The 1,075,658-nt window shown below is 39.6% G+C and overlaps 11 protein-coding genes, 1 long non-coding RNA gene and 2 pseudogenes across 42 annotated transcripts in view; 10 read left to right on the forward strand and 4 right to left on the reverse strand.

Annotated features, from left to right (window-relative positions):
• Positions 1 to 44,959: 44,959 nt before the first annotated feature.
• On the reverse strand, positions 44,960 to 53,610 carry CUNH3orf18 (chromosome unknown C3orf18 homolog). Its single transcript, XM_003476699.5, has 5 exons — positions 53,345 to 53,610; positions 51,497 to 51,841; positions 48,031 to 48,056; positions 47,266 to 47,395; positions 44,960 to 46,316 (listed from the first exon to the last, which is right to left on the reverse strand). The coding sequence occupies exons 2-5, from the start codon at positions 51,722 to 51,724 to the stop codon at positions 46,236 to 46,238; spliced, it is 465 nt and encodes a 154-aa protein (XP_003476747.1). The 5' UTR covers positions 51,725 to 51,841; positions 53,345 to 53,610; the 3' UTR covers positions 44,960 to 46,235.
• Positions 53,611 to 53,721: 111 nt separating this feature from the next.
• On the forward strand, positions 53,722 to 64,683 carry Hemk1 (HemK methyltransferase family member 1). 11 transcript variants are annotated; one of them, XM_063248919.1, is made up of 11 exons: positions 53,722 to 53,985; positions 55,962 to 56,332; positions 56,625 to 56,716; positions 56,992 to 57,085; positions 61,100 to 61,234; positions 61,546 to 61,610; positions 61,883 to 61,932; positions 62,878 to 62,986; positions 63,799 to 63,894; positions 64,043 to 64,156; positions 64,267 to 64,683. In XM_063248919.1, exons 2-11 carry the CDS (start codon positions 56,111 to 56,113, stop codon positions 64,301 to 64,303), a joined length of 1,014 nt encoding a protein of 337 aa, XP_063104989.1. In that variant the 5' UTR covers positions 53,722 to 53,985; positions 55,962 to 56,110; the 3' UTR covers positions 64,304 to 64,683. The 11 variants fall into 11 exon arrangements, with proteins under 11 accessions (XP_063104989.1, XP_013015440.1, XP_013015439.1 ...); XM_013159986.3 differs by lacking the exon at positions 53,722 to 53,985 and adding an exon at positions 54,020 to 54,652; XM_013159985.3 differs by lacking the exon at positions 53,722 to 53,985 and adding an exon at positions 54,690 to 55,038.
• Positions 64,684 to 83,520: 18,837 nt separating this feature from the next.
• Cish (cytokine inducible SH2 containing protein) lies at positions 83,521 to 89,189 on the reverse strand. 2 transcript variants are annotated; one of them, XM_003476702.4, is made up of 3 exons: positions 88,845 to 89,189; positions 85,408 to 85,619; positions 83,521 to 84,979 (listed from the first exon to the last, which is right to left on the reverse strand). In XM_003476702.4, the coding sequence occupies exons 2-3, from the start codon at positions 85,547 to 85,549 to the stop codon at positions 84,447 to 84,449; spliced, it is 675 nt and encodes a 224-aa protein (XP_003476750.2). In that variant the 5' UTR covers positions 85,550 to 85,619; positions 88,845 to 89,189; the 3' UTR covers positions 83,521 to 84,446. The 2 variants fall into 2 exon arrangements, with proteins under 2 accessions (XP_003476750.2, XP_023415934.1); XM_023560166.2 differs by lacking the exons at positions 85,408 to 85,619; positions 88,845 to 89,189 and adding an exon at positions 85,098 to 85,302.
• Positions 89,190 to 96,632: 7,443 nt separating this feature from the next.
• Positions 96,633 to 126,570, forward strand: Mapkapk3 (MAPK activated protein kinase 3). Its single transcript, XM_003476703.5, has 11 exons — positions 96,633 to 96,744; positions 96,996 to 97,258; positions 117,181 to 117,320; positions 119,272 to 119,336; positions 119,776 to 119,855; positions 121,510 to 121,633; positions 122,900 to 122,975; positions 123,332 to 123,456; positions 123,880 to 123,965; positions 124,227 to 124,307; positions 124,915 to 126,570. Exons 2-11 carry the CDS (start codon positions 97,046 to 97,048, stop codon positions 125,065 to 125,067), a joined length of 1,143 nt encoding a protein of 380 aa, XP_003476751.1. The 5' UTR covers positions 96,633 to 96,744; positions 96,996 to 97,045; the 3' UTR covers positions 125,068 to 126,570.
• A 4,613-nt stretch (positions 126,571 to 131,183) lies between these two features.
• On the reverse strand, positions 131,184 to 140,341 carry LOC134476084 (uncharacterized). The gene is made up of 4 exons (XR_010047558.1): positions 138,870 to 140,341; positions 134,161 to 134,408; positions 133,112 to 133,553; positions 131,184 to 131,388 (listed from the first exon to the last, which is right to left on the reverse strand). It is a non-coding gene; the product is annotated as an uncharacterized LOC134476084 (long non-coding RNA).
• Positions 140,342 to 149,972: 9,631 nt separating this feature from the next.
• Dock3 (dedicator of cytokinesis 3) lies at positions 149,973 to 856,998 on the forward strand. 13 transcript variants are annotated; one of them, XM_063248927.1, is made up of 54 exons: positions 149,973 to 150,278; positions 305,159 to 305,242; positions 405,969 to 406,009; positions 458,109 to 458,164; positions 490,071 to 490,167; positions 570,098 to 570,246; positions 578,013 to 578,097; positions 598,570 to 598,611; positions 599,207 to 599,361; positions 630,118 to 630,199; positions 633,310 to 633,370; positions 634,673 to 634,820; positions 698,716 to 698,804; positions 705,527 to 705,652; positions 715,322 to 715,446; positions 716,886 to 717,048; positions 717,562 to 717,668; positions 718,217 to 718,388; positions 718,726 to 718,823; positions 720,999 to 721,082; positions 722,096 to 722,196; positions 735,406 to 735,487; positions 755,294 to 755,464; positions 756,664 to 756,856; positions 760,452 to 760,579; positions 762,881 to 763,027; positions 765,380 to 765,478; positions 791,312 to 791,406; positions 793,057 to 793,132; positions 793,554 to 793,654; positions 793,910 to 793,968; positions 796,171 to 796,319; positions 801,856 to 801,941; positions 804,497 to 804,523; positions 804,648 to 804,743; positions 808,352 to 808,412; positions 808,839 to 808,932; positions 810,576 to 810,724; positions 829,015 to 829,101; positions 830,703 to 830,807; positions 834,854 to 834,995; positions 835,959 to 836,125; positions 836,254 to 836,340; positions 836,807 to 836,986; positions 837,555 to 837,638; positions 837,759 to 837,875; positions 840,138 to 840,259; positions 841,518 to 841,656; positions 842,176 to 842,323; positions 847,728 to 847,828; positions 848,916 to 849,003; positions 852,409 to 852,531; positions 853,067 to 853,149; positions 853,945 to 856,998. In XM_063248927.1, the coding sequence occupies exons 1-54, from the start codon at positions 150,242 to 150,244 to the stop codon at positions 854,452 to 854,454; spliced, it is 6,198 nt and encodes a 2,065-aa protein (XP_063104997.1). In that variant the 5' UTR covers positions 149,973 to 150,241; the 3' UTR covers positions 854,455 to 856,998. The 13 variants fall into 13 exon arrangements, with proteins under 13 accessions (XP_063104997.1, XP_063105001.1, XP_063104999.1 ...); XM_063248931.1 differs by having other exon boundaries at positions 842,242 to 842,323; XM_063248929.1 differs by having other exon boundaries at positions 762,881 to 762,985; positions 847,710 to 847,828.
• Positions 430,751 to 433,790, forward strand: LOC134476085 (putative protein FAM10A5). Its single transcript, XM_063248925.1, has one exon. The coding sequence runs from the start codon at positions 430,781 to 430,783 to the stop codon at positions 431,285 to 431,287; it is 507 nt and encodes a 168-aa protein (XP_063104995.1). The 5' UTR covers positions 430,751 to 430,780; the 3' UTR covers positions 431,288 to 433,790.
• Positions 650,772 to 695,391, forward strand: LOC134476086 (amyloid beta precursor protein binding family B member 1-like; annotated as a pseudogene).
• On the forward strand, positions 774,595 to 793,098 carry LOC106029103 (peptidyl-prolyl cis-trans isomerase A-like; annotated as a pseudogene).
• Positions 856,999 to 858,014: 1,016 nt separating the features above from the next.
• Positions 858,015 to 861,133, forward strand: Manf (mesencephalic astrocyte derived neurotrophic factor). The gene is made up of 4 exons (XM_003476704.4): positions 858,015 to 858,199; positions 858,863 to 858,990; positions 859,675 to 859,816; positions 860,708 to 861,133. The coding sequence occupies exons 1-4, from the start codon at positions 858,025 to 858,027 to the stop codon at positions 860,890 to 860,892; spliced, it is 630 nt and encodes a 209-aa protein (XP_003476752.2). The 5' UTR covers positions 858,015 to 858,024; the 3' UTR covers positions 860,893 to 861,133.
• Positions 861,134 to 862,761: 1,628 nt separating this feature from the next.
• Positions 862,762 to 865,835, forward strand: Rbm15b (RNA binding motif protein 15B). Its single transcript, XM_003476705.5, has one exon. The coding sequence runs from the start codon at positions 862,907 to 862,909 to the stop codon at positions 865,580 to 865,582; it is 2,676 nt and encodes an 891-aa protein (XP_003476753.1). The 5' UTR covers positions 862,762 to 862,906; the 3' UTR covers positions 865,583 to 865,835.
• A 2,889-nt stretch (positions 865,836 to 868,724) lies between these two features.
• Positions 868,725 to 942,101, reverse strand: Dcaf1 (DDB1 and CUL4 associated factor 1). 2 transcript variants are annotated; one of them, XM_063248939.1, is made up of 24 exons: positions 942,036 to 942,101; positions 930,324 to 930,441; positions 926,541 to 926,617; positions 922,299 to 922,372; positions 920,003 to 920,116; positions 917,866 to 918,003; positions 915,262 to 915,774; positions 914,888 to 914,989; positions 912,325 to 912,483; positions 910,170 to 910,349; positions 908,708 to 908,917; positions 907,392 to 907,561; positions 900,923 to 901,047; positions 892,848 to 894,111; positions 892,060 to 892,258; positions 891,526 to 891,608; positions 890,904 to 890,988; positions 888,064 to 888,297; positions 887,443 to 887,536; positions 886,546 to 886,650; positions 885,991 to 886,064; positions 885,137 to 885,238; positions 875,334 to 875,586; positions 868,725 to 869,699 (listed from the first exon to the last, which is right to left on the reverse strand). In XM_063248939.1, exons 1-24 carry the CDS (start codon positions 942,055 to 942,057, stop codon positions 869,641 to 869,643), a joined length of 4,554 nt encoding a protein of 1,517 aa, XP_063105009.1. In that variant the 5' UTR covers positions 942,058 to 942,101; the 3' UTR covers positions 868,725 to 869,640. The 2 variants fall into 2 exon arrangements, with proteins under 2 accessions (XP_063105009.1, XP_063105010.1); XM_063248940.1 differs by lacking the exon at positions 942,036 to 942,101 and adding an exon at positions 936,717 to 936,874.
• Positions 942,102 to 977,514: 35,413 nt separating this feature from the next.
• On the forward strand, positions 977,515 to 1,061,210 carry Rad54l2 (RAD54 like 2). Of its 5 annotated transcripts, none has more exons than XM_013159943.3 (24): positions 977,515 to 977,734; positions 978,171 to 978,337; positions 980,278 to 980,432; positions 1,012,219 to 1,012,411; positions 1,030,135 to 1,030,336; positions 1,031,249 to 1,031,388; positions 1,031,875 to 1,031,991; positions 1,032,290 to 1,032,516; positions 1,033,432 to 1,033,614; positions 1,033,757 to 1,033,890; positions 1,035,777 to 1,035,973; positions 1,036,824 to 1,037,166; positions 1,037,821 to 1,037,998; positions 1,039,085 to 1,039,336; positions 1,039,555 to 1,039,673; positions 1,040,897 to 1,041,015; positions 1,043,066 to 1,043,165; positions 1,044,052 to 1,044,257; positions 1,044,638 to 1,044,810; positions 1,045,340 to 1,045,536; positions 1,047,149 to 1,047,348; positions 1,051,526 to 1,051,615; positions 1,053,336 to 1,053,428; positions 1,055,489 to 1,061,210. In XM_013159943.3, exons 4-24 carry the CDS (start codon positions 1,012,273 to 1,012,275, stop codon positions 1,056,481 to 1,056,483), a joined length of 4,404 nt encoding a protein of 1,467 aa, XP_013015397.1. In that variant the 5' UTR covers positions 977,515 to 977,734; positions 978,171 to 978,337; positions 980,278 to 980,432; positions 1,012,219 to 1,012,272; the 3' UTR covers positions 1,056,484 to 1,061,210. The 5 variants fall into 5 exon arrangements, with proteins under 5 accessions (XP_013015397.1, XP_003476754.1, XP_013015398.1 ...); XM_003476706.5 differs by having other exon boundaries at positions 978,171 to 978,322; XM_013159944.3 differs by lacking the exon at positions 978,171 to 978,337.
• Positions 1,061,211 to 1,063,250: 2,040 nt separating this feature from the next.
• The window catches only part of Tex264 (testis expressed 264, ER-phagy receptor), a 28,472-nt gene continuing 16,064 nt past the window's right edge, over positions 1,063,251 to 1,075,658 (forward strand). The window contains exons 1-4 of one of the 3 annotated variants that reach the window (XM_063248950.1): positions 1,063,252 to 1,063,336; positions 1,064,224 to 1,064,290; positions 1,066,360 to 1,066,651; positions 1,075,315 to 1,075,536. In XM_063248950.1, the coding sequence (XP_063105020.1) occupies positions 1,066,394 to 1,066,651; positions 1,075,315 to 1,075,536 (480 nt within the window). In that variant the 5' untranslated portion in view covers positions 1,063,252 to 1,063,336; positions 1,064,224 to 1,064,290; positions 1,066,360 to 1,066,393. Of the gene's footprint in view, positions 1,063,337 to 1,063,371; positions 1,063,645 to 1,064,223; positions 1,064,291 to 1,066,359; positions 1,066,652 to 1,075,314; positions 1,075,537 to 1,075,658 lie in introns of those variants that run through there. The other 2 variants (XM_005006676.4, XM_063248951.1) reach the window with 2 other exon arrangements.

The raw sequence follows: 1,075,658 nt of genomic DNA on the forward strand, positions 1-1,075,658 counted from the left end.
CTGACCCCCATCATCCCACCATCCACTCACAGATCAGCCCAAGGAGGAGTCAAAGTTGAGTAGGCCCTAGACTGAAGACTGCAGAGATGGGAGCAGGGTCTGGAATTTTTACTTGCTTCCCAGTCCTGCTGTGGTTCCTCACCCTTGTTCCATCTCTAATAGTTGAGCTTTGACAGGGAGACTGCTTCTTTCATTTGCTAGAGGTCATTACTCCCCTGACCCAAATGACCTTCTGTCTTGGTTACTTTTTTATCCTCACTGACAAAGTACCAGATGCCCAAAATTAAGAAAAGAGAGGTTCATTTAGCTCACAGTTTATGGACGTTTCAGTCCATAATCAGCTGGGTCCAAAGTAGGGTGGTGTGGTACAGGGGCAAGAGTTGATGACATTAGAAAATAGCAAATAACAAGAGAAAAAGGGAGGAGCACACAAAGACTCTTTCTGTCCCTTCTAATGTATGTAGACTACCAGCCCCAGGGCAAGTGTAGCACTCACACCTACAATTCCAGCACTGGACCATGAATCAAACACAATCTCGAGAAGCCTGCCTCCAAAAACGCCTCCTGACACTTTAGGGGGACACCCAGACACAAACCATAACACCTTCAGGGGCTACATTGAGGTTTGCCAGAAGCCCCCAATGGGGCTCCAAAAACATTATCAAAGGAAGACAGGGTTGAGACCAGAGACCCTGTGCCCCAGCTCTGAGGCTCAGAGGACAGGAAAGGCCTAGTGGATTTTTTTTTTCTTTTTTTTTTTTTTTTTTGGTACTGGGAATTGAACTCACAACCTTGCCTTGTTATGCTGCTGAGCTAAATCCCCAGTCCCTTGGGCCTAGTGGAATTTGAGAGGCTAAATCAGACTAGCTCTGTGAGACAGCAAGGCCCTGTCTGAGCGAGATGCCTGATTATGTTAGATTTCCCCCTGCTCCTGGGCAGAGCAGCCCCTATACTAGGCTGGACAGAATGAGAGACTCCTGCATTGAGGACTTAACAAACCTGGCATAAGCAGCCCCTTCGCATCCCTTTCTGCTGATATGTCTCCAGCATTTCTGTCCCCCACTTTCAGGCAAGAATATCCAGGAGTGGCCTCTCCTAACTGGTGGCTGGACAAATACCTGTGCTTATAGTGCCAGAGGATCAGCACAAAGGTGTAACTCCTCCTGGAAGTCCCATGGGTGGTAGGCACCTTCCAGAGGCAGACCTTTCAGTGGCCTGAGAAATATCAGGGGCAGCCTGCCTGTCCTTTGCCATCCCCAGAGAATGCCAGGGGGTTAGGCACCTGGAGCCAGTGTAGGTATGGCAATAGGTACTGGTGGCTGGATATTTCAGTTCCAGCCTCCACAGATGTGCACCTAATTGAGGTCACTGGCACAGAGAAAAAGGCAGGAGATTTTGGTTGACAGACCGTTAAAGGAAGACAAATAAGGAGGAGAGATAATTAAGAGTAAATGGGTAGTAAGAGTTTACACATTCCTGCTTTGGATGTGCACAAAATCTTTGTCCTCATGGTGACTGGCTCCAGCCCCAGGTTAAGACCGTAGGAGGAGAAATCGCACCTCCCCATGGAATAGGACTCCCAGGACAGGCAAACTGCCAGTTTCAGCAGGAAGGACCTGAGGCCATCTAATGGGGCCAAGGTGCCTATACTGGAAGATGTGGTGGGGCAGGACAGGTAAAGCTACAGTCAGATGAGAAGCCCCTGACCTTAGCTGGGTTTTGGTAGGTTTTAGTTCTCCATACAGGCCTAAGGGAGATCTACTCAGCAGCCAGAGGAGACGGAAAGCTTTATTGAGAGCCTACATATGCCAGGCGGGGCTTAGGCTCTATTATGCTACTCTAGAGAAGAGGAAGCACATCAGGAATGTTTAGGACATGTGGTATGGCAGAATCCTCACTCCAGTCACCTTTCCTATCACCCTTTTGTGTCTCAAGCCTCCTTCTTTGGTGAAAACTCCAGCCCTGTGGCTTTATTTCTGCAGTTTCTTCCCTGGAATCTCTTATCTCTACCACTTTGACCCAGGGTATTCATGAACTCATCAGACCAAACCTTCCTGGACCAGATTTTCTCTCTCCAATTGGGTGAGTCACTATTTCATCTCATCTCTCCTGCTCCCTCCCCGGCTGCACACACATGCAGTGGCCACTGCCTTAGGATCAAAAAGCTTGGGCTCCAGGCTCCTTAGTCTCTGCACACCCTCTAGGCTTCACATGGGTCTTGCCCATGGGTGGGAGGTGGGGGTCACAGGAAGTGTTAGCATAAGGAAGCACTTGGGTGGCAGACGAAGGCGCGTGGGAATATGTCCAGGAAGTCTGGTTTGACCTGGACAGAAGGTGGTTAGTTTTAGCAACAGATAACACAGGCTATGTAAGCAAATCACTTAGCCTCTCTGAGTCTGTTTCTTCATCCATACAGTGGCAGGCATGATCCTCATTTGGCAGGAATAATCTGAAGACCCAGAGCATGTAGAATCCTGAGGGGAAGGCTTGGCACTCAGCAAGATGAAAGGGGGATAGAGAAACTCAAGCATCTCCAGGAAGGGCAGGCCCCAGACGCAGGCAGAGAGGGGAGGCTCCCTGGAAGAGGAAGGGATTCCAGCTCAGTCTTGCAAGGTGAGTGGGATGGGGTGGGCATAATTATGAGGGCATGAAAGAAGACACCAGGGACTGAGTGTGTCTTGAACTAGCACCTGCCTTTCAAGCCAAACTGACCCAGCCGTGTTCTACGCAGGCCTTCACCTGGTCAGAGAAAGTCCTGCCTTGACATACTTGCCTCACCCAACCTATTCAGATGGGCTTGTCCTGTCTCACCTTGAGTCTGGAATCAGTTGTCCCCTAGTGCCCCCATCTGAGACACACTCATATATGGGCTGCTACCAGCACTTTACCTGCCAGTGTTCCTGTGGCTTGCCTATGAGCTCTTGGGGAACACTCAGTGATATAAGACATCCCATCTGAGCATGATGTGGATGCATGTAACTTCCAGATACAAGCCTAAGAGGTCTCCACCTTTGAAGGCACTGACAATACTTCAGACCAGGTGTGGTGGCACATCTGTAGTTCCTGCTACTCAGGAGGCTGAAGCAGGAAGATCACTTGAGCCCGTGAGATTGAGACTAGCCTATCTGATCTCAAAAACCACAAAGAAATAAAAACAAAAGCAAAACTTCAAAGAATCTTGGTACAATAAAGATCCACTATTGGGCCGCGGATTTAGCTCAGTGATATAAGCACCTGCCTGGAAAGCGTGAGGTTGTGACTTCAATCCCTGGTACCCCCCCCCCAAAAAAACCCCCAAACCACTATCAGTCTGGTACAGTTTACTCTAATAAACACACGGGACTTAAATTTAACCCCCCTAGGCAATGTGAACTGTCACCGCCTGTGCATCAAAGTTGGAGCCAAATCCCAGGCTACAGCTGTCAAGGCCTATAGTGCTCCTTGTCAAACAAAAGGAGAAACTGAGGCTTAGAGAAAGGAAGAGACTTGCTTAGGGCCATTGCAGATCCAGTTGTGGATCTTGGGAGTCTGGAGCCGAACTAGGTCTGTCTCCCCAGGATGAAGAATGAGGCTAACCACAGCTTTGATGTCCCCATCCTGCCTCTGACAGGAGAGAAGCTGAAATCCCAGAATGAGGATGACAGGGGAGCCAGGCTGGTACTGGCTCCATAGTTAGACTTTCATTATTGTGAGGATAACTGGATTCAAATCATGTGGCTATGTGGGGATGCTGGTTAATCAGATGAGATTCAGCAGGTGTTACAAGCTTGAGTGTTAGCCCCTGGGAGCTCCCTCATTTAGTAGAGGATTTGATATACAGGAAAAACATGGTGAATACCTCAAACCATGTACAATTACAGCTCATGGGTAAAATAAACCGTGTAGTTGCCTAGCACTGTGAAGCTCAAATGGTTAGGGAAGGCTTCCTGGAGGAAGTGACCTTGAAACTGGCACAAAAGAGCAGGGAAACCTAGGATGGACGAATGGCTAGAGGTAGGAGAAGGGAACACCCTGGCAGAGGGTCTGAGAAAAGACCTAAGACAGAAATGAGGCACTGTCTTCCCTAGGAGGGGCACAGTTCCTTGGGGGTCGCGTGTGTGCAAATAAACAAACTCCTGGGAGAGGCAGGAAAAGAATGGGGGTGGCTTCACAGGCAGCCTGGGGCTCCTCATATGTTGAGTCAGCCTGTTTGCTCTTTCACCCAGGACTCTAGGGCCCTGGGAGGCTCATTCTTAGAGGAGGGGAGCAAAAATAAGGTGATGATTGGTTATGAGTGCAGGGAATTGTAGTGTTACTTTGCTGCCTTGGCTGCAAACGTGGGTCTCCCCTGCTCATGTCGGAGAGATGGGTGTGGCTGCCCAGTTGAAGAGACCGCCCCCACTGGAAGCTCTATTGGAGTGGCAGTCCTCATCTCCCTCGCCCCAGTAGCTGTTCTGAGTCATCTGGAGTTTTTCTTGGAGAGGTCTGGATCAACCTGCTCATTTTATGACGTGGAAACTGGGGCTCACAGAAAGGCAAGGCTTGTCCCAGGGTTATAATGAGCAACTAAGGTCTAGGGTCTGTCCTGTGTGTCTCCTTGAAAACACTGAAGCCTCAGAATCTTCTGAATCTCCCCCCACACTGGAATCTGACCCAAATGTCTGCCTAGTAGGTGGCACTAAGGGTGTCCCTTTTAGCATAGCAATGGCATCAGGGATTAGATCCTGGGTTTACTCCTTCCCTCAGACCTTCATCCTGGCAAGAGAAAATGAGGACAAATAAAAGAGAGAAATTCTCCCCTCAGAAGAGCATTAGATGTCTGAATGGCTTTCGAATAAATAAAAGTCTCCTCAGAGCCCCTGGCCAGCACTGACAGCAGCTCTAACTCTCCCCAAGATGCGTTTTTCTGCCTCCAGGTGCAAGTGAAGGGTGTCAGCGGTGGGCTAAGTCAGGCTCTGATGGAGGTGGCCCTCTATCACTGCCTAATGTCCCATCAGTGTCTCTGTGGAATGGCCATGGCAAATTGCCTCCTATGATAGCCATTCTTCCATCCCTCCTGGCCAGTCAGAGGACGGTGAGGGGCAGGCCCTGCCCTGGCCATCCCCACTGAGGGTGAGAAAGAGCTTTGCGTGCAGTTTCATGCCCTGCCCTCTTCCCTCAGTAATTCTGGAGACAACCTGTCTTGAATTTGCTCATTTCTGCCTAGCAAAGGAGAAAAGCAGAGAGGGTGCTGGTGACTTGGTCAGCAGCAGTCCAGAGATGCATGTCCTGAATGAGCCCAATGTGTCTGGAATAAGGGGCCCATTTCCCAAGAAGGGCTCTCTACAAGCAGAAGCATGTTATACCAGTGCCCTTCACCTTGGCAATACAGATGACACTTGAGTGACTGCTTTAGGTACTGATGGGTATGAAATGGCAGGAGAGATGAAGACTGGACTCAAGGAAGTGCCCTCTCCAGTCACAGATTGGGGAGAGGCCCTGAGAAAAGTCTTCAAAACTTCTGCTAGCAGCATCTCTTGACTTTGCTCATCAATCCTTTAGCAGATTAGCCTCCACTAGGCAGCCAACGGGAGGGCAGGACCTGGCTCCACATCACTTTATTTAACTGATGGCTGCTTTTGCTGTGAGGGTCAGTTAACACTTCATTTGTTGAGGTTGGAAAATGAATGGGGCCAAGGAGTTCTATTCTGAGTGCTAAGGGGAGGTTGAGGCTGTATGGGATGACATCAGGCCCAGTAGGAACATTGCACTGTGAGAAGCTAGGGGGCTCCGAAGAAGCACCTCTGCTCCCTCCTGAGGGTTGATGCTGGCCCTCAGTAACACCCCTTACCCTGAGTTCTTTAAACATTGCCAATGAGGGGAAGGGACACTACTAGATAATATTCAGTCCAGCTTTCCTGTTAGTGTGGCATAGATCTCTGCATGGAATCATGGTCCCTCTGCTGTCACTGTTCTCTCTGGGGCCAGGGCTTATGAAGTGGGGGGCAGGCAGATGAGCCTTCTCCTTCTCCCCAGGGGGGTGAAGTAGGTTGGGACTATGGATCCAGGAGGAGCCCCTGTTAGTTTGAGTCCATCTTCCTAGAAGGAGCCCATCAGCCTCAAACACATGGAAACTACTCTTGTGATTCAGCACCTCATCATTCTCTAGCTCCTCGCCCTTTGAAATCTTCAGTGATGCTGGCCTGGGGGCAGCGGCTAAGCCTTTAAGATCACAGAGGAAGATCATGGCAGAGTGGAGGCTGCTCTTATCTCTGAGGATATAGTGGAGGCTGGGGACACCAGAGAGATAGGCCCCTTGGAGGATAAGCAGTAGGACTGGTAGTTCTGGCTCTCTAGGCCACACAAAGGGACAAAGTCAGCTGCAATGTCCCTTTCCTCAGCCTCTGTGGAACACTTCTCTTTTCTCTCCTTTGCTGGCATGCAGTAGCACAGTTAGGCAAATTAGAAAACATTCAATCTGGATGGAAGAAGAGGGTTAGAGATATGGCAGGAAACAGGGGCAGAGATGGGAGTTGGGGCACAGACAGGGCAGGGGATGGCCCGGGACCATTGTCTCCTGGGTGGGCTAGTTGAGGAAAACCATCACTGTCCAGAAGGTATGGGGCAAGGATGGGAAGTGTGCAGATTATGAGTTCTGTAGTGATTGTGACTTGCAAGGATTCTAGATCCCATCCCAACTTGGTCCAGGATATAGAGAGACAAGAAACACTGTGGCCATTCTGGGGATGACTGAACTCAAGAATTCCTTTCAAAAGACAGCAGGATCTCTGTAGAACCCTTATTCCATCTTATAGGATGGAGTTGAGCAAGCTGGGCCTCAGAGATGCTCTGTGCTAGGCCCTAAATCACAGAGTAAACAGCAGCACCCCTGAGACTGATACTCAGGGCTCCTGGGTCCTCGTGTGAGGCCATCCTTGGCTTTGTCTGGTGGTCAGAAATGGCACATGACTCCATCCTGTTTTCCACTTGCTAATATGAGGCCAATGCTGTGGCCAGCAGAGCAAGGAAGGTACAAGAACAGATGCAGAGGGCCCCTATGGTCTAGAGCTGGCCTTGAAAGAGACCCTGAAGGCTGGGAGTTCCTGGAGCTGAGCCTAGTTCCATCCCCGAACAGTATGGCCATTGAAGAACTTCGCTGTGCTTCAGGCTGATGGAAGGTTTCTCAAGGGGGCTTGGGCTGTACCTGGGTAGGAAGATGGGAATCCGGAAGATGTGGGAGGTCCTTAATACTTATTCCCGCTACCCTGAAGGGCAGCCCATCAGCATCACAGGTACAGGGCACCATCATGCTGAGGTCTTAATTTCTAAATGAGTAAGAAGGAGCTTTAGCGAGGGACAGGTGGAGGCAGAGACTCACTGAAAGAGACAGAAAGACCTCAGGGAGGATCAGAATGTGGACTCAGCAGTTTACAATAAGCCACTGAGGGCCTGCCTGAAAATCCGTGCAGCTGCCCTGGGGTGGCTGGGAGCAGGGCCTATATTCTGGGGACTGGCAATGAGTCAAACACAGGCCAGAGTGAGCCCCTGTGGTAGATGTACCAAACAGACTCAGGCTCCTTCAAGGGTAAGACACCGTCAAGCGTGGCTGAATGAGTAGGGGTTCTGCCTTTAGCATTCCACCTAACTGGGTCCAGATACCCGTGCTGTCTCTCAGCAGCCACCGCTCTCCAATTGTACTGAGGGTTCCCTGTAAGCCCTAGCTTTGCTGCAGTGCCCCCAGTACGTGCACAGCTATAGGTGTATGCATGCATGCACATGCGTGTGTGTTCACACACACACACACACACACACACATACACACACACACACTGTAGCTCTTCTCCTGGGCACTGCACGGTTCTTGCTCCCCATTCAGCATGGCCCTGCTACTTACCAGCAAAAGCTGGACATGACAACTGAGGTCCTCCCACCACAGGATCTGCTGCCCGGTCCCTGTAGACCAGCTTTTGGCAGATTCCTGAGACCACAGAGTCACAGAGTCTTGCCTCAGTTCCACACAGAAAGGCACAGCACTGAGGGGTTGGACTCCACACTGAAATACCCCTACTCATGACCTCCCCCAGGTACCTTCATGTTCATTCCACAGAGGAAAAGGCCTGCCTTGAGCCACTGTGGCTTATACGTTCCAAGTGAGAATTCTTAATGCTTCCTTCTGAAAACAAATGCCAATCATTATTATCCCCCCCCTCTTCCAACCCTTGGTCCTCAGTACCTACCAGGTACTGGGCTAGGATTTCTAACCCTCAAAACAGCCTTCCAAACAGAGCATTAGTCCCATTGGACAGATGAATAAACTGAGGCATCTGTAGCTCTGAGGGTCTTGTTTAAAGGTGGCTTGGAAATAGCAACAACAGACTCCAAATCCCGCTCCAGCTCCTCTTGGACTGATGCAAGAGGAACATATTGTAATCTTTTTCTTTCTTTTTTTTTAGTAAGCCTATCTTATCTCAATATGCAAAACTATGCACATGGCATACAAATTAATATTTCCTGCCTGCTCCCAGAGTGGCAGTGCAGCCTTTGAGTTATACTAGTGGTTCACAAATCTGGCTCTCTCCTTCTTGCTTCTACTAAGCCTTTCTGCTCTATCTGCCCTACTGTGGTACCTCTAGGCAGGGTTTTGCAGGAAAAAGCTGCAGGTTTGTTCACATGTTGTCAGATCCCAGGAATGAGGCAAAGGCCCTCTCCCCACTCCCTGCCCCTCTGTGGACCCCAGTACAACAGACTGGAACCTTTGCATTCTGGGATACACAGGACTAGGATTGCTCTCTGCTGCTGTAATATGAGGAGGCTCTCTGGAGGTGGAAGAGAGAAGGACATTTAGATGAAGGGAACTTTGGGGAGCTAGTGAAAGATGTCGAGCGAAGATCTGCTCCAGGGAAAGCCAGTGAAGCGTTTAAGGTCTGCTTTGTTATGAGGAGCAAGGTCTCTCCATTATGGAGGAGCCCACTGCACTAGTGCAGGCAGGCCAGGAGGCTGCGAGGTGGGGGGCAGGGCTATATCCAAGCTGGCTACAAATCATGGGAGAAATGTCCCATGAGCACAGGTTGGAAAGGACATCTTAATGTCATAGTCTGATTCACAACTAGAGGCAACGTGCATCCACTGGGCTCAGGTGACTTTGAGTTTGTTGCCTAACGTAACTTCGTCTCAGTCTCTTTGGAGGAAAAGTGGGTTCAACAGGCCCATCCTCTTCTTCTTAGAGCTACTAAGAGGCCAAGGGGGACCTGAGCCATCACCGAGTTATAAAGCACTCACTTCTAGAAAGGGTACACCTATGGTGTCCTAGGGAAGGAGGTAGGCAAGAACACTGCCCCGCCCCTGCACACACCACCTATGCAAGGTGAGGAGGCAGGCCTGGCACATGCCACACAGTGTGGAACAAAGTCCCAAGCCAGGGGCAAGACAAAGATTGGGTGACAGAGACCAGTTGGCAAAAGTGGGGCAATGGATAGAGGCCTCAATACCTGTTGTCCAGGAGCACAGGAAGAGTGAGGAAGAGCAGTGTCCTAGAGAGAAATGTGACAGACAGGAGGCAGGGCCCAGGTCAGTCTGAAAGCTTTTCTTCTGGTATTGAGGCCTCTGGGAGTGTTCCAGGGATAAACAGATTTACCCATGGAAAACCGGGCAGATAGGCAGCTGTCAGCAAAGAGGTTATCCACGGGAGTCAAGTCTGTCTCTCTCAGGACTCTGGATTTCATACTGGTTTTTAAGCAACGGGTAATTCTTTTTAAATTAAATTTGAGGCTGACCTCCAGTATATAACAGTGTGGCTGTTCTGATGGAGAGTGAGGAAGGGGTCTTAAGGCTCCTGGAACAGAGTCAAGGTATGCAGCTTGTGCCATAGATGGGCATAGGCAGGGATGGGTGTGGGTAGAAGGCCTCAGCTCCTCACAGAGTCTGAATTGCCATTTTCACCCTCAGAGAGTGACCCTCATATAAACTTTTAGAGTTGTGGGCTCCACATTTCTGTCTGCAGAAGGAGGGCTCCTGATGCGTCAGCCCTTCTTGTATATGAGAGACCCTACCTCCCAGGCTGCCCCATCATGCAGAGGGGGCTATTTATTCATCTTCCTGAGGAGTTGAGGTCCTGGCTAGCTCATCTGCTTCCTGGTGCAGCTAATTGGAATCACTCCCCCCACCATCTTCTGCCTCTCAGTAAATTATGCAAGTTCCCCCAGTCAGAGGCCTGAGTGATGGACAACCCTGTCACAGCAGCCTAAGTGTTTAGAGAGCAATTGTTCTGGGGAAGGCTGCCATTCCTCAAGCCTGTGCCATGCGAGCTGCCACAGAGAGAGCCAGCCAGCCCCTGCCCTTTCCTCTGCCCCTGCTCTACCCCAGCCCAGACAGCAGCGCCTCCTCCACCTAGCCCATCAAGCATGGGCTTCCGGTACGTTATCCTTGTCATAACAATCATAGCAGCCAAGAGGTATTGCTCTTAAACCCTCAACACACATTTTTATAACCTTTCTGTTTAATAAGAAAGAGACAGCTCCAATTAGCTGGGAATATTCTGCAGAAATGGGATTATTTTAAAAGCTCTGGCAATATTATAAAATAGCTTCAGTAAGTGAACAGCTGTTGCTGGCCCCGCCCGCCACACGCACTGCGCCTCCTGCATCCTTGAACGGGGGCTGAGACGCTCCAGGGTCCCTGAGAGCTGTGCTGTGGTCAGGGATGTTTCTAGGCAGCAAGATGTAAATCAAGGGGTGCAGGACAGAGCCCTCTATCCCAGATAGATGGGAGACAGCTTACACCTTGGCCTTAAGTTGGACCATGGCCTTGCTAAGAGTCCTGTTTATGCAGAAAAGCTCATGTGGGGATCCCAATGTTACCTCTAAAAGACTTCCAGCAACTCTGTTGACTCTGTGGTCTATCCATGTCCTCCACTGTCACCAGCACTCCCAGCAGTTGCCTGGGCTTTCCCAGCCTCTCCAGCTCTCTCATCAAGAGGGCAGAGCATGCCTGGTATGCCTGGTTCCAGCCACTTCTGAGTCTGCCTAGGCCTGCCGCAGGGCCAGGGGATTGTGCTACCTGAGAGCTCTCTCCCTCCTCCTTCTTGGGAACAACTGCTATCCCCTCCTCTAGAGGTCCTCCACTGTCCCCAGGACTCTGTTACTCCTCCTGTCTAGAAGGGGGCTGTCTCTGACACCTTGCCTATCACCACTGGGGTGCTTTAGCACACACTGGGTTCAACCTGCCACAGTTGAAGGGTGAGGTCCTGGAGGTCCTGTCCTTTCTCCCTTTCTGCGCAGTTGGCAGAACTCTAGAAAGGGGACAACTCCCATCTCACAAAGCCCTGGGGTTATATCTGATCTAGGAAACAGTGTCCTCTGCCAGTTTTACCTGGGACACTGAGCAGTACCCCAGTGTCACTTTTTTCCTTGAGCTAGTGTGTCCTCTGTGGGGAGGAGCTGGAGGCAGGCCCTTGAGGAGGTCTTGGGTCCTCTATGGTCTGCTGGGCAGAAGGGACAGAGGTCTCTGATTTCCTGCCCCTGTTGTCTGCTTGCCCATTGGCCCACAGTTGCGATGTCTTGTGATGCTTGTTCCCCCTAAAAGCGCAAGCTGAAGAGTTGGTGCCATTTGAAGAACTTTCAGGGATGGGCAGAGCTGGCAAGGACTTCAGAGTCTGGCCTATATCACTGTATAGTCAGAGTGCAAAGGAGCTCCAAGACTATGTTCTAAGATAGGAGAGGGCCCAACCTGTCAGCTCCAGTCCAGGCATTTGAGCCTCGTGGCTTCCAGCACATATGGAGATGAAATCTGAACTCTGTGATGGGACAGAATGATCTCTGCGTTAGTGCTCAGGTGACCACAGGCAATTGCCTCCTTTCTCTTTTAGGGACTGAATGAGGTTCTCACTGAGCACAGGAGTCCCAGGTTGATAGGACACAGATGGGACAGGGGGTGACCTGAGGCTGGCACAGTGTTGCACAGAGCAGATGCCTATGGATCTTCTGTGACAGAATCAGCAAGGACTGGCCCAAGTAGGGGCCCGTTGTGGTCTCCCAAATCCCCATTCATCCACTCTTCCAAATCCCCTGCAGACCTGACCGGAGAATGTGGGGGGATGCAAGGTTCCCCAAGACTGTGGGAGGAACAGCTTTGGCACCCAGGGACCAGCCCATGGTGAGCCACCTCTGGAGCTGTGGCCCCAGCCTCACCAAGCCCAGATCATAGGCACACTCCCTGGGGAATGGGAACAATCTGAGGACATCCTTGGGAGGATACTGTAGCCTAGGAACTGCAGCATGATGCAAATACACCATGTGCTAAATGGGGAAAAATGAATTTTACACCCAGACAAAGTGACTTTTATCATGTTAACGACCATGGTTTGCTCATCATGTCTGGTGCAGTGAAATGGGGCCTATGGATGTTTTTCTTTTAGTTCTGCTTTTAAATGGAGGCATTTTCCCTCCTCGGAGCAGACAAGCCAACCCCTCAGATTAGGATGACAGAAGTGCCAATTCAGCAAAAACAAAATGAAAGCTTTTTAAAAATTTTTCATCTGTGCCTTCCAGCAGAAATAGAACTGAGAATGAGGAGCTGGTTGTGTGGTTTGAAGAGCCCTGGTCAAGAAGCAAGAATGTAGCTCTGACCTAGCCCAGGCCTGAGTGACCAGGACCTGGCTCACTCATTCCTGATCTCACTTTGCCCATCTGTACCAGGAAGCAGATGTGCTGGAGGCAGAGGTTCTTATAGGGAGAGAGCTGCTCTGCCCTGGTCCCTGCCCACATGCTGTGTATGTGTCCATCAGATGAGGATAAACAGAGGATAAACCAGGACAATCATTATTGACTCCATGGTGCCACCAGAGGCCAATACTAGGTCCTGCATGGAAGGGACAGATGTTTGCTGATGGAACCAAGGCTATTTTCTGGATTTCTACAAGCAGTGTCCATGAGTAGGCTCCACTGGCCAGGTCCCTGAGTCCCTTTCTAGCCTGCATCTGGTACACACCATTGGCATATGGCAGCTCCATATTGTATCCATCAAGTTTCAGGAAAACACCATCTGATGCTTTGTACAGTTGCCCAGCACAGCACCCAGCACCCAGCTCCCAGCTCCCACCTCCCCATAAGGAGCCTGTGCTGGGCCCATGGGTGGTACACATCCAAGGCAAATAAAGAAGCCTCAAGCTGGCATATCTAGTAACCCCTGTCTTGACACCTGCTCTGGAAGGCTTGCCCAGGTCAGACAGGCAGGACATTTGAGAAACAGGGATCAGCAGACAACGAGCCTGCCCAACAGAGGTAATTAATCAATGCTCCAGGCCTTCTGTCTGGGCAACTGTGATCACTGCCTTGCCTGTGCCCTGGTGGAAGGCAGGGCCTTCACCAGGCTGATCCAAATGAACTCAGCTGCTGTCAAAGTCCTCATTGCTGTCCCGAACACCATCACCAATGCTGCAGTCAACAGCTCAGTGTTCCTGTCACCATCATAGACACTATCCTAGACCCCATGACCATCACCACCATCACTGCTGTCACTTTAACAGTGGTCCCCTAGATCATTCAATGCTTTATTAGAGAAACAGATATAACAGAAGATATACAAATGTATAAGAAATTATGATTGGCTTACAATGGCCACCCACGAGTCGGATGAGGAAGAGTGCAGAGGGTGCCTGTTCACTGGAGACTGAAGGGTTCAGTCCAAGGTCTGAAGCTAAATGCAGTGTCCCATGAGAGTCCACATCAGGAGGGCAGTGGGCCTGTGATGGATGCCAGGAGATGATGTCCAAGGTGAAGGTGAAGTTTGAGCTCCTCCAAACAAGCAGAAGCAGCTCTGACATTCCTTGTTTCCCCTTCATACCATCCAGGCCCAACCTTGGGTGTGGAATTGCTGAGCTGATTTATTTAAACTTCTCTTAACTAAACTTCTCAAGTTGACACAGTAATTCAACCATCACCCCCCAGACCCCATTCACGCTCCTCTGTGTTCACTCCTGCCTGACTCAAGGACATACACACCGTCCCTTTCCTTTGATTTCTTCCCACTATCTAAAAAGACACACAGAGGCACCTCATTGAAGGGAGACTGAGGCACAGAGCAGGAAAGGGCCAGGTAGAAATGAAGGCTTTTAAAATTTGTTTCGTCTGTGCCTTCCAGCAGAAATAGGGCTAAGAACAAGGAGCTGATGTGTGGTTTGAAGAGCCCTAGTCAAGAAGCAAGAATGAAGCTCTGACTAGCCCATGCCTGAGTGACTCAGGACCTGGCTCACTCATTCCTGACCTCAGTTTGCCCATCTGTACCAAGAGGGCTTCCCAGGATTTACTCTGCTGCCACCATCCACCCTCTCCTGCCTGACTTAGTACCACCTGCTCATGGGGACCTATCTCTCTCCTATCAGTCATGAGGGGCTCAGGCTACAACAACAACCCATATCTTTGTGATTTAAAAAAAAAGGTTTTGTTTTTTCTTTTTTTCCTCCATGAAATAGCTGAGGCTCTGTTGTATGGCCTCCTCATGCTAAGGCTCAGCTGACCAAATAGCCAAATCCTAGGAAAGTAACCATCATCATGACAGAGGCAAAAAAAAAAAAAAAAGTCTCTAAAGCTCTCACACTCCTTGCTCCACACTCCTGAGTGCCAGGGCAGCTAGCTTCTGTTTGCCATTCTTGATACACAGCCCTGCCTGACCACTAGGAGGCGGGCACGTGCAGTTCTACCTTTAGCCTGGAAGCAATGAGATGGACTGAATTTGGCTACTGCAGACAGAGGCCATCGGATTCCTTCTCCTTTTTGCCCTCTCCCACCTCCCAGCCCCTCGTGTCCGTGCTGTCCAGTGGATCAGCAGGATCGTGGGGGTTGAGGTGGGGTTTCTTCAGGATTCCTGGGATGACCGGCTAGATCGCCTGCTTGGGGTGTCCCTCAGGGAGGCAGAGAGGGAGGCTCAGGGGATTACAGAAGAGGATGCTGAACCAACAGCACTCAACAATCTGGCTGTTCCTGAGGAGTCTCGTGGGAAGGGAGTCGGGGTCCAAGCTGGGGTCACAGGTGTGGCAAGGGTTGCAACAGGAGACTCTGAGGCAGAGACCAGCTGAGAGAGTCTGTGGGATCCAGGAAGGGAGACAGTGGGCCAGCTGAGGGGGGAGCCAGGATACAGGACTATGATGAGATGGGCACAGAGAAGCCACTGGTAGGGATGAGTGACTTCTGACCAGCTAGTTCTGGACTGTCGGTCTCATGGTCTGTGTAGGTATTTACAGGGCACCCTCTGGGCCACCCAGGCCACACACTATTCCTCCACCCCTCTAACCTGGATGGGTGCTCCCTGCTTCTAGGACTTGAGCTGTAGGAACACAGTTGAGGCTAGAGATTTGTGGGTAGAGAAGGGGATTTGGGCCCTGGATAGCAGGTCTGGATTACCAGAGTTCGGTCCAGGGCTCTAGGTCCCCAATGTTGTGCTCCATCACCATAGGCCAGAGCCAGGAGAGGGGTAATGAGGCAGCAGGGTGGGGGTAAGCCCAGATTATCTCATCTCTAATTTTCTGATACATTGCTTGTACCAGGGATGGTGCGGCTCATCCCACATCATCCGTCACTGAGCCACAGAAGGCTCCTGATGATCAATAAAACAAACAATTATCTTGTCATTACTGATTGCAGGCCTGTGGCCAGCTGGCTGCTGAAAGGAGAGCACTCGGGTGGAGGGAGTCTCTGATGAAAGCAGTCCCCACCGGGAGGGCTGGTCCAGAGAGGGACCACAGGACATGAGGAGCATGGATGCTGCCCCGTAGACTGAGGACTGAGATCTGTGTCTGGCAGGCCATCCCCTAGGGGGCTGCCTAAAGAAGTGGGGGCCAGGCCAGTCCCTGCCTGGCTGGGGGAGAGTTGTCCATCCCCTCACCTCTCTCCCTTCCTTTTGATGTGTCCTTCTTCCTTAGCAGCCTAAACCAGGGGAAGGGGACATCTCAGAGAAGCTCATAACTGTGGGCAGACCCAGCCACAAGTTAAGAATCCTTTTCTGCTTCCCGTCACACACCTGCATCTCAGGATCCCTAAATGCTTAGCCAAAATAATACATGGTCACTACTTCCTCAAAGTCCCATCATCTTAGGTGCTCAGGCAGGCATAGTGTCATAACCCTGGGTGTGGGTCAGGAGGCAGGAGCAACTACCACCTTGGGACCCAGGTCCCTGGTTCAGAAAAATGCCCAGGGCCTGGCCTGAGGATGGAGGAGCTGTGTTCTATGCTCCCCGAGGGAAGGGCAGGCTCTGCAGAGTCAGCTGAGAGGAGCCAGGTTGCACAGCTATGGCTACCTCGTCCCCCCAAGTTCTGCTCCCTGTCCTCTTCCCAACCCTGCAGAGGGGAAATCTCTCCCCATCAGAAGGAAGGGACGAAAGGAGAAGTGATTTATTATTCTATTCCATTATGCCTGTTTCCAGAGAAACTAATTATGGTGCATTGTTGTATTAGATACTTTCAGAAAGATTACATTTTCTTACTTTGGCCGATAAAAAAATTAAATCCATCAGTTTTCCTAAACACATTACAGTAAAGACAGTCTTGCTCCTTGTAATTATTAATCAGTCGGATTTGGGGATACAAAGCATTTGACTTAAGCTCAATATAGTCACGAACAATGTCCCAGGATCGCGTTTTGTATTGAAACAATTTTTCAATTTATTAAAAAGTCATTAAGGTAGCTGGGCTGCCGGGGCGGGGGGGGGGGGGTGAGGGTGGAATAAGTTGCTGAGTCAGGGCCGTGGAGGAGGGGGGATATCGGAAGCAGGAGGAAACCCCAGGGGTGTCTCATTCCTAAGCCTGGCTCTATCTGAGGGGTCTTTTCAAGTTAAAATAGACTCTAGGAACTGAATCCCTGTTCCCCCAACCACTCTACCTATGCTAATCCATCTTTCCTGAGTTTGCCCTCTAGGATCTGAGCTCAAAGGGACAGCAAGGTGGCAGGAAGAAGCCAACTCACAGGAAACAATTTGCTGTACCGAGGCCTCAGCCCGCATTCCACATTCCACGGTTCTACAGAGGGCTGAGGCAGCCTGGCTCCCTCCCCAGCAGGGAGACGACTCTTACCAGCTCAGGCTCTTTGAGCCCTCAACTGGGGCCATGTGGTTATTCAAGAAGGACACCTGGTGTGGCCAGGTGCCTTGTTGCAGTCTCAGACCCTGCTCACTCAATCATTTAATTACTCTTCTGACACTGCTTACTCCCAGGAGGGATCTTCAGGGGTTTAGGAACTGCAAGTCTGGCTTAGCCTGAGTCCTGGCTCAGGTCAGAGCTGAGAGATGGCAATAAGATCTGGGTGTAAGCTATGCTTGGGCACTTGCAAACTATTTATCTTGAACAAATCAGATAACCTCACTGAGCCTGTTTCCACTGATGGAGGGAGGATTGCACCTGCCTGATTCTTTACTCAGGGTAAGGAGAAGGTCACAAGACCTGTGCCTGTCCTTTCTGCTGGAGCTGTCATATCCCCCACTCACCCCTGCTGTCTTCAGAGCAAATCTGGCTCCCCTTCAGGGGCTGCTCCTACTGACTGGAATACCTATGCCCTCCCTCCGATCTTCCTTCAGGCCTCTGCTTTAATGACCTCCCCTAAATTTGGAGGGGATTCAGATGTTCACACCAACCGTGGGTAGCATCTTGTCATTGGCTGGGGCCCCTACTAAGACTTGGCCCCTGAAAGAGCAAATCTTTTCCCCGGCAACCCCAAGCACATCTGGTGACCTGGTGTCTACCCTCCATGTGAGACTCACCCTGACCCAGCCTAGGACCTTGCTGGATGGGATAAATCATTTTTCCTGTAGCATATTGGGACGATCTGGGATACCAGAGCAAGAATACCAGACAATGCTATATGGGGAACCTACATAATCTCCAATCTTTCCAGCTCTGCTCTCTACCCCGTCAAGGCCTTTCTCTGAACTGTTGCCTGGAGGGATCCAGGAAGGGAAGCCTCTCTCATGATGCCAGTCCCTCAGTGACATCATCTGGCTTTGCCTTTTTATGTCTTAGCTTCCCCATAGGTACAATGTGCTCCCACTCCACTAGTTCAGCAGAGACAGAGGTGGGGATCAAACGTCTGAATGGTGAGTAAAATTACAGAAGAAGAACCTTGGGGTGACCATCAGCATCTCTCAGGTCACTAATGAGGCTGGGACAGGGCCTGAGTGCAACTGAATTCCAGGCCCATCCTACTCTCTAGTATCACAGACCATAGGTTCTAGAGGGGACCTTGGATGCCGGGCTCCCCACCCGCTTCCTGGGCCTCTCACCTGCAGGCAGGTGGAATTGAGCGTGTTCCAGACACTCCATTTCCTTGGAATTTATGGAGGGTTTTATTTTCCCTCCTTGATCACCGATAAGGGAGAGGACAGGGCATACTTGACTTCCTCCCTTCCAGAGGGGCAAAAGAGTGGCCTGGCCACACTCAGGCTTTGAAAATACCTTCTAAACCTACCTCAGCAAGCCCTCCTTCTCCCTATGAGGCCTTGTCAGGGCCTGCAGTATGAGGAGGGGATGGCAGCCATTTAAACTGTCACCAGCTCCATCAGAGAATTTAAATCATGGATACAGAGTAACAGCGCTGTAGATTATAGCAAGGGAGCTACGAGGGCACCATGAAGCAGACACAGGGGTAAGTGCAGGAGGGAGGGAAGGAGGTGCAGGCCAGAAGCATCATCCTGGTATCAGGTGGGGAGCTCTTTTCAGTGGAGGCCAACCCAGCAGGGAGCTCTGAGCACCCCATCTGTTCACCCACCCGGATCAGTCCCCTATGGAAACTCCCACACTCCTGAGCTACTCCAGGGGTCATCCCCAGCTAGGGATGCATTCTCTCCAGATAAGGACTGAAGCCTCGGCTTGTGTCTCCCCTGCCTGCCTGTGTACTTTGCACCCACAGGTTTCATAACCATGAGCACCCCTGAGAGGGGAAGTGGGGGCACCTGGCAGGGAGCCTACTTGCTCCTGCTCACAGGCGCCCAGCCATTGTCTCTGATTGCATGGTATTAGTCGTAAATTACAGCCTTTGGGAGGCCGCATGTAAAAATAAAATAAAGTAAGTGTCAAAAGACAGAGAAAATATTGATTCTTCAGAAAGAAGAAAGGATAGCTTGGTTAAATTAAAACTTTGAGAGGAAGCACAATGTAGGAAGATGGTCTCTAGGCCTGGGGGATTCTGGAGGTACCCTGGGAAGATCATCAGTCAGTTGATCAGGAAACACACTGATCAGGAGATCCTGAACAAGCCAAGATGGAAGAGGAACAGGCAAGAAGATTCCCACCTGCTGGAGGGACAGCACTTCCATGAGACTCAGCAGAAGGGACCCAAGTGTTAAGTCACAGGCTCAGCAGGACTGCTTGGCAGAGCCTGGAAAGACTATAGGAGCTCTCCATGGTACTGAGAACCATCTACCAAGGGAGAGTCCTCTCCTCACATGCATTACCCAAGAAATCCAGTTGAGGTCTATAGAGTCCAGCATGTCTCACTCACCATGACTAATTCTCTTCTGGTCCTTCTTCACTCTTTTTTCTCCCCTCCCACTGAAAGGTGGGAAGATTTGCCCAGGCCGTGTCAGGGCACCAAGGAAGGAAAGACAGAAGTCCACGATCACGTTTCCCTGGTAAGTGACATTTCCCACTGGGGTCTGAAACTGGCTCCTTGAGGCCAAGGCAACATTGTGGCTGAACTGGAAGGTTTCAAGTAGAAGGAGACAGACAGAAGTAACTGGATATGTTGGCCGACAAGGGCCAAAATGGCAGAAGATACCTGACCATGACCACCACTACCACAAACAGCTTGGATCCCCAGGAGGCACACATGAAAGGAGCAGGGCAATTCTGAGGCTGCAATTTTTTTTGCTAGATCCTTCTGGACCTCAAGTTAAATGACTATTTGTTTCTTGAGTGGTCAAAATGGACATCTAAAAGGACATCTCACTTGCAGCAAGAGACTCAAATCAAAATCAGTCACAAGGAAGGAGAAGCTCCAGGACAGCCTTTCCAGTCTTCCTTCCTATTCTGCAGGGGGTCATAGCAGGGGTATCTGTTCAGTGTTTGGCACAAGGGGCAGATGAACTACTACAGCAAGGGCTGGGTAGCTGGACAGGACTTGAGCTCAATGCTCAGAGGAGGGGAGGAATCTCTGGAGGCAAGAATACTTTATCACTGGACCAAGAAGCACTCAATTAAATGCCTCTCCTCTTCCCAACCTGTAGCTGCTGGTCCCACCTATCTGGCTATTCCCATCTCCTGCATCTACTACCCAGTATGCCTGAGCTCAGACCATAGCACATGGAACCATGAAGCAGGTTAGTCAAATGAGTCCTGGTGTGGCCTGAACTTTGGCACTTTCTCCGTATCAGCAAGTGGCCCAGATGTGCTGTGGCCTAGGAATATCTCCTCTGGTAAAGGTGCCCCCATGGCCCCTGGATTGAAGGAGTCATGGCCTACTGGGCTGTGTCAAGAGTAGCCGGGAACCCCCGCTCGCCTTCCTGCACAGTAGGCCATGTTTGATTCTGCACAGGCATGCCACCAGGCCAAAGCCTAGCCCTGGCCTCTCAACACTTGAATTTTCCTGAGCCTGTAGTCCAGCTCATCTGCACTGGCTGTCTAGGTTTGAGGGTAACTCCAAGATTCAGGAGGTTCCAGGGGCTGGGTGACTCCTCTAAGGCCCTGCAGAGACCCATCTGAAAGTTCCCCTCTTAGTATTTGCACAGTCTCTGATGTGTCCACACTTCTCTGGTGTCCCTAAGGTGTCCTGTCTCTCTGTGGCTTGACTCTCCCAAATGACTTTCCCTCCCAGCCTCTTTTTTCTGATTCCTTTCCCTCAAAGTTACTTTGAGCCCCCTGCTTATGACCCCCTTCTGATCTGAACCTCTCCCCTGCCTAGCCCTGGGGTCACACTGCAGGATTTCACCTTAAAGCCCTAATACCATCTCCATCTGCTGTTTGCTTGCCTAAGCTAAAATAACATGGTTTTTTTTGTACCAGCCCTGAACAGTGGGGCCAGTGTGGGTGCAGGGATGGAAAGGGGCTATAGAGGGTGAAAATTTAAGCCTTGAGGGTCAGGGGCCTCCAGTGGTCTTCTTCTTATACCTGGATAAGAAGAAGTCTTCTTCTTATACCCCATGCACGTCCCTTCATTCCTGGATCCCAGGCATAGGCCCAGCCGACCCTAAGCAGCTGCCTTCACTCACTCTCTCAGCTTGGGTTGAGTCAACCTAGCAGATCCTAGGAGACCCCTCCCTTATTGTGAACATGCACTCCTCTCCCCATGGAATCAATTCTTTCGAACTGACACTTTGTACTTGTGCTTCCCTCTGGCCACACACACACACACACACACACACACACACACACACACCTGTGCATATGGCTGACACGGGGTTCCAGAAGGTCTGAGTCCTGAGAAAGCTGGCAGTCTACCCTTCCCTAACCCAGGCCTTGTTGTACAATTGGGAAAGCAGAGGCCCACAAGGGTGAAAGGCAAGTGGATGTCTTGGGTGCGAGAAGGGTTGCACAGTCCCAGGGAGGAGTTAGAAGTCCAGTCCACCTTCCCAGGATGCAAAGCCCATCTTGGGCACTCCTTCCTCTAGCTTTGAAAAGAAGCCGTTTGGCTGGACCATCTGCCTGGGCACATTTTCTATCTGGCCTGTTTTCTGACTTAAGGCAAACAAGATCTCAGCACTCTGCCCTGAGAAGCCCTACTCCCTATGCCCCTCAACCCTGCCCTCCTCCCCCCTGCCTTCCTACTTCCAGCTCTTCTTCAGGCCATTTCCCCACAGGAGAATAATTTCAGGGTGCAGCCGTGCTCTGGAGTCTCAGCTCCAAGCTCCTGCTGTGTAACCTCAGATAGATCACCTCACCTCTCTGAGTCTCCATTTTCTCAGCAAACAGAACAAAAACAGAACTAAACTCACAAACCACTCTGGCCCTGAAAGGATGGTCTGGAAGGGGCTTCTGCAGGGAACTAGGTCCTGTGCCATTTTAACAGTAACAGCAGCAGCAGCAGCAGTGCTGCTTTTCTCTCCATAACCCTCCCCAACTTCCCACCTACAAGGATCTTTTTTTCTCTTTCAAATTTCTTCCAAGAGCTGCCTGAACCCCAGCCACCACTTCCTTTCTGAATGCATACTCATGGGAACCAGGCCACAAACCCACACCTCTACCTGGTATATGTATGCTCACATGTACGCAGCACAAATGACAAACAAAATATAATTGCAAACTAGTCATGCCATCCATCTTAAGTTAAAATTCAATATTTCTCAGCTTGGCTTGCTGGGCCTTGATGAATGGAGAGGATAAAGGCTGTCCAGCCTGCTCTGTGACCAGCCACAAGGGTCAGTGGGGCTGGAGGGGCAGAGTCCCAGCTATTAGAAGAGGTCACCATCCTCTCCTAGGGGCTGCTGTGGGAGCTGCTCCAGCTTCCGTCCTCCCAGAGGTCCAGACAGTGATTTTTTTCTAGGCTCGTTGGGACTATTGTAGCCCCAGGATTGCCTGAGACACACCAACAATCTGAAGGCAGCCTAGACTTCAATTTTACTGCTTTATCCCCAGCCTCCCCCTGCCTCGGCCACCCTCTCCCTAACATCATTTCTTCTTTCTCTCCACACTCACCACCTTAGAACTGTGGCCACTTCCTAAGAACCCCCGGTACTTTGCCCTAGATCTCTACTTTTCCCCTTCTTAGCCTTGGAGAATTCTCCCCCAGTGTCCAAAACTCAGGGCAAACACCCCTTCCTATAAGTATCTAGCCCCAATCCTCCTGGAAACAGCTGAGTTCAAATAGAGTGGCTAAAGTTACTTGGTCAGCGAGGCCAGAGGGACTTTCCCTGCCCCACCACGCTCCCCTCTGAAGGCCAGCAGAGAACACAAGCCAGCCAGGCAAGGGGTCAAGGGGGAGCAGTGTAGTGCACACGAGATGCCGGGCTGCGACTTCAGAAGGACAAGCCAGACTCTTTTTTCAGCCTTAGCCCGTGGGCAAGAGGCAGGGGCCAGGCCGGGTCACGACTTGCACCTGCGTCCTGGGCCGTGCATTCCTGCACTAGGGCATCCGCGCCCGCAGTGCTTCCTCCACAATGGCCTGTGCTGTTTACAAACCTCTCCGGCTTGGAAATAGACTGTCTTTCCTGAACGATTTTCTCTTTTCCCATTTACTAAACATTGATTTCCCCCCTCCTGCGCCTCTAATAGAGCAGAAACCAATACGTCTTTGTTTGCTTTTCTCGCGCGTGTCTAGGCTCCGTGGCGACGGGGTGGGGGGGGGGGAAGGGGGCCGTGGGGGGGGGGTGTCCGCGCATGTGCACTGAGCCCAGCGGCTCAGCCCTCCTTGGCCCGCAGGGGGCCGGTGTCTGGGACACCACTGCAGGGGACCACATCCTGGCGTCCTGGTAGACAGGCCCTGGGATTGCTGTCAGTGGCAGGGGCGCCAGGAAGGCTGCCGCAGTAGTCCCTCAGCTTTCGGTGCCTGCAGTGCCCTTAGTGCCATTTACCTCCTCCAGAGCCTTTGCAGTCCAGGTACCTGTGGGTGAGGCAGGTGGGGCCAGGACCTTCTCTCCTTAAGACAGCATCAAATCTGTCAGACCACATGTCGGTCTTGAACTAGAGGCCTGACGTGGAGGAAGGGGACCAAAAAAGGAGATACCTCTGTTCAGGGGCCCAAATGCAAGCTCTTCTTTTTGGGGTGATACCCAGACTGGGCAGCCAGTCTCACTGGAGGAGGAGACAGGAATGGGAGTAGACTCAGATTCTCAGGGATGGGACCCTGGACTGGCCACTGCTCTTCCTTGAGGCTCAGGCTGCTCTTCTGTAAAGCTGGATTCTAGCAGCTTCTCAGTAACAGGGTGGCTTCGGGGATCAAAGGTGGCCTTGCCCACCATTAAGCCTGGCACACTGTAGATGCTCATTAAAAGTTCCTTTCTATCCTGATCCTTCCCTCGCTGAGAGGAAGGATCATTGAGTGTAAGAAGCCCCTAGTCGCCGGTGATCACAGCCTGACTCACCCTTTGCCCAGGATGGCCTGACTGTGCCCTCTCCCTGTGGTGATGGGGATGTCTCTGTCTGGAACATAGGCCCAGTGCCCAGGTGAGCTGACATTTGGCCAGGGCTGATGCTGCCATCTCAGCCCTCCAGAGCACTGAACCTCGCCAGCATCCACACATCTGCCCCAACAAAGCTGCTGCAGCCCTAGATTCCAATTCTACTATGTCCTGATTAGCTGTGGTCCTTGAACGCATCACTTTTTCTTCTGGAAGTGCTGGATGGTTCGTGCTTTAAAAGGTTGCATGGGAATCAGATGGCATGAAGGAACCCAGCGTACAACACCTACAAGGGACTCTTGGTGAAGATAGTAGAGGGGCCTTGGGAGAGAGATCCCAAAGGAAGGGTAACAGTTGTAACCCTAGCCTCTCTGCTCAGTGTTTATGGAGTTACGAATTTATCCAGAAGTCATAACACCCTCACGACCATACTATGAGGAGCCATTCAGAGTCCATGATTATTCTGTATAGAGGGGAGAGAAGATGAGCTCAGCAAAAGAATCTTCCCTGAGTCACGCAGCAAGACAGAGGCAGAACCCAGAACAAGACCCAGGCCTTCCAACATATTTGTGGGAGCTATGGTTATTGATGAGTCAAGAAGAAGAGAGGGCACATCAGCAGGAGGCAGAGGTGTGTGTGTGTGTGTGTGTGTGTGTGTGTGTGTGTGTGTGTGCGCGCGCGTGTGTGATATGTTGGAGGAAATGGGAGTCAGATGAGTTTCATTTAGAAAACTTTCCAGGCAAGTCGGCCCTGGCATACTGTTTGTGATCAAGTAACACACACAAGAATCTTCCATAGAGCTGCACTTCACAGAGGTGAAAAAACCTGAGGCCACGGGCAGAGAGCACTGAGGCTGGAGCAGATACACAGGGAGGCTTAGGCAGAATTAAACACACAAAGTCAGGCTAAGAGATATACAGACAGGCTGAAGAACAGGCAGATGGGCAGGGGAATGAGCAGACATATGGGTTTATACCTGATGGACAGATGGAAAGACAAATGGACAGACTCACTGAAACAGTCAGCGAGCACTGGGCAGGACTCAGCAGAGCCAAGAAGAGAAAGGCCATGCTGACCAGGAGTACCTGTGTGAGCAGCAGCTCTGGTGAGGCTGAGAGTGACCACTCACTACAGGGAGGGGAGCAGCTGATGTCCTATTAGAGTAAATCTGAGAGGTCAAAGCCATGAGGAAAGCAGGGCCAAGGTGACAGTTGGATGGGAGATAGCTGCTCCTGCCCCATGGCCTCATGAGTCCCAGAAATACAAGACAAAGGCAGTTCTCAGGTGGATCTGGCTATTCACATCCCCCAAGGGTCCAGGCACTGCATAGCCAGTGATCCTTAAGTGCCCAGGATTGTGCCCTGGTGATCAGTGTACATGTGCAGGAGGGACTTGGAGGACTGTGTTGTCTTCATTGCCCCTGGGGCCAGGTGTGCAGCTTGTCACTGGAACAGGGACATGACCAACCAGGACTGACGGGGACAGGGAGTGGGCAACTCTCAGCCACTCCCTGCTATAGCTACAGGCCCAGAAAATCTCACTCATAAGGGCCAATTAGAAAGAAAGAGAGGTAACAATAATTAAAAATTAAAAGCCAATACAACAGCAGCTTAAAAATGGAAGAAGCGTGTAGAAACAATTAGCAGAGATGAGGTAACAGTGCAGGCACCATACAAATGTAGCTGATCACAAAGCACTAATGACACTGGGAAACCTAATTTTTACAGTGTCAAGCCTGCATGATTGAATGGCTGGGACTCCCCTGAGCCAGGCCATCAACTGAGCCAGCTGAGGGGGAAAGACTTCGCTTCCCTCTGTACATCTCAGAGGGGCTAAGAGGCCCAGGGCAGACCTGGTAGTCCCAGGAACCAAAGCAAAGGCTGAGTGGGAGATGCATCCCCTCCTCAGTGTCAATGATACCAGTGGTGGTGAAGTCACAGTCATACAGTCATACACATCTGGTTGCCATGGAGACCAGTCACCCTCCTGGCAGAGGGAGGCTGAGTCAGTTTGAATAATGGCGGAGTGCACTGCCACTGATGGGGAAAAATACATCTTCATAACAGGGTGAACCTTTTGGAAAATGGAATAAGTAAAATAATTGAGAGAAAGAAAATTGAGTTTTTATTGCTTTTTAAGTGTTTAAGTGGAGGTTTCATTTAGGGAAATTATAGTTGCTTTTATTTTTAGCCACTCAGTGGAGTGGGGAGGGGCTGAGAAGCATTGATTTAGGGCAGGGCTGAGTCCTCCTACCTTACTCCAAGGAGCCAAAGGGCACCCCCATTTCACAGAAGGCAGAGGATGCAAATACTTAACAGCAAAAGCCGCCTTGCTTTCTGGTACTTGTAGGGTTCTGTGTCAGGCTGATTGCCCTCCTTCCTCTCTCGCCAGTCCTCTTTCCTGGTTACACACACACTGACTCACTTCTTGCTTTTGCCCTTCCTTCTCCAGCTCTTCAACCTTGCAGAGGGAACCTTTGCAAAAGAAGCATTCTGTCCAGCTGAGATGAGCTCCTTCTGCCCCCAGCTTCCACTTTCCCCTGAATCTCTTCCCCTCCTGCTTAGTCCTGCATCTCTGGACCCAAGTCCTGCCTGGCAGGAAATAGGGGAAAGTGTTATCAAACTCTTCTTGACTGACTTCTTCCACCAGGGACCAGGTCACAGGGCCCTCCTCAGACAGCTCATGGATGAGATGACTAGGATGTGCTAGCTGAGCCTCCCTGGGGCCTCTGTTGAGCTAGGGTGTTAGCTGCTTCAGCCATGCTTCCATCACACCCTCTCCTCTGCTTGTCCTCACCACAGAAACAGCTCAGGCCGAGATCACCAGAGACCCTGCTGGGCAGTTGCCACAGTGGATGAGGAGGACTGTCCCTCTGGAGCTCAGAGCCTTTTCCTGAACCATATCTAGCTGCCCACTGGGCTCCACAATGGGACCTCTCTCTGTTCTCTTTCCTGACTGGGATTAGCCTCTCCAGTGCTCGTCTCTAAGAGTTCCCAGATTTCCTCCTGAGCCCAGCTGGTATGCCCTTGCTGGATGGTCCTCCTCACTCTTTCCTGACCCCACACACTCTCCCCTCACCCTAACTTCCCTGCTCCTCTTAAGCCCCATCCATCCTTTTGGTAGACCTCCCTTATTCGTGGCACTCCTGTAGCAGCTCTAGAGGTGCTCTGGCTGGTCTCCTGCGCCCTATGCTGCAGCTTCTTTCAATTCTTCAGCAGCCTCAAGCTTTTCTCAATCTGGGATTCTTTGTCCTTGCTGTCCTTTCTGCTTGGACTGACCAAGCCCATAGGGCACTTTCACCCTTTAGGGTCTTAAATCAGGAGGCAGAACATGACTCATGTTACTTTCACAAAATGGAATTTATTAACCTAGCCAGGAAAAATCTATGCATTGCAGGCATGGCTGGATACAGGTGCTCAAACACTACCAGAACTCATCCAATTCTTGTTATACTTACCCTGAATGTGAGCAGGTATGACCAACCAGGCCCTCCTACACCCTACCCCCTTAATATACCTTTATTCCTTGTGCCCCAGCAGAATCTTAGTATTAGATGAGTCACACACTTGTCCCAGAGGGTCACTATTACCTTGCCGATGAAGGGAGCTAATTGTCACCAGGTGGAAGATACAAGTTCATCCCCAACCCATCAATAGGGAATGATGGGGTCAGCTATTTCTCTAGGACAAGTAGGGAACACACAGTGCCTCAGCTCCTCCTTCTAGCACCTCAAGGGAGTTGTCTTAGTTACTTTTCTTGTTGCTGAGACAAAATATTAGGCATCCAGAGTTAAAGGAGGGAAGGTTTATTTGGCTCACAGTTTGTGGAAGTTTCAGTTCATGTCTGCTGGCTCCAGGACAAGATGGCATGGCAGAAGGGCATCACAGAGGAGAAGCAGTTCATGGCTAAGCAGGCCAGGCAGAAGACAGCAAATAACTGAGCTAGTGACAAGTGACAAGCACAGCAGCTCTTTATGTCCCTTATATCTTTCTTATACAGGCTACCCTAGGGCAGGTAGCACACACCCTTAATCCTAGCACCAGTGAATCAATCCCAGCATCACATTCTTGATCTCAACAGCACACATCCTAGATCCAGCCACCTCCAAAAACCCCACCTATGACTGCATGAAGCTTTGAGGGGACAGGTAGAAACAAGACATAACATCAGTTAATTCTCTTCCCAGCCATTCTTCCTTCAAGCTGTGAGCAGAGGCAGAAACTAGGCTGTGTTAGCAGGGGATCCATAATGTCCACAAGTGGGGGGAGCTCCTTATGTCACAGATGGGGAACTGAGGAGGGGCTTGTCCAAGGTCACAAGTTCTACTCTCTACTTCCTCCATCTTGAAGCTTCCAAACCCAGCCACCATCCAGAATGGCTTCCCACAAGACCCACATGGCTGCCACTGATGCTGATGAGTACATGGCAACATGTGACCTCTACATCACTCAACTCTGCCTGACCCTGGACCATACTGTCTCAGCTCCTTCAGGCCTTCTTCTGCAGCCTGCCAGGACAGGTCGCTGGAAGCAGAATACACACAAGTTCATCTCCTGATGGTTACATCCTCCCCCCTTTTCTGCTGTCACCCAGCCCATCCTGGCCACCTTGGTTAGCAATCTTGGTCAGAGTTCTTTTCCTTTCTGTTCCTTCTGTTCCTCTCCATGGTTGTCTCTGAAAGCCACCATGTTCTACCTTCCTATATCCTCCCGCTCAGCCTTGGTCTCCTGCAGGCCCACATCTGTGGTATGGCTGCCTTCTGCCCAGAAGCTAAGTTGATTTGGTGTGTTGTTTAATTGTCTGATTAAACATTGCCCATATGGCTTGCTGGCAGAGGTGAGTGAGGTGGTGGGCAGGGGCAGCTGAGAGTGAAGCAATGCACGTGGGCTTCCCAAAGGCCCCCACTCATCCATACATGCATGTGTGGACACACACACACACAAACAGCTTGTGTTTCCACACATGTAGCTCACTTGCATAGACATGCCCCACATCTCACATGGCCAGCAGTACATGCAGGCACAAAATCATATGTCTCCCAGACATGCATTCCCACCGCACTGGCTACTGTGTTTCTAGCTGCAACCACCAACACTTATTACCATCTCTGTCCTGGGTCTGGCATTCAGGGTCCACGGGATCAATCTAAACAAAGCGCATCAGCCACCTGCCTTGAGAAACACCTCTCTCAGGAGTTGGAGGGACAGAAGCCCAGTGGCAGAGGCCTAGTCTCTTGTCTCTGTCCCTCAATCTGTCTGTGAGTCTACAGAGGTATTGGCAGCTCTGCGGGAGCCGTTGGGGTTGATATTCTGGGCTCCCCATGCCAGGCCCCTGTCTCAGAACCCGAGAAGGTATGCAGAGTTGGACCAGGCCTCCCAAGCCATCCACAGGCTTCTCTCCTCTACCACCTCACACTGGATAGTACCTGATCTGTCCCGAGCTGATTGCAGGCATTGAAGAAGGAAGGGGACAGCAGGGAAAGGGTGCAGGGAGTGGGTGAGCCTGACTGTGTCCTTGAGCACCACTTAGCCCTAATCTCAACCCTCTCATTCATCTTGCTCCTGCCCTCTTGTCTTGCTTGCATTTCTGTAAAGAGCTGTTAAAGCTGGAGACTGTTTGCTAAAGCAAGGCCAGCCCTGAAAACACAGAGAGCCCAAAACAAGCCATGTAAGCAAGCTGTTCAGGCTCTAAGAAGGCAAGGGGCTCAGGCCAGCCAGGCAAACAAGTTGCTAGGTGGTGGGGTTGAAATTGACATCATCCTTCTGAGTGTATAAATAAAAGTGCTAGAAGTGGTTGAGCAGTTCCTTTCCTCCATCAGGAGGGTAAGGCCTCCACCTGACCCCAGCATTTGTCTCTTCTTTTATTTTCTCATCCTCTTACCATTCTTCCCCTCGGGAACACCTAGAGCTGTAGTGGGTCACTACACATTTCCTCTCCCCAGAAGATGAGGAGTGGCACCCAACCCCAGCAATGATGTCCAGCATCACACCAACTGTAGACTCTCTCCAGTGTTCCTGGGCTGGTTGTGCAAAGATAGTAGCTAATCTGACTCCACCTCTTTGGAAGTGGGCGGGACATCACTGTCTGAAGCCTCCACACACTCTGCTATAAAACTGCATCCACGACCCATTGTATAAGTGAACAAAGTAAGACTTTGGGAGTTCAGGTGACTGCTGGGGAAATAGCTGAGGCAGAAACTGACTCCGAGTCTACTCACCAACTGGGCTGGACTGATGCTTCCTCCCTACCAATGGCAGGATTGAAGCCAGCTGAGAGGCCAGGAAAGAAAGGCATGTGGTGGCCTTAGGACCCATTATGGACGGCATGCTAAACAGAATGTGAAGCATGGTGTTCAGTGCATACTATTGTTGGGGATCAGAAAATACTTCCTCAAAATATAGTACCTTGGATGTCACTCTTTGACCTTCTGCACCCTACTTTATTCTCCTCCTTTGTCCTTTCCAGTGAGTTGTAAAAATGAGGATTTCCCTCCCCCAAAGCAAGCAGGTGATCTTGTCTGTAATCCAAGCATTCTGGGAGGCTGAGGCAAAAGATCACAAGTTCAAACCCAGCCTGGATAACTTAGCTAGACCGGCCTGAAAAAATAAAATAAAAAACAAAGGCTAGAAATGCGGTTCATTACAAAAGCCCTGCATTCAATCTTCAGTGCAGGGGGCAAAACAAACCCATAAAAACTAGAGAGGTCACTTTTTGACCTCCTCCTTTTTCCCCTAGAGTGACAGATGTCTTGCACCATAAGGGTGTGTGTGTGTGTGTGTGTGTGTGTGTGTGTGTGTGAGAGAGAGAGAGAGAGAGAGAGAGAGAGAGAGAGTGTGTCACATAGAACCCAGGAAAGAAACTGAACACAGGCCTTGAGGTTTCTCCCAGCTTGTTACCTACCGTGTGATCAGATGCCTTTCTACAGCTATGTATTTCTTTCACCACACGTAGCATTAAAAACCCTTCAGTTTCCCCTGGGTCTTTGGATCTTCATTTCCAAAGGCTCTGATGTCACATAAAACTTTGGTTAAATAAATTTGTGGTGTTTTTTCTTGTTAATCCGTCTTTTGTTATAGAGGTGCTGGCCATGACCCTTACAATAGGTAAGGAAAAGATAGCAGTATTTCTCCCAGCAGTCCTCTCTCAGGAACTGCAGGACAAAGCGCTTGCTGGAAGATTTCCTGAAGATTATGCTCCAGGCTGCAGGAAGCAGGGGAGGGGTTGCAGCCTCCTCCAGGCCAGCTCTCCCACAAGGAGAGGGTAAATGTGTTCCCCTCTCCCCTCTTATCTCCACAATGAAGCAGCCCCAGGGCTGCTCTTTGTCATGTGTCAGCTGTTTCTCCCTCACTTGACTACCTGACCATGGTTAGATGGAGCTTTGTGAGGAAGTGGCATAGGGGCTTTGTCCAGGGGGCCCTCTAAGGCTGACCTTGGACCAGCAGTACAGTGGCTGCTGCCTAAAGCCCCCAACTCCTTCCTCTTCCCAAGGAAGGAGAGAGGCAGGAGAAAGAGGGGAAGGAGAAAAAGAAGAAGGGAGAGAAAGAGAGGAGTGAGATGGGAGGGAGGTAGGAAGGAGAGGGGGAGCAGAGGGGAGAGGAGAAAAGCAAAGGGAGGAGGAGAGGAGAGGAAAAGAGGAATGCACCAACCTGACCTGGAGGGGAAGCTAGAGGGAGGAGAAGCCTGGGCCACAAGGGAAATGGCTGCAGGAGACAGATAAGGTTGGGGAAAAAGACTCAGTGGTTACTGGGAGCTTGGGGATTAGGGGCTTCAAGGGCCTGTCCCAGGCCCAAGAATAAAACCCCAGGAAGAAGGAAAGAAAGAAGAGAAAGCTTCCACTTCGGGTGACCTCTCTGCATGTTGGGAACAATAAGCAAGGGCTCTCCCCATCCCCCCGTCTCTGCCACTCAGCTCAGCAGAGTCTAAGCAGGGACTGAGCAGTTCCAGGCTTCTGGACCCAAGGGGGAGCAGGTCAGCACAGTGTGGAAGGTCCCCAGAGCACGGGACTCTCCTGTAGGCAAGACACCTCATGGCTGCTCACACCCTGACAGCCATGGCTGTCACCCAAGAGGCAACAGGACAGTCCCTATCCTAGCAGAGCCTGGCTACCCTGACATATACATCCTCTGCAGCTGTGGCCACACACACTCATGACATCTCAGATTCCCACACTCTGCTTGGTGCCTGTGGTTCTCATCTGGGGCAGTGAAGCCAGGAACATACCAGCCTGATGTTTGGTGAATGGAGAACACTGCACAGCATGCTGTCATTCTCAGGACCAGGGACTCATTAGGAAGGACCCTTCTCCAGGCCCCAGGAGAACTATGCAGAAACCTTGTCTGATGTGGCCACCTCCTTGGAGAAATCCAGCAAAAAGACTGAGAGTAGGGGAGGGCTGCCCAGCATGGGATTGAGATAGAACCTGCTGGCTGAGAACCTGGCTATGAGAGCCACTGATGGAGATAAATAGTCCCATTCCCAGGTAGGAGTCAAGGCAGGGTAAGGTGGCCTTGAAACTGATGGATGACGCAGAGCTGGGCCAGGAAGCCAAAGAGGCCTCTGGTAGAAGATGTGTCAGGGCACCAGCAACTCACTTTCCACAGTCAAGCAAGACCATTCTCTGCAGGGGCTAAGAATATGGGCAGAGGACAGGCTGTGCCTGCCCTGTCACAGATATAGAAGCTGATTCCCTGCTGTTCCTCAATTACCTAGTGGGCCCGGTCCTGCCCAAGCAGGAAGTGGTGGTTTTCCCAGGAGTGTTTATCCAGGGGACCAAAGTCTTCCTTACAAAGAGTTCCCAGGCAGGGCTGGGTTGTGGTAGGGACAAGTCCCCAGGTTTGCTTGCTCATCAGCTCACTCATTCCCTCTCATACCTGCACACTGTCCTTTCTGCTGCTACCAATTGTATCCTCCCTGCCCTGGCCCCTGCCTGCCCCTGCCACTCCCCTCCTGCCACATTAGCTTCCTGGTTGTTTCTTCAAGAAGCCTTGGTCCTTGAAGCTGTCCTCCTCTATTTCTGTTTCCATATTTTCCTGATCTCTTTCCTTCAGAACCTGAAAATACCTTATTTAATGGCTCATCTGTTTAATATCCATCTACCCCGATCCTGGGGAGTCCAAAGGAGAAGGCGCCTCATCCAGCCCTGCTTAGGAGCCGAGGTTGCTGGTGGCTTCCCATCATAAGTGCCAGGTTCCCAGGGCTCTCTGGGTTGGTATGAGGCAAGTCCTGCTCATGGGCTGGTAACAAGAGGACTGTTGTCAGGACAAAGGCTGTCATCACTGAGGGATTCCACAAAGCTTTCCAAGTTTGGAGGGGGTCTAGCTGGCCAAGACCCTGAGAATCCTGACCTCCCAGAAGGCAGGGTCCCTGAGACCTGCCTGGGCTGAGCCCTGTGGCTGGAGTCTAGACAGGGTACACATGGATGCTGACATTAAGTCAGGGCATCTCTGCTCCCAATATGATGGAGACAAATGAGAGGTGTCAAGAGCTATGATGGATGACAGGGAGGCTGGTGCTGCCTGATTGATGCAGGGCTTGGGCAGGGAGATGATGTGGGGTTGGGGGAGGGTGGTGAGGAGATGCTGGATGAATCCATGAACCCTGCATGACACTGCTTTCAGTGAGGAGGAAAGACTGTCCTATAGATGTGTGTGTGTGTGTGTGTGTGTGTGTGTGTGTCTGTGTGTCTGTGTTCCCTGATCAGGATGGCCTTTAACACCATCCTGGGTGAGCCCAGTGTGAGAGTGGCAGGTGGCAGTGGAAGAGCCCACCCCACTGGTCCTAGCTTGTCTCTGGGGCTTCCCCATGGCCTATTATCCCTCTTTCTACTCTACCAGGATCCCTGGGCTCCAGAAAGGGTCTCTCCAGTTCCCTGGGGAATCAGTGGGTTGGTCAGCACAGGTGATTTGAGCAGTCAAGCTGTTGAGCCCCATCCCAGCAACTTCAGACCAGCTTCTGCAGCTTCCACAAAAGTGTGTATGAAAGAAGCCAGGACCACAGGCCCCTCACTCTTCTAAGATGGCAGAGGATCCTTAAGGCATGTGGTCTCATCTTTCCTCAATTCCCACAACTCCAGGGCCACTGAAGAAACTAGGGTCTTTTTGGAGGTCACAGAGCCAGAGAGGGAATAAAGTGGGAGTGTATGGCTTTCACTGCCGCCATCTGGTGGTTGAAGAAGGTAACGCACTTAAAGCACTTGGCAGTTTCAACTTCCAATTCCTAGGTAGATGGAGGGAAGGACCCTTCTTAGGGTGTGAGTCAGAAGCACTGGGGACTACTGCGTATTCTCTTCCTGATCTGGAGCCTCCATCTTCACTTTGCCCCAGGTTCCATCAGACATGTGTCCACCGGAACCTTCTAGGAAGCTGTCAAAGCTGACCTAGCATCAGGAAGGGCCTATCTAACTAGCCTCCACTGTATTGAGGGGAGATGAGAGACTCTTCAGCCCTGAGAGCCTCACTTTGTGGCTCTTGGTGCCAGAGAAAAGGGGGAGGGAATCAGACAGAAGGCAGCACTGGCAATGAGTGTGGCCCAGCCAGGCCCTCCCTGTCCTATATCACGCCCCACACATGTACACACTCTTCTCTCTGCAGCAGCAGCTAGGGTAAATCCCACAAAGCTCTCTTCAGCACTCCTGTCACCTATTTGTGTCACTCACCACACATTATCCCCCATCTCCAGAGTGTGGAGAAAGGAAGAAGCTTGCTCAGGAACCCCAGGCAGAGGTCCTCAGGAAGGAAGATAGCTCCCTTCCTCCCTCCCCCTGACTTCCCTATCACACTGCCTGCATCAAGGTTCTGTCAGGTCACATGATCTACCAAAAGAATTGTCAAGTGGCAGGCAAAGTTACAACTGGGTGCCAGTATCCCCAGAGTCCTAGAGGAGAAGCAAAGGCGATCCTCACATGAGCATTCCCTCCTTTTCTCACTAGAAGAAGCCACTTTCCACCTTGCTCATCCCATCAGACTGGGTTTCTCTCCATCCAACAGGCAGTAGGACATGTTTTTTTTTTTCTTTCCAGTCACACACTTCCTAAATTATTAATAATTCAGTCAAGAATAACTTTCAGGGGCCAGGGACAAGGCTCAGTGGTAGGACACTTCTTAGCAGGCATGAGACCTTGGTTTCAATCCCAATACCATAAAAAATTATAAAACAAAAACCAATTCTAATTGGATCAAAGCCGCAAGGACCAAAAAATGAAGAAGACATTCCTAGAAAAAACCAAGACATTTTTATACAGGTTTGACTAGGTGTGACCCTTTCTTTTCCTTTCTCCCTTTCTTTCCCTTTTTCCCTTCTCCAACCTCTCCTTCCTCCTACCTCCCTCTGTTTTCTTCCTTCCTTCTTTTTCTTTCTTTCTTCTTTTTTTGTGCTGCGTATTGAACCTATAGTCTGGCACTTGCTTGGCAAATCCTCTACCACTGGTTACATTCCCAGCTCTTCTTCCCATTTTTGTTGTTTTGTTTTTGATACAGGTTCTCTTTAAGCTGCCCTGGCTGGCCTTGCACTTATGTATGATCTTGCACAACTCTCTTCGGTAGCTAGACTTTTCTGGGATAACAAATCCTGCAAAAGTCATACAGAAAAAATAGGTTTGACTACAGCAAAAATCAGGCATTTTTATGTGCAAAAAAAATCAAAACTTAAAGATGAACAAAAATCTGAGGAAAAGTTCCAAGTTTCATAATATATAGAGGTGTTTATGAATCAGTGAAGAAAAGACCAACATTGCCGTTACGAAAGGATATTCCAGAAACCTATTCACTGAAGCTGTGCACAAATCTAATAGGCAAAGAGGGAAAAGGCTGAGGCACTTGCTGGAAACACAGGGGGAAGACAGAAACATACAGCTGCTTGTTCAGAAATAAATTGTGGGGCTGAGGATTTAGCTCAGCAGGCATAAGCGCCTGCCTGGCAAGTGCGAGGTCATGAGTTTGATCTCTGTTACTAAAATTTAAAAAAAAAAAAAAAAACTTAAAAAATAAATAAATAAATAGTGCAATTTCCATGAAAGCAATTCGGCAATATCTATCAACATTTGAAGTGCACAGACCCTTTGACCTAGCATTGCCCAATTCTAGGAATTTATCCTACAGACAAATGCACACATATGAAATCTGCCCAAGGGTGCTGCCTGCCTGATGTTTTGAAGTGTAATTGATTGGAAGCAGCTCTCCAGGAGTCGGGCTGAGTGAAGAGGGAGCGTTTTTGTTGTACAAACTCTGAAGCTTTCAGAACAAATGTGGGTGAGGCTGTGCTGCATGCAGTGGTACAAGAACAAGTGTGGTATGTATACAGGGTGTTCACCTCCTACTCTTCTAAAGCAGAAGGTGGCCCCAACCCTGCCAGTGCCTCTAGATCTTCCATCCCTATCCCTGATGCCCTGTCACAGGAAGTTGACTTGCACCAGTGGTGTCTACCTGGCTCTGCAGTGTCGTTTTCAGTACCCAGGGGTGTGGCACACAGGAGCGGGAAGTTATTTTCCTTCCTTTGGTCCTCCCAGTCCATCCTCCACTCAATTTTCCTGATCAGAGATCTAGTCACATCTCTCCCCAGTCAAAACAGTTGGTGGCTCCAAGGCTCTCTGGGTCAAGGTCAGATCTCTGTTTCAGTACTGGACACAGAACCTAGAAGTGCTCTACTACTGAGCTACATTTTTGCCCCTTTTTTCATTCTTTGTTTCTGTTGGTCTGTCTGTCTTTTTGATACAGGGCCTCACTATGCAGTTCAGGCTGGCCTTGAACTCACTTTGTAGCCCAGGCAGGCCTCAAACTCAAAGTGATCCTCCTGCCTCTGGCTCCTGAGTGCTGGGATTATAGGCATGCGTCACCACACCTGGCTTCTTTTTCCATTTTTATTTTGAGACATAGTCTAAGTTGTTCAAGTTGGCCTGGAACTTGCAATCTCCTTGCCCCAGCCTCCCAAGCAGCTGGGATTACAGGGATGCACAACCATTCCCAGGTCTCCATAGATTTTGAGGGTCTGCTTCTGTCAGCATCTGATCCTTTAAACTCTTTAACTGCTTCCTGGTTCTTGGTCTCAGCGCAATTCCCTCTGTCTGCAGCCTTTTTCTGATTCAAGGGTACGTCCTCAAAGGACCTCTTAATGCTCCTCTGGCTGCTATGTTCCTGCTCTCTTGGTGTTAGTCCCCAGGGTGGTTAGTGCTTGCCTCAGGCTGGGTTCTGCCAGAGGGCTGAAAGCAGAGTACTCCCCACCCTGACCCCAGTACCCTTGGAATGCAAAGTTTGGCTAAGTGGGGGTTCCTGGCCTCTAGGACCTTCAAAGGTTTCTCTTTGCTGCAGAGTTTGGTTTTGGCCTTTCCAGACTTTGAGAAGAGTGGTCTGCTTGATTTACCTCCAGAAGGCTGACCAGGAAATGACAGGAGGATGAGGGGACTGGCAGGTGGCCTACTGGAGACCAAGGCTCAGGTAGCAGCAGGTCAACCTGTGGTTGAGACAGTGGGAAGGATCTGTGCACAGATGGTATGGTGCCATGTCTTTAAAAATAACTCTTCTATCAGTAGTGGTAAAACAATATAATAAATATGAGAAATAAATCTCATTACCATGTAATGAGCAGCCTTATTAATGTGTTAAACTTGTAATAAATACTTAAGTGTTTAATTGGCACCTAATGAGGGTGCCAATTAGGGATCATTATACATTTCTTTAAAAGTCCTAATTGGCAGGGGGCATTTCAATCAATGCCATAGGTTGGCTCTACAGGGACCTCATCCTGGTGGCTGTAATTGTGGGCTATACATCTGGTGGTGAGCCCTATTGGAGCCACTGCAAGGTTAGGGACACCTGGTCCCAAACTACACCAGGACACAGTTTCTTCTCTGCCACTAAACCCCTCTGTCGCTCAAAGCCCACTTGAAACACTGTCTCTGTCAAGATGCTGCTCAGGTTTCCAGGCAGATGGGAGTCTTACAGGACCAGACCAGAGATGTCCCCAGGAGCTCAGAGGAGGGGTTACCAAGAGGCCACATGGAACCTGGCCTGGGGGGAGCTGCAGCAGAGACAGTGGTTCCTGTGCTGAAGACAGGCTGAGAAACAGTGTTAATACACATCTTGGGGCACCCTCGAGGTCTCCTGGGACCTGGATCTCTTCTCCCAGTCACCTTTACAGCAGCCTCTGTGTATCTGGCACTGCCTGGGGCAGGGCCAGACCGTGAGTTTCAGAGTGCCCTGACCCTCCCTGCCTCTAGAGCTCAGGAGTGGGAAAGCCAAGTAGATCAATATTCCAGGCCAGGCTAGCAAAAGTGGAGCATCCTGAGAAGTCAAAGCATGATTAATTACCAAATTAATTGCCAAATTAATCACTCAGGTAATTGCTAGAGAATTGGGTAGAGGGCAGGAAGGAGGCTGCTGCCTGCCAGGGCAAGCTCAGCTAGGGGCAGGGTGGGATGTGACCATGGTACAGGCCAGGGAGAGAGGGGAGAGGGAGGAGACTGGCTGCTGTTGGAGACGATGGCTGGAGCCAGGTTGAGGGCCTCAGAGGCCAGAGTGGGTCTGAGTCCCACGGAACACTTGCAAGGCTGCAGCGTGAGATGGAATGGCAATAGAAGTGGGGCATGGTGGGAGCACAGCAAGGGTTGCTAGGAACCCAGAAAAGGACAGTCAAGCTGTGCTTAGGAACCTGCTTGTGAGATCTGGGAGGGGAAAGGGTGGTGGTCTAGAACTGAGACAGCAGTGAGTATCCCAGAGCCAGAGAAAGAGTTGGGGTGAGGGCCTAGCCCCTCTTCTGTAGCCTGGGGCCCCTAGCCCCTTTGGATCCTGAGCCCCTCTTGTAGTAGGAATGGTTTAGGAGGCAGCTGAAAAGTCTCTTCCAGCTGCCAGATTTCAAAAATTCTGAGGAACCCAAGGACTACATCCTTCTCAGTAGAAAAATGCTCTATGGCCCTGTGGCCCAAGGTTGCTGCTTAGAGCTGGGTCAGAGGGCTTGCTGGTCTCAGAGCTCTGTGGTGTCTTCTTGCCTGCCTTAGCCTCCCCAAGCTGGACTCTTCCCAGGCTGGACCTGGCACCTGGACTATGTCTCCAGGATGAACCAGGTCGGGTCAGGTATGGGGCAGGGGCCTTCTCCATGGCCCCGTCTCTACCTGGCAGTGGGGAACTTGGTGAGGCCAAATGCTCTGCTGGGCAGAAACCACTTTAGAGCTTGAGCCACTAGAAGGGTTAGTCCAGGGACTGTTTCAGAACTTGGTGGACCTGATCCCTTGGACCCCAAGGCTGCTCAAGGCTGAGCTAGATGGTAGCTCAGAGACCCTACCTCTGTGAAAGTCTAGCACTCCCTGGGCCATTCTAGACATTTAATGTTCTATTTATTTAGTAAACATTTACCTAGTACAAATATGAACTCTTTAATCCTACCAAGTAGGGACGACCTGGACCATTATACAGATGAGGAAACCGAGGCCGAGGTTCAGGGACAGGCCTAGGTCACATATTGCTGAGCAGGGATTCAGACCAGTTCATGCATCTAGCAAGGAGCACTCAGGAGAGTCCAGTTGCCCCATGGTTTCTGGGCAGGGGTTTCTGGGATACTGAGGTCCATGGGAGGCAGAGATGGTGCCTCCTGACTCTGACTTGGAAAAGTCACACTTTGGGGTAGAACAGACCTCTTCAGACTCTTGGGAGGAAATGGCCATGGATATGTCTTAGTCATTTAGCACTGCTGTCATGGGACTCTCATAGAGCAGTGTCCCAATGAACCACTTCCCTGCTAGCACCTGCAAACACAGCAAGGGGCCCTGGTAAAGCAGGCAGGATGGGTGTCACATGTAGTGTCGTGACAGCACATGAAGTCTCTACGTTAATGGCTTGCCTGTGATGAAGTCTGTATTCCTTACATCTTGCCCTCTGCCCAGTTGGAAACATCCCCAGGGCCTCAGATACAGCCCACAGGAGGCCAATGCAATGATTAAACTTGCTCTGCCTGCAGTCAGAGATGATGGGTCCTCCTCCACATTCCATCACCTTGCCTGTGTCTCTCCTGGATTCCTGGCCTGGGATGTTATTGTCACTTACAGTACACAGTCCTGGTACTCAAATCATGTGTGACTCTTCCAAGCGCAGCCCTGTCTGCTCCTCATCTCCAGAGCCTAGCAGCATCTTGTGTGTGCATGTTGGGTGTTGTCAGAGACAGTGGATGATAGTGGGAGGGGCCACCTTGTCTTCAGAGAATGTTTTTCCCTTCTGTGGGAATCTTGGCAGTGAGTTCTGAGGTCAAGTTTAAGATCTAGTAAGTACTAAGCAACTCTCCTGTTCTGTGCCTCAGTTTTCCCATCTGTAATATGAGACACAAAAGGTGCTTGCCCTTCAGATTACTGAGGGATTCAACGGGCTCTGATTCAGTCTGGGAGTACCACAGGAGGCATACACATGCACACACACGCACACACACACTCTAAATTTGGGCATCACCTGTGCTCAAGGATTTGCATCAGGCATCCTGCCCCTCTTCTTTGCCCAGCTTCTGGGTGTCATTTTATTAACCTATTATTGAGCCAGTGATAAATCCCTTAAATCTCTCATAATTTGGTATTCTCAGCTTCCTCTGGGTACAAAGCCTTTAAGTGAGCTCTGGCCATGGCAGGGTTTGGCCCCACTCCCATTACTTGGCCCTCTGGCACATTTGGCCTGCTGGCAGAAGAAGGGTTGGGGTGGAGGGCTCGCAGTTGGCCTGCTGGGCCCTGACCAAGGGAAGCCTGGGTAGCAGGCCAGGACTACAGTGAAGTGGTAAAGTAGGGGAGGAACCCAGAGCACAAAATATGAGGGGGGTACTCATGCACAGTGACAGCCCCTGAGATGAGTAGCTCCTTAAAACTTGAACCCTATCTCACTCCCCTCACCATCCCAGCCCTGCTGAGTGAGTTACCATATCAAGGCCTCAGTCTGGGGCTAGTCTCTGCGCCACCACATGAGGAAAGAGAAGACCAGAGGAGACTCCAGGCCACAAAGCAGACCTGGCTAAGAGTGGCAGTGTATGGTATCACAAGTAGGTGGGGGCATAGGATGGATCAGAGACTGGAAAGTGATTGGGGAACTGCAGGGCCGGCTGGGTACTCAATTGGGCACCAATCCCCACTCTCTGGAGCTGGTCTGAGTCCTCTCTGGAATGGTGTAGATGTCATAGCCTAGATCCAAACCCAACGGCCTGTTTCCAGGTACTGGATCTGCTCTGCAGATGGGTAACAAGTAGTACAGGATTGTACCTGGACTGTCACACAACTCTGCTCCTACAATCCTGCCATCCCATTCTCAGCTGTGTGACCAGGGCTGGTCCTACTGCCTCTCTGAGCTCTTTGTGCTTTCTCTATACAAGGGAGCTAATGGTTACATAGGGATTAAGTGAGGGGGCGGGGAAGTGCCCAGCAGGTCCTATGCACAGGGCCAGAATTTGAGGACCTAAAGACTCCCATGGGAAGCTACTCTCAGTGCCAGGCTTGTGACAGGCATGACCTCAAATCCAGAGGAGGGTCTAGGGACTAAAGGGCTGGGCCAACCCCAGGGCACTTTGGCTATTTATTAAAGAGGGAAGAATGGTTAAAACAAAACCTAAAGGTAAGCATGGACGAGCCAGGCTTGTATGTCTTGGGTCAGAGAACAGCCAAGTGAGGGACAACCAGGGTAAGATCTTATTTTCTGGTTGTTGAGGCAGAATACCCACACTCACAAGTGAAAGGAGGAGAGGTTTGTTTCAGTTTACAGTTTGTAGAGGTTTCAGCCCATAGCCAGCTGAGTCCAAGCTAGGAGGCATTGAAGAGGGGCCATGGCACAGGAGAAACAGTCCATGGCAGGGCAGACAGAAGATGCTGAGTCTCCTTCTTTCTCCTTTTATTCCATCCAGGTTACAAGCCTGTTGGTTAGGGCCCCTAGATCTTGGGGAAGGGTCTTTCCTGTCAGTAAGTCCATCATTCACACCCAGAACCATGGTAAACCTATCTGTGAACTAGTCTAGTATCACACACCATGATCCAATCATTCCCAAAAGTATCACCTGCAAGAGCGTGAGACTTTGGGTATAATCAAGATATAAGCTATAACTGTCCCCATGATGGTAGCTTGAAGCCAGGGCTTTCAGGCCTTCCTACCAGTGGCTCTAGCTTAGGAGGCAGCTCCTCATCTGCCCTGTGGCATATCAGGCCCCAGTTCTGCCTGTCCCTCCAGCTGAATTCCAGGTCCTTGTCCAACCTCCAGCTGTGGGCTGCATTTTGTCTGGCTCATCAAGGAAGACCTTGGCACCCCCTGGGTGAGAGAAAATGCTGTCTCTACTGTCCTCTCTGTCCACAGATTCAAACTCCATACACCAACCAGAGAAACCCTCCAGACATTCTGGGCCCCTGGCCCTCAATGGCCCCCAGGTCCACATGGCAGGTCCAGGCCTTGCCACATTCACTGAGGCTCCCAGAGGCTCACTTTGCCAGCTGAACGCTGAGAGAGAAAGGGCATGAAGAGCCAGATGGAGGGATCTGAGAAGCAGGGCTTCCTCCCCCTGTCCAGGGAAGGGCTTCAATACACTCCTAAGCCCAGAGGCTAGGAAACGGAAACCCCCTTTCCAGACAGTTCTCAGTGTCACTTGGCCCTGTGCTCCTGCCACAGACCCTTTCATGGATGGGGGCTCTCACTCACGATTTTCCTCTACACACCACTGCCCTCACTCACCTCCCTCAAGAGTGTAGGGGGAAACACCCAGATGGCACTGGGGAGCACTGATTGCTGCCCTGCTCTCCTGCTGCAGGAAAAGCCCTGGGCAAGGGCATGACAGTGACACTATCAAGGAGCCCAGGGCAGATCCAGGTCTGGAAGGAAGGCAGCTTGCTCTCATCCTGCCTGGTCCCATCAAAGGGACAGAAGGGTCTCACTGCCTTCTTCCTCCCTTCCCTCTCTGCACCTGATGTTTACACACTCCTCATTCACCTCTCGGCAAGTCCACTCAGTGTGCTCTGGGTGGCCATAGATGCCACACTGGCAGTTGTCCCCATCCTGAGTCCTCATAAGGCAGGGTGTTAGGGATGCCCAGCATCTCTTAGGTTTTTCCCAGAGGTCCTCAGCCAAGGTCCTCTGTGTACAGGGTTACAGAAACACAGGATAGGTAGGAGTGTCTGTCCCCGCCTCTCACCACCTATGCATACCTGGTCTCATGCTTGCCTCCTTTTGCAAGCTATACTGTGTATAGTACCGGCACACAGTACCCACACACTCCTCTTTCCCTCTATGTGACATCTTCTGTCTGGGATGGGGTGCGGGTATGGCTTGGCTCACTGATGGACTGTGGTACTGAGCTCGGTCATACCTCTGGAAGGAGTCACAGCATGGTCAGAGCAGCGCTGCAGCCTCTGGGTTCTTCTTATTACAACGTTGCTCTGCATTCTGAAGGCCTCACACTGCCTGCCTGCTGCCAGGTGACTTGCATTATCCACTTTGGCTTGAAGGTGACACTTTACCATATTAAACAAGATTTGCCCCACTAACTTTTTGCACTGCAGCTGGGGATCAAACTCACCTGGGAGCTTCATACCAAGCTACATCTCCAGGCCTTTTAAATTATTATTATTTTTTTAGTTTTGAGACAGGGTCACATTGCTAAACTGTCCAGGCTGGACTTGAATTTATGATCCTCCTGCCTCCGCTTCCCAGAGTTCTGGGATTACAGGTGTGTGCTGCTGTGAAGGTGTCACGCACAGCAAACTGCCACTGCTTCTGGCATGAAGCTCTGGCCACTATAGAAATGTGTGTGTCTGTGTGTGTGTGTGTGTGTGTGTGGACATTTTGAGGGCTTCAAGTAACAGTTAACTGCAGGAGCCCATCTTGCCTGTCTTCCTGGCAGTGGTCAGTGAGAACAGCCGTGGTCAGGTCTGCAGGCTTGAGGGCAAACCTGTCAGGCCTTTCACTCCAGTACCTACCAGTTCCACATTTGGGATAATTTGGTTTTCCTTTAGGATGGAGAAGAGCTAGAAAATGCAAAGAGGATGGAAGAGAGGAGGAGGTGACTGCTCACGGGGATAGCAGCCCCGTGTCCATCAGGAAAGGGGTTTGAGGCAGGCAAGTGAGAGAGAAGGGCCTGGGGTCCTCCTGTAGATCCCTCAGGACCTTGCTCCACAGGTCCTGTTCTTTCAGGATCCCCAGACTACAGGTCCACAGCACCCATGTTACTGGACGGGGGGCCACCCACCAAGGTAGACACAGCCTACCCACTCCATTCCAGGGTCCTTAGGGATCCTCCCAGTCTGCTGAGGGAAAAAGACTCCTTCTCAAGAGCAAGGCCAGGCCTGGTTATGACCCATGTGGGTAGCCCATGGGATGCGTGGTCCTTGGTTTACCTGAGGCCCTATCTAGCACCTCTTCCCTACTGTAGACCCAGGTTCTTCCCCAACGCTGTTTCCATGCTAGTCTGAGACTCAGCTCTCTGGAATTTCACTTAAGAGTACTGGCTTCTGGAAATTTCAGTGCTAAAACTGGGACATTCCTGAGAAAACCAGGATGGTCATCCTAGCATCATTCTTCTCCAAAACTTTTTGTATCTCACAGGTGAGTTCCACCCACATAACCCTAATAGCCTCCCAGCCCTCATCAATACCCTGTACCTCATGCTCCAGGGGAGGACATATTACTTTGTTCCTTTTTATGTTTCAGGCCCAGCTCCTGTGGATCCTGAGGAGCCAGACTGTCCTCACCCCCAGCCCCATCCTTGGGGCTAAAGCGTCCTCTTTCCCTTGGTCCCACAAGGTCCTCTCCAGTCCAGGAAGTAGAAGGCATTGTGACCCCAATCCACAGCTGAGACATAAGACCCCAAAGTGGCTTTGAGTTCCGGACCAGAAACCTTTTCTCAGACAGATGAAGGAAAACCAATGGAACTCCCACTTTATAACTGCGATCCAAGCGACTATCCCCAGGTCTCCCGAGCCCCTCCCCCATCATGTTCCCTCCTGAGGTGTCACACCCCAGTGTCACAGGTTCCACTCTCTTCATGTAAACATCTTAATTACATCTTTAATGCTCTCACATAGAGATACTGTGAGTTAAATTACAGCTTTTTGTGCATCCTAAATTACCCACAGCCCTCCAGTTGCTCAAGTGCTAATATATTTATAGTATCCAGAGGAGGGAATAAATTGAGAACCTTCCCCATGGGGCCTCCTAGGCTGTCACCTCCTGACAGCCAATGGAAGATCCATTTGTGCCAGCCTGTGTCCCCTCCAAGCAAGGAAGGACAGGGATGGTGGTAAGGCAGGGCGTGGGGACATCACTGCACTGACTTGAGTGCATGCATGCTTAGTGTAGAGACTTGCCTCGCCCTTGAAGTCTGTCCTGTCCAAGTGCCACTGGCATCAGCTGCCACCCTCCAATGCTAAGAGGAGGCCAAGTGTAGGGACTGTCTTCCCCACCTGACAAACACTTAGAAGCCCTTCCTATATAGATGGGGGGAGATTTCCCAAAGGGGACCCCTTTTTGGGTGGAAGGAATTTCCCCATTAGCCTTCAGCCCAGGACCTCTGTCCTCAGACCTCTCCTGGAGCCCCAGTTCCCCAGTATGGACAAAGAACTCTTATAGAGCCCAGGGAAGAAATACAGTAGACAGTAGACCCTGGCCTCGCTTCCCTCTTCCTTGTCACCCCTGGTCACAGAAGTCAGAGGAAGTGGCCTGCTTAATCTCCCACTACATACCATGCCATGGAGGTGGGCATGGAGGGTAGAGCCAATGCAGAGGTCTCCATCCTGCCCACTTTGCTGGGACAGGCACGTGTCTGTTTGTGAATTTGTGTGGGTACGAGAGGCCTCTCAGTAGGTTTTGGGCCTACATCTCTCCACATCAGTCCCCCAGTTCCTTCTCTCCCAGCCTTACTCTTCCTTGGGCACAGCAAACAGCTGGCTACAGGAATAGGTGGCTGAGAGACCTCACGGATGCTTACTGATTTGGATGGACCAGTCCAGGTCTCTCCTCACTTTTTCCACTTTAGAGAAGCAGAGGGTGTGGCCAGGAGATAAGGAATCTAGCAGTGGCTCTGGATCTGCCTAGTTTGAAAGATGCCCTCCATGCCAAGGCTGTCAGGCCAGGAGAGGTTAGTGGCCAGATGGCTGGCCTAGAGAATCAGCAGGTGGGTCCGCAGAACAGCTGGGGCTGGCCAGCCTTTTCCTGTCTTGGCCGAGCAGGTCCTGAGAATAGATCTTGACAATCAGGTAGTGGGTGGCTCTGTGAGCACTGTGGCAGGTATCTCTGTCAGAGGTCCAGGCCTGTCCTTGGGTCATTCACGCATGGATGGCGTTGGCTACGTCAGTAAACACCAGTTGGCTAGGCCTCTGCAGAGGACCCTGTGAGGGGATACTGCCCTGCAAGGACATAAGCAAGGGCATCAGAGATTGTGACCACGGCCATACACTCTCTGGCCCCCACCCCAGTAGAGGAACAGGCAGGGAGATTCATGAGAAACTGTCAAATGACCAGAGTTCTGCAGGCTGGGTGGACCAAGGTCCTCAGTGTGACTTTCTGAACACCCAAGGATGCGATGTGTCTTGACCTAGGTAACACAGAACTGGCATCAAAACCAAGGGGTCCCCTGACTACTAGCCTGAACTCATCCTGAATCCAGAAAGATGCAAAGAGGCTTGATGGGGCAGGGGTGGCCCAGCCTGTGTATGATGTAGCCCTTGGTGATTTGAGGGAATAGTGGCAAGTAATCAGATAGTCAATGACTCTGGCAGGATGCCAATGGAGGGACCTATCCCTTAGGATACAGAAGGTGAGATTGGCTGGAGTTTCTACTGGCCTGGGGCCAGATAGTAATTAGGAATCCACCAATCTAGTTGAAGATGCCACTGCTCAAGAGTCTAACCCCATTTGCAATCAATGTAGGACTGTGGGCCCTCAGAGAGCAGAGGAACCTAGGGTCCCAGCCCCCAACAATCTCTGCCATGAGTCCTTTCTGGCTTCCCCAGTCAGTATGTGCGAGTACAGAGAGCGGAAATAAGATTTTCATGCACAAATGAGAAAACTAGGCTCAGAAATGCCAATGGGACTTCTAAGACCAGCAGATGAGAGCTATCAGGGCAGAGCCAAGTTGAATCTCTGGACTACCCTGGGCCTGGCCATGTGCAGTGAGTTTGCAAATGGCCACAGAGCAGTTAATTCTACCAGTTTCTGAACAATCCTGACAAGACCCATATATGCAATAGCTGCCACCCGACCACCTGGCAGGTGCTGACAAGATGTATGGAAAGGGTAGAGGAAAGGCAGAGGAGGCACAAGAGGCTGCAGGGGGAAGGCCTGGTTAATGCCCACCTTGCTTTGCATGGCCTGCAAAGAGGCTGCATCTCGCCCATGCTCCAGCAGCTCCTGTTCCAGTTCATCTTGCTCCTCTGTGGGGTCAAAGTTGTACATTGGCATGAGCTGGTGGCGCAGTTTCTCCAGCCTGTGGAGGTGGGAGCAGAGGCTGTTGTGGGGCAGGGCAGGCCCTTTCTTTTTCTCCAGTAGTCCTCCAAACCCTGCCTACCACCTACTGGGCCACAGAACACAACCATGCTGAAGGGCTCAAGATTTCCTTAGGATTTAATGGCAGACACTGTAGGGCCTACAGTACCAGCCCTAGTTCTCAGATGAGTGATCTGAGAAGAAACAGTAATTCTACCCTATGTGGAGCCACGGGCCATGTACCTTTGGTTGTGAGACCTCTAGGGACTGCCTGAGGACAGGGACTTAGTGCAATGCATAGCCTCTGGGGGCTGGGTTGAGGGAGGGAAGTCAGTGCAGTCAGTGCAGGGCAGCAAGGCAAGGATGCCCAGGTAGTTAGGAAGGTAATTCCCACCTTCCTTTCTCTTCTCCCCATCCCAATTACTCCCGGTTACCTACAATCTTAACATCTGCCTGCCCTGTGGATGAGACCCCGGTAGGGGCCCTCAGCCTTTCCTGAGGGGAAGTGGTCACCTCCATCCCTAAGTGGACAGAAGAGATCCTGACTATCTGACCAGCGAAAGGAGCCCATGTCCCTTGGTGCCCAGCCTAGCACCTCCCACTGGCTGGAGTTCCAGGTGGAAGCTGGGAAATTACCTCTTCTTTTTCCTGATGTAGAAAACCTGCAAAAGAAGGAGCAGCATGAGGTGGCAAGGAAAGGAGGTCTCAGATAAGAGAGAAAACCTCAAAGATGAGTGGCCTGTTAAGGTTGAAGGGTGAGAGATTGTGGGTCCCATGTCCTCAAGGTCTCCAACCCAGTGACACAGACATCCCTTATTCAGGCCTCTGTTTGAAATCTAAAAGTGCTGTCAGTACCCAGACTGGCCCTGGGGAAACAGAGGTGAGGGTCAGACCTTCCTCAGGAGGCTGGCCCTGAAAAACTACCTATCCTGGCTGAGGGCAGGACTGTCACTGTATCTGTGACAGGGTAAGGCCACTCAACACTCAACTGTCACTCCTCAGGGCCAAAGTGGGAGGGAAAAACTGGAGTGTATCTCTTCCTCTCAACTTCCTTCAGGCTACAAACAGGCTGCAGCTCTAGGCAGACTCTAGGAAGGAACCCATGGAAGGCCGATGGCCCTCAGGGTCAGCAGCCCAGGTTAATGCCCCAGAACTCAGACACTGGAGGAACCTAAGAAAGCCCCTATCCTGTCACTGTGCAGACATGAAGTGAAGAGCTGGACAATCAGAAAACATCTGGTGGGACCTGGAAGCCCTGGTACCAAGCACAGAGGACAGGAAAGGTCTAGACTCTGAGACCACCCGGTGCATGGATGCTAAGCACCTTTGCCACCATCAGCTCTTCCCCAGACTGGCAGTTTCTGCCTATCAGAAGTGTGATGCTTCTGCCTGGGAAAGCCATACCCTTAGAGTCCGCCCCCAACCCTCTGTGGCTCATAGGAGTAGGCATGTGTTACATCCTGTCCTTGGCTCTTTGGAGCCCATGAACAGTTTAGTTTAGCTCCCAGGCTGGCCCAGAGTTCCTCTCCAGGACCCCAAAATCCTAAAAAGAAAGCAGCATTTCCCTTTCTTCCCTACTCCCTATCGGGGTCCATGATGGGGTGTTCCTTGTTCTCCTGTGAGTAGATACAGTAGGAGCTCTGGGCCAATCCCTGCAGACCCCAGACCAATAACTCCCACTACAATACCCAGTGCCCTCTCTCGTGGCCCCTTCCTCAGACCCTCCTCCTTCCCCTGTGGCCTGTGATTCAGAAGAATCTACAGAAAAGGCTCCTACCCATCTCCACTCTCGCTACAACTACCAACTCCTGCCCTACTTCCATTCCAAAGCTTTCTACTCCCCAGAAAGTCCTCCCTCACTGGTCCTGCCCACACCAAGCTCTTTCTCCTCCTGTGTAAAGCGTAAGCCTGGTACTAGCCTTCTCCTTCTTGTGCGTATGGTCCGGCTCAAGGTTGGCCCTCAGGTAGCACCTATAGACTTCTTGTCCCCTCACCCTGGAGCTGTTTTCTGCTCTCCACTACCTTTGTCCCACAACCTTCTCACTTCTCCACCTTTGGCTGGAAGGCCATCCACCCTGGCTGGCTGAATGTTCTCCTAGAATAAACAGAAGGAAACTTTACCAAGTTCTTAAGACAAAATATTTTGCAGAGTGTAACAAGGGCACATTTTAGTCATTTTGCCCCTGAGATTGGGGTGACTCAATTCACTTAACCTCCATGCAGATGCCATGAGAAAACACTAGCTTCCTGGTTCAAGAGATCTCTCAGTCCTGGCCTTGCTTGGTGTGTGTTACATCCTGGCCCTGCTTACCAGTCAGCAGTTGTTCCCAGGCAGCAGTCCAGTGCCTGCAGGGCCCATATGGTGACCCTGGTTTAATAGTAGCTGCAGCCAGGCCACGGGTGGACCATCTCCGCATTATTTGTTACAGCAACATATTCTTGAGCCTAAGACCAGCAACTATGCCCCGGCCCAGAGGACAGAGTGCCACCACAACCAGGCCCTCTGGAGGTCCTCAGGTTCACTCCCACCTTCTCCAGTTTCAGGTTGTACAGTCCCCCGCAGTCCCTCAGTAACGTTGTGAGTACTTAAGTATCACTTCAGGGGATACATACACCCCTCCCTCTCTCCAGCTCTGTTCTCATAGCTGCCTGACTTTGCCCCTCTCATGGCATGGATGTCAGGCTCTCTCCTCAAATCTCATCTTTACGGTTGACCCTTAGCTTTCCTGAGCCATCTAGGCTAGACAAAAACAAATAACAACAACAAAAAGTGAAATCTCTTTAGTTTTTAGCCTATTATTTATAAAAACCACAGGACAAGACCTTGTCTCACTAGCCCAAAGATCTGGCCCAGGGTAGATACTGAGTAAATATCTGGCAGTTGGCAATGAATCAACACTGCCACCGTACCCTCCTTGGACACTGTGTCCTATAATCCACCCCACCCACCTTTTGGCCCTTAGTTATATTGCAACCCCACACTCAGTTTCCTCACTACCTTGCTTGTTGTTCCTAGAGCCTCCTTCTTCCCTCCACATTTTGCCTATCAAGATCTTTCATCTGGAACACCCTCCTCTCCAATCTATTGGCTTTCAGTGTGCAGCTTAAATATCATGTATTCTTCAGAATCATTTCTGGTTCTTTCAAGATGAATTGGCTCTCTGGTCTTTAGGCCCTAATAGAAAAATCTCAGGGGGCTGAGAGGGTGGACTGTATTACTGCCAATGGAAAAGTCTTCTGATTAGATTCTCTAAAATCCTAAACACATCCTAAAATGCTATCCTCCTGCTGAGAGCCACCTGAATGAATCACCTTGAACAGAGAGCAATTACCTCCACTTTGGTTAAACCTAGCCCTATCTCCAGGTACTGATATGTACAGAGCTGGCTAGGTTATTTCTTTTTCTGTTCAACTGGCTCTAAGCAATGTAAACAGGGCTGCGTGCGGTGCTGATGCGTAATCTTTGAAGCTAGGCCATTTCCCACCCTGAGACTCCCCAAAATATGGTTGAGCAAGAGGGGAATGTAGAGCCACTGCTCCAGGGTTGTCAACTGGGTTTGAGTTTTGGGATAAGAGGCCCTGACTTCCCGGGGCAGAATAGTTTACACATCCGAGTTGAAGCACCTGCCCCAAAACATTAAATGCTACCTTAATTGCGTTATATAGATTGGGTCTTTCTGCTTATCCTTCTCTCTGCATATTGCAGAGGTGCTTTCAGGCCTCCTACATAGCCTAGCTCAAAGGACTCAAGTATTTCCCACCATTCTCACAGTCACTCATCCTCAAGCCACTCCCTTCTTCACATATTAATAAAATTCAGGTTAGCCCCTGGGTCAAAGCCTTTGTTCTGATGAACCTTAATCCTGACTGGACTTAGGACCCCTTGGCTCCCCATAATTATAAATATGTGTTAGTGTCTTTATTCTTGCCATGGGTTTTACTGGAAGTGAGAGATAGGAATTAACTCGCTAAGATTCTAACAACTTTTCCATGAGATTGTAAACATTAACTTTTCAGACTGCAACAAGGATGGGAAGGGCTCTCTTTACCCTCCCCCCATGCAATACCTGCTGGGCCAGCCCCAGCCTGCTCCAGTTCTCACCATGGCCACAGCCACGCCAATCACCGTGATGATCCCAAAGGATAGAAGCATGGTACCCACACCAGCTGCACCACTAGCTGTGTCAGGGATTCTGGTACCATTGAAGCTTGTGGTTTCTGGGCTGAGGGTCTCCGAGGTGGGTCCATCAGTGGTAGGCTCCAGGTCAGGCTCAGTGGTGGGTGGGTGGCTACTAAACCAGCCCTGAGTAGATGGGATCTTGGAGTTCATGCCGATTCTAGGAGTCGCTGTGGTCAGTCAACTTTCCCACTTACTTCGGACATGAGGAGTAACCCAGCCCCTATAGTGGTCTCCTTGATAAAAGGAGCTCCCCTGTTTCTCCAGATGCTGAAAAAGAAAGAATAAAAACATGAGACTAAGGACAGGGACATGGCCATGAGATAAACAACATTTTTCTAGATTCCGAATCCACTGGGGATTCAAGGCTTGAGGGCAAGGTCAAAGTTAAGTTCGGGGACAGCAGGACATGCTTTATTTATAGTTTCTGTATAGATTTGGGAACATGAAAAGGAAGTCCTGCCACCTTTGTGGATATGATGTTCATAGTGATCATACCTAGAAGATAGGATAGGTAGTGAGGTTGTTTGAAAGAAAAAGTCCCTTCCCTACATAACAACCTCTACCTCCTCTCATTCCTCCTTCCTCTACCTCCCCATTCCCTGTACTCCTTATCTTTCATCCTGGATGGGGGAAAACTACAGCCTTTTCTTTTCCTGGAGGGAATTACTTGCCTAGGAGTCAGACAGGCCTGTGTTTGAATCAAGTTCTGGCTCAGCCACTTAACTAAGGAACGCCATGTTTCTCTCAGGTCATGTCTGTATCTCAGTTTTCCTGTCTAAAGTGAAGGTGCTAAGAATAACCCATAACATTACGTGGTTACTGAAATGTAGAATGAACAGATCCCTAGAAAAGTCCTGGCCACAGTAAGCATCCAGTAAATGTTCCATCTTCTCTCACTGCCCAATCCAGCTATAAATGGGGGTTCACAAGAGATTCTAGACCCAGCCTGCTATTTGGTCCAGTCTGTGCTTAGAACGGAGATGGAGACTGTGTGGAGAGACAAGGAGACAGACAGGAAGAGCCTAGGCCAGGTTCCCTGGAAGGGCTTTTCTGCAGTCCAATGACATCTGCCCCCAGGTCAGCTGGAGCTTCTAGGGACATGGAATAAGGCAAGGGCAGCATATCTTCAGAGGCAGCAGTGAAGTTCCCACTTTGAACTGCCTTCACTTTCTAAGCTAAGGACAGATTTCCCTAGTCCAGAAAGCCCCAGGAAAGGTGGGTAGAAGGGAAGGCCTAGAGAGAGAAGGGATTCATAGCTCCCGGCTGCACTTGTGTCTTCCTGTGCAACTAGCTCATGGCTATATATGGGTGCCTCCTTGTACAGGTGCATGAGTGTGTGTGAGATACGCACACACCCATGGTAGTCCTTAGGAAATGACAAAGTTTGGCAGAGGGACTTAGGTAGTGTAGACCCATCCCTCTCAGCCGTCTTGCTCCAGCTAGGCTAGGAAAGGAGTGTCAGATTCTCTTCTATCTCTGCCACTGACTCCAGGTATGACCTTGGGCTAGACCCTTAACATGCGCTGGGGCTAGGTTTACTTCTTCAGCCAAAGGAGAAGGAACCCTGGCAGACACCTTCTGGGCCTGCCCCCAGGGCCAAAGGAAAGGGAAGGGAAGCAAAATGGGGTAAAAGGGGTCGGCACAGCCTTTGAGAGCCCACAAGCCATTCTCCGCCAAGTCACTCTGTCCTCCCTGCCTCAACCCCATGCCCGACTCCATGACCCTGGGATTCATCCATTCCCGCACAGAAGCAGCGACCTCAGCACTTACTTAATCCTCTCCTGGACTCCGAGATCAGTCAGAGAGGCTAGGGATGGTGGTGAAGGGCGGGAGGCGGGGGAGGGACGGACATCCAGGCCCGGCGTGGGGGCGACAGACCTGCCCGTGGTCAGCCCTCCCTGCACGATCTGAGCCAGTGGTCAAGCGGCTACCGTCGGCCTGGTTTGGTGGGCAGGGCAGGGCCGCTGCTGGATGGGCCGGGCCGAGCGGCCTCGGGGTATCCCCGAAGCTCAAGAGCCCCGCCTCCGACCCTCTCCGCGCCCTGGCCCCCGATTGGCTACCAGGCCTAGAGCCAGCTCAACATTGGCTCGCTCACCTGTCATTCGGATATGGCTCCTCCGACCCCAGAAGTCAGGAGCCAAGAGCAGCTTCTCAGTTCTTTGAGACCACCCCTCAACCAGTTACGCTCTGACCACAACGTGAGTTACCGGCCAGCTGCACTGACATCGGGACAGACCGCTCCCACCCCCCCCCCAAAACAACCAACGAACCACACAGACGTTGAAAGGAGGCTTGGGAGAGCACTGGACTGGGAGTGCTTTGGGTTGCACAACTGTGACCTTGAGCAAGCAGCTTCCCTTCCCTGTATCTCGGACTCTTGAACCTTGAGGGGTGTGGGGTGAGGGCTCTTGGTAAGTGACCCTAACCTTGGGTCAGAAATGGGATCCAGGGTGCGCGATGGAAAGATTATCCTGGTGGCGTCATTTGGCAGTTCTACCAGGCGAGCTTCCTGCATCTGTCACAGTCACTCCATCTGCACTATGATCCTCGCAGGGGGAAGCCGACGTATCATACCCTCTTAAAGGCAGGTCTTAAAGGAGCTTATGGAGATCGCGGCGCAGTTAGGTACAAATACATATGCCCGCAGCGTCTCCAGCAGCGGCAGAGCCTGGAAACCACGTTTTTAACAGTAATTTCGAGGGGAAAAAACTGAGTAATTTAAGATTTATCAGTAGATTTTGTCCGGAGTTGTCGACAAGCCATATTTGCACGACACTGCCATGAATTTTTCTTGAAGGAAGCCCAGAAGCCCAGAGACAAAGCTGTGTGACGAGTGGCCAACAGAATTAGAATTCAAACCCAGTTCTGGTTTGAGTTGCCCACTCAAAATCCTACAAGCGAGTGAGGTCGAGAGCGGGTCTCGGGTAGTCTCAAGGCCAGTGCCCCGCCTGCTGCTGGGGACCGCATACTGCGGGCACTGTGCCCCGCCCCCACACCGGACCTGTCTCTAGGACTGGACCCCGCCCTCCAGTTATGTCGATCACGCCTCCGGCCATCAGGCTCCGCCCTCGACATAAGGTATCGCCCCACCTCCCAGTCCGTCGGGGCCTGCTATTGGGTTCTGCCAGCGCGCCTCCCGACCCGGGTCTCTAAACTCAGCTTTTGCTCTGGGCTGGAGTTTATCCCTGCCGTGACCATAAGGAAGGCCTTTCTAAAGACCCCTGCAATTCCTGTCTCTGGAGCTGCGGGCGCGGTGGCCGGGAAGTTCAGAACCTTCTCCCACACTACATTCCAAGGGGTGTCCCCGGAGGGACTCAGTGGCGTTAGGAACTCCGGAGCTGGGCAACAGGGTCTGCCCGAGCTCTTTCGCTACTGCGGCGACCCGGAAGCATTGAGTCTGAGGGACACAGCAGACTACGCACATCCGGTAGCCCATCCACACGGTTTCTCTGGCCGGCGGGCGGGTAGGCCCTGGAGGTGGGGATTGGATGGGTGCAGCACATGGCCTGCAGCACTTGGCCTGCCCTCCAGCGTGGTACAGGTGGGGAAACGCAGAGAGGCGAGCTGGAGCTCGGCTGGGTCGTTGATAACACCCACGCGGAGCTGCCATGGAGGCTGCAACCCTCGCATCGGGTTAGGTTCACCCGGGGCACCGCGCAGGTGGGCAGAGTCGCCCCTGGTGTCCAGCAGACTCATGTCCTGACTGGGTGAATGTGGGCCTGTCACGTCTCCATCTGTAGCAAGTTTGGCTCTGAGAATGTGGCAATTAGCAGTGCTTGGTAAATGCTAGGTTGGACCTTGGTCTTTCTGAAAGTGAAGTGGACAACTGGTTTTAAACCTTCAGTAAACTTGTGACAATTCAGATATGGCATTTACAGTGTTTTAGATGGCAATTTATAATAACGTCTGGGATTATGGGTTAAATTAGAGAGAGTTTGAGCCTCCAAATGACAATACATGCAAAATGGCATAAACAGAGCTCCAAGTCAGGCGGTTTTTTTTAACCACTGTGACGATATAGCCTACTTCATCCTGCTGTGTGCACTGCCTCTGGGACTTTGACATTCATTGACCAGTGCATCCCTCACCGTGGGCTTGGTATTGTATTTCCCCCACTTTATGGATGAGAAAAGTAAAAATCAGAAATGATTTCCCCAAGGTTCCATACAATGGAGCCAAATACAGTTGTCCTCCTAAACTTATGCCCTGTCCCACCACCAGTCTGTTTATTAGCAAAGATTGAGCTACAGAAATCAAACCTACTTCCAAAAATGTAAAGGCCAAGAAAGATGAACTATGTGGGGGAGGTTCTAAATGGAGTCAAGGAGGAGACAGTGAGCATGTCCTTTTTTTGACAACTCCTGCTTTCTTCCTTCTCTCTCCTTAGGGTGACAACCACTTTGAGGACCAAAACCATTTGGGAGCCAAACCAGAACCTGTGATTTTTTATCTCTACCCAACTGGGCCAAAGACCTCAGGGGCTGACATCACAAAGAACACAGGAACCTGTTGTGCACAGGAGTCTTTTCCTAAGACATGGGGCCTTGTGGCCGAGTGCTGTGGACCCTTCTATCTGGCCCCAAGGGGAGGAGGGGAGACACCCAGGCCCGAGCCTTCAGCTTATGGTCAACTCTGCACAGGCTGTTGAATCCCACAGAGTTGGTCAGTCACTGGACAGGGGTCTTTGAGAAGAGAGGCATCCCAGAGGCCCGAGAGTCCAGTGAATACATTGTGGCTCATGTCCTTGGAGCCAAAACAGTTAAGTGCAGTGTTATGGGTGGTGGAAGGACCCTGGGGAAAAGACACCTGGATTTTACCTCACTAAGAGTGCTTAGCTGAGATGCATGGGATTTGTTTTTTTTTTTAAATGAATGTGTTAGGAAGATACTTATTAGTGCTTCCAAAAACCTGTTAAAGTGTGCTGGATACTGGCAATTCAGAGATGACTGAAGTAACCAGTGCTTGGCCTGCAGAGATTGTCCACATAAGAAATCTTGGGTTGGGGTCCTTGACCAGGGGAAATGACTATTCACATTGTCCCTTGGGATAGTTTCAGAGCTTGCAGCCAGTACTTTGGACCCAACCCTTGACTCCTCAACAACTGCAGAGTGTCCAGGAATTGTGTAGCTACCGATTGCAGAGGTGAGCACCCAAGGGCCAGCCCTCAGCTTCTTCCAGCCCCAGCAAGTTCATGGCCAGGGAGGGAAGTCTCTAAGGACTCCCCTCTAGGAAGGCATTGGAATGAGTGATTAGCAAAAAGGGATCAAGGTATAAAAAGGAAGGACAGGCCTAAACTGGATGTCCCAGGACACTGAGACATGGTACTGTTTGGCAGCCCTTGTCCATAAGTGGTGCCCCTCACTTCAGGTTTATTCCTGGCTTGGGCACTGATGATCACATGGATGCCCCCTCTGCAGGATGCCTGTGCAATACATCCTTGGGGAATGGGACTTTCAGGGGCTCAGTCTGAAGATGACACCCCCAGTATTCATTCCTCGACCAGAGACAGAGGTGAGTGTGCCACCAGGATAAGATGAAGATGAGATGGAAAGGGGACCTGTGTTTCCCCAGACTTCCTCCAGGGGGTGCTGGGACCTAATGATTGCTTCCCAAGGGCAGCGCCCTTTCAGACCTGTGTCTCCTGGCTAGCTGGATTGGCTGGGGCGAGGAATCTTGTGCCTTGTTGACTGTTCTTGTCTCAAGTCATCACCTAAGCTCTCTGGACTGATGGGGTACACCCCACGTAGAGATGTCCAAATATGAAACCTAGTTTTATAGTTGCCCTAGGAGCTACCATGTGGGCCCATGGCCCTCCCAACCCTTGAGGGAACTAATATCCTCTAGCAACTTCTTAAAAGTTTCAGGAAAGAAGTGGAGAAAGCTGTACCTGGATGCCTGGGATGAGTTGTGGTACTGCAGCTGGTAAACAGTTTGGACCTTCAGACCAGGGAACCTGTGATTTAAGATCCTCATAGTTCACTATCTGGTATACTATTATGTACACCAATCCCTCAAATTGTAAGAAGCGGACATGTGTGACCCAAACATGCTACCTCTAAGTGATACAGCCTGATCCTGGGAGAGCTACTGTCTATGGTCCTTGATTTTCCCTCTTACTTTGTGGATGGTAGAGCTGATCAGAGAAAGCAGACCAGGACTAGAATGGAATGGAGCTGAGTAGGGATGGTAGGCAAGCCAGAGGGCACCAGGACCTGTGAGGGGTTGTTTCTAGAAAGACACCCAGGCACACAAACATTCCTGGGAAGGGTCAGGCCCCTTCTTCCTGCCCATCTTCTAGCCTCTGCTACCCAGCCAAGAAACCCTCTGACTCCTCTCACCTCCATATCAGTGGTTAGGAGACTGAATTTTCACCTCATAGCCAGTACTGGAGCCTTGATGAAGTCACAGGGCTACCAAGGAGGAGAATGTGGGGACAGCACTTAGACTTGCCAATTCCTCACGTGGGGTTGTCTCACCTAGGGTTGGCATCCAGAGCAGGATGGGATCCGAAACCTGAAGGCTTTTGGAAAACCACCCTGTAGCTCCTCCGCAGACTTGTGGCTTTTGATCAGGAGGTCATTTGCAATCCTCTGAGGTTGCCAATGGTCAGGGCAGGGGAGGGCAGCTCTCTTAGTGATCTTTGAGTCACTGTAGAGGTGACCTGGAACCAGCCACGTGCCCTGGGTTTCTGAGTGTTGTGTGTAAGCTTTAGTTTCCATGTGGCCCCCTTTTCTTAGGTGGGTGTTGGCCAGGAAAGCAGTTTGCTGCAAGAGACGGGGAAAAAGGACTCTGTGGTTGGGAGGCAGCCCCTACCTTACTGTACAGAGATTTCTGAGAACTTACCAGGTTTGCCCCAGCATGAAGTCGCAGTGAGGTGGGGGTGCTTTACCAGGAACTCAAGAGGATGTGGCCCGGGGCAGGGGGTAGGGTGAAGGCTTCATGGGAGGGAGCATGGTGACTGTTCCCTCCATCTACTAATGGTAGTTTCTGATGATGGGTACAAAAGTCTGAAGTACAAAGTCACAAGTGGCTTGTGGCCTGACGACTTGGGGTTTCCCTGGGGGTGGTAGGTAACTGAGTCTCCCACAAGACAGTGTGTACAGTAGGAAACCCAAGGCTGGGGTGTGAGGAGCCTGGCCTAGTGTGGGGAGATCGTGTGGAGACAGACAGGTTCAACACTCCATCTAGGATGTCTTTGGGAGAGGGAGTGGTACCTTCCTGGGATCCTAATGGAGGGTGCGTACAGGGCTCGGGTTCTGCTGAGGCCTTGGGTCACCCTCTTAGAGGGCTATGAAGTCCACATTATTAGCAGTAGACAGCACCTGCCTGCTCCTTATCTCCTGCCCATGTGCTCCTGTCCCTCCATCCATCCCACCATGCTCCTGAATTCTTCCCACATTCACCCGGAAGACATACCTGGGGCCTGTGACAGCTCAGCTTCCAGTGAGTCCCAGGTTTGGATGAGAGTCTTCACTGTTTGGAAAAGAGGACCTTTCTAGACTCCCTGTAGTGGTCACCACTGTGGCCCTAACCACGATGAACCTCCTCTGACCTGGAGTAGGAGGGAGAATGAAGCCGCTGGGGGCCCAGTCCTCCATCTTACCCCCACCTGGATGGCTTTTCACACAGGTGGTGTGTGTCTGAGGCCAGGGAGATCTCTGAAAGGCAGCTGGCCAATATGGCTGGCTGATGGTTCATCCTCCAGCTAGAGTGGACAGTCTGTAACCAGGAAATCAAGAGGTTCACACCCCTGACAAGTCTCCCACTCTGCTGGCCTCTTAGCATGTGCTTCACCACAGGCTTTCAACCACAACTCTAGACCACATGCTCTGGGCTACTTCCAAGCTCCCACCTCCATCCAAAGGATACCTTTCAGAAAAGGCCACGATGTCTTTTCTGTGCTCCTTGACTGGTTACTGGGGACCCGGCCAAGATCCCCAGTTTCCCAAATGAGTGTACGGCAAAGGCTAAAATAAATGAGACAAGTGGTATGATTTTAGGGCTCCAGGAGGATCAAAACCCTCTTGCAGAATTCTTGACTTTGGGGGCTAAGACAAGAGCTTCTCTGGGAACCCCATATTTATTAGATATTCCATGAAAGAGAGGGGATATTGAGGAAAGCATGGGAAATGAGCAGGACCTTGGGAGTCACTTCAAAGACTTCTCCAAGTAGTAAATTATGCCAATTTAGGAGAACCATCTTATCTCCAAGATGACATTTATGGTAGGAGTGTCACTGCAGGAGTGAGCTCCCTTCAGCTGCAGTCTGTATTTACTTAATTAGTGATGGAGCCAAGGTGTCCTCAGCTGTGGCCTTATCTTGCCCTTTGAGGTATCTCTGGCCTCACAGGCCACTACAGGCCTCAGCCAGGACCAGTGATTCATAGAGGTTCACTTTCTATGAGTTAGCTCCCATTGCCAGGCAAGAGGCCCAGGCTTAGGACAGACTCACAGATAAACATAGAAAGCCAGTTAGTTAATTTTAAATCCTGTTCAGAGCCACTTCATAGTGGTCTCCAACAACTGGTTACTTGGGTCCCCATGCCTGTGCTGGTTGAAAGTGCATAGCAGCATCCTCCATCCTTAGCCCTACTCTGTGTTGGCTTCACCCCTGCAAGGCAATGTCCACATACAGTTCCTGCAGACAGCAAGTGGTAGGCCAGACACAAAAGTGTCTTGTATCCAAAGTGTCAGTGTCTGTATCCTCCCACTGCCATGGTCAGTTGGGCACCTCTTCTCATACCCATGCCCCCTTTCACCACGTTCTGTGTATGCTGCAGGCCCCTTCAGATAGAGGACTTAGGTGGGACTGTCTCCACCCCATGGAGAAAATTCTGCCCTTTTGGCCTAAGAATCACTCTGGGAACCTCTCAAATTCATGTCTGGGGGGAAGCTAGCAACAGATGAGCCTCCCACTCACTACTTCCTTCCCCCTGCCACCTTCCCTCCTTTCCTTCCTTTCCTTTCCCTGCCAGGCAAGCACTGTAGCGCTGTGTTATACGCACAGCCCTTGGCCTTTGATTCTTGAGCACTGTGAGCTGTAGACCAGGCTCCAGGTCAGGCCTTGACCCTTGGGCCTCAGTTTCCTCATGGGCCAGCTGTGAGGATTCAAAAGATTAATACAGGGAAATCATCAGGAGCTGGGTCAGACAAAGAGAGTGGCTAAGAGCAATCAGGTATGGCTCTTAGCATAAACAGGTATGGCTCTGAACATAAAAGACCATCTGGGCAGGGCTGTGCCCAGATGATTTATTGTACGCTTAATGCAAAAGCTGTGGGATCAGTGCCTTGTGAATGTGGCTCATACACTGAGAGGGTTGTGTTCAACTGTGCTGAGTTTTACAGTTGGGGAAACTGAGGCATTAAAAGCCAGAGAGATCTGCCCATGGACTCAACTGACTTGAAGCCACCCTGACTTTGGCCAAGGCCGTTTCTACAGTCATTCAAACTAATTGGTTGAGTCTCTCTGCCAAGAACCCCAGGAGCCAAGGTACTGGCTCTGATCCAGACTCCTCTGCCTCACAGGAGCTGGTGGAATGGGTACTAGAGGAGAAGGCCCAGGGGCTCCATGCGATGGGAGCCCATGGTGGTCCCCGAATTCTGGAGGTGGGCTGTGGGTCGGGAGCCATCTCCCTTAGTCTGCTGACTCACCTCCCTGAGGTAAGCCCCCTCTTCACCCCGCTGCTCTACCCTACCCAAACTATGCTGTGCGCTGCCTTCCATGGGTCCTTCCTCACATCCCTATGCTAGAGGCTCTCTAGATGACCAAATGTGGAAGGACAAGGCTGTCCCTGTCTAACAGGGTCACAGCCTTTAGCTCTCATCCCCATCTGTCTGAATAGGCTCTGGCCATGGAGAGGAAAACACTGTGAGTGTTTTTCCTGGTGGGAAGTACAGATGGGTGATGTGACTTCCTCTGGTGGGACCTGCATCTCCCAGCACTCTTCCTTTTATTGTTTTTCTTTGAGCAGAGCCAAGTCATTGCTGTGGATAAAGAGGAAGCTGCCATCAGTCTGACCTGTGAGAATGCTCAGAGGTAGGGAGGCTGGGGTGCCAGAGAACAAGCATGGGGTGGATCTTGGAGCCTGAACTTGACCTTTATTCACTGTCAAATCCACCAGTGTCTGACTTCTGCTCTGAAAAAGGGAGACATAACAGGGGTGGCCTGGCATTGGTCCTACAGGATTATGAGTGGATATAGGCACTGAGTATCTTGCTGGTCTAAGAAGGATTCCCTGTCCCTCCTCATCCTTGTAGCCAGGGGTAGGGGTCTGTCCCCCTCATACTTCTTCCTTCCCATCTCTCCAGGCTTCAGCTGCAGGACAGGATTTGGATTGTCCACTTCGATGTGACCTCAGGTACCCACCCCCTCTCATCTTCCTTGGAGTGGGGATCCTGGCCAGGTGCTGCTGGGTGGCAAGGCAACTGCGGAGGGCAGGGAGGGGTCTCCCATAGTCACATGCGTACAAGCCCTCTCATACTAGTTCTTGCTGAGGATGGACAAGTTGCTGTTGCCTCCTTGGCTGACATGGCCAGGAGGGAGCCAATCACGGGATTTTTCTTACCTTCTTTTATTTTTTTCCTCTTCTTCTTTAATACTCTATAACTGATGAGTTTTAGTACAGCCTACTTACAGCGATAAACAGGCTTATGAGAAAGCCTATGGGACCAAAATACTTGAAAGCCCTCCCCACCCTCATCTTGCCTGGTAAAAAGTAGCCCAGGACTATATAGGCCAGGCTCAGTTCTTACAGTGTCCTCAGGTTTCCAACTCTGGTGCTGGCTCTGTCACATTGCCATGGGGTCCCTCTCCTCACGTGCTTCCTCCATGCCATGTGATACAGGTAATGTTGAACCTGGCACAGGGAGAGACCAAGAAGCAGCCATCAGGCAGCAGCTGGCTGAGGCTGGACCTGCCCTCCATGTGCTCAGACCATGTGACTATGAGGCAGAGTGTGGCAGTGCCAGTGAGTTAAAGAGGAAAGAGGCTTTTGCTTTGCTCGGGCAACCATGGAGAATTTCCAGGAAACTTGAAATAAATATTGCTTAATGAAGAGGCTTGACAAGAAGGAGAGAAAGCAAGGACATTCCTAATGGGAGGCTGCCTGTCAGAGCATGCACATTCCTGGTCATGCTACTGGCTAGGTATTCTGGGCACTAATCTTTAAGTGCAGCTTATCAGGTGTGGAGACGTCCGCAATACGTGGCTTAGGAAGGAAGACTACCCAAGGAACATGGTGGCAGCTACCATCTCTTTTTCCTCAGTGAACTAGTCATGCTGTGTTCTCCTTTTTTGACCATAGAAAGGAGCTGGACACATCTTCTGCCAGGGGGCCCTGTGGACCTGGTTGTCAGCAATCCTCCGTACATCTTCCATCAGGACATGGGGCAGCTGGCCCCAGAGATCCGCAGGTGGGGCAGGCCTGAGAAGGCCTACCAGAATTGAACTTCCCTGGAGCACCACACCGTCTGGTGGAGTGGGGGTAGAGGTGGGGTAGGAGGTCAGCCGAGAGGGGCACTGATGTTTAAAGGTGCACTGCACCCTAAAGCCCATGGTCCTTGATACATTTGGCTTCTGCCTCCCCACTTCACACTGCTTCCCACTCTCTGAGCCTCAGTTTTCTGCCTCTGAAGGGGAAGCAATAATGCTTTGCAGGGCCATGGCGAAGCCTCAGTGACCCTGGTCTCTATGAGGGTTCATAGAAGATGTTCAGCAGATGGATGTGTCATTTTACAGAAGAGAGGTCCAGAGAGGGAAGGTGCTTGTCTAAGGTCCTATGGGGATATAACAGGAAAGCTGAGGCCTTCCTGTAGGCTTTGTATAAGCCATTCTGCTTTTACCTGGGCTGAGGACCAGAGGGGCAGAATGCTGGCTCTCAGAGGTGGTCAAAGAGCTAGCTCTAGACCTCCTAGACCAAAACCTGTTATAAGCACCCCATTGAGAGGAGACCTCCATATCCTGTCAATGGCTGTCAGTGGGATTCAGCAACATGCACAGTACTGCCTGATGGGAATGCTGCCACAGTATGCTGGGATATAGGAGCTGCCTTCCATCTGGGGGAACCACCTCCTCTGGTCCTCACATTTGCCTCTCAACCTAGAGTCTGAGTTCCAGGGGACCCCGTCTTGTGGACACCTTGCCCAGATCCCTTTTCAGACATACAGTGTCCTACATCTCACCAATCAAGGTCTCACCCCTCTACTATTTCTATTTTCCTGTCCAGCTATGAAGATCCAGTGGCCCTGGATGGTGGGGAGGAAGGCATGGACATCATTACCAAAATCTTGACCCTGGCACCTCAGCTCCTGAAGAACTCTGGGTATGAATGGGTCTGTCCAGCTCTTCTACTCCCAATTGTACTGGGCACTCCCTGGTTGTCATTCTGCCTCCACCTCTCAGCCTAGGTGACTCAACACTGCAAGTCCTGGCCCTGCCCAATTGAGCTGACCTGTTCTCTCTCCATGTAGAAGCATTTTCTTGGAAGTGGACCCAAGGCACCCAGAGCTTGTCAGCAGTTGGCTTCAAAGTCGGCCTGATTTATACCTCAGTCTTGTGGCCGTGCGCAAGGACTTCTGTGGGAAGTAAGGCCCACCCCTACCCCCAGTTCCATGGCCCTAGTGATCCTTCCCGTCTCACCCACTACACGCCGTGGAGCTTTGGCACTAACCAGCTGTCATTCCTGTCTCCTCAGGCCCCGGTTCCTGCATGTGCAAAAATCTGGGCCATAGTGTGACTGCCCTGCAGACATTTGACCAGAACCCCAGTCTGCATGAGTGCCTGGCTGACCCTTCTACTAGCGGTGGATGGTGCTTTCTGGAATCCCAGACGCTTACAGCACTACAGTGGTTCTGTGACTGTTTATGGTACACACTTCTGAGAGTCTTGGCAGCAAGGATGGAAGTGTCCTTCCTGGAGCAGCAAAAATCAAGGCATCCACAATTTGGCTCACAAGCTGGGCAGACCCAGTTCCCAGTCCAGATCCATCACATCACTGTGACTGAGGACATGTCACTCCACTTGGTTGGAATTGGCTTATTGGTGGAATTGCTATGCAGATCCTGGGAAACATGGACAGTAAAGTATCAAGAGATGACAAGTGGCAATGCAATGGTTTGGCTATAGTTTGTGAGTCCTTGCCCCTATTCCTTGGACACTGTGAGAGTGAGAGCTTCCTCTTGCCCCAGCAAGGCTGCTAGTTCCCTGCCTGGTAAAGGCAGGGCCCTCACTCCTGTCCTTGATAGCATAGGGCCGTGTGCCAAGAGCTCCCTTCTGGGATTGACTAGTCCTCCACCAGCCAGTGCATTTGCACAGTTGCCTGGCTGGCCGCAGGCTCTGCACATGCTTCCAGAAAGGGGTGCTGAGGGGTCCCAGCACACAATTCTGGAGTTGTACGCTCACATTCACATAACCAAAAACTTTCCTGTAGCTGTTTATCTTTACTCCTGTAGCTTTGATTGATTGATTGACTGGCTTTTTGAGACAAGATCTCACTATGACTGACTTTGAACTCATTATATAGACGAGGCTGTCTTCAAACTCATGTCCTCAAATTCCCCAAGTGCTAGAATTATAGGAGTGTACCAGTATCTAGTACCACTTAGCTAAACACCCTTCCAAGTTAACCCTTGCATTTCAATTCACTCATCTATTCCTGGTTGGGGCCAGAGACAGTGAGAAGCTAAAACAGTGATTACCAAGTTTGACTTCTCTTTCAGCTCTAATCTCTGCAAATTCATGGCCATGTCAACAGTGATGGGGACAGCACTCTAGGTTGGTGAGTGATGACATGAGGTGCATCAGAGTAGACCCTAAGGAGCATGATAGGCCAGCAGACCTTCTTCCCACCTCCTGGCACTTTCAGGGGCCTGACCTGAATGCAGTGGCCAGAGGCAGTGTGTTTGCTGGGTAGCATCCTCAACTGGAGCCACGACAGCTGCATTCTAGGGCTGTGTCTTGCAGAAGGACCACAGGCAGGCCTTTTTCCTGTGAGGGAGCCCGTTCATTTTAGTCCAGGGACAAAGTCGTTTTAGTCGGGTGCAAAGTGGCACCCTTTTTTTCCTTTAAGTCAGCCAAGTGGAGAGTGCCAGCTGGTGGCTGAATGTCCACTGTCCAAACAGTCCAAAGTATCAAGAGAAGATGTAGCCTATCTGAGGGCCTATGATAGGAATGGCTAGGTGGAGACACAAAGTTAAGTCCGTACTTTAGGAGAGTTATATTGTTGGGGAGCACATTTGCCTTGCAAAGGCCAGGCTGCAGATCCCAGAGCCCTAGTGTCTGGCATGTGGCACCCAAGAGAATGTAATGATGAAGAACAATGTTGGAGAAGCTGGGGTCAGTGGAGCATGAGCCACCTCTTGGGACAACTTTCTTCCCAGAAAAATGCCTCTGCTGGGGATAAGGTCCAAACCAAGCTGACTGACAAGGCTGAGGCCTCAAACCTGCTATCACTGGCTTGATTAGGCCCAGATATTGAGCTGCAGTTTGGAACTAGCATAGGTATGGGTCCTGGAGTCTCCCCATCACCAGGAAGTGACCTTGGGCAGACGAGTTCACCTCACTCAGCTTTGGCTTCACCTTACATAAGCCTGAGAAGTGGAACCAATGCTTTCTATTATAAGATGGTTGTGAAAAGCCCATGGCATGTAGCTTTCTTGGCACATTATGGGTATTTTCATAGCTTACTTCAGAGGACAGACACAGGAAGTTAAGACCCTTAGCCTCCTGTGTCTGTCTGTTACTTGGCATGCAGAGACAAGACAATTGGGAAATGAGAGAGAGCAAGGATATCAGTCTTGGGCTCTTGGTTTCTGCCTGCCCTCTGGGAATGGAACCACTAAGAAACTGATAATCTAGAACTCCACAGCCCCTCAGATCCTCCAAATACGGATCTAAATGCGTTGAGGCCCAGGCTAAGGCAGCCCATGACTCCTGCTCAGGGAAAGCCAGGTTCACTTTCCCTGCCCCCTCCCTCATTCCTGAGGTCAGAGCCAGAGACTTAAGGCACCTCTTGTGGCACACATCAAAGAGACCTTGGGGTCAGAACAGCAGGAGGATGTAGAGCTGATGGTACAGTGCAGACTCACAGCTCTCTGAGGTGTGAGGGACATGTCTACTGCCCCAAGTCTCCTTCAGCCAGAGCCCAAAACCTAGCAGGAGGTTAAGAATCCCTGTTTCAGGTGATTTAGGAGGAAACTCCCATCTCCTACTCTGATGGTTGGAGAAATAGGCCTTGCCTTACAGTAGGATTCTTTCCCTAGGTTTGCCAGCAGCCAGCTGCTTTATTGAAATGTACCCCAAGCTCCTGACTGCAAGGAACACACCCTTTTCTGCTTCTCTGCTCCCACCTGGACCTTGAGCCATTACCCACCCTTTCCCAGTCCTTGTCCTAAACCCTTGGCTGGCCTCCCAGGATCTGGGAGTGGTTCTTGTGTTCTGCAGAATCAGGGTGTGCAGAGGTTGGGAACAGCCATGGAAAAAGTCTTAAAAGACACTTCCCTGGCCCTGTCAGTACTCTGTAAGCTGGAATCAGAACCATGCATTCCACTACTAACAGGTGGGAGAACTAATGGCCCAAGTTGGGAAACCCTTTAACCTCTACAGACCAGCATGTCTTTCCCTCTACTGCCCAGACTTCAGTGTCTCTGCAGTGCCTTCACTCTTGGAACACACCTTCCTGTACCTGTGCTTGCTGCTGCTAGTCCAAACTACACCCCACCCCAAGCTCCAGCACAAATGCTTCCTTCTTTGGAACACCTGCTCTGACCTCTCCATTTTTCCTGCCTATCCTGGCTTAGTATCTGCTGGTGCCAGTGTGTGCTGTCCCATGTATTTGGGAACCTTCCTCTTTCGTCTCTCGGGTCCCCTGGGAGTCTGGTGTAGTCAAGTTCAGTAGACATTCACCAATAATATGACAGGGTGAACATTTTTTAGAATAGGGCTGGAACTCCCACATGGCCCACCTCTGACCTTCAGCAACTCTTATGTATTCTGATCAGCAGAGGAAGCCATGAGGGCCAGCCTCCTGCCTGAGTCAGGCAGCTGTTCAAGTTGAGCCACTGCCCCATAGAGGGCTCAAGTGCACCTGATCCCTGCACAACAACCACACCAGGAGAACAGGCTGTCCTTGGCGGCAGCAGGAACAGGCACCAGATTTCCTGGAGCCCTTGGTCATGGGCAGCCAGGCTGGTGGCTAGAACAATGGCTTGATCCCCCTTCATGACCCCTCTGCCCTGGATAAGATTCCGAGATTGGTTTGGGGCTGGCAAACAACCCTAACCTCCTATGGTAGGTAGTGTAATGGCCCCTCAAAGATGCCCATGTCCTCATTCCTCAAAACCTATAACTTACCTTCTGCGGCAGAAGGGACTTTGCAGATGTGATTAAGAATTCTGAGATGAAAAGACTGTTCTAGGTTATTTGGGTAAACTCAGTATAATCACAAGTGTCTTTATAAGAAGGTGGCCAGAGTGTCAGAGCCAGACGTGTGGTAATGGAAATGAAGTCAAAGTTATGTGGTTACTGGAGGAAGAAGCCAAGAGCCAAGGAATGCAAACAGCCTTTCTCTAGAACCCCAGAAAAAAATGGGATCCTTTAGACACCTTGATTTTAAGTGCAGTGAAACTAATTTTGCATTTCCAACCTCTCGAATTGTAAGATGTAGGGTTTCAAGTCATTAAATTTGTAATAATATATTATAGCAGCCATAGAAAACTAATACAGATTTGGCACCCAAAGTAGAGCGCTACTAAAAATAGAAGTATGTAACTTTGGAATTGGAACCTGGGAATGGCCAGAGGCTAGAAGAATTTTGAGAAGCATGTTTTGAGAAACATTGCCTTAAGCACCTCTCCTCAATGGCGTGGTCATGCTGGAGGAATGAGGAACCATCCTCAAGCTGCCCGCCTGAATTCCCCAACCCTAGCCCAGTGTCTCACTGTTCCGAGAAAGCTGGCACTTTCTCAGAGTGAGAGGACTGAGGGGTGAGCAAAGTATCTGAAAGAACCTTTTGACATCCTGGTCTTGTAAATAGGAATCAGACATACAATGCAAGGAACCTCTTTTCTTATACTTCCAAGGGTTCTGATCTTTCTGGTTGTTTTTGCTTCTATTTTTGTGGTTCTGGGACTTGAACCCAACCTTGAGCATGCTAGATAAATGAGATACCACCTCAGCCAACTGGCCTTTCTGTGAAAGGCTGAATTTACAGTTGGCAGAAGGGCAGAGGCAAGGGGAGCCTACCTTGGCCGTATTGGGAGTCCTGAGCTGGGCTGACCGGCCCTGGTGTCAGCTGAGACAGCTTAGAATGCTGGCCCTCTGAGAGTCAAGTCTGTCCTAGCCAATGGGGGCTCAGGGCTCTGACACTCATATCTCCATCAGGAATTCTGCTTCTCAGCAAGGGATGCCACCTCATTGCCCTTGCTCTACTGGGACTGCAGCCTTCTGAGGCATGTGTCTGGGGGAATGGAGAGGTCAGATGTCCCACCCTCTAAGCTCAGGTTGCAGATACATTGTTGGTGTTTGAAGCACTGACAGATCCCTGTGCTACAGGTAAGGAAACTGAGCTTGAGCAGAAGGGCTTGAGCTACAGTCTCTAAATTCTCAGTCCCTAACCTTTCCTCCAACTGAAGACCTTACCTTGCTTTCCAGGATTAGTCCTACCTTTCGGAAGACAAATTCTTCTGCCTTCCTGGAAGTCAGTGTGAGGCTGATCTCTGTGTGCACAGAGTAAATCTGCACTGGTGCTGCCTGACCTTACTAGCCCTTGGACCTCGAAGCTGGGGGAAAGATCCAGGCAGCCCCTTGGCCCTCTTCCATCTTCTTGACCTGCAGAGCTCAGTCCTAGGCTTGTGGACCATCCACACAGACAGGGTTTCAAGGCTGTCCTCAAAGGGTTTCTAGCAGCTTCCCCAGTAGGCTGTCTCCTGAGGCACATGGAGGACAGGGCCAGGACTTTATTCTTGTATGCTCTTCTGTGGTGGGCTCCAGGAAAATAACCTTAAGCAAAGGGCTGTAAAATAGGGACCTTGAGTGATGTGCCCTGAACCAAGAACATCTACTCCCACTCCACCCTTATGACATCCCATAAGGAAGGGATTGAACCCAGTCCTCTGCCAGATAGGAGGGCTGCAGATCACCAGAAGCTGCCTGCAGCCCAAGGCCTCAGCTCTCAGTGGGGCTCAGCAGCTGACTATAGTGTCCTAGGGCTGGCAAGGGCTTCTGAGACAAAGGAGAAAGTGGCAGATGAAATAGAAAATACCAGACCTTGTGAGATTTCTCTCAGTGTCCACAGCAGAAGGGCCAGGCAAAGGGTGCTAGGGGCTGGGGGTTGAAAACGTGCAGGTGGCTGCTACAGAAACGAGACTCTCCTGTGCGCGGTATGTGGAATAGGACTTCGGGACCTCCCAACTCTGGTTCTCAGCTGACAAAGGAGTGAGGGAAGTGAGTCCCCACCTCAGTGTGGGAGTACAGAGAGCCTCCAGGTCAGGGGGGTTTTTCAGGTCCCAGGGGAGGCCTGGGAGAATGTGCCTCAAAAGTCTGATCACAGCACCCTGCTGTCTTCCTCATTCTATTCAGCCCTCCTGGCGTGCCCCCCCCCCCCCCCGCCCAGCTATGGAGCTTTTCTTTCCAGCCAGTTTTCCTGTGAAACTAAAACATGTGTTTTTAAAAAGATAAAAGCAGTATCTTAGCAACAGAAACATACTTTACAAGTTGAAATTCTTTCTTAGCATCTAGGCAAACAACAGGGAACACAGATATTTGAACTAGGTGCTGAGATTAGAGTTACAGTCTTACATTGGCCTGAGTTTCCAGCTGGTTTCAGTGTTTGACTTTGGAAGCACAGGACCAAGGGCTCTAATTTATAGATATGTGGTCACAAACTATAGCAGTACTTCCCCAGCCCACCTGGGGTTTCTGGTTGACAGGCGTGGCAGGAAGCTTTACTGCAAGCTCAACAAAACTGTTCTCTATCAGAATTTGACGCTGTGCCTATTTGAGTCTTTGTGGGTTTTTTTTTTTTTAAATTTAGAGTTAAAAATATGAAAGAGAAAGGTAAAGAAAGAAAAGCAGGGGAAAAAAGGAGAAAGAAAAAGAACTCCTGTGGAGCAGGCCCTGGGAATGCTTCTGTACCCACAGGACAACTCCCTCCCAGAAGTCTAACTTGACTATTCCAGGTTCTCTGGGGAGCCTGGAGGCTCCCAGCACTTCCTTCCAACCCAGCATCTGTCATACCCAGTGAATCTGGAGTGCATGCTTCTGAAAAGTTCCAGGAGTGCACAGCCCCCACTTGTCTCTCACCATGCACTCAGTCCCTGGAAGGAAACAGGAAAGAGAATCCCGAATAGGAGACGTGGGCTAGGGGCTTCCCCAGGCTACTGGTAGTGATTTTGAGGTAGAAAAGTGGGTTCCCCAGTGCACCTGATAGTCTGGAGTTTCTAGGTTCTTGGTGCCTTCAATTCTGAGAAGTGACTATGCTTAGGAAGAGAAGTCAGAAGAAAAACCCTTTAAGGCCCCAGCATTACACACACACACACACACACACACACACACACACACACACACACAGCCTTCTGACTTCCTCCCGCTGAGTCACAGCTGATAGCTCAGCACTTCAGCCTCCCTTAGGGCCAAAGGGAGGGGAAGAATTCCGGGTCAGCTAAGGACAGCATTTAGGACAAGTCTTCCTTTCCTACTGGTATCCCCTGCAAGAATCCTGAGGTTGCTGAGGGCTGCGACTACTTCTTCAAACTTAGAGACTAAGGTCCTCTTCTGTTCCATCTCCCCTCCTATCCCATTGTTCACCCATAATCATCTATTAAGCACAAATCACAATCCAGCCCAGGCAGCTAAGATGGCTTAAGTGGGGCCCTGCGCTTGGGGAACTCATGGATTTGGGCATAGATTCCTCTTGACAGCCCCTACTGAGTGGAAGGGTCTTTGGGAATTCTCTGGTCTGAGATCAAGAGCCATGAGAGATACTAGCCTGTGGGGCCCCATTACACACACATCAGAGATACCTGCATACCCCTATGCAGGCACCCACGCATACATACCTGGTGTGAGACTTGAACACTGGGCCTATGTCTGTGACTCCAGAGGCCCACACAGGGCATCCCTTGGTTAGGGGAATTCCAGGTTCTGGAAACCAGGTCAGGGGTGTGTGTGTGTGTATGTTGAGAGACAGAGAGAGAGGGAGAGAGGGGGTCGGGGGGAGGAAAAGAGTGCTCTATCTTAGGCCCAATCACTGCCTATGAGTCACAGGAACCCACAGAAGCTCAAGCACCAGACCCCTATTTCATGGAAAAGGAAGGTGAAGCCCACAGGGTACCCATGACTTAGTGTCATGAAGCAAGTTAGGACAGGTCTGGGAGGAGAATGAGCCAGACCTGGGCATTATACCCTGATATTTTTGGCTTTGTTCTTGAAGCTTGACATCTCCTGAGGATCTCTTTGGCATCCCCATCTGCCACTGGGAGATGAGGCTGGCGACTCTCCTGGAAAACCACCTAAGGGCCAATCTAGGGCATCAGTGACCACTTCCATGAATTTCCCACACACAGTAGGTATCTGGACTCTAGGCTTGGAACGGGGCATCTTTGAGCCTGTGGTGGCTAGAGACACACCCAGGCCAGACCAACCCTTCAGACTTTGCCAGTCACACAGAGGTGGGCACCAGATCCTCTGCTTGTCCTCAGGGCCTTACTTCTATGAAGACCCTATGTACCTTCCCAGGAAAGAGGAGGCTGCTGGCTGTTGGAGAAGGCCCAGAGCCCATGCCTGATCCAGAGTGAGCTCTGGGGCTAGTTTCTCACACCCTGAGCACCTTCCAGCTGGGCCTATGCTTGGCAGGTGAAGAGAGCAGGTCAAAGCAGAGAACCCTCTGGGTTGGTGAATGCCACCCTTCACTAAGAAGTCCAAGATGGCTCTCTGTTCCTCTCAGTACTCTTCCTTTCAACTCAATCTTGGGGAGGAGCAGAGGGAGCACCTTTACCTCTGAGGCTCTGAGCCCTCATGTTCCACCTCCAAACCCCACCCCTGTGCAGGCTGAGCCTGGATGTCACAACCAGTGCTATAGCTATTGCCCCTGATGTTGATTTTGCTGTCTCAGTGGGTGGACACAGCCAGTCATACCCTTTGACAGCTAGCTTTCATCCAGCTAGTAGTGCCAAATGGCCAGGTCAGGAAAGGAATTGGGACTTTCCTGGAGTATCTGGCTGAGGAGCTTTGGAGCAGATTTGGTGGGTAAAACTCACAGGCGAGAGGAAGATGGCTTTTACTTTCCTGGCTGGCTTCCTCCTCCCCTGGCTATGCCAGGACCTGCTTTGCTAGTCTCAGATGTAACAGCATTTTTTTTTTCTTTTCTGTTTTTTTTTTTCATTTTAAAGAGAATAAAACAATACAAAACAAAACAAGGAGAACAGTATTTGATTTCAAAATCATGACAATAGGAAATCAACAATAGTTAATATACAATAGTAACAATACTATCCAATAGTAACAATAGTTACTATAATGCATTGTTGTCCTCTAAATAATTGCTCAGACTATGAGACTTAGGTATGCGAATTTAATCAAACAGTAAAAGCACTAAGTTGTTTCTTTACTTCAGTTGCTATCATTTCAGAAATTTCAGGTGTGTGGCTTCTAATTTCTTCTGTGACTATGCCTCCTGGATTGTTCTGGGTGGACCAGAGGTCTGAGATTGCACCCTGCTTCTTTGATACTTTCCTATGTTCCTCCAAATCAGCCCGTCCTAGAGTCCCAGGCATTTCCTGAACTGGCAGCCTGTTCTGTGATGCAGGAGATTGGGCTGGGCACCCAATTTCACCCAGTCCGAGGTCCCCAGGTCCCCAGGTCCTCAGAGAGGTGTGGGGCAGCTGCTCATCGATGCTCCCCCAATGGCTGCAGGGCCTTGGCTACAATAGTGGGCTCATGTGCAGTATGGCTTCTTCTCTGGGCCCCCGGTGGCTGTTGCATCATTTTTATAACTTGTTATTTAGAGACACAGACTGGCTGGTTCTTGAGGGTGCATGACCAAGCCATTGATCTATGTGGCTCTACCTTGCAGCAAGCCACCTTCCTGATTTCCCTTGTAAGGTTTGCTAGTCATTGCTTCTCCAGAATTTCTGACATTGATATTTTAGCACTGAAAATGACAAATTTGTCTTTTTCTAATACTTATAGTTCTTATTTATTTTCTTTGTTTTATAGTTTGTCTAAGATCTTGAATGTAATTCTGGAAAACAGTAACAACTTTCTCACATGGGGATTCCTCTGGCATCTCCCTATCAAGTACACCTACTATTGATTTTCCATGGACAAATATTCTCTAGTTAAAGATGGCTTGGCCTATTCCTGGATCTCAGAGTTTTGTTTATTTTTGGAGTTTATTTATTTGTACCTTTCATTCATGAACATTTTTTGATTGCCTAGCTTACATTCAATACTGGGGTACTTGATGGAAGGCTTGGTGGCCCACATAGGATTGCCATGAGTTTGAGGCCAGCCTGGGCTACACCATGAAACCATGGCTCAACAAACAAATGAAACAAAGCAATAACAAAATATGAAAAAAAAAAAAAAAAAAAAAGATTGACAGTCCCTGACCAGTCTTCTCTCTCTCTCTCTCTCTCTCTCCCTCTCACCTCTCACCTCTCACCTGTCTGTCTCTTTCTCTATACAGTATTGAACAAAAGCCTTTCACACTGAGCTACATTCCTGGTCCTATTGATTGATTCTATTGAGGTGCAAACCCAGGACTTCTCACTGAACTACATTTCCAGCCTTTTTTATTATTTATTTTGAGTCAAGTTCTCACTAAATTGCCCAAGCTGGGTTCAGACTTGCAGTCCTCCTTCCTCAGTCTCATAGAATGCTGGGATTACAGGTATGCACCTGCCTGGGTCTTGTTGTTAACACAAATATTTAATCCATCTAAGAATTCATGGCACATGTCAGGCAGATATTAGACTTTTTTCTTTAAAATTATTCCAATATTATTTGTTGGAAATCATTATCATCATCTTCTAATCTTTATGGGCTTGTTAACTAGATTGTATCACGAAACATGTGAAGGATCTATTTTTAATAAATTTACTAAAGAATGTATGGGTATCGCCTTTACTGGGCACTTGACACTCCTTGCTGGCCTGTAATTCTAGTTACCTGGGAGGCCCAGACAGGAAGACTGCAAGTTTAGAGGTCACCTGTCTCCAAAAAAAGGACTGTGGTAGCTCAGGGTGAGGGCGTGCACAGTGCTCTGTGTTTGATCCCCAGCACTGTGAAAATAAACAAAAGACAAAGTATTGGGAATAATTTAAAATACTTTTAAAATGTTTTATTTAATCTAATATATTTTATGCTTTTTTAATATATTTTAACTTTATAAATCATTACGGCCAAGAAAACAGTAATTATGTAACAATTTTGATTATCACAACATAATCATTTTGTTGGAATAAAGGCAAGAATAATTAGTATTACAACAGGGTATGGTAGCGCACACCTGTAATCCGAGCACTCCATAGGCTGAAGAAGGAGAATTGTAGCAAGTTTCAGACCAGTCTGGGCTACAAAGTGAGCTCAAGTCCAGCCTGAACTGCATAGTGAGACCCTGTCTCAAAAAAAAAAAAAAAAAAAGAATAATTAGTATTACAGAATAAATACAATATGTCTTCTGAAGGAGGTGCGACTTTATTCTCTTTCCTAAGTTTCAGTCCTATCACTCATTGCCCAGACATGAGCAGTGATCATTAATGTTAATCATCCTTGATTTTCAGGCATAGAGAAACTATATATTTATAGACAGCAGTGGTATGTATTTATGATCTTCCAATATTTATATTCTAGAATGAGGACTTTTATTTGTCCTTTTTCCTGCACTGCGAACATCAGGGTTTGTGCTCTAGGGGAATGAAGACCAGACATTCCATTGGTATTTCTTGTTGCAAAAGGAGCCAGAGAAAGTGCTCGTGGTGTAGGGGAAGTTAGAGGAGTAGAATGGACCCAGAGAGGAGATACCAAGGTGAAAAAAAATCCTGAACTCCACAATTTATTCCCTACAATCATTCCATAAGGTAAGTGATAACATCACCCCTCCTGGGGGGTAAACTGAGTTTCAGTGATGGTCATGGCTTGTCTGTGATACCGGTTACCTGACTTGGAAACTCTCAGCAACTCCACTCTTCATGTTCTGCAAGCTCCAGATACCTGACTGGGGTTAGGCATCAGGGGCTCCAGGAAATGAAGCATTTCCACTCCTGCCAGCACCTCAGGTAACCCCAGAGAACTTGATGTTCTAAAGCACGAGCACAGTCATGAATTCTGTCCCTGGGCTGCCTCTGCTGCCTTCCTTCAAAGGCTGGAGGACCACAACTCCACTTCATAGCCACTCTGGGTCCTGACCCAGCCCTTCCATCCCAGGACTGGTCCCTGAAGCTTCTTCTCTGTGACTTGGGGTGGGGGGTGGGGTAGCAGGCTTGGAGCCGTGCTCAGCGGGGGCAAGGACGGGAATGGAGAGGCTGGTCCCTGCCTACCACCAGGGTGGGTTCTCCATTCTGAAAGTGAACAGGTCTGGAGTGTTTAAAAGGCTGCCAAAGACCATCTCAGCCAGAGAAGGGGCCCTTACTTCTCTCTGTGCCAACCCTGACCTGCAACCCCAGCCTCTTGCCTAGACTTCCAGGTCCCCACTCTGACCCAGCTGACCCTGGAGTCCTATGATGATAACACTCATAGACACTCCCTAGAAAGGCAGCCAGAACCCAGACCCGGGTCATACCCTTCACAGTCTTCCCAGCAGATGGGACTGGGACTAGTGCTCCCCCACCTGTAGGCTCTCCTCTCCATTCCTCAAGTGAGGAAACCAAGGTACCAGGTTCAAGACATAGTTGGGCGATAAACCCTGGAGTTTGCTGGGTGGCTTAAAGCTGACGCTGAGGCCTGTACCCCTGCTGGGCTACAGGGTTCAAGGCAAGGGCAAAGCTGGTCTGAAGGAATGTCAGGAGGGAGGCTGCCTGCCTGCTAGCAAGAAGGGCTCAGTGAGCAGAGCCAGCATGTTGCCCTGCCTTGGCCCCATACCTGCTCATCCGTGGCCCATCACCCTCACTGCTCACTGCCCATAGTACACTACACCTAACACTCCCCTTCCACTTGTGTTCCCACCGCCACCTCCACCTCCACACTGATGCCTACAGGCCTATATGCTTCATTTTCGCCTACCCACACTCATTTCTGGTTTTCTTCTCTGTCTCAAGCTGGACACTGGCACCATGGCAGGCATAGGCTTTCCCGGTAGGAGCTGTTAGGGTGGCCCAGCAGCCCCAGCCCGCCAGGGAGAGTCTGAGGAGGCACCTGCAATCATGGAGGGCTTCCTGGAGGTGAGCACCCAAGCTGAAGCCTCGGCACCCTATTTCCCCACCCCAGTTGCTGGCTGACCTCAGAGTCTCTCTCCTGAGAATGCCAGCAGATTCCAGGAAGCATCCCCTCATCTGCCAATGCTGGTTCCAAGAACTGCAGCTCCTGGCAACATTTGCTCAGGATTCTTTCCTAGAACCTAGGCCTGGCCCCTCCTAGGCTGCTGGGGTCTCACAGGGCAACTGGAGTGGGGGCAGGAGTGGGGCCCAGGATGGGTTTCTGTAGGGAAGGCACTTCATGGACCAGAAGTTGAAATGTGGGCCTGGGCTGTTGGCTAGAAGGGTTGACCACAGTGAGGTTGGAGACAGGTCAGTGAGGTAAAAGTGCCTTGATCCTAGTCAGCCATGAGGACAGGCCTACATGTTCTTCCTTAGTCAGTCCCTGGCCCAGACATTCCCCAGCTTTCTGCTTTCCACCCTCCACCTCCCCACCCCACTAGCCTAACACCTAGGTCTCATCCCTTAAAGAACTGGCCCAGGTCCCACACTGGCCTCAGAGCAGGCTTTCATTAGAGGACCTCTAGGGGGATAGGCCAGAGAACAGTTGAGGCATGTTTTAAGCAGAGAAGGGGCACGGGACAGTCAGGCTTAAGGCCATTGGAAGAACATAACACCAACACCTACATTATTCATCCTATTGATAATTTTGCTTCACTTGCTTAGACCTGAGTAAATCACCCCCCACACAGCCCCCCACAGACTGGGCGAGTGGGGTCAGGAAGTGACAGACTCAAGTGGGCGGGCAAGGACGGGGCCAAAATTCCCTCAAGGTCACCAGACATCCCCTCTAGGATATGTCCTCCACCCTACCACCTCTGCCTTGGCACCAAGCCTGCCCACCCACTGGGACCTGCTAGATCATGTTGAGCAACTAGTTCCTGAGAAGTGTTAAAGACTGTTTGGTTTAAAATTAACTCCCCTGCTTCTCCCTCCTGTCACCCTCCTCTGAGTTCTTGGAAAAGGCACTCTGGTCTTCCTGGGAAGTGGCCTCCAGCCACAGCTGCTGTAACTCTGTTCTGGAGAAAACACCTCTCCCACGGTGGGGGTGGGGTGCCCATGCCATGCCTTCTCTGCCCTCCAGGTGCCCTTAGGTTACCTGCTGAGACCCAGAAGAGAAACTGTCAAGGCACTGGGAATGGATTAAATTGTTCCCAAAGCTCAGGCCTCTCTGGAGCTGGAGAGAGAACTAATCCCACAGACTGAAAAGCCAGGACCTTGGCCTGTGCAGAGCGGTATATGACTCAGAGAGAGAAAGCAATATGCCCAGAGTCACACAGCTTCACCAACCTAAGTTTAGTTTGTCCTGAGAAACCAAGCAGACAGCAGATCTGTCAGGGACACCCAGGAGCATGTCCCGCAGACACCTTCAAGTCCAGGTTAAGTGGGTTTAGCCATGGACATCGCTCAGATCGCTCACCTCCTGCCCAGTGCCATGGGGGCCCATCTCTTTCTGAATAAGCCTCATTTCCTAGTGTCTGCTGAGTGTCCCCAGTGAATTTTGGGGAGAAAGTTTCCTGAGGACCTAATTGCCCAGAAGCTCCTTCTAAGACAGTCTTCTAGCTGAGGGAAAACAAAACAATGTTGACTGAGTGGAAAGGTCAACACACATACAGTGTTGTGATGTGCTCAGAGGTGAGGCTGGTGGGGTCAGGAAGCAATGAAGCACTTCCTGGGGGGATGGTGCAGGGTGAGAGCCAAGAGGCATTGAGAACACAGCTTTGCCTAACTCAGAGCACAAGTGAAATCTGTACCTCTGGGGAAGGAGAAGTCCAGCTCTGGCAACAGGAAGTCTGACTCATTCGTGCTGGATGAGGGCAGAGTCTCTGCAGTAGGACTTTGCCCCTGGAGAGCATTTGCAGGATACCATGCCATTTTAGCCACATACCATCACAGCATCTCTGGTGCCAGTATATTCACTGTAATGGGGCTGTAAGGATGGAAGAGTCCTGGAGCACTGCCTGGAGGAGTTGGGGTAATCCCAAGGTCCTCAGCCCTCAGAGGCTGCCTACTGCATGCTGAGCCCTGCCTGCTTCTGCTAGGCCTGTGTCATAAAAACAGCTGTCTTCTCACTGAGGAAATAACTTTGGCCTCCCCCTGTCCTGTACCTCTGCATCTCCTTGGACCCATGATGAGTATCAGTTTCCATTTTCTCTATACTTCCCCAAAGCCTGCCAAGCCACTCTTCAACCCCGCTCTGGTCTGCAGTTTGGCCAGAGTCAAACCTTCAGGGACCTCTTCTGTCTCAGTCTCAGACATAGCCTACTGCCCAAGAGTGACCACTGGAGCGATTCCCTGGTTGGCTGGCCGTGTAGCCTCACTGAATCAGGGAGGAGTGGGGAGGCTGTTGAATTTCTGGCAAAGCTCAGACTTGTTTTAGATTAAAACTAGTTTAACAGGTTGGTGTCAGAGGGCTGCCCAGGCCTACCCAGGCTCTGGAAGAAGGCCTTTATGAGGCCTGAGAATAGGATGCACTATGCACTGACTCCAAGTTTTCCTGCCTTCTCCATCAGGCCAAAAGCCCCCCATGCCTCTGGTTCACTGTGGAAGTCACACAGGTGGGAAAGTTTCCATGTGAGAGGTGGAACCAACCCAGCTGTGGTCCCAGCCCTGTTCAAACCTGTGTCCAGATCTTGGCCTGGGAAGATCTGCTTGGTCAGCAAATTATCCTCCTCCGATCCTTGTGAGACACCGTCTTGTTAATGTGTTAAATTGTCTAGGTTGGTTTCAAAATTTTGATCCTCCGGCCTCAGCCTCCCAGAGTGCTAGGATTACAGGTGTATACCACCATGCCCAGCTTCAAACTGGTCTTGAACTCACGAGCTCAAGCAGTTCTCCTACCTCAGCCTCCCAAGTATCCTGATCTCTAGGGGTAGGCCGAAACGCCTGCTTCAGTTTGCAGACTGAAAGCCTGGCCAAGGTGTGAGGTCCCAGTCCTCCAAATACTTTTGGGTTATTTGGTGATGCTGGGTAAAGCACTCTCGCAAGAGGGTGACCAGTCAAACTTTACAGATGAGAACTCACAGATGGTTCAGTAGCATCTCCATTTCCAAGTCCTTCCAGAGTAAGACTTATGAGTCAAGGGAGGGACACCACATCGGGTCAGTTCCCAAAACGACTGCCTTGAGGCCTGGTGGAATCCTCCAGGGCCCAGGGCCTAGCCCTTCCACACTTTGGAATGACTTCCAGAGTGGTTCCCCCACACCCTGTTCTGCATGCCCTTGGAATCTTGTGGATCCTGAAGTTTTAGCAAAACAAGCCCTGCAGGCAGCGCAGAGCAGTGGTTACACAAACAAGGTCTGGAGTCAAGGTCTAACTCTGCCTTTCACAAGTGCTAGCACCCCGAGCCACCACCCCTCTCTGAGGCTTGTCTCTTAGGCAATAAGGACAATCTTGTTGGCTTTCAGGGCTATGGTGAGAACTCAATGGGGCATGAGTGGCCACCCTTTTCTCCTTCTGCTTCTCACTGCACCCATCTCACCAAATGCCCTACTGCATAACATTTTCTCTGCCCTCCTGCTTCCAGGCCCTAGGTACCCCCTCTAAGATGTTAGGCACACTTTTTATAGATGATGTCAGAATCAAGACACCCACTAGACTCTGAAGAGGAGCTCCACTGTGCTAGGGTAATGCAGGTGTTCCCTCCAGCCGTTCCCACAGTGCTCTGTACTCCAGCTTTGCTTCTGCCTAGGAGCTGTTGTTCTGCGTCTGGTTCCTTTCCTCAGTTCCTGCTCTTTCCTCAGGTTTCTGGGTTCACTGCCATCCTGCTCAGCACTTTCACTGACCTTCTCAGCTGCAGGGGTGTCCTCACACCTAAAGCTACTGGCTACCCTGCCACCCACTTTGCTTTCTTTACACTGTCAAAACTTGTCCTGTGTATGCATTTATCACTGATTTGTTCCTTAATGTCCCCCAGGGCTGAGAGGGAGTCTGGCCCAGTTGGTGTCAAAGGAGCTTATGCACTGGTGAAGCGCTTATTTGGTGATGGGTCATTGTCACATTTGTACACTGTGCAGAGTCCTGGGCACTCACCAGGTGGCTCACTCCTTTTTCCCCAGCTGGCACTAGCTGGGTTGTGTTATGCTCTATGCTTATCGCCCTAGTAACCAAGCACCAACCACACAGATTAACTGACCACGTCGTCATACTGTTCTGTATGTGTCGTTCCCTGCCTCTAGTAACCTGTTTGCTGTGTCAACTTTGGTTCCCCTTGTAAGAGACAAATGATGCTGTGTCAACCATTGTTCCCTTTATGAGAGACAAATGTTCCTGGAATTGGCAGACCAAGAGCTATGAATTGGCTAACCACCCACTATGAAATGCCTCTGACCTCAAGCAAAGGGGAACAACGGCCCACCTTGTTTCTGTTTCTCATTGCTATGTACTTAATGATCAATGAGCTAATCACAAATGAACTATAAAAATCAGTCAAAATTCTAACTCAGCTGCATAGCTTTGCAAATTCCATTTGCACTGGGTTGTGGGGCCAGCTAAAATAAAAGCACTTCTTTTAAAAAAGATGTTGTCTTGCCCCATTTTTCATCATGGGGACTTGTTTTTTTGGGGTGAGTACAACAGGTTACATCCCTTTTACTAACTGGTTGTGTTGGCCAGGTTTTCAGTATCTGTTACCCTAGGTGTCACACTTGGATCTGGGGTTCAATGACATCTTCTATTGTCTCTGTTCCAGACAGGCATCATTCCTTCCCTTGGTAGGGAAACAAAGAGACTGAACCAGAAAAATGAGGGGAGTCAAAAGAAGCTGGCAGTTGGTCCCTAGGAAAGAACAGGACCTTGGCTTCAGCTGAGGTAGAGGTGGAGAACACAGCACCCTATTTGTCAGGCCAGTGGCACCAGAGCCTAGCAGGCAGGGGCGAGGGACAAGGGATAACATTCCTGAGTAACTTGCCTGGCTGCCTGCCCTCCCACCTCATATCTGTCCAGAGGTAGATGGCATCAAGGTGAGCTCTGCTCTGAGCAGTCTCAGTCAGCCCCTCTGAGCCTCAGTTTCCTCCTCTGCAGAGTGTGGGTAGCATTTGGACTCCTCTATAGTGGTGATATGTGAAATGCAAAATCCTTGTGCCTGGCAGGCCCCTTGAGCTATCCCCGTGATAATGAGGCTTGTAGTACTTCCTCATGCCACACAGCTGTCTTGCCGCAGCACCCAGGTGGGGAACACCTTGCTTCTGGTCCCTCCATGTCCACTCTCTGCCCACTGGGTAACTTAGATCTTGGGGTGGAGCTGACAGAGAAGTCATCCTATATACTTTGTGAGCCATGAAAGGTCTGAGATCCAGGTTGCAGGCCTGAGAAACTGTGCGTATTCCTGGGAGGGGTCAAGGGTCCAAGCTGTCACCAGCAACAGGAGGAGGGGGGTCAGATTGGACACCTGAGCAAGGGCATCATTCCCAGTAAAGCAGCCTGCCTCCCTTACCCAGCTCTTGATCTTTTTTCATTTTTATCAGTACCAGGGATCGAACTCACGACCGCCTGCTTGTAAGGCAGGTGCTTATGCCGCTGAGCTAAATCCCCAAGCCCCCTTACCCAGCTCTTGAGATGTTCCTATTTTTTGCCGAGTTCCATGTTCCTGAGGCCCTGTGCCTCCATAATTCCTGCTGATTATCTTTCTCCTGCCTCATCTTCCTCCTCAACATTTCACTCCTTATCCTTTCCTGCTCTCAGTTAACCAGCATGTTTGCCTCTTCTAATCTGTAACTTCTAGCCTGCCTTGCAAGCAGGCAGTTGCAAGTTCAATCCCTGGTACTGATAAAAAAAAAAAATCCATCTAATCTGTAACTTCTAAAGGTCCAAGGGGTAACAAGACAGAAATATTAGACCTGTTTAGAAAATAAGGGTTGAAGGTTCAAAGCTTTCCTGTGAGGATCTCAGTGCCAAGGTACAAAAAATTTCAGAACATAGTGGAGTCTCAGCAGCCTGAGTGTTTCAAAGTCATCAAATACCAGAGGATACTTTCATTTTAATAGCTCTCCCTCCCAGTTCTGGAGCGCAAGACCCTGAGTGACAATTGAAAGTTCCAGGTTGGACCTTGACACCCCTCTGCCCCAGGCCTCTTGTGTCAGGAAAACAGGCCCCCTCAGCCATGCCTTGACACCTTTACATTCACTGTACCTTTTGTCTGCAAGACTGGCCCTGAGTTCTGGGAATGCTGGCTCCCTTTTGTGAAGAATCCCTGCTCCTAGGTAGGCTGCAACATCCTCAGACTGGTATTTGCCAGTCCATTCTGTATGGACACTTCCTGTTTATGCAATTTAGCCTCTCTGCTTCCCTGTCACCTCCCTTCCCCACCCACTCAGCAGTGTCTTACAGTGACCTGGTAAACAGCCCAATGGGCTTTATTTCCTGTCTCATTTTCCCAAGCGAACAGCTACTCCTTGTCTGTTCTAGCCCTCACTGTGTCTCTGCTCAGACACACGTCTCTGGGCTTCCCCCTGCCTGCATGTGAAACAGAGGCTCACAGTAATAGGACCAAACGGGACAAACTGTGTACAGAACTCGAAAGAGGCCCACTGAAGGCTCTATTAAATGAAAGGTATAATTTTATTACATTACAGAAAAATCAGTGGAAGAAAAAAAGACTACCAAACTGGTTTTTATGTTACAATAATTATTTCATAAAGTATTTATCAGCTATGTATTTCTCCCCCGCTCTCAGTGCTATGCAGGCCTGGCCCAGTCCTGCAAGTGGTGAGCTAGAGGCTCTGCTGGGGACTGAGACTCTGGCTCTACTTTCTTGTCCATTCATCTGCCCTCCCCAAACTGGGCTGGGGATAGAAGACAACACACATGTTCACCTGTAGGTGGGGCACTGCTAAGACGTCCAAAACTGCCCTGGGTCCAGAACCATATCTCAGGACAGGGTCCTCCACAGGGAAGAACCAGAGAAGTTGGCACAGAGCTATTTCTGGACAACCCAGGGCTCAGGGAAGAGAGGTGGGGTGGATCATCTGAGACCAACTCCAAGAATAAATAAATAAATATTGTATAACTGTGTCCCCCAGCCTGGCCTGCTCCTCAGTTGTCAACCTCAGTTCCTCTTGTTCCTCAGTTTCTCTGGTCACCCTCTTCCTAACAACTGAGGCTGGCTGGGGATAGGGGGCCTGCCCCACCCTGTGGATTGGGAAACCAGAACTGAGAAAGTCTACAGAGTTCAGAAAGTTGAGGCAGGTAGATGAGTGAAGACCTAGACCGATCTTGCAGGGTGAGACAAGGTCCTGCTTGTCTCCCTCGCCTTTGACACATGACTCACAATAAAGGAGCCACAAACTGTGTGACAGCTCCCCTCGTCACCCTGTGGCCTTCTTGTTAGCTCTTCCTGGTCCAGCTAGCTACCAGATGCATGTAGGCATCATGACAACTGAAGGAGGGACGGCAGGGCGAGTCTAGCAGAGGCCTGTGTCTCTTGCAGAATGTGGCTGTATGAAGCTGGGCAATGTAGCAGGCCCAGTCAGAGCTGGAAGGGGTACTGTCGGAGGTAATCGGCCATGCGTTGGGGCAGTGGTAGGCAGTCCACATCAGTCACCAGACGGTTGATGACAAGGCGGCACAAGTGCTGTAGGCTGCGGGCACTGCTCCTTCGTACAAAGGGCTGCACCAATTTTAGGTGTACAGCAGTGGCTGCAGGGGCAGGAAGTGCTGGGTCACCAGGAGCAACCTCCTTAGGCATAGGCAGAGGTGGGGCAGGAACAGGATCAGGGCTGTCATTTCGAGTGTCAGCAGCACAGGAGGCCACATAGTGCTGCACAAGGCTCACCACATCTGGGAAGGCCAGGATACGAGGCCGAGACAAGCAATTGGAGTCCAGGCGGAAGCTGGAGTCAGCATACTCGATGCGCACATTGGTGGGGCCACGAGTGGTTTTGACTGACAGTGTGAACAGGTAGCTGGGGTGGGTGCTGTCTCGTACTAGGAACGTGCCCTCTGGCATTTTCTGAAGGTGTTGCCGGGCCTCACTGGCTGTAATAGAGCCCCAGTACCAGCCTAGGAGGGCGAAGAAAGGGACAAGGGTTTAGTTATATTGGAAATCAGCTGAGGCACCAACCCAGGGAACATTCAGTATCATGCTTTTCTTTTCGTGCTTCAAAGTACAGGACTGTACCTTTCCCATTAGACTCTCTCAGAAAGTGAGGGCCATGTCTCCCAAATCAGACTCAACCAACAAAGACTCCGTCAGCCAGGTGTGGTGGCTCACGCCTGTAGTCCCAGCATTCGAGAGGCTGAGGCAGGAGGATTGTGAGTTCCAGATCAGCCTGTGCTACAAAGTAAGCTCAAGGCCAGCCTGAACTGCATAGCGAGAACTTGTCTCAAAAAGACAAAAAAAAAAAAAAAAAAAAAAAAAAAAAAAAAAATAGATAAGCTCTCTCCAGCAGATTTCCCAGGACAGGACCTGTCTCCCTTTACACACTTACCAGATTCCCGAAGGTAGGAGAAAGTCTTGGCTATGCATAGAAGATCCTCTTCAGGGTCCAGCACCTTTGGCTCACTCTCTGGTTGGATAGGTGTCTCCTCTGTCACTTCTTCCAGGAAGACCCCAACAGGCAAAGGTTGCATGGCTAGCTCAGACAACTGAAGGCTCTGGGCCCACTGCCCAATTTGTTCTACAGCCAGCAAAGGACTAGATCTAAAAAGGGGAGGACTGGCAATGAGTAGAGGCTCTAATGCCTAATGCATTTCTACAGAAACCTCCTTGACTGCTTCCACTTATTAAAGGCTATGTAATCTATTTCTCTCTTTTTGGATCTATCCTGAACAGATCCTACCTATGAGCATTTCTAGCATCCCAACCAAGGTGATAGACACTGCTGTAAACTAGACCTACCTTTGTGCTCGCTTGGCTGAGATAGGCTAATCAGATGACCCTGATCCTGATTTAGCAATAGGAGGGACCTGGATGGGGGCCCCGAGATTACTATAAGATGCCTGAGGTTACAAGTTGTTTCCCATGTCCATATAGGTATGTCAGTCAGCAGGACTTAGGTCTATAGTGACAAGGACTTTAAAGCTGAAGCAACCCATTACCCACACAAGTAAGACTCCCAACCTGGCCTCTGTTCCTCTCAGCTGAGAGGAATATACAGTGTCCTCTAAAGAAATGGGCAAGTCTCACTTCCCACAAACATGAGCTCCCATTAAAGGGCAGAGTACTCAACCAACACTACAGACCCTTGCTGGCAAGACAGCCCTCCTGGGCTCTATGGTCTTATGTATAGCTTACTCCTCCCCAGGTCCAGTTCTCCTCTCACCAATAAGGAGTCTGCACTGAGAGGCTTGGCAACATCATATCCTTAGGTGCCAGCTGGGTCAGGGTAACTAAGCTGGCCAAAATCTGTGCAGGAGCTTCCTCATGGGGAAGTCCACCCAGCTTGATGATACTGGGCTTCTTCCCCAGGGCAGTGGGGCAGGGACTGGCCAGTTTCCTAAGGAAGGGGCTGCCAGTCCTTCCTCACTCTTAATAGAACATAACCCCAGGTCTCAGTTTTTGGTTTAGTCCTTGCTAGGCCTTGGGATCCAGAGAGAATAAAACAATTGGTTCTTCCCACACTGGCTGGGGAAAGTGGCACTTGGAGTAATTATAACCCGAAGCCATAAAAGCACAGGGTCAAGTGGAAGTCAGGGTCTGCCTGTTCCTGAGCTGAATGTCAGGCCAAAGGCAGGAGTCAGGGGAAAGCACCATAGGCAGACATGACAGCCTGAACATACTGTGTCAGGTACTGCTCATAAGGCAAGAAGGTATTACAGGAGCTGGTGGCAGGCAAAGAAGCTGAACCTGACAGTCTAGGTGACCCTTACAAGGTCATGGCTCTACGATCACTCACAAGAAGGAACCACACAACTCTGACACACTACAGTTGCAAAGTACTTTCCCACACCTAACCTGGCTATACTATGGGCACTCAAATCCTGCTTGAGGAGCTGGAGGCAGAATTTTGAGGTGACCTGCCTTCTGGCATCCAGACCTTGGCTTGCACACCTTCTGGGAGCATTGTGGGTAGGTAGCTGCTTAGGTCAGAACCTCTGGGATGAGACCTGGCTGCTTGGCAGAACCTCTGCAGGTCCCCAGTATAGGTGTGGGACCTCTGGGGCTGATGTGTATCTGAGTGTGGGAAGCTGGTCTTCAAAGGTTGGAGTGACTACATATCTGGGCAGGGGTGTGTCCATGGCTGTGTCATCATTATGGTAGGGTGGGGCTGGCATGTTCCAGGTGCATGTATTTCCCCGCCTTGGAGCCCAGCCAATGAGTCCTCCATGAGAACACATGCTAGGGGTGTGAACTCAGCCAGAGGTGGGGTCTTCCACAGAGCTACAGTTGGGAATCTCTGCCCTCAGGATGGTACCAGCTATTCTGGGGCTGTGTGTGTGTGTGTGTGTGTGTGTGTGTGTGTGTGTGTGTGTACACATGCATGTGTATTTAGGGGGCTGTTAAAGATCTTGCTCCTTGCTCTGTGTGTGTGTGTGTGTGCACATGCATGTGTATTTAGGGGGTTGTTAAAGATCTTGCTCCTTGAATACTGGTCCTGAGGGCACACAGAGCCCTCAATTAGGGACATGTGGAACAGGGATGGGGTAGGGGGAATCACCTGTGGAGAAAGATAATGTGGGGAGGAAATTCAGAAGAGGAAGGAACATGCTGGAGATAACTAGGGAGAAGTAATCTTTCCAGGACTTCCACATCTTCTTCCTTCCCTGGACCAAGGACTGTGTAGAGCAAGGGGCACTTCAGTCTGGCTTTCACTCTCCCCTACTTGGCACTCTGTTTGTGCTAGTTCTGATAACAGCTGCCACTGGGCCACCTGGCTCTCCCTAAGTATGGCATACCCACTTATAGCTCCATTTTTTCCTTGGAGTTTCAGATCAGTGGAGAGCGTCAGACTTTTTTCTTTTTCTTTTTGAGTAGGAAAGGTTTATTGAGGAATAGGAGTAGTTCCTGAGAAATGGTGGTAGTGGGATGTCCTATGAGTTGTCACGGAGGCCCTTTGTCAGGGGAAATTTATACAGAAAGTTATAATGTAGGTATGTCATGGGCCAAACTATAATCAACGGACTACAAGTATATCCCAAGAGTACATGGCTGGCACTACTAACCTTGGCCATCTATAACTTCTAAAAGGAAAATTTTTGGAAAAGGATAGGTCCAGGTGTTCTGGTTACCCATCCATGTCGATGTATATCTGGACTCAATTGACTGATACCAATTACAGTATAATCTTAAGTTTCCATTCATCCCTTAGAGAAGTAGAGCATCAGACTTTTAACTGAAAGAGACATATTGAAGCCCAAGAAGTGCAGGTGTTCAAGAAGGCTCAGCTGAGGTCAAGGCGCTAAGCTTTCAGCACCGCCATTCACATTGTCCTCCAGGGTCTCTGGGGAATGAGGAGACAGGAGCCAAGCTCCTCATCACATTGGGCTAAGAATCGAGGAGTGAGGATGCTCCCAAGAGCTGGGGAGAGGCAAGGATCTCAGGCTGGCTTTAAAGTGAAGGCTGCTAGCTAAGGCAGGGGAATGAACATTTGGATAGAATGGGGCAGGGGCTGGCCCAAGGTCACTAGTAGGCAGGACTGTTGGCAGGCTAGGAAGAGGCTATGGGTCCTAAGGGACACCTCCGCATAGGCGTCCATCTCCTACACAGTGACAACCACGGCGGATTCCACCCTCCGTTCCTTCCTCGCCAGCGAGCTTCTATTTTTCCTACCCACAGAGTGTCTGTGAGGGAGCAGTCCCAGGCCCACAGAGTACCGAACCCTCGAGGTCCTTGCGCCCTCCGTCACCCAGCCCGCCCAGCCCTCCTAAAGCCTGGCAGCTGGCACGCGGCCTGAGCTCCCCGGTGCGCCTGGAGAGCCGCGCTTACCACTGGACGCAGAGGACCATGTCCCGGCGCAGCGGCGGCTCTGGAGGGGCTCGGCGGGACCGCGGCAGAGGGAGCAATGGGCGCCAAGCAAGCAGATCTGGGTCCGGGGCACACGGCGGCAGGCGGGAACTGAGAGAAGACTGTGCAGAGGACCAAGGAGGGGCAGGGAGGGCGAGGGGGCGGGCCGGCGGGGGCGGGGCGAGCCGCAGCTAATCTTCCGTCCGCCGCGTCCCAGCCCTTCCCGGAAGCCGTGTCTTCCTAGAATTGCAGGTGGTGCTGCGGCGGGGCAGGCGAGGGCGCGGTGTGCGGGTGTGTGTAGGGGGTGCCATCTGCTCTGCGACTCTGCCTAGGGCGGCGAAATAAAACACCTTTGACACATTTCCAAGAACTTTCCAGGAAAATGGGGCGGGGATCCTGGACCTGACCAATCGCAGGGAAGGGGGTGGAGCCTAGTGGCCGAGAGGGCCAATGGTAGCGTGTGAGCCTAGGATTGACGTGCCCAACCAGGGCGGGACTGAGGGACTAACCTCGGGAGATCCGACTAAGGCAGGCTGGGGAGGGACTCGAGGCTCCTGCGCCCTTATTTCAGGCTGCCTTCCATATGCCGCTTCGTAGGGGATGGGTCGGCTCATCTCTCTACCGAACCAGTGCGAGCGCGGAGGCAAGGTCTGGAGCCTGTCGCTCCTTGCTAGCGTCTTCTAGGCGATCTGTTGGGAGTACAGGCGCTATTTTGGTCTGCGCCTGGTCCCAAGAACTGTGTGTGGGCTTGTGAAGGCTGGGGTGGGGTCTGGACAGGAGAGAGAGGCAGGGAGGAGGGGCTGCCCCTTGAAATGAGCAGGTCATTTGGGTTGAGCCTGCGGCCACTACGACCAAAGAATCCAAGCAACAACATTTTCTTTGAAAGAGGAGAGGAAGCTGCCGGGGCCCCATTAATCAGGGAAGTGCTCTGAGATAGATAGATGGGGTTAGTTGGCCCTAGGATAGTCTATACTTTGATTTGGTGAGCCCTCAGAAAATGTAGGGAGGAAGACCTGGCGGTTCAAACACCAGGAGATAATTTGGGGGGGGGGTAGGATAGAGGTGGACAGCACTCCAGTGACCTACAGTTTACTTGCTACATTTGATCCTCAATGAATGACATTGACCCCCTTATGAAGACATGTAGAGCCCTGGGGAACAAAATGCCTTGCTAGGAAATGGTAGTTCCAAGGCTTTTGCAGTAGTCTGCCCTAATCCCTACCACCTTTTCTAGTTTGTGATGCACCAGGGAGCATGTTAAATGACCATACGGTCTGTGAGAACCTTCTCCTAACCCTTAGGCCAGAAGGACTAGGGGAGATGAGATCTGTAGAGTCTGAGGCATAGAATGATTTTACTATTCCCTAGATTTCATAGGTAGCAAGTAATGGGTTGAAGCTAAGGTCCTACACTCCTCCTCCTATTTTTATCTAGGTGTTTATGACCTGCCAACTTCAAAACATCTTTTAGGATCCAAACATAAGCTTCACATCCAAATTTCTCTGTCACCAGGACAGTCAATGGAAGAGCAGCATGGGTGTCCCTTGAAAGCATCCCCTCCAGAGATCAGCATCCCCTCCCTCTCACCCACTCACTGCCCAGTGTGTGCCCTCAGAATCCTCAGAAAAAATTTGGGTTGTGAGATCCAGGGAATAGCAGTGGTTAGGAGGCCTGAATAAGAGACAGGGTTTTCCTCAGGGCAGACAAGGCCCAAGGTGTTTTGGTAACCAGGATGGAGCAGTGGATAAAGAGATCTGAACGCAAAGACCTGTATAATAGGAAAAAATAATTGGCTAATATGAGGAATGACTCTGGGAGATTGCTTCTCTGTGACTTGCTTAAAGAGAAGACTTCAGTGTAGCTCTGTCAGCTCCTCCTGAACAGGCCAGAGAAGCCAGTTTCTTGGGATAGGAGTAGTATGGGAGGAATACCTCATCATCTACTTGGAGGGCTAGGGCTGGAGAGCCTACTATGGGGCTCCTGAGTTGGCTTCTGTCTCTTCTGTAGGAAGTAGCTACTGCCCCATTACTATGTGGATGTAGGGGCTTCACAATTGCCAAGGAACAGAGGTGCAATTTTTTTTTTAAAAGCTCTGGGTCTCATGCATGTTAGGCCAACACTTTCACCACAGAGCCACATCCTTAACCCCCTAGAGCTCTAAATTTTGAAACTTGATCTTTATGGGACCAAATTCTAAGATCTCTAACCCTAAAACCATACCCTTTCCTGCTTACTGTGACTACTGTCCTGAACATTTGCTATGTGCCAGACACTCAGCAATTTAAAGCCTCTTGTATAGTCACAACTAACACAGTTATTCCATCTGACAGGTGAGAACACTGAGGCATAGAATGATCTTACTATTCCCTAGATTTCATAGGTAGCAAGTAATGGGTTGAAGCTAAGGTCCTACACTCCTCCTATTTTTATCTAGGTGCTTATGACCTGCCAACTTCAAAACATCTTTTAGGATCCAAACATAAGCTTCACATCCAAATTTCTCTGTCACCAGGACAGTCAATGGAAGAGCAGCATGAGTGTCCCTTGAAAGCATCCCCCCAGAGATCAGTTATCAGACAGCTCTGTGTGTAAACTAAAGGGTCCCAGGGCTTTTGGCCCTCCAGTCATTATGAATTCAACACAATTGTCTTGTCCTCACCTCTGTGCTATAAAAATGGTGTTTCCTGTTGGGCTCTACGTGCCTGTCTACCTCAGGCCTTGGGTGCCTCTGGCCATCTCCTATTCTCTTCTGCCCTGTCAGCTCTCTGTAAACATTTGAACCACTGCCTTCCCCCACACCACTGAGCCCATACTGCCACCAAGTGGTGCTCCTTTTCAGGAGCCCTCTGACCAAATCTCCAGGGTCCCTTCTAGCGTATTTCCACCATTCAGCTATGACTTCATCATGCTGCAGGCTTCCCCTGCCCTTCTTTGTCCAGAAGAATCACAGGACAGGTCCCAAGAATACACAACAGTGCCTTCCTCCATACCTGGCTGATTTGGTCTCTGTCTGCTCATCTCAAGTAGCTTTCCTCTCCCCATCAAGGCCAGAGCACATGTATATTGACTATCCCGTGACTCACCTTGGTCACTGTAAGCTATTTCAAGAGCCTGTCTCTATCCCCTTCTATAAAGCATTCTGAATCCTGAACTCTCCCATCAGTGTAAAAGGGGGTGTGGCAGGTTACTGCTAGAACATGAGCATTGAGAAGAAACCAAGTATTCTGACTCCAGGGTTAAAGTGAGCAGTTATAAAACATTTGCCTAGGGGTTGGAGATTCAGCTCAGCAACATAAGCACCTGCCTTGCCAGTGTGTGGTCATGAGTTTGATCCCTGGCACCAAAAAAATTTTTTCCTATAAGGAGCCCATGTGGATAGTGTGTGTGTGCCTGTGTGAGCATGGGTATTATGGGACTAGGCAGGGATAGGCATCACCATTGCTTACTTTTTACACTTCTCTATTGCAGTAGTCAGCTTACCTGTTGCTAGATAAAATACCTGACATCAATAACTTAAAGAGAGTTTATTTGGCTTATGGTTTAAGACAATTCAGTGCATGGTTGACTAATGGAGTAAAGTTGTTTAGTTTATGGCAGCCAGGAAACAGCAGGGGAACAGTGGCAGCAAATAAGGGACCAGGGACCAGACATAGACCCCAAGGTCATGCCTCCATGACCCACTGTTATGGCTTATATCTAGATGTCCCCCCAACACTTCATGCCCTCATATGTGGGGCTTTTTTAGCTAGACAATGGGTGTGTGATACTGGATTAAGGGTATGTGACAATTAGATCAGTCCACTGATTGATTTAGTATAGTTCTGGATATAGGTGATGGGATGCCCATGCTGGACTGTATCCTAGATGGACTATAAAGGGAAAGGTAGAAGGCAGGTTACTGCTTTTTTTCTGCCTGCCTTACCACGGACTGTTTCTCTTCTACTTTATGCTACTTTGCCATGCTGCCCTGCTTTGGAGCCAAATGATTATGGACTAAAACCTCTATGAACTGTGAACTAAAATGAACCTTTCCTCCTTTAACTTTGGGTGTAAGGTATTTTGTCCTAGCAATGAGAAAAATAACTAAGACACCCACCTAGAAACTGTTGTACTCTAAGAAAATAGCTTCGTTATATGTGTATTATAACAAAACCTGTAACATGGGCTTACTGTATGTATTTTCCTTCTTATGTCTTTGGATGACCTAATTGATATGTTAAGCAATGCTCTCCTCTGTAAAGAATTGTAAAACCTTACCTAATCAATATGTTAACCATTGTTGCCCTCTACATAACAGAAGTGGTACTAAAACAAGCTAACAGTGTTGTTAATCACTGTTAGGCACCTCTATTCTCCGCTAAAGAGCTAAAGAAAACTAGGATGGCCCACTAATTTACACTTGTTTGAAGTAACTTGCTTGTGTGCAGGGAGATTTGCTTATTATCATAACCCTTTACCTGACCTTGATCCCCCTCCCCAGAAAGAAAGAAAAACATAACCGCCGTTTTCTGTTCTGTATGGCGCCTTATTGCCTCCCTCTCCCCTTACCTATATATCTAGGCTAGGCCATAAAGATTTTGGGTTTCTGGTGGCCTCTTCCTGACCCGGTGGTGGTCTGTCATAAAATGTGCCTTAGCTTCAGAGAAATTACAGGAAAATGTTGTGGTTTAACCCTAATGCACCAAAAGGGTTAAGTTCTAAATCCTTGTGAAAACTTAAGTTTCAGCTTCTTGTAACTTTTGACCCCTTCCCACCTGTTAGTGTTAACGAGCTGTCCTGAGATAATTAGCTTTCTACTTTCTTCTCCAAATGCTATTGCAGATAATTCTTATCTGCAGGATGGGAGTAACTCAAAAGGTGTCAAAGGCTCCCGAGGTTGTCAGAACTAAGTGGACAGCTATACAGTTTCCAGATTCGGGTTAACAAGTTTGATGGCTCTGCAGGTTTTTTTGTTTCTCCCCCCGCTTTTCCTCCAGCCTCTTTTTAAAGTCCTCCCTTCAGTCTCTGGTGTGCAGTCTCCAAATTGGCTCCCGGAGACTCGTCACCAGGCCTGGAAATAAAGCCTTTGCTTCCCAAATTTCAGTCTCTTGCTTCCTTGGATTTTATACCAGGGTCCGAGTTATTACAGAAACATTCAGAAGTGTACTAATCCTCTGGCTGACTCCAAGACAACCAAGCTAACAATTAAGCTTAATTGTCACATGTATGGTTTGAATTAATTATAACAAACAAGTTTTACTTATGTGATTAAAATTATTGTTACAATAGGTAAGCTTAAGGTACACAATTACAAAAATTTTTAGAGAATTGTAGTATAACTCCAGATAGCTTCACTGAGAGGTTTTTGGTGGGTCCAGGAGCCAGCCTTTGCCCTCAGCTGCCCAGTCCCTTTCCTCATTTGCAGGATCCTTTCATCCTGTTTGCCTTCAGTTCACCAGGCCAAAACTGGTTGACTTCAAAAGATTGTACTTTCCCCAGCCTCCCTTCAGGAGAAGATTCTGGATCATGGGGCTTTCTTCTAGGCTCTGAGATCTTGGATCTGATTCACATGTGGAACGAGGGGACATTGGTCCTGTGTCAGCTGGGTCTCTGCATGGACACATATATCTATGTGCATGTGCATGTAGTGTGCATGTTTGTCTATGCATACACATACCCATGTGTAAGAGCCTTTGTGTTTGTGCCCACACGTGTGCATGTGTAAGACTATGCTTGCACATTTGGCTGTGTGTAGGGCGAACTACTAGAAGAGGCCACAGGCCAAGTGTGGTTATGCAGGCCTGTAATCCCAGGTGTATAGGAAGATGAGACAGAAGGCTTACAAGTCCAAAGCCAGCCTGGCAAATTTGAGAGACCATGTATCAAAATAAATAGCAAAAAAAGGACTGGAGATGTAGCTCCGCACAAAGGCCCTAGCTTTAATCTCTAGTACTCCGCTTCCCAACACACACACACACACACACACACACACACACACACACACACACGAGAGACTCTGATTTGAGAGGAAGAGCCCAGGCCTGAGGTTGTGTTTTGGGGGTGGGGATATGGACTCTGTATGATGGCTGCTGACTTTAAACAGATTGTCATCCTCTCTGGAATGATCTCTTTGTGTGTCTGCAGTGTGGGTTTGCCTTCCTCCTCTGTCCTTGGTGAGGTTGTTGTGGTGGAGCGTCTATCTAGTAGAAAATGCTACTAGCAGAAAATGCTCAGTGTGATTAGTTGAGCATATTGTTTGTGGACTCCCACTTCATTGAATGCTGCTAGCGTGAAGGTCATCTGGAGGAGACAGGACCAGAGCCCCAAGTCCTGTTCCAACTCAGCACTTGCACCCAGAGAATACCTATCAGTAGTGGAGCCCCCTTTACTCATCATTTACTCAGTACTCACAGACAATCACCAGGGATGTGCTGGTCACCAGGTTCCAGCTCCTTGGAGGAGCCTGGACATGCAGCCTGGGCACCCAGAAGGTGCCTTGAGGCACCTTTGCCTTGAGGCAAAGGCCTCAAGGGTCACCAGTTCTGAAGCCAAGAAAATGGTCTCGAGATTCATTTGGATGGATCAAGATCGCAGTGCCTGTAGCTCTAATTATGGCCCGAAGATGGCAGCAGAACCCCACAAAGAGATCTTGCTCTCACCAGCCCTTTACTTACAGAGTGCCACCTCGCCAGGGTCTTTAAGTCTTCCGGGTTGAACGATTTACGGAACTAGTGAGATTTGCCACTAGGACACAGCCACAGGCTCTAAATAAAATTTGTTTCCTCTCTGGGAGCCTCAATTTCATTTGTAAAATAAGAGACCGTGTTGGGAAAATTGGATCAAAATATGTACAACAGGCCAAGAATGGGATCAGAAAGAAGTAGATGCCTAAACAAGACAACCCACAAAGCTATAGAGAATATGCCGCTGGGGTGGGAGGCAGAGATGTTTTTTGCAGTATAATGGGCTGAACCCAAGGCCTTTGCACTGAGCTATATCTCCGACCCTTTTTAGTTTTTGTTTTTAAATTTCGAGACAGACAGTTTCCCAGGTGGGATTTAAATTTATAATCCTCCACCTCAGCTGCCCAAAATCCTTTTAAAAACAATACCAAAAGCCCACAACATAAGGTGAAAAGTTGACGAATCCAGGTAAATGGAAAATCAGGATTTCTGATCCAAGAAAGTGCTGATATAACCAAAGGAAAAAAAATGAGCTGTGGATATGAGTAGCAAGTGCCACCAGGGACTGGAGAGTCACAAATCAAACAATAAGATACCACTGCCCTAGGCATGCTGACGAAAATTAACGGTTGGCAGCATTCAAGTAGGCTTAGGCAGGAGGATCACAAGTGTGAATCCAGCCTACACAATTTAGCAATTTAGGGAGATCTTCGTTAAAACACAGTCTGGGTATGACGGGCTTTGGAAGGTCCAGGGCTCAATCCTCATTGAGGATGGAGGAATGAGTGCGGGACGGCAAACCACCACGAGTGAAGCCAGCAGCCCAGCAAGGCACTCTGGAGTGCCATCTGGCAGCGCACTGAGGGAATATTCAAGTAGAAACTTCAAGAGAAACAAGACGTCCTATTCTGTCACTTTCTGGATCACACGTAAGGTCCAGGGAGGCATCCCAAGTGCGGGAGTCCTCCCGCGTGTCTCAGAAAGCCAGGAAGGTTACCGCCCCCTCAGGAAGCCACGCCCCCTACGCTGTCCTGCGAGGTCTGGCCCAGTCGCAATCCGCCTGGCCCTTTAAGGCAGATTTAGCGGGGCCCCAAGTCCAGTGACGCGCGGTTGGGGGTGTCACGTGGGCCGGGGCGGGCGGCGAGACTCTGGGCCCAGGGTGCCCCGGGCCGCCTGCTCCCGCGCCTGCTGCCTGGGCCTTTGCTTCCGCGCGCCGTCAGGTGCGTCCTCGCCTGGTGCCCACTCCCGAGCCTCGGCTCTGCACCATCTCAGGACCTAGCGGCCACTCCCCTGGGCCTTCCCTTGACACATGTCAGGTTGCGGGGCCACCACCGCCCGTTGCCTGTCCTTATTCTTAGGCTGTCCGCGACGACGCGTCTCAAGGTTGTCCCAGGCCAGTCAAATTCAGGGACTCAGGCCGGGCGTGCTGGGAAAGTTCAGGAGGGGGAATCACTCTTTCCCTTTCCCCAAGGGCCCCAGACGCTCCAGGCTGGGTGCGCTTCTGAGTGCCCCACGCGGGCCATGGATGGCGAGACTGCGGAGAAGGGCGGCCCTGCATTCCCACCTGGGGCCCTCGGTGAATCCGGAGTGGGTGGTGCTCCAACGCGGAGGGAGCCCAAGAAGTATGCCGTTACCGATGACTACCAGTTATCTAAGCAGGTGCTGGGTCTAGGAGTCAACGGCAAGGTGCTGGAGTGCTTCCATCGGCGCACTGGGCAGAAATGTGCCTTGAAGGTTAGTGACCCTCATCTTGGGGTGACTTGTAGGAGCGTCTGTGTCCAGGGCTTCTAGTCAGCTTCCAATGGCCAGCATCTTGTTTCCTCTCCTATTGTGTTGTAAGGTCAGATTCATGATCCTCCTCACTTTTCACCTGGGCAAACAGGTTTAGTTTAAGATCAGGGTCCTAGCGATTGAGGGGCGGAGTCACCATGGGTAGAGCTAATGTATCCGGAAAGAGGGAAGGAATGGCTTAGAGCCCTGACTCTGCTGGGGCCAGTGTGTTCAGGTTCAGGTTAGGTCCTTCAACTTGGCTGCTGTGACTGGGATGGATCTCAGTTTCTCTCTGCCTGTGACTGAGTCTCCACCAAGGGCTCCATCTGAAGTCTTCCTCTCTGAGGCATTTGCCTCCCCCGGTTGATGTGACGTGAGCCTCCCAGGATTGGCCAATGGGCAAAGCTGATGATGCCCATGGTTCCTGGGGTAGGAGGCTGCCACGGGGCTCCCAGTGAGTCACTGCTCCCATGTTGAAAGGGGAAGGCCTTGCTACAAGCCTGATTCACCCTGGTTCCTGGGTAAAGGGTGGGTCAGTCATTTAGCCACGTCTGCTCTGAACTCCCTGGAGGCCTGGCACACTGATTTAGGTCGAATGGGGGTCTTCTGGAGTGGCTGATCTAGCCATCTTATTTTGGCTTAAGACACACAATTCCAGCCCAGGACTTTGCCCTATAACCAGAAACCTTTGAATCTGCTATCACGGGGAATTCTGCTTTTGTTCAGTTCATGCCAGTAACATGTGGATGGGTAAAGCATGGCAGGGAGAATGGTTCCTGGAAGTTAGAAACACAGCAAGAGAGCAACACTTTATAAATTGTAGCTATGAGCCTGGGTGTAGAATCTTATAGATACGGCTTTAATCTGTACCTTACGTTTGCCAGCTCCATGACTTTGGACAATATCCTGGACTCTCAAAGCCCAGTTTCTGCCTTTGTTCAGAGGAAAAGAACAGGGATTGTGAACTTGAAATGACATGGTGATGTATTGTGCTTGGCATAGGACCTGATGTAGCCCTGGAGAGGCTACAGGACTTATAGGGACAGGATCTGAAAGTATTTGAGTAGGGGGACCTGGATCCAGCTCTTGTGTCTTTTCCCAGTGAGTCATCTCTCCAGGGTGTTCCCGGAAAGGGTGATGAGTGTGGGTCTGGGCAGGATCAGGCCTGGGCTGGTAGGTCTTAGCTTTTTTGCCCACTAATACAACAATGGAACGGGGTAAGGGGCTTCGGGAGCCCCAGCCACAGCCTTCTCTGAGTCCTTTGGGGGAAAAGCCAGCTTTTCTGACAGCAGGAGGGTGCAACAAAGTGAGAAATTAGTCTATATCCTTTCCCTTGGCACTGTTTAGCCCTTCTGCCTAGGCTAGAGTAAGAGGCAGTCTGGGTAGTGAGGGGCTGACTGAGGCCAAGAAGTTCTTCTCACTACTGAAGCTTTGGTCCTGTAAGCCAGGACTGAGCTCTTGCCAGCCTCTGTGGAGCCCTGATGCCGAGAGCACAGCAAGGGTCAGGGGAGAGGCCTAGGCAGTGCTACTTTTGAGCAATGTGGACTTAGCCCCTCCTACGTAGATGTATGTGATGATTGACAGAGGCAAACTTCTGATTGTGTTAATTTCCACAGCTCCTCCTCTTGATCTAGAGTCTCAGCACACTCCTATCCTGGGCCGAGAACTGGGCAGCCCTGGAGTGGGTTCTTCTCTGTGGCCCTTTGAGGTATAGGTGAGTGTGCTAGGACTACTATCCCAGGGACCTTCAGGACCTGGTCCTAAATTGGCCCTCAAAGGAGACAGAGATTAGATGTGACCCCCACACCAGCTGCTTCCTATCATACCCCTACCCCCCATCACCAAGCCTAGAATCCCCTACCCAATTGGACAGGCTCTCATCCCTCACTAAGCACAACCTCTGGCACAGGGCTTGTATGTGCACTCTGTTGATGGCTGAGCCACGCTGAGGGAGATGACATCTCCTCACTTAAGAGCTTCTGCCCATTGACCAGTAAGGCTAGAACCTGGGAACCTCAGCCTTCGGGCAGGCCTGGGTCCAGAGAGCTTAGTCAGCTGAGGAACTAGTCCCACCCCTCTCCGTGCTGCTGTTTAGCCCCCTCCCCAGCCACTCTATCTCTGCCTGATTGAAGTCACAGGCTCTGTGCTTTTCTGCTTCTCTAGGATTCATCTCAGAGTACCCTTGTCCTTGTCTTGGGGCCTGAACTTTTTCAGGCCATCTCTGTTCATCTTTTTCCATAGCTATCCGCTGGCTCTGTTAGTAGAAATGGCAGCAGGAAGCCTGGGCTGCAGCAGTCACTCATAAAACAGGAAGACTGTGGTTGCTGTCCTTGTCGCTGTTGCTGTTCCTTGGGGCAGGCCCCTCCTTCCTGAGGAGCTAGGCCTCTTCCTCTTTCTGACCACCACTTGCTCCATCTTGTCCCCATTTCCACAGAGTCTCCCTCTCCAGGCCAACTTCTACCTCTGTGCCACCCCAATCACTTTCTGCTGTCCTGTTGGCAGAAACTTGAGGACCAGCTGCCTCAGGGGGCGATATAGGGGCAGAAGTTCTGCTTCTGCGTCTCCTGCTGAGCTCTTGCTTATACCCCTTCCCAGGCCTAATTGGTTAATTGGCACCCTTTGGCTTTACTTCTAATTGGGCACTTCCGAGATAAAGGCCCAGTCCCTCAAACCTCGTCACATGCCTGAAAGGTGGGGTAGAAGTGAGGGGTCAGAAGCCACATGGCTTGCTTGGAAGAGGGCAAGTTTCAGCAGGGATCAGAATTTCCCTCTTCTCTTTGCTTCTTGTTCTATCTACTTGTGGTTGTCAGCCTCCTGGTCCCAGAAATGACCATAGTGCCTACTAGCTCTAAATAAAAGTACTAGAAAGCCCCAAGGACTATGGAGGGGACTAAAGTGGGAATGGAGATGAAGTCCTTCTTCCTGCCCTACTTTCTCCATTACAAGGCTGGGTCTCCTTCTGCTCTGATCACTGAAGTCTGTTGGCTCCCAATGCCTCCTGCTCCTTTCTTTGTGAAGGAAAGTGGTGTGTGTATAACAGTGTGTAGGGGGATGCAGGTCCACAGGTCAGCAGAGTTCTGTGAGATCTTCTGGGCAGAGTCTCTGCAGCAAGCATTATCCTGGTCCCTAGGATTAGGGCAATTGCTGGGTCTCTCTTAGGACAACCTTGTCCCAGGGGATGCTGGGGCCAGTCAGGCTGCTGTATGAACTGTGCGTGTGGTTGCCCCACAGGGCACATTTCCCCAACAGGGTGAAATGAAGCTCTGGCGACCAGGAGATGTTGCTTGAGTTTGTACAGGGACTTGGGGACTTGATTGCACATGCTTTGACTCTCATTGTCTTGCATCTTGCATTGGACAGCCCCTTCACATTTTCAAGATTCAGCCACATTGCCTTTTCTTTCTGGAAACTGTCCAGAGTCTCTGGAAACTTCTTTGACCTCTAAAGCTACAACACTCACCTTTGGTTCCCAGATCCCTTGTAACACCTGGGCCCAGGGCAAGGTACAATAGGCGCTCATAAATCCTTTTTAAAATGACCAAGTTGGGTATGGTGGTACATGCCTATAATTCCAGCACTTGGGAGGCTGAGGCAGGAGAATCACTGTGAGTTTGAGGCCAGGCTGGGCTACATAAGGGGTTCAACGCCAGCCTGAACTTCATAGTGAAACTGTCCAGGAAAAAAGACAAAAAAATAAATAAAGTGAGCATGCTCCAAGTTTTAAAAGGAGCACCAGGAGCCAGACTTTCCTCCACAGGAGAGGGGTTCTCTGTATTCACTGTGCTAAGGCCTGGGACTTCACAAAGAATCCCACAGCTACACTGCCTCCAGGCAGAACCCATGGGATGGGCTTGTGGAGAAAGGATGCATCTTGTCCTGTGCCTTCCATCTATGCCATACCTCTGCACAGAGCAGCTCTTGTCAATCAAAGTGCCAGGAGGAAGGTGACAATGGGAGTTAGATGCAGAGATCCAGAACCCAGGACCCTGGATACTGCTTCCTCGATGGGGCTGGGACAGGCCCATTTCTCCAAGGGTGGGGTTGGCCTGTTGGGGCTGGTGCTGCCAAGCTAGGTTTGAGGTCTGGGTGGGGCTGCCAGGCTGGCTGAGCCCCTTCTTGTTTGGCAGCTGCTAACCTCTCACCTACTATCTCCAAACCGGTCAGATCAGCCTCCCCCGGAGTCACTTGTTATCGAGTCACCAGACAAAGAATGTGACCCTGCATAGCTGCGTGGCTAGAAATGAAATAGTTTTTCTCCCCAGCATGCCCTTGTCAGGAAGAAAAGAACCTGGGTATCTCCAGCACTCCCCTGGAGGAGCTGTCTGACCTGCTGGGGGTGGGCAGTTCACTTTTTAAATAAGGATCCTGCAGAGGGCATCAAACTCCAAGTCTCACAGACTGCTAAGGTAGCATTTAGGCAGGGATTGGTTTGAAATCCTCTATACCATGCCTGAGGGGAAAGCTATGCTCTCAGCCCTCCTTCTTGATGGCCTCTGCTGGGGCTTCTAACAGCTTTTTCCCCGTGCCATGTAGGAGCTGATGTCAGCCTTCTGGGCTTCAGGCATTGGTGCCGTGGATCCTAATACTCCCAAACAGCTAACAGTTTTCCAGAACATTCTATCTGGCAGGCCCTTTCCATGATGCACAGTTTTGTGTTGCTTTACCATACTCATCATTCCCATTTTATGGATCAGGACATGAGATTCAGAGAGGTCACTGACTTGCCCAAGGTACACAGTTGATAGATGGCAAGGCTGGGATTTGAGCCTGGGCAGTCTGATGCCAGAGTCTTAGCTTCAGTCATCCCATCACCACTGCCTAATCAAGGTCTATGGAAGGGTCTCTATACTTCCCCACTCACAGAGCTGTGTCCTGGGGGATGTGGCTAATCTCAAAGGGCTGATGTCACAGTCCGAAGAAATTGGGGAGAGAATAAAGGGCTCCGGGGAAGGAGAAAGCAGTGCTTAAGAAGAGTTGAGCAGTATTGCTAGGATGCTGCAGAGGCTTCTGGGTCACCTGGGCTATTGTTCAGGGGCTGGTCTCTGTGATAAAAGAGGTATCTTATCTCTTTTGAGCTTCACACTGGAAATATTGTTTTTGCTCCTTGCACCCCTTATCTTCAGCTTCTTGGGACCTCTCGTGGAAGACTCCTGGGTAGGGTCAGCAGTTGGAGCACCTGGCACTGCAGGCTTCTAGCTTTCTTTGGTCCCCGTCTTGTGGCTGGCTATAATGTGGTAAAGGGTGATGACCAGGCAAGGCCTAAGGATAGTAGCCATCCCCTACACAGAGGAGGAGTCTGAGCTTGTCCGTGCTGTAACAGTGTGCAGAGCACTTCCTGGAGGCTGGCTCCATTACTCTCAGGGCAGGGAGACACCTCCAGTATTTTCCTCAAACATTGGTTGCGTTACCCTCACTTCATCTTTTTAAGACGTTGTGGGCTCCACATGAGAGGCCATATGGAGTGAAGCGAGAAGTACAGCTCTGGGTTTAAAATTCTTTCTGCCATTTTCTCTAGTTGATCTTGGACAAAAGGCATTTTGGAAATCTTTTGTAAAATCCTTGTCTTTATGGTGTAGTTGAACCTGGCTTTGACTCTGGAGTAGGAAGTAGGGTTTCCTCTTGGTGGTCATAAAATGCCCTTGCCTTTCTGCTTTGAGACTGCACAGACCAGCACACACTCTCAGAGCAGGGAGCTCTCCTTTGGGTGAGCCAGGTGCATTTTTGGTGGTAAGTTCTTGGCCTTCTTAAGAGCTTACGTAGGTTCCCTCTGCACCTGAGGAAGCCAGCCCCTTGTGGGGTGGAAAGAATGGTGAGAAGTAGCTAGATGCCAGCTCCTCCCTACACTCTTGCTGCTTGGAACTGACTGGATTAGGCCAGGTACACTTGTGATTAAAATCATGCTGTGTGGGTGCCTTTGGGGAGGAGAAGCCCAGGAGGCCTTTTAGCAGTTGTCAGGCCAGAGATGCTGAGAACACTGATACTGTTTTTTTATTGCGGGTTTGGTATTAGGATTACCTTTTTGTTAGACTGAGGCTTTGGCCTTGTTGCTTTCTTTGCGTGGCATTATTTTTATTTCTCTGACTCCTTATTCCTCCCATTTCTCCTTTTCTGCCTGTTTCTCCTACTTTTGCTTAGCTCCTCCTCCTGTCTTGGGGCTTGTCACTCTACCTGTCTGAAGTATTTTAGGCTGGGCTGGGCTTCTTCTTAGCAACTCACAGATTGAGGGCAGACAGAGGACGGGACAGGGACAGGGCAGGTGTCGGGAATTCATCCTAGCTGCCTGCAATCCACCCTACCCTTGACCAGGAGAGGGCGGACAGGAACTCCAAATGCCGCCTCCTGCTGCTGGGCTTGGCAAGGTGCCACCAGCCTTGGCAGTCAGAATGATGGAGTCAGGCTCACTGGGCCGAGCTGTAACCTGAAGCATCCCCTGTGGAGTGTAGGGAGTCAACTTTAGCTGCAGTCTCTGCTTTTGTGTCTCCTTTCATAGCCCAAAGGAGACTTGCTTGAGACAACAGTGTGGGATCAGCCATCTGTGACTGCAGTCAAATAGGAAAGAGTCTAACTTGAACTAGCACCTCAGAGCTATTGGAGGAGCCCTGGGTGTGAATTATCAGAGGACTCCAGGTGTGAGGTGCCTACCTTCATGGAGTGTAGACATATGAGTTGCCTGTGTACTTCTGGGACAAACACCTAGCACTTTCCTGCTTGTACCCTGCACCTGATCCCTTCAGCCCAGTAAGGCTGAGAGGCTATTTCCAGGGTGTGAATGCACATGGCTTTGGCCCACCATACCTATGTCCTATTTTTAAGGGTTCAGCCTCCACAGAGGACCCAGAGCCTGCTCTATAGGTGCCCCATAATAGCCCCCCTATTCAGATGTAGCAGAGGGACTAGCAAGCGCTTTCTACTTGCCCTGGCAGGCAGCAGCACAGGGGGCTGAGTGGTTGGAGATGAGAGCACCATTGCTGAGTGTTCCCCGTGTGCTGGGCACAAAGAGCAGAACATGACAAGTTTCACTTCTGTGTCATAGGTGCCAAGGCCCAGGTTCAGGAAAGCAGAGTAATTCACAAAGTAAGGATATGTCTAAGCTGGACAGGAACCCAGGCATGACCAGTAGCCAAGTCCTGGGTTGGGCCATCCCACCCTATGTGTCAACACAGCTGGGACCAGGAGCCATGGTCTGCCCATGGTCTGTAAAAGGAAGGACAGGGAGCTCTACTTAGCAAGGAACTCCCTTTTGGCTGCAAAGATACTTCATAGGCAGTGCCAGGGAAGCAGACAATGGGGAGGCATCCAACCTCCTGTTGAGACTGCTCTTACAAATAAATGAGCAGTATAAAGACAGGCCAAAGGGTAGCCCAGGATTCCTCCCAAGCCACTGGTCAAATGGGATTGTCAGAGAAATAGTCATCTGCAGGGATGTCACCAGCGAAGTCTGCAGCCTGCTAGGAACAGTAGCTCTAGGATTATAATTTAAGTTGGAGGACCCCTCTCCACTCTTTTTTGTGACCCAGTTAAGGGCTGAGTTAGTTTGAGCTGGGCCAGGGAACATCCATACCCAAGGAAGCCAGCCATGAATGAGTCATGAGCAGCCCGCCCATTCCCACTGCAAGGGTATTCATCATGCTGTCAGGGCAACACCCTTTTCCTCTGGAAGGCAAAGCCTCTCTCCCTCTTTCACATGGCTGTGGCACCATGGCATGATCCTCAGTGACAAGAAAGTGTTTCCGGAAGCCAGCCAGGTGTTGGGGCTGAGATGCTATCCTGCTGATCAGAAGCAGAGGGGGAGAGAAGGGTCATAGCTAAGGGAAGTTGGAGCCTAGACAGGCAGGGCCCCATGGAGCTTGATGCAGAGCTGGCTGCCCATGCTCACCTAGGCCTGCATGGGGGGCTGCAGGGACATAGATGGAGCCAAGGGAAGAGGGAGAGATGCTGAGGGAAGGTGTAGGCTTCAGGAAGAATGGGAGTGGGATCAGAAGGTTCCCTAGGTCCTTGTCATATCTCTGGTGGGTTCCATTTCACTCTTCCCACCCCACTTCTTATTCCTTTGTTGTCTTTGGGACACTTCCTTCAAGGGGAGAGATACCATCTTCCATTTTTCTGAGAGTTGGAGGTATTAAGTCCCTCTCTCCAGAGCTGGCTGGAGGTGGGGTGCCTCTGCAAACATGGCTGGGTGTGGCCTCATTGTCCTCATCCCTCCCTCATCCCTCCTGCAGAGAGAGGGTGGCTATTGCCCACTCCATAGGTAGCACGATAGTACAACTGGCCACCATTGGTTGAGATGGGGTCTCTTCAAGATAGAGAACATGAAAGGGATATTTTTCTGAGATTAGAATGAAACACTTGTGTTTGCAAAAATTTTCCAGTCTTATTTTTACACTGTCATAGATAATGTCTTGCAAAGCTGATTTTGACAGAAAAGTCTTTTGTTTTTCTGACAAATTAAAGAAGGTTAACAGAGTCAGGGACTTCTGAGTATGTACCCAAGGGGCTTGCAAAAGGTCTGTGTGCCTTCTCCCCATCCCTGCAGGAAGGTTATGGGTGGAGTGTCATTCATTGGAAAGAGCTGGGAGACGGAATGTGTCATAGCTCTCTCTGGACCTCTTTTTCTTCCTTTTTTTATTTTAAACAGAAGAAGAAGAAAAATAGAAATAAAACAGAGTTTCAAATCAGGCTAATAGGAGAGTAGCAATAATTAATACATTGCAAATTGATATCATCATAGTGGTTACTGAGTACAAGATACACACATGAAATAATATTGATCTTCTTTCTCCACCTGTATGTGTATGAGAGGAATGTAAACCCATTTCACAGATGTGAAGGCTAAGGGACCAGCCCAGAGCCACACACTTTGCAGTAGATGACATTGCTCACAAGAATGTATGGAGGATTTAAAGAGTATAGTGTTTGCCACACTGGGTGACACCTGGGGACTGCCACAGAGAAGTGAGATGTGCTCTTCCCTCTCCCCCTATCAACCAAAGCTGACAGTGAATTTGTTCCTTAGCATGGGTACCCAGGTCTCAGTGTCCACTCTCTGTCCCTCTGGAAATCTGCTACCCTGGGGAGCCTACTTCTCTTTATTGAGACTTTCACAGCAAAACAGTATCCATAGACTCTTGGTCTACCTCTAAAAAGCCCATTTTGGTTATGTACCTCTCCTCAGAAACTGCTTCCTGCAACCTGCTAGATTGGAGGGGATCTGCTGTCCCCAGGTCCCAGAGGCTGCAGCTGGATTCCTCTGCACTCTGGAAAACAGGGAGGAGAAGAAGATGAGGTCATCTCAGGGCAAGGCCCAAAGGAAACCTGAAGTCAGGTTTTAAGCCAACCGTGAAACTGGTTTCTGCCCATGACTCAGTAGCCCCTCCACACATTCAGTATGTGTTTGTCACGGTGCTAATCGGACCTGTATGTGTGTCCTTACTTTATACTCATGGCCACTTGGGAAAGTTAGTACTGTCACTATCTCTACTTTCCACATTAGGCTGATGAGACTCAGAGAGAAGGCATGGCCTGCCCAAGGCCACAGGTAGGTGTGGGCCTCTATGTTCAGGTCTGTCTGGCCTGGAACTCTATGGCCATAGCTGGTCTGTAGTGTGTGGCCCCAGACCTGGGGCACACTGAGTTTCCATGGCCTGTCTCAACTGGTACTCATGTTCCCACTCTCCTTCCTGTCTGCCTTGGAGCCCAACTCAATTCCCTTTTTCTGGAAGCATTTCTCCCCCAACCCTGCCAGACTTGGCATTTCTGCCTTTGTTTCCAAGTTGTCTGGGGCTGGCAGGAAGCAGACAAACTGAGGCCATCAAAATTTAGCAAGTTGGAAGAGTCTTGTATTCTGCAACTGGACAATTTCAAAATGTGCTTTGGCTCTCCTGTCATCAGCAGGGCTTGGAGCCTCAGCTGCCCCTCACCTTCCAGGACTCTGGTGGGATGTGGACAGTGGAAGGCAGACCCTCTCCACTCTAGCAGGTCAAATGACTCAGCCTTGGCCTGGAATGGGTACAGTAGTTTGGAAGCCCATGGTACTCCCATGTTCTGGTTGGCTTTCCCATCTTGACTGCTTTACAAGGTTCTGGCTCTGGAAGGAACAGAAAAGGAAAGAGAAGAAGCTGGACCAGTTCTTCTGGGTCACCATCCTCATCACACATCCTACTTGGCAGTAATTCGTGCATAGACCCCCAAATCCTTCAGGATGGAGTCTGGGCCTAGGTCTGCCCCATAAGCAAGGCCAGTAAATGCTTGCAGGATCTATAAATAGGCAGGCTTCCAAGGGGATGAATTTAATTCTGGTTCCCAAAGAACCCCCAGACTTGAAGGTGGCTGTGTGACCATGTGACCTGGAGAAGCCACAAACCCTCCCTGAGCTATAGTCTCCCTAGCTGAAAATGCTGGTTACCAATGCGGTTGTTAAAGAGTGAGAGTTAATGCGCATGATGCATAGCAAGGTTTCTCTGAACATTCATAATAGTTGTCTTAGCCACCAAGTAGCAGAGCCTGGTCCAGACTGAGGGTATGGGGCCAAGCTCTGGGAAGGGACAGCTGAGCCCTCCCATTTTTTCCCCCAGACTCATGTTGTTGGGACCAGTGTCCACCCCAAGCCTGGAAGCTGTGTGGAAAGGTGGGTAAAGCAGCTCTGAGGCTTGGAGTGGGCTTCTCCTGCCTAGAAGCCAACAGGTTGAGTTCAGGTCTTGATTCACTATTCAACTGTGCGACTTTGAGCAAGTTGCTTAACCTCTTAGAGTCAGTTTCCCCAGGGATAAGAAGGTGCTCCTGGCTCTTCCCAGGATATGATGAGTACCGTATGAGGTAATATCAACTCAGTAATGGTCCAGCACCAGGGCAGAGCAGCTGTTGTGAAGTGGGTGCTGGTGCTGCCCTGACTCTATCACTTCTCAACCATTGAGCTAGGACCTGGGCATTTGGGATCATTGGTATCAACATGAGCTGACTTTTGGAGAGGGAGAGGTAAATGGACACAGTGAGACAGGGGATAATCTGTGGTCAGAATTTAATGAAGCTTAATCTGACCTGGCATGAGACCAACTAATCCATAGCTGCAAAATTGGTCCCATTATCTCTCTTTATTTATGTTTTTTTTTTTTTTTTTTTTTTTTTGATACTGGGGATCGAACTCATGACCAGGCGCTTGCAAGGCAGGCACTTATGCCGCTGAGCTAAATCCCCAGCCCCATTATCTCTCTTAATAAACTACAAAAGCTTAGAAAATTAGCATGTCTGAGGCTCTAATTTGAAAATGTGGCTAGGAAGTTAGATTTGACAATAGGATCAGCTTTGGTACCCCTGGGAAACACAGGAGATGGGCTCTGGCTTTATGAGGTCAATGCTGAGGCCTTTAGAGGAAACAGCTGCTTCTGAACCCTGAACTCAGGATTAGTCCTATCCCTGACATCTGCTCTTGGAGCAGAGGCTGAGGCTGTAGTGCATGTCCTCTGTAGGCAGTACTGCAGTACGGGCTACACTAGTTGTTGGGGAATCAAGACCAACCCTGTTAATAACCATCACAGGTGCTAGTGGTATGAGGCAGGGATGGTCTCAACAACGAGCTGAGAGATAAATCTCACCAATGACTTTTATAAAATGTAGATATGTCCCCATGGGAGAACAATCCCAAATAACCATAGAATTAAGAACCAGAAGGAATCCTAAAGATGATCCATAGTCTCCATAGAGCATAGAGCATAGGGGCTCCTACAGTGAAAACAGGATGCATCAAAACCTGTTTTCTGATCATGTTCTGTTCAGTTCAGTGCCTTGTGTGTTTAGTGTGAAGCTTGTGCACTGTTTAATCAACAGCTGAGAAGGCAGCTCTTCAGCTTCCTGCCCTACCTTGGCCTGAAGTGGAATGAGACCCCTGTGATGAGCGAGAGAGAGTGCTGGAGGAACATGTCAGCTACTTCTCTCAATGCTTTGGCAAAAAACAAAGCTGGGATCCCAAGAAAATAAAGGACCCAATGATGTTACCTCAGCACTCGGCTAGTGCTGTGTGCTGGCTTCCATTTTTATGGGAGAGTCCATAAGAGATATGTTCATGTGAGACTTCCTATGCCTTTTCAAACTTGCTGTTGGAGGTATTGCTGGAATGTTGGAAGTTTTTCCCTTTCACATAAGGTTTGATGTTAAATTCCTTTTAGAATTTGATCTTGGGAAATGTTCAGGGAGTTTATGTTCATCTCTGACAGAAGCAATGGCATCTACCTGTATCTTCCTTTGTCAAGACTTCCAGGAAGCTCAGAATTAAAATTTGTCCTTTTTTTTGGGCGGGGGTGGGGTGGGGACTAGGGATTAAACTAAAATTTATCTTTGTTTATAGTTGTTAACTTGAGTGGGTTTCTAGTACATTTTCTTTTTCTCTTCAGTGTTAAGACAATCTAATGTTTTTGATAATTTGGCTTCTACCATGTTTGGAATTACAAAATACCTGAAATCCTGTTGTCAATAAGCAAGATACATGGAAATAATGAGATTGAGAGTGCCTCTTGGGGAATATAAGAAACTAGATCTCTGGCCTTCAGGAGGTTCCCTTTTGCTTTTGGGGCTGTGGCATGAAATCTAGAGCTTCAACTTCTTAATTTGTTACTGTCTCATTGATGGGAAAGATTACAAGTCAGCTGTCTTCCTCTGGAAAGAATGGGTGATCTGGCCAGAATCAAAGAGCAGTTGGACTAGGGCTGCAGGTTAATTATTGGATTGTGGAGATTGGGGTTTTTGTTGCATGGTGTGGGAGTGGGCAGGCTGTTTATCCAGCTGGTCATCTCAGACTCCTGCATGTAAGAGACAGGTGGAGATATTATGAACACTTTTACTCAGGAAAAACGTAGTTCTGGGGTTGTTATCTTGCTTCTAAAAGTGGCTTAGCAACTATATGTTACCGGGCTTTGGATTGCACGCTGTTCACTCGAGTTAGATTCCAGGTTTTTCTCTCGAATGAAGAATTGACAAAACGAGTGAAAAACAGTGGCCAAGTTTATTCAAGAAGGTAAAAGTGAAGAGTGGGGAAGAAGCTGGCTTAGCAGACCAAGGTTGAGCCAAGTAAAGAGAAAAAGTGGGTAAGAGCAAAGACAAAATACTGCATCTGAGAAACGTGTGGGCCATCATGCAAAGGTACAATAGCAAGCTCTTCATGACTTGCTTCTCCTTTTATGCTGTCCAAATCTCAAGGAAACCCATGAAAATTTCTACATGTAGGTCCTGAGAAGCAGTGCTGGGATACCATCTCTCAGGCTGAAGTCTGGTCTAGATCATCCTATTGAAAACCTGCTTCTGGACTTTCAAGATGTCTCTGTGTAGGGCTTTGGAAATAGTTCTGTGCATCTGTCTGGGTTTTTTTTCTTTTTTGTTTGTTTGTTTGTTTTGAGACAGGGTTTTGCTATGCAGTTCAGGCTAGTCTTAGGCTCACTTTATAGCCCAGGGTAGTCTCAAACTTGCAACAATCCTCCTGCCTCAGGCTCTCCCCCTCCGAGTGTTAGAATTGCAAGAGTGCGCTACCATGTGTGGTTTGGGATCTTATAATTGACAGGTCATGCCTATAGTCCCAGCCAGTTTTGCCACACCCTAATCTTCTATCTCAGGGTGAGCTGATGAGAGCACCAAATGTGTGGGTGGGCATGTGACTGGGTAGATGACTCTTCCATCTGAGAGAAGGCTGGAGAAGTGTATTAGGGGCTGGTTCCCAAGGCTGCATCTTTACAGTTGTTCTAGGCATCCCAGCTCTTACTGATGCTCTGGGCAATGGCAGATATTTAGCCCTGCAAGGAAGATGGGACCTTCATGGGAGAAGGTCTAAATGGAGGTGTCTAGGCTTTCACTATCCTGGACAGGGCTGTTACAGATTGAATTGTGACAGCAAGATCCCCAGTCTTTCCTGAGTACCTCCTTGTGGCCAGTACTCTGTTAGGTGCTTTGGAGAAATTGAAAACATTGGAAGAATAAATGGACAGACAGATGAGTCCCATTCTCTGGGAGTATAAAGTCAGTGCTTCAGAGGCTGGAGACACATGCATACTCTAGAAACCCTCGCCCCTACAATACTTTCCATATATCATGCAAGCACCTTATATAGGAATATAGGCATATGGTCACATTCCCTTGCACCCCCTTTCTACTCCTATTTACACATCTATTCACACATTTATTTTAGAACTAGTTTTCCGACTCTTGTGCAAGCTGTGTCTTGGGCCTATGCCTGTCCAATTTGAGGCCTGGCCCCTCGTCTCAGCTCCCCTCAGGCAGGGTTGTCTGGGTGATCTTTCAAAAATCCTGTTCTCCTTCTTCCAGTCTTGCCTTATGTAGCAGAGGGCCCCCAGGGTGATGATTTCATCTTCCTGAGCCTCTGTTTCCTCAATCTGCAAATTGGGACTAATAATCCCCACCCTGCTTACCTCACAGGGTGGCACCAAGCATTCCCATGAGATAAAGGATCACAGAGTGTTTTTATTTTCTTTCTTGTTTTTTAGTCTTTTTGAGATAGGGTTTAACTATGCAGTTCAGGCTGTCCTTGAGCCCACTTTGTAGTCCATGCTGCTCTTAAATTTGAAATGATCCTCCTGCCTCAGCCTTCCAAGTGCTGGGATTACAGGCATGGGCCACCACATCCAGCTTGCAGATTGTTTTCCAAACAGCCAACTACTGTCCTTTTCCAAGTCTGGAATTTAAAAATTCTTGCATCCTCAAATGAGCTCTGTTTTTTCTAGCACAGAGGTGGTGAGGAGTGCTGGCTATTCCAAGGCCCTATTTCATCTGGTACTGTTACGTGGCATGAGCACTCTGCACTGAACTTTTGTGGAGGTTATTGGATGGTGAGGTCAGCAGGGGTCCTAACCATCTAGCTGGGAGCTCTGGAGCAGGTGAGAGAAACTGGCAAAGGAAGATGAAGGGAGGAGAGGTAGAATGTCCCCTCAAATTTAATTCTCACTGAGCCAGAGTGGGTCCACTTCAATTATAACCAGGAGCCTTCTTGCTTGGGAGAAACCCAGGGTTAATGTGTCCTACTGCACATACTTGTTGATTACTAGTTGGATCTTTAGAGCTGTCACAGACTCTACAGCTTTGGTGGATCCCTGGGGAGCTCAAGCAACACTGGATTAGAAGCAGACAAGTACTGATATGGAGTCTGTTTGTTATAAGCCCCTCTCGTACTCTTCTTGTCTTTCCAGCTGTGACTGAGGATCAAGGCACTACTGCCCATTCTAAGTAGTTGCCATTTGGCTCAGGTTTGTGAATATGGAGTCCGGGGAAACTCAGAAGCTGTTCCACCAGGGTAGTATGGTAGGAGTACATACAGGGTCTTTGTAAAGACCTCTGACCAGAGGTTGTCTTTGTTATCCCTAATCTGGCCCAAACCCTGTAACTTCTTACTGGGGAAACAGGCCCAGAGAGGAAGAGTGGCTAGCCGGAGTAGAATCTGAGCCTTCTTGACTCTATGCTCATTCCTACACCTATGAAGATAGAGCTTTTGCTTGAGGACACCTTTTATGAAGGATAGTGTAGAGTCATGTAGTACCTGCATGAATGAGGCCAGCTGGTAATTCCTGGTTGATCTGAGCAGTCCTAATGAGCCCCTGGAAGAAGAGATAAAATCTGGTTCACCAGAGAGTAGATGAGGTATTGTAATCCCAAATATTGAGTAAGGTAGTCCAAGTACTGTAAAATCTTTTCCAGTCTTCCTCACAATCCACAAAGTATATTTGTAATCCCATTGAGATGTTACTGGAATCTGGGCAAGTTAATTCCAATCTACCACCTTCAATGTGACCCGTACCTCCAGTAAAGACACCAAGACATATTCAAAGTTAAGGGCAGCCAGGGGGTTCTAAATCCAATCCCTGTGAGGATTCGTAGACAAAAGGCCCTGACCCAAGGCCTCTCCCAGAATTTATTATTTGGTGAAGAAGGGGGGTGACTGAGAGGATGGCGGCAACTATGTGTGTAATTTGAGCTGACTAGCCAAGGAGGGAGAAAAACATCTTTGCAGAATGCAGGGATAACATGCAGATGGATCAATCTGCATAATTCAATTAAGGTAGCAACTGAATTGGTTTTGGAGGCTGTTGCTTCAGTTTCTGATATGTAAATTTTTGTGCCTAGGGGACTCATAGCCTCTTTATCACGATGCTCATACCCAGTTGACATTCCTGGAGCTGACTGGCTCTATTATCCATTTGTTCTCATATTTTTTTAGCACTATGTGAGGAAATAGGAGACTATCTGATGGCTTTAGAGATTCCATACCAGTACCTTAGTTAGTCTTATTTGCAATGCCTAGAGCCAATTGAAGGGAGAAGGAGATATCATAATCAGCTCTGTACATATCAATTTAAGGAATAAGTCTCAATATAATCAAAGTCCCAGCAATTGTTTTGCATTCAAGGGGAGTCACTCAAATTCCCTTTTACAGTGAGACAGGGGCCTCTCTTGAGCTGGATGTCACATCTCCCTTTGTTGAGCCTGCCTGGGACCTCTGCAGGTTAATCTTATCTTGTCCTCCTGATGCATCATGAGTTTCTTCCCCTCCTCTCCAGAGTCTGATGAGGAGGCAGCAGGGTACCAGCCTAGCCAAGGAAATACCCATGTGATCAGGAACCAGTTATTTCCACCTCTCTGCCTCAATTTCTCATCTAAAAAAATAGTGATAATAAAGTCTTTTCACCCTAATATTTATAACGTGCTCTAAGAGCTAGGGGCACAAAAAGTATAACCCACCCCCTTCTCTGTATCTATGTGTGTTTGTTTTAAGAGTTAAAAGAACAAGCTAATTGTAGGTTGTGAGCTAGGGCTGCACAGAAGGTATAAAAGGGTGATGACGTGGGAGGTTTCTGGGGTGCTGGAAATGCTTCCCATTTTGATGGGGTTATGGGTCCTGAGATGTGTACAGTTGTCAAAGCTCATTGAACTGTGAATCTTGTGCATTTTATTTTAAATTATACCTTAGCAAACAAACTATACACACACACACACACACACACACACACACACACACACACTCTACAGGGTGAAAGGACCCTCGAGGCCCTTTTTTAGACCAGGTAGTCAGGGAAGACTTCTGGGAGGAGGCAACATCAGGGAGTCCTGTAGGAAGAGGAAGCTCTGACTATGGGGAAGGAATATGGAGAAACTGAGGCTTTAAGAGAATGGAAGCTTTATGTTCAGGATCATTTAGGGGTCAAAAATACAATCAGTAGGCTGAGGCAGGAGGATCGCTGCGAGTTCAAGGCCAGCCTGGGCTACAGCATGAGTTCAAGGCCAGCCTGAACTTCTTAGTGAAACCCTGCCTGTGAAAAAGACAAAAAAAAAAAAAAAAAACAACAACAACAACAACAAAAAAAAACCCCAACAACAACAAAACAAGTAATGGCTGGGGATTTCTCAGCACAGAACAGAAGCAGGTCTAGGTCTAGGCCTCAACCCTGTGGTCTCCTCTGTAGAAGGTGGAGGAAGTATTTAGTGTTTTCAAGGGAAGCCTTCTCCCTGTCCTATGCTTGTTCTCAGGGCTGCCTTGGCACTTGAGACTATTTAACCCACTTGGGAATGGGTTCCTAACTTATGGGGGTTCAGGGTCCAAGATGTGAACTAACTCCAGCTGAGGGCTGCCCCACCTGCTCCTCCAACTCAGCAAAGCACAGATCAAAGTCCAACTCTGGGGCTCCCTGGCCTTTCCATGACCATCCTGCTTACCCCTTTCCTCCTTTCCACACCTGCGTTTGCCTGTGAGGCCTCAGCCAAGGATTCCTCCTACCTGCCCCAGGTTTAGCCAACTTGCCTCTGCCCTCTGGCTGCTCCCAGCTCCACTAGAGGAACAGAAGCAAAAACTTAAGAGAGGTGGCAGGAGAACTTTCTAGAGGCAGAGACTCCTCGACTCTGCCCAGAAGTTTCCTCAAAGAGAGGAAGCTGAGCCAGTGAGCAGAAGGGGCAAGAACCATGTATGGTAGTGCAGACACTTTAAGAGTGAGGCCCATTTAGGAATAGCAAGTGGATAATTCTGGCCAAAACAGATGGTATTTTTGGGAAATGAAGAAATAAGATGGGAGAAGATCAGCCTGGATGCCTGCAGGACATGGATGCCTGCAGGACATGGGGAAGAGGTTTTCTGTGTTCACAGGTAGAAGAGGGCAAGAAAGGGAGAGGCTGGATGAGGAGTCCACCAAAAGCCTTTAGCTGCAAGCTTGAGGTTTGTGAGAGGAGAGGGAGGGAATCTGGTGTGGGGATGAGATGCTACATGGGAGCAAAGTCAGGAGGGGTCCAGGAGGCAGCTTGGATGATGGTGAGAAATGGTCAGTCAGGGGAGGGAGCAGGGGAGAGGGGATAGAGAGCAGAGGGGAGTGCAGGGGGAGAATTAGGAGGTGAAGGAGCAAAGGATATGGGGAGGAAGTGGCATGTACCTTGGGTCCTGTGGTGAGGACTGAGATTTCCTGGCTGAAGCCCCTCAGGACATGGTGGACATGGGCTCCTGAATTAAGAGGGTGATGCAGCTCTCTGATCCCAGTGTGGAGAATGAGAAGTGGGTTCTTGGATGCTATGTGGGCAGGGACCTCAAGGGTTTTCTTAGGCACAGGTACTATAAATGAGGCTCCACAGTGTCCAGGCTGTGCTCCTGTACTCAGCCCTGGTCTGACTAAAGGTCAAGTTGAGTTAACCTGAACAGAGATCCTGACACCTGGTGCCTAATGCCTACCTTGCTGCCATGTGTCTCATGGGGATGACTCTGTTACTACTTTCTTTACAGAGTTGAGGGCTGCAGCTTGGAGCTGTGCTGCTTGCCTGAGGTCACACCGTCTCTGGTGGATTCAACCCCAAACCCTATTCCACTCCACCCAGCTGTCATCTCCCTCACTGGAGTCCTCCCTGCCCCATCCCTCTCTACCTATGAGTCCTCATCTAGGGACTGTTGCCATGCAGGAGGGTGCAACATTGGCAGCCATGTCACCTTGAGGTAGCCCAATTTCTCTAGCAGTGAGGATGGCATTTTCCTACATTCCCTGCACAGCAGCTCCCAGGGAGGCTACAGAGTTACCTTGGAAGCAGAAGACTGGGAGGTCATGACCAAGCAACTCATTTTAGAAGCACTTTTTTCAGTAGTGACAATTTTATTCATGCACCCACTTCTGGAGAATTTGAAATCTTAATTCCTTTCACTCCTGCAGGAGTGCAGCCTTGTTTCCTCCTACTTAGGATTGGGTCCCAGAGGGATGAGCAGTGAACACAGGCCTCACCTCTTGTCAGGAAGTCTTCCTCTGGCTCCAGCAAGGTCCTGGTCATGCTGAGATTTTGGGAAAATTTGCATGCCAGCCCCCTCCCCAAAATTCCCACCCCTGCCCCAACCTTTCTCTAGTATCCTTCACATTCATACAAAGCTGCTGGACAAGGAAAGGATTGTGGAGTGGGTACCATCCTGTACACTTTCTGGGTACATTTCTGGGTACATTTACTGGGTGCCATCTTGTGCACTTTCCACATACAAATTCCATCCCTGGCCTGAGAAATGGGGCATCCATATCCTCCCTGCTGTCAGAATGAGGCCTAAGGGATATGTGTTCCCTGACCTGGGTCCCATGGCTGATATGTGATTTGACTGTAAACACTGCTTGATTTCCATCTTATTTGTTGTCCCTAGGAAGGAGGCAAGGGGTTCTCCAGCTTGGAACCCCTCCAGCCTGTCAGCCTCCTCCCAGGGATTCCTGGAGTGATTGACCAAGATGCTAACACTCAGAGCTGAGGTTCAAGTCCAGAGAGTCATGGACCACAAGCCAGGGAGACCTGCATTCTGGCCCTCACAAGCTGCCTGACTTTTGGCAGATTAAAGGCCTCTCTGAGCTTCCATGTCCTTGTCTGCTGAGGCTGATATGTACTCTGTCACACATTCACAGCTCCTGTACGATAGCCCCAAGGCCCGGCAGGAGGTGGACCATCACTGGCAGGCCTCGGGTGGCCCCCACATTGTGCGCATCATAGATGTGTATGAGAATATGCATCACGGCAAGCGCTGCCTCCTCATCATCATGGAATGGTATGTTGTTACTTTGCCTTGGTGCCCCTTCAGTTTCCCTATGTGCCAGGCTCCCTGCCAGTCTTCTAGGGTTTTCTCTGTCCTTCAGACAGCAGCTTCGGGTAGCACCCAGCCCCTGAAGGATGGCAGAGTAAGTAGCCACAGGCCCTATTAGCCACCAGGGAACGCCTTCAAGGTGGGAAAGAGGCCACACAAAACTCTCCCATGGCCTTCCTGGGCACAATTTCCACTCTGTGAGGGGGGATGAGGAGTGCTGCCAGAGAAGGCTGCCAAGCCTGGTCTTTGAGAATAGAGGGTTTGAGGAAGAGTGTGGCGCACATAGTTCCCTCAACTTTCTCCTTATATGGGGTTTGTCCTGGTCCAATCAAATGCCAGGTGTTGAGGCTGAGGACCAGGAGCTACTAGCCTCTTCCATGTGGGCTTCTGCCACTGCCACTTGCATCTCTGACCCATCCTTCTTCAGACCCTGTGGCCCCAACTGGGCTTCACTTCCTCCCTTCTTTCAAATCCTTCCTATTTGTATAGTTTAGCCAGCTTTTAGAGTTGGGGTTCAGATCCTGACTGTTGCCTACTCGCTGTGTGACTGCGGGCAGCTCCTAACCTGTCTGAATCTCTGTAACTCACATGTAAGATGTGAAAGAAAATATTCAAGTAGCATCACTCTGAGTTTGTCTCTGCTCAAAGAGCTCATGTGTATCACATATCCAATGTTCATGAGTCTGTGAGGTTAGTGCTGTTGTGCTCCTTTTACAAAATAGGTACCTGAGCCACAAAGAGGTAAATGTTGTAGTCAGGGGTTGGGAAGAAAACAGTTAGAATCAGGACATGGAGTTTATAATATTGTTTTATGATGGTCACCCAGAGTTAACACAAGAAAATGCAGGAAATCTATACACAACATCAAAAATAGAGTATTTAACCAAGGGCTTGAGTCCCACAGCAATGTCCCGCATGAGTCCAGATGAAGACCCAGAGCTCAAGACAGTGCCTCCCATGAGTCCAACTGGAGGTCTAGAGCCCACAAGAAGGACTCATGCCAGTCTCTTTTACGGATCCGTGCCAAAGGTCAGTAGTGGAAACCAGAAAGTCCATGCCAGCGGGGTGAAGGAGCTGTGCTGGTAGGTTGAGGGTTATATGCTAGAGCCAAGAAGTCACACTCACAACAAAGACCAGGGCTGTCCTGCAAAGCACTACAGCCATCCTCAGCAACATGGAGGCCCTGAGCTCCTCCTCCAACAAGCACAGTCGAGTACGTGCCAGGAAGCCAGCGTGACGAGTTCATCCCCGAGACCAAGTGGCACACGTCTTCCTCTCTGGAGCCAGGAAGTAATGCTCGATGTGAGGACCAGAGCTTCTCCAGGAGAACCAACAGCTCAAACAGCAACTCGTAGGAGAATCCACAATACCTCAATGCAACAATGCACCTTAATGCCTAACTTCTCCTTCTCCATGTCTCTTTTTATACTGGCAACTTTTTTCAGGTGGAACATCTACACTCAGCATCCTACTGATTTAATTAAGTTGACCACCAGTTCTTAATCCATAACAGTGGAGGAACCAGTCCAGGATCATATGACAGTGCACATGAGGGTAGAACCCAGGGCACAGTGTACAGAGAGCAGTGAGACCTTGTGATGATAATTGACATTCAGGGAAATAGACATGGGCAGGGTTGGGAGTTCCTGAGGTCTCACAGCCAGATGGAAGGCAGTACACCTGGGAAGAGAGGGGCTTCCTGGCAGGGATCTTAGTTGACCACTTTCCCTCAGTTCTAAAATTTCAGAGCAACCCACCCAAGCTGCCAGTCCATCTGTGTACCAGATTTTCCAAGGGACAAGGAGGCTGATAATAGCTAAGGAGCAATAGGACCTGGAGGCTGGGTCTCTGAGCTGGGGCAGGTGAATGCGAATGTCTCATCTCCCTCTCTGTTCATAGTCATCTTCTCTTGTAGCATGGAAGGTGGTGAATTGTTCAGCAGGATTCAGGAGCGTGGCGACCAGGCATTCACCGAGAGAGGTACATGCAGGCTGCTGAACCAGTGTGGGGAGACAGTGTGAGAAAGATGTGCCAGAGTCACTGTGTGCCAAGGTCCTGCCCCTCCTTATTTCCATCAGATCAAGAGAGGGTAGGACAGAGTGCCCTGTCCCTCCAAGGGCTTCAAGGAATCCATGACGCCTTATTGCAGACACACTCTCCATGGCCCTGGGACCCTGTTGGTACTAATGTACATGGAGCTGAGCAAGGTAGCCTAAGCTTGAAGAAAGAGGCCCAGGTGGGCTAAGAGCATTTCTAGAGGAAACTGGGGTACTAGGGTAGGAGTCTAGGATGGAGTCACAGGACTATTATCATCTTGTACTGGCCTGTAGATCACAGCCAAGAGAAATGAGGGAATGTGGGTCCCCCAGTGGCCTGACCTTTGACTGACATCGGTGACCTCCCCCATTTATGTCTACAGAGGCTGCAGGGATAATGCGGGACATTGGCACTGCCATTCAGTTCCTGCACAGTCAGAACATCGCCCACCGAGATGTCAAGGTAAGACTTCAAGTTATAGACTGGGGGACCAGCAAAGGAGGTTTTATATTATTCTATAACTTCTGATGGTTCCAGCACCCCCAGGATGGAAGTCAAGTTCCTTGATCAGCATTCAAAGCCTCTGTTCCTAGGCTCAGACTACTCTCAGCCTCTCCTCCTGTGGCTCCAGTATACTAATTATACTCTTGCCAAATGGATCTCATTTCCTCCAAAACTATAACCCTGGTAGTAGTAAGGATAACTAACTGCCTGCCAGTAGGCAGGGACAGTGTCTCATTGAATTCTTAACACTACCCATTCCTTAGATGAGCAAATTGAGGCTCAGAGAGAAAGAGAGAGAGAGAGCACAAGATTAAGTGGCTTACTTAAGGCGTGCAGATGCTGCCTGGGGATCCATTCATCCACCCACATCCTCAACAAGATATTTTGTGACCATGCAGTGTGCCAGGGGCAGACTAATGCTGTGAGTCTTCTGTAGAGTCAGAGTTATAGTTTTAGCAGATTCAGTCCTCGCATACTAGCCTTTTAAAAGAAACAGTACAACACTCAAGCAGGCCCAGTTGTTGAGCCTTCCCAGAAATATTCTGGAAGCTCAGTGCTTTAAATTTCCTCTCCTGGGAAGATTGGGTGTTCCCAGGAAGCCCTATATGCACACATATGCACATGCCCACATAAGCATACATGTGTGAGCCACCATTGCAGCAGAATCTGCTCCCCACGGTCCCTCCACAAGCCTAGAGCATTATTCACCTCAGTGTGAGTCAGGCAGGCCAAGGGCAGCTGCTGCATCTGGTCCTTCCTTTGCCTCGTGGCACCAACAGTTATTCTTTGACTCATGTGGAGCCACAGCAGCCCCACCTTCTGAATCCTTGCTTTGTTTTGGCCTTGGTTTCTTTTTTTCCTAAGGGGAGAAAAGCTTTCTATAGAACAGATACCTTTGTAAACACTAAACCAGCTTCTCAGTTTTTATCCCAATCCAAGGTCACATTGTCTCAAATAGAACCTGAGAGAATGGAGCTTCATCCAATACCCTGCAGAGTTTGGGACTCTCTTGTGTACCTTAGCATGGGCCTCTATCCTACTCATTCATTAAAAGTTATCTTTGGTGTTGCTTCTTCCATGTAGTCCTCCTCATTGTCCCTGTTGCCAGGTTCATCTGTACTTTGCTACAACTAAGAATTGTTCAGGGTCTGAGCAGTCAGAGCCTTCTCCTCTGGGCAACCTCAGGTGGGGCTGGCCTGCTGGCCTGGCAGGCTTCCTTCAAGGCTGGGTGTAAGACATGTGCTTGGCAATCATCCTGGCTTTTGAGCAGTCTGCCTCCCCATACACTCACGTTCTGGTGTTTCATGGCAGCCTTACCAACTTAGGATCTCAAGTTCCTGGCTCTATGTACTGCATGGCACTTGGTCATTCACAGCATTAGTCCAGCACCTGTCTCCCTTTCCCCTCAGTGAGCATAGATGTCATCTTGCAGGCACTTTGGCCTTCCTATATTTGGTATGTGTTGCCGATGGCCAAGGACAGATCTTTTATGAGATAAATGAGCTTGCTCTTCCTGCATTGCAGTGGAGGTGAAAGGTTGATAAAGCCTGCCTTGAAGTTCTGCCCCATCTGGCACCAAACTAACTCCACATATTTTCTCCTCCTTGCCCAGCCTGAAAACCTGCTCTACACATCCAAAGAGAAAGATGCTGTGCTTAAGCTCACTGACTTTGGCTTTGCCAAGGAGACCACCCAAAATGCCTTACAGACACCTTGCTACACGCCCTACTATGTGGGTGAGTCATTGGGACATGGCTTGTAGCTCCCCATCTGCTCCACATGCTGCTGTGCTTTAGGGCAGCCTGAGAGTTGTGGAAACCAAAGGGTTAAAGCCCAAAAAGAAGGGAGGGCAAACTCTGTCTGTATGGAGGCGGGTGACATGGGGGGGGGGGAGCTGGAGGCTGCAAAAATATTCTTCCAAACTTCAGCTTCTGCTTTTGAAAATAGATCCAGGAAAATTCTGGCTGTGGCCTGTGAGCTGAATGACATCACAGCAGCTCTAAATATATACGTGATAAAAGGCTGCCATCAGCTTGGGACAAAGCCCAACTAGTTGTTTTTCTCTAGTTTTCAGCTTCCTGGGATTTATATGCAGAAAGTAGGCAGGCCTTTCCCCCTACATTACATGGATGCAGGGTACTAGTCATCTGCTTTGTGGGAGATCGAGCCAGAACTGGGGGAAGAGGAGATTGGTTGGTTGGTTGGAGTGTGTATTTATACTTGCACTGATAGCTATGCTCCAAGCAGCCCCTAGCTTGGAAAGGTCTCTGGTGAAAGTACCCCTTGCTCTCAAGTTGGTGCTAAAAGGGCTTTTCTTCAGGAGAGAACTTGAGGGATTGCTGAAGGGGATGGAAGCCTCCAAGACGGCTGAAATGGAACTCTGTTTGCTAGAATGAATGTTGTAGTATGTTAACCTAGAAATCTTTTTTTTTTTTAATTTTTTTTGTCTTTTCCTTTTTTATCGGTACCAGGGATCGAACTCACGACTGCCTGCTTGCAAGGCAGGTGCTTATGCTGCTGAGCTAAATCCCCAGCCCCTAACCTAGAAATCTTCTGGCTTGCTGACCTCATTGCACAGATGGGAGCACCAAGGCCCAGTGGGTTAACCCCCAAGCTAACTAACAGTGGGATGCAGAGCCATGCTCCTTACCTATGACTTCACTGTGTTCAGGAAGGCAAGTGGCATAGGATCCTCTTGCCTATGGCAGCACTCACCAAGCTGCAGACTGGCCTCTTCCCACTTTCTGCCCTCACCAACGTCAAGACTGACAGAGGGTCTCAGGGTCCAAAGGAGCTAGGGGGCTGTCTGAAAGCAATTTATTTTTTCTGGGAGCTGTTTCTTCTCCCCCAAATTCACACACATGTTGCCTTCTCAGAAGGTGCCAGACACCAGTCTGCTATGTCCCACATCCTAGCTCAGATACCTGTTCCTCACCTTAATCAGGCTTCAGGCTCTAAGACTCCTGAGGCTGAAAGCCCTCCTATGTCTTCTGCCCTGGCAGCCCCTGAGGTCCTGGGTCCAGAGAAGTATGACAAGTCCTGTGACATGTGGTCCCTGGGGGTCATCATGTACATCCTGTGAGTACCACTGTCATTCTCCTCCTTGGCCTCCTGCCTCCATCCACACACATATTTTTAGTACCACTTTGCTCCCTAACTCCCACATCCTTTGTGAGGGGCTTTTGGGTGTCTCCCCACCTTGGGCAGGCTGTCCTTTTCTAGTTACAAGACTCCATTCCTTCTGGCTGCCCAAGGGTCTGTCCATTGCTGAGGTTGATGGTGCTCCTGGGCTGTGCCTGAGAGTCCAGAGGGCTGGTATATTACCATGGTGTCTGGCTGCCTGTCTCCTCAGTGAGGGGCTGCTTGGGTGGAAAATGGGTCTGCCCAAGCACTGTCCTACATCTTTATATTAAATGACCTCTTCCCTCCCCCAGCCTGTGTGGCTTCCCACCTTTCTATTCCAACACGGGCCAGGCCATCTCCCCAGGGATGAAGAAGAGGATCCGCCAGGGCCAGTACGGCTTCCCCAATCCTGAGTGGTCCGAGGTCTCTGAGAATGGTGAGTGAGCCTTTCTGTCTTCTGTCATCCCCATGGACCTCATTCTGGCAAGCATACCTTTGGAACAAAAGTGACCTGTGACCCTACCTATGTAACCCTAGGCAGGTCACCCAACCTTTTCAAGCCTCAGTTTTTACATCTACATATGGGCTTAAAACTTGCTTCTAAAACCCCCCTCTAACTTCTGTTCCTCATTCACATTTTCCTATCTGGGGACCATGAACCAATTTACATTGTATTAGTTACCTATTAACAAATTATCCTGAACACTTAGTGTTTTGAAACAGGAAATAGTTGTTAGCTTGCTGTTTCTGCAGGTTAGGAACATGGTATCACATGCATTCCTAGGCTCACAAAACTGTGCTCTGTGGAGAGGGTTAGGGACTGCAACCTCATTGCCCTGTTCTATTTCCTGGTCTCTAGCCAAGCAGCTGATTCGTCTACTGCTGAAGACGGACCCTACAGAGAGACTGACCATTATGCAGTTTATGAACCATCCGTGGATAAATGTGAGCATCCACACCCAGCAAGATGTTGAGCTGGAGCACAGCTGCCAGCCAGGAGGGTGGTGACTCTGGAATCTGGAGTACAGTGCTGAAATGGGCCTGAACACCTGCAGTCTTGTGGTGCTACTGCCCCAACTAGACTTCTTCACCTCTCTGAGCCCTGGTTTTCTCACCAAAGACTGGGAGAAGCGGGAAGGTTGGGGATAGCCAGGGTTGCTGTGCATGCCTGCAAGCTCTAATCCAGGGACTTGGGAATCCTTCCAGCAATCAATGGTGGTGCCACAGACTCCGCTCTACACAGCCCGAGTACTGCAGGAGGACAAAGACCACTGGGATGAAGTCAAGGTGTGTAGACTCTAGCTCAGTCTCCTTGCAATTTCCAGGGTGGCAGCTCCCCAGAGTCAGGGTGTTTGATTCCTCTTGTTTGCCTGGAGCATAGCATGTCAGTGACTACCCTCGTTATCTGCACATGGTACTCCAAGTATTGAGCTGTACCATTTGGAGTGGTGCTCCTGGCTCCTTCCCTTGGTGAATAGGGCTTTGGGCTTAAGTGATGGCCTCCTATCTTTTGACTTAGAAGATGCCATGTTTGGTCATATGAGATGGCAGCTAAGAACGCTGAGCTACCCAGGTTGCAATCTCCAGGCTCAGAAAGATGTCATTCTCTACAGTCTTTGTGGTTCTGAGCAAATGGCACTGGCTGAGCTCTTTGTGTCACTTACCCTTGGTGTGATTACCAAGAGAATGGTGGAGTCACTAGTTTTTTATCTGTACTGGATAAGTTCAGTGTCTGCCACTAAGGAGTTAGGGAGGATTATGAGACATAAAGGACCAGGCACAATAGACAACATGGTCTATCGCTGTCATCACTGAGGGGGTGTCTAGGTAGGAGGGTGATACTGTTAAGGTCAGTTCATCTTGACATCTTGTCCTCTATGCCACCTGTTCTCAGGAGGAGATGACTAGTGCCCTGGCCACCATTCGGGTGGACTATGACCAGGTGAAGATCAAAGACCTGAAGACCTCTAATAACCGGCTACTCAACAAGCGGAGAAAAAAACAGGCAGGCAGCTCCTCAACTTCACAGGGCTGCAATAACCAGTAGTCCATGGGGCCTTGCAGGAGCCAGGCCTCTCAGCCTGGGTGACAGACTGCATTATGTGAGGCTACACTGGAGCCCTCAGGCTCATTCTTTTTTGTTTGATTTTTTTTTTTTTTTTTTTTTTTTTGGGACAGGATCTCACTGTCACTCAGAATGGGCTTGAATTCACTATGTAGCCCAGGCTGGCCTTGAACTCATTGCGACCATCTTGCCTCAGTCTGAATGCCAGGATTACAGGTGTGTGCCACCACATCTGGCAGGGTAACAATGGATTATTTTGTTGTGTTTTGCTTGGAACTTTGAGTTGGAAGACCCTGACCCAAAATCTTCAGAGCCCCAGCTCAGGCTCTGGCCTGAGAGAGAGGTAGGGCTTTGTCCCCTGCTGAATCAAAGCACTTTTGGCCAGGTGAATATGTGCCTTGGGGGCATGAGTTTAGCCTTTGCTGAATCAAAGCACTTTTGGCCAGGTGAATATGTGCCTTGGAGGCATGAGTTTAGCCTTCTAGGCCACTGGGAAGTATGGCTGGGTTTCCTTTCTTCAAAGGAGACACCCCTCTGCTGGTGGACAGATAGACTTGGCTCTGAGAAAGACATCCGGCCATTGGTTGCCATGGTGATCAGGGATAATGTTGGTCCCTGAATGCTGAGTATGTAACAAGAGCGGGAGGAAGAATAACCAGGAGTCTACCTCTGTCTTCTTGGGGAGTCTGGTCTCTCACTGGCTTCCTCCCACAAGCTCACCCCACTTTGGTCTCTCTGAGGCTGTAGGGTCTAGCTTGCCTGCCTCTTTTAGTGGTCTGGCCCTGTCTTGCTGCATCCCAAATCTAAATGGCACTCAGAGCTTTCTCCCAAGGAGTCCTTGGGTCAGGCCTTCTACCACTACCCACTACTCAAAGGGTGGTTTCTCATCTCAACCAAAAGTGGGAACATCTTTAACTGTTTCCCACTTTGGAAAATATCACTGTGACAAAAGTCTCCAGGCCTACCTCACCAGATCTGCCCTTGCCACATCCCAGATAGGAAAGCCCTTCTGCTAATAGCAGGGGCTGTGCATTGGTATGCTTTTGTGAGAGAGTGTGGTTGGATTCCCATTAATCAGGCATCTCTTTCCATGCTTTAGGTCAGACCTGAGGTAGTAAAGGGCTGCTGAGTCATACTCAGAAAGTCTGATCCTGGCTTCAACCTGAGTTGGAGCAGAGAGGGCTCTTCCTGGCTGATTCAGGGTTATCTAGCCCCATCCCACCCAGAGCATACTTGAGGTGCTTACTTGATAATAGGCCTGACAAGTGCCTGACACTCAGCCTAGTACTTGGTTCCTGGCCTGTCTCACTGGCTGGGAAACCCTAGACCAGTGATGGTGAACCGTTTAGTGCTTTCAGTGATACAAACAACCTGCTATGGCATGGCGTGCCATAGGTTCACCACCATTGTTCTAGACCATGTCATCCAGGACAGTGCTGCCAGGTTTTATATCCAGATATTAATAAACATCATTTTGACACTTTCTCCTGGTTCTTGGGCTTCTCTTTGTCTACATAGATGGAGAAAAGTGGCCAAAGGGCAGCTGCATACCCCCATTAGTGATTTAACTCTGGCTGGAGTGGTGCTTCAGGTCTGGTGAACATGCCAGACTGACTCCAGAGCCACTGCAGCCTCACTAGGTGTGGAAAGGTCAGAGAGGCTGGGGGATGGCAGCTGGCACATGCCCCCAGCTCTGTGCCGCCCCTGTGCACTGTATGTGTGACACCTACTCCTGGCCTTGTGTGTGCCAGCGTCTGCCCACAGTGGCCACCCCCAGCTGTGCACCAGCCTGCTGAAGGGCAGGCAGAGTGCCTGCTGCAGCACTGAGCTATTTTCAGAAACTGCCAGATTTCATTTGGCAGTGAGAATATCGAGGAGGGGAGTGGGCGGGGTGCTGGAAGACTGTCTTTTCACTACTTCAGCAAGAGCGCACCCTCACCCCTTGGGAGCCCTTGTGGGCAGCCTCAAGGGAGCTCTCACTGTGGCATTTCTTCCCCAACGATCTTGAAACCTCCTAGTTTTCTAAGAGCTCACCTGGTATAGGTATTGCTTCCCTTGCCTCACCCAGGGTGTGGGGAGGGTGTGGAGATATATGAAGACAGGACAGGTAGCATTCAGGAGATGTTTTGTTGCATCTCAGCCCAGTGACCTTGGACAAGACCTTTAGCTTCCCTTACCTCCATGTGTTCCTGCAGCTTGTGTACTAAAGATGAGGGCGCCCACCTCGCAGATTCATCCCAGGAATTTGAACAGACAATGTATGGGAAGTACTTAGTGGTGTGCCTGAGGCATGGCTCTTGCCCAATTCCCATTAACCAGCCCAGCATCGTTACCCACCAGGAAGGAGAGACGTACCTAAAGTTGTCTGAAGGAAAAGCAGTCCAACCCCAAATCCATCTCTGGGACTTTTGTGCAGAAAATCAAGCCGTCTCTACCCTTGGGTGTCCCTACCCCAAGGGCTTGCCCTCCAGGATAACATCATGGGGCTTTTAGGTCTCAGCTCTAGTCCAGCACTTCAAAGGAGGATGAATTTGAGGATCCCTGTCCACAGGTGAATCTGTGGTTGACCTCAACACTTTTATCATATTTTCTAAGTCTGGTAGAATGTCGGCCAGATTCAAAATATAGAGCCTTTCTAGTGACAGAGTTATAGGATGTAGAGGGACTTTCTCACTTGGATCTGAGCACCTACATACACCATGCTGGGTACAAGAAGGCAGCATGAACATTTCAGACAGGGTGTTCACCCAGGAGCTTAAATTCATGGAGCAGAAGGACAAAACATTACAGAAATGTATGTGGAATTGTGGTCTAGCTGTGGTGTAGGAAGAAAAGACATGGTCCTAGCAAGAAAAGGTGCCATGGGCAGTTTAAATCAAAGGGAGAGCTGATGTATCCTGAAGGCCACAAAGGTGTCTGATAGGTTATAGGACTGAAAGCAAGACAGCTGGGCCAAGGGCTTCAGGCTCTGTCTGTCCTTTGGCTCTGCCAGTTTAGACTTCTTTCTTAGGCTGGCTTTGATCCTACACTATACAGCTGTAAGACCGCTGCAGAAGTCTTGGAGGAGATTGTTATCTGATCAAATGTCCACCTACTGGTCCCAGGGAAGGAGTCTTATTGGTCACATTTGGCCTTTTGTTTCTGGGGAGGGAGCATGCCCCTTCTTGTTGTTACAGCAGGGAAGATGATGGAAGGATTGCCCTTTTTTCTCTCGTGTTTGCTTGGCTACTTCCAAGAGCTCATGAAGAATCTGGATCCATGATAAGCCCAGCCTAGGGCTTATCCCCTCTGATCTCTGGCTTTAAATGTAGTTCTCATGAACCAGGACTGGGAGGTTAAATGCCTAGCTAACTCACATTCCTTATTGGGAGCAAATCCCTGACATCAGCTGCTGTCAGGTAAGCTAAGAAAGCCAAGTGGCCACTGTTTACATCAACTAATCCAAGCATTTGCATGGGCTGTGTAGTGGCTTCCTTGGGAATCTGCAGTAAAGAATTCCATAAGAGGTGTGTGTGTGTGTGTGTGTGTGTGTGTGTGTGTGTGTGTGTGTGATAGAGTGAGACAGAGACCTGACTCTGTCCTCAGAACCTGATGCTGGCTGACTTCCAGCAGCCTGGCTCATTGTTATTCCTTACCAGCCTTTGTCCACCCTTGCCCTTTATTCAGGGCCTCTACTGAAACATCAGAATTGAGCGTCAAAATGCAGCTCTGCAGCAGTCTCAGTGTTTTCAGGCCTAGTTAAAACTTTCCCTAGTAGGCATGGGAGGTTGGCAGAGGGGTATAATGTGGCACTCTCTAGACCTGGTCGCCTTAGGCTGAGCTTCTGAATTCCTAATGGGTCCTCACAGCTAACTTCAAGCCCAGCAGGGTAAAATTCTTCCTTTAGTCCCACTGGGCTGCCAGCATGCTTACCCATTATAATTGAGATCAGCAGACAGGAAACCCACAGCCTGCCTGGGTTTTAGAATGGGATGGAGTCATTTAGATTTATCTGAGTGCTTGGTCAAAGCTAGTCTCATTTTGAGGTTCCTAGCAGGAAAATAAAATGTTGATTAAAGAGGACCAGGTTACCTGTAATCCTAGATAGGCCAAGGCAGGAGGAGGGCCAGGAATTCAAGGCCAGCCTGGGTTACATAGTGAGTTCAAGGCCAGCCTGAAATACACAGTGAGACCTTGTCTTGAAAAAACAAAAACAAAAGCAAACAAACTCAAAACAACAAACAAACCAAAAAGAGGACCAGGTTATTCCAGCACCCTTGGTAGATATGTTGCCACTAGTTGATGGTCTGTGAGGAATGCTCTGAGGTCTAAGGAGGACCATACACTTTGTAAGGCTTCAACTTCCTTGCCTGAGGAGTCTCACAAAAATCAGGTAGGAATATAGTGGAGAAGGGGGTGGGGCAGAGGCCAAAGATCTTGGTTACCAGCATGTGTTCCCAGCAACCTTCCTGCTCCACCTTCTGTTTCCCCTGACCTGGAGAAAGTTGCTGGTGACTCAAGGAAACCAGATTCCTGGGACTCAAGAGGAGCTGACAGTCAACAAGACAGGTTAATTGGGGTGTGGGGCCACCTGCTGGTTATCTGGGTAAGTATTCGATGGACACCTACTATGCGCCCGTGTTTGAAGGAATTGTGGGGCAGGTGAGAGACCACATTATAATGAACAACTGCTGTTTACTAGATGCCTCCTGTGTCTGTCACTGAGCTGTTTGTGACTCATCTTACTTGGTCCTCACATTTTCATGTTTCAGAAAACCTGAGCCCCAAGCTCTTAATCATTGCCCTCTCTGCTAACGGAGGTCAGAAAAAGGAAATACTACTCAGAAAGCCTCCCAGATATAGTGACAGTGTGAACTCAAAGGCAAGTCAGATTTGGATGGACAAAATTTAGGGAAAGGGCATTGCAGCTGGCAGGTGCAGAATAGCACAAGATGCTCTGTGTGAAGAACTAAGAGTAAGTTTGTTTAACAGGTGAGAGGCGGTCACAGCAAGGATGTCTTTCATTTCCTCATCTCCTTCCTGTAGGAAGTTAGAGCACCATGCCCAGAGAAATAAGTGGATACCTGGTGGCAGTTTCTCCCTCTCAGAGCCCTTAAGGCACTCATGTGTGGTTTATTCCCCATTCTTACCACAATCTCCACTGGAGATACATCCAGCTCCAAATTTGATGCCAATTTGTTAAACAATCCATCTACCTCTTACTGCTGTGGCATTTCCAGTTAGCACTCATGCTGTCTGTCAGAGTTGCAGCTGGGTTTTTCCATGTTGGATTCCTTGAAACCCCCAGGATTTGGTGGGGGAGTCCTTGAGCACTCCACTTCTGCTTCCAACAAAGTTATCTTTTTTTTTTTGTATGTGTGTGGCAGTACTGGGGGTTGAAGCCAGGGCCTCATGCAGGAAAGGCAAGTGCACTACCACAGAGCTATATTCCCAACCCTCCAACAGAGTTTTCTTATATACTGAAATTTCTCCTGATAAGCTGAACAAGAATTAATGTGCTTGGAAAAAGTATATGGACCACTGAACTACTCATTACCAAAGTACATCTTCAACCCTACAAAGCAGGCACTGTGTACCCCATTTGTACACGGGAAAACAAACTCAGAATAGCTGAGTAGCTAAGTACCTCATTAAGGTCCATGGCTGGAAGGGAGAGGGAGAAGGATCCTGACATGGCAAAACAGTTTCCAGGCTGTCCTTTTTCCCACTGTCACTGCCCATTGAGGGTCCAAACTGCAGAGACAGATGAGAAGAGCTCTGTACTCTCTTTTAGGTGGTCTGCATCCTGGGGATGGCAAGGGCAGAGATTGTTGAGTGGGAAAAGTTCTCCTACCTTGTTGGTAGTTCACTCTAGACAGAGAAAACAGTTCAAGGTGAGGTGATGGGGTTGAGGAGACAGCTGGGGAGGCTGGGGATTCTGCCTTATCCTGCAAAACAAGTTACACCCCAGTCCCCATGCCTGTCTTACTCTGCATCCACAACAAATCAAAGAGCATTATCCTTTTTAAAAATTTTATTTCAAAGAAAATAAAATCTAACAAAATAAAACAGAATAAAGCCAATCAAAATAAAACAATGAAAATGATACAGGACTTCAAAACAAGAAATAGGAAATCAACAATGGCTAAGCATTAACTCTTACACCTGATGGATTCTGTGTGCAACAGTGTGTCAGGTCTCTCATTCACTCCAGTGCAGAGGTCTACCTCAGCATCAGCCTCCCTTTCAGGTGACAGGACTTTGACTCAGGGGCCGCATCTCCCCAGCTTAGCTGTTAGAATCAGATGGAGGTCTCAGGAGCCACTGAGAAAGGTCAGACAAGTGAGAGATGGGGCTGCTCAGGCCTGGGCCTAGTTGCCTGAAGTTGATACCTCGCAGCTCAGGTTTTGGGCACCTGAAGAGTGCCTTGCCACGTACCAGGTATCTCACACACAGCCTTTACATTTCTGCTCTCCCAGTATCTCTCCTGAGCATAGGTTATGCCCATCTTGCAGACAAAGTCACTAAAGTTTTAATAATACCAGAAGAAAGTGCCCATGTTCCTGAGCGGTACGTGGTAGGACAAGGGTTTGAATCTAGAACCATGGGCTCCACAATCCTCTCCCTGTGAGGAAGACTATCACTACCAGGATCCTCAATGTTACTGAGTCCTTCTCTGATGTAGTCTAATTGGAAATGTCATAAACATGCCTTTCCCCATCCCTGATCCTCTGTGTCTCTGACTGTCAGAAAAAGGACACTTGGAGTAATCTTCCTTGGCCTCTGGCCTCTCACCCTGGGTAGGGAGTGTTCAGCATCTCTCAAGAAGGTTTAAAGTCAGGGGGGTTACTTTTCAAAATAAAATGGATGTTGTGCCTTATTAGCACATCTTGTTGCCCCTTCTGACTGTTTTGAAACATCAGAGAACCTCCTTAATCACTCTTATTTCCTCATTAGAACGTGCAGACCACAAATGTCTGCCTCCAGACTGTAAGACTGTGAAAGGTAAGGTATGACATTCCACACAGCTCCTAGCCTGTCACAAACTCTAAAAAAGAAAATTCACCTCACACAAGGCTATGTGGACATGATGGTACTCAGGGAAGCGTTGAATCGCAGGTTAAAGCCTGGTAGGGAGGCTGTCTGCCTGACAGAAATGGCAGTCAGTGCTGGTGTCTGAAAGAACTGCACAGCTACAGGTGAGGTCTTTCTGTGAAGTCTCCTCTTAGGCTGGGGCCTAGCAGACTGTGCAATAGGGCTGCCAGAGCTGGTGGGGTGACATGTGAGACAGGAGGGTCTCTGACCAATGACAGGTAGGCAGGTTCAGAAAGCCTCTTCTCACATGGTCATGGTGGGTGTCAGAGACTGTGGGGGCACAGGTGCAGGCACTGCACCACTGGATGAGGGGATGGATTGGCCTGGTATGCTGACTGTGGCCCTCTTGTGCTATTGACTAGGACAATCTAAGCAAATGAACCTCCTTCTCTAATGACAGCCTGCAGGCAAAGACAGGGGCAAAAGAGTCAGGGAAGCCTCTGAATAGGGGACACTCAAATAGGATGAATGACAAGAAATTGGCTATCAGAAGAGAAGAAGGGCATCCTGTGTAGAAAAATTAGCAAGCGTAAAGGCCCAGAAGCTCATAAGATCTTTGAGTATCTGAGAACAGTGAGCCACATTGTACTTGGAGAATGCAATTCTCTATCAGGAGGAAGGGAGCATTCAGGCAACTTTCTGGGCACCAGGTAATAAAAAAACTTTTTAGAAGTGCCTTTTTCTAGACTCTGCCACTGACCACCTTGTATAGGGTCTCATGGGGCTCATGAGCCCTCGTACATGGGGCTCATGATAGCTTCACCAGAGGTAAACTCACCCCTTGACTCTACAGAGACAGTATTAGCTCCTGGAATGACTTTACTGTCTGTCTTATTGTTAGCAATACAATGAGTCTACTAAACCACGGCTACAAACTTCGCTATGGCTATTAATATTGGCAGAGCCAACAACTGTGTCTGTTTCCACAAGAAGCAATAAGGTATAAACTTACCTCTGAAGACTCTGTAGAGATAAGGCCTGCCCTCTGGCCTTTAGAAGAAGGGGTCAGTTTCTTTTAATGAGCTTCTGTAATTGGAGTTTGATCTCACTGGAGTTATGCGGATGCTTGTGTGAAGATCCTGGGTGGCAGGGGTGGGGTGAGTGGGTGAGGGTAGGGGATGAGCAGAAATTCTCAGGAATGGTGCTGCATAGTATTCTTAGCCAGCAACATGCTTCTCCTCTGACCAGTATATGAATCAATGCAGGTCAGGAGTTGACCTAGGCTGGATGTACTGCTAAGAGAAGTACCCTAAAGTATTCCTCCTGGGACAGCCAACCCTTTTCCACATCTACCTGTCAGGGACCAATTCTGGAGGATTTTCTTCCTTCTGATGCTCTGGATGTCAGATGGGTTTCCTCAGAATCTTAGGTGAATCCTTCATGACTGGAGGTGCCTGAAGAATGAGGTGGATATAGAAAGGATTTAGTCAGGGAGAAGATGGCTAGTTTCTGCCTTCTGAAAGGAAGGTAGTCTGAAGGTCATATAGAAGGTTAGTAGGTGAAACCATGAACAAAATAAACCTCCCTGAAGACAATCACAATTTTGAGGGTAGGACATCAGGCTGGCGGGACCTAGAAGGACTTGTGGATTCCAATTTCAAGATTCCTAGGCTGGAGTTATAGCTCAGTGGCACAGTGCCTCCCTGGTAGGCACAAGGTCCTAAATTCAATTTCTGCTACAACAAACAAAAAAGCTAATGTTTTCTCCTCAGAGTCCAGTTATCTGGAAGGAGAAATTATACCCATTGGGCCTTTGTACTTTCTTGCCCCCATGCTGATCCTTCTGGATTGGCCATGCTCAGATCTCCAAGGACAGGAAGAGTCCAGGAGTAGTGAAAGCCAATCAAGTACGATTCAGAAATGGCTGGAATGAATGGATGGTTCTGAATAGCATCTAAGAAGATCAGAATATGTTCTACATCTAAATCGTAACACAAAAGTGTGGTCTGCAATAGCTTCACTTAGGGTTAGCATTGAGGAAGCAGGAGTGGGGGATCTCACCTAACAGTCTTTCTTGGCCCTCTCCAAGGTGACTGAGGCTGTAGCTGAATGCTCAGGAGCAACATCCCATGCTGGCCAATTCCCATGCAAGTCACAATTTGCCCCTGGATCGTGCTCACCCTTGGTTGGAGTCTTCCTCAACAAGCATTCCATGGGCCTCCTTAAACTTTCCTTAGATGCTTTCCAGCCCAACCCAGCCTTTCTTATGTTGCCAGTCCTGTAGTTGTTTCTGACGTGGGACTTCTGGTCTGGTGGAAGGAGGGAGGAAAACTCCCATTATTGACAGGTAGATGTTGAAACCCTTAGCTTTCCCCTTCCCCACCCTATGGAACTGGTGCAGGTCATCCCACTCCTTGCATCCTAGGCTAGGCAGCAGTCCTAAGAGGCAAGCGCTTGTTTTCTCAAACATTCCACACCTAATATCCCTAGATGAACCAAGTCTGCTCAGACTTCATGGTCCTGATGGTCCCTTGACTCCAGGGTAGCCCTGAGCCGTGTCAGAACTTCCCTGGAGCCTCCTCCTTTAGAACGTGGCTTAGGCTGGAAGCAGCCTGCATTTACTACAGGCTCTGTGAGTAATGCTTTTCCTCTGGTGTGTTAGGAACCTTGGGCCTTGGTGCTACTCATAGTGGTCTGTCTCTGGTCAGTGGTTGTCACTTCCAAGAGCCAGTGAAGAAGAGAGAGCCTTTTGTACTTCATTCTCCCTCAGAGAATCTCCCACAGCTTTCAGTCTTATCCACGAGCAGTGACACCTCCTTGGTCTGGCTCTGCCCACTTCAGGTTCTTCAGAACTGCGAAGTTCAGCAACTTGAAGACTGTGGCCCCTGCTCTCTGCTAGTATAGAGAAGGAAGGCTGGAGTATGGTGGTATAGGTCTAAAATCCCAGCATTCTGGGAGACTGAGATGGAAGTTTGAGCCCAGCTGGGTAAAGTAATGGCTTAGCAAGACACTGTCTCAAAATTAAAAAAAAAAAAAAAAGCTTGGAATGTAGCTCAGGGCAAAGGCAAAGAAATACCTGAAGCTCTGGGACTGTCTGTTGTATATATGATCTTGGATAGGCTTTTTCCCCCCTCTGGAATTAGTTTCCTTGCTGGTGAAAAGGTGGCAATGAAGCTCATAGGGTTATTTGGAGGATACAGTGTGATAATATGTGGGTACAGAGCTGAACTGAAAAAAATCTAAGAGGTGAATTACTATAAGATAGGGAGAATAGGATGAGCTGGAAAAAATTTATTGTGTAGGGAGGGGAAAGGAGATAGTAGGGAAATAGCATCTGATATGACAGGAAGGCCTGGAATATTAGGAGTCCAGAGGCTCCTGTGCCATGGCGAGGTCTCTGTTGACCAAATACTGAGGGTAGTCTTCTGTTTACCTAGAAGAGGTTATAATAATCAAAAGCCTGGAGTCTGTGGAGCCATAGAAAATACTATCTGGCCAGCCTAGAAGAATGAGAAAATAAGTGGAGTGTTGTACTCACGGTTTACAAGGGAATAGATTTAATACAGGACACATAATTCATAGGATTATTTTATAATATTTCCCCAAAGAGTCAAATGCAGAAGAATGCAATAGATCTGTCCATGTACTAGAGACCCAAAGAATCCACCTGAGGGCTTAAATTCCACAGCAATGTCCTGCACAAGTCAGCTGAAGACCTAAAGCCCATGGCAATGTCCTCCACAAGTACAGCTGGAGGCCTAGAGCCCAATAGTATTTCTTGCAAGTCTGTATTAAGGATCTGCACTGGAAAGGCTCAAAAGCCAGTGGTAGAAGCTAGAGTCTGCTCCATCAGGGTGAAGGATCTGTTCCAGAAGACAGGGATCTACACTAGAGCCAGGAAGTGATGCTCAAGGTAAGGACCAGAGCTCCTCTAAAGAGAACTGTAACCATTTTCAGAGATAGCAAGTACCCAAGCTCCAGACAATGGGAAGAGCTGAGTTTATATCAGGGAAATCAATGTGACAATCTTCTCCAGGAGAATCAACAGCACACTCTCTTCCCCTCCAGTTCTCTTTTTATGCTGTTGTCAACAATCATCAAATGGGTCTTCTATGCCCAGAAACACACTGATTTAGTTCAGTTGGATATTACAAGATGCCCGTTAGTTAATCCACCACATGGAGATGGAGTCATCTTCTCTGAAGACTACTCTTGAATTTGAATCATCCTCTATCCCTTAGGTGTTGGGTAAGGGGTGGTCAGTCCCATATTCCTTTCCCCCAGGACTTGTTGACTAAGGGAGAAAGCTCCCTAAGGAAAAGATGCACTGGGAGTGCATCACCCAGTTCCAGGCCTTAAGGCCCTCAGCCTTCTGTTCTAGCCTTGTGCCATGCACTCCTGTCCCATCTCGTCCAGAACAGGTCCATATTCCTCCTGTTCCCCAGGGATAGGTTTCTGAGCACAGAAGTCAAAGCCTGTATTAAACCTGATGGATGAATAGGATCAAATACATCCTATATATCCCCAAACTGAATTTCTCCAATCCCTGCAGATCATGTTCAAGAGAAAGTTATAAAAATGTCCATGCCTTGGCCCCCATGAGGGATAGAATTCAGCTACTTGGGTCTGTGATAGGCTCATAAAATCGTGTGTTATGATTCAAAAGTTTGTTTTTGAGGTGCTTAGACCAGAAGAGCATCTCAGACTTAGCTGATATGGGTATGCATGGGAAGAAGGGGTTACTGTTCAAAAAAGCTGTAGAGGCAAAAATGAAGGGAGACCAACAAGGAGGCTGGAGGATTCCAAATGAGAGGGAAGTGATTTGGCATGAGAGATCTGGGATCGACTTGGAGTTAAAGCCACAGAACTCACTGTGGACCAGATATGAGAGAAAGAGAAAGTACTAAGGATGACTGGCAGTGTTAAGCTTGAGCTGCTAAGGACATGGAGGTCGCTTTTTCCCCCCCAAGATCCTGTAAGGCACAAAGGTATGAGGAAGGTAGCTGGATTGATGGAGGTTGAGCCATAGCTTTGAGAGACATTATAATTTAGTTGGGGTCCATGGTCACAAGATCAGATGACAGAGGAAAGAATGGGAAGTGAGATGAAAAGTTGTCTTAGTCCTGGGGCAGAGGGTTAGGGAGATATGAAATTATCAGAAGAGTACAATGAGAGGGATAACCAGGCAGGTAGAAAGTTAAGTGTATGCACAGTAGATTGACTCCAGGACACCCTGTGAATGCCAAAATCTGTGGACACTCCAGTATCTTACACAATGTGGCTTAGTATTTGCATATAACCTATGCACATTCTCCTGTATACTTTAAATCATCTCTAAATCACTTTAAATACTTAATACAATATAACCACTGTGCTGGTAGTTGTACTGCATTGTTTAGGGGATGATATAAGAAAAGTTTTTCTGTGTTCAGTATAGATATGATGTTTAAAAATATTTTCACCAGGAATTTAGCTCAGTGGCATAAGTGCCTGCCTGGAAAAAAATGTATATGCATATTTTTTCAATTCACAAGAATTGGTTGAATCCACTGATTTGGAAACCACAGATACAGAGAGCTGACTGTATAGTTTATTATAAGCTTTTAAAAACAAGTGTTCTAAGAAAGGAATTGTCACTGTTTGGATACTGCTGAGCAGAAAAAGTAGGACAAGGATAGAGAAACAATCATTAGATCTGCCATCGCAGACATCCTTGATAGCATTAATGTAGGCATTTCCATGGAGCAATAGGGCTGGAAATTCAAATGGGCAAAATAGAAGCTATCAGCAGGAAGGTAGAGGCAAGGAGCCCAGCGCCAGGGGATGGAAGCCTTTTTTCCAAGCATTGTGTGAGAGGTGCTGAGTGACTTTGGGCTCTGCTTAATTACCAAAGCCTTCAGTGGCAACATGAAGAAAAATGGCCCTGTGTCTTGGAAGTCAAGGCCTGGGCCTTCCAGCATAGATTAGTAGATGATGCTTAATGCTGTCTCAGAATAATCTGGTTTCGAGACATCCTCATTTCTAGGAGGGCAGAAAGGCTTCAGTGCTGTGTATTATCCTTCTGAGGAAGCTGTACTGTTTTGTATAATTATGTTCCAGATAGAAGCAACACAACCTCATTGGAAAACTACAGAAAGAAAGAAGGTTTATGTCCCTCTGATTTGTATCTAATTATGTTTATTCTTGCATAATCACAATCACATTGTGAGCAGTTTTGGGCATGATTTTTTTCCGGAGGGTTACATAATAGATACTCTGTATGTCAGTATATGGCTTCCATGGTTATTAATGATTACCTAAAATTACATGGAGCAATGCCGCATGTTCAATCAGTTTGTCCTCTTTTGGTGGTCATTTGAGATATTTTCAGTATTTATAGACAACATTGCATTGACTAGCTATGTAAATGGGACTTACCCTGATATATTCTCAAAGAGCTAATGGATTTAGATTTCTTGATATCCAGTTGCTAGCTGTTGGTGGAAGAGCTGACTGAACCCACTCACTTGGAGTAGAGCCTTTACTTTCATACAACTGTCTGCACAGAATTGTTTAAATGTTTTTTACTTTGACTGGCCAAAGAAAGGTCTCATTGTAGCTTCAATTTGTCTTTCTTTGGTGGTTAAATAAGTGCTAATTTTCCCAACTGTTAATTTACTGATTCTATCTCTCCCCTCTGGAAGAAACAGTTCCCATCAAGCAATTCACATTTGTACTTTTCCCAGCAAGTTTTCTGAATTGTTAACAGGGCCCTTCCAGGCTGTCCTTACCTGGTGGAGTGTACAACGTCATATTTGTGTTTGCCCACATTTTCTCACACCTCTAGGTAGACTTCACAGTCATATTATTCCACTTGGAGTCTTCACAGTAGTTTTTGTGTAGACATTCCTCTTAGTCTTCATTGACTCTGCTTGCAGTCACTTCTCCTGAATTTAGAAGAGCCTTTGGGAATACATCTTAACCAACAGATTAGTAAATACGGACTGCTCACAGTTCTCCATACTCTGCCTCTATCCATTTGGGCTCTGGTTACTTTGTCATTGCTTTACATGTAGTTATGCTTCTCCTTCCCTCTGTGCATTGGTTTATAAGATCTCCTCCAAGAGTGCATCCATTTACTTTTAGGCCATATCCAATGAAATTAAACTAATCCTCAGAGACCTTGCCTCTTGACCAAGCTTTCTTGGATTTTTTAAAAAGTCACTCAGCCTTCTGTGCCTTTGACCATCTGAAGCATTTATAGTCTACAGGGACTCTTTGAAAGGGTCCCAATACTCCAACAAATAGTTCTTTTTTCCTTATTCAACTTCTGAACAAATGGAGAAAGAAAAACTCAAATGAAACTTAAGTCATCACCTTCTTCAGTGATGGAGGCTTAGTGAAGGAAGTATTTTGGAGTTAGATTAAATGAGGATGCAAATTGACATGAGAATTACTCCTTTTCCACTTCCCTCTAGTCTCACACAATCTGGGTGAGATAGGCTCCCCATGTTACAGTTACTGGAGACTACACATGGACAGAAACATGAAGAGTGAGAAATCTGCTGCCCTCCTCACAGACAATACCTAAGGGGAAAATGTTAAATTTTGCCTTGAATTATAGCTTAGTCATTCTGTATGTTTTGCACTCTGGCTACCTTTGAGTTCCTTCAAGCCCAGGAAATGTACAGCTTATTATCTTCTTAGTGCCTTCTAGTAGGTAAAGAAGACTCACTGTTAGCTCCTGCTTCCCATGCCTATCCACCCCAGATAAATACAGAATTCTGTTCTGTTTTGAGGGCTTCATTTCTCTATTGAGGCTGGCCTGAGTATGTAGGCAGAACCTATAGGAACAAGTTGGGATATAATCACTGACACTGGCTCAGGCCTCATTCAGGAGGGGTGATAGGCCCTTTTTGAAAGCAGGCTTCTTTCCATGAGGGTATAGTTTTGGAATGATGACACTAGCATCCTGGGTGTCCTTGCACTAGGACGGAAGAGATAGGCGAACAAGAGATTGAGATAGCACAGGCATGCTTTGTTCAACTCACAAGAGTGCAAAGAATCTCTTTTTGTCTTTTATTGGGCTGCTTAACGAAGGCAGAGAGGACTAAATATTTTGGGCTGGATGTAGAAGCCCATGGACAGAGCCAGGTTACAAACTCCACTGCTCTGCTAGCTGCTGCTTTCTAGAGGCATTTGAGCCCTCATACATTTTGAAGCCCACCTGGTAATGCCTGGGTTCCTGTGGGTGCACACAAATCATTGTACCACATAGAGTTAGAAAAAGACTCTCTAAAAATAACCACCGAGGAATATTTAATTTGATAGCGAGGCTGTGACTAATCCATGGAACAGAGTCTATGTGACAAGATGCAGTACAATAGTGGGGAGAAATTTGTGTCTGACCTTTAAGCAAGTGCAAAATGAAACAGATCTATACCTCAGCAGCTGAGGACACCGTGGTTTTAGGGAGCATGTCTATGAACAGGGGATTTGATGATCATGGAGGAAAACTGATGGAATGTGTAGTTTTTGAGGGTACTGCATTATGGAAATAGCTTGGGAAAGTCAATACCTTCTGGTGTTAAATAGAGAGAAAAGCTAGTGCTTGGCTGGTAAGAGGAGGATGCTGCTAGCCTAGCTGAGCAAAGGAAACCAAACTGGCCCTATTAGGTTGGCTTGGAGGAAAAGCAAGTCCCACAAACACAATGAGAACCAGGCATTCTGGCAAACAATCAGAGTGAGGAAAGGGAAGCCAGGTTTCAAATGTTTAATTTGAACATTTATCCTGTGCCAGGCTCGGTATTGAGAGTTTTGCACGTATTGTCCTCATACATGTCCTTGTTAAAGAAGCTATTATGATTTTCACTTGACAGAGGAGGAAATTGGGTTTAGAAGGGTTAAACTACTGGCTTGGAGTCATCCAGCTTCAAAATATCTAGGGCTGGACATGAGTCTGCTCCTGACTCCAAAACCCTCAAGCTCTGTTCCTCATTGTTGGATCACTCTGAACTTGAAAATCCCTAAGACTGCACATCAAAAATGAACCTACTGAGAAAAGAATTAGGAAAACAATCCCATTCATTGTAGCTTCAAAAAATTTAAATACTTAGGTATTAATATACTCAAGGAAATGAAAGCTCTCTATAAGGAAAACTATAGCACTCTGAAGGAAGATTGAAAATAGCTGGGCACGGTGGCACTTGCCTCTCATCCCAGCACTCAGGAGGCTGAAGCAGAAGGATTGTTGTGAGTTCAAGACTAGCCTGGGCTATCAAGTGAGCTCAAGGCCAGCCAGAACTGCATAGCAAGACTCTGTCTCTAAAAAATAAAAGAAAAAGAAAGAAAGAAAGAAAGATTGAAGAGGATATTAGAAAGTGGGCAGATACTTCATGTTCTTGGATAGAATCAATATTGTGAAAAATTACCAAATATTACACTTAAATTTTATGCAACTCTGATCAAAACATTAGTAACATTCCTCATAGAATTAGGAAAAAATAATTCTAAAATTTATAAGGAATCAGAAGACACCCAGAATAACCACTGCAATCCTGAGCAACAAAAGCAAACCAAAAGGCATTATGATCCCAGACTTCAAGTTATACTACAAAGCTATGATCATAAAAAGAGCATGATACTGGCACAAAAATAGACATGCAGACCACTGGAATAGAATAGAAGATACAGAATTAGCCCTTTACACTTTTAGCCTGATCTTTGACAAAGATATGAAAAATAAATGCTGGAGAAAAGACATCCTCTTTAACACATGATGCTGGGAAAATTGTTTATTCATGTGCTGAAGAATGAATCTAGACCCATATGTCTTATCCTAAGCTAATTTCAAATAAAAATGGGTCAAAGACCAGCTACAAACAGAAATGCTGAATATGGTAGAAGATAAAATATGTAATTCTTGAAGAAAAAGGCATAGGCAAGAAGTTTCTGAACAGAATTCTAGCTACACAAAAAATAATACAAAAATGGAATTATCGCAAATTAAAAAAATAAAACCCAAAACTTCTGAATATCAAAGAAAACAGAATGAAGAGACAACTTATTGAATGGGAAAAAACATTGCCAGACGTTCCTCAAAATGAGAACTAATATCTAGAATTTATAAAGACCTCAAAAAAATTAGACCTCAAAAAATAAAAGATCCAGTCAAAGATGGGCAATTGAAATGAATAGACACTTTTCAAAAGAAGTACAAATGGCCAATAAATAACATAAAATATATTCAGCATCTTTGGTCATTAAAAAATGAAAATCACAATACTGAGATTCCATCTTACTCAAAAATATCACCAAAGACTCAAAAATCAAAAAAATTTGGCATTGTTATGGGATAAAAGGAACACTTCTACATTGTTAGTAGCAATGTAAGCTAGTAGAACATTATGCAGATGATTACAGAGATTTCTCAGAAAACTAAAACTAAAAATTCCATTTGACTTACTTATATCCTTCCTGGGTATCTTTCCAAAAGAGTTAAAGTTATCATACTAGAGTAATTTATGAATATTCATGTTTATAGAAGCACAATTCACAATAGTCAAATTATGGTAGTTACAAATCCACAGATGAGTGGATAAGAAAAGTGGAATGCGTACACAATAGAGTAATACCTGGTCATAAAGAAGGATAAATTTGAGTCTTTTGTAGGAAAATTGATGGATCTTGAGGTCATAATGCTAAGTGAAACAAATCAGACACAGACATTAAATAGCATATGGTTTTTCATGTGAGAAAGCCAAAATATAAATAAGGAGCAGAATAAAAGAAAGATAGTAGGAAATAGAAAGACTTCTAAGATGGGAAGATCTGGGGAGAAGGAAAGAGAGGGGAGGAGAAAGGTGAGTAAAATGACCAAGATGCAATCCGTATATGTTCTGACTTCCAACAATGAATGTAATCATTATATATCACAAACATATACTAATGAATTTTTAAAAAGGAAAAGAAAAAACCCAAACCTGCACTAATAGCCTAGAGTCATGACTGGGAGACCAAGGGTGAGGTCTCAGTAGGGCCATTCAGGGATAAGTTCTCTTAAAAAATTGCTGAGACTCCTGGCACAGCAGATTTCCAGATTGGAATCACTTCTCTGATTGTTCTATATTACAACTGCATATTATCAGTTCTGATTCATTGTTCTGGGTGCTAATGGGAGAAGTTTCCATTTCACAGAATTGCTTCCTATAGTGGTAACAGGTTGAGTACTGTTCCTGCCACCCTGGGAGGCGATCCTATGTATCCTGAGTACCTCCACATATGCTCTTATAAGAGAGTTCTTTAAAGATTTCTTTTTCATTCTCTAATAAATAACATTAAGAAAGAGATTAGCAATGGTCTTTGATCAGATTCAGTGCGTTGGCATGCTTTTTGGCATGTTCGGCATTATTCTTTCTCTGGCCCCTTCGCATGTGCCAGGTTGTAGGTGGTTATCAAGGAATTAAGGCTGTGACTGAAACAGTGTTCCAGAAACCCTCTGAGACACTGGAAAGCAGGCTGGGCAGGGAAATAAGCTGGTATTCCTTCCTGAGCCTGAGAGATGAGGCCTGGAGTTTGGGTACAGTCGTGCCATTTTGAAAATAAAAGAGGGATTGTCTCTAGGAGGGAAGAAGCTTGGAGCGGTTCTGGGTTAGGCAGGGTCCTGGAAGCATCTGCACAGCCTTTCTTGGGTACTTAGAAAATTGGGGAATATCCAGTGTTGCCTCTGAGCCCAGCAAGCAAGGAGATGTGCCTTTTTCTAGGCTGTTTCCTTGACAAGCCCAGAATCTCTTTGAAGGTGCCTGGTCTCTATCTTTGTTTCTGACCCAAGGCTGGCAATGATTGTTGCCTTATTGTGATCAAGCAAGGCTCTAAGACCTGACCCAGCCTCCAGTTCTAGCCACACTTCCACTGTCCAGTTAGTTGTAACTCACACATATGCCTTGTTTTCTACTCCTTGGATACACAAATTCTTCCCACAGTTTCTACCTCCCTAAAGGCTGTTCCCTTTGTCCAGAACACTTTATCTTCTTTTTTAGCTGAATGACTCACCTGCATCATCAGGTTCTAGTTTAACTATTATTTCCTCCAGGAAGTCTTCCCTGACTTGCAAACTAGGTCAGGCTTCCTGACTGATGCTCCCTTTGTTCTTATGTCTACAACTAGAGGTTCTCTTGTATAATAATAGGTTCTATGTCTTTCTCAATTGAACTAGATGGTAAATTCTGTGATGGGAAAGACCCTGGACACTTTCACCCTGAACCTTGCCTAATAGATGGGCAAAAACTTTTGGTGAATAAAGATTCAAATTTCTTACATTTGAAATTGAGATGTATAAATAGCTGGTGGGAACAAAGTCCCAGTTCTCTTTCTAGCCTCAGTTCCATAACAATTCAAATATGGGGTAGCTAATGCTGCACCAAATAAACAGGCTTTGTTTTGCAGTTAATGAATTGGTGAAGGCGTAGTAATTGGTTGCTTTTTATGTGTAGAGAAATTACCTCTGTCCTGATTTGCAATATTTGGGCTATTTTGGGCTGCTTTTGTCTTTTGGGCCTCTTTGTATTGGTGCAATAATTTCACCATTTGGCTACACAGAGGCCCAATTAAGATTACAAATATGGTCCCATAAAATTTACTTCTTGACATTAGAATGTTTTGTTGCTAATTACTCTCTGAGGTTTTTAATTTCAATCCCTCCTTGGTGACTTAGTGCAGAAATTCAAGGGCACAGTTATTTTTCCCAAAGGGAAAGGAGAACTCAGTAATGCCAAGTTTCTATTTGTCCTACCTTCTGGTAGGGCCATCTAATTTTTGATTCTCTCTGCTATACTTTCTTTACCTTGGCCAGAAAAAAATAATTGAACAAAAATCTTATTGGGAAAAAGATATAAATTTTAGGGGAAAAAATAAAAGCACTGTTTCCAGTCATTTAAACAATATTTTACTAAGTACTTGTGAGGTATGATAAAAAATATGATGAATGTTCAAATTTTAAAAAAATTAAATAAAAGGCATTGTCATTAATATTCCCCTCAAAATACTTTCCCTTGCTTTGAACACGCTTATTCTTTCGTTCTGTGAAGCAGTTCTGGAAGTTTTCTATTATGACTTTAATTGTGCTATTGTAGCTGCCTCAATATTATGAATCAGTTCAAAATATTTATCTCTTATGTTCATTTTGACTTTTGGAAAGAGCTAAAGGTTGCATGGTGTCTGATCTGGGGAATAAAGTAGAGGAAGACATACTATAATGTTTTTACAAGGCTGCTGTTGTGTTGTGTGGCAGCATTCATTATTCTTGGTCACATCTTGTAAAGACAGAAAAGAGGACTGTCAGAACTGCTTCAGAAAGTGGGATTTTTCAAAGTGAGGGCAATAAATGGCAATCTGTCCTTTAATACTTTAAGAAGGTTTTAAATAGTCACTGTATATTTTGATCACACCTTGTACTATGTGCCAGATCCTATGTTCTAGGGATTGAAGATCAATAAAAGGATATAACAAATCACTATCACCAGGGAATTCAGAGTCTTGAGTGAGTAAGAAGTGTTGAAGATTCTCAGGCACATCTGGGAGTGAATTTCATGGTGGGACTTGGTAGCAGTAGCCCATCCCAAAGTGTCATATCAGTCTCCAGGGGTTGAAATGAGGGGAACTTAGGTTATTTTTCATTTGAAGACACTAACTGGAATGAATGTGAATTTTAATAATATTTTGAATGGGTTGATAAAATAGGAACAGATGGTTAAAGTTTGTCATTTCAGGAAAAATAATGAAATATTGCACAGCTGAAGCTGTCTCTCTTTCACACTCTTCCTTGTTTCCTCCCCACTGCAGAGATACTTAGATGCATAAAAATTTAAAGCAAAATACTATAATATTTTTTAGCCATTTTTGGTCTTCTCACCTGAAAAGACTCTAACTTTTTCAGTAATCTCTGTGTTACTGTATTCTGCACCTTGAGAAGAGACTTTTTACATGATATTGCTTTGTGGGGATTTAAGAGGTGGTGGGGAAGTGAGATTTGCTTGGGTGTCTCTCTGCCATGAAGAACTCAGCAGGAACTCAGCAGGGCAAGGATGAGTTGGGTAACGTCCTATCTACCAGCCCCTGAGATTATTTATGAGTATATCGTCACCATTATTATCTGCATTTTCTTGGATTTGCCTTATTCCAGTTACAGATCTCTGAAGTTTTCATATTATTCTGCTTGGACAGTGCATTTGATGAGATTAAATGCTGGGAGAATCATATAGCACTGATTTGGCACTGTTGCTAGAAATTCTTGGGAAAATGAGCATTGTGTGCTATTTGCCTATTGCTTGCCGACTTCAGTAGCAAGAGCTCCAGAATGCTCCTGGATAAACATCATCTTTGTGGCCACACATTGTTTTATGAGCTGAGTCATTAGCCTGGCTGGTTTCTTCAATGCTGCTATCTGGTTCTCCAGGCAGCAGAAAACAAGGAGAGAAGATATGAAGTGCAGCTCATCGAGCTTTGTGGATGATCAGTTTCACTTGCCAAAGGTGATGAAGAATTTACCCTTGTGGAATTTGCTTATGACAAAAGAATTAACTTATCAATTTAAATTTTATTTCAGAGAGAAAAATGATGCCATCTTTATTTCTTGTATATTATTTATACAATTTGTTTGATTATAGATTATTTTTAATATCCACCAGCCTGAAAGAATTTTCTGCTCAAAAGCTGTCTCCTTCCTTACTCATTGAGTTGCAGTTTATCACCTAAGTAACGATCAGGCAAACCCAAAAGTAACAGTGACATGTAAGGCAAACTGCAGACTTTTTTATCTCCTAAACTGCCGTACTGTGTTTATGATTTACATAGCTACTTGATAAGACATCTCTATAAATTCTTAATTAAAACCAATGTGCCATTAAGGAAATTTAATTAACTCAGGTTTCAGAATTTGGAGATTTGTAATTTGCTGAGGTAAATATTCCAGTTTTCTTTTCTAACCTATTATCTTAAGGTCTCAGTAAACGTGTAAGCAGATCAAAATATATACCAAAGAGTATAAAGTTCCTATTAGGTGGCAGGCACTATGTCAGTCTCCTCTGCATGAAGGTAAAATAAATAAAAAACAATCCTTCCACTGAAGAAGGAACATGTTTGTCTATCTGCAAGGTGGACATCATTTCTTGGAGGAAGGGGGGAAAAGAAAGTGCTTCAGGAAAGACCTTGATGGGAGAGAAGAATGCCTTTTTAACCAAGGGCAGATGAGGACGTTTTTCTGGGGAAAGTGGCTCTGATACAGCCTTTGAAGGGCGAGGACCATCTGTAAGTTCCAAGGAAGGAGAGGACATAGGCTGAGGAATACTGTTAACAAAGGCCCAGGAAGCTTGGGGAAAGGTATGTGCTTGGATTTGGAGTTTAAATGGTCTTGGGGAATTCTGAGGGGTGATAAGCTCAAAAACCAGAGCTTTGGGGGCTGAGAATCAAATAGCTGGAGATCTGGCTTTGTGGTAGAGTTCTCGCCTTGCATGTACAAGGTCATGGGTTCAATTTCCAGCACCGTGCCCTCCCTCCCCAAGTAACTTGATGGTGGCAAGAACATAAGGAAAAAGGGCTGAGGATTTAGCTCAGCAGCACAAGTGCCTGCCTGACAAGTGCAAGGTTGTGAGTTTGATCCCCAGTACCAAAACAAAACAACAACAACAACAAAACACAAGGAAGAGTGAGTGGACCTGAAGGGGATGAGTTTGATAAAGTTCCTGATTTTCAGAGGCAAGTTGGAAGTGAGCTCATATGCTGGAGGTGAGGTGAGGTGAGGTGAGGTGAGGTGTGTGTGTGTGTGTGTGTGTGTGCACATACCTGCAATGGACTGAGAGCCTGAGGAAGGGAAAGCTCAGACCAGATGCTATGGGAACAATAGAGCAGGCGCACAGTCCTGCTGAAGGCTAATTTTCCACTATATGTGGTGTACTCTTTTGTTTTGTCTCAAGAAAACAGTCCAAATTTAGTACAGACAGCAAAAGTGTAAGAGTCAAAGACTTTCAAATGCTCTTCTTCTTACTTTGGCCCCCCTTCTTTTCATTAGCCAGTTGGGATGAATGCCATCCCATTCTGGAGTTGAGGTGTGTAATCATGGTGTAGACAATGTTTTTTGGAGGAGATTTTGGGAATGTCATCTATGATGGATTCATACTGGAAGCAAGTGTAAACTTTGGGAAAACTGACAGACTCAAGTGACTGTCATCGTGTACATTAGACAACATTAGACAACACAGTGGAAGCAGAGGATGAGATAAGAGCTTTCTGGTTATTCAGAAGGCCTGTGTAGCTTGGCCCCATTTGTTGAACAGAGTTCCCTGAAGGGAGTTTTGTGGAAATGTGGCATCATTCCATAGTATTCCTTCATGGTGGTCATCGGGCAGGGGCTTCCCTTGAAGAGTTAGTTACATAAATAAATACATCTTTTTTGTTATGATCTTGGACTCTCTTACTCTTCTTCCTGCAAAAGATGTATCTGAGAAACTAATCATTCACAGAACAGACATTTTATGAGCAAGACTGGGCAGTCTTTATTGGTGAGGGAAATGGTACAGAAATCAAGGGTTGGTAGCAAGAATCCAGGTAAGCACTCTCACACATGAGAGGCTACAAATTACAAAGGATACTTTAAAGGAGCAATCAGTAAGATGTGATGATTACTAGGATACTTGTGTATTAGTTTTACTTTCCACTGAACAGCTATGCACCTGTTCCGGGCTGGGTATTCAGGGGCCAGAAAACTGACTTTAGCCCGGAGCTTGCCTGAAAACTTATACTTTGACAGCTCCACTATTTTTGGAAAGGGGCTGATAAAACACAGATGAACACAGATGAAATCCCAGATGAAGCAGGAAAGGATTGTATATGCTGGGTGCAGCAGATTTTCTGGAAGTGAGGTGCTGAGCTGGGCTTTGAAGAGTGGGGGAGTCCAAGAATGACAGTGAAGGATGACACCAGGGTTTTGACTTGATGGTGGAGGTGACAGAGATGGATGAATCTGCTGGGGTTAAAGCTGGGAATAACATCATATGGTCTGGATGTAGGTGGAAAGTAGTCCTATAATTGCTGGGTTTTGATGAGTGGTTGGTTAATCACAAGAGGAGTCTTATAGAATCAAAGAGAATGTATTCTTAGGGAGCACAAAGAGAGGGAAGGTTTTTGGGAGGGAGCCAGATCTCAGGAGTGCTTCAAAGGCAGAGATTCAGGAGCAGCAGAGGTGGTGCCCTCGGAAGAACCCCCCAGAGCCCACTAAGAAAGTGTTTAATAGGAATGCTGCTGTGACTGTTCAAGTCCTAGAGGTTCACCATACTGGCCAATCTAACAAGACACCAGGAGGTGCCAGCAGCCTAGACCGCAGTGGCATCGTGGGGGATCCAGGAACAACCGTATCCCACTAGGTCCCCTAGTGGCAACCCTGCTCTGTGGGTGGCAACGGTGAGGGTATCTTTCAAAGTATAGGATCATGACAGCATGTCAGTGGCACCGGGATGAGTTGGAAACAGTGTTGTCGCCTTATTTTCTGGATCGCCCTACTGACCACAGGGCCAGTGGCCATCTCGGTGCACCAAGCAGGAGGAAGCAGAAGTCAAAGATTCTTCGGGCCTCTCACCTAACAGACCTCGCCCCCTCTAGTGCTGGTCCGGCAGTGAGGCCGTTCCGCCCATGTCAGGCAACTGGCCTCTCGCGGATTTCCCTCGGCTGGTGCGCGGCGGCAGCGCGTGAATTCGAGCGCGGGCTCGGGGTGAGGGGCGCGAGCCCGGGCAGCGCGAGCCCCCGCGCGCCAGGGAGCGGCGCATGCGCGGGCGTCCCGCGAGCCTGCTGAGGCGAGCAGAGCCGCGGCAGCGGCTGGGGCCCCGCGTCTGAGCTGTGCGGAGCCGAGCGGCGGCGCCAGAGCGGTGGCGGCGGGCAGGTAGCGAGCCCTCCCCCGCCGCCAGGGCCTCCGGGGTCCTTCGCTAAGCCGCGAGGTCCAGACGTGGCGGCGGTGGTGGTGGCGTTCCGGACGGCCTGCGAGGGATGCGCCGCCCACTGCCCCGCGACGCCTGACCGCCCCCGCCTCGTCTCGCGGTGCGCCACAGCTGGGCCCGGGGCCGTGCCCGCTGCGCTGTCGCCCAGCCGTCGTGCTCGCGGGGTCGCGCCCGGCCCGGCCATGTGGACTCCTACGGAGGAGGAGAAATACGGCGTAGGTAGGTGAGGCTCCGGCCTGGCAGCGGCTGGGATTCGGGGAGGACGCTCCAGGACTCCCAACCCCTGTTAGATTCGTGTCCTCTCGCGTCCACCACGGCCCGGAGGCTGTGCGGCCTCCGCGCTAGGAGACCATGGGGTGTGCGAGCGCGGGCGGGTGTGGGGGCGCGGTGGGCGCGGGTCGCCGTGCAGGAGGGCGGCAGGGGGCGCTGGCTGCGCGGTCTCGGCAGGTGCGGCCCGCGGCAGGCGAGGGGCGGGCCCGGGCCGGCTCTGCAGTTGCGCAAGGTTTCTGGCGTGGGGCACAAAGCGGTTTACCCGTGAAGCTTAATTCTAAGAGTCTGCGTTTTCTGCTCCCAAACCTCGATTTTAATAAGTTTCCGCATCCCAGCTGATGAGCTCGGTGGTCAGACTAGAATTTTAAAAAAGAAAGAAAAGGAAAACGTTGACATCATTTTCTTAGTTGTTCAAAATTTTGCAGTCAAATGTTTGATCCATTTTATTTTGTTTTCCCCTCTGTATTAGAAACAGTCGCCCTACATTGGGAAGTGCTTTCAACATGTATCGATGTTTAGTTACAGATTTTGCTTTTAAAAAAATCTGTTCACATAGGAACGCTATTTCTCTTAGAATCTTTTTATCTGTTGTATGAAACTCCAGAGTTGAATTTTTTGACATCCTGTTTCCTTAAAAAAGAATATTCAGTAATTCTTGGCGGCTACATGACAGATTTCAGCCACATTGCATTATTGTAAATTATCTATCATCGTGTTCAGCTAGTTCAGCTAGAAACATTTAAAATGTTGAACATACAGGTTTTTTTTTTTCCTCCTGAGTATGTAATGGAAAATTCTAGATGGGAGATCTACCTAGACATAGATTTTTGTTTCTATTTTTACTGCAACTGAATAAAGGTTTAGTTCACAATTAATTATAAAGTAACTTGGAATAAGGCACATTTATCATGTAAAAATTGAATTTATTTAAATTTAAGGACCTGCAGAGATGTCTTCTGTGTTGTTAGAAAATCTTGTTGAAAGGTAACTTTGGAAGTTTTCAATTAGCTGTGTTAGGATCGAAGTGATACAAAAAGCCCTAGTCCTTGAGCCTCTGTTGAAAAGCAATTGGGAAAATACTGTCAAGATTCACTTTTAGGGGCATTTTATCTTGTCTTTAAGAGAATTCCTCAGTACTAAGTTTCTGCTGCTGTGAAATGAGAAGTTGATGGGTCTGTCTTCTCCCATACTCTCAGACCTGCTTTACTGGAATAATTAGTGATCAGCTGTCCCAGTGGTTCCTGATTAACTTCTTTCTTTCTGAGGTAGAGGAAGTTGTGAGAGTTTAGGGTCCTAGTTTCTCTTCATTGGTCTTGTGGGCAAGTTATTTAATATCATTCCCTTATGTTAATTGGGCGTAATGTTTACTTATTTCACAGGGTTGTGAAAATCAAATAAGAGCATACTGAGTACTTGATAAATGTTAATTTCTTCTTTTCCCTTTAGTACTTAAATAATGCTAGGTATGTTTTGAGGCGAGGACAATGCAAGGCAATCAAGACAGATACATAAAAATCTCAAAGCATTAGTTTTGGTGTGTGATTCATTAAAAAAGAAGGAACAAAATTCTTGCATTCCTAGGAGTTGGGTGATTAGCTTTAGAAAAATTATTTTTCGCTGTGGAAGGGTACAGCATTAGGCATAGAGCAGGACTTAAGTCTCTGCTAAATGAGAGAAAATTATTCTGAAGACATTTCCTTAGCAGCTGTGGTTTGGTATAATTTAGATGCCTTTTCTGCTAAATAAGGCAAGTCACACTCTAATTCTCTCACAGCTTTCTTCCACCATCCATTCCTCACTTATGTCTAAAAGTTTTTGTATTGTTTAAAACTTAGAATACGTTTTTTCCCTTTAACATTAGGGCTACAATTCTAGGTCCCCCCCCCATAAAATCCAGTTCCATCTATAAAGTAGTTTCAGTATAATATTTGTAATGAGAAAACTCATCAATTAAAATGGTAATTTAGTTGCATTGCTTAATTACTGTGAGGGCTAGAGTGGAAATTTAACCATTATCATTATTCCTGTGAGAAAATGTTTTGAGTTCAGCTGTGATTTTTTTATGACTAACTTGGAACACAGATTTCTATTTCTGCCTGCCAACTTATAATCCTACAGTAGGGAGGGAAAACTTACACTCACTTTTCACCAATGTGGAGAAATATTGAGAGGACCTCCATTTGCCTTGTTGCAGCAGTGGGAAAGGTTTTTTTTGGTCCCTTTTGAAGCTGTTCAACTATATTTGACATTGGTAAGGGTTTTGAGATCCCATAATAATCTTACTGCTTTTTAATTATTCTTGTAGGAATTCTGTACGGGTTACAACATTTCTGAGTTATTTTGTTTGTTCATTTAGGAGTGATACCTAAGCTTCCCTTTTTCCTTTGTGTGATTTCTGTTTTGTGATTGACCTTACTGGATTGGTAGGGCATTGTTTTTTCCTGAGGTTCACTTATCAGCCATTTCATGCACTGGGGACTGTGTGGATTCCCAGAGTAGTTCTGATGTTATTTACTAAGCAGATCAAAAAACTGGATCTCAGAGGCTGGTAATCAATCCTTTCTTGTCCTTCAACAACTGTATATCCTCCTTAATATTTTTCTTGGCAGTAGGCACTGTTTCATGATGTACTTGACTGTCTTGGTCTCCTTATGTAGAGCAGTTCTTTCTGGACCCATTACTCTATGTTTTGATTCATTTTGTTGAAAGAGGGAAAGCTCTTAGAGAATCTCTGCTTTCTTCTCTTTTGCCATGATTAGTTGGAAAGTTCTGTGTCCTTTATTTTTTATTCTGTCTTTCCAAGAAGCTTTTTGCCCTAAAGTGCATTGTTAGAAAAATCCAGTTTTTTTTTTTGGGAACACTTCTGTGTGTTAGTTGTACCAAAACTATCAGAGAAACCAAAAACCAATAAGATAATTTTCTCATCCACCAACAACAATAGCAGTAAATACCCATAGCTAAAACAAAAACATTTGTAATTAAACTCCTACATTACATAAATAGCAAACCTTTCAGTGTGTGTGTATTAGTTTGAGATCTTTGATGTGGAAACTACTTTAGAAGGTTATCTTGTTTATTCCATTACTGTTGTGATGTAAATTTCAGAAATTTATTTATTGCTTATTCTTTCCTAATGTCCATTTAGAAGAGCGTGAAAGTATTTCCGCATTTACTGTCTTACCCAGATTGCCCTACACTGCCAGGCATAGTGGTACATGCCTGTAATCAAGCTTGAGAGGTCGTTGAGGCAGGAGGACTGAATGAGTTCAAGACCAGCCTGGTCTACATACTGAGTTCAAGGCCAGTGTGAACTATGTATTGAGCAAACAACAACAGCAATATCAAACCCCCTTATCTTTAGTTATTTTTCCAGAATATCTTACATTTTAGGTTTTTTTTTTACCCTAATTTAAAAAAGAGTAATGCAGGTTTTCTGGCTTTACTTTTTCCTATTTCCTCTTGCTTGGCTTTCCCCAGACTGGGATGTATGGGAAGTGTGTACTTTTTTTTTTTTTTTGAGCCCTGAATTTTTAAAAGAAATATAACTTATAGAGATCTAGCAGTCCAGAGGAGTCTGAAGGTGGGAGAGAGTAGGTCCATGGAAGCTGATCTGAAACAACAAGCTGTCACAAAATTAGAATAAATCTGTTGGCATACTGATTGTAGCTCATTGAAATAGCCTCAAGGCAGTGGGCTCTTCAGTTACTTTGTTCTTGAGAGAAGCCCATCCTTTAAAGACTCTGAAAGAGCCTCAATATCTTTTGTGGAGGTAAAAGCATCCACTAGGATTAGAGAGAATGTCATATGTGCAGGACTTTATTTGTTTTGAAAAGTGAGAGTATGCTTGATATTTTATGATCAGGGTTTAGTTTTTACTGGGAACATTCACAGGTTTTCTACTTGAGACTTAAACGTTAGTGGCCAATCTAAGGTCTTAAACTAGTGTTGAGATTTGAACCCAGGACTTTAGGATTCTAAGCTACAGATTCTTTTATTATATACTATGTTGCCTCTAAATGAACTTTGTCCATACGATCTGTCTCTGGCTTGAAATTTGAGGGTATTTTACAAATTTTGCAGTTTAAAATGGATATCTGTATGGAGTTTTATTTCTATATTGGACATTTTATAAGAACAAATAGTGTTTATCATTTTGCTTCAGAGTGTAATGGTTTACATTGATGAGTGCAAATACAGGGCATAACAAATTCAGAAATTGGTTTTTATAATGCCTTGAGGATTATGTTGGGTGCTGTTGTCCTCCTTTAAGACTTTGTAATACAAAAAAAGAAGTTGAGTACACGTATTGAGTGGTTTTTCAGATGAAGTTTTGATCTTTTAATCTATAGAGCAATGAATTTTCTTTTTGTTTTTTTTTTCTTTGAGATGAGGTCTCATTGTATTGCCCAGGTTGGTTTCAAACTCTTGGGCTTAAGCAAACTTGCTGTCTCAGTCTCCTAGGTAGCTGGGACTATAGCTGTGTGATACTGTATGTCGTATAACCAATTTAAATTTTTTTTACAGGAAAATTAATATATAACAGTATTAACTGGACTTTCATATTTACAGTTTATCATGCAGTGCTAGAATATGCTTTGGAAACATTAAAGTAAGATAAACATGGTACCATTTTCTGTCTGGCAATTTTAGGCATATTCTAAATGATGCATTCTGAAGCATTGTGGTCTGATAAGAATAGTTGTTGAGGTTCTTAAGGTACTTTGTATTCATACCATATTTTTATATTAGTGTTGACATAGTTTTTAAGCTTGTACTTTGAACCATTTTATGAATTTTAAAAAATTTTTAAAGAGAATAAAACCAAACAAAATAGAGCCAATTAAAACAAAATATTGTAAGTGATACAGGATTTAAAAACAGTATCATCTGAAGGTTGCCCATACCTTCAGATTTAGTAAAAATCAAACAAAACAGAATAGAACCAGTAAAAACAAAACAATGACAGCAATAAAGGACTTCAAAACAAGATAATAGTAAACCCAAAATGGCTACCATAATATATCTTGTTATCTTTGAAATACCTGCCCATGCTATCAGATATTATAAAATCAAACAAAACAGAATAAAACCCAACCAACAGAACAATAAAAATGATACAGGACTTTAAAACAAGATAATAGGGAATTAACATTGGCTACCACCTTCAGAAGGAGATCCCCCATAGATGCTACACTGCATATTGTTACACTCTGAATAGATGATCAGACTACTGGCTTTAGTCCTGCAGAGTTAGTGAAACACTAAACACTGTAAGCATTAAGTTGTATTTTACTTCAGTAGCTATCATCTCAACCTGTTTCTCTGAATCAGCCAGTTCCATACAGTGGGAAGCTGGGATATTTGCTCTTCTTGTCTCCCAGCCTGTGCATTGGAAGGGGCTGGCTTCTGGTTCTCCTTGCTGTGGCCCGTGAATGTTGCTGACTCGCAGGAAGGAGCTGGCTTCTTGTTCTTCCCGTGGCCCCTTATGACACTGACACAGGAAGGAGCTGGTTTCTTGTTCTCCCCACAGTCTGTGTGTGGTGCCAACTCAACAGAATAGGCTGGTGTCTGGTTCTCTTCCCCCAACCCATGCATGGCACCTGTTACTAATAGAATTAATAGCTCCCTGTAAAATTTTTTATGGTGTGGTACTAGTTTTTGAATCCAGAGCCTTCACACTGAGATACATCCTTAGCCCTTTTTTATTTTGAGATGCTTAGCACCATATTAACAAAAATGCCCAATTTTGTGTCACAAATATGCATGTAAAACCTACATGCCTGGTAGAAAGTTAAAACTACCAAGAATACCACAGTAAATATGGTACAATCTACTTTAAAGGTTTGTAGCCCAGGATGAGTTCTAACTTGTGATCTTCCAGAGTGCTGGGATTACAAGTATGTCTTCCCTATACATTCTTAAAAGTCTCTGTTCTGTGTATGTAAATAACTTGATTATGACCCTTCAGTAATTCATGAAATTTAAGAACTGTAAGGGATCTCAGAGCTAATAAAGTTTTAAGACTGTAGAGCTAAAACTAGTTGGAATAGCTGGTATTGTTTATTCTGTGTCTATTACTTTTACATTATGGCTCAAAGTTGCTTCATCTGTTGATTTGTAATTTAGCCAAACTGAGCTTTCCCAGTTTTCTGTCTGAATTTACTTATATTGGTGCTGCCATGTGCTGGAACTATTTACTATGCATTAAACACTTTTTTTTTTGGTGGAACTGGGAATCGAACTCAGGGCCTTCGCACTGAGCTATATACTTAACTATTTTTTATTTTGAGACTGGATCGTTCTGAGCTGCTATGTTGTCCAGGTTGGGCTTGAATTTACGATTCTTCTGCCTCAACCTCTCAGAGTGTTGCATTACAGGCATGTGGTATTGTGCTTAGCTTACATGATTTTTATTTGCTGCATTCTTCTTTTACTTATATTACCCTCCTATATAGAATGCCTTTCTCTCATATCTTTACCTCTTGAACTGTTTACTGTCTTCTCTTTTTTTTTTTTCTTCTTTTTTATCGGTACTGGGGATCGAACTCATGACTGCCTGCTTGCAAGGCAGGTGCTTATGACCCTGAGCTAAATCCCCAGCCCCTGTCTTCTCTTATATATCACTGTCTTTGTAAACCTTTTTCTAGATCCTTGACCATACTTCTCTGTGTGTGTGTGTGTGTATAGTTTTATTGAGACAGACTCTTGCTATGTCTAATTATGTATATTTTATTCAATTAATAATTTTGTTCTATTTTCCTTAATAGTGGTATATTTATTTTATCCTTTTCCATTAACTGATGCTTTTATAGGTTTTGATTATGAACTATAATAAAAAGTAAGGTAAAAATTGCTATTGTATACCTGCATGTGTTATATACCCACACATATGTCTAGCATTAAGAAGTTAAGATTTATTATGTAGTGTTTTTCTTATTCTTGTGAAGTATACACTGATATTTTCTATTCATTTCTGTTTTGTGAAAATATTGATGGCGACTTCTTCAATTGATTATTATAACCCATTATTACAAGTCATTTCTCTAGGCTGTAAACTCTTTTTAAAGAGTATATTATGCTATGTTTTTTGTTGTATTCTTGTCAGTTGTGTACAAGGCAGATGTATATTTGTTGCACTGAATTGACCATTTTTGTTACTATTGTTTTAAGTGTGAGTTTTGGAGGCTTTTGAGCTGCCATCTCACAGTAATTCTCATACTGAATTTCTACCAACTAAACTCTAGGCTTTATTTCATATGAAGTGAAGTCAAACTGTATTTCCTCCATGCTAAGTTTTAAGTTTTATTTTATTATTTTTTAAGTGTAAGAAAGGTTTATTGGGGAATAGAAATGGCCCCTGAGAGACAGGAAGGGGCAACGATATTTCTCATCACAAGGTAAGTATAACATGGGTCAAACTGTAACAACCAATAAGATTACAAGTATAACTTCTTAGCTAATAGTGATCCAGTAGGGAAGCAGGACATGTAGCAAAGGCATGTGGCTGAGGGCATTGACCTTCCTTTATCTTCGACTTCTTTTTTTTTTTTTTTTTTCTGTCTTTTTCCTTTTTACCAGTACCAGGGATCAAACTCACGACTGCCTGCTTGCAAGGCAGGCACTCATGCCGCTGAGCTAAATCCTCAGCCCCTATCTTCGACTTCTAAAAGAGGATTGTTTTAGGGAAGGGGTGGGCCCAGAGGTCATCCACCCAGTTGTCTGATGTATATGTGGACTTAATAGAATAGTGATACCAATTAGAGTATAATCTCAAGTTTCCATTCATCCCTTAGGAAGTATGTAAGTTTGGCCATTATGATTTTATCTTGAGGCCTTGTCTTCTTCAGATGTGCCTCTAGCCACAATTCTAATGTCTCTGCCTTCCCTGACTTCCTTGAGAGCTCAGTCCCTTTATGACTGTATTAATTTTTATTTGACTTAGCTACCTATAACATTCACCCTTCTGAAGAAGTATCTCTCACTGTGACTAGGGGAGAATGGGCGAAGTTTCACTCTAGCTGCTTTGAGCTGAGAAGAGTCAATATAGGGGAGATGGCAATCGGGGCTTCCTCCAGAGAGCTAATCTGAGGGGTCTTGAATAGAAGTTGGGGTTTAACAGTTATGAACTCCTCTTACAAGGTCAATGACACATTTGTTGTTGATTCCATTTGTGTCTTGAATTGAGAATAAACAAATTTTCCCAAAAGGTTAAAGCCTGGGCAATCAAAGCATGAACACTATAATGGAAAGACAGGTTGGGGATTGAACAGAGCCATGTCCAATGCTGCTCTTAAGGAATTGGATAGTGATTGTGACTAGCTGGCCCTTAAACTTTTCTACTGATTGACCTTATCTGATATTTCTTTGTCACAAGTCTCCAGTTTTAGCTATAAGAGGATGGAGAGTTTGGTGGTTTTGATGGACAATTTTAGCTAAGGGATTTAAGGGTTCTTACTGAGCAGTACAGTTTCCATTGTAGTTTCCTAGCCTTTTTGAAATGTAAAAGTGGTCAGTTACAGGTGTAGCTGGAAATTGCCAGCATGAGTCAGTGATTGGTGCCCCTTTCTATATCTCACCTTTATTACTGTGGTTTTATTCTTGTATCTTTTGGATATACTTTTCTGCTGGGTGTTTAAGACCAAGTTAAAGTGATACCTGTGTTGATTAAAATAAACCTTTTGCTATGTATCTAGGTAAGTTAAGTCTCCATAGGCATTACTTGTGGAAACGTGCAGAGCTGTCAACTCCTCTGTTAGTATCATCTTCCAGGTCTTGACCATGTACCTTTCTGTGGAAGCTTGGGAGACTTTTCTCTCTTTTTGGCACACTGTGCATTGGCTGATTCCTGTTGTCTGGAGTTCAGTAATGTCTTTGCTCAGGAGATCGGGTGGCTCACCAAAGTTGCAGAACTTTGTGAAAAAAAAAGATCCCCTTATGTTTTTAGCTTTTATTGATCTTCAAGAGCCAGGGCCAAAATATTGACTGTCCTCTCTCTAGTTTTGGTCTCCAAACTCCAGTGGTAGAACACTCAGATGAGAAGATTGGTTCCATCAGTATTATAACTGGAGCAGTAGGTTTAAGTTTATGATACTTTCTACGTATTAAGCACCTTGAGTAATTACAGAGTATGTCTTGTGAACTGTACCAATCATGGTTGTCTTAAAGGTTGAATCCCTACAGAATGTTACTAGATAATATTTACAAAGTTTTATAGAGGAAACTTGAGACCTAGGGCCACATCGCATTTTAGCATGACAACCATGGTTAAATTATTATCTCTGAAATACAAAGGGCAGATTGGAAGTATTCCAAGTATTTTGTTTAGGGCTTATTTTCTAATTTTATTTAAGACTCTGAATTGAGAAGTTCTAAAATTCCAGCCTGTGAAAGACATATATCTCTTCCAGGGATGGAGAGAGGGATGTAATGGCCCAGAAAAATCCTACCCTTGGGGCCTAGGGCAAAAAAAAAAAAAAAAAAAAAATCTCTTGAGATGTTTTTGTATTAACATCCAGGCTACTCTTGGCAAGACTAGGGTAGGTTTTGCTCAAAATTCTTTTGAAAGCTTGTACTTGTTGTCCATTACTTACTTATTAGCAGGAACATATATGCTAATTTCTTACCTTTCCTATACACATGAATGAAGAATACCATACCTTGAAGTGGAGAGAGCTGGGGAGGTTGAGGCCTTTTTGAGAGTGAGGGAATGAACAAGTAAGGGACAAAAGTAAACCATTGGGCTCCTTTCTGGTTCAAGTCCATAGAATTTACCAGGTCCCATGAATAGTGTCAGTTTATCACCCGAGCTGCCAGTTGTATTTGCATGGCTTGGGACATGAGCCTCACCAGCCATAAGGGGGAGCCACGGCATCAGGTAATTTAAGTTTAGGCCCTTCAGTTTTGAAAGTGAAGTTAAAGAGCAGTTTATAAACCCCTCGAACTGTTTTGGAACCTGCAAATGTTGTGTTTATGAAAATAACTCCCTCTGGTGTCACCCACATGTCTGTTCTTTTAATGGATTGCAGGTCTAGTTTCCTGCAGCACCTGGACAGGAAACTACACTCAGGACACTGGATGGGACTTCGCCCTTATGTGTGTCCTCCTAGATGAGCAAAATTCCAGTCTCATCAGTCTCAGAGATGGGGGTTTGTGTTCTTTGTCTAAGACAGTTTTCTGTCTTTGTAGTTTTTATTTACAAACGCTCATTTTCTGTGGGCTCAACTAAAGAGTTTTAGTTGTTAGAAAGGGCAGAAAGATTGACTGCAACCTTTTTAGGGTCTTTCTCTTTTTAAAAAATTTTATTTAAAGAGAAAAAACCCAAAAAGGGTAGAAATAATACATAATTTCAAAAAAATATACAGTAAGAAATCACTAGTTGATAAATTACATATTGTCCTCTTAGAAATAGTTGTTCAAGTTACAAAAGTAAAGCATACAGAATGAACATTCAAACATGAAGACTGCAAACACTTCTGTTCAACTATCCAATTAAAACAGTAATATGGTTATCAATCCTATGCACTTTAACATACATGCAGTTATATCCTTTAGAGCACTTCCTTTTCCTCTTTTTTGTACAATAACAATTACACATTTTGGGTTTTATTACTCCTACATTTCTTACTACTTTTTACTCTAGAGACATAGTGTGATATTTATAAATATGATTCTTATTTATTTCACTAATGAGGATAGTCTCAAGTTGTCTCCATTTACCTACGAAGGCCTCAAGGTCATTTTTATAGCTGAGTAATATTGCATTGTATAAAAATACCACATCTTTTTCATCCACTCTGCAGCATCTTGGTTATTTCCAAGATTTGGCTATTGCAAATTGTGCTGCTGTGAACATGGGTGCACATATATCACTGTGATATGACCTTTTCAGTTTTTCTGGGAAAATACCCAGGAGGGGAATAGCTGGATCGAATGGAACTTCCAATCCTAGTCTTCTGAGAATTCTCCATACTGATTTCCATAGAAGTTGCACCAGTCTACACTCCCACCAGCAGTGGAGCAATGTTCCTTTTTCCCTGCAACCTCGCCAACATTTGTTATCAGTTGATTTCTGGATGGCAGCTATTTCCGGAGTGAGATGAAATCTCAATGCTGTTTTAATTTTCATTTCTTGAATGACCAGTGATGGTAAACATTTCTTCATGTATGTGTTTGCCATCTGTATATCTTCATCTGAGAACTGTGTGTTCATGTCAGATGCCCATTTTTGGAGAGGGTCTTTGAATTTGGGGGGCTTGATGTTTTTCAGTTCTTTATATGTTCTGGATATAAGTTCTTTGTCTGAGGGGTTGCTGGCTAAAATTGTTTCCCATTCTGTGGGTTTTCTTCTCATTCTGTTGGTGATTTCTTCTGAAGTGCAGAAATGTTTTAGTAACTTGAGATCCCCATTTTTGATTCTTTGAAGTGTTTCCCATGCTGTTTGCGTTTTGTTCATGAATTTTCTATCTACCCCTATGTCTCCAAGACTTCTGCCTACTTTGTCTTCTAGTAGATTTAGTGTTTCTGTTTTAATATTTAGGTCTTTGATCCATTTAGACTTTAGTTTTGGTGATAGGCATGGATCTAGTTTCAGTCTTCGGTATGTGGAGAGCCAATTTTTCCAACACCATTTATTAAAGATGCTATCTTTCTTCCAGTGAACATGTTAAGCCCCTTTGTCAAATATCAGTGGCTGAGTGTCTTTGTAGTTGTGCTTGCATTTTCTAATCTGTTCCATTGATCCTCATGTCTATTTCTTTGCCAGTAGCGTGCTGATTTTATCACTGTGGCTTTGTAGTATAGTTTCAAGTCAGGAATTGAGATGTCTCTTGCCTTGCCTTTGTTGCCCAGAATTGCCTCTGCTATTCTAAGTTTCTTCTGTTTCCAAATGAATTTTAGGAGTGTTTTCTCTAGATCTGTGAGGTATGTTAATGGTATTTTGATGGAGATTACGTTAAATGTGTATAAGAGTTTTGGGAGTATGTCCATTTTCACAATGTTGGTTCTCCCTAGCCAAGAGCAAGGAATATCCTTCCATTTTCTTTTTTTTTTTTGTTTTGTTTTTTTCCTTTTTTATTGGTACTGGGGATCGTACTCACGACCGCCTGCTTGCAAGGCAGGTGCTTATGCCGCTGAGCTAAATCCCCAACCCCTATCCTTCCATTTTCTTTCTTTTTTTTTTTTTAAATTTTATTTAAGAGGAAAAAGAGAAAAACACAAAACAAAACAAAACGGTGTAAGGGTACGCGTAATACAGAACTACAAAAAAAAAAAAAACATAACAGTAAGAAATAACCTGTTAATAGATTACATATTATCATCTTGGAAATAGTTGCTCAAATCACAGTATCAAAGAATACAAAGTGGACATTCAAACAGAGAGACTGCAAACAGCTGTGTTCAATGATCCAAAAACATTAATATAGTCAGCTATTTAACACCCCTAAACACACTTGCTGTTATATCCGTTAGAGCTCTTTTTTTTCCCCTCTCTTTTTTACAACAAAATTTAATCATTTTGGATTTTATTACTCCTTAGTTCTTATTACTTTTTTGGGGGGGGGAGAGAATAAAGTCAAATATGGCAAAACAAAGCTGTCAGTCAAAACCAAGGATAGACATAGCACATGATGTAGAACAGAGTACAAGGTTATCAACAATGGTTATCAACGTTGTCTCTTGTTTCCTTAAAAAGAATTGTCTATCTCATTAGATATTATAAAGTTGGACAAAACAGTAGAGAACAAGACCAATAAAACTTAGGCATTGTAAACATTACAGGACTTCCAAAGGAGACAATAGTCAAACCAGAATGGGCATCTTAGTGAATCTTATTGCCTTCAAAGTAGTTGCCTGTACCCTCAAACTTGATACTATCATACAGAATGGAACAGAGTCTAATCAGTCAAAACAAGATCATGGGAGCATTACAGGACTTCAAAACAAGTTAATAGGAAATAAAAAAGAGTTACTATTATATATCCTAATTTTTTAAAAATTTTTCCCCTTAATTAAAACAAACATAAGAAATAACTAAATAATTTTTTTAAAGAATAAGGGAGAGATTGAGATAAAACAGGACATAAAAATATAACAACAGAGGTCAAAGCATGACTGTTTCAGCAACCTAGTGCTTCACCACCAAATAACCCGACTTAATAGTAGTTACCATAGTGTCTGTCTTTTTCCTTGAAATATTTGGATAAAACTTCATATACTATAGCTTCAAATATTTCCATATCGAGAAGCCCAGAATAAAGCCTTTCTAATTAATGAGTGAAAACTTTAGAAGGCTTCAAGGCCACATAATGGGGAATCATTATTACCACATATTTTTATATATTTGAATCATTACTTACATTAGGGAAACTATTCGGTATTCACACATGCGAGATTGATTTATTTCACTTATGAGTATGGTCTCAAGCTGTGCCCATTTATTGATAAATATCTCAATGTGATCCTTCTTTATAGCTGAATAATACTCCATTGTATAGAAATACCACAACTTTTTTATCCATTCCTCAGTTGATGGACACTTTGGGTTGTTTCCAAGATCTGGCGATTACAAATTGTGCTGCTATAAACATAGGTGCACATATATCACTGTGGTATGATGTTTTCAGTTCTTCTGGGAATATGCCTAGAAGTGAAACAGCTGAAATAAATGGGATTTCCAATCCCAACTTTTTGAGAAATCTCCAGACAGACCTCCACAAAGGCTGTACCAGTCTACACTCCCACCAACAGTGCAGGAGAGTTCCTTTTTCCCCACAGCCTCTCTCCAGCATTTGTTGTTGGTTTTCTTGATCCTGGCCATTCTTTCAGGAGTGAGATGGTATCTCAGTGTGGTTTTAATTTGCATTTCTCTAATTACCAGTGATAATGAGCATTTTTTCATGTATTGATTTGCCATTTGCATTTCTTCATCTGAGAAGTGCGTATTCATCTCAGATGCCCATTTTTGGATTGGATCTTTGAATTTTGGAGGTCTGAGTTTTTTTAATTCTTTATATGTTTTAGACAAGAGTCCCTTGTTTGAGAGAGAGTTCACTAAAATCTTTTCCCAGTTTGTGGGTTTTCTTTCCACTATGCTGGAGATTTCTTTTGACATGCAGAAACTTTTTAATAAGAAGTGGTCCCAGTTATTGATTCTGGGAAGTATTTCCTGTGCGGTTTGAGTCCTGTTCATGAATTCTCTACCTACTCCTATGTCTCCAAGGTTTCTACCCAATTTGTCTTCCAATAGATTTAGTGTTTCTGTTTCTGTTTTAATATTCAGATCTTTGACCCATTTAGATTTTAATTTAGTACATGGGTGGTAGACATGGGTCTAGCTTTAGTTTTCGGCAAATGGAGAGCCAGTTTTTCCAGCATCATTTATTAAAGAGACTGTCATTCTTCCAGTGAACCTGCTTTGCTCCTTTATCAAAGATAAGGTGGTTGAGTGTGTTTGTAGGTGTGGTTGTATCTTCTAATCTATTCCATTGATCTTCAGCTCTGTTTTGATTCCAATACCATGTTGATTTTACTACTGTTGCTTTGTAGTATCCAACTTCAAGTCAGGGATTGTGATGCCTCCTGCTTTGTCTTTGTTGCTTAGAATTGCCTTTGCGATTCTAGGTCTCTTCTGGTTCCAGATGAAATTTAGGAGTGATTTCTCTAGATCTATAAGGTATGTTGATGGTATTTCTATTGGGATTGCATTGAATCTGTATAACAGTTTTGGGAGAATGGCCATTCACCATGTTTGTTCTTCCTATCCATGAGCAAGGGATGTCTTTCCATTTTCTGAGATCCTATTCAATTTCCTTTTTCAGTGTATTATAATTTTCACTGTATAAGTCTTTCACTACTTTTGTAAGAGTAATTCCTAAATATTTCATTTTTTTGCTTGCTAATGTGAACAGCCCAGTTTCTCTTATTTCCCTCTCTGTGATTTTGTTGTTCGTGTATAGGAATGCTATTAATTTCTGAGTATTGATTTTGTATCCAGCCACATTACTGAATTTATTTATTGTATCTAAGAGTCTTTCAATGGAGTTTAGGGGGTCTTCTATGTAGAGTATCATGTCATCTGCAAACAATGATAATTTAACTTCTTCTTTTCCTATCTTTACCCCTTTTATTTCTCTTTCTTGCCTAATTGCTCTGGCTAGTACTTCCAGTACTATATTAAATAGGAGTGGTGATAAAGGACATCCTTGTCTTGTGCCCGATTTTAAAGTAAAGGCTTTCAATTTTTGGCCATTTATTATGATGCTGGCTGTTGGTTTGTCATAAATGGCCTTTATTATATTGAGGTAAAGACCATCTATTCCAATTTTCTGTAAAGTTCTTATCATGAATAAGTGTTGGACCTTATCGAAGGCTTTTTCTGCATCTATAGAAATGATCATGTGATTCTTATTTTTGGCTTTATCGATATGGTGGATTACATTTATTGATTTACGTATGTTGAACCATCCTTGCATTCCTGGGATGAATCCCACTTGGTCATGCTGTATAATCTTCTTGATGATTTGCTGCATCCTATTTGCCAATATTTTATTGAGGATTTTTGCATCTGTGTTCATTAGGGAGATCGGTCTATAGTTCTCTTTTTTAGTTGGGTCTTTCTCATGTTTTGGTACTAGAGTAATATTTGCTTCCAGGAATGACTTAGGAAGGATTGCTTCCCTTTAAATTTCATTAAATAGTTTGAGGAGTGTTAGCATTAGGTCTTCTTTGTAATTCTTGTAGAATTCTGCAGTGAATCCATCTGGGCCTGGGCTCTTCTTTGTAGGTAAGGACTTAATTACATTTTCAATTTCATTAACAGAGATTGGGTTATTCAACAGTTTTACATCCTCTTGATCTAGCTTTGGTACTTCATATGCTTCTAAGAATCTGTCTATTTCTTCTGTGTTATCAAACTTTTGAGAGTAGAGGTTTTCGAAATAGGTGTTGATGATCTTCTGTATTTCTATAGAGTCTGTAGTGATTTCTCCTTTTTCATTTCTTATTGCATGAATTTGAGCTTTTTCTCCCCTTTTTAAAATAAGGTTGGCTAGGGGCTTATCGATTTTATGTATTCTTTCAAAGAACCAACTCTTTGATTCGTTGATTCTTTGTATTGTTTTCTTAGTCTCTATTGCATTGATTTCTGCTCTGATTTTTATAATTTCCTCTCTTCTTTTGGCTTTGGGCTTGACTTGCTCTTCTTTTTCTAGCTGTTTGAGGTGTAGCATCAAGTTATATATTTGTATTCGTTCTGTTTTCCTGATGTGGGAACTCAGTGCAATAAATTTTCCTCTGAGGACGGCTTTCATTGCATCCCACAGATTCCGGTAAGTTGTATTTGTGTTTTCATTTGTTTGTAGGTATTGTTTAATTTCTTCTTTAATTTCTTCAGTGACCCACTGATTACTCAAGAGTGTGTTATTCAGTTTCCATGTGTTTGCGGGATTTTTGCAGTATCTTTTATCATTAATTTCTAATTTGAGAGCGCTATGATCCGATAACATGCAAGGGATAATTTCACCTCTTTTGCATTTGTTTAAATATGTTCTGTGAGCTAATATATGGTCTATTTTAGAAAATGATCCATGTACTGCTGGGAAGAATGTGTATTCTGGTGTTGTTGGGTGGAACATTCTGTATATGTCTATCAAACCCATTTGTTCACAGGTGTGATTCAGTTCTGTTATTTCTTTGCTCATTTTCTGTCTGGTTGATCTCTCCCTTGGTGTCAGTGGTGTATTAAGGTCTCCTGTTACAATTGTGTTACTGATAATTTGAGTTTTCATTTCTGTTAATAATTGTTTTATATAACTGGGTGCTCTGGAGTTCGGTGCATATATATTTAAGATAGTTATCTCTTCCTCTTGGAGTTCTCCCCTTACGAGTATGTAGTGACCTTCTTTGTCCTTTATGGTCATTGTTGGTTTAAAGTTCACGTTGTCTGCATACAGAATGGCTACTCCTGCCTTTTTTTGGATTCCTGCTGCATGAAAAATTGTTTTCCATCCTTTGACTCTCAGTCTGTGAGTATCCTTCTGGGTTAGATGAGTTCCCTGTAAACAACATATGGTTGGATTTTGTTTCTTGATCCATTCTGCTAGTCTGTTTCTTTTGATTGGTGCATTGAGACCATTTACATTAATGGTTATTACTGTTAAATGCTGGTTTATTGTTGACATGTTATCTCTCTGCTGTTGCATCTTTATCTTTCTGTTCTGTTTAATTATTTCTTTGCTTAGTGGTTTTTTCCTTTGTGTATCTAAACTGTGTTTCAATATTTTTTGCAGGGTTGGTTTGGTGTTCATGAAGTTCTTCAGCTGTTCTTTGTCATGGAAGTATCGTATTTCACCATCTATTTTGAATGATAGTTTTGCAGGATATATCAGTCTAGGTTGGAAATCATTTTGCTTTAGGATCTGGAATACTTCACTCCATGCTCTTCTTGACTTTATTGTTTGTGATGAGAAGTCTGCTGTGATTCTGATAGGTTTTCCTTTGTAAGTGATCTGTCTTTTCTCTCTGACAGCTTTTAATAATCTATTCTTGTGTTGGATTTCTGGGATGGTGATTATTATATGTCTGGGTGTAGTTTTATTTTGGTTATGACTATTTGGAGTTCTATATGCTTCACTGATCCTGATGTCAGTTTCTGATTTCATGCTTGGGAAATTTTCAGCTATTTCTTCTCTAAATATCCTGTTGACATCCTTTATGTTGTCTCCTTCTTTTTCATTAATCCCTATCATTCTTATGTTATTCTTCTTTGCATCATCTTGCAGTTGTTGAATTGTTGTTTCCTGATTCCTTGTTATTTTTAAAAGATCTTTCCTTTCCTGTTCACTAGCTGCAATCCTGTCTTTAAAGTCTGAAATTCTATCTTCACTTTCATTAAGGCGGTTTTTACAACTTTCAGTGGAGTTTTTTATTTCCTGTATATCTCTGTGCATCTGCATTATGTATTCTGTTTGTTTCTTGTATTGCTCGTCTAGGGATTCTTTCTTTTTTTTAGTTCCTCCAATTTTTTATCTGTGTTTTCTTTAGATATATTCAGAATCTCTTTCATTTCTTTTATCATTTCTTCTTTTATCTGGGAGATTATTTCCAGTTTCAATTTCTTTAAAGCTTCCTGGAGTTGCTTGTTAATTTCAGTAGCTATTGTGTCCGACATTTGAGGTGAATGGCATATATTTTCTTCTATATACATTGCTCCTAGGTTTTTTTGAGATGAGCTGGAGGTTTGAGGTTGTAATTTGTTCTTTCGTTTTGTCATTTTCCTATATTTCTGTGTTTCAAGTGTTATTTGAAAGCTTCCTCAGGATCTGTTGAAAATCCCCTTCTATGTTTGCAGCTACTGAGACTCTGGCACCACGCTACCCCAAGCCATTGGGCCTGCAGAACCAATGGCCCTCCTCTGCCTGCTCAGAACTCCGCAGTTCCAGACAAGCTGGGCCTCAGGGACACTGTGCACCCACCTGCCCCTTGGAAGCTCCACAGCTCTTCAATCGAAGCCGGGTTAGGGTACTCACCACAGGCCGCGGTGCCTCAGGAACCTGTGATCCCTCCCTGCTTGCAGAGATATCCACAGTCGGGAGCCCACCCGTCGGGAGCTCAACAGTTCTCCAAGTGCAACCGGGATGGGGATGCAGATGTAGAGGCCTCAAACCCACCTCTCCCCTTCACTGTACCTGGAAGCCTGGAGGGACCCAAACAGTCTGGGCTGAGATATCCACAGTCCTCCAGACACACGGAGAGGCCGATGCAGACACCCCAGATCCGCCCAGCTCCTCCTATGCACACTGATGGCTAGGCGCGGCAGCGAAACAGGCTGGGCTCGCGGGGGGTGGGGTGGGGTACTGTGGGCCCGCCCACCTGTCGGGAGCTCAGCAGATCTCCAAGTGCAGCCAGGATGGGGAGGAGGATGTAGAGGCCTGTAACCCACTTCTCCACTTCACTGCACCTGGAAGCCTGGAGGGTCCGGAACAGTCTGAGATTTGGGCAGAGTGTGCTGAGCACTCACCACAGGCCACGGTGCCTCAGGAACCTGCGATCCCTCCCTGCTTGCAGAGATATTCACAGTCTTCCAGACACACGGAGGGGCCGATGCAGGCACCCCAGATCTGCCCAGCCCCTCCTCTGCACACCGATGGCTAGGCGCGGCATCGAAACAGGCTGGGCTCGGGGGATAGTGTGGGCCTGCCCACCCGTCGGAAGCTCAGCTGTTCTCCAAGTGCAACCGGGATGGGGAGGTGGATGTAGAGGCCTCAAACCCACCTCTCCCCTTCACTGCACCTGGAAGCCTGGAGGGACCCAAACAGTCTGGGCCGAGATATCCACAGTCCTCCAGACACACGGAGAGGCCGATGCAGGTACCCCAGATCCGCCCAGCTCCTCCTCTGCACTATCCTTCCATTTTCTAACATCCTCTTTAATTTCCTTTATTAGTGTAGCATAATAGATCTTTTATATTCTTAGGTCAGTATTTCCATAATTTCTCTCTTGGTGAGTTTTTTGTTTGTATACAGGAATGTTACTGATTTTTGAGTGTTGACTTCGTATCCAGCTACACTGCTAAATTTGTTTATTACCACTAGTAGTCTTTTAATGGGGTTTTTGTATCTTCTACATAGAGTATCATGTCATCTGCAAATAGTGATAATTTGACTTCTTTTTTTTTTCTATATTCCTTTTATTTCTCCCTCTGTCTGATTTCCCTGGCTAGTATTTCCAGAACTATATTGAATAGGAGTGGTGACAGTGGACATCCTTGTCTTGTTCCTGATTTTAAAGTGAAAGAAAGTTTTCAGTTTTTGTCCACTTAGTATAATGTTGGCTGTTGGATTATCATAGATAGCCTTTATAAGATTGAGGTAGACACCATATATTCTGAGTTCCTGAAGGGTTTTTATCATGAATATGTGTTGGACTTTATTGAAAGCTTTTTCTGCATCTATTGAGATGACCATGTGGTTTTTGTTTTTGGCTCTGTTGATGTGGTGTATTACATTTATTGACTTGTGTACCTTAAACCATTCCTGCATTCCTGGGATGAATCCCACTTGGTCATGATGTATAATCTTCTTGATGATTTGCTGCATTCTATTTGCCAGTATTTTATTGAGAATCTTTGCATCAATGTTCATTAGTGAGATTGGTCTGTAGTTCTCCTTTTTGGTTAGGTCTTTCTCTGGTTTGGTATGAGAGTAATACTTGCCTCCAGGAATGATTTAGGGAGGATTCCTTCTTTTTCAATTTCATTAAACAGTTTAAGGAGTATTACCATCAAATCTTCTCTAAATGTTTTGTAGAATTCAGCCGTGAGTCCATCAGAACCTGGGCTTTTCTTTGTTGGTAAGTTTTTAATTCAATAGCTGATATTGGGTTATTCAAAATTCCTATATCTTCTTGGTGAGCTTTGGTAGTTTATATGTTTCTAGTAATCTGTCCATTTCCTCTGTGTTTTCCACTCTATATGAGTAGAGATTTTCAAAGTAGGTGTTTATGATCTTTTGAATTTCCATGAGATCTGTCGTAATTTCCGCCTTTTCAGTCCTTACTGCGCGAATCTGGGTTTTTTTCTTTCTCTTTCTTTATAAGGTTAGCTAGAAGTTTGTCAATGTTGTTTATTCTCTCAAAAAACCAGCTTTATGATTTATTAATTCTTTGTATTGCTTTTTTAGTTTCAAATGTATTGATTTCTGCCCTTTTTTTTGCTTTTTTTATTTAAGGAGAAAAAGGAAAAAAAAGCAGAAAAAGGGTACAAGTTATACAGAATTTCAGAAAAAAAATAAACAGGAAATCACTAGTTAATGGATTACATATTGTCATCTTAGAAATATTTGTTCAAGTTACAAGATTAAAGCATATAAAATGAACATTCAAACCGCGAGACTGCAAACAATTCTGTTCAATGATCCAACAAAACTCAGTAATATCATTGTCTTTCTTATACACTTAAATTTACATGCAGTTATACCATTTAGAGCACTTTCTTTTCCTCTCTTTTGTACAATGACTATTACACATTTTGGGTTTTATTGCTCCCACAGTTCTTATTGCTTTTTTTTGGAAGAGAGTAAAACCAAATGTGACTTAACAGAACAGAATCGGTTAAATCAAAAGGGTGGACATAATAGATAATGTAAAAATATAATACAAACTGATCAACAATGGTTACCATAATGCCTCCCGCTATCTCAAATAGAATTGCCTATATCATCAGTTATAATAAAATTGAACAAAACAGTAAAGAACGAAACCAACAAAACCAAAACATTGGAGACATTACAGGTCTTCAAAAGTAGATAATAGTCAACCAGTATGGGCGTCATAATGAATCCCACTATCTTCATAGCTGTTGCCTAAATTTTTGAACCTGGTACTATCAAGCAAATCAGAATAGAGGAACATCAGTCAAAGCAAGATTGTGAGAGCAATACAGGGTTTCAAATCAAGTTAATATAATATCATAGTGGGTTACTATAATATATCCTGCTTTTTTAAAATTTATTTTTCCTTTAATTAAAAGGTTAAAAATAAAGTAAATAAAAAAATGGAGATTGAGATAAAAGAGGGCATAACAGCTAAACAGTGCAGATCAATACATAACCATTTTAGCAAATTAGTGTTTCACCACAAGATAATCCCGACATAAAAGTAGTTACCATATTGTCTCTTTCTTTGAGATCTTTGAGTATAACTTTGTATACTGTAGCATCAAATATATCAACACAATGTATAACCATTCAAGAGAATGACAGTATTACAGGGTATTTAGAATCAATAAGAGATAATGAACTATGGTTTCTGTATAATCTCCTTGTCTATAAAAGTTTTTGTTTATACTATCACATATAATAAAATCCAATAAGATACAACATGTTAAGTATGGAGACAGAAGAACAAAAGCTTGATGGGACTTCAAAACAAGAGGATATTAAATCAGCATTACCTATTATGACGTTTTCTCCAAAATAGCTGTTCCTATCATCCAGTCTTCTCTGCCTCATTTCTGTTGAGCTCTTTTTCTGTCATTAGTTGTCAGCTTGTCTTCTTCATTTTGTTTTCTGCTCCATTCATTGTGGCCTCTCTGCCACTATTTCTGGATTCTTTGTAATTTTCTTTTTTAGAATATCCTGCAGTATTCTCTGTAGGGTTGAATTGGTGGTTGCATATTCCCCTAGTTTCTCTTTATCCTGAAAGCACCTTGTTTTTCCATCAATTTCCAGGGACAGTTATATAGTGGAGGATATCTCAATCTTGGCTGGAGGTTATTATCTTTCAAAGCTTGAATTATTCCCCCCCCCACTCTTCGTGATTTGATGGTTTGTGCTGAGAAGTCTGCTGTAATTCTGATGGGTGTTCTCTTGTAAGTGATCTGTTTCTTGTCTTTGACAGCTTTTAATATTCTGTTCTTATATTGGATTTCTGGAATTTAGATTATCATATGCCTGGGTCTAGCTCTATTTGGGTTGTAGGTAGCTGGAGTCCTGTATGCCTCATATATCCGACTATGGTTTGCCAAATTAGGGAAATTCTCTTGGATTATTTCTGTGAATAGCTTTTGTAGTCCATTTGTTTGTGTCCCCACTTCTTCTCTTATGTTCTTATTTCTTAAGTTATAGATCCTCTTATCATCTTCTAGTTTTTGTATTGTTGCTGTTTTTTTTTATTTTTAAGAAGTTTTTCATTTCATGCTCCCACATTACAAATCTGCCCTCCAGTTCAGATAATCTGTCCTTAGTTTCTTTCAAGCTGTTATGCCAGTTTTTGATAGAGTTTTTAGTTTCCTGGTAATCTCTTTGAACCTGCTTCACGTATTCTACGTGTTCTCTATTTACTCCCATCAAATAATTCTCCCCTCTTTTCCTGTTCTTCCATTCCACCATCTGCTTTTTCTTGGGTAGTGCTTAGCATTTCTCTTGACTATTCTGCTTATGTCTTGCTTCAGGTCATTAATAACTTCATTCCTGAACTCATCTGTGAGGCTCTGGAGTTAGCCTTTTATGTCTATTGGTGGCGCGTTTGCTATTGCCTCTTCCTCAGGATTGGGGGCCTAGGAGCCTTTCTTGTTGCTCCCTCTTCCCATATTCTTTGTTCCTTGCATATGCAAGCATATATAGGAGGCCCAGCCTCCTTCCCTGCCGGCCACAGTCTGTTTGAATTGCACCAGCTAGGTGTTCCCGCCCACTGCAGTGCACTAGGGAGTTCCGGACCAGGCAGTCTATGTGGGGCCCGCCCCTGCAGGTCAACCTACTGTAAGGCCTCACCGCTAGGGTGCACCTTCAGGCACTGGGATCTGGGTTGTGCTAGCCTACTGGGTCTCAATTAGCAGCGTCATGTAGGCTAGGTACTGCTCACCAATCCCGCTTGAGAGGATGGTATGTGACTGAAGTCACTACAGCTCCCTGTTCCAGCAAGTCTGCCTGGTCCCAGAATGTCCTCTGTTGGCGCCTCCTAGACCGTGGGAGAGTCCCAGTTTCCCTCACTCACCGCAGGTCGATGCACGGCTCCCCACCCGTCCCACTCTTAACTCTGTTCACCGATTCCTGTTCTCTGCGCTTTTGTGCGTCTCTCTCCCTGCTGAGCCAATTCAGATGCAGCCGTGGTGGCAGGAAACCCAAATCACGGCTTTCAATGGCGTGGGCTCCAGCTTCCACACTGAGTCTTTATCTGTTCCTGTTATAGCACCAGGATTGCATTCCCAGTTGGTATCTCTCAGCCCAGTTCATTCTTGGGTCAGCAGGGTCTATCTCACCTTGGTTAGGATTCCTCACTCTGCACCATTCCTGGATTCTCAGCTGGGTCTTGGAGAGCGCCTGCGTAGCTGCTGCTATCTGTCCACCATGTTCTCTCAGTCTCCTGATTTCTGCTCTAATGTTTATGGGTTTAAATTGCTCTTCTTTTTCTAGAAGCTTGAGATGAAGCATTAGGTTGTTTATTTGTACTTGTTCTGTTTTCTTGATATGACAATTTATTGCTGTGTATTTACCTCTTAAGACTGCTTTCATTGCGTCCCACAGATTGCAGTATGTTGTTTCTGCATTTTCATTGAATTGTAGGTTTTGCTTTATTCCTTCTTTAATTTCATCTGTAGCCCACTGGTTGTTTCAAAAGGTTGTTATTTAATTTCCATGTATTTATGCACGCTTTGCAATTTCCTTTACTATTAATTCCCAATTTGAATGTGCTATGGTCAGATATTATGCATGGGATAATGTCCATACCTTTGCATTTACTTCAGAATGTTTTATGGGATAATATGTGATCTGTTTTGGAGAATGTTCCATGCGCAGCTGAGAAGAATGTGTATTCTGATGTGGTTGGGTGGAACGCTCTGTAAACATCTATTGTGTCCTATTGCGTGCAGGTATGATTCAGTTCTAGTATTTCTTTGCCAAATTTTTGTCAGTTGATCTATCTCTTTGTGACAATGGGTTGTAAAGGTCCCCTGTTACAATTGTATTCTTGTGTATTTGGTTTTTCCTGTCCACTAATATCTGTCTTATATAGTTGGGTTCTTGTGTATTTGGTGCATATATATATATATATATTTTTTTTTAATTTTATTTTGAAAGTATACAACAGAACAAATCAGAATAAAGCCAACTAAAGTCGTACAGTGAAATTGCTACAGAACTTCACAGCAGGTTACTGGGATAACAGTAATAGGTATCACATTTTTGTTATCTTTATAATAGTTGTTCTTTCAATCACGTATATCAAAATGAGATGAAATATAGAACACTATAGAACTTATCAATACAGAATATTGAATAGAGCAGTACCATTAATCAGAAAAGAGCAAAACAGTAATAAAAATATTTGCCTTCAGAGAAATGGTAGAAGGAAGTCCCCCTTATTTGCTATGGTCAACCTCCCAGGAGACGCTCAGATTTCTGGTTCCCATTTGCTAATGGGTGGGTGGCGGAGGGGGGGAGAAGGAGGATAGGGGAAGTGGTATATTTGACTCTAGGTCATGTAGCAGTAGGTTCACTGTTGCTTAGCAGGGAGGCAGGATAGTCATTTGGTTTCAAAGCATCCTCAGTTCCAACATGGCTCGGATCTCAGGAGCTGCTGCTGGTTCTCCCCCTGGAAGGGCTGCAGTCTGCCACACTACCCCTGCTTACCAAGGAGGGGAGGTGCTTGCTTGGCTTCCCAGAGTCCTAAGTTCCAACATGGCGTGGATCTCAGGAGACACTGCTGGTTCTCTCTCTGGAAGGGCTGCAGTCTGCCCCACTGCCTCTGCTTACCAGGGAGGGGAGGTGCTGGCTTGGCTTCCCAGGGTCCTAAGTTCCAACATGGCATGGATCTCAGGAGACATTGCTGGTTCTCTCCCTGGAAGGGCTGCTGTCTGCCCCACTGCCTTGGTGCATATATATTTATAATTGTTAGTTCTTCCTCTTGAATTTTTCCACTAATGAGTATGTAGTGACCTTTTTTATCTCTTTTAATCATTTTAGGTCTGAAGTTCATGTTGTCTGCAAATAGAATAGTTACCCCTGCTTTTTTCTGGGTTCTTGTTGCATGGAATACTGTTTTCCATCCTTTGACTTTTAGTTCAAGCCCCGAGTCAGATGTGTTTCTTGTGTACAGTACATTGTGGGATCATATTTCTTGATCCATTCTGTCAACCTATTTCTTTTGATAGGTGAATTGAGGCTGTTTACATTTACAGATATCACTGAATGTACTGGCTTGACTTTGCCATATTATGTTCCAGTTGTTGGCTTTCTGCTTTTCCGCATTGTTTAATTGCTTGTCCTACCTGGTGGTTTCTTTCTGTTGTTGTTCTGGGGGTTGTGGTCATTTTTATCTCTTTCTAGTATGTCTTTCAAAGATTTGGTGTGGTAGATCTGTATTTCTTCAGTTCTTCTTTGTCATGGAAGTATCTTGTTTCTCGAGTAAATTTCAGTGAAAGTTTTTCTGGATACATCAGTCTGCATTGAAAGTTGTTTTCTTTTAGGGCTTGGAATACCTAACTCCAAGCTCATCTTGACTTGAGGGTTTGTGCTCAAAAGTCTGCTATGATTCTAGTGGGCTTTCCTTGATAAGTGAGTTGTATCTTTTCTCTAAAAACTTTTAGTATTCTGTTTTTATGCTGTAGGTCTGAGATCTTAATTATTATATGTCGGGGTGTAGATTTGTGTTGGTTGTGACTGGTGTTCTATATGCTTTGCTTACCTGCATATCAGATTTTTTTCCCATATTTGGGAAATTTTCTGTTATTACTTCTGTGAATAGTTTAGCTATGTCATTTGCATTGTCTCCTGCATCTTCACTGGTGTCTATTAGTTTTACATTATTTCTCTTAACATCATCTTGAAGCTGTGCTGGATTGTCATTTCTTTTTTTTTTATTTAAAGAGAGAAACAAAAGACAAAGCAAGACAGTAAAAGGCTACAAGTAATACAGAATTTCAAGAGAAAAAATATACAGTAAGAATTCACTGGTAAATAGATTACATATTGTCATCTCAGAAACAGTTGTCCAGGTTACAAAATTGAAGCATACAAAGTGGACATTAATACAGTGAGATTGCAGACAGTTCTGTTCAATGATCCAACAAAAACTCAGTAATATGGTTTTCTATCCTATACTCTTAAATACTCTTGTAGTTGTATCCTTTAGATCACTTTCTTTCCTCCCTATTCTATGCTAACAATCACACATTTTGGGTTCCATTACTCCCACGGTTCTTATAACTTTTTCTTTAAAGAGGAAAAGAAAAAATATATATAAAATAAGAAACAAGACAAAACAAAACAGAACAAAAAAACCCCCCAATGTGACAAAGCAAAACAGAGTCAGTTAGAACAGGGGGATGGACATAGTATATAATGCTAAAAGAGATTACTAGGTGATCAACAATGGTTACCATTATGCCTCTTGTTATCCTACAAAGAGGAGCCTATATCAGCTGGTATAAAAGAATTGAACAAAACAGTACAGAATAAGACCAGTAAAACCCACATTGGAGACCTTGCAGGACTTCCAAAGAAGATAATAGTCAAACCATAATGGGCATCATAGAGTATCTGGTTGCCTTCAAAGTGGTTGCCTATACCCTCAAATTTGATACTATTAAACAAAACAGAATATAATAAAATCAGGGTTTGTGGAGACCAATACAAGGGTTCAAATGAGGTTAATAGGAAAACAAAAAAGTTACTATAATATATCCCTCTATTTTTAAAAAATTTTGTTTAAGGAGAAAAAAAAGCAGAAAAAGGGTACAAGTTATACAGAATTTCAGAAAAAAAATAAACAGGAAATCACTAGTTAATGGATTACATATTGTCATCTTAGAAATATTTGTTCAAGTTACAAGATTAAAGCATATAAAGTGGACATTCAAACAGTGAGACTGCAAACAGTTCTGTTCAATGATCCAACAAAACTCAGTAATATCATTGTCTATCTTATACACTTAAATTTACATGCAGTTATACCATTTAGAGCACTTTCTTTTCCTCTCTTCTGTACAATGACTATTACGCTCTTGGGGTTTTATTATTCGCACAGTTCTTATTACTTTTTTGGAAGAAAGTAAAACCAAATGTGACTTAACAGAACAGAGTCAGTCAAATCAAAAGGGTGGACATAATAGATAATGTGATCAACAGTGGTTACCATAATGCTTCCCGCTATCTCCAATAGAATTGCCTATATCATCAGTTATAATAAAATTGAACAAAACAGTAAAGAACAAAACCAACAGAACCAAAACATTGGAGACATTACAGGTCTTCAAAAGTAGGTAATAGTCAACCAGAATGGGCGTCATAATGAATCCCACTATCCTCATAGCTGTTGCCTAAACTTTTGAACCTGGTACTATCAAGCAAATCAGAATAGAGGAACATCAGTCAAAGCAAGATTGTGAGAGCAATACAGGGCTTCAAATCAAGTTAATAGAAAATCAAAGTGGGTTACTATAATATATCCTGCTATTTTTTAAATTTATTTTCCCTTAATTAAAAGGATAAAAATAAAAAAGTAAATAATAAAATGGAGATTGAGATAAAAGAGGACATAACAACAAAACAGCGCAGATCAAAACATAACTATGTAAGCAAAATAGTGTTTGTCACCACAAGATAATCCCAACATAAAAGTAGTTACCATATTGTCTCTTTCCTTGAAATATTTGAGTATAACTTTGTATACTGTAGCATCAAATATATCAAAACAATGTAAAACCATTCAAGAGAATGACAGTATTACAGGGTATTTAGAATCAACTAACAGAAAATGAACAATGGTTTCTGTATAATCTCCTTGTCTATAAAAGTTTTTGTTTATACTATCACATATAATAAAATCCAATAAGATACAACATGTTAAGTATGGAGACAGAAGAACAAAAGCTTGATGGGATTTCAAAACAAGAGGATATTAAATCAGCACTACCTATTATGACGTTTTCTCCAAAATAGCTGTTCCTATCATCCAGTCTTCTCTGCCTCATTTCTGTTGAGCTCTTTTTCTGTCATTAGTTGTCAGTTTGTCTTCTTCATTTTGTTTTCTGCTCCATTCATTGTGGCCTCTCTGCCACTATTTCTGGATTCTTTGTAATTTTCTTTTTTAGAATATCCTGCAGTATTCTCTGTAGGGTTGAATTGGTGGTTGCATATTCCCCTAGTTTCTCTTTATCCTGAAAGCACCTTGTTTTTCCATCAATTTCCAGGGATAGTTGTGCAGGATATATCAATCTTGGCTGGAGGTTATTATCTTTCAAAGCTTGAATTTTTTCCCCCTACGCTCTTCGTGATTTGATGGTTTGTGCCGAGAAGTCTGCTGTAATTCTGATGGGTGTTCCCTTGTAAGTGATCTGTTTCTTGTCTCTGACAGCTTTTAATATTCTGTTCTTATATTGGATTTCTGGTATTTTGATTATTATATGCCTGGGTGTAGCTCTCTTTGGTTGATGGTCGCTGGGGTCCTGTATGCCTCATACATCTGAGTATCTTTACCTTTTGCTAAATTAGGAAAATTCTCCTGAGTTATTTCTGTGAGTAGCTTTTGTAGTTCATTTGTTTGTGTCCCTACCTCTTCTTTTATGTTCTTAAGTATTAAGTTATAGATCCTCTTATCATCTTCAAGTCTTTGCATTATTGCTGTTTGTTTCTTTGTTATTTTTAAGAAATTTTTCATTTCATGCTCCCACATTACAAATCTGCCCTCCAGTTCAGATAATCTATCCTTAATTTCTTTCAAGCTGTTATGCCAGTTTTTGATAGAGTTTTTAGTTGCCTGGTAATCTCTGTGAACCTGCTTCACGTATTCTATGTTTTCTCCATCAAACAATTCTGCCCTTTTTTTCTTTTCTTCCATTCCACCATCTGCTTTTTCTTGGGTAGTGCTTAGCATTTCTCTAACTATTCTGCTTATGTCTTGCTTCAGGTCATTAATAACTTCATTCCTGAACTCATCTATGTGGCTCTGGAGATAACCCTTTATGTCTGTTGGTGGTGTGTCTGCTATTGCCTGTTTCTCAGGATTGGGGGCCGAGGAGCCTTTCTTGTTGCTCCCTCTTCCCATATTCTTTGTTCTTTAAATACAAGCATATATAGGAGGCCCAGCTTCCTTCCCTGTCGGCCACAGTCTGTTTGAATTGTGCTAGCTAGGTGTTCCCGCCCACTGCAGCGCACCAGGGAGTTATGGACAGGCAGTCTATGTGGGGCCCGCCCCTGCAGGTCTACCTACCGAAAGGCTTCACTGCTAGGGTTCACCTCCAGGCACTGGGACCTGGGTTGTGCTAGCCTACTGGGTCTTAGCCAGCAGTGTCATGTAGGCTAGGCACTGCTCACCAATCCTGCTTGAGAGGGGGATATGTGACTGAGGTCATTACAGTGCCCTGTTTCGGCAAGTCTGCCTGGTCCCAGAATGTCCTCTGTTGAAGCCTCCTAGACCATGGAAGAGTCCCAGTTTCCCTCACTCACCGCAGGTCGATGCATGGCTCCCCACCCCTCCCACTCTCAGCTCTGTTCACCCATTCCCGTTCTCAGAGCTTTCATGCGTCTCTCTCCTTGCCGAACCGATTCAGACACAGCAGTGGCGGCAGGAAACCCAAATCGCGTCTTCCAATGGTGTGGCTCCAGCTTCCACACTGAGGCTTTATCTGTTCCTGTTATAGCACCAGGATTGCATTCCCAGTTGGTTTCTCTCAGCCCAGTTTGTTCTTGGGTCAGCAGGGTCTATCTCATCTTGGTTAGGATTCCTCACTTTGCACCATTCCTGGATTCTAAGCTGGGTCTCTCAGAGAGCCTCGGTAGCTGCTGCTACCTGTCCGCCATGTTCTCCTGGAAGTCAGTTGCCTGTATTTCTAACTAACTCAGCTGTAATTGATGCCCCGACACCGGAAGAGACCCTATCCCATTATTTTTAATTTAGTTTTCCCTTAATTAAAGATACTAAGAAATAAATTAATTTTTTTTAAAAAAGGGGGAGATTGAGATTAAAAAAAGAGCATATCAATAGCATAACACAGGTCAGAACTGTACAATTTAAGCATCATTGTGTTTCACCACCAGATAGCCTGACATTAATAGTAGTTACCATATTGTCTCTTTCCTTGAAATATTTGAGTCTAACTTTGTATACTATAGCATCAAACTTATCAAGACAGTGTGAAACCATTCAAGACAATGGAAGTATTGCAGGGTATTTAGAATCAGCTAACAGAAACTAAACTTCGGTTTCTATGTGATCTCTTTGCCTATAAAAATTTTTGCTTATACTATTGCATACATTAAAATATAATAAGATACAACATGTTAAAACTAACGGACACAGACCAACAACAACTTGATGGGGCTTCAAAACAGAATGATATTAAATTAGCAGTAGCTATTATGCTGTCTTATTTTCTTCAAAATAGCAATTCGTAGTATGACAGACAATAATATAAAACAATCCAGATTAAAGCCATTCCAATTAATGAGTGAAAACATTATATGGCTTCAAACCAGTGTGACTGGGGACTCTGATTACCATGTACTTTTATGTATTCTTATCATTACTTACACTAGGGAAACAAGTTGGTATTTATACATGTGAGTTTGATTTATTTCACTTATGAGTATGGTCTCAAGGTGTGTCCATTTATTTATAAATGTGATCATTCTTTATAGCTGAGTAGTACTCCATTGTATAAAAATACCACAACTTTTTTATCCATTCCTCAGTTGATGGACACTTAGGTTGTTTCCAAGATGTGGCTATTACAAATTGTGCTGCTATAAACATGGGTGCACATATATCACTGTGGTATGATGCTTTCAGCTCTTCTGTGAATATGCTTAGAAGTGGAATAGCTGGGTCAAATGGGGCTTCCAGTCCCAGCTTTCTGAGAAATCTCCAGACTGACCTCCACAATGGTTGCACTAGTCGACACTCCCACCAGCAGTGCAGGAGAGTTCCTTTTTTCCCACAGCCTCTCCAGCGTTTATTGTTGGTGGTTTTCTTGATCTTGACCATTCTTTCAGGAGTGAGATGAAATCTCAGTGTGGTTTTAATTTGCGTTTCTCTAATGACTAATGATGATGAACATTTTTTCATATATTTATTTGCCATTTGTATTTCTTCATCTGAAAATTGTTTATTCATCTCAGATGCCCATTTTTGCATGGGGTCTTTGAATTTTGGGGGTCTGATTTTTTAAAATTCTTCATATGTTTTAGACAGAAGTCCTTTGTCTGAGGGGCAGTTCACTAAGATTTTTTCCCAGTTTGTGGGTTTTCTTTTCACTATGTTAGAGATGTCTTTTGACGTGCAGAAACTTTTTAGTAAGATGTGATCCCAGTTATTGACTCTGGGAAGTATTTCCCGTGTGGTTTGAGTCTTGTTCATGAATACTCTACTTACTCCTATGTCTTCAAGGTTTTTACCCAATTTGTCTTCCAATAAATTTAGTGTTTCTGTTTTAATATTTAGATCTTTGATCCATTTAGATTTTATTTTAGTATATGGTGATAGGGATGGGTCTAGTTTTAGTTTTCGGCATATGGATAGCCAGTTTTTCCAACATCATTTATGAAAGAGACTGTCATTCTTCCAGTGAACATGTTTGGCCCCTTTATCAAAGATAAGGTGGTTGAGTGTGTTTGTAGATGTGGTTGTATCTTCTAATCTATTCCACTGATCTTTGACTCTTTTTTGCTTCCAGTACCATATTGATTTAACTACAGATGCTTTGTAGTATAATTTCAAGTCAGGGATTGTTGATGCCTCCTGCCTTGCCTTTGCTGCTTAGAACTGTCTTTGCTATTCTAGGTCTCTTCTGGTTCTAGATGAATTTTAGGAGTGAATTCTCTAGATCTATGAGGTATGTTGATGGTATTTTTATTGGGATTGCATTGAATCTGTATAACAGTTTTGGGAGAATGGCCATTTTCACAATATTTATTCTTCCTATCCATGAGCAAGGGATGTCTTTCCATTTTCTGAGATCATCTTCAATTTCATTTTTCAGTGTATAATAATTTTCCCTGTATAGATCTTTCACTTCTTTCGTGAGAATAATTCCTAAATATTTAATTTTTTTGCTTGCTAGTGTGAAGGGTGTGACTTCTCTTATTTCTCTCTCTGTGATTTTGTTGTTAGTGTATAGGAATCCTATTGATTTTTTAGTATTGATTTTGTATCCAGCTACATTGCTGAATTTATTTATTATATCTAGGAGTCTTTCAATGGAGTTTTGGGGGTCTTCTATGTAAAGTATTATATCATCTGCAAATAGTGATAATTTAACTTCTTTTCCTATCTTTACACCTTTTATTTCTCTCTCTTGTCTAATTGCTCTGGCTAGAATTTCCAGTACCATATTAAATAGGAATGGTGACAGGGGACGTCCTTATCTTGTGCCTGATTTTAAAGTAAAGGCCTTCAATTTTTGGCCATTTAGTATGATACTGGCTGTTGGTTTGTCATAGAACATTATGTTGAGGTAAAGACCATCTATTCCAATTTTCTGCATGGTTCTTATCATAAATGAATGTTGTACCTTGTCAGAAGCTTTTTCTGCATCTTTAGAGATGATCATGTGATTCTTACTTTTGACTCTATTGATATGGTGGATTACATTTATTTATTTATGTATGTTTAACCATCCCTGCATACCTGGGATTAATCCCACTTGGTCATGGTGTATAAGCTTCTTGATGATTTGCTGCATCCTATTTGCCAATATTTTATTGAGCATTTTTACATCTGTGTTCATTAGGGAGATTGGTCTGTAGTTCTCTTTTCCAGTTGGGTCTTTCTCAGGTTTTGGTACTAGAGTAATATTTGCTTCCAGGAATGACTTGGGAAGGATTGCTTCCCTTTCAATTTCATTGAAGAGTTTGAGGAGTGTTGGCATTAGATCTTCTTTGTATTTCTTGTAGAATTCTTCAGTGAATCCATCTGGGTCTGGGTTCTTCTTTGTAGGTAAGGACTTAATTACGTTTTTGATTTCATTAATAGAAATTGGGTTATTCAGCAGTTTTACATCTTCTTCATCTAGCTTTGGTACTTCATATGCTCCTAGGAATCTGTCTATTTCATCTATGTTATCAAACGTTTGAGAGTAGAGGTTTTTGAAATAGGTGTTGATGATCTTCTGTATTTCTATAGAGTCTGTAGTGATTTCACCTTTGTCATTCCTTATTGCATGAACTTGAGCTTTTTCTTCCCTTTTTAAAATAAGGTTGGCTAGGGGCTTATCAATTTTATTTATTCTTTCAAAGAACCAACTCTTTGATTCATTAATTTTTTTGGGTTGTTTTCTTAGTCTCTATTGTATTGATTTCTGCTCTGATTTTTACAATTTCCTCTCTTCTTTTGGCTTTGGGCTTGACTTGCTCCTCTTTTTCTAGATATTTGAGGTGTAACATCAGGTTATTTATTTGTATTTGTTCTGTTTTCCTGATGTGGGAACTCAGTGCAATAAATTTTCCTCTGAGGACGGCTTTCATTGCATCCCACAGATTCCGGTAAATTGTATTTGTGTTTTCATTTGTTTGTAGGTATTGTTTAATTTCTTTGTTAATTTCCTCTGTGACGCACTGATTACTCAAGAGTGTGTTATTCAGTTTCCATGTGTTTGTGAGATTTTTGCAGTATCTTTTGGCATTAATTTCTAACTTCATAGCGCTATGATATGATAACATGCAAGGGATAATTTCAACTCTTTTGCATTTATTTAAATATGTTCTGTGAGTTAATATATGATCTATTTTAGAGAATGACCCATGTACTGCTGAGAAGAATGTGTATTCTGTTGTTTTTGGGCGGAACACTCTGTATATTTCTATCAATTCCATTTGTTCACAGGTGTGATTCAGTTCTTTTGTTTTGTCATTTTCCTATATTTCCGTGTTTCAAGTGTTGTTCCAGAGTTTCCCCTGGGTGTGTTGGAAATTGTCTCTTATGACCTGGGCTCTTGGGACTCCTCTGGTAGTGTAGCTCCCTCCTTGGGCAGCAGAGCCCCTGGATTAAAAGAGAGTTGCCAGGCTTCTCTCAGGTAGATCTAAAGCCTGTTCAAGCTGCAGTTTCCCCCTCTGGTAGTAAAGCACTCCGGAGGGAAAGAAGGCTGGATTGTCATTTCATGCTGCTTTGTTATTTTTACAATTTCTATCTTTTCATGATTACTAATTGTGATCCTGTCCTCAAGGTCCAAAATCCTACTTAAGCTTCATTTAAATGGTTCTTCCAGCTTTGAATAGAATTTTTTGTTTCTTGGATGTCTCTTTTGAGTTTATTTCATGAATTGTGCTTCTTTTCTATATTGTTCATTCAAGGTTTCAATCAGTTTCTCATGCTCCTGTACTTTTTTCTCTATTTCTTCTTCAGCTGTCCTTAGCAACTCCTTTACTAAGGTTGTTATTTATGTCTTTACATGGGAGAGTACTTCTAATTTTATTTCTTCTATAGCCTCATGGAGTTTTTTAAAAATTTCACTCACTATCTTTTTTAGAGATTTCCAGTGTGTTACTTTCGAAGTCTTCTATTTCAGTGTCTCCTGTACTTGCTCCTGGTGGGTGGCTGCTCAGGCCAAGGTTCAAGGGCAGCTTGAGTTCCCCAGGGCAGGCAGAAGTCATGCAGGAAGCTGCCGGAGGTGCATGCCAAGGTTCCAGGGTGGGGTAGCAGTCCTCATTGCCGCCTGGAGTCGAGCCTATTTCTGGGTTTTGAGTGATGTTTCAAAGGTTCCTTGGTGCACTGGGAATCACCTGGCCCACTTTTGGTTCCTGGGTCAGACTACTGGCAACTGCTTGCCACTTGAGCTCACTGGGTGCGGGCCTGTTGGGCCCAGGGGTACTCTGTGTATCCTTGGGTGATTTCAGACACAGGGCGTGGTCTTAACTGCCCGGGAGGGAAGGTCTAGGGCTTCCCCGTGCACTGGAATTAAACTCGCATGGTCAGGGCCCAGGACTGGATTCTGGGCCCTGCTTGCTGCTTAGAGGTGGCCGGGTGTGCTTTTTTTTTGAATTGGGTCCTTCTCTGATGTTGGTATCAGAACAGTGCTTGACTCCAGGACTTTGGAAGTATTGCTTCCCTTTCAATTTCATTAAAGTGTTTAGGGAGTAGTAACGTTAGATCCTCTATAACTTTCTTGTAGAATTCAGCAACTGGGCTTTTCTTTGTTGGTAGATTTTTAATTACATCTTCAAATTCATTGATGGATATTTTGGTTTAGAAGTTTTATATTTTGACTTAGCTTTGGTAATTCATATGTGTCTAGGAATTGGCCTTTTTCTTCTGTGTTTTCCATCTTACTAGAATACAGGTTCTTGAAGTAGGTTTTGATGCTCTTCTTGATTTTTTTCAGGATCTGTTGTGATTTCACCTTTTTCATTCTTAGCTGCGTGTATTTTAGTCTTTCCTTTTTTTGATAAGGGTTTGTCAACTTTAATCTTTCAAAGAACCAATAGTTTGATTCAGTGGTTCTTTTGTATTGTTTTCTTAGTCTTAGTTGCAGTAATTTGTGCTCTGATATTTATAATTTCCTCCTCCTTCCAACCTTTGAACTCTAGGAACAGTCACAGCCTGGATTCCACATTCTGTTGCTACACACCACTTTTTTAGGACCCACCCTATTTGAATACAGCAGTTTCACTGCAAAACATTAGCTGTTGCTATGGCACTGGTTGTGATGTTGGCACACAGTCATTGCTACTTAGCTATTCTAGTTCCCTCAATTTCATACTCCTCCTTGCTTCACCCCACCTAAGCCTGTCTTACCAACCCTTCATAAAAATGCAGTTCAGTAAACTCTGTATGAACTGTCCTTTGGAGTTGCTCTTGGAGATCCCATTCAGAATCCTAAATTCAGGCTATTTGTGTTCTTTTCCTGAGTCATCACTCTTTACCTAACACGTGCATACTGTGATGATTGATGAATTACATATTGTTATCTTTAAATTAGTTACTCAGAGTATAAGGTGATAGCATTTTAACTGTCCAGTAATATTTGCACAAAATTTTTTTCAGTGAACTAAGACAAATTTAGTAGTATGACTGTATTAACTATTCTTTATATATATGAAAGATATACATACACAATTGCTTGTTTTTTCATCTCACATTAGGGAGACAATATGATGGTTGCATATGTGAGTCAAATTTCATTTATGATTATGGCCTCCAGTTGCATCTATTTACCTACAAAAACCTTCAGCTTATCATTCTTTATTGCCAAGTAGTACTCTATTATATAAAAATACCACACATTTTTAATCCATTCTTCAGTTGATGGGCATTTGGGTTGTTTCTAAGATGTAGCTATTACAAATTGTGCTGCTGTAAAGTTAGATGCACATGTATCACTGTGGTACATAATTTTAATGCTTCTGATAAGATACCTAGCAGGAAAATAGCTGGGTCAAATGGGACTGCCAGTCCTAGTCTTTTAAGGAATCTTCACACTGATTTCCACAGTGATTTCACCAGTCTACACTCCCATCAACAGGAGAGGTTTTTTTATTTTTTATTTTTTATTTTTTTATTTAAGAGGAAAAAGAGAAAAACACAAAACAAACCAAAGCGGTGTAAGGGTACACGTAATACAGAACTACAAAAAAACAAAACAAAACAAAAAAACAAAACAAACAAACAAAAAAAACCCATAACAGTAAGAAATCACCTGTTAGTATATTACATATTATCATCTTGAAAATAGTTCCTCAAATCACAGTATCAAAGAATACAAGGTGGACATTCAAACAGGTAGACTGCAAACAGCTGTGTTCAATGATCCAAAAACATTGGTACAGTCAGCTATTTAACACCCCTAAACACACTTGCTGTTATATCCGTTAGAGCTCTTTTTCTTTTTTTTTTTTCCCTCTCTTTTTTACAACAAAATTCATGCACTTTGGATTTCATTACTCCTTAGTGCTTATTACTTTTTTTTGGGGGGGGTGGGAAGAATACAGTCAAATATGGCAAAACAAAGCTGTCAGTCAATACCAAGGATAGACATAGCACATGATGTAGAACAGAGTACAAGTTTATCAACAATGGTTATCAATGTTGTCCCTTGATTCCTTAAAAAGAATTGTCTATGTCATTAGATATTATAAAGTTGGACAAAACAGTAGAGAACAAGACCAATAAAACTTAGGCATTGTAAACATTACAGGACTTCCAAAGAAGACAATAGTCAAACCAGAATGGGTATCTTAGTGAATCTTATTGTCTTCAAAGTAGTTGCCTATGTCTTCAAACTTGATACTACCATATAGAATGGAACAGAGTCTAATCAATCAAAACAAGATCGTGGGAGTACTACAGGACTTCAAAACAAGTTAATAGGAAATCAAAAAGAGTTACTATTTATATATCCTAATTTTTTGAATTTTTTCTTTAATTAAGACAAACATAAGAAATGACTAAATAATTTTTTTAAAACAATAAGGGGGAGATTGAGATAAAGCAGGACATAACAATATAACAATAGAGGTCACAGCATGACTGTTTCAACAACCTAGTACTTCACCACCATATAACCTGACTTAATAGTAATTACCATAGTGTCTTTTTCCTTGATATATTTGGATAAAACTTCATATACTCTAGCTTCAAATATTTTCAAATCAAGAAGCCCAGAATAAAGCCTTTCTAATTAATGAGTGAAAACTTTATAAGGCTCCAAGGCCACCTAATGGGGAATCATTATTACCACATATTTTTATATATTTGAATCATTACTTACATTAGGGAAACTATTCGGTATTCACACATGCGAGATTGATTTATTTCACTTATGAGTATGGTCTCAAGCTGCGCCCATTTATTGATAAATATCTCAATGTGATCCTTCTTTATAGCTGAATAATACTCCATTGTATAGAAATACCACAACTTTTTTATCCATTCCTCAGTTGATGGACACTTGGGTTGTTTCCAAGATCTGGCGATTACAAATTGTGCTGCTATAAACATAGGTGCACATATATCACTGTGGTATGATGCTTTCAGTTCTTCTGGGAATATGCCTAGAAGTGGAATAGCTGGAATAAATGGGATTTCCAGTCCCAACTTTTTGAGAAACAGGAGAGGTTTTTTTCCCCCCACAGATCCTCTAGTATTTGTTATTGATTGATTTCTTTTTTTTTTTTTTGAACTGGGGATCAAACTCATGACTTTGTGCTTGCCAGGCAGGGGCTTATGCCACTGGGCTAAATCCCTGGCCAGAATGATATGATAAATGTCTTCAAAGAGGGAGGAGGGCCTCTCTCTTTTGTGTGTGTATGTGTTGGGATTGAATTTATGACCTTGTGCTTGCCAGGCAGACACTTATGCCACTGAACTAAATCCCCAGCCATTTGATTTCTTGATAATAGCCATTCTTTCTGGGGTGAGGTAGCATCTCAGTGTTGTTTTAATTGCATCTCTCAAATGACCAATGATGTTGAGAATTTTTTCATGCATTTATTCGCTGTTTGTGTTTCTTCATCTGAGAAGTGTGTACTCATCTCAGATGACCATCTTTAAATTTGGAAGGTCTAACATTTTTGAGTTCCTTATATATTCTCAGTAGTAATTCTTTGTCTAAGGAACAGCTGGAAAAACATTTTTTCCCATTTGTGGGTTGTCTCTTCACTCTGTGGTGGTTTGTCTTACTGGGCAAAAGCTTTTTAATAAGATGAGATTAGTCCTATGTGATTGGGGTTTTATTCCTGAAGTCTTTGCCTACCCTAGTGTCTTGAAGAGTTTTACCTACTCTATCTTCTAATAGATTTAATGTTTCTGTTTTAATATTTAGATCTTTGATCCATTTCAATTTTGTTTTAGTGCATGGTGAAAGATATGGGGCCAGTTGTAATCTTTGTCATATGCAGAGCCAATTTTTCCAGCACTATTTATTAAAGAGGCTGTTTTTCTTCTAGTGAATGTGTTTAGCACCTTTGTTGAAGATAAGATGGCTTAGTATGTCTGGAGTTGTTTGTGCATCTTCTAATCTGTTCCACTGATCTTAGGGTCTGCTTTTATTTCTGTCAGTACAGGCAGTTTTTATCATAGTATCTTTCTTTCATTCATTCATTGTTTGGTACCAGGGCTCAAACTCATGACCTCACACTTGCCAGGCAGGTGCTTATGCTTAAATACCCAGCCCCTAACCCACTATCTTTATAATGTAAGTGTCATGGATTGTGATGCTCATGCCTTACCTTTGTTGCCCAGAATTACCTTTGCTATTGTAGGTCTCCTGTGGTTCCAGGTGAGTTTTATGATTGTTTTCTCTAATTCTGTGAGATATACTATTGGAGCTTTGATTAGGATTGCATAATTTTGAAAGTATGGCCATTTCCCCTATATTGGTTCTTCCTATCCAAGAGCAAAGGATGTCTTTCCATTTTCTGATACCTTCTTCAGTCCCCTTTTTAAGAGTACTGTAGTTTTCAGCATAGAGGTCTTGTAAAATTCTTTGTTAGATTGATTCCTAGGTATTGCATTTCTTTCAATGCTGTCATGAAACTTGTTGTTTCCCTAATTTCTCTTTCAGTGAGTTTTTTTATTTGTGTATAGGAAGGCTATTGATTTTTGAGTGTTGACTCTGAATCCAGCTACTGGATTTACTTACTAACTCTAGTAGTCTTTGGTGGAGTTTTTGGGGTCTTCTATGTAGAGTATCATGTCATCTGCAAATAATGATGATTTAAATTATTCCTGCTTTGTATTTATTCCTTTATTTCTTTCTCTTGTCTAATTGCTGAAGCTGAAGTTTCTAGGACTCTGTTGAATCAGAGTGGAAACAGTGGACATGCTTGGCTTGTTTCTGATTTTAAAGTGAAAGCTTTCAATTTTTGTCCACTTAGTATGATGTTGCCTGTTGGTTTGTCGCAGATGGCTTTTATAAGATTGAGATAAAGACTTATCTATTCCTAGTGCTGAAGGACATTCCAGAAAAAAGAGAGGAAGGGATACCAGGATTCCAGCAACAATGGCAGAGAGGCCTAAATGAACGGGGCAGACAGTGGAATGAGGGAGTAAGGTGGACAAATTATAGCAGCAAAGTGGAATAGCAGACATGAGGCAGAGACGGTAAGCTATAGTCTTTAGTATAGATAGATTTCATACATTATAAAAGGCAAAGGTCATTGTTAATAGTGTATCAGGATTTAAAAGACACAGTAGTCTTATCGCTCTGTGTAGTTTGAATTTAATTTGTTCTGGTCTGTCCACTCATATCAGACTTGAGGGCACAGACATCTGACCCCAAAATAGCAGGTTATACCATGGTAACTATCCTTAATTTACTATTAGCTTAAACTGAAATCCTGTGTTACTTACATTGTCTTACTATGATTGATCTTATTGAATCCGATTCATAAGACCGCGGTTTTGCCTTGGCTGATTTTATTTGAATTTGGTATGCTTGATAGTATCAACCCTAAAAGTAGAGACAACTGCTCTGAAGATGACAAGATGTAAAAGATATCCATACTGGTATTAATTATTAACAACTCTTAAGTCCTACAATGTTTTCAAAGTTGTGTTTTTATAAAAATAGCTAGGTTATACTATGTTTCACTATATTAAGCCTGATGATGTGGACAAATCTATTGAAAATAACAAGAGAAAGCATAGTAACTACGGAAGATCACCTAATATTGTGGTCTTATGTGTCTTATTCATGGCATGTTTTTCTAAGAATTTGTTTTGCTGTCTTGCTATGATTTGTTTTTCCCTATAATATAGAGAGGATAGATATACATGTAGAAATTCACACACTAGAAGATTTTTTAAAAAAAAACTATTTACGGGAATAGAATATATAATGCAAGATGTAATGAACAGATACTCTGAAGAAGAGAAACTAAGAAACCCAATGCTAATTTTGTAGCATTATGATATAAAATCTAGCAATAATATTATTCACTGATCAGAGTGATGTTAGTCTAGTCTCTTTAAGTTCAGTTTCAGCATATGTAAAGATAAGGACAGCTACTATGAAGAGAATGAGAGATGCGATGGTAGTTATTATTGTCTTCCCCAGTGTCAGATCTTGAAGACCTAAAAAACCTTCATCATCCTGTAATGATTTGATTGGTTCTATAATATACAGTATGTATTTAATGTGCGTGAAGATGGGGACAACTATTTGGAAGAAACTAGAGACAATTAGATAAACAGTGAACATCTCCAGTGGACTTGCTTTGAAATCTGTATTTCTTTAAATTGTTTTTTTTAACTGTTTTGTTCTGTTTAATCTTACCCTCTTTAAGATATAAAACAAGTGTGTAGGACTGATAACCATATTACTAAGTTTTTGTTAGATCATTGAGCAGAACTGTTGGCAGTGTCATTATTTGAATGTCATTTTACATACTTTAATTTTGTAACCTGAACAGCTATGTCTAAGATGACAATATGTAACTTATCAACTGGCGATTTCTTACCGTTTATTTTTTTGTAATTCTGTATTATTTCTAGCCTATTTTATCTACATGTATTTTTGTTTCCTTCTCTTTAAATAATAAAAAAAAGGATGATGAAAAAAAAGACTTATATATCCCAATTTTTTGTAGCATTTTTTTTTGTCATAAATGGATGCTGGGCTTTGTTAAAAGCTTTTTGCATCTATTGGGATGATCATATGATTTTTGTCCTTGGCTCTGTGAATATCATGAATTACATTTATTGATTTATGTATGTTGAAGCATTGGTGCATCCTTGGGATAAATCCCACTTGGTCATAGTATATAATCTTCTTGATGATTTGCTGCATTCTGTTTGCCAGTATTTTATAGAGGATTTTTTGATCTATGTTCATTAGGGAGATTGGCATGTAATTTTCTTTCTTATTTCGGTCCTTCTCCGGTGTTGGTACTAGGGTAATGCTTGCTTCTAGGAGTGAACTTGGGAGTATTGCTTCTCTTTGAACTTTATTAAAGAGTTTGAGAAGTAGTGGTGTTAGGTCTTAAGTAAATTTCTTGTAGAATTCAGCAATGAATCTTTTGAGGCCTGGGCATTTCTTTGTTGGTAAGTTTTAAATTACATCTTTGATTTCATTGATTGATATTAGTTTACTTAGGATTTTTGAGATGTTTTTGATTTAACTTTGGTAAGTCATATGTATTTAGGAATATGTCCATTTTTTCTGCATTTTCCATCTTGTGAGAATACATATTTTCAAAGGGTGTGTAGATCATTTGGATTTCTACAGGATCCATTGTGATTTCACCCTTTTCATTTCTAATTGCATTGATTTGAGTCTTTTTTGATAGGATGGAATAATTCTTTCAAAGAAGCAACTCTTGTGATTTGTTGATTCTTTGTATTTTTTTTTTAGTTTCCAATGCATTAATTTCTCCTCTGATCTTTATAATTTCCTCCCTCATGGGAGCTTTTGGCTTAGCCTGCTCTTCTTTTTCTGAAAGTTTCAGATTCCCCATTCAGTTGTTTATTTGTGCTTGCTCTGTTTTCCCAGCACAGGTACTTACTGTTATAAATTTTTATCTTAGGACTGCTTTCATTGTGTTCCACGTATTCTGGTTATGTTGTAGTGTTATTTTCATTTAATTGTAGAAACTATCTGATTTCTTTTTTAATTTAATCAGTGACTTGTTGGATGTTCAGGGATGTGCTATGTAATTTCCACATATTTATGAGGTTCTCATGGTTTCTTTTTCAATTGAGTTACAATTTCATTGTACTATTGTCTGATAGTATACATAGGATAATTTCAGTTCCTTTGCATTTACTTAAGTATGTTCTGTGGACTACTATGTGGTCTATTTTGGAGAATGTGTCATGTGTAGCTGAGAAGAATGTGTATTCTGATGTGGGATGGAATACTCTGTAGATATCTACTAAGTCTATTTATTGAAATATTTCATTGTTTTAATATTTGATTGCTGATTTTTTGTCTAATTGATCTGTCATTTTTTTGACAGTGGGATACTGAGATCTCCCAATACAGTCCTATTAGTGCTTATTTGATTTTTCATGTCTGTTAATATTTTTTTTATATAATTGGGTACATTTGCATTTGTTATATATATATATATATATATATATATATATATATATATATATTATGGTTGTTATCTCTTCCTCTTGGATTGTTCTCTTTACAAGGGTGTAGTGACCTTCTTTATCTTTATTAAGCAGTCCTGGCTTGAAATTCACTTTTTCTGCAAATAGAATAGCTACTTCTGCTTTTTTCTGCATTCTGCGTTGTGTATTGTTTTTCATTCTTTGACTGTATGACCATGAAGTCATTTCTGAATTAAATGTGTTGCCTGTATGCAGTGTATTGTTGGATCTTGCTTTTTGATCCATTCTGCCAGTCTGTGGTTTTTGATTGGTGAAGTATGATCATTAACACTGATGGTTAATAACTAATATGTATTGACTTATTCTTTTCATATTATTTTGCTCTTGTTGACATCCCTGTATTTTTCTTGTCTCTCTAATTATTTGTCTTGACTCTTCTATTCCTTCTTTTGGGATTCATGGAGTTATAGTCCTTGTTTTCTCTATCTAGAATGTCCTTCAAAACAGTTTGTTGTACAGGTTTTGTGGTCATAAATTTTCTCAGAAGTTCTTCATTATGAAAGTATCTTATTTCTCTCCATCAGTTTTGAAAGATAGTTTTGCAGGGTATGTTAATCTGGGTTGAAGATTGTTTTCCTTTAGAGGTTGAAATACTTTACTTCTAGTTCTCCTTGACTTGAGAGTTTCTGCCAAGAAGTCATCTGTGATTGTGATTTGCCTTCCTTTATAGGTGAATTGTTCCTTTTCCCTAACAGCTTTTAAGAGTCTATTCTTGTGTTGAATTTCTGGAATCTTGACTATGAAGTGCCTGCCTGTAGATTCTTTTGATCTTGGCTAACTGGAGTTCTGTATGGCTCATTTATCTGTATGTCAGTTCTTTTTGTCTACCAGGAAAGTTTTCTGCCATGATGTCTGTGAATAGCTTTCTTTTTTTTTTAGTATCATGTATGCTATCTCCTGCTTTTTCATTGACTTCAGTCAATCTTAACTTATTCTTCTTTGCCTCATCTAGCAGCTGCCAAATTATTTTTCATTGTCTTTTGCTGCTTTTGAGAAACATTTCTATGACCACTAATCACAAAACTGTCCTCTATATCTGAGTTCCTGTTCTTACATTGGGCTAATCTACTGCACGTAGTGTTAATGGAATTTTTACTCTCTTGGATATCTGTTTGAATCTGTCTTATAGATTCCATTTTTTTTCTATGCTGAGCATTCATAGTTTACATCATTTTCTTCAGCTCATCTGTATTATTTTCTGTATCTGCTCTAGTGCCACTAAGCCTCATGTTTGTTGTGGATACCATATGTGCTGTTATCTAAGAAATTATTTCTGATTTTATTTTTTCCAGAGCTTCATGTAGTTGCTTTGTACCACTTCAGAGAGGCCAGGTGGGAGGCTTTTGGATTGTTTTACTCCTTGTCTCCCTGGGTTTGCCTGTGGTGAATAGGATGACAGGGTTTGCATCTTCAGTGTCTTTTCATGTAGTTTTCTGTTTTTTTTTTATTAATTTCTGGGGGTTGATGCTTGTAAATTGCGGGAAGAGTTGTTTTATTGCTAGTATTTCAGATCCTTAGGAAATGAGTACTCTGAGCTACCATCTAGGAGCAGCTTGGTTTTGGGTTTTGAGTCGTTTGGAAGATCCTACCTGTTCAGTATTGGAGCTGAGAAGTTGCTGCTTGTTTGATTCACCCTGGTTCTGTGGCACTGTGACACAGTATTTTCTGTGACCCTTACTCAGTCTCAGTCTTGGAATACCAGGAAGAATAGCTGTTTAGAACAATTACGTCACTTTGGCTATAGTGGTACCAATAGCATCAAACATAGCCTAGAATATGACTGAGGTGAACATTGATTTTCCACTTTTAATTATATGAACAAGATTTGTGGTTATATAACAAAATCTAAAACCAGCAAGTTGTATGTAGTATACAAGTCTTTAATATGTCAATTTTGCCCTCAGAAGTTAAAGTTTAAAATGGGTTAAGAAAAAAACAGAGGAATGGATGTAGAGGAAGAGATTAGAAATAAGGTTGGACACAAGGGGAGATAATGCTACATTTGGAAAACTGGTGCAGAAGACTGTGGAGAAAGTGAGAAGGAAGAGATGAAAAGAATGGAACAGAACCACAATCACAAAGTGGGTAGAAATCATGTTCACACTTATATATAGAAATAAGATCAAACAATGGAGAAAAAAATGACAACAAAAATAAAACTGCAACAACAATAAATAAATGAGAGAGAGGAAAAAAGTCCACTTCCAGATTTTTCTCTGCTGTTCCTGGTAGACAGATCCATGCAGATCTATCCCAACAAGCCAACAGCAGCTTTTTGTTGGGACAGTGATAAATTTCAGTGAACCTACACTTTTTGGTGGAGAGCAGACTCATTGGGCTTGCAGCTGTCAGCACACCTTCTGTGGGCCTGAGACCAGCTGGGAGCCGCTAGATGGAGCTGGTAGTTGCTCTGAGTTCTGAGCTCAGCTGACCTATCTCCAAGATGGCTGCCACACTCTGTTGTATGAGAGGACTGAGCCCTAAGCACTCACTGCCAGGAAGTAAAGTTCTACAGTCTCTAATTCTCCCCATCCACTGCTGCAACTCTCTCTGGGGGACTCTGGGGTCAGTAGCCCTCACTGTGTGTCTGAAGGTTTGAACCATTCCTCTTGCACAGTGAGTTCCTTCTTAGGGAGAAGGTGCTACCAGCTATCTCCTTCTTCATTGAAGTTTGTGTTTTCACTCTCTCTGTGGGCTTCAATTCACATTTCAAAGTCTTGAGGAGTCCAGGTGACCCATTTCCCTCCTCCTTGTCTTCCTCATGTTGGTATTCTGGCATCTGGATGATGACTCTCAGAGAGGCTCTTTCTCTCCTGCTTACCACTCCACTATCTTGGTGCTCCTCTCGTGGGCCTTTTTAGAATGAGTGATTTAATGTTTTTTACTTGACATAGATATATCAGTGTGTTATGGGAAAGTCTACAACATATCAAAGCTGTGGATGTGGAAATGAATTATCTTTTTTTTGTTTGCAAGGAGAATGATTTTCATAAAGTCAAGTGTCTGTGAACAAGTGATGTTAAAAATTCCTGCTCCTATTGCCACTCTATGATGTTCTGAGAAAAGCCCTTTCAGTTATTTTGTCTATAAAACTTAGCTTTCTACATATGGATTTATTTTTTATCCATATGAAATTTTCAGAAGGAGTGAGGATAAGAATGGTGAAAGGAAAAGTGAGTGAAAGTGATTTTAAGAAAATCAGAACATCACTTTCAAAAGTGCAAATGTATGGAAAAGTATGAGACATTAGGCATTTGACTACCCACAGTTTTAACCAGTTAAGGGGAAAATTTGTGGAATTATTTAGACAAGATCATAGAGGACCTGATATGTTATATTGCTTTGTGAGATTGGAAACTATTCATGTTAAGGAGGAAATTTTAACAGTTAAGCTTGCTTCTTAAAGTATATCCTTTCATTTAATACTCACAACAGTCATCTTTCTCTCAACTGAATGTCATCTTATTTGAATGAAAGCTTATGTCTTATTTATCCTGATATGCTAAATGTTTATACAAATATTCCAAGTTTGATCATTCTTCAGAGTCAGGATTTCTTTTAAGCTAGAAAGGTTTCTATATTGTGTTTCTATGTAGCCAACAGAGGATTTAAATCATTTGTGGTAGAGTCTTAGCAGTGTTTCTTTTATTTTTGTTTTCTCCTGCTGCTGTGAATTGAGTAATAATGGTACATGAGTGTTGTACCACTGAGTTACATCCTCAGCCTTAGTGCCTCTTTTAAAATGTACCTAGACTGATCTCTTTAGAATAGAACTTTTGCTCTTTTGTCACTTGCTTCTGTTTTGTTGATGAAATTGGCACTGATACTAATATCACTTCTTATTAACTACAGTAAATCAACAAAGCTACTCAAGCTTCTTATGTTAACTACTTTTGGTATTTGTTTTGTTAGTCTTTTGCAACTAAAGTTAGGGACTTAATCTTTATTCCTGTTAAGACTTACTGTATTATTTGGTTATAATTCTATCTTATTTTTCTATTTGGATCAGTAATAACTTATATATAGCAATAGGTAGTAGTCAGAAGGCTGAAAAATTACCAAATACAGAAAGCTGCACACTGCTCTGATGTTCCACTTGGCTATTCAGTTTACTACTCCTTACTTAGTTTTTCCTTATGCATTCTCCCAGTTTCTCTGGGTATTCATGGTATAAACAAATAGTAATGCATATTTTTTGTATTTTTCCTCTAAAAGCAGCATAATACTCGATGTTCAGAAGTTTTCTCCATTAACTTAATAATGTCTTTTTGGAGATCATTTCATGTAGTCTGGAGAAAGCTTCTTTATTTAAGAAATTTCCATTGTGTTGGTTGTCCAGATGGTTCATGACTTTTGTACTTTAACTTGTTATGGGATACCTTGACTGGGTAGAACATCTTTGATTATACTTTCTTGGTTTTCAAGATATCTTCAGAATATTTCTCTAATAGATTTCAGTGTTGAAAGTTGTTGTGAAGAAATCTGAGGATGTTGTGATTTTAATGTCATTTTTATTTTTAATTCTTATAGTCTAATAAACTTCGTAGTCATGCTTTGTATTGAGCATTCCACGTAAGTTTTTGTTGGCACAAAATGTATCTTAGTCTTCTTTTATCTTCCCATATGAAAAACTTCATGACTTTTTTAATAGTCATATTTCTATATTATATCTTTCCTTGTTTTGAGTTTATTTTGGAATTCTAATTATATACTGTTTTCCTTTTGGTGTCTTCTCTAGTTATAATTTTCTTTCTAATTTCTCAAAATTTGTGGATTGATGTATTTAATCTGTTTTAGAAAAATGTTGGGAATTATCTTAGTGAATGTTTTTCTTTCCGCTTTTTTAAAGAAGTCCAATTGTAATTGTTTTAGGCCTTTTGATCTGACCTTTTGTCTTTATGCTGTTACTGCTTTTTCTTTGCTTCAGTTTAGGTATTTTCTATGACTTGTCTTTGAGTTTACTAGTTCTATGTTATTCTCTGTCCAGTCTGTTCTTTAATATCTGTTGAGTGCTTAATTTCAGTTATTAAAAAAATTCCATTGAAAGATGAAAAACTGCTGAATAACCCAAATTGAAAATGTAATTAAGTCCTTACCTACAATGAAGACCCCAGGCCCAGATGGATTCACTGGGGAATTCTACAAGAAATACATAGAAGACTTGGCTGTCACTCCTCAAACTCTTCAGTGAAATGGAAAGGGAGCAATCCTTCCTAAGTCAATCCTGGAAGCAAATATTACTCTCGTACCAAAACCTGAGAAAGACCTAACTATGAGAGAGAACTACAGTCCAATCTCCCTAATGAACACAGATGCAAAAATCCTCAATTAAATATTGGCAAATAGGATGCAACAATTCATCAAGAAGATTATACACCATGACCAAGTGGGATTCATCCCAGGCATGCAGGGATGTTTCAACATACGTAAATCAATAAATGTCATCTACCATATCAATAAAGCCAAAAGTAAGAATCACATGATCATTTCTACAGATACAGAAAAAGCTTTTGATAAGGTCCAACTTTCATTCATGATAAGAACCTTACAGAAAATTGGAATAGATGGTCTTTACCTCAATATGATAAAGGCCACTTATGACAAACTAACAGCCAGTATCCTACCAAATGGCCAAAAACTGAAGGCCTTTACCTTAAAATCAGGCACAAGGCAAGCATGTCCCTTATCACTACTCCTATTTAATATAGTATTGGAAATACTAGCCAGAGCAGTTAGACAAAACAGAAATAAAAGCGGTAAAGATAGGAAAAGAAGAAGTTAAATTATCTTTAATTGTGGATCACATGATACTCTACATAGAAGAGCTCCAAAACTCCATTGGAATACTCCTAGATATAATAAATAAATTCAACAATGTAGCTGGATACAAAATCAATACTCAAAAATCAATAGCATTTCTATACACTAACAACAAAATCACAGAAATAAAAGAAGTCACACCCTTGACACTAGTAACCAAAAAAAAAAAAAAAAAGAAGTATTTAGGAATTATTCTCATGAAAGAAGTGAAAGATCTATATAGGGAAAATTATAATATACTGAAAAAGGAGATTGAATAGGAACTCAGAAAATGGAAAGACATCCCTTGCTCATGGATAGGAAGAATAAATATTGTGAAAATGGCCATTCTCCCAAAACTGTCATACAGATTCAATGCAATCCCAATAAAAATACCATCAACATACCTCATAGATCTAGAGAAATCACTCCTAAAATTCATCTAGGACTAGAAGAAACCTAGAATAGCAAAGACAGTTCTCAGCAGCAAAGGCAAGGCAGGAGGCATCACAATCCCTGACTTGAAGTTATACTACAAAGCAACTGTAGTAGAATCAATATGGTACTGGAATCAAAACAGAACCGAAGATCAATGGAATAGATTAGAAGATACAACCACAACTACAAACACACTTAACCACCTTATCTTTGATAAAGGAGCAAATATGTTCACTGAAAGAATGACAGTCTCTTTAATAAATGGTTCTGGAAAAACTGGCTCTCCATATGCCAAAAACTAAGACTAGACCCATGCATATCACCATGTACTAAACTAAAATCTAAATGGATCAAAGATCTGAATATTAAAACAGAAACACTAAATCTATTACAAGACAAATTGGGTAAAAACCTTGAAGACATAGGGGTAGGTAGAGTATTCATGAACAGGAATCAAACCGCATGGAAAATACTTCCCAAAATCAAAAACTGGGATCACGTATTACTAAAAAGTTTCTGCTTTTCAAAAGAAATCTCCAGTATAGTGAAAAGAAAACCCACAAACTGGGAAACAATCTGTGAATTGTCCCTCAGTCAAAGGATTTCTGTCTAAAACATATAAAGAATTTTTAAAAAATTAGACCCGCGAAATTAAAAAACCCAATCCACAAATGGGCACCTGAGATGAATACATAATTCTCAGATGAAGAAATACAAATGGAAAATAAATACTTAGAAAAAATGTTCATCATCATTACTCATTAGAGAAATGCAAATTAAAGCAAACACTGAGATTCCATCTCACTCCAGAAAAATTGATCAGGAACAAGAAAACTACCAACAACAAATGCTGGAGAAACTGTGGGCGAAAAGGAACTCTTCTGCAATGTTGGTGGGAGTATAGACTGGTGAAACCATTGTGGAGGACAGTCTGGAGATTTCTCAAAGCTGGGATTGGAAGACCCATTTGTTCCAGCTATTCCACTTCTAGGCATATTCCCAGAAGAACTGAAAACATCATACCACAGTGATATATGTGCACCCATGTTTATAGCAGCACAATTTGTAATAGCCACATCTTGGAAACAACCTAAGTGTCTTTCAACTGAGGACTGGATAAAAAAGCTGTGATATTTTTGTACAATGGAGTACTACTCAGCTATAAAGAATGATCACATTGAGATATTTATAAATATGTGGGCACAGCTTAAGACCATACTCATAAGCGAAATAAATCAAACTACATGTATAAATACCAAATAGTTTCTCTGGTGTAAGAAATGGTAAGAATACATAAAAGTATGTGGTAATCATGTTTCCCCATTATATTGCTTTTAAGTCTTATAATGTTTTCATTCATTAATTGGAATGGTTTTATTGTGGGTTGTTTGATTTTATTGTCTGTGATGGTATGAACAGCTGTTATGAAAAAAACAAGACATTATAATAGCTAGTGCTGATTTAATACCATCTTTTTTTGAAGTCCCAAGCTGTCTCCATTGGTTTTATCATGTTGTATCTTATTGGATTTTATTATATGTGATAGTATAAACAAAATTTTTTATAAACAAAGAATTAATACAGAAGTCATTGTTCATTTTCTTTTAGTTGGTTCTGAATACCCTGTAATAGTTTCATTCCCTTGAATGGTTTTACACTGTGTTTTTATGTTTGATACTATAGTATATGAAGGTATACTCAAATATTTCAAGGAAATAGACACTATGGTAGCTACTGTTATGTTGGTTTGTCTTGCGGTGAAATACTGGGTTGCTTAAATTGTTCTGTTCTGATCTGTTTGGTTATGTCCTCTTTTATCTTAATATTTTTTAAAATAAAAAATTCTGAAACCTATTTCTACCTTTTACATTTTTTCTTTCCTTTTTTTTTTGTACCAGCGTTTGAACTCATGACCTTGTGCTTGACAAGCAGGTGCTTATGCCGCTGAGTTATATTCCTGGCTGTACTTTTGACATTTTTTCTTAATTTTCCTCTGTCCTAGTAGTGACAGTATTCTTGCTTGATAATCAGTATCTGCATCATCTGTGAGTCATCATCTGTTGTCTACTTTTGTGTTTGCAGGTCTTTTTGCTTTATTATTCATATTTCAATGCTTCCTTGCATATCTACTGTTTTTAATTGTATGCTGCATATTGCATATAAAGAAAAAGTAGAGGTTCTTGATGTAATCTTTTACTGGCAAATTTCTCTTTTCCTATATTAAATACAGCTTTAAAATTTTATTTATTATTCTTTTTAAGATGGCCTCACTATGTAGTCCAGACTGGCTTTGAACTCTAGCTCAGGCTGGTTTTAAACTTGAAGCAGTCCTCTTGCCTTAGTCTTCTGAGTGCTAGGATAACAGGTGTGTCCCAGCATGCCCATCCTGTGTTAAATAGATTAGAAGAGGGAAGTAATCACTTTAATTCCATAAGAGATTGATGTGATGAGATTATGCTGCAGTTTTAGTGAAAATTGTTTATGGTTTTCCCTTATCTCTGTGGTGTGACCTTCCTGGGATTTTTGAGAGACCAATTAGTATATTATGGTTTGTTTAGTCTACAAATACTGTAGGAGATTCATTTTAGGATCTTTAAAGATTTTCATCTTAGCATGGCACTAAATCTGGCAGATATATTCAGAATAAAATAGTTGTGTGTTTGACTCAGGTTTTTTCCTTTTCCAAGTCTTTGTTTCCAAAGCACTGTAAGGTTTGAGAAAAATTTTATTCCTCCATAGATTTTGGCATCTCTCTATCCTTGTTGTTCTACATAGCTTTAGAGTTCAGAAAGTGTCCTGTAGGATCATGTGTTTAATAAAACTTGCGCGTTTCTAGTATATTACATCAATGCCTTGGCCACTAAAAGCTTAGTTTCTTTTTTCTTTTAACAGCAGTCCTTTATATCAGACTCAAATGTCATAGTATATCAAAAGTTAGCAAACATTCTCAAGGAAATGAAACAGCATTTGTTAGCTTATATGGAAATGTTTTTATCCTTTATAGAAGTTTAGGAAGTCAGCTGATTGTCACTTCTACAATTTTGTGATGCCTTTAGAAATATTTATAATTTGTTTAACTTTTTATAATTGTTGTGGGGCTGTTAGCCTGATGCTACCACACATTAACTGTATTTTAATTTATATTTTGTGTTCACTTTTCTAATTTCTATAACTGTGTATTTTATAGTGCTTATGTGGCCTTGTGTTAATTTCTGTGATGGTTTTTTTTTTTAAATTTTTTCGTGAGCTTTGTCAGTTTGGTCTCAGAAATTCTGTGATTATACTCCCTTTGCTTTCTTGAGATGATGTATGTGCAAAACAAGTCTGACAACCGCAGTCCCTTATGTACTTAATGGTTAAGATACTTAGTCACTCATTCAGTGTTTTTAATATAAACTATGGTATTAATGCTTTGTGGTTCTTTTTCATAGGGGCTTACATTGTTTTTTATAAATTTGATGAAATGTTTGCTCATAACATTTATTTATTGAACTGTAATAGTAATGTATATTCCTTGTCTGATGTATTTCTGTCTTGACCAAAAATCATTTAGTATGTTTATACTGATGCTAGTCCAGGTTCTTTTAATTTAAAAAAGAGAAAAGTCAGAAAAGAAAAACAAAAAGCAAAAGGCATAAACAACAATAGCAGATTCAAAACAATAATAATACAGGTCTTCAAAACAGAATGAAAGAAATTTAACAATCATTGTTATATTGTATATTGTTCTCTTTTTTTAAATAAAGAAAAGAAAATTAAAGAAAATAGCAAAACAGAAAAGAAGGATAAAACAATACTGAATTAAAAAAAGTATCTTCGTAGAATTGCTAGTTGATACATTACTCATTGTTGTCTTAAAAAGTAGTTGCCAAAGTCACAAAATCAAAGCATAAATAGTGGCTAGACACTCAAACATTGACAGCGCAAATTCTTCTGTTCAGTGTTCCAACAGAAATTCAGTAATATGGTCATCTATCTTATACATGCCGTTATACTTTTTAGGCACTTTCTTCCTTTTCGATTTCACAGTATCAATGATAGTTTTTGGATTCCATTATTCTGTCAGTTTTTATTGTTTTTTTACACTAGAGAGACAATGTGATATTTACTCACGTAAGTCTTGTTTATTTTACTAATGAGGATATTTATAAGTTGCCTCCATTTACCTATAAAGGCCTCAAGAGCATCCTTTTCTGTACCAGAGTATATTCCATTGTATAAAAATACATTTTTTTCATCCACTCTGCAGTTGATGGGCATTTTGGTTGTTTCCAAGATTTAGCTATCACAAATTGTGTTGTTGTGAACATGGGTGCACATATATTTCTGTGACATGACGTTTTCAATTTTTTTTGGGAAAATACCAGGAGAGGAATAGCTGGATTGAATGGAACTTTCAATCCTAGTTTTTTGGGGAATCTCCATACTGATTTCCATAGTGGTTGCACATGTCTACACTCCCACCAACAGTGGAGAAGTGTTCCTTTTTCCTCGCATCCTCACCAACATTTGTTATCACTTGTTTTCTGGATGGCAGCTATTCTTTCAGGAGTGAGGTGAAATCTCAATGCTGTTTTAATTTTCATTTCTTGAATGACCAGTGATGGTAAACATTTCTTCATGTATGAACTCTGTGTTCATCTCAGATGCCCATTTTTGGAGAGGGTCTTTGCATTTGGGGGCTAGAAGTTTTTCAATTCTTTATATGTTCTGGATATAAGTCCTTTGTCTGAGGAACTGTCGGCTAAAATTCTTTCCCATTCTGTGGGTTTCTTTTCACTTTTTTGGTGATTTATTTAAAAGTACAAAAACTTTTTAGTAATATGAGATTCCCATTGTTGATCATTTGAAGTATTTCCTGAGTGGTTTGCATTCTATTCATGATTTCTCTCCCTACTCCTGTGTCTCCAAGATTTTTACCTACTTGGTCTTCCAGTAGATTTAGTTTCTGTTTTAATATTTAGATCCTTGATGCATTTTGACTTTAGTGTATGGTGATAGGCATGGATCTAGTTTCAGTCTTTGGCATGTGGAATGCCAGTTTTTCCAACACCATTTTTAAATTTAATTTAATTTAATTTTTATCTTTTTTCCTTTTTATCGGTACCAGGGATTGAACTCACGACTGCCTGCTTGCAAGGCAGGCGCTTATGCCACTGAGCTAAATCCCCAGCCCCCAACACCATTTATTAAAGAGGCTGTCTTTTTTCCAATGAACATGCTTAGCTACTTTGTAAGGTGGCTGCGTGTCTTTTTAGTAGTGTGTGCATCTTCTAATCTGTTCCATTGATCCTCAGGTCTATTTCTTTGCCAGTAAAATGCTGATTTTATTACTGTGGCTTTGTAATACAGTTTCAAGTCAGGAATTGAGATACCTCCTGTCTTGTCCAGAATTGCCTTTGCTATTCTAGGTTTCTTCTGTTTCCAGATAAATTTTAGGAATATTTTCTCTAGATCTGTAAGGTATGTTGATGATACCTTGATTGGGATTGCATTGAATCTGTATTAGAGTTTTGGGAATATGTCCATTTTCACAATGTTGGTTCTTCCTAGCCAAGAGCAAAGAATATCCTTCCATTTTCTAATATCCTCTTCAATCTCCTTTTAAAGAGTAGTATAATTTTCAGCATATAGATCTTTTACATTCTTGGTTAGATTGATTCATCAGTATCTTATTTTTTTGATGCTATTGTGAAAGGTGATATTTCCAAAATTTCTCTCTCAGTGAGTTTTTTTGTTTGTGTACAGGAATGCTATTGATTTTTGAGTATTGACTTTGTAGCCAGCTATATTGCTGAATTTATTACCTCTAGTCTTCTAATGGAGTTTTTGGTGTCTTATAGAGTACCATGTCATCTGCAAATAATGATAATTTAACTTCTTTTCCTATTTTTATTCCTTTTATTTCTCCCTTTTGTCTGATTGCTCTGGCTAATATTCCTAGAACTGTATTGAATAGGAGTGGTGATAGTGGACATCCTTGTCTTGTTTCTGATTTTAGAGTGAAGGCTTTCAGTTTTTGTCCTTTCAGTATAATGTTGGCTGTTGGATTGTCATAAACGGCCTTTATGAGATTGAGATACATACCGTCTATTCCTAGTTTCTGTAGGTTTTTTTTTTTTATCATGAACGTATGTTGGACTTTATCAAAAGCTTTTTCTGCGTCTATTGAGATGACCATGTGATTTTTATTTTTGGCTCTGTTGATGTGGTGTATTACATGTATTGATTCATGTATGTTGAACCATCCCTGCATTCCTGGAATAAATCCCACTTGGTCAGTGGTGTATTATCTTCTTGATGATTTGGTGCATTTTATTTGCAAATATTTTATTGAGAGTCTTTGCATCAATGTTCATTAGTGAGATTGGTCTGTAGTTCTCCTTTTTGGTTGGGTCTTTTTACCTACTTTGTCTTCCAGTAGATTTAGTGTTTCTGTTTTAATATTTAGATCCTTGATCCATTTTGACTGGTTTTAGTAGCATGTTTTTGTTCTTCTGTTTCCATTGATTCTATCTTATCTTATTGGATTTTATTATGTGTGATTACCACATACTTTTATGTATTCTTACCATTTCTTATACTAGGGAGACTATACGGTATTTATACATGTGAGTTTGATTTATTTCGCTTATGAGTATGGTCTCAAGTTGCATCTATTTACTGATAAATACCTCAGTGTGATCATTCTTTATAGCTGAGTAGTACTCCATTGTATAAAAATACTACAGCTTTTTTATCCAGTCTTCAGTTGATGGACATTTAGGTTGTTTCCAAGATGTGGCTATTACAAATTATGCTGCTATAAACATGGATGCACATATATCACTGAGGTATGATGTTTTCAGCTCTTCTGGGAATATGCCCAGAAGTGGAATAGCTGGGTCGAATGTGACTTCCAATCCCAGATTTTTGAGGAATCTCCAGACTGACCTCCACAGTGGCTGCACTAGTCTACACTCCACCAACAGTGCAGGAGAGTTCCTTTTCTCCCACATTTTCTCTAGCATTTGTTGTTGGTAGTTTTCTTGATACTGGCCATACTTTCTGGAGTGAGATGGAATCTCAGTGTTGTTTTAATTTGCATTTCCCTAGTGAGTAATGATGATGAACAAGTTTTCATGTATTTATTTTCGATTTGTATTTCCTCATCTGAGAATTGTGTATTCATCTCAGATGCCCATTTTTGGATTGGGTTTTTGAATTTTGCGGGTCTGATTTTTAAAAATTTCTTTATATGTTTTAGACAGAATTCCTTTGTCTCAGGGACAGTTCACTAAGATTTTTTTCCCAGTTTGTTGGTTTTCTTTTCACTATGCTGGAGATTTCTTCTGAGATGCAGAAACTTTTTAGTAAGACGTGATCCCAGTTATTGATTCTGGGAAGTATTTACCATGAGGTTTGATTCCTGTTCGTGAATTCTCTACCTTCCCCTATGTCTTCAAGATTTTTACCTAATTTGTCTTGCAACCGATTTAGTGTTTCTGTTTTAATATTCAGATCTTTGATCCATTTAGATTTTAGTTTAGTACATGGTGATAGGCATGGGTCTAGTTTTAGTTTTTGGCATATGGAAAGCTAGTTTTTCCAGCACCATTTGTTAAAGAGACTGTCGTTCTTCCAGTGAACATGTTTGCCCCTTTATCAAAGATAAGGTGGTTATCTGGGCATGGTGGCTTATGCCTGTAATCCTAGCACTCAGGAGGCTGAGGCAGGAAGACAGGTGGGAGTTCGAGACCAGCCTGTGCTACAAAGTGAGCTCAAGGCCAGCCTGAACTGCATAGTGAGACCCTGTGTGAAAAAGACAAAACAACAACAACAACAACAACAACAACAACAATAAAAAACCAGAGATAAGGTGGTCGAATGTGCTTGCAATTGTGGTTGTATCTTCTAATCTATTCCACTGATCTTCAGATCTGTTTTTATTCCAGTACCATGTTTATTTTATTTATTTATTTATTTATTTATTTATTTTTTTTGGCTTTTTCCTTTTTATCGGTACCGGGGATCGAACTCACAACTGCCTGCTTCAAGGCAGGCACTTATGCCGCTGAGCTAAATCCCCAGCCCCCACCATGTTGATTTTATTACAGTAACTTTGTAGTATAACTTCAAGTCAGGGATTGTGATTACTCTTGCCTTGCCTTTGCTGCTTAGAATTGCCTTTGCTATTCTAGGTCTCTTCTAGTTCCAGATGAATTTTAGGAATGATTTATCTAGATCTATGAGGTATGTTGATGGTATATTCATTAGGATTGTATTGAATCTGTATAACAGTTTAGGGATAATTGCCATTTTCACAATATTTATTCCTTCTATCCATGAACAAGGGATGTCTTTGCATTGTGTGAGATCCTCTTCGATTTCTTTTTTCAATGCATTATAATTTTCCCTGTATAGGTCTTTTACTTTTTTCATGCGATTAATTCCTAAGTATTTCAGGTAGTGTGAAGGGTGTGGCTTCTGTTATTTCTTTCTCAGTGATTTTGTTGTTGGGGTATAGAAATGTTACTGATTTTTGAGTATTGTTTTTGTATTCTGCTACATTACTGAATTTATCTAGGAGTTGTTAAATCGAGTTTTCGGGGCTTCTATGTGGAATATCATGTCGATTACAGATAATGATAATTTAACAACTTCTTTTCCTATCTTCACCCCTTTTATTTCTCTCTCTTGTCTAATTGCTCTGGCTAGTATTTTAGTGCTATGTTGAATAGCAGCGGTGATAAAGGACATCCTTGTCTTGTGCCTGATTTTAAGGTAAACGCCTTCAGTTTTTGGCCATTTAATATGATGTTGGCTGTTGGTTTGTCATAGATGGCCTTTATGATACTGAGGTAAGGACCATCTATTCCAATTTTTTAAAAAAAATTTATTTAAAGAAAGACTAAACAGAACACAGGCAGAAATAATACATACATTCAGAGAAAAAATAAACAGTAAGAAATCACTAGTTGATGTTTACATATTATTTTACAAATCGTTGTTCAAGATACAAAAATGGAACATGTAAAGTGGGAATTCAAACAGTGAGACTGTAAACAGTTCTGTTAAACTGTCCAACAAAAACTTAATAACATGTTTGTCAATCCTATATACCTAAACATACATATAGTTATCCTTATCTTCATTTATGTTTAGATTAAACAAACTAAGCAGGCTAAAATCATTCTGAACAAAGAATAATAGTATTGCTGGATTTCACATTGTGATACTTCATGATCAGCACTCAGTACTGTAGTGTCCTTTTTTTTTGTCTTTTTCCTTTTATCCAATCGTGGGAATTGAACTCATGACTGCCTGCTTGTAAGGAAGGTGTTTATGCCGTTGAGCTAGATCCCCAGCCTGTAGTGTCCTTTTTTAAAAATTTAATTTAAAGGAAGACTAAACAAAACAGAAAATGGGTAGAAATAATGCGTAATTTCAAAGAAAAAGAGTAAGAAATCACTAAGTGATGAGTACAGATTGTCTTCTTACAAACAGTTATTCAAGATACTAAGGTGGAGCATACAAAGTGGGGATTCAAACAGTGAGACTGCAACAAATTCTGTTCAAGTATCCAACAAAAACTTAGAAATATGGTTATCAGTCTTATACACTTAAACATACATGTAGTTATCCATATCTTCAATTATGTTGACATTGAATAAACTCAAGCAGGTTAATATCACTCTGAACAAAGTGCTGCGTTTCACATTATGACACTCCAGGATCAGCACTGGGAATTTTAGTGTCTCTTTTTCTTCAAAGTATCTGTTCATTTCATCATGTGTCATAAGATCAGTTCTCATAAACTGTTTTTAGATTCTACACATGCATGAGTCTTAACATGTATTTCTATCCTTTCTATATTAGAGGGAGAAACAAAACAAAGCAAGGCAAAACAAAACATATTCCTATAAACCCATGTAATGAAATAAACATATAAGACCATTGTACAAAGAGTTCTACCATGCTTCCTGTGTTGTCTCTTGTTATCTCCAATAGAATGGGCTACATCATCAGACATAGTATAGTTGTATAGTATATCAGTACATAACAATATTAATAAAAACACAACTTTGTATATAGTATAGACTTCAAAAACGGGCAGTCATCAACCCAAAATGTGTATCGTAGAGTCTTGTTGTCTTCAGTGTAGTTGCCTATACTCTCAGACTTGATACTATCAATCATATCAGTTTTGAATAAAATCTTCTCTGCCTAATTTCTGTCATGCTGTTTTTTTGCCATCAGTTGCAAGCATTTGTCTGCTTATCTTCTTCCTTCTGTTTTCTGCTCCATTCATTGAGTCCTCTCCGCCACTGTTCCTGGAATCCTAGTACTTTTCTGTCTCTCTAGAATACCCTGCAGTATTCTCTGTAGAGTTGGATTCGTGGTTGCAAATTTCCCAAGTTGCTATTTGTCTTGGAAGCATCTTGTTTCTCCATTAATTTCTAAAGACAGTGTAGCAGGGTATATCAATCTGGGATGGAGGTTATTTTCTTTCAGGACTTGGAATATTTCACTCCATGCTCTTCTTGACTTGAAGGTTTATGTCGAGAAGTCTGCTGTTATTCTGATGGGCCTTCCTCTGTAGGTTATCTGTTTCTTGTCTCTAACAGCTTTTAATATTCTGTTCTTATATTGAATTTCTGGAATCTTGATTATTATATGCCTGGGTGTAGCTCTGTTTTAGTTGTAGGTAGCTGGAGTTCTGTATGCCTCATGTATCAGAGTATCATTTCCTTTTCCTGTGTTTGGGAAGTTTTCCTTAATTATTTCTGTGAATAACCTTGGCAGTTCCTTTTTTTCTTCTTCATTCACTTTCTTTATTCTCAAGTTATGGATCCTTTTATCCTTTGCTAGCCTTTGTATTGTTACTGCTTGTTTCCTTGTTATTTTAAAAAGATTTTTCCCTTTCATACTCCCACATTGCAATATTGTCCTCCAGTTTGGATAATCTATCTTTAGTTTTTCAAGCTGATTTACCATCTTTCCATAGAGATTTTAATTTCCTGGTGATCTCTTTGAATTTGCTTCAGGTATTCTGTATTTTTTTTATATTCTTCATCAAATGGTTCTCTCTTTTGAGTTCCTCCCTTTTTCTGTCTGTTTCTGCTTGAGGGGTGCTTAGTGTCTTTTATTAATCTTCTTATATCTTACTTTATTTGGCTAAATATTTCACTTTTAAACTCATCTATGAGGTCCTGAATATATCTCTTTGTGTCCACTGGCTCTGTGTCTAGTATTGCATGTTTGCTGTTCTCATTCTCCTTTGTATGTACCTGTCCTGAGTCAGTGTTCTCAGGGTTGGGACCTGGGGACTTTTTGTTGTTGCTTCCTCTTCCCATCTTTTTTGATTCTTCCAAGAGGCCCTAGTTTTTGTCTTTGTTGGTTACAATTCTTTGACGTGCGCTGGCTAGATGACCCTTCACACTGCCGTGTGCTAGTGGATTGCAGACATGGACAGTGTATGCTGGCCCCTCCCCTCATCAGTCATGCTGCTGTGGCCTGCACTATATTACTTTGCACTGCCTCCCCTCTGGGTCAGTCAAGCTGCTGTGGCCTGCACTGTATTACTTTGTGTCGCCTCCCCTCCTGGTCAGTCAAGCTGATGTGGCCTGAACAGTTTCTGTGCCCCGCCTCCCCTCCCGGTCACTCAAGCTGCTGTGCCCTGCACTGTATTACTTTGCCCCGCTTCCCCTCCGGATCAGTTAAACTTCTGAGGCTTCACTGGGTTAGTATGGTTAGTATGCGCCACCACCACTGTAGGAACTTGATTTTGGATAACCTATTGGGTCTCAGCCAGGTCACATGACCCAGGCCTAGCTTACTCCACCAATCTCGTTTGGGAAGGGAACAATTGACTGAAGTCAGTGCTGCCTCTTGTACTTTCCAGTTCTGCTCCGTCCTAGAATGTCGTCTGCCGGAACCCCCCTATTTATGGAATGGCTCCACTTCAGTCACTCACCACAGGTTGATGTAGGCACCCTGCCAACTCAGCTCTCCGTTCTGCTCACCAATCCCCGAACTCAATGTAAATACGCCTCCAGTGAGTTGAAACGGCCCAACCTCGGATAGCTCAGCAAGTTGCGGTAGGACCTCGGGGTTTGCGGCAGGACCTCAGATGCTTGGCAAGTCACCTTAGATTCTTCTTGGGATGAGAGAATGCATCTCCCTCTGTTTGGGGCTCCCCACTCTGTATTATGTTGAATTCTAAGTTGACTATTATTCCAATTTTCTGTAAGGTTCTTATCATGAGTGAGTGTTGACCTTATCAAAAGCTTTTATTGCATCTATAGAAATGATCATGTGATTCCTACTTTTGGCTTTATTGATATGGTGGATTACATTTATTGATTTACTTATGTTGAACCATCCCTGCATGCCTGGGATGAATCCAACTTGGTCGTAGTGTATAATCTTCTTGATGATTTGCTGCATCTCTTTGCCAGTATTTTATTGAGGAATTTTTGAATCTGTGTTCATTAGGGAGATTGGCCTGTAGTTCTCTTTTATAGTTGGGTCTCTCTCAGGTTTTGGTATTAAAGTAATATTTGCTTCCAGGAATGATTTAGGAAGGGTTACTTCCCTTTGGATTTCACTGAAGAGTTTAAGGAGTGTCAGCATTCAGTCTTCTTTGTATTTCTTGTAGAATTCTTCAGTGAATCCATCTGGGCCTGGGGTCTTCATTGTAGGTAAGGACTTAATTACATTTTCAATTTGGGTTATTCAGCAGTTTTTCATCTTCTTGACCCAGCTTTGGTACTTCAGATATCTCTAGGAATCTGTCCATTTCTTCTGTGTTATGAGAGTAGAGGTTTTTAAAATAGGTGTTGATGATTTTCTGTAATTCTACAGTGTCTGTAGTGATTTTGCATTTTTCATTCCTTATTGCATGAATTCGAGCTTTTTCTTTCCTTTTTAAATAAGGTTTGCTAGGGGCTTATCAATCTTACTTATTCTTTCAAACAACCAATTCTTTGATTCATTGATTCTTTGGATTGTTTTCTTAGTCTCTATTGCATTAATTTCTCCTCTGATTTTTATAATTTCCTCCCTTCTTTTGGCTTTGGGCTTGACTTGGTCTTCTTTTTCTAGATGTTTGAGGTGTAGTACCAGGTTATTTATTTGTATTCATTCTGTTTTCCTGATATGGGAACTCAGTGCAATAAATTTTCCTCTGAGGACTGCTTTCATTGCATCCCCTAGATTCCAGTAAGTTGTATTTGTATTTCCGTTTGCTTGTAGGTATTGTTTAATTTCTTCTTCAGTTTCCCTTGTAACCCACTGATTGCTCGAGTGTATTATTCAATTTCCATGTGTTTGTGGGTTTTTGCAGTTTCTTTTATCATTAATTTCTAGTGTCATGGAGCTATGACCTGGTAACATGCATGGGATAATTTCAATTCTTTTCCATTTACTTAAGTATGTCCTGTAGGCTAGTATATGGTCCATTTTAGAGAATGTTCCATGTGCCGCTAAGAAGAAAGCGTATTCTGATGTTGTTGGATGGAACACTCCGTATGTCTGTCAAGTCCTTTTGTTCACAATTATGATTCAGTTCTGTTATTTCTTTGCTGATTCTGTCTGGTTGATGTATTCCTTTGTGTCAATGGTGTGTTATGGTCTCCTGTTATAATTGTGTTATTGCTTATTTGATTGTTCATTTCTGTTAATACTTGCTTTGAATAATGGGTGCTCTGGAATTTGGTGCATATATTTTTTAAGATTGTTATCTCTTCCTCTTGAAGTTTTCCCCTGACTAGTAGGTAGTGACCTTCCTTATCTGTTAGGATCATTCTTGGTTTGAAGTTCACATTGTCTACATACAGAATAGCTACCCTTGTTTTTTTAGATTCCTGTTGCATGAAGTACTGTTTTCCATCCTTTAACTTTCAGTCTCTGAGTTTCTTTTTGGGTTAGATGAGTTTCTTGTAAATGGCATATGGTTGGATGTTGTTTCTTGATCCATTTTGCCAGTCTGTTTCTTTTAATTGGTGCATTGAGACCATTTACATTAATGGTTATAACTGTTATATATTTGTTTATTGTTGACATGTTTATCTTTCTGCTGTTGCATCTTTATCTTTCCATTCTGTTTAATTGTCTACCTTGCTTAGTGGCTTTTTCCTATGTTTATCTGGACTGTCTTTCAGTGTTCGTTGCAGGGTTGATTTGGGGATCCTGAAGTTCTTCAGCTGTTCTTGGTCATGGAACTATCTTTTTGGTTATGGCTGTTTGGAGTTCTGTATGCTTCACTGATCCTGATGTCAGTTTCCATTCTCATGTTTGAGGAATTTTCAGCTATTACTTCTGAACCTAGCCTCTTGATATTATTTGTGTTGTCCTCTTTTTTTTCATTTGTCCCTATCAATCTTATGTTTTTCTGTGCATCATCTCACAGCTGTAGAATTATTATTTCCTTGTTATTTTTAAAAGGTCTTCCCTTTCCTGTTCCTATTTCTTTCCTGTTCACGAGCTGCAATCTTGTCTTTGAGGTCTGAAATTCTATCTTCATTTTCGTTGAGGCAGTTTTGACAACTTTCAATGGAATTTTTGATTTCCTGTATATCTCTTTGAATCTGCTTCATGTATTCTGTTTGTTTCTTATACTGTTCATCCAGGGACTCTATCTTTTGTTTTGTTCTTCTGAGTTTTTAACTGTGTCTTCTTTAGATGTGTCCAGCGTGTCTGTTATTACTTCTTCGTTTCTTCTTTTACCTGGGAGATTATTTCTCGTTTGAATTTCTTTAAAGCTTCCTGGAGTTGCTTCTTTTATTTTAGTTGCTATTATTTCAGGTAATTCTGTTTGTGTGGCATATATTTTCTTCTATGTACATGGCTCCTAGGCTTTCTTGGGATGGGCTGGAGGTCTGAGATTGCATTTTGATCTTTCGTTTTGTAATTTTCCTATATTTCCGTGTTTCAAGTGCTGTTCCAAAGCTTCCTTGGCGCATGTTGGAAATCATCTCCTATATCCTCTGCTCCTGTGACTGAATGGAGATTGCTGAGCATGGTCTAGTTAGGCCCACAGGACCTCCTGTGCTACCTCCAGTGTTCTAGGAAGCTGGGTGGGCACCTAACCCCTGTGGATGGTGGTCCAAGTACCAGGCAAGCACCAATGCACTGGAACTCACTTCATGTGTGCTCAACTCCCTTGATTGGAAAAGGTCACTGGGCATGGTCTAGTTGGGCCTCCAAACTACCCAAGCCTAATTTAGTGTGGCTGGAAGCTGGGCGGGTCCTTGACCACTGGGAACAATATTCTTAACCTCTCTCGGGTCCTGAGCTGATGTGCAAAAACTCACCTCTGATAGCCCAATTCCCCAGATTGAAAGAAGGTCACTAGGTATACCCCAGGCAGCCTTGAATCCTGCATAGCCCAGTCTAGTGTGGCTGGAAGTTGAGCAGGTCCTTAACCACTAGCAGTAGTGATCTTAAACTCTCCCCAGGCCCTGCTGCAGTGTGCAGGAACTTACCTCTGACAGCCCAGTTCCCCAGATTGAAAGGTCACTGGGCATGACCCAGGCAATCTCAAAGCCTTCAGAGCCCAGTCTAGTGGGCCTGGAAGCTGGGAGGGTCCTTCACCACTGGGAGCAATGATTTTAAACTCTCCCTGGGCCCCTGCCTCAGGTGTGCAGGAAGTCACCTCTGGTAGCCCAGTTCCCTGGATTCAGTCCAGTTTTTAAAAAAGTTATTTTCATTAAAGAATGACTGATGTACAATAAATTGCATGCATTTACAATGTAGCATGTGTCATGTTTTGAAATACATATGTACTTCTGAAGCCACTACTGTGATTCAAGATCATGAATATATGTTACCCCCAAAAGTTTCCTAGTTCCCTTTGTAATCCTTCTTCTCTCCTCCACTTCTTTTTAGACAAAACATACTGTGCTTTGTCTTACTATAAGTTGGTTTGCGTTTTATAGTATTCTAAATAGTTGGAATCATATGGTATATATTTAATTTTTGGCCTGATTTCATTCACATAATTAGTTTGAAATTCATCCATATTACATATATCAACAGCTTTTTCTGGCTAAGTTATATTGCTGAATATACTAAATTACAGAAAGCTACAGTTACTTCTTAGAACCAAAGCATAGTCATGGGCAGCTGCTTTCATCCTAGGGCGAATGGTAGGATATGCCAAGAATGTACCAGACATAGTAGAGAAGCCAACTGAATTTTTAAGAAACTTTTAATTGATCAGAACCCCCAGGGCTGCTTGTCATAAAGTGAGTTTCCCCCACCCATCTAGTAGTTATTTTCCATTGAACCTTCACTGAGGGGTAGGTTTGAATGTATGCCAAAAAATAAGGGCAAGGCAGGAGACTCTGAGGAACAGTTTGAGATTCTTGAGTTCTTCATTAAGTGCATGGTTATAGATTGCCAGAGAAACTGCCTATATGGAAAGAAAGCTAAGAGAGATAATCCAGAGGTATGCGAAAAGTTAAGATCATAGCAGTAGCCTGCTGAGGACAGGGCAGCAGAATATAGTATCTTTTTTTTTGTCTTTTATTTTGTTTTATTTCATTTTATATTTTAAAGGTAGTAAAATCCAACAAAACAAGACAGAACAAAGCCAGTCAAAACAATGCAGCAAAGTTGGTGCAGAACTTCAAAGCAGGATACTGGGAAAACAGTAATAGCTACCATAGTATATCTTGTTATTTTCATAGTAGTTGTCCATTCCATCAGGTATAGCAAAATCAACAAAAAACAAAACTATAAAACCAATTAAAATACATTATTTAATAGGGCAAAAACAATCAGAACAAAGCAAAACAGTGAAAACAATATTTGGCTTCAAAGACAAGATAGAAGGGAATCCCCATATTTACATATTGCATACTATCATCCTCCTAAAAGATACTCAAACTGCTGGTCCCAGGCCTGCATAATCCACCAAACCATACAAACATTTAGTTGCTTCATGTACCTTAGTTGCTATCAACTCAGGCTGTCCTTGGAACCATCCAGTTGCTTGCGAGGGTTGGGGTGGGAGGATGGACAATATTTGATTCTCAGCCTGCATGCTGGTAGGCTCACAGGAGATGCTATCTGACTTTTCTCTCCCTGGAATGTGTACAGCTTGCACGTCTTACTAGGAAGGCTGGCTAGTTGATTTCTTGGTTGGTCCCCACAAGTCCCAGCATGGCCAATTCTTGGGAGAGGCCGACTTTTCTCTCCACAAAACACATGTGGCTTCCACCTTTTTTTTGTCTGTTTGAGACAAGGTCTCACTATGCAATTTAGGCTGGCCTTGGTCTTATTTTGTAGCTGAGGGTGGTCTTGAACTCACAATGATACTCTAGACTCAGCATCCCGAGTGCTGGGATTACAGGAGTGTGCCACCACACCCGATTGAGGTATCTGTTTACTGTATAGAAAGCCAGGGATCTAAAAGTTACACAGCTCTGTGGTTACTTAACTTGGAGACAGAGACAGAGTGAGATAGATCAAGATGTCTTGTAAGTAAAAGGGAGGGAAGAAAAGGAAGAAAGAAGAAAAGAGAAAGGAGAGAGATATGTAGGTATGTTTGGGCTGGAAAGCGATAGGTCTTCAAAATCTTGCTCATATTCAAATTTCTAACTCTGATGAAGCAAAAGCTCTGAACCTACATCTAAAACATTTAAATCACTAGTGAACTAAATCAAATTTAAGCTGAAAGAAAGCTGGACCCATCTTAAAATATTTATTAATATTAATTGTAGTGACTCAGCTTTCTAGTGCATTGACCTAGTAGGGGAAAGGGCATGACTTTTTCTGGGGATAAGTATTACTTACTTTGGTTTCTACAGTTGTTTCTCCTTTTTACACAGTTTTTTTTTCCTTTTTACACAGTTGTTCAGCATATAACAGAAGTTAGAATGGAATAAAGAAAATAAATGTTCTAAAGTCAAAAGACAAGTAGGGAACAAGAGCAGACTTACAGATGACCCAGATTTTGGAATTAGTAGATAGGAACTTTAAAATAGCCATTTAAATACGCTAAAGGACCTAAGAGAGTGAAAAATATGTTTGAATAGATGAGGAATTGCAATCATATGTAGAAAATGAAAAAGTGTGGCCAGTCTGCCAAGGGTTCTTTCTACTCACTTCTGGAAAAAATTCACAACACTGCAACAGTACAGTGCTTTGATGTTGTCAGATCTCAGCTCTTATAGTAACCAGCTGTTAGTGCTACAAGTGCTAGTGTTATTTGCTCCGCCTTGAGGTCTTTTGCCCACTTCAAGGTAAAAATTACAACAAGGCAAAGTAGTTCCATCTGAATGAAGCTTTATCAGGGCTTATGCTTGAGCACAAAAAGGATAAGGTTCTCAGACTGGCTGGCTGAGAAGCTGAGGAGTGAAGTTCACATAGCCAAAAAGGTGATCATGGGCAGGTATATAGTCAGCTGTCATACATGCTTGCAGGATTTCTGCACATGCCCTGTGAATTCTTTGCTCTGATGTTCTTGGGTTTGTGCTTGACATAGTAATATGTATGTACATATTGGGTCCATCTGTATTTTGCTCAGAACAGGTGGTAGAAGTCTCACTCACTAATGCCACCATAAGAGGCTGCAAGAGAATACCTTGGCAAGATCCATTGCCCTTTAGGTAGTGGTAGCAGCAGCAGCAACAACAGTGGCGGCAGCAGTGGTAGTGGTAATAATGGTAGTGGGAGGAGCAACACCAGTGGTGATAGCAGTAATGGTAGCAGTAGTGGTAGTAATGGCAGCTCTGCCAGGCATGGGTGTAGCCTGCAGAGTGCCCAAATGTAGGTGACCCTTCACATGGTCAACATGATTTGTGATCCCTACTGTATAGTTAAGTGCATGTCTCACCATAATTATTGCTAGGCAAGAGGACAGTGGTGGAATCAGGCAAGTCTCTGCAGTCAGAGACTGCAGAGTCAGTCGGAGGAGGTTAAGACTCCTTTCAACCCACATGGCATGTCATTGTGCCCAGGCTGACTTGGTATACCCCTCTGCAATTCCACAACCTTGCTTCAGGATGCCCTGCCTGAAAGGTGCACACTGTGTAGCCTGTGTGCTGGGCTAACTTTATGGAAGATCCTGACTGTAGCATGATGACCTTAGGCACTGCATATTCCATACTCTTTGAGGACAAGTGAGTGGGTGAGCCAGGATTCCTGGCCAGGCAATCCCTGCCTCACCTTCACCCAGGGGATCAGCATGACCACTTGGTTGCACCCTTTACTGGAAGTACTTGTCTACAAAAATGTGTTCTGAGAAAGACACAGGAAAGCACAGAACAGAAAAAAAAATCAACATTCTTTGAATTTAAATAGGGACCCTCCTATCTCTTTTTAAAAAAATTTATTTTCATTTTTAATTTCTTTATTTTTGTTTGCTCTTTTTTTTTAAAAAACTTTTTATTGGTACCAGGGATCAAATTCACGACCGCCTGCTTGCAAGGCAGGTGCTTATGCCACTGAGCTAAATTCCCAGCCCCTAATTTCTTTATTGTAAAGAGGGTAAAACAAAACGTAACAGAACAAAGCAGATCAGAAGAAAACAATGTGACAGATTTCAAAGCAAGACAACAAGAGATGAACAGTGGTACCATAATGTCTCTTGTTTTTTTCTAGATAGTTGTCTATGTCTTCACACAATGAATTCATACAAAACAAAATAGTATAAAACTGATCAAAACAGAATAATGAAGGCATTACAGGCCTTGAAAACCAGACAGTAGGAAAATCCAACAATGGCTACCATAATGTCTCTTGTTCTTCAAAGTAGCTGTCCATACCTTCATGTATGTTGCAATTAAATAATATAAAACAGACTAAAACCACTATAAACAAAGAATAAAAGCATTATTGGATTTTACAGCATGACAATAGGGTAATGTCTCTTTTTCTTCAAAGTAGCTGTTCATTTCATTATGTATAATGCAATTGATTCTCATAAACTGTTTAGGAGGAGTTTTAGGTATGTATAAGCCTCTATATGTATATCTATCCTTTCTGTATTAGAGGGAAAACAAGACAAAACAAATTACTAGAGAAACAAGAAACAAAAGAGACAAACAATAATAGCAAAGAGCCCAAAACAATGACGATACAGGCCTTCAAAACAAGATGATAGGAACTTAAATAAGGGTGTGATTTTACCTAGTGATCTTCAAAAGAATTCCTCAGGTCACCAGATATAAACATGCAAAATTGATTCAGTCCTATGAATGTTAACTGTTTTTTTTCCAAGAACTAATACTATTTGTAGCACAGTCATCTTAGATATCTTAAGTGTGTTTATACAAATTTAGATATTTTTCTTTTCCCTTTTTTTCTGCTTTTCCCTGATACTACTTTTTTCTCCCTTTGAGCAGATTCCTACCCTATCACATTGAGGATTTTGTATCTATGTACTCTTACCATTTCTTACACAAGGGAGACAATATAATATTTATATATGTGAATATATTTCACTTAAGAGTATGGTCTTAAGTTGCATCCATTTACTTACAAAAATCTCTGTGACAATTCTTTATAGCTGAGTAGTACTCCATTGTATAAAAGTACCACATCTTTTTTATCCATTCTTCAGTCGATTGGCATTTAGGTTGTTTCCAAGATTTGGCTATTATAAATTGTGCTGCCGTAAACATGGGTGTGCATGTATCATTGTGCTACAATGTTTTTAATTCTTCTGGGAATATGGCCAGAAGTGGAATAGCTGGGTCAAATGGGACTTCCAATCCCAGCTTTTTGAGGAACCTCCAGACTGACCTCCACAGTGGTTACACCAGTCTATACTTCCACCAACAGTGCAGAAGTCTTCCTTTTTCCCCACAGTTTCTCCAGCATTGGTTGTTGGTAGTTTTCTAAACCTAGTCATTCTTTTTGGAGTGAGATGGAATCTCAATGTTGTTTTAATTTGCATTTCTCTAATGACCAGTGATGTTGAATATTTTTTCATGTATTTATTTGTCATTTGTATTTCTTCACTGAGAACTATGTATTCATCTTGGATGCCCATTTTTGGATTGGATCTTTGAGTTTCAGGGGTCTGGTTTTTTTAAAATTGTTTATATGTTCTAGACAGAAGTTCTTTGTCTGACGGGCAGTTGGCTAAGGTTTTTTCCTAAATTCATGGGTTTCCTTTTTATTCTGTTGGAGATTTCTTTTGACATGCAAAAACTTTTTAATAAGATGTGATCCCAGTTATTGATTCTGGGAAGTATTTCCTGTGCCGTTTGATTTTTGTTCATGAATTTTCTATCTATCCTAGGTCTTCAAGATTTTACCAACTTTGTCTTCCAGCATATTTAGTGTTTCTGTTTTAATATTTAGGTCTTTGATTCATTTTGACTTTAATTTAGTGCATGGTGATAGGCATGGGTCTAATTTCAGTTTTCAGCATATGGAGAGCCAATTTTCTTTTTAGCACCACTTATGAAAGAGACTATTTTTCTTCCAGTGAACATGTTTGGCCCCTTTGTCAAAGGTAAGGTGGTTGAGTAGTTTGTAGTTGTAGTTGTACCTTCTAATCTATTCCATTGATATTTAGGTCTGTTTTTATTCTGGTACCATGCTGATTTTGTTACAATAGCTCAGGGTTTGTGATGCCTCTTGCCTTGCCTTTGTTGCCCAGAATTGCCTTTGCTATTCTAGGTCTTTCCTGGTTCCAGATGAATTTTAGGAATGATTTCTCCAGATCTGTGAGGTATGCTAGTTATATTTTGATTTGGAATTGCATTAAATCTGTATAACAATTTTGGGAGAATGGCCATTTTCAGTGTTCGTTCTTCTTATCCATGAACAAGGTATGTCTTTCTATTTTCTGAGATCCTCTTCAGTTTCTTTTTCAGGATATTCCAATTTTCCCTGAACAGACCTTTTACTACTTTTGTTAGATTGATTCCTAAGTATTTCATTTTTTGGATGCTACTGTGAAAGGTGTGGCTTCTCTTATTTCTTGCTCAGTGAATTTGTTGTTTGTGTACAGAAATGCTGTTGATTATTGTGTATTGATTTTGTATCCAGTGTATTACTGAATTAGTTATTACACCTGAGAGTCTTTTAATGAAGTTTTGGGGGTCTTCTATGTAGAGTATCATATCATCTGCAAATAATGATAATGTAACTTCTTTTCCTGTCCTTATTCCTTTTATTTTTCTCTCTTGTCCAATTGCTCTGGCTAATATTTCCAGATATATTGAATAGGAGTAGTGACAATGGACATCCTTGTCTTGTTCTTGATTTTAGAGGAAAAGCTTTAAGTTTTTGATCATTTAATGTGAAGCTGGCTGTTAGTTTGTCATAGATGACTTTTATCATTTTGAGGTAAAGACCACTCCAATTTTCTGAAGTGTTCTTATCAAGAGGGAGTGCTGGACCTTATCAAAAGCTTTTCTGCATCTATAGAAATGATCATGTGATTCTTATTTTTTGCTCTTGATATGGTGGCTTGCATTTATTGATTGGAATATATTGAACCATCCGTGCATTCATGGGATGAATCCCACTTTGTTGTGGTATAATCATCTTGATGATTTGCTACAGTGTTTGCCAATATTTTATTGAGAATTTTTGCATCTATGTTCATTAGGGAGATTGGTCTATAGTTCTCTTTTTTGGATCTTTCTCTGGTTTTGCTATTACAATAATACTTGCTCCGAGGAATGAATTAGGGAGAATTGCTTCCCTTTCAATTTCATTAAAGAGTTTGAGGAGTGTCCTCACGGAGTCTTGAATTTCTTGTAGAGTTCCACAGTGAATCCATCAGGACCTCGGCTTCTCTTTGTTGGTAAGGTTTTAATTACATTTTCAATTTCATTAATTAAAATTGGGTTATTCAGCAGTTTTACAATTTCTTGATCCAGCTTTGTTAGTTCGTATGTTTCTAGTAATCTGTCCATTTCTTCTGTGTTATCAAACTTATGAGAGTAGAGGTTTTTGAAGTAGGTATTGATGATCTTCTATATTTCCACAAGGTCTGTAGTGATTTCACCCTTTTCGTTTCTTATTGCATGAATTTGCGTTTTTTTCTTTCCTTTGTAAAATAAGGTTTGTTAAGGGGCTGATGAATTTTATTTATTCTTTCAAAGAACCAACCTTTTGATTTATTGATTCTTTGTATTGTTTTTTTAGGTTTGTATTGTAGTGATTTCTGCTCTGATCATCATAATTTCCTCTCTTCTTTTGCCTTTGGGCTTGAGTTGCTCTTCTTTTTCTAGATGTTTGAGGTGTAGTATCAGGTTGTTTATTTGTGTTCATTCTGTTTTCCTGATGTGGGAATTCACCTCAATAAATTTTCCTCTGAGGACTGCTTTCATTGCATCCCATAGATTCCAGTAAGTTGTATTTGTATTTTTGTTTGCATAAAGGTATTGTTTAATTTCTTATTCAATTTCCCCTGTGACCCACTGATTGCTCGAGTGCATTATTCAATTTCCATGTGATTGTGGGTTTTTTTGCAGTTTCTTTTATCATTAATTTCTAGTTTCATGGAGCTATGATCTGATAACATGCATGGGATAACTTCAGTTCTTTTGCATTTACTTAAGCATGTTCTATGGGCTTGTATATGGTCTGTTTTAGAGAATGTTCCATGTCCTGCTGAGAAGAATGTATATCCTGATGTTGTTGAGTGGAACAGTCTTTATACATCCATCAAGTCCATGTGTACACAGGTATGATTCAGTTCTGTTATTTCTTTGCTGATTTTCTATTTGATGTCTCTTTGTGTCAATGAGGTGTTAAGATCTCCTGTTTTAATTGTTATTGCTTATTTCATTTCTGTTAATACTTGTTTTGTATAGCTGCATGCTCTTGAATTTGGTGCTTATTTATTTAAGATTGTTATCTCTTCCTCTTGAAGTTTTCCCCTGACCAGTATGTAGTGACCTTCTGCATCTCTTTGGATCATTGTTGGCTTGAAGTTCACATTGTCTGCAAACAGAATAGCTATTCCTGCTTTTTTAAGGGATCCTGTTTCATGGAGTATTGTTTTCCATCCTTTGACTTTGAATCTATGATTTTCCTTTTGGGTTAGATGGGTTTCAGCATTGGGTTGGATGTTGTTTCTTGATCTATTCTGCTAGTCTGTTTCTTTTAATTGGTGAATTGAGGCATTTACTTTAATGACCATAACTGATATATATTGGTTTATTTTTGACGTTATCTTTCTGCTGTTGCTTCTTACCTTTCCACTCTGTTTAATTGTTTATCTTGCGTAGTGTCTTTTCGTATGCCTTTCTAAAATGTCTTTCAATATTCTTTACAAGGTTGGTTTGGTGGTCATGAAGTTCTTCAGCTGTTATTTGTTGTGGAAGTATCTTATTTCTCCATCCACTTTGAAGGAAAGTTTTACAGGCTACTTCATTCTGAATTGGACATTGTTTTCCTTTAGGATCTGAAATACTTTACTCCATGTTCTTCTTGATTTCATTGTTTGTGTTGAGAAGTCTGCTGTGATTCTGATTGGCTTTCCTTTATAGATGATCTGTCTCTTATCTCTAACTGCTTTCAGTGTTCTGTTTTTATGTTGGATTTCTGGGATGATGATTGTTGTATGCATGCATATAGTTTTATTTTGGTTATAGCTATTTGGAGTTCTATCTGATTCACTTATCTGTATGTCAGTTTCCATTGTAATTTTTGGGAAATTTTTAGCTAGTACTTCTGTAAGTAGCCTCTTGATATCATTTGTGTTGCCACCTTCTTTCTCATTTATATCTATCAATCTTATGTTGGTTTTTTTGCATCATCTTTTAGTTGTTGAATTGTCATTTCCTGATTCCTTGTTATTTTAAAAGGATCGTTCCTGTTCATTAGCTGAGATCTTGTCTTTGAGGTCTGAAAGTCTGTCTTTACTTTCACTAAGAGAGTTTTGCCAGCTCTTGATGGAATTTTTTATTTCATGGATATCTTTTTGAATCTGTTTCATGCATTGTGTTTGTTTCTTATGTTGTTCATTCAAGATTTCCATCCATTTGTAGTGTTCCTCTAATTTTTTAAGTATGTCTTCTTTAGATGTGTTCTGTGTTTCTTTCATTACATTTATAATTTCTTTTTTTTTTACCTGGGAGATTATTTCTGATCTGAGTTCTTTTATATCTTTTCAGAGTTGTTTCTTTACTTCAGTTACCATTTCATGAGTTTTAGGTATATGGCTTACATTTTCTTCTATGTCCATGTCTTCTAGGCTTGTTTGGGATGGGCTGGAGATTTGAGATTGCATGTTTTTGTTTTTTCATTTTCCTGTATTCCCTTTGGGAAGCTGAAGTTAAGTTTTCAGTTGTTTCTTGGGTTGGGAATATCTATCCCTATTGCAGGGAGTTTCCCCAGTTGAGTGGAAGTCATTAGATAGGCCTTACGAGTTGGCTTGTGAGGCAGAGTGCAGGTGCCTCCTTAATTGGGGGTCTCTGGGAGTGCTCCATCTAGGCTCAACAGGCCTTCCCAGGTGTCTTCTGGTGATGGGTGATGCCCAGTGGTCCTATCAGGCTCTGAGAAATGTGCTGGTGCCCCACTGCAGGATGGAAATTACTCATGCACTTTCGGCTCCTGAGGCACAGTCTGGGTAGCTCTTGGCTACTCAGGCAGGGTTCACAGGCATGATCCATATAGGCCATGAGGGACCTTTCCATTGGTCCTCTGGTGATGAGGGATTCTTGATGGATCCCTACCAGGTTCTGAGTGACATGCTGATGTCCTACTGCAGGATGGAACTTGCTGTGTACAATTTTGGCTCACGAGATGGAGTGCAGTTGGCTCCAGGCCACTTGGGGTTCACTAGGCCCGGAGGGACCTTCTCAGGGTTTCCTCTGGTGATGGGGGATGGTGGGTGGGGCCCTACCAGGGTCTGAGGGATGTGCTGAGACTGCACTGTGGGATAGAAATTGCTGCGCATACCATACTTTTGGCTCATGAGACGGAGCACAGGGGGCTCTAAGCCACTTGGAGTTTGTTAGATGGGGCCCAAGTAGCCCAGGAGGGACTTTACCTATCATCCTCTGATGATGAAGGATGCTGATTGGGGCTCTACCAGGCTCCCAGTGACGTGCTGTTGCTCTATTGTGGGATGGACATTGCTGTGTGCGCTTTCGGCTCATGAGGTAGAACGTAGGTGGCTCCTGGCCACTCTGCGACCCTCCTATCTCGAATCACATCAACATTTTAGAACCAAGTATATATTATCAGAAATGAATTATTCACTTGATGGGCTTATTTGAAGACAATGCATAGTGGTAGGGTGGTGAGGTAACTTATAGACAGGTGTATAAAATTATCCATACTGAATCATAAAAGGATAGATGACAAAATGGAACTAGGCTTTTGATATCCATGACAGAAAACGAAACTAACATATGTACTGAGTACTCCTTAGGTACTTGAGTGTCTTAAAAGAAGAGTAGAAAAACAATAGTTTAAATGAAATAATTGAAAAAAAAAGGCTGAGCATTTCTTAGTATTGATGACACCATACCAATTCACAGATCCAAGAAGCTTGGGGAAACTCAAAACGAATTGATCACCCGTTTAAATTATATTTAGAAAGAATCTTAAAATTAGTCAGAGATAGACCTTTTAGGGAAGCAATAACAAGAACAAGTAAGAAATCCCAGTCTGAAGTACATAGCAAAATCCTGTTTAAAAAAAGAAAAAGAAAAAAGAAGAGTCAATAATAATGTATAGGGGAGTTTCGAACCTAAGTAGAGGCAAAATATGGCTAGAGCACTGGTCAGTAATTATACTGAGGTAGAATTCTTACATTGTTTCTGAGATAGCCTAATATTTAGCAAGAGACTGTAGTAAATTAAGGATGCATTTCAATTGTTAAGTACAAAATACTGTGCCTAAAAACCATTGTAAGAGGCAAGTAAAATTGTGAAATGTTCTAAGTAGCACCATGAGTCACCAGGAATTGAAGAATAGGGAACTTTAGTGACTCACCCTCTACTGAAGTAGTGATCAGGCTGGCAAAACCAGGTTCAACTTTTTTAGCTTTAATGTCTATTAAAAACTTACAAGTATCAGATAATGCTTACTGAAGTAACAGCCTGTCAGATTTGATTTTCCCAATCATCAGTCATTCCCTGGCTTGGTTGCACCTTTGGGAGTGGTGGCTCAGTTTGAGTGTGGATTGTTGATGCTGTATATTTTGACATGTTTAGCAGCACTAGACTAGCTAAGGGACCTGCGTTTGTTTTGCCAATCCCAGAACTCTCTGAGGTGGAGTAGCTTCCTGGGTAACATTTATTGAGAACATTTAAAGGAATATGTTGCCTTCAGCTACTTGAGTTAAGGAACAACATTTGTGGCAAACAGTGAAAAGACTGAAAAGCATAGGGAAGGAGAAATTGGGAAAGACATATGGGGCACAGGGACCAGGCATTCATTGAGATGGTTTTGTGCATGTCCAGGGCAAGACACAGGCACAGAAAAACTCGTAGAAGATCCGCAGCTTACACTTCTGATTTATGTTTAGGTTGTGTGTGAGCTGGAAGTAAAGGTAAAGGCAGAATTTCAAGTGGATTGGCCAGATACAGAGTTAGTGCCCTTACTCAGGCCAATCTGCAAAACTGAGAGGGAGTAGTTATAATTTTTTTCTGTTTTGTTCCAACCATTTAAAGAACTCTGATGAATCATAAGCTAACCACAGAGTGAATGGAACAGAGACTTTGGTGACTAGTACCACATAACCATACCTTACCTTTTACCAACACATTAGTTACAGTGACAACCTCGAGATGGAGAAGATTATTAGCTATCACATTATAATGTTCAAAATTTTTTCCAAAAGTTTTTTAAGACTTTCAAAGAAACAAAATATATAGTTTGCTCATAGGACAAAAAGAATTTAACAGAAAATGTCCCTGGTGAAGCTTGGACATTGGACTTACTAGATGTCTTGGTTCCTTTTCTCTTGCTATAACTAAATACCCTAGATTGAGTAGTTTATAAATAATTAAGTTTTTTTCAGTTTAAGATTATGGAAGCCAAGAAGTCCAAGGTTGAGAGGACCTTCTTTCTTGCTGGAGGCTGTCTGCAGAGTTCTGAGGATCTTATGGTCAGAGAAAGATGACTAGAACTTGCTTTTTATCACAAGATCACTCCTGTACTAAACCATTAATTAATGATTTGATTAATCTATTCATGAGGGCAGAATCCTTATGATCCAGTCATCTCTCAAGGTTCTTTTCAAATACCATTAACATATGACTTTAGCAATTAAGCTTCTAGCAAATGAAATTTGGGGACACATTTGAACCATGGCCCTAGGAAAAGACTTTGAATCAACTCAGAGGGCTAAAGGAAAACTCAACACAGAACCAAGGACCTAGGAGAATAATGTCTCACCAAAATAAGGAAGGAACAGAGGAACAAAACCCAAATGATTCGATAAAACTGATGAAAAAAATACTAAGATCATTGCATTAAACCAAATTACATAAGTAATTGTATAATTAAAATAAGTAAAACAAACATCTGAAAGATCAGTGTTTTCAGACTGGATTTAAAAAAAGACCCAATTATATGTTGTTTGGAAGAAATACACTTTAAAGCTAGATAACTAAAAGGATAGAAAAAGATACTCCCTGCAAACCTTATGCATCAGAAAACTGGTATGGATGTATTATTATCAGACAAAGAAGACTTTATGAAAAAAAATATGCCTGGACATAAAGCAGTGTAATAATTATAAAAGGATTGACTTATTAAAGATAAAAATTCTAATTGTACATGCACAATCAATAGAGCCATAAATAATGAGCAGAAATTGACAGAAATTAAGAAATCAACACATATGTGATAATAGTCAAAGATTTGAACATCCATCTCTTAGTGTTAGAAGCAGATAGTAATGTGTCAGATTTTAGATTTAAACCATACTGTCAATCAAGCTCAACAAAATAAAAAATTAGAATATTACATTTAACAGCATACTTATTTTTAAATTACATGTATACTTGTCAAGGTAGACCATATGATAGGTGTCATGGTTTATGTCTGTGGCCCCCAGGCCTCATGAGTTTGCTTTGTGTATTTGTGATTGGTTCATTGTCTAGTGCTTGGATTGATGGTGTCAGTGCTCCACCCACATAGGGGTGGAGCCAGGATGTGATGTAATGGTAGGAAGAAGGTGTGTCTTGCTCTTTGCTGGTTCCGGCTTGCTGTTTGCAGCCGCCAGGAACTGTGGCCCAGCCATGCTCACCTGCCTTGGAGCCAACTGAGTGTGGACTGAAACCTCCAAAAACTGTAAGAAATAAACCTTTCCTTTCCCAACTTTGGGCTTCAGGTATTTTGTCTCAGCGACAAGCATAAAGTAACTAAGACAATAGGCCAGAAAAAATTCTCCATTACTAAATTTTAGAGTATTGAAATTACATAGACTACATTCTCTAACTAGAAAAAAATAAAAGCAGCAGTAAAGTAAACATTTGGAAAAACCCATAGAATGTTTCTCTGATAAGTTTGAAAAGTAAACAATGATATTTTCCTTTACATATTTTATTATCTATTGTTGGTTTAGTAAAGCACGAAAAAGAACTAGGAAGCATAAATGTTGGAAATAAACAAGTGAAACTCAAAAGTCACTGATGATCATGAATATGCCATAGAAAGCTGTAAGCAATTTACAAAGAAATACCTGGCATTCATTAGGGAATTTGGCAAGGTCTGACAACAAAATTAGTAAATATAATAAAATTATCTTTTTATATTTCTTTAATGAATAGTTTATGAAATTACTGTTTGATAGTACCATTAAAATATTGAATACTTAGGGTAAATATAATAGACTGTGTAGAATGTGTGGGAGCTTTGTTTTGAAAATAATGACATTGCTGAGAAATTAGAGATTTAAGTAAGTTGGATGACAGCACATTTGATACTGTAATTGTAGTGAACATCCTAAACAGGGTTTTTTGTTGATTTTTTTTTTTTTTTGGTAGAGCTCGGTAAGATGATTTTAAGATTTATATTGCTCTACTTTTCAGGCTTTCTGTGAAGCTACAGTAATCAAAGCACTATAGTATTGGCGTAAAAATAGACGTAGGGAACTGAAACAAAAAAATCCTTATTTACAAAGGTTTCATTGTAATTCAGTGGAAATCATACAATCTTTTCATTAATGTTTGAAGAACTTGATAGTCATATAGAAAAATGCATCTTCTTCCCCATGCCATATTGAAAATCTAATGTGAAATATTTAATAGGCTGAAAAATCTTCTTGTTTTTCCCATTCTGAATTACTTTTAAATATGTCTATTACATATAGGATGTAGTTGGGCCTTGCTCTTTGAGTCAACTATTCAATTTTTTTCTTTTATAAGTGAGTAAAGCCCTCTTACATTGGAAGACAGGATTTATCTTTGCTGTCAATCCTGTTATTTTAAAAGTTGCTGTGTAATATCTTACCTTTGACTATATATATACATATATATGTGTGTGTGTATATATATACATATATATATATATTTGCTTTTATTTTCTAATTTTTAAGTATTTAATAAGGCTTAAACTTTGGTCCAACTAAGTGTATTAGCTTTTTTCAAATTAAATCAATTGAAAAATGTATTGTCTTGTTTTTCAAATGGTCTTAATATCCTGTTTTCTTCCTCTTTCCTCTCTCTACTTCTACCTACCTACCTACCTCTTTTCCTCCCTCTTTCCCTTTTTTCTGTCTCTCTTCTGTTTGTTCTGCTCCCTCCTTTCTCTTGGTGCTGAGGGTTGAAACCATGATCTTTACTCTGACCTATATCTCTAGCCCTTTTTATTTTTTATTTTGAGACAAGGTCTCACTAAGTCTCAGGCTGGGCTCCAATTTGAGATCCTCCTACTTTCCAGTCTTTCAGATTGCCTGGATTACAAGAGTGCACTGTGGTGCTTGGCTCTTGTTTTCTTACTTCATTTTTTTGTTGTATGTGTTACCACTTTTTCAGTGTTATTCTTTGGCTCTCTCATACATGAATATGAAGCTAATCGTACTTTTCTGTTTTTCTCTCCTCAAGTATCTAATGTATTTTATTTTGTCAGAACATATAATATTTATATATTATTTTCTTATCTCTACTTTTGTTTTGTTACTGAATTTATAATTTAAATGTGTGTCATTGTCACTTCTTTTGGCCAGCTTTCTCTATTCTGATGAAGCTTATTCTTTAGTACATTGCTGAAGATCAGGAGACATGGGGAAAGACTTTCCTAAATTCTTTGATGTTTAAGACTTAAAAAATATAGACAATGTTAAAGGGCAACTTGATATAAAATCCTTTATTCATAGTTTGCTGTGAATACTTGAAAGTACTGCTTTATTGTTGCCTTATTTTTGATATGTACTCAAGATGTAATGTACTTGTGTTATTGGATCTTGAATTCTTGCTTTTTCCTTTTGTTTTATCTTTATTTTTGCCTGGATGCCTTGAGGATTTTTCCTTATCTTTAAAGTCCAGTGGATTTTCTAGGATATGTCTCAGAGCTTATCATTACAGGCCAGTTTTCCCAAGTGCATTGTGAAACATTTCAATCTGCAGATTTTGCTTCTTTTAAAGAAGCTTTCTTAATTATACTGGTGCTAAGAAATTATTTTCTTACTTAATCAACCAGTATTGTTTATATTTATAGTGCACAGCATGTTATTTTGAAATAAACTTATATTGTGGAATGGCCGAATCAATTTAACATATGCATTGTCATACATTTTTGGGTTTTTTTTTTGGTGAGAACACTTAAAATCTACTCTTAGGAGTTTTAGTGTATATAATACATTGTTATTGATGGTAGTTACTGTATTCTAGAGTTAATCTTTTAAACTTACTCATCTTATATCTTCCCTGGCTCTACCCACCTCCCACTGCTGATAACTATCATTCTAGTTTAGATTCTACATAAATGAGATTATGTGACTCTTATTTCTCTGTCCCTGGCTTATTTCACTTAAATGTTGTTCTTCAGGTTCATCCATGTGTCATAAATGACAAGAGTTCCTTTTTAAGGCTGAATAGTTTGCCATTAAGAAATACTACCTTTTTTCACTGGAGATCTGGGTTCATACTTTGAGTAGGAAAGTATGACATTGAGGTAGGCATTATTGCTTTATAAATGGCCTAGTTCACTTTAAACAGATAAGAGTGTTTTTCTTCTTGGTATTTGTAAACCATAGATTGGAAGTAGATTATTGATTGAGGAAATAACAGTTAAATTTTATTAGTTTATAAAGTAAATAGAAATAATACTGTGGGCTGTGTATTCTTTCTGTGTTTCCCACCTCATGGAATTAACACGTTGAACTCCCTCCTCATCTTTCTCTGTCTCGAACCCCTAAGACCCTGCATATGCTAGGCAAGTAGTCTACCACTAAGCTGCATTCCTAGTCCATATTTTGATATAGGATCCTACTGAGGGGTCAGGGGTTTAGCTCAGCGGCACAAGCACCTGCTTGGTAAGCACAAGTTTGTGAGTTCAATCTCTGGTGCCAAAAAAGAAAGATCTTATTCGGTTGTTCAAATTGGCCTTGAAGTTCAGATCCTCTTACCCCAGCTTCTTCAGTAGCTGGCATTACAGGCTTGTATCATCACTGTATTTGGCTTGTGTTTTCTTTTAAACACTTTATTTCAGCTAGGTAAATAACATAAATAAGTCCTGAAAGTAGAATTTAGTGCTATATTACTATTCTTTTATCCTTCATCTTATAATTTTTAATTACTGAAAATTCCCCAAACTGCCTTTGTAATTAGAATTTTTGACACCTGGAGCTGTAACAATGCTAGAACTGTTGGTATATATAGCATGTGCTCCTGGATCTTGAGTTCTTTTGTTTATATTTTACATTTTATTTTGGTTGTAGGTGGCTGGTGTTCTGTATGCCTCATATATCAGAATATCATTTCATTTTCCTATGTTTGGGAAATTTTCCTTAATTATTTCTGTGAATAACCTTTGTAGTTCCTTTGTTTCTTCTTCATTCACACTCTTTATTCTTAAGTTATAGATCCTCTTGTCGTCTTCTAGCCTTTGTATTGTTACTGCTTGTTTCCTTGTTATTTTAAAAACATTTTCCCTTTTATACTCTCACATTGCAATATTGTCCTCCAGTTTGGATAATCTATCCTTAGTTTTTTTCAAGCTGATTTGCCATCTTTCCATAGAGTTTTTAATTTCCTGGTAATCTCTTTGAACCTGCTTCATGTGTTCTGTGTTTTTTTTTATATTCTTCATCAAGTGGTTCTCTCCTTTGAGTTCCTCTCTTCTTCCATCTGTGTCTGCTTGAGGGGTGCTTAGTATCACTTGTATTAATCTTCTTATATCTTTTTTTTTAATCGGTACCAAGGATCGAACTCACAACTGTGCGGTTGCAAGGCAGGCACTTATGCCACTGAGCTAAATCCACAGCCCTATAATCTTATATCTTGCTTTATTCGGCTAAATATTTCACTTTTGAACTCGTCTATGAGGTCCCAAATATATCTCTTTATGTCCACTGGCGCTGTGTCTGATATTGCATGTTTGCTGTTCTCATTCTCCTACATTTGGTTTTTAAAATTAATACATATGAATTAATATGTTAATGGGTACAGTGTGATATTTTCTTATATGTAAACAGCATTTACTGATCAAATTCAGCTACTCATTGTCTTCCCTCCTCTTCCCCTCAGTTTCTAGTAATCACTATTCTACTTTCAGGTCAGCTTCTACATATGAGAGAGACCATGTGGTATTATTTTTTTGTGTCTGGCTTATTTCATTATATCTTCCAGGTGTATTAATCTTACTGCAGATGACAGGTTTTCATTCTTTATGACTGAATAGTACTCCACTGTATATATGTATACACACACACTCACAGCTTTTTATTTGTATGTTGAAGACATTTAGACTAATTTATCATCTGTAGTGAATAATTTTATAGTAAACATGAAATGCAGATATTTCTTCAGTGTACCAATAATGTCTGGGTCATATGAAGTTCAAAGTTTGGCTTTTTTCAGAAACTGCTATATTGTTTTTTCATTATGACTTGACTAGTTAAATCCTTGCCAATAGAGTATAAGAGCTCAGCCTCCTTATCAGCACTTATCTTTTTGATCTTTTTGTCTCAGTCTCCCAGAGTGCTGACATTATAAGCATGCACCTGTATTCTTTTGTCTTTTTTTCCTTTTTTGTCTTTCTTTTTTTTATTTAAAGAAAGACAAAATAAAATAGAAAATGTGCAGAAATAGTACATACTTTCAAGAAAAGAAATAGTAATAAATCACTAGCTGATGTATACATATTGTCTCCATATACATAGTTGTTCAAGGTACATAAGTGGAACGTATAAATGGGATTTCAACCAGGGAGACTGCAAACAGTTCTGTTCAGCTAGCCAACAAAAGCTAAGTATTATGGCTATCAATCCTATACACTTAGTCATGTGTGCATTTATCTATATCTTCATTTATGTCGATACTTAACACAACTTACTGGATTAAAATCCTTCTGCACAAAGATTAACAATATTGCTGGATTTCACATCATAACACTCTGGAATCAGGATTGGGTACTACAGGGCCCCTTCCTATCCTTCAAAGTTTTTGTTCATTTCATCATGTGTCATCAAATCAGGTTTATAGATTTTATGTAAGCATGAGTCTTAACATGTATTTCTATCCATTCTATATTAGAGGGAGAAACATAACAAAGCAGGACAGAACTAAACTTTTTCCTGTAGACATATAAAACTAAAAAGATACAAATCTGTTGTATAGGAGTTCTACCATGGTCACTGTACTGTTTCTTGGTATCAACAGAACTGGCTATATCATCAGATAAAGTATAATTGAACATATCAGTACATAACAGAACTAACAGAAATACAACTTTGTAGATAGTGTAGAGCTACAAAAACAGGTAGTAATCAAATCAGAATGGATATCGTAGTGAATCATTGTCATTTTCAGTATAATTGTCTATACTCCTCAACTTGCTACCAGCAACCTTACAGTTTTGAATAAAATCTATCAATAATAAGCAGCAATCAAACAAGTCACATTTAACTAAGATCAGTCATGATACAACAGTATAAGTCATACAGGGATCCTGATTGAGTTAATAGGGAATTAAAGATGTTCACTGTGCTATGGACAGCTGTCTGTGCCCCTCAGATCCAGTGCTTGTATACAAACTAGGACAGAACAAGTTCCAGCCAAGCAGAGTGGTGCGAGTAATAGGGGTTTGAATTCCTGATACACTATTAGCTATATTTTCTGCTGTTTTTTTGAGGACTGTTCCTCTCCTTTACTCCCCCAGAATGAACTGTGTATTTTTGAGCTCTCCAACACTCACAGTTTTGTATTGTGGGGGGCAACCTGTCATTTACTGAAGTGTTTCCGAACTTTCTCACTCCTGGGATGGATTTCTAGTTATATTTCTTCATTTATTAAAGCCTGTCTGTTCAATCTATCCATAAATACTGGTCTAGTTACTCCTATTACTCTCTGGCTCCCTATCACATCGAGTTCCGTTTTCTCATGTTTGATTTTGGTCCATATAACCTTCTTCAGGCTAATTATATTTCCTGTAAAGAGCCTCTCAGTGGACCCTATCTCTTGATCCACTCTGCCTGCAATTCTTTTTTCCATTAAGTTAGTGTATCTAGGCCATCTATATTAGAAATTATATCCAACTTTCTCTGCCTCATTTCTATTGAGCTCTTTTTCTGTCATTAGTTGTCAGTTTGTCTTCTTCATTTCGCTTTCTGCTCCATTCATTGTGGCCTCTCTACCACTGTTTCTAGAATCTTGGTACTTTTCTCTTTTAGAATGTCTTGCAGTATTTTCTGTAGAGTTGAATTAGTGGTTGTGAATTCCCCTGTTTCCTCTTTATCCTGGAAGTACCTTGTTTCTCCATTAATTTCTAGGGACAGTTGTGCAGGATATATCAATCTTGGCTGGAGGTTATTGTTTTTCAGAGCTTGAATTATTGTGCCCCATGCTCTTTGTGATTTGATGGTTTGTGCCGAGAAGTCTGCTGTAATATTCTGATGGGTGTTCCCTTGTAAGTGATCTGTTTCTTGTCTCTGACGGCTTTTAGTATTCTGTTCTTATATTGGATTTCTGGAATTTTGATTCTTATATGCCTGGGTGTAGTTCTGTTTGGATTGTAGGTGGCTGGGGTTCTGTATGCCTCATACACCTGAGTGTCTTTACCTTTTCCTATATTTGGGATGTTCTCCTTGATTATTTCTGTGAATAGCCTTTTCAGTTCATTTGTTTCTATCTCTGCTTCTTCCTTTACATTCTTAATTCTTAAGTTATAGATCCTCATATTTCTAGTCTTTGTATTGTTTCTGCTTGTTTCCTTGTTATTTTTAATTTATTTTTATTTTTTGTTTCCTTGTTATTTTTAAGAAGTTTTTCTTTTCATGCTCCCACATTACAAATCTGTCTTCCAGTTCAGGTAATCTATCCTTAGTTTCTTTCAAGCTGTCAAGCTTGAAAGCTGTTAAGCTTTCAATAGAGTTTTTAGTTTCCTAGTAATCTCTTTGAACCTGCTTCATGTATTCTATGTTTTCTCTCATTTTCTCCATCAAATGATTCTCCCCTTTTTTTCTGTTCTTCCATTCCACTATCTGTTTTTTCTTGGGAGGTGCTTAGCATTTCTTTAACTATTCCACTTATATCTTGCTTTACTCGGTTAAATACTTCACTTTTGAACTCATCCGTGAGATCCCGGATCTAATGCTTTATGTTTATTGGTGCCATGCCTGATATTGTATGTTTTCTGTCCTCATTGTCCTTTGCATTTACCTTTCCTGGATCAGTGTTCACAGGATTGGGGACCCAGGACCCTTTCTTGTTGTCTCCTCTTCTCATATTTTTTGTTCCTTCCATAAAGGCGTATATAGGAGGCCCAGTTTATTTCTTTGTTGGTTTCAGTTTGTCTGAGGCGCACTCATTAGGTGTGGTTGCCCACTGAAGTGTACTAGAAGGTACAGACCCTGCAGCCTATTCTGGGCCCGCCCCTCCAGGTCAGCCTACAGAAGGCTTCAATGCATTGGGTTGTACTGCCAGATGCAGGAACTTGGTTTGGGCTAGCCTATTGGGCCTCAGTCTGTGGTGTCACCCAGGTTGAGCGCTCTCCCCACAATTCTGCTTGAAAGGGGAATATGTGACTGAAGTCACTGCAGCGCCCTGTTCCGGCCAATTTGCCCTGTCTCAAAATGTCCTCTGTTGGAGCCTCTTTGACTATGGGAGGTTCCCTGTCTCTCTCACCCACTGCAGGTCGATGCAGGTTTCTCTCACCCACTGCAGGTCGATACAGGTTCCTCTCACCCACCACAGGTAGATGCAGGGCTCCCCGCCAACTCCGCTCCCAATTTGGCTTGCTGATTCCCACTTTCAAAGCATTCGAGTCTCCAGTTGTTGCAACTGGCAGGCTATCCCAGATGTGCCAATTCAGGCACGGCAGTGACAGGGTATTCAAGCCATGAGTTTTTTAAGTGTTCCAATAGTAGCACCGGGATTGCATTTCTAATTGGTTTCTCTCAGCTTAGTTTGTTCCTGGGTCACCAGGGTATATCTCCCTTTGCTTAGGACTCCCCACACTGCACCATTCCTGGAATCTAAGCTGGCTATCTCAGAGAGCCTCAGTAGCTGTTGTTATCTATCTGCCATCTTTTCTTTTCTTTTTTTTTATCGGTACTGGGGATTGAACTCATGACCGCCTGCTTGCAAGGCAGGTGCTTATGCCGCTGAGCTAAATCTCCACCCCCTTGCCATCTTTTCTTGGTCTCCCTTTTTTTTTTTCTTTCTGAGACAGGGTCTTGCTATGCATTAGGCTGGTCTTGAGCTCACTGTGTACTTGTCTTGAATTTGTAGTGACCCTCCTGCCTCAGCCTCCGCATGCTTGGATTTCGGGTGTATGCCACCAGAACTAGCTCCGTTTATTTTGATAGTAGCCATTATTAAAGTGGTATCTCATTGTGGTTTTCATTTGTGCTTCTGATTACTAATGTGTAGAATATTATTTTATATACTTAATGCTATTTGTGTTTCTGTTTTTGAGAAATGTACATTCAAGTCATTGCTTGCTTTTATTTTTAATTTAATTTCTATTTATTATACATACGGTATAACTATCCTGTCTAGGCTGATCTTGAACTAGGGATCAAGTGATCCTGCCATCTATCAAGTAACAAGGACTACAAGTATATGTCAGCATGCCTGGCCCTTTTCCTTTTTAAAAAGTCAGGATGTTTCTTGCAGTTGTTTGAATTTTTATTTTGGATATTAACTTTTTATAAAATACTGACTTGAAAATATTTTTTCTTTAGGTTATCTCTTCATACTGTTGTTTCCATTGCTGTGTTGAAGCGTTTTGGTTTGATACAACCCCATTTGTTTATTTTTACTTGTATTGTGTGGATTTTGGGGTTTATATATGAGTCTTGGACAGCTCAGTGTCCCAGTGTTTTTCATATTTCTTTTTCTTCTGGCAATTCCATAGTTTCAAATCTTACATTTAAGTATTTCATATATTTTGAGTTGATTATTACATAAACTTTTGGCATAAGAGCCTAAATTAATTCTTCAGCTTGTGAGTAGTCAATTCTCCTCAGTACCATTTATTTAAAGAGACTGGGTTATTGTGGCTTTCCTCACAGTAGCTCATACTGTATCCTGCAGGTTGTACTTTTATATTATATATTTTCCTCTTTTACTCAATACAAGCTCATTCGGCAGAGCCAGTTTCTCCCTCACTCTTTACTTTCACTTTTTCAAATAAACTTTGTCACCAGTGTTTTGCTCCTTTTGTTTAGTTCTTTGTTTGAGGTAAGAAAAACCTAGAACCAATTCCAGAAAGAGACATGAGTACTACAAGACCTGGTAGCACTTATTTGGTAAGCCACTTTTAGAAGGAGCTATCTAGTAACATTAGCACAAAAACGCCAGTCAGCTCCCTACATTTCTGTTCAATCCAGAGTAGCCTTTTATTTCTACTCTACCCACTCTCCCCTTCTCTTTCTTCTCTGTGGGTCTCCATTTCAGAAGTTTATGGGCCTAGCCCTGCCTTGTCCTCTTAGGAAGGACTCTTCTCCCTGCCAACTCAATTGTGTGGGCTTTGAACCTGCGGAACTTCAGTATCAAACACTTAGGAATAGGCTGCATTTGGGGCATCCTGTGCCTGGGAGGGCGAGGGGACACCTGGCTGCTCTTCCAGCCAGGTGATGTCCACAGGCCCTGGCTCCCATCCATGCCGTGTTCTGCCTGCCAAAAGGTAGCCTTAGGTAGACTTGGTACCTGCCCTGCTTTACTGTGATCTGAATTGGGGAGGAAGTCTAAACACTAACAGCTGCTGTTTGTGTTTCTCTCCTCTGGATCCCCCTTCCTCTATTCTGCCAAACAGGTATAAATATTCACTGTCTGTATCTCTGTCTTGTCCTTGGAATAGCGTCCAGGGCCTGGCTTATTGTGCAACTAATCTGAGCAAGTGACCACTGACCTAAATATTCTCAATTTGTAGTCACAGTATTCTAAAATACTCAATAAAAAGGCCAAAAGCCCAGTAACATTTTTGTAGTTTCTACAAAACTGCTCTAAGGCTGAGCATATCCATTGTATTAAAAAAAAACCACATCTTTTAAAATCTATTTCTTGGTTGATGACATTTGGGTTGTTTTCAGATTTAGCTATCCAAAGAATGTGCCTTTCAAATTTATTAAGAATGAGAAGTTGCTATCTATTTGGTTGAGCACCCAGTCTTTTGGTACTGGACTATGATGATGGTTATAAGCCCTAGAGAGCCACAGTGTTATCATGCAAGGGAGAAAAACTGGTTATAACATATGTGACATACTGGCGAAAGTAGTAAAGTTAGGAAAAGCAGTAGTATCAAGTATATCCTAGGTATTGATAAACTGTGGTAACTATTAACTTGATGATAGGAGCACTTTCTACAGCTATATAACAAAATCCAATATATTTCAGGAACTTGTATGTGATAATTTCCCTTTAGTAGACTGATTTTACTTCATTGCACATGAGGGTTGGTACTTAAGAGGGATAGGGGACAAAATAGAGAGATGAATGAAGTCAAATACAGTAGAAGCAAGGTTGGATGTGAAAGGAAATACAGTAGAAGTAAGGTTGGATGTGAAAGGATGATCACTCAACTTTTGAGAAAGTAGTGGATACAGAAAGAAAATGAAAAGAAAAAAGAAAAAAAAACCCCAAACTACAGAAAAACCAAACCAAACCAAACCAAACCAAACCAAACCAAACCAAACCAACACAACACATCACAACCAGACAGAAAGAGGAAACCAAACAAAGAAAAATAAAATTCGTAAAATTCCCTGAGTTCATCTTTTTGTGATAGTTACAAATTGCATACTAGAAATGTGCTCTGTACTCTAGTTTGCAGCAGAATTTGTGCCTTATATGGGAATGATCTTGGCCTTTTGATGTGGGTACTAAAAATGGTCTTCTGTTGCTGGTGTTTTCACAGAGCCTTTTGAAATGAAATGGTGATCGTGCTGGCATGATTCTGTTCCATGTGTCTTTGTGCTGGACTGCTGCAACTAACTTACCAACTGCTGGCTTGTATTCTGACTGTTGTTCAGACTTTTCTGTGCTCCTGGTCCCACTGTGCTGGTGTATGCACCTGTGCTGGGCCCTGCTGTCTCATTGGTCTTATGCTGGTCGACTTGTGCATTTGATGTTTATTAGTAATTTAGAATGAGATTCATTTTGATATAATGGAACATACATACAACACATTTAGGTAATTTTTAACTCTTACCCCACTGTCTTTCTTGCCTCTTCTCCAACCCCCATCCCCATCTCTGAAGGACAGATTTTCTAAGTATAATTTTCTTTACAGTAGTTCTTTGGTTTTTGTGTTGTGAATACAGCATTTTCCTCTCTCTTGGCCTGCAACATTTCTGTTGAAAAATTAACTGTTACTTTGTATAAAAAAACCCCGCATCTTCTTTATTCATTCATCAGTTGAGGGGGATGGGTGCTTTTTCCAAGCTTTAGCTATCACAGACTGCCACTATAAATTTGAGTGTGCATATATTGCTGTAGTATGATGCTTTTATTTCTAATTTCTGCTCTCTATAATTTTCTTCTTCATATGAGTGTTGATCTTGACTTGCTCTTGTTTTTCTAGAAGCTTGATGCTTAACATTAGGTTTTTTACTTGATCTTGCTTGTTTTCCTGATTTATTTGCTACTGTAAATTTCCCTCATAAATTTCTTTTCTTGGACTGTATTGGGGACTTGACATAGCCATAATCTCCTGAAACAAGTGTATGACAAAGGCTTAAATAAAAAGATGAGTAGTATGGTTTTGGGGGGCGGGTATCCAGGAAGGTCAAAACTCTCAGAAGCAAAGACTGAAAGTAAAGATGAATAATCCACTGGGTCACCAATATATATTGGATTTTCACAGACTTGGTGAGTGCAGGAAGAAGAGACGATGTCAGAGGTAAAAAACCTACAAAAATGACCAGAGTTTTGAAAAACAAAGGCAGTAAATTTTTCCAGATAAGTTGTTTGGTCTCTGATGTTGACAGTTTTATTGCTGTGGAATATGCAGTGTCCTTGGCTGCCTAGTTGTGCTATTATCTTGATTCCAAAGGACTGTGATTATGAGCTTTTCCAACAAAGCCAGGGATCTCTTCATGGTCGGCAGTTTAAACCTGAGTTAAAGATGAGTAACTTGGTCTTGGACATGACTTCTTTCATTTTGTCCTATAAATGCTGATATGTTACATTGGCACTGTCATTTAATTGTAGAAACTAATTTCTTCTTTAATTACATCTGTGACCCATTGGTTGTTGAGAAGGGTGTTAATTTCCATGTTTTATGAACTTATTGTAGTTTCTTCTGCTGTTGATTTCCCATTTCATTGCATTATGATCTGATAATATGCATGGGATAATTCTAATTCCTTTGCATTTACTTTGGCATGTACTTAGAGCTGGATGTGGTCTGTTTTGAGGACTGTCTTATGTGCAGTGGGAATGTGTACTCTGATCTGGGGAACACTGTAGACATGTAGTAAGTTCAATTGTTCAGAAGTCTGGCTCAGTTCTAATATTTTATTGTAGTTGATCTGTTTATTTAATTTGTGACAGTGGGATATTGAGGTCCCTCATAATCGGGTTAGTGCTTATTTGATTTTTTGTGTCCATTAATATTTGTTGTATATACTTGAGTCCACTGGTACTTGGTGCATATATCTTTATGATTGTTATATCTTCCTCTTGGATTGTTCTCTTTATAGGCATAAAGTGACTTTGTTTGTCTACCTTAATTGGTCTTGATTTGAAATCCACTGTCTTTTATTTTAAGAGAAAAAATAAAAATAATAGAGTTTCAAAACAGGCTAGTAGGGGAATACCAATAATACATCGCATATTATTATTTATCCAGGTTACATTCATTCCAGGATGAGGTAGAATCTTAGTGTTTTTATTTTCATCTCTCAAATGACTAAAGATGTTGAACACATTTTCATATATTTACTTGCTGTTTATATTTCTACCTGTGAGAAGTGTGTATTCATCTCAGATGTCCATTTTTGGATTTTTTGAATTTGGGTGGTATGATTTTTTTCAAATTTTTATATATACTAGAGATAAGTTTTTTGTCTGTGGAATAACTGGCTATATTTTTTCTCTCTTGGTTGATTTTTACTCTTTTGGTGATTTCCTTGGATGTGCAAAAGCTTTTTAATAGGGTGAGATACTGTCTATTCTTTGTAGTATTTTCTGAGTGATCTGGGTTTTATGAAGTCTGCCTACACATATGTCAAGATTTCTACCCATTTTTTTTTTTTTTTTTTGTATCAGGGGTTGAACTCATGACCTTGCGGTTGCCAGGCAGGTGCTTATGCCACTGAGCTATATCCCTGCCCTTTTACCTATTTTGTCTCCTAGTAAATTTGGTGTTTCCATTTTAATATTCAGATCTTTGATCTATTTTGACATTAGTGCATGGTGAGAAACATGGGTCTAATTTTAGTCTTTAATATGTGAAAAGCCGGTTTTTCTAGCACCATTTATTAAAGAGGCTCTTTCTTCCAGTGAACATCTTTGTCTCCTTTGTGAAAGATAATGTGGCTAAATGTGTTTGAAGTTGTATCTGCTGCTTTTTTTGTGGGTTGTGTCCTGTGAAGGTCTGCCAGGTTCAGCCTGGCACCTGCCCAGCATGGCACTGGACCCTAAAGTTGACAGCATGTCCCTTCAGTACTAACTTCCATGTTCTTCTTCCAAGCCAAAATTGAACTTCCTACTTTTTGCACGTGCCAGCATTCCCTTAATCAGCTGTCAGTACATTATTCTGCCTGCTCCTTTAAACTCCACCCCCTGTCAAACCTAATAAAAGCCCACAGCTTCCTTGTCTGCCTTGAAGGGACCTTGTACTCTTCTGCAGTGTCCTATGCTTGCAATTAAAGCCTTTTTCATTTAAATTAAAATTTTTTCTGCCTTGCTTTTCTGCCACCAAGAAAAAACCTAATAGTATTCTGTTCCATTGATCCTCAGGTCTGTTTTTTTTTTTTGCCAATACTATATTGATTTTATCTCAGGAACTTCATAGTATAACTTCAGGTCAAGGATTGTACTGTTCTCTGACTTGCCTTTGTTACCCAGAATTGCTTTGGCTGTTCTAGGCCTCTTTTGATTCCAAATGAATTTTAGGAGTATTTTCTCTAGTTCTGCGAGGAATGCTAATAGTATTTTGACTGGGATTGCATTAAATCTGTATAATGGTTTTGAGAGCAGAGCCATTTTCTTTCTTTCTCTCTTTCTTTTTTTAGTCTTTTTCCTTTTTATTGGTACTGGGAATCGAACTCACAACTGCCTGCTTCCAAGGCAGGCGCTTATGCCGCTGAGCTAAATCCCCAGCCCCTAGCAGAGCCATTTTCATTATGCTGTTCTTCCTATCCATGGTTGAGGGATACCTTTCCATGTTCTGGTGTTTTCTTCAGTCTCCTATTTTGGAGTACTGTAATTTTCCATGTATAGATCTTTTACTTCCTTTGTTAGATTGATGTCTAAGCATTTCATTTTTTGGATGCTATCGCAAAGGGTGTGGTTTCCCTAATTTCTCTCTGTGAGTTTGTTGCTCATGTACAAGAATGCTATTGATAGGTGTTGACTTTGTATCTAGCTATATTATGGAATTTGGTTATTAAACATGTAAGTCTTTTGGTGGAGCTTTTGGGGTTTTCTGTGTAGAGTGTTATGTTATCTGCAGGTAATGAGAATTTTTTTCCTTTCCTATCCATATGTTTTTTTTCTTTTTTTCTCTTGTCTAATTGCTCTGGCTAATGTTTCCAGAACTATTTGAATAGCAGTGGTGAGAGTGTGCATTTTTGTCTTGTTCAATTAAGTGAAAGGTTTTTTCTTTTTCTTTTTTTTGGACCTGCAGTCAAAGTCAGGACCTTGTGCTTACCAGGTAGGTGCTTGTGTTTCTGGGCTATAGTCCCAGCCCTAGAGTGAAAGCTTGTAGTTTTTGACCATTTAATATGATGTTTGCTGTTGATTTGTCATAGATAGCTTTACTCTGATTGAGGTAAAGATCATTTATTTCAATTTTCTGTAGAGTTTTTTTTAAATGATGAATTGGTGTTGTACTTTGTCAAGTGCCTTTTCTGTAACTATTGAAATGATTGTGCAGTTTTTGATTTTGGTTCTGTTAATATGGTTTATTACATTTATTGGTTTGCATATGTGGAACTATTCCTGCATTCCTGGGATGAATCCTGTCTGGTCATGGTGTATAATCTTTTTGATGATTTGTTGCATGTTGTGTGCTAGTAACTTATTGAGGGGTTTTGTGTCTGTATTCAATTAGGGAGATTGGCCTGTAGTTTTCATTTTTGGTTGAATTCTTCTCTGGTTTTAGAATCAGGTAATAATTGGTTCTAGGAATGATTTTGGAAGTATGGATTCCCTTCCAGTTTCCTTAAAGAGTTTCAGCATTAGTGGCATTACTGACGTTAGTTCTTCTCTATGTTTCTTATAGAACTCAACAGTGAATCAGTCCATCAGGGCCTGGGATTTTCTTTGTTGGTAAATTTTCAATTTCTTTGGCTGATACTGAGGTATTTAGAAATTTTATGTCTTCTTGATTTAGTTTTGGGAATTTGACTGTATTTAGGAATTTGTCCATTTCTTGTGTGTTTTCCATCTTACTAGAATACAGCTTCTCATAGTAGGTATTGATGATATCCTGGATTTCTGTAGGATCTGTTGTGATTTTCCCCTTTTCATCCTAATTGCTTGAATTTGTCTTTTTTCTTCATCTTTCTGTTCAGGTTGCCTAATGGTTTATCAGTTTTATTTGTTTTTTTTAAAGAACTAACTTTTGTGTTCTTTGATTATTTGTATTTTCTTAGTCTCAATTGCATTAGTTTATAATGTTATTTCTACGATTTTCCCCCTCATATTTGCTTTGGGTTTGATTTGTTCTTTTTCTAGAAGTTTGAGGTTAAACATTACGTTGTTTGTTTGAGTTCTGTTTTCTTGATGTGAGAGTTCATTGCTATAAATTTCCTTCCTCATACTTCTTAAATTGCATGTTGTAAGTTTTGGTATGTTGTATCAGCATTGTTGTTTAATTATATGTATTGTTTTGTCTTTAGTTTCCTTTGTGACCCATTCATTGTTCAGAAAGATGTTGTTTAATTTCTATATGTTTATGTAGTATATGTGATTTCTGTTGTTGATTTCCAGTTTCATTGCACTATGTTCAGATAGTATGTATAGATGATTTAAATTCCTCTACATTTAGTAAAACATCTGTTGCGGGCTAAGATTTGGACTGGTCTGGAGAATGTCCAATGTGCAACTGAGAAGAATGTTTATTCTGATGTTTTGGGATGGAATGTTCTGTAGACATATACCAAGTCTGTTTGTTCATAGGCTTGGTTTAATTCTGGTATTTCTTTGTTGATTTTTTGCCCATTTGATCTATTTTTGAGAGTGGGGTATTAAATTCCCCTGCTACAATTGTGTTAGTGGTTATTTGTCTTTTCATGTCAATTAATATTTGTTTTATGTAGTTGGGAGCAATAATATTTGGGCCATGTGTATTTGTGATGTTATCTCTTCTTTGCGTTTTCACTTAATGAGTATGTAGTGACCCTCTTTGTTTCTTTTGATCAGTTTTGGCTAAAAGTTTACACTGTCTGCAAATAGAATTGCTTTATTTCTGGGCAGAAGAATTATTTTCCATCATTTAATACGAATTTCTTTTTGGTTAAATTTGTTTCTTAGATGCGCCATATTGTTGCATCTTGTTTCTTGATCCAGTATTACAGTCCATTTGATTGGTGAGTTGAGACCATGTATATCAATGAATACAGTAGATTTGTGTTGACTTATATTTGTTTTTCTCAGTTTAGTTGCTTGTCCTGCTTGGCGGTGGCTGCTGCTGCTGCTGCTGCTGCTGTTGCTGCTGCTGCTTCTTTTTCTTCTTTTGTTTTTTTTGTCTTTTTGAGATAGGGTTTCACTATGCAGTTCATACTGGCCATGGGCTCATTTGTAGTGCAGGCTAGTGTTGAACTTGCAACTATCCTCTTGCCTCAGTCTCCCAAGTGCTGGAATTATAGAAGTGTACTACTGTGCCTGGCTTGGTGACTTCTTTCTATTGGTATTCATGTATTTGTGTTCTGTCTTGGTTACTTTTCTGTCATTACTGAGACAAAATACTTCACACCCAAAATGAAGGGAGGAAAAGTTTATTTAGCTTACAGTTTGTGGAGGATTCAGTTCATGCTCAGCTGGTTCCAAGGCAAAATGGTACATGGCAGAGGACAACAGTTTATGGCTGCAGAAAACAGCACAAACAACAAGAGCAGAAAGGGAGGAGCAAAGAGAGTAGGCCACACCCACTTAGGTATAGTCCTTACACCCATAATCCCAACAGTGGACTGTAAGTCATTTATAAACTGTAGAAGCCTGCCTCCATGACTGTATGAAGATTTGAGGGGATGTCCCAGACTCAAACCATAACACTGTCTAATGTATCTTTTGGAGCTTTCTGTAAAGCTGGTTTGGTGCTCATAAATTTCTTCAGTTGTTCATCATGGTATTGTCTCATTTCTCTGTTCATTTTGAAAGATATTTTTGGAGGGTACATCAATCTGTTTTGAATATTATCATCTTTTATGGCTGGAAATATCTCCAGGCTCTCTTTGATTTGAGGATTTGTATTGGGAAATGTGCTGTGATTCTGATGGACTTTCCTGTATCAGTGATTTGTTTATTTTCTTTAGCAGCTTTTAATATTTTGTTCTTGTGTTGAGTTCCTGTACTCTTGATTATTATATGTCTTGGTGTAGGTTTATTTTTTAGTTTTTTATTTTGAAGATAGAAAAATACAACCAAACAGAACAGAACAAAACCAGTAGAGACAGTGCAGTGAAATTGGTACAGAGCTTCAGAGCAGGATACCTGGATAAGAGTAATAGGTACCATAATATATCTTGTTATCTTCACAATAGTTGTCCATTCAATCAGGTATAGCAAAATCCAACCAAAAACAGAACACTATAAAATCAATTGAAAACCCCTGCAAACTGCAAAAAAATCTAGTGAACTGTCCCCACGACAGAGGACTTCTGTCTAAGACATATAAAGAATTAAAAAAAAATCAGACCCCCAAAATTCAAAGACCCAATCCAAAAATGGGCATCTGAGATGAATACACAGTTCTCAAATGAAGAAATACAGATGGCAAATAAATACATGAAAAACTGTTCATCATCACTAGTCATTAGAGAAATGCAAATTAAAACAACACTGAGATTCTATCTCACTCCAGAAAAAATGGCCAGGATCAAGAAAAATACCAACAACAAATTCTGGAGAGGCTGTGGGGGAAAAGGAACTCTCCTACAGTGTTGGTGGGAGTGTATACTGGTGCAACCATTGTGGAGGTTTCTCAAAAAGCTGAGATTGGGAGTTCCATTTGATCCAGCTATTCTGCTTTTACGCATATTCCCAAAAGAACTGAAAGCATCATACCACCGTGATATATGTGCATCCATGTTTATAGCAGCACAATTTGTAATAGCCACATCTTGGAAACAACCTAAGTGTCCCTCAATTGAGGAATGGATAAAACGGTTGTGGTATGTTTATACAATGGAGTACTACTCAGCTATAAAGAATGATCACATGGAGATATTTATAAATAAATGAATGCAACTTGCGACCATACTCATAAGCGAAATAAATCAAACTCACATGTATAAATACTATATAATCTCCCTAGTGTAAGAAATGGTAAGAGTACATAAGATTTTATGGTAATCATGATTCCCCATTACATTGCTTTGAAGCCTTACAATGTTCCCATTCATTTGTTGGAATGGTTTTATCCTGGTTTTTTTATTTTATTATCTGTAATGGTATGAACAGCTCTTTTGAAGAAAACAAGACATTATAATAGCCAGTACTGGTTTAATATCATCTTGTTTTGAAGTCCGACCATGCTTTTGTTCTTCTTTTTTCATTGGTTCTATCATGTTGTATCTTACTGGATTTTATTATGTGTGATAGTAGAAACAAATCTTTTATGGACAATGAAATAATATAGTAACCATTTTTCATTTTCTGTTATTTGGTTCTGAATGCCCTATAATACTTTCATTCTTTTTAATGGTTTTGTACTATTTTGTTATGTTTGATACTATTGTGTGTGAAGGCATACTCAACTATTTCAAGGAAAGAGACATTGTGATAGCTACTGATATATCGGGTTGTCTTGTGGTGAAATATTGTGTTGCTTAAATTGTTCTGTTCTGATCTGCTTTGTTATGTCCTCTTTTATCTTAATCTCTTTAAAATAACAATTTAAAAAACCAATTGAAAGAATGAATAGAGCAAAAGCAGTTAATCAGAACAAAGCAAAACAGTGAAAACAATATTTGCATTCAAAGAGAAGATAGAAGGAAATCCCCCATATTTGCTATAAGTGCATATCATCATCCCCAAAGAGATGCTCAGACCTCTGGCCCCAGGTCAGCATAATCAGCCCAATAATACACACATTTAGTTGCTTTATGTGCCTTAGTTGCTGTCAACTCTGGCTGTCCTTGACACCATCCAGTTGCTAATGGGGTGGGAGATAGGATGTTTGGTTCTCAGCCTTGATCCGGCCTGCGGACCAGTCCGTGGGTCTCACCTGGAGAGGGGACAGGGGATGGGGGCAGGGCAAGAGAAAAGAGAGATGGAGACAGGATGCGATTCCAATCGAGTCTCGTTTATTTTCAAAATGGCTAATACTTATATAGGGTGGGGGGCAGGCCAAGGGCAGGAAGAGGGCACAGAGTGTTATCTGATAGGTCATCATCACATCCGGATATATGACGTAAGCAGGAGAGGATTATGGGTAATTTAGGCAGACATGAGGATCATGGGAAATGTAGGCTGACACACAAAATGCCCTCAGGCAGGGAGGGGCAGGCCAGCAGCAGCTATTCAAAGCCGGTCCCTACATCTCCCTTATTATTATATATATTTTTTGGAACATGGCAGGCCCTGGGAGGACAGCACCTGTCTTGGGTCAAGGACTTCTCATATGAACCCAATCGAGCCTTACCCGTCATGGGCCTACAGGACAGCTGTTGGTCCTGGACCTGTCTTAGGTGGCCAATTGGCATTACATATGTGTCCTAGTTGCCTGTCTCTGACTGCCTGTCCAGTGCCTCAGGGCATCTGGGTCACAGCATCATGTGGGCTGTCAGTGGGTGAATTTTCCCGATAAGTTTGTTGTTCTGCCATTTCCAACCGATGGTAATATACCTGAATGGGCTTTGCCATAAATGTGTCAACCTTGTTATTAACGTTATTAATGAGTGTCATGATCCTCTGAAAAATACAAGGTCCTACAGTAAGCAGCAACAGCAAGGCAGCTAGGGGTCCCAAGAGGGGGGCAATGTAAGGGAAGAGACCCCCCCCCCCACATGGAGGAGAAGGTGGTTGCTCCGATGCGCTCCTTTTCTCTCTCTTTGAGGCGCTCTCTCAGTTTACTCATGGACTCTTTGACTACTCCCGAGTGGTCAGCATAAAAACAACACTCTTCCTTGAGAGCTGCACATAAGCCACCCTCCTTCATAAATAGGAGGTCTAGTCCTCTTCTATTTTGCAGGACTACCTCAGATAGAGACGTCAGGGACGCCTGTAGAGCTGTCACAGATGCTTCTATTTCTTTTAAATCCTGATCCACTGCTGCCTGTAATTGAGCTAGATGTTTATTTCCCAACACTAGAGCCGTGGTCCCTGTCCCTATTCCTGTTGCTACTCCTAATCCTAGTAACACAGCTAAGGTGAGCGTCGCAGGTTCTCTCTTAGATATATAGCTGATGTGCGATGCCTGGAAGTAGTAGTCTCCTGGTTGGAAGGTTATGCGAGGAAGAACCTGTACAAGAACACAAAAATCTGCAGACTTGTTAAAAACAGCAGTTGCTATACAGGGTGAGAGGCCAAAATTGCAGGCCCAAGACGTTCCTGGGGGTGGAATGAGGTAATTATTTGGCTTGAATTTGGAATGAAGCTGGGCACAGAGTTGTGCTGCCAGTGCTGGTGGATGGCTGGAGTCCCCAAGACAAGTTCCTCTACCTGAGACGTCAGGGAGAGTCAGCTTGGGTGATTGTCCCAGTCACAGGCAGATGAGCTAGAAGAACTGATAAAGGTTAAATTGAGGGCCTTTCCTTCATAATATGGGGGAGGAGCAGCCAAGCATAACCAACATGATTGGGTGAGGTCAGGTCGGGTATGATTTAAAGCCATGTATGCTCCTTTAATCAAACTGAATAGGTTAGAATGTGAATATTGAGGGGCAGGTACATGATCTGCCTGGTGTAGCGGAGCTTGAGAAACCGTTATGGCTAAGGGACTTACTGTGGTTATTTGAACAGTAGTAACAGGATCTGTAGTGGGCTGATTGTATTTTGGATTTGGATAATATTTTGGCTTTAGAGCAAAGTTTGGGCCTATGGGCAGAAATGAAGTCTGTAGGGGAACCTTTTTTATGAGAATAAGACTTCCCCTGTCTTTACCTGACTCATAGACTCGAAGTCTCCAGGTGCGTCCTGTCAGCCAACCTGGGTCCTCAGGAGTGGTGACAGTGACGTTTAGAACCTGACAGGATCTTTGATTGGCCAGTGGGTAGTCACCTAGGCTGCACCCCGGCGGCCCCCATGTCAGTTTAAGGTGTTTATTGGGGAAGGCAGGTTGCCACCCTGTTGCAGCTGTTTCACAGCCCCAATAAGCACAAAAATATTCTCCCGGGGAATTACAATATGATCTGCCCCCAGTTGCTGCGGGACAAAGGTAAAAATGACTTTGTTTGGGACATCGGAGCCCTGAAAAGAACCAACAGGGTGTGGGTGCAAACCATGGACTTCCTGATTCTATCCAAGTCCAAACCACCTCTTGGTCTTTCCAGTGACTAAGCTCCCATTTCTTTCTTTCTTTCTTTCTTTCTTTTTTTTTTTACCTCGACTTGTAAGAATGGATAAGCTCCCATTTCCAGGGTAGATAGGGCGGTACGGAGAAGGGAGCGTGGCAACGCCATTTTTTTTTTTGTCTTTTTAAATAAAAACAACCCTACATTTATTGCTCCCAGTAAAAACGTAAGGGTAGACAAAACAATATGAACAAACACTTTACAAATACTCCCAAGGCAAACCACTTAATCAGCTGCCTTTTTTATATGGGTACACACTATAATTGACATTTATCTCAATTGTCTGCCATTGCTTCTCACTGCTGTCTTAATTCATTGATCATTTTTAGTTGGAGACACTTTGCAGCAGAGTAATATTATCTCCTTTCAGCATGATCTGACCCAGTTGTTTTCTTGACTTGGTTTTAGAATGAATTTCTTCTGCATCATCTAATCACTGTTTTTTTTTTTTTTTTTTTTTGTATTTTATTGGCACCCGGGATCGAACTCATGATTGCCTGCTTGCAAGGCAGGCGCTTATGCCGCTGAGCTAAACCTCCAGCCCCTATTTTTTTTTTTTTTTAACAGTACCGGGGATCAAACTCACAACCATGCACTTGCAAGGCAGGCACTTATGCCGCTGAGCTAAATTCCCAGCCCCCATTTTTTTTTTTCTTTTACCACCAGAGTCAGTATGGAGGCGGCGCCATTTTGAGTATCGGGCAGTGAACGCCATTTTGAGTACCCTCGTGGCCTCCAGACAAAGGGAGTGGCGGCATGTCGCCATCTTGAAAAGGCTTCAGGATATCAAGGACCACAGAGCCAGGAGGGCTGGGTGCCTTAGATAAGCTGGGTGGAGTACAATTGCAGAAGGCAGATAATGCAGCCTCACCCTGGGCGAGCATCTCTGCGACCTGGGATCTACATGAGGTTGTATCAGCAGCTCAGAGATTAAAATCCAATATGAAAAAGCAGTTACAGGAACCTTTTTTGGACCAAAAACTTCATAATAGTCTTTAAGAGCATCTCCTACTCTATTCCACCTGTTTAAATTAATGGTACCCTCTAGGGGGAACCATGGACACACTGAATGCATAAACTGAAACTACTTTATCAAATCTTTGTCTCATTACCTTAATCTCTCTAGTCTTGAGTGCCTCCCTGAGGCCAGTCACGAACAATTCGTGCTCACTGAGTGCTTGCCCATGCTAATGCCGTTCACCTACTGTGATTCAGGAGAGACGTAAGGTGGCCGTCTGCACGGATCACAGAAACAAAGTCCTTGAATCAGTCATGCTGGCCAGCGCTTTACTCCTGTGAACGGTCCCGCATCGTTATCCCTCGTGCCAGGTGGGGTCCCTTCGTGGTCGCCACTTGATCCGCCCTGCGGACCAGTTTGTGGGTCTCACCTGGAGAGGGGATCGGGGATGGGGGCAGGGCAAGAGAAAAGAGAGATGGAGACAGGATGCGATTCCAATCGAGTCTCGTTTATTCTTAAAATGGCTACAACTTATATAGGGTGGAGGCGGGCCAATGGGGCAGGAAGAGGGCACAGAGTGTTATCTGATAGGTCATCATCACATCCGGATATATGACATAAGCAGGAGAGGATTATGGGTAATGTAGGCGGACATGAGGATCATGGGAAATGTAGGCTGACACACAAAATGCCCTCAGGCAGGAGGGGCAGGCCAGCAGCAGCTATTCAAAGCCGCTCCCTACACAGCCTGTGTGCCAATAGGCTCACGGGAGACACTTACTTGTTCTCTCCCTGGCATGCCTGCTGCTCGCTTGTGCCACCACTGCTTACCAGGAAGGAGGGGTTGTTGCTTTGTTGCTCAGCCCCCCAAGTTCCAACATGACTGGATCTTGGGACGTGCTGACTTGTTCTCTCCCTGGTGCACCTGCTACTCACTTGTGCAGCCACTGCTTACCAGGAAGGAGGGCTCATTGCTTTCTTGCTCAGCCCCCCATGTTACAACATGGCTGGATCTTGGGAGACACTGACTTGTTCTCTTATTTTCTTTATTTTAGTTTAATTTCTGGGGTGATGGTTGTAAATTGCCTATGGTGGCTTGCTTTATTGATAGTATTTGGAACCCTTAAGAAATGACTTCTCCAAAGTATCTGCTATGTGTAACTGATATTTGCAGTTCAAGTCTGTTGAAACATCCTATGTGTTCAATTTGTCAGGGATAAAAAGTTATTGTGTGTTTGGTTTTGCTCCTGGTTCTTTGACACTGTGCCATAGTATTTTCTATGACCCTTAGTCTCAGTCTTGGAATACCAGGAACAACTGATACTCTGTTTTGAAGGGTTATGTCACTTTTGGCTAAAGTGATACAATCAACAATAATAGTCTTATTAGTCAAGCCTAGAAAATGACAAATTAAGGTGAACATCAATTTTCCACCTTTAACCATATAAACTAAATTTGTAGATTATATATCAAAAGCTAAAGGAGAGTGAAAATTATATACAGTATATAAGTTGTTAATATGTTAGTTTTATCTCCAGAGGTTAAAATTTAGAAGGGGTTAGGGAAAAAATAGAGAGGTAGGAGAAGAGGAAAAAATTAGAATTAAGACTGAAGACCAAAGGGGATCATATTAACTTTGGGAAACTGGTGCAGAAGATTGTGGGAAGAGAAGGAAGAGATAAAAAGAAGAGAGCAGAACAACAACCATAAAGATGCTAAAAGCCATATTCACATTTATATAAAAACAAGGTCAAACCATGAAGGAGAAGAAAACCAAAACAATCACCACCACTGCAAAAAACAATCATGAAGGAAAGATGAAGGGAGAGAATGAAGGAGAGAGAAAGGGATGGAGGGAGAGGGGGACAGAGGGAGGGAAGGTGGGGGGGAGAGAGCGAGAGCGAAAGCAAGATCCAGAGCGAGAGCGAGAGAGAGAGAGAGAGAGAGAGAGAGAGAGAGAGAGAGAGAGAGAGAGACAGTGTGTTCAGATTTGTGGCTGATATCACTGGTAAACAACATGTGGAGAGAGTTCCGATTTGTGTCAATTTATCCCAGCAAGTCTGCAGTAGCTTTTGATGGTGAAGTGGAGAATCTCAGCGAGCTTGCACCTTCTGGCTGAGGCCAGATTCATTTGGCCTAAAGTCATTATCACACCTTCCTTGGGCCTGAGCCCAGCTGGGAGCCCCTAGATGCAGCCATCAGCTGCTCTGAGTTCTGAGCTCAGCCAGCCCATCTCTTAAGATGGCTCCTGTCTAATCACTGTGTTGTGTGGGATGACATAGCCCTAAGCACTCACTGCCAGTTAGTGTATTCCTTCACATCTGCTGTTCCCCATCACTGTTGTGTTTCTCTGTGGAGGCTTGTGGGGTCACTAGTAGTCACTGTGTGCCTGTGGGTTTGTATTGCTACTCTTGTGCAGTGATTCCTATATCAGGGAGAGGCTCTTGTAGCTACTTCCTACTTAATTCATTGAAGTTTCTATCTTCACTGCCTCTGTGAGCTTCAGTTTGTGTTTCAGATCCTTCCTGAGTTGAGGTGATCCATTGCCCTCCTTACTGTCTTCCTCACTTGTTATATTCCAGCATCTAGATGGCAACACTCAAGAGTGGCTCTTTCTTTGCTGCCATCTTGGTGTGTCACCCCATTCTTTAAAGTTTTGGAAAATTCAGTAATAAACCCATCCAGTCTTGGGTTTTTCTTTGTTGGGAGACTTTTTTCATTGATTTTCTCTTAGTAATTATTTGTTTAGGTTTTTTTGGTATGTACTTTTGATTCAGTTTTGGTAGGCTTTATGTGATTAGAAATTAGAAATTTCTCTGTATACTGCAGTTTATTAGAATATAGGTTTTCAAAGTGATTCGTAATAGTATTCTGTATTTTTAGTGGTTTTTATTGTAATAACTCCCCTTTTATTTCTAAATATATTTATTTGGGTCTTCTTATTTTAGCTAAGGTTGAAACAAGAGTAAAATACTATCTTTCCAAAACATCAATTCTAGAATTACTCTAGTATCATAATGTTAATAGAAAGGATTTGTGTATCATACTAAATTTCCCTGTAAGAAATAATGGGAAATCAGATGACTCATTCCACAACCCAGAAATATTCACATAAAAGTGATTATAACACTGTAATGTAATATAATACAAAATAATAAAGAAAAATGCACAAATACATAGCAATACATAAACCTACATGTACCTTTGAAAACTTTTACAGCTTGTGTGAGTGAGAACAAAGAAGTGTTATTACGTAGGACTGCCTTCAGTATTAGTAATGAAATCGCTGCTGTTTATTGGCTCAATGGAGTTTTTTCATGTAAATTTAGCAAGGATGTTTCCAGTGAGGATTTTGAGGAAATGTGACATTGAGTTTTTGTTAAATAGATTTGTGTATGTGTTGGGATAGATAGCACTCCCACTTTTATTTGAAGGTGTTCATAGTGCCCCGCCTTTTTGGGATTTGATATCTACCATCAACCATAGAGGTGAAAACAAACTGCAGTAATATCAGTGATACATAGAGAGATAAATCAGATATTTACATCTAGTAAAAACCAATTAAACGCAATAGATGTGTTACTATAAGTGTTAGAAATCCATAGTAATAATGACACAAAAGAAAACTGCAACCCAGTAAAGACAAAGAAAAGCAACAGCTACTACAGTTAGTAGTATAAATCACCAATGATAACATAAACTGAAGGGCTAAAAATTAATAAAGATGAATACTAAGAATGAAAAAATAAAGAGTTTGGGGAAAGAGAAAAATGAAAAAAGCACATTTTGAAAAGAAAAGGAGAAAAAGAAGATAAGAAAAGTGAGGTGAAATATCAAGTTAAAGCACAAGAGTTAGATAAAATAGAAAAAAATAATAAAGAGAAAGAAAAAAATTAAGCAAAAATAAAAGCAAAGAAAATGAAACAAAAGAAAAAGAAGTAAATCCAAAAATTTCTCTTTGTGTTTAGGTTGATAGTTGCTTTCTAGGACCGGCGGGTTTGGAACCCAGCAAATATGGGGGAGGAATAATGAATCCCAACTGAACCCTGTTGTGTTTCCAAACTGACTTTTATCTGAATCTTGTCTTGCCTTTCCTGCATGGCAGGGCCAGTCAGTGGTATGCCCTCTGTCAAGGGCAGTGTTCACTCCAGAGGGTTTCACTCTTTGTGTCCTGTGTTCCTGAACCCATGGACATGTTTTTGAGGACCCTTTTGTATGTATACCTGGGGAAGTGGCAATTCTCCAAACAAGCATATCTCTGATTGCACTTTAGACTTACTTTTTGAATCTAAACTAGCTTGCAATAACTATACAACTGATATGCTTGTGGGATAACCTTGTATGGTAACCACACAGTATGATATATTGCCTGTGTGCCACAATGAAGTCTGTCTGCCAAAAACCTTACCATATAAACCCTTTCAAGAAACTCAAAGCACTGAGGATTTAAGTCAGTGGCATAAGTGCCTGCCTGGTAAGCACAAGGTTGTGAGTTAAAAACAAAAAACAAAAAATCCCCCCCCCCAAACAAAACAAAACAAAACTCATAAAAATATGTTGTCTAGGAGCTGGGAAGATGGCGGATCAATAAGTAGTAAAGTAAAAAGCCTCTTTGAGAGAAACAGCCCAGGTGCTGGAATATCACACTCTGAAGAAGACCAGACAGAAGGACGTGGGTCCTCTTGACCCAGGAAGAAACTAAAGTGAAAAAAAAAAAAGACAGAAAAAAAGAGAAAAACTTGGACAGAAGGCAGTAACCAGATGTGCTCTCACTGGAGCTGGTCCCACTGTGTGTGAAATGCCACTTGAATCTGAAGACTCATGGTCATGGTGAAGTTGGGGGTTGGCAAGCCCAAGGGCCTTGATGGGAGGATGTGGTTGTGGAGGGGAGTGGTGGACCAGAGAACTGCACCAGCTCACAGTGAGCATGGGGGACTCAGTCCTCCTGTGGGAGTGGCAGTTGGCCAGGTGCCATTTTGGAGTCGGGCAGAATAAGCCTGAAACCAGAACTGCAGCCAGCTTCATTCAGCTACTTCTAGTGCAGAGCAGATTGGTGAGAATTGCTTGGACTGAGTCCTGCACCTGTGTGCAATCCATTGGCCAAGGCCGAGGTTTCCCAAAAGCTATACCTAACCAGCCCCGACTGTGTAGCACACACTAACATGGTGAAGACTCCTAGTGGTTAACCAGCTCATGGCGGGGGGGCCAATGTGCCCCACTCCTCCTTGTACTCTAGTGGTCAGGGCAGCAATCCCTAGCCAGCATGCTTCAGCGTAATTGTAACCAATGCAGGAAGTGCTGAGGACCCAACTATCCACGTGTCTGGAAGAAACCAGGAACATGACAAGAGGAAGAAACAAAAGGTTGTCTCCAGCCTCCAAACCAAGCAATAGTGGCCCACGAGAAATAAACACAGAAGAGATTGGAAGTTGCACACCTGCAGTTTCTGAAACAACAGCATCTGACATAAAGAAATATCTTTGTGAAATTATAAAAGAACTTAAAATAGAAATATTAATTCAAGTAAAGGAAGGTATAAGAAAAATAGTAAAAGAAATGCTAAGCAACTCTCGAGAAAACACAAATGGAAGAGTGGAGGAGCATAGGAAAAGGAGGGAAACCTTTGATGAAGAATATAAAAAACTTGGAATACATGAAACAGATTCAAAGAGATTACCAAGAAATTAAAAACTCTGTTGAAAGGTGGCAGACTGCTTGAAAGAAACTAAAGATAGACTACCAAAACTTGAAGACAGGCTTGCAATGTGTGATTGCGAAAGGAAAGATCTCTTAAAAATAACAAGGAACCAGGAAGTAACATACAAAGGCTAGAAGATGACAAGAGGATCTATACATTAAGAATAAAAAATGTGAGTGAAGAGGCAGGGGTAAACACAAATGAAACACAAAGGCTATTTACAGAAGTAATTAAAGAAAACTTCCCAAGCATAGGAAAAGGAGATGATATTCAGATATATGAGGCATACAGAACTCCAGCTAGCTATAACCAAAATAAATCTACACTCAGACATATAATAATCAAGATCCCAGAGTTCAACACAAGAGCAGAATATTAAAAGCTGTCAAAGAAAAGAAACAGATCACCTATAAAGGAAAACCCATCAGAATCACAACAGACTTCTCGATGCAGACCATCATCAAGAAGAGCCCTGGAGCAAAGTATTCCAAGCCCTGAAATAAAATAACCTCCAACCCAGATTGATGTACCCTGAAAAACTATCTCTCAAAATTAATGGAGAAACAAGATGCTTCCATGACAAAGAGGAACCGGGGGAGCTCATGACCACCAATCTAACCCTAAAATAATTACTGAAGGATACTGCAAAAAGAAAAAAGGCCACAGCTTCAGGAACAGTGGCAGAAGGGGTTCACTGAATGGGGCAGACAGTGGAATGAAGGGGAAAAGTAGACAACCAATGACAGAAAAATAGCATGGAGAGATGAAGTAGTGAAGGCCATAATTGCTAACATGGATGGCCTCATACACTAATAAAAAGCACAGACAGAGTGGATAAGGAGATAGGGTCCCATCAAGATGCTCTATATAAGAAATATAATTAACCTGAAAGAAAATTTATGGATCGAAAGTCAAATATGAGAAAATAATGCTCTCTGTTACAGGGAACCAGAAAAAAATGGGGGTAGCTTGCTCTTCAACGGCAGGTTGGTCAGAAAGACATAACACTTTTATATAATGGAGAATTACTCAGCTTTATAGCTGAGAAAAACTATGAGGTTCTTTTAAGGTAAATGGATAAACTTGAGATCATGCTCAGGGTAAAAGGGTTCAGAATCACTTAGGTAAATAGCGGGTTGCCTCCCTAATCTAAAAACTAAAGAAGTTAGTGGGATACAAAATGTACAGTGCATCCTGGGAAAGTGAAAGAGTTGGAATTGTCTAAATAGGGAAGGCAGAGGACATTGTTAATCTTGTATCATGATTTGAAACCCATGTTGCTTTTATTGCTCTGTTTAGTTTGGTTATATTCTGTTCCAGTTTGTCTACTTGTACTAGATTTGAGGACATGGACAGTATTCCCAAGATCGCTGGATATACTATGGTAATCATTTTTGATTTCCTGTTAACTTAGTTTGAACCCCTGTATTACTTTCACTGTCTTTATTGACTGGTTTTATTTGAATCCATTTTGTTTGATCACTGTCTTGTTTTGACTGATTTTATTTGAATATGTTATGTTTGATAGTATCAAGTCTGAGGGTATAGGGAACTAATCTGAAGACAATAAGATTCACTATGATACCCATTCTGGTTTGACTATTATATCTTTTGCAGTCCTATAATGTCTCCAATGTTTTGTTTTTATTGATTTTGTTCTGTACTTCTATGTTCAATTTTATTATGCCTGCTGATGTGGGCAATTCTATTGAAGATAACAAGAGACAGTATGGTAATCGTTGTTGATCACCTTGTATTTTGGTTTTAAGTCATGCACTATGTCCATTCTTTTGTTTTGACTGACCCCATTTTGTTTTCTCTCATTTGGTTTTATTCTCTCCAAAAAAAAAAAATGTTTCCTAAAAAACTACATTTTTTACCATAAAGAATAAAAGTTAGGATTAGTTTTTTTCCCTTAAGATGAGCATATGTTATTTGTATGCTAGTGTAAGATTTGAACATATTATTTGTGTCAAACTCCCCAAAGCATAAAAGGCAAAATCTCCAGACGATTTTCAGCTCAATCTTTTGCTTGTGGACTTTGCCCAGGTACTGCTCTTCACCTAGTTTTTGCTTCAGCTCTGCAGCTGTCTGTGAACATCTCTTTTCTCTGTCTGTGACCATCTGGAATGCTGTGTTTGTCTTACATGCTGTACCAGTCTTCGGATTGTTATGAGTTTAAGCTTTAAGTCTCAAGATAACAACAAATTCTAGTGCGTTCCCTCATAGTTAGTGTCTTGGCCAGGAAGCAGAAAGATCTTACATTGTCACTTCTGCTACAGCCTCTAGCTTATGCTGTTGGTGAGCTCATCTCCATTTGCTGTGAATGTGATAAATGCTTAATAAAAGGTTGCATTCCTGAGATTGCTCAACTTCTGGGATATTTGTTTCACAGATACACTGACTCCCTTTGACTCCTCTGAGTTCCAGCCTGGCCTAATTCAGAGGGCCTTTGCATCTACTCGTTTACAAGCAAGGAATCCATTGGACTCAATTTCAATGCCTTTGGTTCCGGTCTCCTCAGAAAAACACAAGGGATGGTAGTGAGATTTTTGCACAGAGAGACAGGACACTATTACAGTTTGTGTCTAGATGTCCTCCCGTCCCAAGCCTTATTCGGTCATGGACTGGGGAGTGGGCTTTTCAAACACAGCTTGTTAAATCTGGACCTCTTATTTGCATACTCTGACCTCAGAAGCAGTTACAGCCAATCCAGCTCAACTCTTAAGGAACAGAGTCCTCACTTCGATTAACCTCCTCAGCGTGTGCAAGAGGGGGACATGGGGATGGTGTGAGTGCTACACCAACCCTAAGGCAAGTAGTCTGCTTACAATATAAGAGAGGAAAAGAAGCTTGTTCCCCCCATCTTTTGCTCTGGTTGCTTTTGCTGTCTTATGCTGCCATGAGCTGTTGCCCCTCTGCCATGCCATTCTGCCTTGGAACCAGCTAAATATGGATTGAAACCTCCACAAACTGAGTTATATGAACTTTTTCTTCCTTAATTTTGGGCATCAGGTATTTTGACTCAGCAATGATTTAACAGTAACCAGATAGACACTGAGACTTTTCTTTTTAAGAATCAAATTTGTTTGCGCTGGCACAGGTTCAGTGGGCTAATACCCAGAAGACTCAGCCCTGATCATGGCAGAATTTTGCCTTTTATACAATTTTTGTGCCTTTATCTTCTTTAAATGATAACACACTAGCATAATATCTGTTACAGAGCTATGTCAGAACTACACATGTTTATCCAGGAACTAACTGTGTGATGTGGCTTTTCTGTACATGGAGGGTACTGAGTCTGTGCATAGATTAACACATATCCCTGCTGACAAATGGAGAATATGTGTTAGGGTTCTGCCCTTTTGTGCTGAGATCTCCTTTGGCAGAGAGTTTGCTTCAGTGGCCGAATTCAGGGTTAGCACAGAGTACCCTGTGAGGCATTTTCTCTCTTACAAAACTGCTATCATCAGTAAAAAGCATGCATCAGGGTTCTTGAGGTGTTGGTCTGTTAAGTTTGGTTGGCTGGATAACGCTTAATCTGTGACCTCAGTGCAGTCCTGGTCTGGCTGATCTGGCCTGAGAGGCAATTGGGCTTCTGAAGCAGAGTTTGCACTATTTCTAGTTGAATGCACAGATTATAACGTAACATTTCCTGATAACTGACAATCTGAGTGTTACTGAGTCATTATTGTCCCTTGTTACTCTATTAATGTCTGTGCTGAATGTGGCACTCAAACTGTTAATTCTTGTCACATAGTTTGTCAGCCTCTGCCACCAAGAGGGCTGCAGCTGCAAGTGCTTGCAGGTGGCTATCTCTGCACCGTAGAGTCAAGTTGCTCAGAGTAGTGTGCCATGACCCTGCTTTCTGGGTTCAAACTTCCACTGTTATATCAGAACACTTGTGAATGTACAAGAAGAAGAGCTTAGTCATATCTGGAAATTCCAGGTCTTATACATTGGTGAAGGCTTGTTTGATCTCTTTAAAAGCTTTTTGTTGTACTCAGTCTCATAATAGAGGTTCTCGTCACCTCTCTTTGTGGCTTTATAAAAGGGTTCATCAAAACCAAGAAGTTAGGTATCTAGATTTTACTGAAACCTGTGCCTCCCCAAGGATGGATGTAGCATTGGGTTGTTGGAATCTGGCAAATTGCCTGCTTTTTCTTGGATCTCAATAAATTAGAATCTCACTCATGAGGGGCTTAGATAACATTTCTCTTCCATCTAGAAGAAACCATTTTTTCCACCTGAGCATCAGGTTGTATCTCTAACTGTTGTAATCATAAGTTTTAATTTTATTTTTTTTGACCTTAGTTTGTTAGAATTCTAAACTTTAGTGGCTGCCAGCAGGGTTTCAAGTATCTTTGAATCAATACTCTTATCAACAAAAAGCATCAACAAGTCAACCCTGTAATTGTAGTTTATGAATTTATAATTTATAAGAAATGTTTTAAGAATATTAATTAAATGAAAACACCAACTAAAATTGGAATTCAGGTAAATTTATCAATTAGCTAAGGTTTGTAACCTGATTTCTCTCTTGCCCAGGAGAAAGGGAAGAAAAAAGATTGAGCCCCTCTCTCTATTTTATTTTGTTTTGTTTTATTTTATTTTATAGAAAATATTTCTATTTTATAGAAATATTGTGTTTTATAGAAAATATTTCTATTTTATAGAAATATTCTATTTTGTAGAAAATATTTCTGTTCTATAGAAAATAAAGCAAAATTAAGCAGAACAAAGCCAATCAAAACAAACCAGTGTAAATGACACAGGACTTCAAGAATACGAAATCGGTAATGGTTACCACAATGCCTCTTGTTGTCTTTAAAATAGCTGTAGGTCCTTTTTTTTTTTTTTTTTTTTTTTTTTTTTTGTGCCAGGGATTGAACTTGTGACCTCTTGCTTGCCAGGCAGGCACTTATGCTGCTGAGCTAAACCCGTTAACCCCCCTGTCCCTGTAGGTCCTTTTTTAGACATAGTAAAAATGAAAACAGAATAGAACTGATAAAACAAAATGATAAATGCAGTAAAGGACTTCAAAGCAATACAATAATAAATCCAAAGTAGCTCACATAATATATCTTGCTGTTTTTGAAATAGCTACCATGTCATCGGAAATAACAAAGTCAAGCAAAACAAAACCCAACCAACAAAACAATGAAAATGATACAGAACTTCAAAACAAGATAATAGGGAATTAAAAATGGCTACCACCTTCAGAAGGAGATACCCCCATAGATGCCACACTGCATACTGTGATCCTCTGAATAGATGAGCAGACCAGCCTCTGTTTCTCTAGATTAGCCAGTTGCTTATGGGAGTAGAGTGGGGTAGATGGGTTGGCTCTTCTTGTTTCCCAGCCTGTACACCAGAAGGGGCTGGGGTCAGGCTGTCTCCCTGGTGGCAGCAGCGCAGGTGTGGTGCTGGTTTGCAGGGAAGGCTTGCTTCTTCTTGACTTGTTCTCTTCCCCAGCAGTCTGTGAATGGCGCTGACTCACAGGAAAAGGCTAAGGTCCATCCTCTGGTGGTGGCAGCCTGTGAATGGTGCTGGTTTGCGGGGAGGGTTTGATTTTTTAAAAATTTTATTTAAAAGGAAAAAGAGAAAAAACAAAACAAAACAAAACAAAATGGTGTAAGGGTACAAGTAATACAGAACTACAAAAAAAAAAGTAAGAAATCACCAGTTAATAGATTACATATTATCATCTTAGAGATAGTTGCTCAAGTCACAGTATCAAAGCATACAAAGTGGACATTCAAACAGTGAGACTGCTAACAGTTGTGTTCAATGATCCAGCCAAAAACATTAATATGCTTAGCTATTTAACACCCCTAAACAGACTTGCTGTTGTATCCTTTAGAGCACTTTTTTTCCCTCTCTTTTTTACAACAAAATTTTACACATTTTGTGTTTTATTACTCCTTAGTTCTTATTACTTTCTTTGGGGGAGAGAATAAAGTCAAATATGGCAAAACAAAGCTGTCAATCAAAACCAAGGATAGACATAGTACATGATGTAAGAACAGAGTACAAGATTATCAACAATGGTTACCATAATGTCTCTTGTTTCCTTAAAAAGAATTGTCTATCTCATTAGGTATTATAAAGTTGAACAAAACAGTAGAGAATAAGACCAATAAAACTTAAGCATTGTAAACATTACAGGACTTCCAAAGGAGACAATAGTCAAACCAGAATGGGCATCTTAGTGGATCTTATTGCCTTCAAAGTAGTTGCCTATACCCTCAAACTTGATACTATCATACAGAATGGGACAGAGTCTAATCAGTCAAAACAAGATAGTGGGATTATTACAAGACTTCAAAACAAGTTAATAGGAAACCAAAAAAAGTTACTCTAATATATCTTGCTAATTTTTAAAATTTTTCCTCTTAATTAAAAAAAACCATAAAAAATAACTAATTTTTTTAATGAATAAGGGAGAGATTGAGATAAAAGAGAACATAACAATATAACAATACAGGTCAAAGCATGACTGTTTCAGCAACTTAGTGCTTCACCACCAAATAACCCGACTTAATAGTAGTTACCATAGTGTCTGTCTTTTTCCTTGAAATATTTGAATAAAACTTCATATACTATAGCTTCAAATATTTCCATATCAAGAAGCCCAGAATAAAGCCTTTCCAATTAATAAGTGAAAACTTTATAAGGCTTCAAGGCCACATAATGGGGAATCATGATTACCACATACTTTTATATATTTGAATCATTACTTACATTAGGGAAACTATTCGGTATTCACACATGCGAGATTGATTTATTTCACTTAAGAGTATGGTCTCAAGCTGTGCCCATTTATTGATAAATATCTCAATGTGATCCTTCTTTATAGCTGAGTAATACTCCATTGTATAGAAATACCACAACTTTTTTTATCCATTCCTCAGTTGATGGACACTTGGGTTGTTTCCAAGATCTGGCGATTACAAATTGTGCTGCTATAAACATAGGTGCACATATATCACCGTGGTATGATGCTTTCAGTTCTTCTGGGAATATGCCTAGAAGTGGAACAGCTGGAATAAATGGGACTTCCAATCCCAGCTTTTTGAGAAATCTCCAGACTGACCAGGGAGGGTTTGATTGTTGACTTCTTTTTGAGCCCTCTCTTTAGTCTTTGGGAGAAATAGAATTCTGAACTTCTTTTTGGCACTGTCTTAATTTTTTCTTGAACTGAGGATAAAGTTGATTTTTCCTTCTTGTGCAGTTGCAGCCACCACACAGGGACCAGGTCCTCATTGTTTGGCACTGGTTCTTCTTAGGGTGAAGCCATTGGTACAAGGTATTGGGGATTAGAGGCTGGGGGCAGGGACTCCAGAGGGTCCCATGTGTGTAGGAGGTGAATTTTTCTGTTTCTTATTAAGTCCTTGAGTTTTTAGGGGAAAAAGGACAATTGGTCCTTGTTACCACCACAAGGTGTAATTTCCCCTTTTGAGATCCCAGTCTTTATCATTAATGAAGTTAATGAACAGTTGATATACTCAGTCCTCATTCAATCTAAACTTTGGTGAGAAGACAGATGGGTTGAGGATGGGTGCTGGTGGTCAAATGAAACAAGAATATTCTATTATGTGAACTTTTTTGTTTTTTGTCTGTAGCTTACTGTTTTAAGTCCATAACATCAGTCTGAGGGGACTATCAGAGGTATTTGGTTCCCTGAGCCTCTTAATTTCCTATCCTGTCCTGACTGGCAGGCACATTTGTTTTTTATTCTGTTTGTCCCAAAGCCTGAAGCTCAATTTCCAGCATACTGTGAGGTATCTTGCCTTGGTTACTTTTGATTTTATGGGAAATTGTACTGATCTCACCTGAGGTCATCCTGGGACAGGGACACAACAACTAGTGTCTGCCCAGTGCCTGATCCCCAGCATCCAACGCCCAGTGCCTTAGAGTTGTGATTTTGGTTTCACTGAAACCTACTCTGGCAACCCTGAGAGGTGAATCAGTCTCTTTTTTGTTTCTTATGGGCAGTTTTACCAACATGAACCCAGGCTTCTCCTGCTGTCCAAGGTTCACAGTCTGTTGACAAAGGAGGTAGAAATGCGCCATCTACAAATCACAGATGAATCCCTAAGAAATACAGTGGAATTCTCAGAGCGAAATATCACTAAGACTTTCTTTACAGAAAATAACTTTATTTTGCCAGCATGGGCTCAGTGGGCTAATAACCCAAAGGCTCAGCTGTGATTATGAGGCGGTTGTGCCTTTTATACAGTTTTTGTGCCTTTATCTTCTTTAAATAGTAGCACACTAGCATAATAAAGCCTGGTTGGGTATAATCTCTGTTATACAGCTGTGCTAGAACTACACACGTGTATCTAGGAACTAACTATGCCATGTTGCCGGTCTTTGTTCTGAGAAGGCCCATACGACATTCCTTTGGGAGAGGCCTGGCAACAGAACCAGCCCTGTTTCTCACTGCAGAGTGCAGGACCATCATGTCCTCCATACCCTGAGTTTGCAACTCTTTGAATTTCTCAGAATGTGTGTGACTAACCTTTCCTCTCCTCATGAATGTCTCTTGGTGGCTGTTGTCCACTGAGACACTGCAGTAGAGTGACCCCACAGACCCTGAAGTGTGGTTGTTCAGTGACTTCTGATTTTTAGAGTAGCTTAGTCTTAAAGTCCTTGTCAAAATGCCTCCTGATTATACCTCTTCTGAATATAGTGGGCAGTGCAGTGGGTTTATTCTCTAAACCTCGCCTCCTGGGTGAAAGGAGGTACTTTAAGGGTAAAATCTCACACTGTATTTGCAGTTTCTAGTAACTGTGAGTTATTTTGGGGGCAACTCTGTTGGTCCATTGTTTACCACTGGATCTTCTGGCCCTCTTTGGCTTAATTGACACTTGTAGAATCAGGTTTCCCTTTCCACCTTAGGAGCTGGGGTTAACATTTCAGACTTCTTTATTCTTTTCTTTGTATTGTGTTCTGTTTCTCTGTGACTTACTGTTTTGTTGTTGTTGGCTCTTTGTTGATTCCCACAGTTCTCTTTTTCCCTTTGCTAAGTAGTTGTTTTCCAGGTGCCTTAATTCCAGGTTCTGGTGTACTGAAATCCCCATAAAGACTTCAGATCTCCCACCTGGCAATATGACACATGGTTGCAAAATAAAGACAGAAAACCGGTTCTGCAGATGAGGAGCTCTGAGATGACCCAAGGCTCTCTGTGAAACAAAGGGCCATGAGTCCAAAAGCTCATGATTTTTATTGATACCAGTTAGGGCAGTGGGTGGAGGTTGAGGCAGAGTGCTAGGGAAAAGAAACTTTGCAGGCATGGGGTATAAGAAGAAACAGTAAGGTTTTATCAGGCACAGAGGCTCTCCAAATGGTAATACAACAGATAGCTTGATGTATGCAAGCCTGACACCTTTACTCCCAGGAAGGTGTAATTCTTTTTGAGTCTCATGGTCTCAGCTGAGATGTTAGCTCAAACCTTAGTCCTGGAATTTTAAAGACTCTTGTTGGAGCCCTCATTCCAGTGGTAGGTGGGGGAATACTTATGTGCTGCTGTGAGAGGTGTTGGTGTCTTGGCTGGATCACTTTCTTTTAGCCAATTAAAGGAACATCTGCTTCTATGCAGCCAGCTTTGCATATATCAGTAGGGTTGAAGTAAAGCTCAGGTAAAGACCAAGGGAAGGGGTTTTATTTTTTGGGAGAACACAGCTTCCACATTGGAGAAGCTCATATGTGTTGCTCACTTTGACTCCATCATTTTGAAGGTCAAAATCCTGCTTTTAGAATACATGATCCAGGATCTGATTGCAAAATACTTGAAATCCTTTTAGAAGTTAACATTTGTTTTTCTCAAGATGTTTCTTAAAAACAGGCCTAGGTTTTATCAGATTCTAAGGGAAGTTTCTCTATTGCATGTATGAAGTTAGGTTTTTAATTAGGGGGAAAAGGGAAGTGATTTAAAGGATTTGTCCTTTTTCTTATGAGAGATGAAGATTAGCATCTTCCTTTGGTTCCTAGTATTTTGTCATTGGTAGCACATTTTGCAGCTATGAATATATATATATTTTTTGTCTTTTTCCTTTTTATCGGTACCGGGGATTGAACTCAAGACTGCCTGCTTTCAAGGCAGGCGCTTATGCCGCTGAGCTAAACCCCCAGCCCCGCAGCTATGAATATTTGAAAATAATAATTGAAAATTTCAGATTTTCCACTGTATTTTTATTACATATTTTAAACTTACCTATTATACAGTACCTAATTGGACCCTGTTTTATTTAGTTTTCTAGGTTTATGCTTTAAAATCAGTAATTTTAAACTGTTAAATTTCAGATCTGTGTATGATTGTTAGGTTTTTCACATATATACTTATTGCAGTTCTAAGCAGAAATATTTTTCTGTAATTATGTTAATTATTTCATAGTGGCATTTTCCAGTTAAACAACAGATTGGTATTGTATGTTGTGATTATTATTGAGATTTTACTATTGTGGCATTTTCCAGTTAAATAAGCAACAGATTGGTATTGCATATTGTGATTACTGTATTATTTTGGCCATCTTTTCTTCATTTGAAATTTTGGAACTTTATTTATATTTAGTTATAATTTTTAAAATATTCTCTAATATTTTAAATATTATAGTAGTTTTCTGTTAGATATAACTCTTACAGTTTTTTTCCCCATCATCTTGCTTCTAACATCATTGGCTTGTTAGGTGGACAGCATAACTATTCTTTATGCAGTTCTCCAGAATTGTGCTGTTAAAACATTTCTGTTTGATTGTAATCAGTCTACGTATGTGTTTTTGCCTTCTTTATTGGCAGCCTGTTTTAAATTTTAAAATGAAAAAAGAATAAAAACAATTCAGAATTTCAAAACAAAATAATAGGAAATTAACAATGGTTAATATATTGTATATTGTTATCTTCAAAGTAGTTGCTCAGGTTACAAAGTATAGGCATGAAAAAAATGACCAAACAGTGAAAACACAAACTGTTCTTTTTGATAAACTATTGTGTGTGTGTATGTGTGTACTGGCATTTTTTAGACCAAATAGGTCATTTAGTTGCCCCTCCATTCTGAACTGTTCTTTACACTTTACTAGCAGTGTCTTTTACATTGCCCTGCAGTATTTTTTTTTTCATTTTGACTTTTAAAAATTGAATCAGTCATTCCATAGAATCTCACTTACTCTTTTTCTTTTTTTTACAATTTTTTTTTCTTTTTTCTTTTTACTGGTACCGGGGATCGAACTCACAACCGCCTGCTTGCAAGGCAGGTGCTTATGCCGCAGAGCTAAATCCCCAGCCCCCACACTTACTCTTTATCTTAGTATTTACCTTTGTGTTTTAGGTCTTTATCTTAGGGTTTATCTAGTATATACTGTTTACTTTTGTTTATGGTTTTCCCACTCCTAAAATGTATAAGCTTCACAGGTGCAAGATTTAAAAAACAAATCTTTAGCACTGTTACTTACCAGAGCCCAGAATACAGAGTAGTGTCTGGAATATAATAATACTCACTGAGTGGATCTCTATCCACTAAAATTCTTCTCCCTCAAAATAAGTAAAAGGAGAAATGCCTTGGACTTGAATCCTGATTTTACTTGTTACTAACTTGTGACCTAGGGTAGGATAATTGAACAATCTGTTAACTGTTTTTTTTTTCCTATAAGGCTAGGAAATATACTAGGTTGTTGGATATAAAATTGGGCCACTTCAGTTTCCCTTGACATCTTTTAAAACAAACCACTTTATTAAGTTGTAAATAATATTTAATAAATTATACTGACAGACTTGTGGAGATGGGAAGACAATCTGAGGATGAGGGGAGGCAGGTTGGGGAAAAGGAAGGTAAAAAGGATCAAGTATATGGTAATGTATATGCATTAGTACCCACAATGAATATATTCATTATGCATCACATATATTAATAAAAAATCTATAAAAGGAATAAACCCTAAAATGAACTATACTGTACTAATTAAAAGTATACAAAAGTATACAGTTGAGTTTTGACAAGTTTTCATCCATGAAAAACATCCATCAAAGTAATCGTCCTCTAAAGTTTCTTTTATCCCTTTTTAATGCTTTTCTTTCATCCTTGTTTTGTACTCTTGTCTTTTACCCAATTTCTAACTATTCATCTGCTTTTGTCAGTATATATTAAATTGCTTTTTATAAAATTTTAGATACACTAGTTGTATGGTATGTCCTTGTTTTGATTGCTTCTTTTCACTTAGTTAATTATTATGGGAATCTATGTTGTTGTATACATAACTAGTAGTTCACTCTTTTTATTATATTCAGGGGTCCCATTGTATTAGAATATCACAGTTTATTCACTTATCATTGGTTGTGTGAGTTGTTAACAATTTTTTTCTATCCAAAATGAAGCTGCTGTGAATATCCATAAAAGAATCATAATGTGGCTGTATTTTCCATTTCTCTTGAATAAATACTTAGTGGTGGAATGCAGAGGTTATGTAGTAGGTATATAAGTAATTTTAAAAAAATTGACAACTTATTTCCTAAATGATTATAGTTTTTCATTTTTTTGGTTCCGGGGTTCAAACTCATGACCTCATGATTGGCAGACAGGCAGGTGCTTATGCCTCTGAGCTAAATCCCTGACTCCTAAGTGATTATATGAGTTTATGTTACCACCAGCATCATTTGAGAATTCAGGTTCTTCCATGTACTTACCAACATTTAATATGGGTGATTTGAAAATTTTTTTAGTCATTCATAGGTATGTAATTGTATCTTATTGTGGCATCAGTTTGCATTCACTAAATGACTAATAATGTTGCTTACCCTGTTGTTATACTGTTCATCTTTGTAGTGAATGTTCACATTTTCCCCCATAATAAAACTAGGTTTTTGTCCTGTTGTTTGTCTTTAGTTGTTGAAGTTTTGAGATCATTAATTTATGCTTTTGATCTTCAAATTTTATACTCATGTGGATTTTTCTTTTTATTATAATAGTTTAAAATGGTGGTAAATGTGCATAATGTAAAATTACCATTTGAACTGTTTTTAAGTACAATTAAGTGGTATTATGGTACATTCATAAGGTGAGCATCATCACAAACTCTTTCTAAATCTTTTTCATCATCCTACACAAAGAACGTTATCCAGGTAATTCTTTTAACCTTTGTCCTCACTCTAGGTATCTTGTACAAGTGGAAACATGGTATGAAAATACTTTTCCTTTTGGTTAGGTTTATTTTATTTATCATAGTATTTTTCAGGCGCTAACATGTATTAGAGTTTCATTAGTTTTTGTGACTGAAAGTGTGTGTGTGTATGTATATAGATACTGTATTTTGTCAACTAATGTGTTGATGGAAACTTAGATTTTTTTCCTACCTTTTGGCAATTGTGAGTAATGTTTCTGTGAGACTTGGGCTATAATACCAAAAGAAACACTTCCTAGGCTACCTTTATAATAAAATATGCAGTAGCAACTTTCCTGTTGTTTTGTTTTACATCTTTTTTTATTAGTACATATTGGTTATACAGATTAATAGGTTTCATTCAGTTTATCAGATCTGTACATGCATGTATCAAATCATCTTGATTGCCCTATACTCCCTTGCCTTTCCCTCCTCCCTAGTGTCACTTTTATGGGAGGTTTCAGTGTGTAATATATTTTGGTCGTATCCCTCCTCTCCTAAAACCCCAGCTTCCTCCTTTATTCCATTATTTTTGTCTAATAATAGTCTCCTTTCCTTGTCCTTTTAAAAAGTTGTGCATATTATGGAGAACATGTGATGTTTATTTTACTGAGTGATTTATTTTAGTCAGTGTAATTATCTACACATCTAAGTTCCTGAAAATGACAAAATTTGGTTCTTTATAACTGAATAGCACTATTGTGTATGTGCATCACATTTTCTGTATTCATTTGAGCATCTAGGCTGGTTCCACATCTTGGTTAGTACAAATTGTGATCCAATAAACACGAGTATGCAGATATCCATATAGTGTGGTGAATTTCATTCCTTTAGATATAGAAATCATTTTATAGCTGAATCAAGAGGTAGCTCTATTTTTATATTTTTGAGTAACTTCTGTACTAATTTCGATAGTGAGTGTAGTAATTTACATTCCTACAAGCAAATGAGAAGGACTGATATACATATTTTTGCAAGTGTAAGCAGTTTGGTGTACTAATGAAGGTTGCCTGGTATTATGAGTTGAAGAAATATTTCCATAGATAAATGAGTAAAATGTAGTGCATGAACACATATCACTATGGTTGGTAACTGTAGCTGCAGTCATTTGAAATTCCATTTTGGACAACTCAAGTGTTTTCACAAGATTGATCAAAAACTCTTAATAGGTTGTTTAGGAAGTTTGCAGTTGCCTAAATAGCTAAGATCTTAAGAAATTCTGTCTTGCACAACTGTAGATGTACAGAAAGGATGTCTCTTCAGTTATTAAGGAAGTTTCAGTGTTTTCACAGACATGCACAGTGCTTACACACAAAATTATTGTGATAATGTACTAGAGTCAGATTTACAAAATGTATAAATTATATTAAGTGGCATTAAAAGTCAGTACACAAAATTTATACCTCCGGTATTGGAAGTGATGTAATGATGAAATATACAGTATTGCAAATTGTAAAAATAATGCTGATCATTTAAAAAAGTAGGAAAAATAAACTTCCACAGAGCTAAAAATACAATTGGATATAGGAAAAAGTATATTAAAGTGATATATTGTGGACAGTTGTGTAAAACTAGTCTCCAAAGAGCTAGCTGATTTTTCACAGTAAATCACTATGTTTTCAAGAATTGCGTCATGAGGAACAGCTAGTTGTTTTTTAAGGCTTGGCTGTCTGTATAGAATGTTCATTTAAAGATAGCATTGACTATTCTTTTTGAAATTTTTCAAAATTTGATAACATTACCAACAACAGTATTCCCTATTAAATTTCTGTGTCTGCTGTGCAATGCTTGTGTCTTATTTTGGGTTCGTGGAAATCTGTTCTACATGTATTCACATACATTTGACACACATGTAAGACTACACATTTGACAGAGATGGTATTAATGACTGAGTAAGAACATTCTGTTTTTGAACCAGACAGTGATGTCACTGACTTCTTTTGGGCAAATGTGTTAATTCATTAAAAGCACTTGGAATTTGATCATCTGTAAGAGATGTCAATATAGAGTGACACATTTTTAAATTGAGGTTTTTGTTATTACTATGTGTTGTGACCACTGCCTTCATAAAAACTTCACTATGCACCCCTTTTTATTCTATTTATTTGTTGGTAAAAGATTCAAAGAAACTGTGAAACAAATCTAAGTCAAAAGAAGTGTCTCAGAAAGGGAATTAAAAATATTTATAGAGAACATTTTCCTACTTTTTCATTTTGCTTTATAAGACTTGCTATTCCCAAAATACCATATTCTTTCTCCCCTTTACTCTCTTTTCCTCTCTATTTTATTTATTTATTTATTTATTTATTTATTTATTTATTGGTCTTTTTCGTTTTTATCGGTACCAGGGATTGAACTTCTATTTTATTTTTAAAAATACTAACTTTTATTGTGCTATTTTATACATGGATATAACATATCTTGATAACATTCATTTCATTACCTCTCCCCTAACTTTTACTCCCTAGTTTCTTTCTCCTTCTCTCTTTGATCCCATTATTCTTGTCTAATCTCTTGTTATGGCTTGTTCTAGATGTCCCCTCACCAAGAGGTATTCATAGGTGGGCTTTTCTGTGGATTTAGGGTGTGTGAGTGTGAATTAAGGGTATAATACCTAAATTACTCCAGTGATTAGTTTAGCATACTTTTGGATGTGGCTAATAGGAAGGCCCAAACTGGATGTGTGTCACATAGCCCCAGAGGCTTACAGCTTGTTGGGATAAAAGGGAAAGGGAGATTTGTTGTTGCTGTTTCACTGTCTCTCTGGCCTGCTCTATTTATTTTTTCTTCTCTGCTATGCCCCTCTGCTACTCTGCCTTAGAATCAGGTGACTGTGGGCTGAAACCTCTACAAAGTATGAATTGAAATAAATGTTTCCTCCTTTAACTTTTTTGAGTGTTGTGTGTTTTGTCTCAATAATGAGAAAAGTAACTAAGACAGATTTTGGTATCAGAAAAATGGGGTTGCTGTTGTGATATTACCTGGCCATGTGATTCAAGAGCCTTTGGAACTGGCTTAGGGAAGAGATTGGAAAGGTTTGGAGATGCTCATTGAAGGGCCATCCCTGGAATTACGATGGAAAATTCTGCTCAGAGCCCAAATGACCAGAATGCTGATAGAAATGTACCCAGTAAATTTATGAGCAGGGTGAGGAGGTTTCAGTTAGGAATAAAGACCATACTGGTTGTTGGACTCTAGACCATGTGTGTTATGTATTGGCAGAGAATTTTTCTGCCTTTTGCTCTTGTTCAGAAAGTTTGCCTGAGACTGAGATTAAGGCAGCAGAGTAACCTGGTGGAAGAAATTTCAAGGCAGTCTAATGTTGGGGGAGTGGTGTGGCTACTCTTGAGGTCTTTTAGTGAGATCTGTGTTGAGAATCAAGAGCACAGAACCCAGCAGAATGATTTAAAAGGTTTTGACTTTGGTTAAAAGGAACCTCAAATAAAGTTGCTCCCATCAAAGATGAAACAGATGAGAACTTGTTTGCTGAAAAAGAACAGGACAATGGAAACAATGGCCTGAGATATCATAAGAACCAGCATGACCTTACCATTTACAGCTTCAGAATTACAAAGGCAAAAGTCTTTTAAGAAGAGAGCCCCAGAGCATCATATCCCAGAATAGCTTTAGCCTGGGGAATTTGTTCCTTGGGATTGGGCTCATAGTGCCCAGCAATTGAGGTACTGGACCCCTACAGCCAAGAGAGAAGAAAGCCAGGTTATTGTTATAGCTGGTGGCCGACCTTGGCATCATCCATGTGGTACTGGTTTTAGGTAAATGAAGAATGCAAGGGTTGTGGGGTCAAGAAGGAATTCACCCAGATTCCAGAAGAAGCCCTGGGAGGCCAGACAGTATGCCTCTAATAGGGAAGTATGTGAAGCTGTAAGTACGAAGTCATAGGTGCAGTGGAGACCCTAGAATGTTGGAGAAGCGAGAAGTGGATCATCTGAGGAAAGCTGCAAGAAGTAAGCAAAACTAGCCTGAGAGAAGCCATTTGTTAGGTTAAACTGAGGCACAACTGAGACCACTGAGGATGGCAGTGTTAAAGCAAACAGTGATAACTTTATTGCAGACTGGGTGTGGTTGGGCCAAGAGGGAAAAGACCATTCATTGCCTCTGAGTGAGGAGAGAAGGCGTATTTTATGGGGGGTGGGTATTGATAAGGGAGGGAGAGATTTTGTTGAAAGGGAGATCTCGATGACAGAAGTAAAATTTGGGGGGATTTCCAGGAGAAAGTGGTGTCGGGGTGGGTACAGGGTGTCACTGGTGGTTTTGGGCACCAAGCAAGGATTATAGGATGTCTTCTGTATACTTCTTGTACCAGGATCTCAGGGTCCAGGGGGTTTCCTGAAGGCAAGGTGGGAAGCACTGAGAGATTTTTCTATTCTGTTTGGATGGGGGACCCAGCTTGGGGACCTAACATTCCTGTCTGTTGTGTTACAGGAGAGGGACAAGGCAAGAGTCACTGTTTCTCAAGGCTTCTTCAGACATGACTGAAGGGCTATAAAGGAAGAAAAGGAAAAAAATGGAAGTTGAGGGGTTTGGCAGGGTTGACGGCAGTGCTGATGGCTGTGGTGAGCAGGGTTCTGTCACAGATCACCTTGGGATTCTTGTAGGACAGTGGTGTAGTGGGCCATCAGGAGGAGTTGTCTGGCTGTCATAGAGCTGACCTCTCCTTAGATGAAATCTGTTCAGCATCTTATCAGACAGGGTTTGACTTGTAGCAGAAAGAAGATTGGAACTAGGGGCTCGAGGCTGGGGAGAAGCCATAACAGCCATTTGGTCTGGAAATAGCTCCCTCTCTACTCTGAGGAGAAGTTACCCTTTGCCTGTTTTTTGAGCCTGGTGGCCTGGTCTTGGAGACTTTGGACTGTCTGGTGGATGAAGCCTGATCTGTTGACAAAGAAGCAGCATTCCTCTCTGAGAAAAATGCAGGTACCTCCCTTTTCTGCAGTGAGCAGGTCTAAGATGCTTTGGTTCTGGAGGCCTACTCTGGCCAGAGATTCTACTTCTCTTTGTAAGTCCATGGCAGATTGAGAGATTTTGTTGAGTCTCTCTAATATTTCTTCTGAGTGCTGTTGATGGGCTGTGGCAGACAGGGCTACTCCTTCCACCTCAGTTCCCACATGTGTGAAAACTCTTAGACCTATTAACAAGGGTATGCATGTTGTAGTTCAGGAGCGTTTGCCTGGTTTGGGTTTGGGCTGGAAGTTTTGCCCACTAACTATATCTGTTTTGGGGGTTAAGAATACAGTTGTGCAAGTTCCAGTCCTGTTGACAGGGAGGCAGAGATAAGTGGAGGTTCTACAGAGGAAAAAGCCACTCTGGTTGTGTAGCAAAAGTGATTCTGAATGTCAAAGAGGTAGGTGAGTTTTTGTTTTCATTTTTTTAAAATTTTATTTTAAAAGTATACAACAGAACAAGACAGAATAAAGCCAACTAAGATCCTACAGTGAGATTGGTACAGAACTTCACAGCAGGTTACTGGGATAATAGTAATAGGTATCACAGTATATTTTGTTATCTTCATAATAGTTGTTCTTTCAATCACATATATCAAAATGAGATGAAATATAGAACACTATAGAACTTATTAAAACAGAATATTGAATAGAGTAGTACCATTAATCGGAAAAGAGCAAAACAGTAATAAAAATATTTGCCTTCAAAGAGATGGTAGAAGAAAATCCCCCTTATTTGCTATGTCAACCTCCCAAGAGACACTCAGATTTCTGGTTCCCATTTGCTAATGGGCGGGGGGTGGGGAGGGAGGAGGAAGAGACAGGGGATAGGGCAATGGGATATTTGACTCTAGGCCGTGCATCAGTAGGTTTGCCATTGCTTAGCAAGGAGGCAGGCTGGTTGTTTGGTTTCACAGCGTCCTAAGTTCCAACATGGTGTGAATCTCAGGAGCTGCTGCTGATTCTCCCCCTGGAAGGGCCGCAGTTTGCCAGACCACCACGGCTTACCAGGGAGAGGAGGTGCTTGCTTGGCTTCTCAGTGTCCTAAGTTCCAACATAGTGTGGATCTCAGGAGCTGCTGCTGGTTCTACCCCTGGAAGGGCTGCAGTCTGCCAGACCACCACCGCTTACCAGGGAGGGGAGGTGCTTGCTTGGCTTCCCAGTGTCCTAAGTTCCAACATGGTGTGGATCTCAGGAGCTGCTGCTGGTTCTCCCTCTGGAAGGGCCGCTATTTGTTTTGATTTTCCCAGACACGCAACGTACTAGCTAAGACAGCATCTGTTTGAGGTTGGAAGATCCCTTTTCAAGAGATCTGTCTGGTGTTTTGTTTCTTGTTTTCCCATTGTAGAAAAATATTTTGGTGTCTATTAGCAGCTATACTAAGAAATGGTTGAAGTTGGGTAGAAGAAGACCTTCTGAAGGAATAGGGGGTTGATTGACTGAGTATATGGTCATGCATAGAGTGTGGTGGCCATTGCAGAATCCTGATGGTTTAATAGTCCTGCTGTTATAGTTTGTGGGAGACCAGATGTTATGTATTAAGAACTGGTGGTTCACTTATTGCCGGCTGGATTACATCAGCATGGCACTGAGCATAGATGCTCCACCTGAGGGAAGTTGCCAGCATATATAAAGAAGTGGACAAGGAGAAGGCAGATGTTAATGCATTGTTGTGTGGAGGCATTGTGGGTTCTCCTACATGTTGCTGTTTGAGCCGTTGGTTCTCTTGGAGAAGCTTTGATCCTCATATCGAGCATTACTTCCTAATTCTGGAGAGGAAGACGTGTGTCACTTGGTCTCCAGGATGAGCTTGTCGTGCTGGCTTCCTGGCATGTACCGGACTGTGCTTGTTGTCGGAGGAACTTGGGGCCTCTGTATCGCTGAGGATGGCCATGGTGCCTTTCAGGACAGCCTTGGTCTTTGTTGTGAGTGTACTTCTTGGCTCCACTATAGAACTCTCATCCATCAGCACAGCGCTTTCACACTGCTGGTGTGGACTTTCTGGCTTCCACTGCTGACCTTTGGGCCTTCCCAGCATGGATCTATAAAAGAGACTGGTGTGAGTCCTTTTTGTGGGCTCTGGACCTCCAGTTGGACTCATGGGTGGCATTGTCATGAACTCTGGGTTTTCATTTGGACTCATATGGGACATTGCTGTGGGATTTAGGCCCTTGACTAAATATTCTATGTCTTTGGTGTTGTGGATAGATTTCCTGCATTTTCTTGTATTAACTCCTGGTGACCGTTATAAAAATAATATTATAAACTCCATGTCCTATTCTAATTGTTCTCTGCACAACCCCTGAGAAGCAGATGAATTGGGAAAAGGGAACATTAGAGAGATGATAATTGGCGTGGTTAAGTGGAGCTTGTAGTTTTAGTATATAGTTGCATTGATAAGGTACTAAGTATCCTAATAGTGTGCCAGATGAAAGGTTCTGTTGAATGTAGAGATGCTTGGTAGGCCAGGGTGGCATCAGTGGTTAAGAGGCCATCTAAGAGTTTTTAAAATTTTATATATGGAGATTTATTGATCACAATGACTAGAGTCAGGTTGCTTGTTTTGCTTGGGTTCTTCTACTCATGTCTGTGGCTTGGAAAGTTATTATGATCCTTTTGTTTATGTTCTGGAGTGGGCCCTTGAGTTTTTACTCTGTGTGTGATACGTGGAGTTAGTGAGAATTCAAGTTTTGGGAGGGACTGGGGTGGCCTTATAGGTGACTGTGAATATAGAGATGCAGAGCCAACAATGTTTAGCCAGTGTTTAGTCAACAGTGATTTAGCAGGGAGTAAGTTAGCTGTATGGTCTTATAAAGGTAGTTGGGAACATTTGGATTGAGCAAGGAGACTGCCTCTAAGGGAGCTGTCAGGGAAGGGGAGACTAGTTAGGATGAGAGTGGAGACAAGCAAGAGGGTGCTGTTATGGTAAGAAGCTATGGGTGTACTAGTACCAGTCCAGGAAATGTATGAGGGCACACAGAAGAATAATTATTGCCACCACAGAGAGAAGAAAGATTGTGTGCAGGAGACAATTTTTTGTGATGCTGCAGTCAGCTGGGGCGATTCCAGTTAGTGTGGGTACAAACAGAAGAGCTAATGGTGTGCATGTAAGAAGGAAAGGAAGGTGGCAATACCTGAGGTTGTTTTAGGGTTTTTATAATACTAGACAGAGGATAAGTAAGAACATAAAAAGGTGGATTTCTTCTGGGGAGAAATCACAGAGAGTTCCTTGAAAGGCTAGATCTTTGATCCAGAGAACGAGAGAATCTAAGCATTTGGACTGGGGACAAAACCATGACAGGTCACTACAGATTTCTTGTAAGAAAAGAGTAAACTTTTGTGTGAGATAGGAGTTTGAAATCTGTTGTTGTGGAGAAATTTGGTTCCTATTGAGTCAGATGGTGGCTTGAAGACCAGGGGCTAGAAGATATGTGAAGGGCTGGGGGTCATCAGCTAGGCAGAGGGCTAAGAGGATGGTTGGAGAGGTGGACTTTGTTTAGGGATAGAGATAGAGATAGTGAGGGTCCTCAAGTGATGAGATGTTCAAGGGGGCACTGATTCTGGGGTGTCTATCAGGGGTGAGGGAAAAGCAGAGTTTCTGTCCAGGGAAGAAGAGGCCTCAGAGTACAGGATGGGGGAGGTAAGTGAAGGTTTGTCTCAGAGTGCTGGTGAAACAGCAAATAAAGCAGAGCATCTATTCCTCAGGGATGCAGTGGGGTGAATTGAGGTAGGGGAGAGTACTTGGGATTTCCTGTGGTGCCCTCTTGTAGTTGTCTCTAGTTGGGGATGGTGGATCTCTTCTGGTACAGAGTTTCAGGTGGTAGCAGTGGACCCAGTGTGGTGAGTCCTGAGGTAGGCTGCTGTCGGGTGCTGGAGATGACAGTGCAAGGGCCTGTCTGTTTAGGTTTTAAGAGTACAGTGTGTAGTTCCTTAACTACAACTGATTTGCTGGCCAGGTCATCTTTGTAAGGCTAAACATCAGGAGAGGGTAGAGTTAGGTTGGCTGCCTGTTGGATTTCTTCTTGGACTAGTTGGAGGGCAGGGAGATAGTCTACTATGGGGCCGACCTTGGGGGCACTGCAGGGGTCCAAAAGGAAAGAATGGCTGGCTGTATTGGAGCTCAAAGGAGCTATAGCCTGTGGGTTTGCTGGGGATGCCCTGAGCCTGAGGAGGGCAGTAGGGAGCAAGGGGACCCAGTCTTTGTGTAGCTGTAGGGAGAGTTTGATTAGTTCTACCTTGATTAAGTTATTGGTCTTTTCTACTTTTCCTGAGGATTGGGGCCCATAGGGAGTATGAAGCATCCAGTGTGCATTCCCAGGAGTTAGGAAATTTCTAAGGTAATTTGAGCTATTAAGGCAGGCCCATTATCTGATTGGATGTAGGTAGGGAGACCAAATTGGAGAATAATGTTTGACAGCAAGCACTGTATGACTGCTTCAGCCTTTTGGTGGTGGTGGGGAAGGCTTAAGTCTATCCCATAAAAGTGTCTGTCCAGACTAGGAAGTATCTAAATTTTTTAACCTCTTATGGCATGTATATGAAATCAGTCTGTCAGTCTTGGGCCAGAGTAAATCCTCGGACTTGGTGAGAGGGATAAGGAGGAGGGCAAAGGAAGTTTTAGAGGGAGACTGAATGGCAGACTAACAGTGTGCCATGATATGAGTGTTGTCCTCCACTAGGGGGCTGAGATGAAGGATTTGAGCAAGTGGCTGAGGGATTTGTAATCTACATAAAAGCTCTAATGGAGGGATGAAAGAATCTGGTGAGTTTGGGAACCTGGAAGGAGGTATTTTCCTTGACCTAGGAACCATCCCTCAGAAGTGGGTAGGTCTGGTATTGTAATTGCTTTTCTGTATAGTAGTTGGGAGTGATGCTTGCCAGGAAAGCTATTGGCCCTGAGGGGTGGGTGGGACATTGGCAGAGGTAGCAACCCTCTTTGCTGTCAGGACTGCAAAGGTGTTTCTCTCTGATGTGGAGTCTGTAGGGTTTTGACATCCTTTACAGTAGATTACTTCTGCCTAGATGGGCAGGAGGGCTGCCTTTAGGAGCTTTTTAAAATTAAGTTTAAATTTACAATAGAGGATGCCCTGATGGTGAGAAATCCTCTTTCTTCCCATATTACCACATGGTTGTGGAGAATGTGGAAAGCATATTTTGAGTCAGTGTAAATGTTAGTTGTCATTCCTTTTGCCAGAATAAGGGCTTAAGTTAGTGCTATAAGTTCAGCCTGTGGTGAGGTGGTGTCTGGAGGAAGAGCTTGAGCCTCGACTATTGTGTCTATGGCAATGATTGTGTATTCTGCCTTTGCTGGTAAAGTGGTGGAGGCCCTGGAGGAGCTGCCATCAATGAACCAAGTATGATGTGAGTGATGTATAGGGAGATTTGAGATGTGGGGAAAAAGCTTAGTGTATAGTTGCAGGAGGAAGGGGCAGTCATGTTCCCAGGATAGCAGGAGTTGCTATCAGCTGCTTGCAATGAATTTAGGGGTTCTGCTGGGTTGAAAGCAGGTTGTGGGGTTAGAGTGATGGTAGGAGTTTCAAGGAAAAGGGCATAGAGTTGTATAAATCATGGGTCTCAGAGTATATAAGGAAGATAGGAGAAGGTGAGGAAAGCTCTAAGATATGGGGGGAGGGAAGAGTGATAGGTGCATGGAGGGTGGTCTTCTGGGCCTCTAGAAGCATGAGTGCTGCAGCTGCTTTGGCCCTTAAGCATGGAGACCAACCTTTGGTGGTGAGGTCTAATTGTTGAGAAAGAAAGGTGACAGGATGGGTATGAGGCCTGGCTTAAAACTGCTACTGTGCATCCCTTTGTGTCTGTGATGTATAAAGAAAAAGGGTAATTGGGGGTCTGGAATGGATAGGGCAGTGGCCAGGGATAGGGTATTTTAGTTTTTGGAAAGTCATATGAGGAAAGGCCTTGGGGTCTGTGGGGCTCAAGGGATTGGCATGGGTGAGTTCATAGAGAGGCTGGTGAGAATAGAAAAGCCTGGGGTCCAGAGGTGAAAATAACATATGATTCCCAGAGAGGAAAGGAGTTGTTGAACTGTATTAGGTTCCTGAATTTGAGTGATGCAGCACACAAGTTCAGGGGATAGGAGCTTTGTATTTTGTTGCAAAAGGATACCCAGATAAAGGACTGAGGTTTTACAAATTTGAGTCTTGGAGAGGGGAACTCAATATTCTTTACTAAATGCTAGAGTAGGGCAAGAGTGCCCTGATGGCAGAACGTAGCAGAAGGGCTGCAGAAGAGCAAGTTATCAACGTATTGGAGGAGATGGGAGGTGGTAGAGTGTAAGGAAAGGAGGTCATTGGTTAAGACCTGGCTAACATAGTGGAGGCTGTCACAGAAGCCTTGGGGGTGAACTGATCAGGTGAGTTGTTGTGATCGGTGTGTGTCAGGATCTGTCCATATGAAAGCGAAAAGTAGCTGTGATTTAGGGTGCAAAGGTATGGTAAAGTATCTTTCAGATCCAAAACAGTATAGTGTGTAGTATTGGGGGTATGGACAACAGGAGAGTGTAGGAATTGGGGACCATAGGACAGATGAGAGTACAGTCTGTCTGATGGGTCATAGGTCTTGGACTAACAAGAATGGTCTGACTTTTGGACAGCATGGATAGAGGTGTTAAAGGGGGATTTGATAGGAACAAGCGACCATGAATGAGAAGGTGGGTGACAGTAGGTTTTAGACATTGGAGGGCTAAATTGGGAAGGGGATATTGGCATTGTGCTGGGTATGGGTGGTTGTCCTTGAGAGGTATAGGAGAGGGGCTTGATGGGTGGCAGCAGAGGCAACTAGGGTATCCCAGATTGCAAGAATTTAGTGATGGGGTGCTGATCTGGGGAGAAGATGTGGAGGTGGGTGGGGAGAGCAGAAGAGCTATGAGGCAAAAAGACATGCTAGGAATGGTCAGAGTAGCTGAAAATTTCCTTAGGATCTCTTCAGAGGAGTGAAACAGGGCATGTTGCAATGACCAGGAAGGTGAGGGAGAATATAAGATTTTGTAACTGGCAGAGCATTGGAGGTGTCCTTAAGGGTCTAGATATGGTACCATCAATTCCCCACAACAAAAATGTCAGCTAAAAGCAGTTGTTTAGAAAGGGAGGAGAGGATGGAATGGGTGACCCCCATGTCAGTTAAGAATGAAACAGCATTACCTTCCTCTATGAGAATTACCTGAAGTCCAACCAACTGTGATAGTGGTCCAGGGGGCATCTGAGGTCTTTGGGGCATCAGTTATCTGAGGCCCACCCAGTCAGATTGGAGAGTATATGAGTGTCTGGTGAGGAGCAGGCTTGGCTGCTGAGGGACAGTCTGTCTTTCAGTGGGGGCCTCCAGATGTGAACATGGGGGATGGTCTTAGGCTGGGGCACTCTCTAGCCCAGTGGCCAGACTGTTGATGCTTGAAACAGGGATAGTTGCCCCTTTTGCCCCTTTGGACTTACTGTCTACAGTGGTTTTAGGTTTTGAGTTTCTAATGGTAGTGACAAGTAGCTGCAAATGAGAGACATATTGTTGGGGGGCAGCCTCATCCCAATTGTAATCTAGAAGGCCTAGATTAGTTTTTCTTGTGGGGTTTGAGGATATGTCTCAATTTTTGGAGTTTTTTTCTTGATGGCAGAGGCTGATTGGGTGATGAACTGCATTTTGAGAATCAGTTGTCCCTCCCAGGTTTTTGGATTGAGGTTAGTAAGTTTTTTCAGGGTGGTCACCAGCAGGCACATAAATTGAGCTGTATTTTCATATTTAGTTTGGGTAACTTCTTTGAATTTAATTAACTGATCATGTGTCACCCTTTTTAGTCCCTCAACAAGGCAAGTAATCAGGTATATTCTTACACTCTTTTTGATGGACATAGAAGTCTTGTTTGTCTCTAACATTGAAGTCCCATTGGGATCTGGCACAAGGGACAGTCATGGCACTGTTCAGCAAGAGGATCTCAGTGTGGCAACGGTGCTCAGCATAAGTTTGAGACATAGTATAGTTTTTTCTCATTCCTTGGAAGAGAGAGTAGAGGTTAGGATGATAGTAATATCATCTCAAGTGAGCTCATAGGTCTGGGTTATGTATTGAAACTCCTGGATTAGGTACAGGAGTCTGAAGGGAAAGAATCAAGGTAGTGGTTGATTTGAGAGAGGTCCGTGAGAGAAAAAGGCACACAGACCTGGATTATGCCTTCAGCTCTGGCAGCCTTGCAAAAGGGAAACTGGGGGGTAGGGAGGCCAAAGGGGAGTCCATATCATGTATGAGACTGAGTAGAACTATTGGGACTTAGAGGTTTTTGCTGCCGGGAAACAGGGAGGAGGGTGGTAAGGGAGAAGGTGGAGAAATTATGGGTGGTGCTGTTGTGGCTAGAGGGCTTGCCAGACATGCAGACGAGGTGGGTGAGGTGATAGTGCCAGACAAGAGGACTCAGTAGTGAAGGCTGAGTCATAGTCTTTTCAAGTCAAAGAGGGTACAGGAGGAGGTGTAGAAAAGAAGCTTGGTAGGATTATAGCAGGCACCACAGTGAGGGGAATTGGTGGATAGCAAAAAATGCCTGAACATATGGGACCTAAGACCACTTACCCAACCTGTAACAATAATTGTCAAGGACCTGGAGGTTAAAAAATCAAATGTCCAGTTAGTCAGCCATTGGGATTGATTGTCCAGTTTATAGCCTGGCTAGGCCATGTTACAGAAGAAACTGAAGTGTTTTAGTTTTAGATTGGGGGTGAGATGGAGAGGCTTGAGGGCTTTTAGAACACAAGCCAGTGTGGAGGTGACAGGAATGGAGAGAGGCAAGTTACCCATGATGACTGAAGACCACAGTTGAACTAGGGCAAATCAAGAAAAAGAGGGGATATCTCCTTTCAGTTTCTTGAGGACAGTGGAGTACATAGGGCAAGCAAACCCGATATCTCTGAAATTGGGAGGCAATCAGGGAGCCTGGCTCCTGGCAGAGGTTGAGTGTGACCAGGCCTGGGTTTTCCTGCTGCACAACTCTGACTGGGTCTTGAGAGGCAGCAAGGGTAGAGAAGGGAAGCAAGGAGTAACAGAGGAGAAGATAAAATGTCACTTACCTGACCTTGAATGGAAGATCAGAACCAGCAGCGAGCCAAGTGAGGGGAATGGCCAGAGGTTCAATGTTGATAGCAGTCTCAGGGCACCTACGTGGGGTTTGAGGAGAGTAGGTTAGAACCATAGGGCAGGGGACCTCGATAACTTCCTCACATGAGGCACCAGATGTCAGGCTAAACTGAAGTGCAACTGAGACCACTAAGGCAGGCAGGGTTGAAGCAAACAATGTTAACTTTATTGCAAACTGGGCGTGATCAGGCCAAGAGCAAAAAGACCATTGGCCCTGAGCAAGGGAGAGGGCATTTTTTATGGGGGGGATGGGTTCTGGGTGGGTACAGGATGTCATTGGTGGTTTTGGGTACCAAGCAAGGGATACAGGATGTCCTTTTTGAACTCCTTGTATGAGGAACCTAGGGTACAGGGTGTTTCCTGCAGGCAAGATGTGAGGCAGAGGTTTTTTTTTTTTTTTTGTCTTTTTTCTTTTTATCGGTACTAGGGATCGAACTCACGACTGCCTGCTTGCAAGGTAGGTGCTTATGCCACTGAGCTAAATCCCCAGCCCCGTCAGAGGTTGTTTTATTCTGTTTGGGTGGGGGACCCACCTGGGGACCTAACACAATTGGAGCTACAACCACCAGCAATGTTGTGGGGGTGGAGCTGCCCTAGCCTTTTGGAGTTTACATTTTACCACAGAGTTTACTGGATGCTGGACATAGAGCTATGGGATTTAATGTTTGCCCTGCTGGATTTTAGTCTCATTCTTTTCCATTCTCCTGTTTGTACCTTTTGGAATTGGAAGGTTGTGCCACTGTCTGTTGGAAATATTTAACTTTGTTTCACTTATTTAGGGGTTTATAACTAAGAATTTGCCCTCACTGTCAGAGGAAACTTTGGAATTGGACTTTTTAGTAGTGCTGAAACTGCTAGGACTTTGGCAACTATTGAAGATGGAGTAAATACCTTTTGCATAAAGAGATGTGCATGAGTCTTCTGGGGAAGAGGAGCTAAATGTTATAGCTTATATTGAGATATCTCTGCAGAGCCTCATGTGCACACAGGTGCGGCTTTTCAGATTTGGCTAGTTGTAGGGTGTATAAATGTGGATTAAAGCTATGTGAACATGAATCAATTGGAAGTATATTTCTAGTAGGTAATATGGCACCAAAGAATAGGAACTAGAGAAAGAAGGATTAAATTTAGAATGAAAGGGAAAGAAGTAAAAGTTATTGGTTTCCTCTCTAACTGGTCTTATAAATAGCACCAGACAGCTTATTTGTAACTGGATGTGTCTTAAGGGCAAAGTGCTTTGTTTACCAGTGAAATATGTTCTTGTGCCCTAAGAAACAGTCCTGTTGCTAACCTGTGTTCTGGTCAGCTACACAGACAGTTGGAACCTTAGCTATTGCAAAACAGAATATAGTTTGGAACCAGGAAAATCTTATTTCATTTGGAAAGGACACCATGTTAATCAGCTGTTCACTCCAGACTTACTACATTCCATTGTGGTACCTTACTGCAGTAAAATTGTCTCACCAGTGACATTTTGGCATAGCCCATTTCCAACTTAAACTGAAATAGGTCCATATAAAGATTAAATGGGAGGTGGGTAGATCTAACTCCTATCACAGAGAAAGTCATGAATAATTTCTCTTGCTCAATAAGTAAAATCTTTTCCATTTCTTACTGTCAGAAGGACCTTCAAACTTTCTTTGGCAGAGGGGAGAAACTGATGTATGTGTTATTTTCTTAGACTTTTTGGGCAAGAATAAACTTTTTTTCACAGAATAATTGACTATCACTTTTGTTACTGTTCCCCTAATTACAAGAAGGCAAAGTAATTCAGTTTGGGGCCAGAAATTTATAACAGATTATTAAGGATAGATGTTTTTATGAGTCACTGAGTCTGTAGTAAACATTACTTCCTAAATTGTTTTTATGCCTATTTTGCCTATTTTGCTTTGTCTGTCTTGTCTTCCTTTTCCTTTTCCTTTTCCCTTTCCCTTTCCCTTTCCCTTTCCCTTTCCCTTTCCCTTTCCCTTTCCTCTCTCCTCTCTCTCTCTCTCTCTCTCTCTCTCTCTCTCTCTCTCTGTCTCTCTCTGTCTGTCTCTTTCTTTCTTCTATTTTTGAGTCAGGTCTCTATATGTAGTTCAGGCTGACCTTGAACTCCTAGCAGTCTTCCTGCCTAAGTGCTGGCATTATGATCATGTGTCATCATACCTGGCTCTTGTGCCTAGTTTTCTTAATCCTGTTAGTAGACACCATATTACTACCTTTTTGAATGAAGCTTGCATACAGATAATTGTCATATATTAATTCCTTAATCATCAATAACTTCTAAAGTGAAAGATAAGAAAGAATATTTAGAAGCCAATTACAGTTTATTTGAATACTTTCAAGTAATAAATTGGTAAAAACAGGCCATTTCTTTAAAGTTAATCATCCTAGATGCTCTTAAGGGCGCATTTAACTAAGGTATTTTCTTAGTGTCCTAGCCTAGGTCCTATTTCTGTTTTCCAATATATTATATGTAGTGGCCTTTGCTCACTTTTTATTAGGCTTTAAAGAGATTAGCTATCTTTAATTTTGTATTGCAATGTTACCCTGGCATTTACACAATGAAGTGCTAAAATAATGAGTTGGGAGGGAGGTGTGGATTGCTTTGGCAGTATGCATGGACAGTTTTGTGTGCCTTAAGCTAGTTTTTCTTCATTGTCCATTTATTTCCAGAGTGTGTCACTCTGCCATCTGCCTAGAGTGTGCTGCAGAATACAAATTAATTTCATTATTGGCTCAAACAAAACATAATAAGGAACACAAATCAGCCCTAAGATATTGTGTATTACAAAGCTAATCAAATTGATTATGTTTGAGCCACAATTATTCTTTTACTAGTATTAAATAAAAAAGTGGCTATTATTAGAATAGCATCTCATTTTAGTGCTAGTGCTAGCATTGATAATGATTTTGTGGTCGTTTTTAAAGCAGTAGTAAGGTAATATGTAGTGCTTGTTGCATCATAATTATATTTCAAGGAGAAAAGGCCCCAAAATGACTTTTTAATGTATTGTTAGATCCTGTAATATGAATGTTGTGTGACTTAACAACTGACTCTGTGTGTGTGTGTGTGTGTGTGTGTGTGTGTGTGTGTGTGTGTGTATGTGTGGTGGTAGTGGTGAGTGGGAATGGAATCCAGAGTCATACACATAGTAGGTAAGACCTCTGCCTCTTAGATGCACCCCCAGCTCAAGAATTGATTTTTTAATGCACTGAATGCACACCTGTTACACCTTGTGTAAATGTTAAAATGAAATTAATAGTAGCCCTTTCATCTTGAAATTATTACACTATCATGAAACAGCACCAGCTAATTACAGATATGGTGGTAAAATATTTGTTTTTACATTCTAATAGTTTGAAATAAATCCCATTACCAATAATGATTTTTTTCTACTTGTACTTTTCCTTCTGCTTCCTAAGGAGGAAGAAATAAACAGAACATAGCAAGAAAACATAATATGCATAGGAAACCTTAGGAATTCTTTGAATTAAAAATATATAGTATTAATATACTAGTGAGGAGGTAAAAAACTCAATGATCATAAAATGGAGGTAATCTGTGAACAAATATCAAACTATGTTCATACAGTACAATCTACAAATTCTTTCTCATACTTTATGTTGCTTTTGTCACAAATTTTACTTTCTAAAAACTATATACATTAGTATTATTTTCGTCTTAAGCTGTAAGTGGGCAAGTATTTTCTTTATAGGGCTAAACTAAATATTTTAGACTTCACAGCAGAAGCAAAACTGAGGGAGGGTATTATGTAGGTATTTATATATAATAGAGATTTTTGCAAGTAAAATGTACACAACACTTTCATATAAAAATATGGAAATTTGTTTTCCCTCTTGTCTTATATTGATGAAATTCAAAATATGATAATTGAGACTTCTGGGAGAACATGGTGGACAAATAACAGCAGCCATGGAGGCTCTCTGAGATTACCAGCTTAGAATCCAGGAGTGGTGCTGTGTGAGGAGTCCCACGTGAGGGGAGATGTACCTTGCCGATCCAGGAACAAAGTAAGCTGAGAGAAACCAACTGGAAATGCAATCCTGATGCTATAACAGGAACAGATAAAATCTCAGTGCGGAAGCTGGATCCCACGCCATTGGAAGTCGTGATTTGAATTTCCTGCTGCCGATACTGCGTCCCAATCTGCATGGCAGGGAGAGAGACGTGCGAAAGCTCTGAGAGTGGGAATTGGCCCAAACGGAGTTGAGAGCGGGACTGGCTCAACCTGCAGTGAGTGAAATGGGGACCCTTTCATAGACTAGGAGGCTCCAACAGAGGACATTCTGGGAACGGGCAGACTAGCTGGAGCACAGCCCTGCAGTAACTTTAGTCGCATATACCCCTCTCAAGCGGGAGTGGTGGGGAGCGCTTGGCCTGGTAACTCTGCAGATTAAGATCCTGTAGGCTAGCCGAAATCAGGTCCCTGTGCCTGGCGGTGCACCCTAGCAGTGAAACATTCAGTAGGTTGACCTGGAGGGGCAGGCCCAGCAGAGGCTGCCCAGGTCTGTGTCTCCCTAGTACACTGCAGGGGGCAGGAACACTTAGCCAGCAGATTCAAATAAACTGCCACAGACAAAGAGAAAAAAAACTGAGCCTCCTACATACGCTTGTATGGAAGGAACAAAAAGTATGGGAAAAGGGAGCAACAAGAAAGGCTCCTCAGTCCCCAATCCTGAGAACACTGATCCAGGAAAGGTAAAAGCAAAAGAGAATGAAGACAGAAAACATGCAATATCAGACACGGCACCTATAGATATAAAACGGTATCTCTGGAGCCTCATAGACGAGTTCAAAAATGAAGTATTTAATGAAATAAAGCAAGAAATAAGTAGAATAGTTAGAGAAATGCTAAGCACCGCCCAAGAAAAAACAGATGGTGGGATGGAAGAACAGAAAAAAAGGGGAGAATTGTTTGATGGAGAAAATAGAGAAAACATAGAATATGTGAAGCAGGTTCACAGAGATTACCAGGAAACTAAAAACTCTATTGAAAGCTGGCATAACAGCTTGAAAGAAACTAAGGATAGATTATCAGAACTGGAGGACAGATTTGTAAGGTGGGAGCATGAAATGAAAAAACCTCTTAAAAATAACAAGAAAACAAATAGCAATAATACAAAGACTAGAAGATGACAAGAGGATCTATAACTTAAGAATTAAGAACATAAAAGAAGAAGTAGGGACTCAAACAAATGAACTACAAAAGCTATTCACAGAAATAATCCAGGAGAATTTCCCTAATTTAGCAAAAGGTAAAGGTACTCAGATGTATGAGGCATACAGGACTCTAGCCACCTACAACCCAAACAGAGCAACATATAATAATCAAAATTTCAGAAATCCAATATAAGAACAGAATATTAAAAGCCATCAGAGACAAGAAACAGATCACTTACAAGGGAACACCCATCAGAATTACAGCAGATTTCTCGGCACAAACCATCAAATCACGAAGAGCGTGGGGGGAAATAATTCAAGCTTTGAAAGATAATAACCTCCAGCCAAGATTGATATATCCTGCACAACTGTCCCTAGAAATTGATGGAAAAACAAGGTGCTTCCAGGATAAAGAGGAACTAGGGGAATTTGCAGCCACCAATTCAACTCTACAGAGATTACTGCAGGATATTCTAAAAATGAAAAATACCAAGATTCCAGAAACAGTGGCAGAGCGACCACAATGAATGGAGCAGAAAGCAAAATGAGGAGGACAAACTGACAACTAGTGACAGAAGAAAAGCTCAGCAGAAATGAGGCAGAGGAGGTTGGATGGTAGGAACAGCCATTTTGGAGAAAACAAGACAACATAATAGGTAGTGCTGATTTAATATCCTCTTGTTTTGAAGTCCCATCAAGCTTTTGTTCTTCTGTCTCCATCGGTTTTAACGTGTTGTATCTTATTGGATTTTATTATATGTGATAATATAAACAAAAACTTTTATAGACAAGGAGATTATACAGAAACCATTGTTCATTTTCTGTTAGTTGATTCTAAATACCCTGTAATACTGTCATTCTCTTGAATGGTTTTCCGTTGTCTTGATATGTTTGATGCTACAGTATACGAAGTTATACCCAAAGATTTTAAGGGAAGAGACACTATGGTAACTACTATTATGTCGAGATTATCTTGTGGTGAAACACTATTTTGCTTAAATGGCTATGTTTTGACCTGCACTGTTTTGTTGTTATGCCCTCTTTTTTATCTCAATCTCCTTTTTATTATCTAATTTTTCATTTTTATCCTTTTAATTAAGGGAAAAATAAATAAAAAATAGCAGGATATATTATAGTAACCCACTTTGATTTCCTATTAACTTGATTTGAAACTCTGTATTGCTCTCACCATCTTGTTTTGACTGATTTTCCTCTATTCTGTTATGCTAGATAGTACCAAGTTTGAAAGTCTAGGCAACAACTATGGAGACAATAAGATCCATTGTGACGCCCATTCTGGTTGACTATTATCTTCTTTTGAAGTCCTCTAATGTCTCCAGTGCTTTGGTTTTATTGGTCTTATTCTTTACTGTTTTGTTCAATTTTATTATAACTGATGATATAGGGAATTCTTTTTAAGATAACAAGAGGCATTATGGTAACCATTGTTGATCACCTTGTATTTTGTTTTTACATTATGTATTATGTCCATCCTTTTGATTTGACTGACTCTGTCCTGGTATGTCACCTTTGGTTTTACTTTCTTCAAAAAAAAGTAATAAAAACTGTGGGAGTAATAAAACCCAAAATGTGTAATTGTCATTGTACAAAACAAAGGAAAAGAAAGTTCTCTAAAAGATATAACTGCATATATATTGAAGTGTATAAGATAGATAACCATATTGCTGAGTTTTGTTGGATTATTGAACAAAACTGTTTGCAGTCTCACTGTTTGAAAGTCCCCTCTATATGCTTTAATTTTGTAACTTCAACAACTATTTCTAATTAACTAGTGATTTCCTACTGTTTATTTTTTCTGTATAACTTGTACCCTTTTTCTGTTTTTTTTTCCTTTTTTCTCCTTAAATAAAATTTAAAAAAATATGATAATTGAGTAAGGATTTTTGTAATACAAGCCCACAAATGAGAAGTTTTAGATTAATGTTTTAGTTAATTGATGTTCAGTGTTAATATTGTCTATTATCAGAAATTGCAGATCTTCATCTGTTAAGACTCATTTCTAATTAGAGTTTATGTATTTCATCTTTATAACTATCTTTTTTTTTTTTTTTGGTCTTTTTCATTTTTATCGGTACCAGGGATCGAACTCACTACTGCTTGCTTGCAAGGCAGGCGCTTATGCCACTGAGCTAAATCCCCAGCCCCTATAACTACCTTTTTAAAAATTTTCTTTCTTTTTTTATTATAGTCATCTTAATGGATGTTGTTATGGTTTATGTTTGGCCTCCAAGCCTCATGCAGTCATGGAGATGGCTGAATCTAGCATTTGTGATTGGTTCATTGTCTAGTGTTGGGATTGGTGGTGTGAGCGTTACACCTGCCTAAGGGTGGACAGCTGGCATACAGTATAAGGGAGGGAAAGAGACATAGTTTCCCTCTTTTACCATTTGCTCTTGTTGCTTGCTGCTGCTGTTAGTGATTGCTCCTTAACCACGCCACTCTGTCTTGGAGCCAGCTGAGTGTGGACTGAAACATTCAAAAACTGTAAGCTAAATAAATCTTTTCTTGTTTCACTTTCAGTGTCAGATATTTTGGCTGAACAATGAGTGATAAGTAACCAAGACGGAATTTGGTACTGGGAATGGGGCTATTGCTGTGACTGCACCTGACCATGTGGTTCAAGAGCCTTTGGAAATGGCTTGTGGGAAGAGTTTGGAAAGGTATGGAGGTGTTGCCTGAAAGAGTAGCCCTGGAACAGCTTAGGCTGTTTTGTGTGGGAGACTCTGGTCAGAGCTCCAGAGACCAGAAGGCTGATAGAAAATATACTGGTAAAGATGAGGCTCAGAAGGTTTCTGCTGGGAAGTAGGATTGCATTGGTTGCTGAACTCCACATGATGTGTGTTACAGTTTGGCAGAAATTTGTCTGCATTTTGCTCAGGTTCAGAGACTTTGCCGGAGACTGAGATTAATGGCAGTGAACTGATTAATCTGGCAGAAGAAATTTTAAGCCAGTCAAATGTTGAGACTGTGGCCTGACTATTGTGGGGGCTTTTAGCCAGATTTATGTTATAAATCCAGAGCAAAGAGCCTTAATGATTTAAAACATTGTGAGTTTGGTCAGAAAGCTGTGAACTATGAAGATAGAGCTAAGATCTTGATTACTGAGAAGGGAAGAAAAAAATATAAAAGATTGGGAAGGAGGTATGGATTGGTTTGGCAGTCTACACCTCAGAGGAAGTGGTGATGGATCTCCATTCTTTGAAGCTTCAAAACTGTAAAAATGCAAGGTTTTGTTTGGAGGAGAAAGCTGCAGTGCACCATATTCCAAAATGGTGGAGGCCACGTCTGGCTTTAAAATGGTGATGACATAGAGAATCTGTTCCTCATGATCAAGTTCAGAGTGCTTAGTGATCCAGGCACTGGACCCTTCAGCTAAGAGGTGGAAACTGTGTCTGCTGCTCCAGCTGGCAACAGACCTTGGCAGCATCCACTTGATGCTGGTTTTTAGGCACATGGAGAATGTATGAGTTCTGAAGTTAAAAAGATCCCACCCTGATTTCAGAAGGTTTGGGAGGTCAGGCAGTGTGCCCTTGAGAGGGCAATGTGTGAAGGTGTGAGTGTGAAGCCAAAGGTATAATAGAGAACCCAGAAGTTTGGAAATGTCAGTAGCATGCCTTGTCCAAGGAAACCTACAAGGAGAGGGCAAAGCCAGCCCAAGAGAGAAGTGTGAGAGCTAAAAGCCCTGGAAGTGTGATGGAGGTGGAGTCAGTCGAGCCTTTTGGAGCTGGAACCAGATTGATTTAAATACCAGATGTGAAACTCCAGGACTGAATGTTCACCCTGCTGAATTTTGGACTGCTTTGTTCCTATTCCTTTGTGTTCCCCTGCTTGCCTTTCTTTGAAATGGTAATGTTTATCTTGTGCCATTGAATGTTTGGAAATGTTTAACTTTGTTTTCTTTTGCACAGAGTATTATAGCAAGAGTTTGCTACAGATCTCAGTGCAGTTGTGGAACTTGAATTTTTCAGCAATGCTAAAACTGTTGGGACCTCAGCAACTATTGTGCATTAAGGATGTGCATGAATCTTTGGGCGACCAGAAGTAGAATGTTATGGTTTGTGTTTGGCCCCACAAGCCTCATGCAGTCATGGCTGAGTCCAGCATTTGTGATTCATTCATTGTCTAGTGCTGGGATTGGTGGTGTGAGTGCTGAACCTGCCCTAAGGGAGGACAGCTGGCATACAATAATAGGTGAGGGGAGGAGGCATGTTCCCTCCTTTTCTTTTTTTTACCCTGTTTGCTCTGATTGCTTGCCATTGTTGTTAATGGTTGCTCCTTAGCCACACTACTCCACCTTAGAGCCAGCTGAGACTGAAACCTCCAAGAGCTATAAGCTAAATAAACCTTCCCTCGCTTCACTTTGGGCATCAGATATTTTGTCTGAACATTGAGAGAAAAGTAACCAAGATAGGAGTGATGTGGAATCTCATTGTGGATTTGATTTGTAGTTGAGCATCTTTTTATGTGGTTATTGGCCATTTGTATATGTTATTTGGAGAAATGTCTATTCAAATCTTTTGCTGCTTCTGCTTCTTCTTCCTCGTCCTCGTCCTCCTCCTCCTCTTCCTCCTCTTCCTCCTCTTCTTCTTCTTCTTCTTCTTCTTCTTCTTCTTTTTTTTTGTACCAGGGATTGAAATCATGGCCTTGCGCTTGCCAGCCAGGCGCTATGCCACTGAGATACAGCCCTGGCTCCTTGCTTCATTTTTAATTATTCTGTAGCCCATCAGTTCATCCCTTATTAGATGCATGATTTCTAAAATAACTTTTTTTTGTGAGTGTGGTGTTCATAGGTTGTTTGAGGCACAAAAATTTTTAATTTTGATTGAGTTTAACTTTCCTATTTTTTCTTTTTTTGATATTTTTATTCAATAAATTAGTGCCAATTCCAATATCATTAAACTCTTTGTTTTCTTCTACAAGCTTTTTGTATTAGCACTTAAAACTACTTTGAGTTAATCGTTGTATATGATGTAAGGTAAGAATTTAACTTCATTATTTGCATGTGGATATCCAGTCTTTCAATGCTATTGGAGTTGGACAGCATTTTCTTCATTGGATGGTCCTGGGACATTTGTTGGAAATCATTTGACCATGTTAAATCTAAAAGTCTTCTGGTGGAGATTTTGGGATTTTCTATGTAGAGTATCATGTCTTCTGCAAATAGTGATAATTTAACTTCTTCTCTACCTGTCTTTATTCCTGTTATTTCTTTCTCATGTATAATTGCTCTGGCCAATGTTTCCAGAACTATACTGAATTAGAATTGAGATAGTTGACACCCTTGTCTTGTTTCTGATTTCAGTGTGGAAGCTTTTAGTTTTTGGCCATTTATGATGTTGGCTGTTGGTTTTTCATAGATGACTTTTATCTGATTGCTGTAAAGACCATCTATTCATGTTTTCTTTAGTGTTTTTATTGTGAATGGGTGTTGGACTTTGTTAAATGCTTTTTCTGCATGTATTAAGATGATCATGTGATTCTTTTTTTTGTCCTTGGCTGTCTTGATAATGGTGCATTACATTTATTGTTTTGTGTATATTGAAATACACAAAATTATATATTGTTTTGTGTATATCCCCACATTTCTGGGTTAAATCCTACTTGGTCTTATTGTATAATCTTCTTGATGATTTGCTGCATTTTGTTTGCCAGTATCTTACTGAGGTTTTTTGCATTTATCTTCATTAGGGAGATGGGCCTATATTTTTGTTTTTTTTGGTTAGGTCCTCTGGTTTTGATATCAGGATAATACTTGACTCCAGGAATGGGTTTGGGAGCATTACTTCCCTTTCAATTTCATTAAAGAATTTGAGGAGTAATGGCATTAGATCCTCTCTATCTTGTAGAACTCAGCTGTGTATCCATTTGGACATGGGCTTTTTGTGGTTGGTAGGTTTTTGATAAGGTTGGCTAAGGGTGTAAAACTCATACACCCTTAGCCAACCTTATCAAAAACCTACCAACCACAAAAGAATTACTCTTTCAAAGAACTAACTTTGATTCATTGATTCTTTATCTCAGTTCCATAGATTTCTGCTTTTATCTTTATAATTTTCTCACTTCTATGAACCTTGTGTTTGATAAATGTTCTTCTCCTAGAAGTGTGAGTTTCGATATTAAATTGTTTCTTTGGGCTATTTGTTTTCCTGGTGTGAGAATTCACCATTACAAATTTCCTTCTTAAGACTGTTTTCATTGTGTCCCAGTTGTGTCATCATTTAACTGTAGATACTGTTTAATTTCTTGTTTAATTTCCTCTGTGATCCATTGATCATTGAGGGGGGTGTTATTTAATTTCCATATGTTTATGTAGTTTTGTAAAAAATTTTTATTTAAACAAAGACTAAACAAAACAGAAAATGGGTAGAAATAATACATACGTTCAAAGAAAAACAGTAAGAAATCACTAGTTGATGTTTGCATATTGTCCTTTTACAAATAGTTGTTCAAGATACAAAAGTGGAACATATAAAGTGGGAATTCTAACAGCGAGACTGCAAAGAGTTCTGTTCAGCTATCCAACAAAAACTTAGTAATATGATTATCAATCCTATATACTTAAACATACATGCAGTTATCCATATTTTCATTTATGTTGAGATTAAATATACTAAAGCAGGCTAAAATCATTCTGAAAGAATGATAGTATTGCTGGATTTCACATTGTGATACTCCATGATCAGCACTGGGTGCTGTAGTGTCTTTTTAAAAAAAATTTAATTTAAAGAAAGACTATACAAAACAGAAAACAGGTAGAAATAATACATACTTTCAAAGAAAAAATAGTAAGAAATCACTAGTTGATGATTACAGATTGTCCTCTTAAAAAGTTATTCAAAATACTAAAGTGGAACATATAAAGTGTGGATTCAAACAATGAGACTACAATCAGTTCTGTTCAACTATCAAACAAAAACATAGAAATATGGTTATCAATCCTATACACTTAAACATACATGTAGTTATCCATATCTTCAGTTATGTTGAGATTGAACAAATCCAAGCAGGCTAATATCACTCTGAACAAAGAATAATATTATTGCTGGGTGTCATATTATGACACTCCAGGATCAGCACTGGGTACTTTAGTATCTCTTTTTCTTCAAAGGATTTGTTCATTTCATCATGTGTTATAAGATCAGTTCTCATAAACTGTTTATAGGTTCTCCACATGCATGAGTCTTAACATGTATTTCTATCCTTTCTATTTTAGAGGGAGAAACAAAACAAAGCAAGACAAAACAAAACATATTCCTATAAACACATGAAATGAAAAAAACATATAAGACCATTTACAAGGAGTTCTACCATAATTCCTGTGTTGTCTCTTGTTATCTTCAATAGAATTGGCTATATAATCAGACATAGTATAATTGAATATATCAGTCATTACATAACAGTTTTAATAAAAACACAACTTTGTACGTAGTATAAAACTTCAAAAACAGGCAGTAATCAAACCAGAATGTGTATCATAGTGAGTCTTGTCATCTTCAGTGTAGTTGCCTATATTCTCAGACTTGATACTGTCAATCATACCAGTTTTGAATTTGTTGATACCAAACAGCAGTCAAACAAACCAGATTTAATTAAGTTCAGTCATGATAAAACAGTATAAGTCATACAGGGCTCCAGATTAAGTTAATAGGAAATTAAAGATTATTACTGTGCTATATCCTGATGTTTTTGGGATAGCTGTCTGTCTCCTCAAATCTAATGCAAGTAGACAAACTGGGACAGAATAAAATCTAAGCAGAGTGGTGCAAGTAATGTAGGTTTTAAATCCAGATACACTATTAATAATATCTTCTACCATCTTTTTTAAGACTCTCCCTCTCCTTTCACTTTCTCAGGGTACACAGTGCATTTTTGGGTCTGACCAAGACCCTTGGTTTTAAATGGGGGGGGGAACCTGCTATTTACCTAGGTGGTTTTGAACCTTCTCTCTCCTGGACTTGATCTCTAATTGTATTCCTTTACCTATTAAAGCCTATCTTTCCAACCTATCCACAAATACTGGTCTAGTTGCCCCTATTACTCTCTGATTCTCTGTCACATAGAGCATTGTTTTCTCATATTTGATTTTCAGTCCATGTACTCTTTTTCATGTTAATTATACTTCCTAAAAATAGCATCTCGGTGGACCCTACCTCCTGATCTATTCTACATGTGGTTCTTTTTTTTAAATTTAGTGTCTCAAGGTCATCTATATTAGAGATTATAACCAACCTTCTCTGCCTCCTTTCTGTTACGCTTTTTTTTTTTTTTTTTGCTATCAGTTTTCTGCTTGTCTTCTTCATTCCTTTTTCTGCTCCATTCATTGAGACCTCCCTGCCACTGTTACTGGAATCCCAGTACTTTTCTCTGTCTCTAGAATGCCCTGTAGTATCCTCTGTAGAGTTGGATTGGTGGTTGCTAATTTCCCAAGTTCTTCTTTGTCTTGGAAGCACCTTGTTTCTCCATTAATTTCTAGAGATAGATTTTCAGGGTATGTAAATCTGGGCTGGAGGTTATTTTCTTTCAGGACTTGGAATATGTCACTCCAGGCTCTTCTTGACTTGATGGTTTGTGTCGAGAAGTCTGCCATGATTCTGATGGGCCTTCCTTTATAGGTTATCTGTTTCTTTTCTCTAACAACTTTTAATATTCTCTTTTTACATTGAATTTCTGGGATTTTGATCATTATATGCCTGGGTGTGGCTCTGTTTTAGTTGTAGGTGGCTGGAGTTCTGTATGCCTCATACACCTGCATATCATTTCCTTTTCCTATGTTTGGGAAGTTTTCCTTAATTATTTCTGTGAATAGCCTTTGTAGGTCCTTTGTTTGTACCCCCGCTTCTTCATTCATATTATTTATTCTCAAGTTATAGATTCTCTTGTCATTTTCTAGCCTTTGTATTGCTACTGCTTGTTTCCTTGTTATTTTTAAAAAGTTTTTCCTTTCATAATCCCACATTGCAAACCTATCCTCCAGTTTGGATAATCTATCCTTAGTTTCTTTCAAGCAGATTTGTCATCTTTCCATAGAGTTTTTAATTTCTTGGTAATCTCTTTGAATCTGCTTCATGTATTCTATATTTTCTGTATATTTTTCATGGAATGGTTCTCTCCTTTGTTTGAGTTCCTCCCTTCTTACTTCTGTGTCTTCTTGAGGGTGCTTAGCATCTCTTTTATTAATCTTCTTGTATCTTGCTTTACTTGACTAAATATTTCACTTTTGAACTTGTCTATGAGATCCCAAAGATATCTCTTTTATGTTCGCTGGTGCCATGTCTGATATTGCATGTTTGCTGTCCTCATTCTCCATTTATTTACCTGTTTTGGGTCAGTGTTCTCAGGGTTGGGACATGGGGACTTTTTGTTGTTGCTTCGTCTTCCCATCTTTTTTGTTTCTTCCAGGAGGCCCCAGTTTCTTTCTTTGTTGATTACAATTCTTCTGAAGCACACTGGCTGGGTGACCCTTCCCATTGCCATGTGCTAGTGAGTTGCAAATGGGCAGCGTATGCTAGCCCCTCCTCTCTGGGTCAGTCAACCTGCTGAGGCCTTCACTGTGTTAGTGTGTGCCGCTGCCACCATAGGGAATTGATGTCAGATAACCTATTGGGTCTCAGCCAGGTTGCGTGACCCAGGCCAAGCTCATTCCACCAATCCATTTGGGAAGGGAACAACTGACTAAAGTCACTGCTGTCCCTTGTTCCTGCCAGTCTGCCTGGTCCTAGAATGTCATCTGTTGGAGCCCCCTTCTCTGCAAAATGGTTTTATTCCTATCACTCATCACAGGTCAATGCAGGTTCCCCGCTAGCTCAGCTCTTGGTTTGGCTCACTGACTCACATATTCAGTGCAAGTGCATTTCCAGTGAGTCAAAGCAGCAGGATTTCAGACGGCTCTGTAAGTCACTGCTGCTCAGATTCGGGCACTGCAGCAGGAGCACTGAACCTTCAGCTCTTGCAGTAGTAGCACCGGGACTGTATGTTTGATTCGTTCTTCTCACCTTAGTTTCTTCTTGGGATGACAGAATTCACCTCCCTCTGTTTGGGACTCCCCACCCTATATTACGTTGAATTCTAAGTTGATTATCTCAGGGAGCCTCTGTAGCCTGCTGTATCTATCTGCCACCTTGTTCCTCTCCCTATGTAGTTTTTTTGATGTTGATTTTCTCTTTCATTGCTCTGTGGTCAGATAATATACATGGGATAATTTCAGTTACTCTGCATTTAAGCATATTTTACAGGCTTAGGATGTGTTCTGTTTTGGAGAATGCCCCATGTGCAGCTGAGAAGAGTGTGTATTCTGATGTTCTGGGATGAATACTTCTAGACCTCTGCTATGTCCATTTGGTTCACTTTTAATACTTCATTATTGATTATTTTGTCTAATTGATCTATATATCTGTGACAGTGGGATGTTAAGGTTCCCCACTGCAATTGTGTCAGTGCTTAGTTGATTTTTCATGTCCATTAATATTTGTTTTATGTAGTTGAATGCATTGGTATTCGGCATATATGATTGTTTTTTGGAGTTTTCATTTAACAAGTACCTGGTGACTTTCTGTGTCTCTTTTGATCAGTGTTGGCTTGAAGTTCACATTGTACGCAAACAGAATAACTATTCCTGCTTTTTTCTGGGTTCCTGTTGGAGTGGACTATTTTTTTCCATCCTTTGAGGTTTAGTCTGTGAATTTTTTTTTGAACTAAAGATATGTTTCTTGTATGCAGCAGATTGTTGGATCTTGCTTCTCGATCCATTCTTCCAGTCTGTTTCTTTTGATTGGTGGATTGAGATCATTTACATTGATGATTACAACTGATATGTATTGGCTTATCCTTCTCATATTATTTTCCTGTTGTTGGCTCCTTGTCTTTGTCCTCTGTTTAATTGCTTTCCCTGTCTGATGGCTTCTTTTTGTTTGTGTTCCTGGAATTATGGGTTTTGTTTTAGCTTTCTAAAATATCTTTCAGAACTCTGTAGAATTTGTTTAGTTGTCATCAATTTCTTCAGTTATTCTTTGTCATGGAAGTATTTTATTTCTCTGTTAATTCTGAAGAATAAATTTTCAGGGTACATCAATAGGTTGGAAGTAGTTTTCTTTGAGCCATGAAATGCTTCACTCCAAGCTCTCCTTGTTTACTTAAAGGTTTGTGTTGAGAAGTCTGCTTTGATTCTGATGGGCTTTCCTTTATAGGTGATTTCTTCCCTTTAAGTGATTTTAATATTCTGTTCTTACGTTAAATTTTTGGAATCTTGATTATTATATGCCTTTGTTAGATTTATTTTGTTCAAGGTTATTGGGCATTCTATATGCTTCACTTATTTGTATATCAGTTTCTTTATTCATGTTTGGGAAGTTTCTGCCATTACTTCTGTGAAGAGGTTTTTTAATGGCAACATTTGTGTTACCTCTGGCTTTCTCCTTGACTGTAGTCAATCTCATGTTGTTCTTCGCTCCATTTTGCAGCTCTTGGCTCGAGTTTTCATGATCCCTTGCTATTTTTAAGATAACCTCTTCTTTCATGATTGCTTGCTGAAATCCTGCCTTCCAGATTTGATAGTCTGTCCTCACCTTTTTTCAGTCTGCTGTGTATACTTTCAGTGGAGGTTTTAATGTCCTCAATTTGTGTTTGGCTCTGTTTCATGGATTCTATTTATTTTCTATGTTGGGCTTTTATGGTTTGTACCATTTTCCTAAGTGCCTCTATTTTTAAAACTCTGTGTCTACTTTAATGTCTTTTATTTTGATTGTCATTTCATTTTTTACTTGAGAGGTTTTTCTGTAGCTTCATCTATTTGTTTTTTCATTTTTGCTGCTATCATTTCAGAAAGTTCCAGTGAGTGGCTTCCAATGTCTTCTCATTGTACTCTGGACTTTTCTTGGGTAGGCTGGGGTCTGGGACTGAATTTTGTGTCTGTGTTTTGTCATTTTGTATTTTCTTGTTTTTATTTTATTTTGTTTTCAGTTTCTAGGTTTCTTATGATAGATAACTTTATCACCAGTATGGTGGCTTCCCTAGGAAATACCTGTTCCTAGGGATATCTTCTAGATGCATGTGGTTCCTGATCTTTGTATTGATCCCAGTAACCTTTCTTTCTAATTTAGTGTGGATGAGAAATTTCTATTGGTTCACTACCCAGTTCTTTGGTATTGGACTATAATGATGTTATGACCCTAGACACATTGCTGACATACAAAGGACAAAACTGATTATAAGAGGTTGGCATCCTGGCTAAAGTAGTACAGTTCGCAATAGCAATGGCATCAAGTTTAGCCTAGCTACATTGGCAACTATTAACTGGATACCTTTGACCATAGAAGGAAGTTATACATTTATATAACAAAACCCTGTGTATACCAGTTGTAGCCAATAATTTTCCCCTTAGTTGAGTGATTTTACACTATTGTGCATGTAGGATGGTGGGATATAACAGGGCTATGGGACAAGATAGATGAATGAGAACAAATACAGTAGAAACATGGTTGGAGGGCAAAGAGTGGTGATCTAAGTTTTGAGAAATTCAAGAACATAGTAGGTATAGAAGAAAAGAGAAAGGAAAATATTGATGCAAGTCAGAGAAGAGACAGTATATACTCACATGAAAATATAAAATTAAGAAAGTTAGGTCATGAAACATAGAAGAAATAAAACAAGGTAAGAAACCTAAATATTGGAAAAAAAATAAGACTCCCACAACTCTCAACTAGAGAGAAAAGGGAAAAACAATTAAACAAAGAAAAATATAGTAAAATTCTTCTGGTGTCCATAGTTCTGCAGTATTGTCCACTTTGGATCCCATAAATGTTCTTTGTTGTCCTTTTGAGTTTGCAGTAAGTTTTGTGCTGTGAGAGACTGATGTTGGGCTCTGGATGTGGGGGCTGGGACTAGTGTGAAGCTGATAATGTTTTAGATAATAGACTTCTCCTTACTGTGATTGTCTCTATAGCATTCTCTCAGTTGCTATAGTGTCCTTGGATAGGGAAACCTGAGGTTTGCTTCCACACTTTTGTATAGTAGGCTACTTCTAGACCTTGCAAAGCTTTTTGTTGACAACTGACTTGTTTTATTTTCTAATCTTTGGATAGGAGTTAGGGACCTTGTCCTGCTGCAGGCCAGGAGCACAACAGCCATTTACCTCACTCACCAACCATGGTCTCAGTGCTGTTCCTTGGGAAACAGTGTCTAGTATTTTCACTGCTGCTGTGGATTTTTCCCTGTTGTTGTGCCTAGTCTGCTGGGCTGCTCGACAGTTGTATTTCATTTTCAATCTCTGTTCCTTTTCCTGCCATATTTTTACTGACTGTCTCTGTAGTATAATGCTAATATAAATGGTAATAGTGTATATCCTCTTCTTGTTTGTAATTGAATGATAAAATGTGCAGTATTTCACCAATATGGATGACATTTTAAGTAGAAATTATATAGTACATTTATCGGATTAAGGAAGTTACTACATTTTTTTGGAAAAATATAAAATCGAATATGACAAAACAAAGCTGTCAGTCAAAACCAAGGATAGACATAGCACATGACGTAAAATGAGAGTACAAGGTTATTAATGGTTACCATAATGCCTCTTGCTTCCTTAAGAAGAATTGTCTATATCATTAGGTATTATAAAGTTGAACAAATCAGTAGAGAACAAGACCAATAAAACCTAAACATTGTAAACATTACAGGACTTCAAAAGAGGATAATAGTCAAACCAGAATGGGCATCATAGTGAATCGTATTGCCTTCAAAGTAGTTGCCTATACCCTCAGACTTGATACTATCATACAGAACGGAACAGAGTCTAATCAGTCAAACAAGATAGTGGGAGTATTACAGGGCTACAAATCAAGTTAATAGGTAATCAAAAAAGTTACTATAATATATCCTGCTAATTTATTTGATTTTTACCCCTTAATTAAAAAATAATAAAAAAGTAAATAATTTTTTTTAATGAATAAGGGAGAGATTGAGATAAAAGAGGACATAACAACATAACAATACAGGTCAAAGCATGACAGTTTCAGCAACCTAGTGCTTCACCACCAAATGATCTGACTTAATAGTAGTTACCATATTGTCTTTTTCCTTGAAATATTTGAATATAACTTCGTATACTATAGCATCAAACATATCAAGACAGTCCAAAACCATTCAAGTGGATGAAAGCATTGTAGGGTAAAAGAGTCTTGTTTAAATGTGTAAAGGATTCTTTAAATGTTACTTTTTTTCTCAAGTAGGGGATCCATACTTCCTGCAAAAGATCACAAAAACATAAGTCATACTGAGGGATAGGGGTTTTTTTAAAATAGAAATGTTTTCATTCATAATATACATACATATACCAATCAGGATTCAGGAATAGTAATTTTGTACTTTATTGTCTTGAACTGCTTTTCAAAACATTAAATTGAAAGAGGCTTCCATGTTAGTAAGAGGCATTAATAAGAGAGAGAGATTTTATTTGTATATTTAAGAAAATTTTGCATTTGCTTCAGTAACTCTAGCAATAAGTATTAAAGAATGTTGATTGATGTGTTTCTCTTTGCTTTTCTAGTGATATGCAGCTTTCGAGGATCTGTTCCTCAAGGATTGGTTTTAGAAATAGGAGAAACAGTCCAGATTCTTGAAAAATGTGAAGGTAAGTGTGGACGTATAAAATATGTAAATAATAATCAGTCATGACAATTTTAAGTATGTTTTTATTTTGTGCTGATTATAAACAATCACTTGAAGTTATAATCATCTTATCTAATACTATTTTAAGTTCATTCCTGATCTACAGTCAGATAAAGATATGAAGTTTTTTTAGCTTTAATCTATAGGAAACGTTAAATGATTAATGGTTGATTGTTAGAATGTTATGTACTATGTCAAATGCTTATTTTTGATTTACTGCAAATAGATAATGTTCTATCTGTGCTTATCTATGGGTAATCACTTTATTTTTGTGTTTCAGTTTGGCTCAATGTCTTTAGTTATAATTAAGGCCAAAAATATGCTTTAGTGAGGTTGGATTTGATTGCTGGTCTCTTCCATATGAAATATTTGAGTATTTCTAGTATGCAATGTATGCATTATTGATATATATCATTTCTAAAAACAAGATTTATAGGAAAAGTGTAGTTATGGAGAAATCAGACAAAACATGAACATTGACAAAAAGAAAATTGATACCATTGAAAATAACCTGGACAGACTAGTTCATAATTAGAAATCATCTCTTGTAATATAATGGAGAGGCACATGTCATATGGGAACGGAGACAGTGCATATGGAAGTAGATCTCTGATACAGTTGAATTATTGTTAAGATAGTATAGGAGTAAATACAACCGGCCGTGATTGAAGAGCCATATATATTTAGCAGTGTGCTTTTCTGAATAGAGAGCTCTAGTGCAGCATTTAAATTTTAATAAGTATGAAATAAAACCCTCAATAGATAACAAGAGAATGTAATTTTGTTAATCTGATGAGCATATACTCCTATAACAACATCAATTGTGAAATACTGAATTATCAATATTCACTTATGAAATAGAGCAAAATTTCCACTGAAATCTAAAACTGAGACTAATTCTTGCAGTAGCCATGTCTATTAACTTAGGTAAGAAAAATAATAGAAAGGAAATATCAAAACCATCATTTCTAGATGATACCATCGTGCACATGAAACATCCAGTAGAACCCATGCAAAACACTATAAAGGTAACTTAGCAGATTTGTTGACTGCAGTTTTTAAACCATTGTATTTTTTCTTTTCCTTTCTTTTATAGTGCATGTTTGCAGTGCATAATTATTGCATTCACTGTAGGGAATTGGTACATGTACATAATAAACTACAATTCTTTTTTTCCCTCTTCCTTCAACACCCTTTATTTTTTAGAGTCAGATTCATTTATTTATAAGATCTTATAAAGTTAATCATCATACAGATTTAAAAACCAGGCTAATAAGCCAAAGAACACATAAAACACAGGAAACATTTGTACTAATCAGGATACACTTTTAGATACATTGTCTGCAATGGATCATAATACTTTTTTTCTCTTTTTTCCTATTTAGCTGTTTTACATATGTTTTTCATGGAAGAGAAACCCATGTGCTTGCATGTCTGAGTTACTTCACTTAAGATTATAGTTGCAATATGTATCCATTTTCCTACAAATGACTTAGATTTATCCTTCCAGTGCCTACAGTTTTCTTTTTTCTTCTTTTTTTTTGTCTTTTTTGAGACTGGGTCTCGCTATGCAGTTCAGGCTGGCCTTGAGATCATTTTGTAGCCCAGACTGGTCTCGAACTTGCAACGATCCTCCCACCTCAGCCTCCCGAGTGCTGGGATTACGGGTGTGAGCCACCATGCTTGGCTTAGTGCCTACAGTTTTCAAAACAAATTTTTTCCTATGCTTTGGAAAATAATAGAAGATGAACTAAAAAAACATTTCTATTTAAGTAGTACCAAAAAATCAAGTGGAAAATCTAATGAAAAGCATAAATTAAAAATTTCAAAATTACTATTGATAGAAATAAAGGAAAATCTGAATAGAGAGGCTTACCATATTTATAAATTAAAAGACAGTATCATAAGGTTATTAGTTCCCTTCACATTTAGCTAAAGGTTTATTAAAATCCCAATAAAAATCCAACAAATATTTGGGTGTGGAATTTGAACAGTTGATTCTAATACTGCATTTACATGAAAATATAGAGGGCCTACAGAGCAAGAGAACTTTAAAGCAGATAAGCTAAACTGGAGGATTTACACTAAGAAATATCAATATGTATTATAAATTAAGAGATTGTGCTTGGGGGTCGGAGAGACTAATGAGACACTGGAAACAGACCCTAAAGAGCTACACCTATAGACCAACTACTAGTAATTCATAACCTTTCACAAGTTTCTTTGCTGTATAGTAGCTTGGTGATGTAGAACCTTTTGAGCCTATGCTTCTTGATAATTTTTGTCACTACCCTTGACCTGTATGTTGCTATGGCAAACATGTTCCTTCCCCAAATACTCTAATCTTAACCTTGAAAAGGGAAGGGTTAAGTACTTAGTTTCTGGCTTGTCCATTAGTTCTTAGTTTTAGAACAAATATCAAAGGTCGTATTTCATTTCACTGGAGAAATGATGTCTTGAACAATATTTGTTGCCATGCCATTTGGAAATAAAAATTATAACTTATTTAATAAATGCTAGTGGGCCAGTATTGCAAGCAATGAATAATATTAGTATGTCTCAATGCTAAATTTCAGATCATTGGTGGATCTAAATATCAAATATAAAATATTTTAAGATGCACAGAAAAATACTGTTGTTGAAAGGCAGAGGTTTTTTGGTAAGGACCCAAAAAGTATTAACCATAGAGGAAAATATTGATAAATTATGCTTTATTAAAATGAGTATCTTCTGCTGTTTGAAAGACATTAAGGAGGTGACAAAGGCAAGTCACAGAAGTGAGTTAATTTGACAGAACTGTTGTATTCACAGTATTTCAAGAGTTACTACAAATTAAAAATTAAAATATAATTGAACAGGCAAAAGGTTTGGATAGGTTCCTCAGAAATGGATTTCCTAGTGGCTCATAAATATGGAGAAAGATCCTTAACATTAAGTGAGATACCACCAAACAGCCACTAGAATGACTAAAATTTGAAATACTGATTACATCAGTGCTTTTGGGAATATGGAACAACTGGTATTCCTATATATGCTCATGAGAGAAAAAATGAGATTACCACGTTGGGAAACTCACTGACACTATCTACTATGAGTTGGACATACACATACTTATGATCTAACAGTACTAGTATATGTGCTACCAAAGTGAGCACATGATCTAGCAATTCTGTTTGCAAGTATGAACCCAACAACAAAATATCTATACCTAGTAGCTAGACCTCAGGTGGAAAAAAATATGAAATTTTAATCAACAGAAAAATGGGTCAGTAAACAGTATATATTTGGGAGGTCAAGTATGATGTAAAAATGAGTGGGTTATTACTATTCAAAATACAGGTAAATGTCACAGACATATGCTTGTTAAAGGAGCCCCAATATGAATTCAACCTCTCATACATAACAGAAAGTATACAATCAGGTAAAATTAATAAATAGTAATATTTATTAGAATAATGGTTATTTTTTAAGGCAAAAAGAGGTAGAAGTGATTTTTAGAATGTTGTTAAAGTTTTACCTATCTGGATGGTGGTCATATGGGTATATGTACTCTAAAAATTTGTGAAGATGCATTGGCTGGGTTCTCTAGAAGAACAGAATTGAAGGGATATAGATAGTTACATAGGTAGTCATGTAAGTATAGATTTAGCTATATAGATATAAAACCACACACACATATATATGAAATTATGCAAGAGAATTTATTAGGTTAACTTATGGGATCAGACACAGTATAGTCCATAGTGGCATCAGATGGCCCACAGTGGAGAATTGGAGTAATCTTCTCAGTTGGAGTAAGCTAAAGAAGAGGGATTAGCATCATTCTGAGATTGAAGCTCTGAAAGTGCCCTGGAGAGTTGCTGGTATGAGTTGCAGTAATGATCCTGCCTTACTATAATATTCAGATTGATAATCAATAGCAACAAGTGTCAACTTTTTTATTTAAATATGGGAATAAAGAGAATGTATTTCATTATTACTAATGTTTTATATACAGAATCAACCAAAGAATGTATACATACTTCAGAAAAAGAAAAATTTGTGTATTGTAATACTAATTTATTGAGACATCATGCTAATAATACAAGTTACTTTCGGCATCTGCAAATATAATAGGTGCTCAGAATGGAGGCTATTAGCCTCCAGATTTTTATTAGTATGGTGAACTGTACATGAATTTTCAATTTATTCTCTAAGGGTTGCCAGTATCTCTAGGGTCCTCCATACAAGGGTAACACTATCCATTGAAAAAGCATCATGCTGTTTTTCTATTCTTGAAATGTATATATACATTTCATTGGCAGAGTCTGCATAACCATTTTTATTAGTCTCTACTTTGGTGGATAAATATTCCCTGCTACTTAATAATGGCATTTTTTAAAACTTTACATCTTTATGTTCATAAAGAAGGTTTCTTATACCTCCCAACTTTTATTTTTATTAACTTTAGGAAATTATTTATAAGTATAAATTATAGAATTTAAAGTCAGAATACTCAATGTATGTGTAATTCTAAGTAACACTATTTCTTTAAAAAACCTTTGAAAGATTTTTTCATTATGGTTTACAAATTAAGTTAAATGTTTAAATGTAAAGGTTTTTTAATAGTTGTCGTTTGGTCAATACCTATAATGGTATAGGCAATAGCAGTAAATACTGTACATTTATTATTTTAGTTAATCCTCAAGCAGCCTTTGAAACATTACTATCTCCATTTTCTATTTGAGGAAACTAAAAAGCTCAATAAGGCTAAAGGAAACATAAATAGTGGTATACAGCACAACAAGAATTAGGATTCTATTTGTTGCCCAGATAATAAGCTATTTGAATTTCACTAAGTGACTAGCTATAGAAAGACCACTGATAGTTTTAACTATTTGATATCTATTTTTCTCTTTCTTTTGCTTTCCTATAAAGTTTTATTTATTGTACCACTTATGTGCCACATGATTTGTGGCAAACTTTTATAACTTTCTGAGCCTCAATTTCCATAACTTTAACATTAAAATAAACTTGCCCATTTCTTATGATAGATGAGCTTGCAGGTAAAAGCATTTTCTGTAGTATAAAATTATCCAATAAATGTTTATAAAATCTGAATCTGAGGGTGGAGGGAGAGAGAGGTATCAGAATCTCACACTGAACTACATTCCCATCCCTTCTTTTATGTATTACATTGAGACAGGGTCTTGCTAAGCTGTTACGTTGCCCAGGTTGGGCTTGATCTTGTGAACCTCCTGCCCCAACCGGAGTGTGCTGGGATTATAGGCATACACCACAACATACGTCATCCTTCTTGGTATTCAGGAGAGCCAAAAGGAGGGCTTTAGTTTTTTTTGTAGTTTATGTACATATTTGAAGCTCTGTTTATCATGGTTTCAGAAAGATTTTAAGCCTCTTATAATGTTTGACAAATGGCGTCAGGCTTCAGACTAATAGATGTTTGTGTTTGCTGTGGTTTTCTAATGTACCTTTCTGAATAAATCATTGGCTTTGTAGTGATATAATGAAGTGGGTCTTGGAAGACCAGGGTTTTATTTTTAGCTCTGGTTTATGACACTGAGCATGACCTTGCAATACCTCGAGTTCTTCTATAAAAGATGTGCAAGATGAATATTTTTTTATGAAAAATTTGGGGATAATTTTTCATGAAGGACTATCTTTTGTGTTAGTGCTAGGAAAATTACAGTTTATATTCAGATGTGCCATGAATGATACTACTGCTGGCTAGTTTGGACTCTTGCCAATTATAATAATATAAATTAAAATGACAGGAGAAATGTACAGGAAAAAAACTTTAATTGGAATGTTAAAAGATAGAGAAAGACTCCAGTTTAAATAGCTGGAGGAGGGTAATTCTGATGGATGGATTTAGACTGGCTTACAAAGGCTGGAGACGAGTGTTTAAGGATTAGCCAGTGGACTAGGATCTAGTTAAGCTTTATCTCAGTCTTAGTGTCATACTTTTGTTCTCAAGTGATTGCAGATTCTGGACAAAAGATAAGAACAATGGCTTGAGACTTCTCAAGAATATTGTTTGGAGGTCCCTAGAAATCACCCATACTGGTGTCTTCAATCTTGAAGAGCACAAGATTATATAAATTTACAGCTAATCAACTTTGTTTTGCCAGTTTTTAGATACTGTAAATGATTAACATACATAAGGCTGAAAAGAGATTTGACTTAAGTTTTACGGCAACAAAGAATACAAAATGGAAGTTAAAATTTGTTCTTAAAATTTTTTTTTCAAATTTTAAGAGTTTTGATACATTTAGGTATACTGAATGATCATTTTCATTGTGGGGAATTTGTACCTATACATGATATATTTTGATCCTTTTTTTCCCAAATCCCTTCTCTTCCCTTCAATACATCTCTCCCTCCCTGTTTAAAAAGCTTTGTTTCCATTTTATCCTTTTAAAATTTTTTTTCATTTTCCCTTCTTTACTTTCCCTCTTTTCCCTTTAATTCTTCTTTCTTTTGAACAATGTCTTCCCATTTCATAATATCTGTTGCACATTTTGGTCCTTATTTCTTCTTTTGGTTTTCCACCCCAGAGAAACAATGTGATGTTTAATATGTGAGTCAGATTTATTTCACTTATGAGCATGATACCAATTTGCATCCATTTACCTAGAAATGTCTCAAATTTATCTTTCCTTATGGCTTCCTCATTGTATGAAAAAGACATGTATTTTTTAAAAATTTTATTTAAGGAGAAAAAGAAAAAACAGAAAAAGGGTACAAGTTATACAGAATTTCAGAAAAAATAAACAGTAGGAAATCACTAGTTAATAGATTACATATTGTCATCTTAGAAATAGTTGTTCAAGTTACAAAATTAAAGCATATTAAGTGGACTTTCAAACAGTGAGAATGCAAGAAGTTCTGTTAAATGATCCAACAAAACTCAGTAATATGGTTATCTTATACACTTAAATACACATGCAGTTATATCCCTTAGAGCACTTTCTTTTCCTCTGTTTTGTACAATGACAATTACACATTTTGGGTTTTATTACTCCCACAGTTCTTACTACTTTTTTTTGAAGAGAGTAAAACTAAATGTGACATAACAGAACAGAGTCAGTCAAATCAAAAGGATGGACATAATACATAATGTAAAAACAAAATACAAGGTGATCAACAGTGGTTACCATAATGCCTCTTGCTGTCTTAAAAAGAATTACCTATGTCATCAGCTATAATAAAATTGAACAAAACAGTAAAGAATAAAACCAAAACATTGGAGATATCACAGGACTTCAAAAGAAGACAATAGTCAACCAGAATGGGCTTCATAATGAATCTTATTGTCTTCACAGTTGTTGCCTATACTTTTGAACTTGGTACTATCAAGCAAAACAGAATAGAGGAAAATCAGTCAAAACAAGATGGTGAGAGCAATACAGGGTTTCAAATCAAGTTAATAGGAAAGCAAAGTAGGTTATTGTACTATATCCTATCTTTCATTCATTCTTCCCTTAATTAAAAAGATAAAAATAAAAAAAATAATAAAAAAGGAGATTAAGATAAAAAAAGGCATAACAACAAAACAGCGCAGGTCAAAACATAACCATTTAAGCAAAATTGTGTTTCACCACAAGATATCATAACATAAAAGTAGTTACCATAGTGTCTTGTTCCTTGAAATCTTTGAGTATAACTTCATATATGGTAGCACCAAACGTATCAAGACAATGTAAAACCATTCAAGAGAATGACAGTATTATAGGGTATTTAGAACCAACTGTCATAAAATGAACAATGGTTTCTTTATAATCTCATTGTCTATAAAAGTTTTTGTTTATATTATCACATATAATAAAATCCAATAAGATACAACATGTTAAGACCGATGGAGACAGAAGAACAAAAGCTTGATGGGACTTCAAAACAAGATGATACTAAATCAGCATTAGCTATTATGATGTCTTGTTTTCTTCAAAATACCTGTCCCTACCATCTAACCTTCTCTGCCTCATTTCTGTTGAGCTCTTTTTCTGTCATTAGTTGTCAGTTTGTCTTCTTTATTTTGCTTTCTGCTCCATTCATTGTGGCCTCTCTGCCACTGTTTCTGGAATGTTGGTGTTTTCCTTTTTTAGAATATTTACAGTATTCTTTGTAGAGTTGAATTGGTGGTTGCAAATATCCCTAGTTCTTCTTTATCCTGGAAGCACCTTGTTTTTCCGTCAATTTCTAGGGACAATTGCAGGATATATCAATCTTGGCTGAAGGTTATTATCTTTCAAAGCTTGAATTATTTCCCCCCACGCTCTTTGTGATTTGATGGTTTGTGCTAAGAAGTCTGCTGTAATATTCTGATGGGTGTTCCCTTGTAAATGATCTGTTTCTTGTCTCTGATGGCTTTTAATATTCTGTTCTTATATTGGATTTCTGGAATTTTGATTATTATATGCCTGGGTGTAGCTCTGTTTGAGTTGTAGGTGGCTGGGGTCCTGTATGCCTCATACATATGAGTATGTTTACTTTTTGCTAAATTAGGGAAATTCTTGTGGATTATTTCTGTGAATAGCTTTTGTAGTTCATCTGTTTGTATCCCTATTTCTTCTTTTATGTTCTTAATTCTTAAGTTATAGATCCTCTTATCATCTTCTAGCCTTTGTATTATTGGTGCTTGTTTTCTTGTTATTTTTAAGAAGTTTTTGATTTCATGCTCCCACATTATAAATCTGCTCTCCAGGTCAGATAATCTATCCCTAGTTTCTTTCAAGCTGTTATGCCAGCTTTCGATAGAGTTTTTAGTTTCCTGGTAATCTCTTTGAACCTGCTTCACGTATTCTATGTTTTCTCTATTTTCTCCATCAAACAATTCTCCCCTTTTTTTCTGTTCTTCCATTCCAACATCTGTTTTTTCTTGGGTTGTGCTTAGCATTTCTCTTAGTATTCTACTTATATCTTGCTTTATTTCGTAGAATACTTGACTTTTGAACTTGTCTATGAGGCCCCGGAGATATTGCTTTATGTCTATTGGTGCCGTGTCTGATATTGCAAGTTTTCTGTCCTCATTTTCCTTTGCATTTACCTTTCCTGGATCAGTGTTCTCAGGATTGGGGGCCAAGGACCCTTTCTTCTTGCTCCCTCTTCCCATACTTTTTGTTCCTTCCATACAAGCGTATATAGGAGGCCCAGTTTTTTTCTTTGTCGGTTACAATTTGTTTGAATCTGCCGGTTAGGTGTTCCCGCCCACTGCAGTGTACTAGGGAGACACAGACATGGGCAGCCTCTGCTGGGCCCGCCTTTCCAGGTCAGTCAACCTACTGAAGGCTTCACTGCTAGAGTGCACTGCCAGGTGCTGGGACCTGATTTGGGCTAGCCTACTGGTCTTAGTCAGTGGTGTCACCCAGGCCAACTGCTCCACACCAATCTTGCTTGCGAGGGAAATATGTGACTAAAGTCACTGCAGCATCCTGTTCACTAGCTGGTCCCAGAATGTCCTCTTTTGGAGCCTCCTAGTCTATGGAAGGGTGCCTGTTCCTCTCACTCACCACAGGTCGATGCAGAGCTCCCCGCCAGTCCCACTCTCAACTCCGTTCCCCAGTTCTGGCTCTCAGAGCTTTTGTAAGTCTCTCTCCCTGTTGTGCCAATTTGGACGCAGTAGCGGCAGCAGGAAATTCAAATCGTGGCTTCCAGAGGCATGGGTTCCAGCTTCCGTGCTGAGATTTTATCTGTTCCTGTTATAGCACCAGAATTGCATTTCCAGTTGGTTTCTCTCAGCTTAATTTGTTCCTTAGTTGGCAGGGTATATCCCCCCTTTCTTAGGACTCCTCACACTGCACCATTCCTGGATTCTAAGCTGGGTATCTCAGAGAGTCTCCATAACTGCTGTTATCTATCTGCTATGTTCTCCCAGAAGCCAAGACATGTATTTTTATCCACTCCTTGATGATGGGCATTTGGGTGGTTTGCAAAATTTAGCTATTATGAACTGTGCTGCTATAAACAGGATTGTGCATATATGACTGTGGTACGTGAAGTTTTTTTAATCCTTTCAGGGAGATACCAGAAGGGGAATAACTGATTCAAATGGGACCTCTAATCTTAGATTTCTGAGGAATCTCCACACTAATTTCCACAATGGTTGCACCAGACTACACTCCTACCAGCAGTGGAGAAGGGTTCCTTTTTCCTTATGGCCCATCCAGTATTTGTTGTTGGTTGACTGCTTGATGATAGGCATCATTCTGAAGTGAGATGGTATCTCAGTGTTTTAATTTGCATCGCTAGAATGAACAGTCATGTTGAACATTTTTTTCATATATTTATTTGGTGTTTGTCCTCTGAGAAGTATGTATTCATCTCAGATGCCCTTTATTTTTTTAATCGGTACTGGGGATCGAACTCAAGATAATGTGCTTCCAAGGCAGGTGTTTATGTCACTGAACTAAATCCCCAGCCCTTTTTTTCTTTTCTTTTTTTGGTACCTGTGATCAAACTCATGACCTCAGTGCCAGGTAAGCACTCACGCCGCTGCTGAGCTAAATCTAGGCTCCAATTCTTTATTTTAAAGAGAAAAGTAAAAGTAACAATGAAACAGTTTTAAAACAGGCTAATAGGATAGTAACAAAAGTTGATACAGTACATAGTGTTGTGTGTTTAGTAGTTACTCAGAATATAAGATACAGGCATGAAATATTGTTCAAACAATATTAGCATAGATCTTTCTTTTCAGTGAACTAAGAGAAACCAGCTCTATTGCTATCTTAAGTATCCTGCGTGTGTGTGTATATATATATACATATATATATATTCCTTTCCTTTCCTTTTCTTTCCCTTTTCCCCTCATCATAGTTTGTCTCTTTTTTTTTGAAAGAGAAGAAAAATAGAAGCAGAATAAAAAGAGTATTAAATTAGGCTAATATGAGACCAATAATATATTCTTTATATGTACTAGATAAAAGTCCTTTGTCTAAAGGTGAACAGGCTAAGATTTTTTCTCCACTGTGTGGGTTATCTGCACTTTGTTGGTGATTTTGCTGGGCAGAAGCTTTTAAATAGCGTAAGACCCCAGTTATTGATTTTTTTGTTTTATTTCCTGTGTATTGGGGTTTTATTGATAAAATCTTTGCGTACACCTATGTCTTCAAGAGTTCTGCCTATTCTCTCTTCCAGCAGATTTAGTGTTTCTGTTTTAATATTTAGATATTTGTTCCATTTCAGTTTTAGTTTAACGGATGCTTATAGATATGGTTCTAATTTTAGTCTTTGGCATGTGAAAGCCAGTTTTTCCAACACCAGTTATTAAAGAGGCTATCTTTCTTCCAGTGAATGTGTTTGGCTCCTTTGTTAAGGCTATAGTGGATGGGTATGTTTGAAGTTGTTTGTGGATCTTCTGATCTGTTCTGTTGATCCTCAGGTCTGTTTTTTGTTTGTTTTTGGCTTACGATTGTGTATTTTTCCCATTTTTCTGCTATATATACTTGAGTGATAGAACTCAGAAAAGAACATGTGTTTTGTATGGAATTTTAAATTCCTTTTGTAATTTGTGACCTTAAATTAACAAACATTTTAAATACAAATATTGTATATTTGTATTTACTAACATATATTTATATGTACCATATGTATATATATATTCCATATATATTCCATATATATTGATATATATTGTCATAGTATGCAGTTTGGTACATTATGTTGTTTCAGTTATGTTTGAATTTTGTAAAAGGTATTTTAAATTCTCCTCAGTAAACTTACTGTCAAAAGATAAACATTTACTAATATATCAAAAAAAGTATTTTGGGCCAGGGATTTAGCTAAGTGGCATAAGCACCTGCCTGGCAAGTGTGAGGTTATGAGTTCAATCCACAGTATCAAAAAAACAAAGCGCATTTTGAAGATATTGGGTTACAATGGAGAATTGAATATCTGCATCTTATTTTGGATCTTTCTAAAGTACTGCAAAAATAAAATATACCGAGGGAAAGGCCTGCCCAGCTACTCTGATCAGCCAGAGAGCCTAAGGGCACAGTGCAGGGCCCAGGAAAGATCTGCCCAATGACTGAAAACACTGGGAAGCGTAGGTGCAACATTCAGGGTCAGAGAAAGGCCTTCCCAGTGACCCCAGTTAGCTGGGAAGCATCAGGGTATAGTGCGCGATCCAGGAAAGACTCGCCTAGTGATCCTAGCCATGCAGGGAGTTTAGGTGCACCCCTAGAGCCAGGTAAAGGCCTTCCCAGGGATCCCAAGGAGCTAGTGTGTGTCAGGGTGCAGTGCAGAGCCTGGGAAAGACCCACCCAGTGACCCCAACCAGCTGAGGAGTGTCTGTGTACTTTGTGGGTTTCACGAAGGACCTGCTGAGGGACTCCAGCAAGGTGGGAAGGGTTGATGTGCTGCCCGGGGCCTAGGAAAGGACAACTGAATGACCCCAGCCAGCTGAGTAACTTTAGTGCTCTGTGTGGGCCTGGAAAAGGGCCTACCAAAGGACCTCATCCAGCTGGGGAGACCCCCTCCTCGAAAGGCCACCAATGCCAACTCAGGAGGCAACTGGAACTGTGCATCTGACTGCTCTGGAGGAATACAGGAAAATGACAAAACTAAGGAGGAAAGTGCAACCTCAAACCTCCAGCACATCCCAGACAAGTACAGGAGACATAGACATGGAAGACAATGTAAGTAACACACCTGAAATTTCTGAAATCACAGCATCTAATGTAAAGAAACAACTCCATGAAGCTTTAAAGGAAATCAGATCAGAAATAATCTCCCAGGTAAACAAGAAATGATAAACACAATGAGAGAAATGCTGAGCATATCCAAAGAAGACATAGTTAAAAACACAGACGAGCATTAGAAAATGATAGAAACCTTTAACAAACAGTATAGAACACAACAGTATAGAACACAACTACAATGCATGTTACAGATTCAAAGAGATGCACAGGAAGTCAAAAAGTCCATTGAAGGCTGGCAAAACTACTTCAACGGATGTTAATACAGACTTTCAGATCTTGAAGGCGAGATTTTAGCTAGAGATAGGAAAGATTAAAAAAATAACAAGAAATCAAGAAATAACAATTCAACAGTTGCAAAATGATGCAAAGAAAACATGTAATTTTGATAAATGTAAACAAAAAAGGAGCTGACACAAATGAAATTAAAAGACTACAGAAATAATAGCAGAAAAGAAATGTCAGCACCTCCCAAGAATTGGTCATGCTAGGACTGGGAGGATCCCATAAGAAGCCAACCAGTCAGTTTCTGGTAAGCCGTGAAAGCAGCATGGTTTCCAGAAAGAGAAAAGTCAGTGCCTCCTGTGAAGCTACTGGCACGCGAGTTTGGAGGACAGACTGAATTAATAGCAACTAAAATACATAAAGTGAATAAATGCTTGTATTGTTTGGTTGATTTTGCAGATCTGAGGCCAACAGTCTGAGCATTGCTTAGGAGGACGACAGTATGCAATATAGCAAATATGGAGGAATTTCCTTCTATCTTGTCTTTGAAATCTAATATTGCTCCCAATGTTTTGCTTTATTTTGATTGTTTTACTTTCATCAATATTCTGTTTTAGCAGTTAAACAAGGGAGAAAGCAGCAGGCAAGCAGCAAAAAGATAATATGACAGAAATAAGCCAAAACATACCAGTTATAACCATTAATGTAAATGATCTCAATTCACCAATTAAAAGAAACAGACTGGCAGAATAGATCAAGAAGCAAAAATCCAACCATTTGTTGTATATAAGAAACCCATTTAAACCAAAAGGAAATTCATAGACCGAAAGTAAAAGGATGGAAAACAGTACTTCATGCAGCAGGAACCCAGAATAAAGCAGGGGTACAATATAAACTTCAAACCAAAAATGATCAAAGGAGATAAAGAAGGTTACTACATACTACTAGGAAAAAACTTGAAGAGATAGCAATCTTAAATATATACGCCAAATACATGAACATCTGGATATATAAGACAAACATTAATAGACACGAAAAATAAAATAAGCAATAGCACAATTATAACAGGAGACCGTAACACATCATTGTCACAAAGATCGTTGTCACAAATGAACTAGACAAAAAATCAGCAAGCACGACTTCCAGGAGAACATGGCGGACAGATAACAGTAGCTACGGAGGCTCTCTGAAAGACCCACCTTAGAATTCAGGAATGGTGCAGAGTAAGGAATCATAAGCAAGAGGAGATATGCCCCGCTTACCCAAGAATGAACTGGGCTAAGAGAAACCGAACTGGGAATGCAATCCTGGTGCTATAACAGGAACAGAAAAGCCTCAGTGTGGAAGTTGGAGCCCGCACCATTGGAAGCCACAATTTGGGTTTCCCGCCGCCACTGCTGCGTCTATATCGGCTCGGCAGGGAGAGAGACTCACGAAAGCTTAGAATGGGAATCAGTGAACAGAGTTGAAAGCAGGATGGGCGAGGAGCTGTGCATTGACCTGCAGTGAGTGAGAGAAACTGGGACTCTTCCACGGTCTAAGAGACTCCAACAGAGGACATTCTTGTGCCCGACCGGGCAGACTTGCAGGAACAGGGCGCTGCAGTGACTTCAGTCACGTATCCCCCTCTTAAGCGGGATTGGTGAGCAGTGCCTACCCTACATGACTCTGCTGGCTGAGACCCAGTAGGTTAGCACAACCCAGATCCCAGCACCTGAAGGTAGATTGACCTGGAGGGGTGGGCCCCGCATAGGCTGCCTGGTCTGCAACTTCCTGGTGCGCTGCAGTGGGCGGGAACACCTAGGCGGCGCAATTCAATCAGACTGTGGCTGACAGGGAAGGAAGCTGGGCCTCCTATATACGCTTGCATATATAAGACACAGAGTATGGGAAGAGGCAGCAACAAGAAAGGCTCCTCAGCCCCCAATCCTGAGAAAGAGGCAATAGGAGACACAGCACCAATAGATATAAAACGCTATCTCCAGAGCCTCATAGACAAGTTCAGGAATGAAGTTATTAGACCTGAAGCTAGACATAAGCAGAATAGTTAGAGAAATGCTAAGCACCGCCCAAGAAAAAACAGATGGTGGATTGGAAGAACAGAAAAAGAGGGGAGAATTGTTTAATGGAGAAAATAGAGAAAGCATAGAATATGTAAAGCAGGTTCAAGGAGATTACCAGGAAACTAAAAACTCTATCGAAAACTGGCATAACAGCTTGAAAGAAACTAAGGACAGATTATCTGAACTGGAGGGCAGATTTGTAATATGGGAGCATGAAATGAAAAACTTCTTAAAAATAACAAAGAAACAAACAGCAATAATACAAAGACTTGAAGATGATAAGAGGGTCTATAACTTAAGAATTAAGAACTTAAAAGAAGAAGTAGGGATACAAACAAGTGAACTACAAAAGCTACTCACAGAAATAATCCAGGAGAATTTTCCTAATTTAGCAAAAGGTAAAGATACTCAGTTGTATGAAGCATACAGGACCCCAGCCACCTACAACCCAAACAGAGCAACACCTAGGCATATAATAATTAAAATTCCAGAAATCCAGTACAAGAACAGAATATTAAAAGCCATCAGAGACAAGAAACAGATCACTTACAAGGGAACACCCATCAGAATTACAGCAGACTTCTCGGCACAAACCATCAAATCATGAAGAGCGTGGGGCGAAATATTTCAAGCTTTGAAAGATAATAATATCCAGCCAAGATTGATATATCCTGCACAACTATCCCTGGAAACTGATGGAAAAACAAGGTGCTTTCAGGATAAAGAGGAACTAGGGGAATATGCAACCACCAATTCAACTCTACAGAGAATACTGCAGGATATTCTAAAAAAGAAAAATACGAAGAATCCAGAAATAGCGGCAGAGAGGCCATAATGAATGGAGCAGAAAACAAAATTAAGAAGACAAACTGACAACTAATGACAGAAAAAGAGCTCAACAGAAATGAGGCAGAGAAGATTGGATGATAGGAACAGCTATTTTGGAGAAAATGACGTCTTAAGAGGTAATACTGATATAGTATCATCTTGTTTTGAAGTCTCATCAAGCTTTTGTTCTTCTGTCTCCATTGGTCTAAACAGGTTGTATCTTATTGGATTTTATTATATATGATAGTATAAGCAAAAACTTTTATAGACAAGAATTATACAGAACCCATTGTTCATTTTCTGTTAGTTGATTCTAAATACCCTGTAATACTATCATTCTCTTGAATGGTTTTACATTGTTTTGATATATTTGATGCTACAGTATACGAAGTTATACTCAAAGATTTCAAGGAAAGAGACAATATGGTAACTACTTTTATGTTGGGATTATCTTGTAGTGAAACAGTATTTTGCTTAAATGATTATATTTTGATCTGCGCTGTTTTCTTGTTATGCCCTCTCTTATCTCAGTCTCCATTTTATTATTTACTTTTATCCTTTTAATTAAGGGAAAAATAAATAAAAAATAGTAGGATATATTATAGTAACCTACTTTGACTTTCCATTATCTTGATTTAAAGCCCTGTATTGCTCTCACCATCTTGTTTTGACTGATGTTCCTCTATTGTGTTTTGCTTGATAGTACCCGGTTCGAAAGTTCAGGCAACAGCTGTGAAGATAGTGGGATTCATTATGACACCCATTCTGGTTGACTGTTATCTACTTTTGAAGACCTATAATGTCTCCAACGTTTTGGTTTTGTTGGTTTTGTTATTTACTGTTTTGTTCAATTTTATTATAACTGATGATATAGGCAGTTCTATCAGAGATAGGGGGAGGCATCATGGTAACCATTGTTGATCACTTTGTATTATGCTTTTACATTATCTATTATGTCCACCCTTTTGATTTGGCTGACTCTGTTCTGTTGTGTCACATTTGGTTCTACTCTCTTCCAAAAAAGTAATGAGAACTCTGGGAGCAACAAAACCCAAAATGTATAATTGTCTTTGTACAAAAGAGAGGAAAAGTAAGTGCTCTAAGCGATATAACTGCATGTATATTTAAGTGTATAAGATAGATAATGATATTACTGAGGTTTGTTGGATCATTGAACAGAACTGTTTGCAGTCTTACTGTTGGAACGTCCACTTTATAAGCTTTAATTTTGTAACTTGAACCATTATTTCTAAGATGACAATATTTAATCCATTAACTAGTGATTTCCTGTTTATTTTTTTCTGTAAACCTGTATAACTTGTACCCTTTCTCTGCTTTTTTTATCTTTTTCTCCTTAAATAAAATTTAAAAAAATCAGCAAGCACTGATAGAACTGAACCAAGTTTGTGCACAAATGGACTTAGTAGATGTTTAAAGAATGTTGTACCCACTGACATCAGAATATGTATTTTTCTCAGCTGCACAGGGGACATTCTGTAAAATAGACCATATATTAGCCCATAGACCATGCATAAGTGAATATTAAAGAATCAGAATTATCCCATGCATATTATCTGACTACAGTGCCATGAAATTGGAAATTAATGACAAAAGAAACTGCAAAAACTCTGTAAACACATAGAAATTAAGTAATACCCTCCTGAATAACCAGGGGGTCACAGAAGAAATTAAAGAAAAAAATTAAACATTATCTGTAAGCAAACAAAAATGCAAATAGAATTTACCAAAAGCAATGGGATGCAATGCAAACAGTCTTCAGAGAGAAATTTTTTGCAGTGAATTCTCACATCAGGAAAATAGAATGACCACAAATAAACCACCTGATACTAAAATTGAAACTTCTAGAAAAAGAAGAGCAAGTGAAGCCCAAAGAAAGGAGGAAATTATAAAGATCAGAGCAGAAATTAACCCAATTGAGACTAAGAAAACAATACAAAGAATTAGTGAATCAAAGAGTTGGTTCTTTGAAAGAATAAATAAAATTGGTAAACCATAACCAACCCTATCAAAAAAGGAAAGAAAAATTCAGATTCACTTGATAAGGAATGAAAATGATCAAATCGTTATAGATCATGTGGAAATACAGAGGATCATCAATACCTACTTCAAAAACTGTTACTCTCTTTGGTTTGATAAACCAGAGGAAATGGACAGATTCCTAGAAATATAATAACTACTAAAGTTGTACAAATAAGATATAAATTTTCTGAATAACCCAATTTTAATTAATGAACTTGAAAATGTAATTAGAAACTTAGCAACAAAGAGAAGTCCAGGTCCTGATGGGTTCACGGCTCCATTCTACACAAAATCTGGAGAAGACTTAATGTCCAAACTCTTCAAAGAAATTGAAAGGGAAGCAGTTTTCCCTAATTCATTCCTGGACACAAGTGTTATGCTGATAACAAAACCAGAGAAAGGCACAACCAAAAAAGAGAAATACAGGCCAGTTTCTCTAAAGAACATAGATGCAAAAGTTCTCAATAAAATACTGGCAAATAGAATGCAGTGAATCGTCCAGAAGATCATATACAAATCAATAAATGTAATACACCATATCAACAGAGCCAAAGACAAGAGTTATCACATGATCATCTTAATAGGTGGAGAAAAAGCTTTTGATAAAGCCCAATACTCATTCATGATAAGAACCCTACAGAGAATAGGAATAGATGGTTTTTACCTCAATCTGATAAAAGCCACCTATGATAAACCAATTGCCAGCATCTTACTATATGGAAAAAACCCTGAAAACTTTCAGCATAAAATCAGAAACAAGACAAGGATGTTTATTATCACCCCTCCTATTCAATGCAGTTCTGGAATCTTAGAGCAATTAGACAAGAGAAAGAAATAAAAGGAATAAGGATAGGAAAGAAAGAAGTTAAACTATCATTTGCAGATGACATGATATTCTACATGGAAAACTCCCAAAATTCCACCAGAGACCTACAGATTGAATAACCAAATTCAGTAGTGTGGCTGGATAGAAAGTCAACACTCAAAAATCAATGGCATTCCTATACACAAACAACAAACTCATTGAGAGCAAAATAGGGGAAACCACATACTTCTCAGAAGCATCCAAAAAAATGAAACACTTAGGAATTAGTCTAATAATGGAAGCAGAAAAATCAATACATTGAAAATTACAGTACTCTGATAAAAGAAATTGAAGAGGATTTCAGAAGATGAAAAGACATCCCTTAGAAAAACAAACACTGTGAAAATGGCCATTCTCCCAAAATTGTTATGCAGATTCAGTTCAATTTCAGCAAAATACCATTTGTATGCCTCACAGATCTTAGCGAAATCATTTGTGAAATTCATCTGGAACCAGAATAGACCTAGAATAGCAAAGGCAATCCTAGGCAAGAAAGGTAAGGTAGAAGACATCATAATCCCTCACTTGAAATTATACTGTAAAGCTACTGGGATAAAATCACCTTGGTACTGGAAAAAAAAAACCCAGAAACCAAAACCAAACCAAACTAAATCAAAACAAACAGACCTAAAGATCAGTGAAATAGATTAGAAGATACACCTACAGCCACAAACACACTTAGCCACCTCATCTTCGACAAAGGGACCGAACATATTCATTGGAAGAATGACAGCCTCTTTCATAAATGGTACTGGTAAGACTGGTTTTCCATATCCTGAAAGCTAAAAGTAGCCCTATATCTATCACCATGCACTAAACTGAAGTCAAAATGAATCAAAGATCTAAATGTTAAAACAGAAACACTAAATCTGCTGGATGACAAAGTGGGTAAAAATCTTTGAAGACATAGGGGTAGGCAGAGAGTTCATCAATATAATCCAAACTACACAGGGAATGTGTCATGGAATGAACACCTGGTATCTGGTCTTATTTAAAAGTTTTTGCATACCAAGAGAAATCACCAACAGAGTGAAAAAAAACCACAGAGTGGGAAAAAAATTTTAGGCAACTATCCCTCAGACAAAGGACTTCTGTCTAGAACACATAAAGAATTAATAAAAACCAGCCCCCCAAATCAAAATGATCCAAAAATGGGCATCTGAGATGAAGATGAAGAAATACAAATGGTAAGTAAATATATGAAAAAACGTTCAACATCGTTGGTCATTTCAGAAATACAAACTAAAACAACACTGAGATTCCATTTCACACAGAAAGAATAGCTATCATGAAGAAATCAACCAATAACAAATTCTGGAAGGGCTGTGGGGAAAAAGCCACCCTTTTCCACTGTTGTAGGGAGTGTAGACTGGTACAACCACTGTGAAATCAATGTGAGGATCCCTCAAAAAGCTAGGATTAGAGGTTCCATTTGACCCAGCTATTCCACTTCTGGGTGTTTTCCCAGAAGAATTAAAAACAGCACGCTACAGCAATATATATGCCCCACATTTATAACAGCACAATTTGTAATAGCTAAATCTTAGAAACAACTTAGATGCCCATCAGTGGAGGAATGAATAAGGAATGTGGTATTTTTATACAATGGACTACTACTTGGCCATAAAGAATGATATGCTTGAGGCTTTTATAGGTAAATGGATGCCACTGGAAACCATACTTATAAGTGAAATAAATCAAACTTGCATGTGTAAACACTGTTTTGTTTCACAAGTGTAAGATACTGAAAGAGTAAGATCTAAAAGTTAACAATAGATACAACAGTGAAAGAAACTGCTCAAAGTGAAATTATATTGTTTCATCAATCTTATGTGCTTATATTTGGTAACTATTTTGAAGATAACAACATGCAATATGACAACCATTGTTAAATTCCTTATTATCTTTGTTTAAAATCCTGTATTACTGTTGTTTTGTGGTCATTTTGCTTTTGTTGTTTTTTGTTGGTTTGCTTCCTGATTTTTCTGTTTTCTCTTTAATAATAATAAAAAAAATTATAGGAATTGAAACATGTAATATAACCACAGAGATAAGGAATGTTGGTAAGGAGTTGAGTGTTGAAACCAACTTAGCAGATTTGAGATTGTTCAGTTCTAAGGTGCTAATTGGAATGAATTGGAACTAACTTCATTTGTATAATACGTTCTCAGAAGACACAAGGTGTTGTTGCCCCTAGATACCTTTGAAATTGAATATGAATATATATCTCTTACTATACTTCCTCTTACTTGGTGGCTGTTATTTTCTCATGCTGATAGTTTTCAAGTTTGTTTTTGTAGAGGTAAACTAGAGCATCTCTGAATTGAGAGATTTCATGCATATTTGAGGAAATGGATTTCTTACTGCAAACTGGATCAACTAATAACACACACAGTTTGAAACTTCTACTCCTCAGCCTTTCAGGCAGGAACAAGCAAAACAGAATAAGAAGGCTAGAGATGTTTGTTGTGCCAGACTTTGAGTTTTGCCCTGCAAACATTTTCCATACCATGAGTTAGTGAGCTTTTAGTCATGTACCTGGAGCTTTCATTTAACTTTGTTAATTTCTTTCATGTAAATATAAACCAGTAGTCAAGGATATAAAATACCCGAGGACGCATCTATCAGAGAAGATTGCTACCCTTCACTCCTTCTCCTTAACAAACAAACAAACAACAGCAAAACAATAAAAACAAAAAAATCAGTGTATTTTATTAATAATTAGAAGAGAAGCAGTTGAAGTCTTCAAACAAAGTAATGATAAGGAAGTGAAAATGAAAAAGATTTGATGTTATCAGAAATCAACCAATAATAAATGCTGGCAAGGCTCTGGGAAAAAGGAACCTTTCTGCACTGTTGGTGGGAGTGTAAATTGGTACAACCAATTTAAATTCAGTATGGAAATTCCTCAAGAAACTAAAACTGGAGTTCCAATTTGGCATATGCATTCCCCTTATTGATGTTTTCCTTAAAGAATTAAAAACAACATACCATAGCAATGTATATGCACCAATGCTTATAGCAGCTAAATTTTTGTAACAGCTAAGTCTTGGAAACAGCCTAGATGTTTATCAGTGGATTTATCAGATTTTTAAAAAATATACAATGGAACACTACTGTACCATAAAGAAGAATAAAGCTTGCGACATTTTTTAGGTAAATGGCTGCATTTGTGACCATACTTTGAAGTGAAATAAATCAGGAACATATGTTTGAATATCACATTATTTTCTGATGTGAGAAATTGAAAGTGTAAATAAGGACCAAAATTGATGGTGGATATTGTGAAATAGAACATGTTCAGAAGTGAAGGAATACAAGAGAGGGGTGTAGGACGGGAAGGAAGGGAAAAGGGAAAAAGAATAAAAAGAAAAACATGAAAATAAATGTTTCATAAATAAGGAGGGAAGAAGGGTCAAAGGGGAAAAGGAAACGGGGAAAAAGTATGAAGATACATACAGGTACAGATTTCCTATGATAAATGTGATCAGAAGTGTACCAATAAAATGAAAAGGGAAGTGGAAATGTTAATTGTTCTATTTTGATCAGCAATACATGTGGTAAACATGTATTGAAATATAACACTATAGTGCACAAATATATACAATTATTCCGTGTTAATGAAAAGCTTAGAACAAGTGCAAGGAGATAGAAATGTTCAATAGCCTAATTTGATCATTAGGAATCATGTACATGAATTAAATCAATATACTGTACCTTAGAAAAGAATGATAGAAAAGAAAAAGTAACTTGTGGAAATAGATTTAAGATGAAGAAAAATTTTTATGTCCTGAAATAGAAGATACAAAACAGGCCCGGAGTCTATGAAAAAGCAACATTTAGACAACAAAAAAGTGCCCTTAAAAGTGAAAAAGATGAAAGTTGGAATGAAAAAAATCTTAAAGGATTACAAGATAAAGGTGATAACACAGAAAATCAAAGAAAATAAAGACATGATAGGTCAGTTAATAAGTATATCATTTGATGGAGCTTCAGAAACACAGAATTGAGAAAATGAAATTTAGAAGCCCATTATGAAGTAATTCAAGAAAATTTCTCCAAATGGATTGATACACTTTTCCAGATTGAAAAGGCCCAGGAAGAACCTAACATAAATAAATGAAAATAGATACCATTGTGAAATTTTGGAATACTGGGAGGAAGAAAAATTAAGAAATATTGAAAGACAGGAAAATATTTCCTATGCAAAGGATCAGTAATTAAATTGTTTTTCATTTTAACTATGAAAGGTAAAATGAAGTGGAGAAGTATCTTCAAAATTGTTTGTTTTATTTTGAGATTGTGCTGATTTGCTAGGCTGGAATTGAAGTAAGACTTGATGTCTTACTATCTCAGCCTCTCAATTAGCTGGGATTACAGGTAGCGCTACTATGCATAGCAAGAAAATTATTTATTAATCTAGAATTTTATAACCCAGTCAAACCATGAATTACATGAAAATAAACTAAAGATAATTTCTACCAGGCACAGATCTCAGTTTTCATTTCATGTAACTTTTCAAGAACCTACTCAGTGATATCTCTCTCTAAAACAAAGCAGTAAATTAAGGAAGAAGATAACATGAAATAACAAGGTAGGAAAATCCAGCACAAGGGAGACTCTTGAGGATAATCTCCAGGATGAATGTAAAGGGTGACAATCAGAATGGCCAATGAGTAACAGATATAAAATGTATTCAGAACAAATTAGAGCTGTGACTCAAGAGGTAGACATATTAAAGGCTGTCATCACTGTTTTCCGTGTCATCATTGTATCACTTTTAAAACTAAAGATGGAATATCCAATTGAGCTTGGGCCAGATATTTACCTGTGTTTCACTTATGATAAAGCCCCAGAACTTTGATTGATCTGAATCAGCTGAGGTGACTCATTTTGCCAAGGTAAGCCTGTGTGTATAGAGTGCAACAAGTAGCCTGAAGAATAAATGACAAAGAAGTCTTAGAATGACCTTATATCAGGAGAGTAGTAGAATCAGTGAGGAACCCTTTGGAGATGTTGTGGAAAAAACTATCAGTGGTAGTAGGAGCTCTTGAATTAGCTCTGTTATAATTTTGAATTTTTTCTATGTAAATTTATTTTGAAATTTGTGATGCCCTCTGAACATATAGCAATAATGAAGAAGCAGTACATATGGTTATATTTGCCCTCCTTTAAAAATATATGACTTTAAAAAATTTAATTAAATTTACCAGTCACATTCATCCCAGGCAGTTTGTACCTGTACATAATATATATTGATTTTTTCTGTCCTCCAGTTCCCTTCCCCTCCTTTCAACCTCTCTTGCCTTCATTATTTACAAAGGTTTATTTTCACTCTATCTTTCTTATTCTTGCCTTTTCTTTTCTCTTTATTTCATTCTTTCTGAGTGAGATGGATTCTCACTTGTTTTAATTTGCATCTCTTGAATGATCAGTGACAGTGAACAGTTTTTCATATATTTGCCAAATGTACTTTTTATCTGAGAAGTATGTGTTTGTCTCAGATGTGCAGTTTTGATGTGAGTCTTTGAATTTAGGGGATCTGATTTTTTCAGTTCTTTGTATGTTCTAGATACTATTCCTTTGAAGAGCAACTGGCTAAAATTTTTTTCTCACTCAGGTTGTCTTTTCACTGTTTGTGATTTGTTTTGCAGTGCAAAACTTTTTTAAAAAGAAAAGATCCCAGTTGTTGATTCTTTGTAGTATTTCCTGTGTGATCTAGGTTTAGTTCACAAATTCTTTGCCTACATTTACATCTTCAAGAGTTCTACCTATTTTCTCTTCCAACAGGTTTAATGTTTCTGTTTAATATTTGCAACTTTGATCCATATTTGTTTTAGTTTAGTGAATGGTGATAGACAAGGGTCTATCACCATTTTTTTATCTTTGAAAAAAGTTTTATCTTTGAAAAAAATGTGTAAACAATACAATGTTTACACCTGTGTGTCTTACTTGTTTCACTAATGAGTATGTTTTCAAGGTGCATCCATTTACCTATAAAAGTGTCCAGTTTATTGTTCTTTATGGCTGAGAGTTACTCCATTGTATAAAAATACCACATCTTTTTTATCCATTCTTCAGTCAGTGGGCATTTAGGTTGTTTCCAAGACCTCGCTACTATAAACTATGCTGCTATAAACATGAGTGCACATGTATCACTGGGGTGTGATGTTTTTCTTTTGAAAGATACCCAGAAGAGGAATAGCTGGGTTGAATGGAACTTCCAATCCTAGTTTTTTGAGGAGTCTTCACACTGATTTCCACAGTGGTTGTACCAGTCTGCATTTCCATCAATGGTAGAGAAGGTAGGAAAGGGTTATTTAGCTCACAGTTGTAGAGGTTTCAGTTCATAGTGTACTGGTTCCAAACCATTCGGGTGTAGAAGAGGGTCATTGTACAGGAGAGTTCATGTCAGGCAGAAGGTATCAAAATAAGCAAGAAATGACCATAGTACTTGCTATCCCTTATATTTTAGCCAGAATACTTAGGACAGGCAGACCTCACACCCTTAATTGTAGCACTCTTGATCCTGGGGTTGCACCATGAATCAATCTCAGTGATACATATTCTGGATCTAGCCAGTTTTGAAGAAGCCCCACCTATGATCGCATCAGGCTTTGAAAATACATCTAGACACAAAGCATAATACCTTCCTTGAATTAATGCAACATTTAAATATTCTCATTTATTCTCCACACTAGCTTCTTTGTTTTATGGTGATTTAACCCTTGGTTGTTATCCTAGAATAAACATGTATCTTTTTATTTGTTAGAGTTTGTATCAGTCAGGGCTTACCAGAGTAACAGATTTATTTATTTCAAGGTAGGTTTACAATGGCCACCTGCAGGGTGAGGTATGAAACAATGTAAAAGGGTTGTCTGTGTGCTGGAAAGCCAAACAGTTCAAAGGTAGAAGACCTAAAGCCCTCTTGGTAGCCAAAGGCCTATGTTGGAAGGCTGAAGAGTCTGAGCTGGGAAGCTGAAGTATCTTATTTGGAAACCTGGAAACAGATGCAAGCCTTCATCTTCTGACCCCTTTTTTTTCTCATGCAGGCTACAAGCCTTTTGGCTGTTGTCACTTGCAACTAGAGTGGGTTTTGTGTCTTCATTAAATCCATTTAGTGTACCTAGAACTGTGTTAATCCAGTCAGTTTGGCATTTCTTACTTAAATTGATGCAGTAGTGAACTATCACAAAGTCTATCTTAAATTTGTTTTCTTTTACCACTCACAACAGTACATAAACTTTACAGTGATTTAATCGGGCTGGAGAAGGCTCTGGAGGTCCCGCAGGCCTGACTGGACCACGCCTAGTGACCTTCTTTCGGTCTAGGGAGGTGAGGGTGCACAAGTGAGTTCAGTGCGCTTGTGCTGTCTCAGGGAGAACTTTGGATGCTCCAGCAGTTGGGACCCTGCCCAGCATCCTAGACCACTGGAGGAGGCTTAGGAGATGCTGCAGACCTGACAGGGCCACGCTCAGCAACCTCCATTCAGTCCCAGGAGCTGAGGGTACACGATGTGATTTCCAACATGTCTGGGGGAAGCTTAAGAACATCACTTGAAGTGTGGAAATATAGGAAAATGACAAAACGAAAGACCAAAATGTAATCTCAAACCTCCAGCCCATCCCAAGAAAGCCTACGAGTCATGTACATAGAAGAAAATATAAGCCATACACCTAAAATGCCTGAAATGATATCAACTGACTGTTGTTGACAAACAACTCTGGGAAGCTATAAAACAACTCAGCTCAGAAATAATCTCCCAGATAAAAGAAGAAATGATAAATGTAGTGAAAGAAATGCTGAACGTATTTAAAGAAGACATAGTTAAAAATTAGAGGAACAATGCAAAAAGATGGAAACTCTGAACAATGCGTGAAGCAGATTCAAAGAGACATACAGAAAATAAAAAATTCCATTGAAAGTTGGCAAAACTGTCTCAATGAAAGTGAAGATAGAATTTCAGAACTCAAAGACAAGATTGCAAATAGTGAACAGGAAAGGAAAGATGTTTTAAACATAAGGAGTCAGGAAATAATTCAATAGTTACAAGATGATGCAAATAAAAACAACATAAGATTGAGAGGGATAAATGAAAAGCAACAACACAAATAATATCAGGAGGCTATATGCAGGAGTAATGGCTGAAAATTTCCCAAACATGAGAATGGAAACTGACATTTGGGTTAGTGAAGCATAAAGAACTCCAAATAGCCATAACCAAAATAAAACTACACCCAGACGTATAATAATCATCATACCAGAAATCCAACATAAGAAGAAAATATTAATAGCTGTTAGAGAGAAAAGAGAGATCACCTATAAAGGAAAACCTATCAGAATCACAGCAGACTTCCTAACACAATAAAGTCAAGAAGAGCATGGAGTGAAATATTTCAGATCCTAAAGGAAAATGATTTCCAACCCAGACTGATGTACCCTGAAAAACTGTCCTTCAGAATGGATGGAGAAATAAGGTACTTCCATGACAAAGAACAGAACAAAGAATTTTGTGATTACCAAACCAACACCGCAAAGAATACTGAAAGACATTCTAGATAGACATAGGGAAAAAACCATAAGCAAGGCACAGTTAAACAGAGTGAAAAGGCAAAGAAACAACAGCAGAAAAGTAACATGTTAAAAATAAATCAATATATATGTTATAACTATTAATGTAAATGGCATCAATTCACCAATTAAAAGAAACAGACTGGCAGAATGGCTCAAGAAACAACATCCAACCATATACTGTCTACAAGAAACCTATCTAACTCAAAAGGAAACACATAGACTGAAAGTCAAAAGATGGAAAACAATACTTCATGCAACAGGAAGCAAAAAAAAATTAAGGATAGATATTCTGTGTGCAGACAATGTGAACTTCAAATCAAGAATGATCCGAAGAGATGAAGGTCACTACATACTAGTTAGGGGAAACCTTCAAGAGGGTGAGATTACAATTTTAAATATCTGTGGACCAAATTCAGGAGCACCCTGTTATACAAAACAAGTATTAACAGAAATGAAAAATCAAATAAGCAAAGCACAGTTATAACAGGAGACGTTAACATGCCATTGACACAAAGGGACATATCAACTAGAGAGAAAATCAACAAAGAAATAACAGAACTGAATCACACCTGTGAACAAATGGACTTGTTGGATATATACAGAGTGTTCCATCCAACAACATCAGAGTATACATTCTTTTCAGCAGTACATGGGACATTCTCTAGAATAGACCATATAATAGTCCATAGAACATGCTTAAGTAAATGCAAAAGAACTGAAATTATGCATGTTATTGAATCATAGTGCCATGAAACTAGAAATTAATGATAGAAGAAACTGCAAAACCCCACAAACACATGGAAGTTGAATAATACACTCTTGGTTACAGAGGAAATTAAAGAATAAATTAAACAATATTTGCAGGCAAATGAAAATAAAAATACAACTTACTGTAATCTGTAGGATGCAATGAAAGCATCAAAGGAAAATGTTTTGAGGTGAATTCTAACATCAGGAAAACAAAACAAACCCAAATAACCTCAAATATCTAGAAAAGAAGAGCAAGTCAAGCCCAAAGCTAATAGAAGGAAGAAAATCTTAAAGGTCAGAACAGAAATCACTACACTAGAGACTAAGAAAACAATACAAAAAAATCAGTGAATCAAGGAGTTGGTTCTTTGAAAGAATAAATAAAATTGATACGCCCTTTTAACAAACCTTGTTTTACAAAGGAAAGAAAAAAATGCAGATTATGCAATAAGGAATGAAAAGGGTGAAATCACTACAGACCCTGTGGAAATATAGAAGATCATCAATACCTACTTCAAAAACCACTACTTTCATAAGTTTGATAACACAGAAGAAAAGAACAGATTCCTAGAAACATATGAACTAGCAAAGCTGGATCAAGAAAATGTAAAACTGCTGAATAACCCAATTTCTATTAATGAAGTTGAAAATATAATTAAATCCTTACCAACAAAGAAGAGCCCAGGCCCAGCAGATTCACTGCGGAATTCCACAAGAAATACAAAGAAGACTTAATGCTGATACTCCTCAAACTCTTCAATGAAAGTGAAAAGGTAGCAATTCTTCCTAACTCATTCCTGGAAGCAAATATTACTGTAGTACCAAAACCTGAAAAGGACCCAACTAAAAGAGAGAACTATGGGCCAATCTCCCCAATGAACATAGATGTAAAAATTCCCAATAAAATATTGGTGAACAGAATGCAGTAAATCATCTAGAAGATTATACCCCATGGCCAAGTGGGACTCATCCCACAAATGCAGGGATGGTTCAATATACATAAATCAATAAATGTAGTCCACCATATCAATACAGCCACAAATAAGAATCACATGATCATTTCTGTAAATGCAGAAAAAGCTTTTGATAAGGTCCAATACTTACTCATGATGAAAACCTTACAGAAAATTGGAACAGATGGTCTTTACCTCAATATGGTAAAAGCCATTTATGACAAACCAACAGCCAGCAGCATATTAAATGGCAAAACTGAGAGATCTGGGGTGCCCTCACCGGCCTCTCTGCGTGTCTGGAGGACTCTGGAAATCTCCGCCCAGACTGCTGGAGTCCACCCAGGCTTCCAGGTGCAGTGAAGGGGAGAGGTGGGTTTGAGGCTTCCACATCAGCCTCCCCATTCCGGTTACACTTGGAGAATTGCTGAACTCCTGACGGGTGGGCCGGCCCACACTATCAGCCGAGCCCAGCCTGTTTTGCGGCCACGCCTAGCCATCAGTGTACAGAGGAGGAGCTAGGCGGATCTGGGGTGCCTGCATCGGCCTCTCCATGTGTCTGGAGGACTGTGGATATCTCTGCAACCAGGGAGGGTCCACAGGTTCCTGAGGCACCGCGGCCTGTGGTGAGTACCCTAACCCAGCTGCAATTAAAGAACTGTGGAGCTTCCAAGGGGCAAGTGGGCGCACAGTGTCCCTGAGGCCCAGCTTGTCTGGAACTGTGGAGTTCTGAGCAGGCAGAGGAGGGCCACTGGTTTTGTAGGCCCAATGGCTTGGGATAGCGTGGTGCCAGAGTCTCAGTAGCTACAAACATAGGAGGGGATTTTCAACAGATCCTGAGGAAGCTTTCAAATAACACTTGAAACACAGAAATATAGGAAAATGACAAAACGAAAGACCAAATTACAACCTCAAACCTCCAGCCCATCTCAAGAAACCATAGGAGCGATGTATATAGAAGAAAATATATCCCATCCACCTCATATATTGGACACAATAGCTACTGAAATTGACAAGCAACTCCAGGAAGCTTTAAAGAAATTCAAACTCGAAATAATCTCCCAGATAAAAGAAGAAATGATAAAAGAAATGAAAGAGATTCTAAATATATCTTAAGAAAACACAGATAAAAAATTGGAGGAACTAAACAAAAAGATAGAATCCCTAGACGAGCAATATAAGAAACAAACAGAATACATAATGCAGATGCACAGAGATATACAGGAAATAAAAAACTCCACTGAAAGTTGTAAAAACCGCCTTAATGAAAGTGAAGATAGAATTTCAGACCTTGAAGACAGGATTGCAGCTAGTGAACAGGAAAGGAAAGATCTTTTAAAAATAACAAGGAATCAGGAAACAACAATTCAACAACTGCAAGATGATGCAAAGAAGAATAACATAAGAATGATAGGGATTAATGAAAGAGAGGGAGACAACATGAAGGATGTCAGGAGGATATTTAGAGAAGTAATAGCTGAAAATTTCCCAAGCATGAGATCAGAAACTGACATCAGGATCAGTGAAACATATAGAACTCCAAACAGTCATAACCAAAATAAAACTACACCCAGACATATAATAATCACCATCCCAGAAATCCAACACAAGAATAGATTATTAAAAGCTGTCAGAGAGAAAAGACAGATCACTTATAAAGGAAAACCTATCAGAATCACAGCAGACTTCTCAGCACAAACGATAAAGTCAAGAACAGCATGGAGTGAAGTATTCCAGATCCTAAAGCACAACGATGTCCAACCAAGACTGATATATCCTGCAAAACTATCATTCAAAATAGATGGTGAAATACGATACTTCCATGACAAAGAACAGCTGAAGAACTTCATGAACACCAAACCAACCCTGCAAAAAATATTGAAAGACAGTTTAGATACACAAAGGAAAAAACCACTAAGCAAAGCAAATAATTAAACAGAACAGAAAGATAAAGATGCAACAGCAGAGAGATAACATTCCTACAATTAACCAGCATTTAACAGTAATAACCATTAATGTAAATGGTCTCAATGCACCAATCAAAAGAAACAGACTAGCAGAATGGATCAAGAAACAAAATCCAACCATATGCTGTTTACAGGAAACCCATCTAACCCAGAAGGATGCTCACAGACTGAAAGTCAAAGGATGGAAAACAATTCTTCATGCAGCAGGAATCCAAAAAAGGCAGGAGTAGCCATTCTGTTTGCAGACAATGTGAACTTTAAACCAACAATGACCATAAAGACAAAGAAGGTCACTACATACTCGTAAGGGGAAAACTCCAAGAGGAAGAGATAACTATCTTAAATATATACGCACCAAACTCCAGAGCACCCAGTTATATAAAACAATTATTAACAGAAATGAAAACTCAAATTATCAGTAACACAATTGTAACAGGAGACCTTAATACACCACTGACACCAAGGGACAGATCAACCAGACAGAAAATGAGCAAAGAAATAACAGAACTGAATTACACCTGTGAACAAATGGGTTTGATAGACATATACAGAATGTTCCACCCAACAACATCAGAATACACATTCTTCTCAGCAGTACATGGATCATTTTCTAAAATAGACCATATATTAGCTCACAGAACATATTTAAGCAAATGGAAAAGAGTTGAAATCATCCCTTGCATATTATCATATCATAGCGCTCTGAAATTAGAAATTAATGATAAAAGATACTGCAAAAATTCCGCAAACACATGGAAACTGAATAACACACTCTTGAGTAATCAGTGGGTCACAGAAGAAATTAAAGAAGAAATTAAACAATACCTAAAAGAAAATGAAAATGCAGATACAACTTACCGGAATCTGTGGGATGCAATGAAAGCCGTCCTGAGAGGAAAATTTATTGCACTGAGTTCCCACATCAGAAAAACAGAACGAATACAAATAAATAACTTGATGCTACACCTCAAACAGCTAGAAAAAGAAGAGCAAGTCAAGCCCAAAGCCAAAAGAAGAGAGGAAATTATAAAAATCAGAGCAGAAATCAATGCAATAGAGACTAAGAAAACAATCCAAAGAATTAACGAATCAAAGAGTTGGTTCTTTGAAAGAATAAATAAAATCGATAAGCCCCTAGCCAAGCTTATTAAAAAAAGGGAAGCAAAAGCTCAAATTCATGCAATAAGAAATGAAAAAGGAGAAATCACTACAGACCCAATAGAAATACACAGGATCATCAACACCTATTTCGAAAACCTCTACTCTCAAAAGTATGATAACACAGAAGAAATAGACAGATTCTTAGAAGCATATGAAGTACCAAAGCTAGATCAAGAGGATGTAAAACTGTTGAATAACCCAATCTCTGTTAATGAAATTGAAAATGTAATTAAGTCCTTACCTACAAAGAAGAGCCCAGGCCCAGATGGATTCACTGCAGAATTCTACAAGAAATATAAAGAAGACCTAATGCCGACACTCCTCAAACTATTCAATGAAATTGAAAGGGAAGAAGCAATCCTTCCCAAGTCATTCCTGGAAGCAAATATGACTCTAGTACCAAAACCTGAGAAAGACCCAACTATAAAAGAGAACTATAGACCGATCTCCCTAATGAACACAGATGCAAAAGTCCTCAATAAAATATTGGCAAATAGGATCCAGCAAATCATCAAGAAGATTATACACCATGACCAAGTGGGATTCATCCCAGGAATGCAAGGATGGTTCAACATATGCAAATCAATAAATGTAATCCACCATATCAATAAAGCCAAAAATAAGAATCACATGATCATTTCTATAGATGCAGAAAAAGCCTTCGATAAGGTCCAACAGTTACTCATGATAAGAACTTTACAGAAAATTGGAATAGATGGTCTTTACCTCAATATAATAAAGGCCATTTATGACAAACCAACATCCAGCATCATACTAAATGGCCAAAAATTGAAAGCCTTTACTTTAAAATCGGGCACAAGACAAGGATGTCCTTTATCACCACTCCTATTTAATATAGTACTGGAAGTACTAGCCAGAGCAATTAGGCAAGAAAGAGAAATAAAAGGGGTAAAGATAGGAAAAGAAGAAGTTAAATTATCATTGTTTGCAGATGACATGATACTCTACATAGAAGACCCCCTAAACTCCATTGAAAGACTCTTAGATACAATAAATAAATTCAGTAATGTGGCTGGATACAAAATCAATACTCAGAAATCAATAGCATTCCTATACACGAACAACAAAATTACAGAGAGGGAAATAAGAGAAACTGGACTATTCACATTAGCAAGCAAAAAAATGAAATATTTAGGAATTACTCTTACAAAAGAAGTGAAAGACTTATACAGTGAAAATTATAATACACTGAAAAAGGAAATTGAAGATGATCTCAGAAAATGGAAAGACATCCCTTGCTCATGGATAGGAAGAACAAACATTGTGAAAATGGCCATTCTCCCAAAACTGTTATACCGATTCAATGCAATCCCAATAGAAATACTATCAACATACCTTATAGATCTAGAGAAATCACTCCTAAATTTCATCTGGAACCAGAAGAGACCTAGAATCGCAAAGGCAATTCTAAGCAGCAAACACAAAGCAGGAGGCATCACAATCCCTGATTTGAAGTTATACTACAAAGCAACAGTAGTAAAATCAACATGGTATTGGAATCAAAACAGAACCGAAGATCAATGGAATAGATTAGAAGATACAACCATAACTACAAACACACTCAACCACCTTATCTTTGATAAAGGAGCCAAGCAGGTTCACTGGAAGAACGACAGTCTCTTTAATAAATGGTGCTGGAAAAACTGGCTCTCCATTTGCCGAAAACTAAAGCTAGACCCATGTCTATCACCATGTACTAAATTAAAATCTAAATGGGTCAAAGATCTGAATATTAAAACAGAAACACTAAATCTATTGGAAGACAAAATAGGTAGAAACGTTGGAGACATAGGAGTAGGTAAAGAATTCATGAACAAGACTCAAACCGCATGGGAAATACTTCCCAGAATCAATAACTGGGACCACTTCTTATTAAAAAGCTTCTGCATGTCAAAAGAAATCTCCAGCATAGTGGAAAGAAAACCCACAAACTGGGAAAAGATTTTTGTGAACTCTTTCTCAGACAAGGGCCTCTTGTCTAAAACATATAAAGAATTAAAGAAACTCAGACCTCCAAAATTCAAAGATCCAATCCAAAAATGGGCATCTGAGATGAATACGCAATTCTCAGATGAAGAAATGCAAATGGCAAATAAATACATGAAAAAATGCTCATGATCATTGGACATTAGAGAGATGCAAATTAAAACCACACTGAGATACCATCTCACTCCTGAAAGAATGGCTAGGATCAAGAAAACCAACAACAACAAATGCTGGAGAGGCTGTGGGGAAAAAGGAACTCTCCTGCACTGCTGGTGGGAGTGTAGACTGGTACAGCCTTTGTGGAGATCTGTCTGGAGATTTCTCAAAAAGTTGGGACTGGAAATCCCATTTATTCCAGCTATTCCACTTCTAGGCATATTCCCAGAAGAACTGAAAGCATCATACCACAGTGATATATGTGCACGTATGTTTATAGCAGCACAATTTGTAATCGCCAGATCTTGGAAACAACCCAAGTGTCCATCAACTGAGGAATGGATAAAAAAGTTGTGGTATTTCTATACAATGGAGTATTATTCAGCTATAAAGAAGGATCACATTGAGATATTTATCAATAAATGGGCACAGCTTGAGACCATACTCTTAAGTGAAATAAATCAATCTTGCATGTGTGAATACCGAATAGTTTCCCTAATGTAAGTAATGATTCAAATATATAAAAATATGTGGTAATCATGATTACCCATTATGTGGCCTTGAAGCCTTATAAAGGTTTCACTCATTAATTAGAAAGGCTTTATTCTGGGCTTCTCGATATGGAAATATTTGAAGCTAGAGTATATGTAGTTTTATCCAAATATATCAAGGAAAAAGACAGACACTATGGTAACTACTATTAAGTCGGGTTATTTGGTGGTGAAGTACTAGGTTGCTGAAACAGTCATGCTTTGACCTCTATTGTTATATTGTTATGTCCTGTTTTATCTCAATCTCCCCCTTATTCTTTTAAAAAAATTATTTAGTCATTTCTTATGTTTGTCTTAATTAAAGAAAAAATTTAAAAAATTAGGATATATAAATAGTAACTTTTTTTATTTCCTATTAACTTGTTTTGAAGCCCTGTAATTCTCCCACGGTCTTGTTTTGACTGATTAGACTCTGTTCCATTCTATATGATAGTATCAAGTTTGAAGATATAGGCAACTACTTTGAAGGCAATAAGATTCACTAAGATACCCATTCTGGTTTGACTATTGTCTTCTTTGGAAGTCCTGTAATGTTTACAATGCCTAAGTTTTATTGGTCTTGTTCTCTACTGTTTTGTCCAACTTTATAATATCTAATGAGATAGACAATTCTTTTTAAGGAAACAAGAGACAACGTTGATAACCATTGTTGATAACCTTGTACTCTGTTCTACACCATGTGCTATGTCTATCCTTGGTATTGACTGACAGCTTTGTTTTGCCATATTTGACTGTATTCTCTCCCCCCCCCCAAAAGTAATAAGCACTAAGGAGTAATAAAATCCAAAATGTGTAAATTTTGTTGTAAAAAAGAGCGGGAAAAAAAAAGAAAAAAGAAAAAGTGCTCTAACGGATATAACAGCAAGTGTGTTTAGGGGTGTTAAATAGCTGACTATATCAATGTTTTTGGATCATTGAACACAGGTGTTTGCAGTCTCCCTGTTTGAATGTCCACCTTGTATTCTTTGATACTGTGATTTGAGCAACTATTTTCAAGATGATAATATGTAATCTACTAACAGGTGATTTCTTACTGTTAGGTTTTTTTTTTTTTTTTGTAGTTCTGTATTACGTGTACCCTTACACCGCTTTGTTTTGTTTTGTGTTTTTCTCTTTTTCCTCTTAAATAAAAAAAAAGATTAAAAAAAATAAATGGCAAAACTGAAAGCCTTTACCTTAAAATCAGGCACAAGACAAGGATGTCCCTTATCACCACTCCTGTTCAACATAGTACCGGAAATACTAGCCAGAGCAATTAGAGAAGAGAGAGAAATAAAAGGAGTAAATATAGGAAAAGAGGAAGTTATATTATCATTATTTACAGATGACATGATACTCTACATAGAAGAGCCCCCAAACTCCATTGAAATACTCTTAGGTATAATAAATAGATTCAGTAATGTAGCTGGATACAAAGTCAGCACTCACAAATCAATAGCATTCCTATATACTAACAACAAAACCACTGAGCAAGAAATAAGAGAAGCCACAGCCTTCACAATAGCATCCAACAAAATGAAATTCTTAGGAATTAATCTAACAAAAGAAGTAAAATATCAGGGAAGATTATAATACTTTGAAGAAAGAAATCAAAGAGGACCTCAGAAAATGGAAAGCCATCCCTTGTTCATGGATAGGAAGAATAAATATTGTGAAAATGGCCATTCTCCCAAAACTGCTATACAGATTCAGTGCAATCCCAATCAAAATACCACTAGCATATCTCACAGATCTAGAGAAATGACTCCTAAAATTCATCTGGAACCAGAAGAGACATAGAATATGCAATCGAAGCACCAAAGGCAAAGCAGGAGGTATCACAATCCCTGACTTGAAGTCAAATTACAAAACTAATGTAATAAAATCAGCATGGTACTGGAATAAAAACAGACCTGAAGATCAGTGGAATAGATTAGAACACTACAACTACAAACACACTCAGCCACCTTATCTTTTAAAGGGGCAAACATATTCACTGGAAGAACGATAGTCTCTCTAATAAATGGTGCTGGAAAAATTGGATCTCCATATGCTGAAATCTAAAGCTAGACCCATGCCTATCACCATATACTAAAGTCTAAATGGATCAAAGATTTAAATATTAAAACAGAAACACTAAATCTTTTGGAAGATAAAGTATGTAAAAATCTTGAAGACATAGGGATAGGCAAAGAATGCATGAAGAAGAATCAAACCACATGGGAAATACTTCCCAGAATCAGTAGCTGGGATCACGTCTTACTAAAGTTTCTGCATGTCAAAAGGAATCTCCAGCCTAGTGAAAAGAAAACCCACAAATTGGGGAAAAATCTTAGTGAACTTTCCCTCAGATAAAGTTCTGTGTAGAACGTCTAAAGAATTTTAAAAAACACCCAAAATTCAAAGACCCAATCCAAAAATGGTCATCTGAGATGAATACACAGTTCTCAGACGAAGAACTACAAATGGCAAATAAATACATGAAAAAATGTTAGGAAAATGCAAATTAACACCACACTGAGTACCCATCTTACTCCAGAGAAAATGGTCAGGATAAAGAAAACTATCAACAACAAATGCTGGAGAGGCTGCAGGGAAAAAGAAACTTCTACACGGTTGGTGGGAGTGTAGACTGGTGTAACCACTGTGGAGGTGAGTTTGGAGGTTCCTCAAAAACCTGGGAATTGGGCTGAGGGTTTAGCTCAGCGGCATAAGCACCTGCCTTGCAAGCAGGCGGTCGTGAGTTCGATCCCCGGTACCGATAAAAATGAAAAAGACAAAAAAAAAAAAAAAAAAAAAAAACAACCTGGGAATGGAAATCCCATTTGACCCAGGTATTCCACTTCTGGGTATATTCCCAGAAGCAGTGATATATGTGCACCCATGTTTGCATCATAAGTTTTAATCTCCAGATTTTGGAAACAACCTAAATGCCCATCAACTTAGGAATGGATAAAAAGATGTGCTATTTTTATGCAGTGGAGTAATACTTGGGTATTAAAAATGTTTACCATGAAATATTTACAAATAAATGGATGCAACTTGAGGCCATACTCATAAGTGAAATAAATCAAACTCACATGTATAAATACCATATAGTCTCCCTAGTGTAAGAAATGGTAAGAGTACATAAGATTTTATGGTAATTATTTTTTCCCATTACGTTCTTTGAAGTTTTACAGTGTTTTCATTCATTGGTTGGAATGATTTAATCTGTTGATTTTATTATGTGTGATGGTATGAACAGCAACTTTGAAGAAAACAAAATATTATGGCAGCCTTGCTGATTTAATATCATCTTGCTTTGAAGTCCTATCATGCTTTTGTTCTTCTATTTCCATTGATTCTATCATGTTGTGTCTTACTGGATTTTAATATGTGTGATAGCATAAACAAATTTTTCAAGGCAAATGAAATTGTAAAGCAGCCATTGTTCAATTTCTGTTACTTGGTTCTGAATGCCCTGTAATACTTTCATTCTCTTGAATGGTTTTATACTATTTTGTGATGTTTGATATTACTGTGTGTGAAAGTATGCATAGCTATTTCAAGGCAAAGAGACATTATGGTATGTACTGTTAATATCCAGTTGTCTTATCGTGAAGTACTCTGTTGCTAACATTGTTCTGTTCTGATTTGCTTTGTTCTGTCCTCTTTGGTTTTATTCTCTTTAAAATAAAAAATGTTTTTATTGTACTTACTCTTTCTTGCTGTTTCTATTATTTATTTTACTTCTGTACTCATTTTTCTCCACTTTTTAAAAAACTACTCAATTTCTTTATGTTTTAATATGATTCTATCTGGAATCACTGTCCATGTCAGCACTCCTTTTAGTAGTATTTTTTTCAGTGCAAGTTAACTGCATATTTATAGAATTTACTGATTTTTTTCTATGTAGAAAATTCGAAGTTTATGGGTATTTTCTTTCAATACTTTTAAAAAACATTTCACATATATAATTTCTGTTGAAAAGTCATTGTGAAGATTACTGTTTTATTTTAAAGGTTAATATGTCTCTGAGTTCCTTAGCTCTTAGCGGCTGCTTTCTTCTGGGTTTCTTGGAGCTCTGCCCTGCATGCCACTTTATGGTTTGGGCAATCTCAGCAGTGGGTATTGTTTACAAAAGTTTGGATTTACTGTAATTGACTTCTTTCTGGGAGTTTTGTTATTGAAAGTTTAGGTACTTCGGTATCTGAATTACTTTTCTTATTGCAAAGACAAAATATTTGAAACCCAAAGTTAAAGGAGGAAAGGTTTGTTTAGTTCACAGTTTGTGGAGGTTTCAGTTCATAGTTGGTTGATTCTAAGGCAGTGTGGCTTGGCATAGGGGCATCGTAGAGGAGAAATGGTTTATGACAAGCAGAAGCCAGGAAGGCAACAAAACAGCAAAGTAGCCAGGAAGCAAGCATCAAGCAAACAACAGCCAATGACAACCATCTTTCTGTCTCTTACATATTTTACCCAGCACCACCCCGATTCACATCTAGGGAGGGCCTTCCCATTACCCTAGCCATAACCCAAACCCATCATCTACTTCTAGAGATATGCCAAGCCAGGAAGTAGACTTAATTTAGTAATCATACACCCTTTATCTCAACATCACACACTAATCCCAGCATCACACAGTAGATTCAGCCACTTCTGAGAAAACGTCACCTATGACTTAGCACATCTAAATATGTCATGATAGTGTCCCTCAGTGTCAGCCTCTTTTTGTCTTTATTTCAGTGGGTCTGCCATTTTTTGATGGGATGCTCACAGGGGAAAAAATAGTGTGAATGAGGAATTCACCTTGATATAGTTCCCTTTTTAAAAATTTTACTTAGAGAAAAAAAGCAAAACAGGAAAAAGGGTAGAGATAATACAGAATTTCAAAAAACAGTAAGAAATGACTGGTAAAAAAATAACAAGACATCACTAGTTGATAAATTGTATATTGTTACCTTAGAAGTAGTAGTTCAAGTTACAAAATCAAAGTATAGAAAGTGGACAGAGTACAAACTATTTTGTTTGATGAACTAACAAAAACTTAGTATCATTGTCTATCTTGCACACTTAAACTTGCATACAGTTAGAACATTTTCTTTCCCTTTCATTATTACAATGTCTAATATACATTTTTGATCTTATTACTCTTTCAGCTTCTATTACTATTTTTTATACTAGAGAGGCAATACAATATTTACAAGTGTGAGTCTGATTTATTTCACTTAAAATAGTCTCAGTTTGCCTCCATTTAACTATAAAAGCCTCAAGACCATCCTTTTTTATAGCCAAGTAATATTCCATCATAAAAATACCACAACTTTTTCATCCATTCTGTGGTTGATGGGCTTTTAAGGTGTTTGCAAGATTAGGTATTACAAATTGCAATGCTATAAACATGGATGCACATATATCACTGTGACTCTTCAGTTTTTCTGGGAAAATACCCAGGAGGGGAATAGCTGGATTGAATGGAACTTTCAATCCTAGTTTTTTGAGGAATCTTCATACTGATTTCCACAGTGGCTGCACAAGTCTACACTCCCACCAACAATGGAGAAGTGTTCCTTTTTCTCGGCAGCCTCATCAACATTTGTTACCAGTTGATTTCTTGATGGCAGCCATTCTTTCTAGAGTGAGATGAAATCTCAGTGCTGTTTTAATTTGTATTTTTCGAATGACCAGTTATGGGGAACATTTCTTCATGTATGTATTTGCCATTTGTATGCCATGTCATTTGAGAACTATGTGTTCATCTCAGATGCCCATTTTTGGAGATGGTCTTTGAATTTGATGTTTTTCAATCCTTTATGTTCTGGATATAAGTCCTTATAGTTCCCTTTTTTAAGGGATCATAGTGCCTCATGTTTTTAATAGTTGTACTCCAGTGTTCTCACATAATTATTTTATGTATTTTGTTCTTATTTTTGTTTTCAGTGCAAAGTTCTTTTTCAGGGTTAGAAACAAAATTTAAACCTATTTTATATATGTTTTAATTCTGAGTTTTACATATTGATAATATTGATCAGTGGCAGAATTAATGGCTTGTATTATGGCTTGATCAATGACAGTAAGATGCTCATGACTATTCAGAGTGACTAATTTCAAGTTAGCAGTAACTCATTAGGAAGTAAAACTTATGTTTTGAAATGCACATTTAAATATTACTGAGTATTCTTTTATGCATAAAACTCATAAGTGAACTTACAATAACATTAAATTATGCAGATGAAGACAAGATTATTGTTTAAATCTTTCAATGAAAATAATGGAAATAAAAGTTTGAATGTAGGCCTTTTGAGTAATTATGTTCCCCCACTTTTGGCCTGAATTATCTTATGAGTTTAATTCTACAACTGATTGGCACTTTCCTGCTTAGTTTTAGTTATGAAATTGGAATAGGAATCCAGAATTTTGAGGGCTGTACATATATTTATTAATGTACCAAGGGAAGAAAATTCAGTAATTTTAAAAGGTTTTTAGATTTTGTTTTTGGGTCCAAAACTCACAATTGGTTACTTTAATGAACTCTAAAATTCTGATTCAAAAGTTTTCCTCACAAATGATTTTATCATAACCATGATTTTAAATTAAATTATTTTTAATAATTATACAGGACAGAAGAGAAATTATGCTTGTCTTCTACTGATCTCATTGCACCTTTCCTTGCTGCCTGGGCAGCTGTTATCTGATTAAATGTCAGTAAATTTGTGTTTTTCCCCTTTTGTTAATGCAAATATATATATTACATCTTTGAATTAAAAATTTGAAACTTTTCAGAGGGTACTTTTTGTTGGACCACATTTGGTAGTTTTGATCTGACTTGATTGGTTTGCACCTATTATTTTTTTGTAGAGGACTGCTGCTGATCGTTCATCATCCTATGGCCTGGTTTAAACAGAGGATTCATTCTTTTGGTTGACACTGCTGACACTGTTCTTTAGCCTCTGAGTTGGTAATAATTGTAGTAGGACTGTTGACTGTTTGGGAGCGTATAGTTTCACTTGCATTGCATGACTAGCATGGACATTTTTCCCTCTAAACAATAATGCGTATTTAACAAAGTGATATGTTACAGTGTTTGAGATTATAGATGTGAAAATAGAACATGGCACAAGAGTGGGTTGTGATTAGTCTTTTTGGGGGAGGGTAAGTATATCTAAATAATTGTGGCACATGTGTTAATCTTTAGTGTATTTGTAATTCAGACCCAGAATAATTCTTCATTTACTTGCTCATCTAACAGAGTTAAAATGTTTGTAAAAACTGATTTCATTATTTTTTAAAATTATATTTGAAGTGACCTTTTAATTTATATGCAAAATTTGGTTGGCATGGCCAGTCATTGAATGTGTAATTCAGAGTTAAGTTGAGAAATGTACATCTTTGTCATAAACTGTACATCTGTCCCATTTCATTATCACAGCAGATAGAGTGTTTAATGATGATGATAAGCACACTTATTATGATTCTTCTTACTTATGTGACAGTTATCTGTTGGTGTTTCTTTTTTTCATATATTATCTTTATTTTTTAAATTTTATGAAAAAATAAAATTTTATAATGAAATAATAAGGGAATAACAATAGATATTACACTGTATATCATCATCTTCAAAGTAATTCCTCACAGTATAAGACATTAACCAAGAATATTCTTACAAAAAAAACAGTAACACAATTCTTTTACCAAAATAAGCTAGTTGTACAAATAACACCAATTAGCATGTATAGTGACATGTTTTTAAGACAGAGGAATTCATAATTTGGGGAGGTATTTGAAGTTTTCCCTACACGTTATTTGTCTCTCTTCTATATTGCTCTTTGTGTGTGTGTGTGTTTATACACATATATGTATGGTTTCTCATAGAAATCATGCTATATTTAAGCTCATGTGTCTGACTTGTTTCATGTAATACTATCTTCTCAAGTTGCATCTTATTACCTACAAATGCCTTATTTTTTATAAATAGCACAGGACTACGTTGTAAATAAATATCACATTTTCTGTATCCATCCATCTGTTGATGGACATACATGCTATTTCTAAGATCTAGCTATCATAAATTGCACTATTGTAAACATGGATATGCATGTGTACCTGTAATATGATGTTTTAACTCTTTTGGTATGATACCTAGAATGGGGAAACTGGGTTAAACAGTATTTCTGTTTTTAGTTTCTTGAGGAATCTTCAGACTGACTGTCATAGTGGTTGTACAAGTTTGTGTTACTATGATGGCCAGTAATGCTGAGCATTTTTTATTATTTAAGGAGAAAGAAATGGAAAAAAGATACATGGAGATAAAAAGGGTAGAAATAATATAGAATTACAGAAAAATAAATGGTAAGAAGTCACCAGTTGATAAGTTACATATTGTCATCTTAGAAATAGTTGTTCAGGTTACAAAATTAAAGTATGTAAAGTGACATTCAAATAGTGACACTGCCAACAGTTCTGCTCAGTGATCTAACAAAAACTTAGTAATATGGTTATCAGTTCTACACACTTGTTTTTTTATCTTAAAGATGGTAAGATTAAACATATCAAAACAGAACTAAACAGGTCAAAAAGAAAAATTTAAAGAAATACAGATTTCAAAGCAAGTCCACTGAAGATGTTCACTGTTTGTCTAATTGTCTCTAGTTTCTTCCAAATAGTTGTCCCCATCTTCACGTACATTAAACATACTGCATATTATAGAACTAATCAATTCATTACAGGATGATGAAGGCTTTTTAGGTCTTCAAGATCTGACATTGGGAAAGACAGTAATAACTACCATAGTGTCTCTCATTCTCTTTGTAGTAGCTGTCCTTATCTTACATATGCTGAAATTGAACTTAAGAGTCTAGACTAATATCACTCTGATCAGTGAATAATAGTATTGCTAGATTTTATATCATAATGCTACAGAATTAGCATTGGGTTTCTTAGTGTCTCTTCTTGAGAGTATCTGTTCATTACATTGTGTATTATATAAGCTGTTCCCGTAAATAGTTTTAAAAAAAATCTTCTCGTGTGTGATTTCTACATGTATATCTATCCTTTCTGTATTATTGGGAAAAACAAATCATAACAAGACAGCAAAACAAATTCCTAGAAAAACATGCAATGGAAAAGACATATAAGACCACAATATTAGGTGATCTACTATAGTTACTATGCTTTCTCTTGTTTTTTTCCATAGACTTGTCCACATCATCAAGCTTAGTATAGTTAAGCATAGTATTACATAGCTATTTTTATAAAAACACAACTTTGAAAACATTGTAGGACTTGAGAGCTGTTAATAATCAAAACCAGTATGGATACCTTTTACATCTTGTCATCTTCAGAGTAGTTGCCTCTACTTTTAGGGTTGATACATCAAGCATACCAAATTCAAGTAAAATCAGCCAAGGCAAAACCACAGTCTAATGAATCAGATTCAAATAAGATCAGTCATAGTAATGTGGGAAAGGTTTTACCTCACATGGAATTTGTAAGAAACATGAAAGAATTCACAGAGGAAGGAGACCCTAAGTATGTAAGCAATGTGGGAAAGCTTTTACAACACATACATATTGTGAAGTACATGAAAGTCTTCACTCCGGAGAAAAACATTATAAATGTAAGCACTGTGAGAAAGCATTCAGCACAGGTACTTATTGTGTAATCCATGAAAAAATTCACACTGGGCAGAAATCATATATATGTAAGAAATGTGGGAAAGCTTTTAGCATAACATTCATTGTCAAATACATGAAAATTTTCATACTGGAGAGAAACCCTATGTATGTAAGCAATGTGGGAGAGCTTTTACCACACGTGGACATTGTAAGGAACATGAAAGAATTCACACTGGCGAGAAACCCTGTGTATGTGAGCACTGTGGAAAAGGTTTCACCCACCCTGGTAATTGTAAGCAACATGCAAGAATTCACACTGGAGAGAAACCCTATGTATGTAAGCAATGTGGAAAAGGTTTCACCCACCCTGGTAATTGTAAGCAACATGCAAGAATTCACACTGGAGAGAAACCCTATGTATGTAAGCAATGTGGAAAAGGTTTCACCCAATCTGGAAATTGTAAGCAACATGGAAGAATTCACACTAGAGAGAAAACCTATGTATGTAAGGACTGTGGGAAATCTTTTACCAGACATGGAGAGTGTAAAAAACATGAAAGAATTCACACTGGAGAGAAACCCTATGTATGTAAGCACTGTGGAAAAGGTTTCACCCACCCTGGTAATTGTAAGCAACATGAAAGAATTCACACTGGAGAGAAATCCTATATATGTATGCAATGTGGGAAAGCTTTTACCACACAGGGAGATTGTAAGAGACATGAAAGTATTCACACTGGAAAGAAACTTTAGGTATGTAAGCAATGTGGAAAAGTTTTTACCCAACATGGACATTGTAAGAAACATGACAGTTCACACTCAAGATAAAATCAGTGTATGTAAGCATCATGAGAATGGTTTGAGCACATGTACATATTGCATAATGCATGAAAAACTTCACACTGGGCAGAAAACTTATATATGTAAGGAATGTGGGAAAGGTTTCAGCAGAAATGCTCATTGTCCAATACATGAAATAATTCACACTGTTGAGAAACCCTATGTATGTGAAAAATGTGGGAAAGCTTTCACCACACATGGGTATTGTAAAATACATCAATGACTTCATATTGGTGAGAAACCCTATGTATATAACAATGTGGCAAAGCTTTTACTGCATACAGTCATTGCAAAACACATGAAAGAATTCACACTGGGAAGAAGCACTGGCTATGTAAGCAAGTGGAGACACTTTCAGCAGCCAGAGTGTAAGTGAAATACATGAAGAAACTCACACTGGAAATAAAAACTATGTGTTATGGGAATACTCTCAGCACACATGATGATTGTTACGTATCTGAAGGAGCTCACTGGGCAGAGATGCTATGTGGATTTGCAATATGAGAAATAACAGCAGTCCATATTTGTTGTTAAAAACACAGAAAAAGCCTCACTGGTCAGACTATTTAGACCTAAGTCTACTTTAAAATCCCAAGGAGACCTGAAGAAATAATCAGTACAGAAGTTTGATGTCAATATTTCTTCACAAATTTTCCAGAAACAACAAATCTGAGGTGGAGCTCTCCTCAAGTGCACATGCTGTATGGTTTTCAGTTAATCACTTATACCTCTCTAGATTTTTTAAAATGTCTATGTGCTTCAAAATGGCATCTTTTAATTAAACATGGTAAACTGAAATGTGCTTTTCAATTTCAAGTATGAATAGTGTCTATGTACTTAATGTTTTGTCATTAAAACTTTATTTTTATACTTTTTGGTGAATTGTAATGTTTATTTAAAGAGAAAAAAACAAAAACGAGTAGAAATAATACAGAATTTCAGAAAAATAATAAGAAATCACTAGTTGATAAGTTATATATTGTCATCGCAGAAGTAGTTGTTCATGTTACAAAATTAAAGTATACAAAGTGACATTCAAATAATGACACTGCGAACAGTTCACCTCAATGATTCAACAAAAACTTAGTAATATGCTTATCTGTCCTACACACTTGTTTTTTATCTTAAAGAGGGTAAGATTAAACAGAACAGAACAGTTCATAAGAAAACAAGTTAAGGAAACACACACTTCAATGCAAGTCCACTGGAGATGTTCACTGTCTATCCTTCCAAATAGTTGTTCCCATCTTCACATGCATTGAATATATACTGAACATTATAGAACTAATCAAATAATTACAGGATGATGAAGGCTTTTTAGGTCTTCAAGACCTTATTTTGGGAAAGTTGATAAGGACTACCATAATGTCTCTCATTCTCTTCATAGTAGCTGTCTTTATCTTTACATATGCTGAAATTGAACATAAGAGATTAGACTGATATCACTCTGAACAGTGAATAATAGTATCCTGAGAAGGAGAAAGGTGAGTAATTGCTTAAAAAAAGAAGGCAGAGGACATTGCTAAAAGCGTATCAGAATTTAAAAGCTACAGTTGCTTATTGCTCTGTTTAGATTGATTATATTTTGTTCCAGTCTGTTTACTCATATTAGATTTGAGGGCACAGACAGATAATCCAAAAATAGCAGGTTACACCATGGTAATTATCCTTAATTTCCTATTAACTTAAACTGAAACCCTATATTACTTACCTTGTCTTACTATGACTGATCTTATTTGAAGGTGGTTTGTTTGAATGCTATTTGGCCTTGACTGATTTTATTCACATTTTGTATGCTGGCTGGTAGAGACAACAATTCCGTAGATGAAAAGATGTAAAAGATATCCATTGGGGGGCTGGGGATTTAGCTCAGTGGCTTAAGTACCTGCCTGGCAAGTGTGAGGTCATGAGTTTGACCCCAGTACCAATAAATTAAAAAAAAAAAAGATATCCATTCTTGGTTTGATTATTAACTGCTTTCACATCCTACGATATCTTCAAAGTTGTGTTTTTATAAAAATAGCTATGTAATGGTATACTTAACTATATAATGCCTGATGATGTGGACAATTCTATTGAAAATAACAAGAGAAAGCATAGTAACTACTGTACATCACTAATATTGGGATCTTATATGTCTTTTTCATATCATGATTTTCTAAGAATTTTTTTTGTTGTCTTGTTTTGATCTGTTTTTCCCATAATACAGAAAGGATAGATATACACATAGAGATTCACACAGGGGAAGAATTTCTAACCTATTTATGGGAACAAATTATATAATACACGTTGTAATGAATAGATACTCTGAAGAAGAGACACTAAGAAACCCAATGCTAATTCTGTAGCATTATGATATAAAATCTAGCAATACTATTATTCACTATTCAGAGTGATATTAGTCTAGTCTCTTACTTTTTGGTGAATTGTAATTTTAACACTGCATTTGCTTTAATCTTTTGATGCACATGCTTCATTTTCTGCGTCATAAATGATGTTTCTGAAGTTGATCCAATATTTGGCATTAAGATATACATTTATAGAGGCTTGGAGCATGAGTTTTTGACAAAGTTGTGTTCTTTTCACATAACTTGTACATTAATGAGTGTTATGTTTTCCATGTTTTGAAGAGATATGAAACCTGCTGATTTCCTAACATCACTGGATATCACACCATGTACATTATGTTGTCTGATTTTCTTTCTCAGTGGTACCAATATTTTTCATTTAAGTAAACCTTTGTTTTTCTAAAAATCAAAAAAAAAAAGATCAGTCATAGTAAGACAATGTGAATAACACAGGGTTTCAGTTTAAGTTAATAGGAAATTAAGGATAATTTCCATGGTATAACCTGCTATTTTTGGGTCAGATGTCTGTGCCCTCAAATCTGATGAGTGGACAGACCGGAACAAATTAAATTCAGTCTAAACAGGGCGATAAGACTACTGTGTCTTTTAAATCCTGATGCACTATTAACAATGACCCCTGCCTTTTTAATAGTGTATCAAAGCTATCTATACTAAAGATTATAGCTTACCGTCTCTGCCTCATGTCTGCTATTCCACTTTGCTGCTATAATTTGTCCACCTTACTCCCTCATTCCACTGTCTGCCCTGTTCATTGAGGCCTCTCTGCCACTGTTGCTGGAATCCTGGTATCCCTTCCTCTCTCTCTCTCTGGAATGTCCTTCAGCACTCTCTGTAGTTTTGGCTTGGTGGCCATGAACTCCCACAGTTCCTCCTTGTGTTGGAAGCATCTTATTTCTCCATTAACACTGAAAGAGAGTTTTTCTGGGTATGTGAGTCTTGGTTGCAATTTATTTTCTTTCAGGACTTGGAATATTTCCCCCGCATTCCTTTCTTGATTTGAGAGTTTGTGTTGATAAGTCTGTTGTTATTTTGATAATTTTCCTGTTGTAGTTTATCTGCTTCTTTTCCCTGGCTGCTTTTAGTATTCTTTTCTTTTGATGGAATTTTGGAATCTTGATTATTATATGTCTAGGTGTAGATCTGTTTTGGTTGTAGGTAGGTAGCTGGTGTTCTGCATGCCTCATTTATTTGGATATCATTTCTTTTTCCCATACTTGGGAAGTTTTCCTTTAGTATATCTATGAATATTCTTTGTAGTTCATTTTTGGTTGTTCATGCTTCCTCACTCACATGCTTTATTCTTAAGTTATGTATCCTTTTTTCATATTCTAGCCTTTGAATTGTTTCTTTCTGGTTCCTCGTTATTCTTAAGAGGTTTTTTCTTTCAAGATCACATCATAAATCTCTCTTCAAGTTTCAAAAGGCTAACTTTAGTTTCTGTCAAGGGATTTTGCTAGCATTTTGAGTTTCCTGGTAATCTCTTTGGATCTGTTTCATGTATTCTAGGTTATGTTTAAATTCTTCTTCAGAAGTTTCTTTCTTTTCTGATTTCCTCCATTCTTCCATCTGTGTTCTCTTGGGCGGGGCCTATTATTTCTTTAATTAATCTCTTTATATCTTGCTTCACTTGGATCAGAAGTACAGTTTTAAGTTCGTCTGTGAGGTCATAAAGGTATTTCTTTTCTTTTCTTTTCTTTTTTTTTTTTTTTTTTTTTTTTTTTTGTCTTTTTCCTTCTTATCGGTACCGGGGATTGAACTCGCGACTGCCTGTTTGCAAGGCAGGCGCTTATGCCGCTGGGCTAAATCCCCAGCCCCATGAAGGTATTTCTTTATTTCGGCTGATGCTGTGTCTATTATTGGATGGTTACTGTGCTGGTTCTCTTCTGTGTTTACTTCTCCTAGGCTTATTTTCTCATGTTCGGCAGCTGGAGATTTTTTTTTTTTTTTTTGATTTCTATCTCTTGTCATGTTTCTGGTTTCTTTCAGGCTGGAGTGTCCTGGGGGTCTCTGGCCCTTTCCGTATTGCTTAGGGTCTTTCTGAAGCATGCTGATTGGGGTTTTGCTGCCCTCCCCAAATTGCTGTTACCTGAGATATCTTAAACTCCCTCCCAGGGGCTTGGGATGGGACACTCACCCCAGACCGCACAGTCCGGAGTTCAGGACACAAGCAGGCAGGCCCAATTCCCCGAAGCTGGTCGATCATGGCAGGAAACTGGAAAGTTCTGGTTCTGTATTTTTGATTATTGTCTGAAGAGGTGTTTTCAGAAGCAGCTTCTCTGGGCTCTGTTCACAACGGCGGCTCCGTGGGGCTCCAGTCACGTGGGCCTGGTGACAGCCAAGACACACTCGCCCGCCTGGGGGCCTCGGGGGCACTCCAGCAGTGGGGGCCTGCTCAGCGCTGATGCCGGGGGCTCGGAACCTTGTGCGAGCGGCAAGTACGAAGGTGGCAGTGTATCCTAGCAATGCGGTCCCAAGCCCTTGGGACCACAACCTGCCCTCTTCTTCACGCCCTCCTGGACGCACGGCCAGATCCCAGGAGGCAGCAATGGTGGTGGGGGCTGGGGTAGTCAGTGAATGCAGAGTCATTTCACTCCCCTAGCCTCTGTTGGTCCCCTGGCGACAGAGTTGGCAGCAGCTAGAGGCGGTGACACGGGGATGGCCTGTCTCACCAGTGGCCCGGAGGTGCTCAGGGTTGCAAGGTGGCACAGACAGCCAGGAGTGAATGTTTGATTCGTTTTTCTTACCTTAGTTTCTTCTTGGGACAAGAGAATTCCTCTCCCTCTGTTTGGGGCTCCCCTTGATGTATAATGTTGAGTTCTGAGTTGACTATCTCAGGGAGCTACTGTAGCCCGCTGTTATCTATCCACCATCTTAGCTCTGAACCCCCGATGCTGAGCATTTTTTTCATGTAATTATTGGGAATTTGTAATTCTTTTGAGAAGTGTTTTTCATTTTGGTTGTCCATTTTTTGATTGGGTCTTTTATTTGGGGGACATCTCACTTTTTCTTTGTTCTTTATGTATCATTGACCCTTTATTCATGTTTATCCTTTACCCAGTTAATCCTTTATCCATGGAGTAACTGGAATTTTTTTCCCCATTCTGAAGATTGTCTCTTCACTCTGTTGATTTTTTTCCTTTGCTGTGCAGAAACTTTTCAATTTGATAAGGTCCCATTTGTTGATTTTTGGTACTATTTCTTGTGCATTAGGGTTCTGTTCAGAAAGTCTTTGCCTATACCTGTGTCTTCAGAAGTTGTACCTATTTTATCTTCCAGAAGATTGTGTTTCCGTTTTAACATTTAGATTCATTTTTTATTTTAGTGTAGTATATGGAGAGATTAATGGGTCTAGGGAGGCTCTTTCCTCCAGAGTATGTTTTTCATTACTACTTTTATTCTGGTCCACTGATTCATGGCTCTGTTTTTGTGCCAGTACCATGCTGTTTAAATTCCTGTAGCTTTATAATATAACTTTAAGTCTGGGACTGTGATGGTACCTGCTTTGTGTTTGTTACACAGGATTGCTTTTGTTACTTTGATTCCTTTCTGATTCCATATACATTTTAGAATTGTTTTCTCTAGCTATGTAAGAAATGATGTTGATATTTTGATTGGAATTTCATTGAATCTGTATATATATTTTGGAAGTGTAGTAATTTGTGATTACATTGGTTCTGCCTATCCAGGATCAAGGATTGCTTTTCCACTTTCTGATGCCTTTCTTGATTTCCTTTTCTAATCTGGTGAAATTTTCTTCATAGATATCTTTAACTTCCTTAGTTATGTTAATACCTAAGTATTAACAATTTTTGATGCTGTTGTAAATGGTTTTATTTTCCTAATTGCTTTTTCAGGGAGTTATTAGTGTATAGGAGTGCTGTTGATTTTTGTATGTTAATTTTGTGTCCTGCTATACTGCTGAATATAATTATCAATTTGTAATGGATTGTATCTATATGTCTCCTCAAAGCCCCATGCAGTCATAGGTGGGGATTTTTGGAGGTGCTTGTGTGTTATGCTGGGATTAGTTGTTTGATGCTGGGATTAAAGGTGTACTTTGGGTTGTCAGTACTACCTGCTTGGATAGAAGAGAAAGGGAGTGGAAAAGGGATGCTGCTGTTGCTTGATACTTTGTTACTTTGGTATCTTCTACCTTCCCTACTCAAAACATAGACTGTTTCTCCTTTGTGATGTTAATTTTCCATGCCACTTCACCTTGAAGCCAGCTATGAACTGAAACTCTGAGCTAAAATAAGCCTTTCCTCCTTTAAATTTGGATGTTGGTTATTTTGTCTCAGTAACAATAAAAAGTGAGTAAAACACATTTCAAAGGGTCTTTTCGTGGAGCTTTTTGGATCCTAGTAAAGTAAAGAATCATATATAATACAAATAATGATAGTTTGAGTTTGTCCTTTCCTATAGGTATCACTTTTATTTCTTTATTTTGCCTGGTTTCTTTGGCTAATGATTCAAGGACTATATTAAACAGCAGTGATGCAAATGGACATCCTTGTGTTCCTGATTTTAAAGAGAAGACTTTCAACTTTTTCCTATTTAATATGATATTGACAGTAGGCTGTCAATAAATAGCTTTTGTCATGTTGAGATAAGGGCATTCTGTACCTATTTTTTTCAGTTTTTAAAAATCATGAATGGATGTTGGATTTTGTTAAAGGCCTTTTTTTGTATCTGTTGAGATGATCATGTGGTTTTTGACCTTCTGTTTATGTGATTATTTATTCTTATTGATTTGCATGTATTGAACCAATCTTACATCCCTAGGATGAAACCTACCTACTTGATCATTTTGTTTAATTATATTTATTGGTACAATTTAGATACAGATAATGATCACATTCTTCATAGGGAATTTGTACCTGTACCTGATATATCTTAGTTGCTCTTTTTTTCCCCATTTCCCTTCCCTCTCTTCATCCCTTTCTTGGTGCCTATTTACAAAGCTTTGTTTCCACTTAACCTTTATTTCTTATTTTTTCTTTCAGCTCCTCACCCCGTTCTCCTTTCCTTTTGAACAACTGCGTCCTATTTCACAGTATCTATCACACATTTTGGTTCTTGTTTGTACTTTTAATTTCTTACAACAGAGAGACAAATATTTACATGTGTCCAATTTATTTCACTTAAAGAGTATGATCTCAAGGGGCATCTATTTAGATAAATGTCTCAGCAAACCACATCTTTGTTACCCATTTCTTGGTTGATGGCCATTTGGGTTGTTTGCCAAATTTATCTACTACAAACTGTGCTGCTGAAATAATGTGTACATATATCATTGTGGTATGATTCTTTTAATTCTTTTGGGAAGATACCAAGAAGGACAACATCTGGGTCAAATGGAACCTTTAGTCCTCATTTTTTGAGGGTTCTCGACACTGATTTCCACAGTGGTTGCGCCAGACTACACGCTCACCAACAGTGAAGTATTCCTTTCCCCCACAACATCTCCAGCATTTGATTTGTTGATAATAATCATTGTTTCTGGAGTGAGATGGGATCTCAGTGTTGTTTTAATTTGCAACTCTTAAGTGATTAGTGAGGTTGAACATTTTTCATATACTTCCCATTTGTGTTTCTTAGAAGTATCTATTCATTTTATATGTATGTATGTGCATTGTGCATGTATGTATGGGTCTTTACATTTGGAGGGTTTGATTGCCTTCAGTTCTTTATGTGTTCTAGATAGTAGTATTTTGTCTGAAGAACAACTGGCTTTTTTCCCACTTCATGGGTTGTCTTTGCACTCCGTTGGTGATTTCTTTTGCTGTGCAAAAACTTTTAAATGAGATGAGATCCCAGTTGTCGATTCTATGTATTATTTCCTATGCATTTGGGGTTTTGTTCATGAAGTCTTTGCCCACATGTATGTCTTCAAGAGTTCTGTTCACTCTTTCAGCAGACTTAGTGTTTGCTTTAATGTTTAGATCTTTGATCCATTTTTATTTTAGTTTAGTGCATGGTGAGAGACATTGCTCTACTTTTAGAAAGTCAGTTTGTCTAGCAACATTAAAGGGGCCTTCTTTCTTTTAGTAAATCTATTCCAGTTTTCTGTAGGGTTTTTGTAAAGAAAAAATGCTGGACTTTGTCAAATGCTTTTTCTGCATCTCCTGAGATGGTCATATGATTTCTGTCCTTGGTTCTGTTAATATTATGTATTACATTTATTGACTTGCATATATTGAAACATTCTGCATCTGTGGGATGACTCCTACTTGGTCATGGTCCTTTGGTATCTTCTTGATGATTTTCTGCATTCTGTTTGCCAGTAGCTTATTGAAGATTTTTGTCAGTAACTTATTGAAGATTTTTGCATCTATTTTCATTAGGGAGATTGTCATATAGTTTTCTTTTTTTGGTTGGATCCTTGTCTCATTTTGGTATCAGATTCCAGGAATGAATTTGGGAGTATCATGGTTAGTTCCAGGAACGAATTTGGGAATAGTTCTTCCCTTTCAATTTCATCAAAGAGTTTGTGGAGTGGTGGCATTAGATCTTTGAATTCCTTGTAGAATTTAACAGTGAATCCATCAGGATCTGGGCTTTTCTTTGTTGATAGGTTTTTAAAAAATTACATCTTTAATTTTATTGATTGATAATTGGTCTATTTAGATTTTTTATTCCATCGTAATTCAGTTTTGGTTATTCATATGTATCTAGGATCTGTCCATTTCATCTTATTAAAATACAGATTCTTAAAGTATATATTCAAGTAAGAACTTCTGGATTTCTGCAGGATCTATTGTGATTTCACTCTTTTCATTCATAATATTCCCTGCTATATATTTCCTTCATAGGACTGTAACCCTCAATCTCCTAAAAAGGATACGTGGCAAATGCTTAACTGAAATGAGACCAGTAGTGTGGTTTTGGGGTATCAGGGAAGGTCAGAACTCAATAGGAGTCTCAATTGTATTAATTTTGGCTCTTGTCTTCATAATTTCCTCCCTTTCATGAGCTTGTGGCTTGATTTATTCTTTTTGTAGGAGTTTGAGGTTCAGCATTAGGTTGCTTTAGCTCATTCTACTTTCCTGATATGAGAGTTCACTGCTATTAACTTTCCTTTTAGGACTGCTTTCACAGCATCCCATAAATTCTGGTATGTTATATCAGCATTATTTAATTGTAGGTATTGTTTAATTTCTAATTTAATTTCCTTTGTGTCCCCTTGGTTGGTTGGTAGGGTGTTAATTTTCATGTGTTTATGGGGTTTTTGTGATTTCCTTTGCCATTGATTTCAAATTTCATTGCACTATGATCTGATAATATGCGTGGCATAATTTTAGTCCTTTTGCTTTTACTTAACCATGTTCTCTGAGCTAGAATGCACCACTGAAAGGAATGTGTTTCTGATGTTGTATGGTGGAATACTCTGTAGACATCTACTAAATCCATTTGTTTACAGGTTTGGTTCATTTCTGATATTTCTTTGTTGATTTTTTTTTGTCTAGTTGAGCTGTGTATTTGTGACACTGGGACATTAAGGCACTTCATTACAATCGTATTAATGCTTATTTGATTTTTCATGTCCATTAATATTTGTCCATAATATTTTATGTAGGTGGGTGCCCTTGTATTTGGTGTATATATATTCGTGATTGTTACCTCTTCTTGGAATTTTGCCTTAAGAACTATGTAGTTTCTTTATCTCTTTTGATCAGTCTTGGCTTGATGTTCACATTGTCTGCCAATAAAATACTACCTCTGCTTTTTTTCTGGGTTCTTGTTGGCATGGAGTATTGTTTTCCATCCTTTGACTTTTAGTCTATGAATTTCTTTTTGAACTAAAAATGTGTTTCTTGTATGCAGCATATTATTGGATCTTACTTCTTGATCCATTGTGCTAGTCTGTTTCTTTTGATTGGTGAATTGAGACCATTTACATTGATGGTTACAAATGATATGTATTGGCTTATGGTTTTCATATTATTTTCCTGTTGTTGTCTTCCTGTCTTTGTCCTCTGTCTAATTGCTTTCTCTGCCTGATGGCTTGTTTGTGTTTTTGGAACTGTGGATTTTGTTTTCTCTTTCCAGAATATCTTTCAGAACTCTGTAGAGTTGGTTTAGTTGTCATCAATTTCTTCAGTTGTTCGTTGTCATGAAAGTATTTTATTTCTCTGTTAATTCTGAAGGATAACTTTTCAGGATACAACAATCTGGGTTGAAAGTAGTTTTCTTTGAGCCATGAAATACTTCACTCCAAGCTCTCCTTGCTTACTTAAGGTTTTGTATTGAGAAGGTGGCTTTCTTTTGTATGTGATTTGTTTCTTTTCTCTTAGAGCTTGTAATGTTTTGTTATGCTAAATTTCTGGGATGTTGATTGTGCCTTGATGTAGATTTATTTTGTCATGAGTAATTGGAATTTTTTATTCCTTAGTTATTTGCATGTCAAATTATTTTTCCATGCTTTGGAAGTTTTCTGCTGTTGCTTCTCTAATCAGATTTTGTGTGTTACTTGGCTGCGTACTGCATTTTTATTGACTCCAGCAAGTCTTATGTTATTTTTTTTGTAAAGTCTTACAGTTGTATGGCTTTTTATTGGTCCTTACCATTTTTAAGGTTTTTTTCATTTTGTGATCACTAATCATAATCCTGTCTTCCGGATCTGATAGTCTACTTTGTTTCACGTGGTTTTTGCACAATTTCAGAATGATATATAATTTCCTTAGTGTCTATTTGAATCTCCTTCATGGATTCCATTGTGTTTCCTACGTTGCACATTCATGATTTCCAGTATTTTTATGTGTAAATCTATTTTTTTTGTCTATGTCTACTCTGTATTTGCTGAGCAAATTTTTCTTTATGGTCATCATGTTTTTATTTTAACCTGTGAGATTATTTCTATTTTGATATCCTCTGTAGCCAGAGGATTTGTTTCACTGTTGTTTCAATAAATTCAGTTGGATGGCTTCTGATTACTTCTGTCTTCATGTTCCCTCGTTTTGCCCTTGTTAGGCTGGAGTTCTGGTATTCTGGTTTGCATTGATGCCTTTTTGTTTTCTATTTTTTAATTTTAATTTGCTTTCTGTGTTGTTGTTTGTATTTTTCTTTTTTTAATTTTTAATTTTAAAGAGGTTAAGACAAAACAGGACATAACAGAGCAGATCAGAACAGAACAATGTAAATAACACAATATTTCACCAGAAGACAATCCATAATTAACAGTAACTACCACAATGTCTCTTTCTTTGAAATAGTTGAGTATAACTTCATCTACAGTAGTATCACACATAACAAAATGGTATAAAAACATTCAAGAGAATAAGAGTATTACAGGGCTTTCAGAACTAAATAACAGAAAACAAACAATGGCTACTATATTATATCTCATTTTCCATAGAAAATTTGTTCATACTTTCACATGTAATACAATCTAATAAGGTACAACATGATACAGCCAATGGAAATAGAAGAGCAAGAGCATGGTAGAACTTCAGAGTAAGATGATATTATATCAGTACTGGCTATTATAATCACTTGTTTCCCTCAAATTAGCTGTTCATATCATCACAGATACTGAAATCAAAAAACCAGGACAAACTCATTACAACTGTGATCATTATAAGACTTCAAAACAATGTAATGGGGAATCATGATTACCATAAACTCTTATGTACTTTTAGTATTTCTTACACTAGGGACACTATATGGTATTTATACATGTGAGTTTGATTTATTTTGCTTATGAGTATGGTCTCAAGTTGTGCCCATTTATTAGTAAATATCTTAATGTGATCATTCTTTATAGCTGAGTAGTATTGCATTGTATAAAAATATCACAACTTTTTTTATCCATTTCTCAGTTGATGGACATTTAGGTTGTTTTCAAGATCTGGCTATTACAAATTGTACTGCTATGGATACACACATATCACTGTGGTATGATGTTTTCAGTTCTTCTGGGATTATTCCTAGAAGTAGAATAGCTGGGTTGAATGGGACTTCCAATCCGAGATTTTTGAGGAATCTCCAGACTGACCCTCCACAGTGGTTGCACCAGTCTACACTGCCACCAACAGTGCAGGAGAGTTCCTTTTTTCCCACATCCTCTCCAGCATTTGTTGTTGGTATTTTTCTTGATCCTGGCCATTCTTTCTGGAGTAAGATGGAATCTCGGTGTTGTTTTAATTTGTATTTCTCTAATGAGTAATGATGATGAACAAATTTTCATGTATTTATTTTTGATTTGTGTTTCCTCATCTGAGAACTGTGTATTCATCTCAGATGTCCATTTTTGGATTGGGTCTTTGATTTTTGGGGATCTTATTTTTTAAAATTCTTTATATGTTTTAGGCAGAAGTCTTTTGTCTGAGAGACCGTTCACTGAGATTTTTTCCCAATTTGTGGGTTTTCTTTTCACTATGCTGGAGATTTTTTTGACATGCAGAAACTTTTTAGTAAGATGTGATCCAGCCCGGGGCCCATACTACCACTGCTACGGGCCTGAAGGTGAGCATCCAGCTGAGCGGAGGCGACTCTGGTCTGGCCCTGCCTGCCGCCTCTCCCGCCCGCCCGGGGACCACACTACGACCACTGCCGGCCTGAAGGAGAGGACCCAGCCCAGAGGAGGGGACTCAGGTCCGCCAGCCACCTCCTCTGGCCAAGGAGCACACCACAGCTGCTGGCCGGAAGGAGGAAGCTGGGCCGAGCTGCTGAAACCTGCTCTGACCTGCCTGCGACCTTCTTATGATCTGGAGAGCACCAGAACTACTGCCACTGCCTGGAGGAAGGAGCACTCCTGCTGAGGAGGTTTGAGGCCTACTTAGGCCATAAAGGACCCTTCTTATTATAAGCCTGGGGAGTTTTGCCATCCAAGGAGCTGGATTGTTACAAAACATCCAATCCCTGGGAGATTATGAGATCTTTGTTGGATCTTTCTCAGGTTTTGGTACTAGAGTTATATTTGCTTGCAGGAATGAGTTAGGAAGGATTGCTTCCTTTTTTATTTCATTGAAGAAAAAGTTTGAGGAGTGTCACCATTAAGTCTTCTTTGTATTTCTTGTATAATTCCGCCATGAATCCATCTGGGCCTGGGCTCTTCTCTGTAGGTAAGGACTTAATTACATTTTCAGTTTCGTGGATAGAAATTGGGTTATTCATCAGTTTTACATCTTCTTGACCCAGCTTTTGTACTTCATATGTTTCTAGGAATCTGTCCATGTCTTCTTCTGTGTTATCGATCCTATGAGAGTAGAAGTTTTTGAAATACGTGTTTATGAACTTCTGTATTTCCACAAGGTCTGTAGTGATTTTGCATGCTTTTGTAGTGATTTTTCTTTCTTTATTGCATGAATTTGAGCTTTTTCTTTCCTTTTTAAAATTAGGTTGGCTAGGGGCTTATCATTTTATTTATTCTTTCAAAGAATCAACTTTTCGATTCATTGGTTCTTTGGATTGTTTTCTTAGTCTCTCTTACATTAATTTCTGCTCTGATTTTTAAAATTTCCTCCTTCTTTTGGCTTTGAACTTGATGTGCTCTTCTTTTTCTAGATGTTTGAGGTGTAGCATCAGGTTGTTTATTTGTATTCGTTCTTTTTTCCTGATGTGGGAACTCAGTGCGATCAATTTTCCTCTGAGGACTGCGTTCATTGCGTCCCACAGATTCCAATAGGTTGTACGTGTATTTTCATTTGCTTGAAGGTAATTTTTAATTTATTCTTTAATTTCCCTTGTGACTCACTGATTTCTCAAGAGTGTGTTATTCAATTTCCATGTTTGTGGGTTTTTACAGTTTCTTTTATCATTAATTTCTAGTTTCATGGGGCTATGATCTGATAACACGCATAGGATAATTTCAACTTTTTTGTATTTATTTAATTATGTTCTGTGGGCTAGAATGTGGTCTATTTTAGAGCATGTCGAATGTACCTCAGAGAAGAATGTATATTCTGATGTTGTTGGATGGAACACTCTGTATATGTCTATCAAGTCCATTTGTTCACAAGTGTGATTCAGTTCTGTTACTTCTTTGCTGATTTTCTGTCTGGTTGATCTGTCCCTAGGTGTCAATGGTGTGTTAATGTCTCCTGTTATAATTGTGTGATTGTTAATTTGATTTTTCATTTCTATTAATACTTGCTTTGTATAACTGGGTGCTCTGGAATTTGGTGCATATATATTTAAGATAGTTATCTCTTCTTGAAATTTTTCCCTAACCAGTATGTAGTGACCTTATTTATCTCTTAAGATCATTCTTAACTTGAAGTTCACATTGTCTGCAAACAGAATAGCTACTCCTATTTTGGGGGGGTTTCCGGTTGCATGAAGTATTGTTTTCCATCCTTTGCCTTTCAGTCTATGAGTTTCCTTTTGGGTTAGATGGGTTTCTTGTAGACAGCATATGGTTGGGTGTTGTTTCTTGATCCCATCTGCTAGTCTGTTTATTTTAATTGGTGACTGGAGACCATTTACATTAATGGTTGTAACTGTTATATATTGGTTTTTTGTTGAAATGTTATCTTTTTTGCTGTTACATCTTTACCTTTCCATTCTGTTTAATTGTCTGCTTTGTTTATTGATTTTTTTCTTATGTGCATCTAAACTGTCTTTCAGTATTCTTTGCAGAGTTGGCTTGGTGATCATGAAGCTCTTCAGCTGTTCTTTGTCATGGAAGTATGTTATTTCTCTATCCATTTTGAAGACAGTTTTGCAATTTTACATCAGTCTAGGTTGGAAATCATTTTCCTTTAGGATGTGAAATACTTCATGCTCTTGTTGACCTCATTGTTTGTGCTCAGAAGTCTGCTGTCATTCTGATAGGCTTTCCTTATAGGTGATCTGTCTCTTCTCGCTAACAGCTTTTAATAGTCTCTTTTCATGTTGGATTTCTGGGATGGTGATTATTATATGTCTGGGTGTAGTTTTGGTTATGGCTATTTGGAGTTCTATATGCTTCACTGATCCTAATGTCAGTTTTCATTCTCAGGTGTGGGAAGTTTTCAACTATTACTTCATAAATAGTCTCTTGATATCATTTGTGTTGTCCTCTTCTTTTTCATTTATCTCTATCAATGTTGTGTTGTTTTTCTTTGCGTCATCTTGCAGCTGTTGGATTGTTATTTCCTGATTCCTTGTTATTTTTAAGAGATCTTTCCTGTTCATTAGCTGAAATCTTGTCTTTGAGATCTCAAATTCTATCTTCACTTTCATGAGGTGATTTCGACAACTTTCAATGTTATTTTTGATTTCCTATATATCTCTGAATCTGCTTTATGTAATCTGTTTGTGTCTTATATTGTTTATCCAGGGATTCTGTCTTTTTGTTTTGTTCCTCTGAGTTTTTAACTGTGTCTTCTTTAGATGTGTTCGGTGTGTTTGTCATTACTTTTATCATTTCTTCTTTTACCTGGGAGATTATTTCTCACTTGAATTACTTTAAAGCTTCCTGGAGTTGCTTCTTTAGTTCAGTTACTATTATTTCAGGTATTTCATCTGTATGGCATGGCTCCTAGGCTTTTCTGGGGATGGGCTGGATGTTTGAGATTACATTTTGGTCTTTCATTTTGTCATTTTCCTATGTTTCTGTGTTTCAAGTGTTGTTCCCAAGCTTCCCATGGTTGCGTTGGAAATTGTCTCCTATGTTATGGGCTCTTGGGACTCCTCTGTTAGCATAGCTCCTTCCTTGGACTGTGAGGCCCCCAGATTAAAAGAAGGTTACCAGGCGTGGTAGGCCTAAAGCCTCCTTAAGCTGCGCAGCTCCTCCCTCCGGCTACAAAGCTCCTGGACTGAAAGAAGGCCATCAGGTGTGGTCCAGGCAGACCCGAATCCTGCTAAGCCCAATCTATTGTGGCTGCAAGCTGAGCGGGCCCCCAGCCACCCAGAGCAAGGATCTCAAACTCGTCCGGGGATCGGATGTTGTGCAGACATCCATCTCCTTGGGTGGCAAAGCTCCAGGGACTGAAAGAAGGTCACCTGCATAGCCTAGGTAGGCCTCAAACCTCTGTAGGGCTGCTCCCTTCTGCAGGAGGTGGCAGTCGTGCTGGTGCTCTGGTCCTCTGCGGGCTGAGAGAAGGTCACTGTCAAGTCCCAAGCAGGCCCCTTCAGCTAAGCTCAGTTCCCTCCTCCAGGTGGGGCATGTTCGGCGTGCTCTCCAGGCCCTTTGTATTTTTTCTTATTTTATATTGGTTTATTGCAGCTTCCTTAGAATGTGTATTCGGGGAATTCTTCTAGATGTAGCTAGCTGTTGATCTTTGTGTATGTCCCAAGATCCTATCTTCTCATTTTATTAGAGGTAATATTTCCTATGTGCTAGGCTCAGCACTTAATCTTTTCGTCAGCATTCAGTCCTTTGGTGCTGGGCATGGGAATGAGTGTGACCTCAGATTATCAAAGTGTTATCATGCAGGGGTGAACAACTGATTACACCATGTATGGCATCTTGGCTAAGTAGTATAATTAGTAATAATATCATGCCCAGTCTGCAAAGTGATAATCTGTGGTAACTGCTAATTTGGTATCTGTAACCATAGGAGCAAGATATATAATTATAAAATATCCTCCAACAGAAGCCAGGAATTTTGATATAGTGGATTTCCTCTTAGTAGGATGATTTTATCCTGTGGAGAAGGGAATTTAAGAGACATAGCAGACAAAATGGTGGAATAGTTTAAGAGAAATATAGTAGAAGCAAGATTGAAGGACTAAGGATGATCTCCCAAACTTTGGGAAGCTGGAGAAGAGGACAGGAAAGAATAAAGAAGAAAGCAAAAGAATTTCAAGGCAAAGCAGCAAGAGGAGAGACAGTATTCATTTACTTGTAAGTGTCAGGGAATACTGAAACAATGGTAATGAAAGAGAGAGGCAGGATGGAGAAAACAAACCCAACAATTATAGTGAAAATCTATACAACTCACTCCAAAAAATAAAAAAAATGGGAAAAAAATTACGAAAAAAATTTCTGTGCTATTTCCATTTCAGTGTTAGTTCCCTAATCAGGGCCAACATTTGTACTGAGTAACTCCAAGTGTGCAGTAGAACTACTGCTAACTGTGGGCTGATCTTGACCAACACCGCTGATTGCTCTTATGCAAATTGGTCATAGGATGTGGGAAGTTCCCTTGTTCATAGGTAGCTAAGGCCATTTGCTTGCTGGTTGCAAGGAATACTGTGGTGCCCTTGTCCTGCCCAAGGCTGCTTTCCTGCTTGTGCCACAAGTCACATGATGGGGACTGTGGATTACCCTTGTCTCATCACCAGCTAAGGCCTTTTGCCTTCTTGTGCCTCTGAACCAAGCACTGGGTGGGGTGATGCCCTTGACCTGCTGCATGCCAAAGCTACTTGTCTGCTTGCACTGCAGTTCAGGGAGCTGCTTCTAGTGCATTGGAGCTTAAGGAGAGTCTAGGATTCAGCCTCTGTTTCTCAGCTAAGTTTCCCCAGCTGCCTGTTGTCTTTTGTGACTCGACAGTTGTTCCTTCATTTCACTCCTGGACGTTGGCACTGAAGTAACCCCAGGGCTGTTCTGGTGCTTGACTTTGAACCCTGGAGCACTTCAAAATAAAATGGTTGTCCTGTCCTCCAGCTGCTACATGCAGCTGGGTGTGAGGCACCACTATTCTGGTTCATTCACCAACTTATGACTGTAAGGGTGGGCCGCTGGGGAAAGTGTGTTGTGTTCTCACTGCTGTCTCCAGCTGCACAAGAGTCTCCCAGTCCGGGTCAGGTCTCAGTCTCCTAGTGAGGAGTAAGATTGCTTTCACTGATTGCCTGCCCACCAGGTCAGCTACACAGCTTCTTTTGCTGTGTGGTCTGTAGTCTACGGTGGTAAACCATTTCTCCTGTAGCAGTGAATCCTATTTTCTTTTCCTTTGTCCTTTTCCCTGTGGATCTTGTGTGGTCTAGAATCCCTTTGCTTTCTTTCCTTGGCCTGTTTTTTCTGGACTTTCATCATTTTATTCTAGAGAAACTGGGTAGCTGACACTCAGCACTCTGCCATTTTTTGGGTGTATGATGATTTTGATGACTTGTCTTATTATGTTTGCCAATCTCTTTAAGGATTTTTGCATCTATTTTTATGAGAGAAAGTGGCTGACAGTTCTCTTTTTTTAGTTGGCTTCTTGTCTGGTAGTTTTTTTTTTTTTTTTTTTTTTTGGTCTTTTTGAGACAGGGTTTTGTTATGCAGTTTAGGCTGGCCTTGAACTCACTTCATATCCTTGTACTAGCAACAATCCTTCTGCCTCAGACACCCCAGTGTTGGGATTATAGGCATATACCACCACACCTGTCCTCTTGGACAAGAGTTTTTGGATGCGAATATTATTACCGTCTAAGAATGATTTTGGAGGTACTCCTTTCTTCTAAATGTCATAAGAAGTTTGAGGAGTATAGATGTTAGATCTTCCCTGAAGTTCCTGTAGAATTTCCCAGTGAGTCAATCCATCAGGTCCTCAGCTTTTTTTAGTTGGTATTTTAAAAAAATTACTGCTTCAGTTTTATTGCCTATTACTGGATTGTTGAAGATTTTTAAGCCTTCTTTGTTCACTTTTGGCAATTTAAATATATCTAGGAAATCTTTCCAGTTATTCTGAGTTCTCCTGTTTTTTTGGCATATATACTTGTCCAGTAGTTGCTAGCAATATTCTGAATATCAGCAGTGTCTGTTGTGATTCTACCTTTTTTTTTAAAATATTTTTTTTCTTTTTCTTTTTTATTGGTACCAGGGATCAAACTCACGACTGCCTGCTTGCAAGGCAGGCGCTTATGCTGCTGAGCTAAATCCCCAGCCTCCGATTCTAGCTTTTTTATATCTAATTGTATTAATTTGTGCTTCTTTCCTTTTAGTATGGGTAAGATTGTTTAATGCCTTCTCTATTTTATTTATTCATTCTAAGAACCAGTTCTTTTTAAAATTTTTATTAAGTTTATTTGTACAATTGAGATATGCACAGTGATCACATTCATCATAGAGAATTTGTAACTATACATGATGTATCCTGTTTTCTTTTTTCCCCTTTGTAATCCTATCCCTTCAACCACTCTTCATCTTCTTATTTACACAGCTTCTTTTTCATTTTGTCCATTTTATTCTTCCTTCCTTTCCCTCTTCCCAGTTCCCTTTTCTTTTGAATCATTGATTCCTATTTTAGTATACTATCATACATTTTTATTCTTATTTATCCTTTTGATTTCACACTAAAGAAACAATACTATTTACATGTGTGTGTCTGATTCTTTTAAGAGTAAGGTCTAAGGTGTATCCATTTACCTAGGAATGTCTGAAGTTTATCCTTATGTCTGAGTAGTACTCCATTGTAAAAAAAAAAAAACCCATATCTTTCTTATCCCTTCCTCAATTGACGAGTGTTTGGGTTGTTTTCGAACTTTAGCTATTACAAATTGTGCTGTTATAAAAATGGGTGTGCATATATTGCTGTGATATAATTTTTTAATTCTGGGTCAAATGGGACCTCTAATCTTAGTTTTTCTAGGAACCTCCACACTGTTTCCGCAGTGGTTGTACCAGTCTGCACTTGCACCAACAGTGGAGAAGGGTTCCTTTTTTCACACAGTCCTGTTAGCATTTGTTATTGATTTCTCAATAATTGCCATTCTTTCTAGAATGAAGTGGAATCTCAGTGTTGTTTTAACTTATATATTTCAAATGTTCAAAATATTGAACATTTTTTCTTTTCTTTCTTTTTTTTGCTGTTTGTATTTCTTTCTCTGAGAAGTGTGTGTTCATCTCAGTTTCCCATTTTTGAATTGGGTCTTTAAATTTGGGAGTCTGTGTTTGTTCAACTTTTTATATGTTCTAGGTATTAGTACTTTGAGGGACCATTGGCTAAATTTTTTTTCCCCACTCTGTGGGTTTTACTGTGCAAAAGCTTTTTAGTAGAATTAGATACCAATTGTTGATTCTGTGTATTAATGTGATCAGGATTTAGTTCATGAAATCCTTGCCTACACTTATGTTTTCATGTGTTTCATCTGTTCTCTTCCAGTAGATTTAGTGTAATTAAAAAGCCTGTGTTTCTTCCAGTGAACATGCTTGGCCACTTTCTTAAAGCAAAGGTGGCTGAGTGTGTTTGGAATTGTTTCTGAATCTTATGATCTGTCTCATTGATCCTTAAGTCTTTTTAAAAATTTTTTTTCTTGTATCATTCTGTTTTCATTACAGTGGCTTTGTAGTAGAGTTTCAAGTTAGGAATTGTGATGCCTTCTGCTTTCCCCTTGTTGCCTAGGAGTGTTTTTGCTATTCTAGGTCTCTTTTTCTTTCAAATGAATTTTAAAAATTTTTTCTGTAGATCTCTGAGGTATTCTAACTGCATTTTCATTGGGATTGCATTAAGTCTGTCTAGCAATTTTGGGAATATGGCCAAGGAACCAGCTCTTTGATTCTCATTGGTTTTTTGAATTGTTTCTTTTAGTCTCCATTTTCTAAATTTCTGCTCTGATAGTTATAGTTTCCTTCCACGTAGAAATTCTGAACTTGGGTTTTCTTGTTTTTCTAAGACCTTGAGATAAGCATCATGAGGTTATTTATATGGACTTATGTTATTTTTCTGATGTGGGGGTTTATTGCTATAAACTTCCCTTTTAGAGCTGTTTCATTTTTCTGGTGTGTTGTACTGGCATTATCTTTGAGCTTTCTTATTCCTTAATTTCCTCTGTGATTATTCAAATCTGTTTAATCTCCACAAGTTGCATTTCTATGTTTTCTTACAGATTTCTAATTTTATTGCACTGTGATCTAATAACATATATGGTAAATTCATATGATGTGGCACTTAATCCATGCTTTGTTCACTAGTATATGGTCTGTTTTGGAGAAAGTACCATGTATGGCCAAAAGAATGTGTATTAATTTTGTTGGGTGGAGCAATTATTTCTTAGGTTTATTTGTTTGAAGGTTTGGTTCAACTCTGATACTCATTTTTTGATTTTTGGTTTAGGCAAGATCATATATATATTTATATATATATATATGCGTGTGTAAAATGTTTTATGTCCGTTAGTGGTTTTAAAATGAAGTTGAGTGTACCATACTTTGGTGCATATATAATTGTTCTCTTCTTGTTGAACAGATTTATTAACCAATAGGTAAGCTCCTTCTTTGCCTCTTTGGAGCAGCTTCAGTTCTACTTTATCTGAAATAAGATAGTAGTTGTACTTGTTTTTAGGTTCCCATTGTGTGGAATATTTTCTGTCCTTTGATTTTCATCTTTGAATTTCTTTTTATGTTAAATGTGTTTCTTAAATACAAAAAAATGTTGGATTTTGTTTCTTGATCCATTCTGCTGATTTGTGTCTTTTGACTGGTGAGTTAAATCAGTTTACATCATTTAGTATAATTGATAGGTACTGATTTATTGCTCTTATGGTATGGATTTTTGTTGGTATTGTGCTTTCTTTTCTTCTATTTAATTGCTTGCCCTAGATGATGTATTCCTGTTATTGAATCTTTTGGCATTGTTGTTAGCTTTATTATCTCCTCTTTTGATATCCTAGAGTGTGGTTTGGTGGTCCTGAATTTCCTGTCTGTGTGTCTGTCTTCCTTCCTTCCTTCCTTCCTTCCTTCCTTCCTTCCTTCCTTCCTTCCTTCCTGTCTGTCTGCCTTTCTTTCTTTCTTTCTTTTTCTTCTTTAAAATAATGTAAGCATCTTAATTCTTCATTAGTTTGAAAGATAATTTGCAAGGTAGAACAGCCTGAGTTAGAAGTTTTTTTTTTATTTAAAGAAAGAAAGAAAAGAAAAGAAAAAAGGAAAAAGAGAAATAAAGTAGAATACAGAATTTAAAAAATTAACATCATAAAATCACTAGTTGATACATTACATATTGTCATCTTAACAACAGTTGTTAAAGTTACAAAATCAAAGCATAAAAAGTGACTGGACACTCAGACATTGACAGGCTCTCCAAGCCTGTGTCCCAAAGCTCTTTACCAGTCTCTGTGGAAGGTATCACTTTAGTCCTGAAGTGAGACTCTCCTCCTGAATGTCAGTCTCTTCAATCAGGTCTGTCAGTTGGTTGTCAACTTCATTGAACTGTGCTGTAGGAAACTGAGGGTTTGAAGGGGGATTGTACAGTTTCCAAGTACATGGTGTCTGCTGGGTGAGAAGTGGGTGCCTCCCTGGTCTTCAGTGTGGTTCCCTGTTGGATCATGGCATTAGCTGGAGGTGGGGAGCTATATTATAAATGGTATTAATGTTTCTCTGAATTTTACCTTTTCACAATATTTATTGTAGATTTTGGATTGTATTTTTTCTTTCAGTTTCTTACACTAGGGAGACAGTATGGTATTTACACATGTGAGTTTGACTTATTTTACTTATGAGTATGGTCTCAAGTCATGTCCATTTACTTAAAAAAGCCTCGATGTCATCTCTATTTTATTTTATTTTTTAAATTTTATTTTAAAAGCAGTAAAAATGCAACAGCACAAGACAGAACAAAGCCAACTGAGACAATGCAGTGAAATTAGTACAGGATTTCACAGTTGGATACTGAGATAGTAGTAATATGTACTATGGTATATCTCTTTAACTTCACAATAGTTGTCCAGCCAATTAAGTATAGTGAAATCAAACCAAAAATAGAACATCATAAAACCAATTGAGAATACTGAATAGAGCAAAAGAAACATAACAAAACAGTGAAAACAACCTATGCCAGATAGAAGGAAATCCCCCACATTTGCTATACTGCATATGGTCATCCTCCCAAGAGATGCTGAGACATCTGTACCCAGTAGCTATAGGAGGAGGGGGCAGACCGGGGAAGGGTGCTTGATTTTCAGCCTGTGTGGCAGTAGGCTCACAAGTAATGATTCTCTTCCAGGCCCAAGCTGCAGGTGCTTACTAAGAGGGCGGGTGAATAAGCTGCCTGAATCCCACCATGGCCGGATCTCAGGAGTTCTAGGTCTTCTCCTGGCCCATGCTGCAGGTGTTTACCAAGAGGGCAGGTAAATAAGCTGCCTGAGTCCCACCATGGCCGGATCTCAGAGCGCTGGTTCTTCTGGCCCTTGCTGCGGCACTTAACAAGAGGGCAGGTAAAATAAGCTCAATGTCATCTTTCTTTATAGCTGAGTAGTACTCCATTGTATAAAAATATCACATCTTTTTTATCCATTCCTCATTTGATGAGGTGCTGCTATAAACATACATCACTGTGGTTTTCAATTCTTATGGGAAAATGCCCAGAAGCAAGATAGCTGGGTCAAATGGAACCTCTGATCTTAGGTTTTTGAAGAATCTCCACACTGATTTCCACAGTGGTTGGATCAGCTGACACTGCCACCAGCAATGGAGAAGAGTCCCATTTTCCCCCAACGCCCTTCAGCATTTGTTATTGGTCGATTTATTGGCCTTGGCCATTCTTTCTGGAGTGAGATGGAATCTCAGTGTCGTTTTAATTTACATTTCTCTAACGACCAATAATGCTAAATATTTTTTTCATGTATTTATTTGCCTTTTGTATTTCTTCATCTGAGAACTGTGTATTCATCTCAGATGTCCATTTTTGGATTGGGTCTTTGAATTTCAGGTTTTTGAATTTATATGTTCTAGATAGAAGTCCTTTGTCTGAGGGACAGTTGACTAAGGTATTTTCATAATTTGTGGGTTTTCATTGGAAATTTCTTTTGACATGCAAAATGTTTTAAATCAGATTAGATCCCAGTTGTTGATTCTGGGAAGTAATTCTTACGCAGTTTGGTTTTTGTTTATGAAAACTCTACCTACCCGTATGTCTTCAAGATTTCTACCTACTTTGTCTTCCAGCAGATGTAGTATTTCTGTTTTAATATTTAGATCTTTGATCCATTTTGACTTTAGTGCATGATGATAGACATGGATCTAGTTTTAGTTTTTGGCATATGGAAAACCAGTTTTTCCAGCACCACTTATTAAAGAGGCTGTCTTTCTTCCAGTGAACATGTTCAGTCCCTTTGTCAAAGATGAGGTGGCTAAGTGTGTTTGTAGTAGTGGTTGTATCTTCTAATGTATACCATTGATATTCAGGACTGTTTTTATTCCAGTGCCATGCTGATTTTATCCCAGTAGCTTTGTAGTATAATTTCAAGTCAGGGACTGTGATGCCTCCTGCTTTGCTTAGGATTGCCTTTGCTATTTTAGGTCTCTTCTGGTTCCAGATGAATTTTAGGAATGATTTCTCTAGATCTGTGAGGCATGGAAATGGTATTTTGATTAGAATTGCATTAAATCTATATAGCAAATTTTTGGAGAATGGCCATTTTCGCAATGTTTGTTTTTCCTATCCATGAACAAGGGATGTCTTTTCATTTTCTGAAATCCTTTTCAATTTCTTTTTACAGAGTACTGTAATTTTCAATGTATAGATTTTTTTGCATCCTTTGTTAGGTTGATTTCTAAGTATTTCATTTTTTTGGATGCTTCTGGGAAGTATGTGGCTTCTCTTATTTCTTTCTCAGTGAGTTTGTTGTTTGTGTACAGGAATACTATTGATTTTTGAGTGTTGACTTTGTATCCAGCTACATTACTGAATTTGATTATTATGTCTAGGAGTCTTTTGGGGGTAGAGTATATGTAATCTACAAATAATGATAATTTAACTTGTTTCTTTCCTATCCTTATTCCTTTTATTTCTTTCTCTTGTGTTTCCAGCACTATATTTAATAGGTGTGGTGACAGTGGACATCCTTATCTTGTTCCTGATTTTGTGTTAAAAGTTTACAGTTTTTTTCCATATAATAAGATGTTGGCAGTTGGTTTATAATAGGTAGCTTTCAGATTTTGATAAAGACTATCTATTCTAATTTTCATCAGATTTTGATAAAGACTATCTATTCTAATTTTCCATAGGGTTTTTTTTATCATGAATGAGTGTTGGATTTTGTTGAAAACTTTTTCTGCATCTATTGAGATGGTCATATGAATCTTGTCTTTGGTCTATTCATAATGATGTGTTACATTTATCGATTTGCATATGTTGAATGACCCCTACAATCCTGGGGTGAATCCCACTTAATTGTCATGTGTAATCATCTTGATGATTTTTTGCATTCTATTTGTCATGCTTTTTTTTTTTTTTTTTTGAGGATTTTTGGATCTGTGTGTATTAGGGAGATTGACCTGTAATTCTTTTTTTTTCGGTTGTGTCTTTCTTTGGTTTTGGTATTAGTGTAATACTTGTTTGAAGAATGAGTTAGGGAGAATTGCTTCCCTTTCAATTTCATTAAAGTGTTGGCATTAAATCTTCCTTAAATTGCTTGTAGAATTTAGCAGTGAATCCATCAGGACCTGGGCTTTTTCTTCATTGGTAAGGTTTTAATTACATTTTCAAGTTCATTAACTGAAATTGGGTTATTCAGCAGTTTTACATCTTCTTAATTCAGCTTTGGTAATTCATGTTTCTAAGAATCTGTCCATTTCTTCCGTTTATTGAATCTATGAGTAAAAGTTTTCAAAGTAGGTATTGGTGATCTTCTGTATTTCCATAGCATCTGTAATGACTTTACCCTTTTGATTTCTTCCTGTGTGGATTTGAGTTTTTTCCCTTTCACTTTCTGATAAGGTTGGCTAAGGTTGTGTCAATTTTATTTATTCTTTCAAAGAACCACTCTTAGATTCATTGATTCCTTGTATTTTTTTTTTTTTTTAGTTTCAATTGCATTAATTTGTGCTCTGGTCTTTATAATTTCCTCCCTTTTTTGCACTGAGTTTGAGTTGCTCTTATTTTTCTAGAAGTTTGAGATATAGCATTTAGTTATTTGTGTTTGTTCCATTGTGGGAATTTACCCCTGTAAATTTCCCTCTGAAGATTGCTTCCATTGTGCCTCACGGGTTCTGGTAAGTTCTATTTGTATTTTTGTTCAATTGTAGATACTGTTTAATTTCTCCTTTAATTTGTTCTGTGACCCATTGGTTGTTTAAGAGGGTATTAGTTAATTTCCATGTGTTTATGGGGTTATATCATTAATTACTAATTTTTGTGTGCATGTTCAGTTGGCTAATACATGGTCTGTTTTAGAGAATGACCCATGTTCAGCTGAGAAGAATGTGTATTCTGGTGTTCTTGTGTGGAACACTCAGTATACATTTACTAGGTCCATTTGTTCACAAGTTTGATTTAGTTCTGTTATTTCTTTGCTGATTTTGTTTGATCTGTCTGTGTCAGTGGGATGTTAAGATTCTCTGTTATAACTGTGCTATTGTCCATTTGATTTTTCATGTCTATTAAGATTTGCCTTACATAGTTGGGTCTCCCATATTTTGTGCATATACATTTAAGATTATTACCTCTTCCTCTTGAAGTTTTCCCCTAACTAGTATGTAGTGACCTTCTGTATCTCTTTGGATCATTGTTGGCTTGAAGTTCACATTGTCTGCAATCAGAATACCTATCCCTGCTTTTTTTCTGGGTTCCTGTCACATGGAATATTGTTTTCTATCTTTTGGCTTTTAGTGTATGAATTTCCTTTTGAATTAAATGTGTCTCTTGTACACAGCATGTTGTTGGATTTTGTTTCTTACTTCACCCTGCCAGTCTATTTTTTTTTAATTGGTGAGTTGAGACAATTTACATTGATGGATATAACTGATGTGTACTTATCCTTGTCATGTTATCTTTCTGTTGTTGGTTTTCTACTTTTTCTTTTTAATTGTTTGCTTTGCTTAATGGTTTCCTTTTGTTGTTCTTGGGATTGTAGTTATCTGCATTTCTAGAATATCTTTCAATAGTGTTGGTTTGGTGATCATGTATTTCTTCAGTTGTTGTTTGTCATGGAAGTATCTTATTTCTCCATCAGTTTTCAAAGATAGTTTTGCAGGATAAATCAATCTGGGTTGGAAGTTGTTTTCTTTCAGGACTTCACTCTAAGCTCTTCTTGATTTGCAGGTTTCTGTTAAGAAGTCTGCCATGATTCTGATAGGCTTTCCTTCATAGGTGATCTGTTTCTTTTGTCTGACAGCTTTTAGTCTTGTATTCTTGTACTGAATTTCTGAGATCCTAATTATTATATGTGTGGGTGGAGATTTATTTTGGTTATAGCTCATTGGGGTTCTGTATACCTCACTTAACTTCATATCTGATTATTTTCCCATGTTTTGAAATTTTCTATGATTTTTATAAGTAGTCTTTGTATGTTATTTGTGTTGATCCCTGATTTTTCATTGACACTTAACAGTCTTACATTGTTTCTCTTCGTATCATCTTGCAACTGTTGAATCGTTGTTTTCTAGTTGCTTTTTATTTTTAAGAGATCTTTTCTTTTGTGATCAAAAGCTTCTATCCTGTCTTCAAGGTCTGAGAGTCTATCTTCAGCTTCATTTAAGTAGAATTAATTTCCTGATTATCCCTTTGAATTTGTTTTATGCCTTCAGATTCTGTCTTAACATTGTTTATTCATGGCTTCCATAATTTTCTTATGTTCCTCTATTTTTTTAAATCTAGATATACTTTAAATACACTCAACATTACTTTCATAATGTTTGTCATTTCTGTTCTTACCTGAAGATTATTTGGGTCTGAGTTCCTCTATAGATTCATGGAGTTGTTTCTTGACTTTAATTGCTGTCATTTCAGAAAATTCAGTTGTGCAATTTCCAGTGTCTTCCATGTCAGTGTCTCCTGGGTTTGTTCTCAGTGGGCTGGATGACTGACACTCCATCTTCCTCTTTCATTTGACATTTTCCTTTTGGACTTGTGTGGTTGGCTAGGCACCCTTCTGATGGATTACCCTGCAACACTGCACTAGGCAGAGCGTCAATCCTCTGATATCCACGCAGCTGGCCAGGGTGCAACCCTGAATTATGGTACTAGAACCTTGTGCTGTGATGGGCAAAGTTCAAGATCTTCAGGACCTGTTTGCTATGCTGGTCACTCCTTTATGGATGGTTCTGCAGCTGTGGGCTGGGTAGGGCTTGGTACTTCTGTGATCTGTGAGACTGGCTGGGCATTCCTAGTGGATTGTGCTGGGATACTGGACTTGGCAGAGCTGAGATCCTCCATGCATCTTGCAGGGATGCACCCCTAGAGTGTGGTGCCAGGGTCTTGTGCCTGGCTGGGTGAAGTTCAAAACCTTTTGGACCCAGGCAGCTAGCAAGGATGCAGCCCCAGAGCATTACTGGGGCCTTGCACCTGGCTAGGACGAATTTAGAGCCACTGGACAGTGCAGCTAGCCGGATATATCTCCAGAATACAGTGCCAGAGCTTTGCTCCTGGCTGGGCATCCTTCAGAACCTCTGAGACCTGTGGGGCTGGCTAGATGGGATGCCTGGGTCTCTTCTGAATTTAAGGGTTGTTTTCCATAGGAATTTTAGGATTGTTCCTTTAGTTATGTGAGGAATGCTATTGATATTTTCATTCAGGATATGTTGTGTTTGTATTTTCTTTTTTTTTTTATTTAAAGAAAAGGAAACAAAAAAATACATGGAGATAAAAAAGGGTAGAAATAATACAAAATTACAGAAAAACAAATGGTAAGAAATCACTGGTCAAACTGTGTTTGTATTTTAACTTTTCAAAATATGGCCATTTTGACAATATTGATACTGCCTAGTCATGAAAAAAAATTTTTCCATTTTTAAAAATGTCCTCTTTGATCTCTTTTATCAGATTACTATAGTTTTAATTATGGAGGTTTTTCATTTTCTTCTTAGGTAACTTCCTAATGATTTAAGGCATTCAGGATGGTATTGGCATTGCCTAATAATTTAGTTTTAAGGCATTGAAAATTATATAGTTTTCCGAAATTTTCTCTTGGTGAACTTATTAGTGGTATACAGGAATACTGTTGATTTTTGTGTGACTGTATCTCCTACTACCTGGCTGAATTTATTAGTTCTAGGAGTCTGTTGGTGGAGTTTGTTGTGTCTTCCACATAAAGGATCAAGTGAGTTGTAAAATAAGAATGATTTTTTTCCTTTTATATGCATACCTCTTTTGACTTCTTCCTTTTATATACATATCCCTTTTATTTCTTTTTTTCTTTGATTACTCAATTTTTGTATTTTCTTAACAGTAGTGGTGAGAACGGATACCCGTGTCTTACTCTCATTTTAGTGGAAAACTCTGTTTTTTCCCACTTAATATGATGTTATCTGTCGGTTTTTCATAAATGGTACTTCCATGCCTATTTTTTTAAGGGTTGTTGTGAATAGGTTATACTTCATTAGAGAGTTTTTCATGTATTGAAACAATTGTGTGACTTTTTGTTCTTGCTTGTATTTACTGATTTGCATATGTTGAACCATTCTTCCATAGTTGGTATGAAACCTACTTGCTCATGGTGATCTTTTTGATGACTCATTCTTTCTCTTTGCCAGCATTTATGTTTATTAACGAGATTGGTCTGTAGGTTTATTAGATTCTATGTCTGTTGAGATGATCATATGATTTTTGTGTTTGCATCTGTTTATGTGGTATGTTACATTTATTGTTTTGCATGTGTGCATCCTTGGGGTAAATCCTATTTGGTTGTGATGTATGATCTTTTCAGTTATTTACTGTGTTCTGTTTGCAGGTATCTTGTTGAAGATATTTACATCTGTGGTCATTATAGAGATTGGCCTATACTTTTATAGTCGAGTCTTTATCTGGTGTTTGAATCAAGCTAATTTTAGCTTCCATGAATGAGTTTGACCAGACTTACTCTGTTTCATTTTCATTAGATAATTTGAGAAGAATTGGGATTAGATCTTCTGGGAAGTTCTTACAGAATTTAGCAGTAAATGCGCCACGTACTGAGCTCTTATTAGTTGGTAGATTTTTTTTTTCCTACCTCAATTTCATTATCCGTTTGGACTGTTCAAGGCTTTTCTGTCTTCCTGGTTCAACTGTATTTCCTTTGTATCTAGGAATGTCCATTATTTCATGATTTTCCAGCTTATTGGAGTACAGAAAGGAATACAGAATTTTAATAGTAGTTATTAATAATCTATATTTTAGAGGTGTCTCTCATGATTTTCCCTTTTTTCATTTTTAATTCATTGATAGGAGTCTTTATTCCTTTGGTAAGTTTGGCTCAGGGCTATTTTTCTTATTCTTTCAAAGTATGAGGTATTTAATTCATTGATTTTTTTGTCTCAATTTTATTGTTTTATGCACTGTTCTGTATAATTTCTTATACTAGTTGTGGATTTAGACTGCTCTTGTTTTTCTAGGACTATGGGGTGCAACCTTAGATTTTTTATTTGTGTTCACTCCTTTTTTCTAATGTGAGTATTCACAGCAATAAACTTCACTGTTCAGACTGCCTTTATTGTGTTTTATGTATTCTGGTATGTTGTATTGACATTGTTGCTAGATTCTAGAAGTTGTTTAATTTTTTTCTTGATTTCTTTTGGAACTCTGATTATTCAGGAGTTGTTATTTAATATCCAGTTGTTTATAAATCTGCCTTTTGCTACTGATTTCTAGTTTTTATGCACTATGAACTGATAATATACATGGGACATTTTGATTCTTTGTATTTTTTTTAGAGCAAGTGTGTGTGCTAATATGTCCTCTATTTTTCAAAATTCTGGGTGCTGCTGGAAATGTATATTTTATTGTGGTGAGACAGAATACACTGTAGCTATCTATTAAGTTCATTTGTTTGAAGATGTGGTTTAGTTCTGATATTTCTTTGTTGATTATCTTTGTCTAATTGACATGATTGTGAAAGTATAGTGTTGCATTCACTAGAATGATTGTGTTGATGTGTATGTGATCTTTTTTACTTAATAGTATTTGTTATTTTAAAATTTTATTTAAAAGGAAAAAGAGAAAAAACAAAACAAAACAAAGTGGTGTAAGGGTACAAGCAATACAGAACTACAAAAAAACAAAACAGTAAGAAATCACCAGTTAATAGATTACACATTATCATCTTAGAGATAGTTGCTCAAGTCACAGTATTAAAGCATACAAAGTGGACATTCAAACAGAGAGACTGCAAACAGTTGTGTTCAATGATCCAACCAAAAACATTAATATGGTCAGCTATTTATACCCCTAAACACACTTGGGGTTGTATCCTTTAGAGCACTTTTTTCCCCTCTCTTTTTTACAACAAAATTTATGTATTTTGGGTTTTATTACTCCTTAGTTGGTATTACTTTTTTTTTAGAAGAGTATAAAGTGAAATATGGCAAAACAAAGCTGTCAGTCAAAACCAAGGATAGACATAGTACATGATGTAAAAACAGAGTACAAGGTTATCAACAATGGTTACCACAAAGCCTATTGCTTCCTTAAAAAGAATTGTCTATCTCATTAGGTATTATAAAGTTGAACAAAACAGTAGAGAACAAGACCAATAAAACTTAAACATTGTAAACATTACAGGACTTCCAAAGGAGACAATAGTCAAGCCAGAATGGACATCTTAGTGAATCTTATTGCCTTCAAAGTGGTTGCCTATACCCTCAAACTTGATACTATCATACAGAACGGAACAGAGTCTAATCAGTCAAAACAAGATAGTGGGACTTCAAGTTAATAGGAAATCCAAAAAAGTTACTATAATATACCCTGCTAATTTTTTTAATTTTTCCCCTTAATTAAAAAAACCATAAAAAAATAACTAATTTTTTTAATGAATAAGGGAGAGATTGAAATAAAAGAGGACATAACAACATAGCAATACAGGTCAAAGCATGACTCTTTCAGCAACCTAGTGCTTCACCCCCAAATAACCCGACTTAAGAGTAGTTATCATAGTGTCTGTCTTTTTCCTTGAAATATTTGAATATCACTTCATATACTATAGCTTCAAATATTTCCATATCGAGAAGCCCAGAATAAAGCCATTAAATTAATAAGTGAAAACTTTATAGGGCTTCAAGGCCACATAATGGGGAATCATGATTACCACATACTTTTATATATTTGAATCATTACTTACATTAGGGAAACTATTCAGCATTCACACATGCGAGATTGATTTATTTCACTTATGAGTATGGTCTCAGGCTGCGCCCATTTATTGATAAATATCTCAATGTGATCCTTCTTTATAGCTGAGTAATACTCCATTGTATAGAAATACCACAACTTTTTTATCCATTCCTCAGTTGATGGACACTTGGGTTGTTTCCAAGATCTGGCTATTACAAATTGTGCTGCTATAAACATAGGTGTACATATATCACCGTGGTATAATGCTTTCAGTTCTTCTGGGAATATGCCTAGAAGTGGAATAGCTGGAACAAATGAGACTTCGAATCCCAGCTTTTTGAGAAATCTCCAGACTGACCCCCACAAAGTTTGCACCAGTCTACACTCCCACCAACAGTGTAGGAGAGTTCCTTTTTCCCCATAGCCTCTCCAGCATTTGTTGTTGTTGGTTTTCTTGATACTGGCCATTCTTTCAGGAGTGAGATGGAATCTCAGTGTGGTTTTAATTTGCATTTCTCTAATGACCAATGATGATGAACATTGTATTTATTTGCCATTTGTATTTCTTCATCTGAGAAGTGTGTATTCATCTCAGATGCCCATCTTGGATCGGATCTTTGAATTTTGGGGGTCTGATTTTTTTAAAATTCTTTATATGTTTTAGACAAGGGTCCCTTTATGAGAGGGAGTTCACTAAAATCTTTTCCCAGTTTATGGGTTTTCTTTTCACTATGCTGGAGATTTCTTTTGACAGGCAGAAGCTTTTAATAAGAAGTGGTCCCAGTTATTGATTCTGGGAAGTATTTCTCGTGCGGTTTGAGTTCTGTTCATGAATTCTCTACCTACCCCTATATCTTCAAGATTTCTACCCAATGTGTCTTCCAATAGATTTAGTGTTTCTGTTTTACTATTCAGATCTTTGACCCATTTAGATTTTAATTTAGTACATGATGATAGGCATGGGTCTAGCTTTAGTTTTCGGCAAATGGAGAGCCAGTTTTTCCAGCACCATTTATTAAAGAGACTGTCGTTCTTCCAGTGAACATGCTTGGCTCCTTTATCAAAGATAAGATGGTTGAGTGTGGTTGTATATTCTAATCTATTCCATTGGTCTTCATCTCTGTTTTGATTCCAGTACCATGTTGATTTTACTACTGTTGCTTTGTAGTGTAACTTCAAGTCAGGGATTGTGATGCCTCCTGCCTTGCCTTTGCTGCTTAGAATTGCCTTTGCTATTGTAGGTCTCTTCTGGTTCCACATGAATTTTAGGAGTGATTTCTCTAGATTTCTAAGTATGTTGATGGTATTTTTATTGGGATTGCATTGAATCTGTATAACAGTTTTGGGGAATGGCCATTTTCACAATGTTTGTTCTTCCTATCCATGAGCAATGGATGTCTTTACATTTTCTGAGATCATCTTCAATTTCTTTTTTCAGTGTACTATAATTTTTCCTGTATATGTCTTTCACTTCTTTCGTAAGAGTAATTCCTAAATATTTCATTTTTTTGCTTGCTAGAGTGAAGAGTGTGGTTTCTCTTATTTCCCTCTCTGTGATTTTGTTGTTAGTGTATAGAAATGCTATTGATTTCTGAGTATTGATTTTGTATCCAGCTACATTACTGAATTTATTTATTATATCTAAGAGTCTCTCAATGGAGTTTTGGGGGTCTTATATGGAGAGTATCATGTCGTCTGCAAACAATGATAATTTAACTTCTTCCTTTCCTATCTTTACCCCTTTTATTTCTCTCTCTTGTCTAATTGCTCTGGCTAGTACTTCCAGTACTGTATTAAATAGGAGTGGTGATAAAGGACATCCTTGTCTTGTGCCTGATTTTAAAGTAAAGGCTTTCAATTTTTGGCCATTGAGTATGATGCTGGATGTTGGTTTGTCATAAATGGCCTTTATTATATTGAGGTAAAGACCATCTATTCCAATTTTCTGTAAAGTTCTTATCATGAATGAATGTTGGACCTTATCGAAGGCTTTTTCTGCATCTATAGAAATGATGATGTGATTCTTACTTTAGGCTTTATTGATATGGTGGATTACATTTATTGATTTACGTATGTTGAACCATCCTTGCATTCCTGGGACGAATCCCACTTGGTCATGGTGTATAATCTTCTTGATGATTTGCTGGATCCTATTTGCCAATATTTTATTGAGGATTTTTGCATCTGTGTTCATTAGGGAGATTGGTCTATAGTTCTCTTTTTTAGTTGGGTCTTTCTCAGGTTTTGGTACTAGAGTCATATTTGCTTCCAGGAATGACTTAGGAACGATTGCTTCCCTTTCAGTTTCATTGAATAGTTTGAGGAGTGTCGGCATTAGGTCTTCTTTGTATTTCTTGTAGAATTCTGCAGTGAATCCATCTGGGCCTGGGCTCTTCTTTGTAGGTAAGGACTTAATTACATTTTCAATTTCATTAACAGAGATTGGGTTATTCAACAGTTTTGCATCCTCTTGATCTAGCTTTGGTACTTCATATGTTTCTAAGAATCTGTATTTCTTTTGTGTTATCAAACCTTTGAGAGTAGAGGTTTTTGAAATAGGTGTTGATGATCTGTATTTCTGTAGAGTCTGTAGTGATTTCACCTTTTTCATTTCTTATTGCATAATTTGAGCTTTTTCTTCCCTTTTTTAAAATAAGGTTGGCTAGGGGCTTATTGATTTTATTTATTCTTTCAAAGAATCATCTCTTTGATTTTGTTGATTCTTTTTATTGTTTTCTTAGTCTCTATTGCATTGATTTCTGCTCTGAGTTTTATAATTTCCTCTCTTCTTTTGGCTTTGGGCTTGACTTGCTCTTCTTTTTCTAGCTGTTTGAGGTGTAGCATGAGCTTATTTATTTGTATTCGTTCTGTTTTCCTGATGTGGGAACTCAGTGCAATAAATTTTCCTCTGAGGATGGCTTTCATTGCATCCCACAGATTCTGGTAAGTTGTATCTGCATTTTCATTTTCTTGTAGGTATTGTTTAATTTCTTCTGTGACCCACTGATTACTCAAGAGTGTGTTATTCAGTTTCCATGTGTTTGTGGGATTTTGCAGTATCTTTTATCATTAATTTCTAATTTCAGATCGCTATGATCCGGTAGCATGCAAGGGATGATTTCAACTCCTTTGCATTTGTTTAAATATGTTCTGTGAGCTAATGTATGTTGTATTTTAGAGAATGATCCATGTACTGCTGAGAAGAATGTGTATTCTGATGTTGTTGGGTGGAACATTCCGTATATGTCTATCAAATCCATTTGTTCGCAAGTGTGATTCAGTTCTGTTATTTCTTTGCTCATTTTCTGTCTGGTTGATCTGTCCCTTGGTGTCAATGGCATTTTAACGTCCCCTGTTACAATTGTGTTACTGATAATTTGAGTTTTCATTTCTGTTAATAGTTGTTTTATATAACTGGGTGCTCTGGAGTTTGGTGCATATATATTTAAGATAGTTATCTCTTCCTCTTGGAGTTTTCACTTAACGAGTATGTAGTGACCTTCTTTGTCCTTTATGGTCATTGTTGGTTTAAAGTTCACGTTGTCTGCAAACAGAATGGCTACTCCTGCTTTTTTTTTTGATTCCTGCTGCATAAAGTATTGTTTTCCATCCTTTGACTTTCAGTCTGTGAGCATCCTTCTGGGTTAGATGGGTTTCTTGTAAATAGCATTTGGTTGGATTTTGTTTCTTGATCCATTCTGCTAGTCTGTTTCTTTTGATTGGTGCATTGAGACCATTTACATTAATGGTTATTACTGTTAAATGCTGGTTTATTGTTGACATGTTATCTCTCTGCTGTTGCATCTTTCTCTTTCTGTTCTGTTTAATTATCTGCTCTGCTTAGTGCTTTTTTCCTTTGTGTATCTAAACTGTCTTTCAATATTTTTGCAGGGTTGGCTTTTGTGTTCATGAAGTTCTTCAGCTGTTCTTTGTCATGGAAGTATCGTTTTTCACTATCAATTTTGAATGATAGTTTTGCAGGGTACATCATTCTAAGTTGGAAATCATTTTGCTTTAGGATCTGGAATACTTCACTCCATGCTCTTCTTGACTTAATTGTTTGTGCTGAGAAGTCTGCTGTGATTCTGATAGGTTTTCCTTTATAAGTGATCTGTCTTTTCTCTCTGACAGCTTTTAATAATCTATTCTTGTGTTGGATTTCTGGGATGGTGATTATTATATGTCTGGGTGTAGTTTTATTTTGGTTATGACTATTTGGAGTTCTATATGCTTCACTGATCCTGATGTCGGTTTCTGATCTCATGCTTGGGAAATTTTCAGCTGTTACTTCTCTAAATATCCTCTTGACATCCTTTATGTTGTCCCCTTCTTTTTCATTAATCCCTATCAATCTCATGTTATATTTGTTTGCATCATCTTGCAGTTGTTGAATTGTTATTTCCTGATTCCTTGTTATTTTTAAAAGATCTTTCCTTTCCTGTAGTTTAGCTGCAATCCTGTCTTCAAGATCTGAAATTCTATCTTCACTTTCATTGAGGTGATTTTTTCAACTTTCAGTGGAGTTTTTTTATTTCCTGTATATCTCTGTGCATCTGCATTATTTATTCTGTTTGTTTCTTATATTACTCATCTAGGGATTCTTATCTTTTTATTTAGTTCCTCCAATTTTTTAACTGTGTTTTCTTAAGATATATTCAGAATCCCTTTCATTTCTTTTATTGTTTCTTCTTTTACCTGGGAGATTATTTCGAGTTTGAATTCCTTTAAAGCTTCCTGGAGTTGCTTGTTAATTTCAGTAGCTATTATGTCTGATATGTGAGTTGAGTGGCATATAATTTCTTCTATATACATCGCTCCTGGGGTTTCTTGAGATGGGCTGGCGGTTTCAGGTTGTAATTTGGTCTTTCGTTTTGTTAATTTCCTATATTTCTGTGTTTCAAGTGTTATTTGAAAGCTTCCTCAGGGTCTGTTGGAAATCCACTTCTATGTTCGCAGCTCCTGGGACTCTGGCACCCTGTTTCCCCAAGCCACTCGCCCTCTAGAACCAACGGCCCTCTTCTGCCGTACTTCCAGATAAGCTGGGCTCCAGCGACACTGTGCACCCACCTGCTTGCTGGAAGCTCCACAGTTTTATCCAAGTGCAGCCAGAATGGGGAGGTATATGTAGATGCCTCAATCCCACTTATGCACTTCCCTGCATCTGGAAGCCTGGAGGGTCCCGAATAGTCTGGGCTTGCGGCAGAGTGCACTGGGCACTTACTGCAGGCCTTGGTGTCTGTGGAATTGGTGATGATCACCTGCTTTCTGAGATATCCAAAGTCCTCCAGACACATGGGTAGGCAGATGCAGGCGCCCCAGGTCTGCCCAGTGCTTCCTCTGTACCCAGATGGTGTAGGAGTCCCAAATAGGCTGGGCTCCGGGGATAGCGTCCGCCCGCCTGCTTGCTGGAAATTCCACAGTTCTCCAAGTGCAGCTGGAATGGGGAAACTAATGTAGATGCTTCAAACCCACTTACGGACTTCCCTGTACCGGGAAGCCTCGAAGGTCCTGAACAGTTTGGGCTTGGGGCAGAGTATACTGAGCACTTACTGCAGGCCACGGGGCCTCTGGAACCTGCAATGCTTGTCTGCTTGCTGAGATATCCACAGTCCTCCAGACACATGGGGAGGAGGATGCAGGCACCCCAGATTCGCCCAGCCCTTCCTCTAATATTTGTTTTATGATATTGGGTATGCCAGTAGTCAGTGAACATCTATTTATAATTGTTTACTTTCCAGTTGTATTGTTCTCTTATCTAATATGTAATGACTTGTCTCTTCTGATAAATTTTAGTTTGAAATCCACTTTGTGTGAAACCTTTGCACAGTTGCTACCTTTGCCTGTTTTGGTCATATTGATGCAAGAAATATTGTTTCATCATTTGATCATTTTGCTTAATTCAGATTCAGATATTTTATTTTATTTTATTTTTTTATTTTTTTTGTCTTTTTCCTTTTTATCGGTACCAGGGATCGAACTCACGACTGCCTGCTTGCAAGGCAGGTGCTTATGCCGCTGAGCTAAATCCCCAGCCCCTTTGATTTTATTTTTATCAATGCCCCTTCGATATACATTCAATATGAAGATTCTGGATACTTTTGCTGTGCTGTTTTTAGTGTTTCATTATATTTTGCTATGTACTGGTGGTTGGACTAAAGTGTAATGAAGAGCCTTTGTTGTTGATATGAAGATCTTCTTAGATGTTACTTTTCAGTGATGTGATTTTGGCTTTATTTGTTGGAAAATACTGTCATTTCAATTTAGTCACTTTATTATGATTGGACTTTGTTACTATGTTGCAAGGAGAGAATTTCTTCTCACAGAGCAACATCAGGTCCAACCATACATGAATTACGAACATTAAAACTTGCTTTGACAATTTCTCACTTTTATCATTGACCTTTATGGTACTATACCATACTATACTATTATTGGTGGTTAGCGTGAAATATATATGGGAGGAGAGGGAAAGAATTAAAGGAGAAAGTGTAGAAGAGAGATATAGAAGAGAAATGCTCAATGTGAAAAATAGGAGATCAGACTGCGTTATTTTTATAGCTGGAGTAAATGTGTAGTGTTGATGAGGTTTGAGAATATCCATGGGAGTGGAATGAGAGACAATCTCTTATAACTATGATCTGTAGAATGTAGTAATAGGGTTTTTTCTTTAATCCTTTTAAGAATAATTTTGGTAAGTGTTACCTGGACATGCCCATGTCTAAAATTAAAGCATTGGTTAATTCTTACTTTTTTGCCCATATACAGTTCCTCTTTGTATATATGCTATATAAAAGGTTGAAGGGAAGAGAAGGAAGATAAGGGGATAAGAAAATGAGGAAGAGAGAAGAAAAATATGTAAGGAGGCAGAAAAAGGTAAAAAAAAGAGAAAGACCAAAAGAAAAAAGGAAAAAGCAAAAACAAAAGTAAACTGAAAGAATAATGAAGAAGCAAAAAGCAACACAAATGAAACAAACAAACAAAAAGTACGAAAATCCAGAGCAAATGTCAAACAAATTAAAACACCACTACCGCCACCACCACCCTTTCAGAGTTGCTGTGTCTTACAAGCAGAGTATCCACACATTGCCCTTTATACTGGTCGTAACCTGTTTGCAAGCAGGTAAACTGGTTTTCCCTTGGGGACTGCTTAATTGTCTGCCTGGGAGTGAAGGCTGCTGATCTGATGTCTCTCTTGGACCTACCTCCTGGTTACTAGCTGTACTAGTACTAGTACAGCTGTACTAGCTGTACTTTGAGCATGGTTAACTATTGGTGTTTGTCCCAAAAATCCAGGCACCTTAGTTAAGAAGGAAGAAGTTGAGGTATAATTTGCCCAACACCTAGTATTTTTTTTTTTTTTTTGGTCCATTTCTGCAAGGAATTTCTCACCTCTGCTCCCTTTGCTGTAGGGGAAATTTTGGGGGTGGAGGATCATATTGAGACATGGTCTCACTATGTAGTTCAGGCTGGCCTTGAACTCATTTTATAGCTCAGCTGGTCTTGAACTTGCAAGGATCCTTCTGCCTCAGCCTCCCAAGTGCTGGCACACCTGTGTCTGCACCACCACACCTGGTTTAGGAGAAGTCTCTTAACTCTCTGTCCACAGGCTTTTTATCTAGTGAATCACTAGAATTCCTCTGATTTGGGCACTGCCTTCTTTCTCTCTACTCAAAGCCCTTTATCTGTCCCTATCCAAAGAGTTTTGCTTTATTGCCTGTGGAGCTTTGCATAGGCCCCAGGCTTGGTGGATGACCTCTTTTCCTTGCTTGGGGTGGTGGGGTGTGGGCAGGATTTAATGCTATTTCAAATTTCTCTGGTGTTTGAGGAAACAATAGAAGAGTGCTTTTTTTCCGTCTGATTCTGCCAAATTGCCCTTTCTACCTTGTGTCTTCAAGGATCTACCACTCAGCCAATGAGTTCTGCATTGCTGATGGATCACAGTGTTTAGCTTAGGGTGTGCATGAGTGAATGTCTTTCTTTTCTATTGCTGAAAGATGGGCAGTGGGTGGTGCCACCAGGACACAGAGCTCCCTGGAGTTTGGGCAGATGATTGGGGGAATGATTGCCTGTTTTAGTGATATGGGACCCTCTCCCCACTGCCATGTTTCATCACTTGCAGATTGTGACTTCCCTGCCTGGGTCTCTGGGTTTCCTTCTGGGTTTCCTTTTCCAGGTGGAAGGTGGACTATGTAGCTATCCTATCCCTAGAGTCTGGCTTCTACAGAACTGACTTCTTGCCTTTGGGTGTTAGAACTGTTTGTAACATAGTATGTATGCTGGGGAGAGGGAGTTGCAGACAATTAGTGGCCCTGCTTCTCTTTCTTAGGAACCCTGGTATTTGATTCAATCAAGTGAATTTGTCCTTCAAGTTGATTTTCTGTATCTGTGTTATGTTTGGGCTCCTGTGTTTCAGAATACTTGCATTATCTTGTGGTTCTCCTCTGAATTTCTCACACACTTCTCTTAACTGGTCATATTAATTTGTCCTTTCTTTTACTTTTATGTCTTTTTTTTTCTTTTGTTTGGCCTAGTCCTTGGTTCTTTGGCACTGTGCCACGGTATTTTCTGTGATCCTTAGTTAATCTCAGCCATAGAATACCAGGATCAACAGCTGTTTAGAACAGTTATGTCAATTTTGACTATAGTAGTACCAGCAGCATCAAACATAGCCTAGAAAACAAACTGAGCTAACCGTCAATTTGCAACTTTTAACTAGATTTGTGATTATGTAACAAAATGAGAAACGAAACAGACAATTATATGAAATATTTGTCCATAATGTGTCAGTTTTTCCCTTGAGGGTTCAAATTTCAAATGGATGAAGGAGAAAATAGAGAATGGAAGAAGAGAAAGAGATTAGAAGTAAGGTTGGAGGACAAAAAGAGATCACTGGAGGAAACTGGAGGAAACTGGAGCAGAAAACTGAAGGAAAAGAGAGATGGAAGAGATAAAAGGAAGACAGAACAGAACTACATCCACATAGAGGTTAGGAACACTCTCATATACATATAAAAACAACAAAAGAAAAAGAAAAAAGAAAACAAAATAAACAAAGAAAGAGAAAAACAAATAGTTCACTTCCAGGATTTTCTCTGGGTTCACTAGTAGACAATCTGTGGAGACAGAGTCCTGAATTGTGCCAATCTATCCCAGCCAGCCAGCTAGCAGTTGCTTTATGGCAGAGTAATGGATAACCTCAGCAGGCCTGCCCAAGCCTGCCCAATGAGACCAGACTTGCCACAGTCCAAGCAATTTCCATGGGTCTGTGCCCAGGTGGGAGCTGCTAAAGGAAGCTGGCAGCAGTTCCAGGTTGTGGGCTTCTCTGGCCCATCTCCAAAATGGTTCCCAGATAATCACTCTCCCTGCAGGAGGGCTAAGTCCTCTGCATTCATTGCCAGCCATGCAGTTCTCCACATCTGCCATTCCCCTCTGCTGCCACATCTCTCTGCAGAGGCCTCTGGGGTCGCCAGCTCTCACCATGACCCTGTACCCCTAGGTTTGAACATCTCTCACGCAGTGAGTCCTGTTTCAGGGCAAAGACACCACTGGCTACCACCTTCATGGCACTTGAAGTTTTTCTTTTTACTCTCTCTGTGGGATTCATTTCACACTTCAGATTCTTCTTGGTTCTAGGGCACCTACTTCCTTCTTTCTTGTCTTCTGCCAGATGCTGTATTTCAGCGTCTGGACAGTGACTCTCAGAGAGGCTGTTTTCTCCGCTGCTTACCACTCCACCATCTTCCCAAAAGTCACCATTTTTTCTTTGTAAGGTTCTACATGTTAGAGGAAATCATGTGAGACACGTGATACTTGTTTTTCTTGGTCTGGTTTATTTCACGTATCACAGCAATCTCTGGTTTCATCTATTTTTCTTCATACAGTGTCTTTTTTTCTCCTCTACATTGTCTATTTTTCTGACTTTTAGCTTTTCTGTTACCTTGTTCTTGATTCCTGGAACTCTTCTTCTCACTTCTAAGAAACTATTTTTCAGATGGCTGTGTTCTAGATGGTGGAAGCCATAATCTGACATTTTAGGAAGTCATTTAAATGTAACTAAATGTTACAAGAATGCCTTCATTTATGTACTTAATTTTCCACAAAAATAAAAGTTTTTTTTATATTGCTGATCAAACCCAGAGCCTTATATATCTGAGTGCTCTACCACTGAATTATACCCCAGCCACAAATCAATTTATATTTCTATTTTAGTGCTGAGATTGAAAACAGGCCCTTACACATGGTAGGCAAGTAGTTTACTAGTGAGCTATATCCAGTGTGACAGAAATTTATATCTGGAAATATTACACTATAAAGCTTCAATTTGATCTTAACTTCCTCGTAAAGATTAGACCACTAGATGCTTGCTCAGCAGGTAGAAAAGACTGTTGTATCCTCCTGATAACTGTCTGTAATTAGAGCATAATAAAAAATACAGTTATGGGCAGTATTCACTGATAAACATAAATACAAATATCTCAACAAAATACTATTACTCTTGAGAGATCAAATGAATATGAATAAAATCAGTATGATCAAGAAAAATTCATTCCAAGAATTCAGACTGGCTCAGAATATACAGGTCAAAATGTTACTTATATTTATAGACTGAAGAATAAAACAATTATGTATTTCAGTAGATGCAAAAATATTTGATAAATTCAATATTGCTTCATGATACACTCTCAACAAATTAGGTATATACCTCAATAGAATAAAGCCCATATATGATAAATCTGTATTTAATATCACACTTTTTCTCTATTATCTGGAACAAGATAGAGATGCTCACTTGTTACCACTTCTATCAACATAGTGTTGGAAGTCCTGGTCAGAGAAATTATAGAAAAGAGAAAGGAAAAAAATGGCATCCATATTGGAAAGGAAGGAGTGAAATTGTTTGCTGATGACATAATGTTATGTCCTAAAGACTAAAGATTATACCAAAACCCCACCAACAGAAAGAAATAGTTACAAGAGGTAAATGAGTTAATGAGCATAAGTAGTAGTATTTTTTAAATGCTAAGTGAACTAACTGAAAAATAAAATATCTCTATTGCAATGAAAAATAGGTATGTAGAAATAAATTTAACCAAAGAAGTGAAATATTTGTATACTAAAAACTATAAAATAGTGATGGTGGAAATCAAAGGAACACAAATAATTTGAGAGATATCATATGTCTGTGAACTAGCAGAATTATATTATTCAAATGTTCATTCTCCCCAAACCTTTCTATAAAATCCCAATGTCATTCTTCACTGAACTACAAAAAAGAAAAACCCTGAAATTTATGTAGAACTGCAAAAGACCTCAAATAGCCAAAGGAAGTGTGATAAAAAAGAATACAGTTAGAGGAATGTGTTAGCTTTCCAATGCTGTGACAAAATACCTAAATAAAATAATTTAAAGGAGGAAATGTTTATTTTGCCTCATGGTTCAGAGGTTTCAGCCCATAGTTGGATGGCTATATGGCAGAAACATGGTAGAAGGGTGTAGCAGAGGGGCTTCTTACCTTATGACAGCCAGGAAGAAAATAAGATCCAGAGAAGGATCTAGGGTCCAAATACAGTCCTCAGAGTCTTGCTTATTCTACTTCTTTCAACTAGGCCTTACCTCCTGTATCCATAGTCTGACCAATAGTACCATCATATTATGATTTCATCAGTACATTAGTTTACTGATGGAGTTACAGCCTTCATACTTTAGTTACTTTCCAAAAGCCCATTGTGTGAACATACCAGCAGTTTTGGACATTTTAGATATATCAAAATAAACCATCATACTATTTTCAAAATATGCTACAAAGCTGTAATAATTAAAACGACATGGTAGCAGCCTAAAACAGAACCATAGACCAGTGAAACAGAAAATAGGGCCCAAAACTGGATCCACATTCCTGGTACCAAGTGGCTTTTGTGAGAGATGCCAGGAACTCACATTGTAGAAAGGACCATTTCTTCAATAAATAGGAGAAAACTTGATACCTATGTTCAGAAAAATGAAATTAGACTCTTACCTGAAATTTTTTATAAAAAAGTTAAACAAAAATGTATTAAAGACCTATCAAACCTTGAAGACAGATTTGCAATGTGTGATTGTGAAAGGAAAGATCTTTTAAAAATAACAAGGAGCCAGGAAGTAACAATACAAAGGCTAGAAGATGACAAAAGGATCTATAGCTTAATAATAAAAAATGTGAGTGAAACAGGGGTAAACACAAATGAAATACAAAACCTATTTACAGAAATAATTAAAGAAAACTTCCCAAGCATAGGAAAAGGAAATGATATTCAGATACCTGAGGCATACAGAACTCCAGCCAGTTATAACCAAAATAGATCTACACCCAGACATGTAATAATCAAGATCCCAGAAATTAAACACAAGAACAGAATATTAAAAGCTGTCAGAGAAAAGAAACAGATCAACTATAAAGGAAAACCCATCAGAATCACGACAGACTTCTTGACACAAATCATCAAATCAAGAAGAGCTTGGAGCAAAGTATTCCAAGCCCTGAAAGAAAATAACTTCCAACCCAGATTGATGTATCCCGAAAAACTATGTCTCAAAATTAATGGAGAAACAAGATGTTTCCATGACAAAAAGGAACTGGGGGAGTTCATGACCACAATCCAACTCTAAAAAAAAAAAAAAATACTGAAGGACATTCTAGAAAGAAAGAAAAAAAGACCATGGTTTCAAGAACAGTGACAGATGGGGCTCACTGAACAGGGAAGACAGTGGAATGAAGGAGAAAAGTAGATAACCAATGACAGAAAACAGCATGGCAGAGATGAGGCAGAGAAGGTTGGCCATAATTGCTAACATGGATGGCCTCATACACTAATAAAAAGAAACAGGTAGAGTGAATCAGGAGATAGGGTCCATCAAGATGCTCTATATAAGAATTATAATTTTCAGGTTAAATATAATTAAGCTGAAAGAGGGTTCATGGACTGAAAGTAAAAGATGAGAAAATAATGCTCTATGTGACAGGGAACCAGAAAAAAGTGGGAGTAGCTTGCCCATGAGCTGCAGATTGGTTGGAAAGACTTAACACTTTTATACAATGGAGATCTACTCAGGTATAAGAAAGGAAAACCTTGAAGCTCTTGTAGATAAATGGATACGACTTGAGATCATGCTTGGGGTAAAAAAGTTCAGAACCACTTAGGTAAATAGCAGATTGCCTCCCTAATCTAAAAAACTAAAGGAGTTAGTGGGATACAAAATGTACAATGCATCCTGAGAAAGTGAAAGGTGAGGAATTACCTAAATAGGGAAAACAGAGGACATTGTTAATCTTGTATTATGATTTGAAACCCATATTGCTTTCATCACTGTTTAGTTTGGTTATATTCTGTTCTAGTTTGTCTACTTGCACTAGATTTGAAGGCATAGACAGTTATTCCAACGGTAGCAGGATATACTGTGGTAACATTTTAAATTTCCTATTAATCTGAAACCATGTATTGCTTTCACTGCCTTGTTTTGATTGATCTCATTTGAATCTGTTTTGTTCAGTCACTGTCTTGTTTTGACTAATTTTATTCGAATATGTTATATTTGATAGCATCAAGTCAGAGTATAGGCAACTACTCTGAAGACAATAAGCTTCACTATGATACCCATTCTGATTTGACTATTACCCTCTTTTGACGTCCTGTAATGTCTCCAATGAGAGATATCATATGTCTGTGAACTAGCAGAATTGTTTTGTTTTTACTGATTTTGTTCCATACTCCTATGTTCAATTTTATTGTACCTGAGGATATGGGCAGTGCTATTGAAGATAATAAGAGACATCATGGTAAGCATTGTAGATCACCCTGTAATGTGGTTTTAAATCATGTACTATGTCCCTTATTTTGTTTTGAATGGCCTCATTTTTTTCTCATTTGGTTTTATTTTTTTCAAAATACAAATTCAAAAAAAGACTTACATGTAATATCCAAACTATGAAAATGAAAAAAGTGTTATGCTAGAAATAATTCATGATAATGGTCTGAATGGAGAATTTTAAAATTAAGCATTAGGAACACTAGCAACAAATAAAACAGGAGGTAGGATTATAGCAATGTAAAAGATTTCTTTATAGAAAAGGAAAACAGTCATCAGAGTGCAGACACAACCCAGAGAATGGAACAAAATATTTGTAAACTTTGATGTGACAATGTATTAGTATCTTGAATGTAAGATGAACTCAACTCACTATCAAAGAAATAAGTAATATGGTGAAGAAATAGGCAATAGATTTTTATCAAAGGAATATATAAAAATGGCAAAGAAGTTTAATCAGAGTTCTCACTAATCATTAAAGAAATGCAAATCAATTAAAAAAAAAGAAATGCAAATCAGAACCACAGTGCAGTATTATTTCATCCTCTTAGAATGACTATTATAAAAAAAGTGTTGGCATTATGGAATAAAAAAGTGTTCTTCACATCCTGTTACAGGAAATGCTAATTAGTACAGCTATAATGGAAGGGCAGTATGCAGTTTTCTAAAACAATTAGATATTGTATGGTCTAGCAGTGCCATTCTTGGGTGTAACCAAAAAGAAATGAAATCATTGTGTTGAAGATGTAGCTGTACTCCCATGTTCATTGCACATTGTTCACAGTAGCCAAAATATGGAATCTACTTAAGTGCCCATCAACAGATAAATGAATAAAGAAAATGTGGACTACTGTTCATCCTTAAAAAGAATGAAATCCCATATTTGTCATGATTTCATGTAAAGGGAAATAAAAGAAAAGGAAAATTAATCATATGTATGGTGGTGGTTGTTGTCAGGGTTATCAGAGAAAAGATTTAATACAGCACACATAATTCTTAGGATTATTTTAAAATACTCACCCAAAGGATCAAATGCAGAAGAGTACAGGAAATCCATCAACACACTGGAGACCCAAAGAATCCACCCAAGGGCCTGGATCCCATGACAGTGTCCTGCACAAGTCCAGCTGAAGACTAGCTGGAAGCTAGAGCCCACAGTAATGTCTTCTGCATGTCCAAGGATTGGTAGTATGAAGGCCTAAAGGTCAGTGATGGAAGCTGGAAAGTCTGTGCCAGCAGGATGAAAGATCTGTGCCAGCAGGCTGAGGGATCTGCACTGGAACCAGGAAGCAATGCTCTAAGGACCAGAACTCTCCTTAAAAAAACTGCAGCCTTCTTTAGTAACAGTGAGGACCTGAACTCCTCTGATAGTAACAGCTGAATTCGTAACAGGAAAACCAGTGTGACAAGCTTATTTAGGAGGATCATAGCACACCATCTTCCCCTCAAGTTCTCTTTTTATACTGTTGCAAACAATCCTCAGATAGGCCTTCCACACCCAGCACCACACTTTTTCAGTTCAACTTTGTGTTACAAGTTGACCATTAGTTAATCAAGCACAGTTATGTAAAGGGAAATAAACTTTACACAGAAAAATATATGATCTCATTCACTCATTCAGTTAATCAAGCAGTTATGTAAAGGGAAATAAACTTTACACAGAAAAATATATGATCTCATTCACATGTGGAATCCAAAAAAGTTGAACTCATAGAAATAGAGTAAAATGGTGATTATCAGAGACTGAGAATTACAGGAGGAATGGGTAGAGGGTTTGTTCTTGAATACAAAGTTACAGTGAAATAGATGGAATCAATTCTGTGTTCAATTTCACAGTATAGTGATCATAATTAACAATAATGTACCGTATACTTCAGAGAAACTAGAAAAGGGGAGTTGGAATATGTTCATCACAAAGAAATGTTAGAGATGATATGTATGCTAACTACCCTGGTTTGATCATTATACAGTACACGGTGTATTGCAGCATTGCATTGTACCCCATAAAAATGTACAAATATTGTGTATCAATTGACATAAAAATGTCCTAGAAAAACACATGTAATGATACTGAAATGAATAACTACTCAGGCAGTCTAAACATCACAGAGAATTCTACTTTCTTTGTTCACATTATGAAATCTTGTAAATAAATGATTTGAAAGTGAAAGGGAAGTTTATAGTTGCAAAGGTAGATTGCCCAGGGCTCTTGGACAATAGGTAAAAGAGAGCCTTAGAAGTTGTTTTGTTGTACTGGCTTTTTAAAAAAATATCTAATTCCTGTTGACTTCATTTGTTTCTCTAAGAAGTTACGAATTTCTCTGGTCCATGTTTAAAAGACCTAAAAGAGATTATGTGCTTTTGTTCATTTCTCACCCTCTTTAACCCTTTTGAGTCATGAGATGGGCACATTTGACAAGTTTTGCAACAGAGTTTTGATTTTAAGAAAAGTTGACTGAATAAATAATACTCATCAGCAGGATTAGATGGCTTTACTGCCCTTGCCAACCTTTTTCTTTTTTTTCTTTGCTTTACCAAGTATTGAACCCAGGGTCTCCACTGATATACCCTTCCAGTCCTTTACTAAACTTCTAAAGAACTAATGCTAATTCTTCTCAAACTATTTCAAACAGTCAAAAAACAGGGAAGCCAAAATCATTCCATGAGGCCAGCATTACCTTCATATAAAAAGCAGATAAGGGTTCAAAAGTTAAGAGAAAGTGTAGACCAGTATCTTTGGTGAACATAAGTACAAAAAATTTCAGCAAAATATTAGCAGTTGGGATTCAGGAGCACATCAAAGCGTCATTCACCATGATCAAGTTGATTTTATCCCAGTGATGCAAGAATGATTCAGCATATGCAAATCAATAGGTGTGATACATCAAAGCAACCTAACGGAGAATAAAAATCGTGTGATCATCTTGAGTAATGCAGAAAAATATACCCGTTAAAATTCAACCACCCTTCATGATAAAAACTCTCAACACATAGATCTAGGAAGTGTGTGCCTCAACAGAGTAAGGCCATACATCGTGAATATCTAGTTAAAGGTTCTAATGAAGAGGAAAAGCTGAAACCATTTTCTCCATGACTAAAGAATCAGCCAAAGATGTTCATCGTCACCACTCTTACTTAATGTAATACTGAAAGTTTTAGTCACAGCAGTTAGGTAAAAGAAAGAAAGGCTATGGGAATAGGAAGGAGGTCTAACCATTCTACCTATCTTTTCAGACGATGTGATTATATAGAAAAACCTGAAGATTACTATAAGACTATTAAAACTGATAGTTCTAATATCAGTAAACTGAGTAAAGCAACAGGATACAAAAATCAACATACAAAGAATCACTAGTATCTGTATACCAGTAAATAAATTTTCTGAGAAATTATAAAAATCAGTCCCATTCATAGCAGCTAAAAAATACCTAGAAGTAAATTTACCTAAGGAAGTGAAAGATGTTTACAATAAAAAGTATAAAACACTGTTAAAAGAGATTGAGAACTCTTAAAGGGAAAGACCTGCTAGCTTCATGGATTGGGAGAAATAATACTGTTAAAATGTTCATACTGCTCAAAACAATCTACAGAATACAATCTACAGATTGAATACATTCCCTGTCAGAATACTAGTGACATTTTTCAGAGAACTAAAAAATACAGTCCTAAAATTTTATGGAAACACAGAAGCCACTGAATAGCTAAGACAGTCTTGAGTGAAAAGAACAAAGCTTGAGGCATTACAATACCTGATTTCCAGACATACTGTGGAACCACAAGTAACAGCAACAGCATGGTAAGGGTATGGAAACACAGAGACCAATGGAACATAGTAGAGATCCTAGAAGTAAACCTGTGCATCTACAGCCAACTTATTCTCAACAAATGTGTCAGAATGTACATGGGAAAGGGACAGTCTCTTCAATAAATGTTGGAAAAACTGGATAGCAGCATGCAGAAGATTGAAATTTGATCCTTATCTCTCATTTTATACAAAGATCAACACAAAGTGGATCACAGATCTAAATGTAAGACTAGAAATTCTGAAACTAAAAGTAGAAAACATATAGTAAATACTTTCAGATGTTTGAACAGGTAGTGATTTTCTCGATAGGATTCAAAAAGCACGGAAACAAATGCAAAAATTAACAGTTGTGGCTATACCAAACCAAAACCCTTCTGCACATCAGAGGAAATAGCAGTAGAGTTAATTCATTATCTAATATAGGATTCATATCCTGAAGATGGAAGAAACCCCCCAAAAGCCAATCTAATTAAAAAATGAGCAAATGATTTGAATCATTCTTAAAAGAAGAAATACAAATGGTCAGTTCTCAAAAAAAGAAATATATTTCTCAACAGACGAAATACAGATGGCCAAGAAACATATATAAACATGCTCAAATAACTGTTAGGGAAATTCAGATCAAAATTACAATGCTTTCATTTTCAGCAAAGTAGATAGAACTTGAGGAGGGAATAATATTAAATGAAATGATCCAGATACAGTAAGACAAGTACCACATGTTCTCTTCCATATGAGAAAGGTAAAAAAAAGTCAATAAGAAAATTGAATAGTGGTTACTGGAGATTGGGAAGTATATATGTGTTGAGGGGAGGGGAGGTAAAAGAAGCTGGATCTGGTGAGGCACTATATATGTATCATATTGAATTCCATTAAAATGTACAGTTAATACATGTTAACGACAATGTCCCACAAAAAGGTGGTGACTGAAGTTCAGTGAACAGAATTCTGACCTGCAGAATGGTGACTTTCAAGCTAGCCATGGTGGTGCATGCATTCTCAACTCCTTGAAAGTTTGAGGTCAGCTGTCTCAAACTTGTTTAGTATGGTTGAGGACCAGGGTTCAATCTTCCCAATTGGTACCATTCAGTGGAGGTAGTGAGTTTTTAGGCATCGGCATAGATTATTTCTTAACAGGACTGGGGAAGGAAAGGAGACTCACAGAGACGGGTTGACTGTAAAGAACATGGTATATCATCAGTATGTGTTAAGTGCATGAGTGATATACACTTAAGATTCTTACATGTCTTTTCATGGCTTCATAACTTGTATCCTTTTATCACTGAATAGTATCCCATCATGTTGTTGTACCAGTTTATTTACTTATTCACCTGTTGGGTTGCTTCCAGAACCTGAGTCATGAGTAAGGCTCATGTAAATATCCATTTGTAATCATTTTATTTTGTTTTGATGTGTAGATGTATGTTTTTAACGGATGTTGATAAATAACAAGCAGTGCATATTGCTGGATCATATGGTAAGACTATAGGTTTATAAGAAACTTCTAAATTATCTTCCAAAATGCCCGTATGATTTTGCATTCTCATCAGCAATTAATGAGAATTCCTGTTATTTTACATCTTCACCAAACTTGGTGTTGTATTCAGATTTCAGCCATTCTAATAGGTGTGTAGTGGTGTCTTGTTTGTATATATGTACATACGTGTGTACACACTTATGTATGTGTGTGTGTGTTGCTTTGCCCAGAACCTTGGGCACAATAGGCAAGTACTTTAACACTTGGCCACTCTCCTTCCAGCTATTACTGTTGTTTTAATGTGGAGTTTTCTAATTAAATATGATGATGAGCATCTTTTTATATTCTTATTTTCCTCTGCACTACTTTTCCTTCTATTTTTTTGGCATTTGTGTGTATTTGCATGTGTGATGCTGAGGCTCAAACCTAAGGTCTCATAGTAGGTATGCAGTCTATCACTGAATTACAGACTCAGATCTGTTTTATTTTTTGAGACAGGGTCTTGAAAAGTTACTGAGTTGTCCATACTGGCTTGAACTTGAAATCCTCCTGCCTTAGCCTCCCAGAATGCTGAAATACAGGTGTGTACCACCATGCCTTGTTCCTGTATTCCTTTTTTGGGGAGGTGTTTCTTCAAGTCTTTTTGTCTGTTTTTAAATTACTTTACTTTCTTTAGAAGATACACAACTACAAACACTCTCAGCCACCTTATCTTTGACATAGGGGCCAAACATGTTCACTGGAAGAAAGATAACCTCTTTAATAGTGGTATTGGAAAACCTGGCTTTCTACATGCCAAAAACTTAAACTAGACCCATGCCTATCACCATGCACTAAACTAACATCAGAATGGATCAGAGATCTAAATATTAAGGCAGAAACACTAAATCCTACTGGAAGACAGTCAGTAGAAATCTTGAAGACATTGGGGTAAGCAAAGAGTTCATGAATAAAAACCTAACTGCATGGGAAATACTTCAGTGAATCAACTGGGATCTCTTTGTTATTAAAAAGTTTTTGCATATCAAAAGAAATCAACAGAATGAAAAGAAAACCTATGAACTGGGAAAAGATACTTGCCAACTATGCCTCAGACAAAGGACTTTTATCTAGAGTGTATAAAGAATGGAAAGAAATCAGGCCCCCAAATTCAAAGACCCAATCCAAAAATGGGCAGCTTAGATGAATATGTACTTCTTAGATGAAGAAATACAAATGGCAAATAAGTATATAAAAAAGTGTTCTACATCATTGGTCATTTCAGAAATGCAAACTAAAACAACACTGAAATATCTCACTCCAGAAAGAGTGAATAGCATCAAGAAATCAACCAATGACAAATGCTTGTGGGGTTGTGGGAAAAAGGAACCCTTCTCCGCTATCGGTGGAATGTAGACAGGTACAACCACTGTGGGAATCTGTGAAAATTGCTCAGAAAACTAGGATTAACAAGTTCCATTTGGCTCAGCTATTCTGCTTCTGGGGATTTTCCCAGAAGAATTGAAAACATCATACCACAGTGATGTGTGTGTACCTGTGTTTATTGTATTTTTATACAATAGAATACTACTTAGCCTTAAAGAACAGTAAACTCCAGGATTTTATAGGTAAATGGATGCAACTAGAAATTATACTCATAAGTGAAGTAAGTGAAAATTTCATGTGTGAACACTTTATTGTCTCGCTAATGTAAGATTCATAAATTACAGTGGATATGGTAAAGGGAAAGAAACTGCTCAAAGGGAAATTACATTGTTTGATCAATTTTGCATGCCTGTATCTGGTAACCTGAGCAACTATTTTGAAGGTAATAATATACAGTATAACTACCATTGTTGAATTCCTATAATCTTGGTTTGAAATCCTATATTACTACTTTTTGTTGTTGTTTTTGCTTTTGCTGTAGTTGTTTTCTTTTTTTCTGTTTTTTCTCTTTAAAATAAAATAGATAAAAAACAAGTTATTTGCTTAATGTTGAATTTTAGGATTTCTTTGTACATTTTTTGGCATTAATCTACTATGAGATATGTCTCTTGTAAATGTTTTCTCCAATCATTGGCATGTCTTTCTCTTGACAATGTCTTTCATGAAACAGACATTTAGAAAATTTTAATAAGGTTCTGCTTTTCATTGATTTTTATGAGTCATGCCTTTGATTTTGTATTTAAAAAATAATCATATCCAGTGTTACTTAAATTTTCTCTTACTGTCTTCTAGAAGTTTTTTTTTATGAGTGTTGCATTTTACACTTAGTTCTATAATCCATTTTGAGTTAATTTTTATGACTAGTATAAAGTCTGTGTTGTTTTATTTTCTTTAAGTAGATGTCCAATTATCCAGCACCATTTCTTGAAAAACACTGTTGTTTCCCCATTGTATTTTCATTGTTCCTATGTCAGACTGGTTGACTGTCTTTATGGGTGTCTGTTTCTGGATACTCTTATTTGATTCTGTAGGTCTATTTGCTTACTATTTCACCAGTGTCTCACCGCCTTGACTAATAAAACTTCATGGCTTTTATTGAGGAAAAGTTTTTTGGATAGTTTTAGTCTGTGATAGCATTCTGATAGTCATGTTTCTTAACATACTGTGAAGTGTCATGTTGGTAAAACTATCATTTTTTAGTAAACGATTGAGATTCAGAGTATAAAATGAATTTATGAAATTTATTATATCAGCGGTAGCTCTGAATGGAAACAAAGCTTTCTTTCCACTTGTTTGCTATTTTCTATGGTTTTTTTTCTCATAGCTTTATTGTGAGATTTAAAGGATAATACATGATAAAAGCCCTCATTTCTAGTACATGGAATTTAAAAAAATAAATTCTATGTTAATATTAGCTGTTGTTAATAATCTCCATTGTAAACGTCACCTTTTTCCTTTAAAAGTAATTCTTCCTTACCCTCTTAAATGTAAGAGCTGCTTTTTCAGTTAAGAAACTAAAGAGAGAATCTGAAACTAATAAAGTGGAATTGAAAAAAGTTGAAAATAAAGTTTTCTGTCCCTGAAAATTGTTTTTATTATTTGCTTGAAACTTTTGATAATTTTGCTGTGTATAAATACTGAAAGGAGATAAATGGAGACCTGTGTTAGCAGGAATGTTGACTGTAGCAGTTGTAAGGCAAAGAAATGAAAATAGTGTAGTATATTACATGGGCGAGTGAATGAGATCAGGGAACAAAATCTTGGCTGTACTACTTATCTGTCATAAAACAAATAAAACCCCCCAAATCCAAATTTTTTTTTAGCATTTCTTTGGCTCTTAATATTTTTTAGCTGGGAATTTTTGTGTAAATGATATTCATGTTCCTTAATTTTTTTTGTCTTTTTTTGACTTTTTGAGACAAGGTCTCACTATGAAGTTCAGCCTGCCCTTGAGCTCACTTTGTAGCCCAGGTTGGTCTTGAACTTGCAACGATCTTCTTCCCTTTGCCTCCTGAGTGCAAGTATTACAGGCATGTGCCACTGCAACCAGCTTTTTCTAATTTCTAATGGCATATTCAGTTGAAATGGTGTTATGTCTTGTGTATTGGTCACTTCTACCCTCTGATATAAAATACCTGACATCTATAATTTAAAGGAGAAGATGTTTATTTGGCTCAGTTTCCAGTGGGTTCTGTCTGTGATTGGGTGGCTCCAAGGCAAAAATGGCATAATGGAAGGGTGTAGTGGAGAAAAAGCTGCTTAACCCATGGTAGGCAAGCAGCTGAAAGAGAAGAGGATCCAGGGACAAGAACAGGTTATGCCCTCAGTAATCCACCTCAAGCCAGGCCTTACTTCTTGACAACACATCAAGCCCTGAACTCATTAAGGGATTGTTCACTGATGCATGTAACACCTCATGAACCAGTCACCTTCTGAATGGCTTACCTCTGAACACATGAAACTTGTGGGACATTTTAGATGTAAACTGTATTACCTTATGATGAAAACAGATTATATTCATCATAAAACTGTTCTTTTTGGAGTGAACTACTATAGAATCCTTTATTAGGATCTAAGACAACTTTAGATCCTGATAAAGCTACAGTTGGAGGCTTCAGGAAAGTTTTATATTCATATGTGTCTGTAAAAATTCTATTATGTCATTTAACCAAAAATGACAACAATATGATTTTAAAATCATTTGTGTGCTTTGTTTTAGGTTGGTACAGAGGAGTTTCTACAAAGAAGCCAAATGTGAAGGTAATGAAAAATTTGTTACCTCTTCTAATATAGGATGGAGTTGTCTAGTATGCTCGATATATGAACAACTCACTGCTCCATCTTTTAATCTTTTTTTTTTTTTTTTGTCTTTTTCGTTTTTATCGGTACCAGGGATCGAACTCACAACTGCCTGCTTGTAAGGCAGGTGCTTATGCCGCTGAGCTAAATCCCCAGCCCCACCATCTTTTAATCTTTACAGTAGCCACAGTAATGTTTCCCTTTACAGAACTATATCAAACACTTCTCTGTCTTGTCAGTATTAAATGATTTTTCTGAAAGGGTGGGAAATTCCATTGTGGTCATAGCTGCAATCTTGAAGAAGCCTGTTGAGACTTTTAAATATCTTTCCCTTCAAGTGTTTAACTTATTTATAGGCTTTGTTCTGTGAAACCATGTGATTAGTTAGACAAATTCCTTATAAACTACAGAATGGGAAATTTTTCAAATAATACCCCATAAGATTTTTTTGTTGCTCATAAGATTTTTGTTAAGGTATGAATATTAGTTATTATTATGCATACTAACTTTATGTACTAGATTTTATGTTCCTAGAGTTTTACAGTTGATACTCCTCATCAAAGTATGGAAACTGTGAAAAATTTCTTATTTTTATTTAAAAATTGTTCAGAGTTTTAACTATCAGTTTTGTCACTGGAATCATTCATTTCATTAGCTTTTTAAGGTAATGATCATGAAGAAACAGTATGTTCAAATTTTAGTTCCTTATAACTAGGGATTTTCTTTCTTGGCACGACTAACATTTAGAGCTTGACAATTCTTTGTTTAGGTCACTGTCTTCTGCAATGGAAGATATGAGGTAGAATATATATAGGCTCCATGTCTGTATTTTACACTGTCCTTAAGCCTCATATATTGTATGTAATATTAGCATTAATGTTTAGTTGTAGAAACTAATTCTGGAGTTTTGAACTATAGGTAGTTCATGAATGACTGCCCATCAGTTGGCCTGTAACATTCACGATACAAATGGGTTTAATCATTTTAGTAGGTCTTTTAAATTAATATACAGCTACATGTTAGTCATGCGGCAGGTCCAGGAGGTTCCAAACTCCGCCCAGCCAGGAACAAGACACCACCTACACCAAAAGTTGGGCGGGGGGGCCCCTCTGGCGGTGGTGTCAAACTGGGTATTGCTTTGCCTAGCACCCGAGGCTGGTACCCCAAGTACCTGAGGTTCTGAGCTCCACCCAGCCAGGCTTGAGCCCCAGCACCCCACTCCAGGGGTACATCCTTGCTAGCTGCACAGAGAATCTGAACTCTGCCCAGCTCAGTGACCCAGCGCAGTCCATTGGGAATGCCCGGCTAGCCTCACAGGGATTCTGTGCCACAGGTCAGGGATGTGGCCCCGCTAGCCAGGGGGATATTGGAGGATTGAAACTCTGCCCAGTGCAGCATTCCAGTGCAATCCAGCAGGAGGGTGCCTGACCAGCCACATGGGTCCCAGAGGAATATAATAACTAAATGAAAGAGCAAGAGGCAGTCTCGGTCCTCCAGCCCACTGAGAACAAGTCCAAGAGACATTGAAATGACAGACAGTGGAAATTGCACAACTGAACTTTCTGAAATGATAGCAGATGAAGTAAAAAATATCTTCATGAAGTTATAGATGAAATCAGTTCAGAAATAATCTTTCAGGTAAAAAATGAAGTGACAAACCTTATGAAAGCAGTACCGTGTGTATCTAAAGAAGATGTAAATAAAAAAATTGAAGAACATAAAATGATGGAAAACTTGAATGAATAATATAAAGCTGAACATTGGGGTAGTTATGCATATACCACTGGTAGTTCATGCCACCAAGCAGTGAGACATATAAATATGTTAATTTGTCCTGGACTCATAAATATGTTACGTTATAAATATGTTAATTTGACCTGGCACTCATAGATCTTTTAGAAGAATGTATTGTTTCATCTCCATGTGTTTGCATTGCTTCCAAAGTTTCTTTTCCATAGAAAGTTTTTGACTTTTTGTAGTTAGCTAAGCTTATTTATGAGCTAGTATGTGGTCTATTTTGGAGACTGTTCCAGGTGCAGCTAAGAACATGTATTCTGTTGTTTGACTGAAGACTTTGTAGATATGTGTTAAGTCTGTTCAAAGATTTGATTAAACTTTTGATATTTTTGTTGTTTTTGTTAGTTGATCTGTTTGTGATAGTGGGTCTTAAGGTCCTACACTTTTTACTTATTTATTTAAAGAAAAAATAAAACAGAAAATGGGGAGAAATAGTACATACTTTCAAAGAAAAAAAATAAACAGTAATAAATCACTAGTTAATGTTTACATATTGTCCCCCACAAATAATTGTTCAAGTTACAAAAGTGGAACATATAAATGGGAACTCAACCAGGGAGACTGCAAACAGTTCTGTTCAACTATCCAACAAAAACTAAGTAATATGGTTATCAATCCTATACACTAAGACATGTACGCATTTATCCATACCTTCATTTATGTTGAGACCAAACAAAACTAGCAGATTAAAATCATTCTGAACAAAGCTTAATAGTATTGCTGGATTTCGCATCATGACACTCCAGAATCAGCACTGGGTACTGCAGTGCCCCTTTTTTTCCTTCAAAGTATTTGTTCAATTCATCATGTGTCGTAAGATCAGTTCTCATAAACTGATTATAGGTGTTATGCAAGCATGAGTCTTAACATGTATTTCTATCCTTTCTATTAGAGGGAGAAACAGAACAGAACAGGACAGGACATAATATAGACACATAAAACTAAAAAGACATGTAAAACTACTGTAAAAGGAGTTCTATCATAGTTACTGTGCTATGTCTTATTATCATCAACAGAATTGGCTATATTATCAGACAAAGTATAATTGAATATATCAGTTCTTTACAGAATTAATAGAAATTGATAGTGTAGAGCTAGAAAAACAGGTAGTGAAATCAGAATGAGTGTCATATGAATTGTCATTTTCAGTATAGTTGTCTATACTCTTCGACTTGATACCATCAACCGATCAGGTTTTTTTTTTAATTTTATTTAAAAGAAAAAAGAGAAAAAACAAAACAAAACAAAGCTGTGTAAGGGTAGAAGTAATACAGAACTACACACAAAAAAAAAAAACCAGTAAGAAATCACCAGTTAATAGATTACACGTTATCATCTTAGAGATAGTTGCTCAAGTCATAGTATCAAAGCATACAAAGTGAACATCCAAACAGAGAGACTGCAAACAGTTGTGTTCAATGATCCAACCAAAAACATTAATATGGTCAGCTGTTTAACACCCCTAAACACACTTGCAGTTGTATTCTTTAGATCACTTTTTTCCCTCTCTTTTTTACAAAAAAAATTTAAACATTTTGGGTTTTATTACTCCTTAGTTCTTATTACTTTTTTTTGGAAGAGAATAAAGTGAAATATGGCAAAACAAAGCTGTCAGTCAAAACAAAGGATAAACATAGTACATGATGTAAAAACAGAGTACAAGGTTATCAACAATGGTTACCACAAAGCCTATTGCTTCCTTAAAAAGAATTGTCTATCTCATTAGGTATTATAAAGTTGAACAAAACAGTAGAGAACAAGACCAATAAAACTTAAACATTGTAAACATTACAGGACTTCCAAAGGAGACAATAGTCAAACCAGAACGGACATCTTAGTGAATCTTACTGCCTTCAAAGTAGTTGCCTATACCCTCAAACTTGATGCTATCATACAGAACGGAACAGAGTCTAATAAGTCAAAACAAGATAGTGGGAGTATTGCAGGAAATCAAAACAAGTTAATAGGAAATCAAAAAAAGTTACTATAATATATCCTGCTAATTTTTAAAATTTTTCCCCTTAATTAAAAAAACCATAAAAAATAACAATAAAATTTTTGTAATGCATAAGGGAGAGATTGAGATAAAACAGGACATAACAATATAACAATACAGGTCAAAGCATGAGTATTTCAGCAAACTAGTGCTTCACCACCAAATAACCCGACTTAATAGTAGTTACCATAGTGTCTGTCTTTTTCCTTGAAATATTTGAATATAACTTCATATACTATAGTTTCAAATATTTCCATATCGAGAAGCCCAGAATAAAGCCATTAAATTAATAAGTGAAAACTTTATAGGGCTTCAAGGCCACATAATGGGGAATCATGATTACCACATACTTTTATATATTTGAATCATTACTTACATTAGGGAAACTATTCAGCATTCACACATGCGAGATTGATTTATTTCACTTAAGAGTATGGTCTCAAGCTGCTCCCATTTATTGATAAATATCTCAATGTGATCCTTCTTTATAGCTGAGTAAAACTCCATTGTATAGAAATACCACAACTTTTTTATCCATTCCTCAGTTGATGGACACTTGGGTTGTTTCCAAGATCTGGCTATTACAAATTGTGCTGCTATAAACATAGGTACACATATATCACCATGGTATGATGCTTTCAGTTCTTCTGGGAATATGCCTAGAAGTGGAATAGCTGGAACAAATGAGACTTCGAATCCCAGCTTTTTGAGAAATCTCCAGACTGATCTCCACAAAGTTTGCACCAGTCTACACTCCCACCAACAGTGTAGGAGAGTTCCTTTTTCCCCACAGACTCTCCAGCATTTGTTGTTGTTGGTTTTCTTGATCCTGGCCATTCTTTCAGGAGTGAGATGGAATCTCAGTGTGATTTTAATTTGCATTTCTCTAATGACCAATGATGATGAACATTGTATTTATTTGCCATTTGTATTTCTTCATCTGAGAAGTGCGTATTCATCTCAGATGCCCATCTTGGATCAGATCTTTGAATTTTGGGGGTCTGATTTTTTTTAATTCTTTATATGTTTTAGACAAGGGTCCCTTTATGAGAGAGAGTTCACTAAAATCTTTTCCCAGAATATGGGTGTTCTTTTCACTATGCTGGAGATTTCTTTTGACAGGCAGAAGCTTTTTAATAAGAAGTGGTCCAGGTTATTGATTCTGGGAAGTATTTCCCATGCGGTTTGAGTCCTGTTCATGAATTCTCTACCTACCCCTATGTCTTCAAGGTTTCTACCCAATTTGTCTTCCAATAGATTTAGTGTTTCTGTTTTAATATTCAGATCTTTGACCCATTTAGATTTTAATTTAGTACATGATGATAGGCATGGGTCTAGCTTTAGTTTTCGGCAAATGGAGAGCCAGTTTTTCCAGCACCATTTATTAAAGAGACTGTCGTTCTTCCAGTGAACATGCTTGGCTCCTTTATCAAAGATAAGGTGGTTGAGTGTGTTTGTATTTGTGGTTGTATCTTCTAATCTATTCCATTGGTCTTCGTCTCTGTTTTGATTCCAGTACCATGTTGATTTTACTACTGTTGCTTTGTAGTGTAACTTCAAGTCAGGGATTGTGATGCCTCCTGCCTTGCCTTTGCTGCTTAGAATTGCCTTTGCTATTGTAGGTCTCTTCTGGTTCCAGATGAATTTTAGGAGTGATTTCTCTAGATTTCTAAGTATGTTGATGGTATTTTTATTTGGAATGCATTGAATCTGTATAACAGTTTTGGGAGAATGGCCATTTTCACAATGTTTGTTCTTCCTATCCTTGATCAAGGGATGTCTTTCCATTTTATGAGATTATCTTCAATTTCTTTTTTCAGTGTACTATAATTTTCCCTGTATAGGTCTTTCACTTCTTTCGTAAGAGTAATTCCTAAATATTTCATTTTTTTGCTTGCTAGTGTGAAGAGTGTGGTTTCTCTTATTTCCCTCTCTGTGATTTTGTTGTTCGTGTATAGGAATGCTATTGATTTCTGAGTATTGATTTTGTATCCAGCTACATTACTGAATTTATTTATTATATCTAAGAGTCTCTCAATGGAGTTTAGGGGGTCTTCTATGTAGAGTATCATGTCATTTCAAACAATGATAATTTACCTTTTTCCTTTCCTATCTTTACCCCTTTTATTTCTCTCTCTTGTCTAATTGCTCTGGCTAGTACTTCCAGTACTGTATTAAATAGGAGTGGTGATAAAGGACATCCTTGTCTTGTGCCTGATTTTAAAGTAAAGGCTTTCAATTTTTGGCCATTGAGTATGATGCTGGATGTTGGTTTGTCATAAATGGCCTTTATTATATTGAGATAAAGACCATCTATTCCAATTTTCTGTAAAGTTCTTCATGAATGAATGTTGGACCTTATCGAAGGCTTTTTCTGCATCTATAGAAATGATGATGTGATTCTTACTTTTGGCTTTATTGATATGGTGGATTACATTTATTGATTTACGTATGTTGAACCATCCTTGCATTCCTGGGATGAATCCCACTTGGTCATGGTGTATAATCTTCTTGATGATTTGCTGGATCCTATTTGCCAATATTTTATTGAGGATTTTTGCATCTGTGTTCATTAGGGAGATTGGTCTATAGTTCTCTTTTTTAGTTGGGTCTTTCTCAGGTTTTGGTACTAGAGTCATATTTGCTTCCAGGAATGACTTAGGAACGATTGCTTCCCTTTCAGTTTCATTGAATAGTTTGAGGAGTGTCGGCATTAGGTCTTCTTTGTATTTCTTGTAGAATTCTGCAGTGAATCCATCTGGGCCTGGGCTCTTCTTTGTAGGTAAGGACTTAATTACATTTTCAATTTCATTAACAGAGATTGGGTTATTCAACAGTTTTGCATCCTCTTGATCTAGCTTTGGTAATTCATATGTTTCTAAGAATCTTTCTCTTTCTTCTGTGTTATCAAACCTTTGAGAGTAGAGGTTTTTGAAATAGGTGTTGATGATCTGTATTTCTGTAGAGTCTGTAGTGATTTCACCTTTTTCATTTCTTATTGCATGAGTTTGAGCTTTTTCTTCTCTTTTTTTAAAATAAGGTTGGCTAGGGGCTTATTGATTTTATTTATTCTTTCAAAGAACCAACTCTTTGATTCGTTGATTCTTTTTATTGTTTTCTTAGTCTCTATTGCATTGATTTCTGCTCTGAGTTTTATAATTTCCTCTCTTCTTTTGGCTTTGGGCTTGACTTGCTCTTCTTTTTCTAGCTGTTTGAGGTGTAGCATGAGATTATTTATTTGTATTCGTTCTGTTTTCCTGATGTGGGAACTCAGTGCAATAAATTTTCCTCTGATGACTGCTTTCATTGCATCCCACAGATTCCGGTAATTTGTATCTGCATTTTCATTTTCTTGTAGGTATTGTTTAATTTCTTCTGTGACCCACTGATTACTCAAGAGTGTGTTATTCAGTTTCCATGTGTTTATGGGATTTTGCAGTATCTTTTATCATGAATTTCTAATTTCAGTGTTCTATGATCCGATAACATGCAAGGGATGATTTCAACTCTTTTGCATTTGTTTAAATATGTTCTGTGAGCTAATGTATGGTGTATTTTAGAGAATGATCCATGTACTGCTGAGAAGAATGTGTATTCTGATGTTTTTGGGTGGAACATTCCGTATATGTCTATCAAATCCATTTGTTCGCAAGTGTGATTCAGTTCTGTTATTTCTTTGCTCATTTTCTGTCTGGTTGATCTGTCCCTTGGTGTCAATGGCATTTTAACGTCCCCTGTTACAATTGTGTTACTGATAATTTGAGTTTTCATTTCTGTTAACAGTTGTTTTATATAACTGGGTGCTCTGGAGTTTGGTGCATATATATTCAAGATAGTTATCCCTTCCTCTTGGAGTTTTCTCCTTAGGAGTATGTAGTGACCTTCTTTGTCCTTTATGGTCATTGTTGGTTTAAAGTTCACATTGTCTGGAAACAGAATGGCTACTCCTGCTTTTTTTTTTGATTCCTGCTGCATGAAGTATTGTTTTCCATCCTTTGACTTTCAGTCTGTGAGCATCCTTCTGGGTTAGATGGGTTTCCTGTAAACAGCATATGGTTGGATTTTGCTTCTTGATCCATTCTGCCAGTCTGTTTCTTTTGATTGGTGCATTGAGACCATTTACATTGATGGTTATAACTGTTAAATGCTGGTTTATTGTTGACATGTTATCTCTCTGCTGTTGCATCTTTCTCTTTCTGTTCTGTTTAATTATCTGCTTTGCTTAGTGGTTTTTTCCTTTGTGTATCTAAACTGTCTTTCAATATTTTTTGCAGGGTTGGCTTGGTGTTCATGATGTTCTTCAGCTGTTCTTTGTCATGGATATATTGTATTTCACCATCACTTTTGAATGATAGTTTTGCAGGGTACATCAGTCTAGGTTGGAAATCATTTTGCTTTAGGATCTGGAATACTTCACTCCATGCTCTTCTTGACTTAATTGTTTGTGAGAAGTCTGCTGTGATTCTGATAGGTTTTTGCTTTATAAGTGATCTGTCTTTTCTCTCTGACAGCTTTTAATAATCTATTCTTGTGTTGGATTTCTGGGATGGTGATTATTATATGTCTGGGTGTAGTTTTATTTTGGTTATGACTATTTGGAGTTCTATATGCTTTACTGATCCTGATGTCGGTTTCTGATCTCATGCTTGGGAAATTTTCAGCTGTTACTTCTCTGAATATCCTCTTGACATCTTTTATGTTGTTCCCTTCTTTTTCATTAATCCCTATCAATCTTATGTTATTTTTGTTTGCATCATCTTGCAGTTGTTGAATTGTTATTTCCAGATTCCTTGTTATTTTTAAAAGATCTTTCCTTTCCTGTAGTTTAGCTGCAATCCTGTCTTCAAGGTCTCAAATTCTATCTTCACTTTCATTGAGGTGGTTTTTTTCAACTTTCAGTGGAGTTTTTTATTTCCTGTATATGTCTGTGCATCTGCATTATTTATTCTGTTTGTTTCTTATATTGGTCATCTAGGGATTCTTATCTTTTTGTTTAGTTCCTCCAATTTTTTAACTGTGTTTTCTTTAGATGTATTCAGAATCTCTGTCATTTCTTTTATCATTTCTTCTTTTACCTGGGAGATTATTTTGAGTTTGAATTCCTTTAAAGTTTCCTGGAGTTGCTTGTTAATTTCAGTAGCTATTATGTCTGATATTTGAGGTGAATGGCATATATTTTCTTCTATATACATCGCTTCTAGGGTTTCTTGAGGTGGGCTGGAGGTTTGAGGTTGTAATTTGTTCTTTTGTTTTGTCATTTTCCTATATTTCTGTGTTTCAAGTGTTATTTGAAAGCTTCCTGAGGGTCTGTGGAAAATCCACTTCTGTGTTTGCAGCTCCTGGTACTCTGGCACCCAGTTTCCCCAAGCCACTCGGCCTGTAGAACCAATGGCCCTCTTCTGTCTGTTTAGAATCCCGTAGTTCCAGATAAGTTGGGCTCCAGGAACACTTGTGTGCCCACCTGCTTGCTGGAAGCTCCACAGTTCTCCAAGTGCAGCCAGAATGGGGACGTAGATGTAGATGCCTCAAACCCACTCATGTACTTCCCTGCACCCGGAAGCCTGGAGGGTCCCAAACAGTTTGGGCTTGTAGGCTGAGTGCACTGAGCACTTACAGCAGGCCGCGGGGCCTCTGGAACCTGCGATGTTCGCCTGCTTGCTGAGATATCCACAGTCCTCCAGACCCACGGGGAGGTGGATGCAGGTGCCCCAGATCCGCCCAGCCCTTTGTCTGCACCCAGATGGTGCGGTGCAGAAGTCCCAAATAGGCTGGGCTCCGGGGATAGTGTGCGCCCACCTGCTTGCTGGAAACTCCACAGTTCTCTAAGCACAGCCGGAATGGGGAGGTGATTGTAGATCAACCGATCAGTTTTGAGGATCAGTCAAGATACAACAATACAAGTCATACAAGGATCCTGTTTGAGTTAATAGGGAATTAAAGATGACTACTGTGCTATATCCTGATATCTTTGGGACAGCTGTCTATGCCCTTAGATCCAGTGCTTATATACAAACTGGGACGGAACAAGTTCCATCCAAGCAGAGTGGTGCTAGCAATATGGGTTTTAATTCCTGATACACTATTAGCAGTATCTTCTGCTGTCTTTTTTTAAAGACTATTCCTCCAATTTCACTCCCCCCACAATGTACTTGTATTTTTAGGTCTCCCCAACACTCTTGGTTTTATATTAGGGGGGCAACCTGCTATTTACCTAAGTGTTTCCAAACTTGTTCACTCCTGGACTTGATATTTAGTTGTATTTCTTCACTTATTAAAGCCTGTCTTTTCAACCTATCCATAAGTACTGGTCTGTTTGCCCCTTTTACTCTCTGGTTCCCTATCACATCGAGTTCTGTTTTCTCATATTTGATTTTGGTCCATATACCCTTCTTCAGGTTAATTATATTCCCTATAAAGAGCATCTCAGTAGACCCTACCTCTTGGTCCATTCTGCCTGTGATTCTTTTTTCCCTTACGTTAGTGTATGTAGGCCATCTATATTAGAAATTATATCTAACCTTCTCCGCCTCGTTTCTGTTGTGCTATTTTTCTGTCATTAGTTGTCTGTTTGTCTTTTTCATTTCGCTTTTTGTTCCATTCATTGGGGCCTCTCTGCCACTGTTTCTGAAATCTTGATGCTTTTCTCCCTCTTTAGAATGTCCAGTAGTATTCTCTGTAGAGTTGGATTGGTGTTTGTGAATTCCTCCAGTTCCTCTTTATCTTGGAAGCATCTTGTTTCTCCATTAATTTCTAGGGACAGTTGTGTAGGACAGACTAACATTGGCTGGAGGTTATTTTCTTTCAAGGCTTGGATTATTTTGCCCCATGCTCTTCTCAATTTGATGGTTTGTGCTGAGAAGTCTGATGTAATTCTGATGGGCTTTCTCTTGTAAGTGATCTGTTTCTTGTCTCTGACAGCTTTTAATATTCTGTTCTTATATTGCATTTCTGAAATCTTTATTATATGCCTCGGTGTAGTTTTATTTTGGTTGTAGGTGGCTGGAGTTCTGTATATCTCATACATCTGAGTATCTTTTCCTTTTCCTATGTTTGGGAAGTTTTCCTTAATTATTTCTGCACATAGCCTTTGCAGTTCCTTTTTATTTGTACGCCTGCTTCTTCATTGATATTCTTTATTCTTAAGTTCTGGATCCTCTTGTCATCTTGTAGCCTTTGTATTGTTACTGCTTGTTTCTTTGTTATTTTTAAGAAATTTTTCCTTTCATGTTCCCACATTGCAAACCTGTCCTCCAGTTTGGATAGCCTATTCTTAGTTTATTTAAAGGAATTTTGCTAGCTTACGTTGGAGTTTTTAATTTCCTGGTAATCTCTTTGAACCTGCTTCATGTGTTCTATGCTTTCTCTGTTTTGTCCATCAAACAATTCCCCCCCCCCTTTTTTTTTTGTTCTTCCACTATCTGTTTTTTCATGGGAAGTGCTTAGCATTTCTTTAACAATTCTACTTATATCTTGCTTTACTTGGTTAAATACTTCACTTTTGAACTTGTCTGTGAGGTCCCCAAGCTATCATTTTATGTCTGTTGGTGCCTTGTCTGATATTGCATGTTTGCTGTCCTCATTTTCCTTTCCATTTACTTTTCCTGGATCAGTGTTCTCAGGAGTGGAGACTGAGGACCCTTTCTTGTTGCTTCCTCTTTCCATACTTTGTTCCTTTCATACAAGCGTATATAGAAGGCCCAGCTTCTTTGTTGGTTACAGTTTGTTTGAATTGCGCTGGCTAGGTGTTCCCGCCTACTGCAATGTACTAGGGAGACATAGGCCCGGGCAGCCTATGATGCCCCCTGACCAGGTCAGTCAGCCTGCTGAAGGCTTCACTGCGTTAGAGTGCACTACCAGGCATAGGGACTTGATTTGGACCATCCTGTTGGGTCTTAGTCCAGGCGTTACCCAGGTTGAGTGCACCCCACCAATCCTGCTTTAAAAGGGAGTAGCCGGCTGAAGTCACCACTGCTCCTTGTTCTAGCCTATCTGCCCTGTCTGTCCCAAATGTCGTCTGTTGGAACTCCCCCTTCCCTATGGAAGAGTTTTTATTTCTCTCACTCACTGCAGGTCAATGCAGGGTTCCCTGCCAGCTCTGCTCTCAATTCAGTTTACCAACTCCCGCCCTCGGTGCAAACACCTTTCCAGTGAGTTGAGATTGGTGGGCTATCCTGGCTGTGCCAGTTCAAGCACAGCAGTGGAAAGAGTCCAAGCAGGGAGTTCAGGCGGCAGCACTGAGACTGTAGCTGTTACAAATGTATCACCGGGACTGAAGGTGCATCTCCCTCTGTTTGGGACTCCCCATGCTGTATTATTTTTGTAATCTAAGTTGACTATCTCAGAGAGCCTCTGTTGCTTGCTGTTATCTATCCGCCATCTTTGGGACTACCCCCAAGGTCCTCCATTTTTAATTGTGTTGATATTTATCTGTTCCTTTATGGCCATTACTTAATGTTTATTTTACGGAGTTGGAGACATTGGTATTTGATGCAAATGTGTATTAATCAATGTATCTATCTATGTGTCGATTTATGAATGTTACCTCTTTTTGTTGCATTGTTACCTTAACCAATATGTAGTGATCTTCTCTGCCTCTTCTGATCAGTTTTGGCTTGAAGTACAGCTTGTCTGAAAACAAGATATAGCTACTCCTATTTGTTTTTTGGACTTGTGTTGCATGAAATACTGTTTTGTAAAAAACAGTATTTGTTTGTGTTAAATTTGATTCTTTTATACAGTATATTGCTGAGCTTTGATTTTTTTTTTCACTCCATTCTGTTAATTTGTGTTTTTTGATTGGGGAGTTGTGAACAATCACATTGAGAGTTACTGCTGAAAAATACTGATATTCTTGTCACTGCTTTATTTTGTTGATTACTTTTTTACCCTTTCTGCATAACTGCTAAACCTCCAGTTAATGTATTCCTTACATTCGACTTTTTTTCATTGTTGGCTTCATTATCTTTTTCACAGATATCCTTGAAAAATTTTATAGTTATTGGTTTGTTGGTCATGATTTTCCAGGGTTTTCTTTGTCATAGAAAGAGCTCCCATCAGTTTTTAAAGATATTTTTGCAGGGTGTATCAGTCTTGGTTGGAAGTTGCTTTTTTAAGGGCTTGAAACACTTCCCTTTTAGTTTCTTCTGGCCTGTAAAGTTTGTGTTGAGAAGTCTGCTGTTATTATAATAGTTTTCCTTTTTATATAATTTCTTGCTTTTCTCAAACAGTCAGTTGAATTTCTTTTGTTAGACATCTTTGATTTTGGCCATGATGTGTCCTTGTCTTTAGAGTTTTTGTAAAGAAGTCTGCAAATCGTTTTGCCTCTTGAAGCATTTGGATTTCTTTAATCTCTTGCAGCTTTTACTATTCTTGTTCTATACTCTTATTCTATACTCTTGCTTGTTCTTTTGTGATTGTGGCAACCAGGGATTCTATATGCCTTGCTTAGCAGAATGGTAAAAGCTTTTACCATATTTGGGATTTTTTGGTATTATTTGTGTAAATAAAGTTTTTTTAAATGTCACTTACGCTGATTTTTCATTAATTTTAGATTAGTCATTTTTGTGTCATTTAGCAGCTGGTGGACCCATTTTTTATGTTCTCTTATTTTTTGATAAGGTATTGCTGAGGATATGGTTTCTGGCATCAACTCTTATTATAGTTTTGACACTGACCTCAGTGTAATCTGGCTAAATCTCCAGTATTGTATTCAATAGGAAAGATGAGAGTGGAAATCCTTGTCTAATTACTGATTTTAGAGGAAATGCTTTCAGATTTTCTCCATTAAGTATAATCTTGGTTCTCTGTTTGTTGGATGTAGCCTTATAATCTAGAGGAATAAACCTATACTTCGTTTATTCAGGGCTTTTATCATGAAGGAATGCTGAATATATTTAAAATTTCTGTACCTTCGTGGAGAAGTCTGTCTTTTGCTGATGTGTGGTGCTTTTCTTTTCTAGTTTTATTTTGAAGACTTCTTTATGAGCTATGATTATAGCTGCCTCTGCTTGCTTTTGCATTCCAGGTGCATGAAATGTCATTTCCCACCCGTTCAATTTGTCTGTATGTCTTCTTTTTTTTTTTGGTGATACTGGGGACTAGGCCCTTTACAGTGAGTTATATCTCCCACCATTTTTTAATTTTGGGACAGGGTCTTGATAAGTCACTGAATTTCCCAGGTTGACCTTGAATTTAGAATCCTCTTGCTTCAGTCTCCCAGAGTTTGTCCATTTTGGTGAGTTGTGTTTCTTGCAGCTAAGTGCTGGTTCTTGTTTTCCAATCTAAATGGCAGTTCTTTGCCTTTTAATTGGAGAATAAAGACCAGTTACATTCAGAGTTATCATAAAAATATATGTGCTGATACATATTTGTTGTTTTTCTAAAATTTGAGTCTCACCTATTTCTTCCTTACTTATATAGTCTTCCTCTTATATACATGTATGATTACTTTTAAGTTTCTTATGTAGTTATGACTTTAGTAATCATGAATTCCTTGGTATATGCTTATTTTTCTAATATAAGCATATACCAACTACTAGCATATACCCCTACTAGGTAGGGAACTCTACCTAGGTCTGTCCTGATGAACTTGAAGCTTCCATTTCTACTGAATGGCACCCTTGTGTGTCAGATATTTCTTCTTTTCCTATTGCTGCTGCTACTTCTCCTCATTCTTATCCCTCTTGCCATTTCTAATACTTCTTTTAGTCTCTTTCAATGCAGAGGTTGGCTGCTCATTGATTTAATTTCCTTCTCTTTTTTATTTTAAAGAGAAAAAACTCAATATAAATAATAATGCAGAATTTCAAAAAAGATAATAGAAAATTAACAGTGGTTAATATATTGTGTTATGTTCAAAGTAGTTGCTCAAATTGTAAGATATAGGCATATATAACTGATCAAACAATATAACCATAAACCATTTTTTTTCAGTGAACTAAATCAGTAGTGTAACTGTCTTGGCTATCTTTGAATACACATACACACATACACATATTTCTTTTCCTTTCCTTTTCTCCTTTCCCCCATCTCAGTTCTTTCCTTTTGAGCAGTTTGTTTTCCTTTCACAATATCTATTGTAGATTTTGGATCTTATTTACTTTTTCAGTTTCTTACACTAGGGAGGCAATACAGTGTTTACATGTGTGAGTTTGATTTCACTTTTAATATGGTCTCTAGTTGCATCCATTTACTTATAAAAGCCTCAAGTTTATCCTTCTTTGTAGCAGAGTAGTGCTCCATTGTATAAAAACACCACATCTTCTTAATCTGTTCCTCCATTGATGGGCACTTCGGTTGTTTCCAAAATTTAGCTATTACAATTTGTGCTACTATAAATGTGGGCGCATGTATATTGCTGTGGTATGATGTTTTTAATTGTTCTGGGAAAATAGCCAGAAGTGCAATAGCTGGGTTGAATGGAACCTCTAATACTCGTTTTTTGCGGAATCTCCACACTGATTTCCATAGTGGTTGTACCAGTCTACACTCCCACCAACAGTGGAGAAGGGTGCCTTTTCTCCCATACCCCTGCCAGCATTTGTTGATTAATTTCTTGATGGTTGCTATTTTTTTCTGTGTGAAATGGAATCTCAGTGTTGTTTTAGTTTGCATTTCTCGAATGACCAATAGTGTAGAACATTTTTTCATACATTTGTTTGACATTTGTATTTCTTCACCTGAGAATTGTGTATTCATATCAAATGCCCAATTTGGGGTTGGATCTTTGAATTTTGGGGACCAATTTTTAAAAATTCTATATATGCTCTAGATAGAAGTTCTTTGTCTTGAAAGACAGTGGGCTAAAATGTGTTCCCACTCTCGGTTTTCTCTTCTCTCTGTTGAGTATTTCTTTTGATGTATAAAAACTTTTTAATCAAATGAGATCCCAATTGTTTATTCCTTTAAGTGTTTCCTACGTCACTGGGGTGTTGTTCAAGAGCTCTCTGCCTACCCCTCTGTCTTCAAGATTTTTATCTACTTTCTCTTCCAGTAGATTTTGTATTTGTTTTAATATTTAGATGATTGATCCATTTTGACTTTAGTTCATGGTGATAGACGTGGGTCTAATTTTAGTCTTCAGCATGTATAAAGCCAGTTTTTCCAGTACTATTTATTTTATTTTATTTTTATCTTTTTCCTTTTTATTGGTATCGGGGATCAAACTCACGACTGCCTGCTTGCAAGGCAGGCACTTATGCCGCTGAGCTAAATCCCCAGTCTCCCAGTACTGTTTATTAAAGAGGCCACATTTCTCACAGTGAACATAGTTTGCCCCTTTGTCAAAGGATAGGGTGGCTGAATGTGTTTATAATTCTGATCTGTTCCATTGATCCTCAGATTTGTGTTTTTGCCAGTAGCATGCTGATTTTATCCTAGTAGCTTTATTTTATAATTTCAAGTCAGGATTTTGATGCCTCCTGCTTTGTCTTTGTTGTCCAGAAATGCTTTTGCTATTTTAGGTCTCTTCTGTTTTCAAATAAATTTTAGGAATATTTTCTCTAAATCTGTGAGGTATGCTAATGGTATTTAAGTTGGGATTGCCTCTCTCTGTCTCTCTCTTTCTCTCTGCCTTTTTTCTTTTTCTGTTTCTTTCCTCTTCCACATTTTATGATAGCAGGGCTTATCTTTTATAGCCATTATTACCAGTTAATTGGCATCTTCTTTCTGTTATAACAATTCATCATAGTATGTCTTCTTAAACTTTATCTCTTTTTAAAAAATTTTTTTCTATTGGTGCCAAAATTTCAGGGATTAAAGATTGTTTTTGTGTTCATGAAATTTGATAGTGCCTAACCATATAAGTGTGATAACATATGTAGTAGTTCTCTGTGATCATTGCTTTTGCTCTCAGCGGTTTTTTTCCCCCTGTTGTCACAATAGTGCAGAAATATATTATGGAAGAAAAAGAGGCAAACAGAGACAGACATTCTTCAGTCATTCTTTTCCTCTCCATTTACAAAACTTTATTTGCATTGCTTTCCTTTCAATGTTTTTTAAAATCTCTGTTCCCTTCCTTCCCTTTCCCTCCCCTTTGTTTGTTCTCCTTCCCATGTGACCATTTTCTTCCTAAATCCCAGTATCTGTCCTCCATTATAATTCTTATTCAACCTTTGGGTTTCTAATGCGAGAGAAACAATTGATATTTATGCATCTGTGTCTGATTTATGTCACTTAAAATTATGTGTAAGTGCATCTGTTTACCTAAAAATATCTTGTTTATCCTTCTTTATGGTAAGTAGCACTTTATTTTTTGTAAAACCACATTCTTAAATCCATTCATCTGTGTAGGCATATGGTGTGTTTCCAAGATTCAGCTATCATAAACTATGCTGCTATAAACATGGGTGTGCATATATTGCTGTGGTAACTTCGGAAAATACCTAGAAGGGGACTACCTGGGTCAAATGGAACCTATAGTTGTAATGTTGTTTTTTATTTTAAAGGGAGTAAAACAAAACAGAACAAAGCAGATCAGAAGAAATCAATGTAAGTGACACATATTTCAAAGCAAAGCAACAGGAGATTATAGTAGCTACCATGATGTCTCTTGTTTCTTCTAGATAGTTGTCTATATCTTTACACACAATGAATTCATACAAAACAAAATAGTATAAAATGGATCAAAACAGAATAATGAAAGCATTACAGGCCTTCAAAACCAGACCGTAGAAAAATCAACAAAGGCCTCCATAATGTCTCTTGTTCTCTTCAAAATAGCTGTCCATACCTTCTTGTATGTTGAAATTAAATAATATAAAACAGACTAAAACCACTATAAACAAAGAATAAAAGCATTACTGGATTTCACAGCATGACAGTAGGAAATCAGCAATGGATACCATAATGTCTCTTTTTCTTCAAAATAGAGGTTCCTTTCATCACACATAATGCAGTCGATTCTTGTAAACTGTTTAGGGAGGAGTTCTAGGCAAGTATAAGCCTTTACATGTATTCTTATCATTAAGAAGAATAATATACCTTACCTCTATATTAGAAGGTAAACAAAACAAAACAAATTACTAGAGAAACAAGAAACAAAAGAGACAAATAACAATAGCAAAGAGCCCAAAACAGTGACGAGGTAGGCCTTCAAAACAAGGTGGTAGGAACATATCTAAGGGTGTGATTTTACATAGTGATCTTCAAAAGAGTTCCTCAGATCACCAGATACAAACATGCAAAATTGATTCAATCCTATGAATGTTAACTCTTTTGTTCCAAGAATTAATAGTATTTATAGCACAATCATCTTAGCTAACTTAAATGTGTTTATACAAATTTAGATTTTTTTCATTTCCCTTCCTTTTTCCCTCTTTTTCCCTGATATATGATTTTTTTGCCCTTTGAGCAGATACTTAGCCTTTCACAGGGTTAATTGAGAATCTTGTATCTTACATACTCTTACCATTTCTTACACTAGGGAGACAATATGTTATTTTATTTATTTTAATTTTTATTTTGAAAGTATACAACAGAACAAGTCAGAATAAAGCCAACTAAGATCGTACAGTGAGATTGGTACAGAATTTCACAGCAGGTTACCGGGATAACAGTTAAAGGTATCACATTATATTTTGTTATCTTTATAATAGTTGTTCTTTCAATCCCGTATATCAAAATGAGATGAAATATAGAACACTATAGAACTTATCAAAACAGAATATTGAATAGAGCAGTACCATTAATCAGAAAAGAGCAAAACAGTAATAAAAATATTTGCCTTCAAAGAAATGGTAGAAGGAAGTCCCCCTTATTTGCTATGGTCAATCTCCCAGGAGATGCTCAGATTTCTGGTTCCCACTTGCTAATGGGCGGGGAGGAAGAAAAGAAGGAGGATATGGGAAGTAGGATAATTGACTGTAGGCCATGTAGCAGTAGGTTCACTATTGCTAAGCAAGGAGGCAGAATGGTCATTTGTTTTCACAGCGTCCTCAGTTCCAACATGGCGTGGATTTCAGGAGACACTGCTAGTTCTCCCTCTGAAAGGGCTGCAGTCTGCCACCCTGCCTCAGCTTACCAGAGAGGGGAGGTGCTGGCTTGGCTTCCCAGAGACCTAAGTTCCAACATGGCGTGAATCTCAGGAGACACTGCTAGTTCTCCCCCTGGAAGGGCTGCAGTCTGCCATCCTGCCTCCGCTTACCAGGGAGGGGAGGTGCTGGCTTGGCTTCCCAGAGTCCTAAGTTCCAACATGGCGTGGATCTCAGGATACACTGCTAGTTCTCCCCTTGGAAGGGCTGCAGTGACCCACACTACCGCCGATTACCAGGGAGGGGAGGTGCTGGCTTGGCTTCCCAGAGTCCTAAGTTCCAACATGGCATGGATCTCAGGATAGACTACTAGTTCTCCCCCTGGAAGGGCTGCAGTGGGCCACACTACCACCGCTTACCAGGGAGGGGAGGTGCTGGCTTGGCTTCCCAGAGTCCTAAGTTCCAACATGGCATGGATCTCAGGATACACTACTAGTTCTCCCCCTGGAAGGGCTGCAGTGGGCCACACTACCACCGCTTACCAGGGAGGGGAGGTGCTGGCTTGGCTTCCCAGAGTCCTAAGTTCCAACATGGCTTGGATCTCAGGAGACACTGCTAGTTCTCCCCCTGGAAGGGCTACAGTGGGCCACACTACCGCCGATTACCAGGGAGGGGAGGTGCTGGCTTGGCTTTCCAGAGTCCTAAGTTCCAACATGGCTTGGATCTCAGGAGACACTGCTAATTCTCCCCCTGGACGTGCTGCAGTGGGCCACACTCGACAATATGTTATTTATCCGTGTGAGTTGATTTATTTCACTTATGAGCATGGTCTCAAGTTGCATCCATTTACTTATAAATATCTCAATGTGATCATTCTTTCTAGCTGAGTAGTACTCCATTGTATAAAACTACTACATCTTTTTTAAAAATTTTATTTAAAGGAGAACAAAGCAAAACAAAACAGTATAAGGGTGCAAGTAATACAAAATTTCAAAAAAAACAGTAAGAAATCACTAGTTAATAGATTACATATTGTCATCTTAGAAATAATTGTTCAAGTTACAGAATTAAAGCATACAAAGTGGACATTCAGTGAGACTGCAAACAGTTGTGTTCAGTGATCCAACAAAAACTAAGTAATATGGTCATCTATCTTAACACACCTAAAAACACTTGCAGTTGTGTCCTTTAGAGCACTTTTTTTTTCCTCTTTTTTTTTTTTTTGTCTTTTTCCTTTTTATCAGTACTGGGGATTGAACTCACGACTGCCTGCTTTCAAGGCAGGCGCTTATGCCGCTGAGCTAAACCGCCAGCCCCCTTCCCTCTCTTTTTTACAACAACCATTTACACATTTTGGGTTTTGTTACTTCCATAGTTCTTATTACTTTTTTTTTGGAAGAGAATAAAACCAAATATGACAAAACAACACAGTCAGTCAAAACAAAGGATGGATATAGTACATGATGTAAAAACAGAATACAAGGTAATCAACAATGGTTATCATAATGCCTCTTGCTACCTTAAAAAGAATTGCCTGTATCATTAGGTATAATAAAATTGAACAAAACAGTACATAACAAGACCAATAAAACCTAAACATTGGAGACATTACAGGACTTCAAAAAAAAAGGTAACAGTCAAACCAGAATGGGCATCATAGTGAATCTTAATGCCTTCGAAGTAGTTGCCTATGCCCTCAAACTTGATACTATTAAACAGAACAGAACAGAGTAAAATTAGTCAAAACAAGATGGTGGGAGCAATACAGGGCTTCAAATCAAGTTAATAGGAAATCAAAAAAGTTACTATAATATATCCTGCTAATTTTTAAAAATTTTTTCCCTTAATTAAAATAAATAAATAAATAATTTTTTTAATGGGGGGAGATTGAGATAAAAGAAGACATAACAAGATAACAATACAGGTCAAAGTATAACAATTTCAGCAAGCTAGTACTTCATCACAAGATAACCCGACTTAGTAGTAGTTACCATAGTGTCTCTTTCCTTGAAATATTTGAGTATAACTTTGTATACTATGGTTTCAAACATATCAAGGCAGTGTGAAACCATTCAAGAGGATGAAAGTATTACACGGTATTTAGAACCAGCTAACGGAAAACGAACAATGGTTTCTATATTATCTATTTGCCTATAAAATTTTTGTTTATACTATCACATAATAAAATTCAGTAAGATACAAGATGATAAAACCAACGGAGACAGAAGAACAACAGTTTGGTGGGACTTCAAAACAAGATGATATAAATCAGCACTAGGTATTACGATGTCTTGTTTTCTTCAAAAGCTATTTGTACTATCACAGACAATAAAATAAAAAACTCAGATTAAAACCATTCCAATTAATGAGTGAAAACACTGTATGGCTTCAAACCAGTATAATTGGGAATCATGATTACCACATACTTTTATGTATTCTTATCATTTCTTACACTAGGGAAACTATTCGGTATTTATAAATGTGAGTTTGATTTATTTCACTTATGAGTATGGTCTCAAGCTGCACCCAATTATTTATAAATATTTCAATGTGATCATTCTTTGTAGCTGAGTAGTACTCAATTGTGTAAAAATACCACAACTTTTTTATCCATTCCTCAGTTGAAAGACACTTAGGTTGTTTCCAAGATCTGACTATTACAAATTGTGCTGCTATATGGGTGTACATATATCACTGTGCTATGATGCTTTCAGTTCTTCTGAGAATATGCCTAGAAGGAGAATAGCTAGAACAAATGGGACTTCCAATCCCAGCTTTCTGAGAAATCTCCAGACTGTCCTCCATAATGGTTGTACCAGTCTACACTCCCACCAACAGTACAGGAGAGTTCCTTTTCCCCACAGCCTCTCGTGCATTTTTGTGGTGGTTTTCTTCATCCTGGCCATTATTTCAGGAGTGAGATGGAATCTCAGTGTGGTTTTAATTTGCATTACTCTAATGAGTAATGATGATGAACATTTTTTCATGTATCTATTTGCCGTTTGTATTTCTTCATCTGAGAAGTGTGTATTCATCTAAGATGCCCATTTTTGGATTGGATCTTTGAATTTTGGGGGTCTGATTGTATTAAATTCTTTATATGTTTTAGACAGAAGTCCTTTGTCTGAGGGACAGTTCACTAAGATTTTTTCTGAGTTTGTGGGTTTTCCTTTCACTATGCTGGAAATTTTTTTTGACATGCAGAAACTTTTTAATAAGATGTGATTCCAGTTGTTGATTCTGGGAAGTGTTTCCCGTGCGGTTTGAGTCCTGTTCAAGAATTCTCTACCTACCCCTATGTCTTCAGCGTTTTTACCCAATTTGTCTTCTAATAGATTGTGTTTCTGTTTTACTATTGAGATCTTTGATCCATTTAGATTTTAATTTAGTACATGGTAATAGTCATGGGTCTAGTTTTAGTTTTTGGAATATGGAGAGCCAGTTTTTCCAACACCATTTATTAAAGAAATAGTCCTTCTTCCAGTGAACATGCTTGGCCCATTTATCAAAGATAAGGTGGTTGAATGTGTTTGTAGTTGTGGTTCTATCTTCCAATCTATTCCATTGATCTTCAGCTCTCTTTTGATTCCAGTTCCATGTTGATTTTATTACAGTAGCTTTATAGTGTAGTATAACTTCAAGTCAGGGATTGTCATGCCTCCTGCCTTGCTTTCGCTGCTTAGAATTGTCTTTGCTATTCTAGGTCTCTTCTCACAAGGATTAATTTGTCTAGATCTATGAGGTATGTTGATGGTATTTTTTGGGGGGATTGCTTTGAATCTGTATAATAGTTTAGGGAGAATGGCCGTTTTCACAATATTTATTTTTCCTATCCATGAGCAACGAATGTCTTTCCACTTTCTGAGATCCTCTTCAATTTCTTTTTTCAGTGTATTATAATTTTCTTTGTATAGGTCCTTCACTTCTTTCGTGAGAGTAATTCCTAAATATTTCACTTTTTATTGAAGGGTGTGGCTACTTTTATTTCTCTCTCTGTGATCTTGTTGTTAGTGTATAGGAATGCTATTGATTTTTGAGTATCAATTTCTTATCCAGCTACCTTGCTGAATTTATTTATTATACCTAAGAGTCTTTCAATGGAGTTTTAGGGGTCTTCTATGTAGAGTATCATGTCATCTGCAAATAATGATAGCTTAACTTCTTTTTTTCCTATCTTAACGCCTTTTATTTCTCTCTCTTGTCTAATTGCTCTGGCTAATATTTCCAGTACTCTATTAAAAAGAAGCTGTGATAAGAGACATCCTTGTCTTGTGCCTGATTTTAAAGTAAAGGCCTTCAATTTTTGGCTGTTTAATATGATACTGGCTGTTGGTTTGTCATAGATGGTCTTTATTATATTGAGGTAAAGACCACCTATTCTAATTTTCTGTAAGGTTATTATCATAAATGAATGTTGGACGTTATCAAAAGCTTTTTTGGCGCTTGGAGAAATGTGGAGTTTCCAACAAGTAGGCGGGCGCACGCTATCCCCAGAGCCCAGGGCGCCTCACCATCGGTGTGCAGAGGAGGGGCTAGGCGGATCTGGGGCACCTGCATCAGCCTCCCCGTGTATCTGGAGGACTAATGGATATCTCAGCAAGCAGGGGAGGATCGCAGGTTCCAAGGCCCCGTGGCCTGTTGTAAGTGCTCAGCGCACTCTGCCCAAAGCCCAGACTGTTCGGGACCCTCCAGGCTTCCAGGTGCAGTGAAGTGGAGAAGTGAGTTTGAGGCCTCTACATGCGCCACCCCATCCCGGCTGCACTTGGAGAACTGTGGAGCTTCCAACGGGTGGGCGGGCGCCGCTATCCCCTGAGCCCAGCCTGTTTGAGACTCCCACACCTCGCCATCGGTGTGCAGAGGAGGGGCTGGGCGGATCTGGGGCGCCTGCATCCGCCTCTCCGTGTGTCTGGAGGACCGGGGATGTCTCAGCGGGCAGGGGAGGATCGCAGGTTCCAGAGGCCCCGCAGCCTGTGGTGAGTGCTCAGCGCACTCTGCCCAAAGCTCAGACTGTTCAGGTCCCTCCAGGCTTCTGGGTGCAGAAAAGTGGAGAGGTGGGTTTGAGGCGTCTACATGCGCCTCCCCATCCCGGCTGCGCTTGGAGAGCTGTGGATCTTCCAACAAGCAGGTGGGCGCACAGTGTCCCTGAAGCCCAGCTTATCTGGAACTATGGAGTTCTAAGCAGGCAGAAGAGGGCCATTTGTTCTGCAGGCCCAGTGGTTTGGGGTAAACCGGGGTGCCAGAGTCTCAGGAGCTGCAAACATAGAAGGGGATTTCTTACAGACCCTGAGGAAGCTTTCAAATAACACTTGAAACACAGAAATATAGGAAAATGACAAAGCAAAAGACAAAATTACAACCTCAAACCTCAAGTCCATCTCCAGAAACCCTAGGACCAATGTATATAGAAGAAAATATATGCCATTCACCTCAAATGTCGGACACAATAGCTACTGAAATTAACAAGCAACTCCAGGAAGCTTTAAAGGAATTCAAAATCGAAATAATCTTCCAGGTAAAAGAAGAAATGATAAAAGAAATGAAAGAGATTCTGAGTATATCTAAAGAAAACACAGTTAAAAAATTGGAGGAACTAAACAAAAAGATAGAATCCCTAGATGAGCAATATAAGAAACAAACAAAATACATAATGCAGATGCACAGAGATATACAGGAAATAAAAAACTCCACTGAAAGTTGTAAAAACCGCCTTAATGAAAGTGAAGATAGAATTTCAGACCTTGAAGACAGGATTACGGCTAGTGAACAGGAAAGGAAAGATCTTTTAAAAATGACAAGGAATGAGGAAACAGCAATTCAACAACTGCAAGACGATGAAAAGAAAAATAACATAAGAATGATAGGGACTAATGAAAAAGAAGGAGACAACATAAAGGATGTCAAGAGGATATTTAGAGAAGAAATAGGGATAGGGCTGCAACCTCCATAGTATTCGCCCACGGTGTGCCTATCATGGATCCCTGCAAAGTAAAGGAGCTTCGGGCCTTCGTGAAAATGTGTAAGCAAGATCTGAGCGTCCTGCACACCGAGGAGATGTGCTTCCTGAGGGAGTGGGTGGAGAGCATGGGGGGTAAAGTACCACCTGCTACTCATAAAGCTAAATCAGAAGAAAATATCAAGGAAGAAGAAATGGATAGTCCGAAGACGGAGGAAAACATAAAGACAGATCAGCCATCAAGTGAGGAAAGTGATCTAGAGATTGACAATGAAGGTGTAATTGAACCGGACACTGATAGCCCTCAAGAAATGGGAGATGAAAATGTAGAGATAACTGAGGAGATGATGGATCAGGTGAATGAAAAGAAAGGGGCTGCCATTGATGCTCTAAATGATGGGGAACTACAGAAAGCCATTGACTTGTTCACAGATGCCATCAAGCTGAATCCTCGCTTGGCCATTCTGTATGCCAAGAGAGCCAGTGTCTTCATCAAATTGCAAAAGCTAAATGCTGCCATTTGAGATTGTGACAGAGCCATTGAAATAAATCCTGATTCAGCCCAACCATACAAGTGGCGAGGGAAAGCACACAGACTTCTGGGCCATTGGGAAGAAGCAGCCCATGATCTTGCCCTTGCTTGTAAGCTGGATTATGATGAGGATGCAAGTGCAGTGCTGAAAGAAGTTCAGCCAAGGGCCCAGAAAATTGCTGAACATTGAAGGAAGTATGAGCAAAAATGTGAAGAACGAGAGATCAAAGAAAGAATAGAAAGGGTTAAGAAGGCTCGAGAAGAGCATGAGAAGGCCCAGAAGGAGGAAGAAGCCAGACGACAATCAGGAGCTCAGTATGGCTCTTTTCCAGATGCCTTTCCTGGGGGAATGCCTGGTAATTTCCCAGGAGGGATGCCTGGAATGGGAGCAGGCATGGCAGGAATGCCTGGGCTCAATGCGATTCTCAGTGATCCAGAGGTCCTTGCAGCCATGCAGGATCCAGAAGTTATGGTGGCCTTCCTGGATGTGGCCCAGAATCCTGAAAATATGTCAAAATACCAGAGTAATCCAAAGGTTATGAATCTCATCAGTAAATTGTCAGCCAAATTTGGAGGTCAAGCATAATGCTCATCTAACAAAGCCCTTTCTCAAGAAAAAACAACCTAGATCACTTAATGGATGTTCGCAATAATACAAACCAGTGTACCTCTGACCTCATCAGGAGAGCTGGGGTGCTTCAAAGATAATCCCTTCCCCTCTGCACAAAATGGAGTTGAGGTGTTTTACAATGGCTTACCATTAGCAATTCATTCAGATAATGTTTTCCTACTAGGAATTACAAACTTTAAACACTTTCTAAACCATAAAAAATATTTAAAACATTCAAAGGGCCTCGTAACCCCTAAATTTTTTTTTTTTATTAGTCATTTTAGGTTTTTCCTTTGAATTACTGGGCAAGGAAGATACTTCAGTGTGAAGATTTACGGCTTTAGTATGAATGAATAAAGTTGTCTTGTTTGTGTGGGTAGCAAATCTCATTTAGGAAGATAAAGTTTAAGTTGGATATATGGATACTAAGGCATTTTGATTTGGCTTTTTAACAGTTTTTTTTTAAAGATGATTTATTTCAGTATAACTATTGGGACCACCAGTATTTGAATCTGATCTTGCTAAGGACTGGAAGTACTGGTAGGGCAGCAGCAGTCTTACACAGTGTTTTATATAATATGTACCCTTGTACAGTTTGCAGTTAAATCGTATACTGTGCTGAAGGGGTGATCTTTTTTCTAAGTCACAGTGGAATTGGGCTGTTTAGCTCCGTTCTTGTCCAAAATACCAAATAAATGTTTCATATTATTTCCACTAGGGAAAATATAGGAGTATGTTTCTTTTTGTATATCTTCTCAGAAATACCTTTCCTCATCAGAAAATGACCAATTCTATTTGCTTTCTGCTTGTATTTTCCCCTTTAATCTTCTGAAGCTACAGGTAATGTTTTTTTCACTAGTGTCATTGTTACGACCATTCCCAGCATAATTGTGTAAGCATATTTAATGCTGGGCTTAATTTAGTACATAATACATGTCAGGTGATACCTGTAACAGCTGTGGTTTCTTTCCTTGGTCTTGAAATTGCTTATTTAAGTCTCATACTTAGGTCTGGAAAAATCTTGTCATATCAAGACATTGAAAGGAGGGATTCCCTCTGGCATTTGATCTTTAACTTGAGAAATACATATGTGTAGTTAGAGTATATCCTAAAGTACTCATTTTTGTATTCTGAAGAGCATATAATTTGAATTAGTTGCTACACATACAGGAAGTAACTGCTTGATGAAAGATAAATTATAAAAGATGAAAACCACAGTTATTTGCTATGGAGTTGTTGGCACTATGAAGAATTTCTTCTTTTCAGCTCTTAAGTACTAAAAACCATCCCCAACACCTGCTCTCCCTCCTTTCCCTGTAAGAGTAAAGAAAATGATAAATTTCATAATGTACATTTCTAAATTAGTACACTTATGAAATCATGTTTATTCTGGTTCTAACCCTTTGCTGTACACAAAGAGAAAAATTCACCTCACATAAATGAGGAAATCTGTGTGCTAATGGAGCATGCTTTCACAATCTTTAGAAACACCATATAATACTGGAGTTGAGCTTGCCTGTGTTCTTTTTGTTCATGTGTGTGCTGTTTGAACATTTCGTTGTGTGCTGTGCTTAACTCAAGACTCCTTTGTTCCTGGACTCCTTACTATATATGACCTAACTATATGCTGACACCTCAGATACTACCATAAATGGGTGAACATGAAGTGCCTCATCTGAAAATGTATCCTGTGCTTCTAGATTTTAATGTTCCTTAAATACAAAACACAGTCTTTATAAAGATTCAATATCATTTCTAAAACAATGTTTTTTTTGCTACTAATGCTATAAGAAGGAAAAGGAAAAGGCATTTTCTGCTTAAAAATATAGTCATTGGATATTTCTAGCCACATTAAAAATAAAATATGGTTTCAAACTGAAAAAAATGAGAAGTAATAGCTGAAAATTTCCCAAGCATGAGATCAGAAGCCAATACCAGGATCAGTGAAGCATATAGAACTCCAAATAGTCATAACCAAAATGAAACTACACCCAGACATATAATAATCACCATCCCAGAAATCCAACACAAGAATAGATTATTAAAAGCTGTCAGAGAGAAAAGACAGATCACTTATAAAGGAAAACCTATCAGAATCACAGCAGACTTCTCAGCACAAACAGTTAAGTCAAGAAGAGCATGGAGTGAAGTATTCCAGATCCTAAAGCAAAATAATTTCCAAACTAGACTGATGTATCCTGAAAAACTGTCATTCAAAATTGATGGTAAAATATGGTATTTCCATGACAAAGAACAGCTGAAGAACTTCATGAACACCAAACCAACCCTGCAAGAAATACTGACAGACAGTTTAGTTACACAAAGGAAAAAACAACTAAGCAAAGCAGATAATGAAACAGAACAGAAAAAGATGCAACAGCAGAGAGATAACATGTCAACAATAAACCAGCATTTAATAGTAATAACCATTAATGTAAATGGTCTCAATGCACCAATCAAAAGAAACAAACTAGCAGAATGGATCAAGAAACAAAATCCAACCAAATGCTGTTTACAGGAAACCCATCTAACCCAGAAGGATGCTCACAGACTGAAAGTCAAAGGATGGAAAACAATACTTCATGCAGCAGGAATCCAAAAAAAAGCAGGAGTAGCCATTCTGTTTCCAGACAACGTGAACTTTAAACCAACAAAAACCATAAAGGACAAAGAAGGTCACTACATACTCCTAAGGAGAAAACTCCAAGCGGAAGAGATAACTATCTTAAATATATATGCACTAAACTCCAGAGCACCCAGTTATATAAAACAACTATTAACATAAATGAAAACTCAAATTATCAGTAACACAATGGTAACAGGAAACCTTAATATGCCATTGACACCAAGGGACAGATCAACCAGACAGAAAATGAGCAAAGAAATAACAGAACTGAATACACCTGTGAACAAATGGATTTGATAGACAATATACGGAATATTCCTCCCAACAACATCAGAATACACATTCTTCTCAGCAGTACATGGATCATTCTCTAAAATACACCATACATTAGCTCACAGAACATATTTAAACAAATGCAAAAGAGTTGAAATCATCCCTTGCATGTTATCGGATCATAGCGCTCTGAAATTAGAAATTAATGATAAGAGATACTGCAAAAATCCTGCAAACACATGGAAACTGAGTAACACACTCTTGAGTAATCAGTGGGTCACAGAAGAAATTAAAGAAGAAATTAAACAATACCTAAGGGAAAATGAAAATGCAGATACAAATTACTGGAATTTGTGGGATGCAATGAAAGCCGTCCTCAGAGGAAAATTTATTGCACTGAGTTCCCACATCAGGAAAACAGAACGAATACAAATAAATAACTTGTTGCCAAACCTCAGTTAGAAAAAGAAGAGCAAGTCAAGCCCAAAGCCAAAAGAAGAGAGGAAATTATAAAACTCAGAGCAGAAATCAATGCAATAGAGACTAAGAAAACAATCCAAAGAATCAACGAATCAAGAGTTGGTTCTTTGAAAGAATAAATAAAATCAATAAGCCCCTAGCCAACCTTATTTTAAAAAAAGAGAAGAAAAAGCTCAAATTCATGCAATAAGAAATGAAAAAGGTGAAATCACTACAGATCCAATAGAAATACAGAAGATCATCAACACCTATTTCGAAAACCTCTACTCTCAAAAGTTTGATAACACAGAAGAAAGAGAAAGATTCTTAGAAACATATGAAGTACCAAAGCTAGATCAAGAGGATGCAAAACTGTTGAATAACCCAATCTCTGTTAATGAAATTGAAAATGTAATTAAGTCCTTACCTACAAAGAAGAGCCCAGGCCCAGATGGATTCACTGCAGAATTCTACAAGAAATACAAAGAAGACCTAATGCCGACACTCCTCAAACTATTCAGTGAAACTGAAAGGGAAACAATCCTTCCTAAGTCATTCCTGGAAGCAAATATGACTCTAGTACCAAAACCTGAGAAAGACCCAACTAAAAAAGAGAACTATAGACCGATCTCCCTAATGAACACAGATGCAAAAATCCTCAATAAAATATTGGCAAATAGGATGCAGCAAATCATCAAGAAGATTATACACCATGACCAAGTGGGATTCATCCCAGGAATGCAAGGATGTTTCAACATATGTAAATCAATAAATGTAATCCACCGTATTAATAAAGCCCAAAATAAGAATCACATGATCATTTCTATGGATGCAGAAAAAGCCTTCGATAAGGTCCAACATTCATTCATGATAAGAACTTTACAGAAAATTGGAATAGATGGTCTTTATCTCAATATAATAAAGGCCATTTATGACAAACCAACATCCAGCATCATACTAAATGGCCAAAAATTGAAAGCCTTTACTTTAAAATCAGGCAAAGACAAGGATGTCCTTTATCACTACTCCTACTTAATACAGTACTGGAAGTACTAGCCAGAGCAATTAGGCAAGAGAGAGCAATAAAAGGGGTAAAGTTAGGAAAAGAAGAAGTTAAATTATCTTTGTTTGCAGATGATATGATACTCTACATAGAAGACCCCCTAAACTCCATTGAAAGACTCTTAGATACAATAAATAAATTCAGTAATGTAGCGGGATACAAAATCAATACTTAGAAATCAATAGCATTCCTATTCACGAACAACAAAATCACAGAGAGGGAAATAAGAGAAACCACACTCTTCACATTAGTAAGCAAAAAAAAAAAAAAAGAAATATTTAGGAATTACTCTTACAAAAGAAGTGAAAAACCTATACAGGGAAAATTATAATACCCTGAAAAAAGAAATTGAAGATAATCTCATAAAATGGAAAGACATCCCTTGCTCATGGATAGGAAGAACAAACATTGTGAAAATGGCCATTCTCCCAAAACTGTTATACACATTCAATGCAATACCAATAAAAAATACCATCAAGGTACCTTATAGATCTAGAGAAATCACTCCTAAAATTCATCTGGAACCATAAGTGACCTAGAATAGCAAAGGCAATTCTAAGCAGCAAAGGCAAAGCAGGAGGCATCACAATCCCTGACTTGAAGTTATACTACAAAGCAACAGTAGTAAAATCAACATGGTATTGGAATCAAAACAGAGCTGAAGATCAGTGGAATAGATTAGAAGATACAACCACAACTACAAACACACTCAACCACCTTATCTTTGATAAAGGAGCCAAGCACATTCACTGGAAGAACGACAGTCTCTTTAATAAATGGTGCTGGAAAAACTCGCTCTCCGTTTGCTGAAAACTAAAGCTAGACCCATATCTATCACCATGTACTAAATTAAAATCTAAATGGTTCAAAGATCTGAACATTAAAACAGAAACACTAAATCTATTGGAAGACAAATTGGATAGAAACCTTGAACACATAGGAGTAGGTAGAGAACTCATGAACAGGACTCAATCCCCACGGGAAATACTTTCCAGAATCAATAACTGGGAGTACTTCTTATTAAAAAGTTTCTGTATGTCAAAAGAAATCTCCAACATATTAAAAAGAAAATTCACAAACTGGGAAAAGATTTTAGTGAACTCTCTCTCAGACAAGGGACTCTTGTCTAAAAAATATAAAGAAATTAAAAAACTCAGACCCCCAAAATTCAAAGATCCGATCCAAAAATGGGCATCTGAGATGAATACGCACTTCTGAGATGAAGAAATACAAATGGCAAATAAATACATGAAAAAATGTTCATCATCATTGGTCATTAGAGAAATGCAAATTAAAACCACAGTGAGATACCATCTCACTCCTGAAAAAATGGCCAGGATCAAGAAAACCAACAACAACAAATGCTGGAGAGGCTTTGGGGAAAAAGGAACTCTCCTACACTGTTGGTGGGAGTGTATACTGAGGCAACCTTTGTGGAGGTCAGTCTGGAGATTTCTCAAAAAGCTGCCATTGGAAGTCCCATTTATTCCAGCTATTCCACTTCTAGGCATATTCCCAGAAGAACTGAAAGCATCATACCACAGTGATATATGTGTACCTATGTTTATAGCAGCACAGTTCGTAATCGCCAGATCATGGAAACAACCCAAGTGTCCATCAACTGAGGAATGGATGAAAAAGTGGTGGTATTTCTATACAATGGAGTATTACTCAGCTATAAAGAAGGATCACATTGAGATATTTATCAATAAATGGGCGCAGCCTGAGACCGTACTCATAAGTGAAATAAATCAATCTCGCATGTGTGAATACCAATAGTTTCCCTAATATAAGTAATGATTCAAATATATAAAAATTTGTGATAATCATGATTCCCCATTATGTGGCCTTGAAGCCTTATAAAGTTTTCACTTATTAATTGGAAAGGCTTTATTCTGGGCTTCTCGATATGGAAATATTTGAAGCTATATTATATGAAGTTTTATTCAAATATTTCAAGGAAAAAGACAGACACTATGCTAACTACTATTAAGTCGGGTTATTTGGTGGTGAAGCACTAGGTTGTTGAAACAGTCATGCTTTGACCTGTATTGTTATATTGTTATGTCCTGTTTTATCTCAATCTCTCTCTTATTTATTAAAAAAATTATTTAGTTATTTTTTATGGTTTTTTTAATTAAGAGAAAAAATTTTAAAAATTAGCAGGGTATATAATAGTAAGTTTTTTTGATTTCCTATTAACTTATTTTGAAGTCCTGTAATACTCCCACTATCTTGTTTTGACTGAATAGACTCTGTCCCATTCTGTATGATAGTATCAAGTTTGAGGGTACAGGCAACTACTTTGAAGGCAATAAGATTCACTAAGATGCCCATTCTGGTTTGACTATTGTCTCCTTTGGATGTCCTGTAATGTTTACAATGTTTAAGTTTTATTGGTCTTGTTCTCTACTGATTTGTTCAACTTTATAATATCTAATGAGATAGACAGTTCTTTTTAAGGAAACAAGAGACATTGTTGATAACCATTGTTGATAACCTTGTACTCTGTTTTACATCATGTGCTTTGTCTTTCCTTTGTTTTGACTGAAAGCTTTTTTTTGCCATATTTGACTTTATTCTCTCCCAAAAACAAGTAATAAGAACTAAGGAGTAATAAAATCCAAAATATGTAAATTTTGTTGTAAAAAAGTGAGGGGAAAAAGTGCTTTAAAGGATACAACAGCAAGTGTGTTTAGGGGTGTTAAATAGCTGACCATATTAATGTTTTTGGCTGGATCATTGAACACAACTGTTTGCAGTCTCACTGTTAGAATGTCCACTTTGTATGCTTTGATACTGTGATTTTAGCAACTATCTCTAAGATGATAATATGTAATCTATTAACTGGTGGTTTCTTACTTTATTTTTTGTAGTTCTATGTTACTTGTACCCTTACACCACTTTGTTTTGTTTTGTTTTTACTCTTTTTGCTTTTAAATAAAATTTTTTAAAAAAAGCTTTTATCCATCTACAGAAATGATCTAGTGATTCTTACTTTTGATTTTATTTATATGGTGAATTACATTTATTGCTTTACGTATGTTGAACCATCCCTCCATACCTGGGATGAATCCCAGTTGGTCATCTTCTTGATGATTTGCTGCATTGTTTGCCAATATTTTATTGAGGATTTTTGCATCTGTGTTTATTAGGGAGATTGGTCTATAGTTCTCTTTTTTATTGGTTCTTTCTCTGGTTTTAGTACTGGAGTAATATTTGCTTCCAGGAATGACTTAGGAAGGACTGCTTCCCTTTCAATTTCATTGAACAGTTTGAAGAGTGTCGGCATCAAGTCTTCTTTGTACTTCTTATAGAATTCTGCAGTGAATCCATTTGGGCCTGGCCTCTTCTGTGTAGGTAAGGACTTACGTTTTTAATTTCATTAATAGAAATTGGGTTATTCACCAATTTTACATCTTCTTGATCCAGCTTTGGTACTTCATATGTTTCTAGGAATCTATTTCTTCTGTGTTATCAAATCTATGAGAGTAGAAGTTTTCGAAATAGGTGTTCATGATCTTCTGTATTTCTATAGAGTCTGTAGTGATTTCGCCTTTTTCATTCCTTATTGCACGAATTTGAACCTTTTCTACCCCTTTTTAAAATAAGGTTGGCTAGGGGCTTATCAATTTTATTTATTCTTTTAAAGAACCGACTTATTCATTGATTCTTTGGATTGTTTTCTTAGTCAGTATTGCATTAATTTCTCTTCTGATTTTTATAATTTCCTCTCTTTTGGCTTTTGGCTTGACTTGCTCATCTTTTTCTAGATCTTTCTAGATCTTAGGTGTAACATCAGTTTATTTGTTTTCTTTCTGTTTTCCTGATGTGGGAACTCAGTGCAATAAATTTTCCTCTGAGAACAGCTTTCATTGCATCCCACAGATTCCAATAAGTTGTATTTGTTTTTTCATTTGCTTGTAGGTATTGTTTAATTTCTTCTTTAATTTCCCCTGTGTCCCCTGATTACTCAAGAGTGAGTTATTCAGTTTCCATGAATTTTGGAGATTTTTGCAGTATCTTATATCATTAATTTCTTATTTCATGGCACTATGATCTAATACCATGCAAGGGATTATTTCAACTCTTTTGCACTTATTTAAATATGCTCTGTGAGCTAATAGATGATCTATTTTAGAGGATGACCCATGTACTGCTGAAAAGAATGTGTATTCTTATGTTGTTGTGTGGAGCACTCTGTATATGTCTATCAAGTCCATTTGTTCATAGGTGTGATTCAGTTTTGTTATTTCTTTGCTTATTTTCTGTTTGGTTGATCTGTCCTTTGGTGTCAATGGTGTATTAAGGTCTCCTGTTATAATTGTGTTACTGGTAGTTTGATTTTTCATTTCTGCTATTACTTGTTTTATACAACTGGGTGCTCTGGAACTTGGTGCATATATATTTAAGATAGTTATCTCTTCCCCTTTAAGTTTTCCCCTAACCAGTAAATAATGACCTTCTTTAACTCTTCTGATCGTTATTGGTTTGAAGTTCACATTGTTTGCAAACAGAATATCTACCGCCACTTCTTTTGGGGTTCTTCATACATGATATATTGTTTTCCATCCTTTGACTTTCAGTTTGTTAGTATCCTTTTGGGTTAGATGAGTTTGTTGTAGACAGCATATGGTTGAATTTTGTTTCTTGATCTATTCTGCCAGTCTGTTTCTTTTAATTGGTGCATTTAGTCCATTTACATTAATGGTTATAACTGTTTTGTGTTGGCTTATTGTTGACATGTTATCTTTCTGCTCTTTCATCTTTATCTTTCTGTTCTGTTTGTCTGCTTTGCTTAGTGGTTTTTTCCTAAGTGTATCTAAACTGTCTTTCAGTATTCTTTGCAGGGTTGGTTTGGTGATCATGAAGTTCCTCAGCTGTTCTTTGTCATGGAAGTATGTTATTTCTCCATCCATTTTGAAGGACAGTTTTGCAGTTTTACATCCGTCTAGGTTGGAAATCATTTTCTTTTAGGTTCCGAAATACTTCACTCCATTCTCTTGTTGACTTCCTTGTTTGTGTTGAGAAGTCTGCTGTGATTCTTATAGGCTTTTCTTTATAGGTGATCTGTCTTTTCTCTGTCACAGCTTTTAGTATTCTATTCTTATGTTAGATTTCTGGGATGGTGATTATTATATGCCTGGGTGTAGTTTTATTTTGGTTATGTCTATTTGGAGTTCTGTATGCTTCACTAACCCCAATGTCAGTTTCTATTCCTATCTTTGGGAAATTTTCACCTATGACTTCTGTGAATAGCCTTTTGATATCATTTGTCCTGTTCCCTTCTTTTTCATTTTTCCCTATTAATCTTATGTTGTTTTTCTTTGCATCATCTTGCAAGTGTTGAATTATTATTTCCTGATTCCTTGTTTTTTTTAAAAAAAGATCTTTCCTTCCCTGTTCAGTAGCTGCAATTTTGTCTTCGATGTCTGAAATCCTATCTTCACTTTCGTTGAGGTGGTTTTGACAACTTTCAATGTAATTTTTGATTTCCTGTGTATCTCTTTGAACCTGATTCATGCATTCTGTTTGTTTCTTAAGTTGTTCATCCAGGGATTCTATCTTTTTGTTTTGTTCCTCTAATTTTTTAACTGTGTCTTCTTTAGATGTGTTCAGCAGCTCTTTTCAGTACTTTTATCATTTCTTCTTTACCTGGGAGATTATTTCTAGTTTGAATTCCTTTAAAGCTTCCTGGAGTTGCTTCTTTATTTCAGTTGCTGTTATTACAGGTATTTCATGTGTATGGTATATATTTTCTTATATGTACATGGCTACTAGGGTTTCTTGGGATGGGCTGGAGGTTTGAGATTGCATTTTGGTCTTTCGTTTTGTCATGTTCCTATATTTCTGTGTTTCAAGTGTTTCTCTAAAGCTTCCCCTGGATGTGTTGGAAATCATCTCCTATGCCCTAGGCTCCTGGGTCTGAATGGTGGTTGCTGAGTGTGATCCAGTCAGGCCCTCAGGCCCTCCTGTGCTACCTTCAGTGTTCCAGGTAGCTGGGCAGGCACCTACCCACTGTGGATGATTGGCTAAAGCTCTCCCAAGGCAAAGACCAATGCCCTGAAACTCACTTCACCTGCTCTCCACTCCTGTAATTGAAGAACATCATGGGGGTAATCTACTCAGGCTGCAAAACCTCCCAAGGGGAGTCTAGAATGGCTGGGCTCTGGGTGTGTCCTTGAGCTCTGAGAGCAATGATCTTAACACAATGTCCCAGGCTCGGGATGGCACGGGGACTCACCCCAGCCACCAGCTGAGTTTCCGTGTTCCTGGTTACAGAGAAGGTCACTGGACATGTCCTAGGCAGGCCTTAAACCTGCCATGCAAGGACAGTCTAGTGTGGCTGGGCTCTGGGTGGGCCCTTGAGCTCTGAGGGCAATGGTCTTTTTTTTTTTTTTTTTTTTTTTTTTTTAATTTAAGAGGAAAAAGAGAAAAACACAAAACAAACCAAAGCGGCGTAAGGGTACACGCAATACAGAACTACAAAAAAAAAACAAACAAAACAAAACAAAACAAAACAAAAAAACATAACAGTAAGAAATCACCTGCTAGTAGATTACACACTATCTTCTTGAACATAGTTCCTCAAATCACAGTATCAAAGAACACAAGGTGGACATTCAAACAGGGAGACTGCAAACAGCTGTGTTCAATGTTCCAAAAACATTGATAAAGTCAGCTATTTAACACCCCCAAACACACTTGCTGTTATATCCGTTAGAGCTCTTTTTCTTCTTTTTTTTTCCCCTCTCTTTTTTACAACAAAATTTACACATCTTGGATTTTATTACTCCTTAGTGCTTATTACTTTCTTTGGGGGGGGGGAAGAATACAGTCAAATATGGCAAAACAAAGCTGTCAGTCAATACCAAGGATAGACATAGCACATGGTGTAGAACAGAGTACAAGTTTATCAACAATGGTTATCAACGTTGTCCCTTGTTTCCTTAAAAAGAATTGTCTATCTTATTAGATATTATAAAGTTGGACAAAACAGTAGAGAACAAGACCAATAAAACTTAGGCATTGTAAACATTACAGGACTTCCAAAGAAGACAATAGTCAAACCAGAATGAGTATCTTAGTGAATCTTATTGTCTTCAAAGTAGTTGCTTATGTCTTCAAACTTAATACTATCATATAGAATGGAACAGAGTCTAATCAGTCAAAACAAGATCGTGGGAGTACTACAGGACTTCAAAACAAGTTAATAGGAAATCGAAAAGAGTTACTATTTATATATCCTATTTTTTTTGAATTTTTTCTTTAATTAAGACAAACATAAGAAATGACTAAATAATTTTTTTGAAACAATAAGGGGGAGATTGAGATAAAGCAGGACATAACAATATAACAATAGAGGTCACAGCATGACTGTTTCAACAACCTAGTACTTCACCACCTTATAACCTGACTTAATAGTAGTTACCATAGTGTCTTTTTCCTTGAAATATTTGGATAAAACTTCATATACTCTAGCTTCAAATATTTTCATATCAAGAAGCCCAGAATAAAGCCTTTCTAATTAATGAGTGAAAACTTTATAAGGCTTCAAGGCCACATAATGGGGAATCATGATTACCACATATTTTTATATATTTGAATCATTATTTACATTAGGGAAACTATTCGTTATTCACACATGCGAGATTGATTTATTTCACTAATGAGTATGGTCTCAAGCTGCGCCCATTTATTGATAAATATCTCAATGTGATCCTTCTTTATAGCTGAATAATACTCCATTGTATAGAAATACCACAACTTTTTTATCCATTCCTCAGTTGATGGGCACTTGGGTTGTTTCCAAGATCTGGCGATTACAAATTGTGCTGCTATAAACATACGTGCACATATATCACTGTGGTATGATGCTTTCAGTTCTTCTGGGAATATGCCTAGAAGTGGAATAGCTGGAATAAATGGGATTTCCAGTCCCAACTTTTTGAGAAATCTCCAGACAGATCTCCACAAAGGCTGTACCAGTCTACACTCCCACCAGCAGTGCAGGAGAGTTCCTTTTTCCCCACAGCCTCTCCAGCATTTGTTGTCGGTTTTCTTGATCCTGGCCATTCTTTCAGGAGTGAGATGGTATCTCAGTGTGGTTTTAATTTCCATTTCTCTAATGACCAATGATGATGAGCATTTTTTCATGTATTTATTTGCCATTTGCATTTCTTCATCTGAGAATTGCATATTCATCTCAGATGCCCATTTTTGGATTGGATCTTTGAATTTCGGAGGTCTGAGTTTCTTTAATTCTTTATATGTTTTAGACAAGAGGCCCTTGTCTGAGAGAGAGTTCACTAAAATCTTTTCCCAGTTTGTGGGATTTCTTTTCACTATGCTGGAAATTTCTTTTGACATGCAGAAACTTTTTAATAAGAAGTGGTCCCAGTTATTGATCCTGGGAAGTATTTCCCGTGCGGTTTGAGTCCTGTTCATGAATTCTTTACCTACTCCTATGTCTCCAAGGTTTCTACCTATTTTGTCTTCCAATAGATTTAGTGTTTCTGTTTTAATATTCAGATCTTTGACCCATTTAGATTTTAATTTAGTACATGGTGATAGACATGGGTCTAGCTTTAGTTTTCGGCAAATGGAGAGCCAGTTTTTCCAGCACCATTTATTAAAGAGACTGTCGTTCTTCCAGTGAATGTGCTTGGCTCCTTTATCAAAGATAAGGTGGTTGAGTGTGTTCGTAGTTGTGGTTGTATCTTCTAATCTATTCCACTGATCTTCAGCTCTGTTTTGATTCCAATACCATGTTGATTTTACTACTGTTGCTTTGTAGTATAACTTCAAGTCAGGGATTGTGATGCCTCCTGCTTTGTCTTTGCTGCTTAGAATTGCCTTTGCGATTCTAGGTCTCTTCTGGTTCCAGATGAAATTTAGGAGTGATTTCTCTACATCTATAAGGTATGTTGATGGTATTTCTATTGGTATTGCATTGAATGTGTATAACAGTTTTGGGAGAATGGCCATTTTCACAATGTTTGTTCTTCCTATCCATGAGCAAGGGATGTCTTTCCATTTTCTGAGATCATCTTCAATTTCCTTTTTCAGAGTATTATAATTTTCACTGTCTTTCACTTCTTTCGTAAGAGTAATTCCTAAATATTTCATTTTTTTGCTTGCTAATGTGAATAGTCCAGTTTCTCTTATTTCCCTCTCTGTAATTTTGTTGTTTGTGTATAGGAATGCTATTGATTTCTGAGTATTGATTTTGTATCCAGTCACATTACTGAATTTATTTATTGTATCTAAGAGTATTTCAATGGAGTTTAGGGGGTCTTCTATGTAGAGTATCATGTCATCTGCAAACAATGATAATTTAACTTCTTCTTTCCCTATCTTTACCCCTTTTATTTCTCTTTCTTGCCTAATTGCTCTGGCTAGTACTTCCAGTACTATATTAAATAGGAGTGGTGATAAAGGACATCCTTGTCTTGTACCCAATTTTAAAGTAAAGGCTTTCAATTTTTGGCCATTTAGTATGATGCTGGCTGTTGGTTTGTCATAAATGGCCTTTATTATATTGAGGTAAAGACCATTTATTCCAATTTTCTGTAAAGTTCTTATCATGAATAAGTGTTGGACCTTATCGAAGGCTTTTTCTGCATCTATAGAGATGATCATGTGATTCTTATTTTTGGCTTCATTGATATGGTGGATTACATTTATTGATTTGCGTATGTTGAACCATCCTTGCATTCCTGGGATGAATCCCACTTGGTCATGGTGTATAATCTTCTTGATGATTTGCTGGATCCTATTTGCCAATATTTTATTGAGGATTTTTGCATCTGTGTTCATTAGGGAGATCGGTCTATAGTTCTCTTTTTTAGTTGGGTCTTTCTCAGGTTTTGGTACTAGAGTCATATTTGCTTCCAGGAATGACTTAGGAAGGATTGCTTCCCTTGAGGGCAATGGTCTTAACACAGTCTCCTGGGCTCTGGATTGGGAGCTAACTCACCCCACCTACCAGCTGAATTTCTTGGTTGCTGGTTTTGGAGAAGGTCTCTGGGTGTGTCCTGGGCAGGCCTGAAACCTGCCCCGCGAGAGCAGCCTAATGTCGCTAGGCTTTGGGGAGGCCCTTGAGCTCTGGAAGCAATAATCTTAATACAGTTTCCTGGGCTCTGGATAGGGAGCTGAGTCACCCCAGCCGCCAGCTGAATTTCCTGGCTGCGGGTTCTGGAGAGGGTCTTCGGGTGGGTTCTGGGCAGGCCTGAAACCTGCCAGGCGAGAGCAGCCTAGTGTGGCTGGACTCTGGGTGAGTCCTTGAGCTCTGGGAGCAATGATCTTAACACAGTCTCCAGGGTTCTGGATAGGGAGCTGACTCACCCCAGCCACCAGCTCACGAAGATAATTTTTTATGTCAGATGCTGCCTTTTCTGAAACCATAGGTGTGCAACCCCCGATCTCTTCTTTGTTATCCTCCCCCAGGCCAGTAGTATTTGTGTTGGGGGCTGGAGATTTCCTTTTATTTCTTCTTTTTGTTATATTTCTGTTTTTTTGCAGACGAACAGACGATGGTGGTTTCTGGCACTTCATGTATTGGCCACGATTACTGTGAAGTGTGCTGGCTAGGGATTGCTGCCTTCCCAGTCTGCTGGTGTCTGAAGTACAAGCAGGAGCAGTAGAGACTGGCCCCTTCCTTCTGAGCTGGTTAACTGTTAAATTTGGTCTTCACCACATTTGTGTGTGCCGCAAGAATGGGGCTGGTTAGGTATAGTTTCAGGGAGACCTTGTGTTATGCTATTGAATCGTGCACAGAGGCGGAGACTCAGTCCAAGCAATTCTCGCCAATCTGCTCTGCACTAGGAGTGGGTGACTGAAGCTGCTATAGTTCTGGTTCTGGATTTACCCTGCCCAACTCCAAAATGCCTCCCATCTCCCTCACCCATGCGGGAGGACTGATTTCTGCACACTCACTGTGAGCCAGTATGGATCTCTGAGCCAGATCTCTGAGCGGTATGCTGCTCTCTATTCTATTGCTCCCCTCTGTGACTGCTGTGTCCCACTGAGACCCTCAGGCTTGCCAATCCCAACTTCACAGCAACTGTGTCTCCAGATTCATGTGGCATTTTGTACACAATGTGACTGGCTCTGGTGAGAGTGAGTCTGGCTACAGCCTTCCGTCCATGATTTTCATGGGTTTTTTTGTTCTCTCTCTCTTTTTTTTTTCTTTCCCTTTAGTTTCTTCCTGGTCAAAAGGATCCATCTCTTTATATGTGGTCTTCTCTAGGATGTTTTATTCCAGCATCTGGGCTATTTCTCTCAGAGAGGCTCCCTGTTTTGTTGCTTACTGATTCACCATCTGGAACCCCTCCACTGTATTTTTTATAATACTTTGTAAACACACCCATAAAAAAGAACTTTCAGAATTGCTTTGGAATATAGCAAGAACAAATGGGACATGTGTACTATGAACAGGATAAGGTTGGTGTTTTGAGGAGAATTAATGGCAGTGTGTTTTTACTACAGTAGTTTTTAGAGAAAAGAATTAAACATACACTATATGTTTTCATAATACCTCATAGTATATTGTATTTGTTTTATTTCATTATTATTAATCTTAACATACATAATTTACAGTTAATTTTCATATATGTAATATAGTGTAGTTTATGTAGGGTTTGGTACTGCTGGTTTAGGCAACATGTCTACAGTGAATAATAGGGACTCATGTGGAAGTTATATACACCTTGAGCCTAGAGAGAAAAAATTTTGTAATTACCTACTGTTTTTTTAAAAATTTGGATTTTGAAGTAAGTTACTTAACCAAGGACACTTGTACATCTAGAAAAAAAACCAGGATTTAGAGTATAGGTCCATATACCTACCTATAAAAAACAATTCTGTCAATACTTTACGACAATGAAATAAAACACAGGTAAGATACATATTTCAGTTACAAGAAGGACAGGAATGGTCAGAGCTTAAAAAAGAACTCAGACCTTAAGCACAGTGTCCTTGTCCTTTATTGGGTGAACAGGTTGATTAGGAGTGTGCTGATGGGCTGCAGAAGTGATAGAGATGAATTGCTGATACAGGCAAGGCTCAAGGATTTGAGGAACAAAGCATTACACAGGAACAGATCATGGTTAACTAGTGACCTGATTATCTGCTGAGAGGAATTTGGGTATGGGTTACATAGTCTTCAGCAGTGGTACTGATATAGTGGAATGAAGCTCCCAACCTACTAGAGTTTTTGTTCTCTAAAACTGAAACTTGAATTTTAGGAACAACAGAGCTTAAGAGCAGAATATATTTATTGAGAGAAAGGAAACTTCTGTGAGAGAGAGACAGGGGGGTCCTGAGTGGGTTGCCAAAGACACTGTCTTTTCTAGGGCCTTTTATACAGTAAAACCATGAGGTGGGGCGGGTCCAAGATGGGGAGAACTGGGAACTCTCAAGGCAGATGGGCATGAGGTGGGACAGGACTATAGTCCACCAGTATGATTAATTGTTCAGGTAAAATTGACCAAATCAGGAACAAATGGGGAAGTGAGTCACATAGTAATTGGGCATTCTTACTCCCAGTGACTTTTCCTGTAGGGGATTGAGATGGTGGTTCCTGGCTTCTTCAAGGTGATCCATACCTATTTAGAATATCAATTCCTATTGTTTAAAATGCTTACCTTGTGGTTGCATTTGTTTTACCTTCTGTCTTGAGACCTGACTCACAGCAGGATTGTCTGTCTCCTCTAAGGTCACAAGACATCTATCTGGTCCTCTGTGCAGGCTCCCTTGAGGGCTGAGCCCTCTCTGACTGCCTATAATACTTCTGTCAAACTCAGCTGCTTGTAACAGTATTTATCTTGCTTTGAGATGCCAGAATTTCACAGCCTTTGACCCGGAGATTAATTTCGTCCTCATACCAGCCATGGGCCTTGCCACAAGTCACTTAGACCTAGGACAGACTCTTAATTTATTTTATGCCAATTTATAAGTATCAATTACTTCCTGCTCTGCACTGCATTGCTCTGGACCTCAACACTTCCTGTTATCTACCTTTTATTTTCTTCTTTATTTTTCTTCTGGCTCTAATATAAGAGAGAAACATAACACTATTTAAGCTTATACTAGAGGCCCTCCTGTTTGTTCCCCTCAGACTGTTTACTATTTAAGCCAAGAATACTATCCTTTTTCCCACTGATACATGGGCAACAGTGATCTTCCCTCTCTTCTCTTCTCTGCTGGATGAGGCCACAAGTCATGGGTTCAGGTGGGCTGTTGGAAGTGATGTTGACAGTTATGGGTCAGGCTGTTCTCCCTGTGTGTTGTCTTTGTCCAGGAGCAGCTTGGTTGGCTAGTCTTTGCCTCTCGAGTCCTATACTGTGCTCTCCTGGGGGAGGGGTGCTGTTCCTACATCAAGAGCCTGCTCTTTCACATTGGAGGGGCCAGCAGTATTGGAATCCATTGTATATATATGGGGAGAGTAGTGAGTCACACTTGGAGCTTCATATAGTTTTTTCTCTCTCCTATTTAATATAGGGTAGTAATATGTGAATGCTGAGCGCTGCCCCACATTTCCTGCTGGTTGAGGCCAAAAGTATGTTGTCTGTCTTAGGATATATTCCTGCAGGGGCTTTTAGCATTTGTTTCCTTCTGTCCCTCTGGCACCACCTCTTGAGGCATGTTGACTAGTAAGTTGTCCCTTTTGCTCTGGACACTGCCCACCCCTGGTTTATATGTGTGGATGTGGCAAACACTGAAGTCAGATGTGTGTTGCAGGGTGGACAACGCTGTAGTTGTATTTCCTGTTTCATTCTTGATACTGGTAATTTGTATTTTCTTTGCTTAACCTTTCTAAAAATTAGTTTTATTGATAATTTGCAAAGATACCGGTTTTATTAATTTTATTGACATTTGCACTTTGTTTCATTGATTTTCTATATTTATTTTTGTTGATTCTATTTTTATTTCCATTTTTTACATGAATCAGTTTTATTTTACTCTGTTTTTTCTCACGAAGTTGTTTATATATGCTTGCTCTGTTTTCCTGATATGAGTATTTACTGCTATACACTTTCCTCTTAAGACTGCTTTCGTTGTGTCCCACAAGTTCCAGTATGTTGTATTTTCATTATCATCCAACTATAAAACTGTCTGATTTCTTCTTTAATTTCATCTCTGATCTATTGAATGTTCAGTAGGGTGCTATTTAGTTTCCATGTGTTGATGAAGTTCTTATGGTTTCCTTTGGCATGGATTTCCAATTTCATTGCATTGTGGCCTGATAGTATGCATAGGGTAATTTGAGTTCCTTTACATATACTTCAGCATGTTCTGTGAGTTAGTATATGGTCTGTTTTGGAGAATGTCCCTGTGCAGCTGAGAAGAATGTGTATGTCCATTAATACTTGTTTTATATAACTAGGTGCACTGGTATTTGTTGCATATATATTTGTGATTGTTATTTCTTCCTCTTGGATTGTTCACTTTATCAGCATGTAGTGACCTTCTTTATTTCTCTTAATCAATCTTGTTTTGAAATTCACTTTATCTTCAACTAGAATAGCAGCCCCTGTTTTTTTTTTTTTTCTGGATTCCTGTTGCATGAAATATTGTTTTTCACTGTTTAACCTTCAATCTATGAATTTCTTTTTGGTTAAATGTGTTTCTTGTATGCAGCATATTGTTGGATCTTGCTTTTTATTTATTTATTTTTGTCTTTTTCCTTTTTATCGGTACCGGGGATCAAACTCATGACTGCCTGCTTGCAAGGCAGGCACTTATGCCGCTGAGCTAAATCCCCAGCCCGGATCTTGCTTCTTGATCCATTCTGCCAGTCTGTGTCTTTTGAATGGCGAATTGAGACCATTAACATTAATGGTTAAAACTGATACGTATTAATTTATTCTTGTCATGTTATTTTCCTATTATTGGTTCTCTCCCTGTTTCTTCTTTTTCCCTTCCCTCTAATTGTTTGCCTTTCCTAGTGGATTCCTTCTGTTGGGGTTCATGGAGTTGCAGTCCTTATTATCTCCTTCTAGAATGGCCTTCAGAGCAGTTTGGAGTGCTGGTTTGGTGGTCATAAATTTCCTCAGATATTCTTTGTCATGGAAGTACCTTATTTCTCCCTCACCTATTTTGAAAGATAGTTTTGTAGGATACATCAATCTGGATTGAAAGTACTCCTTGACTTGAGAGTTTGTACTGAGAAACTGTAATTCTGATGGGCTTTCCTTTATAAGTGATTTGTTTCTTTTCCCTAACAGTTTTTAAAACTCTATTCTTGTGTTGAATTTCTGGACTCTTGACCATGATATGCCTGGGTGTAGATTTTTTTGATCATTACTAATTAGAGTTCTATATGCTTCACTTATTTGTATGTCAATTTCTTTTTCTCTATCAGGAAAATTTTCTGTCATGATGTCTGTGAAGATGTTTTTAATGTCATTTGTGGTATTTCCTGCTTGTTCATTAACTCCGTTTAATCTTAACTTACTCTTCTTTGTCTTATCTGGCAGCTGCTGGATTGAACTGCAATCCTGGAAGTGGACTATTTTTTTTTTATTGTTTTTGTTTTCTTCTTTCCTCGTTTGTTTTATTCAGTTTGTTTTTATTTTTCTTTCTTTTTTTTTTTTTTTTTTTTTGAGTGTGAGAGTAATTCTTAACCTCCTTGTGGGTGTGGTTTTTGTTTTGTTCTACCTTTTATCTCTTCCTTTTCCTTCAGTCTTTTGCTTCTGTTTCCCCAAGTTGGATTGCAGTTAGTGATCAGGAAAAGAAAGGTTTCTCAAAACTAACAAGGGAACATGAGAAATCAATACAGCAACTGCAAGATGAGACAAAGAAGAATAACTTAAGATTAATTGGAGGTACCACATTCACACTCTGGATTCACTAGTACACATCCTATGGAGACAGTGTCCCAAATCATTCCACTTTTTCCAACAAGCTAGGAGCTGGTTTATGATAAGAGTGGCAGACAACCTTAGTAGGCCTTCCCTGACACCAGACTCACTGGGCTCACTGCAGTCAAAGCAGTTTCCATGGGAGAGCTGCTGGAGAACCTGGGAACAGTTCTGGTTCTGGGCCTAACTGATCCAACTCCAAAATGGCTCCCTGCCAATCGCTCCCTCCCATGGGAGAATGAGTCCTTTGCAGTCACCACCAGCCAGCACAGTCCTCCATGTCTGCCACTCCTCTCCACCAGAGTCATTCTGCAGAGGCCTTCAGGATTGCCTGCCGCCACCATCACTATGAGTGTGTGTCCTCAGGTTCCAACAGGTTTCCTCACACAGTGAGTCTGGCTCCAGTCAAAGGCATCGCCAGATACTGCCTGCTTTGTTCTTTGTTAAGTTTTTCTTTTTATTCCCTCTGTGGGCTTCAATTTAGACTTAAGACCTTCCTGGGTACAAGGGACCCACTTCCTTCCTTCTTGTCTTCTGCACAGTGATACATTCCAGTGTCTAGAAGGTGTCTCTGTGAGAGACTGTTTTCTCTGCCTTTACTACTCCACCATCTTCCTGGAAATCTACCTCAAGTTTTCTTTATTCCCTACTGGGATAGAAAGTGTTGGCTCCCTAACTAGCCTTTTCTGATACTATTGCAGCATGTGGTTTGAATGCCTCATAAGGGTTAACATTCAGCCTCTCTAATCTTCCTTGCTTGTGTGGGTGGAGTTTGGGCCATGGTTTTGTTTTTCTGGTGGTAGTTTACAGCAATATAGTGGCTGCTGTCAAATTTTCTGTTTTGATGGACAGACCTTTTTCTGGCCCTTTAAGTGAGCTTCTGTTGTGATCTCTTTTTATCAGTGCCTTTTGGTGTTTACATGTACTTCAACTTAAAGTATTATAAATATCAGAGAAAAATAAAATCTAAGGAATACACCATTGTATTCGCAAAAACCCTAGCTGCTTTTCCTTCTTATGTCTTTCAGAGTCTTCTTAGTTTTGTATTAATGTCTAAAGTTCATGGATATAATATCTAAAGTTCATGGGTATAGCAGGAGTGATGTGAAAAGTATGTCTCTTCTATCTTCCACAAACATCAATTAGCTTTCCATTTGTTGGAATAAAATATCTGACATGATAACATAAAAGAAGAGAAGTTTATTTGGCTTACAGTCTCTTTTGACTCCAAGGTAAAAATAGCAAGATGGAAGAGTGTGGTAAAGAAATGCTACTCACTTCTGGGAAGAACATGGCTGATAGAGAGCAGCAGCTTCAGAGGCTCTCTGAGAAACCACACTTAAAATCCAGGAATGGTGCTGGGCGAGAAATCCTAAGCAAGGGGAGATATACTTTGCCAACCCAGGAACAAACTAAACTAAGAGAAACCAACTGGAAACACAATCCTGGTGATATAGCAGGAACAGATAAGGTCTCAGCACGGAAGGTGGACCCCGTGCCACTGGAAGTTGTGATTTGAATTTCCTGCAGCCGCTGCTGTGTCCCAATTGGCATGGCAAGGAAAGAGGCGTGAAAGCTCTGAGAGTGGGAAGCAGTGAATGGAGTTGAGAGCGGGACTGGCCTGGAGCCCTGCATCGACCTGCAGTGAGTGAGCGAATCAGGGACCCTACCATAGAGTAGGAGGCTTCAGCAAAGGGCATACTGGGACCAGACAGACTACCCGGAACAGGATGCTGCAGTGACTTCAGTCACATATTCCCCTCTCAAGCGGGATTCGTGGGGAGTGCCTGGCCTGCGTGACACCACTGACTAAGACCCAGTAGACTAGCCCAAACCAAGTCCCAGTGGCTGGAGGTGTACCCTAGCAGTGAAGCCTTTGGTAGGTTTACCTGGAGGGGTGGGCCCAGCATAGGCTGCCCATGTCTGTGTCTCCCTGGGGCGGGAACACCTAGCCGGAACAATTCAAACAAACTGTAACCAAAAAGAGAAAAAAATTGGGCCTCCTACATTCACATGTATGGAAGGAACAAAAAGTATGGGAAGAGGAAGCAACAAGAAAGGGTCCTCAGTCCCCAATCCTGAGAACACTGATCCAGGAAAGGGAAATGCAAAGGAAGACAGAAAACATGCAATATCAGACACGGCACCAATAGACATAAAGCGATATCTCTAGAACCTCATAAATGAGTTTAAAAATCAAGTATTTAATGAAATAAAGCAAGATATAAGTAGAATAGTTAGAGAAATACTAAGCACTGCTCAAGAAAAAACAGATGGTGGAATGGAAGAATAGAAAAAAAAGGGAGAATTTTTTGATGGAAAAAATAGAGAAAACATAGAATACGTGAAGCAGGTTCAAAGAGATTACCAGGAAACTAAAAACTCTATTAAAAGCTGGCATAACAGCTTAAAAGAAACTAAGGATAGATTATCTGAATTGGAGCGCAGATTTGTAATATGGGAGCATGAAATGAAAAACTTCTTAAAAATAACAAGAAAACAAACAGCAATAATACAAAGGCTAGAAGATGATAAGAGGATGTATAACTTAAGAATAAAGAACATAAAAGAAGAAGTAGGGACACAAACAAATGGACTACAAAAGCTATTCACAGAAATAATCCAAGAGAGGGGCTGGGGATTTAGCTCAGCGGCATAAGCACCTGCCTTGCAAGTAGGCGGTTGTGAGTTCGATCTCCGGTACCGATAAAAATGAAAAAAGACAAAAAAAAAAAAAAAAGTGACTGAACCAGAAATAATCCAAGAGAATTTCCCTAATTTAGCAAAAGGTAAAGATAGTCAGATGTATGAGGCATACAGGACTCTAGCCACCTACAACCCAAACAGAACTTTGGCATATAATAATCAAAATTCCAGAAATCCAATATAAGAACAGAATACTAAAAGCCGCCAGAGACAAGAAACAGATCACTTACAAGGGAACACCCATCAGAATTACCGCAGACTTCTCGGCACAAACCATCAAAGCACAAAGAGTATGGGGGAAATAATTCAAGCTTTGAAAGATAACAACCTCCAGCCAAGATTGATATATCCTGCACAACTGTCCCTAGAAATTGATGGAAAAACGAGGTGCTTCCAGGATAAAGACGAACTGGGGGAATTTGCAACCACCAGTTCAGCTCTACAGAGAATACTGCAGGATATTCTAAAAATGAAAAATACCAAGATTCCAGAAATAGTGGCAGAGAGGCCACAATGAATGGAGCAGAAAGCGAAATGAAGAAGACAAACTGACAACAAACAACAGAAAAAGAGCTCAACAGAAATGAGGCAGAGAAGATCGGATGGTAGGAACAGCTATTTTGGAGAAAACCAGACATCATAATAGCTAGTGCTGATTTAGTATCATCTTGTTTTGAAGTCCCATCAAACTTGTATCCTTCTGTCTCCATCCGTCTTAAAAGGTTGTATCTTACTGGATTTTATTATATATGATAATATAAGTAAAAACTTTTATAGATAAGGAGATTATATAGAAACCATTGTTCATTTTCTGTTAATTGGTTCTAAATACCCTGTAATAATGTCATTCTCTTGAATGGTTTTACAGTGTCTTGATATGTTTGGTGCTACAGTATACGAAGTTATACTCAAAGATTTCAAGGAAAGAGACACTATGGTAACTATTTTTATGTCAGGATATCTTATGGTGAAACACTATTTTTCTTAAATGGTTATGTTTTGATCTACACTGTTCTGTTATGCCCTCTTTTATCTGAATTCCCCTTTTAAAAAATTATTTACTTTTTTCTTTTTATCTTTTTAATTAAGGGAAAAATAAATAAAAATAGCAGGATACATTATAGTAACCTACTTTGATTTCCTATTAACTTGATTTGAAATCTTGTATTGCCCTCACCATCTTGTTTTGACTGATTTTCCCCTATTCTGCTTTGCTTGATAGTACCAAGTTTGAAAGTATAGGCAATACTGTGAAGACAATAAGAATCATTATGACGCCCATTCTGGTTGACTATTATCTTCTTTTAAAGTCCTGTAATGTCTCCAATGCTTTGGTTTTATTCTTTACTGTTTTGTTCAATTTTATTATAACTGGCAATTCTTAAAATAGCAAGAGGCAGTATGGTAACCATTGTTGATCACCTTGTATTTAGTTTTTACATTATTTATTATGTCCATCCTTTTGATTTGACTGACTCTGTTCTGATATGTTGCATTTGGTTTTACTCTCTTCAAAAAAGTAATAAGAACTGTGGGAGTAATAAAACCCAAAATGTGTAATTGTCATTGTACAAAATAGAGGAAAAGAAAGTGCTCTAAGGGATATAACTGCATGTATATTTAAGTGTATAAGGTAGATAACCATATTACTGAGTTTTTTTTTGGATCATTGAACAAAACTGTTTGCAGTCTCACTGTTTGAAAGTCCACTTTATATGCTTCAATTTTGTAAGTTGAACAACTATTTCTAAGATGAGAGTAGGTAATCTATTAACTAGTAATTTCTTACTGTTTTGTGTTTTTTTTTTTTTTTTTTAGTCTTTTTCGTTTTTATCGGTACCAGGGATCAAACTCACGACTGCCTGCTTGCAAGACAGGAGCTTATGCCGCTGAGCTAAATCCCCAGCCCCAATTTCTTACTGTTTATTTTTAACTTTTTGTATTACTTGTACCCTTTTTCTGTTTTTTTCTTTTTCTCCTTAAATAAAAAAAAAAAAAAGAAAGAAATGCTACTCACCATTCGTGGTAGCCAGGAATCAAACAGAGGGGCAGAGAAAGAGGCAGAAGTACAGAGAGAGGGAGAAAGAGGAGGAGGAGGAGGAACGGGAAGAAAGGAAGGAGGGAGGGGAAAAGGGAAGAGAAGGGAAAGAGAGACTGAGGAGGAGACAGAGACAGAGACAGACTCACCAGAATTCTAATGATGCTGATGAATATAGTGCTCCTGTGATCCAATCACAGAGATTTTGGGGAGACATTTTATATCTAAACAATTACACTAATAGTGTGTGTTTTACAATTTTCATTATCGTTATCACTGCTTTACAGATAACCAGTAGTTATCATTTACCTGTGATTATATATTTATGGGTGCTTTACCTTAAGTTACTGTGTTTTACCCTATTAGAATTCCCTATTGGTGTAGGTTATCTTTAGTTATGGGACAGTATGTAAAATAAAATTGTTATAGTCCAGTTGCTGATGTTTTTGATAATACAGAATTTATTTACAAAAATATTTAGGCCATGTATGCTTTATTTGAAAGAGGATTTCATATATCAACAGGAGTGAAATGATTAGGAAACTGAAATGGTTTTTAAAAACGAGCACTGTTCTTAGCACTTCAAAAATAAAATTATGGTAAATACCAAATTGAAAACAGTTATAGAAGAGCAAAACAAAAATGTTTTACAAAAATTCTCTAATTGATATTTTCTTTTGAGTCTAAATATTAGCCAGCACCTGGAATTTGTTTCTCCAACTCAGATCAGGACAATCTGTAAGCTATTTGTTAGATGCTGTTGCTGATTTTGGATACATGCATGGCAAGCTGTGTATATGATACTATATTCTCAAAGTGATTTGATGGACTATCTCTAATCTGCATCCCTTTATTAAAATTGAAATGTTACTTTAATAGTGCTTAAAATTATTTTCTCCCAAAAATAGACTAATTGCACATGGTCATGAAATTCTTACATAATCTGCTTTTTACAACTCTTTTTTTGGGTACAATGCTATAATTGAACTCCGGGCCTCACAGTAAACCAGACAAGTGCCCCATTGTACTACATTCCTGGTCTGCAACCTTGTATATGCAAAATTCTTGCTACTATAAGGAGATCTGCTGTTTCCATTGCTGTTTTAGTATATATGAATGTTAATCATAGTTCACTTTTTCTAACGAGTAATCTTTTTTTTTTTTTTTTACAGGGGATCTTTCCTGCAAATTACATTCACTTGAAAAAGGCAATTGTCAGTAATAGGGGGTGAGTAGTTCACCTTACTAACTTTGTTTACAATTATTGTAGGTTGTAGAGGACAGCTGTTTGTCTTTTTGGTCTTCAGTACCGAGTATACTTACTGACAGATTTAACTGGCAAAAAATAGGCATTCATTATCATATTTATTTTGAGAAGATAATTTTTCTTAAAATGCCTACAGCTGTGATCTATTTTTCTGTATCATGAACTTAGTTGTGAATTTTATAAAACAATTATGTATGCAATGTGTTTTTAAGAATATTATGGAACTGTTTTAAGAATAGTCATAAAATAGGAATTAAATTGGGTTTATACCATTTTGTTTTGTTAGAATTTATTGCATGTGAAGGCATGGACAAGTATTTCAAAGAAAGCAAGAGACATTATGGTAGCCACTGTTGATTTCCTGGTTGTCTTATTTTGAAGTCCTGTGGTGTTTGCATTTTTCTGTTTTTTTTTCTGTTCTCATCTGCTTTGTTTTGTTTAAAATTTAAAAAAGGGAGTTAGAGATAAATCTGTCATTTTGGTTCTATATTAAAAGTAAACTTTTGATATATTCTATTTGCAAGAAGAAATTGAAAGAAAGTTATAAAGTCATACCTTAAGGATAAGATGTTATAAACAGTGGGTATGTAGTTTGATCATGGATTTGAAAAATCAATCTGCATAAGAGACAAGAATTAAATATATAAAAATAATAACACTTATTTGCATCTTGTAAACATGAATAATTTTTGAAATATTTTTCTTAGTGTGTCCTGTTTTTAAAGTTATTTAATTTCTAAAATCATTTTAAGGTATAAAATTTAAGTAATGTACAATTATCTACTAACTCAGTATTCTGTACTTGAAATAAGTTCTTGACCAGAGAGTGAGTGAGCAACAGACTTAACATTCTAGTTACTTAGCATTAGTCAAGAAAGCAGAAACTACATGAACCAATTTATAAGATGGTAGGAAATTTTTTGCATGCTCACTTAATCTAAGAGCTGCATACAGTAGCTTATATTCTAATGACTGAGAGCACAAAGTGTGATGTATTGGGCATATCAGAAACCAGCTCAGGGTATTATGAGTATATATTATAGCTCATTTGAGAAAGGGACATCACATGGTTGCTGTTCTTTTGTGTGTGAAGAATGTGATAATGAGACTGAGTTCTGGGAATGCCAGATGTAACTGGAGGCTAGTGGGGAATTGATTGCCTGAACAGCAACAAGCGTACCTCCTTCCTCTTTTTTTCTCAGTATCTTTTTAATGTCCTCAAATGGTAAAGGAGAATGTGGAAGTTTGTGATCTCAGCTTAAACCTTCTAAACCAGAGTTCAGAAGGATAGATTTGGAGATAATAGTTATTAGTGAACAACTTCTGTGCCTTCTTTTTATTACTTGCTCATAACAAACTTTGTACTGTTCATTCATATTCCTTTGAAAAGGTATTTTGGGGCATGTAGTCTGTGTGCTTTATGAAGACAAATAAATAGCAACATAATTATGAAAAGATAATTTGGAAAGGTGTTTCTGTGTAAAATGATTTCCCAGGTTGATTGTCATTATTTATCACTGCTGAACTGTCATTTTTTATTGCTTTTAAAAAATCATATGAAGAAAAAATACACTCTTTTGAAGAGTTTAAAGAGTTAACCTTGAAGAGTAATCTGTGAATTTAGGAGCTAAACTCTTTAAGACAATAAGCCTTACTGAGTCTGCATATATGTAATTAGGCTGTATAATGCATTCTTTTCATTTTAATGTAGTAGAAGTAGTGTTATGAAATATTTCTTTTGAAAAAATATTATAAGGTCTGTTAGTGACAATCACTAGTCAAATTTAATCTTAGTGTGATAAACGTAAGTGTTCTATAGCATCTTAGTGACATGCAGTTTGTTCATCCACATATACTAAAGGGAATATATCTCCTTAACCCACCTGTTTAAAGTACCATTCTTGGTTATAGAAAATAACATGATTTGTTTGTTGTTTATTATTATCACATTATTTTTCATTGTCCTTCATAATGAAACATCTTGGCTTCTAAATTTGGGTTGCCATTGTTTGTGTTAAAATAGTTTTAGTTTGCAAAGCACATGTTAATGATATTAATCTTGAATTCTAGAACAAATGATAGTCTGAACTTCATAATATTTTGAAATTTGTAATGTAGGACAGGGAGATGACATCGTACTTTCCTGATATAAAGGTTATTAATTTGTTTAGTACTTTTTGAGACAAAACTTTTAATAAGCTTGTCTTATTTTAACTTGCATAATTTAGAAAATATTTCAATAAACTTTTTAATTTTTCTTTGTAAATCTTTTTCATTTTTAGCCTATTAATTTTGGGTTTCAGTGCACATATTTTGACTATATTTGATCCTCTGATTAGCGCCCCCCACATTTTGTTTCTCTTATCTAATCATATTCTCCCTTTCACTTTCGTGTCATCTTTTTAAATTCTACATATTATGGAAAACAGCTATACTTGTTTTTTGCAGTCTGGCTTATTCTGCTTAACATGATGGTTTCTAGTTCCATCTACTTTCCTGCTTGCTTAACATGATTATTTCTAGTTGTATACACTTTTCTGAAAATGACAAAATTTTCTGTCTATATGTACATGGGTATATATATATATATATGTAGTCATATTTTATTCACCCATGCATCTGTTGATGCGCACCTAGGCAGGTTTCATATCTTGGCTATTGTGAATTGTGCCACAACAATATATGGTATGCTGACTCCTTTCAGGTATATACCAAGGAGTGGTGTAGCTGGATCAAACAGTAGCTCTATTATTCATTCATTTATTCATTAATTCATTCATCTATTTATATTTTGAGGAACTTTTGTCCTGATTTCCATAGTGATTATACTAATTTACATTATCAACAGCAATGTAGGAAGATTCCCTTTGCCCTGAATTCTCAACAGCATTTATTGTTTTTTAGTGCTTGGTGATAGCTAATCTGATAGAGGGGAGAGGGATTCTTAACTTTGGATTTGCATTTCCTTACTAGCTAAAGATGTTGAACATTTTTTTTCCACATCCTCTTTGGTCACTGATAATTTTTTTTCTTTTTTGAAAAGTGTCTATTCAGTGCATTTCTCCATTGTTAATTGGGCTATGGACTTTTAGTGTTTTTTGTGTTCTTTTATGATCTAGATATTAATCCTCTTTTCAGAAAGGCAGATGACAAACATTGTCTCCCATTCTGTAGGCTCTTTACTCTATTAGTTGTTTCCTTTTCTCTCTTTATTTTGCCTTGGCTAAAATATAAATGAACTTAGCTATGTAGGCGGCTGGCTAATGTACTTGGAGAATGGTACCATGTCTAAGTCTTAAGGTTATGTATAGCTACTGTCCAGCACTCATAGTGCCTGGATTAGGGAAAGTCTTTGGGTGTGAGCTTTTGTATAACTGCTGTCTCTTTCACTACTTTCATTTTAGAATAGCTAGGAATAAATAGGTTAGATTCAGGGGACACTGGGGCCAGTGATGGGGTGATGTAGGGCATAGGGGAAATTGATTTCCCTTTGCAAGATAGTTCATTAATGTGATGTATTTTCAAGCAGGTAACTGTCAGAGGCCCTTTTTCTGTTGAAAGGAGTGTGGGTTCTAGTGTGGGTTGGAGCTCAGGATCTTCTAGTTATCCAATGTCTTTTTCCTATCTCAAGTCTAATTTATAGATAATCATTCTTTTCGAGTCAGTAACCTGCCTTTTATTTTATTATTTATGAAAGGGTCATGAATTAACTGACCACATAATTCAGTAAACTTCAGGATCAAAACTTAAATTTGACTCTGGCTATATGAGTCTGATGCAGAAAGAAATTGTACTGAACTTTTACGTGAGCATCAAAAATAATGAGCATTCAGCTTTCTGCAGTTCTTGTTTTCATACTAGAGGTTCTAACACCTAGATATTGTAGAGTATATCAGATTATATTGTCCATTTACTCTACATCTGCTGGATTAACTCCTCATACTAGAATTAAAAGGAGAATGTGTAGGTCGGCAGAGCTGGAAGATCTTTTGTATTTGATCAGTGCAGCCCTAGTTACATTTTATATGTAAGGAGTTTTAGTTATTTTAAATCTGTGTATATGTCTGTCAATGTACAAACGATCTTATTTGTTGCCCATTTAGCAAACTTTTCTAAAACTCAACCTTAGATTTTACTGTAGAATAAATATAAGAAGGTTTTCGCTTCACTCTATTTCTGGTTGTACACATTTCATTTTTAAGTATTCTAAATAGTGCCTTTTTCATCCCTGTAGAGGGTCAAGGATCTGGGACTTTTAAAGTGAGTAGATGAGAGTGAGAGTGAGAGCAACACAAGAGAGAGAATGGATAAAAAAGGAATCAAAAAAAGGAATCGGTAAGGGTGCACACTAAAGAAAGGTGGGAGAATTACTGCTAAGAGAGTGTGAATGATTTGAGCATCTCAAGGATTATGAGGTGAAGTTATACTTTGAACAGCATTAGACTGTTTTGAAGGAGAAGAACAATTTCATTGTCCTAAATTGTCACATCATGGCATAGAAAAAAAATTGGCAACTTTCTATGATTGTACTTTCTTGGCTTATGTTATTGCAATGCCTTCTAAATGGTCTTCCTGTTTCTAATTAGAAACATAGCTGCCAGAGTAGTTCTTCAAAAAAAAAAAGTAAGATCATGTTATTCCTCTTGTTAAAACTTTCTAATGGCTTCCATTTTATGGGGAATAAAACTCAAAATTTTTGCAGAGGCTCATGAAGTTTAATGATCTGACCTCTTCACACAAAACTTTCACTTCTACTCCTTTCCCTATCTCTCATACTACTTTGATGACATTGACTTCGTTTTCCTTCCTTTTATTTAGACATATTGGTGTGTTGCCTTGAGATGTTTCCTCAGGTTTTGTATTTTTCAAATACTATACCTAGCTAACTCTGTCACTTCCCTCAAATTTTTTTTTAAACTTGGCAAGACAGATTGTTATTACTATATTTACTTCTGCCTCTTCCCTTTCCTTCACCGGCTCAAAACTGAATGCTCCCATAAGACTGCTACTTCTGGATACTGATTATAGCTGTTGCCCAGATGGCTCTGTTTTCAATTTCTGCTTCTGTGGGTTATTGGTTTCCTTTTCTAAGTATGGGGTGGATAGATGGAGCTTAAGTCAGTCTGTAGCCTCGGCACAGAAAAGCTGAAAAATGAGGAATTCAGCGTTAACATCTTACACAGTGGGACGCAACTCTGTGTCTCTTCATAGGAAGGTTTTCTCAAACATTGGAAGAAGATTATGATGCCAATAGGTAAGGCAAGTTATATAATTTTCCTCAACATTGTTTTTTTGTTTTTTCTTTTTTTACAGGGTATTGAACTGAAGACCTCATGCTTGCAGGCAGGTGCTTGTCCCACTCATCTATGTCCCTACCCCAACACTGTCTGTTTTTACATTGGGTTTCCTGATAGGCATCAGTTAGAGAATTTTAAAAAAATTCTTTTAAAACAAGGTCTCCTTATGTAGTTTAGGCAGGCCTTGAACTCACTATATAGCACAGACCGGGCTTGACTTATGGCGATCCTCCTGCCTCAATATCCCAAGTGCCGGGATTAGAGGCATGCATCACCATGCCTGGCTGGGTTAGAGTTTTTGCATCTCTTTTCCATGTCTTGTAAGTAGTCTTTCATAGTTGGATCTCCTTTTTTCCACTAACGGGCATTCTAGAGTTATTCTTTAGTACTATCTTGCAACTAATTTTTCCTTGAGTTCTCTTCATTATGTCTACTATTGATGTTTTCTGTTTTTCCTTGATAATATTTTATGTGATTTTATTATACTAAAATATAAATACATACAAGTTATCATTTTAACTCTTTGCAAGTATTTAATCCAGTAGTATTAACTACATGTATAGTGTTGTACAATCATCATAAAAATTCATCTCTAGAACCTCCCAAATACTCTGTCCCTATTAAATCATAACTCCCATTCTCCTTCTGTCAGGTAATCTCTCTTCAACTTTTTGATTCTGAAATTCCTATTTTAGACACCCTATATAAATGGAATAATCAAATATTCATGCTGTTATATCTTTTGTCTAGCATAATATTTTAAAAATTCATCCATGTTATAGGATATATTGAATTTAGTTATTTTAAAGTTGAACAGTATTTCATTATATACATGCAACTTGAAATCTAAAACTCTTAAAAAATTAAGTGTATTGTTATAACTTAGCTATAAAAATCATATTGTTATAACTTAGAAATAAAAATCATATTAACTATAGGGAAGTTTCACTTCTGTATGATATATTTTGATTCCTTTTTTTTCATGGTCCCCTCTCCTCCCTATTTACAAAACTTTGTTTCTATCTTATCCTCTTGTATTGTCTCTTTCCTTTCTTCACCCTTCCTTTTCCCCTTTCACCTCCCTAATTGCCCTTTCCTTTTGAACAGTTTTCTCCTATTTCACAATATCTGATGTACATTTTGGTCCTTATTTACTCTTTTGGTTTCTCACACCAGGGGAGACAAAGCAGTGTTTACACTTGTCCAATTTACTTCATTTAAGAGTATAGTCTCAAGATACATCCATTTATAGAACTGTCTAAAATTTATCCTTTTTGTGGCTAAGTAGTATTTCCTTATATAAAAAACCCACATCTTTTTTATCCATTGCTGGGTTAATGGGCATTAAAGTTATTGCCAAGATTTAGCTATTATAAATTGTGCTGCTATAAATATGGGTGTTACATGAATATGTAACTCTTTTGTGATGTATTTTAAGTCTTCTAGGAAGATACTGAGAAGGGGAATAGCTGGGTCAAATGAAGATTCTAATCCTAATTTTTTGAGGGATGTCTGCACTGATTTCAACAGTAGTTGCACCAGACTGTACTCCAACCAACAGTGTGGAGAAGGATTCCTTTTTCCCCATAGCCCTGCTAGCATTTGTTATTGGCTGATTTCTTGATGATTGCCATTCTTTCTGGGTTGAGATAGAATCTCAGTGTTGTTTTAATTTGTACTTCTTGAATGACCAGTGATACCGAAAATTTCTTCCTGCATTTATTTTCCATTTGTATATCTTGATCTAAAAAGTGCATGTTCATCTCAGATGTCTATTTTTGAATTAGGTCCTTAAATTTGGGGTCCTGATAACTTTCAGTTCTTTATATCTTCTAGATACAAGTCCTCTTTTTTAGGGTCAGTTGGCTAAAATTTTTCCCCATTCTGTTTGTGGGTTTTTTTTTTTTCAGTCTGTTCGTGATTTCTTTTGAAGTGCAAAAACTTTTTAGTAAGATGAGATTCAAGTTGATTCTTTGAAGTACTTCCTGTGTGGTTTGTGTTTTATTGATGAACTGTTTGCCTACCTCTGTGTCTTCTAGACTTCTGCCTATCTTCTCTTCCAGTAGATTTAGTATTTCTGTTTTAATATTTAATAAATCATTGATCCATTTCGACTTTAATGCATGGAGATAGACATATGTTTAGTTTTAATCTTTGGCATGTGAAAGCCTGTTTTTCCAGCACCATTTATTAAAGAGAGTTGTTTTTCTTCCAGTGAACATGTTTGGCCCCTTGTCAAAGCTAAGGTGGCTGAGTGTCTTTGTAGTTGTGTTTGCATCTTCTAATCTGTTCCACTGATCTTCAGGTCTGTCTTTTTTTTTTTTTTTTGCCAGTACCATGCTGATTTTATTCCAGTACCTTTGTAGTATAATTTCAAGTCAGGAATTATGATGCTTCCTGCCATGCCTTTGTTTCCCAGACTACCTTTGCTATTCTGGGTCTCTTCTGTTTTCAAAAGAATTTTAGGAATGTTTTCTTTAAATCTGTGAGGTATGCCAATGATATTTTAATTGGAATTGCATTAAATCTGGATAATAGTTTTTGGAGTATGTACATTATTACAATGTTGGTTGTTCCTATCTAAGAGCAAAGGATATTGTTCCATTTTCTGATATCCTTTTCAATTTCCTTTTTGGGAGTACTATAGTTTTCAATATACAGGTCTTTTGCATGCTTTGTTAGATTGATTTCTAAGTATTTCATTTTTTGGATGCTATTGTGAAAGATGTTATTTCCACAATTTGTCTCTCCAGTGAGTTTGTTTTTTTGTGTGTGTAAAGGAATGCTATTGATTTTTGAGTGCTGATTTTTGTATCCAGCTATCCTCTTGCATTTGCTTATTAGCTCTAGTAGTCTTTTGGTGGAGTTTTTGCAGTTTTCTAAATAGAGTTTCATGCCAACTACATATAATGATAATTTAACTTCTTTCCTACCCTTATTCCTTTTATTTGTTTCTCTTGTGTAATTACTCTGGTTAGTGTTTCCAGCACTGTACTGAATAGGAGTAGTGATAGTAGACATCCTTATCTTGTTCCTGATTTTAGAGTGAAAGCGTCCAGTTTTTGTCTATTTAGTATGATTATGACTGTTTTTCGAAGATGGCGTTTATCTAATTGAGGTAGAGACCATCTATTCAAATTTTTTGTAGAGTTTATATCATGATGAGTGTTGTATGTTATCCAAAGCTTTTTCTGCATCTATTGAGGTAATTATGTGATTTTAGTCTTTGGTTTTGTTGATGGAGTGTATTACATTTATTGGTTTTTGTATGTTGAACCATCCCTGCATTCCTGGGATGAGTCCTACTTACTTGGTCATGGTGTGTAATTTCTTGATGATTTGCTACATTCTGTGTATTAGTATTTTATTGAGAGTTTTTGCATCTATGTTCATTAGGGAGATTGGCCCATATTTCTCATTTTTGGTTCGGTCTTTTTCTGGTTTTGGTGTCAGAGTAATACTTGCCTCTAGGAATGAGTTAGGGGGAATTGCTTCACTTTCAATTTCATTAAAGAGTTTAAGGAGTATTGGCGTTAAATCTTCCTTAAATTTCTTGTAGAATTCAGCTGTAAATCCCTGAGGTCCTGGACTTTTCTTTGTTGGTAAGTTTTTAATTATGTTTTCAATTTTAATAACTGATACTGGGTTATTCAAAATATTTTTATCTGCTTGACTCAGCTTTAGGTAATTCATACATCTCTTGGAATTTTTCCATGTCTTCTGTGTTTTCTAGCCTATATGAGTAAAGATTTTCAAAGTAGGTCAAAGATGGTTTTCTGAATTTCCATAGGGTCTATAGTGGTTTCAACCTTGCATTCATTGCATTAATTTGAATTTTTCTTTACCTTTTCTTGATAAGGTTGGCTAGGGGTTTATCAATTTTGTTTATGTTTTCACAGAAGCAACTGTTTGATTCATTAATTCTTTGTATTGTTTTCTTAGTCTCAATTTTGTTAATTTTTTCTCTGATCTTTGTAACTTCCTCTCTTCGATGAGATTTGGTCTTGACTTGCTCTTCATTTTTTAGATGCTTAAGGTGCATCAGTAGGTTATTTGTGCTTATTGTGTGTTGCGGATGTGAAAATACTTTGCAATATATTTCCCTCTTAGGACTGTTTTAATTGCATTCCATTGGTTTTGATATATTGTATCTGCATTTTCATTTAGTTGTAGATACTGTTTAATTTTTTCTTCAATTTCATATGTGACCCATTGGTTCTTCACAAGAGTGTTACTTAATTTTCATGTGTTTATGTAGTTTTTACAGTTTCTTTTGCCATTAATTTCCAGTTTCAGTGCACTATGGCCAGATAATATGCGTGGGATAATCTCAGTTCCTCTGCATTTACTGAACCATGTTCTGTGGGCCATTCTATGTCTGTTTTAGAGAACATCCTTTGTGCAGCTGAGAAAAAGGTGTATTCTGATGCTATTGCGAGAAGCACTCTGTAAACATTTATTAAGTTCATTTATTCACAGGTTTGATTTAGAACTGTTATATTTTGCTGATTTTTTTCTTTTTGCCTAATTGATCTATCTTTTTGTGACAATGGGTATTAAGGTTCCCCCATTACCGTTGTGTTATTCTGTATTTGATTTTTCATATCTATTAATATTTTTCTTATATAGTTGAGTGCTCTTGTATTTGGTGCATATATATATATATGATTGTTATCTCTTTCCCTTGAATTTTTCCTCTACCAAGTATATAGTGACCTTCTCTATCTCTTTTGATTAGTTTTGGCTTGAAGTTCATGTTGTCGGCAAACAGAATACCTGCTCCTGCTTTTTTTCTGAGTTCCTGTCTCATAGAATATTATTTTCCATTCTTTGACTTTTAGTCTATAAGTTTCTTTTTGAGTTAAGTGTTCTTGTATGCAGCATATTGTTGGATCTCGTTTCTTGATCCATTAGGTGCTAGTCTGTTTCTTTTAATGGTGAATTGAGGCCATTTACATCGATGGTTACAACTGGTATATGTTGGGTTGTCTTTGTCGTGCTATCTTCTTAGTGGTGTTTTCCTGCTTTTCCTCTTTAATTGCTTCCCTTGCCTGGTGGTTTTTTTTTCTGTTGTTCTCAGAATTGTGGTCATTTTTATCTGTATCTAGAATATCTTTTAGTACTCTTTGGTTGGTTGGTGGTCATAAAGTTCTTCAGTTGTTCTTTGTCTTAGAAATATCTTATTTCTTCATTGATTGTGAAATAAAGTTTTTCAGAGTACATCAATCTAGGTTGGAAATTGTTTTCTTCAGGGCTTGAAATACTTTGCTTCAAGCTCTTCTTGACTTGAGGGTTTGTGTTGAGAAGTTGGCCATGAGTCTAGTGGATTTTCCTTCATATATGAGTTGTTTCTTTTCTCTAACAGCTTTTAATATTCGGTTTTTGTGCTGAATTTCTGAGACTTGAATATTATATGTGTTGGGGTAGATTTATTTTGCTTATGACTGTTTGGTGTTCTATATGCCTCATTTATCAGTACATTCACATGCTTGGAAAATTTTTGTTATTACTTCTGCAAATATTTTTTTTTATGACATTTGGGTTGACTCTTGCTTTTTCATTGAGTCTTACATTGTTTTTCTTTGCTTTGTCTTGGAGCTGTTGAATTGTTATTTCATGGTCCCTTTTTATTTTTAAGAGATCTTTCCTGTAGTGATTACTAGCCACAAGCTTCAAGCAAAAGTTTTTTTTATAGCATGAGATCCCAGATGTTGATTCTTTGCATTATTTCCCATGTGATTGAGGTTTTTTTCCATGAAATATTTTCCTACATCTCTGTCTTCAAAAGTTTTGCCTATTCTGTCTTCCATCAGATTTACTTTTTCTGTTTTCCTATTTAGATGTTTGATCCATTTGGATTATAGTTTAGTGCATGATAGTAGACATGGATCTAATTTTAGTAGCCAGTTTTCCCAGCACCATTCATTTAAGAAGCTGCCTTTCTTTAAGTGAACATGTTTGGCCTGTTTAAAAAGAAATAAGGTGATTTAATGTGTTTGGAGTTGTTTCTGCATCTTGTGATCTGTTCAATTCATCTTCAAGTCTGTTTTTTTTTTGGGGGGGGCCTGTGTAATATGATGTTTTTATACCAGTAGCTTTGTAGTATAATTTCAAGTCAAGAATTGTAATGCCCCCTGCCTTGTCTTTGTTGCAGAGAATTGTTTTTGCTATTCTAGTTCTTTTCCTACTCCAAATGGATTTTAGAAACATCTTGTGTAGTTCTATGAGGTATGCTAATGGTATTTTGATTGGTATTGAATTAGATCTGTGTATCAATTTTGGGAGAATTTCCACTTTCACTGTGCTGGTTCTTCCTATCTATGAGCATGGAATATTTTTCCATTTTCTAATATCCTCTTTGATCTCCTTTTTCATAGTTCTGTAATTTTTAGTGTATAGATCTTTTCCTTTCTTTGTTAGATTGATTATTAAATATTTCCTATTTTGGGGGATGCTATTGTGTAAGGTGTGGTTTCCCTAATTTCTTTCTCAGTGAGTTTGTTAATCCTATACAGGAATACTATTTATTTTTGAGTGTTGGTTTTGTATCCAGCTACACTATTGACTTTGGTTATTAAATCTTCATGTCTTTTGTTGAGTTTTTGTGATCTATATAGTGTATCATGTCATCTGTAAAAAATGATAATGTAACTTCTTCCTTTTATCTTTATTCCTTTTATGTTTTTCTCATCTAATTGCTCTGGCTAATTTTCCCAGAGCTATATTGAATAACAGTGATGATAATGGACATCTTTGTGTTGTTGCTGATTTTATAGTGAAAGTTTTCAGTTTTTCAACATGAAATATGAAACTTTTTAAGTGCTAAGTATCAGATTTTGATTTATATTATACTCATCTGATAATTCTGTGAAAATAATGTAAAACCTGAAAAATTCTGAAATCTAAGCACTCTGATTCCAAGAATTTCAGATAAGGGATACTGAAACCTACATTACATTTTTTTCCTATGTGATCATGGATGGGCATTTGGGTGATAATATTTTTCATTTGTTAGATTTCTAGTTGACTTGAATTCCATTAGCTTTTGTTTCATTTGTGCTTAATTTTGTTTTATACTTTTTCTTTTTGTAAATGGAATATATCCTTTCCTTTCTCTAATCATTCTAAACACTTAAACATGCTTATCAAGTTGTTCTGTATAATTAATTTATCTGAAAAGAATTTATTTGTATCATTTCAAAGTCTTCAAATATTGTAGTCCTTTTATGAGAACTTTTGTTTTCAATAATGAGAGATTTCTGTTTGCCATTCTCAATCTCTGTCTAGTTCTTCTACAGTTACCACTAACTGCCATTCAGGTTTTAGATCAGCATTTTCTTTTTTTTTTATTTAAAGAAAAGGAAACAAAAAATACATGGAGATAAAAAAAAAGGTAGAAATAATACAAAATTACAGATAAACAAAAGGTAAGAAATTGCCGGTTGATAAGTTACACATTGTCATCTTAGAAATAGCTGTTCAGGTTATAGAATTAAAGTATTTAGAATGACATTCAAAAAGTGACCCTACAAACCATTCTGCTCTATGATCGAACAAAAGCTCAGTAATATGATTATCAGTCCTACACATTTGTTTTACATCTCAAAGAGGGTAAGATTAAACATATCAAAACAGAACAGAACATTTAAAAAAAACAATTTAAAGAAATACAGATTTCAAAGCAAGTCCACTGGGGATCTTCATTATCTAACTGTCTCTAGTTTCTTACAAATAGCTGTCCCTATCTTCACCCACTTTATATACTTATTGCATATTATAGAACTAATCAAATCATTACAGGATGATGAAGGATTTTTAGGTCCTCAAGTTCCAAATTAGGGAAGACAATAGTGACTACCATCGCATCTCTCATTCTCTTTGTGATAGCCGTCCCCATCTCTACATATGCTGAAGTTGAATTCAAGAAACCAGTCCAATGTCATTCTAATCAGCGAACAATAGATTTCTAGAATTTATATTATAATGCTACAAAATAAACCTCTGGTTTCTCAGCGTCTCTTCCTCAGAGTATCTGTTCCTTACATCTTGCATTATATAATCTGTTCCCGTAAATAATTAAAAAAAAAACCCATGTGTGAATTTCTACCTATATATCTATCCTCTCTGTATTATAGGGAAAACCAAGTCATAGCAAGACAGCAAAACAATTTCCTAGAAAAACATGCAATGGATAAGACATATAAGACTACAATATAAATGATCTTCCATAGCTACTATGTTTTCTCTTGTTATTTTCAATAGATTTGTCCACAACACTGGCTTACTATAGTTAAACATAGTATCACCTATTTTTATAAGAACTTAACTTTGACAGCATTGTAGGATTTGAGAGCTGTTACTAATTCATACCAGTATGGATATCCTTTACATCTTGTCATGCTCATAGTAGTTGCCTCTACTTTTAGGGTTGATGCTCACAAGCATACCAATTTCAAATAGAATCAGCCAAGGCCAACCCATAGTCTTATGATTCAGATCCAATTAAGATCAGTCATAGTAAGACAATGTAAGTAATACAGGATTTCAGTTTAAGTTACTAGGAAAGTAAGGATAGTTACCATGGTATAACCTGCTATTTTTGGTTCTAGAGGTCTGTGTCCTCAAATCTGACATGAGTGGACAGACCAGAACAAATTAAATTCAATCTAAATATGGCACTAGAACTCCTGTGTCTTTTAAATCATTATACACCATTAGCAATGACCTCTGCTTTTTTTTTAAAATATAGTTTCAGAGCTGTCTATACTAAAGACTATAGCTTACCGTCTCTGCCTCATGTCTGCTACTCCACTTTTCTGCTATAATTTGTCCACCTTATTCCCTCATTCCATTGTCTGCCCCATTCACTGAGGCCTCTCTGCTACTGTTGCTGGAATCCTGGTATCTCTTCCTCTCTTTCTCTGTAATGTCCTTCAGCGCTCTCTGTAGGGTTGGATTGGTGGCCACGAACTCCCACAGTTCCTCCTTGTCTTGAAAGTATCTTATTTCTTCATTAATTTTTAGAGACAGTTTTGATGGGTATATGAACTTTGGTTGCATATTATTTTCTTTCAGGACTTGGAATATTTCTCCCCACTCCCTTCTTGACTTGAGTTTGTGTTGATAAGTCTGCTGTTATTTTGATAGTTTTCCAGTTATAGGTAATCTGCATCTTTTCTCTGGCTGCTTTTAATATTCTGTTCTTTTGGTGGATTTCTGGGATCTTGATTATTATATGTCTAGGCGTAGATCTGTTTTGGTTGTAGGTAGCTGGTGTTCTGTATGCCTCTTTTATCTGGATATCATTTCTTTTTGCTATACATGGGAAATTTTGCTTTAATATATCTGTGATTATTCTTTGTATTTCATTTTTGGTTGCTCCTGCTTCCTCACTCACATTCTTTATTCTTAGGTTATGTATCTTTTTGTCATCCTCCAGTTTTTGAATTGCTTCTTTCTGGTTCCTTGTTATTTTTAAGAGGCTTTTTCTTTCACGTTCATATGCCCTAAATCTCTCTTCAAGTTTCAGAAGGCTGTCTTTAGTTTCTGTCAAGGCATTTTGCCAGTGTTCAATGGAGTTTTTAGTTTCCAGGTAATCTCTTTGGATCTGTTTCATGTGTTCTAAGTTATGTGTAATTCTTCTTCAGAAGTTTCTCTTTCTTTTCTGATTTTCTCAGTTCTTCCATCTGTGTTCTCTTGGGCGGGGCTTGTCATTTCTTTAATTAATCTCTTTATATCTTGCCTCACTTGGATCAGGAGTACAGCTTTAAATTCATCTATGAGGTCATGAAGGTACTTTTTAATTTCGGCTGATGCTGTGTTGAGTATTGGATGGTTACTGTGCTTGTTCTCTTCAGTGTTTAGTTCTCCTGGGCTTATTTTCTCATGTTGGGCAGCTGGAGATTTTTTTTTTTATTTTTATCTCTTGTCATGTTTCTGGTTTCTTTCAGACTGTCCTGGGGTTCTCTGGCCCTCTCCGAATTGCTTAGGGCCTTTCAGAAGCGTGCTGGCTTGAGTTTTTGCTGTCCTCCCCAATTTCCAGTTATCTGGGGTAGGCTGGGATGCAGGGGCAGTACAGGCTAGTCTCTAGCCTCTGTGCCAGTTAATTCATAAATTAGGCTGTACTTTCTGGTTGTCAATGAGTTGTGACTATTTTGTATCCACTTATTGGGCCCCAAGCAGAGGCTTGGTTTAGCCCCAGTAGCTCCTGCCAGTTCTCTTTGTACCAGAAGCAGCTGAGTAATGTCACTATGGCACAGGGTTCTGTCCAAATCCCAGCTGTTCTCTTCCAAACCTCTCTGTGACAGGAGCAACAGAATAGCAGATCTGCCCAAAACCAAGATGTCTCCCACTAAGTTCTCTGTGTGGAGCTGAAGCCAGAACGTAATCAGGCTCTGCCAGATTTCAAGATGTCTTCCACAGCCCTCCCTACAGGGGGACCTGGTGATGTCACCGAGCTGTAGTTTCTACCGCCAGACTAAAATGTCTGCCGCCAGACTCTGTGTTATTGATTTCTCCGTGGTGGCGGGCCAGCTGTTCTCTGGCCAACCCCAGCAGCCGCGGGGTTCCCAGTACTCACCAAAGTCCGGTGCAGGTCCTCATTCCGGGACCAACGCACACCAAGCTGCCCACTTTTTCCGCACTCCCGGCACAGCGTGGAACGGTCAGATATCTGCGCACCATTTAAATTTGAAACTCCAGAGCCTTGTACATCTCCTCTGGTGCAGCGGTGCAGTCCTGGCTGCTACTCGGAGTCCCAGGTCTCAGTTTCCCGCAGTCACCAAAAGCAACACAGCTTTTCCTGCTGGGTCCACGGGTCAGTTTGTTGATTTAAAGGCACGGGATTTGCAGCCTCCCGTTATCAGCGTTCACAGTCTCAGCATGACTTTAAATCCTCCAGCTGCACTGTCTTGGTTAATAAGAATCGCTATCGATTTGTCTGGCCCTCTCCATGTTGTCATTTTCTAGTTTCTACTATGATTTCTCCGGAGAGACTCTTTGCTCGATCCCTTAGCAAGCCGCCATTTTTTTTCTCCCCTAGATCAGCATTTTCAATACTGCTTTTTGCCGTTGGTATCATGGGAGATCTTGACTCTTGGCTGATTTGGGAGAGTGGGTTGTTTCCAGTCCAAGCTTTTTAGTTCTTCATCTTTTTAATTCTCCAACTGAAAGCTATATTCCTAGGTGAATAAGAAGTCCTATAGCACTTCTTGTTGTACCTTATGTTGGTCTTTTGGGAGCTTCAAGAAGTGAACCTGTCCTTGGTGGTTTTACCTTGATGACCTTGTGACGTTACACTGATTCACTACTCTGTTTGTGTTCTCTTCTTGCCCATTGAGATGTTTTATTTTAGAGATGAGAAATATATTTGGTTTTTTAAAAATCATAATTATTAACAAATATTAATTGTACAAGTTAATGACTGTCACTGTAGCATAAATGCATTGACCTTTGATCATCTTGTCTTCTCCTTCCTCTTCTCTCACTTCTCCTGCCTCCCTTTCCAAGCCGTAATAGTCCCTCTTCTACTTTAAAAACTTTTTTTTAATTTTCACATGAAAGATAGGAATCCCCATGTAGTTTTGATTTACCTTTTTCTGATGGCTAAAGATACTGATCATTTAAAATTATTTATTGGCCATTTGTACTTTCTCTTTATGAAGTTTCTATTAAGATCATTTGTCCAGGGCTAGCTATATAGCTCAGTGGCATACGTGCCTGCCTGGAAGGCACAAGGTCCTGAGTTCAATTCCTGGTTCAAAAAAATCATTTGTCCATTTATTGATTAGGTTTTGTTCAGCTTTTAAAGCTCTTTATATATCCCAGATGTTAATGTCCTATAGATCAGAAGCTGGCTTGAATTGTTTTCCATTCTGTAGGCTTTGTTTCCTTTGTTGTATAGATACTTTTTAACTTGGTGTAATCTCATTTGTCATCTCTTGTTTTTGTTTGCTGTGATAATAGAGTCCTTCTTGGGACATCTTTGCCTGTGCCACTATCTTGAAGTGTTTCTCTTGTATTTTTTCTAGTAATTTCAAAGTTCAGTTTTTATATTAAGAATTTTGATCCATTTTGATTGATTTTTATAGAAAATGAGAGATAATAATCTGGTTTTAGTCTTCTGTATATGCTATAGCTAGTTTTCTTGGCATCATTCTGTGTTAAAGAATGTCATTTCTCTAATATATGTTTTTGTCATGGGTCTGTTGGCTTCAGATGCATAATTTGTTATTAGCACATTAATTCTACAGAATAATATACATTGTGGCTGGCTTCATTGTGACAGTGTTATACATGTATATCATATATTTTGAACATATCCCTCTATTACTCTTTTGCTCTCAAATTATTCCCTTCTGCTTCCTCCCTTATATGAGAGAAAACATCCTGCATTTGTTTTTCTGCATCAGGCTTATTTCAAATGTGTAAATTTATTTCTTGTGCTTCCATTGTGTTCCATTGGCCTAAGGTCTGTTTTTAAGTCAATACTGTGTTGGTTTTGTTGCTATGGCTCTGTAGTGTGTTTTGAAATTAGGTGTTGAAATCAACATTGTTCTTTTTGTTTAGAATTTCTTTGGCTATTTGGGGACTTCTTGTTTTCACATGAATTTTAGGATTTTCTTTTAGTAAGAATAACATTGGTATTTTGATGGAGACTGCATTAAATCTGTACATTGCTTTGAGTAGTAGGTGCATATTAATTATTAATTTTCTTAATCTATGTGTACTGGGTAGTGAGGTGTATATAAAAATATTGACTTTTAGAGCTATTTTCATAAGAAGCCTTTGTAAAATAGATAATTAATTAAAGTATAATATGTAAAATCTAGCTAGTTTTGACTTTGCTTAATTGCTGATATGGTTTTTAGTTACTTGTAAGTAATAAAGAAGGATAAAAGGTTAAAGATCAACAAGAGCTACCATTTATTAAGTAACCTAAATGCTAGATATTATATATGATACTTTACATTAATAACACCACACTTGGAATCCCAGATTGGCAGGTAGGAATATTTACTTATTTCAGATGAGGGAAAGCAAACCTTTGAGTGCTTTTGTATCTTTTATAAGGTAACGTAACTAGGAAGTGGGAAAATGTGAGCAATTAAGGCCATGTTAAAATATCCAGAAGTTCATGCTCTTAGCTATATTCATGTTAAAAAGCCATCTAATTAAGGGATCCTATCTTTTCACTATCAAAATTTTGATTTCTCATAAACTATTCACATTATATGAAACCAGGATTCCTTTGGAAAACAGTTATATAATTTATTACTTTTGTTTGACTATAGTTTTATGGAGCAGGGTGTTTACAAATAGTATTTTCTCTGAATTTTAAGGATATTGATTATTATAATCTAAAGAAATAAACCAGTATTAATTTCGGCTGGTATTTGTGTAGATTAAGTTGAAGTCTTATAACTTAATGTTAGGAGCATTAACATTTCCCATATAAGTTTCCCATAAATCTCAAGTGACAACAGCTGAAAACCTAGTAGAGGAAGCTCTGAAGACATTTGAGTTTGTTTTGTATGTCATTTCTCTACAACAGATACAGAAGCTTCATGCCTTATTCGCTGTCAAGTTAAAGTCTTTTAGCTTTTCAGTGATGATGCTATGGTGTATTAACAAACATACTGCCCATGTGTCTCTAGCATGAATCCTTTTTAACATACTTTGATCATTTTCTTGGTACCTCTTTTGAATAGTTCATCACAGCAAACAAGGACCTTTCCACACCTGCTTGCCTTTCAAACTTAACCCTCCTTTAGTACTTTAATTCCTTCATGACTCTTAATCTGACTGCAAGTTTTCAGTGTACTTTCTTTCTTAGAACAATACAGTACCAGAAGTTGCAGTTGTTATCACATAGTAAGCATTTATTTTTGCTTTATATTTTTTAATTAAGATTATGATACTGTATCTCTTGATTCTTTAAATCTCCTAATTATACCTTAGCAGTCTTAAAGACATGATCTGTAGAAGTAACCTCTGTAATTAGGTTGGATAGTTGGAACCTCTGCTGCTCTGGTCCAAGGGGAAACATAACGCAAAATGGTCTGAAAGTTAGTAGGTATCCATGAGCAGCACACAGAATTCATAGGTGAGGAACTGGGAGATAATGAGGCTCCAGCAGTGCTGCATGACACTCTCTGTCTCTTCTTAGCTTAATGTAACCTTGTTTTTATTCTTTGCTGCTGTACTATTGATAATCAGGTCCAGAAGTTATGCCAAGAATTTTAGGAAGTTTCTATTTTTTCTTCTTACAACAGTTTTAGGTTTTATATTTAAGTGCAATAGAGTATTTTCAGTTAAATTTTGAGTATAGTCTGACAAAGAATCCTATTTTTTCTTTTTCTTTTTTTTTATGTAAGCAACCAGTTTTCGCCACATCATCTATTGAAGAGGCTGTCCCTTTTCTTTTTTCTTCCTTTTCTTTTTTTTTTTTTTTTTGTACTGGGGATTGAATTCATGACCTCATGCTTCCCAAGCAGGCACTTATACCACTGAGCTAAATCCCCAGCCCCCCTTTTCTTTTCTTTTTAAAAATTTTTATTTTGAAAAGAATAAAACAAAATGAGAGAAAACAAAACAAAAGGGTCATTCAAAACAAAAGGATGGGCATAGTACATGACTTAAAATCAAAATACAAGGTGATCAACAATGGTTACCATAATGTCTCTTGTTATCTTCATTAGAATTGCCCATATCACCAGGCATAATAAAATTGAACATAACAGTATGGAACAAAGTCAGTAAAAACAAAACATTGGAGACATAGGAATTCAAAAGAAGATAATAGTCAAACCAGAATGGGATCATTGTGAATCTTAACTGTCTTCAAAGTAGTATACCCTCAGAATTGATACTGTCCAACAAAACAGATTCAAATAAAATCAGTCAAAACAAGACAGTGAAAGCAATACAGGGCTTCAAATTAAGTTAATAGGAAATAAAAAATGGTTACCATAGTATATCCTACTACCGTTGGAATAGCTGTCTATGTCCTCAAATCTAGTACAAGTAGACAAACTGGAACAGAGTATAACCAAACTAAAAAGAGTGATGAAAGCAATATGGGTTTCAAATCATACAAGAATAATAATGTCCACTGTCTTCCCTATTTAGACAATTCCTCCCCTCTCACTTTCAAAGGATGCATTGTACATTTTGTATCCCACTAACTCCTTTAGTTTTTAGATTCGGGAGGCAACCCGCAATTTACCTAAGTTGTTCTGAACCTTTTTAACCCCTGGGCATGATCTCAAGTTGTATCCATTTACCTACAAAAGCCTCAAGGTTTTCCTTCCTTATAGCTGAGTAAAAAGTGTTAAGTTTTTCCAACCAGTCTGCAGCTGATAGGTGAGCCACCCCCACTTTTTTCTGGTTCCCTGTCACATAGAGCATTATTTTCTCATCTTTTACTTTCAGTCCATGAACCTTCTTTCAGGTTAAATATATTTGTCATATAGAGCATCTTGATGGGCCCTATCTTCTTAATCCACTCTGCCTGTGTTTCTTTTTATTAGTGAATCAAGGTTGTCTATGTTAGTGATTATGGCCAGCCTTTTCTGCCTCATCTCTGCCATGCTGTTTTTCTGCCATTGGTTGTCTACTTTTCCCTTTCATTCCAATGTCCGCCCCATTCATTGAGCCCCCTCTGCTGCTGTTACTGAAGCCATGGCCTTTTTTTTCCCTCTCTCTTGAATGTTTTTTAGTATTTTTTTGTAGGGTTGGATTGGTGGTCACGAACTGGAGCATCTTGTTTCTCCATTAATTTTGAGACATAGTTTTGCAGGGTACATCAGTCTGGTTTAGAGTTTATTTTCTTTCAGGGCTTGGAATACTTTGCTCCAAGCTCTTCTTGATTTGATGGTTTGTGTCGAGAAGTCTGTCATGATTCTGGTGGGTTTTCCTTTATAGGTGATCTGTTTCTTTTCTCTGACAGCTTTTACTATTTTATTCTTGTGTTGAATTTCTGGGATCTTGATTATTATATGTCTGGGCGTAGATCAGTTTTGGTTATCGCTGGTTTGAGTTCTGTATGCCTCAGATACCTGAATATCATTTTCTTTTCCTATGCTTGGGAAGTTTTCTTTATTTCTGTAAATAGCCTTTGTATTCCATTTATGTTTACCCCTGCTTCTTTACTCACATTTTTTATTCTTAAGTTATACATTCTCTTGTCATCTTCTAGCCTTTGTATTGTTACTTCCTGGTTCCTTGTTATTATTAAGAGATCTTTCCTTTCATGACCACACGTTACAAGCATGTCTTCAAGGTTTGATAATCTATCTTTAGTTTCTTTCAAGCAGTTTGCCACCTTTCAATTTAATTTCCTTAATGAATTTTAATTTCCGGTAATTTCTTTAAATCTTTTTCATATATCCTAAATTTTTTAATATTCTTCATCATTTGATTCCATCCTTTTTCTATGCTCCTTCATTCTTCCATCTGTGTCTTCTTGAGAGTTACTTAGCATTTCATTATTTTTCTTCTATCTTTCTGTACTTTTATTGATATTTCTGTTTTAAGTTCTTTTATAGTTTCACAAAGTTGTTTCTTTATGTCAGATGCTGTTGCTTCAGAACCTGCAGTTGTGTGACTCCAGATCTCTTCTGTGTTTACCTGTCCTGGGCCATTACTGCTTGGGTTGGAGCTGGAGACTGCCTTTTGTTTCTTCTTGTCATTTTCCTGTTTTTTTTCCAGACAAGTGGGTAGTAGAGTCCCTGGCACTTCCTGTATTGGTTATAATTACTCTGAAACATACTGGCTAGGGATTGCTGCCTTCCCCAATCTACTGGTAACTACTAGAGTATAAGTAGGGGCAGGGCAAGCTGGCCCCTCCCTTCTGAACTAGTTAAGCACTGGGAGTCTTCACCATGTTGGTGTGTGCTGTGCAGTCGGGGTTGGTTAGGGATGGCTTTAGAGAAACCTCGGCCTTGGCTATTAGATTGTGCACAGGGGCGGGACTCAGTCTAAGCAGTTCTCATCCATCTGTTCTGTGCTAGGAGTAGCTGAATGAAGCCGGCTGCAGTTCTGGTTCTAGATTTATCCTACCTGACTCCAAAATGGAACCTGGACAATCACCCACTCCTGCAGGAGGACTGAATCCCCCACACTCATCACTATCTGGTGCGGTTCTGTGGTCCACTGCTCCCCTCCATGACTGTGTCTTCCCATCAAGGCCTTTGGGCTTGCTAGCCCCCAACTTCACTGTGACTGCACATCTCTGGATTCCAGTGGTGTTTCACATGCAGTGGGACTGACTCTGATGCGAGCACTTCTGACTACCACCTTCTGGTTTTTTTTTCTTTTTTTTTCACTTTAAGTTTTTCCTGGATTGAGAGGATCCATTTCTTTTTTTCTGGTCTTCTCCAGAATGCTATAGTCCAGCATTTGGACTGTTTCACTCAGAGAAGCTTTCTACTTTGCTGCTTATTTTTCTACCATCTTGCCCCTAGGCTGTTTTTATTGCTTTTCTGATTTGGATGCCAAGGCTGTCCCTTTTTATAGTGCATCCTTTAGCACTTTTGTCAAAGAAAAGGATTTATTTCCAGTCTTTCCATTTCATTATAGTGGACTGTGTTTATTTTCATGCCACTGCTATGATGTTTTAATATAGCTTTGTTATATAGTTTGAAGTTAAGAAGTGTGCCTTTCTCAAAATTGTTTTAGCCATTTGATCTATTGTGGTTCCAAATGAACTTTAGAATTTTAAAAATATTACGCGAAATTGTCTTTGGAATTTGTATTGAATCTCCATGTTGTTTTGGGCATTTTGAGAATATTATTCTGACCTTGAAAAAGGAATATTTTTCCTTCATTTGTATCTTTAGTTTCTCCCATTGTTTTAAAGCTTTATATGTTACAGACCTTTCTCCTCCTGTAATTTTCCTAAATTATCTTATTGAAAATACAATTTTTAAAATAGATTTTAAATATAGGTAAATGTTTAATGTATAGAAATGCCATTGGTTTTAGTGTATTGATTTTGTGTCTCTACAAGTATACCAAATTAGTTCGTTACTTTTACCAATTTTTTAAAACTGTAGGATTTTCTACATTTAAGATGATGTTATCTAGTAGTTTTATTGCTTTTCTGATTGGATGCCTTATATCTCTTTCACAACCTCACATGATTGCTTTGACTTTGGCTTTCAGTAATATGTTGCATAGACATAGTGGGAATGTGCATTTTTGTCTTGTTCATAATCTTAGGAGAAAAAGTTTTAACTTTTTACTGTTGGATAAGATACTAGCTGTGAGCTTCTCATAGGTGGCCTTTGTTAGGTTGGAGACCTTTCTTTTATTCATAACTTATAGAGAGTTTTGTTTGTTTTTTTAAAACATAAAAGGATATTGACTTTTGTTACATAATTTTTCAGCATGTTAAGAATGACCATGTGATTTTTCTTTTTATGTTAATGAAATGTGTATTACATTTATTGATTTGCTTTTGAAGAACCCTTCTGTAACAGGTATAATTATACTATATAATTATGGTGTACAATTCTTTCAGTATGCTACTGAATTTGTTTTAGTAGTGGTTTTTTTGAGGATTTTTGCATTTTTGTTCATTGGGGAAACTGTACTATAATTCTTTACTGGCTTTAGTATTAGGCTAATGCTGTACTTGTAAAATGAATTTTAAAAGGATTCAGTTTTTAGAAAAATTTCAGAACTGGCATTAACTCTTTAAATGATTAGTAAAATTTACCAATGAAAACATCAGTTTTAGGCTTTTCTTAAGGGAAATTTTTCATTACTGACTCCAGCTCTTAGTTTTGATCCTTCACTGAATTTTAGTTTTTTTATTATAATACATGTCAATAAAGTATAAAAAAGCACTCCTACTATTATGAAAACATAAAATTTCATTACAGAGTAATTAGAGATTAACAATTAATACACTATTATAATCTTACAAAAATAGCCAGAACGTTACTCAGAATACAAGGGATAGACAAAAAAAGAGTTGTACAAAAAACAGATAATATCACAGAACTCCCTACTATATAAATGAATTAAATTAGCATATATTTTGAAATAGTTTTGAAACAATAGAGTGGAATGATCCATTTAGATTTTATTTTAGTACATGGTGATGGGCAAGAGTCTAGTTTTAGTTTTTCACATATGGAGAGCCAGTTTTTCCAGCACCATTTATTAAAGAGACTGTCGTTCTCCCAGTGAACATGTTTGGCCCCTTTATCGAAGATAAGGTGGTTGAGTGTGTTAGCAGTTGTGGTTGTATCTTCTAATCGATTCCACTGATCTTCGGCTCTGTTTTGGTTCCAGTACCATGTTGATTTTACTATAGTTGCTTTGTAGTATAATTTCAAGTCAGGGATTGTGATACCTCCTGCCTTGCCTTTGCTGCTTAGAACTGTCCTTGCTATTCTAGGTCTCTTCTCTCTCCAGATGAATTTTAGGAGTGATTTCTCGAGTTCTATGAGGTATGTTGATGGTATTTTTATCGGGATTGCATTGAATCTGTATAAAAGTTTTGGGAGAATGGCCATTTTCACAATATTTATTCTTCCTATCCATGAGCAAGGGATGTTTTTCCATTTTCTGAGATCATCTTCAATTTCATTTTTCAGTGTAATATAATTGTCCCTGTACAGGTCTTTCACTTCTTTTGTGAGAGTAATTCCTAGATATTTCATTTTTTTAGTTGCTAGTATGAAGGGTGTGGCTTCTCTTATTTCTCTTTCTGTGATTTTGTTATTAGTGTAAAGGAATGCTATTGATTTTTGAGTATTGATTTTATAGCCAGTTATATTACTAAATTTATTTATTATATCTAGCAGTCTTTCAATGGAGTTTTGGGGATCTTCTATATAGAGTATCATGTCATCTACAAATAATGATAGCTTAACTTCTTCTTTTCCTATCTTTAAGCCTTTTATTTCTCTCTCCTGTCTAATTGCTCTGGCTAGTATTTCCAGTACTATATTAAATAGGAGTGGTGATAAGGGACATCTTTGTCTTGTGCCTGATTTTAAAATAAAGGCCTTCAATTTTTGGCCATTTAGTATGATTTTGGCTGTTGGTTTGTCATAGATGGCCTTTATTATATTGAGGTAGAGACCATCTATTCCAATTTTCTGCAGGGTTCTTATCATGAATGAATGTTGGCCCTTATCAAAAGCTTTTTCTGCATCTATAGAAATGATCATGTGGTTCTTACTTTTGGCTCTATTGATATGGTGTATTACGTTTAGTGATTTATGTATATTGAACCATCCCTGCAGGCCTAGGATGAATCCCACTTGGTGATGGTGTATGATCTTCTTGATGATTTGCTGCATCTTATTTGCCAATATTTTATTGAGGATTTTTGCATCTGTGTTCATTAGGGAGATTGGTCTGTAGTTCGCTTTTTTAGTTGGGTCTTTCTCAGGTTTTAGTACTAGAGTAATATTTGCTTCCAGGAATGACTTAGGAAGGATTGCTTCCCTTTCAATTTCATGGAAGAGTTTGGGGAGTGCTGGCATTAGGTCTTCTATATATTTCTTGTAGAATTCTGCAGTGAATCCATCTGGGCCTGGTGTCTGCTTTGTAGGTAAGGATTTAATTACGTTTTTGATTTCATTAATAGAAATTGGGTTATTCAGTAGTTTTACATCTTCATGACCTAGCTTTGGTACTTTGTATGCTTCTAGGAATCTGTCCATTTCCTGTGTTATCAAACCTTTGAGAGTAGAGGTTTTCGAAATAGGTGTTGATGATTTTCTGTATTTCTATAGGGTCCATAGTGATTTTTCCTCCTTCATGCCTTATTGCATGAATTTTAGCTTTTTCTTCCCTTTTTAAAATAAGGTTGGCTAGGGGCTTATCAATTTTATTTATTCTTTCAAAGAACCAACTCTTTGATTCATTGATTTTTTTGGATTTTTTTTTTAGTCTCTATTGCATTGATTTCTGCTCTGATTTTTATAATTTCTTCTCTTCTTTTGGCTTTGGGCTTGACTTGCTCTTCTTTTTCTAGATGTTTGAGGTGTAACATCAGGTTATTTATTTGTATTCGTTCTGTTTTCCTGGTGTGGGAACTCAGTGCAATAAATTTTCCTCTGAGGACAGCTTTCATTGCATCCCACAGATTCCCGTAAGTTGTATTTGTGTTTTCATTTTCTTGTAGGTAGTGTTTAATTTCTTCTTTGATTTCCTCTGTGACACACTCATTACTCAAGAGTGTGTTATTCAGTTTCCATGTGTTGTGGGAATTTTGTAGTGTCTTTTGTCATTAATTTCCAGTTTCATAGCGCTATGGTCCGATAGCATGCAAGGGATGATTTCAACCCTTTTGCATTTATTTAGATATGTTTTGTGAATTAATATATGGTCTGTTTTACAAGATGACCCATGCACTGCTGAGGAGAATGTGTATTCTGTTGTTGTTGGGTGGAATACTCTGTATATGTCTATTTAGCCCATTTGTTCACAGGTGCGATTAAGTTCTTTTATTTCTTTGCTGATTTTCTGTCTGGTTGATCTGTCCATTGGTGTGAATGGTGTATTAAGATCTCCTGTTAGAATTGTGTCACTTTTAACTTGGTTTTTCATTTTTGTTAGTACTTGTTTTATATAACTGGGTGCTCTGGAATTTGGTGCATATATATTTAAGATAGTTATCTCTTCCTTTTGGAGTTTTCCCCCAACCAGTATGTAGTGACCTTCGTTATCCCTTCTGATCATTATTGGCTTGAAGTTCACGTTGTCTGCAAACAGAATAGCCACCCCCGCTTTTTTGGGGGTTCCTGTTGCATGAAGTATTGTTTTCCATCGTTTGACTTTCAGTCTGTGGGTATTCTTTTGGGTTAGATGGGTTTCTTGTAGACAACATATGGTTGCATTTTGTTTCTTGATCCATTCTGCCAGTCTGTTTCTTTTAATTGGTGCATTGAGACCATTTACATTAATGGTTATAACTGTTATATATTGGTTTATTGTTGACATGTTATCTTTCTGCTGTTGTATCTTTGTCTTTTGGTTCTGTTTAATTGTCTGCTTTGTTTAGTGGTTTTTTCCTGAATGCGTCTAGGCTGTCTTTCAGTGTTCTTTGCAGGGTTGGCTTGGTGATCATGTAGTTTTTCAGCTGTTTTTTGTTGTTGAAATATCTTCCATTCTGAAGGACAGTTTTGCAGGATACATCATCCTAGGTTGGAAATCATTTTCCTTTAGGATCTGAAATACTTTGCTCTGTGTTCTTCTTGATTTTATTGTTTGTGCTGTAAAGTCTGCTGTGATTCTGATAGGTTTTCCTTTATATGTGATCTGTGTTTTCTCTCTTACAGCTTTTAATATTCTATTCTTTTGTTCGATTTCTGGGATGGCCATTACTATGTGTCTGGGTGTCGTTTTATTTTGGTTATGGCTATTTGGAGTTCTATATGCTTCATTGATCTTGATATCGGTTTCCAGTCTCATGTTTGGGAAATTTTCAGCTATTACTACTCTAAATCTCCTCTTAACATCCTTTATGTTGTTCCTTTCTTTTTCATTTATCCCTGTTAACCTTATGTTGTTCTTCTTTGCGTCATCTTGCAGATGTTGAATTGTTATTTCCTGATTTCTTGTTATTTTTAAAAGATCTTTCCTGTTCACTGGCTGCAATCTTGTCTTCAAGGTCTGAAATTCTATCTTCACATTCATTGAGGCGGTTTTGACAACTTTCGATGGAGTTTTTGATTTCCTGTATATATCTTTGCATCTGCTTTATATATTGTTTGTTTCTTATATTTTTCACCCAGGGATTCTATCTTTTTATCTCCTCAAATTTTTTAACTGTGTCTTCTTTAGATATGTTCAGCATCTCCTTCATTTCTTTTATCATTTCTTCTTTTACCTGAGAGATTATTTCTAGTTTCATTTCCTTTAAGGCTTTCCAGAGTTGCTTCTTTATTTCAGTTACTATTATTTTAGGTATTTCAGGAATGTCGCATATATGTTCTTCTATGCACATGGCTCCTAGGCTTTCTTGGGATGGGCTGCTTGTTTGAGACTGCATTTTGGTCTTTCGTTTTGTCATTTTCATATATTTTTGAGCTTCAAGTTTTGTTCCAAGTGAGGTAGAGTGGTCAGCCAGACAGAATTCCCTGCCCCCTCCTTAGTCACTAATTTCGACAGGAAGCCGGATCCTGGGCCCCAGGCAAAGAAAACAGTTCACTCTAAGCTGATAACTTTGAGCAAATGCTAAAATTACATATTTTTACTCCTCCATTTGCATTTTTGTTTCGATTTCATAGATTACGTACAGTAATTCTTATTTTATATCCATTAACAAATTATTGTAGCTATAATTATTTTCATGATTTTTGTCATTTATACTGATTTTATAAGTGATTGATACAGTCCATTGTTCTGTTAGAGTATTCTGATTTTGGTCAACAAATTTTATACTTTTATATGTTTATATTTTATTAATTAGCATTCTTTTGTTTTAGCTTAAATAACCACCATTAGCATTTGGGGGGGCATTGTTTGACATTGGACTCAGCACCTTAAATGTTGAGAAGTTCTCTCCTACTGAACAAAATCCTCATCTTCTTTCTATTTTAAAACAGGGAATTGTTCTCTTACCTGTATTGGCCAGCAATTTATAATCGTCCATCCTCAGTCTCTAGAGTTAGTAGGATCATAAGTATACCTACCTGTGTCTGCTCGCATCCCTTTAGCATTTTTTGCAGAGAAATTTTACTAATCAGTGCCCTTGGCTTTATTTGATCTGTAAATGGTTTTTCTCCTTTTCCGTTAGGAAAACTTTGTGAAGTGTTCTTACTCATCAGTTTATTTTTCCCTTTTATTACTTTGAATATATTAACCCAGTCCTCCTTGGCCAGTGAGCTGCCCTCTCCCCCACTATCTTGTACCTGGATGTCCATATTTCTTTCCAGATTTTGGAAGTTTACAGGCATTATTTCTTATAACATTTTTCTTCTTTTATATTTTTCCTCCAAACCGTCATAATTCAAATGTTCGCCCTTTTGAATGGTACCTTGTAAATCCTGGAGATATTCTTCATTTCTCTTTTTTTTCTATGATTGGATGTTTTCAAATGATGAATCTTTTGAGTCACAGATATTTTCTTCAGCTTGAACAAGTCTGCAGTTGATGCACTGTATTACATTTTTGTTTTCGTTAATATATGGTTCAGTTGCAGAGGTTTTTTGATTGGTTTTTATGACTTCTGTTTATTGGTCTTCTTGTTTAAGTATTATGTTTCTGGTTTTTTTTTTTTTTTTTTGTAGTTTACTGAACTTCCTAACATAATCACTTTGATTTCTTTGTCATGAAATTTGTACATCTTCATATATTTGGGATTGGTTACCAGAATATTGTTTTATTCTTTTAGTGATGTCCTTTTCCTTAAATTTTTGTATTCTTTAAAGTCTTGGATGGCTTTTTTTCCATTTGAAGTTATAGTTACAAGAAATCAAACTACATGGCTAGTGAGTATGAGGCCCTCTCAGACATTTTCTATTCATGTACCCATTCCATACTTCATGTTTTCTTTGCGCCAGAAAGAATTCTTAAAATTGTGTACCTCCTTTTCTTTCCAAAGAAATCATGCTAGATTTCAGAGCCTCCCCATTGTTTTTCATAGGCTAATATACCAAAATGCTCAATTTTGTGTGTCTTCTCTCAAACTCTCTATTTTGCTGGCTCTCTGTGGTGTAATCCTTGGCGAGATTGCTTGTTAGAAGGGGTAAGGTTTGTGAATCATTTGATTCCCAAATGTTATGTTCCAAGGAGCTTCTTGTTTGTTGGCTTTCTGATGAGGCCTGTTGTGTCATTAATAGTATCTGTATCTTCTCTTTGCTTCTAACCTCAACCATTTAAATGAACTGATTAACTCATTATTCTGGGTTCAGTGAGAAAGAAATGGGCTTCTTGGACAGTGTTTCACTTGGCTAATAGAGCTAGCTGATTACTTAGTATGCTTCATTTTCTAATGTTGAAGTAATTATGTGCCAGGAGTGTTTTCCTTGGTACTGAGCTGTGGCACTGTGAGGGAAGGGCAAGTCAAATAAAGCAAAACTTTGGTTTTTCCCTTGTTGCATTTGTTCTCAAACTTTTTGTTTTCTCTGTAGGTTGAAACTTTTCTGATGGATTTCTAGATTTGACAGAGCACTTTCATTCATGGGTAGTGATCAGAATCAATTTTTTTTATCATTGAAGGACAGTAGAAACCATGTATTATGGTACCTTCATGATGTCATCTCTGTAATGTTTTGTTCTTAATAAGGCCTTAGGGAGCTTTCACTTTAATCAGCTTGTATATTTGATAGATTCATATAGTGCAGCGGCAGTATGCCAAAAAAATTTTTTTTAAAGTCTATGGGAAGGTCACACAGAATGAAGCAATAAAACTGTTAAACATTTTAAAATAATTTGTATATTCATTGTAGCAACCAGTCATCTTTGAACACAGTGAATCTTTGTCAACTGTCTTCTTTAGTAATGAAATTATACTTAATGCTAATTTTGTGAAATATATTTTCTTATACTATTTCCAGGAAGATGTTTTCTTTGGCTGTCTGATCAGAATCTGTATAAACATTGTAAAAACAGTATTAAATCATGCCCCTGCTTTCAGCAACCTTTCCAGGAACTTTTCATTCATGTTTATCTATTGTACACTTTTGAATCTATAGTACTGTTTACAAATATCTGTAAATTCTTTCAAAATGACCTTTTGATGGCTGGCCCCAGCCTGTCATTTTTTCCCCCTTCATTTGGGAAATGTATTTTTTTCCCAATTCAGTGACATTCATATTTTTTCCCTTTGATAGTGACACCATATATGGTTGTCTCCATATGTTTTTCATGTCATGACTTTAGGTTGCTTTGGTCCTTCTATTCTTTGAGAAACAGCTTGCTGATCTTTATCCTAAATTGTGTCCAAGGCTATATCTCCCATTGCATCTTTCATTTCCTTCTTAGGTTTATCAGTGTACACGGCTTGTTATGAATACTTGTAAATCTGTGAAAAGAGCTCCCTGTCATTTTTGTTCACATATAAATCCTTAGCAGTTAATACAGGAATTGCCATCAAAGCAGATGAGGTAGGCTGAGGGAACCCAAGAAAGTTTGTTCAGTTCCATTACTAAACCGAATGCCTAAGAAAATGCAAAACTGACATAAAGGAGTACAAATAAAACTTTTCAAAACCCATTGGCTTCCTCCCTTCCAGATATTACGAGCATAGAAATAATAAGGTGATTTGTATTACAGAAACATTAAAGAGTACAGTCTTTAAAAACAAAACATAAAAAGATGAATGTTTAACGACTGTGCTTAAAAATGGATCCTAAAGGCATTATTTATAAAAGTACTATCAGGAGTTATATAGTAAAAACCAAATGTTTTTATATTACTAATGAAGTTAAGTTGCACCACAGCAGCATATTACTACAAAAAGACCTTTGATCAATTAGATGTACTTTTCTTTATATTCATATAAATTTAAGATTTGAATTAAAGACATTAAAAGTGTAGCAAAGGATATTCAAACATATTATCAAAGAAAATGTTTCTGTTTGTTGTGACTTTGGTTCTAGGCAGTATGAAACTGTGGTACCACTTGAAGATTCTATTGTGACTGAGGTTACAGCAACACTACAAGAATGGGCCAGTCTGTGGAAACAACTATATGTGGTAAGTAGTTATACTTTTCTAGAGTATTGAAGTTGTTGTATCAAGTTTTTTTTTAAAAAAACTTCACCTATACCAATTCTGTAGTTTGAAATTTCTGTAACTATTTTCAGTTTCCTGAATATTTACTTCTAAAATTAACCAAAGCCCAGTAAACTGAATTTTAAAAAAATTATCATATGCCTTACTTTGGTCGCTAGAATATAAATTTCACAACTCAGGGACCTTAGCTGTGTTTAGGATTGCTGTATCCTTGTATGTGTTAATAAAGTAGGGGTTTACTGAATGAATTAAAAACTTAAAAATTTCTTAACTTGTTTAAGATTCTAATGTTGGCTAGAAGTCAAGAAATTATAGTAACATCTTCTTACAGCTATTAAGCTTAAAGAATACATTATATACATTACTATGCTAAGCTAGCAAAGTGTAATGTGAAAATATAATAGAAATCCAATAAAGAAAAGTTAATAAAATCTTCCAGAATCCTGTAGAGTGGAGGGTGATTGGATATAAATAATTTAATATTTACTTTGAAAATAAGTTAACAGAATTTGGGTTCTGGCCAAAATAGACTTAAATACATTCCATTTATATTTGGATTCTGGACCAGTTGAATAATACATTTCATTTTACTTCTGCAAGTCATAACAAAAAGTTCTGGACAAAACAAATCACCTATCAGAAAACTCAAAAAGTTAAGGAAAAAATAGTACACTGGTTAGAGCAATAGTAAACTTACAGGATGTACATTGTCATGTTTTTCTTTTGAGACAAAAGATTTAATCTATGAGTTGTTTTTTCTAAACTAAAACTTAAGTATTCAGATTTAGTTATGGTTTTGGCATGTTGCAATAAAGAAGTAAGTTTTGGGTTCCAGTTTGGTATTTAGTCTTTAAAATGTTCTCACTGGACTAAGACATGCAAATCACAGTCCACAAAAGAAGTTGTTAAGTTGAGCCTAATAAAAACTGAAAGCTTTTGTCATGTGAAGGACTATTAGAATATGAAAAGATAAACCTTAGACTGCAAGAAAATCTTTGCAAATTACATATTCCTTTAAAGATTTGTAGAATGCACATAGAATATATAAAGAGCTCTCCAAACTGGCAAATATTAAAACAATTCTAGTAAAAAATGCCGAAGGGGATGTGTGAATAACCAGAAAGCACATCAGTTTTCCATTTCATGAGGCTTTTAGCTTAATGAGATACTACTGTTTAATCTGTTTCAATAACTGAAGTAGAAATTACTAATTTTACTAGTGAAGGTAGGGTGTGAATCTGAGTCTCTCATGTTGCTGATGAGAATGTAAAATAGTATAACACTTGGAAATAAATTTGTGTTTTCTTATAAAATCAAATATATTCTTAACATATGATCTAGCAGTCATATTGTGTATTTATCTTAGAAAAATAAAAGCTTATATTTATATAAAACCATGTAAATGAATGTTCATTGAAGAAGGTTTATTTGAACAAAACTGGGAACAGTCGAGCTATCTTGACTGCATAATATAACTGATTTTTATACAGTAGAAATACTACTCAGAAATAAAAAGAAGTGGATGATTGATACTTTGGATACCTGAGATCAACTGATCTCAGATGCATCATTCTGCATAAAAATTCAACTCCAGATGGTTCCATAGTGTATGATGCTTTTTATATAGCATTCTCAAAGAGACAGCATTTATAATAATAAATATGAGTCAGGGTTTACCAACGTATTAGGGTTGAGGGTCAAAGTGTGACTCTTCAGGTTTAATAATGAGGGAGTTCTTTTGTGGTAATGACATAGCTCTATAACCTGACTGTGGTCATATTTATTTGAACTACATGTGTGATTTTTCTATAGCTAAGCTAATAATATTGTAAGTCATTTCCTGGTTATGACACTATACTATAGTAATATAAGATTTAATTAATGTCATTAACTAATGTAATTAATGTGTGAAGTTGGGTAAAGGGTTTATGAAATTTTTTATATGTTTTTAAGTTCTTGTGTTAAACACATTCACGCACACACATTCAGTATTTGCCATGTGTTTAGTGATTTAAGACAAAAATGTCAATATGATTTTTATTTTCTTATCAATATCACACTCCATATGAACAAACTAAAGTCCATGGAAAGAAAAATTTGTGACTTTGGTGGGCTCAAAATATTTTGTTAAAACTGAAACCTTTCTAATATAATGTAATACTAGTCATCCTATAAATTTATAGTACAATCAGTGTGGAAGAGAATTTATTATAACATTGTTATTTATATTGATTATGAAAAGTAACTCAAAGAACTGTGTGTTGATATTAAATCATTTTTAGGGTTAGGATTTGTTGTTAATGATACTGAGTTAACAGGAGTTTTTGAATTGGACATAGTTTTAAAACTAATAACCAAAGAATCAAATAAATGATTAAAGTCAGATATTCTAAATGAGATGAAACAATTTTGTTACTGCAAATGTGAAAATTAAAGGTGGAACGTTTTTGTTTGCTCTTGGAAAATATTTTTGTATGTTTTGAGCAATTTGGATATCTGATTTTTTAAATTGTATAGTTATTTCATGACAATACAATCATACACTTGCAAAGCCATACAAAGAAAAGGGTTATTTTGGTTCATGTTTTCGAGGCTCAAGCCTAAAGTCAGACAGGCCTGTTGGTTTGGACCTCTGGCTAGGGCAGTATCTCATGACAGGAGCAGTTGTTAGAGCACATGATCACATCTCAAACCAGAAAACAGAGAAAAAGGAAAGGCCTATGATTCCATAGTTACTTTCGAGGATATTTCCCTAATGATTCCAGTCCATTCACTAGTTACCCCTTTCAAATATTCCCAGTGCCACTACTCTTGTGATCAAGTCTTTAATACAGACTTTGAAGGACAGCATTCATAGTAAAGCCACAGCAATCTGTAAATGTTATAAAACAATATACAGACCATATTTGTGATGAAGATTTTTCAATCTGAAGTGAGGTTTACTGTAAATATAAAAATATGTGCTGAATTTCAGAAACTTGAAGACATGAATTGAAGATCTCTAAGTACATTTAACAATATTGACTACATGTTGAAATACTTTATATGTGTTAGGTTACAGAAAATGTATTAAACTTAGTGTTTAGATTATAAAAGAAGACAGTTTTTAAAAACAAGATAAAATACTTGGACTAAAATATTTAGCAGCTCTGTAAAAAATTAATGATAAAGTCAAAAGTATGGAAATTGTCAAAAGATCAGTGATTACTAGGGGTTGAAGTGGGAAAAATGGGTAAAGCAGAGTATTAGGATAGTGAAAACATTACTACTGTAATGCCAAACACATTTCATTATACATTTGTACAAATCATAGAATGTATAATACCAAAAGCAAACTCTGATGTAAACTATTGCCTTGAAGTGTGTTGGTGTGAGTTCATCATTATGATAAATGCCCTAGTCTAGTGGGAGAGTGTGAGGATGGGGGAATGTATGGGAAGTCTCCCCAACTTCCTCTCAGCTTTACTATGAATCTGAAATTACTCTAAAGAAGTAGAAGTTCTAAGGTACTAATGTTACTCTTAAAACACTGGTAACATTGTTTGGATTTGGTTGAGCATTACTGAAATTTCAAGATTTCTGCAACACTGTGATATGAACATGTGACTTTAGTTGATGATGAACTCGTAGGTACTTCTAATGTTTTGTGGTTAGTTCTCTATATTCATAATTTAAGAAAATGTTAAATGTCAGTTAGAAATTAGTAAAAAAACTGATGTTACTCATTTGTATGCAAGGAACAAGGAATCTTAAACTTAGATTAAGAGGAAGATACATATTTTTCGAACATTTAGATATGTGTTAGCAATTTGTATATAAAGTGAAGTCTAATTACTAGTATTTAATAAACAACTTCTTAACAAGTTGAATTATTCTTGTAACAACTGTATGAAATATGAAATATACTCATTTTCTGACATATGCTGGAGTTGCCTTAATGTTGTTTACTTTTTCTTTAAATTAAGCTAATCAGTTGTAATTAATAGGGCAAAGAGCCTTGTGGCAGACTTATATGGTTCATTCTTATAATTCTTATAATTCATTAAAACAAATACAATTGATACAGTGCTTATTAATTTTGTAGTGATAACAGTACAGTTGTGTATTGCTTAATGATGGAGCTATGTTCCAGGAAATGCATCTTTAGTGATATTACTGTTTTATGAACATTACAGAGTATTCTTGCACAAACCAAAATGACTGTGAGTGATACAACATATGGGCCAATCTCTATGTGCAGATTGTAATTGACGAAAATTTATGACTGTAACTCACATGTTAAGTGCTTATCTGTTACTGTTCTTCATAATTTTGCACACATTACTCATTATAATTATCATCACAATCACAATCATTCTTTTTATATTACAGATTGGAAAGTGAACCCTAGGAAGAATAGGGAATGTATCCAAAATCATGTAGGCAATGAGTGCCCATCTAAACCCAAATACTACATGGATTCAACTCCAGGACTTTAATAAAGAAAATATTTTTGTCCTCTGAATTATCCTTTTTATACATCTCACATTTAGTTTATTATGTTTTTAGTAGTTGCTAGTGTTACTACCTTCTCACGTGGAAATTTAATGACTTAATTACAATCATTTCCATGGAATGCTCTAATATACCTTTCTTCCTTTGGCAAATATATTTATGATATAATCTTCTGTTTCATGTCTTGGTCAATACTTGAATATTTTATTTGTACCAAGAAGTGGATTTTAGGTGAAGTGTGTAAAAATAATAAAAACATTGATCTCAGTCATGAGAATATCTGAAGCTTTTCTTTAAAATTTTTGGTAACTTGATATGCATTTGTGAAGATAAATGTTGTATTGTCTACCATTAGAACCTTACAAGTTAAAATGATATATGATATTGTCTGTTACTGTAGCTGACAATAGCAGAAACTGTTTTTGGTAAGTCAGAGCTTCTATTTGATGTAATATTTTTGAACACTCAAATTTTGAAAAATCTTTTAATTATACTTTGAGGTTTATATACTTATTTTTCCAGATATATGAGAAAATGAAAATGGGAGGCTACACTGAGGAAAAAACAGTTGCAAACAATATTTTTTTTTAACTTTTTCACAGAAGTTTGACACACAGTTAAAAGTACTTTTTATGAGTGAAATTTTTTTGCCTTTTAAACATTTCTAGTCAATTGTTTTAACCTCCTGGAAACATGGCAAAGGTCAAGTGGTTAAAAAGATTAGGAAGCAACTGAGATCTTCAATTAATAGAAAAACAAAGAACTGATTTCAGAATCAAAACAGGTTTTGTTCTGTTTCAACAGAAAATAATCAATAATTAATCTAAGAGACAATTAATTACCTGAATGTCTTCCCAGAAGGAGTATTTATATTTAAAAATCAGAATGAACCTAGGCAACAACTGCTAAAGCCAAAATCGATTGAAATTTCACTGTTCCAGTCAAATTTTCAGCAGAGAACAGGTATTCTATCATGGCCAACTGATGTGAAGGTACATGAGGGAAGCTGGAATGAAGGTCATCCAGGAAGTACAGGTAACCAAGAAGGGGAAAAGCACACACAGAGAATCAGGTTACCTGAAGGGGAAACTCACCGGATCATACTTTAGAAAGGAAAGTATGGCTACATCTGGACTACAGCACTACCAAGTCCAGTGGATATGCCATCTTGGGAATAGGTTAGCATCCTAAGGGAAGGAACCAGTTCTGCAGCAGCACCTAGTAACTTGGAATAGACTTCTAAACTGTTCTCTCTGTCCCTGGGGGAGGGAACCCTGCCAGCAAGATCTTCCCTGATTAAAGTACCACACAATTACCTGACAGGGCAGAGACAGAGCTAGCACTGGTGTACGCTTGTATAAATAAAGATCAGTGCACAGAACTTATTTATGGTTTCAGAGTGGGTCACTGAGAGAGGTGTGCTTCAGAGACCCACATATTGCAGTTGATAAATCCTAGGAATGAAAAGGAGTTCAAGTAGTACCAGAGCAGGCACCCATTCATCATCATTCTTGCCAGTTCTCGCTATTCAGTGTTCACAAGGGAAACCCTCTCCCCTACCCAGAGTGCTAAGCACTCTGAACCTGGAGCAACACAGTGTTGACTTTGTATAGTATACAGAGGGAAATGGAGGCAAAGAACCAGAGACATGACTTAGCCAAAATTGTGCATAGAGGATCAAGCACAAGTTTAAATAGTGGCTTACCTGTAGTCTTTTAGAAAGTGAGCACAGAAGCAGGGAGTTTACAGACGAGGGAAGGGAATAAAGATGGCAAAACCCTTTTGGAAATGAATGAAAGATACACTGACCCTCATCCCCTTCAACTCAGTTGAAAGTGTATAGTCATGAGAGTAAAGCAATAGTCTCTTGTCTAGACACCCACAGAGGGAAAAATGAAACTGCAGGATGTGGCTTACAAAGGGGAGGTGGAACCAGACATCCATTTAGACCCCAAACGCTTTACTCATTGGCATGTAACAGAACAAATCATATGAGGGGCCAGCTTAAGAAGTTACAAGTGCACCCTATGGATTGAAATGGGAGTGAGGGGGAGTCACCTTGTGGATATATGATGCTTGGTTAAGTGGAGGTGCAGGAAAAGCCAGTCCCAGCAATCTGATCAGACTGCTTTCCCCACTCCAAGTCAAATCTCTGTTATCAGTGAACACAGGGAGAAGAGATCACTGGTTGAATTCAGACCTGTTTAAGTAGGACTGAGAGGATGCTTTAGTTTTTATTTTTTCACTGTGCTTTTTTTCTCTCTACTACATATACATATTGTATGTATGTATTTATGTGAAAAGATATATATATATATATATATATATATATATATATGAGAAAAGGGTGGAGTCTGTGAAGTGAAAAGGAGAATCAAAAACAGTGCTTTAATCTTTTGTGGGAAAATCAGGTTAAACTTCACCAACACTGTATGTAGAAGATTCAAGCATAAATGTACCATCATCAGGTTAACAGGTTTGATCTCCTTACAGCTTCCCTCCATTTCCAATTGTACTCCCCTCTCTTTGTCCCTCCTCCTGCTTCCACAAATATTCTCTCAAACTTTCTGTCCACCAGCCCTCAACCCATTTTAAAAATAATTTCACAAAGTATCTCTTTTATTTCATTACCTCTTTTTTCTCCTTGTTTGTGATGTATTTCCTTCTTTTTTTCTCTTGCTTTTTCCTTTCTTTACCCTCCACATCTCAGACTACTTGTCAGTAATATACCACAATTTATAGGATACATTGAAAAGTGTGATATTGAAACAAGTACATAATTGATGTACATAATTGATGTAAAATTGGCTCTGGAAATCCTAATTAACTAATAGTGGTTTTCCCCTTGTAACAAAGTATCTTAAGTATGATTCTGTTACATTGAGGGGGTTGAAAACGTGTATAAAAACCAAAATGACCAAAGCCAAGATCACATCACTGGGAAGTGGGCAGTAACAAGAGACCTCCATACCAGCAAATCTCTCCACCGTAATTTATCTTCAACCCTCAGCCCTCTCAAATAATGGAAACATGAGAAGGCAACAATATGCCCCCCAAATTTTTAACTCCCCAAGAGCTGATCCTATGGGCTTTGATGCAGAACCAAACGGCTGTAATATTTTAAGGGATAAAGGAAGAAACAAACAAACAAGCCACATTAGAAAGATGATCACAAGTTCAAAGATGATACAACTAAGCAAAAAAGAAACTTAACTACTAAAATGTTCGGTGAACTTAAATAGTATGCAAAGAGCAACTTGGGTGAAGTAACCAAGATGATATAAGACATGAATACCCATTTTAGTAAAGAATTAAGAGACCATGAAAACATAAACTGGAATCTAGGTCATATACAGATAGCAGAAATGACCAATGTGAGGACAAAATATCAGAACTGGAGGTTGATACAGGAGACCATATACTCAGAGATACTTAAAAAAGCAAGAGGCCATGGAAACTGAATCAAACAGTCGCTATTCCTATAACCTAAAATTTTAAGACTAGAAGAAAAATTAGAAAATGGCACAAAAGGTATAAAAATTTATTTATTGAAGTAAATAGCAGAAAAATTTACCAACTTGAGGGACAGAATTTACTTTTCAGGTAAACAAGGCATCTAGAACCCAGAATAGCCATGGTCAGACAATAACTTCTCCCATGGCACAGCAGAGTTAAAAATTTCAGAAGTCTAGTAGAAACAAAAAATTTTAAAAACTTAAGAGAAAATCGGCAAGTATACATAATTTATAAAAAAACAAACATAGTAAATTACAGGATATTTTTCAACTCAAAACTTAATGCCCATGCAAACTTGGGGTGAAGTTTCTTAAGCTTCAAAAGAAAATAACTTTTGGTGTGCCACCACTGCCACCTGTGGGCAGCCAGTGCAGGCAGAAAGACACAGCCAGATCCACCCCTGCGCATCTGCCAGCACCATTGGAAGGCTTACTTTCTATAGGCAGCCAGTGTGGGCAGGGAGACACAGCCAGATATGCCCATGAGCACCACCATTGGCCACCATTGGAGCCAGTGCCCACTGGGAAAATCAGACAAACACACCCCTGTGTGCCTGCTGCCATTGGGGGAGTCCTGGTGTAGACATGCAAGCTGAGAGAAGCAGCCCTGCTCCCAAGTACCCCTGACCATCAGGAAAGCCTTAGTGTAGCTGCATGGATCTGAATAAGCCCATCTGTGCCCAGCTACCTGCCAGGAAACTGGAGTTCAGAGAAACCCAGGTTCCTGTACTCATTTCCCTACACCATGGAGGGGCTGCCAATGTGGCAAGTGCCTGGGACCCCACAACAGGCTTTTTGGGAGGAACCCAGGAGAATGTCAAGACAAAGGAGAAAAAGGCAGTCTCAGACCTCCAACCCACACAGAAGAAGTCTGGGAGATACAGTCATAGAAGGAAATGGAAAATTCACACACCTGAAATCTCCAAGAGGATAGTAACTGAAGTAAGGAAACAACTTCATGAGACTGTAGAAATAATCAGATCAGAAATAATGTCCCAGTTAAAAAAAGAAATCACAAACAAGGAAAAATTGCTCAGCATATCTAAAGAATACATACATACAAAAAGGAGAGTCTAGGAAAATAATGGAAACCTAAAATGAGCAATATAAGAAGGAATTATAATGCATGAAACATTCAAAGAGATATCTGGGAAATTAAAAAGTCATTGAAAGCTGGAAAAACCCCTTGAAAGAGACTAAAGATAGACTTTCAGACTTCAAAAACAAGATTGTATCTAGTGATCATGAAAGGAAAAATCTCTTAGCATAAAAAACTGAAGGAATTAATGGAATCCAAAAAAGCACAATAGATACAATGAAAATAATAGGGAAGGAAATGCCTAAAAAGAGAACATGGTAACCACTGTTAATTTCGTATTAATTTGGAATTCTTGTGTTGTTTTCATAATTTTGTTAGGTTTATTTTTATTCTGCCTTGTTTTGTGAGATTTTACTGTGTCTGATGATATGGGCAGCTATTTTGAGGATACCATGGGATGTATTATGCTAACCATTATTAATTTTCTCTTACCTTGTTTTGAAGTCCTGTAATACTTTCAATTCTTTTGTTTTGATTGACTTTATTCTATTTGATTTTATTTTGTGTTATTGTATGGACAGTTATTTTGAAGAAAATAAGAGACATTATGGTAGCCATAGTTGATTTCCTATTACCTTGTTTTGAAGTCCTATATTGCTTATATTGTTCTTTATATGTTTTAAATATAAGCCCTTTTTCTTAGGGACATTTGGCTCAAATTCTTTTCCTATTCTGTGGCTTGTCTTTTCACTCTGTTGGTGATTTCTTTTGAAGTGCAATAACTGTGATAAGATGAGATCATAGTTGGTGATTCTTTGAAGTACTTCCTGTGCAGTTTGCAATTTATTCTTGAGCTCTCTAACTACCGCTGTGTCTTCAAGATTTCTACTTTGTTGTTCAGTAATTTAGTGTTTCTATTATATTTAGATCTCTGATCCATTTTGATTTTAGTTTATTGCGTAGTGACAGACATGAGTCTAGTTTTAGACTTGGGCAAATGGAAAGCCAGTTTTTCCAGCACCATTTGTTAAAAGAGTACTGGTATCTTTCTTTCAGTGAACATGCTTATTCCCTTTATCAAAGATAAGGTGGCTGAGTATCTTTGTAGTTGTGCCTCCATCTTCTATTCTGTTTCACTGATCCTGAGGTCTGTTTTTCGCCAGTACTATGGTGAATTTATCCCAGTAGCTTTGGTTTCAAGTCAGGAATTGTGATGCTTCCTGCCTTGCCTTTGGTACTCAGGATTGCCTTTGCTATTTCAGATCTCTTCTGTTTTCAAATGAATTTTAGAAATGTTTTCTGTAGTCTGTGAGCTATGTTAATGGTAATTTGATCAGGATTGCATTAAATCTGTATAACAGTTTTTGGAGTATGTTCATTTTTTCTATGATGTTTCTTCTTACCTAAGATCAAGGGTTATTTTTCCATTTTCTGATACCCTCTTAAGTCTCATTTCTAGAGTATTATTGTTTCCAATGTATAGATCTTTTATATCTATTGTTAGATTGATTCATAAATATTTCATTTTTTGGATGCTATTGTGAAAGTTGTGATTTCCATATTTATCTTTCAGTGAGTTTGTTTTTTGTGTACAGGAATGCTATTGATTTTTCAGTGTTGACTTTTTATCCAGCTATGCTGCTGACATCCTCTGTGTGCAGGGAGGGGTTACCAAGGTTTCCATCAGCCACCAAAGTACTGCAGGTGGTAGAAGGGTTCTCTGACACTCCCATGGGCTGCTGATGTATTATGAGGGTGGGGGTGGGGTGGTTAAAGATCTGAGCTCCTGAGGTCCTCAGGGAGTGGAGAGGATTGAGTGTAGCCCTCTGGGAGTAGAGAACAGCAGCTGATGATCACTTAGGCTGCTGAATTTGTATGGGTACTTAAGAGAAGTGGCAGAGGCACCCCTTGGCTGCTGAGGTGGTTTAGATATAGAGGAAGGTGCAGCCCAGGCTCCCCTTAGCTGCTGAGGTCACAGAGGCATGAGTGAGGGGTGGCCAGCAATCCAGTTGGCTGCCCTTTATTGTTTTTTTGACAGATCTTAAGAAATATAGGACAAAATTACAAGTTACAGTAAATTATTCAGAATCATTAAAAATAGAGGGAAAAGAAGAAAAATGAGGGGCTGGGGGTTTACCTCAGCAGCATAAGCGCCTGCCTTGCAAGTGTGCAGTCATGAGTTTGATCCCTGGTACCGATAAAAAGGACAAAGACAAACAAAAAAGAAGAAGAAGAAGAAGAAGAAGAAGAAGAAGAAGAAGAAAAACGCATCTTACAGCTACTAGACAATGCTAAGAAGACCAACTAATAATAATTAGAGTTAGAAACTAGAGGATAACACATGGAATGAAAAAAATCTGGTTACAGATATCATAATAGAAAAATATCCAGGAAAGCAAATCTTACTGAGCACCAACTACAGTGAGAAAAGAAGTTTCCCATGACATGTTTTAAGAAAAATTTTAGATGTCCAGCAAAAGAACAGAACTTTTAAAGCTGAGAGAAAAGCAAAAAATTCAATATAAAGGTAAACCCATTAGGAGTACATCAACCTTCTAAACACAAATTTTAAAGGCTACAAGAGTCTCGAGTAAAATATTTGAAGCACTAAAAGCAAACAACTTCCAATCCTCATTGAAATATCATACAAATTTTCTTTCAAAATAGATGGAGAAACAAGGACATCCCATTAAAATAACAACCAAAGAGATACATAAACACCAAACAAGCACTTAAGAAAATGCTTAAGAATATCCTAGACAGTGAACCAAAAAAGCCAATAATTCAGATGAAATTAATACATCAATTATAGCAAATAGATAAGGAAAGAAAAAAGGAAAAGAGGAGTCCTCCAGATAAAAGAATGCAGTGTTAGGAGTGAATCAACAACTTTCAATAATAACTCCTAATGACATCAGTCCCTCTTGAAAGATACAGGCTGGAACAGCAACAAGAAAATAGTGCCCAATAGTCTATTGGAGGTAATATTCAGGTAATGCATTGAATCCAAAAAGATATTTGTAGGCTAAAAGTTACAGAAGGGAAAAATAATACTTCAGGCACTAGAACATCCAAATCAATCAAATGGCAGTTTTACTCTCAAAGTATACTTCAGTTTAAAACTTGCCAGAAGAGGCATAAAAGATCACTACATACCATACTAGTCAAAGTAACAATATAGCCGGAAGAAATAACACTTGTAGATATGAATGCGTCAAATACTGGAGCCTCTATTTTCATAAGGTACATAAAGCATTACAGGCCTTCAAAACCAGACAATAGGAAAATCAACAATGGCTCCCATAATGTCTCTCATTCTCTTCAAAATAGCTGTCCATACCTTCACACATACTGAACTTGAATAATACAAAACAGACTAAAATCAAACAAAACAAAGGATAACAGCATTACTGGACTTCATAATAAGATGATAGGAAATCAGCAATAGCTACCTTAATGTCTCATTTTCTTCAAAATAGCTGTTCATACCATCACATGTAATAAAATCAATTCTTGTAAACTCTTTAAGAGAAGTTCTAGGCATGCATAAGCCTATACATGTACACCTGTTTTTTCTGTATTAGAAGGAAAAACAAAACAAAATGTAACAAATTATGAGAAAAACAAGAAGCAAAAGAGAATAACACAGAGCCCAAAACAGTGACAATATAAGGCTTTCAAAACGAGGTGGTAGGAAGATAACTAAGGTTGTTATTTTGCATAGTTATCTTCAAAAGTTACTCAGATTCTCAACATTCTATGCTACTACAACAGGATCATCTCAGCAGCACATTGAAATTTTTCCCAAATAGACCACATACTAATTCACAAAGCCTACTTAAATAAATACAAAAGAATCAAAATCACCTGATGTTTACCTTCAGACCATTGTGCTTTGAAATGAGAAATCAATCACTGAAGAAACTACAGAAAATTAATAAACATGGAAATTTAATATCACATTCCTGAATACCAATTGTGGCACAGAATAAATGAAGAAAAAAAATTAAAAACTGTTGCAATCATATGACAATGACAGTATAACACACAAGAGTCAGTTGGAATACAATAAAAGCAGTCCCAAGAGGGGAAGCTAATTGTAACCAATACTTCAGAAAAATAGAACAAGTTCAAATAAACTAATGCTGAAACTCAAGACACTTAGAAATAATGTAAATCTAGAACAGATTTAAGGAGGGAAGTCATAAGAATAGAATTTAATGAAATTGAAACTAAAAAAAAACAATAAAAAGAACAAAGGAGATGTTTATTGGAATGAGTAAGCAAAAGAGATGCTTAGAGTTACTGAGAGGAAATTAATGCAGTCAGAAATAAAAAAACAATTATAGTTGATACCATTACAAGACAGAAATTGGAAACAGCTATGAAAACTCATATTCTAACAAATCAGGAAACCTGGGAGTTTTTTGGTTAATTTATTGACACATTTTAGACATATATAATGATCACATTCATCATAAGAAATTAACTAATCATAGGGAATCATAATGTATTTTGATTCTTCTTTTTCTTCCCAATTCTGTTCCTTCCCTTCAACCCCCTTCCCCTCCTTATTTACCAAAAGCTTTGTTTCTATTTTTTTCCTTTACTCTTGTTTTTCTTTTATCTCGCTTCTTTTCCCTCTCTCTTCTTCCCTGTTCCTCTCCCCATTGGAACATTTTCTTCCTGCTTCCCAGTATGTGTTCTACAGTTTGGTCATTATTTACACTTTTGGCCACTCATACCAGAGAAACAATGTGATACTTAAACATGTGTCTGATTTATTTCACTGAAGAGTATGGTCTCCAGGTACATGTATTTACCTAGAAATGCTTCAGGTTATCAAACTGTATTTGTAAATATCGTATTGTTTGCCTAGTCTAAAAAACTGAGAGAGTAAATAAGATCCAGATGTACAGTAGATATTGTGAAAGGGAAAAGAAAAAGAAACTACTCAAAAGAAAAGAATGAATGGGTTAGGGAAAATGAGAACAAGGAAGAAAGGAAAATATACACACACAAGATACATAACTATACTACTGCCTGTTAATTCATCACAGAGAACAGTTTGTGCTTTCATTGTTTTGATCTTTCTTATGCCTATGTCTTGTAATCTGAACAACTCCTTTGAAGATAACAGTACACAAAATATTAACCAGTGTTAATTACCTGTTACTGTGTTTTTAAATTCTGTATCATTGATTTTATTCTTTTTTTGTTTTCAAGTTTTAAAAAAAAAAGGAAATGCCTCAAGTTGATCCTGCTTTATGGCAGAGCAGTGCTCTATTGTATAAAATTGGGTGTTTAAAATTTGAGGGTCTGGTTTTTTTTTTTTTTTTTTGAGTTCTTTATATATTCTAAATGCTGTTTGAGGAACAGCTGGCCCCAGTTTTTTCCCCACTCTGTGGGTTGTCTGTTCACTATGTTGTTACTTTCTTTTGTTGTTCAAAAACTCTAAGAAAAGAGCCCAATTGTTAGTTGTTTGTGATATTTCCAATTGGGTTTTTGTTCATAAAGTCTTTGCTCCTACCTACATTTTTAAGAGTTGTATTTATTCTATCTTCCAGAAGATTTAGTGTTTCTGTTTTAATATTTAGGTTTTCTATTCATTTCAACTTTTGGGTAGTGCATTAGTGAGAGACATGGCCTAGTTTTAACTTTTGGCATGTGGATAACCAGATTTTCCAGAACCATTTTTAATTCAGAGGTTGATTTTTCCAGTGAAGATGTTTGGCCCCTGTGTCAAAGATAAGGTGACTGTTGATAGCTGTTTCTGTTTCTTCTAATCTGTTCCATTGGTCCTTAGTAAAATTTTTCCAGTATCATTATGGATTTTTTAAAAAAATTTAAAAACATTTTAATCATAGTAACTTTGTAGTATTAATTTCAAGTCAGAGTTTGTGATGCCCCCATCTTGCCTTTGTAGTCCAGAATTGTTTTTGCTATGGTAGGTCTCTTATAGTTCGAAATGAATTTTAGGAACTCTAAATTCTCTAGTTCTGTGAGGTATGCTTTTGGTATGTTGAGATTGCCTTAAATCTGTATAATAATTTTTAAAATATGGTTGATTTCACTATATTGATTCTTCCAACACAAGAACAAGAGGTATCTTTCCATTTTCTGATACCCTCTTTGATCTCCTTTTTCAGGATGCTGTAGTTTTCAATGTAAAGGTTTCTGACTGATTCCTAAGTATTTCATTTTGTGAGACTGTCTTGAAAGGTGTAATCTCTTAATTTCTCTCTTAGTAAATTTGTAAATTAGTAAATTTGTTATTTATTTACAGGAATGTTGTTAATTTTTGATATTTGACTTTGTATTCAGCTTGTGCTACTGAATTTGATCATTAAAGTCTTCTGGTAGGGTTTTGGGGTTTCTATGTAGAGTATCATGTCATCCGCAAATATGATAATTTAACTTCTTCCTTTCTTGTCCTTATTATTTATTTCTCTTGCCTAATTGCCTGGCTAGTGTTTCCAGAACTATGTTGAATAGGAGTGGATATACTCGTCTTATTGTTGATTTTAGAATGAAAGTTTTCAGTTTTTGATCATTTAGTATGATGTTAGCTATTGGTTTGTCATAGATGGCATTTATCAGATTGATACTATGATCATGTATTCCATTTTTCTGTAGAGTTTTTGTGTTAAATGAGTGAAGGACTTTGCTTTTTTGTGTGTCTGTTGAGATTATCCTGTGTTTTGTCCTTGGTTCTGTTGATACAGTGTATAACATTTTTTGAACTGCATATGTCAAACCATTGCAACTTCTCTGGTATGAAACCTATTTGGTCATGGTGTATAATTTTCTTGATGATTTGTTTGCCAGTAGCTTATTGAGAACATTTGTGTCTATTTTCATTAGGGAGATTGGCCTAGAGTTCTCTGTTTTGGTTAGATCCTTCTCTGGCTTTCGTATCAGAGTAATTATTGCTTCCACAAATGAATTTGGAAGTATTGCTTCTCTTTCAGCTTTAAGAAAGAGTAGTGGTATTAAATCTTCTCTGAATTTCTTGTAGGATTCAGTATTGAATCCATTAAGAACTGAGCTTCTCATTGTTGGTAGGTTTTTAATTACACCTTCAATTTCATTGACTGATACTGGATTATTTAGAATTTTTTATATCTTCTTGATTCTGCTTTGGTAATTCATAGGTATCTAGGAATTTGTCCAGTTCTTCTGTGTTTTAGATTTTATTAGAATACAGGTTCTTGAAGTAGGATTTGTACAAGATTTGTTGTGATCTTACCCTTTCATTCTTAATTACATGTATTTGAGTTCTTCCTTTCCTTTTTATGTTAAGGTTGGCTAAGCATTTGTCCATTATATTTAATCTTCAAAGAGACATAGTTTCAATTCATTGATTCTTTGTGTTGTTTTCTTAGTCCCAATTGCAATATTTCTGCTCTAATCTTTATAGTTTTCTTCCTTGTACAAGTTCTGGGTTTGACTTTTTGTACTTTTTTCTAGAAGCTTAATGTTCAACATTAGTTTCTTTGTTTGAATTTTCTCTGTTTTACTGATGTGGAAATTACAAATTAGGAAATCTTGAAGAAATGTCCAATTCATAGATTCATGTGAATTTAAAAAACTATATTAAAAGCACAGAAATAGTGAAAAATTCAGTAATAATAGTGAATAATTCAGTAATAAGCAAGGAAATTTGTGCAGTAATGAAAAACCTACCAATGAAGAAAAGTCCAGGATCTGATGATATCAGATTGCAGAATACTTTTTAAAGTGTTACAGTACAAATACTCTTTTAAACTCTTCAACAAAATTGAAAAGAAGGTGCTTGCAAATGACTTTTGGAAGGCAGAATTCTTTTTATCTAGAAACTAGACAAAGACTGAATGGAAAAAGAAAACTACAGGCCAATCTGCTGAATAAATATAGATAAGAATCACAACGCCTGACTTCAAATTATATTACAAAGCTACAATGATAAAAATAGCATGACAGTTGGCCCAGAAAGAGATACTTTGGCACAGAAACAATCCCAAGAACATTCAGCTATTTATCCCTGATAAAAGAGTCAAAATATATGGTAAAGGAAGGATAGCCTCTGAAGCAAGCAGTGCTGAAAAAAAGTGGCTATCCATAAGCAGAAGATTGAAACTGAATCTATATCTTTTACCATATACTTGATTATAATCAAACTGAGTTAAAAATTAAACATTAAAAGAGAAAAAATTTAATGTACTGGAACACAAAGTAGGTAAAGTGTTTGAAGTCACTGGTATAGGGAAATACTTTCTAAATAGAACTCTAATTGCACAGGAAATAATAGCAACAATCAATAAATCTCACTATTTCAAATTGGCATTCTGCATAGCAAAGGAAACAATCGAAGAATGAAGAGAGTTCACACAGAATGGTCAGATATTTTTGGCAGCTTTTCCTTGTAAGAAATGGTTTATATTGAGAATGTATAAAGAACTCAAAAATGTTAGACTCCTAAAAATAAGAGATCCAATCAAAAAATAAGCAAATGAAATGAACACTTTTCAGAAGTAAAGATATCCAATACACAGATGAAAAAGTTCAGTGATTTGCCACTAGAGACATGCTAATTAAAACAACCCTAAAATTTTATCTTTTGCCAGAAAGAATAACAGTTATCAAGAAGTCAAGTAATAACAAATGCTGGCATAGCTGTGGTGAAAAAGAATGACTTCTGCTTTGCTGGTGGGAGTGTAAACAATACAACCATTATGTAAATTACTTTGGAGATTTCATTAAAAAAGTAGAAATTCCATTTGAGCCAGCCATTCCCTGTCTATTCTCAAAAAAGGTAGACATAATATTGCAGAGACACATGCTTACCAATGCTTATATCAGCTCATCTCTTAATAGCAAAATTTTGCAAGAAGAATGTATATCCATCAACCGATGAATGGATAAATAAAATATATCTGTACATAATGGAACACAGTTTGGTTCTATAGAAGAATAAATTCAAGGGACCATTGGAAAATGAACCTACCTTGAAAGTATGATGTTAGGTAAATTAAGTCAGCCACACATGCTTAAATATCGTATCGTTTCCCTCATTCAAGTAATCCAAAGTACAAATAGAATAAAGAGCAAAATAAAAGATTATTAAAAGAAAACTAGGAGATAGATCTTTTGCAAATGCAAAGGGGACCAAGAGATTAGAGGATGGAGAACAGAGAAAGGGTACATAAAATTATTTAATATGCATTATTAACCCTCACTAAATGTTAGCTTTATATGTCACCAACATGCACCCTAATAAATGAAAATGTGGAAAAAGGATCTAGAGGTGGAGAGAAGAAGGGGAGATGAAATAAGAATCCAGGTATGTTAAGTACATGTACTCACACACTAAGATGAATGAAAATATCATATACTCCAAAATATACACTAATTTAAAAAATAATAGAGGGGCTGGGGATTTAGCTCATGGCTCAAGCACTTACCTGGTAAGTGTGAGATGGTGAATTTGATCCCTGGTACCAAATAAATAAATATAAAAAATAGCAGATACGGAAAAAACTTCAAACATCTTCAGCCATCTGTTTGTTTTTGTTTTTGTTTTTGTTTTTTTTGGTTTTTTTTGTTTTGGTCTTTTTCCTTTTTATCGGTACCGGGGATTGAACTCATGACTGCCTGCTTGCAAGGCAGGCACTTATGCCGCTGAGCTAAATCCCCAGCCCCCATCTGTTTGTTTTTTAAACAAAGGGCCTGATACGCTGGAGAAATACTCCTGAGAGAGTAAATTCTCCTCATGTAAATAGTGAATCATGATTCATAGCTCTCATCCTGTATCAAAACTGAATGTGGATAAAAGACTCACATGTAAGCACAGAAATGTTGGATCTGGTGGAATGAAAAATTGATAAAATTCTTGAAGGCATAACCATAGGCAGTGACTTTCTGGTCAACTGAAGTTGTGCAAGAAATACAATAATGTTAAGAATCAACAAATGGGATTATATCAAATAAAAAATCTGCACAGCAAAGGAAACAAGCAAAAGAGTTAATAAGCAATGTACAGAATGAGAAAATATTTTTATGATCTACTCAGGCAGAAGTCTAAAATCTAGAATATATGATGAACTAAAAAAAAAACAAACTTCTTAAAAGACCCAATTAAAAGATGGGCAGTTGAAGTGAATAGACACTTCTCAGAATAAGAAACACAAATGACCAATAATACATGGAAAGAATGTTCAATATCTTTAGCTATTAGAGAAATACAAGTCAAAAGAAAGTTGAGATTTTATCTTACTCCAAATGAACAACTATCATCGTGCACTCAAAAAACCAACAAATGTTGGTGCAGATGTCGTAGTTGTGGGGAGAGGAGATCTTCTACTTCGTTGGTGGGAATGTAAACCAGATAACCTTGGCAATTCTTAGCATTTCTCCATTATCCTGAAAATGGAAATCCTATTTGACCTAGATATGCCTCCCTTAAATATTATCCCTAAAGAATTAAAGTCATCGTAGTACCTTGATACATTAGTACCCATATTTTTTAAAAAATTATTTGCTTACTAGATGTTTGTAGTACATGCAGTTTACAGTCTCTCAGAGAGTGGGTACATGCACATACTACAGCTTGTTTCTTTTTAAACCCCTACCCCAAATTTCACTATCCAGGTTTTCATTGTTATTTATTAATCTTAGCTCATGTTTTGCCATATTTACATTCATTGATATTATTAGGTTTCTGTATACTGCATATCATTATTCTACTTATTTTCTCTTCCCCTTTCCCTCCTCTTCACCCTCCACTCTTATTCCCTTGGATTTTTTCCTGTTGCAAGACATCCATCCTCTTGTCTATTTCTGTCCATCCTTTATTGTTGTTTTTGTACCTTGCCTCACTCAAATGAGAGATGCCATATGGTATTTAAATTGTATATCTGGTTTATTTCAGTAAACATTGTATTTTCTAAGTGCATCTATTGTCCTAAAAATGTGTCAAATTTGTCTTTATAGCTGAGGAGTATTGTATATAGTTATTTCATTTCCTTTATCCAGTCGTCTGCTATAAATTGCACTGCTATAAACATTGGTATATATGTATTGCTATACTATAATGTGTTAAACTCTTTGGGGAAGATACCTAGCAGTGGATATCAGGGTATATGGAATTTCTTATTTCAATTCTTTGAATAATCTCTATACTGATTTCCATAGTGGATGTAATTTACATTCCCATGAACAATGAATGTGGGATCCTTTTTCTCCACAGCTGTGCCAAGTATTTGTTATTGATTAATTTTTTATTAAATTTATTGGTTTATTTTAGGTATATATAATGATCATATCATATTCATCATAGGGAATTTGTACCCATACATGATACATTTTGATTGCTCTATTTTTCCCAAACCCCTCTCCTCCCTTCAGCTCATCTTTCCCTCCCTATTTACAAAACTTTGTTTCCAATTTATCCTTTTAAAAATTGCTTTTCCCTTCCTTAATTTCCCTCTCCTCCCACCATAGTTGTTCTTTCCTTTTGAGAAATTTCTTTCCATTTCACAATATCTATTGTATATTTTGGTTTTTATTTATTCTTTCAGTTTCTCACACCAGGGACAATGCAATGTTTAGTGTGTCCAGTTTATTTCACTTAAGATTGCACTGTTTGATTGCACTGTTTGTTAAGATTGTTTATTTCACTCAGATTGCATTCACTAACCTAGAAATGCTTAAAACTTATCCTTATTTATGGCCAAGCAGTACTCCGTTATATAAAAATATCCCAAATCTTTTTTATCCATTCCTCGGTTGGTGGGCATCTGGGTTGTTTCCAAGATTTAGCTATTATAGACTGTGCTGCTATAAACATGGGCACACATATTATTACTGTGGTATGATGTTTTCAATTCTTCTAGGAACATACTCAGAAGGGAATAGCGGGTCAAATGGCATCTGGAATTGTAGTTTTTTGAAAAATCTTCATACTGATTTCCACAGTGGTTGCACAAGTCTGAACTCCAACCAAAAGTGGAGAAGGGTTCCTTTTTCCTCATGGTCCCTCCAGCATTTGTTACTAGTTGATTTTTTGATGTTAACCATTCTTTCTGGGGTGAGATGGAATCTCGGTGTTGTTCCAGTTTGCACCTCTCAAATGACCAGTGATGCTGAACATTTTTTCATATATTTATTTGTCATTTGTATTTCTTCCTCTGAGAAGTGTGTATACAGATGCCCAGTTTTGGATTGGATTTTTAACTTTCGGGGATTTGATTTTTCTAAAGTTCTTTATATGTTCTAGATATAAGTCCTTTGTCTCAGGGGCAGCTGGCTAAATTTTTTTCTCACTCTGTGTTGTCTTTCACTCCATTGTTGATTTCTCTTTTTGTGCAAAAGCTTTTCTCTAGAATGAGATTCCAGTTATTGATTCTGTGTATTATTTCTCATGCAGTCAGGGTCCTATTCATGAAACCTTTGCCTACACGAGTTCTGCCTATTGTGTCTTCCATCAGATTTACTATTTATATTTTAATATTTATGTCTTTGATCCATTTTCATTGTAGCTTAGTACATGGCGATAGATATGGGTTTAGTTTTTGTCTTTAGCATGTGGTAATACAGGTTTTTCAGCACTATTCATTAAAGAGGCTTTCTTCTAGTGAACATATTTGGTTCCTTATCAAAGATGAGGTGACTGAGTGTATTTGGAATTGTTTCTGCGTGTGTTCAATTGATCCTCACCTCCAATTTTGTTGCCCATACTGTTGATTTCCTATGGTAGATAGCTTTATTGCAAGTATCTAGTGTTCCCTAGGAGGTGTCTATTCTTCCGGAATGTATTCTAGATATAGGTGGTTCTTTATGTCTGTCCCATTTGTTGAGCATGCAGATTTGATTCTTGATTCAGTATCCAGCCTGTTCATATGAAACTATTGTGATGACTCACTCCATGCAATCACATACGAGGAAGGAAAACTGATTATAACATATATAACATCCTGCATAAAATAGTATAATTAGCAATAACAATAGCATGAAACACAGCCTAGTATCTGATAAACTGTGATATCTTTTCATCTGATACTTTTAACCATAGGAGGAAATTCTGTGGTTAATGTAACAAAATCCTACATATACTAGGTACTTGTATGCAATAATTTCCCCATGTTTGAGTGATTGTTACCCCATTGTGTGGATGGGAAGGGTTGTTAATAGGGGTAAGGGGACAAGATAGAGAGATGAATGAGGTCAAATTAGTAGAAGCAAAGCAGGAGGGCAGAAGATGTTCACCTAAGTTTTGGGAACCTGGAGGATACAGGAGAGAGAATGAAAGAGAAAGGAAAGGATTTATGCTCTGTCTAGAGCTGATTTGGTTTTTGAATCTGTGGGCTGGGACTGGTGTTCTGTTGCGGAGTTCCCCAGAGCCCTTTTTTATAGAATGGTGGCCCCTCCCACTTCTATTCTGAGTGTCTGTGTGCCAAAGCACAGTGCTGGTTCACCTAACTTTATAGCTGCTGGCTTCTCACTGCTGCTTCAGACTTGTCCACACTGCTGGTCTCAGGTGGGACTATTTATTCTTTCAAAAAAACAGCTTTTTGTTTCTTTTATTTATTTATTTATTTATTTTACTTTTTCTGTAATCTCAATTTCATAGATATCTGCTCTCTTCTTTATAATTTTCCTCCTTAATTTCAGTTGGGGCTCATTTGTTGTTATTTCTCAACTATCTTAACATTTCTCATAAGCTTATTTACTTGGGCTTGTTCTGAGTTCCTAATATGAGCATTGATTGTGATGAATTTTCCTTTAAACTGCTATCTTTGTGTCACAGAGAATTCAGTGAGTTGTATAGTAATTGTCATTAGCGTCTAGAAATTTTTAAATTTCTTTTTTGGTTTCTTCTGTACTCATTGGTTATTTCGGATTATATTGTTAGTTTTCCATGAGCTTTTACTTTTTCTGAAATTTCTTCAGTTGTTGATTTATCTTTTGGTTGCACAGTGGTTTGCTAGTATGCATGGGGTATTTCAACTCTTGTATTTTTACTTAAGCAGGCCTTGTGGACTAGTGTGTGATCTGTTTTGGAAAAAGTACAATCTGCTGCTATTGTAATACTCTGTAAATATTTGTTAAATTCTTATATTCCAAGGATGTGGTTCAGCTCTGATATTTCTTTATTGAGTTTATGTTTAAGTGATGTTTCTCTACAAAAGTATTAAAATCCTCTATCATGAGGGCTGGAGATTTTAGCTCAGCAGTGTAGGTGCCTACCTGGCAAGTGCAAGGTCCTGAGTTTGATCCCACATATAAAAAACAAAACAAACAACAACAAAAAACCCTACTATGATTGTGTTACACTTTATTTGATCTTTTATGTTCAGCAGTTTTTATTTTATGAAGATAGGTATTTTAGTATTCAGTGCCATGTATGTTTGTCAATGCTATCTCTACTCGTTGGATTGTTTCCTTAACCACTTACAACAGATTTCCCACAGTGCAATTGTTTATGTACTGAATACTCTGAGTACCACTCATGAGGTTGTCATTGTAACCAGTTGATTCTTGTATTGAATAAATTTAATAAAATTGTTATTTTTGTATTTCCTGGTTTATTATCTTACAACAATTAACAAAAAATCTAAAACTTTTGGCCAATTTGTATTTAAATAATTGGACTGTTAAATGATTTAACTAGTATGTAGTGACCTTCCTTTTCTCTTCTGATCAGTTTTAGCTTGAAGTTCACCATGTACGATACTAGAATTGCTAAAATTGTTTGTTTTCGGTATCCTGGGGTATGAAATACTGTTTTCCACCCAAAGATTTGCCTTTATGAATTTCATTGATTGTCATATTTGTTTGATGTTCTATTAGTGTCACTTACTTGTACATTGGTACCTTTGCTTCATGAACACTTTTGTTTGTGAGCAGTTTGTTTTGCCAACAGAAGTGTTTGACAGATTTTTTTCTTTTGTTTCCAAATTCTGCATCAGGTGTCAAACATGACTGCAAGAATATTTCCCATAATTGTAGAACTAGTTAAGCTTGTGAACTAAAATTCCATTGTGTTTTAAACTCTTTTCTTATATTTGGTAAATTTACTTCTAAAAATAAGTCCCCAACTTACAAACATTATGGTTGCAAACTTCCACAGATATGAACAGACCTCACATTTGTTTGTTTTTTAATATTGTTTATTATGAATGTTTGCGACTTGAATATTTGTGAGTTTGGGACTTAACTGTTTTGTGTTAAACATGTAAAAAGTTTGTTGGACTTACGAAGGAATCTGACTTACATTTTCCCAGAATGGAACTTGTTTAAAAATTGAAGACTTACTATATTATTTCTGTAAACATGTTAATAAATTTATCTGTGTTAACTTCTAGCTTTTCTCTAACTCCGTTTAGCCTTAGATTAATTTTCTTATTGTTATCTAGTATCTTGGATAATCTTTACTTGTTCTCTTATTGTCTTTGTGGCTTCTTTGAGTACTTCATTGTAATTCACTATTTTGTCCTCAATTTCAAATGTATTGTCTTTACATTGGTCATTTCTGTGATTTACAAATTCTTTACAGTTTTTTAATTTCAAGTATTTCTGTGTGATTTCTTTTCAAGGATGCTGTATCCTTTTTGAATGTATCATTCAAGTTTTGAACTCTTTTGCGTATCTCGTCCAGTATTTTTAACTTATTTCCATGAAATTCACAGTGGGCATATTGAGTGAAATTTCTTCGAAATTTTGGTTCATTTCTTCTTTAAACTCATCTAGTATCTTATAATGACCTTTTTTTGCAGAGTGTTTTTTGCATTCTAATTCGGTGCCTAGATTCTATCCCTGGAGAACAATTAGTTCCTATGATCTAGATTCTGAGTAGTATTCAGTCCATGAATAAACCCAAACCATTCTACATAGATAGAATAATAATGTAAATTTGTTGATTTTCCTATGGCAAATTATGCTCCAACCTCAGAATTTCATATGAATAGATGTAATTAAATGACATGGTGAAACATATTATAGACGCTAGTGTTGTTGCTATTTTAAACCCAGTGATAACATAGCCTTACCTATTATGTCTCGGTTTGAAAAGGAGTCATTTACTGCACATTAATTCAGAAGGTACCTATTTGTACACCTTAGTGAAATGGCTCTGAAAAAAAATAGATTGAATATATAATGAGACCAGGAAATTCAAAGCTAAACATATTTTTGACCAGGTGAATATAATTTTAAATTTAGAGTTCAACCAAAAACCCCAAGAACAGTGTACAAATAAAGATGGTTTCAGAGTTTTAAACTCAGAATTAAAGATAGTGAAAAAAGTTAAAATACTGGCAAGGAGATCATGAGGGAGCAGACACTATGAGCTGTTGGTTTTCTGGAGAGATTTTCCATGTGTGCTTATGATCAGAATTGGCTGATTGCATGAACAATATACATAGTAGAAAGCAAGGAATCTTGGAGTTTAGTTGTTCTGTGCTAGCCTAAGGCTTAACATATGGCAGTTTGGAAAACAGATAAAGTAGGAGGCTACTTGAAAGAGAGTGACTCTAACTTGGAGATAATTACTGCCGTGTTTAATCAATTAAAACTGAAAGAATAATTTTGCATCTCTGATTAGATTTTAAAACTCTGGAAACATTTTTGCTAACCCCCGCCACCCCTGTTCTTCTCTTTCTCTTCTTCCCTCTCCTTTCTTTCTCCTCCCTCCTCTCTTTTTTTCTCTCTTCCCTTCTCTTCCTCTATACTGAAAAAATGATTGGCACACATTATTTTCTAATCACACTTTCAGTTGTTTGGTATTAAGGAAATACTTTATTTTGATATAAACAAATATATTTGTATGTTGTAACATGGGAAGAGAAATGTGAAAGGCATTCTATTCAATAGTAAGGTACTTTTCTAACACTTTGTCTCTTAAAATTTCATTGTGTAGCAGCTTCTCTAGTTTGAGAACTGTAAAACTTCATTAGTCCATGTTCTGGTTTTATTTGATGGAAATTTTTCCAAGAAATGGCATCTGGAAGATTGGATAATTTTCTGGCCCAGTCATAATTTTAAATATCTTGGATTTTATTTCCTAGAAGTAAGCTGCTTCATCTGAAAAATATCAAGCACAGTTTAAGAATCATGTTCCTCACTTTTTCTTGTTATCTTCAAGGGAAGTAGTCATAACCAATACATTGTTTTAGTTACTTTTCTCATTGCTGAGATAAAATACCTGTTACCCAAAGTTAAAAGAAGAAAGATTTATTTAGCTCATAGTTTGAGGAGGTTTCAGTCTGTAATCACCTGGCTCCAAGAAAGGGTGGCTCATGGCAGAGGGGCAACAATTCATGACAGCAGAAGACACCAAAAGCAAGAGGAGGAGAGGGAGGATGAGTCTCTTTCTATCCCTTATATTGTAAGCAGGTTACCCACCCTAGGGCAAGTGTAGCGCTCACACCCTTAATCCCACCATTGTACCATGAATCAATCACAACTCTAGCTTCAGCCACTTCTGAAAAGCCTGCTCACCATGACTTCATGAAGCTTTCGGTGGGTGGAGGACACATCTAGATACGAACCATAATATACATGGTATAAAAGTGGCTTTAGACTATCCTTCAGTACAATTCATTGTTTGAAATTGGCCAGTCAAATTCTCAAGATGAAGGAATGACTGGAGCAAGTGTGCTCTCTTCTCATATCTAGTCATATGTCTTGCTCTAGTAACCAGAGGTGGCCTATTCATCAAGTGTGGCAGGATCTGCAGGAGCAGCATCTCCCTCCTGGTTTACTAGAGTCTAACTCACATTCAGATTCTCAGCATTTACTAGGGCCCCCCCCCAAAACAGCAGGCTTATCTTGACTATGATCTTCTTTTGAGGACCTCTAATGTCTCCAGTGTTTTGGTTTTACTGATTTTGTTCTGTACTGTTTTGTTCAATTTTATTATAACTGATAATATAGGCAATTCTTTTTAAGATAGCAAGAGGCATTATGGTAAACATTGTTGATCACCTTGTATTCTGTTTTTACATGATGTATTATGTCCATCCTTTTGATTTGACTGACTCTGTCCTGTTACGTCACATTTGGTTTTACTCTCTTCAAAAAAAAGTAATAAGAACTGTGGGAGTAATAAAACCCAAAATGTGTAATTGTCATTGTACAAAAGAGAGGAAAAGAAAGTGCTCTAAAGGATATAACTGCATGTATATTTAAGCGGATAAGAGAGATAACCATATTACTGAGTTTTGTTGGATCATGGAACTGAACTGTTTGCAGTCTCACTGTTTGGATGTCCACTCTATATGCTTTAATTTTGTAACTTGAACAACTATTTCTAAGATGACAATATGTAATCTATTAACTAGTGATTTCCTACTGTTTATTTTTTCTGAAATTCTGTATAACTTGTACCCTTTTTCTGTTTTTTTTCTTTTTTCTCCTTAAATTAAAAAAAAGAAAAAGAAAAAAAAACAGCAACAAAAGCAAAATGCTAACTACAACAATGAAGAACAACAATAGCTATATAGGTTTTCAAAACAAGATAATAGGAATTTAACAGTGGTTGTTATATTGCATATTACCATTTTCCAAATAGTTTCTCCAGTTACCAGACAAATACAGGAATAAAACAAAAACAATAAAACAAAACAAAACATTGGAAACAAGACCAAAGGAAATCTCCCACAGTTGCTATAATGCATATTGTTATCCTCCAAATAGATGCTCAGACTTTATCTTTAGGCCCACAAAGTCAATCAAACAAAACAAGCATTAAGTTACTTATTTTTTTTACTTCAGTTGCTATCATTTCAGCCTGACTTCCTCTGAATCAGCCTGTTGTTTATGGGGGGAGGGGAGTAGATTTGTTCTTCTTGTCTCCCAGGCTGCGAACCAGCTCGCTCACAGGAAGGTATATTTGAGTCTTTTCCTGTTCCCATGGTGGCTGCCCCTGGCTGAAGGGAAGGCATGGTTTGGCTTCTTGATTCTCTTCCTGTTTCCCTGACTGTCTCTGGCTCTCCATGGTTTAAATTTTATCTAAGTCTCTCATGTGCTGTGTGACTTTGGTAGAGATCTGTAATTTCTCAGAGTCTACAAAATTGAGAAGGTAAAATCTTTCTGGTAAACTTATTGGACAGATTACATGGTTTATGTAAAACAATAGAGTGATTGGCAAAAGGAAAGTGAAAGATAACAGTTTAACCCCCAATACTCAATGTTGACTCTAATACATGGGCACTATTAGCTTCCCTGTGCCTGTCAGGGATGATGGCACTTACCTTGCAAATTATCATTTAAGTCGTTATTTAGATATTCTTATTCTTTAGATATTCTTCACTCACAAGCTGAGCCTACCTTGGCAATAAACTGTGATTATCATTTTTTGCTGAAGTCAATTGCTACTTGCTTTCTATGTGACTATTTTATAGAGCTGGTCAGCCATTGTGTAGAGTTCATTTGCATATTGCTCATAATTTGAGAAGTCAACTGCCATCTTATCATTCTGATGATATACCAATTTTATCTGAACTTCAAAGTGGAATTTATAAAAGATGTTTTAGGGAAAGATATAAGAGTTAGAAATAGTCCATGATTAGAAAGAAATGCCAGTAGGAAACATGAAGCTTTACTATTCATGGACTGGGTGGTAGAAGCACAGATATTTTGAGAGTCAGATTGTCAAATCAAAATTCTCCCATGTTTTCACTGAAATGTCTGATATGATTAAGTCCTTTATCTTTACCTATGAGTCACACAGTTAGACTTAATTCATTATGTTTATGATATTAAGTGAAAATAAGCAGCCTACTATTTAATTTTGTAGAATAGAGATTAAATTTTGATAATGATTACATTGCTACATATTTGGAAACATGGGTGCTTTGGCATCTATTTTTCTATTTTATATTCACTGTATTCCAGAAGATGGACAGAAATTATTGCTTTTTTCCTCTCTTTGTTTTTTAGATAAAGAAATTGTAAGATCTGAAGTATCAGAGCCAACCTGAAAAAGATAGACTTTGTCTAGCTGAGTAGGCAGAATGGAACTAAAATCTGTGTATATTGTTTTAACTTACAAATTTCCATTTTGAGACATGTAGATTTAATTAAAATGAACAAATTCATAGTACTTGTTACCAATTAATTTAAAAGATTTTAAAATGTAAAAGTAGATGCATATTTTATATTTATCATTTTTCATTGGTATATCTGGATAACGCTAATATATAGACATACGATTGCATACAAAACTTTATTTAAAATGTTTAAAATTTTAAGAGAAACTTGATTTGTAACATTGCAAATAGGTATTTTATAAATGTAAAAACAAAACCTTTCAGTCAACAGAGATGAAAATTTTGTCACAAAGTTTTGATAGTTTGATTTCATTTGAAATTGATATTTAAGATAACTTTGTTTTAAAAACTAACATTTACTAGTGATCATTAGGTTTTATTTTTACATCCTTATCTTTCATGATTTGGAATTACATAGTTGGTATCTAAATCTTGAATATTCTTGAAACTGCATCATTTTGAAAATTATTCTTCTAATATATTTGAACCAAACATTGTGAGATGTTTCTTTTGAATGTTATTGCTATTAAATACAGATCAACAGCTTCTTTTAATCTCTCCATTCTGTACATTTACATAGCAAACAAGGTGGGACTTGTTTTTTACTCTTTTTTTAGAATGTATGACTATATTATGACAGTTTGCTTCACATGAAAACACAGCATTTTTACATGTCTGTGAGCTGAATAAAAATGCAGATGGATGCAATTTAGATAGTTACACTAACATAGACACTTGCAAGATTTCAAGCCTAATGACTTTCTCTGAAAAAGTAGCTTTTGTATTATTACTACTCTGAGTATCTTTGAGTATGACTACTGTTCAGCATAATGCAACAATTTCAATGATTTAATTTATATTGTTAAATAACTATTTTTTCAGATTAATGTGTAGCTATATTTCTTTTTGTTTAAAGAGAAAAAACAAAACAGGAAAAAGGGTAGAAACAATACGGAATTTCAAAAAAAGTTATGCTAAGAAATCACTAGTTGATAAATTACATCATCTTAGTAATAGTTGTTCAAGTCACAAAATTAAAGCATAGAAAATGGACAAACAATGAGAGTGCAAACTGTTCTGTTCAGTGATCCAACAAAAAGTAATGGTCATGTATTATACACACTTAAACATACATGCAGTTATATCCTTTAGAGTACTTTCCTTTCCTTTCTTTTTTATAATAGCTATTACACATTATTTTTTATTTTTTTAGCTATTACACATTTAAGATCTTATTACCCCTATAGTTTTTATTACTTTTTACACCAGAAAGACAATGTGTTATTTATAAATATGATTCTTTCTTATTTCACTTATGAGGATAGTATCCAGTTGCCTCCATTTACCCATACAGACCTCAAGCTCATCCTTTTTTTATAGCTGAGTACTATTCCATTGTAAAAAATACCACATCTTTTTCATCCACTCTGCAGTTGATGAGTATTTTGGTTGTTTCCAAGATTTAGCCATTACAAATTGTGCTGCTATAAACATGAGTGTACATATATCACAGTGATATGACCTTTTCAGTTTTTCTGGGAAAACTGGATTGAATGGAATTTCCAATCCTAGTCTTCTGAGGAATCTCCGTACTGATTTCCATAGTGGCTGCACCTGTCTACGCTCCCAGAAACAATGGAGAAGCATTTCTTTTTCCTCACAGCCTTGCCAACATTTGTTATCAGTTGATTTCTGGATGGCAGCCATTCTTTCTGGAGTGAGATGAAATCTCAGTGCTGTTTTAATTTGCATTTCTCGAATGACCAGTGATGGTGAACATTTCTTCATGTTTTTATTTGCCATTTGTATGTCTCTGAGAAAGGTGTGTTCATCTCAGATGCCCATTTTTAGAGAGGGTCTTTGAATTTGGAGGGCCTGATGTCTTTTTAATTCTTTATATGTTTTGGATATAAGTCCTTTGTCTGAGGGGCTGCTGGTTAAAATTTTTTCCCATTCTGTGGGTTTTCTTTTCAGTTTGTTGGTGATTTCTTTTGAAATGCAAAAACTTTTTAATAATATGAGGGCCTAGTTGTTGATTCCTTGAAGTTTTTCCCGTGCAGTTTGTGTTTTGTTCATGAATTCTTTGCTTATCCCTCTGTCTCCAAGACTTCTACCTTCCAGTAGATTTAATGTTTCTGTTTTGTTTTGTGGGTTTTTTTTTTTTTTTGCCTTTTTTCCCCCTTTTTTATCGGTACCGGGGATCACGACCACACACTTGCAAGGCAGGCGCTTATGCCACTAAACTAAATCCCCAGCCCCCAGATGTTTCTGTTTTAATATTTAGATCTTTGATGCATTTTGACTTCAGTTTAGGGCATGGTAGGCATGGATCTAGTTTCAGTATTTGGCGTGTGGAGAGCCAGTTTTTCCAACACCATTTATTAAAGAGGCTATCCTTCCTCCAGTGAACATATTTAGCCCCTTTGTCAAATATCAGGTGGCTGAGTGTCTTTGTAGCTGTGTTTCCATCTTCTAATCTGTTTCAGTGATCCTCAGGTCGATTTCTTTGCCTGTACCATGCTGATTTTATCGCTGAAGCTTTGCAGCATAGTTTCAAGACAGGAATTGATATGCTTCCTATTTGCCTTTGTTGCCCAGAATTGCCTTTGCTATTCTAGGTTTCTTCTATTTCCAAGTGAATTTTAGGAGTGTTTTTCTCTAGATCTGTGAGGTATGTTAATGCTATTTAGATTTGGATTGCATTAAATCTGTGTAAGAGTTTTGGGAGTATGGCCATTTTCACAGTGTTGGTTCTTCCTAGCCAAGAGCAAGGAATATCCTTCCATTTTCTAATATCCTCTTCAATGTGCTTTTTTGGATTATTATAATTTTCAGCATATAGGTCTTTTACACTCGCGGTTAGGTTCATTCTTCAGTATTTCATTTTTTAGATGCTGTTGTGCAAGGGGATATTTCCATAATTTCTCTCAGTGAGTATTTTGTTTGTGTATAGGAATGCTATTGATTTTTGAGCATTGACTTTGTATCCAGCTACACTGCTAAATTTGTTTATTGCCTCTAGTAGTCTTTTAATGGAGTTTTTGGGTCTCTGTATGGAGTATCATGTCATCTGTGAATAGTGATAATTTAAATTCTTCCTTTCCTATCTTTATTTCTCTCTCTTATGTGATTGCTCTCACTAATATTTCTATGTTTCTAGAACCATATTGAATAGGAGTGGTGATAGTGGACATGCTTGTCTTGTTCCTGATTTTAAAGGGAAAGCTTTCAGTTTTTGTCCATTTAGTATAATGTTGGCTGTTAGTTTTCATAGATGGCCTTTATGAGACTGAGGTAGATACTGTGTATTCTGAGTTTCTGAAGGGTTTTTATCATGAACAAGTGTTGGACTTTATCAAAAACTTTTTCTGCATCTATAGAGATGACCATGTCGTTTTTGTTTTTGGCTCTGTTGATGTGGTATATTACATTTATTGATTTGTGTATGTTAAACCATCCCTACATTCCTGAAATGAATCCTACTTGGTCATGATGTATAATCTTCATGATGATTTGCTGCATTCTATTTGCCAGTATTTTATTGAGAATCTTTGCATCAATATTCATTAGTTAGATTGGCCTATAGTTCTCCTTTTTGGTTGGGTCTTTCTCTGGTTTTGGTATGAGAGTACTACTTGCCTCCAGGAATGATTTAGGAAGGGTTGCTTCTCTTTCAATTTCATTGAAAAGTTTAAGGAATATTGGCATCATATATTCTCTAATTTTTTTGTAGAATTCAGCCATGCATCCATCAGGACCTGGGCTTTTCTTTGTTGCTAAGTTTTAATCACATTTTCAATTTCAATAGCTGATATTGGGTTATTCAAAATTGCTGTATCTTCTTGCCTGAGCTTTGATAATTTATATGCTTCTAGAAATCTGTCCATTTTCGCTGTTTTCCATCCTATATGAATAGTGGGTTTCAAAGTACATATTCATGATCATTTGAATTTCCATAGGATCTATGTTAATTTCCTTCTTTTCAGTCCTTATTGTGTGAATTTGGGTTTTTCTTTCTTTTTCTTGATAAAGTTAGCCAGAGGTTTATCAAGTTTGTTTATTCTCTCAAAAAACCAGCTTTTTGATTCATTAATTCTTTATATTTTTTTAGTTTCAATTGTATTAATTTCTTCCCTGATCTTTACGGTTTCCTGTCTTCTATGAGCTTTCGTTTTAGCTTGCTCTTCTTTTTTAGAAGCTTGAGATATAACATTAGGTTGTTTATTTGTGCTCATTCTGTTTTCTTGATGTAACAGTTTATTGCTATATATTTCCCTCTTAAGACTGCTTTCATTGTATTCCACAGATTATGGTATGTTGTTTCCATATTTTCATTGAGTTGTATTTTTTTATTTCTTTAATTTCACCTGTAACCCATTGGTTGTTCAGAAGTTTGTTATTTAATTTCTATGTATTTATGCAGGTTTTGCAATTTTTTGCCATTAATTTCCAATTTTAGTGCACTGTGATCCGATAATATGCATGGGATAATTTCAATCCCTTTGCATTTACTTAAGAATGTTTTATAGGATATTACATGGTCTATTTTGGGACTGTCTCATGCACAGCTGAGAAGAATGTATATTCTGATGTGGTTGGGTGGAATACTCTATAAACATCTACTGAGCCCATTTGCTCACAGGTTTGATTCAGTTCTATTATTTCTTTGTGACTTTTTGTCTAGTTGATCTATCTCTTTGTGACAATGGGGTATTAAGGTCCCCGTTATAATGTGTTCTTGTGTATTTGGTTTCTCATGTCCATTAGTATTTGTTTTATATAGTTGGGTGCTCCTGTATTTGTTGCATATATATTTATAATTGTTAGTTCTTCCTCTTGAATTTTTCCATTAACAAGTATATAGTGACTTTCTTTATCCGTTTTAATCATTTTAGGTTTAAAGTTCACATTGTCTGCAAACAGAATAGTTACCCCTGCTTTTTTCTGGGTTCCTGTTGCATAGAATACTGTTTTCCATCCTTTGACTTTTAATTTTTGAGTTTCCTTTTGAGTCATATGTACTTCTTGTATGCAGTATATTATGGGATCCTGTTTCTTGATCTATTCTGTCAACCTATTTCTTTTGATAAGTGAATTGAGGCCATTTACATTTATGGATATCACTGATATGTCCTGGCTTGACTTTGACATGTTATGTTCCAGTTGTTTGTTTTCTGCTTTTCCCTATTGTTTAATTTCTTGTCCTGCCTGTTGGTTTCATTCTGTTGTTGTTCTAGACATTGTGGTCATTTTTATCTCTAGTATGTCTTTCAATACTCTTTCTAGGATTGGTTTGATGGACATAAACTTCTTCAGTTGTTTTTTGTCATGGAAGTATCTTGTTTCTCCATTAAATCTGAAAGAAAGTTTTTCTGGGTACATCAATCTGGTTTGAAAGTTTTTTTGTTTCCGGGCTTGGAATACCTCACTCCAAGTTCGTCTTGACTTGAGGAGTTTGTGCTGAAAAGTCTGCTATGATTCTAGTAGCTTTTCCTTGATAGATGAGTTGTGTCTTTTATCTAACAGCTTTTAGTATTCTGTTTTATATCTGAGATCTTAATTATTATATGTCTGGGTGTAGATTTATGTTGGTTGTGACTGGCGTTCTATATGCCTCACTTATCTGCATATCAGATTTTTCTCCCCATGTTTGGGAAATTTTCTGCTATTACTTCTGTGAATAGTTTAGCTATGTCATTTGCATTGACTCCTGCATCTTCACTGGTGTCTATTAGTTTTATATTGTTTCTCTTAGTATCATCTTGAAGCTTCTGGATTGTCATTTCATGGTGTTTGTTATTTTTAAAAGTTCTAGCCTTTCATGATCACTAATTGTGATCCTGTCCTCAAGGTCTGAAACTCTATTCTCAGCTTCATTTAAATGGCTCTTGCCAGCTTTCAATAGAATTTTTTGTTTCTTGGATATCTCTTTGAGTTTACTTCATGGATCCTGCTTGTTTTCTATATTGTTCATTCAAGGTTTCAATCAATTTCCCATGTTCTTGTACTTATTTTTATCTATTTCTTTTCTAGCTGTGCTTAGCAACTCCTTTACTAAGGTTGTTATTTTTGTCTTTACATGGGAGATTACTTCTAATTTGATTTCCTCTATAGCCTCATGGATTTGTCTTTTTATTTCACTTGCTATCTTTTTGGAGATTTCTGGTATGTGACTTTTAAAGCCCTCTATTTCAGTCTCCTTTACTTGCTCCTGATGAATTAGATGTTTGAGATTAGACTTTGCTGTTCCCTTTTGTCATTTTTACCTTTAAGGCTAATCTTTGTTCTTTCACTCCCACTACTCTCACCTATTGATAGTGTGTATCTAGGGGTCCTACTGTGTGAATTATTTTTGTCCAACCGCTGGGTGCCACAATGAAGAGGTGGGCCAGTCACCTCCTGCAGGCCCTATTGGGTGAGTCCTATATTCTTGTTAGGCTGACAAACCTAGGAGTAAACCTAGGATGTAAATCAGCCCTTAGTTCCTGCTGTTACTGTATCTTCAGGTTGTTCCAGGTCACCAGATCTCCCTGTCTATAGTGTTTGTGTCAGCTGGGACCCAACCGTGTCACTGAGTGTCTCATAAGCCCTTTTAATTTATTCCAGGTTGGGGGAGGCCTTATTGGCACCCTCCTCAGCCTACCTGATATTTTGTATGTGAAGGAAGGACTCACCTTGCATTGCTATATTTCTTAAGTCCTTGTGATTTTAAAATGTTTTGTATCACTCCCTATATACGATGCAAGAGTGAAAAATACCTACAGAACTTTGGCATGTGCAGAACATCTGAACCTCCCATTGCTTTTAATGTTAATTTGTGGTTCTTTTTCCTTTATGGAATTATTAAAATGGCTGTATGGATAGCACATTGATGTAGACTTAACAGAAGAAAGTTTGAAGACTACACTGGCAGTGTAGAAGACCTGGCAATGTTCTAACATGAAGCACACCATGTTGGTGTGTGCATATGTAGGCTGCAGTGATGAGAGGCATGGAGTACTGTCTTGCCTGCTGACTGATGAAGCCAAGCAGACAGAAGATATCATTTTTCAGATAAGTTGAGGAGCAAAGAGACCAGATTCAGCACTTTGCCCTAGCTAGATTCCTTGTACTCATAGCAAAGCCCTCCTTGGCCACAGCTAACCACAACAGTCAGCTGGTCACCACTACTACTACTGCTGTTAGCTCCTGGAGGCCACGTTCACAAGCACGTCCGACCTGGCCATCTCAGCCCATTCAGCAGGGTGTGGTTGCAGCTGTGTGCCCAGCCAATAGGGCAACCTGGGCAAGGTGGAGGAGACAGAATGATGGAGTGCTGCATGGCACATCTCTGACCCACTGTGGGGAAGAGCCTGCCCTGGGCCTGAGGCTGACAGCTTTGTTTTTTAGATAATTATTTATTAGACCTGTGACACCTAGGTAAGTATTTGAAGAAATGTTTGTGCTGTTGAATACCAACCAGAATACATTAGATATTTTCAGGTTTTCATTAAAATGTGTGATAACTGATATTTACAATATTTTTCTTAACAAGTATCAGAATAATACTAATTCTCTTTATTTGTTTATATTATTAGGTTAATTTAGAAGGAAAGATTATTAAATTATTTGAATTATGTAAAGCTAAATTTTCCAATTCATAATTTCCCCCATTTTATTCTTTTTCCTATTCAAAATCTTATTCGTGCCCTCCTGAATCCTCTCTTTCCTGCCATAGCCATTCTTAATTTGATGTGTTCTTCAGTTTCTGTGATCTCTGTCCAGTTCAGTGTTGCAAGTGGTAGTTCATTTCCTCTCATAAGATTTAGCTGGTTGGTTATGTCTTCAAACTAGTCAGATTAATCATTATACAGGGAATTATACCCAGGGACTTTTGCATACTGGGCAGGTACTTTACCAGCAAACTATATCCCCAACCCCTCCTCTTTTTTGAGACAAGGTCTTGCTAAATTGTTCAGGCTGACCTTGAACCTCATGATCTTCCTGAATTTCCCAAATAGCTGGATTATCAATGTGCATCACTGTACTGGGTTCACTCTTACTTTATTATGTTATTATTCTGCTCATAAGGTATTTTTGACTTGGTTGTTGCATTGGTTAGGGTTTTCTGGATAGATATATTAGATAGACTTATAGGACCAGAGGTGGGATAACTACTTAGTCCAAGAATCTGAAATCTGTAGAATAGGTGAAAGCAAGGATGCAGTATTAATCCAAGCCTGGGTTGTTAACTCTCTGGAGAGTTACTGGAATGGTTCATGTTGAAAGGCTAAAATAACTGGAGTCTCATGTCCACAGGTGATGGCAGTAGTAAATGATATACCCAGACAGAGTAGAGCTTTACGAACAAAAGCTGATTTTTTTTTCACTCCTCTTCCTTTCATTTTATCCTACTTCTTTCATTCCATCCAGGCAGCAAACTTACTGGAATGGTGCCATCCACAATCAGGGTTGGTCATGTGCCTCAGCTTTGCCATTCTATTTGCTAGTCATCTCAGGAAACACCCAATAGACATACACAGTATTTGACTAATCTGCCAGGTGTTTCTTAAGCCAGTCAAGTTGACAGTCAGGATTAATGGTCACGGTTGTCCTCTCCAGGAAGAAAAAAGCACCTTCAGTTATCCTATGCATTGTCTCTGTTTTTGCACCTGTAGTTTCCCATAAATGATTCCCAAAGTATGGTGAGCTATAACATTCTAATAAGTAGTATCATTGTATTTCTGTTGCTTATTACTTCTATGCTTATCAGTGATATCTTCCCAGAAATACCACAGGCAACTTAAGGTCAGCATGTCTGTTCCAGCCTCTGCTCTTCCACATTTCTTGTGTCATCACCTTTAACAAGTATAAGTATCATTTTATAAGTTTCACCTTTAATAATACATGTATAACTCCTGGTTGTTATTCTGAAGGCACTTTTAATAGGGTATACAGTTAGTTGTAGGCAATACTGAGCATAACACAAGTGTGAAATATATGTTGAAGAGATAGAGTTCTTTTCAATGAACTCTAAGAGAAATTAGCTGTATAACTATTTTAGCTATCTGGTGTATATGTAATTTTTCCTTTTCTCTTCTTTCCTTTCTGCTTTCCCCCAATCAGTTTCTCTTTTTATACAAGAAAAAAAGAATAAAATTCATTTAATATAAGTCTTATGTAACACAAAAACCTCTAAAGAAATGGTTGAATATGTATTTTTATGATGGGTTTGACAAGTTGAATGTCATGGAGAAATATTGGAAAAACTGAGAAAAACATGGCAAGCCATTTTGTTCATTTTCTTTGTGACACTTTGCCATTTTCTGTGACACTTTGCTTCAGCGATAAGGGTGTTTCTTCTGCATACAAGGAGAGTATGTCTCACAGGAGGGTCTTAGAACTGGTTCAGGTAGTACTCCATCATACAAAAAACATGTTTTTTAAAATCCATTTTTTGATAGATGGGCTTTTGGGTTGTTTCCAAAGGTTAGCTATTACAAATTGTGCTGCTGTAAATTTGGGGTACACATATATTGCTATGGTATGATGTTTTTTAATTCTTAAGGGGAAATATCTCAAAAGGGGAATAGCTGGTCTAATGGAATCTCTAATGCTAGTTTTCTAAGAAGTCTCCACAATGATTGCCACAGTACTTGCAGCAGTCTACACTCCTACAAACAGTGGAGAAGGATTTCTTTTTCACCACAATCCTACCAGCATGTGATTAGTTAATTTCTTGATGCTAGCCATTCTTTTTGAAGTGAGATGGAATCCCAGTGTTTTAATTGGCAACTCTCGAATGACCAATGATGTTGAACATATATTCATGTATTTATTTGCCATTTGTATTTCTTCATGTGTGCATTCATCTCAGATGCCAGTTTTTGGAATGAGTCTTTGCAGTGAGTGGTCTGATTTTCTTTATATGTTCTAGATTTTAAAAAGAAGTCCTTTCTCTGAGGGACAACTGGCTGTAATGTTTTCCCACACAGTGGGTTGTCTTTTTACTCTGTTACTGATTTTTGTTGTTGTGCAAAAGCTTTTTAATGTGGTGAGATACCATCTGTTGATTCTTTGTATTTCTACAAAGAATCCAGTATGATCTGGATTTTGTTTATGAAATCTTTGCCTGCATCTGTCTTCAAGATTTCTACCTGTTTTGTCTTCCAGTAAATTTTATTTTTCTGTTTTAATATTTATGTCTTTAATCCATTTTGACGTTAGTGCACAGTGATAGACATAGGTCTAGTTTTAGTCTTTGGCATGTGGAAAGCCAGTTTTTCCAGCAGCCTTTATGAAAGAGAATATTTTTCTTCCAGTGATTGTGTCAAAGATAAGAGGGCTGAGTGTTTTTGAGTCTCTTTGTCAAAGATAAGAGGGCTGAGTGTTTTTGGAGTTGCATCTGCATTTTCTGTTCTGTTTCAGTGATCCTCAGGTCTGTTTTTTGCCAGTACCATGATGATTTTATCACATTAGTTTTGTAGTTTAACTTGTCTTTATTGGCCAGAATTGCTTTTGCTATTCTAGGCTCTTTTGGTTCCAAATCAATCTTTGGAATGTTTTCTCTAGTTCTGTGAAGTATGCTAATGGTATTTTAATTAGAATTGCATGAAATCTGTATAACAGTTTTGGGAGTAGGGTCATTTTTGCTGAGTTGGTTCTTTCTATCCATGAGCAGGGGATATCTTTCCATTTTCTAATACCCTCTTTGATCTCTTTTTTTCACAATAATTTTCAATGTATAGATTGTTTACTTCCTTTGTTAGATTGATTCCTAAGTATTTCTTTTTTGGGGATGCTATTGTAAATGGTATAGTTTCCCTAATTTCTTACTCTCTGAGTTTGTTGCTTGTGTACAGCAGTGCTATTGATTTTTGAGTGTTGATTTTCTATCCAGCCACACTACTGAATTTGCTTGTTCAATCTGTAAGTCTTTGGTGGAATTTGGGGAGTCTTCTATGTAGAACGTCATGTCATTTGCAAAGAATGATAATTTAACTTCTTCCTTTCTTGTCCTTATTACTTTTATTTCTTTCTCTTGTCTAATTTCTCTGGCTAATATTTCCAGAACTATATTGAATAAGAATGGTGTTAATGGACATCATTCTTCTGTTCCTGATTTTACAGTGAAAGCTTTCAATTTTTGACCATTTAGTATGATGTTAGCTGTTGGTTTGTCATAAATGGCTTTTGTTAGATTGAGGTAAAGACCATCTATTCCATTTTTGTAGTGTTTTTGATGAATGGGTATTGGGCTTCATTAAATGCTTTTTCTGCATCTATTGAGGTGATCATGTGATTTTTGTATTTGGCTCTGTTAATATGGTATATTAAATTTATTGTTTTGCGTATGTTGAACCATGCCTGCATCCCTAGGATAAATCCCACTTGGTCATGGTTCTTGATTATGCTTCAAGATTATGCTTCTTGATGATTTGCTGCATTCTGTTTGCCAGTATCTTATTGAGAAATTTTATGTCTATTTTTTTTTAGGGAGATTGGCCTGCAGTTTTTTTGTTTTGTTTTTGGTTTTGGTTTTGGTTTAGTGGGTTCAGGTTTTAGAGTCAGGTAATACTTGGTTCCAGGAATGACTTTGAAAGTATTGCCTTCTTTTCAGTTCCATTAAAGAGTTTCCATGTTAGTGGAGTTAGTTTTTCCTTGTAAAATTGAACAGTGAATCTGTCAGTGATTGGGCTTTTCTTTGTTGATAGGCTTTTAATTATATTTTCAATTTCATTGATTGATACTGTGTTATTTAGAATTTTTATATCTTTGTAAATTTAATTGTGTCTAGGAATCTGTCCATTTGTTCTGTGTTTTCCATTTTATTAGAATATAGGTTCCCCTAGTCTTTTGGATTTTTGTAGGAGCTGTTGTGATTTCCCATTTTTCATGTCTGTTTGCTTGAATTTGTGTTTTTCCCCTCCTTTTGATGAGGTTGGCTAGTGATTTATCATTCTGTTTATTCTTTCAGAGAACAATTTTTTTGGTTCATTGTCTCTGTATTCTTTTGTCTCAGTTGCATTAATTTCTGCTCTTATAAGTTCCTACTTTGTATGAGCTTTGGGTGTGATTTGTTCTTCTTTTTCTAAAAGTTTGTGGTCCAATATTATGGTGTTTGTTTGAGGTCATTCTGTTTTCCTGACCTGAGAGTTCATTGCTAGAAATTTCCCCTGTCAGAGTGCTTTCCTTGTGTTGCTCAAATTTCAGTATGCTGTATCAGTGTTATCATTTAATTGTGTATATAGTTTAACTGTTTCTTTAATTTTTTCTGTGGCCCATTGATTATTCAGAAGTGTGTTGTTTAATTTCCATGTGTTTATATAGTTTTTGTGATTTCCTTTGTTGTTGTTTGCAGTTTCATTTCACTATGGTCAGATAGTATAGGATGCTTTCAGTTCCTCTACATTTAGTCATAGCACATTTTGTGAGTTAATATGTATTCTGGTTTGCAGAACATGCCATTTTCAGCTGAGAAGAATGTGTATTCTGATGTTTTGGAGTGAAATAGTCTATAAATTTATACCAAGTCCATTTGTTCACAGGCTTGGTTTAATTCTGATTTCTTTGTTGATTTTTTGTCTAGTGACCTATCTACTTGTGAGAGTGTGGTGAGTACGAAGATTCCCCACTTCAATTGTGGTATTGTGTATTTGTATTTTCATGTCTGTTAATATCTGTTTCATGTAATTGGGTGCATTAGTGTTTGGTGCATATATATTTATGATCGTTATCTCTGCTTTTGGAGTTTTCTCTTAACAGTGTGTAGTGACTTTCTTTGTCTCTTTTGATCAGTTTCAGATTTAAATTTACATTCTCTGCAAATGGAATAGTTATTCCTGTTTTTTTTTTCTGAGTTCCTATGGCATGGAGAATTGTTTTCAATCCATTGAGTTTTAATCTATGAATTTCGTTTTGGGTTATATGTTTGGCTTCTTGAATGCTGCATATTGTTGATTCTTGGTTTCTTGATCCATTCTGCCAATCTGTTTCTTTTGATTAGTGAATTTAGACCATTGATACTGGGTATAACTGGTATGCATTGGCATATCTTTTTCATGCTATTTTCCTGTTATTGGCTCCTTGTCTTTTTTCTCTATTTGTTTTCCCTCCTTGGTGGCTTTTTTTCTGTTGGTGTTCTTGTGTTTGTGGTCTTTATTATGTCTTTATAATATATCCTTCCGAATTGTACTAAATCTATATAACAGTTTTGGAAGTATGGTCTCCTTCACTGTGATGGTTCGTTGTATCCATAAGCAGGGGATATCTTTAACTATTTTCTGAGGACACCCAGGGATCAGTGCTATAGGGGAGCTGTTTATTTTCTGATGTCTCCTTTGATTTCCTTTTACTTCCTTTCTTAGATTGATTCTTAAGCATTTTATTTTTTTGGGATGCTATTGTGAAGGGTGTGGTTCTTCTAATTTCTCTCTCAGAAAGTTTGTTTGTGTACAGGATTGCTACTGATTTTTGAATATTGACTTTTTATCTAGCTATACTACTGAATTTCCTTATTAAATCTATTAGTCTTTAATGGAGTTTTTGAGGTCTTCTATGTAGAATATCAAGTCATCTGCAATAATAATAATTTCTTCCTTTCCTATCCATATTCCTTGTATTTATCTCTTTTTTCTAAGGGCTCCTGCTAATGTTTCCAGACCTATATTGAGTAGGAGTAGTGATAGTGCATATCCTTGTCTTGTTCCTGATTTTAAAGTAAAAGCTTTCAGTTTTTGTCTATTTAGTATGATATTGGATTTTGGTTTTTAGTATGATACTGGTTGATAACTTTTATTAAATTTTGAGGTAAGGACCATCTATTCCAATTTTTTGTAGGATTTTTTTAATGAATCACTTGTACATTGTCAAAAGCTTTTTTTTAAACATCTAGTGAGATGTAATGCAGATTTTATATCTTTTGTGATTTCTGTCTTTTGTTCTGATGATATAGTGTCTTATATTTATTAATTTGTGTTTCTTGAACCTTCTCTGCATTCCTGGGATTAATGCCACTTGGTCATGGTATATAATCTTCTTGATGATTTGATGCCTTTAATTTTTTTTTGTAATAACTTACTAAGGATTTTTGCATCTGTGTTCATTAAGGAATTTGGCCTGTGTTTCTCTTTTATGGTTGGATCTTTCTCTGGTTTTGGATTCAGGGTAATACTTGCTTCTAGGAATGAGTTAGAGTTGATTCCCTTTCAATTTTATTAAAGAGTTTGAGAGGTATTGGTGAAACCTTCTCTAAATTTATTATAGAATTCAGAAGTGAGTCTATAGGGTCCTAGGATTTTCTTTGTTGCTTAGTTTTTACATACATTTTCCATCTCATTTACTGATACTGGGTTATTCATGATATTTATATCATCTTGCTCCAGCTTTGTTAATTCATATGTATCTAGGAATCTTCCTATTTCTTTCCTGATTTCTATCCTGTGAGAGTAAAGATTTTCAAAATAGATACTGATGATGATCTGAATTTCCATAGGATTTGTAGTGATTTAAGCCTTTTTATTCTTCAAGGAGTGAATGTGAATTTTTTCTTCCCTTTTTGTTTGATAAGGTTGGCTAAGAGTTTATCAGTTTTATGTATTATTTCAAAAGACCAACTCTTTGACTCATTATTTCTTTGTTTTGTTTTCTTAGTCCCAATTGCATTAAATTGTGCTCTGATCCTTATAATTTCCTTCACTGTATGGGCTTTGGATTTGTCTTGCTCTTCTTTTCTAGAAAACCAAAGTGTAGCATTAGGTTGTTTATTTGTACGCATTATGTTTTCCTGATGTGAGAGTTCAGTTATAAATTTTTCTCTGAGGACTGTTTTTATTGCATCTCAAAGGTTATGGTATGTTGTATCTGCATTGTTTTTTAGTTGTAGATACTAATTCTTCTTTAACTTTATCCATAACCCATTAGTGGTTCAGGAGAGTGCTCTTTGATTTCCATATATTTATGGATTTCTGCAGTTCCTTTTGCCATTAATTTCCAATTTCATTATACTGTGATCAGATAATATGCATGGGATAATTTCAATTCTTTTGCATTTACTTAAGCATATTCTAGTTATATGATATATTATTAGAAAGTCCCATGTGCAGCTGAGAAGAATGTGTATTCTGATGTTACTGGGTAGAAGAGTCTGTAAATATCTACTAAGTTAATTTGTTCACAGGTTTTGTTCAGTTCTGATATTTCTTGGCTGATTTTTAAAATCTAATTCTATGTGTTTGTGACAATAGGGTATTATGGTCCCCTGTTATAATTCTGTTAGTGTTACTTGCTTTTTATGTATATTAATATTTGTCTTATGCAGTTGGCTGCTTCTGTATTTGGTTCATATATGTTTATGGCTGTTGTCTCTTCCTCTTGACATTTTCTAACAAGCATGTAGTGATTGTCTTTATCTTTTTGTGATCATTCTTAGTTTGAAGTCCACGCTGTCTTCAAACAGGATAGCTACCTCTGCTTTTTTCGTTTCCTGTTGCATGGAAGATTGTTTTCCAGCCTTTGAGTTTCAGTCTATGAATTTGTGTTTGTGTCAGATGTGTTTGTTGTATACAGGACATTCGGACCTTGCTTTTTGATCCCTTCTTCCAGTCTGTTTCTTTTAATTGGTGAATTGAGGCCATTTACATTAATGTTTATAACTGATATGTATTGGCTTAGCTTTGTCATCATATTTTCTGTTGTTGGTTTCCTGCTTTTCCCCTCTGTTTAATTGCTTGTCCTACCTGTTTGTTTCTTTCGTTGTTGTACTGGGAATTGTGGTCATTTTTATCTCTATCTAGAATATCTTTTATTCTTTGTAGGGTTGATTTGGTGGTCATGAAATTCTTTCATTGTTCTTTGTCACAGAAGTATCGTATGTCTCCATTACTTTTGAAAGATAGTTTTTCAGGGTGTATCAGTCTGGGTTGGAATTTGTTTTCTTTCAGGACTTGAAATACTTTAATACAAGCTCTTCTTGACTTGAGGGTTTGTGTTGAGAAGTGTGTTATGGTTCTGATGGAATTAATGGGTGATCTGTTTATTTTTCTCTAACAGCTTTAAATGTTCTGTTCTTGTGCTGAATTTCTGGAATCTTGATTATTACATGTATTGATGTAGTTTTATTTTGGTCATGCCCACTTGGGGTTCTGTATACTTTATGTATCTGAATGTCAAACTCTGTGCTTGATTAGGAAGTTTTCTGTCATTACTTTTGTGAAAATTTTTGTTTTATGTCATTGGCACTGTCTCCAGATTTCACATTACGGAAATCAATCTTGTATTGTTCTTCTTTGCTTTGTCTTGTAGCTGTTGAACTGATTTTTGATAGTCTCTTGCTATTTTTGAGGTATTTCTTTTCATGATCACTAGTGTTAATTCTGTCTTCAAGATGTGATATTCTGTCCTCTCTTTTCAATCTCTGTTGCTTATATTTTCAGTGGTGATTTTAATGTTAGATTTGTTTGCAACTATTTTTTCCATTGACATTGAAAGACTTTTTTTCAGGGTAGATCAACATGGGTTGAAGATTGTGCTTTTTTTTGGGACTTGAAATACCTCATTCAAAGCTGTCCTTGATTTGAGGGTTTCTGTGGAGAAGTCTGCTGTAATTCTGAAGGACTTTCTTGATAGGTGATCTGGTTCTTTTCTGAAAATGCTTTGAATATTTTATTCTTTGTTGAATTTTTGAAATCTTGATTACTAGGTGCGTTGGTGTGGATTTCTTTTGGTCATAGCAATTTTGAGTTTTATATGCTTCAGAAGCTTTTTAAAAAATAGCATACCATAAAATTCATAAAAGTCATATGATACCATACCACAAAATGCATCCATTTAAAATACATACATAAATTATTTTAGTAAATTTACAGAGTGATACTATATCCCATTCTATTTTAGAATATTTTTGTCATAGTTTGATTAATTCCTTCTTCCACCAACCCCTAAGCATTCATTAATCTATTTTTTCTCTATGCAATTATGTTTCCTAGACCTCTCATTTTAATAGAGTAGTATATAGTTTTTTATATCTGGCTCTTTTTCTGGGTCTGTCTGTGTCTTTCTCTGTCTGTCTCTCATTCTTTGTCTCTCTTTTTGTCTTTTCTCCTCTATTCTCTCATCTCTTCTGTTTCTTCCAAAATAAAGCTTTTAAAATCATTATATTGCTGGATTTTTAATTGTATAAACATATTTTATTACATAGTAACATATTGGAGAGTACTACTGTTAAGCACAGGAGCACATCCATTAGCTCAAAAAGATGACTTTTCGTTTTTGTAATTAGGAGCATTTATGTATTTACTCTCAGCAGAATTTAAGTATATAATATTAAGTTTAATTCTCATATGTTATATCTTTAGACAGTTTGCACTACATAAGTATAGCTTTGTGCACTTTGACCTATGTCTCTTTCTTGCCTGATTTGCTATTTCTGTGGATCTGATTTGAAAAAAACTCTTATGTAAATGAGATCATGAATAGAAAATATTTTCTATTTTGTGTCTGGCTTATTTTATTTACTATTGTGTCCTATAGGTTTATCTTTGTTGGTTTTTTTCCACTTTGCAGATTTAATCATGTAGCAGCATGAATCAGCAGCTCATTCCTATTAATGAGTTATATTCCATTCTACAAATAGAGATTTTGTTATGGAAGAATGACTAGAGTATTAACACTTTTATTTTCATGAATAATTCTGTATATGCAAATATTTTTCTTAAATTTTATTTTAAGAGAAATAAAACAAAACAAAACAGAACAAAGCAAATCATAACAAAACAATGCAAGCAGCACAGCACTTCCAAACAAGACAACAGGAAATCAGCAGTGGCTACCATAAAGTCTCTTGTTTTTTTAAAAATAGTTGCCCATATCTTCATACACAATGAATTCAAGCAAAGCAAAATAATATAAAACCAATCAAAACAAAAGAATGGAAGCATTATGGGCCTTTGAAACCAGATACAAGGAAGGAAATTATGAAGATCAGAGCAGAAATCAGTGAAATTGAGACAAAAAATAATGAAGCAAACCTACAAAAGAATAAACAAACCAGACAATCCTTATCAATCTAAACAAAGAATGGAAACAACCAAATCAGTGTTATTAAAAATAACAATTAAAATCACAATAGATATTGCTTAAATGTAAAAGAGTATCAACAACTACCTTACAGACCTGTGCAACAATAAATTGATAGATTTAGAAAAATGTGTAGAATCCTAGATACATATGAATGAACAAAACAGAAGTTTTAAAAATTTTGAACAATACTGTAACAGGCAATGAAAGTCAAACACATCAACTAGGAAAATCCCAGGTCCAGATTTGTTCATTACTGAATTCTGTGAAAACATCAGGGAAGTTCTGCCACCAATATTTTCAAGCCTTTTAATGAAATGAGATTGAAAGGTAAAGAGTACTCCCCAAGTCATTGCTGAAAATTAACATTATCCTCATTCCAAAACATATAAGGATTCAACCAAAAAAGAGAACTACAGACCAGCCTCTTTAATGACTATGGTTGCAAAAAATTCTCAGCAAGGTACTGGCAAAAGGAATGCTTCAAATCATCATAAAGACTGGACATCATACCCAAGAAGGCTTCATCTCAGGGATGCATAGATGGTTCAACATGCCCAAATGAGTATGTGTAATACATTACATAGAAAAAAGGACAAAAATCACATAATCATCTCAGTAGAGCCACCAAAAACGTTTCTGAAAATGATAGCTATAGAAGGACTTTGTCCCAATCTGATAAAAACCATTTATGACAAATCTAATGCCATCATTGTATTAAATCAGGGGAAGCTGAAAACTTTTCTTCTAAAATCAGAATAAAAAAAGGATTGGCACTCCTGATCAGCATAATGCTTGAAACACTAGCAAGAGCAATTAGGCTAGAAAAACAGACATAAAAGATATGTATAAGAAAAGAAGTATAGAATATCATTTACTGAATATATGATCATCTGCATATAAGACCCCTCAAAAATGCACCAAAAGATGCTAGAATTAAGAATCAAATTCAGTAATGTAGCAGAATACAGAATTAAAGAGACTTACATTTATGGTATTCCTATATACCAATAATGGACCCACTGAAAAAGATATTAAGAAAAAGTATTGACATTAGTACCAAAAAGAGTTAAATACTTAGGAATTAATCTAAGGAAGTGAAAGATCTCTATAATGAAAACTGAAAAGAACATCAAATAATGGAAAAATATCCCATTCCTGGATAGGCAGAAGCAATACAGTCAAAACGGCCCTCTTTCAAAAATTGACAAATTTAATACAGTCCTCAAATACCAACAGCATTTTTCACAAAACTAAAGAAAGAAATCCTAAAATTGTTATGGAAGCAGAACCAGAATACCAAAACAGTCCTGCATGAGGAGCAAAATAGGAGAAAACATCACAATTCTGAACTTGAAATTATATTGCAAATGCTACAGTGATAAAAAACAGCATGGTACTGGCCCCAAAACAGGCATGAGAATCAGTGGAGCGTAGTAGACAATGCAGAAACAACACCACGCATATTCAACTACTTATTCTTTGATAATGGGGCCAAAATCATACATTGGATGATAGGCTGTTTAGTAAATGATGTTGGGAAAACTATCCACATTTAGAAGACTGAATCTAGACCAGTAGTGGTGAACCTACAGCATGTATATTACTGTGTTTTTCTTTTAAGACAAAAATGTTATCATGGAGTTGTTTTTTCTAAACTAAAACCTCAGTATTCTGTTTTAACTGCAGCTTTGGCACTTTTTGTAATAAATGACTTTTGGGTTACAGTTTGTTACTTGGTCTCTAAAAAGCTTACTGTCACTGATCTAGACTCTCTTACTGTATATTAAACTTAACATGAATTGAAGAACTAAGTGTTAAAACAAAAACACTTAACCTGCTGGAATATAAGGTAGACTAAACTCTTAAAGTTTGCAGACATACAGAAGGACTTTCTGGACAGAAAACTGGTGGCACACGAAATATTACTAGGATTCAACAAATGGTATCATAACAAATTAAAAAGCTTCCTCATAGCAAAAGAAACAACCAACAGAGTGAAAAAAAGCAATCTACAGAATAGAAAAAACTTTTACCAACTATACCTCAGAGGATTGAGCTAGTTCCTTTCTAGTTATATTCCTGAAAGAGTTAAAGATACTATTTTATAGTGATTGTATGCATACTTGTGTTTATAGAAACACAATTCATAATAGCTAAATTGGTAGCATCATATATGTCCATCAACAAATGAACTGATAAAGGAAATTTTGTATTTGCACATAATGGAGTACTACTGTACCAAAAAGAAAGATAAACTTGAGTTGTTTTTAGGAAATTGGATGGTACTTTGAGACCATGTTAGGTGAAATCAGATACATAAGCTTAAAGATCACATGGTTTTTGCTACATAAGAAATGCAAATTATAAATAAAGAACAAAATAAAAGATGGAGAATGTTAAGTAGGTGTCATGGTTTATGTCTGTGGCCCCCAGGCCTCATGAGTTTGCATTGTGCATTTGTGATTGGTTCATTGTCTAGTGCTTCGATTGATAATGTCAGTGCTACACCCACATAGGGGTGGAGCCAGGATGTGATGTAATGGCAGGAAGAAGGTATGTCTTGCTCTTTGATAGTTCTGGTTTGCTGTTTGCAGCCGCCATGAACTGTAGCTCAGCCATGCCCGCCTGCCTTAGAGCCAACTGAGTGTGGATTGAAACCTCCAAAAACTGTAAGAAATAAAGCTTTCCTTTCCCAACTTTGGACTTGAGGTATTTTGTCTCAGTTAGGAGTAAAAAGTAACTAAGACAGTAGGGATATAGAACTTACTCATGGTAAGTGGATCAAAAGATGGAGGGGAAGGGTAGAGGATGAAAGAAGACATTCAAATGTGTTATAAACGTGTACCAAGTCTACATGAGGAAGGCAAGCATTATATACCTCAAACATGGATTAATAAAAGTAAAAAGTGAGATAAAACAATAGCAATACAAAAATACCTTTTTTCCTAAAGTAGGCTATAAATTTTCCCTAAATATTGTGTTAAATTCATCCTGCAAGTGCTCTTACATTATGTTTTCATTTTTAATCAGGTCAGATGCAGCCTCATTTTCTTTTGGCCCCATAATTTAGATGTGTGTGTGGTAAATGTTTGGGATTTTCTAGATAGTTTTGATTTCTAAGCTGATTCTACTGAAGTAAAAAAGTGTATTTTGAATTATGTGATTCTTCTAATTTTGATTCCTTTTACCTCAGAAATTTTTTTGTGTTTCTTATAGTTTTGTCCTGCTAGTAAGACATTCTTTCAATTTTTGTATATATGAACATTTTTTTAGAGATAACTCAGTACCGAATTCTAAATCAGCAGTTTTTCTTTTAAACTTTTAAGGGTTTTGATCTGTCTTATTTGCATTGTTTCTGATGCAAAGTCTGTTTTTTTTCCATCTTTTTTATTTAAAGAAAAGGAAACAGAAATACATGGGGATAAAAAAAGGGTAGAAATAATACAAAATTATAGAAAAACAAACGGTAAGAAATTGCGGGTTGATAAGTTACATATTGTTATCTTAGAAATAGCTGCTCAGGTTACAGAATTAAAGTATTTAGAATGACATTCAAAAAGTGACACTACAAACAGTTCTGCTCAATGATCGAACAAAAGCTCAGTAGTATGGTTATCAGTCCTACACATTTGTTTTACATCTCAAAGAGGGTAAGATTAAACATATCAAAACAGAACAAAACAGTTAAAAAAACAATTTAAAGAAATACAGATTTCAAAGCAAGTCTACTGGAGATCTTCACTGTCTATCTAACTGTCTCCAGTTTCTTATAAATAGTTGTCCCCATCTTTACTCACTTTATATACTTATTGCATATTATAGAACTAATCAAATCATTACAGGATGATGAAGGCTTTTTAGGTCTTCAAGATCTAACATTAGGGAAGACAATAATAACCACCATCACATCTCTTATTGTCTTTGTGATAGCTGTCCCCATCTCTACCTATGCTGAAATTGAACTCAAGAAACCAGTCCAATGTCATTCTAATCAGCGAACAATAGTATTGCTAGAATTTATATCATAATGCTACAAAATTAGCCTCGGGTTTCTTAGCGTCTCTTCCTCAGAGTATCTGTTCATTACATCTTGCATTATATAATCTGTTCCCGTAAATACTTTAAAAAAAAAACTCATGTGTGAACGTCTACATATATATCTATCCTCTCTGTATTGTAGGGAAAACCAAGTCATAGCAAGACAGCAAAACAATTTCCTAGAAAAACATGCAATGGATGAGACATATAAGACCACAATATAGATGATCTTCCGTAGTTACTATGTTTTCTCTTGTTATTTTCAATAGATTTGTCCACAACACCAGCTTATTATAGTTAAGCATAGTATTACCTATTTTTATAAAAACTTAACTTTGAAAGCATTGTAGGGTTTGGGGCTGGGGGTTTAGCTCAGCGGCACAAGCACCTGCCTTGAAAGCAGGCAGTCGTGAGTTCAATCCCTGGTACCAATAAAAAGGAAAAAGACAAAAAAAAAAGCATTGTAGGATTTGAGGGCTGTTAATAGTTAATGCCAGTATGGATATCCTTTACATCTTGTCATCTTCAGAGTAGTTGCCTCTACTTTTAGGGTTGATACTAACAAGCATACCAAATTCAAATAAAATCAGCCAAGGCCAACCCATAGTCTTATGATTCAGATTCAATTAAAATCAGTCATAGTAAGACAATGTAAGTAATACAGGATTTCAGTTTAAGTTAATAGGAAAGTAAGGATAGTTACCATGGTATAACCTGCTATTTTTGGGTCAAGATGTCTGTGCCCTCAAATCTGACATGAGTGGACAGACCAGAACAAATTAAATTCATACTAAATATGGTGATAAGACTACTGTGTCTTTTAAATCCTTATACACCATTAACAATGACCTCTGCCTTTTTTAATAGTGTTTCAGAGTTGTCTATACTAAAGACTATAGCTTACTGTCTCTGCCTCATGTCTGCTACTCCACTTTTCTGCTATAATTTGTCCACCTTATTCCCTCATTCCACTGTCTGCCCCGTTCATTGAGGCCTCTCTGCCACTGTGGCTGGAATCCTGGTATCCCTTCCTCTGTTTCTCTGGAATGTCCTTCAGCACTCTCTGTAGGGTTGGATTGGTAGTCAAGAACTCCCACAGTTCCTCCTTATCTTGGAAGCATCTTATTTCTCCATTAATTTTGAGAGAGAGTTTTGATGGGTATATGAGTTTTGGTTGCATATTATTTTCTTTCAGGACTTGGAATATTTCTCCCCACTCCCTTCTTGACTTAAGAGTTTGTGTTGATAAGTCTGCTGTTATTTTGATAATTTTCCCATTGTAGGTAATCTGCATCTTTTCTCTGGCTGCTTTTAATATTCTGTTCTTTTGGTGGATTTCTGGAATCTTGATTATTATATGTCTAGGCATAGATCTGTTTTAGTTGTAGGTAGCTGGTGTTCTGTATGCCTCTTTTATCTGGATATCATTTCTTTTTGCTATACATGGGAAATTTTGCTTTAATATATCTGTGAATATTCTTTGTATTTCATTTTTGTTTGCTCCTGCTTCCTCACTCACATTCTTTATTCTTAAGTTATGTATCTTTTTGTCATCTTCTAGTTTCTGAATTGTTTCTTTCTGGTTCCTTGTTATTTTTAAGAGGCTTTTTCTTTCACGATCATATGCCATAAATCTCTCTTCAAGTTTCAGAAGGCTGTCTTTAGTTTCTTCAGAAGGCATTTTGCCAGTGTTCAATGGAGTTTTTAGTTTCCAGATAATCTCTTTGGATCTGTTTCATGTATTCTAAGTTATGTGTAATTCTTCTTCAGAAGTTTCTCTTTCTTTTCTGATTTTCTCAGTTCTTCCATCTGTGTTCTCTTGGGCGGGGCTTGTCATTTCTTTAATTAATCTCTTTATATCTTGCCTCACTTGGATCAGGAGTACAGCTTTAAATTCATCTATGAGGTCATGAAGGTATTTTTTAATTTCGACTGATGCTGTGTTGAGTATTGGATGGTTACTGTGCTTGTTCTCTTCAGTGTTTACTTCTCCTGGGCTTATTTTCTCATGTTGGGCAGCTGGAGATTTTTTAAAATTTTTATCTCTTGTCATGTTTCTGGTTTCTTTCAGACTGGAGTGTCCTGGGGGTCTCTGGCCCTCTCCGTATTGCTTAGGGCCTTTCAGAAGCGTGCTGGCCTGAGTTTTTGCTGTCCTCCCCAATTTCCTGTTATCTGGGGTAGGCTGGGATGCAGGGGCGGTACAGGCTAGCCTCAAGCCTCTGTGCCAGTCAATCCGTAAATTAGGCTGTACTTTCTGGATGTCACTGAGTTGTGACTATTTTGTATCTGCTTATTGGGCCCCAAGCAGAGGCTTGGTTTAGCCCCAGTAGCTCCTGCCAGTTCTCCCTGTACCAGAAGCAGCTGACTAATGTCACTATGGCACAGGTTTCTGCCCAAATCCCAGCTGTTCTCTTCCAGACCTCTCTGTGACAGGAGCACCAGGAGAGCAGGTCTGCCCAAATCCAAGATGTCTTCCACTAGTTCTCTGTATGACGCTGAAGCCAGCACGGCATCAGGCTCTGCCCAATTTCAAGATGTCTTCCACCAGACCTCCCTACAGGGATCTCGCTGATGTCACCGAGCTGTAGGTTCTGCCCAACTCTAAGATGTCTGCCGCCAGACTCTCTGTGTTATTGATGTCCCCGTGGTGGCGGGCACTGCCCAGTTCCAAGATGTTCTATGGCCAACCCCAGCAGCCATGGGGTCCCCAGTACTCACCAGGGTTTGGTGCAGGTCCTCCTCTTGGGTCTACTGCACACCATGCCGCTCGCCCTCCCTGCGCTCTCGGCAGTGTGGAATGGTCAGAAAACTGCACAGCATTCAGCTTTGGAGCTCCAGAGCCTTTCACAGTCTGCTCTGGTGCAGCGGGGCAGTCCTGGCTGCTTTTTGGGGTCCCAGGTCTCAGTTTCCAGCAGTCACCAAAAGCCAACACAGCTTTTCCTGTTGAGTCCACGGGTCAGTTTGCTGATTTAAAGGCACGGGATTTGCAGCCTCCCGTTATCAGCCTTCACAGTCTCAGCATGGCTTTAAATCCTCCAGCTGCGCTGTCTTGGTTAATAAGAATCGTTATCCATTCATCTGGCCCTCTCCATGTTGTCATATTCTAGCTTCTAATATGATTTCTCCGGAGAAACTCTCCGCCCGATCCCCTAGCAAGCCGCCATTTTCTATTCTTGAGAAGTCTGTTGTTGCTCTTATTTTTTATTGTGTTTATCATTGCCTTTGATTAAACAGTGACATGCCATTTTTATTATGCTGTGCATTTTTTATGTTTCTTTTGTTTGGAGTTCATTGGATTTTTAGCTTGACTTCCTTTAATTGAAATTTTCAAGATACTATTATCTCTGTGACAGCAGCTTCAATCATAAGATGGAATAAACAGATGAATTTAAAAACATCAAAGGTGAATAATAAATATCAAAGCAGACATAAATGAAAGAGAAGAACAAAATAGGAAGCGTGAATAGATCAAAGCTTAAGGCATTAGGGAGAGTATGTGATCAGGAAGGTCTTACTTCAGTAGTGGAGAACAATTAACACTAGCCTGGATACTACAAATTGTAAACAATCATAAATACAAGACTCAAAAGGATCAAAATGCTTCTAAGTGGCTATTTTATAGTAAAATATTGAATATCTCATTTATTGAGTACTGAATTGAAAAACAAGGATTATGTGAATACTCAATATTAATATACATAATGGAAAGTGCATTGGGCCTGAAGAATGTTTGAAACATTGAAGTAAAATTAGTTGTTTCATGAGGGGATAGTATCAGAGACAAGGTCAGCAATATCATCTTTTGATAAGCCTTGAGAATAGTTGATAAAAGACACTTGTTTGATATTAGTAGAAATGATGTTCTTCAAAATACACCAACTTTCTATTTACAGTTGGTGTCTTAGTTACTTTTTTCTCATTGCTGAGACAAAACACCTGACATTCTAAATTAAGGAAGGAGAGGCTTATTTAGCTCACAGTTTGTAGAGGTTTCAGTTCATAATCTTCTGGCTCTAAGACAGAGTGGTACATGGCAGAGGGCAATACTTCATGGTGACCAGAAGGCAGCAAAAGCAACATCAGCAAAAAGGGAGGAGCAAGCATGGAGAGGAGACTTTTCTGTGCCTTAGTTGTAGGTAGGCCACACCCATTATATAACTGTCATACCAATAATCCCAGCACGGGAACATGAATCAATTACAAACTCTAGCAGCCCACCTCCATGACTATATAAGGTTTTGGGGGGGACATCCAGCCACACAGAGTAGCAGGTGGTTTCTTATTTTCATTATGTATTTCTCTGTAGTAAGCAAAAACATTCTGTCTGCCTTTCATCTCTTGTTATAATTGATGTCCATTTCTTCTAACACATACACCACTGCTGATAGTAGCAAATACTTCTGTTAGTTTCTTTGCTGTGAACTTTGATGAGCCTTCTTTTTCCTTTTCCTTAGATGTTTATCAGTTTCTTCTCTAGTTTGATTAGCTTCTCTTTGAAAAGCTCTTTCACCTTAAATTTCAGCAAGTACATGAATCTCTCTTCATCAGTGTCTAGTTGGACATTGATGTCTAGTTGGACAATGTCTAGTTGGGCATCTTATTACTATCTGTCAACCATGGAATCTTTGTTAAAGTCTCTGAACATACATATTCACATATATCCCCAAAATTTTCGAAATGCCATTTATATATTGTATGACTTCACATTTTTCAGCAGTATTCTGCATAGCATTTACAATGTCAAAACTTTTCCAGAACTTTCAGAACATTCAGCCAGTTTCAGTCTCTGTAACATTCTGTGCACGGACTGTATTTGGCATGAATGGCTTTGAAAACAACTCTTGCACTTTGATATATTAGTTGAGTGTGTAAAGTTGTCATCAGCAGCAAATATTAACCTTTGTATCAGAGGCATATCACCAGTATGCTGTGGATGACTTGGAGCCCTAAAATTCCAACAATCTTTTTTTAAAATTTATTTCATTTTATTTTAAAGAGGGTAAAATTAGAACAAAACAAATCATAAGAAAACAATGTAAGAGACATAGATTTCAAAGCAAGACAGTCAGAAACTTTACTATCACATTGTTTCTTGTTTCCTTCCAAACAGTTGTCCATATCTTTGCATACAATGAATTCATACAAAACAACGTAGTATAAAACTGATCAGAACAGGTTGATGAACAGTCTTGAATGTATAGTATTCTCTTGCCTGTTGAGTAAAACGAAACTATTCTTCAAAGAGTGTTGATGTTACACAGTTTTTCTTGTTATAGTGATAATAAAGAGGAAGCATATGCTTGTATGTATTCTTGAATGCTGGAGATAAATTTTGAAGAAATGATTTAAGAGGAAGCTCACAGATGGAGACTTCACAGACAAAATAAGAGCTTACTTCTGGTTATCCAGGTGTAAATATCTATAAACAGATAGTGTGGATTTTCAAAGAGATTGATATTGTATAACAGGCTTATTCAATTGTCTGTCAGTAATATTTAGATCTATAGAAGGACATAAAAATTGTCCAAGGAAAAAATGTGGCTTCATAAGCCTTGTGTAAGGATTCAGTTAGATTAGACACATACAGTGCCTGGAACACTCTTAAGAGATAAAAATGTGTTAAATGTTATTGTTATTATTGTGTAGTATAAAACAAAAGGATGAAACTTCATCTAAAATTTTATTAAACATGTATTGCATGATTTTTAAAATTGAACTATAGTGATATCTAGCTATGTTAAAAAAAGACTAAGCATTCTATTGGAGCTAAATATATCAATATGTACAGTTGCCAAACACTTCTGTTTGTAAACCAGTTTTGCAAACAAAAGCATTTGCGAACTGAAGCACCACTGTATATGACTAAAATAGCTAAATGGTCTAGATTCTCATATGTAGTATTATTTTAAATATAGTGTTTTATATTGATGTACACAGCTATTACTATCACGTTCTACTATCGTCTCAGGAGGAAAAATGTCTTCCCTTGTGATTACATTCTTTTGGTATCTGTGCTGCCAAAGCAAGTACTGATTATTCCTTTGAGAATGTCATATGACATAATATCTGGCATCTGTAATGAAGGACTAAGTTACAGCTCTTTGACAGAGAAGTGAAAGATGTTAATTATTAATTATGGAACATTTTTAATTGTTTATTCGGTGTTACCTGCAAAGTTTATTTAATAGTGAAGAGGAACAATCCTAAGCAATAGGCTCATAAATGTCACTAGTGTTCTGAAATATAACTTTGTTTAATTTACCTGATAAGCTGGATGCTAGAAACTACCAAAAGAGCTAAGGCATATGGTTTATATCTAGATGTCCTCCAGGAACCTCATGCACTTATAGGTGGAGTTTTTGTAAAGTGTTTCGGTTATTAGTATATTGGAACTGACTTGCTCTTAGGAGGTGGGGCCTGGTCTGAAGAAACAGATCTCTATGGGTGTGACCCAGAAGGTTATATCTCACTTGTGACTACTCCTTTGACTCTCTGCTTCCCTGCCACCATGATATGAGCAGCTCTCCACTGCTGTACCCTGCTGCCATGCCATCTTGCCCTGGAGCCAGCTGACTACAGCATGGACCAGAAAAACGTCTCCTTTAAATTATGAGTGATCAGTATTGTGTCTCAGTGACAAAAAATGGCTAAGATGGCATGGAATCTAAAGTTATGGGGTGCAAAAAGCATATATTTAATATTTAGTAGTTCAAATAGAACTTGAAGCCAAAGCAGGAAACATTGTTCATTTTTCAGGAAAACAAAAAGGAATTTGTTTCAGCCATTTATTGTTAACTCCCTACTCCTCTGAAGTCTATGTTAGTTGAAAAGAAGGGCGATGGCTGTAATAGAGAATTCACAGGAGAGTAAAATACAGTTTAGACTTCCATGTGTTGACAAATTTTGGAGAAGGAAAGATTCATATAAAGGTTATAAAGGGACTATACAAAATTGTATATGTTACCAATATTGCTGAAGGCAGTTATGCTACAGACCCTTGTGAAAGTTAGAGATTGATGAGGACAACTTAGAAAGGATGGTCAGGGAAAGGTTAAAATATTCTAACTTAGCTGCATGATAGCAGCAGGAAGGGTGTTTTAATCTAGAGAGATTGGACAAAGGCTCACAATGTCAGGTGTTAATCCCACAAGATCAGGATGCATAGTGCATCAGTTTATTTAGCCATTTATTCTGTGTTAAAATACCATTAAACTCCTGTTTGCAAGACCACATACAGGATTTCCCTGCTGATTTCTTTTTCTTTTTCTTTGACTTCATATACATAAGCTTTCAATAAGCTCCATTATTTGTATTTCCATCATATATCTTGAGTCTTAGTTTTCCTCTGTCTTGATTTCTTACTGATTTGATTCTTGAGAAAACTGTATTATGGAATGTATATGGCATTTTATTTCCTGTTCTCTCCACACAGCAGGAACCATGTTCTCTGAAGAATGCATGTAGGGTCATTATATTCTTTCAGTGATCAGTCTTTTTGAGCTTCTGATTGCATTTAGAAAAAGAGTTAACCCTTGGCCATGATCCCTGCCTGTACCTTTATTCCATTTCCCTGTTTGCCAAAGCACCAAATTGTTGTCTACCAAGTATCTTTGCTCATGGTGGTTCTGTGACTTGGAATATTCATTCCTTGGCTTTTCATTTTTTGACTCCTAAATGTTGTTTAATCTGACAAATTTTCCCTAACAGTCCAGTAGAAGTAGGTTCCTGATTACATATTGCATTATGATACTACCATCAGTGACCGTCTGTATTTATAATCTGGCTATCATTATTTACTGATAATGTATAAATTGCATCATGTTTCACTTTGTAAGTGTTGTTTGTAGGAGGATCAATTATTAGGTCCTGACTTGTTCATTTGGGAAGTAAAACTCTGATACCATAGTCTTTCATATTCTACATTTCTCTGCTCCCTGGTATCCTGTGTCTGTACTGCAGTAAATGTGTCACAAACATTATATTTCCTGTTAACTAATTTCTAAATCTACACACCAAAATATTCTTTGCCTGACATCTTAGAGATGATTGAAACAAGTGGAAGAATGATCTATCTCTAGATGTTAGACTTTTACCTGTTACTTTGCCATGGTCATACAACCTTTGATTTACTTTTTATTTAAAAACCTTGAATGTTGCTCTTCTTATTTTTTAGTACAAGTGAGTAGTACATGATGTTTATAGTCCTTGTGGGAAGTAAATACTTCCATTTTCTTTTCCCTTTCCCCCTTCCGCCTCTACCTGTCTCTTAATCCTCTCCTCTTTTGGGGGCACATTTGCAGTACATAATATTTACATTCCTTGGATGGAGTTGATACATATACATAACACATCTTAATTCTTTTTTCATCTCGTATCCTTCCCTTCTCTCTCCCTTCATCTTTTGATCCTCTTCGCTTTTGAGAAAGATCTATCTTCCTACTTTCTTTTATATTTTTCTTTATTTATAGTTTGGATTTCTCATGTAAGCAAAACCATGTGATATTTAAACTTTGATGTCTGATTTATTTTACAATGTTATTGTCTCAAGGTGCGTCTACTTCCCTACAAATGACTCTCAAGTTTATCTTCAGGGCACAGTGTGTGTAAATACCACGTTTTCCTTATCCAGTCATCTGTTGATGGATGTCTAGGTTGCTTCCAAGATTTAGCTAGTTTGAATTGTGCTGCTATAAACATAGGTATACATATATTACTATAATGTGATGCCTTTAACTCTTTGAAGATTATACATGTACAAGGGGAATGTCTGAGTCAAATGAGAATTTCTAGATTTCATTCTTTTTTTAAGCTCCATATTGATTTCCATGGTGGTGTTATTAGTTTATATTCCCACCAACAGTGTACAAGTGTTCCCTTTTTCCTACAGCCTCTCTGGTGTTTTTATTTGATTTCTTGATAATGATCATTCTTTATTGGATGAGGTGGAATTGGTGTTTTAATTTGAATTTATCTAATGGCCAGCAATCTTGAGCATTTCTCCATGTATTTATTATCCATTCGTACTACTTCTGTGAAGTATTTGTTCATTTTGCTTGCTTTTTGATTAGGTCTTTAACTCTTTTGAGATTTTTATGTATTCTAGATGCCAGTCCTCTAAGGAATCTCTGGCAAAAATTTTTTTCCCATAAAATTTTATTTTAAAATGTAAAAGACAGAATGCCAAACTTCACACTATACTGCTTCTATTTTCGTTAATTTAGATTTCTTTTTACAATTGAAACTAAGTTAAAAATTTTAACAAAGCATCTATCTGCATTTTTGTTAGTTTTGATAAGTTTTAAGACTAAGAATTTTTCCCTTCTTACTAGGTGTACATACCGAATAGTGTATATATACAGTTTATTTAAAAAGTATAATGCAAACAGGCTTTGTATCAGTGTTGGCATGTAACAGTCACCCAGTTTAAGCAATAGAAAATTGCCATTATTAAAGAATTCTGTGTGACCTTTTCAACTGTAGTGACCATCATCTTGATTGTTTTGTGATAATCATTTCTTTGCTCTTTTTATCCACAATTGTCTCACTATACAAAGATCTTCGAGTTTTTTATGCATTTCTTTATTCTAGGAGTGTTAATCACTTATTATAAGCCAGATAAAGTTCTAGAGATGCAGTAGTAAATAAATACATATTCCCTGCCTTATGGGCTTTGTAGTTTAGTGACAGAACTTCATTGGTTAACTTCATTAATTACCTCTCCATAGAGAACCTACAAGAAAATGTATTGACTAGAATTATATCTATGGACATTAATATTTTTCCTTTATGTGTTCCTCTAGTCATTTAATAAATACTTACATAAGGATCTAAATGAATTGTGTTATGCTTTATAGTATCATGCTCTTACAGTATCATGCCTTATAGTATCATGACACGACCTCATCCCATATACATATGTTGGTAAAGGAATCTGGTTTTATTTGTTGAAGACAGCTTATAAATTAGGAATGATTTCTATATCAATTTGAACTTAATAGTATAAGATAAATCTGTAATAATGTTAAACTGCATTATTCACAATCTTGTGTAAAGAAACACAAGTTTGTGATTTTTCCTTGACCTTTAACCAGTGATGAACTCATTCAAAGCAACAGTTTTTATATACATTATATAAGTCATTTCTAAGACCAAACATTTATAAAGAGAAGGAATTGGTCATGGTAAGTGAAAAATAAATACATGAATGCTAAAGACAATTGATGTGAGAAGAAAAATAGCTTCTTATAAATCTATTGAGCTTTTGTTTCTCCTATCAAATATCTGAGAGGGGCTAAGAATGTGAGTCTTATGTTAATTTATTATTAATTTTATAAAATAGGGTGATAAAAGTTTATGTATTAATCACTGTTCTCAAAGTATTTGATAAGTTTTATAACAATTATTTTTATTACATTAGTTTTACACATTAGTGGGTTCTTGTGTGTGTACATGTATATTCCCTTTGTCCCTATCCTACTTGTACTTCCTACACTTATATAATACGGATATTTCTTATACACTTAATATAATGTAATTGTAAATAAATAATTGTTCCCAAAAGATTTTATGTAAGTTTAAATTGGTTTAAAAGTTACTAAAATTTATATTTTCCTAAGCAGTGTAATATTGTGTATTGAATTGATTTTTCATGCTTTACTTTTACTTTGTGTCCAACTTTCTTGCCTCTGTAAACATTATTGTGATAAATAACCTCGTAAAAGACCAATGTGATAGTTTCACTGGGGTGTCACCGGAAATGGGATTTCTAAATTGTAGGGTGATATTGATTTAACTTAGAGTATTCTTTCAAATTGCTCTCTAGGCTGTACTACTACATGATGTTTGCAGTTACAGTGGATATAAAGTGGTATCCTACTTTCACTCTTTTACATTTTCCTAACTAGTAGTAGTTTTGACCAAGCCTTTATATATTTGTTACTAAGATTTCTCTACCTCAGGTCTATCGTCTGTTACCTTTGTGATTTTTCTCATAGAAATCATGATAATATAATCACCCTTGTGTTTATGCCTTATAGTTTGTGCTTGGGGATCTTCTAAAAACTGTTTCCCATCTCAAGCCTGGGGTTTAGCTCAGCAGCATAAGCGCCAGCCTGACAAGCGTGAGGTTGTGAGTTTGATTCCCAGTAATAAAAAAAAAAAATTGTTTCCCACCTCAAAGTCACAAACTATGTTTCATATGATAAGCTTTACAGTTTTACTTTCACATTTATGTCTTTAAACCATCTGGGAATTGGAAATCTTTACTTTCTTCAATGTTATAAGCCAGTTTTCCTCACACTACCCATCTGTGACAAGGCAGAAACATCACAGGAGAGCAAGCCCGAGAGGAAAAGATTGGGGTTATAGTCCTCAAGGTCAAACCTCCATGATCTACCCCCTTCAACTAGTCCTCCCCCCCATTTCTATCACCTCTCAGTAATATCATCAAATTATGGTCTCATCTGTTGATGGAGTTATAGCTCTCATGATTCAGTTGCCTTTCAGAAGTCCATCTCCTGAACGGTGAACTTTTTGGGAGACATTTTGTGAAAAAAAGTAGTTTTATACTCTGGGTATAAGCAACCTAGAGATTAAAACAGCTATTTATTATCTTTAATTATTCTCTGGATCATGTGGAATCATTTGGACATTTTCCATTTAGGATTTCTCAGCACATCGCAGTCACATTGGTTGGTGCTGTAGGCCCTTCAGGGCTCAATTGAGCTATATATCCAGAATGGATGACTCATACAGTTGGGACCGACTATTGAATAGCCTAGTTATCACCCCAAATGTAACTTTGGTTGTTGACAGCATCACTGTTTTATTCTGAGAAAAAAATTCATTTATTGACCATACTAACAGGTAGAAAATAGAAACACCCAGATTAGATAAGGCTAAGAACTGATCTAGCTCACTATTACCATATTCTATTGGGAGACCAGTTTTGGAGCCTGTCTAGATTCAAGGGCTTGGAGAAATAGATTCCATTTTGTGCTAGGGGATTTGTAAGGTCACATTATCGCAGAAGAGCACTTTAGCATGAAAGATACTATAATCTTTGGAAAATGTCTCAAATTCATAATTAAAAAATGAGTAACTGTATAATGCTTTAAAAGACTATCGTAGGATATTTGTGTATATACATTGTATGTAGTATTATGTGCATGTGGTATTATATATGTGCACACATATATACACATGTGCATGCACATATTAATATACACATACACTGGGCCTGGTATAAGAAAATACCATAAACCTGGTAGTTTATAAGTAACAGATTTATTTCTCATTTTTCTTGAGGCTGGGATGTCTAAGATCAAGATACTAGCAAGTTTAGAATCTTCAGAGTGTCTACTTTATCATAGTTGGCACTTTCTCAATGTATATTCACATAATAGAATGGGTACACAAACTCAAGTAGGCCTGGTTTTTGTTTTTTGTGTTCTTTTTTTTTATTTTAAAGATGAGAGGGAAAAGAAAAACAAAAAGCAAAAGACACAAACAACAATAAAAACCCCAAAACAGTAACAGTATAGGCTTTCAAAACAAGATGATAGCAACTTAACAATGGTTGTTATATTGCATATTGTTGTCTTCAAAAGAGTTGGTTAGATTACCAGGTACCTACATGAAAAATCAATCTAATCATATGAATATTAACTGTTCTTTTCCAAGAATGAATAGAATTAGTAGTATAATTATCTTAGCTATATTATGTATGTATATCCAAATTTGTATCTTTTTTCTTTTCCCTTCCTTCTTTTCTCCTTTTCTCTATCCCAGTTATTTTTCCACTTTGAGCAGTTTCTTACTCTTTCACAGTATTTATTGAAGATTTTGGATCTTATTTACTCTTTTAGCTTCTTACACTCAGGAGACAATATGGTATTTACATGCATGAGTTTATTTCACTTATGAATGTGGTCTCAAATTGCATCCATATACCTATAAAAGCCTTGATGCTATCTTTCTTTATAGCTGAGTAGTACTCCATTGTATAAAAATACCATGTTTTTTTTATCCATTTCTCAGTTGATGGGCATTTAGGTTATTTCCAAGATTTGGCTATTACAAATTGTGCTACTATAAACATGGGTGCACATACATTGCTGTGGTATGATATTTTCAGTTCTAGGAAAATGCCTGAAAGCTGAAAAACTGAGTCAAATGGTACCTCTAATCCTACCTGCTGAGGAACCTCCACACTGATTTCCACAGAGATTGTACCAGTATACAATTCTACCAACAATGGAGAAGAGTTAGTTCCCTTTTCCCCACAACCCCTCTGTCGTATGTCATTGGTTGATTTATTGATTTTGTCCATTCTTTCTGGAGTGAGATGGAATCACAATGTTATTTCAATTTGAATTATTCTATTGACCAGTGATGCTAAAATTTTTTTTCATATATTTATTTGCCATTTATATTTCTTCATCTGAGAAGTGTATGTTCATCTTAGATGCCAATTTTTGGATTAGGTCTTTGAATTTTGGGGGCCTGATTTTTTAAATTCTTAGTGTGTTCTAGATAGAAGTCCTTTGTCTGAGGGACAGTTGTCTAGGATTTTTCCCACTGTGGATTTTTCTCTTCTCTCTGTTGGTAACTTCTTTTGACATGCAAAAATTTTTTAATAAGATCATATCCAAGTTGTTGATTCTATGACACATTTCCTATACAGTTTGGTTTCTGTAAATGAACTCTGTGCTTAGCTACATTACTGAATTTGGTTATTACGTCTAGAAGTCTTTCAATGGAGTTTTGTGTGTTTTCTCTGTAGAGCATCATGTCATTTGCAAATAATGATAATTTAACTTCTTTCTTTCCTATCCTTATTCCTTTTATTTCTCTCTCCTTCTAATTGCTCTGGTTAATGTTTCCAGAACAATATTGAATAGGAATGGTGATAATTGACATCCTTGTCTTGTGCTTCATTTTAGATTGAAAGTTTTCAGTTTTTGACCATTTAATATGGTGCTGTTGGTTTGCGATAGATGGCTTTTATCAGATTGAGGTAAAGAATATCTATTCCAAATTTCCATAAGGTTTTTGTCTTGAATGAGTGTTAGACTTTATCAAAATCTTTTTCTGCATCTGGTTAGATGATCATGTGATTCCTATCTTTGGCTCTATTAATACAGAGCATTATGTTTATTGATACACATATGTTGAACCATTACTGCATTCCTGGGATGAATCCTATTTGGGTATGATATACAATCTTCTTGATGGTTTGCTGCATTCTGTTTGCCAGTATTTTATTGAGGATTTTTGTATTTAAGTTCATTAGAGAGATTGGCCTTTAGTTCTCTTTTTTTGGTTGGGTCTTTTCTCTAGAGAGTTTTGGTATTAGGTAAAATTACTTCCCTTTCAGTTTCATTGAAGAGTTTGAGGTGTGTTGGCATTAAGTCTTCTCTAAATTTCTTGTGCAATTCAGCCATGAACCCATCAGGACCTGGGCTTTTATTTGTTGGTAAGGTTCTAATAATATTTTCAATTTCATTAACTGAAGCTTGGTTATTCAGTAGTTTTATACCTTCTTGCCACCTTTAGTAATTTGTATGTTTCTAGGAATCTGTCCATTTTTTTCTGTGTTATCAAGCCGATCAGAGTAAAGGCTTTCAAAGTGGATATTTATCTTCTGTATTTTCACAGAAAGGTGTATTGTGATTTCATCATTTTCATTCCTTATTGCATGAACTTGAATTTTTCCTTTTTTTTGATAATAGGGACTTAGCTATTTTATTTATTCTTTCAAAGAACCAACTCTTTGACTTGTTAATTCTTTGTATTGTTTTTTTAGTCTTAAGTGTGTTAATTTCTGCTCTGGCCTTTATAATTTCCTTCCTTCTTTGGGCTTTGGGCTTGTCTTGCTCTTCTTTTCTAGATGTTTGAGGTGTAGGATCAAGTCATTTATTTGTGTTTGTTCTATTTTCATGATGTGTAAATTCAGTGCAGTAAATTTCCCTTTGAGGGCTGCTTTCATTGCATCCCACAGGTTCCACTAAGTTGTTTTTGCATTTTGTTTGCTTTTAGCTATTGTTTATTTTCTTCTTTAATTTTCTTTTGACCCATTGATTATTCAGGAGGATTTTATTTAATTCCCATGTGTTTATGGAATTTTGCAGTTTCTTTTGTCATTAACTTCCAGTTTCATGGCTCTATGATTAGATAACATGCATGGAATAATTTCAGTTCTTTTGCAGTTGCTTAAGTGTGTTTTATGGGCCAGTGTGTGGTCTGTTTTAGAGAATATTCCATGTGCTTCTGGGAAGGATGGGTATACTGATGTTGGGTGGAATACTCTGTTACCTGTCTACTGAGTCCATTTGTTCACAAATTTGATTCAGTTCTGTTATTTCTTTGCTGATTTTTTTGTCTAGTTGATCTGTTTCTTTGTGTCAGTGGGGTGTTAAGGTCTCCCATTATAATGTTATTGCATATTTGATTTTTCATTTCTATTAATACTTGTTTTATATAGCTGTGTGCTTCCAAATTTGGTGCATATATATTTAAAATTTTTAAGTCTTGCTCTTGAAATTTTCCCCTAACCAGTTTGTAGTGATCTTCTTTATCTCTTTTGCTCATTCTTGGTTTGAAATTCACAACAGTTCAGCAAACAGAATAGCTACCCCTGCTTTTTGGAGGGTTCTTGTTGCATAAAGTATTGTTTTCCATCATTTGATTTTCAGTCTGTGAATTTTGGGTTAGATGGATTTCTTTTATACAGCATATGGTTATGTATTGTTTCTTGATCCATTCTGTAGTCTGTTTCTTTTAATTTTATTTTTTTAACTATGTCTTCTTTAGATGTATTCAGCGTTTCTTTCTTTACATTTATCATTTCTTGTTTTACCTCATAAGTTATTTCTGATCTGATTTCCTTTACAGATTCATGGGGTTGTTTCTTTTACTTCAGTTGCTGTGATTTCAGAAATTAGTTACCATTGATAAATCATTTTACATTTTTTCCTTTTTTCTCAAACATCCTCTTCTACTTCACTTACTTTCAACTGATGATCTTATATTTTATTTGTCTAAGAATGAAGATATCAAAGGAAAGCTTTAGTTCTTTCACCAAAGCACCCATTCTCTATGTCATTACCAGTATTCTTTGCCTTTCTTCTGTGTGACAAAAAATGTACCTCTGGATCTGTGGAGTCAACCAAACATAGTACAAAAATATTTTGGGGAAAAACTGCATCTGAACTGAAGATGTGCATAGTTCTTATTATTACCTAAACAATACTGTGTAACAACTATTTACATGACATTTACATTGTATTAGATTTTACTGTAGATAATCCTGAGCTAGATAATCTTTTACTATAGATAATCTTTAAATCTCAGTGATTTAAAATGTATAGATGATAAAACTGAAGGGGTAGTATTGTGTTAGGGTGCTCGTCTACAGTGTGGAAGGCCCATGTTTTCATCCTCAGAATCACCAAGAATAAGTAAATAGATAAATAATATGTGGTAGGAGATCGAAGGGTTACATCCAAATACTGTGCTATTTTTTGTAACATACTCAATGACTCTTAGGTTTTCGTATCTGTAGTGGGTCCTGAATCCAATCCTGTGCAGACACTGATGAATGAAACATATGTGCAAACCCAATCATCACCTTTTGTCCTGAGATCCATTTCTTCTTTCTATTCAAAGATGAACTTCTACATCTTAGTACTTTCCCTCTTTACTAGATCATTCACTTCAATGTAAAAATAGCCTGAACTTTGTCTCATTTTAAGAAATATCCTCCTTGACTATACAACTCAGTTTGCTTTCAATTACTGCAAATTGTTCGTAAGAGTTGTCTGCATTGTTTCTCCACTTCTTTCTTTCACATTTTCTATTGAACTTCAATTATTTTATTCCAACTACTGTTATGGAGGTTAGTAACAGCCACTCTAATGCTAAATCTCTTGGATAGTTCTGATTCCACATTTATTTAACTTGCATTTGACACTGCATTTGATAAAATTCATCTTAAAAACTAGTTTTAATTTGGCTTCCATGACACCTTGCTCCCTTGCTGTTCCTCTCATCTCATTGCTTTGTCTTTCCCATGTTCCTCTGTTAAACACTCCTAATTTTCCTAAATCTGACCCACTGTCAGATTTAGCCTGTCCAAAATTGAATGCTTTCAAGTCTTAAGTGTTCAGTGACTTTTCTCTTGATTAGAGTAAAAGCTGTCTCCTTAACATACTTTTCAAAGTCCTGTGCCTGATCTGGTCTTTATTATTTTTCTGCATCATCAGCACTCTCCTTTATTTACCTTTGTTCCAGGCACACTGATCTCTCTGTTTTTCCTGGGCATACCAACTGTGCTGCTACATCGAAGCTTTTGGATTTTTATTTTTTAAGAGAAAAAAATAGCAATAAGAGTTTCAAAACAGGTTAGTAGGAGAGTTACAATAATTAACACATTGTGCATTGTTCTTGTAGTAGTAGTTGTTCAGAGTACAAAATCCAGGTATGATATCCTGTCCAAACAATATTAGCACAACCCTTTCTTTTCAGTTAACTAAAAGAAACTAGTTGTATAACCATCTGAATTATCTTGTGTATAAACATATTTTTTCTTTTTTCTCTTCTTCCTTTCTCCTTTCCTCCATCACAGTTTGTCTTTTTTTTTGGTATAGTTTCTTCCCAATTCACAGTATCTGTTGTATATTTTGGATCTTATTTATTCCTTCAGTTTCTCACACTAGTGAGACATTATAATCTTTATACATATGGGTCTGATTTATTTCACTGATGAGTATTTCTTAACAAATACAAAACTTCCCCAGTTTTGTTTTCCTACCTTACTTGAATTCAAGTCATTACTGAAAATTCAGCTCCCAGAGAAGTCTTTCCTTGACCTTGTAACTGAACCAGTGCCTTCTGCCTAAACTCAGGTAACCACTCTTGGCCACTCATTGTCCCTATACTGCTTTAGTTTCTCCTTTTAAAAATTATCAGCAGTATTAGTTTCTTATTTGTATATTGCCCCATTTCTGTTCTCTAAAAAGAAAATGCAACAAGAACAGGAACTTCGGATCACAACAAAGTGGTAACACTCAGCAATTGCTCTATGAGTATTTATTAATAAAATAGATGAATGCTTGCATATATATGTATGAAATTATTGTCTATAATTTGATAAGAAAACAGTAGTTGTAATTTTGTATTATAAACTTTGGTTCTGTTTTCTAAAGAAGAAATATGTATGGCAGAGTACAGTCCACATTGCATTTATTTCTTACTTTCTAGATTTCAATTTTCCCTGTGATTGATTTCCTTAGACCTTTCTGCTGTTTGAGCTGGCACACATTTGTGGATATTATCCTTTTTGCAGAATTATTTACCATTAAGATTCTTATCTTTTATTTTCTGAAGAATGGGTAACAAATTATTTGATATAACTTGGCTATAGGATTTCTAATGTCTTCTAGTTTATAGTTTTTCTTCTAGTTTTTTGTAAGTTGGACCTCTGGATGTCTAAAATTGCAGCCAGGTACGCTGGCACACACCTGTAAATCTCAGTACTCAGGAAGCCAAGGCAGGAGGATCACTGCAAATTCCAGGCCATCCTGAGTTACATAATGAGTTGAAAACCAGCCTCAACTGCATAGCAAGAACCTGTCTAAAAACAACAGCCTGATATTTCATTGAATGTTTTCTAATTTAGTATGATCTGAATATTTAAATTATAAGATCACTGCCACCTAAAAGCACTGATTAATTCTACTGTTATATAATTTGCTTTATACATATAGTCACCTAAATCAAGCTTATTTTGGCAAGTAAGCTTTTAAAGCATAAATCTTATATATATATATATTCTACTAACAGTATAGTTCATGTTTGTCTTCTTTCTTTCTTTCTTTCTTTCTTTCTTTCTTTCTTTCTTTCTTTCTTTCTTTCTTTCTGATACTGGAAATCAAACTCAGGGCCTTGCACTTTCCAGGCTCGTGTTTGTCTTTAAAAATATTTCTTATGTTAGTTACATTTTAAGAATTTTTATTTTTCATTCAAATAAACTGTAACTGACAAAGAAAGAAACTGGGCCTCCTATATACGCCTGGATGGAAGGAACAAAAAATATGAGAAGAGGAGGCAACAAGAAGGGCTCCTTGGTCCCCAATCCTGAGAACACTGATCCAGGAAAGGTAAATTCAAAGGACAGTGAGGACAGAAAACATGCAATATCAGGCATGGCACCAATAGACATAAAAAATGATATCTCCGGGACCTCATAGATGAGTTCAAAAGTGAAGTATTTAACCAAGTAAAACAAGATATAAGTAGAATAGTTAAAGAAATGCTAAGCACCTCCCAAGAAAAAACAGATGGTGGAATGGAAGAACAGAAAAAAAGGGGAGAATTGTTTGATGGAGAAAATAGAAAAAACATAGAATACATGAAGCAGGTTCAAAGAGATTACCAGGAAACTAAAAACTCTATGGGAAGCTTAACAGCTTGAAAGAAACTAAAGACAGATTATCTGAACTGTAGGACAGATTTGTAATGTGGGAGCATGAAAGGAAAAACTTTTAAAAATCACAAGGAAACAAGCAGTAACAATACAAAGGCTAGAAGATGATAAGAGGATCTATAACTTAAGAATGTAAAGGAAGAAGCAGAGATACAAACAAATGAGCTGCAAAGGCCATTCACAGAAATAATCAAGGAGAACTTCCCAAATATAGGAAGAGGTAAAAACACTCAGATGTATGAGGCATACAGAACCCCAGCCACCTACAATCCAAACAGACCTACACCCAGGCATTTAATAATCAAAATTCCAGAAATCCAATATAAGAACAGAATATTAAAAGCTGTCAGAGACAAGAAACAGATCACTTACAAGGGAACACCCATCAGAATTACAGCAGACTTCTCGGCACAAACCATCAAATCATGAAGAACATAGGGCAAAATAATTCAAGCTTTGAAAGACAATAACCTCCAGCCAAGATTGATATATCCTGTACAACTGTCCCTAGAAATTAATGGAGAAACAAGGTGCTTCCAGAATAAAGAGGAACTAGGGAAATTTGCAACCACCAGTTCAACTCTACAGAGAATATTGTAGGACATTCTAAAAGAGAAAAGTACCAAGATTCCAGAAACAGTGGCAGAGAGAGACCACAATGAATGGAGCAGAAAGTAAAATGAAGAAGACAAACTGACAACTAATGACAGAAAAAGAGCTCAACAGAAATGAGGAAGAGAAGGTTGGGTATAATTTCTAATATAGATGGCCTAGATACACTAACTTAAGGGGAAAAAGAGAGAATTGCAGGCAGAGTGGATCAAGAGATAGGGTCCACTGAGAGGCTCTTTATAGGAAATATAATTGGCCTAAAAAAGGTTATGTGGGCCAAAATTAAACATGAGAAAACAGAACTTGATGTGATAGGGAACCAGAGAGTAATAGGGGTAACTAGACCAGTATTTATGAATAGGTTGAACAGACAGGCTTTAATGAATATAGAAATACAACTAGAAATCCAGCCCAGGAGTGAGAAAGTTTGGAAACACTTAGGTAAATGGCAGGTTGCCCCCCCCCCCAATACAAAGCTGTGAGTGTTGGGGAGACCCAAAAATACACAGTTCATTCTGGGGGAGTAAAGGGAAGAATAGTCCTCAAAAAAACAGCAGAAGATATAGCTAATAGTGTATTAGGAATTAAAACTCCTATTACTTGCACCACTCTGCTTGGTTGGAACTTGTTCCGTTCTAGTTTGTATACAAGCACTGGGTCTGAGGGGCATAGACAGCTGTCCATAGCACAGTGGACATCTTTAATTCCCTATTAACTCAATCAGGATCCATGTATGACTTATACTGTTGTATCATGACTGATCTTAGTTAAGTGTGACTTGTTTGATTGCTGCTTATTATTGACAGATTTTATTCAAAACTGTAAGGTTGATGGTAGCAAGTTGAGGAGTATAGACAACTCATACTGAAGATGACAGTGATTCACTACAATATCCATTCTGATTTACTACCTGTTTTTGTAGCTCTATACTATCTAAAAAGTTGTATTTGTTAATTCTGTTATGTACTGATATGTTCAATTTTACTTTATCTGATGATATAGCCAATTCTGTTGATGATAACAAGAAATAGCACAGTGACCTTGGTAGAACATCTTATACAGCAGGTTTATATTGTCTTTTTAGTTTTATATGTCTATAGGAAAAAGTTTAGCTCTGTCCTGCTTTGTTATGTTTCTCCCTCTAATATAGAAAGGATAGAAATACATGTTAAGACTCATGCTTATGTAAAACCTATAAACAGTTTATGAGAACTGATCTGATGACACATAATGAAATGAACAAAAACTTTGAAGCAAAGAAAGGGGCACTGCAGTACCTAATCCTGATTCCGGAGTGTTATGATGTGAAATCCAGCAATATTATTAATCTTTGTTGAGAAGGATTTTAATCTAATAAATTGTGTTAGGTCTCAACATAAATGAAGATACAGATAAATGCATACATGTCTAAGTGATAACCATAATACTTAGTTTTTGTTGGATAGTTGAGCAGAACTGTTTGAAGTCTCCCTGGTTGAAATCTCATTTATATGTGCCACTTGTATACCTTGAACAACTATTTATAAGGGGACAATATGTATATATCAGCTAGTGAATTATTACTATATCTTTTCTTTGAAAGTACATACTATTTCTGCCTGTTTTCTATTTTGTTTTGTCTTTCTTTAAACAAAATAAAAGAACTTTAATTATTCAAAATTATACTTAACATCTAACAGAAGCAGGACCCTAGAGATTCTAAAGTCAGGATTTCACTTGACTTTAAAATTTCAACTTTTAAAAATTTTGTTCTTCACTACATCTTTTTTCCCGAGATACCTGATTTCAGGTTATATATATATATATATATATATATAAAATATATCCATTACAATGGTAATCCATTACAATGTTCATAATTAAGTTTACTGTTTGTATTTAACTCTTGTAAAGGTGACACTTTTTATTAATCTAAAAAGACTAGAAATCTGTGGCTCTAGGGACTCAACACTGTTTACAAAAGCTGATTAGCAAGCTAGATGAAGCCTAGAAACTAAAAAATGAATCTCACTCCGAAGAGGCTGGCCTTATGTTGAAACCTTAGGCACTTGAAAATATAGAAAATTAGGAGAGTTTAAGATTATTTTTCCCAGCAGTTCAGTGCCTGCCCAACTTCCAGCCACACTAGACTGGGCTCTGCAGGTTTACCGAGCCTACTGGGCAATGCCCAGTTACCTTCTTTCAGTCCAGGAAACTGAGGCTGAGAGATGAGTTCCAGCATACCAGCACAGGCCGGGGAGAGTTTAATATCATTGCTCCCAGCGGTTAAGTGCCCACCCAGCTTCCAGACAAAACTAGACTAGGTTTGGAAGGTTTTGTGGGTCCCACTAGACCATGCCCAGAGACCTTCTTCAGTCGGGAGCTGAGGGCACGTGAAGTGAGTTCCAGCACAGCGGTGCTTGCCCTGGGAGAATTCTGGACCACCATCCACAGTGGTTAGGAGTCTGCCCAGCTTCCTGGAACATTGGAGATGGCCCGGGAGGTTCTGTGGGCCTGACTGGACCATGCTCAGCAACCTCCATTCAGTCCCAGGAGCTGAGGGAATAGGAGGCAGTTTTCAACATACACAGGGGAAGCTATGGAACATCACTTGAAACATGGAAATACAGGAAATGACAAGATGAAAGACCAAAATGCAATCTCAAGCCTCCAGCCTATCCCAAGAAAACTTAGGAGCCATGTACATAGAAAAAAAAATATGCCATACACCTAAAATAATAGGAACTGAAATAAAGAAGCAAGTCTAGGAAGCATTAAAGGAATTCAAATTAGAAATAATATCCCAGATAAAAGAAGAAATGATAAAAGTAATGAAAGAGATGCTGAACACATCTAAAGAAGACAGAGTTAAAAAATTAGAGGAACAAAGCAAAAAGACAGAATATTTGGATGAACAATATAAGAAACAAACAATACATGAAGCAGATTCAAAGAGATATACAAGAAATCAAAAATTCTATTCAAAGTTGTCAAAACCACCTCAATGAAAGTGAAGATAAAATTTCAGGCCTTGAAAACAAGATTGCTGCTAGTAAACAGGAAAGGAAAGATGTTTTAAAAATAATGAATCAGGAAATAACAATTCAACAGTTGCAAGATGATGCAAAGAAAAACAACATTAGATTGATAGGGATAAATGAAAAAGAAGGGACAACACAAATGATATCAGGAGGCTATTTATAGGAGTTATAGCTGAAAATTTCCCAAACATGAGATTGAAAACTGACATTTGGATTAGTGAAGCATATAGAACTCCAAATAGCCATAACCAAAATAAAACTACACCCAGACATATAATACTCACCATCCCAGAAATCTAACATAAGAATAGAATATTAAAAGCTGAGGGACAAAAGACAGATCACCTATAGAGGAAAACCTATCAGAATCACAGCAAACTTCCCAACACAAACAATGAAGTCAAGAAGAGCATGGAGCGAAGTATTTCTGATCCTAAAAGAAAACAAACAACTTTCAACCTAGACTGATGTACCCTGAAAAACTGTCCTTCAGAATGGATGCAGAAATAACATACTTCCATGACAAAGAACAGCTGAAGAACTTCAGGATCACCAAACCAACCCTGCAAAGAATACTGAAAGACAGTCTAGATCCACATAGGAAAAAAAATCACTAAGCAAGGCAGATAATTAAATAGAATGGAAATATAAAGATACAACAGCAGAAAGATAACGTGTCAACAATAAACCAATATATGACAGTTATAACCATTAATGTAAATGGTCTCAATTCACCGATGAAAAGAAACAGACTGGCAGAATGGATCAAGAAACAACATCCAACCATATGCTGTATACAAGAAAACTATATAACCCAAAAGGAAACTCATAGACTGAAAGTCAGAGGATGGAAAACACTACTTTATGCAACAGGAACCAAAAAAAAAAGCAGGGGTAGCTATTCTGTTTGCAGACAATGTGAACTTCAAACCAAGAATGATCCATAGATATAAAGAAGGTCACTTACATACTGGTTAGGGGAAAACTTCAAGAGGAAGAGATAACAATGTTAAATATATATGCACTAAATTCCAGAGCACCCAGCTATGCAAAGCAAGTATTAACAGAAATGAAAATTTAAATGAGCAATAAACACAGTTATAACAGGAGACCTTAATACAACATTGACACCAAGGGACAGATCAACCAGACAGAAAATCAGCAAAGAAATAACAGAACTGAATCATACCTGTGAACAAATGGACTTCATATGTGTATACAGAGTATTCCATCCAACATCAGAATATACATTCTTCTCAGCAGTGCACGGGGCATTCTCTATAATAGACCATTACTGGCCCACAGAACATATTTAAATAAATGCAAAAGAATTGAAATTATTCTATGCATGTTATCAGATCATAGCACCATGAAACTAGAAATTAATGATAAAAGGAACTGCAGAAACATCACAAAAACATGGAAGTTGAGTAATACATTCTTTAGCAATCAGTGGATCACAGGGGAAATTCAAGAAGAAATTAAACAATACCTACAAGCCAACAGAAATGCAAGTACAACTTACCAGAATCTGCGGGATGCATTGAAAGCAGTCCTCAAAGGAAAATTTATTGCACTGAGATCTCACATCAGGAAAACAGAACAAACACAAATAAACAACCTGATGCTTCACCTCAGACATCTAGAAAAAGAAGAGCAAGTTAAGCCCAAAGCCAAAAGAAGGTGGGAAATTTTAAAAATCAGAGCACAAATTAATACAATAGAGACTAAGAAAACAATGCAAAGAATCAATGAATCAAAGAGTTCATCTTTTGAAAGGATAAATAGAATTGATAAGCTCTTAGCCAACAGTATTAAAAAGTTAAGAAAAAAGCTCAGATTCATGCAATAAGGAATGAAAAAGTTAAAATCACTACAGACTCTGTGGAAATACAGAAGATCACCAACACCTATTTCAAAAACCTCTACTCTCAAAGGTTGGATAACACAGAAGAAATGTGCCAATTCCTACAAATATATGAACTCCCAAGCTGGGTCTAGAAGATGTAAAACTGCTGAGTAACCCAATTTCTATTAATGAAATTGAAAATGTAATTAAGTCCTTACTTACAAAGAAGAGCCAAGTCCCAGATGGATTCACTGCAGAATTCTATAAGAAATACAAAGAAAACTTAATGCTGACACTCCTTAAACTCTTCAATGAAATCAAAAGGAAAGCAATTTTTCTTAAGTCATTCCTGGAAGCAAATACTTCTCTAGTACCAAAACCTGAGAAAGACCCAACTAAAAAAGAGAACTACAGGCCAATCTCCCTAATGAACATAGATGCAAAAATCCTCAGTAAAATACTGGCAAACAGGATGCAACAAATCTTCAAGAAAATTATACACCATGACCATGTGGGATTCATCCCAGGCATACAGGAATAGTTCAACATATGTAAATCAATAAGTGTAATTCACCATATCAATAGAGCCAAAAGTAAGAATCACATGATCATTTCTATAGATGCAGAAAAAGCTTTTGATAAGGTCCAATACTCGTAATAAGAACCTTACAGAAAATTGGAATAGATGGTCTTTATGATATGATAAAGGCCATCTATGAAAAACTAACAGCTGGCATCATATTAAATGGCCCAAAATTGAAGGCCTTTACTTTGAAATCAGGCACAATTATCACCACTCCTATTTAACATAGTACAGGAAATACTAGCCAGAGCAACCAGACAAGAGACAGAAATAAAAGGGGTAAAGATAGGAAAAAAAGGGGCTGGGGATTTAGCTCAGCGGCATAAGCGCCTGCCTTACAAGCAGGCAGTTGTGAGTTCGACCCCCGGTACCAATAAAAAGACAAAAAAAAAAAAAAGATAGGAATTTAAATTATCATTATTTGCAGATGACATGATACTCTACATGGAAGACCCCCAAAACTCCATTGAAAGACTCCTAGATATAATAAATAAATTCAGCAGTGTAACTGGATATAAAGTCAATACTCAAAAATCAGTAGCATTCCTATACACTGACAACAAAATCACTGAAAGAGAAATAAGAGAAGCCACACTCTTCACACTAGCATCCAAAAAAATGAAATAGTTAGGATTAATCTCACAAAAGAAGTAAAAGATCTATACAGGGGAAATTACAATACCTTGAAAAAAGAAACCAAAGAGAATCTCAGAAAATGGAAAGACATCCCTTGTTCATGGATAGGAAGAATAAATATTGTGAAAATGGCCCTTCTCCCAAAATTGCTATACAGATTCAGTTCAACCCTAATGAAAATACATCAGCATACCTCATAGATCTAGAAAAATCACTCCTAAAATTCATCTGGGACCAGAGGAGACCTAGCGTAGCAAAGGCAATTCTAAGCAGCAAAGGCAAGGCAGAGGGCATCACAATCCCTGACTTGAAGTTATACTATACTATAAAGCTACTGTAATAAAATCAACATGGTACTGGTATAAAAACAGATCTGAAGATTAATGGAATAGATTAGAAGATACAACCACAACTACAAACACACTCATCCACCTTATCTTTGATAAAGGTGCCCACCATGTTCACTGGAAGAATGACAGTCTCTTTAATAAATAGTTCTCCGTATGGGAAAACTGGCTCTCCATATACCGAAAACTAAAACTAGACCCATGCCTATCACCATGTACTAAATAAAATCTAAAGATCTGAATATTAAAATAGAAACTGTAAATCTGTTGGAAGACAAAGTAGGTAAACATCTTGAAGACATAGGGGTGGGTAGAGAATTTATGAACAGAAGTCAAACTGCATGGAAAATACTTCCCAGAATCAATAACTTTGATCACATCTTATTAAAAAGTTTCTTCATGTCAAAAGAAATCCTCAGCATCGTGAAAAGAAAACCCACAAACTGGGAAAAAATCTTAGTGAACTGTCCCTCAGACAAAGGACTTCTGTCTAAAACATATAAAGAATTAAAAAAAATGAGAACTCCGAAACTCAATCCAAAAATGGGCATCTGAGATGAATACACAGTTTTCAGATGAAGATATACAAATGGAAAGTAAATACATGAAAAAATGTTCATCGTCTTTAGTCATTAGAGAAATGCAAATTAAAACCACACTGAGATTCCATCTCACTCCAGAAAGAATGGCCAGGATCAGGAAAAGTATGAACAACAAATGCTGGAGAGGCTGTGGGGAAAAAGGAACTCTCCTGCAATGTTTTTGGGAGTGGTTTTTGGGGGTGCAGCCACTGTGGAGGTCAGTCTGGAGATTCCTCAAAAAGCTGGGATTGGAAGTCCCATTCAACCCAGCTATTCCACTTCTGAGCATATTCCCAGAAGAACTGAAAACACCACACTTCAGTGATTTATGTGTACCCATGTTTATAGCAGCACAATTTGTAATAGCCACATCTTAGAAACAACCTACGTGTCCATCAACTGAGGACTGGATAAAAAAGCTGCAATATTTTTGTACAATGGAGTACTACTCAGCTATAAAAAATGATCACATTGAGATACTTATAAATAAATGGATGCAACTTGAAACCATACTCATAAGTGAAATAAATCAAACTCACATGTATAAATACCATATAGTCTCCCTAGGGTAAGAAAAGGTAAGAGTACATAAAATTTTATGGTAATCATGATTCCTCATTATTTTGCTTTGAAACCTTATAATGTTTTCATTCATTAGTTGGAATGATTTTATTGCTTTGTTTGACTTTATTATCTGTGATGGTAGGAAAAGCTACTTTTAAGAAAATCAAACATTATGATAGCCATTGCTGATTTAGTATCATTTTGCTTTGAAGTCTTACCATGCTTTTGTTCTTCTATATCCATTGTTTCTATCATGTTGTATCTTATTGGATTTTAATATGTGTGATAATATAAGCAAAATTTTCATGAAAAATGAGATAATATAGTAGTCATTGTTCATTTTCCATTATTTGGTTCTGAATGCTCTGTAATACTTTTATTCTCTTGAATGGTTTTATACTATTTTGTTAAGTTTGATACTATTATATTTGAAAGTATGGTCAACTATTTCAAGAAAGAGACATTATGGTAGCTACTGTTAGTATCAGATTGTCTTGTGAAGTACTGTGTGGCTTACATTGTTCTGTTCTGATCTGCTTTGTTCTGTCCTCTTTTGTCTTAGTCTCTTTAAAAATAATTTTTAAAAAAGAAAATAGAGCAAATGATTCTCCCTGTTTCTCTTTCAACTTGTATTTCCCTCCCAGAGAAACTAGATATGTTGCTGGATGGTTGATACCTTTGCTGTTCAATGTTTTGTAATTTCTATCAGAGAAAATAGCTGTGTTCTGCTGTGTACATGTTACTGTTCTAATTATGTTTATTAGTTTTGAATCACAGGGAGATGAGTGGTACAGGATATAGTAGAGATGATACTTTCGCATGAATCCTACTGACTGTATTACTTTGTTAGATATTACTATGTCCAGATTTTTAGACAACAGATATTAAAGATTAAGATTTTAAAATTAGCTCCTCTTTACATTGCCTTTATGGTTCGGTGAAATGATCACATTTTCATAGTTTAACTATTTCTCTTTCTCTTTTCATTCCCTTTCCATACCCCTTTTATATTTCACCCAACACCAAAAATACCCTTTCAGAAACACAAAGTAGATCTTTTCTACAAACTACGCCATGTGATGAATGAACTTATTGATCTGCGAAGGCAGCTACTATCTGGTCACCTGACTCAGGATCAGGTGCGAGAGGTTAAGCGGCACATCACCGTGCGTCTGGACTGGGGTAATGAGTAAGTATAAATGTTATTTGGGCATCTCTTAGTATTACATAAGATAAGTCAGACCTCATGGAAATTAAACCTGATCCAAACTTCATTTTAATGATTAAAGGACAAGGGGGATGCAGTTGAGTACAAATGCCTTGCATTCAATTCCAGTTGCTGCCAAAAAAACAAAGAATCCTGTGAATCTGGTGATTTGTTACTTTCCTAGACTTTGGCATTGGAAGCTAGGAGTAGATAGTGTTCAGATGTTATTTCATCCTCGATTTAATAATTAATGTAAATTTCCGGTCCTTTTTTCTCATCTCTTAAAATGAGTTCCATTGAACTTCGAAGTAACCAGGTTGCTTCCTTTCTGTATACTACAGGATATGAACATGTAATTGAAGTATATGTAAGTGTGCTTTTTAAGCTTTTTTTTCCTCTCCAGTCATCGTTGAAATGATAGAGAAAAAAAAGGCCCAGAAATAAATGAGGTGTATGAATCTATTTCTGGAAGCTGGAAAATAAATAGAACATGATATCATGGAGGGTTGTAAGTGGACCTTAGAGATTAAAAAAGAGTTGACCTAAGGAATGAGTAGACAGGTGTTTCCTTTCATATAAATAAATAAGATTTTATGGAAACGTATGAAGTTTGACTTCAAAATAAAAATTCAGAATAAGAAAATGTTGTTTTGTAGTCTTCTTGAAAATAAAAAATGGAAAATAATTAAACAAAAAAGCTTAACGTGGACACTTTATGGGAGGTTTAGACATCAGAAATTATAATTTTCAGAAACAGAATTAAGGGGATATATAGGAAATTTTGAAGAAAAAAAAAGACAATTTCCTCAAGTTGAAAAACAACAGTTTTAGGATTAAAAGGGCCCACCATATATTTTACAAAATAAATGGAGGGGTTCTGCAGTGAGGCACATTGAGATATTTTAGTATTCCAGGGATAAAGAAAAGCTTTTAGATTTTAAGGCAGAAAAACATATTCTCTTATAAAACAAAAAGAATCACAGCAATTTCAGAAATGTTACTGTTAGTTGAGTATAGTGGTGCACACCTGTAATCCCAGCAGCACTCGGGTGGCAAGGAGGATTGCTGTTAATTAGAGACCAGCCTGAACTTCATAGCAAGACTCTGTCTCAAAACAAAATTTTAAAAGATGTTATTGTTAACACTGAATGCTAGAAGATAATAAGTATTTTTAGAGTTCTGTATAGAAATGATTTACCAGTGAGTTTTATAAGCAAACTATCTGATTAAATTTGAGAACCAAAACAGAGTCAGGGATATACAATAGCCACTTTTCATGTAGAAGGATCTTGAGAAATGCTCTTGCAAAGTAGAAAAGTAAAACAGAAAATTGAAAACATGGAATCTTAATTAACGTGGGTTAACTCAACATAGAATGGTACTGGTCCTCAGGAGAAAAATAATTGCTAAATAGGTTATTTGTAATATTTTTGAAGGATAATATCCTAGCTTTGTTTATTTTCATTATATTTTCTCTTGACTGCTAACAAGATTGTGGTACACTACGGTCTATCTGTATAATAAAATATGAGTTCAGATGTGCATAGATCAATTTGACTTTGGGAAATAATATAATAAAGTATAATATGCTAGCTTTCAGCTACTGATTCTAATGCTTTGGCTCAAAACACTGTGTTATAACGTTACGTTGCTGCATTTATTTTGAAAATCAATAGTCACAATAATTGCAAACATAAAATAACTTCTTTGCCAAATTGTTACCCCTGAACTGATGACACTAGTAGTAATTTGTCATGTTACAGTTGAACTGCAACTATAAACACTAGTAAAGAAGATAATTATTTTCGAAATATCAGTACTTTTTTATTATGAACTTGAAAAACTAGTAAGATTTCACAACCTTAAAGATAGTAGTTTAGGGACAAATTAAAATTATTCTTAAAGCTAAGAACGTTATAAATATTTATCTGTAAATTACAGAGCTATTCCATCATCATTAATAACGTTCTCAATGAAGTCTATATGTGTTGGGAAGGTATTTATATGCCCATTTTAATAAAAATCAGAAACAAAGTTCCATTCATCTCTACTACTTTTCCTTCTCTCCCCTGTTCTTCCTTTACCCCTTTCCATGCTCCATCTCCTTCCATATGCAGTCTATTCTTTATGTACTTCTTCTCTCCTCCTTTCCCCCCATTTTCTTTTCCCACTCATAGAAAATACAGTCACTTAAAAACCTAAAAAAGGACTCTGTAGATCTGTTGTTATTAAAAGAAAATGACATCTTGCTTCATAACTGTTAGGACTATTCTGATTTTATTGATCAGCTTTATTCTTTTACATTTTCTATGTATTTTGAAAGAAGAGATGGTTTACTGTAAAAATGAAGTCATTTCATACCATTAGGTTATGTAATAAAAGAGACTGTTTCACACAAAAGTTGAGCACTGATACCCAAATCCATTGTTACAGTTTTATGTCCCAACAGTTGTACATTTCTTGTTCCAGAAGACTTTTATAGATGTAATAAAATATTGAAGCTTAACACATGTTGACATATGGTAGATGTACAGTGTGTGCTTGAATGTATTTTAGTGTCTTATTTGATATACATATACAGTTTAAAATGTTTATACCTTTTCTAGAAATTCTTATGTATATATTATATCCCTGTATTTTCAGATTCTATTCTAGAAACCGTTTAATAATGGCTACCAATACTATATTCAGTACATTTATGTTACTATGGTAAATATGTTATATGTGAGTCTCACTTAAATGCACTCTTATAATGAAGTACTATGGTGCCCTTCCAATACAATACTGTATTTTACCTACTGAGGAAACCAAGGCTGAGAAGCACCTTTGCCAATGGTGTACAGAATAGTTAGTGGTAGACCTGCTCTTTTATACCTAGAATTGATCCCAGTTGCTGTGTATAGTACTTTTGCAGAACCTTACCATCAAATTATTTGTATGAGTTTTAAAGCCAGGCAACTTGTTGCCAGTACTGGTAGTCAGTATGCTTTTTGATTTTTGTTTTACCTCCAATATGAATATTGCATGTTCTATACTATTCAGTTAGAACATCTGAAGACATAAACTAAATTGGTTCTGTAATCTTTGTTTAGATTTTAAATTAAATGTAGAACTTCCTACATTTATGTAGCAATAATTTTTATTTTTTATCTTCATATTGGAATTTCTTATTTGGACAAAATTTCAAGTTTCTAGTGTTGAATTTATATGACATTTATTAATCCATTGTTTATGTGTACATTCATTCCATAACTAAAAATTGTATCAGGTAAAAACCAGCATTTATAATATTGTGTTCTTGCATTTATAGGAACTACATACAGAAATTATATAATACAAATTTGTGTCCAGTTAACTAGCCATTACCACTGCTAAAATCCCATATAGAGAATAGGTCTGTTAATTATATTCATTCCCAAGTGATTTTAAAGTAATTTATCTAGGAGTGTAACTTTTATTGATGTAATATTAATACGATTCATAAAGATGCTGTTTCTTCTCAGTCTCTACTTTCAGCACTAAGTAAACATAGCATAGCTAAGTTAAAATTGCAGTAACCAGGACTAACATAGCTCAATTGATCTTTGCCTTAGAAAAATACCAAAATAAATATTTTCTTAGACTATATATAGAATTTGTCTTCTTTTAGGTAAAAATTTTTGTGTGTGGTCGTGAGTTCGACTCCTGGTACCGATAAAAAAAAAAAAGAAAAAGAAAAAGACAAAAAAATTTTACAAGCTTTTATTGATTTTAGATGTTTTCATATATTGTCTTAAGTGAAATAATTTTCTCTTGTGAAGTCAAAAGAAGAAATTTAAGAAAAATCACTAGTAACTTTATAGTTTCAGTTATTTTTTTATTTCCCTCACTCTCCATCCATAAGTTTTTCCTTCCCTGATTTTTCTACTGCCCCTTCAGATTTTCACCTATCCTAATCCATCCATATCTCTTTCTTGCCACTTGGCTTATGGCCTTTATTAAGGTAATTGCTTTTAGGCTAAGCAATGCAAGAAGTAGTTTGATTTGTCACATGTTAAAATATCTCTTAATGCATTTTTCCTGAGGACGTACCTAGCTAGGACTCAGAAAGGTTTGTGGCTCAGCACTTTCCCTGAGTATAGTGATATGTTCCAACTTCAGAACACCTGAAATTAATTGAAACTCCCAGGGACTTTTCAGTTACGGTTTTTCTGATACTTGGTTTTGTACTCACCAATCAGTGTTTTGTATTACAGAAGTTTGGGAAGGGTCCTGGCTCTGTTTATAGTGTTTGTGGTCAGAAACCTTCAAGTTTTATGTTCCAGTGTGTGTGTATCTCTATCTGCCTCTTCTCATCACATGTTGTCTTGTCTCATCTCTGTCTCATAAATGTTCAGTGAAAGATGGCTGTTATTATTTATTTATATATTATATAAATAAGCTGTGCTTTTATTAGTATAGTTACCTCTATACTGTCTTTATTAAAAGCATTAGAAAAGGCAGTGCCCACAAGACATCTTAGTATCTCCATGCTTCTTCAGCTATTTCTGGGAGAGAACTAATGCCTGATGTCCTAAAATATCCGTTGTAATTACTTAACTTTACCTTATTTTGTGTGTTTCAGATTTTCCGGTTTCAGTTTATTTTCTTTGATTCAAATGAGTATCACCAGGAGAGAAAGACAAAAGAATAGAATATAGAGCAGTGCTAGTGAACCTATGGGATATGTGCCAGCTGATGGTTATCATTGAAAGCTCTAAAAGATTCACCATATAGAACAGTGAAAAGAAATGTAAAATCAAAGAATTTCATGTAGAAATTCAGGGCCTCAGAGAATTCTTTCAAGATCCCTGGTACTGATAAAAACAAAAAAGACAAAAAAAAAAAAAAGAGTATGTTTTTCACTGCTGTGTCTCCCAAACTCAGCAGGAGCCAAGCATAGAATAAGCTCTAAAAATGTTCATTGAATGTTGGAATGAATGAATGAGCGACAAGTTTGGGAAGCTCCAGTATTTTTGTAAAGACTGTTCACCTTAGCAGTTAGTAAGACTTTGAAAACTCAGCTCTGTGGTACATCTGTAGATATATGTAGCTGCTTGTCCCTTGCTTATGTCCAGCTGTTTAAAGAGGTTTTTTTTTTCAGATATTATACCTCCTATTATAATTCCTGTGCTTTAAGCCTTTTATTTTGGTTAATTGTACAATACATCATAATAATTACTATAACACGGTATTGGCTCACTTTGCCAGGTGATGCGATGAGTGCTTTACATAGATTAGTCTTTACAACAGCCTGTGGCAGAGTGGCTTGATAGAAAAGCCAAAATGCAAACAAAGCAATCTAATACTAGCCCTCAAGTTACTGACTGCTTTGCAGCACTGCCTACTTTTGCTTTGAAGATAGAACAAAGACTATGTGGACCAATAGCTGTGTTCACTTTTCCTAAGTTAGCTATAAGAACAAATAACCACAAACCTCTTTTTCCTGGTGAAATTGGTAATCAACATGTATTGCTTCTCAAGTACATCATCGCCTTCTTTCCAAAGATGTTGACCAAGTTAATTTTTGCCGTTTATCCTTTCTCTGTTGAACACAGTTTTAGTAGAAGGAATTTAGATTTCAGTTTTTACCAAATCACCCATTAGTCATTCTCTTCTCAAGATAGTGAAATCAAGAAACTGAAAGTTACTATGCTGTAGCTACTTCTAAGACAGGAAAAGTACTCTGCTCTCAGGCGAAAAGCAAGATGAATAAGAATGTTTGCTTGGCTTAAAATTACTATATTCCATATATTTAGCACTCTTGGTCTGATACATGATTTTAAGACCTCAGAAAATATTGGTGCAGTAGGTGAATGGGTATACTGGTGGGTGGTTTACCACATGAGAAAGCTAGTGGTACCATAATGCTGAGACAGAATTTGTTCAGATGCCATCCAGGCTTATCACTGTGTGTGATGCAATAACAAAAGAGCATATATATTCAATTTCAGCCTCATTGATTTAGAGGCAACTGGAATTTTTCTTAAATTGTTGTATCTAAAACTATTTGGCTGATTGTTTACTTAGTCCTTTTTATGTTTATTTCCTAATTGTAATGTTCTATATAATTTTGGCTTCTGCATTCAGATTCGATTAGTCATATTTTTAAAATGTTCTCACATTTTAAAAATTATATCAGTTTTTTTTCTTGTTATTCCCCAGACAATATAGCATGACAACTATGTACCTGGCATTTATGTTTTATTAAGAGTTATACATAGTATAGAAAAGATATAACGCATACAGGAAAATATGTGTAGACTATATACAAATGCCATAACATTTTTATGTAAGGTACCTGAGTATTCTCAGATTTTGGTATCCATGAGGGACCCCTGGAATCAATCCCATGGTTACAAAAGGAACTCCACCTGATTAAAGAATATGTATGTAATGTTGTTTATTTTTATAACTTAGAAAAGTTAAAGTGATACAACATATAATAAAAATTCAGAAAATGTCTGGAAAGATCAATTTTATAATTCTAGTTTCCTAATATAAATACTAATATTTTTGTGATTTCCACATGCATATAAAAACATTTTAAATATTTATGATCGTGATTGAATATTATCTAAAAATTGCTTTTTTATGAAAAGTAAGGTAAAAAGTATGTGGAGCACTGAGTCATATTCCCAAAGCCCCTTTATTTTAAATGAACGGGAGCTTTATATACAGAAAATGACTGAAGAATTAACGTTGCTGGTATGTTCTAAAAATAGTGCATAGTCAAGTTAAAGAACAAACTATCTCTTGGACTACTTTGCCACACACACAGTAATTCATAACCTTTGTATATGACTCAATAACCATTGAGTCAGATGGCCATAGGACATCTCTCAGATATGAGAAGTATAGATCTTGTCTTCACAAAAAAATTCTAATTCAAGTATGAACTCACATGCACAACTCATCTGGTGTCTTAAGCAGTTTCAGAGGTTTACAATCCTGTAGTACCACAGAACTATAGGGTTCGAGTGTGTAAGAAAGGTGGTAACATTTACTGAATATAAATTATGTTTATTATTCTAGAGTGTAAGAAAGGTGGTAACATTTACTGAATATAAATTATGTTTATAAGAATTCTGGTTGTGTCTAATTTCCACTGTTTAATTTTACACCCAGTCATCCAAAATTATCATCACCTCTTCCTGTCCAAATGCATTTCCTGTTTAATTAGTAACATTCTTTGGGTAAACTTCAGTTTAATGTTTTTATATGGTCAGGCCTTCACCAGTATCAGTATTAATTAATTTGAAAATAAGATCTCAACCAAAACACGCATCTTTAAGAGATGATTTTTAATTTGTTGACTTTGATTTACAGATCTACTTGAACCCTAAAAAACTTTTTCATTCTAATGAAACTCATACACGGGTGAACCTAAAGTATATTAGTAGGGTGGAGAGAAATAGAAGAAAAGCATGATGTGCTAATGGTCTAAAGAAAATCATCCTTAATGAATACCATGTTTCTATTATAAATATGATACTGAGAAATCTTTTTATCATCACAGATGGAATTGGCTGATGACTAGAATTGTGCTCACTGCCATTTATTTACCCAAAGGTGAACATAATTAGATGTTGCTGGATAGAGCCATGTAGCTTCTGGGGTAGTACCTAAACAGCTCTCCATGATATTATGACAGTACAGGTCTCCAGGCACAATATGAGAAATGAATATTGTGGACACAGCATGCTCAATACGCTCTTTCTCTTCACTAGGCATTTGGGCCTGGACCTGGTACCTCGAAAAGACTTTGAAGTTGTGGACTCTGACCAGATCAGTGTCTCAGATCTCTATAAGATGGTAAGAAATCTAAGATGAAATGACTTATTTCTGCACACATTTTCTTCATTTGTTTTCCCTAATTGTATTATGAAATAATATTTGTAAAATTACTCCTTCGCTGTTGATTCAATATATCTAAGGAGGAGACTTCATTATTTGGATATTACATATCATACTTCCTTCCCAAATGGAACTGCCATGAAAAGGTACTAGGCTTATACGGATTTGCTCTGCTGTTGATTTTGCTCTGTTGGTTTTCCTTTAACCTATAACAGTTAGTAACATATCTTTTCCCCCCTACTTTTTAAGAAGGGAAATTGGCTGACGCTAGGAAGAACAGTTGTGTGTTAATACAACCTGGAAATAATATACTATCTTTCTGAAGACTGCCTGATGTTAGTTATTATAAAACTGTACCAAATTAACTGATAATCAAAGTTGAATTTTTATGGACTGGATTAGAAAAAGTAACTAAAGTAAAAGTGGAAAACTTCAGGTGAAAGTCAAACTTAGACTAAAGGATTAGATATAACCTCATTTTGAGGAGCATATTTTCAGCAAATATATACTGGTGAGAATTACAAGTTTTTAAAATCTCTTTAAGAAAATGATAATTTTAAGGAATATTGAGGAACCAGCCTGACTTTAAACTCTCTGTGTGACCCAGGCTAGTCTCAAACTCACTATCTTTCTGCCTCAGTTTCCCAGAATGAAGGATTACAGGCAAATGTCAGTATGCTAAGTCAAAATACTTTTCAAACTATTTCTTCAAGGTAAAAGTTGTTAAGTATGTCTAGTTTTTATACTGAAGATACCCCTCCTGGCTGCCCTTTGCTGTCTGTATTAATGTGAACCAGTTCTGAACTTACTCTAGATTTATTATACAACTGCCATCCTGTGACTTCTCTCTGCTATTTACCTCAGGATTCTTTGCCCTTTTTACAGACTCCATTACCTGCACAGTACATAGTTTGTACCTTTTACTACTTTATTTTAAAGGAATAATTTATTCTTCTGTACTTTCCTGATGGGCAGCTAAAGAGAGTTGTTTTGAGACTTTGAGTGATCAAATTCTCTTTCTTTAGGCTACTCTCCCAATTCATGGATACTGTGGTTGAATAAATATAAAATTCTAGGTTGAAATCGTTTTCTTCCCTTCAGAATTGGTAAAGCTCTTAAATTTTCTAGTTTTCAATGATATTATTAAGAAATCAAAGTCATATCCTTAAAAATCTTTTATATGGGACCCAATTTTCTCTCTGGAAACTTTCTTCTCGTCCCTTTATTCTAATAAGCTGAAATTTCAGAATTAAGTGCCAAATACTTCTTGGGCCCTTTATATCTGGAAACTCTTATCTATATTCTTGGAACATTTTTCACAATAATGTGTTTTCAGTAGCATTTATTGGGGTGTTTCCCATAAGCCTATGGAGATCATTGGGGCCTCCTATGGTGGGGATATGATTTTTCCCAGGCAACTGCTCCTTATTCACTAAAGGAGCACTGACCAATAATTCCCAAGAAGTAAAAGATCCATACAGTGAAAACTACATTACACTTAAAAAGGAAATCGAAGAGGATTTCAGAAAATGGAAAAATATTCCCTGTTCATAGATAGGAAGAACAAACACTATGAAAATGGTCTTTGTCCCAAAATTGTTATATAGATTCAATGCAATTCCTCAAAATACCATTTGCATACCTCACAGACCGAGAGAAATCATCCCTAAAATTCATCTGGAACCAGAAGAGACCTAGAATAGTAAAGACAATTCTGGGCTAAGGCAGACGGCATCACAATCCCAGATTTGCAGTTATACTACAAAGTTACTGTGATAAAATCAGCATGGTACTGGAATAAATACAGACCTGAAGATTAGTGGATTAGAGGATACAGCCACAACTACGGACACACTCAACCACCTCATCTTTGACAAAGGGACCAAAAATGTACACTGGAAGAAAGATAGCCTCTTTAATAATGGTGCTGGAAAAAATGGTTTTCATATGCCAAAAACTGAAACTAGACCCCTACTTATCATCATGTACTAAACTACACTCAAAGTGAACCAAAAATTTAAATATCAAAACAGAAATACTAAATCTGCTGGAAGATAAAGTATGTAGAAATCTTGACGACATAGGAGAGTTCATGAGCTCTGAAAATTTTAGAAGTTTTTAATTATAAATAAACTAGTCAGAATTTTTCATAGATCAATTATCAGAGATCTCTTACAAGAAGAATTTGGAGGGAACAGCATCTTTTATGAGATATATATATACATATTTTTTTTTTGTCTAATGAATACTAGCAATTTTTATGTCCTATTCTTTCATGTAGCTTCCAGCCCAATTTTCTCCATGCACTCTGTCACTTAGTCAGACCTTCGATTCCATTGATTGGTTACTATCTCTTGGGCATCCTAGGTCAATCTGTTTAATGGGCCTCAGGTCAGATCTAGCCCATCCTTGTCACTCAGCTGTGGTGTGGGCCCTGAGGCATCACTACCACAGGGCTGAAAATCAGCTTCTTGAAAGGTAGAACTACCTCCTTGTCTAGGTCCAGGTTCATGATACAGCCAGACAGCATAGATAGCCCATTCAGTGTTCTCTGGAAAGACACAGTCATTCCCTCTGCCCCATATGAATGCCATCCTGGGTCCCTTCCATTGTCCAGTAGGAAGATCTTTCCAAAGGACCCTTCCTAGCTTCTTTTCCTTTACCTAATTGAATTGTCTTCTCTTTCTTGCTCTCTCTCTCTTTTTCAAGTCATCTCATTATGCAGTTCGGGCTGGCTTTGAACTCACTTTGTGGCCCAGTCTGGTCTAGAACTCTCAATGATCCTCCTGCCTCATCTCCCTGAGTGCTGGGATTACAAGCACGTGCCACCACACCTGGCTGAATCATCTTTCTGTTGCTGTAGTCCCATCCCTAGCAGTATTTATAAAGTTAATAGTATATAATGCCAAGTCTATTATGAGGTGTGTATTTTGTAGGGAAGGAGTCCCCTTTTTGTTTTTGTAATTGAATTTTGAGTGTATGGTGAGCACATTCAATAATTTCTTGACTGAGGGTTACAGGTAATTCCTGTGGAAAGGAAAATGTGAAAGGTTTTACAAAATGTTTGGAAGGTAGTGCTCATATAAGCTAGGCCTTTGTTAGTCTTAAGTGCCTATGGGCAGCCACAGGTAACAAAACAACCAGGAAATGAATAATGACATAGTTAGCTGCTTAATCCCAAGGAAGTATCCACTGAAACATGGACCTAGCATAGAGACTCAAACTCAGGAATGTGAGTGACATCCATTTTCCAGAGATGATAAAGGTGTAACCATCTGGGATTAACTCCCATAGGGGTAAGGGAAGGTGCATTATACATGGGGAACATTGTTTAACAATTTGTCAAGCCTGTTCCCAGGTGGCTTTTTGCACAGGGCAAAAGCATTTTGATAGAAAGTGGCATAGGAGGAAGAAGCTTATTGAATGGCGTCTAAGGGAGTAACAATGACAGTGGCCAGCAATCTGTATGTTGCAGTGTTTCCCTCAGTGAGAAGCTGCTGCAGTTGAAAATGAGAACATAAATGATCAATAAAACAAGAGACATGGCTTGAATGAATGACAAATTGGAGAGCATGAAGTAAATAAAAAAGATCTTCTTAGCCAGTGTTTATAGTGGAAGTTTTCATGTGATGCACCACACCACAAACATAAGTGCTATCTGAAAAGGTTAACGGGAGCAGACGAATGATATTGCAAGCCTGCGATTCAGTCTTTTATGCAGAAGAAAAACCCATATCCTGTATTCGGGAAGAGAGACTGTTACATAACTTCTCCTGTCTGAAGAGGACACATCTATGAAAAGAGACACCTCCCACTATGGGAAACAAGCTTATTTTTGAAAGGAAGGGGCTGGGAATGTAGCTCAGTGGCATAAGGTCCTTAACTCGATTCCTGGTACAAAAAAAAAAAAAAGCACTTCCTATGAATTGGCAGAAGACATGCTGGCTTTGGGAGAAGCCCATTAAGAAGAAGAAGCCAGTTAGATCTTCCAGTAAGCTGTGCAAGCAGGCAACATGGGGCCTAGGAAGAGAAAAGCCAAAAAGCACCTTCTGTGTGCCAACCGATGCAGGAGCTGAGAATCAAGAACTGCTCTTACCCCTCACGCCTATAAGCAACCAACTGGTTCAGAGAACAGGCAGAGTTGATGGTAACTGAGGTACAAAAGCAACTGAATGCTTGTGTTGTTTGGTTAACTTTGTAGGCCTGGGACCAGCAGTCTGAGCATCTCTTGGGAGGATGACAGCATACAATATAGGAAATACGGGGCATTCCTTTCTATCTTGTCTTTGAAGCCCAGTATTGTTCTCACTGTTTTGCTTTGTTCCAATTTATTGTTTTGCTTTATTCAATGTTCTATTTTGATAGTTTATTCTGTTTTATTTGGTTTTATTTTGCTATGTCTGATGGGATGGAATATTATGAAGATAACAAGAATACTATAGTAGCCATTGTTGATTTCCTATTATCCTGCTTTGAGGTTCTGTATCGATTTCAGTGCTTTGTTTTGATTAGCTTTATTCTGTTATTTTTTGTTTTGTTGGATTTTATTATCTTTAAAATAAGACTTAACATTGTTTTAAAAAGAAAGGAAGACAAAAGGTGTGAGGGAAGCAAAGTGAATTAATTCATCTGGAGGATAATGATAGTAACACCAGGGAATTTAGCCAATGCAGATTGCCAAGAGAATGAAAATTGCCAAGCCACTGTTGTTGATCAGAAGAAAAGGGAACAGTGATGTTTTGGACATCATAACCAAAGAGCTAAACAGTACCATGTTCTCCTACATGTGATCAGCCCTGTATAATCAGCATCAATATCACCAGGCAAAACCTGGTGACCTTTTTAAGATGAGACTACTGTGGCCTAACAGGAGGCCCACTGTTCCTTGGGTCAAAGGTACATAGACTCTAGTAGGACTAGTTTGGGATCCCATTTCAGGACTTTGTATGAATCTGGAGGAGGGATTGATGTCTTTTGTTGCTTGCAAGAGGTCAGCAATGTGCTTGACTGGGAAGGGTAGGGTTGGATGATTGGGGAAAACTCTCTGACTGTTGGGCAGAACCTGCAGAGGCCCCACTAAAAGTTTCCTAGAATAGATCTGCCCTCCACATTTGTCTTGGATCTACACTTATTAGCCCTGTGATATCCTTGCCTACACTTTGAACAGATACTAGGCAGTTTCATTGAAAGACAGCTAGTGGCTGTGCTGCCCCTACAGACTTAGCAGAGCAATTTTAAGCAAAATGTCTCCCATGTCTGCAGCTGAAAGAAGTAACCTTGTTCTTTCCCTTTCCCATAGGCTGTGGACAAATAGCCTGAGTGATAGTTGCTGCCAAGGCAGCCCCCTGAACATATGAGGGGGCCAATGTCTGCGCAAATTTGAATCGTCTCAGACAGCAGAGCTCATTTTTTATGGTCTCATAAAGCCTATTTACACCACTTACTTGCATTTTCAGTGGCCAATTGTTAGACAGTTACCTTACCAGCCTCTATAGTGTTGATAATCCTCCCACTAGCCTACAATAAGCGTGAAAAGATTCATCAGGACTCTGGTGAGTGGAGGTCAGATCAAGGGATGTCTCACCTTTTGAAGGAAATTCCCTCCTAGCCCTTGTGGCAGCTATTTCAGTTGTTTATATGCTTGCAATTCAAAAGTAAATTGATAATTTGTAGCAGCAAAGGCACCTTGTCCGGTTAACATGTCTTTTGTAATGGTCATATTGTGAGCGGTATTGCGAGCTTCCTGATCCATGTACAACTCAAAGATCTTCCCTTCCACGATAAGTAATTCCCAGAACTAAACATGTTTTCAGTATTCCATTCCCATCATTTGGGGCCATAGCCTGTTGTCGCATGGCCATAGCCTGTTGTCTATAAAACCTAAAGTAAAAGGGGCTGTGGTGCCCTAGGTCACGCTTGCTTGTTTTAGTTCTTTTAAAGTCTTAAAGGGTACAGCTTCATGAAGACATATAACTTATCTCAGATTATTGGAATCTTGGGCTTCAATAACAGCATGTTGAAAATCCTCTAAGGATTCTCCTGCCCCCTCTGGCTTCTTTTAGCACCACTTGCATTGGAGAAAGAAAAGATGACTCTATTCTATGAAGGGTAGAAATTTCAACCTGCAATGCAGGAAAATTTTTGTGAACTGAGACAGCAGAAGTAGCTGCTTGTGGCACAGTTAATGTTACCAGTTTTACTTTGAGCCTCTGTGAAATGGAAGTCACAGTGAAACATTCCTCTAGTGGGCAAAGGTCTTCTTTATGTGATTGAGCAAAGCTAGAGGATTCAAGCTGTGTCTAGGGGACTGGTGCTCCATTCTTCTTTTTCTGCTTGGGGCTTTGTTTTAACATAGTGCTCCAAGCCAAATCCTCTGTGGTTGTTTCAATAGGCATATGATCATCAAGACATTCTCTGATCAAGTTCCACAAAGAAAAGGTAAATGTAGGAATGTGCTCGCACCTCTCAATGTAGGAATGTGCTCACACCTGTCAGGTGTGCATTGTTGCCCTACACCTCTCCATATCTCAGCTCACAGTTCCTTGTTCTGGGTACCAGGGACATGTTTCTTGCATAAAAGTGAGAAATTCTGTCAGTTGAGAAATGTTTCCATCTGAATCTTTTGCTTTCAGTGATACAGCAAGCATTTCTATATACAGCAATCATTTCAAGAACCTGTTTGCCCCATGTTTTACACCTGATAGGATCAATATTGATGATATCAATGGGACCAATGTCAGTGATATCAATACACCTCTTTCCCTTTTGTGCACACAACTAGAGGTGTTGAACCTGCTATATGATGAGTTTTTCCACACCCTGGGTCCCTGTTCAGGCACCAAAATACCACATCCTACATAGTTCTCAAAATCTCCTGGAGGAAGGACCATGAGAAAATGAAGGCAACAGTGAAAATGGAGAAAGCTGAGGTCAGCTGGAGACCTCTCTCTTGGTGGAGAAAAGAAACTACCCAATGACTGTAGCATATTTATACACTTGGCAGGTTATGGTCAGGTGAAACCCCTCTGCCTAACAACTTGTTCACCTAACTTGCTTGGGCACCTCGTGTTCTTGGGCCTGGAACAGCTTGTTCACCTGACTTGCCTTGGGTGCTCTGTGTTCTCGGGGATGGCCTTGGTCTAGCCCCACATGTATGATTGTTCTTCAGTTTCAGCCACTCCCCACAGAGGAAAAGAAATGTAACTAAAATATGACTTATCTCACCAGTGAGTGATATCTAAGTAATGTGATGAGACTATAAATAGTAGTTTGTAACAAAGAGTTACAAATATTAGGAAGACATATTGGATAAATTTTTTTGGTCGTTTTGAGACAGAGTCTCACTATGCAATGCAGGCTGGTGTGGAACTCATCTAGCGCAGACTGACCTTGAACTCATTGTGAGCTTCCTGCTCATCCTCCCAAGTGTTAGGATTACAGATGTGCACCACCATGCCCAGCATATTTGATAGATCCTTTTTAAAAAAACATAGTAGATATAAAACTACTTTTATGTGGAGAGTGAGAAAAGGTGGAGAGTAATAGTTTTAATCACACATTTTTTAGGCTGCTTACATTTAAAAAACGTATGCTTTACTTTTACTATATTTACATTTTCCCCAACATATCAGTTTATACAAAAAACATAAAGTCAAGTCCTTTATTTTATTTTCCTGAATTAGATCTTTATATTCTGTGTATTTTTTTACATAGAAATAATTTAATGGAGAAAATAACCCCAAGTTTATTGAAAATCTTTAGGATTTTTATATTAAATTATATACACAAATGCACAGTAGATGTTTTGGCTAATCTTAACATTATCAGCAAGGTCCAAAGGGAATATCTATTTCTGTAAAATTTAAACCTATTGTTGGGATTACAAACTTGCAGCTTTCTACTATCTGTAGCACTTCTTGTTGTACATTTTACAAAAGTTTTTATGAATAGGATTATACCTTAAGCTTGCTTTGAAAGCATTTTTTGTAAAAAAAAAATCAAGCCTCAGTATTATGCTGAACAATGATTGATGAAAACTTATTTAAAGACATAGTTGAATTTTTTTCTGAGGTGAAATCCAAATAGAGCCCTAAGAGTTCTTCAATTCTTGCTTCTGCCTAACAAGAGGTCTAAATTTCTGTAAGCAGCAGAAAATTGATTATAAATAGAAAGCATTTCAGAGGGCAGCAACAAAGAATTTGGGTTAATTTTATTTTGCCATTTCTCTTGTGAGTTGGACACTTGAAAATTATGTTGTATGAGAGTTTTTGTGGCAAGACTAACAATATATTATAATTTCCTGATTTATTGTTATCCTTTTACATTAGCATACATCAGGAATTGTATTAGTCTTTTGTTTTCTGGTGCTAATTACTACTTTAATAAATTACTTGTTTATGTTTCTAGAATATATTAGTTGATTATTTACTAGAAATCAAGCATTATTTCACTGATAATCCTCACAAGATGTGCCTTATATTTCTTTGAAAGACTCTTGATACTTAAAACAATTTCCAGCATATTTAGTAGGCAGTTAATTTTACCATTCAGTCGAATACTGTATCAAAGCTGCACAGCTTTTTTGGGTCATATTGGTATACTTTTGTAGACTGAATTGTCTAAAGACTTCAAAATATTAAAAACTACTTCTCTACTACAGAAAATTGGTAAAGGCAGTAATAAAGTCTGCATTTCTTTTTTTTTGTCTTTTTCCTTTTTTTTTTTTTTTTAATCAGTACGAAGGATTGAACTCACGACTACTTGCTTGCAAGGCAGGCGCTTATGCCACTGAGCTAAATCCCCAGCCCCCACTGCATTTCTTAGTTTATGTTTTTTATGTACATTTTACAAGTCAAAGAATACAAAGATAAAATAATGCTTTATTTCCTTGGGAATGCAGACTCTAAAATTAGATAGCAAACATGGAATCATAATATAGTACTAACACAAGTGGTGATTGTTTGGACAAAACAGGTATTGATTTACTTTGCCTGACAACATGGTAGTAGCTTTTTCCTTACATGCCATAAAAGAAGTTCTGAGAGCTACTTCCATGCCTTTTTCTGATTTGTCTTATGGAATGCTGTTACAGTTTGTGTCTGGATGTCCCCTCACAGCCTCATGCAGTCATGGGGACAGGCTTCAAGAGTTTGTGATTGACTCATGGTCCAATGCTGGGATTATGGCCGTGAGTACTACAGCCTCCATATGGTGGGTTGCCTGCATACAATATGAAGGACAGAAAAGATCTTCTCTTGCACTCCTCTCTTTTTGTGCTTGTTGCTTTTGCTGTTTTTTGCTGCCATGAACTGTTGCCCTCTGCCACGTGCCACTCTGCCTTGGAGCCCACTAGGTATGACCTGGAACCTCCACAAACTGAGCTAAATAAACATTTTCTTCTTAATTTTGGGCATTAAAGTATTTTGTCTCAACAGCAAGAGAAAAGTAACCAACACAGATGCTTGCAAACTAGTTTAAAAATTTCTTACAAAATTTGATACCTCTCAGTCTACACTTGCATTTATTATTTTCAACAGGATGTTTGATATTAAAGTTTATAGGTTTGTAAGCTCTCATACATAGTTCTAGCTGAATATTTATGACAGCAAGATTTGTAGGCATTTTTACAGTTATTCAATACATCTATTTGTGAAGAATGACTTAATTCAGCTCCTGAATGTAAAATAATACAGTGGAATTTTAGTTCAGTAAACTCTTCAGTGGAATATGGATAGTAAACTATAAAAAGCCTTATTTGTATATTCAGAGTCTGGTTTAGGATGCACAGTCCCTTCCCTCATTGGAATTGAATACACTCATGCATGATAAACCAGTGACTACACTGCTAGGTCTTAAAGGTTTTTTTAAAACTAGTTTTACATGTTTCCTTTTGTGTATTCTAAGCAATAATTTACCCAGATGTTGTAGACTTCATTTTATTTGTTATGTATCATGGAAACATATAGACCCATGACTTAACATCAGTAATTATTAATATTAACTAATATTGTTCATCATAAACTTTTTTTTATTAGTACACATTTGTTATACAGAATGGTGATGTTTGTTTTGGGTGAATTGGTATGTGTATACAACATACCTTGAACTCTTTAGCCCACTCATCTTTTTTTTTCCTCTTTCCCTTAATTCTCTTCTCTATGTCTAGGAGTCTGACTTCTGGTTTCCTATCATCTCTCTCCTTTATTTTACTCATTTGTTTATTTATATTTTAGGTTTCTTGTATAAAGAAAACTTATAATATTAATCTTTTTGAGTGTGGCTTATTTTAGTTATCATGATGGTCTTGTTCCATTCATTTGCCTGCAAATATTATTTCATGCTTTTCTATTACTAAATATTCCATTGATTCTATGTACCACATTTTCTTTATCCATTCATCTATCAATGTTTAGGCTATTTCTGGCACTTGGTTAATGTGAATTGCTCCATTGTAAAATGAGTATGCATGTATCACACTATACTATGATGCCTTTAATTATTTCGTAAATATATCCAGGAGATATATAGCTGGGTGAAATGGTATTTCTATTTTTAGGAATTTTTGTACTGATTTCTCAAGTGCTTGCACTAGTTTATATTTTGATCAAAAACAATGTAAAAAGATACCATTTCACCACATCCTCACAGTGTTCAGTGTATGTATGTGTGTGTGTTTTCTTAATGATAGCCATTCTGACTAAAGTCAGATGAAATTTCTAAAAGTTGTATAGATTCGCATTTCCCTAAAGCTCAAGATGTTAAACTACTTTTATGCTAGTTGACTTTTTGTACCTCTAGTGCCAAATGTCTACATTTGTTTTATTTGCTTGTTATTTGGTTGGTTGGTTTTGTTTTTGTTTTTTCAATTTGGTTATTTCTTTTTGGGAAGTTAGTATTTCTTAGTTCCTTAGATATTGCATTTGTTGGTCCTCTATAAGAAGAGGCAAAAGTTTTCTTCCATTCTGTATGCTGTTCCTACATTCCATTGATTCCTTTGCTTTTCAAAATTTTATGTATTCCTATTTGCCAACTTTTTATGTTTCCTGTGTTTTTGTATTTCTATGCAAGAAGTCTTTTCCTACAACTATGACTTAAAGTGTTTCCTCTATTTTGTCTTCAGGCAGTTGCAAAGCTCCTGTATTTATATGTAGGCCTTTGATTCATTTTCATTTGATTTTAGCATAGGGTGAGAGACAGGGACCTACTTTTTTTGTTCATCAAGTAGATATCTAGTCTCTCCAGCACCACTGGTAAAAGTCTACTTTTTTCTGATATATTTTTAACCCTTTTGTAAAAGGCCAAATCGCTGTAGGTGCATGTGGTATTTCTCTTCTGTTCTAGTCCATTGGACTACATTTTTTTTTATGCCAGTGTGTTTTATGTTGTTATCATTTGGGTGTATGTATTTATGTCTGTGGTATGTGTTTTTATGTCACCGTCACTGGTGGTAGAACCCAGGGCCTTCATGCTGAGCTGCATTACTCTTTATAAGTCGCTAAACTGCCCAGGCAATATGATGCTCCTGTGTTGGCTTCCACGGTATGCGACTCCCAGGTATGTGTCAGCACGTGAAGTATTATACCTTTGTAGTATGACTTGAAATCCAGTATTGTGTCACTTCTAGCTTTGGTTTCTTTGCTTAGGATTGGTTTGGTCATCCTAGGTCCTTTATGATTTCACATGAATTTAGGATTTTTTTTCTTATTCTGTAAAGAATGTTGTTGGTATTTTAATAGGGATTGCATTAAGTATATAGATCATTTTTTATAATGATGCCATTGTCACAATATTGGTTCTTCCAGTCCAAGAAGAAGGGATGTCTTTCCATTTTTTCAATATCTTCATCAATTGCTTTATTCACAGTTCTGTAGTTTTCATTATAGAGGTCTTTTATTTCCTTAGTTATGTTGATTCCTAGGTTGGTTTCTGTTTTCATTTTGTTTAGCTATTGCAAAATCAACTGTTTTCCTTATTTCTTTCTTTGTGAATTCATTGTTGTTGTACAGAAACACTATTGATTTTTGTGCATTAATTTTGCATTATCTCACTTTAATTTTTTTCTTAGACCTAAAAAGATCTTAAATTGGTGTAATTTCACTTCTTTTCATGTTTGTATCCATTTTCTTTCTTTTGCCTAATTGCTCTGGCTAACGTATCAAGTATTGTATTGAACAGCAGTTGTAAAAGTAGACACCCTTTTCTTCTTACTGATTTTACAAAACGTTTTCAAGTTTTCTCCAGTCTGATGATGGTTGTAGGTTTGTCACTGTAGTTATTTTGGTGTGCCATAAGGTCATCCTATACTTGCATCAGAGTTTTTAATCATGAAAGGATTTTGAATTTTTGTCTAAGGCTTTTTATTGTCTGTTGAGATGATATATAATTTTTATCCTTGACTCTATTAATGTGGCATATTACATGTACTTATTTATATATGTTGAACAACTCTTGCATCCCTGGGTTGAAGTCAACTTGCTCGTGATGTATGATATTTTTAAATTTTATTTTATTTTAAAGAGAATTAGAACCCAATAAAACAAAACAGAATAAAGCAAGCGTTACAGAACTTCAAAACAGGGTGATAAGAAATCAACAATGGCTACCATAATATATCCTGCCGTCTTCACAGTAGTTGTCCATACCATCAGACATAGCAAAATGAAACAAAATAAAACCAATCAAAACAACATTTAATAAAATAAATAATAAATCGGAACGAAACAAAACCATAAGAACAATACTGTAATTGTTAGCTTCAAAATTGTTGTTCATGGGGCTGGGGATTTAGCTCAGTGGCATAAGCACCTGCCTTGCAAGCAGGCGGTCGTGAGTTCGATCCCTGGTACCGATAAAAAGGAAAAAAAAAAAAAGAATTAAAAAAAAAAAACAAAATTGTTGTTCATGTTTTCAGACACAGGGATAAAAAAAACAGTAAAATGGAACAAAACATTAAATTTCAAAAACAAGACAGGAGGATATCCCCCACAGTTGACACAATGAAGACTGCCATCCTCCAAATAGATGCCCAGACCATCAGCCCCAGGCCTGCAAAGTCAAACAATATAAGTATCAAGATATTCCCTTCCCCACAATTGCGATCATCTCACCCTGCATCCTCTGAATCAACATGGGAGGCTAAGGAAAGAATGCTCTTAAAGCTTTTCAGATCATGCATCAGCTGTTTCATGGGAAGGTACATTTTCTCCTCTGGCTGAGGCTCTTACCAATCAGCCAGTGGGGCTTGCTTCACAGGAAGGCATGGTTTCTCTTCTGGCTAAGGCTCTTACCCATCAGCATAGTAGGGTTTGCTTAACAGGAAGGCATGGTTTCCCTTCTGACCGAGGCTCTTACCCATTAGCATAGCAGGGCTTGCTTCACGGGAAGGCCAATGTATGATATTTTTAATGAACTGTCAAATTCTTTTTGGGAAATTCTGCAAGTATACCTGTGTTCATCAAGGATATGGACCTGTAGTGCTGCTGTTGTTGAATCCTTATGCCAGTTTGGTAATCAGGGCAATGCTGGCATCATAGAATGAGTTTGGAAACATTCCTTTCTTTTGATTACATAGCAAAATTTGAAGAGCATTGGTACTAATTCTTCTCTAAAGGCGTTGCAAAATTCAGCAGTAAATAAATGGGTTTCGATTGGAAGGCTTGCTTCCTGCATGCAGCCAGCAGGCCAGAGAGACCAGCCAATCTGGCTCCACCTGCTGGCTGCCAGCTGCTGCCATCAGAAGGCTTGCTTCCTGTGGGTAGCCAGCAGAAGCGGAGACACACAGCCAGGTAGCTCCATGCCCTTGTAGGCCACCATTAGAGGCTCTTGCTTCCTTTGGACAGCTATCACACACCAGAAGAATCAGGACAAACACACTTTTGTGTGCCTGTCACCATTGCCAGGAGTCTTGGTATAGACATGCAGGCTGAGAGAAGCAGTCCCCTCACCATGTGCCTCTGGCCATAGAGGAAACCCAAGTATAGGTGCACAGGTCTGCAGAACATGCCCCATGTCCTTCTACCTCCCTGTAAACCTGGGGCCAGAGGAACCCAGGTGCCTGTCTCATTTCTCTACACTGTGAAGGGGAAGCCAATGTGGTAGGTGCCTGGGACCCCACAACTATCTTGATGGGAGGAATCTAGGAGAATGTCAAGACAAAAGAGTGAAAGGCAGTCTCAGACCTCCAGCCTACATAAAAAACGTTTGGGAGATACAGTCATGGAAGAAAATGGAAGCCACACACCTGAAATTTCTGAGACAATACCAGCTGAAAGTAAAGAAACAACTTATGAGACTTTAAAAGTAATCATATCAGAAATAATGTCTCAGGTAAAAGAAGAAATCACAAACATAATGAAAGAATTATTGAGCATATCTATAGAAAACAGATTAAAAAGGAGCACAGGAAAATGATGGAAATCTTGAATGAACAATACAAGAAGGAATTGCAATGCATGAAACAGATTCAAAGAGATATCCAGGAAGTTAAAAAGTCAGTTGAAAGCTAGCAAAACCCTTTGAAAGAGACTGAAGATAGACTTTCAGACCTTTAGCAGGATTGCAACTAGTGATCATGAAAGGAAAGATCTCTTAAAAATAACAAGGAACCAGGAAATAACAATTCAACAACTGCAGAATGACATAAAGAAATACAATTTAAGAGTGACAGGTATCAGTTAAGATGCAAAGGTCTTCACAAATGAAATTAAAAGCCTATTTACAGAAGTAATTGCAGAAAACTCCCCAAATATAGAGGAAGGATCTGGCATAACAATAAGCAAGGCATACAGAACTCCAACTAGCCATAACAAAATAAATCTACATCCAGATATGTAATAATCAAGATCCCAGAAATTCAGCACAAGAAGAGAGTACTAAAAGCTGTTACAGAAAAGAAACAGATAACCTATAAAGGAAAATCCATCAGAATCATGGCCAGACATATCATAATCAAGACCCCAGAAATTCAGCACAAGAACAGAGTACTAAAAGCTGTTACAGAAAAGAAACATCACCTATAAAGGAAAACCATCAGAATAATGGCAGACTTAACGCAAACCATCAAGCCAAGAAGAGTTTGGAGTGAAGTATTTCAAATCCTGAGAGAAAACAACTTCCAACATAGATTGATGTATCCTGCCAAATTATCTTCCAGAACTAATGGAAAAATAGGATACTTCCATGATAAAGAAGAACTGAAGGAATTCATGCAAACCAACCCTACAGAGAGTGTTAAAGAGTATTCTAGAGAGAGATAAAGATGACCATGGATCCAGGAACAGCAGCAGAGGAGAATCGCCAAACAGGACAGGCAGTTGAACAAAGTGGAAACTGGGGGGCCAGCAGCAGGAGGAGAGCATGGCTATGATGAACCAATTTAACACTGGTTATAACCATTAATGCAGATGGCCTCAATTCACCAATAAAAAGAAATACAGGGAGAATGGATCAAGAAACAAGATCCATCAATAGACTGTATACAAAAAACACATTTAACTCGAAAGGAAATTCATAGACTGGAAATCAGAGGAGAGAAAACAATTGTTCCATGCAACAGGAGACCAGAAAAAGCAAGGGTAATTTGCCTATCAACCACAGAATGGTAAGAAAGATATATTTTTTTATTGGTACTGGGGATCAAACTCACGACCACACGTTTGCAAGGCAGGTGGTTATGCCACTGAGCTAAATCCCCAGCCCCAAGACATGATATTTTAATACGATGGAAAGCTACCCAGCTATAAAATAGATAATCTTGAGGCTCATGTAGGTAAATAATGAATGCAACTGGAGATCATGTTCATGGGCAAAACAGTTTGAACACATATGGGTGAACTGTAGCATAAAAATAGAAGGAGTGGAAGTCAATTTCAAACACGGGCCAGGAGGAGAACAGAGCTCCAGAGTTCCGGCCATGGAGGGATTCGGGCAGCTTACTCACCTGTCTTCTTGATAAGCACCTGCAATTTGGGCCTGGAGGAGAACCATTACCTGTGAGCCAACTTCCACGGGAGCTGAAAATCAAGCACCCTTCTTCCACCTGCCCCCTTCCCCCTTACCTACTGGGGATAGATATTTCAACATCTCTTGGGAGGATGACCATAAGCAATATAGCAAATATGGGGATTCCCCCCCCCCAATGTATGTTTGAAGGCATAGGTTGTTTTCACTTTTTGTTATATTTCTTTTGCTCTATTCAGTATTCTCAATTCGTTTTACAGTGTTCTATTTTTGTTTTGATTTAACAATGCATAATTGACTGGATAGCTATTGTTAAATTAAAGAGATATACCATAGTACTTAGTACTACTATCCCAGTATCCTACTGTGAAATCCTGTACCAATTTCACAGCATTGTCTCAATTGGCTTTGTTCTGTCTTATGCTGTTGCACAGTTGCTACTTTCAAAGTTAAAAAAAATACATGTTAAGACCCATGCATGTGTAGAATCTATGAACAGTTTATGAGAACTGATCTTACGACAATTGATGAAATGAACAGATACTTTGAAGAAAAGGAGACACTAAAAATACCCAGTGCTGATCTTGGAGTGTCATAATGTGAAACCCAACAACAGTGTTATTCCTTGTTCAGAGTGACATTAGCCTGCTTGGGTTTATTGAAAGTCAACATAATTGAAGATATGGGTAACTGCATATATGTTTAAGTGTAGAGGATTGATAACCATATTTCTAAGTTTTTGTTGGATAGTTGAACAAAACTGGTTGCAGTCTCACTGTTTGAATCCCCACTTTATATGCTCTAATTTAGTATCTTGAATAACTATTTGTAAGAAGACAATCTGTAATCATCAACTAGTGATTTCTTACTGTTTATTTTTCTTTGAAAGTATGTATTATTACTATCCATTTTCTGTTTTTTTAGTCTTTCTTTAAATTCAGTTTTAAAAAGAAGACACTACAGTACCCAGTGCTGATCATGGAGTGTCATGAAGTGAAATCCAGCAATACTATTATTCTTTGTTCAAAATGATTTTAACTTGCTTTAGTTTGTTTAATCTAAACATAAATGAAGATATGGATAACTGCATGTATGTTTAAATGTATAGGACTGACAGCCATGTTACTAAGTTTTTTTTTGTTACTAAGTTTTTGTTAGACAGTTGATTAGAACTTTTTGCAGTCTCTCTGTTTGAATTCCCACTTTACATGTTCCATTTTTGTACCTTGAACAACTGTTTGTAAAACGACAACATCAACTAGTGATTTCTTACTCTTTTTTTTCCCTCTGAATGTATGTACTATTTCTACCTATTTTCTGTTTTGTTTAATCTTTCTTTAAATAAAAAAAAATAGAAGGAGTCAGTAGCATCCAATAGATATTGTAAAAATAGTATAAAAGTAATAAGAAAGGAAACACCTGGAGGGGAAAGTGGTAACCACTGTTAGTTTCTTATTATCTTGTCTTGAACTCTTGTATTGTTTTCACAGTTTTGTTAGATTGGATTTTGTTCCATCTTGTTTTGTTAGATTTTACTAGGTCTGGTGGTATGGGCATCTATTTTGAACATAATGGGATGTATTATGGTAATCATGGTTGGTTTCCTGTTATCTTGTTTTGAAGTCCTATAATGTTTTTGTTCTTTTGTTTGTCTTTATTCTGTTTTGTTTGATTTTATTGTGTCTTGGTATGAGCAACTGTTTTGAAGAAAACAAGACATTATGGTAGCCATTATTGATTTCCTATCATCTTGTTTTGAAGTCCTATAATTCTTTTATTCTTTTGTTTTGATTGGTTTTATTCTGTGTTTTATTTGATTTTATATGTATGATAGTATGAATGACTGTTTTGAAGAAAATAAGACATTATAGTAACTATTGTTTATTTCCTGTTATCTGGTTTTGAAGTCCTATAATGCCTTCATTCTTCTGTTTTGATTGGTTTTAGTCTGTTTTCTACTATTTGATTTCATTAAGTGTGAAGTTGTGGACAGCTATTTTGAAGAAAACAAAAGACAAGGGCTGGAGATTTAGCTCAGTGGCCTAAGCACCTGTCTGGCAAGTGCAAGGTTGTGAGTTCGATCCCTGGTAGGTACCAAAAAAAAAAAGACATTATTGTAGCCATTGTTGATTTCCTATTGTCTTGTTCTGAAGTCCCATAACCCACTTTCATTCTTTTGTTTTGGTGGGTTTTATAACTGTTTTGTTTTGCTTGATTTTATTGTGTGTGAAGGTATAGACAACTCTTTTGAAGAACACAGCAGACATTGTGGTAGCCACTGTTGATTCCATGTTATATTATTTTGAAGTCCTGTGTTGCTTGCGTTGTTCTGTTCTGTTTTGTTTTGTTCTCTTTAAAATAAAAAAAATTAAAAATCGATTGTTTTCTGGGTTTTTCTTAATTCATAGTTTTTTAGTACTACATTTTAATTTAATTGCTTATTATGAATCTGCTTTGATTTTTAAATATTTTCTTTGTTCATTTTTTAGTTAAGTTAAGTGTCTACTGATTTACCAATTTCTTCAAAATTCTCTGATTTTTTGGAGATAACCTTTCAAAATAACTCTAAATATCTTCTAGATTTCTGTTTCTTCAAAATTCTCTGATTTGTTGGAGATAACCTTTCAAAATAACTCTAAATATCTTCTAGATTTCAGTGGTATCTCTTACGACCTCACCTTTTTTAGTTCTAGTTATGTTAATTTTGGCATCTGTTGGTAAGTTTGGTTGAGGACTTGTCATCTTGTTTATCTTTGTAAATAACTCCTTAATTAATTGGTCCTTTGCAATTTTTTGTGGTTTCAATTTCATTAATTTCCCCTCTGATCTCTGGTATTTCCTTCTACTAGTTTTGGAATTGATTTATTTTTTTTAGGACCTGGAGATGCAATATTAGGTTATTTGGAATTTCTCTTTTTTTCTAATTGAGGATACTCATAGGTTTAGAGCTGTTAGAACTGTTTTCATTGTGTCAGACTGTGATACATTGTGTTTCTATTATTTAATTCTAGGAATCATGAATTATTACTCTGTCTCTGTTATGATTGTACTCATACCTATCTGCACATTTATTTCCAGAGTTAATAGTAAATACTCTTAAAATATGCTAAGTTCTTCCTCTTACTACTATACTGGAAGGAAGGACTCCCCCTTACCCATTGAGCCACTGTTCATTCAGAGTCAGATGGCGTTGTTTCAGTTAATTTACTTATCTTGCTAAATACCTTGTTGCTAATTCTCTCAGGATGCTGTCCTATGATTTCCTGTGTTACCTCTGTGTCCTAACAGAATTGAATATTTGTTGTTTAGTAGGAATATTCTGGAGCGACTTGTTAAGTGCAGGCTGTCCATCAACTTCTAACCCATTTGAATTTCTGCATGTCAATATTTAATAATTAGCAAATATAGCCATTGAGATACATTTAAATTAATATTTAATTTTGTTTCTGCTTTAAGGTTAAATATGTATTTGGAATTGAAATAAAGCCATTATGTTATAGCACTTATTCTTATTACCCTTGTGATATGAAATAGTTTACTAAGTGAATACTGCCCCACACCTTTAGTCTATAAAAGACAGCAAAGTGGAAGCTCTCATTGTTGAGTTTACCAGTACTAGCCACTAGACGTTTATGATGTTCTTCTTGGCCAGAGTTTACTTCTAAATATGTTTATTATTATTATATCCTATAGTAACCAGTTGTACTTAAAATACCTGTTCTGGATAACAATTATTATCCACTTAGCATGTGATAGGTAATATCCTGGGTTAATCTGTGAGGTTGTTAGCAGAATTTTATCCTTATTTTACAGATAAAAAAATACAAATCTAGCAAATGTGAGTCAAAATTTAAAATCATGTATCCCATCTTCTGTATTATGACCCTATCGTATGTATTTGCCTTGCATAATTTTTGCTTCACTACAGTATCCTGGAGAAGATAATATTGGCTCGTATGTCAGCTTTACATTATAAGAAAACAGACATTTTGTCTAAAAGTTTCATAATTTATGAGTGGTGTTGTCAAATTTGAACTCTGCTCCTTCTAATATTAGCCAGTGGCAAAGAAACTACATGGAGAGAAACCCCAATTTGTAAAGGGCTCCACTGTGAAAAGACTCAGAAAACTGGATCAGGTATCTTTGAAAATGGAAGACCAAGAAAAGAAGTTGCAAGCACAAATATACAGTAGCAACCATCCACCTGTGACTTGTCTGGCACTGAGAGGTAGAGAGGATGGGATTTGAATGTAGACGCCGTTTTCTTGGTCTCTGATTTTCATATTAATTAGCAAATCACCCCCTTACTTTAAGCTTTAATTATGTCCATTAAATATGAATAACACTTACCTAACAAGGTTATTAGAAACCAGTGTGGTCACGAAGGTGAAAGGCTTAGTAACTGCTTAGCACAGACACTATGTAATAAGTTACTTTCAAGTAGTGTGAATATTTCTTTCTTTCTTTCCATAGCATTTGTCTAGCCGGCAGAGTGTGCAACAGAGCACATCCCAGGTAAGCGACTTACCCAGCTCTCCCAATATTTTTCTTCAGTTCTTTCTTTTAAGAAATCACAACATCTGAAAGCAGTAAGAATGCCAGACACCCTTAACTTCATTGTATGGTGTCTTTCTTCTTGCATTGATGTCTAAGCAGATTTAGCTGGACTCCATTTCTGTGTGCAAATTTTCATAAACACAATTACAAAAAGATTAAAATGAATCACTTTGAGAGAAAATAAAAATGTTATTTAGAATGGTAATTATTGTCATTGGTAACAATGTAAATCAAGTGCATCAGTGTTATGACAGTGTATCTAAGAAATGACTTTGAAAATTATTCCCTAGAAAATTTCATTTGTGACTTGGAGAGTTGAATTTGCTTGTAAGTCAAGATTTCTGTTTTCCTCTCTCTTGCAGTCTGTTCACTCTGTTCACTTCCTTGCTTGTTCATCTCCACTCAAGTCTATGACACAGTAACCTTTACTGGCAGAGAAAGCTTCTTCAGAGTCTCAAATAATATTCTCAATAATGTATCACAACTTAGTAATTTAGCTTTTTATCGTTAATATATAGGAATAGAAACTATTGGTGTTTGCCTTCCTCATTAGGTAGACACAATGCGTCCACGTCACGGGGAAGCCTGTCGAATGCCAGTGCCACATCACTTCTTTCTCAGTCTAAAGAGTTTTACCTACAATACCATTGGGGAGGATACTGACGTCTTCTTTTCCTTATATGACATGAGAGAAGGCAAGCAGATCAGGTAAGAGTCACCGACATTTTTGTAAGATTGAGACTTGTAGTAGAATGATGTGGTTGATAGGCATCTCAGGCCTTCTGAGAGACAGATGAATAGAGTGAGGCAAAATAAAATAATCCAGCCTTGCCTTAACTGTGAATTTGCCCCAGTTCTCAGTATGCCTTAAGTCATCTAAACCATACCATGTGTTGACTCTTTTGTCCTGTGCCTACAAGGATGATTGAAAAAATACTGTGAATGTTTAAATTAAAAAATAATTTATAGTAAAAGCACATTACCATTAATGCTCCTTCAAATAATCCCCTCACTTTGAACATACTCCATATTCCATCATTCTTGCCTCTTTCTGAAAAAGTTTTGGAAGGTTTCTTCTGTGAATGTCTTTATAAGGTATCATCAAAAATATGGTGAATGCTGCTCTTGAGTGCCATTCAGTGGAAAGACAGGCTTGTAAAAACATTATGGATGTCCTCATTCATCTTATTGACCAGATGTGACACCATGTGAGCTCTTTCTCAAAGTCAAAATGACCACAAAACTTTTTCAATTGATTCAGGATATCATAGCTACGACAGCACAACTGAAGAGACAGTCATGAAAGAGGTCTTACTTTCCCTTCACAAAGTGACAAGAATGGTGGGATAAGTGTGTTCTAAGTGAAGGCGAGTGTTTTGAGTAGTATTAATTTGTAGTGTATCTTATTGTAATCATTTTTAATTTAAACTTTTTTATCACATCTCTTATTTCTACATGGAGGCTCATTGGTTCACCATGTTAAGGAGAGAAAACTATGCATCTGTATGCAAATGACAAATATAATGTAAAGCAAATGTAATCCAATCCTAAGAGTACAGAGATCCTGGGCCCTGGATTGCTACATGTGAGTGAGAGAAAGAGGCTGATATTGTCCTGTCTGGGAACAACTGAAACTCTTCATGCCTGTCTAGCTCCATGAGAGTAAAATGCCTTCTGGACAGAAGAAAAAAAAGTGGCCTGTTTATCATTCCTTTTATACCTAGGATTAGAGTAGTAGCAACAGAAGGGCCTGACTTGCAGTAGAGTGCCTTTATTGGCAGAGCACTACAGACATTCAGCATGGACAACTACAGTGGAGTGTTTTTCCTTGAAGGATAGGGAAGAATCAAGGAATCTGGGCTTCTCTTCTTTTAGAGAACTAAAGGTTTTGATATTGTGAAATGAGCTTTGTGACCAAGATAAAATTTTTAGAGTGCAGACTTTTCTATGGTCATCATCTAAGTTGAGTAAAGATAAAGTAAGTTTTGGGTTACTTTATATTACTTGGGAATATCTTGTGACAATAGTGCTTTTTAGAGTTTCTGGTTGTTTACTTTTTCAATTGCATACTACATGTGGGACTTTTAAATGAAAGTTATAACAAAAGCAAAACAGTTACTTTGCCTGCTGTACAGTGCCTCTATGACAAAATTGAAGCAGTATGCTTTACTTTGACATAAGCCTAGAACTATTACTCAAGGCATGTGAGTTTTTCTTGTCAGTGGTTCATGGTATGTGTCCTTGGGAAAACTGTTGTAGACCAGGTAGTGGTTGTGTTGATGGCAGCTACAGCTTCTGCACGAATGCAAAAAACTACAGGCCAGGCCTCGTGGATTTAGATTCTGGCATCTCTTATTTTTCTACCAGATGAAAGTTTTGTAAATTTATTTTGTATATCTGTGGGAATCCTTTATTCAAACCAAATATGAGAAAGTTCATTGTATTAGGCAGATAAATTAGATCTATCCCATTATTGAATGGGGATAATGGGAATATCACTATGCTGAAAACCCAACCCTATGGGGTAATTGAAAGTCCATGAGTTGCAGTTTGAACAAACTGTTGGTATTTTGTCATTCATGAACACAGCGCCCTTGTCTTCTCTCCACATAATTATATTACCTTTCATGGTGTCTGTGCCTTGCTGAAACACTACACTGCTCTGGTTTGTAATTTGTGTGGGGTTAGCAGTGCACCAGTTATTTTATCTTTGGATTTATATTAATTTAAATTTTGAGAAACTAAATGATTTAAAAGAATTATTATTTTTTAAAATTAGTAGAATGTTTTGCAATGTTTAAGAACTGGATATTGGAAACAACTGTATCATCTTCCAGTTCAAAAAAGCATAGTATAAGTCAACTGAAAATATCTATTTACTTTAGTTTTCTTAAGCTCTTAGTTGTAAGAGTGAATGTTAAAACAGATCTAAAGATTAATGTCCTTTCTTCTTTCTGTTAGCATTTGTATTATGGCATGAAACTTCACAATTTTAGAACATTGAGTTAATATTGATAAAGAAGTTGGCTTCTCTTATTATTAAATAGGTCAGATACTACTTTCTTGAAGCAGTTTATTAGAAATTGTTGAAGGTTAAGGATGTAATTATATCAGCTGTGCAGAGTAGTGACACCTGACACAGTACTGACACACTTTGATTGTATTTTCTCATAGAGAACTTCTCATGTGACTTTCTAATCAAAAACTGTTATCCTACTGTCCAGTCAGATGGTGCTAGTCTAGCTTGCATTATTTCCAAGACATTCTTGTCTCTGTGTGAAAAGCACACATTGAGAGCATATTAGAGAGGAGGGCAAATATCTCCCCACTGTCTCATTGCTGATTCTATAGGCAAACAGGTAGAATGGTTCATTGTAAACTTACATAGTACATTTTGATCTATGCTGACAGATAAATATTAGACTGTCTGGAGGAAGAGAGAAGCAGTAACTGGCAGGATGCTGGTAGTTCTAACTAGATTTTTCTGGAATTTCATCATTTAGAAAAGAATAAAAATATTTAGCCATGAAATCTGAATATCTAGATGAATCTTTTCCTCTGAGTGTCAGGCAGTTTTTCCTTTTTTTCTACCAGACATGTGCCCATGGATAGCCCTCAGGCATTTCTACTGCACCATAGCTAAATGAATTCATTTTCTTCTATCATACGTATTTTTGCCTGTGCTTCTTAAATCAGGTGAAGAGCATTAGTATTTGTTTAGAGAACCATATCAGAAACCTTTGGGTTCTCTTAGGCTCCTCCATCTTTATCTTCTCCATTCAGTTAATTATTGTGTCTTGTCAACTTCTATTTTCTATTTTATTTTTATTATTTGAAGAGAAAGAAACAAAAAACAGTGGAGGAAAAAAGGTTACAAATAATACAGAATTATTGAAAAATAAACAATAAAAAATCACTAGTTGATAAGCTACATATTGTCATCTTAGAAATAGTTGTTCAGGTTACAAAATTAAAGCATACAAAGTGACATTCAAATAGTGACACTGCCAACATTCTGCACAATGATCCAACAAAAACTTAGTAATATGGCTATTAGTCCTACACACTGGTTTTTTATCTTAAAGAGGGTAAGAGTAAACATATCAAGACAGAACAAAACAGTTCATAAAGAAACAATTTAAAGAAATATAGATTTCAAAGCAAGTCCACTGGAGATCTTCACGGTGTATCTTATTGTCTCTAGTTTTCTTCCAAATAGTTGTCCCCATGTTTGCACACATTGAACACATACTGCGTATTATAGAAATAATCAAATCATTACAGGATGATGAAGGCTTTTTAAGTCTTCAAGATCTGACATTGGGGAAGTCAATAATGACTACCATAATGTCTCTCAGTCTCGTCATAGTAGCTGTCCTTATCTTTACATATGCTGAAATTGAACTTAAGAGACTAGACTAATATCATTCTAAACAATGAATAATAGTATTGCTATATTTTATATCATAATGCTACAGAATTAGCATGGATTTCTTAGTGTCTCCTCTTCTTCAGAGTATCTGTTCATTACATCTTGCATTATATAATCTGTTCCCATAAGTAGTTTAAAAAATTCTTCCCAGGGCTGGAGGTTTAGCTCAGCGGCATAAGCACCTGTCTTGGAAGCAGGCAGTCGTGAGTTCGATCCCCGGTACCGATAAAAACGAAAAAGACAAAAAAAAAAAAAATTCTTCCCATGTGCGAATTTCTACATGTATATCTATCCTCTCTATAATATATATATAGGGAAAAACAGATCATAAGAAGACAACAAAACAAATTCCTAGAAAAACTTGCAATGAAAAAGACACATAAGACCACAATATTAGGTGATCTACAGCAATTACTATGCTTTCTCTTGTTGTTTTCAATAGACTTGTCCATGTCATCAGGCTTAATATAGTTAAGCATAGTATTACATAGCTATTTTTATAAAAGCACAACTTTGAAAACATTGTAGGACTTGAGAGCAGTTAATAATCAAAACTGGTATGGATATCTTTTACATCTTGTCATCTTCAGAGTAGTTGCCTCTACTTGTAGACTTGATACTATCAAGCATACCAGATTCGAATAAAATCAGCCAAGGCAAAACCGCGGTCATATGAATCGGATTCAAATAAGATCAGTCATAGTAAGACAATGTAAGTAATACAGGCTTTCAATTTAAGTTAATAGGAAATTAAGGATAGTTACCATGATATAACTTGCTATTTTTTGGTTAGATGTCTATGCCCTCAAATTTGATATGGGTAGACAGACCAGAACAAAATAAAATCAAACTAAACAGAGCGAGAAGACTACTGTGACTTTTAAATCCTGATACACTAGTAACAATGACCTCTGCCTTCTCTCTTTAGGCTATTTTTCAACTTTCCCCTTCTCAGGATGCTTTGTATGTTTTGAGTCTCACTAGCCCCGTTAGTTTTTAGATTAGGGGACCAGCCCTGTGTCTATCTGAGTGTTGCTGAACCTTTCTACCCCTGAGCTTGATCTTGAGCTGTACTCCTTTACTCATTAAAGTCATAGGGTTTTCCTTCCTTCCAGCTGTGTAGTTCTACACTGTCCAAAAATGTCATAGCTTTCCAATTTATCTGCGGCTGCTGAATGAGTTGTCCCTATTTCTTTCTGGTGTCCTGTCACATATAGCTTTGCTTTCTCATCTTTGACTTTGTTTATTAACCCTCCTTCGGGTTGAATGTATTTCCCATTCAGAGCATCTCGATGGAGCCTGCCTTCTAATCTACTCTGCCTGTTTTTTTTTATTTTAGTGTATCAAGACTATCTATATTAAAGATTATAGCGTACCGTCTGCCTCATGTCTGCTACTCCACTTTACTGCTATAATTTGTCCCCCTTACTCCCTCATTCCACTGTCTGCCCCGTTCATTGAGGCCTCTCTGCCACTGTTGCTGGAATCCTAGTATCCCTTCCTCTCTCTCTCTCTCTGGAATGTCCTTCAGCATTCTTTGTAGGGTTGGGTTGGTGGCCATGAACTCCCACAGTTCCTTGTCTTGGAAACATCTTATTTCCCCATTAATTTTCAGAGAGAGTTTTTCTGGATACATAAGTCTGGGTGCAAATTATTTTCTTTCAGGGCTTGAAATATCCCCCACGCAGGCTCTTATTGATTTGAGATTTTGAGTTGATAAGTCTGTTGTTATTTTGATAATTTTTTGATTGTAGGTAATCTGCTTCTTTTACCCTGGCTGCTTTTAGTATTCTGTTCTTTTGGTGGATTTCTGGAATCTTGATTATAATATGTCTGGGTAGAAATCTGTTTTGGTTGTGGGTAGCTGGTGTTCTGTATGCCTCTTTTATCTGGATATCATTTGTTTTTCCTATGCTTGGAAAGTTTTCCTTTAATATATCTGTGAATATTCTTTGTAGTTCATTTTTGGTTACTCCTGCTTCCTCACTCAGTGCTTTATTCTTAAGTTATTGTATCCTTTTGTCATGTTCTAGCCTTTGAATTGTTTCTTTCTGGTTCCTCGTTATTTTTAACAGGTCTTTTCTTTTGCAATCATATATCATAAATCTCTCTTCAAGTTTCAAAAGGCTAACTTTAGTTTCTGTCAAGGCATTTTGCCAGTTTTCAATGGAGTTTTTAGTTTCCTGGTAATCTCTTTGGATCTGTTTCATGTATTCTAAGTTATGTTTAAATTCTTCATCAGAGGTTTCTCTTTCTTTTCTGATTTCCTCCATTCTTCCATCTGTGTTCTCTTGGGAGAGGCTTATCATTTCTTTAATTAATCTTTTTATATGTTGCCCCACTTGGATCATAAGTACAGTTTTAAATTCATCTATGAAGTCATGAAGATATTTCTTTATATCCGCTGATGCTGTGTCTAGTATTGGATGGTTACTGCACTGGTTCTCTTCTGTATTTACTTCTCCAGGGCTTATTTTCCCAGGTTTGGCAGCTGGAGATTTTTTTTATTTCTATCTCTTGATAGGTTTCTGGTTTCTTTCAGACTAGTGTGTCCTGGGAGTCTCTGGCCCTCACCATATTGCTTAGGGTCTTTCTGAAATGTGCTGACTAGAGTTTTTGCTTCCCTCCCCAATTGCTGTTATCTGAGGTACATGCAGGGATGCAGGGATGGTGCAGGCTAGCCTAAAGCCTCTGTGCCGGTCAATCCACAAGTTAGGCTGTACCTTGTGGATGTCACAGAGTTGTGACAATTTTGTATCTGCTTATTGGGTCCCAACCAGGGGCGTAGCTCAGTCCCAGCAGATCCCACCTGTTCTCCCTGCCCCAGGGTTGGGCAGAACCTGGCGCCGCTGTGACATCAGTTGTTTGTTATATTGTGTTTTTTGTTTTGTTGTGTTTGTTTTATGGTCCTTGCTGTTTTTCAACAGTCTCGCACTTTAATGATAGCTATCTGTAATACCTGTATTCTAGATTTGATATTGTGTCTTCACATTGGTTGACTCTGCTGGATAGTCTTTTAGTAGAATTTTTATTCTTCTGGATTTCTGTTTGGTACTGTTTTATGGAATTCAGCTCTTTTCTGTGTGGGGCATTCATGGTTTCCATGTCTTTCCTTAGCTCTTTTTTTTTATCTGTAGTTACACTAGACTCATCAACAGTTTCTTTCATTATGATCCTTATCTCTTTAATTATCTGTATAATTATACCTGCTTAAATTCATCAAGCATCTTTTTCATTTTTTACTTCTGCTACTACCTTTTCAAATACTTCAGCTGTGTAGTTCTTGATTTTGTCCTTTTGTGCCCCCTGGATTTAATTTGGAGGAGTTGGGAGTGGTGTTGGTTACTTTTCTCTCATTGCTGAGATAAAATACTTGATGCTGAAATAGAAGGGAGGAAAGGTTTATGTAGCTTAGGTTTTGGAGATTTCAGTCAATGCTCAGCTAGTTTCAAGGTAGAGGGGCATGGCTGAGGGGCACATATTCATAGCAGCCACAAACAACAAAAGAAAAAAGGGCAAAAAAGAAAAAGCACACCTCTTTCCCTCCCTTATGTTGTATGCTGGCCACCTGCCTGTTGGAAGGTACAGCACTCACATTGCCAACCCTCACACTAGACAATGAACCAATCACAAATGCTAGATTCAGCCACCTCCATAAATACATGAGGCTTCAGGAGGACCTCTAAACACAAACTATGAGTTTTGAGGTGCATTTTGCTTTCATATTTTCTTTTATTGTTGTGTATTTGTTCTCTGTTTTGAGGTTTGCAAATTGCTTATGGTGGGTAGCTTTATTATTGGTATTTAACCTCTTTATGTTATAATTACTTTTCAGAGGTATCTTTTAGACATACATAGCTTCTGGCCTATGAGTGTGTCCCAGAATCCTACCACTTCTGTTTAAGGATGCAAGATTGCAGCCTGTTTGGCCTAGCATCAAGATCTCTAGTATTAGAATATAGTATTATTTATGACCCCTGGACCTCCAGCTATTGACTTATCTGGAAGACCAATTGATCATAATTATGTAATTTGGCTAAGGCAGTACAATCAGCAATAACAATAGCAATAAGTACAAACTGGGTAATAAGAAACTGTAATAACTAACACTTTGCTACCTTTATAGGTACAATACCTATAGATATAGAGCAAAGCCTAAGAGAAATACAATAATTATATAGTCAATACTCAGATCAATTTTAACATCTTTCACCATAGAGCAGTATTGAGCCATAGTAAGATATAGTTAATTGTCTACAGATTGATAAGGATAAATGGTACAAGTATGGAAGCATGAAGGAAAAAGGAATAGATTATGAAAAATTAAGCAATGGAAGATGTGAAGAATGTGGTAAGATTGATGTACAAGATCCTCTTAAATAGTAAAGGGAAATTAGTAGTATTAGATAACAGTGACAGAGAAACCCAACTAGACAAAAGGTAAATAGTAGGAAGTAGAAATTAAACTAGAGGAAAAGGAAATAAGAAAAAATACTAAGGGAACAAGGTGAAAGAGCAAAAGTAAGAAAAGGAGGGAGAGAGAGATACTGAGAATGGAAATGGAGACCCTATTCAAACAAATAAAACAAAGTAACATTTAAAAGGGGACAGTAACAAGAAAATGGGTGGTAAAACTCCAATATCAACCAAATTAAAAATATAGTGAAAAATTTTTAACCAAACAAAAGAAACAACAACAAAAAAGGTTAAATGAATAAAGAAGAGGAACAAGAAAGGGGAAAAGTTCCTACATATTTCCAGAAGAAGGTTTTCTACCTGGGTCAGTAGTCTTTAATCTTACAAGTCACATCCTTCTTTGCCCCTCACAGGTTGTAGTCTGTGAGTTTATACAGTGTTTTATTTCTCAGTTCAAGGGAACCCTCTGTTTAATTCTTTTTGTGGCAGTTGGTCAAGCCTGAGTATTGGACCAGGGAAGGTGTGAGGCTTTGGTTTCTGAGGTTCTTGTCATGGATTTCTGCTGTTGCGGACCTGAGTACTTAACATATATTCCGTTGTCCTTGGGACCAGCTACAGACACCAGGCAGAGGCCTGTGTTGCCTCAGGGTGCCCAAAGGGACCCAGGTATGCCCAAGACTAAGGTGGGGAGATTACAACAGGCCCAGTCAGGGTGCATATCACTAGGTGGTGTCTTAGCAGTTACTGGAGCATAAGGTAAGTTAGTAAACCTTTAGCCCTTGCTGCCAGCCACGCAGAAGACCAGCCTAATACACTGAGTCCCTACTGCCCATTCTCTAGTAATGTGCATGGTGGAGGCTCTTCCATGTCCAGGGTACCTGGTCCATGGGGCTTGGGTACAAGATTAGAGCTCCATGTGGAAACTCAGGCTGCCCAGGACTGGCAGTAGACGAAAGAGTCTCTAGCTGATCTAGGGCATGGAGCTGGGTGTAGACTCAAGTGAGCCCAACGTGCCAGCCACAGACTCAAACCAGACCAGTGTTAGCCCTGTGTGTTGGGTGAATGTCCTAACTAGAATGTGACAAACTTGAAACACTCACTGCTGACCCAGACATGTCAAGGGTCCTATAATGATGACTCCAGGAATAGGCAGAAATCACTTATTCCTAAGTCTAAAATCAGGCCTCTTTTGCCCCAGGTATATGCTGATGATACTTCAGGCTGCTGCATGCTATGTGTTTGGAGACAGGATGATAGAATGAAGGGATTCGTATACCACAGTCTGTCTTGTGAGGCTAGACTCTGGCACACTGTTTAGATACCTCCAGCCATGTAGGAAGTTCTCAAAATGACTGTTACTGGGTGTGTCAGAGTGGAAGTGCAACAAATTGGCTCTTGTGGGTTATGACCCTTCTTTTTAACGCTTATGCATAAGTCTTGTTTCATTGACAAGTATCTACAATTATCTTCTTTTAAATTATAGCATTCTAAGACTTAATCTAGCTAGCATCTTTAAAACCTTTCCAAACTCTTCCCATAAACCAACTTCAAAGGCTTCTGAATAACATGAACAGGTAGAGTCACAATAAACTCACCTCTGGTAGGAGGAGATTTTTATTTTGGCTCATGGTTTCATTCCATGGTTGACTGGCTCTGAAGCAGAAACAGCATGGCATGGGGCAGAGTAGAAGAAAAGCTGCTCATGTCATAGCAATTAGGAAGCAGAGAATGAGGGAACAAACTGAGGATGGGAATATACCATCCCAGATCAGCCCTAAGTGACTGTGTCCCATCTCCTCTGACCGTGCACCGACTCCAAACAGCATAGTCAGCTCTGAACTTATCGGTGGACTAATCCACTGATGAATATAAAGTCCTTGTTAATCACCTTTGAACAGGAGACTTTTAAGATCTAAACCATAATATACAAGCTCTACAGAGCTGTAAAACTCTCTGTGAAATATCTGATTGTTGCCCTTCAGTTTTTTACCTGAATACAAGAAAGGATATCCTTCTTTTTTTTTTTGGAAGGCTGTTAATGGAAAACAGAAATATTTCAGTACCTCAAAATATAGAATGGAAAGACACATAGTAGATATACAAACCAATGATACTGTGGCCTCAAGACTTGTAGACTATAGAGTGAAATGGGGGAGATGCTTAGACAAAAGAAAGGAATAGGACAGAGCATGTAAATTCCCAAACTTAGAAATGCGAAAGCAAAGCTATCTTAAGAGATGGAGGGAGAAGAGACATGGGATAAAAGATGAGAAAAGCATAAAAAAGAATGAAGTTGTGCTATGTGCATATACCAAACTCTCTACAATGAACATAATTGTTATGTACTGCAAACATGCACTAATAAAAATTTTAAAGGCCTGGGGATGTATGTAGCTCAGTGCGAAAGCTATGACTTCACTCAGCAGCACTACCCCAAAATTTTTTTGATGATGCCACTGAAGAAATTTGGGATTCATCTATTAAAAAAGATAAAGAGCAAGAAAGGATCTGGCATGGTCATCTTTACATATCAGATGGATACTTTCAGTAGTGGGTATCTAGTAGCACATACATAATATACAGAGAATGAGTTTGAGGTTGAGGCAATCTCTAATAAACATTTTCCCATTCTAGTTTTCAGCAGTTCTACTTCTAGGTATTTAACCTAGAGAAATAAGCCATATTTTCATAAAAAGACTTGAAAAAATGTCCACTGAAACTTTTATCTCTAGTAGTCCCAAACATGAAACAAATTAGATATCCATGATGAGAGCAGATAATTGTGATGTATCAAAACAATGAAAATAACAGAGACTTGATGCCAATAACAAGGATGAATCTTAAAAGTATTTTGTAAAAGAAGCCAACATAAAAAGATACATAAATAAATGTTTCATTTATCTAAAGTTTAAAAATTAATGAGGCTAAATTATGATAATGGTCAGAATGCCACTTAAAAATACTTAGGTATTTTACTAGGAAGATCTCAAGAGAATTTTTAAGGCAATGAAAATATTCTGTATCATTGTCTGCATGGTGGTTCCACAAACAAAAATGCATCAAATTGGCACATGAGGGAGGCTTCTGGCTGGTAACCAGCTCAGGTCTGGGAGGCAGCAGCCCTTGCACACACTCTTCCTGCCATCAGGCAGCCATCACAAGCTGGGAAGAACAGCAACCAGCCTACACCATGCACCCAGTGGCCACCATTGGATACCCATAGCCAGCACTGGCCAGGAGAACCAAATAGTCATGCTTTGGAGAAACTGTAGTCAATGCAGAAAGTGCCTGGGATTCACTACTCACTTGTCTGGAAGAACCAAGGAATATGTCAAGACAAAGAAGCAAAAAGCAGTCTCTGTCCTCAACCCAGGCAGAGCAAGTCCAGCAGATGTAAACATGAAAGAGATTGGGAGTTGCATATCTGAAGTGATGGATACTGAAATAAACAAGCAATTTTATGAGGCTATAAAAGAAATTAGAACAGAAATACTGTCTCAGATAAGAGAATAAATGAAAAACAATAAAAGAATTTCTAAGCACCTCTAGATGTAGATAAACCTTGAATGAACAATATAAAAAAGATTTAGAATACATGAAACAGATACAAAGAAATATCTAGAAAGTTAAAAACCCCACTGAAAGCTGGAAAAATGGCTTGAAAGAAACTTTGAGACCATGAAGACAGATTTGTAGCTTGTAATCACAGAAAGAAAGAGCTCTTAAAAATAACAACGAATGGGAAATAATTCAACGACTGCAAGATGATGCAAGGAAAAATAACTTAAGAATAATAGGTGTCAATGAAGAAGCAAGTCAACCCAAATGACATTAAAAGCCTGTTTACAGAAGTAATAGCAGAAAACTTCCCAAGCATGGGAAAAGGATGTGACATACAGATAAATGAGGCATATAAAGCGCTAGATAGCCATAACCAAAATAAATCTATACCCAGACATATAATAACCAAGATCCCAGAAATTCAACACAATAACAGTATTAAAAGCTGTTAGAGAAAAGAAACAGATCACCTATAAGTGTAAACCCATCAGAATCATGACAGACTTCTGAACACAAATCGTCAAGTCAAGAAGAGTCTGGAATAAAGTATTTCAAGCCCTGAAAGAAAACAGCTTCCAACCCAGATTGATGTTCCCTGAAAAACTATCTTTCAAAATTAATGGGAAAACAAGATACTTCCATGTCAAGTAAACAAGATACTTTGTGACCACCAAATCAACACTACAAAGAATACTGAAGGACATTCGAAAGAGAGATAAAAATTACCATGGTTTAAGTAACAGCAGCAGAGGGGGATCACTGAGCAGAGCAGACAGTTGAATGGAAGGGAAAGTAGGGAATCAATGGCAGAAAATGGCATGGCAGAGATGAGCCAGTGCGTGTTAGCCATAACTGTTAACATTGATGGCCTAAATTCACCAATTAAAAGAAACAACAGGCAAAGCAGATCAGAAGACAGGACCTTTCGATATGCTTAATACAAGAAACACACTTAACTCAAAAGAGAATTCATAGACTGAAAGTCAAAGGAGAGAGAACAATGCTATATGTGACAGGGAACCAGAAAAAAGTAGGGGTACCTTGCCCTTTAACTGCAGAATGGATAAGAAAGACATGGCATTTTTATACAGTGAAAAGCTACTCATGTATAAAGGAAGATAACCTTGAGGCTCTTGTAGGTGAATGGATACCATTTGAGATCATGTTCATGAATGAAATGGTTCAGAGTCACATGGGTGAACATTGTTTTGTCTCCCTAGTATAAAAAACTAAAGGAGTTAATGGGATCCAAAATGCACAAGAAATATAGTTGAAAGTGAACAGGGATAAAATGTCTAAAAAACGGAAGGCCATGGCCATTGTTAATCTATTACCATATTTTGAAACCTGTATTGTTTTCATTGTTCTGTTTAATTTAGCTTTGTTTTGATTTGATTTGATTATTTTTGATGGCATGGACAGCTATTTTTTTAAAATTTTATTTAAGGAGAAAAAAGAAAAAAAACAGGAAAAGGGTACAAGTTATACAGAATTTCAGAAAAAATAAACAGTAGGAAATCACTAGTTAATTACATACTGTCATCTTAGAAATAGTTGTTGAAGTTACAAAATTAAAGCATAGAGAGGGGACTTTCAAACAGTGAGACTGCAAACAGTTTTGTTCAGTGATCCAACAAAACTCAGTAATATGGTTATCTATCTTATACACTTAAATATATATATGCAGTTATATCTTTTAGAGAACTTTCTTTTCCTTTCTTTTGTACAATGACAATTACACATTTTGGGTTTTATTACTCCCACAGTTCTTATTACTTTTTTTTTGAAGAAAGTAAAACCAAATGTGACATACCAGGACAGAGTCAGTCAAATCAAAAGGATGGACATAATACATAATGTAAAAGCAAAATACAAGGTGATCAACAACGGTTACCATAATGCCTCTTGTTATCTTAAAAAGAATTGCCTATATCATCAGTTATAATAAAATTGAACAAAACAGTAAAGAATAAGACCAATAAAACCAAAACATTGGAGACATTAGAGGACTTCAAAAGAAGATAATAGTCAACCAGAATGGGCATCACAATGAATCTTATTGTCTTCATAGTTGTTGCCTATACTTTCAAACTTGGTACTATCAAGCATAAGAGAATAGAGGAAAATCAGTCAAAACAAAATGGTGAGAGCAATACAGAGTTTCAAATCAAGTTAATAGGAAATCAAAGTGGGTTACTATAATATATCCTGCTATTTTTTATTTATTTTTCCCTTAATTAAAAGGATAAAAATGAAAAAGTAGATAATAAAAGGGAGATTGAGATTAAAAAAGAGGGCATAACAACAAAACAGTGCAGGTCAAAACATAGCAAAATAGTGTTTCACCACAAGATAATCTTGACATAATAGTAGTTACCATAGTGTCTCTTCCCTTAAAATCTTTGGGTATAACTTCGTATACTGTAGCATCAAACATATCAAGACAATGTAAAACCATTCAAGAGAATGACAGTATTACAGGGTATTTAGGATCAACTAACAGAAAATGAACAATGGTTTCTGTATAATCTCCTTGTCTGTAAAAGTTTTTGTTTATATTATCACGTATAATAAAATCCAATAAGATACAAAACGTTAAAACCAATGGAGACAGAAGAACAAAAGCTTGATGGGACTTCAAAACATGAGGATATTAAATCAGCACTACCTATTATGATGTCTTGTTTTCTCCAAAATGGCTGTTCCTACCATCCAACGTTCTCTGCCTCATTTCTGTTGAGCTCTTTTTCTGTCATTAGTTGTCAGTTTGTCTTCTTCATTTCACTTTCTGCTCCGTTCATTGTGGTCACTCTGCCACTGTTTCTGGAATCTTGGTGTTTTTCATTTTTAGAATATCCTGCAGTAATCTCTGTAGAGTTGAATTGGTGGTTGCAAATTCCCCTAGTTCCTCTTTATCCTGGAAGCACCTTGTTTTTCCATCAATTTCTAGGGACAGTTTTGCGGGATATATCTATCTTGGCTGGAGGTTATTATCTTTCAAAGCTTGAATTATTTCCCCCCACGCTCTTCGTGATTTGATGGTTTATGCCGAGAAATCTGCTGTAATTCTGATGGGTGTTCCCTTGTAAGTGATCTGTTTTTTGTCTCTGATGGCTTTTAATATTCTGTTCTTATGTTGGATTTCTGGAATTTTGATTATTATATGCCTGGGTGTAGCTGTGTTTGGGTTGTAGGTGGCTGAGGTCCCGTATGCCTCATACATCTGAGTATCTTTACCTTTTGCTAAATTAGGGAAATTCTCCTGGATTATTTCTGTGAATAGCTTTTATAGTTCATTTGCTTGAGTCCCTACTTCTTTTGAACTTGTCTATGAGGCTCCGGAGATACCGCTTTATGTCTATAGGTGCCATGTTTGATATTGCATGTTTTCTGTCTTCATTCTCTTTTGCATTTACCTTTCCTGGATCAGTGTTCTCAGGATTGGGGACTGAGGACCCTTGTTGCTCCCTTTTCCCGTACTTTTTGTTCCTTCCATACAAGCGTATGTAGGAGGCCCATTTTTTTCTCTTTGTCTGTTATAGTTTGTTTGAATCTGCCAGCTAAGTGTTCCCACCCACTGCAGTGTACTAGGCAGACACAGACCTGGGCAGCCTCTGCTGGGCCCACCCCTCTAGGTCAACCTACTGAATGCTTCACTGCTAGGGTAGACTGCCAGGCGCAGCGAACTGATTTGGGCGAGCCTACTGGATCTTAGTCCACGGCATCACCAGGCCAAGCGCTCCCCACCACTCCCGCTTGAGAGGGGAATATGTGACTAAAGTCACTGCAGGGCCCTGTTCCAGCTAGTCTGCTCATTCCCAGAATGTCCTCTATTGGAGCCTCCTAGTCTATGAAAGGGTCCCCATTTCTCTCACTCACCACAGGTCGATGCAGGGCTCCCTGCCAGTCCCGCTCTCAACACCGTTTGGTTCGCCGATTCCAGCTCTCAGAGTTCTTGCACGGCTCTCTCCCTGCTGTGCAGATTGGGATGCAGTATCGGCAGCAGGAAATTCAAATCGTGGCTTCCAATGGTGCGGGATCCAGCTTCCACACTGAGATTTTATCTGTTCCTGTTATAGCATCAGGATTGCATTTCCAGTTGGTTTCTCTCAGCTTAGTTCATTCCTGGGTCGGCAGGGTACATCTCCCCTCATGTAGGACTCCTCACGTGGCACCGCTCCTGGATTCTAAACTGGTAATCTCAGAGAGCCTCCGTGGCTGCTGTTATTTGTCCACCATGTTCTCCCAGAAGTCCAGAATCTGGACAGCTATTTCAAAGATAGAAAAATATATTATGATAGCTAGTATTGATTTCCTGTTACATTGTTTCAAAGTCCTGTGTTGCTTTCATTGTTTTGTTTCGGTTAATTTTATTTTATTTTGTTTTGTATAATTGTATTTTGTCTGATGGTATAGGCAGTGTCTTAGTTACTTTTTACTTGTCGCTGAGACAAAATACCCAAAGCCCAAAGTTGGGAAAGGAAAGGTTTATTTCTTAACAGTTTTTTGGAGGTTTCAGTCCATACTCAGTTGGCTCCAAGGCAGGTGGGCATGCCTGGGCCGCAGTTCATGGTGGCTGGAAACAGCAAAGCGAACTGGCAAAGAGCAAGACTCACCTTCTTTTGCCAGTATATCACATCCTGGCTCCACCCCTTTGTGGGTGGAGCACTGACACCATTAATCCAAGCACTAGACAATGGATGAATAACAAATGCACAATTTAAACTCATGAGGCCTGGGGGACACAGACATAAACCATGACAGGCAGTACTTTGAAGATAACAAGAGGCGTTATAGTAGCTACTGTCATTTTCCTTTTATCTTATTTTGAAGTTTTGTATTGATTTCATTGTTTTGTTTTTATTGGGTTTATTAAGTTCTGTTATTATGCTTGATGGCCTAGGCAGTTATTTTGAAGACAATGAGAGGCATTATGGTAGCCATTATTGCTTTCATTTTTATCTTGTTTTGAAGTCCTGTACCACGTTCATTGTTTTGTTTTGATGACTCTATGTTGTTTTATTTTGTTTGGTTTTATTCTCTTCAAAATAAAAGAAGTACAAAAAAGTATCAAGTTATACCTAGACTTGTACATATTACTGTGTACAAATTATACCTCCGTACATTTAGAAGAAAAGAGGAGATGGCAAAGTTTAAAAACTAGGCAATGAAAGTGACCATTAAAGTACATTAAAAAGACAGTTCTTTAGAGGAATGAGAAAAGACTATTTGAATATATGTTGAGGTTACTGAGGCCATTAACTATAGTGCAGTGATGGCAAACCCTTTAGTTTTCAGTAAGAAATAGCCAATTGCTGCATGTGTGCCATAGGTTTACCAACACTGCTGTAGAAAGAGTTAACAGATTTAAATGAGCTGGTTAACCTTGCTGCACATAGAATTAAAGTTCTCTGTTCCAGCCACTCCTAATAGTGATTAAATTAGGAGCTTTCATATGATTACAGTGTACAAAAAAAGTTAAGAACACTGCCTTCAGTAGCTGAGTCCACCAGAAAAAATCAGGGGTAGCTATTCTGTTTGCAGACAATGTAAACTTCAAACCTAAATGATTAAAAGAGACAAAGAGTGTCACTATACACTTGTTAGTGGAAAAATTTAAGAGGAAGAACTAATAATTATAAATATATATGCACCAAATACAGAAACACCCTACTATATAAGCACCCTACTATATAAGGCAAATACTAAAGGACATGAAAAACCAAGAACAAGAAAATACACAAGAACACAGTTGTACTGGGAGAACTTAATACACCATTTTCAGAAAGAGATAAATAAACTAGACAAAAAGTCACAAAGAAATAATAGAACTGAATCAAATCTGTGAAAAAATGGACTTAGTAGATGTTTACAGAGTATTCCACCCAACCACATCAGAATATACATTCTTCTCAGCTGTGTATGAGACATTCTCCAAAATAGACCATATATTAGCCCATAAAACAATCTTAAGTAAATGCAAAGGGGTTGGAATTATCCCATGCATATTATCTGACCATAGTGCACTGAAGTTGGAAATTAATGGCAAAAGAAATTGCAAAACCTGTAGAAATACATGGAAATTGAATAACAACCTTCTGAACAATCAGTGGGTTACAGGTGAAATTAAGAAATTAAGCAATACCTATAATTCAATGAAAATGCAGATACAACATACCAAAACCTGTGGGATGCAATGAAAGTGGTCCTAAGAGGGAAATGTATAGCAATAAATTCTCATATCAAGCAAATGGAATGAGCACAAATAATCTAATGCTACATCTCAAGCTTCTAGAAAAAGAAGAGCAAGTCAAACCCAAAGCTCATAGAAGAGAAAAAATTGTAAAGATCAGGGAAGAAATTAATGCAATTGAGACTGCAAAAACAATACAAAGAATAAACGAATCAAAGAGCTGGTGTTTTGAGAGAATAAAGTTAATAAACCTCTAACCAGCCTTATCAAGAAAAACAAAGAAAAAACTCAAATTCACACAATAAGAACTGAAAAGAAAGAAATTACTGTAGATCCCATTAAAATTCAAAAGATCATGAATAACTGCTTTGAAAATTTCTACTCACATAGGGTGGAAAACACAGAGAAAATGGATAGATTTCTAGAAACATATGAACTACCAAAGCTCAGTCAAGAAGATAATAACAATTTAGAGTAAACCAGCTATTGAAAATGTGATTAAAAACTTACAAAGAAAAGCTCAAGTTCTCATGGATTCACAGCTGAATTCTACAAGAAATTTAGAGAAGATTTGATGCCAATATTCCTTAAACTCTTAAACAAAATTGAAAGAGAAGCAATCCTCCCTAACTCATTCCTAGAGACAAGTATTACTCTGATACCAAAACCAGAGAAAGATCCAACCAAAAAGGAGAACTGTATCCCAGTCTCACTAACATTAATGCAAATATTCTCAATAAAATACTGGCAAATAGAATGCAGCAAAACATCAAGAAGATTATATATCAAAACCAAGTGGGATTTATACAAGGAATGCAGGGATGGTTTAACATACGCAAATCAATAAATGTAATACTCCACATCAGCAGAGCCAAAAACAAAAACCACGTGATCATCTCAATAGATACAGAAAAAGCTTTTGATAAAGTTGAACACTTGTTCATGTTAAAAATCCTAGAGAAACTTGGAATACATGGTATCTACCTCAATCTGATAAAGGCTGTGTATGACAAACTTAACAGCCAACATTATACCAAATGAGCAAAAACTGAAAGCCTTCATTCTAAAATCAGGAACAAGATACGGATGTCCACTGTCACCATTCCTATTCAATATAGTGCTGGAAATATTAGCCAGAGCAGTAGGACAAGAGAGAAAAATAAAAGGAATAAAGATAGAAAAGAAAGAAGTTAAATTATCACTATTTGCAGATGACATGATACTCTGTGTAGGACACCCAAAAAACTCCATTAAAAGACTACTAGAGGTAGTAAAACAAATTCAGCAGTGTAGCTGGATACAAAGTCAACACTCAAAAATCATTAGCATTCCTGTACACAAACAAAAAACTCACTGAGAGAAATTAGGGAAATATCACCACTCACAATAGCATCTAAAAAATGAAATACTGAAGAATTAACCTAACCAAGAGTATAAAAGACCTATATGCTGAAAATTAAACTAACCTAAAAAAAGGAAATTGAAGAGGATATTAGAAAATGGAAGGGTATTCCTTGCTCTTGGCTAGGAAGAACCAACTTTGTGAAAATGGCCATAGTCCCAAAACTGTTACACAGATTTAATGCAGTCTCAACCAAAATACCATTAATGTACCTTAACAGATCTAGAGAAACACTCCTAAAATTCATTTGAAAACAGAAGAGACCTAGAATAGCAAAGGCAATTCTGGACAGCCCAGGCATGGCAGGAGGTATCTAAATTACTGACTTGAAACTGTACTACAAAGCTTCAGTGATAAAATCAGCATGGTACTGGCAAAGAAATAGACCTGAGGATCAGTGGTACAGATTAGAATGCAAACCCAACTACAAAGACACTCAGCCACTTGGTATTTGACAGAGGGACTAAACATGTTCCCTGTAAGGATAGCCTGTTTAATAAATGGTATTGAAAAAATTGGCTCTCCACATGCCAGATACTGAAACTAGACCCATACCTATCACCATGCACTAAACTGAAGTCAAAATGGATTAAAGATCTAAATATTAAAATAGAAACACTAAATCTATTGGAAGACAAGATAGGTAGAAATCTTGGAGACATAGGGGTAGGCAAAGAATTCATGAACAAAATGCAAACGACATGGTAAATACTTCAAAGAATCAACAACTGGTATCTAATTTTATTAAATTAAACTGGTATCTAATTTTTACACTTTGAAAGAAATCACCAACAAAGTGAAAAGAAAACCCACAGAATGGGAAAGAATTTTAGACAACAATCCCTCAGACAAAGGACTTATATCCAGAACATACAAAGATTTGAAAAACATCAAGCCCCCAAATTCAAAGACTCTCTCCAAAAATGGGCATCTGAGATCAACACACATTTCTCAGATGAAGATATACAAATAGCAAATAAGTATATGAAGAAATGTTCACCATCACTGGTCATTTGAGAAATGCAAATTAAAATAGCATTGAGATTTCATCTCACTCCTGAAAGAATGGCTACCATCAAGAAATCAACTGATAACAAATGTTGGCAAGGCGGGGAAAAGGAACACTTCTTTACTGTTGGTGGGAGTGTAGACTGGTGCAACCATTATGGAAATCAGTATGGAGATTCCTCAAAAAGCTAGAATTGAAAGTTCCATTCACTGCAGCTATTCCCCTCCAGGGTATTTTCCCAGAAAAAATTGAAAAGGTCATGTCACAGTGATATATGTGCACCCATGTTTATAGCAGCAAAATTTGTAATAGCTAAATCCTGGAAATCCAAAACGCCCATCAACTACAGAATGGAAGAAAAACATGTGTTATTTTCATACAGTGCAATATTACTCAGCTATAAAAAGGATGATCTTTAGGCTTTTATAGGTAAATGGAGGCAAGTCGAGACTATCTTAAGTGAAATAAATCACACTCATTTATATATATATCACGTCTCTAGTGTAAAAAATAATAAAGGGAAGGAGTAATAAGATCCAAAGTGTATAATAGATAGTGTAATAATGAAAGAGAAGGAAAGTGCTCTAAAGGATATAACTGTATGTATGTGTAAGTATGTAAGATAGATAACCATACTACTAAATTTTTGTTAGTTTATCAAACAGAATGAATTGTACTGTCATTGTTTGATTGTCCACTTTTTATGCTTTGATTTTGTAACATGAACAATTATTTCTAAGATGACAATATGTAGTTTGTCAACCAGTGATTTCTTAGTGTTACTTTGTTTGAAATTCTGTAATATTTCTACCCTTTTTTTCGTTTTTTCCTCTAAACAGATAGCTGAGTTCAGGAAATCTGTTAGATTTGTGTAGAGCTGCTGTATTTAGAAGGCAGAGAGTATTAATTTGTTGCCAATATAGTACTTATTGAAATTATTTACTTTTCACAAATTAGAATGTGTTTGTTGAGATTATATGTATTATATTCCTCTTGTTTAGTTAAAACACATTGTATACCATATATATGTAAGACGTTGCTCCAGGTGTTAGAGATTCAGCAAAAAACAGGTCTAAGAAAATTCTCTTCTTGTGGTTTACATTCTAGTGTGGAGGAGACAGATGATAAATATGTATTATAAAACCAGCAACTGATAAATGTTTTGAAGAAATGAAAGCAATCAAGAACTACAGAAATAATTCATGGCCTGTTATAATTAAGTACATTAGTTAGGGTGATCTCTCTAAAAGATGACATGGATTCCTTAAGTTGTTAAAATACTGAAAGATCCTCAGAATTCCCTTCAACAAATCTGCCTCAGTTAATGAAATTGTTAAAGATTGCAATAACATGTAATTGGCCGCAAAAACTTATTTCTAGAAGCTACACAATCACTGAAACTCTCAGGCTTCACAATCATTAATCCACATATCCCAAACACTAGTCACTGGTACTCCAGAGGCATTCATAAGCCCTTAACCATAAATCAGATAGATTTCTAGTCACAGAATGCTCAGATACCACAGGACCACAATTAAATCACTGGACCTATGCAGGTGCCTATGTTACTGATCTGTTAATCTCTCATCCCAATACTGATACTCAGGTTTACTCCCTAGATTTCTTATTCTAGTCCTTTCGAGCCTGCCTATTCGAGTTTGATCCAATGATAAATAGCATTAGCGAAGCTTTGGAGTTTTAGAAATTGTCACATCCCCATTCTTCTGTAGCCATAGAACCAGAATAGGAATTTCTAGTAAGATCCCTCAGTTTTTAATAAGATCCCCAGTAAAGTTTGAGAAACAGAGCTGCAAATACTTCCTCTCTAATAATCTCAGTAACTGATGACTGCTAAGCCACTAGTTGCAGAATTCCCAGGTACTGAACCAACTGGTTACTCACTCATTTACAATAGGTCCATCTTTGTCCCTGAATTTGGCAGGCCCATGAATCACTGCATCTCTCAGTTGTATTCTAAAAGAAAAGAGGAGCACTACCAACGTGCTCCAAATGCTGCTTAACTTGGAAAGTCAATGGATATGTTCTCTAAAATGTTTTTAAGTGGTTTAGAACTGTGTGAACAATTGGAATGATAAATCTAGAGAGAAATGTCCAGGCCAGAGATTGAGGTGTCAGAATTTATTGTTGAAATCAGCAGTGTGTGTCAGATCACCAATAGGGAATATTTTAGTGAGTAAGTTGGGCTGAGGAAAGAACTAGGAATGGAAAGGGAGTAGGGAAGTAAAGGGCAAAGGAGTAGTCAGAAGGAAAATTAACAGAAGTCAACAAAAGAACTCTTAGGCCCCAAAATACAGAGGTAGCTTGTGTCCTACTTCTGTAGTCTCTGTTAGTAACCTGGCTTCCATGCTGCAGTCTAAGTAGTAATTTCAAACACTTGTAAGATTATGCTGCTTCCCGCAATTGAACTTTCAGGCCTTTTAAAGAAGGGAAAAGGTTGTATGTTTGTATGTATATTTATATATGTTCAAGATAGATAACTGTGATACCAATCTATGTTAGTTCATCAAAAAGAATAGTTTGTGCTTTCATTGTTTGATTGTGTGATCTTTTTTTCATGCCTGTATTTTGTAATCTGAATAACTACTTTGAAGATAATAGTACGCAATATATTACTCAGTGTTAAGCTTCTGCTATTTTGTTTTGAAATTCTGTATTGTCATTTTTATTCTTTATTTGTTTAAAAAAACCCACAGTGGTATTTTCCAAAAATTTTCTGAGCCTAAGATAAATTGAGATGCTTTCAGATGTATAGATTCTTATGCTCCTTCCAGGACTCCTCTTCCCTAGATACCCAGAATATCTGAGGAGACACCCAAAAACATGCATTTGGAACAAGTTGCTAGTACTCATGATATCTGAGTCCAGGTAGCCCTCATATAATTCTACACTGTTCTATGACACCTCTGAACCCCTCCACAACTCCCCAGAAGCCCCGAAAGTCAACCCTAAGTGACCTCATGTCACAAACTGCATCATATGTCTTGGCACTTTTTCTCCCCAGAGTCCCATTCTTGTATTACTACCCCTTACCAAACAACAAAAGCCAAGCAATCTTCCCAGAACCCTTTAAATACTTCTTTGAGACAGCCTACTTTCTTCTTGATAATCGTCTGTCAGCCCCATTCTATACAGTTATAGCATTCTTTCAATGTTTTGCAATTTTTGGTTTCTCTCCCACTAGACTCAGAACCTTGATGATATGGATTGTTTAATTTTTGTCTCCTTAATATTGGCTCAGTTTCTGAAAAATGATGGGAACTAGTGAATGTTTGTGAAAGAATAAAGGTGAGAGACACTGGCTTTGAATTGTATCAGTAGTCACAAAATATTCCTTGGAACCCTCAAGTGTCTAAGGGATAGGTATAGGGTAGAGGCCAAAGCAGAGAGAATTCCTTCCACTCCCATTGACCTCACCTCTGATTCAGCTAAAGTAAAACTGCTTTTTTAGTTTTCATATGTTGATGTACAGAGTAAGGTTTTGTTGAAAAGGTAGAGAAAGCTAATTTTAAAGATAAATTTGGAAATGCTATTACTGGACCCTGGTTTCCCTTTTTGAAACTTCTTTGTGCATCTTTGCTCTCTGTTCCTAAAACAAAATAGGAAAACCTGAAGAACTTGCAAAATAAAGCTAAGTCATCTAAACTGGAAAATGAATCTGTGAGAGGATGTTAGAGTTTTCCTTATCTGTTGGTTTGTACAGCATAGTGTAACCTGGGGGCTATTTACCTGTTTTCAGATACCTGGAGGTTATGAGAGAGATGCTAAAAAGTTTGCACCCATCTCCAGGCAAAGCAAAATGAGAAACATAAAAATTAGATTGAAAGAGTTGGGGGAATTTCTCTGATTTTATTTAAAGAAACTATCTTTATTTCTAAAACAGAATCTTAAGAGAAGACTCCCTATTAGGATAAAAGACTCTGCCTTTGCCTGAGTCCCTGACATAGGCTGGCATTTCATTGGCAGTCACCAAACATTTGCTGAAGAAATGCATAAACAGCCATGAGTAGAGAAATGTGTGAAATGCAATGCCTCCCAGTGATTATAATGCTTATAAAACTTGTTAAGTCTCTGACCTTAGCCAGGCATGGCGGTACATGTCTGTAATCCCAGTACACAGGTGACTCAGGAGAATCACTGTATTTTCAAGACCAGCCTGAGCTACAATAGTGACTTCAAGGCAAGCCTGAACTACATAGAAAAACTGTCTTAAAAAGCAAACTAACAAAAATAGCAAATGATCTTAATATTTAGATACCATTAGACTTGTCACAGATTCAAATAATGGAATTCATTTGTAAGAACTACCTCAATAATACAAAATTAATGTAATTTTATATACTGTGTTCATAGTTCATCATTATAAAGATAACTAAATGTAAAGTAGTTCTTTTATAACACAACTTACTAAAGAAAAGGTATTAATCTCTTTTTCTCTTGAAAGAACAAACAGTAAGTTAAAAAGGATTTCTCATACATATTATTTTAAAAAAAGAAAGACTTGTTGCGCTCATATGGAAGTATGGGTGTTTGTAAAATCTCTGAAGTGCATTTAACTTTGTAGTTCCTTTTACAACTTTGGGGAGTATGAGTAGTTGCTACAGCACTAATTTACAAATAGATTCAATCAGGATTTATCTCTCTGATTCTCTGGACTCTGTTACTGTACACAAAAGTGAATTATGGAATTATGGAATAATTATCATCACTATTGGTATGTAAAACATTTAACATGTTAAGTCTCTGAAAAGTACTACAGGGTGGAAATCTGTGTTTCCCCACAATATTTTCCAACAGTATTTCACAATTTCTGTTGCAGATTAGTTGTTGCCAAATGGTGGGAACAGCCATTTGTTTTCAAATACTTTAAATATTAATGAAAAAGTGTTTATTTTTCATACAAATTAGAGAATCTGACAAAATAGTGAATAATTAGATGTATGTCAAAAGCCCTCTGAAATGAAAAAAAAGTTAGACATATCAGGTGAAACCAGAAGCATAAAAAGGCTCTAAGAAGTATGAAACTCAAGTGGTATTATGAGAACTAAACTGAACAGCTTTCCTTCGCTGTTAAGAAAGACATTCATAAGTTCTGACATGACGAGCAACCTTATTCACCTAGATATTTTGCTTATCTACCCTTTTTATTCTTGTACTGGAGCTTCATATAACCCTTCTAAATAGTACCCTTCTCTATGAGTAGCTATGAATGACAGCCTTCTTGGTAGATGACTGCCCTGAAGAGTCACAGAGACTTGTAGTGTGGTAGTTGGAGCAGTTGTATGTATTCTTTCCAAATAAGAGTGTAGAAGTTGTGCTTATGTCTCTTGAGAAATGATAAGCTACTTAAAATTACTTTTATGTTTACATACCCATGAAGATTATTATCAGGTTAACAACTAGTTGGGTAATTGTTATGTGTATGGTATACAAATTAGTATACAATAGCTGCTTTAACAAATAGATAAATGTATGCCAGGCATGCTGGCACATGCCTGTAATCCCAGTACTTAGGAGAGAGAGACATGAGGATCATTGCAAGTTGAAGATCAGCCTGTGCTCAAAGTAAGCTCAAGGTTAGTCTGAACTGCAAAGCAAGTCTCTGTCTCTAAAAGACAAAAACAAACAAAAAAAACAAACATAAGTGTATACAACATGAGGAAATTATAAATGGTTAAGGAGATGGAAATTCTAATTACCCTGATTATATATTATATATGTATATAGTTATCACACTATATCCCAAAAATATGTATAATCAAAAAATAAAAATTTTAAAGAAATATTATCCAGCCTGTTTATGGTAACCTTCTTTAGAAAATTTCTGCTTTTATTTAGCATACATTGAGCATCTTTTATAGGTTCAGACTCTTGTAAGTGCTAAAAATATATCAGAAGACATATCTACCTACCATTAGAAAACCAGTTTGTGCCAAGTGCTGTAAAGAAAAAAGTTAAGTAATAGGGAGGGGAGGAAGAGTACTACTCTTGCTAATGTTTTTAAAATTGGCCTTTCAGGGAAACTGGCATTTGAGCTAGGACCTGAAGCACATCATGAGCCAACCACTTGAATTAAAACAGCAGCCTTTCAGAAACCAATAGCAAATGGTTGATTTTCTCAGCACTATTTGTTAAATATATATCTTTCTTCCAACATATATTCTGACCCTTTTGCCAAAGATTAGATAGCTGAATGAGTCTAGGGATGTTCTTATATCCTCTGTTCTGTTGCAATGAACTACATGTCTGTTTTGTACCAATATCATGACATTTTTTATCATTGTTGCTTTGTAGTATAACTTGAAGTCAACCAGGTGTTGTGATGCCTCCTGCTTTGCCTAGGATTGCTTTTGCTATCTTGGGTCTCTTCCACTTGTACTAATTTCGTAAAAAGAGGTAATAGCACATATAAAGCACATACAGAGATCCTAAAACCAAGAGCAAACTTGGCATGTTCCAAATTCTGGTATCTGGGAAACCAGTGTGCATGTGGTGAGCAGTAAGCAAAAAGGTGTTGTGTGAGGTAAGATGGGACAACAAAAATAAGCCAAGTGTTCATACAAAGTCTTGCAATTTGGAAGGAAGTTTACATGTGATTAAATAACAAGAGTAGCTCCTTGAAGACCTAAAAAGCCTTCATCATCCTGTAATGATCTGATTAGTTCTATAATGTCCAGTATATACTCAATGTGTGTGACGATGGGGACAACTATTGGGAAGAAAACTAGAGACAATAAGATAGACAGTGAAGATGGACTTGCTTTGAAATCTGTTTCTTTAAATTGTTTCCTTATAAACTATTTTGTTCTGTTTTGCTATGTTTAATCTTACTCCCTTTAATATAAAAAACAAGTGTGTAGGACTTATAACCATATTACTAAGTTCTTGTTGGATCGTTGAGCAGAACTGCTTGCAGTGTCATTGTTTGAATATCACTTTGTATGCTTTAATTTTGTAACTCGAGGAACTATTTCTAAGATGACGGTATGTAACTTACCGACTGGTGATGTCTTACTGTTTATTTTTCTGAAATTCTGTATTGTTTCTACCCTTTTTCTGTTTTTTTTTTCTTTAAATAAAATTTAAAAAAAAAATAACAAGAGTGGCATACCAAATGATTTATTGTTGATTGTTACAACAGCTTTAGGAGATATACTTCATACAGCATACAGTTCACTCATTCAGAGGGTACAATTTGATATATGTTAGTGTAGAGCCATGCAGCCAACACTGGACAGTAATTGGATTTTAAAACTTTTCATCACCCTGAAAAGGAATCGCATAGCCGTTAATAGTCACACACACCCTCCCCTGTTGCCCTAGGCATTCACTGAGCTACTTTCACTTTCCGTAGATTTCCTGTTGTACATGTTTCATAAAAATTGAATTATACAATGTGTGGCCTTTGTAACTAGTTTATCTCACATAGCACAGTTTTTTCAACGTTAATCAATGTTGTAGCAAGTATCAACATTTCACTCCTTTTATGACTGAATAATAATGTATAACTATACCTACCTACCACATTCTATTTACTCATCTGTCATTGACAGATATTTTGGTTATTTTCACCAGATAGCTGTTAATAATGCTGTAGTGAATTTGCATGTACAGATCTGTTTGTGTGACCACAAATAAATGTTTTTGTATGTATTACATCTTTTTTGAAGTTAGGTCTGTTGAATATAATTTATACATAACAGGGTGAAACTCCTTACACAATTCACTGAGTTTTGACAAACCTATATAGTTGTGAAACAGTAGTCACAGTTAAAAAATACAACATTTTATTCCCTCCAAAAAGTTTCCCATCCTTCTTCCTTAACTTGAGCAACTCCTGATCTAATCTCCATACCTAGAATTGTGCCTTTTTCAGAATGTAAGATAAATGAAGACATATAAGTTTTTTTTTGTGACTAGCTTCTTTCATTTAAGTGCTTTTGAGGTTAATTTATATTATATATCTCAGAAATTTTTTGTCTTTTGTTGTTATTGAATAATGATATTTCATTATATGGGCTATTTATCCCTTGGTGAACATCCATGTGGTTTATAGTTTTGGCTATTATGAATAAAACTGCTGTACACATTTATATATGAGTATTTTGTGGATATAGGTTTTAATTTTTCCTGATTAAATACCTAAGTATAAAATTACTGTTATTTATGAAGTGTATGTTTAATAAGAAGCTATCAAACTGTTTTCCAAAATAGCTATTCCATTTTGCATTCCCACCAAAATTTTAAGAACATTCTACTTGCTTTATATTCTTACCAGTTCTTGGTATATTCAGTTTTTAATTCTAATCCTTCTAGTAGTGGGCATGCAGTGGTATATCACTGTATTTTTAATTTGCATTTCTTTAATTACTAAATGATATCTTGTGCTGCTTTTCTATACCTGTAGTTCTTTGGTAAATAGTCTGTTCAAATCTTATTCCCATTTTTATTGAATTACTCCATATTATTGAATTGAATTATTTGTATGTTCTCAGTAAATACAATTTTTTCTTAGATGAATATTTTCTAAATATTTTTCCCAGTCATTTCATTTTCCTAGCAATGTCTTTAAAATGGAAATGTTTTAAATCCTGATAAAGATCAATTTTTTTGGTGACTCACTTGCTTAGTAATCCCAGTCCACAAAGACATAGTTTTCTACTATATGCTAAAAATGAAAACACAAAAGTGAACACTGTATCCAAGGTACTTCATTTTTCTCCTGTCATTTCTTGTTGTTTTACAGTTTTAGCTTTTGTATTTAAGTCCCTGATGCATTCCAGTTAATTTTTTGGGGGGTGGGAGGGTTACCGGGGATCGAACTCAACGACCTCACGCTTTCCAGGCAGGCGCTTATGCCTCTGAGCTAAATCCCCAGCCCTCCAGTTAATTTTTTATAGAAAAGTCAAGGTTCTGGTTTTTTCGTATGGGTTGTTCAGCATATTGAAATGTTGTTTATCTTATTGAATTACCTTGACACCTTTATTGATTGTCAGTTAACTATTGGGTACATGTGGGTCATCCTGTCATTTAACAAGAACCTTTCTCAACTCAAACTATACTTCCACCTTTTCACAACTAACTGTGATAGGCTCACTCTGCTTCCTCACTACTTCTCACACTACTTCTCTACCATTCCGTTAGAATAGTTCTTGCTAGAGTCATCAATAATCACTATTCTAACATTTAGTGGACACAACTTTGTCAGACTATCATCTTTTTAATTTTTCTTTTGTTTTCCTTTTTGTTTCTAGTTACCTGCTTTGCTAGTTATTTTGCACATTTCTTAAATGTCAGTGCCTTTGGGGTTCTGATCATCCTTTTTTTTTTTTTCCTGAACACATTACTTGCTTATTCTCATCTTCTCCCCTAGATAAAGAATCTCAAATATATATGGCCCTAATATTTTGACATTCATATCTATGTGTCTCATTTCTTATCAAGGCCATAAGCCCTATAAAAAACTTTATACTTTGTTTATGTTTGTGTTTCCATGTTTAGCATATAGAATTTAATACCTGTTTATCAATTAAATGAACAAATGAATGCATAAAGTAAGCTATGTGATAGATATAATTCTAATATAGTATTTTAATATCAGCCTTTTAGTGATATCACATATATTCAGTACATATGACTGAGGATGCAGGGAATTAAACTTCTTTTAGAATTACGTATTTTGTCTTCACCTAAGATTCTGTTTTCTTGTTACAGTTAGTAAGGAACCTTAGGATAAAGAGATGGGAACGAAATTTTGGGTAGGGACATGAAGGAGATGAGAGATCAAGGAGATATTTCTTTAAATGGTACCAATACTGTTATAAGCATTTCTTAATACTTCAATAATTGCATTCAAGAAATGCTTATATTATTTGAGAAATAAATACTTAGTGCCTTAAATTCTTTGCAATTTTGGATATGATAGATCATTTTTCAATATTTCACTCAAGTCTTTGTACCTATAATATTTTTTCTTAGCTCTAAAATGATTTCCCAGTGTTATATGAAGAAAGATGTAAATTGGGTAATACAGATTCTTTCAAGTTTAGTACAGTGAATATTTTTATGATGATCTGAGTACTTATATCAAAGAATACACATGCTTGTTAATGGGTATTGCATCTTATCAAGTGCTTTGTGGGAACCTGGAAGAAATGTAAGACACAGCGCTCACTGCTGCCCTAGGAAACACATAACTTTGGAGAGAAAAGACGCAGCCCCAGCTGGAAAGTAAACAGCAACATCTGTCACACAATTTGGAGTGTCCATTGTGTATCACTTGGCACAAAAAATAGGGGGTCCTGCCAGTAGACATGTGTTTTGGACTTTACCTATCATTATAAGCTGTTATATATTTGGGATTTTCTGTATATTCTCTTTTTATTTGTTTTAAAATACGTAGTTCCTGAAGTTTTCTCTTTCCTACGTTGCAGTGAGCGATTTCTGGTACGACTGAACAAGAATGGTGGGCCCAGGAACCCAGAGAAGATAGAACGAATGTGTGCCCTTTTTACAGTATGTTCAAGTTTTCTTTCCCTTTTTTGTTGTTGACACTACCCAGGGGCCTACCGTGTAGATACTATCACTCTGGAAACGAATATTTATTCTTATCCCCCCGCCCTTCTTCTCCAAACACACATTGGAGAGCCTGGGACTTGATTTATGTTTCTTTTAGGCAGGGTTTTTTTTTTTTTTGTCTTTTTGAAATAGGGGTTTACTGTGCAAATCAGGCTGGTTTGAACTCACAGTGATCCTCCTGCCTCAACCTCCTGAGTGCTGGGATTACAAATGTATCCCACCCCACCTGGCTGTATCAGATTCTAATGAAATATTTATAAGGAACTGAAATTAGCTGTGATTTTAAACTGAATTTTTGTTAAAGAAAATTGAAGTACCTAAGCTGTTTGACATAAAATCTGACTTATTGCTAATCTGACTTACACAAAAGTCTGTCTTACTAGTCTTAGCCAAGGCCACTAGTAGTTTCTCTGATGTGTAATTATGGTTTCTTCTAAAGACATCCACCAAATCTGTAGCTCAGAAGTCTGGTAGTAAGTTCATATAAAGTGAAACAAACTAAATAGTCCTATTCCAAATACCACATGGAGGGTCTTGTTTTTTCTGCTGTAATCTGTACTTTAGGTTTGGGGTTTTGTTTCGTTTTGGATTACCCATGATGTTGTTCATGGTGTCTGCAATCATGGGCCCTAACTCAGAGAAGGCTTGGTAATTTGTTTATTGAAAAGTGCTAAACTTCACAATACCACATTGCCATGTAGTCTCCAAGTAAGTTCTGATTAGTTTTTTCACCCAATTAAATAACTATCTGGCTTTTCTTGAGTTATTTTTTTTGCTTAAGAAGAAGGCAAGAGTGTGTTACAGTTTTAAACCAGTTTTGACCACTGTGAATTCTTTTATCTGTTTCATGCATCAAAGATGCATCAAAACCCCTTGAGCTCAAGATATGATAGTCTTACAATGTCACTGACCTTGTTTATGGTATATGATTGATAGGAGATAGATACCTTAAAGTTTGCATTGTGCCTCTTAAAAACAAATATTTATCTGATGATCTACTCTGTCACCTTCTTTGAAAGCTAAAATTGAATTTGTCACCTAAGTTTGTTTCGTTTACTGCAACAGTCTTTGAAGTGTCAATGATGTTGTATAATCAAAAATTACTTTTAAAGAAGTAACTTTTATTGAAAATATTTCAGATATACAGAAAGATTTATAAATACGGCTAAGCTGAAATAATATTTTATCCACTTTTGAGCTTAGGAGATAACCCAGGCTTAGGAAATAATACAAGAAGAAAGAGCAGAAGAACCAAACTTGTAAAGATAGTGAAGGGAGTTAAGCTGGTTTAATCTGGGAAGACTGATGTTGTTTCTCTTCTCTGAGACGAGAACGAAGGCAAAAATCCAGATTGTAATTTATGGAATTTAGGTTCAACTATTGAGTGAGAGCTTCTTCCCACCTTGATTTTACAAATTCTAGTGTTTTAATATGAATAGCCACACTTAGTGCTTAGTTTTGAAAAGCACGTGTTTGATAACCCTATGGTATCTATGTTTAACCATGCAGTTACATTTAATAAGATAAATTTACATTGAAATTATATGGAACCTACAAATAATTTTACTAAAAATTTTTCTTGCATTAATTATTGTGGTTTTATGTTTACTGATCTCACATAAATACCATTGTGAATTCTGAGTACCATATATAAGATAAAGATAAGGTAGCCAAAGGTAGTCCTTACCTAGCCACTTGGAAAACAGCATAAACTATACTTAAGTCTTCATCTTTTTGTTTACTCAGCCAGAGTTAAGGGAAAAGTCCCTTGTGTTCTTATGTGTACCCTGCCAGATAAGTGTTTGGTAATCTTTAGTAACTCATTTGAGTTGTCTCGGTCTATTGAAGTTGATAATTTTATTAGTCATTTGATGGTTTGGATTGATACAATCTATGTAGAAGGAACCATTTCATCTTGAAATGTATCAAGTCTTTCTACATCTTTCAGTAATAGATATTATTGCTCCCTTTTCCTGCTTTATTGAAGAGACATAAACATCTAGGATCAACCAAAAGATGAAAGTTGGAAAGAAATGGAACTAAAGGGCCCTTTCCTACAAGCAGAAGGGAAACCATGGGAACCTGTCCCATTAAGGACAAAGGTCACACCATCAGTAGTCACTAGATTATAGTTATGGCTGGGAGTAAACAGCGAATTAATGGTCCAGAAGACAATCTGAAACAATATATGAAAGAAAATCATATTACTTCTCTTGTAATACACTAAATAAAATATAAGTAAACAAACATTTTATTTTAGAGACACGGTATAACTATAATACCCAGACTGTCCTCAAATTTGCAATCCTTTTGCCTCAGCCTCCTGAGTAGCTGGGATTACTCCACCATGCCCAGCCAAACATTCTATTTCAAAATGTATTAGAAACATGAATACTTACATATAAGAATGATTTTTGTGACTGTTTGGTTTAAATTTTTTCTAATTTTGTATCAGATTAAGCCCTTAATTTCTATATCAGATGAAGCCCTTAAATGTTTCCAATAAAGTTACTTAGAACTTTATAATTTAGTACAAATAATAAATGTCTAAATTTAGAAACAGGTATAATTATCAAGACCAAATTAATCATTTATTAAAGAAACATACCTAGTGTCTAGTAATCAATTGTGTATTACACAATAAATAAATTAGTAGAGAAAAACTTCATGTTTGTCTAAAGAACTTGATGTTTTCTTTTTTCTGAACTGAACATGTATTTTGTTATTAACTGTTTTTACATGATGATAGAATAAATATGGGTTAAGGTAATATAAAGAATTCTAATATGAAGACTTTTTAAGTATTGGATTTGGTCTAAAAAGAGCTAGAAAAATACTGTCAATAAAATAAACTTCTAATGGCCTGTAATATCTAGACTTTCACTGAAATAGTGCTATAAACACTAAAAGCTGCTGTGTATGGTAATCTCCCTCCCAATTATATTTCCCAACTACAATGTATAATGCAAGCAAACCACTGTGCAGTTCAAAATAAAATTATTTTCTATGTATTCTTAGTCTGAATTTACTTTTTTTTCTTTTCTTAGGATCTGAGCAGCAAAGATATGAAGAGGGATTTATATATAGTTGCCCATGTAATCCGGATAGGTACTGTCCACCTTTATCCATTACCATGGCTAAGACTGGCCCAATTGGGATAAGTATCTCTTATGCCTGTGTTTTGTTTTCTTCTCAGACTTTTTCCAGTCTCAGAATTAGTCTAGCTTTTTTTAAAAGCTCTGTTAAGCTGGGTTTGATATTGAATTTTATTTTCTTACTTGAAACCTTCTGCTTCCTATTTGCTTTAGGACCCAAAATTTTTTAATGGTCTGTATTTGTGAAATCACAGTGCCTTCCCTCTGTACCTTCCTTCCCCTGAGAGATCTTACAGCACTTTGCCAGGGATGCAGATTTAATAGGTGGCACATGTGCTTTCTAGTAGTTTTTGTCTAAAATAAGTATCTAGGCAATTTCCCACAAAATTGGTTATTGTCATTTCTGCATAAAATGGATAACATCTCATTTTGATCCCAAATGACATGAAAAATAAGTGATATTCATTGTTCCATTGTTGTTTTTTTCCAGCCTTATTTTAAATTCAGGTTGGAACTTCTAGGGCTGTGACTAATCAAGTTTTCCTTTTTAGTTGGAGTTATGGCATACTTTGTACATTTTTCTCAAATGACATTTTTAATCCCTCACCAATAAAACTACTTTTGCTGTACTTTAAAAACATTTGTCGAGGTCCCAACATTTGTACATTCTTTTGTCACTGTTGGCATAGCCTTGGTAAACAGAAGAAGTAAGTACCCTTTCATTCACTTCTTGAAAGTGCCTTCACTCCTACAATGGTCTGGAATACCCTTAGCTACAGAATTTGGTTAGAAAAATACATTGTTTTCCTTATCTATTAAAAGTTTTACCCAGAAAACCAAAAGTATTGAACTTCTGTCCTTAATATACTTGTCAAGCATAAACATAAGATTTTTTTAAAAAAATTCATGAAGTTATTCTTTTATTTTCATGTGATTAACGAATGGACTGTTGAGACTGATTTAGAAATAAATAATAAGAGCCAGGTGTGGTGGCGCATGCCTGTAATCCCAGCACTTGGGAGGCTGAGGCAAGAGTATCACCATGAGTTCAAGACCAGCCTGGGATACACGAGTCCAAGGCCAACCTGAACTACATAGGGGGAGACCTTGTCTCAAAAAATAGATAAATAAATAAATGAATAAATAAAAAATAAGGATGGTTGACTATATGTGGTACAGAGGAGCTTTGACTTAGGCTTGTCCTGAATGATTCCCATCTGCAGTTTAGTCATCTCTCAAATTGCTATCGTGAAATCAGAAAATTCTGGAGAGAAACATTCAGTTCTCATTCTGACTGGTGTTTTCTGTGTTCAAGGGCGGATGCTTCTGAATGACTCCAAGAAAGGCCCCGCTCACCTGCATTACAGGCGACCCTATGGCTGTGCAGTCCTAAGCATCTTGGATGTCCTGCAGTCTCTCTCTGAATTAAAGGAAGAAAAAGATTTTGTTCTTAAGGTTTACACGTGAGTAATAGATGTTAGGAATGTTAGTAATCTGCAATATAAAACATCCCATGCTGCTCTGAGAACAGCAGTTTTCAAGTCTTGTAGATACTGAATAACCAAGATATAAAATAAGAAATGTTTTTATAAAAATTATTTTTATTTAAAAATTTTTATTAAAAATTTTTATATAAATTTTTATAAAAAATAAGCAGTTATTTTTATAAAATAAGGAGTTTTTAAAAAAAAAATAAAGACATTTTGATCATAGCTTTGACGTAGGGTTCAGGCGTCTTTATTTTTAATAATCTTCTTAAGTGATTCTGAAACAGCTGAATCTGAAACTGTCTATCCTAAAGTGAAAGTCCATAGTACACATTTTTATTCTTTCTAGAATATTCCTTTCTTCTCCAGAATGAAACAACCTTATTATATAGTTGTAGAAAATTGATTTCTCGTGTGTCTTAGCTGCATGTCTTCTGTGTCTAATTTTTTTTCCCATTAACTTTTTTTTTAAAGAGAGAAGAAAAAAAAGGACAAAAAATGCAATAAAAGGGTACAAATAATACAGTATTTCTAGAAAAAAATATATGCAGTAAGAAGTCACCAGTTACTAGGTTACATATTATCTTCCCAGAAACAGTTGTCCATATTACTAAATTAAAGCATATAAAGTGAACATTCATACAGTGAAATTGGAGATAGTTCCGTTCAATGATCCAACGAAAGCTCAGTAATACGGTTTTCCATCCTACACACTCGAACATACCTGCAGTTATATCCCTTAGTCCACCTTACTTTCCTCTCTTTTTTACAGTAACAATTAGACTTTTAGGGTTTCATTACTCTCACGGTTCTTATTACTTTCTTGAAGAGAATAAAACCAAATGCGACTAAGCAAAACAGTCAGTTAGAACAGAAGGATGGGCATAGCACGTGATGCAAAAATAGAATACCAGGTGATCAAAAGTGGTTACCATTGTGCCTCTTGCTATTTTTAAATTGAGTTGTCTATATCATCAAGTATAATACAATTGATCAAAACAGTACAGAACAAAACCAGTAAAACCTACACTGAGGACCTTACAGGACTTCAAAAAAAAGGATAATAGTCAATCCATATTGGGCATCATAGTATATCTTATTGCCTTCAAAGTGATTGCCTATACCTTCAAACTTGATACTATCAAACAAAATAGAATATAGAATAATCAGACAGAACAACATGGGGAGAGCAATACTGGGGTTCAAGTCAGGTTAATAGGACAACAAAAAAGTTACTATAATATGTCCCATTATTCTTTAATTTAGTTTTCCCTTAATTAAAAAAATGAGAGAAAATAGATTAATTTATTTTTAAATAGGGAGGAGATTGAGATAAGAGAGGACATTGTAATAGCACAACGCAGGGCAGAACCGAGCAATTCAAGCATCATTGTGTTTCACCACCAGATAATCTAACATAATAGTAGTCGCCATAGTGCCTCCTTCCTTAAATTATTTGAGTGTAACTTCGCATGCTATAATATCAAGCATATCTAGACAGTGTGAAGCCTTTCAAGAGAATGCAAGAATTACAGGGTATTTAGAACCTGCTAATAGAAAACGAACAATGGTTTCTATATTATCTCTTTGCCTATAAAGAATTTTGTTTAAACTATAGCATATAGTGAAATATAGTAAGATACAACATGTTAAAACCAGTGGAAACATGTATTACAGCTTGATGGGACTTCAAAACAAGATGATATTAAATCAGCACTAGCTTTTATGTTGTGTTGCTTTCTTAAAAATAGCTATTCGTGCTGTCATAGATACTAAAATCAAACAACCCAGGTTAAAATCATTGCAGTTAATGAGTGAAAACATTATATGGCTTCAAACCAATATGATTGGGATTCATAATTACCACATACTTCTATGTATTATTAACATTTCTTACACTAGGGAAACTATTCGATATTTATACATGTGAGTTTGATTTATTTCACTTATGAGTATGGTCTCAAGCTGGGTCCATTTATTTATAAATGTCTCAATGCGGTCATTCTTTATAGCTGAGTAGTACTCCATTGTATAAAAATACACAACTTTTTTTATCCATTCTTCAGTCAATGGACACTTATGTTGTTTCCAAGATCTGGCTGTTACAAATTGTGCTGCTATAAACATGGGTGCACATATATCACTGTGGTATGATGCTTTCAGTTCTTCTGGGAATATGCCTAGAAGTGGTATAGCTGGGTCATATGGGGCTTCCAGTCCTAGTTTTCTGAGAAATCTCTAGACTGACCTCCACAATGGTTGTACCAGTCTACACTCCCACCAACAGTGCAGGAGAGTTCCTTTTTCTCCACAGCCTCTCCAGCATTTGTTGTTGGTGGTTTTCTTGATCTTGGCCATTCTTTCAGGAGTAAGATGAAATCTCGATGTGGTTTTGATTTGCATTTCTCTAATGACCAATGATGATGAACATTTTTTCATATATTTGCCATTTGTATTTCTTCATCTGAGAATTGTTTATTCATCTCAGATGCCCATTTTGGATTGGGTCTTTGAATCTTGGGGTCTGATTTTTTTTAATTCTTTATATGTTTTAGATAGAAGTCCTTTGTCCGAAGGGCAGTTCACTAAGATTTTTTCCCAGTTTGTGGGTTTTCTTCTCACGATGCTGGAGATTTCTTTTGACGTGCAGAAACTTTTTAATAAGAGGTGATCCCAGTTATTGATTCTGGGAAGTATTTCCCGTGCGGTTTGAGTCCTGTTCATGAATTCTCTGGCTACTCCTATATTTTCAAGGTTTTTACCCAGTTTGTCTTCCAATAGATTTAGTGTTTCTGTTTTAATATTTAGATCTTTGATCCATTTAGATTTTATTTTAGTACATGGTGATAGGCAAGGGTCTAGTTTTAGTTTTCGACATATGGAGAGCCAGTTTTTCCAGCACCATTTATTAAAGAGACTGTCATTCTCCCAGTGAACATGTTTGGCCCCTTTATCGAAGATAAGGTGGTTAAGTGTGTTTGCAGTTGTGGTTGTATCTTCTAATCGATGCTACTGATCTTCGGCTCTGTTTTGGTTCCAGTACCATGTTGATTTTACCATGGTTGCTTTGTAGTATAATTTCAAGTCAGGGATTGTGATACCTCCTGCCTTGCCTTTGCTGCTTAGAACTGTCCTTGCTATTCTAGGTCTCTTCTCACTCCAGATGAATTTTAGGAGTGATTTCTTAAGTTCTGTGAGGTATGTTGATGGTATTTTTATCAGGATTGCATTGAATCTGTATAAAAGTTTTGGGAGAATGGCCATTTTCATAATATTTATTCTTCCTATCCATGAGCAAAGGATGTTTTTCCATCTTCTGAGATCATCTTCAATTTCATTTTTCAGTGTAATATAATTGTCCCTGTACAGGTCTTTCACTTCTTTCGTGAGAGTAATTCCTAGATATTTCATTTTTTTGGTTGCTACTGGGAAGGGTGTGGCTTCTCTTATTTCTCTTTCTGTGACTTTGTTATTAGTGTATAGGAATGCTATTGATTTTTGAGTATTGATTTTATAGCCAGCTATATTACTAAATTTATTTATTATATCTAGCAGTCTTTCAGTGGAGTTTTGGGGATCTTCTATATAGAGTATCATGTCATCTGCAAATAATGATAGCTTAACTTCTTCTTTTCCTATCTTTACACCTTTTATTTCTCTCTCTTGTCTAATTGCTCTGGCTAGTATTTCCAGTACTATATTAAATAGAAACGGTGATAAGGGACATCCTTGTCTTGTGCCTGATTTTAAAGTAAAGGCCTTCAATTTTTGGCCATTTAGTATGATATTGGCTGTTGGTTTGTCATAGATGGCCTTTATTATTTTGAGGTAAAGACCATCTATTCCAATTTTCTGCAGGGTTCTTATCATGAATGAATGTTGGACCTTATCAAAAGCTTTTTCTGCATCTATAGAAATGATCATGTGGTTCTTACTTTTGGCTCTATTGATATGGTGTATTACGTTTATTGATTTACGTATATTGAACCATCCCTGCATGCCTGGGATGAATCCCACTTGGTCATGGTGTATGATCTTCTTGATGATTTGCTGCATCCTATTTGCCAATATTTTTTTTTTGTCTTTTTCATTTTAACCGGTACCAGGGATCGAACTCACGACCGCCTGCTTACAAGGCAGGTGCTTATGCCACTGAGCTAAATCCCCAGCCCCCTATTTGCCAATATTTTATTGAGAAATTTTGCATCTGTGTTCATTAGGGAGATTGGTCTGTAGTTCTCTTTTTTAGTTGGGTCTTTCTCAGGTTTTGGTACTAGAGTAATATTTGCTTCCAGGAATGACTTAGGAAGGATTGCTTCCCTTTCAATTTCATTGAAGAGTTTGAGGAGTGTCGGCGTTAGGTCTTCTTTTTATTTCTTGTAGAATTCTGCAGTGAATCCATCTGGCCTGGGCTCTTCTTTGTAGGTAAGGATTTAATTACGTTTTTTATTTCATTAATAGAAATTGGGTTATTCAGTAGTTTTACATCTTTATGACCTAGCTTTGGTACTTCATATGCTTCTAGGAATCTGTCCATTTCCTCTGTGTTATCAAACCTGTGAGAGTAGAGGTTTTCGAAATAGGTGTTGATGATTTTCTGTATTTCTATAGGGTCCATAGTGATTTCTCCTCTTTCATTCCTTATTGCATGAATTTGAGCTTTTTCCTCCCTTTTTTTAAATAAGGTTGACTAGGGGCTTATCCATTTTATTTATTCTTTCAAAGAACCAACTCTTCGATTCATTGATTTTTTGATTTGTTTGTTTAGTGTCTATTGCATTGATTTCAGCTGTGATTTTTATAATTTCTTCTCTTCTTTTGGCTTTGGGCTTGACTTGCTCTTCTTTTTCTAGATGTTTGAGGTATAACATCAGGTTATTTATTTGTATTCGTTCTGTTTTCCTGATATGTGAACTCAGTGCTATAAATTTTCCTCCGAGGACAGCTTTCATTGCACCTCACAAATTCTGGTAAGTTGCATTTGTGTTTTCATTTTCTTGTAGGTAGTGTTTAATTTCTTCTTTGATTTCCTCTGTGACCCACTCATTACTCAAGAGTGTATTATTCAGTTTCCATGTGTTTGTGGGAATTTTGTAGTGTCTTTTATCATTAAATTCTAATTTCATAGCGCTATGGTCCGATAACATGCAAGGGATGATTTCAACCCTTTTGCATTTATTTAGATATGTTTTGTGAATTAATATATGGTCTGTTTTAGAACATAACCCATGTACTGCTGAGAAGAATGTGTGTTCTGTTGTTGTTGGGTGGAATACTCTGTATATGTCTATTAAGTCCATTTGTTCACAGGTGCGATTCAGTTCTTTTATTTCTTTGCTGATTTTCTGTCTGGTTGATCTGTCCATTGGTCTGAATGGTGTATTAAGATCTCTTGTTAGAATTGTGTCACTGTTAACTTGGTTTTTCATTTCTGTTAGTACTTGTTTTATATAACTGGGTGCTCTGGAATTTGGTGCATATGTATTTAAGATAATTATCTCTTCCTCTTGGAGTTTTCCCCTAACCAGTATGTAGTGACCTTCTTTATCCTTTCTGATCATTATTGGCTTGAAGTTCACATTGTCTGCAAACAGAATAGCCACCCCCGCTTTTTTGGGGGTTCCTGTTGCATAAAGTATTGTTTTCCATTCTTTGACTTTCAGTCTGTGATTATCCTTTTGGGTTAGATGGGTTTCTTGTAGACAACATATGGTTGGATTTTGTTTCTTGATCCATTCTGCCAGTCTGTTTTAATTGGTGCACTGAGACCATTTACATTAATGGTTATAACTGTTATATATTGGTTTATTGTTGACATGTTATCTTTCTGCTGTTGTATCTTTGTCTTTCGTTTCTCTTTAATTGTCTGCTTTGTTTAGTGGTTTTTTCCTAGATGCATCTAGGCTGTCTTTCAGTGTTCTTTGCAGGGTTGGCTTGGTGATCGTGTAATTTTTCAGCTGTTCTTTGTCATGGAAGTATCTTATTTCTCCATCTATTTTGAAGGACTGTTTTGCAGGATACATCAGCCTAGGTTGGAAATCATTTTCCTTTAGAATGTGAAATACTTCGCTCCATGCTCTTCTTTGACTTTATTGCTTGTGCTGAGAAGTCTGCTGTGATTCTGATAGGTTTTCCTTTATAGGTGATCTGTTTTTTCTCTCTTACAGCTTTTAATATTCTATTCTTTTGTTTGATTTCTGGGATGGCCATTACTATGTGTCTGGGTGTAGTTTTATTTTGTTTATGGCTATTTGGAGTTCTATTTGCTTCACTGATCTTGACATCGGTTTCCAGTCTCATGTTTGGGAAATTTTCAACTATTACTTCTCTAAATATCCTCTTGACATCCTTTATGTTGTTCCCTTCTTTTTCATTTATCCCTATTAACCTTATGTTGTTCCTCTTTGCGTCATCTTGCAGGTGTTGAATTGTTATTTCCTGATTTCTTGTTACTTTTAAAAGATCTTTCCTTTCCTATTCACTGGCTGCAATCTTGTCTTCAAGGTCTGAAATTCTATCTTCACATTCATTGAGGTGGTTTTTACACCTTTTGATGGAGTTTTTGATTTCCTGTATATCTCTTTGCATCTGCTTTATATATTCTATTTGTTTCTTATATTGTTCATCCAGGGATTCTATCTTTTTGTTTATCTTCTCAAGTTTGTTAACTGTCTTCTTTAGATATGTTCAGCATCTCCTTCATTTCTTTTATCATTTCTTCTTTTACCTGAGAGATTATTTCTAGTTTCATTTCCTTTAAGGCTTTCCAGAGTTGCTTCTTTATTTCAGTTACTATTATTTCAGGTATTTCAGGAATGTCGCATATATTTTCTTCTATGCACATGGCTCCTAGGCTTTCTTAGGATGGGCTGGATGTTTGAGACTGCATTTTGGTCTTTTGTTTTGTCATTTTCCTATATTTTTGAGTTTCAGGTTTTGTTCCAAGAGAGGTAGAGAGGTCAGCCAGGCTGGGACAGAATTCCCTGCTCCCTCCTTACTCGCTCCTTCCTGATTTTGACAGGAAGTGGGATCCTGGGCCCCAGGGGAAGAAAATAGTTCGCCGGGCTGGGGCGGAGTTCCCTGCCTCTGCTGTTCTTACTGGACCAACAGGGAGCCAGAGCCTGGCCCCCAGGTGAAGAGGAGAGTTCCAGACCTCTGTTGGACTTATGTGACCCACAGGAAGCCCGATCCCCAGGCAAAGAAAAACCCTGTGTCTAATTCTTGTCTACCATTTACTAACTAGCCAAAAATAGAGATTGCGGGGCTGGGGATTTAGCTCAGCGGCATAAGCGCCGGCCTTGAAAGCAGGCAGTCGTGAGTTCAATCCCTGGTACCGATAAAAACGAAAAAGCCAAAAAAAAAAAAAAAAAAAACAAAAATAGAGATTGCATCAAAAACTAATCATGACTTAGGTTACCTTGCCTTTGCAAAAAACCTAGTCCTTTTCCAAAGAGCCAAGTTCTCTTTTTCTCTGCTACAATAAAACTAGGAATAGCATTAGCAGTGTCTTTCAGCCTTTTTAGAAGCAGTCCATCTCCTCATAACTATCATTAAATAATAGAGAAAATAGAATTTTTAAAAAGAAAAGTAATTTAGGGGTATGATCTCTCTTTGTTAATAGGGATTTAGTTACAAATGGTAATGACAAAAAAACTAGCACTGGTGTTTTTTTTCTTTGTTTGTTTGTTTTTGTCTTTTTCCTTTTTATCGGTACCAGAGATCGAACTCACACTGCCTGCTTGCAAGGCAGGTGCTTATGCCTCTGAGCTAAACCCCCAGCCCCTAGCACTGGTGTTTTTAATGAGTTTTTAGAACAAAAATATTTCTGAGAATTTTTTAAAAGTCTATTTTTCTTTTCATTTTAACCTAATACTGTTTTCCAAATTAAGTAAAAAACTGTCCATCACCATATTACTGTATCTTCAACATGATGTTATATGGAATTTTTCTGCACTAACTGTTTTACTTGACTCAGACTTGAAACTTAATTCACAATTACACGTAATTTGGGCTTTATATAATCAACTCCATCTGATTAATTTCAAAATAAAAGCCTAGGTATCCTCATTACCTATTTTTGTTTCAACTCTATTCTCTTTGGAGTTGTTTACCTTTAGGCGTAAGGATCTTCTTTAAAAATGGTAATTTACAAAGAAAAATCATGCCATTGTTTCCTTCCATTTTGCAATCCCCCACTTTCTTCCTATACCAAGTTTGTTCACTGATGGACAGAATAACCTACTTTTTCATATGGCTTCTTCCCTTTCAAAAGTAGTAAACAGAAATTCAAACTCCTCATTATTATCATCTCATCCCAGTGGATCCATTCCAGGGGCAAGGAATTTATGGGTACCATTCTGAAATGATGTATTTTTGCATGTATCAGCTGTTCCTTGCTTCAGTGCAAATTCTCAGTGCAGATGGAGACTTGCACAGCATCCTTACCAAAATAATACTGTCAAGGTTAATTTGCCTGATTGCTTCCAAAATAACAGCTTTCAGTACAAATGTATCAATTTGCAAGAAATGAGATTCATGTATCGTATTTTCTTAGCTCCTTCCTATGGGTCACACCTAATACATCTAAAAAACATAAAAAATATATTTATAGAAAAGATAGGTTTTTGAAATTTTTCTTTTCAAGGACTAACAGGCTTAGAATGTAAGATAATTTTTTCACTTAAAAATGTTAACGCAGACTTTATTCATACAGACTTCCAAATGCATATTAGTAAAATTTATTTTGTATAGTATGGGATTGTTCTAGGATTAGTAATTTTTATCTTGGTGCATTTTAATAATGTAGAACAATAGGAGATCCATTCTGACATTTTGGTACATGTATCTAAGATATTTACATGATTGTCATTCCTAATACCCACTCTCTCCTTTTCTTCCCTCTTCCTCATTTCCTTTTCCCATCTCTCTATCTTCTAGTTTTCTGTTATCTCTCATTTATTTAAATTTATTTTTAGGTTAACATGCTTTTTGAGACTGGTGTTTTTCACATAACATGATATCTCCATTTTCCTGAAGATGACATGATTTAGTTCTTTTTTATGGCTAAATAAGACTCAATTGTGTATATACCACATTTCTTTATCCATTTCTCTTTTGAGAGATATCAAGTCCATTTTCACAGCTTAGCTATTGTGAATTATGTGTTGTGAACAGGGTATGCACATGCCACTATAGTGTGCTTTCTGATTCTTTAGAGAATCTACCAAGGAAAGATATAGCTAGATCAAATGGTATATTGAGTTTTAGGTTTTGAGGATCTCTATACTGATTTCCTATAGTGACTATATGAGTTTATAGCCCCATCAACAATGTAGAAGGGCTCTGTTCTCCCCGCCCCCCATCCTGCCCTCCAGCATTCATTGTTTGTTGTATTCTTCATGATATCCGTTGGAAAACTGAGGTGAGAAGGATCTCAGTGTAGCTTTGATTTGCATTTCCCCATTAACTAAAAATGTTGAACATTTTTCATAAACTTGGCCATTTGTACTTCTTTCGAGAAGTGTTTATGTTCAGTTCATTTGCCTATGTTTCGATTTGGTTCTAGAGTTAGTTCTCCCCCACCCCTGGGGTGTTGGTGGTATTTTTGAATTTTTATATATTTTAGAAATTATGGGGCCGAGGATTAACTCAGCGACATATCCGCCTGCCTTGCAAGCACGTGGTCATAAGTTTGATCCCTGATACCAAAAAAAATTTTTTTAGAAATTAATCATCTATCAGAAGAGTGTTATAACTCAGGCCCCGGTATAAAATTCAAGGAAGCAAGAGACCGAAAATTTAGGTGGCAAAGGCTTTATTTCCAGGCCTGGCAACGAGTCTCTGGGAGCCAATTTGGAGACTGTCTCCCAGAGACTGAAGGGAGGACTTTAAAAAAAGGCTGGAGGAAAAAGGGGGGGAGAAACAAAGAAAGCTGCAGAGCCATCAAACTTGTTGACCCGAGTCTGGAAACTGTATTGCTGTCCACTTAGCTCTGACAATCTCGGGAGTTCCTGGTGCTTCTCAAATTATTCCCATCCTACAGACTGACATTATCTCAGAGTGGCACATCTGCAGCAATATTTGTAGAAGAAAGTGGAGAGTTAATTATCCCAGGACAGCTTTTTTTCGCTAGTGGGTGCGAAGGGGTCAAGAGTTACAAGAAGCGGAAACTTAAGTTTTACAAAGATCTGATATCTAACTCATTTGATGCATACAGAACAAAAGGAGAGCACTGATTGGGGTTTGGGCCATAGTATTTCCCGGTAATTTCTTTGAAGCTAAACAGTTCTTAAAATTGGGGCAGGCTCATTTTATGACAGATCATCACTGGGTCGGGAAGAGGTCACCAGAAACCCAAATTCTTTATGGCCTAGATAGATAGGTGAGGGGAGAGGGAGGCAATAAGGCGCCATACAGAACAAAGAACGGTGGTTATGTGTCAAGGTCAGGTAGAGGGTTAAACTCATATGCAAATCTCTCTGCACACAGCAAGTTACTTCAAACAAGTGTAAATTAGTGGGCCATCCTAGTTTTCTTTAGCTCTTTAGCGAGAATAGAGGCACCTAACAGTGATTAACAACCCTTGTTAGCTTGTTTTAGCACAACTTCTGGAGTTTGTAGAGGGCAACAATGGTTAACATATCAATTAGGTGAGATTCTTGTAATTCTTTACAGAGGAGAGTATTGCTCAACATATCAATTAGGTCTCTTAACATATCAGTTAGGGAAAAAGGATAAAAAACACATTTAGTAAGTCACATTGCAGGTTTGCTATAATACACAAAATAATGAAGGTATTTTCTTAGAGTACAACAAAGAGTAGCTAGCAAAGATTTCCCCCATTTTCTAGGTTTTTTCCTTTGCTGTGCAAAAGCTTTCCTAACTAATGTATTACCATTTGTTTAGTTTTGATATTATTTACTGAGCTATTGGGGTCCTATCAGGAAATCTTTCTACCTGTGACTTCAACTGTTTCCTCTATGTTTCCTTCCAGCAGTTTCAAAGTGTTTAGTTTTACATTCTAATTAGAGTTCTCTAGAGGAACAGAATCATTATAAAATACATGTATAGTTATATAAAGGGATTTCTTAGGTAGACTTGCAAGCTTAAAAGTGCAAGGTTCACAGTGGCTGCCTTGCAGGATCAGAGGCAGAGAAATCCAAAATAACTGTCTGCTACTGGGGAACCAAAAGATCTAGTAACAGTTGAGGATTGGAAGCTTACTGTACAGTCACTATTAGAAGTTGTATCAGAAGATGAAAGAATCTGCAGTGCAACTTTCCATACAAATATGTCACTTTGCAAGAAATAGGGTTCATGTATTTTTCTTCTTTGTGGACCATATCTAATACGTCAGTTCTTAAAAAAAAAAAAGGTGTTTATAGAAAAGATAGTTTTTCCAAAATTTTCTTTCAGACTTAATAGATTTAAAATGTAGGATAATTTTTCCACTTGAAAATGTTAAAACAGATAAAGAAAGTGCTCAAAGGAAAATTTTATTGTTTGATCAGCCTTGCATGCCTATATCTGGTAGCCTGAGCAATTACTTTGAGGATAACAATATGCAATTCAACAACCATTGTTAAATTCCTATCATCTTGTTTTGAAATCCAAAACAATCCTGCCATTGTTTTGTTGTTGTCACTTTGCTTTTCTTGTTGCTTTTTGTTTGCATCTTGATTTTTGTTTTTTCTCTTTAAAATAAAAAAATGTTAAAAACAGACTTTCAAACAGACTTCCAAATGTATGTTTGTGAAATTTATTTTATACAGTCTAAAATTCTTCTATGATTAGTAGTCTATAATGGAAGGCTGAAGAAACTGGAGACAAATATCCTAAGGCATTTCCTTTTTTCCTTTTTGTATTCCATCTACTATACTATAGGCCTGTTGATTGGTGCCACCCACATCCAGAGTGGGTCTTCTCCCTCAGTTTACTAACCTATAGATCTGTCATCCACAGACACACCTAGGATTTTACTAATCTCCTAGGGGGACTTTAGTCAAGTCAAATTGACAAATCACAATTAAGCATCACAGACTTGCATCCATTTTGTTTTGATTTTAGTACCAGGGAAGAGATAAGGATCTAGTTTCAATATTCTGCAGTGGATATCTACTTTTCCCAGCACCATTTATTTATTTTTTTAAAGGAGGCGGTCTTTTTCTCTGGCATCAGTTGGCTGCTTTGTCAAAAGTCAGGTGGTTATAGGTTCTTGAGTTTGTTTCTGTATTTTCTGTTCCACTGGCATATATGTCTGTTTTTGTGCCAGTACCACATTGTTTTTGTTGTAGTAGCCTTGCCATATAATTTGAAAGCTGACATTGTGATAATTTCAGCATTGGGTTTTGTCTAGTACTATTTTAGCCTCTCTGGGACTTTTGTGCACCCATATGAATTTTAGATTGTTTTTTTGCTTATGTGAAGAATGTTTTTAATATTTTAATCAAGATTGAATTCAATCTATAGATAGAGTTTGGTAAATAAGACCACTTTAACAATATTAGTTCTGCCAATCAATAAAAAATGAAGATCTTTCCATTGTCTAATGTTTTATTCAATTATCTTTTATCATTGTCCTATAGGCATTTTACCTTCTAGGTTAGGTTGTTTCCTAGTTTTTTTAAGCTATTGTGAATGGAATTGTTTCCTGATTTTTTCTTGGCAAGTTTATTTTTGGCACTATAAGAAAGCTATTGATTTTTGATTTTGTATCCTGCCATTTGCTGAATTTGCTTATCATATGTGGAGCCTTCTGATGGAATTTTTAGAGTCTTCTGTATGAAGAATCATATCATCTACAAAATGTTTTATTTCATACTTCTTCCTGTCCTTTTTTATCCTTTTTATTTATTTTCTTTGCCTTATTGCCCTGGCTAAAGTTTAAAGTATTGAGCAAGAGTTGTGAAATGCCCATATTTCATTCCTGTCAATTTGAGGATATATCCTTGTATATTTATTTTCTGAGGTTTTGTATCATGAAAAGGTGCAGAATTTTGTCAAAGGCTTTTTTACATCTATTGAGATAATCATGTGGTTTTTACCTTTGGTGCTATGTATCTATGATAGAGTATTTATTGATTTCCATTTGTAGAACCATCTTTGTACTCAAAAGATGACACCTATGGTGTCAGGTGCATACATTGATCATGGTGTGTGATCTTTTAAATGTGTTGTTGAATTTTACTGCAATTTTGGCATGGTGGCACACATCTGTGTTACTAGCACTGTATGAGTCCTACCCAGGCAACTTAGTGAGACCCTGCCTCAAAATAAAGAGATGAGACTGTAGCTCAGCAATAGAGCCATCCTGGGTTCCATTTCCCATTACACGCACCCACAGATCTTATTGAAGAATATTAATTTCTAATTTTCTTTTTTTGTTGAGTCTTTATCTGGTTTTGGTATCAAGTTAATTCTGGCTTTACACAATGAGTTTGAAAGCATTTCTTCCCTTTTTCTTACATGGAAAAATTATGAGTGTATTGATATTAGTTCTTCTTAATAGATATGTTTAAATTCACCAGTAAATTCACTTTACATGCTTTTGTTAATGTGGAGATTTTATTATTTCAACATAAATTCTTGTTATTGATATGTTTAGATTTTTAAATATCTTGGGTCATTTGTGGTAAGGTCATATGTATCTTGAAATTTATTCATTTCTTCTAGATTTTCAAATTTATTGGAATATAAATTTTCTTACTTGTTAATATTATTTATTTTATCTCATGTTCATGACATATAATGCTTACATTCATTGAGGTTATTAGGTTTCTATGCTAGCGTATCTTTATTTCCATTTTCCTCCTCCTCTATTTTTGCCCATGTTCTCTTACACCTCTTCCCATTTACAAGAAGTCTGTCCCCTTGTCTCCTATTCATCCTTTACTGTGCTCCTTGTTTATACTCTGCCTTACTCAAATGAGAGACACTAAATGATATTTAAGCATGTGTATCTGGTTTATTTCGATCAACTATACACATTTCAGGTGCATACATTTTCCTACAAATGTTTCAAATTTGTCCTTCTTTATAGCCAAATAGTACTCCATTGTGTATACCACAGATTTTTTATCTAGTCATCTGTTGACAGATTTATAGGTTGAAGATTCACCTATTATGAATTGTGCTGCTATAAATGTTGATATTCATGTATCATTGTAATATGATGTCTTTATCTCTTTGGGGACGATAGAAGGGTGATAACTGGGTTGTATGGAATTTCTAACTTTAGTACTTTGAGGAATTTCCATAATGGTTGTATTAATTTACATTAGTGCTGACTTTATATCCTGCTACATTGCTGAATTGATTGTTAATTCTGAGAGGTTTTTTGGTGGAATATTTTGGATCTTCTGTATTGAATATCATGTCATCTGCACATAATAATAATTAGAGTTTCTCCTTTCATATGTGTATCCTTTTTCTTTCTCTTTCTTGCCTGATTGCTGTGGTTAATGTTTCAAGTAATGTGTTGTAAAAGAGTGGTGATAATAGACATCCTTGTCTTGTTCCTGATTTTAGAGACAGATTTTAGTTTTTCTCCCATTAAATTTGATGGTAGCCTTTGGTTTATCATAAGTAGCTTTTATCAAAATCAGGTATGGTCTTTCTATACCTATTTTTTCAGGGCTCTTACCGTAAGAGTGTTGGATTTGTTGAAGCCTTTTCTACATGTATTGATATGATCATGTTGTTTTTCACATTGCTTCTGCTTATGTGTATTACATTTATTGATTTGCATTTGTTGAAACCATCCTTGTATTTCTGGGATCATACCTCTGGTTATGAGGTATGATCATTTTGATGATGTCCTGCATTTTATGTGCTAATATGCTGTTGTGGAGTTTTACGTCTGTGTTTATTAAGAATATTTGCCTCTAGCTTTCTTTTTCCATTGGGTCTTTGTCTGGATTTGGAGTTGGAGTGATGCTGGCTTCTATAAATGAATTTGGAAACACTCTGTCTCTTTAAAGGGCTTTAGGAATATAGGTGATATATTTAAAGGTTTTGTATAATTCAGCAGCAAATTCATCAAATCTTGGATTGTTTTGATTTGGTAGAGTGTTACTGTCTCAGTTTCATTGCTTGTTATTGGCTTGTTTATCATTGTGTCTTCTTGGGTTAGTTTGGTAATTGTATGAGTCTAGGAATCTGTCCATTTCTTTGAAAATGTTGCAATTTGTTAGAATATAATTTTTCAAATTAATTCTAACTATCTTTTGGATTTCAATGATGTCTGTTGTAATTTCACCTTTTTCATTTCTCATTGCACTGATCTGAGTCTCTCTCTTGGCAAATTTGGCCAATGGTTTATCTATTTTGTTTATTCCAAAGAACCAGCTGTTTGAGTTGTTGATTGTTTGTATTTTTTTATTCTTAGTTTCATTTATTTCTGCTCTAACCTTTATGATATCCCTCCTTAATTTTGGTTTGGGCCTAGATTGTTATTTCTTAAATATCTTAAGACTTCTCATAATGTTGTTTATTTGAGCTTGCTCTGTTTTGCTAATATGAGCACTGATTGCATCTTGGATCCCAGAGGTCCTTCTGAGATGTACAAATATTGTCATTAACTTCCAGAAAATTTTAAATTTTTCCCTTGATTTCTTCTGTGACCCATTAGTTGATAAGGAATGTGTTATTAATTTCCAGGTATTTCTACATTTTCTTTTTAATTGGATTTTGTTGGTACATTTTAGATATGCATAACAATCACGCTCATCATGAGAATTTTTACCTGTACATGATATAACTTGTTTTTTCCCATTCCCCTTCTCTCCCTTCAACCTCTCCTCCCTTCTCCATTTACAAGCCTTTCTTTTCATGTTTTCCTTCTTTCTCATATTTTTACTTGTCCCTTCTTTCTCATATTTTTACTTGTCCCTTCTTTCCTTTCCCCTTCCCCTCTGTCTTGTTCCCTATTTAAACATTTTCTTCCTATTTCAAATACATTTTGATCGGTTTTGGTTTCTCACACCAGAGAAACAATGAGGTATTCATGCATATGTGTCTAATTTATTTACCTTAAGAATATGGACTAAAGGCACATCCATTTTCCTAGAAATCTCTTGAGTGTATTTTTATTATGACAGAGTAGTACTACATTAGATTAAAAACTTCTTTATCCATTCACCAGTTATTTAGTCAGATTTTGTAGATTAATATGTGATTTGTTTTGGAAAGAGTACCATAGGCTGCAGAAGAGAATGTATAGTGTGTTGTGGGGTGGAAAACTCTATAGATATATATTAAGTCCATATGCTCAGCTCTGATATTTCTTTAGGTTTTTTTTCTAGTTTATCTACCTCTTTGTGAAAGTGGGGTGTTAAGCTCCCCACTGTGATTCTGTTAGTATTTATTTGATCTTATATGTTCAGCAGTATTTATTTTATGAAGATAGGTATTCCAGTCAGTGCATAAATATTTATAAACATTATCTTCCATTGTTGGATTTTCCCTTAACTAGTACTAATGACTTTCTTCCTTGTAATCAGTTTCACCATATTTAAACTTAAAATTGCTACCTGTGTTTGTTCTGAGACTTTTGGTGCATGAAATAGTATTTCCTACCCTTTGATTTTTTTTTTAGTTGATGAATATCTTTTTGGATTACACAAGTTTCTTGAATGCAAAGAAGTGTTAGGTTCTTTTTTTCACCTAGTCTGCCAATCTCTGTGTTTTAGCTGGAGAGTTGAGGCTGTTGATGTTGAAAGACATTACCAAAATGTGTTATGTCTCAAAACAATGTATCATTGCATTCTTTCTCTGTTGGCAGCTCATTTGTTTTTGTTTTCCTGATTTTTTGAGTTATTATTATTTATCCATTGACCTTGTTTGCTGTTTTCATTTCATCTGGGTTTTTAGCTTTATTGGTTTCATCATTTGTATCTAAGATATTCTTGAGTATTTTCTGGAATACAGGTTTAGTGTTCATATCTCTTGAGTGGGCCTTTTTCATGAAATGTCCTTTATTTCTCTGACTATTTTGAAGGAAAGATTCACTGTTTGTTTTAATTTGTTTGTTCTTAGGGTTTAAATATTTCACTCTAAGGTCTAGCCTTTAAGGTTGTATTGGAGAAGGGTGCTGTAATTCCAGTAGTTCACTTTTATTTATGATTTTTGCTTTTCTCTACTCTTTAAAATTCTCTTTATTGGCTATCTGGCAATTTAATAGCAATATGTCTTGATAAACTAATTTTTATCATAATTAGTTGGTGTTCTGGAAGTCTCTTTTTTCATCTTTGGGAATTTTTTTCCTTTGATTTCCATAATCATATTTATAATTACATCTGTTTTATCTTCCAGCTTTTCTTCAAGTAGGCTTAAATTAGTCTTAAAGTGTCATCTAGTAGCTACCGAATGATCATTTATAATTTCTTTGAGTACTTCATAATTTACCATTTTGTCTCTTATTTTACTGTGTCTTCACATTGGACATTTCCGCAGTTTTTATTTGTGATATTTCTGTCCTATAAAATTTAGAGGATTCTATATCTTTAGTAATTTATCATTTATGTTTTTGAATCATTTTGGTCAGCTCTTCTAATTTTTTTACTTATGTGCCCCCGAGCAACATAATACATTGAGAGTGATAATTCTGTGAACTTTTAGTCCATTTTTGTTCAAATTGGTCTACTTTCTTGACCTCTTATATAACCTTATTATAGAGTTCCACTACCTGCTATTTACTTTCCACCATTTGTGCCCTCTTTATCTGTGTTAGGAGTTAGGAAACCTTGGGGGTCTTCTGTTGCCTTGTTTTCCCATTTTCCTGTGTGCATGTACATCCATTTTTTTATTGTTTATGACCACCAAGAATCCTGATATTGGCACAGAGAAATGACCAGTTGTCGACCACTGCTATGTTACCTTGGTTGTAGTACTAAATTCAACAAAAGTAAAGGCATCAAATGTCAACTGGACATTGACACACCATAGGAAATACTCTTGAGCCGCCCTTAACCAGCACAGAGAGGACTATAGTTTTAGTGAAGATAATTAATCCACCTATATTCAAAACACTAATCTCTGCTGAATATAGGCAGTAGTCCTAGAGCTCAAACGTATTACTAGGCTAAATGCTTTCTTCTTTAGGACTGTTCCCTCTGACGATTATACCTTCCAAACTTAACCTTCCATAACAGAATACAGACCCTGTGATCTGGGTCTGATCGTCTATCCCCAGAGTATCCTAGGAGATCCCTGAGTAGCTTTCACCCTCTCCAAGTCTGTCTCTCAAGGCTTGTGTCTCACATAAACTCTACAACAGGGTAACACTTCAGTCCTAAAGTGAAACTCTTCTGCTAGATGTTGGACTCTTCAATTAGGTTGGTTTGTTGGTTGTAATCTCTGTTACCCTGTGTCATGGAGACCCTAAAAGCTCTCATTTGGGGTGGGAGGCATGGTCCCAGTATCCTCCTAGCTCACTGTGCAGGACATCCCAGCTAGATATCCACATTGACTGGGAGCCTTGGGTCAATATTTTGAGCCTGTTTTGTAGTTAGTACTGTATTCCATCCTATCTCCTTCACTCCCTCTCTCACAGCCAAGAAGAGAATCTTGGCTCTGAAATGTACTTTCCCACATCCTCATGATACCAGAGTAAATCCCCCCAAAGATTCAGTAAGGAAACCTATCAACCTCTGTGTCAAGCCTGCTTGCACCCAGAGCTAGAACAAGAGAGACACAAGTACTAGTGGCAAGGGACCCTTGGGTTTTTAAAATCCTTATTAGGAATTTGTAAATTCTTTGTCTGGAAATGAGGATGCTAGGCTATACATGAAATCTTTGACTTGTGTACTCCATGGGCTAGTCTGGATAGTGGGCAGTCTGAACCATAGGCCAAAAAACCATAAATTACTAGACCATGTTCTTGGAGGTGTGATTGTCTAGTATCTGTGTGTAGCTGCATTTACTATGAAAACCTTTAAGCAGAGTGATGGTAGTAGGGTTGTGTGCACAAGGTCTAGAAGCTATCCCAGCAGTCCCTGGGTGGCACCCATAAATTAGACACCATCCCACCACAAAACCCATTGTAGCTCTTTTTTTTTTTCTTGCATTATTGAAACCTCTGTTGTTTCATGCTTCCTGCCATTTTCCTTTTTGGCATTTACTGTATTCTGGCTGTGCCTGCTGCTGGCTGGGTTTCACCATCCACCCTGCCGGCTTTCACAGCCTGGAATTTGGACTCCTGGGAGCAAGGGAGCTAAACAGTTTCTCCCAATTCCTTGTCATAGTTAACATTTTTTCAGGGCCCAAGGTAGCTGTTAGTTTAGATGCATATTGCCTGTTTGGAACAAAATGACCTTTCCTCCTGGAGATACAAAAATACGAGGTTTACTTTATTTCTGCACCATTTGCAGAAGCAGAGGAGTTAATTTACAATTACTTCCTATCTCTGTTCTGTCTAAATCTGTCTTATTTCTTATATATAATGAGGCAGAGAGAGGTTGAACATCAGAGATGATTCTGTGACCCAACTCTGTCTGAATCCAGGAAGAAGTGATAGGATTACCACTCCCATCTTTGCTCACTTGGCTAAACTCTGGTCTTTCTGCCCAAATCATATCTCTGTCCGGTAGCAAGGTCAGTACTCACAGGAGTGTGTTGAGATTTTTCTTTTACCTTTGCACGGAAGGGAAAGTTTCCCTCCTCCACAGAACCTGTGTTGATCCAGTGCTGGTGTGCATCCTTTTTTTTTTTTTACTTTGTTTGTCTTTCTAAATATCAGTATTTCTTGGCTTTTTTTCATTGCTAGTTCACTCAAGTTGCAATCCAGCAATTTCCTGTGGTTCTCATGTCTTCTCACATAGTCACAATACCTGTTTGATTGGACACATATCTCAGAGTGGCTTGTGAGTGATGCCTTTCTCTAGCCCACAATCTTTCACCAAGCTGAGATTGGTAATTAAATGCACAGTGATACAATGAGTCCAGTCCTCAGGAGAAACAGTGTTTTCCAATAAATTTCAAAGAATATGTTTTACAGATTAAAGTAGAACCTCAAAGAGTTTTCTTGTTACTGATAGTGCTTTAACCTTTGCTTGGACAGGATTTCACAAGGATAAAAATGCCTTTTAAGTAATTTTAATCAATGAATTGGCAAAATATCTCAACTGTTGGCATTCTCAAAAAAATTTTTTTGCATTATTTGCAGTCAGTCTCAACCAGAGAAAATTCAAATTTCTATCTCTGCCAAGACCACTACTCTGCTTTATACTGTAGTTAAATATCATGTGTGGGGTTGGAGGATGGAGGGAGACACCACATCATTTTAAGGAAGTTGCAGCAAGAATTTAAGGCCTGATATGAGGACCAAAATAGGTAGATAATGGGAAGTATGAAGAAAACGTTCAAACGGGAAGAGAAACAAGGGAGGGAGGAGGAGAAGGGGAAGGAGGAGAAAAGGGAAAAAAAAGATAATAGAAGGAAAACATGGAAACAAAGTCTTTTAAAAATTAACAAGAGAAAGAAAGGTTGAAGGAAGGGGAAGGAATGGAGAAAAAAGAAAAAGCAAGATATATATAGGTACAAATTCCCTGTGATGCATGTGATCATTTATGTATATCATAAGAGTACCAATAAAATTAACACAAAAGATGTAAGATAAAGAATTTAAGGCATGAAAACTAGTTTGCTTCCTAATGAGTCAAAAGCCTTAAAATTCATAAATAATCACTATTTGCATTTCAGTATGTGCATAAATATATAATCACTGTGTGATACAGATATTAGATGTTTCTTGTGGGGCTGTTGAGACAAGGGGTTACAAATACACAAAGGCATAGAGTCCATGGAGCCAAATTTGGGAGGGGATGGTATTTATAAATACTGCATGTGAACAAATATAACATTACTCTGGATATGTGATTCCACTGCTCAATTTCACAATAAAAAAATTCAAATAAACATTTCTAGATTGACCTTAATAAAGTAGATAAATAAATACTTAGCATATAAAACAATACTTAGAATGTTGATCTGTATTATTTTTAATATTGTTATATTCATGATATTAAATTTTCATTTTGGTCAAAACATATCATATAAAATACGTATTACAAGTTATGTAGTCAATCATGTAAAATTGAGAAGTACTGCTTATTCTCTCCTCTCACATTTTGTGAAAAAATACTCAGATTTATCATATGCAGCCATGCCATCATATGTTTATTACTAGAGCCATTTGATGAGTCAGTCAATATACTTTCCAGGGTGTATTACTTTTACTTCAATCAGACTGGTTTTTTAAAAAAAAATTTTTGGTACATGTCTGCAGTACATAATGATTACATTTGTTATGGGGAGTTGGTACATGTACATAATACATCTTAATTCTTTTTACATCCCCTTTCCATCTCTCCTTCATCCCTCCCTCCATCTCTTGGTCCCCTTACCTTTTACAAAAGATCTATCTTCCTGTTTCCTATTAAGTGTCCTTTACTTTGCTCTTAAATGTCTCATTCATATATGAGAAACCATGTGATATTTAAGATTGTGTGTCTGACTTATTTAACCTTTTGGTCTCAAGCTGCATCTGTTTTCTTACAAATGACTTAACTTCTTTATGACGGAATAGTACTCTGTAGTATATAAATCCTTTTTTTTTTTTTAGTCATTCATCTGTAGGCCATGTCCAGTATTTAACTATTACAAGTTTTACTACTATAAACATGAGTATGGGTTGTGATAGAGAAGCCGCGGTGGAGCCGGAGCCCCGCAGCCTGAGCCACCTCCGCCACCTGGGCCTGGGGTCTCGCCACGCAGGATCAACCAAGGCCATGTCTGTCCTATCATCCCTGAGCCAGTTGGCCATTAATGCCAACAGCCATGGAGGCCCTGCACTAAGCCTGCTTCTGCCCCTGCACGCTGCTCACAACCAACTGCTCAATGCCAAGCTGCAGGCCACAGCTGTAGGACCCAAGGACCTGTGTAGTGCCATGGGGGAGGGTGGTGGGCCTGAGCCAGGCCCTGCCAATTCCAAGTGGCTGAAGGAGGGCCAGAACCAGCTCCACATGACCAGCCCACCATGACCAGAACTACAACGTGACGTTGACCCTGGCAGAGGAGGCCAATCAGGATCCTGAAACAGCACCCTTGGGCCCCAAAGGGCTAATGCGTCTATACGCTGAGCTGGAGCTCTCAGCCCAAAATGCAGCTATCCGGTCCAGCTTCGAGGACCTGGCCTGATCATCAGCACCCAAGAGCATGGGCCAGATGAGGGAAAGGAGAAGGCGGCAGGGGAGGCCAAGGAGGACGATGAAGATGAGGATGACGAAGAGGAGGAGGACTTGTCTTCTCTCCCAGGGCTGCCTGAGCCCCTAGAGAGTGTGGAGGTCTGTGCTGGCCCCCAGCCTCCTACAGATGGCTCCAGGGAACATAGCAAGAGTGCCAGCCTCCTATTTGGCATGCAGAACAGTACAGCCAATGATGAGGACTCAAGCTGGGCTACCTTATCCCACGGCAGCTCCTCCTATGGTTCCCTGGAGGACACAGATTCCTTCTGGAACCCCAACCTCTTCGAGATGGATTCTGATCTGCCAGCTGGGTGGATGGGGTCCAGGACACCTCAGGGACCTACTACTGGCACATCCCAACTGGGACCACCCAGTGGGAGCCCCCTGGTAGTCTCTCTCCCTCACAGGGGAGCAGCCCCCAAGGGGAGTCCCAGCTCACCTGGACAAGGTTTACCCATGGAGAAGGCTATGAGGATGGAGAGTTTTGGAAGGATGAACCCAGTGAGGAGGCCACAATGGAGTTGGGACTGAAGGACCCTGAGGAGGGGACATTGTCCTTCCCAGCTCAGAGCCTCAGTCTAGAGCCACTGCCCCAAAAGAAGGAGAATCTGCCTCCACAGAATGCCAACCCAGGGATCAAGTGTTTCGCTGTGTGCTTACTAGGCTGGGTGGAGATGACTGAGGAGGAGCTGGCCCTGGACACAGCAGTGTGGCTGTCAACAATTGCATCCATCAGCTCTCCTATCACAAAAACAGTCTGCATGACCCTATGTCTAGGGGCTAGGGAGAGGGAAAGGATCTGCTGCTGCAGCTGGAGGATGAGATGCTGAAGCTGGGGGAGCCACAGAGCAAGGCACTACTGCACACCCAGCCCCTCATTAGCATTTGAGTGTGGGGCGTCAGGCGGGACAGTGGAAGGGACTTTGCCTACATAGCTCGAGATAAGCTGACCCAGATGCTCAAGTGCCACGTGTTTCGCTGCGAGGCACCTGCCAAGAACATCACCACCAGCCTGCATGAGATCTGCTCAAAGATCATTGCTAGCACAGTGCTTGCTGCTTGGTGAATGGACTCTCCCTGGACCACTCCAAACTCGTGGATGCCCCTTTCCAAGTGGAATTTCCAGCACCGAAGAATAAGCTGGCACAGAGGTTCCAAGTCTATTACCTGGGGAACGTGCCTGTTGCTAAACCCATTGTGGTAGATGTAATTAACGAGGCCCTATAGTCAGTCCTGTCCTCCAGAAGCCCTGAACAGTGGACCCCAAGTCATGTCAGCGTGGCCCTGCCACCCTCACCATCTTGCACCAGCAGAGAGGCAGTTCTGGAGGAGTGTTGGGTGTGCTGCCTGTCCTTCTTGGCTGTGAGCAGAGATGTCCACATGTTTGTGTTCATCATGGCTGCCGGCCCAGCCTCCTTCTGCTGCCCCATGTTCTGGTGTGAGCCCAATGCCGCCAACCTCTCCAAGGCTGTGCAGCCTGTGTGCATGCTCCGCTACCAGAAGTGTCTGGATGCCCGCTCCCAGACCTCCACCTCCTGCCTCCTAGCACCCCCTGTGGAGTCTGTAGCCAGGTGCGTAGGGTGGATAGTGCACAGGGGTGTTCAGTTACTGTGAGGCTCCCCCAAACCCAAACGTCTAGGGGCTCAGATCCCATGAAGAAGCCCTCTCCTCCTCCCACTTGCTTGTGTAAGGGGCCCCAGGGAACTCAGGGGTGTGGGGCAGGAAAGGGCCCTGATGCTGTTCCCAGGCCTCAGGTCCCCCAAGCTGCCCCTCCTTAGGAACTGAGGTTCCCTACCCAGGGGCTGGAGAAGATAGCTGATCCCATCAAGGAAGTGATAGCACTGGATTAATGACAAGAGGAACAAAGAAGCAAGGCCAGCCCTGGGCTCTCCATCCCCAGTGTTTGAGGTGGAGCAGGAGGAACTGGTCCAGGCCAGACCTCATCCTCATAAGGATCCAGAAGGTTCAGAAGGAATATAGGACTGATGTGAGCATGGGTCCTCTCTTCCCTGCTCTGTGGGTACCTCCGCTGTACTGATATCACTCATAAAGCCTGTCTGCCCTGCAAAAAAAAAAAAAAATGAGTATGGATGTATCAATATAATATAATGTCTTTCAGGTAGAGACCTGGAAGGGGAATTTGTAGTTTTTGTTTTTTGAGGAATTTCAATACAAATTACCATTCAGTACAAGTTTACTTTCTGCCTGGTTACCATAATACATCCCATTATCTTCAAAATAGCTGCCTATACCATCAGATCATCAATAAAATCTAACAATACAAGACAGAACAAAACTAAACCTAAAAAAATCATAAAAACAGTACAAGACTAATAATAATAAGAAATTAATAGTAGTTACCCCCTTCCCCTCCCAGGCATTTCTTCCCTGTCACTTTCATAATATCTAGTGAGTTTCACTAATGAAACAAGAGTTTCACCAACTTCTCCTGTTTTTTATACTAGGGAAGTAACACAGTATTCACCCATGTGAGTTCAAACCATTTAACCCATGAACGTGATCTCTAGTTGCATCCATTTACCTACAAAAGCCTCAAGATTATCCTACTTTATAGCTGGGTAGGTTTCCATTATCTGAAAATACTGTATCTTTCTTATCCATTCTACAGTTGATAGGGTGTTTTCTGGTCTCCCATTGGTTGGAATCAATCTCCTTTGGTTTTTAATCTATGAATTTTCTTTCAAGTTAAATGTGTTTCTTGTATATAGTATGTTGATGGATCTTGTTTGTTGATCCACTGTCTCCCTGTGTTTCTTTTTATTGGTGAATTGAGGCCATCTGCGTTAATGGTTAAAACCAGCATACATTGGTTCATCACAGCCATGCTCTCCTCCTGCTGCTGGCCCTCCACTTTTCCACTTTGTTCAACTGCCTGTCCTATTTGGCGATCCTGCTCTGCTGTTGTTCCTGGAACCATGATCATCTTTATCTCTCTCTAGAATACCCTTCAGCACTCTCTGTAGGGTTGGTTTTCTGGTCATGAATTCCTTCAGTTGTTCTTTATCATGGAAGTATCTTACTTTTCCATCAGTTTTGGAAAATAGTTTGGGAAGGTACATCAGTCTGGGTTAGAAGTTGTTTTCTTTCAGGACCTGAAACACTTCACTCCAAACTTGACTTGATGGTTTGTGTTGAGAAGTGTGAGAAGATTCTGATGATTTTCCTTTACAGGTGATGTTTCTTTTCTGTAACAGCTTTTAATATTCTGTTCTTGTGTTGAATTTCTGGAATCTTAATTAGTATATGTCTGGGTGTAGATTTCCTTTGGTTATGGCTAGTTGGATTTTTATATTGCCATACTTTTCTGAATACCAGATCCTTTTTCCATGTTTGAGAAGTTTTCTGCAATTACTTCTGTAAATATCATTTTTATTTCATTTGTGTTGACTCCGTTTTTTTGCTGATACATATCACTGTGTTTTGTTTTGTTTTGTTGGTACTGGGAATCAGACTCATGACCTTGTGCTTACCAGGCAAGTGCTTAAGCCACTGAACTAAATTCCGGGCCCTGATACCTACAGTGTTAGTGAAACATGAAAACACCACAAGCATCCAATTGCATTTTACCTCCATAGCTATCATCACAGCCTGTGTTTCTCCGGATAAGCTAGTCATTTACGGAGAGCAGGGGGTGGGTTGGGGGGAATTGGTACTTCTTGTTTGCCGGCCCACATGCCAAACAGAAAGTAAATAGGAAACAGCAACTTGAATAGCACCGTAAATGAAATCAACTCCCAAGACTATACACGAAATTTTCCATCTAACGCACAAACATTCTTCTCAAGTGCACATGAAACATTCTTCAGGATACAGCAGGGCTAGGCTACATATATAAACAAATTCAAAACACTCAGATCATATCAAGAGTATTTTCTGACCACAATGGTTAAAACTAGAATTCAGTAATGAAGAAAACTTGAAAATTCACAATTATGTGAGAATTAACACTCTTCTAAACAACTAGTGGATCAAAAAGAAAATAAAAGCCAGGCATTATTCCCCATGTGTAGTCCTACCTACCATGGAGGTTGAGACAAGATTGCTGAGCTAATTTGAGGTCAGCCTGAGGAATAGCCATCTCAAAACAAAAAGAAAAAAAAATTTTAAGAGAAATATAGGTATAAAGATATTTCATGTTAGTCTTGACAATAAACTTTTAAATATATTATCAAATGCACAGGTAATAAAAGCAAAAAAAAAACTACATAAAGCTCATAATCTTTTGCATGGCAAAAGGGATAACCAGCAAAAGGAAAAAGTAGCTATGGATTGTAAGTCATTTATTTGATAAAGGGTTAACATCTAAAATATATAGGGAACTCATTTTTTTTTCGTCTTTTTAATTTACATAACTCAACAGCAGAAAAGCAAATAAGCCTATTTTAAAAAAACAGACAGAGATAAGGTGCTGTGGCGCAGACCTATAATCCAGCTACTCCAGAGGCTGAGGCAGGGGGTTCATGAATTAGAAGTCATCCTGGGCAGTTTAACGAGATTCTGTCTCAAAAACAAAAGGCTAGGATTAGCTCAGTGAGAGAGTGCTTGCCTACATGCACAAGGCTCTGTATTCAATCTGTAGTACCAAGGGGTGGGGATTACGGGAGGATAAAGACCTTTTTCCCTTGTCTAGAGGACAAAGATGTTTTTCCAAAGAAACATACAAATGACCAATGGGCAATCATATCATTAATCATCAGAGAATATAAATCAGAAACAATGAAATTGTGCCTCATTCCTGTTAAGAGGTCTGTAATTAAGAAGTTTGGGCAAGATGAACCTTTGCACACTACTGTTGGAAATATTAACTGGTGCAGCTATTATGAAACAGTATAGAGGTTTCTTAAATAAAAACAGCTTATAATCTAGCAATCCTATATCCAAAGAAACTGAAGTTAATATCATAGATATCTGTACTCCTGTAGTCTTAGAAACATTATTCACATTAGCCAAGATACAAAAACAATCTAACTGTTTGATAATAAATGACTAAAGAAAATGTGAAACAGAACTGCATCAGAGGTGAGCTGTGCCCAACCAGTGCCTCGAATTGGGCCTCTTAGGGTCCAAGATTGGGCCTGCCTGGTTGCTAGCCAACAGCTCCTGGCACTGCCATTCATTCACAGGGCCCTGCCTCCTCCTGGGTTCCTGCTGCTTCCAGCCCTGTCCAATAAGATGGAAAGGAATTGCCAGGCAGTGTGGAGGCCCAGCTAAGATTTGCATAGTTGAAGCAGTCCTTTCACTTTTGACACACTCAGCATCTTAGCTCTCAATGTTAAGAAACCAGATCATATTCTATTTTTCTTTAGCAAGTGGGACATCTAAACACTAACATTTCAAAAAACATAGAAGCCGAAAAAAGTATGGTATACACACAGAATGTAGTATTACTTAGCCATAATAAACAAGGAAATCCTGCCATTTGTGACAACCTGGATAATCCTGGTTGTTACAAACATTATTCAGGTGTAACCACAAATCCTGATATTAGCCATGATGGTATTCTAGCCATGAAGCTAGAATTCAGTAATGAAACTAGGAAAATTCACAAAAATGTGAAAATGAATACACTTCAAAACCTCTAGTGGGTCAGAAAAGGAGCAAAAAGGAAAGCAAAGCTGGGCCTAGTGGGTCCCCAGGTGGTATCCACATACTATATTTTATAATAAGCAAAATAAACTAGGTGTAGAAAGATAAATAATACTTCGTGATCTCCCTTGTATGTGGAGGCTTTAAAAAGTCAAACTCATAGAGTATAATTATTTTCAAGATCTAGAATAGTGATGGTAAACCTGTATCGTGTATTATTTTTCTTTTTTTAAAAAAAAAGATGTAAGCCAGGCCTTGTGACACACACCTGTAATCCCAGCACTTGGGAGGCTGAGGAAGGTGGATAATTGCAAGTTTGAGACCAGCCTGGGCTACAGAGTGGGCTAAGGCCAGCCTGAACTGCATAGTGAGACTCTGTCCCAAAAAGAAAAGATAAAAGAAAGGAAAGGAAAAGAAAAGAAAAAAGATGTTAATGTTTGAGTCATTTTTTTCTAAACTAACACCTCAATTCAGGTTTAACTGCAATGTTGGCACTTTGCAGTGAGCAAGGGGTTTGGGGTTGCAGTTTGGACACTCATCTCTAAAGGTTTGCTATCTCTGAGCTAGAGCATGGGGGAAAAGTAATGGTGACAAATTGGGTATAACTTAAATAATTTTGGTAGATGTAATAGCTGCTGTCTATATTTATGAATACTGTGTATTCATTATATGTAAAATACTCTAAGACAGTAGACATATTATCATATACAAAAAATAACTGTGAGGTGATAAATGTGTTATTAGCTTGTTTATGGTCATAATTTGAAAATTTATATATATTTATTAAATGATCACATTGTGCAACTTTTACATTTTATTTGTCAGTCTTGCTTCAATAAAGCTGAAAAAAGAGACAATGGCCTAATGGGCCTTTGCTCATTTTAAAATAATTGTCAATTTAAGAATAAATCCTAAATGAACAGCAGTTCATAACAAAGCAGTGTTCTGAGAAAATGCTGTAGACTTAGTGTTTATCCAAAATATTAAGAGGAAGATCATCTCTAGTCACAGCAGAAAATATTCCAACTATGGGAAAAGAATTTAGCAATAAATAAATATAGAACCCAAATAGTCACAATTAGAAAAGAACTTCTCCATGACACATCATAGTCAAAATTCCAATAGAGAAAAGCAGCAAATCACGTATAAAGATACTTACTTTTTTAAAATTTTATTTAAAGAAAGACTAAACAAAATGGCAAACAGGTAGAAATAATACATACTTTCAAAGAAAAAATAAGCACTAAGAAGTCACTAGTTGATGTTTACATATTGTCCTCTTACGAATAGTTGTTCAAGATACAAAAGTGAAACAAAGTGGGAATTCAAACAGCAAGACTGCAAACAGTTCTGTTCAACTATCCAACAAAAACTGTGTAATATAATTATCAATCCTATACACTTAAACATACATGCAGTTATCCATATCTTCATTTATGTTCAGATTAAGCAAACCAAAACAGGCTAAAATCACTCCGGACAAAGAATGATAGTATTGCTGGCTTTCACATCATGACACTATGGGATCAGCACTGGGTACTCTAGTGTCTGTTTTTCTTCAAGTTATTTGTTCATTTCATGGTGCTTTATAAGATCAGTTCTCGTAAACTATTTATAGGTTCTACTCATGCCTGAGTCTTAGCATGTATTTCTGTCCTTTCTATAATAGAGGGAGAAGCAAAACAAAGCAAGACAAAACAAAACATATTCCTATAAACACATGAAATGAAAAAGACATAGAACCAGTGTACAAGGAGTTCTATCATGGTTACTGTGTTGTCTCATGTTATCTTCAATAGAACTGTCTATATCATCAGACATAGTATAATTGAATATAGCATTATATAACAATATTAATGAAAACACAACTTTGTAGATAATGTAAAACTTCAAAAACAGGTAGTAATCAAACCAGAATGGGTATCATAGTGTATCTTGTCATCTTCAGTGTAGTTGCCTATACTCTCAGAATTGATACTATCAATTATAACAATTTTAAATAAAATCTGTCCATACCAAATAGCAATCAAACAAACCAGATTTAACTAAGATCAGTCATGATAAAACAGTATAAGTTTTACAGGGCTCCAGATTAAGTTAATAGGAAATTAAAGATGATTACTATATCCTGTTATTTTGGGGATAGCTAGCTATCTGTGCCCTCAGATCTAGTACAAGTAGACAAACTGGGACAGAATAAAATCTAAGCAGAGTGGTGCGAGTAATATGAGTTTTAAATCCTGATACACTATTAACAATATCTTCTGCCATCTTTTTTAAGACTATTACTCCCCTTTCACTCCCCCAGGGTGCACTGTGCATTTTTGGGTCTCACCCACACGCTCAGTTTTTAGATTGGGGGGTCAACCTGCTATTTGCCTAAGTGGTTCTGAACCTTCTCCCTCCTGGACTTGATCTCTAGTTGTATTCCTTTACCTATTAAGGCCTGTCTTTCCAACGTATCCACAAATACTGGTCTACTTGCCACTATTACTCTCTAGTTCCCTGTCACATAGAGCATTGTTTTCTCATATTTGATTTTCGGTCCATAAACCCTTTTTCAAGTTAATTATATTTCCTATAAAGAGCATCTCAGTGGACTCTACCTCGTAATCTATTCTGCCAGTATTTCTCTCTCTCTCTCTCTCTCTTTTTTTTAGCGTACCAAGGCCATCTATAGTAGAGATTATAGCCAACCTTCTCTGCCTCAACTTCTGTTGTGCTCTTTTTCTGCCATTAGTTGTCTGCTTTGCTTCTTCATTCCATTTTCTGCTCCATTCATTGAGGCCTTTTTGCCATTGTTCCTGGAATTCTGGTACTTCTCTCTCTCTCTCTAGAATGTCCTTCAGAATTCTCTGTAGAGTTGGATTGGTGGTCGTGAATTCCTCCAGTTCCTCTTTGTCTTGGAAGCATCTTGTTTCTCCACTAATTTCTTTTTTTTTTTAATTTTTTTATTTAAGGAGAAAAAAACAGAAAAAGGGTACAAGTAATACAAAATTTAAAAAATAAACAGTAAGAAATCACTAGTTAATAGATTACATATTCTCATCTTAGAAATAGTTGTTCAAGTTACAAAATTGAAGCATTTAAAGTGGACTTTGAGACAGTAAGACTGCAAACAGTTTTGTTCAGTGATCCAAAAAAACTCAGTAATATAGTTATCTATCTTATACACTTAAACATATATGCGGTTATAACCTTTAGAGCACTTTTTTTCTTTTCTTTTGTACAATGACAATTACACATTTTGGGTTTTATTACTCCCACAGTTCTTATTACTTTTTTTGAAGAGAGTAAAACCAAATGTGACATATCAGAACAGAGTCAGTCAAATCAAAAGGATGGACATAATAGATAATGTAAAAACTAAATACAAGGTGATCAACAATGGTTACCATACTGCTTCTTGCTATTTTAAGAATTGCCAGTTATAATAAAATTGAACAAAACAATAAAGAATAAAACCAAAGCATTGGAGACATTTCAGGACTTTAAAAGAAGATAATAGTCAACCGGAATGGGTGTTAACCGGAATCTTACTGTCTTCACAGTTTTACCTATACTTGCAAACTTGGTACTATCAAGCAAAGCAGAATAGGGGAAAATCAGTCAAAACAAGATGGTGAGGGCAATGCAGGATTTCAAATCAAGTTAATAGGAAATCAAAGCATGTTACTATAATGTATCCTGCTATTTTTTCTTTATTTTTCCCTTAATTAAAAAGATTTTTTAAAAGTAAGTAATTTTTTTAAAAAAGGGGGATTGAGATAAAAGAGGGCATAACAACAGAACAGCGCAGGTCAAAACATAACCATTTAAGCAAAATAATGTTTCACCACAGGATATCCTGACATAAAAATAGTTACCATAGTGTCTCTTTCCTTGAAATCTTTGAGTATAACTTTGTATACTATAGCACCAAACATATCAAGACGCTATAAAACCATTCAAGAGGATGACATTATTACAGGATATTTAGAACCAATTACCAGAAAATGAACAATAGTTTCTGTATAATCTCCTTGTCTATAAAAGTTTTTACTTACATTATCATATATAATAAAATCCAATAAGATACATCCTTTTAAGACCGATGGAGACAGAAGAATACAAGTTTGATGAGATGTCAAAACAAAATGATACTAAATCAGCACTAGCTATTATGATGTCTTGTTTTCTCCAAAATAGCTGTTCCTACCATCCGATCTTCTCTGCCTCATTTCTGTTGAGCTCTTTTTCTGTTGTTGGTTGTCAGTTTGTCTTCTTCATTTTGCTTTCTGCTCCATTCATTGTGGCCTCTCTGCCACTGTTTCTGAAGTCTTGGTATTTTTCTTTTTTAGAATATCCTGCAGTATTCTCTGTAGAGTTGAATTGATGGTTGCAAATTCCCCTAGTTCCTCTTTATCCTGGAAGCACCTTGTTTTTCCATCAATTTCTAGGGACAGTTGTGCAGGATATATCAATCTTGGCTGGAGGTTGTTATCTTTCAAAGCTTGAATTATTTCCCCCACACTCTTTGTGATTTGATGGTTTGTGCCGAGAAGTCTGCTGTAATTCTGATGGATGTTCCCTTGTAAGTGATCTGTTTCTAGTCTCTGACGACTTTTAGTATTCTGTTCTTATATTGGATTTCTGGAATTTTGATTATTATGTGCCTGGGTGTAGCTCTGTTTGGGTTGTAGGTGGCTGAGGTCCTGTATTCCTCATACATCTGAGTATCTTTACCATTTGCTAAATTAGGGAAATTCTCCTGGATTATTTCTGTGAATAGCTTTTGTAGCCCATTTGTTTGTGTCCCTACTTCTTCTTTTATGTTCTTAATTCTTAAGTTATAGATCCTCTTATCATCTTCTAGGCTTCATGTTGTTGCTGGGTTTTTTTGTTATTTTTAAGTTTTTCATTTCATGCTCCCATATTACAAATCTGCCCTCCAGTTCAGATAATCTATCCTTAGTTTCTTTCAAGCTGTTATGCCAGCTTTCAATAGAGTTTTTAGTTTCCTGGTAATCTCTTTGAACCTGCTTCATGTATTCTATGTTTTCTCTATTTTCTCCATCAAACATTCTCCCTTTTTTTCTATTCTTCCATTCCACCATCTGTTTTTTCTATAGCAGTATTTAGCACTTCTCTAACTATTCTACTTATATCTTGCTTCAGGCCATTAATAACTTCATTCTTGAACTCGTCTATGAGGCTCTGGAGATAGTGCTTTATGGTACCAATTGCATGTTTCTCAGGATTGGGGGCCGAGGACCCTTTCTTGTTGCTCCCTCTTCCCATATTTTTTGTTCCTTTTATACAAGCATATATAGGAGGTCCAGTTTCTTTCTTTGTTGGTTACAGTTTGTTTGAATTGTGCCGGCTAGATGTTCCCACCCACTGCAGTGTACTAGGGAGACAGAGACCTGGCAGCCTATGCTGGGTCCGCCCCTCCAGGTCAGCCTACCGAAGGCTTCACTGCTAGGGTGCACCTCCAGGCGCTGGGACCTGGTTTGGGCTATTCTACTGAATCTTAGTCAGCGGCATCACCCAGGCCAAGCACTGCCCACCAATCCCGCTTGAGAGGGGCATATGTGACTGAAGTCACTGCAATAACCTGTTCCGTCTAGTCTGCCTGGTCCCAATATGTCCTTTGCTGAAGCCTCCTTCTGTAATGGAAGGGTCCCTGATCCGCTCACTCACCGCAGGTCGATGCAGGGCTCCCGGCCAGTCCCACTCTTAACTCCATTCACTGCTTCCCACTCTCAGAGCTTTTGCGCCTCTCTCCTTGCCACACTGATTGGGACGCAGCGGGGGCTGCAGGAAATTCAAACCGCAGCTTCTAGTGGCGCGGGGTCCAGCTTCTGCACTGAGACCTTATCTGTTCCTATTATATCACCGGGATTGCGTTTCCAGTTGGTTTCTCTTAGTTTAGTTCATTCCTGGGTCAGCAAAGTATATCTCCCCTTGCTTAGGATTTTTTGCTTGGCACCATTCCTGGATTTTAAGTGTGGTTTCTCAGAGAGCCTCCGAAGCTGCTGCTATCTATCTGCCATGTTCTCCCAGAAGTCCTTCTCCAGTAATTTCTAGAGACAGTTTTTCAAGGTATATCAGTCTGAGCTGGAGGTTATTTTCTTTCAAGGCTTGGAATATTTCGGTCCAAGCTCTTCTTGATTTGATGGTTTGTGTCAAGAAGTTTGCCTTATTTTGATGGGTTTTCCTTTATCTGTTATCTGTTTCTTTCCTCTGAAAGCTTTTAATATTCTGTTCTTCTATTGAATTTCTAGGATCTTGATTATTAGATGTCTGGGTGTGGCTCTGTTTTGATTTTAGATGGCTGGAGTTCTGTATGCCTCATACATTTGAATATCATTTCCTTTTTCCATGTTTGGGAAGTTTTCCTTAATTATTTCTGTGAATAGCCTTTGTAGTTCCTTTGTTTGTACCTCTGCTTCTTTATTCACATTCTTTATTCTTAAGTTATAGATCCTCTTACCATCTTCTAGTCTTTGTATTGTTACTTCCTGTTTCCTTATTATTTTTAAGAAATTTTTCCTTTATGATCCCACATTGCAAACCTGTCTTCCAATTTGGATAATCTATCCTTAGTTTCTTTCAAGCAGTTTTGTCAGCTTTCAATGGAGTTTTTAATTTCCTGGTAATCTCTTTGAACTTGCTTCATGTATTCTGTGTTTTCTTTATATTCTTCATCAAATATTTCTCCCCTTTTTTGTGCTTCTTCATTCTTCCATCTGTGTCTTCTTGATAGGTGCCTAGCATTTCTTTTATTAATCTACTTATATCTTGCTTTACTTGATTAAATATTTCACTTTTGAACTCGTCTATGAGGTCCCAAAGATATCTCTTTATGTTCGCTAATGCCGTTTCTGATATTGCATGTTTGCTGTCCTCAATCTCTTTTTGTATTTACCTTTCCTGGATCAATGTTCTCTGGGTTGGGGGCTGGGCACTTTTTCTTGTTGCTTCCTCTTCTCATATTTTTTGTTTCTTCCATACAAGTGTATAGAGGAGGTCTCAGTCCCTTTCCTTGTTGGTTATGGTTCTTCTGAAGCACACTGGTTAGGTGATTCTACCCATTCCAGTGTGCTGTTGAGGTGCAAATAGGGGCGGCAAATGCTGGCTCCACCCCTCCAGGTCAGTCAACCTGCTGAGGCCTTTACTGTGTTAGTGTGCACGGTGTGTAGGGAATTGGTTTGGGTCTCAGCCAGGGGCATGACCCAGGCCAAGCATACCCCACCTATCTCATCTGGGAAGGGAACAACTGACTGAAGCCACTGCTGTTTCTTGTTCTTGCCAGTCCTGCCCAATTCCAAAATATCGACCCGTTGGTATCCCTTTCCTGTGGAAGGGTTTTATTCCTGGCACTCACCGCAGGTTGATGCAGGTCCCTTGCCGGCTCTGTTCTCTGTTGGGCTTACCGACCTCCATCTTCAGTGTGACTGCATTTCAGTGTGGCTGCAGTTCCAGTGAGTCAAAGCAGCAGGAATTTGGGCACACAAGAACACAGAAACTGAGCTGCCTCAATAGTAGTCCCAGGACTGCATGTTTGATGGGTTCTTTTCATTGTAGTTTCTTCTTGGGTCGAGAGGATCCATCTCCCTCTCTCCAGGGCTCCCCATGCTGTGTTATTTTGGCATCTGAGTTGTCTGCCTCAGGGAGCCTCTGTATTCTGCTCTTATCTATCTGCCATTTTTACTGGAAGCTGATAAACTTACTTGTTACGGTTTGTGTCTAGATGTTCTCATGTGTTCATGATGGTATGGTATGGAGAAGGCCTTTCACAGGCAGCTGAATCTAGAGTTTGTAATTGGTTCAGTATCTAGTGCTGGGATTGTGGGTGTGAGCACTATACCCACCCAAGGGCAAGTAGCCTGCATACACAGAAGGGAGGAAAGAGGCTTGCTCCTCCCTTTTGTTCTTGTTGCCTTTGCTGTTTTCTGCTGCCATGAACTGTTGTTGCCCTTATACATTGTGCCACCCTGCCTTGGAGCCAGCTGATATGGACTGAAACCTCCACAGACTGTAAGATAAACTGTAAATCTTTCCTACTTTAACTTTGGGTGTTAGATATTTTGTCTCGGCAATGATAAAAGTAACTAAGGCATCAACATAATTACAGAGATCTTCCCAACAAATATCTTACGTTCAGGGGCGAAGAAGTCCTTAAAAAACAGCTCCCAACTCAGACTGACATATCCTGAAAATAAGTAAGGTGTTTCAATAACAGAGACCAGCAGAAGAAAATTAGGACCACTAAACCAGTGTTCAGAAAATACTCTTGAGGATATCCTAGAAATAAAGAATGAAGTCAGCAATGCCAAAAAGTCTAATAGAATGAATATATGATGCAGGATGAGCAGTTAAGCAGATGACAGCAGGAAAGAATCAGCAATAATACAATGACAGGAAAACCTCAGTACTGTTCAGTAATAATTCTCAATGTGAATGATCTTAACTCCCCAATCAAAGACAGATTTGCGGAATGCATGAAGAAACAAAATCCATCAGTATGCTGTATATATGAAACATATCTAATTAAGAAAGAAATTCACGGACTAAAAATCAAATGGGAACCCCAAAGCAGGCAAGATTAGCTATCCTATTTTTCAGGATGCAAATGCTTGTGGTGCTTTGGTGTTTCACTAACATTGTAGGTCTAGGGCCAGTGGTCTGATCATAGGTTCAGAGGATAGCAGTACAGAGTGTGGCATCTGGGGGCATCTCTTTCTGAGGGTTGATATATATGATACTCGGCCATAAAAAAGGATGCATTTGAAATATTTTTTCCTAAATGTGTGGACCTTGAGGCTATACTGTTAAGTAAGTGACTTATTGGACACCTTATAAACATTCTATTGAGAAACTAAAAGTATAAATAAGAACCAAATTGTACAAGAGATATGATGAAATGGAAAAAATTGTTCAAAAGGAAAGTGAAATTAGGGAAGGGGAAGGGGCAAGTAAGGGAAAAAGAAAAAATGATGAAGTAAAATAAAATGGAAACAAAGCTTTGTAAATAGGAAAGGGAAGAGCGGTTTTATGGAGGGGAAGGAAATGAGAGGAGAAAGAAGACCAATGAAGGTATATTATGTACAGTTACAAATTCCCTATGATAAGTGTGATCATTGTATATACCAAAATTACATAATAAACTTAATTTAAAAAAAGAAAAAATACAGTCAGCCATCCTTGACAGCATTCTGTTTCTAGCTCTCCACTATTCCAGAAAGCCCAGTATTCAAAGCAGTATGAGAGTACTTTCATACCAATACATAGTGAAATTTATTATAAAGACCTAATCATAATGACCTGTATATATGTAATAATACTTACCTAAAGTTACTATGAACAGTTTATTAAAAATAAGACAAAAGTATAGTAAAAGTAAATCTTCATATCTCTTAACAGGTAAGACAAAAATATGGAAAGAATCTGATTTAGGATAATCTGAATAAGATTGATGTGATAGACAACAGTAGCATCATTGAACACTCACCATTGCCTGTTGCTACCTCTTACAGTTGAGGAAACAGGCACAGAGTGGTGAGAAGCATTCCCAGGTAACCTGGTTAAGATGATGTGCTTAAACCACTTGCTCTTCCATATATAAACAGGGTGAGCACAATTTCTAGTTTAAACTAGAACATTGTGATAGTAAATGGGAATGATAGTGATGTCCAGATAATAGATGTAAGGGGAATAATTCCATCTTACCAGTCTGTATGATTCTTCTAGCTCTAAGTAAAAAAAGTTTAATCCAGTGAACTGACTATAACTTTTCTATTGCCCATGAAACATTTGCAAAAGCTGTTCATATAATTTCCATAGGGCAGAACTTGCACAAGCTACACATCTTATCACAGTATAGGCAGGATTATATGAGTCTCCAAAGAAGAAAAACCATACTCATTCTGTTTTTTAGCAAGTATTTGACAAAGGCCAACTTTCATTCTCAATTATTTAATAGTTTTAAATTAGTGAACTAAAAACAAAATGCTATTTTTTGCAGTTTGAGGGGGCTAAAATATACTTCAGATTTCCCTAAGATCAGAAAAAATAAGCTATGTGAATCAGGTAGAGATAAATATAGATTTACATTGTAGAGTACCCTAGATGTAAATGTGTAGCATATATAGATGTAGATAAATACAACACATTTGTTAGAAGAAGTAATTAAAATGAGACCATGGCTTAATTTTATAAACTTGTATACATTTTGTTATGGCCATTGGAACAAGTTTTACAAATTGTTGACTTAAAACAGGAGAGATCCATTCTTGTCATTTTTGAAAAGAAGTCTAAAAAAGATGTCATCCGGATCACATTCCTTCTGTGTACAATTGGGGAGAATCTGCTCTTTGTGTCTTGTAGCTTCTGGTGGCTGTCACATACCTTGATTTGGGATTGTATCACTCTAATTTTTGCTTCTGTTTCACATTACCTCCTCTTCTTTTTTGACCTTTTTTTTTTCTTTTATATGTTTCAAACCTCAGCCTGCCTTTCTCTCATAAGGGCATTTGTTGTTGGATAACCCAGCTTTAATCTCCTCTTCTCTAGCTCCTTTATTATATCTGCAAAGACTTTTGTCTGAGAAAGGTAGCATTCTACAGGTTCTGGAATTGGAATATAGACATACTTTTTTTGTTTGAAGGGAATTTCATGCCTTACAACTTACAATTAATGTTAATCCTGCATTAGAAACACTTTGAAAATCATTATCAGTGGGGACCCTGATGGTATAATGATTGTGTACCCTCTGTAAAAGTAGATTTGTCCCAAAAGAAGAAAGAAATTCTATGAGATACTAATGCCTGAGTCCTTATCACAGATGCACTGATCAAGTAATCACTTCTCCCAGGAAAGTCAAAATACAGAGACTCATAGGTTACTCAAACCCCTCCACCTACAAAGAGAAGGAATAAAAATAATTAGTCCTGCTAAAGTAATGTAATTTCATATATTTACATGCATAGACAATTTGTTTTTATTGTAATTATTTATTAAATTAAGCCTGAATAATCTGTAAAACAGTTTAAATTTTTCATAAATAGGTAATTTCTCATGTATCTCCGATAACTACCCTAAGAACCTGATTCAGAAAGGTAGAATAGCCTATAGTACCATATGAATAATTTGTTGATTGTAGAGTCAAAAATGTGAGAATGTAATAAAGGAAAACAGGGCAGTGATAACTACAGAATTCAGTACAGATTGGAGAGGGGATTAAGAAAAGATAGGATGTTGTTTTTGTAATAAAAAAAAGGTGAGTATGCAGTGTTCATTGTATCTGTATTCTTTATACTAATGGAAGCCTTGTGTAAACACATTGCTGGACATCATCCTCCAGAGTACCTAATGTAGTAGAATGGAATGGGACCCAAGAAATTCCATTTCTAACAAGTTTCCTGTTGAATCCAGTGACACTGTGTTAATGGCACTTCTAATACATTTCATAAATTGACCTTATATTCATTCAGTGTCCTTTTTGTTTAGCTGCTTTTGCTTTTGTTTTTTGAGTGCTAGGATTTGAACCTAGGGTCTTGTACATGCTGGCCAAGTGCTCTATCTCTGAGCTACACACATAGCTCTTTGTCCAGTGTTCTAAAAGTTAATTTTGTAGAAAGAGTGTACAAAGCAAAATCTGACTTTTGAAATTCCTATTCTGGAATAAGAATGGGTTTGCTTTTATTTCATAATAATCAAAAAGTGCCTACCCAGTGGAGCTAAAACAATTAAAAACACAAACTCCAACACAAACCAGACAACTTGGGTTTTCATATTACCTTTAGTGAAATTAACCAGCAAATAGCCCATTGCTGTTTCCTCCCAGCATAGACTTGTACTAACCCTGGTTCACAAATTGACAGATGCATGCCTCATGACCTCTCACTGACATCAAGCTGACATATGTCTAGTTGCATCCTTTGTGGCTTGAAACCTAATGCCTACCCATTCTCTTTGGGCCACTTTGTGCATGATCATTTGTATACCAGAAGTACAGTGATTTAAATCAGTTCATTTCTACCTTTGGTAAGTATTGATTAAGCAGTGTTCCTTAATACGAAATTAAATGCTTGAGGAAATCAGACTTACTTTTTTATTTACTTACTTTGATAGATTATTAGTGAAAAATATTTTCCAAAATTTATGTCATTTTAGAAAAAGAAGTGTACATCCCCAGTAGATCTTATAAACCATGTGGTGATACTGACAGCATGCCATTTCCTCTATAACTTGTTTGCATATTGCAATACATCCAACCTGTGTGTAAGTTTATTAAATGGTATCTTGACCTTTTTGTTGTGACTATTTCAAAAGAAATCCTAAATTTAGGGGTAAGTTTTTAGCATTCAAAATAGAGTGGCCTAGCTGACTAGATTCTGTCATTTCTTCTCTTCTTAGTTTTGACTACTGATGCATCATCCTTTTCCCCCTTGTGTTTTTATAATTTTCTTCTTTATTTGTGGCCGTGCTTCTCTCTCTATATATATATATAATAAAATAACACATAGTCCAAAGATGAGAATTGCAGGTAGTATGTCCAGGTGAAGTTTCCCCTGTGTAGTAGATGTGCTTCTAAAAGGAGCATGTAATTCTGAAACTATTCCATGCTTTTCATGCTGAGATCACCTCTTCATGTATAGGTATCATTATTAATTACTTCATAAAGCAGATGATTAACCCTGTTTTAATCTTTTTATGATCTTGAGCTTATTTATTTGAATTTTATCATTTGTGACCTATGAATTGAGAATAATGGTTTCTTGCATTATAAATTTACATATATGTTCATATTCTAATTTATTTAAATTGTACGGCTATACTTGGATAATTGTGATTTTATAATTTAATTCTCATATAGTTATAATTAATTAACATTTTTGACAGTAGGATTCTTTCTCAAAGAGAAACATATTCATAAGACACAATATGAAACTATAACCCAATGCTTAATTTCGTCTTAAGTGGGCATACTATTCTGAGTGTGGCATTGGTTTTATTATTTCTTGAGTACCTTCTATTTTCCTGACTCTACATTAGATATTTGAAAATGTACACCTTACTAATTTCCTGGGTAATCCTATGAGGTATATTTTGTTGCTATTTTATAAATGAGCAAATTGAAGTTAACTCAGTTTCTTAAATCACAGAGCAGAAATTCATAGACCTGGGCTTTGAACATGTCTTCTGACTCTGCTCTGTCTTTAGCAGCTCTGTTGCTGCTAATTTTGATAACTAGTGTGATATATTGGAAACAACTTGGGTTTATGAGCTGAATGTGTCTAGATACATGTTCTTGACCTCTGAAACAACTGTGTGATTTGGGGCATGGTATATGTCTCTGTACCTCAGTTTCTTCTCTTTAACATGGAGATCATGGTACTTGCTTCACAAGACTGGAGAAGCTCTCCTAGGATAATGTATATAAAATGACAACTACAGCTGACATGTCCTGAGGTTTTTCTACATGCCAGGCACTGCTGTAAATACATGGCACATACTAATCCATTTAATCTTCATAGACATTTGGTGAGTCTTCTGGAATTTCTAGTTTAGCCCACAACGTGTTCAGCTATTGTTAGTTTCTCTTCAGTCTTTGCTTAAAAGAAAGAATTTGGTTTGATCATGCTCTTTACAGAAGCTTATATCCAAGTACCCATGGTTCTCACAAAGCAGCTGCAAGTACCCATGGTTCTCACGAAGCATGTCATTTTGATTAGATTTCTTAGAAGAGGAAGCTTCTAACATAACCAACAATATAAGCAGTACTGTTTCCTCCTTATGAAATTTTCAATACATACAAGTAAACCTAGTTATGGTTCAAGTAATTGCTCTCTGGGCAGTTGTGGACAGATATGTCTTAAGAGACCATCTATAGTGGATTGCAGTGGTCAGTTTGTGTCAGATTGGTCTTAGAGATCCATTTGATTCATCAGACCATTTTTATGAAGATGGATGATGTTTTTATCCTTTTAAACTCTCTCCTTTTGTACTCAAAGAGATAGTAGGTCAGTGGTCAGGTTTAGTGATATTCCTAAATTCTGTATATTGTTGTCTCTGTTTTTTAGGTTGGACCTTTGACCTAATAAAGGCCAAAATAAAATAAGTCCCATCTGGGCATGGTATACACCTGTATCTCAGTGTCTGGAGGCTAAGACAAGAGGATTAGTGCAAATTTTAGGTTAGCCTGAACTACCTAGTAAAGACCCTAGGGAGTTCAAGGACACCCTGAACTACATAATGGGACCCTGTCTCAAAACAGTCAGTCAGCACATAAAGACAAAAAAGAAGATCCTAACCAAAAAGAAAGAATTTTATTATGGAATTTTAGTAAATTAAGTCACACAATGGTCAAAATAGTAATTGTAGTTAGATGAAGGCAGTTAAAATTGGAATGCTGATTGACATCAGGAAGACAATCCTGAAGCCTAATTCAAGAGTAGGGTTTTGTGGTCACAATGCTCTAAAGCATTTCTTGTACCTCACTCTCCTCATGGGAAAAATAGGCATGATGACACCTACCTTGTAAGATTGTGAGAATTAATTTGAATAAATTTTGGAAATACCCTAATACTTACTTTTTGTGGGTACTCTTTAAAATTCTAAATTTAAAGGTATTATAACCCCTTAAAATTTTTTTTGGTTTCCCACCTTGTGAAAAGATTAGAAGAAAGCTATATGAATGTCCATCAGAAACACAGAAATAAAAAAGATGAGAAAGAATTAGGGAAAAGGCAAATGATACAATGTGCAGCTTGTATATGAGAAGAGCATTTTCAACTATATTCAGCAGAACCTGCACACTTCTCTGGTGCCTCTGAATACTTGGAAATCCCATATAAAAAACCCAAAACCTCTACCCCTCTGTTTTATTCCTTGAATATGCAATGGTTAAAGTCCCATTTCTTTTTTTTTTTTTTTTTTTTTTTTTGGTCTTTTTCTTTTTATCAGTACCGAGGATCGAACTCACGACTGCCTGCTTGCAAGGCAGGCACTTATGCCTGCTGAGCTAAATCCCCAGCCCCTAAAGTGCCATTTCACAGCCTGCACTTACTATCCCCTGTGGGAAAAGTAGGCCATCACAGAAGTATTATACACAGATCTCTTTTAGATCATAAAACTCCTCATGTTTCCTCTGATGTATGACAAACTCAATATCAATAATCACACTGGGTTAATTTGGTTGGATACAATATAATTATGTTTAATTATAGTGACTTATTTCATTCTTAAATAAATCACATTTAACTAGCAGGGTCTTGGCCTAGCCCCAATCTCCTAAATGAGCAAATGGCAAGTGGCTTAAATAAGAGACAATAGTGTGATTCTGGGGGTTCTGGGAAAGTCAAAGAGACAGTAATGTGATTTTGGGGGCTCTGGGAGTAGAAACTGTCTGGAAGTAGAATCAAAGAACTTCTCTTGACAGCCCATATTTCTTCTACAAATCTGGGAGGTGCAGGAATAGGAGGGTATGAAAGCCCAAAGCCTGAAAAGTTGGAATAAAGGCAGTAAATTTTGCCAGTTAAGATAACTGTTTGATCACTAAGGTTGGCAGCTTTATTGATCTGGAATAGGGACTGTCAGCAGCCTGTGTCCTAGGCTGCTTCAGCTATGGTGTTACCTTGACTTAAGAGCATATGAATAAGCTTTTCCAACATAGGCAGAGGTTCCTGTGGTCAGCAGCTTACCTCTGTATGGCCCAATCATCAATATCTGCCATTTCTTCTTACATCTAATAATTGGATGAGATATATTGATGAAATCATATCTGCCTAATTTCAATTTATTTCAGTAGTTTCTCTGTACACTCTGCCTTTGCTTATTATCATTCAGATTCCCCTCGTCATACACGTGACTATATGTATTAGCAGTCACTTGCCTTGCAATCCTTCCTCATTCATTTGCTTTAGTCCATGACTAATCAGTGTCAAAATATATCCAGATATCACAAGTCTCCCTGAGGACAAGATCACCTCCAATTGAGAAATACTGCAGCCAGTCAATCTATATCAGTGATGGCAAATGTTTTAGACTCAATGCTAAACTACAACCCAAAACATGCTTATTTATCACTAAGTGCCAACACTGCAGTTAAACCCAAATACTGAGGGTTTTGTTTAGAAAAAACAACTCTACATTAAGAGAGTTAAGAGAAAAACATAATAACACACCTTACAGGTTCACCACCACTGATCTGTACAAATGGAAGTAAAATTTTTTAAATCAGCAATTTCTGTTTCAGATTTCTCTAGACCTATATCCTTGATATATTTTTTAAAACCCCAATAGTATTTTAGTCTTTTTTAAATTTTTTTTATTTAAACAGAAAGAAACAAAAAAATACATGGAGATAAAAAAGGGTAGAAATAATACAGAATTAAAGAAAAATAAACGGTAAGAAATCGCCACTTGATAAGTAACATATTGTCATCTTAGAAATAGCTGTTCAGGTTACAAAATTAAAGTATGTAAAATGACATTCAAATAGTGACACTGCCAACAGTTCTGCTCAATGATCTAACAAAAACTTAGTAATATGGTTATCAGTCCTACATACTTGTTTTATATCTTAAAGAGGGTAAGATTAAACATATCAAAACAGAACAGAACAGTTAGAAAAAACAATTTAAGGAAATACAGATTACAAAGCAAGTCTACTGGAGATCTTCACTGTTTATCTAATTGTCTCTAGTTTCTTCCAAATAGTTATCCCCATCTTCACACACATTAAATACAAACTTCATATTATAGAACTAATCAAATCATTACAGGATGATGAAGGCTTTTTAGGTCTTCAACATCTGACACTAGGGAAGACAATAATAACTACCATTGCATCTCTCCTTCTCTTTGTAGTAGCTGTCCATCTTTACATATGCTGAAATTGAACTTAGGAGACTAGACTAATATCACTCTGATCAGTGAATAATAGTATTGCTAGATTTTATATCATAACGCTACAAAATTGGTATTGGGTTTCTTAGTGTCTCTTCTTCAGAGTATCTGTTCGTTACATCTTGCATTGTATAATGTTCCCGTAAATAGTTTTTTTTTTTAAAAAAAAAAATCTTCTCATGTGTGAATTTCTACATGTATATCTATCCTCTCTGTATTATAGGGAAAAAAAATCATAACAAGACATCAAAACAAATTCCTAGAAAAACATGCAATGAATAAGACACATAAGACAACAATATTAGGTGATCTGCTGTAGTTACTATGCTTTCTCTTATTATTTTCAATAAATTTGTCCATATCATCGGGCTTAATATAGTTAAACATAGTATTACCTAACTATTTTTATAAAAACACAACTCTGAAAACATTGTAGGACTTGAGAGCTGTTAATAGTCAAAACTGGTATGGATATCTTTTACATCTTGTCATCTTCAGAGTAGTTGCCTCTACTTTTAGGGTTGATACTGTCAAGCACACCAAATTCAAATAAAATCAGCCAAGGCAAAACCGCAGTCTTATGAATCAGATTCAAATAAGATCAGTCATAGTAAGACAATGTAAGTAATACAGGATTTCAGTTTAAGTTAATAGGAAATTAAGGATAGTTACCATGGTATAACCTGCTGTTTTTGGGTCAGATGTCTGTGCCCTCAAATCTGATATGAGTGGACATACCAGAACAAATAAATTCAAACTAAAGAGGGCGATAAGACTACTGTCTTTTAAATCCTGATACACTATTAACAATGACCTCTGCCTTTTATAGTGTATCAAAGCTGTCTATACTAAAGACTATAGCTTACTGTCTCTGCCTCATGTCTGCTACTCCACTTTACTGCTATAATTTGTCCACCTTACTCCCTCATTCCACTGTCTGCCCCGTTCATTGAGGCCTCTCTGCCACCTTTGCCGGAATCCTAGTATCCCTTCCTTTCTTTCTCTGGAATGTCCTTCAGCACTCTCTGTAGGGTTGGGTTGGTGGCCAAGAACTCCCACAGTTCCTCCTTATCTTGGAAGCATCTTATTTCTCCATTAATTTTGAGAGAGCGTTTTGATGGGTATATGAGTCTTGGTTGCATATTATTTTCTTTCAGGACTTGGAATATTTCTCCCCATTCCTTTTTTGATTTAAGAGTTTGTATTGATAAGTCTGTTGTTATTTTGATAATTTTCCCATTGTAGGTAATCTGCTTCTTTTCTCTGGCTGCTTTTAATATTCTGTTCTTTTGGTGGATTTCTGGAATCTTGATTTTTATATGTCTGGGTGTATATCTGTTTTGGTTGTAGGTAGCTGGTGTTCTGTATGCCTCTTTTATCTGGATATCATTTCTTTTTGCTATACATGGGAAATTTTGCTTTAATATATCTGTGAATATTCTTTGTATTTCATTTTTGGTTGTTCATGCTTCCTCACTCACATTCTTTATTCTTAAGTTATGTATCCTTTTGTCATGTTCTGGGCTTTGAATTGTTTCTTTCTGGTTTCTTGTTATTTTTAAGAGGTCTTTTCTTTCACAATCATACATCATAAATCTCTCTTCAAGTTTCAAAAGGCTAACTTCAGTTTCTGTCAAGGCATTTTGCTAGTGTTCGATGGAGTTTTTAGTTTCCTGGTAATCTCTTTGGATCTGTTTCATGTATGCTAAGTTATGTTTAAATTCTTCTTCAGAAGTTTCTCTTTCTTTTCTGATTTCTTCAGTTCTTCCATCTGTGTTCTCTCAGGCGGGGCTTGTCATTTCTTTAATTAATCACTTTATATCTTGCCTCACTTGGATCAGGAGTACAGCTTTAAATTCATCTATGAGGTCATGGAGGTAGTTTTTTATTTCGGCTGATGCTGTGTCCAGTATTGGATGGTTACTGTGCTTGTTCTCTGCAGTGTTTACTTCTCCTGGGCTTATTTTCTCATGTTGGGCAGCTGGAGATTTTTTTTATTTCTATCTCTTGTCATGTTTCTGGTTTCTTTCAGACTGAAGTGTCCTGGGGGTCTCTGGCCTTCTCCATATTGCTTAGGGCCTTTCAGAAGCGTGCTGACTTGCGTTTTTGCTGTCTTCCCCAATTTGCTGTTATCTGGGGTAGGCAGGGATGCAAGGACAGTGCAGGCTAGCCTCCAGCCTCTGTGTCAGTCAATCCGCAAATTAGGCTGTACTTTGTGGATGTCACAGAGTCGCAGCTATTTTGTATCAGCTTATTGGGTCCCAACCAGAGGCTTGGTTCAGCCCCAGCAGATCCTGCCAGTTCTCTCTGTGCCAGAAGCAGCTGACTAATGTCACCATGACATAGGGCTCTGCCCAAATCCCAGCTGTCCTCTTCCAGACCTCTCTGTGCCAGGAGTGACTATCTAATGTTACTGTGGCAGTGAGTCTGCCCAATTCCAAGATGTCCTCCACTAGTTCTCTCTCTGTCACTGATGCCTTCACGGTGCCAGGCTCTGCCCAATTTCAAGATGTCCTCCACCAGACCTCTCTACACCAGGGGCGACTGATGTCACCGAGCCATGGGCTCTGCCCAACTCCAAGATGTCTTCCACCAGACTGTCCATGGTATTGATGTCGCCGTGGTGGCAGGCTCTGCCCAATTCCAAGATGTCCTCCAGCCAGCCACAGCAGCCACAGGACCCAGTCCCTAGTACTTACCAGGACTCAGTGCAGGTCTTGCTCTTGAGTCTACTGCACACTACGCCACTGGCCTTCACTGCATTCCCGACACAGCGCGGAACGGTCATAAAACTGCACGGTGTTCGGCTTCGGAGCTCCAGAGATTCTCACAATCTCCTCCGGCGCAGCTGGGCAGCCCTGGCTGCTTCACGGGGTGGGTCTCAATTTCTAGCAGTTGCCAAAAGCCAATACAACTTTTCCTCTTGGATCCACTGGTCAGTGTGCCGCGTTAAAGGTGCGGGATTTTCAGATTCCCATTATCAACCATCGCAGTCTCAGCACAACCTTAAATCCTCCAGCCGCACTGTCTTGGTTAAGAAGAATCATTATCCATTCATCTGGCCCTCTGCATGTTGTCATATTCTAGCATCTAATATGATTTCTCTGGAGAGACTCTCCTCCCAATCCCCTAGCAAGCCACCATTTTTGAAACTCCCACTATTTTAGTCTTTTCATGAGTTCTTTGGCTTTTGTTTGGGCCTTCAGATGCCTGTTGCCCTCTCATCTTCAGTACCTTCTTTTCTTACTCCTGCTTGAGGTCTATGTCTATTCTTATATCTTGGAAGCTTGAAATGCCTAATAAGTCTTTTGTGCTTTTCCTCCACTTTATTTTTAAATCATTTTCTTTTGTAGAACCCTGAAAGGAGTTTTGAGGTAAAGAGGGTTAAAATCTGTACAATCTTGTGATTTTCACCAAGTATAAGACTTTGTTAATTTTTGTTGAGTAGTTGATTGTATATGCTGTGCATTATAGAAATTAACATTATATATTCATCTATTCCATAGCTTTTGGATGTGTTAAGCATAAATGAACAATAAGACATCAGTGACATTTTTCGTTCCCTCTCATCAAATATGAGAGGAAGAGAAACAATAGAATTTCTGAGCTCTATATCAGGAGACTCAGGCTTAGATTCCAGAAAGTTTCTGGCCAGGCTATGTCACTCTAGTTTTCTAGACTTCTGAAGTTCCTTTTATGTCTAACATTCTGTAATTTAAGGTCATCATTCTGTCCTTTGAAAAGTGAATAGTCCTGCTGGGAAAATGAAACATAATTCTTGGCTCAAGAGAAATAAATGATGAAATAGAAGTAAAAATAATAGAAATAAATAGGAAAGGCCATTCATTCCTGGAATGAGATGTCTCAGATAAGGAATATAGGCCAGAATGATCCATGTGGTAATGGAGTAGAACTGGAGATATCTGTAAATTTGTTTGGCTTAATAGAAACGTTGATGGTTCTATATAGAAATATTTGTAAGTATGTATATATACACAGATTAATGTACACACATGTATTTCCTTGTTCTCTTAGCTGACAGGACCTAAAAGCAACAACTCCTCAATTGCAATTGAATATATTGGAGCACAGATTTTAGTTTATAGTACTATTCTCTAATAAAAGGAATCAAGATTTCTTGTATAACTGGGTTAGGACTGAAACAGGAAATGTACAAAATGATCCTGGAACAGAAAGGACGAAAATACTCAAAATTTTTTTAAAAAATTTAAAGGGCTGGGATTTAGCTCAGTGGCATAAGTGCCTGCCTTACAAGTGCATGGTCATGAGTTCTATCCTTGCTACCAAAAAAAAAAAATTTAAGAACCACAGTGGTGGGAGTATGTCAAAGAGATATAGGAGGAGCCAATTGATTAGCCAAAGTTGAAACAAACTGAGGAAAATTGCAGAGTATAGAATTTTAACTCATAAAATATCTATGTATCAATATTTCTATAAATATTTTATTAGTGCATTTAACATTTCATGATGGTTGGGTTTGTTTTAGGAAAGTACTGTATGTATTTAACAAACATTAATCCTTTTAATCTCATTATTTTCCTCTTCCTTTCTTTGTTTTTTTGATTTTTTGTATAAAAATTTATTTAAAGAGAAAAAAAGCAAAACAGAAAAAAAAGTATAAATAATACAGACTTTCAAAAAAATTAAGGCTAAGAAATCACTAGTTGATAAATTACATATTGTCATCTTAGAAGTAGTTGTTCGGGTCACAAAATTAAAGCATAGAAAATGGACAATCAAATAGTGAGAGTGCAAACTGTTCTATTCAATGAACCAACAAAAACTTAGTAAAATGGTTATTTATCTTACACACTTAAACATACATGCAAGTATATCCTTTAGAGCACTTTCTTCTTTTTTTACAATAGCTATTATACATTTGAGATCTTATTACTCCCACAGTTTTTATTACTTTTTATACCAGAGAGATGATGTGATATTTATAAATATGATTCTTATTTATTTCACTTATGAGGATAGTATCCAGTTGCCTCCATTTACCTATAAAGGCCTCAAGATCATCCTTTTTATAGCTGAGTAATATTCCATTGTATAAAAATACCACATCTTTTTCATCCACTCTGCCGTTGATGGGCATTTTGGTTGTTTCCAAGATTTAGCTATTACAAATTGTGCTGCTGTAAACATGGGTGCACATATATTGTGATGACACAACCTTTTTAGTTTTTCTGAGAAAATATGCAGGAGGGGAATAGCTGGATTGAATGGAACTTCCAATCCTAGTCTTTTGAGGAATCTCCATACTGACTTCCACAGTGGCTGCAGCAGTCTACACTCCCAGAAACAGTGGAGATATGTTTCTTTCTCCCCGCAGCCTGGCCAACATTTGTTAATCAGTTGATTTCTGGATGGCAGCCATTCTTTCTGGAGTGAGATGAAATCTCAGTGCTATTTTAATTTGCATTTCTCAGATGACCAGTGATGGTGAACATTTCTTCATGTATTTATTTGCCATTTGTATGTCTTCACCTGAGAAATGTGTGTTCATCTCAGATGCCCATTTTTGAAGAGGGTCTTTGAATTTGGGGAGCTTGATGTTTTTCATTCTTTATATGTTCTGAATATAAGTCTTTTGTTTGAGGGGTTGCTGGCTAAAATTCTTTCCCATTCTGTGGGTTTTATTTTCACTCTGTTGATTTCATCTGAAGTACACAAACTTTTCAATAATATGAGATCCTAGTTATTGATTCCTTGGAGTGTTTCCTGTATAATTTGCATTTTGTTCATGAATTCTCTGCCTACCCCTGTGTCTCCAAGATTTCTGCCTACCTTGTCTTCCGGTAGATTTGGTGTTTTTGTTTTAATATTTAGATGTTTGGTCCATTTTTACTTTAATTTGGGGCTGGAGATTTAGCTCAGTGGCGTAAGTGCCTGTCTTGCAAGCAGGCAGTCGTGAGTTCAATCCCTGGTACCGATAAAAAGGAAAAAGACAAAAAACAAACAAACAAACATTTTTACTTTAATTTAGTGCATGGTGATAGGCATGGGTCTAGTTTCAGTCTTTAGCGTTTGGAGAGCCAATTTTTCCAATACCATTTATTAAAGAGGCTATCCTTCAAATGAACGTGTTTAGCCCCTTTGTCAAATATCAGTTGGCTGAGTATCTGTGTAGTTGTGTTTGCATCTTCTAATGTGTTCATTGATCCTCAGGTCTGTTTCTTTGCCAGTAGCATGCTGATTTTATCACTGTGGCTTTGTAGTATAATTTCAAGTCAGAAATTGAGATCCTCCTGCTTTGCCTTTGTTGTCCAAATCAACTTGGCTATTCTAGGTTTCTTCAGTTTCCAAATGAATTTTAGGAGTGTTTTCTCTAGATCTGTAAGATATATAATGGTATTTTGATTGGGATTGCATTACATCTGCCCTTTCTTCTTTTCCCTTCCCTTCCATTAGTCTACCTTCTGGTTTTCTGTCCTTTTTCTTTTAATTCTTTATTAATTTATGCATTTTAGGCCTCTGTCATGGTTTATGTTTGTGTCCCCCAGGCCTCATGAGTTTGCATTGTTCATTTGTGATGGTTCATTGTATAGTGCTTGGATTGATGGTGTCAGTGCTCCACAAACATAGGGGTGGAGCCAGGATGTGATGTAATGGCAGGAAGAAGGTGTGTCTTTCTCTTTGCTGGTATGAGCTTGCTGTTTGCAGCCGCCATGAATGGCAGTCCAGCCATGCCCGCCTGTCTTGGAGCCAACTGAATGTGGACTGAAACCTCCAAAAAACTGTAAGAAATAAACCTTTCCTTTCCCAACTTGGGCATCAGGTATTTTGTCTCAGCGATGAGCATAAAGTAACTAAGACAGCCTCATATAAGAATAGTCATGTGACAATTAACTTTCTGGGTCTGGCTAATTTGACATAGCATGATATTTTTAAGTTCCATCCATTTTCTTGCAAATATGATTTCATTCTTTCTTTGAATGAGTAGTGTTCTATTATGTGTGTATACCATATTTTCTTTATTCATTGATCTGTTGACAGACATCTAGGCCATTTCCACAGCTTAGTTATCATGAATTGTGCTGCTGTGAACATGGATATGCGTATGCAAGTTTCACTGTAGTTTGCCATCCTGAATTTTCTTGGGAATATCACATCTGGGGATGTACAAAATACCACACCACTGCTGTGCTGTCACACATAGCTACTGGGATCATAAACTTGGCACAACTAAAGAATTAAGAGGCAGAGTTTAAAATGAAGAAAGATGGTTTATTTGTATGTGAGTGGATAAAGAGAAAGATAAACAGCTATTCCAAAAGAAGAGGGGGCATCATAAGGCAAATAACCATACAGGTTTTTTCCTCAGCTTTTTTTTTTTTCTTATTAAGACTGGTATCTGTTCCCCATGTTGGGTGCTTAGAACTTGCAACAATCTGGTTGGCTTTCTGGATATCTTTGACCCTAGGGCCTGAGTACCTCTGTATATATGTATATTGGCCATTTGATCTCTTCCTGCTCTTCAGTGGTAAGTGTGAGGATAGGGAACCTCATAGATGGGCAGCTTAGCTTACAGTTAGAAATTAAGTAAAGGGAACATGAGTGCAGTGGTATAGTCGTGGTAAATTGAGAATATAAATATATATGTATAGGTATGTGTGTCTTATATATGTTAAATAAGATTCTCTAGGTAGCTGCTCCTTACCTACTTGATATTTTCTCAGGTTTAGGGAGTGGTGACTGGTTATCTTGGTCCTTTATGTTCTTGGCTCCAATTCCTATTTTGCTTGCAGAGTCTTTTTGCTAAATTCTTATGTTACTTGTGTTACCTCGCACTTTTCCAGGTCTGGTTTCTCCCTTATCTTTTTAGTTGCTGGAGTCCAACTGTAGAGGCAAAAGCTGCCATTAGTAAGATGTTTTATTAATTTTTAAAATAAAGCTTATTGTAATCCTATGTTCATCCTCAATTTTTGCTGATGACCTGTCTATACAGAAATATGTGAAGAGAGGTGTATGGCATTTCTCTATGTTCAGTTTTTTTTTTCTTCAGAAATCTCCATAGTAATTTTCATAGTGATTGTGTTAGTTTACATTCCCATCCACAGCATAGGAGAGTTCCTTTTTCTCCTACTACCAGCATTCTTTTTATTTTTATTTTTTCTTAATGATAGCCATTCTTACTGGGGTGAGATGGAATCTCAATATAATTTTAATTCATATTTTAAGATGGGTATAAACGTTGAGCATTTTTATATACTTTTTAGCCATTTAAATTGTTTCTCTTAAGAGTAGAATATATACTTCTCAAAAGAAGTTTTATTGATTTGTTATTTTGTGGGTTAATTTTTGAAGTTCTTTGTATATTTCAATATTAATTTTCTCTCAGACTAATTAGCAAAGATTTTCTCCCATTTACTAAGTTGTCTCTTCACTCTGCCACCTGCTTCCTTTGCCATGCTGAAACTTTTCCTTTGATAGAGCCCCATCTGTTGATTCTTGATATTATTTCTTACTGGATTCCTATTCAGGAATACAAGTCCTTTCTTCAACATGTGCCTTCAAGTATTTGCCCTGTGTTGTCTTCCAGCAGATTCAGTGTGTCTGGTTTTATATTTAGGTCTTTGATCCATTTTGATTTTAGTACAGTGGAGTGACAGGAATCTTCTACACGTGGCACTATCTTTTAAAGGAGGCTGTCTTTTCTTTAGCATGTTTTTGGCTTCTTTGTCAAAAAATCAGATGGTTGTAGGTGCTCGAGTTTGTTTCTGTGTATTCTGTTGTATTCCATTGGTGTGCATTCCTGGTTTTGTGCCAGTATCATGCTGTTTTTTTACAATGGCTTTGTAATGTAGTCTGAAGTTCACTATATGTAGTGTTGCCTCCCGCATTGTTCTTTTTTTTTTTTTTTTTAAGAAATTGGTTGCAGTACATAATGATCATATTTCTTGTGGGAAGCTGGTACATGTACATAGCACGTTCTAATTCTTATTTGGTACCCTATCTCTTGGTTCCCTCCCCATATGCAAAGGATCTATCTTGCTATTTCCTGTTATCTTTTATTTTACTTTATATTTCAGGTTTCTCATATAAGACAAATCATGTGGTACTTAAACTGTGTATCTCAATTCACTTAGCATTACGATCTCAAGGTGCATCTTTTTCTACAAATTATTCAAGTTTATCTTTCTTTATGACAGTAGTACTCCATTATATATAAATATCACATTTTCTTTATTATTCTGTTGATAAACATATATTATACGTTGCTTCTAAGATTGAGCTATTGTGAATGGCCAGCATTGCTCTTTTTCTCAGAATTGCTTTATCTATTCTGAATCTTTTCTAATGTCAGTTGAATATTAGTACAGTGTTATCTTGGTTCATGAACTTAACTTATTTCATAATTCTGGAAAAGATGGCCACATTCATGTTCATGCAGGAAAGATCACTGTAGTCATGTTTGTCACTTGATGCAGAGTTGCAAACAAAAACAACATTTTTAAAAATGCTTCTGTTTGTGAGCCAAAGGGTTCATGGAATGAGGTACCACTGTATTGCTTTTCTAGCTCTATGAACAGTATTCTTGATATTTTAATACGATTACATTGAGTCTTCAGTCTTTGGTAATAGGGTCATTTTCACAATATGTAAATCTGATTAAGAGAGAAGAAATCAGTCTCCTAGTTAGATTCAAAATAATGTATGTAGACAATCCTCAAGAAGGTGAAGCCTAATTCTCTTTTTAATAAAATTAAAAAAAGATTTCGTCCAAAGAGTATAGTACGGAAAACTGGGGATGCAGCTGTTGAAATAGACCAATATAGTAAACAATTTGGAAAACACTATTTTAGCCAGGTAATCAGGCTTAATATCAACAGTGATGTCATGTTAATAATATATACCATTGATGTGCTCTGGTTTATGACACTTTAACTCTGTGATCTTCTTCCCCAAGACAAACTGCTTCAGTCTAATTATGAAAAAATGATCCCATTTCAATCTCAATTTAAAGCCTTAAAATAAATCTGACCTCCAGACTATTTAGATCATCTGAAGAAAGTTTGATGGGCCAACCTTCAGAGAAGGAATTACCTTACATTCTTCTTTAGGTAGGATAGCCAAAACGGGTTGTATCTAAGATGGCAGCCACAGTGACTGTATCTTCAAGTCAAGCCAGATAGCCTCTGTCTTCACATAATCCATCAGCATGCTAAATGACACAGTCCCTGGTGCTATACCAGTTGATAGTTACCATGACAATGACTAGAAATCACCATAAAAGAACCCAAGAAGTGTATCCTGATTTCCAGAAAAAAATGTAATTCCTTCCCCTTTATTAGACTGTTCTTCTCCCTCCTTTCTTTTACCCTATAGCCATAATCTCCTGACCTCCAAAAGAGTTGAAAAGTTGATTTGCAGATCTTATCTCTCACATTTATTCCTGGCCAAGCATAAATGTCTCCTTCACTGTTCATTTGGCATTTGGTTTTGTTATTGGTTCCACAATTTTTAAATGCTCAAAAGGATTCAGGTTGGAATTTTAAAAAACTCTCTGAGCCTCTGTTTCCCCACTTAGACAGCATAGAGTGTATAAATTTCTATGCAGCCTGCTTTCCTCTGCCCCAGCATCCAGAGTGGAATGCAGGTGATTTGAACTAGGAAACTGCTTTCACAGCCTCAAGTGATTATGAAGCACTCCTGAAAGAAACTGCTTCCACCAGAATATCCAGATCCACCACCTAGCATGGGCCACTTCTGGTTGATGTTTGTATGGCCATGTATGCCATCTTTTTGAGTTTCCTGGGCAGAAGCTAACTTTGTAAAGATAGCATTCAAGATTTTAGCTTCTTCCTGCTCTCCTGCTTCCTCCATATATGAAGTGAACAAAAAGAAGAAAAGGTTATGAAATACTATTTTAAAAGGAAAAATAAATGGCTGATGACTTTGAAAAAGTTTGAGAACTATCACAGTCAAGAGGAATCTAGGAGACATGATTCAGGTATGTGGGATAGATTCTTGGAACAGAAAAAAGACACTAGTTACACACTAAGAAATAGGGGCCAGGATATAGCTCAGTGGCACAGCATACTGCCTGATAAATGTAAAGTCATGAGTTTTATTCCTGGTACCAAAAAAACCCTAAAAATCATTAATAAAATATAACTTACAAAATGTAACAATAAAGTGTCTGTTCATTAATTGGGACAAGTGTACCATAATAATATAAAATGTTACTAATAGGGAGAAACTGGTTGTAGGGTATACTGGAATTCTGTAATACTTTAAAATTTTTCTATAAACCTAAACTTTATAAAAGTATGTAAATACTGTAGGAAAGGGGCTGAAGATACAGCTCAGCACCACAGGACCTACCTGGCAAGTGCAAGGTTGTGAGTTTGACCCCTAGTACAAATAGATAGATAGATAGATAGATAGATAGGCAGATAGGAATGGCACTTAGTATAATTGCCTTTCTGTACTAGGAGAACCTTTTCTTGAATATAATGGTCAGAATGGGCCCTTAGTTGAGTCATCTCTAAGTAGGAAATAATAAATCCTAAAAAAATACATGTTCAGGTTTTTCATTTTGTATTTTAAGACTTTGCTCTTTCTTCTTCTGAGACAGTTAAGCTTCTGATTGCCAGAGAACTATGAATATGACTATCTCTGAGGAAGAATGATTTCTCAAGACATGCCTTTGTGTGAGTAACATGTTGTGGAAGACAATGGGAAGAGAATGTCCATTAGTGACTTACACACTATTGGAAAGGAGAGAGCCAGAATCCAGCTGAACAGTGAAAGCTTTCTTTATCTATCATCTGGAGGGATACTGTCCTATCTTACATTATTATAAAATACATGTAGAGAATTTATATCTAAGGGTTAATGAAGTTTGCTAGTTATGTGAAACTTTTCAAAGATAAAACAACTTAGCTTACTCAAATAGATTACACTAAAAGCAAGAAAAATTGATTGTTAAGTAGAACATAACCTAAATTTTCATTTTATCTTAAAATGTAACGGAAATTTTTTATTGTATTCAGAAATGTGAGGGAAAAAGAAAAGCTGTTTTTAGTTATGTAATATTATTCTGTATTGGCTGCTAACCGATAATTTGTAATTCCTCAAAAGCAAAAAAGCCATATGCTAAATCGAAGGCTGAAGAGAGTGAAATTGTGAACAAACCAGTACGTTTCTGTGGGTTTTTAAAAGCTTCATACTCTTTATACTAACTCAGACTAAGGATTTGTGGGTAAGAAGGACCATAGAAGATGTGCATCTGTCATTGCAGAATGAGAATTTTGGTCAGGTAGGGTTAGAACACAGTTTTGTCTAAACATACCATTAATAAGTATATTAGTTATAACAGAGGGATACTGCTAGAAGAATAGAAGGGTGGGATAGAGAAGTACAAAGTAATCAGCTTTTTCATGGGGTGAAGACTAAGAGTAATTTTAAAAATTGAACAAAAATTCATTGTTAGCATACTTGAAAAAAGCATATTAAAAGGACCAAAAAAAGCATTTTAGTCTTAGAGAAATTGATGGTTTTGAAACAATAATTTGGAAGTTGTTTAAAGCTAAATCTTGTTTAAAGCCAACCATTAGACTGCAGAATTTCAGAAGCTTACATTTTGCTTTCAGTAAATGAATACACATAAAACTTGGTTTCAGTCTTTCCTTGTGAGCCACCGTGAACTTCTATCCAAGCATGTTCTCACTCAGTGGTGCTTTCACCTTTGTTGACTTCAACGTGCAGTGCATAGAGCAATCCCATTTCTCCCTTCTACTATAGGAAAAATGTCTTTTCTCACTGCCTTTTTAGCATTTCCTTTTTAAATCTATAAAATGATGTTTTCATACAGTCGTCATCAAGACCTGCCTTCACTCTGGTTAATGTAATTCTAGTACCAAACATTGAAAGAATGTTAATTAGTAAGATTCAAGCTTCAGAAACAACCATTTGACTTTGAAATTTTAATGAATATTAAATTAAGGATTTACTATGTGCTATAAGTTTATTGCATTATGACAATTATTAGCAAAAAATAGTGCTTAGGGTTTACTATAAAATAAAATAGACGTTCTTCTAGAAATCAAACTTCAGTGGAGGACCCTCCTGAAAAAAAACTGTAGTCAGGGTCTCAGAGAATTGAGCATGGTGTAGAAAACTACCTCAAAGAAGGGGTATTGAACTGAATCCTATAGAAAGAGAGAGGAGGGAAAAAGGAGAAAAGAGAAAAAAAATAGTAAATGGGTACTCTTGTAGTTATCAAGAAGGGGCCACCATGATCAAACGTATATGGGTGCTGGGCTTTTTCAAGATGAAAGTCCTGGAGAGGTGAGGGAAACTCTAATGTGTACTGCTTCAAATGACCTACTAAAAAGTCCAGTCTCTAACCTGTATACCAGAAGAACCTATAAAGGGCTCTCGATTGGCATTCTAGAAAGGAATACGTTTTGAAAGGCCACTTAGAAGGTGATTATACTGGTCCAGAAGCAATGATAACAGGCAAACCAAAGCCATGAACAGGAAAGGTCAAATGTAGTATATTTTAATACCAAAATCAATATCACATGGTGACTGCTGGAAGAGTTCTGACTTAGTGAACTAGGGGATCTTACTCAGTGAGAAGGTAGCTCTAAAGCAGTCAGGTTGGGGAGAAAAGATGAGCCATTGTAGGCATACAGGGCTATGTCTGGACCATAGACATCACTTTGGGGCTTCAGCAACCTCTGGTGGTACTTGAGAATGGATATAGTTGCATAGTAACAGAGCAAAATAAAAACTATGAGAATGGGTAAAGTTGCATTAGGAACAGAGCAAAATAAAAGCTATGTGAATGGGTAAGGTTACATAGGAACAGAGCAAAATAAAAACTATGAGAATGGGTAAGGTTACATAGGAACAGAGCAAAATAAAAGATACCTAGTAGCAAACAGGGAGATGGATTTTTTTCCATAGGGAAGATCTCGAAGAGATGGAGGAAAGCGAGAGGAGATGAAAAAAATTAAGATGTGTTACATACATGTATCAACTCCACAACATGATTACAATAGTACACTGCAAGGACGTATTACTAGAAAGTTTTTTTTAATTCTCAGGAAGGGTTGTGGGATAAGACAGAAATGGATTAGAGACAGAGCCCACCAGTTAGTGTATGCAAGGGGAGAACAATAGCAGGGACAAGCTGTCAGTTTGGCATCTGAATTGTATGTACTGGGTAGAGGCGTGCATGAAAGAAAAACAGTACACATTGTCCCTGTCAGTGTATTTTATTGGAGAAATACTAAAATTATCCCAATCTGTCCAAGATGGGAGGTGTTGGAATTTTTGAGGCTTTTTATTTGTAGTGAGGGATGTTATTTATAATAAACCATAGCACATTTCAGTTGAAGTAACTGCTCATCCTAGTAAACTTAAAAAGTGACAAAAAAAAAACTGATAGCAAAGTAGATGTTTTGAGTGCTCTCTGGCTAGGCACGTCCCTGCTATACTGATAGTGTCATGTCAAATAAGAATGACTGGGTGTGCTGCTACAGAGTGAATTGCTAAGTTACAAGTGATCATTTTAAAGAACACTCGCCCCTTTGGAATTCTGCAAATAGGCAGTTACCCTCAGAGCTCAGCTGTGAGAACTTTACTTGTCCATTCATCTCAGCAGTTTGTGTACATGAGGCTTATTTATAAAAATGGCTATGAAGTCAGAAAGACATTGTTTGGGTAATAATTAATCTAGTAACTGGCCTGGTTTGTCTCTCAGTGGTCCCTAAACAAACTTTTTAAATGTAGAAACCCATAGTGTTTCACATTGCTAGATGGTACATGTAGTAACTCTTTTCCTTTTTTTTTTAAGGAGAAAAAGAAAGAAAAACAGAAAAAGGGTACAAGTTATACAGAATTTCAGAAAAAATAAACATTATGAAATCACTAGTTAATAGATTACATATTATTATCTTAGAAATAGTTGTTCAAGTTACAAAATTAAAGCATATAAAGTGAACTTTCAAACAGTGAGACTGGAAACAGTTTTGTTCAATGATCCAACAAAATTCAGTAATATGGTTATCTATCTTATACACTTAAATATATATGCAGTTATATTCTTTAGAGCACTTTCTTTTCCTTTTTTTGTACAATGACAATTACACATTTTGGGTTTTATTACTCCCACAGTTACTACTTTTTTTTGAAGAGAGTAAAACCAAATGTAACATAACAGAACAGAGTCAGTCAAATCAAAAGGATGGACATAATAGATAATGTAAAAACAAAATACTAGGTGATCAACAATAGTTACCATAATGCCCCTTGTTATCTTAAAAACAATTGCCTATATCATCAGTTATAATAAAATTGAACAAAACAGTAAAGAATAAAACCAAAACATTGGAGACATTTCAGGACTTTAAAGAAGATAATAGTCAACCAGAATGGGTGTCATAATGAATCTTATTGCCTCTACAGTTGTTGCCTATACTTTCAAACTTGGTACTGTCAGTCAAAGCAGAATAGAGGAAAATCAGTCAAAGAAAGATGGTGAGGGCTATACAAGGTTTCAAATCAAGTTAATAGGAAATCAGTTACTATAGTATGTCCTGCTATTTTTTTATTTTTCCCTTAATTAAAAAGATAACAATAAAAAAGAGTAAGTAAATAATTTTTAAAAAGGAGACTGAGATAAAAGAGGGCATAACAACAAAACAGCACAGGTCAAAGCATAACCATTTAAGCAAAATATTGTTTCACCACAAGATATCCTGACATAAAAGTAGTTACCATAGTGTCTCTTTCCTTGAAATCTTTGAGTAGAACTTCATATACTGTAGCACCAAACATATCAAGACGCTATAAAACCATTCAAGAGGATGACATTATTACTGGATATTTAGAACCAATTACCAGAAAATGAACAATAGTTTCTGTATAATCTCCTTGTCTATAAAAGTTTTTACTTACATTATCATATATAATAAAATCCAATAAGATACATCCTTTTAAGACCGATGGAGACAGAAGAATACAAGTTTGATGAGATGTCAAAACAAAATGATACTAAATCAGCACTAGCTATTATGATGTCTTGTTTTCTCCAAAATAGCTGTTCCTACCATCTGATCTTCTCTGCCTCATTTCTGTTGAGCTCTTTTTCTGTTGTTGGTTGTCAGTTTGTCTTCTTCATTTTGCTTTCTGCTCCATTCATTGTGGCCTCTCTGCCACTGTTTCTGAAGTCTTGGTATTTTTCTTTTTTAGAATATCCTGCAGTATTCTCTGTAGAGTTGAATTGATGGTTGCAAATTCCCCTAGTTCCTCTTTATCCTGGAAGCACCTTGTTTTTCCATCAATTTCTAGGGACAGTTGTGCAGGATATATCAATCTTGGCTGGAGGTTGTTATCTTTCAAAGCTTGAATTATTTCCCCCACACTCTTTGTGATTTGATGGTTTGTGCCAAGAAGTCTGCTGTAATTCTGATGGATGTTCCCTTGTAAGTGATCTGTTTCTTGTCTCTGACGGCTTTTAGTATTCTGTTCTTATTTTGCATTTCTGGAATTTTGATTATTATATGCCTGGGTGTAGCTCTGTTTGGGTTGTAGGTGGCTGGGGTCCTGTATTCCTCATACATCTGAGTATCTTTACCTTTTGCTAAATTAGGGAAATTCTCTTGGATTATTTCTGTGAATAGCTTTTGTAGTCCATTTGTTTGTGTCCCTACTTTTTCTTTTATGTTCTTAATTCTAAAGTTACGGATCCTCTTATCATCTTCGAGCCTTTGTATTATTGCTGTTTGTTTTCTTGTTATTTTTAAGAAGTTTTTTGTTTCATGCTCCCATATTACAAATCTGCCCTCCAATTCAGATAATCTATCCTTAGTTTCTTTCAAGCTGTTATGCAAGCTTTTGATAGAGTTTTTAGTTTCCTGGTAATCTCTTTGAACCTGCTTTATGTATTCTATGTTTTCTCTATTTTCTCCATCAAACAATTCTCCCCTTTTTTTCTGTTCTTCCATTCCACCACCTGTTTTTTCTTGGATGGTGCTTAGCATTTCTCTAACTATTCTACTTATATCTTGCTTTATTTCATTAAATACTTCATTTTTAAACTCCTCTATGAGGCTCTGGAGATATCACTTTATGTCTATTTGTGCCATGTCTGATATTGCATGTTTTCTGTCTTCCTTTGCGTTTCCCTTTCCTGGATCAGTTTTCTCAGGATTGGGGACTGAGGATCCTTTCTTGTTGCTTCCTCTTCCCATACTTTTTGTTCCTTCCATACAAGTGAATGTAGGAGGCCCAATTTTTTTCTCTTTGTCAGTTACAGTTTGTTTAAATTGTGCTAGCTAGGTGTTCCCGCCCACTGTAGTGTACTAGGGAGACACAGACCTGGGCAGCCTCTGCTGGGCCCGCCCCTCCAGGTCAACCTACCAAAGGCTTCACTGCTAAGGTGTACTTCTAGGCGCTGGGACCTGGTTTGGGCTAGCCTACTGGGTCTTAGTCAGTGGCATCACGCAGGCCAGGCACTCCCCACCAATCCCGCTTGAGAGGGTAATATGCAACTAATGTCACTGCAGCGCCCTATTCTGGCAAGTCTGCCCAGTCCCAGTATGTCCTTTGCTGGAGCCTCCTACTCTATGAAAGGGTCCCCATTCCACTTACTCATTGCAAGTCGATGTAGAGCTCCCTGCTAGTCCTGCTCTCAACTCCATTCACAGATTCCCGCTCTCAGAGCTTTCGCACGTCTCTCTCCCTGCCCTGCAGATTTGGATGCAGGAAGTTCTAATCGCGGCTTCCAGTGGCATGGGTTCTATCTTCCACGCTGAGATTTTATCTGTTCCTGTTATAGCACCAGGATTGGATTTCCAGTTTGGTTTCTCTTAGCTTAGTTCATTCCTGGGTCGGCAGGGTGTATCTCCCCTTGCTTAGGACTCCTTGTACCGCACCATTCCTGGATTTTAAGCGGGGTATCTCAGAGAGCCTCTGTAGCTGCTGCTATCTATCTGCCATGTTTTTCCGGAAGTCGATGTAGTAACTCTTACTGGTATTTCCTCCTGAAAGTGGCCATGCTGGTCTGGACACTTCTGAATAACCAGTGAAAAATCCTTTGGCATTTGTCTTCATGCATGCATCCTGTTTTATACAACTGGTAGGTCCACAGCTCTCTAACCAGACCAGAAAGGAATAGGCCAAGGCCTGTGGAGACTTTTTGGGTGTTAAATGGAATTTTCAAGATATTATCCTATATTATTCCAAGTGTATGATCAAAATGTGTATATTTGGGTGAGAAATTCTCAGTCTCCGTTCTGAACTCTATTCAAGATGGCTACATGGTTGTATGTCTGTTTGAACTGTCCTGCAGGAAGTAAGAAATCAAAATACCAGAATTTAGCAGAAGTACAGTGTTATTCTCCTCTGTCTCTTTTGTCTTAATCCTTAATTCCCTAGAGGACATTTTATTCTTACATATTTAAGCATCCAGTTTTACCTGCTCCTTTCCTTGATCACAGAATTCACAGTGAATCACACCCAAGACTGCTCTCCCAAGCTTTTCATGTCTTGGTCTAATTGAAAACAGTTATGGCCAAATGGTGTCCATCTTGTCTGAACTCAGCAGGACTTTATTCTAGAGCCAGTACAATGATGGCTGGATGACAATATATTGGCAGTGTGGCAATTTCTAGATAGTAGTACTCACTGAGAGGAGCTATTTTTTTCTATCAGGAACTTTCCTCTGGGGTGTGTATATATGTGTATGTGCACATGTGTGTATAATGGGAGCCTGGGAAAGAATTAACTTTTCACATGGGAGAGTGCTACTTCAGAAAAGAGGATGCTTTTAAAAAGTATTTTGTAGATTACTGAAATAATTTAGTATTAAACGTTGTATTTAGCTTGCATGAAGCTCTGAGTTCAGTTGCTGTGTGTGCATAAGAGAAAGACAGACAGAAGCACCTAGAGAGTTGATTGATGCAGCATTTCTACTCCTTCCCAAAAGCTTAAAAAAAGAGCCCTGTCCAACTTAATAAAACATATTCACTCACTTCTTAGAAAAATGAAGAATCTTCTATCTTCAAACTTCCTGTCACACACTGAAACGTCAGAGTAGATATTTAAAATATTTGGGAGCCTTAAAGCCTATCCTTCTGTTGCAGGTGCAACAATGAGAGCGAGTGGGCCCAGATCCATGAGAACATCATACGAAAGTCCAGCGCCAAGTACTCTGCCCCCAGTGCCAGCCATGGTGATGTATTTCTCTGGCTAGAAAATTTTGTATTGCATTTTCATTGGTTGATTTATGACACCTTAGTTGGTGTTGATTGACTGTGTATGTAAAGTTTAGCTTTCTGCAGTTTTTTTCCCCCCTTGTAGACACTTTGTACTAATTTTTGGTATCATAATTTGAGGCCTTTTTCAAAAGCTTCTGACCAAAATACATTTTCTGTTTTATGATAGATTCCATGTACTTTATTAAGTCGTTTGAGTTAAATCCAAAATGAGCTAAAATGTTTCATGGTTTGTCATACTGTAAAGTCTATGTCTTCCTGAATAAAAATTACACACTCAAAAAGACAAATATTAATATCAGTTCAATTTCTATTCATATTCAGCAGTATCATCATTAAGAAGTTCTGATACTAATGAGAATTAATGATTAGTCTGCTAGAGTCATCATTCTAGAACTAGAATAAAAAATCTTATTTAAAAGCTTTAGCTCAGCATCTTCTTTCGTTTTTTCCTCCTCTTTTTTGTTTGCAGGGATATGATAGGGTATTGGGTTGGTCAGTTGCTTGATTGGTTGCTTTTTGAGACAGGGTCTTGCTATATAGTTCAGGCTGGCCTTGAAATCACTATGTAGCCTCAAACTCACAGCAATCTCTTGCCTCACTCAGCCTCCTGAGAACTAAGATTACAGGAATGTATCATTATGCCTAGCCTTTTCTCCTTTCCTGTTAAAATTCTGTTTAAATAGTCTCTGTCTAAATTTCAGTGAAATTCTTTCTACATAATGATCATTTCTACATAATGGTTGTGCTTTATAAATTGAACATTGCTTGTTTTAATTAGAAGAGTTTTAATGTGTGCATGCAAATAGCTAATTTACACAGAATCATATTTCTCCTGACAGTTTTCACCTGCCAAGAATTTTGTAACCTCTTTTATGTAACATTTTAAAATTTTATAGACCTCATCGAAAATTAAAGCTTAGCCTTAAGAAAACACTAGAGGCAGCTTCTAAAGAGTAATACTAATAGTCAAGAATTTCATTGTCTCTATCAGGGTTAGCAGATACCCAAATAGGAGAGTCCTTCATCCGTATCTGAGGCTACAAACATTGAAACCTTTAGCTAGGACACTTGATTTCACTACAAGAAAGAAATAAATCATTTTTTATATATAGGAAGTCCTGGGGATATAGTTCTGTAGCAGAGTATGTCCTTACTATGCCCAGGGCCCTGACTGCGATCCCTAGCACTAAATAAATAAATAAATAAATAAATAAATAAAATGGGTTTAAATTACTAGCAATTTGGAAAATAAGCATTCACATCAGTATTTATATTTTTATTTGATTGATAGAGAATGTCCTTATCTGTAAGTTCTTGAAGCATGATATGATTAAAGCATGGAGACCATATAAAAGAAAGATGTAACAATATGTTCTTTTATAAAAACTGGCAGAACAGTTTATAGTATCACCATGTTAAGATGATGAGTTGTCTCTGAATCTCCAAAGGAACCATGCAGTCTTCAGTCTGAAGGCACTGACCATTTCAACCATGTTAGAAAGACACCTCTCTCCCTCTGTGCAGGAGCACCACAGACTTCAGAGTCTCAGTTAGGACAGCCTGATTGTGAGGAAGTCCCTGGGCCACAGGTGCAAAAGTCCAGAGGAGAAATATGCTATTTCTTCTTGAAGTGTGTGCTGAGACCTTGGAATTAAGTACATTGTCAGTGCTCTTGAGTAAATAAGGAAGTGGCAGCTCAATGAAATGGCTTAGCTGAGGCAGAGTGTGGTACAAGTCTCCAGACTCAGGATCACTGACCTTTCTGCTCTACTTCCAAGCTGAATGTGAGTTTTCCACTGCTACATTCTGGGGTCTTCATGTCAGATAATTTCACAGATTCCTCAGGTCTTTTACTAGTCTTCTTAATTAAAGATACATCTTTATTTAAAAAAAAACTTTTACTTGACAATATACTCTCGCCCATCTTTGTTTTGGTCTTTTTCTGTTTTTTGGGATACTTTGTTGTTTTATAAGGGAGTTGTTTTGTTTTGACAGGTACTGTATAGTTTACTATGTAATTTAGTCTAGCCTGAAACTCACTATGTAGTCCAAATTTGCCTCAGACTCACAGTGATCCACCTGCCTCAGCCTCCCAAGTGCTGGAATGATAGGCAGGTACCACCAGGGCCAGTTTGTTTTGGTTTTGCTGTTCTGGTCTGGTCTGGTCTGTTTGGTTTGGTTTTTTGAGACACGGTCTCACCATATAGTTCAGGCTAGCCTCAGACTCTCAGTGATCCTCTTACCTCAACCTCCCAAATGATGTGGTAACACAGGTGTGTCACCATGGCTGCTGTTTTGTTTTTTCGAGATGAAGTCTCTCTGTGTTGCCCAGGCTGATCTTAAACTCAGGGTTTCAGGTGATCTCTCAGATCATTCGCCCACGGACCGTGCACCACCACAGGCCCAGCAATTTATTAAGCATCACAGTTTTTTTCCTTGCCAATTCTGTTTCAGAAGCCTTAGTCTTTTTGTTCAAGTCAGATTATCTAAAAGGGTAGAAGGAACTGCTACAATGGTTTTGTGTGGTGAGAGTAAAAGTATCATTCAGCGATAATCACTTAAGTGCACATGACGACATACGTAGTCTTTGATTCCATTGTTGGTATCTTCTATGTAGATTCACAGACTAAACTTTCGGCAATTCCAATAGCATAAAGGTCATTAGGGATAAGTAAAGATAAAGCAGTTGGAACACAAGTTTTTCCATTTATTTTTAAAAGATTTTTAACTACAGCTTTATTTATATAAATTTTTTTATTTAAAGAGAAAAACAAAACTAAATGAAGCAAGACAGTAAAAGGCTAGAAGCAACACAGAATTTCAAGAGAAAAAACATACAGTAAGAGTTCACTGGTTAATAGATCACACATTGTCATCTTACAAACAGCTGTCTAGATTACAAAATTAAAGCATACAAAGTGGAGATTAGTACAGTGAGATTGCAGTCAGTTCTGTTCAATGATCCAAGAAAAACTCAGCAATATGGTTCTCTATCCTACACATTTAAATAAACTTGCAGTTATATCCTTTAGATCACTTTCCTTCCTCTCTTTTTTACACTAACAATCACACATTTTAGTTTCCATTACTTCCACAATTTTTTTAACTTTTTCTTTGAAGAGGAAAAGAAAAAAGATTTTTAAAAAGGCCAAAAAAACAAAAACCAAAACAAGATGGACCAAAGAAAAACCCAATGTGACAAAGCAAAACAGAGTCAGTTAGATCAGGAGGATGGACATAGCATAAAATGAAAAAAAAAGGGGGGGGGATTAATAGGTGATCAACAATGGTTACCATTATGCCTCTTGTTATCCTAAAAAGAGTAGCCTATATCAGCTAGTATAAAGGAATTGAACAAAACTATACATAAGACCAATAAAACCACATTGGAGAGCTTACAGGATTCCAAAGAAGATAATAGTCAAATAATAACGGGCATCATAAAATATCTGGTTGCCTTCCAAATGGTTGCCTATTCCCTCAAACTTGATACTATTAAGCGAAACAGAATATAATAAAATCAGTCAGAACAAGATGTGGAGAACACTACAGGGGTTCAAATCAGGTTAATAGGGAAACAAAAAAATTACTATAATCTATCGCACTATTTTTAATTTAGTTTTCCCATAGTTAAAAGATACTAAGAAATAAATTAATTTTTTAAAAAAGGGAAGAAAAAGTGGGGGGGGAGACTGAGATAAAAAAAAAAAAAGAACATATCAATAGAACAACACCGGTCAGAATCGAAAAATTTAACCAACATTGTGTTTCACCCCCAGATAGCTTGACATTAATAGTAGTGACCATAGTGACTCTTTCCTTGAAATATTTGAGTCTAACTTCGTATACTATAGCATCAAATTTATCAAGACAGTGTGAGACCGTTCAAGAGAATGACATTATTGCAGGGTATTTAGAACCAGCTAGCAGAAACCAAACATCAATTTCTATATTATCTCTTTGTCTATAAAAAACTTGCTTATACTATCCCATACATTAAGATATAATAAGATACCACATGTTAGAACCAATGGAAACAAATGAACAACAACTTGATGGGGCTTCAAAACAGGATGATGATATTAAATCAGCGCTAGCTATTACGCTCTTATTTTCTTCAAAATAGTTATTTGTAGTATCACAGACAATAAAATAAAACCACCCAAATTAAAACCATTCCAAGTAATGAGTGAAAACATTATATGGCTTCAAACCAGTGTGACTGGGAATCATGATTACCACGTACTTTCATGTATTCTTATCGTTTCTTACACTAGGGAAACTATTCGGTATTTATATAAATTGGGCTGACTTTACGTAATTCACCTCATCAAGCATTTCCATAAAAGAGAAATTGGGTAATGGAACAGAGTAAAGCTGCTGTTTATAATTCTATACATGTCAGTTTGCCTCATTGCTTTTTTAATGAACTGGTCTTTACTTATAAAGGAAGCTCTGGGTTTCTTGTTATGTTTTTGAATGACTTCATTATGTCAGGTAAGAAAAGGCATCAGACTGACAGAGAAGACTGTATTAGATTGTATAGATTTGGTCAGTTTCAAGTTATTTGACATGAAGTCTCCACTGAGATGATGGGTGGTGCATACCAGTATTTCCAAGGGACTGGTTGCCAGTAGATAGGTGAGGGGGTCATTTTTTGAGCTATTCATGGAGGCTTTCTTTCCTTGACAGCCATACCTGTACCTTAGTATTATTTGGGATGTTCTTCAATCACTTAGCATTTCAGAATTAGAAAAGAAATCCAGAAGTTTCAAGATACTAACTCCTTTGGAAGAAAATATCGTTTTTATTGCCTCTATTTATGGCTTGTTTCTTTCTTTATATGCCATTCCACTTGATCTCTTGCATAAACCAAAACTTCCTTTTACTGAAAGGTAGAAAGCAGCTGATCAGGGTCTCTTTGGGCAGCTCCAAAGCTAGTTTCAACCATCTGAATGTCTTTGGTCTGCATCTTCACAAAGTTTTGCTTTGCATCTCAAGGCCACTTTGAATGCTCAGAAAATACAGAAATTAAAAGCAGTCAGTGGGTGCTTGACTAAATTCTTGACAAACAGAATAATAAAAGTGATTTTTTTCCCCTTTACCCTGCAACAACTCTCTCTCAAATCCTGGAGATTACTCCCATGCTCAGCTATTTGCTCATGCTGAGCTGTCTCCCAGCCCAGCAGATTCCTGTTTACCTAGAAGATTCATTTTGTTAGTTATATGAAGACAAGAAAGATGAATGAATTGCTGTTGTGAGAAAGTGAAAGGTATATCCTACGTCACATCCTCCTGCAAAGATCAATGTAGTCTTGGTTCTGGACCCCAGTCTTTCAGGTTCATAAACTAACTTGTAGTTTAACAAGTTGTTAGTATAACAAATTACTTTAGAATGATCAAAAACCCAAATCTTATCAAACCAGACTAGAATAGGATGCTTGCTTTTCAAAACACTGTGATCCTAGTGTTAATGATGCCTGGGATATAATTGTGTGATTTCAGGGTTTATTGGGAAGCATGAACTTAACAGATTCAGTGAGAGTTATTTCTCACTGCAGAAACCATATGTCCTGTCGTTCCTTAGCTAGGTGTGAGGATACATATTCCTAGTTTCTGGACTATTTATATCTGCCAGATAAAATGTCTGCAGTGACTTCTATCTGCCTTCTTTCTCTACTTTTCTATCCCCTCACCCCTCCATCCACAGGTGATTCATTATAATAATGCCTGCATCCCTCATTTCTATAGATATTCATTTTCTGTTCAACTCCCAAGTTTAAGTTATTGAGGGTACTTACTTCTGATCCGCAGAGCAGCACCTAAATTCCTCATTCTGTTAATAGCCCATTCATAGTCTCAGAGAAGATACATCCTAATTCCATATAAGTTTGATCTCTCACAGACTTCTAGTCAGTGGTTCAATGGAGACCCTTGAGAGGGAGGAGTAGGAGAGATTTCCGAAAATTTTAACTTGTTACAAAACTCCAAAGGTAAAAATAATGAGCCGAATTTCAACTCACCTGAAGGGACATTACGTATTCTCCCAAATTCTAAACAAAGATACTCTGAAGGGTTTGAAATTCTCATAAAGTCTGAGATGAGGGTTAATTAGCTCCATGAAAGCACCCTATCTTTTCTTTGAGATGTAGTAGTTCATTGAAGGGAAGATGTGATGTCTGTTCTTTGCTTTCTTTATAAGCCAGAACAAGGTTGAACAAGCAAGTTGGTTCCCACACTTTAGCATAAGACATCTTAACTCATTTTCAGTATGTGGGACCCCAGACACAGATTTTTTATTGGTCACACTTGATTCTGTTCTTTAGATTTCTCTGCGTTCCTGAATTTAGGTAATTCAACCCTCTTATTCTGCGTTGGCAGACAATGGCTGAATATTGTGAAAAGGAGAGAAATGCAACTTTGTATCTCTGATGTTAGTCTGTGTTTAATAGACTAATGCTATGAGATCTTAAGGTCACTTTGACTTAAATTCATTAGCTATGTTAATACTTCAGAATATTATGTCAGATTCTTTCTGAAGGAGAAGGAAATAGAAGAGAGATGGGGAAAAAAAGAAAAATACTAAACTCTTGTGTTTTTTCTAGTATTTCACAACAGGGTAGAAAATTTTTCTAACACTTCATAACAGAGTAAGAAAATATTTTTGTTTTTGCAGGTCTTATTATTTCTCTGCAGCTGCTTCGTGGAGACATGGACCAAATTCGGAGAGAAAATCCCATGATATTTAATAGGGGAGTAGCAATTACAAGAAAGCTGGGATTTCCTGATGTCATCATGCCAGGTAGGCAGAACTACGTAGGGATCGGGGAGCGAGATGGGTTAGGAAGATGATGTCCAGTGCGTTTGAATCCCAAGCCAGATTGCCAGCTATAGTACACTGACTAGAATGGCTCTTATACTTCTATAAGCATTTGTTCTTTTCCAGAAGCCTCCATTTCCACATCCCAATCCACCAGAAGGGCTTTATGAATGCTAAATACAGGAACCAACATGGAATTCTTCACAAAGTTGCCTTTTTGTACCATTTTCATCATATTCCCTAGAAGAGAATTGCTTCATGAGAACTTCTTGCTTAAGGGCAGGAATATACTCAAATATATGCCTACAGTATTAATCCCATTTGTGTAGGAATTGTAGATAGATTTTAACATAGCTGAAAATTAATCAGACAAGTGATCCAAACAATGTGCTGTGACTAATACTACCTGGCCAGTTTCTCATTAACTATCTCCCCACTGCCACTATCACCTAATGCCCAGTAGAGATCCAGGTCAGAAAGTGGGAATGCATTGGCTTTTAAGTGTGGTTTCAGTAGAACAATGCCATGTTTGTGCGTTGTAGTCAGGTGGGCAGAGATAGAGCTGAATAATTGAATCCAAATGGGACATCAGAGCTAAAGGGGCTTTTGAGAGTGAAGGAGGCGTAGAAGCATGGTTCAGATGAATGGTAGGTAGTCTGGTAACCAAGTCTGGTGAACAAGGAGAGGGAGATCCTAACAAGAAAATATCCATGAGACATGGACTTACCCTCCTAGTTCAGTTTTAAAGCTGTACTAAAAATGTGATTGCTTTCGTTTAAAATAGTCAGGCCAAGCTAGACTGACCTGATTGTGACCACTTTAGATATTGTCTATTTAGAATTCTTCATGGTGTGTCACTAAATTTTGTTGAAAACATTTGTCGCATACCTAACGAACATGGCATAAGCATAGAGAAAAGCCTGAGTGATGGATTCCAGCGCCTACCAGCTACCTGCCCATATTTCCTGTCACCTTCAGTTTCTCTACATGGACACCGTAATTGTAGAGAAGCTGTTGTACACAGCCTTAATTTGCTACTCATGAACACAGAACGGTCTTTCAAATGGGGAAATCATGACACTGGATAAGTTTTATTTCTCAGCACTAGGGAAACTATGCTTATGAAATACTCTGATCTGGCAGTATGGAAGTGAGTCCATAGAACTTACTCTCATATACTGTTTTGACACTGTTCTTCAGCAATTTCTGTTGGTAATTGAACCCAGACTTAGTCCCTGGCATCTTTGCCACAATAGGTGGTTACCAAAATTGAGCTGGTGGGCTGGGGATTTAGCTCAGTGGCATAAGCGCCTGCCTGGCAAGCATGAGGTTGTGAGTTTGATATCCAGTACCAAAAACAAATAAACAAACAAACCAAAAACAGTAAAATTGAGCTGGTGTTCTTTTGTTAGTTAGATATTTGGTTCATACAGTGGAGTGATATATTTTAAGACATATACTTTTAAGTCCTTTAAGAAGTTATTTGTCTAATATTAGGATATTACCTTTCAAATAGCCTTCACATAGTTATGGAACTAAAACCAAGGGAACAGAGACTAAAAAGGAACAAACTTGTCAAAAATATTTTAAAGCAAAATTTGATTTCCAGTTACACTGAAAATAATCTCATCTGTGGAAACACATCCTTTTTGGAATAGTCTTCTCTTTGTATCAGTGACACATAGGTTTATAAAGGAGTTTTGTCTGTGCTGCACATGAAAATATACAGTACCTGGCGCTGATGAGGCAAGGTGTGATTAAAAGAGTTTTCCTTCTCCTAGACAGCTAAAGCATCAATCATCATGTGATTTGTCCTGCAGGGCAGAAAAACCAGAAGGATTCTGTGAAGTCCAGAATAGGAGCGAGAATGGGGAACAAGAGTGCGCTGTTTCCTGGATTGTCCTTTTTACATGTTTAATGCTATTGGTGAAAGTCATCAGTCCTTTGTCCATACTTTTTGTCTTCTCCACTTTTTTTCCTCCAAAAGAAAGAACTTTCTGCATAGATGCCCACTCTAAGGGTTGTAGGCTATTAGCTGTCAGCCCTTCTAATGTACCTCACAATACCAACAGATCTGTTTCATCTTTGAGCAAGGTAATAGGGCTGAATCTGCAGATCCTTCTAGTGAAATAGGAAAATGTGTTGCATAGTGTAGTTGGAAACAAAGATTGTGGCAAAAAGAGCCTTGGTGGCCACTCCTTCTCCACGAAATTGGACCACACTTCATCTGGGAGAACATTGTACCTGGGCTGCAGTAGGCCCCAGTCTCACAGTGCTCGTGAAGCCAAACTACAAGAAGTACTTGTCATCTTCTTGACACACGGACACATGAGAAAGGAACAAGAGAAGAATGTCAGTAAATGTTACCATTTCAACACTTACGTGTGATTAAAAAATGAGAAATTAGAATTACTCACAAACTGAGGGGCTTAAGACTACCTAGAATTTCAGAGAAACTAGTAGACACCCATTGGAGAGGTTTGATTCGTTTTGGTTTAGCCAGGGTGGCACACACAGGTTAGAGCATACTGACAGAGGTATAAGAGTTGAGACAGGCTCTGCCACATCAGTGTCTAGCATGCCATTTCTCAGAAAGTCTTGCTGACATACTATTATTTCTTTCTGTGGAATTATATATACACAACATGTGGATGCTATTTGTGCCACAGGTATGGCCCTGACTACACAGCCATCCAGTTCCATTCATGGTCCATGGTAATGAGCAAGAAGTGTTTGTGATGTTGAAGTGCTCTAGAAACTATCACGCCTGAAACTGCAGAAAAAAATGCACATTAATCCCTAAAAATAGCGTCTTAGATTATAAAAGAACAAACAGATACAACAATTTAGTTCATTTTAAAAAACTGGGCACATGCATGACCTATTCTTGGTTGAGGGCAATATTTATGTGGGTAATTTCTCCTTCCCTTTATAGAAGATTCATTGTAGTTCAATGCAAAAACTAGCAACACTACTGCATATGTTTAGGCTTTTCCTAGTTTTTTTTAAAGGAGACAATGATCAGGAAAGCCTAGAGCAGGACAAATGTATCAGAGAAATAAGTAGATGTTAATTAACCCTGCTCCCTGTAACTTATGGGTCTGGATTAGCCATTATAAAAATTTAAAAACACTTTCAGTCAAAAGACTAACCTAAAAGGATTGACTTATACAAATAGAGGCTGTACCTTTTTTCGAAACCATGTCCAAAGCAGCAGAGACTTGCCAGCATTTTCTGTATCCCTATTTTTTGTCTTTCCCGAAGAGCTTGTGCCCTTTACTAAATAGAAATTCAAAGCATTGTCTTGGTTCTGTAGGAAGTACAACATTTTAACCTCTTTTCTAATAAGTTTTGAATTTCCAGAGTTACTAAGTATGGATGATATGGGCCATACTTCTGTATTAGTTAAATGGCCTTCTTTCTTGCCATGTAAAGATCCATGTATGTTTTAGTATGTCATTCTAAGGGTTAAATTTTCCCCTAAAGAAGTGTTTCTCTAGGTTGAGTGTGTATCAGAATCATCTGTGATGCTTAGAAAAGTAGACAGCTGGGCTATCCCAAGAATTTCCAATTCAGTAGGATTGGGGTGGAACCCAACTGTTTGCATTTCTAAGAAGCTCTCGGGTGGTATTTCTGGTCTGGGAACTGTCCTAGAAACTACTCTGCTTTAGGGATTTTTGCTCCTTTCTGAGTCAGATCTGAGGCAAGTACTGCTCCTCACCGGGTTGCCATTAACTTGCTCATTAAAAGAGTAAGGGCGGATGTGGCATCCCTCTAGAGGACTTTGACTCTTGCCCTCATGCTCAGAAATACATTTTGTCACTTTATTTGACCACTGATAATGCATGCTTCATCTCTGATCTGCAAGTGATATTTCTTTCTTTTTTCCTGTTTAATTGTTCTTGTTTCTCTCTGTGCTGTCCTCTCATTCTCGCCCCTTTGTTTCTGATGCAGAGATGAAGATAGTTGGGTGTAAGTTTCTGCTTTTGTGTGTCCTGTTTATTGCCTGCTTTGTTCCATCTTCATTTGTTTCATGGAATGTTGCAATACTGGAATGGGGTATCATGTACATTATTAATCCTTCATCAGCCTCACCTTCCTGGGGTAACTGTTACAGCCCCTCCTAGAATACTGTGTAATACTTTAGATATTAGGTTCATTTAGATACTAGGTTCATTAAACCTTGAGAACATACTGGCATGTTTAGAAAACCATAAATTTGAAGTGTATAGTTACAGCGTTATTATTTGAGATACATAAGTTACTCTAGATGAAAAGAAAGTAAGTCGTGCTTATCGCAAACCACACAGAATTAGAAAGGCAAACAGAACCTCTTTTTGGTTCTGCTAGGACATAACTTCACATGAAGGGCAAATACAGAGAAACATAGCTTTGAAAGAAAGCTGTCCTGGGGGGATAATGAAATGATTTACCACAGATGGCTTCTTGGGACTATGGTCAGTCTGTGTCAGATGAAACTTTGGCATTATCTCTAAGGGGTAGTTTAAGAAGAAATGAAGACCAATTGTATGTTTGCCCAGCCATTCAGTTTACCAAAAGGCTTCACAAAGCAGCATCTCTGGCAGTCAAGATAAAAAAAAGTTCAATTGTATTTTGTGGGACTGTATATGTTGTCATTTTTTAAAAAGAGGGGAGATAACATCCAAGTCTGATTATAACTGCCCATTAGCTGTTCTTGTAAATTTTCTAGAAGACCTCATAGAACTTTGCAGTTTACTTTTCTTGACCAACACATTAAAATCTTTCTTGGATATCAAAAAAAAAAAAAAAAAAGAATCACTTATGTTCCCACAAGAGTTTGGAAAATCATCACACTCCTGACTGAAGAAAGGAATAATATATATAAGTGATGTCACACTGTGTCCATACTTGTCATTCTGTTAAAAGCAGAAGGCATCACCAACTTTCCGATGATAGAAACCAGAAGTATAACACTGAAAACGTGGTGAGGAAAATAAAGAGTTCATCTTTTCTGGGTATTTTAAAAAGTGCTCCTAAGTCTGTTTTCCCCAGAAGAAAATGAGAACTACTATGAATAAAATATTGAGCTCATATTCTCTAAATTCCATGTAAAATGGTAGATCCACATATTCATAATTCTGTTAGGAGACTTCCTCCTAAAATACCAAGAGAAGGAATTGGTGTCATCCAAGTACACTGCTGTGTGTGCTAGGAGAAAATCAGGTCTCATTTTCTATTGGCTTAAGAAAAAGAAACCACATCCTCAAAAACTCCTCATAGAGACAGAACAAAGTATAAAAATATAGCATTAAATGATATTTTGCTGAAAATCAAGGCCTCTCAATATGTGATATAATTTGTACAGAAGGGACATGACTATAATAAAAAATCTGAATCAAACTGAGATGCCTAAACTTGTGTGTCCCTTATTAACCATGTCTCCTGTGCTGGTTCCACATAGACTGGAACCACATAAAACAAATGACCCCAAACTACAACTAAGGCTATAATATCTGGCAGATATTATTATTATTATATAATATTATTTTATTTTTATTATATTATTTTATTATTATATAATATTAATAATATAATATTATTATATTATTTTCTTGCTAGCAGAATGCTCTGATGCTTGTGCCAGATCTGAGAGTTTTTAAGACCTCTAAGGAGACTGTTCTTGGAAGCAACCCAGAAACATGTCACAAACTCTGTTTCTGTAGAGTCATATTAAGATCCATGTCTTTGGAAGGCCAGAATTGCTGATAGATGTCATAACTCATGACAACTCTGTCATGGTACTCCCCAGACCCTTAAGATTTCTGTTGCTTAAACAGCATCATTTCCATCTCAGACCTCTCACTCTCCCAGAGCATTTCAGGTCAGTCCCTGTCATGATAAGGTAGCCTGAGATTTGTTACTTTGATCCTCCCTTCCAGTTGTTTGTGTAGGCTCGTAGATACCTGGATTTTTCATGTGTATATAGTTGCAGTATAATGTGCGTGTTCTTCATATGTAAACATTCCAAGTAGGGCCAATCCAGCTAGCAGTATGTTTTTATACTGCTTGCCAGCCAAAAATGTTTGTTTATGTATTAAAAGGAGTGTAATAACGGAACATAGAACAGAAACATATATGACCTGCATGACTAATATATTTACTATCTAGTCTACCCAGAAAAACTTTTCCAATCCCTGTACCTCTTAACTACCTGCCTTCCTGACCTGAAGGTGTACCAGCAGCTATTGTAGAAACTTTAAGAGATGTAAAGATAGTTTATTTTTGACTTCTTTAAAGAATAAATTCATTGAACTTCATCCAGTAAACACTAAGGCACAGCATCCAAGAAGCACTAAGCACTATTGAGACTATAGGATCTCACTCATTCTCAGGAAGCAGACAGTTCCCAATAAAGGGAGATAGTGCTGTCCAATCCTTTCTAAAAGGGAGATCCATCAGCAAAACTACCCTCTGTAATACCTACGCCCACCTCCTGCAGAACAACTTGACCCTCCTAACACTTCTCCATACTGCCTAAGAGCTGCCCGGCCTTTACAATCAGTCAGATTTTATCAGCCAAACTAACCTGGTGATATCTACAAATGCCCAAGGGTCACTATGATCTCAAGGGGTAGATTCTATGAATCTAACTTTAACAAGCTCCCCAAGTAATTTCAATACACATAGTCAGCAGTGGTCTGCAAATAAAGGTCCAGAATCACTGCTTGACCTTCTCTTTCTCGTTTTCATTGTGATGTACTCTTCTTATGCCTCTCCTGATAATATGTCTTGACAGTCAGTGCTTAAATTTACAAGAGCCTCCTAAGATAGTATCTTAACCCAAAGACATCATCCCATGATATAACTAATCCCATGATAAAATTTATCCCAGTTTTCTGAGCATTAAACTTTTTGTGGCAATCACTAAAGAATGCAGCTCTGAAAAGTTATCCTTAAAGCAAACCTAAGACCTATCACATGTGCTTCTTTAGGTTTTCTTCTAGTTCTTCTGGAAGGCCCCCCATTTAAATGATCTCACAGAGAACTTTCAACAAGAAGCCTCCCAACTCACAGAAGCAATACCTTTCACAAAGTGCCACTCTACATTGAGACCATAATTTATAAAATTCAGCCTGTAAGACAGTCTAACACATATTCTGACTGAAAACAGACATGATCTAGGAAAGTCCATTCTCCATATAAAAAGCAGCCAAGACCTAATAAAGTCAAGTTTCTTCAGTTCATAACTCATGGAGTATTTTACTTGTATTAAAATTTTTTCTCAGTCACCACAAAAGAACGAAAACTGGGAATGTCCAGCTCAATGCTTCCATTTTTAAATTGATATTTTGGCTGCTAATAAATTATGATCTTATTCTATAAAATCAACACATCAAATTCTATCATTAACAGTCTCCAAGATAATGCCTAATGTTGTTAGTATTCTGTGTCCTGTATTGCTAATAAAAGTTTAGAACATTTCATTTCAAGGACATGTTTATTTTAACATGCTTAGCCTATGTATAGAGCTGTAAAAATAAAAGTATGTGTGCAACCTAGGAGCATATTGCTAGTAACCAGCAAATACTTTCAAAAGCAACATAGATTATCTTGAGACTAACTTCCAAAGAGGGCTAAGCAGGCACTTATTCTTTAGATTAGTCATTAAATTTCTCTAGACTGTTACTTAACACTAAATCATTCTAGAAATCTAATAATTACTTAAATTTCATAGAAAAGCTAATAGGTAACTGAAAGACTTTCATCAGAATATGGTATCAGTACTTTCAGGACTGGTTTTATTTGGCCTGTGTCCTGATAAACTTGATTTTCTTTTCTTTCCACCTGCACACCTGAGTACTATCACTGATGTGCTAGGAGGGCCCAAATAGGGATATCCAAAGAAAGAAGATTAAGGTTCCAAACTCATTAGAATTTGAAGCACAGGCTCTACCAAACTCAGGAAGAAAGTCTCAGTAGACTGCAAGGATAGACAAGGCTCGCCCACATACCCAACAATTGCATTTGTGTATGATTTTTGTACATGTTTTCCTCTTCCCTTCATTGTAGCTTAATGGCTATTTGAAAGCAGGGTAATTTTCACACATTGGAGAAAATTCTTAGGGCTCCCAAAGAATACTTAGTTGTCATGGACTGCTCTTCTCCACTAGAACCAAAATATTTTTGAAACTCCTGATTATGCGTCCAAATAACTGATTACAAAACCACACTGCAAAATAAGATGACTTGAAGAATGGAAAGACTTACCATGAAAACACCAAAAGAAAGCCTTCCATATATTCCAGTCCTGTTCCATTCCTGTTTTGTGCAAGAGACACTCAGATGCTTTTACAATTAAAGCCAAATAGTGCAGGAAATGAAGATATTGTCATGTATATCTTACCAAACCACAAGACTCATTTGCTAAGCAGAACCAAACCCTGTTCTGTAATAGGGATTCTGAGTGATTAACAGATTTTAATGTGCCAGTTTTTCTAAGAATGGAAGTAGAAAAATATTTTGCTTAACAAATTAATTGTTCTATCACCTTGTTTAGTTTCTTTTAGGCTACTAACGCATCTTCCCTTTAGTCTTACCTATTTTTCTTTGCGATTTTCTTTTTTTAAAGTTTTTCCTACAGTTTTTCCAATGTTTTTTGAAATCCAAAAGCCTTTCTTTAGAATATATGAATAAAACTGATCATATTACAGATTTAGAGCAATCTAAATAAACTATTCTTGTACCTGAATAGACATCCTTGTGTCCCTTTAATTCACTGCTTCCCAAAAAATCAGATGTGACTTGAATCATTTTGGGTTTTGTTTTTGTTTTTGTTTTGTTTTGTTTTGTTTCTTGATACCGGGAATCAAACTTAACCTTGCACTTGCCAGGCAGGTGTTTATGCTGCTGAACTGTGTTCCTAATCCTAATTTGAATCATTTTGAACCTAAGGGTTAGACCTTCTTCAGCTCAATCTTGAGTATCATAGATAGGCAAAATGGACCAGAGTGAGAGTACAGGAAAGAAACAAGAGCAGCAGATTACTGCCCATCATTGTCACACCTGTGCTTTGCACACAAAAAGAAGAAACACTGACAAGTAGCCCTGCGACCTTGGTCTGGTCCTCTAGCAGGGAATGAGACTTGGAGCAAAGCCACCAGAGGAAGGAATGATGTATCCACTTTTGACCTCAGACATTTCAGTAACTGTAAAAAGAAAACTTGTGAAAGAAAAGAGAAAAAAATAGAGAAAAGAACCATAGGAATTAAAAAGCAGTTAAGACATAATTTCAAAAATGTGCAGTCTCACTGATTCTAAGGCTTCTCTTTTCAATCACAAGGTTTTGAGTTTGATTCCTGGTACCAAAAGAAAAAAAAAATAAAGCTTCTCTCTTACACAACTTAGTTTGCAGCCATTTTTCTGGAGAGGAGAAAGAGTGGGCAGTCTTTAAGAGAAAATTCTCTACCCTGAGTTAAGCACCTTCATAGAAAACATATAACTAACCTTCCTGAATACTGCTAAAATGATATTGGTAGACTTTAATGTTATTAACCAAGTTTGGAATGCCCTGAATACTCACTAAACTCCTGAGGACCCAAATGCTTGTCTGGTCCCCATGTAAATGGTGCATGGTGTAGTCATGAGGACATGACATTTCTTTCCCCACAGGTGATATTCGCAATGACTTATACCTGACCCTGGAGAAGGGGGATTTTGAGAGAGGGGGAAAGAGTGTGCAAAAGAATATTGAAGTGACCATGTACGTGCTTTATGCAGATGGAGAAATCTTAAAGGTAAGGCTTGCCAGTCAGTCATTACAAAAGGAGGCTAATGTAATAATTCTAGTGTTTCTTTCGAAGGCCTATCACTAAATGCACACCACTCATGTGCATTCTTTTCTCCTTTTTTCTTTTTTCAAGGAAACCCTGCAGTGAACTTTGATAATGACTTCTGGTGTTAGCCTTTACAGAAAATTTTCCTAGTGTCTAATCCAAATCCCTCCTGCTCCAGTTGAGACCTATTCCCTCTAGTTCAGTCCTATGTGTTACTCTTTTACCATTTCACCTCACATAGAGCTTTCTGCCTTGGGTAGCTATTTTAAGGTCCCACTTTGCCTTCTTATTCCTTGAAGTAACACAGAATAGTATATTTGCACTTTGGTCAAGATGGGACTTAAACACTCAGCTGGTACCTTCATAGGACAAAGAACAGCAGGCTTAAACCTGAGCATTGTTTCCAGCTGATACAATAAAAGGATCATCTGATACTTGTCCTTGAAAATGGAGACCCATGCTATTGTTTTTCTGTTGCCTTTGTGTCAATTTTCCCCTCAGTCATTGTGGTTGCAGTGCACCTGAGGTAGAAGGCAAATAATTCTTTGATAAACCTCATTTATGGGTTATGGCAACAGCTACCTTATAGTAGGCAGAAAATAAGTAATAACCCCCTTTTACAGATGAAAAAAGATAAAATTAATTGAAGTCACCTTCCAAAACTAGAAAGAAATAGAGGAAAATGTTGAAATAGTGTTAAAAACAGTGATATGTGTATCATTTTAAAAACCAAACTCAAGGACTTAGGCATGGAGACTGCCAAAAACAGTAGAGCTGTCAATCTTTCGTACCAGCCCTGTGTGGACAAGAGCTGTTCCTGACTGTACTCACCAGTACTTCATCTCCTCCACAGTAGGGGCATAGGCAGTTCTGAGACTGTATCTTCATGGCCATTATTTGGGAGATGGGGTCTAGTTCAGTCGGTTCATATCCAAGGAAAGTCAGCACAGGGTGACCTAGAATTCTAGTCTAACACTGAGCCAAGGAAGATTAGGGGGAAAAAGTTCTCCACTTTGTAATTTTATTCTTCCTGATCTGTAAAATGGTACATACAGTTGACTTCTCTTGTGAATCTTATTTTTTCTTTTCTCAGTGAAAGAGAAGAGTCTTTTTTTTTTTTAGTGATTTGGATGTACCACTCAGCCTCCTTCCAGTTCATCAACCAGTATGTGAGGTTACTTATGACCCAAGGAAAACCAGGAGCATTGTGACTTCTAATTGCTTAATTATCTACACAGTTGCTTATAAAAATACTGAATTTAAGTCAGATGTATTCATGTCTATTAGATTTATCCTGGTGTGAAAATAAGGCCTTTACACAGGGGAAGTCCTAGTGACACAAGAGAAATCCAGATTCTCTCTCCATGAAGGTAACGTCATAATTTACTTGTTTCTTTCAGGATTGTATCAGCTTGGGTTCAGGAGAGCCAAATAGGAGTTCCTATCACTCCTTTGTTCTTTATCACAGTAATAGTCCTCGTTGGGGAGAAATTATCAAATTGCCTATTCCCATTGACAGATTTCGGGGCTCCCATCTACGCTTCGAGTTCAGACATTGTTCTAGTAAGTGAACTTCCCTTCCACATTCTCCTGAAGCTATAACTATAACTCGCCTCTCTAGAATGGAATTAAGAGAATTCTTTTATTTGGGCAGGAAAATGAAGAGATAGGTATAAATGAATACTTAGATACAGGATATCATCAGAGGTCATTCTTTGTGCTGTTAAAGCAGTGATTTGAAGCCAGGGGATTTGTATTGGCCCTTCCCAGTATCTTAAATATCCAGTGCAATTGTCCTTTGGATATTTCCTTTGTACCTATTAAGATGCTTCCTAAAGAAGCCCTGGTTTTTCAAGACCAGCAATTTGCTTTCTGTTTGGATCAAGTAGCCTGTATACCTTAGGGTATAAATTCCAAGTGTAAACTCAGATAGCATATTTCTCATCATTTCTGTAGTGAGCTTGCTACCTAGTTAGTGAAAGAAGTAAGGAACAAAGATGTGTAGGTAACAAGCACAAAGGGAATTCCTATTAAAAGGGGGAGGGAATAACAGCGCACACTTTACTCTGATTGCAGCAAAAGACAAAGGAGAAAAGAAACTCTTTGGTTTTGCATTCTCACCCCTGATGCGTGATGATGGCACCACCCTCTCAGATGATATACATGAACTTTATGTGTACAAGGTATGAGGCCAGGCTGCCTTTCATCCCTACTCCTTCTTCACTCACACATGTGGTCCTCAGGTGGCTTTCATTGGGCAGACCAGGATTCAGGGTAGTGGGTGACAATAAGACAACTGTGTGAGTAGACTTTTGTTTTCTAAGTGCATGGACCTTCCTCCCAAAACTAATGCCAACTTGCCATTTTTTTTTGTACCTCCTACTTCATTGGATAGAAATCTGTTACCGTCCTTGCTATGTCACTGTAATTTGTATGAGTATATTCTGAGGCCTGCTATTCGAAATCATGGCATTGTCAGCTATCACAGCATAACAAACTACCCAAGATTGCAGGTGTACCAGGTGGACACCACATAGCCCATCATATTCTTTTTAAAAGGCACATAAGCTGTTCTGGGAATTTTCTGTACAGAAGGCAGTCTTCTAAGAGGACCTGAACCCCAAGGTCCAGCCTTCAGAAGATGAGAGCAAACATCAATTTAGAAATCCCCTGGACCTGTCTTTTACATGTGGCTAAGGAAACATGCTCCCTTCTCTCCTTTTGCCTACAGTGTGATGAGAATAGCACATTCAATAACCATGCTCTCTACCTGGGCCTCCCCTGCTGCAAAGAAGATTACAATGGCTGCCCTAATATCCCCTCCAGCCTCATCTTCCAGCGCAGCACCAAAGAGTCCTTCTTCATTTCCACACAGCTGTCTTCTACCAAACTCACCCAGAATGGTAGGTAATGGTACATGCAGGGTAGTACTCTTCATTGTCCTTAACTTTCGGTTGTACAATGCTTATGCATGTTGTTGGAGAATAAAATTACTTCTTAATATATAATAATGAGGTATCTTTTCATTTGGAGTTGGAGCCACTCAGCAGTAGCAGCCTATAAGGTTTCCCATGGTTTTAGTAGCTCCCCAGTTTGCAGATTTATCTCTGCCTCTAATCTCATCAGGAGTCCATTGTGGTACATGCCACTTCTATTCCTACCTGTACTTGTCTGAGAGAATCTGGGTCTTACTTGACTTCTGAGAGCCAGGGCTCACTATTCTTTGGGCTTGCTTTTTAGTGGACCTCCTTGCTCTCTTGAAATGGAAGGCCTTCCCAGATCGGATTATGGACATTCTAGGGCGGCTGCGGCATGTCAGTGGGGAGGAAATTGTTAAGGTATGTCATTTGTCCATTTCTAACATACTGGCGGAGAAAAAATCAGGGCAGAAGACCTTATCCCCACACAAGTTCTGCTAGTAAGCCTCTAAGACGATTTCTCCAAGTACGTCATATGTGAATAGGAATAGGTTTGGAGGTTGTTCTTTTTTGTTAGCTATTTTTAAGTATATATAACATTTATTGTCCCTTTAAAATTGTATTTAAGTTATAAACTCTATTTTGTGACTTTTCTTCCTGGAGAGCAAAATGGTAATCAAAGGGCAATAGAAAAGCATCTCTTAGAACCAACCTGCATTCCTCTGGTATCCTGTCTCCTTTAGGCCTCTTTCTCATTTTCCTTACTTTATAACCCTCTTACCACAAACTCAGTTTTATGTTTTTATGCCTCTACTATCATTATTGTAAGAACTCTGAATATTGTCCATTTACTTGTAGCTGGTGATTTTGTCCCATTTCTCTCTTAGAATCCATGGTAACAAAACCTTCCTTAGCCCCTGTGTTATCCTTTATGTCAGCTGATTCCCGCAGACCCCTTTCTGACATCTTCCATCTAAAGGCCCTAAGCAGACTGACAACTACATAGCCAGTCCCAAGATGTCTTTGAAGGGCTTCTCTGGGAAGAACCACCTGATTTTAGCTCAAGAATACCCAGGTGTTTCCTAGTGCTGGAAAATCCAGCAATGGAGACCTATACAATGAACTGACCTAAAAGAAATAAAGTGGAAGTGTTTTTAGTCATCAACAAGGGCAACAGAATGCTGGCTATAGATTAAATCTCAAGAAAGCATCCTGCCCGCAGTGAGCCCTGTCATTACAAATACAAAGCAATAAGCACAAATGCACTGCTTGCTGAACTTTTATTTCACAGCTCCACTGACTCAACAGTACACAATACAGTGTCTCCAAAAGAGGAACAGTTTTGAAGTCATGTACTTTTATGAAGCTATGACATGAATTTTGTTTTAATCGATTGATCAGATTGTTATGAATATTTGTTTTCTTCACAGAGAAGCTAATACTAGTCTTGAAACTTAAATTTATACTCATATCTTTCTTTTAAAAAATAACAACCAGTATGCAGATAAGGTATGAGGAAGTCTGTGATCTTTTTAAGGAGTTGTCATATTCCTGACAAGAGATTATTTACCAGTATTTCTGATTTAAAACTTCAGTCAGTCTAAAGAGAATGCACTGACATTTTGACATTTGTTTTTACTTTTTAATGAAAAGTTACAGGCATACCCAATAGTAGATAATAGTATAAAGAATCCAAGATGTCTCCCTCACCTGATTTCAACAAACATTAAACTATGGCCAGTCCTGACCCATCAATACCCTAATGTATAATTCCAATTGTTTCAAAAATAAATTATAAATATTGTATCGTTTAAATTGGTCTTTGAATGATAGGATGTTAGATTTGATTTTTAAGCATCCATCAGTATTTATTTTTATCTCTTTCTGTTTTTGTAACTCAAAAAGAAGGCACATGCTCAAAACAACATGAATACTGCCAGATATAGTATCCTACCCTTGCCAGTGGTCCTGTTCAGCTGCATTCTCCCTTCTCCTTGAAGGATAATGGTTTCTGTATGTAAGGTCAACCTTGCCATGGTGTCATCCCAGTGTACTCCATATCTTTTTTTTTTTTTTTTTTTTTTGTCTTTTTCTTTTTTTTTTTTTTTATCGGTATCAGGGATCAAACTCAGGACTGCCTGCTTGCAAGGCAGGCCCTTATGCCACTGAGCTAAATCCCCAGCCCTGTACTCCATATCTTGAGGCCACTGTAAATAAGAGGCTACTGATCTCTGGGATCCCAGGAAAGTGAACTTCTTCCAAAGTGAATCTGGCATCAGAATTACTGCATCTTTTTTTATTTAAAAATTGCTATTCTGTGTGAATGTCCTGTTTTCTTATGTAATTACCTTACCCAAAAAAGAGAGTCTGAGTCTTTCATAGGGTCCTTGGCCTATAGGAACACAGTCCAAGTTCATCTATTTAACCCTTAGCAAGGTGCAGGGTATAGTACTACATGATTCGTAACTTATATTTTAATATATCAGGAAATCTTCCACTTTGTTTATTGGGAGATGATTTCATTAGTGTATGGAAGTTTGATTATGCACGCAGGGGCCTGAGACCTGAACCCTCTGCTTTTTATATTGTTTTCAGTTTTTGCAGGACATCTTAGATACACTCTTTGTGATTTTGGATGATAATACTGAGAAATATGGCCTGTTGGTTTTTCAGTCTCTGGTAAGACTTTTCATTTTTATTAATTATTTCTGTCACATTTCAGAAAGTTTAAGGGACAAAATTTATTAGAGTGAGTGAACAGAAGGTACAGGTACATTTAATAGAAACCAAACACTGAGGAGTATCACCCAAGGAAAACCTACAGTGCTTTCAGACAGACCAAGTTAGAACTAAGTTTGGTCAGGCTTTATAGTTCTGGATTCTCAACCTCATCAATAAACCTGGCTCTTGAAATAGTGGCCTATACCAGCAAGAGACCCAGAGGCTAAGAGAGGGAACAAGATTCCAGCTTTTCATTGATGAGGTGATACATAAACCCCAGGAAGGGCAGATTCTCACATTGGTTGAAGAGGCGACGTAGTTCCAGGTGTTTCCAGGCCTCTTTCCTCCCCCATCTTTAAAACCATTGTCTAAGAAGTTCCGTTAGGATGGAGAGTGATTTCAATGTTTAATCAACATTATTCATTGAACTCAAAAAGAAGCTGAGGGAGGACTGTATATTCAAAAGCAGACAACCCAGTCTGCCTGATAGAAGGGAACAGAAGTGAAAGTTGAAACGGGCACTAGCACAGTTTCCCCCTCTAGCTTTTCTTCTTCCTTCCTTCCCTAGCTACTAACTCCATTTCTGAAGGGTATGGCCTTCTATATCCTGATTTATCTCAGAAAACACTCTTATTTTCCTTGCTTTCCAGTTTTTTAGGAGACCTTAGTATTTATGCCACATACATAGTTATTATTTTACCTGTCGCAGATCCATATTGCATCACTCAGCATTACTGTGAGGGGAGAGGCTCAGAGTAACAGAGGCACAGACTAATGAGCTCCAGGAGCAAGTAGGAAGAAGACAGAAAACAAGGCAGCCACATTAGTGAAGGTCTTATAGTGACTGCTTATGGGACACACTATGGAAAATACTGAAAGTTTTCCGTTCCTTAAAGAAGAGGACATTTCCTGCTAAGGATAGGTCTGAAGCCTCGCAAACCTTGGTGACCTACTCTCTCCATTTCCACCAGGTTTTTATCATCAACCTGCTTCGAGATATAAAATATTTTCACTTTCGACCTGTGATGGACACATATATCCAGAAGCACTTTGCTGGAGCCCTGGCATACAAGTAAGTTGTATTTGGTATCAGTATTAGTACTTGTGTTTAAATAGAAAGTCAGCTTTTAAAAAGTTCAAATACAGCCACTGTTTGTTCAGCTCCCCCTTTTTGAAGTTCTATTAGTTTTACTTACCTGTGTATTAAGTTCTTTCTCATATTTAGAATGTTTTCTGCTATTAGTTCTGTAAATGGATTTTTGTGATTAATCTTTTGATTTTTCTCTAATTCCAATTACTTTTAGATTAGTCTTCTTTGTATCATCTAGTACTGTAGGATCCATTTTTTGTGCTCTCTAGTTGTTTTTATGATATCTCTGATCATATGATCACCAACAGCAGCCCCATTTTCTGATTTTTATACTTTGTCTCATGGCTCACTTCTGCTGCCTATACTTTCAATAGAAATTTTAATTTCCTGCATTTCTTTTTATGGACTCTAATTCTTTACTAAGCTAGTGATTTATATTTCATATCATTTTGTTAGCTCAGGTAGATGATTTTGGTATCTTCTGTAAATTTGCTGATTGTTTTATTAAGTTCATTATCTGATATATCTTCGTTAGGCTCACCAAGTACATTGTTGATCTATTTTTTTAATCTATCATTTTAAATAATTCTTTTGTGTGGCTTCTGATTTCCTTCCTATCAGTGCCCCTTGGATCAACTTTTGGAAAACTGAGACTTTCTGGGAACATTTTGTTGCCTTGTTTTCTCATATTTCTGGGTTTTATTGTGTGTATATACTGAGGCTTATTGATTGATTAGAGTGGAAAGACTTTGTTGCTAGTATAAAGACCTCTTTAGTGTTTGCTTTTCAGTAAAGCACTGTGGGTATGGTTAACTGTAGGCCTTTGTCTCTATCCCAAAATTTAGCCACCTTCTATAGTTTAGGAGGGGGGAGTGCAGTGTAATTAGTCTAGCACCCAGTTGTCCAGGAATGGACTGCAGTATTATTAATGACACAAAGGCAACCCAGGTATTCACACACACACTGGCAGTAGCAACAAAATAAGCAACAATAATAGTGTCAAAGATAAATCACATATAGACAGACCATAAGAACTACCACCCTTACCCATAGAAAAGAGATTTATAATTATGGTATAAACACCAAGGCAAACCAAGTATTTACATACAGTAAATATCTACTAAATGCAATGATATACCTCCACAAACAATATAAAGGGATTCAACAATAGTAACATAGCATTACCTATCTAAAGATTAAAAACTTACTGGTTACGCTTGTAAAGATAGGATTTAAAAAAGGAGAATGAAAAAAGTAAGCTTTGAAAAAATAAGCAGAAGATGAGGAAAGAAAAATGAGAAAGAATTCTATTAAGGGGTAAAAAGAAATTTATATTAAAGTAATAGAAAAGAAAAAAACTCCAAGCTCCAGAAAACTGATGAAGGAAAAAATTTTGAGAAAAAAAAAAAAAAAAAAAAAATATATATATATATATATGTTTATTTTTGAATGGATGATTTCTTTCCAGGATCTGCAGTCTTAGAATCCAGAAATTCATTTCTCTGCCTAACTTTATGGCCTGTGGATTTGTAAAGAGTCCCCCATGTTCCAGGGTCCCCCATATACCTCAGGCTGTGGCAACTGTCCAAGCCAAAACATATACTTGCTCATGTTGGCAGATGCAGAAAGCTACTGATCTCCATGCTGGATATAGGCAACAGACTGGGGCCTCACGCTCACTGCCAGCACTTTCAGCACTTAATATCATCTTTAGATTCTTCTGCTTCTGAAAGCCTCATACAGCAGGCCTAGCTTCTTACCCTGTATCCTTCCCAACCTGAGTTTAAACTTCTCAGGGGTTCTGTGTCTAGCCTGTACCCTCTCCATCCATATCTGTCTTTTGTAAACATCTCTCACCCTGTGGTAGTGTAACACTGGAAACCCTGAAATGAAATTATTCTGTAGCTCAATCTCAATCTGTTATCAGAATGACTCCTGATTATACCCTCTCAAATATGGCGGGCACTGCACTGGATTTCTTTTCCAATGCTAGCCAGCTGTGAGAAAGGAGTTACTTTCGGAGTAAAACATCACACTGTTTTTACAGTTTACAATATCCATGGGCTTTTCTTGGGGCTAGCACTGCTGGACCAGTCCATTGTTTATCCCTGGAGCGTTTGACACTCTGGCCTTACTTTCTGTCCTAGGGCATTGCCTTCATCCAGGACAGGTTAATCAGTCATTGCCTCTGCTACTTTGTGCCAAGGGAAACAAAATGCAGAAGTGATTCAGAGTTGGTCTGAAGCTGTGGCCAGGGTGCAAAATCCTCAGATGCAGAATTGGCGAGAACACAGCTCTGGCAAGTTTCAGGTCTCCAGGCTGCCTCCTCTACAGCTGGATGGCTCATTCCCTAAACAGCCATGTTTCTCTGTTTAGTTCTTTAACCCACTTTTAAAATAAGATTTGTTTTGCTTTTTTGGAAGGTTTTGTTTATTTGGTGTTCAGCTTTTTATTACCTTATATATTCAGGATGAGAACCTCAGTCTGTTGTTTGCATACCACTTGCAAATATTTTCTTCCATTCTTCAAGTTGTGTCTTAAGTTTGTTGATTGAGTCTTTGGCTTCACAGAAGCTTTTTAGTTTTGGTGTGTTTCCATTTGTCTATTTTTATGTACTTTGCTACTTGTGCTACTTTGTTGCCTACACCAGTGTTTGAAGTGTATCTCCTGTGGTTTTTTTTTTTTTTTTTTTTTTTGTAGTAACATTATAGGTTTAGTAACATCATAACATTCAGGTTTAAATTTTAAGTCTTTGATCCATTTTGAATAGATTTTTGTGTATGATGATGTTAGGGCCGACGCCGCAGGGAAAGAGACCCCAAGGACTCAATTCTTGGTGAGGGAAAAAAGTTTATTTCCATGCGCATGGGGTCCCTCAGGCAAACAAGTGCAGAGGGGCCCCAAGGGGAATTTGTGTAGGGTTTTTAAAGGTACATGTAGGAGGCAAGTAAGTTTACAGAAGCAAATCGCATTGGTTAATTTTGAGCGGCGCAGGACCTGGCTAATGCTGATTTGAGGGTTTGGGGCTGAGTAACCATGGAGACCGAGGGTCTTGGGTTGACCTTAGAGTGCCAGGTGCTCCCTGGTCCTGTTTATACAGTACATTTTTTTGCTTATCTCTATCTTTATAGAGAACAGAGCATTTAGTGGTTAATGACTAGCAGAGACATTCCTTTTGGCCCTGCTCTGACTATCTCCTGGGAAAGGTTTAGGGAGTGAAGCACTCTTTACTGCTCTGTTCTGAGAGCTCCGGGGAGTTAGGGAGTCAACCCTTTCATTCCCTGCTCTGGGGAGTTAGGGAGTTAACCCTTTCATTCCCCGCTCTGGGGAGTTAGGGAGTTAACCCTTTCATTCCCCGCTCTGGGGAGTTAGGGAGTTAACCCTTTCATTCCCCGCCCTGGGGAGGGGGTTGTAGCAGGGGGGTCGACTCTCACATTCCCCCCTTTTATTTCTCCAATGACTTTTAATCCTAAAAGTCCTGTATAGGTAAGGGGTCATATTGTTGACGTAGCACCATAACTTTTACCTGAGAGATCTGAGCCCTCACAAACCGGGTTACTCGGTTAATGAGGCAAGGGGCTATAGCCATGACTATAATGAATCTGGCCAGGGGTCTCAATAAAGGGAGGATATAGGGCAGAATTGATTCTCGGAAAGAGAACACTTTGGCTTTATTTGAAGGGGGCTCTTGAGATCTGATTTTTTTTCTCAACTTTTTTTTTTATTGTATCTTTTACAATCCCAGTATGATCAGTGTAAAAACAACATTTTTTTCTAAGTGCGGCGCAGAGACCCCCCTTTTTTTTAAAACAAAAGATCTTTAACAATTGGTTTTTTTTTTTGCTTACAGGGGGACCAAAGCCGCCATGTAAGGTCGGCATTAATGTTATTAAAATCAAAACAAGCAAGCTAAAACAGTTAGTCAATTTTTAACTTTAAGGGTTACCAGTCTATTGTGTAGTCCACTGAGTATGTCCCTCGTTGTCTGCTGTTTCCAGTGGCTTTATATGAGTGTAGTGAATCCGCGCAGTTTTTCCTGCTATCTTGATGGCAGTGGGGGTACTGAGCACCACGGTGAAAGGTCTTTTTCAGCGGGGTTTAAGGGAGTCACGGTGGTGACATCGAACCAAGACTGGAGTCCTTGAGGCCTTGGTCTCTGAAGGCAGGTCCAAGTGTTTTTGTCTAAACAGCTGGTGGATCCAGGCCAACACAGGTTGGAGTGTCTGTAGGGACTTAAGATCTTGATTAGTAATTTCAGCTAATTTGTCTTTTGACAATCTTGGAACCAATGGCGGGGGCCTCCCAAACATGGCTTTAAAGGGGGAAATTTTGGAAACATATGGGGTATATCTAGTTCTTAACAGTGCAAAGGGAAGAAGGCTCATCCAATTATTGCCAGTTTTTGAAGACAGCTTAGCTAAAATGTCCTTGAGACTTTGGTTTATACGTTTTACTTGCCCTGAGCTTTGTGGCTGATAGGCACAGTGGAGTTTTAATTAATCTTTAATGTCTGGGCTAACTTTTGGGTGACTCGGGCTATGAAAGCCAGGCCATTATCGGACCCCATTGATAGTGGGAGGCCAAATCAAGGTATGATCTCATGTAATAGCCTTTTAACTACCACTAAGGCTGACTCAGACTTAGTAGGGAAAGCCTCTACCTAGCCAGTAAAAATGTTTATTAATACCAAGAGATAGCAGTGTCCCTGTAAATTAAGTTTTACCATGTCCATGAAGTTTATTTTTTAATGTTCTCCTGGAACAATTTTTTGATGTCGGGTGGTCTCTAACGCAGAGCTCTTGGCTGAGTTGACTAACAAACACTGTGGGCATCTGGAGCTCGAAGAGGTGGTCAGTTTGTAGAGTTTTGGAATAAAATACTGAGTTCTGAACAATTCTGTAAGGTGAAACAGCTCCCACCCTAGTGCCTCCAGTAACAGTACTTGTTTATCAGGTAACTGGTATTAGCCCCTTGGGGTGGGAGACTTTATTCCAAGTTGAGATGTCAACTGTAGGTCTTTTTTTTTTGTGTGTAGACTAGTTCTGACAAGGTCAGAGGACTAGTATCAGAGCAGTTACTTTCTTGGTTGACCCCTCTGATGTGGTTGTTATTTTTTATCTCTGGTTGGGTGAGCCTTGTAAGGAATAGCAACCCATTGAGGCAGCCAGACAGCTGCCAGCAAATCTAGAATCTGTGGAGCATTTTTAGATGGCTTCCCCGTATATGTACAGTAGCAAAGGGATGTCTTCAGTAAAAAAATGTTTACCCTCTTTTTTGTGGCTAGTTTTAGCCTTTTAGTCAAAGCAATAAGCTCCGCCTTTTGGGCAGAAGTGCCAGGCTCTACCCGCTTAACCCAGAGTACCTCCTTTTCGGTGGTCACTGCTGCCCCGGCCACTCGTTTGTCGTTTTGGATGAAGCTGTTTTCATCGAACAGTTGTTGGCATTTCCCAAAAGCTGGTCAGTAAGATCAGCCTGTAGGTTCTGCTGCAGTTCGAGGATGTCAGCACACTCATGGAGAGGTGTCCTTTGTTCCTCCGGATCATCATCAGGCATAAGGGTGGCTGGGTTTAAAGCTGAAGAAGTCTTGAATATCATTAACTCTGGGTCTAGAAGCAGGGCTTGACAGTAGAATTCTGGCATTTGAGAGCCTTTTTTTAGGAGGGGTTTTGATAAGAGTCTCTAAACTGTGAGAGGTTACCACAGAAATCACTTGCCCAAAGCGAGTTTTTTTGTCTCCTTAAGTAACATTGTCACAGTAGCTAGTATTCTTAGGCAGGGGGCCATACTCCTGTTACTGGATCAAGTCTTTGGAGAGGTAGGCTATAGGCCTCTTTTAAGGGCCAATGTCCTGAGTTAGGACTCTTTTGGCAATGTCCCTGAGTTTATCTATGAACAAGATGAAAGGCTTGGTAACGTCAGGGAGTCCCAGGGCTGGGGCCTCTGTCAAGGCCCGCTTGAGCTGTTGGAAGGCCTGTTTACATTTATCAGTCCAGTTCAGCGAATTTTGAGTTTCTCCCTTATGGGAGTCAGTCATATAGAGGCAAGCTTTTTAGTAAAATTTAGCCTACAGTATCCAACTGCCCCCAGAAACTCTCGTCTGTTTTTTAAAAGTTTTTTTTTTTTTTTTTTTAGAGCAATTTTAACATCTTGGCTATCTTTTTGTAAATTTTTTAGTTTTCAAAGACCTTTTTGTGCTATCTCTATTAACTGGCTGAGGGGCATTTTTTAAACCTTTCAAACCTTTGTAATTTTTGTCTAACATGTGGGGCCGACTGAGTTACAAAGAGAACAACTGGCAATATTGGGAAACCTCCTTACCTCTGGATGTCCAGTCAGGGTGGCACAAAAGGAGAACATGGTTTTGGCATTCCGGATCAGAGAGCCGGCTTCATCTGGATGGCACACTGTTTTTTTGTCCAAGGGTGTCACGTGACAGGCCATTATTTTATTAAAATTATATTTTTAACAAAAAGGGCTTTTTTATAGGTAACAAAATTGTGCTGTATAATCTCCCAGATGTTTACAGCGCATGTAAGAACTTGTATCTTATTTTTAATATCACCTATAATCTCATTTTAATGAAAACATTTTGCAGCAAAGTACAATCTTATGTATACTTTTACCAAAACTGATCTAATACTGTCAAATTCTGAACACATTTACTTTTTGTCAAACCTGTTATTTGTAGTACTATAAACCAAGACAAATAAAATTCACATCCTCTTGAGCCTTTTACAACTTACAATAATACCTCTCAAACTAAGCTTTAATCTTTTTTTACATTCTGGCATAGCCAGACACCTTTACTTGAAGACCACTCTCTTTGTCCCTCTTTTTACTATTACCAGTCAATTACCTTTTTTTCTCACTTCTCAGACAACATCAAAACTCTCAACAAAACCCTTGAAGTCACCTTCTAGTAGCCCAAAACATACTTATTTTATGTCTTTTTACCACATAAAAATGTTGTATTTTAAAAACAAAACTGTAACCTTTTAACTGGCTCAAATATAGTACCACCTGGTTTTTACTTGGCAAAGTTGACATGACTCTTAACAACCATAGATATACATATATATGTGCACATGTTTACATTTTCACCAGAGAGAAAAAATACTCCTTTTAAAAGGCATGCCGAGGTTGCAAGCAATCAATTGAAGTCTTACATATTAAACAAGGTGCCACAACATTAAAGACACAAACAAAGGGAGCTTCTTGCATAGTTTGGTCAGCTAAAGGAAATAATTTTTCTTATCATGAACCTTGAATCTAATAAGCCATATGGATCCTACAACAGAAATGGGCAAGAAGCCCCTAAGTTAGTAACAAGTTTAAACAGGCAACCAAGGAGAGGGCGGAGGAAGGAAGGGTTTTACCCACGGTGGGGGCTCCTCCCTGAGGTCTTGTCATACCAAGATGTAGGCGATCCGGTCGGGGTGGCCCTCTCGTCCAGGGCAGAAGATGATGTTCTTAACTGCTAAGATGAGGGGAAGGTGGAAAGTCCCCTCCGGTAGCCAATCCACAGAGAATGTGGGCCACTCAGACGAGCAGAAAGTCTGCCATTTACTTTTTTAACCTGTAAGGAGAGATTGTGAGCCCTCTCTCGAGCCTCCGACCAATGGTTGAGGCTGAGGGACAATGGGGACGATGTCGTCTGGCCCATGATGTTCTGAAGACAAAGAGTGGTTAGCGTACACGCGACACAACAAATAACCGTTCACAACAGTCACAACATACAGGACAAACAGGCCGGCCACCTCACTCTCACGCATTAGTTTCACATCAAACGAGTCACCTTAGGGGGTGCCTCCAGATTGGCCCGGATGGACCACAGATTGGGAATGAAATTCCCCAGATTGGCCCAGACGGACCACAGATTGGGAATGAAATTCCCCAGATTGGCCCAGACGGACCACAGATTGGGAATGAAATTCCCCAAACGAGTCACCTCAGAGGGTGTCTCCGAATTGGCCCTGACGGACCACAGATTGGGCCCCAAACCGATAGGAAAATCCTATCGCAGACGGTGAGTCACGGAAAACCGTGTGGGGCGTCCCCCGGTCACCAGAGAACAGAGAACAGATAACAAAAACAGGTAACAAAAATTGCCCGGTTGACTCGGGGCATAAAATACCGGTAGATTGATCCTCAGAGTAAAAATAAGAAGCGACCGGTCGTACTCACCCACCGCAGAGCCGTTGAGGTCACCTCCCGTGAGACGTGCTATCTCGGTGGAACCTCCAAGATGTTAGGGCCGACGCCGCAGGGAAAGAGACCCCAAGGACTCAATTCTTGGTGAGGGAAAAAAGTTTATTTCCATGCGCATGGGGTCCCTCAGGCAAACAAGTGCAGAGGGGCCCCGAGGGGAATTTGTGTAGGGTTTTTAAAGGTACATGTAGGAGGCAAGTAAGTTTACAGAAGCAAATCGCATTGGTTAATTTTGAGCGGCGCAGGACCTGGCTAATGCTGATTTGAGGGTTTGGGGCTGAGTAACCATGGAGACCGAGGGTCTTGGGTTGACCTTAGAGTGCCAGGTGCTCCCTGGTCCTGTTTATACAGTACATTTTTTTGCTTATCTCTATCTTTATAGAGAACAGAGCATTTAGTGGTTAATGACTAGCAGAGACATTCCTTTTGGCCCTGCTCTGACTATCTCCTGGGAAAGGTTTAGGGAGTGAAGCACTCTTTACTGCTCTGTTCTGAGAGCTCCGGGGAGTTAGGGAGTCAACCCTTTCATTCCCTGCTCTGGGGAGTTAGGGAGTTAACCCTTTCATTCCCCGCTCTGGGGAGTTAGGGAGTTAACCCTTTCATTCCCCGCTCTGGGGAGTTAGGGAGTTAACCCTTTCATTCCCCGCCCTGGGGAGGGGGTTGTAGCAGGGGGGTCGACTCTCACAATGAGAGAAAAGGATCTGATTTCATTCTTTTGCATATTGAGTTTTACCTTACCATTTGTGCCAGTTAATCTTACTTGTCAACTTTACTTGTTTAAGGATGCCAGAAGAGGCGGTTTAATCATGGGGGAATTATATTAATCAGTGAATTACTCCACTGATATTCATAAGTGAATGTGCTATTAGGAAATAGAGTCCATTTGGAGGTAGGTCACTGGGGATGTTTTTGGTATATTTCTCTGGCTTTCTTTGGAGCTCTGCTTCCCAACCACCATGCCTTGAGCAACTTTGTTCCACGGTGCCCTTCCACCATGATTTTCTGCTTTGGAATCAACTGACCATGGACTGAAACCTCCTGCAGCCATGAGCCAAAATAAACCTCTCCTCATTCAAATTGTGTATATTAGGTACTTTGTTCCAACAACAGGAAGCTAATCAATACACTATTTCCTGAAGAGACTTTGTTTTCTTCACTGTATGTCTCTGGCACTTCTATTAAAAATTGGTTGACTTGCTGGGATACAGTGATATATGCCTGTAATTCCAGTTTACATGAAAGACTGAAGCAGGAGGATCACAAGTTCAAGACCAGTCTGGAACTTAGCAAAATCTTGTCTTACCTTAGCAAATTTTAGCAATTTAGCAAAATCATCTTGAAATAAAAATGAAAAGGGCTGGAGATGTAGATCAGTGATAGCCCCTCGGTTTGATTCCTAATACAGAAAAAGTTGACTATATGAATTTAGAGTAATTGCTGGCATCTGTAGTCTATTCCATTGGGCTATATAACTTTTTATGCAAGTACCGTACTGTTTAAATAACTATATCTTTATAATACGTCTTGATTCTGGCATTGTGATGTGTCTTTCCCACCCCCACAACCTTTCCCCTCCAAAAATCACTTTGGCTATTCTGGATCTTTTGTGGTTCTGTATGAATCTTAGGAATTTTTTTCTGTTTCTGTGAAGAAAGACTTTGGTATTTAGATGGAAAATGCATTGAATTTATAGATTACCTTGAATAGTATGATCATCTTAATGATGTGGATTCTTTAAATCTATAAACACAGGGCATCTTTCCATTTTTATGATCTTTTGGTTTTGGTGCTTCATTTTGTTGATGTATTATATTACATTTATTGATTTGCATATTTTGAACCATTTTTTCACTTCTTGAATGAATTCCTCCTGATTGTGGTATGCTGTTTTTACTATGTTGTTTGCTATATGTTACTGAGAATTTTTGTGTCTGTGTTCATCAGAAATATGGGTCTATAGTTTTTTGTGTGTTGTATTTTTGTCTGACTGTGGTATGAGGATAATGCTGATCTTTTTTTTTTTTTTAAGGAGGATAAAACCAAGGAAAATAAAACCAATCAAAATAAGCCAGTATAAGTGATACAAGACTTCAAGATCTTATGAAATCAACAATAGTTACCGTAATGCCTTTTGTTGTCTTCAAAATAGCTGCAGATACCTTTGGGCACAGTAAAAATCCAACAGAACAGAATAGAATAGATACAATAAAGACAAAACAATGAAGGCAATAAAGGACTTCAAAACAAGCCAGTAGTAAATCCAGAATGGCTACCGTAATATATCTTGCTATCTTTGAAAAAGCTGTTTATGCCATCATATTTAACATAATCAAACAAAACAAAAGAGAATAAAACCCAACCCAACAAAACAATGACAATGATATGGTTTCCAGGCAGGGGTTGCTTCCTGGAGAGGCCTTGTTCTCTCCCTCCGCAGTTCTTGAATGGTGCAGACTCATGGAGAGAGGCTTGGGTGTGGCTGTCCCAACTCTGGCAGCAGCCCACACACGGTGCTGGTTTTCAGGCAGGAATCACCTCCTGGTAAGATCTGGTTCTCTCCCCCTGCCGTCTAGGGTAATGCTGGTCTTATTTAAAAAAAAAAAAAAAAAAAAAAAAAAAAAGTTTGGCAAAGTTCCTTCCATGTCAGTTTTTTAGATAGTTTACAAGGACTTGAAATTTTTCTATAAATGTTTTAGCAAATTTCTCTGTTAAACCATCAAGTGCTAGACATTTTTAGACAGATTTTTAGTTACTATTTTGGTCTCATTACTCATTATCACTCAGTTTAGATTTTTTATTTCTTGATTCACTTTATATGTATGCATTCAGAAATGTATCCATTTCTTCTGAGTTTTCTAGATTTTACTGTTCATAAGTATTTTCTTACAATCTTGTATATTTTTGTGGTCTTGGTGGTATTGTCATCTCCTTTTTCATCTTTAATTTTATTTAGGTCTTCTATTTTTCTTGGTTAGTCTGTTTTGAATTTGTATACTTCTTTTAAATTCATTTATTAGTTCAACAGTTTTGTTCTAAATCTTTAGTGCTTCATACATATGAGATCATGTCTTCTAAAAATGAGAAATTTTAATTCTTCTTTTTGCAGTTTGTATGCCTTCTGTTTTTCTTGTCTAATTTCTCTGGGTCAAACTTCTAGTATAGATTGAAAAGCAGTGGCAAAAGCAGTATCATTGTCTTTTTTCTAATCTAAAAAGGAAAGATTTCAGTCTTTCATTATTAAATATGATACTAGCTCTGGGTTGTCAGCTGATATTTTAAACTAGTTGCCACACTTTCCCTTCTAAGGAATGATAGCAAAGCTATTAAAAATAAGTCTTGCTTTTTCCATAAGAAACCTATTGAATAGCTAAATATAGAGCCCAGAAATAAATGTCAAAAAAATAAAAAGACAGTAAACAAAATGATTAGTAAACAAATGTGAGAAAAGAAGTAACCTAACATTGTTAAAGCAATAAGAAGTCACCATTTTCTTCTATGAACTTAGCATTATTTTTCCCCCCAGGAATTGAACCTGGGACCTTGCATTTGCCAGGCAGATGCTGTGCCACTGAGCTGCCCAGTCCTACTACAAATTTTGAAACAAAACCAACAGTGGCAAGGCTGAAGAATCATGAAGTTTTGGTATTTTGATGTCACTTTAGAGCGTATACACTGTACTGTGGACTTTATGTGTCACCCTGTTAGTGTTTCATGTAACTTTAAGGTGTAGGTTAATCATACCATATTTTAAATGAAAAGAATAGGACGCAGAGAGATTAAATAAATTGCCCAAGGTTTCAGAGCTAGATATTGATGGTCCCAGATGTGACTACAACCTATACTCTTTTTTTTTTAAAGAGGGTAAAACAAACCATAACAAAACAGAATAAAGCAGATCAGAAGAAAACAATGTGACACAGATTTCAAAGCAAGAAAACGGGAAATCTACAGTGGCTACTATAATGTCTCTTGTTCTAAATAGTTGTCTATATCTTCACACACAATGAATTCATTTTAAAAAAGTATAAAACTGTTAAGAACAGAGTAATGAAGGCATTACAGGCCTTCAAAACCAGACAATAGGAAAATCAACAATGGCTACTGCAATGTCACTTATTCTTTTCAAAATAGCTGTCTTCATGTATGTTGAAATTAAACAATACAAAACAGGCTAAAACCACTATGAACAAAGAATAAAAGCATTAACTGGATTTCACAGCATGACAATATAGAATCAGCAATGGATACCATAATGTCTCTTTTTCTTCAAAATAGCTGTTCATTTCATTATGCATAGTACAGTCAGTTCTCATAAACTGTTTAGGAAAAGTTCTAGGCATATATAAGCCAATAAATGTATCTCTATCCTTTCAGTATTAGAGGGAAGAACAAAACAAAACAGATAACTAGAAAAACAAGAAACAAAAAATACAAATAAATAACAGAAGCAAAGAGCCCAAAACAATGACAACATAGGCCTTCAAAACAAGATGGTAGAACAGAACTAAGGTATAATCTGTATTCTTGACCTCTGTGGTCTCTTGTAAATGTGTAGACCTTCTGACCTACTAATCTCATTCTTCAAAGGTGATTTAGGCTTCAAGAAGTGAGGTAGATGGGATGAGATGGTGCAAAGGATTATAACCTTTCAGTCAAAGTCTGCTATTTGATAGTATGTTCAGGAGACACGACAATTAAAGAAAAACAAATTATATACATCTGATCCAAATCCTTAGGAAGGAGGAGCCGGAAAGAGTGATTATAACTGCTGATTAAAATCACAGTTCTTTAAAATTACAAAGAATATCTGTCTCACATGATAATGAAATTGCACAACTATAATCCATCATTCTGTTGTATTTTATCAGCAGAATATTGTTTCCTTTTTGACTATTGCTGAATTTCCTATTTAATTAGTTAAACTTTTCAGGCTGTATTACCTTTGGATTAAAATGGGTTTTCTATAACTGTTCTCTTTCCCAGGGAGCTCATTCGCTGTTTGAAGTGGTATATGGATTGCTCAGCAGAACTGATTCGGCAGGACCACATTCAGGAAGCCATGCGGGTAATGTACTGAGCTTATAGATAAGAGAGCCCCTACTGCAGTTATTTGTAAGTAATCTCAGTGAGATGGTATTCCAGATAAGTGCAGACACCCCAGTACACTGCTGTTTTTAAGAATCACTGCCTTGATCTACCTAATTCTCTTTTCCTCACCTCAGTTGTGCCCTTGAAGACCTATATGCCTGATAATTTATCTTAATTATGGAATTAAAAATGATGTGCACGTGGCTCCTGGCTATCGTCACCACCTGAATTTTACCAATAGTATCAGTCCCCTCTTCTATTAGCTAAACTATGGTTAACTCGAAGCCAGTACTGGTAGCAACATTGATTAGAGTTAAGCTTTTCCAACATTATTTCCTTATTTGGTGGTTACTAAACATTGTTGTGAGTTATTTTCTAAAAAAGAGAAAGATAGCAGTGAGAGTATTCATTCATTGTATGTGAATATGTTGAGAACAAGATAATTTTAAAAGCATGACCTTAGGAAAGACCTGGAATCCTTCCATAGTCTTGATCATTGTCATCACCCTGCCTGAACAGGTTTCCTGACAGTACAAACCTGCTTGAATTGTTATGTAGTTCCAGCTGACAAAGGTCTGCCCTCGTTGTGAGTTAAGTCCACTGCCCTGACTTCTTTTCATAGCTACTGCTTCTGATGTAGGTTACCATATCTGTATTGTGAAGCCTTGTTTTGCTCAAATGTTTTCCAGAAAGCTTTGTGACTTCTGGAAACTTACTTAAAGAACACCATACTTTCTTTTTTGGTCCTTGTGTTTTCTTGTACTTGAATTCTTTTTTTTTTTTTTTTTAAATCATGTTTTCTTTACCTTTTCCAGAGCACAAGAGAAGTAGTTGTTCTGCTTTTTCTTTTGTCTTCTTTTAATATCACACCATCTACATTAAGTACAGGGCCTGTGATTTGTTCTTCTTGTTCACCTAGTAATAGGCATAGCATATATTTTCTCAAGCATCATCGAATTGAAGGGGCAAAATCAAATTATAGATTTCTGTATACTCCGCCTCTTCTCTACACTTTCTATAAAAGTCTGAGGTTACAAGTCTCATTTCTGCCTTACTTTATGCAAATATCTAGTGAAGTCACCATTTTTTTGGGTGCTACAACGTAAAGCTGAATAAAACCAGCCCATCAAGGACACGTCCCCAGTGTTCTAAATGGAGGCAGGCATAAATCCAGGTATAGAGTAGAACAGATTCTGAGCTCTGTTCTCATCATCCCAGCACCTGTCACATGCTAGCATAAGAGAGGAGAGATAAAAGGTGAGTTAAATATAAAAGATGTTGATTCATGAATTAATTGCTTAAGAATACTATAGAAAGACCCATAGAAGTTTCCTGAGAATCAGGTATTTAGCCAATATTTCATGATACTATTTACACATCACAGACACTGTTTTGGCTCCTTCCAGTCCAACAGGGTCCCTAGCAAAAAAGGCTAAGGCTTCATAGCACTTCTATTCAAGTGGGTTAAGATAGATAATAAATATGCAAAACAGATAAATATATAAAATTAATGAAAAAACAATGAATGATATGTAGGACATGAAGATTATACGATAAACCAGCTGAAGAGAAGGGGATACTTTTAATTACCAGAATTAGGAAAAGCCTCCCTAGAGAGGCAGCTTCTGAGCCAAAATGAGTTTTAAGAGCTGAGGGACAAACATTCTTGGTTGAGAAAATATTTTTAAAGCCTAGATGAGTCTAGGGGGCGGGTGGCCTTCCTTGGCCAGGAGCAGCTGAAAAGCTAGGACCTAACTGCTTCTGCAGAGATTACCTGACTAATGGGAATACCAAGCCCGTTTACCAAAACCTGATGCAGAAAATGAGTAATGTTGTCTTTTTGAGACAGGGTCTTACTGTGCAGTTCTGGCTGGCTTTGAGCTCACTTTGTAGCTCTGGCTGGTCTTGAGTTTGCAATGGTCCTCCTGCCTTAGCCTCCTGAGTGCTGGGATTATAGGTGTATGCTACCATGCCTGGCTCAGAAAATGGATAATTTTGTCAGTGCATTTGGTCAAGCAGGAATGGAGTCCTACAACAAACAAGAACCAACTGCAAAATGATCTGAAATAGAGTTAAGTCAGGCATGTTGAGAGCAGGAATACACAGGATTATATCTCAAGTGGTAAACCCAAAATTGAGCCACATCTTCAGGCCATAGGTAGAGCAATTTGTGAGTTTCTGGCAGTCCACAAAAAATCTGTGCCAGCTCCTCTTGTAGAGTTTGAAAGCTGGGACCCTCCAGCTATTGCTGGACACTTCCTAAAAAGTCATGATTCTGAAAGTAAAAAGAAAAAATGGGATTAAAAGTAGTAAAATACATCGAATCGAGTAATAAAGGTTTCCATTACTTACCATACTAGAATAAGAGGGGTTAGACCTAGAACACACTTCCTGTGAGAGATGAACAATTGGATGGAGGCTTATTGGTTTGATTAGGGAGGCTTGTAAACTCAAGTTTGATAAAAAAAAAAAAAAAAGAAATGGCCTGATAAAACCTTAGTGCAGACAAGACTAAAGTCTAAATGGATCAAAGACCTAAATATTAAAACAGAAACACTACATCTACTGGAAGACAAGGTAAGTAGAAGTCTTAGAGACATAAGGGTAGGCAGAGAATTTATGAACAAAGGGCGAATTTCACAGGAAACACTTCAAAGAATCAACAACTGGGATCTCATATTATTAAAATGTTTCTGCACTTCAAAGGAAATCAACAGAGTGAAAAGAAAACCCACAGAATGGGAAAAAATTTAGCCAGCAACCCCTCAGACAAAGGACTTATATCCAGAACATATAAAGAACTGAAAAACATCAGCCCCCCCCCCAAATTTAAATACTCTCTTCAAAAATGAGCATCTGAGATAAACACACAGTTCTCAGATGAAAATATACAAATAGCAAATAAATACATGAAGAGGCAGAGGAGGGGCTGGGCAGATCTGGGGTGCCTGCATCGGCCTCTCCGTGTGTTTGAAGGACTGTGGATATCTCTGCAAGCAGGGAGGGATCGCAAGTTCCTGAGGCACCACGGCCTGTGGTGAGTGCTCAGCACACTCTGCCCAAATCTCAGACTGTTCCGGACCCTCCACCCTTCCAGGCACTGAAGTGGAGTAGTGGGTTTGAGGCCTCTACATCTGCCTACCCATCCCGGCTGCACTTGGAGAACTGCTGAGCTTCTGACGGGTGGGCGGGCCCACACTATCCCTGGAGCCCAGCCTGTTTTGCTGCCGCGCCTAGCCATCGGTGTGCAGAGGAGGGGCTGGGCGGATCTGGGGTGCCTGCATCAGCCTCTCCGTGTGTTTGGAGGACTGTACATATCTCTGCAAGCAGGGAGGGATCGCAAGTTCCTGAGGAACCGCTTGGCCTGTGGTGAGTGCTCAGCACACTCTGCCTAAATCTCAGACTGTTTCGGAACATCCAGGCTTCCAGGTGCAGTGAAGTGGAGTAGTGGGTTTGAGGCCTCTACATCTGCCTCCCCATCCCGGCTGCACTTGGAGAACTGCTGAGCTTCGCACGGGTGGGCGGGCCCACACTATCCCCAGAGCCCAGCCTGTTTTGCTGCCTCGCCTAGCCATCCGTGTGCAGAGGAGGGGCTGGGCGGATCTGGGGTGCCTGCATCGGCCTCTCTGTATGTCTGGAGGACTGTGGATATCTCTGCAGGCAGGGAGGGATCGCAGGTTCCTGGGGCAGCGCGGCCTGTGGTCAGTACCCTAACCCGGCTGTGATTGGAGAGCTGTGGAGCTTCCAAGGGGCAGGTGGGTGCACAGTGTCCCTGAGGCCCAGCTTGTCTGGAACTGCGGAGTTCTGAGCAGGCAGAGGAGGGCCATTGGTTCTGCAGGCCCAGTGGCTTGGGATAGCGTGGTGCCAGAGTCTCAGTAGCTGCAAACATAGAAGGGGATTTTCAACAGATCCTGAGGAAGCTTTCAAATAACACTTGAAACACAGAAATATAGGAAAATGACAAAACGAAAGAACAAATTACAACCTCAAACCTCCAGCCCATCTCAAGAAACCCTAGGAGCAATGTATATAGAAGAAAATGTATGCCATCCGCCTCAAATATTGGACACAATAGCTACTGAAATTGACAAGCAACTCCAGGAAGCTTTAAAGAAATTCAAACTGGAAATAATCTCCCAGATAAAAGAAGAAATGATAAAAGAAATGAAAGAGATTCTGAATATATCTAAAGAAAACACAGATAAAAAATTGGAGGAACTAAACAAAAAGATAGAATCCCTATACGAGCAATATAAGAAACAAACAGAATACATAATGCAGATGCACAGAGATATACAGGAAATAAAAAACTCCACTGAAAGTTGTAAAAACCGCCTTAATGAAAGTGAAGATAGAATTTCAGACCTTGAAGACAGGATTGCAGCTAGTGAACAGGAAAGGAAAGATCTTTTAAAAATAACAAGGAATCAGGAAACAACAATTCAACAACTGCAAGACGATGCAAAGAATAACATAAGAATGATAGGGATTAATGAAAAAGAAGGAGACAACATAAAGGATGTCAAGAGGATATTTAGAGAAGTAGTAGCTGAAAATTTCCCAAGCATGAGATCAGAAACCAACATCAGGATCAGTGAAGCATATAGAACTCCAAATAGTCATAACCAAAATAAAACTACACCCAGACATATAATAATCACCATCCCAGAAATCCAACACAAGAATAGATTATTAAAAGCTGTCAGAGAGAAAAGACAGATCACTTATAAAGGAAAACCTATCAGAATCACAGCAGACTTCTCATCAAAAACAATAAAGTCAAGAAGAACATGGAGTGAAGAATTCCAGATCCTAAAGCAAAATGATTTCCAACCTAGACTGACATATCCTGCAAAACTATCATTCAAAATTGATGGTGAAATACGATACTTCCATGACAAAGAACAGCTGAAGAACTTCATGAACACCAAACCAACCCTGCAAAAAATATTGAAAGACAGTTTAGATACACAAAGGAAAAAACCACTAAGCAAAGCAAATAATTAAACAGAACAGAAAGATAAAGATGCAACAGCAGAGAGATAACATTCCTACAATAAACCAGCATTAAACAGTAATAACCATTAATGTAAATGGTCTCAATGCACCAATCAAAAGAAACAGACTAGCAGAATGGATCAAGAAACAAAATCCAACCATATGCTGTTTACAGGAAACCCATGTAACCCAGGAGGATACTCACAGACTGAAAGTCAATGGCGGTTTTTACAACTTTCAAAGGATGGAAAACAATTCTTCATGCAGCAGGAATCCAAAAAAAGGCAGGAGTAGCCATTCTGTTTGCAGACAACGTGAACTTTAAACCAACAATGACCATAAAGGACAAAGAAGGTCACTACATACTCATAAGGGGAAAACTCCAAGAAGAAGAGATAACTATCTTAAATTTATACGCACCAAGCTCCAGAGCACCCAGTTATATAAAACAATTATTAACAGAAATGAAAACTCAAATTATCAGTAACACAATTGTAACAGGAGACCTTAATACGCCATTGACACCAAGGGACAGATCAACCAGACAGAAAATGAGCAAAGAAATAACAGAACTGAATCACACCTGTGAACAAATGGGTTTGATAGACATATACAGAATGTTTCACCCAACAACATCAGAATACACATTCTTCTCAGCAGTACATGGGTCATTCTCTAAAATAGACCATATATTAGCTCACAGAACATATTTAAACAAATGCAAAAGAGTTGAAATCATCCCTTGCATGTTATCGGATCATAGCGCTCTGAAATTAGAAATTAATGATAAGAGATACTGCAAAAATCCTGCAAACACATGGAAACTGAGTAACACACTCTTGAGTAATCAGTGGGTCACAGAAGAAATTAAAGAAGAAATTAAACAATACCTAAAAGAAAATGAAAATGCAGATACAACTTACCGGAATCTGTGGGATGCAATGAAAGCCGTCCTCAGAGGAAAATTTATTGCACTGAGTTCCCACATCAGGAAAACAGAACGAATACAAATAAATAACTTGATGCTACACCTCAAACAGCTAGAAAAAGAAGAGCAAGTGAAGCCCAAAGCCAAAAGAAGAGAGGAAATTATAAAACTCAGAGCAGAAATCAATGCAGTAGAGACTAAGAAAACAATACAAAGAATCAACGAATCAAAGAGTTGGTTCTTTGAAAGAATAAATAAAATCGGTAAGCCCCTAGCCAACCTTATTTTAAAAAGGGAAGAAAAAGCTCAAATTCATGCAATAAGAAATGAAAAAGGTGAAATCACTGCAGACCCAATAGAAATACAGAAGATCATCAACACCTATTTCGAAAACCTCTACTCAAAAGTTTGATAACACAGAAGAAATAGACAGATTCTTAGAAGCATATGAAGTACCAAAGCTAGATCAAGAGGATGCAAAACTGTTGAATAACCCAATCTCTGTTAATGAAATTGAAAATGTAATTAAGTCCTTACCCACCAAGAGGAGCCCAGGCCCAGATGGATTCACTGCAGAATTCTACAAGAAATACAAGGAAGACCTAATGCCGACACTTCTCAAACTATTCAATGAAATTGAAAGGGAAGCAATCCTTCCTAAGTCATTCCTGGAAGCAAATATTACTCTAGTACCAAAACCTGAGAAGACCCAACTAAAAAAGAGAACTATAGACCGATCTCCCTAATGAATACAGATGCAAAAATCCTCAATAAAATATTGGTAAATAGGATGCAGCAAATCATCAAGAAGATTATACAGCATGACCAAGTGGGATTCATCCCAGGAATCCAAGGATGGTTCAACATATGCAAATCAATAAATGTAATCCACCATATCAATAAAGCCAAAAATAAGAATCACATGATCATTTCTATAGATGCAGAAAAAGCCTTCAATAAGGTCCAACATTTATTCATGATAAGAACTTTACAGAAAATTGGAATGGATGGTCTTTACCTCAATATAATAAAGGCCATTTATGACAAACCAACATCCAGCATCATACTAAATGGCCAAAAATTGAAAGCCTTTACTTTAAAATCAGGCACAAGACAAGGATGTCCTTTATCCCCACTCCTATTTAATATTGTACTGGAAGTACTAGCCAGAGCAATTAGGCAAGAAAGAGAAATAAAAGGGCTAAAGATAGGAAAAGAAGAAGTTAAATTGTCATTGTTTGCAGATGACATGATACTCTACATAGAAGACCCCCTAAACTCCATTGAAAGACTCTTAGATACAATAAATAAATTCAGTAATGTGGCTGGATACAAAATCAATACTCAGAAATCAATAGCATTCCTATACACGAACAACAAAATCACAGAGAGGGAAATAAGAGAAACTGGACTGTTCACATTAGCAAGCAAAAAAATGAAATATTTAGGAATTACGAAAGAAGTGAAAGACTTATACAGTGAAAAATTATAATACACTGAAAAAGGAAATTGAGCATGATCTCAGAAAATGGAAAGACATCCCTTGCTCATGGATAGGAAGAACAAACATTATGAAGATGGCTATTCTCCCAAAACTGTTATACAGATTCAAAGCAATCCCAATAGAAATACCATCAACATAGCTTATAGATGTAGAGAAATCACTCCTAAATTTCATCTGGAACCAGAAGAGACCTAGAATCGCAAAGGCAATCTAAGCAGCAAAGACAAAGCAGGAGGCATCACAATCCCTGACTTGAAGTTATACTACAAAGCAACAGTAGTAAAATCAACATCGTATTGGAATCAAAACAGAGCCGAAGATCAATGGAATAGATTAGAAGATACAACCACAACTACAAACACACTCAACCACCTTATCTTTGATAAAGGAGCCAAGCAGGTTCATTGGAAGAACGACAGTCTCTTTAATAAATGGTGCTGTAAAAACTGGCTCTCCATTTGCCGAAAACTAAAGCTAGACCCATGTCTATCACCATGTACTAAATTAAAATCTAAATGGGTCAAAGATCTGAATATTAAAACAAACACTAAATCTATTGGAAGACAAATTGGGTAGAAACCTTGGAGACATAGGAGTAGGTAGAGAATTCATGAACAGGACTCAAACCGCACAGGAAATACTTCCCAGAATCAATAACTGGGACCACTTCTTATTAAAAAGTTTCTGCATGTCAAAAGAAATCTCCAGCATAGTGAAAAGAAAACCCACAAACTGGGAAAAGATTTTAGTGAGCTCTCTCTCAGACAAGGGACTCTTGTCTAAAACATATAAAGAATTTAAAAAACTCAGACCTCCAAAATTCAAAAATCCAATCCAAAAATGGGCATCTGAGATGAATACGCAATTCTCAGATGAAGAAATGCAAATGGCAAATAAATACATGAAAAAATGTTCATCACCATTGGTCATTAGAGAAATGCAAATTAAAACCACACTGAGATACCATCTCACTCCTGAAAGAATGGCCAGGATCAAGAAAACCAACAACAACAAATTCTGGAGAGGCTGTGGAGAAAAAGGAACTCTCCTGCACTGTTGGTGGGAATGTAGACTGGTACAGCCTTTGTGGAGGTCTGTCTGGAGATTTCTCAAAAAGTTGGGATTGGAAATCCCATTTATTCCAGCTATTCCACTTCTAGGCATATTCCCAGAAGAACTGAAAGCATCATACCACTGTGATATATGTGCACCTATGTTTATAGCAGCACAATTTGTAATCGCCAGATCTTGGAAATAACCCAAGTGTCCATCAACTGAGGAATGGATAAAAAAGTTGTGGTATTTCTATACAATGGAGTATTATTCAGCTATAAAGAAGGATCACATTGAGATATTTATCAATAAGTGGGCGCAGCTTGAGACCATACTCATAAGTGAAATAAATCAATCTCGCATGTGTGAATACCGAATAGTTTCCCTAATGTAAGTAATGATTCAAATATATAAAAATATGTGGTAATCATGATTCCCCATTATGTGGCCTTGAAGCCTTATAAAGTTTTCACTTATTTTTTGGAAAGGCTTTATTCTGGGCTTCCTGATATGGAAATATTTGAAGCTATAGTATATGTAGTTTTATCCAAATATTTCAAGGAAAAAGACAGACACTATGGTAACTACTATTAAGTCGGGTTATTTGGTGGTGAAGCACTAGATTGCTGAAGCAGTCATGCTTTGACCAGTATTGTTATATTGTTATGTCCTGTTTTATCTCAATCTCTCCCTTATTCTTTAAAAAAATTATTTAGTTATTTCTTATGTTTGTTTTAATTAAGGGGAAAAATTTAAAAAAATTAGCAGGATATATAATAGTAACTCTTTTTGATTTCCTATTAACTTGTTTTGAAGTCCTGTAATGCTCCCATGATCTTGTTTTGACTGATTAGACTCTGTTCCATTCTGTATGATAGTATCAAGTTTGAGGGTATAGGCAACTACTTTGAAGGCAATAAGATTCACTAAGATGCCCATTCTGGTTTGACTATTGTCTCCTTTGGAAGTCCCGTAATGTTTACAATGCCTAAGTTTTATTGGTCTAGTTCTCTACTGTTTTGTCCAACTTTATAATATCTAATGAGATAGACAATTCTTTTTAAGGAAACAAGAGACATCGTTGATAACCATTGTTGATAACCTTGTACTCTGTTTTACATCATGAGCTATATGTATCCTTGGTTTTGACTGACAGCTTTGTTTTGCCATATTTGACTTTATTCTCTCCCCCCCAAAAAAGTAATAAGAACTAAGGAGTAATAAAATCCAAAATGTGTAAATTTTGTTGTAAAAAAGAGAGAGGGAAAAAAAGAGCTCTAACGGATATAACAGCAAGTGTGTTTAGGGGTGTTAAATAGCTGACTATATTAATGTTTTTGGATCATTGAACACAGCTGTTTGCAGTCTCTCTGTTTGAATGTCCACTTTGTATTCTTTGATACTGTGATTTGAGCAACTATTTCTAAGATGATAATATGTAATCTATTAACAGGTGATTTCTTACTGGTTTTTTTTTTTTTTTGTAGTTCTGTATTACGTGTACCCTTACACCGCTTTGTTTTGTTTTGTGTTTTTCTCTTTTCCTTTTAAATAAAATTAAAATAAATAAATAAATAAATACATGAAGAAATGTTCACCATCACTGATCATTCGAGAAATGCAAATTAAAAAGCATTGAGATTTCATCTCACTCTGGAAAGAATAGCTTCCATCCAGAAATCAACGGATAACAAATGTTGGTGAAGCTGCAGGGAAAAAGTACACTGCTCCACTGTTGGTGAGGTGTAGACTGATGCAGCCACTGTGGAAATCAGTATGGAGATTTCTCAGAAGACTAGGATTAGAAGTTCCATTCAATCCAGCTAATCCCCTCTTGGGTATTTTCCCAGAAAACCTGAAAAGGTCATACCACAATAATATATGTGCACCCATGTTCATAGCAGCACAATTTGTAATAGCTAAATCTTGAAAACAACCAAAATGCCCATCAACTGCAGAGTGGATGAAAAAGATGTGGTATTTTTATGTTTATGTTGCTTGTTGCCTTGTGAGTGACATATAGGAAATATTATTTCAGGTGGAGATAGAGGGTGGCTCTTGACCCAGTGTCATCACTAGTAGTGATGATAAGGAAAGCATGCTTTTCACTGCTTGGCAGCGAGCTGTGAGGAGGAATAGTTCATTGGATCTTCTTGGTGATAGAAACATTAGACTAACTTCTAGATCTCTTTTCCTTCCAGGTTTTTTTTTTTTAACTTAAGCAGAAAAATATAGGACAACTGCGTCAGTCACAATTAAATGCTCCATTATCCACAGGGTTGAGAGCGCCCTTAAACACATTCCATATGATCTGGTAATGTTGATGCGTTTGTTCACTTGTCTTTCCTTCTTATGCCCATTTCCATAAAATCTGCAGCCCTAATGAAGAAAACAAAGCTAAGAAAAATATGTGTAATGTAACCTGGTGGCTTAGAATATAGAATCTGCAAGCAGACTGATTGAATTCAAACCTTAGCTCTACTGCTTGCTAGGGAAAAAAAATAATATCAATCCCTCACTTGTACTCCATCCTCTTCCCTCATTTGAGTCTGTCGCATGTGGCTAACTTTACCTGGTCCTGGTCACCTGCATTAATTCAGAGCAGGGGGGGAGAGGAAAGTCAGGCAGGATCGAAGTAAGCTTGCTATCCATGCCTTCATTCACCTTCTCACAGGCCTTCTTTGGCCCGGGCGTGAGGCATCTCTGGCACAGTGTTTTACAGTTTGGAACTTAGTAACAGAACTAAGCTGTAACAACTGAAGGTGCAAACAGTTTTGCTTTCACCTTCTGGAACTGATGGACATTTCAAGCTATTCACTATATCTCTTGCAGTACCTGTTTCAAACTGAAAGGAAAAAAAGAAAACTGGTAGTGATGATAAGGAAAACATGCTCCTTTCCTAAAATTCAAGGAGTGTATAGCACATGGTTAGATGTACATATCTCTTAACTATCCTCAATTTCACATTGTTAAAAATGTAGCTTTTTAAAAATCCAATCCGTACTGTTAACTCACTTAAAGGAGGGTAGGGCAGGTATTGGCAGATTTAAGCCCAGCCTGGCATTCTAGTGACTTAGCAAAACTCTGTGTCAAAATTTTAAAAGGGCTAGGCTTGAGTATATGGCATTGAGATGCTCAACAGATTCACATTCTGTTCCTAAGAATACCCCATTTTTGGTGAATGTCTCTAGATCCCATAATACTTTTATTTGTCTAGGTGACTTAAATAAATAAACCATCTTAACTTTGTAGCCTGCTCAGTGGATATCTGTACTTTGCCTATAAGAATTTCAGCATGTCAGTAGACATTGACCTTGACCCTCCTTTGTCCTCTGCTGAGCTCAGCAAATCATCTTAATCATGTAAAGCCAAAACACCAGCCAGACCGGCATGGTGGCACACACCTGTAATCTCAGCACTCAGGAGGCTGAGGCAGGAGGATTACTGTGAATTAAGGCCATACTGAACTACATAGTGGATTTAAAGTCAGCCTGAACTTTATAACAAACCCCTATCTGGGAAGAAAGATAAGAGACAGACACAGAGACAGAGGGAGAGGGAGAGAGACAAGAGACAAAGAGAAAGAGAAGTGTGGGCAGGGAGAAACAGCCAGCCCTGCCCCTGCATACCCACCGCCATCAGAAGCTTGCCTCCTACAGGCAGCCAGCATAGGCAGGGGGAACCAGCCAGACCCACCCCTGCATGCCTGCCACCATTCTGACACTTGCTTCCCTAAAGTAACCAAGTTAGGCAGAGAAAAACAGCCAGATACAACCTGTGCGCCCGCAGGTCACCATTGGAGACACTTGCTTCCCATGGGCAGCCAGTGTAGGCTAGGAGAATCAGACAAATATGCCCCTGTGAGCCTGCCACCATTGGGAGAGTCTTGATGTAAACACACAGGCTGCAGAGAAGAAGCAGTCGCACCACCATGCACTCATGGCCACCAGGGAAGCCTCAGTATAGCCACATGGGTTTGGAAAAGCCTGCCCCATGCCCCAGTGCCTCCCCAGGAACCTGGGTTCAGAGAAACTCAGGTGCCTGGCCCATTCCCCTACACTGCAGAGGGGCAGCCAACATGGGATGCCGCTGGGATCCCACAACTAGTTTTATGGGAGGAACCCAGAAAAGTGTCAAGTTGAAGGAGCAAAACGTAATCTCAGACCTCTACCCCACACAAAACAAGTCTGGGAGTTACAGACATAGAAGAAAGTGGAAGTCATAGACCTGAAATCTCTGAAAGGGTAACAACTGAAGTAAAGATACAACTTCATGAGGCTGTAAAATTAATTAAAGAAGACATAGATTTAAAAAAAAAGAGCAGCATAGGAAAATGATGAAAACCTTGAATGAACAATACAGGAAGGAATTAAGAGTGCATGAAACAGATTCAAAGAAATATCCAGAAAATTAAAAACTCCATCGAAAGCTGGCAAAAGCACTTGAAAGAGACTGAAGATAGACTTTCAGATATTGAAGATTGCAGCTAGTGATCATGATAGGAAAGGTCTCTTAAAAATAACAAGGAACCAGGAAATAACAATTTGATGGCTGGAAGACTGCAAAGAAAAATAATTGAAGTGTGGTAAGTGTCAGCAAAAAAGCAGGGGCTAACACAAATGGCATAAAAAGACTGTTTACAGAAGCAATAGCAGAAAACTGCCCAAACACGGGGAAAGGATCTGGCATTCAGATAAGTGAGGCATATAAAACTCTATCTAGCCATAACCAAAAGAAATCTACACCTAGGCATATCATAATCGGGATCCCAGAAATTCAGCACAAGAACAGAATGCTAAAGACTATTAGAGAAAAGAAACAGGTCACTTTCCTTTAGGAAAACCCATCAGAATCACAGCAGACTTCTCAACACAAACCATTAAGTCAAGAAAAGCGTGGAGTGAAGTGTTTCAAAACCTGAAAGAAAACAACTTCCAATTGAGATTGATGTACCCTGCAAAACTATGTTTCAAAGTTGATGGAAAAATAAGATACTTCCATGATAAAGAACAACTGAAGGAATTCATGACCACCAAACCAAACCTACAAAGAAAGCTGAAGGATGTTTTAGAGAGACAGAAAGATGCCCACTGTCCCAGGAATAGCAGCAGAGGGGGCTTGCCAAACAGGGCAGGCAACTGAACAAAAGGGAAAAGGGGTTAGCCAACAGCTCGAGGATAGCATGACAGAGATAAGCCAATGCATGCCAGTTGTAACCGTTAATGTAGATGGCCTGAATTCACTAATAAAAAGAAACGGAGAGTGGATAAAAACAAGATCCATCAATATGCTGAATACAAGAAATACATTTAACTCAAAAGGAAATTCATAGACCAAAAGTTAATGAAGAGAAAACTATGTTCTATGTGAAAGGAAAGCAGAAAAAGCAGGGATAGTTTGCCCATCAACCACAGAATGGATAAGAAAGATATGGTAATTTCATACAATGAAAAGCTACTCAGCCATAAAGAAGGATAATCTTGAGGCTCTTGTAGGTAAATGGATGCAGCTTGAGATCATGCTCATGGGTGAAGTGGGTTCATAAACAATATAGAAATCCAAGCAGCCAAATTCACAAATGTGGAATTATATTAGCTGAGCTCAGCGACCACCCATGGACTCATTTCAGAGTCCAAATGAGTGGTGCTGAACTAAAGAGTCATAGGACATTTAAAGTAAAAAACCGCAAAGCAAGACATCCTGCTGAAAGAATTTAGCTAGAATCTTACATTCATTTTGGTTGACACCTGTATACTGCTGCTTTGTTGAGCAGGTTAATTGTTCTCTCTTGTGGGTCCAACTCATTATGCTTTTCTCATGGGACTTGTACCCTGAGGAACTTTTCATTCTTATGCATCAGAACACAGGGCACGAGTTAAATACAGGGCACAAAATGACGTTCATTATGCTAAGCTACAACAATGAGTGAAATGGTTTGGACTCATATGGCTGAATATTGTGTTATCTCCTAGCATAAAAAACTAAAGGAGTTAGTGAGATACAGAATGTACAATAGATATAATGAAAGTGATAGGGGAGGAAAAGGTCTAAAAAGGAAAGGAAGCAACCATTGTTAATTTCCTATTATCTTTTTTTTCCCTTTGATACCAGGAATCAAACTCAGGACGTTGCACTAGCCAGGCAGGAACTTATGTCACTGAGCTGTATCCCCAGTCTGATTTCCTGTTATCTTGTTTTGAAATCCTGTGTTGTTTTCAGTTTTGTTAGGTTTGGTTACATTCTGTCTTGTTTGATTTTACCGTGTCTGATGGTATGGGCAGTTATTATGAAGATAATGGGATGTATTATGGTAATCATTGTTAATTTCCTGTTATCTGGTTTTGAAGTATTGAAAGTGCTTACAACGCTTTCATTCTTTTGTTTTGATTGGTTTTATTCTGTTTTGCTTTGTTTGATTTTATTATATCTGATGATATTTAATAGCTATTTTGAAAAAAAAGACATGATGGTAGCCATTTTTGATTTTGTATTATCTTGTTTTGAAGCTCTGTATCACTTTCACTGTTCTTTTCTGATTAGCTTAATTCTGTTTTATTTGGTTTGATTTTATTCCATTTAAAGCAAAAAGAAAAAGAAGAAAGAGAAAGCAGGCAGGCAAGCAAACCTGAAAGAGAAAGTCAGACCTGCTACCTAATATTTGGTTTGGGAAATGCAAATTTTCTTAAAAATTTTTATTGGTAATACCTTGTACGTGGTGACTTAAGACCAGTATACATAGTAAATGAAGCTGGGCCTCAGTGTTGTATGCTTTTTTCTGCACCGGTCTGAAGAGTCACCACTATATAGACATACTGGAGCAATGGCAGAGGCTAGCCTACAAATATCTCTCTGAATTTCAAGATTAACAAACATTTCAGGTTCTCTACAGATCTGGCATTAAAAGGCTACTATACCAGAGGCTCTAGTATTTATGAAATTAAGACCACACAGAAATTTCTCTTAGAGATGTTCTGTTATAAACCAGAAAAAACTAGATTCTAAACTAGCAATTACCAGTACGAACTGAATTTTGTATGTGGACCCCAAAATACTAACTTTTGACTTGCCAAACTTTCTGACAGATGGATAGATTGTGAAAGGTAGTTTGGGGTTGGGGATTTTATATATATTTTACATATATATTTGCTTTACATATATATTTATTTTACATATATATATATTTGTATAGTTCAAGTAACCAGACTCACATTTTTCATCCAGTGTCTCTGCCTTGACATTGCCTGGAAAATCTATGGCATTTCTTTGATTAAAAAACACAATCTTGAATCTTAAACCTGTTCTATTAAAGGAATTATTTTTTAATTTTATTTAAGGAGGAAAAAAAAGGGTACAAGTTATACAGAATTTCAGAAAAAATAAACAGTAGGAAATCACTAGTTAATAAATTATATATTATCATCTTAGAAATAGTTGTTGAAGTTACAAAATTAAAGCATATAAAGTGGACATTCAAACAGTGAGACTGCAAATAGTTCTGTTCAGTGATCCAACAAAACTCAGTAATAAGGTTATCTATCTTATACACTTAAATATACATACAGTTATATCCTTTAGAGTACTTTCTTTTCCTCTCTTTTGTACAATGACAATTACACATTTATTGCTCCCACAGTTCTTATTACTTTTTTTGAAGAGAATAAAACCAAATGTGATATAACAAAACAGAGTCAGTCAAATCAAAAGGATGGACATAATACATAATGTAAAAACAAAATACAAAATGATCAACAATGGTTACCATAATACCTCTTGCTATCTTAAAAAGAATTGCCTATATCATCAATTATAATAAAATTGAACAAAATAGCAAAGAACAAAACCAGTACAACGAAAACATTGGAGACATTACAGGACTTCAAAAGTAGATAATAGTCAAACCAGAATGGGCATCAAAATGAATCATATTGTCTTCACAGTTATTGCCTAAACTCTCGAACTTCATACTATCAAGCAAAACAAATAGAGGAAAATCAGTCAAAACAAGATGGTGAGAGCAATAGAGGGTTTCAAATCAAGTTAGTAGGAAATCAAAGTGGGTTACTATAATATATCCTGCTATTTTTTATTTTTCCCTTAATTAAAAAGATAAAAATAAAAAAGTAAATAATAAAAAAAGGAGATTGAGATAAAAGAGAACATAACAACAAAATAGCACAGGTCAAAACATAACCATTTAAGCAAAATAGTGTTTTACCACAAGATATCCGGACATAAGTAGTTACCATGTGTCTCTTTCCTTGAAATATTTGAGAATAACTTCACATACTGTAGCATCAAACATATGAAGACAATGTAAAACCATTCAAGAGAATGACAGTATTAAAGGGTATTTAGAATCAACTAACAGAAAATGAACAATGGATGGGGCTGGGGGTTTAGCTCAGCGGCATAAGCACCTGCCTTGCAAGCAGGCGGTCGTGAGTTCGAGCCCCAGTACCGATAAAAATGAAAAAGACAAAAAAAAAAAAAAGAAGAAGAAGAAAATGAACAATGGTTTCTATATAATCTTGTCTATAAAAGTTTTTTTATATTATCACATATAATAAAATCTAGTAAGATACAACATGTTAAGAGCGATGGAGACAGAAGAACAAAAGTTTGATGGGACTTCAAAACAAGATGATATTAAATCAGCACTAGCTATTATGATGTCTTGTTTTCTCCAAAATAGCTGTTCCTACCATCCAACCTTCTCTGCCTCACTTCTGTTGAGCTCTTTTTCTGTCATTAGTTGTCAGTTTGTGTACTTCATTTCACTTTCTGCTCCATTCATTGTGGCCTCTCTGCCACTGTTTCTGAAGTCTTGGTATTTTTCTTTTTTAGAATGTCCTGCAGTATACTCTGTAGAGTTGAACTGGTGGTTGCAAATTCCCCTAGTTCCTCTTTATCCTGGAAGCACCTTGTTTTTCCATCAATTTCTAGGGACAGTTGTGCGGGATATATCAATCTTGGCTGGAGGTTATTGTCTTTCAAAGCTTGAATTATTTCCCCCCACACTCTTTGTGATTTGATGGTTTGTGCCAAGAAGTCTGCTGTAATTCTGATGGATGTTCCCTTGTAAGTGATCTGTTTCTTGTCTCTTCCGGCTTTTAATAGTCTGTTCTTAAATTGAATTTCTGGAATTTTGATTATTATATGCCTGGGTGTAGCTCTGTTTGGGTTGTAGGTGGCTAGGGTCCTGTATGCCTCATACATCTGATATCTTTACCTTTTGCTAAATTAGGGAAATTCTCCTGGATTATTTCTGTGAATAGCCTTTGTAGTCCATTTGTTTGTGTCCCTGCTTCTTCTTTTATGTTCTTAATTCTTAAGTTATAAATCTTCTTATCATCTTCTAGCCTTGTATTCTTGCTGTTTGTTTTCTTGTTATTTTTAAGAAGTTTTTCATTTCATGCTCCCACATTACAAATCTATCCTCCAGTTCAGATAATCTATCCTTAGTTTCTTTCAAGCTGTTATGCCAGCTTTTGATAGAGTTTTTAGTTTCCTGGTAATCTCTTTGAACCTGCTTTATGTATTCTATGTTTTCTCTATTTTCTCCATCGAACAATTCTGCCCTTTTTTTCTGTTCTTCCATTTCAACCATCTGTTTTTTCTTGGGCGGTGCTTAGCATTTCTCTAACTATTCTACTTATATCTTGCTTTACTTGGTTAAATACTTCACTTTTGAACTTGTCTATGAGACTCTGGAGATAGCGCTTTATGTCAGTTGGTACCATGTCTGATATTGCGTGTTTTCTGTCTTCATTCTCCTTTGCATTTACCTTTCCTGGATCGGTGTTCTCAGGATTGGGGGCCAAGGACCCTTTCTTGTTGCCTCCTCTTCTCATACTTTTTTGTCCCTTCCATACAGGTATATATAGGAGGCCCAGTTTCTTTCTTTGTGGGTTACAGTTTGTTTGAATCGTGCTGACTAGGTGTTCCCACCCACTGCAGTGTACTAGGGAGACACAGACCTGGGCAGCCTCTGCTGGGCCCGCCTCTCCAGGTCAACCTACTGAAGGCTTCACTGCTAGGGTGCACTGCTAGGTGCTGGGACCTGGTTTGGGCTAGCCTACTGGGTCTTAGTCCACAGCATCACCCAGGCCACACGCTCCCCACCAATTCTGCTTGAGAGGGGAATATGCGACTAAAGTCACTGCAGCATTTTTTTCCGACTAGTCTGCCTGGTCTCGGAATGTCCTCTGTTGGAGCCTCCTAGTCTATGGAAGGGTGCCTGTTCCTCTCACTCACCGCAGGTCGATGCAGGGCTCCCCGCCAGTCCTGCTCTCAACTCGGTTCACCAATTCCCGCTCTCAGAGCTTTCACATCTCTGTCCCTGCTGTGCCGATTCAGATGCAACAATGGCAGCAAGAAATTCAATCGCAGTTTCCAGAAGCACGGGTTCTACTTAGGCACTGAGATTTTATCTGTTCCAGTTATAGCATCAGGATTGCATTTCTAGTTGGTTTTTCTCAGCTTAGTTCGTTCCTGGGTCGGCAGGGTGTATCTCCCATTGCTTAGGACTCCTCACACCGCACCATTCCTGGATTCTAAGCTGGCTCTCTCAGAGAGACTCCATAGCTGCTGTTATCTATCTGCCATGTTCTCCCAGAACTCCTATTAAAGCAATTATTCTGCTCATAAACATTAGGCAACCTGCAAGATAGCTCAGAATCACATTCGGCTCCAAGTCCATTTGTGAGCCTTTGCCTTCTATATTGGTCATGAACTGTTTATGGTAGATGTCCTTGTTGGATGTGGGAGGAAGGTGGATGTGTCAGGCCTACCTGCTGCTGTGCAAACTGGAATAGGTTTTCTCCAGACTTTGTGACCTCTTGCAAGAAGAAAAGCACTGTTCAGGATCTAACTATATCTTAGAAAGGCAAAAGTCTCCTTCTAAAAAAATCTTCCTTCTTTTAATAAACTAAACAGTAATTATAACCTTGCCTTTTAAATGCCTTGTATTTTCAGACATGAAAAAAAAAACACTTAATTTTTCTTTTGATCCTGTTCTTAAATTCAGCTCTTTCCATAACAGCCTAATTAATGGCCTCAGAACTTCAGAAGAGTTTTAAAATCATTTGCTTATTCTCTAAGAAGACAATTGCTGCTTAGTGACAATTTGCATTTGTGAAAAAAAAGTTTTAAAACATAAAGAGCCTGTGTCCTTAGTTGGACACTGACCTATCATCTGATGTTAGTGCAGAATTTGTTGTTATTTTGCTCTTTGTTTGCTGCTCTATGAGTTCCTGGGCATTTTCTGTGCCTCTCCATTACTTTTTCTCCCACACTTTCAGGCTTTGGAGTACCTTTTCAAGTTCATTGTGCAGTCTCGAATCCTGTATTCACGAGCCACGTGTGGAATGGAAGAGGAGCAATTCCGGTCCAGCATTCAAGAACTTTTCCAGTCCATTCGGTTTGTGCTCAGTCTAGACAGCAGAAACTCCGAAACACTCCTTTTCACTCAGGTCTGTGAGCTGCAGATAAGTTTTGCTATTAATTCCTTGTTTGTCTTAGTATTTCTTTGTCCTCTAGCTTCCAGAGTTGCAAAATCCTTGCCAGAATCCTGGGTATTGAGTAATGGGTGATTTATAAGGGGTGATTTATAAACACTTAATAAAATGCTTTCATTTTGAAGCCAGATATACCTCAGCTTCCAGGTATAAAACAGCTTGTTGGCTTTGTGTTAGAAAATCAGCACAAATTTGTTCAAATGGATCCTTCAGATGGCCTCTCTCATGGCCATTCATCCTATCACTGCCATGTGTTATTAGCGCCTGTATATGAGTTCCAGTCATCACATATAAAGGGACTAATTTGTAGCCTCCTCAGATTCATGGTTCCCTGTAAGTATCTCTTTTCTGAGTTTAGCTGTGGGAGTTGAATTCCTGGCTGTAGGAGTCTGAGCAGTTTAAATGATACTCAGCTTTCTCTACCATACTTTCTTCTAGAGGTTTCTGACTTGAGTTTAGAACCAAAGCTAGAAAGTCAGGTTTGGTAGCTCATGCCTGTAATCCCAGTACTCTTGAGAGGCTGAAGTAGAAAGATTGCAAGTTCAAGGCCAGCCTGGATAACTTAGCAACTTAGTGAGACCCTGTCTCAAAAGAAAAAATGGAAAAAGGGTGCTTGCTTTGGCAGTACATAAATGAGAAAGAGAGAGAAAGAGAGAGAGAGAGAGAGGAGAGAGAGAGAGAGAAAGAGAGAGAGAGAGAGAGAGGAAGAGACGAGAAAAAGAATTGGTGATGTAGGTCAACTCAGAGGCTGTAGATTCAACTCCCAATACCAAAAAAAAAAAAAAAAAAAAAGAGAGAGAGAGCTTGACAAACAAAAATTTCATTTTATGAGTAAAAATAGCTATAGCTCTTAAGATACACTGAGCAGATTTCCCTTTATACTTTCTTCTCTTGCCAGCAAATACCTACACGTTATGAAATCTTCAAGTGACCTAAACTCCAATAAATTTTCTTGTCTTGGTTTACCTTTTGGTTCTCCTGGCTTGTGCCCCAACAGTGCTATAGGGCTGGTTATAATCGAGGAGCATAGTGAAGCCTGCCTGAGAAAGTATGATGCAATGCCTTTTCAACCTCTTTTCATTTCTTGACATTGAGAATGCAAGATAAATTCAGACCTAACTCTAAACTAACCATCACTTCACTTTCTTCTACAGGCTGCACTCCTCAATTCTTTTCCAACCATCTTTGATGAGCTACTGCAGATGTTCACTGTGCAGGAAGTGGCAGAATTTGTAAGAGGAACACTGGGAAGCATGCCCAGCACTGTGCACATCGGGCAGTCCATGGATGTTGTGAAGCTGCAGTCCATCGCTCGGACAGTAGACAGCCGTCTGTTTTCTTTTTCAGGTAAATAAAGTTGAAATGAGAGGTACACTAGCATTTCTTCCTTCTCAGTGTGATAGCCAACTAGTAATCAAAGGAGCCATTTTACCAGCCATTACGTAAGAAATCATTGACCCTTAATATGTAGAGTTTCTGGTAAACTATGTTAAAAAATACAGCTAAAACCTACTAAATATGGTTTGTTCCTAGGAAACACACTACAAGGCTTAGTTTGTTGAAGCCATTATAATTTAATATCATTAACTAGTTAGCTTAAAAATAATAAAACATTTATTTTTCATAGTTCCAGAAGCTAGAAAGTCCAGGACATAGGTGCCAGGAAGGGCCCACTTTCTGTTTTGTAGACAGCATCTTCTCTCTGTAGACAGCATCTTCTTACATCTCAGGAAGAACAAGAGTTTTCTGGTATCTCTCTCTTTTTAAATTTTATGGAAAAAAGATAAATATAACAAGATGATAGGAGACTAGCAATCATTAATACACTGCATATTATTACTTTTAAAGAAGTTACTCAGAGTGCAAGATATGGTCATAAAAAATTCTCTAATTGATGTAAGTATAAACCTTTCATTTCTATGAACTAAAAGACACTAATAGTATAACTAACTTGCATTTTCCCCTCTTTTCCTTTCCTTCCTTTCCCCTTTCCCTTCTTAGTTCCTTTTAACTTTTTAACAATTTTCTCCTATTTTACAATATCTATTGTACATTTTTGAACTTATTTACTCTTTCAGTTTCTCATACTCGGGAGGCAATATGATGTTTACACATGTAAGTCTGGTTTTTTTTCACTAATGAGTATGGTCTCAAGATGCAAGTCTCAAGTTTATCTTTATTTATGGCTGAGTAGTACTTCACTGTATAAAAATACCACATCTTTTTTATCCATTTGTCAGTTGATGAGCATTTGAGTTGTTTCCAGGATTTAGCTATTTCAGATTGTGTTTCTATAAACATGGGTGCACACATATTGCTGTGGTATGATGTTTTCAATTCTTTTGGGAGGATACCCAGAAGGGGAATAGTATAGATTTAAAAAAAATAGGAAAAGGATAGAAACTGTGAGTCGTCAATATAGGAAAGAAATAGAATGTAGGGTCTCTTTTGTAAAATGACACTAATCCCATTCATTATAGTCCTCATAATGTAATCACTGGCAAAGGCTCCACCTCTAGTACCTTCACACTGGAAATCAGGTTTCAATATACAAATTTGGGGTGGGAAGAACACAAATATCCAGTCTATAGTAGTAGGGCTTTTGTGTCCAGGCCACACATCCAGTCAGCTGCAAACCATGAAGCCTGTCACACTGCCAGCAATCTGAGAAGACAGAGGGAAAGGAGGGAGAGCAAAAGAGAAGGGTCCAGCCCAATGAGATAAGGATGAGCCAGGGAAATAAAGAAGCCCTGAAAGAGGCTCTGAGCACCCTGTGTTTGCCATATTAGTGAGAAAGATTCCTTTTTCTTTCTTTGGAGAGCCAGTGCGGCTTAGAAATAAATGGAGAGGGAGCCTTCTACACTCCCTACCGGTCAAGATTACCTAACTAATACAGCTCAGGCTGCTACTCAAAATGAACTTCTAGATTTATCCCATAAACCATGTTGTTTGTGATTGAATTCAGCCAAATACACAAGGGCCAAATGCTAACATTAGTATGAGCCCAGTACTTTTAGGCAGAATATCATTCTCTTAGATTAAATCTTAGAATAAATTTGAAACATTAGCAAAACATTTATTATTAGAATTTGGGTGGGTAGTATTTTAAATCTGCCTTTAAATCACAAGAATAATTGCTCAGCTCAGTGTTATACACTTAAAATATTATATTGATATTCCCTTCGACTTCACTTTATATGTGTAAAGGATTGCTGATGCTACAGCTGCCATCAAGAAATTCGACTTTCTTCCACCAATAGTTGTTTATGGTTGACACACTGACATGCCTTTCTTCTCCAACTCCTGGATGAAATGTTATTCATTATCTGGACTCCTGTCCCTGAGACCAGTGTACACAATTCAGCTTTGTGCTCTGCTCGCAGAGTAGTGAGTAGGGAAACAGCAGATGCCCCTCACTGACATACATTTCTACTGTATTTGCATGTGTTTGCTGATTTACATAATCACTTAAAGTTCTTTTTCTTAAAAATTTAAGTGGCTTTAGACCATGTAATTGGATGACAAGCCACCATCAAATTTTCATCTACATTTGACATTTATTGAATGTCTAAATCACAGCATCTTCCCTGAGGCAAGAAATTTCTTACTAGTGTTTAAACAACACTTAAATTCTCAAAACTTAGGAGGTAGGTGTCATTAGTAGTTCCAACAACAAACTACTCTTTTGTCTGCAAGCACCTCTTGGTTGTTATAAATCTTACCATGTTGATATTTTGTTCTACAAAATACAGTATCAACTTTTCCTATATCGAGGCAGGCTTTTAAACATAGGATAGGTCTTATCCCATTCTGTATGAATAAATATTTGATAAAACAGTGCCAAAAACTCTTAAATGTCATGTAATTCATTTTTGTCTGAAAAAGTTTTTTTCTGAATTTCATGTGAAACACCAGACTCTGGTCAAATACGAAATCCAAATAAGAATCTAAAGTGCCGTGGCTAGTATGTGTTACTGATACTCATACTGAATCAGGTATGATAAGATCTGTACGGCCAGTCATTGAGCACATAGGAGTACAGGGTGCCACCAGAAACATGTTTACACTTGAATTTCCCTTTGTCTTTGTCTTCTATGGCATGAATGTAGAAGAGGTTATTAGCACCCCATTCTGTAGATGAGGAAAATCCAGCCAGGAGGAAGAGGCATTAAGCTGCTTAAGGTCTAAGAATGAATTAGTGAGGAAGTTTGAACTAGAAATATACTTTCCTGAGTTCAAGGTTCTAAGTATAGTCACCTCCTAATGAAAATACTATTCAGATAACATTGGGGAGAAAAGAAAAAGTACTTAATATGTGCAGTAGAACTGGCAATAACTTTACTATAATCTGTTGGCTAATTATCAAGGAACATAACAAGCAAAGGTTGTACTCCTATTCCATTTATTGCTGTGAACATACCAAGAAGCAGTCTAACAATCCTGTGGAGGGAAAGGGACAAGTCTTATAGCTTAGCACAGTGAATGCACACCAGAATAGCATTGCCAGGTTGACTCTGCAGGGCTTGGAGAAGGCCCGTCAGTATTCCATATTAGGTTTGCAAATCTGATCGTTGCAGTTCATGCTAAATGTGACATTTAATGGAATCTTTGCTATAAAGTGCTTGTAATTAAGAATCTAATCATTAAAGATTGGTAATTTGGAATTAATCATGTGGAAGATTCATCCTGCATAAAATGCCATGGACACAGGGGCTTGAAATGAGAACAAAGGAAAGAAAGATGGAAAAACAATGTTGTGGAACCACTTAAAATTTCCAAGCACCAGGCTTTTTGGCCCTCATAAAAGAAGGAGATGACTTCTGCCTTTGATCCAATTTCAACTCCACCTTTTTTGAAACCAGTTCAGTCCCAAAACGCTACTGGCTGCTGGGTATAGTTAATTCTACTCTAAGGAGCTTATTCATGTTTGTTTCTGTCCTAGAATCCCGCCGCATCCTGCTTCCTGTGGTTCTCCATCATATTCACCTTCACTTGAGGCAGCAGAAAGAGTTGCTAATCTGCTCAGGAATTCTTGGCAGCATCTTCTCCATTGTCAAGACCAGCTCTCTGGTAGTGGCCCCACATCTGCTCTACTCCACCCTGCTCAGCTGTACCCTAATCTTGTGTTTTTCTAGTCAGAGGCAGACAAACCACGATCATTTGCATACTTCTTAGCAAAAGAAGCTTTCATAAGTGGCAGGAAGGTACCCAGTGAATAAAGGCATGTGCATGCCCAACAAGCTTCTCAGTACAGCACATCCTTGTAATTTTAAAAAGTTTCACCACTGTAAATCTAGAAATACTGATACATGTACCAGGAAGCCCAGTGCTAACCCCGTTTGGTTTTAACAGAAAGTATTAATTCTGTATTCTGGGAATATCTTAGGATACTTAGGCATGAATACAAAGAAGTAGACCCAGACTTAGGGGTTGCTTGCTTACTCAGACTTTTCTGTCAGCTTCTTGACAGCTTGATTCTACCCAAATGGCATTCTTTCCACATAAAGCAAAAATATGCAAGAAGTGTATGTTGCCCACAAGAGCTCTGAGGCTTATGGGATGCACAATTGTACTTTGGAGGTCAGCTTTCAACCAATAAAGTTTCACCTATTGTTTTCTCTGTTTTTTTTTTTTCTTTTTCTTTTTAAAAGAGTAGATGGAGAAGAATGAGGTAGGGACACAGTGAAGGAAAATCATAGATGAGGGTGAGAATTTAGTGATTTTTTTTCTATACTCATAATAGAAATACATATTTCTTGCAGAAAATTAGGAAACCATGGGAAGGTAAAAAGAAAAATGAGAGAACGGAAGGGTTTTATTAAGTTAAGATTCCTAGGTAATAGAATTTCAAATGCATTTAAAATTAAGGGCAGTGGTTGGGTCATTAGAACATGACTGAGAGGCTAGACTTTCTAGGTGGGACATATGACATCTAAAAAAGAGTGTATTTCATTTGAACAGAGAACAGGTATCCAAAAGGGAGCTCTGGTGTCTTAAGCTTAAAATACCATCTGGTTTCTGGGGTTCAGCTTGTCAGAGAATGCCTACGATGGTCCTAGTGACCTTGTTGTTTGCTCTTGGCTCCAGATAAACAGATAAGACCTGGCAGCTCTCCTTCCCACCAGGCCTTAGAGAAGCCACACCAAGCACAGAAGGTCTACATGTAACCTAAGATATATCTGAGGGAGTGCCCACCTTATTGCTAAAGGAAGAAGATAAATTCAAGGCAAAATTTAACAAAGAAAAAGAAACAGGAAGAGTGAGAACCAGAAAACACCTGAAGGAGATAGTTTCATTGTATTTTGGGGGATAAAGAGTTGAGTGTAATCTGTTGCCTACAACTACTCAAAGGTAGGTCACTGAAATGAGTGTTAGGATCACTTCAGCAGATGGGAAAGGTGACATTAGCCCCACGAACCATTCAAATTCTTCAGGTGGAATGAGTAGAGTATAATTATATTAGATGGATAGCTAGAGGGAAGGTGAAATTTAAGCTCCATAAGAGGACAGATATTACCTCTATTGTTCACCTTTATATATTCAGGTTCTCAAACAGTGAATAGCACATAGTAAATGTTTAATTACTAATGGATGGATGGAGTACATTAGGACTAGTAATAGTATAAAGATCTTGGATAAGGAACAGTGGGAATCTCTTTGTGTGATAATTAAAATCAAACTACAGAATTTGAAATGAATGTGAGAAGTCTATAAAAAGATAACACAAACTTGTCCAAAATTCTGGTGGCTGGGAAACAGCCTGTGGTGAGGAGACATGCTCTATTGTTTTTGTAAGGCTTCCAGAAAAAGATGGACTGAGACAAGAGTCCATCAGATGGACCAAAAATGGGACAAAAGAATTGAGAAACTAGAACTGGAACTCAAGTATATGTGGGCAGCAGTTAAAAATTGATAAAGATTGAGAGCAACCAAGAAGGAAGCCTTAGAAAAAAAAGAAACCTGTGTGTACATTAACACTAGTAAGGATGCTGCTGCCATTTACTATGATATGACTTTACCATTTCTTAAACTTTATTCATGTGCCAGTAGAGTCATACTTTCTCTTGACTGTACCAGAAAAATGAAAGAAAACTTTGACTCTGGACATTGACCTTTGCTCTGTGATCATCTGCCAGGGATTCTGTGTAGGTGGAGTTGATAAGGGCATCACTGGGCAACAGTGGCAGGTATGCCTCACCTATTTGCTAACCACCATCAAGTTGCTTGGCACTGAACATTAGAGTCTCAGAGCTCAATGTTGAGGTTCCAGTCAGAAAACTTACACCTGATTTGACTGACTTAGTAAGTGCTGCCAGCTAAATGTCATGTTGGCCTGGTGCTAACAGCATGCTCTCTCACTGCTCACTCCAGGAGGCAGATGTCATGGAGGAGGTAGAGATGATGGTGGAGAGCCTCCTGGATGTGCTCTTGCAGACTCTGCTCACCATCATGAGCAAATCACATGCTCAGGAGGCGGTAAGAGGGCAGCGGTGCCCACAGTGCACAGCCGAGATCACTGTTAGTAACTAACATTCAGGTTTTCTTACCTCTTTTCTAACCTGGGGCTCCTCCACATCTCCCCCATCTCACCATCCCGACACCTTCACTTTTGCTTTCACTCCTGCATGATGGTCAGCATGCTGCCCTCTTTCCTTGTTAAATCTGACTCCTCACTTCATTGTAAAAGTTGTAGGTTTATATTTCCATTTAGGAAAGATACAGGGAGTTTTTCTAGTCCTGTTTTTCTGTGTATTCTTTCAGTTGCCCTTTTCATTTGAGCCAAGTCATTTTCTGTAGCATGGAATGAAGAGGGTTACAATAAGGTGTAATAAGAGGTTGGAGGTTAAAAATAGACTACTTCTCTGGCAAACCTCTTATATAGTCTCTTAAATGATACACAGGACAGGATAATTTCCTCAGAGTTTGTGTTTACAGATTAGTTGTACTTGTCACTAGTATTTGTTTCTAACATCTGAGAGAATATGATAAGGAAAATTGTATAGGCATTGTTGAATAGTGATTTTGTGTGTTTTAGTTAGGAAAGAAAAATCAAGCTGGAAAAACCTCTCAAAAGATATAGACAGATAGCACCTGGGCCTCTGCCCCCAGCTCCCATACCTACAGTAGACTATCATCCCTGACATGAGCATATGATAAATAGATGTTTGTTTATTTGTTTCTGGAAATAAACCCAGGGCCTTCACAATGATCTGCATTCCCAGTCCTTTTCTTTACCTTTTTATTTTAAGATAGAGTCTCACTAAATTGTCAAGGCTAGACTCAAATGTAGGAACCTCTTGCCTCAGCTTCCCATAGTGCTGAGATTATAGACATGTGCTAACTGTTAAACAGTATTTATGGAACCTTTCAGTTGATAGATAAAAGATTACAGAGCTCTCTTTTGAGGAAATTCTGTATGGGCGCAAACAAATCTCCAGTATACTAGGAAGAACAGGGAGCATGCCTGAGACAGGATTATGTTTTGGAGCATTGGGCTTAGAAAGGAAATCTACTCATGTGCTCCCTTAGCAACCCTTATTGAGGGGGTCCAGTTGTAGGTACAAACACATGCACCCTGTCCTGTCAGATAACCCAGCCCTCTAACATTTATTCAGAGCATGCCATGGGCCATACCCTGTTTTAAGCACCTGGCCAGCATTACTAATGAAGTAATTAATTTTATATAGATTGTAATGATGGTGATATAATGATAATTTACTGGGTACCTCTTTATGTACTGGACTTTATGCTTCAGTGTTTTGTATACATTAACTCCTCTGATTTTCACACTGGAAGGTTGAAATTCTGACTTATGTCCATTTTTTAGATAAAACCAAAATTCCTATGCATTTTTTAGATAAAACCAAAATTCCTATGCATCTTTTGCTGTTCTTTAGGAAGCATCTAAACTGATAAATTTTTAGACATTGATAGTTATTATCTGTTTTCTTCTTCCTAAGGAAAATGAGAATGATTCTTCTAAATCATTCCTCTCTCATACATACACACGTGTATTTAAAGTAGTTTCAGGAACCTAGGAAAGATTTAGAAGATTTAAAACTTTTATCAAATTTCCATGAGTTTCAAAATATTTGAAAATCATCTTGGTGCTTTTTATGCCTCCCTTTTAAGAGGCAGCTTTGTAGAAAAATGCCATAATTGGCTACCCTGTGCCCAAAACTGCTAGATGGTGATATTTGGAGTCCCTTAAAGCAGGATTTTCTTCCATATACCACAGTTGAAATTTGAAGAAATTTTAAAAACTTTTAATTATCCTAAAGTTTAAAAAACTTTATTAGTACTTGTTTCCAGTAAATAATATTTGTGTTCATCTGAGGATGTAGGTCCATGTTATTTGTCTTAAAGACTATGTCTTCTTGTTCTCTCAGAAGGGTCAGTTTTAACTTCTTTGCCTTTCATCTTGTTGATCTGTTGTGTTTCATTTGACCAGTGGTCCTGTGCACACTCCGAGGGGACCCCCAGGAGTTACTTGTAGGAAAAATCGCTCTATTCCAGAAGGAGAAATACAAATTTTGTCCAGATAAGGCCACACTCTCTCTTCCAAGAAATCTGACAGACTTCATTATGACACTCAAACAAAAGACTAACCAAAACTTTACTGGGCAAAAGGAAAATACTTGCCTTGTTTTACAGCCCCATACTGCAGAATTCTTACTAAAATCACTAAGCCCTCTAAAACAGAAAGCTCATTTTTCAGGGCCAGAATTGTCACCTTTCTCCCATGATCATTGGGCCATCTCAGACCTTCCCTTCTGTCCTTGCCCTTTGTGGGTTGGGGGGAACATAGCCTCTTAGATTTGACTGTGATAAGTGGTTTTTGTTGGTTTGTTTTTTGTTTTTTGTCCCCAGGGAGAGTATGTGTCCTGTCTTCTCTCACTGCTTCGTCAGATGTGTGATACCCACTACCAGCATCTCCTGGATAACTTCCAGAGCAAAGATGAACTCAAGGTAGGTCACAGAGCCCTAGCCTTTTACCCAGAAAAGGAAGTGTGCAGCTGAGTCTACGCAGGGACTCTTACCTGTTGGGAGCACGACCATAACAACCAGTGACGTAAGGTTCACCAGCCTCCATTTACACCAGAGTGTACAGTATCTAGAAGGTGAAATCATTACTATTACCACATAGAGTCCAGTAACACTGGCAAGTTATCTCCAACTGACAGCAGCCTTGTGATCATGTGCCTCTATTAAAGATTACTCTGGGCCATACTGACTCAGAAAGCCAGGATTTTTCCCTTTCTTAGGGGCTTGGCAGTCTTCCTTACATTTTACCCTTGCATTCTTCATTGGTTTTTTTTTTTTTTTCAGTTCTAATAATACAGTAATCATGGTGACAATTTTACTTCGTTTAAATGTGTTTCTGGAAGATGCCTATAGAGAGCTAGGCCTTTGGTTGCCAACCTTTGAATCTGGAGAACTAAATGGCAGATAATGCAGAAAAATTCAGACAGCAGGCAAGCATTGCTCAAGTTAAACTTGGCATCTGCTTCTGACACACTCTTGGGGTTTGTTTTTGCACTAGAGCACTAATTCAACTTCCTCTGTGGTAAAGAGCCAGTACAAACTGAAGGTGTATGCTCTGCTTTTATTCAGAACCAAATCACTTACACTTCAGAGTAATACATTTCCAGTGTGGTCCCTTGGATGGTCTTTACAGATCATATTGTGTCAATTAATAAATATCACTTGTTACTTTCTAGTATGTGATCCTGTAATCCTTTTCACAGACATTAGTCCTGCAATTTGGTATCATTAACCCTTGAAGTGAACCACAAGTAAACTAGGGCACACATCTAGGTCAAGCAGTGCTTCAGCTCTGGTGTGGAGCAGGAAAGATTCAGCTATTCTAGATCATTTTCATCCTTTGTGTGTTTACTAACTGACCCTTAATCTGGCTGGCATCATTCATACCTTTTAATTAAATGTTCATTTTATTGTAGCAATGTATGTCCATGACTTTAAAAAGGAAAAGTAATACTACAAAGCTATAACATAAAACAGTGATTCCCTAACTCAGTCTGACAAATGTCTAGTCTATTCACACCAAGAGCAGCCACTTTAAGTTCTTTTACTGTTCTTTAGGAAGCATCTAAACTGATAAATTTTTAGACATTGATAGTTACTATCTGTTTTCTTCTTCCTAAGGAAAATGAGAATGATTCTTCTAAATCATTCCTCTCTCATACATACATTCTTTATATCTGTTCTTCCAGTGTCACCTTCATATATTTTTGTTTAAATTGGTAATCAGACTTCCTTTTATCATAGCTAAATACTGTGGTAAGCCAAGAACTAGATGATGATTATAAGTTTTTTCTTGTAGAACTTTTTATTTTTACAAATACTAATTTTCTCTTTTCTAATTTCCTTTATTTTTTGTTTTGGCTTTCAAATCTGGCTAGGATTCCCCACTCATAATCTTACCAATATATCCTTTCTTCCAACTTTTCTCATTGTCAAAACTCTCGGCTACTATCAGATCACTGTTTCTTCCAGAAAACTTACTATTTACTGTTTGTTTGTGTCTCTGTTTCTTGTGTTGAAGACTTCCCTCCTCTGCATAGAAACTCAATGTCAGTCTGTATATAAAAATGAAATCCTTTGATACTGAGTACAAATCCTCATGTGTGAGAAAGGATTGTCTGTAGCAGGCTTCTCTGTGGTGACTGAAGAGGATCTGGCCTTTTGGTCAGAGCATCTCATAACTGCTAAGACTGTAGGCCTAATTTGGACTTGTAAAGAGTATGTACCTCAGCTGGGGATGGAATTACCTGCCAATACTTTGGGAGCCAAATAAAAAAGGGACTTTGGGTCTCCCAGTGTAGAGGTAAATTTCTCAGTATGTTTTCATTCTGCTACCTCTGCCCTCACCTATTAATGGACCTGCAAAGACCGAACCCCAGTAAATGCCTAACTCCAGATAGTACTCTTGAGTCTTCTGACAGCACAGGAAAAGAATGACTACCTAGTAACATGAGATACAAGTAACAAAAGGGATCTTGGAGACAGTACACTAAGCTTCCTAGGTTTTAGTTTTCCTATGCAGTTCTACAGAACTGTCTGGTAATGCCTCTAGTTTGTGTGCCTTTCTGAGGTTCTTGCTTTACCTTGCTTACCTCATAAGGCTCTTGACTGTTGGCTTTCTCAAGTCTATTGAGTCAGTTACTACAGTTTATTTTCTTGTAAATTTTCATTATATGTTGCATTCATTTGATAGTATCTTCTTATGTTTTATTTTATTTTATTCTGTGCATATGTGTATTTCTCTTCCTTGACTCATTTTAGAAGATTTGAGAAGAAGCAGATGAGGGAACAATGTTCAGTCCACAATATTCAGTATAGAGTTCTGTTCATGTGTTCTTCTTTGAGACATAGTTATTTGAATATAATTTTGATACCATAAAATCCATACTTTTAAAGTCACTTCAATGTCTGTTTGATCATATGCATTTTAAACTTATGATAAGACCAAGTTAATAATTTAAAACTTCCAACAAAGAAAAGCCCAGGACCAAATACTTTAATTGATGAATTCATCTAAAAAATTTGTTATTGGTACTAGGAATTGAACCCTGGAACTTTGCACTGACCTACATCTCCAGCTCTTTTTATTTTTTACTTTAAGACAAAGACTCACTAAGTTACTAAGTTGCCCAGGCTGAGTTCAAACTTGGGATCCTTCTGCCCTCGGTCTCCCAGCTTGAATTATAGCATGTGCATCCACACTCAGTCATGCCATATTTTTTCTTTGTCATCTCATTATTTGTTTATTGTGTTAATGTTTGCAGGACATTGTAAATACACTCATCATGAGGAGCTAGTATATATACATACCATATTTTAGTCCTTTTTACCTTCTCTTCTGCTCCTATCCCTCCCCTCTTTTCCATCACTGGATCCCTTTTCTGTCTATAAAAGTCTACCTTCCTGTTTCTTGTCAACCATCTTTTATTTTTTTCTTTTAAGTTATTTTACTTTGGGAATAACCAAGGCTGCAGGGAAAAAGGAACCGTTCCACTTTACTGATGAGAATGTGAAAAAAGTGTAATCACTATGGAAATCAGTATAGTGATTCCCTAAAAAATTAAAAATAAAGATCCCATTTGATCCAGCTATTTACCTCCTGAGTATTCTCCTGAAAGATTTAAGGAGATCATATTAGAATGATACAATGATTATTATGATATATGTGTATCATGTATATCCATATTTATAGCAACAAAACTTTCTAATAGCTAAGAGTGGCCTATATGTCCGTCACCTGTGAGTGGATTAAGAAAGTGTGGTATTTATACACAGTGGAATACTACTTTTGTGTAAAGAAAGATAAACAGATAAACTTTAATTTGTAAGACATTCCTTGAGACCATATGATAAATGAAATAAATCAGACATAAGTATTGTATATTTTCTCTTACATAAGAAACCCAAAGTGCAAATAAAGAGAAAAATAAAAGATAATAAGAAACAATGAGATATAAAAGGAACTAAGAGATAAAAGGAGAGGAGTAAAGGAGTTGTGAAAAGAATTAAGGTATGTTGTGTACATGTACCATCTCCCCATCACTAAATGTAATCACAATGTACTACAAACATGTACCAATAAAAATGAATATAAAAAATAAAGAATGCTCAAGAAATAAATAATTTTTTATGCCCATATAAGTTAAGCCATAAACGTTTAGCCTTCTATTTCTGGTTTATTTCACTGAGTGTTACTATTTCAAGGTATATCCATTTTTCTACAAATGATCAAATTTATCTTTTTAACAGCTGAGTAGTATTCCACTATGAATATGTATCACATTTTCTTTATTCATCTGTTGATAAATATTGTAGGCCATGTCAAGATGTAGTTGTTATAAGTTCTGCTTCTGTTAACATAATACTATAATTTTATGTCTTTAACTCTTTTGGGAAGACACCCAGAGGAAGAATAGCTGGGTCAAGTGGAACTTTCTGTTTTTAGTTTTTTGAAGAATTTTCATGCTGGTTTCCATAGTGTTGTACTAGTTTACATTCCTACTAACAGCACAGAAAAGTTCCTTTTTCTCTACATTTTGCTAGAATTTATTGTTTTTTTTGAGTTCATGAATATAGCCATTTTTTCTAGAATGGTGTTGAATTTCAGTGTTACTTTGATTTGCTTTTCTCGTAATAGCCAGAAATGTTGAACATTTTTTCATGTACTTATTGACCATTTGTACATCTTTTGAGAAATGTCAGTGCACTTCAATGTCCAGTTTTTTTATTAGATCTTTTACTTGGGGTGGTCAATTATTTTATTATTTTTTCTTTTGGGCCATAGGGATTGAACTCATGCCCTTATACTTGTTAGGTAATTTGTTACATGTTCTAGTTATATATTCTATATATTTAGTCCTCTGTCTAACGTGTAGGTGGCAAAAATTTTTCCATTCCACAGTTTATCTCTTCACCATATTGGTTGTTTTGTAGCTAATACACATGCTGTTTAATTTGATATTGTCCTATTTATTGATTCTTGTTGCTATTTATTGATTTTTGTTGCTATGCACATGCTGTTTGTTCTATTTATTGATTCTTGATGTTATTTTAGAGGGAAGGATTTTAACTTTTGCCATTTAAAGTCCTTGCCTATGCTTGTGTCTTTAAGAGTTTTATCTGTATTTCAATATTTAGTTCCTTTCTTCTTTTTTATTTTAGTTTTGTACATGATGAGAGATACTGGCCTAGATTCAATTTTCTGCATGTGTATAGCATTTTCCCAGCACTATTTGTTAAAGAGGCTATCTTTTCTCCAGCATATCTTTTTTGACCCCTTTGTGAAAGATCAGATGGCTGAGTGTACCTGAGGTTGTTTCTGCACCTTCTGCTCTGTATCATTGATCCACGTGTCCTTTTTTGTTCTAGTACCCATGCTGTGTAAATTTGTAGTATCACTTGAAATCTGGGATGTGATGCTTTCTTCTTTGCTCTTGTTGCCCAGGGTTACTTTATTTAATTCTTTGTCTCTTCTGTTTCCATAAGAATTTTAGGGTTTTTTCCTTCTTGTTCTGTAATAAATGCTGTTGATATTTTGATTGGAATTGTATTAAATCTATATATCAGCTTTAGTAATATGGCCATTTTAACTCTTGGTTCTGCATATCAAGAAACAGGGAATCTCTCTCTTTTTTTGTTTTTTTTGGGGAGTGGCGTTGAGTTTTTTGTTGTTGTTGTTTTAGACAGGGTTGTCCTATTAGTTCAGGTGGGACTTGAACTCACTATGTAGCTCAAGCTGGCCTTGAACTTGGGGCAGTCCTCCTTGGCTTAGCCTCCCAAGCGCTGTGATTACAGTCTTGTGCCAGCATTCCCAGCTATCTTTTTATTTATTTATTTATTTATTTATTTATTTATTTATTTATTTTATTTATTTATTTTTGTACCGAGAATCAAACTCAGAACCTCACACAATGTGCCACTAAGCTCTATCCTAAGCCCTGTCTTTTCATTTTCTGATGTCTTCTTCAATCTTCTTTTTCTGAGTACAGTAGTTTTCATTATAGAAGTGTTTCACTTTCTTGGTTAGGTTAATTCCTAAGTATCTCAATTTTTGTAGTTATTGTGAATAATATTTTCCTAATTTCTTTCTTGGTAGGCTCCTTATTGATGTACAGAAATGCTATTGATTATTGTATGTTGATTTTGTATCCTGCTACCGTATTGCTGAATTTATTAGTTTTAAGAGTCTTCTGGTGGATTTTTGGGGGTCTTCTGCATACAGGATCATGTGTCTGGCCAATAAGGATAGTTTATCTTCTTCCTTTCCTATGCATATTCCTTTTATTTGTTTTTCTTCCCGATTCTTGTGGCTGTTTCAAGCACAATATTCAACAGGAGTGATGATAATGGACATCCTTGTCTTGCCCCTCATTTTAGAGAAAGAGCTTCTAGCTTGCTATTTAGTATGATTTTGTCAATAAGTTTGTCATAAATTACTTTTATCATATTGGGGTAAGGTTCTTCTGTATCTATTTTCTTTAAGGTTTTTGTTGTGAATGGATGTTGGATTTTGTCAGAAGACTTTCTCTGTACCTGTCAAGGTAATCATTTGAGTTTTGTTCTTGCTTCTGTTTATATGATGTATTACACTCACTGATTTGCTTAGGTTGACCTATCTCTGCATCCCTGCCCTGATCCTACTTGATTATGATGTATGATCTTTTTGATGATATGTCATACCTGTTTGCCAGTGTCTTAAAGATTTTTTTCTTCTATGTTCCTTACAGAGATTGGCCTATACTCTTTTTTGGTTGAATCATTTTCTGCTTTTGGAATCAGGGTAATGCTATCTTCCAAGATGACTTTGGGAGTACTCTTTCCCTTTCAGTTTCATTAAAGAATTTGAGGAGTATTGACATTTTATCTTTCCTGAAGGTCTTACAGAATTTAGTTGTAAATCTATCAGTTCCTGGGCTTTTTTAGTTGGTAGCTTTTTTTGTTACTGCTTCAAGATTATTGTCTGTTGTTGGATTATTCAAGGTTTTTGTGTCTTCTTGGTTTATACTTGGTAGTTCATATATAGTGAGGAATTTATATTTTTTTCTGAATTCTCCATTTTAATAGAGTACTGTTATCAACAAGGTTACTAATGATCTCTGGATTTTGACAGATTCAGTTGTGATTTCAGCTTTTTTATTCCTAATTGCATTGATGTTTATTTCTTTCTTTTTTGGTTAGATTGGCTAGAGGTTTGTCCATTTTGTTTATTTTTTTAAGTACCAGCTCTTTGACTCATTGACTCTATACTATTTTTTAATCCCAATTTCATTATTTTCTGCTCTGATCTTTATACTGGCTTTGGGTTTGGGTTTTTCTCATTTTTCTAGGGCTTTGAGGTATATCACTAGGTTAACTTATTTGAACTTGCTCTGTTTTTCAGAGACTGGGGCATTCACAGCTATAAATTTCCTTCTTAGGACTACTTTTATTGTGTCCCATAGTTTCTGATGTGTTGTACTGGCATTATCATTTGAATCTTGGAACTAATTTCTTCCTTGATCTCTTTATGACCCATTGATTATTCAAGATGGTACTGTTTAATTTCCATGTGTTTGCATAATTTCTGGAGTTTCTTTTGCTCTTGATCTCTATTTTCATTATACTATGATAAATATAAAAGAATTGAAATCACCCCACATTGACTCTCACACCATACTGCAATGAAACTAGAAATCAATCACAGAATTATAAACATCTGGAAACATAATAACACACTCCTGACCACCCAGTGGGTCACAGAGGAGACTACAGAAGAAATTTAACAGTTTTTGGAAGAAAATGATAATACCAGTGCGACATATTGCAGTCCTAAGAGAACAGCTCACTGCACTCAATGCTTATGTTAGAAAAACAGTGATCTCAAATAAATGACCTAATAGGGAACCTCAGCATACATGAAAAATAACAATCCGAGCCCAAACTAAAAGAGAATCATAAAGAGCAAAGAACTAAATGAAGTTGAATCTTGAAAAAATAATACAAAGAGCTAGCTCTTTAAAAAAATAAATAAAATAGATAAACCCTTATTCAGATTTACTAGAATAAAGCAGAAACAACTCACATTAATGAAATTGGGAATGAAAAAGACTAAATCCAATGGACACTGTTGAAATCCAGGAGATTGTAACTACTGTGAAAATTTTTCCAACCAAGTAAAAAATCTTGAGGAAATGGATAGATTCCTAGACATACATGAATTATCAAAACTAAACCAAGAAGACAAAAAAATTTTTTTTGAATAATCCATTAACAAGTAATGAAATTGAAGCAGTAATTTAAAACTGCCAACTAAAAAAAGCCTGGGCCCTGATGGATGCACTGCTAAATTTTACAAAACTTTAAAGGACGTTACACCACCAATGCTCCTTAAACTCTTCAGCTAAAGGGTTCGTTCTGATCCCAAAACCAGACGAAGACCCCACAAAAAAAGAAAACTACTGGCCAGTCTCCTTAATACACATAGGTGCAAAATTCCTCAGTAAGATATTGGCAAAAAGAATATAATACATCATAAAAAGTATCATAAACCATGAACAAGTAGATTTCATTCCATAGGAGCAAGGATGATTCAATATACACAAATCCATAAATCTAATACATCACATAACCAGAACCAATGTAAAAAACCACACAATCCTATCAAAAGAAACAGAAAAAGCTTTTGAAAAAATCTAGTACCCCTTCATGATTAAAAACTCTGAAGAAACTAAGTTATAGAAAGACCCTACCTGAATTGGATTAAAGCTATTTATGACAAACCCAATGATCAGTATCACATGAATTAAGGAAAAACTGAAAGCTTCCCTTCTAAATTCAGGAATAAAACAGGATGCTCACTATCACTGCTCCTATTCCACCTAGTACTCAAAACAGCCAGAGCAATCAGGCAAGAGAAAGAAAGAAAAGGGATACACATAGGAAAGGAATAAATTAAAGTATCATTATTGGCAAGTGACATAATACTCCACATAGAAGACCCAAAGGATTCCATCAATACCTCTTAGAACTAGTAACCAATTTCAGTAATGAGCCAATGTACAAAACACACGAAAATGAACAGCATTTGTGTATACCAATAATGAACTCAAGGTGAAAAAAAATTAGGAAACATTCAAAATAACATCAAGAGAAAAAACACCAAAACAACGTCAAAAAAACCAAATATCTAGCCTAACCAAGGAAGTGAAAGACCTCTACAGCAAAACCTACAGTACTCTGGAAAAGGAGATTGAAGAAGACATCTGAAATGGAAAGGTTTCCCTTGTTCCTGGATAGTCAGAACCAATATTGTCAAAATGGCCTTCATCCTGAGGAAAATCCAAAACTGATACACAGTTGTAATGCAAATCCCAGTCAAAATACCAACAACATTCCTCATGAAATAGAGAAAAAAAACCTAAAGTTTAATGAAGAGACTCAGGGTAGCAAAAACAATTCTTGGACAAGAGCAAAGCAGCAAACATCACAATACCTGACTTAAAAGTTACGCTGCAGGCTTTTCAGACACCACTGCCCTCCCCTTTAGTCATATGCTGCCAACCATGGTTAATTGAATATTCTTTGACATCATCGCTGACAGCCCTTGGACTGCATCTCCTTCAAGCTGTTTGCAGACAAAGTTCCAAGAGATACAACTCAGCAGCACAGCACCGGCCTGGTTAGTGGGAGATCCCAAGTTTGATTCTTGATACAAAAAAAGAAAAAATTTTCATGCTCTGAGCACTGGAGAGAAAGGATTTTGTTATAAGGGTTCCTGCTTTCACAGAATTACTCCAGGATTTATATGCCAGGGTGCTGACTTCACATACCACAATGGCACTGACAACAAGTCCATCTATGAGAAGAAATTTGGTAACGAGAACTTTATCCTGAGGCAAACATTTGCCATGGCAAATGCTGGATCCAAACACAAATGGTTCCGAGTTTTTCATCTGCACTGCCAAGACCAAGAACTGGACGGCAAGCACATAGTCATACAGAAGGTGAAAGGGGACATGAACACTGTGGATGCCATGGAACACTTTGCGTCAGCAATGAAAAGACCAGAGGGAAGGGCACCATCACTGACTGTGGACAGCTCTAACACATGTGACTCATGTGTCGCAACCACCAGACCATTCCTCTAGCTTAGGAGAACAATCTGTGCCTGCCCTGCTAAAAACACCCCATCATCTCTGTTCTTACTACAGTTCTTTGGATTTCATGTTTTCCTTGCTCCTCTCCCAAACATAGCTAGATTGCAGAGTTGAGTTTATAGTTATAACTAAATAATAGCTGTCTCTTAAAAATAATTGAAAAAATAAAAGTTATGCTACAAAGCAACCATGGTAACAAAAGCATAGAACTGGCAGAGAAAGTTATGTGGGTCAGTGGAACAGAAAGAAGATACAGAAACAACCCCAGATACATTCTACTGTTTGATCTTTTATAAAGGGGCCAAAACATACGGTGGAGGAAAGATAGGCTGTTTGGCAAATTTTGCTTGGAAACCTGGCCATTCATGTGCAGAAGATTGCAGCTAGACCCATGTCTCTCCCCATATACTAAACTAAAATCAAAACTAAACTATAAGCATTAAAACAAACAGTGAACCAACTAGAAGATAAAATAGGTAAAATAGTTGGTCTATTTTCTGAACAGAACTCCAGTTGCACAAGAAATAAGAGCAACAGTCAAATTGGATTGTATCAAATTACAATGATTCTGTACAACAAAGGAAACAATCAGCAGAGTGAAAACAACCTATAAAATAGGAAAATAGGGAAAAAATGTACCTGCTACTACTCAGACAGAGGACTGATACCTAGAATAGATAAAAAACTCAAAGATTAGACCACTCAAAATAAAAGGCCCAGTCAAGAAAAAGAGCAAATTAAATGAACGGACACTTCTCAAAAGAAAGAAAAATGACCAATAAACATACAAGAAAACACCCAACATCTCTGACCATTAGAGAAGTTTAAAAACACTATGACTTCATCTTACACCAGAAAGAATCACAAATATATTAAATAATAATAAGTGCTAGCATGGCTGTGGTAAAAATGGAATCCTTCTGCATTGTTGTTGGGAATATAAACTAGTACGGCCATTATGGCAATCAGCATGGAGATTTCACAAAGAACTAAAATTAGAAATTCCATTTGATCTAACTGTTCCTCTGCTGGCCCATTCTGGGGGCCGAAGGGAACTTTTGTAGGTGAGGTCCAAGGTTAAAGGACATACATGTGCAAGACACTGGCAATGACAGCAGGGGAAGAGTACAAGAGCCGCTTGCATCTTTATTGTATAATTCTTATACAGGTTGCTATCTCATACTTACATTCTTACATAGTACCATAACCAGCACATGCATGGTTACCTCTGCTAAGTCATGCTTACATAACTGTATCCCACTAAGCACCTGTGCTAGACAAGCAGGGATCACATCCTCAGGTATCCTTAGATGCCCCTAGGCTTTGAAGTAGTCTGAGTGGTTCCCCTCATCCCACCCCGTCAAAGGTCAGGTGTATATGTAACATTTTATGTGGTTTTGAAAAACCACTTTTTCCTTTGAACAGTTTCATCCATAAGCAGCATCAAAAGCTGGCACATAACATTCAGGAACTGGGCCATATGTTGAATAAGGTCAACATGGAGGGCTATGTCTGTGGTCCTTCCCCCTGGTCAGACATTATTCCTAGTAGTGAACCACTGTAATACCTGGTTAAGACATCTGTCAAGTCATTTCCTGGTGAGAAGAGGGGCTTCTCTCCTGAACCATGATACCCTACATAGTCAGCTTTTTCGCCGTGTTCCCATACATCTTGCCATAGAATGGCACCCCATAAAGAACAGTGCCCTGTCTGTCACTTTTGAACTGGACAGTCACAGCTGGATCCATCAGTATAACAGCCATCATCCAGAGGTCCCTCTTTCCCTTCTTCATAGGGACTACGGATCAAGTCCTGTAGTCTATCCTTATGGACAGATTCTTGGGCCATGTGTGTCATGGGGTCTCAAATTGTTGCTAGTTGGGCTGCCAATGAGCTAGCCAAAAAGGAGGCCCACTGTTGGAGGTACTTCCCCAACATGTTAAGAGTGAGGGCCTGTGCCACTCCACTCCTGGGTTGGGCTGTCCATGTGTATACCCAGCTGTATAGGGTATTTTGTCTTCACTTCCATGGTCTGTTGTCCTGTGATGCTTTCACAGGCATGCAAAGCAGTATACACTGCTATCACTACTTCTTAGAATACTGGCTTTCGGTTCACTTACACAACCATGACCTAAACCAAATAGAGTGCTTCTGCTTCTCTTGTTTTTGTCATAGACTCCAGGCAAACCCATTGTCATCCACACTGATAGTTATGGACAGTATGGTCAGTGACTCTTAGTCTTTGCACCTGTGCAACAGCTCTCTTTGAGTCCTGAAAAGAAGCTTCTGCTCCATCTGTCTAGTCCCATATTATATCTTTCCAGATTATGCAGTATAAAGGGCATAGCAGTGTTGCTAGGTGCAGTATAAACGTCCATCAGAACCCTAGCAAGCTCACATTTATAACTGATGTATGCTGTGACTTTGAGGTATGCTTGAGGTATCAATAACAGCATTGGGAATTATTTTCATCTTACCCAGCCAAATAACACCCAAGAATTTGACAGACAAGCCGATCCCAGACCTTATCTTCATTCTCAGCCCACCCCATCTCAGTAAAGCTTCCTCAGACTGTACATGGTAGCTTTTAAATCTGCAAGGCAGTCAGAGGTTGACAATATCAGTACAAAACAGTGACACAGTGTGTGGTTTGGCCCAGGTGGCCAGGTCCTGGGCCACCAGACCTTGACACAAAATTGGGCTACGCAAATAGTCTTGTGGCAACATCTAGGAGGTCCATTTGCAGGCTGAGGATTTAGCTCTGGGACATAAGCACCTGCGTGGCAAGCACCAGAATGCAAGTTTGATCCTCGGTACCAAAAGAAAAAGGAAGTAGAAGGTCCATTGCCTGGCCTCCTGAGTGAAGACAAATTGGTCCTGACTGTCAGATATAGTAACAGTGGAAAAGAAGGCAGTGGCCAAATTCACAACATAATGTTATCAACCCATCAGAGAGAGATAGCCCATCAAGTCTGCAATATTAGGCACCACTGCATGCTGTGGAGGAGTCACTTTGTTCAGTTCCTGGTAATCAAGACATTCTCCGCGTCCCATTGCTTCATGACCTCCAGGCAGTCATTTCATACACACAACTCACATAGCCTGTGGGTGCATGTTGTGGATGTCCTGAGACTATGGTTTTTACCACTCAAATTTGCAACCAGAATTCTCTCTACACGGTGCTGAGCCAAGCACAAGTCAATGTATCCACCCTCTATATGTATTCAGCAATCAGGGAAACAAAACAAACATCATACAGGTGTGGGGGCAAAGTGCCCAATTCCCACTCACCTGGGCCTTTCAGACCATGCTATAGTAACCTCTGTACCTTTATATGCATGGAGTAGGTCCTGTAAAATAGTCTGGGTTGCCATATATGGCATTGACTTGGCTCTAGTATCCACCATTGCTAGTACACACTGCACATTTTTTTGGAAACCAGTAAATAGTCAATTCCACATGTGGCCTCTGGTCTCTCAGGATCCCTAAGACCTGGGTACTATGGCTTGCCTCCTAATTGGATTAAAAGGAAGCCATTTGACTTCTTCCTGTTTCACCAGGGCTGCTTTGGCCTTCTGACCCCGGCCCATTGGCTAGTATTGCTGCTCAGGGCATAACTATCTCCACAGTCAACAACACATGCAAAGCCTGCCCAACGGACTTATCTGCTGCCAGGCTAGCAGCCACCAGGTCTTTCCAGATCTGGTGCCAACTGACCTTCAGTGATCTACAACCTGACCCTGGTGGGGGGGGGGGCCTCTTGCCAGGAGCCCCCTTCTTTTTCCCCTTTGCCTGTACAATTTTTATAGATCTTGCATTACCTTGGTGCTTCACTTCCATGTCTGGCCAAGACATCCATCGCATCATAGATTGGGTGATCTGTAAAAAGTGCTAGAGAGTTGCCACTGACCTAAACATGCCAGCTGGTCTACCTGCCAGGATCATGTCTTTTATAGGTTCTGTCAACAGTTCCTCATTTGGGCTATGGTACTGCAGTGTGAACATCATTTTCTGCATACTCATTTCATTTAGCACAGTTACCAAGTCTATATAGGTTGCCCATTTAGTGTCTTGCTCTGGCAAGTCACCTGGATTCTCCTGAACCAGATGAGCCACTGTCATCAACGTTTATCACAGTCTGATTACCGGCTGCTGGGACTGTCCTCCGTGTATCCTGCAGAACCCATCTCATACAGCAGGTGCTGGCTTTTGTGGCTATTTGGAACATCTGCTGTGGGCTTAACTGGGTATTTTCAGCATGATCACCTCATAGCTGTAGCAGCCACACAGGCGCTGTTTTACCTACTTTCTGGTTTAATTGCTTTGCCAGCTTCTGCAGCTCCATGGCTGCATAGGTTGTATACATTTTGTACTGGGTAGAGGTAGGTGGCCCTCTGAGTCCTCTTCCCTGGGTTAAGGGTTCTACTTCCACTTTTGACAAACAGCCAGCCAAGCATGCAAAACCCGGGGATTTTCCTGGGGGTTTTCTCGGACATGAGGACTTACACTTCTGGAAACATCTGGAGGAGGCACATCTCCACATGTGTTTCCTGTATCTCACATGAGCTACACAGCAGCCAGCCATTGCTCAAGGTCCTCTATCTGCTGCAGCTGGTCTACTTGCAGCACAAGGCCATCCACCTCTTGATTTGTGCAGTGGAAGAGAGTGAAAAACAGCCAGCCACCACCCCCCCCACACACTCTTTCATGGTAAAGGGGAAGAATTTGTCTGTTTCGCTTCCACGGCTTGCCAGGCTCCAAACAGACTTACTTGCAGACTGACTGCCACTCCTCACGGTTCAGGCACTGCTTCCACAGGACCATTCACCTCAATATCCTGCCTCCTATGCCAGTTGTCTGCCTGCTCATGAGGCCAAGGTAAATTTTTGTAGGTGTGGTCTCTAGGTTAAAGAACAATAGCAGGCAGCATGGAGCAGAGTAGAGCACAAGAGCTGCCTGGATCTTTATTGTATAATTTTTATACAGGTGGGGTTATCTCATATTTACATTCTTGCATAGTGCTGTAACCAGCATATGCATGTTTACCTAGTTTAGTACATAACTATCCCACTGTGTGCCTTTGCTAGACAAGCAGGGTCACCTCTTATAGGTATCTTCTCAAAAAAACTAAAAACATCATATTACAGCAGTACACATATACCAACCAGTGTTTAGGGCAGTGTAGTTCATACTAACTAAATCCCAAAAGCAGCCTATATGTCCATCAACAATAAAGAAAATGTGACCTCGATATGCAGTGGTCAGCTAAAAAAAAAGAAATCGGAAACAGTTGTAGGAAAATGAAAACACCTAGAAACCTTAATGTTAATTGCAATCAGACACACAAACTTAAATACCTTATGGTGTGTCTCATTAGGATAAGGCAAAGTGTAAACAAGAACAAATAAAGGACTGAACCAAGCATAGTGCCACATGCTGGTAATCCCAGCACTCTGAAGGCTGAGGCAGGATACCGTGAGTTCAAGACTTGCCTGAACTACACAACAAAAGAGAAAAAGCAAGGATTGATCGAAGGAAACAGAAAGGCATCTTTTGCAAGTGAGAAGGGATCTAAGAGATAAAGGTGAGAAGGGGCAGGAAAAAGGAAGTTAAAAGATGTAGGAATGTGCTATGTACGTGTACCACATACAATGGCTGTAAACTTTTTTTGAGACAGGGTTTCACTATGTAGTTTAGGCTAATAAACTTTATTTTGTCATAAACTAAAATTAATAATTATGAAAATGGGGAAAGAATCTAGAGCTGGGGGTAAGGTGGGGAAGGGGAATAAAAAAGAAAGATGTATTATGTAAATGTTACTTTAAGACAACTGTAAACTACATGTACTGCAAACATATGTGAATGATATTTTGTAAGGAAAAAAGAATATTACCCAAGCCCCAATAAACAAGTGAAGAAGAAAGACAAAAAGAAAAAGATGAATCTAAAAACAAAACCAAAAATTTACTCCGTATTTTTGAACGTGAAATTTTGTCCCGGGATGTGCACTTCTGAGTCTAGCAAGGCAGCATTTTCTTCATCTAGCCTAATGTCCTGTGGGTTTGCAAGCTGCTCACTATTCCAGAGGCCCTGCCTTTGTACCTTGAGCTATAGCAGTATCCTCACCAAGACATATTCACACTGCTGGATACGGAAGGGATAGGAATAGAGATCTGTGAATTTAGACAGCATGGCAAGAGTTCACATACTTTAATACTGGAACTTTAAAACACAGCTGCTTCTGAATGCAACTCAGCTGGGACTGGGGAGTGGCTTGTGTCCTTTTAGGCCTGAACTTAAACTTCTCAGTCTCTTTCCAGCCCGCTCCCTGTCCACAGCTGTCTCCAATGGTTGCATGTCCCCTAATCATAGTGAAAGAGACACTCTGGAAGCTCTGAAGTGAAATTGTTTTTAGTTGTTCTGAGGCCCAAATTTAATCAGCTCCTTCCCAAAATAGTACCATATCATCTCTGATGATATGGCAGGCACCTTTGCTGGAATTCTCTGACTGTCACCTGTCATATTGAAAAAGTCACCTGAGAGCAAAACCCCACATTGCTTTTACATTTTACCACTGCTGTGGGCTCTGCCACCATTTCTTCCTGGCTGTCTCTTCCAAGCACTTTACCTTGCTTCTAGGGATCCAGGTTCCCCTCCCTGTGAACCATAAGCCACCTGGAGTCCAAATTGTTTCATTGTTTTCTCTGTGTTATGGGCCATCTCTCCAGCTTCTCTGTAGCTTCTAATTTTCCTGTCAGTTTTTTTCTGGTTCTTAGCAGTTACTTGGCTTTTTTTCTTTTTATTCTCCAAATTGTTATTTTCTAGTATCTGATTTCCAGATCTTTGAGAGACTGAATTTTGTTGCTAGTCACAGCTCTGCTACTTACCTTTCAACACATTTTTTTGTATGCATTCTTTATTACTCCATATGGATTCAAGTTCTTACACTTTCATTTCAATCTGAGTGATGCCTTGCAGTATTTCTTAAGAAGAGGGGCTTTTTCTTTGGCACTGGGGATCAAACTCATGACTTAGCACTTGCCTGGCAGGCACTTATGTCACTGAGCTAAACCCCCACCAGGCCCCTTACGGTATTTCTTTAGGGTAAGTTTTCTCAGTTTTTATTTATCTAAGAATGTGTTGATTTATTTTTCATATTTGAATGATAATTTTGCTCGATTTCGGATTTGAGATTGAGTGTTCTTTTAGCACTTTTAATTTACATGCTTTTGGCCTCTGTTTATCTAGGAAGTCACCTGTTAATCTTATTGGGAACCATTTTTACATGATGAGTGGTGCTTTTTTTTTTTTTTGAGTGGTGCTTCTCTTGATGCTTTCAAAATTCTCTTTGTTTTGGCTTTTGACAGTTTAACTCTCTTGTGTCTGTCTGATTCTGTTCCATCCGGAGTTTGTTAAGCTTCCTTACTTTACTTTGTAGCCCAGGCTGGCCTCGAACTCACAGAGATCTTCCTGCCACACTAAAAAGATTTTTTTCATCAAATTTGGGAAGTTCCGGCCATTATTTCTTCAAGTGATATTTTCCTCCTTTTCCTTTCTTTCTGGTACTCCCACTAAGTATATGTTTATTGCCCTAATAACAGGGTATCTGAGGCTTTTTTCATTCTTTTTCTTCCTATCCTTCTGCTATATAATTTCAGTTAACCTATCATCATTGCTCATTCTTCTGTCAGTTTAAATGTATTGTTGAGACCCTCCAGTGAATTTTTCATTTTATTGATTGTATTTTTATTTCCAAAAGTTTGTTGCTTTTGAAATAATTTCTTCATATTTTCAATTTGATGAGGCATTATCTTTATGTTTTTTCCTCTTGACTCCTTTCCTTTGTATGAGCCATACTTTTTAATGTTTTGTAACTTTTGTTGAAAACTGGATATTTGATACACATCGCAGCTCTGGAAATCAGATATCACATCTCCAGGGGTTTGCTTTCTGTTGTTTTTTGTTGGTAATGATATTTGTAAAGTCTTTTTAGTGACTTTCTTGGACTAGTTCTTTAATGTTTATATTCTTTGTTATGTATAGCCACTAAAGCCTCCATTCAATTAATGATCAACAAATAACTTGATAGTTTTTAAATGCCTTGAAATTTGTTAAGTTTGCTACACTTTGCTTGGAGACCCTCTGCATGTATCAGGTTTTGCCCTCAACACTCCAGCAGTTTACCATTCTACCTTAATCTTTATTTCCTGCTTATACAGAGCCTCATTGTCAGCCAGAGGTGAGAGATTAGGGTTTCTCAGAACTTTGCAAGGACTATGCACAGCCCTGAAGATGTGTATATCCTTCTAGATTGCCAGGAATGTGTCAAGACTTTGCAAATCCTGCATATGAATATCTCATTTTTAAGATTTTCCTTTACATTTTGGCCATTCTCTTGTTTGGCTTTACTGAAATGGCTACTTCATTTAACTTGGATGTTAAAGTTTGGGGGTAAGGAGCTTGTTTTTATTTTTGTCTTTTTGAGATAGGGTTTCACAACACAGTTCAGGCCAGCCTTGAATTCATTTTATAGACCAAGCTGACCTTGAACTCACAGAGATCTTCCTACCTCAGTGTCCCAAAGTGCTGGGATTATAGGTGTGTGCCACCACACCCAGCCAAATTTTTTGTGACTGATATTTTCAACAACAACAAAAAAACTTCCTCACTAAGTAAACTCCAAATCCGTTTAAATAAAGACAACCTCTTTAAGAAATACCAAGGCAGGCCTAATAATAATAATTCTCTGAGTAATAAAACTATCTCAGAGGCTCCAAAACCATTCTGTTCCTTGCAGTGACTACTAAGTTTTCTTGACTGTGATTGTTTATAGCTGTTTGGGTACTGTAGAGAGAGGGAAAGAATATTGGAACAAAGCAAGTTAAAATGTTCACTCCATTCTTATTCAGATTACTGCATTTCTAAGTAAACAGTTCTTGAATTGTTGCAAGCCTTTGATTAATCAGTCTTAACCATTTTATTGCTTTCGTGGAGGAGCATATTTTCAGGATATTTCTGGTTTTTGAGTTTTGTTTTGTTTTGATATTGAGAATTGAATCCAGGCCCTTGGGTATGTTAAACCATATACTATCACTGAGCTATGCCCCCATCAATTTTCATAGGTTTTTGTTCTGCCATTCCTAAAGTTCTTCTTGTTAGATTATTCTGGAGCAATAGAGAAGCAAAAGTACAAAATGAACAGGTTTATTGAGTTGAGGACGTGGAAAGGAAAGCACATGGCGGCTGAGCTGTCTCCTTCAACCAGAATATGGGGTATGGGACATATGTAACCTTTGACCTGGGGGTGGTGCTTAGGGTGGGCATTGATGACACCCAAGGAGGTGATTGTAATATTCTTTGTATGTATGCACAAGAAAGGAAAAAGGAAGTTGTAATAGGGGAAAGAGGAAGTGACCTCAGGGTAAACATCCCGGATTTGGCCTTCCACTGCCATAATGTCCTGTAACTTATTCTAGGGCAGAACTCTCATTTCCCTCTTTTATTGTCAGGAAAAAGACAACTCTTATGACTTCCTGCTAAAAGGGGTCACCTTATTGGGGTTCAGGAAGGTTAATGGGATGATGGTTGATGCCCATGCAGAAGCTGGTTGCAGGTGTTTCAGCCAGTACAAGGAATTAATCATTGGTGAATGCTCGCATCCTAGATTGGAGAAATAAAAAACACAAGATGCTATGAGGAGGCAGATCACTGTCATAATTAAAGGACCTAGGAAATATAAAAGGAAAAATGCCCTTGATCCAAATGTGTCATTCCATCAGGGCCATGATGAGGTAGAATCTGAAAAATAAGTATAGGGTTAAGAGGAGTGAAGTTATGAGAGGTAATTATTCTCCCATCTGAAAGGATAAAAATGAAAAGTATAGGTAGGACTTTGTCCTTGGTCCAGGAGTTGAGCTGAAAAGAAAAAGAAGCATGAGAAAATAAGGCCTGATGATTGGATCATGTTTGGGAAATTATAGAGTAGAGGTGGAAAGGGCCGAGGCTGTGTCACTATAAGTGACATGAGATCTTAGACCTACAGGAGTCTCATGTTTAGCTAAACAGCTGAGGGTGGAGAGAACTAAGATAATTATAGTGAAAAATTAACTAACAGAATGTAAAAGATCAGGAACCAAATAGTATAACAAAACATGACCTAGCCTGAAAATTGTGGCTATGGGGCCTTGGTGAGATGGAGACAGGAGATAGGAGATGAGATGACCACTCAGAATGTTTAGAGTCAGGAGAGTTAGGGTTAGGAGGGCACTGCTTAGCTTGAGTGATGTGGAACCAGGATGGCAGTCCAGTGACCTTGACCACCATTGAAGTTCCGAGGAAGACCAGATAGGGGCCACTCCATTTTAGTTGTAGTCCTGTTGAGAGATCTGAGGAATAAAGGACCATTATCTGGCTGAATACTCTGAGATAAACCAAATCTCAGGATGATTTCCTGTAACAGAAGTTTAGTAACTACATCAGCAGTCTCCCTGGTTGTGGGAAAGGCTTTAATCTATCCTGAAAAAGTACAAACAAAGGTGAGAAGATATTTGAGAGTTTTGTGGCAGGGCATGTGTGTTAAATCTACCTGTCAGTCCTGACCAGGAGTGTGTCTGCAAAATTGATGAATAGGAAAGGAAGAAGGTGGTGAGTGTCCCTGAGGAGATATTTTACTATAGAGAAGACAGGTGTAAGTTGTTGAGACCTCAGAGGTCTGGGTCAGTCTACATAAACACAAAGGAATCCTGACAATCAGTGTAGGGGGGATGGTTAAAAAAAAAAAAAAAGCATTTTTAAGATCTACAACTGTAAAGTGAGTGGTGGAGGGGGGAATATGAGTGAGCATGGTATAAGGGTTTGGCACCACTGGGTGAATTGGGATAACTGTTATTGATTACCCTAAGGTCCTGCACTAGATGATAAGACCCATTGGGCTTGAATACCAGGAGAATGGGAGTATTATAGGATGAATGGGTAGATTTATGAAAACTGGTGTCTAAAAGGCGCTTGATTATAGGAGTAAGTCCCTATAAATGTTTAGGAGCTATGGGATATTGGGGAATGCAAGGAAAATTGAAGGATCCCTGAGACAAATTAAAATAGCAAGGCATAGGTAGCACAGGTGGATTGGAGGTATCCTAAACTATAGGATCAACCAGAGAAAAAGGGAGGGGAGCAGATGGCTTTGCAGTCCACTGTGAGGGTGTCTGGAGGATGAGAGCTGTGCAGGGGGAGAAGGTAAAGAAGAAGTTAAGCTTTTGAAGAAGATCCCTACCGAAAAGGGCTGTGGGACATGTTGGAATTGCTAGGAAGGTATGGGTAAACAAGGGAGTCTGGAACCTGCATGGAATAGGCCCTGTCTGCAGAAGATGTGTAGGTTGGCTGTCAGCACCCACTATAGAGACTGAGGACTTAATACAACAGCCTGAAAACTCAGGAAGAACACTATATATGGCCTCTATGTCCACAAGTACAGAGAATGTCTTACCTGAGACTTCCAGTGGGGCTTGGGGCTCTAAGAAGGACACCTTAATGGGGTGCTGTGGGCCCTGAGCACCATCAATCCGGCAATGAATGCAGTGGTAATGAGATCTCCTGTGAGGGCAAGGATTTAGAAGATGGCTTATCCGCTCTCTGGCAGCTAGGACAGTCACTCTTTCAGTGACCCTTCAGATTGCAGAGGAGCACTCTTGCACAGCATCCTTTTTGTCGCACTTGAAGCATGATCCGAGAGGGGCTCGAGCAGCTCCTCTTTGTCTCAGTTTATCTGTCTCAGAACTCCAACTGTCACTGCTAAAAAATCAGATTGTTATTTTTTCTTTTTGATTTTTATGTCTGTTGTTGAAAACATGAAAAGCCATGTTGAGAAGGACTCCCTATGGGGTTTGAGGGCCAAGTTTAGCCTTTTGTCTTGGGATCTGGCCCACAGTGGATGGTATCTGTCTCCTCCACAGTCACAAGACATCTGGTTCTCTGTGCTAGCTATTTAGAGGCCCTAGCCTTGTCTGATTGCCTATAATATTTTTAACTGACTTAGCTGCCTGTAGCACTTTTTTCTCTGAAAAAGTAACCCAAACTGCTGTGAGGGATAATGGACAGAGACTGATCTGACTTCTTCAGACTGAAGGGGGTTGAAGTTATTGAACGGCAGTCAGAGATACTCCGCAAGCTTTTAACCTGTGGCCCTCAATAGATAACAGGCATTTTCATCTTGGGTAGGTATACAGCTTTAAGTCTAAAGGAGACAAAGGCAAAGAATCAATTAAGTATGCAGGAGTCAAATAATAGAATCAACAGGGTATTTATGAGTATAATTTTAGTAATGGTTTCCCATAAGGAGGATAAGGTCCAGGGAATTTCAGAAACTGACATGTCATTCATTTGTTATACACACATTTAGGTTTTACAATTTTATAAGTACCTTCTGTGCTGTTAGAATGTCTAATGCCATCTGATTTTTGGAGGATGGCCTGTTTTATTAATTTTACCTTTTTAGGAGAGAGATCAGCTGTGGTGTCAGTTGAGTATAGTTAATTATGGCTCCAATATGCATCATATAACCTTTTTCTGGAAAACATCCGGTGGATCTCAGGAAAAGGAATCTAAAAAGAATTTAGTATATTTGTTATGATGCCTTGGGGTTTGGCACCTTTTAGGCAAGAACAAACTTTAATCAAAGCATGTGTAATCACATTATAAAGCATGAATAATGAAAGCATGAGCAGTAGGGATGACAGGTTAGAAACTGCTTTTAGGTTATAGCAATTGTAACTCATTGACTTCCAGGCCCTTTTATTGATAGACATTATATAAATTTTTGTTTAAAAATTATCATTTGACTGATGACCTCATGTTGGTTTGACTTGAATGTCTTGGCTGAAGTAAAGAAAAAGGCAGATGTCTGGATCTGAAAAAAAATATTTATCATCATGAACAATCCCAATTTTATATTTGAAGGCATAAATATACCATCAGATCAGCAACAATGAATTGTCTTAGTCATATGAACTTTTGTTGGGGTGTCTCCCATAAGGCTATGGAGATTATTGGGGCCTCCGATTAATTAATAAGAGCTGGTTAAAGTTACCAGGTGGCCACTTTCTTATTCATCAATTGAAGTCCTGTCCAATGTGTCCTCACCCCAAGGGATTTTGTTTAACCAGTTTTAGCATCATTTCGACCAGCTAGCAACCTAGGTGGAAGCATGCTTTTAAATCTATAAACCATGATTAAATGATCTGAAAATGTAAAAGAATAGGAAAAAAAATTGTTGAGCTCAAATAAAAAGGAACAGAGGTTTACAGAGCAGACAAATGGCAAACATGGACAGACAATCTGTACAGTATAAATAGACTGGACAAACAGACAAAGATATATAGACTGACAAACATCGTACAAACTCAGAGTGCACTCAAATATATTTGGCCAGTTTGAACTATAATAGATTAATGCAAACCTTTTGTAGATTAATTAATATAGATCTCTTGAAATAAAAATAGCAGAAAAGGAACCTAATGTATGGATACTCTGAGATAGGTCAGCAAGGGGAACAAAGAACACGAATATGAACTAGTCCCTCAGGATCAGCCTGTTCCTGAACTGAGAATAGGGACTGAAGCTGAGAAGACTGTGAAGTGGGAGGTGTAGAGATGGTTACCAAGCTTCCAGTTGCCCATTAGGTATCTGTGGGCAATTACCAGGTGATTGACTATAAAATGGCTGCTCGTCACCATGTGACAGGGAAACACAAGATGGCGACCGATTACCATGAGACCCACAACTAGATGGTTGCTGCTGGTCCTATGATGAGGGACCGCAAGCTGCCATGTGGCGCACTGTCACGTGGCAGAGGGCCACAAGATGGCAACTGTCCTCTGTGTGAGCTGCAGCAAGATGGCTGCTGAAAACCATGTGGTCTGCAAGGTGACTAAAACACACAAGACCAAATATGGTGAGCCAGCACAGAAAATGGTAACATAGGAGAAGGGGACCAAAACAGTCATCTGATGGAATATATGGCACATGGTGGAGGGGATTGAGAAATTTGAGACTGGGAAGAGAAACTAAGGGAAGGATTAGAGGCCACTGGGGGTGGAAAAAGGGGAAAGGATGGTACAGGGGGCACAGAAACCTCTGGCTGAGAAAGTTGTGGGATTTGGTCTGGGAGATACAGGGGATGAGCTATAAAGAGAGGCGCCTCATCTAAGGATTCTGGTGGGGAGGGAGGGAGAGTTCCTGGTGGAGTAGAGGGAGCCAGAAGTATTTGGGCCATCATACAAGACATAATGAGAGAAGGACACGTCCTCAAAGTGAACAAGGCTTAAAAATAAGAGTTTTCTGCCAACTTGCTGCCACTGTGACAAAAGGATAAATAAAATATCTGCTTTTTGGTTTTTATGCTCTTCTTGAGGCCAAGAGCAGCAAGATTATGAACCAAGCACCTCAGAGATGTGTTTTTTGGGGGACAGGAAATGGACCTCATGACCAAATTATTATAAGTGAGCTGAGAGAACAACTTCGTGTCTGGACTTAATAGTTTTAGTCCCCTCCCCCATGTGGAAGCTATCCTGGGTCGTACCTATCAAAAGAAATCATCACCTGTTTTGAAAATGTGACACAGAAAGTCCCAACACCCGTTCGCCTCAGCCCTCACCTGAAGAGTGCAGGGTAGGGTCCCAGGGAACAAAAATAACAGTTTTGCCTCAGGCTGTATGGCCTAAGGAGCATGAAAGCTGCTATCTCTGTCCAGGGACAGCAAGGATAGGTTTTCTAATGCAAGCTTTCGAATTTTAGGAACAGAAACAGAAAACCCCGGATGCAGCTCACCTGTGATGAGTGAGGAATGTCGCTGTTGCATGCAGATTAGCAGTGGCAAGTGAACAGTGCTGGAGGAAAAAATAGGTGGTTCATAGGGTAGCTAGAACTGGGAGGGGCTCCCAGGAGCTAATGCATTCTGCCATCCGAGTCTCAAGGCTCCATAATATTAGATTATTCTGGTGCAATAAAGAAACAAAAGTACAAAATGAACAGGTTTATTGAATTGAGGATGTGGAAAGGAGCACACAACCCATGGCGGCTGGACTGTCTCCTTCGACTGGAATATGGGGTATGGGAACATAGGTAACCTTTGACCAGGGGTGGTGTTTGGGCGGGCATTGATGACGCATGAGGAGCTGATTGGCATTTTCTTTGTGCACACCAGAAAGGAAAAAGAAAGTTGTAATAGTGGAAGGAGGAAGTGACCTCAGAGTAAACATCCCTGATTTGGCCTTCCACTGCCATAATGTCCTGTAACTTATTCTAGGGCAACACTCTCACTTCCATCAATATGTTCTTAATATCCAAAAAAGCATGTTCTTAAAATCAGCCACTCAGTAGTCATGTCCCAGGGAATAAAGTCTGTGGATTCAGTCTGACACCAGTTCTGCTGGGCACCAGTCTGCCTTATGCTTTTCACTTTGAGTATTGTAGAACTCTTTTTTCTCCCCAATTTGGATCTGCTCCCATCTGGTCTGAGAGAATAGCCAGAATTCACTCTCATGTAGCCTCTTAAGAGAAGCAACTCACAGAGGAAACCAAAATCCAATGCACTGGCACTATTTTAGTTGTTCTTTTCATTGCTGGGTCAAAATATCTGGTACCCACAAGTTAAAGGAGGAAAGGTTTATTTAGTGGAAAGTCTGTAGAGTTCTCAGACCATGCTTAGCTGGGTCCAAGATAGGGTGGCATGGCAGAGAGACATAACAGAGGAGAAAATTCATGTCATGGCAGGTAAAAATTAACAAGCAGTAAAAGCAAGCCTGCCTTTCCCTTTTATCCCATACAGGCTACCAGCTTTTAGGTGGTGCCACCTATAACTGTGCTAATTCTAGTCAGTGAACTAATTTAGTACTACATACTCTTAATCCCAGTATCACTTGCTTTAGATCTAATCATCTCCAAAAAGCCCTGCCTAGAAGTACATGGTGCTTTGGGTTGGTGGGGCATCTAGATACAAGCCGTAATAGGTGCCATGAATTCTCATGGTCTAGATGCCTGAGAAGCCCTGTTGGGGAAATATATGCTGTACCGGTGATTATGGTCCATTAGGTTATGGTACATATGTCACATGTCTTTTCTCTGCCAGGAATTCCTGTTGAAGATTTTTTGTGTATTCAGGAACCTGATGAAGATGAGTGTCTTCCCTCGGGACTGGATGGTGATGAGACTGCTCACAAGCAAGTAAGGAAGGAAGAGACCTGCACTGGCATCCATAGAACTCTTCTCAAACAAAGGAGAGTGTGTTTTGTGAGAGATAGCAAGTAAAATATGAAAGCTAAGATCTTGGGAAAAAAAAGAAATTGGAAAAATGGAGAAAAAGTTTTAGGAGGAACAACCAGCAGGAATTAGCCAGTGACCATAAGGATGAAGAGATGAAATTGGAGATACTAAATCTAAACATATGGTAGATCTGAGTATTGTAAGAACAGAAAGGACGTGAAATACCATACCCAGAGAAGTGTTTCTCCTTGAGAGAGGCCTGACCAGTGACCAGTGGCCTGTGCTGCCCTGAAACTAAAGCCCTCCTCTCAATTTGAGTTGTGTTGTTTGCTAGACAGTGTTTGTCTCCCATGGTTAGTGCTAATTACTCACTCTAGTCTTGGCTTACTGATACATAATTTCCTTATGACTGTCCTAAACTTATCTGCCCCATTTATATTTCTAGCTTGTGCTTCCTCTTTGCAAACCAGAAGAGTGATAACATGTAATAAGGAGCTGACTCCTTAAAGACCTCCTCACTCAGGGAAGAGTGCTTGGCCGCCAGTCCCCACTCCATTGCCTCCTTCCACTGATCTGTCTTGTCTGTTGGCAATATGTAGAATGCAGTAAATTTATTTGTTAAGTATAGTACAGAGGTACCACCATTATCTTTCTATTTTGTGTTTTTATGGGCTCTCTCTTCCCACCAAACAAAAACAAAATCAAACAAAAAAACCCTGAAAACCTTTTGTCCAGGATAAAGTAGTTATAAATAAAGCTGCATAGACATTTTCTTAAGTAGTGGATTTTCCATTTGAATCCGTTGTGTTTCTGTGGCATACTTCTTGTTTCTCTTTTCTGTGCTCTTAATTTAGGGCACTGCAGGCTTCCCAGCCTGCCCTGCAGAAGCAGCTTTTGTTTTTAAATGTCTTTACTCTTAAAATTTACCACCCCCTTTGTTGGTGGTCTTCTGTCTGTAATGCACTGTTTGCCCCTGTCCTTCTTTTGTACCAAAGCCCAGGTGTCTGTTGTTAGACTAAATCCCTTGGCCACATGGCCAGGGCCCACTATAATCAAACCTTCACCTATCTGTCCCACTTTGATTCTTTTTTCCTTCAACTCATATGCAGCAATTTTAGCACAGTTAACTTCCCATTGCTTTTTAATGTGCTCAGGTTGATATTAAGAGTGATATTCTAGACTAAGAGCTGGAATCAGATGACTCAGGTGAAAATACTAATATATAACACAAAGTGAAGATTTAATAACTATGAGCTCCTATTGCCAAGTAAAATAATAAAATTATGCTCTAAATCATACTAAAAGTGATAAGATAAATTGATTACCAAAAGTCCCAGAAATGCTAGAAGAAACCTTAAAGAACCATAAGGCCTAGCAAGAAGAAATACTAAGGTCCCGTTGATGTCCTGTGAGATCTTGTAACTTGGATATTTCTTCAAGACTGGTTTGCTTTCTGTAAATTTTTTGCTGTCTTCTCTTCATTGTGATCTCGTATATGGGAGCAAGTCGTACTGCAAAAGTTTGCCCACAGGCCATTACCAACTGATACAACGCTATCATATGTCATTATTACTCTTTTAATTCTGTTGATGCTTTGTTTCTTTACTGTAGTATTATAGTCACTACTGTCCAATACCTGTCCTCTGCACTGCACAAGAATTTCACAGAGACAGACTTTGACTTCAAGGTAGGAGCTCCTGAAATTCATCACTATCTTTGAAATAATCCTAAAAAACCAAAAATCTCACTGCTTTTTACTTTAGTAGTACATTCTAAGTATCAAACAGCTTCCAAGCCTGAGTATAGTGTGACCTAGGAGCACCTATGTTGGAGATGTTGAGGCCAAACACCCTTGAGTATGCCTTCTAATTCATTTTCAATGCTGTTAGTTTCAGAAGGAGTCAAGAAAGAAAAAGAGAGAGGAATCCCTATTGCAAAGATACATAAAAAGGAAAACAAATCACAATCTTAAGATTGTAAAGTGGATTCTCTGCTACATGCATATATTTAGTAACTTACCCTGCAGGTTACAGACTTAGACTGTCGCTTGATATTTCTCTCTTCCTCTTTCCCAGTTTCTCTTTCTCTCTCTTCCCTCCCTACCTCAGGTGTGGAATTCTTACTTTAGCCTGGCAGTTCTGTTCATAAATCAGCCAAGCCTTCAGCTAGAAATCATTACTTCAGTCAAGAGGAAGAAGATTCTAGATAAGTAAGACAGATATCTCCTATTCTCTTCCCTACCAATTTCCCAGATGAGAAAATTCTCATTTTCCAATCACAGGCTCTTTTAGAAGTCTACAATTTTCTCATAGGGTGGCTTTCCAAGGGGCCAGGTATAAGAGCTTTCTCAGGCCAGTTGGCTTAGCATTTTAAGCATTAGAAAAAAATAGTGCTGAAGTAAGTTTTGCAGCCCTGTCTTCCTGAATCATCTTCCACTAACAGCTGGCTCCCATGTTATTTCCAGATATGGTGACATGCGTGTAATGATGGCTTATGAACTGTTCAGCATGTGGCAGAATTTGGGTAGGTTTCTTCTCCCTATTATTCCCTTCCACATATTGCATGGATAAATAGAAAATACCAAGACTAATAATTTCCCCTGGGCTTTGTAAGTGTTAATTCAGCCCCAAGAGAGCTTTACATAATTTCAGCATAACATCTCAGACGAATGGTGTAGGACATGTTCATAACACACTTGGCAGGAAGAGTTTGGCCAAGAAATAAGGTCACACTGCTACATATGCACAGTTCCTTTCTTGAGAACTAATGTTAGAAGGATAAAAGAAGAGGACAGGTCTGGTAATTTTTTCTAGTTTAAAAACCCATGCCTTCAAAATTGTCTGTGTTTTTCAGGTCCTAGTCTTTTTCAGGTCCTAGTCTAGATACTGCAGGCTCAAGAGCATAAATCTTGGAGATACTCAGCACATGAGCAAATGCAGCTATTTATTTTAATAAAGATTAAAACACTTCATGGGTCTGTGGTATGCATGAATCCAGATCAAGTGTATGATACCAATTATATAACAAACTATGTGAAAAAAAGAGTTGTAGCCTCTGGGTGAAATTGATTTTGGCTTTTCTCTTTATAGCTTTTCTAGTTGTCCCTGTTTGTGAGTTGTCAGATCAGGCTTTCTGGTAGATTCCTTGGGTTGCCCTGATAACTAGCTGGGCCAATCTGTGAAACTACAGAAGTCAGAATGACCTGTCAGCATGCTAGAAAAGCTGCTATTACAAGTTCAAGTGAAGTCTGCATTAGCTAAGCTCATCCCCTGAAGCCATAGGAACTGTGATCATAAAATCTTACAGTTACCCATTAGCTATCCCTACCCCTAACCTAGATGGAGCAAGTGAGGTGTGAGGCATTTGTTTCTTCTAGCAGCAGGGCCTTCAGTCCCTGAATGGGAATGTTTTTCTTTAGTATACTTTACAGGTTTGATATCTCTTATTTACTGCATGCAACATACTTTGCTTATGGATTTTAACCCTGAAACTGACCCAGAAATTCTCAGGAGCACAAGAGACTAGCAGCTGTACCAGGTTCCAAGCTTTGAATGTACAAAATCAGACTTAGGTCTAATATTTTCTTCTTGGGCTTAGATATATGTGATAAAACCATTTCTTCTACATTGATTTTGGTGGAAATGATATTCTCTAGAGCTTGAGAACTAGTTTTACTTGGCTGAAACAATTATTGCATAAGTCTTTAGTTCGTATCTTCTTTAGTCTGAAAGAAGAACTCTGAAAATGGGTCTCTATTTCACTATTTCAAGGATAAGAGTCCTATTCTGTGGTCCTCAGGATGGCCTTGAATTCTGGAAACACTACCCAGATATAGCAAGCCAATCAGAGGGAAATAACATCACTTACTCCCCATAAAAGCCTCATAAAGGATTTTAAGGATTGTGCTAATCTTCTCTGAGTAGATCTGCTATCATTAGATGTAAATATGAAGGCAGAATTGTTAAAGTGGGTAAAAGAGAGTCCAGGCCAGCTTGTCAAAGTAAGGTTGTGCAGGAGACTCCTGCCGGCTTAGAAGGTATTCATGAGCACAGGCATTGAGAAGACCATATGCTTCAGATCTCTGGAGCGGGATCAGGGACTTGATATCTTCATCCCTTAAACATGTATAGGCTAGAGGTAAAAACTGCAGGGAAAGTGCATTGTGTTTAAGCAGAAAATATGGATTTTCCTTATTAAAACAAAATGCTGTGACTAGACCATCTGAAATTAGTATGCAGAAATCCAATTCTGTCTAAAATAATAAACTCTACTCTTCAGTCTCAAAAATGTTGGGCAGTTTGTGGAACTTTCCAGGAAATTCTTTGGAAAAGCACTTTTGTACTTTTCAAACATTGCTTTCACAAAGCTGGGCCAATTTTATCCATGAACTCTCAAAAGCAAGAAGAGCTGGCCATGGTGGCATACACCTATAATTCTAACATTCCAGAAGGTTGAGGCAGGAAGATCATAAGTCTGAGACCAGCCTGTGCAATTTAGCAACTTAACAAAGACCCTATCTCAAAATATATTTTTTTATAGTGGAAATATAGTTCAATATGTTCAATCCCTAAGACCACCAAAAGCTGGGAGAGAGTATCTCAAAAAACTGTAAGAAAGAACTTTAGTCTCAGAATCTTCCAGTATAAGTCTGTGGTACTACTTTTGAATCTTTCATGAAAGGAACAAAGCTAGCATTACTAATATCTTTTGGACTTTATTGTTCAGGTGAACATAAGATCCACTTTATTCCGGGAATGATCGGCCCTTTTCTGGGTGTGACACTGGTCCCACAGCCAGAAGTGCGGAATATCATGATTCCCATCTTTCATGACATGATGGACTGGGAGCAGAGGAAAAATGGCAACTTCAAACAGGTAAGATGACACCTAGCATGTTCAGGGTACTCTCATCTGGGATGGATCTCCTCTTCTCAGGCAGCTGGCCTCTGTGGCTAGTCCTGGTTCTAGTGGGAATAGGCTGTAACATGGCCGTCCTGAATTTTATTCGAGGGTTTTTCCATCAATTTTGTTGGCCAAAATCAATTTCTGGATTTTCTTCATCTTAGAAGCCAGCAGAGAGTCAGAAAAAAGGATGAACCCATGTAAAAGGAACTTTCTGATGAAGAAAAGAATGAATGAGAATATACTCCCTCAGTTTCACTCAGGAGAGGGTCCTGGGAACCCGTTGTCCTTCTTTAAAAGACCAACTCTATGACCCAAGCATTTATAAGGCTGGAGACCAGACCACATAACTTCTCATGTTTCAGCGTAGCCCAGGATTTTACAGACTACAGGTCTAGGAGATGATTTTAACTGAGTAGCTTCAGGCTGTCTCTTTCTGCAGTTATTCTGCTACCACTAAAGTGAAAAGGATAAACTTACATTTTTACTTTCAGGAATTATTCTAGGACCAGTAGGGGCCAGTGTTAGGGAAGCCAGCTTTAACTAATAAAAGAAATAATTTAAGCATTGTAGCACACATCTATAATCCCAACACTTTAGGAGGCTGAGGAAAGAGGATTATAAATTTGAGCCCAGCCTGGGCAACTTAGCAAGACACTGTCTCAAAATAAAAAGGGTTAGGGATATAGCTCAGTGCAAAAGCCTTGGATTCAATCCACAATACCACATATACACATTTGAAATAGAAAAAGAAAAAAGAAATAATTTGGTAGCAGCAAAAAATATCCATTCTCGGAGTCTGGGGTTCCTCTGCTGGTGATCCTTCAGAAGCTCCCAGTCGACCTGTAAGAAAAGTTTCTGCATTGACTCAAGATTTGTACCAGTTCCCCACTAAGCTCCTTCCCAACCCATGAATCTAGTATGAACCAGTGGACTTGGAGTAAATTACTTTTAACATTGAGAAACCCACCAGGCAAACAGTAATTTTGAAGTACTTATTTTTAAATTTGCATAAAGTGTAATCCTTTTGATTTATGGTTGTGACTTTTGACAAATACATAGAATTGTATGTCTACCACCATACTCAAGATTCCTGTAATTTCTAAAAATTCTATCTTGTTATCATTTGTAATCAGATACTTCCTCTGTCCTTAACCAAAGTAGCCATTGATCTGTTCTCCATCAGTACACTTGCACCTATTCCAAAGATACGTCATATAGATGGAATCAAGCAGAAAACAGTCTTTTGAAACTAGATTCTTTCACTTAGCATAATGCTGTGAAAGGTTCACCCATGTTATGTGTGTATCAGTAGCTGTTATGATACTTAGTTTATCCATTCATCATTTAAAAGACATTTAGGTTTTTTCCATTTTTGGTCTTATAAATAAAGTATTGAAAACATTTTTTGCAGTTTTTATATGAATATACGTTCGTTCTTCTTGGGTGACTACCTAAGCATAGATTGTAGAGTCTTAGAATAAAGTATTAATAAGAAGCTATCATATACGTGAAGCTATCAATATATGATGATTGGAGCCAACAGTATAAACTTACATGTATTAAATTTGTTTGGTTTAAATAGGGAGTTTTGGGTTGGGGATTTAGCTCAGTGGCAAGCACCTGCCTGGCAAGCACAGGGTCTTAAGTTCAATCCCTAGTACCTAAATAAATAAATAAGGAAATTTTGAGCAATTTCAACTTTTTGTTCAGCACAAAATTTTTTTTCATACTATATCTGACAGGAAATACCCTTGGATTTATAGATCATAGAGGAAAAAATGTAGATCACATGGAAAACCTAACTTTCATGGTCAATAATGTGATTATATAAAATTTATAAAAATATATCCTCAAAAAGGAGTCTAATCAAATACTTGTAGTTTTTGCAAGGCATTAATGAGACTAAGAATTACAGAGGACTTCAGCCAACTAATCCAGTTGTCAGGTGTTCAGTCACATTCTACATAGTCCTTTGTGTACTGCTGTTTTCCTTTGAGGCTTTTTTGCAGAAAAGAATGTCACTTTTTGTGTACATATATATTTTCTTGTGTATTATAAATAAAATGGTTTTTAGTAGAATTTTAGTTCTACTTTCATTTATTTCATTGCTAGACCTCACAGAAATTACTATATTTAAGAATTTATTAAGAAGTTCCTCTACAACTTTTAAAAATGAGAGATTGTTATGATTTTTTATAAAATCAAACAGCATGACTTGAAATGTCAGTCTTCTGATTAATATGTGTCTATGTTCATGATACTTTTATTCAGTGCAGACAAGAAAAGGTAACATCCAGTTATTAATGGTTTACCACTAATGGTAATGGTTTACCATTTATGGTTTATTAATGGTAGGCCACCAGATACTACCTAAACATGGTTTCAGCAACTTTAAAAAAGTATCTTGAAAGTTTATGAACTATATCCAATTGAGCCTTTACCTAATATCTAAATATTGAAAGTTGTTACATTCTGCTTTATCCTTCGGAATGATCTTCAAAGTTTGGTCACACTAGCAAACAGACTTAATCTAAATAAAAAATTTATATTAACATTACTCATCTGTATAATATTATTTTAGAAATAGATTTGTTCCTTTTATGTCCACTAGTAGCAATATGGTGTTTTTGTTAATATCTAGGTTTTTCAGCCAGGCACAGTGAAACATGCCTGTAAGTCCCAGCATTTAGGAGGCTGAGGCAGGAGGATCACAGCAGGTTTGAGGCCAGCCTGGCCTACAAAGTGAGTTCAAAGCCAGCCTGAACCATATAGTGGAACTCTGCCTCAAAAAAAAAATCCAGTCTTTCCTGGGTAAAAATTATTATGAATATTATGTTTATTTTCATACTGAATATCAAGCTTCAAAATTTTTGGTTTTAAAAAATAAGCAAACCCAGGCCAGGGATTTAGCTCAGTGGCTCAAGTGCTTACCTGGTAAGCACAAGGTCCTGAGTTAGATCCCCTGTACCAAAAAAACAGAAACAAAATACTACTTTGAAGATAGCAATATTGTTGTTCTATTATTTTGTTTTGAAATTTGGAATTTTTTCATAAAATTTTTCAAAAGCAAACTTTATTTGTATAGTATTCAGTGATTACCTGAAATCAGTTTTTCCTTTTACCTTTTATAACTTGAATAATTTACACACTGCCCACTTTTATTAGCAGCAAAATAATTTGTGAAAATCTAATTGTTAGAAAGGTTCAGCTTCTGTTATCAAATGATTCTATCATATTGAATCATCATTTCCAAAAATATTAGTCCTTTTCTGTGCCTGAATATGTTCTAAAATTTCAGCTATGTTTGTAAAACTCAGAAGAATGTTACATTATCCAAAGTAGCAGGTCTTATTGGAATACTTATTCTTTTTTAGTACTTTTTTTTAAACTTTAAAAGTATAACTAAACCTATATTTTGAGATTGTTTAAAAAAAAAAAGAAGCTGTCAAATGACTGTAGTGTTTTGAAATCTCGGCAGTAATATAAGAATTCCAGCCACTCCTTTACTAGTCAGTGCTTAGTTCTGCTTATTTGTGCCATCGTAATAGCTATTAGATATCATCGTGATTACAATAATCATTTCACTCATTGTTTGTGATGAGAATCTTTTTATGTGCATTGTTGTATTTCTTTGGTGAAATTATTATTCAAAACTTCTTTATTTTCTGTTGGGTAATTTCCTAAGATTGTTTACTTTTAGGGATTCTTTATAGATAGTCTAGACATAAGTCCTTTGCTGAATTCTGATTTATAAATGTTTTCTCCAACACTTTAGCTTATCTTTTTATTTAATAAAAAGTGACTTGCAGAACAAAGCTTTTAATTTTAATGAAATCCAATATTAATGTTACTTTAATGGGTCATACTTTAGAGTGATACCTGATAGCTATTTGTTAAAATCAAGTGGTACATGCCTGTAATTCCAGCACTTAGGAGGCTGAGGCAGGAGGATTGCAAGTTAGACTGCCTAGGATATATAGTGAGTTCAAGGCCAGGCTGGATCACATAGCCAGACTCTGTCTCAAAAAAACAAACAAATAAATAAAATCAAGCCCTTCTCTTGGGACTCTTGAAGCCAGCTAGTTGACCAAAGTAGGCAAGACATGCTCTGAACTGAGCAGAGAATTGGGTTCTCTCCCAAACCTTCTCTATGCAAACAGAACAGGATGGCACTGATTCCTAAAAGCACCAGGTCTCAGGCTTTCTGTTTGCTCTTTAATGTATGTCCAAGCAGCTAACTAATCGGGGCAGAAGGTAAGTATATGATAGTTCCTGCCTTCACCACATAGTAGGTCATAATAAAAAAAAAAAGCCATCTTTAATCATCCATTCTTGTTCCTGCTGATGAGATTTCACTGCTCCTAATTGTTCTCAGTGAATTTACTAATCAGTTATTTGTTTTCCTTAGAATTCTTTTGCCCTTTGTGGAATAAGAAAATGCTTCCATTTTAGCACATTATTAAATTCAACTATGTCAAAGTTTTGTGTTGTTTATTTTAAATATGTATATATATATATATATGCAGAATACTGCATTTTAAAGGATAGTAAAGGGTTAAAAAAAGATTTTGTCTTATATCACTTACAGCTAATTTCACCTCAAACTAAATCCAGTGGAACCTATGAGAAAAGTGCCTAGGCAGGCATAGTGATGCACACCTGTAATCCCAGCAGCTGAAGGAAGAGGATCACGTGCTTAAACCCAGCCTGGCAAATTTAGTGACTTAGCAAGACTGTCTTAAGGCGTGCGGGGTGGGGAGGGAGGATAAGATACGTATTCCAGTTCAGAACCCCTGAGGTCAGTCCCAAGTACTGTACAAAAAAAGAAACAAAAGAAAAAGTGGCTGACACCAGTGAATGCCTTGCAGATTTATACATTAGGAGCAAATACAGGGTTGTGCCTTGTGAGTTAGATATCCAGTAACAAGTAAGGGGGCATCCCAGTGATGGGCAGTGTCAGGAACAGTAGCCCCAAGGGCTTTATGTCCTGTGCTTACAAACAGTGGAGCCTGTTATTTTGAAGGCGAATCTCTGAAGGAAATGTATCACTTTTCCACACAAGCTAATATTAGCCTCATTAGAGTGAAAATCAGTGAACCAAAACAAGCTTCCTTTTAGACTGGCTGGTTAGAGAATAAAGTTAGCCAGGTATATTTTATACATACTGAAATTTTGAATGAGTTTAAAAAGAAAAGAAAAACCCTTAACACAGGCCTCTTTTGAAGCCAAAATATTTTTCTTGTCTTTTTTCCTTAGACTTGGAAAGGGATGCCTGAAACTATTAAGTCCCATATATTAAGTCATTAGGGAGGGAAGCCTTTTTGACTAGGGGAGGTGAGGTAGTTTCTTGGTGCTGCAGAGAAGATGTTGTCTTTCCTGGAACTTATTTGGAGCAAGGACACAAAAATCAGGAAGCAGTTTCCTACCATTGTCATCTGTGGGGGGAATGAGCATTTGCCATTCTTCTGAGTTCCGTGTGAGTTATGAGGTCTCCACTTTTTTCTAGGTGGAGGCCGAGCTGATTGACAAGCTGGACAGCATGGTGTCAGAAGGGAAAGGCGATGAGAGCTACAGGGAGCTCTTTGGTCTGCTGTAAGCTGCTTCAGCCCCAGCCACCCCATGTTGAGGGAGGGGATGAATTGGGCCAGTAGCGAATGGAGATAACACATACACTGTGCAGTCTTCAGATGTTTGGTATCAGAAAAAAACCTGATTGTTCTGGCAGTAGCAGTGTTTGTCTTCTGTCAAAAAGAAAGCCTGATCTCAGGGATTGCTATAGTACCGAAGAGCTACAAATTGACAATAATTTAACTCTTAGATTTACTAACAGGAAAAGGATCATTGTGTACCTTCATAACACACGCTGCATGCAGTTGGGAAAACTGCTTGTGAGGATTTAATTATTGAAGGCTTAATGCTGGCATTTCTGGAGGAGAGGCAAATTCTTTTCTAAAATGTGGCTCTTTCTTGCCTGCCTTTGTAAGATATTACAGTCAGCTTGAAAAATACTGTTGTGGGCTCTCAAACAAGTCACTCTCCCTCTCCAAGCTCATTTCCCTGTTGTGAAATGAAAAAGTTGTGAAACCATGAAGGTTCTTCCAGGTCCACCAAGGTCACGGTTTTTGGCTTGAGTTAATGGAGAGGCCTTACAGGATTTGGAACAGGGCTAAGACCAAAGAGAGACTCTGAGAAAATATACATGGCCTTCCCAAGTGTAGTGATATTGATATTTTATCTCCTTAAAAAAAGAAGAAGAAATTTTAAATTCCAGAGAATCTTCCCATCTCGCTTACCTCCTTTTGAAATTTTCTTTTAGTATGATTTTAAGCTCAAATCTCTAAAGGGTTTTTCCAGTAAAAATATTGAATGTGTCAAACTTTACAATGTACAAAATGTTTCTCTGCTTGATTTTCAAACACATTTGCAAAGTGGGAAGGGTAGAGATTCTCTTCCTTCTCTGTAGAGATAATGAGCGGCACTCAGGCAAGGGGTAATATGCCTTCAATGACCTGTTTGGTAAAGGACACCTCTAGAAGAAGGTGCAGATCTTCCAGTGTCATGAGGGGGAACTCATTCTGTTATTCCATGCCCATCTTGTTCCTTGCTCCTTGTTCCTTGACAAGTCATAAGATAAAGTTAATTTATTTGACCTTTAACTAATTGTAATTTATGAAAATAAATTTATCCTTTAGTGTTTCTCTTTTGGCTGAAGATTTTATAATTGTGAGAACATGGCAGAGAAAACATTCCTTGACCACTAACAAATGATTTTACTACAAAGGAAAAAAAGGTTAAAAATAGCCCACAGTCACTAATTATCTGACCAAATAGTGTTTGCACACTTTTACAACAGTCTGAGGAAAAAAAGTTCAGTCTGAGGCTGGGGATACAGTTCAGTGGCACAAGTGCCTACCTGGGAAGTGCAAGGTTCTAAGTTCAGCTCGTGGTACAAAAATTAAATAAGTAAATAAATAAATAACATCAGTCTGAGAACTGAGAGCTACTGGTAACATGGAGAAGCATTTCCCAGTTTATATTTGGAGAAGATTCTGTAGCTATGCTAGGGAAGAAAGGTGAATCATGAACTAATTGGTTTAGAAAAGATTCATTTAAAACGAACTTGAGCAAGTCTCTCTAAAAGATTTCTCAAAGCCTTTAACATGCAAAAAGGCATGGAAAAACAATCTCTAAAAGGAGTGATGTCATCACTCATGTTTGTGTGCTCACAGAACACCTCTCCCTATTGTGTGGAACAGCAGAGACTCTATAGAGCAGTTTGAGAAACACTGTTTGAGTAACTTTGACTCAGAGACTTGCCTAAGGCCAAGAGTCAGTGATCATGCCTCATCTCTCAGCACCGTGGATCACATGGGAAACCCTCATTTGCCCTGAAACCCTGGCCCAGGAAGGTTCTCCTTGCAGGGAAACAGTCAATGTAGCGAAAGCATTGACAAGAATCATGCATGGGTTTGGGCCCCCAGTGCCAGCCTTAGTTGATCTGGCCACTCCAAGTAACTTTCATAACCTTAGAGATCAAGGGATGAGGTGAAAAAGATCAGGATTATGTGGCTACTTAGAAACAGATTTGTTATTGAAGAAAACAGTTCAAATCACTGTCACCTAGAAAAGTCTTGTGGTATGTCAGAGGATCTCAAAACCCTGGCACTTTGGAAAAGCCAGAGGCTTTCCTAACATGACAAGAACTTAGGACTATCAAATAAAAATAGGCACTGAGCTCCTAGATGTGGCATGTTTTGCTTGGGAGTGTCCCCTGACAACAGGGATGACTGGTTGTAGTTCTCTATGTGCTCACTGTTCCTCATGCTGGGCTCTTGAGGCTGGTGAGAATCCATCCCTTGATTTACATGTTGAGGTTAGCTGTATGTTTTCTGAGAATGGCTCTGAGCAGCAATACAGGCAATTAATCAGCTGGCAAAGCCTTTATTCTTCCATGGGTTCTTAAACAGCTGTTCCTTGAAAAGAGACTTCACAGTGTGTGCCTAAGAGGGCTGGGGCTTTGAACTCTTCCTTCACCTCTCCATGCCATTAACATTCTAAGAAGCACATGCAGGGAAATGGTAGTTGCTTTCATTTGTTGCTGCCAGTCCAATAATCTCCTTGTCTTTGCTTTCTGCTTCATGGAGTAGAACCCAGCTGTTTGGGCCCTACCCCAGGTAAGACTGCAGTGTGGTAAGTCTGCTGTCTCCAGATCCATCACAGCCCCCATAGGCTCTTGAACCTCACTCTTGTGCCCAAGGGAAACTCATGAATTGTGTTTGCTTCCTCTGCCTCCAATAGCCTGCTGGAGAAGGTTGAACAGGAAACATGGCGTGAGACCGGCATTTCCTTTGTGACCTCAGTCACTCGCCTCATGGAACGCCTACTTGACTATAGGTATTTTCTCAAGCATCTACCTGACTCTCTCTCTAGTAGGATGCTCTTCTACAGGGACATTCCTTTGACCTTAAAATTGAAACCATGTGCCCTTCATGAGAGGGACTGTTCTGTTATTGAGTGCCATCAGCAGTCACCAGGAATCTACTAATGAGCAGGGACAGAAGGTTAGCTATCAGAAGTAGGCTAGGGTTTCTGGGATTCCTGTCTCTAAAATGTGGGCACATGCTCCCAGGAGGCATCGCAGGGATATGTGGCCATCTGACCTTCTATCTGGAAAGTTAAGGAATAGGGAAGAGGAAAAAAACTATCTGTGCAGCAAGGCATATAATCTTTTTTTTATTTTAAAGAATAAAATCCATCAAAACAAAACAAATCAAAACAAAGCAGCAAAATTGGTACAGAACTTCACTATAGTTGTCCATTCTATCAGGTATAGCAAAATCAAACCAAAAACAAAGTAGAATAAAACCAATCAAAACAGACTATTGAATAAAGCAAAACAATCAGAACAAAGCAAAACAGTGAGAACAATATTGGGTTTCAACGACAAAATAGAAGGAAATCCCCCATATTTCCTGTGTTACATATGGTCATCCTCCCAAGAGATGTTTGACTGCTGGCGCTAGGCCTGCAAAATCAACCAGATAATACAAGCATTTAGTTGCTTTATGTACCTCAGTTGCTATCAACTCAGCCTGTCCTCCAAACCAGCAGGTTGCTGCAAGGGGAGGGAGAGAGTTGATTCTCAGCCCCCTTACCAGTAGGCTCACAGGAGGCACTGACTTTTCTTCCTGGGAGCCACGCGGCTTACACAGCTTACCAGAAAGGCTGGCTCGTTGGCTTCTTGTTGGATCCTACCCATCCCAGCATAGCAGATTCTCCAAAACACCATATTTAGCATGGCTACAGTTTATTGAAAATCTGCATTAGTGCTTATGTGCATTGTCCCTAATCTTATAAATAAGCATCCCTAAGAGTTCCCATTGTTTTTACCAATGAGGAAAGATGATTAGGAAGTGCTGTGGCCAGAAGTTGAGCCCAGATCTAGCTGACAAAAGAACCATGCTCTTTCTCCTCATCCATGTTCAGCACTTATGTTATCTTTCCTCGGGCTTCTCTACATGCTGTCCTCTTAAGGGCAGCTTTCCAACCCACCCAATCTTAGGAAACTTTCCCAAACCAGGAACTTACCTGGCTTTTTGTGCATCTTTCTGTCTTACTTGACAGAGGAATACTTCTTGTGGGCAGGAACCTTGTCCTATTTTCCCTGGTTCCTGCATGGTAGGTAAACACTAAATAATGATTGGTTGGATAAATTTGTTGGGAAGAACACACAGGAACCAATGAAGTCTTTCCCTCTAACCAGCACATTTTAGTCCAACAGGAACTTATTAATAAAACAGTCATTGAACAGTGTGTGTTTGTGTATCCTTTCATTCATTTGTATTGCTAAATGACCTGATTCTTTACTCTGAGACTAAATTTCAGCCAGATAAAACTATTTTTGGCAGTACAAGGGATTGAACCCAGGACCTTCATGTTGAGTTATATTACCAGCCCTTTATATTTTATTTCAAGACAAGGGTCTTGCTAAGTCACTAAGTTGCCCAGGTTGGCCGTAAACTTGTGATTCTTCTATCTTAGCCCCACAGAGTGCTAGGATTACAAGCCTTCACTCTTGTACTTGGCTTAGACCAACATTTAGGTCTCTCAGTATTACCTCCTCAACTTGTGTGTTAATGTCTTTAACTTTTATGTGAGTCTGAGACATTCTTTGTCTAATAGAAAGATGCTTATTGGCTTCACCTATATTTTCACAATCAGGAAACAGGAATTCTCAGGAATATACAGGGACAGAGTTACAGTTACCCAGTCACTGGGACTCCTGAATGGAACCACTACTTGGGATTGTTGACTAGACATTATGGAGCCTTCCTTTCCTAGACCCCACCAATACAATGAGGGTTCCCTGGCCAGTGACCCAGACCCCCCATCCCATCCCACCATGCATAGTGGGCCAACTACCTCAGAGGCCTCTTTTCAGGAGATTCTTCCCTATACCCTCTCCAGAGAAAAAGCTAAAGGGAGAGTAGTGGCTGTAGCCAAGTTAAGAGATTTTGTTGAGTCCAAAAGCGATGCAAAGTGGCACAGGAAAGTCTGCTGTTGACAGTACATGAGAGAGGCAGTTGTGGAGCACAAAATGTCTGAAAATGCCCAGTCATCACTCTCAATGTCGTGGCCAGTTCTTTTCTGTTTCATTGATTTGGCAGGGAAATTCTAGGTATGGCCAAACAGAAGGTGATACCTAGTAAATGTTTCAGATATCTTGTAGAAAATACAAACAACTAAATTCCAAAATGGCTAAGGAAAAGCCCATTTCCTTCTACAAGGCTGACTTATGGAGCCCCTGGATGGTGAGAAGGGAGACAGATGCCTCTTGCTACTCTGCACCGTTACCTGGAACCAGTCAGCCATCTGGCCCTTGGGCTCACTACTCTTGAAAAGTCATGGCACTTTCCTAGCCCTCCTAAGAAAGCTATAGCAACCAAGTGCTTTGTGGGGTGAATGTGCTGACAGGGTGAACCCAGAAAAGTGAGCCTTGGTTTCAAAGCCCACAAAGCTGCCAACTCTGACAGCAGTCTACCATAGGAAGAGCACTTGGCTTAGAGAATACTGAGAGTGATCTGTTTTTCAATGTCCCTTTTCTTTCAAATAAGTCACTTCAGAGTCCTCCCTTCATATCATGGGAAGGTAGGAAGAACTGGCCTTCTCAAGTGCCCAGCTAGCGCTCCATGACTTGGCCTAGGCTTCCTGACTACAAGTTGTACTGCTCCTTACTGGACCCCATTGTCAGTGGAGAAGACCAAGACACACTTTCCACCCTGACTCTGGAGGTCTGTGCCATAAAAAGAAATACAGCAGGCAGTTAGGACTCTGGCCTGGCTGGATTTGCCAGTCTGGTGCTCATTCTTCATCTCCTTTTGCTAGGCCTCCACTCCTTCCCAGAGGAGCTTGGCTTTGACCTTTGTTACACCCACACCCTGCTTGGCTAAAGCACTGACCTACTTGGCAGGAAGCACTGACCTACTATTTCTTGTGAAAGATGGTTTGAAAGACTAGTGCAAAAGAAGGAAATATACTCAACCCATCAATCATGTCATGGTTGCTGTGGCTACAGGGTTTTGAAGCTAAAGCCTTGAGAAGAAGAGCTATTCCAACAATGTTGCACAAAATGAAACTTGCTCTTTAAAGACACCTCTGTGCCTCTCTTTGGAAACCTAAGGATTTGACCTTCCATTTTACTGACACACCCTTTGTGACAAGGATATTGATAGGTGACATTTAATACCCTGCCTGATACAACATCTATTCTCCACATAACATTACCAGAACAAGGATCTCAGTAGAACAGAAGTCTTTGAACCCTAGGAGTGGCTACAATCTTGGAAAGAGTTGACAATACTCACTCGAGTAATCACTTCCTGTTAGAGGGCATCCTGATTTGAGATTTATTCATATTCATGCCCCAGTGATACTGCAGTTCTGTGTACTGTCCCAGGGTACCACTTCATATAATGGGTACTCATCCATGTTCTCCCTTTCAGAGACTGTATGAAAGGAGAAGAAACAGAGAATAAGAAGATTGGCTGCACAGTTAACCTAATGGTGAGAGGACATAGCTTTTCTCCCTGTCTGCCTAATGGGTATTTCCTGTTTCACACTGCGGTTGGCTTGACCTTTCTATAATACGTGACTGTAGGCCTAAAGATTTCAGCCAGAATTTCAATCTTGGAGTCTTGACCTTCATCAGACCATTCTCTGTTTGGGCAGAACTCTAACCTGGTCTCTTAACAGGATGCTGCCAACCCTCGTGTTCTGTGACTCACTGACCTTATCTCCAGTGCCATTTCTCTGTCACACTATTCAGGACCCCATGGACTCACCAAAGCTTCCGCTCCTGGCAGGCATTCCTTCTGGCTGGGTCTTTCCTTTTCTGGTGCTGTCTGCCTCCAAGATCAGTCCTTCCCTTCTGCCTAGCACACCCATAGCAGACTCTCTCATTGTATGTGTATTTTCTTCTCTCTCTTACAGAACTTTTACAAATCTGAGATTAACAAAGAAGAAATGTATATCCGATACATCCATAAGCTTTGTGATATGCACTTACAGACTGAAAACTACACAGGTGAGTAGGGAGTGGCAACCCTGACCAGCAACAGATCTGCCCAGCTGACAGAGAAAGGTTTCAGACTGTTCCTGCCAGGTTGCAGAAGAGTGTTAGGGCCCATGTTGTTCCTTCACTTTACTCCTTTCTCTGAATCCTCTTTGGCACAATGTAGAGAAAAAGCAGGCAGAACTTCTACGTGTGTCTCTGTGCCATATCCTCTACTGCCAGAGACTTCCACTCTCCATTACTGTCCATCCATTGAGGCCTCAAGGGCAGCCTCCAAATTGTGGTGCACCAGGTTTAGAGCATCCTAAGTATGTTGTCATTCCTCATACACAGAGCTTTTCTCTTAAAAGCTGGAGCTCAATGAGGCCTTAACAACATAACAGCCCTCTAACCCTGGGACTCACTGGCAGATCTGCCTTACAGTCTCCACTTTTCCCTGCACTGCAGGGTAGCCCCACGCTGAACTCCCAATAGAGAATATTCATCTAACTTAACAGGCTACACAGGAACCCTTTCATTATGTCTACAATTTAATTCAAAATGCCTGTCTCACTCTGTTTACTGAGAGCAGCTCTGAATCAGGAGGGTATATATGCATGTGTTTGTATTCTGAATACCTTGTATCATAGTTTCCTCAGAATAGCCATCTTCTCCACTGTGGTAGCCAGCCACTGCATCTTAGCTGCTAGGTTGTAGGATTTGAATTTATATGAAAGATGAGGAAATTTGAGTTCTTTCTTCCTAAAAATGTTACTAGAATTCAGTGGACTTGCACAAATAGTCCTCATTCCTTATCTCTAGATATTAGAGAGTGTTTGGCATAGATGCCACATTTTCCAATAGCACAGCTTGGTGAAAGTTAGATCTAAAATGACTATGCTCTATTTGGAAGGCTAAGACAGGAGGATCATGCATTCATTGTCAGCCTGGGCAACATATTGAGATCCCATCAATAAACTAGAACAGAGTAGCATAGCACAGCATAAATACCACAGCGTAACATATATCTATTGTCCTCTGCATCCAATAATTATTCCATATATGGAGTAAGGTGTTGCTAGGCCTCCAGTCTGTCAACTTGGGTTGTCCCAGTAATGGAGCTTCTGACTCCAGACCCATCAGACAGTTACTGTCATTCACACTGCATCTCTTTTGGTCCTTTTAGAAATGATAAAAGGGGAAATAATCCTTCCCCTGGGCCATGCTGAGGCCAGAAAAGTGGATCTGGAGACATTAAAGGTGTGTTAGGAAGACCTGAGGGAATATTAGTTGTGTTCATCCATTAAATTACTCTGAGAAGACCAGAAAGGAAGCTATAGTGAACTGAGCAAAAAGGAATCCAAGCACCCTAACATGCCAGTTACCCAAAGCAAGATAATCTGTATACAGAGTCTTGGGTACCTAAGTATTCTTTATTCTTCACCTTGAACCCCAAAACAGATAACCAGACCCTAGGAGAAAGGTATCTGCCAGAATCTGTGGCTTCTTCATTCTGTAACATGGGCTATTGGCTTGCTGGGCACCTCAGTGTCTCGCCTTTGGTATCAGTGTCTCTGACCTGTTGCAAATGCCTTGCCCTTGTTCTGCCCAGCCTCATCAGGCTGCTTCTGGGCCCCTAAGAAAGCCCTGGACCTCCATGTTGCCTGTCCCCACAGAGGCTGCATTCACCCTGCTCCTTTATTGTGAGCTGCTGCAGTGGGAGGATCGGCCACTGCGGGAGTTCCTGCACTACCCATCCCAGACAGAGTGGCAGCGGAAGGAGGGATTGTGCCGAAAGATCATCCACTACTTCAACAAAGGCAAAGTAGGTGTCACTAGTCAAGCCTTTCAGTCCCTGAGCTATGGCTGTGGTGCATGACCTTTTGACATTGTAGGACTAATAGCAGCTAAAAACCGTGGTTTGTGAAGTGGTGGGTGGGTGGGTGGCTGATCACGTTTGGCACTGGATTTGGATGCAGCATTTTTCTGGGGCAAAGGTTGAAGGACAGCAACAGCTTAATTCTGTGGCTTGGAAGCCTATTCCAGGTTGCAAGAAACAATTTTACAGATTAGTTTTTCACATCTATAAATGACAATGCTCTTGCAGCACAGGCTTCTAGACTCTTTCTGTATTTAATTTATTTAAACAATGTGACTTTTTAATTTGCTGCTATAAAAATTATAAGTACTAAAAATGGATTATAACTAGAGCTAAATGAGGTCTGCATTGCCTCTTACTAGTAGAAAGTCTCGTTTTTGAATTTCCCTTATTTACAGCACTGGTGGGCTTTCTCTCAGGTTGGGATTATTCTAAATCAGACTTACTTCTGTTAGGTTGTCAGTGCTAGTTAAGGCTTCCTTGTGGCTTCCAAGCCAATGCTGTTCCTGTCTCCAGAGAGCTTCTCATGGGGTCCTCTGAAAACTCACCGTTGGGTGTCGCCTTGCACTGGAAAGACTGGGAGTGTGTAACTTGTTGAAAGACTGGGGGTGTGTAACTTGTTTTTAATTACTAAATTTTGAGCACATTTTAAAATTTGAAATGGGATCATTCAGGAAGCTGTAGTACCAGAGCCTCTGACTCAAATTGAAGTTGCTGTTTCACAGTAAGCTTTTTCTTTCTTTTAATTTTAAAGAGAATAAAACTAAACATAACAAAACACAACGAAGTAGATCAGAAGAAAACAATGTAGGTAACACAGATTTCAAAGCAAGACAACAGGAGATCATCACTGGCTACCATATTGTCTCTTGTTTTCTTCTAAATAGTTGTCCAAATCTTCACACACAATGAAGTCATACACAACAAAATAGTATTAAACTGATCAGAACAAAATGAAGGCATTTTAGGCCTTCAAAACCAGAAATAGGGAAATCAACAATGGCTGCCATAATGTCTCTTGTTCTCTTCAAAATAGCTGTCCATATCTTCATGTATGTTGAAATTAAACAATACAAAAACAGATTAAAATCACTCTGAACAAAGAATAATAATATTGCTGGATTTCACAGCATGATACTACAGAATCAGCCTGGATACCATAATGTGTCTTTTTCTTCAAAGTAGCTGTTCATTTCATCATACATTATATAATCAATTATTATAAACTGTTTAGGGAAAGTTCTACACATGTATGAGTCTCTACATGTATACCTGTCCTTTCTGTATTAGAGGAAAAAGCAAAACAAATTTCTAGTAAAACACAAAACAAAAAAGACAAATAAATAACAATAGCAAAGAGCCCAAAACACTTGACAATATAGGCCTTCCAAACAGGTGGTAGGATTGTTGTTTTACATAATGATCTTCAAAATGATCTTCAAGAGTTCCTCAGATCACCATACAATAATATGTACAATTGTTCCAATCCTATGAATGTTAACTTTTTGTTCCAAGAATTTACAGAATTTGTAGCACAATTATCTTAGCTATTCTAAGTGTTTATATAATTTTAGATACTTTTTCTTTTCCCTTCCTTTTTCCTTTTCCTCATTTTCCCTGAGATATTATTTTTTCCCCTTTAAGCAGATTCTTACCCTTTCACTCTATTTATTGAGTTTTTGGTAACTTATGTACTCTTACTATTTCTTACACTAGGGAGACTATAAGTGAGTTTGATTTATTTCACTTACGAGTATGGTTTTGAATTACATCCATTTACTTATAAATATCTCAATGTGATCATTCTTTATAGCTGAGTAATACTTGATTGTATAAAAATACCACATCTTTTTTATCCATTTCTCAATTGATGGGCATTTAGGTTGTTTCCAAGACTTAGCTATTACAAATTGTGCTGCTATAAACATGGGTGCACATTTATCACTGTGGTATGGTGTTTTCATTTCTTCTAGTAATATGTCCAGAAGTGGAATAGCTGAGTCAAATGGGACTTCCAATCCCAGCTTTTTGAGGAATCTCCAGACTGACCTCCACAGTGGTTGTACCAGTCTATACTCCCACCAACAGTGCAGGAGAGTTCTTTTTTCCCCCAAAGCCTCTCCAGCATTTCTAGTTGATAGTTTTCTTGATCCTGGCCATTCTTCCTGGAGTGAGACGGAACCTCAGTGTGGTTTTAATTTACATTTTTTCATGTATTTATTTGCCACTTGTATTTCTTCATCTGAGAACTGTATATTCATCTCAGATGCCCATTTTTGGACTGGGTCATTGAATTTCAGGGATCTGAGGTTTTTTTACTTCTTTATATGTTGTAGACAGAAGTCCATTTTCTGAGGGACAGTTCACCAAGATTTTTTCCCAATTTGTGGGTTTTCTTTTGACTATGCTGGAAATTTCTTTCGACATGCAAAAACTCTTTAATAGGACATGATCCCAGTTATTCTGTGAAGTATTTTGCATATGATTTGTTTCTTGTCTATGAATTCTCTACCTACCCTTATGTCTTCAAAATTTCTATCTACTTTGTCTTCCAACAGATTTAGTGTTTCTGTTTAAATATTTAGATCTTTGATCCATATAGAATTTAGTTTAGTACAAGGCATAGGTCTAGTTTTAGTTTTCGGCATATGGTGAGCCAATTTTTCCAGTACCATTTATCAAAGAGACTTTCTTCCAGTAGATATGTTTGGACCCTTTATCAATAATAAGGTGGCTGAGTGTGTTTGTAGTTGTAGTTGTATCTTCTAATCTATGCCATTGATCTTTAGGTCTGTTTTTATTCCAGTACCATGCTATAACTTCAAGTCAGGGATTGTGATGTCTCCTGCCATGCCTTTGTTGCTTAGAATTGTCTTTGCTATTCTAGGTCTCTTCTGGTTCCAGATGAATTTTAGGAGTTATTGCTCTAGATCTGTGAGATATGCTATGGTATTTTGATTGGGATTGCATTAAATTTGTATAAAAATTTTGGGAGAATGGCCATTTTCACAATGTTTGTTCTTCCTATCCATGAACAAGGGATGGCTTTCCATTTTCTGAGATCTTCTTTGATTTCTTTTTCAGTGTATTATAATTTTCCCTGAATAGATCTTTTACTTCTTTTGATAGATTGATTCCTAATTGTTTAATTTTATTGGATGCTATTGTGAAAAGAGTGTGGCTTCTCTTATTTCTCTCTCAGTGGATTTGTTGTTAGTGTATAGGAATGCTACTGATTTTTGAGTGTTGACTTTGTATCCAACTACATTACTGAATTTATTTATTATACCTAGTTTTTCAATGGAGTTTTCCCAGTCTTCTATGTAGAGTATCATGTCATCTGCAAATAATGATAATTTAACTTCTTTTCCTATCCTTACTCCTTTTATTTCTTTCTCTTTTCTAATTGTTCTGGCTGGTATTTCCAGCACTATATTGGATAGGAGTGTTGATAATGGACATGCTTGTCTTGTGCCTGATTTAAGAGTAAAGTCTTTCCAGTTTTTGGCCATTTAATATGATGCTGGCTGTTGGTTTGTCATAGATGGCTTTTATCATATTGAGGTAAAGACCATCTATTCCAATTTTCTGTAAGGTTCTTATCATGAATAAGTGTTGGACCTTATCCAAACCTTTTTCTGCATCTATAGAAATGATCATGTAGTTCTTATTTTTGGCTCTATTGATATAGTGGATTACATTTATTGATTTGCATATGTTGAACCATCCCTGCATTTCTGGGATGCATCCCACTTGGTCATGGTGTATAATCTTCTTGATGATTTGCTGAACTGTTAGCCAGTATTTTATTGAGAACTTTTACATCTATGTTCATTAAGGAGATTGGCCTGTAGTTCTCTTTTTTGGTTGGGTCTTTCTCAGGTTTTGGTGTTAGAGTAATATTTTCTTGCAGGAATGAGTTAGGCAGAATCGCTTCCCTTTCACCTTCATTGAAGAGTTTAAGGAGTGTCAATATTAAATTGTCTTTGAATTTCTTGTAGAATTCTGCAGTGAATCCGTCTAGGCTTGAGCTCTTCTTTGTTGGTAAGAATTTAATTACATTTTCAATTTTGTTAATTTAAATTGGGTTATTCAGCACTTGTACATATTCTTGACCCCAGCTTTGGTAATTCATGTTTCTAGGAATCTGTCCATTTCTTCTGTGTTATCAAGCATATGAGAGTAGAGGTTTTCAAAATAGGTATTGATGATCTTCTGTATTTCCACAGGATCTGTAGTGATTTCACTCTTTTCATTCCTTATTGCATGAATTTGAGGTTTTTGTTTTCTTTCTTAAATAAGCTTGGCTAGAGGCTTATCAACTTTATTCTTTCAAAGAACCACTCTTTGATTCATTGATTCTTTGTATTGTTTTCTTAGTCTCTATTGCATTGACTTCTGCTCTGACCTTTATAATTTCCTCCTTTCTTTTGACTTTGGGCTTGACTTGCTCTTTTTTTCTAGATGTTTGAGGTGTAGCATCGGGTTGTTTATTTGTATTTGTTCTGTTTTCCTGATGTGGGAATTTACCTCAATAAATTTTCCTCTGAGGACTGCTTTCATTGTGTCCCACAGGTTCCAGTAAGATGTATTTGTATTTTCATTTACTTGTAGATATTGTTTAATTTCTTTAATTTCTTCTGTGACCCACTGATTGCTCAGTAGTGTATTATTCAATTTCCATGTGTTTGTGGGGTTTTTGCAGTTCCTTTCTAGTTTCAAGGTGGTATGATCTGATAACATACATCAGATAATTTCAGTTCTTTTGCATTTACTTAAGCATGTTCTGTGGGCTAGTATATGGTCTATTTTAGAGAACGTTCCATGTGCTACTGAGAAAAGTGTACATTCTGATGTTGTTGCGTGGAACACTCTGTATACATCCACCAAGTCCATTTGTTCACAAGTGTGATTCAGTTCTGTTATTTCTTTGCTGATTTTCTGTCTAGTTGATCTGTTCCTTTGTGTCGATGGCTTGTTAAGGTCTCCTATTATAACTGTGTTATTGCTTATTTGATTTTTCATTTCTGTTAATGTTTGTTTTGTGTAGCTGGGTGCTGTTGAATTTGGTGCATATATATTTAAGATTGTTATCTCTTCCTCTTGAAGTTTTCCCCTAATTAGCATGTACTGACCATCTTTATCTCTTTGGATCATTGTTGGTTTGAAGTTCACATTGTTTGCAAACAGAGTAGCTACCCCTGCTTTTTCCTGGGATCCTGTTTCATGAAGTATTGTTTTCCATCCTTTGACTTTCAGTCTATGAGTTTCCTTTTGGGTTAGATGGGTTTCTTGTATACAGCATATGGTTGAATGTTGTTTCTTGATCCATTCTGCCAATCTGTTTCTTTTAATTGGTGAATTGAGACCATTTACACTAATGGTTATAACTGATATATATTGGTTTACTTTTGACATCTTTCTACTGTTGCTTCTTTACCTTTCCACTCTGTTTAATTGTTTGCATTGCTTAGTGGTTTTTTCCTATGTCTATCTAGAATGTCTTTCAGTAGTCTTTGCAGAGTTGGTTTGATGGTCATGATATTCTTCAGCTGTTCTTTTTTTTTTTTTGGTACCTGGGATCAAACTCATGACCTCACACTCTCACACTCACCACACAGGTACTTATAGCACTCAGTTAAATCCCTAGCTTCTTCAGCTGTTCTTTGTCATGGAAGTATCTTATTTCTCCATCCATTTTGAAGGACAGTTTTTCAGGGTATGTCAGTCTGGGTTGATAGTCGTTTTCCTTTAGGATCTGAAATACTTCACTTCATGCTCTTCTTGACTTCATTGTTTGTGTTGAGAAGTCTGCTATGATTGTGATAGGCTTTCCTTTATAGGTGATCTGTGTCTTCTCTCTAGCAGCTTTTAATATTGTGTTCTTATGTTAGATTTCTGGGATGTTGATTATTATATGTCTGGGTGTAGTTTTATTTTGGTTATGGTTATTTGGAGTTCTATATGCTTCACTGATCTGTATGTCAGTTTCCATTCTCATGTTTGGAAAATTTTCAGCTATTACTTCTGTAAATAGCCTCCTGATATCATTTGTGTTATCACCTTTTTCATTTATATCTATCAATCTTATGTTGTTTTCTTTTGCATCATCTTGAAGCTGTTGAATTGTTATTTTCTGATTCCTTGTTATTTTTAAAAGATCTTTCCTTTTCTGTTCACTAGTTGCAATCTTATCTTTAAAGTCTGAAATTCTGTCTTCACTTTTGTTGAGGCCGTTTTGCCAACTTTTGATGGAATTTTTGATTTCCTGTATATCTCTTTGAATCTGCTTCATGCATTCTGTTTGTTTCTTATATTGTTCATTCAGGGTTTCCATCTTTTTGCATCATTCTTTTAATTTTTTAACTGTGTCTTTTGTTCAGCGTTTCTTTCATTACATTTATCATTTCTTCTTTTACCTCAGAGACTATTTCTGATTTGAGTTCTTTTATAGCTTCCTGGAGTTGTTTCTTTACTTCAGTTGCTATCATTTCAGGCATTTTCAGGTGTATGGCTTACATTTTCTCCTGTGTCCATGTCTCCTAGGTTTGCTTGGGTTGGGCTGGAAGTTTGAGATTGCATTTTGCTCTTTATTTTTGTCATTTTCCTATATTTCTGGGTTTTGAGCGATGTTCCAAAGCTTCCCTGTATGCTGGGGATCACCTGCCCTACTTTTGGCTCCCGGGACAGACTGCAGACAACTGCTAGCCACTTGGAGGTTGCTGGACACGGCCCAGTTAGGCCTGTGGGGATCTCCCGTGCATCCTCTGGTGACTTGGGATGCTAGGCATGGTCTTACCAGGTGAGAGCAACAGTCCAAAGCTTCCCAGGGCACTGGGATTCAACTCGCACACTTTTGGCTCCCAGGACTCTTTTTTTTTTTTTTTTGACAGGGTCTCACAATGCAGTTCAGGCTGGGCTCAAGCTCACTTTGTAGCCCAGCCCAGGCTGGTCACAAACTTGCAACAATCCTCCTGCCTCAGCCTCCTGGCGGCTGGGATTACAGCATGTGCCACCATGACCACATCATAAGTGAGCTTTTTCATCATCAGAAAGTTAAATGTTAATTTCTTCTGCCCATAAATCAGAAAGTATTCTTCACTTTGACACAACGTAGTGGACTTAGGTATTTGTCAAGAATATTCATTCAGTAGCCAAGGGTGGTAGCTTGGCTATAATCCCAGTACCCAGGAGACTGAGGAGAATCACCTTGAGTTCAAGATCAGCCTGAAGCATATAGAGCAAGATCTTGTCTCAGAAATCAAGGGAAAAATTTACTCAGAAAACCTACACATATATGCACATGTGCATCCCTCACAGAGAACACACCAGTGAAGCAAGAACATTTACAAAACTGCAGAGATTCTCTTGTAACCAACTCCAAAAGGGAAGCAGTTGATCTACTCTCAGCCAGTGCACATGACTCATCTCACAGTGTTGGCCCAAAACTGCCTCCCCTTCTGAGCTGGAGCCTGGCTTACATCTCTCATTCTGTTTTAGGCCTGTCTTCTTGGTACCAAACAATCCGCCACTGTGCATATTTACAGCAAGCACTCCTGACCCAGAAAGGACTTAAGTCTTGTGTCCCTATGTGTGAATGCTTTTAATGTATTGGTTCTTTTAATTTCTTTCCAAGGGCACAGAGTGCAGAGTGGAGAGTTAAACGAATAGGGCTCACTTTCTGGTGGGATGTGGGAGCATTAACTCATCATCACATTACTTCTGTAGTAACACAGAGGAAATGAGGATTAAATCTTCATATGGATTAGGAGTAAAGTGCAGTACTTGCCTGCATATTATGGATGCACAGAGAGTGAAAAAGGTTTAGTAGGCTCCACGGGCTACTTTCTTAGGACTCTCCCCTCCTTCCAGCAAGTTGCTCATTGAGCCCTTTTAAGAACTTGTTCTCCAAGGGGCATTTACCAGGTCCATGCCCTTAGGCTTGTACAGAAGGTTCACCTTTTCTATTTCTGTGCCTCTACTCCTGATGGAACTAGGATTTAAGCCTAAACAGTTCTTGAAAAGCAAAACCCACTACTCAGAGAAAAAATGCTCCCATGGCCAAGAATGGTAGGCATGAGGGGGAAAGTCACCTTAGCAACAGGAGAAGAGCAAAAAGAGGAGAGACTCTGGTTGAGGAACAGATCAGCGGGTCTAGCTCTCAGCACTGCCAGCACACCCTGCTTCACAAGCCAGGCCTCTCCTGGTTTTTTTCCCCACAATCCTAGCATCTCTGTTGTGTGCCTTAAATACCCAACCCAATCTCCATTGCTGCCTTACTCATTTTTAAGTACCTAAGAGATATATGGCCATAGCCTAGTCTGGCCATTCTCTCTAAGAGTGAGGTAGTTAACATGAACTTATTCCAAGATAGACTGGGTTTTGGTCCATAGCCAATTAACTCTCCTAGTCAGACAGAGAGAGAGGGGCACTTCAAGGAAACAGGGTGTGAGCAGAGTGAGAGCTGAGAAAAAGAAGACTATGAAAACAGGACCTGATCCTTTATGCCCAGGCAGAGGGAGCAGACCAGAAAGGAAGCTGGACAGAGGCCTCTGGCCTCTCTTCATCTGACATACAAATCCTCAGATCTAGGCTTGTCACAGGGTAGGGGTGGGGCAGCCTTCTACTTCAGTGTTTACTATGGCCTGTACATCTAAAGAAATACCTGTTGGTTCTACCTTGTGTGAACAGAGTTACAAAAACTGCCAGACTAAGACCCAGGCTTTTCCCTTCCTGTGCTGTTGTTTCACTGGAAGATACTATTTTATGCCATCTGTGATGGGACAAAAAAAGGATAAGAAATATATATTTGCCAGAGCTGGTAGGTGTGATTAAAATTTGGGCATTGGTAGGAGTTTTAAAATTAGCTTTCTCTCTTGCCTAAAACAGAGAAACCAAGGGAAAAGGATAAGGATGCATTGCACCTGTAGAAGTTTCCGTGTGTGTGTGTACTGGCAGCTTTTTTTTTTTTTTTACTGGAAGCTTTTAAAACCTCTGAAGACCCACCAGTTTTCCATTATACCCCTAAAGGCTAATAGGGTGTCTTAAAACTCTGGTTCTATCTCTTAAGACAGTTGGCAGAACAGCAGTGTTACCAATCAGGGCAAAAATACCAGCAAGAGAGATGAGCATTGGTTCACTGAATGTATTGTGTTTTAGTAGAAACTACCATCAGCAGGCAGAATGCCTTTAGCCTGCTGAGGCCCTCACTGCCTAAATGAGCAACCCACTATGAGACAGCTCCTAAAAGGCTGTGCAAAAGTCTGCACCCAGCTCAGCTGTTTCGCCAGCCCCTATGGAGCACCCTTCCAGGAAGACCCTACTAGGGAGTTTTGGCTGCAGTCTGCCCCAGGAGCAATTGAAGCTGAAAGGAAGACTGACAGGGGCCACCGTGAAAGTTGTGATTTGGTGGAATAGAAGGTTTTCTGGCTCATAGGCAGAGGCACTGTATTGGGGCAGAGAATTATCATTCTTTTTGGTTTGTTTTGGTGTTTTTAATTGGTCCTGTAATTTCAACCCATATGACATTAATTTCTTGAACAGATACAAATAATTTGCTCTTTAAAAAAAAAATACAACCTCAAAACTGTTTTCCTCCGTGCTATTTCACGTAGTACTTTTAAATTAGTACTAGATCCCTTAGGGTTCCTAGATATGGAGAGAAGCAGAAAGAAAAAGGGAAGTAAAAACAATTAATATATGTCCCGTACATGTACCAACTTACCATGATGAATGTAATCATTATCCATAATATTATTATCCATAATAAAATATTTTAAATTTTTAAAAAATAAATATAACCCGTATTGTTCAAAGACTTATACTGAAAAATTCATTTGTAGAATTAAGATAGCTGAGATTTTTTTCAGAAACTACAGAGAGCAATAAATTAATGGGGTATGAGTGACATATGATTGGCCTTGACTTGGTCATTATTGAGACTGTATTATGGGTACTCAGGGATTCATTCTTCTATGCGTTCCGCTTTTCTTTATACATAGAGTTCTCTGTAATAAATTTTAGTACTTAAAAGTTGGAGAGATGAGCCTGGGTAAAATGTCAAATAAATTGATCCCTCCCCATTTAATCAAGAGAAAGAAAACCTATATTATATTTTTTAAAGAAATGAACAATATTGCCTCTTCCTGAATTCCCCTGTGGCCTTGCCCAGGCACCTGTGAGATGGGCCTGTGATCATAATAGGAGCCACACCACCAAAACAGCCTGGGATCTGATTAGACCAGGATCATTTGATTTAAAGTCTAGTCTTTCCATAAAAAAGTTGTCAGAAGTTGTCAAGTCCCTATGTAGCAATTTTCTTCTTGGTTTCAATCCTTGTCTGTAAGCTTAAATGATCTTAATTTAAATCTCACATGTTCCCAGAACAACATGGTGGTACCCACCTGTAATCCCAGCACTTAGGAGACTGAGGCAGAAGAATCACCATGAATTTGAGGGCAGCCTAAAATGCATAGCAAGACCCTGTCTCAAAAAAAATTTTTTTAAATAAATAAATAAATGTCATGTTCCCTTCATTAGTTCATTAAATAAATATTTATCGAGTACCTGATATATGTCTGGTATTGTTCTTGGCGCTGAGTATAAAATAAATAGTTTCTTCCCTCATGCAGTTTGTTATCTAACTGGACTAATGAAAAAGTAAATAGTTTCTAAAAAATAAAGTGACTTAAAGGGTAACAGAACCAAAATGTGAGGAAAAATTCATATTCTTGCATACCTGTAATTCCAGCACTCTGTAAGACTGAGATAGGATTCCAGCAAGTAGGCGGGCGCACACTATCCCCAGAGCCCAGCCTATTTGGGACTACTGCACCTCACTTTCGGTGTGCAGAGGAAGGGCTGGGTGGGATCTGGGGCGCCTGCATCCGCCTCCCCGTGTGTCTGGAGGACTATGGATATCTCAGCAAGCAGGGGAGCATCGCAGGTTCCAGAGGCCCCACAGCCTGCGGTAAGTGCTCAGTGCACTCTCCCCAAAGCCCAGACTGTTCGGGACCCTCCAGGCTTCCAGGTGCAGTGAAGTAGATAAGTGGGTTTGAGGCATCTACACCCGCCTCCCCATTCCGGCTGTGCTTGGAGAACTGTGGAGTTTCCAGCAAGTAGGCAGGCACACACTATCCCCAGAGCCCAGCCTATTTGGGACTCCTGCACTTCACCACTGGTGTGCAGAGGAAGGGCTGGGCGGATCTGGGTACCTGCATCCGCCTCCCCGTGTATCTGGAGGACTGTGGATATCTCAGGAAGCAGGGGAGCATCACAGGTTCCAGAGGCCCCACAGCCTGCGGTAAGTGCTCAGTGCACTTTGCCCAAAGCCAGACTGGTCGGGACCCTCCAGGCTTCCAGGTGCAGTGAAGTTGATAAGTGGGTTTGAGGCATCTATATCCGCCTCCCCATTCCTGCTGCGCTTGGAGAACTGAGGAGCTTCCAACAAGCAAGTGGGTGCACAGTGTCCCTGAAGCCCAGCTTATCTGGAACTATGGAGTTCTAAACAGGCAGAAGAGGGCCATTTGTTCTACAGGCCCAGTGGCTTGGAGTAACTGGGTGCCAGAGTCTCAGGAGCTGCGAATATAGAAGGGGATTTCCAACAGACCCTGAGGAAGCTTTCAAATAACACTTGAAACACAGAAATATAGGAAAATGACAAAACGAAAGAACAAATTACAACCTCAAACCTCCAGCCCATCTCAAGAAACCCTAGGAGCAATGTATATAGAAGAAAATATATTCCATTCAACTCAAATATCGGACATAATAGCTACTGAAAGTAACAAGCAACTCCAGGAAGCTTTAAAGGAATTCAAAATCGAAATAATCTTCCAGGTAAAAGAAGAAATGATAAAAGAAATGAAATAGATTCTGAATATATCTAAAGAAAACACAGTTAAAAAACTGGAGGAACTAAACAAAAAGATAGAATCCCTAGAAGAGCAATATAAGAAGCAAACAGAATACATAATGCAGATGCACAGAGATATACAAGAAATAAAAAACTCCACTGAAAGTTGTAAAAACCACCTCAATGAAAGTGAAGATAGAATTTCAGACCTTGAAGACAGGATTACAGCTAGTGAACAGGAAAGGAAAGATCTTTTAAAAATAACAAGGAATCAGGAAACAACAATTCAACAACTACAAGATGATGCAAAGAAAAATAACATAAGAATGATAGGGATTAATGAAAAAGAAGGGGACAACATAAAGGATGTCAAGAGGATATTTAGAGAAATAATAGCTGAAAATTTCCCAAGCATGAGATCAGAAACCAACATTAGGATCAGTGAAGCATATAGAACTCCAAATAGTCATAACCAAAATAAATCTACACCCAGACATATAATAATCACCATCCCAGAAATCCAACACAAGAATAGATTATTAAAAGCTGTCAGAGAGAAAAGACAGATCACTTATAAAGGAAAACCTATCAGAATCACAGCAGACTTCTCAGCACAAACAATAAAGTCAAGAAGAGCATGGAGTGAAGTATTCCAGATCCTAACGCAAAATGATTTCCAACCTAGACTGATGTATCCTGCAAAATTATCATTCAAAATTGATGGTGAAATACGATACTTCCATGACAAAGAACAGCTGAAGAACTTCATGAACACCAAACCAACCCTGCAAAAAAGTATTGAAAGACAGTTTAGATACACAAAGGAAAAAACCACTAAGCAAAGCAGATAATTAAACAGAACAGAAAGATAACGATGCAACAGCAGAGAGATAACATGTCAACAATAACCCAGCATTTAACAGTAATAACCATTAATGTAAATGGTCTCAATGCACCAATCAAAAGAAACAGACTAGCAGAATGGATCAAGAAACAAAATCCAACCATATGCTGTTTACAGGAAACCCATCTAACCCAGAATGATACTCACAGACTGAAAGTCAAAGGATGGAAAACAATACTTCATGCAGCAGGAATCCAAAAAAAAGCAGGAGTGGCCATTCTGTTTGCAGACAGCGTGAACATTAAAACAACAATGACCATAAGGACAAAGAAGGTCACTACATACTCGTTAGGGGAAAACTGCAAGAGGAAGAGATAACTGAAACTCCAAAGCACCCAGTTATATAAAACAACTATTAACGGAAATGAAAATGCAAATTATCAGTAACACAGTTGTAACAGGAGACCTTAATACACCATTGACATTAAGGGACAGATCAACCAGACAGAAAATGAGCAAAGAAATAACAGAACTGAATCACACCTGCGAACAAATGGATTTGACAGACATATACGGAATGTTCCACCCAACAACATCAGAATACACATTCTTCTCAGCAATACATGGATCATTCTCTAAAATAGACCATATATTAGCTCACAGAACATATTTAAACAAATGCAAAAGACTTGAAATCATCCCTTCCATATTATCAGATCATAGCACTCTGAAATTAGAAATTAATGATAAAAGATACTGCAAAAATCCCACAAACAAATGGAAAATGAATAACACACTCTTGAGTAATCAGTAGGTCACAGAAGAAATTAAAGAAGCAATTAAATAATACCTAAAGGAAAATGAAAATGCAGATACAACTTACCGGAATTTGTGGGATGCAATGAAAGCCGTCCTCAGAGGAAAATTTATTGCACTGAGTTCCCACATCAGGAAAACAGAACGAATACAAATAAATAATTTGATGCTACACCTCAAACAGCTAGAAGAAGAAGAGCAAGTCAAGCCCAAAGCCAAAAGAAGAGAGGAAATTATAAAACTCAGAGCAGAAATCAATGCAATAGAGACTAAGAAAACAATACAAAGAATCAACGAATCAAAGAGTTGGTTCTTTGAAAGAATAAATAAAATCAATAAGCCCCTAGCCAACCTTATTTTAAAAAAGGGAAGAAAAAGCTCAAATTCATGCAATAAGAAATGAAAAAGGTGAAATCACTACAGACTCTACAGAAATACAGAAGATCATCAACACCTATTTCAAAAACCTCTACTCTCAAAGGTTTGATAACACAGAAGAAATTAGACAGATTCTTAGAAACATATGAAGTACCAAAGCTAGATCAAGAGGATGTAAAACTGTTGAATAACCTAATCTCTGTTAATGAAATTGAAAATGTAATTAAGTCCTTACCTACAAAGAAGAGCCCAGGCCCAGATGGATTCACTGCAGAATTCTACAAGAATTACAAAGAAGACCTAATGCTAACACTCCTCAAACTATTTAATGAAATTTAAAGGGAAGCAATCCTTCCTAAGTCATTCCTGGAAGCAAATATTACTCTAGTACCAAAACATGAGAAAGACCCAACTAAAAAAGAGAACTATAGACCGATCTCCCTAATGAACACAGATGCAAAAATCCTCAATAAAATATTGGCAAATAGGATGCAGCAAATCATCAAGAAGATTATACAGCATGACCAAGTGGGATTCATCCCAGGAATGCAAGGATGGTTCAACATACGTAAATCAATAAATGTAATCCACCATATCGATAAAGCCAAAAATAAGAATTACATGATCATTTCTATAGATGCAGAAAAAGCCTTCGATAAGGTCCAACATTCATTCATGATAAGAACTTTACAGAAAATTGGAACAGATGGTCTTTACCTCAATATAATAAAGGCCATTTATGACAAACCAACAGCCAGCATCATACTCAATGGCCAAAAATTGAAAGCCTTTACTTTGAAATCAGGCACAAGACAAGGATGTCCTTTATCACCACTCCTATTTAATATTTTACTGGAAGTACTAGCCAGAGCAATTAGGCAAGAGAGAGAAATAAAAGGGGTAAAGATAGGAAAAGAAGAAGTTAAATTATCATTGTTTGCAGATGACATGATACTCTACATAGAAGACCCCCTAAACTCCATTGAAAGACTCTTAGATATAATAAATAAATTCAGTAATGTAGCTGGATACAAAATCAATACTCAGAAATCAATAGCATTCCTATACACTAACAACAAAATCACAGAGAGGGAAATAAGAGAAACCACACTCTTCACATTAGTAAGCAAAAAAAAATGAAGTATTTAGGAATTACTCTTACAAAAGAAGTGAAAAACCTATACAAGGAAAATTATAATATACTGAAAAAATAAATTGAAGATGATCTCAGAAAATGGAAAGACATCCCTTGCTCATGGATAGGAAGAACAAACATTGTGAAAATGCCCATTCTCCCAAAACTGTTATACAGATTCAATGCAATCCCAGTAAAAATACCATCAACATACCTTATAAATCTAGAGAAATCACTCCTAAAATTCATCTGGAACCAGAAGAGACCTACAATAGCAAAGGCAATTCTAAGCAGCAAAGGCAAGGCAGGAGGCATCACAATCCCTGACTTGAAGTTATACTACAAAGCAACAGTAGTAAAATCAACATGGTATTGGAATCAAAATAGAGCCGAAGATCAGTAGAATCGATTAGAAGATACAACCACAACTACAAACACACTCAACCACCTTACCTTTGATAAAGGAGCCAAGCAAGTTCACTGGAAGAACGACAGTCTCTTTAATAAATGGTGCTGGAAAAACTGGCTCTCCATTTGCCGAAAACTAAAGCTAGACCCATGTCTATTACCATATACTAAATTAAAATCTAAATGGGTCAAAGATTTGAATATTAAAACAGAAACACTAAATCCATTGGAAGACAAAATGGGTAGAAACTTTGAAGGAGTCCTCTACATAGGAGTAGGTAGAGAATTCGTGAACAGGACTCAAACAGCACGGGAAATAGTTCCCAGAATCATTAACTGGGACCACTTCTTATTTAAAAGTTTCTGCATGTCAAAAGAAATCTCCAGCATAGTAAAAAGAAAACCCACAAACTGGGAAAAGATTTTAGTGAATTCTCTCTCAGACAAGGGACTCTTGTCTAAAACATATAAAGCATTAAAAAAAAAAAAACTCAGACCCCCAAAATTCAAAGATCCAATCCAAAAATGGGCATTTGAGATTGAATACGCACTTCTCAGATGAAGAAATACAAATGGCAAAAAAATACATGAAAAAATGTTCATCATCATTAGTCATTAGAGAAATGCAAATTAAAACCACACTGAGATACCATCTCACTGCTGAAAGAATGGCCAGGATCAAGAAAACCAACAACAACAAATGCTGGAGAGGCTGTGGGGAAAAAGGAACTCTCCTACACTGTTGGTGGGAGTGTAGACTGGTACAACCTTTGTGGAGGTCAGTCTGGAGATTTTTCAAAAAGCTGGGATTGGAAATCCCATTTATTCCAGCTATTCCACTTCTAGGCATATTCCCAGAGGAACTGAAAGCATCATACCACAGTGATATATGTGCACCTATGTTACATTTTTTTTTGGTCTTTTACATTTTTATCAGTACCAGGGGTCGAACTCACGACCGCCTGCTTGCAAGGCAGGTGCTTATGCGGCTGAGCTAAATCCCCAGCCCCTGCACTTATGTTTATAGCAGCACAATTTGTAATCGCCAGATCTTGGAAACAACCCAACTATCCATCAACTGAGGAATGGATAAAAAAGTTATGGTATTTCTATACAATGGAGTACTACTCAGCTATAAAGAAGGATCACATTGAGATATTTTTCAATAAATGGGCGCAGCTTGAGATCATACTCATAAGTGAAATAAATCAATCTCGCATGTGTGAATACCAAATAGTTTCCCTAATGTAAGTAATGATTCAAATATATAAAAGTATGTGGTAATCATGATTCCCCATTATGTGGCCTTGAAGCCTTATAAAGTTTTCACTTATTAATTGGAAAGGCTTTATTCTGGGCTTCTTGATATGGAAATATTTGAAGCTATAGTATATGAAGTTATATTCAAATATTTCAAGGAAAAAGATAGACACTATTGTAACTACTATTAAATCGGGTTATTTGGTGGTGAAGCACTAGCTTGCTGAAACAGTCATGTTTTGACCTGTATTGTTATGTTGTTATGTCCTCTTTTATCTCAATCTCTCCCTTATTCACTAAAAAAAATTAGTTATTTTTTATGGTTTTTTTTAATTAAGGGGGAAAAATTTTAAAAATTAGCAGGATATATTATAGTAACTTTTTTTGATTTCCTATTAACTTGTTTTGAAGTCCTGTAATACTCCCATTATCTTGTTTTGACGATTAGACTCTGTTCCATTCTGTATGATAGTATTAAGTTTGGGGGTATAGGCAACTACTCTGAAAGCAATAAGATTCACTAAGATGCCCATTCTGGTTTGACTATTATCTCCTTTGGAAGTCCTGTAATGTTTACAATGTTTAAGTTTTATTGGTGTTGTTCTCTACTGTTTTGTTCAACTTTATAATACCTAATGAGATAGACAATTCTTTTTAAGGAAGCAAGAGGCATTATGGTAACCTTGTTACCATTGTTGATAACCTTGTACTCTGTTCTTGTCATGTACTATGTCTATCCTTGGTTTTGACTGACAGCTTTGTTTTGCCATATTTGACTTTATTCTCTTCCCAAAAAAAAAGTAATAAGAACTAAGGAGTAATAAAACCCAAAATGTGTAAATTTTGTTGTAAAAAAGAGAGGGAAAAAAAGTGCTCTAAAGGATACAACTGCAAGTGTATTTAGGGGTGTTAAATAGATGACCATATTAATGTTTTTGGTTGGATCATTGGACACAACTGTTTGCAGTCTCTCTGTTCACTTTGTCTGGTTTGATACTGTGACTTGAGCAACTATCTCTAAGACGATAATGTGTAGTCTATTAACTGGTGATTTCTTACTATTTTTTTTTTTTGTAGTTCTGTATTACTTACACCGCTTTGTTTTGTTTTGTTTTTTCTCTTTTTCCTTTTAAATAAAATTAAAAAAAAAAAAAAAGACTGAGGAGGTCTGCAAGTTCAAGCCCAGCCTACACAACTTAGTGACTTAGCAAGACACTGTCTCAAAAATAAAAAAAAGAAAATAAAAGGGACTGGGGGTGAAGCTCACTACAAAGGCCTTGAATTCAATCCCAGTATTGCCAAAGAAAAAGAAGACAAGTACCTATTCTTCACACAATAATCAGGGAAAGTCTGAGGTGATGACGTTTGGACACTAGAAAGCTGCACTTGAGCTACGTTTCAGCTGCGTGTCATGTGTTCCTCACAACAGACATGTTGGAACTAGCAGGTGGCCTGTTGTAATTATTGATGTGCTCTATGTAGGCTTATGCCAATCTAAGGGTGCCTATGGTGCTAAAGCCTTGTTCCTTCTTCTGATGCAGAGCTGGGAGTTTGGGATCCCTTTGTGCAGGGAGCTGGCATATCAGTATGAAAGCCTCTACGATTATCAGAGTCTCAGCTGGATTCGGGTGAGTTCTGTCCCTTGCCTCTTCCCTCACCCCTGACCAGAGTTACCTGGATTTTCCTGACATTGGTTTCTGAATGAACCTCCTTAAGTGGGGCATAAGGCCCTTGGTTTAGTGCTGCACACAGTATAACAGAGGTAGAAGCTAAAATTATTGCCTTCAGCATACTTGAAGTCTGACTGGGGAACCAAAACACTTGCCTAACAAAGGATTTTACGATCTGCACCCTAAAGACATTTGTGCTCAGGGAAACAAGCCTGCATAGGCACAATAGGATAGGAGTTTTGGGGAGGAGCAGCATCTCAACTTTATGAAGAATTTTTCTCTAAATGGTTTTGTTCAAGGATAGTTCATCTAAAAACTTCATTGCATGGGCCAGGGATTTAGCTAGGTGGCATTAGTGCCTGCCTTGCAAGCGTAAGATCATGAGTTCGATCCCTGGTACCAGCAAAACAAAACGAAAAATAAGAACTTCATTGTAAGAGCTTTCCCCTTTGATTTCCCACTTTGATGTGTGATTAACTTTAAGCACTGTGTCCTTTCTCCCTTCCTTGAAGCAAAATATTAAAAAATTAACCCAGGGATTTAACTCAGTGGCATAAGCACCTACCTGGCAAGCACAAGGTCATGAGTTTGATCCTGGTACCAAAAAAAAAAAAAAAATTAAGTAGGGTGCCCCATGAACTTTGAGAATCTGACCTATATTTTTCCTAGTTGTTGGTTTTAGGTTCTGAATCATAACTGCTGCTGATTTTATCAGCATACAGAAGTTAGTGATCTCAGCTCATATTCCCTATACCTCATGCTTGTTGCTAACTCCTCTCCCCTATTCTCTTGTTCAGATTGAGAGTTGGGCATGGTGCCCTAGAAATAGTTTGTGAAGGCCACTGTCCCCTGACAGCCTGACTTCACTGAATTCACCAGTTTTCCAGTTCAAGTTTCATTCAGTTTTTTTCTGACTGTGAAGCCAGGTCAGCCAAGACTAGAAACCTTACTGAGCTTGGTAGTGCTACACATCATGGATACTAACTTTTCAAGCTTGAAATCTTTTAAATTAGAACTAGTACCAGTGTTGCTGACAACTGATCCTTCTTCACTATGGATATTAGCATCTTTAGTCAGAGAATAAATGAACAAGAGTGGATGCAATCAAACTGATATGAAATGATACTGAGAATTATTGATTGTGAGCTACAAGTAATCCTAGTCAGGGATTAACTAGTATAGTGAGTGTCCATCATAGTCAAAATCCTTGGGCAGAAAAAGATCCATGTTAAATATGTGCCCCCAAGTATAAAAGCCAGATTTCTAGGGAGGTAGGTCCATGTCCTGGAAGGACATTCAGAGTATCCTCACAGGACCACAGCAGGCAGGCCTGTCATCATTACATCCTCAGGTGGTGATGGAGAAGGAGGGCTTCCTCTTCCATGATGCAGCTCCCTGAAGAGATGCTGTTCATGGGTAGGGACTCACTTCCTTCCTATCTAGATTGAGTTGCCATGAATCCCTTTCCAGAAGACAGTGCCCACTTGGGCCCATGAGAACTTGCTTTGGACCAGCAACAGCCAAGCCAACCTGAAGGCAGTCACCTTTCTTGTTCACAGAAAATGGAAGCCAGTTACTATGACAACATCATGGAGCAGCAACGCCTGGAGCCTGAGTTCTTTCGAGTCGGCTTCTATGGCAGGAAGTTTCCTTTCTTCCTTCGGGTAAGTTCATTCAAATGGTCACAAAAACTTATATATAATATACATATAATTCACATAAAACCTTACTCTTTCCCTTTTGTCTGTTCTACTGAATGCTTCTTTCTAAAGGAATGGCCAGTTAACAGAAGGCATTTGGGTTTATTTGATTGGCCTGGCTACTCACTTTAACATGGTTTTAATCTGCTGTATTATTCTGTAGCTATCAAGAAGCATGAGGATAGTTTTCCTACAGAATCTACCATGTTCCTTCTAGAAATGACCAGAATCTAATAACGTACCATAGATACCTTCCAACTTTTGCCTCTGGTGCATAGAACCTCCATTCTGTTTTCAGCCTACTGCACAAGTATAGCCCTGACCTCAACAGTCAACTTGCACATACAACCAGAATGGAGAAGTCTTTGTTTGAAAGAACCTATACAATAAGTCCCCTTGGCTCCTGGAACCCTGCAGGAGCTCCCAGACACTAAGTTTAGCCATGGAAATCCTCTTCTAGGTAGCCAGTTCTCTGACCAAAGCAACAGTAGCCATTTCTCTCCATCCTTTCCCAGTAGGCTGAGCTGGAATGTGAACAGTGGGAGGAATGGCTGAGCATAGTTCTAGTGACACTAGTTGAGTCATTATGATATTTTTCCTTTTTTAAGTAAAAAGTAAGGAGTTTAATTTTTATTTACAGTGGCAAGATATGAAATTCCACAGAAAATAAACCCACTCAAAAGACAGCAGTTGCTGAATTAGCATTCTCACTGGTAAGCTTGAATATGAGACAAAGAGGAAAAGGCTGTACAGGGAATTCAGGTTTTCACAGGAGGTGGTGCAGGGCTTACCTTCAAAACATCCACAGTGGCTCAGCCCCAAAGCAGTGTGATAATCTTATTTATTAGCACAGCCCGTAGGTTTCAAGAGTAGTTATTCCAAATAAATGTATTGTTCTCAGATAACTTAAGTGAAGCTGTCCTCATGTGAGTCCCAAAATACACTTGAAATGTTAGACTACCTCTGATGAAATGTTAGACTACCTCAATGTCTTACTAAAAATTAGTGTCCCAAAAATCTCAGCAAGCAGGTGGGAAACATCACAGGATCCCTTTAGTATGTTTGGAATTCCAGCCTATTGGAAAAATTGTTTTAGCTCCTGAGTATTAACAAGCTTGGTATTGTAACAGTATCGCATCAAGGTCAACTGGCACTACTGCCTCCCTGTGAAAAAAAATTCAGTTGGCTAACAGCAGAGTCCAGGATAACCACATTTCAGATGTAAATCAGGTCAAGTCACACTTTTCTACATAGTAATCATTCTAGGCCAAAAGGAAAAATGACCTGGAGGGAGCAGTTCATACCACAAGGACAACAAGCTTACTGTACCTGATTGTGATGTGCAATAACTCTTGCACAGGAGTGTTCCTAGCAGTAGAATATGGATGCGCAGAGAATTCCTTAGCAGAACTAGGGCTATTTTATCCAGTCCAGGCATTTTGGAAGGAACAAATTTGCTGCTTCTGTCTGTGTTGATCTTATAGCAGAAGTGGTCATGGAGATCCACAAAAGAGGTAAAAGGGATTATATAAAATTCAGAAATCAGCATCATCTCCAGAAAGTTCTTTGACAAATTATTGAGTATGGCATTATAATTTCTTTCTCATCTCATCTTTGCCAATTATGATTTATTGTTATTTTATTACCCTTGTATAGATTTACAGTTTGTATATCATAAGGCAAATTTTCCCTCTAGAATCTCATCACTGGGTATTACAGAATTGGTCCCTAGCATCTCATTTCTGTCCCTGCCAAACAGGAGTGCTCTAGCCTGGTTTGCCTTGGCTCATACCACCTCATGTACAGATGGCAAGGCACATCCATATTTCTGGGTTCTTGAAACTAACAAGGAAGGACCTGGTATGGAACCTGTATCTAAATCGTGCCTTAAGTAACAGTCTGAACATTCAGATGTGGTTCCAGAAGTTCCAGTAATAGAAAAATAACAAAGGATGTTAGAGAGTGTTACCCATCAGTTCATTCCCACTTCCACCCAAAGAGCAGTCTCTTAGAGCTATGATTCATGTAGACAAATGTCATTGCCCTTGCTTCATGCTGCTTTCCCAGCTGCTCAGTTCATCTGTGGCAAGTGGAATAAATCCAAGTGGTGGTAGCTGTTTGCCTTATAGATGGCATCGATGAAGTACAAATGTGGCCTTTGTAGGGATATTGGGATTCTTGCCAGTGCATATTTGAGACTACCAGTCACCCTCAAGGTCAGTGCTCTGTCTTCCTCTTGCTGGGCCTCCCCCATAAGACTTCCCTAACCACCACTGAACATACAGGCCATCTATTCTTTACTTGTCAGCTTGGTTTCTGTGGACCATCTACCTTCCTTGCTTCAAAGATTTGGTTATCTACTAGTACATAAGAAGACAGGAAAATACCCAATGCTCCTTTTGGGGGGGGGGGAATTCCTATTTCTCTTCATTAGATCCATGAACAGACATTAGTGAGGAATATATCTATGTGAGTGAATATGAAAAAGTTAGTTCTTGTTCTGGGGGTATGGCTAGTGGTGGAGTGTTGCCTACCAGGTCCTAGGTTCAATCCCCTGTTCTAAAAATCTTTTTAAAAGTTAATGTCAGTTCTTCACAAGCCCACTATCTCCATGAGTTCCATAGCTGTAGATTGAATCAATTGTAGATGCAAAATATGCTGAAAAAATACATCTGAACATGTACAGATTTATTTTCTTGTCATTATTTCCTAAACAATACAGTATAAGAACTATTTGTAGTATATTTTGCAAGTAACCTAAAAATATTTATAGTATACAGGCAGGATGTATGTAAGCAATATGAAAATATTATACCATTTTATGTAAGGAATTTGAATATCCATGGATTTTGGTATGTGCAAAGGCATCCTGGAACCACTACTGTGAGGATACTGAGTGACAAACTATACTTTCTTCATTCATTTTGCTTATCAACAAAAAGCTTAGAAATAGCTACCCATCTGGCCAGCCTGCTTCTCCTGATCTGGACTTCCCTTCTAGTGTTACCCTTCCATTCTGATTCATTCAGATACATGGCCCAGCCTTAGCTGAGTTTTCTTATAGTAAGAAAGGAGCTAAGTAGAAAGGGGAAGAAATCCTCTGAGAAGGCTGAGGCCTGGCCTGTGATCAGCTCCTTCTCAGGAATTGTATGGCTAGCCTTATAGCATCTCCTTCCCTCTCTTCCTCTTTCCCTCCTTTTCCCTCCCTTTGCCCTTGCCCCCACCTTTTAACTCTACCTCTACCTGTACTTCCTCCTCTGCTTCTCAAGACATGCCAAGGAGGATTCTTAAGTGCCTGATGCCATTTGTTGAAAAGGATATAGTGAGGTAGCTGGATGCGAAAATAGTGTCACCAGCAGGTTTCAGACACACTTCCTCCAGTCACCCAGTCATGACCAGCTATAAGATAAGCAGAACAATAGGCCTGGGGCTATCTTGCTGTCAAGGAGACTTCAGCTACAAGGAGGAAAAATGAGACTTATCCCAAACCAAATATGATGTGACATTCAGTTTTAAGAAATGTGTAGTTTACATGATGTCAATTTGCTTTGCTGATATATTTGCAAAGGCAATTGGTACCAAAGAGGTTTATCAGTGCAGTAAACAATTACTGAATACTAGTAGTCACTGGACAATGTTTAGACCATTTCTTCTTCAGAGGCACATACCTGATCACCTGCCAATTTATAACTATTTGATAGTACCCACAGTGATGACTGGCCTCTTCAGCCACTGGCCTCTGCTGGCCTCTTCAGCCACTCTCCCACTAGTTATGCTCATATACTTTCTTTCCAGTCACTTATGGTATCTGTACCCCACCTCCAGAACTACCACACCACAGTGCAATTCTCCTTTCATTTGTTCCCACTTAGTTGTCTTCTTTTAACAGAGACTGCATGCTGTGCCATGTGCTTGCCCCAGGACCTGGTGCAGAGGAGGCACCTAGTTTATGTGGTGACAGGGGACTACAGGCAGGGAATAATGATTGCATGCTCTTATGTTTTTGGCAGAACAAAGAATATGTGTGCCGTGGCCATGACTATGAGAGGCTGGAAGCCTTCCAGCAAAGGATGCTCAGTGAGTTCCCACAGGCCGTCGCCATGCAGCACCCCAACCATCCTGACGATGCCATCCTACAGTGTGATGCCCAGTGTATCTTTTGGCACTGGTAGGGGGAGGAGGGCTGGAGTTCCAGGCGGTGTGTCCCACCCAGTCAGCTTCCCCTCTACTATTTGGTTGGCCTTCCACCTTATTAGGTTACTATAACCCTAAACCTGAATGTGACCTCAGCACTGAGCCCACTTAACAAGGTACTCATGCCTCACAGAGGAAGCACTGGCATGTCCATAGCCTTGTAAGTGGTTTCTGAACAGGACCCAGGAGGATATTTCTCTGGTTAACTGCTTCCAGCAACATAGAGTTCACCCTGCTTTGTGAGGGGCTTGCCAAGCAATCAGGAGCAATCATTGTGCAGGACTCTTGTCACAACGATATCAACTATACTCTGCTGTTCCCTGTTCTACTTCCCTGTGCACTGTTATCATCCCTGGTTTTTGTCAGGTAGATGGGGACAGAGCACCAGAGAGGCAGGGATGAGGAGACTAAAGATGCCTGTTGTTTGACTGCACTCTGATGCAAACACTGGCCTGTCCCTCAGAGCTTCCTTAGAAACCACATGAACCTAGTTTCTTTCCACAGAGATTTCAGATACTACTGTATGTTATTGAAAGCTTGTTTCATAATAAATACAGTGTCCCTACAATGAGTAGGCCAGAGTCCTTACAACCTTCTCTTCTGTGGGATGGTGAGCATTGCATTATCCTGATTCCTTTCCCATTTTTCTTCAAGGGGCATCAGAGGACACTTAGTTGTTGCTGTCTGACCTTGGCTGAGTGCCCAAGAGACTCATTGCTGGATCAGGAAGGAACAAGGGGCAGATAGATTGGTCTTACTATGCCTGGATCTTATCTTCCCCTTGAGATGATCTGTCTTCAGTACCACTACCAGTAGGGAACAAGAGCTGTTTTGTGTTTCTCTCATGTAAGGAGGTGACAGGTCAGCCACACAGGTCTGTCTCTTTGGCAAGTCTGGATTACTCCTTCACTTCATACCCAGACTTGCAGATCTATGCAGTGACACCTATTCCAGATTATGTGGATGTTCTGCAGATGGATAGGGTCCCAGATCGTGTCAAGAGCTTCTATCGCGTCAACAATGTAAGGAAGTTCCGGTACGACAGACCTTTTCACAAAGGCCCCAAGGACAAGGAGAATGAATTCAAGGTGAACAAATCTAGGAAAGTAGGGGCAAGCCCCACTTTCTTGAGAATCCACTACTATTGCATCCCTCAGGTAGGTGGAGTGTGGCAAACCTGACTGACTACCTGCTCCTCCCTGTTCCCTCCCTGCAGAGCCTATGGATTGAGCGCACTACATTAACCCTGACTCACAGCTTGCCTGGCATCTCCCGGTGGTTCGAGGTGGAGCGGAGGGAACTGGTGAGATAATGCCTCAGATGGGGCTGAGCTTCGGCTGCTTCCTCAAGCCATGGCTCTGGGGAGCTTTCTCTAAGGACTAACTGAAGAAAGAAAGAATTGTGACCTCCTGCCTGTCCTCAGCTCCCCCAGGTCAATCCTGTACTGGGAGCTTTGTGTACCTTCTCTGATCTAAACCTCACAGCAAACCTAGGGAGCAGGTATTTTTTAACCACCAGTTTTCAAAGGAGAAAACCGTTCTCCGAGGTTCAGGAAGCTATAGCTCTCTGGTTTCAGAACTGCTTTTCTTCTTTATTGCTGTTCTTTCACATGCCCATAAACCAGAAAAGCAGTGAAAGGCCCACGGAGTATTGTATCAACAGGAGCAAGGAAGGGGACTCCGCATCATAAGTCATAGATCCCTACTTTCAGGACAGTGATGAAGGGTATCTCCATTCCTGGGAGGACACTGTCTTCTCCGTGCCCATAGGTGGAGGTGAGCCCTTTAGAGAATGCCATCCAAGTGGTTGAGAATAAGAACCAGGAACTGCGGGCCCTAATCAGCCAGTATCAACACAAGCAGGTGCATGGAAACATCAACCTGCTCAGCATGTGCCTGAACGGCGTGATTGATGCAGCTGTCAATGGAGGCATTGCACGCTACCAGGAGGTGAGCTGAGGCCCTGGATCAAATATGCACAGGCACCCTGGCTGGGAAGGTGGTTTACGGTCTCTTCAAGATTACAGCCTTCTTGGGGAGGCTTTCCTCTCCTAGCTAAGCTAACTTGGAATTATTCTTGGACAAGGCCTTGAGCTTCTGGCCATTCATCCTTTTAGTAGCACAGCTCTCCTGCAGCCTTACCTGATCCCTTTCAGATGGATTATCCATTGGATAATGGCAGGATGTTAAGTGTCCTCCAAGGGGAGCTCTGGAGGGCCAACCCTTCAGGAAAAGTGAATTGTGGGCTGGCTTAACAGCTAGCCCCAACTTCTTGGCCACTAGTCTTGCCTGTCCTACTCAGGCCATCCAGGCTTCATGAAGGACTGGGGTTAGCATCCAGTTCAAGTGACTTGACCACCTCCAGACCTTCTCAGGCACAGTAACACACCTGTGGTTTCCAGAGGCTCTAATAAAGTAGGCTGGAAGGGGTGGTACATACACCTATGGGACAGCATGGCTGCCTTTGTACTTAGGCTTCTGAGGCTCCATCTAAGTAGTAGTCTTTCTAACCTTCCAGGCCTTCTTTGATAAAGATTATATCATCAAGCACCCAGGGGATGCTGAGAAGATCACCCAACTCAAGGAGCTCATGCAGGAGCAGGTATGGCTTAAGGGCTTAGAGGTGTGCAGGCATTGGGAAAGGCTGCACACTGAAAAATGGCTGCAGTTCTCAGGAGCTGCTGTCTGCTTAACATAAAGGCTTTATTTGGCATCCTCATAGGTCCATGTCCTTGGAGTGGGACTTGCAGTTCATGAGAAATTTGTGCATCCAGAAATGCGGCCTCTGCATAAGAAGCTGATTGATCAGTTCCAGATGATGCGAGCTAGTCTCTACCATGTAAGCTGATCCCTGACCTGCCCCTAGCAGCTGTACAGTACCAGGTGCCACTTCCTCCAGACCTATGCCACAAGCCAAGGAAAAGTTGGAGTGAGGGGAGAAAGAGAAGCTGTCCCCATCACAGTGGCAGGAGGCAGTGGATCAGTGATATATCCAGGGCAAGAATTCTCAGGGTCCTCTCAATTATTCACTCACTCCCAAAGGAGTGAGATTCAGGGCACATTTTTCAGGGCACTGTGCTAATAGAGGCTTTCATAGGCGGAGCAAAGAAACTAAAGTATATGTCCTACATGCAGGGATTTCTTTAGAGAAGTTTTCATTCCAAGAACCTTCAGAGTTAAAAGTATGGCCTGAGCCAGTTCCCCATCTCTTTTCTCTCCTTCCCTATCTTCATTTTCCCCCTCCCTGTATCACTCTTCTTTCTTCTCTAACTCCCTTTCCCCCACCCCAACTTTCTCCATGTCTAGTGACCCAGGTTCACATCTGAGAAATCCTTTGGCACTTTCATGCTAGCTTCTCCTAAAGGTATAAGATAAATTCTGGGTCTAGACCGGACCATATAAAGTCTCCATGCCGGCTTGGCTTTTTCACCTCTGCTAGGTCTTAGACCTGGACTAATACACACCAGGAAGGCCTGTCTGTTAGCACTAGTTTTCTTTGGCAGAGCCTACAGAGAATGTTGGCCAAACAAAGATTCACGTACCATCACCCCATTTTCAACTGTGACTGAAAATAATTTCTAGAGAAACCCCTCTTTGAACATTTTTACATCTCAAAGGATATAAGCCCAGTTACCTACTGCTGCCTGGCTCCCAAGCAAAGCTCTATTCTCATTAGCCAGGACCGGTAGGTAAAAGTAGCAGAGAGGCAAGGGAGGAGAGCTGTTAGATGCTGGACAAGATGTTATGGACAAGAGATTCCTCTTCAGAGATGACCCTTGGCTCCAGAGACGCTAGGGGATGTTGGCCTCTCCAGACTCAGTGGACCTGACCAGGTTGGAACAGACTTGCTTGATTCTTGTGTGCTATAAGTTGTGGTCACCTCAGTCCCTCCACACTCCCAGTGCAGCTACTAGCCTATTCCGGAACAAGTATGGACCGTCTGAAAAATAAAAAGAGGAAAAGCTTGTCAGTTTGAGAGGGGATGCCCTTTATAAAAGAAAGCTGTAGAGCCTAAATTTCTCCTTCCTCTTAGGATTATCCTGTGGTATTTCAAGGTAGAACTTGCAGAGAATGTTCCTCCCTTAAAATTAGGGGGTCAGCTTAGTAAAGAACTTGAGTAGTCACTGAATCTGATGAGCATTTCATCACTTCTCCTTGAGCTGTGTCTCCTCCCAGTTTGGCTGGTCTCTGCAGTGTGCCGACTTCCCTGTTGTAGCAGGTGGTTCTTGCAGGCTGGAAATTAGCCATGAGGGAGATTCTCTGCTGCACAAGCAGTCAGGGCAGTCAGGGCACCACAGCAAAAAGCACAGAACGCTTGCCCAGTTCATGTCTGGGTCCTGTGTGTTTGGGCAGAGGTATCTTCTGGGACTTGAGAAGCACATTTCAGGCATGTTAATGTTCTAGAAGAAGAAGCAAAGCTCCAAAACATCCCTAATAGACTTAGGGCCCCTGTTCACCATAGACTATGAAGGACTCGAAACCTGGAAAGTTGTCCTTTGTTTCCTCAGAGTTATAAACAGGAACACAAACCAATATCCTGTTACTTAGAAGGGTTTAAGATTAGAAGTTTCTATCATGAAGTCTACATACTTAGTATGAATTTAATTAGGCTAAAATAGAATTTTCCTGTTGTTCATTGGAATCTTGTTGCCTGTTTCCCCGTAGACTGTTACAGGCAACCTAACGCAGGTCACGAAATTAAGCCATTTATACAAGCCAGTAAATCCCAGCCCCAATCCTTATGTAAGATGTTCTCACTGACAGCTGATAATGCTGCCTCTCCTCTTTCTCAGCCTTTGCTGTGCTTGTTGTGTAGGTGGGAAAAAAAAAAACCTGTTAACATAGCCCTATAAGGTCAGACCAAGCAGCCTAGTCCAGATGTGCTTCTCTTCACAGAGTCAAGCTAAGACTTTGTGTCCTATGGTGTAGGCGCCAGGGGAGTAGCAGGGTGGTTAGTCACGGAGGGGTCATTGCCCAGAAGAGCTCAGCAATACAATGCATACTCCATTTTCTTTTATATTCTAACTAGCAGTCTACTTTTCCCTCCTACCCTTTAATTATTTATTCTTTACTGTATAAATAAGCATTCCTTTCTCAACAGGAGTTTCCAGGTTTGGATAAGCTAAGTCCTGCTTGTTCAGGCACCAGCACCCCACGGGGAAATATTCTGGCATCCCACAGCCCCATGAGCCCTGAGAACATCAAGATGTCCCATCGGCACAGGTACTGCCTTAGAGCTAGCAAGGGTTTCCTATGGGGAGGTAAGTCTGAAAGATGAGCATCTAGGAAAGGAGTTCCAGAGAGTGCCTTCATGTATTCATACTCCTTCTTACCCATCCGCACAGCCCTACCACAAAATGAGAGGACATCTGGGTAAGTTTTTAAAGATGATTCAAAGTTTATTATGCAGAAAAGAGCTGAGATTAGGAGAGTAATGAAGTGAGATTGATCTAGACAAGTGACTGACTTGAACAAAAGCTTCAAGGTGTGAAGCAGCCAGCCTGGTCAAAACTAAGAGCAGAGACATAACTAGCTGTGGGGCAGGATTCCAGGGCACAAAACAGAGCCAAGACTCGCTCTGAATGAGCCTCATTCATGCAGACTTTTGGACTTGATCCTAAGGGGAATGGGAATCACCTGCTGGTTCTTTGTTTTTGTTTTTAAGACAGGGTCTCGCTATGTAGTTTAAGCTGGCCTTGAACTCACTACATGGCCCAGACCAATCTTGAATTCATGGTGATCCTCCTGCCTCAGCTTCCTGAGTGGTGGGATTATAGGCATGTACCACCACACTTGGATACTAATAGGTTTTAAGGGAAAAAATAATGGTATAATATGGCCAAGTGTGGCTACCAGCAACTCAGAATTTTTGGCCTTGCTGGGCTCAACTGAGAATACTCAGAGTCTAGGACAAGAAGGCCACATTGAGGACCCAGTACATGAGAAGGAACAAATTTATGAAGTGCTTCCTGATATTGACTGAGGAAAACTATTGACAAACCCGTGGCCACAGGTATAGAAGAAAACCCACTGATAGTTCACACCAGCTATTTTGGTAGCTTCCCCATACCAAGAAGGTATCTCTGGCCTAGGAGCAGATCCCATAATGGTGTGGGCAGCAGTAGGCCCTGGCTCAGACTAATAGCCCACAGCAAGGAGCACACAGAATCCTTGATTCGCTCAGCACATATTCCTTTCATTCCTTGAGAAACTTTCAATATCTCAGACCAAGTGATCATAAGTAATGTAACTCTAGGTAGAGTCTATGTCAGCACACCATGGGCCTTTCCCAACCAGGGGCTCCTGGGTCATCAGGGCAGGACTCAGGACTTCTCTAGGTCTCCAGCTTGGCTGTGGAACCCTCCAGACCAGTGGTGGCCAAAGCTTAGGAGGCCCGTTTCACTCCTCTACTTCCACCACCTCTCAGCATGCTTTCTCAGCCATGGCCTGATTCCTCCCTATTTCCCACTCTTGCTCACAGCCCCATGAACTTGATGGGCACAGGCCGCCATTCGTCATCCTCTCTGTCTTCACATGCGTCTAGTGAAGCAGGAAACATGGTGATGATGGGAGACAGTGCCATGGGCGAGGCTCCTGAGGACCTGTACCATCACATGCAGGTACCAGGGCTGTTCAAGGAAAATGGTCAGAGTACCCGGTGTAGAGGACTTAGCTTTCTGGTAAAGCATCTGGTCCAAGAACAGGCAAGCCTGCCTGCTTCTCTGGTCCCTGAATTCCCTCCTCTAGAGCTAACAAAGTGCCTTCTTTCCCCATGCCACCCCAAACAAACCTCACTTCCTAGGCCTTATTTCCCTAGAAGAAAATCTAGCCTCAGCCCTAGCTACTCTCACAGATCCCAAGGGAAACAGCCTCTGCTAGATTACTGCTTGGCATTTCTGTGTAACAACCGCATCCTGCTTCCTCTATGGGCACCAGAAAAGGACCACTGCACTATCCCTGCTCTGTGAGTGTGGTATGGGTAGTCCCTAGTGCCATCAGCCTGGCCTCTGTCAGGGTCCAGGGTAACAGCATCAGGCACTGGTTCTAATCATCTCAGAGTATGAAGTAACCAACTATAGGTCAGCCCTGTAGTCCTGGACGTTCAGAAGTGTATCCTGCTGATTTTTCTCCCTTTCCAGCTCACATATCCCAACCCCAGCTACCAGGGCTCAGTCACCAACGTCTCTGTTCTGTCCTCGTCCCAGGCAAGCCCTTCTTCCTCCAGCCTGAGTTCTACTCATTCAGCACCGTCCCAGATGATTACCTCTGCCCCTTCCAGTGCCCGAGGTAAGATGACAGAGTGCTACCTACAGAAGGGACAAGAGGGCTTTGTGAACCCCACTTGTCCACCTTTCATCTGTGACTGTCTTTGAGAATGGCTTATGACTTAGAGAATGCTCATTTCAATACCAAGAATTCAAGGGTTTCTGCATCCACACCCCACCACCTCTGGCTGACAGTAGACCCTGTCCTGGCAGTGATCACTGCTGTGCTTCTACAAGGTAGCAAGCTCTGTATCTCTAGCTTAGCAAGAAGACGCAACCTAGGAAGAAGCTTAGTCCTTTCCCACTGAAATGATTGCAAGAATAAAGAGTAAAGTTAAGGCAAAACTGAGATCTTTTTTGTCTTGAGAAAACAACCATCATGACACAGTATGAAAAGTAAATTTGAAGGCTAAAATTGACCCAAGAACATATTATTCTAAGACAGTAACAACAACTAAAAAAGACTTTAGTTTGGAAAGGCTTAATCAGAGGAGATGGCTCTGTAAAACCTATTTCCTTTGTCAATTATTGCTTGATATCTCGTCAATTGAGAAAATGTTGTCCTCCAAGAGCTGTGTTCTCCAAATTCTGTTCCCAGTTCCTGCAGTGAAAATTATTTCTACCTTTTCAGATTAAAAAAAAATTGTGATAGAATGAGAATCAGCTGTGGTATGTGGGGTCTAGTGCAGTGGTGGAAAGCCTTTTAGAGATTTCAGTAACACAAGCTTACTGTAGCCTGCATGCCATAGGTTCACTGGTCTAGTGCTTCCCAGAATTGGTTGTGTGGACAGCAAAGTAGTCTGAGCCCATCAGCTCAGGGTTCAGAGAGAGGAGATCATTTTTTTCTTCTCCTTACTTTGAATATGAAGAAAAATAACACAGTTTATCACTCGGGAAATAATTAAGAAATAAAGTTCTCCAAAGCACACAAATCTTTGAGGCCCACAATAGAAATGATGGAGAGAACCAAGCAGCGTGGCATAGCTGAAAGACAGAGCCAACTGAGAAAAGCCTTGGTAGTGTGGAGGGGATGGAGTGTAATGTTCCAAAAGGGAAGCCCACAGACTTCTGCCTGAAGTATGTAGTCCAGCCCCTCATTCCTGAGGGGAGATAAGTCCAGTGAGAGGGCAGGAAGCTGAACTTTGAGTACAGGTTTATATTCTCGCATGTCTATAGTCTCATACCCACTTACCCCTCATGTTGCTTTTCTAGCATGGACTATGAGAGCCAGAAAGGGGATTCAGTACTTGGAAACAGATCCCATACTGTTAATAAAACAATGAACCAACAAAATGGTACATACTAAAGACTTATCAGTGTGTGAAAACTGCAAATAGAGAAGATTTCTGTTGCAAAACAGGCAAACTGAAAGATGGCTTTGTGCCTTAGATACTTGTCTCATTGCTGAAACAAAATACCCAACACCCAAGGTTAAAGGAGAAAAGGTTTATTTGGTTCACAATTTTATTGAGGTTTCAGTCCATAATCTGCCAGCTTCAAGACAGGGTGGCTCATGTCAGAGGGGCAACCATTCATGGTGACAATGAGAGAGCGAGTGAGCAAGCTTCTTTCTGTCCCTTATATTGTATGTAGGCTACTCGCCCTAGGGCAGGTGTAGCTATTACACTCTTAATCCCAGGATTGCACCATGAATCAATCATAAGCTCTATGGATTCAGCTACCTCCTAAAAGCCCATATCCCATAACTGCATGAGGCTTTAGAAAGACATCTAGACACAAACCATAACACTTTGGGAATAAAAAGGAAACAGAGAGAAGTAGCCAAAAATGTTGTAGTATAGATAGATTGGTATTTAGTGTCTAAAGGTAAATGCTCTAATTAGAGCTGCAAAAACAGATTTTAATTCTCCCTGGGTTTTATTGTTTTCCCTAACATAAAATGTCTTTTAACATATGCTTAGCTATATCTTGTCTGTATCTAGTCCTGAGGAAGACAGACATCAGAGTCATGATTGTTGATCAAGACAAAAGTAAGATTTTAATTCTGTACCACTCTGATATTACTTAGGTATGCCTGTGGCTGCTGTCCAAGATCTTATAGACTTTACAGATGTTACCACCTGTATCCTTCCAGCTAACCAGTTATGGATTTATTCGGGCATGGAGCTTTCACTGACTACTCAGTGAGGAAGCTGCCTGGCTGTTGATCAGGGAGCATCACATCAGAATAGAACTACAGAAAAAGGATTTCTTCTTTGTTTAGAACTAACTCTTCCTTATTTCAAGTGGCTAAGTTAACTGTTGCTACATAATAAACTACACCTAAAACTTAGTAATTTAAAACAAGTTGTCATCTCGCACCATTCTGTGAGCTAACAGGACTGTGTCAGATGTACGCTAAAATCACTTTAAGGTCTTGATGTTCAGCATGGCTCACTAATATGGCTGCCAGTTGGGGATGGCTTCATCTGGGGCTGTCAACTTGTTGCTACATTTCACTTTTCCAAGAGGATTAGGCTTGTCTCTGCATGGCTGCTGATATTCCCCAGAGCAAGCATTCCAAGAGACTCTGGAAGAAGTTGCAAGGCTGTTTATTACCCAGCATTGGGTATGCTAGAAAGTCCCTTTGCCACATTTCTATTGACTAGTCAAGTCACTCAAAACCAACAAATGCCAGGAAAGAAGATTCCACCTCATGTAGTAAGGAGTGGCTTGTATGTTTTGGGAGGAAAGGGAAGCCACTAGTGGTCACCATTTTTAGAGAAAAACTATCACAGTGGTCAGCCTCTAGCATATCACATCGAAGAGAGCTGAGAAAAACCTCCTTCCCTTTTTGGGATAGACAATAAGTTCAGAAGTAAATAAAATGGTTCCCTCAAACTGAGCCCAAAGTTGGGAATGATGACAAGGGTAGAAACAGTAAGAGGAAGTCACTTCTAGACTACAGCATTCATAGTCTGTGTGCATCTCCACTGTCTGTCAGGCACAGTGTCAGGCCCTGTGAGAGAAGACAGAAGAATGTGTGTGACATAAAGGAAAACTGATGTTTTCATAAACGTGGCAGACACAGTAGTCGAAGTACTCTAGGCAAGTAAAGGAGGGAACGACCTACTCCATCTGGAGTTTCTGTTCTTATTACCAGTGAGGAGGAAGCGTCCATGGAGGTGGCCTGAAGCAGATTCCTTTACACTAGGAGTACTTTCCTACTCCCAGGAATGGTCATGAGATTAGTGGCATTCCTTGCCATATCCACTGACACTGCTGTGTTTCCCCATGCTTTGGAAGCTTCTGAGAAGAAAGGCATATAGGCAACCTAATCTCTTGTGAGTTAGCAGCTCCCCCTCATGGTCAAAAGGTTAACAGTAGTAAATGGATGCTACATGATTGAAATCATCCAGTCGCACTGGAATTTAGCCTTCCTGCAGATTATCAGAGTATAACTGATGTAGTTCAAAAGTCCTAAGTGACTTCATGGAAAGTAACTGTCATGTTCGTACCATTCCATTGGCTGCCCAGGGCAGAGGGCAGTGGGAAGGAAGTGAGGCATAGAATTGGAAAATATAATGCTAGCGTGCACTCCTTTGTGGCACCAGAGGCAACTAAAAAATGGGTCCAAATCCTCAATAGTCTCGGTTCCTCCCTGGGCCTGCAGGCTGATGTCCTTCTATCATAGCCCTCCAATAAATCAGGGCATACACAAATGCACTCAGTGAGGCAGTCGGTGCGGTGAAAGACCATGAACAGCCTGAAAAGTGTGGAATGGACATCAGGTGTCTGATGTAGCATTTGGTGTAAAGGCACTGTGGGTTTGTTATTTGTTTACTGTACACACTAAATACAGAACAGCATGTCCCTGGTCCTGACTCACAGTGTTCTGTGCTGGGAGGACACCGCAGATCAGTGGGATTTGGCCCTTTCTACTTGTTTCATTACATGGCCATCTTCCTGAGGTTGCCTCACAGCACAAGTTCTAAAAGAGAGCATAGAAATTAGAAAAACCACAAAGTAATAGCAAATTCAGGCACAGTTTTTCGGGATACTATAATACTTTATTCATTATCTTAAAACCAGATCTTAAGCCAGGCTTGAAAGTATACAAGTAGAATCACTCAGACCAACTTGGAAGACGTTATGTAACTAGTAACTGGGAAAAGTTATATTACTAGTTTTTGCTATACTGACTCTTTAAAGTATTTCAGCCTCTTCTTGAATGAAAATACACAAGGAATTTCTCAAATATCCCTGGAGAAAGCTGGTTAAGTATTGTGTGCAGGGGACCCTAACCATCTTCTTTTAGCCATGTCTTGACAGTGCTAGCATTGTGCACTCAAAGGAAAGCCCTAGAGATCTTGGGTTTTAGAGACATGGAGCTTCTAGGAGCAGAAAATTCACCTCTCAGCTGGAGCCCAGGTGTGATCTCAACCATCCAACTTCTCAGTGCACCAAAGAGGGGTTTCTACCACGTGAGTGAAACAGATGCACTGGAGTCCAGTTGACTTTCCTGTGAGAGGACCAGTGGCCCCTTGGCTTCTCACTGAATGTGCCCGGTCTCTGGCAGTGTACATCTCAAGGGTTATCCAGATTATACCCCTAGAAAAGCCAGCAAGTATTGCTTCTGTGAAAGGCTGCCAAGTTCCTCAGCCTATACCTATGATCTGAATCCATGGGAACTGGGTCACACTACACCAGTATGGTCTGTTCTCCTTTTTATCCTTTCTAGCCAGAGGAAGTCACTTCAGAGGCCTCACAGAAAACTGTGAACCAAGTCAACTCAGGAGCCTAGGTTAAAATTATCCTATGACTTCTAAATAAGTTCTATGCCCACTCTCAGCCACTGAAGGTCAAGTCTCAAAGCCACTTGTGTGGTTCCTGGGTTCCCAGCTACCCTGGTTGTAAGGCTGCCAGAAAACTGCAGGAAGACAGAGGTCAGATGGTGGGGGTCTAAAATCCAAACAGGACATTCTTTTAGAAAAAGGTAGCAAGGGAGTCAGGTGAGAATACAGCCACTGGTATTGGGGAAAGGTAAGTCTATGGAACTCCAATATGTGTGACTATTACCTGACTGTCTGTGTCTTTTTGATGGTTCCACTGAAAGCTGATCTGTGCCCATACCTGGGCCCCTTGAGAGAGTCCAGCATCCAGGCCATACTGAGGCCCTAAAAGCATTGGGTGCAGAGGCCCCTAGCCACCTTATTCTAGTCCTCAACTCTCATAACCCTTAACCTTTGCACACCAGGTGGGAGCTCTATTGGAGGGTCTGCCTCAGCTGGGATACCAGGTGCAGCCTACCACCATCCAACCCCCAGGTTCTACTTCATTCCTCCAGTGTTTGCTGAATTCATTTCTCCCAGCGGTAGGGGACACCTATGTTGGTTCCCCAGTCCTGACCACTGGGCCCTCCATTTGTGGTTTGTCATCTATGTGTGATTGTTCTCACTTGGTTACAGGCTCTCCCTCTCTGCCAGATAAGTACCGCCACACCCGGGAAATGATGTTGCTGCTGCCCACACACCGGGACCGCCCAAGCAGTGCCATGTATCCAGCAGCCATCCTGGAGAATGGACAGGTAGCAAATCCACCCTACAAATGCCTTTGCTACCAGTGTGTTGACCTGGGCTTCCTTTATTGCATTTGCTGGGTTTTCAGCATTGTCCTGCATGCCTCCCTCATTCTGCTATAAAAAGGCTGCTGGGCTCCTATGTGGAGTACAGTAAATCTGAGGACAAGTAATCTAGATAGTGTAGGTGTGGGTAGAATGGCACCAGGTTTGGAGCCAGTATTGTTGTATGACTATCTGTCCTGCTGGTCAGCTTTCTGGATTTCTCATCCCACATCCCTCTGGAATATAGTTCTTTGGAACTCATCCCAAGAAGGCTATGGTAAATGCAAGTCTGGAGTGTCCTTCCTCCTTCTGTGTGTACAGGGCATCCATGTAGGCTCCACCTCTGTTATCTGCCTACCTTACTGCTTTCTGGGGCTGCTGTTCATACCATTTGCACAAGTCTCCAAATACTCTGCCTGCCTGGAGTCCTAGACCAGGAAGCTATAGTGATTAACTTTCTCCCCTGGGTACTCTGCCCTTGCCATTCTGAGCCCACTGCAATCATCTCTAAGTGACTGGCATTTAGCCCCACAGTGCCAGGAGTTTCTGGCACACCCTGTACCTGAAGAGCTCCACCAAGCAGAAAGAAAGGATCTGCTTGGAAAACTTCCATCAGAACAGGGCCTGTATGAGTCCATGCTTGGGTGATACCCTTTCTTTACCTTCAGTGCTAACATGAAACTGTGTGGGGCCTCTCCAGGAAGCAAAATCTGTTGGAGTTAATGCATAAAGTGGGGGTCCTTAAATCTTTTTTGCCAGTGGGACTCCCTAACTACTAGGTATTCTAGACACATTTATGTCCTTTTCTTGGACCCTGCATAAGACAATATGGGTGGTACTTTGATCATGGAAGTGCTGAGAACCAGGTGCCTCTGGACAGTCTTCTCCAACGCTTGTCTGGCATTCTCAGCATATCTCAAGCACAAGCCATCCTACTGCTTTGATTTCTCTGTCCATTCTTAGAACATACTGGCTGCTGTGATCCATAACACTGCCTCCCCAAGACATAATGTTATTTTCACACTTTTGGTTATTTTTCTCCTGCCTTCAGTCACCAAACTTCCAGCGGGCCCTGTTCCAGCAAGTGGTTGGACCCTGCAAACCCTGTAGTGATCCCAATCTGTCTGTGGCTGAAAAAGGTATTGTACAGTTTTTCTAAGAGTCCCTCCATGTTTGTCTACATGTTCAGTGTCTGACTCTTATCCTCGAGCTGCCAGGGCTACACCCTAACACTCAGATCTCTCAATCTGTCCAGAGTGCTGATCACATCTACTCATTGTGTAACCCACATCAGGTTTAGATCCTGTTTGTCTGTATCACTCCCTCTTTCCATATCTGCCTTCAAAGAGGTCCAGTTGCTAACTGCCCCGAATCCAACTTTATGGAAACTTGTGCTGCAATCACTCCCATAGGCTTGTCCTTAACAGGTCCAGAATTCAAGCCCTGTAGTCCCTTTGTTCCTTCTCAGGTTGGGCCTCCCTTGGACCACAGAGCAGGCCTGGGACCACAAAAACCACAAGAATAAAACACATACACACTGTGACAACATGGATTTCCTAAAGAAATCTTCTCCAAGAGAAGTCCTGCATGCTCTAAAGGAGTCCCTTCATCCTGTAGCCACTCCGGCCAGCAAGACCATCAGTCATGCCAGACTGAACAATCCTCCTTAGAATTGAAGCTGTTTAGATACTGTCATTTTATCCTGTGTTATCCTGCAAGCTGATGAAACAATGAGCCTTCAGTCTCAATGACCTTGGCCTGCAACCCCATACCTGAGTTAATTTTAACACAGAACATTACCTAAATATGATGTGCTTTCTTATCCCCCAGAATAGTGCTAATCATTCCTGTCACCAAGACCCTGGCCCCAAATCAGCCCTGTCCTTACAGGTTCTCCTCTTTCCTCCATCTGTTGGAGTTCAGGGCATATTCAGCTCCCATCAGTACAACTTGTCATCCCATTCCATCTGAACATGTCCCTCCAGAGTTGTCATGTTGTCATTGCATCTGCTCACCTAGTACTGTTACTGTCACCATTGTCGTTGCTTCTTCCTTGCTCATTATGGAGCAAAAGGATGCTCTGTGTCCTCTTTAGAGACCAAGTACTGAGTCTACAGCCTCAGCGCTGGGTCGGCATTGGTGCCAGAAGATCAGCAACAAAAGGCCTGCTGAAGACACCTTCCTAGCCTCAAGGCTCCATATCTTGAAAGCATGCAGCTTCTTGGATTCCTGCACCTATGACCCGAAACAAAGTGTCCACAATGGCTTTTCCTTAATTGAAATGCAGAACGATCTTAGAACTAACCAAGAGCACAGATGCACTCAAAGCTTAAATAAATATTGGCAGCCAGACCAAGATGCAACCCAAACTGGACACCAGAAGTTTCAGGTCTCAGTAAAAAGCCTACCCTACACATGAGAGGGAAAGAGGATTATCTCAGAACAGAGGCTGAGCCCAGAACAAGTATGTCCACACCAGAAGAGCAGCAGCTACTGGGTGGCAAATTACACATCTGCCCAGTGGCAATATACAGGCCAAATGGTGACTTTCCAAATCTCCAGAACTGTCACTATTCTATTGTCAGAGTCCTAAGTTCCTTGAGGACAACACCTCTCACTTTCAGGTACCTTCCTTTGGCAGACAGTGACTCCCAGGCCAGACAAACCTACCCTCAGGGTAGGCACTGTACACCAGGAACTTAGACCAGTGCTGAACAGAGAGAGAAGATAACAACACAGTGGAGACCACTTTTATCCTAAGCCCTCTGATTAGCCACAAAGGGTCTTGTGCTGTGCAGCAAAGATTCGCTGGTCTCACTGCTTAGTTATCAGACTAAGGGCCCAATTTGGTAGTTTCTAGGTCACATGAAGTAGCTCGGGCAGGCTCATTACATCCTTGCCAGCTTTTTTCTGCCATAGCCTTCCTGGCCTCAAGTTCCTTTGGGCCCTTGTAGATAAACTTTTGCAGCCCCACAATTCTTCCAGGGTTTAGGTGAGCATCTGAGATCTTAGGTTGTTGGTGTTCCTTTGGGAAAGTTGTTCAGACTCACCTCCAGGCTTCTTTCCTGAGATCTGTGGCTTTTTATGGCGATGATCCTTTGATTTCATGAGGAAGAATCTCAGTACTAAGGATCAGAAGCTCCTGCTACATGCTGGATGGTGGGGATCTTGAACTAGGATAAGCCTGTTCTTGGGGTGGCTCAGGATTCCTGAAGAGACCTTGTAATGGAATCCACATGATGCTCCTCAGATTCAGAATGTTTTCCTCCTTGCAGGCAACAGCTGTGTGCTGCTGCCCAATGGCTGCCATGCCCTTCCTTGCTACCAGTTACTAAACATTACTATGAAACAAAGCAGCCCTCCATAGAACAGAGGCGTTTTACTTTGTGTTCTGCTGTAACTTACACCAGTCCCTGAGAAAGAAGATGGACATCACTTTCTTATCCCTGGCCCACTGTTGGCCCAGACTCTCTTGGTCACTTCCTCAAAGGCTATGCTCTAGCTTCTTAGCTCCCATTGGGCCTTGAAATTACTCTCAGTGGCTAGACTAGGAAGAATCCAAACCCTAGATGCCTCAGGCTCCACCAAAAAAATGGTATTCCTTTTTATGGGTGTGTTTTCTAGGAATCAGCTAACAAGCTTCACATGTCCTTTCCTGTACTTCAAGAACAGGACTGTTGGGACGCCAAGGTTCAGTCACTGCTCCCCTTCTCCCTTCTCTACTCTTTTCACTGTGACCACTGTTGAGGGGCCAGTACTGTGGCACTCAATTTCTTCCTAAGCCTTACTCATGGTATGCTGATGCTTCTTTGCATGGCCAAAGCAGTCAGTGGCCACAGCTCTCTCCTCTCAGGAGGCAGGAAGCAGGAGGCAGGCAGCAGGCACGGGCCGAAATGCCTGCACTTTATATTTTTCTCTAACCCGTACACCGAATACCTCTCCTTGCCTCAAGAAACCTTGGGTGTTCTAATCCCAGCCAGCAGGCATCAGAGCAACAAGGATGAGTCAAAATCTGAGTGGCACCACAGGCCCTTTTGGGTGTCACTTTGGGACAGAACACTTGCCAACTCTTTGGCCATGCACTGGGAGTCCTGAAAAGAGGTAGAGTCTGCCTATCTCCTGTTCCCTGGTTTTTCCACATGGCCCAGATAGTAGAGCCCTGACTTTGGCAAGGGGTTACAGCCTACACTCTGTTCTCTTTGGCCTGTTTTGCTTTTTTCTTCTGTCCCCTTTTGTTTTCTCGTCTGGCAGATTCTTGAAACTAAAGCTGTTCAGACCTGCTGTAATCCTCTCAGTTTATGTCACCTAGAATGTTCTTCAAAATCAGCTCACTCTACTGCCATTCTCTTATACAACTTTGATCCTTAGCCATTTGCCTCTCTGGGCCAAAGTGCCTTGGTTGACCAATGTTTTTAGTTCCAGAGGCTGACATGCCACTTCTGTATGCTAGATATGTATACCTGGAGAAGCCACCGGCTATTAGGACAGGCTCAAGAAGTGGCTCAAGAAGTAATCTATTCACCCCATCTCTTTCCAACCTTCAGTGGTGCCAGTAGCCCCCAGCAGCTGGAGCCTGGATAGCGGAGCCCGAGAGGCCCAGTCCTTCCTGTCTGCCCACATGGGGCACATCTTGGCCCCCCCAGTGCCTCCCCGAAGCCTGCTGCATGGTAAGACCTCCAGCGGGTTCCCCCAGATAGTCCTAGGTCTCAGACTGTGCTCCAGGACCAGATCTGTAGCCATCTAGGCTGAGAAGACGGGCCACTCTCTGGGCCAGCTCAGCCAAGGAAAAAACATCCACACCTGAAGAAAGTTCCTGCTGAGCTTTGGGGTCAGTAAGGTTTCTAAGTCCAGAAGGTTAGCTCAATAAGGCCATCCCAACCAGGAAAGCTGAAGACCATGGAATCAACCATGACACCACTCACCAGCCCATCATTACCCATCAGTGGGACAGAGTTGCTACTGCCTGCAGCCTGTTCTTCCATAAGCTCTGAAGCACTCAACTTTCCTGGCCACCTGTGGGGCCAGCACAGCAGCCTGTGTTTTGGAGAACACCAATGTAAAGCAAAGTTTTTCTATGGCCTTCAATGCTCAAGTGTCCCCTGAGGACTCTTCCACACCTGCCCAGGTGGCCCAGCAAGATGAAGCTGGTGTGCAGCCTGAACAAGGGCCCTCTGCTGAGGCTTGGTTCTGTTCCTTTTACAGGTCATTACTCCCTACACTTTGATGCCTTCCACCACCCTCTGGGTGACATCCCCCCAGCCCTCCCTGCCCGGACCCTACGCAAGGTAATGTACTTAAGCCATGGCTCCACCATCTCATCTGCTGTAGAATCATCCCTGGGATTCCTAAGCCCTCCCCCGTTTCTCCCTGAAAGGCCAGCTTGGCAGAAGCCAGGTGTAGCAAAAGCCACACATGGCTACAGTTGATCAAGTAGTGAGGATAGGGAAATTAAGGGGGTCTTGGAGACAATGCATAGTACCAGCAGTGTATGGGCAGTGGGCACTGAGAAAGTTGGGGTTCTTCTGCCAACACCACAGGCTATCAATTTGCCACAGTTTAATGGTTAAACATCTTGGTGGTGGATTATAGAGCTTTTTAAACTAGTGTTCAGTGACAGCAAGAATCATGTACCAAAACTGTATAAAAACACTCAAGTAAAATTTAAATCCTGCTGTTAAGTTTATTTGCAAATCCAGAAAAGACTGGATCTGTTAAGATTTCAGAACACATTCATCTGATCCATGGTCCACCATGTTCCTTTCTGTTCTCCAACCTGACCTCATCACTCCATCCTTCCATTAGTAACCTAGAGCCACAGACATCAGCCTGGGACCTGGCTTCAGGGGGTGCCAACATCAAGTAGTTAGGGCAGAGCCATGGTCAGGTCCACAGGAATGATAGTGAAGCCCCACTGACTCACTTGAGGGTAGGGGAGTACTCACTGGGTTTCTGCTTAAGAAACAAGAAATAAGCACTTACTGAGGGTTAAAGGTATTGCTAAGCAGACTCCTGGTCTTGACATGGTGTGCCCAGCCAATCTATCTAGAGAGGGTTCTAATGTGCCCATCCTTCCTTCGCAGTCTCCTCTCCACCCCATCCCGGCCTCCCCCACCAGCCCTCAGTCGGGCCTGGACGGCAGCAACTCTACACTGTCTGGAAGTGCCAGCAGCGGCGTGTCCTCCTTGAGTGAGAGTAACTTTGGGCACTCCTCAGAGGTCCCACCTCGAACAGACACCATAGACTCCATGCCAAGTCAGGCCTGGAATGGTGATGAAGACCTTGAGCCACCCTACCTCCCTGTCCACTACAGTCTCTCCGAGTCTGCTGTCCTGGACTCCATCAAGGCCCAGCCATGCCGAAGTCACTCAGCCCCAGGGTGTGTCATCCCTCAGGACCCCATGGACCCACCTGCGCTGCCACCCAAGCCCTACCATCCCCGCCTGCCAGCCCTGGAGCACGATGAAGGTGTGCTGTTGCGAGAAGAAGCTGAGAGGCCTAGAGGCCTGCACCGCAAGGCCTCACTGCCTCCTGGGAGCACCAAGGAGGAGCAGGCCCGCATGGTGTGGGAACATGGCCGAGGGGAACAGTGAGGGGCAGGGAGGCAGCTGCAACACCCCCTCCAGTAAGCAGCTTGCTAGTCCACTCCAGATGTGAGAAAAGTCCCCCATCCCCACCCCCCAGGGAGCTGGAGAGGCTTGGCACTCAGAAGAGAATCACCCAAGTCTCTGTTCTACTGCCATGAACTTGTGTGTTGCCATGTTCAGAAGCTGCAGCAGCATGAAGGGTTGTGGCTTCTTTTTCACTTTTTGTTTCTATTTCTTTGGGTTTCTCTTCCTTTATGCAGTAGATGCTTTCTCCTCCTGCAGTTCGACTGCGTGAAGCTATATGGAGATACTAAACAGAATTGCTTTGCAACACTAGGGAGCTCCTGAGCAGGAGCCCAGGCCCTCCATCCAGGGCAGAGCTGCACAGAATGGAAATTGCACTAGGAACCTCTTCCTTTGCTATATGGACACAAAAGTTCATGGTTGCATTCAGGGATTGCAGGACCACATGGACTACATGTCACAGGTGGATGAAGGGGCCACAAGCCATTTTGCACAAATGCTTGCCCACCTACCAGCTCTCCCATCCTGGAGTGTGCCACTGAGGGGCTGGCCAGGCCAATTTGCCAGCTCAGGCACATGACTGGCCTAACTGCATGCCCAGGACACACTGCCAGGTTTCCATGGGCCAGCCTCGTCTTCTGTTCCACCTTGGACTTCTCTCTCCACCACTGTTTCTGACCATTCACTCCCTTCCACTTGTATACCTCCTAACCTGTGGAAGCCTCCATAGTGAATGGATCTGCAGGGTTTATCTTCCACCCTCTCGTGTTTGAGTGGAGGAGTGAAGTCAGAGAGGCTAACCACCTTTCTTCTACGAGGAGCTAGGCCCCTTCCCATGTGTTAGAACTAGTGTAAGAGAGAGGCCAGGGCAGGGGCCAGGAATTCTCTAAGCTTTCAGAAGTGGGCACAGCGCCTGCCATCCACTCCTGAATCAGGGATTTTCAGCACTACCTCTGAGCCATGGGGGTTGGCTACCCAGCCAGGCTTCCAGGCCGTGAGGATATGTGGTCAGGTTCATCAAGCTCCTGGGTAAAAAGGGTGGGAGGTTCGGAACTTCTTTTGGAAGCAGAACCTGTACATAGGTAGAATTGTCATCTCCTAAGTAGCCAAGAATAGCACCCAGGCTCATAGGGACCACCACTCAGGGTTCAGAGTAGGCAGGAGGGCGGTTTCTCCTGCCTCCCCAGTCTGTTGGGCAGGGTGAAGTGGTGTCTTTATAGGAAACTTTCAGGTCAGGGCACTGATTTTCCTCTTGGTGTATTATTTGGGGAATAGGGTGGGGTGGGTATAGTATTTTACCAGGGTGCTTCTAAGTTTAACTATCTTGAGACAAAATCTCATTTGCTTGAGTTCACATTAGTGATGGTCACAACTTTGATGGTCCAAGAGTCCCTGCTTCCTTCTCTGTTAAGCAGGCATGTTCCTCTCCCACTCCCCCCAGTTCCTTTTTTGCTTGCCCTGGCCCCATAGCCCTTCATCCCTTCTTTCCTCACTGCCCCTTCCAAACAAAAGACCATGGTCAAGGTGTTTTTCTTGAATAAACAAATGTCAAATTAAGACTTGCCAGCAAGTAATCTACTAACAAAGACAGAAGGCCCAAATACCTTGAGGGTGTTGGGCCTTATCATTAGTGTGAGATTTTTTTCTGATACCATTAGCATCATCCCAGGCAGTCAGACTGCTGAGGTCATCTCAGTCAAGGCACCCCTAGCTCAAAGGGTAGGCCTGCTCCTAAGCCTCAGTTCTCCTGCAGGCTTCAGTCTTTCGATCATATGAGGTTCACAGGTGTTACAAGTTAGGGGCTAGGTTTGTAATTTCTTAGGAGGGCAGCTTTAGATTTTCAGGCACTTCTGAACCTTGGTCCCTGGACAAGGCAGTCATCACATAAGAACATCTACCTTCTCCACTTGGTGGTACAGGTAGGGGGTGGGGGAGTTATAAGCTGGTTGCCCTTGCTTTGTGCAAGGTGAAATGAATTTGTTTTCCCTTTCCATTTTCCCCAACTGGATGACGTGGACATATTCTGAATCTCTTGTTGGAGAATCAGCCAATTAGAAGGGAAATGGGAGGGACAGAGATGAGAATCCTTTGAAAAGATGGTGAAAATACTGATTTTCATTCTTTCAAGCTTATTTGTAAATACTTATTTGAATGCTGTGTATTTGTACAGGAATTTGAGCAAAAAATGTATAGAGTGTGATGTCCAATTGGTATTTAGCTCTATAAATGTGTTTTTAACTTCTGGCATTCTGTGCTTATTTAAAAATAAGAAAACTTCTAACCATTTCTTTTGTGTATTCGTATGTAAAGAAAAAGTGATTTAAAAAAATCTTATCTGTACCAGAAAAGCAAAGTTTAAAAATTTGTACCAATGTCCCTATAAGTATTTTACTGTATATACTGTGGTAGCATGTTCTAAATACAATAATGTGAATTTTAGATGTAAATACCTGCCGGTTGACTTCTTCCCTCTCTCCAATCCCCTGACTGCTGTGATGTGAATTAAAGATGAATACATGATACTGACCCACTGAATTCACTGAATGGGCGCATTAGTGCCCCTCTCCGCCCTCTGTCACAGGGCTCCAAGCCCCCCCCCCTCCCCCCAAGCTCATGTTTCTGCCTTTTTTTTTTTTTTTTTTTTTTTTTCTTTTTTGAGACGGGGTCTCACTATGCAGTTCAGGTTGGCCTTGAGCTCACTTTGTATCCCAGGCTGGTCTCGACCTCGCAACGATCCTTCCACCTCAGCCTCCGAGAGCTAGGATTACAGGCGTGAGCCACCACGCCAGGCTCATGTTTCTGCTTTAATCAGCACTGACCGCGTCGGGCTTCCACAACAGGCAGCACAGGAGGGAACCCCTCTTCTGCTCACCCATGGGTGGCCCGGGGCCCTGAGGGCTCGGCAGGGAGCAACAGGCGAGCTGGCCTCCTTCAGAGCGCGTCCCAAAACGGCGACAAGCCCCCCGGTCCCCGCCTCCAAACTGGGGCGACCGGGGAGCCGCAGCCCTTGCCCAGGTGCTTCCCTCAGGTGCAGGGCGTCTGCCGGGCTGGGTCGGCCTCGCGCCTTTCGGGAGGCGCAAAGGGCCACCGGACTACGGCTACAGCCAAGCAGGCTCAGCGGAGGCGGGGTGGCGCGGCCACGTGACTCTTCAAACCCGGCGAAAGAAACGACGCCTCGCCTGTGCCCGCGAGCGCCCACAGCCAACGAGAGCGCCCCGCTGACCCCCACAACGCCTGACCTGCGCCTCGACTCGGGGCCCAGGCGGGACAAACCGCAGAATTTCGTGGGCAGGCGCGGCCCACACAGGAAGCACAGGGGGCAGCTGGGTAGGTGCGGGAGGCCGCCCACGAGGCAACATGGCAGGCCCGGCGACTTCCGCCCGGTCGCAACCACTTCCTACGGGCGACTGGACTCAATCAGCGGCCGACAACTGTCTAGGGCCGAGACGCCATTAGCCAATGGGGCAGGGCAGCGTGGAGCCGCCGGGCTAGCCTCTGCGGTGCTTAAGCCAATGAGAATGCGGAGTGTGGGAGAGCGCGGGGGCTCCGCCAATGGCAAACTGCTGCGTGCCGGGAGGACTCAGAGGCGGCGCGGTGTGGTGCGGCGGGTGCGGTTCAGTCGGGCGGCGGCGACCGTGGAGGATGTGGGCTACGCATTGTCTGGCGGTGGCGCTGGCCTTGAGTGTATTGCCAGGCAGCTGGGCGCTGCGGCCCGGCGACTGCGAAGGTGCGGGGTCTCGGGGTCCGGGTTCCATGGCCTACCAGACTACCGAGTGGACGGGAGCGGCCACCAGTCCCTTCGGGTCCGCGGAGGAAGGGCCTGGAAATCCTTGGTCCGATGAGAAAAAGTGGAGACTAGATCGTGCTGAAAACGTAGCCAGAAATCCACATGATGCCGGAGTTCTGCCCCTTCCCACCACCGCCCAGAGGCTCGCTGGAGCATCCCTGTCATATCGGGGGCCCCCCCCGATCGCGGCTGTACATGCCGCGCCCGTCTTGGGGTCGTGAAGCTGCAATTCGGGGTTCAGTGTTATATTTGGAGATGAGCAGCATTTTGATCGCTTTTCTTCAGCCTCCAGTCTCCATTTATGAGGTCATGCAGTGCGTCCCATCTCAAGGACACTTGTTCACTTTCGTTTCAAACTTGATGAAAGGAGCAAGGAGGAGGCGTTTGTGGGTCATCGGGGTAATGTCTACTCCCCGAGTGTCCAGGGTGGACCACAGAACCCTGACAAACTGGATTCGGGTTCTGTCCAACTATGGGCACCTGAGGAAAGCTGGTGATAGACTAGTGCTGCAACTCTGTCGCCTATTAAAATTGTAGATGCTCCTTCTCCGTGGAATGGGGGACCACTCCGTGCTGAGCGCCTCCCTTCTCTCTCTTTTCCAGTTTGCATTTCTTATCTGGGAAGATTTTACCAGGACCTCAAAGACAGAGATGTCACATTCTCACCAACTACTGTTGAGAAAGAACTTATAAAGTTCTGCTGTGAAGCAAGAGGCAAAGAGAATCGCTTGGTGAGTAGCTAGTGACTCCGAGATGGCCCTGGTGCGTCTTTACCCTCCACTCCTTGGGGAGCTGCTATTCTGTCTGTAAATTGATGCAGGATGGAAGGCCTTTCAGGTCCTTCCCCAAGACTTGTATTGTCCAATTGTGGTATTTGTGTCCTCTTAGTGTTTATTAAGAACCCACTGCAAGCCGGCCACCGGGAACAGCAGTAGTAAAAATTGACAATGAATTGGTGTCCTGAAGAGGATGGACTTGGTCATTTTAACCTTGGTCACTAGTAGGGTAGATTAGACACCACATAAGAGGGCTCCCAGAGGCGGGCATCACTGAAGTCAGGTCACTTCAGGCAGAGGAGTCAGCCAGTGCCCAAGGGCCAAAAAAGGCGTGACATTGTGCAGAGGTTACCAAGGTGCCCGTGGGATAGGCCAGGAATGAGTGAGGACAAGATCCCCAACTTTGCAGTGACTTTGTCATTTTAATTTCCCTGACAGTCTCTGGTTTGTCTGTTAACATTGTGAACCCAAGTGACTCATAAGCTCCTAGACAACACCTGTTTAAAGAGCCTGGGGTTTATGCTGACATGCCAGTCCAGTGGGGCACCCCAAAAAATAAGTCCCTTACAGAAAGGTGTGTTGGAGCAAATGATTCTTAAGTGCCACCTCCTGAAGACTAGTATCCTTCTCTTGCTACAGTGCTACTATATTGGGGCCACAGATGATGCTGCTACAAAAATCATCAACGAGGTGTCAAAGCCTCTGTCCCACCACATCCCTGTGGAGAAGATTTGTGAGAAGCTGAAGAAGAAAGATAGCCAGATCTGTGAACTAAAGTATGGTAAGTGTGACCAGGCCTACCTTCCTTGGCCACTGTATACAGAAAGGAAGGTAATAGTCGAGCCATGGAGAGCAGGTTGTGTAGTGTGATAGAGGACTCTCAATGCCAGAGTTGGGGGCACTCTGGCATCAACATGTGTGGTCAGAATAGATCCAGTTGAAGAGATTCGCAAATGAGGTAGAGTTTTCCAGGCAGTGAGTGTAAGCAATGTGTAAAAGCAGCCAGTGGCATGCAGGGCATGGTTGGTGAGGACTTTGGCTTTAGTCTGAGGTTGGGAGCATTAGAAGTTTTTGACTTAACCACCTAGTCATTTTTCCACTGAGAAAGCCTTGAGGTCTTCAGCCCAGGAGTGACAGGAGCTATAGCATGTCTCTGGCTGAGTTCATCTCTGGTTACACAAACATTCCCAGCCTTTAGAGTGAGTGAGGGCCTTTTCTGTAAAGTTTAAATGGTACCAGTGTTTTTATTAAGACTCAAAGGTTGAAGGCCCTGTGTTTGCTCACTTACATCGACAACGCCTGGTTTTCTGAGGGTTATATCGCTTAGAGGTCCACCTGCCTTTGGGTCACTGGTCACAAGTGATAATCAGAGTAAGCTCCTGGTTCCAGGCCTGCCAGTATTGGGAAACAGAGATGAGGGGATTTATCTGCTCTGTCAACCACTGTGGAGTCGTCATCCACTATGTAAGAGGTACTTGAAGGATGGGAGTTGTGTCTCTCCCCTTCCGAACTGTGCAGTGGTTCTACGCTGCATGTCTGGAGGGGACACGGATGGCCTGAGGTTGCCATCTTGGTTAAGAGATGGTTTAGCTGTGCAGGGAAGAACCCATCCCAGGACTGGGGCTCTGGCTGCTCCCACCCAGCCTCTTACTCTTCCTTTTCTCCTCTGCAGACAAGCAGATTGACCTGAGCACAGTGGACCTGAAGAAGCTCCGAGTGAAAGAGCTGAAGAAGATCCTGGATGACTGGGGAGAGACATGCAAAGGCTGTGCTGAGAAATCTGATTACATCCGGAAGATAAATGAACTGATGCCTAAATATGCACCCAAGGCAGCCAGTGCTCGGACTGATTTATAATCTGCCCAACCCAATTCCTGCTGCACCTGAGGGGAAGAAGTTTGGCTGTTTCTTGCCAAAACAGCCTTTTTGTAATTTATTTTTTAAGCAGGCTCCTGACAATATCAAATGTGAAGTCTGGAGCTTTCCTGATGTGGGCTCTGTGGTGCCCCCATAGTGGGATTCATTTCCTTCTGTTGTTGGTTTACTCTAGGACTTCAAAGTGTGTCTGGAATTTTTTTATTAAAAGGAAAAAAAATAATCTGGCTGTCGTTGGAGAATTAAAGTGAATACTGAAATAGAATTTTACCCCCATGATGAGGATCCCCACTATTTTATGGCTTCCAGTTTGCAAAGAGTATTGGGGTATATTCCTATTTGTTCTGAAGCCCACCAGTGCGGACAAGACCAGGGCAGGACACCGGCTGAGGCCAGCCAGTATGTGTTGATTTTGCAGGACTGGAGTATACTACACACCTTAGTCGAGGGAGGAGGTGAAACCTGGCACCCTGCCTCACCTGGTTCACTAGAAGGGGCTGGAGGCTGCACTGTTCCTTGGCACAGAGGTGGAATCTGAAGTAGACAGGAGGGCCTCCCATCCGTGCTCAGTGTAAGCTGGGCCTAGGATACATGGGCATGTTTTTCCACAACGACTTTAACAAGTGTTCAGTACTGACATTTCTAAAGATGCCGTGGATACCTACTTATCGGGGTTTGCAGCCTAGGTCTAGTGTCTGCCATCCTCTGATGCAATTTGGATTTCCGTAAGACCGGCAATCATCAGCTTCTACAAAGAAGTGGTGTGGGTGGGCTGCTTTTTGCCTATTTATCCTTGGTATTAGGCCTGGGTTTTTGGCAGCTTTCTTAGTTATTGTGTGAGCTGTTGCTCCTGTGAGACACCTCCTTGCACAGAATAGAGACCAACTGAAAGGAAGGTCTAAGAAATAGTGCTGAGGAGTTGGTCTTACAGGTCACTTCATTTGTGTTCCTAAGTTCAGTTTGTAAGGGGCCTTTTTACAGCTGGCCATGGAGCTTCCTGCTGTCTCTTCCAAGACCTTGCTTCTTGCAACAGCTGCGTTCTGATTATGAGAGGAGGGAAAAGAGAGGTGCACTCTTCCTCATCCTGTGGGTTCTGTCTGAAGTTGGGTCAGGTTTGGCAATGGTTTCAGCAGCCTGGAAAATAAAAGCTTCCCAGTAGGCTTGAGCAGTCTTCCCTCACCACACCTGGAGGTGAAAAGGACAGCACTGGCCAGCAAAGGATCAGCATGCAAGCAATGGTAGCCACGCTGTCTGTACCTGGATTCTTCACCCTTGGCTTTGTGGTCCTGCCTTTGCAGCCTGCTGTCTGCCCAGATGCCCACCACATAAAGTTGGACTGACAGGCACCAAGGAGCCTATTCCAACTGTAAACTGCAGGTGGGTTACTTCTAGCTCTGTGCCTGAACCCAGCACATGACACTGGCTGGAGCACTGAGGACTCAACAGCCATGGTTCTTAGGCCCTTAACTGGACCGCTGCTTGCGAACCCGAATGCAGATGATGCAAAGGATGTGAGTCCCGCACTACCGCAGGGAACGAACGCGGGTCGTTCGACCTACTCACGGACTTGAGGGGGCTACAACATATAACGCGCCCGCTGCACAAGTCCTGGGATGCCCGTACCAACGGAAGCTGCCACTCCTAAGTCCAGCCTGGGGGACGCTAGCCTAGGTCCGGCGCCTGTCACAGCCCACACCCGCGAGCCCCCCTACTTCTCTAATTTCTTGCTACTGGATCACGTGACATGATATGGCGCAACCAGATGACGCATCCCAGCGCCGCTGTCGCTCCGCCCTCACAGTCACGCGGGGAAGCCGTCGCAGCATGATGACTCAAAGCCCAGCCCCCTCGGCGCCGCTCCCGCCCCGCGCCGCCACCACCGCCGCGCCGAGTCCTTTTGTCCAAGATGGCGGCGCCGGGGGCGCTGCCTCCAGGGCCGCCGCCGCCGCCGCCGCTGTGACGGGCCCGCGGGCCGCCCGCTCGCCGCGCTGGTGCCATGAAGCGGCAGAGCGAGCGAGACTCCAGCCCGAGCGGGCGTGGCTCGTCGTCATCGGCAAAGCGGCCACGGGAGCGCGAAAGGGAGGCGGAGGCGGGCGGGCGGCGAGCGGTGCATAAGGCCTCCGGCGGCGCCAAACATCCAGTTCCAGCGCGGGCCCGCGACAAGCCCCGTGGTAGCGGGGGCGGCGGCGGAGGACATCGCGACGGCCGCGGCGCCGGGGACGCCAATCACCGTGTAAGCAGCGGACGCTCGTCGGGCTCCGGAGCCGGCGGCGGAGGACGCGGCGGCAAGGCCTCGGGGGACCCGGGCGCCTCAGGCGCATCGCCCCGGGCCTCTCCGCTGCCGCCACCGCCCCCGCCGCCCGGGGCCGAACCTGCGGGTCCTGGCTCTGCAGGCGTGCCGGAGTACAAGACGCTGCTCATCAGCAGCCTGAGTCCCGCGCTGCCCGCCGAGCACCTCGAGGACCGGCTGTTCCATCAGTTCAAGCGCTTCGGCGAGATCAGTCTGCGCCTGTCGCACACGCCGGAGCTGGGGCGCGTGGCCTACGTGAACTTCCGGCACCCGCAGGACGCGCGTGAGGCCCGCCAGCACGCCCTGGCCCGCCAGCTGCTGCTGTATGACCGTCCGCTCAAGGTGGAGCCGGTGTACCTGCGCGGCGGCGGTGGCGGGAGCAGCCGGAGAAGCAGCAGCAGCAGCGCCGCCGCCACCACGCCGCCCCCGGGGCCTCCTGCGCCAGCAGACCCGCTCGGCTACCTGCCGCTGCACGGAGGGTACCAGTACAAGCAGCGCTCGCTGTCCCCAGTCGCTGCCCCACCCTTGCGGGAGCCCCGCGCCCGTCACACCGCCGCAGCCTTTGCCCTGGACGCTGCCGCCGCTGCCGCCGCCGTGGGGCTGTCGCGGGAGCGGGCCCTGGACTACTACGGACTGTATGACGACCGTGGGCGCCCCTATGGCTACCCGGCCGTGTGCGAAGAGGACCTGATGCCGGAGGACGATCAGCGGGCCACTCGAAACCTGTTCATTGGGAACTTGGACCACAGCGTGTCTGAGGTGGAGTTGCGCCGTGCCTTTGAGAAGTATGGCATCATTGAGGAGGTGGTCATCAAGAGGCCGGCCCGAGGGCAGGGGGGGGCCTATGCATTCCTCAAATTCCAGAACCTGGACATGGCCCACAGGGCTAAGGTGGCCATGTCAGGCCGGGTGATTGGCAGAAATCCCATTAAGATCGGTTATGGCAAGGCCAACCCCACCACTCGCCTCTGGGTGGGTGGCCTGGGACCCAACACTTCCCTGGCAGCCCTGGCCCGGGAGTTCGATCGCTTTGGAAGCATTCGGACCATTGACCATGTCAAAGGAGATAGCTTTGCCTACATCCAGTATGAGAGCTTGGACGCAGCCCAGGCCGCCTGTGCAAAAATGAGGGGCTTTCCTTTGGGTGGTCCAGACCGCAGGCTCCGGGTAGATTTTGCCAAAGCGGAAGAGACTCGGTATCCCCAGCAGTACCAGCCCTCACCCCTCCCTGTGCACTATGAACTTCTCACAGATGGATATACCCGGCACCGGACCCTGGATGCAGACTTGCGGGTGCGAGATAGGACCCCTCCACACCTTCTGTACTCGGACCGAGACAGGACCTTTTTGGAAGGGGACTGGACCAGCCCCAGTAAAAGTTCTGACCGCAGAAACAGCCTGGAGAGTTATAGTCGTTCAGTGCGTAGCCGGAGTGGTGAGCGCTGGGGAGGGGACGGGGATAGAGGCATGCCCAAGCCCTGGGAAGACAGGCGCAAGCGGAGGAGCCTTTCCAGTGACCGTGGGAGGACAACCCACTCTCCATATGAGGAACGAAGCAGGACCAAGGGTGGTGGGCAGCAGGCTGACCGCGGCTGTGACCGCACCCCTGAACGCAGCCGCAAGGAGAACCACTCTGGTGAAGGGACCAAGGAGTCAGGCAACTCCCTCAGCAACAGCAGACATGGGGCTGAGGAGCGCAGCCACCACCACCACCACCACGAAGCTCCAGACTGTTCCCATGGGAAGAAGGTGAGAGAGAGTGAGCGCAATCATCGGACCACTGAGGTTGAGCCCAAGCCTCTCGAAGAGCCAAAACACGAGACCAAAAAGCTGAAGACTCTTTCAGAGTATGCTCAGACACTGCAGCTGGGTTGGAATGGGCTTTTAGTGTTGAAAAACAGCTGTTTCCCAACATCTATGCACATCCTAGAGGGGGACCAGGGAGTCATCAGTGGTCTCCTCAAAGACCATACTTCGGGAAGCAAGCTGACCCAGCTGAAGATCGCCCAGCGCCTTCGCCTGGACCAGCCCAAGCTTGACGAGGTCACTCGACGCATCAAGCAGGGGAGCCCCAATGGCTACGCCGTGCTCCTGGCCACCCAGGCAGCCCCCAGTGGGCCTGGCACCGAGGTAATGGCCACAGTGGAGCCAGGCCTGCAGAGAAGGCTTCTCAGGAACCTGGTTTCCTACTTGAAACAGAAGCAGGCTGCTGGGGTGATCAGCCTGCCAGTAGGGGGGTCTAAGGGCAGAGACCTCACAGGCATGCTCTACGCCTTCCCGCCCTGCGACTTCTCACAGCAGTACCTCCAGTCAGCGCTGAGGACATTGGGCAAGCTGGAAGAGGAGCACATGGTGATAGTGATAGTGAGAGACACTGCCTAACCCACACTCAAGCAGTCACTTTTCAAATCTGCTTCTCTACTTGCTCCCTTGGTTTGAATTCTCTGCTGGATTAATTTGGTTCAATCTAAATTCTTAGATGGTGGGGGATTTTTTTTTTTTTTTAACGAAAAGAACCCGTTATGTTGACTTCTCTAGTGTATGAGATACTGTCTGCTGTATTCTGTATTTTTTTATTTTTTGACTAACTGTATGGCAAGTTGTCAGTAAAGCCTTTGTCAGGATGGATTTCTAATCCGTTCAGTGTCCAGGTTTAATCAAGTTTTCTTCAAAGAATGGAAAACTTCCCCAGTGTATGACACTATATCATGTCTCCGGCACTACTGTGTCCAAAAGGCCTGCTGTACTTTGGTGGCTCTCAGCTCTGAGGCCGAGTCAGGACTCATTTTTAATCCTAGCTGACGCTGGCACACACAGCCCTGGACCCTGCTGAGTGCCACCCTGGTCAGATCCCCTGCAGAGGAGGGGCTGAGCCTAAGGTCTGTGCCAATAGGTCCTGGTAGTTTGGGGTTTGGTTTTCCCTGCCCCAAGTGTACAGCCATCAGTTCAGTCCGGCTGATAGATAAAGTGCCCATCATAAAACCTGTTCGATAATGGGTAGTTTTCCACAGTTGTGTTATATGTGCAATATTGATCCCAGGAGGTCTTGGTGGCCCCCAAACTGTCCAGGATCCTTCTGGTGTAGCCTCCCAGTGTAGCCTTAGCCCAGGGGTCCTAGAGGCCACCTGCCTTGGTTAACTCTTGAACTTAGGAGTCTGATTTTCAGGCTGGTGTGCCAAAAAGACAGGCCCTATCCCGGTCACACCTCGCGCCTTGTGGAGAATGGTAGATCCCTAGTTGAACTTCCAGTGTTGTCAGGGAGTGCAGCAAGTTAGGAAAATGTCCTTGGTAAGTGACCTAACAGCTTAGTAAGAAACTGATTTTGTTTGAAAAATGAAGTCCACTCTCACTGAGGTATATGGCAGTGCTAGAGCAAAGCCACTCAAACCAGGCTGGGGGAGGAAAGGATGCAAGGGGAAAGGGACCCCAGTCTCACAATTCTGCCCTCATGGGTCTGGTTAGGCAGGTGGGCAGTGGTCACAAGTTCACTGGTGCCATGGACCAGGAAGGGAACCCAGAGCACATGGCAGCTGTCGCCTTACAACACAGTCCAGGCACATCCAGCAGTGTTTATGTGCAGTTTAGATACTCCAAAGGCACTATGTCAGGCCTGAGGCATGGAAGCGTTGGTAAGAGACCTGAGCTTCCAGGTGACAGAAACCATAGGTTCTCTTAAACCTGCCATTGGTCTAGATGTGGCCCCCTCTCCACCAGCACGGGTGACAGTGGGATCTGAGCTCTGTCCTGCACAGGGAGGGGCTCCTGCAGACTGCATGGAGGACCTGCCTGTCCACAGGACAGAGCTGTCTCTGACCCTGGATGTAATACAAGAAAGTGTCGAATGCATTTATTTGCCTCTTTCTACCTGAGCTGTGACAGAGTCACCAGGTATAAGAAAGACCACTGGGCACATTAGGATGCACCTGGGCAGGTGGCACTGCTGAGAACATGGTAGGTGGGGGCTGCGTATTGAAGTGCACTGAGGTTTTCTCTGCTGAGTCACGGGGCAGAGCTGCGAAGGCATTTCCGGGTTGCCTATCTTGTCACAGCCTATGGCTCCTACCTACCCCTGCAGACCCAAGTAGGAGACACAATCCTTAGGAAGCCAGGGTAGGGGAGACACCAGTCTTTGCCCTGTCCACCCCTTAGAGAAGGGTCCCTTTTGGCCTCACAGATAACCAGAGTTTTGGAAAGGAGCCACAACCTACTGTGTGACCTCTCTTGACTTCCCTTGGCTATTTAGACACAGGCAGGTTTTGTCACCTCTCCAGGTAGTCAAGGCCCTGGTTGCTTCACGACACCTTGGAGAGACAACACCTTGGTGAGACATAGCTTTGCCTCCACCTGGGATTAGGTCCTGGGCTGCTCAAGGGGAAGGTGTGAGGCAGACATGGTGCTACCCGGTTGGTTTCTTCCTAAGTGACTCCTCACCAACCCCTGGAGACTAAGGAGAAGGGTTCCTGTGTCTTACGGCATTTTCCTAAGGGTATGTTGTCAAGTCAACCAGAACTCTACTCTCCCATCAGAGGCGCCCTCTCTGCCTGAGAGACCTGCAGGCTGTCCCCAGGGCTCCCGCAGGTTAGAGAAGCTCAGCTAGCGTGCAGCTGCTCCTGCCTGCAGCCGCCCAGCACTTAGGCGACCCTAGTGCCAAGTGGTAGCCATCATCTAAAGCTGAGGCATGAAGCGAATGAATCGCTGAGACCTCTGCTCTTAAAGGACCAAGCAGTTCCTGTGTGGCCCAGGCTCATGTCCCTGTGTGTCACAGACTGTACGCTGCTCCTGTCTCAGCAGGGCTTTCCCTGCTTTTGGAGTTAGCTGTCTTCCCTTGTTTACTTCATGACAACCAAACACACATCCCCTACCCCCACCCCCGGTCCTCTCAGTAAGGGAGAAAAAGTCTCTTTAGCTGTGTTCTAGGTAACAGAAACTAAGAGGCTGTTTTTCAGGTCAAAAATCAAAGGAAGAAAGGTCAGAGTTTTCTATTTATTGTGGGAAGAAAAACAGGTGGAATGAACAAGGTAGGAGTCCCTGGTACGTTCTCGGTGGTTATGAGTCACACCCCTAAAGTAGCTGCAAACTCAACCTGACCAAACCCCAATAAGTCAAAAGCAGCAGGACTGAAGAATGGTTAAAAGCCCTGTGTCACCCATCCTCAGCCAACAGTGATGGCAGCCATGACTCCAGCTGCAGGGATAGCCGACATGCCCTTCAGCCCTGGTAACCCATCCCTCTGAAACTCCGGAGGCCCCCACCTCATCAAGCTGCCAGGGAACTCGGGGATGGGACGGTGAGTCGGCTGTGCACCATGCGAAAGCTCTGCCACCTATTACCCTGCCCAAAGTGGGGCCTCTGCCCACACCCAGGCCAGGGCCACACACCCGAGCTGCTGTTCTCCAGGGGTGCAGGGGAACCTGCACTCACTATTAACCTGCTCTGCTTCTCTTGCAAGCATCTTATGTGTGGCCAACTAGAGCTTCAAGGAAAGGGAGGCCCCACTTTGGTAAAAGAGAATAGGGAAAGGCCATAAACAAAGACTTGTAGTTTATTTTGTATTTTTTTTAAATAAATACACTTTACATTAAAGAAAAAGGCCTTTGATTTGTAATTTCCACATTGGGGAGCAAGGGAAGAAAAAAGATTTTGAAAAACAATCACAAAGAAAAATAGAGGGAGTGAACTTACATCCTAAGTTCCCTCAACTCCACAAAACCAATATCCACAATGACCATGCTGCCCGTGAACCGTGAAGGCGGGTACATGTAGGCATTCCTCAGAAAACCACCGGTGCCTTGTCCACTCCTGGTGTGACGGAAAACAAATTAACCTGACAGCATAGGAGGCAACAAAACAGGCTAAAAAAATCATATATTATATTTATAATAAAATATTCTTAATCCTTATCAATTTAAGAAACCACGATTTTGCTTTTCATTTAAATACGTATGTAAAAATGCCTCTATTGTTCTTAGACATCATTTTCTTCCAAAGAAAATGAAGTGCAGGGCCAAGAGACACAGTGGATATAAGTTCATACCCTCAGTTATAAATGCCTGTTGTGTATTTTTTTTCTTTTTTAGTTTTATAAAAAACTATTTCTTGTTCTTTAAGTAAAGAACATTATACAAAGAAAATATATAGCGAAATAACTTGAGGCATGTTTTGTTTTGTTTTCCCTAGAGGAAAGATTATGTCCATCTCGAGGTGGGGATGCAGGTGGGAAAGCAGAATAGGACCTAACCCCTGTTGTCTTTTTGTGGTTGTTATTGTTTTTAGAAAGACCCTCAGATTCCAGTGAGTCTTTAAGCCATAATCTTCTGAATACAGGGCATGCAGTTCCTTAATAGACAGCCCTGGGAGAAAGGATAGGAAAGGAAAAGTGTTCTCAATTCATACAACTGCTTCTCGCATGCCAAGAATCTCTTCCAAATGGTGATGTTTCCTCACTCGTTCAGAGATAAGATGATGTCATCTTCCAAATCAGAGTTGTCAGAGCTGTCAGCTGAAAGGTAAGGAAGACACCAGGTTATGCACTAAGATTACAGGAAGCATCTGCATCACATATATTTATGCCTCAACAAGGTTAATTAACCAGTTTCCAGAAAGAAGAAAACACATCAATTAACTCCTTGGAGCTAGCTCTGGGGAATACACCTGTTGCTGGCAACAAGGACCAGCCCTGGGACCTCCTGCTCTCTTCCCTTTCAAAAGTTCTGGATTTCTCAGAAACTGCTTGCTCGCTAGGAGGCCCCGAAGGGACTGGGCTAGCATGCTGCCTGAAACCCCCACTCACAGCACTCCAGATGCAAAATGCTGGGCTAAAAATACTGAACAAACCTCATGGCTCTGGACCTCTGGCACCCTTACAGGGATGAGCACAGGCCTGCCTAACAGATACCGCTAAAAAGAGATGAGTCCAAACAAAAGTAATCTTTATTAACCTCTTAGCCATCCTTTTCTCCAGTCCTTAGAAGACTACAGGCAGAGAGAGCCATTCTAGGCTTCACCTCTGTCATTTCTGCAAATAACCTGAAGGGAACAAATTCACAGAAAGTGAAGGCCAACTTGCAGTAATACCAGAGCAGGATCATCAATCTAGAAATGAGATGGGAAGCAGGAAACAGATGTGACACCCTAGAAGGAGACACTGTCTCTAACAAGGTCCCTCTGCTCAACTGTCAGCCTTCTCAGGCATAAGTGAACACACCAACATGTCTAGAAAGATCCATTAAGGGTAAAAGTTGGCGGTAGCCAAAAGGACCCTTAAGACGAAGTAAACACCCCTTATTTGTCAGATTGAAACCAGAGAAACAGCACCTAGTTGTTTGCTAAGCGAAGAACAGGAAAGGCCTCAGTACCCACTTTGATTGCTCAACTCAGAAAGCTAGGAAACAATTTTAAGAGGTTTCCAGGAAAGTGAGAAGACAGAGCCTGAGCCCTGCGAAAGCACAGAGACTGTGAGTTCACAAGATGCAGAAAATTCCGGCAGCCCTTCCCAGGTACCTCGAGCAGCAACTCTGGACAAGCCAAGAACCAACAATACTTGGCCCCAGATCCTCTTTTCTTCACTACAAGCTCACTTAGAGAAAAAGAAACAAACTGAAATGTCATGACACAATTAAACCAAGAAAAGCATGACAGTGACACAAAAGTCCCAAAAGAAAGAAAGAGAGAAAGGGCTACAAAAACGTCACATGGGAGCTTCTCTGCTGCAAGAGCTCCAGGAGGAAAGGCAAGGCCTCCATCGTTCCCAGAGCCCAGGCACAGCATTATGTCCTGCCTTCCCCTACACGACAGGCTCACCAGGCAACTCTTAAGCACCCACAGCAACTCTCAAGAACCCTCCAATGCTTCTGTGTTCTGACAGCCAGCACCACCAGACCACCTGCTTGAGACTGGCTAATCGTCAGCTATACAGTTGTTGAGGACTGAGTGTCTTATGGGCTGATGGTGCAGTTCTGCAGTACATCATCCTCAGGGCATTCAAGTGATCCAGGATTCAATCCCCAGTACCAGGAGAAAAAAAAAATCCCTGAAGTATTTAACCTGTTGCCTTTGTTTTTTTTTTTTTTTTTGGTAGGAGTGGGGGGATGACAAACACAAACACAGAAAGACCTTTGAATCAAGATTCTGGAATCACTGAGTCCCTGCAAAAGCCTATGATTTCCTATGGTTTATACTACATCCTAAAAGGGCTCCATAAGCTCAGAAAGGTTATGGGCTATTGTTCTAGATGATGAGTATGAGAGAACACACTAGCAAACCAAGGGTATCAACATGCTCTGTCTGCTGACAGCTACTATGGTTTTCCTTCACAGTGAAACACAGTGAAAAAGCAACGAAGGATATACTACAGGTGCCACCTCAATTCTAGAGGCAAGCTGAAATGACAAAATGTCACCCATCACACAGTAATACTCACACCAAGTTAAACTAACAACATTCTCATAGAATTAAAATTTTTCAGGTCAGGTGCAATGGTACACATCTATAATTGCAGTTACTTGAAAGGCTGACCCAGGATGAGTCCAAGTTTAAGGCCAGTCTGGACAACTGTTGCACACTTGCATACCGTGCACAAGGTGCTGGGTTCAGTCCCACTACCAAGCAGAAAGGAGGGGCTGGGAGGTTAGTTTTCCAGATTGTTTTATGTGAAATGAATTTCCTAATTAGCTAAAGGAGACTGGGAGACTTTATATTCCAATTAAGTATGGAAGTAGAGCATGGGGGCATACATCTGTAATTCCAGCACTCTAGGTCAACACCAGAAGATCACAAACCAAGCCTGGACAATGGGCAACTTACAGGCTGTCTCAAATTTAAAAAAAAAAAAAAAAAAAGTGCTGAGGATATAATTTAGTGCAAAGGCCCTGGTTCAATTCCCAGTGCTGCGGGAGTAGGGGCAAGGAGAAAGAAAAAGGGAGAATGGAAAGTTGAGATGAGTCCTGGGCAAGCACAGGATCTGACAAGATGACCAGGCTGCCCCACAGGACCAAGGAAATGCTGTGTTTACTGGCAAGACTGGTAACTAGTATTAAAGCAGATACTCGTGACAGCAGCACACATTAACTTCATATTATCTCTGCTGGGGGCTGGGGATTTAGCTCAGCGGCATAAGCACCTGCCTTGCAAGCAGGCAGTTGTGAGTTCGATCCCGGTACTGATTTAAAAAAAAAAAAAAGGACAAACATATCTCTGCTGGCCCCTGAGATTCACCTTTCAAGGAAGGACTTGTAAAGTTGAACTATTCCTTCCCCAGAAAAATGCTCAATGGCAACACCTAGCATGCATTTCACGGCCAAGCCATCTCCCTAACGGAGACAAGCCGGGAAGGGTTGAGCTATTCTAAATGATGGACGGTCCCCAGCACTGCCTAACCACACGGTTCCGCTACAGACCCAGGCTCTGTTAAAAGCAAGTAACTAGGGGCTGGGGATTTAGCTCAGCGGCATAAGTACCTGCCTTGCAAGCAGGCGGTCGTGAGTTCAATCCCCGGTACCAATAAAAATGAAAAAGACAAAAAAAAAAAAAGCAAGTAACTTAGCAGAGAATAATACCAATGCCACCCAAGCATTCAAACAGCGCCAACATGGACTAACCTGTGTACCATGAATAATATTTAAGCTGATCTCATCACCAAGGGTGCACTGCTTTTCCTGTCCTGCCAAGACTTCCCTTTCCATGTCAGGGACAGTCTTAGAAACACAGAGAGTAAGTGCTCAGACATCTGTATTCTTTAACTGCACAAGAGCAAATCATGTCTTGTCCCAGTCACTGTGCATTATCTGAATAACTGGTGCCCCAGTTATTCATGGGGTGCCCCCCATGAGGGTTTAAGTACATAGCACTGCGAATTGAAGGCAGTTATCAGAATTAGAGTCAGGCCACAGGTTTAGCTCAGCAGGGGCTAAACTCAGCTGTATAAGTGCCTGCCAGGCAAGATAAAGTCATGAGTTTAATTTTAGTACCCAAAAAAATCCCTACAGCACAGAACTAGAGTTGGGCAGTTTTCTTTATTGTATTTTTGACGGAAGTGGTAAATTTTATAGGCTTTTTATCTTTTTTTGTGGGGGAAGCAGTACTGAGAATTGAACACAGGATCTTGTGATACATCCCTATCCCTCTTTGTATTTTTAATTTGGAGGCAAGAATCTGAGGTGCCACATTGAAGGCTGAGTTTGAACTTACAATATTCCTGCCTCAGCCTCTCAGACGGCTGGGCTTACAGACATAGGCTAACTTACTTACCTAGCTCCCTCTTTGAATGGTGATCTATCTGCATTGATAAAAAGCAGCTAACCAGTTCTTCAGGTCATGCTCTCCAGCCAAGTGTAACTTTAGACACTGTAGATAGATGAGGCTTGACTGTCTGAATCAAAATGGGAATACTGAAATAAACACGGGCGGGGAAGGCAGTACAGCTTACTGGTGGTGCTTGCCTAGCATGTGTAATGACCAGTGAAGAAAGGTCAAAACTTTCCCTAACTAACCTTGTGAATTTATTGTCAAGTGTAGATTCTCTCCTTCGAAACAATTTGTGATCATTTTGTATTGTTTTTCTGGAAACTTCTGTAAATGTTGTACTTTGGTAAAATTTTGTTATTCTTAAAAAAGGAAAGAAAGTGATGCTCTCTTATACAAGGACAACCACTGTAGATAGATGTTAGAACTTGTCTAATTACTTACAACTGAAAGGTGTAATTTGTTTCCTACATCTTACTAGTCCCATAGAATAAAAAGGGTTGGTAAATTTGTCCTGTGTCCCTTGCCTCTTAGTCCCTGTTACCTGAGCTTTCTGACCATGGACTGGACTAATCTATTGAATCGCCTCAACATCTCAGTATAGAAAATGGAAATTCACAAACTGCAGGTGGGCAGATAACAAGGCACCCCCACCCCAATCAAAAGCTTCCTCAAATACAACTTTGGTAAGAGCACCTATGTTAATTAAAAAGACTCTCCTAGCCAGATAAGTGCCAAGTTTGAGGCCAGCTTGGGCAACACAGCATCTTAGTGAAACCTTGAGCTTAATCCCCAATATTATCATTCGCATGCACGTGCACACACACCCCACCTGGCATTTGTTGGGCCTAGGCCATCACAACAGAATTTTCTAGAGTGATGCAAATGTTCTATGTCCATGCTATTCAGTAGCCACAGGTGGCTACTCAGCACTTAAAATGTAGACATGAAAATAATTGTGAATTTATTGTGAATAAGGAACCAAATTTTAATTTAATAAAATTTAAATAGCCACATGTGGTTAATGGCATAAATTAGACCTACCTACTGCGAATGTTAGAATGCTGCTTAGGTTAGCTACACAGCTACGTGAACAAAGCTAGATCTCAGGACCACCCCCCTATTAGGCAGCACAGCACTAGAAAGAGCCAGGCCCATAGCTGGTATGAGTCTGTACACAGCAGAACTTCACAGTAATGATAAGCACACCATCCCAAGGCATACAAGAGTACAAGGGCAGAGCCTGCAGAATCTTAAAACTGTAAGTGGGGTTTATTCAAGATTCATCTGCATAGGCAGGAGATGTAACTTCAGAAAAGTACCAAACTAGTGTGTTCTTAAAAATTTGGAATAAGAAGGGGGAGAGGGAGTGATGATTCACCACAGCAGACAGGAAAGGGCTCGTTTACAGAAAGACTTTGATTTGTGACTTGGCCCCTGAGAGGAGTTGTTTTTAATAGATTCTAGCTCTGGGCCTTGGAGAAGAGCTATGCTTTGGCCCTTTATTCTAAGGCTGACCCTGTAGAGCAGGAGCTGACAAACTATTAACCCATCTCCAGTTTTTGCAAGTAAAGACATTTCTCAAAACTGTTTAAGTTTTCTCCATGACTACTTTCTCACTATGAAATTGCTAAGGAGCTACAGAGACCCTCCTGTTCTACAGAGAAGCAAAAGTTGGCCAACCTTTGCTTCAAGGGAAGAGATGGACAGACTGCAGTTACAGTCTGATGGGGGAGCAGAGGATGAGCAATATTGCAAACCTTTTCCTCAGGGTACCCAAATGCTCCATCAGCAGCCACAGAGCACAGAATTGGGTATGGCTACTGAGTTAGATGGGCACAAGGAACCCTTCCCTGTATGCCAAGGCTCATCCCAAACTCTGCCCTATACTTACTGTCCCCCAGGATCAGTTCCACTTCCTCGTCTGCATCAGAATCTTCATCCTCCCCATCCTCTCCCTCCTCTAGAAGGTTTGCTAGCTCTTCATCAGAGGGAGAGAAGTCATTGTCCCCATCCTCTCCTGCGTTCTCATTATTGTCATCCTCCTCCAGTTCCGCCTCCAGCAATTGGTCAGTGTCAAGTTCATCTAAATCATCAGTGTCGTCATCATCTTCATCATCATCCTCTTCTTCCTGTTCTTCCTCTTCCTGGTAAAAGAGCATGAGGCCCATTAAGACAAACACAAACGCTTAACCCATATTGGCCACACAGTCACTGTTGCCCAAAGAGACAACTATGAGTAAAGCAGGTGGCAATCTACATGAGCACAGGTTTTATGGCCAGTCAGACTTGTCAGTGATGGCTGCGACAGGCATGCCTACATCCCCAAGACATTCACAGCATCCCTCAAACAAAGATTACTGCTCACTCCATAAAAGCAATAATGGCTATGCAGCCCCTATCCATGGAAAGAGACAAACTGCTCCAGAGAAGTCTGTGCTATCAGTGTTCTAGAAGCACAAGAGAACTCTTCTTTCTTCTATAACCCAAGCAAGCGAACAGAGTTGAGGCACTGGAACAAAAATTTTTACCTGGAATCTAAAAAGTGTTCATTTTAACAAAACAGAAAAAAAAAAAAAATACAGCTGCTGGGTCACCAGCTCTAATCCCTTAAAGAGCACTCTTTAAGAGCATGTAGGCAAACCCCTTAACAGTGCTACATTTCATCTCAACACTACAGCAAAAGAGGCACGTAAGATATACTTGAACTTCTTGTTAGGAACCGCCACCCCGCAAAAAAGTATGCTACAGAAAACATTCATTCTTCTATTCTTACGGTAACTTTCCAAAACAAAAGCCAAAATTGTACTTTTTTCTAGATACCTCGGGCGTTGCAAATTTCCAACACATTTCAGCTGCAACTGCATTGAAACCCAAACTGTCTCCCTTCAAATGGGAAGGACACAAAGAAATCTCAACTTTGAAAAGGATGAGAGATGTTCCTAAATAAATGTAACCAACACTTTAGACACGTTTTTACCCTAACACCAATTCTCAGCCTTACCAATAGCAAAAAGATTCTAATTCTGCAATAATAACAATCTTTTAATAAATACATCTAATTTAAAGTCAAGACAAAACAAACCCAATGTAAGCAAAAATTTTTTTATTTTAAAGTTACTACTAGTCAAAACATTTTGTTCCCTAATATCCCCTCAGCTTGACCGTCAGACAGCATACACACACACATACATGCACACACACGCACACACACACAACCCTTTCTCAGCTACCAGTATTTATCAACCGTGAAAACTAGACTTATTCAACAGAGTAGCTTTACTTCTGGGCCTCTAGAAAACAGGCTGACTGGTACAAGAGCTCCCATTTGTCTGATTTATTTTTTTGTCTTTCTCGTTTTTATCAATACCAGGGATTGAACTCACGACTGCACACTTGCAAGGCAGGAGCTTATGCCGCTGAGCTAAATCCCAAGCCCCAGTGCTCCCATTTGGATTCTGTTCTAAACCTGATTTCAACCCTGACCTGAGAAAAACAAGCCCCGGCCCTCCCCCTCCCACTCTAGGCCTTAGTCCACCCTGGGAGCCTGTTACCACATGTGTGTTTTTCACATCCCCACCCTATCCTTGTCTATTATCATACTTATTTCCACTGAAGAGGCTGACCTCCCTCAAACTTAACTTTTTAGTCTATACATGTTTCAAAAATTCCAGCCAGGGATTTAGCTCAGCAGCATAAGCGCCTGCCCACCAAGCACGAGGTTGAGAGTCTGATCCCCAGTACCAAAAAAAAAATCTTTTCTATTGGTTTTTTGTGTTGTGTTGTGTTGTGTTTCGAAGACAGAGTCTCTCTGTGTAGTTCTGGCTAGTTTTAAAACTCAAAATATAGCCCATGCTGACCTAGAACTGGTAGTGATCCTCCTGCCTCAGCCACCAAGTGCTGGGATTCCAGGTGTGCACCACCATGAATGGCCCACCTACAGATAGGCTTTTAAAAAGGGTGGCCAAAAGCTGTTCTTAGCTTCCAAGTATTCGGCTGCCACTAATTCACTTACTTGCTCATTCACTCTCCTCATCTCTCACACATGACAATCTGTCTGCCCCACCACAGTGTAAAAAGTAAACAATACATGTTCCACAGGCCAGGAGGCCTCCGTTACTTCCAAATTCCCAACAGCATGACGATTAACTCTGAGGAAGCTGGCCAGGTATGGTGGTGCACGCCTGTAATCCCAGCACTTAAAAGGCTGAGGCAGGTGGATCATCAAGTACAAGGCCAGCCTGGGTTACATAGTGAGTCCAAGGCTAATCTGAACTACATAGCAAGACCCTGTCTTGGGAGGAAAAAAAAAAAAAAGAAAAAAAGAAAAAAAGAAAACCTTTTGGGGCAGTTAACTGACTTTCATAAAGGATCGAATAAGGGGCTGGGGATTTAGCTCAGCAGCATAAGCGCCTGCCTTGCAAGCAGGCAGTTGTGAGTTCGATCCCTGGTACTGATAAAAAGGAAAAAGACAAAAAAAATAAATAAATAAAAAATAAAGGATCGAATAGGAATCAAACTCAGGACCTTGTGCTTGCCAGGCAGGTGCTGCGCCACTGAGCTGTATCCCTAGCCTTAAACATTTTTAAATACATGTGCATGGATGTATATAAGCTCTGTGGAAAGTGCTTGGTATATATAAAGGGTTCCAAAGTGTTAGTTTATTTTTCTTGGTCTCTTCCAGAACTCCCCTAGGCACAGAGGTTTGTCCAACTTTTACCGTTTCTTCCCTCAAATGTCCTCTCATTCATAAACCCTAAACTGTCCACTTGACAGCCCCATCTATCTGTAGCACAGAAACCCAGAACCCCATAATTTCACAACTGAACTCAAACCATACCTAACCTAGTATTTTTTCTGGTATTCTAGTTACCAGGTCAAAAATCTCAAACATGTATTTTATTTCTCCCACTTCTCTAACTTCATTTTCTATTAACTTGTTTCTCACTAATCTGCAGCCCCCAGCACTCCCTCCAATCTACTGCAATGAACTATAGCACTACTTCTCTGCCCAGCAGCCTCCAGTCTCTCTAATTCTCCACAGGCTAATCCTTTCCCTGGTCAAACCTCCTAAGGGCAAGGTTTACACCTGTGAAAAAGTTCAAGCCTAGCCTGTGAGACTGCTTCAAAATAAAATAAAAAGGGGTTGGGGATACAGCTCATCAGTGGTAGAGTACCTGCCTAGCAAGCGTAAAGCCTGGGTTCAATCTCCAGTACCACCGTCACCCAAAAAATTCCCAAAGGTTCTGTGACACATTCCACAAAAAGCAAGAAAAGCAATGACCATTTACTGAGTATCTATCAAATACCAAATCCTGTTAATCTCAATTTCTTTTAAGTAAGTGCTTTTAATTAGGTGTGAATCAGAATCACCTGAGAAAAATTTCTTGCAAAACACACATGCCTAATCATGGTAACAAGATGATTCCTGAATGAAGCTCATGCATGTGGATTTTGGAAAGGCCCCCTTGGAAGTGTGAAGTGCACCCCTAATTAGAACCAAAGCTAAGATGACAAGTGACACACTGTGAAGTTCTGTATTTTACTGTTCTGTAGTAGTGTATCCTCCCCACTCACTGAGTCTCCAGGACAGAGTCACAAAGATGAATTCAGGTATCCTCACGGACCTTCTCTGCTACACCAAACTGTTTATTTAGCAATTAAGTATAATTTTTTGTTTTTAATTCATCATTTGTTTCAAAACCCGGTTAGAGTATTTTTCCAAGAGAAACAGCTTTGGGGCTGGGGATTTAGCTCAGTGGCATAAGCACCTGCCTTGCAAGCGTGCAGTTGTGAGTCCGATCCCCGGTAGAAAAAAAAGAAACAGTTTTTAGCCTATACTTCCTTCCAAAATATAACCAATCTATTACAAAATCAAACGTCAGGTCTTTATGAATAATCTAAAAAACTAGGATAACTTTTTGTAATGTTGATTCAAACTGTTCTTACTGTCCTGACACTAACATGGCAGAGTTTGTTGAATTGAAGCTCCTAAAAACTTGTTCCTGGGGCTGGGGATTTAGCTCAGTAGCTCAAGCATTTGCCTGGTAAGCGAAAGGTCATCAGTTCAATCCAATATACCAAAACAACATCCACAACAAACCTGTTCCTAGTAATATCCTTAAAAATTACAAATTAAAAAAAAATTACAAATTCAAGCCTCATGTGGTAGTGCATACCCATAATCCAGCATTCTGGAAGGCTGAGAATTTCAAATTCAAGCCTAACCTAGGCAACTTTGTGAATTAATAAGACCCTGCTTCAAAATAAAAAAAAAAAAAAAAAAAAAAAAAAAAAAAAAAAAGGCTTGGGAGAGAGTTCAATGCGAAGATCCTGGGTTCAATTTCTTTTACCACCAAAAAATAAAAAATAAACTACACATTCATTTCAGGATTATCAACACTAGTGTTTTTCTCTCATCACTAAAATCTAATACAAATATATTTTATCAGTAAAACTAGAAACTTTCAGCCAGGTGTGGTGGCGCATGCCTATTACGCCAGCAGTTGGGAGGCTGAGGAGGAGGATTGTTTGAGTTCTGCTTAAGGCCAGCCTGAACTACACAATGAGACTCCATCTCAAAATAAATAAATAAAAATCTTCAGGAATCATTCAGGTCTGGTCAGGGATGCAGTTATGTTTAGGATCAGTAAAGACTCTTACCATCCGCTTCTAGCAGTGGAGAACACACAGGAACCACAGCACACAGTGTGTCCCAGATTCCAAATGGAGTGGAAAAAAGAGAACATTATTCCCTTGTTGAGTTATTCTTTATAAATTTAACTATAATTAGCTGAAATATAGTGACTTTTAAAAATCTACAAACAATGAACACTTAACTAATCTTTGATTTTATAATTTTCCTAAAAGCCAACAAAGTTGACCAAATTGATTTTTTAAAATGCAGATTAAAAAAACAAAAAAACATTTACTGGCCAGGCAGAGTGGCACATGCCTATAATCTCAGGACTCTGGTAGATTGAAGCAGGATGATTTTAAATTGAAGCTGAGCCTAGGCAACTCAGTAACTTATACTCTGTCTCACAATAAAAGAGTGGGGAATGCAGCTCAGTAATAAAGCCTTGGGTTCAGCACACACCCCTACCCCTTGACACATATACATGCCAAATTTGTATGAATAATATGAGCTTTGATAGGGTACACAACTGTGCTCTCATCAAATGCCTGAAAGCAGACAGACTAGCAGCCTCAGAAACCAAGTATACATGGCTGTCAATGGTCTACACATTTTCTTTCATCAGTATAGTCATACAGTTCATTATATCTTATTAATATCTAAACATTTAAACTAAAAGTGAAAGGAACTATTTTCATGTAAGTAAATTATATCTCAATAAAACTCCTTAAATAACAATTGTTTTATATAGGTACTATATGCTCAACTATTTTAGCAAATAGCAGCTGGTCAACTCATGATTCTGAGTTTATTTTGTCAAGGTGAAAAGGCAAATTTAAAGGTGTTGATCACAGGTGCCTGCATCCCTAAGCCATACATGTCATACCTGGAACATCTGAGAAGACCACAGAGCAGATACCTACACTAGGATAAAACTTTGAATAGCAAATAATTGATATGAAAATGAGAAGTCTCCAATTTTAAAATCAGATGAAACATACAAAGGAATATTTGAGTTAAAATTCAAGCTAACAGATGAAGGGGACAATAAAGAAACCTCATGGAGATACAGTAGATACAGCAAGACACCACTGTCAAGATTCTAGGAGGAACATGGATCGACACAATGAAGGTCATAAAGAAAACTTATTTATGATAGATACTATCCCTCCCAAAGTCTCCCTACATCAAAAGATCAAAATGTCAAAGGTATGAGGACAAGAGCAGTCCTCACATGAATGTTCTTCAAAAATGAAACACTACAATGAGCAAATAAGGGTGGTGGTGTCTGTATGTGGTGAAATATGTCTAGATCCTGAGAAATCCAGAAGCAATGCTAGCTTACCCACTTCACAAGGTAATGTAGACCCCTAAGCTTCCTCAGAGCTGGAAAGTGTCAGGTTCTTCTATAGATTAGGCTTGAGAGCCACCTGCTACGACTCTGTTGAGTCTTCCCCTCTCACTCTTGGCTCCCCATGCAAAGGCAACCTCTACTCTTCCTTCAGAGCTGGAGAATCTGAAGTCCTTCCCACCCCTATTCTCTTTCTAGTATCTTTCTTCCTTGACCACTGAAAAGGAAAAGTAAAAAAGAACCACAGAATGACAATCAACCTTCCCCAAAGTTCCCCAAAGAGGACACAGCACAAGAATGCTTAAGTTCTTTCCCTTATAATGGTCTCTGGCTTCTGCACAAGTCAACCTTTCCCCACTGCCTTTGCCTCCCTTGCTGCTCAGTGTCTGCAAAAATGAAGCCAGCCCAGAGAACTTCTAAGCTCCCAAAAGGCCAAAGGCAATCCAAGCCCCTTTTTAAACTTTAACCTTCCCCTCAAAACCAGACCTCGGGTCTCATGGAACTAGTGATGAACCCCAAAGAGACTCTCACTGCCTTGTGAACACAACAATGTTGTAGCAGGGAATCATACTGATATATAACTTAAACCTGAGTTTTGCTTCAGATTTACAGTTTAACATGCAACATTCAAGAAGCCTGAGACCCAAGTGATACCCAGTAGTGATGAATAAACCCAAGGAAAACAAAAGGGTCTCCACCCATGGATACCACAATTATTTAAGGACCAATAGCTTCACAACTTAATCTTCTGTATTTGCTCAAGGATAATCACATTGTATTACATGAAAGCTAAAGAGTAAAAATGTATGCATCAAAGGAGAGGGATATAAAGTAGCAAACTGATGCAAGAATAAAGAACAGATACTATTAAATTCAAGACAATCATATGAAATTTGGAGAATCTACTACTACTATTCTATAAAACTCTATTACCGAGAAAGACAAGCAACAAATACAAGCTAAATAATACAACACTCAAGAAAACATTAAGCCAGACATAGTGGCACACACATGTAATTTCAGCATTGGAATGTCTGAAGCAGGAGAATCATGAATTTAGCCAGCCTGGGCTACATAGTGAGTTCAAGACTAGCATAAACTACACAGTGAGTCCCTCCCTGTCTCAGTCCCTAAAAAAGGCAAATATTAAAACCTATGTCACAAATAAATTATAAATCTCACATATTCATCTGGAGACCTGTCCCTTTCACCCCATCTCCAACTCGTATGAGCTTTAAGCACTGTTGGGTATCTTACACATGCAACAAGACACAGCTGGAAAGCACTAAAGAAAAGCTTTTCTACCCCAGGAAATTCCCAGCAGCATTTGGTGAAGCAGTTTCAAGCTCTGGAGCCTTAATGTGCTTTATGATATCGGTGTTTTAAAAACTATGATACAAAGCCGCCGCCCCCCCCCCTCCCGCCCCTGCTTTGCAGTACTTTGAATTCTGGGCTTTTGCACTAGGCTGTACCCCTAGACCCCTTATTTAATTTCCTAAATTGCCCAGGATGAGCTTGAACTTCTGATTCTCCTGCCTCTACCTCCTGAGTAGCTGGTATTATCATTGCTAACTAAAATACTGTCATTTAAAGTATTTTATAAAATAATATTCCTGTGGAATCCAACAGTGATAATCAATGCTCTCCTGTGTGTGAGGGAAGACATTAGAGCAAGGAAACTATCCCTGCCTAAGACAGTATTACACAGTGGGAAATGTTTCTGGGTCAAGCAGTAGCTAGGCCCCAAAAGGCTCTGCTGAGACCCTATAGCTACTTGGCAAACCTATAGCACATGTGCTACAGCAGATGTTCTATCTTTGAAACCTCTGAAAGGTTCATCATCACTGTCCTATAGCAGTCACCAGTCCCCACACACACACACACACACACACACACGTCTCACTTCCTCACTTTACTCAGAAGCCCTTCTCTGGGGCCAGGTGTGGTATCTGTAATCCCAGCAACTTGGGAGGCCCAGGCAGAAGGAACACAAGCTCAAAACCAGCTTGGGCAATTCAGAGAGACTTATCTCAAAAAAAAAGATCTGGGAATCAGATGTGGCAGCACAAACCTATAATCCCAGTACTTTAGGAAACTGAGGCTTGAAGATCACAAATTTGAGCACCCTGACTCAAAACAAAAAATAAAGAAAGTGCTGGGGATGCGGATTTAGTTCAGTCCAGCTTTGTGTGAAGACCCTTTACTAGGACCCTTTTCCCCCTAGTACTGTTTGCTTTTAAAATACTGTTTTAAGCCAGGTACAGCAGTGCACACTTGCAAGCCCAGCTCTCTGAAGGCTGGAGGATTCCCATGAGTTCCAGGTCAACCTGGGATATACAGTCAGTTCAAAGCCATTCTGAACTGTAAAGCAAGATTCTGTCTCAAAAAAATAAAATAATAAAGAAAGAAAATGCTTCAGATGTTAAGTGCATGCTGTTTAGAAATGACATTAACAAAAACCATTTTATTAGTCTTAACCACTGAGCATGATTTTCTAAAAAGCTAGGGGAGACTGGCATAGTGGCATGTCCCAGCTACTCAGAAGACTGAGGCAGGACGATAGTAAATTCCAGTCCAGTGTGGCAACTGAGGGAAACACTCTCTCAAATTTTAAAGACATAAGAAGGAAGAGGGAGGGATGTATTTCAGCAGTTTAAAGTGCTAGCCTGGCATGCATAAGGCTCTGAGTTCATCATTCCAAGTACCATCAAACAAACCAAAAGCTAGGGAATGATAAGGGCCTGAGCTATTACAATGCGAACAGAGGGAAGCTCATTTCCTATAGTATTCCTCTCCTTACCCAGTGCCCTTAAATAGAAGATCCAGCACCAGGGAGAGACAAAGCACTAGAACTAAGTAACACCAGAGTAGGAGGAAAAAAGACAAAGGAAATGAACTCAAGATCTGAAAATGTCATTTTACCTGCATTAACAACTATAACAAGAGAAAGACAGATGCTGGTCATTAAATTTCAACTTTTATTACTTACTCAACAATACTTGTCAAAACTTAGACAAAATAATCTGGTTAGGAGAGTTTAGAAAGAAAATGAGGTACGAGCTTAGCAGACAGAAAATGATCTGGTGAAACACAGGAGTCTGAGAAACTCTTCAGAATCAACACTAACACCACACAGGTAAACACCTACCATAATGTAACCACAAATTTTAATTGCCTTGGAAGAGGAAAGGTAAAACTGGGACATGGAATTACCTTCTCATATTTTTATGTATATTTAATTCTCAAATGCATCAAAATCTTCCCTTCCTTAAGTTCCACTCATCACTCTGAAAATGGACTATGCTATATTCATCAGATAACAAACACCTTACAAAGGTTAACCAATTTCCACAATCCACCTCCAACAGAGTGACTTTTGTTTTATATTCACACTGAAAATACAAGGACTGCTTATTTTGAGCCAGAACAAGGTACTGACACCACAAACAGAACAGGTGAATCTCTGAAACAAAAACCAGAGATTGCTTTACTGCAATTAACCTATAAATGGAGCTGTTGGTACACTCAATACTGATTATGCATTATAATAACAAAACTTCACTTTCTTCTAAATTTCAGCTGTAAGACAGGTCTCTCAGATACAACAACAGATCCCAAAAGCTGACGCTTCAATCTCCATCTAGCAAAACACAGAACATAAACTCTATGAAGCATTATTCAGCAGAAAGCAATCTCCGTTATCACTGACCTGGTCCTCCTCTTCATCTTCATCTTCTGCAAGGCGCTGCCTTCCCACTTCATACAGCCTGCATACCGTGTCCATGTTCAGAGCATCCATGCTACCTTGATTCTGGAATAAAACAGCCAGTTCACAAGCAGCAGTGAATTTTCAAAAGGACCATATCCAGCTCTAACTGGTGCACCAGACTTTGATCCTTAACTATTAAAGCTTCCAATATGTAAAATTTTTGAGCCAACTCTGAAAATGTTATAAATAGGATACAGAAAGAATAGGAAACACCAGATGGGTAATGAGACTTTTGTAAGCATAGGAGATAATATCCCTGGGACAAACCAATATTGCTCTAGTGAGTGTGCCAGACTCCTCTGACACAGGGATTGACAGTGAGAATCCAGGAAACAGAATTCTCTACACCTTTTTGGGGGTGGAGGGGGTGGAGGGTGGTTTTCTTTTGTTTTGGGGTTTTTGTTTTGTTTTTTTTTGTTTTTTTTTTTGGCGGGGAGCGTTTTGGAGACAGGTCTTGCTATATAGTTCAGGGCTTGTCTTGAATTCACTATGTAGCACAGATTGGCCTTGAACTCACAGCAACCTTTCTGCCTCAACTTCCCAAGTGCTGGGATTACAGTTGTGTCCACCAGGCCTGGTACTCTACACTGTCTTATACTGAGATTTTCTAACTATTTCTCTTGCACTGTGTATCTCCAGAATCCTAACAATTGAAAAGGTTATCAGTAATTACAACCAGGAATGTTATTCAACTTTAGAACATATCTGATATCACACAAAATGCCTGTAATCTAACTTGAAAATTATTTGAAACATAAAAGCAAAACAGCAAGGCCTCTGCAAGGGCCCTTTACCTCAATGACAGCAAGATAGCAGTCTTTGGTGTCTGTACACAAGTCAAAGATGTTCCGCTTCACATCAATGGTTGCTGAAAAACAAAATGCACAAGGCTCAGAATTAAACTATTGCTACAACCGTTTTTTTCCAGGTGTGGTGGTATATATCTGCAATCTCAGCACTCTTGGAGGCTCAAGCAGAAAGATTACAAGTTTCGGGATTCTATTGCAAAATAAAGTACTGGAGATGTAGCTCAGTGTCAAAGCCCAGGATTTGGTCTCCAATGCCAACACCACCACCAAAAAAAAAAAAAGTAATAGAATTTTAAAAAGGACTGGGGATGCATCTCAATGATGGCATGTGCCAGGTATAACCAAGGGCCAGGTATAACCCAGTGTTCAATCCTTAGCATAGCAAAACACAAAATAAAAAGAATAAATTTCTAAAACCTAGTTTTCCTTAAGGGGACTGCCCATAAGTGTTTCCTAAGTATATTCCTCAATAGAAAGTTAAAAAAACAAAAAAACAGAACACCAAGACATTAAAAAACAACAGTGCCTGTAAATGCTTACCAATAGGTTTATAGTCCGTAGCATTAAATGTTCGGAAAGATGACCCAAAAGGGCTTTTCATCCTTTCTTCCATTAAGTCATCTTCATCATCAGCCTGCAACATAGCTAGTTGGGGGAAAAGGTAGAAATGAAACACTATTAAGAATCAAAAATATCCCCTATTCATAAGGACAGAAAATTCCTAATTGTCAATCAAGAGTTCAGTGAGTTTCTCTGTAAATAAATTTATTCTACATTTACTCAGTTCCTCTCAAGGTATTCACCTTTCAGGTCCAACCTACTGGGGCCAAAAACATCCTCAATCTCTTGATCTACCTTTCAACAAATGTTATAGTTGAAGGCTTACAAGACCCCAAGACAATCAATGCAAAGCTTTTTAAGTTCATAATGATACATGCAGGAATAAATGCATGAAATTTTTTTTTTTTTTTTGGTACCGGGATTGAACTCACAACCTCACACTTGCCAGGCAGGCACTTATGCCGCTGAGCTAAATCCCCGGCCATGCATGAAATTTTCTACACAAGATTATCTTCAGCAGGCATAGTGACACATGCTTATAATCCCAGCATTCAGAAAGTTGAGGCAGAGGAGTTTGAGGGCAGCCTACAAAGTAAGACCCTGTCTCAAAACACAAACAACAACAACAGAAAGAGTTATTTGTTATCTTTAAAGTCAGTTAACTCTCACCCTAGTCAGTTAACTCTCATACTTTACTTTCTCTTTTGTCACCATTTGTATTGACATTTTCATTTATATTATAGTTTTCAAATGTCCTTCACAAGAGAAAGGTTACATATAAAAGAAAAGTAAGTATCCAGTTAAGTGAGGGGCCAAAAAAGGGAGAAAGACAATGAATTTTTTTTTGACAATGAATTTTTGTAAAAAGCTTATTACCTCCATACATCACTGTTCCTGTATGGTTGAACACCACACGACACTGATCTAGAGCAGGAACTGTGTGTAAAAGATGGAAAGTTCGGAGGTCCCACTAGAAGGAATATAGTCAAGGAAAAGTAGTATAAACAAAATTTCTTATCTAACCACATGAAAATTCAGAAATATTTTTTCCACCTGCTACATACTAATACTTTAAAAGTCAATTCATATTATTAAATGAAGACCCTGAAAATATCATAAGGTCTCCTCAGATACACAAATGCTGCATGAGCTCCCTTTCTCCCAACATTGGCGTTTCACTTTCCTTTTATGTCTAACAACTGCTTTCTACAAAACAACAGTAAAATCCTTCTGAAGATAGATTAGTCAGTTCAATGCTTTGGGAGATAGGAATCTGGCCCTCTTCCTAAAACAGAAAACATACTAGTGGAAGTCATCAGTACATACCAACAATGACAACCATCCCCTAGAGAATCATTACTATTTCAAACTGGAGGACAGCACCCCTTCACTACCTATGTGGATACTTTAACCAGGTACTGGTAGAAAGATAAACAAGTAATTCCTGCATAATAACCAGACAACAAATGGAAAGATAGATATAAAGGTAAAGGATACAATCTCAGTATTGATGATGATCTCCAGTCCATTTGGATGGAAAACTCCACTGATGTTCATGTTGAACTTGTCAAACTTGTGGATGGCCTGTGCTGAGCGGACATCCCAGAGGACGCCATCATTTAAGACAAGATCATCTGTAGGATTAAAGGTGGCACAGTTCCTCTTGTAGTTGTTGGCAAGATCTGGGTTAAACAGAGTCAACAGCTTGTTGCCAGTCTGAATATCATAAATCTTTAGAGAAGAAGGGGGGTGGGAAGAGAAAAATCAGGCCAATTGATCCACTGAAAAATTCAAAGAGAAACTATAAAATACCTCTCCAATGCTTTCCAAATACTCCCCAAATTATAAAAGCCCTAATACTGTAAAATAACAAGAAAGTAGGAAGATTACATCTAAACCAAATTTAAGTGCTTTGGGTTCCCATTCAAAGTTTGAAAAATCCCATTCCTACAAATAAAATGAGAAATAAAACTGCATTAAGGATTAAAACAAAACAAAACAAGTAGCTCAGGGTGTAGTTCCATGGTAAAACCCTTACCTTGCATACTCAAAGCCCTAGGATTAACCTCCAGCAAGGGACACACACACACACACACACACACACACACACACACACTCTTCCCCTTCATGAAATAGAAAATGCTTCCAATGTTAAAAATGGGAAATTCTCCACATAGATCAATAATTACACACAGAATATTATTCCTTAAGGATTACTTTCTGAAAAAAAAGGCATCAATGAAATACCCTTTTCTCCTTAAAACCTCCCAATGTATACATTCCAATATATATAATGTAACCCGAAATTTCTAAAGCCTATAATATACAACCCTTACAGAGATCAAATCTTTCCCATCAGCTTACAAGAGATGCTGCAGTATGTCCAAGCTTCAAAAAGAAAAAATAAAACAACCCCTTCACCCCCACAAAAAAGATAACACAGTCTTCCAATACAGAAATAAAGAGACACCACAAAAAAACAAACAAATTCAGATTGTGGGACAATCTGAACAAAAGTCACTGTCATGAAAACTGAAGAAATAGTACTAGTTTTACATTAGTAAAATACAACCATGCAGTATGTGAATCTTGATTGGATCCTGGTTCAAAAACAAAATAAAATACAACAAAAATCTGCAACAAAATACATCAGAATAATTGGGAAAGCTAGAATAGACAGGATAGTGGTGATATTTGCAAATTTCTACAATTTTCTTAAATTGTTTAAGTGCCATTATTAGTAAGTCAATCGTTAGGCAACATTTACTATTGTAAGATGCATAGATAAAATGTCATGCCTGCAACTTTCAAATGACTTAAAAATGCGCACACACAGAAAATATGTCAAAATATTAAACTAATGAATCTAATCCAGACAGTGAATATATGTATTATTCTTTCAATTTTTTGTATGTTTGAGTATTTTCAAATAAAATGTTGGGGAGAGATCATTCTTAAACTTACCACCCCATATTTTCCCCAAGTTGTTATCCTACTTCTCTGCTTCGATTTTCAGCAAAAATGCTTCAAAACAATTGTGTATAGGCCGTGTCCATTTCTCTGCTGTTCCTTTCATGAACCCATTCTAAATCTAGGTTTTTGCCCCACCAGCATACCAGAAGTATTTCTTGACATGACTATCAATAGTCCCACATTGTTAAATCATTGTCTCCTCTTAGTTCTCATCTCAACTCCTCAGCAGTTCCTGACCAACTGACCAATCATTTCTCAAAATACAGTCTTCTGTTGGCTTTCACAGCACCACTTTTTCTTGGATTTCATTCTGCTTTAAGGCTACTCTGTCTGATTCTCTTTCCCAAGTACATCCTCATGGGAGGCTATACCCTCTTCCCACTCTCTTCTCTACCCTCCTGATAACATCCAGGTTCATAATGACTCTAAATACTATCACCACGTAGGTAACCCACATTTGTATCTCCCATCCCAGACCTGTCTCTTAAACTCCTGATTTGTATATTCAATGCCCCATTCCCTACTGAATATCTAAGACTCTCAAACTTTGTGTGTCCGAGACGCCACGGACTAGGCCATCATGTCTCATCATTTCTCTTGGGGCCAGCCCCACTGGTTCTCCCATAAGTCAGGTGGTACATTACCTACCTGAAAGGCCTCTTGCCTCTCACAAAAATCAGAATCATACCCTGGGAAATTTTATATTTTATCACATACCACCTGATAACCCTCCACTGTCTCCAACTTACTCAAAGGAAAAGCCAAAAGTTCTAACTATTAGGCTATGACCCCCACACACACAATTCTTATTCTCTCCTCATAAACAAGAACTTTTCCTTTTCACTTCCTCTGCCTTAAAGTACTCTTAATTCCAGATAGCTACATTTCTGTCACACTTCCTTCAGAGCTCTGCCTACACATTACCCAGGAATGCTGATGATTCCAGATGAAACCTAAGTCCCCTCACAATATCAACAAGCATTTCCTATCTGTTTCTCCACCTTTTTTCCATAGCACTTACCATCTGATACTCCATGTAACTGCTTCATTATTTATTATTTCCCTAATGAGGATCCACACAGGGATTGTTTCATTTAAAACTTAATAAAAACTCAAAAAAAATATGCTAATAGCATCTTTCTCAAATTGCCAGATTATATTCATGTTCAGCCTTTTAACATTTTTCATACATAGCTTAAAACTACTTTATCATATTTTTAAGATTCTAATTGGAAGGAAAGCTACTGACTAATGTTTAGCTGCCCAGAAGACAGAAGTCCTCATATTCACTCCAAAAGACTTCAGTATGAACAAATGTTACCCATTCAAATCAGCTTGAAAGCAATGCATTTTTGACTACTTACATGAGCAATGTCCCCTTTTGTGCCTATGACCCGATCCTGAGAGTGCTTACTGAACTCAACATAGTGATCTTCAGTGAAGGAATGCCTATGGACAAACAGAAGCACTGAAGTGACAGACCGCCAGGACACACTCGGCCAATGGAAAAAAAGGGTGACGCTGAGCCTCTGGTACAATCATACTTACTCGAAGATCCCTGGCTTTCAAACAGGAAACCACTGAACTTAGTTATAAAGAAAATTCCCTCCTCCAGTATGTCCATCAGATCCCAAACAATTAACGAGAATAAACTGGTTAGAGAAATGGCAAGAAGGGCACTATTTGCTTTTGAAATACCACAGCAAAGAGTGCAACTGTCATTTGAAAACATAAGCAAATATACAGAAGGGCTATTTTATGTTAGTGAAGAGTTTCCTGCACAACAGGAATATAAATACTTTAAAGAATATCTAGAAAATAAGAAACATAATTATTTTATTAAACAGGAGCCTCCAATAAGAAGCTAGAAACAGCTCATATCATTTCTGTTTCCCAAAAGAAAGGCTCCCAGTCTAAAACCAGATGGAAGATATAAATTAGGTAAACAAAACACACAGACACTAGGCTGCAAAACTAAATACATACTTCATATCAAATACTGATTTCATTCCCCAAAGTGCAGATAAAGGTTGGCTCCAAGTAGCAGATGTCAGCAGCAAGGATCCATCCTAAAAGAAGAAGGAACCCAAGGCAGGTATGCAGATGTCACTATCTTTCATTAGCATATTAAACATATGCATAAAAAACTGTTTAATTAAAGAGAAAATAAAAAACTCTCCAGAACCAAGAAATGCTCAAAAGCCACTAAAATTTAAATACATGTAGTAGTAGTGTCCTAGAAAATAATTACATTTAAGAGAACATTACACCTTCCTATAAACTAAATAAAAATTGTTTCAAGGCAAGGGGGAAAACGGGGCAAGATGTCAAAAATGATTTGAGTCATCTTAATACTTGACCATATTCCTCAATTTCCCTCTGAAACATGAGTCTAGCTCAACTAGACTTTCTAGTTGAGACTCTTTTCAAAAAGTAAGCCAAATAAAGGATGAGCCTCCTTTATCCACTTTACCAATCCATCTTAACAGTAACTGACCGCATCCAGGGAAGGGACTTTACCCTTGAAGGTTCAAGGTGTGTGATGGCCGAGTTGTGACAGTTATAGCTGGCTTCTTCCTGTCCACTGAACACATTATATAGCTTCAGCTGCCCAGTGCAGGTGCCAAGCATCAGGAACCGTTCCCGTGCTGAGAATGCACAGCAGGTGAAGCCACTCTCATCTTCATTTGCTTCCCGGAACACTGAAATAGGACGAAATCTAAGGGGGGAAAAAAAAAAGAATCAGAGAAAATGTGCAAGAATTCTAAAAATTCTGCTAGAAGGGATAAAAGAAAAAACAGAAAATTAGGTTCTGAAAAGTGAATTGTCCAATATCATAACTGCTGGTGGTTTTCATTTTAAATCAAAACGAAAAGGACTTCTGCTTATCAATTTAAACAACAAAATTTCAAGTTTGTTTTCACATTTCAAGTTTGTGATTCCATGACCTTCATGTAAAATTTGTGAAGGATCAAATGAAAAACAACTTGGATTAGCACAAAAACAAGTTTGGAAGCCTGGGAAGGGACAGTGTATTCTGTAGACTCTAGAAAACAAACTGGCTGTCAAGATACCACAAAGTACCATGCGTATCAATACATTGTCAATAATCACACAAACAGTTCATGGTTGCCAAAAGGTAATATACTTACATCATTCATGACATCATTCAAGTCACAATAAGGTGTATTTCAGGCCAACAGATGGCCTTCTCAACTGATCACTCTATGCTGATACTGTACTGCCCACTTTGATACAAATAGAAGAATTTGTCCAATTTCCATGAAGTGAGGGAGACATCTCCTTACCTGCTAAAGATAAGGTGCCTATCAAAGCATCCGCCATCCACCCCTCCATATTTTGGAAATGATGCCCTGCGGTTTAGCCTTGAGGTAAAGTTTATTGGCGCCTGCCGCCTCTGTTTTGGCTCAGGACACTGGTGAGGAGTAAAGAGGGAAAAAGGTGGGCAGGTAGCAACTGGGTTCTTGCAGCGAGCATGTTGCTCTCTAAGATATTCTGTGATGATACTGTCCAGTGTAGGTGGGGAAGGAAGATGCCTGTCCAACTGTTTTTTTATGGCTGGGCTCTGGCTGTAGGCACCATGGTCCGACTTCTGCCGCAACACTCTGATTTTCCTGCCATTGCAGGGTGATGGCCTCTCTCTGATAAAACTAATCCTACCAATCAAAGGGGAGTTGCCCGCATAAGATGGACCAGGCAGAGCTAGTGAACTCTGGGGGGGTCGTGGCTGAGGGTGGGTAGTAGGGGCAGAAGGGGCAGAGGCACCCACAGCAGCATGGCTACCCAGCCGAGTTGCAATGCCATTAGCAATGCGAGGGGTCCGGGGAAGAGAGACAGGAGAGGCAGCAGCAGTTACTGGAGTGAAGGCAGAAGAATGGGAAGCAGCAGTCATGGGCAGGTCAGCCTCTTTTGTCAGCACGGTTGCTGTCTCTCCAAGCCCTTTAGAAATAAGATGGTTTCGTATCAACAGAAGCAGTTCTTTCTCAGGGAAAGAGATCCTTGACTGAGCAACAACATCTGCTTTCTGTAATCGTGCCAAAGACACATCAGTGCCAATAAGAAGCGGCTTTCCAGACACACGTTCAATAAGCTCAGCAGCATATTTGCAGAATTTGACATGGTCACTGCGTTTGTCCTGAAGCACAGGCTCCTTCATCAGTTGCTGGATCTGGCAGCTGCTGAAAAGTGGCAGTTTGCTGATGATCTGCCTGACAGTGCTACTTCGAGACAAGCCCACCAAGGCCTTGCAGGCCAGGGCCCGGATCTGGTCTGCATCTGTGATGGGCATCTTGATGGACAGTAAAGACAGAAGCACCTTGATGCCATTATTGGATTGGACCACATTCCACATCTTGGCCAGGGTGTGCTCACTGCTCTTGGGAGTCTGAGGCAGTTTTCTCCGAGGAGTTCCAGAAATAAATTTACCAATACTGGATATTCGGTTATCTGGGCCACATACACAATTGATGATAATTTGAAGCGCTGACTTCTGAATTTCAGCATCATGGATAAAGAACTCACCCTCAGCCACTCCCAAAATAATGCTGATACCTATGAAGGAGAAGGAGAAACTATATTATTCCTTATCAAAAGAATGGCTAACTTCATTGGTTGTTCCCAATCTAAATCTAGAGTTTCAGTCATTCTTTTCTATTACAAAAACTATCTCATTTTTTAAAAGTATAGGAATTATCTGTATAAAATACAATCAGTTGTACTAAAATGTGTTTTCATGATACAACACGTCATATAAAGCTAATAAATAGGAGAAAGGGACTAGAAATGTAGCTTGGTACATTTCTAGTAAATGTAAAAAGTACTTTCTTGGGCAATACCCTGTTTAGTGGCCAGGACTGCAGGGTGGGGTTGGAGGGCACATATAAAAATTAGACAAATGATACTACAGTATTGCCGGGAAGTCACTAAGGTCAGTATGCAATGTTTCCTAGGTAAAATGAACTAAATTAGCAAAAATAAAACTTTTTGTATAAAATGAAGGAACCCCTCAGCTTCGCTGCTACCATGGCAGCAGGAACCTTTTCTACTATGTACAGTATCAAAAAAACTAAAAACTGGCCACCATCAGAAAGCTTGCCTCCTGCGAGCAGCCAGTACAGGCAGGGAGAAACAGTCAGACCCACCCCTGTGTATATGCCGCCACTGAAGTGTTCCCTTAGGTAACCAGCATGGGCAGGAAAAAATAGCCAGATACACTCTGTGCTCCCACAGGCCACCACTGAAGACACTTGCTTCTTGTGGGCAACCAGCACAGACGTCGAAAATCGGATAAACATGCCCCTGTGTGCCTGCTGCCATTAGGGGAGTCCCACTGTATCCACTCATGCTGAGAAAAGTAGCAGCCCCACCACCACACCCATGGCCATCAGGGAAGCCTAGGTATAGTCACACGGGTCTGAAGAAGCCTGCCCCATGCCCCACACCCCACTGCCTCTCTGGGAATCTGGCTTCAGGGAAACTCAGGTGGCCCATTTCCTTAGAGGCAGCCAACAAACGAAGTACCTGGGACCCCACAACCAGCTTGTTGGGAGGAACCCAGAATGTCAAAACAAAGGAGCAAAAGGCAATCTCAGATCTCTAGCCCACACAGGACAAGTCTGGGAGACACAGATGTAGAAGAATACAAAAGTCATACACCTTAAATCTCTGAAAGAATAGCAATTAAACTAAAGAAACCACTTCATGAGGCTATAAAAATAATCAGATCAGAAATAACATCTCAGGTAAAAAAACAAATCTCAAACATTAAGGAAAGAATTTCTGAGCATATCTAAAGAAGATATAGATAAAAAAAGAGCATAGGAAAATGATGGAAACCTTGAATGAACAATATAGGAAGGAATTAAAATGCATGAAATACTCAGAGATATGCAGGAAATTAAAAACTATCCAATGCTGGCAAAACCACTTGAAAGAGACTGAAGATAGACTTTCAGACCTTGAAGTCAGGGTTGCAGCTAGCAATCGTAAAGGAAAGATCTCTTAAAAACAACAAGGAACTTGGAAATAACAATTCAATGGCTGGAAGACTGCAAAAAAATAAAAATAATTAAAAAGTATCAACAAAAAAGCAGGGGCCAACACAAAAGGCATAAAAAGACTATTTACAGAAGTAATAGCAGAAAACTGCCCAAACACAGGGGAAGGATCTGGCATTCAGTTAAGTGAGGCATATAAAACTCCAACTAGCCATAACCAAAAGAAATCTACACCTAGACATATCATAATCGGGATCCCAGAAATTCAGCACAAGAACAGAATGCTAAAGACTATTAGAGAAAAGAAACAGGTCACTTTCCTTTAGGAAAACCCATCAGAATCACAACAGACTTCTCAACACAAACCATTAAGTCAAGAAAAGCTTGGGAGTGAAGCATTTCAAAACCTGAAAGAAAACAACTTCCAACTGAGATTGATGGACTCTGCAAAACTATGTTTCAAAATTGATGGAAAAACAAGATACTACCATGATAAAGAACAACTGAAGGGACACTTCTGGGAGAACATGGCGGACAGATAGCAGATACTACGGAGACTCTCTGAAAGGCTTGGTTCAGAAGTCAGGAATGGTGCGGACTAAGGAGACATAAGCCGGTGGAGATATGCTCTGCTGACTCAGGAACGAACTGGGCTGAGAGAAACCAACTTGGAATGCAGTCCTGGTGCTAAAACAGGAACAGAAAAGTCTCGCTGCTGAGGCTGGACCCTGCGCCATTGGAAGCCGCGATTTGGGTTTCCCGCCGCGTGGTGGCTGGCTGCCTCTACATCGGCTCGGCAAGGAGAGAGACGCGCGGAAACTCTGAGAACGGGAGTCTGCGAACGGAGTCGAAAACAGGACGGGCAGGGAGGCATGTTCTGACTTGTGGCGAGGTGAGTGAGAGAAACTGACACTCCACCACAGTTTGACTCCAGCGGACTTTCTGAGCCCGAGCAGTCCTGCGGGAGCAGGGCGCGCTGGCGACTCCAGCCACACATTCCCCTCTCGGGCGGGATTGGTGAAAAGTGCCTGGCCTGCGTGACGCTGCCGGCGGACCCTGTAGGCTGGCCCAACCCAGATCGCAGAGCCTGACGGAGGCCGGGAGGGGCGGGCCCCCGCGTAGGCTGCCTGGTGCGCAGCGGTGAGTGGGAACACCTAACCGGCGCAATTCGATCAGGCTGTGGCTGACAGGGAGAGAAGCTGGGCCTCTCATATAAGCTTGCATATATAAGGAACAGAGAATATGGGAAAAGGCAGCAACAAGAAAGGCTCCTCGGCCCCCAATTCTGAGAAACAGGCAATAGCGGACACCGCACCAATAGACATAAAGCGCCATATAGAGAGCCTCATAGACCAATTCAGGAATGAAGTTATCAACGACCTGAAGCTAGAAGTATGCAGAATAGTTAGAGAAATGCTAAGCACCACCCAGGAAAAAACAGATGGTGGAATGGAAGAACAGAAAAAGAGGGGAGAATTGTTTGATGGAGAAAACAGAGAAAGCATAGAGTACGTGAAGCAGGTTCAAAGGGACTACCAAGAAACTAAGAAGTCTATCCAAGACTGGCATAACAGCTTGAAAGAAACTAAGGGCAGACTATCTGAACTGGAGGGCAGACTTGTAATATGGGAGAATGAAATGAAAAACTTCTTAAAAATAACAAAGAAACAAACAGCAATAATACAAAGACAAGAAGATGATAAGAGGAGCCATAACTTAAGGATTAAGAACATAAAAGAAGAAGTAGGGACACAAACAAGTGAACTACAAAAGCTACTCACAGAAATAATCCAGGAGAATTTTCCTAATTTAGCAAAAGGTAAAGATACTCAGATGTATGAGGCATACAGGACCCCAGCTACCTATAACCCAAACAGAGCAACACCCAGGCATATAATAATAAAAATTCCAGAAATTCAATACAAGAACAGAATATTAAAAGCTGTCAGAGACAAGAAACAGACCACTTACAAGGGAACACCCATCAGAATTACAGCAGATTTCTCTGCACAAACCATCAAATCACAAAGAGCATGGGGGGAAATAATTCAAGCTTTGAAAGATAATAATCTCCAGCCAAGATTGAGATATCCTGCACAACTGTCCCTGGAAACTGATGGAAAAACAAGGTGCTTCCAGGATAAAGAGGAACTGGGGGAATTTGCAACCACCAATTCAACTCTACAGAAAGTATTGCAGGATATTCTAAAAAAAGAAAAATACAAAGAACCCAGAAATAGTGGCGGGGAGGCCACAACGAATGGAACAGAGAACAAAATGAAGAAGACAAACTGACAGCTACTGACAGAAAAAGAGCTCAACAGAAATGAGACAGAGAAGACTGGATGATAGGAACAGCTATTTTGGAGAAAATGACATCTTAATAGGTAATACTGATTTAGTATCATCTTGTTTTGAAGTCTCATCTAGCTTTTGTTCTTCTGTCTCCAATGGTCTAAATAGGTTGTATCTTATTGGATTTTATTATGTACGATAGTATAAGCAAAAACCTTTTAAAGACAAGGAGATTATACAGAAACCATTGTTCATTTTCTGTTAGTCGATTCTAAATACTCTGTAATGCTGTCATTCTCTTAAATGGTTTTACATTGTTTTGATATACTTAATGCTACAGTATACGAAGTTGTATTCAAGGACTTCAAGGAAAGAGTCAATATGGTAACTACTTTTGGGTCGGAATTATCTGGTGGTGAAACACTATTCTGCTTAAATGGTTATGTTTTGATCTGCACTGTTTCACTGTTATGCCCTCTTTTATCTTAATCTCCACTCCATTATTTACTTTTTTATTTTTATCTGTTTAATTAAAGGGAAAAAAATAGCAGGATATATTATAGTAACCCACTTTGACTTTCTATTATCTCGATTTGAAGCCCTGTATTACTCTCACCATCTTGTTTTTGACTGATGTTCCCCTATTCTGTTTTGCTGGATAGTATCAGGTTCGAAAGTTTAGGTATCAGCTGTGAAGATAATGAGATTCATTATAACACCCATTCTCGTTGACTTTTATCTACTTTTGAAGACCTACAATGTCTCCAACGGTTTGGTTTTGTCAGTTTTGTTCTTTACTGTTTTGTTCAATTGTATTATAACTAATGATATAGGCAATTCTATTAGAGATAGCGGGAGGCATTATGGTAACCATTGTTGATCACCTTGTATCATGTTTTTACATTATCTATTATGTCCACCCTTTTGACTTGACCGATTCTGTTCTGTTATGTCACATTTGGTTTTACTCTCTTCCAAAAAAGCAATAAGAACCGTGGGAGCAATGAAACCCAAAATGTGTAATAGTCATTGTACAAAAGAGAGGAAAAGAAAGTGCTCTAAACTATATAACTGCATGTATATTTAAGTGTATAAGATAGAAAATGATATCACAGAGTTTTATTGGATCATTGAACAGAACTGTTTGCAGTATCATTGTTGGAATGTCCACTCTACAAGCTTTAATTTTGTGACTTGAACAATTATTTCTAAGATGGCAATATGTAATCCATTAACTAGTGATTTCCTACTGTTCATTTTTTTTTCTGTAAATCTGTATAACTTGTACCCTTTCACTGTTTTTTTTCTCCTTAAATAAAATTAAAAAAAAAAAAAAAGAACAACTGAAGGCATTCATGACCACCAAACCAAACCTACAAAGAAAGCTGAAGGATGTCTTAGAGAGACAGCAAGATGTCCACAGTCCCAGGAATAGCAGTAGAGGGGGCTCGCCAAACAGGGCAGGCAACTGAACAAAGGGGAAAAGTGGATAGCCACCAGCTCGAGGATAGCATAACAGAGATAAGCCAACATATGCCAGTTGTAGCCATTAATGTGCATGGCCTCAACTTACCAATAAAAAGAAACAAGGGGAGTGGATCAAAATATAAGATCAGTGAGTATGCTGAATACAAGAAACACATTTAACTCAAAAGGAAATTCATAGAAGTTAGAGGAGAGAAAACAATTGTTCTGTGTGACAAGAAAGCAGAAAAAGCAGGGATAACTTGCCCATCAACCACAGAATGGATAAGAAAGATATGGTAATTTCATACAATGGAAAGCTAGGATAAAAAAGTATAATCTCAAGGCTAGGTAAATGGATGTAACCTGAGATCATCCTTATGGGTAAAATGATTCAGATTCATATGGATGAATACTGAGTTATCCAGCTTTAAAAAAATGAAGGAGTCAGTGGGATCCAAAATATACAACAGAAATTATGAAAGTGACAGGAGAGCAAATGTCTAAAAAGGAAAGGTGGTAACCACTGTGAATTTCCTATTACCTTTTACTCCTTCGGCACCAGGAATCAAACTCAGGACTTTGTGCTTGCTAGGCACTTATGTCACTGAGCTATATCCCAGCCCAATTTCCTATTATCTTGTTTTGAAATATGTATTGTTTTCATTGTTTTGTTAGGTTTAGTTATATTCTGTCTTATTGTTTGATTTTACGGTGTCTAACAGTATGGGCAGCTATTTTGAAGATAACGGGATGTATTACTATTGATTTCCTATCATCTGGTTTTGAAGTCCTATAATGCTTTCATTTTGCTGATTGGTTTTACTCTATTTTGTTTTGATTTATTATGTCTGATGATAGGGACAGCTATTTTGAAGAAAACGAGACATTACGTTAGCCACTGATGATTTCCTATTATCTTGTATTGAAGTCTTGTATCTTTCATTGTAATTAGCTTTACTGTTTTGTTTGGTTTGATTCTCTCTAATATAAAAAAAAAGAAAACTAAAAACCAGTGCCCAGTTTATCCCCAGCCCTAAAAAGGAAGAGGAGGAGAGAGGAGGAAGAGAGAGGGCTGGAGCAGGACAAAGAAAGCACAACTTTTTCTCCAGAGTGGTACACACCAGAACCCATACCAACACACTACCTCCCATACTCGCCTCAGCAGCATCCTCATAAGTCTGCTCTTAATAAATTATCTCTAAACAAAAGGTATTTTCCTTTAAAAGGCTATTTTTTGAGTGTCTATATGATAGTTACTACCAATTTACTGATTATTTTTAGTTTAGCTGCTTAGGTATTTTACTGTTGACCCTAAATCATCATTCCTACAAACCTTTTTAGTGCCACACATCACAGCATAAGGTTTTTGAGAATGTACATGCACTATTATAGCAGAAATAACTCAAACACATACCTTGAGTTTATTAGATTCACATGGCTCCCTTTTGTAAAACTATATGGCACTACATACAAGGGATAAACAAAAAGCCCTCTACTATCTTGTGTTCTACTATGCCAAAATTACGTGAAATAACCACAACCAGACTAGCAAAGGAAAACAAATTCACATCAAACAACAACAAAAATGGCAAGGTACTACCTACCTACAGTCGAGACAGTAGAGCCAGCCTCATCCAGTACATCCACTGATTCTGCCAACTGGAGCTGTATTTTTGGTACCACAGTAAGAATAGCCAGGACATCCAAAGCAAAACGCACAGTGTCATTCCTGAACAGGAAGAACAATTAGTCCAAGAGAAATAACACTGCCATAAGTAACAGTAACAGTTTCTAGAAGACAACATGCCAGAACACCATTTGTGTGGGTCTATCACTTGTGGTAGTGTCCAGAGGATTTGTAAGTCACCATGACATTACTTCCAAAACCCACAGCAATGAAATTTTTACCTGTCAAATTTCTACAGTTAAAAACAAAAAAATTTTGGTAGATTGTTTTCAAATGGGAAAGAAACAAAGAAAGAGAGGGAAAGGAGTGGAGGAAGAAGAAAAACGAATTAAGATGTACATTGCACATGTACCAACTCCCCACAATGAATATAATCATTATGTACTGAAAAAAATTTTTTAACTTAAAAAATCCTTAATACTATTGAGGTTACACTGAATTCTAGTAAGAACCAGGCATGGTGGTACACACTTATAATCCTAGCACTTGGGAAGCTGAAGCAGGAGGATCATTACAAGAACAAGACCAGCATGCACTACAAAGTGAACTCAAGGCCAGCCTGAACTATATTGCAAGACCCTATCTCAAAAAAAAAAGAACTCCTCTAACAAGTAATTTGGCTGGGAAGTGTGGGCTACATAGTGAATTTAAGCTCAGTCCATACTGTTACATAGGGAGACCCTGTCTCAAAAAAAAAAAAGTAATCTGGCACGGGCCAGCCTGTAATTCCAGCACTCAGGAGGCTGAGGCAGGCACGTAGGAGACTGCTGCAAGTTTGAGACCAGCTCCAACTATATATATAAGACTATATAAAAAAAAAAGTTTATATATAAATAAAAATTTTTACAAAGCAATTTGGCAATAAAAAACATGATCGTTAAAATGCTCATAATTTTTGGCCCAGGAATTTCACCTCTAGCAATCTGTCTAAGAAAATAACCAGAAATACAAACAAAGGCTGAGGATATAGCTCTGTGGCATAGCACTTGTCTAGCAAGACCAGGAAACTGGGTTCAAACCGTAATACCAAAAAAAAAAAAAAAAAAAAAAGTAGGAACCAATATTTATGTTCACATTAAGTACCCCTTATCTAAAACACTTAGGACCAGCAGTGTTTCAGATTCAGAGTTATTCAGATTCTTGAATATCTGCAGACTTCTACCAGCGGAGGAACCCTAACCTAATCTGAAATATTACAAAATCCAAAAGACATATAATGAACTATCCTGAAGCCACTAACAATCATTTTCAAAAAATTGTAAAGGGTGAGAGGAGGGACTCAAAATGCAACATCAATGAAATATAAAATGTGAGATATAAAATTAAAAATCTGAGGACCATGTAAGAAGAAACATGAAAACTATATAATGATAGTGGGAGAACACAATGGTTAAGATCATTGTAAAAACAATCTTGCTACCTGCCATGGTGACACATGCCTGCAATCCTAGCAATCAGGACACTAAGGAAGAAAGACTGCCATGAGTTCAAGGCCAGCCTGAGCTACATAAACAAGTTCAAGACCAGCATGCACTATAAGGCCTGCCTCAAAAATAACAAAAAAAAACAACAAAAAAAAAACCATACAAAACTGCACACACCCCAAAAAACCCCACAATCTTGGTGGTGGCATATGCCTATGATCTTAGTACTTGGGAGGCTGAGACAGAAAATCTGCTTCAAGTTCCAGGCCAGCGTCAGCTACAAAGTGAGTTCAAGGCCAGCCTGAACTACATAGCACAAAAATATAAAATTAAACATAAAAATAAAAGCAATCTGGTAATATCCAATAAAAGTGAAAAGGCAGACATCCCAAAATACAGAAATACATCAGCTACAAAAGAAGGTTCATAGTATCATTTACTTACCAAAAGACACTAAATGAGAATAGAAATAAACTATATATAGAAATCTAACAGTTTAAATATTAACATGCATAAATTTCACAAACATTAAGGGTGGAAAATGTTGCAAAGGATGAATATAGGAAAACATTCAAATAATTTAAAAACATTACCAAGCAAAATATTATTGTTTATGAACATGCAGAAATATATAAAAACATATATGAAAAGGATGCACTACAAATGCAGACTGGTTACTGAGACATAAAAAGGAAAGAAACTGAAGAAAAACTAAATACAACATGCCTTGCCTAAAGATGAGTTCAAAGGAGTTGTTACATAATCTTCTGTACCTCTCTCTATTTTGAAATATTTCATTTTTAAAAATAAAAGTTGAATGCTCTAGTCCTAGCATTTCAGAGACTAAGGCAGATTTGCTGAGTTCAAAGCCAGCCTGCGTTATATACATTGTGAGTTTAAGACTAACCTGAACTACATAGTGAGACCTTGTCTCAAAAAGAAAAACCAAAACAACAACAATGATAATAATAATAATTTAAAAAAGTGAGCCAAGAGCCGGGCGTGGTGGCTCATGCCTGTAATCCCAGCACTCGGGAGGCTGAGGCAGGAGGATCGTTTCGAGTTCAAGACCAGCCTGGGCTACAAAGTGAGCTCAAGGCCAGCCTGAATTGCATAGCGAGACCCTGTCTCAAAAAGACAAAAAAAAAAAAAAAAGTGAGCCAAGTATAGCAGCACAAGTCTATAATCCTAGCATTCTGGGAGGCTGAGATAGGAAGATCACAAGTTAGAGCCCAGCCTGGCCAACTTAGCAACATCCTGTCTCAAAATAAAAAATACAAAGCTCAGAAATGCAGCTCAGCACTAAAGCCCTAGGTTCAATCTTCAGTACTGCAAGCAGTAAAATAAATAAATAAATAAATAAAAATTTAAAAAAGCTTTTTCAGCTGGGCTTATAATTCAAGCCATAAATCAGTAAGGCACAAATTCAATCCCCAGTACCAGAAGTATTTTTTCCCTTTGGCAGGACTTCATGCATGCAAAGCAGGTGCTCTATCACTGAACTATACTTCCTTTCCCTAAATAAATTTTTTAAATCAAGGATATAAATTTTTGCCAAGCATGTTGGCACATACCTATAATCTGAGCTACTTGGGAAACTGAGGCAGAATACGAAATTTGATGCCAGTCTGGACAATTTAGCAAGATTTTATTTTAATATAAAATTTTAAAAGCTAGAGATATACTCAGCACTCCCAGAGTTCACTGCCTATTACCAAATTAAAAAAAAAACCAAAAAGACAGTTTTCAATAATCAAAAAGTGAATGTAGGGCCAGGGATTTAGCTCAGCAGCTTAAGCACTTGCCTGGTAAGCATGAGGACATGAGTATGATCCCCATACCAAAAAAAAAAAAAAAAAAAAAAATTAAATGTGTACAACTCAAGAAATGTATTAGTACCCTGTCCATCTATCTTTTTGAGTTGCATCTTTTAAACTATTCTTTAGATAAATCCCTCTGGTTCTTTGTTTTTTGGCACCAGGGTCTCACTATGTACTCTTTGAACTCATATTATTGCCATGATTATAGGTGTGTGCCACTATCACCTGCAATAACCTACTTTTTTAATACTCTAAAACACCACTTATCACATAGGATGGCTCAGTGTAGAACCCTTGACTAGTATATGCAAAGCCCTGGTTTTGTACCCAGTACCCTTGAAAAATGAAAAAATTATAAATGGTAGTTCTTGCAGTATGGTCAGGGGACTCCTGTGTCTCTGAAACTCTCTCAGAGGACTCAAAGGGCTTGTAAAGTTCAGTTATATTCATAATGTATTTCTCAGAAAATAAGGCCTACCCAGAAAATAGTGCCTAGTGTAATTTTTCAGGGTGCTTGTAATATAAATCCTACCCTGAATATAAGCCCCAGTTAAGATCATCAGCCAAACAGATGCATTTTAGTACATCCACTGCAACATGATGGGCATATTAAATACTAATATATAATTAAATATAAATGATAATATAAATTGTAATTATATATTTGTAAATATTCAACTGGTGTCTTTGGATAAGAGGTAAAACACTTATGTAAACAGATGAACACAAGACTTACTGCTGAGTAAGTAGTCAGAGTAGAGACAGGGAATAACATGGACACTTGATAATAAACAGACTGATTGTGTCTTAATATTTTTTTTGTACTGGGAATCAAACCCAAGTGTGACCTCACACTTGGTAGGCAGGTGCTGTGCCACTGAGCTACATCCCCAGCCTATGTCTTAATATGAATCTTCATAATTTAACATGTCATATTTGTAATGAATGTACTTAATATAATCATGTGAAATATACATTTTCTGAATTTTGATTCCTGCAATTCTTTTTATGCTTTTGTGTGAGCCATCATTCTTAAGTGTCATCATTTTTGTTGCTATTCCTATCTCATAAATCTTCAGTTCACACTTGATTTAGTGGAGACTCTATGTAATAGGTGACTCAGGTGAAGAATTCATGGGATAAAAATTATTGACAACTCTGTTGCCAATGTACTATGAGCATGCTACATGGACAAGTGCTCACTTAAGAAGAGCTCTAGCCCAGTACAGTGGCACATGCCTGTAGTCCTAGCACTCAAGAGGCTGAGTCTCACGATATACGGGCTACATAGTGAGTTCAAATTTAGCCTCAACTATATAGCAAGACATTGTCTCAAAAAATTTTTAAAAAGAGAGCTCTACTACAGGACATGAGACAGGGGCCGATGGTTCCAAAGGAAATTGAGTTGTAAGAAATTTGGGCTGGAATTTGAAGTTTGGAAAGTTTCAGCTTTCTTCCAGAATATGACATGACTATATTTGAATAAACAGATATTTATACTTGAATAAATGAATAAATAGAATAGATTATTATACATGAAAAAATAAAACATCCCCTGAAAATGAGCAGTAATGCATCTTTTGGAGAAAAAATTGATATAAGATCCAGTGTTTTTTTTTTCAGGGAAATATGATAATACTATGATGTCACTATCCTTTCTCTCATTTTCTCACATTTATAATATAATCTTCAAGACTCTGATGTCACAAAACAATACATATGTATGATACATTAAGCCAAATTTTTAACTATGTTAAAGCACCCTTTAGAAAATTTTCATTAAGAACACTAACATTTAAGGGAAAAAGAAAAAAAAAAAGGGCCAGAGATTTAGCTTAATGGTGTAAGCAACTGCCTGCCAAGCGCAAAGACATGAGTTCAATCCCTGTTTAAAAAAAAAAAAAAAGTAAAAGAACACTAACATTCAGTGGGCTCACATTATTATAAAATATATTCATAAACAGCTTTAATTTTAAATTTTTCTTTTGTCACTGTTGCTATTTTTTGTTTTCTGGTTTTTATGTTTTTTTTAGGAGACAAGGTCATGCTGAACTCACTACATAGCCCCACATGGCCTGACACTCACAATGATCCTCCTGTCTCAGCCTCCCAAGTGCTAGCACCTAAGCATGTACCACCTGTTTGGCTTTTAACTTTAATTTGTAATATGGTAAACACTAATAGATATAAAACAAAAAATCTCTTTAAAGTCCTCAATAACTTTTTAAAGAAGTAAAAAGATCCTCACGCCAGAAGCTTTGTAAATAGTTGTTTCAAAAGCACCCCACTAAATTTAAGGTATTGGATTTTTTTTTCTCCCCATATAAACCCCTCCTTATTGCAGTGGGTGGATAGGAAAAAAAGGAGGTGAAGAAATGCTGTTTAGAACTAGGTGTGGTGGCACACCTCTAATCTCAGCATACTGGGTAGCTAAAGCAGAAAGTAAAGACAAGCCTGAGAAACTTAGTAACTTAGCCAGATTCTATCTCAAAAAAAAAAAAAAAAAAAATCTGGGGATATAGCTCAATGTGAAGACCATGAGCTCAAACTCAAGTACCATTAAAAAAATAATAAATAAACTTTTGATATTATTTTCTCTTCAGGCCCCATCTTTTCCAAAATATATTTTGAATTCTTTTTTTGTACATCATTCTCAAAAAACAAAATCCACCCAACCTCCGATATTATCAACTGCCCTTTTCTGAGCCTATCCTATTTAGCTGACTGCCTTTAAATGAACTGTTAAAAGTATTACACTATTTTGCATCAAAAGAGCAAAAAGGTAAGTTTTCATGAGAAAGTAAGATAAACATTATACATGGTTGTCAAGTAAAAAAAGAGTCTAAATACGAAGAATAATGACTCCAGTTTCAAGACTTCAACCCCTTTACTACAGTTAAGATATACAAATTATGTAACTTCTCTTGAGAGTTCAGAAGCTGATCCTTGCTTAAGATCATATATAGGAACAAGCACTACATAAATTAAAAGTCACATTTTCACGCTTAATCTGTCTCAGATTCAAGTTTAAAATCTCAATCCAATAAAAAAGTGTATAGCACATGCATATCAAACCAAAATCAATTTCTACAAATGCAAAGAGCAGGACAGAATTTCTTGTGAAACATCTCTCTGGTCCCACCTTGCATAATAGGTCTTCCAATTGCAAGCAATAGAAATAAGCTGCAACAAGAGCTGAACACAGGAAAGTTTGAGGAAGACTTCAGCTGGTTCCCAGTACAGCTGCGCAGGGCCATATTCTATCAAAAATTCCATCATTTCCACAATCTGTTCATGAGTATATGAACATGCCTATAAGAAGAAATATGTTGTTATTATATACTTTTATCATCTACCTGCTACCTTTTCAAGCATAGCTCACTGGTCAATAGATTTTAATTATTCAAATTCTGTAATTCCTTTTATTTGGCTGTCCAGGAAATGAACTCAGGACCTCAAGCATGCTAGGAAGGCACACTCCCACTGAACTATATCCCCAGCCCCCACCCTTGTTTTTTAAATTTTATTTTATTCTGAAACAGGGTCCCATTAAGTTGCCCATGCAAACCTGGAATTTGAGACCCTCCTATCTCAAGCTCCCAATTAGTTACCACACCCAGCTCAAACTTCACAATTCTTGAATTAACAGCCCACATGTGAAAGGATGACTATATAATGTTGAATTTTTATTTATAATCAGACTCATAAAATATTTTAGTTTAAAAATAACTGAAGGGCCTCTTACGCACATTTCACAGCTTGAGAAAGAAGAGCCAGGTAGTAGGTATTTTTTCAATTTGTGATTTTTTTTTTTTTTGAGACAGGATCTCACTGTCATTCAGATTGGCCTTGAACTCACTATGTAGCCCAGGCTGGCCCCAAACCCACAGAGATCTTCCTATCTCAGTCTCCCAAGTGCTGAGATTATATACATAACATGCCCAATTAATCTACAATTCCTACAAGATACAGATATTGACCTTGCTCATAAAATATATCTAGTAAGTTCCAAAATGATACAGAAGTGGAGTTATACTCATTCCAAAAAGAAAATCTGCACAGCAAGTAGATTAGTGAGTACTTTTCATAAAAGAGAGCTCTTTAATATTCCAACTCAGTCTCTAGTTTTAGTGCCCCAGAGAAGTAGTAACTTAGAAACAGGAGCAAAGTCTTTAAAATTCATGTATTATTTCTGCTTTCAATGTTCTGCTTCTACAAAGGACAAGTAAAATCCAATAATGTATATCCCAGAGACCAAGATTCCACTAATCTGAATGCAAGTTTCAGGCTGGAGAGGATACAGAAAGTATAAAAAAAGATCATCCCTTTTAGGACCACATCCTCCAGATGGAGGTATAGCTCAATGACAGACACTTGGCTACCTTGTGGAATACACCAGGTTCAATCCCCAACACCACAAAGGAAAAAAAAGAAAGAAAAAAGTTTATGTCCTCTTACCTTATATGGGGGTTGAGGATGAACAAGAATGCCACCCTCAGTCCTCTGAAGTGACTGCTTCACTTGTTCTAATTTAATGGCCAGGTGAGCCTCAAAATACTTGCGTAAGGCCATGCAGGTATGTTTCCCAGTTTGGCGGCTAGCAAATATTTCATCATCGCTCAGAAGTGCACCCTGATCTTCCAAATTCAGAATCTCCAAAGTACTGATCTAATAAACAGATAAAAATTAAGGCAGAAGAGGGAGAAAGAATAGGCAGGTAGAATAAAATGAAAGAATAACATAAAGGAAAGTTATTTTGGCAAACTTCTATGTTCATTAAGAATGTCAAACATCAAAATATATCTATGTATATATGGCATGCTAATAGTAGCCATAAGAAAGCAAAGCATTAAAACCCATATTGAAAAAATGACACAGCTTTAGTCAGGCTATAGAAATAGACTGGCCAATCACAACAAATATTATGTAAGTATTAGTGAGATTTGTTATTTTTAATAAAGTGTTTTTAAAAGATATAAAGGCATAAAGCTGTTGCTTTTAGAAAGATCAAAATAGTAATTTTCCCTCTAAGATCCCTATATGCAAGCTGGGCATGGTGACACATGGCTATAACTCTAGCACTTGGAAGGCTGAGGTAAAGAGGATCACTGTAAGTTCAAGGCCAGCCTGCACTACACAGTGAGTTCAAGATCAGCCCGAACTACACAGTAAGACCTTGTCTCAAAAATAAAAGCAAAGCCTACAACGGCACAGAGTCCATCAGCCACTGACACATTCACAATAGGACTGTGTATACACCATCATTCCCAGGGCAGCTTATACCACCAATGGTACATGCATGACTGTCCCATCAGACAGTGGTTCAAGTCAGTAGAACATGTTAAATGAGTAAGAAAATGGGGTTAAGGTGTTGCTTTGTGGTAAGAATGTGGGTGAGGCCCTGGATAAGAGCCTCAGCACCAAATAAATAAATAAATATAGAAAAACTTACAAATGAAGAGAAAAAAAACTTCTCAAATCAAAAGCTTCGTTTTGAGCCAGGCATGGTGACATATGCCAATAATTCCATCGGAGGCTGAAGCAGAAGGACTACAAAGTCCAGCCTAGCCTAACCAAGTAAAGTGACCCTGTATTAAAAACTAAAAGGGCAGTCATGCGTGGTAACCCATGCCTATAATTTCAGCATTCAGGAGGCTAAAGCAGGAGGATTGCTCCAAGTTCAAGGTCAGCCTGGGCTACAAAGTGGGGTCAAGGCCAGCCTGAACTGCAGTGAGACCCTGTCTCAGAAAGACAAAAAATAAATAAGTAAATAAAAGGGACTGGGATCTAGCTCACTGTAAAACCCCTGGGTTTAATACCCAGTACTGAAACAAGCCTCCCCTCTTCACTGGGATGCAGATAAAGGTCAGCCAAAACAAGACAGACCCCCTAATCCTAACAAGCAATGAAAGAACCTCACCAAGTTCACCAGACGACGAAGACCATCATAGCGATCAAAGAGCTCCAAAACAGCTCGAAATGAGAAGCAAATTGAGAAAAACATGGTAGCATGGCAGCATCCTGAGGCGTGAGAACACTCCATTAACCAAAGGGTATAGTTTACCACATCAGACAGAACATTGTGGGGATGCATGCAAACCTGTAAAAAATTAAAATTTTTTTTTCATTTTGGGCAAAATTTAGTCTTTGAAAGGCATGAAAAATTCACCCCAGGCAAGTAATTCTTACTTTAAAGCTTAAACAACAATTTTTGAACATAACCTATTTCAAACCTGAAAAGTATCTAAATCTAAATATTTAAATTCAACCTATATTAAGTGTCCACAAATGTGTCATTTAATGCCTCTGTTATACAGGTAATTGGATTCCCACTTAGAGATGAAGAAATAGTTTAAAAGTCTTTCCATGGTAATAAGAGGCTGAGCCAACTGATACTAAATCAGCAAGTTTAGCATTCATTAACTCACTGATTGATTCATACGCATTTTGATGTCTTCTATGGTAAGATGTAAAGCACTCCTTGAGCTGCTTACTACTTTTTCCTACAGCCAGAATTTATTCTGTATATACAATCAAATGAACTTACTACTCTCAAAAGATTATCCCTGTATAACATTGGACCTGAGAGGAAAGATTAAATTAAAATTGATCATACATATAAATAAGCAAAGACAAAGAGAACTCAAGAAAAAATACCAGCTTTATTATCTATACCAGAAAAAAAACCAAACTACATAGCATATTTAAAAAATGTTCTCGGCACAGAAATGACAAAAGAACTTCCCTTAAGAGTTCAAGTGCCGGGGGCTGGGGGTTTAGCTCAGCGGCATAAGCGCCTGCCTTGCAAGCAGGCGATCCCCGGTACCGATAAAAAGGAAAAAGACAAAAAAAAAAAAAAAAAAAAAAGAGTTCAAGTGCCAAACATCACTTTTCAAATGTATAACCTATTTACCTTTTTTTTAAAACAAGATCTTGCTATGCAGTTCGGGCTAGCCTTGAATTCACTATGTAACACAGACTAGCCTCAAACTCATGACTCACAAAGATCCTTTTGCCTCAGCCTCACAAGTGCTGGAATTATAGGCATGCGCCACCACACCCAGCTATTTACATTTTTAAAACACTAAATATGAAAGAATCTTACCTGAAAAGCAGCAGAACCAAACAGGAAACCACACTGTAGCCCTGGGAAGAGCTGGAATGATTTACTGTCTCCATCACAAATTATTTATTAATATATACATAGCAACATCTACTGTTTTTACAATAAACTAACCAAAAAAATGTCCAACACAAGGCAGGCATGGTAATACCTGTAATACCACAACTCTGGAAGGCAGAAGGATCACAAGATAAAACCAAGAATAAAAAGAAATGGGCAGGAGTTTGCAGGGATCTAGTTCAGTACAAAGGCCCCAAGTTCAGTACTCAGCACCACACACACAAGCAACTCCACTGAGGGACACCTAAAAAGTACTTGAAGACTAACCTTAATGCCAGAGAAATACAAATACTAAATAAAGGTCCCAATACTCCAATCCATCTTGCATTTTCCCAGCATGGTCAGAAAATTTTAGAACCTTTGCTGAACAATTTTATGTTTTTTACAATACTTTGTTAAGAGTGGACATTTATGCTCCTTGAATCTTTCATTAGAATTTAACCTTTCAATTATTTATTTTAGTTACTCAAAAGTTCTATGAAACCAGGTGTGGTGGCCTGTAATCCCAGCACTTGGGAGGACTGAGGCAGGAGGATCACCGCAAGTATGAGGCCAGCCTGGGCAACATAGTAAGTTCGAAGTCAGCCTGGACTTCATGGTGAGACCCTGTCTCAAAACAAACAAAACAAAACAAAGTTCTGTGAAGCTGAGCAGAGTGGTGCATATCTACACTCCTAGAATTTGGGAGGCTGAGGCAAGTGGATCACCAATTTGAGACTAGCCTGAGTTATCCAACAGCAAATTCAAGGCCAGCCTGACTACACGGTGAAACTCTATCTCAACACAAAACAAACCAACAACAACAAAAAAACAGTCTGGCAAAGTACTCCACCTTTACAGAGATTATTCACACCCAGCCCCATTCTCGTACACCTATATAGACCAGACTTACTCTTTCCATAGCATCCTGGTTGTAGGACAAGTAATATAAGCACATAGATACACCAGTTGCAGCCATAGAAGGACGAGGAATTTCCAGTAATTTCTGTACTCCTCCATGTGCAACAAATTCTGTGGCAAATTTGTTATGGAGCAGGAGAGATGCTAGGTGCTAAACAAAAAAGATCACAGATCATTTTAAAAAACGAATCCAAAAATCTCAACACATATACCAGAAAAAACAAACTACACAGTATATTAGAAAAATGTCCCCAGCACAGAAATAAAGTGCTAAATCTATCTTCTATATGCTAAGCATGGCAATGTAGGCCTGTAATCCCAGCACGTTGGGAGGCTGAGGCAGGAATACTCCAGGTTCAAGCTCAACCTGGACAACATGGCAATTTAGCAAGACCATCTTAAAAGAAAACAAAAAGGTAAAGAGTGGGGATGTCATTCAACAGAAAGGCTACCTCCAGTTCTATGGAGAAAAAGAAAAAAACTCCTCTACAAAAACAACCACTCTCTACTATTTAAAGAAAATTTAAAAACTGACATTCCATTTTTATTTTCCCTCCTAACACCAAAAGTTATAAATTTTGCTAACTTTCTCATTTTTTTATTATAATTAGCTGTGTTCCAGCTTTGGCTCAGTCACTGACCCAATTAATTGAACTTTGACTTCTTTCAAATTTATTCTCAATATAACTCCAAAAAACAATAATGAGCAGTGTGGTGTGGCTGGTATAGTGGTGAGCACAGCTGTCTTCCACTCTTGAGCAAAGTAACAAAACTATTAAGTTTTTATAACTAATAACATGCATTTAAAATAGATCTGAAATTTCTATTTAATCTTTTAGGCTCTGTTTCCTCTTCAATTCTCACTAGCCTCTCTGGGAACCCTGATCTCATGCACAATTCTTAAGGATAAGAAGTACAGTGAAAGCTCTGGGATTTTGGTTATTCTTAAGTATATACAAAAGGACCTTAAGGTGAGCCAGAGCTCCGCCGCCTATTTCCCACCATAAGGTGTCTTCCAGGGACAGACAAAACAACACAAATTTGCAACCTCAGATAGTCCTCCTCTAATGACCTGTTTAAATAATTTTTTTGAATTATGATCTTTTTTGTTGTTTTGTACAGTTCTGCATATCTTGTTTATAAAGCCTGAATGTTGTCTTTTGTACAGCACTTTCTTACATAGTACCGTAATTTTTGCTGGTTATACCATACAGTACTGTAGTTTTATGTTGTTATACATTATAGAACTGAATTAAGAGATATGCAAATAAAAGTAAAGCTATCAAGTTGAAGTTTCATTTGACCATTTCTTGGTTCTGAATATTGTAATGTACACTCTATGTACAATTTCTCATTTAACAACCAATTCATCTAACAACCTAGTTACAGGAAAGGAACTCAGTAAACAAGGAGTGTCTGTACATGATTTAATACTTGTGCAGACTTGGTCAAGTACAGTAGCAAAAACAGGTCCTCTTAGAAGCACCCAGACTTTAACTAATCCTTGTATTTAATTTGAATCTCTCTCCCTAATTACCCTACTGTTATACACACATCTATCATACTTCCATATAATCCTTCCCTGAGCAGCAGCTAATTATGTGTGTAACTTCTAACACTTCTGGCCACAGGAATGGTTTCCATACAATGTGCCCTTACCATACAATAGAAATTCTACTTCCATATTAGGAAGGTGGGGAAACAAGCAAACAAGCAGGAAGAACCTTAAATTTTACATGGCTGATCATCACTGATGACCCAGCTTACCTCACTCCCACAGACAGTCTGTTTTCTGACACTATCTTATGTAAGGTCCACTTTCTCTTCTATTTAATATTTTAATCAATTTGTTTCTACTACCTTCACCATCAGTCCCTTCTTTTATCACTGAGTCGTCTTTTCAAACAAAATGAGACATCTCTTTATAGTATTGTCTATTAAAAGGATTTCTTTTGACATATTTTCCTTGTTCATCCAAACTCCATTTTCTTTATACCTTATTGACTTTGAACAGAAATAGCTGAATAATGACCCCCACTTTAACTCACCACACAAAAAACTCTGCAGAAATAGTAATTTCCCTAATCCCAGCTCAGGAACAGATGCCTCTCCAAGCAATACCATTGGCCCCCTGGAAACAACTCTGACCTCCAGCTTCATGCTACTGTTCAAAGTGTTAACTGAATTCACATACTTTACACACACAGTATATCCCACAAGTTACCCCAATTATGTTTGACCTCCTCCAAACTTAAAAGTTTCTGGAACCTGAAAGGCAAAGCTCTGCATTTAAATACAGTATGAAACTATACTATTCAATGCCGTAATCCCTGGCCAAATGTGGCTAATTTAACTAAAACTAAGTAAGTCACTAGCTCCATTTCAAGTGTTCAAGGTTACACAGAGCTAGTCAGTAACCACTATAATGAACAGCACAGAAAGAAAACCTTTCTGTCAATAAAATGCTCATTGACCAGTTTAATTTAGGAGAGTGCCTATTAGAAATACTAAGAATGAGCAACAGTCTTCAGTGACCTAATATTTTTAAGCATTACCTTGAGTGCCTCAAATGTAAGCAGGACATCATTAGTCTGCTTCAAGTCAATATAGAACATCATCAACTCCCGTGATCCAAGCTGCATGAATATGGGAAGTAACTGAAATGAAAATCAAAAATAAGTCTTCATTTTTGGCTTTAAAATGTCATACACTTCCTACTTCTACCCTTCCTTTATGAATAGTTAACATGAATAGACTTATCAAACTGACCTTAAGTAACCTACATCAGACTTACTTGTAAGGAACAAAGACTTTTCTGCAGTTGATTTAAGAATATGTTAACTACCATGTTTTAACTCAGAAAGTACTACCACGAAATAACAGAGAAACAAGTAAAATAGTTCCACAGTACCCTTCCCAATACACTTACCTCCTGATATTCTCCTAGAGGGGTCAAGTACTGGAGAATGAGTCTCTGCTCAATAGCAGGAGTCATGGGATAAAGGGTATAATTGGTGCCAATCACCCAGGGGGACATTTCTGACCAGCTGCTATTAGATAGTTCAACAAACATTCTATCTGGATCAGTAGATGAGAAACCCAACTTTTGTTTAGCTTTCCTAAAGCTCTCTCTGTCACCCTGTTTTGCTGACTTGTGTTTCTTTAATCCTCCTTCCTCAGGTTTGGTTGCTGAGTTTACTCTACTACTGGTCTTGTGGCTGGAATCAAGATGAAACGAGATTTCCATGTCTCCAGAAGCTTCTTCCTGTTCTCCATCCACTACATCTACTGCCATGTCACCATAGTCCATATCCACAGCTTCCTCATCCAAAGGCAAAAGGGGTTCAGAAGAAAGCTTCCGTGGGCTAGGACGCTTGCTTTCTTGCCGCAAAGCCACTTCCTGAAGCTGTAGTTCCCTCAGTCTTCGAAGCACTATTGCCACCTATCAACAAATATTGGAGTAAAATGGGTTGTCTCTTCTGAATCTTAAATGATTCTTTAACAATTCTTATTTTCATTTAAGAATACTAATATAGCTGGGCATGGTGGATAATGCCTGTAATCCCAGCACTCAGGAGGTTGAGGCAGGAGGATCTTTGCGAGTTCGAGACCAGCCTGGGCTATAAAGTGAGCTCAAGGCCAGCCTGAACTGCATTGAGAAACCCTATCTTAAAAAGACAAAAAAAAAGATTACTAATATAGTTAGTTCAATGGCTGATAATAGTAAAGATTTGACTGTATTAACTTGATTTCTACAACTTGCCAAAGTAAGTTGTATCTGAAATCTAATTCCCCATCAAATTTTCCAGAAAACTCAAACCAAAAGATTTACATGTAAAATATCTTTCATTACTGACTTGTTTGGGTGACAGTGGGTTGGGTCATCACATCTAAAGAAGCAGAAAGTAGATCTAGCAACAGACTTTTTAAAGTGCCTTTGGAAAATCAAACTTTGCTCTGAAGTGAAGGAAAAAAAAAATCATTGTACATAATCATAGTCTATTTTTCAAGTTCACCTTTTTTTATTAGATTTTCATTGGTGCATTTTAGACATACATAATGAGGACACTCGTCACACAGAACTTATTTATACCTGTACATGATATAAATGATTTTTAAAAAACTTTTTAAGCACTTACTTTTCTCGGCCAACTCTAAAAAGCGGTATCATGTTTAGTTTTTAAGAAGGGGTGAGGCACCATGGTCCACCCTATAATTACAGCTATTTAGAAGGCTGAAGTAAGGAGACAACTATTTCCTATTCTACACAATTTAGCAAGACCATATTTCAAATAAAAGAAGTAGGTATGTACCTCAGTTGTAGAGTCCTTGCCTACCACACAAAAGACTCTCTCAATTCAATCCTCATTATGGCTAAAAGTAAAGGGGGCTGAAGGGCTTAGGGATGGCTGGAATTCATTCTGAATTACAAAAAAACAAATAGAAGAGTCAGGCGTAATGGCACACACCAGTAATCCCAGCACTGAAGAGGATGAGGCATGAGGATCACTGGGACTTTAAGGCCATCCTGGGCTACAGAGTAAGTTCAAGGCCAACCTGGACTAGCAAGATGCTGCTTCAAAAAAAGAAAAATTAAGAGGTAAGGTATTAAGGACCTAAATTCAATCTCTAGTACTGAAGGCGGGGGGGGGGGGGTTTAGAAAGATAGATGGATAAAAACAATAGGCGTGGGGGGGGGACTAGAAAGAGGGATGGACAAAAACAGTAAATGGGTATATAATGAGTACAATATAATGTTAATAACACATCGAGGTAGTATATATACAGCTGTTCACCGTAAGAATCATTCAACTGTACTTTACGTTTGAAAATTTTAATAATACAAAGGTTAGAAGGAAAGGAGATGAGACACAGAGAACAGTACTTTATTTGGTATACAATACGATAATTGACAGATGAAAAACAACTTTTTAAAAAAGCTTTCCATTTCTGTCCCTCCAAAAACAACTTTTTTCAATATTAAAACAAGTAAAATCAAAACTTATATGTAAACCAGGTATGGAGGCATCCATAGTAATCCCAGTTACTTGGAAGGCTGGGACAACAGAATTTCAAATTCCAGGCAAACCTAGACAACTTGGCAAAACCTTGTCTCAAAAAAAAAAACTTAAAAATGACCAGGGATATAGTGCAATATAAACTGGATTCAATCTCAGAACTGCAAAAAAAACAAAAAAATACCTCGTTACTCTTTCAACCATACTCTACTATTCTAACACAAGGTTATAAGTATGCCAGGCATGGTGCTCCACACCTGTGATCTCAGCACTCAAAAGGCTAAAGTAGGAGGATCCTGAGTTTGAGGTCATGTGATCTCAGCACTCAAGAGGCTGAAAGTAGGAGGATCATGAATTTGAAGTCAGCCTGGATTACAGGGCAAGACCGTATCTTAAAAAAGCAAAAAACAAAGGTTAAAACAGGTTATAAGTAAGATTTAACTATTCAGAGGCAGGCAGTAAAAAAGAACTTGTGAACAGTTTACTGGATACAAGGATTTACTCTAAGTCCTTACCAGCTGTGAATTTTCATCCCTGTAGTTGGCAGCAATGTCTTGATTTTCCATAGCACCTCCCAACAGTCCAGTAGAATATGTCCTCAGTGGCTGATCAGCCTCTCGGGCCCATTTGAAAAGATTCTCAACAATTCCTTCCTATAGTAAAGGAAATGAAATAACACAATTCAGAAAAAGCCTACTTTCAAAACTAAAAGCAAAGAATTCAGTCTCATGACCAAAAAATTATTATCTGAATCCTGTTCCTAAGAACAAAAATTTGCAGCCAGGCACTGTGTTGCACACCTGTATTCCCAGTTAGTTGGGAACCAGAGGCAGAACTTCCAGACAGACAAATCTGGGCAACACAGCAAGACCTTGTCTCAAATGCAAAAAAGGATTAAAAATGCAAGTGGTACACATTTGTAATCCCAGCTACTCAGGAGGCTAAGGCAGTAAGTTCAAAATTTTGAGGCCAGCCTACATAGCAAAACATGAAAATAAAAACCTGAGGGGAAAAAAGGATGGTGGGATTACAGGAAAGGGACTGAGGATATAGCTCACTGATGGAGTACTTATCTAGTACATGTGAGGGCTTCCATAGAATCCCTCTGGGAAGTAGGGGGGATGGAAAGGGTAATGTTCTGGCACTGTTGAGTACTGAACCCATAGCCTTTACACTGAGGTACATTCCTAACACTATTTTTTGAGACAGGGTCTTACTAAGTCACTAAATTGCCTAGGCTATGGTCAAACTTTCAATCTTCGCACCTTACCCTAGGATTACACTACCATGTCTAGTTACGAGTAAATTTTTAATAGTTTTAAAAACAAAGCAAGGGCTGGGCATACAGTTCAGTGGAGGAGTAAGACCCTTGCTCAATCCCAGCACCAAAAAATAAACCAACCATCTATGAGGCCTACCCCATTCATAACAGCAAACTCTTAAAGCTAAGACGTTTATGTTACTTTCAAAAATTGAACAACTAATTTTTGAAAGCCGAAGTACACATGCACAGCTACACATTGTGTTCTTCAAAGCACTTAACCTGAAATTTTCAGTTTACCTGTGTCTGTCTATCCCCAAACACATGATGAATAAAATATAAGCTCACATCTTGCTAACAAAACATTCCCAGCATCTAGTATCTGAGAACAGCACAAAAACCTATCCTCATACTAATAGCTAAATGAATTACTAAATACACAAAGATAAAGTGGGCTTTCTCAAAAAACAGAAAGTTCTTCATCACTCGGAAAGACCACTTATCATCACATGAGATCATAAATCTATTCATAGATCTATTCATGCGCTTGGTGGCGCAAGCCTGTAATTCCAGCACTTGGGAGACTGACGCAGGAGCATCTGTGCAAGTTCAAGACTAGCCTGGGCTACAAAGTGAGCTCAATGCTATCCTGAACTGCATAGTGAGATCCTGCCTCAAAAAATAAAATAAAATAAAAATTCTAAAAACATTATGGTAAGATTTGTAACAAAACCAGGGATATAGCTCAGCAGTACAAGTGCCTGCCTACCAAGCACAGGTTGTGAGTTCAATCCCTCATACTACAAAAAAAAAAAAAAAAAGATTAGTAACAAATTGCATGTATCACATATTCATTCAAATAGCTATTTTTTATTTTTCATTTTGTTCATCTGGGTTTCTTAAGTTTCTGTAACATATTACTACATGAAGAAAAAACTATGACAACTGTTTTAGTAACAAAGAAAAATTAAAAAGATCACCTTCAATGAAATAATAAACTTTGGCATGGTGGCACAGACCTGTAATCCAAGCACTCTGCAAGGCTGAAGCCAAAGGATAGCCAGTTCAAGCCTAGACTACACAATTTATCAACTGAGACCTTGTCTCAAAATAAAAAACTAAAACTTAAAAAGGACTAGGGATACAGCTTAGGCTCAATGGCCAGTATCATAAATAAACATATACATACACACAATGAAGCTGGGCATGCTAGTGCACACCTATAACACCGGCACTCAGGAGGCTGAAGAGGAAGGATTGCCATGCGTTTGAGGTCAGCCTGGGCTATACAGTAAGTTCACACCAGCCTGAATTACTTTAGTGAGACCCTGCCTCAAAAAACAAAAACCAAAAAACCTAACATACGATCAGTTTTCTTTTTTAGCAAGTACCTTTTCTTGAAAAACAACAGCAGTTTCCAGCCCTGGCATGATGTCCAGTAGCAGTCTGCAAGCTGCAGTGTTCAAAGGTGGCTCCCGGCTTGTCATCACATATGCATTCACCAGCTACAAAGAAAAAAAATGAATACTTTTCCCTGAAACTAAACCCAGTCAAAATCAGAAAGTCTAATAAATCCTTAATACAGTTCCACCACTTTTTCTTTTGTACTAAATTTTTATTGGTACATTTTTGCAGTACACGATGATTACATTCCTGGGGGGAGTTGGTAAATGTACATGACGTATCTTAGTTCTTTTTTTAATCTCCTTCCCATTCCCTTCCTTTCCCTCTCTCATCACTTTCTTAAAAGATATGAACCAAACTGCCAATTAAAACTTCAGTATAAAATTATCCTTGATAGTAATGAAAACCTTGGATTTATTAATAAAGCATGTGTGCATGTGTATAATTCAACTTTTCTTTTGGCACATCTTACACTTTTACTGAACCTCTTCTTTTTTGGGCAAGGTGAACAGTAAGACAGAATCTCACTATGTAGTACAAGCTTGCCTCAAAATTAAAGTGATCTTCCTATTTCAGTTTCCCAAATACTGGGATTACAGGCGTGCACCATCATGCCTGGCCTGAACCTCTACTATTAAGTGATACTTACACTATTAATGTTCTGTGTTACATGTATACTGATAAATACTTATTGAAACAGTCCCATCATCACAAGGCTTACAATCCAATAAAAGTGACAGGAAAACAGACAATATCATCAGTACAGAACGCTACAGAAGTCCCTTACACTGCAGAGGACTCACAGAAAAATTTAGAGAAAAGATTCCAAGCTAGGACAATTAGGGATAGCTAAGGAGTAGGAGAGCTAAATGGCAAGAAGTGAAGCTAGACAGAACAAATATCAGATACAGATTAAGTATTTAATACTAACATCAGGAATTTAAAATTTATCCTGAGAGCAATGAGGAAAGGCCATTAGTGCATGATAAGCAAAACTATGATCAGGTTTTGTATTTTAGAATAACTTCTGAGCTATAAAATGAAGACTGGATCAGAAAAGGACAAGAAGAAGCCAGTTATAAAGTTACTGCAGAAACCAACTCATAGGTGGCAACAACTAACCTAAGGTCTGCCAACAAAGAAGATAGGAGTTTAAGGGGAAGAGAACATAAGACCTACAAATCCGTTAAGACAGCTAAGAAGAGTAAAGAATACTTTCTGTGAGACAAGACATCATTACTGAGCAAGAGAATAAGAAAAACAGAGTGGAGCAAACAGACATGTGGAATTCAAAGTACCAGTAGAGATATCCAGGTAGGAATATCTGGCAGATAAAGTGACCTGAAACTGAGAGGAGACATTAGTAACACAGAAATAAATACAATACAGATGACAATGATAATAATACCTAAGACTCAGCCACGCTTTTTGCCAAGAGCTTTTCATGCTTAATTTCACTCAAATATTACAAAAATCTTTCAAAGTAAGTACTATCACATTTGCATGTTATGTATTCAGAAAGTATGGTTAAAAAAATAAAGCATTTGGGGATCTAAGGAAGGAAGATTATAAGTTCTAAAACAGATTCCAAAGCCCATACTCTCAAGCGTCATATCATTTCACCTCCAAACAAATATAACAGCCACAATTTCCTCAGTTATTACTATGTTCAGGACCTATGAATACTCATTTACTCTTTGCAATAATCCTGAGTTACATAAAACATCTTTCTATCCTTCTACATGCCCAATTCACACACCACTTTTAGTGCAGAATACTACCATGTACATCATTCTTATTTTTCCATTCAGGAACCCAAAATAACACCTATAGCCCCAAACTCAAAATCACCTTGCCCATGGCATCCCTGTAATCCTACCACTGAAGCAGCTGAGACAGGAGGATCACTGCAAGTTCAAACCCAGTCTAATCTACACATGGTAAATTTAAGGGCAACCTAGACCACAAGGTAAGAACCTACCTTAACAAAATAAAACTCTCATCTTGTCCAAAAATGAATATACACAGATGCCCTGAGAGCTTTCACCAATATATGACTGAAGAACAAAGAACATCAACAGAAAATAATTTGTCCATAATCAGACATTCTGACAAAAAAGAAGTCTCTTATTTCAAATGAACCAGTGCCAAATTTTAAAAATCTACCCACTCAACTTTCCACTTTTCTAAGGGCTTCAGTAAAAGCAAATTATCTAAATAAATAAATAAAGGTACAACATTTGCTGATGATAATCTCTGAAGAAATGTAAAAAGCAAACCTACTGCATTCATGAAATCATCATTCTTGAAGAGTATTCTCAGCAAGTGGCCCAGCATACACTCTGGATCAGCTCGACCTAACAAAAGAAGAGAGGAGGAACAAACAAACGAATGAGTAAATTGTCCCAGTCAAGCAACTTAGATTTCTGGAGTGGCATCTGGGTTGCTATAAATACTAATAAAAATGCCAGCAAAAATAAAAACAAAGACAAGATTCATGATTAGGTTTTATAACAAACATTATTTAAAATTAAAAGTGACTATAAAAACTAAGCCAGTAGCAGTAACCCACACCTATAATCCCAAATTGCTCAGGAGACTAAGACATAAGCATCGCAAATTCAAGGCCAGGTTGAGTAACTTAGTCCAACTCTGTCGCAAATTTTTTAAAAAATGTTTAAAGTAAGGACTATACACACGTAATAACTATACTACGGGATGCTGACAGAGGAGAATCAAGCTCAGCCTGGGTGCCGTGACCCATGTGGCCCTTATGGTTCCTTGGGTCAAGGATTGTGACAGGATGAGAAAGAGATAAAAGCTGGGGTCAGCTGGAGCCCTTACTCTCTGGATGGGAGGAAAGGAGCTGATTCCCTCACTGTAGGGGCATTTATCTATACATTTAGCAACACAATGTTATGTGGCACCCCTTCGCCTAGCAACTCATGGCTTGGATTGTCTAGGGGCTCGGTGTGTTCTAGGGTTAAGGCACTTCTTTTTGTGGCTTGCTCCAGGCACTCTTTGTTCTTGGGATGGCCATGCCCCAGTCCTGCACATGTGATCAATTTTCAGCTTCAAAGGCTCTCTACACCTGGCAACTTAGTGACTTAAGGACTCAAACTAAAATAAAAAGTTTAAAGCGGGGAGGGGTAGGACAATAGCTCAATGCCAATGCACTAGGTTCATTCAGTCCTCCATACCACATATACATATACATAAAATTTTAAAAGGGCAAAGGATATTGCCCCTGGGTTAAATACCCAATGTTATCAAGAGGCAGGAGGAGGATTGGATATGCTAGGGATGTACCTCACAGCTCTCTGGGTTCAATACACAGTATCACAAAATAAGTAAATAAAATCCAAGCAATCCTAGCACTCTGGGAAGCTGAGACAGGAAGATCCCTAGTTCAAGTCTAGCCTGGGTTACCTAGTAAAACTGTCTCAAAATAAAAAATAAAAAGTGCTGGAAGTCAGTCATGGTGGAACATGCCTGTAATCTCAGCACTTCAGATTATCATAAATTCAAAGCCAACGTGAGTTACATAGTGAATTCAAGGCCAAGTTCAATTACATAGTGAGTTCCTATGTCAAAAAAAAAAAAAAAATACATACATACATACATACAACACCTAAATGGCTCAGTGGTAGAATAGACCTTGGTTCAATTTCCAGTACCACCAAAAAAAAAAATCAAATCAAAATGCTTTCTGAAAGAGTGCTCTCTAGCCTATTTCTCAACATACTACCTATGCAGCAATGTTGAATTAAATAATAATAATATCCAGGCCAGCATCACCAATAGTACACGAGGTCTACAAAAGAGTCACAAAGGAGTCTAACAGAAAGCAATCCCCTAACTTCACAGTCACATAAAGGCAGAAAGCATGCTTCCTTTGACAGGTGATCTGGAGAAGACAGTTTCCAAGTTAATCTTGCTTCAACTACAGTGACAACAGCAACAGATATATCCTCAAACCTACAAGGATACCCTGTAAGCTCAAAATTGGGTTAAGGTAGCTGAATCCTACTAAGTAATCACCAACCCTAAAGAGACAGTAATCTTGGCCAGCCTAGCTCCAAGGGAAAGAAATAAGGTAAAGTATCTAAGTGCCTGAAAATAAAAGAATTAACTAGTGCTTGGAAGAATTACTGGTTTATTTTAAAAACAGATACCATCTGTTTTATTTCATTTCATAGAGTATTGGCAAAGTTAGCCATGTAATACAGTATGGTCAAAAATATGTGAGCTGCACTAATGTGAAGTTTTTGCAAATTTCTAACTAGTATCTCAAAGTAATTCCCAAAAAGTCACAAAAATGGCATTTTAAAAAGACCTTACTGGGCTGGGGATTTAGCTCAGTGGCATAAGCTCCTGCCTTGCAAGCACACGACCATGAGTTCAATCCCTGATGTAGATTAAAAAAAGACCTTACCTTTCAATATCTAAAAAACTGAAACTGAAACCCCACTTTTATTAGAAGAAATTGCACCCAATGACAAATACTACTTAGCATTAAGAAACGGTAAGAAAAAAACTAAGTTTCTACTACAGGAAAAAAGGCATATCATTCTCTGTCCCCCTCTTCTTCCTCACTACCCCTTCATCCTTTCAAGGCAATGATACTAAGCAATGATCATTTCTTGTAGTTCTTTTCATGATTCCATGATTCTTCCCTTTCTAAAGATGTGAATTAAAGTGAATATTCTAGAGGTATAATGGCACATGCCTGTAATGCCAGCACTGGAATGCCAGCAATGGAAGGCTGAGGCAGAAGGATCACTGCAGGTCCAAGGCCAGCCTGGACTACATAGTAAAACCTTATATCAGAAAAGCAAGTAAACAAAGTGAATATTCTAGAACTAAGAATGCCTAGGACAAATGAAGCAGGTAAAATCACATTTAAAAAACTAGACAATTTGAATCATCTAGTTTACATTTGAGAAGAAAAATTTAAGAAACAGAAAAAATCCTGAAACACCAGGTAGATATACAATGCTCTTATTTTTGTAACTCCCACAAATTTGCCCTATGTCTCCACTCATAAAATTTTCGATTCCTTCTCCAAAAAGGACTCTTCCTTGGCCAGGTGTTTAGCTCAATATTGTAAGTGCCTGCTTGGCAAATCCAAGGTCATGAGTTCAATCCCCAGTACCAAAAAAGACGACTCCTAGCTAGAGTTTATATGCAGCCTCAGATCATACATAATGTAAGATTTGCTGATTGGTAACACATCATACAGAAAACAAGCCAGGATAGTGGTGTACATCTATGATGCAGCACTCTGGAAAACTGAAGTAGAAGGAACACACGTTTAAACCCAGCCTGGGCAACTTAGTGAAACTCTTAAAAATAATAATAATAACAATAATAATAATAATAGTGGGTGAGAGATGGAAATGTATCTCACTGCAAAGGCCCTGGTTCCCTGTAACATATACACACACGAAGAAAACATAAAATGGAAAAGTCTCAGCCCAGCATGGTGGCACATGCCTGGAATCCCAGAAGTTGGGAGCCTGAGGTAGGAATTTCACTGCAAGTTCAAGGCCAGTCTATATTACACAGTGAGTTCAAAACCTGCCTAAACTACTCAGTGAGACTTTGGCTCAAAAGAACTACTGGAAAAAAAAAAAAAAAAAAAAAAGGAAGTTTCAAGTCCCACTTAAGCCTGTATTATAACAAATTAAATACCAAAGCAGGCCAGTTTATCATGGCTCTAATTAAACTGACCCTAAATAAAACCAAATTAATATAAGACAATGCATGGTCAACTATTAAGACACTAAAGCAGACATCAAGAAATCTATTTAAAGCAGGTGTGGTGACACACACCTGTTATTACAGCTACTCAAAGGCTAAGCCAAGACACCAATTTGGAGGCCAGCCTAGGCAACTTAGCAAGACCCTGTCTTAAAATTTAAAAAAAAAAATTTAACGGAGAGCTGAGGGTATTGCTCAGTGGTAGAGCAGTGTATAAAACATCCTAACTAAAAACAAAGCTCAATTATATTTCCCCTTTTTCTTGAGGGGAAATATAATTATTGTTTATATTTATATATATTTACTGTTTATAATTACTGTTATAAAAAAATAAACAGGCCAAGTGTGGTGGGGCACGCCTACAATTCTAGTACTCAGGAGGCTGGGGCAGGAGATCTTTGTTAGTTTGAGGTCAGCCTAGGGATACACAATGAGCTGAAGACCAACCTGAAGTACAAAATGAGACATGGTCCCTAAAAAAATAAACAAAAAAGGCAGACCTTTTTTTCTGTTTTTGTAAGCATACCAACTGACAGTTTAACTAAGATATACATAATTTAGTTCCTTTAAGTTAGTTATGTTCTGTTTCATATGTAAATTATCAGAAAAACGTCAATTTTTACATGAATTTATTCTTCCTCCTTGAAAAATATTATAATAAATAAAAAGATCTTCACACCTATCACAGCAGATGTTATTTCAATTAAAAATACTATTGACAATTTTCTTTGGTAAGAAGACCCAAGCTCAGAGAAATCTTACCGGGATGTCGATCATCAAATGGGTCTGGATCTCCTTTACGATATTCTTCAGTTTCTTTTTCAATCAATTCAGACATCCTATCACAAAGGGAAGAAGGCATCAACTCTGAATTGGCATACTTTAAAAAAAAAAAGACAACCCCCACACCACAACAACAATCAACAGACAAGGTGTAAAAGAAATACTATTTTTCAATGGGCACAGAAATCTAAACAGTCACCTCACAAAATAATTCCCAAACTAGGCATAATGGCACAAGCCTGTAACACCAGCAATCTGATAGGCTGAGGCAGGAGGATTGAAAGTTTGAGCCTAGTGTGGGCAATTCAGCAAGACCCTATCTCAAAACACACACACACAAGGGCTGGAGATGTAGTTCAATGCAAAGGTCCTAGGTTCCCTCCCCAGCAATGCACCAAAAAAGAGAAAAGAAAAAAAAATTTATTCCAAAACTCTCAACTTTCCTTGATTCAAAAATGAGGACTAATTTTTACCTAGGAAGCCAAAACTTTCCATGTTTGACCTGACACAATTCATTCTCCAACTTCCAGGGACTTATTACAATATTTTGAATTAAGCCAAAGTATTATCATGGCTTAAAATTATCGGGCTTTTGCCTTGCTTCCTGACCACTTCTTCCACTCTTCTACCTCTCCTTCAATAAGCTTTTGTCACGTGGCCATCTCTGCTATTTACAGTCCAAGTTCTTTCCTTCTCCATAGTCTTCCTATGCATTTCACTTCAGGGTGAAAGGTTTTCTACCACCACCCCAAATAACCATTCATCTGCTTTTGCTCATTACAGATTAGTTTAACCTATTCCAGAATTTTCTATAAATGGAATCATATGTGCTCTTATTGTCTTGACTTCTTTTACTTGCATGTTGTGAGATCACCTATGTTGTCTGCATTGTGTTCGTTTTTACTCATGTATTTTTTATGAAAACAGAAAAAATTACTTTCTGAGTATTCTAAACAAGACTGACAATTTTAACCTTTTTGCTTCTTGAGACAGGTAGCCCAGGCTGGTCTTGAACTCATAGCAACCCTCCTGGCTCAGCCTCTTGAGTTACAGGTATATTCTACCATACCTGGCTATTGATTTTAATGACCAATATAAGATTATCTCTCTCTCTAGTATCTAAATACACTCTGTCCTAAGTCAAAGTTTCCTACATTCTTTATTTCCATAAACCAAATTTCTTAGTTTTCTATGTTTTGTTTTTTTTTAATTTCCTAGTCTTAATATTTAGGTTCTATGTATAAATTCTCAAGCAACTCAATCTGACCTCAAAAATATTTGTTATTTTTTCCTTTCCCATTAAAACTCTGAAAATTCTCTTTGTCACAAAGAATGATCAAAATACAGACAAAACATAGTTTAAATTACGTATTATAAAATCTATGCATTCTAAGCGCTTGCCTTGCAAGCAGGCAGTCATGAGTTCGATCCCCAGTACCAATAAAAAGACAAAAGACAAAAAAAAAAAAACTATGCATTCTCAGCTGAAACTAAGAAATGCAGCACAGAAGTTCAAGATGCTCAGGAAAGGAGATACACACCGATAATCCCAGCACTCTGGGGAGGCTGAGGCAGGAGGATGCCAAGTTCAAACTCAACCTCAACAACTTGATAACTTAGCAGACTCTGTCTAAATGTAAAAAAGGCTTGGGTATGTAGCCCAGTGTGAAGGTTTCACATTCAATCCTCAGTGTCACAAAAAAAAAATAAAAATAAAAACAGGGATTTTACAGTCAGACTGCCGATTCAAATGAGAGCTCTTCCATTAATTGTGTGACTGTGAACAAACTATTTAACCTCTGTGATGTATGACAGCTATGAGTGTCATCAAGAAAAACAGCAATCTAAAATGAAAATAAATCAGGGCAGATACTGAGAAGCCTTTTGGAAGTTCGTAACTTGATTTTTTACCAGAAAAGAATTGACCAGGCCAAGTATTTTAGAGTATGTAAATTACATCTCAAAAACAAAGTAAAACCAGGCATGGTAGTGTATACTCCTGTCATTTCAACTACTTAGCAAGCTAAGGTAGGATAATTCCAAGTTTGAGGCTAGCCTGGGTAACTTAGCAAGAACCTGCCACAAAATAAAAATGGCTGGGATGTAGCTCAGCAACAGAATGTTTGCCCAGCATATAGGAGGCCCTGGATTCAATGCCCAGGTCCATATACATACATACATACATACATACATACATACATACACACACACACACACACACACACACACACACACAAACACACACAAAAAGAGCAAGTAAGCCAAAATTAAAGACAACCAGGCCTAACTCATTAGCTCCTCAAAACACCCAAACCAGAGGGGTGTTGGGGTGCATGCGTGTAATTCCAACGGTTGGAAGGCTGAGGCAGGAAGACTACAAGTTTGAAGCCAGTCTAGGGCAAGCTACATAGAGTTCAAGACCACCTTGGACTACATGGAGAGACCTCAAAACACCCAAACCTCCAACAAGTTAAAGGAGGGAAAAAACAAAACCTGAAGGTACTTCAGAAAACATCTAGCAAACTGAAAGAGCCACAATTTGGAGGATGGGTAGAATTCCCCTGTTTAAAATAAAGTTTTACAATGAATCTATCCTATTGTCTCCTAAAGTTTCTAACTTTGAAGATCTTTTAAGAGTCACACACATTTGTTTTCTACTCCTACCATACATTAATCCTATACTTTGATGAGGCCCATTTTCTCACTGCCACAAAAACATGTCACAGTTCGTTATCCCTTTGATGACTTTTCCAATCACTTTTCACAGAAAATCATTTATCTGTTTTTCATCAAGGTATATTTATACTGCCATCTTGCAAGTCCTGTTCCAAAGAGCTTTGACCAAATCCTGTACTAGAAAGTTAACTGGAAATGAGTCTCACCATCCAAGATTCTAACCTACTCTTTCCACTGCATGATTATGCAGTGATTATTCCACTGCAGGTAGTTCTGGAGATGGTTACCTTTAAGAATGGGGCACATCTCTAGGGTAGTTTACTTGTTGCCTATCAAAAAAGAGGCAAAATTCATCCCAGCACAGCCAAAAAAAAAAAAAAAAAAAAGGAGCTGTCAGTAATACTCTGAGGAAAAACTTAAAAGGCAGGGAGCCAGATCAAAATAATGATTCTTAACCCTTTTAAGAACCCCTGTGGAAAGCTGGGCATGTTGGTTCATGCCTGTAATCCTGGCACACACATGTAATCCCAGCACTTGGGAAATTGAGGCAATACGAGGAAAATAGGGAGATGAGGTCCAGAAGTACCTCTTATAGTTAATACACAAAAAATCCTGAACTGAGTGAATAAAAGCACTTTCTATTTTCATAAACTGTACAGTATTTATAAGCCATACTGTGTAATTTGACACATTACATTCTATTTTGTAGTCCTCTGAATTGTTTTTGTGTCTGTTAGGCTTAGTTACTTTCCAGGTGGTTATCTCTTTAAGAATAGTGACCCTCTTTTAAGTTTTGCATTGCTGAATATCACAGCACAGTGAAAAAGTCTAAGGTTAAATATGATAATGTGAAATAATCTTGAAAATGAAACATCAAGTATTTATAGCATAAAGAACCCAATAAATAATTCCTTCAAAGAATAAATAAACCCACAGCTAACATTATCATTCCCATGATTCTCCTTTCAGTTACATCAAGAATACACATAAAAACTATGTAATATTTAGGTTCTTTAATTTGTTGTGAATAAAAAAAAAAAACTAGTATGAGCTGCGCATATAACAAACCAGATTAATTATTCATACCTGGTAAGGATAGGTACCATGTCCTGCCCACTACCATGTTCCTTTTCCCACTGCTCCAGCAGGGTAGTGAGCTCAGCTTTGGAGTCCACATGTACCACTACTGTAGTCATAGCTTGGTCTAAAAAACCGAAATAACAGTAAATTAACATAGGCAATCAGTATGACATACTTCCCATTTAAAAAAAAAAAAAAGTGAGGGGGTAAAAAACAGTTGAGTAAGAAGAAGAAATATTAAAAAGCAAGGGAATTATTACCTGTGGACCCTTCAGATAAACTTTATTTGTGGTACTGTAGGAAACTGAATATTCATCAAGTTATGATGAACTAATCCTTTCTCTTCTGTGTCTGTTTCCTCAAGCGTCAAACAAGGCAGGGAGCCAGATCAAAATACTGATTCTTAACCCTTTTAAAAAGCCCTGTAGAAAGCTGGGCGTAGTGGTGCATGCCTGAAATCCTGGCACACACATGTAATCCCAGCACTTGGGAAACTGAGGCAAAGGGGTTGCTGTGAGTTCAAGGCCAACCTGGGCTACAAAGTGAGTTCAAGGCCAGCCTGATCTGCATAATGAAAACTTGTCTCAAAAAAACAAACAAACAAAAAAGAATCCCTGTGAATCAGACAAATGTTATGGTCCCTTCTCTCTCAGGACAAATACAAATACAGTAACTCACTGATACTGTGTTTCTCTAGCAAAAGGCCCTGAGTTCAATGACAGTTAACAACAAAACACATGATAACACCTAAAATACATATGATAATCCAAATCTAAATCTCTGAAATCCAAAACTTTGTAAGAGGTTTTATATTTTAGTACAAAATCTGCTCCCCAAAATCACTTGTTCCTGTTAGTCTTTGGAAGGAAGTTCTATCAAAGATAAACAGCACATTCCTGTTAATTCTGAACAAAAAGGCCAAGAAATCCAGTGAACAGTCTTAACATGAAAACTGGGGACCAAGTATGGTTGCCCACACCTGTAATCACAGCACTCAGGAGACTGAGGCAGAAAGATTCAGAGTTCAAAGAGGAACTAGGTGACTTGGTTCAAGATCAGATCACTCTGGACTTTTCTCAAACATTCCCTTGCAAAAAAGAAAATTAAAAATATCTACTATAGACCCACTTATTGGAAGTTGGGCATGGTAGTGCATACCACTACCCAAGGAAAGCTAAGACCGGAGGATTGTTAGAGCACAAGAGTTGAAGACCAGCCTGGGCAACACAGCAAGAACAACCCCCTACACACACACACACACGCCATTTTTAAAAATGCTTCAAAGTGCTGGGCACAGTGTATGCACCTATAATCAATCCCAGTTACTCAGAAAGCCAAATTCAATCCCTGCCTAGGCAATATAGCAAAAGCTGGTCTCAAACAAGTAAGTCAATTCATTTGTCCAAGCTTCCTAACCTCTTTCACAGCCAGTTTCTCAAGGAAAAAAAAAAAAAAAAAAACATGAAGAGAAGGTGCTGAGGATGCTAGTAAGTGATACTGCTCACCTACCATGCACAAGATCCTGGGTTCAATTCCAGAAACAGGAAAAAAAAAAAAAAAAAAGGAGCCGGATATGGGTGGTACACTCTAATCTGCCACTCTGAGACAGGAGAACTGCAAATTCAAGCCTAGCGTGAGCAATTTAACCATTTAACTAGACCATGTCAAAATTAAAAAGGCTGAGAACGTAGCTCAGGAGAAGGCCCTGGGTTCAATTCTCCATGGAGGAGGAGTGGGCAGAGAAGAAAGGTTGCTGGGTTAAATGGTAAACTCAAGAATGCAGGAGGACTGAGAACTGAGGACTTGAAGAACCAAGTAAGTATCCAAAAATGTTTTATAAGGGGCTCCAGGAGGGACAAATGAGACTCAAATGTTTAAATGGTTTGTGGAATCATTTCCTTTAGAAAATATTCTTTAGGATAAAAAAAAAAGTCAGATTTTCTATGCAGAATTTTCACAGGAGTAGTGATCATTTTCTAAAAATGCAGTTTCACATTAGAAAGGGATTACTAGTGTAGAACTAACTCTTCTAATGATATCTACGATAAAACCAAGCAAAAGCTATGTGGTGGGCTGGAGGTTTAGCTCAGCGGCATAAGTGCCTGCCTTGCAAGCAGGCAGTCGTGAGTTCAATCCCCGATACCGATAAAAAGGAAAAAGACCAAAAAAAAAAAAAAAAAAGCTATGTGAAAGAAGATACCACCAGCTCTCTAAAATATAAACATTTATTTTAATAAAGTAGGTGAATTTCCAGGTTAGTACTGATTCGTGTCACTTGGGCTAACCATTTTATTTACTCCACAAGAAAATACACTAGCAACCTGAATCCAGCAGCGTATTGAGACATTATTCTACAAACTGACACAGTAGGATCATAAATTCAAAGCCAGACTGAACAACTTAAGTGAACTTTGTTTCAAAATAAAATTTAAAAAGAGCTGTGAAGCACCACACGCCTGTAATCCCAGCACTTGGGAAGCTAAGTAGGAGGATCGTTCCAAGTTCAAAACCAGCCTAGGCTACAAAGTAAGCTCAAGACCATCCTGAACTGCACACTGTCTCAAAAAGTCAAAAAGTCAAAAATGTAGTTCTGTATTAAAGCACGTATCTAGCATGTGCAAGGTCCTGGGTTTAATGCTAGAGTTAAAAAAACAGAAGAACAAGAACAAAAATTAAACATCACGACCAACTGTACTTTATTTTAGGATTGCATGAGTGGTTCTATGCAAGACAATCGATCAAGGGCTGGAGGTATAGCTCAAAAGTAGAGTGCTTGCCAAATATGCAAGTGGCCCTAGGCTCACTGCCAGCACTGCCAACTACAACAAAGTGGGAGACAGGGGAATTAATCAACCAATATCACACACAAGAAAATGAAATAGAAAAACACAAACACATGATCATCTGATACAGAAAAAAAAATCTGACAAATCAAACACCCTTTTGTGACTTAAAAAAATAAACTCAAAAAACAGAACTTCCAAAATAGCAAAGGACACTGAAAAACCCACAACAAATTCAGTGATGAAGACTAAAAAAAAAAACTAAACTAAAAAACTGGAATGTGCACCATCAGGTGAATTGTTAAAAAATGGTATATCCATGCAGTGGAATACTCAGCCATAGAAATGAAACACACACTACAATTGTAGATAAATCCTGAAAATAGTATTTTAAGTGAAAGAAGCACATGCTATATGATCCTCTTTATACCAAATATAGAACAAGTAAATCTATATAGTACAGAAAGTTAACTAGTAATTGTCAGGAGTTAGGAAGATGGGAATATGGTAACTGTTAAATGATTATGGAAGGGACTGGGGGTATAACTCAGCAGCACAGCATCTGCCTGGCAAGCACAAGGTCCTAAGTTCAATTCCTGAGGCAAAACCAAAAAAAAGAGCGAGTTTCCCTCCCATGTGATAACAATGGCCCTGAAATTAGAAACAGGTAATGGTTACACCACATTGTAAATCTACTAAATGCCAATACATGTATACTATAAAATAGTGAGTGGTTAGCTTTGTTTTATGAGTTTACAAGTTTTTTTTAATTAGGGAAGGCAGAGTGATCCTTGAAGGAGTGCCACTTGGATAACTTAAACAAGTACCTAGCATATAAACTCTTTGTAGTCTGCTTTTGCTTTGTTTTCATTTAAGACAAGGTCTCACTAAGTCAAGCAGTTGTCCAGGCAAGGTTCTGACTTTCAATCTTCCTCCTCCTCCTCCACATCTGACTCCTCTTACTCATTTTACAGATGAGAAAATGGACCGATATAGGTACCCAAGTAATAGGTAAAAATCAGTTTAAGAACTCCAATTATGAGCCAGGTGTGGTAGGCACACCTGTAATCGCAGCACTCAGGAGGCTGAAGCAGGAGAATCCTTGAGAGTTCAAGCTAGCTTAGACTACAAAGTGAACTCAAGGCCAGCCCAAACTGCGTAATGAGTCCCTGTCTCAGGAAAAAAAAAAAAAAAAGAATTCCAACTATATTGACATATCTGTGAGATCTTCACTAGATCACAATTTCAAACAAAAATGAAATGTCCAACCTCTGTCAGGGGTAGTGGCACAGGCAAATATAATCCCAGTACTTGGAGGGTGAGGCAGAAAGATGAATTTGAAGCCAACCTGGCCTACATAGCCAGTTTAATGCTGGGCCTGGACTGCATTGAGACATTGGCTCAAAAACATTTTTTTTAATTTCTATTTCCTTATTAGTAAAGTGGAAATAGTTGTTGGAGGGGCCTAAACAATAATACTACACATATAGTAGAACATAAAGCCTTAAAATATATATTCATATGCCAAGGATGATGGCGAATGCCTGTAATACCAGCCCTCAGAAGGGTGAGGCAGGAATGTTGCTTCTTGAACAACCTGGGCTACATAAGGAGACCTTGTTTCAAAAAAAAAAAAAAAAAAGCAAGAAAAGAAAAATAAAGCTTATAATCCTAAACAATGTTCTGTAAGCACTGTCTTAGGAGATGGGGACTGCAGTTCTGGCTCAGTGGCAGTGCATATCCCTGGATTCAATCGCAAACAGTTGTGAAAAAAAGGGGGAAAAAGGAAAAACGTCAGAGAACTCCAGAGCTTCACATGAAATATCTTCAATAACCACAGTTGACTCAAGATCCTGAATAATTTTCTATTACATCTCACGATCACACAACTGGCAATAAGCCAACTCCAGTAACTTTAATTTATACACGGTTCATTCTATTAGGCTCCTCTATTAAATTTAACTTAAAGATGGTAGATAGAACAGTAAAACGGGGCCAAGGATTTAGCTTAGTGGCTTAAGCACCTGCCTGGTTAGGCAAGATGGCATGAGTTCGATCCCCAGTACCAAAAAAAAAAAAAAAAAAAAAACAGTAAAACGATGTCCTTAGCAAACCACCCAAGAGTTGTTTAGCACAAAATCATTTCCTGCCGGGTGTGGTAGCACACACCTGTAATCTCAGCATTAGGGGAGGCTGAAGCGGAGGATCACCGTGAGTCTGTGGCTAGCCTGGGCTAGTGAGTTTAAGACTAGCCTGAATTAGAGCCTCTCTCAAAAAGCAAAACGAACGAATTTCTCCACACTACCCAAATTCTAGATTATCTCTTTAATATCCAAAAATGTAACATGAGCCCAGCAAGGTGGAGCGTAGCTGCAATTCTAGCACTAAAGAAGCTAAGGCAGGAGGATTGCTGTGAGTTTGAGGCTAGCCTGGCCAACAGAGTGAACTGAAGGCTAGCCTGAACTACATAGTGAGATCCTGTCTCAAAAAAAACAAAAATAAAAAAAATAAAAACCCACTTAACAGGCTATATACAAAATCTAAATCTTGACATCAAACAGAAAAATACTAGGTTGTTTCCTAAATTCTAAAATACATGCTTAAATATAAAAACCTTGAAGGTAAACTGCAGCAAACTGGAAAAAGTAAAGTCAGGATGACGCTACCAGTAAAACTCTCAACTCTATATATTAACAAAGCATTTAAAGCAGGAAGATGTTACTAATATAAATAACTAAAACAAGTAGACTAATTAAAAGGCTTCATGGAAAGAGAGGAAAAAACTGACAGCCACATGACAAGGACAAGTAATTTGCGACTCAACAATAACTACTGAGAACACTCAGAACTTCTTCCTCAACATATAGAAAGAGCACTACCACAGCAATCAGGGGAAGCAAGAAGGAAACCACGTAGGAAAAGGAGTGAAGCAAACGCTTTTGACATCCCAATTGAAATCAAATACAATACGAAAACCAGACTCCCAAGGTCAGTGAGGAATCCGTGGTCTGACTCCCAGGTGCGGGACCAAAACATTTCTCTGCACTTACCCCCACCCTCCACCACACAGGCGGGAGGAGCAATCAAACAGCTCCGCCCTCTCGGCGAGTCCAAGAACTGGGCGGGAACAAGGGGAGGTGGCACAAGGCCGAGAGCGCGGAGAGCCCGCCCAGGTGACTAGGGCTGGAGGCGGAGACACAGTCCGGGAAGGGGGCCGCCGTACGGCAGGGAAGATGGAGCCCCCCAGCCCGTACGGAAGGGAGGCCAGGAGCACTCGAGGGAAAAAAGTGACAAGAGAAATGCTAAGTACCCCACCTCCAGACAGTGGCGGATATACCCCTGACCCCCACTCAGGGCGGAAGAGTTACTCCAGAGAAGCCTCTTTAGGGGACTGGAAGAACGTGGAGGCCCCGCCCCCGAGCCAAGAATCTGAAAAAGTCCTCCCTCAGGCCCCAGGCCCAGCCTCCCCGGCGGCCCGGCCCACCTCCTCCCCGACGGCGGCCCAAGCAGGTGCCGCCCCTCCCCCAGCCCAGCGCCCACTCTCTCCCGCCTGGCCGGCCGCACATCCTCACCTCGCACCCTCCCGGGGAACCGTGCCCTACCATTCCCTACTCACCTTCCCGGGCGGCTTCGCCGCTCCCCCTCCGACCCCGCCAGCGGCCACAGTTCACACACACTGCCTCAGGTCCCGCACTCTCCCTCACTCACACTACACAGCGCGACCACAGCTATAGAGCGGCCCATATATTATACGTCACTCGCGCGCTGCGCGCGCGCGCTCGACAACCTGGCGCGAGGATCGCGAGCCGGGGGCGGGAGGAAGAAAATTGAACCGCCCCAAGGATGTCTGGGAACTGAAGTTCAGCATCTAGGAATGGGGCCCTCCAGTATTGATTGGGGCATAAATAAGCGAGTCCCGTGCGCAGTGGCTGTCGGAATTTGTAGTTTATTAAAAGCAACGTGCTGTGTACAGTATTCATTGGCTGTTTCGGAAGGCAAAAGCGAAAACCGAGGGACTCATTCTTTCTAAAGCCGTCCTTTAGCTGCCTAATACTTTCTCAGTGTTTTATCTGCCCTGTGACAGTGGAAAGGTTCTGTGTTATTTTCCCATTTGCCATATCATCCCTAGACTATTTCAGAGTCAAAATATTCCTCACAAGCATACAAAACAAACCAGCACGCAGTAAAAAGAAATCACTAGCTTTTGTCTGTTCAATACATAGCCTGTTGGAACCAATAAATATTTATTACAACATAGTGTATGTAAGGCAGAAAAAAGAGAAGGCAAAAGCCAAGTCAATCTAATTCAATGTCTTAACCTAACAGGAAAAAAGTCCGGAGAGAGTGAGTGACTTGCCTAACATCACACAATCAGTGAGCCTAGGAAATCAGAAGACTCTAAATGTGACCTGGAGATCTTTGTGGGAACATGAAGATAAGCATAACTCCACAGTTGAGCAGAATCTCAACAAGCTTCTCAGCCTTCAAAGCCAGGAACAGCTCTTTATCTCTCTTGGACTCCTGAACAAATTGCTGTGTGTTTCCATGGATCCTCACCGGCTAATCTCAGATTGCACAATTAGTCAAAAGCCTGGGTGACGGGTCTGGGGATTTTGCTCAGCGGCATAAGCTCCTGCCTTGAAAGCAGGCAGTCATGAGTTCGATCCCTGGTACCGATAAAAACGAAAACGGAAAAAAAAAAAAAAAAAAAGCTTGGGGAATTCCATTCTTCACTGGATCTTACTGTCTTCTGTTTAGAAAGATTTCCTCCTTCACTTATATGTGTGACTTGGAAGCAGCAGCTGCTCCATACACAGATTCTAGAATGTAGTGTCAGTGTTGTCAAAGGCATTTCACCTTTCCTCAACCTTGTCTCCTACCAGCACACAGCTGTCTTCTCTATGCCTCTAGAATTTTGCCTTTAGCAATAATGGCTATTACTATTTGCTTTGATTTTATGGCAGGTTTAGCCCTGAACCAAGTGTTTTAGCCACATTACTTCTGGTTATCCCTCACTAACACTCCACAGGATAGATATGGTTACCAATCTTACAGGAGAGAAATCTGAATTCAGAAAGTTGAACCACAGTAGAGACCTAGGTTGTGTGTCTAGAGGGTGGTTTCATAACCTGTCCATCTATTTGCTTCAACAATCCTTCAGGCAACTTGTCTCCTTGCCTACCTGGACCAGAACCCAAAAAACATAGGGATAGTATACTGGAGCCTTAGGTATGTTCCCTTTGTGAGCTTGCCATCCCAGTGATAACTTCCTCAACTGCATGAAATCCTAAAAGAAAACCTTTGTGGGAACCTAAAGCCCAACTCACAAGAACTCTTGGCACTGCCTCAACCTGTCACCAGATGGCATTACTCCCCTTTGGAAACCCAGTCTGGGACCCTGGGTTTGCGAAGGGAGGCAGGGGTATGGAAAAGGGCTTTGGAAAAGCCAGAGCCAAGGAAACTGTAGAAGCAAAGCAGGAGACACAGGGACTGTCCAGCAGCAACCCCTTTAAGAATCTCTACCATTGCTCCTGTGGCCCTCTACCCCTGCCAGTGTCTACCAAACACATAGCCACATACCTACAGGCACCAGACCTCCACCCTGAGAAGATGAAAGGGAAGCATCCAGGCTTTCTCAAGTGTGCTCACTGGCACATTCCAAAGGACAGATTACCCACACATGCCAGACACACAGCATATATATCTATGCATCAGGCACCAGTCATCACAGCTACTATTTTCCATCTAAGCACATATCAGCGCAAAGCCTCAGATAATTTAGACCCACATACCACGCATATTTTTAGCACATTGGAACTGAATCATTGGAAAGCTATTTCTTGGCCTCTTCAATAGAGTACCTCTAGACTCTGTCCTGCTCTGCTCTACCTGTTCTTCCCTCCTTTGTCGTGTGCCTGAAAAGAAGTCCCTACTTGAAAGTGAAAGAAGTTATGTGTGCAGGGCTCCAACAGAGAAAAGGCAAGAGAGGCTCAGCCCTAGTCCCAGTACTAAGCACTACAGACTTAGGCATGCACCCTTTACCTGTCCCTATTCCAAACATGCCCACTCCTTAAGGTAGGAAAATTCACAGCACAAAAATCCTTCAGGACTCAAGTTTCTCCCTCCTCCATCCCCCTTCTCTATGATACCTTCTTTCCCTACACCACCTTCTAGGCTTTCCTGAGCCAAGTGCTCTCACTAGCCTATCTTTACTCTGGTACCATCCAAGTACTCCTGTGCTTTCTCCTGCAACTCCCTGGGACTAAGAAGTCCTATTGGCTGTGCAAGACTGAAGGTGTCCAGGAGTGTCCCAAAAGCCACCAAGAATAAGATTAGGCCACCAAGTTTTGGGAACCCAAACCTAGACAAAGGAAATCGCGATTATTTACCAGCTGACCAGCCCTTCCTAGTGGTACCAATAGTTCTGAAGAACATGAGTAAAGGAGACATTAACTCATTCCTCAGGATGTGTGCAAAGTGGCCAACTCTGATTATACCCATGTCCACCATTCCCATTGTATAGAGGAAGAAACCAAGACTCCACAATGAATAAGTTAAACCTCCACTTTGCCTAGTCACTGCTACAGTCTCGAAAAGTCAGTGCCCACCTCCTGGTCCCACAGGTTCAGCTTCATAGAAGAGCCCAAGTGGGAAATGAGGCAGCAAGCTCCATCTCCATCCAGCTGCCATCTACCAAGGCCCAACCAGAGAGGGTACTTATACTAAAATATAAAAATTGTTTATCTGAAACTCAAATTGAACTTAACCACTGCATATTTTATCTATCAACCCTACTTCTGAGCCTCTACACAGCCGCAGACCCCAAGGAGACTCTTTAGTGGCTTCCCAGGGACTCTAATGATTAGGAAACTTGTAAGAAGCAAATAATAACAGCTGCTTCCAAAAAAGTCTCATCAAAGAATAGACAGTTCAAAAAAACTTCTTTACCCAAAAGCTGATGACCTGAGTGATATCAGACTCAAGTTCCTCTCTTCTTTTTCTCACTCCATCACAGATGGTTAGGAACCAAAAAAATAGCATTTATTACTCTATTTGGAAGCATTTGGAGGAAGAGACAGCTTAGTGGTTGAGTCCAACTGTAGAGGCAAAACAGACCTGGATCTCGATATGAATTCTCCCAGCCAAGTATGGTGATCCACCCCTGTAATTCCAGCTCTCTGGGAGACTGAGACAGGAGATCTCAAGTTCAAGTCCCACCTGTGCAACTTGTTGGTACCCTGTCTCAAAAAAAAATGCTAATGGGTATATAGTTCAGTGTGAAGCCCTGGGTTCAATGCTCAATACCACAAAATAACAACAACAAAAAAACTGGAGCTACATTTACTTGCTCCCAGTTGTTGAACCTCAAGCCAGTTGTTTCACTTCTCCCCTGCTTCAATTTCCCAGGCTGGAAAAGTATACCTTTTTTCTGTGGTGGGGATCTGACTCGGGACCTTGCACATTCTAGGCAAGTACTCTACCAGTGAACTGTACCCCCAGCCCTTTTTTATTTTACTTTGAAACAAGATCTTGGTTGCCCAGATTAACCTCAAACTTGAAATTTTTCTGCCTCATCCATAGCTGTGTGCTGCCATGCCTGGCTTCCTGAACCCATGAGAATTAAATGCAAAGCGCCTAATTTGGGCCCTGATCCATGTAAGTGCTAAGCAAGCAGTGGCTATTCGTACTCATTGGTCTTGATCTCTCACTGTTTCCACTAAAGTTTTTCCGGACTACCTCAATCTTAGTTTCTCTCCAGAGCTCAGACTTTCGAATTTAAATGAGAAACTCTGAATGAGTGTGGAGGCCAGAAGATCTTATCCCAACCAAGTCTTGAGGAATCAAAGGTGAAATGTAGTCAAGGTCATGGAGCCACTGTGCCATGAAGCCAACCATATGGCCCTCCCCAAACCAGCCCATCCACCTTGCCTTCCTCCTGGGATGAAGCTTGAATTTGAAATCCTTGCCCAGAGCACATTTACTCCCTTCAGCAGAGTTCTCTGGCAGAACAGTGAGTGATGTCATAATCAAAGTAGAGGCCAAATGGGGTGCATGGTATGCTTTGTGCCTCCCTTACCATGAGCATGCCCTACACAAGGCATATACTACAGCATGAAGAAGGGGAAACTCTGCCCTCCGGGTACCCTCTTGAACCTGTCTGATACCCTGGTTATCATCCCTACTGACTCTTGGCCTTGCATTTCCCAGTGGCCATGCTTCCCAGTGGGCATGCTCCAGTATAAGTTGGAGGTTGGGAAATTTGATGTAGGGAAGATTAGAAGCAAGCATCTCCTGCTGTTTTGTTTTGTTTTGTTGAAGGAAATTCTTGCTGTATAGTACAGGCTGGCTCTGAACTCATGGCAATCCTTCTACCTCAGCCTTCCAGTGCTACAATTATAGGTGTGTGTCACCACCTTAAGTTTACCCCCTACTTCTTTTGCCTCAGTTTCCTCTGGGAGGAAACAGCAGTGGAGCTGACAATCGGGAGACAGTCAATAATGGTCTTACCTTCAAGCTCCTGGAAGCCCCTGGAGTTTTGTCAATTGTCTATTTTGTAGCTACAAGACCTTTCTACAGGATTCAAGAATCTCTGGCCTAACCCATTTGAAGGTACTCTGGGGTTGTTGGGGAAAACGCCAATGAAGACTCAGGCCAAACAACTTCCCACTTTATTAGCCCTTTCATTTCAAAAGTACCTAGACTAGAATGGTTTTGTCTAGTGGAAGGAAGGTGGTCTGACCCTCAGTTCAGAGCTCAGAGCCCCACCACCACCACCACCACCAGGAGTAATCACCTCCTGCCCCTCCTCAAACCTGGATGCCCTGGGCCCAGACCTCTGAGACATTGCTAGATATGGCCTGGAGCGCATAGCCCTAGAAGTCAAAGCCCTTAAGGAGAGGCTTTTCTAGGTGCAGAGGGTGTCCAGGGCTCTTACCATGAGAGAAGATCTTCTTCATTCTCTTAGAGGTGGGGGTGCCTCTCTGTGAAAAGTCACATGATGTTCCTGGGATAATCCCCTCTGTCCAGCTCCTGGTTCACCAGATCCAGACTTGTCACAAGGTAGACTTTTATGAAGTCACAAAGCTGGCTGCCTCCACACAGGACCAGGGATCAGGACAATCTGAAGCTAGAGGGAGAATTTATTGAGAGGGAGAATTTTAGGAACAGACTTCAGACTCTGGAGGGACTCCCTGGGCTAGACTCACATTGTAGTGGGCAGAGGTCTTTCTGATACCTGGGGATGAGGACCATTTCTTGGGGTCACTCATCGTCCAAAGCTGAGGCTTGCAGCTGTGATCATCAGTTATGGGGCTGTCCCTTGAGACTCTTGGCAGGGAGGAAGGACTCTTGCAGCAACTAAGTGCATATAGGGCCCTAATCACAGACGTTTTTCTTGCTCTGTGTAAAAGGGAAGTTAAGATGCCTAAATAAGGACCAGCTCTTCCCCTCAGTGGAAAAACTGACCTGATGACCTTGGGGTTTCTCTGTTAGACTTCACAGAAGAAGGATTTCAGAACAAACAAGAGAGCACAGTACCTCCCTCTTTTCTTTTCTCTTTTCTCCTCTCTCTCTCTCTCTCTCTCTCTCTCTCTCTCTCTCTCTCTCTCTGTTGCCAACCTATGGCCCAAGTGGTATTTTTTTATCGTTTTTTATCGGTACCAGAGATTGAACTCACGACCACACACTTACAAGGTAGGTGCTTATGCCACTGAGCTAAATTCCCAGCCCTGTTATTTTTCTTTTAAGACAAAAGATGTAATGTATAAGTTGTTTTTTCTAAACTGAAACCTCAGAATTCAGGTTTAATTGCATTGCTAGCACTTTGCAATAGGTGAGTGTGTTTTGGGTTGCAGCTTGGGCACTCTTTCACTGCTCTTGAGCATAAGAGTGTCCCATTTCCCAAGAAACAAACCCAGGTGAGGAAATGGGGATGAGGAGAACATTCCATCCAGAAAGGAGAGGCTGCTATGCAAGGTCACAGTTTGTATGGAAAGATGAGGAGAGAACCACTTGATAGAAGCTTTCTTTAAAAAAATAAATGATTATTAGCCAGGCGTGGTGGCTCATGCCTGTAATCCCAGCACTCGGGAAACTGAGGCAGGAGGATCATTGTGAGTTCGAGACCAGCCTAGGTTATAAAGCGAGCTCAAGACCAGCCTGAACTGCATAGAGAGACCCTGTCTCAAAAATACAAAAAAAATATATAAATGATTAGTTGGGGATGATGGCACTTTTTTATAATCTTAGCACCAAGGAAGGTGGAGGCATGAAGATTGCAAGTTCAAGTACACCAGGGCAACTTAGTGGGACCCTGTCTCAAAATAAATTTTAAAAGATTGAGGATAGGGCTGGGGATTTAGATCAGTGGTATAAGCACCTTCCTGGTAAGTATCAGTTCATGAATTTTTATTCCCCCCCCAAAAAGCTTGAGGATATAACTCAGTGGTACAGCACCCCTAGGACCAATCCAAACAAGCACAGTGTTGTGGTGAACACCTGCAGGAGGAAATAAGTTCAAGCCTAGCCCAGGAAATTTAGTGATTTAGAGAGTCCCTGTCTCTAAATAAAACATTTTAAAAGGCCCGGGGATGTAACCCAGTGCAAAAGCCAAGGGTTCAGTCACCAATACCGAAAGAACAAAATTGTGCTTCCAGGTAAGATTCCCAAACTGCTTACTCTCCATCCAATTTTTGACTCTGCTAATTTTGTCTTGAAAGGAATACAACACATGGCAGTGATTACAGGCCCTGCCCTCAAGGGCCCACAACCTCGGGACTGAGGGTCATGCCAAAAGCCTCCTTTAAAAAGAAGGCTGCCATTCCAGGAAGCAGTGGGGCAGTGTAGAACCAAAGTGCCCATGAATCCAAGAGCAGATCCTACATTTGCTGAAGTTAACAACAAGAGCAGAGAGGGGATTACAGTCAGTGGCTTACACCTGTCTGTCATCCCTGCACTTTGAGAGGCTGAGGCAGGAGGATTGCATACATGTGGGCAATTTAGGAAGAACTTGTCTCAGAATAAAAACATTTTTAAATGGGCTACAGGGATGTAGCTCAGTGGTAGAGCACTTGCCTAACAAACAGTGAGTGAGCCCGAGTTCTATAGCTCCAGTAGCACCAAAGAAGAAGAGGAAAAAGAGGAGGTAGATACCAGTCAGCCTGTTGGCCAGCAGGATTTTAAAATGCCTTTAGAAGCTCTTATCAAAGGTGCCCAGTTGCCCCTTGAGGCAGAGGGTATGTTCAGCCTGTGTTGCCAGTGGGTGACCTCCAGTCCTCTTTGATGTCCCTTACACATGGGAGAAGGCTCATTACCTCTGCACCATGGGTGGGGCTGATGATTACATAAGGAGCCACTCTGCACCTAGGGTTGAACCCTAAAGCTAGTAAAAAGGACCAAGGCTAGGGAAGACAGACCTGCCCAGTTTTCCATATAAGGCTTTGCTCTGCTCTGACTTTTAAACGAGTCCCTGAGCATGTATTATCTTAATGAAAATAAAATTCTATTGGAAAGTAAAATTAAACATGTCATTACACGCTTGTCAACACAGCAAGTACAACACAAGGACTATGGACTTTGGCTACATTAGTGCTGTGTCAGTGTAAGTTCATGAACTGTAACAAATCAAACAGTGCTGGTTGTCCCGGGTAGCATGTGCCATATCCTGGGTTTACTCCCCAGCACTGAAAACATTTTCAAACAAGGTAACGCAATACCATTCTGGCATGAGATGCTGATAATTGGGGAGGCTTCTCTGTGGGGGGATGGGAGTTCTTCAACTTTTGGCCAATTTTGCTGTGAGTTTAAAATTGTTCTGAAAATAGCCATTTATAAATAAAACAAACTTCACTTCATGTAGTTTACAAGGATTGCATGAACTAAGATATAAAAGGGCTCATCCTTGCCCAGGTGAGTTTTGTTGTTTTTTCTTTTTCAGAGACAAGCTCATCACATTGTCCAGATCATCCCCAGGCTTGAACAAGTCCTCTGCGTCTGCCTCCTTAGTGGCCGGAATGGCAAGTATGTGTCAACGCACCTACCTGGCTTTTTGTTTTATTGCCCTCTCTGCACTGTGGTTCCCTTGGCTGCCACTCCTGGGAGGAATCTGCCTCTCCCACCCTTTATCTCAGTGTGCTGAAGTATCAGAGGCTTTGTCACTAGCTCTTCCACATGGCTTAACTTGTAATATTTCAGGCCAAACCTCTGGTGACAATGACTGATTTTTGTTGGGATCAGAATTCTATACTCAGCCCAAACACCTGACAGGCACTGAGCCAGGTCCTGTGTCCCCCCTTTGGAGTGTTCTCTCAACAGTCCTATGACACTGAGATGATGCTCACTTGCAACAAGTGAGTAAGCTGGGGTCCTGAGAAATTAACATTAGAAGCCATTCAGTTACAGGGACAGTGCATTCAGGGTCCCTGCTCTCCCCTCAAGAAAGAGGCTCATGGGGTCCACATTTAGCCAGCACCCCAGGGAGCATTTGGCGTGTGTTCACTCACTCAATGGCCTAATGAAGGTGCCACTTTGGAGCATCTTCTTTCCAGAGGAGCAGGAGTGGCCTGGTGGTCTCCACCAGGTCTATTTGGACTGAGAAGGGATGGGGAAGGATCCTAGACCCCCCTGTAGAGTCCTGGAATTAAGGTTGCTTAAGTAGGAGGCAAGATGCTTCACAAACTTCAACAGATTTCTCTTCTATGCTCCTGATCTGCCTGCCCCTGATCCTCTAGCCAACCACACTCCATTTTCATTTTTTGACTTTTCTTGTATGGTTTTCCTTCCATGATGTATAAGAACTACATGTCCTGATTAAGGCTTTTAACATTTGTTTGTTTGTTTATTACCTTATTTATTTGTTTGAACTCTGGGCCTTTGCACTGAGGTATGTTCCCCAGCCTCTCCCCACCTCTGTCTCTCTCTTTCTTTCTTTCTTTTTCTTTTTCTAGAGGCAGAGTCTTCCTAAATTGTTCGCTCAAACTTGGGATTCTCCTTCCTCAGGCTGTCAAAGTGCTGGAGTTACAAGCATCCACTACAGTGTCCAGTAGGTTGATTTTTGCTCGGCCTCCCACAACCTTCATAGGCAGCTGCTGCCTCCCTTTGTGAACTCTTTGTTTGCCTCCCCTCCCTCTCTAGGTGCAAAGGAGAGGAAAGGGGAGGTTGTTTTGAAGTAGGAATTAGGGCATAGCAGGTTGGCTGGAAGACAGGTGACTTATTGACACTCTGACTCAAAATAAAAAATAGAGGGCTAAGAATGTACTTCAGGCACTTAGTCTTCAGGCACTTAATCCCAAATAGTTTCTACAGAATAAAATATTTCTTTAAAAAAATTTTTGAGACAAGGTCTTGCTATACATAGACAGACTCTGAACCCACTATGTAGTCCAGGCTGGCCTCAAACTCATGATGATCCTCCTGATGAGCCAATTCTTTGGACAGAAAGAGCCTGGAGTTAGGAGACACCACACCACCCAGCAACAGTTTGAGGAACAGGTTGCAGAGGAGGAGACAGAAATGGATGGAGGAAATCATGTCAAGGACCCACATGGTAATTTTCCTCAGCTTCTTCACTGCAGGTGTATCTCTTTCCTGCTGGTCTTGTTTGTTCCTTCTTTTCTTCCAGTATGGAGCTCTAATTGATGGTTAGAAAACAGGGTCCTGCCTCTTGATTACAGGTCCTTAGGGAGGCAGCCCCATACAAACAACCATAAAGCCTTGATAAAGGCTGCAGTGAATGAACATGTCTTGGAAAGCAAAGGCTGTGGAAGAAAGAGCACCTAGGAAAGCTGACATACAGCTCTTTATGAACCAAATATACACCCTGAGAGGCTGAGGCCAAGGGAATGCAAGTTCAACCCAACCCTGTGTAATACAGTGACTTATTGACACTCTGACTCAAAATAAAAAATAGAGGGCTAAGAATGTACTTCAGGCACTTAGTCCAATCCTCAGTACCGCAAAAAAGAAAAAAAGTGAGCCAAATCTATATGTTTTAAACCACAAATGGCATGGTGGCATATAATTGTAATCCTAGCACTCAGGAAGCTGAGGCAGGAAGATTGTTACCAGTTTAAGGCCAGCCTGGGCTACATAGTGAGTCTAAGGCCACCCTAGACTATGTAGCAAGACCATGTCTTAATTAATTAATTAATCACAAATATACTTACATGGGAAATAGTTTCTACAGAATAAAATATTTCTTTTAAAAATTTTTTGAGACAAGGTCTTGCTATACATAGACAGACTCTGAACCCACTGTGTAGTCCAGGCTGGCCTCAAACTCATGATGATCCTCCTGCCTCAGCCATCTAAGTACTGGGATTATAGGCATGCACCACCACATCCAATTCACAGGCCTGTAATCTCAGCACTCGGGAGGCTGAGGCAGGAGTTTCACTATGAGTTCGGGGCCAGCCTTGGCTACATAGTGAGTTCAGGGTTAGCCTGAACTGCACAGTGAGACTCTGTCTCAAAAACAAACAAACAAACAAAACAATAATAATAATAATAATGTTGAATTGGGCATGGTGGCACATGTCTTAAACCCAGCACTTGGCAGGCTGAGGTAGGAGGATCATCATGAGTCCAAGGCCAATCTGGGCTACATACTGAGTTAGTGAGTTCAAGATCAGTCTAAACTACATAGTGAGACCCTGTCTCAAAAGAAAAATCAAATAGGTGGCAGGCTGCGGCCCCTCCAGGGGGAGAACCACCAGTGTCTCCTGAGATCTGTACCATGCTGGAACCTAAGATGCTGGGAAACCAAGCAAGCACCTCCCTTCCCTGGTAAGTGGCTGTGGTGTGGCAGGCTGTGGCCCCTCTAGGGGGAGAACCTCGAGTGGCTCTTGATATCCACGCCATGTTGGAACTTAGGATTCTGGGAAACCAAGCAAGCAGCTCCCCTCCCTGGTAAGCAGCTGTGGTGTGGCAGGCTGCAGCTACCCCTGGGGAAGAACCACCAGTGTCTCCTGAGATCCATGCCATGTTGGAACTTAGGATGCTGGGAAACCAAGCAAGCAGTCTGCCTCCTTGCTAAGCAATAGTGAGCCTACTGGTGCACGGGCTGAGAGTCAATCATTCCACTTCCCCTATCCCCCTTATCCTGCTCCCCTCCATTAGCAAATGGGAACCAGAGATCTGAGCATCTCTTGGGAGGTTGACCATAGCAAATAAGGGGGGATTTCCTTCTACCATCTCTTTGAAGGCAAATATTTGTATTACTGTTTTGCTTTATTCTGATTAATGGTACTGCTCTATTCAATATTCTGTCTTGATAAAGAACATATTTCATTTTATTTTGATATATGTGATTGAAAGGACTATTGTGAAAATTTTAAAAATCAAATAATAATAACAATAATAGTATTGAGTCTCCAATGGTAATATTTGTTAACCTCATTTCCAATCGTGAAAACACTTTTCTGGATTCCAGCAGTCGTCCCATATGTCTCAAAATAGATACTTGGGACTGAACCCAGAGCTTCACACATCTTAAGCCCATACTCATCACTGGTCTGCAACTTCAGCTTCCTTCTATTGCTCCTTCCTTTTTTAAATTTTGAAATGAGAGTTTACTAAATTTCCCAGGCTGTCTTTGAACTTGCAATTCACCTGCCTCAGCCTCTGCTGAAATCGCTGATATGTATCACTACAACTAACTACTATGATTCTTAACTCTTCCAGCTCTTTACCTTCTTTTGAATCCTATCCACATTAGATTGTCCAGACATAGTAAAGCTGGTACACATGGTCAGTGTCTTCATGGATGCCTGCAACTCCAAGATCTTAGTTTATACATTTTGGTGATAAAGGGTCTTAAATTCTCAGTGGCCCCTAAAAGGTTAAGCTGTGTACATAGCTGTAGGGAGCCGCGCGACAGCCCCATTGCTGCCTTCCTGCCTCTCTCTCTCCTATGGGCACCACGTCTGCCTACATTAACCATAATCCTCTCCTACTTACGTCACATACCCGGACGTGACGATGACCATGTTGTATTCATCCCCATAGCCTCTTCTTGTCCCACCAGCCTGCGCTTTCCCTATAAAAGATGTAATTACTTCTGGAATAAAGGGGGGCTTGATCAGATTCTCTCGACTTGCTTCCATCTCTCTTTGTCTCCCCTATGTCTTTATTTAATCCCCGTTCCACCTCCAGGTACACCCCACGGATTGATCCGCAAGCCGGATCACACAGCCAGGCAGGGGAAGCAGTGGGCCATATGTTGACAACTCATCTCATGTTAAGCCAGATGTGGTGGTTCCCAGCTGTAGTCCCAGCACTCAGGAAGCTAAAGCAAGAGAGTCACTACAAGCCTGAAGCCAGCCTGGGGTGCATAGTTCAAGTCCAGCCTGAACTACATAGGGAGACCCTGTTTCAAAAACAAACAAAGAAAGTGCAGAATCAGTGATAATCCCTCAACATTAAAGGTTAGATTGACTCTTGACCACTGGCATTTTTTTTCTTTTCTTATGTGTAAGTGTGTTTGTGGGAAGCCCTGTAATTGGCTGCCACCTTATATCTACAGGCCATACCACCTTAACCCCCTCTAGGAGTTAAGTTTGGTAGTTAAGCAGCTCCTTGCCTAGCTTGTTTGGTCCTTTCAGGGATTATGCTTATGAGCCCGCACACGGGAAATTTGAAAATTTGATTTAACCTATAACCCTCAGTCTTGCCACTGTTGCTAAGTTACCTGCTGACATCTCAGAACCCAACTCCCTCCTCCCCAATACCCTATATATTTGTTACTTTTTACTTGAATAAATGAGACTTGATCAAACTTCTGTCTTGTCTCCATTCTTTGTGTCTCTTGTCCCCTTTCATCTCCACTCCCCCTCTAGTCTCCCCCTCTAGTCTCCGTGGACTTACCGGCAGGCTGGGACATCTATTTTGAGGCAGGGTCTCGCTGTGCGGCCTGGTATTGAACTCACTATGTAGCCCAGCCTGGCCTTATAATCACAATTCTCCTGCTTCAGCCTCCCCAGTACTGGTATTATAGATATGCAGTATCGTGTCCAGATTTAGTATCTATTTATTTTGTAAGTTGTAGATTTTCAATGTCGCTTACAGAGGTCTTGTGTAACCCAGGCCCTGTTCACATTTCATGAGCTCTTTTCTTTGCACCTTATTAATGCAGATCCCATCTCCTAACTTTTGTTACCCTGCTACCTTTCTTTAGATTCCTTTTCTTCATCTTTTGCTCAACCCCAACTCCAACACCTGGCCTGATCTGCCTGGTCCCTTCTGTCCTTTCACACCAGTCTAGTTCGGGGCCTTCCCGGCAATGCCTGCTTTAGTTGGAGCCATTGTGATGATACCTAAAACCTCCTTTAAAGCCAGGCATGGTGATACTTGCCTATAATCTCAGCACTCTGGAAGGCTGAGTCAGAGGACTGCAAATTCAAGCCAGCCTTGGCAACTTATCAAGACCTTGTCTCAAAAATAAGATCAAGTAAAATAAAAGGTAGATGAAAGCTCAGTATGAATGCTCTGGATTCAAATCCTAGTACCAAATTGACAACTGCAAAAACAAAACTTCCTTTAAGCAAAATAAGGAAGTGACTGTCAAGAAAAGTGGGGTATTTTCTGAACTCCTCAGGTAGGAATCACAGTCTTTCCCCGCTTCCCTATCTCTAGGACTCTCACCTCAATTGGCCTCTGCCTGGTTGCTTCAAAGCCCTCTGTACCTTTGAAACTTGATGACAAATTTGTGGAATACAGAATTCAATTGGCCCACCTGCAGTCAGATATTCTCCCTGGGCCAATTAGCTAGTGGTAGGAAACTAAGACACGTAACACTATCGTGGTTTCCAAGCCTTACCCCTGAGTGGGTGGGCATTTTAAAAAGGGGAGGATGGGCTAAAAAGACCGCAAAGGTATCTTCTGAAGCTCCTTCAGGGAATATTTACACTGTGGTGTAACTACTACCAATTTAACACCTGCTACTGGTCTCCTTTCTCAGTGGGTGTAGCTCTTAGAGCTGAGGCCAAGTTGTGTAACTGTCTTTAGGAACAGAACAGAATTTGCAGCTGGACATGGTGGCATGAGCCTGTAATCTCAGCACTTGGGAAGCTGAGGCAAGAGGATTGTTGTGAGTTCGAGAACAGCCTGAGCTACAAAGTGAGCTCAAGGCCAGCCTGAATTGTATAGTGAGAACCTGTCTCAGACAAAATAAATAAAAAAAACCACACAAACCACAGAATTTGCCAAGTGAATATTTGTGGAATAAAGCACTATGAAAGGTAAACAAAAATAAAAACAAAAACAACCTGGCCTCAGGTTCACAGAGAAGGTGACATTGAGACTGGGCATTACAGGAGAGCAGGTTTACTAGCTGGCAGGAGAGGTGAAGCAAAGGCAGATGTGGCTGGGTGTGGTGGCACACATCTGTAATTCCAGCACTCAGGAGGCTGAGGCAGGAGGATTACTGTGAGTTGCTGTGCTACGTAAATCAGTTCAAGGCCAGCCTGCATGACACGGTGAGAACCTGCCTAAAAAAAATAAATAAATAAAAAATTTTTAAAAAAAAAGGAAAAAGAAAGAAAGGAAGGAAAGAAATGGCCCTTTCTTCTGAGTTGGTCCAGTCATGCATTACTGAGCAACATATTGACAATGTATTGGTTGTCTATTCTGGGTATCTAGCAAGGCCTGGAAATGGGTAAGGAGTAGTCAAATAACCTTAAGACTGCTAAGACTAACAACGGAGCCCAGTATTTCCACTCCTGACCCCCTGCTGATGTTCTGTTCCCGCAGGAGTTAAGGCTATACTATAATTATGTTTGTGTTCCTGCCTCACCCAGGAGCCTCAGGGACTATGTAGGTTTTGTCTTTGTCTAACAAATCCTCAGGGTCTGTTGAATAAAACTGAATCCTCTTAAGGCACATAGGTGGGCAGGTGCAACCCTAATATTCTCTACAATACACGATCATTTACTCTAGCCCTGTACCAGACTTTGTGGTTACTGAGATTGGCTGACCTGGTTCCATTTGGAACAATCAGATACAAGTCCCTAAGCATGAGATAGGGGGGAGAGGGTTATTTTCTATAACCAAAATAATTGCAGAAGTCTAGCCTGGGTCTGGGCAGCCCCAGCCAGTCTTACATAGAGGTTAGACTTTGGTCAGACTATGATGGAGTTGATTTAAAAATGTTAACAGAACTGGGCAGACTGGCACACACTTGTGATCCCAGCACTGGGTAGGCTGACACAGGAGGATTTCTCTGAGTTTGAGGTCAGCCAGGACTAAGTAGTGAGTTCAAGGCCAGCCTGAGCTACATCACGAGACCCTCTAAATAAATAAATAAATAACAAGTGTGAAAAACATTGGCTAAATTTACTGTAAACTAACTTTAATGGATCCTTGACTTACAAACTCAATTCAGTTGCAAGGACTGGTTGGAAATAAAATTGAAAGGTCAAGACAATTTTTTTCATATGAAATAATGGAAATGTCCATAGTGTATTCCATAACACATTCCAAACCTCCCAAAACTCCCGCTAACTTCTTCCTAATAAAAAATGTTGTGTAGTGTGCATAATTTACCAGAAACACCAATAATTTTCCTAGCATACTCACTGAAAAGTTATAATACGTGTGTAGTTTATCAGAAACAACAGTTTCATACTGTGCTCACTATTCGAGTCAAAATCTTTGGCTTGCAGGAAGGGAGGATGGAATGGAGGTGGTTATTGTTTGGAAGCAGAGTCCCCTTTCAGAAGAGCCTTAGGGATCTGGCTCTGTAATGTCCTTTCTCACCTGGGGAAGTCTGTAGCCCACTAGGACCTGCTTCTGGCTCACGAGATATCAGAATTAAAAACTGGTCTAGGCCGGGCGTGATGGTGCACACCTGTGATTCCAGCACTCAGGAGGTGGAGCAGGAGGATTGCTACGCGTTTGAGGCCAGCCCAGGCTAGACAGTGAGTTCAAGGCCAGCCTGAACTACACAGTGAGACCTTATCTCAAATAAATAAAATAAAATATCTGGTCCAAGGTTATCTGTTTCTGCCTTTTCTTTAACACTGTCCTTTTCAATGGCGATTGCTTGCTTTCTTTACCTTCCCTTTCTTTCCTTAGCTTTTTTCTAGCTTTTTGGGGGCTATTTTGATAGCAGCAAGCAGCGTGATTAGATAAAGCACTGACCGAAACCACATCCGCAGACATGTGCTTCTGGGCTCAGCCTAACACTGACATATGCTCCCCTCTGGCATTTGGGTTGTAACTTTGGTCATAAACTAAACCTGAAATTACAGTGGGGTTTTTTTTTGGGGGGGGGTACTGGGATCAGACTAATGACTATGCGCTTGCAAGGCAAATACTTGTGTCGCTGAGCTAAATCCCCAGCCCCTGACATTCCAGTCTTAACTCAAGCTGTTCACATGTCTGTCCAGGTGTAACTTGAGGGTCCACTGTAAATCTATACATTTAAGAGTTTAAATTTTTTTCTTTTTTGCAGCCCTAGGGATTGAACCCAGGGCCTTCACATTGAACTACATCCGTAGACATTGTGATTTTTCATTTTGAGAGACTCTCACTAAATTGCCCAAATTGGACTTGAATCTGACATCTTCCTGTCTCAGCTTCCCAGAGTATCATCTAATGGATTTTTGTGTTTATTTGTTTGTTTGTTTGATTTGGGACAGGGTCTCACTATGTAGGCCAGGTTGACCTTGAACTCAGGGTGACCCTCCTGTGTCAGCCTCCCAAGTGTTGAGATCACTGGTATGTGCCATCACACCCAGATTTATTTTTTTTTTTTTGAGACAGGATCTTGCTATGTATTTCAGGCTGACCTTGAACTCACTATGTACCTTAGGTTAGCTTCAAACTGGCAGTGATCCTCCTGCCCTAGCCTCCAGAGTGCTGGATGACAGGTGTGTTCTACCACACCAGGTTTTTTTTTTTTTACTTTTTAAATTACATTTAAATTATACTTTTAAAATTACATTGGTTTTTTGTATGTTTAAGTCTTAATGAGCATATTCATTTTCCCATTTCTCACAATTACAAGTATGTTACTACAATTGTACAGTGAATGACAGAGCTAAAAGGACATTCAGGTCACACAGCATGTGAGAGGAGCTGGTCTTTCCCTATTGTTCTTGAGGAAGAAACTCTCATTGCTTGAGAGAGTTATGGGCCCTCCTAAGTACCCTATGTTCTCTCCAGATCTCAGTGCCCCATAAATGGGTACTACTGTGCCTGTTCTCCAAAAAACAAGTATGTATTTTGTCCCTACCATGTGCAAGGTATCTGCCACCTTTTTTATTAACACCAGTTCTTAGAAAAGTAATAGCATAACAATCATTTGCTGAAATAAGTAAAAATGTCTACTTTCTCTCTGTGTAAAAAGATACTATATTTGAATTTTAAAATTGGTATAAAATTTGACTCTACTAGTAACTGATTATGAGATATAATCACAGTTTGATCTCTTTCAGCTTCAATTTTCCTTTACTTTTTAAAGGAGGTAAAGTTAGCATCCCCCTATATACCTGTAATCCCAGATACTTAGGACAATGATTTAGGAGGATCATAAATTCAAGGTCAGTCTGAACAATGTACCAAAAGCCTGTCAGAATAAAATGAAAAAGAGCTGGCTGTAGCTCACAGGCAGAGCACTTGCTTACCAGGCATGAAGCCCTAGATTTACTCTTTAGTATGGCACAAAACAAATCAATCTCACTAGATGTAGAAAAAGTCTTTGAAGCCAGGCATGGTGGTATACACCTATAATCTCAACACTTGAAAATCTGAGGCAGGAGGACCTCTATAAATTCAAGGCCAGGCTGAATTACATAGCAAGATGGAAAGAAAGAAAGAAAAAGAAAAGAGGAAAAGCCTTTGATAAAATAAAACATCCATTCAAGATAAAAATCTTGAACACAGATATGAAGGACCTTATCTCAATCTGATAAAACCTATTTCTGTCAAACCAGTAACCAACATTATATTGAATGAGGAAAAACTGAAAGCTTCTCCTCTAAAATCAGGTACAAGATGAGAATGTTCACTATCACTACTCTTGAAACATTAGCCAGAGCAATGAAGCCCAAGAAAGAAAGAAAAGGGATACAAATAGGAAAAAAGAAGTCAAATTACCATTATTTATAGATGACATGACTTTTTTAGTAGGAAAGACCCAAAAATTCAACCAAAAAATTCCTAGAATTAATAATCAAATTCAGCAAAGTGACAAAATACAAAATTAGCACACAAAAATCAAGTTCTTGTATACTCAGTAAGAAAGAAATTAGAAAATAATACCATTCACAATAGCATTAAGAAAAATCATATACTTAGCAATTAACCTGGGCAGATGCCAGAGGTGGTGGCACATGCCAGAGGTGGTGGCATATGCCTGTAATTCCAGTACTCAGGAGGCTGAAGCAGGAGTATTGCTGTTAGTTCCAGGCCAGCCTGGACTACAAGTGAGTTCAAGGCTGAACTGCATAAGGAAACCCTGTCCCAAAAAATAGCAAACCAAAACCAAAACAAACAAACATAAACCCAAGAAATTAACCTAACCAAAGAAGCCAAAGACCCCTTAAGTGAAAACTATATGCATACTTTGAAAAAAACATGTTGAAGTAGATGTGAGAAAATGAAGACATGCTCTGTTCCTGGATAGGCAGAAGGCAGAATAAACCTTGTCAAAATGGCCATAGTTCCAAAAATGACACACAGATTTTATGCAACATCAATCAAAATTCCAACAGTATTCTGCACAGAACTAGAGAAAACAACCCTAAAATTCATTTGAAACTAGAAGAGATGCAGAATAGTGAAAGCAATCCTGGGCAACAAAAGCAAGTAGGAGGCACCACAGTCCTAAATTTCAAGTGGTATTACAAAGCTAAAACCATGATAAAAACTAGCATGGTACTAGCACAAAAGCAAATATGCATCAATAGAGCAGAATAGTGGATGCAGAAACCACCTTAGGCACATTCAGCTATCTGATCTTTGATAAAGGGCCAAAAATTTACCTGTGAGAAAGATAAATAAAAAAAATCTCTTTAGCAAACAGTGCTGAGAGAGCTGGCTATCCACATGCAGAAGATTGAAGCTAGATTCATATTCTTACCATGTACTAAACTAAAATCAGTGAATCAAATAGCTAAATATTAAAGCAGAAACTATTTGCTGGAAGATGAAATAGATAAAACTGTTGAAGACATAGGCACAGGCAAAGACTTTTTGAACAGAACCTCAATTGCACAAGAAACAACATCAAAAACTGACAAATAGGATAACATCAAATTAAAGACAATCTTCATAGCAAAGGAAATATAGAGTGAACACAAAACTACAGAATGGGAAATTTTTTTGCTGGCCATTTCTCAGATAAATGACTAATATCTAGAATATATAAAGAACACAGAAACATTAGCTCCCCTCAAATAAAAGACTCAGTCAAAAAATGAAAACTGAAATGAAGAGACACTTTTCTGAGGAAGAATTACAAATGACTAATAAATGCATGGAAAAGTGTTCAACGTCTCTGCTCATTAGAGAAATACAAATTAAAGCAACATTGAAATTCTCTCTTACTCCAGAAAGAAGAACTATCATCAAGAAATCATAATAACAAATACCGGTAAGGCTAAAAAAAACTACTTCTGTATTATTGGTGGGAATAAAAACTGTACAACTAATATGAAAATCAATATAAAGAATCCTCAAAAACAAAAAACTAGAAATTCTACTTGACCCAGGTATTTCCCTTCTAGGTCTCAAGAGTTAAGTACCTCGGGGCTGGGGATTTAGCTCAGCGGCATAAGCACCTGCCTTGCAAGCAGGCGGTCGTGAGTTCGATCCCCGGTACCAAAAAAAAAAAAAAAAAAAAAAAAAAAAGAGTTAAGTACCTCACACTGCAGTGATACATACACGCCCATGTGTACAGCAGCAAAATCCATAATAAAATCTTGGAAGCAGCCTATGTGTCCATCAGACAGTGAGTAAATAAAGAAATGTAATACAAAATGGACTACTACTCTGCTGTAAAGGATACACGAGTAATTTGTAGGAAAATAGAAGATTCACTTTGAGACAATCATGTTAAGTGAAATAAATCAGACACACAAGCTTAAATATCTCATGGTTACATAAGAAACCCAAAGTATAAATACCATAAATCAGAGAGTGAAATAAAAATATAGATAATAGTGTTAGAGTATTCTGGCACAATAGAGAAGCAAAATATACAAAATGAACAGGTTTATTGAGTTGAGGACACGGAAAGGAGCACACAACCCACGGAGGCTGGGCTGTCTCCTTCAACAAGATACAGAGAGGCAGAGGGTTCTGTGATCTCTGATTGGGAGTGTATGGGGTGGATACTGATGAAGTGTGAGGAACCAATTGAAATTCTCTGTGCTTGCAAACAGGAAAGGGAATTGCAATTAAGACTGAAGAAGAAGCAGGAAGTGGTAAGCATTCCTGCTTTGGCCTTCTGCCATGTTAGACCACTGCCATAATTTTACAGTAATGTATACTAGGGTAAGAACCTTTCATTCCTGCCTTTGTATTGTTAGGAAAAGGGTGAAGACTGTTACTTACTACTTCCTCCTGGGCAAGGGCATCGTGTTGGGATCTAGGGGGTTGACAAGATGACAGTTGATGCCCATGTAGAAGCTGGTACCAGGTGTTTCAGCCAGGACAACTTTATCATTAGTGAATGCTCACATCCTACATTGGAGAAACAAGGTGCTATGAGGAGGCAGACCACTCTCATTTAAAGGACCCAGGAGAGGTAGAATAAAAAGGTTCCCTTGATCCAAATGTGTCATTCCATCAGGGCCATGGTGAGGTAGAATCTTAAAAATAAGCATAAAGTTGGGAGAGGTGAAGTTATGAGAGGTAATCATTTGAGGTAATTATTCCCCCATCTGAAAGGGTAAGAGTTAAAAACATAGGTAAGACTTGTCCTTGCTCCAGGAGTTGAGCTGCAAAGAATAAGAAGCATGAGAAATATAAGGCCTGACAGTTGAATCATGTTTGGGAGATTATAAAATAGGGGTGGGGAGGGCTGAGGCTGTGTCACTATAAGTGACATGAAATCTTAGACCTACAGGAGTCTCATGTTTAGCTAAACAGCTGAGGATAAAGAGAACTAAGATAGTTGTAGTGAAAAATTAACTAATAGAATGTAAGGGATTGGGAACCAAATAGGATAAGAAAACATGACCTAGCCTGAAAGTTGTGGCTGTGGGGCCTTGGTGAGATGTAAACAGGAGATAGGAGATGAGATGACCACTTAGGATGTTTAGAGTCAGGGAAGTTAGGATTAAGAGGGCACAGCTTAGCTTGAGTGATGTGGAACCAGGATGGCAGTTCAGTGAACTTGACCACCACTGAAGTTCTGAGGAAGACCAGGTAGGGGCCACTCCATTTTAGTTGTAATCCTGTTGAGAGATCTGAGAAATAAAGGCTGGACCATTATCTGATGGGATACTCTGAGGTAGACCAAACTTTGGAATGATTTCTTATAATGGGACTCTAGTACTATATCAGCAGTCTCCCTGGTTGTGAGAAAGGCTTTTATCCATCCTGAAAAGGTACAGACAAAGGTAAGGAGATATTTGAGAGTTTTGTGGCAAGGCATGTGTGTAAAATCTACATGCCAGTCCTGACCAGGGGTGTGTCCACGAAATTGATGAATAGGAAGGGGGGGTGCTTTATGTCCCTGAGGAGATGTTCTAATTTAGAGATGGCAGGTATAAGTTGTTGAGACCTGAGAGAGTCTAGGTCAGTCTACATAAACACAAAGGGATCCTGACAGTCAGGGTGTAGAAGGCATGGTAAAAAAAAAAAAAAAGGCATATTTAAGGTCTAGGGATGAAAGAGGGATATGAAAGAATATAGTACAAGGATTTGGCACCATTGTGTGAATTGGGGTAACAGCATCACTGATTATCCTAAGGTCTTATACCAAATGGTAGGACGCATCAGTCTTGAGTATCAGGAGAATGGGAGTATTGTAGGGAGAATGGGTAGGTTTAAGAAAACCATCATCAGAGCTGGGTGTGGTGGCTCATGCCTATAATCCCAGCACTCAGGAGGCTGAGGCAGGAGAATCAATGTGAGTTTGAGACCAGCCTGGGCTACAAAGTGAGCTCAAGGCCAGCCTGAACTGCACAGCAAGACCCTGTCTCAAAAAGACAAAAAAAGAAAGAAAGAAAGAAAACCATTGTCTAAAAGATGCTTGATTATATGTTTAAGTCCCTGTAAATGTTTGGGAGCTATAGGATATTGTGAAATACAAGGAAAAACTGAAGGATCCATCAGATGAATTAAAACAGGCAGAGAAAGCATGGGTAGCACTGGTGGGGTTTGAGTGTCCCAAACTATGGGATCAACCAGAGAAGAAGGGAGAGGAGGGGATGGCTTTGCAGCGCATTCTGATGATGTCTAGAGGACAAGAGCTGTGGGGAGGGAGAAGGTAAAAGGGGAAGTTAGTTAAGCTTTTGGAGATGATCCTTACCTAACAAGGGTGTGAGACATGTTGGAATTACCAGAAAGCTATGGGTGAAGAAGACAGTCTGGAACCTGCATGGAATGGGCCCTGTCTGTAGAGGCTGTGTAGGTTGGCTGTCAACACCCACTATAGAGACTGAGAATTTAACATAATGGCCTGAAAACTCAGGAAGAACACTGTACATGGTCTCTGTGTCTACAAGTACAGAAAATGTCTTACCTGAGACCTCCAGTGAGAGTTGGGGCTCTGAGAAGGACACCTTAATGGGGGCTGTGGGCCCCAAGCCCCATCAATCTTCAGCAGCAAGTCCAAGTAGATCAGCCAGCGATGAATTAGGTGATGATGAGATCTCCTTTGAGGGCAAGGAGTTAGAGAATGGCTTACCCGCTCTCTGGTAGCTAGGATAGTTGCTCTTCCAATGGCCCTTGAGATTGAAGAAGGGGGCATTCTCTTGACCATGTCCTTTTTGTTGCACTTGAAAGATGATCTGGGAGGGGCTCAGGCAGCTCTACCTTATCTCAGTTTACCTGTTTTAGAGCTCCAGTGTCACTGCTAGAAGATCAGATTGTTATTTTTTCTCCTTTTGATATTTATTTCTATTGTTGAAAACATGAAAAGCCATATTAAGAAAGTCTTCCTGTGGAATTTGAGAGCCAACTTTAGCTTTTTGTCTTGGGATCTGGCCCACAGTGGGAAGTATCTATCTCTTCTATGTTCGTAAGACATCTGGTCCTCTGTGCTGGCTCCTTTGAGCCCTTAGTGCTGTCTGGCTGTCTATAATATTTTTAACTGACTTTGCTACCCATAGCACTTTTCCTCTGAAGAAGTAACCCAAACTGCCATGAGGGGTAATGGGCAGAGACTGATCTGACTTCTTCAGGCTGAAGGGGATTAAAGTTGTTGAATGGTAATAAGGGATACTCTGCAGAGCTTTTAACTAGTGGCTCTTAGTAGGTAGCAAGCATTTTCATCTTGGGAAGGTGTACAACTTTAAGTCTAAAGGAGACAAAGGCAAAGAATCAATTAAGTATGCAGTAATCAAATAATAAAATCAATGGGATATTTATGAGTATAATTTTAGTAATGGCTTCCCATAAGGAGGATAAGGATAAGGTCCAGGGAATTTTAGAAACTGACATGTCATTCATTTGTCATACACACATTTGGGTTTTACAATTGTATAAGTACCTCTTGTGCTGTTAAAATGTCTAATGCCATCTGATTTTGGAGGATGGCCTGTTTTATTAATTTAACCTTTTTTATTTAGGAGAAAGATTAACTGCAGTGTCATTTAAGGCCAGTTGAGTATAGTTAATTATGGCCCCAATATAAGTCATATTAACTTTTTCTGGAAGAGATCTGGTGAATCTCAGGAAAAGGAATCTAAAAAGAATTCAGTATATTTGTTATTGTTTTTATCTGTATGATGCCTTGGGGTTTGGCACCTTTTAGGCAAGAACAAACTTTAATCAAAGCATGTATAATCAAAGTATAAAGCATGTATAATCAAAGCACGAGCAGTAGGGCTGACAGTTAAGTTTAGAAACAGTTTTTAGGTTATAGTAATTTTAACTCATTGGCTCTTAGGTCCTTTTGTTGATGGATATTACTTAAATTTTTGTTTAAAAATTATCATTTGACTGATGCCCTCATGTTGGTTTGACTTGAATGTCTTGGCTGGAGCAGAAGAAAAAGGCAGATATCTGGATTTGAAAGAAAATATTTATTATCATAAATAGTCCCTAATTTATGTTTGAAGGCATAAATACACCATCAGATCAACAACAATGCATTGTCTTAGTCATATGAACTTTTGTTGGGGTGTCTCCCATAAGGCTATTGAGATTACTGAGGCCTCTGATTAATGAATAAGAGCTGGTTAAAGTTACCAGGTGGTCACTTTTTTATTCATCAATTGAAGTCTTGTCCAGTGTCTCCTCATCCCAAGGGATTTTGTTTAACCAGTTTTAGTATCATTTCGACCAGCTGGCAACCTAGGTGGAAGCATGCTTTTAAATCTATAAACCATGATTAAATGATCTGAAAATGTAAAAGAATAGGAAAAAAATTGTTGAGCTCAAATAAAAAGGAACAGAGGTTTACAGAGCAGACAAATGGACAAACATAGACAATTTGTACAGTATAAACAGACTGGACAAACAGACAAAGATATATAGACTGACAAACATCTTACAAACTCAGAGTGCACTCAAATATATTTAGCCAAATTTGAACTATAATAAATAGACTAGTGTAAATCTTTTTGTAGATTAATTAGTAGAGATCTCTTGAAATAAGAATAGCCTAAAAGGAACCTAATTTATGGTTCCTCTGAGCTAGGTTGGTGAGGGGCAAAAAGAATATGAATATGAACTAGTCCCTTAGAACCAGCCTTTTCCTGAAGGAAGAATAGGGACTGAGACTGAGAAGGCTGTGGAGTGGGAGGTGTAGATGGCCACTGAGCAGCCAACTGTCCAGCAGGCATCTGTGGGCAATTACTGAGTGATTGACCACCATGTGACAGGGAACCACAAGATGGCAACTGATTGCCATGAGACCCACAACAAGATGGCTGATTTTGGTCCCCTGATGAGGGACTGCAAGATGGCAGCTATTTACCCTATGACCTGTTACAAGATTGTGGCACACTGTCACATGAAGGAGGATTGCAAGATGGCAGCTATCCTCCATGTGAGCTTCAGTGAGATGGCTGCTGAAGACCATGATTGCAAGATGGTGGTCAAATACCATGTGGCCTGCTAGGTGGCTGAAACACACGAGACTGAGTATGGTGAGCTGGTGGGGAAAATGGCAACAAAGGAGTAGGGGACAAAGAAGAGCCATCCAATGGAATAGATGGCTCAGATGGAGGAGATCAAGAAATCTGAGACTGGGGAGAGAAACTAAGGGAAGGGTTAAAGGAAACTAGGTGTGCAGAAGGGGGAGAAGACAGTGCAAGGGGCACAGAAACCTCTGACTGAGAAAGCTGTGGGGTTTGGAGATTTGGGGAAGGAGCAGTAAAGACAGGAGACACATCATCTAAGGGCTCTAGTGTGGAGGGAGGGAGAGTTCCTGGGGAGCAGAATGAGCCAGAAGTATTTGGGCCATTATACAAGACAGAGTGAGAGAAGGACATGTCCTCAAAGTGAAAAAGGCCTAAAAATGAGGGGCTTCTGCCAACTTGCCACCATTGTGACAAAAGGATAAATAAAAAAGGTTTTTATAGCCATCTTGAGGCCAAGAACACCAAAGTTATGAACCAGGCACCCCAGAGGTATGTTTTTTTGGGGGACAAGAAATGGTCCCCATGACCAAATTATAAGGAAGCTGAGAGAACAACTTCACCTTGGGACATAAGAGCTTTAGCTCACCCCCAAGAAACATGAAGGCTGTCCTGCATCACACCTATCAAAAGAAGTTGTCCTCACCTATTTTGAAAGTGTGACACAGAAGGTCCCAACTCCTTCTCACCGATGAGTGCAGGGTGGGGTCCCAGAGAACAACAGGGTAACAGTTTTGCCTCAGGCTGTCTTGTCCAAGGAACATGAAAACTGCTATCTGTGTCCAGGTTAGGTTTTCTGACACAAGCTTGCAGATTTTAGGAATGAAAACAGAAAACCCCGGATGGCAGCTCACCTGTGATAAGTAAGGAGGGATGGGGTTGCATGTGGATTAGGGGTGGAAAATAAATAGGTCCCAGAGGGGGAAAAAAGGTGGTTCATAGGCAGGGTAGCTTGAACTGGGAGTGACTCCCAGGAGCTAATGCACTCTGCCATCTAAGTCATGGCACTATAATGTTAGAGCATTCTGGTGCAATAGAGAAGCAAAAAGTACAAAACGAACAGGTTTATTGAGGATGTGGAAAGGAGCAAACAACCCATAGTGGCTGGGCTGTCTCCTTCAATCAGATACAGAGAGGAAGAGGGATCTATGACTTCTGATTCGGAGTGGGGCATAGGATGGATGCTGATGACATATGAGGAACTAGTTGGAATTCTCTGTGCATTCAAACAAGAAGGGGAGTTGCAATTAGGGCTAAAGAAGAAGCAGGAAGTGGTAAGCATCCCCGCTTTGGCCTTCTTCTTTTTTTTTTTTTTTTTTTGTCTTTTTCCTTTTTATCGGTACCAGGGATCAAACTCACAACTGCCTGCTTGCAAGGCAGGCGCTTATGCCTCTGAGCTAAATCCCCAGCCCCTCCTGCTTTGGCCTTCTGCCGCTTTAGATCATTGCCATAACTGTACAATAATTTACACTAGGGCAAGAGCCTTTTAAATAGGAAACAGGGAGATAAATTTTTTTTTTTGCAGATTAGAAGGGGACCAGGAGATGGAGAGAGGAAAAAAGGATTAGGGGAAAGGCATGTAGAAAGAAGTAAGGTGTGTTATATACATGTTACATACATAAATCCCCACCATGAAGGCAATCATTGCATACAGCCAACATGTTAGGAAGGAAATTGGACTATGGGGTCACCATCATTTCTTTGCTGCTGTGGAGCTGGTTGGAAGAGGCTGGCCATTCTGGGGTGACCCAGAAGGGTGCATCTTCTCTTCTAGGCTCCTCCCTTTACTCTCTGATTCCAGGCTGCCACGAGGTGAGCAATTTTTTACAGACTGAAATCTGTACAAACTACAAGCCAAAATAACCCATTCCTGCTTTAAACTGCAAATGTCAAGTATTTTGTTCAGTAGTTGAAGAAAGTGACAGAACACTGAAACCTTATATATTGTTTTAGAAGCATGGGCATGCTGCCAGGCATGGTAGTGCACATCGGTAATCTCAGTGTTCAGGAGGCTGAAGCAAGAAGATTGCTGTGCATTTGAGGCCAGCCTGGGCTACATAGTGAGCTGAAGGCCAGCCTGATTTACATAGCTATGGGGAACCTGGCCAAGAATCCTGATTATCAATATTGGGAACCAGGCCAAGAGTCCCGATTGTCAGTCTCAAGAAAGTGGTGAGAAAAATAAAAAACAGAGGCAAGTATCATATTCCAACAATGGCTGGGAAGTCAATGTCTCTGGATCTGACCCCTTCACTTGCAAAGCAGCCACTGTTTACTAGCTGTATACAGTGATATGTGGGGCTAGCAAACAATTACAATTCATCCAAGACTCGACTCCAGAGGGCATAGTCTTCTGTTTAGAAGTATCTCGACCTTGAGTATAATACAGTGATAGCTTAAAAAGGTATAGATGATTTTATGCTTATAACTACCTTGTCCTGGAGTATAATCCTGAGATGATTTAAGAAGGCGTAGATGATCTTGTGCTAAGAGAGTCAATGGGAAATCTCAGATGGGTGGTACCAATAATCCCAAATTTTCCTTTTATCCCATAGAGAAATATGCAAAATCAGTCACTGAATTTGTGGTCTCCAATACACAACAAGGCCCTGTCTCAAATTAATTAATTAATTAATTAAATGAATGAATAAATTTATGTTTGACCATATCAATCCAGGGTGGTGACATAGGTCTATAATTTTAGCACTCTAGGAGGCTAAAGCAGGAAGACTGAGAGTTTGAGCCTAGGCTGGGAAACTAACAAAACTTTCTCTCAAAATAAACAACAAAAAATAAAAAAGGGTGGAGATATAGCTCAGTGCATCATGTCTACCACTTAATTCCTTTTTATAGCTAAATAATATTTCATCATGTGAATAGACCAGATTTAGTTTATCCATTTATCTATTGATGGACAGTTTAGTTATTTCCACTTTTTATTGAATAATGCTGCAACAAATATTGATTACAAGTATCTGTTTGAGTATCTATTTTAAAATTTTTTGGTTTATAATTAGAACTGAAATTGCTAGGATGTATGTCCTTGTCTTTTTTTATTTGGAAAACAAGGTCTTGGTAAGCCACTATGTTCCCCAGGCTGGGCTTAAATTTATGATCTCCTGCTTTAGCCTCCCAGAGTAATGGAATTACAGGCCTGTAACATTCTGCCTGACTTTAATTTTCACTTTCATAATGTTTTATTCTGAGGAGAGGTGTTGTGGCTACTGAGAATTTTACCAAGGGCTCTTACACTAAGTTACAAACTCAGCCCCCTTTATTTTTTTATTTTAAGACAGGGCCTCACTAAGCTGCCTAGTCTGACCTCTAATTCATCATCCTCCAGCCTCACTTCTCAAAATGTGGGGATCACAGACATGAATCACTGAGCCATGCTTCACAATCCTTTTTTTTAAAGCAACTTAAAATTATTTGTTTTCTCACATAGTGTTTGAGGAATAAGGACTTGAGTGCAATTTTGCTGGATGCCTTTGGCAGAGTCACTTACAACACTGCAGGGGCTATAGTCATCTTGAGACTCATCAGAACCTTCCAGTTCTGCTCACATGGCTGTTGGCAGACTGTGACAGGCTTTGGCTGGAAGCACCAGTCTCTAGCTTTGGAGACTTGAGAGTTTTGGAGGCTAGAAGTCCAGACAGGATGGTATAGGATGGTGGGATCACATCAGGATGGGATCATGCATATCTCTCTGTTACATTTTTGTTTGATTCTTTTGTCTTTGATTTTTTGAGAGTCTCACTATGGAGCCTAGGCTAACCTCAACCTGTGATCCTCCTGCATCAGTCTCCCTAGTGCTGGAACTGCAGGTATAAGCCACCACACCTCGCCCATTTTTATTTTTGTGTATGAGAGAAGTTCCCATCAAGTAGTTCAGATGGCCTCAAATTTGCTGTCTTCTTGCCTCAGCCTATTGAGTAGTAGGACTACAAGCATGCAACACCAATGTCTGATTTGTCAATTTCTCTTATTGTGGCATCAAATACATAACACAGAAGTTGCCATTTTTGAGACTGAGACAGGAGAATCATAAATTCAAGCACAGCTGGGGCAACTTAGTCATTTTGTGAGAACTTATCTCAAATAATAATAACAACAACAACACTAACGATGATGATGATGATGATGATGGTTTGGGTTGTAATTTGGTGAAAAGGCCCTGGATTCAACCCTCAGTGTCATTTAAAAATTATCAAACCTAGGGACACTATACCAGTGAGCTTACCTTTATCCCTTTTTATTTTTATTTTGGGACAGGTTCGCATTAAATTTCTCAGATTTGGCCTCTAATTTGTGATTCTCCTACCTCGGGCTTCCAAGTAACTGAGAAATACAGGTGTGTGCCACCGTGATTGGCCATTTTAGCCCCTTTGAAATGTATGATAGGAAGAAAGAAAGAAAGAAAGAAAGAAAGAAAGAAAGAAAGAAAGAAAGATTAGAAATGAAGAAAAAGGGCTGGAGATGAAGCTCAGAGTGAAGACACTGGGTTCAACCCCAGTATTGCGTCAATCAATCAATTAATCAACCAATCCCAGCTGGGTATGGAGGTACATGACTGTAATCCAATGCTTTGGGAGGGTGGGACAGAATTATCACAAATTTGAGCCCACTCTGAGCTCAAAATAAAAAATGAAAAAGAACCAAGAAATGTAGCTCAGTGGGAAGGCCCTGGATTCAATCCCTTGTATACAGAAACAAACAAACAAAAAAACAAATAAATAAATGCATACATGCCCATGCCCCCCCCCCATTTAGAAGGTAGGATGGAGTGTCAACTTGATTGACTATGCCCCAGGGGTTGGTGGAGTACTCTTCTGTGTGTGTCTGGGTGGGTTGTGTAGGCATGGCCTTAGAATGCACATGTGGTCCCACACCATTTCCTTACCACTTCCTCTCTAGCCCTCTGCTCTGTTTACAGTCTGCCACAGACTGAGCAGCTTTTCTCTTTCATGTCCTATTGCCATGGTGTTTCTGTCTTGGAGCCTGCAGTTCATGGTTTGAAATTGTGAACACACTAAACCTCTCCTCCTTTAAATTGGGGAAGGGGGGTTGGGAATTACATTATAATAACAAGAAAGCTGGCTAATCCCACTCCATTTCTGTTTCTGTGATATAGAGTGTTCTAGGGACCTCTGATAAGTAGAATCATACACTATTTGTCATGTATATGATTCAATTTTCTTGGCATGACCTTAAGATTGATTTATATATGTCATCTCTTCCTTACCTTTAAAGGCTGAGTAAAAAAATTATAAAGGCTGAGTATGAGTTGGGTACAGTGGTATACCCTTGTGATCTCAGCACTGGGGAGGCTGAGGCAGAAAGAGTGAGAACTGGAGCAAGAGTTGGAGGCCGCACATGGTTATACTGTGAGACACTGACTTAAAAAATTGGCTGAATAATGTTCCATGTTGTATATACCACATTTTGTTTATCTATCCATCTGTTAATGAACAGTTGGATTACTTCCATGTTTTGGCCAATGTGAATGATATTGCTATGAACATAGGTCTACAAATATCTGTTCAATGCCTGCTTTTTTTTTTTTTTTGTCTTTTTGAGACAGGGTCTCTATGCAGTTCGGGAAGGCCTTGAGCTTACTTTGTATCCCAGGTTGGTCTCAAACTTGAAACGATCCTCCTGCCTCAGCCTCCTGAGTGCTGGGATTACAGGCGTGAGCCACTATGCCCAGCTTGCTTTTAAGTCTCTCACATATATATTCAACAGTGAAACTATGGTAATGCTATTTAATTTTTAATTTAATTTAATATCAATACATTATCTCACTAATTCGCAAAGTTCCCCAGGCTAAGTTCAAATTTGAAATCTTTCTATCTTGGTCTCACAAAGTGCTGGGAGTATAGGCATACAACACTACATTAGTAACTTTTTCATCACTGGGACAAACTATCCAACACTCATAATTTAAAAAAAGGAAAGGTGGCAGTGGGTCAGCACCATTTTTGGACTGTAGAGGGAGAGAACCAGACCCTACAGGGAGGAGATCCCTACCCAGAAATCATATTATTTTCATTGTTTTGTTGTGTTGTGTTATTTTCTTTTGTTTTGTTTATGTTAACTCTGATGGTGTGAGCCACTGTTTGAAAGATAGCAAGAGATGTTTTGGAAGCCATTCTGTAGTTATTACATTCATTGTTTTGTTTTTATTGGTTGTATTCTATTCTGTTCTGTTCAATTTTTAATATGTCTGAAGATGGTATCTTCAGCTATTTTGAAGACAACAAAGGGATTGCAACTATTGTTTATTTCATAAGATTTGGAAATCCTGTATCACTGATTCTGGTTTATTTTGATTGATTTTTATTCTGTTTTATTTTCTTGGTTATATCCTCTTTAAAATAAAAAAGGAGAAGTAGGGCTGGGGAGTTAGCTCAGCAGCACAAGCGCCTGCCTGGCAAGCACAAAATCATGCTTGATCCCTAGTACCCAATAAATAAATGAATAAATAAAAATTAAAAAGGAGAGGTTTATTTGGCTCACTGTTTCCAGTGGGCTTGGTCCAGAGTTGGCTATCTTGAAGGTATAAATGGAATGGTAGAAAGGCATGAAAGAAGAAAGCTGCTCAACCCATGGCAGCCAGGAAGCAGAGAGAAGAGAAGAGCCAGGGACAAGAATATACTCTTACAAGTCACATTCCACAGTGACCCACCCTCTACTAGGTCCTACCTTCTAACGGCACAATCATCCATGAACTCATCAATGGAGTAAGCTGCTGATGAGTATTGTAATCAGGGGTTTGGGCAGAGAACAATTAGAATCAGGACATGGAGTTTATAATATTGTTTTATGATGCTCACCCAGAGTTAACACAAGAAACTGCAAGAAATCTATCTGCAACACCAAAGATATAGAATATTTAGTCAGGGCCTAAATCCTACAGCAATGTCACACATGAGAAGAAGACCCAGAGCTCATGACATTGCCTCCCACGAGTCCATCTGGAGGTCTAGAGCTCACAGGAAGGACTCACACCAGTCTCTTTTACAGATCCATGCTGGGAAAACCCAAAGGTCAGTGGTGCAAGATGGAAAGTCTACACCAGCAGGGTGAAGGAGCTGTGCTGAGGTTGAGGGTTCTACACTGAAGCCAAGAAGTCACACTCACAACAAAGACCAGGGCTGTCCTGACAGCACCACAACCATCCCCAGCCACACAGAGGCCCCAAGCTCCTCCAATGATAAGTACTGTCGAGTACATGCCAGGAAGCCAGCATGACGAGTTCATCCTGTGTTGGAAACCACTATTGAAGCGGCTCTGAGCAGGATTTAAATTATACTAATTGGCTTTCTATGTTTATCTATGAGTCTGTCCTAGGCCTAAGCCCCTTGCCTGGTGACGGGAGCTGATTCATAGTAAGCAAAACTCTATGAATCATTGGTCCTGGCTGAGGCCTGTAATAGCCTATGAGGCCAGAGATACATCAAAGGGCAAGATAAGGCCACAGCTGAGGACACTCTGGCTCCAACCCCAATTAACAAGGTAGAGACTGCAGCTACAAAGATTACTCTTACAGTCTCACTTCTACCATGACTTCATGATAAGACAGTGCTACTAAACTGACTTGATTCATTACTTGGAAATGTCCTTGAAGTGACTCCCAAGGTCCTGCTCATTGCCTGCACTTGCCTCAGTTTCTTCACCTTTTGTCCTTTTTCCTAAAATAAGTGGACTGATCCAGAGAATCCTTTGTCTTTACCCTCAAAGCCTCGAGCTTAATTAAAGGGTTTTGACCCTCCTGGAGCCCTAAAAATCATACAATTTTTCTCTTTTTATTTAACCTCCACCGTACACTCATTTGGGAGATCGGGGATCTAGGACAGAACCCAATAATCCTGGAGACCAAGTAGCACACATCTTCCTCTCTGGAGCCAGGAAGCAATGCTCGATGTGAGGACCAGAGCTTCTCCAGGAGAACCAATGGCTCAAACAGCAACTCGTAGGAGAACCCACAATGTCTCAACACCTCAACGCATAGCTTCTCCTTCTCCATGTCTCTATTTATGCTGGCAACTTTCCTCAGGTGTAACATCTGTGCTCAGCAGCATGGTGATTCAATTCCACTGGCATTTAAGTTGACTACCAGTTTTTTTTTTTTGTCTTTTTCATTTTATCGGTACCAGGGATCAAACTCACGACTGCCTGCTTGCAAGGCAGGCGCTTATGCCACTGAGCTAAATCTCCAGCCCCGACCACCAGTTTTTAATCCATAACAATGAGTATAGTGCCACAGTGATAAAATTACTTTCCAAAAGCCTCACCTTTGAATGCATGAGACTTTGAGAGGAAGATTTCACATCTAATCATCATATTCTATCCTTGGCTTCCAAAAGACTCACATCTCTTTCATTATATAAAAATCCCTAATGGTCACTACAGTCCTAACAGGCTCTGCATTGCTGAAAGGCCCAAGTCCAAAGTCTCCTCTAAGGCTCAAGGCAAAATCTTGGTTGTAAGTCCCTATAGAAGTAAAAATAAAGTTAAATGCTTCCAACATACAATGATATAAGATAAACATTCCCATTCCAAACAGGAGAAACAGGGACATAGAAAAGAATTGGACCCCCCAAAATGCCAAATATCAGCAGGGCAAACACTAAATCTTGTAACAATATGTCCAACACTTGTGGCAGGTGGTAGTGAGATGCAAGTTCTAAAGGACTTTGGTGGCTCCATCCTTATGGGATTGCCAGTTGCAGTTCACATGGCTTCTCTCTTGGGCTGGCTCTGCTCGTTGCCTCCATGTTGGATGTTCCACATTTCTGCCAACTACACTTCCTAGGGTCTCTGTTGCACTTTTGGTTTCACTGTTATAGTTTCACCTCTGACCTCCCATGCCTTCTGTCTTAGTCACTTTCTCATTGCTGGGACAAAATACCCAACAACATCAATTTAAAGGAGAAAAGGTTTATTTTGGCTTACATATTTAGTCCATGGTTGGCCAGCTCCAAGACAGGAAGGCTTTGGTGGAAGGGTCTGTGTGGAGGAAAGTTGCTCACATCATGGTGACCAGGATGTAGAACATGATACAGGGAGCCAGGAATGGAAATATACCATTCCCGGTCATGCCCTCAGTGACTTGCTCTAAGCCCAACCTCCAATAGAAGTCAACTATATTGCCCTCATAAATTAGTCACCTTACAAAATCCCTGCCTATGAGCATATGGGACTTTGGGGAACATTCACAATATAAATTGTAACATCTTCTGTTATGGCTTATATCTAGATGCCCCCTCAAAGTCTCATGTGCTCATAGGTAGGGCTTTAGGAGGTGGCTGGATATAGAGTACATGAATATGGATTCTTAAGGGTGTGTGATGATCAAAGTAGTCCGCTGATTGGCTTAGCACAGTTCTGAGTTTGGATAATGGAAAGCTTCAGTCTGGATGTGGCTGTCACCAATGAATAGACTTATAGCTAGGATGGAATATAGAGGTTTCAAATACATTATTTTGCATGTGGATTTCCTGTTTCTCCAGCACCAAAAGACTGTCCCTTCCCTAGAGAGTCATCTTAGCACCCTCGTCAAAGCTGGATACTATGACACTTACCTGGAATCCAAGAACTCCAGGAGGCTGAGATAGAAGATCAAAATTTCATGTCCTGTTTCAAAATAGAAAAATCATTGAAAGTTCTGTTTTTTTCCCTTACTAGTGCCAAAATAATTTGAGGGCTAGGTTGGTGGTGCATACCTATAGTCTCAGCACTCAGGAGGTCTAGGTCTTGACATAAAAGCTAGTCTCCAAACAAACGAGTAAAAAGCATTTGACCATAAATGTGAAGCTAATTTATAGATATTATTTAGTCTGAGTCAATTCAATTCAATTATATGGTGGTCTCTGTACTAGTACTACACTATTTTGATTAGTTTTGTAGTAAATTTTGAAATCACAAAGTATGAGAACTACAATTTTGTTCTATTTGATATTCCTTTAGATTTCACATGAATTTTCAGATGGATTTTTCTATTTCTGCAAAAATACTGTTGCAATATTATAGGTTTGTACTGAATCTTTAGATCACTTTGGATAATACTGACATCTTAACAATATTAAATCTTCCAGTAGATGAACATAGGATATCTATTTATTTGTGTCTTTTATTTTACCAGTCTTTCATAGTTTTGAATAAACAAGTACTTTGTTTCCTTGTTAAGTTATTTATTTATTTATTTATTTGTTATAATTGGGAATTGAGCCCAGGGATACTCAACCACTGAGTTATAGCTCCAGCCCTTTAAAAATTATTTACTTATTTGGTACCAGAGATTGATTCCACAACCTTCACACTGAGCTGCATCCCCAGCCCTTTTCACCAAGTTGCTGTATTTTCCAGGCTGGACTCAAACTCTTGATTCTCCTACTTCAGCCTCCCATGTTGCTGGAATTACAAGTACACATTCCCATTCTCAGATTTATTATAATTTATTTTGAGACAGGGTTTCCTTAAGTTGCCCAGGCTGTTCTTGATTTTGTGATCTTCCTGTCTCAGCCTTCTAAATAGTTGCAATTAGAGAATGCACCTCTCCATATAGTTGAGTGCTTTTAAGCATTGTATTGCAATTCCTAGCTACAGAACTTGGGCAAGATTTACCCTATGTTCAATTTTTCATTACCAATGAGGGGTGGGTGGAAAGTGTAGGTGAAAATAGGCATTCTAGTTTTACTTCTGCTCTTAAGAAGAAAGCTTTCAATACAGGCATGGTGATGCATGCCTGTGATTCTAGCACTCTCAGAAGGCTGTGCGTCAGGTACATCACCATATGTGTGCACCACCACATCCAAATTCCCTTCTTAAGCTGTATATAATAGCGCATATCCGTAATGCCAGCTACTCTGAAGACTGAGGCAACTGGATCACCCATTTAAAGTAGCTGCCCATGGCCAGGTACGGTGACACACACCTGTAATTCCAGCACTTGGGAGACTGAAGCAGAAGGATCTTTGTGAATAGGAGGTCATCCTAGGCTAAAAAGTGAGTTCAAGGCCAACCTGAGCTGCATAGCGAAATCATATCTCATAAAGACAAAGAAAGTAGCTGCCCAGGGCTGAGCACAGTGGTGCACAGCTGTAGTTATAAGGAGACAGAGGTAGGAGGATCATGAGTTCAAGTCCATTCTGAAAGGGAGCATAGCAAGACCCTGTCCCATAAATGCATACACACACACACACACACACACACACACACACACACACACGAATCAATGAAGTCGCTTCCCAGCCACCATTGTCCCACTCTATTTCCAGAACATTTAATGCTATTTGATATTTTCTTTATCTGTTTATTAGCTCTCTGCCCTGATGAGATTGTGAGGGCCAGGGGAAGAGGGACCTTGTTCATCTTACCAGTGTCCTCAATACCCTGAATAGGTGCATTAGAGCTCAATGAATATTGCAATAAATATGAATTTATGTTGGGCTTGTCATTGAGGTAGACATATAAGGCAATGGGAAAGAAGAGTGTTGGGTATCCCTTGAAGCTTTAAGCATGCCTGACAGAACCCATCTGGATAATAATACCTTGTGTTAGGTCATTTCTTTAAGGATGGTACAAACCATACCATGGGAAAATGGAGATGTGGGCTCTTGGCACAATGTAGAGAATAATATAATATATAATATAGAGAATATATATAATATAGAGAGTAACAGAAGAAGACTTGCTAAACATGAGGTGGCTTTAGATAGCAGAACAACATGAGAAAAAGAGTAGTTGTAAGAAATATAAGAAGGAGTCATAACTGGACTACAGAGTTTGGCTGAGAATGCAAGGATGTGTGCTATTCCTGGTAAATCCCAATAGCTCAGTCAGTAGCTGCTTTGTGAGAAGACCCCCCACAAGGGAAGCTGATGAAAAATGAATGGATCTCTTTCCTCTCCTCTCTCTCCTCTTTCTCTCTCTTCTCTCTCTCTATCTCCTCCTCACTACTCTTCGCTCTATCTCCTCCTCACTACTCTTCTCTCTCTCAATCAAACCCAGGGCCTCACACATGCTAGGAAAGCACACTTCCACAGAGCCACACTCCAATCCTGGAATTACATTCTATAGGATTTTCCAAGCTCTTCTTTCTATGCTGTCTGACATGTGATTTATTAAATGTACATGGTCATTTATCAATCAGGTAGCATATCTGCCTTCTCATACAGACTCTGAAGTCCAGCTAGGACTGGCTCTTGTATCTCTTACAACTATGAATTACCATGTACATTTAACAAGTATAAGTATCTGTGTTGCTTTCCTGGGACACTTGATCAGCAGCCTCTTCACATCCTCCCCACCCCTATCAAGCCCTATCTTCCAAGACCACAGAATTGCAAAGACAGAGACTACTTTTTCATAATCAGGGACAATCAAGAAGGGGTGCTTCTTGCACTGAATACTGCCTCTCTGCTCTGGTCTCTCTGCCTAGAATTCTTCTCTAATCCTTCACGTGGTGTTCTATATTATTCTTGGCATTCATGTTTTAGGACGTAGGTCACCTTATGAGGATGGTCTTACCCAATGCCTTCCCTCTTCCAACGATCTTTTCCCCAAAAGTCTCTGTTTTATATTCTTTTCAGCACTTATTAGGATTTTAAATTATTTGTGTTGTCTGTCTTCCCTATTTAGAAGGTAAGTTACTCAAGGGTAGATACTTGTCATCTTCTATTAGTGTTGTAGATCAACATCGGAAATATAATTGGGTAATAATAACATGTAAAAATACAAGACAATTAAAAATGCAACTGGGGAACAATAGATTCTGCTAAATAAACATATGTGGGAGAGATTTTTATCAGTCGTATCTTGTAGATCAGACTTCTTGAAGTTGAGCTTTGAGTTTGTTTACTTTAGTACATGACTATAAGCATAAGTTCTGGATTTAAAATGTTGTACACTCAGAGCCACCCTTCTTCTTTCTACTCAGAATCAGTTTTTCCTCCTTTGAAGTGGGATGTGTTTCATATTTCACAATGCTGATGTGAAGATTAAATGGATTAATACTGTAAAAATGCATACAATCATCCCTGAAGTGTTTTTTCCCCCTTTTTTTGTGTGTGTGATGGGGATTGAACTCACAGCTTCTCACATGCTGGCTAAGTGTTCTACCATCCCTGACCCCCCTATTACATTTTATTATCAGCACCTAACAGTGTACAGTACAAGGTTGCTGCCCATGAAATAGTTGTTCAATGTGAAATCTTATGGTGCAGCAGTTATGCCAGGGTTTCATTAGATTTCGGCATGACTAAAAAAACAAGCTTTGTAGGAAATTATAATCCCCTACTAAGGGAGGTATATAGTCAGAAAGTTTGAAAAAAACACTACCTGGGCATTACGGTGCATGCTTCTAGTGAGCTACTCAGGAAGCTGAGCAGCAAGACCATGAGTTTAATTCTAACCCAATAGTTTATTTGTTTATTAACTTACTTATTTGAGACAGGATCTCACTATGTAATTCAGACTGGCCTTGAACTCACTATATATTCCAGGCTGGCCTCGAACTCATGGCAATCCTCCTGCCTCAGCTGTCCGAGTCCCAAGATTACAGGTGTGTACCACCATTCCTGCCTGGTCTAGTTCTCATTTCTGATTCATTAACACACACCACTGGTGAGTCTTGCCTAACCCCAGCTAAAAGGTATTGAAGGTGGCTCCATTGATAGGCAGTTATATCTGTTTATCCTTTTAGGGATTTCCTCCAATAAAACCTACTTCTGATAGGTAAATTTGGGGGAACTATTAAGTGATAACATTCACGTAGTCAGGGAAGCCCCAGAAGAATAAGGTAGCAGTGATATTATGGAAGGGCAAGTGCATCCTGCGAGGAGAGAATGGAAGGGGCTTCCATTACCAGGGAGCTAGAACTGACTCTTGTTGCTCCAGTCTCAGTGATAGAAGAGAAAGGTAAGTACGATGTCTTTGATGATTGTATCTTGAATCTTTATTTGGGGAAGAGAGACTCCTTCTTCAATTCTCTTGCCAGCCTTATCTTTTTGTCCTTCCTTTCGTCATCCTTGCACCTCTCATTTGAACTTGTTTCATTCAGTTCTTTAGGCCAAATCTGCTTTATGCGCCACCTCCAGAATCCCAGCTGAGAGACCAACCAAGGAAAGTGCAAGATTTCGAGAGAGAAGGATGGCACCCACTCTGGAAGATGACTGCAGCAGGGTCAGATTTAAATTAAGCACTAGAATTGAATTTGGACCAACCAGTGAGATAGGATCCAAAAGCTTGCTGCTCTAGTTTGGACCAATCAGCAGGCTCCATTCTAGACCAATCACAGGTCTACTGTGACTATACAAACTGCACTCAGCCTCCTCCGGTTGATGTAGCTGGGTTCTGTTTTGTGTGTTATGGTATAGATCCTGTTCAAATAAACATTAGCACCAGTGTTTGTGATTTGAATCCAGGTAGTGTGGGATTCAAAGGTCCTGTGAATTTACTTAGGATTCTTCCTGAGTAATGTGGATAATGTTGGCTTCAAAGAAAACAAAAAAGACAAACAATAACAACACCTATAAACAACTAGGAGTTGTTAGTCCTAAAGAGATCCAGAGACCAGCACTAGACTAGTTAGTGGGGAGCATCAGAGCCCAGAGGACAGAGGGTCACTGGTGGCAAAAGGCCAGAGCTGCCTTCATGATTTCTGTCTGAATTGAGCAAAAGAACCCTAAACTGATTTGTGATACCTCTGCTTCTCTGTCAGGTAATTCTCAAGACAGCTGCAGCAGTAAACTGGGGAAGGAAGAGGGGAAAGGAAAAGTAGCACAGTGTGCACCAATTTCAAGGGCTCTAGAAGACCGAGAACAATTTCTGTTGGAAGCGTCAGAAGTTATCCGCATCTGAGGAATAAAGAGGAATTGAAGCATCAAATGAGCAGCATGTCTGGGTCGTTTGCTAATGGTCTTGCACCCTTTCCCTTGGATCTCCCCTAGAACTAGATTCTCACTAGGATTTCTGTACCTCATTCACTCTTTAAAGGGTCGTGTGTAACAGATAAACGACTCTATCCAGGAAAGATCTGCCATACAACCCACACAAGGGAAGAGCAGCCTTCAGCCCACTCACAGCGGAACATTCCTGTTGCTAGCGCGTGTTCCCGTCCGGGTGGCCGAGCGCGCGGACCGGGAAGGGGACGCTTTCTGGTGCGGACCGCGAGCGAAGGCTGAGAGCGCCGCCGCCGGAGAAGACTGTCGCTCGGCAAGATCCAGCCAGCGGCGTCCCGGCTTGGCTGGCTATTTCCCGCCCCAGCCTCAGCCCCCGCCCCCGCCCCTGCCGTCGCAGACACTGACCAGGCGGGTGCGGAGGAACGCTAGATCCCTTGGCCCTGCGGGATCCGGCTGGGCCCGGATCCGCGGCTCGGGAGGTGAGAGCCGGTACCTGCCTCCTGCTCCCTGCCGGGCTGCTGGGAACCGCAACAATGGGGACAGACTAGGGACGCAGCCCAGGCCTCTGGAGTGCGGCGGTCTGGGGCAGCAAGATGGTCCTGGCGGCCTGGGCCGTGAGGACACTGGTTTTAGACCCGGGAAACTCCAGTAGCCAGAGGCTTGGAGGAGGGTCTTGGCTGCGTCTTGGGGCCGGGTGGCTTGATATTTGGTGGATTTTGTAGCCCGGAAAGGGAGTCATAAGAGGCACTGAGATTTAACTAGAGTGATTGTGCGCTCTTGGCCTTTGATACTTAGCGCCCAGGAGACTAACCATGGCGGGGTGCATGGGAGAAGGTTTGTTTTGAATTTCAGGGCCCAGGGCGTGCTTGGTCGCTAACGCATACAGGGTTATGTCTCTTCCATATCCACTCCCAGGGTCTGGAAGTTTGGCAGAGTGTGGTCAGGCTGGGGGAGAAGACACCTGGGGAATTCAGCGTCTCTGAGGCAACCAGTGAAGGAAAGAGCTCATTTGGCACCAGAGAGTGAGCAAAGAGCTAAATACTCTGCCTCCTTCTCCCAGGCGAGGGGTGAGTGATTCTAAGGTGAGAATTGTCACAGGAGTAGAGACCAGTGAAGTGTTAGCTGCTTTGGGTTAGGGTGAGGTTAGAGGAAATTGTGATTTGGGGATTGTAGGTTGTTAGGCCGCTAGGATTGGAGGCTCAGCTTTATGTGGGTCGTGGTGGTAGCCTAGGAGATGAACGAAGCAGTTTTGCAGAGTGGGCTTCCTGCTAGAGAATGACCTCTTAACTGTGGGGGAGTGGGTGACTCAGATCTGTTAGAGGTGCTGTCTTTTGCTAGTTAATGTGCCTGACTACTCTGGTGGCTGGACTTGGAGGTGAAAGAGATTGGAAGGGGAATTTGAGGGATTGATGAATTTGTTCCTCAGTAGAGGACAGTGTGTACCTTTTCTTTGTACTCCGAGTCAGAGTGGTGACTGTCATTGACAGTATTTTAAGAAATGTTTTGGGGGTATTTGGATACAAAGCTTTCCTCTTTTTTTTATGTTTCTAGTTTGTTTTTGAGTTGTGACTCATGCTTTCTTTTTAGTACGGTAGCTATTATTTATGATGAGAGACAAATAGATATTATGATACATCTAAGTTAATCTAAAAGCCTGTTTTTACTAATTTGTATACCATTGTTCAGTGTGTGTGACTCTAGAGAGATGTGAAACCCCTAATAGTTTATGTTAAAAGCACTTTGTATCCTTAAATCCATGAAACTTTGTTTTCTTTAAGCCACAATGTGATTACATTGAATCTGTTAAACCTTAGTGACTGTCATTTCAGCACTCCTGCTGACTGTCACAGGACATTATTTTAACAAGAAGTGTTCAGTGAATTTGATCTGTTCACTATTGCCCTGTGACAATCTGTGTCACTGAAAGGCAGTGTGTAATTACCAAGTTTGGCCTGCAGCTGTGGGCCAGAACTCTGCATCAATTATTCAGGCTAAATTTGGTGTTTTGTCTATAGATAAGTTTAAAAGTGAACCCTACATGAAGACAAACAGTATCAGAATCATCATCGCACTTTCTGAATTTACTTAGAGTTTATTTAGGAATCACAGCGTAATTAGAGTACAGTATAAATTTGCATATGAGATGAGTTAATTTTGTTTGTACCTACACTGATAGTTCGTTATTCTAGAGATTATTTTGCCTTAAGCTTAAAAATTTCCCTGCAAAAACTGTCTTTATCTTTTTTAAGATTTTCTATCTTAAGTCACCTTTCTTAAACTCATACCTATTGCATTATGCTAGGCACTAAGTTAGGCACTTGTATATTGGTACTAAGGTTTTTGAATTTTTTTTTTTTTTTTTTTGAGACAGAGTCTTGCTCTGTAGTGAAGACTGGCCTTGAGCTTGCTATGTAGTCCAAGCTGGCTTCAAACTCAATCTTCTTGCCTCAACTTCCCTAGCGTTGAGATTTTAAGTGTGTGCTACCACGCCCCATGTCTTCTGACATTTTGATTGTGGTATTCCTGGTTTGAAAGTGGCTATACATCTATGACCAAAAGAAATAAGAGAGGTGTAGTAAGCTTTTAGTCACCTGGAATAAAGTTTTTATAGTGTACTGATTTTAAGTAGTAGCAATTGCATAACTCTACATTTCCATGCAAAAAGAGTTATAAATAGAGTGTAGTGGTACATACCTGTAATCCCAGCACTTTGGGAGGCTGAGGCAGGAGGATTACAAATTTCAGCCTCTGTACAACCTAGTGATTTAGAGAGACTGTCTCAAAATAAAAAATAAAAAAGGACTGGGACTATAGCTCAGTGCAAAGGCCTTTGGTGCAATCCCCACTACTATAACAAAACAAAAACTATGTGTTTACATTACCATGGGATTGTTTTTGCATTGCTTTATTTAAATATACCTGTTAAATTTAAGTACTTCTGTAGAAGAATCACAGGGTAAATCATTTGTTTCAGTGTGTGCCTCAATGAGCAGTGATTTACAAGTACTGTACATCTGTTCAGGTTCCCCAGGAAGCCATGATATTCTCCTTTCCATTGTGGTTTTGGGAGCATGAAGGCATTGCTTACACCCTATATCTGGTTCACTGTATGTAGGCTGGGAGTGTCTGCTCACTGCTTGGTGTGCTGTCCTCTGGAACATCAGGAATAAGATTGAGGTAAGCCTGGGTCTATTCAAAGTTGCTTGCCTCTTAATTTTTACTGCATAAAATATATTGTTAATCTGAATGTTTCTTCCTTTAGTTGTTAGCCATCATCCTAATCTGGTAAGATGAAATTGTCCTTTACATCTTTTCTTTTATCTCTGTGTGTGTGTGTGTGTGTGTGTGTGTGTGTGTGTGTGTGTGTATACCTCCAAAATAAATGAAGAAATTTAAAATCAAAGCACTTAGATCCAAGTAAATTCTTTGAAATTACTGTCAGTTTTGATTTGGAATACTGTAGTCTCTTGGTCAAAGGAATGAAAAACTGGTTCATATTTTCTTTGAGGGCAAGGTGATTACAGTGGTACCTTAATTCACGAATGTGTACTATGCTCACAGTTTGGTTGCAGCCATTATCATGAAATTGTGGAGAACCATACCTCAGTTCATGAACTCAATTCTCTTTACTGGTAGCAGACCAAACTGGATAAGAACTGAATCAAATTTCTCCATAAGGTCATTGACCTTAACCATTGAATTTAATTTGGTTCTTGTCCAACTTGGTTTATGACCAGAATCATGGAAAAAATCAAGTTCATGAACTGAGGCACCACTGTATTTATACAAATGTTTTGTCTACTTCTTAGTCAAATACTTTAGAAACTCTTGGAACGAAGACTTAGAGATTTTGGTTCTTTAGAAAAATTCTGAGAGTTGGCTGTTACAGTAGGAAGAACATAGTCTTTGGAGATTAAAAGTATCCCATCTTTGTTTCTTGCTCACATTTTGACCTTGGTAAGTGCTTAACTTCTCTGAGCTTTGGTTTTGTTTTTCATCTGTAAAATGGCACTAATACAATCATTTTTTTTTATTTTATTTTTTTATGGTACTGAGAATTGAACCTAGGCCCTTTGCATTGAGGTATATCCCCAGCCTTTTTATTTTTTATTTTGAAACTAAGTCTAGCTAGGTTGCCTAGTCTGGGTTTGAACTTGGACTCCTGCTTCAGCCTCCTGAGCTGCTGGGATTACAGTCACGCAGCACCATGCTCAGCCTTCTTTGTAGATTGCAGTGTGGATTGGGGATGAGGAGCTTGGTGCTTCATGGTTGGTCAGTGCTAGTGGTTAGTAGAAAGTAGTGTGTACTTTCTATTAAGGGGCTATTGTCAGAAATTAGTAATAGGAACGTGACTGGGTGCTGTGTAGGGATGAGGGCTGTTTCCTTTATCCCATGAGGAAGGTGGTTATGTAGTGTGCATTTGTTGGGACTCTTGTAGGGGAATTGTTGAGGGTAGTCTTTAGCTAGTACTGATTAGCAAGAGTGCACACTACAAAGTCCAAGGTCATTCCTGGTTCTGGTAGATTTTTTACTGGTGATTTCTGTGGAAAAGCTAGGAAGTGACTGATATGTCCTTATTTGGTAACAGGTAATAGGCATACCTATTGACAAATTACGGCAGACAGCATTATATTCTGTGTGTCTCTGATCAGGATGATTCTCTAGGGTTTTTTGTTTTTGTTTTTGTTTTTCCTTCAATTTACATCAGAGAACTGGCTTTGGTGGTTTTTCCTGGAAGGCTCCAAATGTCTAAATGCTGGAGAGATTTGTTGTCTTTCTCTGGGGCTACTTTGATAGAATCTAGCACTGTGTTCAGTTTTCTTTCTTTCCTTTTTTTTTTTGGGCATTTGATAAGTATCAAACTAAAAGACATGTTTTTGATGAACAGGAGATTTGCAGGTTTTGTTATTGAATTGTTCAGTTTTATTTTTTCCCTATGAGAGAAAAAATAATTCCCATTAATATTCAAAAAAGTTAGGTAGAGACGAAAAGTGATTTGGAGTTAATTGGTTCTAAATCTCTTACAGTTTTGCCCTGGTCATTCCCTTTGCTCTATTCAGGGTGTCTTTGATTCTCACTGAGAGTAAGTAATATTCCTGTGTCCTCAAAATACCACTCTAGCCCCTGGCATGTCTCTGCTTCTACATCTCGTGGGACCTTTATGAACTGGTTTGGTCCCTTCTGTATGTTCTAGTTTCTCTTCTGCCATAAATCTTTTGACACTAGAGACTACGTTATAGGGAACTCCTTGAAGGTCCCATTGAAGTAAGGACCTTGCGCTTGCCAGCCAGGCACTACACCACTGAGCTATATCCCCGGCCTCATCTTGTGCAAGTTTTCTTCCCCATTCTAGTATCTATCTGACTTTAAGATTAGAATGAAAAGTTCAGGCTCTACCTTCTCTTAGTAAAAGCCTTCTCTTTGTTTCCATAAATGCCTGTCATTTGTATGACATTGCATTTTGTGCAAGTTGCTACCTCCTTTTCTTCCTCTTCCTCCTCCTCCTTTTCGCTCTGTTTCTTTCTCTTAAACATAGAGTCTCACTATATATTTTAGGCTGGCCTTGAAGTCACTAAATAGTCAACAGTGCTGCCCTCTCAGCAGTCTTCCCTCCCACCTTAGCCTCCTGAGTGCTGGGATTACATGTGTGCACCATTGTACAAGCTTCTTTTGTCGTGCAAGTTTCTTTTGTGTGATCACCAGTTAAATTTTGGTATTGTGTTTTCCGTGCCTAGATTATGACCTACTTGATGGCTTGTCTTATTTACTTTTATATTATATTTTACTGGGTCTGGTTATGAAAGGATAAGAAGTCATTTTATATGGGATTAGTGATGTGATATAGATTCTAACTTTATGGCTGCCCCTAATCCATGCTGAAACAGTATATCTACCTTTGTATTCCCAGGATGCTAAAGGTAACACTGTCTTGCTGTGAAAATGTGTTAGTTAGTCTATATGTATGCGGTTTCAATGCTGGGAGTTATTACCTTTTCTTCTTGGTCTTGCAGAAGTTTCTTTCGGAATACTGAATGTGATGGTGCATGCCTGTAATCCCATCTCTCTAGAGGCTGAGGTGGTAGGATCTCCATGTGTTCAAGGCCAGCTTGCATTGCATTAGAGAGTTCGAGGCTTAGCCTATCTCAAAACCAAAACAAAAAACAAAACAGACAAAAAGCAAAACAAAACAAAACCCTCCAAACACCAACAACCAGAAAAAAAGTTTCCTATGGGAGAGAATGTGGTAGTTCTTCATTGGTATTGTTTAGGGTGGCTGTTTATTGCCCTGAGCACTTTGTCCGCATGTGTAAAGAAGCCACAAGTGACTTTGGCTGGTACCAGGTTTCTTTATTGCCTAGCTGCTACCTGTCTGGGAATGGGAAATGATTCTTATTCTTATTTTATAATTTGTGTGTGTGTGTGTGTGTATGTGTGTGTGTGTGTGTGTGTGTGTGTGGTATGAGAACTTGAACCCAGGGACCTTTGCACCTAGCTACATCTCCAGTGCTTATTTATTTTTTATTTTTTTGCAACAGGATCTCACTAAGTCTCTTAAGTTATCCAGTCTGACTCAAACTTATGATCCTCTTTCCTCAGTCTCCCAGAATGTTTGCGATTCCAGATGTCTAGGAAGTGAATTTAACATTGTGACTTCTGCTGGCTGGTAGGCCTTTTGGAGACCTACTTAAACTTAACTGTTACCATATTCAGGAAATAAGATTGATCAAACATTATTTAGGAATTTGAATTCAGTGTAATTCAAATGGAATTTCATTGAATTCAGTGAAAACATTTGTACTAGTTCTCTATGATAGTCACTCTAATAGTGAAATTGATACATTATTAATTCTTTGTCAGAATGTTGGATATTTTGAGGTATTTATTTAGAAAGTATAGAATCATACCAATTCATTCGGTCACTCTCTTAGTTCTTAGTAGTAAAATAACTCAAGAAAATATCATCTGAGTTACTTTAATTTTCATGGCTGATCAGAACACAGAAGACTGGGTGTTTGGTTGCTTATTGAAATCTATATAATGTAAGTATTCTTTCATATAAGCAATAAACATGGACTGCAGAAAAGAAAAACATGCAAACTAACTTAGTTAGGTTAAAGATAAACACTGATAGGATAGAAAGGAAAATTGAACCAAAGCATAAGGCACTTTAATTTAGCAGCAGCTGTTAAAGATGTTTTGTGAGCAGTGTTGTGATGTTGGGAAGTTATTATAATATAGGTTGAAAGCAATTAAAACATGAAATTTTCAATACATAGACACAGTGAAGGTACTACCACTCAAGGTTTTATATCAGCACTACCAAATAAATGACTGTGTTAGGTAGAAATGAAAAACACCTGCCTTACTACTGTGAGTTTATACTTTGTATTGTATATGTTGTACTTTATGTTGACACATTTGTTTTACTTCATCCAACAACTCTGAGATAGATATCCCCATTTTACAGACAAATAAACAAACCTGAAGAGGTGAGGTGGCTTGCTCATAGGTGTACAAAGATAAAACCAGAGTCATCATGCCAGTTGTTTTTCCTCCCCCGTCCCTTCCCCTGCCCTCTTCCTTTCTCTCCTCCCCTTCCTTTCTCTTCCCTTCCCTGCCCTCCTGTCTCCTCTCCTCTCCTCTCCTCTCCTTTTCCTTTCTTCCTTCCTTCCTTCCTCTGAGACAAGGTTTCCCTATGTAGTCCAGGCTGGCATTGAACTCACTGTGTAACCCAGCCTGGCCTTGAACTTGTGGCAGTTTTCGAGCCTCAGCTTCCTGAGAATTGGGATTATAACTGGATTTCATGATAGCTAGTGTTATGCTAGTTTCCTGATTCTGCATTTACTCTCCTTCAAGTCCTCACATGAAGGTAGGGTTTTTTACACCAACCTTCAAACCCCTAAAGGATACACACAAAAAGGCACCACATAGGCAGCAGAGTCTGCTGGTTTACGGGCAGCGCAGTAACTGGGAGAGCTGGATGGAGAGGGGCTAGGGCAGCCCCAGCTTCCTCATTAGTGGTCAAGAAAAAAACTCAGAACCAGGTGGGGATTAACTTGCAATTGAAGCCCATAACATTAATAAAAGTCTTCCTCCTATTATGGTGTTGTATCGAACCTGGGAGAAATGTGAAAATTTAGGAAAAGAATCCTTTAGTGTGATTCTGGCTTAAAATTACACCCCACTTTCATTGTGTCTTCGTCCCACTGCTCATCCTTTCTCCCTCTTTCCCTGTTTCAGTGTCCCACTGTAGCCTGATGCTGGTTGCCAGTGATCCATGGCTTCAGTGCTATCTTCCCCCGCATCTTAGAACTCTTTCCTCCCTGACTTTGTGCTCAGTTTGCTGTGCCAGGTGCCATCCTGAATTCTCTTTCCTGGTGACTTTTAATGCCGCTAGGCCGCTGTGCTTGAAGGTTTGTGGGTGTGTTGAGAGGAGGGAGTCAGGAAAATGGGCTGTCCTGGTCACAGGCAGTTCCCACTGCCTCCCTAGTGTTGAGCTGTCTCTTCTACTCAGGGTGCTCCTGTCTTGTCTCCTAAGTGCCCCATTTCCCACTGCAGCTGCTTCCTTATTCTCAAAAGTTGTCCTTTTCTCAGATCCACCACCTGTGACCTCACTTTAGGGCTGGTGCTCTTTAAGATTTTCTTTTTCTTGCCTTTTGAGACAGGTCTTGCTGTGTAGTCTAGGCTGGTCTTGCACTCACTATGTAGCCCAAGGTAGTCCTAAGTTTGTGGTGATCCCCCTGCCTCAGCTTCCTGAGTACTGGAATTAGAGGAATGTACCATCATACCTGGCATATCAACATCCTTTTCACCATTTAATCTCTTGCTTTTGGAAAGTCCTTGATGTTTGTTCCTTGTTATACAAGTACAGTAATATATGTGCACTTTAAAGCTACAACATTTTAAATTAGGGAAAGGAACCCATAAACCTGCATCTCAGTGTTAACCACCATTAAGAATTTGACCTATACTTCTTCAGATTTTTTTCCTACTGTGCCTGCTAACAGATTTGTGTGTATGAATAAGTAATTCCCTTTTGTGGAAATGGGATCATGATATATTGCCTTTTCTGTAATTTTTTTTTTCACTTGATGTTTTTTTCTTAAGCATTGTTTTAAGTTTAGGACATAAGTATTTCTAGAAGCTTTTAATAGTCACATAATATTACATCGTGTATTTATTTATGTTATTTTTCTAGTTCACTGGTTGTAGACATTTGTCTTTTTTTTTTTTTTTTTATGGTGATGATATTGGGCATTGAACCAAGGGCTTTTGTACTGAGTTACATCTCCAGCCCTTTTTTAGAAATGTGGTGGTGGGGTTTCTGGGTTCAAACTCATGACCTCGTGCTTATCAGGCAAGCACTTGAGCCACTGAGTTAAATGCCCAACCCCTCCAGCCCTTTTTTAATTTCTATTTTGAGATGGATCTTGCTAAGTTGCCCATGCTGCACTTGAACTTATGATCCTTCTGCTGCAGAGTATTTAGATGATAGTCCTGATCTACCACACTTGAATGATACTGATTTGTATTTGTACTTTTTGTCATACATCTTTTTGTACTTTGTATGCTTTTTATATGACAGGTTCCTACAAGTGGAATTTCCCTCTCTGTCTCTTCCTAATTCTGAGCATTAAGTGGCTAAATGAACAGGCTGGGCTTGGGTTCACAATGATCCTCCTGCCTCAGCCTCTTGAGGTGCTGAGATTACAGGCATGTGCCATCACACCTGCAAAAGACTTTTTTCTTAATGTTTGTTCTTTTTTTTTTTTTTTTTTGTCTTTTTCCTTTTTATCGGTACCAGGGATTGAACTCATGACTGCCTGCTTGCAAGGCAGGCGCTTATGCCGCTGAGCTAAAACCATTCTCTACCATTTTTCTTCAGAGAAGATCTGCCTGTGAGGTTTTTTTTGTTTTTGTTTTTTTTTTTTTTTAGCAGTGGGAATTGAATTTAGGACCTCACAACTGAATGACATGTCCAGCTCTGTTTTTCAATTTGAGCCAGGGTCTCCCTAAATTGCCCAGGATCCAGAGTGCTGGGATTACAGGCATGAGCTACCAAGTCCATCTGGGTAAACTATGTTATGGAAAATTTCCTATGCATATACAGTAGTAGAGTGTAATGAACCTTCATTGTTAAGATATACATGCAAACTATTCCCTAGAAGGCTTATGTGTTCAGAGGTGGGGCTTTTGGAAAATGATTATATTATGAGACACTAACTTCATTAATATATTAACCCACTGATTACTTCATAGGTGAGTGTGCTGTTAGGAGGTGGGGCCTCGATGGAAGAAGTAGGTGACTCAGGTCTAACCTGGGAGGGCATTGTGTGTCCCCCGTCCCTTCTCCTCTGTCTCTTCCCTTTGTGCTGTGAGGTGAGCAGCTTTCCTCTGTTGTGCTGTTCTGTCCTATTCCTGCCACGTACCAGACGTACCAGACGACCATAGCCCCTAGACTGTGGACTGGAATAAACTTCTCCTTTTAGTTGTTTTTCTTAGGTATTTGTTCACAGTAATGAACAAATAACAAACAAACAAAAGAACCAAAAACCACAGTGATGAAAAGCTGAAGCCACACTCAAGTGCTTATCATTCAGTTTCAGCAGTTATCAGCACTTCCTCAATTTTTTTACATTGTACTACCCATTTTTTGGCATTTTAAAAGCTAAATCCTCAACACTGTCACTGAGTGTTTCTAATAGAAACATTTTATTTTAAATAGGAACGTTTTATTTTAAAAACATGACTATGATGTTATTTTTTCCTGTGATAAAATTTAACAGTATTTCCTTAACAGAAGACTGGGTTTTTACGCTTGGCTTTGATACTTGATGTTTATCTTGGACAATTCACAAGCTCATTTTTTCATCTTGAAATGTGCTGAGGATAATATTGGTAATCCTACCTCGTAGGGTGTTGTGAGGCTATCTCATTTATTCCCACATAAAATGCACAGTGCTTTATTTATCTGGGGGTCAAACATTTTTGTCTTTATATTTATTTAAAAATTAAAAAAATAATTTGTCTTCATACTTTCTACATTCAGCAGGTAATTACTGAACACCTGAGTGTCAACCAAAGAGGAGACACTAATGTTGGTTTCCAGGGTTCTACATTTTGTTGATTCTCTGTTTGCGTCTAAAATGTATCATCACCCTCCACCCCTGTGCTGGGGGTCAAATCCAGGGCCTTGCAGATGCTTGATAGATCCTCTACCACTGAGCTAAACACCTAGCCCCTTAGATGGGCTTTTAAAAACTCTTTTTTATGGGCCAGGGATTTAGCTCAGTGGCCTAAGTGCCAGCCTGGCAAGCACGAGCTTGTAAGTTTGGTCCCTGGTATCAAAAAAAACAAAAACAAAAAACCTTTTTTCTGCCCTAGATTTGGATGTAACCCTGGTTTTCTTCTCATATTTCCTCTGTAAGCCTTGCCCTTAGAGATCTAGCTCTTCTACTCCCACCACTTCATGTTATACAGATGACTCAGTTGTATAACTCTAAACTTCATTTCTTTTTTTTCTCTTTTTGAGACAGGATCTTTGTTATGTAGTCCAGGCTGACCCTGAACTCACTGCATAGCTCAGGCTGGCCTTGAATTCACATCTTCCTGCCACAGCCTCTCAAGTGCTGCAATAACAAGTATGTGCTACTGCATTCCACCAAACCTGGCTTTTTAACCATGCAACACATCCCCCGCTTTTTAAAAATTAAATGTTTTTTTAGATAGGGTCTTACTATGTAACCCAGACTGGCCTAGAACTTATGGTGATCCTCTTGCCTCAACCTCCTGAATGCTGGGATTATAGGTGTGTGCCACTGTGTCTGGCCAAACGTCCTGTTAGCCTGGCTTTTTTTTTTTTTTTTTTTTTTAATCATAGGGATGTGTATTGAACTGAGTCTGCAGACTGGGGCTATAGCTTGGTTTCAAATACTAACTGCCAGCTTGAGCAAATCACTCACCTGTCTTGATCTTGGTGAGTTCTCAATCATGTAGACTAGAGATGAAAGTCCCTGTAAAAATGTGTCAGCTATGAGAAGGTGGTTTCAGAAATGTTCTACTGAGCACATCAGGGGTCATATCTATTACCCTGTCTCGCAATCAGTTTTTGACTTCCCAGGCTGTGCTCAGAAATCCAGGCTTCACCCTGATGACCTATTGCCTAGACTGCTCTAAGACTTTTCTACCTAATCTTGCTTTGCACAGCCATCAGAGTTTCCTTTTAAATTGAGATTTTTGGATGATACCATTTTTATTTGAGATTCTTCAGTGGTTCCCAGTGGTAGCTCAATGGCATAATAGTTATACTTGTTACAGGTTGACAGATGCTAAATGCCACATATTTGCCACAATCCTTGTTTGGTGAAAAGTTCAAATTTCTTAGCAAGGTCCTTGTGACATTGTAGGATCAAGAACTGACATAGGTGCTGGGGATGTGGCTTGTGGTTGAGTACTCAGCATGCCCAAAGCTCTGGGTTCAGACCCCAGCTTGCTTGCTTGCTTGCTTGCTTGCTTGCTCTCCCCTTTCTCCCTTCCCCACACCTGCTTAAAGGAAACTCTGTCTTTTAATGCTCAGATTTGTTACCATCTCTGTAAAGCCCTTCCCATTCTTTCCAGGCAAAGTTATTAATTCTCTGTCCTGTGGAACCCTAGTCAGTCTTTCTCTTTATACCTTCTTTCTCGTCCACCTCTCTTCTTTCTTTTCTCTTTCTTCCTTTTTCTTCCCACCTTCTTCTCTCTTTTCTTTTCTGCCTTTTCTTTCCTTCCCTCTTTTACTCCCTCCTTTTTCCTCTTCTGTTCTTCAGTCCTTTCCTTTTCTATGTGGCATATAATTTACATACCACAACTTTCATTTTAGAGTATTCAGCTCAGTAATTTTTAGTGTATTCATGAAATTTGAAACAATTCCTATTGTCTAATCACAGAACATTTTTTTACTACAAAAAGAAACTCATTTGCATCAAACAAGCACTTCCTATTTTTTCCCCTCTTTTTTTTTTTTTTTCCTTTGGTACCAGGGATTGAACTCATGGCCTTGTGCTTGCCAGGCAGGTGCTTGTGCTGCTGAGCTAAACCCCTGGCAATCCCCTCATGTCTTGATAACTGTTAATCTTTTTAACCTCATGTATTTGCCTGTTTTGGGCATTTCTTAGAAATAAAATTATGCAATATGTGGTCTTTTGTGACTGATTTGTTTTACTTAGCATATCGTTTTCAAGTTTCAACCATGTTATAGTATATTTACTGCATACTTTTTTTTTTTTCTTTTCTTTTTCTCTTTTTATCAGTACTGGGGATCGAACTCACGACTGCCTGCTTGCAAGGCAGGTGCTTATGCTGCTGAGTTAAATCCCCAGCCCCTTTTTATCTTTTTTTAAAAAATTGTATTTAAGGGGGCTGGGGATTTAGCTCAGCGGCATAAGCGCCTGCCTTGTAAGCAGGCAGTTGTGAGATCGATCCCCGGTACCGATAAAAAGGAAAAAGACCAAAAAAAAAAAAAAAAATTTGTATTTAAAGAAAGACTAAGCAAAATAGAAAAGGTAGAAATAATATATACGTTCAGAGAAAAAAATAAACAATAAGAAATCACTAGTTGATGTTGACATGTTGTCGTTTTACAAAACATTCAAGATATAAAAATGGAACATGTAAAGTGGGAATTCGAACAGTGAGACTGCAAACATTTCTGTTCAACTGTCCAGCAAAAACTTAGTAACATGGTTGTCAATCCTATACACTTAAACATACATGCAGTTATCGATATCTTCATTTATGTTTAGATTAAACAAACTAAAGCAGGTTAAAATCATTCTGAACAAAGAATAATAGTATTTCTGGATTTCACATCATGACACTCCATGATCATCACTGGGTACTGTAGTGTCTTTTTGTTTTTTAATTTAATTTAAAGAAAGACTAAACAAAACAGAAAACGGTAGAAATAATACATAATTTCAAATAAAAAAATAAACAGTAAGAAATCACTAGCTGATTACAGATTGTCTTCTTACAAATAGTTATTCAAGATAGTAAAGTGGAGCATATAAAGTAGGGATTCAAACAGTGAGATTGCAACCAGTTCTGTTCAACTATTCAACAAAAACTTAGAAATATGGTTATCAATCCTATACACTTAAACATACATGCTGTTATCCATATCTTCAATTATGTTGAGATTGAATAAACCCAAGCAGGCTAATAATGCTCTGAACAAAGAATCATACTATTGTTGGGTTTCACATTATGACACTCCAGGATCAGCACTGGGTATTTTAGTGTCTCTTTTTCTTCAAAGTATCTGTTCATTTCATCATGTGTCATAAGATCAGTTCTCATAAACTGTTTATAAATTCTATACATGCATGAGTCTTAACATGTATTTCTATTCTTTCTATATTAGAGAGAGAAACAAAACAAAGCAAGGCAAAACAAAACATATTCCTATAAACGTGTAACAAACATATAAGACTATTGTACAAAGAGTTCTACCATGGTTCCTGTGTTGTCTCTTGTTATCTCCAATAGAATTGGCAATATAATCAGACATAGTATAATTTAATATATCAGTACATAACAGTATTAATAAAAACACAACTTTGTATATAGTATAGAACTGTCAAAAACTGACAGTTATCAAACCAGAATGTGTATCGTAGAGTCTTGTCATCTTCAGTGTAGTTGCCTATACTCTCAGACTTGATGCTATCAGTCACATCAGTTTTGAATAAAATCTTTTCTGCCTCATTTCTGTTATGCTCTTTTTTTGCCATCAGTTGTCTGCTTATCTTCTTCCTTCTGTTTTCTGCTCCATTCATTGAGACCTCTCTGCCACTGTTCCTAGAATCCTAGTACTTTTCTCTCTCTCTAGAATGCCCTGCAGTATTCTCTATAGAGGTGGATTGGTGGTTGTGAATTTCCCAAGTTCCTCTTTGTCTTGGAAGCATCTTGTTTCTCCATTAATTTTTAGAGACCCTGTAGCAGGGTATATCAATCTGAGATGGAGGCTATTTTCTTTCAGGACTTGGAGTATTTCACTCCAGGCTCTTCTTGACTTGATGGTTTGTGTTGAGAAGTCTGCCGTTATTCTGATGGGCCTTCCTCTATAGGTTATCTGTTTCTTGTCTCTAACAGCTTTTAATATTCTGTTATTATATTGAATTTCTGGGATCAATTATTATATGCCTGGGTGTAGCTCTGTTTTGGTTGTAGGTGGCTGGAGTTTTGTATGCCTCATATATCAGAATATCATTTCCTTTTCCTATGTTTGGGAAGTTTTCCTTAATTATTTCTGTGAATAATCTTTGTAGTTCTGTTGTTTGTACCACAACTTCTTCATTCATGTTCTTTATTCTCAAGTTATAGATCCTTTTGTCATCTTCTAGCCTTTGTGTTGTTACTGCTTGTTTCCTTGTTATTTTTAAAAAGTTTTCCCTTTCATACTCACACATTGCAAACCTGTCCTCCAGTTTGAATAATGTATCCTTAGTTTCTTTCAAGCAGATTTGCCATCTTTCCATAGAGATTTTAATTTCCTGGTGATCTCTTTGAATCTGCTTCATGTATTCTATATTTTTTAAATATTCTTCACCAAATGGTTCTCTCCTTTGTTTGAGTTCTTCCCTTCTTCCGTCTATGTCTGCTTGAGGGGTACTTAGTATCTCTTTTATTAATCTTCTTATATCTTGCTTTACTTGGCTAAATATTTCACTTTTGAACTCATCTATTAGGTCCCGAATATATCTCTTTATGTCCACTGGCACTGTGTCTAGTATTGCATGTTTGCTGTTCTCATTCTCCTTTGTATTTACCTGTCCTGGGTCAATGTCCTCAGGGTTGGGACCTGGGGACTTTTTGTTGTTGCTTCCTCTTCCCATCTTTTTTGCTTCCTCCAGAAGGCCCCAGTTTCTTTCTTCGTTGGTTACAATTCTTCTGAAGTGTGCTGGCTAGATGATTCTTCCCACTGCCATGTGCCAGTGTATGCTGGTCCTTTCCCTCCAGATCAGTCAAGCTGCTGTGGCCTGCACTGTCTTACTTTGCACCGCCTCCTCTACGAATCAGTCAAACTTCTGAGCCTTCACTAGGTTAGTGTGGTTATTGTGCGCCACCACAATAGGGACTTGATTTCGGTTAACCTATTGGGTCTCAACCAGGTCACGGGACCCAGGCCTAGCTCACTCCACCAGTCCTGTTTGTGAAGGAAACAATTGACTGAAGTCAGTGCTGTCCTTTGTACTTGCCAGTCCTGCCTGGTCCCAGAATGTCATCTGCGGGAGCCCCCCTATTTATGGAATGACTCCACTCCCGTCACCACAGGTCGATGTAGGCATCCGGGGGTATAGAAGATAAGCCCTTAGGGTTCTAAGATAGTGTTCATTGTGTCAATTAAAAATGGTCGAAAGTTTAACTAAGTGATTCAGCAGGGGGCCAAGGTCCTTAGTTTGTGACATTCTCAGCCCATGCAACAGGAGGACACAGCAGATGGTGTGAGTGCTGCACTCACCCCAGGGGAGTGGCCTGCATACAATAAAAGGCAAATGAGGAGATGCACATTGCTGGTTCTTCAGAGGAGCCCAACTTGGCCTTTAGCCTTTGTTGTAGACTCTTTAGCCTTCCGTCATAGATTCCTTAGTGTTCTTTTTTTTTTTAGCCAGGCTACTTTGTAATATTCCTTAGTGTTTTCATAGATTCTTTAGTTGTCATCGCAGTTGCATCAGCCTCCTAATGGGAACTTGCACAGGACACTGTAGTAAGCTCCAGCCCTTAGGCTGGACCCTTCAACCTCCAGACTGATGTAGACATCTCACGAGTGGTGAATTAGGATAGTCAAATGGGTCTATGTGGCATATTAGCTTAAGCAGTTCATGCCAAAGATTATCAGTGTACCCCACAGAAGTACAAGTACAGACCATAGTGTCTTCAGGTCTCATCAAATTGCAGAAGCAACTCCAGGAATCCCGGAAGCCATTAAAGAATGCAATTACTATAACTTTATCTAGAGCCACTCCTGGTATCAAAATCTGTATCAGTCAAGGTTTACTAGAGAAACAGGTATAACACAAAATATGTAAATGTATAAAAAATTACAAGATTGGCTTATAATGGTCAGCCATAAAGTTGGATGAGGGATCATGCGGAGAGTGTTTGCATACTGGAGGCTGAAAGGTCCAGCCCAAGGACTGGAATTTACTGCAGTGTCCCATGCAAATCCATATCAGGAGGCTGATGGGTCTGTGACAGGGACACTGAAGAATCTATGAAAGAAGACTGAAGAGTCTCAGGCAGAAGCCAAACAGTTTGCTAGGAGCTGGGAGTCATCCAAGTCAAAGGTGAAGACTGGAGCTCCTCTGAAGAACCCCCAGTCTGGTGTCTCCTCATTTGCCTTTTATTGTATGCAGGCCACTCCCCTGGGGTGAGTGTAGCACTCACACCATCTGCTGTGCACTCCTGTTACATGGGCTGAGGATGTTACAAATTAAAGACCCTGGTCCCCTGTTGAATCACTTAGTTAAACTTTTGATCATTTTTAATTGACACAATGAACACTATCTTAGAATCCTAAGGGCTTATCTTCTACACCCCAGGATGTAGAGCTATTGAGTCAACTTAGTCGTTTCCAACAGCATCCAAACTTCAGACACTATTGCTCTCTTCCATGAACTCTGGTATACTGGGATTCATTATCATTCATTAGAAACTTAATAAATATGGTTTAGTTTGTGTGTTTGTTTTTGTTTTTTGAGATATTGTCTCTCTATGCAGTTCAGGCTAGGCTTAAAGTTACTGTGTTGCCTAGGCTGGTCTTATTAGAGATGTGCACTACGGTGCTTGGCAATAAATATGGTCTTATATTATCTCCTTGGCTAGTTGACCTTAAGCCCATTAAAACCAAGACTCCTTTTTTGTATTTGCAATACAGAGGTGTTCAAACTATACAATTGAATTGCTTCTAACATTTTACCTATTTAAACTGTATACTTTGCAAAAGAAAAGGGGAAGCCAAGAGACAGTAAGAAATAATTTACAATAGGTCAGTTTTACTCATCATTTTACTTAGCAAGTGATTGTTCATAAGGCATTGGATATAGTCCATCCTGTTGTACATGTAATTGACAGTTACTATGGACAGAAGAGAAATTGTTTGGAGGGTGAGAGGGTGGTGATGCATTGGTTAGTATTCTAAAAGTATTGTGTGCTGTTTGTGCACTGGAGCCACAAAGGTTGGTTAGTATTCTGTAGGGAAAAAAGAACTGAAGGCTACTGGATTTGACTCCCACAGACTTACTGGAAATGATAAGAATGAGAATGAATAGAGTGCGGCTACAATCTGGAAACTTCTTAAAATTGCTACATAGATCCATGCAACAAAACACATGAGAGGTTTAACTTTTGAATATTACACTCTTTTGAATTTATTTTCTGGATGTGTCTATAGGAGTAAACACTTAAAACTATATGCTGTAGTTCTATAGTTCTATAATCAAAAGGCTTTTCGTGACCTTCAGTTTAGCCTGTGAAAAAGGAGTGCAGATATAAGCCATCACATTTGACTTATTGCTGTTTAAAAATTAACTGCTTATGGTAGTGCATACTGTAATCCCAGCACTTGGGAGCTGAGGCAAGAGGATTGCTACAAGTGAGGCCAGCATGGGCTACATAGTAAATTCAAGGCTAGGGTCTTATGTAGTGAGACTCTGTCTCAAAAAAAAAAAAAATAAAAATAAAAAAAAATATATATATATACACACACACACACACACACATATACATGTATATGTGTACATATACACAAGTATATATAAATATATAGTTGCATACATTTAGAAAGTATATATATAAAATATATTTTTCTATATCACTTTTTCACTCAACCATTTTACTCAAGTCACTTGAATTTCTAGTAGTTTATTAATAGAGTTTTGGGTTGATAGTTTTATATGTTCTAGTCTATGCCTATTTAGGGTCTTATTTAGAATTTTTAATTAGATGTTAATAGAAGCACTGATAGCATGTAACCTTGTCTTATTCCTGAATTTAAAGTGTATATTTCTGGTTTTCATACTAATCATGGTGGTAGTTTCTGGCAGATTATCTTTATTCTGTGAAAGATGTTTTCATCTAGTTTGCCAAGTTTATTTGCTTTTGTAATCATGGATGGATATTTAATTTTATCAGAGCCTTTCCTGCATCTTTTGAGATAGTCACATAGCTATCTCCTTTAATCTAGTAGTTTTCTTATCAGAAGATTTTAAAAATATGACTCTGTTGGCTTGCTTCTGTTTGAGTATTCCCGCCTGTGTTTGTACTTTTTGATTTTGAGCTTATCTTCAGCAAAGTTTTACTAATGAAATCTTAAGTGGTCTGGGTTGAGGCATGTATCTGAGATGCTTTGTGTTTTGCTGTTAGGCAACCAAAGTGTATTACTTGCCTGGGGGCATTTAAGTTTTGGTTAATTTATTGGGCTGTGTAGGTATGTATATACGTAAACCTCAAACTAGATGGAGGGGCCTATTCAAGCTAGTGCAAAACTAATGATATGAGCTTCATTAAGAATAGGATTCTTTTGTTTGTTTTTTGGGACAATGTCTCAGTATGTAGTTCAAGCTGACTTTGAACTCACTTTATAGTCGACTGATTTTAAACTATTAGAACCCTGTCTCAGCCCCCTAAATGCTGGGGAACAAGCATGTTCCACCTCTCCTGGCTTTATTTTTATGGTACTGGGGATTGAATCCAGGGCCTCTGAATTCTAGACAAGCACTACATCCTCAGTATGAGCTATATTCCTAGATCTGGGAATATCTTAATGTTTGAATGTGAAGATGCTTTCCAATAAGAATTGTTTGTTATGGAAGACCATATATTTCTGTCTTTCCTAGGAGGGATGATGAAATTCTGGAAGTGATCATGGAATGGGTGTACAATAGCTTATCTCTTAGTCTGACTGACTGGCAGCCTGTAGTCCTGGGTTTCTGAAGCTTTGCAGCAGTCAACATGGACTTAGCTGGACTTTTGTTCAGACTCAGTTTGACTTCTTCTTGTACACCGGTGAGCAGAAGGAAGAGTTAGCTTATCATCCAGTCCTTTCCTTTTCTGGACAAATATTTGTATTTTGGCTACAGTACTAGTACAGTGCAGTCCACTTGAGAATAGGTCACAGAAATGCTTAATAACTACTTGTTGACGAGTGACCACAAGATTGGAACCTTATTAACCTTCCTACTCCAATATAGGATTAGTCTTTGTCCTTAAAATTTGGCAGTGGTCTCTTGGTGTTTCACTTTTATTCTTTACTCAATGTACTTTTTCCTCTCTTCTAGATTGTTTTGGACGGTGGTTGTCAGCTATGATGGTTAATCTTGATTGCCAACTTCATTGGATTAAGAAATGCCTAGGCAGCATTTAAGAGGTGAAGCCAGGAGGATTATTACAAGTTTGAGACCAGCTTGGGCCACAAAGTGACCTCAAGGCCAGTCTGAACTGCATAGCAAGACCTGGTCTCAAACAAACAAAATAAAACAAAACAAAACACCCCCCCCCAATAAAACAAGGAAAGAAAAGAAAAGAAAAGAAATGCCTGGGAAATTAATAAAGAACACTTCTGAATGTGTATTAGAGCTTGTCCAAAAATGATTGGCATGTGGGCCAGCAAACAAGGGGGAAAGACTTCCTCTGAATGTAGGTGGCACCATGTACAATATGAGTAGTAGGGGCGTGAATAGAACAGAAGAAGGAGGAGGAAGCCCATCAGCACATAACTTTCCCTCTTTCTGCTTCCTAGCACTCATGAAGTGAGATATTTTTTTCTACTATACTATTCTACCATGATTAAAACTGTGAGCCAAAATAAACCTTTCCTTTTTGAAAGTTACTTGTCACAGAGAACACAAAAATCTAACACACCAGATGTTACATATTGAAATAGTGAGTATTAATGAGGCAGAGGTTTGGGGTTTAATTCCAACATACAGCCTTATACTGTAGCCCTAAATGGTACTTTTTTTTAGACAGTATGTTGCTAGATAGCCAAGATGTTCTTGAACTCACAATTCTCTTACCTTAACTTCCCAAATGCTCAGATTATAGTTGTACATTACCACACCTGTCTTAGATGGTACTCTTTACTGTTCTAGGATGAATGTGTATACTTAGAAATGTGTATACTTACCAGGGACCAGGAGAGAAAGTGTCCTAAACCTCAGGGCAGATGTTTAGTATAGTAGGAAAGAAAATGCATTAGTAGTATAATCTTTCATCTTCCTGTTGATACAATTTTATATTATGCTTAGATTTGACTTAAGTGTTTGGTATTTATTCACATGAGGCAGGCTTGTTTCATTCAAAGAAGCTCCAAAATGATATTTTTGTTGATTTATTTTTGGAGTTGATCTGATCACTTCTTATACATCTGAGTTTGGAGTTTTGAAGCATGAATCTGTACTACCTCTACAGTGCCTGGTGCAGTGCCTTTCTACAAAAAGTGCTTTTGTACTACATGAATTGATAGCCTTTCTACCTTTCCATTTGATCCTTTTTCTCCAAAATAATTGTCAGGTAGTGTTTACTTTAAAATATTTCTCAAGTTCATTCCAGCCTTTGCCTTTTGTCCCCTGTACTGTGATTATCTCCCTTTACCATACCATCCTTGTCAGAGCTTTTTGGTCTTTATAACTCATTTGGTATAAGGAAGTGAGAGCTTATCTCCATGGAATATCCTCTCTAAAGAGCGGTGGAATGTGCAGGGCTGGGTGTGTACACACACACAGGTCATGATCTGGTCTTTAACAGATGGTCCTTTCCCCAAGGTTTAACGTCCATTATTTTATATTTCCAAAAATAGTGTTTTTCTGCAGGTCTTTTTACTTGGAAAATATATAGCCTATGTTTTGTCCATATACTGTATGCTTTCAACCAGAGAAGTCTTAGGAATATGTTTGGAAGAAGTCTTTTTCTATTTTACTATCTTGGCTTTAGGTCAGGTGTATACTTTCTTTCTCACTTGTCTTTGCTGATTTTTAGATATCACTGTTTTGTTCAGAATTTATTTCCAATGTTAGACTAGAGAGAGACATAGGGCAGGTTTACACAAGTAATTCTAGTTTAAACTGTGCCCTGCAAGCAATGTGTGTACATCTAAGACAGACCAGCGTGGGTCTGTAATCCCAGCTGCTTCGGAAGTTTAGGCAGAAAGGACGGCAAATTTGAGGCCGTCCTGGGCAATTTACAGAGACTTTCTCAAAGTAAATAAATAACATTAAAAAGGGAGGGGTGTAGCTCAGTGGTTGTATATTGCTAGGTTCATTCCCCAGTACTGAAAATGTAATACTAAAATATGTAATCCAGTTAGATTACATAAACTTTTTAATTTTTATTTTATTTTATTTTGAAATTGAATAACTATTGAGGCCTATAATTTTGTTTCTTTTTTTTTTTTTGTCCCAAATCTATTTACATAAATCTTTTTAGAAGACTTCAGAAATAGACCACACCCATATAAAGAGGGAAGTTTGTGAGTACAGTTACCACCTGCTTGTGGGATGTTTTTTCTTTATGACACTGATCATGTCTGGACCTTCCACAGATACTAAGTATGGTGTGTAATGCAAAGTTAGTCCCTGGATCCCTGTCTTCTAATACTCATTCTGATCCTGACTACCTCATGGCATTCTTAGAAACGGACAGCTAGTTTGGGGAGAAAGGGATTGTGTTTGAATAGAAGTCATTTGTGTACTTCAGTCCTTTCATATTTCAATAACTATAATAGCCTTGGAATCCTAAGGAAGTATGTTAGCTAATCTAAGAAAAGGGAGCTGTCTAATAGACTGGAGGTGTTTAGTCTTTACAGATCTTTGGTTTATGATAGTTTACCTTACAATTTTTGGCTTTATGATGGTAAAAAAGTGATATCTATTCAGTAGAAACCAAACTGTACCTCTAGTTTTGAATTTTTTTTTCCTAGGCTAGTAAATGTGTGATATTCTTGCAATGCTGGGGAGTAGCATTGATTCCTGTCTTACAATCAGACATACAATCATGAGGGTAAATCATGTGTTGCTAAGCTGTAATGTTTGGTGGGCATTTTCAGTTTAACCATATACTTTCACTTTCTGATGGAATTATTAAGACATAACCTCATCAAATGTTGAGGATCATCTGTATGAATATTTACATTACTTAGAACACTAATGATCTTCATTGATCATTTTCTCCTAATCAGTTATCTTTTAGAAATATGGAAAACAGTGTCTCTGAAACAGATTTCATTCATTTAAGGGTCAGTCTTTGTAAATTGAGGAGGTGGAATCTAATTTGAATTTCCATATACAACCCCCTGTAACATTTAAGTATTAAAGTCAACTGAAAATATGGCATTTAGTAATTTAAAGATGCAGTTTACTTTTTGCATGGAAGTTAACTTCCGCAATTTATTTTTAACATGTGAAATCAAGAAATAGCTCTTCAAACTTTCTGTAGCAATTTGCAGATCTGAATTTCCAACACAAGCACTCCATCTTGTTACTGGATTTTGGGGTGCTGAGATCTCCTTTTGAAGGTGATTTCTAGATTATTTTTGACCTGAGCAAAGAATTAGTCAAGACAAGTGTGAATGGTAGTCAATTTTTATTAAAGGTGGGAAAACAGCAGACTCTGCAGAGAGTCTGGGCCAAGTAAAAGTGGAAAAGAAGTACACCCTTTAGTGTGAGGGGCAATCGACGCAAGAGAGAACATAGTGACAAAAAACTCAATGTGGACTGTCCTTTTGTATCACCCACTCTTGAGACTGACATTAGGTCCATCCTAATGAACCTAATGTCATCCTATTGAAAACCTGCTTGAGTTCTTGTGAGAAGTTCACCTGCAGGATTTTGGGAACTGTTCTGTGGATGTGGCCCGAGATTTTGTAATTAAAGGTCATACCTACTTCATCAGCCAGCTTTGCCATGTCCTAATCTCCTGTCTCAATGGCCCAACACCACTTGTTGTTTCTAATACTAACAATCAATAATCTGATTCTCTGAATATTAACTCTCTGGATGTTCAGCATTTCAATTAGTTTTGACATGGCCTTGAGTTAAGAGCGGATCCATAGGTTAAGAGCATCTCTCCCTTCTTTAGATGCCAGACTCAAGTCCCAAGCAATCCATAACTTCCGACTGACTATGTAGAAATAAGACATTCCATAACGGCCTCCTCAAGTTTGATAATTTGCTAGACTAATGACTCACAGAATTCAGGAACACATGGGTATTTATATATTACTTATATAAAGGCTACAATTTAGGAATAGCCAAAGGGAAGAAACATATAGCACAGTTTGTATGTGTCTGGATTTGAAAGCACCTCAGAACAAGGAGGAGTCTCAGAGAATATAAATTTCTCTTTGGCCAGAGACTGGAGAGTTGGAAAGATGAGATATTGAACTTGATTTGGCTTTTGCCAGGCCTTTTATCTCATGGTTTAGCAGAGAAAAGTGACTTGCTTGTAGACTGATCTCGATTCAGGGCTGGTCTCAGTTCAGGGAATCCTGTGGAAAATGAGTCTTTCCTGTCCCTACCATATGGGTCCTTATCTCTGTCATTTCCATCTTTAGAAGGTACAACTGGGATTGGGAGTGTATAAACTTAGTGGTAGAGTAGGTACTTAGCATATGCAAGGTCCTGAGTTCCATCCTCAGCATAAATTAAAAAAAAAAAAAAAAGACATGTGAAAAGAGTTACAGAGCTCACAAGTTGAATGATAACAGATTTAGTCAGAGTTGATTTTATTCCTGCCTTGCACCCTGTGTTCAGTGATTTTACTTTTTGTCATCTTTCTATTATCCTGATCTGAAGTTTTATTATACATGTGTGCAAATTTTTCAGAGCCCAGGATGTTAGAGGGTGGAGTAGTGCCTGTGTATCACAGGTTTCTCACAGTTGAAACTGTCATCTCTGAATTAACTTGTATCTTCTCAACCCAATTGCCTCTCCTCCTTCCCTTCATTGTTCCTTTCATTGTTGATAGTTCCATGGGGAAGAATGTGGATCTTTTACTTTCTGTCCTCACCATGCCCTTCTAGAACTTTCATTCTGCTCATTCAAAATGCCCAGGACTGATTCTGCAGAGCTACATTGCTCAGTGATCTCTTGGATGAAGGACCTAAGCCAGGGAAATTTGCAGGGGAACACACTGAACCTTAGCCCATGGCTATTTTAAAGGAGGTGGGGGGTGTGGTATGGGAGCAGATATTCACTGGTAAAAATCTGACTTTGCAAATGTAGAGTTTACTTCAGTCATTGAGAAAATTTCCCTTTGATGGCTAGTTACGTTTATCAAATAACCCAAGTAGACCTCGTATTTCAGATTAATCTACCATTTTTTATTTGAATATTGTGTGATAATGTTTCTTTTATTTTTTGGTCCATTTAAAATATTTTTTACATTAGCTTTTATTGGTACATTTTAGACATACATAACGGTCACATTCATTATAGAGAATTTGTAGCTGTGTATGATATAACTTGTTTTTTTCCCCCATTCCTCTACCCTCCCTCCCTTCAACCCCTCTTCCCCTCCCATTTACAAAGCTTTGTTTCCATGTTTTCCTTTTTTCTCTCTCCTTTTTTTACTTTTCTTTCCTTAACTCTCCCCTCTCATTTCCCTTCCTTCATCGTTCCCCTCCCCATTCAAACATTTTCCTCCTATTTCAAAATGTATTTTGGTCCTTATTTACACTTTCAGTTTCTCATACCAGAAAAACTATGCAGTATTCATGCATGTGTGTCTAATTTATTTCACCTAATAACATGGACTCAAGGTACATTCATTTTTTCTAGAAATGTCTTGATCATATCCTTCTTTATGGCAGAGTAGTACTCCATTATAGAGAAAACCCCATATCTTCTTTATCCATTCACCAGGTGATGGGCACTTGGTTAAGCTCTTTTTTTTTTTTTTTTTTTTTTTTGGTACCAGGGATCAAACTCATGACCTTGTGCTTGGTAGGCAGGTGCTTACGTCACTGAGCTAAATCCCTGGTCCTAAAATTTTGCCATCACTGGCCTCAGCTAATGAAGACCTTATGCCGTAAACCTCTTTAAATGTTTATGGCTTCCAAGTGAGATTAGGACTCTTTAGCCTCATTTTGTAGATAAGGATTGAAGCCCAGAGAAGTTTTTTTTGTACCAGGGATGAAACTCACGACTTTGTGCTTGCCAGGCAGGCACTTGTGCCTCTGACCTATATCCCTGGCCCTTGATGGACACTTGGGAAACCTAGGTTTTAGAATCTTGTTGTCTCAGAATGGTAATTCTCAAGTTTTAAAAAGTCTTATGTTCAGGGCAGGGGTCCTCATTTTTTAAAGGAATAATTGGGGTTTTATCTAGAAATATTTACTGGCAATTAAAACTGAAATTAAACTTGTTCTATGTTAACATAAATGACATTATTGTTAGTATTATTTTGGTATTAGGGTTGGATCTCAGTGCCTTGTGGTACTAAATGGGCACTCTACTACTCAGCTGTATTTCAAGCTTATAGGTAACAATTTTTTCTTTTCAGTGCTGGGGATTGAACTCAGAGCCTTATGCATGGTAGACAAGTTCTGTCCCACTGAGCAACATTCCCAGCCCCTATGAAAACCATTTTAAATGAAAAATAACTGTTTTCTAAAACAAAATTAGAAGAGCAAAGTTGTGTAGCATTTCAAAATGGCTGCTGAATAGAGGTAGTTGGATTCATAGTTTTTTTTTTTAATCTGCTGTGACTTAACTGTTTTGTTGTGTACTTATTGTGTTGTTGAAATACCTGAAGAAAAATCAGTCTCTGAAGAAATTGAGTTGGAAAAGGAAAAGTGTTTTAATACCAGATAACTGTGTATATTCTTTGATATTGTACCAAAATTCTGTTAGACATCTGGTTTCTTAGATGTTAATTGCAATAGAAGTTTGAAAGTATAGTGATACCTTGTTGTTGAACTTAATTCATTCCAAATTTGCCTTCTAACACCAAAAAAACTTTTGAAAACGGAATATATTTTTTCCTATAAGAGATAATGGAAAACCAAATACAGTGGTACCTCAGTTTGCAAACTTAATTCATTCCACAATTCTGGAAAAGATGGCCATATTCGTGTTTCTGTAGGAAAGATAGCCATGGTCATGTTTGTCACTTGCTGCAGAGTTCATTCTGGCAAAAACAGAATTTTGCCAAGTACTTCTGTTTGTGAACTAGATTATTCACAAACAAAGCATTTGTGAACCAACATACCACTGTAGGCCCAAGTATTTTAAATTCATTTTTCCAGGACTTTAACAAATTTCATCATTTCTTTCTTTAACTCTGTCATAGTTCTCACAGTTTTCCTCTTAGCTTTACTGGTTATAATAGTTCACACAAATAAAGCACAGACACACAACAGTACAATGATGAATGTTTTAACACACACAAGCAAGTACTGTATGTTTTCTGAGTGAGAGGCACTTAAACTAAAGAATCACTCCTTTGTGTCTGTGGCGAAAAGCAGCATGTGACTCACTTTAACCATTACAGGTTTTTTTCAAATTGGGTTTTCAGTTCGACTGTTGGGCAAAGTTATTAACACTGAGCAGATTTTGGCTTTTGAACTTTGCTATTTGAGTAGTGGAAAGTTTGAACTTGGAGCTGTTTGACAATTGAGGTATCACTATATCAAGGAACTGTTTGTGTTCTGTTACATACGAATTCATTGATCTATCTTATACTTTGAATGACTCTTTAAATTCTGTATTCCAAGACGATTATCCACCTGTGATTCTGTACACAGGAAGTCTGAGGCAGAAGGACTGCAAGTTTGAGTTCAAAGCCAGCCTGGAGTACTGTACATTGTGAGACTTCATCTAAAAAGTGAACAACAGAAAACAAAACATAACAAAACAAAAACATATAAGTGATTTCGTCAACTTTATAGCTCCATCAAAAGGGTCTCATGTGCTTACTAATCCATAGAAGATCCTTTGAGAGCACTGTTTTAGAATATGGAAAGAGCTTGAAGATTAACTCAGAACCATCTTTGTTTTGGAGTGAAATAAGCATAATTAAAGCTAAAGAAGAAATGACTTTCCCAGAGATATGCAGCTAGTTACCCATAGAATTGTGGTTAGAATTCAAGTTTTTTGACTGATTTTGTAAATATGTCTCTAGTGATGTCACCAACAAGAGTGGGTAGTTGCCCACTTGTCTGTAAGACAGAAATTATATTAGGTATGGTGGTGCATGACTGTAATCCCTACAAACTGGGAGGCTGAGGCAAAAGGATTATAAATTAGAATTTATCTTGGACAGTTTAGCAATTTAGTGGGAACTTGTTTCAAAAATGAAAAGAATCAAAAGGGCTAGGGATATAGCTCAGTGAAAACGCCTTGGGCTTAATCCCTAGTACCACAAAAAACAAATGGTAGAATTTATACATATACTAGTTTTGATTAAATTAAGATGAAAATTTATTACAGAAAAGAAATGTATCATGCTATGCCATTAGTAGAGTAGGTTGGTCAGTTATGCAGTAAAGCAAGTTGCTCCATGGTTTAAGCAGTACAGAGAAAGAATAGCCTAGCTGGGTACTTCACAGACCAGTCTCATGAAAAAGAAAAGTTGGCTACTCTATAGACAAACAGGGCATTTTTGCTTTTTTTATGGTGTCTCAAAGGAATGTCATTATTCTTCTTTAATTTTTTTTTTCTTTCTTTTTTTTTGAGACAAAGTCTTACTGTGTACTTCAAATTGAATTCACTATGTAGCCCAGGCTGGGCTCAAACATTCCCTCCTGCCTTAGTCTCCTGAGTGCTGGAATTATAGGTGTAGACCACCATGCCCCTTTGCTTCTTTTTTTGGGGGAGGGAGGACGTACTGGGGATTGAACCCTGGGCCTTCTCAATAACTCACTGTGCTACATTCCTAGTCCCTCAGCTCCTTTTTAAAATTCTGAGACAGGGTCTAGCTAAACTGCCCAGGTGGGCTTCAACTCTTGATCTTCTTGCCTCAGACTTCCACAGTGCTGGGATTACAGGCACCAGTCATTAGTCAGGTGCCTTGTTTTTGAAGTTAGCAGGTTAGAATAACCTTTTCTTTTGCTCTCAAGATTGCTGTGAGGGGTGGGCCTGGGATTAGCTTTGAGTTTCTCCATAATTATGACCTGCTTTTATCAAATCCAGTATATTAAACCGTAGACTTATTGGCATACTTGGGAATTCTCTTTAGAATTCCTTTGAATAACTAGTTCTCCAGTTCCATTTAAATTGAGGTCCATGCCCAGAGTTTGTTTGCTGAAACAGCATTCTCATAAAGGTGCAGCATATCCATGATCACTCTTCAGCTTCTCTGTGTGAGAAGCCCAGGCTGTCGCAGATTGAAGCAGCATTGCACATGTAATGAGGAACAAATGGGAAGATGCATTTGTTCTACCAGCTTTCCCGGTTATATTTACTAAAATTTAAGTGTTTGAATCAGGGATACCTTCCCTGTATTCTGAATAGTTAGGCCCCACATGGAGGTGTATGTGTATGGGTGGAGTTCCTTAGAGACACACAATGTTTTGTCTCTGCTGCTGCCCACTAAGAGCACCTTTTCCTCTGCCGTATTCCTACTTTTTGAAGATCACTAACAGCAAAACATACCCATTAAGTTGTTGGTGTGATTCAAAATTGCTGAGGAGAACATTCATTATCTCAAATTCAGTGACCTATGGAAAGGAGCGGGGGGGGGGGGAACCCCAAATTTGATGGGCTTTGAAGAACTCTGTTGCTGTCCAGTCTCTTTTTCTGTTCTGGAAATCTGATAGTCTGGGTACTTTTTTTTCTTTTTGGGGTGGGGGTGATGGTACTGGGGAATTAAGCTTTCACATTGAGCTACATATCCATCCCCCCTTTTTTGAGACAGAGTGGCACCAAGTTGCTAAGTTGCCCAGACTGGGCTTGAACTTGTGTCCTCCTGCCTTAGCTTCCCAGAGCTTAGGATTATAGGCATGTGCCATCTACCTGAATCTGGGTATTATTACTATGGTTTCCAATGTTTAAAAAATTCACATTTATGGGTATAATATGATAATGCTATCCATGTATACAATGTGTAGTAAGCAAATCAGGGTAATAGTGAAACATTTAGCTCTGTAAAAATTGCATAAGTCCAACTTTTTCTTCTCACTACGTCCAAGAATGAAATCACTGACAAGCAGATGAAGTTAGGAGAGTATTTAGCTTGTGGTTTCTAGGAAGGGATTCTGAAAGGCGAAATTCAAGTGTTTTTGCTTCCTGGTCTTACATGGATTAAGTAGGGTGCAGGGGCTTTGTAGTAGAGACATTCCTTGTTTAAAGAGTGAGTTTAGGTCTTGTGACGGAAGTGTTGAATGAATTGGTTGCTGAATGAGGAACTATATCTAGTATGTACATTACAATATGCAGAATAAAGAAATGGTTAAAGGGAACTCCAACTTGATGACTTTGCTTTTATTTGCATAGCTCTTACATGAAGTACCGTAATATACAACAGAACATAAAACTATGGTACTGTATAGTACAGTACAATCAACAAAAATTACAGTACTGTGTAAATAAGATATACCATCCAGAAAAACTCCCAAGCATTGAGACTCTATAAACAAGAAATACAGAACTATACAAAAAAAGAAAAAGGGGTTCTAAGTCCAAACGGTGGGGTCATAAGTCTGAACAGTCATTAAATATGTGGGCTGTTAAATGAGGAATATCTGTATAGGGTTTTAAAAATCAGTTACTCAACTGACTTAAAGAAGTCAGTGGCACAGTGCTTGCCTGGCAAGCGCAAGATCCTGACATTGGTACAAAAAAAAAAAGTCACTCACAAAATAAGTTCAATGGAAACTAGTTTACATTTGTAATATTCCTCGAAGTCCAGCCTGGAGGTTGGGAGAAGCTAACTTAACAGGTTCTGCTTAAGAAGCTTCTTCCTGGAAAGGGTCTTTATCTGCACATTCTTAACTAACTTTTTTTCCCATTTTTCTGTGTTTGCTTTTATATTTCTAAGCTAAACTAGCTGCATGGCTTGAAATAGCTCTTAATTTGGTGTATATCTGTTTTCTTTTTACCTAGTCACCTCCATCTTAGCCTCCCTATCCTATACCTACTGCCTACTTACAAGATAATTAGCTATACTATTGCATTAGCACTTTTACCTTCTTAAATATTTGTTATCTTTTTTTATTAAAAGCTTTTAAAATCTTCTCTTTGCAAAAAAAAATCTCTCTTCTAGTTTGTTATAAAATATATAATTATTTGTTGTGAAGATAGTCCCCATATATTACTGTAGAATGTTAGAACTTTTTCCTCCTATGTAGCTATATTCAGATACCTGTTATCTAGCATCCCTCTATCTCCTGTCTCCACTGGATAGCATACTGTTTTAAAACATCTACTGTTTTGAAACTGTTTTGAGTAGGGGCTGCAAACATATCTCATTCTAATAGTGTTATGTGGTTGTTATTGTTTAATTGATGTTTGCTAATATCTATCAGCAATTGGGAACTATGATTATTTTATTTTTAAATTTTTATTTATTTACTTTTTTGAGACAGAGTTTTGCTATGCAGTTCAGGCTGGCTTTGAACTCACTTTGTATCCCAGGCTGTCCTCAAATTTGCAGCAATCCTCCTGCCCCACCCTTAGAACTAAGGTTATTTTGAATCAGTTTGTTAACCAGAACTGTATAACAACTTTTCCTTGTTACTATGGTATTTATTTCTGATTGTCATCCTACCATTAGACAATTTCTTTATTAGAGTGACTGGCATTCAGATTACCTAAAGGTACCTGCTAGTAACAAATTTGTCTAAAAGTTACTTCACATCAGCTGGGGGTTTAGCTCAGCGGCATAAGTGCCTGCTTGGCAAACGCGAGGTCATGAGTTCAATCCCCGGTACCAAAAAAAAAATTTTTTTTTTTGCTGAGGATTTAGCTCAGTGGCCTAAGTGCCTGCCTGGCAAGCGCAAGATCATGAGTTCGATCTCTAGTACCACAAAAAAGAAAAAAAAAAAAAAAAGAAAGAAAAAAGAAAATAAAAGTTACTTCACATGAGCCAAATTAACTCTTCTTAAAAAACAAAGTAATTCTACAATCAGCCAGTCCCACAGCAAGGAAAATAGTTTTATCTAAGGCAGTCTAGGATGAAACAGAAGCTGTGTGGATTATGAATGAATATTGACTTCTTTTTTTGTTTTGGTACTGGGGATCAAACTCATAGCCTTGTACTGGCAAGGCAGGCACTTAAACACTGCTGAGCTAAATCCCTGGTTCGAATATTGACTTCAAAACAGAGTAGCTGCTGATAGATTATCATATACTGTTGTTTGGAGATAATTTCACTACAGATGTTGAGAAATAATTTCACTTTAAAAGCTACTTGCTAAATAGACCAGAGTCACAGGATAGTCCTACAGGGATGTGGAATTTGTCTGATCATTAAGTGAATCTCAGTGTTAGAGTAATTTATATCTGTGGATAACTTTCCTTCTGTTCCTTATTGCATTTTGCAGCTGATATTGGAAATAACTTATTAATGCAACACTTTAAATTTTTATTACTAAATTCTTTGGTTTTTGCTTTAGCCCTCTTGAGAGGCTATGTACATGACCTACAAACACATATACACTTTTTATTTGTTCTTTTTAACTCTGAGCATTGCTAAATGTAAGTTTTGGTTTTTTGAAACCCTAAAGGATTTACTTTGCTACTGCTGTACCTTCACTCCTCTCCTCTTCTTTAGTAGAAGATAGAAGTTTTGTATCTGATCTTTAATAGGAGATTTCAGTTTTGGAATAGTTTTTTGAATAATTAGAAAACTTGTACTTCAGTTTTTATTTTGGGAGATGGGAAGAGCTGAGGTTGACCTGAGTATTTGTGTGGTTGTGTGTAGCAGATTGTCTTGTAAGAAATTACTTACCTTGTTCTCTTCTCTCACTTTTATACATGAAAAATTTGACAATAACAGAAAAGTGGAAATGGTGAACGTACAAGTCAATATTTTGTTCTATTTACCTCTGAACTTCTCATCTAGCTATTGCTACCTTTTTTTTAAAGAAGAAATTACTTTTTTTTTTTTTTTTCTTTTTGGAGAAACATATGTTGTTATTATATTGTTTTTAATTCATGAACAGTGTATATATCTCCATTGATATCTTATTTGATTTTATTCCTTAGCCTTTTTAATGTTTTTGCATTATGATCATTTACATGTTTGTTAAATTTATGCACATATATTAACTTAGGATAATATTGTAAATAATATTTAAGTTTTATTTTTCATAAGTTCACTGTTATATAAATACAAGTTTGACTGAGTTATTGATTATTCTATAACCTTGCTGAATTTATTTATTTTAGGAGATTTTGTTTGTTTCACTTTGTTATTGATTTCCTGAGATTTTCAATATAAGCATGATCTTTTTTAAAATTTTATTTTAAAAATAAAAAAACCAATAAAGATACAAAATTTCAAAAACAAGATAATAAGAAATTGACAGTAGTTAATGCATTGCATATTACTATCTTCAAAGTGATGAGAATGAGAGTGGGAAGAAAAGAGAAAGAGACATACAGCTCTAGGTACATGGTAGAAATAAATATAGCAGGTTGGCAAATGAGGGAGTGAGTGTGAATGAATAACTTAAATATAGGTAGGACATGCTTCTAGCTATGGGACACCAAGACACAATGGTGTCTGAAACGTTGCCCTGAGGTGTTCTCTCTTGGATCAAGACTGGAAATCAGAGAAGGTAAATCACTTTGCTAGAGAGAGCCCATATAAAGCCTTCAGTGAAGACTGATAATTTTTAGTTGACGTTTGGTGATATCTACCCGTAGTTTGGAAATAAGGTTATTTTGAATCAGTTTGTTAACTCAAAATATATTATGGGCTTTATAACAGCTTAGTAGAGTGTAGAAGAGGGACTATGAATCTAGACATCTGGGATAGTTTGCATGGGCTTCTTAGAAGAAGGAGAGTTGGATTGAGCGAGGAGGTAAGGAAGAGCCACAGAATACACAGGATTCCGTACCTGAGGCTCTCCATATCTTTGGGAAGTGTCACATTGTAGTAAAGAGCTAGTTTTCCCCTGGAAAACATTCAGGTGACTGGAGAATGAAGTATTCTTACTGTGTTCTTTTTTTTTTTTTTTTTTTTTTTTTTTGTCTTTTTCCTTTTTATCGGTACCGGGGATCGAACTCACGACTGCCTGCTTGCAAGGCAGGCGCTTATGCCGCTGAGCTAAATCCCCAGCCCCTCTTACTGTGTTCTTAAACCCTTGTTTGAGGCAGGACCTATTCATTATTCCCTGAGTATTCCCAGTCCTCCTCACTCCTGAGCTCAGCCCCTGAGGCTTGCTCTCCCTGAATGTACTTCTCCAGGTGTTTGTATTTCTCCAGCTTCCTTCCTGCCTCTGCTCAGTGAGAATTCCCTGATAGTTCTATACGAAGTAGTAGCACCTCCTGGCACACACTAGTCCCTGTGCACTTCCTGCATGTGTTGTTCTTCCTGCCGTGTCTAAAATAGTGCCTGTGATTGTGTGTATGTGTAGTTGTATAGACACCTATGAAGATAGGGAGATGGTGCTTAGGAAACAAGTAATGCAAGAAGGAATGAACAAATGGCATTTCTGAGTTACATAGTTTTTATCGTTGAGACTTTTAAGATACTTTCTTAGGTTAGGGCTGTAGCTCAGTGATAGTTTACTGTTTGTGTAGCCTCAGGTTCAATTATTGGCACCACCAAAAAAAATATTCTTCTCAAAGTAGCCAGGAGAAGACTGCTGGGCAGAGTTGCCAAAACATGTGTAAGGGTAGTGTACTCATAGAGAAGGCTGAGATTTGGTTACAGTTAGCTTGCCTTGCTTAAAAATGCATTTTCAGTATCTTTTTCTTTAAAAGATTTGTGCTCCTAAGTGAAACCTTTGTGATTCCATTGTCTCTTGTCCACCTCCCAGAATACTTGCAGTGGACCATGAGTTGGTAATGCCCACTGAGGACCTCTGGGAGCCATGTCAGACGAATCTGCCTCAGGGAGCGATCCAGACCTGGACCCGGACGTGGAGCTGGAGGATGCGGAAGAGGAGGAGGAGGAGGAGGTGATGGCAGTGGAGGAGCATGACAGGGATGATGAGGAAGACCTACTGGATGGTGAGTAGATTTACTAAGTGACAGACTGCATTATCTTTGTTTCTAATGGAATTTTTTTGTGGGCGAGTTTGATGTTTCTAATTGGATTTTGCAAGTTACCCATAGAGAGGAGGTAGACTGAAAACTCAGTGTCAGTGCACTCATTCCCAGGAAATAGATTGTTGTTCTTACACATAAACCTTGCTTTAGTTCTGGCAGAACTGTTAGCATTTAGCTCATCTTTGACAAGTGTGTATTCTTTGGTACAGAGATTTGAAGGTATAGTATAGTTACCCAGGTCATAGGGATAGATGGCAGAGTTGCTGTGATGAGTATTGTAACCTAGGGTCATGGACTTTTGGGATAAGGTGTAGGGTGACTGTGAGTGGTGTGCGAGTTTTCTGAAACTATATTCACAATTCTGCCTGTGTGTACATAAGAGAACTGTGTAAGGAGAGATTCCCTGGATAGGCTTATAACTCTAGAAAGCTGGCTGCATCTCCTGGAGTGCTGTTGTGCTTCCTGGCCACTTGTGGTGAATCTAAACTCTTGTTGTTGGGAAAGGACTACATCTTTATAGCTGGTAGGCTCCAAACCTATTTGGTTTGTTCATTGTATTTTTCCCCTTACCCCTCTTCTTGAAATGGCATTGAACTTTTTCTTTTTTCTTTTGTACCTCTTCCCACCTTTTTTTTTTGTACTGAGGATCAACATATGACCTTGCACTTACCAGGCAGGCACTTATGCCACTAAGCTAAATCCCCAGCTCCTCTCCACATATTTTTTGAGATAAGGTCTTACTTTGTAAGACCTTGGCTGGCCTTGAACTTGCTGTGTAGCCTAGGCTGGCCTCCTGGCTCAGGCTTCTGAACTTTTTCTGTTAATCTTTAGTCCAACGGTAGGTTATCTGGACCTAGCCATAGGCTTCTGAATTCTGACCTTTCACAGTATAGTATTCAGTTGTTTGTAGTTCTGACTGATGGATATTTTGTCTGTTTATAACAGACTACCTTTCTTAGAACTGAACATTACCATAGGTCATCATTATTGAATTTGAAAAAGCTTAGGAAACTGTGTTCCACTCTAGAGTCACAGAGGGAGATGAGTCCCAATCCTCTTTGCTGCTGCTACTGTCTTCACTTTACATTTATTTGTCCTAACAGCTGCCATACTGGTCAGGAATCAGTTTTCCTGCCTCTCTGGGAAATGATGGTTGCAGTTTTATTTTTCCTTGATGACAAAATACTACCACTGCTAGCTTACTCAGTTTGAATCTCCACGTAGTAGTTTTTATAAAGTAGAATGAGTGAAGGTAATGGAAGACCACGATGCTGTGAAGGTACACTGTCCTGTTTTGCTCTTGTTCCTGAGGAGGTGTCTGCATCTCTATTTGATTTGTATTATTTGGGTTTTCAGAATTATGTTTTAAAATATTCCTAGAATTCTTGTCAGGTTCAGATTGGATTTCAGATGCTGCTGTCAAGTATAACAGATATATACATAGCCATCCTCTCCTTTGTTGTCGTCTTTTTTTTTGGAGACACTTTCACTATGTAGTTCAGGCAGACTTTGAACTCACTGTGTAGCCCAGGTTGGCCTCAAATTCTTGGTTATCCTCCTGCCTCAGCCTTCTGAGTGCTGAGATTACAGAGGTATACCATTACATCTGGCTCCATCCCTATGTTTTAAAATATTTTTCTATTTTTTTCAGCAAACATTAGATTTATTTGTTTTATGTCTGTATGAAGTTAATTATCAAAAACACAGTATAATAGTCAGACTAACACGTAAAGAACATATATGACACGTAAGAAAATTATAGTAAATAAAGGCACAATTTCAGGTATGTCGGCTATATTGGTGTATATTAACTTTCTTTTTAGTTTTCCTACTGTCTGTCTTTTATTTTGCACTTTATTTATATACAGTGTTCTCGTATAAGAGAAGCCATGCTATATTTAAGCTTGTGTATCTGATTTCACTTAACATTATGGTCTTCAGGTGCATCCATTTTCCTATAAATGACTTCATTATCCTTTATGGTAAAGTAGTACTCCATTGTGTATAAATACTACATTTTCTTTTTTTTTTTTTTTTTTTTTTTTTTGGTCTTTTTCTTTTTTATCAGTACTGGGGATCGAACTCACAACTGCCTGCTTGCAAGGCAGGTGCTTATGCCGCTGAGCTAAATCACCAGCCCCTACATTTTCTTTATCCATTCACTGTTGATGGAATTATAAGCTGTTTCCAAGATTTAGCTGCTATAAATTGTGTTGCTATAAATGTGGATATGCATGTGTCACTGTATATTATGTCTTCAGCTCTAAAAGGGGGAATAGCGGGTCAAATAGAATATATATATTTAGCTTTTAAGGAATCTGTATACTGATTTTAATAGTAGCTGTACCAGCTTACATTCCCACTATATTTCTTTTTTCTGGCTTTTTTTTTTTTTTTTGGTAGTACTGGGGATCATACTCATGGTTTTGGACTTGCCAGGCAGGCACTTATATCACTGAGCTAAGTCTCCAGCCCTCCTACTACATTTCTTGAAAGTGATGTTGAATGCTTTTTCTTTTCTTTTCTTTTTCTGTACCGGGGATCGAACTCATAATCTTGCATTTGCCAGGCAGGTGCTTATGCCACTGAGCTAAATTCCCAGCCCCTGAATGCTTTTTCGTGTACAGTAGTTATTGGCTATTTAGACTTTTTTATCTGAAAAGTTTTCATTCATTTTATATGCCCATTTTTAAAATTGGGTCTCTAATTTGGGAGGTCTAAGTCCTTTTCAGCTGTTTTGTTTTGAAACAGGGTCTTAGTATATAGCTTAGGCTGTCTGGGACTCACTGTATAGCCCAGGCTGGCCTCAAACTCTTGGAGATTCTTCTGGTTCAGCCCCTAAATTGCTGGGTTTACAGGAATGTGCTATCATACCTGGCTTGAGTTCTTTATATATTCTAAATATTAGTCTTTGAGGAGTACCTGGCAAAATTTTTTCCCATTCTGGATGTGTGTAACTCACTCTGTTAGTGGTTTCTTTTATAGTGCAGAAGCTTTTTAATTTGATGTGATTTCATTTGTTACTTCTTGGTATTATTTTTCATGCAACCAGGGTTTTATTCAGAAATTCTTTGCCTACATGTATGTCTTCAAGAGTTTTGCCTATTTTGTCTTCCAGCAGATTAAATACTTCAGGTATAATATTTAGATCTTTGATTCACTTTGATTTTAGTTTAGTAGATGATGATAAGTATGGGTCTAGGTTTAATTTTTATCCTGTAGATAGCCAGTTTCCCTGGCACTATTTATTAAACAGGATAATTTTCCTCCCTGGAAAATATTTCCCTTCTTTGTCAAGGATAAGGTAGCTGAGGGTGCCTGGCATTGTTTCTCTTCTGTTCTGTTGATCCACAGGTCAGTTGTTTTGCTAATGCCCTCCAGTTTTTACAGTTTTTACACTGTAACTTTGTAGTGTAACTTAAGTCCAAGATTGTGATGCATCCTGCCTCTCCCTATTGTGCAGAATGGCTTTTGGTACTTTAGGTCTCTTCTGTTTCCATAAGGATTTTAGGATTGTCTTTTCTAGTTCTAGGAAAAATATTACTGATATTTGATTGGGATTGCTTTAAATCTGTGTAACAATTTTAGAATCCATTTTGACTATATTGGTTCTGCTTATCCAGGAATAGGGGGTATCTTTCCATTTTTTTTGGTATTGTCTTTGATCTTTTCAGAGCACTGTAGTTTTGATTGTATAGGTCTTTCTTTATTTCCTCAGGTTAATTCCTAAGTACAGTATTTCATTTTACTTGATGGTATTGTGAAAGGTATTGTCTCCTTACTTTCTCTCTCAGTGAATTTATTATTGGTATACAAGAGTTTTGTTTGTTTGTTTGTTTTGTGAGACATGGTCTTACTATGTAGGGCATGCCGGCCTTGAACTTGCTTATGTAGCCCAGAGTGGCCCTGAACTCACAGTGATCCTCTTGCCTCAGCTTCCAGAGTGCTGGAATTAGAGGCATGCACCAGCATATCTGGCTAACACGGTTAATTTCTGAGTGTTGACTTTGTGTTTTGCTATGTTCCTGAATTTGGTTATTAATACTAGAAGAGTTTGGGATCTTCTATGAAGAGGATCATGTTATCAACAAATAATGATAATTTACATTCCTCCTTTTTAAGGATCATTTTTATACAGTACCATTTCTCTCCAGCTTTAGAGCTGTATAGTCCTTCTCAGCCTTTTTATAGAAATAAAATTGATACAAACTCTTTGTTTTTGGTAACTGGTACTATTTTAGCTCTTATAACTTGTGTATTTCTCTCATCTTAACACTGTGCAGTTTTGCTGAAACCCTCTTTCTTCAGTCTTGCCCCTTCCTGAGCCTTGGATTTTATCATTCCCTAGTTCTAGCACACAGAATAACTCATAGTTCTAAAATGAGGAGTGGCTATGAATAATCTGGTGTTAGCAGTAAAATGTGTTGTGACCTTTTGTTTTCTTAGAGCAATAGTTTTCAACTGGAATGATGTTGCCTTTCAGGACCATTGATAATGTGATGACTTTTGGTTGTTAGGGTTCCTGGGGGTGGAGATGGGGATGCTACTGCTATCTTTCAGCCAAGGATGCTGCTGAACAGTCCTGACACCAACCCCAACAATTATCTAGTGCACATGTCAGTTATACTAAGATGTGAGAAACCCTTTCAAAAAGGAAACTATTGCTTCCATTCTTTGTATTTGAAATTTCATCTCTAGTGGGTAACAGTAGCTTACTTTTATATTGTTTTTTAGGTTGCACGAATATTTGGACAGTAGTATTCTTTTCAAAGAACTGTGGATTTGCTTTGGTGATTTCCAGATCACCAAAGAATTGTTTGTTAGATTTGGTGTTATGTTTGTCTTCTTTGTAGTTTTTACTTTATAAATTCCTTCTTTCTGTATCTTTTAGATTTCTTTTGGCTCTCTTTCAAACTTCCTAAGAATATGCATAGCTCTTTGATAGCTGGACGCGTGGTGATATAGACCTGTAATTCCAGCATACAGGAGGCTGAGGCAGGAGAATCTTGGGAATATAGTGAGTTTAGGGCAACCTGGACTACATATAGCAAGAGCCTGCCAAATAAATAAATAAATAACATTAATTTTCAGATTTTTCCTCTAATATAAACATTTATAACTATTAGTTTTCCTTTTAAGTACTGCTTAAATTCTCTCACAAACACTTATTTTACTTGATTGCCCTTATCTGTAGTATAGATACATTTTAACAGGTATTATTAAAACAGGCTCGGAAAGGAGTGGATTACTCAGTGCAATTTACCTTTACCCTGAACTACATCCACAGTCCTTTTTTATTTAGTTTGTAGCAGGGTCTTGCTAAATTGCTCAGGCTGGGCTAGAATTTGCAGTCTTCCTAGTTTAGCTTTCTGGAGTGCTGGGATTATAATCGTGTGCCACCATGCCCAGTTTTGAGACCTAAGATTCTATAATTCTCTTGCCTGTGTTATGTTTGCTTTGTTTCCTAATAAGGGAAAAAGTTGATTCCATTACCATCACTAAGTGGTGTTGGAAAGAAGCTAGAAATAATAGAGTGAATAAAGGCAGTATAGACAAGAAAGTATGATCAATGCTAAAGATTAAAGAGCTGTCTTTGACATATCATTGAATACATTATGGGGTGACCAGAATGAAACTAGAGAGATGGCTTGTGACGTTTAGTTTATGCTTCGTGGGCAGCATGGAATTATTGAAAATTTATGCTGAGAAGCATTCACATAGCTTTTAATTTTAAGAATATTACTGTAGCTATATATATAAGAGATAGTAGAAGGGTGATAACAATTAGATCTATGGTAGAATTCTACAGGAATGGGTATTGGTGATTTAATCTGTTTGGGTCAGTTGACCTGCACAAGAGAAGAAAATAGATTTGTTGTATTAGGATGTGTGAATGTTTAGTCACTTACTGAACTTTTAGGGTGAGTTGAAAGGACTGGATGAAGCCTGGGAAGTTGACGAGACTGCTGTGCAATTTGGAAATGTAGGATAGAGAATGGATGGGGGAATTAAACATATTTTTGTCTTTGCCTCAATAAGCGGGATGCTTTTTCTCCCTTGATACTGACCTTTGAATGTTGACTTGTAGAGTCTTTACAAGTAGAATATCTGGTTATGATAGAATGTAGAAGTTTGGAATTTGGAGAATAGCATCAGGACTTTGGGGGCTAGGGATTTAGCTCAGTGGCATAAGCACCTGCCCTGCAAGCAAGCGGTCGTGAGTTCGATCCCTGGTATCAGAAGAAAAGGAAAAAAAAAAAAAAAAAATAGAAGCATCAGGACTTTGTCTTTAGAACAACTCACAAGTAGGGACAAGGTAATGCTTTGTTTATACCATGTTAGGAGACCCATGGCATGTAGTGACATGTTACGGGTTTTGCTTTTTATTCCCCTTTTCCTTTTCTCCTGATTTCTGTACTGGACTTTCTCGTCCTCTGAAATGATAGGGAGAGTTGGTGTCAGCATGAGGTTTTGAAGTTCTGCTAATTGCCTCTAGGAACTGTATTTTCTTATGTGGTGTATTTTTGGCTCAGTATTTCCTTCTAGTCGAGCTTCAGGTCTATCCTCTTTTTCTAGATAAAGTGCTGTGAAATGTTTAGATCAAGAAAACTCCTGAAATAATTAAAATGTGAAGTTTGGTGTGGCCACTGTATGCACAGGTAGTCATGTATTTTCATGGCTTTGGGTTAGTTTGTTTGTGTTTTTCTTCTCTTGCCCACAACACCCAGTGGTACTGGGATGGGGTGAAACCCAGGGCCTTGGCACTGAGCTACAGAGACAAAAGTGGAATTGACTTTCTATAAGTTTATTGATGAATACTACAGCTTAGTAATATTGGGAATACAGTAGAATACAAAGGAAGGAGTTTAGAGGTCTTCTGAAATGCTAACCATTAATCTGAGACCCGAAAGAGATCATGAGTTAGAATTAAGTCATTGGAATTTAACATCTTTTTGATGAAGAGGTGGGGAAAAGTAGATGTAACATAATTTATGTCAGAGACCCTTAAGAATACTATGTTAGTTTGGCATGTTGGCACATGCTTGTGAGCCCAGCACTCGGGTGGCTGAGGCAGGGGGATCCTTGCAAGTTCAAGACCAGCCTGGGCTTCAAAGGAGTTCAAGGCCAGTTTGAACTTCATAATGAGACACTGTTTCAAAAACATAGGAAAAAAAAAAAAAAAAAAAAAAAAGAACACTGCTTTTGTGTCTGGAAAGCATAGGCAGAGGGTGTGTTGGTGGAGGTGGTTGGATAGATATACTTAGTGGCCAGAGGTAAGACAGGAGATGAAAAGTCAGAAATGACACTACATGTTTTTAGGACAGAAATGATAGTTTTAAAGATTGCAAGACATGATCAGAATCAGAAAGCCCATTATCTGTGGTGTGGATGAAAGAGGGAGCAAATGAGGGCGGAGGGTGATGTGGGAATCCAGATCAGGTATTAGCCATGCTATAGATGAGGTTAGAGTAGAACGTTTAGCTGTACTAAACCCTGGATGGATATGAGAAGAGGAGGCAAGGAGGAGATTTATTTTTTGTTAATGGTGATGGAAAATGGTAGGGATTTGTTAAAAGCAATACATTGTGGAGTATGAAGTCTTGGGAGAACTCCTGTGGAATATTCTTCTAGGTGTGGAAGGTGAAGCTGCAGTGCTCCCAGATAGATACATGTTTTCTCTGAATTTTCTATGGCTCCAAGGAAAAGGTTTACTTAGTTAATTTTTTGTGGTACTATGGATTGAACTGATGGACTTTTTACTCCTCAGTTCATCTTCCCTCCCCTCCCCTCTCTTCCTCTCCCTCCCCTCCCCTCCCCTCTCTCCTTTTACTTTTCGAGAGGGGATCTCACTAGGTCCCTAAATTCCCAGGCTGGGGTCAAACTTGTGATACTCCCTTCACAGCTTCCCAGACTGCTGAGATTACAGGCATGTACAACCACTCCTGGCTTGTTTTATTTTTAATATGGCCAACTGGAAAGAGTTTTTCCTGTCATCATCTGACCAGAATTTACTGTCCAAACTTTTGCTTTAAGAGTTAACTGATGAAGTGGTTGAGAAAACTTGTGACATGCATTAGTTTATTTGTTTTGTCAAGGCATAACCTCATATGATGCTCTTTTCAGGCTGCAGTGTCAGGGCTCACGTGTATTTTAGCTCTGTCTTTCATAGTATCTGCTAGTCAACATTCCCTGTTCTCTGTTCCCAAATATGGAAAGAAAAAAAAAAAAAAAGCCAATGGAAAAACCTGCTTTGTAATCTGGGATGCTGCATTTAGTACCCTCATCCACCACATAAAAAGTGACACATAGAGCAACTGACTGTTATATGGGCACTCCAGAAAGCACAGTCAGCTGAACTTACACCAACAACCAGCAATAACTCAGCCATGTAAGTCATCTGTATGTCCAGTCTTCAGAGACCTACAACTGCTTAGGAGAAAAAGTGTCCAGCTACTATTTTCCAAAACACCTTCCTCAAAATCATCAATGATTGGTTAAGATGCAAAGTTTTAGGGTAATTTGTAATACAGTCACAATAATAGGCATACTGTAAACAATGTATAAACAATGACAAAAATGGGCAAGGTATACAGGAGATGATTTTGATGCCTGTATCAAACAGGCAGCACAAGAAGTTTACAAGGTGAGCCTGATTGTCCAGCATTCTACCTGTGAGCAGTTTCCTTCTGCAGCACAAATAGCTGGAGTCGAAAAAAACACCATTAAGCTAAAGAAGCAGAGATCAGGGTTTGGAGCAGATGAGGTAGCCAAAATTTTAGAAAGAGCGTTAGAAAGAAGACAGTTATGCAAAAAAGCAGATCTTAGAGGTCCAAGGGAGTAACTCCATGAATCTGTGACTACAAGGTTGACCATGCATGCATGCATGCACCACCCTGGACTTGTCAGATAACAACAGTTACTGGATTAAGAACAGAAGAGAGACACTAGTAGTCTAACAGTGCTAAAGGAAGAGCAATGTCATAGGAATTTCCCAGATCTGCCAGAGTGAAAAGATCTCATTAACACCTTATTAGCACTCTCACCATCCAGTGAGACAACAAAAAGTCTGTCCCAAAGAACAATTAATAAAGTACCCTAGCTTAAGTCCTGCACTAGACCTTCCTTTCTTTTCTTACAGGGAATCAAAGTCAGGACTTTATGTTTGCCAGGTAAGCACTGTGCTGCTGAGCTGTTTCCCTGGCCCTTGTATTGACTTTTATGACCTAGTTTTAGTAGTTACATAGTGTCACTTTTGCTTATTCTATTGGTTTAAGTAGTCATGAGTCCACTCAAACACAAGGGGAAAGGATTTCTGGATTCTTATTTTTTGTCTCCTTTATACCTTGAGTTTGCCAAAATACCCTCCTGGTTTTCAGTGACCTCCTGTTTAAGTTCTTAGGCTGCCACCTCACTCAGCTTTAGGAGACAGCAATTAATTTCAGCAGACAGTGTACTCATTATTTTTGCCTTAGATTTGTCTTTCTCTTTGCATCACATTTTAGTTTAAAAGCCTCATGAACTAGTGACACTCTAGCTTTCTTTACCTCTTAGTAAGAGATCTATGTTGCAATTCTCAGCTTCTTACTCTGGCATCCGGAGACTGGTAGCAGAAGAGGAAAGTAGCTGCAGGACTGCGGGCTCACCACTTTTGATTTCTTCTTTTTTGTTTTTTGTTTTTTGGTCTTTTTCGTTTTTATCGGTACCAGGGATCGAACTCACGACTGCCTGCTTGCAAGGCAGGCGCTTATGCCGCTGAGCTAAATCCTCAGCCCCTTTGATATCTTCTTTGCAGTGTATCCCTTAGACACTAGTTGTCTCAGCATTTCTTTAATAGCTTTAAACTTTTTTTTTCTGTTTTTTTTTAATTTGAGAATAAATTTCTAATTATTCTTGATGTAAGCATTGTTTGTTCAAGGTACAGTATTTTAATTAGAAACAGAAGTGCTAAGCCAGCTTTAATAATTTTATATTGAGATATAATTCATATAATCTTCACGTTTTGGAGTATACAATTCCAATTTTTGGGGTGTTTAATAAATACACTAAAGATACTATGTAGTAAATATAAATGGAAGTTTGTACTTCCTTTACTGCTGTATAATTTCAGAACATTTTTATTACTACAAAAAGAAACCTCATTATCCAGAAACAGTAACTCCTGTTACTTCCCTACTCCTCCTCTACCCTTGGCAATTACTAATATACGTTCCTCTCTAAAGGTTTGTCTGTTCTGGCATTTTGTATAACTGGAATCATGTAATATGTAGCCTTTGATGTCCAGCTTGTTCCCCTTATGGTAGGATCAAACCATTTGTATATAATGTGGTAAGATATATATAACATAAAATTACCCTATTTAAATGTTCAATTTTTTCTCAATGGGTTAATTATTGGTGTATAGGAATGATACTGATTTTTGTTTCTTGATTTTGTATCCTTGCTACCTTGCTGAATTTGTTCTAGTGATTTTTGGTGGGATTTTTTTGGAGTTTTCTATATAAAATGTCATGTCTTCTCCAAATAAGGATAGTTTGACTTCTTCATTCTTATACTTACCCTTTTTATTTCTTTATCTTAACTGATTGCTCTGGCTGTTTTGAGTATTATATTGAGCTGGAGGGGGAGATAGCATCCTTGTCTTGCTCCTGAGTTTAGAGGAAGAGCTTTCAGATTTTCCACTTTTAACATGATGTTTGTCATTGATTTGTCACAAGTGGCTTTTATCACATTGAGAGAAAGTCCTTTTATACCTATCATCCTCAGGTATAAAAGGTTCTTTAAAATTTTATTTATTTATTTATTTTTGGTTTTTTTGAGACAAGGTTTCACTGTGTAGTCCAGGCTAGCCTGGAACTCATGTAGTACAGGCTGGCCTGGTGGATATCCTGCTTCAGCCTCTTCAGTGCTGGGGTTACAGGCATGCACTACCACACCTGGCTGGGTATTAGATTTTGCCACAGGCTTTTTCTGCATCTATTGAGGTGATTTTTGTCCTTTCTTCCATTTGTATGATGTATTACATTTATTGTTTTTTATATGTTGACCCATCCTTGCATCCCTGAGATGAGTCTTACTTTGTTATGATCTAATAATTCTTTCTTTCTTTTTTTTTAGTATGGGGAATCAGACTTAGGGCATTGCATTTGCCAGGCAGGCACCATACCAACTGAGCTATATCCGTGGCCCTACTTTCTCATGAAGTATGATCTTTTAATGATTCACTGCGTTTTGTTTGCCCATGACTTGTCATGGATTTTTGCATCTATTTTCGTTAAAGAGATTCATCTGTAGGTTTTTTTTTAAAGCTAAATCCTCAACTGTTTTTGAAATCAAGTTATTGCTAGTGTTACTGGGTAGCTCCTTCCAAAAGTGGCTTGCCAAATAAATGTTATTGGATTTTGTGGTGTGTGCATTTCCTTCTGGAGTTGGGTTGCAGGTTCTTTTTATCTCAAAGAATTGAATGAAATGAGCAAAAAGTGGTGACACACTTCACTTGAAAAAGTAAAAATGAAGAGTGAAAGAGAAACTAGCTCTGCAGAATGAGCTTGTGCTGAATAAAGGAAGACAAAAAAAGATAAAGTACACCTTGAAGGACACAGGACAGGCTATTGTGAGGAAAGCTACAATAATGAGTTCTTCATGAGATCTGTGTCCTTTTACACAGTCCAATCTTAAGAAGAATCAAGAGAACTCTACTTACAGGTACTGAGAGGTGGTGCAATAATCCTGTGGCTCAGGCTGATTCAGGTCTGGGCCATCCTATTGAAAACTTCTTTGAGTTCTTAAAAAAAGTTCGTGTGCAGAGCTTGAGGAACTGTCCTGAACATGTGTTCTGGGGTCTTGTAATTAATGGCTCATGCCCATTTACTCAGCCAGTTTTGTCATACCCTAATTTCCTATCTCATTAGCTTTAAGAAAGGAGTTTAGAAGTACAGTGATACCTTGGTTCATGAACTTAATTTGTTCTATGATTTTGGCAAAGATGGCCATGTTTGTGCTTAAGTAGGAAAGATGATGATGTTCATGTTTGTCACCTGATACAGAGTTTACAAACAAGCACAAAGTTTTGCCAAACATTTCTGTTTGTGAACCAAATTGCAAAATGAAAACATTTAAGAACTGAGTATCATTCTATTCCTTCAATTAATTTCATTAATTGAAGAATTTTTATAACTTCTTGGTTCAGTTTTGGTAATTCCTATGCATATAGGAATCTAAACATTTTTTCTGAACTCTCCAGTTTATTGGAGTATAGGTTTTCAGAGTGATACCAGTTATCTTCTAAATTTTAGCATTGTCTTGTGATTTCCCTATTCTCATTTCAGATTGCACTGGCTAAGGTTGTGTCCATTTTGTTTATTCTTTCAACGATTCAGCTATTCATTGTTTCATTGTATTGTTGTTTTGTATTGCTGGGTCCCGGGCTGGCCTTGAACTCACACCACTTTTCTTGCTTTGCTTTGCCCTTGTATTGTTTTTTTTTTTTTTAGTTTCAATTTCATTAATTTCTGCTCTGAATTTTATGATTTTCTTCCTTGTACTAGCTTTGGATTTGAACTGTTCTTATCTTTTCAGTACTTTGAGGTGCATCATTATGTTACTGATTTGGGATCTCTGTTTTTCTGATATGGGCATTCACAGCTATAAATTTTTCTCTTAGGATTGCTTTCATTGTATTCCATAGGTTCTAGTACTAGCATTATCATTTGGTTATAGGAACTAATGTCTTCCTTGATTTAGTCTGTGACTTACTGATTATTTAACAGTGTATTTTAAAATCTCTGTGTAGGGGCCCGGGATTATAATTTAGTGGCATAGTGCCTGCCTGGCAAATGGGAGGTCCTGAGTTTAATTCCTGGTACTAAATCAATCAATCAATCAATCAAATCAAATCAAATCTCTATAAGTTTGCATAATTTCTGTGGTTTTCTTTGCCATTGCTTTCTAGTTTTAGTGCATTATAATATACAAGGAATAATTTTGATTCTTTTGTTTTTATTTAAGCATCCTATATGGGCTAGTATGTGGTCTGTTTTCAAGAAAATGCAACTGGGAAGAATGTATATTCTGGGCTTTTTGGGTGGTACACTTTGTACATTTCTATTAAGTTCGTTTGTTCAAAGTTGTGGTTCAAGTCTGATATTTCTGTGTTAATTTTTTTAATCTAGTTGATCTGTTTGTGATAATAGGATGTCGAGACCCCCCCCCCCTTATAACTGTGTTAATGTTATCTGGTCTTCTAAGTTCAATAGTGTTTTTTAATGAAATTAGGTACACAAGTATTTGGTGCATATTCAGTGGACCCTTGACTTACGAGCTCAATTCATACATGAAGGCTGGTTGTGACTCAAGTTGGTTGTAAGTCAAGACTATTTTACCTATAAGAAATAATAGAAATACCCATAATGCATTCTGAACCACCCAACACACCCCCAAACTAACATTTTCCTAATAAAGAGTTGTATAATGTGCATAATTTATCAGAAACACCAATAATTTTCCTAATATGTTCACCAAAAAGTTATAAAACGTGTATGGTTTACCAGAAACAACAGTTTCATACTGTACTCACCATTCGAGTTGACATCTTTGGCTTGCAGGAAGGGAGGATGAAATGGAGGTGGTTACTGTTTGGAAGCAGAGTCCCCTTTCAGAAGAACATTAGAGATTTGGCTCTGTGGTGTCTTTTCTCTCCTTGGGAAAGTCTGTAGCCTCCTAAGACCTGCTTCTGGCTCACGAGGTGTCAGAATTAAAAACTGGTCTAGGCCAGGCATGATGGCGCACACCTATAATTCCAGCACTCAGGAGGTTGAGGCAGGAGGATTGCCACACGTTTGAGGCCAGCCCGGACTACACAATGAGTTCAAGGCTAGCCTTATCTACACAGTGAGATTCTATTTCAAATAAATACATACATAGATACATATATACATGCATATGTATGTATGTACATCCATACATACAAACAAACAAACAGATCTAAGGTTGTCTGTTTCTGTCTTTAACACTGTTCTTTTTGATTGTGATTGCTTTCTTTATCTTACCTTTCTTTCTTAGCTTCCTTTCTAGCTTTTTGGGGGTCATTTTAATACAGTAATTGTAGTGATTACGTAAAGCAGTGACTGAAATCACGTCCACAAACACTGTATTCTGGGTTCAGTCTGACACTTATGTATACTTTTCTGGCATTGTGAGTCTTTTTTTTTATTTTATTTTGTTATCTTTATAATAGTCCTTTCAATCACGTATATCAGATTGAGATGAAATATAGAACATTATAGAACTTACCAAACAGAATATTGAATAGAGCAGTACCATTAATCAGAAAAGAGCAAAACAGTAATAAAAATATTTGCCTTCAAAGAGATGGTAGAAGGAAGTCCCCCTTATTTGCTATGGTCAACCTCCCAGGAGACACTCAGATTTCTGGTTCCCATTTGCTAATAGGCGGTGGGGGGGCGGCGGCATGCAGGAGAAGCGGGGTAGGGAAAGTGGGATATTTGACTATAGGCCGTGCATCAGTAGGTTCACTATTGCTTAGCAGGGAGGCAGGCTGGTTGTTTGGTTTCACAGCATCCTAAATGCCAACATGGTGTGGATCTCAGGAGCTGCTGCTGGTTCTCCCCCTGGAGGGGTCGCAGTCTGCCAGACTACCACTGCTTATCAGGGAGGGGAGGGGAGGGGCTTGCTTTGCTTCCCAGGGTCCTACGTTCCAACACGACGTGGATCTCAGGAGCTGCTGCTGGTTCTCCCCCTGGAAGGGCTGCAGTCTGTCACACTGCCACCGATTACCAGGGAAGGGAGATGCTTGCTTGGCTTCCCAGCGTCCTAAGTTCCAACATGGTGCGGATCTCAGGAGCTGCTGCTGGTTCTCCCCCTGGAAGGGCTGCGGTCTGCCACACTGCCACCGATTACCAGGGAGGGGAGATGCTTGCTTGGCTTCCCAGCGTCCTAAGTTCCAACATGGAACGGCTCTCACGAGATGCTGCTGGTTCTCCCCCTGGAAGGGCCGCAGTCTGCCACACTGCCACCAATTACCAGGGAGGGGAGATGCTTGCTTGGCTTCCCAGCATCCTAAGTTCCAACATGGCGCAGATCTCAGGAGCTGCTGCTGGTTCTCCCTGGAAGTGCTGCAGTCTTGAGTCTTTTTTTTTTTTTTTTTTACAACTGCACAAGTGGCTAGTATTTGGGTCATCACTCAAGACTTTGGTCATAAGTTAAACCTAAAACTCCAGTCATAACCCAAATTGTTGTATGTGAGGCTGGTTGTAACTCAAGGGTCCACCGTATGTTTATAATTGTTATCTTTTCCTGTTTAATTGTTTAACCAATATGTAGTGACCTTTTTTTGCTTCGTTTTTTTTTTTTTTTTAATTGGTACCAGGGATCGAACTCACGACTGTCTGCTTGGAAGGCAGGTGCTTATGCTGCTGAGCTAAATCCCCAGCCCCTCTTTGCTTCTTTTGATCAGTTTTGATTTGAAGCCCACTCTGTCTGAGAGTAGGATAGCTATACCATCTTGTTTTGGGACTCCTGTTGCATGGAGTCATGTTTTCCATCCTTTGATTTTTAATCTGAATTTCCTTTTGGGTTAAATGTGTTTCTTGTATACAGTATGCCTGTATTTGATTCAATCTTCTGATCTGTGTTTTCATTGGATAGTTGAGAACATTCACATTAAGAGTTATTACTGAAAGTTACTGACTTATGCATATTATTACATTATTTTCCTGTTACTGATTTTTTTCTTTTTCTGCTTAGCTGTCACCCTACCTAGAATATTTTATTCTAGTAGACTTTTTTTTTTTTAAAGCAATGTTGGCTTCGTTGTGTATTTCTAGGATATCCTAGAAAACTTTTGGTTGCTGGGTTTGTAGTCATGAATTTCTTAAGGTGCTCTTGGTCTTAGAAAGACTTTGTTTCTCCATCAATTTTGAAAGATAGTTTTGGAGGCTATATCAGTTTGGGTTGGAAGTTGTTTTCTTCCAGGACTTGAAGAATTTCCCTCCTATTTTCTACCATTTGTACTTAGAAATTTACAGTAATTCTAATGGGCTTATCTTTGTAGATGATTTTTTTTTTTTGTACCGGGTGGACTTCTGGGTTTTTGACTTTGATGTGTCGTGAAGAAGTTCTTTTTAGGTTGTGGCTGCATATGCTTTGCTTACCTGTATGTTGAATTTTTCCCTATCCTTGCAGTTTTTTTTTTTTTTTTTTTTTTTTTTTTTTTTTTGTCTTTTTGAGACAGGATCTCATTATGCAGGTTAGGTTGACCTTGAGCTCACTTTGTAGTCCAGGCTGGTCTTGAACTCACAGTGATCCTCCTGCTTCAATCTTCCCAGTGCTGGGATTACATTTAATGAGCTACCCGCCCTAAGCAGATTTTTTTTTTTAGGTCATTCATATCATCTAGTTTTTTTCTTTTCTTTTCTTTTCTTTTCTTTTCTTTTTTTTTTTTTTTTTGTCTTTTTCCTTTTTATCAGTACCGGGGATCGAACTCACGACTGCCTGCTTGCAAGGCAGGCGCTTATGCTGCTGAGCTAAATCCCCAGCCCCCATCTAGTTTTTTTCTAATTCAGTTAATCTTAGACTTCTCTTTTGGATCCATTTTCCATGTTCTCTTGTTTTTAGGGTATCTCTGAATATTATATATGGTCAACTGCATCAAACTTTTGCTTTCTGAAACTGTCCTCACATTGGTTACTTCCACTGCCCATACTTTCAATAGAATTTTGGAGGAAAAAGAAAAAAATTGGAAAATAAAAGGAAGGAAGATGAGAAGAAGAGAAAAATGAAATAAAATATCCTATCTTAAGGAGTAAAAGAAAATTGATAGGCTTTAGATAAAAGTAACAGAAAAAAAGAGAAGAAAAGGAAAACCAGAGAGAAGAATGAAGAAGGAGGAGGAAGAAGAGGAGGGGGAAGCGGGAGGAGGAAAAGACATCAAAAGCCAATGGGGGTTAAAAAAGAAAAGAACGAAACAAATCAGTCAAAAAAAAAAAATATTCTCTGCTTTTCAATGAGTAGTTGCTTTCCAGGATCTGGAATATTGGAACCCACTACATAGGCACTCCTCAGTGGTGGTCAAGGCCCTTCCACTACTGAGTCACTACTAAAACCTAGTCAAACTCATGTGTTCATGTGCAAATGCTGAGTACTGCACCACCTTTCCTGCTTCACTTGGGTCCAGATTCAACTGCAGTGCCTTGGTCACACATATGTTGTAGTTAGCAGAGCACATATCTGAGCATATCATATCAGGGAAACCATGGAGGGATATTCTCCCTGTGGGCAGACACGAGGTGAGGAACTTGTTTAATGTCACACAGTGAGTGTGAGCTGCATTTGAAACACAGCTGCTCAGGCTTTGTGCCTTTCTTGTATCCTGAGACTGTGAAGCCTCTTCTCTCTGTAGTGCTAAGTGATTGTAAAAGCACAGGCTGTCATTTGTAGTGGGCCATGCTTGGTTCTAGGTGCACGCACACTATTTAATCCTCATGACCGCTCTAAAATGTATCACTGTCATCATTTTATAGCTATGTATCCGTCAATGTTAAAGGAAATATTACTTGCCTTAGTTTACCAGCTAATAAGTTGCTGAGTTGAAATTCAAACTCAGGTGTGTCTGGCATCACTCCTGCTCCCCCCAAAGTAAAGTCATGTCTTTCCCCTTGGTTTTTCAGACTTATCCCTGGAAAGCATGTGTGGTTCTGAGCATGCCCAGCTGGGGGAAGATGGACAGCGACCACCACGGTGCACTTCAACTACCTCATCTCAGTCTGAGCCTTCAGAGCAGCTTAGGCACCACCAAGGCAAGATCCTAGCCTCTGAGGACCCCAAAAAGAAGAGAGCCCAGAAGCCCTCTCACATGAGGAGAAACATAAGGTGAGCTGTTCTATGGTCAAAAGGAGAGGTGCATGGTAGAGGTATTAACTTTGTTGTAAGGCTGGCAGTAGCAGGACTGGTTTGGATAGAACAGTCCTCTCTCTGAAGGAAGAAGTGCCCAGTTATGTGCCCTTCCTAGAGAAGATGAGTTTAGGACCACGGAGAGGGACTGTTTAAGGATGCAATGAAGCTGTGGAAAGGCCTTGATCACCACTGAGGAGTCTTGAATGGTGGCCCAAGGATGATAGGGTGTTCTCACATAGACTTTCTGTTTCTTTTTCATTATGTCTCAAACAAGAAAACATTTAAAAATTGTTTTTAGAAAGCAACTTCAAATTGGTGGTAAGGAGTGGCTGTCTGGCTCAAAGCAGGTCTTCTGTCTTGAGCAAATGTGAACTTAATTATCCAAATCCCCAACAATCCTTTCCTCTACCAATAATAGTGAGTGCCACTGAAAGGAAATAAGTGGTCATTTTCTCCTGCTCCTTTTTTCTTTTTTAAAACATATATGCAGCTTGAAAGTATTACTCTAAGCTTGAGAGTAAAGATGTAGAATCCCTATATTTTTACTTTTCTATGTAACAGTTTTGTTTTTAATACTTTCACTTTTATGAATGATACTGTGTTTTACTTTATCTGTTATGTGCAGAGACAAGATGACAGGGATGGCTATCAAGAAGTTAAATAATATGGAAAATATGTTAGCCTAGAACCACCAGAAGTCAACCCCCACCCCTATCCTGCCCATTTTGTACGTTTGGTGGGCTGAAGTGGGCTCTCCTTCTGTTTGGTTCTTTGAGCTTGGCAATGGCGATTTCCCTCTCTAGCTCGCCATTACACTGCTGACACCATTTTTTCCCCCTTAACCATGGCTGAAATCTTAAGTAAACTCAAGTGGTCTCTCTCTTTTAGAAAGCTACTCCGGGAGGATCAGTTGGAGCCTGTTACCAAAGCAGCACAGCAGGAAGAGTTGGAAAGGAGGAAGCGCCTGGAACAGCAGAGGAAAGATTATGCAGCTCCCATTCCTACTGTTCCCCTGGAGTTCCTCCCTGGTGAGCAGAAGAGGTGGCAGAAAAGGCCCTGGGCTCCTACAGTGGTCAAACACAGATATGGAATAAAATTGTGGCTTCTCAGGAGTCCATTAAGTCATTCAGCTTGTTAGCTCCAGACTAGCCTGAGTATGTAGCAAGCTTGAGGCTAACCTGAACTATATAGGGACACCCAGTCTCAAAAAAATGGCAGAGAAAGGAGGGTGCAATTATGGATAAACAGATTGATTTTATTGAGATTTTTGCATGTAGCTTTGAATCTTAATGTTTCGAGGGATTAGTACGTTTTCCAATGATCAGGTAGATAGGAAGAAAACATTAGTAGAGAAAAGGAATGTGGAAAGAGGCCTGATGTTTTGAGATGCCATCTGAGTTTCTTCCCAGTGGAAATTTCCTATGACAGTAGCAAAGGCAGGGTGATGAATCATTTTGGGAAAAATGTTTGAGCTAAATGTGGTTTGACATTCCTTTCCTTCTTTCTTTTCCTAGAGGAAATTGTCTTAAGAGCAAGTGATGGTCCTCAATTGCCTCCTCGGGTCTTGTCCCAGGAAGTCATTTGCTTGGACAGTAGCAGTGGCAGTGAGGATGAAAAAAGCAGTCGAGATGGTAAGATCAAGCCAGAGATGCCTCCCTTTCCTTCTGACTGGATGTTTATCTTGAGATTAGCTGCCCTTTGGGAAGAGTTCAGTCCTTTCTCTGGCTTGGGGATTAGGTTTGATAGATTTCTCTGAGTTACCTTAGTAATTTTAGCTTTTTCCTTATCTTGAAAGGAAGGTGGAAAAGAGAAATTTTTTTTAAAAACTCAGTTTTTATAAGTGATGGCAAATTCTGAGTTTCTATACTTTAACAACCAGCAATAAATAATCTGTGCTCCTTGGTTTTTTTTTTTTTTTCACTGCCTCAGAGGTGATTGAACTGAGCTCTGGAGAGGAGGATACTCTGCACATTGTAGACAGCAGTGAGTCTGTTAGCGAGGAGGACGAGGAAGAGGAGAAGGGTGGCACTCATGTGAATGATGCCTTAAACCAGCATGATGCTCTTGGGCGAGTCCTCGTCAACCTCAACCACCCTCCAGAGGAGGAGAATGTCTTCCTGGCCCCACAGTTGGCAAGAGCTGTGAAACCTCATCAGGTACAACAGATCTTGTCTCTCCTCCCCTTTTTTATCTCTTTCCTTGTGGAAACATTGTCTGCTGGTGATTTTAGCATCAAAGTCTATGAAGTACTTATTTAACCTTATGAGTAGCTATTAAAAATGTTTGACACTTCCTCCTGGAAGTTGATTCTTCAAGATCCCATGAATACAAGGGCAGGTAAAGAGAAGAGACAAGCCCTGGGTTTCCCTTGTCATGTAGAAGTCAGTGGGAGGTTTTGGCCTAACAGTCTTGTGCCTTCTCCTGTGGGATCAGCAAGGAGGAGCTTGAGAGGCTTTCTGGAAAGTAGTGCATTAATTAGGATTGCATGGATTCAGAAGAGATGTTAGAGTCAGATGTTAGAGGGCCCCTATGCTGGTTGGGAACAGAATAATTTGCATTGGTCCAGTTCCTAGAACTGAGGACCAGTGAGTCAAAGTTCCATGAAGACACAAATTGGCTCAAGTTAGAACTTCACATCAAGAACTCTTTGTAATAGGCTTCCCAGAGGTATTTCCATCCCCAAGGCTGAGGGCAGCCAGGCTGAATGAAAGACCGTTAGAAGTTTGGTACTGCAAAGTCTGGCATCAGATGGGACATTATACCAGTTGAATGCTTCTCTGTGTTTTCTCTAGTATCACAGCACCAGCCAATAGACTAGACAGGTACAGGGAAACTTCTTCATCCATACCAGCTATCTGACAGCTGGGGATATAGCTTAGTGGCATAAGTGCCTGCCTGACAAGCACAAGATCCTGAGTTCAATACCTGGTACTAAAAAAAAGTCTATTGCATACCAGCTATCTATTATCATACTTGCACACTGACTTAATTCTACCAATTGCTAAGTGAATAACACCAGAGTGCTGGTCTTTGCCAGCTTTTCTCACACTTTTCTGTTTGTCCCTGGTCAGATTGGTGGGATCCGGTTCCTGTATGATAACTTGGTGGAGTCCCTGGAGAGGTTTAAGACCAGTAGTGGCTTTGGCTGTATCCTAGCCCACAGCATGGGTCTGGGGAAAACTTTGCAAGTGATCTCCTTCATTGATGTTCTTTTTCGCCACACGCCAGCCAAAACCGTCCTTGCCATTGTGCCGGTAAGAGTTTTGGGGAAGACTCTGCTTAGTTATCCCTCTAAAAAACTCTGCATTAATGTTTTTGTTCAGCACTAAAAATCTTGATGAGCTCAGCTTTGAGCTTGTTCCTTAAAATGCTTTTTTGAACTTGGCTTTCTGACAGGTTAATACCCTCCAGAATTGGCTGGCAGAGTTCAACATGTGGCTCCCAGCTCCTGAAGCCCTTCCAGCTGACAACAAGCCCGAAGAAGTCCAGCCTCGGTTTTTTAAAGTTCACATTCTGAACGATGAGCACAAGTAGGTGGCCTGCCTTCTCCTCTCTCTGCCCCTTCTTTCGAGGTTTCTCTCAGGGACCCAGCTGTCGGGCAGTCTATTTGAATGTGTACATCATCCTCACAGATTCCTTTGGTTTCTTGATGTATCCCTCTTTCTGTTCTTGCTACTCATTTTATTTTTTTTCTCCTTTACCTAAAACTGTTCAGTGAAGCCAGAGTTATGCAGCCTGGGAGGTTTTCTTATTGGTGTTCTGCTTTAGGGTTCTTTTATGGCATGAAAAATGAAGCCATGGTACATTTTCCAATGTGCATCGTAATAAAATTCAGCATGATAGAATAGAACTTTCAGTCTTTTAACTTTTTGCATTTATCTTTTTTAGAAATCTGTTAATATCATTTTATAGCCATTCATGTATAGTTGACTTTTGACTTTTTTTTTTTTTTTTTGTCTTTTTCCTTTTTACCGGTACCAGGGATCGAACTCATGACTACCTGCTTGCAAGGCAGGTGCTTGTGCCGCTGAGCTAAATCCCCAGTCCCGGTTGACTTTTAATAATACAACTTGCAGACCTTTGAAAGGTGTAAACTTAGTATTAGGCTTAAATAAAATTATTTATATTTCCATAAATAAAATTATTTATATTTCCATTCTGTACTGTCAACCTGATTTCCAAAAATCTAAAGCTGCTTCTTGACATAGATAACCTAGAAGGTAGATGTTGTTTTCTGGAGACTCCGAATGACCCAGCAAGTGGTTGATCACCTACACTGCTTTCTTAGGTTTCAGGACTTATAGTCTACATGTGATTAATGAAACAAAAGGAGGGCTCAGGTGGTTAGGGGTGGTGTGATACTGCTTTAGGTCATCTGATTTCTGCTGCTCTTGCCCTTTTACTGTTTTTCATTGTCCTCTATGTACTACAGCCTGGAAAGGGTAGGTATACTGCCTTTCTTTCAGTTACTTTGTGTTTATCAAGGGAATAACTTGAAGAACTCTCTCAAATGTTGGATTGTAGTCATGAGTGTATATTCAAGGGAGATAACATTTTTTTGTCTTGCCTTCTCTCATTGAATTACTGTTTCTTGCTGTTTAACCATGGATAGTAATCAAGTGAACATGTGAAAATGTCACATTGTTTTTCTGATATGAGAAACCAGAAGTGTAAATAAGAACCAAAATGTATAATAGGTATTGTGAAATAGGAAGAAAATAGTTCAGATGAGGAGGGGAACAAGGAAAGGTGTGGGAAGGATAGAAAGAAAAAGTAAAGAAAAAGAAAAATGGAAACAAAGTTTTATAAATGGGGAAGGGAAAAGGAGTTGAAGGGAGGGTAGGGGGATGAGATGGAAAAAAACAAGTTATATTATGTACAGATACAAATTCTCTATGATGAATGTGATCATTGTATAATCTAAAGTGTACTAATAAAATCTGATTGGAAAAGAAAAACATAATCAAATGCATCCTCAGTACAATTAGTATTTCTAGGATGCTTGGAAAGTCATTGGACAGCTGGCCAGTCAGTCCTTGCTGCCACAAGGAGTTCTGAAATTCTTTCTGAGGAGCAGCAGAAGCAGTAATGCGTGTTCTCTTCTTTCTTTCTTTCTTTTTTTCTTTTTCTTTCTTTCTTTCTTTCTTTCTTTCTTTCTTTCTTTCTTTCTTTCTTTCTTTCTTCCTTCCTTCCTTCCTTCCTTCCTTCCTTCCTTCCTTCCTTCCTTCCTTCCTTCTCTTCCTCCTTCTTTTTTTGTTATTGATACTGAGGATTGAACCCTAGTCTGTGTACATGCTAGGAAATCAAGAACCTTTCCACTGACCTGTATCCTCAGCCCATACCTTTAAGAAAGCAAGAAAAACTTTATTGATACATAATTCACATCTAATATAATTTTCTCTGTTTACTCTTGCAGGACAATGGCATCTCGTGCTAAAGTGATGGCTGATTGGGTCTCAGAGGGAGGGGTGCTGCTGATGGGGTACGAGATGTACAGACTTCTCACTTTGAAGAAATCCTTTGCTACAGGTAGACCTAAGAAAACCAAGAAACGCTCTCACCCTGTTATCATTGATCTGGATGAGGAAGATCGACAGCAGGAGTTTCGGAGAGGTGGGCCATCTATTCTGGAAATACTTTTGGGGCATTTCAGGAAATAAGAAATAGGGTCTGCTAATAGCACTTTATCAGATATGAAGTGCTTTATTGATGTGAATTGTTATGAACCAGAAATCCTGGTCTCTAATGTGGGTGAGATGAGTTCTAGTACCACCCTGAGGGGAAACTTCCGTCTGTTCCTGTTTCTGTCACAGAACAGGGGAGAGTAACTATTCCATTTATACTTTCTAGAGATGTTTTGAGAAGGCATTAAGAAAATATTTACAGAGTTTAAATCACTCATATGAGTACAGGAAAGTAGAAATGTTTGTAAATTTATGGAATTGCTTTTAGTGAAAACCATTCCACTCATAGTTCTGTTTTTATCACCACCTCCTAATCCATCCCCCACCCCACTCAAGGAATCTTTGCCCATTTGAGGAAGAAAGTTTTAAGGGTTTAGAGACCGTTTATTCTATAGGTCTCTTTGTCCATGAGATTGCTTGTTGTAGGTTTGCTTCTGTGGTAGATCTGGGGTGAACTTGCCATTTAACAGTGACTAATGAATAACAGCAGGAAGACCTTATCTTCTAGCTGGCTCCTACCAGGCAGCCCTCAGAAGGAGCCAGGACAAAGCAAAGGAAGGCTAGGGGACACTTACTGCAGAGGTCAGTGGCCAGGTTAGTGTCACATCAAGCATGTAGGAGCTTGGTTGGCTGGCTCCCTTTCACCAATGGGGGCTGACTCTTGCTTTCCTACTTCCTTCATTTCTTCTGTCTCCTCCAGGGTGCTCCCCTACTTCTCATATTATTGACTAAGAGCAGGCCCTCTTACCCTCTGACTCCGGATCCTCTTCCCTCCCTAGAGTTTGAGAAGGCCTTATGCCGCCCTGGTCCTGATGTGGTAATCTGTGACGAGGGACACCGCATCAAAAACTGCCAGGCCAGCACTTCCCAGGCTCTGAAGAACATACGCTCTCGCCGCCGGGTGGTGCTGACCGGGTACCCCCTGCAGAATAACCTCATCGAGTACTGGTGCATGGTGGACTTCGTGCGCCCAGACTTTCTGGGCACACGGCAAGAATTCAGCAACATGTTTGAGCGCCCAATCCTGAATGGTCAGTGTATTGACAGCACACCTCAGGATGTCCGCCTCATGCGGTATCGGAGTCATGTCCTGCACAGCCTCCTGGAGGGGTTTGTGCAGAGGTAAGTCAGGCTCAAGGCCCATTTTCCAAGTCCTCACAAGTGCTGTGGGCAAGTCAAGGCCATTATGAAGGGCAGATGTTAGAGTGACATGGCCCCTTCCTAGTGGGCAGTAGTAAAACTTTCCTTTGTGTAAATAACTAGCAGATGATGGATATCAAGTGTTTCAATCCTCTGAAAGTTTGGAGTAGAAGCACTTTATTCAGAATCTATCTTTAAGTTACTGAAGATACCTTGGTTTACTTGCTGAGCAAAGCAAGTGAGAGCTAACTTGGTTAAAGTAGAAGTGGTGGTTTGGGGGTTTGGCTTTACTAGTTTCAGCATCAGTACCTATAACTCACACTAGTCAAAAACAGGTTTTCATTTCATTTTCCCTGTTAAGTTGGCACATGTAGAAAAAGTTCAGAGAGGCAGCTCTGAATTGGGGTAGGCCCTGCAATTCCTTTGGTCCCTGCACCAAGTCAGTCGTGATTTGGGACAAGTCCATCTCTCTCCTTGCTTTAGTTTTCATCCTTAGATGAGTTTCTTCTCATAGTGCAGAACTCTGCATTTTGCCAGATTATTAAAACCTTTGAGAGAGAGGTGTGATAGGAGTGCAAGGCCCTGTTTTTATTTTGCATTGACTTGTAGTCACTGCTGATCCCCTTCCCTTTGCAGGAGAGGTCACACTGTGCTGAAGATTCATCTCCCTGCCAAGGAAGAGAATGTGATCCTGGTGCGACTCTCTAAGATCCAGAGAGATTTGTATACACAGTTCATGGACCGCTTCCGAGACTGTGGGAGCAGTGGCTGGCTGGGGCTGAACCCTCTCAAGGCTTTCTGTGTGTGTTGCAAGGTATGTAGGGGCCTCACGAAAAACTGGAATGGGAACCAGGGATGCACATGATCCCCAAGGATTTTTTCCTGCTGGGAGACCTGGATAAAATCAGAGGAGCTACTCAGTTTAAAACTGCATGGGAATCCTCTTTGGGGCTCCACAGAGAGATGTGCTGATTGTGTGCCATGTAATTTCCGGGGCTGCCATTCAGAAGTAGTGTGATGCCTCCTACTGCAGTGCAATTCAGCCACACGGTTTGTTATGCCAAACTTGAAAAATCACTTTCTTTCTCCCAAAAAAATTTTTTTAACTTGGAAAGGGGAGTTGTAGTGGAATATTATGGTGGTGGAATTTTTGATTGTTAGTATAATCAGTTTTCAATAAACATAACTTAAGTGGTTAGGAATATGGACCATTTGATATATTGGTGTGATCAGGCTGAAATCTCTCTCATCCTGTTGTTGAGGGACCTGTTTCTTTGACTTAGTATTTCTGATTACACTCAGCAGATTTGGTAGGTGCTATTCTTAATTGACCACTACTTCAATAAGTCATTGGAAAATAATGGACTTTCAAAGTATTTCTTTTGTAGCCATCATCTTAGTCTAGAGCTGGGAAACTAAAACACAAGTGGTTTCTGACAGTGCTTTAGGGCTAGTATATCCTTCCTTCCCTTCCCTAGGAACTCTTGCCAAAAATAGTCTCTGAAATGACATCTGTTCTGTCATCTATAAGTCAGATGATTTTGTTCATAGGGAGAAGTTAATGGCCATGAAGTGAAAACAGAATTTCATTTGAATAAGAATATTAAACTTACTTTAAAAAAGGAGGGCAAAGCTTGTGACACAGCTTTTTGATTATATACCGAACACATTGGTGTTGCCATGTGCTAAGAATTTTCCCTTTCTTGTGTCAGTCATTGGGGCTAATAGTGAGATTTAATATGCTGGCTCTTTTGGAATGATTAGGGGCACATTAATTTTTGGTATGATAGCGTGTTCTGTGGAAGGTGTGTGTTTAAGCAAGTGCGTGTTTCTAGACTCCCTGGGACAACCTTGGACTGTGTCCTGTCCTGTATCCTGTCTCCCTTTCCTTTAATCTCAGATCTGGAATCATCCTGATGTGTTGTATGAAGCCCTTCAGAAGGAGAGCCTGGCCAATGAGCAAGACCTAGATGTAGAAGAGCTCGGCTCAGCTGGGACCAGTGTCCGCTGCCCACCCCAGGGAACAAAAGTCAAAGGCGAGGATAGCACTTTGGTTTCCTCGGTGGGAGAGGCCACCAATAGCAAGTTCCTCCAAGGAGTTGGCTTCAACCCTTTCCAGGAGCGAGGCAACAATATTGTTACATATGAATGGGTGAGTCAAGCAGATCCATTAGTAGCCATAAACTACTGTTGAGAAGGGATGGTGCATGCTCACCTGGGGAGAGCTAGGAGAGCACAGTGAACTGCATTGCCAATGTCTGTAGGGGGCTGTAAAGATGGCCAGTAGGCCACTGCCTTGGAGAGAGAGAATTTTATTTGTAGTCATCTGGATTTAGACCTGCTTTAAGCTACTTTGTTTTTCTTTTGCAGGCTAAGGACCTTCTGACTAACTATCAAACTGGAGTCTTAGAGAACTCTCCCAAGATGGTACTCCTTTTCCATTTGATTGAGGAAAGTGTGAAGCTTGGGGACAAGATCCTTGTGTTCAGGTAGAAAGTGAAATTCCAAGTTGAGGCCATATTTTTGGTGAGGTTTAACAGTGCCCCTGCAGAGTGAGGCCAATTAGGTTCACACTAGCCCCTTTTTCTCTTGCCCCTTGCCCCTGCAACCAAGCTCTTACTGTGAGAACCTTATCTTCTCTCTCTCTCCCTCACCCTCCTTACTCCCATTCTTTCCCTTCCCTTTCCATCCCCTCCTCGCTCTCTATTTCCCTCCTTCCTCTCTCCAAGCTTCTTTCTGTATCCAATACAGTTTCTACACAGGGGACAGCTAGGCTGACATTGGGGTTCTTTCAAATGGTGACCCAGACCAAATTTGGCCTCTGGCCTGTTTTTGTTCAGCTTGAGAGTTAAAAATAGTTTTTACATTTTTAAAAGGTTGTAAAAAAAAATTAAAAAGTTCAAAGAATGTACAGCAGGGAGTGTATATGGTCTACAAAGCCTAAAATGTTTACTATTTGGTCCTTTTGGACAACATTTTCTGACCCTTTATCTAATCTGCTTCCATCTGTCCATGACTCAAAAGCTTTGCATGTAAAGCCAAGTGAGTGATGTGGTTGGGTCCAGAGTCACATTTTTGGTCTGGCCGGAGCTTCGACTTTCAGGGTCCAATTCCTCAGGAAAACAGGCATAAAATTTCTTCTCTTTATTAATTTCTCTTCTTTCTCTTTCTTTATTAAGACCAGATTATACCCGAAAGAAAGCCCAATAGTGGGAGCCTCCGATTGAGGGGCTTCTATAAGTGACATACTTTGAGAAGCCAGCAGTGATTCCTGGGGTGGGAGTAGAGCCCTGGTTATTCCCCTGATTTTAAGGATCACTCCTGAGGAGACTGGCTCTCTATTTTAGAATCAGCCAAGTGATTCTGTCTCCCCCTGAAATAACCCTAAGACTGACTGTGGCTCACAATGAAATTTAATGTATACTCATATGGTGTTAGTTTGTAATACTGTCTGAACATTGAGCTAGCTCTTAGCATTTTTTCAGTGAAAAAGGTAAGGAATGGAGAGACTATATTTGCAGTAGGGTGATGGCAATAAGTTTTGTATGACTCTGCCCCCACTATAAGTTAGGGAAAATATCCTTGATTGTTCTTGGTAGTCACCTGTCATGGGGAGCTCCCACTGTCAGAATTTGCATTCTGGTGTGAGCCTCTTGAGTACAAGATTTCCTTGAGTCTGGGAGCCATCTGAATCACATGTTTTCCCTTTCAGCCAGAGCCTGTCCACCTTAGCTCTCATTGAGGAGTTCCTAGGGAAACGAGAAGTTCCCTGTCTGCCTGGCATAGAGGGGCAAGGAGCACAGAAGTGGGTTCGAAATGTCAGCTACTTCCGTGAGTTCATTGTTGTTTTGTTCTTGGGGCTTTGGCAAGATCTGCTTAAGGGTTTTCTTCTCTTCTCTTTTCTTTTCTCCTACAATACTCTCAAGCAAGTGTGCAGAAAAATACAGGGTTAGCCAAGGAGCAGGGAGCTACTAAGAATGAGCTGCTATATTTGAATCACTGTACTAGGAGCTTGGGAGCTTGGGATCTTGGGAGAGAGAGGGAGTATAGACAAGTAGAAAGCATAGATTTTTTTCTTCATTTGAGATGTACTAACTCAGAAAGAAATGCTGAGTAATGCCAGGAGGTGAAGGGAAGGAAGGAAAGTGGTTATGTAAAAAGAACTAAGATGTGTTATGTATGTGTATCAACTCCCCATGATGAATATAATAACTATGTATTGCAAATGAACTAAAAATTTTAAAATGCTAAGTAGTTTGGGCAATTAAGTGCTCAAACTGGAGTTCTAAGGAGGGCAAAATCACTGTGGAAAGAATGATAGAAAAGCCTTTGGAAAAGATGGGGGAGAATTTGAACATATAAAACTTGGATGGCCTGGGGATGTTACAGGTAAAAGTTTCCGAGGGACTATAAACCTAAATTGTGCTTTGTTTGCTGGGGAGATAATATCTCACAAGAATGAAATGTGAGCATGTGTGTGAGCTTGTGTATGTGGGTTGCATGTGAGTGAAAAATCTCAATTTTAAAAGGGGTATAAATCACAGATACTTGTACATAAACAGAGATACAGTGCATCAGTACAGCTGAAATTTCATGGAAGACATGGTGTGATTTGGCTCTTTAGGGCAATGGTATTGGAAAAAATTGTTGAGAAATACTGACCTCAACTCTGACACTGAGGCCAGACTTTGGTATAGGGGCTGTCTATGTACTGTGCGTGTTTAGTGTCATCCCTGGTTTCTACTCACTAGATGTCAGTGACATCTTCAATTATTTATTTATTTGCTTATTATTTTTATTTATTTATTCATTTTTTTAGACAGAGTCTTGCTATGTAGTTTGGGCTGGCCATGAACTCATTATGTAGCCCTGGCTGGCTTCAAACTCACAGCGATCCTCCTGCCCCAACCTCCCAAGTGCTCGGATTACAGGCATGTGCCACCATGCCTGGCTAGCATCTTCAGTTTTGACAACCCAAAAGTTCTAGCCATTGCTAAATATCCTTAGGGGAGTAGGAGAATTGTGTGTGGGTGGGGGTGGGGGTGGGGTGGTGAATCACCTTTTTGTGAATCTCTGGCCAAAAGGAAGGATTTGAGTAATAGTTCAGGGGATGATGAGGAGATCCCAGCACAGGATCTTGCTTGAAGCTTGTTTTTACTATTAGGCCTGCCTCATGATTCAGTGGAGAGCTGTGTTTCAAAATTGTGAAAACTCAGAATAGAAGATTGGGGTCCTGCTTGAAAACCCTGATACCAGAGGATTAAACTATTGCCCCTACAATGATTGTGATTCAGTTCTCCTACTATTTCATACCCTATGTTTTTGCCCTTTATTTGATGTGACAAATGTTGTCCCTCCTCTCTTATGTTGCTTCTTAACTGAAGGTAATTTTTTTCCTCTTCCTTTGAGTTTCCCTTCTTTCATTATTGTGTCCTATTCCTCTGTTCCAAGTCTATTTCTTTTAAGTTTTCTTTTAGTTCTTAGTCTCAGGAACTTGTTAAAAATGCATATAGTCAGCAGAGGAACAGTATCCATATCAAAACAATTTTGCCACCCACCAAGACCCACAGGGCTGAGACAGAGGTCTTGAGCCATTATTTCCTCAGTTCTCTAAGTCTTGTACACTCTTCATTTTAAGAATGTTGGCCTTAGATTTCACCTGAGGAGAGATTTAGTTTATAATCCTTGTTGCATGTGAGACTTTTCTGAGAGTACTGTATTGTTGTAGAATTTAGATCCTGTGGTATGTCCAGGAGGCAGGATTTGAGACTATGGTTTTTCTGTTTGTTTGTTTACTTATTTAAATACATTTTACGTGGTGATCTTGCTGAGTTCCCCTGTCTTCATCTATCCACTTCTCATGGCTTTCTTTCCTTCCTAGGGCTGGATGGTAGCACCCCTGCCTTTGAGAGGGAGCGGCTCATTACTCAGTTCAATGACCCCAGCAACCGAAGCACCTGGCTATTCCTTCTCTCTACGAGGTGGGCAGGGCTGAGGGCAGGGGATGTGTTCAAGCAGTTGGCTCACCCAAATCTCAGAAGAGCTCTGCTTGGGTATGTGATTTGTTTTTGAGGTCAGAGAAGAGATTTAAAAGAATGGTAACTAGGTATAGTGGTGCATATTTGTAATCTCAGCACTCTGGGAGGCTGAACAAGAGAATTACTGTGAGTTCGAGGCCAGCTTGGGCTACATAGTGAGTTCAAGGCCAGTTTGCACTACAAAGCAAGACCTTGTCTCAAAAAAACAGTGGTGGCGAACCCATGGCACATATGCTGCAGCGAGCTGTTTGTTATCATTGAAAGCTTTTTTAGTTTGCCATCACTACTGTAAAAGGAAGTTGTATTAGAAAGATAGTCATAGTGTTTCAAAGTTCTGTTACACCTTCATTTACAATGCTCAGAGTTAGCTTTTATCTCAGAACTGTTCTTAGGCTTTGACAATGTGGTGAATGTGAAAATGGTTTAAAAAGTGAAAAATGCAATGTAACTTTGAAAAACTGAGGCCTGTGTGTCTGACAGCAAGCACCTCAAAGGTTATGGTGCCTTCTGTGATCAGAATTCGTGTGGCAGGGTATAAACTCATTCCTCTCAGTAAAAACATGGAAATGTCTGTGTACAGAAATTTTCCCTTACCAAGGGACATTACTCTGGGACCACGATGTGAAGAACCATGAGGTGTGGAGTTGTAGCCACTGCTATGTTGTATTTCAAAGCACACTTTTTAGGGCTTAAGGAATATACTATTTATCAGCAGGAAAGCAAAATCCTTGATTTTATGCTTAGGACAGAAAGAATGATGTTGGGGTAGAAGTCACAGAAGGCAAGCTGATAAAGGCTCTGTGATTGATTGTTTGCTTGTATTTTAAAGGGCTGGATGCTTGGGTGTGAATCTGATTGGTGCCAACCGAGTGGTGGTATTCGATGCTTCCTGGAATCCTTGCCATGATGCCCAGGCAGTATGTCGAGTATACCGTTATGGCCAGAAAAAGCCCTGCTACATCTATCGCCTGGTGGCTGATTACACTCTTGAAAAGAAGATCTATGACCGTCAGATCTCCAAGCAGGGCATGTCAGGTGGGCTGTCTTCTCTACTGTTCCAGAGGCATATCTATACATGTGTGTTTCATAGAACATCAGTGGTGGGAGGAAGGAACACAGGCTTTGAATCATAGAAAGCCAGTGGTTCTTTACATCCTGATTCAAATCATTGCTTAAAAGGGGATTGATCTAAGTTTGTTGAAGGAGGGTTTAATGATAAGAGCCAAGGTTGTTACACAAGTTTCTCTCCTATGGTGTTTCCATTTTATGTCATAGAATTGTCCATTGGGTTTCAGATGTGAGGTGACTTTTCATTGTTAGTAACAGTTATGCCACTCTCAATCTCCTTGCTCTCTGCCCCACTTTGAAGTAGTCTTTGCCACATGTTGACTTTCTCCATGTCTTCTCCCCTCTAGATCGAGTGGTAGATGATCTAAATCCAATGCTGAACTTTACTCGGAAGGAAGTAGAAAACCTACTGCACTTTGTTGAAAAGGAGCCAGCTCCCCAAGCATCCTTGAACATAAAGGGGATCAAGGAGTCAGTGCTGCAACTTGCCTGTCTGAAGTACCCTCACCTCATCACCAAGGTAAGAACCTGATATGTGTGAAGTCCCTGGCATAACATTCTGCCAAGGGAGGCTTGTGTGACAAGTGTGCTTCCATCCTCTGAAGCAGTGTTCCCTGCAGCCAACCTGGGCTCAATTAGTTCTTTTCTGTGTCCCAGGTAGTCCCCCTTCATGGCCCCCAACTACCTAACTCTACCCCTGGTCTGGGCCTACAAGTGTGAGCTCAGCTGTGTGGGATAATTTAGCTATTGTAAGCTTCCTTTGCAGAAATGGTGGAGGGGAGACTTCTGAAAATGTCGTTCATTATTCACTGTACTCCCTTATCCTTTTAATACAGAAGGCAAGCTTTGGTGTGTCAAAAGCTGATACTAGGTTAGAGTTGGGAATTATACTCTTGAAAAAAGACAGCAAACTTCCTGGGTGTCTGTAAGTAGGCTCTTTACTACTGCTGGAGACAGCTGGCCTCTCAGTTTTAAAGTAATGTTCACTGTACATCAGTCATGTTGGCACACAGATTGGTAATTAAATCAACATGCCCCTGTGTCCTCAGGAGCCTTTTGAGCATGAATCATTGCTCCTCAACCGAAAGGATCACAAGCTGACCAAGGCTGAGAAAAAAGCAGCCAAAAAAAGCTATGAGGAAGACAAACGCACATCAGTCCCCTATACTCGCCCATCATATGCACAATATTACCCTGCCAGTGACCAGAGCCTGACCAGCATCCCTGCCTTCAGTCAGAGGAACTGGTAAGTTGCTGAAAGGTGAGAATCTATTGTTAAATCATGCCCAAAAACCTTTCAACTGATTTCTTTTTTAATCAGCCTGCTCACTGGCTATTGTGAAGTGGCAGGTATCTAAGTAATCAGCAGCCCTGATTAAGTGATTCTGGTTTTGCCTGCCCTGGTTGGAAGAGTGAACTGCTGGCTTTGTCACTGGGGAGAATCTTTCTAGACCTGTACTCTGGGTGGCAGTGGTGGTGGTGTGGGGGTATTTATTGCAGTTTCCTCAAACACAGAGGCCCAGTTCGTTCACACAGCTGTACCCTAGCCATAGCACCATGGCTTTAGACTCAAGGAGCAGTGGCGTTCAAGGTGAATACTGTATTCTTTTTGGACCTTGGATTGCACCCAGGGAATTCTGCTAGCTTTCTCTTGAGTGAAGTTTCTAGAACAGTTGAGAATATGAATAGGATGGATGTTCAGCACTTTGTTAGATATTACAAACCTGGTATCTGTGTCATTTTTTCTCTCATTGCTGCCTGACTGAGTAGGTTTAGATTTTTTAATTGCTTAATTTTTTGAATTAAAGTTAATTATTTTATTTAGGCAAACAGATTTTTAAAATTTTTAATTAATTAATTTATGTTATGTTTGTGTGTTTGAGACAGGGTCCCACTATGCAGTTCAGGCAAGGCCTTGACCAGCCTTGTAGCCCAGGCTGGTTTCAAACTTGCAAGGGTCCTCCTGCCTCAGCCTCCTAAGTGCTGGTATTACAGGCTTAGAGGAACAGATTTTAAAACATTTTTCTATTTAGGAGCCTCAAGTCTTCTAAGAAAAACAAATAAATAAAAACCAAACCAAAAAAAAAAAAAAACCAACAACAACAATTTGGCAGATGACAAAAGGAAACCATAAATTTTATATGTACAACTGAATTTTTGTGAATAAATTTGTTTTCTACAATGCTGGGGATTGAATTCAGGGCCTGGCATATGCTAGGCAGGTATTCTCTTACTGAGTTGTACCTCTAGGTGAAATTTGTTACTTTTTATGTAGCAAATTGATTATACTTTTAAAGTACAAAGTTACTCTCTTTCAAAACCTTCAGACCTATTTCTATATCATTTTCTAAGATACTGTTGTCCTGAGCATGTTTTCTTCTCTGTCCTTTGCCTCCTTTGTCCTGAGCTTTTCTGTCTTATAGCAGGAGAAAAGGAGAGAGGGAGAGTGGAGAGCTACAAGTTGGAGTAGATTGTCTCTCAAGATCACCTAAATATTGTGCTTAGTCGAAAGAATTTTTCTTTTCTGTTTGCATTGTGTGTCATCCTAACTTCCTTTCAGGAACAAATTCCTGATATACATAGACCATATTCTAGAGGAGCGGATGGATTCTCACATCTCCAGAAAGGTGTCACTAGTCTACTGCTGTCTAACTCTACTTACCTCTGAGAGACTTTAACCCTCACCTCTTTCTCTGCGACTCTGTCTCACTCCTGCTTCTAGTCTCCTTTTGAATTGACCTGATGCTTCTCTCAGCAGCAACTAAGAGTGTAGAATGGGGTATCTGGAGAGGCTCCACAGCCTTTGGAGAGAAGAGCTTCTGCCCAACTCTCTGACTGGTGTTTGTCTTCTCTTCCAGGCAGCCAACACTGAAGGGTGATGAAAAGCCTGTGGCCAGTGTTCGTCCTGTACAGTCCACCCCCATCCCCATGATGCCGCGGCACGTCCCACTTGGGGGCAGTGTGAGCTCTGCCTCCAGCACAAATCCATCCATGAACTTCCCGATCAACTACTTGCAGCGAGCAGGAGTTCTTGTCCAGAAAGTGGTCACTACAACAGGTCAGGAACTCTTGGGTTTTGTTCCAGTAGTATTTTCCCTTTTAAAATGACATTGTTCATTTAGGAAGTATTTAGTAAGCACCTTTTATATTCTGCACCTTACTATACTTGCTGCTATAGATAAAAATGGAGAAATATAGCAATCCTTGATCTTAAGGAATTTACATTCTGCTGAAATACTTTAAAAATAATACCACAGAACTGGTTTTTCTTGACTATGGTGGGTAGAGTCTTCGGAGTACCATAGGGATTGTGGAAATTTTACTGGGACACTTGTGGGTTGTCTCAGATGTTTTCACAGAGGTATAGTGTGTTGAGCCCTGCCTGACTGTAGTAGGGTCAACCAGGTATAAAGGACGGCTGTTGGCCTTCCTGTGTAATTAGAGGACCTCCATTGTCACTTGCTTCTTCCTTTGTGAGTTTGATATATTTTGAGCATTGGGCGGTGGTGGGAGGTGGGCAGTTTATCTGCCCCTGGAAGTGAGTTCTGCGAATTAGAATATTTGAGAAGGAAGCCATTTAATGCTTCTGTATTCCATCTTGTAATTTAGAAATACTCCTAATACATGCATTTTCATGGAAATATCTTATTTGATTTTTCTGAGAATGAAAACAGTACATGTCCATTGTAAAAAATTTGAAACAAGTAAAAAGAATGTCCCTTAACACCAACTTCCTCTACCAATTTGTTGTTTTTTGAGACAGGGTCTCACTATGTAGTTCAGGCTGGCCCTGAAGTCACTATGTAGCCCAGACTGGCTTCGAACTCCAAATAATCCTCTTCCCTCAGCTCCCTGAGTGTTGGGATTTCCGGCGTGCGCCACCACGCCTAACTTCCTGTGACTCTTGAAAACACTCTTCTCAAGGTGTGGGGCAGTGCCGGCAGGGAGAGGATGAAGCCACTTTTGGAATCTAAATTACATGGAGGAGATTCACGCAAATAATTTAGGGAGAAGGGGAAAAAAACTATCTAGAAATAACCATTACCACTAAATGTTTTTCAAAATCAAAACCTTTATGAATTTCTAACTAACACATTCTCACCAGCTTGAACCACCAGCAGTACATGTGTGACTATCCTGTCCGACAGCTTGATCACTGGTGGTACAAATGGATCTAATTGCTTTTATTAATGTTTTACTATAAGATTAATGAAAAGTCTGTTAATGAACCAAATCTAGTTAAAATTATTACAATGATTAAAGTTATTTCATTAAATTAAAAGAAATTTACTTGTATTTGTGAATTTCTTCAAAACATACATAAAGGCAGCTGACTTGTACAGATTATACAAAATGTTATAATGCATTTGACCTCCTTTTTGTGTCCACAGTAACACTCATTTTTTTGAATAATTTTTGATAACATTCTCTAACATTTCTTACATGCATTTCTTGCTGATCCTAAATAAGCTCCTATAAAGTGAACATTTTTCAAATTATTGTGCCTGTGGCATTTTTTCACAGGTTAATAGCTCATCAGGAATTCTCTAAATTTTAATGTGGAAGTCTTACAAGTACCCCATTCCTGGTGTATATTATATGCATTTACAACTGCTGTATCTCAAATTAACTGGGTTATAATTTTTTATGCCATTTTAACGTTTTCCTTAAGAAACTATAATTTGATGGCATCTGGTCTGCTAAATCAACCTTTCTTTGCGTTATTGTAATCAAAAACAAGCTCAAATTTTATGTTACCAGATTTTCTTTTGGTCAGGGGACATGTATGAGTTTTACAAAAAGTTGTTAACATGTAAACAGTTCTTTTATCAGGTCATTTAACTAATGTCACACCAGAAGAATTTTCAGAGTTTATGATTTTGTTGCATTTTTGCTTTGTCTTTGCTTATACTGGTTAAAATTTTGATTTGATCGTAAAAGTACATTTCTTTTTGTAAAAGTTCTTATACTAGGGGTATACTCGAATAACAACTATCTGCATGTAATGTGATGTTCAAATAATAAGCTGTTACTATTTCAGAACAACATCATAAGAATGCCCTTGCATCATATAGTTTGCATTTTTTCCCAACATAGACATGTGAATCATAGTGTAAACATTAGGCAAACATAATTTATGTAATTTTATCCTGTATTGGTGCCATTTTCCCATGGGTGTCTTCACTATAAAATCATACTTTTGTCTATGTCTACATTTTTTCCAGGTTTTACTGCGTTCTTGAATGTATTAATAATTGCTTTCATGCTTTTTCTAAATTTATTCAAAGGGTTCTTGATTCTTACATTTTATTATTGTCAGAGAAATGTGAACAGTTCAAATTAGCCAAAAAATGATTGCATTGCATAAAATCCTTTATACATCTGTTGGCATACACATTATTTTCATATCAGTGCAATCAATTGTCTGGTAATGGTAATGTCCCTGTAATTAATAATATGCCTATAAAAATTTTCATCTCGCTAGGCCTAACATTCTCAGCATTGTAAATGTTTTCTCCTTTTTGCACTAAGGCCGCATTGTATGGCATGTCTATTTGGTTCTTCAACTATAATTTCAAGTATATTATCAGATATGAATAATTTATACAACACAAAAGGATCACTGCAACTAATATTTTTAATAGAAGTTTTACATTTTGCAGTTCCATGTGCTCATATTCTATGTTTCTTTCTGTTGTGGCTGCCATTCCTCTACTTGATTGTCCTACATTTATATCCAGATTCACACTATGTTCATTGAATGTACTGATTACAAGATTATGTTCACTTAACTCTAATGCTTCTTCATCTGAAGAGTAATAGATAGGTCGTGACCTTTTCCTCTGATGAAATTTATCTGATGAATCATCCGTTTTCTGTTTGACACTCTGATGGGAAAAATTTTTACAAAATTGAAGTCCCCTTAAAACTGAAAAACAAGCTGGGTGTAGTGGTGCACTCCTGTAATCCCAGCATTTGGGCGGCTGAAGCAGGAGGATTGTTGTGAGACCAGTCTGGGCTACGAAGTGAGTTCAAGGCCAGCCTGAACTGCATAGTGAGACCATCTCAAAAACAAAAACAAAAACAAAAACAAAAAAAACACCAAAAACCCCCTGATTAAACAAGTAAAGTAATATTTATATATTATTTACAAATGAAGATCCCAAACAAAAATAAGAACCACCAAGGAACAATCAAAGTATAATAAAAGGAAAATTTGCACTGTAATAATCTAGCTGTGAAATAACAATGACTGTTTTGGTTTTAGTGTCTTATGGCAGGAAAAAAGTGCATATACAGGTATTAGCTATATAACACTCAATACTTTTTAGAGACTGAGTGCCCATACTATAGCCCAAAACCCACTTATTTATCACAAAGTGCCAACGCTACAGTTAAACCTGAATACTGACAGTTTAGAAAAAACAATTCATACGTTAACATCTTTTTGTCTTAAAAAACACAGTAATAGACCTTTTAATGATGATATAAACAGCTTTTTTTTTTTTTTTTTGGTGGTATCAGGGATTGAACTGGAAATCTCACACTTGCCAAGCACTTACACTGCTGAGCTACCCATAAACAACTTTTATTTTATTTATTTATTTGCTTATTGATGTATTTATTTGTCTTTGTGCGTGTGTATCTTTTTGAAACAAGGTTTTGCTGTGCAGTTCAAGCTGGCCTTGAACTCACTTTGTAGCCCAGGTTGGCCTTGAACTTGCAGCAATCCTTCTGCCTTCTAAACAGATTTTTATTGAAAGGTAAAAGTTTGCATTCAGAATGCTTTTGCACAATTAATGTAATTTTGCTGTTGTATGCACACTGATAATTTGTCTTTGTCTGGGCAGCTTGACTCATGTGTTGACAGAGAGTTCTTTGTGTGCCCGCTGTGGCATCATGCCATAGTTTCACCACCACTGCTCTGTGACATCAGATGATTGAATTCAAATCAGAGCCTCTTGGCAGCAAGATGTACAAATTACCGCCCCATAGGGAACCTGTTATAGCAAGAGAAATTGATTGGAAAGCTGAACAGATTTCTAAAAATGTCCTTGTTTACATATTCTTTGTTAAGATAACTGTGAAAGGTTCTGCTTATTTCATCTTCCCCAGGTCTGAATGTGTGCTGCACAGAGACTCGTGGGAAACCAGTGAGGGGTTGGGAGAAATGTGTGAATTTCTTCTTTAGTCTGGTTCTATATAATCTAAATTTGACATTTGTCTTTCACTAGATATTGTTATTCCTGGACTAAACAGCTCCACAGATGTTCAGGCAAGAATTAATGCTGGTGAGAGCATTCATATCATCCGTGGGACAAAAGGTGAGAGCGTGACCAAAAGTGTGTCCTCTACCTTTGGTTAAGAGTGCTAGGTTGGGAAATAGAATAAATACATATGGTTTGAACTAGAGGGCTATAGGAGTTATTGTATAACAATGTTACAGTTAGGGGAAGCATGAGAAAATGGCATAGAAATGAACTTAGCAGAGTTGGGTTAAACCCAGAGGATATCAGTCAGTGGCTTAAAAGAAGGGACTTAGGATTCTTATGTTTATATATTTTGCCACTGTTTTGTCATGGAGAATCTTGAGATGGGGATGGGTGGATTCAGAAAACCAAAACTGGAAAGAAAGCAATGTAGAATGGGTCATAAGCCAACATATGTGGAATTCTGTCTTTTTTATCTAATCTCTTGGTGCAGAGTAGGAATCCCAAGAAATGTATCATGTTGGTATTTTATGATCAAATTTTCTAGTGTAATAATATAAAATGTTCACATGTCTCCATCCTCCTTCCAGAGAGAGATAAGATTGCTGGCTTGAAAAATCTGGCCTAAGCAATGTCAAGACATAGTTTAAGTCTGTTTTTTGTATTGGTCATTAACTAAGCTCCATCAGTGTGGCTGCTTGAGGGTTTGTATTCCATAGGCTTTTGTCCCAGCTTCTGTTGGGTTAGAGTATCTGTAGGGTGACTGAAAAGATACCATGAAGTACACAGACACATGAAAATGCTCTCCTTGTCCTTTCGCTGGGCCATTCCTACTGTGGAACCTAGCCCCTTCATGTATTTCTTCCTGTCTTAGAGAAGGGTTGGCAAACTGTGATTCATTGGCCAAGTTTTATCTACTGTCTTTTATCATACCTGCTAGTTAAAAATGGTTTTATATTCTTATTTGGTTGAAGATAAAATAATAATAGAAAAGAATAATATTTTATGATATGTGGCTACTATATGACATGTACGTTTTGATGTCCGTAAATATTTATTGGAGCATAATTGTGCCTCATGATTTTCATGTTACAGAGGAAGAATTAAGTAGTTGCAACAGAGACCTTAAGTTTACTTATAAAGCTGCAAATATTTACTTTCTGGACCTTTTAGAAAAAGTCTTCCAGGGCTGGGGATTTAGCTTAGCAGCATAAGCACCTGCCTTGCAAGCAGGTAGTCGTGAGTTCAATCCCTGGTACCGATGAAAAGGAAAAAGACAAAAAAAAAAAAAAGAAAAAGTCTTCCAACTCCTGGTCTAGAGGTAACCCTGATGTTCCAAAAGCTTAGAGATAGCCCTGATATCACAAAATATATGACATAGCCAGAACTGAAGAGGAGGTAGATTAGTGCCTTATAAGGAATGTAGGCCTTAAATTCTTCCTCCCAAGGGTGAGAGGACATTCAGGCAATAAGGCTGCCTCTTCCCAGATGTTGAGGAGGTCCTGGGCCAGAGTACCTGACAGTATGGGGCAGCAACTTAGTCTGTTTGATAATGCTCTATTTATTTCTTCCATTGCATTCTGGTCTACTCCTTAAGTTCATGAGACTGGACTCTTTTTTTTTTTTTGTCGCTTGTACTCCAGTACTAGAACTGTTCCTATGCTTGGTAGCCTAGTAATCTGTTTGTGGAATAGATAAATATTGTGGGTGACCCATAGCTTAGTATCTTGAGAGACAGTATGAGATCTATTTTTATAGCTACTTCCCAATTCTGGAGTTTTTCAAGAGTGACCTCATTCCACATCTGCTTTTAACATCTGCTTTCTCTTTTTAGGGACATACATCCGTACCAGTGATGGGCGGATCTTTGCTGTCCGGGCAACTGGCAAACCAAAGGCCCCTGAAGATGGTCGGATGGCTGCCTCAGGTGTGGTGGCTAACTTTCCATTCACTTATATGACAAAATTGGTTTGGTTTTGTTTTTTATTAACTTATTTTTAAATACATAGTGTGTATGTGGTTCATCATTTAAAAGACACAAAATGAAGTGGAGTAAAAAGTAAATTTTTCTCTCCCCACATTCCTAGCCAGCCATTGCTTCTCTCTGGATTTACTGTTCTTCTTCAGCAGATGCAGAGTCTGTCTATATACAGGCTGGCCTTGACCTTGCTATGTAAGGCGGGCTGGACTGGAAATCTCAGTCATCCCGCCTCAGCCTCCTGAGTGCTGGGATTACAGCCACTATGCATGACAAGGTGTTGTCTTGTTTTTTCAGCAGTATTCTGTCTGTAGTATAGAGCTTTGTGTCCATCTGCACACACATTTTACACGTGTGTGTAAAATATATGTATATGAATAGGTAGCTTTTTTTTTGTATTTTTGAAACAAGTGCCAACATATACTGTTTATTGCCTTTTTCACATGCCAGTAATAGCTTCTTCCCTATTGTTTCTTTGCCTCATTGAATGTTTAAACTGGATGGGGTAACATAACATTGCTGAGTTGCCTGTTGATGGACATTGAGGTTATTGTTCTACCTCTATAGACGTGTCAGTGTGTCTACAGAACACATTCCTAGAACTGGCATTACCAGGACAAATGTGCATGTGTGGCATATTAACAGTGTTAGGAACTCTTGCCAGGTTCTCCTCAATAGGAATGTTTTTCATTTATTCTCCCAGCACTGAGGTGTGAAAGTTGGACTAATCTTGTTCCTAGCTTTGCATTGCAAAAATTTTCACATTAAACAGGCTTGAAAAACAGCCCTGTGGGTGCCCCTGTCCCCTGCATTTAGATCTGGTAGTTACCATTTTTATAAACCATCTTGTCTTTCTTTGCCTTTCAATGTTTTTCCTTTGCCTTTCTAATTATCAAGTTATTCGTAGGTTGAACACACATCATTTTATCCCTAGATACTTCACACACTTCTTAAGGTTAAGGGTGTTTCTGTGTCCTGGCCCTAGCACCATCATTACATTAGAAGAAATAATGCCTGGTGTCTAGGCTATATTCAGATTTTCTAGTTGTGTCAGTTTGCCTTTCATAGCTGTATATTTTACTTTATTTTATTATTTTTTTTTTTCAGTATTGGGGATTAAATACTGGGCTTTTGCACTGAGCTACCTCCCCAACCCTTTAAAAAATTTTTTTGAGGGGCTGGGGATTTAGCTCAGCGGCATAAGTACCTGCATTGCAAGCAGGCGGTCGTGAGTTCGATCCCCAGTACCAATAAAAATGAAAAAGGCAAAAAAAAAAAAAAAAAATTTTTTTTGGACTGGGTGTGGTGGCACACACATAATTCCAGCACTCAGAAGTCTTGAGGCTGAAGGATTTGTCATGAGTTTGAGGCCAGCCTGGGTTACATAGTGAGACCCTATCTTAATGGATGGATGGTTGGATGGATGCATGGATGGATGGGAGAAGGTCTCATTAAATCGCTAAATTGTTCAGCCTGGAATTGAATTTGTGATCCTCCCACCTCAACTTCCCAGAGTTCTGGGATTACAGGCATGTAATGCTTTATTTTGTTTCTAAACCAGGATCGGACTGCTTCATTCCTCCACTCCCTCCATCACTATCTCTTATCCCCAGAAAAACTGTTTCATATCCATTATCTAATGGGATTCATCTTGCTAGAATATTACAGATTGAGGAAGCTGGGGTGCAGAAAAGTTAATTAACTTTTCATAGATTGACTTTTTTCTGGGTTTAAGATTTTTTTTCATTGAGACTGGAACAAGTTTTCTGGGTGTTGGTGATTTTTTTTTTTTTGGTATGGGGCATCAAACTCATGACCTCACATTGCTAGGCAGGTGTTTATGCCACTGAGCTAAATCCCTGGTCCCTGGGTGGTATTGTTTAGGTATCATGCAGTAGGATTGTGGGGACCACATGACAAGACTTTTTCTAAACAGAAATTTTCCTTTTATCATTTTTTGTTTTTTCTCTTGTGCTTCTTGTTCTCATTTCCCTGTATTTTGTCCACAGGTTCCCAGGGGCCTTCTCATGAGTCCACAAGCAATGGCAGACACAGTGCCTCATCACCCAAAGCTCCAGACCCTGATGGGCTGGCCAGGCCTGTCTCTCCTGACAGCCCGGAGATCATCAGTGAGCTCCAGCAGTACGCAGATGTGGCTGCTGCTCGGGAATCCCGGCAGAGCTCCCCAAGCACCAACGCCACCCTACCTGGCCCCCCAGCCCAACTCATGGAGACCAGTGCTGTTCCTGGGACAGCTCTTGGAACTGAGCCACGGCTTGGGGGTCATTGCCTCAATAGTTCCCTCTTGGTGACTGGCCAGCCCTATGGTGGCAGGCACTCAGTGCTGGACTTAAGGGGCCACAAACGAAAGTTGGCCACTCCACCTACCGCCCAGGAGTCATCCCGCCGGCGGTCCAGGAAAGGCCATTTGCCAGCCCCCATGCAGCCGTATGAACACGGGTATCCAGTCTCTGGCGGTTTTGCCATGCCACCTGTCTCCTTAAACCATAACCTCACCACCCCCTTCACCTCCCAGGCAGGGGAGAACTCCCTGTTTATGGGTAGTACCCCATCCTACTACCAGCTGTCCAATTTGCTGGCAGATGCCCGCCTGGTGTTTCCAGTGACTACTGACCCTCTGGTGCCAGCAGGCCCTGTCAGTTCCTCTTCCACGGCTACCTCAGTCACTGCCAGCAACCCCTCCTTCATGCTCAACCCCTCTGTACCAGGGATACTCCCCAGCTATTCACTCCCTTTCTCACAACCACTCCTGTCCGAGCCGAGGATGTTTGCGCCTTTTCCTTCCCCTGTTTTGCCCAGCAACCTCTCACGGGGCATGTCTGTCTACCCTGGCTACATGTCCCCACATGCAGGCTACCCAGCTGGTGGCCTTCTCCGGTCCCAGGTGCCTCCATTTGACTCACATGAGGTTGCTGAGGTGGGCTTCAGCTCCAATGATGATGAGGATAAGGATGACGATGTGATAGAAGTCACTGGGAAATAGCTGGGAAGCCCCTCCCCACCTCATTTGGGGGTTCCAGCAGTTTGCCCACCATGCTGGAAAACAGTGATCTGGGCTCCTGAGAATAGGATACTTGGCAAGATGGAAAAGGAAGAAGACAAAGAAGAATAGTTGGCTAGAGTGGCAGAGCTCTGTTGCTGTTTAACAAAAAAGGCAAAAAAAAAAAAAAAAAAAAATTTCAACAGAGCAGCAATAGCAGGAAATCAGGGACCCAAAACTGGGATGGGGGGGGTGGGTAGGGTAGCTGCCTGCCTCTCTTCCTTCCTGCCTAGCTTTTGCTGTCTGCTTGCTGTTTTGCCCACCTGAGTGTAGAAGCTCATATCCCCTTTCTGGCTTTGGGAACATTCTCTCCCAGTAGAGCTACCTTACCAGGTGACTAGCTTGGCCTGGGGAGGGGAGGGGCGGAGGAAGGGCGGGAAGGTGAGTGAGACAAGGAGGGTGGGCAGAGGGAGCAGACTGAGATCCTGTGTGAAGTGGGGTCTTTTTAGGGTTTGGGAAGGAAGCAGACCAGGTATGTGTGAGTGTATGTGCGAGTGTTAAGTGTGTGTGTAACATGGCAGGGTGAGTTGGGAGGGGAGGGAGGGAAGAAGTAAGGGGAAATTTAAAAAAATGAATTTATCTTTTTTAAAATGGAAATCAAGAGTGTGGTGGTTCATGGCAACTATTACTGGAACATCCAGGTGAGCCCAGAAGAGCCATGGAAGTCGCACGTTTCCTTCTAGCTGGGTGAAAAGAAGGCTCAGCTAACTCAAGTCGCTGGTTTTCAGAGCCACATTTGTTTTAGAATTTGGGGAAAACTATGAGAGAACATGGGCATTACCAATCTCTGTCTCTTTCCCCATGTCCATCTCTGAGCAGATCTCCCCTCCTCAGTGAGAGGGAAAAGCACTGCAGTGTGAGGGAGAGGTCATGGAGTTGTGGCTGGAAGACATTATTCACAAGGGCGGAACTAAACCCCCAGCTGCCTATCGTGGTGGCCTTTCCTCTTCTTTCCTCCTTCCACGTTAGAGAGCTCCATGTTAATTTATTTCTTATGGGAAATTATTTATTATTTGGATTTTTGATGTGTCTTTTTTTTTTTTTTTTTTTTTTTTTTTTTGGTGGTGGTGGTGGGAGGTTTGGGATATAGAGGGTGGGAGGTAGAGAGGGAAATTGTAAGATATTCTGGACCCCATAGCTCCTGGTGAAAAAATATCCTGGGTGGATGCTGAATTGACCAGGAAAAGAGGATCAGCCAGGGGTTAAACAGCCATGTTTTGGGTCTCGGGGTGTGAGAGAATCTTGAGACTGGTGCTGAGACTCATTCCACAGAGATCCAAAACTTGGGATCATGGAGTTTGTTTGCTATTGGGAAATAAATGACCCCCAAATATGGAGCTGTGTCTTCAGATGATCTTAGAGGGCAGCTCTCTATGCTGAATAGTGGAACTGTAGGTATGCAGCTGCTGAGTTGGGGGAGTGGATGATTGATTCCTGTTAGGAATCAATAGCTTCCCCAGCTTGTCAGGTAAACATTGTAGGTCTGGTGTCTGCTGCCTCCATCTTGGAAGGAGCCAGAAGGAACCTTTCCTCTGTAGCAGCCTTAGGTCTGGCTTTTGTCTTAGAAGAACAGGAACACAGTATTCATTCTGGTATTTTCTTCTTTGCTGACAATGCCAGGGAAGGGGCATCTAGTACTTAAGCATAACACTGGCTGTCTTCTATTGGTGTATACTGTTGTTCCCTTTCACACTCACTCTCTCTCTCTCTCTCTCTCTCTCTCTCTCTCTCTCTCTCTCTCTCTCATATTTTGCCAGGTAGCTCTTTCTGATGAACAAATTTTGGCTGGCTTTAGAGCCACCTACCCATGGCTTCTCTCTTGATTGGGCATTTGCTGCACCTGCCTCTTCCTAGCCCAGGTGATTGGCAGCTTAACCTCCTGTACCTCTTTTGATCAGCTTGTTTCTCCATTGTTGGGGACCCTTAGTATACTCGGGGGTATTGTTCCTAGTAAAGAGACCAGGAGATGGCTGCTGTGTGTGTATATATGTGTCTGTGTGTATGTCTGTGTCTGTGTGTCTACCCATGTTTGTATGCTGTCCAGTAACACCAAAAGTGGAATTTAAGAAGCTTTCTTTGTTTTCATAAGCACTCTGTCAGACCCTTAACTCTTCTACTGATAGAAGCCTTAGATATACAATATAGCTATGCAAATTGTTTTAATAATTTTTAAATAGCAGTTCCAACTAGTGCTTTCTCTGGCCAGATGCATCCCAGTGATGGATGGTAAAGGGTTTCACCAACTGGAGTGGGCTCTCAGGTTGAGGCTAGTGCAGTAGTAGTGAGTTAGTCTGGATTTACAATTAGAACACATTCAGAACCTGGGTTACATTAATACTTCTTGGCCCCTGGAGCACAGGGATCCCAGAGAGGGGTGCGTGCGTGTGTGGGTGTGTGTGTGTGTGATCTGAGGAAAGATATAGTTACTAGAGGGACAGGCCTTTGACGTTGCCAGAAAGTAAATGGGTGTTTGGAGAGCAGTGCTTCTGTGCTACCTACCTAGTAGTTCCAGAGCGGGAGTCTTCCCTTCAGTCAGTAAAGGCCATAATTCTGGAAGACCGACCTGTCTGTCTAGAAAAGGGTTTCTCTGATTTTGTGCAGCTCCTGTTGTGCAGGGCTACAGGTAAGATGATGGGAAATTGATGTGCAACCAGTTCCTTTTTAAATGAACCTGAAAACATACTGATTCTCTGATTTTCCTCTTGTTCTCTTTATGTGTGCTGGTGGGCAAATCTGTGAGCACACAAAACATCTAAGGAAGCAGGAAGTAAGTGTCTTGGAGCTTGAGCACCTTGTTTTAATTTCCTTGATCAGAAACACTTGGTGGTTCTGCTGCTTATTATCCAGGCCTGATAGACAGGTGGAATGCTGACGGTTTGGGAAAGGCCGATCAAGCTTAGGCATTTTCGCTCATCTTCCATGGCATATTGTCAAGGGGGTCTCAAGTTCATACATCTGGGGTGGCCTAAGTTCTTACCTTGGGGAACATTATACTAAGTGATTTGGGATTATTGTATGCAATGATGGTTGATTTCTTTTTCTTAATGTCTGTGTGGATAAAGACTGCTGGCTAGCTATTTAAGAAAGGAAGTAAGTGAACTCCATTGGATCAGATCTTTATCAGAAGATTGGAAATTAGTGAAGCCCTTTTCCTTTAGACTTGTGATGCATAGCATTTATCTCATCTCCTCACTCATCAATTTTCCTGGTCCTTGGAACTTTCTTGCCTAGGAATTAATGTGTAAACTCTATACTCATGATTCATAACTCCCACTTCAGGAGCATGAAGCAAAGAGCTGCAATAAGTCTTGCTGATTAGTTGAAACAACCAAATTTCAGCTATCTGGGTGGGACTGTCATTAGCCAGTTGTCATCAGAGGACGGCTCTCTGTGTCGTTTGTTTAAGGCTAGCATTCATTGCTCTGGAACTGTCTTCATCCCATGAGGAAGGTCCTCTGGGGCTTTACATTCCTTATTCTGCTGTTCCTATGATATGACCTCCTGCTTCTCAAGTTCCTTTTGATTTCTCAGATGACCACACTCTTCCTTGTGAGCCATGGTCTTCACTCAGCTAGGTGATTCTTCCCCTACCAAAGTTCTGAAAGGTCATAACTCCCTCAAGGTACCCCCAGAAGACTTTCTGTCCTTCTGCTTACTATGCCCTGGAAATCAGCACCTCAAGGCCTATTTGAGAATGCTGCACTCTCTGTTGCTCACCTTTAGATTCAGTTTCCCTCCTACTAACTCTTCTCTTCACCCTGTGTATTCCACTGTGACTTCCTCAGTGTCTGCTCTGTGCCACTAGCTTGGCTCTAGACCTTTTAAGAATACCTGAGTCTTACAACGATGAACTTCAGCAGGCAGTTCTACCTTCTTTGCTCTTCAGGGACCCAAGTCTGTTCCTTTCCCCTCTTTGCAGGTATACTTGATGTAGTCACTTAGTGTGGTGGGGAGAGGTAGCCAGGTAGGCTGTGATCTGCAGTGCAGAGGGATTGGGAAGGAGCAGTTTGGGTAATTTGCTACCACTACTGGGGATGGTATTCAGATGAAAGGGGCACTTCATACTGTGACCTAACCCAGGACCCTCCCTGGAAGAGAGAGCTCAGTCCAGCTGTGTGAGTATGTGAGTGTGTGCGCTCAGGTGCACCTGATATAAAATGACTAATATCTGGTTGCATTACTCAGGGTGGGCTGGGGACTCACCAGAAAAAGCCCCTAAGCCTTCCCCAGACAGACCTTTTTCTTGTACCGGAGAAGGTCCAGGTGGGTTGAGGGGGTCTCAACGATGGATAACCACTAAGGCCACACTGCTGCCAGGGTGGGAGCGGGGAGGGAGATGAGGTAGCCCTAAGGCCCTGGTACTTGGCTTTGGTTTTCTGTCTTCTTTCCTCAGGACGCCCCTGAGGCCTGGGACCTGTGCCTGGCTTAGAGGAGCATCTGTGGCTGGGCAGTCCAGCTGCTGGTGTGATCATGGGCTTCCCTCCTCTCTCAGCAGGGCAGGCGCTTCTGCCGCAGAGACTGGGCAACTGGCTGTTTCTATAACATATTTATTTTTACTTGTGTTTCATGTCACTTTTTTAAAAAAGCAAACAGAACAATTGTAAGTCAGTATAACTGCCTATCAGTTTTCTTTATTTCTCTTTTTGTAAAATAAAGTTTAAACTCAAGAAGGCAGTGTTGTTTGATTAAGGAATTATCTAGGTGGCTGTTTTAGCTGAGTGTTGGAAGGAATATTATTAATGTCAATGGGTACTGGGGCACTTGGGGAAGAGAGAGGCAGGAACAGAGAGCAGACTGATGGCAGGCTTTGTTAGCTGTGTAGTTCACTTGGCCTTTTCTACCTTTGCTTCCATAGAGAGGTTTGGTTGTTCTACTACTGCACTTCCAGGCTCTTAAGGAAACAGTGAAGCTGACCTTAGTGTGTTTGAAGCTAGCTGGTCCCCAGCCATGGCAAGTCCTGCAGGGGTGGCCTTGTCCTGGCTGTGAGTGGCTGAGAATTGGACCAGCAGCTGGGCGATGGTGTGTCTTCAGGTGATTGTTGATGGCAGCATTGGAAAGCATTTGCGCTGCATGTGCACTCTCTGTCATGTAAGTTAGGGAAGAAGGAGATAGGCTATTCTAGTTATGCAAGTTTAAGGGGAATTTCCTGGGGAAACATTCTCTAGAAATGTACAAGGGGAACCGAAGAGTCTCTGTGGAGATTAATGGATCAGAAGAGGGTAAGAGGAGACAAAGTCCAAATCTGGGCTAATGATAGGGATTGTCATGTAGGAATGGGAGTGAAGAGTGATTGGAAGTCTGGGTGAGCAATTTCGGACCTATTTCAAAATGTGAGAAAAGTGCTTTTCGAAGTACGCTGCTGCCTCCGGGTGGTAAATTGGGGTCTCGCAGGGGTCCTGGTCCTGCCAAGGATGACGCCTGCACTGCTTAGAAACAGCTTAGCAGGCAGATGGCCTGCAGCCCCAGCGGCAGGCAGACTATCCTTCCATACCACAGTGCTGAAGCTCCTGAGGCACATGTCGAACTTTGCTGTGGGGCTCTGGAATCTCCAACCAAGCTAAGGAAGTGAGCAGAGATGACAAGATGAGGAAAGGGGAATCCAGACAGTGGTTTCCTGGGAGAAGCTTACCAACTTTGAAGAAGTAGGAATCACAGTGCAAATCCTGAAGGCAGAAGGTGTCTTTCTCTTATCTACTACCTCCATGCGCCCTCCGTGTGTCACAGGAAATGCTTCTAAGTGGATCCACCATCTGCCTGGGGCGGCTGGTAATATGTGGTTGATACTCATAGCTAAGTCAACAATCATGGCCTGCTGGCCCTTCTCTGAATGCCTATTCTGTCAGTTTGCCTGGAGTAGTGGGACAAACTGTCCTGTGGACAGGTCTGTGCAATAATGGGATCCATAAGATATACTGCCCTGTGGTTGCTGATTTTTTCTGCATCTACTTTCTTTGTATGTCTCAAACAGCAATCCTTGTCAGAAGCACCAAGATACCCTTGGCCCAGTTTGTCTTATTGCCAAGTTTATGTGAATGGTAGGCACTTCCCCCACGTCCTCTGCTAGGCTTCTCGGGGTAGGGGTGGGGGGGGGGATGCCCCTAAAAGTATGAGCTCCAGGCGGATCAAGCTTTTGGTTTTGTCCCACTCAGTATTCCCAGCCCCTGAAGCTATCTTTTCAGGAAATGGTACTCCATAAATGTTGGGTCGACATTACTCATGGATGAGTGGAGTCAAGAAGCAGATACTTGCGCTGTCTACAAGTTGGATCCACAAGTTTTCCAAAGCCCAGATGGGATTCAGCTTTCTCTGTAAGGGGCAGCAGGTGGTCCTGCCCTGCTTGGTTCCCAGGCCTGCCATAAAGCCTCTGTGAGAGAAAGCAGCAGGAGCAAAGATGGTGCAAATGCTAGAGGCTGACCCAGAGGTGTCCCTCCTCGCTAACCTGAACCCCAACCTGGCACTCTGTCGCGGGCCACTGAGCTGACTTCCCCCATGGTGCAGCCCAGCTTTGCTTGGATGCCTCCACCAACCCGGATACTCCGGGGTGTAGCTCAGGTCCCCTCCATAGTTGGGTAGCTGGAAGAAAATAAGCTTTGGTGGGTTCCGCCCCTGCCGGGTGAGCTGGGTATAATCGTGTTGCCACGGAGACAGGGCGGGGCAGGCCTCCGCCTCCAGCGTCTCTGGCGCAGGCGCCCACGGCCCTGGCCGCCTCCCGCCGCGAGAGGGGGCGGGGCGAGCGTGAGCAGCGGGCACACGCAGGCTCGGCGGCCCGACTCGGCGTCTGTAGGCAGCGGCTGAGGTGAGGGCCGGGCGGAGCAGGGGCGGCCCCGTCGCCGGGGTGTGGGCCTGGGCTCCCTTTCCGCGCAGGCTGCACCTCAGGGCTCTTCGCGACCCCTTTGTGGTCTCCCAGCCTAGACGGTTCTGTAATTTTTCGTCTCGCGCGAACACCTAGCCCGCCAGGTCCGAGGCCCGAAGGCGAACCTGGTCGGTGCACCGAGGCCATGCAGACGGGGAAGAAGGGGCGAGAAGTCACCTTTAACTCCGCTCTGTTGCAGAGGCCGCCCGCTCCTCCCATCAGCAAACTTTGGTTTCCCATAAGTTGCAGAGGTGCGTAGCCTCTGTGAGGTGGTGGGCGAAGAGAAGGGGCCGAGCAACCGAGAGAGGCTCCAGAGATGGGAAGCTGAGAGCCCAGAGCCGCAGGCGTTGCCCTTCTCCAGTGCGGGTGCGCGGAGCCGCGACCAGCGCTGTCCGCTTTGGCTCCAAGTTTTGCGGGTGTGGGGTCCTTTAGGGGCCTGCCCCTGGGCCGAGGCACACGCGAACCTGCTCAGGAAGCTGCTTCTGGCAGCCTCCCCGACACCTGCCTGCTCCTGGGGGAGACTTCTGTCCAGCGCTTCAGACCCGAAGGGAAACTGAGGCACGAGAAGGCACAACCTGCCCAAGGTTGAAAGGAGGGGCTGTTTCGGCTCAATGCGTGTTGACTGGAGCTCTCCAGGACAGGATCCTGAGCTGGGCTCTAGTAAAGAGCCCCAACACTTTGAGGCTAAGTTTAGCCTCAGATTTTCCCAAGGAATCTTAGGTGGTTACCGAGACCCGGTGGGCTTTCCCTGGAAAGGGGTTAGTCAGGGCATGAGCCCTTGCTGACTGGTTGTTTCCTGGGCTGGGGTAACTGTTCCTTTCCGCCCGCAGCACTGGAGCACTTGGCCCCTGCTGCCCTGGATGCCATGAGTTGCTAAAAGTCAGCCTGCCTGAGAAGGTGAGCCCTGGTCCTTTCCCTTCCTTTCCTCTTCGCTTGTGGGGGAAATGCATTGCCCTTTGTCTTTGTGGTGCTGACCAAGCCTCTGGGGCCCACAGGAACATTCCTCACCCCTTCTTTTCAGAACAGTTTGGGAGTCCAGAGGAAGAGAAAGATGGAAGTTTAAATCCTTCTTTTTTGGATACTGACCTCAGGGCCTTCACACTGAGCTACATCCTCTGCCCTGTTTTTATTTTGAAAAGATTTCAATAAGTTGCCCAAACTGGGCTAGATCTTTTGATCCCCCGTCTCAGCCTCCCAGAATGCTGAGATTACTTAAGTTCCCTTGAAACAGGAATTATGCCTCTAAGAGGATAGGTCAGAGTGAGAGTTTATCACTTCCAAGGCAAGTGGTGGCCTAGATGCTGAGAGCTTCGCAGCTTTTGGGTTCAGAGATGTCCAACATGGAGTAAATGTTTGGTCTTTTCTGGAAGCCAAGAAGGAGAGGATGTAGAATTAGGGTTTTCATTGCCTGAATTTTGGTTCAGGTGGCTCCTCCTTTTAAAACCTGTGTGTCCTTGAATAAATGTTAACTTCCAACTACATTACTTGTTTCCTGATCTGTACCTACTTTGTTGGATTGTGTTGGGGATGGGTATAGCAGCTGGGTTTCAGTAGACTATTATTATCATTAAGAAAACAGGGATGAACCTAAGTGAAGACACAATGAGTAGGACAGGGAGTGCATGCAAGGAAGATAATGAAACTGCCAGGCAGGGATACAGTGGTGAGAAGACTGGTGGGAGGTGCTTCATTCTCTGACAGCAGAGATTTAGAGATGTACTTGGCTTTTTTGTGAGACAGAATGTGCTTGTTTATTCCAAAGACAAATTTTCTGCGTAATATTTTCACTGGGAACAAATATTTCCTTAGAGCTAAGTTTTCCATAGGGTTGAAGCATTGCCTTTTCAGTTCCAAACCTTTTAAGTTGTAAATACTAATTTTGTTTTTGGTTCAGGGATCGAACTCATGACTTTGCACTTGCCAGGCAGGGACTTAGCTACTGAGCTAAATCCCTGACCCCAGTAAATACTAATTTTTTAAGTGACTGAAGTGGCAGTGTTCCTCAGGCAGGCCTGTGTTTCCTTTCCTGTGTAAACAGTACTCTGCTCTGTGTGCTGTGAGTCCTGCCTCCCTCCCGTCCCCTTCAGGTGAAGCCCTCTGGAAGAGGGTTAGGCCTCTGGCTCAGAGCTCCATGGTGGCCTTGAACGATTCACACACTGGCCTCTGTGTTGATTCTGGACCTGTCCTGTATAGTTTCTCTGCCTCTTAAGAGTGACGGTTACTTCCTCTTCTTTTGTGTTTCCACGTCTAGCAGCCTTTTCCTCCTCTTTCTGTTTCTAATCTGTGGGCTGGGGAAGTACAGTGAAGTTTGTTAGCATTGGTGGTTCCTGTCTGAAAAGCTCAGGTTGGGCTTTGTTCAGCTCTTCAGACTACTGCTGAATGGATAAGCTTATGGATAGCAAGGTTCCTATAGGCCAGATGTGCTTATCAGCAAAGGAGTTTCCTATAGAATGTTTTTCCTGCAGCACATTTTTTGCCTCATGCTTTTCCTTTTTGTGTGTGTTTGGACCCTGACACTTGTCTGTCCCCAGTCTCGTTGTAGTGTGTGAGGCTTGGAGAGGCTGGGCTTGACAGTGGCTCAGCTGTGGGAAGGAAGAGGCAGTGAGAGGAAAGAGACTGGTAGTAGCTGGTCCATCTTCAGGGAGAATGCTTTGTCCTTGGATGACTCACTCCTCTGCCTCTCTATGACTCAGTTTCTCCAGATGTGACCAGGGCTGTCAGCTGCCAGATCGAGCTGCTCCAAGAGCTTCAATGACAGTGATTAAGAAATAGAGGCTTGTGACTTCAGTCATCCTTTGTGGCTCCCTTCTGGGTCACTCTATGTGTAAACACTTCTGGCCTTCCCCCTTCTGGGTCAGAGCAACCAAGGCAGGTTAAGGTTAAGGTTGGGTCAGAACCCGCCGGCAGGCAGGTGAACATGGTCAGAGCAGGATACCAGCCTCCTCTCCCTTCTGTCTCCTTTGCAGCTGCCTTGGGGTGTGGTGTGGGGGGCCCAGCGCCATGTCGGACCTGCTACTACTAGGCCTTATTGGGGGCCTGACTCTACTACTGTTGCTGACCCTGCTGGCCTTTGCCGGGTACTCAGGCCTGTTGACTGGGGTGGCAGTGAGTGCTGGCTCGCCCCTCATCCGCAACATCACTGTGGCCTACAAGTTCCATGTGGGGCCCTATAACGACACCGGGCAGCTTTTCACTGAGAGCTGCTGCATCTCCCCCAAGCTCCGCTCCATTGCTGTCTATTATGACAACCCTCACACGGTAAGGAGCCTCCATGGAGTTCTACCCCATGGATGGACCTGGGCCAGGCTTGCGGGGTGGGGTTTGGGGACGGGATTGGGTGGGGGTGCATTCTGGGGAATGGGTGGGAAAGCCTTTGACCTGGCTCTGTAGACTACTTCCGCTTTGAACTTGAAACCTCTTCCATATTTAGCCTAGTTTTCTGCTTCAGGCATCTATTAGCTGACTTCTACTTGCCTAGAACTGATTCTGCTTGCTAATGGCATTTCTTAGAGCAGTGGACTATATCACTGGGAGTCCTTAGCTTCGGCCTGGACTTGGGTCTCTTTGCTCCTCTTGCTGTCCTTTTTTCGTCTCCACAATTTCTGCACACTCTTCGAAGTTATGTCTTATTTCTGTGCTTTCCCTCTCTCAGCTTTCCTGCTGTGTATAAACCCTCGCAACCTCTTGGCATGGGGTATGGAATCCTATCTCTCCAGCATTCTATGCCTCCTGACCCAGTGATGTGACATTTCCTTAGACTTCAAGCTGTCTAATTGGAAGAGGGCCAAGTGGAACTAGATGAGATACTCAGAATGTCCAGGATGCTGGAGTTGGAGACTAATCCAGCATCACAGGCACCCTGTGGGCGTCTGGCTGTCCTACAGCTACAGTGAGTCAGGGCTTGCCAATGTAGGTCTCTTGCCATGCTATGGGGTGATGCTGCCTACAGCTGGATGGGCTGACAGCCTGCCGAGGACTCTTCAGTCTGTTGCCAAACCATGGACTTGGAATCCCCACTCACAGTTTCCTTGTCTGGAGAGTTCAAGTGGGCAGTTCTTCAAACCTGCCTGATGCCTGCTGATCAGGCCTCACTAGGTGCACTCAGCTTAGAGAAGGGTGTGCTGATTCTCTGTGTGTGCCAGGTGCTGCTTTCAGCTGTACTCTGCAGGGGAAACAGACCTTGCCCTGTGCTCAGGAAATTGTGTGGTGGCAAGTTAGCCTCACATGAGTCATTCTCTAACAAAACGCTGGCTTTCATGCCTACAGAAGTTTGAGGTTCAGATTTAGGGAGGGGGCCTCCAGTCTGCTGGTGAGGCTTCAAGAAGAGTAGGTTTTAGTAGAGCTTTCTTACAATGAGCAGGATTTGGAACTGCCATAGAGGGCCACTTGACTATGGAGCAAAGGCTTGGAGACGAGATGGTAAGGAAGGGTAGCCAATGGACATGTGGGTGGAGAAAGAGGTAGAAAGTTTCTTTGGGCCAGGTTTGGGGGGGGTTGCTGACAGGAAGGGAATGGCACCCTTTTCCAGCTTCATTTTAGGCAGCTACCTGGAGGGCAAGAGGAAGAGGGAAGGAAATGAGGTAGAGAGACCATGGAAGAGATGGGCTGTGTGCCATGGGCTGGTTGAGGAATGAGACAGGAAGGTTTATAGCCAATGCTGGGATATGGCACTGACTTAATGCCAGGTGGGACAGGACAGATGCTGGACTGTGGAAGCTGTTAGACTAGAGGCCTGGCTCTTACTGTGTCAGATCCTGTAGTGGATGTTCTTGGCTCTCCTTTGCCCTTCTCTGCTCCTTGCACCTCCTTCACTTGGCCCCACCTTCACAAGGCCCCTTGTGTTTGCCTTTTTTCTCCTCAGCATTTCCACATATTCTGTTCAGTTTTTTTTTTTTTTTTTTTGGTACTGAGAATCACTCACGACTTTGCTTGCTAGGTAAGAGCTATGTCACTGAGCTATATCCCTAGCCCTTCTACATGTTCTGGAAGCCTCTTGGGTTACAGGTGCTAATTCCAGGATGGGAAAGCCCATGGTAGCAGGTATTCTGGGCTCAAAAGCACATAATGTTTCTGAGCCTCGTTTCCTTATTTGTAAAGTGGTGGTAAAATGCTTCCTTCACTGAACCTAGGCTGGCAAAGGTTCAGTGAAGCGACAAGGTGAGGCATTCATTCCAGCATCCAGCTCTCAACATGTTTAACAACTGCTAAGGAAAGGGTGGAGAGAAACATATTAGCATATGCTGATGTGGGTAGGCTAAGCACTGTGACCTGGGCCTAGACCCTGTTAACATTTGGCAAACGTAAAGGATGAATGGACAGTTTAAGGTGACCCTTGTGATTTTACCTTAGTCCTATGTCATTCCAGAAGATACCACATTTAGAGCTGGCTCATACCCTCACACTGGAATGGCTCAGGGACATGGATCCTTATCTACTCTGGGACCTAGGTGGTGCATTTTATTCCTTGTGGCTTGTAAATAGGAACCGTAGACCTTTGTCTTCAGGTACTCATGACAATTACAGACCATCTGGTCTAGAAGGACCTGAGACCTCCTGAGCTACATTCTGATGTTATAGGAGCAGGGATGGAGTTAGAGTAGGTGGGAGGAGGAGGTGCAGATAGCAGGAATGAGGTACTGATCTCATACTTTCTTGTCTTCCTTCAACAGATTCTCGAGCACTGGATTTGTGCCAGTCTGTGTGCTGAGTACCAGGGCAGTGTGGGGGCCAAGGGCCCAGCCTTCAGGAGCTGTCAGGGTGAAAGTGTCTGGATGCCCTGACATGGTCCTGGTTGGATTTATTCATGCCAGGTGGCTGAGAACCTAGGCTTGGTGCTCCCTAGGCTGCCTCTGCTAGCTGTGTCTAATGTGGGGCCCTGTGTATCTGGTTCTTGGATAAAGAGAGGGTGTAGACCGACCTATTGAGTATCTCACCTCCACTTCTCCCTCTGCAATCCAGCATTACAGGGAGTATATGCTCCTGGGAGTATGTGGAGGAGTGAAACAGTGAGACTGTTTCAGGCTCTGTGAGTAGGGCAGTGAATAACCACATTAGAAGTGTCACCTGGCTTTGAGGTGTGGATTGACAGCTTCCTAGGCATAGCCTGGGTTAGGTCAGGGGAGGCTGGTTACTGAGAAAAGTCTTGTGCCTGTCTACACTTGGAGCTAGAAAGTAGCACAAGAAGGCATAGCACTGAGGCAGGAGGGTGGCAGTGGCTGAAGACTCCTTCATGTTGGATGGTTCTTGATCCTGGAGTCCTCTTGTATGGGGGAAGGCTGAGGTCTGGGCATACGGTTTCTGTGAAGCAGGAAGAGGGACGTCCATTCTCTGGGCCTGAAGGAGGAAGGAGAGAGCGTGTGCTGGCAACTGAACAGGCCCTGGCAGTGGCTCATACATGTCCCTCTCCAATCTAGGGCCCAGAATTCAAGATACCTGAGTTCCAGACATGAGGGTCAGTGTGGTGTCAGTCACAGACCTACCCATCCTCACGCATAACTGGTCTGCACTGCCCTCACCTAGCAGTGAGGATGGGTCCTGGTAGGAAAAAACTACTCTGCCCTCAGTGCCCTTTATCAGATGGCAGCTTGGGTTTGACCATGGACTGCGGCTTCTCCTTCTGGGCGTGGATCTGGAACCATCATTGTTAGAGGGGAACCCTTAGTGTTGGAGGGGTAAGAAAGCTTGTGTGCCTTACTTGATCCTGTCCTGAGGACAGGAGCTAGTGGCTGGACTGCTATCTCAATGCCCATGGCTTTGTCTTGTCTGTTGGTCAGCCTGGTCCTTCATTTCTTAATCCACCTTCTGCTTCTGCCTCATAGATGATGCATTTGTGGTTAAGCAACCTGCCTACCGGCTCTGTGGGAGCCCAGCTGAAATAAGAGGATAGGGCAGCGAGTAGCATTTACCAGACCAAGACTAACCTGGATTTGCTGTTATCTACCACCTAGCAGCAAGTGCTTGCCCTTACCACAGATGGTGCTGGGGAACTGGTGGCGCACTGGGGTCTGCCTTTAGGAGGCTAGACTGTCATGGAAGTCCCTGCTTCTCTTACAAATGAGAATTGAAGCCTGGAGCTCTATTAGACCTGTGCCACCCTCCCTTCTCTGTGCATGTGAATAGCCCCTCATGATCTCCCAGAGGCACTCAGGTCAGATAAGAGTCAGGGAAGGGATGAGGAGCTTAGGGGCTAGGCACAGTCTGTCCCTTACCCCAGTTACCTTGGTACTGGCCAGGCTTTTGCTGTAGAGCAGGTAATCTGTGGGACAGGTCTGAAAAAACAAGCCCTTATCTGACCATTAGTGCTGCCCTTGGTAAGGGGGTAAGGTGAGGTGATTGGAGAAGGCTTTGGATTCACCCTTTGAGTTTGAACTGAGGCCCCACTGCTTACCAGTCTGTGACTCTGGGTGAGTCACCTCATCTGTCTGTCTGTTTGTGTGTTGAATGGGAAAGAAAGAATCCCTTATCTCAGGTTCTTCTTTTTTCTTCCTTGGTCTTATTTTTGGTGATTGGGATTAAACCTAGGGTCTTGTACATGCTGACCCACACCCCATGTTAGGCTTTTACTTTTTGTGGGACTAAATGGTGAGCATAAGGCCCAATCTTTGACCCCGAATAGCTGTTTAGCACTTGAGACATCTGGCCTTGCCTCTGAAATTCTTTATCACTGGGCCTCTACTTTGAAACCCTGCCTTCCCGCCCAGGTTGCTGGGCTGTGTCAGGAGGCACGATGTAGGGAAAGGCCATTGTGTACCCTGTTTCTAGCCAAGGCCTAGTTCTCAGACTTTTGAGTGGCTATGGGTTGTGTAATCCAGCTCTGGAGCAGATCTGTTTAGGTTTGAATCCTGCTCTAGCGCTGTCTTTCTGTGTAACCTTTGCTGAATGGCTTATTTCCTGGGCCTCAGGGATGGGGTTGAGAGTAGTGTGTGCCATGCAGTGCTGTTCAGATTTGATGAGCAGATTAGTAGAAGGCGGAGGCTGGTGCCAGTGGTGAGGCCTTGTCAGATATTAGCTGTTGTTAGGAGTATGTTTCTGGAGAGTGGAAGGAGAGCAAGCTTTCTGAAAGAATTCTAGGTGGAAAGTCTCAGGAAGCTGAAACCAGCCTCCCTGAGGCTGGCATCCTGCTGCCTCCTTTTTCCTCCAAGCCTGAAGTATGGGTCGTGACCTCTGGCCTGGTTATCTGTATTAGCACTTGTCCTGGCTAGTGCCTGCCCCAATGTGCCTTTGGGCATCAGCTGCCCCTGAGGCTTGGTGTTAGTCTGTAGCATCCAGGAGAGTAAACAAGGCCCATTGTCCAACTTCTGCAATGAAAAAGCACCACTGTTCTATTCCCCTGGGAGTACAAGCGAAGGACACTACCTTTACTTCTCCCCTTACTTTGTGTAGGTCTGGGTTAGGTTGCCTGGCATGGAAGGAACCAGGGCAGCCCTCAGGCCCTGGGACTGGCAGATGGTCCAGCTCTCTATGTTGTTGTGGGGTTGGGGATGGCTGTTGGTACCGAACTCGATGTACACCATTTCTTTTACCTTGATCCTGAAAGATGGTAATCTTGTCCTGTTCCTAATACCAGTGAAGTGCTGGCCAGGCAGGGTCCTTGGGTGACTCACTTTGATATGGCCAGACAGCACAGTATTGTCAGAACCCTGTGAGGTGTTTACAGAAGGGAGAATGGAGCCAGTCCTAGGACCATCATACCAGAAATCTTCAGATTCCAAGCAGACTGTGCTCTTGTCTTTGGACAGTGGTGCACACCCAGAGGAGATGCCCTGGACTCTGGCTTGTTCCTCTGTCTTTCCTGGTACTCATGCTTTGAGGGCAGGTCCTGAGTTATCTTTCCTTTACCCAGAGTTCTTGCCACTGCCATTTCCCTGGTGTGGTTTCTGGCTCTACCTCTTCTGTGCTGTTGCAGCTCAATCCTGGTGTAGCTCTTGTAGCACAGATATCCAGATAATTGCTGATAGGGAAGAAAGGGAGCAGGCAGGTAGAGAGAACCCAGACATTTATCTCAGGGTTAGACACAACTAAAATTGTTGCATTGAACCAAGGTATATAGCATCTCTTACTGTCAGGACACTCACGCCCTTATTGGCCTTAACAGCTTTAGTAGGCTGATTCTCCTGCAGTAGACCTGGGGTTTCCTGGGAGACCAGGGAAGCCTTTCCCCACTACTGGCCAACCTTACCACTCCTTGAATTGTGTTAGGGCTTGTCTTGTCTCCTAGCTAGTAACTGGTTCAGCTACTTCCCAGATCTAGCTTGGCATGGGGCTGTTAGAAGGCGGTGGCTGAGGCTTCTCTTAGTCTGCTCCCTAACTACCAGTCAGGGCAGGGTAAGGGGTTAGAAATGTTGTCCTTATGGAAGTGGGGGTTGCTCAGGTGGAAAGGGAGTCTCTGTGCCCCACACACTTCCCAGGAACCTTGTTTCCTTATTGGCTGCCTCTCTTCCACATGGCAGGGAGCTGTGTATATGCGTATTCCTTCACTGAGCGTGCTAAGAACATTCTGCGTGCACAGAATTCTAGATCTTTCTGCCTTGAGGCTGGACTGTGGGGAGAGAGAGGGAGGCCTCATTACCATGCAAAACAAGACTTGCTCCCTTGGTGGGTGTTTGGAACAGGGATATCTAGAGATATCTAGGGACAGCTTGGTAAGGAGCATCCAAAGGCTTTAAGGGGATGAGTTTAGCTGAGTCTTACAGTGTGGATAGGAGTTTTCCAGCCTCAGGAATTCTGGAATAGGGTAAGAGTATATTTCAGGCAGAGGAAGTGGTTTACACAGAGGCAGGAAATCGGAGTGTGTGGCATGTTTGGCTATAGTTCCATGTGACTATGTGGCAGGGGGCAGGGCTGGCAAGGTGGGCTGGACCAAACCTGGATCTGTTCCTCCCTTTGCCTTGCAGATACTCAGTGGGTGCCTCTCTGTCTGCGCTCTGGCCCCTGCTGAGGCTGGGGATGTGAAGACGTGAGGTGTGTGTATGGATAGATCTGGGCAGTGTTGTGTGAGTCAGGCTATCAGACTGCCTTGCATACTGGGCTGCGGATTCTAGTTTCATCTTAGAGTTGGATAGGGAGCCCCTGAGAGCTTCTCAGCAGGGTGACCATGGCATTCTAATTCTTTTGTGGATGGAAGAGAGTGTGGGGCTGGAAGTTTCGTGAGGACTGCTGAAATGATACTACGGAAAATCCTGGAACCCAGGCTTGGTTCAAGTAAACGTTCCACCCTTTGCTCCCTCTAACCTACTTTGGGTGTTTCTTTTGGTAGCCCAGGTTGCTAGGGTCAAGGACATGGAGATGGGCTTTGTGATAGGCACAGACCCCTGGCCTATCAGGGATGTCTCTGGAAACGTGTTGAGTCTTGAGGTGTGAGTGGGGCAGGTGCACCATCTAGAGACAGGAAGTGGTACTGCAACAGTCCTTTGGGCCTCTTGGCAAAGTGACTGCTGCTAGTACAGTCAGATTTGATAAGGCAGGGGAGCCTGCAGGGAGTGAGAAAGTGCTGCCAAGTCACCTGAAAGGCTCCCTAGAGGGTGTTTGAACCTGAAGGATGGGTGGGGAGGAGCTGCATCTTCAGAGATTAGTGTAGATGGATATTCTATGCCAAGGGACAGTCATTAGTAGCTGTGTCTTGGCTGCTAATAACCAGTAACAGTCATAGAGCAGTTGCCGAGTGTGCGGCCCAAGCTAAGCCTTTGTGAAATAGCTCTTAATATGACAGGGCTATAAGTAGCTGTCAGGGAACTGGGGTTCTAAGAAGCCAAGATACTCAGTGAGGATCACACTCCTTAAGATTCACACTCTAGCCAGCCTCCTTCAGCTGTGGTTATAGCCACTGCACCATATGTTCCACCTGCTGCTAAAGCTTTGAGCCAGGCTTGATGTCACTGGATTGAAGGGGTCAACAAGGGGACCAGAGCAGAGAGGGTGACCCTCTGCTCAGAGGTGATAGCGTAGGGTAGATGCACAAGTCCTAGTAGTGTGATTCAAGGGCAGGGCTGGGTTAGCTGGAGTAAAGGAGGCAAATGAAGACTGAGAATGTCCCAGAGAATTGGTAACATGGCTTGGGAAGGGCTAGACTGGGAGAGCAGAGCCAGAGAGGTAGTAATGACTTCATAGTACTAGGAAAGTAAGCCAGGAAGGGGACTAAATAGAGGAGGAGAGAGCGACTTGTTCAAATTTAGGAGTAAGTAGGTCCTGAATAGGGGGAGACTAGAGCCCTCAGGGTGAGCAAAACTTCAAATTGAGACCCCAAGATCTTTGTGTTCTGGATGCAGGGACCCTTACCCCTGGGAATCCAGCCCAAGGGCTGATAACTTAAATGGCAGGAAAATGGACAAGGGAAGAAGGCAGCTGGAGGTGAGACGAAGTGGAGCTTCTTGATGCCAGGCAAAGCTTGGCTGTTTAGGTCTTGAGTCAGTGCTGGGCAGTGTTAGGGGTTCACAGAAGAGCTTCATCTGGCTGGGGCTGCTGCGAACTAGGGAAAGCAGAATGGGAGGGAGAGTAGAGTAGAGTAGAAGTGCTGGCAGTAGGGGCCACAAGGCTTGGAGGGAGCTGGTGGTCCCTCAGTGGTGCTGTTGATGATCTGTGGAGGGTGATGGTATAGAAATTCTCTCCATCTTTCCCTCGCCCGGGCTTCTTGACAACAGTGACCAAGTCTAATCCCTATGGTGATACCTGGGTCTCCAACTTAGGACATAGTACATTTTTGGCCGGAATAAACAAAAGGGTAGATATGAGGCCGTAGCGGGATGCCTAGGCAGGGGCAATGAATGAATGGGTTGGGGCAGGAAAATAAAGAGCTCTGTGCTGGGATCTGGGGCTTTGTTCTCAGTGGAGCAGGTGGTTCTCCCCAGCCTGAGCTGGCGTAGACAATAGGGAGTCTGAGCAGCCTCTTCCTTTGCCCAGCTCTGAACATTACTCTGCTTCCACAGGTGCCCCCCGAGAAGTGCCGCTGTGCAGTGGGCAGTATCTTGAGTGAAGGTGAAGAGTCGCCTTCACCTGAACTGATCCAGCTCTACCAGAAATTTGGCTTTAAGATATTTTCCTTCCCGGCACCCAGCCATGTGGTAATAGCAACCTTCCCTTACACCACTGCCCTGTCCATCTGGCTGGCTGTCCGCCGGGTCCATCCTGCCTTGGACACCTATATCAAGGTGAGGCATAGGTCTGGTATGTCTTTGGGGGATTAGTCATGTCCCATGGTGGGGAATGAGGGATGGCTGCCTGGGATGAGAGAAAGAGGTAGTTTTGTAGTGGGGAGCACCTCGGGGCCCTC

The sequence above is a fragment of the Cavia porcellus genome, unplaced genomic scaffold, assembly GCF_034190915.1.
Source record: "Cavia porcellus strain 051 isolate PalLab524CR breed Dunkin Hartley unplaced genomic scaffold, mCavPor4.1 scaffold_5, whole genome shotgun sequence".
NCBI classification, from domain to species: Eukaryota; Metazoa; Chordata; class Mammalia; order Rodentia; family Caviidae; genus Cavia; species Cavia porcellus.

Coding starts and splice junctions, on each gene's coding strand:
- CUNH3orf18 (XM_003476699.5), bottom strand. CDS start 51,724: ATGAACTCCAAGATCCCATCTACTCAGGGCTGGTTTAGTAGCCACCCA. Junction 47,396..48,030: donor TACATCAGGAAAAAGAAGAG/GTAATTTCCCAG, acceptor CCACCTCCACAG/GCTGGAGAAACTGCGCCACC. Junction 46,317..47,265: donor TGCAGGCCATGCAAAGCAAG/GTGGGCATTAAC, acceptor ATGTCCTTGCAG/GGCAGTATCCCCTCACAGGG.
- Hemk1 (XM_063248919.1), top strand. CDS start 56,111: ATGGGGCCTTGTGGCCGAGTGCTGTGGACCCTTCTATCTGGCCCCAAG. Junction 57,086..61,099: donor TTCCTCGACCAGAGACAGAG/GTGAGTGTGCCA, acceptor TCTGCCTCACAG/GAGCTGGTGGAATGGGTACT. Junction 61,611..61,882: donor ACCTGTGAGAATGCTCAGAG/GTAGGGAGGCTG, acceptor CCATCTCTCCAG/GCTTCAGCTGCAGGACAGGA.
- Cish (XM_003476702.4), bottom strand. CDS start 85,549: ATGCAACCTTTGCCTGTTGGGGTCTTCCTGGAAGAAGTGACAGAGGAG. Junction 84,980..85,407: donor CTCCTACCTTCGGGAATCTG/GTAAGTGTGTAA, acceptor TCGCCCTCCTAG/GCTGGTACTGGGGCTCTATT.
- Mapkapk3 (XM_003476703.5), top strand. CDS start 97,046: ATGGATGGCGAGACTGCGGAGAAGGGCGGCCCTGCATTCCCACCTGGG. Junction 117,321..119,271: donor CTCCTCATCATCATGGAATG/GTATGTTGTTAC, acceptor CTTCTCTTGTAG/CATGGAAGGTGGTGAATTGT. Junction 122,976..123,331: donor GGGGTCATCATGTACATCCT/GTGAGTACCACT, acceptor TCCCTCCCCCAG/CCTGTGTGGCTTCCCACCTT.
- Dock3 (XM_063248926.1), top strand. CDS start 150,242: ATGTGGACTCCTACGGAGGAGGAGAAATACGGCGTAG. Junction 150,279..305,158: donor GGAGGAGAAATACGGCGTAG/GTAGGTGAGGCT, acceptor TTGCTTTTCTAG/TGATATGCAGCTTTCGAGGA. Junction 634,821..698,715: donor TTTGTTCTTAAGGTTTACAC/GTGAGTAATAGA, acceptor CTTCTGTTGCAG/GTGCAACAATGAGAGCGAGT.
- LOC134476085 (XM_063248925.1), top strand. CDS start 430,781: ATGGATCCCTGCAAAGTAAAGGAGCTTCGGGCCTTCGTGAAAATGTGT.
- Manf (XM_003476704.4), top strand. CDS start 858,025: ATGGCAAACTGCTGCGTGCCGGGAGGACTCAGAGGCGGCGCGGTGTGG. Junction 858,200..858,862: donor GCGGCCCGGCGACTGCGAAG/GTGCGGGGTCTC, acceptor TCTCTTTTCCAG/TTTGCATTTCTTATCTGGGA. Junction 858,991..859,674: donor GAGGCAAAGAGAATCGCTTG/GTGAGTAGCTAG, acceptor CTCTTGCTACAG/TGCTACTATATTGGGGCCAC.
- Rbm15b (XM_003476705.5), top strand. CDS start 862,907: ATGAAGCGGCAGAGCGAGCGAGACTCCAGCCCGAGCGGGCGTGGCTCG.
- Dcaf1 (XM_063248939.1), bottom strand. CDS start 942,057: ATGAAGAAGATCTTCTCTCATG. Junction 930,442..942,035: donor GAAGAAGATCTTCTCTCATG/GTAAGAGCCCTG, acceptor TCGGTTTTTTAG/ACCAAGCTATGACTACAGTA. Junction 886,651..887,442: donor AGGAACAGTGATGTATGGAG/GTAATAAGCTTT, acceptor TCCCCCAACTAG/CTATGTTGCAGGCTGATGAT.
- Rad54l2 (XM_013159943.3), top strand. CDS start 1,012,273: ATGTCAGACGAATCTGCCTCAGGGAGCGATCCAGACCTGGACCCGGAC. Junction 1,012,412..1,030,134: donor TGAGGAAGACCTACTGGATG/GTGAGTAGATTT, acceptor TTGGTTTTTCAG/ACTTATCCCTGGAAAGCATG. Junction 1,030,337..1,031,248: donor CACATGAGGAGAAACATAAG/GTGAGCTGTTCT, acceptor TCTCTCTTTTAG/AAAGCTACTCCGGGAGGATC.